The sequence below is a fragment of the Monodelphis domestica genome, chromosome 5 (assembly GCF_027887165.1).
Source record: "Monodelphis domestica isolate mMonDom1 chromosome 5, mMonDom1.pri, whole genome shotgun sequence".
Classification (NCBI taxonomy): Eukaryota; Metazoa; Chordata; class Mammalia; order Didelphimorphia; family Didelphidae; genus Monodelphis; species Monodelphis domestica.
In genome coordinates this window covers 158,516,831-159,670,263 of record NC_077231.1, presented here as the reverse complement: position 1 = coordinate 159,670,263, position 1,153,433 = coordinate 158,516,831, and the positions used below count along the sequence as shown (strand labels likewise).

Here is a 1,153,433-nt window from a genome sequence, read left to right as displayed (position 1 = left end):
TTCTTGAATTTATCTTGTCCTAAAATGACCTTTTCCTTTTTTGTTGTTATCAAAACACTGGCCCTCATCCTATACTCCATTATTATTGACAAAGGCAATGCCATCCCCATAGGGTTTGTAATCTAAGAATTATCTTCATTCCCTCATTTTCACCATCCACTCATATCCCAATCTACTGCCAAGTCCCATTAATTTTACCTTTGGAACTATTTTCCTATATATCTCCTTCTGTCCTTTGATATTGCCCCTAGTCAGGTGTGGACCCTCATTACCTTATTTCTGGACTATTGCAATAGTCTGGTTGTTGATTACTCTGTCACAAGTTTTTCCCCCTCCAGGAACTCTGCAACTCAACTTTCAAAATGATTTTCCTAAAACATAGATAAAACCATGTCACCCTCTTACTCAATAAAATTCAGTGGCTTCTTATTACTTCCAGGATCAAATATAAAATTCTATTTGACATTCCAGTTTTCTTCTATCTTACTCTCCCCAAATTCTATGTGATGCTGGCTTCCTTTGTTTTTCAGTCATGTTAGTCATGTCTGACTATTTGTGACCCCATTTGGGATTTTCTTGGCAAAGACAGTCATTTGGTTTGCCATTTCCTTCTCTGGTTCATTTTGTAAATGTGGAAAGTAAGGCAAATTGGGTTAAGTAACGTGCTTAGGAGCCCATAGCTAATAAATGAATGAGGCTAGAATTGAATCTGGTATTCCTGATTCCAGGACCAGAGCTCTATTCACTGCACCATTTAGCTTCTTCTTTGTTGTTCCACAAATACACTTTATCTCTATATTCTGGGCATATTCATGTGCTTTTTCTGATGCTGGACATATTATGGCAGCCCTAGCTCTATCTTTTGTGCTCCTTGTATTTCTTCAAGAATTAGCTAAAATCCCATTTTCTTTGAGAAGCCTTGCTTGATGCCCCCTTAATATTAATACTCTCTTTCTATTGATTATCTCCAATTTATTTTGTATATGCTTATCTGTATGTAGTTATTTTCACCTATTAGACTGTAGACTCAATGAAAACAGGCTGTCTCCTACTTTTTTTTTGTACACCCAGTTCATAGCATAGTGGCTGAAATACAGTAGGTACTTAATAAATCATTGTTGACTGACTGAAAGAAGAAAATGAAGAAAATGAAAATAAGTAGATAAAGAAAAATTAATAACTTAAATGTAATTATAAAATCAGTGAAAGAGTTCATGAATAAAAACTAGAATAAGGGATAAAAAAGAGCCCACAGGAAAAGTGATACATCAAAGAAAATTAAGCGAAATTGGTCACAGAAATAAAATATTACCTTAAAATAGAGAGGGGAGTTAAAAAACCCAACAACTTTAAAAACCTAAACTGAAATATTATTAAATACATCAATGCAAAAAATCCACTTATGTTAACTGTTATAACTTTTAATATAAATGAATAAATCCAATAAAATAAGAAGCATTGGCAGAAGGTATAATAAAACAAAATCCCACAACTTGATATAAATGAGAGACACATCTACAAAGCAAAGATGTTTATAGAATAAAACTCATAAGTAATAGCAAAATTTATTCTCCATCAAGTAAATTCAATAATCTTGAATTATAATAATTGTATTAGACAAACCAAAAATAAAAATGAACCAAATTAATATAACAAGAAAATTTTATTATACCCAAAGGCAGCAGTAGACAATGAAATAATATCAATATTAAATGAACATGCACCAAGTAGTGTAGTATTGAAATCTATAAAGGGAAAAAGAATTTAATTGAAAAAAGATATTTATAGTAACATCATAATCATTGTGAAATTTAGTGTTAACAGCTTTATAGCATCTTCTGAATGGGACTCTTAGGGAATGTACATATATCACAAAGGACCTTTATAAAGATAGATTGTGTTTTAGGGAACAGATGGTAAATAAGTGTTAAAAAGCAGAAACACAATTTAAAGACTATGATTCAACAAAAACAGTAATCAGCAGAGAGAGAAAAACCAAAAGACATAAATAAAATAGACACTTAATAATGAAATTCTAAACAGTGACTGTCAGAAAACAAACTGTAGAAATAGTAATGCTTTAGAACTAATAAGCCACAAAGTAATTTTTTAAAAAGAGCAACAAAATTTATAAATATTTAGCCAATATAAAAAATTTAAAAGACAATATCACACCTACCCTCTATGAAATAAAAATAAGTATTAGGCCCTAGTACACTTGGTATTATGTTAACAAAGCAGATTTCAAAATTCTTGGGAAATTATCTTCAAAAACATAAAATAATCAAATTAACAGAAAATTTAACAAGAATTGTGAATAATCTAGTCTTGGGGAAAAATTAAAGTACCTGTAAAGAAACTATCAAAGAAAAAAACTTCATTTAAATAAATTTACAGAATTTCATCAATCTTGAAAATTGATGCCTAAACTATACATATTATTCCTAAAAATTGAGAACTTTAGCCCTTGCTGAACTCTTATTTTAGCATGTAAATGCATTTTAATATTCATTTTCTGATATTTTTTGATCCAAGTTCTTTCTCTCCCTTCTATCTCTTCCTCTTCCCCAAGACAAGTAATATGATACAGATTGCACATGTTATCATATAGAACATATTTCCACATTTGTCATGTTGTGAAAGAAATTGCTGAGTTCTTTATATGAAAAAATATGGTCCTAATACATAATTTGAGGACAAAGAAAAGAAAAAAACTATTGACCAATATAATCTATGAATCATGATCCAAAAAAATTAATTTCCTGGGAAGGAAGGGGAAATTGAGGAAATTTACAGTTTAATAAAATTAGATCATATATCTACTTAGATTTATATCAGGGATAACAAGATGTTTGAAAATCAGGGAAACAATTAGTATAATTATCTTAATAAAAAGTGATCATTTCAATAGATATAGAAAAAAATCCTTTGAAAAAGTATCTCCTTTATACAAAAAACAAAAATGACATGAATACAAATATAGGCACAAAAAGATGTTTTGTTGTATATAATAGAAAAAATAGAAACGTTACCAATAAATATAGGTTAAACCATGGATTCCTCCATGATCTATTTTTATTTGAAATAATTCTAGGTATTATAAGAAAAAACCTTTAAAATCAGAAATATAGGCAAAAAGAACAAAAAACTCAATATTTCCTCCTAATATACTGAATTAGCAAAAAAAAAAAAGAACATCTAAAAGAATCATCAAAGACACAAATTGAAACAGTTAATGGTACCAGGAAATATGTCAATTTCAAAAGAAGCTCCATTTCTATATAGCAATAATTAATAAGCAAGCAATAATAGTAAAGGAAATACTACTTAAAATAATTACAGAATATTTTACATCAAAGAACACTATACATACATACATATATATTCTGTAATTATGATTACAAACCCAACTTAAGGAAATAAAGAACAAATGAAATAATTGGAATGACATTTTATCATGATTTATCTATACCAAAATGATAAAAATAACAATGCGACTAAACTTAATTTTAAAATTTAGTGCAGATGGCCAAAGGGATCCCTCACAAAGCTAGATAAAATAAATTTATTTTTATATAAATAAATAAATATATATATATACATATATATATATAAATTTAGAGAAACAAAAAGTCTAGAATATCAAGTAAAATAAATGGGGGAAAAGTAGCTAGCACTTCTAAATATCAAACTATATTGCAAAATAATACTTATCTAAATTTTAAAAATTAAATTAAAAATTGGAAAAGTAGATGGGTAAAAATGCCTAGAAAATAAAAAATAATTTAAAATAATTGAATTTATTAATTGATTGTTTTATAAACTCCAAAACATAAATTGTCTAGGAAAGAAGTTTCTATTAGACAAGAATTGCTGTAAAAATTAGAAAGTATATAATAGAAATTAAGTTTAGACCAACAACTTATAATATGTGTTACAATAAATTCAACATAAGCATATGCTCTGAAAATGTTAAAAGATGATTTATTTTAAATTAAAATAGTGGCAAATTTTATGTCTCTAATACTTATAGCTAAGGGGGCAAATTATTACCAATAAAAAATAGAATCAATTACAAAAGATAAGAAAGATAATTTTGGTTATATAAATGGACAACTTGAGGAAAGATGAGAAGTTTTAGAATAGCATCTCTAGAGAGTAGACTATTCAGTCAATTAGGAAGGAGTAGGATTGCACTTCTGCACAGTGAGTTTCCAGTTGATATTAGATAAAATAATTTTGTAATAGAACACATCACTGTTTCATGATGTCACCTAACTCCATTCATCAACCTGTGAAGAGGCACAAGTAAGACAGATTAAGAAAGTAATATAGTATTGGTATTAGCAAAATCATAATTAGTGATAGGAAAAAGAGGCAAGGAATTTGAGAATGAAGGATAATACAAAGCTAAGTTGGTTAAAAAAAGGTTTTAGATAGGGAAGGAAGGAGACTGTAGGCAGTGCAGACATGATGGCCACCCTTTGAAGTGACTTTGGTGGGAAGAAGGCTTTGGGATTAGTACGGTAAATTTCAGTTCATTCTCCTTTCTCTTGATTCTGCAAATTTTTATATGAATCACCAGGAAATTTGTGTTCCTTTGTGAAAGTTAAATTTACTCCACCCTGTTTAGTCTTTAGAATTCTAACAACCAGGAATGTATACACCCCTACTTAAGGACTAACTGTGAGGAGGGTGGCCTATGACCGGCATGTGCTAGCAAGTGACAACCAAACAACTAACAGACCCTCTGGGCTGTCCTAAAGTTAATCTACCATTGGTACATGTGAGATGCAGGAAGTGATGTAAAGAACTGCCTGTTTATTTCACATCACTTCCGCTCATTCTGTCTCTCCAGGACATTGGGCTCTCAAGGCAGCGTTGGGAGCTCTCTCAGCAACATAGGGAGCACTGGGCGGTGTTTTGGTTCTGTGGCATGGTTTAGGTGAGTTGTCTTCCCTCAAAGACCTTGGTGAGTGGTTAGGCTGATTCCTCCTTTCTTTGACCTCTTAAAAAGCACTATCTTCTGAAGAGGCCCCTCATCTCGGAGGAAACCTCGTGCCTGGAAGCTGAGCTAGATTTATTCTTCTGAGAAGGTCCCTTGGCCAAGGCCTCTGAACTTCCCTTGACTTAAGCTAGGACGGAGAAAATCTTATACCCCTTTCCCTCTTCTCCTTCTTAATTTCTTCCTTCTATTGTAATTAAACCACCATAAAAATCCCAAACTGATTTGAGTATTTTATTGGGATTGAATTTAAATCCTTGGCGACCACTAAAATAATATATTCAGTCAACAAGCCTAATTTTACCCTTAACACCTTTCAATGTGCCACACATTTCCAGCGAATGGAAGGTAACCACATAGCATTCCTCCCCACCTAATTTCACATCTGGGCACAGCATAGCCACTAAACAAATCATTTCCTTGGTTTTATAATTTGGTAATTGGATAAATCCAGTGGTAGGCCAAGTCAAGCAAGTAGCTAACTTGAGCCATGCTTCCTGCTACAATTAGACTTCTATAGACTCCCATCTCTTGGACTCTGGAAGTTTCTCTGACTTTTCAAAGTTCACAAAATAATTCTGTCTCTAAGGTCCCTTCACCTAGCATCAAGGAATAAAAAACCTAAAAGAGACAATAAAAGCAAAAGTACCATGTATTTGTGGCCTCCTAATGGACCATCCAGGGAAATAAAACTACCAGCATCAAGTCTGTTGCCTCTCTCTCCACCTAGAGCAGTGATGGCAAACCAGAGATTCTGTGCCACCCCCCCCCTCCCAGAGACCATGTGCCATGCCCTGCTCCCCCTCCCCCAGCCTGAGAGTGCTACATATGCCCCATCCACCATTACCAAATACAGGAGTAGGAGAATGTGCTCCCACTGGACTGCTGAGCAGAGGGAAGGGTGAAGTGAGGAACACCCTCAGTAAGTGTAGAGAGAGGGAAGGAAGTGACCTAAGCTCTGGGTTCCCCTCCAGCTATGCTGCCTGTGAGCCACCTACCTTACCTCCTGTGTGCTTCCATTGGCTGCTGGACAGAGGGGTGGGCGTGACATGTGAAAAAATATTGTCAAATGCAGTGGAGAGGGGGAGGGGAACAGCTCCCCCCAGTCCCTCTGCCTTTCTATTAATGAACCTGGGGGGGGGGGCGAGTAGGGGGAACACATGCCCACAGAGAGTGCTCTGTGTGCCATCTCTGGCACCCATATCACTGACTCACCATCACTGGTCTAAAGGCAAACATTATTTCTTTCTTGCTCACTACCAAGGAATTGAGATTGAGTTCCTCCACTGAAGTCTTTTGTATGTACATGAAGTTCAAACCTAATAGCCAATTAAAAGACTTTTGATCAGCACACAATTAACCAACAGACACAGTATATCTCCACATGCACAGAATCAAGACAAGTCTTCATTTACAGTGTCCAGATAGAGGCTTACCAAAGTGGCAAGTACAGAATGCAGGCTCAATTTAATTTAATTTAATTTAATGTAACTCCCTTCCCCAACAACTAGAAATTTTTATTGACATGGAATCTTGAGGAAAAGTGACCAGCCAACTAGAGTTTCAGTAGAAAAGGAAAGGAAAGTCAAAGATAGTCTCACATGCACTCATAGATTTGGAAAGAGGTTTCAAATGGTTTTTTGGAGTTTCTTAACCTTTTTGCACCTTGCAACTCTTTGACTTTCTGATGAAACCTATGGACCCCTACTCAGAATAATTTTTTTAAATAATTGAAGGCAATGCTAAATTTTCCTTAGAGTTTAGTGAAGATGAAGATGTAATTTTTTCCCATTAAAGTTCATGGCTCCTCTGAAATCTATCCATGGATACCTAGTCGCTCTGTTGATGCAAAGTTAAGAATGCTCTGTTCAGCTCCTTTAAACAGCAAAATGGATCAGATATGAATCTAGACATCGATTTTTTCAGTGATTCCAAGTCCTGTGTTGTAAAGGACTTGTGTACTTTGTCATGTAGTATGCTAGAATCATTGGTAATTTTTGCAAAGTCTGAGAGTTATGACTTTCTGAGCTCCCTGGATATCCTCATGTTTGGTGTTATCAGACACCATGTTTGGTGTCTCTACTGCCATTGCATTGTTGTTACAGACCCCTACTGCCCCTGGTGTTATGATAGTTTCTGCCTCAGAGCCCTTGTCCATGTCACTATTGTCAATCTTTTGTCTTTTATCACCTCCCTAGTCACTATTTCTGTTGGTTTTCCCATATTTTGTTTCTTTTTTAGCATGTACTTCTGGTATATTTCTGTCAGTATAGAAATCTGGGTAAATAGTGCCTCTAGCCTGTTTTCCGGCACTCAGGTGTTCACTGCCTTCTTGTGCATTATGATCCTGGCCCCTGATTTGAAATAATTTGCTGCCTGTCCAAAAGCAATGAGGGCTACATAAACCTGAGGGAGAGTTTGCCCAGAGAGTTGAAAATTCTAACGGTATCCTTGCCCAGTAGTTAGTTATATTAAAAATGTTTCCAATATGTCATGATAACCTCCATCAGCATTAGCCAGATTATCTGAACCATTTCTTTTCCTTTCTCTACTATTCCTGTTCTTGTTTGTTCTTGTTTCCCTTACTTAGAATCAAGATGTTTGATTCTAAGTAGTAACTGCCTCAGTGCTCTTCCTCAAGATGGCTTGTCTACTCAGGGAACACCAACTGGCAACAGATGGCAGTTGACAATGGCTTTTGTCAGACCACTGGGATGCCACTTGTAGTAGAGGGAGTTTTTTATGTGGGGAGAAAGGAGAGGGAGAGAATGGAGTTTTTCCTCCCTCAAGGCAAGAACCAAGGGAGGAGGAATTGATGTTGGTTTTGAACCAAGAGGTAGAAGGAGGGACAGTCTTTTGTTTCCCTCTTCCAATACTCTTTCACTCCCCACTATTTGGCTCCTTCTAAGTAGCAAGCTTCTTTTATCTGGGGAAAGAGATCCTCTCTCTCTCTCTCTCTCTCTCTCTCTCTCTCTCTCTCTCTCTCTCTCTCTCTCTCTCTCTCTCTCTCTCTCTCTCTCTCTCTCTCTCTCTCTCTCTCTCTCTCTCTCTCTCTCTCCTCCATCCCCTCAGTTGTAACTGCCCTTCCCTTAGTCTTGAGTCAGTGAAGTGTGTTAACAAGTTTATTCAAAACAATAGGGATGAAGGATAAGGTTGAATGGCTGGTTGATTGGGGTCAGGAGGGAAGAGGGAAAAGAGATCCTTAGCTAAACTCTTCCCCCAAAAATTAGGTAACCCAGGTTTGGGGGCCTGAGCTCCTGAGAGGTTAAGAGTATTGAACCCTGGCTTTTGACCCTGCAGAGCAGGTATCCCCAAGTTCAGGGTAAAGGGAGACTGCAATAAGTCTTCTTGTGGACTCCTTTTCTCTCCAATTCTCTGTCCAATCACTGGTTTGGGAGGATTGTGATCTGGCTTAGAGAAGGAAAGATTTCTGAGATTGGGATCCAGTCAGAGATTGACCTTCTCCCCAGGAGGTCTCAAGTCAAGAGAGAGGAGAGAGAGGAGGCCAACTGACTCATCCTGGGTTGTTCCTTTCCCAAGGTTCAAAATCTTCTCAGCCCATCCCCCTTGCTGCTGATGGAATCTTTGCAGTTCTTCCAGGCCTTTCCATTTCCAAAAGTCTCTGGATTTGTCTCTCTCACAATACCTGGTTTAAAGGAAAGTGAGGTAAGAAAACATATCCTGTACTAAAATAATACAACATAAATGTATCTGAGTTGGATGCAAATAAGACTGAAACTTCAAAGGTATAATGGGAAACAATTTTGATCTTCTCAAGTTCCTTGATAAAAGAATTTGTCTTTTATATATTTTTATCCTTTGTGCTTAGCACAGAGCCTGACTCATAGAAGACTAATTATAGGTTTTATTAATGAGGAATAAAAGAGAGTTGATTGTGAATATATATATAGGAAACTCACCAAACAACCAAGATTTTCATAAAATATGTGTGAAGACAGAAGCAGGAATAGATAAAAAAAAAAAGAAAGATAAATATTAGAATTCAGTCCAGCCCTATAAAAATAGTATCATGAATCCTAACACTCAAATTAATCTTAGCTGACAAGAAAAGGTAAGAATAGAAAAATTGGAATGTTTGTATGTGTGTATATGTGTATGAGACATATTGCATGAAAGAGAAAGTTCAAAGAAGGATAGGCTGTGTAAGATAATATAACTGACAGGATAAAGGAGAAGATAACCACTTCTGATTTTGCTTCAGTTTTCTCTGTGAAGAAAAATAAATTTCTATTGGGGGAAAAAAGCAAGCAAAAATGGTTAACAAGGATTTGATTCCCAAGATAAATAAGATTAATTCAAGTCAGCAGGTTCAGAACCTTGTCTCCTGACAAATTAGAATATGCTATTGCTGAGACCATATCAGTGATAACTAAAACATAATGAAAGATGGGAAAGATACTATAGGATTACATGAGTAATGATTCAATTTTCAAAAAATTGATGACTATGGAATATTTATACTATAGTATAATGAGTTTGACATACTCATGACAAAATTTTAGAACATATTATTGCAAAGATAGCTACTTAATATCTATAAAAGAACACAGTGATCTCCAAAACCTAATATGACTAATATGAATATGAAAAAACTATAGTCTTACACTTGAATTCTGAAACAGCTTCACAAGTACAGGAAGGAGGAGAAAGAATTACAAGACAATGTAAAAAGGATCTGTGGATTTTATTGCTATGCAAACCCATTATAAACTAGCAGTGTGATGTAGCAGTGGGGGAAACTAATGTGATATCTGATTGCATTAGGAAGGGCAAAGATGTAAGAAATAAAGAGGTGATATTCCCTTTCCCTCTCCCTTGTTCTTACCATAACACTGTTTTAATTTCTGTACTCTTCAGATGTGTTATGAATAGCATATTGACAAGTTGGAGAATATCCAGGGGAAAGGAGCCAGGAATAGTAAAGGTCCTTGTGTCCATATCATATGTGAAGTAGTTGAAAGAAGGAAGAATGCTAAGCCTGGAGAAGACTCATGTGTTAGGAACTGGTTCATTCTTTGTATTTGTATCCCCATTTCCAAACAGAGCACCTGGTACAAAGTACTCATTTTATAAATGCTTATTGATTGATTGATTGATTGACAAGTACTTGTTTTCTAATATGTTAACAGGTATCATAGGAAAAAGAAATTAGATTTCTTCTGCACCGGTGGACAAAATAAGGATGAATTGGTAAGGCCTGGGAAAAAGGGAAATTTCAACTTAGTGTTGGGCCATGAGGAGGAAGGATAACTTCCTAACAATTATCTCTATACAAAAATGAATTAGGATATGTTGGGAAGTGATGGGTCTTCCCTAATTGGAGGTTTTCTAGTAGAGGATAAATGGAATTTGTCACATACCTTACAATGGGACTTTGGTTTAGAAAATGTATTGAATTCATATCTTCTGTGTCCCCTCCTACTTCAAAAATTCTATGATTCTGAAGAATTTCTTCCAGTCATTTTCTACCTTAAACACAAGAAACAAGACATGTGGAAGCCATAGTTCTCTTCCATTATCTTCTGGTGATTCAGGAAAGTAGCAGAACTTTGACTACGCTTTAATCCATCTCCCTTCCTAGTTGACCATGAATGGTTTGCCTTGAACTTGCTTTCTTTCTTGGATATTTTTAAACCTATAGTTAATTTTTTTTTCAAGTCATTGTCCTACACTTTCTTGCCCCACATTTCTACTAGAAGTTGGGAAATCCATGTGACCTGGTAATGCAGACACTTGTAAGGGTTAAATGTAGGAGTTTGACAAAGTGAGGAGAGCGGTTTAATAAAAAACTTTGTTTAATTTAGAAAGAAGTACAAATGGAAAGATAGAAAAGAAGAAATTATTGATCTTATACTCTATAAACCTACCTAAACTAAGTAGCACTAAAAATAATTCCTAATAACTACCTAAAATTTTCTAATACTATTTCTGACTATTTTCTTGGGACAGGTTCTTCTGCCTGGCACACCAGGCCTAAAGTACTCTTCTCTTATCTGTAAAATATTCACTAACTCCCTAAAACAATAGATGGCCAACTGTCACCAACCAACAGCCAGCAGCCCATCTCCTGAGAGCCAGACCTTCTCCTCTCTAGAGTTCCTAGAAGCAAAAAGCCCTGCCCTCAGTGGCTGCCTCCTTTTATCTCTTTACTCACAAAATCCTGTTTTACCACCTTCCTACAAGAAAGCAGTTCCTACTTTCTTTCTTCAGTGTCCTTGTCTCTTTTGTAATGGGATCTTCAGCTCTGGCTCACTGCTCACTGAATGTGTCACTCCTCTCATCCATTGAAAAACCCTGCTATGTCTTCTCTTAAGCTAGACAGAGGGAGAGATTAAGAAAATCCCTTTAACATATTCCCCTGAGATCCTTTGGGAGACTAGCCTCCCAATGGATCTTTCTCACATAACTATCTTATACTTATATTCCCTAGTCAAAGTTGCCTATACTATTAGAAAAACCATGCTAACTGCTGGGTTTGTACCCCAAAGAGATAATAAGGAAAAAGACTTGTACAAGAATATTCATAGCTGCACTTTTTGTGGTGGCAAAAAATTAGAAAATGAAGGGATGCCTTTCAATTGGAGAATGTCTGAACAAATTGTGGTATATGTTGGTGATGGAATACTATTTTGCTCAAAGAAATAATAAACTGGAGGAATTCCATGGAAACTGGAATGACCTCCAGGAAGTGATGCAGAGCGAGAGGAGCAGAACCAGGAGAACATCGTACACAGAGACTGATACACTGTGGTACAATAGAAGGTAATGAACTTCTCCATTAGTGGCAATGCAGTGAGCCTGAACAACTTGGAGGGATGTATGAGAAAAAAAAAAACTATCCACATTCAGTGGAAAAACTATGGGAGTAGAAACACCAAAGGAAAACAACTGCTTGGGGATGTAGACCATAGAGGAACATCCTAATGCAAACATCAACAACATGGAAATAGGTTCTGATCAAGGATACATGTAATAACCAGTGAAATTGTGCATCAGCTATGGGAAGGGTGGGGAGAGGGGAGGGAGGGAAATAATATGATTCTTGTAACCAAGAAATAATGTTATAAATTGACTAAATAAATTAAATTAAAAAAAAGAAAACCATGCTAATATGAGAAACAGGGAGAAGTAAAGAGAGAAAGAAAGAAAGCAAAACCAATTTTGGTTTTGTGATAATTAAAATGTTTTGGGAGCAAGGGAAATATATAACAATTATGACCGCTGAAATATGTTTTTTACTGTGTCTTGGGTTTATATAAATATAAGATGGTTGCCAGGGAATATATTCCCAATTTATGAATATGCCCAAGCCAACTGGGTTTTATAGAGAAATTTAATTTATAATACACTGATTAATCAATAGAAAAAGAGAGAAAGTAAGAAAGGAATAAGAATGAATAAATCAGTCAGTTGGTTTTATCACTCACCCAAGATCTCTCTAGGTAAGGCTTCTCATGCCAACCTCAGGCTCCACCTTCAAGAGAGCCTCCTTTCAAGAAATGTTTCCAGAGCCTTCTCCTCTTGACTCCTTCTGAGTTCTCCTTCCACAGCCTCCTTCAAGACCTATCCAGGAGCTCTCCCTCCAGGACCTCTCTCCTCTCAGACTCCTTCAGAGCATCTACCCCTCCTCAGTCCTCCTTCAGAGCAACCTCCTCAGAGCAAAACCTCTTCCTCTCTCTCCTCAGACCCCGCTATCTTTAAGGAAACCATCTAAGTTCCCTCCCCTCAGTTCTCACATCTACCAATCACTGTCCATGTCTCCCCTGTGCCAATGGTGGTTCTAGTTTAACCCAGGACCACCCAGAGGTCTGTGGCTTTGCACATGTCTGTTGAAGGTTATATTCTCAAATAATTAAATCTTGATCCTTTGCTGCAGCCCTTCCTAAATCCTGTTACTCTGAGTAGGGTGGAGATTGGAAGTTCCAAGACCTGGTTCTGTCATTCCAAGTATCTCTATTATATCAATTCTAAAATCAATCATGACTCAAAGAACTTCCTGTTCTATGCTTAAGCATAGGTCAAAGCCCTTTCCATTGTTTAGCAAAAGGTTTCTGTCCTAAAGTAGTCTTAAGTAGGGAGGAGAAGGATCCTCCCATGCCAAGGGGGTTCACATTCCAATAGAGTTCTTTCTATCAGTAGGAAATTTTTTCCAAGTATGAAATTTTCCAATGGTGAAATTTCCAACATTCATAAGTTTAAGAAATTTTAAGGTTTACAGTTTTTACAACATACAAGTCTCAAATTACAAACAACTACAAATAATTACAGTTACAAATACAAAGAAAAACCATTACAAATAGCAAAATCCTGACATATTTCACAGAAATAAGGACCTGAAGATATTATTCCAAATTGAACAAATACCACATAAAAAGTGTACAATTATTATTATGTACAAAAAATATACAAGAATATTATATAGATACAATATTCTCAACACAAATTCTGTAGTACAATATAAATTATACACTTACCTATTGGATATTACTCATTCTATTTCAAAACTCAAAACTTCAAGTACAAGAAAAATCAAACATTCTATTGAAAAAATATAAGTGCAGGAGTTCAATGTCATTGAAAAATAGTGTCCAGTTGTCTCTGTAGTCTTATCCTTGATGTACAAAGTCAATCATTTCTGCTAGAAGGTACTCTTTTCACATGAGAGCAATGGATCCACAATGCCTTTTCTACAATTTTTATCACTGTTGAGGTTATTAACAATTCTTGGAATGGACCTTCCCAGGCCGGCTAAGTTGCTCCTATGTACTAGAAGTTCTTCACATATACTGTGTCTCCTGGATATAAATTATGAAGAGAAAAGTCTATAGGTCCAGCTTGCACCATGGCTCCAGATTTCTGAAGTTCTTGTTTTTTGATTTGTAGAAGTTTTACATATGAAACAATAGAAGTATCTCCTCCTAGCAATGATGTATACACAGAGTTAAATGGTTTAGCATATACTGGTAGATGACCAAACAGTAACTCAAATGGTGAGATATGTAGATCTCCCCAGGGCCTCCTTTGAAGATAGAATAGTGCTAGAGGGAGAGTTTCAGGCAATTTCAAGTGAGTCTCAGTGCATAATTTTCAGATCATGGTTTTAATTCTCTGTTCATTCTTTCAACTTTTCCTCCATCTGGAGATGGTATGGTACTCTGAGTCTTGAAATTTCTCAGACTTGTGATTGTTAAAAAAATTCCCTATTGGGGAATTCTCCATTGGAACAATTCCCTACTGGGACCATTCCGAATTTGGAAAGTGAGAACTCTACTTAGATCAGAAATGGGAAGACCTCTACTCCACCCATTCTTAAGACTGCTTTAGGGAAGAAAAACTCCTTGCAGAACAATGAAAAGTACTTAAACCCATACTTAAGCCATGCCTATTTTTAGAAAGGGGTGCTAAGTACCTATAAAGGTGAGGCAACTTGTGAACTTACAAGGAGCAAAGAGGTGAAAACTTACTCAGAGCTTTCCAGATGTGAATTACTCAGAAGTTTTAGTCTACCCAGAAAAGGTGAGAGCAAGATGTGAATTAAGAAGGTGATAACAAAATGTGAATTAACAATGGTCTGTCCTTTGAAAAACGTCTACTGTGATTGGTATATGTAAGAATTTAGGGGAGTTGACAAAGGAGAAAATGCCCTATATAAGGAGATGAGAAATCTGAGTAAAAAAACAGTCAACTGGGAAAGGCTGCCTTGAAGGGTCTCTCTCGAAACTCTCTCGGGGACATTTCAGATTGAGGATTGAGCTGGTGAAAGCAGCTGAGATGATGCTGGCCTGGTGTCACTAGAATCCTTGCTTGAACAGATCTTGTGGTGAGTGATTAAGGACTGACTGATCCTTTCTCCTAGGGGTTAGGCCTGGGTTGGCCAGGACTGGCCAGGGCCGGCCTATTCTTTTCTCATTATTTCCTTTTTCTCTCTTTCTCTCCCTTTCTTTGATTCCTCATTGTATTATTAATTAAAATCTCTATAAAACCCAGTTGACTTGGGTATATTCATAATTGGAAATATTTCCCTGGTGACCACCTTATATTTGATTTTAAAACAAAACACTGTGGTGAAAACATATTTTCTGCAGTCACAATTTACTCACCCACTCTTATATTTATCACAATTTATATCTTCCACTATTTTACTCACTACAGTTTACAACCTCAACCATTTTAACTCTTACAATTTAAGACCTCCAACCATTTTAACTACCACAGTACATGAAACTTTGGAGTAATCCCTAAAAATGAATAAATTTGTGATAAAACTAAAACAGTAAAATGAGTTCTCCTGTCTAAATCAATTCATATGAGGAGGCCAAAAGTAGGTAGGGATTCTCTTAAAAGCACTTTGGCAACAAACTCTTGCTCCAGCAGTTGGAAATGCTTCTGGCCATCTAGTTAGCTGGTTTACTATGACTAAGCAAATTTTGTAATGTTCAGCCTTTGGCATTGTAATGAAATCTATTTGCAGATTTTCAAAAAATATAGATGCCAAAAGATGTCCACCAAAAGCTTTTCCACCAAAGACATGCTGGTTATATCCTTGGCAGGTTTGGCAGGTTGCACACACTTTAGAGGCAATGTTAATTATGCCAGGGGCTGTCCATACTTTTTTCAAAGAGTCTACAATGCCTTGGGTATCAAAATGACCATATTTAGGGATAGATTGACAGATTTGATGATTAAAAACTTCTAGGTAGTAGGAGTATTCCTTCACATGCCACCCATACTCCATTAATCTGGCCAGTGGTTTCCTTTAGAGACAGGGTCAGTTCTACCTGTATGGACAGAACAATGAACAACAGACAGGTTTCATGTAGTTGGAGAGCAGAAAGAACCCACTGATGATTTTAGCACTTGCAATACTTTTGCCAGCTGATACTAAAAATCCCCTTTGAAGCCAAAACATACCAACAACGTGACATATTCCAAAGATATATCTCGAGTTGGTTTAGATTGTTGCTTTTTTGTCCCTTGTGATTACACAGGCATGTTTCAAAACTATTAGTTCTTTACCTTGAGCATTTATATTTGATGGCAGTAAAGATGACCACAGAGTGGCAAATTCTGTGACTATATCATGTAATGTATACCATCCCTCATAAAGGGAGAATCATCCATAAAAAAAAACTAGATCTGAGTTTTCCAGAGGAGTGTCCAGGAGATTATCATAAGGTTTTTCTGCCATGGACAATAATAATTTGCAACTATGCAATGGTTCTCCTGTTATTGGTAAATCTGGAAGCAAGGAGGCAGGGTTGAATGTTGTACAACATTTTAAAGTGATGTTTTCATTGCCTAATAAAGTTATTTCATATCTTGATTGTCTTTGGCCAGAGAATGCCTGTGTTCTATACCTTAGCAACAATACTTCTACTTCATGAGGACACATTATCCTTAGTGGGCATCCCAATACTAAATCCACAGATTTTGTTACTAACTGAACTGATGCAGCTATGCCTTTAAAACATGGTGTTGCTCCTAAATTTATTGGGGCTAGTTGAGCCAAATAATATGCAATTGGATGTTGAACAGATCCTAAAGCTTGTGTTAAAACACTTGAAGCTACTCCTCTCTTTTCATGTACACATAGAGTGAATAGTTTGTTGTAATCTGGAATGCCTAGAGCAAGGGCAGACGGAATAGTCTGTTTTATTTTCGTGAGCATTGCTAGATGTTTTGCCTCCAATCTAAGTGGTTTGGTGACTGTATCTTTTGTCAGACCTATAAGGAGTTTGTTGATTTCCCCATAAGGAATCCATTGCCTGAAAAATCCTGTTGTTCCTAAAATTGCTTTGAATTTTCTCCTTGTAGATGGAGTACTCAATTTTGGGATATTTTTTAACATTATTTTATTTGGTCATTTCCAAACATAATTTTTGGATATTTTTAACATGCTTAGGGGAAATGAAGTGGGCACCATCAGTTAAAATAAATCCTAAATACTCCACTTTTTGGGAGACACCACTGAACCTTTGCCTTTGAGATCTTGTGTCCTCTATTATATAATACCAATAGGAAATGTTTGCTATCTTCTTGGCATGCTGCGGCATAAGGTGAGGCCAAGAGCAAATCATCCACAAAGTATACTAAACATCTCTCCTTAAACTCGATATTTGCCAAATATTTTATCAAAATTTGGGGAAATAAAGTTGGACATTCTACATAACCATGAGGCAGATGACCCCATGCATTGAGACCCTTTCCAGGTGAATGCAAATATGTTTTGGAAATCTTCATGGATGGGTATTGAAAAAAAAAGACAGAACACAAATCTACTGTTGTGAAATATTTAGTGGTTCTAGGAATAGAGGAAATAATGTTGGATGGACTTGGAACAACAGGGTGTCTTTTGATGACATGATTATTAGCAGCTCTTAAATCTTGAATGAATCAATAAACAAGTTTTCCATTTTTGTATAATTTTGGTTTTTAATAGGGAAGATAGGTGTGTTTCATTCTGACTTACATGGGATTATTATTTTTTGTTAAATTAAAGTATTTATCACTGGGGTTTTTCCCTTGATTGCTTCTTTTGATAATGGATACTGAGGAATGGAAGGAGGTGGGCCACCTTTGGTTCTAATTTGAACTGAAATGGCTGATTTAAGTAGCCTTACATCAGAAGATGATGTAGTTCAAAGAGATTCAGGTATATCTGTTGTATTTCCAAAGTGAGAGTTTTATCCACCTCCTGACTATTTAGAAAGAGTACAGGGAACAAATTTATAGATTCAACAGGTAGTTCTATGTAATATTGTCTTATTGAGTGTATATTATTGTGGCTCTTAATTTACACAGAAGATCTCTCCCCAATAAATTCATACAGAAGTGCAAAATTTAAATTAATATCCAATAACTCCAAGTATTAAATTTTATAAAGTTTATTAATAATCACTTGAAGTAGAAAGAAATTAAACTAAAAGAAATAGAAGTTCAAACCTAATTATATAACAAAAAGTAAACCCATGTGTTTAGATTCTCCTGGCGCTAGCACCCTTTCCTAGACATGATCAGGAGAAAAGAAAGGAGGGAGGGTCCCCACAGAAACTTTATCTCCAAAATGTAAGAACTTAAAATGAGAATAAATATGGAATGCTCAGATTTAGAGTCCTGGGGAGCAGATTCTAATTATAAGATCCCCACTGTTATTCCATTGGAAAATGAGCATGTAGAAATCTCCCACATTTATATGCCGAGTTTCCCCTATGAATCAGTACACATAACCAACTTATATCTCTAAAGATCTTTAACTAGAGGTACATAAAATACTTCAGTTTCTAAGGGGAAATTATAATTTGGGCATGAGAAAGAAATAAAAGAGAAAGAAAACAAAACCAATTTTAGATGCATTGACTAAAAGCCAATCAGGGGGCAGTCCACTTTGGCAGAAGTATGTACATTCAAAACAAATGTGTTCAATCCCACCACAGTTCAATTTCAGTTCATCCCAAAGTTTATTCTGGATCTTTTGGTGCAGTGTGTGGCTTCTGCAGGCATCTCTATGACACCTTCTCCAAACAATTGTCTTTCTTGATTCAGGGTGGTTATAAGTTTCTTATCCTAAAATTAATCTCAAACAAGAAAAATTTTTATAAATTTAGAATTTTATGATAATTATACAATCCCTCCAGAGGAGGGTGTTGACAAACACATGGATCACTCCAGGAAACATGGCTGAGTTATGAGGTATATGAATCATTTGCAAAAAAGAAAATAAAAAACATCATAAACCCAAATAAAAGAGAAAAAATAACTTCTGGATGCAATATAAAATATCAAAGTCTCATGTATAAAAATTTTAAGTAAGGAAAAATAAGCCTATAACATTTCCTTTAATCTGATTAAAGTGATTTATTCTCCACAAGCCTATAGGACCAGTGCAGCAATATGCACTTACTCAATCAGCAGCCAGGACTACAAAAAATTGCCACACTATGAAAGACAGGAAAGGGACTAGATTTTTGAAGAATACAGGAAAATATCATTCCCTGGTCAGATTTTACCTTCACTTACAGTGATAGGGAAGCCAAAATGACAGCCAAACTGAGATAGTTTGTCTGAATTGGGTATGGAGAAATCCTGTGTCTGATTTTATCCAATGGCCACTTCCTCGAACCCCAAAAGAAGCCCTCTCTTTTGGCACAGATTCTCATCAATCCCACCAGGATTGGTTGGTCTTCTTGACCCTGTGCTCCTAGGCACTGTGCAGACTAACTCTGTGCTCCTTGACACTGTACAGCGGCTCTTTTGTGATCCTTCTTCTGGAATCTGACACAATCATTAATGAAAGTCTCATAATATTTAAAAATCAATGTTAGGTTTCCATAGTCTAAAGCTTTGGGGTATGAATTGAATTAGGTATAATGGACATTTTAAACTTACCCTAGTGCAAAATCAAAAAAACATAAATACTGGTAACATGTGCTTCAAGTACAAAAAATGAGAGAAGAAAAAAAATTCAAATATCCTATTGCACATAAAAGGAAAAATAATAAAATTTTTAAAAATTAAAAATTCATAATGCACATTCCATGAGACACTGTGTTAGCCAAGCAGAGACATGATACAAAAGGTTTCTCACTCAAAAATGAGATTTATTTCCTTCTTAACGTGGCCATGATCCACAGTGTGATTATACATAACTTTTTTTTTAACCAGGTAACAGCTTTATAAAAAACAGTAGTACAACAACTAATGCATAGTCCAAAAAGTATCAAAATCCCCCAAATCACAAGAGCTCATAAAATTCTCCAAAGCTTACTGATACAGCTTGTAACCATTTTAATGGAATCCATCCATTGTCATCTATGTGACAATTAACAAAGGCAAAAAGGAACAAAAGGCCTGTTAGGCAGCATGTGATGTTGATGGATCTGGTGACAAACCCAGCATCCATAAGGACCTATAGTTTTGCCATGGAAAAGGGTTTGTCCAACAATGGTATTTTCTCTAGTCCAGTCATAGGATGGTACAAATAAAGACAGTGCAACAGAATATATAGCTAATAGCCAAAACACAGTAACAGAAAGTGACATAGTATAACAGAATTTTATAGATTAGATTAATATGTGAACTTAAAAACAAAACTAAATCTTAAAACAAACAATCAGCGAATGCGATATATATGACAGGATACAGGCACTGAATTCAAGAGTCTTTTTCTCCAATTCCAATAGCTGTGTTACAGAGACTTATTCACTATTTGGAGGGGAACAAACTGAAACAATTAACATCAATAAAACAATGGAGTCTGAAAAGGCTTAAAAATTCACCTCTAGACTCTTTAAGATTCCTTCCTCTCCTGAGTATCATCATCTATCTAAATTCCTTTTGTCTCACTTCTGGGGTTTCCCCTACCTGCACTGGGTATAGTGTGGATGAACCCCATATTGAATGTGTTACAGAGACTGGGCAGGCCAAAATGGCAAAGGGAGATGGCAAGCTAACAGCAAGGACAAGGTCACCCAGCAATGGTAGGAAGAAAAGCCATCCTAAAATTTTGATAAGACTCTCCAGAAACAGGAGCTGTTTGAGATAGAAAGGAAACTGGGCAATGCTTGCAATTCTACTTCCTGTTCAGAGGTGGCATGATATGTACTGGCTAAAGTTAAGAACTTTGGAAGAGTAACCTTCCTTCCTTACCCTTGCCCCTAGGTATAAAAATGCTAGAGGCCATGTGACACCCCAGTCCCCACCCCCACATCCAGGAGCATGGAAGCCCCCCCCACCCCAGGTTAAAATCCATTTGGGAGCTTAATTGGGGTGGGAGTAAATGTGGGTAGGAAGCATGAAAGGGGCTGTTTTCCTACTTCTAGCCAACAGGAAACCAATGATGTTGAAATAAAATAATTATGGGTTTGGGGGCTGTGAGAGGCAGGGGCCTGGTACCAGACACTCAGCTGTTAGAAATATAGGGGAAATACATATTTTACCTTTCTTTGAGAGACTCAGGGAATGATCCATGAAAGGCAGCAGTGAGGAAACAGTGAAGGTGCAGGGCAGGCAGAGATGCCACTTCCCAGCTCTCATGGTGGTCAGGTCCCCACCACCAGGAAAACTCACTCTTTACTCAAAGTCTATCTGAAAATAAGATCAAGGATTTTATCTTCCATAATGGCTCACCAAAAAATGTAAGATTTAAATTAATATCCAATAATTCCAAATATTATTTTTATAAAATTTATTAGTAGTCACTTGAAGTAAAAAGAAAATAAATTAAAAGCAATAGAAGTTCAAACTGTGTAGAGAGAGTTTCATCCATTCCCCATCCTGGATTGCCAATCTGGTTCATCCCATTTTTTACATGCCTGCTCTGCATTCATGAACATAAATAAAAAGGTGTGGGTGGATCCCACATGGCACTCTACTTCCCTGAGCAGTCAGGTGAGAGGGATGGAGAATCCTGCAAGATGAGCTATACTTGGTCAGACTTAGAGTAAGAAAGAGACTTTAAATCTTTGTTTATCTACCTTTTCTATTTCAAGTGATTTTTAATAAACTTTATGGAAAATAAGAACTTGGAAATATTATTTTTAATTCAACAGAATGGCAACCACTATCAGAAAAATAATTCATAATTTTATTCTGAGAAAGTCTTTGAGTATAAAATAGGGTGACTTTTGCAAAGCCTTGCCTACTTCCTCCATCTACTTTCATGTGTTGGACACACCTTTGCCAAGATAAGCTGAGCTATCTCCATTTCTGAGCCTGAGGAGCTTGTTATGTGATTCAGTAAGAACTCTGCCCCACATGGTACCCCCACCCCCATTTTTAGCTTAGATAAGGGTGGGATGTTGAAGAAAGGAGCCCAAGCCTTGAGGTTTGCACAGATGGGCCTAGGCTTAGCCACATCAAAAATCCATGTGAATCCCAAGTGGCTCTGGAACCCAGCAAGAACTCCTCATCCTTACCAGCCCCCTGGCTCCCTATACCATCCCCAGCACCAAACCCATGGGGAAGCTGATGTGGGCTCCTAGCTACTGCTACTCAGCACTCCACAGCTCAGGAAGCAAAACCTAATAATCTAACAAAGAATAAAACCATGTGTGTGGACTCTACTGGCTGACATAAAGCCCCCTTTCCCAGCTGCCATCAGGGGGAAAAGAGAGAGGGGTAGCATCACACACAAACTTTATATCCAAAATGTAAGGACATGAGATGAGAACAAAAGTGGGATGCTGGGATTTAGAGTCCTGGGGAGCAGATTCTAATTATATAGGAGTTAGGCATTAAAAGGAACGAATGTTGCATAGATAAAGATCACACAGACACCATTCATGGTAAAAGCTTTGGGACTTTTAGAGATGCTCCTGACACTTCCACAACATTTATAGAGCCAATAGAATTACAATTAGAATCAGGTGTACTCATCAGCACAGACCTTGATGCCCCAGTATATAGAAGACAATCTTATAATATATTTCCTACTTTTAATGTCATATGTGGTTCATTGCAATTCAGGTGAGAATGGACTGGGATGACTGATATAATTATATTGGTGTCTGGAAATTCAAATGTATCAATCTTTGATTCCAGAGTCTTTTCTCCCCTCTCAGACCTTCATAAAGGTCTGTGTACACCTTTCTGAGATTCCTCTTGCTGAGGAAGATTTACATTTTGGCTATTGCATGGATGAGCCCCATTTTGGAAATATTGTAACATGTCATTTGCCTCATTTTGATTATATCGTTATCATAAATTCTATCATTGTTATTCCTGTAATTGTTTCTGTGTTGTTATTATTTCTAGAAGTTGTTCCTAAAGTTTCCATTATTTCTAAAATTATTGAATACTTGAGTCCAGTTTCTGCACATTAACATTGTGTCCCTTTTATCCTCATAAGTAAAATGTTGGGTTTTGGTTTGAAGATTCTTGCAAAGGGCCATAGCTACCCTATAATTTGTATCTCTTTTTTTCAAGTTTTCCTTTTAATACTTTTATGTTCTCTCTTAAAGCCTTCACTAAATCACTATCATCTTCATCTTTCCTTTCATGCCCATTATACACATATATAGCCTCTCTCCTTAATTCATTAAGGTCCATATTCAGACTGTAGAACAGCTGGTTTTGAAATAGTCCTTGACCACTCTGCAATATTTTTTCAATACTGCCTTCTCAATTGTCTAACATCTGGTTAAATCTACATGTATATGTATTCTTCCCTGTTCTATAATTCTATCCATGACTTGGGAAGGATTTTCAGCATTTTCTTGTCTGAGTTTGTAAAATTTTTTCCAGGTACCTTGTCTTTCAGAACACGCCCTTATGATTGAGTACTGAATCCCTAGCCTCGCCCAATCTAGCATAATCAGCTTCATTGTTAAAATACTATTTGGAGTCTTTTTGCAGCCAGTGAACTGCTCCCCTTCCCCAAGCCTCATTAGCAAGTGAGATAATCTTATCTTTCTCCATTTTTGTTAACAATTCCTCTAACAAATGTTCAAAATCAATCCAGGTTAGATCAAAATTTTGACATATACTTTCTAGCTTTTTAGTAACAGCTTTGTGGTCATCCTCAAAAGGAGTGCACCTCTTAAATCTCTCAATATCCTGAAGGGTAAGTGGTTTTTGATGTCTTATGGTTACTAACTCTTTTTTTGTTGTTTCTTTCTCTTGGGTTTCCACTTGGGCTGCCATGGAGACGGTGAAGGAAGTAGGAACAGTGAGAGAGATGGGTTGTGTAAAGTGAGAGTTAGTTTCGGTAAGTTGAGAAATAATTTGGGCCATTTGAGAGATACAATCTTCAAAGTATGCAAATCAAGTCTCAATTAAGCTATCTTTCCATTGTTTCTTCTTCTTAGAGAGAATAAGGTAAATTTGGTATATTTGAAGTAATCCTGTCAGAAAAAAAATACTTCCCAAAATGATAACAGCCTGAGAAAATCTGAAACTGAGCTGTGCCAGTTCATCAATGCTCTTAGGGAATAGGAGTTGTTTGAAATAGAATGGAATCTCCTCCTTCACTACATGTGCCATAATTTCTAGCACCATATTGAATTGCCTATAAAAATTTCCTGCACTTCTACTTTTTGCCTTTGTATTCTGGAAAAGTAGGGATAATATAGTAAAAAGTGAAGAACAGAAGATTAACAGGTCATTAAAACTCCTAGCTGCTTGCCTAGTATTGTAAGGGTTAAATGTAGGAGTTTGACAAAGTGAGGAGAGCAATTTAATAAAAAACTTTATTTTAGAAAGAAGTACAAAGGGAAAGCTAGAAAAGAGAAAAAGAGAATTATAATCCATAATCTATAAATCTACCTAAACTAAGTCTCACTAATAAATAATTCCTAATACCTACCTAAAATTTCCTAGTACTATCTCTAACTATCTTCTTTGGACAGGTTCTTCTGCCTAACACACCAGGCCTAATCTACTTTATCTGTAAAATATTCACTAACTAACTCCCTAAAACAATAGATGGCCAACTGTCACCAGTCAACAGCCAGCAGCTCATCTCCTGAGAGCCAGACCTTCTCCTCTCCAGAGTTCCTAGAGGTAAAAAGCCCTGTCCTCAGTGGCTGCTTCCTTTTATTTCCTCCCTCACCAACTCCTGTTTTATTACCTTCTTGCCAGAAAGCAGTTTCTACTTCCTCTGCTTGTCCTGGTCTCTTTGGTAACAGAATCTTCAGCTCTGGCTCACTGCTCACTGAACCTGTCAGTCCTCTCATCCACTGCTATGTCCTCTCTTAAACTAGCAGAGGGAGATATTAAGAAACTCCCTTTAACACACTGTTAGATGAAGGAAATGTTTTAATCTACTCATAATTATACACTTTAAAGTGCTTATTACAATTGTCAAGATCCCATTTTCATTATCATACATGATATAATTTTGATAAAGTAATAGATCTCTTGTTGAATTAACAGTTCAAATAATAGTGTATGTTCTTGGTAGGCCCCTTTGTACTAGATGGATAAGTTTTCTTACTGAACTAATAATAAAACATAGAACAGTCATATCATTTTCCCCATTTCAATTTCATCTATTCTTTATAATCTGACAATCAAACACTTAAAAGATCATTTGATTTTGATTTTATAATTAAACCAACTAAATAATAAGACTGCTTGGAAAAAAGAGTCAGGAAGAAAAGCAAGGTATAAATGCAATACAAATAAAAATAATAAACTCAGTAAGCAAGACTTTGTTCCAGGCATCAGTCTGCAGCTAGAGGATCTTTTTGTCTTTATATTTTCTCTTACACTGACAATCTCTAAACACATTTCTGGTTTACTGGGTACGCCTCTGCCCCCACGTTTATCTTTTCACTTATTAGGACTAGAAAGATTGGTTTGCTGAGTGGACTGAAGTATGTCAAAACCTGTTTGATCTGCACCTGTCCCTGCAGACCCTAGGTGATATAAAGAGGCTGAAAATGTTTGTGTGTACATAAGGGAAGGTGAATAAAACAAATTGAAGTTTTATTTTCTAACAATCAGTTAATCGGTATTTATTAAGTGTCTACTATGTGCCAGCCTCTATACTAGGCACTTTTGTCAGGTGTCTTAAAATGAGAGGTTTTGTGTTTTTTTAATAGCACTTTACTTTTCTAAAAAGTCATACATATATATGAGGCATTAGTTTGATTTTTTTAAGGTGCTTATAAATATGATCACCATAAAAGATTTTCAAAATTGGGTTTTTTTCCCTTCTGTCTTCTGATATTTAAGATCCTCTTACCCTTTCCTTTGTATTATAACTCTTCAGTGACACTCACTAATGATTAATGACTAACTGGCTCGTGCTGCCTTAGAACATGAAAGTCACTGAAATGCCTTCTCCCTGGGGAACAATTATTCCATGGAACAATATCCCATACCTGGTGTATTAAAGTCCCAAAGGTTGCCTGTTAAAGCTGCAGTTGTAATTTGTGAAAAAGTCCAGAATGCCCAGTTTCAAACTGCTGGGATTTTTATGCCACAGTTTCAATTTACTCGAAAGAAATTGTTCTGCTTTTGTTTGTGGGACAGCATTTCCAAGAAATGGCAACAATTACAAACGGTTCAAATACAGGCTGGACATAAGTTCCTGCTAAATCTGACTATGTCCAAATGGGAGCCATATGCTTTCCTCAAATTTTTTTCTTGAAAAAATTTTGGGTGCAATTTGGCTGATTTATGACATATGAAAAATAAATGCAGAAAGAATCATGTAAAAAAAAAACATTCAGTTGATGGCCCTATGGGGACCAGATACAATTAAGAAAAGCATGCAGTGAATTTCTTAGGTCTATAATTACAAGACAATTTGGAAACCCAAGGTATAATAAGTACTGTTAGATATAAATTGCGGGTTCCTAAAGAACTGGTTTTCTTTCCTCATATTCTGATGCCTTCCTTGACTACAATATATTTAGCACAATCTTAAAAAAATAAGAAGGAAAATGTTCAAAGAAAATAATATTAAATGGATAAGTAAATTCCTGAAAGCTCCTGGCTTTGATGTTGACTAAAGATATGTTTTCCAACTACTTTATGTAAGGTTTAACAAAGAAAAGCAATTATTAAATCAACCTATCAATCAAGTATTTATTGACAGGCCACTATGTACCCAGCAAAGTGCTAAAAAGAAGACAGAAAAGTCTAAAGCATGGTTCTTGCCACTGAGGTATTTACAAAGCATTTTTCTCCCTGTAGTGGCATAGTCTTATAGTAGTAAATATATAGGAGAAAGGATGATGGATTTTGAATCAGAAGAAGTGATCATAACTAACTTATTGAATCTGTTTGAGCCTCAGTTTCGTCATCAGAAAGTTAGCTACATGGTAGTGTATCAAATATAGGACCTGGAATCATAAAGACCCAAATTAGCTGTGTGACCTTGAGCAAATCTCTTAATTTCTACTTATCTCAGTTTCCTCAGCTGTAAAATTGGGATAATATTAGTACCTACCTCTTAGGGTTTTTGTGAAAATGAAATAGTGTTTGTGACACTCTTAGCACAATGGTTGGCACATAGAGCATACTTACCAAATTCTTATTCCCTTACTTTCATCAATAAAAGACAGTATCAGTAGTACTTACTTGCTAATATTAAACCTTTCATGTAATCCCTTTTCAAATGTTTAAAGCAATGAATATCAATTATAAGTATTAATTTAAATTATTAACTGTATAACTAATTCACATAATTGTTAATATAGTATATAAAACTAAGACAATAATTAAATTAAAATTAAGTACTAAATGTAGTTCTTAACTTCAAAGACCCTTTCAGCTATATGTAACACTTGAAGTAGATGAGATCACTTTTAATAGGTAGTTGGGATAGAAGGTTGGATCAAAGATGGCTTTATGGAGGAGCTAAGATTTGAAGGAATAAAAAGATTTGAGCAACAAAGATAAGGATGGAAAGTGTTCCAGAAATACATGGCAGCAAAGATGGAAAGTAGTTCACTTTGGTGTGAATGTAGATTGAATAAAAGCAAGAATCTTCCAAAAGAACATGCACAATTCTTTACCTTTTCAGTTTCCATCTATTTCTCAACTAATAGTTCCTGCCCCTAACAATGGCTTGAAAATGGGAGTTTCTACTCTGTTGTGCTATTTGAAAAGCAAAAGGGTAGAGATCAGAAATCCACTGGCTAGCTTAATCCTGCAGGAGTTAAGGGCTACATGTTTCTGTTTGACCTTTGAGGGAATTAGCATAAGTGTGTGGAAGTTTTAGAGAAGTAGCCTTTGGTTTCATGTGAAGAAAAACCTCCTAACAATTACAGCTACATCAAATGAGAACAGTTGTTTCCACAGGAGGTTATATGTGCAATATACAATAGAGGTTTTCAAGCAAAGACTTTATGATCAGAAAGGGATATTAGAAAAGGGTTCCTATTTAGGTACCAACTGGGCTAGGTAACATTTCTCTGATATATTTTTCCATGAAAACATGATAATAAATGGAAGTTAAGTTTATAGTCCTATTAATTTCATACTTCAGGTAGATTTGAAAGGGGATCCAATCAACATTTATAATATTATTTCTACAGTAAAATTCATTCCAAATGTCAAATAGCTATTCATTTAAATTCCTGCAGGACAACCTATTCACAGTTTGTGAATGGGCTACACATATTGTAATTTGTCCTAAAACTCAAAGTTGTTAGGCAATGCCCATCTTTACCTATAACCTACTAAGACTTGGTAAGCAAGTCAACATCCCCCTTTATATACTATTTGGGAAACAGCTAGGTCCTTATTAGTACACATAATGAATTCCATGAAGTGATTGCATTATTTGATTTGGCATTATTGAAAGTTATAATTACATGTAAAATATGATTTTGCCATGTTTTATGGTTTAAAAAAATTTGATTCAAGCCAACTGGCACTATGCAATGAAAATTCAAATAATGGGATTGCTTTCCAGGATTTATTATTCATACTTTACTTTCTCTTTTGCTTATGTTCCCAAATTAAATTTTAGTATTTCTATTGATCTTCATATGGAACACAACTTGTTCTTATATTCACCTCCATTCCCTATTCTCTTCTCCCTCCTCCCACCAAACCACATAACATTCACTTTGGAGTGCTGGGGATATTCTTCAGCTCTATTATAGCTTTTATGAGGTATGATGGCTGTATGTGTCATGAAGGCAGTGACCATGTCTTATTTAAATTGAATATTTCTAACAATGTCCAGGAGCATTCTATATATAATAGATGATTAATAAATCATTGTTATTGTTGTTGCTCTTATCTGGCAACCAGACCTGTAAATAGATTTTTGCCATGTTTTTGTATAATATCAAGATATTGTTCTTAGTTTGTTTTGTTTTGTTTCTGTTTTTTTTTTTTCCGAGAGTTTTGACCCTTTCATGGTCTTTTGGGTCATAGAATCATTGAACCAGAATTTTTAGGGAACAGGTTATAGTAATCCCTAGACCTTTATCCTGGGTTTTAATTGCCTTCTGGTTCCATGGAAGTAAGATTCTTTTCTTTTAAGTGTGAAAACAGATTTGTTGGCAATGAAGTTCACCTCTTTTCTTTTCCTGCCATACAGCCAAATGAGATTATCTACAATCTACCTCTATCAATTCACATTTTGTAACTACTGAAGATATAGTGTCTACTGAAAAGGGAGATGTCTATTCTCTTACACATTACTTATAAAAATATCCTAGGACTGATTTTGCAGGGTCCAGCTATTTAAAGTTCTAGACAAGGAGTTTATTTACTATATGTTAAGCTTTAGAGATTCAAAAGAAGATATAAAAGGTCATGCACTAAAGAAGCATATTCTATAATGGAGGAGACCCCACTTAAGTAACTAGTATGTTTAGTAACTAGATGGAAGGTAATCTGAAAGGGAAAAGTCCTAAAGGATCAATACCTATTATCTATTATAATCTATAATTACATGAACATCCTATTTTTTCAGTTCAACAGAATATATATAGATCTTGTATAGTTTATAAAAATGGGTGATGAAGTAGGCTGAGGAATTAATTTGAGGAAGTGAGGAGACTGAATAGCAGTTAGGAAGTTGGGCAATTCTTTTGATGACTAAACTTTTTCTCTCAATTGAAAACACATCTTTTTAATACCAGCATTATTCTGTCAATGCTCTGTATCTGTGACTCATGAAATAGCATCATCTATGAAAAATCAAAACTGTAGGCAACCTAAAGTACCCTGGAGAGACATATATAAGTCTGAAGGTTCTTGTTGTCGTTCAGTAGTGTCCAACTTTTCATGACCCCATTTGGGGTTTTCTTGGCAAAGACACCGAAGTGATTCACCATTTCCTTCTCCAGCTCATTTTATAGATGATGAACTGAGGCAGACAGGGTTAAATAACTTGCCCAGGATCACCTAGCTAATTAGTCTATATGGCCAAATTTGAACTCAGGTAGATAAGTGTCCCTGACTCCAAGCCTTGCACTGTAATCACTGCGCCACCCAGCTGCCTGTGAGTCTAAATAGGGTGCAACATATCACCAAGGAAGAACTGCACATAAGAAGTATAGCAGATACCATCCAAGAAGAAATGAGCAATACCCTAATCTATCCTGTCATCCAGTTTAGTTTAGTGGTTTTGAGACATAACTTGAGACTTAGTTGATTAAAGGGACTGAGAGACTATTGATGTCATTTCCTTGTTGCGTTAGTACAAAAACAGCAAGAAATTGAAGGGGCTCTCAGTTGCTTGACTGCTGAATTTTAATGGAAATTTCACCCAGTTAAATCAACTTGAGTTGTCCTCAATTGCTATCCTTGTTATATATCCTTCTTCTGTTATGGCTAAGTAATCTCCTTTTATTCACTATTGAATGATTTATGAGTATCCCATTTTGTTTCAGTATCAACCTAAACTTCCAGAGAACTGGTCTGAGTTAAACCTATTCCAAAATGGAATTATATAAAAGCAAAAAGGAGGTAGGACAGTCAAAGCTAAGAAGAATAGAAGATAACAGCTATATAGCCAATGTGTTACTTTAGTTTTTATGTAAATTAGAGAAGCAGTCCTAGAAGAAAAATTCCAATATGTTTGATAAATCCCCTGTTGCCAATTTATAGGAGTATATGGCTAGAATCCCTTTTCTAAGTTTGGGTCTAATTCTAAGGATAAAAGAGGTAAATAGGGCTTTTTTGACCAAATTCCAAAATTTTTCAGCTAATGCTTTCTAAATAAATAGTTATTTGATAAATATAATACCCTTGCTCCTAAATTCTGAAAGCAAAATCCAATACACAACTGTAGTATATTCCAGTGAGATTTACTAAAGTATATAAATATATGAGAAAGGATAAATTACCACTCTCTGGCTGTCCAATTGATAGTGCATTCTTGGAGTGGGAAAGCTGCCAATTACCCTATCTAGTTCTTTAAATGAAGGGCATACTTCTGTAGTCCAGTAAAGATTTTTTCTTTACAAAAGACTTCTCTATGATGATACAAGTATCCATGATCCTGTGATGTTCACCCAATGTCTTTAGCAACAATATAATTTAAGGCAGGAGTACTTCTACTAGTATAGCCAATAAACTCCACTTCTGACTTCAGACTTCATCAGTGAACTGTTTCCCACCTTGATACTCTTCAACTATTCTTGAAAATTTAAGCATCCTAATTGATCAGATGGAATGTGCCCCTGAGTTTGTTGCTAGTATTTTTATTTTATCTTAAATTTAAATGGCAACCAACAAAGAAACTATGCTTCTATATATAGAATGGAAAATCAAAAGAAGATTCCAAATGTAACTGTGAATCTGAATTTAATATCACTTGATTTTTACAAAAAATTTAATAAATCCCAGAAGTTACTTTGAAATTAGTTTTCTGTTCTCTTCTATGTATTTAGAAAAATTCAACAACATTTTTTTCATTCCTTAAACTTCCTATCCTTCACATGAAAAACTGAAAGAATGAAACAGGAGTAGAGGAGTAGGGGGAGAGAAATTCATCCTGTTGTCATGAATAAAAATAGCTGTCTCTTTTTTTTAACTGTGTAGTTGGAAAATCTTGAACCCAAGGACTACGTTTCCCACAATTCTTTTTCATCGCCCAGGATCCCTTTCCCTGTGTCCTCACCTTTGTGTTGTTTCATTATTGTTTGTAATTCTCTTTAGCTCCTCCCTCTCTCTTTTCTCTTCCTTATTGAGATCACATCTTGAATTAATTAGCTTTTTTTTTTACTTTAGTTTTTATTTTAATAAATCTTATAAAAATAATACATGAGTTATTGTATGTTAATTTTAATTCTCACATTACCTTGCAGACATCATCTCCTTGTTAGGAATGGTCAACATGTTTCATGCTAAGTCCTCTGGAGATATGTTTGGTCACTGCATTGACCAAAGCTCTTTAGTCTTTCAAAATTGTTTTTATTCATAATGTTTCTGTTCTTGCACAAGTTGTCCTCCTTTCTCTGCTCACTTCATTCTACATCAGTTCAATCTACCCAAGATTCTATGAAATTGCCTTTAGCAGCACAATACTATTCCATCTAATTAAAATACTACAGTTTATTCATACATTTGTTACCTGTCTCATAAGTAATCTGCCATCCTTTAAATTGAAATTCCCTTTTTTTCCTTTTCTCATCTTTATAAGCCCATTTTAATGTCTTAGTAATCTTAGTATGAAGAATTTTATTTCACTTGTGACTGTTTCTTTCCTCAGTATTAATCCTCTCTCTTAATCATCCCCATCCTCTGTCTTTTTTTTTAAGTTTGATATATTTTCCCATCAAAATACATATGTGTGTTCAATCTTCTTTTGACAATTTTACATAAAACTAAAAAGCTGCTCCGTCAACCCCCTCTATGTTTGTATGCTTTTCTTTTATTGGACCCTAATTTTGAGCAAATATCAGGTCTTATTTCTTTCTCCCTCCATTTTAAATCGATGTGTTTCTTTTCTTCTCTTCCTCCTCTTCCCCCTGTTAGCAAAGAAACAATTTACCATTAGTATCTCTATTTTTTTCTTTTTAGCACCCTCAATACATTTTCAAAGCATTAAAGGTCTGAAGGGAAACTTCATCCATCTTCTATATTCTATATAATTCTATATCATTGTATGATTCTCTCCAATCATACAAATAAAGTTACCTTTCCAGGTTTTTCTTGACTATTGTGTTTGTATTGCAGAGTTCCAGTTAGCTCTGAACTTTCATCAGAAACACCTTTATTCCTTTAAAGATCCATTTTCCCATTGAAGTTTATTTTGAGGTTTGCAGGGTATGTTATTCTTATTTGTAAACCAGTAGTTTTTTCCTTTTGAAAAATTGTATTCCAAGATCTCCTCTCTCTTAACGTAGAAACAGTCAAGTCATATTTGATCCTAAATTGTGGTTCCTTGAGTCTTGAACTCTTTCCTGAATTCTTGAAGTATTTTTATCTTTGATGTGGGATCTCTAAGTTCTGTCTGTGATTTTCTCCTCTTGACTTCCCTGGTTTTATTCATGCCCCAAATAAAATCCTACTTTTTCCACAAGAAGTATTTTCCAATACCTCTTTCTTCTAGTCCTTTCCTCCCATTATTATTTCTAATTTCTCCTGTCTATAGTTCATTTGTACATAATTCTTTACAAATTGTCTCCCTCATTAGATTGTGAGCTCCTTGAGGGAACAGATTATCTTTTGCCTTTCTATGTATTCTCAGCACTTAGTAGAGTGCTTGAAAACCAGTAGGTGCTTAATAAGTGCTTACAGACTGACTAACCATGTCAAAATATGCATTTCTCATAATGTATGTTTTATCTATCATCTCTCTGCTATTGAAATGTGTAGCATACTTTATCATTGGAATTATGCACATTGCATTGATCAGAATTCTCCAATATTTCATAGTTGTTTATTTTACAATTTTGTTATTGTTCTCCTGGCTCTGTTCATTTTATTCTGCATGAATTGATAAAAGTCCAGATTTTTCTATACCTTCCCCATGGACATTTCTTACAACATGATTGTATTAATTATGAACTTTATGTAATATGTTATGGAATATACTGGAAATTAATGTACTTTTGTTGGGGCTATGAATTGGTATGGCCATTCTGGACTTGTGACTGTTTCTTTCCTCAGTATTATGCCCCCCTCACAAAAAGGAATAAAATTGTACATATTCCTTTGACCAAGGGAAACTACTATTAATAATTATAGCTGATGATAAATAGTGAGATAGATAGGTAGATAGAGCACTTTAAAGATGCTAGTTTTTCATTTTATCCCCAGAATAACCCTGGAAGGAAGGTACTATTATTATCCCTGATTTTTTTTTTTTATAGATGAGGACACTGAAGCAGACAGAGGTTAAGTTATTGGCCTGGAGTTACATAGCTCACAAGTGTCCATTCAGAGCTGGATTTGAACGCAGGTCTTCCTGACTCCAAAGCCAATGATCTATTCATTGTGCTGTTACAAGGCCTATACACTAAAGACCTCAAAAAATGAGGTAAATGACCCATACACATACAAATATTTATAACTCCATTCATAAGGACTGAGAACTAGATAATAAGGGGATGTCAATCAATTGGGTAATGACAACAAAATCTGTTATATAAATGTAATCAATTTGTTGACAATGAGAAAATCCCTACAAAGTTTATCTTTGAACAATTCTACAAATATATAAGGAATAGATCAATTTACAGAAAGGGAAAGAAAATGAAGAATCTACATTCAGGATTAAACATTAATGCATTTCATAATCAATCAATAAGCATTTATTTATTTATTTATTTTTAACCCCTTACCTTCTGTCTTATACTCTATACTGAGTATCAGTTACAAGATGGAAGAGAGGTAAGGGTTAGGCAATTGAGGTTAAGTGACTTGCCCAGTGTCACACAGGTAGGAAGTGTCTGAGACCAAATTTGAACTCAGGTCCTCCTGTCTCCAGGCCTGGCTCTCTATCCACTGAGCCCCTTCTCTGATCAAGCATTTATTATATGGCAGTGTTGAGAATACAAGGAAAGGTAAAATCATTCCCTACCTTGAAGGAGCAAACATTATAATAGGGAAAAGAATAGGTAAACACCTAGGTACCTACAAGATGTATATATAGACTAGAGAAGGAAGTTTTAGAGGAGAAGGTGCTAACATGTAGAAGGACAAGAGTAAGCTTCTTACAAATCATAGCATTTGAGCTGAGTCTGGAAGGAGGCCAGGGAAACTAAGAGATGAGGAGGGAAAATATTCCATATTTCCACCAGTTTTGAAAAACGATCTTTTTGTAAAACAAAAGTGGATACATTCTGAGCTTAAATATATGTTGAGTCAACTGGTCTATTTTCTTTTCAATTAGGCTAATTAAACAGTGATCAATCAGATCAAAATCTTTGTCAATTTCATTTAACTAGTTGGAATCTGACTGTTATGACAGCTGAAAAATATAATTAATCACTGAATGGCCAATTTGTCAGCAGATTAATGTACTTTAAACTACATTTATTTCAAATTCTATAGGTGAACAAATGCAAATGAGCCATTGCTAGGTAACACTACTCCAAAAAATGTAACCTGTAGAATGAGTAGAGGAAAAGACAAGGGTAGTTGAGGAATTGAAATAAGCAAAGCATTCCCTTCCTTAATCCATTGTCAGGGTGTCATAATTTCTCAGCTACAAATTACTCTATAGTAAAGATTTCCTCTCATAGTCTGTCATTTATTCAAAGTCAAGAAAATATATATTGATGGTTGAGCACCCAAATGCACAGTTGAGTGATTTTATGTGTGTGACTGCTGAAAAAAAAATTATTGTTAAATTTCAACTAAGTTCATATAAATTATCTTGTGAATTAAACCATTTGAAAAATTATTAGCACATTAAGTCAATTATATAATAGTAAATGAAGTAGAATATGGTTATTAAAATAAGTATTTATAATGTGTGACATATGAACAGACAGCTTTATTCTTACCTTTCATGTTTTTTTATGTTTCCTCTTTATATTTATGAAATATATTTAGATATTTAGGTTTACAATACATATCTAAAAGGCATATTATATTGTTATTGAGTTGAGTTTTAAGGAAATATTTTAGTTATATGGAAAAGAAATGAAATTTATTTTTAGAAGAAACATCTTTTTACTTTGAAATATCTGCTGCTCATTAGTGTGTTTACTACTCCTACAACTGAAGATTATACTCTATCTAGACTTTCTTCTCATCCTGTGGTTACTCCTCCTTGTACTTCAATATGTTCTCCATAAGGAATCTACCCAGTTTTCTGGAATTTTTGTCTAGGTCTCAATATATTATTTAGTGGGTACCAGTGCAAGATGTTCCTCTATAGATGGACATCTCTCTCATTATCAATAGAAGGGCACACCTGTATTCATAGAAAGAGAGCCATAAAAGATGAACAGTTAAAAACAACTGAAAGATTCAAATAAAACTTTATTTTCCCTTATTTCTTTGACTTTTATACTGCATAGGATACATTATAAATGTTCATTTTAATCAACATATTCTACAGATTTATTTAACAAATGTAATTAAATTGATAAGATAATTTTAAGTTTATTTGAGTTTCAGTAGTAAGTGTACTACGGTAGCTTCATATAGATGTTCACACAACTAAGAAACTAACTTCTTATTCTTGCTACATGGCAGGGCAACAACTTTTTTCTAATTATATACACATTGTGGATAATGTCCATTATATTACTTCTTGCTCATGAATCATCATTGACAATGCATTGCATCTACTTACACCTACCAAACATTCTTCTAGTTTAGTTTTTCACATGTAAAGTTTTGATTCTTTTGTGATGTAATACTACTGTTTTATAAGAAATGCCAAGCAGTTTAATTTTTTTTTAAATGGAAAGACCTTCATGCAATTATGAAGAATTAAATGAGCAAAAACAAGAGAACATCATATACAGCAATAATTTTTTGAAGAGCAACTTGTGTATGCCCAGCTCCAGAAAAAGAATTGATAAATAGAAATAAGCAAGAAATAAGCAATACATATATATGTACATATATATATATACATTAATGTAACAAATAACTGAATTCCAAAATTAAAAAAAAGAAAAGACAATGTGGTGTTCCATAATTTATACACATATAGCATCCCTGGAATAATATCAGTGTTTCATTTGTGAATGCTCTTGGAATGATCTGACAATTGGCTCTCATGCCAATGTCTTCAAAGGCTTATTTTCCTTATTTTCCAATAATTTTACTGGTTTATGAAGTGCCAAGGCTCATAACAATTTTCCTGGTTCTACTGATCTCTACCTGTTTTCTAGCACTTCTCTCCCCTGGAAATGCCCCCATCTTGCCAATGTTTGTTCTGATTTGTGAAAATCTTGCCCAGTTTACCATTTTATAAATTACCACACCATTGTCAGTTTACTCCTGGCTCCATTCCTCATTCTCTGGACTTGTTCCACTTTCTTACTAACAAACATCTCATTCATCTCATTCTGTAAATGCTCCTACTTTGTGGTCTTATTTTTAAAAATCTACTCCAGATCATCATTTCATAAAGTTCCTTGAATATGTTCCCTTCACTCCAGACTCCAATCCTCACTCTCCATACTTTTCTACCACCTCTCCAGAAGGCTTGCTCCTATTAAGTTGACATTCTCCCCATTACAACTTACATCTAAATTCCCAATTCCATTTTATATGTTATCTTTCCCCATTAGATTGTAAGCTCATTGAAGGTAGAAACTTTGCTTTTTTGCTTATGTTTCTATCCTCAAAACTTAACCTAGTAGATCATTAATAAATACTTTATTAATCTTTGTCTCTATCCAACTTGATACTGTCTGGAAAATGAACTTATATTCTAGATAGATGCTAGACTTTCCTGTCTGGTTTCTGTTCCTGGCAAGGAAAATGTTTTATATCTGATGGGAAGATGGTGGATGAGGGTGTGAAGTTTTGTTGTGTTTTTTCCTTTGTCTTCCTAAAACCCCCACAAACAACTAAAAGTAATTCCATAAAATCAACACTAAAGGGGGCAAAAAGAGATAGAGTCTAGACCTAAGGGTAAATAAGATGAAAGGTTTCTGACTTCCCTAGCCTCTGTCTGCCACAGAAGGCCCTGGGTGCTCGAGAAGAACAAACATAGGGAATCCACAAAGCAGCCCCAGAGGGCAGGATTAGTCTTTCATTCATTGTTTTCTGAGTCAAGGAGCCTGAATCCTCAAGCAGACCGCACTGAGAGTAGCTGTGTCTGTTTTGGCCTTCACTCCATGACACAGGCTGACCCATAGCTGGGGACTGAAGGAATGGACACTTCAAAGTTGGCAGGTGCCAGGCCCTTAGGGCAGGAACTGAAGCCTCATTGCAATCAAAGGAGCTACTTTTAAGGCAGGAGGAACTGTGGACTGAATGCCTGCTCTGACCAGTTTTGCAGAGTAAGACTGGAGGAGTAAGAAAGGAACAGGAACCCGTGAGTATGTTTATTGAGAAACTCAAGGACCATCAGCACAGTGGGAGGAAAACTGGCTGTTTAGTGTTGCTGTGGCTGAACTGTCCATGGGCTCCAGTTAGAGCACCTAAGATCAATCATAGACTGGGATTTGAACTGAGAAGGGTAGTATATCCTACTCTGGGCTATAAAAATTGCAATAACTAAATGGGACACAGGAAAAAACAAACACACACAGAGACATATATACACAGAAAATACTGAAACTTGAGATAACATACACCAAGACAGCAAGAGCTGTGGGGCCCCAGAAAAAAGGCAACAATTAAAGTCTATTGGCCTGACTGATAAAATCTAAATAAATAAATATGAGCAATCAAAGAAGAAAGAACCCAAATATTGACTGCTATTATGGGGAAAGAGAAGACATTTGTACAATCTCAGAGTAAGGTGAAATAAAAACAACTATAAAAACAGCAAAGAAATACAAAAGGCCACAAGCTCAAAAAAGATCTTTTGACAAGCTTAAGAGACCCCCAAAATGAAATGAAAGTGGTACAGAAGATTTGGAAAAGAAATAAGAGTAATGCAAGAAAATTGAGAAATTTATGAAAGAAAAATCTCCCAAATTGAAAAAGATATCTAGGAACTTATGGAAGAAAACTATTAAGAATTAGAATAGGACAAGCAGAAGCTAATTATTTCCTAAGAACAGGAAATAATAAAGTAAAATCAAAAGCCTGAAATAATGAATGAAATAAATAAATGAATGAAATATCTTATCACAAAAACAACTGAATAAATCTAGGAGAGATAATATAAGAATAGTTGGACTCCCAGAAAGTTATGATGAAAATAAAGAGTTTAGGTACCATCTTCAAAGAAACCATCAAGGAAAATTACCAATAAATTCTAGAAATTGAAAGCAAAATAAAAATTGAAGGAATCCAACAATTATCACCTCAAGAAGACCCAAAGATGAATGGACAGGAACATCACTGCTAATTTCCATAGCCCCCAGGTTAAGGAGAAAATATTATAAGCAACAAGAAAAAAACAATTTAAATACTGTGGAACTAGAGTCAGATTAATACAAGACTTAACAGCTACATTAAAAGAACACAGGACATAGAACAGCATTTTGCAGAACAAAAGAACTGAGCTTACAAGCAAGAATAACAAATCCAGCAAAGATGAGCATAATTAATAAATAAAAAATGGATATTTAATGAGCTAAGGGAGTTTCAAGTATTCCTGGGGGGGAAAATCAACTCACCAGAAAATTTGATCTATAAGAAAGGTACTCGGATAATGAAAGAGTAATCATAAGCAATCCCAAAATTCAAATTGATTCTCCTATTGGAAAAAGTCATTTATGGCCTTTGGAAATGGCATCATTACTTGACTATTTTGAAGGGGCGGGTATGGATGGAACACTCAAGATTGAGGGAATATAATTGAATGAACCAAAATAGTAGTGAAATAGATCATAGGAGGCAGAGTGGAATAGCTATCTCATTGGAGGAAGAAAGAGTAGAGGAACTGCCACAGAGAAAGGGGATTAGGGGGTATATGGCTGGAAGTACTGGAACCCAACTCTTATCAGACCTGGGATGAGAAAAGAACATACAAATTTAGAAAGGTAACATTTTCTTGACATAGAGAGAAACACAAAGGAAAGGAGATGGGATAAGAGAGAAACTTGGATTCCCCTTGGGGAAGTGAAAGAATAAGAAAAGGATATGTGGATTAAGAGAAAGGACAAGGGGTTAAGAAAAGGGATGGAAGAGAAGGAAATCTAGAGGTGAATACATATCAAGAGATAGAGAAGTAAGTAAGGTAAGGGGGAAAGGGAATCAAGAAGGAAAAAAAAATGTTTGATACCCGAGAAAATTTCTGAACAAGTTTTTGTCTCTTCTTTGTGGTAGTTATTTTATGTTAGTTAAAATTCTGTAAGAAATTGTAATAATTTGATTGCCATAAATAAAATTATTTTATCTATTTTCAATTTTAAAGAATCAATTATTGCTTTAAAAATTGGATTAGAATAATTTTATGTACATTCTTCTCATTTTAATTTTTCTAATTTAATATCAATTTTATCCTTTGTTCTCAGGTTATGTTCTGACATATAGAAAGTTCAATCTTTGATCACTGATTCCAATGAACAACCATTTCTTGTCAGTTAAAAAAATAAAGTATAATTTCCATTTGATGTATATCATGTCCAATACTTTCTGGCTCTCTTCTTGAAGAAAATATTATTTCTTCTAATCCCTGTGCTTTATAATATTTTTATCAATGACTGGGAAGATTAGCTAACATAAGAGATGGCAGCATCAACATTCAAAATATTGTAATAGGAAGATGGTGGAGAAGGTCCACAGATCCACCTGATCTTTACCATATCACCCTCCAAACAACCATGATATAACACCTCAAAATGAGTTCTGGATTAGCATAACTCACAAAAAAATGGAGCAAATAATTTTTATCCCAAAACAACTTAGAAGGCCAGGACAAAAGATCTATGGAACAAAGGTAGAAATGGACCACAAAGCAGCATGCCAAGGCAGGTCCTATAGTGACAACAGGACTTGGTAGCATCTGAATCAATAGGAAAAGTTTCTGGAACTCTCAGCTACATACAGTAAGGGAAGTCAGACAATTGCTCAGAAGGAGATGACAGGGGTCCCTTTGCTGGCTCTCGCTGCAAGATTCTATTACATTGTACATTGTCTTGGGGAGTGGTCTCAGGGTGAGGAAGAGCACTAATAAATAAACATAAGCGCTTGTGGTCTCAGGAGAGTTGGAGACCCTGGTCACAGTTTCAAGGTGGAAAAAAGTCCTTATGGTTGCTCACAGGCCAGAACACAAAACAAGAAAATGTTAATCACATTTCCCCTTATATCATACCACCTTGGAATAACTGAAAAAATATTCCTAGAGCCAGCTCTGATAGAAGCTACACAAAGAACCTGAAGTTTAGAACAGTGCTCACTTCCATATAGGAACAGAGCCCAATTTTACAACTTTTTAAATTAAAAGAAAAGAAAGTCTGGAAAATGAGCAAATTTTAGAAACTTGATATAGAAAGTTGTTTTGATGAAAGAGAAGGCAAAAATACAATCTCAGAGGAAGACACCAAATTCAGTATTGCTACATCTAATCCTCCAAGAAAAATGTAGATTGGTTTTAAACCCAAAAAGAATTAATGGAGGAGCTCAAAAAGGATTTCTAAATCAAATAAGAGAGGTAGAAAAAATGGGAAAAAGAAATGAGAGTGATACAGGAAAATCATAAAAAGAGAGTCTACAGCTTGGTAAAGAAATCACACACACACACACACACACACACACACACACACACACACACACACACACACACACGCACGCAAACCTGAAGGAAATAATGCTTTAAAAAAATATTAGACCAAGGGCTACAAAAATCCATTAAAGAACAAAATTCATTAAAGAGTAGAATTGGGCAAATTGAAAACAATGTACAAAAAGTCACTGAAGAATAAGAACTTCTTAAAAAGCAAAATTGGTCATATGGGTAAAAGTTACAAAAATTCAATGAAGAAAAGAATTTTTAAAAAGTAGAATTTGCCAAATGGAAAAGGAGGTACTAGTGCTTATTAAAGACTATCATGTCTTAAAAATTAGAATCAGACAAATGGAAGTTAATGATTCCATGAGACATTAATAAACAATCAAAGTTAAAAGAATGAAAAAATAGAAATGTGAACTATCTCATTGGAAAAAACTGATCTGGAAATTAAATCCAGGAGAAATAATCTAAGAATTCTCAGACTACATGAAAGCCATAATCAAAAGAAGAGCTTATACATAATCTTGTAAGAAATTATTAAGAAAAATTGTCTTGATATTCTGGAAGCAGGGGTAAAAGAGAAATTGAAAGAATCCACCAACCATCTCCTGAGATTCCCAAAAACATAACTCCAAGGACTATAGTCAAATTCCAGAACTCCTGGTTCAAGGAGAAAATATTACAAACAGTCAAAAAGAAACAATTCAAATATCAGGTAGCCACAGTCAGAATAACACAAGATTTAGCAGTTTTTACACTAAAGAATCTGAATTTCAAGAGCTGGGAAGTTAGCTTCAAGAAGGAAATAGACTTCAAGAAGAGAATTGGCTTCATGAAGAGTTGGCTTCAGGAGTCATCTTCAGCTTGAATCATCTTGACCTACCTCTTGGAGGGAACTTGGTTGAGTATAAAGCTGGCTTTCCTTTCCTGACTTCCAGAAAGAGTTTAACTTTGGTTGAGAGGATTAACAAAGTGTGCCTAGCTGAGTCAAGCACCTGAGCAATATTTAGTGTGATAGGCTACACATCTTCTCTATCCCTTTTTTTTTTTGTATTTCTCTACTTTCACTCCACCTCTTTTATAAATAAAAGCTTTTAAAAGTCATTTTGACTTTGAGTGATAATATTTTAAATCAGTGACCATTACATTATTTATAATTTTTATATATTTTAGTCAAACCATAAAAATTTAACTCCTGTAATTATCAAGGTAAAGAGTGTCCAGATGAGGACAAAAAGAATGACAAATAAATACTTGAATTCATAAAGTATCAGAATTGAAAATGGCTATAGGACCTATGACTGTTCAGTCTAAAAAAGAGCAAGTCATTTGTGGGGTTTGGAATGTGATAGTCATATCCAAATATCTTATGTGGAAGAGATATTCAGATTTTACTACTTGACCCTAGAAGGCAGAACTATAAACAATAAAAGAAAGTGGCAATGAGATAAATGTAGACTTAGTGTCAGTGAAACTTCCTAACAATTCCAAAGTAGAATGAGCTACTTTAAAAGGAGTCAGTTTTCTCATATTCCAGGACAAAGAATGATTGGCAGCCTTTAGGCCTTTTAGAGTGGCTTCTTGTCCCTTCCCCTCTTCACAGGGACCAATCACAGCTTCCGAATAGTCCAGCACTGCTCCTTTCACTCTGCATCAATTCCTGGATGTCATTCCAGTTCACATGGAATTCCTCCAGTTCCTTGTTTCTTTGAGCACAATAGTATTCCATCACAAACAGATACCACAATTTGTTCAGCCATTCCCCAGTGGGAGGGCATCTCATTTTCCAATTCTTTGCCATCACAAAGAACATGGCTATGAATATTCTTGTACAAGTCTTTTCCCTAGCAGTGCTATGGCTGGATCCAAAGGGTAGGCAGTCTTTTAGCACCCTTTGGGCATAGTTCCAAATTGCCTTGCAGAATGGTTGGATCAATTCACAACTCCACCAGCAATGCATTAATGTCCCAATTTTGCCACATCACCTCCAACATTTATTACTTTCCTTTTGCTGTCATGTTAGCCAATCTGCTAGGTATGAGGTGGTACCTCAGAGTTGTTTTGATTTGCATTTCTCTGATTATAAGAGACTTAGAACACTTTTTCATGTGTTTATTGATAATTTTGATTTCTTTATTCATGTGCCTTGCCCATTTATCAATTGAGGAATGGCTTGATTTTTTGTGCAATTGATTTAGCTCTTTATAAATTTTAGTAATTAGACTTTTGTCAGAGTTTTTTGTTATGAAGGTTTTTTCTCAATTTGTTGCTTCCCTTCTAATTTAGTTGTATTGCTTTTGTCTGTACAAAATTTTTTAAATTTAATATAATCAAAATTATTTATTTTATATTTTGTAATTTTTTCTAACTCTTGCTTAGTCTTAAAATCTTTCCCAAAGATCTTACAAGTATAATATTCTATGTTCACCTTATTTACTTATAGTTATCTTCTTTATGTTCAAATCATTCACCCATCCTGAGTTTATCTTGTTGTAAGGTGTTAAATGTTGATCTAAACCGAGTCTCTCCCATACTGTTTTCCAATTTTCCCAGCAGTTTTTATCAAATAGTGCATTTTTGACCCAAAAGCTGGGATCTTTGGGTTTATCATAGACTGTCTTGCTGAGGTCACCTACCCCAAGTCTATTCCACTGATCCTCCCTTCTGTCTCTTAGTCAGTACCATATTGTTTTGATGACCACTGCTTAATGGAATAGTTTGAGGTCTGGTACTGCTAGGCCACCTTCCTTCACAATTTTTTTCAATATTTCCCTTGATATTCTTGATTTTTTGTTCTTCCAAATGAACTTCGTTATAGTTTTTTTTTTCTAATTCAGTAAAAAATGTTTCTTGGTAGTTTGATGGGTATGGCACTAAATAAGTAAATTCGTTTGGGTAGGATTGTCATTTTTATTATGTTAGTTCATCCTACCCATGAGCAATTAATGCTTTTCCAGTTATTTAGATCTAGTTTTAATTGTGTGGAGAGTGTTTTATAGTTGTGTTCATATAGTTCCTGTGTTTGTCTCAGAAGATAGATTCCTAAGTATTTTATATTGCCTAGTGATTTTAAATGGAATTTCTCTTTCTAATTCTTGCTGCTGAGATGTGTTGGAGATATATAGAAGTGCTGATGACTCATGGGGGTTTATTTTGTATCCTGCAACCTTGCTAAAGTTGTTGATTGTTTCCACTAGCTTTTTAGTTGATTCTCTAGTTAAATAGACCATCATATCATCCGCAAAGAGTGATAGCTTGGTCTCCTCATTGCCAATTTTAATACCTTCAATTTCTTTTTCTTCTCTAATTGCTACTGCTAGTGTATCTAGTATAATATTAAATAATAAAGGTGATAAAGGACATCCTTGTTTCACTCCTGATCTTATTGGGAATTCATTTAGTTTATCTCCGTTCAGCCATTTGTTCAGCAGATGATGTTTGCTGATGGTTTTAGATAAATACTGTTTATTTTTTTTAGTAAAGGCCCTTCTGTTCCTATGCTTTGTAGTTTTTTTCAATAGGAATGAGTGTTGTATTTTATCAAAGGCTTTTTCTGCATCTATTGAGATAATCATGTGATTTTTGTCAGTTTGCTTGTTAATATGGTCAATTATGTGGATGGTTTTCCTAATATTGAACCATCCTTGCATTCCTGGTATAAATCCCACCTGATCATAGTGAATGACTCTCATGATCACTTGCTGGAATCTTCTTACTAGTATTCTATTTAAAATTTTCTGCTCTGCCTTCTTAATGAAAAGGGAAACTCTAGATACTCTCACAAGGGAAAATCTATTTTGCAGAAACTGAAAAGGTCCTAAACTTAATTTTAGCTTTCTCTTCAGAATAAAAGGAAAAACTACTGATATTACCAGAGAGGATAAAAATAATCTCTTGAGGAGTCAGGCTTTCAAGAAAAAAGGTCTTTGCTGAGGAACATTTAGAATCAACACTGTAGGATTCTGAATTCACCCTTGGGCAGTCTGGACAGATCATGTGGTTATTAAGTTGAAGGTCAAGAGCAGTGCATCATGGCATTTGTTTGCTGAGGCAGCAAAATTATTTTTAAGTGTTATTTAATGGTCTTGAGTATTATGTGGAAATAAAAAGGAAAGAGAATTCCTTTTTTGATGACAAATGAAGATAAACTATCACAGAAGCACCCTAAAATAACTTACATTTTTCACACCTTAAAACTATAGCTAGATACCCAGACAACTTTTATTCCCCAGCTTATTCAGTCAACTTTTATATTGATAGACTTAGTTTTTACTTTTTATTCAACTGAGTTCACAAAATTCAGATTCATATTTAGAATTGTTAAGATAGAAGAAGTGAACTGAAAATTCTGCCCAGGAACTTACTTGACCTGGCTTTATACGGAAAAATATAAAAAACTACTATAGATTCTGAAAAAAAAAAGTATTATGAAAGGTCAGGAGAGTCAGAATTATGCTTAATTCTTAACAATCAACATGTTCTAGGATAAAGAGGCCTAGAATCCAAGAGATTTGTGCCTGGCTGAAATATGAGTTTTTGACTGCCTGTGTCCTAACCTATTGACATGAACTACAATTGTTATTCTAGTATGGGATTTGAGAGAAAGGATGTCCCCTTGTTTGTATCTATTCTTAAGCCTGAAGGGAAAAACAAAAACAAAAAGTACTTTTTAGGTCAGTAGTTTACCTTATTTTATACTGAGAGGGTGACAATGAGTCATTGGCAGGAAAAAATTAGCATATTTAGGAATCAGGCAGTTATAGAGTATTGGCAGCATATATTGTACCACTTATTTGATAAAACATAGACTGACTTGAAAATGAATGTAACATGATTTTAAAGAGACCTTAAATTTGCTCTTTAATTGACAATATAATCCATATAAAGTCTATTAATCTTTATCTTGGTGGGACTTTCCCTTCTCTTGAACTGAAAATAGCCCTACTAAAAATTAAAGACAATCAGATTTAGGAATTCTTCTATGCTTCCCCTTTGTTCCTCTTTACCATTATACAGTCTTCTGCTGGGTACTTAAAGCTCTTCACAACTTGGTGACAAACCACCTTCCCAACTTTATTATCCACTAATTCCCTTAATGTACTTTACAGTCCAGTCAAGCTGGCCTTCTTACTGCTCCTCACACATACTCACTCCCTCACTAGCTCTGCCATTTTTGCAGAGACCATCCCCCATTTTTGGGTATATTCTTTACACTACTTTACTATACCTAAAGTAGCTCATCTGCTACCTCTCACACAGTCTGACCTTTCCTCCAGCTGTTACTCTTCTCCCCACATTGACTTATACTTGGCTGTTGTGGTGATTGTTCAATTGTGTCCGACTCTTTGTGACTTCATATAGAGTTTTCTTTGAAAAGATACTGGAGTGGTTTGCCATTCCCTTCTCCAGCTCATTTTGCAGATGAGGTAACTGAGGCAAATAGTTAAGTAAATTGTCCAGGATCACAGAGTTAATAATAAGTGATTGAGGCTGGATTTGAATTTAAGTCTTCCTGAACCCAGCTCCAGTGCTCTATCCACCACACTAAACTTAGTTGCATATACTTATACTTGGACATGTTATCTCCTTTGATCAATATGAATTCCTTGAGAGCAAATAGTTTAATTATTATTTTTTTATGCTGAGTGACTGACATTGTTCTTGGCACATTATAGGTCTTAAAAGCTCACTGACTAACTGAACCCCCCCCCCCACATATACCCATCCTCCCCTTATTTCTTGATTCATTTTTTGACTCTGCCCCTCATTACAAGTTAACCAGTTCTCAACTTTGGGCTATAACTGACAAGAGATGTCATGTATACTTGACAGAATATTTTTGTCTATATCAATATATATGAAAATGGATCCCAACTCTTCCATCTCCTAAACTTTATGATGGCAGACAAGATTCATTACCTGCACTAGGGATAATAATAATGATAATAATAATACTATTTCTTGCTCTACTTAGAAGTGTTCTGTGAACAAAATGCTTTAGGAACTTGAAATTGTGCAACTAATAAGCGCTACTATTATTTATGAAAAAAAGGTAATATTTGCATTGCCTGTCTCTGTTGTATTTCTATAAAGTGCTTTGGAACATATCAGAATCAGGCAGGGGTAGAAAAGGGGCATTACGTGATAGTACATGCATAATCCAGATTGAATTGCTTGCCAGCTCTGGGAGGGGGAAGGGAAAAAGGGAGAGAAAATTTGAATCATATAACTTTGGGAAACTTACGTGGAACTTTGTTATTATATGTAATTTGTGATACATAAAAATAATAATTTTTAAAAATAAATGACAATAAATGAGGTATTCATATGATATACACAGTATAAAAGAATAAAAATGCCCTGAATCATTACTGATGAGAGAAATGCAGAACACAATTCTGAGATGTCACCTCTTACCCACCACACTGGCTAAAATAACAAAAGGGCAAAGTGACAAATATTGGAGGGGATGTGAAAAAATGGAGACACTAATATACTATTGGTGGAGCTGTGAGCTGACCCAACCTTCTTGAAGAATAATTAGGAATTATACACAGAGAGTTGGAAAACTGTATATACCTTTAGACCTAGCAATACCAGTGCTGGAGCTTTTCCCATAGGATAACAGAGGAAGAGGAAAAGAACCTATATGTTCTGAAATTTTTTATAGCAACTCCTTGTAATAGCAAAGAACTGGAAACTGAGGTTATGCTCATCAACTGGAAATGACTGAATAAATCATGGTATATGGTTGTGATGGAATACTACTGAGCCATAAGACATGATGAGCAGACCGATTTTTTTTAATGGAAAGAACTATACAAGATAATGAATAATGAAATGAGTAGAACCAGAACATCATGCACAGTTGCAGAACTAATACTAGAAGAATAAGCTAAGAATGCTACCTCCAGAAAGATAAAATATCAAAAACTTAGTTAATATGAACATGTTGGTCTCCCTGATGATATCATATGTGACACAGGGAAGGTGGGGAGGCATTAGGACACATATTGATGGGATCTGTTCAATAGATATGAAAAATAGTAAGCTAAATATACAGGAGATTTGTGATTTCATTTGAGTAATATATTTTTCTTTATATAGAGTATGTTTGTTTTGTTTGGTTTCATAAACATTTGGAATAATAATAATAAAAGAATAAAAATTTAAAAATTATTTTGAAAGAATGAATGAAAAAAAGCACTTATTATGGGCAAAAAAAAATGCCCAAAGAATATTGGGGAAAAATTCACTCTAGCCTCAAAGCAACTCCAACCATGATACTCCTAGCTTAAAAATAAATAAGTAAAACAAAAAATTCCCACATAACTTTAATGAAAACTCAATATAAATAATTCTCACACTCTATCATTGTATCACAATAGAGGAGAGGCATGGGGCATAATAGATAGAGAGCTGGTTTGAAAGCCTCACATGCCTGCATTCAAATTGTCTGCTACATATGAATTGTGTAACAGTGGCCAAATCATTTAATCTCTCAAGTCGGTCATCCTGCCAAAGTTCTAGCTTGCATATGATAAGGTGCTGACCTGCATTGGTAGAGTTTCCCAATCTGGGAATCTATTATACCAAAGAAATTACATATCTAGTCCCACTTGCTCTACTTAGAAGTGGGAAATTATATGGTGGCCAGCTCCAGCATACTCACATAACCTTAGGGTAGATGTTCCAGTCAGGTAGGTGGCATGGTAAATAGAGATTTGGGTATGGTGTCAGGAAGACTGGAATTTAAATCTAGACTAGAGGCAAATTTAAATTTAAATCTTAGCTATGTGACCCTGTGTAAGTAGCAAAACCTTGATTTGTCTCAGTTTTCTCACTTGTAAAATGTGGATAATAAGAGCAACACTCTCTCCAGGCTGGCATGAAAATCGTGTTTTAAAATTTTGTACCCTGGGGACTTCATTTCCCAGCATTCTTTGCTCTTCCCTTGTCTTGCATTTCTGTCTTGCGCCCTGGCAGGGTTTGTTTATAAATGTGCTGATACCCAGGCTGCTGAGGCTTTTGGGCTTTTGCTTCAGCTTGAGCAGGGCAGGTGTGGGTCTCTGGCTCTTTGCTCTGCTCACTTGGCTGAAGGAACTCCTTTCTCTCTCACTTTGTTTTTCTTAAATCCTATCAAAATTTAAATACTTGGAATATTCATTCATTTTTAGACTTACAGAATCAAATGAGAATATTTGTAATGTGTTTAATACTGAGTAAATGCCTCTTAGTAGTACCTGGCACATAGTAGGCTTTTAATAAATGCTTCTTTCTTCCTTTCTTTTTCAGTGTTGGTGGATTTGATCAATCTATATGGAGGATAAAATTCACTCTATTTTATGAATTACATTTCCTAACACTTGAGAATATTTTCCAGCTTCTCTAGTTAGTTTAAATTAGTCATTGGATAGTGTCTCTGTCAGTTCTCTTGGGAACATATTTCATGTTCTAATCAGACTCACCATTAACAATCTTCTCTGGTCAGAAACAGAGCTAATATAGTGTGATGAGAGAGTGGTGGTTGGTGCTCAAACACAATTCTGCAAGTCCACACATGTGGATTCTATTTTCAGTCTTTTGATTGATTGACTTTGTGACTATGAGAAAGTCATTTCATCTTGCCTTAACAGTTTGCTCATCAGCAAAATGGTGCTTGTCTCCAAAATATAATGAAAAGATTTTGAAATATTTCAGAAATGCTAAAGGCAAGTCTAGCAACAGGATTATCAGTCAACTCATATTTTAAACTCTAATGTGAAAAACAATGGCCTCTCTCCTTGACTCTTGACAGCTATGCTTTTTGAGATATACTATCCAATCTTTCATAATCTGTAGTTCTGATCTGGCAATCATATCCACATTTAATTAATTTTGTGCTACCTCCTACATAAAGCCTCTCCATCACAGGGGGAGCTATTTGGTGCTTTCTTTCCACTGAATTCCTACATAGCTTTTGTCATTTGTATCAGTCAACTAAGCATTTTATTAGAAGCAGTAGAGAGTGGTAGAAAAATCCTTGGAATAAGAGTTGGGAGACTTCTAGTGTTCTAGATGTAGCTTTATCAGTGTTAGTAGCAGCTTTGTGACCCCTGGGAAGCACTCACTTTTCTGGACACTCATTGCCTGGCATTTAAAATAAAGGGTCTAGACTAACTATATGCTCTCTGTGGTCCTTTCCAGCTCAAAAATTCTGTTTCCAGATATGGTTTCCTGTTTCCCCAAATGCATTCTAAGTTCTTCCACTTTCATTTTTCTTATCTTTTATTTCTCTTGTACAAGCCCCCCATAACAGCTAACCAGTGATAAGAACATAAGTTCCTGCTGACTTTAAATTTTTATCCAAATTTTCAATGAGTTCCTCAAAGACACTCAAGAGGTGCTTACTTACTCACTGTATTTATGATTAGTTCCCTGTGACTCGAGCATTGACACGGAGTACATTATGTGACATTTTCTCTGTTTCAGCAGACCGATTGTTCTTTTTTAAATGGTGATAATAGTAAATAACAGTGTTGATATCATGCTTTAAGATTTACTTTTAAATATGATCTCATTTTATCCTCAAGCTCGCTGTTTTCTCCATTTTTCAGATCAGAAAGTGAAGTAGTTAATTTTGCTTCCATTCACTGAGGCAAGGCAGATGAGCCAGAGCAGAAGCCAGCCTGAAACTAATATTCATTCTGGTCTAGGAAGGGGAAGATAACCAGTAGCTCTTTACTTCCCACCAAAGTTAATCAACTCAATCCAGCAAAACTTAATTTACTACCTTTTATGTGCTGAACTTTGTGCTTAAATGGTAGGGGCCTCAGTTCTCATGGAGTTTATAGTCTAATGAAGCTAGGTAGCACAGTAGCTGGAGTCAGGAGGACCTGAGTTTATACGCAGCCTCAAAACATTTACTGGCTGGGTGTCTTGGGCTAGTTATTTGACTATATAGTTTGCCTCAGTTTCCTCATCCTTAAAGTGGAAATAATAATAACACCGGCTTCCCAGGGTTGTTCTGAAGATTGAATGAGATAATAATTATAAAACACTTAACATAGCTCCTGGAAAATAGTGTGCTGTATGTTAGCTACAATCTATTATTATTATTATTATTAATGCCTCCTCCCTATCCCTGAATTGCTTTTTTCTCCATTAATAACTTTTTATACAATGCATATGAGAGTCAGTCTAGTGAGCAGAGAACAGTCCTCAAGCCAGGGACATTGGACTTGAAGTTTGCCTCTAACATATTGATTGTGCAATTTTGAGCAAGTTACTACCTTACTACTCTTGGGAACTTTCTAAGGTTATAAGACAGAAGATTTTTAATTCAGTCTTAAGCTGTAATAGCATAAATAGAGCCCTAAACCCCATGGGTTAAATAATTTAAGTAAGTAGCTTTAATAGCCTTAAATTGCACTAAGAGTTTTGGGACACAATGTGGAAGTTGCAGAGGAGATTTGAATCTATGTTAGGCAGAGGGTGTTTCTTTATCTGCAAGTTCTCTATTTCAGTGTAATCACAGTTTCAGTCCCTATTCCATACAAACACACACACACACACACATATGCATATGTGTGTATATATATACATATGTGCATGCATAAATGTTCATATTACCTACTCTTAAGAGTAGAGACTATTTCACCTTTTTCTTAGTATCCCTAGAACCTAGCAGAGTACACAGTACATAGTAAGTACTTAATGTTTGTTGACTGACTAATTGAGAATAAGGAACTCTTCCCAGGGAAAACCTAGAAAGAAATACATCAATTACCATGATTTTTATATCGCTCAGCTAGCTGTCATTCTTAATGACTCACTCTCTCACCTCCTCCTCCCCCTTATCCAATCGAAGTCCAAGTCTTGACATTTCTACCTAACATCTCTTTCTCTCTCTTTATTTTTCTTTTTTTCTCTCTCTTTTTCTTTCTTTTTCTCTCTCTTTTTCTCTTTCTCTTTTCCTTTAATATTATATTATCTCTTTCTCTCTCTTTGCCTCTCTCTCTTTCTTTGTATCTCTCCATCTATCTCTCTGATATAGAGATAGATAGATATAGATATACCTATGTATATATTACATATATATATGCCCCTTTTATCTTCTGATACTACAAGCACCTCAGTACAAGTCATCATCTCCTTGCCCAGATTATTGCAATTGCCTTAGTCTCCTTGACTCGTCTTTCTCCATTCTTGTCTATCCATTACTCAGCTGTCAAATTCACCTTCCTAAAACACATATGTGACCATTTCACTCCCATTCCTGTTTTGTACAATCCAATGACTCTATTACCTCCAGGAATAACTAGATAATTCTGTTTGACTTTTAAATGGACTGAGTGTCTGATCCTCCATTTCCCAATTCTACACATTTTTACTGGCTACTTTACGGTCCTAGAACTCAATCCCTCTTAATATCCACCTTCTGGCTTCCATGACTTCATTGGCAGCTTTGAATCTCAGTTAAATTTCCACCTTCTGCAGGAATATTTTCCTTGTTCTTGCTACTCTGAGTTTTTTTTGCCTCTCATAATCCTCTCAGTTTATCTTGTTTGCATGTTGTCTGGCTCCTTGAGAGCAAGAATGATTTTTTCTCTCTTTCTTTATATCCCCAACACTTAGCATAAAGCCTGACACATTAAAGCCATTTAATAAATGTTCAGTGAATGACTGACTAAAAGGCTATATGGTCTTAAAGATACAATATTAGGTCAGAAAGAAGTTGACAGTTACAGTACCACTGTGCTTCAGAGATTGTTACCATTAACTATCACTTAATTTGCTGCCATCAGTTATCTCATCTGTAGACTATATATGTACCTAACTCCCAGAAGCAGGAGTTGAGAAGTAATTTCATGTTAAGAGAAAGAGCATGGTGGAAATGAAAAATTGGAGGTAGGAGGATGGAAGAAATTAGCTTGAAAGAAACTTTTAGTTTAAAGATTCTTTTATTAAAGGGCATTTGGATACAGTACTATCTGTCTTGAAGAAAGAATGATTATGAGTGTTGGAAGACTAGATAAGTTATACACAGTAACAACAATAATATACAATGATCAGCTGTGAATGACAACTAATATCAACAAGGAAAAGATCCAGGACAACTCCAAGGGACTTGACAATGAAGGACATCCACTGCCATAGGAGGAATCGATGGTCTAAATACAGATTGATGCATACCATTCTTCACTTTATTTCTTCCATGAAATTTTATCTAAGCCAAGTGGTATGTCTTGTCTCACAACATGACACACATGGAAATATATATTGTATGATAATGCATGTACAACCTCTATCATATTATCTACCTTCTTGAGGAAGGGAGAGAAGTGTGAGGAAGGGAGAGAACAGTGGTTGCAAAATATCAGAGAGCAGTTATTAAAAATAGTATTGGCATGTAATATGGAAAAAAGTTAAAAATTTAAAAAAATTAAAAGAACAAACAAAAAAGGCTAAACAGGTAGCAATAAAGCCTTGTTCAAATGATATCACAAGTATTCTGAATGTGGCAAATGGGGCAGCACCAAAAATTCAGGGACCTTATGCGGGTCTAAAAATATTTAAGGTTTGGGCAATTGGGGCAGACTGTAGCATAAATAAGTTGTGCACCTAATATTTAAGTTTAAACAAAAGCAGATCCAATAATTTAACAAGGCCCCAGAAAGCACTGAATCAATGCTTCTCAACTTACTTAAGAATCTAGCAAAAGTTCTGGAATATTTTATTTTAACTCAGTGGTTCCAGCTAGGTTTCATGACACCTTCTCTCCTAGGAAGCTACATGTGGTGCTGTAGTTTCATAGGACGAATCTAACAAACTCTAGTGGTTGTTGGTTTAATTAAAAACAAAAACAAAAAACCCACAAAACTGCTGAAGAACATAATCACTGCTATTTTCTTCATTTTTGCAGGGCTAGTTTTTGCTGGTCAGGCAAAAATATAATTTTTGTTCATGTGGCACTTAATTGTGAACAGCAATGGCTAAAGGATTTTAAAGGTCAACAGGTCCAGATGTTTGGTCATTAGTCACCACCATCTAAACCACCTTCAATATAATAAATATGGATAAAATAAGGAAACACTTCAGCCGTCAGCAAGATTAGTGTTCGAGACTAATAGGACCCTGATTCTGCTTTTTAACTTTGTTAACGTTTAACCCTTCCAGGGCAGAGGATTTCACTTGAAGTAAATCTCTTCTCCCACACTGCTCTTATTTTCTGAAGTTTATATACCTTCATTAATGGCACTTCCATTCACCAAAGAAGGGCAGCCTTGCTTTTAAGTATTTTAATACTTTACATCACACTTCATATCTTTTTCCCCCCCAAACAACATCTTGGAATGTTTAAGAAGGTGGCTTTGTTGGATAGTCAAGTAATTGTCTGATAAAGTAGCCCATGTCTGTAGCTGTGAAACAATGTGCTCCAAAGAATTTATTAAGCCAATTATTAGCCTATTTTGCAGACCTCAGAATAGTAGGAAAATTATTTCAAAAATTTTCTCTATTTTTTGTTTTCTTGTTTCGTTTCTACACTGATTCAAAATGAAACAACAAATAAAGAGATAGACTTCTAAAATTTGATGTCTCTAATCTGATAGATTTCACTGGTCTGACATTCCAACCCAACTGGTGGAAGAGTGAATTATCAGAGAATTGGGTGTATTGTTTAGTTTGAAGATGCCAAATAACCAGTTTTATTCTTTTTTTACAGAATTCAACAGTCTCCATGTCATTATGTAAACCCAGTCCAAGTCTAATCTATAATATCTCTTGTTCCATATGTGCATGGGGGGAAGGAAGAAGGTAGAGAGAACATAAATCCTTGTATTTTAATTTTGAATAAGCTAAAAAATTCCTATTTTAGATTAGGTACTCTTTGTCAGTATTCAAAGGTGATGATTTCTTAGTTACTTCATTCATCCAAAGGTTAAACTTGAAAGATTTTTTAAAAAACTTTTAAATCTGTCATAAATCAACTGAAGTTAATTACCATCTCAGCCTGTCTACCTCACTATTTAGGAAGAGTTTTATATTTTGAATTTGAAAAAGACTCAATTTCCCTTAGGTATCTATATTTATTATTTATGACCCTTAGGTAGAAAAAGATGATCTCTATTCCATAGTGAAAGAATATTTTAAAGGGTAGAACTTTATAAAATGGAGGATCCCAAATTTTAGAATGGCCAATTCATTGTCTGTATTTGTTTAGGTTCCTTTGACATATCATAGTAGGAGTGAAAGCAAAGCATTAGGCTTGATGCTTGTTTTGTCATTCAGTCACATGCCGCTCTTTGTGACCCCCTTTGGACTTTTTTTGGCAAAAAAAACTAGACTAATTTGCCATTTACTTTTTCAGGTCATTTTACATATGAGGAAACTGAGGGAAACAGGGGTAAATGATTTGCTCTCGGTCACATGGCTAGTAAGTGTCCGATGCCAGATTTGAAACTCAAGAAGATGAGATTTTTGAGAGCAACTGGGTAACTCAGTGGATTGAGAGCCAGTCCTAGAGATGGGAGGTTCTGGGTTCAAATCTGGCCTCAGACACTTCCCAGCTGTGTGATCCTGATCAAGTCACTTAACCTCCATTGCCTATCCCTTACCACTCTTCTGCCTTGGAATCAATAATCAGTATTGATTCTAAGACAGAAGGTAAGGGTTTAAAAAAAAAAAAAGAAGAGGTTTGGGGGTTTTTGTTTTTGTTTTTCAGATTCCAGGCTAGCACTCTATCCACTGTGCCATCCAGCTGCTCATTATAGGAGTTGCTTATTTTCCCTGTGTTGTATGGCCACAGACTACACATCTAAGCCTGGTACAAATTTGAGCATGTGAATACATTAGCACAATTACATAACTACTATGGAGAAAAGGAAGTTAAATATAATTTAATCATTAAGGGTTTCTATGTGATGCTGAAAAGTAAGTAGAAACATTTTAATGTAAAAACAAGGGCATATTTGACATTTTCCATCTATTTTCAAAGCCTCAGCCAGGCAACTAATGAGTGCAATCATTTTTGGATGGAAGAAAAAACTTTTAAAAAAAGGTCTCTTAGATATTCACCATTAATGGTAATTTGGTTATTCCTTTGCTCTAGTGAATATTCTTGCTTTTTCTCTTTGTAACTTATAGTTTCCTGTTTTCCCAAAAGGTAGGGATCTCATTATGGGCTGTGTCTCATGGCACTATGCCTTCAGATGAAAAGCAATAAATTTCGTCAGTCATCTGGATGTTGTCTACATGATGCTAAACATCCAAATACTCACAAACATCCAGATAATTAACTACATTTTTCACTTTCAATCCAGATGTTTTAGTGTTTTAAAACAATGAGTTGTTGAACTATTAAAACTTAGAAACCATATCCTATATTTTTGTCAGAGCTATTTCCCAAATGAGATCAACAATGCCTGTATATAATATATATATGTGTGTTATATGCACAGTTCATGCAATATTTCATATTACATATACACATATACACATTTCCATTCAGATAAGGTTATCAGTGGTATTCATTTGCTGTAGTTATAAATCTAAAAACAAGCTTTCCAAAGCCGGCATCTATCCTCATTTAATCTGGGAACATTGTCACAATTTATGTAACGTGCTGCTCTAAAGGTTAACAAGAAAACATCCAATTTCTTTTTTCAAATGTCAGCCAAACACTTTATAGATTTTTCCTCCGTCCCCTTCTGTAGCCCCCTTTAGTTAAATTAGTACAGCTGTCTGAAAGATCAGATTTAAAGCCTTCAAATGTTCTCTTGGTCTTAGAACAGATGCCTCAGGAGACTTGCCAGCTGAAAGGTAAGTTGGATTAGAGTAGCCTGTTTTCCAAGTACTTTGTATAAACAGAGCTGACAGGCACAAAGCGAGGGCACAATTTGTCTATTAGAGGATCTATGGAACCTGAAGAGAGTACAAATTTTCACCCTCCAAGCATAAAATGGACTAGCCAAGAAGCAGTTCCAGACTTTGCCAATGAACAAGGCAAAAAATAAGATACTTTACAGGGTGGCAGGTTTCTAACTGCTATGATTGAAGCATACAGAATAGAGTTGAGGTGTGACGTTGAAAACAATTAATGCATCAGTCTAAGAAGGACATCAACCTGGGCCCATCTCCCTAGTGGGAATATTTAGCAAATACTAAATCTCTGCACATGAAGGGTGAGATCTGGTTTCAGCTCACCACAAAAGCATTAATATCAATGGAAGCCTCCTTCATTGGGCAGGTAGTGACTAGACATTGTGAAATCTGAGGCAAGGTAGTCTGCTTAGAGCATTTGAATTAAGAATGGGCTTATGGGGCAATGCTGCACCTGTTTATTTTTACCAAGTGAGACTTTAGGCAATTTTTTATTCCTTTCTGAGGACGACTGAATCTTTAGTGTCATTCTCACAAAGTTGGAGAGCACAGATCCAATGCATGAGGTATTACTGAACAGTTGACACAAATGCAAAGCCCATGTTGGCATTATGCCTAGATCTGCAAATGAATAAAAAAATATGAAGGGGGGGATTTTCCATTGTTCTAGTTGTGCGAATATTCTTGAAATAAAGAAAAGAAGGAAGGAAGGAAGGAAGGAAGGAAGGAAGGAAGGAAGGAAGGAAGGAAGGAAGGAAGGAAGGAAGGAAGGAAGGAAGGAAGGAAGGAAGGAAGGAAGGAAACAGGACATTTATACCAGTTCTGTATTTTTGTACTTCTTTCATTTTATATTCTCTAATATATATATTCTCTAATATAAAAAGCATTGTTTTGTGGGTCTTAATGCATCAAGAGCTGAATAATTGCTGAATTGAAACTTTGAGACCTTGATAAGGTACTACATGAATAGTATGTGTAGATTTTTATTTACTCTCATTCCTGCTGTGTATGGGTATGGGTATGGATATGTATACTTTTAAATTTTAGTTTTTCACTTGCAAATATTTGGACAATTTGGAGTCCTTTATTAATCATACTTTTATTTTTCATTTAAACTATGCCATTAGATTCAACTGTTTGTACTAATATCCCTCAAAAAAAATTATTTAATTTGTGTCAATACAACTATAATGATACTATATATCATTCAAATGAAAGGAAGTTTGGAAGCTCCTGGCCTTTATCATCAGGCTTCCCATCCTTAATTTAAGATAAGCCTAAATCAAAGAGATAACACATCTAAAGAACTAACCAAGGAAGCCCATTAAACTTATCCATTGAATTTTTCCTCCCTACTTGGTTTTCTTTCTTAAAGGAATCAATATGGCAAGACAAAATGGAAGGATATTTGGATAATATCACAAGCACTCCTCATAGTTACATTAAAAATATGGCATATATAGAGAAATTAATTTTTAAAAAATTATTGCTTTGACCTACCTCAGCTTAAATATCTGTAAATTTCAAAGAAAATTAATTCATTTCATTGTATTCCTCAAATAAGCAGAATTGTTATCGCTTTATTAGATTAAAATGCTAGATTATAAATTTTGTGATATCTATTGTAGTTCTTATTGGATTATTTCCTTTTTTAAAGGAAAAGAGATGTGAAAAGTCATCTTCATCATGCCAAATGACCCAAATTAATTAACAACTTGTCTAAGCTATAGATTTTGTCTATAAGATGCATCTGGAGAGGTAGGCTCAAACTCACTGAAATACTGAGTCCCTAAACACAGAACAATATCACCAAATGAATAGTTTTCAAGCTAATTTATCTATGAGATACATTTGTGCTTGGAATATGTTGGTAGAACACAAAAATGCTTGCCTAGGGTTCTGGGAACAAAGTATAACTTTGGACTAAGGGAAGTCAATGAAATTTGAGGATAGAATAAAATTATGCCTCTCTTCTCACTGAAAAATCCATATATGTACTTCATGAGGATACAAAAATAGCTTTATAGTTGATATTTTAGTGGTAAATGTCACTATAATGACACTTTTCTAGTGGAATCCCTATGAAACACCCCTCCTAAGGTATTCTTCCCTTGTATGTGTTTTCTTCCATTAGAAAGTAAGCTCTTTGAAAATTGGGATTGTTTTTATATTTGTATCTCAAGCTCTTAACACAATGACTGGCACATAGTGAAGGCTAAATTAATGCTTTTTCATTTATTCATCAAATGTATGTGTTATACCATGCTGATTTACTTTACAAGGCTTTGATGGGAAAATAGGGTTTGAAAAATAATAATTGAGTTCAGCAGATTAAGGATTTGAGAAATAATATTTGAGTACACATACAAAGTAAGAAAGGTAATAGTTAATTTACTATAAACTCATTATTTATTAGTATTGGTTAACTGACCACATTTTACAATTAGGGATTAAAAACAATGTTCTTTCTGAATCATTTTAGACTTTGATATTAAGATTAGTTGGCTATTGTATAAATTAACAAATTAATCAACTGACTAGCCTCAACTAGTAAAATGTAATGCTGACATCAATCATTAAGAACTAATGCTAATTCCAGGGGGCAACTGGGTATCTCAGTGGATTGAGAGTCAGGCCTAGAGACTGGAGGTCCTAGGTTCAAATCTGGTCTCAGACACTTCCCATTTATGTGACCCTGGGCAAGTCACTTAATCCCCATTGCCTAGCCCTTACCACTCTTCTGCCTTGGAACCAATACACAGTATTGATTCCAGGACAGAAGGTAAGGGTTTAAAAAAAAATTTTTTTTAAACCTAATGCTAATTCCAAATTAGTAAAGTGGCAATACTATCAATTATGTGATATCTTTTTCATAAGGAATCAAGCAGTAGTCAAGAAAGGGCAATTTACCAAGTAGCTTCCTAATGGCCTAAAAGATATTTTTTAAAAGATAACTAAAGAAAAATAACTTCTTTTGTCTGAAAAAAAAAACAGACAAGTTAAAAGTATTTGAGTAACTTTAAATAAATGAACTCTATAAATATCAACATTACATATTTATTAAATAAATTATACCATTAAAAGCATTTGGAATATGAAAAAGTATAAAATGGAAAATTGAAAAATCATGGAAATATTATTAAAGAGTTGCAATCATTTGGATTTTAAAATTTTTTTTAAATTAAAAAAATGATTGAGGAACAGCTGGGTGGCTCAGGAGATTGAAAGCCAGACCTAGAGACAGGAGGCATTAGTTTCAAATCTTCTCAGACTATGCCTAGTTGTGTGATTCAGGGCAAGTTACTTAAATCCCATTGCCTAACCTCTTCACTTTGGAACCAATATTCAGGATCAATTCTAAGATGGAAGGGAAGGCTTTAAAAAAAATTGATCAATACACAGATTTTATAAAGTAGTGATTGGCTATTATTTTTACATTCTGGGAGAAGGAAAAAAAACTAATATTTAATAGAAATTTCTAAATAAATGAAATACCTTTAACACATCCAAATTGGAAAAATAATAATTTATATCTGAGACTAGCTGGTAGTTCCATGTAGTTAAAGCAATTTATTTACCGATCTCTTTTCCACTAAAACCATGAAACTCCTTTGTTGCCATATGTAATTAGCTAAAAGAAGAAAATGCTTTAACAGATTGAAAGAAAACACAAAATTGAATCCAAAAATTATTTGCCAACTTGAACATTTCTAGTGAAGTACAGTACTCTATTCCAGTCCAATTTTGGAAGAAGATAAGAAAAAAATACTCTACTACTGTAGATTTTGTTACTAATTTTTCACTACCTTATGGCTTCCTTTAACTTTGGCTCACTTTACCAAAATAAATAAATAATTTAAGAATGAAAAGATGTATAACCCTTATTGTCTATAGAAAGGTCTATGTCCAACACACAATCTATAATGCTTTTTTCTCCCTCTTTTGTTAATTAGGCTATGCCTTTGAGTTTAAAATAAAGTCTGGGTAGTTAGAATGAATTTGGCTAGCATCCTTTGACATTTATATACATTTGAGTTCAAATAAAATTCATTTGAATGAGTATCAAACATTCATTTTTCTATAATAGTTAAGAAATCAAATGAGATAATATAAAAATCATTTTGCAAACTTTAAATACTATTTATTATTGCTAATAAAATAATTACTAGTAAAGTAATAATAAGTCTGATCAAATTATTAAAAGGTAAAGAGAAAACTAAAGCATTAGGAAAGACTCAATCAAACTTGTGGTACCCTTTACCATGTCCCCAGTACACTGTTCACAAGTCATGCCCCCTTCTCTAGTCACATTGTTGATAATTATTACTGAGCACAATTGTAGGACCAGAGGTCAGGGGCCCCCAAACTATGGCCAATGGGCCACATGCAGCCCCCTAAGGCCATGTATCTGGCCCCCACTGTACTTCCAGAGAGGTCACCTCTTTCATTGGTGGTCAGTGAAAGGAGCACTGTATGTGGTGGCACCACAAAGCATGGTGTTGCTCATGTACAGTACTAATTCCAGTGACATAATCCCTTGTGTGGCACCTTGTTCTGAGAGTAATTGAACTAGAATGAGTGCCTTGCAAAGGATTATATGGTGGTATAATGGAAGAAGTCAGCATGGTGAGCGGTGTTCTGGGGGAGGGGATCCTGCACTGTGTATACTGCATGAATTTAGGGTTAGGGTTAGGGTTAGGGTTAGGTCTTTACCTCCAACCATCTGAGTGACAGTGAACTGGGCCCCTGTATAAAAAGTTTGGGGATCCCTGCCATAGACTCTGACAGAGCTAGAAAGGGCCTTATTGATCATATATAGTCCAACCTCCTCTATCACAGATGAGACTGAAGCTCATAGAAGGAAGGTGACTTGGCAAAGATTCCTATACTGGAGTTGCTTATAAAATACTTGGGAAGACAAGAATTAAGAGCATTCCCTAATGTCTACAGAGCCAAGCAATCCTAGGAACCAGTTATCTAGTCAGGCTGAATGAAATGACCTCTAGCATCCCTTTCAAGTCTTTAAGGTTTTAAGAGTTCACGTTTCTTTCAATCAATACTACTCTTGCCTTTTCTTCATAGCCAGTTCCTATTTATTATGGAATTTCCTTCTCTTTCAGCCATGTAGTCATTAATACAGGTATTTATAGCCTTCTCATAAGTTCCTTATTGTTTCCCTTTCCAACTTTGTATGAGTTAGAATATATATTTATACTTACTATAAGTATAGAAAAAAATCACAAAGAGTTAGACATGACTGAACAACAAGTCAAGGATAAGATGAAACTTACCTTTATGTTATCTATAAAGTTCTAAATGCTTTATACAGCATTTTAATAATAATAATGTTAATGATAACATTTCAGGGATGTTGAAACTACTTAAGAGAGAAAATTGTTCCCCAGTTTTTCCTTCTTGTTCTTTTTGTCTTTAAAAAAATAAGTAAATAAACAATCTTACTTTTTGGGAATCTATGATTTTAACTAGTGTTAAATTGCCTCTGCCAATATGTCTTTCAAGTCCTCTGTTTCTTAATAAATAATATTAAATTGCCTTGATCAGGAAAGAAAGCCATTAGTATACAAACATCTGATAATGAACATATCACAGTGTGGCCACTCTGGTCCTCAGGTCACAGACATATAATTTGTTAACAAGCCTAGACATTTCTTTCTGTTGTGGTCAGCATGGTCAGGAGCAATCCAAAGGAAACCTGGAATCATCTAAGTACTTTATTGAGCCTATTTAGCTCCATTTCAGGGCTATGAGAAACAAATTTGCCCTGCAATCATAGCTTGAGTTCAACTTCCTTTCTGAATATATAAGAGGTTATTGTCACTGATCCCTATACTTATAAGGTACTTTTAAATGTGATCTCCACCTTATTGACCTATCATTTCTCTAGTTATCTCTGTAAAGTAGATGCTCTTCCTAGTTTACAGATGGGAGAACTGAAGCAAAGAATCTCAAAAGAACAAAGTAAAACAAAAATCAAAAAAGAAGAGAGTTCCCAAGAGGAAGGGATAGGCAGAAGGAATGGGTCTCAAGAAGACTGAGTTCTGAGAAAAGATCATTACATTTAGTAATGAAAAGATTATCATTAACCCTTATGAGAGTAATTTCAGTCAGTTGTTGGAATCAGAAGCCACCTTGCAGGGAATTGAAAAGTGAATGGGAGAAAAGGAAGCAGTAGCAAGAATAGAGTATTGGGCTTTGTTGTTGTTGTTTTAATAGAAGAGTTTGATGGGTGGAGGGAAGACCAGAAGAGTCTTTCTTTCCCCCACCCCTTATCCCTCCAACTTCAAGACTGCTCACAAGATTTGGATGAGTTGGGAATCAACAACTCTATTTCTTCCAATGACATGGAGACTGCCATTTTTTTTCTACCTATGCCTGGCCTATTCTTTATCCTCTCATGTACTTGAGTCCTTCCACCTCTTGGTACTTTTCCCACATCCCACAACATCTTGATCTGACTACACATTCCTTCTTTCCCATTCTCAACCTTTTTGAACCAGATCAATTCTACATTCTCTTCTAATCTTAAATCACTTCTTTCCTTCTCATATCATGAATCACACCTTACCATCTCTGAACCTTGGAGTACTCCCAACATCTGCTATTTTAATTCCTACTTTGTGCTACTGAACAGATCTGGAGGAAGTCATGAAACCATGATGACTGATTCACAATGAACTTATGTTAGCTCAACTGGGTCTTTTCTCTAGAATGGGAATCTGTCAACAACTTAATCAATTCTGTTTAGTACTCACTATATGAGTCATTCCTAGTTTTTCCTTGTCTCTTCAAGTCTCCTTACCACCTCCTTACAATCTCTTATGTGATCCTCTCAACCAAGAATTTAATTTACTTCATGAAAAAAATTAAGGACATTTTCTGGAGTCCCATGGCTTACATTGTCATCTCACATCTTCCTGATATTCCCTATTATTTTTTCCTTAATTCTCATCTTTAATGAATGATACCCCTATATGTATTATTGTCTTATTTGACTTAATCTCCTATATTCAGCAGATTCTTTTCCATCTCCCCCTGTCTACTGGCTATTTCTTTGCTGTATAAAGACACATCCATGTTTCCTTTCATCCTTAAAACAATACACCCTTGATCCTACCATCTCCCCCTCTATATGATAACATGTACTTTCCCTTTCTAAGATAAACTCTTGGAAAAAAATTTATATTTGATGGCTCTATTTTCTTTTCTCTAAATTCTTTGCCATCCACCTTCCTTGATCATAATTCAGTTGAAACTACTTTGTCCAGAGTCAACAGTGATCTTTTAATTGACAAATCTGATGACCTTTCCTTAGCTTCTTATTGATCTCTTTGGATCATTTCATATTATTCACTTTCTCCTCTAATTGCTATCTCCCCTTTGAGTTTTCCTGACCATGTTCTCTCTTGGTTCTCCTGCCTGCTTCCTTAATCTTTTCTTGCTAATTTATTCTCTGTATTTTTCCCACTAAGTATTGGTATCTCCCTAAGGTTGTAGCCTGGGTGATCCTTTCTTTTCTATCTCTAATCTCTCATTTAGAAATGTCATTAAAGCAATAGAATTTAATGATTATTTCTATGCAGATAACTCTACTATCTCTATATCCAGCCCTAGATCCTTTCCTGAGTTTTAGTCCCACATCAACTGTCTACTCCATATTTTAGTTGGATGTTCCATTGGCATTTTTCAATCAACATGTTCAAAACAATTCATTATCTTTCTTCTAATCCCCTCTTCTTGGCTTCATTTTTTAAAAATTTACTATCAAGTGCCCCACGATCCTTCTAATGACTGAAGTTCAAAATGTTATTATAATCCTCACTCTTCACATTCATTCACCCCAGATATCCAATTGACTGATAGTATTGTTTCTTTTCCCATAGTATCTGTTAGATATGTTCCCTTTTTCATCAGTTACAATCACCTAAATTTGTAATTTTCCATTGACTCCTAATTATTCTCCCTGCTTCTGTTTCTCCATATTCCAATCCATCCTCCATACTACTGTGAAGATGATTTTCTTAAAGTACGAACTTCACCATGTCAGTCCTCTCCCTCTTTTCATTATACATACACATTAAAAAACAAACAACACAACCCTCTAATGATTCCCTGTGCTCTCTAAGATAAAATATAAATGCTTTTGTTACTTGACATTACTCATAATTTTCCTTTTTTTGTCTTTAAGTCTTTATATATGATATTTCCTTCCATATATGCTAGCTGAACCATATTGTCCTACTTAACATTCTTTATCTGCAACATTGCCTCTTGTTTTTGCACTTCACTCTTAATTCCACACCTTACATACACTCTGGGATTCTCCAGCTTCTTGCCAGCAGCATTCTCACTCTGGAGCTTCATACTGTAGTCCTCTTTTCAGACTGGTGAGTTCTTAGTTCAGATCACCACTTCATGCAGTAGCCAGAACATGTATGCTAAGTATAGTCTTGGCTCCACTCTTTGGACTTCTCCATCTCCTCACTGGAATCTTTGCCCCTATCCCCTATATTCTAGCCTGTCTTTATGTGTTATCTTCTCCTTTTAGATTATAAGATCTTCAAGGACAAGGACTGAATTTTATTTTTGTATTTGTAACCTTGGCACTTAGCACAGTACACTAGCAAGTACTTAATAAATGCTCTATTGGTCTGCCTGTCTGTCATCTTATAAGTCCTGGTTCTACTCAAAATTGAAGTGTGTCCTGAGTACATTTTTTTTTCCTTAATCAGGAAAGCTAGTTAAATATTTACCAGGAAGCCACCAAGAAAAGACTTAGTTGGTGAAATAGAGATGGAAATATTAATTTGTTTGTTTTTTAAGTTAAACATATAACTAAATTAAAATTCCGTTCCTCACATTTATATTTATCTGTTAGTCCTGCTTTAAAAAAAAAGTGCTTACTAACAAGTCATAACTTAATTGTAGCCAGAATTTTTAAAAGAAAACAAGTTATTATCTTTAATGATTTTAGTGTGAGCTATTTATTTTTTCTGGAAATGATTATAATGAACAAAATAAAGACAAAATTATTAAAATTATTTTTAAATGAACGTCTGTTCTTAATTTCTTTTATAGTTGTGAAATACATGAAATGTTCTACTACTCATGTTCATTGGAATGGAGGATATTGACATTCATATGCAAAGAAATTGAACAGGCTCTAAATCTTTGTCACTCTGGGCACATCTATAGAGTACAATAGAATCAGATAAAATAAAAAAATCCACTGGACTTACTTGGCACAGCATGTTTTTACAGCTGTTCCGATACAGGGGACAAATAACAGAAATACAGGGAAAAATATTTGGCCATGGTATGATTCATTTGTATCTATACAAAGTTGACTTTATACCCCAGTCTTCATTTCACACACACACACACACACACACACACACACACACACACACTACATGTCTGTGTGACCATGTAACTCCAAAAAAAGAATTGTGTTGTATATAAAATATAAAAATGATATGTTGATATCACAAATTATGATATTAGCATCACATAATAAATTAAATATTTGTATAGGAATAGGGATCATATCTACAAATTCATGGCATAGGGAACTCCCATATGAGAAAATCCCTTCTATCAATATAGAACAACATTTTCTCTTCCTTTTATAGTTTTACAGAGTTGCCTAAAACACCTAGAGTAAATGATTTATTTTTGTTAGTTTTGTTAGTTTTATTTCATCTTTCTCCCAAATACTTAAATTAATTTCCAACATTTTCCAAAGAATACTGAGTCTCCAATTGGAGAATGGAGGCTCAGTGGAATGATGTTTTGTCATGAGAAGTTATAGGAATAGTGACCAGAGTCATAGGGCCTCTGATTGACATATTATTTGTAGTGGCCATGGCAGCATTGAATTGATCAATTAAACTTGTATTCACTGATTAGATCCCATTAAAGAAGGCAAGTTCTATGGAAGACTATACTATGAATTGTGACTCATGAGTAATTTTGAGAATGGATTCTTCTTCAGGACAAAGACTTTCTCTTTTACATATATATATTCTTAATTCAGCAAAGTGTTTGATACATAATAAACACTGAACAAATAATTCTTCATCATTCACTCATGCATAATTGGGAGGATTGGAGAAGAAAATCACATAGGTCAAAAAAGTATTATTATTTATTTGAATACCCCCCCCCTTTTCTGCTTTTCTTCTTGTGTTCTCTTAGAAATTCAATTTGGTTTTTCTCTCTTGATGAGGTTTGTTTACTTACTCTCTTTTAATGCTTTATTTTATTTGTAATTCACATAAAATAAAATTAGTTTGTTCTGAAGAACAACTTTTTTAAAAGCCATCACTTAGATTACCTCAGAAGCATCTCAATATCAGGAATTATGAATTCCTTTTCTTCAGTGCTTTCCTGGAGAAGCTGAATTATATACAAAACCAATGTTCGAAAGAGTACAAACATTATTTGTTAGATTAGACAAATCCTAAAGACTCTAATTTGGGTTGTGGAAGTTTATTTTCCTCCCACTGCAACAGACATGATAACTGAAAGGAGATATAATAAATGTTTACCCTTTAGTTTATCCTCTTTCTTTCTTCATTAACTTACTGTGGGTGTTGTTCTTTTAAGAGGCCAAAGTTCAGGTCTCTGTTTTTTAATTGCAGCTCACTTTTCTCTCCATCCAGGAGCATCAACTTTATCATTACTTGCAAGATTTATAGCTCTCCCTTCCTTCATCAGCTTGCTAATAGGCAGTTGTTGAACTCCCCTGAGTCTAGCCTAGGAAATATGAGCATGGTGTAATTGCTACAGCTGGAATCGCATTCCACTTCAGAAGCTTCTTAACGGCATTCTCAGATGTGTGAATAATCCATTAGTGACCCAAGGGGATTACTCCCTGGCACCAATTTTACCTTTATGAGGAGGCCTGGGATGATGATACTTTCTCCTTCCCCAATTCAAGGGTGAAGAGAAACAAGGGGACCTAGAGTTGGAGAATTCAAAATCAGTAAGTTCTGAATACAGTAGACGATTCTGTAAAAGAAGCATCCAAAAAGGAAAGCTAGGAAGTTTTGCCTGGGGGATATGTAAGTTTAATATTTGTAATCTCTAAATAGCTGACTTTTTTAAAAAATTCACATGCAATGAAGCTGAGTAACATGATTTGATCTTCCTGTGTCTTGTTTATATGGATGGCAATTGAGAGTAAGCAACACTGAACTTTCACTTCCTGTTCACTGTATCTGGGACAGACAACATTGTGAGGATGACTCAATTGCTCCTGCTCTTTGAGGAAAATGCTTCCTGATTTCACCCTTTCTCTGTCTCTTTTTCACTCTCTCTGTCTCTGTCTTTCTCTCTGTCTCTCTTTGTCTCTCCCATCTCTATTCTTCCTGCTTACCCTAAATGCTTTTCAGTTTTACATTTTGCAACTAATAAGAAATACTGAAACAACACTTCCCCAAAATGCCACAGAAATAAGATGATCAACTTTGAGATTTATGGGGAAATCAGAATGTGTATATGTGTATGTTTCTGTGTGTGTGTGTGCATGTGTGTGTCTATTGAAGGGAAGCCACATCTTTCATATTGTTGATAACTTTTCTAGCATAGGACCACAGTCCTTTAAAAAAAAAATAAGCTTCATAAGGTTTAGAGCTAATGGCATGCTGTAGATTATGGGGAAGAGAATTAGAACTGGATTTTTAGAATTTGAATTTGAATTCTGACATAGGAACTCAGGGGAATCACTTAACCTTATTCGTAAATAGATTTGGATCAGATGACTAATATGAGGCCTTCCTTCTCTTCCTTTATCTAGATGAAGACTTAAAAAATTTCTACTTCATTGATTTCTAGTAGTGAACTCAAATGACCAATTATTTTTTCAGTTTGGTTTAGAAACTTATCATTCAACTGAAATTATTTTTCCCAAAGTTATGAATGATATATTAATTATCAGATCTGATGGAATTATTCTAGTGCTCAACATTCTTGAGCTCCATGCAGCCTTTGACACTGATGACCACTGTCTCTTGCTTTTCACGACATTTTTCATTTTTCTCTCTTAGTTCTTTTCAGACTGGTGTGGTCATTCTGAAGTCATTTCCTTTTAAACTGGATCATCATATTTAGCACACTCTCTAACTGTGAACCTACCCCCCAACTCTATGCTATTTTTTTCTCTTTCTACATTCTCTCCTTTAGTGACTTCATTACTTCCCATGGTTTTAATTATCATTATTGCAAATCACTCCCAGGTCTATATATCTACCACCAAACACCCTATTCTTTTGGACATTTCAAACTGGATAGCTTATAGAATTCTTAAAAATGGAATATTAAAAAATGGAACTTGTGATTTCCCCCTTAACTCCAAACCCCTTCTAAATTTCTCCATTACAGTTCATAGCATTCTTATCATTATTCCAGTTATGCATACTTGTAACCTTAGTGTCATCCTCAAATTCTCATATTCCTTTACTCCACATATCTAATCAGTCACTAAGTATTGTTATTTTCATTTCCATCATCCTATCTCTTCTTTCTCTAACAAAAGAATCACCATTGTGGTTCAGGTACATGTTGCCTTTTGACTAGACTACTGAAATAACCTCCTAACAACTTTAAGACTCTTCCCAATACATTCTATGATTCATGCAGCTGCCAAGGGGACCTTCTTAGAATACAGGTCCAACCATATCACACAAATGCTCAATAAACTCCAGTGACTCCCTATTATCAATAGGAACAAAGACCGTCTTTTCCATTTGGCATTTAGGGAATTTCACAATCTGGCTGAAACCTATCATTCCAACCTATTTGCTTATTACTGCTCTTTATGAACTCTACAATCTAGTAATACTGAACTTCTGCACACACACTTTCCAGGCCTATATTAATTCCTTTTTGTTGAATTCCCCATTATCTTCTCCTCCCCTGCCACATTTGGAATACAATCTCTCCTCAAAGCCATTTATTGAAAATGACTATTTTCCTTCGATGTTTGGCTGAAATGCACTCACACAAACATACATATCAAGCCTTCCTTGGTTCTCCTACTTCTAGAGTTTTTGTCCTCCAAATCACTAAATTTAGCACATTTAAATTAGTACAGAAGGTCCTAAATCTAATTACTTTAAATGTATGTTTTATCTCTATCTTACAGTTTATGAATTCATGGTTGAGACAATATTTCAGAAACTGGAAACATTTGTGTAAAGAAGCAAGCAGAGTATATAACTTGTTAATGGATAGTCATGGGGAAAATAAGAAGGAAAAGTAATTCACCAGTCCTTGAGGAAGGTCATATTCTAGCTTTCAGGACACACAAGCAATAAGCTGGAAGTTTAGCAGCCAGAAAAAATTCTGATTTCAAAAGGTAGTTTCAGAAGGACAAACCTCATCTACCGAGTAGGAGGCACCTTCTTGAAGATCATGAGAAATGGCTGATGAGATTGACTAAATGAATTGTTGGTTTCTGAGGAGTACTACAGCAATAGACCAGTGTGAATTTCAAAACTATTCCACCCTAATCAGACCATTCTTTAGAAGATCTAATTTAGCTATTTCCTGATCAATAACAATAGAGATACTTAGAATAACAGAATCAGGTCTTGGAAACCCACATTCTCCACCATACTCAGTGTAACAAGATTAGGAAGGGCTGCATCAAACTCAAGATTTAATTATTTGAAAAAATGGCCTTCAACAGACATGTGCAAAAAAAGGAGAGACCTCTCAGTGGTCCTAAGTCAAGCTTTAGCCACCATTGGCACATGTGAGATGCAGGAAGTGAGGTAGAGAACAGCCTCAGGGTTTCTCAGGACTTCCTGTGAGGAGGGCTAGAGTTGAATTCGATCCTGGAGTTTGAGTTTGAAGGAGCCTCGTAGACAGCTTTCCTTTAGACTGGTCACGTGAGTGATAAGGACTGACCCCATTTCCCTGCCTTGGCTCTCCAAGGCCTTAACACCTGCTTTGGCTCAGCCTGAGCCAGAGTGGTTCTGAGTTAAACTCCTTTCTTTCTCTCCCTCTTTCCTTCTCTCCCTCTCTCCCTCTCCCTCTAATATTTTCTTCCTTCTGTTGTAATTAAATCACCATAAAAATTTGGCAGCTGACTTGGGTGTTTTATTATTTGGGATTTCCCTTGCCTACCATTTAAATTTAGATTTTTTCAGTTTCAACCATAATTTTCACCCTTTATACCAGCACCTACTGAATTAGCTACCAAATATTTAGCCACTGGAAGAATGTAGAGGCCTAACCCTTCTATATCCCAAGAAGAATCCTGGAGCCCAGAGTCCATTTCATTGAGTCCTTTTCAATGTGTGGGTTTCCTTTGATAACAAAAGTATGAAGGAAGTTAAGAAGAAACTTCATGTAATCTTAACTTCATCTCAAAGGGATACTCTGATAGAAGCAGGGTGTGCAATACAGGTTGGTGCAGTGTCAAGGACATGATGCTCTCCTTAGAAAATTGGTATTGGACTATGCAGAAGGCCAACCAGAAAAGGCAGAGAGATTCCATCCCTTGCCCATTTCTTGAGCAGTTGGAAAAAATCCTGCCCATTACATATGCCTGATCTGAAGGCCCTGAGGCTGAACCCAGGAATGTACAATTGTAAACCCAACCCCAACATGGACTTTACCCTGTCTGGGTACAGTGATGTCTTGGAATGAAATTTCCATTTCCCATGTGGAGAATAGACAGGTGGTCATGAACCCAGGAGCCAACATCCATGTCCAAATGTGAGAGGGACCTTTAAGGAAAAAAAATACCAAATCTCTCAAAATACACAAATACAGAAATGAAAATACTTCTTACCAACTTTGAATAGGAATTACTTGTTGGGAAGCCCTGGCTGGGTCACTAGACATGCTTTCATGTGCTCATTTTATCCCTTCCTCTTACCTGATGAATATGTCCAAATAAATCAAGGTATTCTACCAAAAAAAAATGACCAATGAAGCAAAAGCAATAACAATAGATTGGGAAAGCAAACATATACACAAGTGAAAGATAATCTCAAAGAAAAGAAGTAGAAAAGCAATAATATTAAAAGAAATTATGTTCACTATGCAAGCAAAGCCAAGTGATCTTGAAGGCAGGATTCTCAGACAGAGTCTAAATACCATGTCTCTCAGAACAAGATAACAAGAGAAAAGAAACTTGAATATCATAGTGCAAGAGATAATAGAAAAGATTGACCCATAAGTTCTGAACACTAAAAATTAAAAACCTATTTAAAGAATTCACAGATCTCCACCTCCTCCCCAAAATAGTTTCAAATTCTAAGACATTTAATGGTTAAATTTAATAATTCAATTCTAAACCAAATTCTGCATGAAATTAGGAGAAAGACTTTCAAGTACAAAAGAAATTAAAATAACATAAGACTACTCTATGCCCACCAGAAAATGTAGGAGGGAGGTAATGAGATCATATGTTATGAAAAAAATAGAGCTCATGTTGTAGCCCAGGATGATGTGCCCTGAAAATCTGGGTTTAGCCATATGTGAAAAAAGATGGACTTTCAATAATTAAGACGAATGTAAATCATTCTTAGAAAGTCAGAACCAAAGAGATTATTTGCTTCTTGAACATCCCCAAACAGAAATGGGGAAGACAATAAACACAGTAGCCAAAGATAGCAACAATAGTAACAGCAAAGACTAGTAAGAGATTTCTTTCTAAATGTACACAAAAAGGCAAGGGTGAAGACAGTGAAGAGTCAACAAATAATAATGAAGAATCAGCTTAGAGTATTCTGGACAGAACCTGGCAATGCCTTTCCTAAAGGCAAATCAATGTTGTTGGTTATTTGTGTGTATGTGCGTGTGTGTGTGTGTGTGTGTGTGTGTGTGTGTGTGTGTGTGTGTGTGTGTATTATAATAGAAGCGGGTACATGAAATGCAGCAAGGTGAACAGAAAGATAGGGGAAAATGTGTAATTTGACTAGTCAAGTCAAGGGCTAGTAATGAGAACCTAGCCATTTCAGAAAGAGAAGACTATATAGGTGTTATGTTGGTGAATTCATGGCATGCTTGCCACCATGATCTGTTCCCCTTACCTCCAATACCTGAGGACATTTTTCACATGCCATACCCCTCTGCTCATCAGCCCAATGTGACCACTTCCTCCCTCTTGTATCTGGGATAATACAGGGGGCCTCATAGGCAGCTTGACGGTGAAGTTTGGGCACACTATGTCTAAAAGTTTCACTAACACTGATATAGGGCAATAGACAAGGAGTGGGAGGGGAAAGTCTAAAAAGTGAGGGAAAAGGACTTGGTGGAAGGGGATTTCACTCATAAATGGTCTTATGATTATAAAGATTAAATTTAACTCTCCCCTGATTGTGAAAATGAAATTAACTCTCCCCTGATTGTGAAGATTAAATTAACTCCCCTGTCCATTTTTAGATTTAATCATAAAAGATGCAAATGCCCCATTCACACTTGAGTGGGGGAGGTCTGTGACCCACATGTGCAATAGTGAGTGAAGAATCAGAATCAACTGTCCCCTGGGAAGTCCTAAGCAAAGCTTTAGCTGTAATTTGTAGACATAAACATGGAGGAAGGCACAGGAAGTGACATAAAAGAAAGTGTCTTTAAAAGGGAATGAACAGCTTCCTTTGGGGAGATCTTCATCTGAGATCTTCACAGAGAACTTTTGATTTCTTCTGGACTTCTGAGTTGGAGCTTGTGAAGAATCCGCTGACTGGACCTGAGACTCTGTTCCTGTTGAGGCTGTTCTTAAATCTCTTCCTTTGGACTGACACGTGGTGCGTGGAAAAGCTGATTCCTTTCCTGGATTTTCTGAAGAGACTAGCCTCAGGAGAGACCTATCCCCTTGGGAGAGGTTGCCTGCATCCCCAGGTCCTTGGCTACAAGGGCTGAGGGTTCTCTGCTTAAGGACTAAACTCCCCTGCCTGTTTTTGAGCCAGAGTTCAGAGCAAAATACATAGTGCTTAGGCTAGATATCTTACCCTATCCTCTCTCTGATTTTCTAACTCCACTCTTTCTATATTTTGTAAATAAGCTGTAAATAAATCTCTTTGGAATTAATTAAATTCCTGGTGACCCTAATTTTAAATAATCCTGCCCAATCTTTTTATTAAAAAAAACAAACCTTTTTTTCCCCCTTACATGATGAAGATGCTCAGTAAAAGAGGATGATGAACCTTAGACTGGGTATGTTCTAGGGGATTTGGTAAATCTCTGAAGGCCACCTATCAATCATCAATCAATCAATATTTTTAAGCACTTATTATGTGCCAGACACTGTACCAAGCACTGGAGATACAAAAAGAAGCAAAAGATAGTCTTCACCCTCAAGGAACGTAAGGGGGAATAACATTCAAATAGATATGTACAAAGCAAGCCATATTTAGGATAAATAAGAGATAATTAACACAGGGAAGGCACTAGCTTTGAAGGGCTAAAAAAGACTTCTTTCAGAAGGTAAGATTTTAGTAGGGATTTAAAGGAAGCCAGTGAGGTCAGTAGTCATGTTAAAGGAAGGAGAGGGTTCCAGGCATGATAAACAACCACATAAAATTTCTGGAGAGGAGATATAAAATGTCTTTTTGGTTGAATAACCTGGAATCCATTGTCATTGGTTCAAAGAGAACATGAGAAGAGATAAAATATAAGAAGATTTGAAAGATTATGAAGAACTTTGAATGACAAACAGAGTAATTTTTATTTATTCCTGGAGGCAAAAGGAATCACTAGAGTTTATTGAGTAGGGTGTGGGGAGGTGACTTTTATCAGATCTTTATTTTAAGGCAACGCTTTAATGGATGAATAGAGAACGTATTGTAATGGGGATAAATGAGGCAGGCTGTTGTAGCAATAAAGGTATTGGATGATCAGAGTCTGCACTAGAATAATGGTAGTGTCAGAAAAGAGAAGAGGTGTTGCAAAGGTGAAATCAGCAGGCCTTTTGCAGAAACTTGGATATGGGAAGTGAGAGATAGTGAGGAATCCAGAATGATTCATAAGTTGTGAATCTACAGAATTGGGAGAATAGTGTTGCTCTCTACAGTAATAGAGAAGGTAGAAGATAATTAATGTTTTAGACATATTGAAGTTAAGACATCTACTGGACATTCAGTTAAAGATGTCTAGAAGGTAAATTCAAGACTGGAGGGCAGCAGACAATCCAGGGCAGGAAAGGTAAATCTGAGAATCATCAGCACAAAAATGCTAACTAAATTTCTGGGAATTGATGGAATCACCAGTAGTGAAATAGTATGGAGACTCCAGAATAGAACCCTGAGGTACATGTTCATTTAGCACCATGATTTGTAAGAAGATCATCAAAGACTGACAGGCCATATAGGTAGGGAGAGAACCAGGGAAGAGTGGCATCCCCAAAACTGGAGATAGGAGATTATAAAGAAGAGACTGATTAAACAATGTCAATAGTTGCAGAAAGGAAAAGGAGAATGAAGATTAAGAAAAGGCTCTTATATTTGGCAACCAACATATCATTAATTCCTTTGGAGAGAGCAGTGGAATGGTAAGATTGGAAATCAGATTATAAGGGGTTAAAAAAGAAAGTGAAAGGAAAGAAAATGGAGGCACAATCTTTTTAAGTGGTTCAGCTACAAAAAGCAGAAAAAATAAAGGATGACAGCAGGAATAGAAGGATCACATGAGAGGATTTGGAGGTATTGATAAGACATAGGAAGTAGCGAAGGAGGCATTAGTGGGAGAAATTGAAACTAGCTGAGACAATAGGGATAATGGAGCAGGTAGTCAGTTGAAAGAGACAAGATGGGATAAGATTCATTGAACAAATAAAGGGGTAAGTCTTGATAAGGAATAAGGCCAACCCATCATATAAGATAGGAGTAAAGGAAGAAATTGTAGAAGAAACCACCTGAGTATTAGAAAGAAGGGAAAGGAGGAAGTTCATTGATGAATAGTGTCAATTTTTTCTATAAAATACAAGGCAAGATTCTTTGTTGAGAGTGGTAGGAGGGAAAGTTATGGGAGGATTGAGGAGGGATAAAAAGGTTTGGAAGAATAACTGGAGACAGTGAGATGTAGGTTAATAAGGGAGCTATAGTATTATTGACTACTAGTAGGGAGGGTCCAGTTCAGGTTCTGTATCATAAATTTGTATTGGACCCTTGGTTGCATTATTTTCTCCACATTCATTCAGCACCATATGCATGAGTGCATAGGCAATGAATGGTGGGAGTAATGCAAGGCTGAAGCTGAACTGGGCTTAATCAATGATATGATCGTGGGCTATGGATTTAAGAGAAGACAGTCTAGAGTGGAATTGGTTCACTAGGGAATAAAGATAGGGAGAAGTATAAGAATGGAGGGAATATTGCAGTATAGATAGCCTAGGAGAGAAGTGAGAGGTTAAGGGAATTTATAGTGAGAATAAAGAGTAGGTTATGTAAGGAAAAGCAAAAGGGAAATGAAAAGCCAAAACAATTATGATTGGATAAGGGGATTTCATAAGTCTTGTACATGGAGCTGGAACATTTCAAATAGATTATGTTTAGATAAAGGGATTTTATAATTCCTGTCCATATAGCCAGTACATTTGTGGATGATGCCAAGATCAGGAGTATGAATATCTTTCTATGTGACAGAGATAGAGTAGAGGAGTAGTTCATGGGATGTTAGTAGACTGAGAAATTAATTGATAGATATCTTCACACACACATATATACAATCCACACTTCTAAAAGCATATATGTGCATGTATATATACACATGCTCCTAGAAAAAAAGAAAACTGTGCCCTCTACCTAACAGTCATTCAATTTCATATACAAGCCTCTCTCCTTTTCTTTTGTGTATGGGTTAGTAATTAAGTTATCCATGAAGAATAATTTTTTTAAAATGCTTGAATTGGGTATGACTTCTGCAACCAATATGGCAGAGTAAGGAATGATCTGAGGTCACCCAAACTCTCCTCCAAATAACCACAAAAGGAAAAAAAATGCTTCCAAACAAATCTTGGGGTAAAAAAAAAAATCTTAGAACAATAGAGCCAACAGAAGATAGAATAAAGTAGGACTTCAGCCAAAGAAAACTTAGAGGAGCAACAGGAAGGGCTTCTCTTGCTGGGTTAAAAAGTGAAAGCAGTGAAATCAGCAGTGTGAGAAGTAGCCTAATGCAAACACATGTTGAGGAGCTTGAGGAGTGACCTGGTGTAAGCACACTTGGGGGGAAACCTAAATGGAAAGAAAAATCCCAGCACCAGCAACACCAGGGGAAGGTGACAGTCTAAGAGGAGAAGTCAGCTAAATCCACTGCACATGGGAACTTGGCAAACCTGGGGAAAGTACTCCCTCCATGCCAGTACAGTAGAACTGAGGAGAACTCAACATAAAGGCTACATGTAAAAACATCTCCCAGAATGAGTAAAAGACAAAGAAAAAAACCTGACCTGGAAAGCTATTTCAGCAAAAGGGAAGCTTAAAATGCAAACTCAGAAGAAGAAAGCAAAGCCAAAATGAAGATAGGTGAACTTTCAAAGGCAAATGTCAAAGAATATCAGGCCCAAAATGAACTCCTAGAAGAACTCCAAAAAAAGGGTAAAAAAACAAACAAACAAACAAACAAACGAAAAACAAGAGACTTGGGAGAAAAATTAGAAAAGAAAATGATAGGAAAAAATGAACAGTTTAAGAAAGCAGATTCCTAAAAGTAGAAATTCAAAACCACAATAGAAAAATAATTTTACAAAAAAGAAATTACAAAAAGCTCAAAAAAGAAAATGGGCTTCTAAAAGTTAGCAATGAACCAATGAAAACTAATGGCTCCCTAAGGCTTCAAGAAACAATAAAACAAATTCAAAAGAATAAAACAATTGAAAAAATCTGAAATATCTCACTGGAAAAACAACTCACCAGGAAAATAGATCCAAGTGAGACAACCTAAGAATCAGTGGACTGCCTGAAAAAAAAAAAAACCTGGAAAGGCTTATATGAAGTAATGCAAAGGAAAATAAACAGGAGAACTTTGTACACAGAAACAGAAATAAAGTAAAATAATCATCTGTGAATGACAATTTTTTCTTTTCTTATTTAGAAAAATTTTCCATGGTTACATGAGTCATGATCCTTGCCCCCTTCCCTCACTTCCTCCCAGAACTGACAAGCAATTCAACTGGGTTATACGGGTATCATTGTTCAAAACCTATTTCCATGTTATTCATATTTGTAGTAGAGTAATCTTTAAACATCAAAACTCTAATCATATCCATATCAAAGTACATAATCAATCATATGGTTTTCTTCTGCTTTTCTGCTCTCACAGTTCTTTCTCTGGATATGGATAGCATTCTTTCTCATAAGTTCCTCTAGATTGTCCTGGGTCATTGCATTTCTGCTAGTAGAAAAGTTTATTACATTCTATTATATCATAATATATCTGTCTCTGTGTAAAATGTTCTCCTGGTTCTGCTCCTTTCACTCTGCATCAATTCCTGGAGGTTGTTCCAGTTCACATGGAATTCCTCTAGTTCATTATTCCTTTTAGCACAATAGTATTACATCACCATCAGATACTATAATTTGTTCAGTCATTCCCCAAACAAAAGGCATCCCCTCATTTTCCAATTTTTTGCGATTACAAAGAGCATGGATATAAATATTCGTGTACATGTCTTTTTCCTTATTATCTCTTTGGGATACAAACCCAGCAGTGGTATGGCTGGATCAAAGGGCAGACAGTCTTTTATCGCCCTTTGGGCATAGTTCCAAATTGCCCTACAGAATGGTTGGATCAATTCACAACTCCACCAGCAATGCATTAAGGTCCTGACTTTGCCAAATTCCATTGATTTCTGATGAAACCCAGGTTGCGAGACATGGACACTGTACCGGAAGCACATGAAGCAGTTGGAGCAATTCCACCAATACTCTCTCAGGTCAATCATGAGGATCCGATGGCAGGACTGAATCACCAACCAGGAAGTCCTCGACAGAGCCAACTCCACCAGCATTGAAGTAATGGTCCTCAAAACCCAGCTACGATGGTCTGGACACGTCATCCGCATGGACCCACAGCGAATACCAAGACAGGTATTCTATGGTGAACTGTCAGCTGGACTCAGGAAACAAGGCCAACCAAAGAAAAGATTCAAGGATCAGCTAAAGACAAACTTGAAGTGGGCTGGCATTACACCAAAGCAACTAGAACTTGCTGCCTCTGACAGAAGCAGCTGGCGAACCCACATTAACCATGCCGCCACCACCTTTGAAGATGAGCGACGTCGACAACTGTCATCCCATACCCCATGTACCACAACTCTGCGCCTCAGTCTTTGGACTTCAAAGCCATATGAGGGTATACCGTAGATGAAAACACACAAAGACAATTGTCATTCTCGGTCACCGAGAGACTACTACTAGATACATGTACAACTTATATCATAATAATCATCATCTGGTTATTTTGGGGAGGAGTAAAAGGATGGAGAGAACCTGGATTGAAAAATGTCAGAAAACAATTGCTGAAAATTGTATCAACATATAGTGTGGGGGGAAAAAAATCAAATCAAATCAAATGAAATACTTAAATTGCTCATCACATTTTTCATACTGTTTTAAGAAGTCATTGAAGGTTTGCTTTAGATAACAGCTACCATCAGACTTATATGATTTAGTTAGAAGGACCCTTAAAGCTCATCCAGTCCAACCTCTTCATTTCAAAGACAAGAAGATCAAGTCCCACAGATGTTTAGTGATTTAGACAAAATGGATTTTCATGACTACTCAATTAAAAATAACTGTCATGACTGCTCAAGACTCACTGATGCTAGAGAAATATTATTATATAATTCCTCTCCCTTCTTTTCTACCCAGTTTAATAGCAAAATGTAAAATTTTATTTAAAAGTATACAATTGCTCGGGGCAGCTAGATGGCTCAGAGGATTGAGAGCCAGACCTAGAAACAGGAAGTTCTGGGTTCAAATTTGACCTCAAACTCTTCTGCCTTGGAACCAACACATAGTATTGATTCTAAGACAGAAGTAAGGGTTTAAAATTTTTATATAGTAGTTATAGAAGAATTATAACAAATAAAAATTATTGTGTTTCAATATATATTTGTAGAAATTCCCTCCACAAATTCAGATTATAACCCTGCTATAATTTATTGCTCAGTCATTTCAGTCATGTTGAACTTTTCATGACTGCATTTGGGTTTTTTTGGCCATTCTCTTGAGGCAAACAAGTTTCATGATTTGCCCAGGGTCACACAATTGCCAAGTCTGAGGCCAGATTTTAACTCAGCAATTTATTTGAACTATAACTTGGTAGCTAAACCTTAAAGTATTGCCTGTGACTCAGGAAAAGATTAAGTGACTTGCCCACCATAAATAGTTTAAGTTTTTTATAAAACTGTAGAGGTAGACAAACAGAGTGTAGTTTTAGCTATCAACAGATGTGTTACAGCTGATGATTCTATCAAAAACTATTTTATGGCATTGGTTTGATGTAATTGTGTATTTTTTAAAAGACCAATAGAGTAAGGACAGTTTCACAACTTCTGTAAACTGAACAAATTAAAAAACAAAACGAAACAAAACCCAAACATGGATATTGCTGCCAAGTAAGAGATAAAGGCAGATTCATCTTCTTGCAATGAGAAAGCTCCATAGCAGCTGTTAAGAATCTAATATTTCGTATGTAACCCTATCAGTGTTTAAAAGTATTTCTTCATTGTTTCCTGTGTGTCAACTGAGGGGGAACTATACATATGTATATATTATATATTTTTACATTTCATTCAATCCTCATGTAAAGAAATAAAAGCAGAGTCCTCAGTTTTGTTTTTAAAATGTTAAAGTATTAGCAAAATGAAAATATTACTGAATCTCATTTTATACTCTATAATCAATATCCATGCAAGCTCCCTTTTTGACATATTTCCATTAGATTTGCCGGAAAATGATTGTCCTAAATTTCTTTACGTAATGTACTGTTAAGCCCTTGCTGCTGGTAAAGGAAATTGTTTGACTCCTAACAAATTTCTCTGATAAGGTGATGATATATTTCAAAGTTACCTCTTAAAGTGATTTTGTTAACAGATTTGCTTTAATTAGCTCCACTTTTATAAACTATCTAAAGGAACCTAAAGCAGTATTTTTATCCTGGGGTGGGCAGATATCTCTATGTCTTATGAGTAGTCACAGATATTAGCAATTAAACATAGATCTATTGTAGTTGTAAGAGGTAATAAATCACCATGTTTTCCTTAAACTTCCTTAGCTCCCACTAGATAGAACTTTTTTAGGAAACCTGGAGCATGCTAAGTGAATTTTAGAAGGAAAAAAAAATAAAAAAAGATCAAGTCCCAATTTATTCAAGGTTCACTTCATTTTACTTTAGCAAGACTGATTAAACTAGTGCACCATGGAAACAACGGAAATAAATTACACTAACTATTTCGGCTGGCCAAAAAAGCCCTTCTTTTAAACTACATTAGGAACTACAAACCAGTACCACTATTAGAATGCACAAATTGTTAGCCATAACCTATGAGACAAAAATAGGACAACTAATTTTTTAATAAATTATATTATGTAAAATACAATTAAAGTTAAATTTATTGATGCTCACAAATAAATTGCTTGGGCTTTTTTGGAGGCAACTTCCTCTTGAGTGATATTTACTTGCCTATATTTGTTGAAATTTTTGGAAGATGTCTCTTTAAAAGTAGTTGTCATTTTATGTTGCTTCTATATATTGTTTAGCTCAAAATTTTAATTTCTACCCATATTCTATTAAGCAAATAGAAAGCAAAAGAAATAAAATATGAATGTAGTGCTTTGGAAGGTAGGAAAGAGGTCCAGATGTGATTTCTTCAGCATACAGAACTTCTGTTGAAGAAACTCTCTATCACATAGATACATACATTTTCTGGTTTATCCCAACAAATCCTATTGGACATTTCAAACTGGATTTCCTGGGGACATCTCAAACTCAACATGACCAAGAACTGAAATAATTATAATCCTCCTCACCCCCCACCCACTCCCAAAACACTCCCCTCTTCAAAATTTTCCAGTTTCTGTGAAGCAATCCATCATCCTTCCTGTCTCTGATTCATAAGCTTAGCATTATATTCAATTCATCTCTTATGCCACATATCTGATCAGTTGTGATTAGTGATAACTTACTTCTTTCCATCATGTTGTCAAGCTTTATAATGGAAAAAAGTAGATGCATATTTTTACATGATCCCAAATTCTTTGGGTTAACTTTCTATACTATTGGTGTTTGGTTTCATTGCATTTATCATTATGTCATGAGTAGGAAAGATGCAATTGTTGTAAAAGATACTCAATCCAAACATCTGAACTCTAGCTTCTCTTTACATTTCTTCTTTACATCGATGCTTAGTTAGCTGTCCATTATAATGTTTGGATTGTGTTTTTCCATTTTGTTGATGGGTTGAGCAAACAGCATATTTCAGATTCATCAAATAATTCAATCTACTTTAGAGACATTTTACATTAACCAGAATCCAGGTCTTATTTTGCCCTGCCTCTTTTTCCTTTGATCCCTACTCTCCAGACAAATATTTCCTTTGCAGTAAAGTTCCCACTGAAGTCGAAAGGAGCTCTTCATAGCAGAGAGAGGAACAGGCACTGAGAGAAATGTACTATATGTTTCTCAACACATGCATATTTAAAAGGAAATGTAATCTGTGTGTCTCTGATCTCCTTACACTTAACCATCAAAATGTTCTCTGGGGTGAAGTCCAAGAAGTCTTTTCCCCCCTTGGGAGTAGTCATTTTTAGCATAGAATATAGCAACAGAAATATCATCTTTTTGATTTATATTTATTTTCAGCCAGTATATTTCATAGGATGGTACATTTCCTTTCCCTTAGTTGGTTGATAAACTGACTTTTTTTAAAGGAGAGGCTCAAAGAGTGACTTCTTTGTCCCGTTGTCAATTTTGCTCTTTTTATGCCTCATATGTACTGAGTTTCATTGTAGAACATGTGCATAGAGTAGAGCAGCATTGTGAGGAAAATGGTTCTGATAAGACAAATTTATTTCAAAAACATCTGTAGGACTCTTCTGTCATTACAGAAAAAGAAATGTATTTCCAAGGCTTTTTTGTGATGCTGTCTTTTTAATACATATGCCATTCTGATAGTATGGAAAACCAGAGATAAAGAGATATATGCAAATTAAAATTTAACCACCTATTTTGAAGTTGGAAAGACATGACTAATCTATCAATCAAATGTATTTGGGGGAGGAGATATGAATTTGGGATGAGCAGATAAAAAGGCAGATGGAAATGGGCAAAAGATAGGAAGAAAAATAAAGGGAGACACGTGGGAGCACAGGGTCCTGGAATAATGTTAATGCAATGCTACTGTTGTCCTGTAGATGTCACTAAACAGGAGGTTTGGATGAGTAGCACTTTTCTCTCACTCCCTGCCCTTACCCCTTTCTTGCAAAGAGGTGACCTCACCTATTTTCACTGCATTGGACTGGCTCAGGGTGTGACCTCTTGAGGTATCTCTTCCTTCTATCCCTCTCTAACCTCTAGGGATAGAGGAAGATCCCAGAGGCCCTGAGGGTCAAGCAACTATTTTGCTTGGAGATAATGAGATTAGATCCAGAGGGTTTTAGTTTCCCAGAAAGGACCAGTTCCACATGGCTTTCTTTCTTTCATTCTTTCTTTTTTCCATAAAGCTAAAAACACCTAAAGAAAAAAATACACAGATTTTTATATAAAATTCATAACATAGTCCACGCCCGCAGGCAAGCTGTTGATTTCTATACCAAGAAGGTAGTCTCTGATAGAGTTGTATTTTGTGTTCAAAGTTTAGTGTAACTATTCACGAATTGTCTCTGGCTAACACACATTTTAACACTCTGAATAACAAAACCAAATGCAGATAGTCTTCTCTTTATAAGTAAAGCCTTGTTTTTTAAATGTAAGCAATCTGGAAGCAATTTTAAAATAGCAAAGGACACCTACCAAGGCACCTTGCTACCTGTTGCCCATGGCAGTAAATCAGAAGTTAAATAGATTCACAACTTGTCCAGCCATTTCCCTGAGAAGCCATAATGTGGTCCTTCTGCTTTATTCTTTTAATAACTCAAGCTTGGAGCCAGGGAAGGGAAAAGCCTACCTTCACTGCAAGGTGACGTTAGTCTCATGGAAAGGTTTCCCCATTCAACGGGTGACTCTGTCACTCCATACCCCTCTTCCCTCGCTTTGATCGATTTGAAAATTTGGCCTTTGGGTTCCAGTTTGGTGATATCGACTTCTCTTTCCAAACTTAAGAGAAATACAACTCCCAAAGTCCAGAACAAATCATCCTTCCCCACCTGCACATAAGGCCATAGTCTAAACTTGGAAGAATTGCTATACTCACCTTTTACACAAGGGTTGAATGCCTGACTTTGTATCCTGGTTTGTTTTTTTGTTTGTTTGTTTGTTTCCTGATTTATATAAACAGTATTATAAAAGGAAATTCTTAATCCTTTCTTCTAATTAAACTGGAGGTCCTTTTACCATAGAGATGTGTGAAGATATAACAGCCCACAGTGACAGGAAGTAGAAACCAGAGAGACAGGAAGTGAGGTAAGAAGGGGATATAAAAGGCCAGCATGAGGACTGAGAAGGGCATTTTGACTTTTTAGACAGTTGGGAGGTTAGGAGTTGGTTGATGGTAGTGTGAGTTAGTGGTTGGAAAATATAGATAAGGAGATAGATGGATGGATGGATGGATGGATGGATGGATGGATGGATAAATAGAAAGAGAGAGAAAAAGAGAGAGAGATAGGTAGATAGATGGAAAGAAAGAATGATAGATAGATAGATAGATAGATAGATAGATAGATAGATAGATAGATAGATAGATAGATAGATATAGATTCTGCCTGGTGAGCTGAGCTGCTGAAGGGTGATCAGCTGGACTTTCTTCAAGGGCTGTTATAGACAAATATAGGGAGTTATAGGTAGTTATAGGGTAGCTAGTGAGGCAATCTCTATCTCTTTCCTATATTTCCCTCCTTTTACTATATTCTCATTAAAACTTAAGTTATTAAAAGCTGCTTTCTTATTCTGTCAAAACTCCTAATTTAACCCTTACAGTATCCAATAGAGAAGTGTTTGTGAACTGTGTCTTCCATGATGTCTCCATCTGAGGATAATTTTTTTAATGGATGAAGTTTTCCATAACTGTATTTTCCATGAGACTAATTGCCATTTTACAAACATTTATTAAGCATCTACTAGGATCCTGGTGCTGTGCTAGGCATCTAAGATTCTAAGAAAAAAATGAAATACTTGCCCTGAAGGAGCTTCCATACTCCTATAATAGCACTCTTGAGATGTAAGTATAACAGAGGTAGGTAACATATATAACAGTGGATAGAGTGTCAGGTAAGTAAAAAAAAACGACATCTTCCTGAGCTGACATCCAGACTCACACTTGCTAGCTATCCCTGACCAAATCACTTAACTCTGTTTGGCTCAATTTCATTATCTATAAAATGAACTGGAGGAGGAAATACCAAACTACTCCAGGATCCAGACCCCAAATGGGGCCAAAAAAAGAGTGGAACATGACAAAAACAACTGAAAGACAGCAACAAATATATTGTGATAACAGTTGAAGTAGGAAAGGACAGTTAAAACTAGAGGAATTCACGAAGTGAAAGAGACACTTGATTTTAATCCTTAAAGATGGCATTAATTCTGACAGGTCCAAGCAAGGCAGGATTCATTCTAGTTGATGGCTTTTTGAATATACAGAAACAAAATATGGAGAATATGAAGAAATTGACTATGGAGAACAAATTTTGAAGGCAAATGAAATAAAAGAAGGCTAGAAAAGTAGATAGGAACTAGATTGTTGAGTGTCTTACATGACAGTCTAAAAAAATCATATTTTATCTTGTCGACTAGGAAAAAACAGAACTATTAAATAGTCAAAATCACTGTTTAATCAAGGGAACAAGGGGTTCAATGTAATAGTAGGCCTTGACACAAAGCTGAGTGCCACACACAACTGCACAGAGTCAGAGGATTGAACTCTGGCAGCTCTGGACATTGACCCCTCGGAGGGCAAGCACACTAGATGACAACTCTGCACTAGTCCACACAACATGAGGCTCAAACCCATGACCCTGAGATCTAGAGTCTCAGGTCCTACCCACTAAGCTAGCAGAGCTGATTCTTCACACCAGACACAAAAGGGAAAGACTCAGTCCAGGGCTGGGCCACCTTGGTAAAGGACTTTAGCCTAGGGGGAGAAACTATTGGGACAAAAGAGATATTTAACATCTGATGGGATTAGCTATTCCCACTCCCAAACTACCAGGAAGCCTATTGTTAGCTTCAGACCAGTGAAATAGAACTTTCCCACAGGGAGGAACTCTCATGTGACAAGGTCAAAACCTGGGGTTTCTACCTCCAAACTAAATAAACTGGGAAATCACCAAATCCCTCCAAGCTGGAAGTCCAGGGACCTCTAGATTCCACCTTCACAATCTCAATCATATTTTAGCCTTCGTTTTCACTGAAGAGAAAAGGCTATGTCATCTGATTTTTTATTTTATTTATTTTTTAAATTTTTAAAAAATTAAAACTCTCAACCTCCATCTTATAATTAATACTGTTTAATGGTTGCAAAACAGAGTATCCTAAGGACTAAACAATTGGGGTTAAGTGACTTGCCTAGGGTTACATAGCTAGGAAGCATCTGGGGCAAGATTTGAACCCATGACCCCTTGTCTTCAGGCCTTGCACTCAATCCACTGAGCCACCTACCTGCTCTTGTGTTATATGATAGCTAGGAAGCATCTGGGGCAAGATTTGAAACCATGACCCCTTGTCTTCAGGCCTTGCACTCAATCCACTGAGCCACCTACCTGCTCTTGTGTTATATGACCTTGTGAAATGTTATTTGTTTTAAGCTGCTTTATTAGTACCTTGCAATAACTATATAATAATTTTCAAATATGAAAATTGTAATAATTGTGATTATATTCTATGATCCATTGAGTTGAAAAGGGTTTTAAGTACTGGTCTACCTTAACAAATAGTGTTACATAATCCTATCATTCAAAGTAAACCAATTCCCTGAATCCAAGTGTGTTGTCTCTATTTAATAAACATTGAAAATGTAGTTCCGGATTGCTACATTTATTGTTCATGTTCCTGTTACACTTCAGATTAAATGTTGATATACCCTTGGTAGACACAAGATGCAGTCATGGAAAAATAGCTGGCACCTATAGCAGAAGACTTGATTTCAAGTCTCATGACTGACACAAATTGCTTTTATGATCTTGTACAAGTCAATTAGTCTTTTGGTGTTCTGGGCAGCTCTCTAAGACTAAACCTTTCAGACATAGAGCCTACTTGTATAGTCAGATGAAGTTCTTTGGTGGAGTTCCCTAAATAAACCTATGAAACCTGAAGGGCAGTCCCTATCCCTATCCCCTGTGAAAGTGTGAAATTGTTAGGTCTGAAAGAGATTTGTAGGCAAGGTGATCACTGATGATCTCAGTGAGTCTGAATAATACCAGTGATATCCTTCTGCTTGATTGGTTTTTCTGTAAACCCCAAAGGAATTTCTAAATGGTTTTATATGGAGCCAGGGCACAGGGGGGAAAGGGAGGAAATCCTATCTCCTTATTTGAGGCAGATTAAATATATATATATCTCCTCTCCTTCCACTGAAGCATGTGACTATATTGCAGAAGGAGGGGTAGAAAAAAGTCCTTAAGTCTATTCAATGGCTGTTTCTATAAACTGTGCCTTGAGATGTTGGAATTGGCAAGTATTTGAATATCAATGATTCTTTAAAGATTTTTTTCCTCTTGAGTTAGGCAAGAGTTAAAAATGGTAGCAGTGGTTATTTTCTTCTCTCTTTGACAAGGGAAAGAATATCTGGCAAATTGGAGAAAATAAGACATGAGATAATTCGGTAGGCATTGAATCATTTGCTCTCAATGTTATCTGTCAACATGGAAATCTAGAGATCCCCAGTTTATTTAATTGGAGTATAGAAACCGCAGGTTTTGACCTTGTCACAGGAGAGTTTCCCCCTGAGGGAAGGTCCCTCTTCACCAGACAGTGAACTTCCTGGTAGTTTGGGTGGGAACAGCTAATCCCATCCAATATTAAACATCCCTTTTGTCCCAATGGTTTCTTCCCCCTAGGCTAAAGTCCATGACCAAGGTGACCCAGCCCTAGGCTGAGTCTTTCCCTTTTGTGTCCATTGTAGGGCCCCAGCCCCTCACTATTATTCCTGTCTGGAACTCTTCATTTTCCTTTCTTACCATTGTAAAGTCAATCAACTGTCCCTCTAATCCTAAAGCCCCCAGGTCATCTAGAGTGGTATATAGGTTCCCTAAATTCTTTTGTTCCTCAGAGTCCATCCTGAGTCGGTGGCACTCCCAGGGGCTGGTGACCAGAGCCGTCTTGACTCCGGTGCAGTCTTGGAAATCAGCTCTGTTGTCGTAGTAGCAGCGCTAACCCCTTTTCCCTTGATTAAAGAGTGATTTTGACTATTTAATAGTTCTGTGTTTTTTCTAGTTGACATATCTCAGTATTATTTTCATATACAGGTCTTATTTTCTTCTACTTATGATACAAATTATTCAAGGAATAATATAAACCTGGTGACTTTTGTCTTCATTCCTTTATTCTCTTTTTTTCTGGATTCTTTTCTCATCATTCTGTTGAATCAGCACTTTCAAGAATGATCAGTGACTCGAATTAAATGACCATTGAAAAATTCCAATGAATTTTTTGAGTTCTCATTCTTCTTGACCTTCCTCCCATATATTATATTGTTGACCATGTCCTTTTCACATTTTTTAAATTTCCAAAATACTACACTGTCTTGCTTTTCTTCCTCTTCTCTTTTCTCTCTTTCAGTACCCTTCCATTCATTACAAACTCATGACTTTCTTATTTCTAGAAATGGTATTACAATTATTCCAGTCAAACAGGCTTTTGAAATCTTGAAGTATTTTGTTTAGTATTTAAAATTCATCACAAGTATCTTAACATATTAATCTCATTCTATGTTCATACCTATAATACAAACTGGCCTCACACATGATATCTCCCATTTCTTTGCACAGGCTGTCTGGAACCTTCCATCTCCACTATTATTCTATCTTTTCTGCCCTCCATAGCTAAACTGCTCAAAAAGACTATCTAAAATAGGTATCTTCCATTTTTTTTCTCACTCTCTTACAATCCAGATTCTGACCTTACCATTCCATTAGATTTACTCTCTTCAAAGCTACTAATTATCTCTTGGTTGCCAAATCTAGTGGCCTTTTCTCAATATTCATTCTTCTTGAACTCTTAAAAAATTTTTTTTTCCAAATTCATGCTGATATAATTGTTAATACTTATTTTCTGATGTTTTGTAATCCATATACTCTTCTCTCCCATCCTTCCCCCTTCCCCAATATGGCAGGGAATATTATATTGGTTGTACATATGTTATCATACAATACATATTTCCATTTTTATCATGTTATGAAATGCATCACCTCATGTCTGGATTATTGCAATAGCCTGCTGGTGGATCTGCCTGCCTCAAGCCTTTTCCACTGCAATTCATCCTTCACCTTCACCTAAAGTAATTTTCCTAAAACACAAGTCTGATCATATCATCCCCCCCCACCCCACACCCATCTTCACAAAACTCTGGTGGCTTCCTATTGCCTCTGGGAGCAAATACTAATCCTCCACTTGACATTTAAAGTCCTAGTTCCCTCTCACCTCTCCAGACTTCTTATACCTTACTCCCCTCTATGATCCAGTAGTACTGTAGTACTGGTCTGCTAGTTGTTCCATGAGCAAGACATTCATTTCTCATTCATTTCTCAGTACTGGCCATTTTCTCTGACTGTCACCCCTGTCTGGAACTCTCCTCTCTCTGACTAACATCCTTGCTTTCCTTCAAGACCACAGTAAAATTCTACCTTCTACAGGAAGCTTTCCTCATCCCCTCCTTAATCCCATTGCCTTTCCTTGGTTAACTAACTCCTATTTATGCTTTATATATTTGCCTTGGCATATATGAGCATGTTGTCTAATCTTGCTCAGTCTTAAAGCCTTGTGAATCTTTGTGCTTTTAGGAATTGACAATACCTGGGTAAGAAGACACTTACTACATGTTTAATCCAGGACAAATTATTCTTTATTCATATTCATCTACAAATGAAAGGATTAGCCTAAGTGACTTCTAAACTCTCTTTGAGAGACCTGACAAGGAGTCAAAAGATATCTTTTATAAATACTGCCTCATATATACTGAAATCCCCAGAATAACTTAGTGGAGACAAGTGATCCAGGAAAGCTGATGTTCTTAAAGTATGTTCCTACTCTTCACATCAGGAGAGAGCCTTTGAAATATGCCTTGAACAGACATATTGCTGGAGTACAAGTTCTGGTAAATCCCACCAATTCAGAAATGCTTAAAGTACAGGCCCAGGGATTAAATGTGTGTTTGTTTTCCAAGGGCAAGCCAAGATAAATTCCAGAAGAATTAATCATTTATTTTGGCCACAATGATTCAAGACATTTCTCTAGCATTACACAGAAGGGTTGTGCTCTGTATAAGAAAAGAGAGCATCCACATTAATTAGGCCATATACCTTTTGAAGTATTGACTTTTTTTTTTAATTCCAAGGGAACTGGCAGGAAATTCTCTTTGCGCTGGGAATCTTTGATTCAGTGTCATCCTGTCCCAAAGTCAAGTATATAATCTATCCTATTCTTGACAGACAATGATTTTATAATTTTGGCGGACCTCCTTCCCTTCTACCTTCTAAAAATTCTAGTATCCACCTGGTCCTAAGAACATTCCAGATGCAATGACCTCTTGATGCTCTGTTTACCTAGATTGTATCTGCCCATCTGTTTTCCTTTTTTCCTCCTGAATTGTAATCATGTGTTTCCTCGGGCTCTTTGGGTCAACCACTATTTTTGTTTTTCATTTCCTACTGAAATAATGTGTTGTATGTACTGGGAGAAGTAAATAGAAAATGATGTAGAAATTCAGCCACTTAAAAAAAAATGCCATGTATGTCATCACAAATATCTCTCAGGCACTCACTTAGCCAGAAACAGTACAAATGTCTGTAGTAAGAAGGTATGATATATTTAAAATACTAAGGCAAACTCTTTTTAAAAAATATCAACATTCTCCCGATGCAGATATATGGATACAAGTATATAACACTTGACTCTGAAGAGTCTGAAGAATTTAAATTGTTTTTTCACCAAAAGGGCAATAGAGAGGTATGTTTTTGAGATACACAACCTATAATACATTACCAATAAGGAATTATGAGGTAAGTGGCTTAGAAGTGTATTAGAGAAAAAAAGAGCATGATCATGTGGTGAGAAGAAAAGATAACCTCATGATATCAAGAAAAAGCAAAGAGGACCCCAGCACACTGGGTGGAATCCCTTTGATAACCTTACTGAAAGACATAGTCGAGAACTTAGTAAGATGGGTAGGCATAGTTGCATTATGATTTTGAGCATTAGGGAGGCAGCTCACATTAACAGATTATTTGAGTAAAGGCAATTCTAGATCATATGGCTATAACGCTGGTAGGTAGCAAGAAAGAAAAGAAAGAGGACGAAAATACACGAATAAGCTTCAAATGAGAAAGTGGTCCACATATAGACAAGACTATGTATACTATGTCTACGTATGTATCTAGATACACACATCGATACAGATAGAAATGATGTAGTAAACAGAATACATAGACTGGAGTCAGGAAGATATGAGTTCAAATTCTGCCTCAAATACTCTGGGGCCCTGGAAAAATCATTTAGCCTCTGTTTGCCTCAGTTTCCTCATCTGTTAAATGAAGATAATAGTAGCAGCTGCTTCCCAGAATTGTTGTGAGGATCAGATAATAATTATAAAATGATTAGCACAGTGTCTGATATGTTGTAAGTGTTGTATAAATGTTAACTATATATCACATAGTCCCTTAACCTGCCTTCTGTACTACTATGAAAAATCAGGATATATCAGTAGACAAGAATGGGATATTCTTTAGAATTTTGTTTATTGGGTGGCACTTCACTCCAGCCACTCCCGGCCATCAGTTCTCCTTTTGATTGTGCATGCATTATCAGAGAAACTCTGTAAAGCCCCTACTTTCAAGAAGAAAAAAAAAATCAGGAAATAAATCATTGCTGAGTTGATTGAGGGATCTTATAAAGTTATTGTTCATGATAATAAAATAAGTCCATTTAAAGTTCTAAAAGCCCTCATCCCTTGGCCCAGCTTTGATCTTCTCTATGTTGATATTCCACAGGCAATCAATTTTTCTGTGAGCAAATGATTTATTAAACATAACAAATATGATGAAAACTGGCAAGTACTCTACTCTTGTGTAACACTAAAGCCAATTGTCTCTAATCCTATTTCTGATTATCCAATCATGTTTGGAACTTGTGGGAAACAATCTTGAATCACCTGCTCCTTAAGGTTATGAATATAAACAGTTCTGTGTGTAGGTCTCTTCTGATGTCAGGGATCCTAAGCACTAGAAAGAAAAAAGAAAGAATAGCAAAGCTGGAACAATTTCCTAGTTTTCTCATCAGCAACTCAAGTTTTCTAAAGCTGCTAGGATTCTCCAATAGCCCTAGGTCTGAAAATTGGTTCCAATTGGCAGCTCTCGTTTCCTCTTTATCCAGCTTTTTTGTTGCCTTCCAGATGAAACTGCTAAAGCTTTCCTGCCACTATGCCTAAGGTAGCTACAAAGGCTCTCTTGGGCTGTGGCTGATTATTTCCTAGGGGAACTTGTGCTTGAAGGAGGCAATCTATTTCCATTTCCACTTTCATCCATTGCCATCCTGAAGCCCTGTTCCTGTACCTTCTCTGGGAGCCAAATGCCCTGTTCCTCAATGTCTGTTGGAGCTTGGTCTACAGAAAGTGGGTCCAAAAGTGGATACTCTATGTTTTCTCTCCAGTAGTCATAGCCTACTCATTCAAAGCTCCATATATACAACAAACCAACAAAGGAAGATGCTTGGTGACAGTTCCACTGACAAAAGGAGAACATCTATATGGATCACTAATTTTGACAGAATTTGTGAAATAAGAATCAGTCATGCACAATTTTCTAATGTTGGAGTTTTAGTTACTGTACTGTACTATACTATAGTATATGTAGTACTGTATATATAGTACTGCAGAACTGTTCTAGTTACTGGTGTTACCAGTATTTTTATGTTGAATCACTACTGATGTTATCCTAAGTTATACTCTTAGAATGTAAGCCTTGGAATGTGCAAAATTTTCAAGAATGGATCTGATGACAAGTTACATGTACATTTCTTAGCACTATCATATCTGAGCTTGGATAAGTTCGTTATTGGGTGATTATTTTCTCTTTGGCACAGAAATTCAAAAAGAAATAAAACCTTATTTGTAGAATGATCATAATCTGTATAAATTAATCTATATCAATTACCCACAAAGGTTAAGTGCTTTCTCTTTTGAAGTTGTTCAGAAAAGACTACCACCTTTGGTGTGAGTTTTTGCTGAGCCCTTTTCAGACTGCTTATCCACCTCTGGCACCCAACTCTCATTTGTGACTCCAAGAAGCTCTTGGATACACAATGGCTACACCCCACTAAAATTGCCGTGGCATATGAGTTAAATGAGACTTAGGATAACTGAATCCATCTTTTAGTTAGGGAAATATCTATCTCAAGCATGTGAAGGTTTTCCCTGGAGTAAAGAATGGATGAGAACAATTTGTTTCAATGGCCATGAAAGAGGATGAAGCGGGCAACGTGGAGCACTTAAAAGTTTAATTAGAAATCAAAGAAGCAAAGATCATCCACTGCATCTTGGGCAATCAACAATGATCCTGATTTTTGTCTTGCCACTGAACTTTAATGACTATGGAAGAGAGGATGAAGCTGATGACTTTGTACAACTCTGCCTCTCTTAAATCCAATTTACACTCAAGTCAAAATATCATTTCATGTCATATCAAGATATATCAATGGTCCTCTTTGAAAATGAAGGATGAATAATACAAACTATAAAAAGTGTTTTTAGAGGTATTTAAATAATATTTCTGTCTAGGATTGAAGGTGGAATGCTGGAAGGAGCCTCTAGGTCTAGCCTAATCTCTTCTTTTTTCAAAAGTAAGGAAAAAAAAGCTCTGAAACATTATGTGTTTTATTATTAGCTTATAAAAATATACAAGGTAGTATTTTTAAATTAATAACCTGTTTCTATATAGCATATTTTAAAAACTGTTTAATATAAGTCATTTACTAATATAAAGATGATCACAAAGTTTGATGATTATGTATACCTATATTTATCTATTAACATTTCCTTTCAGAATACACTTCCCCCAATGATATGTATAATATCCTATCTTTGCCTGTCATTTCTGTACAACACTACTGCAAGTCCTATAACAAGTTTTTGTTTTGTTTTGTTTTGTTTTACAAAGGGTCTGTGCAATGCACTGTATGCAAGGAGACTTTCCTTGCTTTTCTCTTTTTGTTACACCATGATGGGGACAGTGGATCATTCAAGCTATCTACTTGTTAGATTCATAAACCAACCCATATACTTGCCCACTTGTGTTGTGGTTCTTTTCCCTTAGTTTGTACATTTCTTACTCTTTTGAGTTGATTAATGAAGTGGAGGCAAAATTAGACATAACCACCCATTCATTTCTCTTCCTTAACTTCCTCTTCAATCAAAATCTGGAAAAAAATTGCATTTGCTTTATTTCTATGAATTTCCTAAAATATATAATTAAGAACTTTTTTTTTAATTTAGAGGAAAATGTTAAAGCACATATTAACAATTTTCTTTAAGCACTTAGTAATATTATTGATATCAAAATAGTGGTGTATTCTCATGAGAACAGATATTAAGTTTTCAAATATTTCATAATTAAAACATTGTTTTTTAGCAGTGTTTCAATCTACAAATTTAAATTAGTTGTATATTAAAAGACAACTTCAAATTCAACATTCATATAAATAAGATAATAGTTAATATTGTTATATCATTGTTAAAATAACTTTTTTTTTAATAAAAACCCTTACCTTCCGTCTTAGAGTCAATACTGTGTATTGGCTCCAAGGCAGAAGAGTGGTAAGGGCTAGGCAATGGGGGTCAAGTGACTTGCCCAGGGTCACACAACTGGGAAGTGTCTGAGGCCAGATTTGAACCTAGGACCTCCCATCTCTAGGCTTAGCTCTCAATCCACTGAGATACCCAGCTGGCCCCTTAAAATAACTTTTAAAGATTTGTATTTTCAAAATATGGCACAAAATAGTGCCAACTATGAGCAACACATGATTAAAATTAGTCAACATTTTTTTGAAAGTCTTAGAGTATTGTCTGATTCTGTGGTTTCATTAGTGTAGGGAACTCCTTTAATGAGAATTTCCTCTGCTAATGCATAGTTACTACTCTTTTTGTAACTTAGTCTTGGAGTGATACCTGGGTCACTGATCCACTAAGTGACTTGCTCATTATTAATGTAAAGAAAAGACTTGGAAACAGGTCTTTCTGAGTCTAAAGCCAACTATGCATCATCTCTATTAAAGAATAGACTCAAAATTTGGTATTGTGGTTTAGCCAATTCAATTTCATTACTATTTGTGGCTACAAGAGAAGAACTGAACTGGGAAATCACAAGCAGATATCATGGAAATATTTTCCAACCAAGTTGAGTAGAACTGACTAGACCTTTTCTGTCAAGATTTTCCTTGTGTGTCTCATTTCCTCAGAACTGCAAGGAACTTATTAATTTATTTGAACAATAGTATTGATGTCAAATAATAGCAGAATTACATAATTCTTTAATAAATATTTATATAACGAATCTGCTTGGACTCAAATAAGGGATATGGAAAGGAGGCACCAACCCCCTCTTTTGCAGAAGTAGGTCTATGGTTGATGAATGTATGTTATCAGACTTTTTTTTTCGAAGTATTACTTGATTTTGATGATTTTTTTCTTATTTCTTTAAAGAAAATACATATATATTTCTTGTTACATCAGATGACTGGCCCTGTAGGGGAAAGAGATAAAGAGATCCTAGGAGAAGTCATTCTTTTAAATGTCATTTGTATTTTAACAGTATAATTTAACAGTATAATTCTTATATTTCTTATAATATATAATATTATATATAACATATAAGAAATCATAATATAATATCTTATACTTCTTAAAAAGTTAATAATAGGGACTGTGTTAGGACTTAGGAGAAACATTATCTCTTCTGCTGTCCCTCAAATTAAACAACTTTACTCATTCCCTAATGCAGTGATAACAAACCTTTTAGAGATGGAGTGCTGGACCCTCCCCCCATCCCAACTCCCAGATCGAGTGCCTTGCCCATCTCTGCCACCTCTCCCCACTACCTTTTCCCAGACAAGGGAGGGAGGAAATGTTCCCACTGGGTTGCTGGATGGAGGGGTAAATGGAGTGATGAATGTCCTCGTTTATTGTAGAGAAGGGAAGGGGAGTGGCTCAAGTGCTCTGCTCCCCTGTAGCTCTGCCGCCATCTCTACATGCCATCTTTGGTACCTGTGCCATGGGTTAACCATCTCTGCCCTTCTTCCTTGACCATATCGATATTGTTAATAATGAGAATTTATCAGCAGGCTCTATTTTCTTTGTATAAATCTATCTAATGCATAAAATCACTAAATCAGGACAGGAAAACATTCATGAATTTTCCTTCCCTTCAGTGTAATTGCTTTCTGAAGTACTCTAGTTTTAACCAGAAAAGTTTACTGTGTAGTGTATTCATTTTTACCAAAGGCATAGCAAAATGGAAGGAAGTCTAAGTTTTAAAAATAATTGTGGCAAATTTCTGGTGCTTTAACAGGTAAAAACACATATAAATTGAAAAACTAATAAAGACTTGAGTGAAAATTGGTTGACTTTAGTTGGAGGAAATTTCAAGAAATGAAATATAACAATAATGAGGATGATGAGAATAAGGAAGATGTGGATACTGTTGCACTATAATAGAGAAGGTAGAAAATATGGAACTTTTCCCATTCAATGTTGTCTTAGCCAACAAAATAGCTAAAACAAAGAAGCTGAATAACTGAGATTATTCAGTACACAGAAGAATAAGACTATATTCACACTAGGAAAACATGTGTACTTCTTAGTTGAATTTTCCTATTTAAATGAGAAGCATTAACCTATTCAATATTCAAAAAATAGTTGATAATGGACTAGAGTGATAAGGTACTGTGTTAGATACTATGGGAACTAGAAGCATATAAGAGGATCAGTATCTACCAGGATCCCCTTCTCTCCCCACAAAACAGATGAGTTTTCCCCAAAAAGGTAACAACTTGTCCCTAGGAATTGATTGGTCTTTGAGTAGAGCTAGGATCCCTCCAACTGGGTAGATATTTAAAGACTACGTAGTCTTTAGTATACTCCCATGTAGAGTCAAGTAAGAAAGGATGTGGAGGTCAAGGATGCTATCTGTAGAAATATGTGTTATTTATATCCTTATTGCATATTTTTGCTAAGCATTCCTCCTTTAGTTAACTATTCCATAACTTATAAGCCCTTCTTTTTTGTCCCAGAAGAAAATATGAATTAATAGGGTGTTACTTGTGTCAGACTACACCAAACAGCACATGAATAAGATAATGTCTCTGACAGTATTTGAATTTTCCATTTAGTAGTGGGAAAAGAGAAATATACAGATAATGAATCAATTATCCAATTAATCAGCATGCATTAAGTCACTATTATGAGCCAGGAGTTGTCTTAGGAATATTACAAAACAGAATATGAAATCATAAAGATGGCAGAATGAATAGAAACAAAGGAAGGATTTCAACTGGTCCCATTTTGTGGACTAGTAACAGTGTCCATACATGACACATCAGTTCTTTATAGATGAAGCAGATTGGCCACTTCAAAACTTACATCCAGCCTTAGGCTAAGTCCTTTGTTGACAGCTTCAAGGCTCATTTGATAGCAGTATTGAAAAATAAGAATATTAGCTGGAGGATAATACCCAGCTGTTCTCCTTCTTCATCACTAATAGAAACAAATAAGAAGAGACTCATTGCCACAGGAGAGAATTAGTGGAAAAAAAAATTTAATTAGAAGAACAAGAGATGGGGTCTTTCATTATCAAGAAAAGTTGTAGTTCTTTTCCTGAAGGCATTTAAATAATACAGACAAGTCAGCCCAAGTTACTTTAGATGCAACTGCATTAGGAAATTAGACTAACTTCCTCATAAGTTCATTGGTCCTTCCAGTTCTGGATTTCTGTGAGAGATGTCATGTTGAACAAGGGGACTTGAGAGTCTCCTGGCAAGAACTTCATGACCTACTATAGTGTGATGATAATTCTAAAACCTGCAATTAGATTAGCTTCCTACTGAAGTCAAACCACACAGTCAAATCACAAACCTTTTGTTCTGGAAAGCATGGATATTTCTACATTACATGCAAAATTCCATTCAATCATATTGATATGGCATCATTACTATATATTTTTATATATTCTTTATTATATACTTAATAACCACCACCAATAAAAACACTTAAATAAAATGTTTTAAATAAACATATTTTAAAATTATGTATAAATCTCTAACTTCACATTGTAAATTTGTTTCAAGATATGGAAATTATATTTGTGTACTGACATAAATATCCTCTGCTTTTGAGTTCCCTTTAAATTAGTTTTACTTTCATACTTTTTCTTCTTGGTTTTGTGGCTGCTTTTAAAAATATATAATTATAGAATTTATTATTTTTAATTCTCGTTTTATCTCTTCACATATTTCCTTTATTTTCTTTATATTTCTAATAATTGTCATTTTAATAACATAGCACAATCTGTTACATTCAGATATCATAATTTATTCAAGCCATTTCTCCCAGTAATTGCATTTGTGTTATTTCCAGTTATTTTGTCATTACAAAGCTTCCATAAATATCTTCATACATTCTCAACTTTATATTCTTTCAATAATGCCTATAGGGTCTAATCCTAGAAATGGGATCCCCAAGTCAATGAACATGAACAGCTTTAAAATTCTTAATGTATATTTCCATCTTGTTTTCTTAAAAAAAAATTATGACTCTAGAAATATAATATTAGGCCTAATTCTCTTATCAGCATTTAATTTGATCAACATAATCCACTTGGTTCTCAGTTAACATACATTACTAGGGCCATATTTAATATTTAGCTTGATTGGACCTTAAACAGTAGGCAAAATCAGTTTCTAGGACCATACTCTTCAAAACCAAGCTTTTCCAGTTTGGTCATAGCCAATGGAACTTTTGTTTGAATGACAAAACCCCTCAAGAATACAGGATTATCTGCATTCTATATAGTATGATGAATGTTAAAGTAAGACTTTTGCAAAATATTTATGCTCTCCAGACCATTATTGGTCTCCAAGAAACTATGTTTGGATTATGTATATGCTCAGACATAAATCTACCACTAGCTTCATACAAGTCTGTAGGGTCTCTATAGGCCCCTATCATATTTAACTTATCTAAGGTTCTAGTAATCTCTTTTCCTTCTCATTTTTTTTTTGTTATATTTATCTAGTTCTGAGAGAGGAAAATTAAAAGTCCCCTGCTATTATAATTTTGTTATCTATTTCCATCTCTCTCATTTAGTTTTTCCTTTATAAATCTAGATCCTATAACTCTTGGTGAATACAGATCCAATAGTAATAAAGCTTCCTTATCCATAATGCCCCCCAATATAATATAGTCACCTTATTCAACCCTCCCAACTGAATCCATTTTAGTCCAATTCTGCCAGAGATCATGACTACTACCCCTGCCTTCTTTGAATCAAGTGAGGTATAATATATTTTGCTCCAGCCCCTTATCTTCATTCAATGTATGTCTCTCATGTTCAGTGAGTTTCTTGTAAACAATATATTGTCAAGTCCTTTTTCTTTTTTTTTTTTATCCTTTCTGCTATCCATTTTCTTCCCATGGGTAAATTTATCCCATTTATATTCAATATCATAGTTACTAAATATACATTTCCATCTTCTTCTTCCCCATTGACTATTCCTCTCTTCCTTTCTTTTGGCTGCATTCCTCAATAGATGTACAATTCCCTTTGAATAATAGCTCTCCAATTTACAACTCTTTCCCCAAATCCTTCCTTATCTTAGCCCTTGTTCCAAAATAGCCCACCTTTCCAAAGATCTCTCTCTTAATGCTCCCTCTTGCCTTTTAATTCTTATTCTATCTACATTAAAAAAAACAAAAACCTTCTTTATTCTCCTAATCATTCCTTCCTACTTCTTGACTGACTTTGAGGCTAAAAATCCCTCCCTTATCTTAAAGAGTTCCTCCTTTATCTCCTCACCTTATCTCCCTACCTCCTGACCTGTACTCCCCTCTCCCTCCTATTTCTTTATATGAGTTCAATTCTAAAAATCTCTCCCCTTGGTGAACTGATCCAATCATCCAGGAGAGCAATTTGAAACTATGCTCAGAGGGCTGTAAAACTATGCATACCCTTTGATCTTATAAGCAGAAATGGGAGAACATTTTAGAAGGTAACAACAATATTGTGGAATGAGCAACTGGGGAAGATTTAGCTACTCTCAGCATACAATGACCTAGGACAATTCTGAAGGACTTAAGACAGGGAATGCTGTCCAATTCTAGAAAAAGATCTGTTGGAGTCAGATACAATCCAAAGTGTACTATTTTCATATTAATTTATTTATTGCTGTGGCTGGCACAAAGTGGGGGGCAGGGCAAAATTCCTGAAGAGGAACAACTTGGCATGGACAGCACATGAAATGAAACAGAGAAAGGCAGAATTGGTAGTTTGAGCAGTCTGCTGCTGACTGCCACTTCCCTGAAGTGTTTTTTAGGAAAATCAGTACACATAGATATGTGATAGATGTGACATACTACCTGTCAGTCATCCATTCCTCCCCTTCTCCATGATACTTCCTCTACTCATTCCTCCTACAAATGAGATAGACATTCTACCCTACCTCCTCCTAGTCTATTCAATGACCATTTGGGCTCATTCCATTCCATTCACCTCCACCTTGAGTCTGCCATCCATACATACCCCTTCAAAATACCCAGGGAATAATGCTATTCCCAGGAACCTCAAATGACATTTTCCCATACAAAATCAGACAATTTGACCTTTTGGGTTGCTTCTGATAAGTCTTTCATTTTGGTCTCTCACTCTACTTCATATCTTCAATTCATACCCAATTCTATTGCTCTCTTTTTTTAGGAATCTCTTATGATTCCCTAGGTAAAAGTGATTTTCCCCTTTTTGTATTTCTCATAGGACTTACCTGAATCTCTTAGCATTTTCTTAACTCTCCCATATATTACAATTATGAATTGTTCTGCCTCCCTGATTATATTTGTAATATCCTGAAAAGCAGGGAATATGCCATATTTATATCTTCTGAACTTTACTCTTAGTAAGTGCTTAATAAAAACATTTCTTGAAATAAATTTGCACAATCCTTATTGTACTTGAATTTAATGCTCTAGGTATTCATATGTGGAACAACATCTTAGCCCCATATTCTTTGCCATTAACTAGAAACTCTATCATGTATCTGGAATTCTAGCCTCTAAACTTTTTTGGTCCTTCTGCAAAGACTCTAAAATTGACTAACTCAAGGTTGTTGTCTAAAAGAATTTATTGAAAGTTAATTCCAATTCACAATTTCCCTTTCAGCTGTAATTGACCTACAGGAAACATAGCACCAGGTATTCCTTTGGGAATATATATTTCAAGAATAAGTCAACAAAGTGATTAAACCACCTAAAAATAAAAGAATTAGTTTATTTGAGAACCAGGAAATTGTAACCTAAAACCCTCCCGTGTCTTTGCTCTGATTTAATCCTAATTACATAGGTTATGTCCCTTTCAACAGCTTTGGCATTTGACAAAATGCAAGGCCACCAAGACTGACTTCCTTGAAAGATCCAAACCTAGTTATTCTACCAGTGGCTTAATAGTAGAAAGAAACCTGCTTAAAGAAAAATGGGGATTTAAGAATACTTCAAAGGACCATACTACATCAATTGATGCAGTCCAATTGTTTTTTTAATCTATTTATACATAATAAATAGAGATAGTAGGATGAAGAATTTTCTTTCAAAGTAGACTTATAATATCTCCTTGTAACTGTTATTTGCATACAGAGATAAGTGCAATAACAGTAAATTATGAAAAAATTGTTTAAAAAATGTGATCATTGGTATATCTAGTCTTCATAGGAAAAGTTCAGAGAATTAACTCACCTGGAGAAAGGGAGATTGAAGAAGGAATAGAAGACCCAAAGAATCAGATCTGAAATTGTAAGAGAATGTGATGAAAACTAACACATTTCTTCACCTTCAAATATAGAACAAATAGAGTAGGAAAACATTGGCTCTTTGAGTCAGCAGATTTGAGTTTAAATCTTGGCTCTAACAATTGTTATCTTCATTACCCTAGACAAGTTACTCAATTGCTAAGAGCCAGTTGCAGGATATCAACATTTGTACTACCTACCTGACAGCATTGGTTCAGGAAAAATTCTCTGCAAATCTGAGCTATTCCTACTATTATATTAATCACACAACAAATACCACCTTCTGTTCCCTATCAACTAAAGGAGAAAGTTGATAGGTAATTTAGTGAATTTCAAGGAGAGAGTTACATGATATTTGGCAGTTTGTAAGCTAGCCTTCCCAGTCATTCTGGATTCCAGAAATAAAATGGGCTTTCCCAACATGCTATATGTAAATTGGGTTAAATTCTGCAAGAATTATTTCATATAATAGATTACTACAGCCAAAGAACTCATCACCTACTGGCAAACCTTCTGGCAGTATAGTCATTCTTACCTAGATTTAAGGTCCTAAAAGAATGAAGTCAGTTACCAGAAGCATAATTGAAGACCTTTCAAGATAATAGAAGATTTAATATAGTTTATAATCAGTTTTTATAGCCTTGAAGACCTAAGTGTCTCCCCACCAACCCAGATTTAAAAAAATACTAAATACAGATTAGAGACTATTTTCAATGACAGAATCATAAAATAATAAATCTAGCCCTGGAAGGGGCAAATCTTACAGCTATCTAGTATTCTGCCTTTATTTTTAAGCTAAGGAAAGTGAGGATAACAGAAGTTAAATTGCTTTCCTGGGATGATATATCAAGCATATGAGGAAGGATTTGAATTCAGGTCTTCTTGATTCAATATTTCATTTTTATCATCTTTGCCAGTTAGCTAACTCATGATATACACAATTCTGCTCCAAAACACATTCAAAACAGAACTGATTATTTTTTATAATAATTGTTTGTTCCCTCTTATTACACATACAACTTAGTCAATAAACATTTATTAAGCAGCTACTCTGTGCCAGGTACCTTGCTAAATGCTAAGAATACAAAAAGAGTAACTCAAGGAGTATACAAATGAAAGGAGGAGATAAGAAGCAAACACACAAACACACACAAACATATATTTATAAATAAATAAATAAATATTTATATATAGATATACACACACACACACAACCTATATATAGGATTAAAAGGAAGTAATTAGAGAGAGGGAAGGTACTAAATTTAAGAAAAATTGAAAAAGCTTCCTATAGAAGATAGTGTTTCTGTTGTTGTACAATCATGTCTCATTCTTCATTATTGCATTTGGGATTTTCTTGGCAAAGATACTCGAATGGTTTGCTATTTCCTTCTCCTGCTTATTTTACATTTGAAGAAACTGAAGCAAATAAGGTTAAGTGTCTTGCCCAGTGTCACACAGCTAGTAATTGTCTGGAGCTAAATTTGAATTCAGGGGGATGAATCTCCCTTATTGTAGGCCTGGAACTATATCCTTTGGATCACTTAGTCACCCAAATAATATTTTAGTTGGGACTTAAAGTAAGTCAGCAAAGTGGGTAGAGATAAAGAGAGAGAAACTTGGTTGATTCTATCTTTGACACCACCATTTTTCCAGCATCCTTGGTAGAGAATTTGATCATTATTCCTAACTCTCCATTCTGCAAATTGTCAAGTCTTGTTGATTGGTCCATCATAACTTCTCTTACCTATCCCTTTCTCTTCGTTCATATGTCTACCACCTAAGTTACAGTCCTCCTGCTTGGAATACTGTAGTAGACTCTAATCTTTTGTTCTTGTCTCTAGTCTTCCCCACTTCATCTCCCAAACAGCTGTCACTTTGATATATTAAACATATCATTCCTTTGTTAAAGAAGCATCAGCATAAAGAATTCTTGTCAAGATATTTTCCAGAGCCCCAACATCAAGGGAATAATGCTACAAACATACAAAAGGAAGCAATTCAAGTAGCAAGGAACCATAAACATAATTATAAGTCAGTTTCTTCTATAAACTGTAAGAGTTCTTGGAATGCAATATCCTAAGATGCAAAAGACTGACTTACAGCAATGATAACTTATCCTGAAAAACTGGGTATAATCCTTCAGGTACAAAATGGATTTGTAATGGGTTAGAAAACTGTCAAGCATTTCTGATAAAAACAATGAAACAGAGCTGAGTTGGGACTTTGAAATTGAATATGAAAAACATAAAACTCAAGAGAAACCTAAAAATTCATTTGGGAGATTTAAAGTACATATATTATGACAGCATATTAATATTCTAAGTGCCCACATTCTAAAATTGAGAAAAGAAGCAAGAATCTCTTCTGAAATGTATGTTGTCAAAGAATTTTGAAGGGAATTTAAACAAAAAGAATAACAACCAAGAAACTCTGAGTTTATTGATATAGTTCTGAGGATTTTACATATTAAAAAGAAGAAAAAATGGGGGGAAGTAAAATGGCATAGAAAGAATGGGAGGGAATCGTGGTATGGGAAGATATACAAACAATAGGAGAGATGACAAATGATTTTCACTTTTATCAAAACTGGACAAAAGATGATTGAATATACACAGAGGTACACATATAAAAACAAGTAAACCAACCCAAAAAGAGTTTGGTGTAGAAATTCATCAAACTGAAAAAGGAATTAAGCAGGACTAGAAATGGGGTATTTTAGGGAAGAAAATGCCAAGAAGTTAATAATCAAAATCAGAACTAATGTCTTGATCCACAAACAGAGTTTAAAAGGAAAGCAAAGAACTAGAATCTTAGGGTATCCCTGTTAACTGGAAAATAGTAGAACTAACTGTAGCATGTGAAGGTAATAGAATATGTTTTACCATGAAAAATACCAAAATAAATATTTCCAGGAAATACTGGGTAGTATGAACTGCTGGAGAAAGAAGTCACCAGAAAAAATAAAATTATCTCACCAGCATAATAAAGAAAAATAACTTCAAATGAGATAAGAATTCCAATCAATCCAATGACTTGCACCATGTCTCCATAAGCCCTAAAGATGAAGCATTTCACCCATTCATTAACAGAAATGATTGATTCAAGGTGCAAGAGAGAATGAATTTTTGGATAAGGTCATTGTGTGAAGACATTTTGCATATAAATATTTATGTTTTACAAACATAAAACATTTGGTCTTAATTGTTCATGGATGGTTACAGTAATATAATGAAAATGGTAATGTACTGTGATTTTTAAATTTCCTCCATCTTGCTTGGTCTAGCACCCAAGAATGTGCACACCCACACTACATGGATGTGTTCTAGCTAATGACAAATCAAAAACATCTAACTGCCCCTTTCGGCTGTCCTAAGCCAAGCTGGAGCTACCATTGGCACACATAAGATGCAGGAAGTGAGGTAGAGACAGCCTCTGGGGTTCTCATCACTTCCTGTGGAAAGGGCTAGACCTCCAGTTCGATCCTGGAGCTCCAGCTGGGAGGAGGCCTGCAGACAGCTTTCCTTCAAATCGGTCACATGAGTGATAAGGACTGACTCCTTTCTCTGCCTTGGCTCTCCAAGGCCTTAAGCTCCCCCTTGGCTCAGCCTGAGCCAGAGTGGTTGAGTTAACCTCTTTTCTTCTCTCTCTCTTTCCTTCTCTCCCTCTCTCTCTCTCCCTCTAACAATTTCTTTCTCCTGTTATAATTAAATTACCATAAAACTCCATTCTGACTTGAGTGTTTCATTTAGGATTTTTATAAGTAAAATCCTTGGTGACCTATAATTAATATAATCAGTCTTTAACCCTAAATTTGAATCTAACAGTTCCTAAATTTATCTACTTATTCAGTGACATTCCAATTAGATTCCAAAAACAAAAACAAAAAATTATTGGATTAGAAAAAAATAGCAAAATACATTAGGAAAAGGAAAAGCTCAAGAATATCAGAGGAAATAATAAAATATGTTAAGGGAAAAAGTATAGCAATAACAAAATTAAAACTATATTACAAAGCAGTAATTATCAAAATCATCTGGTAGTGGCTAAGAAATAGAAAATTAGATAGGGGGAACATAATAAATATACAATGAAGAGTCATAAAAAATTATTGTATGTTGTGTTTGATAAAGGTAAAGATTCAAGTTTTGGGAATGATAATTCATTTTTGAGAAAACTAGAAAATAGTTAGGTTCTTTTGTAGACCAGTATCTTATGGCATTAACCAAGATAAGATCAAAATGGATTCAAGATCTATATATAAAGAGAGATATTACAAACATATTAGAACAGGGATATATTACTTATTAGATTTATGGATAGTATAATTTCTACATAAATAAAAGAAATGAAGAATTGAAAAATGAGATCATCATTTGAATTATATTGCACTGGATGGGTAATTTTGAATACATTAAATTGAAAAGTTTTTCTACATGAAATGAATGTAGCCAACATTAGAAGAAAAGCAATAAGTTGGGGAAATATTTTTATAAATGATTTCTCAGATAGAGGTCTCATATCTAAAAACATATAGAAAACATTTTCAAATATATAAGAATATGGGATCCTTGCCAATTAATAAATGTCAAAAGATACAAATAGTTTGTGGCTATATGTAACTATATAAAAATGATCTAAATCAATATTGATAGAGAAATGCACATTGAAATGATTGAGATATCATCTCACATCTATCAGATTGGCGAAAATGATAAAAAAACGAACTGACAAATGTTGGAGGGGATGTGGAAAAAAAAGAGGCACTAATACATTATTGGTGGAACTCTGAACTGATCCAGTCATTTTGGAGGGCAAACTGGAATTATTCTCAAAAAGTTATAAAATTGTGAATATTTTTTGAACTAGTAATCCTCACTGTTATATTTATTTCTTAAGTTAAAAAAAATAAAGGAAAAGAATCTAGATGTTTTAAAATATTCATAGCATATCTTTTTGTGATGACAAAAAACTGGAAACTGAAGGGATATCCACCAGTTGGGGAATCACTGAACAAATTGTGGTATATAGTTATAATAAAATGCTATTGGGAAGCAGTTGATTAGCTCAGTGGATTGAGAGCCAGGCCTAGAGACAGGAGGTCCTAGGTTCAAATCTGGCCTCAGACACTTCTCAGCTGGGTGATCCTGGGAAAGTCACTTAACCCCCGTTGCCTAGCCCTTACCACTCTTGAGGGTTTATAAAAAGAAAAAAAAAAGAATGCCATAAAAGATGACCAAAAAAATGATGACCAAAAGACATATGAAATAATACAACATGAAGTGAGCAGAACCAGGAGAACAATGTACAGAGTAACAACAGTAACATATCAACTGTGAATGGCATAACTATTATCAATAAAGCAAGGATTTAGCACAACTCCAAGGGACTCATGACATGGCCATTGAAGGAACCGAGATAATCTGAATGTAGACTGAAATATATCATTCTTCACTTTATTTCCTCCATTAATTTTTCTCTAGTGTAAGCAATGTATCTTATTTCATGACATGATAAACACACACACACACACACACATATGTATATATATATGTATATACAACCTATATCATTTTGCTCGCCTTTTTGGAGTGAGGAAGGGTGGGAGGGAGGGAAAAAATGAGACAAAGAGTTTTGTATATAGCAAATGTGAGAATTTTTTTTTCTCTTAGATAATCATAATATAATGTATTTGGTAATTATAAAAATTCATACATATTATTAAGCAACATATTATGTTATATATGTCTATAGATATACTATATATGTGTATATATATTAATTTTAAAAAAAAAGTTTTTTTTATTCTTCCTGTCTCACTTTCTTTTTCTCTCTCTAAAATGGAGGAATGATTAAGGGAGAAGGATCTGACAATACTGCAAAATATATCTACTGAAACATTTAAAAAATGTTTTTAATTTTTAATTCCCAGCACCTAACACAGTGCCCATATCATTAACTTAATGTTTGTCAAATTGACCATTCCCTAGTTATGTTGCATTAAACACCATGGAAGCAAAATGCATCAATTTTTATTTTAAAATATAGAATACCTATAAGTTATGTAGAAAATATTATTACGTATTATATCCTCAGTGTACCTATATTCTCTCTGCCTTTATTTCTTCTTTTTATGTCACCAATTGTCAAGAAAAATAATCTATTTTTAATAAAAGTCACTGAAGAGTCCTTTTTGATAGATTCTAAATAAACTCTCATCAGTGCCATAAACCAATGCATAAATGTGTGGCTTGTCTTAACAGATTAACTGAAATAGTTGGTATGTATGAACATAAATTAGAATTGAGTTTTTATTCATTATTCCCTGAAAAACAAGAGATTGGGATATTGTGTTAGAGCAGATATATAGGACAGATTGTTGCAATCTAAACCGTAGATGGTCAGCTCGCTACCAAAACATGCTAGCAAAGTTGCAAGATGAGTTACTTTTGAATACACCTTCCTTCCGTCTCCTTGGAGTTGCTCTCATATTTCTTTTCCTTCCAACAAGGCATTGTGTGGGGAAGTAGTTGACAGTCAGAGATGAGTCATAAAACCAAATTATTATCTCTTCAGTTCAGTATTTTTTCCCGTGTTCTGAGAATCACTCTTGTTCATGGCTTACACTGCATGCACATACATACAAACCCTTTAATTCAGAACAATGTGACAGCCATAGGTGCCAGGCTTATCCAATTTGCAGATGACATAAATCTGGGGGGGAGGTTAACATGTTGGATACAGTAATAATCCAGGATATTTTGACTGGCTAGAACACTGGTCTAAATCTGCTAAAACTGAACTGAATGGGGGGGAATACAAGTTCTACACTTGGGTTTGAAAAAAATTCACATTTATAAGCACAAAATGGGAGAAGTGTATCTATACAGCAGTTCAGAAAAAAAGAAACTATTTGATTGTTTTAGTGGCCTACAATAGCAATCTGAGTCTGTGGTAAAATATGGCAGCCAAAAAAAGCTAATGCAATCTTGGGCTTCATTATGAAAGGCAATGTCCAGGATCAGAGCAATGATAATCCCATTGTATTCTGTCCTGTGCAGATAACTTAAGAATGTTGTATTCATTTTAAGATATGAAAGGAATGGTGAGTGGAGCCATAGAGGAAATGAATGAAATATCTTTTCCATTAGAAATAGAACTGATGATTTGATTGTGATTCCCACATAGAAAGATGGAAGGAGAATGGGGAAGTCATGGTGTACCCATGCTGTGGTGGGGATTAAAGAAGAAAATTGGTCACTAGGACATGGTCTCTGGCAACCTAGAGATTGCAATGAGATGAGGTGGATATCAACAAGATGGGCAAATTACAAGGTGAAGCATGTTTAGTACTGACTAGACATGATGGCCCTCATTTACAAACCAGGATACCACAAGTACCAGGATGGGAATTCCAAAGATGAATGGGTTGAAGCATTAAAAAGGAATGTATCCAATGAGCCAAACTCTCTCTTCCCATGCCTCTTAGTTCCCTGTGGATCTGGATTCTTTAATTAACTCCTTTGGAGAAAGAAATAATTTTCTAGAACACAACTAAAACTAACCATGAACCATCATTCTTAGGTAGGTAAGCCCAAGATTCTCATGTAAAGAAGAGATCCCTAGGTCACTAACCCAGCCTATGCTGTCATTACTATAAGTAATCCTTACAGAGAAAAGAACTCACTCTCCTTCCTACCACCAACACCAATTACTAATTGCCATTACCACTGACATGCCAGGCAAACCATTTTATCTAAAGTAACAGCACATCATGAGGGAGAAACAGAAGGTGGCATATACCTGGCAGATCAAATCTGCTTAATGACCACTCCTCTTTGACCTTTGTGGAAGCAACCAAGGAATCTAGGACAAATGACAGCTTCCAACCTAGCCCGTGAAGTGCAGATCCATACAAGCAGCCCTTGTGAAAAAGCCAGGCATCTCAGCAGGTTTTTGAATAGCAGTGTCCCCTAGCACCAACCCTGCTTTTAGCTGTTCTCTTAGGAGCTGTCTTTATGGAGGAGCGCACCATCCCTGCCACAACTGACATCAATCACTGACCCACATGCTACTGGGTAGATAAACCTGAGAAGCCTTGAAACAGCAGCACCCCAAAAAACATCCTATTTTGACTTTGCAAAGGATACAACTCCTTTGGGCTTCAGTTTTCTTAATGATAAAATAAGAAAGATTTATTGGCAGGGTAGGTAAGACAGATTAGGTAGAACCCTGGCAACAGCAGCTCCTTCAGACCACCCTGCTTCCAATGCCTTCCCCTTGTTGATTATGCCAAGTTTATCTATCACTTGTCTGTACACAGTTGTTTACATATAGTCTCTTCCATTATATTGTAGTTCCTTGAGGATGGTCATTGACTATTTTTTGCCTTTCTTTATATTTTAATTGCTTTGCAGAGTGCTTGGCATGAGGTAGGTGTTTAATTAAAGCTTATTAGTTGCCTACCTCTCTGCTTGTCTGCTTCCCAACTGACCCCTAAAGCCATATTTCAGGGAAGTAATTTTTGTGAATATGTGACCTGCCAAGCTCTTCAGGAGTCCCCTCAGTGATCACAACTAGTTATACTTGGGAAAATAAAGTTGTAGTTCCAAAGTCCTTAGCCAAAGCCAAATGACACTGCATTATAAAATATTGTTTTATGCCTGGAAATGATATTAAAGAACATCCATTACCATCTATATAGCCCAAGGACTACAATATCTTCCATCTGATTGTAGACCAAACCTCTTCTATATGTTTTCTCTCCTTTTAGAATGTGAGTGACCAGTCTTGCTTTTCTAATTGCATCTTTGGTGCTTAGAAAATTATTTTATACAAAGTAAATAATTAGAAATTATTTTGAAGTCATTCATATCACACAATGTTATGATAAAATACTCTCACCAATATGGAAAAGGGCCAATTTTTTTTTTATCCCTCTCCCTTTAGGGAAAGAATGTAGAGAGGAAGTCTCACTCTAGCACATCTGGTTAATTTCCCATTTCTAATGTCATAGTTGTTGTTCAGTTAGTGTCTGATTCTTCATGACTCTATATGGGATTTTCCTAACAAAGGTGCTGGAGTGGTTTGCCATTTATTCTACAGCTCATTTTCAGATAATGAAACTGGAGCATGTAGGGTTAAGTGACTTGCTTAGGGCCACACAGCTAGTCTATGAGGCTAGACTTGAACTCGAGTTTTCCTTGCTCCAGGCCAGACATTATACCCACTATGCTACCTAGCTGCCCTATGTCATAATTTAAAAAGCACCAATTAGCTAATAAGCGGGAAATTTTGTAATGTTCTAAATTTTAGGGTTCTGGAGAAAGAACAAGACAGGGTTATCAGAAAGGAAAGGAAGATATTTATAGAACAGAGACAGGCTTTGACAAAAAAGATTAGTTCCAGAAGATCTTAAATTTTTCTGAATCAGTATATTGTCAGGTATGTTATATGGGACTTCCTTTTATATAGGGTTAGAATAAATTGCACTAAAGGCTTTATAACTCTCAAATTCTATGATTATGTGCCTATCCTATCACAGTACCTCAAAAAACATCATGAGGATCCAGAGAAAGAACTGTGGGAGTAGAAACAGAAGAAAAACAACTGCTTGATGGTTCAATGGGGATATGATTAGGAATGTAGACTCTTCAACAATCACCCTAGTGCAAATATTAATAATATGAAAATAAGTGTTAATCAATGACACATGTAAAACCCATTGGAATTGCTCCTTGGCTACAGGATGGGGGTGGGAAGTGGGGAGGTAAAGAACATGAATCATGTAACCATGGAGAAATATTCTAAATGAATTAATTAAATAAATACACTTTTTTAAAAGTTGTGAAGGAAAGAACACTGTATACGGATAAAGGAGATTTAAATTTAATGCTACTTCTACCATTTTTTTAAAATATGAATTTGCATAGGATCCAACTTCTTTGTTCCTCAGTTTTCATAATGCTAAAATGAGAGGGTTGTGTTGCAGGAGGGGCAGAAAAAAATAGACACACCGATGCATTATTGATAGAGATTTGAATTGTCTCAATCATTCTAGAAAGCAATGTGAAATTGTGCCAAGAATATTACTAAAATGCCCATCCTCTAAACCAGAGGTCCTCCTGTGAGGGATCTGACCCAAAGAGGCTAAAGAAAGTATAATGGATTGCATGTAGATCTGCCCAGCCTACTTGCAAATGACTAAGTACTGGCTCAGATCTTTATTAGTCTTTTGGGGATTATGAAAGAAGCCTCTGGCTACTTCTCCTGCCACAAGTGACACAATAAAGTATTGGGAGCTTTGGGAATGCTGAAAGCATCTCCTTGACCACTGAACAAGAAGAACTCATTCAGTGTTTCTTTTAAAAAGGGATCTTTAAAAACCCATCCTCAGGGATTTTTCTCTCTCTTCCAGTTCTGTTAGCTTTATTCAACTCTATAAATGAAGTGGATGACAGTAAAAGCTATTTCATTTACCCCTAGCCCTGGGAAAAATGAAAACTATACTTACCTAGAAGAGATTGAAGAAGCTCACTATTTGAACTGAATTTGGGCCCTGGGGACCCTGGCTACTTTTCTTCATTGTGTTTCCTTTTCTGAGTAGAAGGGACCCATCAGCTATCTTGAAAGACACTTCCAAGCCAGGAGACAGTCTCGTAAGTAAGAGAGACCCATAGAGGAAGATTCCCTGGCAACACCTCCAGTACCTTTGAAGACGATGATTGCTATTAGAGTATCATCCTAATTTTGGCCAGCGGGATGCAGGGCAGAGTCATGGTAAAATATAATAAATCATATTCAGCAGTTCCACAAACTATTTTGTGTTCTTAAGTTTGAGTCACAACCTAAGTCCCCAAAATATTTATAGTAATGTTCTTCATAGTAACAGAAAATTGGAAACAAAATATGTCTATTGGTTGGGAAATAGCTCAAGAAATTATGGTACATGAATGTATAAATGCTACTGCAGTGTGGGAAAAGATGGATAAGGAAGAAAACAGAGAAGTCTATTTACTTTTCTATATAGAGGAAAGCAAAGAGAAGCAAGAAAATAATATGTCTATGATTACAAGAAGGCATAGTGAGAGAATGACAAAAATGAATGCTGTGTAATTGTAATGACCAACCTTGACTTTGAAAAAAGATGAAAAAATGCATATCCTTCCCTTTCTCATAAGTATGGGGGACTATGGCTACAGAATACACACATATACACATATGTCTACATATTGTTTTCTTTTCAGTCATTTCAGTTATGTCTAATTCTTCATGACTCCATTTGTAGTTTTCTTGGTAGAGATACCAGAGTGGTTTTCCATTTCCTTCTTCAGCTCATTTTTAAAATGAGGAAACTGAGGCAAAGAGGGCTAAATGACTTGTCCAGGGTCATACAAACAGTAAGTCAGGCCAGATTTGAACTCAGAAAGATGAATCTTCCAGACTTCAGGTCGAGCACTCAACTTGTACCTCCTGGCTGCCCCAATATGTACCTATACTCCCACTTATATATATATATACATGTATTCTTTTTTATATATATATGCATATATATGTATATATATTCTCAAATATTTTCTAGATAAGCTAGCTTAACTGAACTGCTTTTCTATTTTTTTATGATTTTTTTTTACAGGGTAGGTTTTTGTGGGTAGGAGAGGAAGAAAGTATTTTAAGGAATAATAGGAAATGAAAATGATGAAAGCCAAAGTATATCAATAAGTTTTAGAAGTCAAATATAAGAGTTGTACCTCTATAGATAATATCTGTAGTGCCTTCAGGCTTTAAATTCTGTAAAATGCTCCATTCTACCCATTTTGCCTCTTTGGCCTTCAACTGTTTTACAGAGTGTATTTTGTAGAAAATACTAAAAATTCTAGCCTGTTTATGTTCATAAAAAATGTTACCTATGAACTTGCATTGCTTGTGCAATCTTCAAAAAAATTATCCTTGGGGTGGAAATTTCTCATGCTTGATCACAGCCCAAAGATAATTTGGCCTTGGAAAATGAGAAAAACATATCATTCATCTTTGACTAACTGTATGTAAAAATGAAAAAAATAAATCCACTACTTTGAAATTTTCCATGTGTCTAATCTATAATAAAGGAAGATTCTCCTGATCATGGCATGGCCACTTGAAATATGTCCGACAAACTACATTTTTAAGGAGAGTGTGGATTCCTATCCTTCCCCTCTCCCCCCCCCCCCAACCTCCCCACTGGCCAACACAAACTCCACCTCTTCTTGCTAAGCTTACACTTGCATTTTGCCAGAGGGGAAGATGACCAAGGTCACTCACTGCTCAATTTCCTGCTGAACAGAGCCCAGTAAATAACTTAATTCTGGACAGATTCTCAAAGCATTACTGATGGGACCTGAGGGTGCAAACGCACACTCCTGCAGTGCTATCTCTGCTTCTGAGATTAACCTCCAGAACACAGTGGCTGCACCCCTTATAGGGGCTTGAGAACCAGAGTTAAACACTATTCAGAGTACAGTGTGGAATCTACCCCCCCACTCCCAAACTAAAGCAAATCACAGACATTACTTAAGGGCATTAAATAAATTTTTTACAGAAGGAAGTTTATGCAAATATATCCTTTTCCTTCACCATCCATTAGAGGAGAGAATAAAAAGACACTTAAATTCTTGTCTTCTTTTTTCAGAAAAAAGAGAGAATGTTTTGGATATGAGGAGACCATGTAGCATAATAGAAACAATACTAAACTTGGAGTTCAAATATGAGCTCTGCTGCTTACTAGCTGCATGACCTTAGATGAGTCACAACCTCTCTGCCTCCATTTCCACTACTGTAAAACTAGGATAATGATACCCATAGTATTTATCTCAGAGTTGTTGTGAGACAAATAAGCTATGATATTTAAAGTGCTTTGTAAGTAAAAAATGGTAGACAAAGAGCATAAAACACTACAAGGTCACAAAGTGGAGCTCACCTGGGATGGCTCCCAGAAAAAGAGAGTTTAATTTGTTTAATACATATAATATGTATGCTGACTAATAATAAACTCACTTATTCATCTATGTGGAGGAACAAATTAAATTGTTCTAATTGTTGTTTAAGTCAAAAAAGCTTTGGGTATAATGTACTTGGACAGTTTAAAAATGGTACATAAATTATTGTATTGTTATGAAATCTATCTGTAGGTACTCAAAAAGTGTGTAAGCCAGAGGATGCCCACCAAAGGCTTTGCCACAAAACGCATGTTGGTTATATTCCTGGCAGGTAGAGCAGGCTGAACACACTTTAGAGGCTATGGTAGTTATACCAGGGGCTATCCATACTCTCTTAACAGAGTCCATGATGCCCTGGGTACCAAAGTGACCATTTTTATGAACAGATTGGCAAATTTGGTGATAGAAACTTCTAGGGAGCAGGGGTTTTCCTTTAGGTGACACCCATACTCCATTAATCTATTTTGCTTTGAATTTTTGTTTCCATTTTTCCACTTCCTTTTCATTATAGGAAAGTGATAAATTTAATTCATCAGTGGTTGTTAATGTTAAAATTAATTCAGGCCCTTCTATGGCTGCTAGCTTTGCAGCGGCATCTGCTCGGTCATTTTCCCTAGAGACAGGGTCAGTGCCACCTGTATGGGCAGAGCAATGAACTACAGCTAGGGATTCAGGCAGCTGGAGAGCAGAAAGAACTTCATTAATAATGTCTGCATTAGCAATGGGTTTTCCAGCTGAGGTTAAAAATCCTCTCTGGAGCCATAGCATCCCAACTGAGTGACAAATGCCAAAAGCATATTTAGAATCCATATAAATTGTTGCCTTTTTACCCTTGGTTATTATACAGGCATGTTTCAGAGCTAGGAGTTCTGCCCCTTGAGTGTATATGTTAGAGGGCAGTGAAGCTGACCACTCAGTGGAAAATTCTGTGACTACAGCAGCTTCACTGTATCATATGCCATCCCTCATAAAAGAAGAACCATCAGTAAATAAGACCAGATCTGAGTTGTTTAAGGAAGTGTCCAAGAGATCATCCCGAGGCTTTTCTGACATGGACACTAGTGTTTCACAACTATGTAATGATTCTCCTGAAGTGGGTAAATCTGGAAGCAAGGTGGAAGGGTTAAGGGTTGAACAGCATTTCAAGGTAATGTTTTCATTGTTTAACAAAGTTATTTCATACCTTGTAATTTGCTGATCAGAAAATGCCTGTGTTTTCTGTCTTAGCAACAATGCTTCTACCTCATGTGGGCACATAATTGTTAATGGGCATCCCAATACTAGATCAACAGTTTTTGTCACTAGTAAGGCTGTAGCAGCTACTCCTCTAAGACATGGTGGTGCTCCTGATGCTACTGGGTCCAGTTGGGCAGAATAATAAGCAATTGGGCACTTAGAAGGCCCCAAAGTCTGAGTTAAAACACCTGAAGTTACCATTCTTTGCTCATGTACATATAAAGTAAATGGCTTGTTGTAATCTGGGATGCCTAGTGCAGGGGCAGACAGGATAGCCTTTTTTAGATCTGATAGAGCTGATAGGTGTTCTGCCTCTAATTTTAGGGGTTAGGGGACTGAATCCCTTGTTAGTGCTATAAGGGGTTTAGTAATTTCCCCATAGCAAGGAATCCATTGACTACAAAACCCTGTTGCTCCTAAAAATGCTCTCAATTGTTTCTTAGAGGTAGGAGCTCTTAAATTTTGAATATTTTCAATTAGTTTGTGAGAAATAAAGTGGGCACCCATAGTCAGGATAAATCCCAAATATTCTACTTTAGGGAGGCACCACTAAACCTTACCCTTCAAGATCTTATGCTCTCTTCTGTGCAATTCCAAAAGAAAGTGTTTGCTACCTTTCTGACATGCTTCCACATCTGTTGAAGCCAAGAGTAGATCATCTATGTATTTGATTAATTTGTTGTTTTTAAATTTTATATTATCTTTATCTTGACTCAAAATGTGCGCAAATAAGCTTGGGCTATCTATGAAACCTTGTGGTAAACGACTCCAGGAGTATTTTCAGCCTTACCAGGTGAAAGCCAAGATATGCCTGGAATTCTCATGTATGGGTATGGAAAAGAAGGCTGAGCACAAGTCAACTACCGTAAAGTATGTAGCTGTGCTAGGAATAGAAGAAATAATAGTATTGCTGTTGGAAACTACGGAGTGTCTCTTTATAACGTGATTGTTCACAGCTCTCAAATCCTGTACGAATCTATAGAGGTGCTTGCCATCGCCCCCCTCCCCCCCTTTTTGTTTTTTTTAACAGGCAGGATGGGTGTGTTGTATTCAGATTTACAAGGGATTATTATTCCCTGTGCAATTAATGAGTTAATTACTGGGGTAATTCCCTCAATTGCCTCTTTTGAGAGGGGATACTGAGGAATGGAAGGAGGTGGTCTAGATTTAGTTTTTATCTTAAGTAAGCATACATCCAAAGAAGATGTGGCCCAAAGAGACTCTTCAGGTATTGCAAAGGTAGGATGATCTTTTCCCTCCTGACTCTCTGAGAAAATTACAGGGAGTAAATTTAAAGATTCCTCAGGTACTTCCAATGATAAGGAACCATTTGGAGAGCAAGTTATTGTGGCTCTAAGTTTGCATAGAAGGTCCCTCCCCAGCAAATTTAAAGGGGAGTCAGGCATCAAAAAGAAGGAGTGTTGTACCTCTAGGGGTCCTACAGACACCATTCTAGGGGAAAGTTTTTTAACCCTTTGGGGTATTCCTGACACTTCTATTACATTCTCTGAGCCAAGAGAATAACAATGTAAATCAGGTGTTCTCTTTAATACAGACCTGGAAGCTCCAGTGTCTAAAAGACAATCATAATAGGTGTAAACACACCTTTAAAGTAATATGGGGTTCATTAGTATGGGGGTAGTGCATAGGGACAACGGGTAGTAGGACATCAGTGTCCAGAAAATCAAAGGTTGTATCCTCTGATTTTCTGTGCCCCAGCCCCTCCCCCCACACACACCTTCATTGTATTTGGGAAATTCCTTGGGCACCCCCTAAAAGGCACCCCCCTGAGGGGCATTAACACCTCGAGTATTTTTTGGACCAGCACCACTTAAGTTATATTGTTGTGGAGTCATTTGGTTTGAGTTATCATTTTCCCAATATTTATTCCTATAGTTATCATTCCTAAAGTTGTGGTTTCCATTATCATTATTATAGTTATTTCTATAATTATCACTTCTTTATTTGTTATTAAACTGCAGATTCCTTCTGAGTGTCTTGAGTAAAGCTTTATACTCTCCCATTCTGTGGCCCTTCTTTTCACAGAATTGGCAGGTAACAAATTGATAATTAGATTCCTGGAGAGGGGCAATTGCCATTAGTTGATTATCATGCCCACTTTCCATTTTAGCCATCTTATCTTTTAAACATCTCAATTCTTTCTTTATTTCCTCTATGACATCATTATTTTCTTCCTCTTTTTTTGTTTCCCTTTGAAACATTTAAAGCTGTTTTCTGCAATTCTTCAAGGTCCATCTCTGGCCATCTTGGACAATGTATACTAAAATAATCCCTAACCACTTTGCAAGAGTTATTGACAAAGAGTCTTCTAACTTTTCTTATGCTATTTTCTTTAGATAGGTCAAAATCCAGGTATCTACTCCCAAACTCAATTATTCTGTCTAAGAATCTGGAGGGTGTCTTTTCTTCATTTTGCTTAATTTTTTCAAATTCTGCCCACTTATCTCTACTGTCTGCACATTCTCTCATTTCCGTTCTACAACGGTATAGTTGTAAAAGAACCTCAGAGTAGTTATAGTCCCATTCGGGAACCTGGGATGGCCAATGTGCTGCATTGCCCTCCTGAGTTTTTTTGACATGAGCAATTATTTTATTTTTCTCACCTTCAGTTAAAAAAGCCTGTAGCAAGTTTTCAATGTCTTTATAAGATGGATTATACTGAAAAAATATGTCTGTCATCTTTTTTGTTACCTGAAAGGGATCTTGTTCATATGTGGGAATATTTCATGTAAATTCATTTATTTCTCCGGGAGAAAATGGTATATTGTGCCTTAAAGTCAACACATCCCCGTTCCATTCGATTTCAGGTACTTCTCTTATAGGAAACAGACCTCTAGTTGAATTTGATACCTGTGGGTCAGTTCAAATAAGATGAGTTTCTCTAGAAGGACGAGATCTCCTTTGGGATGGAATTTGGTTTTGTATAAGAGAAGGAACATGAGAAACTGGGATTGCAGGGGAAGGGTTTTGGGGATTAAATTCAGCCAAGATTTGCTGACCACGAGAGACCCAGTCTGTTAGCTGAGCTATAGGGAAGGTGTTTCCCATCTCTATTTCAGGGAAGGAAATTTCTTCATTCAAAGGTTCAGAAACATGTCTGTTTCTGGTAGGGTAGATGTTTGCCAATTGATCCTATAAAAAACATTTTAAATAATCTAATTGGGCTTGCATTTTATCCTCAATTTTTTTTTTTATTTTAGCATCCCTAAACACAGTATTGAAGAGTACAAAAATGACATTACCTATTAATATAAAAAATTGGAGGTATGCTATATTCCTCAATGTCCCTAATTCTTCAACTGCCATATAAATATCAAAGAATGTAGTATTAATTTATATGTATATATATATATATATATTTTATAATTATTTTTCTAGTGGTCTTCACAAAATACATGGGGAGCAGGACAAAGCCAAAACTTTCTACAGGTTTTGCCCACTCCTAATCTAGGCAGTTGTTCCCTAAGGGAAAGGAAATTGAGAAATAGCTCTCCCAGTCAGGACCTTAGGGCCCTATTGCTAAGATTTGAAACAGCCGTGTTCTATCTAATTTAAGGAGAGAGGCAGAAAAGAGAAAAAAAAAATAAATCCAAATTGACTTACCTTTACAGCTGACCAAAATAAGCTATAAAAAGGGATAGTCACAGTAGAAAAAAGGTTTAGGAAAGTTAAGAAGATTGAGGGTATTTCATCACAACCGACGTGGTCAGTCAAAACTGTGAGGGTAATTTTAGCGTTGTGACTTAAAATCTAAATTTTAATGGTAGCCAGGGGAAATCCTAAATAATAAAATACCCAAGTCAGCTGGAATTTTCATGGTGATTTAATTGATATAGTGGAGAAGATTAAGAAGTAGGAAGAAGGAAAGGGTGAAGGATTTCTCCCCCCACCTAACTGGTACCAGGTGGGAAGATTAGAAGATCTAGAAAGTAAGGGTTTGGAGTGTGAAGGAGGAAGGAATCAACCTGAACTCCAAAAGGGACTCGGCTTAGATGCCTGAACCTGAATCAGATCAAGGACAAAACTCACCGCCAAAACCCAGACAAATAACTGCCACCACTACCAAGATGGAGTCCAGCCATAGTCGAGTCACCTCTCTAGGGAAAGAGGAGGAGAGGGGAAGTGATGTGCCTTATATAGATGATTTTACATCACTTTCCTGCATCTCATTTTTACCAATGATAGCTTAGCTTGACTTAGGACAGCCCAGGAGTCTGTCCGCTGTTTTCTGCATGTGTCTGTTGAAGGCCATCTCCTCAGATAATTAAATCTTTGAGTTTGGTGTAGACCTTTTTAATCTTGTCGCTCTAAGGAGAGGGAGAAATGGAGTTTCCAAGACCTGATTCTATTATTACAAGTATCTCCATTGTTACTGATCAGGAAATAGCTAAATCAGTTCTTCTAAAGTACCATCTGATTAGGGTGGAGTAGTTTTAAAATTCACAGTATTATTGTAATAACTCATGAAATCTAAGAGATGAAAAAACTGCTGCAGTTTTGTTGTTCAGTTGTTTTTCAGTCCTGTCCAACTCTTCTGACCTCATCTGGGGATTTCTTGGCAAAAATCCTGGAATGGTATACCATTCCTTTCTCTAGTTCATTTTACGGATGAGAAAACTGAAGCAAACAAGGTTAAGTGAAGGGATTCTTAGATTTTATCAACGTGGAATATTTTCCCAAGAAGGTAGAACTAGGTACAAGAATTGAAATTGTAAATGGGCAAATGTAGGCTTACTGTTGGAAAAAAAATGTTTTTCTAACAATTAGAGTAGTCCAACAGAGGAATGGTCAGTCTCATCAGGTACTGGGGAATTCTGCTTCTTTGGAGAGGCAGCTAAGTGGTATGGGGGGATAGAGCCCTGGGCTTGGAGTCAGAAAGACCTCAGGTCAGATCTAGTTATATACTAGTTATGTGATCCTAGGCAAGTCATTTACTCTCTTTTTGTCTCAGCCTATCAGCTGTAAAATGGGGCTGATCATAGCACCTACCTCCCAGGGTTGTTGTAAGGGTCAAATGAAATAATAATTGTAAAGTGTTAGTAGAAGGCTTGTCACAAAGTGGCTGCTATCTGATGTTAGCTATGATGATGATAACTTTAAGTAGAATCTGGGCTACCCTGTAAAGGACAAGTTATATTAGGGAATATCTTACAGCTTTTACTTGGATCAGGCGACTACTGAGGTGCCTTCCAAAGGTAAAAATGTGGTCATTGTGTGGGGCCATGTTATTTTGTTTAAGCAATATCTGCCCTGCCACAGTTCTCTACATTTTTTTAAATTCCTGAGAAGTCCAATTTGCCTTGCATCTAATACTGTTCTGCCAATGAGGGAGGCACCCTAACCCTGGCCTATTATGGTCATGTTTGTAATTCTCACCACAGAACCTAGTCCTCTGAATCTGAACTCTGTGCCATCAAACAACTGAGAAAACAATTCCTCAGATTTCTAGTACCACTAGACATCTATGCTCTAAAACCAAACTCCACCATCACCAGATCAAAGTGCATCTCCTTAATATGAACTTAATTTTGAAGCCTCCTCATCCCAGAACACACTGCTTGATATATGTGAGGCATGTTCTGTGGTCCATCACTAAACCATCTGAGAAACCTGGTTCATTCTTCCATCAAGGACAAGGTTTAAAAGTGCAACCCATTTAACATTACATAGCTCCTAGATTGTGAGGAGTCTGCACACTCCTTCAGCTCTCTGTGGCCTCCAAGGTCCAGATACGTGAGGGCAACTGCAGAAACCTAAGTCCCTCCTCTGCCCCTCTCCAATCTTTGTCATATTTGAAACAAGGCATAGAGGGATACAAGTCTCTCATTAGATTCAAACTCATCATAGCTTTTGTAATGGAGGAGATGAGAGGAAGGAGGGAATAGGGGTGAGAGAGAGTGAAAGGATTATTTCTCTTCTCCATTACTTATGGGGAGAGGTAAGCTAGGTTCAGTCTCCTTGGAGGGGATGTGGCTTCTGGGAGAGATTGTCTTAAGAAATGGAGGGCAGGAGACCAGAGTGGGATTGCTTCAATGAGGTGGCAAGGGGCCTGCCTCAAAGGAGCCCAGGGCTCCTGAGATCAAATCTGTCTCTGTGAGGCAAGATGATCCCTTGTAATTCTATTTCCCCAAAGGGACATTAACTGTCAGTCTTTCAGGGGTTTAGAACTAACTGCCAAGGAGAAGATGACAGTTTCCTTGGTCAGAAGGTACTGAGTCAATGATTTCAAATCCGAATCCCCTTTGTTATATTATCTAGAGACAAGTCCCAAACCCAAAGTCCTAATTTTCAAATGATCTATTGAGATCCAAGTAGGAAAGAAAATGGCAGAGGTATGAGGGAGAAAAATGGGAAGTGGGTAAAAGGAAGCTCTAAAGATTTTCCTCTCTTGCAGATTGGCCTTTCTGAGTCTGGAAGCCAAAGGCTTCTCAGCCCTGGCCTCTCCTTTTTGCCAATTGCTTTCTTTCCACTACTCTTAAACTAACTAAACCTTAAAAGTATAAGTCAAGGGACAAGTAAGGGAGAGCGAGAAAAGAACAATCCCAGGGAAAGATCTAGATGGCTTTGGTTAAAGTTCAAATCCACAATCCCTCTTGAGGATTTTGGATAGCTGTAGTTGAGAGTCTTAATGGAGATATTTCAAGGCCTCAGAAGGGAAAACAGGTCTCAAATGGATGGGCTCTTTCTCAGTTTTCAAGAGATCCACCTTTCTCCTCCACCTTCAAGGCTGCAAGAAAACAGATCCTGTCATTTGGCTCCCAGAGTTCTGATTCCTCCTCAGAACCTTCAGCTTTCTCCTTGTCCCTCCTCCACTGGTTCTTCAGCTGATCTCTCCATGAAATTGGTTTCTCTTCTAAATGGAGGATCTCTCTTCCCTTACTTTACACTTTAATATATGTTGTAGTAATTTACCTTGAGTAGTATAAGAATTAAATAAGAATTTAAATTTGGGTTTTTATGCTAATATGAAAGTTCGAAAGTAATATTGTGGTCACTGATTTAAAAATATTTCAAGCTTAAGTCAAAATGACTTTTAGCAGCTTTATTTACAAAGAGGTAGAAAGAGCCAAAGTAGAAAAATGTAGACAATACCCTCCAAATACCCTAAATTTAATCCTAATATCTCCAGTGAAACCGAAAGGGAATCTGACCAGAATCCTAAATCATAATTAGGAAGCCAATATCTGAAGAGCCATGAGACATGGAAGAATCCTCCTAGAATCTTTAGTGCACGTGAGGCTAAGACTGCCAAAAATCTCACTGGAACTTATGCTGAAGGGAGTGTCCCACTGAAGCACCAACAAGCAGAGAGGGTCTCCTCACAGAAGACCAAGGAAGGAATCACTCAACTCACCACCTCAAACCAATGCAGGATTCAGGGAAAGAGGCTCCTCCTCCAGTCCAGATCACTGATACCTAGTAAGAAAATGAATCCTTGAGCTGGCCTTTTAAAGCAGTTTTCTAGACATCACTTCCTGTCAACCCCCCCCCCCCCACACACACACACACATACTCACACACTTTATGGGAACCAATTACAATCTTTCAATTTTCCTAGCATTGCCCAAAGGGGAAGGGGGCAGTGACCTTTGGAGGTCTGAGCTTACTCTAGGAAATGACTTTTGAACTCTCTTACTTCATGTCAAGAAGAGGTACTTTAAGTTCTTGATTTGTTTAGCTAAAAATAGATAATGGGAGAGTTAATCCTATCTTCACGGTAGTATAGATTATAGTAAGCAAATCAATATACTTTTTATTTATTTCTTGTCTAGGTTTTTTTAACTAAAAACCTCTTAATTTCTGAATTATGTTAATTAAGGTTAAATGCATGATTATGAGTCTTTTTCTGTTTAGTATTTCTTTTGTGTATACTAATAAATTACCTCTTTCATCCAAAGTTTCTTTTGCATGTCTCTTTTGAGATGATTCTAGCCGAATAAGTAAAATTATTCCCATGAGTGAGAGACTTAATTATCTATTATGAGTGAGAATAAGGAGGCTTCATTAGCATCAGCCTCCCACAAGGCTGACTTTGGTTCATGACAGAATGGGCATGGTGACCCAAATCTTGTAGACCCATCTCAATGAACTAATAATTTTTCATTACTGTTACCATCTGGTAGGTGGATAATATTTAAACCTAAACATAATATAAAGCAGTTTGGCAAAACTACTTGCCAGGCATTTTATATATCACTTTAATCATTCAAATAACTCTTCCCATAAAATGGATACTGTTAGGCAGATCCTCTCCTCAATGAACTTTTCCAAGAGTATTGGAGTTTCTGAAACTGTCCTTTATTTCCTTTCATTTGTTCTAGTCTCTCTCTCTCTCTCTCTCTCTCTCTCTCTCTCTCTCTCTCTCTCTCTCTCTCTCTCATTAAGAGCAATAACAAATTCATTTTTCTTTCACTTTTAATATTAGATTAATTAGTAATTTTTAAAAATCTAGTTTTATTTATCAAATTCAATCTTTTTCTACTTTCAATTTTGTTCCTTTCTCAATTGATTGTCAGTTTTTCTATCTTAGTGTTTTGTTGGGGGTCTATGTAATTTATTCATTTTCTAGACTTTTTAATTGTATATCCAATATTTTACATTTCTTTGCTCTTTTTTTCTTAATGAAATTGTTTAGTGATGGAGGTATTCTCTTGAGTGTCTACATCACCAAAGTTTTGGCATATTTTTTCATTGTTTTCATTTTTCAATTACATTATTTATTATTTTATTATTTGTCTTTTGATCCATAAATTATTAAGGACTAATTTATTTTTTCTCTAATTTAATCTTTCATTCAAAGGATATCTATTGAAAACATTTTCATAGCATTTCAGTTGGTAAATGGTAATATTCATATTTTTACTTTTTTGCATCTACTTATAAAGTTTTTGTATCTTCTAACATGGTTAAGTTTTCTAAAGATGACATTATCATGTGAGGAACAGATAGACAATACATTAATGGAATCTTTTCCATTTCCATTCATTAATCACTAGAATTCTAAGTTTTCTTTGATCTTCCCCATCAGTTGGGGAATGGCAATACATGGTATGAATGGAAATAAATATGAATATACTATAAATCATGGGAGAATATGGGAAATACCATATAGAGAAAAATGGGAAGAATTGATACAAAATTAATTAAACAGAATCAAGAAAACAACATGAATAATAATGATAACATAGAAAAGTAACATGATAAAATAATTGAAATAGAATGCTATGAAATTATAATGACAATGTGTGGCCCACCCCAAAAAGAGATATGAAGATATCCCTCCCTCATTTTATGAAATAGAAGAATACGAGTGTGGAAAAACCCATATAATATCATACTTTTCAATTTGTTGATTAGTTTATTTTTTCCTCTTTTTTCATTCTTCCTTATAAAGAATAGTTCTAGAGGGAAAAGATTTAGAAGTACATATTAGGATATGTAGATTGTTCTGGGCCAGACTTAAGCTGGACTCAAGATTGTAGTAAAATCATCTGCTTATAGATGGTGCAAAATTTAACAAAATATAAGTTTATTTAACAAAAGCAGGGAAAGGATATTTCACAAGCCTCATCATTTGTTGTGGTGACATCCCTGATTATCATAGTGTGTCAAGCAGTTCCTGGTATATAAGGCTCAATACAATAATGATTTGTGTCTTAGTCTTCTATACCAATTAATAACTAACATAAAAATAATAGCTAACATTATTTTATCTCATGATCCCTAATAACCATAGGTAGTAGGTGCTATGGTCATCTCCATTTTTTTTCCATTTGAATAAGTTTATTTAGTCAATTTAGAACATTATTCCTTGGTTACAATAATCACATTATTTCCCTCCCTCCCCTCCACCCACTCTTCCTGAAGCCAACACAATTTCATTAGGTATTACTTGTGTCCTTGATCAGAACCTATTTCCATGTTGTTGTTTGCACTAGGATGTTCATTTAGAGTCTACATCACCAACCATATCCCTTCGACCCATGTATTCAAGCAGTTGCTTTTCTTCTGTGTTTTTACTCCCTCCATGTTTCCTCTGAATGTGGATAATGTTCTTTCTCATAGATTCCTCCAAGTCATTCAGGATCACTGCATTGCCACTAATGGAGAAGTTCATTACATTCAGTTGTACCACAGTGTATCAGTCTCTGTGTACAATGTTCTCCTGGTTCTGCTCCTCTCACTGCATCAATTCCTGGAGGTTGTTCCAGTTTCCATGGAATTCCTCCACTTTATTATTCCTTTGAGCACAATAGTAATCCATCATCAACATATACCACAATTTGTTCAGCCATTCCCCAACTGAAGGGCAGCCCCTCATTTTCCAATTTTTGGCCACCACAAAGAGCACAGCTATGAATATTCTTGTATGAGTCTTTTTTCTTATTATCTCTTTGGGGTACAAACCTAGCAGTGCTATGGCTGGATCAAAGGGCAGACAGTCTTTTATCGCCTTTTGGGCATAGTTCCAAATTGCCCTCCAGAATGGTTGAATAAATTCACAGTTCCACCAGCAATGAATTAATGTCCCCACTTTGCCACATCCCCTCCAGATTCATTACTTTCCTTTGCTGTCATGTTAGCCAATCTGCTAGGTGTGAGGTGATACCTCAGAGTTGTTTTGATTTGCATTTCTTGTCATCTCCATTTTGCAGATAATGAAACTGGGACAAGTAAAGGATAAAATGGCTTTCCCAAAATCACACAGTTTGTGTCTGAGACTGGATTTGAACTTCAGTTTTCCCAGGGCAGCTAGGTGGCAACAGATAGAATGCTGGGGTCTGAAGTCAGGAAGACTAATTTACTGGAGTTAAATAAATCTGCCCTCAGACTTTTACTAGTATGACCTTAGGCAAGTCAATTAACATTGTTTGCCTAAGTTTCCTCATCTGTCAAAAGAGCTGGGGAAGAGAATGGTAAACCATTCCAGTATCTTAGTCAAGAAAACCTCAAAAGGGATCATAAAGACTGATGCAACTGAAACAACTGAACACTTTCTGACTTCAGGCCCAGCACTTGATCAGCTGTGTTGTCTAGCCCAATTAAGTTGCAAGTATGATTTCATTGCAATTTAAGGGGAAAAAATACTCTTGTTCAGTAGATGTTTCTTCTACTCTACTCTCATTCATTTGTTTTACAACATTTTGCAGCTTAAGTGTATCCAGTTAAGCAGATTTACAAATTACTTTATCCAGTTTTAATTAAATTCAAACTCACAAAATGGACTTTTAAATATCTTTCAAAGGGATAACATTAAAAGCTAGATTTCGTGCTGTTGACTACACAGCTGAAACTAATCAGGACACTCAGCAGAACATAAAATTTCCAGGAAGTTTTTGTTTCAGTGTCCTTATCTTGCCAGCAATTATTGATATGGGGTTATTTTTGACTAGTAGTTTTTTATCGAGCATGTCTATAACTAATTTCCTATAAAGCAGTCTATACTCAGAAAGAGTCAGTTTTCTGACTCATTCCAATGTACATAGTAAAAGGTTTGTCTGTAATAAAATTCTCTAAGCCGTCCAGTTGGTTTTAGTCCATGGTGTAGTCTTATGAAATTCCCTGGAATTTGAGGATAATAATAACTCAAGCACAAGTGAACATCAGAAATATGGTAGAGCTGACACTTCCTCTACTCCTAGTTCAAATTCTTTGCCAGTCAGTTAGCCTGAATTTGTTAAGCACCTACTCTGTGCCAGACATTATGCTAAGCTTTGAAAATACAAAGAAAGGTAAAAATAATTCCTTTTCTCAAGCAGCTTACAGGCTAGAAAATGTAGTAAAAATGACAATGATCTGAACAAAAGGCCATTTAGAAAAATTCAGAAATTTAAAAAGGGATTAAGATATGTTGAAATTTTCTAGGCTCTTCATCCTAAGAATTTATTTTGCAAAGAAATACCTGCTAAAGATGTTCCGAAGCCTTCAATCTGGCAAGACACAGACAAGTTAAGATTTTGTTAATGAAAAATAGGTATGTGCATCTTTACAAATTTTCTCATACAGGATGCTCCAAAAGTCTTGGGCTAATTCTAATTGATAAATCTTTAAAGGATATGAGCAGGCAGTCCTCAGATGAAGAAATTAAAACTATCTTTAATCATATGAAAAAGTGCTCTAAATCACTATTAATGAGAGAAATGAAAATTAAAACAACTCTGAGGTACAACCTCACACCTATCATACTGGCTAATATAACAAAAAAGGAAAATGATAAATGTAGGAGGAAATATGGGAAAATTGGGTCACTAACACACTGTTGGTGGAACTGTGAATTGATCCAGCAATTCTAGAGAGCAATTTGGGACCACGCTCAAAGGGCCATAAAACTGTGCATAACCTTTGACCCAGCAATATCACTACTAGGTCTATATCCCAAAGAGATCAAAGATAGCAGAAAAGGTTCTATTTGTACCAGGGTATTTATAGCAGCTTTTTGTGGTAACAACGAATTGGCAATTATAGGGATCTCTGTCAATTGGGGAATAGTTAGAGTATGTGGTACATAATTGAAATGGAACACTGTTGTGCCATAAGTGATGACAAATAAGTTTATCACAAAAAACCTGGAAAGATTTTTGTGAAATGATGCAAAGTAAAGTGATCAGAACCAAGAGAACATTATACACAGCAACAGCAATAATGTATGATGACCAACTGTGAATGACTTAACTTTTATCAGCAATGAAAGGAACCCAGACAATTCCAAGAGACACATGAACTATTCACTAGCATGAAAGAAACTCACAGTCTGAATGCACCTTGAAGTGTATAATTTTTAACTCCTCATGAGTTTGTTTCTAATATAACTGTCTTCTCTACAATATGATGAACATGGAAATACATATTGCATGATAGCACATACATAACCTGTATAATATTACTTGCTATTTTGGGGAAAGGGGAAGGAAGGAAAGAAGGAAAGAGCATGTCAGAAATGTCAGAAAATAATTATTAAACATTGTATCTTCATCTAATCTAGAAAATATTATGAAAAAGGTTTGAGAGTGCTTTCTAGTAATAATAACCATTAAGTAATAATTGCTTAAAGCTGCCCTCAGACCTTTGAAATATTCTATTTATGTACAAAAAGATCTTTGAAATGTGTTTTCTAAATTACTTAAATTTTTTCATTCAAGCTAAACTGATTTTAGAACTGGTCTTTTGAAGTGATATATCATAAAGTATTAAAACAAACCAGAAATTATCAAAACTTGTCTGGTACTGGCTAAGAACTAAAAAAGTAGATTGGTGGGACAGAATAGACATATAGGAAACATTATAATAACCTTGTGTTTGAAAGTTCCAAGTTTTTGGAATAAGAATTTACTTATTTGGTAAAAATTGTACAAAAAACTGGAAAATAGCTTGGCATAAACTAGATACAGACCAATTTCTTATATCATTTACCCAGATATGATCAAAATGGATCCATGATGTAGGTATAAAGGGAGATATTATAAGGAAAATAGGAAATAAGGGATATATTTATCTATTGGCATTATGGACAGAAGAATTTATAGATAAAGAAGAGATAAAAGCATTATGAAATATAAAATGGATAATTTTGAATACATTAAATTTAAAAGATTTTGTGGAAATAAAACTAATAGCCAAGATTAGAAGGAAAGCTGTAAGTTGGGAAAAAAAAATTTATAGACAGTTTCTTAGATAGGTCTCATATCTAAAATATGTAGAGAACATTGTCAAATATAAAAGAATATGAGCCATTTCCCAGTTGACAAATGGTTGAAAAATATGAACAGTTTTTGGATGAAGAAATCAAAGCTATATACAACTATATGAAAAAGTCCCCCAAATTATTGTTGATTAGAGAAATGCAAATCAAAACAACTCTAAGATATTATCTCATACCTGTCAGGTTGGCTAATATGATACAAAGGAAAACTGACAAATGTTGGAGGGGATATACAAAAATAGAGGCATTAATACATTGCTGGTGAAACTGTGAAGTGATCCAACCATTTTGTAGAGCAATCTGGAATTATTCTAATAGACTTACAAAAGTGTGTATACCTTTTGAACCAGTAATATCACTGTGAGGTTTATTTCCTAAGATGATCAAGGAAAAAGGAAAAGAAACAATATTCTCTAAAATATTTACAGCACCTCTTTTTGTGGTGGAATAGCAACTGGAAACTGAAAGGATATCCATCAGTTGGGGAATGGCTGAACAAATTGTGGTTTATGATTGTAATGGAATAGTATCTTGCCATAAGAGATTACAAATAAGATGTTCACAAAAAATATTTTTCAAAGACATGTGAAGAGATACAAAGTGAAGTGATCAGAATCAAGATAACATTTCATACAGTAACAAAAATGATGTGTGATGATCAACTGTGAATGACAACTGGTATCACAAGACAAGGATTCATGACAACTTCAAGGAATTTATGACAAAAAAGATGTCCACTACCATAGCAGAGAAAGAGTCCAAATGCAACCTGAAACATACTATTCTTCACTTTATTTCCTCCATGAATTTTTCTCTAGTGTAAATAATGTCTTGCTTTATAATATGATTAATATGGAAATACATATAATATTAATAATAAGGTACATATATTACATGCCTTTTTGCAGAGGAGAAAGAGGAAAAAAGAATGAGAAATTTTTGCATAGAGCTAATGTGAGAATTTGCTTCTTTTGGATAAGCATGTTTATTATAATTTAATACATATTTATAACAAATTATGTGTATTACATTATGTCCCATATTATATTGTTATATACATATATAAGGAATAAAAATAAATAACAAAAAATATTAAAAGAAGAATTTCAAAAATAATGGAATCTAATTCCACTACTCTTATTAAAATATATTATGAATTATATCTTATTTCATTTTTACTTTATACTTTTAAACATTAATTTGCATGTTTTATTATGTATATAATCTGTTACCTTGAGTGTTTAAGGAACTTGGAGGACTCTCTTACTTAAATTTATGAAAAATGTAGATCCAAACCATATATAAATTATACTCAGAGAATATTCAGAATAAACTTTGGCTAGGGATACTAAAGAGTTAAAAAGAAAAATAAGGCTTCCTTCCCCTCAAGACCTAGAGACACTGGTTACCCTTGCTTGTTGAATGCATGAGAATTATTCTTGAAATTGAGTTTTAGAGTTGTCTAGCAATGGAGCAGAGTGTTCCCCAAAATGTCCATCATTGAAAGTGTTCAAGGAAAGTCAGGGTGACCATCTGACAAGGATGTTGTAGCTGGTAATCCTGCATCATTTAAAAGATTGAACAAGAAGTACCTATAAGATCCCTTTTAATTCTAAGATTCTGTGATTTTTGTGAAACACTCTCATTGCAAGACAAAATCCAACTAAATAAAAATCATAATTTGTATATATTGAAATCTAAGCCTAAAGCTATGTCTATTGACTGTCGGCAAATTGGATTAGATTCCCCCTCCCCCCCCCCCCCAAATGAGCTAGCTAGATTCTCTGTGGCTAATCTATATGGCTGTACCATGTGGCTGGAAACAGGAAACACCTGTCTCACTGTAAGCACACAATGAACATGATCCTTGGCAAAGCACATTTTTTTTGGTCTAGGTCCAATTCACTAGAGGTCATTTAGATCATGGATATTTCAACTTCTATTTCATGTCATCAATACTTAACAATCATAGTGTACCTTGCATGAGTTTGTCATTTTATAGTCACTGGAGGTTTAAAAATAATCATTGTTCCAAGGTCCTTGGGGAGAGAATACTTGAATATTTGGAATTCAATGGAATCTCAAAACATAAAAAAATACCTTATTTTTACATGGTTTTTATAGTCATAAGGATAATATAACTCAGGCTGAAAAATTAAGTGTGTCATTCTAGTTAATTTAAAATATATATACACATATATGTATAATAACTAGGACCTTTCAATCAGAGATTTTTGGCCACCCTTGTTGCCAAGGTTCCTAGGTAATTTTACCAGGAACCTGGTAAGGCCACCTGTGCAACGAGAAGGCTGGTTCTAAGGCCACTAGAGAATTTTTTCAGGAATTTGTGAAGGGTAGAAGAATTTAAGGAAATTCATGAGAAGGAAAAAATAACTCCATTTCCTGTTCTAAAACTTTTGCTGTGTGATAGAGGAAGAAATGTTGTGATGCTTTTTGTTGGATGGTGGCATATATTCTTGGACAAGTCGTTTGAATTCTCTGGGCTTCAGTTTTCTCATTTTCAGAATTATACCATTGGATCATTAAAGTCCACTTCAACTCAAAAATTATATGATTCTATGAAGACTTAGAACTTGAAATTTCTTTGTATCTGATTTTTTTCAAGACCTAAAAAATGTTGTTCTCTTAAATTTAATATAATAACCAAGTTTCCATTTTTAGATTATACAATTTTAGGGTTTTATAGATATTCCACGAAATCCTATTCTGATATCTCATGGAGGAAGCCTTGGATTCATGAAGGTTATGTTAGGAGGGTAGAAGCTTTGTCAGGATACCCTGGTAGTGAGTACACTAGCATTTACCCTTCAAGAACAAGATCAGATATATTGCCTATAGAAGCATAAGCCAAAAGGTAGGGACTTGGAGTTTGTGTCAAGTTTCCTAGCCACCGCCCCCAGAATGTGTAGGGATCACTCAGTATCAACTTGTTCCCCACTCCAAGGTTTGAAGGAGATAGAGAAATTGAAAGTAGAAGACAGAGCCTAGAGAAGGGGTAAATGATGGTGCCAAAAGGTAAGGAAGACCTGATTTTGGGACTGATAGAGGAGTCCCCATTTGTCTTAGTCCCTACCTGTATGATAAAGGATTGTTTTGTGTTTGCTGGGGCCCATAAAAGGGTGTTAGTTCTTCAATTCCCCTCCCCCAAAATGTTTAATTTGCTATTTTATCATAACTGTCCCTCTACATAAACTTACATGACTCATCTCAGGCAAGTGTATGTTACTGTATATAGCTTAAAATGCATGCAGAACACTATGGGGAGAAAAGTGGTGAAAGTGGAGACTCTTAAGGGCATACTTGCTGGAACCTTCTTTTCTCTAGCTCAGGTGATTTGTTAAAAAAAAAAAAAATCACCTGGAGACAACATCAAGCTAACTTTGATTTTATTTTACTTCTATTAACAATATGGTAGAGCTCATAAAAAAAAAAGAAAAGAAAAGGTAACATTCTCATAATTGGATTCAGGACCTCCTTTTCTTTCCAGAAGCCTGAATCCTTATGTATTTTTGCTTTGATATGAGTGGTGGGTGCAGTCCAAGGTTCACAGTCTGAGAGAGAAAGGGAATGGCATCGCTAAACATTTAGTAAGGAATACAAATAAAAGTGGGTGGGGGGAGGGAGACCCGGCCCTCAAGAAGCTTACATTCGAACAGGGAAAAGACGAGAAAATGAAGCTAAAACCAGGGAAGAAGGCAGCTTGATGAAGTTAGGATTGCCACCAAAGGAGAAACAAGGAGAGGGCTACTCTTTGCACTTTCTTTACTAGGAGTTTCTGGGAGAAGCCATCCAATTTGTGTCCCACCACAGGTATGCAGGGTACTGCTACTATTTAAATTGCGGGTGCAACTGACTTTCACAGGATGAACGCGTTTAGGAATCAAGATGGCGGAGTCAAGTTTGCATCCCGGAGATAAATGTATGGGACGGAGAGGAGTCGGAATGAGGTAAGAGAACGACAGTACAAAGTGCAGTCCTTGGTGGGCTCCGGTGGCCCACCATCTTTCGACCGTTTCCTTTTCTGGTTTGAAAGTTTGTCTCTACACGCACAGTCCTGCTAAAAGCATTCATTAACCCTAACAGACCTTGTGTGCGTGCTAAGTGCTGAAGACAGATATCTATTGGTTGAACTAGCATTGTCTTAAATTTACGTTTCAAAAATAACGCTGCCTCTCGGTGTATGCATTTTACTTTTGTTTGAACAAGTCTTTTTAATCAGGCGACTCTACTCTTTGCTTATTTATTAGCCCTTAGTTTGTGTCAGACATTGCAGTGAAATCGTCCTTAACACCAGACGATGAAATCCTATCAGGGAAGATCATATGCATACGCATAAGTTTATATGTGTTATATACAAAATGAATACAAAGTAGAAAGTGGAGAAAAGCTGGAGCGTGTTGGAGTTAACTGTGAAACTGTTACGGGTTGTTAACATTTTCAGGGTGAGCTGCTTACACCTGGGAAATCAGCAAAAGCTACAAATTGGGCTTGGTTTATTGTTTTGTGGATTGTCTAGATTTAAAAAGAAGATGGAGAAAATATTAATGCAGATTAAATTTAGATGTGTGTCCTGTTTTGACCCCCCTCCCATTGTTAAATATTTACCAGAGTGCCCTTGCTGGAAGCACTCTCGTAGGGGAGGGGTTGGGAATTAAGGAAACTATGTAGAAAGGGAGGTTTGGGGTGAGTTTTTGTAGGAAAGCCTTGAAGTTGTGTAAGATTGAGCTTTGCTGCGTTTTTGAGGTTCCCCTGGTAAAAGAAAAAAACGACGACAAAATCTTTTTGCCTACCTGGTTTCTCTTGCCAAAAAGATATTTGGGGCAGAAGGAATCTAAACTGATAACTTTTAGAAATCTCTTTATTCTTAATTACTAAAAGTAAATTACTGCAAGTATTGCACCATAGAATTTTTTTTTTTGTTAACAGAAATTCGTTATCATGTATACTATTTAAGTCAGGAAAAAGTGTATTTTTTTTTTTATCATGATTTTAGTTAGGGAAAAAAGTTAGAATGAGGGATCAAGTATCATCTCTGATACATACTACCTATCTGATCTTGGGCAAATCACTTAACTTATCTGTGCAATTTTTAAAGATTATAAATTGTAGATGGAATTTCCTACAATAATGAGATCACAAGTTTTGAGGGTCTGTATTCTCATGTTGATAAAGTTAAAAGCTGCCCTGCCAATTACTGCCCAGGTGAAACTAAGCAGGACAATCAGAGCAGACCATAAAAGTTCCAAGGAAAAACCTGTGTTTGCTTTTTATCTTGCTGGCAGTTAGTGATTCTTGCCATTTTAATCAGTAGTTTTCTATTGTACAGTATCTGTTCTCTTTAGGAAAGCAGATTATGCTCCTTTAGTTGAGAATCTTCTATAAGTGGAAACTTTGGAAGGGGTTTTTGTCCTCTACTCTCCAGCCTTCCAATCAGAAAGATCAAGGATATTGTTGAGGTGTGGATATCAAGGCTGATGCAATCTTCTGGAATTCAGGGTTTTCTGATAATGAAGCTCAGTGTTCACCACCAAGTCATCTTTTACTCTTCCTTTTCCATCACCCTCATAACTAGTCAGTTGCCAAGCCTACTTCCATTTTTTTTTTCACCCTGTTGCTACACTTTTGCAGCTACCAACCTAGTTTTGCCTTGTTCAGTTGTTTCAGATTATTTCTGACCTTGTTTGGGATTTTCTTGGGAAAGATACTGAAATGATTGTCATTTCCTTCTCCATCTTATTTTACAGATGAGGAAATGGAGGCAAACAGTTAAATTGCTCGATTAGCTAGTATGCTTCTTGGGCTAAATTTGACTTGGGAAGATGAGTCTTACAGACTGCAGGTGAGGCATGCTGCCCACTGTACCACCAGCTGCCCTTGGTACATGGTAGATGATTGATAAATGTTTATTGGCTGATCTAGGTTTATAAGCATAGTTATTCTTTGCTCTTCCCTTCCCCCCCCCCATTATCTAATGAATTACCAAGTCCTCTTTTTTTCCAATTCCACATCTCCTTCTTTCATCCACTTTGCTTTAACTCACATGTATGAGGCTCTAGGTACCTGTGTGTGGATGGGACTACTGTAAAGTTCTCCCATTTTGTCTCCCTTTCTCTAGTCTTTTTCATCTCTAATCTGTCTTTTCCATAACTGTCGGGTCCTTCGGAAGTCCATAAGGGGTGAGGAGAATGAGACCATGATAAGAAGGATGACACCCATCAGGAGGCTACTGAAGCTGGTAGCAATCAGAAGTGAGGTTTATTGATCACACCTAGTATTTTATAGAGAAAGTGATGTAGGCTAAGGGATTAGGTAAACTTTTTATGTGGACAATGGTTAGTTATGATTTACAGCCTTATTACAATGACTTAGTTTACCTCATTGAAACTTTTCTATAGGATGACAAATCACAAGTAAATACGTAATCATCTAACCAAGCTTCTCACAGAATTCCCTCATCAGTAATTTCTTGGAAGAACATACAGTTTTTACAAAGTACAGCAGGGAGGGATTAGAAAGGAGGGGTGTGGGGGCCTCCTGTGTTGCCTAGGCTACATGTCTAGTTGTTTCTAAATTATGGCTGTGATTTTACTGGGGTCTATTCTCACTCCAGGAGGCTATATCTGTTCCTTTTTAATATAAATTTAACAAATGAAAGCAAGGTAAATGAGTATGATTTGGATGAATTAAGTAAGGCTAGAAAGCCAAATTCCAATTCTATTTGCTTGGAAATGGAACTTTTGAAATTTCATCTTTTTTTTCTTTTTACTAGGGCTTTTTTCAGAGTGCATCTCAGGGTATGCTGTTTGTGCTCACCATAGTGATTTGTCCTAGGCAGATGAAGAAAAGTTGTTTTGCAAGTCTCAGTGGCTTCTGTTTGAGAGCTGAAAATGTTTATAGCTCTTGCCCAGGGTACCTAACCTTAAATCCGGAGGTCCAATTCTAGGGGTACTAAGATTGTCTTCCCTATAAGGCCACTTCCTCTGAGTTTTTGCATAGTCTTAGTTAGATTGTTAGGCTTGCTAAGGCTTTTCTCAAGACCCAAGGTCCTTTTGCCTTTATGACCAGCATTATCTGATTAGCTGAGAGAGCTGATATATAAAAATGATATATAATATTAAACAAATAAAAATAGCATTGGAGTTTGAAAAATTGGAAATATAAAAATGATATATGAATTAAAAATTTGGTATATTACAAATTGGAAATTCAAACAGCATTGTACTTGATTAGGATAACAAAATTATTTTAAAGGTATGTCCAGTGTATAAGAAGAAATTCACGATCTAAGGATTGTAATGTAATTATGTATGAGAACAAAGAAAAAGAAAAAAACCTGTAAAACACTGACTCAGAGAAGTACAGTGATCACTCAGACATGTACTTGCTTAAGAAACTTGTGCCAACTCAAGCTTTGTAGAGTCTATAAATAATATTGTTCAAAGAATGCAGATTTCCCTAATCCACCACAATTGGAATGCAAATTATATTAAAAGGGGGGGGGACTACAGATATTACTAGTAAATGGTTAAAAAATGTAAAATATTATAAAATATTAAAAAAATTGGTTTAAATTAAAAACTGGTTTAAAATGAAAAAGAAATATAGAGAAAAAGTTACCCAAAAATAGTTTAGAAATTTCCTAAAGTTTTCTAAATTTTCAAAAATTCCAAAATTACCATTTTACTAAATTTTAAAGTTAGAAAAATGATGATACATTCTATACAAAAATTTGGTTTTAAGTGGTTATCTTTATTTCAAAAATATTACAAAAGGCAAAAGTTAATATAATTGTGGCAACTTAAAATTAAGCTTTAATATACTAAATCTTAATCAGATAATGCCTATTGTGTTGATTGTCTGACCATACCTAAAAGGTTATTTGAGCAAACTGAAATTGAGATCAAAATGTAAAAATTAAAGCTATTAAGGGAAAAAGTTCAAATATTACTAATCTGCTACTGTGAAATGCCGTTGAAGACCAACATGCATTAAAATACAATTTGTCAATGGGTAATTATGTGTAAAAATGAAGTATGTGTGCAGTTGTGCTGTAAAGAAAATTTTTTTCACCGGAATTGGATAAGGATAGATGTGCAAATTCGATGCCTAGGCTTTTAATGGGGGCTACACACAACTGCCAAAATAAATATCCCAAGGCATGTCTGTGTCATACTTCTGATTGAAAAACTCCCAGGGTTCTTGTCTCTTCTAAATAATATATTAAAAAATGAAGACACAAAGACAATTGTCCCTTCCTTAAAAAAGCTTATGTTTTCCTGAGAGGCAATGGCAATGGCATATACCCTAAAATATAAAACAGGGTAGAGTATGACAGAAGAAAAAAAGGAGAAATCAAAGTTATCCAGATTGGAGAACCAGATCACTAATATATAAATGTGCTCAAAAAATTCTTCTCAAATTCAATTCATTTGTATCCATATCTAGTTAAGTATATTGGCCCATCTTTGACAACTTTGATACTCTATAAAACTAAACCAATTATTTCTTTGTAATTTTCCTTTCTGTTAAGGTTTTTGTGTTGCTGGACAACTCTTATCTAATCTCCTCTCCCATCAATAGATAGTAATCAGTCTTGTCTTCCTTCTCCACTTCCAAGAGGATGGATTAGGCAGGATGGGGAAGCAAATGTAATAATCCTGATCTAATGTTCTCTCTAGTTATAGCATCATCTGTCTACGAGACATCTGGCATTTAGAAAATAAATTCTCAAGGGCTCAAGGCTTTGGGTGCTCTCTCTCTTTTTTTCATCAAGGTACCCAGCAAAATAAATTTAGATGAGACAGGGGTGGACCCACCTTAAAAATTAGAAGATTTGATTTAACATTAAGTGATCAGCTTCCTCCATAAAACTTGTCCCCCTATTTCCCAGCTAGTAATTTGGTTTCTCATCTATGTTTATACCTCTCCTCCTAATATTCTAATTTTACATTTGATTATATTCAAGAGCCTTACTATATCACCAGCCCCTTGAGAGAAGAGACTGTCTTATTTCATCTTTGAATCTCCCACAGTAGTTTGTTCATAGTAGGTATTTAATAAATATCTGTTGAATGATGAGATCAGCTTCTGATCTAAGTGGCCCATTGGAATAAATCATATTTCTCCCTTTCTTAATCATATTTCCTGATTTAAGCCAATTTTCTGTTACATTGCATACATCATAACCCCTGGTAATATACATGTTAATCCCTTGAATGTGAGATAGCATTTTTTTTCTTTTTCTTTTTCTTTCCAGATTTATTTTGCTTTTGAAAAGTAAACACCTATTCCTCTTCCCCCCTCACCCCAGCCCCTCAAAATTCTTTCCCCTTAGCTTAGGTCCCAAGGCCATGCCTTGCCATTTTCCTTCTTCCCTCCCTTCCTCCCTTCCTCCCTTCCTCCCTTCCTCCCTTCCTCCCTTCCTCCCTTCCTCCCTTCCTCCCTTCCTCCCTTCCCCCCTTCCCCCACCCCCCATAGCCAGTGAGCAATTCCACTGGGTTTTACATGTGTCATTGATCAAGATCTATTTCAATATTATTGTATTTGCACAAAGGTGATTGTTTAGAGTTTACATCCCCATTCATATACCCATTGAACCTTGTGATCAAGTAGTTGTTTTTCTTCTGTGTTTCTACTCCCGCAGCTCTTTCTCTAGATGTGGACAGCATTATTTTTTATAAGTTCCTCAGAATTGTCTTGGATCATTGCATTGCTGCTGGTAGAGAAGTCCATTACATTTGATTATACCAGAGTGTATCAGTCTCTGTATTTAATATTCTTCTGGTTCTGTTCCTTTCACTCTGCGTCAATTCCTGGAGCTCATTCCAGTTCACCTGGAATTCCTCCAGTTTATTTCTTTGAGCACAATAGTATTCTATCACCAACAGATACCACAATTTGTTCAGCCATTCTGCAATTGAAGGGCATCCCTTCATTTTCCAATTTTTTGTCATCACAAGGAGAGAGGCTATAAATATTTCTGTACAAGTCTTTTTCTGTATGATGAGATAGCAATTTAATAATTTTTGAAATGCTTCTTTCCTAAAGAGCATAGTGACTTTTAGAGAAAACTAATCTAATGTATGCTTAGGTCTTGTCACAGGCTCTTGATTATGCTTCTTAGAGGGACTGAGGAGCCTCTGTGGATTGATCCTTGATGGACTATCTAAATAATCTATAGTAGTTGAAATGTTGAATGGAACATTGGTCTTAATCACAAAGGCTGTGGAACCAAACACAGAAAATGATACTTGACCATTATTTAAATCTTTGGTTTGCTACACATGGAATACTGTTTGACATAATTGCCACACCTCAGGCAAAGTTTAATGGGACTAAAGAAGGACTAAAAGGGAGGCAACCAAAATAAATGGAGGATGAGTTCTATATGCATTCAGACAAATTAGGTTTCTTGTGTTTGGAAAGTTGAACTTGATCCAAAATCATGTGTGGACAAGATAAACATAAACACAAAATATCAGACTATCAAATCTCTAAATGGTGGCAGTATGATTCTTTTTTTTTTAATTATTAATTTATATAGAATATTTTCAATGGTTAAAAGATTCTTGATTTTTCTCACCCTTCTTTCCTCCCCACTCCTGGAGCTAATAAATAGTTCCACTGGGTTATACAAGTATCATTGTTCAAAACTTATTTCCATAGTATTCTTATTTGCAATAGAGTGATTTTTTGACATCAAAAGCTCAATAATTTCCCCTTTGAACCATATGATTCATCATATGTTTTTCTTCTGCATTTCTACTCTCACAGTCCTTTATCTGGATATGGATAGAATTCTTTCTTATAAGTTCCTTGGTGATATGATATCTTTGCATTATCACTAATAGAAAAATCCATACATTTGATTGTACCATACTGTATCAGTTTCTGTGTATAATGTTCTCCTGGTTCTGCTCATTTCTCTCTGCATCGATTCCTGGAGGTCTTTCCATTTCACAAAGAAAGTCTCCAGTTTGTTATTCCTTTCATCACAATAGTATTTCTTCACCATCAGATACCACAATTTGTTCAGTCATTCCCCAATCGATGGATAACCCCCTCTCATTTTCCAATTTTTTGCTACCACAAAGAACATGTCTATAAATATTTTTGTTCAAGTATTTTTTTTCTTATTATCTCTTTGAGGTATATAAATCCAGCAGTGGTATGGATGGATCAAAGGGCAAGCATTCTTTTAAAGCACTTTGTACATAGTTCCAAATTGCTCTCCAGAATGGCTGGATCAATTCTCAAGTCCACCAGCAGTGCAATAATGTCCCAATATTGCCACAACTCCTCCAACATTTATCATTTTCCTTTGCTGCCATATTGGCCAGTGTGCTTAGATGTGAGGTGGTACCACAGAGTCATTTTTATTTAGCACTACTATTCTCGAGACTAATAAATATTTTATGATTTTTTTTAAAGGAGCAAAGTACAATAGTCAAAGTCATTGTCAGAAGAGGATATAGGATTAAAACTTAAGTTGATATATTTTAGATACATTTTTGAAGGCTAGATCAAGATTAGTCAATGAGAAGACCTAGAATTTGCTTAGGTGTCAGCCTCCCAAGTGTAGGCTGTACTAGATTAAGATGTAATTGAAAAATATTTATTAAATAAAAAATACAAAAAAGCATAGATAATGTTTATTTGTGTTTTTTTTTAAAAAGACAATATATAGCCAATATGGATTCATTTGAGTTTGACACCACTGGTTTATAATATATCCGTTAATAGGAGTATATATTTTGGGAAATCTAAGTTTGAATACTGGAGAGGTTATATTTTTCCTTTCAGATAAGGATTATTGATTATAGGTCTTCCTACTATAAGTAGGCTTGTGGCCAGTTGTTATGTTCAATCCATATTAGCTCAAAGCTATACAGTTAACTTCTACTAATGGTGTGCTATCTGGAGGAAGTAAAAACCCTGGATAGTACTTTGTTATAGTGGCTCATTTTCTTTCAGGGCATAGATTGTCTTCACCCCTTCCATGGAAATCAAATTTCTGAGTTTAGGGAACAAAGCAACAGCATCAAATTAGTTTTTCCTCCTGGTCTGCCCAATTCCTAATGTATACTGAACTCATATTAGGTCAGGATACTGAGACACTGTGCATAGTTGAATTACTGTTCCCTCCTCCTTCCCCTCTCCTTATTAATAGAAAGTTCAGATGTAAACTCATCTTACCACCTGAAGTATTAGGTTAAGTTTTCTCAGATTTTTTGAAGGGAACTTTTTTAGGGGCTGCTTTATTCCTTAGAGGAGTTCTTAACCTAAGATCTATGAAGCTGCTTTTAAAAAGTATATTTTGATAACTATTTTAATGTAATTAATCTCCTTTTAAATTTTATTTTATGCATGTAAAAACATTATTCCCAAAAGGCACCATAGGCTTTATTCATAAGTTTATCAAGGGATTCCATGACACACAAAGGATAAGAACCCCTGTCATTTAGGATCACTGAGCAACTTCATTAGGAGGAAGTCTAGAGAAGCTGTGTTCACTGGAACTTTATATACTATAGCAATGTTTATCTTAACCCAGTGGCTCTGAAGTCATTCATTTATTCAGTTAAATAAATGGGAACTCTTAAAAAAAATTGAAATGAGACAATTGATTAGAAGGTGAGAAATGACCTAGTTTAGGAAAAGAAAAGCAAATGAGGGAAGCAAGCACCATAATGTCTTGGACCTGAAGAAACATCTAAAATAGTGAGAGAAATATAGACATTGTTGGCCCTGAAAGTGAATGTAGTATGAGCTCAAGTAGGATGGGCAGTAGGCACTGGAAGCAGGAAGTAGTTAGGCACATGCTATCCATTTCTTTGTTGCCTTTTATCATTTTGCTACAAGAAAGAGGGAATATGGCTGAAATTGTTGACGTTGGTCACCCAGGCCATTCATGGCAAATTGTATGTGGAAGATTGTTGGTGTCATTTTCGCCCTCCCCATATTGATGTGAAAACTAATGGTGAAACTTGAGGGGTAAAACATGGGAGTGACATAAAAGGTGAGTTTGGATTATATTATCAGTAGCAATATTGCCATGTTAATTCATTTCTTCAGACAGCCTAGGCAATTCGGTTCTCAAGTTAAAGTAGTCACTCCCAGTCCATAACCTGGTTAGAGACCCATATTTTGTAAAGTCAGGATAGAAACCTCGACTCTTTTATTTATTAAAAAAAAAAAAGGAATCCATCCTCCTAGATAACATTTTTCTAGACAAAGACTGCTAGAAGAAGTTGGATATCATAAACTAGGTGACATTCCATTTCTTAAAACACCAGAGAAGGCAGAGCAGTCACATTTCCCTAGCTTGGTGAAACTATTGGCATCTACCCACGTGAAGCAGCCATTCATTCTTTCCTTTTTATGAAGTACTTGGGGAGGAGCTGAGACCTTTTAAGTCTTCATTAAAATATCCACCAATTAGGGCTGCCAGGGGAGGTCTCAATGCTGTACTGTCAGGGCAGTCAGAAGACACATTTCCTATATAAAAGACAGTGTTCGACCTCACTGAGTATCTTTTCCTGCAGAGCAGTACATGGTTGATCTGTCCTTTATTAATAGAGTGCATACCCATAACAATAAACGATGTTATCCTCAGAGAAATGGTCTCACTTTGTTTATTCACTAAAATCCCAGGCACTAAAAGAAAGGACATTTTAAAGATGGCTCCAGGAACTGATCCAGGACTTCTCAGACTCCTTGGAAACTTCCTGCAGGTTCCTTTTATGTAAGGGCCATTTAGCCTATAAGAGAAAGGCCAAGGCTAAGGTTAACTGTGTTTATTTTGACCTCTTTTAAGTAAAGCAATTATTTACCCAAATTCTCAGAATGTAAGTCTACCATTTGTCACCAAATGAAATATAATCTTCTATTAGGACACTGTCTCTGAGTAGTAGAATCTAGTATAATACTCATTATTGAGTCACCAGATGATTTGATATTTTGAATTCTGTGGTATTCCATATATATGCATATGCTACCATTGGGAGAACACTGATATTATCAAGATAGACTTTTGAGGCAGCAAGCAGCTTTACAAATCAGTTAAAGTAATATAATTTCACAAATGTTATACAACTATACGTGTACTTGTATACATGCATTGGCTTTCATGTGTGCAAAACTTGAAAATTCTTGACATGAAGGGCCCAAGTATACTTTGGTATAGAACTTATTATTTTGGGATTATTTTCAGTTCTCAGATGATTTAGAAATTTCATTATTTGATATATATCTAGCTAATGGGGTAGCCATTAGCTCCCTTTACAAGCATATAGATTCACAAAACTTAAAAAGCATAATTTTATTTATTTACTGGTCAAAATAACAAGGAGATTTCATATGCAGGGCCATAAAAAATTTCAGCACTCAACAGTAAGTGAACCTTTTTTATAGGCCTATAATAATTTTAGACCAATGTTTCCCAAGGTAAGTCTCCAGAAGGGTTCCTGCCATCTTCTTTTTTCACATTGATATTTTCTTCAATAACTTCTCAGAGAACCTGTGCTTTGTCACTTCTAAAGTTTACTCTTCTACTAGCATTCAGTAGATTTCATAAATCCCTGCTTCCTTTTCTTCATCGTTTATTGTTGCTGTTGCTGACTTTTGTTGTTGGTTTATTAGGTTATAGCTTTTGCAGCTCTCACTAGATGTCACTTTTTGCTTTGCCCAATCGCAGTGTCCCGTTGTGGTTCTTGTTATTCTGCTTGTCAAGATTGCACAGCCCATGTCTTGCCATTCCCTTCACTTCCCAGCAGATGGTAACCATTACTTTTCTGTTTCTTTTTATTATCCAAAGAGAGGAAAAAACGAGAGTGATTTTATTTACTTGGAATTTTAATATAGTACATGACTAGCAACATGAGGGAAAAGAGTTCTAAAGCTTAAAAAAAACATCTCTAGGTGAATGAATATGAAATCAGGGGATTGAGAGAGATGATATCATTAAAGATAAGAAAGAGAACAAGTATAGTCTTTCCTTATGTTGACATTTGTATTTTTGAAAGTATTATTTCCATATTCACATGAAAACATTTCTGTTTCACTTCACACCCAGGACATTGGTGAAGTTAATAAAATATGTCAATAATCATTGTTGGAAACAATTTCAATGCTGGTAGAACTCTAAGTTAGTCCAATTTTTCTAGAAAACAATTGGATTTACATTAAAGAAATGGCTACTCTTTGACCCAGAGAACCTGCTACTTGACAAGAGGCAAATTATATTTAAAAAATCTCCCTTGAAACAAACTTTTAATAATAATACTTATAGAAGCAAAGAACTTGTAACAAAGTAGATATCCACTAATTAGAAAATGAAAATGTAAGTTGAGCCTGAAAAATATTATTTTAGACTTAGAAATGGTAAATGAAATATAGAGACTATAGAGAACTATGGGAAGACATAAGAACTGATGCAAAGTAAAGAAAATGGAACAAACTGTATGCCAAATGACTAAAATGGCATAAGAAGAAAGGTCAACAACAAAACAAGTGAAATTGATTACTAATGATAATGACTACATTTGGTCCCACGGAAGAGATATGAGAAGGTACTTTTTCTTTCCCTTCAGTTCTTTGAAGAAGTAGTGAGTTATGGGTATAGATTTTTGCAATGTATTCTTTAGTTTTTCTGAAATTTCTCTCTCTGTCTTTCGCTCCTTACATCCATTTATTGTTACAAAAGATAGCTCTCAAGGAGGAGGAGGGGCCAGGATTAATTTGGGCTGGTCCAGTAATTGAGGCCAAGATTGGAATCTGAAATACTCATGTATGATTTAGCAGAAGTTAACTTAAAAATAGCATAGAAAGGATTTTCAGCAAGATTCAGCATTGATTGAGTTGGGCAAAGCCACATTGACTATGAATTTGCCGTGGGAATAGGTTTAGTTAACTTTTTATATGTTGGACTTTTGTATTTTGGCAACCAGGAAGCTAGTTCAATGGTTTGCACCTTAGTACCTTGGAGTAATTGAATTTTAAGTACATTGATTTTTAGGGGAAAATGGCCTAATCTGAATGGAGCAGATGTTGTTCTTTTCATATGATATATGATATATCACACAGTCATATAGAAATACTGATAAATACATTTACATTATTAAAAATGAAACCTCATCTATACATTTTACTCTTACTGACTTGTGGACATTCAAGCCCTGGTATAGATTAAACATGAAGAATGCAAGCTCATGGAACCAACTGTGTGTATTTGCTTCTTTATTTTTGAATGAATCAAAAGATTATTTTAATAATAAAATTAAGCACCATGTGCCAGTCACTGTGATAATTGTAGAGGAAAAAAACATAAAAGAAAAGACATCCCTGTGCAGGAGAATCTTGCAATTTAAAAGGGAAACAAAGTATCTTGATAAGTGGTTGTCTATGGCAGATGTGTTTGGTCCTGAATATTACAAGGATAGGGAAATGCTGGTAGAATGATTGAACTTCCAAAATTGTTTTCTGTTTTATTAATTGCTATTTTTGTCATGATTTACTTTGTATGAATATCAAAGCTATAATAAGGGAAACTCATAATTTGAAAAATGAATTTTTTATTTCTTACAACCTTGATAAAAATTTTATATTCAAAATGCATATAGAATTAACACATATTAAAAAGTTATTTTCCAAAAGATATGAACCAATAGTTTTCAAGAGAAAAATTTCAAATCTTTACCAATGTAAAAGACTTCTCTCAAGTCATCTACAACATACTTTACTTATGGCATAAGTATCTTCAGTAACCAACACTACTATTACCCTTTCAATCAGTTTACTTTTGATTGATTTAATTAAAGATATATAGATTTTATGTGACTAAGATGAGAGGTGGACATCCACTACTGTAAAAAATAAAATTTATTTGGAACAATAAAAGTTCTAGAATTTCTGAGAGAGTTGTTAATAGAAAAAAGGAGGAATAAAGAAGAACTAGTACTTCTGGATACTGAGTTATATTATAATTCAATATATTCCCAAACTACTTATTTAATATGAGGTAATCAGAAGAGTTGTTTTACTCTATTATACAGTGCACAGAGAGTGAAGAGAGGGAGAGAAGGTGAGATTTTGGCTCTGTGAAAAGGGAATCCTTTATTCCTTTTGTCTATTTTGAATTACCAATAACTTAAGTACTCCTACTTATTACCTCAATAGATTGTGAAGACAGGATTAACTTTCCTTTGTCTATTTTTGAATTGAATCAACAAAAGTGTGAACTCCCTACGTAGCACTAGGTGGAGGAGCTCTCCACCCTCACACAGCCAGGAATCTGTGAACTTTTTTGATGAGTATTCAACTCTCCAGAAGGTGAGAAGTGGTTCCTACAAACATTGCTCCCTGAGTAGGACTGGGCAATTTGGAAGCTGTGATTGGCCCTTGTGAAAAGGGGAAGGGACAAGAAGCCACTATAAAAGAACCTGAATTTTTGGGCCTAGGAAAGTTGACTGCAAGAAGGAAGACAACTCAAGGATTTGACCCCAGGAATTACCTTCAGCTTGAGTCATCATCTTGACCTGCCTCTTGGAGGGCATTTGGGTGATTGGATAGTTGGCTTTCCTTTCCTGTCTTCTGAAGAAAGTTTAATTCAGGCTGAAGGTCAACAAGTCCTGGCTGAGTAGAACACCAGAGCAATATTTAGTTAGATAGGCCAATGTCTTCTCTACCCTTTTGTATTTGCTTTCACTCTTTTTAAATAAAAGCTATTTAAGAAACTTAGACTTTGAGCAATAATACTTTGAATTGGCAACAACCATTATGATTTATAATTTTCATATATTTTAATCAAACCATTAAAATTTAATTCTTACAGCTCAAAAATAAAAGTTTTTTAATATAATAGAGGAAAATGTTTTAATTTTAATATGAAATTAGATCAATGCACCAAATTAATCAAGAATCAGAAACAATTGACCCCAATAACTCAGTATCGATAAACCAAAGAACAAAATCTATGTGTGGAAAGGACTTGCTAATTGACAAGAACAGCTGGAAGAAATGGAAAACATTTGTCAGAAATAAGTTTGTTAGCCTTTTACACCAGCACAATAAATTCCAAATTAATACTCCTTTGCCAGCCTGTTGGTTGTTTTCCTGACAAATCTACTAGGCCCTTAAAAGTATTTAAATTAAATTTGAGATTTATATTATAGAATATATATTATGTAATAATATATATTACAGAAACAATAGTGAACGTCAATTGTAAACCTTAAAATTTCACAGACTTATGAATGTTAAAAATTTTACTCCACATTGAGGAATCCTCCAATTCCCTATTTGAAATAATTTCCTACCAGATAGTGAGAACTCTACTTGAATGTGAAAACTCCTTGCTATGGGAGTATCCCTACTCCACCCCTACTTAAGACTGCTTTAGGGCAGAAAACTCCTTGCTAAACAATGAAAGTACTTGAAAACCATACTTATAAAGGAAAGGAGTTCTTTGAGCCATGCCTGTTTTTGGAATTGATACAATGGGATGCTAGGTGCCTATAAAGGTGGGGCAACTTGTAAACTACTTAGACCTAAAAGGTGAAAACGTACTCAGAGGTTTTCTCTTAATGAAATTAGTCGACACAGCAGCATTTTTTTTTCTGACTTACTAAAGAGATTAATCTACTCAGCTGTGAATTAAAAATGGGCTGTCTTTTGGAAAACATCTACAGTGATTGGTAGATGGAAGAACTTAGGGGAGATGACATAGGAGATTTTGCCCTTAAAAATAAGAGCTCAGAGAAGAGCTGGAAGTCATTCTGAAACATTCAGATTGAGGAGAGGTCATTCTGAAACATTCAGATTGAGAAAGGACTGATTCTGAAACATTCAGATGGAGGAGGGAGCTGGTGAAAGCAGCTGAGATGATGCTGGCCTGGTGTCACTAGAATCCTTGCTTAGGTAGACCTTGTGGTGAGTGTTAAAAGACTGACTGACTGATCTCTCTCTCTTAAGACTCAGGTCTAGGCCATGTTGGCTTAAGGCCCTTCATACTTATTTCCTTTTTCTCACTTTCTCTCTTTTCTTTAATTCCACATTTGTATTAATTAAAATCTCTATAAAACCCAGTTGACTTGGGTATTTGAATAATTGGGAATATTTCCCTGGCGACCACCTTATATTTGATTTAAAACCAAGACACTGTAGTGAAACATATTTTCTGTGGTCAAATTTACTCACCCTCTCTTATATCTATCACAATTTATATCTTCCACCATTTAACTCACTACAGTTTAAGTCCTCAACCATTTTAAATCTAACATAATAATGAGACAACATATCAGAACTCTTGCAATGCAGATAATAAACAAATCAATGAATTGGGTTTGAGATTAAAAACACTTGAAAAACAAGTTAAAAATTTTGAAATTAATAACAAAGTAGAATATGTGAAAATTAAATAAGAGATTGATAAAATTTAAAGCAAAATATTATTGAATTCCCAAAGACAAATCAGGAAATTAAAAAAAATACCAGAAATGGCTAATTTTATTTTTAAAAAGAGAGAAAAACCCAAATTGTATCAAAAATGAAAAGAAGCATCACTTAAAACTGTTAATGATGAAATAGAGTTATTAGAAACTATTTGCTAGGGTATACACTATCCAAAGTTTAAGTTAAGAGAAAAAAAAAGTATATAAAATACCCAGATTGACAAAAGAAGGCATTGTTTCAATAACTCAATATTCACCTTATTAGTTGAAAAATAAAAATAATCAACCATTTAAAAAAGGTAAACAAGAGAACATTGAAAACTTCAAACATATGCCTATTTTTATTACAATGCAAAACTCCTTTTAAACTCATCTATACATCCATTAAAGATTACCTCAATGACAGTATTAATAGAGAACAGCTGGGATTTCATTAGCTGTGGTCTGAAGTGAACCTTATCTTTAACATTACAAGATGTAGTTGGATACCACATCTTATTCTCTAGTTGTATTATTGAAAAAAATGTTTTTCAGTAGAATAAAATACCTCCTAGAAGATTTCTAACAAGGAGCTCCTTTCCATAGAGCTAAATCATTCAAGATAACTTGAATGAGTATAATAATAGAAATTATCTTGTTCACTGACCCTCCAATAACAAATCCCAGACAATATTTAAAACAAGGAGATGTATACTAGTTTAAGACATTTAATGGGATGAAGGAAATCCAGTGCAGACTTAAGTTGAAGACTCTTGAGGTAGTTAAATCTTTGGTATGTGAGTCTCCAAATTTCATATGATGTATTAAACTTGAATTAACAAATCGGCTGTGCAAGGACCAACCTAAGTATGGGTGAAAAGACTCACTACTAGAAGGCTAGTGATGGAATTTTTGGCTGTGATAAACCAAAAAAATCAATCTCAAATTAGGTGAGGGGAGTACCCTTATTAATTAATTAAAACATTTCTGAAATATTTAAGCTTCATATGCTTGTTAACACCACAAAGTTTTACCAAGAATTAAGATCCTTTCTCTTTGCAGTGACTTTTGACCTAAAATAATAAAGATGATGTGACTCGAGAGTTAGATATAGAGTTAGAAACATTGGATTTAGAATTAAAACATTATGGCCTAAACTAAAAGCTGGCTTTGTAATTTTGTGATTTTGTCCAAATGATTATTAAATTTAAAAAATTTTCCAGATTAAATATTGATACAACTTTTAATATTTGTTTTCTGACATTTTGCAATCCATGTTCTTTAATTTTTTTTTTAATTTTTATGAATCCCTTGGAGTTGTTCTGGATTCTAGTTTTGTTACATAATATTTAAAATTATGAGGCTGGTTGTAGCTTAATAACTTTATTAAATCAAAAGTAGTAGTAGTAAAGAGAGGAAAAGGTAGGATAGCGGTAGAAATGTAGTTAACCTTCTAATCTGCAGCTGCCATTATGCATCTCTAGCTACACTCCAGCAAGGGTCACATCTCAGGAACCAATCATAGTTTCTTAATTTGCCCAGATTGCCCAGGGAGCCAGTGCCTGTAGAATCATTGTTTCCTGTCTCATTAGTTCATTGGTTCTTTAACTTCCTTTTTCTGAGGCTCATCTATACATGGATTTACTCAGTGGTATTTGACTTCTAGTCACTGAGAATGACTTCAAAAAAAGAGCAACATTGGAGAGAGAGAAATTTACTTTTGACAATTGATATTAGTTAAGCCATTCACAGTTGACCATACTTTATTGCTGTTACCTTGTACAATGTTCTTCTGGCTCTGCTCACTTCACTTTGCATCACTTCGTATAAGTCTTTCTAGTTTTTTTTTTTTGGGGGGGGGATCATTTTGTTTGTAATTTCTTATGGCACAATAATATTTCATTATAATCAATGACCACAATTTGTTCAACAATTTACCAATTGATGGACATCCCTTCAGTTTCTAGTTCTTTCAGCCACCACAAAAAATGCTGCTAAAAATATGTTTTACAGGTTTGTGCAAGAGATTAGACTGTGAAACTCATTTCATCATCTGTGGAAAATACTTTGCAAACTATAGTGATAACATTCTTATTTAAGATATAAATAATCACAGGTACATTAAATGTTACATTTCAGAATGTATTATTTTCAGAAATGCTGCCTTAGGCCAAAGGTGTTTAAGGGTCTTACCTTAAGCTTGATGCCAATTATACTTTAAATATAGTTCTGCTTTCTGAGTGGCTTAGACTTCTTGTGCTACATTTGGATGGAATCTAAGAAACTAAGTCTTAATTTGGAACATAATTTCTGTTAAGGGTAAAAATGATTGGGGGACTAGCCTCTCCAGTTGATCACTAAACATAATCATCCTGCACCTCTACATTTTCTAACTGCAGGTGCATACAACATTTTCCCTTCTAAGAGGAAACTACAATAGTTAAGAGAGAAAAGGGGAATAGAAGACAGAGAGACAGCAAAACTAATGTTTACTGGGTGCATTGCCAAAAACCAAAAAAAAAAAACCCTTTTTGGCATAAGAGTATACATTCAAATAAATGTTCAATCAACCTTCAGTTCAATCAACCACACCCAAAGTTCATTCTGGATCTTCTTGATGGAGTGTAGATTTTCCGGCATCTTTCTGCAACCATGCATTCTCTGGATTTAGGGGTTAGCATGCTTCTTTCCTTGAAGATCTTTCTCAAACAAAATTTTAAATCTTGGATTTCTTATTAAAATACAATCACCCCCCCCCCCCATAAAAAGGGTGTTAAGAAACACCCAGTTCAGCTCAGGATGTATGGTTGATTTGAGTGATGGAGGTGTATGAGTCAATTATCAAAAGAAGAGGAAAATAACCAAACAAAAACATAAAGAAAAAAATAGAGTAAAGGTAAACTTTTGGGAGAAAGAAAAAAATTCAAAATCAGAATCAAAATACCAAAATCTATGGATATAAAATTTTGAGTAAACAAGAATAAATTCATAACAGGCCCTTGTATTAGGGTCCAATTAAATTAATTTCTATCACACAAGTCTATAGGACAGAATGCAGTAATATTTCACTTACCCATTTGCAGCCAAGATTGCAGGAAGTTGCCATAGTATAAGAAAGAAAAAAGACAAGATTTTTTTTGTGTGATAAGGAAGTGTCATTCTCTGGTCTGATTTTTTTTTTTTGTCATTCTCAGGGATAGGGGAAGCCAGGATGATAGCCAAACTTTAGTACTTGTCTGTGAGTATTTTACAAAGAATGTGGATACAAGGAAGTCCTGTGTCTTAACATATATCAAGCCTTGCCACTTTGAGTCTCACACTAGGTTCAAGTCCTTTTGTAATGGCTTAGAAATTCATCAATCCTACCTAGATTGGTTTCTTTTCTTTTTGACCTGTGCGCTCTTTTTGGCACTATTTAAGTTGAGTCTGTGTTCCTTTTTTGATCCTGTTTCCTAGAATCAGACACAAACAATCACAGTCCCATAGTATTTTATCAACAAATGGCAGGTTCCCACAGTCTAAAACTTTTTGGGTATGCATTAATATTATAGCAAGTATGTATACCTGTGTATATATATATTTTAAACATTATTGCAGAATAAAAAAGTAATATTGATTGTATGTACCTTTAAGTACAAGAAATCAGAAAAGGGAAAAAATCAAATATTTTAATCAAAATAGAAGAAAAACAAAAATAAAAATAAGGAAAAAAATTCAGGAATTCATTGTGTCCCCAAAAACAGCATCTACTTGTCAGTGGATTATTATCTCCAATGCATGTGATAGGATATAGTCAATCAGTCTCAATACTGGTGAAACATGCTTTAAATACAAAAAAAAATGAGAGAAAAAAAATCAAATACTGTATGGCGCAAGTAAAGTGCAACAAAATAGTACAGATCCATCAGTAGGGAAGAAAAACAAAAATGTTAAAAATGTGTATATTTCATAATCCCAGGAGTACTATATTCAAAAATACATTTTTTCTTTTATCTTCCTTCTTCTTTGCTACTATTTAGAGGGGAGACAAAACTGAAAAGGGTTAATATCTATAAAAACAGTAGAACCTAAGAGGTACCTCCTTCTGCCCCACATGGAGGGGCAAGCACCCTTCATATTTCTTGGCCAGGCTCCACTTAAGTTGTATTGTTGTGGAGTCATTTGGTTTGTTATCATTTTCCCAATTTCTCTTCCTATAGTTATCATTCCTAAAGTTGTGGTTTCTATTATTATTATAGTTATTTCTATAATTATTATTTCTATAGTTGTTATTAAACTGCATATTATTTCTGATTGCCTTGAATAAATTTCTACATTCTGTGTCCCTTCTTCTCACAGAATTGGCAGGTAATGGATTGATAGTTAGATTCTTGGAAAGGGGCAAGTGTCATTGGTTGAGTATCCTTTCCTTTTTCCAGTTTATTAATCTTATCTCTTAAATATTTCAATTGTTTCTCCATTTTCTCTATGAGATCATTATTCTCCCTCTCTTTTTCTTTGTTTCCCTTTGAAACATATAGAGCAGTTTTTCTTAATTCATCAAGATCCATTTCAGGCCACCTTGGGCAATGAGTTCTAAAATAATCCTTGATCACTTTGCAAGAGTTATTGACAAAGTGCCTTCTAATTTGTCTTATGCAATTTTCTTTAGAGAGGTCAAAATGTAGGTATTGACCTCCAAACTCAATTATTCGATCCATGAATCTGGAGGGTGTCTCTTCCTCATTTTGCTTAAGTTTTTCAAATTCTGTTCACTTATCCGTGTTGTAAGCACACTCTCTCTTAGCAGTTAGAATGGATTCCCTACAATGATATATTTGTAAATAATCCTCAGAGTTGTTATAATCCCATTTGGGATCCTCAGATGGCCAGTGTGCTGCATTGCACACCTGGGCTTTATTGATATAAGAAATAAAGGCTCCCGGCCAGTGAGAAGCTTTATGGTAGGAAAATAGAAACAGGATAGAAGTTTTTGAATCCCGCGAAGGGCATGAAAGAGCCGGCCTTTGAGATATGAATAATGAGTCAGTAATCAATTATTATTAATATTTGGGAGCCACAGCCATGCTCCGACCACTGGATGTTACTTTTAAGGCTATTCCCATCCAGTGATCCCAATTTAACACTGCACTGGTCAGAGGATAATACTAGCTCAGTAGAGAGAGAGATTAGAGACTGAAAGAATTAGACAATGCTAGGTATTAGCATAGGAAAAGAGAGACAGAGAGAGAGACCTGACTGAAGGGCCAGGCCTCAGGAAAGAAAAAGAGGAGAGAGAAAGGGGAGAAGTTAGTCTGTAGGGCAAACCTGTCGATGTCCTCGAAGTGGGCGGAGCTGGCTGTGTTTCTCTGTTTTATTCTCTTTGATACGCAAATGAACTCAATACATATTGATAAGTTACATGATGCCTCAATACATATAGATGAGTTACATAGTGTATTGCCATTGGATAATTGCAAATTATGACAAGGTGAAGGTGGGGTTATTATCCTCAGGTGAGTGAGACAAAGGGAAGCAAAGTTTCACACCCTAACTTCAGCCACGCTGGGAATAGAGTTCATTGCCATGCGCAGAATGGCCATGTGCTCACTCACAATCCTTGTCTCTCCACAATACCTATGGGCTGGACTGCTATAAGAAATTATTTTATTTTTCTCATATTCCATTAAGAAAGCCTGGAGCAAGTTCTCAAAGTCTTTGTAAGATGGAGTATACTGAAAAAAATGTCTGTCATCTTTTTCGTTACTATAAAGGGATCTTGTTCATATGTGGGAACATTTTGTGTGAATTCATTTATTTCTTGGGGAGTAAACAGTATATTGTGCTTTAGAGTCACCACATCCCCATTGAGGCTATTTCAGGTACTTCTCTTAGGGGAAAAAGGCCTCTAGTTGAATTTGGTACCTGTGAGTCAGTTAGACTAGAAAGAATTACTTTAGAAGTACGAGATTTCCTTGGGGCTGGAATTGGTTTTTGGGTGGGAGAAGGACTGGGAGAAACTGGGATTTCAGAAGTTGGAATTTCCGGGGAAGGGTCTTGGGAAACAAGTTCAGCCAAGATTTGCAGACTACAAGAGAAGCAATCTGGTAGCTGAGCTAGAGGACAGGTGTTTTTCATCTCCATTTCAGGAGAAGGAATTTCCTCATTTAGAGGTTCATAAGCAGGTTTGTATGGGTCAGACATGCTTTGGGTGGGGTCAGTATTTTCCATTTGACCCTGTGAGAAGTATTTATCCAATTGGTTTTGTATGTTTTTCTAATTTTAGCTTCAAGTTTTTTCAAGGTAGCATTTTTCATTACAATATTTAGGAGTACAAAAATGGAATGACTTAAGAACATAAGAAATGGGAGGTATTTTGAAATCTTTAATGTCCCTAATTGCATAAAAATTTCATAGAATGTAGTATTCATTTATATATATGTATATACACACACACACACACACACACATATATATTTGTAATTTTGGTTTTAGTCAGTAGATGTCTCTACTGGCTAGAGGTTAAAGTCAGGGAGTGGAGTGAAAACAAAAGATTTAGGTGTAGACCTTTTTAAGAGCCTTTTAATCCAGCAAACTCCTCTAGGCCAAAGAAGGACAGAAAATAAAACCTTTTGACTGAGGCTAAGGCTGAGTTTTTGTTTGATTTAGGAGGAGTCAGAAACTTCTCTCCTTCCCCTTCAGGGTAAAACCATTTCTTTCTTTGAGGAAAGCCTCTGCTTTTCCTAGCTGGACTCACCAGGTTTTTTACTTTTCACTTAATTTTAAAAAACTAGACATGTGGGGGCTGGGAAAAAAAAGGAAAAAAAAGGAAAGTAGACCTCCAGGAGTAGGACTTTCTCCATGTCTTTCTCACCTCTAGTTAAGAGTAATCTAGCCAGCTAGTATTGTCAGTGAGGGTTGACTAATTGGGTTGGTTGAGGGTTGACTAATTGGGTTGGTTGAGGGTTGACTAATTGGGTTGTTTGAGGGTTGGCTAATTGAGTTGTTTGAGGGTTGGCTAATTGGGTTGTTTGTTCCCTAAGGGAGATTCAGAAACAGCTTCCCTGACAGGGCCCTGCTGCTTAAGGTTAAAAAAAAACGGCTGTGTTCAATTCAAATTAGGGGGAAAAGAGAAAAAAAATGTTTTATACTCACCTGTATTTTGAACTGCTGAGTTAGATGCTAAAAAGACTGATTTGAGGAGGTAATACAGAGCGAAAGGAAAGAAAGGTTTCACAGAGATTTGAAGGTACTTGTCACAGCCTTCATGGATTAGCTAGACTGTTAAATGTAAAAATTAGGGTTGTTGACTGAATATATTATACAAGTGGTCACCAGGGATCAATTCAATCCCAATAAAATACTCAAGTCAGTTTGGGATTTTTATGGTGGTTTAATTGCAATCGAGGGAAGAAATTAAGAAGAAGAGAGAGGAAAGAGAATTTAAACTGCTCCAGCCCAGGCTGAGCCAGGCAGGAGTTCAGAGGCCTTGGCCAAGGGGCCTTCTCAATCTAGCTCTGCTACCAACCAGGAGGCCTCCTCTGAGATGAGGGGTCTCCTAGGAGGATAGTGCTTTAGGAGGTAAAGGAAAGGAGAAATTAGCCTAACCCACTCACCAAGCACACTAAGAATGCTGCCATGAGCTCCTCATGCTGCTGAGCCCAACATCTCCATGAGAAAGAGAGCCTGGAGAGAGGAAGGGACATGAAATATATAGACAGTTCTTCACATTTGAGTCTCACATGTACCAATGGTTGCTTAAGCTTGACTTAGCCTAGGGGGTCTGTCAGTTGTTTTGTGATTTGTCACTTGCTAGTACATGTCGGTCATAGGCCATCCTCCTCAGCACTTAATCCTTAAGTAGGGGTGTATACATTCCTGGTTGCTAGAATTTTAAGACTAAGCAAAATGGAGAAAATCTAAAATTCACATTTCAAAATAAGTATAAGAAATCACTTGTTAGTCATTTTCTTCCTGATCTTCCCCATTGACAATAGCTCCTTGCAGACTTTCCTGAGTCAGACTCTTCATTTAGTTAAATAATTAATCTAGGAAAGAATCAGAATTAATATATACAAATATATTAGTGCTTCCCTATCATTAATTTTCATTATTTTTAGTATATTGGTATATAATATAGACACATTACATGTACCATATGTACAAATTATCACATGGTATTACATGACTCATTAGGTAATGATACATATATGATCTATTTTCTGCATATGTACATATTGTGTATATTGAATTTACTGAAGATCTCAGCAGTTAAAGCCCCATATAGCCCCTGTGCTGAAGTAGCCATATGCTATCTGGGAGCGTCATGGCCCAGTGATTTTCTCTCTTGGTTCTCAACCTAGGATAAGAAATTGATTCCAATAGCATGTTTTAAGTATGTTTTTTTTCTGTTATATTAAACTTCATCTTTAGAATATTCTTTAGGATGATTAGACAATTACCATGATGTTCTCAACATATCTGAGAGATAGAACAAGTCATCTGAATTCCCATGATGACACCTAAGAGATATTACTAAATTTTTAGTATTGTTGGTACTTGGTGAAATGTATCTATAATCTTTATATAGATATCTTTCTCTCCCTTTTTCTATCTGTATACACACACATAGATACTGACATTTTTATATAATTACCCACAGAGACTTTCAGCAGCTGAGTGGCTCCATGATAGAGTACCAGCTCAGGAGTCAGGAAGAAACAATTTTCAAATCTGACCCCAGACATTTTCTAGCTGTGTGTCCATGGGCAAGTTATTTACCTTCTATTTGTCTCATTTTCCTGACCTGTAAATTAGGGATAAAAATAAAACCTATTTTCCAGGATTTTTAAATGAGAATACTTGTAAAGACCTTAGTCTAGTACCTGGTGCATAGTTTTTGATGTTCACTCATGTCTAACTCTTCATAACACAATGGACCATAGCCTTACATAAACTTTTCTTGGCAAAAATACTGGAGTGGTTTTCCACTTTCTTCCCTCATGGATTTTTTGGGCAGGCAATTAGAGTTTAAGTGACCTGTATCATAGATAGGAAATATCCAAGTCTTAGATTTGAACTCGGGGCTTTTTGACTCCAGGACCAGTATTCTATCTACTGAGCCACCTCACTGCCTGCTAGGCTTTTAGAGGTTAGTGCCTTGCCCAAGGTCACATAGCTATAAGGTATTTGAGGTTGGATTTGAAATCTGGTCTTCCTGGTTCCAGACCCAATGCATTTAACCACTGAGCCAGAGCTCCTCTTAGAACTTAGTTTAGGTGTAGAATTAGAGTTATATAAAAATTAGCTATTATTGTTGTTATCATTGTTATTATATCCTTATATAGCCACTAGAGGTTAATCTGCTCTTTTAAAGAATTGAATATGAATCAAATTTTATTCCCTGAGAGAATGGGCTTTTAACTTCCTTTATGCTATTATAATAAGCATTTGCCATCATAAAAGCTATTTTTGAAAAGATTAAGACATTAGGTGTTAGATGTGATTCCTGTAAAAGTCTCTAAAGCTTGCCACCCTTTCTTGTATTTGAAGTGTTCTATGTATTGGGAGGAGAGTAATGGATTCATTTCATATTAAATATGCTTTTCTTATATTTCTGTGTTAAGTTCAATTTTTTCCCCTAATGTTATAATGAGTTTAGGGAAATATAAGAAATAGATTTATGATTCTAAAAAAAAATCTATCCAAAATTAAAGAGATTGAAAAAATGGATGTATACTAAACATAAAAATGGTTGTCAGCATTATGGTAAAAATATGGCACTTAAGGGAATATATCTACATATCTAAAAAAATTTTTAATTATGTACAGATTAATAATGGACCTGATTTCTCTTGTAATTTGCATCATTTGGAAGGTTTGTTTGTCTTTACTACTTTCTATGTAAATTTGAGCTAATCACCATCCTTCTGTTCTCTCAGTTGGCCCTCAAGTGAATTGAACTAGATGGATTTTAAGGTCTTTATCACATCGAGGGTTTAAAATTACTTTTCCTCCAGAGATTACATTTCTTCAACATCAGTGACTTCTGCGTAGAAAATCTGTCTATTAATAATGCCTGGCAGCTCATTTGTTACTTAGGCTCTTAGACGTGGATCTCAGAGAACTCAGAGGCCATGTAGCCATCCCCATTATTTTTCTGGTTAACAAAACTGTAGGGCAATGACTTGCCCAAAGTTTGAGAGGTAGGTAATAATAAACATCAGTGGTAGGATTTGAACCCAGGTCCCCTAACTTCAGAGCCGGTGCTCCTTCCATTGTACCTTGCTATCTTCCTACTAAAAGTCTTAGAGAATTGCCTGGGGCATTTAGAGCTTCAGTGACTTACATATGATCAGAGTTAGTATTTATTAAGAGATAGGACTTGAACTCAAGTTTTTCCCTCTCCATGATTAGCTACCTATCCACTATGCCATATTGCTTCTTTATTACAATTTTTTGTAACTTAAAATTTGGCAGACAACTATTTGGACATAGACATTTAAAAAAAATGTTTAAAAGAGAGCAGCTATGCTCCTATTTGTCTTTTTCCATCTCCATGCTCTCGTTTTCTGTAAGCTCCTTTCTTGAGTGATCCATCCATGGAATGAACTTATTTCTGTTTTCAATTACCCCTTTTAGGGTGTTTTCTATCCCCACCTCTTTCCTCCAATACCTTTATCTGAATAGATTGCCTTTTCTTTATACTTCCTTCTTCCACTATCCATTCCCTTAATTGTATGCTTCTTTATACTGGCAACTGAAGATGAAATTAACAGATGGAAAAAAAAAACTAACAAAAACAAAATAAAATTCAGTCAGTACTTCAAGATGAACTCACATGTAAACTCTATATAAACAGAAGTCTTTGAGACTCTAAAACATAAAAAGAGCCTGTAATATGAATTAGATATTTTCCTATGTTTTAGTAGAAATTAATCTTTTTACTTAAAATTCATTTTTAAAATGAATATGGTCAATAAATTAACTTCATCTTGTGAGAGAGTGCTGAATAAATGGCTTCATATGATATCATATGAAAGTAAAACTGCGTGATATACTGATGCATTGTCAACTTAAACATTTCCCAAACTGTGTTGGTGGCTTGGAGCCAAATTCTGTACTTTAGGTAAACAAAAATCTTTTCCATTTGAAGGGACACTATGGATTTGGTGGTTTGTCCAGTGAAGAAAAGTTTAGTGTGTTTTCATTTCTCTAACCATCAATATGGTATAGGACAGCCAGAAAATATAAAAAGGCCTCTTTGTGGATAACAGGTTTTGCTTTGCCTTCTCTTTCAAGACAAATACAATTTATACTAGCCACAAAAAATGAAGCCCAACTTTTCAGCTAAAATTACCACCATGTCACATCAGTCATAGAAGGTCAGCCATATGGTTGAGAAGCTGGAGGGGAAAATATTGGCTAGAAATATGTTTTTGGTAAAGGGAAAAAATGAGTATTTTTATTTTCTTATTTAAAATATTGCTGTTACAAATGATATTTTCCCCAAAGTCCATGAATATCCCATACATTTAAAATAATACCAGTGAATTATGGCTCCATAAATTATTCAGCTTTTTTATGAATTGAATGGAAATAGGAGTTAAAATCCTTTTTAACAAATAGGGAACTATTAACTTTTTAGATAAAGAAAGTATATTGTTTTATATAGGCATCTTTTTATGTCTCTGATTTGTAATCAATTAAAGATTAGTTTAAAGATATTTGAAGGAAGACCTTTGCCTTCCCCCTGGTCATATTTTATACATTTACCTTAAAATTTATTCCATGGGGATATGGCTACTCCACACTCTTCTGCTTGTTATTTGCTCCCAAGAACATTAATTCCTCTACTCCTGAAGCAGGATGAGTGTTTTCTCTAAGTAACAAAATCCCTGCAGATCATAACACATTGTAAGAATACTCTTTAGAGAGTATCTCTCTTCTTCTATAGAAATAGCTGTCAGTGGAACCCCATCCTTCCACTAAAACAAGATTTCTCCCTTTCTTTTCTCCCATTTATTTTACACTGTTTGCCTCAATTTCCTGAAGACTTTCTTTTCCCCTCCAAACTGCAGGAGGTATGTTTCGTTCCTAAACTTTGATTTGAGTAGTGTACATAACATTCTCTTCTATCTTTTCCCTACCATTCCCTCTTTTATGAATGTTTCCATTCTGTAATTCAGTCTTGCAAAAACAAATAAAAAACATTGACTTACCTGATGCTGTGATTGTCCATGTTATTTCAGGTCTGTTTCTCCACCGTCACTTCTGTTTGATTTTTATTTTCATCATTGTTTCCTCATGTACATTTAGAAAGAAATTTCTTGAATTTAAAATATTTTATTTTCCCCAATTAAATATAAAAACAATCTCCATTTAAAAAAATTTTTGACTTCGAAATTGAAAAAGGCAAAGCATTTGCTAAAGGTTATAGATGTTCAATCATGCAGAATATTTCCATAACAGATATGTTGTGAAAGAAAACAAACCAAAAAAAAAACAAACAAGTAAAAAAAAAAGGAAGCTGATAGCATTTTTCATTATAGGTCCTTCAAAATTGTCTTAAGTCTTTGTATTGCTGAGAATATTTTTTTTTCAGAGTTGATCATTGTCTTCCCCTGGTTTTACGTGCATCAGGGACCAGAAGTTTATTTCTTATCAATTCTGATATTCAGAAGCTACAACCAAATTTCTTTCTGCAAGAGGATATAATCCCCTCTTGCTTACCTCTCAGAGGACAGACTTTGCGCCTCTTTGACCCATTTCCACAACACTTGTATAACTTAATAGCATTTTTGGATTGCAACAATACTGTCTTGCTCAAACTTCACTAGTGGATCAGCCCACACCTGCATTGATGAGATCAAAAGGAAAATCCTGAAGTCATTCAGCTTAGTTTCCACCTTGTCCTGATCTAAATGTTTTAGAAGCAGATTGGTCATCAGGTGTGTTAGGTCATGATGGAGAACACAGTGGCAAAAAGATCAAATCTACCAAAACCATTTTCTGTAGGAACTTATCCCATTTCATTTCATATTGCTATGGGGAGCTGAGTGTAATAGGAATTCAATTCCATGAGGCAAGTTAACTGTTATTTCCTATCTCAACTTCTTTAAAAGAAAAAAAAAGATTGTTTCCATGTGAATTGAACAGCTGATTCAACTGGCCCCATAAAATTAAGTCATATAAACTTCCTTAATTTAGGGAAATCTGCTACAGGAGGATGACTCCTTTGTACTAAACTCTCAGCACTCACTGTTCCAGTGAATCATCAGGCTCTTGTTTGATTTTTTTCTTGTAACCTCTTCAGTTCCTTGGTGGTGAAAGTCCGCTCTCATCCTGCAATCTCCATGGAAGGAATCTCATATTAAGGAGCAGTGAAAGGCTGAGCCTGAGTTTTCTTACCATAGGGTTCCTAAGTCTCTACCACAGCCTTGCTCTTTTTTCTTTCTTACAGTTCAGATCATAGTGTTATGCATCTGAATAAATATCTAAGTTGAAGGCCATACTCCCCAAAAGAGGCCAATGCCAATCAATTCCAAGCTGGTACCACTTCCATCATGGAGCACCTTTTAAGGGCTGATACCAGTTCCATTAGTTGCCTTTCTGATTTCACAGTGCTTGAAAGAAAAGAGTTATGTCTCCAGTTGCAGAATGTTGTACTAGACTCATTTAATCTTTTTTTTTTTAATCCTCACCTTCCCTCACTAAAGCAGAAGAGCAGTAATGGCTAGGCAATTGGGATTAAGTGACTTGCCCAGGGTCACACATCTAGGAAGTGTCTGAGACCAGATTTGAACTCTCCAAAACAGCTCTCTAATCACAGTGCCATCTAGCTGCTCCCCATCCCTCCCCCCAATTTACTTTCAATCTTATTCTGATTATACAATTTCTTCAGGACAATCAACAACCACTATGGAATGTTGGACCTGATACTTTACTTACTCTCCCTTATAGCTTTCTCTAGCACTCACTGACTGAATATTTTGTCAATCTACATCAATGGGGGCTTAATCTATTCCTTTGAGAGAACTTTCCATATTAGTATATGGAAATACAGAAAAATGCTTTCCACAGTGGACTATGGTTCTATTTGGGTCATCCAAATACACCATATTCTATATGTGTATCATCCTGCTCCCATTTCTACTGTGCTCCTAATTGCCAGCAATGCCAGATGTAATGAGTGAAAAGACTTGACTCAGATAGTACTGTAGATCCTGGTGTGCTGGGATGAAATCACACACAAACTCACTCACTCATTGACTCACTCTCTTCTCCTTCATATTGAAATGTCAGGTCAACAGGAGAGGGCTTTCCTGCCTCTTGGTTTTGAGACATGATTAAGTCAGATCTAATTCCACATTGGTGGCTCTTTTTATGCTCTTAGGTGCGGAGTAGAAACAGTTAAGTGTTTAAAAAATGTTTATAATTATTAGATAACTAGGAATCCAAGGCAACATAGTCTGAGGTCACAAGGAAGTTGGTCAAGAGAAAAAGAGCTTGATTTTTAACTAAGGAGAGCTTTGTTGATACCTTTCAGGGCAACACTAGACTAACCTGTGTATCTGTGGGGTGGGGGATCCCTGGTAAATAGTGGTCCTTTCACATACCATGAAAAGTGACCAATGTAAGTAATTTGTGATTTGTAATTATAAAAAAAGTAAGTGATTCAAAGAAATATATATTAGTTTATGCAAAAACAAATGAGGGAAAAGAATATTCTCAAAGTATTATGATGTAAGTGAAAACAATACTAAAAAGCAGCTGCATGTGGATTAACTACAATGATTAATTTGGTCAGTGAGAACAGATGGTCTTCCATCTTCCTGCTTCCTTCCTCTTCATAGAAGGATAGAGTAATATGGGTGTGGGATATTGCATAAACTGTTACACATTAGTGTTTAGTCAGTTTTCCATAGTTGTTTATATTTGTTGAGAGAGAGAGAGATCAGTTTGGAGAGTATATTTGGAAATTGTTGTGGGGAAAAAAAAAAAACCCAAAGAAATAACATAAAAAGACCAACTAAGTCATAAAGACATTGCTACTTTCCTGAAATTACACATTAATTAGAATTAGTGAAGTAGTGTGTCCTCCATTTCTGGAATGTGATATTTCCTCTTTTTTATCTTTCTAAAAACATTATTTTCCTTCAAGACCCTGCTTAGTTGCTGAGTCTTCCATGTGGCCATTCCTGATGCATCCAGTTGAATATATTCTCTCTTTTATTAAAATATTCTTATTATTTATTTCTCTCCCTTGCTGCCATAATTTTCTATCTTCTACAATGACTATCTGTCTAAGTGTTGTAAATGCCCCTTTCATTCTCTACAATAATGTGAACTGAATTTAGTGTGACTCTTTTTTTCTTTTCTTTTTGGTACATATTCAGCACCAAGAACAGCATCTTGTGCATAGTAGGCAATCAATAAAAGTTCTTTGTATTAAGTAAAGTCTGATGACATCTGTTTTTTTCCATTTAGACTTTACTGCCATATACCTGGAAAGTCTGTCTTATTTAGATTGTGGGCCAGTTTTTTATGTTCCAGATCCTTCTCCCTTTCATAATTGCAATTATTATGTAGCCTGTAGACACTCAATAAATATGAATTGATGATTATTTATTTTATGTGATATTTCTTCTCTTTCTGTGCATGTACTTTATTTTAGTTGTACAATGTTGAAATTATCATAATGCACATAGGAACTAACAGCTGGAGTCAATTAAAAGCAAGTCTAATAATAATACATAAACCACATGGCATGGAAGTTAGATGAGGTTTCTATTGAACATGGACATTGGTAATGTAATACATTACTAATATTTATACTCTCTATCACATTTCGTTCTTCAGGCCTTTGGATTTAGGTACTCTGGGAAAAGAACATATTTCAATGTTGAAAAATTATTGTGCTTGTATCTATTTTCCTGAAAACAAAACAAAATAAAACAATAATCTTTTTCCTTCGTTTTAGCTCCACCTCCACCCAAGATCCAAGATGAATCTTCCTCAAACAGTTAATGCTTCAAGGTCCATTGACTTCTTCAGTCTAGGTACTTCCTTTACAGATGCAGATCAAAATCCCTTGCTAGACTTTTTATGTTGCTTCAGTTGGGGAAAAAAAAAAATCTTTACCTGGTAGCTAATCTTCTGGTTATGGAGATTCTTTAAGCTAAGCTAGTTTAGTCTTCAGACATAAAATAAAACTGTACATTTTTTACACAATACTGTGTATTGGCTCCAAGGCAGAAGAGTGGTAAGGGATAGGCAATGGGGGTCAAGTGACTTGCCCAGGGTCACACAGCTGGGAAGTGTCTGAGGCCAGATTTGAACCTAGGACCTCCCATCTCTAGGCCTGACTCTCAATCCACTGAGCCACCCAGCTGCCCCCTAAAGGTCCAATTCTAATGTCCTTTCCAGCATGGCGGAACTGGTCAGACCTTTCTTCCCCATAGTTTCTGAGAAACCAAAAGCTTCTCTATGTTCTTGTTAAGCATAAGAGTCAAATGGTAATGGATGTAAGATACTTCAATGGAAGAAAATGAATTTTACTACTCAAGAATGAAGGACTTTGAAATAGTTTAAAGATATTTCATCTTTTTTTTCCTCCAAAATTGCAATTACCATATTTTTCTTTTGGTTAAACTATGTACAGTAATTAATGAGTACTTGATTTTGACAGAAAGATGTTCATCACATTTTTTGACTTTTTAAAAATAGTTTTTTAAAATTTTTATTTAATTAAGAAAAATAATCCATGGTTACATGATTCATGTTCTTTACCTCCCCTCCTCTCATCACTCTCTTGTAGCCAACATACAATTCCACTGGGTTTTATATGTGTCATTGATCAAGACCTATTTCCATATTCTTAATATTTGCACTAGGTTGATCATTTTAGAGTCTGCATCCCCAATCATATCCCCATCAATCCATGTGATCACATGGTTGTTTTTCTTCTCTGTTTCTACTCCCAAAGTTCTTTCTCTGGATGTGGATAGCATCACTTCTCATAAGTCCCTCAGAATTGTCCTATTTGCTGCTAGTGGAGACGTCTACTACATTTGATTGTGCCATAGTCTATCCTTCTATGTGTTTAATATTCTCCTGGTTCTACTCCTTTCACTCTACATCAGTTCCTGGAGGTTGTTCCAGTTCACATGGAATTCCTCCAGTTCCTTATTCCTTTTAGTATAATAGTATTCCATCACTATAAGATAGCACAATTTGTTCAGCCATTCCCCAATCAGAAGGCATCTCTTCATTTTCCAATTTTTTGCCACAACAAAGATTGTTTTTTTTTAAGTAGGAAGAAAGGCAGATCTGTATTTTAAATAGAATAACTAAATTTATCTCCAGAGATCATCTTTTGGTAAATTAACATGCAATTAGATGCTGCTTATACATTTCAAGTTTCATGATATTTTGTATTGACCACATAAAACAACTAAGTGGATTGAAATTGTATTAAGGGAGGTTTTGCACAATTGAATACAATTGAAAGGCCACAAAGAGTCATTCTGCTTGTCAAAATATTAAATTATTTGTTGAAACCACATTCAAATGACATTAAAAATTAGAAACCCCAGAAAGAGTCTTGATTTTTAGCTCTAAAAATTTAGCCTTTACTAACCCTATTGTACTGAAATCATATCAAATTAAGGACTAAATTTAATCTTCACTTCTTTCTGAGTTCAACAGACATTGTACCTAACTATTTCAGTTAACTTATAAAATGTGACCTGGCAAGAGGACAGAGATCCTAGACAAAGAGTAAGCTGAACAGGGAATTTCTTTGTGAAACAGTTTCCCCAGTCTTAGTTTAATTATATTTAAGTATAGATTACTGTGATTTTGCTCTTAGGTTCCTTTCTTTAACTCATTAAGTATTTCCCCCCCAAATAATCATAGTTTTACTAAACTGATGGCCTTCTATTATTGTAGTGAAATAGAACTCTGGACATGGAGTCAGATTTAGTTTCAAGACCTAGGACAGATATTAAGTGCATAGTGCCATAGGGCAAGTCATTTATTTTCTTTGGCTTTCAGATTTTCATTTCTAAAATGGGAACAATAATTACTTTCAACATAAAATTCATTAACTTTCCTCCAAAGCATTAAAATTTTTTTAAAAAATCTATAGTAAATTTTGGAATTTACTATAGAAATATAGCTAGTATAGGATCTTAAATGGATTATTTCTTTTAAAATGCTTTAACTTTTTTAAAGGCATGTAGAGGAGTTTATTTACAAATGACTTATTTTAAATGACCTTAATAACCTAGACAGTAGAGAAAAATACTCCACATAAAATAAAGAAATATAACACATACTGACCAGAATGCAATGCTTATTTAATACAAGCTGGTTACTGGTGTGCCTTATCTTTTTCATTTCATAGCTGAAGAAATAGGTTCCGATGGATGCAATGAATCATCTTCTTTATGATGGCATTTACATATTACATATTTACATATATTTATTCTCCTTAGCTATTGGTTTAGATCAGTGATAGCAGACTTTTTAGAGACTGAGTACCCAGACTGCAAACTGTGTGGAGATGGGGAGGGAAGCAAGCCCTGCCTTGCATCCCTCTGGCTTTCTGGTAATGAACTCTGGGGAACTCTGTGCTGGGGTGACAGTGCATGTGCCATAGAGAGGGCTCTGAGTCCCCCATATTGGCGCGCATGCTATAGATTCGCCAACATGGGCTTAGATGCTTCATTTCTTGGAATGATCTTGAAAAATCAATTTTGTGGACAATCAGTTAAGTGATAAGCATTCATTGAAATTCTACTGTATCTGGAATTTTCCCAGGTACTAGACCATATTTTTCATCCTCAATATGCTCTTGCATTTAATTGGGAGAGACAATGTGGGTATATACAAAAGATAATTGTCATTTCAATCATGTCTGATTCTTTGTGACTCTGTGTGTGTGTGTGTGTGAGAAATACTGGAGTGGTTTGCCATGTACTAGCTCATTTTACAGATGAAGAAACTAGTAAAGGGGATGAAATGAGATTGCTTGTGCAAGTAGAGTGGTTTGCTTTGGCAAAAAGGGCCATCTCTTGATGTGTGAGACAAGGAGGGATCATATGAGGGAGGAGAGAGTAGGTGAAGTTAACTGAATAATATAAGATAAGGAGTGAAGTGAAGTAGCTCTCTACTAGTGGTTTCAAATCTTTTTCCAGTTCAGTGTGGATGAATGTTTTTAGCTGAGCATTTTGGAGGAAATGAGCCAAGAGAGGTTTGAGGAGGTATGGTACGATTTGGAGAAAAATAGCTTTAGTGAGTGAATGAATTAGAGATATAAACATTTCTTGGCTCTGGTGAGGGCCAGTTGAGAATATGTCAAAGACTCAGCACAATTTTATAATTTTTGCAGCTTCATTCAGCAGCAGCACATGAGTAGGAGTGGAGGCAGCAGAGGGTGGGAGTAATCTTAGTTTGGGTTTGGAAGGCCAAAATCTTCATGAGATAAAGGGGCAAGGGACTTGAGAGAAAATGACAACAGGAGTTAAACTGACTTCCTCCAAAGGTCAAGGTGAGGAAAGGAGACGAGTATAGTCAGTTCAGAGATGATAGCTTGGCAAAAAAATTGTGGGTTGAAGGAATTGGAGGTATCATGATGAGCATGAAGAAAAAGTACAGGAGGTTGCAAGGCAGAAGAAGAGGTAGAGTGACCACAGATGATGACCAGAGAAAGGAATTTCATTCTTAGGATAAGAATCTGTAAATGATTTGTCATCTTGTTGTCAGAGAGAGTAGCCATATCAGTGTCACCAATGATCCATTAAAGAATAAAGATATGGTGCATGTAAATTTCTTTTCTTGGATAATGATATCCTTTGAAGTAATTTGTTTACACAGAGATGAAAATACATACTCTTAGCATACCTGTACCTCTTCTAGAATCTATTGACTCAAACCTTTTAATTTTTAAAATTAATTTTTTCTTATATGACTCTGTTAGACTGTTCCAGTTTTATAGGCTTACAACAATGAGGTTGGCACAATGGCTCTGTAGATCTTCAGTTTAGAAGTCAGCCTAATACCTCTTCTCTTCCACACTTTCTTTTGGAGCCTCCCAAATACTAAGCTAGCTCTGGTGACCTCATCATCTATGTGGACGTCACTGGCAAGTGTACCGCCAAAGTAAATAAACTAATCCATACATTCAAAATTTGTTCATTTGCTGTAACCAATAGATCCATGCATGGGAAGATTCTGAACATTAAATGGCAAGATAAGGTTATGGATCCTGTAGTCCTTTTTTCTAGTGGAACTGCCAAGCATCCAAACTCTATTGCAGAGAGTTCAACTCTTTTTGGTCTGGTCACATTTGCCTAAATATTATTTTAAGAGAACTCACACAAGGCAAGCACTAACCCAGACATCAGAAGAATTGATACAAGGTCTCAGGGTCTCTCTGTAGAACTTTGGTATTGATTGTGATACCTGAGAGATCCTGGCACAGGACCATCCAGCATGGCATGCATGCATTAAAGGTGGAGCTATGCTTATGAGCAAATCAGAATTTCAAAAAATTAAAAGAAATGTGAGATGCATAAATTTAGACAGCTATATCCCACATGTTCATATAGCCTATTTTTGCCTGACCTGAAGTAGAGCCTTCTGAGCTCATAGTGGTCAGATTAGTGCTACTAAATGGACCCTGATGACATGACTTCATCTTAGTCCTCTGAGTAACAAAAGACAAAGAATGAACAAGTTTGGAAAACACTGCCATTTAAAACTATTACTAGTTTTTTTAGTACTTAAGAAGATCCAACCCAGCTTCTGTAGTCTTGAATTTATCTTTACTACTGCCATTCTGTAATCACCTCTTTCTTCCTCCTTTGCCAATCCTTGTTCTTTTATTGCTCAATCAATCAACTCCTTTTATCTCCAGGGTAGATGTTCTGAAATAAGACTGCCTCTAGCCCCAAAGCACAAATTAAACAATGATCATATTTTTTCCATGCAAATTTATAACTGTCACAGGCATAGTAAAATATTGGTTCCATTCAGGTACAGAAGGATATGTTTTGTTCTTTTTTTAAATTTGTGGCTTGGAATAAGGCATTGTTTTTATGTGTAGTTTGACCTATTTAGACTTCGAGAAAGTGGGCTAATATCCTATGTACTTCACTCCCTTCTATTTTTCACGGTCTTGGTTCTCTAGTAGACATTTAAAAAAATAATAAGTTTTAAAAGAGGGTTTTACCAGAAGCCTTAGAGGGGAAGGGTGGAGCACTGTACTGAGTGAAAAGGTTTTAATCTCATCATGTCCCAGCATGGTATGACCTTACATGCTGGTTTGGTGAACAAAATACCATCTCATATGGGACAGATATTCTAACCTCTTTAGAATGGCATTTTCTAATCTGCAAAATGAGAGCTCAAACTAGCTGATCTCAAGGTTTCCTTGACATTATTATTCTTCCCCTAAGTCACAAAGATCTATATAGTAAAGTACTAATCATAGGCATTAGTGCTACTGTAGTTGCAAAACATCTTTAACTGCTAATCTTTTTCTTTTTCTTTTGTAATGGTGAGACCCACCCTAGGGCATTGGGAGGAATGTAGGAAGGAATAATTAATTGCTATTTTTAGAATACTCCAAATTTGCAGAGAGATCTTAAGAAACATCTATAAATAAATTATAAAAACATATAGATAATTAATTCAGACACAAACATCAATGAAGGGCTAACCAAAGACCAATGAAAAGAAGTTTTAGCAAGGCAGATTTCATTCCAGTATGAGGAAGGATGTCCTAAATTTAATCTCCTTCCCTCCTTCCCTCCTTCCCTCCTTCCCTCCTTCCCTCCTTCCCTCCTTCCCTCCTTCCCTCCTTCCCTCCTTCCATCCATGTATATTGGTTCCAAGGCAGAAAAGTGATAAGGGCTAAGCAATAGGGGTTAAGTGATTTGTCCAGGGTCACACAACTAGAAGTGTATGAGGTCAGGATTTGAATCCAGGATCTCCCATGTCTAGAATTGGCTCTCGATCCATGTAACTGCCCCACTAAGTTACATCCATGAATTGGAAGCACACAAGCAGAGGGTGTACAAATATCTACTAGTGGTAACTTGGCATTTGTCATTCATTCCTTCCAGAAGGCAGGTCAGGTACCAAAAAGATAGAATACCAAATGAATAAGGAATAATATAAGTTGAATTAATCCTTTCCAGACACCCAAAAAACCCTTTTTTTAATAAGGCAGTATATGCATTAATAGAGTTGTATTTACTAAATAAACAATAATACATAGACAAATTAAAAAATAGATTAAATAAAATAACTTATACTTAAATTTACTATTTATGGAATTTATGACCTGAGGAGATAGTAGGCAGGAGAAATACTATTGTCTAAGAGTTCCCTTCCTTAATAGCTGAGGGCAACTGCCCTTCTGGAGTCTTAATTTTTTCTTTTCTGCCCCTTATCATCACTGAACCCTGCTGGAGATTCACCAGATGGAAGATTCACAAGAAACCTATCCAATGATATTTGTTTTTGTCTGCATTTCAAAATTCCTCTAAAGTGGGAAATGTTCTGGCTATTTAACAAATTTACAATTCTGCTTGTGAAAATTTTTCAGGGTGATATTTTTCATTTTGCACACATTTCCTTGATTAATGAAGTGGGGACATCTTCTTTACCTTCTCCTCACCTGAAGAAATCTCTACCCCCCTCTCTGGCTTTGGAGTTCCTGCAGCTTTTCAGTGTTGAGCTCTTCTTTATGCTCCTGAACTAATGACATGTAATCCTTTGTTTTGGCTAGAGCAGAATAAACTTCCCAAGATCTGGATACCAACAAATTGTAAGAAACTTGTCAAGTGCCAAGCAAAAGTTGAATACCATAAAATTTTTTTCTCCTCAAAACATGTCAAATACCAAATTTGATGATTTCCAGAGCTATTAAGTACCAAGGTTAGATAATGTGGATAAGAGAAACTATTGAATCAGTTTCTTACAAATACTGATTTGGAAATTGTAGTATATCAGTCTAACATTTGTAAGGACCTTTCCTGTTCTAGACCATACACAAATTGCTAGGGATACAAAGACAATAGATCTTATGTAAAAACCACTTTAATATAGGGGAAAATTATAGAAAAAAAGATCATACAATGCCTCAGGACACAATTTAGGGGGACTACTATATAGACTCAGAATTATTATTTTTTAAAACCCATACCTTCTGCCTTGGAGCCAATACTATGTATTGGCTGGGAAATATCTGAGACTAGATTTGGACCCAGGACCTCCCATCTCTGGGCCTAATTCTCAATTCACTGAGCCACCCAGCTGCCCCCTCAGAATTATTTTTAATACCCAAATGAACAAGACTATACAATATGATTATTACAGAAGCACTGAATTCACCAGAAGCTTATAAACAATGAGCCTGAGTCTATCTTGTCATTTAAAGTTTAAATTATGTCAGCCACATGATTAGGAAAAACTCATTAGTTCATGTGTCACCAAAAGTTGCTATTTATAAGAAATAAGAAATCATGTAGGATCTAAGTACAAATAATTTAATGTGGGATGGTTTTGCATTTAAAGGAACTGTTTTGGTTTTGGTGAGTTGTATTAATAAACTTTCTTTGTCATGCAAATGCATGTAGATTACTCGATTCATATTCTGAACATCTACTTTTCTTTCAGCAAAATAAAGTGATGTTAGATTAAACACTGAAATGTAATCAATTAGTCATAACCATCTCTTTAAACTACATTATTTCAGAAACCTGGAAAATCTATTCTCCCATTTAGTCATCAGTAATAGTGGGAGGTGACAGAGAAGAAGAAAGCTGAATGTTTTATTTTCCACACAGATGGAAGTATTTGAGGCTATAAAAGGGAGCTAATCATAGCCAAGTCATTTTGAGGATTAAGTGAACGGGGTAACTAATATACCCCTGAGTTCTCTTGGAGACTCCCGTGGCCCACACTCTAAATATGCCTTGACTGTTCGGTTTTAATGGAAACAAATAGCTAGGGGAAAACTCATCAGAAATCTACAGGGAGTACTAAATGTGATGCAGTGTTATAGACATATAAGGGAAAGGATGGTCAGTGAGTGCCAAAACCACCCAAGGGAAGCCCATAGATCACTCACTTGACCACAAGTTATTACCTTCAATAGACTAGTATGTTAGATTCCTTTGAAACCTCTTCTTGTCACTTTCCCTTTCCCCCGCCCCAACTATTTCTGTATCCATTCTTTATAACGATGCTTCTTTTTTGTATATATAAAAAGACTGGTGTTTTTAGAAACACAAAGCAGAGAATTTGGTAGGATAGTCATTGTCAAAATCAATGAGAAATCAATTTTGAGGTAGTTATTTCTTATTACGCTTTCCTTATATAATACTTTCTACTGTCTGCCAATGACAATTCTAGTCTTATGTCAATCTAGGAATCACTATGTATTACCTACCATGTGAAATGTTGTGGATACAGAAAGAGGCACATGATATGTCTCATTTCACATAAATGTCCCTAGTGTTCTTTCTCTCTAATTCTGTGCTATATTCTTCTTTTAGTCCAGTGTTAGGGAAGTATTCCCCACCTTCCCAGCCCCAGGACATTTTTTGCATGCCCCTTTCCCTTATCCAACCTCCCAAAGTGAGATTTGTCTCTCTACTCTTTGGGGTGGGTTCACAGGCAGCTTGAAATTGCAGTCTGGGCACACAGACTTGAAAACCTTCGCCAATGCTGCCCTAGTCCTACTTATATTAGCATGATCTAGAGAGATGGAGGAATTAGAAATGAGTCATGAATTCATATTCTGCTTCTGATTTTATAATTATGTGAATCTGGGAAACTTTTTGTACCTTTCTGAGCTTTGTTGTCTATAAGATGGGAATAATAACACTTGTACTACCAACCTCAGGGGGTTATTTTGATGAAAGAACTTTGTAATCTTTGAAGTCTTTAGAATGGTGAATTTTTATAATAAATGATTTTACTTCTGACTTAGTATCCTAAATCTAGACATGGAAAGTACTTAAGAGCCCATCCAGATCAACACCCTCATTTTACAAAAGAGGAAACGAATGTCTTGAGAGGGTAAATGTCTTAAGTAGGATCATATATGCATTAGAATCAGAAGGGATGATTTGGCATCTAGATTCTCTTACTCTTGATAACAGAAGAGATATCCTTATACTTCACTAAGTTAAAATTATTTCCCCTTTTCCCTTCATTCCATTCCATTCTACTTTCTCTTGGACTTCATTGCAGTACATCTTTCATTCCTCTCAAAGCTTCCATCTGTGGCTCTCTACTGGCTCTTTCCCAGCTTTCTACCAGTAGGATAAGATCATCCTAGTCCTAAAAAATCAAAACAAAACAAAATATGTGTGCCTTTAATCCTTCTATCTTCATTTTATAGGTTTAGGAACAGTAGGATAGATCATGTAGGTGAAATAGTAAAATAGGTCATGGAATCAGCAAGGCGTCAGTGTTTTGAGATTATTCCAACATAACCAACTCATACTCATCTATAGAGTATCCATTTTCTGATCATCCTAATTTACTTCGTAATCTCTCCTCCTACCATCATGATTCTCCTCTGATCCTTTACCACTTTCTCTGCCCTCTTTGCTGTCTACTCATCTTCAAGACTTTTTAATTGGAGTTTTTCTTAAGATTCTAATTTCCGCCACCTTCTTATTTCTCTTTTTACTCTCTTCCTTGGATGTCTCTTTCATTTACTTTTCCCAGTATAAAAATCAGAATTTTTCACCTGGAATAGAATGGCTGCTTTGATCTGCTTTAACTATAACTTTTCTAATTTATCTTCTGTTATTCTCCTTTATATACTCTCTGCTCCAACCAAACTGGTATCTCTACCCTGAAAACCTCCTGTACTTGCCAAAATTCTTGACTTTGAGAATGTATGTCCTCCTCCTTCTTGGCCTGTTGAATTCTAAGGTACTGCTGAAACAAAATTTCCCTCATTCTCATTTCTTCCTATTTCAATCCCTCCCTTTTCTAATTCCCAAGACACTACAACCATTATTTTTCTTACATTTACTATTTTCCTTACAAAGATTAATTCCTATGTCTTGTTTAGGTTGAAACAACAATGCCATTTTCTCTTTTTTAAATAAAAAATCATTGATTCACTCATGGATGCGTTTTAGGAGGTTAAGTCTGTGGTGTTTCTGCTTTTAATTTTTCCTTCTTGAGTTTATCTAGGGAGAAATTAATTATTTTTCTGTTGTCATTTTTTGTTGTCATGGTGCTTGGTTGTTATATTTATTTATTTCCTGTATATCTATTGTCTAAGGTGTTTACAAAGCAAATAATTTCATCACACCTTATTTTCCTTATAGGAATATTTTTCTTATAGTTTCAAACTTTTCTTTTGAGAATCCATTTTTTTTTCATTAATGGTTAGACTTCAGTTTGCAGGTTGGTAACTTTGGGTAGAGTTCTGAGGTCTATTGCTCTTCAGAACATTTTCCATTGCTTCCTTTGGTTTCTGGTGAGTGCATAATATTCTTGTGTTATGTGAATTTTCTTTCCTTTCCTCTATATTTTAAAATCTTATGTCTGATTGCTGCAAGGGCTTTTTTTTTTTTAATTTGTCTATGGAACTGTTAACGATCATTTGGGTTTTCTTCTTTTTTCTGTTGTTGATTCTTTTGCCACTTTATGTTCTATTTGCAGAAACTGTGGATAGTTTTATTGCATTATTTCTTAAATTATAGCCTTCATGTTTTTTGATTTGTACATTTTCTCTATGAATTCTATCTTTCAGATTTTTTTTTGCTTTTATGAAAACCATATATATGCATATATATGTATGTATATATATACATAAATATTACTTGGGTTTTTTTTCTGTTCTTCCAGATTGCCTTTCACCTCTGAGTATTTTCATATCCACAAAATTGACCCCAACTGAAAGCTTGTCTCTTCAGTATAGTACCACACAGCCATATATACATGTAGCCCGTTTAGTTCCTTCTCTCCCTGAATACTTTGGCTGACCTCTGTTGTGCAACAAAGCATGTCATTTTTCTGTCTTAGTCTCAATAAGCTTTTGCTTTTTGGTTTTCAATGGCACTATATTGGAGCTGGATATATAGAATTGAGTTCTTTTGTAAGCCTTTAGATTAGCTGGTGCAGCACTGCTCTATAAAAATTTGTGACAGTTGGTGAGGAGTGGGGAGGATGGTTAAATGAGCATGTAAGAGGCCAATGACAAACCTTTTCTACTCTTAGTTTGCTGAATTTTTGCCTTATTTGGGTTCTTGATGGCCGAGATAATGGAGACAGATGAAATTTTGTCACCTTTTGTGCCCAATTCCTATTTCAGAGAATTTCAAAGATTAAAAAGATCAGAGAAAATGTCTAGTTTTCTGGCTTATTGGTCATGTAACTTCATATTCAAAAATTTATCTTTCCCTTGAAAAGTGTATGTTTTTTAAACCCATATTGCCTGTATCAGTTTTTTTCTGTATCCTTGAAAGTAGCATTATATTTTGCATGTAATAGTTTGTGAAGAAATTTATATTGTACTTCATTGAAATGAATTCCTATTGTTGGAGAGAAAAATATACACAATTATCATATTTCTCAGGGAGAAAGTTTTCTATTTTCCTTCTACATAAGAGAAAAGCAGTGCCTGATTATTGAAGCTATAAATTGATAATTTATGGAAGAGTCAAGGAAATTATACATGTTCAAAAATTGATCAGGAGAAAATTCATGAGAATAGGAATATTTGATTTGAAGTTAGTACTGAAGGATAATATATTTTTTTGCTCATCCTTATCGTTTGATCAGACATTTTCAGATTTGACTTAATTTTTTAGTTTTCCAGATTTCCATTCATTTTATATTTCTATTGAGAGGTACATGAGTATAAGATAAATAATACACTTGTACCTTTATTCTCTATGTGTAACATTTTATTGATAATAAATCATTTTTTTATAGCTTACCCACTTATTGCATGGCTATTGATATCACTAATGCCATATTTAGATGTACTCCTTATCATCATTACTACCTGAAAATGGTTGTAATTTGACCATCTTAATTTTGGTATATGTCAAATCTACATATTGAAATTTCATAATATAATATAAATATAATAAAAGAAAAAAGTGTATAACATTATACAAAGAGAATTTTGCCTTGTACTTCCTTAACAAGTTATGTAGGATTGAGTGATAATGAATATATTTTGATTTTAACTTTTACTATTCTGTTTATATTTCTTTTCTCTTCTGCCCTCAAATATTGATAAATTTATTTTTCCTTCTCCCCCTCTTTCCCATTTTTTCCTTCTTTCTCTTCTTTTCTCCTTCCCTTTCACTCTTGCTATCTTTCTTTCTTCCTCTCTCTTTCTCCTCTCTGCTAAACATTCTTCATCTTTCCTCTTAGTTTTCCCATTTTTCTTGAAATTTATTCTCCCACTACAAATCTGCTTTTCTTTTATTATTCTTTCTTCAGGTTCCTAAAAGGTTCTGATACATTCTTGAATCACAAAGTAAAGAATTACTGAAAAACATTTCCTCAAGGTTCTCTTTTAAATTTTACTTGAAACAATTCCTACATTTCTCTACATGAAACTAATTCATTTTCTGAGACTTTCATCTAGTTGTTTTGTGTGAGGCTTCCAGTTTTTTCATCTTTAAAAAAAGACTTTAAAGAGAAAGCAATTTCCATTTTGTACTAATTCATTTGCGTGTCATATTGAGTATTATATACTCAATTTTAATCATTCAGATATTCCATAGTAATTATGTTTCCTTTTTCTTTCCCATACTACTGATCTTTGGGCTCTTTTACTTATTATTTTCTATTGCAGAGGATATGGACACAAAGGCAGAAAAGCCATGGACTCTCAGGTGAAAATGACCTCAAAGTTTAGCTAGTGTAAACTATAGAATCTGCTTTACTACAAGTAATACCCAATTTGTTCTTGGTTGGTTTTTGTGCTGCATAGTTAGTGTCAAAATAACAGCACTATGTCAGGGTCAAAATACATCGTGTCCACTGTGACAGATCAGACCAATACAATGGAAGGCTCTACCACAAGTTGGGCATAGATATTCCATTTGAACATTTGAGATGAAGATGTTTCTAAGTTTGTGTATCTTTTGTTTTTTGAGCTACTGCATTTCAGCTTTCTTCCGAGTTCAGTGCCACCTTTGATGAGTGCTTATCATTCTAGAGGGTCCTGTGTCAATGTCTTCTATGTCTCACCACTGACAACAAAGTTCTTCAGAGAGACCTTGAGAGTGTCCTTCTGTTATTTCTTCTAACCTCTGTGTGCGTGCTTTCCTTGTGTGAATACTCTATAAAGTAATTCTTTAGGCAAAGGTGTGTTTGGTATTCAAATAATGTGGCCTGATCATTGGAGTTGCACTTTTTATGGCAGAGTTTGAATGCTTGGTACATCAGCTCAAAAAAGGACCTCAATATCTGATATGTTACATTGCCAGATGTCGGGGTGGGGGTCAACTCATCAAGTGCCAAGACAGCCAATCCTAATTGTGGGGAATTCTGATTATTAAGAATATTTTTCTCTGATTTACACCTAAATTTTCCTGTTAAGGTCTTTATACAATTATAGGAACTCAGAATTATAGATTCAGAAGTAGAAGAGACACGAAGATCTTCTAAGTCTAACCATCTCATTTAATTTCATCCAGTGCTTCTAGTAATGCATTTTAGTGCATAACAGAATAAGTCTATTTTTTTCTGTGACATCCCTTCAGATAAGAGATAGAATGCCAGAAAAAATAATTTAGAATTATGCAAATAAAGTTACTGAAAAGTCCTTTCTCTTTTATACAGAGATTCTACTACTAGGTATCTGAAGAAGGTCATAGATAAAAGTTTCTACTTCTACCAAAAGATATGTAGCAGCACAGTTTGGGGTTACAAAGGGCTGGAAACAGGGAGATGCCTGTCACTTGAGTGATAGCTAAGCAAATTATCAAGGTAATGGTGTACTATTCTTTTGAAAGGAATGATAAATATGAAAACTGATGTATAGGGAATACATTTTATTTTGTATCAGTTTTCACTCTTTACCCTACAAAAATATACAATGTCTACAATATTAATAAATGGAAGGAACAACTTCAAAACAATTTTGCAAAATTAAATAGATTAATTATAACTCTGAGAAAGAGACACGAGAAGACATCAACTTCCAGTGATCTGCAGTTGTGGGAGATCCACAATTGTGGGACAATGTATATTTTAAAGGATTTTTTGACTGTATTGATCAATTTTGTTGATTCCTTATTTACCTTGAAAATATTGTTCCTGGGGGGGAGGGAGAAAGAATACAGTGGAAAACTTGGGTAATGTAAAAACAAAAGGTATTAACAAAATTTATTTTAAAAATATGATTTTGAAAATGAAATAGATAACATATTTTCACATTAATTTTCTTTTGTCAATCTTTTTTCCCATCAATATTTATATTACATTTTTTGAAGCCCATGACCTTTCAGATCACCCTTCTCTGAATGTTGTTTAGCTTGTCAGATTCTTTCCTATAATGTGTGTTTTTGTTTTTTTTTTGTATAATGCAGAATTCTCCATATAATCTGACTAAAACAGAGCACTGAGTAATGCTGCCTTCCTCATTTGGGACACTATCTCTTTTGATGTGATCTAAGATTTCATTAGCATTGTCTGCTATCATTAGTATGCTATTGACTCTCATTGAGCTTGTATATTAGAAATCCCTTGATATATTTTTAGGTGACATATTATCTAGTCATATACCCCTAGACTATACTTGTGAGGGGGTTTTTGTTTTATTTTTGACCCAATTTTAAGTATAAGAAGGAAAGGTGGTAAAGAAGGAGATAGGAAAAGCAGAAGGAAAAAATCCAGAGGAAGAACATTAGCATGATGTGTGTATATACGTGTACATACTAGGAGGAGGACAAGATTCCTTCTACAAGTTGGATTTGAGCTGAATATTGAAGGAAATCAGAATAAGTTAGGGGTTAGATATGAGGAGGGACAGTATTCTCAGTATTCAGGATAGCTACTGAAAAGGTGCCACAGTGTTGCAATACTGAATGTTGTGTTTGAAGATCAGCAATAAAGGCAGTGGACCTTTAAAGTACATGGTCTTTCACATCAGTTTATTTATGGTTTTATTTTGGAGTTTTGGTTATCTATGACTTGCTTTTACAACAATGACTGATATGGAAGTGTGTTTGGCATGACAATAAAGATAAAACTTAAAAAAAAAAAGTCCATGGAAGTAAAGTATGGAAAAGATGAATGGTAGGAAGGGGCCCTTTTTTGCAGAACCTTAAAAACCAAATAGAAGTATTTTATGTTTGATCCTAGGGGTGTTTGGGAGGCACTGGAAGACCAGTTTGGTAACTGTGTAGTAGATCGATTGATGAGAGGAGATAATGCAGGGAGACCCTTGGGAAGCTGTTGCAAGAGTTGAGGTAAATGGTGATGAAGGCCTGAACTAAGATCATATCTGTGTAAGTGGAGAAAAGACTCATTATGAGATATATGGTAGAGTTGGAATTGACAAGACTCAACAACTGATTGCATGTGAACTGTATAGAAGAAGAAAGATTCGAAAATGACTCCAAGATTGAAACACAGGAGGACAGAAAGCTAATGATGTTTGCAATGATTTTGTATGGAGATGAGGGGAAGAAGAAGCTCCATATTTTTAGTGAAGAATTTGGGGAGGTTTGTTTGTCAAGAAGGAGAGAGGGCATATGAGCAAATATGTACCTCTATGAATATTTTTTTTAAAATAAAAAATTACTATGCAATTAAAAAACCCTTATCTGTTAAGTAAATAAATGCAATAGGAGTGCTAGAGAATGTTATTTGATTCTCACCTAGAGAGAATTAAATAAGCTGTAAAGGACCTGTGGAAAATGCTGCTCCTTGTTCTATCTTCAAGGATGCATAGAAGATTTCTAAAAGCCTAGACAGCTATTCTGTGTCAATAAGTAAACAAGAATTTGTTAAGCATTGACTAATTATTGATGTTTGAGTTACCAAAGCCAATTTATGCGTGACCTGCCCGCCAGTTTACTAGGCATGTGCCTCTCTGTGTTTGCCTAAGCTGAATCTTGGAGGAAAACAGGGATTGCAACTTTTCCTCAATAGAATTCTAGGAGTCTTTCCAACTTAGGACAGACACCCAGAGCTTAGCCTACACTATGTCACACTTGGGCAATTAGAGTAAAATTTCTTTACAAAAAAAGGTAGTGAGGTTAGAAAGTTGTAACCCTCAATTAGTCCAAATGGGCTGAGGTATGGGGCTTGTATTTTTTTGAACCCTTACCTTCCAAGATAGAAGTGGTATGGAGCTTGTATTGAAGAAGAATGGGTAAGAATACAGATGTAGAGACTGAAATCCCATTTAAAGGATTTTGTATTTATTTAGACTGGAGTGACTCTAAGACAGTCTTTTATCACCCTTTGGGCATAGTTCTAAATTGCCCTCCAGAATGGTTGGATTAATTCACAACTCCACCAGCAATGAATTAGTGTCCCTACTTTGCCACATCCCCTCCAGCATTCATTACTTTCCATAGCTGTTATATTAGCCAATCTGCTAGGTGTGAGGTGATACCTCAGAGTTGTTTTGATTTGCATCTCTCTGATTATAAGAGATGTAGAACACTTTTTCATGTGCTTATTAATAGTTTTGATTTCTTTGGCTGCGAACTGCCTGTTCATGTCCCTTGCCCATTTATCAATTGGAGAATGGCTTGATTTTTTGTACAATTGATTTAGCTCTTTGTAAATTTGAGTAATTAAACCTTTGTCAGAGGTTTTTATGAAGATTGTTTCCCAGTTTGTTGCTACCCTTCTGATTTTAGTTACATTTGTTTTGTTTGTACAAAACCTTTTTAATTTGATGTAGTCAAAATTATTTATTTTACATTTTGTGACTCTTTCTAAGTCTTGCTTGGTTTTAAAATCTTTCCCTTCCCAAAGGTCTAACAGGTATACTATTCTGTGTTCACCTAATTTACTTATAGTTTCCTTCTTATGTTCAAGTCATTCACCCATTCTGAATTTATCTTGGTGTAGGGTGTGAGGTATTGATCGAAACCTAATCTCTCCCATACTGTCTTCTAATTTTCCCAGCAGTTTTTATCAAATAATGGATTTTTGTCCCAAAAGCTGGGGTCTTTGGGTTTGTCATAAACTGTCTTGCTGAGATCATTTATGTCAAGTCGGAAGATATTTTCAAGTGGCATCTCTCTCTTCTCCTCTTCTTTCTTCCTTTCACAAGGTAGGAGAAAAAATGATTCATAAATTCTGAACTTGTATGACTAGGAGAAAGGAATAAAAAACTAACATAAAATCCAGTTTTAAGAAAAAGCTAGAGGAAGACTGGCATGAGAGAGCAAAATCAGCTTTAAACATCAATCTCAGGTATGAGCAAGAAGTTGAGGTGGATATTTCTAAATAGGCAGCACTGGATAATAGAGTACTGGGGCTTCAGAAAGAAGTTGAGTATAATGATTTCTGAGTCTATTTATTAGATTTAGTTGAAACTATAAGGGAGAAAATGTAGGAAGAAAAGTCCAGCCTAGAATGACAAATGTCAATATTTAATAGGATGAAGAAGAAGATAAAACAGAGAATGGAAGTGGAAGCATTTGAACAGTAGGAAGATCAGGCTCATGAGAGAAGTTTCAAAGAAAAGGCAGTCAGCATAAATTCTACAGAAAATCAGAATTTAAGGACAATTTGAAAAATGTGAGGCCATTGAATTTGGTTACTAGATGGCCACTCTTGATATTAGGGTAAATGTGCAACTGTGATGGGAAGGAGAGCCAGATTTGAAGCAATTGGCTGAGTGGGTGGTGAGGGATGTAAATGAAATACATTCCCTAGAAATTCTTTTGTGAGAGAAAGGAGATAGAATGGATACTATCTAGCTTGGGGTGGGGGAAGTAGCAAGATCAAAGGAAGAGATTTTGTTTTTAAATGGACACAACTGAAACTTGATAATGTTTACAAACAAGGGGAGGGAAGCTGTAGAGAGGAAGCAAAGGAAATGTTTAAATTGGAAGGGGTAATTGAAGAAGACCCAGTCCCCACAACCCCCAATGAGTGGAAGTGGGACCAAAACTTGACAGAAGATACTGAAAAGATTGGAAATGAACCCATTAAAGTGAGAGAAGAGTGCAAAGCCTGGAGTCTGTTTGCTAAAGACCTCTTTCACAATTTTGACCTGGGAAACAATAAAAATCTCTTGGTCAGAAATTATATGCCACAATTCTAAGTCATGTTCAACAACTACTTGAAAACTACTTGACCTACAATGAAAATAAGAATAATTATAGTTGTCATAAAGAGCATTTTAAAATTACCTCTAAGAGTGATATTTATGTTTATGTGTAGGGCACAGATGCTTTCACATGGGAATCTCCAGGAAGCAAAAGAGAAAGTTTAGTTTACCTGAAAGTGTCAAACTCAATAATATTTTAGAGGACAATGCCTGGGGCACATATGAGCTGCTATGTTGGAAATGCATTCATTCCCATTTTTATGGGATTTTTAGATGCATATTTTTAGAAAAAAGTAAAATGGAACTAGGGGAGGGGATTGTTACAGAGGAATTTTGGTCATTCATACATTTGTAATCCTGCAAAATTTAATTTAAAACTTTAACATTGTATACTATTTGTAATATTTTTTTTTACGTCCATAAAACAATGGCTTATGACTTCTGCCTTTTTTTCCATAATATAGCCCAAAATGTTAAGTAAGTTTGGAGGTATGCTATACACATATGAGCCAATTTAAGTAAAACAGATTTCCCCAATATAGGCAAATATGTATGTGTCAAATATATCTATGCACAAACATATGCATGTGTGTATATTATATACATATATATGCTTCTATGTATACACATATGCATGTGGTTGTTATCTATATGTATATATGTACTTTGATAGTGTGGAACTCTTTTTCGATGTTCCAAAAGCCTCTAGATGGGGGCTCCATCTTCTCATCAATGAAATTACGTACATAATTAATGAATTCATGATGTATGGTGGTTTCAAATGATAAATTTTATTCTGAATATACTGAGTTTTTTGCACAAGAATTAACACAACATTTTCTAGGATTATAAACTTTTTATAACAGTATTATACAAATTTTTACAAAATTTTTTTTCAGGCTTGTCAAGTTCCACAAAAGTGTCAAGAGAACACAATAAAAGGGAGAAAAGGTCTACTGCTCACCTAGAGCAACTCAGGACCTTTTTTTTTTTAATGGATGCACACTGAGCATTTCAATAAAAACATCCCCAAAAGCATGATCCAGACATTCCATAGAATACAACAGAGAGGACAACTTAGTCAGGTCACATTGTAAGTTCAGTTGGCATCTAAACAAGACAGTATATCCCTTTAGCCTCAGTGAAATTCATTTGAGATGATTATTTAAATAACAAGAAACAATGCAAATATAAGTCCTTCTTGAGAGTAGATTAGTGTTGTTGGAACTCCGGATTTGATTTTCAGACACTTTTTTGTCTTTGTTTACAGTAGTGTACACTGACTATTAACAATATTTAACATTCTAATTTTGGGGTAAAAATAAAGCTTGGCCTTTAGTTCAGCCCTGAATATATAAGATGAAGGTTGGAGCAAACTTGGGTTGCTAGTCCTTCTAGTATACTTTTTAAAAGCATCACAGACATTCTATAGTGGCCCACTATGTCAATTCTCTATAATTCTAGCAAGTTTAGCTTCTTAACTCACAGGACCAATGGGTAAGAATTTGATATTAAGACAAAAGTTAAGCTTTGGTGTAAGGGGACAAAGGTTTGAATGTTATTCATAACATACTGAAAGCATCAAACAGCAAGTAACACTTGGGTTGCAAAGGTCACTTAAAAGGGATACTGCCTATTTGAATCCAGTAAGGCCAGTTTAGAGTTAATAAAAGGAATATTATAGGAAAACTTACAAATGGCAGCAACACTGTGGTGTTTTTTTTTTATCTCCAAGTTAAGCAATAAAGCCTCAAGCATTTAGAAACATGAAAAAGATCATACTAAAATCTCATAAGTCCAGGACCTAAAAATCTCTTCAGTCAAACTTGCTAACTATGTCATGTTAAAAACCTGTTACAAATATGGACCACGATTGGTGTTTTGGCAGTAATGCTGGTTGTTCAAATAAAGAAACTAGAAAGGAGCCATTAATGTTAAATCCTATACTGATTATTTAACAGCAGTGTAAGGATCATTGTAATTTTGGTTTGTGAAGAATCTATAATGATGGTGCATGATTAAGGTGTAAATCAAATATATTCAAAGCTTTTCTTCATCTCTTGTTTTTTTTTTTTTAAATACTTTGGAAACAAATATTGATAATATACAATCTATTAAATCATCGCCAACAGTCAAAACTCACAGGGAAATATCAACTTCACACATTGTAATTTGAAGGAATGGTTTTTTTTTTCTCTTAGAAAAGTATGCTAGGAGATTAAAAACTAACAGCAGTCACAAGGACATTTTTCAGTCAGAGAAACTTTGCTTATGAAATTTATCACCATGCATGTGGTTTACAGATTATATACTTTTTTTTCCTAACAGAAATAAACTGCTCATGCACTAAAATGTATTTTTATGCCAATAGAAATGGAATAGGATACCACGTTTAATTGTAATTAGTTCAATAAGAATGAATCCCATTACTCACTGAAAATGGTATTTTAAAATGTTTTTCAAGAGTATTCTATGTTGGAAGTAATTACATAATTTAAATACTTATTATTTAAATATATCACCTAGGGGAGTCCTTGCTATATTTTTCCAACATCAAAATCACCACTGACTGGATAGAATTTAGCAAAGATTCAACATCAGTATTTATATATTTTAGCTAACTTAAAATAGTTTAAGCAGTTGGTTTAGCATTTTGAACTTTGATATTCTCCAAACAAGAAAATAAATAGGGAAACTAATTTTACCTGAGGGTTTTAGACTTGATCCTAAAGCAAATGGAAAACATTTGAAGAAAATAATTAATTCTGCCTAAAGCATAACATTCCAAATACTTCTTCTCACTTTTTTGGGATTGCCTTTCCTTGTTTTTGTTGTTGTTGATGGTGGTAGTGATTTTGTGTGTATGTGTTTAATCGGCATCATTTTCATTAAGGTAAGGAAGATAAAACTTTCATGTCACAACAAATATAAATGGGCCCACCACTATCAAATTATGAATTAGTAGCAAAAATTAATATTTGTTGTGACAACTAAAATTGGAAATTGCCCTTTTTTGAAAAAAAACAAACAAAAAAAGGGAACAGACACAATTGGAACCAAGGGTATGTAGGAGAGTGACAAACAGTAATGGACAGAACAACAACAACAACAAAACACTTTTAAAGCTATGCCATGGGGTTGGTTATGCTCTTTGATTTCTGTATGACAGTTAAACATGATGGACAACTTCAGTAAAATTTTGATATTAAAAAATTAGATTGGAATACTCTTCCAACATATACTTTATATATGTATATACATAGAGATATGTATATACATACACATGTATGTCTACACAGATATTTTGCATGGTGTTTTTCTGCTTTTGTGAACTAATGCATTTTATATGTTGTAGATTGTAGCTTTTAACAAAATTATAAATCGGCAGAATTATACATTCATCGGTTTATCTCTCAGAATACTGTTTAGTTTTGAAAACTAGAAACAAGTACACTGTTCTACCTCTATCCTATACTACAATATGCAATGTCATGATTTCCTGCACCATTCAGTTTCACCAATGAAATTGTATATAAAAATCAATCTTTAATATTCACAATCAGGTATTAATGTGCATACATATAGATTCAAGGTTTCCTGTTTGTTCAGATTACTGTAAAATCTCATTGAACTGGGTGGAAATTTGGCTCAGTTGACCTGGCCATTTTTAATGAAAACCAGCAAGAGGACTTTATTTAAACTGCAGGTGCGAACATTTAATTGAACAGAGAGGAAACCTGGTATGAATCTTCATTGAGAACATATATGTGCTCTTTAAAAATAAATGTGTCAAATCTGATTTATATACTTAAAATATCTGTACACAGGTTTTCAGGCAAAAGCACTAATCTGTATAAAATTCCATTTCTCCATATTCCTCACTGCAGTCCAATCTTTCTACATTTTCATTTCACAGTATATTCAGATATCATTATTTAACCAGATCATATAAGATTATTTAAGTGCATTAGAATTGCAAATTTCAGTTTCTCTTAACAATAATACCACTCAAATACCTTAAAAACTGACTACACTCTACAATTGAAGAAAAGAAACAAACAAAAAAATAGCAGCAGCATCATGCAAAATACCCTTGGTAGCCAAAATTCAATAATGACAAAAAAAGATTTTTCCCTTCCCATCCCACCCACCACCCCTACCATCTCTTTAGAGGACTTTGAAAGATTTGGCTAGCATTAGACAATTGTACTGTGAAAAGAGGGGACGTTAATCTGAACTGTTCTTTTAAAGGGATGATATTTATCTGGAAAATATGTAGATGATTGAAATAGCTAACCCTCAAGCACCTTTAGTTCAGTAATTTGATAGTTTTTTAAAATATTTAAACCAACAGTTTAAAACCAACCAATTCCCCCAAAACTTAGCTGATCACTCTTTTAAATATATATTTTGACAGAATAAGTCACTCTTTATAAGGCATTTTCACTCAGTGAAGTTTAGTCAAAGACTAGCCAGTAATCATATTTATTTCATTTGGCCACTTGTAATCATCTTTGATTTTGTTTTCAATACAACTTATATTTAAAGCTTTTAATAGTCAAATTTGAAAGTAACATAAATTTGATTCCTGGAAATCCTGATTAAAAAAAAGGAGCAAAAATGAGTTGATATTTAGATCAAAAGCTAGAGAAATGATTGTATTAAGAAAACCTTTTTAAGGGGGGGAGCCCTTTTGCATGAATTCATCAATGATCCAACAACAACAAAAAAGATCCGATTCCTCAGTAAAGAACATCTAGGATTCTGCTTTGACAGCATAGATGATGCAGCATTCACACAAGTTTAAGGGTCTGACACTCCAACATGCAGCCACTGTGGGTGCCTAATGAGTCTTTCACATAGAATTATATACCATGTTGTTTTGAGAACAGCTGATTTTCTGCTGTCTGAGTAATTGACCCTTTTGTAATTAAACAGGACTTTTGTTTTGGCAGGGTCTTGAGATCAGTTATGCAGATTTTGGTTTCATAAGGTCATAACTGGCAATGTCTACTGCCAGATAATAGCCAAAGCAGCGCAAACTGGATTCCTATCATAGACCACAACGATGGGTTCAGTCCAGAAACCCCACCACAATCTGAAAAATCTTCCTGTTGGGAAAACAAAAGACAAAATAATTTCCTTTAAAATATTTATCACGACAATCTAAATTATATGCTAATTATTACCCACTTCTTGAACTCACATTAAAGAATTGCTTTATATGGAATTGAAACTACTTTCCTTGAGCATTAACGTATTATGGAATTATTTTACAAAGGTATAGTGACTATCACCCTTTAACTGCCTTCATATTGTCGGTTGATGATTCTGAGAACTAAGTAAAAATGATAACTTCAGCATTGTTTGTCTTGTTGAGTGAAACATTAAAATTTTAGTGGATGATAGCTTCATTCATATTAATGAGATAAAGCATATAAATCATTATTTTCAATCTGGTAGTTCTTCATAAACATCAGCAAGCATAGGAATAGTAGTTGGAGGACAAGCAATGGTAGTAATTTCAGAATCATGAATAATACAGAAAACTTGTACACAGAAATATGAAAACAATAGTAAACAAATAACTTCAGTAATTCCCCAATACAAAATATTTGCACATGGTGTTTTCAAAGAATTATCAAATATCAAGTGTGATTTGCAAATTATTGAAAATAATAAAAGAAATGATTCATTTCAAAACTGTATACCCAATAACAGTGACCAAATATCAAGATATATCTCCCATATAGGAATGTTCCCCATGTAGGATTTTTTTTCATGAAAAATAATCATCGAATTTCATTGAAAAATAAAATATGAATGTGAAAAAAAACTTTGATTCATGAATTTTGAGATGAAAATTTCATAGTATATAAATTCCAACACTGACTACCACCAGTTGATATTTGCTTTCTGACTATCTTAAAGATTAGGAATCTCTATTCTACCACAGCCAATAGCAAATTATCCTTTAAATTTGTTGTCTTGTGTTTTATATGCCAATATCGTCAATATCTTACATTGTTCTAGATTCTTTCCATGGGTCCTTCAGGACCACACCAAAGACCCAGTATATCTGTTAAGGCAATAAATCCTTTCTAACTCTTCCTTTGAATTTTTGTTTCCATTGGACTGACTCTTTATAATAAATTTTATGGAAACTTATATTTTCCAAAACTCAACAGTTAGCTCATTGTATAATGTTAAATTTGGGAGATTGAAAATAATTTCTTAGTTTTCAGAATCTTTTATTATTGAAACCTGACAAGAATCCCGAATCTTATAGAAAATTTAAGTTGTCCACAATATGTTCCTGTCTGATAATATGTTAATGAATTATTTTTTGATATTTTAAGGTGACTACTTTTTCCAGAGGCTTTAAAATTTCTCTTTTGGTGCTTGTTTCCCCTTCCCACCACTGCCAGTTGCTTCAGATATGAGACCATTTAGAATCCCAGGTCCTAAAGGTTGTGGTTGACTAGAAGAATAATCAGAAAAATAACAAATTTTTCAATATTTTATAGACTTACAGTACTCTTACACTAGGACTGTAGGAAGTGAAAAAATTAACTCTCAGCTAGAGGTAATCCTGCTAGATTCAACTGAACGAGTTATTAGCATACAAATGTTGACTCATTTACAATACCAAGTTGTCTGGAAAGCACTTTGAAATTTATAATATAAATGTAAGCTATTATTATTCTTGCACAGATGTCCTACTCCTTAATCACCATTATCATGTTAGAGGTGACTTGGGGATGGGAGCTTTTAAATGAAGTGTTTTCAGAGATAATTTTCCCATAATTTGCTGTGATTACTCCATGATGTGACTAAGCTTAGTTAAGCTGAAAAGTCTTTGAGTATGATCTTAGTAGCAGACTGTCTTCTATAATATGAAATGGATTAGCTATGGGTGGATATAATCAACATTAGAAGTTTAGTCAATAGGGAATGAATTATGTGGTTAAGATCATGTAATTGACATGTTATCACATTTTATAAAAGAATGAAAATCTGTGTTAAAGTAAAGCCTGCATGTTAATGCATTTTGATCTTCAAGGAGGATTCTTTCTTCAAATCTTGTATCATTTTATACCATACTTTCTTCTCGTCGTATTTTGTGAATGAGTGTGGTGAGGCAATGTGATGGTGTCCTGGAAAGCAGATTAGGTTTCAAATCAGAGGACCAGGGTTCAAATGGCAGCCTTTACACTAGATGCCACTGTGACCTTGGGGTGGTCACTTTAACCTCTCTGGGTTTCAGTTTCCCTGCCTGCAAAATGGGAAGGTTGGACTCAATGAACTTTAAATTGTCTTTTAGCTCTAAATCTGTAATACTCTGAACTCCTACTGTTTTGCTTTGGGAGTCCATATTTAAGTTCAATCCCCCTTTGAGGTTCCGTGACTTATATGTTGATTCATACCAAGACATCTGTCTACTGAGTTTCCTGGTGGTATTTTCCTATGCGTCTTGCACATTACAACATGTACTCAGATTGGCAATTATTACCTGACATGTACTGTTTTAAAGGGAGGAGTGAGCAAAACATATTAAATCATAGATGTGTAGACCTGGAAGGGACTCTCAGAGGTTATAAAGTCTGTCATTCAGTATTACCCATGCAGAACACTTTATACCTTCACCAAACAGTTCTCTCTCATTTTTAAAAGGTTACCAAGGCAGGAAATACCACAACCCCTCGTGTTAACTGACTTCACTGCAATAGTTTAAATTTTAAAAAGCAAGTGCCCCCCAAACCACCTCTCTATTTATCTTGCCAATATAGTGAAAAAAACAATTTTATTAGTCCTTCCTCTCTAGGGAAACAAACAACACTTCTGGAATTTCCTCTGAACTCATCTCTGAAGATTCTACATGCCATTCTTTCTTATAAAGCACACCTCAGTACTCTTGCTTCCATGCCCTAAAGAAAATGTGTAGTTCATAGTTGTATTTATATTTTTCCAAAGGTCTATTTTATGAGCTTATATATATATATAATGTGTGTATATATATATATATATATAATACCAAGAAAAGAGAGATTTAGTTATATATATATATTTAGTTTTATAATATTTATATTATATTATTTTCATTTCATCTTAGAATCAATACTATGTATTGGTTCCAAGGCAGAAGAGCATTAAGGGTTGGCCAATAGGGGTTAAGTGACTTGCCCAGAGTCACACAGCTAGGAAGTGTTTGAGCCTAGATTTGAACCCAGGACACCCCTCTCTAGGCCTGGCTCTTAATCCACTGAGCCACTTAGCTGCCCCCTGGATCACTAACTTTTTAAGAAAACAGATTTTCCCCAAAGATTGTTAAGTGGGTTATTTTGAGATTAAATTATTTTTCTCAAACCCATTTCTTCTTCAATGTTACATCTTCTTGATATGATTTAAATAGGATTTGAAGAGTAGTAAGATGGTTGGTTAAGACAAACCTGTTCTTCAGGTTATATACTTGGGTATATATATATATATATATATATATATATATATATATATATATATATATATATCTCAGGGTATATATTTGAATTATCCCAGGCAATTTTAATTTTTTTTTTAATGTAGTACTGTGTAGGCAAGGAAAAAATGGTAACTTTTCCCAATACTCCTTTCCAATCATCTTTCCAAGAATCAGTGGAGCAAGTTCTGTATCAAACATGCTCATATTACTAAATGCATATGGTGCACTTTAGCTTCAAATGATTTGTTTTTAAAGTTACATTTTTGTTTATCTAACAGACTTGTTTATTCTATTTGAAAATATTTTGTTTTCAGAGCTAGTTTTCCCATATTAGTGTGATTATTCAGTAATGTTCCTAAACAATTGTTTCCATATCTCTAAAACTATTGTTGATAGATATTATGTAAACTACATTCACTTATTCAATCTAAATGTATGAAGGAATTTTCTATGACATTGTTGTTTTGTTCTGCTTTATTTATTTAAATTTCTTATAAGTCTTTACTTTCATCTTTTTTTCCTTTCTCATTTAGATTTTGTCCAAAGACCTTGGCATATAGCCTTCAGTGAAAGTTATAAAAAATAATGATTAGGCAAGTGCCCTGTAGTGGATTGACAGCTGTTATCATTCAGGAAAACTTGGGTTCAAATCTTACCTTAGACACATAACAGTCTGTGTGCTTTTTAGAAAGCCACATAACCTGTTTGTGCCTTGAGCCCCAAAACTATAAATTCCAGAGCTGGTGCAACTCTGTATTAATAGGGAGCATTTCCTCATTAAGAAGACATTTTACCAAAGAAATTATAAGTCTAAAAACAATGGTATGTGAATATGCGGCTCTATAGACACTCCATAGATTGATAAGAGTAGGAATGGAAGTGAGCTATCCCACACTAATCTCCTATTTGAGAGAATATTTCTGAGCCATCCATTACTGTGTTCAGCAACTTGATCAGCAAGTTTTGCCTTAGTGCCAATTCTATGCTGACTTAAATCTGTTTCATCTTTGAGAAATCTGCAACTAGCATAACTGTCTGCCAACTCTTTATAGATAGCAAACTTGCTTAAGGACCAATCAGTTGTTTCCTCTGAGCCTCTGGTCTCATCTGAAAAACAGCACAATCCTTTAAATGTATGCCTTGGACCTGCATGGTATTTTTTTTTTAATATGTAGGAATGTCATGTAAAGCAAAGCATATAATTTTGCTAATGGAAATATGTCCATCGTTTTTCACATTACACCCTTCTCTAGGGCTTAGCAGCGGGAACAGTCTCTTTTCCACATCCTGTGAACAGGTGGTTTCATAAATATGAGGACGATGGTCAATTTGAATGTCATTTTGAGTAAAAAGTGGTGATCCTCAGGAAGAGAATTTAATAATTGGGTCTCTATGACAAACAACAAAACAATCTTGTAATCTTGCATTGCAAACTTGCATTTTAAAATAAGTATTTTTTCCCCCCTGAAAATAGGTACTTCCAATCTTATGATGTTGTTTGGCTCCCAGCATCATTTTTTCTCCTTTTTCACTGTTGTTGACATCTAACTAGTAGGGCTGTTAAAAACAACACTTATGAAGAAACCTTTGTAATGACTTTGGCAAGAAGAGAATTAGCAGTAAAACTGTCAATTACACCTAGCCAGATCCCTATTAATATGGTGGAAATTAGCTTTATGAACAAGGGTAAAAAGGTTAGACTTATTGAAATGGTGATTATACACTTTCAAATCACTTTGTTTTTTTACTCATATAATCACTTGTTCCTCAGTTTTCTCATCTTTAAGGTAAGGGATTTTAATACAGCAATGACAAAATAAGACTTTGCAAAGGACTAGTTTGCATATGGTTTGTTTTAAAATATCTGTGAAATTATGTACATAATTACATCAACAAACTTATAGTTTACAAAATGTTTGGAGTTCTCAGGGGAAAATGACTCCACTTCTCTTTCATTTCATCCTGCATTAAGGAAAGAAGCGCGGACCAGTATTTGAAAACTGCACCTTTATGTCATCAATGCGAACCTTTTCTGTTTATATTTTGAATAGCCTTTTCTCTCTCACCCCACCCCTTAACCTCCATCCCACTTCTTTCTGATGAGATCACTGCTTGCATGTTAATGGTCATATCTCCATCTAGTGGTTTACCAAAATGAAATGCTAAACAAACAGTTTTCATAAGCAGCAACGGAAAAAATAGCACAAGAATGTCGTGCCAGGAACAACAACAAAAATGATAGTTGAACTTGGTCAAGGGTCATAATTTTGGACAAGTGATTTGGCAAACCAGTAAACAGTGCTGAACACCCCAGCAGACCCTTAAAACCTGTAAAATGGATAGGCCTGGTGGTAGTGTACCCTATATTTTGTAAACTAGATGCATATAAAGAAGGTTTTGGTTTTTATTCTAGGTGATATTTATGGTTGTTGGTAAAACATGAGTTGAGGTTGGGGTATCTCTACAAAAAGTTTTCATCAAGAATGCTATTGTGTTAGCAAAATTTTAAGAGTGGTTAAGTAAGATGTATACAAATAGAAAATGTGAATTTTTACTTAAATCATTATTAGCCAATTCTCTAGAATGTTGGTAAAGAACATTAATAGTGCTTTCTACGTTAAGAATAATGTAAGGATTGCACAGTTTATTCTTCAGGTGATTATCTAGTCTTCTATATAATGCCAGGTCCAGATATTAATTTCAGATGGAAAGTTCTCAGATACAAGTTTTTATGAAAAAGATCTGTAAATAAAACCATAATTATTTTCCCCTAAGGTGCATTCATGGTTGAAACCAAGTTATCTTCAAAACTGTGTTTCTTTGAATTTCGGGATATAAATTATTTGCTAAAGTCTTAAGCCAAGAACAACAACAAAAAAAAATTAGAGAAAGTAACTGACCATCCACACCACATGAAAACTTGAAGTAAAATGAAGATAGGAGTTGACATCATGGTAGAGGCACGACTCGTTGTACATATAAGTTGATCCTAATAATAACGGGCAAAGTAGCAAGTACAGGAAAAGGAAAGAAAACACAGAAAAAAAGACATACAAGATGAAATTCCATGCAACTTGCCAGCAGTTAGCAGAGTTAATGTGAGCATCCATCGAGAGCAAATTCAGTGACTATTGCAAATAAACTAAAATATTTAATTATTAAAGAAATGCACAACTAACACACTGACACATATAGCTAGTGAGCAAGAGTTGTACTTTCATACACAATCCTAAATGTAATTGTTTAGAAATATGTTTTTAGAAATCCTCTCAGTCTAAGGTTTCTTATTTTGATCATAAAATTATTGAATTTCAAAGGATTTGAATATTTCTCCAATTGGTTTTCTTAAAAGTGCTTTCTTGTGTATTTTATTTTGATGAAATTCTTAAATGTAATTTAATCTCAGACCTTATCCAGATGGAAGCAAATGCCTGCTGAACTGATGAGTGAAGACTCCTTAATGAATAGCATCCCTAAGGCAGCATTCAGCATGCTTTGGAAACAAATTTCATATAGTGAAGTGAAATATGGAGTTTGGAGGTATAACTGATGCAATGTGGCCCAATCCACTCAGAAATACCCCACTTTAAACAACAACAAACAAGAATTACAGTATCTTTAAACAGAATATTGAGGATGCACCAGATCATTTGTAGAAATTACGTGAATTAGAGACAAAGTGTTATAATTCTGTGTCTGGGACTTGAACTTTTTAAGACAGAGTTCTTTTACTGCCCACTGATATATGTTCCTATATGTGCAACCTTGGACAATTAGATTAAAGTCTCTCAGTCTCAGTTTCCTCATTTGTAAAATGTGGATATATTTAATGTCTTACAAAACTGTTGTGAGGCTCAAAAGGGAGATCAGAGTTTTAAAAATAGCTTTACAGAGGCAACGTTAAAAGACCAAAATAAAATTAAGATGGCTTGGGCTCCTAAGAAATCATATATCCTTTATTGGATATATTATTTGTGACCACAATTCACTTGATTGTTTTTTCAGTTTAGAAAATAATGTCAAATGTTCACTTTGGTAGGAAACTATCATCAAATTAGAAAAAGACAGGGAACAACAAATTTGAAAGGTAATATATATATTTTTTAAAATCTTGACTTGGTATCTGTTTTTAGGAACAAAAAACTAAATTTCTTGAAAAATATAATACAAAGATGAGAGTATCCAGTAAAAGAGATCCAGGGAGGTTTGGGTTCTGAACTTTGAATTTTTTTCTGCAAATTCAGGTTAGCAAATCTCCTCTAACTTATAATTCCAAAGATCTGCTTTGGATAAGGAGAATACATGTTTGTATACCAAGAATGTGTTAAAGACAATTTGAAGCCAGCACTTACTGATTTCAAAGGTAGCCTATATTTTTGTGAACTTATCAGCACTACGATTTAAGTTAATTTTTCTAATGCCAAAGGAGTTTTCAATTTTAGTGGCCATCTCTGATTTGCAGTTTTTGATTACCCATAAAAACAAGGATAACCATCTTTCTTTAACTTATCTGTCCTGTATTCACACAATAATAAAAAGAAATTAAAGGGTAATAGAAACATAAGTAACAATTGTTATTTAGTTTAAAATTAATAAAAAATCAATATTCCTGATAAAATTTTTGGTAAGTCTAACTTAAAAAGTTTTCTAAGAAGCATATAGAATTAAGAAAGCAGAGATAAAAAGAAAAACATTTAGAAATTTTCAGTCATCCAAAATATGATAATTTTCTGTGAGGCTTTATAATAAGCAAAAGACAAGTTTCTGCTATTCATCATTACCAAATTTGTAGGATTTGTGTATAAAAGTACAATTTTTTTATAGAAAATGCAGATAAAAGAAGCAAGTGTTAATTTTATGTTAACTATGGAACACATTGAAATGAAAAAATCAACATTCTCACCAAGTACAACATGTTTAATGAGAAAAAAATTAGGGTTAAGACATTTCATCTAAAATAAGGATTGCAATTTCTTTGAAACATCTCATTTATTCTTCTTGATATGTATTGATCATTGTCTTGGAGTATTTTAGTATTAAGCTTAAGCTTACCAATTTATTGTCATCAAAGCATACATCAGGTCCCTTTCGGTATCTGGGTTGTTTAACCATATCACAAGGATCAGGTCCATCAGCTAAGAAAATCTTGTTAAGGAAAATGAAATTATTCTTTCAAAGAAATAGAAATTTAGTCCATTAGAAACATTATAAATTAATTTTTTTTAAACCCTTACCTTCTGTCTTGGAATCAATACTGTGTATTAGCTCCAAGGCAGAAGAGTGGTAAGGGCTAGGCAATGGGGGTTAAGTGACTTGCCCAGGGTCACACAGCTGGGAGGTGTCTGAGGCTAGATTTGAACCCAGGATCTCACATCTCTAAGCCTGGCTCTCAATCCACTGAGCTACTCAGCTGCCCCCTATAAATTAATTTTTTAAGGAAAAAAGTCACCAAAGAATGTGACAGTGAGTACAGATGTTAAAGAAAAATCGGGCCCACTATCAACCATTATTAAGAGCCTAAAATTTTCAAGGCATTGTATGCTAGGTTCTGGGATTTCAAAGATCAAATAAAAAAAAACCCAAAACCTAAATAGTTCTTGCCTTCAAGTAGGTTTTATACTATTAGAGGGAACAATGTGTACTCTTATAATCCAAATTACATACAAAATATACTTAATGTATCTATCATCTATATCTCAACATGTATGTTTTTTTTTATTTTATAACTATCTTTTTTTATTGTAGACTTAGCCGGTAGCAATACTACTCCCTTACCCCATGCACACAATTGATTAGGATTTTGCTAATATTAATAAACTCTGCAAAAAGTAATCGTATGGGAAAGTATATCTTCTATAATTTCTTAGAAGAAATCCAATGAAAAACCTGTTCAGATGGCTAGACTTGTTTCAGTAATGTTCCAGACACAATTCAGACTCCTAACTTTATTCTTCCCTCTCCCAACATTGTATTAACACTAATTCTATTTGTCTTTCAACTCTGTGTCACACTCATTTCATTCTTTGTCCTCTCAATCCTGTTGCAAGACTAAATAGTTGAGCCATACTAGGCTTCATTAGAAACCATGGCTGTGATACCTGCTTTCATGTCCATGGTTTCATTCTCCCTTGATAGCCAGAAATAATAATAAAATACTCATATATTAGAAACACAGAGCATTCAGACAACTTTTCATCAGCAATCAAATACTCTCTATCAGTGACAAAACCAGTTAAATCTCATAACTAGGGAAGGATTAATTCAGTAGATAGGTTCTGAAACGAAAGTTACCTTTCCATATTTGACTTTCATCCCAGCAACCATTTTTGAAAAGAACAAAGAATGGAGGAAGCAAGGGAGTATTTTTATGGATTCACATATATTTTCCTTGTTACCTCAAATCTTAATACCTAGTGGCCATTCCTAATGATGGATCATCATAATTAAGAGAATCATAAATGGAAAACTCAAATAAAAATAGGGACAATTAATTCGTACAAAAGAATTCCTGTAGGTTACACATTGACTTCATTTTTAAATAGAAAATTATCTGTTTTATTGTATTTTTTCATGTTGTTAAATATTTCCCAATTTGATTTTAATCTGGTTTGAGCCACATGTGGCCTGAAGACTTTTATAAACCCTTATATAAAGGATGAGTCCCATCTATAACATTCTGAATATGTTGGAGATGCTTGAATATGCTCACTGTTGGGCAAACTAATTGCCTTAAGAGGTAGTAGCTCTTTGCATTTTTTGAATGGTTGCAACTTTTAAAATAACATCATTTAGAATGGTAAGGGACATTAGAAGTCACTGTTTCCAACCCTCCTTTTTTTTTTACAGATGAAGAACTAAGGCCAAGAGACTTGCTCAGCTATTAAGGACCTCAGTAGGATCTGAATCAAAGACTTCCTTTCACCTTATCTTCCCCAATAGGATTCAGAACTTGGAGAGATAATCAAAATTCCATTGTTATTTTACAGATGAGAAAAATATAATAACACCCAATCTGAAAGGAGTAACAGGGCAGTGGAATCCAGGTCCTTTTTACTGCAAATCTAATTAACTTTTAACACCAAACCTAAAACCAATAAACAACAAATAGTGCTTGCCTTCTGATAAACTGGCTGTATACAAGATAGTTTCAGTTCTTTAGCAAGTCTGCTGCTTAAGGATACAAGTCTGTTCTGCTTGGATTAGTAGCCGTGTATCACAAGGACAGGTCCCTTTGCCATCAACAATTATGAATATTAAGTTGGTGTTCATAAGCTTTTCTACATGGAATATTCTGGAAAATAAACATTAAAACATCATAGGGAAAGAGCACTATAATTTAAAGTTAAATAACATTCAAGAGTTTCCACTTGTATAACCATAAAACTTCGAGTTATAAAAATTTAATTATATAATAACCAGAACACACTCATTTTTATACTAGAAAAAAATAACATTTTTTAAATTCACTAGCATTTACATGCTGTTCTTTCAAACTGACTGATATAAAATGGAAACAAAAGGCAAACAAACACTTGAATATGACAATGACCTGGTAAGTTAGCTATAGAATATCCATACAGAAGAATCTTAATTATAATCAATTTCAAAATTTAAAAGATGTATCTTTCTGCATTTGTAAAACTTTAAACCAGATCTCATGCTATTAGTTAGCTTTAAAAAATGAATTCTTTTCTTTTTTTCCCATGACCTTCATACATAATTACCATTTTTTTACAGTGCTCACTGACCATGGACAATTTATAAATAACTAATTAACATAAAATAGTTTGCAATTAAAATTAAAATATTATAATTAACCGAGGGCTTACCTAGTACCTTATTATTTTTTAAAACCCTCAAATTTTGAAATTTCCAAATTATATCCAAAGTCTCCCAGACTTCTTTCCTATAAATTTCAAGTGACTCATCATTGGGTTTATGAAGGCAGCCTGATGCAGTGGATAGAAAAGTGGCCTCACTTGGGTTCAAATAATGCCTTGGAAACATATTGATTGTGTGACTGCACAAGTTACATAGTTTATTATTGATCTAGACATTTCTCTAGGACTTTAAGTTGCAGAGAAGTTGCCAGTAGATGAAGTTTGTTCATTTAGGGCATCCTAACATTAGTGAATCATAAGTCCTGTCCTTATCCCTTTCTTTTACAGGATCACAGATGAGCAACTATGGAGGGATCTTAGAGGTCATTCTGTCCACCCTAACACCCCTTTCCTTTACAAATAAGGACATTAAGGCTCAGATAGGTGAACCAAATGGCCTAAGGCCACAGAATTAGCCAGTTATGGAGCGCTGGGATTTAAACCCAGGCCCTTTGACTATAAATCATATGTGCTTTCCATTGTTCAATTCTGCATTTCTATAAGGGAAGTAGGAGGAGGAATGACAAAGATTATATTCAAAAAATTAAGTTTAACTCCCCATCCTTAAGATCCATATGCTTATTTTTTTCATTTTTTCAATTTCCTTCAAAATCTTAAATTTTTGATGTTTGCAAACTCTTAACAAGTTATTAATTTTTAGAGCTGGGCATCCCAAAATAAAAAGAAAATGGTTCATTAAATAATTAGAACTTAGAATCACCTTTTTTCTCCTGTATGTGTATGTGTGTGTGTGTCTGTGTGTGTGTGTAGGAAGGGGAAAGGAAAGAAAAGTCACTGTTATAAAATGATGTTTAAAGCTAAGCAGAGAATTCTTGGGTTTCTGAAATAAAGCAGAGGCTTAAGGAGCAATATGGATTGGTGGCTAGAGTGCTGAATTTAGAGTCAGAAAGACCTAAGATGAAATCCTTTCTCAGGTTCCTCATCTTTTAAATGGTAGGGGAAGACTTGTGGCCCTTGAGGTACTTTCTACCTAGAAGATTATGATCCTATGAAGTTGAATTCAACTGAACCATTGGATCACAGTTTCAGAAATGAAATAGACTTTAGAGATCATTGAGGCCAACTGTTTCATTTTCAGATGAGGAAACAGGCATAGAGATGTGATGCTATTTATCCAAGATCACTTGACTAATACATTTGTGTTTGAATCCTGGTCATTCAGGGTCCTCTTCACTATACTTCTTCTCTATGGTTGACCATGATAGAAAAATTGTCTTAGTGAAAATGTCTTCTAAAACAGCATTTATTATTACATTGTTAATTTAATAATAAAATTGTTCTCCCCATAGAGGCTTATTATATAATACTCTTTGTTCTTTCTTTCAATAGTTATGTCAGCTCAGTTCTCTCTATCTAAAAGGAAAAAGATAAACTGAAAAAGTTCATTTTCCAACTGAACTACTAGGAGTTAAATGAACTGGAAGCAGGGGTATTTATTACTTAACAAAGATTTATCAGAATGCTCTAAACATGATACCAACATCAGCTAAGCTTTCTAGATAGAGTAGGGATCTAAGATATAAGATATCACTCCTAATTACCTATATTTTCTTAAATTTAGATTATACTTGCTTCTAATAGATTTACATAAATAGCATACATTGTATATGAACATACTATGAAGAAAGTCTCCGTAACAGTATTTAATGGTATCTGGAATCTTATTATATTTACTATATCCTTTCTTTTCTTTGAAATCTTAGGATTTTATTTGTAGACGTTCATTTTTTTCTAATGTACTTTCTAGATTTTTTTTTAATATACAAATACTAAAAGGATCTGAGATTTAATCAGTCTGGGGGAATTTTTGGTGGTGGTGAGGGAATTTCTTCTACCTTGGTAGATCAAAACCCTTCTATAATTAGTTTAGAATCCAAAAAATTGCTTGGGTTGTATAATTTTCAAAGGCTTTGTCTAGAATTACATGGTTAGAAAGTGTCAGGGGATGGATTCAGTTTCAAATCTTGATTATATCTTGTGCAAATTGTACCCAAATGTCAGGGACTTAAAAAATTAGTAATTATACTTCAAACCAATAAATTGGGAACATTATTAATTTACTTATTATTTATCTGGTCAGTTCTGCCTCCCTAGGATCTCTCTCCCCCTCTTGTCCCTCTCTCCTTCCTGCTTCCTCTTTCCTTCTTCCACTTCTCTCCACTCACATTGAGACTACCTCAGTTCAAACCTTGATCACCTCTGACCTAGATTTACATTTTCTTTTTGGTCTCCCTGTATTCCTTACATCTCGTTTGCAACCTCCATTTTATAAAGAAGCAAAATGGATATTCCTGGATATTATTATCCCATTACTCCCTTGTTCAAGAAGCTAAACTGACTTCTTATTGCCTCTGGGATAAATTTAAATTTGCCCTAAAAATTTAGCCTTTAAATTACAAGTACTTCCTAATTTGTCTTTAGCTTGTCTTTCTGGGCTAATTTAATAATACTTCACTCACATACTGTACTTTTCCAAAAGCTGGCCTCTTCACTCTTCTCTGTATACAATATTTTATCCTTGGCCTCAGTTCCTGAGAACAGATTATCTTTTGGTCCTGGGTTATTTTCCCTCTTCACTCCTGCCTCTTGCAAATTCTCATTCTTTCCTAGGCTTAGCTAACCCCTTCAATAACTTCCTGGATTCTCTCAGTTGTTATAGCCCTGCTCCATCCCTATTATTTTGTATCTTTTTCATTTGCTTTTCTGGGTATCTGTTGAATCCTCCCAGAAGAATGGAAGCTTGAGCTATGCCATTTTTGTTTTTGGATCCCTAACGCCTAGCAAGAGTGAGCGTTACGTAATAGACAATAATTTCTTATTGAATTTGATTAACTTGAATGGTGAACTTATTTATATGTAGCCTTAAGAACTTTTTAAGATTATAAACAATTGAACCATATCTTTTAAGGGAATTTTTACAATGAGGAAGAGTACACATTGAGAAAACCATGGAATAGATTTTACAAAAAGCTATGCACCCAGGTGAAATGCATGTATCATCATTTTTCATAATTTAATAGGGAGATATTTGGTCAAGGAATAGGGATCTTGAGTTGTTATAGCGAGATAAAAAAAAAAATAGAGCTCATCTGGTTAGGCAAATGACCAGAAGGCCAAAATTATACATTTTGAGCAAGGTACATAATTTTCTCTCTTAATTTCTCCATATTTAATTAAATATACATTGAATTTTGTGGGCAGCTGATTGGCTCAGTGGATTGAGAGCTAGTCCTAGAGATAAGAAGTTCTAGTTTCAAATTTCCCCTCAAATACTTCCTAGCTGTGCAACACTGGACAAGTCACTTAACACCCATTGCCTACCCATTACCATTTTTCTACTTTGGAACCAATACACAATATTGATCCTAGGAAAGAAGGTAAAAGTTTTTTTTTTTTAAAGATACATTTAATTTTCTGCACTCTATGATAATTATTTATAACAACTCTGAACCAATTAAAACACTTGAATGAAACATGGGATTTAAAAAATAATCCCTTTGGGGAACTCCCCAGGGATAGAACTCTAATTCTTCCTAAGAAGGTAATCTCTCTATGATTTAATAGATGACAACTAACCCTGAGTGACTAAACTTAGTGACATAACTATTGAATATGAGAGAAGTAGACTTTTTGAACTAAGGTTTTTCTTATTCCATGATGAGCATTCTAATCAATATGTTAACCTGCCTCTGTTATTAAAAAAATAAAAGAGAAATAAATACTTGGGAACCACATTTGATAGCTAACCATGTATTTGGCTAGAGGTCCCTAATTGCTATTTTGTTTGGCACATTCCCACCTCACATCCCAATAATCTCATAAAACAATATGAAATATCAGTGCTCATTAAATAGGAAACATTATCCACCGCCTCTATGTTCTGCCTATGTGGCTAGAAAGATTACACTTTAATTTGTTTTTCTATGCTATGATTTAAGATAGATACAAATCCACAAATCTCTTAAATGAACGGATCCAGATTAAAATGTTTATTTGACATTGGTATCATATATACAGCAGGCTCTGAGAAATATTTGAAAAACTTTTTTTTTCCTTCACGTTCAGCACTACAATCTAAAGTTACTTTTAATTTCTGTTATTTCGTTGGAAATACAAATTCTGTGGGATGTTCCTTTTTTCCTTTAGATTTAGTGAGCTATGTTAAAGTAGACATTTTATAAAATGCTTGTTTCCTCCTTCCAAGGCTCAGTTCAGTTGCCATGTCCACTGTACAGCCCTCTTTAATTGCCCTTAACTTCCTCCCACTTACCCCCAGCTGAAAATGTTCTTCTAGTTCTAAGCTTCTGAGGTAACTTAGTTTGACATTTCTTCTTTGGCCTCAGTCATTCTCCACCTTTCATTATCCTATCTGTATAAATATCTTGCCTCTCATCTCTTTTGGAAGAAAGTTGACCAAAGGTAAGATCTAAATCATGTAAAATTTTGTGTATATATCCTGTGCTTGCCAAGGTGCTTTGTACATAGAAGATTATTTTAATATATCCTCTGAACTGAATTCTTTTAACTTTCTTTTTTGCAAATTCTCCAAAATAGAACTGCCTGGTTCCATTATTTTCCACAGCTCTATACAATGATCCAATGGATAGACAAGAATTTCCAGAAAATAAGTGTTACTCCAGCAGTATATAAAGAAAAAAAAATACCTGGAACAGTTTCCACAGTCCAATACTCCACTGAATGATTTACTATCATTGTCAAAGAAATACTGAGTTTGTTCAGTAATGCAGCTCTGCTTTGATAGCACAGCAGAAAAATCATCCTCCTCCACATCCACTGTGAAAAAAAAAATCATGAGAGGAAAAGTTTTGGTCAGTTGTCTGAATTCTTCATCAAATCATAGGATCTCAGAATTGGAGTGGTCCTCTGAGGCCATCCTATGAAAAACTATCAGAATGAAAATCCCCTTTATAATGACTTATATAACCTGGATTTCACTTACAAACCTCTAGTAAAAGAGAACCCACTTTTCCTTTGAAGGAACCTAGTCTATTTTTGAACAGCTTTAATTATTAGGAGTTTTTTGTCCTCATATGAGACAAAAATCTGCCCCTCGGCAACTTGTACATACCTTATTTTCCTTTGAGATCAAGAATAATAAATGTATTTCCAATTTCACATGCCAGTCTCTTAATTTCTTTAATTTAGTGGTCACATTCCTACAAGTCTTGTCTTCTCTAAGTAACATTATACCAAGTCCTTCAAAAGATCCTTCCATATTGAATAGTGTCAAACATTTCACTAGCTTCACTAACAGGATAGTTTACCATTTTCGAAATGCTATTTGTTGCTGCCATTTTCCTGTCCGACCAAGATAGAATATAGCAGGAACATATCCTTCTTAACGGAGCTAAATTTCACATTGTTGTAGTTTTTTGGCTATTGTGTATATTGTATTGTAGATTCATGTCAAACTAGCAGTCCCAAACAGCTATTTTCCACATGGACATATTAAATACATTTATAATTGGGCAATAAAAACTCATTTAAGTAGTCTACAGAACAGAGACAAGAGTAGGTAAAGGAAATTTCAATTAGGTATGGATGAGGAAAAATTCAGGATTGTGCCCACTGAAGTGCCATTTCCCCACCCTTTAAATTGATAGATCTCATGTACTTTGTAACAGAAATAATTTCTTATGATATGAGTTTTGACATACCTGCTTCAAGAAGCCGTGGAAAAGTCAAACTCAAAATCAACTGTTGTAGGATTGACCTATATCATTAAACAAAAACAAAATCTTACTGTAACTGTATCTAATTCAGATGGATCTATAATCTTATTGGCATGAACATTCACTCCAGAGAGCAATCCATTTATTCTTATCTTTCTTGTATTGGACTCTTGTTCATTCCCTTCCTCAAAATTGGCCCAAGGAATTCCACTAATAAACTAAAAGCAATCTTTGATTTCTCTTTAAGGCATAAGTCTAACAGGAAAGCCAGGATATTGTTTTTTTTTTTAATATCATATTTTTGTTTCTGATACCCACAATTCCTTGTTTACATTGTTTTCAAGTCTACACTATTCACGTCTTTCTTGCTTTTGACATACCATATTATGTTCAATGTTATATAGTGGCAATAGTCTATTAGGAAGAATATCCAAGCACTTAGCTTGCTGCCTAGAACTTAGTAGACATTTGATAAATGCTTTTTAAATTTGTATGTAGTAAATAAAGCCTTAACTATCTTAATTTAGATCTTAATTATTTCAATAAATTTTGTAATTCCATGGCAACATTCATGTCATAGAGAAGCTGTTTTATGACCATGGGTGTGATATGTACTTTTTTCCAGTTCTTAAGAGGCCAAGCAAAAAATGCCTTTTGGGAATTTTTACTGAAGAGTTATTCTCATAAAATTTTTAGAAAGTCTTTATTAACAATATAACTCTGGTTTTTGCATCTAGATCAATTAGAATATAAATTCAGTTTCACAATTCATGTCATAAAACACATGCAGTAAATGCAGCTTATTTTACTGAAATTGACATATGTGTTTTAATAGCATTCCAATTAAATAACAATTGCCTTTATGAAAAATCTCTATATCACTGTCGTTCATGATCAGATTCATGATGCAATTAGCAAAGCATTGTGGTCTATTGCAATTTTTTTTTTTGAAGATTTTAGTGGCTATGTGTAGTATCTTTGGAAGAGCATGAATGATTAAAAATGGATTTGTTTTTATTTTAAGCAAAAGCTTGAGATTATCAAAGTGCCGAACATTTCCCTAATATCAATCCTGGCTATTCATTTCCTTGTTAGGGTTTGTTTTTCATATGTAGTTATGAGCTAGTTTTAATGGGTTGTACATCCAATTTGATATACTAGCTGGACATTAGTATTCCTCATCTACTCATTTTCCACTCTGTGGATTCTTAAGCTGAATTCCTTTTAGAAGTATTAGATTCATTTAGGAGCCACTGTAATTTTCTATTTTCTGGATAAAGATAGCAGGTTACCATCGGCAAATAGGAACATTTGGCAGATCTCACCACCTACAGAAAATCTTATCTATTCTGACCCAAGTCTATAATAAAAATTCCCTAAGAGACATGCAGAAATAAGACAGTAGAGATAAAAGATATGTTGTTACAGTACTCTGAGCAATTGAGGAAAACTATTTTCAAATGGTACAAACAGAAGTTATAACCTGGAACTGTCCTTTATCACACAAAGTTTTGTGGGCATCTATGATGGGAGCTGTTCAAGTGTGGCAAGTATTGGAAGCATGAATGTACCTGCAGAAGAATACTGAGTAGAATGAACTGAGTAAATTTTAATTAGGAGGGAGGAATATGGGCATTTTGCTACAAGGGAAGTATTTTCAGAGAAGTCTAGGTTTGGGGAATGACTCGGTAACAAAGCCACAAATGATCAGAAGATCATCATAATTTCTCAATGCTCAGTATGTTAAAATAATTAAAATATATTATGTCATTATGCTCTTCTCGTTTTATTCATTAGAGTTTTCGACTAATAGAGTTTCCACTTACCATGCAGCAGCAGTGGCCCACCAGCCGATGTTCAAAATATCTGCTATAGATGGCTTTAAAAAAGAAAAGAAAAAAAAGGGACATTTGGTTAAACAAGGATCTCTCCAAGGCACTTAGCAGTGAAGATATTGCTTCCCAAAGCACCTCTAGTTGTTTTTGACTGCACATATAAATATACTTTTAAGAATTTATTAACATTTTGGTAGTTACTCACTCACCACGTATGATGAACGATTTCCTGCTCCCTGTTTTGGTGCACTACCAGGGTCACAAACAGATTGATAATCATAGGATTTGTTAAAGGCATACACAGACACATTAATGAGGTGTCTCATCAAGCTTGGATCAATCTCTCCAAAAAATCTCCCAATCTGGTACAGAAGAAGGGTGAAATTAGGTTCAAACTACTTAGCCAATTAATAACATTTGACCCACTACCACTAGATGAAATAATAATAATTTAAAAGTCAAAGGAAACTAAGAGTTTTTCTTTTTAAAGCAGTTAGTAGTTTTGACAAATTGAGATTACCTTTTACTATGAAAAGAAAGCTATTTCTTTCCCTTTTGTTGCTGGCTTCAAATTAAATGTAAATCAAAATAATAAATAGAAAATATAAACATGCTATTTGTATGCATCAATATAAACAAGATTAACTTGAATATGTAAAAATGTTCAATCTACTTTTTACTATTTTAACAATAAAATTTCTTTGCACATTTCATATTTACATATTAATGGAAATTATTGGTAATAATAGGTGAACATTTATTAGGTAAACATAATCACTGAATCATATATAGTAAAGCATTAGGTCTCCTATCAGTCCAAAAAGCTCTCTCCACTTGTACTCATAAAGCTATTATAAACCTAGTTGTCCCTGGGGTGGAAGTTTCAAATGAATAAATAGTAATTATGAGATAGATTTTGTATTTATTTCTTAATTGACCAACTTTCTAATAATTTATGATGGGAAGTTTTAACTAATAGGAATATTGTCCAATATATTTAAGTAGCATTTTAAATTTTAAGCAGTGAGCCAATATGCTTATCCATCTACATTATATTCATACCTGGTTAGTATCTTCATCATGATTTGACATTAAAAGGAATCCACCATCATCTAGAATTACACAATCCATTACCTATACAAATCCAAGCAGAAGTGAAATTTTAGAAATGCTTCAAACCTTGATAGGGTTATTTTAGTAAATAACAAAGATAATGACAACAAAAATAGGAAGAAAATCCTGAAACTATTTATTCTTTTATGTTCAACTGATTCTGAGTAATGTGCAAAAGATTGCTGTGATACACAGAGAATCCTAGTAATGCAAGGGACTTCAAGACATTGTCTAATTCATTTTCTGGCATTATGGAAAGTAAGCTTATTTGTACAAATAGATGGGAGTTTAAATGATAGTCTCAAATTTGGAAAAGATCCTTAGTTTGTACTTGAGCAGGAAATCCTTTGCAATATCTTTTTTTTTTCCCTTTTTATCCTTACCCTCTGTCTTGGAATCAATACTGTGTATTGGTTGCAAGGCAGAAGAGTGGTAAGGGCTAGGCAATGGTGGTCAAGGGTCTTGTCCAGAGTCACACAGCTAGGAAGTATCTGAGGCCAAATTTGAATCTAGGACCTCCCATCTCTAGGCTTGGCTCTTAATCCACTGAGCCACCTACCTGCCCCCAATGCAATATCTTTAATAAGTGGTAATCCAGAGATCACTTAAAGCCCACAGAGATACTATTTCTCAAGATAGCCAGTCCTGCTTTGAGATGACTTGCTTTGTTTTTCAAAATAAATAATATATATATTTTTTTGTTTGGACAAGCATTCATATACATGACAATATAAATTTAATTAAAAAAGAAAAAATGAAAAGTTAATGTAACTGAAGTTATTTGCAGATTGCTAAAACAAAAGGTGAATGTATCAACTTTAACAAGGTAGAAGCAAAATGTTTGTTTCTATGACACCTTCTGAACTTTATTTCTATGTATTTAACTTTTGTTGCTGGATTTTGTTTTCTTTATTACCATGGTCATGGATGTTGTTTCGTTCATTTTGGATATACTTTTATTTCTTGGCATCATTTAGTTCTTCCCAAATTTCCCTGAATTTTTCACATTCATAATTTCTTATGCCATAATATTCTAATATATTTATTTAGTATATTTTATTCATTTTCCAATCTTTGAGTCAATAGTTTTGTTTACATTGTTTTGATAATTCAAAGAATGCATTTTGGAGTATTTTTGTACCATGATTTGATTTTAGTTCTCTAACCTAATTAAGGTAAAATCCTGATAATTATTAAATATAAAAATTTAAAAATTTAATTAATACAAAATTAAATTCATTTCTTAATCGCTTGACATATGACTTCATATCCCATAAATTGACACATTGTTTTTCCCAAGATTGTCAGCTTCTTCTGAATTGCTAAATTCATTAGCTTTTCCTCAGTTCTCATTCTACTTAATAAAGCTGTTTTTTAGTGTTCTCCACTCCAAACTCTTGGCTTCTGAGACACCATTATCTCCTGCTTCTCCTACCTCTTGGTTCTTCTTTTCAGTCTCCTTTGCTAGATCATTATATTTTCTTTTTCCAAATCTCTTTAGACTTTGTCTGGAGTCCTGTTCTGTCTGCATTTTTTCCTTTGGTGATATCATCAGTTCCCTAGATCAAATTATCATCCTTGTTCAGGATGACTCCTTAATTTAGGTGGTGAACAGTCCAAAATTGTGAACAGTGTTCATGTATCTCACTTGCTCTTAGTTCTCCTAATCCACTGCCCTCAAAACCTACCCCTACACATTCTGCAAATGAGCAAACCTAGGTAATTTCTAGTTTTACATGGAGATCATGATCCCTGTCTAAACTATATCAGTTAACTCAATTGGAAGAACGATATATTAGATGGTGATAATCTCAACAGAAATAAATGAGTTGAAGAAGGGATACCTAGGTACAATAGGAAAGATAATGAGTTTTATTTTGCACTTATTACATATGAGGAGCCTATCCTTCCAAGTATCGATGTTAAACTGCACCTTAGGTGAGAGAGAAGGCTGAGCATTACAGTTTGGGGAGTCATTTGGCATCAGTGAACTCATGGGAATGGATGGTCTTACAAAGACAGAAGAAATGTAGAGAAAGAAAAGAGCCAGAGTCTTCAGGCACACTCATACTTTGGGGAGGTCAGGAAGGTGATGGGATAGCAAAAGGACCTAATAAAGTGCACTCAAAGAGGAAAGAAATAGAACCAGGAGGGGACTAGGAGACAAGGGAGGGAAGAGAATCCATAAAAGTGTGTACATCCAAAAAATAAGTCTTTAATATAATGACTTGCACCTATAGGTGATAAGTCTATCTTAAAGAAGGTCGATATATGGTTAGCAGGCTACATGGTTTGAAAGATGATTATTTTCAAATGTATTCTTACATCACTGTTTCTTTTGCAATCACAAACTTGACCAGCACACTGAAAAAAAAGAAATAACATCATAATCATATCACAGTGGTTTCAAAACAAAACAAAACACAAAGTCCCATTTTTCTTAATAGTATATTCCAATAAACAACCCTGTTAGATTCCAAATGAATCTGAATTTTTATGACAAAACAAAGACCATGAAAATAGAAGAGCTTATGCTACTTCTATATAATGGGTAGTAGAATGCTATATTTATATATTTTAATAATAAAATTTATAAATTTTAATAATAAAACCATTTAGATTTTTTTGAAGGTCAGCAGCATGCTTTTTATACTGTAATCCACCTGGCAGACAGGCATTGAGATTTAATAAATATTAGTAGATAAGGTCAAGGAGTCTAGAAGGGAATCTTTAACCGTTTTTTAATTTTTTTACCCTATGAATCATTTGCCCAATAAAAAATTCTAACAGGTAGAAAGAAAAAATTAGCCATTGATTTTGAACTAGTTTCCTATGTTATTTTTTGAAGGTTGATAAGCATTCCATTATAACATTAAACAAATCAGCTTCTTACCGGATCTCTTATTGAGGCCTTGGTGAAATTCTCTATCCAGGTGGGAACATCTATTTTTATTCCAACAACTGAAAAATTATAAACATATGTCAACCCATTAATTTACAGATGCAAAGTCCTTCCCTGTGTCCTAATACCCCTATTTTACCCGAATTAAGCTTCTGTTGCTTTTTCCTATCCATTCTTACTCTGAAATTATCTGACAGATGAGCAAATAAGAATTTGATTATTTTCATATATATCCTGCAATTTTCATTTTTCTTTAAATTAAAAAAAATCTAATGGGTCTTGCAGTCAGAAACCCTTGGTTTCAAATCTTCCTTTTAACTTAAGCTCAGGCTCATGTATTTCAACTGAATGGACAAATGAGCAAATAAAATTGCAAGTTGTATTAGATAAAGAATTGGTTTTAAGAGTCAAAAGTACTGGGTTTAAAGTCATTGAACTTTTCATTGCCTTATATTACTTTCTAAGGCTAAGTTTGTGGATCTTCACACAGAAGAGTTCCAGTTCTCTGTAACAATGCACTCATAGGTCCGCTCCTACATACTCCGCCCCCTCTTGATCTATAAATAGGGTTCTCACTTAAAAAAAAACAAAGTTTGAAAGAGGTTTTTGATTCAACTACTTCATTTCTCATTAGTAATAAATTCCAATTTAAATCAAGGGGAAATGCTACATATTTGTTACACATACAGTGTGGACATTCATAAACAACGAAATTTATTTATGGTCAAGACCAGTCTTGAGTAGATAACTAGATAATCACCAGACTAATATGACTTTAGGGGTCTTGTCTTTTCCACTGGCTAGTATATGGTTGAAATTCCATAACTAGGGATTAGGTGATTATCTTAAATAGAAGTAACAGAATTGTGAAAAAAAATTATTTTAGATCATTTCCTGAGAATAGGGTTTGATAGGAAGAAGAGAAGGATGAAAAAAATCACTAGGTTATTACAGTAGGTACCAGAAGTTGTTAGTGTGGATGTATCACAGGATATAGAAATAGGAAACTGAGAGAAAACAGATTTTACTTTCTAAGTTTTACCTTTGATGTTCTTTGATGACCAGGTGGCCTAAAGAGCAATGATCTCATAATATTTCCAGTTTAGGAAATTCCATTTAATATATGTGGGCTTTGTGACAACCTGCCCACTTACACTGGACAAGGAATTACAAACTATAATTTTATTTCCAACTTTATTTTAGTGACATTATGCAAAATCTAAATATATTTAATCTTACCTGCAGGTTTAAGGAGTTTTCCATCAATGTATATCTCCACAGCCTTGCTTACCATAATCCCTGATTCATAGGAACTTGATCCACTTTCTAAAAGTAAAAAACAAATTGTGATAGAGGGGAAAAAATGTTTATTAGCCTGACCAGTGTGAGACTGGTTAACATTTTAAATCTTTCAATACCATTTCCTGGATAGTGATAGATAACATTTCTCTTTCTTTAGTCTTGCCCAGAATATACATAGAGGTAACTATGCTAGAGCTTCAGTGAGTATATACTTATTTTGGTTCACCCTGACATCTGGATTATCTTGTTTAGTTACTTGCACTAATACTTAACTGTGTAAATGCTTCATCTGTCCTTTAACTCAAGTGCCACTTAACTGTGCACTACATTGAACTATTCAGAGATTATTCAGTTGGAATATTTTGTGACCCATCAGTCTACATGGTACATAGGTATGTGGAGCACAGGTAGTAGAACAAGGGCTACATCTGGACTCAAGAAAACTAGGTTTTACTCCTAGCCCTGATACTTACTACCTGTAGATACATGGCACCAGATAATCTCTAATTTTTTTTTTTTCCTGCTTCAATGACCCATGTCTCTATAACTTACTGTTAAAGTAGGGAGCAGTGAAAATATAGTTGTCATTGTCCAGACTCCGTTTATAGAAACTATCTTCATATGTTTCTGGATTTTCTTGCCAATCTTCTCCAGCCCTAAATATTAAAGAAAAAAATTCTCAATGATTTTAAGTGTTGGGGCTACTCATTGTCCCAGTCCAACTCTAACTAAGGAGTAAGCTTTGACCTGCCCCATTTCCATCCTTGGCTGGTTTATAAATCCTTAGGTAATCCAATTTTTTGAGGTTCATGCTAATGCCCAAATTAGTGGAACACCTAATTGGTTTAGCCCACTGAAGCTTTGAACTCAAAGTTATCCACTGGATTTACCCTCCTTGGCAGCAAGATTATAGGTGCAAGTTAACATGCTTAATCACTTTAATTATTTAAGATACTTTATAAAATTTTTGATCTGTTTGTACAAATGTGTGTGTGTGTGTGTGTGTGTGAGAGAGAGAGAGAGAGAGAGAGAGTATATTTCAGAAACCTCTGAGGGAGTTGATAGTGGCTAATGTCCTAATTTCCATTCAACTGTGATAAGCGATATAATGTGGACATGCAGAATCTTTATGTAAAACTAATTTCATACTGTTTCTACTCAAGAATAAATTTCACTCAGGAAACAAACATTTCTAGGGAAAGGTCTTGTCATTGTATATTCACAGAAAAAGAAGTTAATTTGTATGAAGTTTTAGGAAAGTTAAGGTAGTCCAATATTTATTGAAATATGATGAACTTCTTTATAATTTTGTTCAGACTTATCACTTTCCTTATCATTTCATTATAAAAGATAACATACTGACTTACTCTTTGGGGTATACTCTGGTAATTCCACCATCAGTCACAACAAAACGAGCTTTTACTCCCTTGCTACAACAAAAAACAGAGAGGAAAAAAGAGATTTGAGAGAAATTATATATTACCAATATTACATGGTATGTTGTGAGTATACACATGAGTAAACATGAAAGCATATCTAAAGCTTCCACAAATGTTGAATAAATTCTTATTGTTTCTTTGGGGTTTTTTTTTTGGATACAGAGCAATTCAAAAGTCAAGCGCTAAAATTTATAAGGCCTTTCTGCCAAGATTTTTACAAGTCCACATGAACCTGAAGAATGAAATTTCAAATAAAAAGAAAAAAATACTTACAGGTTTTTCTGCTTACTCCAATGATTTTGGACAAGCTCATTCGTAAAACCAGCATCCAGCAATACTCTATTGATCATATCCACATTACCTAACAAAGAATATGTAAAACTTATCTAAGATGACTTGTGCTACTTATGAAAAATCACACAGTTTCTCCTATAAAATTGAGTATGACAGATTTGTGAATTATTTTATATAGTCTTAAAAACATTGCTAGTTTAAATTTGTTTGCTTTTAATTATATGAATTATTTCATTATTGTGTATTATCTTCAAACAGGGCCATTAAAAAGTAAATAATCCTCTTGTTTATATTCTATAAACACTACTTCATCATTTGTACTTCCATAATATAAGGCAGATTAATTGAATTAATACTGCTAATTTCTAAAAAAATTATTTGACAATGATATTATAAAACAATGAAATTTAAAAAAATGCAGTGTAAACAAGTTCAGGTATAATACAACTTAAAGTAACAACTTTATTACTTTTTATAACTTGGAGAGAGGTAACAAAGAAATTTAAGAGTTAAAATATCTATAATTTATTTATTAACTTTCTAACCAGTCAAATACTGCTTTCCTTTCTTTTTTAAACCCTTACTTTCTGTCTTGAAATCAATTCTAAATATTGGTTCCAAGGTGGAAGAGGGGTAAGGGTAAGGCAATTGGGTTTAAGTAATTTGCTCAGAGTCACATAGATAAGTGTCTAAATTTGAACCTAGGACCTCCCATTTCTAGGTTGGGTTCTATCAACTGAGTCACCTAGCCACTCTCTCAAATACTTTCTTAAAAATCTTAAAAATCAATAGTTATATCAAAGACATGGACAATGGGCCAAAAAATAAGACAAATTATATTAAGAACTATTCATCATCTGATTATTTTCCCAGTAAAATTTCATATACAATTTCCCCTCTTCCCCCCCCCCCTTTTTTTGTTTCCTACTACAGAGTTAAATTTCATATAGATTAAGGATTTTTGACCTATATACTAAGGTCTAGTTTAAGTTTGGCTATTTCTATTTGTTTAAGGGAGAATATATAAAGGAAAAAAAACCCAGAAACAATACAAAGAACCAAATATCCATAATATGTCATATTGAGAAAGTAAAGGGCGGGAAATAGTTTGCTACATATTCTTTCTTATCTCTTTTATTCAGGTGTATGTAAGCCTTAAAAAAGTAGTTCTCCCTGGGTCAAATGATTGATTCTACAGAAATTTAATGCTTCTAATATGGTCAAGGGAAGAAAAGATTTAAAATTAGAATGGACTTGAGTCTAATACTCTCATATTATAGATGAGGAAATAGACTTAGAAAAATTAAGTAACTTGTCCAGGGTCACCCACCTAGTAACTGTCTGAGGCAAGATTAGGATTTAGGTTTTCCATAGCCCAGAACTAAAGAACACCTATATGAGTACAATGGTAAATGGGTAGCAAGTGCAAAGCCACTGACTAAATAATTTGATCAGTTCCTCATGTAGTAAATGGCTGAGGTATAACTAAATTCATAGGTTGAACTTTCATTTGTACTATTCCTAGACAAGGAGCTGGTATCCCTTGGAATGTTTTTTCATCATCTCCTCTTTTTTTTTTCCTCCAGTGGAGAAATAATCTCAATCGAACTACTAAAAGTCAAACTTTAAAAAATTTTTTGTTGGTTTTCATAAAGGTGTCTTAGACATAGGGTTTTTCTGCAGAGGACTAAATGTAAACTTATTAGTCAACTCTTCTGTCACTCAAGTAAGTTTTTTCACTTTAGGAAAGAATCTTTTAGGGAAATCATTAACAATTCATAATGCAAATAAAATTCACAGTAATTTAAACATTTATCTTGTGTTCTAATTATTCTACAGGCCTATGGTTTTCTATTCACTATGATACTAAATGTGACCACTGTAGTTGCTAACTCACACCCACACGCACAGAGATTGTTAGCATTATTTATTGGAATTTTTCTTGTCCAACTCATTTCACATAAATAATATCATTTTTACACTGGTTCTGGGAATTGAGGCATTCTGTAAGTCATTCATTCTAAATCATAAATATCTGATATGGCAATTATAGAGACATTTTCATAGGTCAATAAATTAACTTTAATAATAAATAAGTTGTGTGAGAATTCTACACCCACTGATAAGGTTGTTCCTGTAAAGTGATTTAATACAGCAAAATAAAATTTTACTGCAATTCTTAAAAAGAAAGTCTTACTTATCTACTTTTGGATGACTATTATATTGCCATCAGTGATCTTTTTTATAAAGTCATAGCTATACTTGGTTTGTTAATACAATAAGACGTTAAGAGAAAATAAGTATAGAAGATTTTTATCATTAAAATTACAAATAAAAATGTAATCTATTTGAAAAAATATTTCATAAAGATTAATTTTTTTTAAAACAACTATATGTTCATATTTTTATTTGTCCATATGGTTGGCTGGCCACAATTGCTTTTTAGTTTATGTTGCTAAATACCAGGAAAGCTCATTCAGGAATAGTAAATGTAATGCTGCTTAGGTAGATGGCAGCAGCTGCATCTATTGTCTTGGAGCTTCAATCCTTAACCCTTGGCCCATGGAGTTCGTTCGTTCGTTCATTCATTCTCTCTCTCTCTCTCTCTCTCTCATATATATATATATATATATATATATATATATATATATATCTGTCTGTCTCTTTCTGTCTCTCTCCCTATCTCCCTCTCTCCCTCTCGCCCACAAACATGTGCATATATGTGTATATATGTATATGTTATGTATTGAATGGAAGGAAGTCTTACCTTATTTAAGTATAGATCTGCCAAACTTAGAATAAATTGTCTGAGGTGTATGGGGAAAACACTTTTTTTACCAGGCTAATTTTTAACTATTATTTTATTAATGATCTCTGAGTCAGCTTCACCTAGGGATAGAGTGCCAGGCACAAAGTCATGAAGACTTTTTCTTGAGTTCAAATCTGGCCTCAGACACTAGCTCTGTTCCCTAGACAAGTCACTTAACCCTGTTTGCCTCATTTTCCTCATCAAAATTGAGCTGGAGAAAGAATTTGCAAACTACTCTAGTATTTTTGTCAAGAAAACTCTAAAAGGGGTCATGGAGAATAAGACACTACTGAAAACAACTCAACATTAGTAAGAGTCAACCTGATAATTCTTTCTGTCTTGATTTAATGCAGTCCTAATAAGAAATAAGATGACTTTATTTTCTCTTTACACAAAGCAGAGTTAAGCTGATGAATGTTGTAAAGAAAAATGCTTTTACCAAAGGACAAATCAAAAATATAAAATATAACCATATGAATATAGGTCCATTATATATAATTAATGCCAAATGAATGAGAGTTAGCTTTCATACAAAGAAACCATATAACCACTTTCTTTAAAGGGTTAAATTAATTGAATTATTAATTAATTGAATCAATATTTTTAATATGTTAGACATCATCTAAAATGTCATTTATAAATTATCTTTAGTAACAGAGTTTTCTTCATATAATTCATTGCCTCTACTGAAATATGCTTTAAAAATAGAGAAACAGTGAGTGTTTCTCACCTTGGTTTTGAAATCATTAAGGTCAAGGATGAACAAAATATGGATTAATTGCTATTTTTGTAAGTGCTGGCACAGAATTTATTGAGCCAGATTAACAGTGACAGACCTACCTATAAACTTGGTTCAAGATTTCTAAATACTACTGTCCTTTTCTTGAGTGGTAGTTATCTCCCATGGATGTCTTTCTGACTTTTTCAAACTTAAAACACTCTATAAATTGAATTCTTTTTGCTTTCTTGATCTTAGGACAAATGGAGAATAGCATCAATCTATGTAGATAACTTACTTTTTTGAAATAAGTTTCTAAGTAGTGTGAGATCTCAGTAATGAGAAGTGAAAGAAAAGAGAGTTCTTCACTCCTCTAAACCAAACCATGATGTCAGAATGTATCTGATGCCATAGCAATAACATAAAGCATTTTTTTCCAGAAGTGATATTATGTTGCCCACTTTTTAAAAGCTAATATTTAGGATTATACTTCTGATGTAAACAGGATGAATGTATAGTAAAATGCATGTTCCCCGAGGTCACAACATGTCTCTCTCTTGAATTTCTATGATTAACCCCCAGCACAATGCTTTGCATACAGTGGACACTTCATAAATATTTGATGATTATTTGAGTGAGGTTTATATGGAGCCAAATTACACATCACCAACAACCTGTCATCCAGTACAGTTTCAATTACCTTTTTTTTTTCCCTCTTCTATGTCAATATTTCAAGGCTTGGTGATGCTAACATTTTGGGAATGTGTTTCACCAGTGCAAGTTATAACCCATCTATCATTTAATAAATAAATTGTAGAGAATCATCAGTCTTAGAAAACTTTAATAACTTGCCCATGGTGATATAGAAAGAAAATGTTTAAGGGCAAATTTGAAATAAATTTGAGTACTTTATATGGCAAATTATGGCCTGAGGACGAAATCATGCTCATTACCTCTTTTTGTTTAGCACCTAATTTGTTTATTTCAGACTAAAAACTGTAAGTGGCTGGGGTGGGATTTGGTGTTTAGGCAATAGTTTTCCGGACCCCTGCATTACAGAATGCAGATTTTTTTTTCAGAGGAAATAATCATGGAACTATTGATCACATTTCTCAAAAACACACAAAAAAACCCTATTAATAGTCAGATGGATTAACCTAAGAGAGGAAGGACATTGAGTGACTATGAATGAAACTGCCATACTTCAAGGACCCAGGGATTCTTTCATCTCACTTGAACCTGAAATTTCCTATGTATATTGTTTTCTCCATTAGAATTTGAACTCTTCAAGAGACTGTCTTACTTTTCTATTTGTATCCCCAGGCAGGGCTTAGCATAGTACTTATATTTGCTAAGTCTCTTCTTTCCCACTGAAGCTCTTAAAAGTTTTAAAAGGAAGCCATATTGACATGTGGCTGACCCTGGTATATTTTTCTACTCCTGGACCTGTACTTAAGCCAGTTTTAAGGATATGATAAAATATTACTCAGACATTCTAGATTGGAAGAGGAGGAGGTGGGTAGAATCAGTGTTAAGAGTGTATTCTTTTTTTGGACTGAGGTTTTTTTCCTTATGGTCATTGAGAAGACATGGATGAATTGTTGTCTGCAAAGAACTGAATGCCCACAAAGATGAGATCACAGATCCATAAAATATATATTTACTGCATTTTTGACCTTTCCTTTTTAATATGCACCTCTTCAGCTCATATTGCATTTTATCTTACAGTTTATTTACAATGAGGGGTCTGCGTTAAAGAGAATTGTGGGAGATCTTAAAATATCTTCTAAGAAATAAAAATGTACATATTTCTTAGTAGTAATAAAGCTTAGCCTGTGATCCAAAGAGTTAATCCCCTCTAAAAGTGAAAGATGTATTCATTTTAAACTAAAGTCCCGATTTTTCTGAAAAAGGTTTTGAAGATAAACGATTGTCTTTCAAATACAAAATTAATGAAAAATTCTTTTAGACACATTTTCAGTTGGGGTCAATAAAGTTAAAAACAATGAAGATTATTTAGAGATACCTTTTTTGTGAGTGATTTTTCCCTTTTTCACATGTTAAATTAATGTTAGAATCTGGGGAATTCTTTTTCATTAATGGGAAGAATATTTGGATAGATTCAAAAAAAATTAGAAACTGAAAATGTAAGGCAAAACCATTTGTATCAGAGCTAAGATTAATTCAAATGATCTTGGATTTTTCAGCGATTGGAAAAATTTGAGTCAAGTTGATTTTTGATCATTTGAAAATGCCATAACTCCAAAGTTGGAAAATTATCTTTTGATAATTTCACACTAAGTTCTTATGCAATAAACAAAACTCTTCTCTTTATACAAGTCCATTAAATAAATAAATAAAAGATAAATATCAGCATTTAGTGAAATAATGAAAGAATTATTTAGCACAAGAATGTCATTATTTTGGTTATCCTTTCCCCAAAACATTTCCTGAAAAAAGGTACAGTAACTCACATGATGGATTGTTTGGTGTTTTTCGATCAATGAACTCATTGAAGTTTAAGAGAAATTCAGTGTTGTTTTCTGATGGTTTTAAATCATTACAATATGCTCTGGAAAAAAACAACACAACAATGAAAGACCATTGTGTTAGGTTTATTTATGTAGAGTTACAATTGATTCTTTCATTAAATATTCATAGAATATACCATGTGGTTAGCCCAATGCCATGTACTCTCAGGGTATAAGATACCTTTCTTGACTTTCAACATCATAGATTTGAGAAGAGATGACACTAAAACACACAGATGTTCATTCAAGCTTTTTAGACTCTGAAATGAACCTCTCATCACAATTTGTCGTCTTCTTAATATCTATTGAATGTCATGCAATCATTTCAGCTTCCTAACTTTTAAGTGCATCACCTGTGTTTTGGCTTCAACTATCCAGAGACTCTTTGATCTCATAATTCCTCAGTTCACTGACTTTACAAGCTTTCAGTTCTGCTAAACTCTATTCTAGGATTCTGCTTTCTCTGGTGTTAGTCCAAAGATGCATACACTTATTGGAGGAAATTGTGAGGGCATGCTTAGTGTTCAATGGTCAAATGGTTCAAAGGTTCAAATGGTCAAACTTGATCCCTTAATTCCCCTCCTTTATTCGTATAGCATCTTTATATATTCATCCATTTTTTCTTCAATTGTTTTTATCTTAGAAGATAGTATTTCTCCTTGCTCAGGATAATAATCAGTCTCTTATATTTTGAAAAAAACTTTTATTTTTAATCCTTCCCTTTCTAGTGGCTCAAGCCTGTTCTCTGCCAACCACAATTATGCTCAGGTAGCTTCATCTTAAAAAAAATAGAAATCTTTCATTGACCTCACCTCTTCCTTCAAATGATCATCATCTTTCCTCTTCCCTTTACTGACACACTTAATATATAATATTTTACACTTAAAGTACTACTTTTTCTCTGCATCTCCTCTTTTAGTCTGACTTCTATAACTACATATCTATAGAAACTGCTTCAAATTCCTTTATGCTTTCCTTATCCAGTGGCCCTATACCAGTCTTTCTCACTTCCCATCTTCCTTATCTTTTGGTGGTATTAGGGAAACAGCTTGACATAGTGAGAAACAGGAGAACTAACTGATTCAAACATCTGGCTGTGTAAAAAATCTTTCACTGCTTTAATTGTTCTCTCTTTTCCACTTAACATATTCTGATTTTCATAATGATATTCATGGGCATTTTTCTCCCCTAATAAATTATTAAATTTTTGAGAGTATTAACTGTCTTATTTCATCATTGTATCCAGAATGCCTAGCATTTTGGTTTACATATAGGAAGCACTATAATAAAGTTTGTTTAATTTTATTTGTTCATTGGGGAAATAAGGCTATTATTTTGCATGAATCAACTTGGAAAAATGTAAATTAGCATTGCATTTAAGTTCTAAACTGTGTGGCACCATTCATAAGTATATATGAATAATAACTAACTAGTACAAATCATTTTGTTTGCCTATCCTTCCAATATATGTAGTATCAAAATTAAAACTTAAATTTCTTTTTTTTCCAACCCTTATTTTCTACCTCAATAACCACTCTCTGAGATAGAGAGAAAAGGGCTAGGCAAACAGAATTAAGTAACTGGTCCAGGATCTAGCAGCCAAGAATTTTCTGAAGTCATATTTTAACCAGGTCCTCCCTACTCCAGGCCTGGCACCCTGTCTTCTGTGCCATTTAGCTGCCCCAGATACATTTCAAATAACCCTGATTTAGATTTGCCTATGAAAATAAAAATTTAAATACATCTGGTGTGTAGAAAGAGAAATTTGAGTAATCTGGTTTTTACTTCTTTCAGCATCTTTCATTTTTATTAGTAAGTAAATTAAGAGTAGATTAAATGGAATTTTGTTGAGTGAATTATATTTTAATAATCAGTATAAAGAGTAGATGAGCTATAATCCTCCCTTTAAGGGGGTGAAATTTTTGGTGTTTATGACTGAGTTTCATAGAAAAATGCTAGATTCTAGAAGTTCTGAATTCTGCTTCAGAAACTTCTTATCTGTAAATCCCATAATCTCTCTGAGCTTCAATATCATCTGTGAAATGGAGTTAATGATACCTTTGCCATTTTTCACAGTGATTGGCACAAAAGTGTTTTTAAAATTATAACGTGTTATACGTATTTTGTTATTTTAGAAGTAGCTGGTGTTGGAATAGGAAAGAACTATTATTGAGATTGTATTTATGAATTTATGCAGAAAAATGAGGGGGATATTTCAGGACATAATGTAACAAGTATTATCCATATGTGGAGCACCAATTTCCTAAAAGCTTTACAACTATATAAAGTGAAATTTCAGAATGTTGTAGATGATTCCGCATTCATAGGACTAGACCCCTGTGGGTCATTACCAGTTTATATTTATGTAATATTTTGTGTTTTCTAAGTCCTAAAATACGTTTTGATACTTTTAAAAAGCATTTGAAACATCATATAGTTGCCCTTATAGCATATTGTTTTATCAAGTGTTATTTTTAAAAACAAATTGAAGTATGATATATTGCAATTTACTATGCATACATTTTTCTTTTAATTTAACTAATCTATAATTATGATTGGAAAATTTACCAACCTTGGTGCTATAAATGTATATCCAGATTCTTCAAAGTGTTCAGGTTTCAGTGTTTCTGAATCTGTCGATAGGAAGTTTCAATATTAGAAAAATAATCTAAGCTCAGCTAGAGTATATATCTAGAGAATATGACCCTTTAAAATAATTACCTAGTAAATAAAGTAATTTATTGAATGATTAATCTACTCACCTTCTTATGTTGTAACTACTTTGGTCAGTTTCATAATACAGGGAGAAAGTACTTATACTTTTAATAGCAAGTAATAAAGCTTCCATATTTTAATGTACTTTTAAAACTTAAGAATTTGCTGTTAAATAAATGTCATATATCCAAGATGTCTGAGGTGAAATCAATAAAAATGCTAGATCTGTATTTCTTTTAAGAAGTTACAAAATTATATCACTACTTTAGCTCTTTTTTTAAGGCTTTCATGCATAAATTAATCTTACCAGTGATCATATAAAATACTTTATTAATGATATGAACCAGAGCAGAGAAAATTATAAAACCCCACATATTTGAAATAAATGACATTGTGAATGTAAAATAGGTCACTTGGGAAAACACAAGCATTTCCCTTCCACCCCCTTTTATTACATAGAATATCCAATGATCATGTGGGGAAATCTAACAAGTGAGGAGGACAGAGGAAAGTATCCAATAGGAATGAAGATATAAATGGAAAATCTCAACTGCACTAAACAGAAAGAAATTGAGCAACAACAAGATACTTGCCCTTCACTTTGACTTTTTTTGCTGTGAAAATCCATCAGAAAGAGAAAGCCAGGAAACAAAAAAAAGAGGGTAAAGCAAAGGGGGGTCACAAACAATATTTTATTCAATGAGCTTTCTTGAATAAAAATATTGTGCATAGATCAAAGGTTCATTTATGTACAGCTGTAGTCTGGAAAAAAGACAAACATCTTTGAAGACTGGAAAGTATGTACTGTCACTTATCACTAAAGTACCCTCTATGTACTGTGGTTATTTCAAGGGTCTGTTTTGCAGGTTATTATTAGATGCAAGTGCAACACCAAGGAACTTAGTCTATAAATAGAAGCATTTATTATTAAAATTCCTAATTACTTCTACTTTCATCAAGTTGAAAAAAAACTCATGCAAAATTACTGGTTGCTAAAAGACCATCATATCTAGTACCCATCAAGTGTCTACAGGAGATGCATTTTTTTCCAAATAAGAGTGGCGTGCACAAAGCAGAGAAAGGCAGGACAGAATGGGAAGCTGACTAGAGAAGTGGGAGAAATTGTAGCTTATTTGTTAGGAGTAATTTAGAAGTAATTTTAAAAAATGTTTTCTGAACTCACATTCTATTGAGTTAGTATTGATACTTGAGACAGGCTAAGAGGATATGATGGCCATTTTTACTTAACTGATTCTAGTTACATCCAAAACAAAAAATTTAAAACAACTATGGACAAGAATATAGCATAGGCATTAGTACTATTAATTAACACTATGTTCTAAAGGCTGCTTAACAAAACTTATCTAGTCAAATTCCTGGAAATATTCATATGAATTGTACTTTAGAAGACATGACAGCAAAGCTTATCTGCAAACCAAAGCCCATTATCATTTTAACTATTCAAGCAAAGTATAAAATTTGAAGCACAATATTACCATTGCCAAATGCAAAAACAAACCAAAAAAAGCTTTACTACATCACTATGAGTAGAGATTACATTAATATTTAGCATGTAAAACATTTAGTGCCATAAGCAGACCCTTAAAATGACAGCAACAGAGGATACAGCGAGGCAATGATTCTATAAGCACATAGCAAGGCAGGGAAGGGTGGAAAGGGTTACCAGTGAAACTGGAGTACCTGCTCATATTCTATCTATGTAGAATATTTCTTGTTCCTTGCATGTTTGGAATGGGTTAGAATCATTGCTAGAGATTTGGTAATAACACCTACTGAAATGTATAAGCTTTATGTATTCCATATGTATTCTATAAGCTAAATGTGTTCCAAAATCTGATATCAGGAGATAATGATCAGACCCTGAAGTCTCTTTCACAGTACTTACATCTGGCCTGAGTTATTGTCTCTTCTATTTTGGCTTTTATATAGTAAAAACTGTAGGTTGGTAATACCAAGGCCAAACTGCAATAGAAACAAGAGAAGCATAAACAAAAGAAAAAAAAAACAAAACAAAACCAAGAGACACAGTGGACTGAGTGGAGAATCCAAAGATCTGCAACCACTCCTTCCTTGTTGGAGTAAAGATTCAACATTCATTCAACAAGCATTTATTAAACACCTATTATGTGCCAGGCAGTGGGATAGGCACTGGAGTACAAAGACAAAAATGAACCAATTCCTGCCCTCAAGGAGCTTACATTCTATAGATATTAGGTACTTTGACAAGGAAATTGGAGATAAGAACTACTAGAGAATATTTAGCAAATATAATATTTAATTCATTTTTCTCTCTTGGCACCATATGGAATAATCTGAGGAATCAAGATCCCAGGGGGATTAAATTAAACTTTCCGTTTTTTAAAAATATATATTTTAATTTATTTTGTTTAAAATGTTAAACTTCCAAAAAAGTTGTTAGGCAAGGAGTCCAAATCCTAGTCCATTCTACACTATGTTGAGAATTTAGCTTAAAGGTGTCATGGCTATTACTATCAGAAAGATTATTCATAAGCTTTTTTCCCTACACAAAGAATAAGTAAATTGCCATTTGGCCAAAAAAGATTTTTCTATAATTTTCCCAGGTAGGGTTGTTAACAGGTTGTTTAACAAAATAAAGAGATAGCTCAAAAAATCTGACTAAAATATAAATTTGGTGATTTTAAAGAGTTACAAAGCAGTTTTAGACTCTTCCTTAGCAGTGTTTAGAAGGGTTTTTGACATGGTTTAAGATATTTGTGACTGAACAACTCATTTATTAACTTCTATGAGCATCAGATTTCTCATAAAAAGTGAGAATAATAAAAATAGTTTGTCTCATAGAGTTACTGTGATCAAAGTGCTTTGCAAAATAAAAAGCATAACATTAAATAATTATTATAGTATAGGTGGTATCTGTGGTGACATAGTCCTATACTGGATGTCCATATTGGATGATATCACCTGTTTGAACTCGTCTATACTTTGCTCTCTGTAGGAGCATGGATTATAGTTCCACTGGAAATTCAAGTCTAAGCACTATTACTGGCTAAAAAAATACTGATTGAGCACTCTTTTGAGCCAGACAATTAGTTAATAAGTATTTATTATATACCAGACATTATAAGCTTAGTTCAGATTTATAAAGACTAAGTCTATTCTTCAAAGAGGGAGACCACTTGACAATATTTTCTTTTAGATGTTACTTAATGGTACCTTGGGGTCTTTTCAAATATTAGGATGTTATATAATTTTCAAATGCACACTTATACATGCAATTCTCCTCTTACCCCCATTGGTTAGTTTTTGTTAACCACATTTACTCGAATACCCCAAACAGCTCTTCTGATATCAAAAACTACATTGTTATCTAAATTTTAATTTTCCTGAAAACATGGACAGAAACTGTATATCAGAAAAGATGTGAGTCTCTCCAAAATTCCCTGAACAATTTTAAACAGAAATAATTGATATCCCTTTCAAATATCTCTCTTCCCGTGACCTTTGCAAATGTTCTGATTTAGAATCCCTCAATTCATTGATTTTTCCCATGTGAATTAAACATCTCAAGGCTATAATTTTTATTTAAAAACATGCAACTCCATGAGACATATTAGAATGAATGTTACACTACGAATGAGGGAATCTGTGTTCTAAATTGGGCTCTGCAATAACTAACTGTAATACATGAGTAGATATTACCCTTCTTTAAGCATGTTTCAGGACCCATAAAATGAAGAGCTGAACTAAATAACTCCAAAATCTGCAGTCAGACACAAGCCTCAAAGGCCTAGTGGTGATCAGTCCCTAGTACATTATTTTTATTATTTTCACTCTAATTTGGCAAACTGTTTTTGGATGGATATTTTTATTGATTTATCAACTCATATGGTAGTAAGTTATATAGAATTTTTCTTTTTCTTTCATACAGTGCCAAATTCCAATATTGGAATAAACTCCTCACTCACATGAAACTATACATATAACTTCTTTCATAAGACCCTAAATGCTGATCAAGTAAGTCTCTCATCTCTAATTGAAACTGTGCATTATCATATTATGGCTAGTACAAACACAGAAAAGAGTTAGATTTAAAATTTAATTCTTCTTTCTTTTGGTGGTTCCTAGAATTATATATAAAACTCTGAGTTTGTCAACATAAAGATCAGAAATATTGAGGTCATTTGTATTCTAAACTCCAAATAGGAGTACTGGCAATGCAGCAAGAAATTATCATGAGTACATCCTCACTCTCATTCCTAAACTCGTCTTAATCCCTAAATGATTTCATAAACCCTCCTCAAGGAAAAAGGTCAGAGGAATAAAACATTAATGAAAATCTTTCCTCTGCTTCCTTTTTATAGGTAGCTTCCTTCTATATGTAGAAGCAGAAATTAAAATGAAAATAAGCCTTTCAATCAGTCTGGAAGTAAGATGACCCTTAATGATTCACTTGCCATTTATAAAGTACAGAGAATTACTGAATATTTGGTGATAATCTCTCACCAATTCCTCTCTTGGGAAATTAGGATAATTTGACTTGCCTATTAGCATATATTGCTTACAGAAGCTACTAATTAAAACTATAACCTTATGTTTAATAGGGCTGCTACAATGTGACTCTTGTGGATTTAGATTATATTTCATCAACTAGAGGCAATATTATGAAGGCCCATGAGAAGCACTATTAAAGTTTTAAATAGACATGCTAAGAATACATCTTTGTTGGTAGAGCTCATTTAAAAATCCCTATCCTATTTTGTTACTGGTCGAGAAAAATGCAAAATTTAGAAAAGTGCTATAGAATTTATATCTTTTCATTTTTGTTTGGAAGTAGTGTTTGGAGCAAATAAAACGACCCAAAGTCCCCATGGCCAGTGATATTGCTGTGTTATATTCATCTTAACTTTAAAGGTTTCTACTTACAATGTTAGCAATCCAGAAGCTGTTTTTAGCCTTTCACACTCTGCCTGTAATTTAGATAAGATGCCTCCAGAGGGAGCCTTTCGTATAGGCCATGTTCTTAATATTTAAATATTGTAGTCTGATTTTTTTCCACTTTCATTTTTAACTAAATCAAATAATATGAGATTTCTTCATAATAGCAATAATATTGAAACAACTGAGCATTAACAACTGCTGATCTTTATTTATGACATTTTAAAAAGATCCTCTTATTTGTCTCTTCCCCAATTATCTAGTACAGTGCATCATACTTTGTTAAGGACTCAATAAACATTTCATATTGGAAGAGAAAGGTAATATATTTTTAGGGCAAGATATCAAGAAATATAAAAAACCTAGCTATAGCTAGGTACTTCATGCCAATAAATATTATCTGTAGAATCTCATCTAGTAGAAGAGCATTTTGTTTTTTTCACTCAAATCTGCGACTTGGTTCTAACACTTCATATCATGAACATAGCTTCCATCGAAAAACCCTTGAAGGTGTTTTTTTTCTTTTAAAAAATCTCTTTTCATCTTCTATTATAGTCTTTGATAGAAGTTATTTTTAGATTTTTGTTTATAACTTGTTTTATGAAAAGTCAAATTTACATTTTTATGCTTCCTGCTTATGATACTTGATCATCCATAGAAAAGCAGTGACAAAAAACAAACAAAAAAAAAACTGTGAGCAGTTAGAATTTCGAGATCTGTTTCCCTGGTAATTAGATTCTAAGTTTCTTGAAGATAACCCCATACTATTAGCTCTCTAGAAATTACTATGTAATTAATTCCCTTAGTAACAATGGTAGATCCACTGTACTTTTCAGTTTGACAATTTGTCAGAGATTAGAAGTTACTCAAATTACAGTTTATACCTGAATTAATTTTCATTCATTCATGTGATAGATATTTATCAAGCAATTCTTACATATAGCTTATTGTCCTAACTATTGGAAACAATACAAACATTAAAAATATACATTCTCTATTCTTAGGTAATGTCATAGTAGCTCTAGATTCAGGAAGACCCTGGTTCAAATTTGACCTCAATCACTTGCTAATTGTGTGGCACTGGATAAGTCACTTAACCCTTGCTTAACTCTTTTGTTAATCTATAAAATAGGAATAATAATAATAGCACATAACTTGCAGAACTGTTATGAGAATCCAATGAAATAAAAATTGTAAAGCACTTAGCACAATGCCTGGCACATATTATTAATAATAAGTGAAGTAAGTGCTATGTGCATTCAGAGTCTGAAGGAAAATCACATCTAGTACAAGGGAAGAGAAATGAGAGTAGGCATCATGAAGAAGGTGATTCACGAACTGAACCTTGAAGGATAGATTGATTTTGTTAGGGAGGGATGAGGGAATTAAGGAAGGAAACAACATTTCCAGAATGAGGAGGTAACATGAATAAAGATGTAGAAGTAAGAAAACATGACAGGCATTTGGTGAATGTTGAGTATTCCAGTTTTATTGGAATATAGGATATCTATCTATCTATCTATCCTTTCTATTATTTCACATTATATATATTCATCCTTATTCCCATTATATATGTATGTGTATGTGTATGTATACATATATACATACTATATATATGTATGTGTACATATATGTGTATGTGGACATACATATGTACAGTGAGAAATAAGGCTGGAAAAGTAGATTTGGGCCAAAAGACTGAACACCTTGAATACTATGCTGGAACTTTCCATTTAATTCAGAAGGCATTTGGAGCCACTGAAAGTTTTTGAACATAGGAGCAATATACTTAAAGCTATGCTTGAAGAAAGTTAATCTGACAGTAATATATAAGATCATGAGATCACAGATTTAGACTTGAAATGGATGGTAAAGGGCATCTAACCTAACTAAAGTTTAACTAAATTGAGGTCTAGTGAAGTTAATAGAATCAACCAAGGTCATGAGGTAGAAAGGGCCAAATCTACAAACTGATTCCAAGTTTTGACTCCAAATCAATTGTTTCACAACAACATATTAGTGGTCAACCCTGTTTCAGAATTGTTAACATCTAATTTCTAGAAAGGGGCATGGATATTTTCTAAACCAAAACATCCATGATTTTGAGTTTCTTACAAAGCCATCTTTGGTCTATGGTGGTATGCTAGATTTTATCACTTCTTTTTTCCATTTGCCTAAAACAATGGAGTATATAAAAAGCTAGGAATTGTGATAAAGTGAAAAAATTAATAGCTGGTGACAATGTTCATATTGTAAGTGTTTGTGTGTTTGTATGTGTGTATGTGTGTGTGTGTAGGAGGTCTTATAGAGGGACACATGGGAAGGAAATGAGCAGTTATTACATGCCTACCATTTACTTTGCACTGTGCCAAGTACTTTACAAATATTATCTCTTAAGTTTCACAGCTGTGTGAGGAAGATGCTATTACCCTCATTTTATAGTTGAGCAAATTGAAAGGGAAAGATAATAATTTTATGAGCAGAGTTGTTAATAAGTTTTGTACATCAGATCTTGTTTCTGAAATAAAAAGTGGAGATTGATTCATTATATATAAAATATTCTTCTTGTATATGAATTTCCTTAAAAATATAATTTTCATACTTTTGAATTTGGTTTGAAATGGAATCTATTCCTATTTGGCTGTAGTAGAATTAGATATGTCAAAATTTATTCCATTTTCCAAGGATCCATGGGTATCACACTTTGACTGAGGAAAAAATAAATGTATTGTTACTACTATGAATAAAAGGAGGAATGTTATTGAATTTTAAAGACTTTCATAATCTGAGTCTGCTGTGACATGGTTTTAATGTTCATTTGCAATCATTATTTAGTAAATATGAGGGAAAATTTAAAAGCAGAAAATCTCATGGAGAAAACTCAGAGTTATAGCTTAATTCTCTTCATATTTATTTTTCCTAGAATACAGACTTAAAGTAATAAGAGCATATTGTTTAGACTTAAAGTAATAAGAGAATATTGTTTTATTTCTAAATTATAAAATGACCCTTTATGTGTCTATACATTGATGTGAATTTAGAAATAATAACAATACTGCTAATCTTAATAACTGATGTTTATATATAGTATGATATAGATTTATATTGGTTTGCAAAGTGCTTTAAATATGTCATCTCATTTTATCCTCACAACAACCCTATCAGATAGGTACAATTATTATCTCTGTTCTTTGGTAGAGGTATTAGAAAGTCCTACTTTCTTCATTCAATTGCTCTTGAGAAAAACAACTTTTAAAAAACTTAATATAGATAGAACAGGTATATTTGAAAAAAAGAGCTTTTTAAACCAAAAAATCTAGGATGCTTATCTCCAGTTTGAAAATTCTTCTGTATTTTAAGACATCTACTTTTATAAAACTTAAACAGTTAATTACCTGTAATCCGTGCCATTCACAGGAGTCCATGTATATGTTCTGTTTCCTTTGTCAATATAGCGCTAGAAAAAGTTTAACACAATTATTATACTAAGACCCAATACTAAGACGTATTAAGAGAAGAATTCAAATATCAACTGATATATTCTTTAGTTCTTTTTAAAGTTTTCATTTATGTGTGACTTGATTCAGTTTATACTTGTTTTTGGTCTCAAAAGAAATAATGATAAAGACTACTATTAAGTATTAATAGAGAAAATAAAACAAAATTATAAAATATACAGGATTTATGTCAACTTTTTTGTCTGAAAGTAATGGTCCTGCTTCTCTTCATAATCAAGATTTGAGGCATCTTTTTACTTAGCTTCTGATTCTTAAGAGTTTTTTAAGGGTAGACAATCACATTATCTTGTTGAAACCTTTCACCAGAAATTTCAAAATAACAAGTGTTGTAATGAGGGAAGGAAATGGCAAATTATAAGTTTGAGGGTTCACATAAAGAAGGACTTCCTGAAAGTCACATATAAAAGCAATGAAATATTGGAATTGACTGTCATGGGAGTCCTTGAAATCTTGGACAAGCTAGAATATTTTTAGGAATAGGCTATATGTTCATTTACATGGAATGATTCCTGGCGAGTGGTTATTCAATCCAAATTGATGGTGAACACATTTTTATACTGGTGGTAAAGATGATGACAGTGATGATGATGAAGCTACCCTCATAGCATAGATTTCAACACTTCAAAATGAATTTTAAAAAGGTATTTAAAGCTTTTCTATTAGTGATGGGAAACACAGTGATTAGTAACAGATACATGTAGAAAAGGTTTTTTAATCCGAGAATAAAGACTTGATTATTTCTCCATTTGGTGTCTTGATGTCATTTCCCAGTCTTTAAACAGTAAAAGCACTAGATGGTAAGGCTAAGAAATTATGAGCATTACAAAACCAATAAAATCCTTCAAGAAACACATTTTTATGTATTTAAAGCTAAAGGAGAACATCTTACAAGCCAATATTTTTTATATAATAGAGGAAATCTAAAGAGCTTAAAGACAGGCTGCAGTTTATATTGGTCCCCAAATAATGTCATATTTACATATATATACACACATACATATTTATGCATATATTATATGTATGTATATATTGGTACTTTCAACTCAGCTGTCTTTGGGAAAGTCTGATGACTTTGCACCTTAATCAGGTGCCAATAAAACAGGATGCTAGTTAAGCCCTTCATGTTATCTGCTATTTCAGTTTAGAAACCTCCAGTTTGAAAACTGCTAGACTTTGAATATATCCCAGTCTTAATGTTCTTAAGAAATGATAAACAGAAATAATGCTCCTCACTGGACCAATTTCAGTTATACCCTACTTGAAATATTACAACTGAGCTCCAGTTGTGACATATTAATAGCACTACAGGCAAAAAGGGATCGAAGGGGATACCCACAATAAAGACAAACAGTCTGCTAGATTTCCTCTGTTGACATTCAGTCGTACTACAGATAAAATGTTTAAATCCTCATGATACATATGCTCATCTCAGAATAAACATAAAAATCCATTAAGAAGCAGAGTAATAAAAATGATGTTCTGTAATCCAATATGAATTTTATTATATATTCATCAATCTTTATCCCACACATTTTTTTTTTCTCCTGCACAGCAGGTAGGTATATCTGAAATGCTTGAATCCTCACTTCTAGTCTTTTCCTCAAGGATTGTCTTAGGAAATGTCCCAAACTGACCTCAATTTAGGGAGATAGGATTAAGATACATTTGTAAAGTCAGAGTGCAGGTTAAAAATGTTTCCTTGTGCTGCTTATAATTTACTATGTGAACTCTGAGAGATGAAATGAGTTTGCAACTTTCTATTTTAAAGAGTAAAATTGTAGAGACAGATACTGAATGACTTGTTCATACCCAAGTCAGAGACAAAGTTGATATTCACCTTTGGAATCCCCTAACTGAGCCTAGAGGCCCTAGTAGCTTTTGAGGAAATACTCGAGTGCATAGTACCAAACAGAAATGATATAATGGAACTTAAAACACTGTTGCCAGTATCTTCTTGTCCTATCACCCTGAAAGATGGATATTCTGCTGCATGAAAATCTTGAATTTTTGTGGAATGTAGATTCAAACTTCAAGGCTCAAAATATTAATGACATGGAAATACTGCTGAAATCATTCTACTGTCATGACAGAAAACAAGGGAAACCGATGAAGCCAATCTTTGAAAGCAAAACAAAAGTTAAAATCAAGCACTGTGTCCAATTATAAAGTGGAATTTAAAATGGTAGATTTAAAATATACATTACCTGAAATACATTTCAAACTCTTTATTACTGATGAGGAAACTGAGACTAAAAAATACTCTGTCTTGTCCAAGGATATGCAACTAATTAGAAGAAGAATTGGAATGGAGGAACAAATCCTTTGAGATTTATTATATACGATGTAGCCTTTTCTAGGTCCTTGTCCTAGTTCTGCCCTACCTGTGGACATAACCTTAGCTATGCCCCCTAATATCTCTGTTTCATTTTCTAAAGCCACAAAATATATGCCAATTAGATAACCTATGAGATCCTCTCCAAATCTAAAAATATATTGTTCTATGAATTATTAACAGACAGAATGGGCCAGTTTCCAGGTATAATACACTTAGACAAGTTTAATGAGCATCTACAATGTGTGTTGGACTGTTTTAGATATTGCAGATGTTTTGCAACTGTAAATGGTTTACCCATCTTTTAGCAAGGTTTACAAATTCAGTTCCAGTAGAATGACTATAAACTTTCTGAAGGTTGGATCTATCTTTAAAAAAATTAATTTATATTTAATTTCTTTTACATGTCAATAAAATTTTTAATAATTGTTTTTGACATTTTGGGACCCATGTTTTCTCCATTCTTCCAACCCTTAAAGACAACAGGGCATATTATATATGTTGTACATGTATTATTATGCCATACATATTTCTGTGGTCATCATGCTGTAAAAGAAGAGGGGACCTATCTTGTGATAAATATAAGCTGAAGAAACCTAAGGCAAAGAAGGAAAAAGATAATGTTGTATACTTAATTCATAGGGTCTTTGTAAAGGAACAACCTTGCAAATCATAAATGCAAAATTAAATTAAGATTTGCAGTATTCTCTACACAGGTAGTTTATTGTTATTATTGATTAATGCCAAAAGAGCATTGGACCCAAGATAGAGTTGGGCAGGGCAGGGAAGAGCAGTACATATCAGGCCTGGCTGAGAGAGAGCAATAGTATTCCAACCATAGTCACTAATAGCCAACATTCTCATCATATGGCCTTCAGAGTCATGAATTTTTTAATGTTATTACAACTAGTGGGTATGTGGAAATATTAGAAAATTTAAACATTTATGGAATTAAAATTTTAAAATGCATGTTTATTAGCTGATTACATATTTTGGACAGCAATTCCATGTGATTTGTAAGGATATTTACTGTTAAGTAAGTCTCATTACAAAGTATATAAATCACTTAGAGACAAAACCTAAGTACACAACTGCTGTCACAAATCTTTCAGCATGGCTACTATAAAACAGATTTCTTCACAATCTTATAAATTGGACTTAAAAGTTATGCTTGGCTGAAGTTTTGAATGGACAGGGGTGCCTTTTATTACTTTGTTGATAGGATAAGAGATTGTGTAACATTTTTAATTTTGAACTTGAGAAAAGAAAATGAAAAAGAATTAAGGAATTTCTCTGTATCTTGTTAAAGAAAAGTCTAATGAATAAACAAAGAATACTCTCAGATCCAGAAAGACTACTATTGAGATGAGGAGTAATCTAATGTCTCTCAATGGTGAACCCCACTCACTAAAATGGGCTTACTTTTGTGGGGATATGTGATTTGATTCTATTAACTTAAATATGACCCCCTCCCCCTTTTAAAGGAAAAGGCTCTATTTAATTTCTAAGAGATGGATATAAATATTCTAGGAATTCAAGTATAGAAATATATTTTGTATGATAGCATATGTTTGATAGCAAATTGCTTTCAATCTCAGGAGGGGTGGCTGGATAGAATGTGGATCTCAAAAAGGTAAAAATAATTTTTAGTGTTCAATTTCTAATATCTAAGTGGGAAAAAATAAAACATTTTTCACTGCCCAAATAATTTAGGGATGAGTGAGTTGGTGCTAACTGCACTATCAAATATTGCAGCAATAAAATTCTTAAGACCTGCTATTGTGCCATGGTCCCCCCTGGCTTTTTTTGAAGCCTTATTTTCTGTCTTAGTAACAACTCTAAGACATAAAGGCAAGGGCTAAGTAAACAGGGTCAAGGAACCTTCACAGGATTACATAGTTAAGGAAGTATCTGAGACTAGATTTGAACTCTGGTTCTTCTGACCCCAGGCCTGATAGTCTGGCTATCCACAGTGCTACATAGCTGCCTCTTCCACTGGCGCATGTTAATACCCACCTTTCCTTAGGAGCTTGAACTTTTAAAATTTCCCATCATCTCAGTTGTGACCATTCCCAATACTGAGGACAATTAAATATACTTGAAAGCAATGTGGGGCATGAAACTGAATATTCCACCCTATTGAGCTATTTCAGTTAAGTTCTCTTAAAAAAGCACTTATATCCTTATAAGTAGAACATCTTCTAAGATATATTTAATAAAAATATTCTTCTATGAGGTGTGGATAAGTTAAAAAAATAAAAAAATTTCCAACAAAAATAAAAATGTTTGAGCCATAATGAATTGAATGATCTTCTTCTATAGCTTTGTTGATCAAATGCTTTTAATTTAATTTTAATTTTTTAGATATTGATATGATTTTTAATAATTGTTTTCTGACATTTTGTGACCCATGTTTTTTCCTTCCCTTCTACCTGTCCTCCATAACCAAGATAGCTGGTAATGTGGTATAGGTTATGATCAAGAAAATTTAATGACTGTCATATCTTAATTTTAAGATTTTGCTTTGTAAGCACAGCCTTAAATTACATATTGTTGCTGCTTAATGGAAAAAATAAGCTTAAAAGGTAGAAAATAATGATTCTAGTTTCCTATGATCTACCACTACTGGTCACATTATTTAGTTTCTCAAAGTTCTAGTTTCCTTATCCATAAAATGGCATTAATGATATTGGCATTACCTATATCAAATGGTAGTAAGACTCAAACAAGAAAATCAATGATTTTTTTTATAATTAGAAATCATTGAATCAAAAATCAAGGATTTAATAAGTATTTTTTAGGGAAACAGAAATATGCAATCCTGTATACACAGTTTTAAAAGAACATAAATAATTATTCATAAAAATTATAAAACAAAAAACCTTAAAAAGGCCCTTTAAAAAGCATGAACATTTCAACTGAATTTTAAAAATGTTTAAATAAGGCCCTGAAAAGTGCTTTTCAATTTAACTTATATATATCAAAAGGTAATTTTTTTGTAAAAATCTCAATTAGAATATGATAAAATATTTGCCTTATAATATATATTAGAGTATGCTTTTAGCATGCATATTTGTAGTATACAAATAGTACATAATTGTAAAATAAATATTAAAAATTAAAAATAGATACAGATCTCAAATACATAAATCATGTATGCTGTATATATATGTTAAAATCTCCACACATATAATTAATTTTCATTGCGTTTATATATTCTTCAATTTAAAAAATAGGCCTTACCTCATCTTGAGATTTAACCAGTGTTCTAAATGTTTTTTCTCCACTCTCTCCATCTATCATTTTATTTCTAATCTAAAAGAAAGTAGAACAATTCTTGTTATAATGTATATTGTCAATAATTAGTTTATTTAAATGTCATTGCAAGCCTATTAATTATATTTAGAATAAAGTATAAATAATCATACTGACCTAACACCTGCAATTATTTCTAGGAGATTGAGTTGTCATATTGCACTGACATTTTAAACTATTAAAAAAAGATCAAATATCTTTATAATAAGTATATTTGGCCATTCATTAATCTAAATGTAACTAGAAAAAGTGTGTTTGATTTTTAAATAACATAGATGGAAGAATTAAACCTGTGGTCACCCAGAAGACAATGGAAAGGAATTAGAGCTGGCATCTATATGTAGGCTACAAAATTTATTTGGTGACAGACTGAGGAAAAGTAATGCAAAAAATGACATTAAAGAGAAGTAGGACTAGGAAAAAAGATGGAACAGTCATGAAGTGAGAGCAAGAAATGACTTGGGTAGCCTGCATAATTCATGGATATCAATGTAATGTCGAGAAATCTGGAAGTACCTGTGTAATATGCTGAGTACATAGTTCTGAGAGGATTAGAATCTCATAGTTTATAAAAGTTATGACCTACATCATTGCCATGTCTGTATCAATGGAATCACACAGGTACAATGAAGCATCAAAACATGTCCAAATAAAATTGTCTGTTTAATCCAGGGGGAAAAGTTAATTTTGCTATTTTACAGATGGAACTTTCTTCAGTTTTTTAAAAAGCCTAGCAATGAAAAAAAAAACACCCTTGCATTTGTAATATTTGTTAAGTCTCTATTCACGAAACAGCAAAGAAGAAGATGCAACCTCTGTGCTCAAGGAGTTTCTAATTTAGTGACAAAGATATGATCTAAACAATTTAGGTGATAAACATGACATGTCCTCCTGGCATCAGCCTTGTGCTCTTTATGCTGATAAGGAGCAACCAGTGGTGTCAGCAACCTTGTTTGATGCAAGGTTGGAAATCTTGGCTTTCCTTGCTTAGGGAAGCTAGGTAAAGAAGATTTGAGAAACAAAAAGCATCTGATGATCACTTTTCAATACTGTATCCTGTGGCACTGTTGCCCACAGGCTGTTTCCAATAGATACAATGTGATTAGTATCATAAGAGAGGTAATACAGGAGTTCATAAAAAGTGAAACATTATCTTGAGGGAAGATAATGAAAAGGATCATAAATTCTGAGACCGAAGGAACTTTAAATGTCATCTAGCCCAGACCTTTCATTTTATAGATGGGGAAACCAAAGCAATTAATCAACTTGCCAAAAATCTCACAAGTGGTATAGTTAGATTTGAACCCAGATTCTGATGCCAAAATAGATACTAGGTAGTGTGGATAGTGTGCTGAGCCTGAAGTTAGGGAGACATCTTCCTGAGTTCAAAGCTGGCTTCAGACACATCCTAGCTGTGTGACCCCTGGGCAAGGTATTGAATTCCTGTTTGCCTCAGTTTCCTCATCTGTAAAATGACACAGAGAAGGAAATGGGAAACCATTCCAGTATATTTGTCAAGAAAACCCCAAATGGGGTCACATAGAATCAAATAAGAAAAAAAAATTTGATGTCAAAGCCCACAGTCTATTGTTATTATGTAGGTTCTTGTAAGCATAACTACTCATATACAAAAATGGGAGAAAATGAAAAATTAATGTTATTATAAAAGAATTCTTTTGTATGTATATGTATGCATAAATATAAAGTATTTTCTATTTATATCTATAAATATATGTTTCTGAGGAAGAAGAATGAGAAGGTAAAAATATATTTCTTCTGCTATGTTGAGGTGTGTTTTCCTTTTATTGGGGATTTATACCAGAGAGGGCATAGAAATTGATCACAATATCTTTTTATCGACAAAAGATCATATAACAGTTATTCTGCACAATGATTTTAGTATCCTATTTGAGGGTACCATTGTCAACTATTTATTTAACTCACCTCCACTTTGATATCATTCTCCAGTTCAGCATCCAGGAAATCCAATGTGACAGGCTCCTGAGATTTAGGATTCTACAGCAGAAAAGATAAGTACTAAGCATATATCAGTTTGTCATAATTATGTTCTGAAATAATCTGAGATGTTCTGAAATAATCTGAGAAGTAATTAAAATTGAATTTAAATGTTTAAAATGCCTGGCATAATAGATATCAAAATCTCTCTCTTTTTTATGTCATAGGATTCTGAGCTCTAAATATGGTCATTTTAAATTTATCACACTCTGAAAAGTAAACATTTTTTAGTACTTTTCTGATATTTCATTCATGATGTCCATATTCTCAGTCAATAAAACATTTAATTGATTGTCAATGATGGACAAATGGGAGAGAGATAGCTACTCAGATAAATTCACCAGAGGACATGTTAGGGCTACTCTAAGAAATTAACAACAACAACAGAATAAAAATTCAAGGGAGCTAAAGAATCCATGAAAAAATAAAGGAGAAAGGAATTCTGTTGCTTTTATGGGGAAAGGCCTTATTTCTTGAGGAAAGTACACAGAATTAAATCACTAGAATTCATTGTCATTGACAAAAAATTAAAAGAATATCTAACTGCATCTAATATTTCACTATCCAAATTCCACATATTGCCAAAAAGTCACCATAAAAAAAGAAATTCTTTCCATGCTCTTGGGGATGTTATTCTTCATGCACATCACTATTATTTGGATTTACTTTTCTATTTGTTCACCATACCCCCAATACCTTAACATTATTACCTATAACTACATTACAAACTCAAATGCTTATCAAACACGCATTCAGCAAATGTTTACTGATGGCAGGGCCAATGATGGTGGTGGTGGTGGTGATGATGATGATGATGATGATGGTGGTGGTGATGATTATGATAGATTATGATTTTTCCAGTTTAATAATTTCATTAAAGCAAGTTGTAGCATGTTTTTTATAAAATGCACATACAGATACTCATGAAAGCTGGAAAGAAGAGTCATTTAACTTTTCTTTACAGATGGGGATGCCTAATTTAAAAATGACTTTAAACTGTAGATTCTCAAAAGAAAAAAAAGTGAATGTATACTCACAGAGTGTAGTTTAAACAATGAGAATATTTTTATATGGTTATGGATTCAGTCTAATAACTTTATAGTAACATTTCACATATATATGAATATGCAGAGGCAAATAAATGCAGGATGTCTATGTATCTCTACATAGATGGAATAGAGACAGAAATAGGAAAAGAAAGAGAATTACAGAGAGAGAAGAAGAAAGACATACCAAATAACCTAGACAGAACTGTGAATAATTTATTCAATCAGAGACAGCAAATAGAAAATTATCCTTTGCTTTTTAAAGGTCGTTTTATTTATATTGCAGTTATAAAAGCTAATTCCTAGTTTATGTGTCTAAGGGATTTTTACCTAGACTAGAGACTATTAATGACTATTAAAAATGAAACAATGTATTACTGAATAATCAATTCACATTCATTGAATAATCAATGCATTCATTAAGCACCTGTTGTATTTCAGGCACTTTGTTAGGCACTGGGGATAGGAATACAGGAGAGATACAGTCTGTCCTCAAGAAGCTTAAGTCTAGTAATAATTGGTGTCCAAAAAGTGCTTTAAAGTTTTCAAAGGGTTTTTACAGGCCAATGTAAGCCTCATCTAAGTCTCACAATAACTGTATAGGGAATTTAAATACAAAAGATTTTATTTACACCTATTTCACAGATGAGAAAACAAAACTTAAAAAGATTTCTGCCACTTTCCCACTGTTGGGATGTGTAGCAATTGTTGGAGAAGTAAATTGATCAGAGAATCATAAATTTAGAGCCCAGAGGAACTTTAGAGGGTACTGAGTTCAACCTTTTCATTTTACCGAGGAAGAAAATAAGGCCAAGATAGGGGAAGTGATTTGTCCAGGGGTGCAAAGGTAGTAAAAGTAAATATCTGTGGTGTGACTAAAACCCAAGTCTTTCTGAACCCAAATCAACACTTTATCTACTATACCACATTGGCTTCTCTTTATAAAAAGAGTATTTATTTGTATTTTTGTCCTTTTATTTCAATTCAGTAAATAATCATTTAACACTTATTATATGCAAGGAGTTTTGGAATTTCACAAAACCCTTAATCTCAGGCCCAGCTAATATTTTCATACTTTTGTAAATGCAGAGTAATCTCTGTTAAATATGTTGAATTGAATTGAAGGTTATGTCTAGTGATCAAGGGAAAACCTAGTCCTGGGCAAAGAAGTTCAGAAGCTAAGGACTGGCCATCCAGAGACAGATTTCTGTGGCCATGTCAATGAAATCAATCTTGAATCATGTGAGAGCATGGTAAGCCATTTCAAGGTAGCATCCTTTCACGCTGACTTGATTTAGATTCTAGAAGGTGAATTGGAATGTAATCAAAGGGTACTTTACATATTTGTTTCTTGCTCTATTGGACAAAATATAATTTTAACTCAAGGTAATCAATTGACTTATGCCTAATAAAATTAACTGCTTTCTTGGAATGACATAAAGAAATTCAGGTCAAAGGTACAATATTTTTTCATTGATTTTCTTAAGGTACTCCAAATGGGAATGGACAACTGGGAAGACTTATTTCCCAAATATGACTAAATAAAGAATTATATAAAATTAAAATATTGGAGAGATGGAAAATTATTTCCTTACCTAGACTTACTTTAACTTACAAATATAAATTTTACCTGGCAACATTTTTTAAAAGTATTTTAGCAGCAAACATTTATGTAGGGATATATTTAATGTGGAAACATTGAAGAGTGTGTGTGTGTATCTGTTCATACTATGATATCATAAGGAAATGTTATTTGGGGCTTTATCACAACCGTAGAATGAGAAATAGCTTTTTTAGAATTTACAGACACACATTTTCCATTTTATTAACAAAACTGGTACCAATTTGAATAGATAACAAGCTACTCTGTACTTAGTAAGAGGGTTGGGCTTATTTTTTTAATAAAAAGGAAAGCCATAATTGTAGGTGGCCAGAATTTCTCAAAAAGTAGTATTATATAAGTGTTAACCACAGCCCTTTCACTCAGTTATAGGCAAAGATGTTCTTGAGTCAATTTGAACTGGTTTGTTAGAGCTGATTGTTAAATTTTCAGTGTGACTCTTAGTCTTCAAATGCTACAAATCAGGACTTTATGTATTTTATTTTGGCTGTCTACACAGAAGAAAAATGATAGAAAAATATTAATTCATATAAAAAGTCTATCATTCATATTTTTTTTAAACAGGAAAGTTATGGTTAAAATTTTTGCTTGTCTCTGAAGAGATTAAAAAGCTCTGTTGGTGAAAAACAAAAATGTGTGTGTGTGTGTTCTAAATAAACTATATACTTTTATCCTATAAACAGACTTCTGGAAAAGGAAGCATTTTTATTTATATAATAAACTCTTTAACTTTTCCAAGAGTAGTCCCAATCTAAAAAAAAATTAGAACATTAGCTAGAAATAGATTTGGTAGGGGATGTTACTTTAAGCAGATGGGTTTGTTGGTTAATCCTAAAATCACTAACAATTTTGTTTTTGTTTTTTTTTTTTGGTAGAAAAGTGAGCTATGTTAGGCAAATAATATCTGTATCTTTAGTTTGATTTGGAGTAAACAAAATTGGAGAAGCCAAGCAGACAAATTTGGCATTTAATTTTCATGTTCCTTTATAACTAATAGTATGTTGGTCTGAAAACTTGTTTCTTTAGAAGAATTAAATGGATTGCTTCTCAAAAGAAAATATTGGTAATACCAGTCATGGACATTAATAGATGAGTCAAATTGCTATCAACTTATTATATTGTCACAAGAAATAAATCATCTTCACCACACAGATACCGCCATATCAGTATACATGTTTTATAAAGTTCAGTCCCAAAATAGCCAAAATGATAAAATGTAAACAGAAATAAAATCATTTTCTTACATGCAATGGATAATGCATAGCATTACCAGACCCAAACAGCATGCATGGAGGCATTGTCATGGAAGAATTGGCATTATGATGTTCACGTCCCATTCCAACATATAAAGACAGAGAAGAAATGAAATGGTAAAAAAATGAAAAGAAAGAAAAAGCAAACCAAGGGGAGGAAAAAAACACAAAGTTTTAAATCAATGAATTACATTCATTTAAAATGGCAACCTGGCAAACCATATTTTAAGAGACCCAACAATGGAATTGTGAATAAAAAATTCCAAGGCAACAGGGTTTACTTGAACATAACAATGGTCTCACATTCACATAGGGTTTTAATTTTCACAAAATCTTTTTGAGGTAAGAGTCTAAGATTATTTCCTAATCATAGATTAGGAAACTGAGGCTGAGAAGTTAAATGCCTTGCCCAAGAGTATACAGCTACTAAATATCTGATATAGACTTGGTGCTTCCTAAGTTCACTAAATCATTCCAGCTGCTCCAGTCTCTGGGTCAGGTATCAGAAGATACTGATTCCAGCCTCTGCTCTGCCATTCAGAAGCTTTTTGTATTGTTGACCCTAAATTCTTAGATTCTTAAACTTCTCATCTTTAAAATTAAAATATTAATAGATGATTTCCTTATTTCACATGGTTATTGTGGAGAAAAAAGTTACATAGAATGGGATAGTCCTACTTATATTGAAAGTATGATTAGTAAGAATAAAAATAAGCATGACTCACACATAACTTCCCCCAACCCCCAATCACTTGAAAGATATTATTCTAAAAGGAGAAGATATTTGCTAGTTTGCCATTTTGAATTTTTGCTGAAGGAACAAAAATTCTACTTTTTTAAACATCCTCATTTCTACATGCACTTGAATTTACCAAACAAAATGGATATTTCTTAAATTCTCCATAATCACAAAAGAACATAAGCAAATATATAAATTGAAACATGCCAAAAGATTAGAATGAAATAATTTGATAAATCAAGATAGTACATAGAAAAGGGATTTAAGCTAGTTAAAAAAAACACAAAATGCAAAAATCTTATGCAATAAAATAAAAACAGCATAGAATGACAAAGATGAAAAAGGGTCTTAGAGATAACATAGGCCATCTACTTCAAGAGGCTAAATGACTTGCCCTAGTTCACATAATTAGCAGGTGGTTGAGATATCATTGGAATAAATATGTAAATTAGACTTTAGACATTTCACTGACTGTACTGTTTCTCAATGCTATTTTAGAGGTTTAGACAGATTTCAAACATATTATCATATAGGAGCATAAATTTAGATCTACTGGATGTAAAAGGTGATCTAGTTCAATTTTCTTATTTGTAGTTGGAAGACTGATGGCCAGAGAGGTTAAATAACTCTTGTAGTCTTTTATCAGTCACTTTTCGAACCCTGACTCAGTCTTGCCCTTTCCACTTGATTACTCTTCCTTATTTCATTGAAATTATGTTAAAGATGAGCCTTTGAATTTTTCAGTTGTTTCTTTTCTTCCTATACTAATCATCTTTTTAAAAAAAAACACAAAACAACTTCAAAAAAGATTCATTAGGCCAAGTACAATGCAAATGACATTCTTGTATAGATTTGTTTAAACCATTTTTTTTCCTATTTCTGAGACATTTGGAGAAATACACATACATATGAAGACATTTTAGTCTGGTAACATGTCTATTCAAATAGCATGCCAAAAGCATATAGTATTTTGGGGATATTTTAGTATATATAGTTTCCCAGTTGGTTATGGATTTTTAAAAATGTTCAGTAATTGTTTTGGACATGTTTCTCAGTTCATACAGAGGTGATAGTAATAATAATTTTCACCAACTGTATTTCTAGAAATATGAAATATAGTTATATTGAGAACAAGTATTTTGTAGAATTTGGAATATGCACATTAAACTCTGACTTCTTTTTTAAAAAAGCAATTAAACTAATATTGGAAAGTGAAACTTAATGAAACCTAATCATGTCTAATCTCTTTGAAAAATTAACCAATATAAATTTATTAACATTATTATTGCACCATCACTTTTGCTAACAGCTTTTATTAGTCTGTGCACATCCTTTGCTGTCATTAATGACAGTTTTGCTGCAATTTAATAAAGAAGGATGCACACCCCATGCTTTGGAAGCCAAATCTCAAATAAACAGCCTTCTCATAACAATACTCGGAAGCTTTTGTGAATAGAAGCTTAATCTCTGCTACAGTTTAGCACAGCTTAAAGCACTAATAACTACCTTTATTAACAGTTACCTGTACATTGGGCCTTCTTTTTCTTAAATTAACTGTTGGTATACCTACACCAATAGGCTGAAGCAACAAAAAGTAGCAATTTATGATTTTATGTTTTAGCAAATGAAGGTTTTGCATTCTCTTCATCTGACAACCTTTTGTCTTCTTTTTTCTTCTTAGAATCAATTTCTAGTATTGGTTCTAAGGCAGAAGAGTGGTAAGGGCTAGGCAGTGAGGGCTAAATGACTTGCCCAGGCCACAGCTAGGACATGTCTAAGGCCAGATTTGAACTCAGGTTTTCTGAAATCCAGGTTTGGCTGGATCCATTGAGGTGCCTAATGGAACCTTTAAGCTTTTCTTCTAATAGCATTGTCGTTGAAGCAATAAATTCTTCCTGAATGTATAGTTTGATAGCTCAGTATACTATGTAATTAGCAAGAAAAGCCCAAGCTGGACAATTGAAAGCTAAAAAGATGTTTTTAGTTAATGGGAAAAAATGTTACTAGAAAAATGCAGAATTTTAATTATTTCTAGCCAATTTATCTGATTTATTTTTTCCTTGGAATACATGCATATAGAGTTTTGTTTTTAGACCTCTTTCTAGTTCTAGTTCCCAAATTAAATATGAAATTTCTTATATAGTTTATATGACCCATGAAAATTTATATGTTAAGTTTCTAAAAATTTTCCCTCTAAAATATCATCAATGGGGAGGGTGTGGGCATTTCAATGGCTCAATCGATTGAGAGCCAGGCCTAAAAACAGGAGGTCCTGGTTTCAAAGGTGGCCTCAGATATTTGTTAGCTGTGAGACCCTGTGTAAGTCACTTAACCAACATTTTCTAGTCTTCTCTTCTGCCTTGGAAGCAATGTATACAGTATTGAAGATAAGGAAGATAAGGGTTTACAAAGTCATTGAAAATTCAAGACTGTTACATGTCCTTTCAAGCCATATAAGATTTTTATATAATAGTAATGAGTTGGTTTCTTGTATTTTCATTAAATTCCAGAATTCCTTCTGGTATAAATGCTTCTTAGACTTGATTAAATCAAGATATTATAACTAGATGGGATCTGGGGATGAATGAAATCAATGTTAATTAAAGAAACCCTTGAGCTGTGGAAGGCCTGAATGCAAAAGATACAAAGTTATACATAATGCCCTGAGACATATTCTAATGAACATTACAGTGATCTCTATTCAATGATATTTAAATACTTTTTAAATTAGTACTTGTCAATTGTACCCTCTGCAAAAGCTTCACTGTTTTTTATTAATTTTTTAATGCAGAACACATCCTTTGGGGAAGAAAACAGAAAGCAGATAGTATGAAACAACCTTTAAAGAACATTATAACTGCACTTTTTAGAAATCCTTCTTGGGGTATATTTTGCTTTACATCTATTGAGGATGAATTTCTGAGAGGATAAGATTAGTTGAGTTAGTGTGTTAGATCATCATCTATCTAGGTTTAATATTAGATTTGATTAAATTGAAATTGTCTATTTAGATATCTTACACTATACCACAGTTTAAGAAGTTTCCTGTATCAATCTGTATAGCATGCACCAACAAAATGCCAACCATAAAATCTGACCTGTTAATAATAAAAAAATCAAAAGCATACTTAATGGTTATATTAGAAACATATGTTCAGGAGAAAAAATACATTAGGAAAAATTCTATGCACCTTAGTTTTCATAGTACCTTTTAATTGAAAATTAAATATAATAACTTGAAATACTGCTTCAAAATTAGAAGAAAAATGCCCTTTTATTTTACAAGGTGATATACAAAAATACAGGCTAAATTATGAAAATTTAAATAACTGTGGTAAACAGAATATTATAGTACAATCATAATATATGCATATATATTTTCTATATTATATCTTGTATAATAGATATTTTTGTTGCAGAACCAGAGAAGTGGTGATGTTTACACTACTTCATTTTCAGAACTATTTTGAGTTTTTTAATGCCATAGGATAATAGAGCAATTCACCTAATGCATAAGCAAGGAAAAAAGGCTCTAGGTGATATCTTGATGCCCATATTTCAATGTTCATTTTATTCCATATCATATATATATATATATGTATGTATGTATATATATATATATATTGCAGAAAGGATCTACCATACCAAATATATTTTTCTATAAACTCACCTTCAAATTTTATTTGTCTTTAATCATTTCTGTTTGGAATGAGTTCTTGACAAACAAAGACTAAATGTTTATATACTGTACTACAAATTCAAATATGGAAAAATAGTTATGTATTTTTATGACAGGGACATTAAATATTAATCTTATTTTGTAGTAATTAGGTAAACAATGAGATTAAAATGGATTCTAGCTCATTTTTCCTCCTAAGTCTCCAAGAATATCATACCAATATGCTTTAAACCTTTCACTAGTTTAAGTTTCTATGCTGGGTGGGAAGCATGGATGAGATGTGATCAGCAATGTTAGAAGGGATATTCTCATTGATAAGGAATACCTTGGTAATAGAGTGAAGAAAAAAAATAATCCAGACCACAATTTAAATGCAGTATCTGAATGCACGTAAAAAAAAAAAATCCCTTACCTTACAATTAATACCACACATTAGTTCCAAGGTAAGAGAGTAGTAAGGACTAGGCAATGGGGATTAAGTGACTTGCCCAGGGTCACACAGCTAGGAAGGGTCTGAGGCCAGATTTGAACCTAGTCTCTCTTGTCTCTAGTTCTGTCTACCAATTCACTGAGTTAACCAGCTGCACCCTGAATGCATTTTTAAATGACTCCTTTAAAAATATTTATATTGTTCATGTTGCAAAATGTATTGCATATGCAAATATTATAAATTGTTAAACATAAAGCTAGTCATCTTTACAGTAGAAATAATTATAAGTTGAGTAGCAGTTTTCAAAGGGAGCATTTTGCAATAATGACATTTCAAAATTAGAATTTACTAGTTAATATACATTAATTATACTTGTGTTGTAATAGATTTTTGACAGCGGTGGTAAAGGTGGTATGTTACCACATGAGGAAACCCCCTACACCAGGGCAGTTCAGCCCCTTTGAAATTTTTAGTCTTTGAGATTTGCCTAGACTCAGAGCACTGAAAACCTAAGGGACTGTCTGTCCCAGGGTCTCATACCCAGCATGTGTCAGAAGTGAGATCTGCAGTTAGATCTTCCTGGCTTCAAAGCCAGCTCTCAATCCACTATGCCATCAATGTCTCTATTCTAATAGAAGGGAAAGTAATTCCAATACAATTTTGAAGTCTATGCTTTTGCACCACTGGATTAATTGATTGTTGACTGCCACTTTGACATTATCTTTAAAGAGTTTGAGGAGACCCACATGAATGCAAAAATTATTTCACTTCACCTGTTCCCTTGTAGTACTTCTTTTCCATGACAGGTAAGGCATGGAAAGTCATAGCCCACGGATAGTCTAGGAGCAACTCCTCAAACTGGCATCACACGGGGCCCCTCCTAAAATGCCAGTCATTATTGATCACAGATTTGTCAGCTAACATTGGAAGTGTATCCTCATTATGAGTCTGCCAGATGCTGTCTCCTAAGCAGTACTGAATAAAAAACTGTTCTTGGTGAAAACTTTTTTTTCCCAAGCAACATGTACCTCCAGTTCTTTAGGCTGATAAAAGAACATTTTCCCCCCTCCAGGCCCTTTGGTTTTTGACCTGGATGAAGGAAACAAATAGCCTGCTGCAGAGATGCCAGAGTAAATTTTGTCTCTTACAAGTGAACTGGCAATTATAAATTTAGGGTCTTGTACTATGAAGTGAAACGTAACAAAGTCTCTTAAATGGAACGTTTTGCTACAAAAGCCTCTTTTCCTTCTCTGCCTCTAAAAAGTAAAAGTCAAGTGCTCATATTTTATGATATGGTATACTCTTGTTTTTCTCATGGAAATTGCTGCAGAAGTCAGAGGGAGCATGGTACCCTGATTTTGTGGTTACAGAGGATTGAGAGCAGGAGATTGGCAGGAATTAGCATCTGTTGTGAATTCATAATTTCCTGTGAATCACATGCAATTGCATGTATTCTAATGATGCCCTAGAGAAAATGAGGCAAAATAGCTTTTTAAAAATATCTTGAGGGAAAAGTTTATTTTTTAGGAAAAAAACATAAATTGTATATCACACAGTAGTTAGATGCTACATCGTTATTCCAAACTAGTAAAATTAGGATTTAAAAAAATAATAGGTCATGAGAAGAACTCTTAAAGGATTAACATTACAGCAAAAAAGGGGGGATATTGAATTCACCAGAAAAATAAATTCTAAGCTGTTAAATGGTAAGAGAGACTAAATGTGCCAAAAATTTTATTTGGTAGAAAGATGGAAAATAAGATTTGGGCTAGAGAGACTAAGTTATAGTAAGGCGCTCTAAGTGCTCAGTCAGCTCCCTTCCAGAAAATATCTTTCTACTAGAGAGAAGTTCTTGTCCTGAGTCAAACTTCACTCATTCTTACATCTTGCCCTGATGGCTTATTAATAATTGAATTTGACATCGATCTTAAGGTTGCCTGAGAAGATAGTAACAAAAATCTATGAAAGCTTGATAGAATAGTTTTTTTGAATAATAAGGTATCTCCATTATTAATATTTATTATATTGTTACTTTTTTCTATAATGTATTATTTTCCCATAATATAGTCCAATACATTCTCTATAGTATAGTACAATAAAGAATGCAATAAGCCATGGGTAATTGAAAGAAAATCTGATTTAAAAGACAAGAAAGATGATATGTTTACCAAATTTTTGAGAGAAAATTAGAGAATTTACTTTCATATTATAAAGGATATCCCAAAAGTCTTAGTTTAGGTTTAAGCTTTAATAACCTTAAAGCCTAAATAATATAAATGTACAAAATTTTAAAATTTGTTTAAATTTATTTTTTATTTGTTTAGTTTCACAAATTTTGAATGAACAATTTTCAATTTTAAGAAAATAAGTCACCCTGTCATTGTGCATTGATTATGTAACAGCTTGAGGGTGGTAATTTCTCAGGCTGGTGGATTGGTAGAAAAGGGCTTCTTACTTGGGTACCTCAGCCTAGCTAGCTTTTTTTTTTTCTGAGAGTCATGGAAAAACAGTCACATCATTCTTTGGATGATCTTGAAGCTCAGATTATATAAGCAATCTTTTAAGTCAATGAGTAATAGCTAGTTAAAAATTTTAAGTTCAGCGAGTAATATATAGCACAAGATGGTGGTTGTGTTGAATTTTTATAAGAAACCTATTAATATTTTCTAATGGAAGTCATCTTTCAAATGTTGCTTTCAGTAAATTTGAAGCATTTGTACTTATGAAGTTATTAAAAACTAAAACACCAAACTAAGGCTTTTGGGACATCCATATTCAGTAAGATTATTTTTCCTGAGTTGTGAAATGAAGTCAACTAACATGAGTTTTTGTTTTCATTTATATTCAGGTCAAAATGATAAATTTATAGAACTTATATTAGACTTTAAATGGTTATTCTAAGACAATTATTTAATTCCTAAACAGATAAGATTTTCATACCTTTGGCTGAAGATTAGGATGGAGCAACACATAGCCATTAGGATCAATTGCAAAATAATAACCATTTGGACAGAGCTGAAAAAAGAAAATTACAGAAATGCTATATATAGTTCAAAGACAGATACTTAGAAATACAAATTATACATTTTCAAGATTACCTAGTAAGGAAATGAAAATGTTTACAATACTGTTTATTCTTGCTAGTTTCATGGGTTAGACAAAGACCATAGAGTTTTAGGACATGCAACAAAATTAAGTGTTCTTAATCTATGTCATTGACCTCTTTGATAATCTAAGGAAGCCTAAAAAATTTAAGTATATACAATAAATTCCTTAGAATTATAAAGGAAACCAATTGTATTGAAATATAGTTAACAAAATATTTTTGAGACCAAAAAATATAGTATTATTCAGTAAACTAGATTAAAAAAAATCCCTCTGTAAAAAATGCTTCTCAAATCAAAAAGCGATTTTGATTTAAGCTTGTTTTTGAATAGTTCTTTGTCCTAAGTACCTATTGTTTAGGTATCATTTCCAGGGAACTTCTTTAGAGGTGAGTCAAACTATTTAGCAAAAAAAATATATATATATATATATACATATATATATATATTTCTTTTGATTATTACTTAGTTTCTCTTTAAGTAAAAGTGCTCCTGGGAGACCCATGGGCATTATTTTCCTAATATTGATCAAATTTACTACAACCTCAATGCTATTTAAATTCCATTGCTGCTTGGTAAATGTTCTATTACTCCTCAAGTTTATATTATAAGTGATTTACATCCATCTTAAAAGATAAACTTAACATTTTAATGAGTAAACTGAGGCAAGCTGTCATAGGTTTCCTTAACTTCTCAAAACTCGCAATTTCTATTTTTCTCTTTTTTTGACATAGAAAATGAAATAGTTCCTTTTCTTTCCAAATAGCACCTGTTGCCCTTATTCTGTACTCTACCATATGCTGAAATTGGTCTCTGGAAGGTTATCAATGACCTCTTGTTTTCTAACTAAATGGGAACCAATACTGTGTATTGGTTCCAAGGCAGATGAGTGGTAAGGGCTAGACAATGGGGGTTAAGTGACTTGCCCAGGGTCACCCAGCTGGGACGTGTCTGAGGCCAGATTTGAACCTAGGACCTCCCATCTCTAGACCTGGCTCTCAATCCACTGAGCTACCCAGCTGCTCCCTAAATGGGATTTTCTCATTCCTCTTTTTCTATGGAATTTCAGGTGGCCAATATCCCAGTCCTCCTACTCGAAAATGTTTCCCCTCAGCTTCTATTTCCACTATGCTATTCTTAATTCGTCTACTTTTCTGTTCATTTCTTCTGGCTCTACTAATTCTCCTACTCCTTAAATATAAGCATCTCTTCAAATCTAGGTCCTCAGATTACTTCTGTCAGTAGTCATATTTTTCTTCCCTCTCCTCTCCTTTGTTGATCTTATCTATTCCCACAGAATCAATTGAAAACTATGCAAAAAACTCCCATAGCTTAACTTCTACTCAACCTCTTTTCCAGAGTGACAAATCTAGATCTCAAAAACCTTTAGTTGTATATAGAACCTAAGAAACCATTTAGCCCAGTATTTTTTAAGAAGTATTTAATACCCTCTATAAAATCTTTTAAAAACTGACACTCAAGAGTTGGCTTTAATCCTTTCAACTGAGAAGCAAATCTAGTACTTACAAGGTAGCTAATTATAATTTTGGGCAGTTCTAATGTTTAGGTATTCTTATCAGTTGACAAAATGAATAATCCCAATGCAAACCATTGATTATGTCATTTTCCTTCAGTAAAACCATCAGTAGCTCTAGTGTCATCCAAATTCCTCAGCCTGTCCTTTAAAATATGCTACTATCTCCAGCCTACATGATATTTATCTTCCTAAACTTTTAGCTACAATCAAACCAGACTACTTACCAAGCCTTGAATGCAACTAGTTCTTTCTTTTAGCATTTCCTACATCTTCAATATCTCCTTTTTGAAAGTTAACCCACATATCAAAGATCAACTTACATGACCAATTTGCGATCCTACAATCGAGAATTTTCTCTTTTATTTTAATACTCATAGCATTTGGTACTTTTTCACATGTACTTATATTTTGTATGAATGGCTTTTCTAAATATGCTAGGGGGGGACCTACTACAAGGGACCTTTATCTTTCTTATTCTTATAGTATCCATAGTGTTTAGTGAAGTATCTTTTACACATAACAATTGTGGATATCAATTCAAATGAGTTGAATGATTAGAGACTAGATTTGGGTGTAGACATTAATACAGGGACATAAATCTATTTTACTGAGTTGCATCATTGTAAGCTTTACCCAAAGGAGAAAATGAAACTTACTGTAAAGCGTGGTGTAAGTCTTTTGATATCCTCTAAAGATACGTCAACTCCCATCACACCAAGAATCAGCTGGTTCTATTGGAAAAAAATTCATAAAGTGAATTTATTTGCTTAATTTTTTAAAAGTATGATATATTTTCTTATACTTTGTCTCCTAAATGACCTAAACTCATTAAATTACAAATTGTATTTCTTATACAAAAAGCTGGGCATAATCTTTTAAGTAATAGCTTATCACTTTTTTAAAACTAATTCTATTTTATAGGTATGTTTTACTATCATGAAAACTTTTCTTCATAGCAGTACCTGACATCTGGAAGAACTCTGTTGTCCTCGCTACATTATAATATCTGTTTATTTCCTGACTCTGATCAGCTACCATATTCTTTCTACTATCACAGGAAAAAGTGATTTTAAACTATAACAAAAAGGATTCAGAGCAATGATTAAGATCTCCCTGACAAGATTACAAAATAATAGAATATCACAAAATAAAATTATGCAATATCTTCTCTGTAGATTTAAAAAATAGCAAGCTAGTGTTAGCAACTGGCTCTGTGACCTCATTGGTATAATGAACACCTGAGCGAGGAAACCTCCTTTCTGACAATGCAGGTCAGCACATTTTCTGAAACTTATATTTTTCTAAAGAATTAACAAGAATACCAGGGTTTAAGTGCCTAGCCCTGGGTTATAAGGCCAACATGTGTCAAAGGAAGAACTTTTATGTAGAAATCTTAGTGTTAGGTTGAAGAGATTCCTGTCCTGTCCTATTCCTAAATCCTGTCTCCTGTCCCTGCCTTTCCTCATAGAGATAAATTTAGGTGGCTCAAACTGCTTCCTGACATCCATCTACTGCCAGTAAATAGTTTTGCAACTGATAGCTATAATTACTAGAACAGCTTGGTCCGTACCATCTTTAGTTTAGTTATAACAAATAATAATAGTTTGGTTATCAATACACCAGCTATTATTCACCTATTACTAGATTCAATTTACTTATCACAATTTTTTGGCCAAGCTCTTTGAGAAGACCATGTATGGTATAGGTCTTCACTTTATTTCCTAACATTCTCTTCCTACCTCTTTCCCATCTGGATTTTTAGTCTTCACTGGACCCATTTGGACTTCGTCATTCAAATGAAAATGTTCTTTCCCTAGTTACTGGTAGAATCTTAATGGCCAAATCTAATGGCCTTTTCTCCATCTTCATTCTTCTTGACCTCTCCACAGTCTTTGACACAGTCACTCATCTTCTACTTTCTAGGATTTTGTCATACTATTCTCTCCTAATTTTCCTTCTGTGTCATCCTTCCTTAGGATCTTTGCTAGATCTTCATCAGATCACACTATTAACCAAAGGTATCCCAAAGGTCTCTCTTTTCTTCTCCTTATAATATGTTTCTTTTGGTGATCTCATAGCTTCTAAGGATTCAGTTGCTATACTATACTGATTATTCTTTTCTTATTTAGCCTTTACCTCTCAGCTGATGTTTAATCTCACATCTCCCTTATGAATATCCCTTAGATAGCTTAAACTCAATTGTCCAGAACTGAGCATGATGTCTTTCCTTCAAAATCTTCCCTTCTTCCTAACTTCCAGGCTCACACTTTAAGTGTCATCCTTGATTCCTCGCTCTTTCTTACGTGCCCACTTGTTGCCAAGAGTTGATGATTTTACCTTCATGATGTATCTCTCATCAGGCTAATTTTTTTCTACAGAAACTATCCAGAATAAGTTCTTATTACCTCATGTCTCGACTACTTTAATAGCCTTCTGGGTGGTGTCACTGCCGCAAATTTCCTCTCACTCCTGTCCATCCTCCATTTAGCAAAGTGATCTTAAAAAAAATCTGACTGTGTCACCTTCTACTCAATAAACTATAGGGGCTATCATCTCCAGGGTCAAATATGAAATCTTCTGGCATTCATTCAAAGCCCATTCCTTTTTAACAATCCCCTACATACTTTGACCTTACTGTTCCTCCTACAAGAGGCTTCATTTCCTGGACAAGCATTTTTCATTGGCTGTCCCCACACCTGGAATGTTGTCCATCTTCATCTCTGATTCCTTGCTTCCCAAGCTTCATTTAAATCCCAGCTAAATTCCACCACCTACCAGAAGGTTTTCTAGATACCTTTCACTGTTAATGCCCTCTCTCAGTTGGTTATTCTCAATTTATTATATATGTAATATATACATAAAAACATTACATATCACATTTGTAGATATAGCATTTATAAAGATCCATAGATCTATAATTCTTGTTTGGTCATAATTTGTTTATTGTCTCCCTCATTAAACTGGGAACTCTTAGAAATTAGGAACTTTTTTTTTCTTATCTATTTTTGGTATTCCCAGTACTTAGCACATAGTAGTTTCTTATTAAATGTTTATTGATTGACTGGATAAAGGCTTTGGGATACTGGTAGCTTAGGATAGAAACCTTGTCAAGCTACTGACTTGGGGAGAGGATGGAGGAAAGTTCCAGGCCTGGCTTTGATTTCTGTCACTTTTCCTTCCTATCTTTCTTGACTGGAGGAGAACCTTGTGGATTTCAGAAGATAAGATGATTTAAACATTTTTATTTGTGTCATAGTACAAATCCCTGGGGCACATAGGACGAGGTGGGTGAGAAATATAGTAATGAGTCCCATGACTACTGTATTCACAGACGAATTTCATTTATATCAAATATATATCAAAGGCAAATAATGCTTAAGTGTAATATGTCCCATTGGGATCAATGGCCCACTTACATATCCTTTATCTTACTCATCTTCATATTTTTCTCTAGTGCTTAAGAAAGTGTGCTACTCCAAGCAGGTGACTAATAAGTTAACTGAAACATGAATTCAGTATCTTAAAAAAAAATCCTCATAATCATTTTAAAAGGAATAATCACTTTCTTTCACAATTAACCTAATGGAGTTGGAACAAATTTTGTTAAGCAAAAAGCATTATTCAAAAATAAATGAATAAATAAATATTACATCAGTAGAAGCTTGACAGAGTCTAAAATTATTCTAAACATGCTACATTTTAATGCATTTAGAACATTCATGAGAGGTAAGGAACATAATAGATTTCCATAAAGTTTACCAGCTTCTCCCTAAATAGATAAAAATGAGTGGGACTGGACCTCTAATTTCAAACATCTTAGAATTCCCCAAAGAGGAAAGTCCCTCTACCAAAGTAGATCAGCACCTGCTATGTAACCAAAAGTCTCAGAGAGTGTCTTGGAAGGCACCAAGATATTAAATGGCTTGCTAGAGATTGATCACATAGCCAGTTTGTATTTTTCCAAGGCCAGATGCATAACCATAACATAAGCCTACAAAAATAATTGTCAAAAGTCTAACTCTGATAATATTTACCAATTAAACTGACTTTTAAGAATTTCAAATGATTTAAAAAAATATAATTACTTTATCTGGCATCAATCCAGGCAATTATGCATTTGCTGTTATCTCTGTTCACATTTATTTCATGAATGCTTCCTGAATTCCTTTTGTGAATTCCCATACATGATCTTCAACAAGATGAAATATTTTGTTCAGTCTTAAATTTGGCTCCTACCAGTTTTCAATTAGGTATAGCAATATAATATAGGAACTTTTAAAACAATATGCAGATTACATCTATTTCCCGTTTTACTGATGACCAACTTTTAGAGACTATTTCTGACAATATGGGTTTTTCCTTAAACAAATATCTTAACCTTAGTTAGTGTCCACACTACAGTTTATAAATTATGATTAATAATAATAATATTAATTAATTTTTAACCTTTATTTGGCCTTTATTTTCTACTTGGCCTGTTAGGTTGAAGACAGGAAGTGTTCCAGTAATGACAAGTCCCAGTTCCTTTAAAAAAAGAGAGAGAAAAAGAAGAAAAAAGATAAATTGTGGTATGCTGAGTGACTAAGGGTAGGAATCATACATTAAAGATCTACTCAAATTCAGTTCAATAAAAAATGCATTAGCCTTTGATTCTTCTGTCAGGGTACTTTATTTTTGGTTTACAAAAAGTGAAGCAGAAAGTAAAACTTCTTATCAATTTTGGAATATCTGATGCAAGCTTATATTCAGACCAAGTCCCATTGCAATTTTGACATATAGTAAAGAAATTTTAGACAGTTGTTGAAACATACAATATTAACACTAATACTATGAGAGCTTTGCAGATAGCTTTTATGAAGCCACAGAAATGATCACAGACCTATAAATGTTTCATCAACCCTGCTCACACTTTCACTGACATAGCAACAATTCATCTGATAGCAGGGGCCACCCACAATCAACAACACGACAGCTTTCATTTTTCATTTTACTAAAATCTTTACTTGTCTTCACCTAATTTCTTTTAATCCTATTCTAGTCCTTTCCATACTCTGGATTTATGACCCCATGCTAATTTAGAGGATTACAGTAAAGATTTTTTATAAGTATAAAAGAGTCATGTTTTGACCCTTCAACTTTCTCATATATTATATTTAGGACTGTCTTACCTTTCAAGAAAAAGCACTTCATAAAGACTCTCAGGAGCAAAATAGTGCATTTGATCATGAAGTAGAAAAAGGAACATAAAACAATTCACTTTTTTTCTCAGTACCAAACAGCAGTAGATTTCCAGAAATTTTAAGAAAATAATGTTGCAGAATCAGTATTTAAAATGCAATTAATCTGAGATTTAAAATTTAGAGAAATCAATTTTCTATTACATAAACATTGGTGGATTAGCCCCCTAAAAACAGATGTGCCAAAATGAACAATAATTAGCTAATGTTGCTGATCTCTTTCCCAGCTTAAATATGGCACCTTGAAATCTGAAAGTATTCTTTTAACAAATGACACTACTATAACTTATTCTGGGAATGTACCAGTATAATTTTCATCAGAAGATCTCAGGCCATTAAGTAGATTTAGAAATAGAAGAGACCTTCATTATCATCTAGTTTGAGCTTGCCTTCCTTTATAGACTGGAAACTGAGACCTTGTGGAGTTAAGGGCCTGCTGGTGGTCACACAGGTGGTAAATAGCAGTCAAGATTCAAATTTGACTACTCATGCCAAATTCAGAGATTGTGGTTGGAGACTACAACTGGTAACAAAAAATAATACATAATCTCAATGTTGCTTTGAAAAGACCACAACCAATCTGATCCCTTAGCAAACACTTTCTTTAGTTTTACTTTGGTTTACATATAGATATGTGATGACATGAAATAAGTCCAAGCTGGTGAGAATAAGAGTTGAGAAAAGAAGAGAGGTAAAGAGACATCCATATAACCTTCTAATTTCCTCTTCCTTGCCCATCCTATGCCTTTCTGTTCTCTACACATGTTGCTGTCTTTCATAAATCAAAATACCAGCTATAAAACCTTGATTGGATGCACAAATATATTTCTCTTTACAAAATGATTTAAAAAAAGGATCCCTCCTTTCCTTGGACTCTCTTGTGAATCTTAAAATTTTTCAGACTCTACCTTGGAACATTATCTTAAGGTTATTCCCCATTTAAACAATGAAGGTACTTGATCAGGAATGTATTGGGAGCTTTACATTACTCCACCCATACTTAGGCACACCTTAGGGGAAGATAAAGTTGTAAAACTCCTTACTGAACAATGAAAAGTACTTAACCCATACTTATAGTAAGGCAAAAGCCCTTAAGCTAGGTCTATTTTTTAGATTTAATACAAAAGGGTGCTAAGTACCTATGAAGGTCAAATTAATCACTAAGAGGTCAGGCAACTTGCAAGGGACAACCTTAGCAAAGAGGTGTGAAATACTCAGAAGTTTTAGTCTACCCAGAGAAGGTGATAACAAGATGTGAATTAAGAATGGTCAGTCCTTTGGAAAATGTCTCCTGTGATTGGTAGATGTGAAAATTTAGGGGAGGTGACATAAGGAGAAAATTCTCTTTAAAAGGAGGTCAAAGGCCTCTGGACTTAGTTCAGCTTAGGAAGCTGAATTGGAGGGCTCGGTGGCTGAACTTCGTTGAGCTGAGGAGCTGAACTGGAGGGTCTCTCTGAACACTGGAGTTTTGCCTGGGACAAAATCTTGTGGTGAGTGATTAAGGACTGACTAGTCTCTGTTAAAACTCAGGCCTAAGCCAATTGCCTAGGCCCTTTTCCTATTTCTTCTTACTCTGTCTCTTTCCCTTTCTTTAATTCCTTCATTCGTATTAATTAAAATCTCCATAATACCCAGCTGACTTGGTTTTTCATATTTGGGAATTTTTCCCATGGCGACCACTTATTTTTGATATTAAATCAAGAAGCTAAAATTTATCTTTACAGTTTGGGCAATTCACAGTCTTGAAACCCATATTTTCACAGTCACAGTTTATAGCAACCACTCTTCTCTGTAACACTCTTAACATGAATTATAACTTATATATAATTTTAGGATGCTTATGCAAAATAGGGTTATGTGTTTATATTGTTACAATGTTATAATTACATATATATATATATAATTTGATTTTTAGATTTTTTAATTCAAATTCTCTTATAAATTTTCACTGTAAATCTAAATGGTTTCAGCCTGCTAGTCTATTCTATGACTTGGGTATAATTAATCCTAATGCATAGATCTGATAATGTTACTCCCTTCATCCAAAAGACTCTAATGGCTCTGCATTTCATAAGTGAATAAAATCCAATTCCTTACTAAATTATATCAATAAGTTGTGATCTCACTGATGCCTATACTTTCTCTGATAACAGAGACCACAATCCATCCATACCTGCCCCTCCTATGTTAACTCATGTCTGTATTTTATATAAATGTGCTACAGGGGCACATTATCCTAAAATTCTTTCTGATCTTTCCCAATCTAGCTTTCTGACCTTATGTTCCATTTTTACCTTACTTGGGTTGGCAGGTCCAGCAGATTGAATTGCCTTTGAGTTTCCTGGAACCTTCTTTATATCTCCATCTTACCTTATTTTATTCCCTTTGCTTAGAATGTCTCTCCTCATCACCTCCTTCCAAATCATATCAATTTGTAGAAGCAAAAACCATCCAATGCACCCTTTAATGTCTGGGTTATGTGCCCCATTCTTTGTGAAACTTTTCTTGATTTCTTTCACCCTATTTCTGTACTACCTCCCCTCAAAAATGGCTGGGAATGATATCTCCCTTCTCTGAATTTCTGTAATACTTTGTTTATATATTGCTTAGCCTATTTCTCCAATTTACCCTTGTTATTATAATTATTTTTTCTAATTATTCAGCTAGCAAAATTGTATTGAACACCTTGTACACTTAAGCTAGTGAGTGCCCTTTTCCTAGTCATGGCTTGTCTCCAAACTTCTCGAGGTCAAGAACTGTCTCTTCTTCATATATGTATCCCTCATAGCAATTAGCACTTCTCTTTACAATGAACAGCCTACTGAGAAATGAAGTGCAGGAATTGGTGACATCTCTATAATTGTGCCCAGGGATTTTGTAAGACAGTTTAATAATTATTCTTCAGGGTTTGTGCTGAATAAAATAATTCAGTCACCCCAATGGACTGAAAAACATTTCAGCATTTTTTGGCTTCATTAAAAGCAACTTCCCTGCACTCTGTAGGTTGAAAGGACACTCTTGGAGACCACATGAACTTTCCTCTTACCATCACTCATGCTATCAGAACTACAACAGAAAGCCAGACATTCTGGTCAGTGAACTTTTGGCCATAGGAAATACAGCAGGCCACAATAATTGCTTTTCTCAGTCACAAAATGTCCCATGATGGTCTTACAGACGTTCAGGCTCTATGACAACAGCACAACTTTGCTTGACCATGTGAACTTGTATAAATATATGAATTTGAGACGAACATTCAGCAGTATTTTTAGCATGGATTGAGGTAAGCAAGCCTTACTTTATCTCTGTCAGAAGGGTTGACTACTGCTAATAGTGCTTATTTTTCCCCCCAACTTCCTGTATCTGTTTATTTTACAAGAACCAACTGATAAATAGCCAGAAGAGCAGAGTATCTTGCTCTTCATGTTCTGTATCATATTCAGCAAAAAAGGCCAATGAAGTGGGGGAAAGGTTATTGAATCAGCATTTTATTTCCTGGATATTTGTGCTAATTTTATTCTGGGCTCTACGCATTAGGGGAGAATTGCTAAAAAGGATGAAGTATCACAACTTTGATGCTTTGTAAAGAAAAATTAACATTTGCCCCAGGGAAATGAATATCATAGTTTAAGTAGAGCAATTTCATCATTTTTTGCAATATATTCCTCCTCATATGCTCCTTTCCAAAAGTGGATCTGGACAAATCACTTAATCTTTCAGCCTCAGTTTCCTCATATATAAAATAATGTCAATATTAGCATGTGACTCAGAGAATAGTGCTGGGGGCGTCAAATGAAATTAGATATGTAAAGTTCATTGCAAATCTTAAAGAGCAATGAACATTTTAGTTATTATCATTATTACTGTTATTTTTAATACATAAGTAATATATTGAATGGGTATAGCTAGGTGACTCAGTAGATAAAGAGCAAAACTAGGAGATGTGAGGCCAAATTTAAATCTGGTCTCTGAAACTTCCTAGCGATGTGACCCTGGGCAAGTCACTTAACCCCAATTATCTAGTCCTTAAAGCTCTTCTGCCTTTGAACCAATACTTAGTATTGATTCTATGATAGAAAGTAAGGTTTTTTAAAAAAAATTAAGTACAGTGATTGGTCATACAGCGATCAGGACTAGTTCAGGCTACTCAGTGATTGAGGCTATACATTCTAACATAATTAGATACTTACAAACCATAAAACTTTAATTAAAATGATGTGATAGGAACTGGAGCTATGATTTTACTGCTATAGTGAACTCCTTGATAAGGAAGCTCCTTCCAGTAGTGCTCAACCTATATACTTAAGAACTTGCCTCAGTTTCCTCATCTTTAAAATGAGCTGAAGAAGGAAGAGGCAAACCATTCTACTATCTTTGCCAAGAAAACCTTAAATAGGGTCATGAAGAATTAGACACGAATGATAATGAATAAAAAAGAACTCTGGAGAATTTAATGACTTGCCCACAGTCAAATAGGCAGTATGTGGATTTGAAACCAGGTCTGCATGCGTCTGAGGGGAACTCTTTCTATATGTTCCTTTTCATTTTATTTATGACAAAATTTTAAAATAGTTTGTATAACTACTAAAAAATGTGTGCTTCTCTATTTTCTACCACTGTATTTACCATGGCAGCAAAGGTGGATCAGACAAATACGTCACACTGCGTGGAGAATATAGCTAAACAGCCAGGATCCGACTTTGTACAATTCCAGATAACAAGGAGGGGAGAGTCCTGTTCAAGCCTTAGTCCTTCAGCCCAACTGAAAACTACCAAAGATGACCGTCATTTGCTATTTAAGAAAACACTTCCCAGCTTATTTAAACAGATACCATTTCTATCACACTATTTTAATATGGACTTTGGCAAGAAGGAGCTTATCAAGAAGAGTTGATCCAGATGATGAGGCCAGAAGTGGCAGACTCAGCTGAAAGAATAAAGTATGTTTGTGTCTGGAGAAAAGAATACTTAAAGAGGCTGAAAGAGATACATTGAGATATTTAGATAGTTGAAAGACTGCCATTTTGAAGAGGCAGAATGGTTCCACTTGGCCTTGGGGGAAAAAAAAAAACCCAAACCGAACCAAACCAAACCTAGGAAATTCAAAATTATTAAAGTAATAAAGAGGCCAATATTGATTCATCATGAGGAAAAATATCCTGATAATTAGATTTCTGAAAGTGAAGCATATTGCTTCTGGGGATGGTAAATTCCTTACAGTAGAACTTAGATGAAGAAAATGGTAGTAGTCAAGGATCCCAGGAGCTTGTTAGAATATACAGAATTGGACAAAATAAAGATCAGCATCATGAAATTCTAACAATTAAAAGGACTCATTCATTGCTGACCCTTGTTATTAGGATAAGATTGGCGATCATTTTGCAAATGGGACATTTCTGTGAGGCAGGAGCAATAGAGCAAGGATAAAAAGGGAGAGTAGTCTAGTGTGAGACGTGTAAGGAAAGCTAAAGAGTTACCCCTTGGTTTATATATATCAGCTCACCTGCCAAGGAAACTACAATTTGGAAAGTGAACAAAATGCCAATGACTCTTGGACAATAAAAAATAAATTATATAATCACAATATAGAATTTTACCTCGTATATAGAATTGGGCTTAAATAAATAAGAATGTTTTAAGTACTTATGTACTAAGTAATAATGAGCTCTTCACTCAGGAATTACATAGCACTTTATACCTCTCTTTTACTATTAAAAACATTTCATTATGCCCTACAGTTATTAAATATTTGTAATCATTGTATGTTGTCCATATTGTATATGTGTAATCACTGTATATTTAATTTGTTTCATTAGAAACCAAAAGTTGAGGGATTATGTCTTATTTACATACTTTGTCCATAAAGTTCAATGCTTTCCATAAATAGGGGCTTAAACATTGTTAAAATGAATATAAACATTAAAATAAGATTATTTCATTTTAACATTTGTCACTGCTGTTTCATAATGACCTACTAAATGTGAAGATAAAAATTCATAATTATCCATGTAAGATAATCATATTCTTTCCCCATATTTCTAATCAACTTAAGAACTTGTGTGTGTATATATATATATATATATATACACAGGCATACATATATATTTAAATAAAGAAAAATATAAAACTATCCAATGAGAATTAGAAATCTAGGTTGTAATAATGGGTTCTAAAAGTCAAATTTATGGGGGGATGACAAAGACAAGGGAATGCCAACAGCGTAGCAGGTAGAAATCATTAGCAAATCAGAATTATGACCACAAATCTTTGTAAAAACAAAACAAAACCTGAAAATCTTACCAGTGCATCCAAGTACACATTGGTCCACTGGACTTGTTTGGCTTTATCTCCTTCCAAAACCATTGGTCTTCCCAGGACATCCAAATATTCCTATTCAAATGATATAAGTAAATCAGTTGACATGTGATAAAAAATAATGTATTAGAATATGAAAGTAACAAGGAAAAATCCATATAAAGTCAAATTAGATTAAATTAAAGGGAAAATGAATTTTGCAACTATCACTTCATCCCTACCATGAACTATGTAAAGTGATATTTCTCTCATCCCTTGAGTCAGCTATATGTAGTTCTTTCTATTTATGCAACATTCCACCCTTTTTCTGATCCTAGAATAATTGGGATATTCTTATTAGAAATAAGAAGATAATTCTGTATTTTTCTTGTAGATTGGTGTATAAAAAGAACTACAGAAAAGTATGTTTTACAGGGTGGAGTTCTGATCTTAAAAACAAATAAATAAAACAATTCCAAGTCTGCTTTCATATCGGAGTTTGGCTGAAATTCAAAATTGCATTTAAACATATCAACAAATAAATGAATACTGAGCCAGTTTTCCACAGTAGACTCAAATGCAGCTGCTGTTTCATTTTAAAATATGTAGACTTCTTTCATTCTATAATAATGGAGACTAGGATTTTTTAAGCAAAAATAACAAGTAGTCAAATTTCTCACAAAATGATATATAATTACTGAAATTACCTCATAGTCTTTCATCTTCTTATGATGTAAGTAAATAATTGATCTAGGATTTTGCTATAGAAATGTAAAGTTTTGTTTTGTCTGCTTTTTCTTATTTCAGTTGAAGAAAAAAAAAAAACCTTTCACTTAAGCATAATCTCCCTTTAGAGATCTTCCTACTGAAAATCTCTGGGTCCCACCCTGTTGCCGAAATTCATTTTGACTGTTTCACCACAAAATTGATTTGCAATGTATTTTTAGTATATAGATGGTGAGCTAAATCTGTCCTCTCTCAGAAGTTAACATTAAACAAATTTGGAGCTGAAATGGACTTTTAAACTTCTTCTAGTCCATAGATTCCTCATCTTTTTTTATGTTAGCAATCTCTTTGGCAATTATTCCTGGAATAATGTTTTAAAGAGAAAAAAAATACAAAGGAAAAAAATAATATTGAAATATTGAAATGAAGTTATCAAGTTATATAAGGAATGAAGTTCATAGACCCTACATTAAAAATCTGTAAAACTATTCCAACCACCTGATTTTACATATAGTACAAATGAATCCCAAAATTTGATTTGATTTCAAAGAACACATCAAAACTTGACTTTTTTTCCCCTTTCTTAACTTGTTTAGGCACAGAAAAATCCACTTTGTATATTTTTTGTTATTTCTATTCTTAGTATATAGTGTGCTTTGATGAATACCACCTACTGTTGAAGCTATTTAATTACATAGTAGTAACAATAAAAGGTAGAAATTATGCAATATTTAAGGTTTACCAATACCTCTACATTTGTTATCTCGATTGAGGGTAACAACAATCCTGCAATGTGGGTAGGTGCTATTTAGAGAAGGAAATGAAGGCTATGAGATTAAATGACTAGGCCAAAGTTACGCAGTAAGTGTATAAGTTTATAAAATGGGATTTTAACTCAATTTTTCCTCATGCTAAGTTCAATATTCTATCTACTCTGCCACCCAACTTCCTCAATAAATAATAATAATAAATGATGCCTCAATAAACAAAAATATATCTAGCAGTTCATTGGGTCTTGTGGGTACTAAATTTGTGCCAAAAATGCACATGCCAGTCATATAAATATATACAAACATGCACACAAGGATAAGAATATATAAAGGTATGCATTTCTATATTACACACATACAAAATACAGATACATATAATATACCACATATGTATACATGTGTAAATGTTCTGTTTCAGGAAGGAATGAAATTATACACATGGCAAGTAGGAATGGAATAGCACATCCTAATTTGCACAAATTTTCTTAAGCCATATTTTACTGAAATTTCCACTTTACACTAGTTTCTAATATGACTTTGTAGTAGTGGTAAATTTGCATGGGATTAAATAATTTTATCTAACTTTTGTCACACCACAGATATACATAATCCTCACTCAAACCTAGTGATATACAGCTAATTCTGCTCTAATTGACTGGAACTTATGATTGTAGGAGCGTTGAAGCCTGTAGGTTTGTTGCTGGTCATATGTCAGTGACAAACTATGGGAATTTGGAACAAAGTATTGATGTAGAGGTAATCCCTTAACTTGACTCCGACCTAAGAGGTTATCTTCTTGCTCTTCCCTATCCCTTCATTTGTCTGAGATATCAAAGGATCTTGGAAATTTTTAGCTCTCTGAGTTACATAGTCTAAAATAATAGTTTAAATATTGTCTTAAAACAAAGGACTGGAAAATTTGGCTCCAAATACAGAAAGTTTGAAAAAACAGATGAAATGATTGTGGGTTTCATTCAATTATTCTTTTAGGTGGTGGGTTTCTATTCCAAAAGAGACTGAGATTTTCCATTTGGAGAGAGAAGGTCCATAGAGCTAAGGCTTGAGGAAATAACTATCTTTATGAGGAATGCTTTTTAAGTAGAAATATTCTATTTGTACTCTTCTCCCTATGCGATTTGATTAAAAGCCTTTGTGTTGAACTGATGATATCTCCTGTCTGCCTAGACAAGGGAACAGATTAACAGGGGCTTCTGAGTTAGGATTGTGAGCAAATGTGGCTCCACAGAAAACTTAAACTTGCAGGACTTTCCAAGGAGTCATACACCAGATGCTACATAACGTGCCATAAACATCTCTGAAATTCTTGGGTTAACCATAGACAACTAGTAGAACCATTATGTGAAAGTTCTGATACGTAGTTAGATAAATCCAATAACATAGTACTTGAGGTGTCCTATACTGACTTTACGGTACTTTTGAGTATGTTGTAAAGGGCAGACAATAGTATTATTATAAGGAAAAAATAAAAATTAGTGATCTCAAGAAATTCAAATGGTCTTTCTTGTTACAGAGTGAATTTTGCCTCACTGGAGGTTTTCAGAAGCAGTGAGATGATTGTCATGTGTCACGTATGTTATGGTGGGCTTCCCTCTTAGATATAGGTTTCTCAAAAGGCAACTGAGGTTTCTTCTGTCTATAACTCTATGACTGACACCAAAGCATAGCATAGCGTCTTGGAGTCAGGAAGGCTTGATTCAATTTTATCTCATAAACTTAGTACCTCCGAGAGTATGATCAAATTTTTAAGCCATTCTTTTCCTGAGTTTCCTGATGTCTAAAATGAATGAGGTGACTCAGTCACCTCTAAGTGTTTTAGGGGTTCAAAGCTATCGCTATATGACCTCAGCTCTGTTATGAGACTATGTGTAATTTGGCTTTAATGCTTCTTCTCTTATATAGATATCTACATCTATCTATCTACACCTATCTAATATATCTACACCTATACATAAATATGTATGTTTGGATAGTATATAACATACATGTGTATATTAAATCTACAACATACACACAGATGTTACATAGCTATGTTATATAGATATATGTGTTTTATAATACACATGTTATATGCATATATCATGATGTTTATAGCTACATGTATTGCATGCACATCATATAACAAATGTATATTTACTTTTGTTTATATATCATGCATGTGTTTATAATTCATGTATACATATCTTCATAGCATTCAAAGTCATCATAAAAATCTTTGCAAAGAAAAGTGGCTTAAAATTACACAGTTGAAATTTCAGCTAAATTTCACTAGATTTCTTGTCTATTGTACAAATCTATTATAAAGATAAAAATAAATTTTCATCTTGTTTAAACTGAATATATATTAAATATAAAAATGCTGAAAGAGAAAAACAATCATAAATAAAAATGTTCATGATATTTAATGCATTTTATATGATTTATTATCTTCCATCATGCTTTTTAATTTTTGTATAAAAATAAAATCTTGCTCTTCTGTAAATCAGTTTGAAATTATAATCCTACCTGAGTATTGATTCTTATTGCTCCAATGGAAGGAATTTCATAATAATAACCTGAAATGAACAAAAAATGCACTATTAACAAAAATTAAGGAAATATATTTCTTATACTTACAAGCTAATAATATCTGATTTGTTTGTAGAGAACAAAACAGAACACTAATTCTCTAATTTTTGAAAAGTAATGAATGATTAATAAAATGGAATGATAAATGCAAAAAAGACATTACATCAGACTTCAACTAGTATTTCTTTATATAATATCTTTAAAGATATAGCAAATGTATTTTAATACATGTTTAAAGCAGTAAGGGAACTAAAGTGTAATCTAGTCAATACCCTCATCGAAGGAATGAAATTAATGATTAGAATTTATTTGAAATTGACTAGTATCTAGTGTAATTATCTATTTAAAGTTCATCTTAATAGTAAATATAGCATGTTTCTGATGATCAATAAATATTAAATAAAAAAATTAAAACTAATTTATTCACATCATATTTTTGGGGAAGACGGGATCAAATACTGCTTCTGCTGCAATTTAGCTCAGCAACAGGACAATGGCCAAGTCATAATCTAATGATTTTCTTAGATTACACATTGTGATGAAAGTATCAATTTCTGTTAGTAGAAGGGGTTTCTCACTGTGGAATTTACTAGACTTTTAAACCACAGTTCTGATCCCTACTGATATTTGAACCATAGGGTAGTATTGTGTATTTACATACTTCTTTCATTAAACTTTCATTTGACTAGATAAAGCAATAATTTTCAAGGTAAATTATAGCTTTAATGGTGTTGAAGGAATATATAAAATGGCACTATCAAATTTCTATTAGCCTAAGGACTCACCAGTTTTTGACTCATTCTCCTTATACTACTGCTGGAAATTTTTTTTACCAGTTTAGGATTTTCTCTTATTTCAATTCAATTTAATTCATATTTCTTAAGAGTTCCCTCAGTGCATGGTAGTTATTATCTTAATTTGAACCAGGTCTACACCAGGAAAATGTAGTGAGAAAAATGAAAATCACACTGATATTTCAAGTAGAAGAGAAGGACCTGGGATTGAATTATCCTAATATTTACTTCAACTGCCACTGTAGACTGATCTTAGTGTTGATTTCTCAAAAGATATACTTTGAGTCTTAAGTTTAGCTCAATTACTGTTCAAGATAGACATAACTTATGGATTCTTTGTAAAATTAGTGTGTATAATACTCTGCAAGCCTTCCATTTTACTGCTATAGAAGGTAGCCTCTTATTAAATACATTATGAGGCAGGGTGGTACAATGGAAAGGACATTAGTTCAAGAGAAAAAAAGTTTTTAATCTAAAGGAATAAAGACTGAGTAGGTCTCTGCAAAGGTTTTGAGTGGGGGTGGGGAGTCACTGAATTTAGTTGGAAAAAGATCGCATTTTTAAAATTTTCACTGATAGAACTGAAATTTAGCATTTTCTTCTATTATTTAAAACATTCATGTTGGAAGAGTTCCATAGGCATGGGCAGAGCACCACAAATAGAGAATGGATTCAAATCCGTCCTATGAGGCTAAATACCTGTATAAAATTGGACAAGTCAAAATCTTTCTGTGTCTCAATTTCCTTCTCTGAAAAATAAAAATGTTGGACTAGATGTCCTCTGAGAGTCTTGTCTAGATAAACAATTCTATTAAATAGGTTTATATTATGTATAATCAAAAAATGGTTTAATTACCTTTGTTTTCACAGGCCATCCACTGTATTGGTCCTCTGTCATAATTATGTTGACCAACTGAAAATGTGAATACACGTACCTGAATGAAATGAACACAAAACACACAACTGTTAGATTATTAAGACAATTGAAAAAGAAATTTAAACATGGCAAAAAAATTGAAAGGTGAAAAGGGGAGGTGTGGAAGGCAATACTAGGAAAATCCATTTACATATTTTTCTTCTCTTGATATGAACCAATTAGATTCCAAAAACACTAAGTATGAAGTAAAAAAAAAAGTTCTTAGGCCTAAATCTCAATTTTAAAGTTGTATAAAGCTCCTGGTCTATGAAACAGGGAATTTCTACATCTCACCCAGTTTACCACCTCTTTGATAACTCTATGAAATAAGAAAATACAGTCAAAATATCATTCATTATGAATGTGTTAGTGTGACCCATCAGAATGTTAAAATGCAGTGATTTTTAAAAAATATACAAGTTTATTAGCAAATCAAATTGTAAGGCAAATAAAGAAGTCAGTTCCTCAGCAGTCTTATGGAGAATTTTACAATTAATTAGAATCTAAAAATACATGAAATATATGTAACACTTTATTTCACATATTATTAATAACAATGCTGCCAGATACTCAGTATTCCAATAAATAATCTTAAAATTATTATAATCTTATAACAACATTAAAATTAATTTATCTTTTAAGAGATTGTAAACAAACTGATTTCTAAAGTACTATATATTAATATGTACTAAAGTACTATTCTAGAAGGACCAACTTTTCAGAATACTCAAGGGACAACTTTTTTTAGAATTTAGGCAAAGAATTAAGTATATATGATGAATATTTTTGTTTCAAAATAAAATTAAGATAAAATGTTGGCATCATTTGAAGCACCTGGCCCTTATATTAAAATACAATAATGATAAATCATAATGTTAACATGCATGTGTTATATATAGATATCACATATATATAATCTGTGTTGTATATGTTGTTATATATCATACATATTAATATTGTGTCATATACCACACTCAATGTACAAATATGTAATAATGCACTTAAAATATGATACTCTATAAATATTTAAAATAGAAATTATTCACTTTAACATATACATACACATAAATACATTCAATACTAAACAAATGATTTGTGAAATTATGAAATTTCTATTGGGAAAGGAAAGGAAAAGGAAGGGAAGGGAAAAGAAGTAATTTTTGATATAATTCCAGGCTCTGTGCTTACCCTTTTACAAATATTATCTCATTTGATCCTTACTATGAAACAGTGATGAAGAATGTCACTGAATTTTAGCTAATTCAGAAAAATTAATTAGAGTACTATCTCTAAATCATTCTTCATGTTAATAGAATACATCAGTGAAAAAGACTTTCCATAACTCCTAATTCTGACTTACAACATAAAGGGTAAATGATATATTGCAAGAATTTAGTTTGAAACATATGCCAAGTATCTACTTTGATATAAGATATTTGATATTTTTTCTAGTTATAAGCATTTTCTCTTTAATCCAGGTTCCCAGGACACAAAAATCTTGAAGTTTTTACATCTGATTCTTGTTTATTTAGTGGATAGCAGTTATATAGAAGTAGGGGGTATACTTGTAGGTATTTAACAACTGACTCTCCAAAAAAAATTATGCAGACCATACTTTGAATTACAGTCAGCATTATTAACATTTTATTCATAAATTTTAAGTCTAGAAATTCAGCAATAAATCAAGCCCTGATTTGTAGTATTTTCCAATTTCCAAGGTGTGAATGCTTGTGCCAAAAATTTAATGCTTTTGGCTCCCAAGAACCAACAGAAGTGGGGTCCAGCATCCCCCTTTTTAGATGACACTACAAATCAATAAATAGTTCACTTTAGAAACTGTGGCTATGATTACTTGTGAACAGTTTCATTCAGAACCAGTGACTGAGTTCAGTGTCTTGGTTACTATTTTTCTTTCTACCCTCCTACCCCAGCCCCTCAATTTGCATGGTGATATCTCCTAAAAAAATTTTTCCCCTAGTTTTCCCTCCCCAACTCTAAAGATCTGCACTTTCACTTTGCCTCAGTCCCATCAAAGAATAATCAAAGTCGCTAACTCTCAAGTTTTCCAACTTCAAAATCCATCAGTCTGAATTCTTCTGGGTTCTGAATTCTTCTTCTTCTATCCTTCCATCTCTCACCATGCCTCATCTTAATGAAATCTATTCTCTATCATTACAGAAACCTCTAGTCCAATGGTTCTCAACCTTTCTAATGCCGTGACCCCGCAATACAGTACTTCATGTTGCAGTGACCCCAAAACAAAAAAAAATATTTTGGTGGCTACTTCAAAACTGTAATTTTGCTACAGTTATGATTCGGAATGTGAATACCTGATATGCATTATGTATTCTCATTGCTACAAATTGAGAGGTGGAGAACCGCTGATCTAGTCATTACCCTCCTGCTTATTTTGCCCAACCATCACTCCTGCTCAGTCTACTTCCCTCTCTTTCAGATTGTGGCCCTATAATTAAACTGTGAAATGTACTTTCCAATACTCTTTAAATTGCACCAAATTCTCCCCTTCTTCTAATTGTCCTATTTCTGTCAAAGGTACCCCCATCTTCTTAGTCCAGTCTTCATTCTTATTAACTGCCCATATCTAAGTACTCACCAATCCTTGCTGATTTTACTTAAATAAAATCTCGTATAATTCCTCCATTCTCTCGACTTAGACAACTAAGTTTCAGATCTTTATTACCTTTTGCCTGAACCATTTTTACAATGGTCTCCTAATGGGTCTTTAATTAGCCAGCTTCTCTCCTAGCTCATTTTCATATCCAGCTTCAACATATTTATCAAACTGATGTTCCTAAACCCAAGACCTATCATGTTAGAAGGCCTTCTTTCTGTCCTGTATATGAAATTCCATATTCCATTTCTATGCTTATATAGAGGCCATCTACGAATGCTCTCTCTCTTTAAATCTTTGTCTTACTTTAAATTTCACCTCATGTAAACTTTTAAAAACAACTTTTGCTGATTTTTGCATTTCCCCCCTTTGCATGTACTTTACCTCCCACCTTGATGTTGGTTATCTTTGGAACACATATTCCTCTCTAGGAGAATGTAAGCTGACTGGTCATGGGGACTAATGCATTCATTTTTAACTTGGTAATTCCAGTGTCCACCAGTGATTGATACTGAAGTGAATTGAATTGACTCCACTCACATCAGATAGACAAGGGAAAAAAAAATCCATCTCAGGGGTATGCTGGAGCCAGCTCAGGCTGGCTTACAAGAGCTAATTATTAACTTGTCAGTGTAAGCATTTATATATCACTAATCAGAAGACACTAGAAATTAAGTCTTGACTGTCTTGTTGATTCCTAGACTTAAGGAACCCATAGTGAAAATGTTAATAATGCAGATTAAACTGAAAAGTATGTTGTGTGTCCTTTCCCATATTCCTCCCACCTCCACCTCCAAACCAATTGTTAAACATTTACCAGAACATCCCTGCCTACTAGGATTGAATTTCCAGGTTTTCCCTGGCCAACAGTGTAAGAAGCCGCTTGGCAGGAAATATTTAAGAAGAGTTTAAATTACCAACAGGGTAATTTTGTTAATTTTTCAACCTAACAGAAAAACAATTCCTTGTGCCTTTTTTTTTGTTGTTGTTCTTTTCACTCTCACTGACTAGTGACTAGACTCTGGTTAGCAGATTCTTTCTCTCTCATCCCTGAAACAAACAGTATTGAGTTTTCCTTTCTGTCATTCAAAGATGAATCTTCTTTCTCTGGTGAGGGCATTTTTCCAAGATAGAATGACTTACATAATTTTGATTAAAGCAAAAAAGAAAATTTATTCTTAAACAATTTTGTTACCCTTAACTCAAAATTCAATTTAAATTTAATATCTTTAACAGAATTCCCATGAGTGTGAGGCCAAGAAGAAATGTCATAAGCTTTAGGAATGACTTGAGCCTCTTTCACAAGTGAAGTTTTGCTTGTATTTATTAAGAAATATATTTTTTGTTGCTCTGATTAGGTATGCTCTGTATTTTCTCTTGCTTTTAAGACACAGCTTTTATTAATATACTTCCTTCTATGGTTTTTATAGGAATCTTCTCCATATAGGTTCAAACTAAAATAAAATGGTGGTTATACATATCACTTCCAAACAACTAATTTCAGTAAAGGAAAGAGGCTCCTTATAAGAAATCTATAACTTCATTGAGTTTATAAGAAAAAAGCAGATTAGTACCAATGGAACCTCATAACTATGTTATACTTGTAAGTAGATTTATTCTCACCAAAGATAGAAAGGGAAATCAAAACATTTTTTACAACCAAAGGCTGAAAAGCAAAGACAAAGGGAAACTTTGTGAAATCATTATATCTGGGTCTAGGAAAAGCATGCATTTTCAACACTGAAGAAACTGTCTAGAGCCAATGTTTGAATGATGCTATCAGTCAAATAGTCTGCAGTCAAGGCCATTCCCTCTTCCCTGCAAAAAGTCAAAATAGCCAGATTCGTTTATATGCATATGTTTTACTTCAAATGCATTGCCTTTTTCTCATGTATTTGTTTACATGAAGCTAGCAAAGGATATTACAGATAAGACAGGGCAGGAACTTGGCTAGCTATAGAAGTGTACACCCTGTCATATTTAATTCTGGTTGTTTTAACTTTTTTTTTTCCAAATGTCCCAAAGGGAAAAGAACTTAGTCCAATGTTTTTATCTGTTGTTTTATTCACTATTTACAACGGGCCCGCTGACTTCCTATCAAAATTGATTTTGCTTGAGGAATTATAATTGCTCTATTAAATAGTGTTCTTTACCTCCTCTCCTAATTTTCACTTGTCATCATGTAGATGTTTTTCTAAACCTGTTTTTCCCCACTTAAAATATTAATTGTCTAGGCTCAAAATCAGTGAATGCCTACAAATAAATAAAACAATCTACAGATGCATTTGTTTTGAAAAAATTATAACACATTTTGCTTTATTAATAAAATGAGTGGAAGCATTATAATTGAGATCTGTACAAGGTCACTTGATTCAGACAGTGTGGGTAGAATGGAAAGAGAATTACAGGCTGGTTTCAGAGGAACTGATTTCAAATCCTATCTTTGACCCCAATACTGGTGTGGATAAGTACCATAATCTTCATGAGCTTTTTTTCTTATCTTTTAAATTGGGACCCATGACAAATGCAGATTGAAATATACCATTTCTTCACTTTATTTCCTCTATTCTTTTTTTTTTTACAACATGATGAACAGGGCAATATGTATTATATGATAATATATGCACAACCTATATCAGATTAAGTACCTTCTTGGGGAGGAGTGGGAAAAAAGAATGAGACATGGTTTTTGGACATAGATAATGTGAGGATTTCTTTCTCCTAGATAAGTGTGTTTGTTGTTGTATATTTATTATAAATCATGTGATATATATCATTGTTACATATTATACTCTGTGATATGTAAAGAATAAATGGTAACTTACAAAAAATAAATTAAAAAGATGTTTTTGCTAGATGACCTGATCGTTACTTAGCTTTGATCTGTGGTCCTAAATATGTGTGAATTGTCTGTCATTGATTTTACAACCAGAAACAACTCGAAATCACATAGTACAACATTCATAAGTATACCCCCATGGTTAGATAACGTGCCCAAATTAACTTACTGTTCATAGACACAGTATGTTTTCCTTCCCTTTCTTCCACTGCAATGATAAACTACGTATTCCTTTTCAGAAATTTAATTATTCAACAAGGGTTCTATTTAAGAGCATTTTCTGTTGATATTCAAAATGGAGACATTGCGAATACCCCATTTCTGCTGCCCCTTACCACCGCCACTCATTTAATTATTACAAACAGAGATGAACTCGTCTTTCACAAAATCTTTCAGCAGATCCCCAAAGAGGTCTAGTTAAATGCCTGCACGCTTATTTAAAAAGTTTAAAGGTACATTTGTCATGTGTTCTATGCTAGGCAGGTAGAAATTGAAGTTAATTAGTGTAAGAGAACTGGTTTCTCAGTGCATTCCCTCTGTATTCCACTGTAGATAGGAGGCTTGGTTTCAATTGTTCCATATTGTATTACTGCCACCCTGTGGAACAGTTAATGAACTATCTGGAGATTGTATTGGTCAAAACCTAATAAGGAAAGAATGCTTGGCTAGGATTTTTTTTCCTGACCTAATTTACTAGTACATCTCATTTTTTTCTTTGCCTAAAATGTTTGGGGGTGGGGAAGCATAAATGACATATCCATATCTTGTAAAAAAGAAATGATTTAGAATTTTAAATGACATGTGGATGTCAAATGCTCTCTATTTTTGATGTCTATATCTCACATCTTTATTAGTCATTTGCAGTCACTTAATACAATATTAGCAATACATGTGTGTATATACATATTAATAGTTACACATATACATAAACATATCCATATTTATAAATGCCATCAGATATATTTCTAGCTATTTAATGGATAAAACTTCCGAGTATGAAATGAAGCCTTTCAAAACTAAACCTAATGCAAATTTTAGACTACATTTACTTAAAGAGAAAAAACACTTTTTGGAAGGGAGAACCCTATACAGATGTGTGGATAAAATTTTATTAATCATAAGCTAAATATAAATAATTTCACTATATATATATATATATAACTCAAATTGAGCTTTAAATAATTACAAAAATTCAATTTTATTCAAAATCTGTGCTTTGGGTTTTCACAATTTTGATTTTACAGACCTCAGAAAATTTTTTATTAAATACTACCTGAATGGGTACTTTAATAACTTTAGGACCTTAAGTAACTTGATTGGTTGATTAAAATAACTTTGAATTAGGGCTTGTATCAGGAACTATTTTGAGGTAGATTTAAAAAAAATAAAAAAGATGGTCAGCTATGTGACTCATTGGATAGAGAGCCAGGCCTGGAGATGGAAGGTCTTGGGTTCAAATGTGATCCCCAACACTTTCTAGCTATCTAAGTCTGAGCAAGTACTTAATCCCAATTGCCTCGCCCTTACCACCCTTCTGTCTTGGAAGTGATGCTTAAAATGTAACCCTTACTAAGATGTAAGGGTTTAAAAAATAAAATTAACTACCTTCTCAAAATATTATGTCCATCCCTGCCTTTATCTTTTAGTACTTTGCTTCTTTCCTCTGATTCTTCTAGCATGAAATGCCTGCATGCAATAAAATATTTTCTCAAACCACAAGGTCAACCTGGAAAAAAACAAATTTAGGCCATAGGAGCTTCCCATTTCCCAGCAGAAACTAGTTACTGGAAATTGTCACCTCTGCAATTATCAGTTACGCAAAGGTCAAGTTTAATTTTATAATAGGCAAATCTCCAAATAGCAAATGGAAATGTGACTATAAAGTAATGAAGGCAATAAAGTTGAAATACAAATATCAGATATCAAAACATACTGGAAGACATGAAGTCAGAGATGGGTCTTTATCATTTTACTGTGCTTACTACAATTTAATCACATTGGCATTCATCCTACAACAACACTGTTTTGCATTGAATATTTTGAAAGAAACTTTTCCAGAAATTTCCACAATTTGCTAATGTACTATAATCCAGATCTGTTGAATACTTATCATTTGTTGTGTTATATGGTTCTGCATAAATAAAAGCAGACCAAGTATTTTGGGGCTTTTTCCATACATTTAAGAGATGTTCAGAGTCTGAAGACTGTAATGCATCTCACAACCTTGCAGATTTGATTCTTTTCTCCTGCTGAAGAATATAAAGAACCAGTTCCTCAGTTCCCATGAATTTAGTTACCATCTGTATGCTCATGATTCTCAAATCCATCTTTCCTATCTCAATCTCTCTGCTTATCTTTAATCTATCGTCTCTCCAACCGTTTTTCAGATTATCCGTGACTGGATATCCAGTAGACGTCTTAAACTCAGTATGTCCAACATGAGAAGCATCTTCTTTCCCCCTAAAGCCTCCCTCCCTCCTATCTTCCCTATTACTGCAGAGAGCGATCATCTTTCAAGTTCCTCAGGCTTGCAATGTTAGAGTCATCTTGGATTATTCATTATCTGTCACCCCTCCTATCCAAGCAGTTGTCAAGGTCTGTCATTTCACCTTTTACAACCAAAAGATATCGAATATGCCCCCTTCTCTCCTGACACTGCTGTCACTCTAGTGCAGGTGCTCATCACCACATGCCTTAATTATTGTAAGAGCCTGTTAACAGGTCTGCCTCTTTCAAGGCTTTCCTCTCCGTATAACCACTAAAGTGATTTTCCTAAAATCCAGTTCAGATCATGTCACTTCCCCTCCCCATCAGTAAATTCCAGGGATTTCCTTCCTATGACTTTCATGAGCAAATACAAAATGCTCTGTTTATCTTCATAACCCACCCCCCCCCACACACACACACCTTTCCAGTCTTCTTACACCACTCTTGAATCCACTGACACTAGTTTCCTAGCTGTTCCACAGATCTGAGCTCTGGGTATTTTCTTTGTCTATCTCCCATATCTGGAATATTCTCCATCCTCTACTGAATACTGAACACAATTGTTTCCTTTAAGTCCCTACTAAATTCCCACCTTCTCCAGGAAGTCTTCCTTAACCCTTCTTAATTCCAGTGCTTTCTCTCTTTTATTTCCTATTTATCCTACATATAGTTTGCTGGGTATATATTTGTTTACATGTTGCCATTAGACTGTAAGTTCCTTGAAGGCACACACTATCTTTTATTTCATTTTGTATCCCTAATACTTGTGCCAAACACATAGAAACATAGTTTAATAAATATTTATTGACACATTCTATAATACAAGTATTACTCTATATGAAGGTGGCCCTAAGGTCTAGTTCAAAGTCTAAACACTTGTCATGCTGACTCCTACTGGCACCATATTCCTACTACCCACAGCTACAGATCCAAATTATAAATAATTATTCTCTTGTGGTACTCTGACTCTCCGATGGTACTTTATTTCTTACCCACACAAGTACTATTTCATCTTAGTTCATGGTTTCCCTCTCTCATTACAGTGATACCTTCTACTGTCCACACTACTTACATATAGTCTTTCAAAAGATGATTTTTTCCCATCTAGTTAAACTTCATCATTGAGGACATATTCAAATTCACCTTTAAAAAGTCTTATATTAGCAGCTCCAGGAAGTTTTGTGCCTGTCACAGTCTTGGGGAATTCCTTTGCCCATATCTTTAAAGGCTGGTACATAAAGATTATCGAGTAAAAAAAAGAGGATTTGGCTTATTCTAAGTTAAGGGGCGATAAAATGGGGGCAATAAAAGGTTAAGGCTATTGCTAAATGACATCCAGCACCGGACCTGAAAGAATACCTCAAAGAACTGGCCTTTTAAATTTTCCATTGCTGAATTAAACATGTGTTTTAGCAAAATGTAGACAGTGTCTGAATGATGAATAAATTGGCTCCTTGATTCCTACCAGTCTAAATTCTACCGGGAAGTTTAAATTTATAAGGAATATTAACCTTAAGAAAGGGGCATGCTATTTTACTATTTTCCTTCTAAAACAAAAGGAAATTTATAGTAATGGCACATAAAACAGCACATTAAGGCGAATCAAGTGTTTGTCAAGGAAGATTGTGTCAAGTGACTTCATTTCACAGACCAGATCTTTCCCTGTGAAGATAATCTGAAAACAAATCTAGCATTAAATCACACAAATTTCTCAAATTTACCCAAATCTGTTATGGTGGGGACATAAAATACTGAGTGTCCGAAACATATTCAATGTCTTGGTATTTAATAGACCTGCTCTGAGTTCCTGATATGTTTCATCAATAGTAAAATATCTTAAGATTTCATTTTTAAAAATTTGATAAAGGAATCAATAAAATAAAAAAGAAGGAACAATTTAGAATCCAAATATGGCTCCCCAGCTATATTGTTCACTTGAGCTGCTAGCATTTCTTTAATAATCTCAGCTTTGGAGTTCAGTACCATCTGCTCACTGTGTATGGTGTTAAGAATGCTGTGAATTTCCAGCTATTTTTAAAAGCAAATTTACATATTAAGAAATTACTCTGACTACAAAAGCTTGGATTTTTCATATCAATAAGTTACTATGCTATACTTCCCCTGCATACACCATAAGAATTAAAATTCAGTTTGAGTATATTTTTGAAAAAAATTCTCTTCAGCCATTAAATATACTATGCTAGCTCTAAGTAGCATACTACTAAGCTTGCTTTAAAAAAAAATAAATGAAGAAACTATTATCCTATGATCTGGCATTTCAATTTATGGGAGAAATGATCACATCAGTCATTTAGCTTAAATTAATTATAATAAATTGCCTCCATATTTTAAGATAATAAGAAAAAATTTTCCACCCCATCACCATTTCCGACTTTGTATATTTACAAGAGTTGACAAAGAAGTGATAAGCTTTGGGCACACTGTATTTCTAAATAATATACAACGTTGATATTAAGCCTAAGTATCATCAGCTGAGAGGTGACTGTCTTGGAGAGGTCAGTAAACAATCAGCAGAGTGATTTATTTCAGATGCCCTTCTTGGGTAATTCAAAATATTTCACTGTCAGTGACACTGAGAAGATTCATTTTAAAAAGAAAGGCTCTTCTGATTGGGGTCAAGGGGAAGAGGCCATCCACAGAACTTCCCACAACATATATTTCACTTCACTCCATTTTTATGTACCAAATAATGAATAAGGTTGCTCTGCTCAGGATATGACAAATTAAAATTTCAATTAAGAATACTAATTAATTAGAAAAATAAGATGAGAAAAAGCTTGAAAAGAGATGGCATTTTAATACTTTTTCTTTGTGAGAAGCACAAAACTATTGAGGTTTTAGACATTTTGAATATATAATAAGTATCAAATAATTAAAATCACTAAGTTCCCATAGGAAAATTTAAAGTACATTTTTATATTCTCTGTATAATACAATTCATTTTACAGAATTTGTAATTAATGTCACATTTGAAATATTTATACAAGCCTCAATTTTGGTAAATTTGTTTTTCTCTCGAGTCTTAAGACACTAAAGTTTTGTGATAATTTTTTAAAAAAGTTTGTTATACTTCTCCCATGAATCTGAAGTACTTTTTAATAGTTTTTCTCATTAATCATCATAATGTGTTTGTTAAGTAGGAAAGCAATGTTTTTGAGGAAAAGTTGTATGCAGCAATACAAATAATTCCTCTGATCTAATTACCTGCGTGACTTTGAGTAAGCCAAGAAGTTTTGTTTTTCATTTTCAGTTGTGACTTACTGACGCTTTGTGGTTTTCTTGGCAAAGATACTGGAATGATTTGCCATATCTTTCTCTAGTACATTTTACAGATGAGGTAACTGAATCAAACAGTGTTAAATGACTTGTCCAAGATCACATAGCTAGTGTCTGAGGTCAGATCTGAATTCAGGAAAAGTTTGACAACATTAAATAAATTGTTTCTGTGTACCCTGTACTGTGCTACTAGTGGAGGATAAAAGGAGAGCAAAAACAGTTCTTGTCTTCAAGGAGCTCATAATCTTATGAGGATGACGACATATAAACATCTATATATATGTTTATATCATTCATATAGATGTAGTATGTATGTCTGTGTACACATATATGCCTATGTGTTTAAAATCTTCATAAAGTACAAGTCTGATTATGTAACCTCCCAACCCCATTCAATAAACTCTAGTGTCTCCCTATTACCTCCAAGTTGAAATATAAAAAGGTCCTTTAAAGTTCTTTGTAACCTAATCCATATATATATGTGCATGTGTATGTGTGTATGTACATAAAAATATATTTATATGCACATACATGTATATGTGTATATATATGTCTGTATTCCTCCAGAGGTAAGAATTTAGCTCAGCCCTGAAGGAAGACAGGAAGAGGAGATGAGTTCATGAAGAGCTTTAAAGGAAGGATTTATATTTGAACCTTGAAGTATTTGGGAAGCCATTAGAGTTCACTGAATAAGGAAAGGTAGCAGGATTACATCATCAGACTTGTGCTTATGGTGGACTGCTATGATACAAAAGAATTCTTGAAAGAAAACATGCTGTTTTCTTTTCTTTTCTTTTTTAAACCCTTACCTTCCATCTTGGAATCAATACTGTGTATTGGCTCCAAGGCAGAAGAGTGGTAACGGCTAGGCAATGGGGGTCAAGTGACTTGCCCAGGGTCACACAGCTGGGAAGTGTCTGAGGCCAGATTTGAACCTAGGACCTCCCGTCTCTAGGGCTAGCTCTCAATCCACTGAGCTAACCAGCTGTCCTCAAACATGCTGTTTTCTATGGGGGCAAAAAGAGATGGACTGGAATGTGAAGAGGTTTGAAGTGGGGAGAATAATGAAAGGTTGTGTCTATGTGAGGTGATGAGGTTTTGTACTAGGGTAGTGATGGTGAACCTTTTAGGGACCTATCCTGTGCCCTACTGCACCTCCCAGACTGCATGCCCATGCCCACCCCACTATGTCCCAGCCCCCATCCCCCTGCATTGAATGGGCTTGGAAGGGCAGGCTCCTTGCCAGCTCTAGTTTGGAGAAGCCACCACATGCAGCCATGGGGTCCCTCCCCTTTATCCAGCTGCCCTGAGGGCTGGCTGAGCAGTGGGGCTACTGCAAAGCTTTAATGGACCAGGAAGATGGAGCAAGGCTAGAGGGTAGAGACCTTCCCTTCTGCATTTGGGGCCAGCTTGTGCCCCAGGGGAAGCTGCCTCCTACAGCCCCACCTACCTATTGGGCTGGGAGGAGGGAGGGAATGCAGCTAGCCTTTGAGGGACAGGGTGACCCCCACCCCCACTGGAGGCTGACCAGGAAGGAAGGAACAAAAGTAAAGATCTGGTGTTGGGAGAGGAGCCCCTCCTCTGCCACCCCCTGCAGCCCCTAATCCTAGGCAGGATGGGAGAAAGGGAGGGGCATGGCCCAAGTGCTTTGCTCAGGGGAGGGAGTAAGTCCAGAGGGACAGGGAGGGATGGATAGGGGGAAGGGATCAAGTCTGCAGGTGATAGTCTTGGGTGCCCATGGAGAGGTCTCTGCATGCTGTCTTTGGCAATACATTCACCATCACTGTACTAGACTGGTGATAATGTCAGGGGTGAGAAGGATGATTATACAAGAGATATTAACAAGGTAGAAATGACAGGACTCGGCAGTGGATGGGAGACAGTGAGAAGTGAGGAGTTAAGGATGCCACTGGGTATATATCTAATAGCAGGTTTGCTTGACCCTTAGAATGACTATAAATAGAGATGCAATTGAAACATTTCAATCTTATTTTAAAGAGCTTAAAATACTTAATACTGTGCATACAGAAACTCAGCACTGGATGCCTTGGCTTAGCCTTTCAAAAAACAAACAATCTTAGTAGGAAAGAATTGTGATATGGTTAAATCACTTTTCCCCCCATGGCTTTGCTCTTGTCTGTTTTGGAAGATTGGCAGAGAAAACAGATGTTTGGCGGATAGTTTCCCACGAGTATTATGTTCTTCACCAACTCTTGAAAAATAATTGTTAAATTTTCCTTTACACAGTATATAAAAAAAAGCAAAAACACAGAACTGTGGCTTTCTGAAGGCTACTTTTAAAGGACATATGCTATTGCTTTCTATTTCCCATCTGGCATCCTAATTGGGAGAATTGTCAATGTTGTTTCTACATATATTTTAAAATAAAAATACTGGTAACCTTTAGAATGAATAATATCTTTCTCCTTGGAGGATAATTCCTTTTGCAATTAATTATTTCACCGTGAGAAATACTTAATAATAATGGTGGCTATTATCTGTTTTATCATTTTTCTTCCTTTTTCTATTCCATCAGTTTTATTGGTAATTCTGAAAGTTCTAAAATTTTCAAGAATTTTAGCATCTTTAGTGTTCATGTCCAGTTTTAATTAACTCTAAATCTACTTGAAAAGAGCAAACTTCTCTTTAGACAGATAAAAGTAGCGTGCCTTTATATTCTGAAGAGGCCTATGCCAAGTCAAATACTTTTTAGTTTTCCACTGATCCTGGGAATTATCTTCATCAATGTTATGTCTGGTACTAATTTTCTCCCTTCTCCCTTCACCTGTTTGGACTCGATTATACTGTTCATCTCAGTTTGGCACTGTTTGTAAGGAATTCCTGCTCATGAGTTAGCCTGTGAGAAATGGAAATGTTATAGGTAAAGATTGGGAGGCACAGATTTTCTAATTTGACACAGCTGTGTCAGTAGACTAACAGAGATGTAATTTTAAAGTGATACCGATCTACAATTAGCCAGATTAGCGTCCAAGAATAGCAGTTCTCACACACACAAAATCAAACAAACATTTTAATACTCTTATTTCTTGAACTTTTCACCCTTGTTAAAGTGTGTCATACATCTGCTGTCCTCATTTAGCCACTTATACTGATGAATCCCAGTTGCCCTACATTGGAATGCTCTGAATTATTTCTAATGTGATGTGGCTGGCAACATACCTAAAGATTCAATGTACCTAGTGATGTCAAATAGAAAGCAATGGACAGCAAAATGGATTAATAAAATAATGGCAGGATTTCAAGAATTTTACCATGATTTTGAAATCTAAAACTTTAAAAAATAAAAAAAAAATATACCTAGCTTTTAATGGGGAGCATCAATTTAAAGAGTTTATTTTCTGATGAAATCATGATGATATGCCTTTGGTATATATCTAATTATCTGTGAATTTGTCTTAAGAAACAGGTAGGTGCCTCAGTGAATAGAGAACTGGGTCTGGAAGAACTGAATTCAAATGTGGCCTCAGATACTTATAAGCTATGTGAACTTGGGCAAGTCACTTAACCTCTTTTTGCCTTAATCCACTTGAGAAATGGTAAAGCATTTCCAGTATTTTTATCAAGAAAAGTTCAAGCACAGTAAGGTCAATGGAGACACAAAGAGTAGGATACAATAACAACAAATCTGTTTTGCCACCCTCATCAGACCTTAAAGTTAATGAAGGCAGAGATCTTTTTGTCTCCTCCATGGTTTTGTTTTGCAGACCTTAAAGCAGTACATACATGGTAGCATTTGTTAATTATTATATCATCTCATAAAAGATGCTTAGTATATGTCTGAATTAAATTGAATAGAGCAAGTAAAGGAAATACATTAGATTTCTAAGAAAATGGACATGTAAGAGATGGAAATTTAGTGTTTTGGAAGTTCTAAATAAGTAAGTCAACAGGAGTAACTTTACAATTGTGTCAGAATCTTGGATAATATGAGAATTTTATGACTGAGTCTGAATCAGTTAACTTGCAAAGATACTCAAATTTTATACCATAGACTATAGAAAAAATAGTCAAATAGAAGTAGATGTTAAAAATTAAACAAATATAATCATTGTGGTGTCATTTTTATTATTCATTGTTTTAGTTTTAAAGTCAGTATTTTACTAATAATTTAAAAGAAAACCTACATTGTTTTTACGGAGGCAGAAAAAGGACTAGATGCCCCCCTTCAGCTTCATAATGCATTAATTTCTATTAAAGATTTAACATTCTTGAGATCTTAATTTCTTTTATTAAATAACTCAGAGAGCATACTAGCAATTATTTAATTTCAGGAGCTATGTGCTTTGCAAAGAGATTGACACTATTAACTTTAATAATTAGTAGGAAACTTTGATTGGGTTATTTAGAGATTTTCTTAATGGTAGAAACTTGAAAACTAATTGAAAGGACTAAGAATAAATCAAAGTAAAACAAGTTTAGCAGTTCATCACATGAAGAATACTTGAGTCAAAGTGAAATTGTGCCTGTGTTACTTTTAAGCTAAATTATTTGGGGCAAATTACTTTGTATCTCTGGGCTTGTATCCTTACTTGTGAAAAGAGGGGGAGAGAGGGATAGAGGGAGAGAGACAGAGACAGAGACAGAGACAGAGACAGAGACAGAGACAGACAGACAGACAGAGACAGAGAGAAATATGTTTGGAGAAAAAAAATTGTAAACCTTCAAGTTTCAATGGAATGTGAACTTGTACTTTCAGATTTCTTCATTTATTTATTTATCTTTTACCATTTAAACTCTACTCTCAGCATTGATCCAGTGATAGGATGAACCAATTTAAACATTTTTGAAAGTCATGTTCCTGCATTATCATTATAAGAGGAGAAAGGTTTTTTCCCATAATTCCTATTATCACACAAAAAGCATCTACAATAAATGTCATAAGAAACAAGCAGGAATTTTTTCATTTTTAATTATTATCTTAAGGATCTTTGAAGAATTATTGGCAATGAAATATATTGGTGGTGATTATTATTTTTAAAACCTTTACTTTCTGATTTAGAACTAGTACTAAGTATTGGTTCCAAGGCAGAAGAGTGGTAAGGACTAGGCAATTGGGGTTAAGTGACTTGCCCAGAGTCACACAGCTAGAAGTGTCTAAGATCAAATTTGAACTCAAGACCTTTTATTGCCACGCCCGGCTCTCTATCCACTAAGCCACCTAGTTGCCCCTTAAGTACACTGATTAATGATAGGACATGCTATAAACCAGGTAGGTTTCTATCTGAATTCTCACTGGTAAATAATATTATAAAATAATAATATTTTAAAAATTGCATTTGTGCTGTTATTTGATATAGACTTAAATATAGTGGGGTAGATATCTTCCAAAATTCCTTGTTGGTCTCAATTTAGAAAAGCTATTGCCAGAATTCACCTTTGATGATTTTGAGATTCCAAAAAACTATAAACTTGAAGGCCACATCCAGAGTTTCACAATGTGACATATTTAAACATCATTTGATCATTCTCTTTTTCCCTCTATACTGCAAGAGATGGCCCTGCACCTTGCCAAGTCTCACCACAACCTTTTATTCTCTTGATCTGATCTCCTTCGAAAGAGCTTGCTCATTTGATTGTTTCCTCTTTTGCATTTTGAATCAATCTCTTAAAACCCACAGGATCCATCTTTTTGGCCTAGAAACATGTCTAGTCTCTCCTAGCCTTTAAAACAAACAAAAAATCCTTTTACTTAACATGGTTTCCATTTTCTTGTCTCCTACACATTTTTCAATAATTTGCAATATGGCTTCTAACTTTCCAGTCAACTGAAATTGTTCTTTCCAAGATTACTGATGATGTTTTAGCTGCTCTGTACCAGTAGCCTTTTCTCCACTCACATTTCTAAATCCCTATGGATTTGGACACTATAATCCATCTACCCTTTTGCTTCTATAGCATTTTAATTCTCTCTGTCTCTCCTTTCATTTACAAAGTGTGGTCATTCCCAAGGCTCTCTTCTCTTAGTCAGTCTCCTTAGTGATCTCATTGTGTTCCTTAATTATAATCTCTGTGTAGATTACTTCCAATTTACATAGCCAGCTCTTCTCTTTCTCCCTTGAACATTCTCTTAAATAGTTAAAAACTATTAAATATTTTATCTGTGTATCCTGTAGGCATATTAAACTCAACATCTCTAAAGCAAAGATCCATCCCTCTTCCAAACAAGCCCACTGCACTTCCAATGATTCAGTCCTCCTTGTTTGTGATTTGAGTTACCCATGACTTTTCTACCTTCCTCATACCCCACGTTTAATCAGTTGAAAAGTCTGCTTGAATCTATTTTCAAAATATTGCTCATAACTTTCTTTTAAAAGAATCTCTTTATCTCTATTCACTGAAATACTATACTCATTACTTCTTGTGTCTATTGAAATAGTCCTAAATGTACCCCCAGCTTCCAATCTTTTGCCTTTCTAATCCAGCCCACCAGTGTTGCCTAACTCAGATAGAAATAAGGGTCATTAATTCATACATTAGGATTTCTGTGGACCACATATTGACTTAATTTCAAAATGTTACATTGTTATTCAGTCATTTCAGTTGTGTCTGACTCCCTGAGACTCTAGTTAGGGTTTTCATGGCAAAGATACTGTAGTGGTATCCTATTTCCTTCCCCAGCAGACTTTACAGATGAGGAAACTGAGGTAAACAGGGTTAAGTGACTTGCCCTCAGTCACACAGTTAGTATATATCTGAGGGCAGATTTGAACTCAGGTTTTCCTGACTAGTGCTCTAGTCTCCATGCCACTCGGTTACCCAAAAGATATTATTATATGGGTTTTATTATATATTCATATATTGTGTTAAATATTTTCCAATCACATTTCAGTCTGTTTCAGGCCACACTTAAAAGGGTGGTAGGACAAGTGCAGCTCTCAGGCACTGAATTTTGCACCTCTGCTCCATATAATAGACAAACGAATGCTCCCAAAACACAAATATGATCACTGTCTTACCATAGAGATAAAATCTACTCTGGTTCCCTGTTGCCTCTAGGATGAATTTTAGATTTCCTAGTCTTTTTTTTTCCAAATTATTTCTCTTGACACATTACTCTGTTCCCATCAGCCTATTATTAATTGTTCATCATTCATAACATTCCAACTCCAATCACCATATCTAGTCATACCTGGTTCCTCATGCCTGGAATGTGCTCCCTCTGCAACTCCATTTTTTTAGGATAATAGCTTTTTTAGAACCCATGGGAGGCTTCCCCTGATTCCTTCAAATATTAGGGTTCACTTCTTCCTGAAATTACTATTTTTTTACTTATATAAGTATAGGCTTTAAACTGTCAGGAGAAAAGAACTGATTTCCTCTTTTTTTTTTTTGATCCTTGGAGTCTAGCCAGTGCTATTTATTTATTTATTTAGTGAAAGTTCACTTGAACAGTAAGTACATGATGTATTCATATAGTTAAACCTACATCAATTAAGTGACAACAAAGTTTGCCTCAGTTTCCTCATCTGTAAAAGGATCTGGAGGAGACAACAGACCACTACAGTGTTTTTGCCAAGCAAATGACATCACAAGAGTTGGACACACTGAAAGTACGTACACACACACACACACACACACACACACACACACACACGTGCATGTATGTGTCTTCTTGGCTCCAGCACAAACTTTATTACATATATAAATATGTAGGTATTCATGTCTTATAAAATTATGTCTGTCTTATGTCCCTCTCATAATATGGATCACACTGACCCTCTCAGGGCTGTGTTTTCTCTATTCTATTAGGATGTCAGGTCCTTAAAGTCAAGGACAGTCTTTGCTTTTGTATTGGCATCCATAGCGCTTAGCATAGTGTCTGACACATAATGAAGGTGTGCTAAATGCCTTTTCTATTTGTCTTTCGATGAACTCCTATTTTAATGCTTCTGAAATCTTGGTATTTTCTAATTCACAAACATATCAGATTCTTGGTAGAATAAATATATTAAAATAATAAACAATAAAATAGTAAATTTTATTTTTATATATTTATAACATATATATAATAAAAAATAAACAATAAAATAGTAAATAATAAAAAATAATAAACAAAAAATAGAACAACTATAAAGTATCTACATTGAAAATAATTTTATGTTCCCATAATGGCTCAGCTTGAAAACCTTCGTCATTCTCTTTCAATCTCCATTCTTGTTTCTCTCTCCCTCTCTTCTTTTCTCCCTCTCTCTTTTCCTTTCCCTCCCTTTCTCCCTCTCCCTCCATCTCTGTCTCTGTCTCCCTCTGTCTGTCAGTCTGTCTCTATCTATTTCTCTCTGTCTCCTTGTCTCTCTGTCTGTCTCTCTTTCTTTCTCTCTTCCTCCCCATCCCCCGGAGGCACAGACTTTATTCTGACATGCTATTGAGTAGCAGTGACTGCTATCATTGGGGTAACACAATTATTAGGGGGGCCAAGGACAGTCACCGTAGGGCAGGTAGAATGGGTAGAGGGTGGGTAGTTCATGTTATGCTATAACAGCTACTTTCTTAGGAAGGCAACACTGTTGAGAGTCAAGACAAGGGTCTGGTGTTTCAGCCTACTGTGAACATTGAAGCCATCTGCTGGCATCAGGTTGTTGGTTGTCAGGTTGGTAGAGCAGAGACGATGCTCTGAGGCATCTCTTCATGTACATTACCAAGGAGTCCAGAGTCACCAACAAGTATCTTGGTGCTGAGGTCATCCGTTCCAAGGAATCTATTGTGTGAGGGTCATCTGGCATCACCCTGACTGTCGGGTCCACCCTGAGGCCCAGCATGTGACCTTCATGGGCAACATAACTAGTAGCTGGCTGGACTCCATGGGCCGTGGGCAACACCACCTGCTGGGTGCCTGCCTCCTCCTCATCCCCCTTCAATTCAGCCTCCACATAAATGCCGAATTCATGTCTCCAAAGCAAAGCATGACGTTCCTCTCTTGCTCAATAATCTGCAATGACTCTGTATTGCCTTTTTGATAAAATACGAATTAATCTGCAAAGCTTTTCAAGACATTTACATCTAGCTTCTGCCTCTATTTCTAGACTGGCTACATACTCATTTCTGCCTCTCGTGGACTCTGTACTCCAGCCTAACAGATTTACTTGCTATTTCCTACGTATGACATTATGCTGTCTAATTGTCCCGATATAAGCTTCTTGCACCCGTGCCTGGAATATTCTCTCTCCTCACCTCCACTTTCTAGGAAGTCTACCTCTCCCCAGGACTGAACTCAAGGGCTACCTCCTTTAAATTGTGAAGTCTTTGTGAACAGCAACTTATTTCACACTTGTCTATGTATCCCCGATACCTGCTGTAGTGTCTAGGACATGGACCCTTAATAATATTTGTTGATTTTTTGCTTCAAGGTCCTTACCGGATTCTGCACTTCTTAGTGGATCTCTGAAATGACACTTTATTTACACATATCTATATATCTTTATTTACTTTGTACATAGGGTGCCTTCCAAGAGTAGAAAATAAACTCAGGGCAGGCGCTGCCTCATTTTGTAGCCCAAGCTCCTCACATGTTTTGACATTATATAAAGGCTTTTTGAATTAGATTTTTTTTTTTAAAGCAACAGAAAACTCCCATCAATTTGATGACATCATTGAATTTCATCAGTGGAAGGAGACTTAGAGGTCATGTGATCTAATCTCTTTTCACAGATGAAAATATTGAGGTGAGAAAGGCTCAGTTACTTGTCTAAGGTCATACAGTGAACAAATGGCAGAGCAGGAACTTCTGACAACCAGTCCAAAGTCATTCAACATTTATTAAGTACATGAAGCCTGCGTTGTGCTTGAGGCATGTGATAGAGCCAGTCCCTGGGGACACAGAGATGACGAATGGCATTGTCCTTGCTTAATCAAGATGAGAAGGGTATGGCAGGGGGACCTCCATAAGGACAATAAAAGGCAAAGGCAATAGAAGCGTTCAGACAAAATGCGAAAGGAAGGGAAAAAAGGGGGAGGCTCTGGAAGGTCTCAAGAAGAAGGACCATGGGGAGATGGGTGGCATTGCAGAGGCGTTACAGGCAGGACTCTGGCTGTGTGAGTGTAGCAGCTTGGTCCTGTTCTAACATATAGGGACAGAAGGCAGAGACAGAAAGGGAATAGCTACTCATCCATCTGCCCTGGCTGCAGTGTAGAGTGTATGAAGGGCAGCAAGTTGAAACAAGGTTCAAAGTGAAAGGATCCTTGATGACTTGCTGCCGATCCTTTCACATCCCTGTAATGAGAACACACCCTACACGTTCTGTTCTCTAATTGCCATTTGTGCAAAAACTGTGCTCCTCTTCAGACAATGAAGACATGCTTCAAAGGGCAAAACCCAGACCTGATAGATGTAGTTGTAGCATTCATTGCAGCTTTTAAAAGGAAAGTACTTGAACTTGAACAAGATTTAATGCAATATTAAATTAGTTTGGTTGAAGGGGGTCAAAATACAAAAGGCAGGTTTATTTAGCATTTTCCCCCTAAAAATCTCTATGACCAGGGATTTACCACACACTTATTATAGGATAATAATTTGTGTTTACAATGATGATTCTAAGCCACTCGCTTCTCAACTACTAAAGGGAGATTAAATTACATTTTATATACCTTTAACGTTAACTGAATTTTACTGTATTTGAACTCATTGAATAGCATAATGAATGCATGATTGGCCTCATTGCCTTGCTCAACTTCTCAGAAGAGTTGATTAGAAGGATCACTCCGTGCTCGGATCATGACAGATAATAGATGATTTAATGATAATTATAACTGAGCTGATGCATCTATATCTAGGTATTTATTAGGTATATCTCTACTGAGCACATTGAACACTATTGTTTGATTCTGGTATCCTTTTTAGAGAGAAACATCCTTTTTCATTTGGCTGCCTCATAAAAGTGCCACTTCGTACTTTTTAATAAGAAGTGGAGATCGTAGAGGGCAAATGTTTGCAATTGGGATTCATTTGTTTTGAGTGTTGCTTTACTACAGATGGGATACATATGTTGGTAGATGTTAGAAGGGATCGGAAAGTTTTACAAATCCACCCCATGTATTAGAATGGCTACCAGTGTGGACAATACAGCATACCATCAATCACGCTAGCAACTGATTTTCAAACACTTCAACTTTCACACTGTTTCAATATTGTTGCTGACCTCTTTGCTTTAAAGTGGGTGAAGAGTTGGATTTGGAATCTGAATTTAAAGGGAAATTGGTTACAATTGCAGATAGCTTCACACTGATCGTGTACAGTTTAAATCCTAAAAATGAGTGTAGGGTAAAAGAGGCTATATAATTTAGTATGACTTTTTAAAAAATTCTTTTTGATATGAAATATGCAATAATTTCCCTTTTAATGACAGTTTGTTTCTAATTCCTTTTCATTCTCTTAAATGATTCCTGTCTGTAAGTTACTCCATCTCCATGTCCATGTGACTGTTTCTGTGTCTCCCCATTTTTCTGTATCTGTCTCTGATCATTCATTTTTTGTTTTGTATTGTTTATGAAACCTATAGAGATATGAATAAGGTCTCCACTTCTGCACCTTACACTCTCAGTAATATAAAAATCGGAACCTATGTTTCAACCTATATTATCAAATTTTTGTTACCTAGAAAATGTCAGGAGAAAAGAAGGAACTTTCCAGTATCTTGTAGGAGGTTTCTGAGAAGGCAGAATAGGAACTGAATGAGATGAAATGGCAAAGAACAACTGATAGTGCTTTTTCTTTTGACATTTTCCACATATACTATTATATATAATACACATATGTTAGTGTGCATGCATATATTTATATCACATATATGTTCTATGTGTACACAAGTAAAATATGTGCTTATCATACCTATCTTATTTAACTAGATTTATTTACATGTTATCTCTCTGTAGATAAACTGTAAGCTTTCTTGGAATCAGTCACTTTTGTCTCTGTATCCTCAGTACAGAGTGAGATCTTAATAAATGCTTGTTGATCATTTGATAGGGGTGGATTGAAAATTATATGGTTGAAGGGGAAAATCTACATACAGGGTATCCCAGACCCACTCAAAAATTGAGGAAACAATGCTGAACTCCACTAGACCATGCCATCTCATCTATCTCAAATATCAATTATTTTTAATTCTAGAAATGACTTCATCCTCCTAGTCTTGGTGACCAATATTTTTCCAACCACTTCTTTACTCCCATTCCCAACCAAAAAGAATTAGAAGATTTTTTTTAACATGGCAACACTGTACTTACTTTTTTGTCTTTATTGTATTTGGCGAAAATCTCTTGTGCTCTCTCTTCACCTCCATCCGTAAACAACATGATGATCTTATTACAGTTGGCTCTAGAAACATTGTACTGTAAAATAGATGTATAATGAATTATTCACAATTATGTTTAGGAGACAAAAGAGCACATAAAAAGTAGCAACCAGGAAAATAATTTCTATCAAGATCCATTAACTCACATTTCATATATTTATTCCTCCATCCAGGTTTTTAACATCTTCTCCAAGTACAGAAAAGTAAGACAACACATGAACTTAATCTAAAAGATCTTGGAATAATTTTATCTCCAAGCCCTGAAGAGTAAAAAAGTACTCCTACAATTATGCAAAAGACTTTTATGGAAAGAAATTAAAAATTTTTTTATTTGTGAAAATACTGAGTATCAAAGAGCTAGCAAATTAATCAACTCTTTTTAAAAATCTAAATATTGTAGTTTATAAACATATGCTCTTATGATTATGATTTATTTTAATCCTTATGTAAAACTTAGAAGTTTAGGCATGTTGGGAATTTCCTTTAATTCCCAATTATCAGAGGAGAAATAAGCCTTACTTTTTGCTGTGGAAAGAAAATCATGTGGAACTGTAACTGAACAAAAACTCTTTTCATTCATTAAGTGATATCATTTTATTCTAGAATTTTGCAGGAATCAATTTTAAGATAGTATTACAAAATTGAAACTATTGGTATGAGTGAGTTTTAATTAAAAAAAAGTGTTTGTCTTTTCTAAAGATTTGCCACTTTTAAAAGATGGGTCAAATTTTGTGAATAATCAGTTTGGAAGTAAAAGGAAAGACTCTATGATCTAAATATTCCTGTCATAGGTTTACTGATACTGATACCTTGAATTCCACCATTTACATCCTTTGTTTAAAACTTTGTTATCTGTTAAATTGTTAAAATCTAGCATTAATATCACATGTACATAATCAAGTCCTTTCTTGAGAATAGATATTGACTGGAAAGAGGAAAGGCATGACAGTATTGGGATTTAGTGTAGGTGAGGAGCAAACACTAAAGAATATTTCTATCTATACTATCTGGGATTAACATTGTTCCTAATTTTTTAAACACTAAATTCTCCACTATATCAGAGAATATTATAGTAAAATTTTCAGTCACAACCAGAAGCATGTAAAATATGCAGGGACAGCTTATAGAGGACTAATGGGAGAGAAACAAATTATTATTTTAATAAAACTAAAATAAATAGATAAATGAAAGTGAAGCTAATAAGTTAGAACATTACATCTCTGAAGTAGTACTATTTCAGGGAGTACTACTTGTAGAATTAATTCAGGCTGGTATCTAAGGTGGTGCCATGGGGATCAGTGATAAGTCTAATTCTATGTAACACCTTCATCAGTGATGTGGAAGAGTGAATGCACTGTGCTAGAATGAAATTCCCGAACTGCAAGGAATTAAAATATGGTTCAGCTCCAGCGAACATTATAGAAATTCTATTTTACAATGTGAAGTGGTAGGAGCATTTGAGAGAACATCATAATGATATTTAACTTGAAAAAGGTAAACCATGATGACGGAATGAAGTTGGAAAAAAAAAAAAACCAAAACAAAGATATTCCATACAAAAGAGAAGAATGGAAAGCAGAAATTCTGGGAGAGACTTTGGGAATAACTGAGCACATATTAGAAAAGCACTTGCAAATGTTGTGTGTTGGCACAAAAGGCCAATATGATTTGGATCCTGTGAGCAAAGGCAGCAGGTAATGAATCTGGGACTTAATATTTGCTCTCTAGTGAGATTGCTTCTGAAATACTACATTTGGTTTCAGGCACCTCATTACCAGACTATTATAAGCAAAACTAGAGGGAATGCAGAAAGGCAAACCAAAATAATTAAAAGGCTATGACCCAGAAAACTTGATTACTATTTCAGGGCCAAAACCCCCACAAAACATCCAAATTATAGTAGTGTTCTCTTCCACTCCTGAAAGTAAAATGTTTCTATATCTGTTGAGAGTTAAAATAAGTAACATGACATTTCTTTTATTTTTTAAATACTAAAATGAGTTTAATATTTAAAATCCAAAATTCCTATACTGTGTCTATGTTTTTACCTTAAATATTTTTAGAAAATAATGTACGGCTAAAATAAAATGAAAGATGATTGGCAAAATCCCCCACACCCAATAGATTAAAAAAACTCCATCAATATAATTTATAACTCTTTGCTATTTTAATAACAATTGAATTCTCTAATTTGAACCAGTACCATGTTTGTAATTTTTCTTTTGGGAGGAGATAGGAGAAAGTGAAGGAAGGGATAATGCCATTATTACCAATACTCATTAGCAATACCCTGATGCTAATGCATTACATAGAAAAAAAGAAACCCTAAACTATTATTTTGCTTCTATTTTTTCCAACAAAGAGATTGATATTTTAATTTTTAATGACAGAATGAATTAGACATCTAACAGGAAAGTGAATTAAAAAAAATAGGGGAAGACATGATAAAAAAGCATCCAGTGATCCTCATTAAGTTAAAAACATGTGGTTCAGAAGGGACTATATATAAAAACAAATGGCCCCAGAGGGAAAAATTAGAAATGAGCAGAAATTGTGGAAAGCAGATTGTGGTTAAGTATGAAGGGGAAAAACTCTCTCTAAATAGAAGTATCAAAAATTAAGAGTTGGCTAAGTAGGTAGACTCTGCTCTTATAGTATACTCTCTATTTAAGTAGAGGGTAGATGGGCATTTATTAGTAATTAATACAAGTGATTCCTCTATGTAGAGGTTAGATTAGTGGACCTCTAAGATCTCTTCCACTTGAGAGATTCTGTGATGCCAATAATGTAGCAATGTATATTGCTTGTGTATATCTTTTTTTTTTTTTAAAAACCCTTAACCTCTGTCTTCTTAGAATCAAACCTGTGTATTGGTTCTAAGGCAGAAGACTGGTAAGGGCTAGGCAATGGGGGTTAAGTGACTTGCCCAGGGTCACACAGTGAGGAAGTGTCTAAGGCCAGGTTTGAAACTAGAACTTCTCATCTCTAGGTCTGGCTCTCAATCCACTGAGCCACCAAGCTGCCCCCTCATATCTATCTATCTATATATATATATATATACACATATATCTTTAATAATTAAAGGTAATTTTTGTTCCTTCAAGGCAAAATTATAGCTCTTTGTATGTTGAACACTCATATAACTTCTCTTCTTTTATAATACTAATGGCATCATGTTTAAGAGTGTAAGTATAGACTGAAAAAACCCCTGAATACCCTGGCAACCAAAACAAGATGTTTATAGCTAAATTGATTCTCCAGGAACTGATGATTGAAAATAAATGTCACTAGAAATGTATTAGGTAAAATGATGAGAGGTTTTCAAAAGATTCAAGTAAATCAAATCAATAAACATTTATTGAGTAACTGTCGTATATGTTTTAAAGAATTTGATGAGAGGAATTAAAGAAATAAACCAAAAAAAAAAACCCATCTACATTGCCTTCCTGAATTTGCTTATCTATATCTAATTTATTAATAGGATCACAGCTTTAGACCTATTAAGGAATATAAGGAACTGAGTTTAAACCCCTTACTTTCCTTAAGGCCTTTAAGATGTTAAGTAATTTGCTTGGGGTTACACAATAATATAGTGGCTGAAGCCAGAATTTGAACCCTGGTCTTTTGGACTCTACTCTCAGCACTCTAATTGCTAACCAGATAGTACTCAATATATACTAATTTGATATTTTTAAATGAAACTAATCCAATTGTCTCAGACATGGGAACAAACGAAATTAGGGAAAATTTCTAAAAAAGAAGGCAAAACATGTTTCCTAGTTTAAAATTACCAAGCTTTCGAAGCACAGCAAAAAGAAAAGGGAGATGGTGGGTTTTCTACCAATGACCGCTAAAGAGATGTTGGGTTGTACTCCAATATCATGCTGAAAATCTGAACATTGACCTGTTTCTATGGTTCACAAATCATCTGGGAAACAATATGGATACTTACATTTAGCAACTGCTCAAAAGCAAAACTAAAGCCTTTTTTATAATCTGTGATGCCTTTAGCAGTGATGTTGTTCACAGCATCTTTCAGCACTTTCTTGTTTCTTACATTAGCTTGGACAAGATGTTGAAAGCAGCTCACATCCTGGGCATTACTGTTAAACTGAAAAATAAAATAATATATATGTATGTATATGAAAAATAAAAGTACACATTACTTTCCATTTTTCCTTTTTCTATTTCCAAGCACATGGTCTTGGGATGATTATCTTATCTTTTAAAAGGAAATCTAAGTACATTATCAAATTACAAATAGATAGGTCAGGTTAAAGAATGGTTTTGAACAATGTCTTTCCCTAAGCTATGTGAACTTGTTCATGTAACTTCACCTCAGTTGTCTCATCTGTAAAATGAGGATGCTGGACCAATACCTTTATAGAAGTTCTTATTCAACTTGCCATTGTATAAAGTACATGAATTTTTGAAAGGTTAGACAAAAAGAAGTCATAACCAACACGTACAAATATGTAGAATAATACAGAAAGATCAATATTTCTTTGTCTAATTAGGTGAGCCTTGTTAGGAGAATTTGGTTCTGAAAAACAGGGTGGAGATTTGATAGACCTAAAGATGGATGGTTCCAACATCTGGTGCCAGTTTGGGCATTATCTTTAACTTTAGAACAATCAAATGACAGAACATCTGACCCAGCTGGATTTATAAATGTAAGATCACAGAGACTGTCAGTGGTTGGCAAACATTGATATTTAGATGATACACAAATGCTTATGGATTAGGAAAAATCAGGTGAAAAGATGCTTTGGATTGACATAAAATGCAAGCATCTGTGACAATAGCCTGTAACTTAAAGAGAAATGGAATAGAGGGCAGCCAGGTGGTTCAGTGGATTAAGAGCCAGCCCTAAGGACTGGAGGTCCTGGGTTCTAATTTGGCTTTGGAAACTTCTTAGCTGTGGGATCCAAAGCACGTCACTTAACACTCTATTGCCTAGCTCTTACCCCTCTTCTGCCTGGGAACTAGTACACAATATTGATCCCAAGACAAAATGTAAGGGTTTTAATAAAAAAGAAGAAAATGCAATAAAGTCACCACTGATAAAAGGCTCCAAAAGTGTGCATTGTAAAGGCTCTGGTGAATTGGAGAAGTTTATCCAACTTCCTAAACCAAATACAAACAGTGTAAACATACTTGACAACATGTGGGAAACTCTGGCTTCCGGACTGATAAGTAAAGCAATCCATTTGCCCTGGGTTGCTTGTTAGGAAAAGAGGCAACTGACTTGCTAGAATTCACATGTCATTTGTGTCCTGGAATTGTGTGTGCACAGAGGACATAGATTTCTGCTTGAATAATTCTGAAGAAAATCATGTTGCCATGAGGAGGGGCCCCAGTGACCTGTACTACATATCTATACAGGGGAACAACATGATTCATGGAAATATAGGAATATAAGACTTATAAGATAGGAGATTCTTTTACATATATATATATAATTTAATTAACAACATAGAAAGTGGGGTCCTTGAATGCTAATTTACATTTATAGTATCATTTTAAAAGAGAATATATTCCTTTAACATGGAAGTAGAAGAATTTTATAAATTTATTTTAGTTATTTTACAAGTTAAGAAACGAAGATGTTAAGTGACTTCCCCTACTTGGCAAAGATATTTAGGCAAAATGAAGCCTGTGGGGTCTTTGATTTCTAATCTTCAAACATAGAAATATACCATATATTTAAAAAAAATTGCTTTTGATTATCCCTCTAGCATACTATATTTTCATTTCACACATTCTTTACACAGCATCTCAACCTATTTGTATTCTTTTGTATTCTCTTGAAATAGCCTAACTTTTTATTGTCAGTTAAATCATAGAACCATAAAGTTTGGGTATGGAAAAGACTTTATCAAACATAGTAATTAGGTTGCAAAATGGGTAAAGCACTGAAAAATCAGAAAGATCAGGGTTCAAATTTGATCTCAGATACTAGCTCTGTGACCTTAGTCAAGGCACTTAATTTTTTGATTGCCTTAGTTTCCATGGTTGTCAAATGGGGATAATAATAGCACTTAAGAGTCAGGACTGTGTGGATAAAATGAGATAATATGTAGAGTCAGTAGCACATACTGGGCACTATACAAATGATAACAATGATGAGGAAAAGGGGGAAGAAGAGGATATTTACATCATTTTGGGACCAGAAAAGGAAACTGAGGTGTAGAGAAGGGAACATGACATTTTAGAGAAAATCGAAATCCATGAAAAATTATTTAAAAGAGAAGAAACAAAATGTCAAAAACCACCTGAGTAAAAGTATAATCTATGGTAAACACTGCATATGCAGGATAGCTTATAGAATTATACTCACAGAATCTTATTACTTTTTGATATTCAAATGCATTTGAAAGAAGATAAATAGATCCTCTAAGAGAATTTAATCAAGTAAATAGTTTTTTCTCCATTGGAGACATTTTAAAAATCTATTTTGACTGTAATAGGATAGTTCCAGAGTTATTTATGCAATAAACGAACATATGAATACATTCATTTGCTTTTTGTCTTTTTTACTTACATTAATGTGTTATAAAAATGGGCAATATAAAATGTCAATGACATAAAGCAATGCATTCAATCCCTTGTTCCTTATTCCTAAGAGTGCTATCCTCCTAAAATGATTTTATTAAATATGTAATTTATTATAAATTTAGCATCAAACAATAATAAAATTGATTAAAGTTATGTTTGCAACAAATACAATTTTTTAAAGACTTTAACACAAAGTTAATTCTAGCAATTACTATGCTCCTGTTTTCTTCATTCATCACTTTATTTGAACATATATTTATTCTCTCTCTCCCCCATTTCCTTCCTCTATCTCTTATATATATATATATATATATATATATATATATAGAGAGAGAGAGAGAGAGAGAGAGAGAGATAGATAGCCACTAGGTATACTAATTTAGTTCTGCTTTTGTCATTTCCTGTTTTTAACATATTTTTACTTTTCTTTATGCCTTGCAATTTTATTAAAGATTATATAATATTCCAATATGTTGATACATGTTGTTTTCCTATTAAAATGTTTTCCTTAACTTCTTTTACACAGATCAGCCATTCTAAAATTATTTGATGCTATTTGCCCAAGTCTTAAAAACCTAAAGTCTCAAACCTAAGAGGACCTAAAACAAAATATTACCCTCCTTGCACCAAAGTGAGGCTTGCATTTATAGTTGGTATGGAAATAGAAACCAAAAAGGAGACACTAGCAAGGAATAGCTGTAAAACCTGAAAATTGAGTATATTCATTCCCAGATTGCCTCTGGTTTTCATAATAGGAAGATCAAAACAGATTTAAAAACTGAGTAGTAGAAATACATGGATGTTATTGCAGCAAAGGTTTATATCATTTGTGTTTAAATTTGGCTTTCATAAACTATAAATCAAGTTTATCCTCAATGATTCTCTATTTCTGTTTAGAATTATCTAAGCCAAACTTTGCTTTTATAAATATAGTAGTGAAAGTATAAGTATATATAGAGAATTTGTTTGTATTTATAATGACATTTAAATAAAGTAATGATTTAATCTGATTTAAGTTTCTGAATTAATAAAAATCTTTTAAATATATTCACCCCAGGTTAAAATCTCATTTGATGTTCTAGGATTTTTCAATTTCATCAAGCTCCTCATCAGAGTGGGATTTTTAAAACAAAAATAAAAAAAAACCCGAGGTTACATTAGCAATAATAAAGCATTATTATCTAATATTATATAAATATAGGATATAGGTATTGGAACTATGGTTTCACTGATACAGGGAACTTCTAAAGGATGAAACTCCTTCAATGCATACAATCCAGAACTTTCTCTAGTTGTCCAGGGTCTTGAAATGTTAAGTGATACGCCTGGAGTCATGCCAATAGGGTATCTTAGAGGATGGATGAGGAATCATGTCCTTCTGGCCACAAGGCTAGCTTTCTCCACTCTATCCTATTTCCCTGGGCAAGGAATGAAGATACACTTGAAAAAGCATTTATTTTATATAATATGATAATCAAAGACCTACCTATGATTATGTGTGTACGCATAAAACTTCCCTGTCTCTCACACTAATGCTAATAGACCAGGTGTCTGTTTTCCAACACATCTGAGGGCACACTTCCTGGTCCCTTGACTGATTTGGGAGAAGTGTAGTTATAGCACTGCATATAATATAAATATCTTACAACTTTTTCACTCCTTAACTAAAAAATATTTTGCAACAAATCTTGTTTGTATTTTTCAGTTGTGTCTGACTCATCATGACACCATTTGGGGTTTTCTGGGCAAAAATACTGGAGTGGTTGGCCATTTCCTTCTCCAGCTTATTTTACAGATGAGGAAACTGAAGCAAACATGGTCAAGTGACTTGCCCAGGGTCATACTGGCTAGTATGTATCTGAGGCCACTCCCAGGGCTGGCACCCTGTTTTATGCAACCAATAGGTTCCAAGACTCTGAAAATTGAGTTGAAAATTGAACATAATAGTGAACACCATTATTTAATGAGTATTTCTTATCTGAACATACTGAAACACTTTACAACTTTTCTTAGGTTTATATGAACTACCAGCATCCCTATTCTTGTGCTTTGAAGCCATTCTTAATGTTTAAAGAGCATTAATAAAACCAAGGGAAGCCCTGCTCTGCTATGGACATTATTTTTCACAAGCAAGAGCTCCAAACAAAAACTAATGAGGAAGGTGATGTTTGGTGTAATCCAGCATAGAGTCAAGGGACACTTCTCAGAGAGAGAATGTGTGTGGCTGGGTGAACTGCTGTGAGACTATGCGACTACAAGTTCTTTGAGGGCAAGGGCAATTGTTGTTTTATTTATTTATTTTAACTTTCTTTGAACTCCTTGTGTATAGTAGAGTGCCTGGCACAGAGCCAGCACTTATGAAAAAATGCTTGATAATCTGTTGATTTGACATGCACAGATATGTAAACACATATACATACATCCATATATTCACAGTATTCAAATGAACTTAAATTTAGTCCAATAGAAGTCAAGTCAGATGAACATGGAAGTACCTTCTTTCTTTGAATAACTGAGTTTAAAGTTTGACCATTAATTCTATATGCAATTTCCAACGCTAATGCCAAATAAATTTAATTATATGTATCGCTTATACTGTAGATCATAGGAATAAAAACAATAAGTTGTTATTCTATCTGGGAAAGGGAACAAGAGGAGTTCCCTTGCAATGGGTCTTGAAGTCACTATTAAGGAGATTGATACCATAGTTAATTACTCTGCATCAGGGGTTCATAACTTAGCTTTTGTGAATTTTTGAGAAATATTTTAAAATGAATTCCAATATAATTTGCTTCCTATGTAATCCTGTTCTTATGTTATTAAATTTAAAACATAATTTTTGGAAAGGTCTGTGATTTCACCAAATTTTAAAATAGATCAATGCCACAAAAACGTTGTTTTATTTCAATTAACTATTATTTATTAACTAAAAAAGAAAAATAAATATAGCTCAAGTGTTCTTTGTAATCACTAGAATGCTTATATTCTTAATATGTCCTAAATAACTTTGTGATCTTATTTCCCCCTTACAATATAAATTACATATATTTAATTTAGATGATTTATGGTCATTTAGATAGGTTCTTATTTTTTGATGTGAAAAAGTGTTTCAGAGCTAAATTTAACTGCTTGGAAGGTACTTGATTAGGTATTTCTTCTCTGGATCCATGAGTACATTGTACCGAAAGAGAACTGATATATGAGACTGAAAAAAATGAGATTTTTATCTACTGTGGCAAAATATCAAAGAACTCATATCAATTCCAGAAATATATCACACACACTCATTTATATCCATGATACAGTCAAAAATGTAAGGAAACTCAAGCATAGAATGTTTTGACCACAAGATGGCAATGCAGGAAAGAACAAAAATTCCTAGGTCTGTGAATACTGTGTTCTAAGGTTGGTGTATATAATTTTCCAACATTCCCACCCTTTTCCAATGAAAATGTCAAGCAATGTAAATTTTTATGAATGTCACACATTTTTTCATTAAACTCAGATTACCTTTTTTTGTATGCCTCACTTTTTGTCTTACTTAAATTCAAAATAACATAGACCACTTCTGCTATAAACTACAGGAGATTAAGAAGAGATATTTACATTGTTTTAGGTAATATATGTATATTATAAAACACCTACTCCCATACTGACCATGTTTACAGTAAGAAAATTACACAGATTACTCTTTGAAAATATTAACGTGATGCTCTTTTGAAGTTTAGTTTAGACTATATTTTTGGTCACTGTAAGAAGTTTCAAAATACAGAAACTTGCTCCAATAATTCAGTTGAGCTATTCTAAGATCATTTTTTTGAAATATATTTGGGAATACTAAACTGAGGTCTTCCTGACTCTTTGTTTCATAAGTAAAAGCACATGATTTTTTTCTTATAATTTGTAGCTTGGAAGTACCTGAATGTATAATTCAGACTTAAAGTATAAATACTATTGAAATTGATTTCATCTATTAAATATTTCAGGCAGAAAGTATTAACAAGACAAAACATTACATAAAAATGTGGATTAAAATTCAGCTAGTACAATGCAAACCATATCTGTATAAAACTGTTCAACTGACTAAGATTTATTGCTCTTATTTTAATCTCAAACTTATAAGTACTCAAAGAACTAGTTCTGCCTATTTGATAATAAATTAGATTTCTTGTGGTACTATGATCATTTAGAGTTTAAAGTCCCATTGCTAATAAATAAGGAATTAAGAAAAGATGTAAAATAATAAGTGAAACAAACTAATAAATCTGGATCACATAACTTTGAGAAGGGCTAATATTCAATGATAGTAAATATCTCCATATTTTTTTTTTATATAAACCCTTATCTTCCATCTTGGAGTCAATACTATGTATTGGCTCCAAGGCAGAAGAGTGGTAAGGGCTAGGCAATGGGGGTCAAGTGACTTGCCCAGGGTCACACAGCTGGCAAGTATCTGAGGTCAGATTTGAACCTAGGATCTCCCGTCTCTAGGCCTGACTCTCAATCCACTGTGCTACCCAGCTGACCCCTCCATATTTTAATAGATAGAACATTGAACTTGAAAAGGAAAAAATAACACATTACAACCAAAGTTCTGCCAATCAATACATTTATGAGCTTGGGTAAATAACTTCTATGGGCTTCAGTTTCTTCATCTGTAAAGTCAGTAGAATCAACTAGATAATCTCTGATATCCATTCGATCTGCTCTATAATTTTATAACCTGTCATCAGAGATATAGAAAATAGATATAAATACTTCAGCAAGACAGATAGACACACACAAACACTGTAAGCCTATGACATGACCCTTATTTTCAAGGATTTAAAAATACTATATTCATTAGGAAAAAAAAGTTTCATGTGAGGATGTAGGAGGACCAAACTTGTTGACAGGAAGTCTCAGGGAAAGTTTCATGAAAGAGTCAATGTTTGAAGACTGAAGGATGAAGAGGATTTCATACCAGATGCTTTAGAATTTTGCTACTAAGTGACAGACAAGCACACAAAAAAACCTACGAAAAAGATGGAAATTTATGTTATTTATGGATAGGAGATGACTTTTTAAAATTAAATAGAAGGTATTAATAAGGATCAAATAGAAGTGTTCACACTAAAATAAAAAAATAATTACAACAAAATATAGTTAAAAGGATGATAAGTAATAATTTATGATGAATACAATGGATTAAAATTTAATATCATATCTGCAAGCAAGTACTAAAAATGTAAAAAAGGTAACTCCCAGGCCATAAAAGATAAGTGACCAAAGGAAGGACACATCCCTCAAAAAGAGAAAATACTAATTACTTTAAGTTATACTTATCTACACTAATAGTCAAAGACATTCACACCAATCAAATTGGCAAAAATAATTAAAGAAGATGAGATTCAATACTGACCAGCTTAAACTCAACTGTATTCAATAACTGTATTATTTGCCAGCCACTGTGCTAGGAACTAAGGGATATGAAGACAAAAATGAAGTATTTTACCTCAAGAGTTTTGTTTCTTTTGGCAATAAAGCACAGACTTGGATTATATGCACATATACATATACATACATACACATATAGGTATATATATGTGCATATATATGTATATTACATATAGAAAGCAATGTTTGTGGGGTAAGAAGAACACTAACCACCAAGAAAATTGGGAAAAGGTTTCATGTAGCATGAGACATTAACCAAGCCTTGAGTGTAATTAGTGATGAAAAGAGGGAAAAGAGAAGAGGAAAGCATTCCAGGTAGAGGGGCAGCCTGGGTGAAGATGCAGAGGTGGACCATGAAAGTTATATTAGACACCAGCAAGTAGGCCATTTACAAGGTACATAAAATTTGTAAGGGGAGATAATATGAATATAGCTGGAAGGAGAGTTTTTTAGCCAGTATTTATGGAAGTTTTGAAATCCAAATAAAGGAATTTCCACTTTATCCTTCATTGGCATTGGATAGCCAGTCACTAAAGCTTGTAGTGGAGATTAATGCAGTTAGGGGTATGCTTCAATTATACTTCTTTTGGAAGATGAATGGGGCCAAATCTCTGTGGAGACAATTGGGAAGCTATTTTAATAGTCTAAGGGAGAGGTGTTAAGAGTCTGAACAAGTGCAGTTGGATCAGGGATGGAGTAAGAAGGGAAATATTACAGGGGTGAAATCAATAAAACTTGAAAGTTGATGCCAGGTTTATACCCTAAAAAAGATCATAAGGAAAAAAAAGACTTATAGTATTCATAGCTGCACTCTTTGTGGTGGCAAAAAATTGGAAAATGAGGGGATGCCCTTCAATTGGGGAATGGCTGAACAAATTGTCATATCTGTTGGTGATGGAATACTATTGTGCTAAAAGGAATAATGAAGTGGAGGAATTCCATGGAAGGACCTCCAGGAATTGATGCAGAGTGAGAGGGGCAGAACCAGGAGAACCTTTTACACAGAGACTGATACACTGTGGTACAATCGAATGTAATGGACTCCTCCATTAGCAGCAATGCAACAATCAAGGACAATTCTGGAGAATTTATGAGAAAGAATACTATCCACATTCAGAGGAAGAACTGTGAGAGTAGAAACACAGAATAAAAACAACTGTATGATTACATGGTTCAATAGGGATATGATTGGGGATGTAGACTCTTAACGATTACCCTAACACAAATATTAATAACATGGAAATAGGTCTTGATCAATGACACATGTAAAACCCAGTGGAATTGCTCTTTGGCTACAAGACGGTGGGGGGAGGGGAGAGAAAAAACATGAATCTTGTAACCATGGAAAAATATTCTAAATTAATGAATAAAATTAAAAATTTTGAGGAAAAAAATACTTGGTAGTTGAATGCATATGGGTGGTAAACAAGAATGAAGGGTCAAGGATAATTCCTTTATGAAATTGAATGATTGGAATAATGGTGGTACCATGAACAGAAATAGAAAAGTTAGGAGGAGGATTGGGGAAAAGATAATATAATCAATTTTGGGCATGTTAAATGACATATCTATGGAAAAATCATATAGCTATGTCCTATGTAGAGATAAAGGATTGATACTTAAGAGAATGTTACGGGCTAGATATGTGAGACTGGAGGCATCTGCACTGAGCTGATAGGTGAATGTATAAGAGTTACTGAGATTATCAAGAAAGTATAAAGAGGGAAATAGAGAAATCTCAGTAGAGAGCCTTGGGGCTGACTCATGAATAAGTAGCAAGAATGAATGATCTTACAAAGTATGTTGAGTAGATTTATTCAGACAGACAGAAAGTCATGATGGAATATCATTTTTAATATGCCATTTTATGCAACAAAGGCATAATAAACTAATTAGGTACTTAAACACAAATAAAGGATGAGGAGAGATTTAATAGATAAAGAGTAAGAAAGTTTCTAGAGAAGTGTGTGAACAAAGCCACTGAGATGGGAAATCAAAGAACATATCAACTGGACTGAAGCATTCTGCACCAATATTTTTCAGCAGAGTAGCAGCATGATGAGAACAGTGTTTAAGAAAAGTAATTCTAGCAGAGCCACAAAGAAAATATGGATTGTAGGGGGAAAAAATGGAGGCAGGAAAGACCTGTTATGAGGCTAATGAAGTAGTCTTGGAGGGCTTTAGTAATAAAAGCCTAGACTATGTGGTCTTAGGGAAGAGCAGAAGGGCTAGATGAGGAGCTAGAAGGCTAACTGATATGATTAATGAAGGCAAGTTAAAGTAAAACATAACCCCCCCCCCAAGATTTCAGAAGTGATGGATAGGGGGGAAATGGATGAATAAATTTAAGAATAGTGTGTTCAAGGGAAAAAGCTCAGTTTGAGTCTCAGTTTAAGAGATCTGAGGCTGTGGTACAAAATTCAAGTAGAAATACCCCAAAACCCAAATACCCCAAAGTAGGTTAGTCAGAAGCACCAAAAAGACTTCAAAGTTGGGAAGACATTTAGGAGACATTTAAATAAAGGTGTGGATTGAAATCATAAAGTAAATGAGATTGTCAAAGGAACAAGTAAAGTTTCAAAGTCAGACCAATAGTAAAATGAGAAGAAGAGATGGACATACATTTTTTCTAATTATAATTTTGCGTTGTTCCATCTTTCCCTTTGCCATATCACCTCTAAACTTGTTTTTGTTGTTGTTGTTGTTTTCATTTTTTGTCCTCACCATGACTTTCACTATTCATTTCTTTCTCTGGCCATCAATTTTTACTGACTACATTCTCTTCCCTTCCTTTTCCTTATCCCAACTTCTTGGTCCATTAGTTCAGCACTATACTATCCTTCACACTCAAATCCCATGACCCTTTTTCTTATCACAGATGATATGTTACAAAACTCAACCTTGGATTCCTCCTATCATCTGCCTTCTGCATTCCCTTTTATATGTTGCTGAACAGAACTGGAGGAAAATAAGAAATCTATGTTGATTGAGTCCAATAAAATACTTGTTCCCTCATCTCAATTTTTATCGTTAGCCTAATCTGTACATTTAACATAGTGCTTGGCACATAGTAGGCAGTTAATAATTGTTCATTGCTTGCTTGACTGAGTGAATAATTTTGTCCTGAGTGAGGTAATCATTTTTCAGCTCCCTAATTGTCCTACAATGGCTTTCTCAAACCTTGTTAGCCTTCTTTAATCTTCCCATAGCAACTTCCTTCCCAAACCTGATGTGTGGCTACAGAAAAATGGAAAGGGGCAGTAGAAAGTGAGAGGTTCAAGACACCTGCAAGAAGGAATGACTAGTGGAACACAGTCCAGGAGGCAATTGTATTAAGGCTATGGGGAGACTGATCAAATCTAACATGTAGCAGTGATATAATTTCTTTAATGAACAGAGAGGAAGTAAACTTTGTTGGGAAGGTTTATGGAATGGAGAAGGAAAATCAAGGTATCCTTTAGAGGATTTTAAAGTCCTCAGCACAAAACCAAAGATATTTATGATATAATTTTCAGAAAAAGAATGGTGAATATGGGAAATGAAATATAATTTATTAAATGAAATTAGCATTTAATTTGATAATATTTAATAGTCATCTCAAAATGTGATTTGGAATTTTGGACCAAGTCTTAAAATAGTAATGATGGACTTTTGACCAGATGGAGTAGATCTAATAAAGGCCAATAAAAACTTATTTGCTTAGAGAGATGTGCAAATCTGATGAGGAGGGTTTAAAATGGAAATGGAGGGAGACAGAGAAAATTACCTATATACATATATATATATATATATCCACTAAGCGTTATATGACAAAGATGGTGCATATGACATAGGAAGAAGGCTATCAGGTGATAGATAGGCAGAGAGACAGACAGACAAATAGAAAGATAGAAATATGTGTGAGTATATACAAACATATATATACATACACACATATATGTGAAAAACTCTTTAAAAGGTATAGTAATAAAATTTTTGGCCTTAGGCATCTACATGTCAATGTGTAGAGTACTGATGAGATATAAAGTCAATTTAAGATCATAATGCCAAAAAGTAAATTTTATTTCATATATATCACTGAAATTTTGTCAGATAAGTGATCGGAAACCCCAACATTATGAATTATTTCCTTATTCTCATAATCTACCATAAATATGTTAGAGATTTCCAGAATTTTCTATATGCCTAACTCCTAAGAACTGTGAATGTATCTTCAGTGTACCATGTACTTAAAGTAAAAATATTTACCATGCTTCTTAATAGCTTCTTATTATATCTTCCTGGTTAAATATTTGGAAAATCTTTGTTACTTTCTAACCATTTCTTCCCATTTCTTTACTCTAGCAGAGTCTATTTAATTTAATTTTATCATAGCTTATTTCTTATTATCTCTTTTCTTTTAAAATGAATAGAGTAAATTTTAACTCCACACAGGGTCAATATTTAAGATGAAGGTGAAGATATCTCTGGGTAACTTCAATTATTACCCTTCTCTTTCTTTCAAAGTTCCAAGAGGCACAGTGGATAAAGCACTAGGCCTAGATTCAGGAGGATTTAGGTTCAAATCTAACCTCAGACACTTCCTAGCTTTGTGACCCTCACCAAGTTACTTAAGTGCCCAGAATGATGAAGTAGTGAAAACAACTGAATTGGAATAGATGATTCTCTGAAAATTATATTTTCTGCTTTCAAATAGAAAGTCTCTGGATTGAAAGGTTGGGCTTAGTAAAATAGAAAACATCTATGGATAATATGAGCTATATAATTGCTACTTTTTGATGTTTATTTTAGATTTAAACTAACAAAATGTTTTTTACAGCGCAACATAATTCATTTAAAGATAGATGGATACTTCGTTAGTCAACAAAATTATGTTTTTCATGCTGAATTATTTGGAAATAGGAGATCCTCGACCCTTTTTTAGTTTAAATATAAAATAATCATTAAAAAGTAGCAATGATATGGGCTACAAAGGGTTTGAAACAAAGATATTTCTTTTTTTTTCTTATCCTGGTTATCTGTGGGAGTATCAAAGGAAAGATTCAGAGCTAGAGGATGAGGCTCTCTTTCTTTAGGAATGCATATGGCCCTGACACATTTTATCATTTACCTTGCCTAATTTATTCCACTATTTTGTACTATGGTCAATTGGGCTTTGGCTTACTAGTTTTTGGAGAAATCTGCATTTTAAAATTTTTTTCAAGGTATAATTAAGAAGGAAGCATCTCAGACTTGTTAATACAGTAGCTGTTGTTTAGTGACATGGCATCTAGGGAAATACTTAGGGATACCACTATAAAGGTAGTTTCATTCTAATATATCTACAATATTTTCTAAGACATTATGGATATGACATTTTTCATCTGCCACTATTTCTGGGTAAACTTCAGGAATTGTATATTGCCGTGACATCCAAATTCCATAGCAGAGAATTGCTCCTCAACTACCTAGAGAGGCAATGATATTTCCCATTTATTCGCTAAGTAAGAAATTCAGGATTTTATTGGTTTTGTTCAGATATTGTATAAAATGAGAATGAATGACTAAAAAGCCCGCCAGGTGCTGACCTTTAACATAGTGGTTTTAACAAGTTAGTATTTGCCTTTCATCTTCCACAGATTTGCAATATAGCTCTCCTAACCCCCCAGCCTACCCACAATCATAAACAAATTACACTCCCTGTGTCAACATTTGAAGCCTAGTCTGTAAATCAGAGCATGCTGGGATTGAATTGCTGCCCCTATCATCTACCATTTACTGCTATCAAAGCATATAACCGGATTAGTAGAAAAACAGCTATATTACTCTTACATTTAAGCTTTCTTGAACAGCAGGCTCTCTTTCTGCAACAAAGCACAGCCCTGGAGACATCAGAAAAGCATATCCAGAAGGGGAATGATAGAGCAGTAACCCAGACAGCACTTACCAGGTTTACATAGAGCATAGCAATCATTCTCCTTAGAATATGTAAGAAATTGAAAAATACAAAACCAGAAGGAAGAAACCAATTGACTTTTCTGCCTGTGCCTCATAAGGATCTCTGGGTGAGCTTTTATATGACTGATTAAATTGGACTGTCACTTCTCAGGGATGATTGACAGGAGTATAAATCCCTACATCTCAGGTGTGAGTATAAAGAGCCATACATGAGGGCTTTGTGGGACAGCTTGCTCGAAGAACTAAGCTGTAGAAAAACCCTCAGGTTAATTCAACACCTCATTACTAGGCACTGCAACAGCAAGAAAAACTTTAAGCCATATTGCTGGTTTCCTGGCACAGTCAAATTCTGAGGGGAATGGCTAAAATTATAGTTTACAACCTTGAGTTTTAAATCTCCAATTTTATAAAATCCTATTCTAGCAGAGACTACTATGATCATGGAACAATAGAAATTAGAACACAAAAATGTAAAAGCTTCTAGAATTCTTTGCTGGGGACACACTTTACCTTTCATTTAGAAGGATTTGAAATGTTTCTTCAATGCCCATAAAAGCTTTAGCCTACTGTCCTTCCCATCTAAAGCTAAGAATGTTATTTCAGGAAGCCCAAGGATTTATGTTCAAAATTCATATACGTAGCCAATGACAAACATTCTAAAAAAGAATCGTTGTTGTTTGTTTCTTTACAGATATTAATCCGCATGACTTCCAAAGCAGTGATATGTGGTACTGAGACAAAGAAAATGTCAGTAGAAAAGAGATGGCTGCCAGATAGGTTGCCTTGATGTTGGTTAAACTCTCAGTCAATGCAGTGGTGGTTATTTTAGTGCTACAGTGAGCTCCATGTTGAACATGAATAACAAAAAGAATGACATTTTATCTTATTTCAGTGTCAGGATAGTAACAATGACTGAATCTTGATTACTGACTTCAAATCACAGAATCTCAGAGTTGCCAGGGATAGCAGAGATCATCTAGTTTAACTCAAACTTGAACAAAAATAATCCCTTCTACAATATTCCTGGTGGTATCCTCGCAGCCAGCTACTGTGAGAATATGCATCAGAGAGCAAGATTGATAAAGGGTGAAAAGTTCACACAAATAGGACTTTTAAAATATGTTTATTCCTAATAATACTTATATGACTACCAATAATACAACACTGTATTTACAGTTTAATGTAATCTTCCTCAATCTCATTTTTTTCATATAAAAGAAGAAACAAAATTATAAATGCTTTAATTATGTCAAAGCAAGAAGAATCTCTTCAAAGGAAATAACTTCAATGAAGTACAATGATCAGCTGGAAATAACCTCTACTATCTGCAATGCAAGGATCCAGGACAACTCTAAGGAACTCATGGAAAAAGGCTCTCCATTATGGATGAAGGAACTGAGTGTCAATGCAGACTGAAACATAGGATTCTTCTTTATTTCCCTGATGAATTTTGTTCTAGTGCAAGTTATATGTGTCTTCTTTTGCAACATGATGAATATGGAACTATGTATTGTATAATAACACACATGTACAACCTATATCATGTTACATGTTGCCTTGGGGAAGGGGAGGCGTGGGGCAGAGAAAGAACATGGATCACAAAATATCTGAAATGTCTGATTATTGAAAATTGCATTGACATGTAACTGAAAATAAAAACCTTATTAAAAAAAGAATATCTTCAAAAGAATTTCAGTGATCCTAGGGAAACCTTCCTATAAGGAAACTTCATAAATAATGAATGAAAGAATGTATCATTTTAATTTTAAAAAGCTAGCTGAATTATCCAAATTAGATGAATTCCCACTTCTGCTTCCAAGTAACAAATTAAAGGCTCATTTTCAGCTAATAGACACAGTCAAACTAAACCACATAGCTAAGGAAAGCCCAAGTTTTAAGGCTTTGAAAACTGTCAGAGAACAATGAAGTTGAATACATTTTGCCAATGAACAATTACTTTCATTTGATTCAAGAAAACTTTAGGGAATGTCAAAAAGTTGTTACTGATTTATATTTTCAGTAAAACTGTTTCTCCTTAAAACTATGTTTTGGAGAAAAACAACAAAATTTACAGTATTATCAATCCCTTTTTTTTCTCTCTAAAGTTGCTTGAGTTACCCTGGGGGAAATGTGGAACAAGAATGAATAACTAAGCTATTGTGTGGGAATGTCCATTAGTCTCTCAAAACCTCTAATTCCTCATCTGTCAAATGTGAAAAATAAAGATCATAAAGAAGACCTGAGACCTTGTCTACTCCCCTCATTTGAAAGATGATGAAAGGGAGATAGAAGTAACTTTCCCAAGGTCACAGAGATAGTGAGTAATAGAGAATATTAACACCCTGGAGCAGGAAGGTGGAGAAAGTATCAAGCCTAGCGTCAGGAAGACATATGCATCTTCCTGAGTTCAAATCTGCGCTCAGACACTTACTAGCTGTGAGACCCATGGCAAGTACCTTACCATTGTTTGCCTGTGTTACCTCATCTCTAAAATAAGCTTGAGAAGGAAATGGCAAAACATCCTGTCTCTTTGACAAGAAAATTCAAATAGGGTCACAAAAAGTCAGGCACAATTGAAGAAAAAACAAATTACTGAACAAATTCAGACCTTACTCATATGATTCAAAATCCAATATATTATTTCCCCCCACTTAATGACACTGCCCCCTCTCTTTTTACTGTATGGAATTTGTCATTTTTGCCTTTGCATATCTAGTAACTAGTTGGACCTGGCACTTAGTAGGTGTTGCTAACTTATCGATGGGTTGATTGATGTAGATTGAGTTTTCCAATAGTTTTCCATAGACTGTCAAGTCTGGCAGGTCCTATTTACAATAGAGAAGTTTTCAAATATAAATCTGATCATCTGTCATGCAAGGACTTTTTTAGCCAGAAATGTTCATCATTAAAATGGTGCAGGGTAGTTAGTTTTTTATCCTACACACCTATAGAAGTTCCTCAAAGAACTTTTCAAGGGGTTGGTCAGTCCTTAAGAACTGATAAATTAACAATGCCCGACCACCTCCATTGTACTAAAGATCACAGATTCAGAACTGGAAGATACATTAGAAGTCACCTAGCACAACTTCTTCATTGAGAAATTGACTTGCTGGGGTTATACATAAGGTTAGTCTGACTTCAAAGTCAGTACCCTTTTTTACCTTCTAGTCTGGTTTTGTGAAAAAAGATACATTTCAATCCTTAAACAGGCATCTAGATAGCTAGAGGAAAGGATAGAGCACCAGAACTGGAGTTAGGAAGACCAGAATTCAAATCTCAGACATTCCTAATTGTGTTTCCCTGGATAAGTCACTTGACCTCTTTTGCCTCAGTTTATCATCTGTAAAATGAGTGAGAATGAAATTCTAAACCATTCTTTTGCCTCAGTTTTTCATCTATAAAATGAGTAGGAGAAATAAATTAAAAGCCATTCCAGTATCTTTGCTAAGAAAATTCTACCTGGGGTCGTGAATAGTTAAAAATAGTTAAAAATAACTGAAATAAGTGAACAAACTTTAAAGCAGGAATTCTCAATGTGTGTGTTTGTGCTTGTGTTTGTGATGGATTCCTCTGTCAGTATTGAAGTCTAAGGAATTCAGAATATTTTAAAAGTATAAAAAATAACATTACAAGACAAACAAATCACATTTAAATAGTTCTTAAGACATTTCCTAGCTGTGAGACCTTGAGCAAGTTCCCTAGCCCCAAATGCCTAGCCCTTACCACTCTTTTGCTTGGAATCCATACTTAGCATCAATTCTAAGAAGGAAGGTGAGGGCTAAAATAAATGATAAATGAATATAATTTTAATAATGATGATTACAAAAACAATAATGATAACATTATAAGACTCCAGGTTAAGAACCCATACCTTACTGTGGTATAAATGTGAAATGTTATTTGTACTGACAGTAAAATGATAATAATAATAATAAATAAACATTAATATTATTTAAAATATATTTTGGATAATTTTATTTAGATCTTTCTATAGTCTAAACGAAGCATGATTTTGGAAATTAAAATGATCTCTGTTAATATCATAGCCTAGTTTCTTACTTGATACAACATCTAGTGACATAGGACATGGTTCATTTTCTTTATAGGTTGTCCCAAACCTCTGCAGTTTTTTAGCTATTTAAGCTTTTAAGTTTAAAACTGTGGTAAGACTTTTGAGACAACTTGTATAGAAAATGAACCATCTGTTATGCCAGTAGTTATTGCATAAAGTGAGAAACTAGGCTATGATATTAATGCAGATAATTTTAATTTCCATATTTAGTTTTTTATTTATTCTATTATTAAATGTATTAAATTTTTATTAAATATTTAGTTTTTATAGCTTAAAACTAAACGGTGACTTTTAGAACATCATGAATAGGCCATATCAGAGATATCTAATAATCTAACTCAGTAATGACAGTCTTTTCCAGTATGTTGTCATCTAAACAGAAATATTTCTTCTGGTTCACAGAACTCAGGCACAGTGCTAGTGGTCTGCAACATTCATTAGGGTAGCTAAAACTAAATCATACTGTTATTATTGTAAAATATTTAATAAAATAAAACTTGGAAAATGTTAGTATGTGATTTTCTAATCAATATATGGCCTTCAGTGATGCTGCTGCATAGATTAGAGGTCCTTGTTTCTATTTGAGTTTGTTACCACCCTCTAGTTAACAGCAATTTCAAAATCGAATTTCACACAAAATTCATGAGGTTGAAATGTGCATGTTCTAGATTTGAATTCCAGCACCCAAATTTCTAAAGAATGTGGTAGTATGAGCAAGTTACCTAGCTTCTATGAGCTTTAGTTTTGTCCTCTGAAGAGAATGATTATCTACTTAGCTCATAAGGTTTTTCTGAATGAAGCACTTTGTAAACATTAACATGACACAGCAACGTGTTTGTATACTATTAATTATTAGTATAGTATACTATATAGTATAATAGTATAAAATACTATGAAACTTAAATAATATATTTTCTAACAAGAAGAGTTAAAAAACAAAGCATTGAGTTTTCGCCCCATTTTGACCATGTTTTTTTTCAATATAAGATTAATTTAAGCTTTATTACACTAAAATAAAAACTTTGCTATATCAAAATGTATTTTATATGATCTTTTGATGTTACTAGAATAGTCTAGAGAACATCAGCATATGAGCAAAAATATTTAACAGTTTTTCATAGTATCCCCTCCATTCCCTCCCTATATTTTTGTTGTTGTCTGTACTTCATATAAAAGTTACATCATCAATAAACATTCTCCTTCAATAGAAATCAATAAAATACAAACGTTGTCAGGCATTTCCCTCTATGTATTCTTTTTATTGTGCCCCTCTTGTCAAGGAGCAAGAGCTTATCACAGAACCTAGATATCAATGAGACCCGAGAATTTATGGAGTTTTAACAACTCCTTCCATGTGGATGCCAAAACTGAGAGAAGAATTTAAATTGGATTTTGGAAAATTCAGCATATTGGAATGTGAATTATCCCATGTTAATGAACTAAATTGTGCATTTTAAGTGCCAGTCTTCATGGAAATGAATAACATGCAAAATGAACATGAAAATGGCCAAGAAACTACAGGGTGATCTCTCTTACTCGAGGTACTTTAAAGGTAGGTGGAATATTAAGAGTAGTACTTGGGGATAAGAAGAAGATTACTCTTGTACTTTGAGCTAAGATTAAAGCTGGTTTTGATTATCTTGACATTTATGCTATTTGTTCTGAGCACTCACTATTTCTACTAAAAGCTTAAGCTTTATCTATCTAAAAAATATAAGCTATAAAACCCCACAGAAATCTGTTCAGGATACATGATGTGACAGAATAGGACGTTTACAATGGGAGAGATCTCTGGCAAGGGGTCAAAAAGATTTTGGCTGTCTCTGAGATAAAACACTATTAAAAACATTTTGAGTCAGCAATTGTCATAAATAAAATAAGTAGAAACCTTTTTTTGTTTGATTGTTTTTTAAATGAAGAAAAATGTAATCTGTTGATACTCACTGAAGCTACATTCACAAAATCATCATCTGAAAGGGTTTCCAACATTTCTGAGACAGAAGTGCGAATCAGCCTGAGAGTTAATCCACTGACACTTCCACTCCTAAACAAAAAATCATGAATGTTATTAAAAACTGATATTAAAGCAAATCTATATCAAGTATTATAATTAAGTCAGGACATTTTTGATATACTTATAATTCTTCAACATTTCTTAAAAGTGAGCCATTGTAGATGAATATTTATTAGAAAGAAAAGTAGTAACACATTTTACTCACCTTTTACCTTCTATATAAAAGAAATTAGATGTTTAAATTTCCAAATGCTATTTCTCGAGGTATACATCAAATAGGGACTCAGGACTTTGGTATGAAATATACATATTTTTTTAATGCATTATAGATTATGTATATAAATATTGCTATTAATTGAATCAACTTCTTTGAGAAAGTATATTTACCTTAATTCTGTTTCTTAAAAGTATTTTTGACAAATGTGAATGAATAACAGCTGTTAGTTACTGTAATATTTTAACTGTCTTTTTTCTACTCCAAGTGCCATTTAGCTTACATTACCATTTTAAGCTACCACTCAGAATGTATAGCATAAGAACCTCTGAATAAAACATGAGTACAATATATAATGTAATTTACTCCCTAATATATCACACAACAGCCTCTTTTCTGACTTGATCCTCCCTTTCTCATGATTTACATGATATTTTGTTTTACTCATTAACTTCCTACCTTTTTGAATATTTCAATCTCTGTTTCCTTCACTGGTTCTTTTATCCTGTCTTTTCCCATGTCCAACCACTGCTTACTCAAATGCAATTCTTCCTGAAAGATAATGCTCTGATGTCCTTTCTTCTTTCTCCACACTGACCAATAACCTTAGCCTTAGTAGGTGGTTCCCATACTACATAGTAGGAGTACCCACATTACTATTATGTTTCATGTGTTATCTTTCTTTAGAAAATTGAATTTGTTATCTCCAGCCCTATGATTGATTTTGCAAAATATAATACAAATGTATTTCTAAAACCATTCTCTCCAGAGAAAATATATGCATCAGCATTTATGGTCTACTTTCAAAGAGGACCCAGTGTTGTTTAGAGATCTGAAGTAGGATACTGACGAAATAGAAACAATTGAGCCAAAACAACATTTCATTTCATTTTCACCTTGAAGCCTTGAGAATTGATATTCTAGCCATATTTTCTTTATTCATTACTCTCCTTTATTTTTCTAAGCCTGGCTTATAAGCTTTTAGAAAAATAAATTGAGCTAGTTTGCTTCAGGGCAAAACTCAAGTTGGGCAGAATTACAAATGTTTACAAAACCAGGTATGTGCCATTTGCTTTTATTTATATCATCAAATGTCTCTTCTAATGAGGCAAAATAATCTAGAAATCAGGATTATTTTTTTTCTACTTGGGAAAATTAATTTGAGGGCTTTCGAGCTCATTTTCCTGATCCCATACTGTTCTTATGATAAAGCAAGTCTCTATTGTAGGACAGATGTTTTTATGAAAATCGACTCTTCAACCTTTATATGATAATGAAAAAGAAAACAGAGCCTCAATAGAAACTGCAGCTGCTTTAATTTCCCCCAAAGAGAAGGCCATGTATAAAAATCCTGTAGCTTCTGAATCTTATTTCATTGTTTCGTTTATGAAATTCTCACTATTTCACATTTGTCAATTTTTGCAATAAAATCTACCCAAATGGACTAATGCTAGGTTTTTATTAATCTTTGGTTTCTCTTAGATGTAGTTTTAGCAATATGGCTCTGTGTATATCTGTTCTAAAACACATTTCCCCCGTTTTCAGAAATAAGTACCTACATAATGGAGTTACTCAAGATATAGAATGAAAATTGAAAATGCAATTGTAGCTTGTAGAAAATTCAACCCTGTACTCTACACCATAATCTTTGGTTCAAAAGCAAATTCCTTCAACCTTTGTATAGTATTTTTTTTTTGCATTGCGTATCTCTTTACTATCTAACCTCAAAAATCACTCTAAGTACTGGATCTTTTTCAGTCTACTGTTTCTCAATTTTCTGGTACAATAGGAGCAGGGACTTCATTCCAAAAAATACATATGAAAATAAGATACTCACACATCAACTAGAATAAGCATGTCTTTGGGAGATGCAGCTCCTTGGATATACCTACAAAGGATATTTTTATTTATTAATTTATTTTTAAAACCTTTACCCTAAATCTTCCAATTGATACTATATATCATTTTCAGGACAGAAGGGCAATACGTGTTAGGCAGTTGGTTTTAAGTGACTTAAGTAGGGTCACACAGCTATGAAATGTCAAAGGATATTTTTTAAAAATGAAATAGGGAAAAAAGTTGCATTGAGTACTGACTTATACTATAAAGTATAGTCATCTTTTGCCATTTCAGCTTTGTACACTCAAGTTATATGATTTAATTCAGTGTAATGCAATTCAATTCATTAAAAAAATGATTACATGCTTTTTATGTTCAAGGCACTACTTTAATTTGTAGAGATTCGAAAGCCAAAACAACAACAACAACAAAAAACACAAAGACTTTTCCAAGGAGATTGAATACTATGTGGAGAGGGAAAAATACAAAATTAAATAAATAGTACCAAGGAAGTAGTATCAAGTAAATTTAAAATCTCTTTAAACCTTAAAATGACATTTTCACATTAATATACCATATTTCATACATATTGTGGCCTTGCCTAGTTCTTCATAAGAGAAGAGGATTTGAGAAACTGAAAAGTGTTACAGTGGCATTTATGCTACCCTTCCTTCAGTTAAACAACCAACCATTTAATTTGTTTTTTTTTCTTGATATTATTTTTTTTATCTGTATGAATCATGAGAGGAAGTATATAAGATTCAACCCTCCAAATCCTGTTAATAAAAATAGAATGAAATTCCATTATATTTTAATAATATCTGAAGATATTTTAAAGATTACAGAAATATAAGAATATCTTAAAGGATTGGATCTTATAAGTTCAGAAAATATATGCCAATAATTGTTATTACATGTAATTGGGAAAATAAAATATTTAAAGAAATACAAGAAAAAAGAAAAGAAGGCTTTGAAGGACCAATTTACATCAATTAATTCAGTACATTAGTGAATACTAGCAACAGGAGGATAATATTTTACATTTCCAAGTAAAATCATAATATCTGCTTGTAATTATTTGCATTTAATCTGTTTTTTTCCAAAGGCAGGAAAATTAGAGTTAATTATCTCAATGTTAGGGATAAAATACTTCATCAATTGACACAATTGACATACTTGGTCCTTCCAGGGTTGCTTTTATTAAGTAGTTATCATGTGCCAATGAATTGAATTGAATCAAACAAACAAGGGATGACTTTGAGGTTAATAGAGACCAGATTCGATTCAGGGCTAGAGATGACCTGTCTTTCCCTATCTCAAGCCATTTCCTCCCCCAAGACTACTATAAATAAACTGGTGGAAGATCTCCATGGAGATTCCAATGACCTAAAAAGCTTTAATAGTATCATATAATATAATCAACTAAATTAGTTCATTTGGTGATATTAAGTGAAAAGGATTAATAATCCTAGTTCTCTTAATTAGTTTTACCCCAGCATTCTTTAGTGAACATAATTTATCATATTTTTAACAGAACTTATGTTAGAAAGGCACTCAAATGATTTACTGAATATTCATACTACTTGTCAAAATAATAGGAAAAGGGATTAGACCTGCCTCTATGATTTCACTAGTATAGGGAACTTCCTGGTGAGGAAACTCAATCTATGACTGCAGCTTAGTACTTTCTCTGTAAATTACATTCTTGGATACATGCCTAAAAGTGTTGGGAACATAAGTAATTTACCCAAGGTCACAGAGCCAATATGTGCCAGAGACAAGACTTGAACTCTTGTCTTCCTGATATTAAAGCCAGTTTTTTATCTGCTATGCCATGCCTCTATCAAAATAATAACAACATGACTTTATGTGGCACTTAAAGATTTCAAAAATTTTGTATAAATTGTAAATCTTTGGGACAGTATATGTTTTATTGTCATTGCTCAGTCTTCCCTGACTGTTCCTGATTCCATTTTTTTTAATTTTGGAAAAAAATAGTGGAGTGGTTTGCCATTTCCTTTTGTAGCTCATTTTACAGATGAGAAAACTGAGACAAACAAGGTTAAGTGATTTGCCAACACACAAAGCTTTAAGTGTCTGAGGCTAGATTTAAACTCAGGAAGATCAGTGTTCCTGACATCAGGCCCAGTGCTTTATCCATTGTGCTTCCTAATTCCCCCATAAGTATTATTATCTCATTTTATATATAAGGACCATTGGCTCTGAGAGGTAGAGGTAGAATAGGTCATATTATTGATGAATATCTGAGCTGGAAATTGAATTAAGTCATCTTGATTCCATGTCTAGTACTCTTTCCATTATTTCTTATTGCCTATTTTGGTAGAAGCAAAATAAAACCCATTTTTTTAAACTAAGTGGATAATTTTTTTTTTTGCCTGTTATCATACCATGGTCTTCTCCGTACATCATAGAGATCAATCTTGTTTGGCGTTCGAGTTTTATCAACCCATGGAGAAGCTAAAAAAGAAAAAAAGGTATTATTAAACCAACATCACACACACACACACACACACACACACACACACACACACACACACACACATATATATACACACACCAGAGGAAAAATACAATGCTGACAGAGTTCAAAAATAGACTGAGAAACACAAGTCCATATATCTGTAGCAGAGTTCATAAAGAAAATAACTTCTATACTTTCAAGGAAAACCACAAAGCTGTGCCAAAAGAAATCAATGAGAACAAATTCTTTTTTTTTCTCACATGAAACAGAAATAAACATTTAGACTTGGTTCTTTTTCTTGGTTCTTCTTAAAGCCTGATTTCCCAGATGCCTAAGAAGTTTGCCATTTTTTGTGTTCAAACACAGCCAACAGAAATTAAAGCAAACTATATTTCATACTACTAGTAGTTATATTTTTTATCTTGATTAGATTCATTAATTCAGAACCATTTTATATTTCATTTTTAATGAGCCACATTTTAGACCAATATATCATCATATTAGAACATACTTGGATCCAGAAAATAAGAATGCCATTTAGAAATAAAACTATTATTTAAAGAAAGTATAGCTTGTCAGTGTTAATGACTTAAAAATATTCAATGAAAATGAATAGCGAGATATAATGAGTTCTAGAATATATGCATGACTAGCCCTGTACGATATGTGACTTAGTAAAATGAATAACAAATAATTTACAAACTGGTATACCTGAAAATTGTCCCTATTGGGAATTCTTTTTCTATTAGTACCCCATAAAAGACATACTGCAGGATAATAGCAGATATCTTTTCAAGCATGCACAAGCCTCTAAAATGCCATGGCCTAGGCACTGTTCCATAGTAAATCTTCTTAGTTGTTATTTTAATTTTCTTCATAAAGAATATCAGAAACTGAAGTACTGTAGCTCAAATGTGTTTGTTTCAAAGTCATGAGAGAAAATAATAAATTATTATAAAACTGGTGACACATCATTTCCATTTTCTGTGTTTTTGTTTTTCTAGTATATATTGAACTTTGAATGCTCTTGGGAGGGCATAAGTTTTGTTTCACAACAGATTTTTTGTAAACTTCCTCTTTTCAAGTTTTTAAATTAAGTTATGATAACACAATATTCATAATCTTCCATGACTATCCTTATGAAAATATTTTAATTGATGTTGTTATGAGTGAATATATTTCTTTGGTTGATAAAATCAAGTGTTTTCTAAGTTAAGGTAGTTTCTTTGATGTTATAGACTTCTGGATATGGCAGCTATTTTATATCAGTTAACCTTTTATGCACTTGTTTATAATCAGCATCAATAGTTTTATGTTTTTAAATTTCTCATTAAAATAATTTACATGACTAGATATTGTTAGAAGCTGTTGCCACTGTATGTAATGCCATCACACATATCAATTTATAAATTTAATTTTGATACATATTTATTGGTGGTATGAATTAATACAGACAACAGATTCTTATATGACTGCTAATGCTATATATTTATGAATTTTGTAACATCATTATTTCTGAGAAATTACAGTTTTGTGTGACCCAAAACCAATGGATAGACACATGGTGGACAGGCTGCAACATAATTTCAGTGATGATCTATTCACTAGATGTGAGGCAAGACATATCATCAAAGACATGTATGATTAGAAAATATCAGAAATAAAGAAGAATTATCCCTAGATGAAATTGGAATGGATGGACATTTCAACTGCCATACTGATGCAGACGAGATAGAAAATGACCAAAAAGAAGACCTTGATTGTACTGGAATCCTCAAGGGAAACATTATAAAAGGACATGACCATAGGACAGCTAGGTGGCTCAGTGGATAGAGCCAAGCCTGGAGTCAAACGGAACTGTGGAACTGTGTTCAAATTTGACTGAGACACTTCCTAGCTGTGTGATCTTGGTCTGATCACTTAACCTAAATTGCCTACTCTTTACCACTATTCTGCCTTGGAACTGATACTCAATATTGACTCTAAGTCAGAAGGTAAGGGAGGAGGGAAGAAGGAAGCAAAGGAGGGAGGGGGAAATAAGGGGACAGAGGGGGGGGAAAGAGGGAGAGAGAGAGAGAGAGAGAGAGAGATAGGGAGAGAGAGAGAGAGAGAGAGGGAAAGAGAGAGAGAGGGAAAGAGAGAGAGAGAGAGAGAGAGAGAGAGAGAGAGAGAGAGAGAGAGAGAGAGAGAGAGAGAGAGGGGGGGGGGGAGGGAGAGAGAGAGAAAGAGAGAGAGAGAGAGGGAGAGAGAGAGAGAGAGAGAGAGAGAGAGAGAGAGAGAGAGAGAGAGAGAGAGAGAGAGAGAGAGAGAGAGAGAGAGAGAGAGAGAGAGAGAGAGAGAGAGAGAGAACATGACCAAGAGAAGACCAAAGAAGAAGGGGATATACATGGATTATGATCTACATCACTGGAAGTCTCACAAGACCAATAAAGTATTAAAGTATTAAAGAAATGAATCTTTTTAAGGACGGAGAAGGAAACAAGACCAGTATTCATAGAAATTATATTGAGCAGAGGATTTCTTTTCTTTTTTCTCAATTAGTTAAAATAATGACAGAGGACTTTGTCTTGAGTTTGGATTTAATTAGATGATTAAGATAAACTAATACTCCAAATGCCATTTAGGATACTTAAAATTTCAGACCTTAAAAAATTAGTCACTGCCTTTTCCAACATCTTTGAAATGCATTAATATATAAATAACTAGGTAGTGGAAGAATATCCTTATTTTAAATTATCAACCTCAGAACTATAAAACAACTGTGGATTTAGCAAAATTTATGTTTTTGATTACTATTTACTGTTAAAATTAACAAAATTGATTGGGTGACTTGTCTTACTTTACTCTTTCTCATGAAGTATTAAAATTGAATAACCTTAATCTAAAATTAAATTATAGTAAACAATAGGTCTATTAAGATTATGTAGTCCAAGGTCATCATGTTCTTACTGGCCAAGGACAAGGCTATATTCCTGAGGGAAAGTTGGTTTGCAGCTTTGATAAATGGTTCGATGAAAGAAGAGTTTAAAAATAATGGTCAAAATGAGATTTCTAGATTGTCATTGGTTTCATTCATCCTAGCTGTTTCTGTTGAGATTCTTAATCGATAGTCAATTAGAGTTTCAATTTTGAGTTTCTATGCTAAATAAAATCTATTGTTTTTCATTAATACTTGAAAATATTTTGGAGGTTACAATTTTTGTAGGGCTAAGGCTATAATATTTTATATAGCAGAAGACTTTAAAAATCCACGTAAAGAATTAATGACAGGTTTCACAAAAAAAGATTAATAAGTAATCTTTTGGCCACTATTTGGAAATATCAAATAAGTTCTCCAGTCATTACTTTTTAAAATCACTGTTCCATAATATTTCCTTTACAGGTTTTAAGTGGTCTTTGTTTATATCAAAGTGAAAATATAATTAAATTACTCATTTACTTATGAAAATCCACTGAGGGAGGGAAGTTGCTATTACATAAGTGCTGGAGTCAGAACAGATGATAATGTTTTCCTACTATTCCAGGCTCCAGTCACTCATTCTGTTGCCCCTGTAATCAGTTTGGTAGTGATTCAAAATAAAAGCCATCAATCAAAACATGCAATCAGTTATGCTTTTATTTCTATGAAAGAAACAAAACAAAAAACTAATGTGCATGCTAATTTTAGAGACTCAAATCATTTGTCAAAATGAGTTTGGGGTGACCGGAGTTCCAGGAGTTATAGCAATAAGAATAAGATTCATCCAGCCATAGGACATCATATTTTTGATTGTCATCATTGACCTGCTTATAATAATTACTTTGGTTTTTCCATTTTGTCATAAAAAGACTCTAGTTAGTTTGGTCACAGATAAATATACCAAGGTAGCATTCTCTTTTATGTAGTGTCTACAAATGAGCAACAGCAGAAATCTTATCCTGAGCACTTCCACTGTTTGGTTGGGCTTCTAAATATTTGCATAATGAATCTACTTTGCTTTTCAAATAAAAAGAGGAGCTAAACTATAAGGTATAGAAATATGAGGACTAACAATTTAAAGATTTTGGGAGTTTCTCCCTAGTTAACATGGTCTAACAGTAAAAAAAGTAGATATCATAGTTGTTTGATGTTTGGGAATTATAAAGAGAATAGGGATTCATTGATGGTGTTTTCTTTTTGTGGGGAACCCCTCTTCCTATATGAAAGCTAAATGCATTCCTAATTAACAAGATCAAATACTTCATAATTCGATTTTCCTAAATGTTCAAATTTTTGCTATGAAAACAAATATCAATGAAAATACAGATACTCTTCTCTTGTCCCTTTTCTAGTTCACATTATATGCATTTGTATGGTTCCAGTCATCATTTTGACAGACTATCATCTACTGAAAAATTCAAAAGTGGTGGGAAAGGGGACAAACATTTTAGTTGATATCTCTGATTACATCAGACCAATGATACGTTACATGTAAGAATGTTCCATTTCTCAAAAGTTAATCATTTTAAGCACATTTTCTTAATGATTTGGATAACTAGATGTATGTTTCTAAATCATTAAGGCCAAATTTGTTAGAAAATAAAATATAAAATGTGATCTAAACCACTGCCAATATTATCTTTTTAAATATCATGGCTGAAAATGGTCATCATAGCCATTTTGTGTTCTAAATTTATGAAAAAAAATTGTGAGCATATTTTGTTTGACAGCAGTAACTTTCTAACATATAGACATAATCCCTGACTCCCAGTGCAGTCTCCTTAAACACCTAAGAAAAATCAGCTAACAGAATAATTACTATTTACAGTATAAGATCCATTTTTGTCCCCTTTCAGTTTTCTTGTTTTTATTACTAAATTCATTTTGCATGTTATTCTCTGGGCTATTTTTTTCTTTATTATAGGTAATTCAATGAAGTTGCCTAATTTCTCTAAAATCTTCATAATCACTCTTATTGCACAATAACATTCTATTCCATTCATCTACTACAATTTGTTTGAGCAAGATGATGGTGAAACCAGCTTTCCCAGCAATTCTTTTCAAATAAAGGGTACTTTTACCAGCAATTCATATTCTTCATTTTATTAAACACTAGACTATGGTATACAATATGGATCCAGGTCTTGATGTTCTATTTTCCCCCTATAATGGATTTCTTTAGCATACTGTCATTTCAGCTTTATAATATAGGTTATGTCTTTCTGATTCATTCCTCGCCAACAGTCCACATTATTTTAAAAGTTCAGTGTAACTATTTTCAACACAATCCATACCCCTTCTGTAGGGCCTTTAATTTCTATCTAGGGACCATAACAAATATCTGTGGAGCTAAGTGTGAACTTGTTTTAAAACTAGAAATAAAAAAAATCCCAAGTATGATATTTTTGGTGGTGGCAACAATGATATAATGAAAAAATTAAATAAATCATAGTTCAAGGGTTTTTCTGTACATATTTTGCTAACCAATATTTATTAAATCAAATAATGTCTGGATTGATGTCTTTTGGACAGAAGTAATCTGTGAGTCACTTTAGAGGGGATAGATGAAATTCACTATACAAGCCTCCTTCTTGGCTATCATTGAATATGATTCTCATCCTATTTTGTCTTTAACTCCATATTCTAATTCCTTATAGACAAATAATCTGAAGAGCACACACACACATGTACTTCATAATTACCAATTATATGTTGCATCATTTATAAAGCAGACTCAACTGCAAAATGATTTGTTTTTAATTCAGCAGATGGTACTTAATCCACATAAAACATTTTCTTTGATATGAGTTACTGTCTGTCAGCAGGAGGGGCAGACAAAATAGACAAGTAGACTGGTTAAGTGGAATATTATAGAACTGAAAGGCAGAAATTTAAGAATATGTAATTATTTAGATGACTAATTTTTAATAGTGTTCTCAGGAGAAATCAGAAACAGATAATGTGGAGACTGATTTTTTGATATGGAGGTATTGCACAATATGTTTAAGGATAGCCATGTGCTATGATATGAATATAATATTATCAGAAATTAAGAAATCTTTTTTGATAATGGTGATGATACATTTCTAGAGACATCTGCAACTTTAAGAATATTTAAATATGGGAAATATCTTTTTCTTTTTCAAACCCTTGCTTTCCATCTTGGAATTCATACTATGTATTGGTTCCAAGGCAGAAGAGTGGTAAGGGCTAGGAAATGGGGGTCAAGTGACTTGCCCAGGGTCACACAGCTGGGAAGTGTCTGAGGCCAGATTTGAACCTAGGACCTCCTGTCTCTTGGCCTGGCTCTCAATCCACTGAGCTACCCAGCTGCCCCTGGAAATATATTAAGAAAAACTAAATTTTAATATCTAGAAAGGTACTGGACTAACAATTGCATTTTGTACAGGAAGTATTCTAAACTTCTACCAGTACAGGTCATATTATAATTTATAGCCTTAAGGAAATACCCAGAGCATTAAGGTGTTAAATGATTTGTTCAGTATTAAATAGCCAGTGTGCTTTAGAGGAAGAACTTGAACCAAACCAACCAGGTTGGCTAGCCAGTCTCACTCTGAAATCTGCTCTGTATCCATTATATCTTATTGCTTCTCATTGGACTTATCTTATTTGCTTGAATTTATGTGATGTATGATCCTTATTAATTGTATTATATGGCCTTAAAATACTGAATAACAAAGGAATACATTTAAAAAAGAGTACCAAACTTCGCATACATGATATAAAATGAAAAAGAAAAGAATGAAAGAAAAGAAAAAAGAAAGATAAAGAAAGGAAAACCAAAGTCAGATGTTAAAAAAAGATATCTTTGTGATTATCTTAATTCATTATTCATAGAATATGGGAAATGGCATGCTTCCATTTTCAAACTAAGACCTATTTAGGAGTAGCTAGATGACACAGTGTATAAGGTGCCAGACCTGGAGTCTCAGGTGGACTTGGATTCAAATTTGGTCTTCCTAGTTGTATGGTCCTGGGCAAGTCCCTTATTCCAGTTTATCTAGCCTTTACCCTTCTTCTTAGAGTTATTAGGAAAGAACATAAGGTTTTCTTTTGAAGGGTCTTATTTAGGGTTATGTCTTCTAAGCAACAAGAGTATTTATTTATTAGCAAAGGCATGCCCATGCCCCACAATGCAGCAATCACTATATGCAGGAAGAATGCTGTTATTAAGAAACTTGTCAGAACAGCAAAATGACTCACTAAATTCTCTAAGATTACGAAAGCCTAGTACTATACTGTTTTACTTATTATTTGGGCATGATCCTGAAGTTATACTAGATATGCAAATTATAACAGCCTGGGATGGTGTTCTAACAAAAAAATCCAGAGCATCCCTCTTTATAACACTTCAGAGCTTCTAAAAGTTTGTATAATTACTGCATTCCATATGCTTATGGTGTAGAGATACAATGGAGAAAGAATGAGCAATGAAGATCTGTTGTGGCTTATTCATCAGAAAACTTCCAAAGAAGAAAACTCAGGTCCTCAATTTAAATGGTCTCAATTTGGTTATCAGTGCACTCTCACCATTGTGTCAAACAAGAAGAAAGCTATGAAATTCATGACTACCTGTTCACATCTGCTTCCTATCCTGACCTCCCTGTTTCTTTCCATACCAATTTCTCTCCCTCGTGTGTAAACATCTTCACCTTGATTTCTCCCTTTTCCATATCTCACTCCTGACACCTTCCCACATAGTAAATACTTATAAATGTTTAACTGAACTGAACTTTCCAATTGCCTCATGTCAGTTATTGTTTCTTATAAATACAGTTCTGGCATTCATCTCCTTCTACTTCCCAGCATCCCTTCTTCAGGGCAGGTCTTTATGGTCAATCATGTTAAGTGACTCATAGCTTGGTCCATCCAGTACTAAGGATAGGAGGTAGGATGGCAGTATATAGAGTGTATGGAAGCAACGGAGCTGAAAATGGACCCATGAAAGCAGGTTTATAAACCACCTTGTTTTGGGAGGAGCCACAGTATTTGAGGATGTCCAAATGTGCCAGTATTCCCAGGATAATGTTTCCTGTGGTTCCATGGAGGTGTTTTGTTTTTTTGTTGTTGTTGGGGGCACTTGCCTAAATTGTTTACCCACAAAATATGTCTAGATCTGTGCTCCACACAACAAATGAAACAGAAATGTTGCCACAGGTTTGCTGTATCAGGGACTGAGGAAATGTGTGGCTAAGGGATTCAGCAAAGGGAATCTGTAATGTCTAGGATGCCAAAGTATATGCATACTTGGCTGTCTGTTGCTTTTCAATATACCTCTAGCCTTCATTTCTACACACTTGTCACATCTCTTTCCTTCAAGCGTTCCATATCCAGTCAAACTGGATTACTTCTTTTTCCCCAAACTTGGCATCACATAAACAAGACCTCTGAATCTGCTCAGGCTATGGCTCCTTCCTAATGAGCACTCTCTCCCCATTCCCACTTTTTAGAATCCTTAATTTCCTTTTGTAAGGTGACCCAGATGCCACTTTCTTTGGGAAGCCTTTTCCAATCTCCCTAGTTGTCTGTGCTGTCTTCCTTAATTTACCTTATATTTACTTAGGTGTCTATAACCTATATATCTTAAATGATTTTGTAGAATCCTTAAGGACAGGCACAGCTTTTTATTATTTTCTCTGTATCTCCTGACACCTTCCCACATAGTAAAAACTTATAAATGTTTAACTGAACTGAACTTTCAAATGGCAGATAGAGGCTCTAGGTACCGAAAGATCATTGAAATTAAATCTTATCTGAAATCCTTCTTCACTTAATCAGAATTCATCCCCCACAAAACTGAAAGTCCAATATGCCTTTCATTCCAAAATTTAAAAAAATCTTCTTCTAGAGTTCCCTATTGTCTTACAAGACAAAGTCTAGATTCTACATTCTGGCATTCAAGGAACTTTCATTGGCCTGTTCCAATTTTCTATGTTTATACAAAACTATTCATATGAAGTCCTATGTTCCACTCAGGCTAATCTAGTCTAGTCTTCTGAATATTCATTATCCATTTATTACCTTTATTAAAGTATAGCCTATTCATTTATGATATTTATCAAGGTATATCTTATCTCCTATCCTATAATGCTTTGATACACTCCATTCCATCTTTTCCACCTATACAAATTCTACCCATCACTTTTTTTCAGAGCTGAAATGGGTTTATACATTCTAACTAGTTGGCTTTATAAAATTACCTACATCATTTAATTAAAGGTATGATCATATTTATGTAACTAAAACTATGGATTTGTCACATTAATATTAAATGGATTGCTATATAATTGATTCCTTTTCATGGTAAGACAGCAGCAAAAGCAGTAAGTCCTATTGCTACTGATTTTTTTCAGAAGTAAATATGGTTCATGCTTTTGATTCACACAGGGGAAATAATCTGAACCAGCTTCTTAAGCTTCTGTGAAAATATTTTCAGGCTGACTCATAGTTTTGTAGGCCAATCCTTGTTAGAACTTAATGAGAAATCTGACTCTTGTATTATAGGATTTGTGATTTCCTAAGTGTGGATATTCTCTCCACTGAAGCAATTATGACAGTGGAAATTTTATGACTTGGAAGTCAATTTTAAAGGGATTGCTTTATAAGTAGTTTCCTTTGGCCAGAAAATGATGGGTATCTTTTATTAGGTGACTACTTTGGTCAAACTAATTCTAACTAAATAAATGGCAAAGTTTAGACAGAAGAAGTTGACTTGTTCATTTAAAAGAAAATGTGTTGAGTGCTTAGTATGTATGGGGCATTGTGTAAGGTGCTATATGTTAGAATACAAAGAACATTCACAGTTGGCATGCTATTCTTTGGCCAATATAGGATGTAAGGCATGAAAATACTTCTAATGCAAGGAAGCATGTGAAAGTGCAAAGAAAAAAAAAAGGTCTGAAACAAGTGCTATGGGAATTCAAAAGAATGAAAGATATAATGGCATTCAGCTTAGATCAGTAGGGTAATGAGAAAGAGGTCTAAAGGGGGCATGCAATGGATTAGAACTATAAAATACCTTGACAGAGATAAGTGGGCTCAGTCCTAACACAGAGTGTGACATTTCTAGAATATGACAATTATTCCTTTTTCCTGTTAAGAGACTCCAGAAAATGATGTGAGATTCTGTATCCCAGAGAAAATGCCTTGGTTTCCCTGTCTTTTTTGTTTCACGTTGGCCATCCATAAGAAGGATTTAGAATGTTTTCCAGATGTATGCTTTTTCTTATTTAGAATGTATATTCAAATTCTTATGTACAATGTATATTAAAATTCTTTAAATCCTATTCTGGGAAAATGTCAGTATTTTGAATAGGGAAATTTTTATTGGGTTATTTGATTTTGAGCTGACATTTTAAATATCATTATTAAAGATTATAGCTTAGTTTTAATATCTATCTTCACTTAATGTACATTAGTGTGATTCAATCGTTTCATATTTTTTCAGGTTTCCTTTTACCTGAACCAAAAATGACCTAAACGGGACTATCAAATTGTTCACTGAAATTTGTTTGTTTCATTTCATTGATCAGTGGAAAAAGAAATCCTACTTTTGGGGGAATGTATTTGTAAACATAAGAATCTCATGAACTGTTATAGAGCATTATAAAATCACTGGACAAGAAATCAGAGAACCTGGGTTTTAGATGGGGCATGGTCAATTGGCAAGTTGTTTCCCCTCCCCCCTTTAGGTGCTTTCCAATCAAATGTAAATGATTGTCCTTTCACTTCCTGCCTCACGATGAGTTTTATAAAGCATGTTAGTAAGTGCCTGCCATAAGCAAGGCTCTCCCCTACATATTAGGGAAACAAGAATATAAATATGAAGGAATATTTAAAGTCCCTAAAATCTGCTTGTATCAGATGAAGCAATTAATTTGAAATGCATGAAATGCTATAAAATATAGTCAAATAAAATTGTTTCAAATTATTTTTAAGTCTTCAAAGACAATCAAATTTATGTATAAGATGCCTATATATCTGAATAGTAAAATAACATATGGAACATTTTCTTCTTTATATAAAATACCAGAATTAATATTTCACCATTAAATAGCATTTTGAGGATCATTTTCTCCCCTTGAAATAATTTTATCAGTACCAGGAGAATGTTAATTAATTGAAGACAGGGTATACTTCATATTTGTATTTGTGTTCCCAATGCCAAACAGAATCCTTTTTATATAAATAGTAAATATTCTTGGTATCTGTGTCATTGATTGAGACAAGATTATCATCTCATTTTTTCATTTGAGAAAAGAGTTTAGAGACATTACATGACTTGTTCAGTCAAACAAGAAAGTTTCAGAGTGGGAACTCAAATCTGGGTGTTCTGAGGTTCTGTCTGGACATTCTCTTGCCTTTTCACTAGAAGTGTGAAATGCAGGAGTCTGATAGGGTCAGCAATACTCCTAAAGGCCACCCAATGAAGCTGAAATGCAATTGGGAAGTATTTTTTAAAAGCAATGAAAATACAGTAGAACATAGATCATGCTAACGTGTCATTTTATGTGAGTATCTGGCTTTTAGGAATCGTCATGTATGAGATTATTCAGTTGTTTTCAGCTATGCCTGCCTCTTCATGATCGCTTTTTGGGGATTTTCATTGCTAGAATACTGGTTTGCCATTTTCTTCTCCAGTTTACTTTACATACAAGAAAACTGAAGCAAACAGAGTTCACCTGACAGGGTCACCCAGCTAGTGTTGGAGGCTGTATTTGGATCCATATCTTCCTGACTCCAAACCTGGCACTCTATTTACTGTGCCACCTAACTGACTGCTAGCTGTATGGGTTAGTCCTCCCCACTCTTAGGGTTTTTTATTTTTTTATTTTTGTATTTGACAAAATAATTCATGAATCAGTGTCCATTTTTATGATGCAGCTACACTGGTGTTATTGTAGGTCCTATTTCCACTCAGAGTTACTGAGATAGGAGGAAAGATTATAACTTTGGAGCTGGAAGGAATTGTAGTGTCTCTCTAGTCTAATTGCCTCATTTTACAGTGAGGAAATAAATAACTTGCCTAAACACACACAGACATCTCTGGACTCCAACTACCTCAACAGCAACTACATTATTTTGCTTCTCTGTGATGATAGTTCATGAAATCTCCATTTGTTTTGTAATTTAGGTTGGATTCCTTAGCTAGCTCTGTGATTAGCCTGGGACCTTTTTGAAGTAGAACTTTAAATGTCATTTTTCTGGAAGGTCCAATAGGCATGGAATATTCTAAGTAACTGGTCTGTAATTTACTCATAAAAGCAAACTGCTAAACGGAGTCATTGGTATGTTTATTTTTTTAATCAAGTTGTTTGGTCATGTCTGACTTATTGTGACCCCATGGACCCTATATAGCTCTTTATGGAGTTTTCTTAACAAGGCTATACTGGAGTGGTTTACCATTGCCCAACAAAAGGATCAACTGGAGAAGGAAATCAGAGGTTAAGTGACTTTCTTGGGGTCACACATCTAGGAAATGTCTGAATCCAGATTTCAACTCAGATCTTCTTGCCTCCAGCCCCAGCATCTTGTCCATTGAGCCACCTTGCTTCCTTATCCCCTCTATTTTAGATATGCTATTTTCTTTTGGTGTTCTCTGACCTCTGCTTCCAATAGCTTAATTTTTTGTTCTTCTGTCCTCACAATTCAAGCAATTCTTCCATTCTAGCTGCTGCATTTGGTTTTAAACTGTACATTAAAAAAGAATTCACTAAGTGAAATCCTATTTAGGTATTGATTCATAACATCATACTTCCCTCAAAGTTGTCTGCTTTTAATATAGACCCAAACACTCAAAGCCTTTCAAGCCTGAAAAGGAAGCATCTTTGAAAGTAAAACATCAGGGAACACGTTAGGCTTGAGTAGTAGTTCTGGACAGTCCTGTTAGCTCTCCTTGAATTAAAGGGCACCTGCTGTCTCTTCCTGAGTTCAGCCCTGGGGCCCCAAGCAGACCAGACCTTGCAGGATTTCTATACAGTTTCAGTCAGCAGGAGAAGCATGTTCTTTTAGCAATGTGACCACTGGATGGAGTTCACCTAAATGGGGAGAGCTGGATAAGAGGCAGAAATCTCCCTCACTCAATATGTAAGAATGACTCAAAAATAGGTAGTTGAGAGCTGATGGGGCCCCCTCATTCCTGGCTGCTGGAAGCAATGAAGATCCTTGGCAGTCTGTCAGCCTTTACCCGAATGTTCCTTAAAACTATGAAAAAAGATAGATCATAGCCACAGTCCTGGATTCAAGTCACATAACTAATTTTGTTCTTTTATGGACTTAACTCCATAGTCTAATTACAAATTCTAAGATGTGGGCAATCTTTAAAAATTTCCTTTTCTGATTTTTTTTAAAGGGCACTCTGAGATTTCATCAATGTGGGGAACATCCAGTGGGGACACTCCATCCAGTAATATATATCAGTCACTGTTCCCCAATTTGGGAAACTGAAAGGTTAATGACTTGTCCAGTGTCACACAGTCAATTCTGTGTCAGAGGCAGCATTTATTCCAGGCCTCCCTGCTCCCAAAGCCTAATCCCTATTCCATATGACATACTATTTCTACTGCAAGTCTGCTGACCAAATTCTGTTCTCTGCTCCATTTTCCTGCTTTTCCAAAAACAGACACTTGGCCCCTTTGTGTTGCCAGATGGTTAGCTCCTGAGTGGTTTGGACCTTTGGCCTGGCCACCCTGACTCTAAAGCTCATTCCGGCTCTCTAGTTTGGCCCAATGCCTGAAATGCTGATTTTTCACAGTCTGGGCTCCTAGAGGCTCTTATCTTTATAAACTGTCCCTATCTATATAATTTCTGAGCCATTGACCCCTGCCCTATCTCTGCCACCCAAAATAGATGATGCCACTCTAAAACTATTCAGCCTAAAAAGATCTCACAGAATGGTCCATAGAAATATTTCTTTGTTAATTTCTAATGAGAGAAATAGAGGAGTAAGACAATGCTAATTCAGAGACATTAAAGCTGTAAATTAAAACTATGTGTGGAAAGTATCATCACTTAAGAGAACTAACTTACCTGGATAATATCTGGCGAGGCCTGTGGCACTGCCAAACACCTGCCACAGCAATGTAGGGTCTTCGTCTCGATTTTTTTTGAAAACTTCATCTAAGGCACTTGTCCAGTTGAGTTCATTCAAAACAATTGTTGCTGTAAAAGAGCCAAAGGGTAGGGGGAATCCATTGAATTAAGGGTTTCTCTTATTAAATTACTGAACAATTTTACTTTTTCTCTTAGTGTTTTACTTTTAAAATTCCTTCCAACTATTGTATGTCTTTATACAAAGTGAAAAATCCAGTCAGTAGTCCAGCTGTTTCTTGATATTAGATATAGGCTGTGACTGGGTTTACATACAAGTGAATCAGATTTTGTTGACCATTGGGTCTGGTAAGAATAAGATATTCTACAGGGGTAGGAATACATCACTGTAAATCTGTTACCACTACTGGAAATATGATTCAAAGCAGAAACTCAGTTAGACATGGACCTGCGTCTTCTTCAGATATATAGAGCCTATCACTTATCCTGTTTCTTTCCTGACCACCTTATCCTTAAATCACCCTTCCATTTCAAAACTGGCTATCAATAGAAAGAAGGAAAAAATGCTTTGGAGAAAAAAGCATACAGTGTACTTTCTAAAGCATTTGCCATCTGTAGATGTAGGCTTAGAAACCGAGTTAAAAATTTCCTTTAAATTGGCCAACTTTTCACTAAGAGAAATCACAATGAACACCACAGATGTGCTATCTCTCTTTTTTAATTTATTGCACATGTCACAGTTAATAAAATCCAATGACTAATGTTCATGAACTGTCAGGATATTATCAGATTAGGCATCTCTGCAGTAGAGAAATTATGAAAATGACTGGATGGTCACACCAATCTAAGGATAAAGAAAGACTTGATTCTGGGTAGCAATAAACTTGCTAGTGTTGTTACCGAGAGTAAATGGGGTTAACGTTAAAAACTGTACAGGTGTGTGTTTTTATTTTTGGTGGTGGTAAAGAGTTCCTTTAAGAAAGGTGATAACTGCAATCATTTCAATGCTACTGAAAAAAGGAAACCATTGAACTAAATACATGAGAATTGTAAAACAGGGTTGGGACCAGCATTCGAAAGCAGGACTCATTATTACAGACTAACAAGATTTTCATCTTTATGGATGTGATTGCTTGCAAAGAGATCAGTTGTGTGCATGTTAATATTCATGAGTTGGGTCACTTCCATAGTGCTCTGGAGATAGTAGAAAATTCATATTCTTAAGCATGATCCGATGAACACTAAGTGACCAGTAATATGGAAATTCATATTCACGGCGATGACCTGAATGAATACTCGTTATTTGTGGGTCTTTAAATTAATATGCACCATAGCATCCAGAAAGGGGGCAACAGAGCTTTTCTTAAAACATTTATGAATGTTACAGTACTATTCAACTGAACAAACAATGGAGTTTATTTATGATATAGATAAACTTCATTATCCCCCAATCTGTCCTGAATATCTGCTTAATTTCCCCAAGTCTCCCAATTCTCACTAGGCAGCAGCTGGCATTCAATTAATTCTGAACATGGTAAGGTTTTATTTGTTAGCTGGGCTGCTACTGTTCTTCTTTGTCTTTTTTCTTTCTTAGTAGCATAACAGCTACTTTTTTTAATGGTTAAGTAGACTATGAGCTTAGCTCTTTGTATCAAAAATAGAACTGCATGGAAAATATAGAATGAAAAAGAATTTAAATTCTGAAATATGCTTACAGCACTAATTTGTTTCCAAAATTCATTTCTGTTTTGTAATAACTCATTTGTAAATAAATCTTGATAACAGTATTTGTAAAATGCTTTCCTTAATGTTAATTTCTTCTTATCATGTTGAACCATGCAAATAAACTTGATTTCCTCATTGAATTTCTTTCTTTCCACCTTATATGCAATACATAATGAGATACGCTACTGCTGGATTTATCTCATTATATGTATGAATATAATAATAGCTCACATTTTTTACACTTAAATGTAAGTTTTACAGTTTTCAAAGTGCTTTCCTCAAAACAACTTTGTGATATATAAGCAGTCCCAGTGTTGGCCCAATTTTAGAGTAACTGAGAAAAAGAATCTGGGAAAGTTTGACTCATTTTTGCTCACGCATGAAACCATCAATGATAAAGCTAGAAAGAACTCAAACTCAGGTATTCTAACTCCTACTAGAATGCAATTTTTTCATTTTTAGATGTATTACTTATACTTTTTATAGTGATATAATTTCTCAATATTTCTAAACTCTAATAAAACCTTCTCCATTAGCAAAAAAATAATTAAATTAAACAAAAAGCTAATACTTTCCATTACACCTTAGTGTCTCTCAGAATCTGAGATAAATAATTTTGTACTTTTCATAGACACTGCAAAGTAAGACACAATTCCTTTCTTTTTAAATTTGAGAGTTATAAATCTTTTTCCCTTTTAACGACTATCTTTTTTTAAATAGCCAGTTAAGTAGCTCAGTGGATAGAGTGCTAATTAGATTTAAAGTCAGGAAGGCCAGAGTTCAAATCCAACCTCAAACTTAATACCTAGTCCAGTGAGGCTAGTTAAGTCATTCATCCTTTATTGTTTCCATTATAAAATAGTGATAATAATAGTAGTTATCTCTCAGATTTATTGTGAGGATCAAATGGGAATATTGTGAAGCAATTAAAAAAATGCCAAATGCTACATATGCAAATGCTACCTTTTATTTATTGCTATTATTCCACTTAGAATAATATAATTGCATTTGTATTTTAGTAAATCAAAGGGTACAAAAATACATCTTAAGACATGTTAGAGTGTTATTCAATTTTTATTTTAATGTTGTTACTCCCTAAGTGTTACATAATAGTCATTTAAACTAATTTTATAGAAGTGTATATACACCAAATATAAAAAATAATATTAGATAGATGGCAACACTATTACTTAATGTGAATGATGCTACATACACATAGTACATAATTTATGTACAGTCAATTCTATTATATAATTACATTGTAAGGAAACAGCCATGGTAAAAGTAAGCATGGTAATTTCTATAAAAATATTATAACTACTTTTCCTCAAGCTTAAATATTCTAAACATTAATGCATATTGAAGTTATTACAGAATAATTCAGATTCATTTAAATTACCCAAATAAAAAATTCAGATGCCTTCTCTGATTAAAATATGTTTTAATTTGTTTTAAACTCTTCAAGACGTTCTTGGGTGGGGCAGCAAAATATATGAGCAAAGAATGGCAAATATTATTTGCAAAAAAAGTCAGGATTGTATAGTGGATAAGAATGTTAGTTTTGGAGTTGGCAAGACCTATGTTCAAATCTTATGTTTGAAAGATTCTAGCTGTTTAACCCAGGCAAAGCAGATCTCTCAGTGCCTCAGATAACCACTCAGGACTTATCTATTAAGCTATAGCTTATTGCATCTATTAACTTAGTTAGTAGAGTAAGTTTCTATGACTAATGATTTCCTATGCTGACTAAATCACAGATCCAGCATTTGACTCATATGTAAATGATAGAGGATACTTTTGTTTTAATTCTTTAAAACACTTATCTTCTGCCTTAGAGTCATTTCTAAAATAGAAAAGTAGAAAGAGCTAGGGTATCAGGGTGAAGTGACTTGCTCGGGGTCACACAGCTAGGGAGTATCTGAGGTCAAATTTGAACCCAGGTCCTTCCAACTCCAGATCTGATCTACTGAGCTACCTAGCTGCCAGCAAATAATAAACTATTATGCATAACAAAGAACTTCTCATCTGAAGAAATGGTTCTGCACTCACAGAGTTTCCTATACTAGTGAAATCCTGTCAGCATCCCATTGAGATAGATAGAGAAGTAGATAGCTAAATGGATACATAGTTAATAGAGAAATAGAGATACATATTTCCCATACTCATTCGAGGGTCTTTATTATCTGCTCCTGTCTGTGAGTAGGTGTGAGTCAGTGAGCTTCCACAGATAAGTCAGTCTAAAGACAAAGAGGTTAGATAGTATCTAGCTAACTCTGGACAAATCAATTAATTTCTCCTAAAGGTACTCAAAGCTAAGTGTGATTCCTATACCTTAGAGACAAGTTGATGATCTGTGTCAGTTGGAAGGGTTTACTAGATAGGGAGGATTTGCCAGAGTGTCTCCTGAAATCTCTCTCTCTGTCTCTCTCTCACCCCCTTCCCACTTTGCTCCGAGCACCTTTACTGGTACTGGATCTAAGATTTCTCTTGAAGCATGTTACAGTTCCTTTTTTTGCAGTAGAGCTTTGTGGTGGACAAAATGCCACATAACAGATTTTACTTTAATATTCTAAGTTTCCTTGAGGGAAAATGCGATAAAAGCTTCTATAAGCATCATTCTCTTAGTTTCTGTATAGAGTATGTTTTTGTCACTTTTGATCATTTAAAAATTAATTGAATCTTTGCCAGTGCAATGATTAAAAGTATACAATTTTTACTTAGCTCATCTCAGCAGTACAAAGATCCAGGACAATTCTGAGGGACTTAGGACAAAGAATGCTATCCACCCCCTGAGAAAAACTTGTTGGATTTGGAATGCAGATGAAAACATGGGATTTTTCACTTGTTTATTTGGGTGTTTGTCGTGGGGTTTTGGTTTTATATGATTATTCTATTACAAAAATAAAAATGTGGAAATATGTTTTGTATGATAATACATGTATAACCAAGATCAAATTGCTTGCCAGCTCTTGGAGGGGGAGTGAGGAGGAGTAGGAGATAATTTGGAATATATAACTTCAGAAAACTGATGTGGAAATTTGTTATTACATGTAATTAGTAAAAATAAAATATCTTTATACTAGAAAACTAATATTGTTCTTTGTTGAAAAACAACTTAAAAATCATGGCAAAGGACTTGTATGTAGGTATCCATTTTCTCTTCTAATAACATGGCATGTGACAAAGGATGCACTATTTGTCCTGTGTGCTGGTTTTATTTTTTTGTGAGGGTTTGTTTATTTATAGAATTTAGAAATCATCAAGTACAATAAGCTGAATTAATTACATATGTTTTTAAGTAACAGAAGAAATGCTGGTACATCAATAGAATCTCTCATGCTCTTGAAATCACAACTCCAGAGCACACCTCTCCCTCCTCTAAAAAATGTATATACCGAAGGGATAAAACATGCAGAGGGACAAAAGGGAGAGAAGGTAAGAGGGAGAACAGCCTCGTATTTAGGAAGAGGGCCTGCCTTTAACACATACTGGAACCCTAGTAAGGTTGTGAACTACAAAGGTCCTCAGAGCTAGGGAGCCCCAGAGCCAATGTGCCTGCATTCCGGTCTCATTCAGCAAAGCATAATTATTAATTGTTCATTTTCTTCTTGGTCTGAAGAATTCAGGGAACAAGAATTGTATAACTTTATTAGAATTTTTACCTAGTAGTTCTGTCTTTTACACAACAACTAGATCTCAGCTTTTGCTTAAACAGAAAAATGACCTTTCAGTTATTTTTATAAATGTCTCTTTTTCTCTTTAGATAGAATTATAAAATAATCGATCTTGAAGAAATCTAGAGCAGAGAGTCTAACATCTTTATTTTCCAACTTATATCTTTCCAAATATCAAGGGAAACTCAGAGTGGTTATGTAATTTGCCCAAGGTTACACAGCCAATAAGTCAAACTCCCTCGAAAGTAGGGCTCAGGTTCAGATCTTCTGAATTCATGGGTTGTCATCTAGATAAGATGATTTAATTTTTAAAAAAATGGTGTAATTGCACATAGGTAACATATTTTGGCATATTATTAGATTAACAAAGTCATCATTGAATTGAAAATAATTTTTATTTTAGGTCTTCAGATCTCCCTTCTATACCATGAGTCTTCAAGTCCTCCACAGCTTGAGTGCAAATTTTTGAGGACAGGGTCTGTATTGTTTTTAATCATTAAATCCCTGGAGCCAAGCAGTATCTTACAAATAGGCTTCTCACCATGTGATTTCACTACTTATTTATGGAGCTCCTGATGGAGATATTCCTTCACCAATGATGAACAGTAATGGCAAATTGTTTAGTTTGCAATTATCCAAGTAAGTTCCATTAAAGCCTTTTTGTCTATCTACATCAACTTTATATTTTGTACTATTTGCAATTGTATCTTGTATGTGAACTGAAATTAATGTATTTCACTCTCCTTAACTCATCTAACTAAAATTTGGGGAAAAGCAATTCCAGAAATACTTATTAAAGTGTCTGGCGTATCTAAAGTGTTCTGGGAGCTGTTGAGAATATATGACAAGGCATCATCTCTTACCTTACAATGTTTACAAATAAATAGGATTAGCTAGATACAGAGATACTGATATGATAATGAGCTGTCATATTTTAGGATAGTTAAAACTAAATATGAGCCTATCCTCCTCTGCCATAAAACTTCTGAGAAGAGTACATAAAATTTAAATCCAATTTCACTAATAACTCTTAGATAGTTTATATTGGAGAAAAGGGAGAAGAGGTTATGCCTCATAGTAATGGAAAGACTACTGATGAAAAAATGAATTTCAGGATTTAGAAGTATGGCCAGAATTAGCAGACAGCATTTTATATGGTGTTTTAAAGTTTACAAAATATATTTTTAGACCCTTACCATCTGTCTTAGAATTAATGCTAAGTCTCAGTTTCAAGGCAGAAGTTGTAAGAGCTAGACAATTGGGTTAAGTGACTTGGCCAGGGTCACACAACTAGGAAGTATTGGAGACCATATTTGAACACAGGACCTCCCCTCTCTAGGCCAGGCTCTATATCCACAGAATCACCTAGCCATCCCACAAAACATTTTAAAGTGTTATACAACTTTATCCTCACAACACTGGGAGATAAGTGCTATTTTAACCTTTATTTTACAAATGAGGCCACTGAGATAAACAGAGGTTAAGAGGTTTTGCCTTGGGTCACACAACTAGAAAGTGGCTGGTGCAAGATTTAAACTCAGGTCTTCCTGAGTGCAGGTCCAAAGTTCTCTGCACCATGGAACAACAACATATATATAAAAATATATGTATATATATATTTTGCTTTTAAACATTATTTTACTTGGTCATTTTCAAATATTATTCATTGGAAACAAAGATCATTTTCTTTTCCTCCCCCCCCCCCCCCCCCACGCACCACCTTTTCCCTAGCTGATGTGTGATTCCACTGGGTATCACATGTGTTCTTGGTCAGAACCCATTTCCATGTTGTTGGTATTTGCATTAGGGTCCTCATTTAGATTTTCTCCTCAATCATATCCCCTCAACCCCTGTAGTTGCCTTTCCTCGGTGTTTTCACTCCCATAGTTTTTCCTCTGCTTGTGGATAGTATTTTTTCTCCTAGATCGCTGCAGATTGTTCAGAGACATTGCACTGACACTAATGGAGGAGTCCATTACATTCGGTTGTACCACAGTGTATCAGTCTCTGTGTACAATGTTCTCCTGGTTCTACTCCTCTCACTCTGCATTAATTCCTGGAGGTTGTTTCAGTCCCCATGGAATTCCTCCACTTTATTATTCCTTTGAGCACAATAGTATTCCATCACCAACATAGACCACAATTTGTTCAGCCATTCCCCAATTGAAGGGCATCCCCTCGTTTTCCAATTTTTTGCCACCACAAAGAGCGCAGCTATGAATATTCTTGTACAAGTCTTTTTCCTTATTATCTCTTTGAGGAATAAAACCAACAGTGTTATGGCTGGATCAAAGGGCAGACAGTCAACAACAACAACAACTATAAAGTAGGAAGAATACTGGTCTGGAGTATTATGATGAAGATCATCACATCAAACCTCTGATATTTTCTGTCTGTATGACCCTGAGCAGATCCTTTAATCTCCTGGAGTCTCTGGTTTCTCATCAGTAAAATGAGGAGGTCTGAGGTTCCTTCTAGCTCTCAATGAATTACTGTAGAGTTCTAAGTCTTCAAATCCAACACTTATTTTCAGATGAAGAAATCCAGAGTTTAATTGATTTGTCTAACAGCACAAATGTGGGTTCAGGGAAGAGCTGGGATCTGAACAAAGGTATTCTTACCCCAGATTGTATTCTTTCTATTACATCATTGAATGTGCCTAAAACTAAAGGTTATGACTTCCTTGATTTGGGTAACCCAATGACTCCTACATACATACACACAAACATGGACCTCATGGACCACCACTACCACATCATGCTGCATTCTGGGCATTTTCCCCCGTACATGAGAATATGTAGGAGGGTGTTTGATGAGCTAACACTGTGAAAGAATGAATACTTGCTGCTCTTTAGTGAATTGCTGTCATTACAGCCAGATACATGAGTACAACTTCATGAGAGAAGTGGGATGATGTCGATGAGAAATTCTTTTGCCTTGGGGGACAAAAGAGCTATGGTTGCCAATCTGGTGCTTGGCCATTTTGTCAGCAAGTATTTGTGAGTGCTTGATACCTAGAATTCTCTTGTTTCTGGGCAGGAAAACAGAATTAAATAAAGAAATATCATGCTTGGTCCTTATAGGAAGGAGACATGATGGCTATCATTTTACACACACACACACACACAAACACACCCATCTTTCAGTTTCTTCAATACTACATTTTTATTGTCAATTAGTTTACTCCTTTCAATATCCTGGAATCTTTCAATAGCTTGAAAAAATATGTGTGTGTATATAAGTTTATATATTCAAAGAATATTGCTTATTAAAATGGATTATATGAAGATATCATTAATGACTAGATTTCAAAGTCTGTTGCATGTGCTTATTACTCATTCTATAACCTTCACCTGTGTAAATGCAAATTGTTTTATAAATATTTGGTTCAGTGAAAAGGGTTTCTGGATTTGGAGTCACAGTATCTTTGTTCAAAAACTGACTATGCCATTTATTGCCTGTATAACCCTGGGCAAGTTGCTTAACAGTAGACCTTACATTTACCATCCCTGAAAGAAAAAGATTTGACTAAATGGCTAAATCTATGATCCAGAGCAGAGGTTCTTAGCTTTTTTGTGTGTCACAGACCCCTTTGGCATTCTGATGAAGCTTCTGGTTCCCTTCACAAAATATTGTTTTTAAATGAATTAAAATAAATGAAGTAAAACCAATTATAATGAAATGTAATTATCAAATAAAAAAATAGAATCTATCCATGGACTCCTTGGAAGTTTGTGGACTCTAGATGAAGAGCCTCTGATTTATTTCAAGGAATTTCTGCTCCAAGATTTTTTTTCCCTTGATAGAGTATAACTGAAAATAAGTAATACCTAAATGCTATTTCTAAGCAACATTCTATCAAGGTTCAATTTTAAGGGAAATATAAATTTCTTTTTTTTTTAAACCCTTACCTTCTGTCTTTGAGTCAATACTGTGTATTGGCTCCAAGGCAGAAGAGTGGTAAGGGCTAGGCAATGGGGGTTAAGTGACTTGCCCAGGGTCACATAGCTGGGAAGTGTCTGAGTCCAGATTTGAACCCAGGACCTACCATTTCTAGGCCTGACTCTCAATCCACTTTGCTACCCAGCTGCCCCCGGGAAATATAAATTTCATGAGGGCAGTCTATTTCTTTGTATCTCTCGTGCTCACATAATAAGTTGAAAGCAGTAGGTACTTAATGAATATTTATTGTATTAAATTGATGACCAATTAAAATGATTTGCTCAATAATCCTTTAAAAATTTCCACATTGGAATTTTGTAGATATGGTTTTTTGTTTGACCAGTTGAGATTATAACATCTCTGGCCAGATAGATTTTTTTGAGAGATGCTTTGGACTGAAAACTCTGTCTCTTTGTGGTTAATCCGAGGAGGAGGATTTTCAGATGTATCTAGGCTGGTTCTTGAACAGTAGATAGAAAGCAGAGTCAACAGCCAGACCAAAGAAATAGTGTAGTCCAAGAGACAACATCTCTTCATTGAACATACTTTAGAAAGTATGGGCAAAAGACGTGTCTCTTAACCCAACCAGTCACCTTAACTGTTATTTGGTATGCAGATATATACTATTAACTCCCAGTCACTGGGGCAACAGTTTGATGCTTTGGTTTAGCCTTTCACAGAACCATAGCCTCAAAAGGGACCTTACATGCCACTCAGCCCTTCATTTTACATAGCAGGAAAGTTAAGGCTCAGCTACAGGTTAAGCCACTTTCCCATCTTCAGACAACTAAAGTTGTGTCTGCTGCACACCTTGGACTTGGGTCTTTGGGATTCAAAGCTCAGCACTCTGCACCATGATGTTCCTTTGCCTACTGCGATCACACCTTTCACTGAGTCCTCCAGGCTTTCCTTTACCAGTTCCTCTATTTGCGCCACGCCTTTCACTGAGGAGGGCAGCAGCCTGAGACTGGCCATCTAGGAATGACCATGTAATTTTCCTGTTAGACAAAACTTGGGTCTAACCCAGGATCTTCATCCATATCAGGTTCTTAAAAACGTACAAGTGCCCACCGTAGCGACTTTCAACAGTTAACTTTACAGGGGCATTTTTATGAGCTTTTAAAGACATAAATAATAACTCTTCCTTCTTGAAAAAGCAGATTTTGCTCAAATGAATCTTTTATGAATTGTCAAGGCCAAGCCTACTCCAGGCATTGAAAGCTGGAATAGCATACCTTGACTTTTAGGCCTCCATTCTGAATAACATAAGAGGATTTTGACTGATAATTGAGTCCAAACATGGTATACACAGCACTATTATGCTTACTCTCAGTTTTCAAAAACTGGCCTTGGGCTTTGGAGAGCCTCTCTTTTACAGGCTTCTTCCATTATTCAATGCAGCTTGTCACAGGAACAAAGGAAAACCTAAATTCATCATCACACAAAAGAAGTCTCTTTCTTGCTTGCTAATTCCACTGAAACACACATTTTATTTCTCTCTCTCTTGTTTATGACATGAAGTAGAGAAACCTTGACAAGCTCTGAATTCAATTTTTTCTCTACAAGTTTAATCAATAAAACACTGCACTATTGCTCCCTTTTAAATAGAGCTGGCATATACTTTTGATGATTTATTCAGGATATAGGGCCCACATTCGCTGAAGGCAATGTATAACTTTATTTGAAAAGCCTTAAAGCTATTTATAATCTCTGAACAAATGTCAGCAATGGTTCCCTAATGAAGTAGGTATGTTCTCACCAGAGGGTGGACTAGTTAATTTATAACATAAAGGGGACTTTGTGGAGGTTTTAGGACTCTTTTGGCTAACAGCATTTTTTTTGTGTGAAGTTAGTTCATTGTTTTAAAGAAATTATTAGTGTAAATTATTGTCAGATCTGAAAATCTACTTTTAAACAAGAAGGAGAATAATCTAATTTATGAGATGTGTGTTTTACTACTTCAGTAGCATAAGATCTTTTTATTCTAATGTAATCTGAATTTTAAATTAATGTTTATGTTTACAAATCTAAGAAGAAAGATAAATTATTTTTGTATATGGTTCTGATAAATTAATTAAAAAGAACAATTACTTTCAGTTCTACAGTGATTATAAGTAATTATATACTAATTGATCTTCTTTCCAAATGCATTAATCACTATGGTAACATTTCAATGAATTATTTAAATAAGACAATTTTCACATATTTTTCTATGAAAGAAGCAAAGACAAAGTTATTCCAATTGATCATAAACAATGTTTTCTAAACACTGTTAATATTATTACCATCCCTGTTTCATTCAATATTTTTGTTCTCTTTGGATCAGAGGTTGAGAATCATATCAGTCCCTGTAGTGGAAGCAGCATCCTTTTTTTTTTTTTAGGGGTGGAAAGTTGTAAAGGAAAAGTGAAGAAATAAAAAGAAAGTGTTACAGATCTTGTAAATGAAATTTTAAAAAATCTATCCTGATTAGTTAAGATATGAAAGAGCACAATTCACTTGAAATTGCAGTAAAACAATGTTTCTCCCTTTGGATTACAGATTTAGAGCAAGGAGAACATTTCTTAAAAAGCATTTAATTTATTGTGGTTTGAACCATACAATTTAATTTATGTTGTCTGGTTTTTCAAATTGCTAATTTTTAAAAAAACTGAATTTTGTAAAGATAGATGATAATCCCTCTTAATTCCTTCAATGTCAGAAAGATAGCTGATAAAACCAATTTTGTGCCTCTTCCTTAGGGTTTTTCCCCCCATAAACCACCAAAGATGATCTTTCCTGTCTTTATTGTGGTACTTTGTGGTGGAAAATAAACGTTCATGGAAATGTTTCTAAATGCAGAAAAAATGAGATTCCAGAGTAAAGGAGATCATGGGGACAAAATACATCTTTATTCCAGGATCATTAGCATAGCCTTCTACTTTTCTTTTCTTCTTAGCAATGAAAACCTAAACTTTTATGAAATGTGGAGCTAGTGAGATAAACTTAATTTCTAAATTTTCCTCTTGTATGTTGAAATTTATTCATCTATCAAGCTTTTAAAAACTTTTCAGTTCAACTTTGCTTCCTAATTGCTGTGGTTTAAGTTATAGTTTTATTACATTATAAAGCCTAATAGAAAAAAAGAAACACCAAGGAACAGTTTTGTTGAATGTAAAGCACTGGTGCCATTAATTGTCCATATACAGAAGGCTTTTCACCCTTGTGCACATACTGTATGCTGGTTGTAACTCAAATCAGCTTTACCCTTTTGTATGAAGATTATTTCACTAACTGCTACAGTCAATAAGATCAAATCTTTGTATGAGAGAGAACAACTGAAATTTTATTTTTCTACTGACATTTCTAATGCTGGTGTCAAAGTTTACCAATAAAAATTAATTACATTAAAAAAAGCATTTAATTTAACCTTCTCATTTTATTCATGTCAAATTTGAGGTTCTTAAAGATGAAATGACTTGTGCAAGGTGATAAAGGTTCTTTGAAAGAGATACTAGATTCAGTCCCAGGTTTTCTTATTCTAAATCTAGTTTCTTTTTTTCTCTACTAGCTAAACTCTGGAAGAAACTGTAATAACTTTTCTTTATCACTGATTTCTCTTGATCAAAAGAAGGCCATTGATGGTGAGTTGTTTATGCTACTTTTTAGGCTTTTTTGTTTTATTGGAACAAAACTTAAAACATGATCATAGCAGATGTTGATAATAGTTATACTAAATAATTTTAGTTTTATTTTACATTTGGTGAAATATAATTGTATTTCATTTTCTCTGGAGAGTAGAGTATCCAAAGTTTTACTATATAGAGGGCAGAAATTGAACTCCTAGCTCATTCTACTTTGTTGTACCAGGTACCACCTGGTGTCTTCATCCCCCTGACACCAACCCCACTTTCTAGTCTCTTTTTGTATGTTATCTTCCTCAATAAGCTTGCATTCTTATTAAGGATAGAGACTGTCTTACTTTTACTTATTTAAATTTCCAGTGTTTTGCACAATGCCTGGCACCTAGTAGACATTTTATAAAATTTATTGAATTGAATAAAAGCAATAATATATAAATAGCCAATCAAATATTAACATATGAGGCATTTAAATTCATTCTTTTCATTATCAAACATTTTCTAATGTTAAAAATGAAATGGTCTTAGTATAATAATTCAAGAAGTAAAGAAATACTTATAAAGGAAATGATGGAGGCTCAATTTTAAATTTTGTTTTTAAAACACTATTTCCAAATGCAGAAATTTCAAATTGCTTTATTTATAATTCACAGAATATAAAATTTCTAGGGCTTAATAATGAGTAAGAGAGTTTTTTACAAGACAGTTTATTATTTTTCACTCTTTGAAATAAAGATAATTTTCATGTTATGGTGAAAGAAATGACAATTAAAACAGATAAATTTAACACATAAACTAAGTAGGACTTGACTTATTTTATCAGTACCACTAATCCCTTGAAAGAAAAATTTTAATAAAAAAAGAAAACCCACTGATCCAATTAAGAGTTCAGACAATAAGAATCCACTTTAAGAACTGAAGAGAGTTCATAAATATTAAAATGAACAGACTCTTTTCAGTGGATTTGACTAATGGAATCCAATCTAATCTCAATGTAAATGAAAGATTAATAAGATATAGGGGGATAGACAGGCCAGATCTAATCTATTTAATCGCATCACAGGCAATAGAAATCCAACTCATACTGTGGATGGGGAGAACAGAATGCACCAGAGTACATGAGAAAACTAATGATGAGATAAGCCTTATTCCTACAGTTAATTTAGTATAAATATTAAAAGCCTCTTGTCCTTGTCTATTCCCTAACACCTGTAAAACTGAGTTTTCTGGCCCTATTTTCTATTCCTTTAACTTCCTATGGAGTTACCACCTGGATAAAGCCTGTAACAGCTATTCCCTTAATATCTGCTGGCCATGGTTCAGGTAAAGAGTGTTCACATAAAGGATAAACCCAAAGAAAACCATTTTGTGATGTAATAGGAGAAATCTCCTTTAAGAGGAAAAAGTGGATACAACATCATAGTTTGTATTTCTTAATCGAAGGATTTAGAGGTGTCGATAGGAGGCTATTAGAAGTTTGGGAGATTTTGATAATAAGCTAGAAAATTCATATATAAAATAGAAGATGATAACAGCAACTAGCCATTAATCATTCATGTACTTTTACTTTGAGTATGTCTAAAATTTGTAATCTTCCTTTTGACTTTGGAATCATCTTGAACAGTATGCTTAGGACCCCATGGTTCCATGAAAATAACAGATCAGTGAATTAACCATTTATCTAAGAGAGTTCTAGCACTTTTTCATTCCTGACTTATTGATTTAATATCAGACAAATAACAACCACCTCAAGTATCTTATAATATAAGGATTATAATTTCTTTATGAGTTAGTGAGGTCCTAGAGTGGATACTGTGTCATGCTTGGAATCAGGAAAACTCATAATTTTGAGTCCAAATATGGCCTCAGACATTTATTAGCCATGTGACCCTGGGCAAGTTACTTAATATTGTTTACCTCAGTTTCCTCATCTGCAAAAGTATATGAAGAAGGAAATGACCAATCATTCCAGAATCTCTGCTAAGAAAAACCTGATAGGTCCATAAAAAATGAATAAAATTGAAAAATGACTGAAAAATATCTTTTTAATATTTTTAGTAATCCTAGCATAGCATATGTTACAATATATCATCATATATAATATAATAAGAAAACTCATTATAACTTCCTTAATTACATTAAAGGATTATTACTCAGATAAAATAGATAATGTGAAAATAGTTTTTAAATATCATCAAAGAAATTTGAGACATTTTATTTTTAGTCTCTTTGCACATAGGGCATAATGTTCCCTCACATTTGAGATTATAAATGATTGTCAAGAGATTTAGAAATTGAAAAGTCTAGAAATGACTAAAATACTTCATATAATAAATAATTGACCTTTTCTTGAATGGAATGCATCTCTTAGGTGTACAAGATTTGCAAAACACCACTTACTTCCCAGCTAATACCAGTTTCTTTGCTAAACATATCTATATATTACTAATTCTTAAATGTAACCTTTAAATTTGACTATGCCATATGATTTACAAATATAGCCACTAACTTTATTCTACTAACCTATCATCAAAAAATACAACTTCCTATATTTTACAAAGCACTTTTGCAGAACAGAAAAAGAACTTTAGTCCATGCCTGCATTACAGGGCAGGGGAAAAAAAATTCTTCCTTAAGGAAAAAGGGAGCCAGCATTTATTGAGTGCCTACTCTGTGCCAGGCACTGCATTAAATGCTTGACAAATATTACTTCATTTGAGCCTCCCAATAGCGATGTGAGATGTATATCATTAAGGGAAGTGATAAACTACTAAAAAGTTGAGCAAATGCTAAAATTGGGAATGATGAATTCAAATATGTTTCATTCCAAACAGTAGCTCATTAAAAATTTTCAGTGGAACAAAAGGAGAAACAATTTAGAACACAAACATCAAAAGATCCTCAGTATAATTATGTGTACCATAATCAAGTTCTATTAGCAATCACTTTCTTTATATATAACTTTGCACTGGGAAAACAGGAATGTCAACAGTAACTTCTATCTTGTTAACTGTGAGCAGAGGCAATGACCTTTTTTCTCCAGTTTCCTAGAGAAGCCATCTACTCCAAACAATCTGGTCCATTCAATGGTCCCCCAAATGTGCCTTGTGCTTGTCTTCCTCCACATTTCTGGCCATCAGATTCCTCTGACCTAGAATATTCTTTTTATCAATACTCAAATCCTCCTACCTACCTTTCAAGCACTTCATGTAGATCCACTTCATTTATAATGTCTGTGATAATTAACTTTGATAGATGAGTTTATCTTCCCTGACAAGCTATTCATTCATTTAACAAGCATTTATTACATAATGTGTATTGTTAAATGAATAAATTTCTAGTAAACTGAATGTCCATTTATACCTTATGTGCCATGGTACAGTGTGCTATACTGTGGTATGGTCAGATAAGGTAGGATTTAATATGGTACTCTTATCCTACATTTGGTCTTCTTTGGTAGTTAGACTAATTTGTACCCACTGGACCAAGAAAAGCCATGGAGAAAACATATGGACCATTTTTGTGGAAATAGTCTAGCTGGAATAGAGAATATCAAAAGATATCTAAAACTGATCATAGCTCCTCTCCTATGAATGCTTTGAACTGATCCTTAACCAAAGAAAAAAGCAAATGGAAGATAGATGTTATCTAATGAATATTTGTTCTCATTGTCGATATAGAGGGAAGCAATGTACTTAGTGAATCGAATGCTAGTCTTGAAGACATAAGGGCCTTATCTGGAATCCTCACATAAATGTTTATTACTTGTATGACTCATCCACTACCACCCTCATCAAGTTACTTAACCACTCTCACACTCAGTTTCCTCATCTGCAAAATGGGGATTATATAAACATTTATTATGGGGATAATAATAACATTAACTACATAAAAACTTAACAAATTAGATGTTCATTTCAAGTCCCAGCCCTTTAAAGGGACTTTGTGAGGAGCAAATGAGATAATATATGTAAAGCTATTAGCAAACTTTAAAGCACTATTTAAATATTAATTAATAGCAGTAATAATAGTTCAACTGTGTTTATTTAATTCAATTAAAATTTCCTTGACAACAGAAATGATGCTGGACATTACTATATCCCACAGGATATAGCACTCTGATTTGTATAAGTAGGATAGTTATACATACTTACATACACACACACACACACACACACACACTCTCTTCACACAAATGCACATGCTTGGGTGTGCACACAGTAGATAGCTAATCATAATCCTTTGTCACTCATTTCCATTAAAGACTCAGATAATTGAAAGAAATTTTGAGAGTACAGCTTTTAGAAATCTGCAATCAGTTTGAAATTAAAGTAAAATTTACTTCACGAATCTTTAATACACACATACCTTTCCTTGAAATCTTGGGGGAGAAGACCAACTGAGAGAAAGAGAACTAATCAGGTGTGAGAAATCTATATTTGCCTTAGTTTTGAGAATGCATTAATGCATACTGAGAATGGAAGCCACATATACATCAGCCTTGGTGAATTAATAATAAAGGATCAAAACACACAAAACCAGCTAATCAGGTTCAATTGAAGGAGGGGGATAACAAGGCTCCTGGGGACTTGAATGATCCTGTCAATGAACTATTTACACTGACTCGTACCTAAGGCTGTGCATCAACTAGTTTTTAAATAGAGAATTGTCTGGTGATTTTAAGAAGCACTGATCAGATGTCTTCAAGCATCATGCATATTAATCTGTTTAAATCAAGAACAGTTACCACTTATCATCATCACCTTAGAATCTTTGGAAGGAAGAGAAAGATATAAATTTTCTAACAAAAAGAGTAGACCCTAAGGGAAAAAAAATGTTTTAAGCTAATGACATTTGTCTCATTATTCAAAGTTGGATTGCTTAGACCATTTTCTAAACATATTTCTGGAAAGATCTGTCTTATTATAACATTGAACATAAGGATCTCCCCTCTCAATCTCTGAAGTAGATATAAGTGGCTATTTTAATTAAGTTTTTTAGAGCATTAATATTAATTTAATAAAGGTATTTTCAAAATGAATGTGATTCTTAAGCTCTAAGCGAAGCTAATTTGCAGATGAATGCTCTCTATCTGTGTATTTCTACTCATAGAGGATAATATATTTTCGAGAAATAAGGGATCTTAAATTTGTGTCTTCAAAGCCCAACTCTCTCATTTAACAACTGAGAAAAACAAGGATCAGAAAAGTGAAGATATTTGTTCATGGTCATTCAGCTAATTAAGGTCTGAGGTAAGACTGAAATCCAAGGGGTTCTTTCTGTCAAGGCTTAATATTCCGAAATAACTTAAAAACAGTAAATTTACAAATGTCAAAACTCCTCTTTAATTCTCTCAAAAATTAGTTCCCATAAGACCTTCAAACAAGCATTATTATTTTCAAATGTCCTTCTTCCTTCATAGAATGTATCGAGAGAGAGAGAGAGAGAGAGAGAGAGAGAGAGAGAGAGAGAGAGAGAGAGAGAGAGAGAGAGAGAGATTTCATCTCAACATAATCACTGTCCTTTGCATTTTGTTTCATGGTTTTTTGTTTTTAAAAATGTTATTCTGAGAAGGGGTTTGAAGGCTTCCTTCCGTAGACTGCCTAAAGGGTACATCACACACACACACACACACACACACACACACACACACACACACATACAGATCAAGAAGCCCAGGTTTTATAGCCTAGTTCCTTCCAGTGAAAAAAAATTTTAATTATGCAACTCAATTAGGAGGGGAGAAATAAGCAAGCATCTAATCTGTACACACATATATTTACACATATATAAATTTATTCTCAATTATACATTAGCATATCTAAGGTAAAACCACTGACACCTAGAGAAATGGAACACTATTAAATTCAGGCAATACAAATTTGGACATTGACAAATTGAAGAATGTTTAGAAAATTGGGGAATTCCCCCCAAATCAAGAGAGATACAATTCTTAGTAAATACCTCAACACAGTTTTGTTCTCTCACATCTTACTATTCCTATATTTCTTCTATATGTGTCTTCTGCCAACTCATGAATTTCAAACAGTTAGCTACACTGAAATAGGAACATATGGGAGGCCCTTTAAATAAAAAAAACATACAAAATGACAACCATAACAAGGAAAACAAAACAAAATCGAGGAATTTTGAGACACGAAAGTTGTAATTGAATAGCCATAAGGATCAATGTTTTATTTCTAACTTTTTATCTTTCAGAAAGATATATCATACTTATAAAGCTATTGAAATCAGCACTTATATATTATCCTTTAATGAATTTGCCTTTTACCTTTATTAAGATAATTAGTGGTTGAAATCATATATCCATACAAGAAAGAAAAAATTACTTATCTATACATTATAATCCCTATGCCTAGTACCTACTCTATCTGTGAATTAGGTAATAGCCTCACCTCCATTTCCCTAAAGAAAAATTTTAAAAATTCACTTAAAAGCTCCTATAAAAAAATTGGACTCTATAATTATGAGGTTTCACACAAGTCACAATATCTATTATATGAAAGTCAGTAATTTTTAAAATATCCATTACTTTAGCTCCCTTTTCAAGTTTACCTGCATTATTTGAGGTTCTGAAATGATTGCAAACTTGCACTAAAATCTCAGAACATCGTACATGTCATGAATCATGTCATCTTCATCAAGAAAAATTGGTTTAATTACTTAGGAGACATCTCATACTTTTCCTTTAAAAATAATATTACCTCTTAATCATATTCAATTTAAAAACATCATATTCAAATATCAAGACTTTATTAGTTTTTCAAACTATATATGTTGTAATTGTATATTTGTCATGTATCTTTGGATTTGATTATCTATTTCACAAAAAAAATTTTTTTTCTTTTGATATAGGAAACCAACCTTCCTTCAAAATGATTTTTACTCTCCTTACAAAAGTATATTTGCTTGCATATTAATCTCATTTGACTTTCTTAAAGTACACACTGTATTAGACATACAGTATCAATTTTTTGTTCTTCCATTGCACTTGCATTTTTTCAAGTAAAGTCCTATTCTAATTCTGTTCAATCTCTTATTATTGATTGAGTTGAAGTATCAATCTTTCCCTTCAATAAGCTTTCCATCATAGCTCATTTTGGTTTTTCTATTGTGAAGTTCCATAAGAATTTCATGGTTACATTTGCTAGTCTAAAATTGGTAATGTTTCAAGTATTTTGCAGAGGTCAAAGTCTATGTTGCTTTCTTTATGTTTCTTATAGTTCTGTTACTTTAATATTAGGACATACAATAGTTATTCTCTTTTGCTTGATTAGTACTACAAATTACATCTTTACAAGCATCTTTGAACTACCTTAATGCAGAGCAGAACAGTTTAAAAATGTGCCCCAAGGAAAGTATATCTATTCCTATTATATGTATGATTGCACTTATTAAAAGCATTTTTTCAATATCATATTACTGTTATACCTTCAATAATTTGCTACCAGAAGCTTACAGAGGTTTACTTACTGGAGAAGCCATACAAGTTGTTTTTCTTTCTTTTTTTTAAAATAACTTACCAAAATTTTATCCAAAATAATATTTATCATTCTGTAATTACACCAAATTATTGCTTTTGTTTAATATGCCCAGGTCATTTTCTTGTGAATGTAGTTGTCCTCTTACACAATTTGGAGGCAATTCCCATCACATAGAATGAATCTCTGTCAAATTCATCAATTCTTGGGAAAACTCATATTATTCTGAATCCAAAGTTCACAAATCTAATCTGATGGATGAAAATGTGAGATATTACTATTGCTTAGTAAATATTTCATGCATATATTTAATTTTTATGGAGTTTAAAAAGGTTTTCACTAAAAGTAAGCTTCTCTGAGATTCACAGATATTTTACCTGAGGTGACTCTTTGAACTATGGTACCACTCTTTGGACCATTGTGACTTCAAAAATAGTACTGCTCCCAAAAGCATGGAAATTTTGCACATTCAAACAAATGTTTACAAAGAGTTATTGCTACATAGCTAATGTACTTTTGATTTCGAGCATATTTTTTTCCCTAGTATTTGAAGTCTGATAGATTGTTAGGCTGTCTTCCACAATAGGGCCAAATGCATATGTAAAGTTAATTCCATAATTAAAGTATATTAAGCATTTATTTCAAAGTTACAAAATCCTAGAGAACTCAAACTACATTATAAATGTCATTTTATTACAAAGGTAAAAATTAATATCTAAAAAAATAAACATGGAAAAGATAAGATGAAAGCAAAACTAAATAAGGTCAGTTTCATTTGAAAATATAAAAATGCTTTCTTCTTCACCCTTGATCACAAGTTCAATAACATACCTGAAAAATTTAAAACAGCTATACTTTGAATCTTTTATGTAATGTACTAGATGTCAAGTGAAATAAAGAATTGAAACAATAATCTTTTCGATGAACCCCGACAAAGTCCCTTTTAAATAAATTATTTGAATATTTTAAGCAAGCATGTCTTGTTTTTGTTTTGTCTTAGCTTGTGTTTCCTGAATAAATAATTTCTCTGCCCAGAAAAATATGTTAAAACCATATAGGTTTGAAGTTGTTTGAATAATGTGAACTTAAAAGCAACTAAAAGGGTGGCTTAGGAGACTTAGTAGATAAAAATCCAGGTTTAGAGGCAATAGACCTTGAGTTTAGACTTCAGATAGGTCCTAGCTGTGTGACCCAAGGCAAATCACTTAACCCCAATTGCCTAGTATCAATTCTACATGGATTCTAAGACAAGGTAAGGCTTTGGGAGGTGGGGTGGGAAAGCATTTAAAATGGTAATACAATGGTAATATATTGGTAATAAAATGGTAATACAAAAAATGGGTAATACAAAAAAAACCTCTTCCAACTAGATTCTCAGAGCCTCTGTCAGGCAAAAATCTATAAAATATACTCAAAATCAAATGGAGCTATTGGATAGATAAGGGATCCAATTATTCAGTAAAATGAGACCTAACAATTAATTCCTTTTTATACTTTACTTAAAGTGTAGGTTTTAGGAACTAGAAATTATTTATTCATCCCCTATGCAATGAAAGTGGATAAAATGAATATATATTACTTTGAGGAACTTCTAATCAGTTTCATAAAAAATATGAATTTATAAAGGTCTCCAAACTATACAAGATACTTTGGGAGGAAAAGAAGTCTGAAGACCCCTAACTTCTCAATACAATATGTAAATTCAACAAAGTAAATTGTGGAATTATTCTTATTTTTATTTTTGGCTCAGTTACCTACATATTTTAGAAATGAGACTTAAAAGACAATATTCTAAAGCCTTTCTTAAACGTGATAAACGTATCCCTGAACCAATATCAATCTTCACTTCCATGAAATAGAAAATCAATGAGTCACACTGATATAGACTCAATTACAGCATGCTATAAGTGGGAACAGTGTGTTTAACAGTTACTACATCTTATAAAACAAGATATAAATAAGAATTATAAGAACATCAGAATTAGTATCAACATGATTTAGAATAAAATTAGCATGTGATGACATGCTTGATGACTCAATCTTAATTTAATTTGGTTTCACCCACTTCTGAAATTTTTAATCTATTCACTTTAATCCAACAAATATTTATTGGTAATAAAGTATTACACTAGTCTCCAAGGAAGATCTCAAGGCATGATTTTGTAGAACTTACAGTCATGTGAAAATATAACACATGCACTGATAGGTATAAAAATTACAAAATAAGTTTTTTAATTTTTAATTTTGTAAATTTAATATATTTTCCATGGTTACATGATTTATGATTTTTTCCACCCTGCTTCCCTATCTCCTCCCAGAGCTAACAAGCAATTCTACTGGGTTTATACATGTATCATTGTTCAAAACCTATTTCCAAGATATTCATATTTGCACTAGAGTGATGCTTAAACATCAAAACCCTAATCATATCACCAGCGAACTAAGTGACTGATCATATGTTTTTTTTCTATGTTTCTGCTCCCACAGTTCTTTCTCTGGATGTACATAGAATTCTTTCTCATAAGTTCCTCTGTATTGTCCTGGGTCATTGCATTGCAGCTAGTAGAGAAGTCCATTACATTCAATTGTACCACAGTGTATCAGTCTCTGTGTACAATGTCCTCCTGGTTCTGCTCCTTTCACTCTGCATCAATTCCTGGAAGTTGTTCCAGTTCACATGGAATTCCTCCACTTTATTATTCCTTTGAGCACAATAGTATTCCATCACCAACATATACCACAATATGTTCAGCCATTCCCTGATTGGAGGGCATCCCCTCATTTTCCTTTTTTTTTTTGCCACCACAAAGAGCGTAGCTATGAATATTCTTGTACAAGTCTTTTTCCTTATTATCTCTTTGGGGTACAAACCCAGCAGTGGTATGGCTGCATCAAAGGTCAAGTATTCTTTTAAAGCACTTTGCACATAATTCCATATTGCCCTCCAGTTAAGTTTATCATTTAAAGAAAAAGTCCTGCACTAAGTAGGATGGAAAAAAAAAAGGTGTGTACATTTGTGTATACCTTTAATAGATGAGTCCAGAACATCTTTAAAGGTAAAGAGGACATAGTCTGTGAAATAGAACCAAAAAGTGCTAGAAATCAATCAAACTCTATATAGTTAAATCCAATGACTTCATAAATTCTTCCCTCATTCTCTTTAATCTCCCTGAACTATTTAACAATATATACTAAGGAACGAAGTGAATAGCTTTAGCGTATTTCTAGCTCAATAACTGTCACAGCACTACTTTGCAAGGTTGTTGTGAGGTTCAATTAAATAATATTTGTAGAGTGCTTAGCTCAGTGATTGGCAGAGTATGCACTATATAAATACTTCCCCCTGCCTTTCTTTAAATCTTACTTTCCTTATCTGCAAAATGGGATAATAATAATAATAATAATACTTATCTAAATGAGTTTTTGTGAGGATCAAATGAAATCATATATACTATATGAATCTTTACAAATCTTTACACATCTTTATAAATCTTCCTCTTTTTTTTAGTTGCTAGCTAAGAGTATGATGGTGCACATTAATTCAGTGGGTTAGGAAACCCTGCAAGGAACTGCCCAGGGATTTTGGTTAATGGCAAAAGGTAGGGTCCAGGAAGTGTTAGTAAGGGTTTTCAAGTTTGAGTGGCCAAACTGCAACTTCTCCATGGCTGTGAACCCCCCCACATTACCCCAGAGAGCAGAGGGAGGAAATAGTCACTTTGGGAGACTGGACAGAGTGGTGGGGCATACAAAAATATGTCGTGAGGCTCTGGGAAGAGGGGGGAATGAAACAGATATGGGTCTCAGCTCAGTATTGTAGCCAATATTTCACCAATGCTGGTCTAGGGATTTGTGAATTTGCCTAATTATTGGAGATCTTATAGGGCATAGACACTTGATTCTGAATATTCTGACTGTAGAAAAAATAACTTATGGAATTCATAAATGATGTATTTTGGTATGTGTCTATATTTATGAAATCTGGATGTATAACTTTGTTAAAAAGGTATTCTCCCTTTAAGTTTATCTTCATATTTCACTAGCATGCTGACATTTTTAAAGAGGTCAGAATTGTCAGTTCAGATATACATTTTAACCTCTTTTTTCTTGGACAGTATTTCTCCTCTTCTGCAGTCATATTCTTTGTCCCTGAATTATATACTACATTGATCTTAAGGCAATCAGGTTTTTTTTAACCCTTACCCTCTGTCTTGGAACCAATTGGTTCCAAGGCAGAAGAGTGGTAAGGACTAGGCAATGGGGGTTAAGTGACTTGCCCAGGGTCACACAGCTGGGACGTGTCTGAGGCCAAATTTGAACCCGGGACCTCCCATCTCTAGACCTGGCTCTCAATCCACTGAGATACCCAGCTGCCCCAAGGCAATCAGTTTTAAAATTCTCTTTAATTATCAATGGGCAGAAAGAAGAGAGAACACTATAAAAGTCAGTGCATATGTGAACTCATAGGCATGGAAATGATATGCACTGGTTAGTGATGCCTCTGCTGTGTGATGAAGCATTTCCAAAATGGGTGATTTTAGCATAAATGTTTGCAGACATTGAAGAAAATAAAAAAGAGACAGAGTAGGGAACAACAAAAAGATTTCTCAGGCCATCATATGATTTTCACCAGATCTTAAATGATTGTATTTAATTTTAGAAATATCGCAAATTATAATAAAAATGATATAAAACAAATTATGAACCAAATTGACTTGAACAAATATAATTTCATTCTTCATATCTTGAGTTTCAATACATCCTCTAAGTGCTTGAGATATAAAAAATGGCAAAGGTAATCCTTGACTTCAGAGAACTCACAGTCCAATTCTACATCTTTTACCAATGTTCCACCCTCAATGTTCTATTCCCTTTCCCAAACAAATACTTATTCAGTGAGTGAAGGGGATTATCTTTTTATATCACTTTGTGACTAGGACATTTTTGTACTTTTGCAGCATCATTTTAGACATTTTTGTGCCTTTTATTTCCATTTCTATTTTTGTAGTTATTGTATATATTATTTTCTTGAATTTGCCTATTTTACTTTGCATCATTTCAAGCAAGTGTTCTCCATGCTTCTCTATATTCATTATATTTGTCATTTATTATAGCACAGTAAGATTCTATTGCATTTGAATACCCTAAATTGATTAGTCTCTCCCCAATTAATTGGCATCTATTTTGTTTCTATTATATCTATTTGTTAAAATAATTATGCAGATTTTGTGTGACCATTTTTTTTAATAAGCAAAAATCTCATGTCGGTCTTCTTACTTCAACACATTTCCACTTCCAATTCGTATTTGACACCATTCCATCCTAACAAATTTATCTTCTTTTTTTTTTTGTACATCTGGTTTTGTTATTATATGCTTCCAAAAAGTTCAGTGAACTCCTTTTTTTGCCTTCTAAGTAAAATTCTAATTTTTCATTCTAATATTCGAGTTCTTATTGTACATGGACATCATCTTGTATTCATTCCTATTCTCTTCTGCATAATTCATGTTCTAGTTTAACTATTTTGTCCTTATGATTATATACACTTCATATTCCCTCCTTTATGCCTTTGATCAAATTGTTGTTTAAAGAGCTCTATCCTCAACCTTCTCTATTTTACTTTTTCTCCACATATTAAGGCCCAATTAATCCTTTAAATATATTCAAAGTCACCCCAAAATCAGATATAATTTTCTTATTCTGTCCACCATAAGGTAACAAATGACATCTTGGTGCTTTGCCAGGTATTTTTACCTTTCTTAAGGAGTTATTAAGATTATGTAGAGTTTGAATATCTTTTTTACATCTGTGTCATATATCATTAACTAGCTTTAAGCTCTCTGTGGTCAGGTAACATACCTTATTCCAATTTTGAATTTTCCCTAGTGTGCAGCACAGTGCTCTGTAGACAGTAGGTATTTAATAAATGTGGTTTAAATTGAATTACAAGGTCAATCAATAACTACACTATTTATATATAACTAATGGAATCAGGACTGGACCTATGGTTTTGATAGTTCTGATAACTCCCAAGCAACTCCTTTCAAATATACAGGTCTGCATCTAATTATTTTAGAGATTTGTTTAGAGTATAGGCGGGTTAAGTAATTTTGCTCAGGTTCACACAATGATCATGTGTAAGAGGTAGGATTTAAACTGTGGTCATTTTTGATCTGATTATCAGAGGTCACCCTATCTCTTGTAATAATATCTGACATTTATAGAGTACCTCAAAATTTAGTAAGCACTTTACATAAGTTATCTCATTTGATCTTGGGTATCTGTGATGTAAGTGTAATAATACTGTTTATGCCATCATAAAGATGAGGAAATTGATACCTAAAGACATTAAATGACTTGTCCTAGGTTGCACAGCAAATGTTAGGGGTAGGATTTGAACCCACATTTTTTAAACTCTTACCTTCTTCTTTAGAAACAATAACATGTATTGATTCCAAGGCAGAAAAGTGGTAAGGGTTAGGAAATGGGGGTTAAATAACTTGTCCAGGGTCACACAGCTAGGAAGTGGCTGAGGCCAGATTTGAACCTAGGACCTCCCATCTTTAGGCGTGGATCTCAATCCATTAAGCTACCTAGCTGCACCCAGAGAACCCATATTTCTATTGTGTGACCCTAGAAGGCTATTTAAAAGGCAGCATGGATAAAGATCTAGACATGAAGCTGGGAACACATAGGTTCAAGTCATACTTCTAACATATGTTGACTGACACCAAACAAGTGCTCCCAGTTTTCCTGTCAACTGTCTGACTAAATTTCAGAGAAAAGGTACCAGTCTGCATTTTTATCAGGAATTTTCCTATCTGAGAGTTTCTTAAATCAATGATATCACAGGATTAGAATCTGTCCCTCTTTCCAGTGGCTACAAGTTCAACACTCAATCACTAGCTAGTATTGCCTTTCTGATTTTACAGTAGTAAAATAATTACTTTATTCATTCATTGACTCATTGATTTATTTATTCATCTATTTGTTTGTTTATTGTCTTAAGCTGTCAAAAAGATTGCCTCAGTAAATTTGGCATCTTGTCACATGCAACCCTTATTTGCTCTTTTTAAGATGATTATTGAGTACATGCTATTTCAATTGTCAATTACTAAGTATAATAATTCTGGGAGGGAAAAGTTTTACATAAAGTGCTATCTGTAACAGATGATGGGTTTAATGTGATGAATTATTAATTTTGAAATCAATATTATTTCAGTTTGTTAGACGAATTTTAATTCAAAATTCTATTTTTTAAGAAAATTTCATGTCTAGAGATGAACAAAGCCAATGTTAATAAATGCCATCTTTTCAAGTAAATCTAACATCCATCCATGTAACAGAAGGAATTGTTGATTGCTTCCCACTGTAACTTATCGTATTTTGACAAGTTTGACTAGGGAGAATGGCTGTATAATAGAAATCTTTAAGATTTAGATGACAGCAAAAAATTTGTTACTTGGTGTTAGAGATAGTGCTGATTTCAGAAAAGTACTTTTTACTAACAAAATTGAATCATGTAAAATTAGAAAATCATTTCCTGAGATGCTAAAGAATGTTGCCTAGTTAAAAAAAATAGAATATGAGAACTCTGGTTCAAATCTGGGTTCTGTCGCTTATTATCAGATTGACCTTAGACAAATTATTTACATTCTGTTTGGCTGAGTTTCCTCTCTTTTGTTGTGGTCAACTATTCTTTATCCTATAATTATTTTGGCTTGTTGACCCACTTACTATTTCTCAAGGACATTAACTCTCTTCTGCCTACACTTACCTCCCTACATTTCTAATGTTATCTTTCTGTGACCACCGAATCACTCCACTCCCATTTCTACCAAAATCTCAGGCCAGAGTAACTCTGCTGCTGATTTTCTCTACTCTCCTTTCTGGACTGTTAAATATTGTTACAGGAAAAAAATCACAGTTAAGTCTACTGAAATTCATTCAATTCAACCTCAGCTGGAGACTCACTGCTATTTGGGAGTGGATTTACTCATTTCCTATTAAATCTTTATCACACTCCTTATTTTAGTCATTCAGAACTATTCATTATTCTCAACTCTCAAACTCCACCCCTGCCAAACTTACTTTTAGCAAATAATCTAGCTTTGTTTTATGATACAGACCATCTTAAGTAAACTTGAAAAAACCTCTTTTCTAACACATCTGAAAAAAATCTTGGATCTCTTTGTTCTCTCCTATATTAGAACATAACTTTCCAAAATTTCCTTTCCCTTTTCCAAAGAAAATATATCTAGTGCTCCATCCTCTCATTTAAATTGCTCACTTCTTTAATTATCAATTGCTACCTCTCAATTGCCCTCTTCCATTATACCTATAAATACCAATCTTATTCTGTAATCTTCTCTTTATCATATTTCCTTCCCAACATAACGTTATCTCTTTTCTTACTGTTTTCAAAAATTTCCAGCAAGCAATCTATACTCATTATCATCTCTCCCTCTCCCATGTCCCCTCCCTTTCCCGCCCTCCCCCTCTCTCGTGGTCCTCAAGCATTTCCAAACTAGTTTCCATATCTATACTCTCTACTGATGGATACCAACAATGAGTTTCTAAATGTTAAATTCAAATAGCTTTTAATTAGCCATCCTTTCTCTTTGACTACTCCTTCTCTATTACCTCACTGGCTCCTTTTGTTCCTTCCAACTCCTTTCTAAATATATCCTTTTCCCAAGGTTCTTCCCTTAGGTCTCTGCTCTTCCTTCTCAATCCTCCTTCCCTTTGCAATGTCATCCATGCTTATGACTACAATTTTCAATTCTATACTGGCAACTACCCTCTCTCCTGACATTCAGGCTGACATTTCCCACTACCTGCTGCATATTATCATATACTAACACTTTTAAGGGAAAAAAATCCCATTTCTTCTTGTAACTACCTTATATCTTTAAGGATATCATCATTCTATCAGTCATCTAGACAAAGAACTTGGGAATCTTCTTGCATTCCATTTTACCCCTCCCTGTTCATTGATAAATTGTAGTTTTTACTCAAAATCTCTTACATTCATTCTCTTCTTCTCATTCCCATTTCTACTACTCTAGGTCAGGACCTTTTTTTTTTAAATTTTACCTAGGATATAACAATAGTAACTTCCTCTGTCTCTTCTCATCCAATATCCACCCCCACCCCCACATCACCACTACCCGGTGCCAATATCTTTATCTATTACTACCAGATTAATCTTCCTAATACACAACTCTGATCATGTCACTCTTTGTTCTCCAAAAGTTCAAAGCAGTCCCCTACTGGCTATTGAATAAAGCAAGAATACCAAGACTAAAATAACTTTACCGTAACCTACATTTCATTACTTTTATCTAACTAATTTCCTATATGAATCTACATCACAGGTATTCTGTAGAAATACCTTTTACTTTCCTACCTCATCACTTTCGTTCATAGTATGTTGATGTATGGATTATACTTTCTCCATCTCTGTCTAAGAATATATACTTTCCTCCAAGGCTCAGTTCAAGGGAGAAATTTGATATTCCTTGGCCCAGAGTCAGGAACAATATCTTCCTTCTCTGAAATAAGCTACTGGAATTTTGTATTCTTATTTCATTCACTTACCAAATTCTGCTCTCTATTCCAAATATGAAAATTTTCTTAAATACCTATCATTACTGCATAAATGGGGAGGGAGAGTATTAACTCTATTTCATCATGAGCTATTATTCTATTTAAGTTGGAGTTAAGCAATATTCAGAAAAAATACCATTTCATCAATCTATCAAATTTATAAAGGGATTTTGTTCACCTTTCTTGCATTAAATATTATTTTGGTGTAGGGACAATAATTCTGAGTCAAAGAGTTGTACAAAGAGTACAACTTGAGTAGTTTTGGAAAAACAATATAACCTTCAAGGTATAGTTCAAGTTCTAACTTCTATTGAGAGATACTTCATGATCCTCACTCGCCACTATCAATACTATTGCTTTTGAATTTACTTTGTATTCTGTGGCACAATCGAATGTAACAGACTTCTCTACTAGCAGCAGTGCAATGATGCAGGACAATTCTGAGGGACTTATGAGAAAGAATGCTACCCACATTGTTATGTCCATATTGTTATAGAGAGAAAGAACTGTGGGAGTAGAAACACAGAAGAAAAACAACTACTTGATCACATGGGCCGATGGGGATATGATTGGGGATGTAGACTCTAAAAGATAACCCCAGTGAAAATATCAATACTATGGAAATGGTTCTTGATCAATGATACATGTAAAACCTAGTGGAATTGGGTGTGGACTATGGGAGGGGGTGGAAGGAGAGGAGGGAAAAAAACATGAATCACAGAATCATGGAAAAAATTTAATTAATCTATTAAATAAAACAAATACAAATGAAATTACTTTGTATTTACTTGCTTAATGATATAGAAGCTGCTATTACTTCTATGAGTAAGATTAATTTTCCTCTTCCTCCTCCAACTTTGATTCCTCTTAATACTATCAGCAAATATTTATTTAAAGTTTTAAAGTATATTGGATCCTTCCGTAGAATGTGCACTGCTTGAAGGCAGAAGTTTTTTTGGGGGGGGGATACCCCAGAACCTAGAAAACTATTTGTATATTATATGTGCTTAATCAATGCTTTTTGAATCTAATTGAATTCCTTAAAGGTACAAGAAACAAGATGTTTCTATATGATTGTGGTACTCCATTGGTACTAATTTATATTTTACTATATATGAATATACTTCATATTTTAATATGTGTCTAGGTATTTTGTATATCTCTGGGTATAGTCAGCTCAGTAAATACCATTTAAAAGTTCTTTAATGAGATACTTTATTTATTTTGGAGACCATGTCTCACTATCTCAGCCTGGCAGGAAGGGCCATGATCACTGATGGTCTGATGGCAGATACTTTTAAAAATGTAAGCTCTAACCTGCTCCATTTTTCTAACCTGGCCAATTTGTTCTCCTTAGGCAGCCTAGTGGCCCTTTGCTCTTGAGGGCTCACTATATTGCTGCCTAATTTAGCTTCAGTCCTATTGCATCTCATAACATCCAGGTTCAAGGGATCCAACTAGCCTTTTCCAAAGTCCAAAGGCACATCCAATAATAAAAGACTCTGGTTAAAGAGCAAGTAGGTGACTCAATGGATAGAATGCTAGGCCTGGAGTCTGGGGAACCTGGATTAAAGTCTGGCCTCAGACATTTCTTAGCTATGGAACCTTAGGCAAGTCACTTAACTCCTATTGTCTAGCCCTTACCACTATTCTGATACTTGAAGAAATTCCAAGACAGAAGGGAAGGTTAAAAAAAAAAAGACTGGAGCTACATGGAAAAGTCAACATGCATATAGTAAATTCTCTTCTTCAGTATATTGAAAGACTGAAATCCTATTAAATAAAGTGCTCTCTATAGGTTATTAATCATATAATTATCTTTTTAAAAGAAAAAGTCAGTACGTACTTAGTTTCAAACCTCTGTTTGTTAGACACTGTGTTAAGTGCTATAGATAGAAAAAGAAAGACAAAAGTCAGTCTCTTTTATCAATGCATTAAATGTTCTAAAGGGGAATATAATATGCAAACAACTTTGTACAAGCATGACATGTAAATAACAAGTTGGAGATAAATTATTAGAGAAGACAATAGTCTAAAGAAGGTCTGGTTATGGTTACTTATGGAAGGAGGAATTGACAATCACATCTCTGAGATGATATAGAGGTAATATATGGATAGAAGGGCATGGATAGATCAAAATCCATTTTAATTCATCATATATAAGTAATAATTTTGTATGAACAAAATTGTAGAAATCATAAAAAAAGGAGTTTAGCACCTAAATAATCATCCAAAATATCTCTATATTGAAAGTATCTTTACTTGTCAGTTTATATTATTTCTATTGCCATGATTCCTTTATTAAACTAGCCCCTTATAATGCATGTAATTATAAAGAAATTTTGACTTTCTTTGCTTTGACGGTAGCATAAATCAGTTCCAAATTGATTATTTATTATATAGTGTTGCTAAAATTTTTAGTTGGTACATGACATCTGCAGAATTCCTTTTACACTCTTATTAGAAACATTTGCTTCAAGTGCATTATAAGAATAGGGTCTAGGTTAATACATACTTTATTTTTAAGCACATAAAACTGAACTTCAAAATCAAATATTTGAATTCTTGTAAAATTGATAGCTATAGCCTTTACTATCAGAAGACAGAGTGCATACTAATAAGATTTTGGGGTTGAAAAACCATCAAAAATATGATATATTCAAATGCTTAGGTTCATAAGCATATTCACTGGCATTTGAAAGCAGATTGAACAATTAGCTTCTGAGTTAAATAACTTATAATAAAAATTTGAATCAGATATTTTAGTATGTCATATCTTTGAAAAATCATAAAATTTACTTTAGAATGAAACTTGTATATGTGTGTATATTAAAATATATAATGTCCTAAAAGTATTTTATCTTTTAAAGCTAAAACCAGCTTACAACTTGTTTGACATCCTATATATATGTACACAAGAACACATTTAAACTATTGATCTTCTTCCTAAATATTATGGTTGGAAAAAATTCTCATATTTATTATTTATGAGGATTCAAATATATAAGAGCATGTGTTAGTGTACATATTCCTAAATTATTTATATCTAAATGTCCCATATGTTTTTAAACTCTGGAAATGCAGTATATGAAGCTTTTGACTTCTTATTTAATCAGGTATTCATAAAGAACAGTTATTGGAAATGTTGATATTATCAATATTGCCATCCCAGAGGAATCCTTGATGCAATCCACTATTTTTACTTTCTTCTTTTGAATGGCATAATTATAATCTTATTTTCCCCAAGTTTCAGGAATTTTCTTTTGAAATCTCAAAATTGTCAGCATTCTCTGCACTTAATTTTTCATGATCCCTAGAATATTCCCTTTAGAAGTAACAAGGCATAAGAGAAAAATCATTGAATACAGAATTTCACTGAGAGTCAATCTCCTTATCCATGAAATGAATATAATAGAACCTTTTTTTTTTACCTTACTGGGTTTTTTGAGGATTAGATGAGATTTGTGAAACACTACATAAATAACATCATCTCTTTTGGCTCATTTTTTTCAAGAACGTTTAGATAGAAATTCCCACTTTTTGATCAAGCGAATAAATTAATTGCTCTTTGAAAGTAAATAGAAGTATTGGGATATAAGCTTTCCTTTAGTAGGACAACTGAAAATATCTTTGAGACAACTACAACAGTGTTCAGGACAACAGGTATGACAGGTATGACATAGAGCTCTTTTTGTTTCCATATGGCTCTGATCTCTTCTGTTAAATATTTTGTAAGCTCTTCATTCCATGCAGCTAGAAGTTTTTGAGTAATTGATGTGGCTAGATCTATTAAAACATTTTCTATTTTTATAGGAAAATGTTATGTCCAGGTAGTGTTGGAAACCAACTTTGTCCATGATAATGCTTTCATCCTGATGGTTTATCTGATGAAATCTCAGGAATGTTCTGACGTATGAATTTATAGTGAAGATATTTGGCATTGTTAGTGTGTAAAATAAAAGGACCTTCTGATGAATAGACGTAGGCATCATGTTATATTAGTTAGCAAGCCTTTGGAATATAAATATATTATTCATATTATTATATCTTATGATGATGATAATGATGGTATTATTCTTCTCACCTTTTTGGATGGGATTTAGATGGAGAAGGTCCTGGAATGAGTCATTCTTCTGCTACTGTTCTCAAAACTTTATGTACTACTAAAAAAAGTGGACTGAATAATTCATTTTTTGTAGTTGACTCAAGATTTAAGGTCATTATCTATAATCCTGATGAAAGTAGTCTGAATATTAGCAATCAAGAGACTAGAAATGAAGTGTACCACATTCTGTTTACATATTTATTTGAGTTTCTTTTATTAGTTCTATATATTTTAAAAGCTTTTTTTTTGTTTCCCATACTTTGGAGATTATGAATATTTTTCTGTTGAAATGCTGTTTTTATAGTCTTATGGATCAATACTATGGCAGGGAAATATGGTCAGTAGCACACTCAGTGACAATGGACTGATTATAGCACAATTTATTGGTTGAATTCTCCAGGATACATTAGGCTTTTTGTGTTTGTTTTTAAAGTGCAGATATATATCTTTTTTCAATCAATGGAAGATAGTAAGCTACTAATGTGGAATTCTAGCCATCAGGGATGTCATACTAGGGATCTCTAGATTCCACATTTACAGACTGCTATGATATATTGTATAGATTCTCCTTGGTTTCTTGTAAAATCCACTTTGATCACTTAGTCTGTGTTCCTTAAGAATAACTTCTGTCACTTTTGGCATGAATGACCGAGTCCTGAATTTGCATTATCTCTCCATTTCCATGAATGAAACATTTGACTCAGCTATTTCTGCAATACTTGTTTGTTGACATGTCTTTGGAAGAGTTCATGCAGCAGAAGGGTACAGTGATTACATTATTGGAGTTAACCTATTTTACAAAGTCCATCCAACACTATTCTATTTCTGGTTATATTTGACAGATACAATGGCATGTACTTTTTATCAACCTTTAATACTTTTCAGGGTTTGGTCTAAAAGTATTTCCTTAGGTTTCTGACATTTTATTATGCGCCCCCAAAATGTTTATCAGTTCTTTTTCTCCTTACTCATATAGAAGTGTTACTATTGCTATAGCTGAGCATGATTGTAAGGAGATGAGCTTTGCATTTGTTTAATATTTTATTGTTTCTTTAAGGATAATTTCCAACTCCTTTATGATCCATGCTCTTTTTTATTTTATTTTTTTCCAGATTTCATGTTGGTACCATTTTCAATAATCATTTTCTGACATTTCTTGATCCATGTTCTCTCCTTTGTAATCTTCCATTTCCCCCCAGATAGAAAGCAAGGTGATATAGATTGCACATGTTATTAAATATGTATTTCCATGTTCATCATATTGTGAAAGGAGACATATTGCCTATATTATATAAAAGTTCTAGGTGGAAATAAAGTTCTTCAAACTGCAAACCCAGACAGTTGCTTCTGTAGCAGAAGATAGCCTTTTTTTTTTTTAGTTCCTTGGAGTTGTTTTGAACCTGTATCCTATGCACAGTTTATATATACCTTTGATCCAGCAAAGTATTTTTAGGTATGTATCCCAAAGAGATTTTAAAAAGGGGAAATGACCCTTTTGTAGAAAAATATTTATAGCTGATATTTTTGTAATTGCAAAGAATTGGAAACTAAGGGGGTGGCCATGAATTGGAAAAAGTCTTGATAAGCTATGGTATATGATTGTAATGGAATATTACTATACTCTAAGACATGACACAATAAAGATTTAAGAAAAACCTGGAAATATCTACATGAACTGATACAAAGTGAAATGAGCAGAACCAGAAAAAAATATTATACACAGTAAAAACAATATGATATGGTGAACATTTGTCAATGATTCAGGTATTTGTAGCAATACAGTGATCCATAATGAAAAGTGCCATTAATCACCCAGAGAAAGAACTGATAGTCTAAATGCAGATTGAGACATACTATATTTCACTCCTTTTCTTCACTTTTATTTTATTTGTTCAAGTCCCCTTTCATAAAATTGCTAATATGGAAAGATACTTTATACTACTGCACATTTATGCTATATAATAGATTATCTATAATTTATAATCTATGTCAGATAGCTTGCCATCTCAGGGCCTCTGAGATGAGTTGAAAATTTGACTCAACCTTTTAAGAAATGAAGGATAAACTTTTTTTGATGTAATTGAGGAAAAACAATATATTATTTTTTTTTAATTTATGCAATTTGATGGCCCTTTGTACATGGTCCCAGATTATTTTCTAGAATGCTTGGATCAGTTACAGCTCCACCAACAGTGCATTATTGTCTCCATTTTTTACACATCTCCTGCAATGTTTATTGTTTCACCATTTTGTCATATTAACTGACCTGATAGGTGAAAGAAGGAACCTCAGAGTTGTTTTAATTTACATTTCCCTAATAGTGATTTGGGTCATTTTCCATCTGGCTAAAGATAACCTTAATTTCTTCATCTGAGAATTACCTGTTCATATTTCATATACTTTGACCATTTGTCAACTTTGGAATGCTTTAATATCTTATAAATTTGACTGATTTCTCTATATATTTGAGACTCTAGATACAAAACTTTTCCCAGGCTATTTTTTCCCCTCTTAATGTTGGCTGCATTTGTTTTACTTGTGTAAAGCCATTTAAATTTAATGTAGTCAAAGTTACCTATTTTGCATCTCATAATATTCTCTTTGTCTTGTTTGGACATAAATTCTTTCCTTATCCGTAGACCTGCCAGGTAAATTCTTCCATGCTCTTTTAATTTGTTTATTATAGTTTCAGTTTTTATTTCTAAATTATATATACATTTTGATTTTACCTTGGTATATATATATGGCATGAGCTTTTCATCTCTACCTATTTTCTGTCATATTCCAACTCAGCCTTCCCAATAGTTTTTGTTAAAGAGTCAGTTCTTCTTCCAAAAACTTGGATTATTGGGTATGTCACACGTTGGGTTAAAATGATTATTTACTACTATGTATTGAGTGCCTAATCTATTCCACTGAACACAGAGTCATAAGTGGGTCCATAGCAGTGGCATCACTTTTATTACATGCAACCCCACCTATGGGTTTGGATGGCTAGCAATTATACTTCATTAAAAAGTTAGGACTATTTCCCAGTCACCAGATTCTTTACTTGTTTTCTATAAAGAAAAAAAATAGTTAAAAACAAATCAATGAATAGTACGTATAATAATGTTAATAACTGAATGGAAGCATAATGCTTAGTAGTTTCTTAAGATATATGTGTGTGTGTGTGTGTGTGTGTGTGTGTGTGTGATTCTTGTCTTGTTATGGCCTCTAAAACAAACATTTGCCCATATTACAGAACAATCCCTACTGAAGCCAGAACTAAATAGCAGTGCCTCATTTGGATTGATAGATGTGCCTTAATCAGTTGTTTTCAAACCACAATTCATCTTCCATTTCTACAGCGATTCTATCAATATTTATTGATCTTTTTAGTCACTCTGTGGAAGTGCAAAGTTATATATCTGATTTAAAATGAAAGCTTCTAATGAAGAGATATTCCTTTCTTCAATTCATTCTATTAACAAAGTAGGGAAATTGTAATATATCCTTTTAGGTACAGTCAACAAACTGCAAAACAGGAAACAATGAAGTTGGTTACAACATGAGGATATCGTACAGTTTCTTAAGATGTCTACATTTTTTTTTGCACTTAAATGGCCATCGTGAGTATTATAAAGTATATAATCTTAAACCCACATATTGTCAGAAAATATCAGGTTTGTTTTTTTAAAAATACTGTTTGCAGTTAAGCTTCCCATTGCTTTCTCTATAAGACAACAATGGAGCAGACACATTTTTCTTGAAGGCTAACCCAACAATTTTGTATTGTATTATCTTTTTACATATATCTTGGTGATAAAACTTGTGCTGCAATCTATAGAAATTAGATAGCTACTAGAAAAAAAGGCTATTTCTCCCTCTACAGTATATATAGGAAAACACTGACTTTTGGAATGGAGAATAAGTATGTTGCTTGGATCATTTCCATGTGAATTTTCTTAGAAAGATTCTGAGAATCACTTGGCACAATAAAGTAGTGGATACTGAGAGCCTTTCTCAAAATGAATTGCCAAGCATTCAAACTCTACTGCAAAGAGTTCAACTCTGATGAATTGGCTAAGTTGTTCAAATGCCAAATTCACATTTCCCTAAAAGACTATGTTAAGGAAAACTCACACAAGACAAGTGCTCACACAGAGGTCAGAAGAAGAGATATAAGGACATTCCCTGGTGTGTCTGTCTGTCTGTCTGTCTCTCTCTGAAGAACTCTCATATCAATTGTGAAACATGAGAGATTCTGGCACAGGACTGTCCAGCATGGTGTGCCTGCATCAAAGAAGGTGCTGTGTTCTATGAGGAAAGCCAAATTGCAGTAGCTCAAAAGCAAGACGGGATCTGGAAATTTAGCAACATCTATGACATTCATCCCAAGTGCTGACTTGGGTCATTTGTGCCCCATGTAGAGCTTTCTAAGCTTTCCAAGCATTCCAGGACCAGCTGGACTCATCTGATCAGTCCCAACTGGACATACTACATATGTTGGCCCTGACATAGTGATGTCATTTTGGTTTTCTTCAAGGATAAATGATAACAACTAACCAACCAAGCTATGCCACACTAATTCATTATGATGCATTATTATTGGAGGAATGATAATAATGATATTACATAATACAGTGGAAAGTGACCAAGAACTTGAGTTGAGGGACTGCTAGTGCCAGACATAGAATAAACATTTAATAAATATTTATTGCCTATGTGACAGCAATGGTCACACATGAGTGTGAAACTACTTGTATTAAGCTGATTCTGAAGTCTGACCTTGACCAAATGGAAATACATTTATTGTTTTTTCTATCTTTAGTTGGTTTCCTGTCAAATGATTATAGAATTTAATTGCATACAAACATGTTTAATTTCTTTATTGTTATGTTTTAAATAAACAGATTTCACTGTAAGAAAATACAGAAAAGTTGTAGCCTTAAAACTTTATATTTTTAATATCTGTCAAATATGTAGGAAATGACTTTAGAGTTCACCTAATACAATATATTTTTGTTGTAATAAGTAAAACATATCAAGGATTATTCATGCTCACAATGCAATGGGATGAGTTTAACCAAAATGCAAAAGGAAACTGTAACTTAACATAAAAAATTATGCCAAAAAGAACAGACAAATGATTGCCAAAAAACCCCAACAAAACAAAACTCACAACTCTACAATTAATCCTCAGATAATAAGCAAAGACTTTTACAAGTACCTGGCAGGGAGCAGGATTGTTATTGATTCTTTCATAGTAAAATGTAGGATTCTTGAAATTGTACAAACAAGAAGACTAGTAAAATTACAGCAAACTGCTGCTTTGAACTGAAAATAGTTATGGGGCTTGTTGGATATAGAGCTAGGCCTGAAGATGAAAGTCCTGATTCAAATCTGGCCTCAACTGTGTGACTCTGGGCAAGTCACTTAACTCTAATTGCACAAAAATAACACATATTTTTATATATGTATGCATCCTGATACTTAGTATACATTCTAAGATAGAAAATAAGGTTTTAAAAAGATAAAAATACTTATCATAAGTAAGACCATAGAAAATCTTAGAGATACAGTAGTTGGAATAAAGGCAGTTCTTATGTCTGAAACTTATTCCCAGTCCCCAGCCCCTCACCCCAAGATGATGTCAAAACTATTGTAAGAAATGAAAGTAAACCTGTAAGATGTATTTTCATCAAATAACATAATATCCATAAAAGTATTTTGAGGACTTTTTTCAGTAGGTTTGGATACCTTTTACTCAACCAGGGAATGTCATATTAATAGACTGAAAAGTAGAGTTTTCTCAACATTACAGAAATCCCCAAATGGAAATCGATTATTACAACATTGCCTCTTGCTACGGCGCACACCATGGAAGGTTACAAAATTTGTGCAAGAGATAACTAGATAATAAATAGATAAATATTGCTGAGAACTTAAGTGATTTAAATGCCAATGAAAAGTTTTTGGGGTATAATTAAATTTAGTCTTGGAAAAATGGACTATTAATCAAGTGTATGGCTTAAGTCTAATGTAATAAAATATACATTGCATAATGAAAAATTTAATTATTAAAATCATCTAAACCCAATATCAATTTATATGAAATAGAAAAGAAAAACATATTATGCTGTACTATTATCTACAAGATGAAAAAATGTGTATGGTTTATTGTATGTCAATACATTCATTTATTTTATTTTATCCCAGTTAATGGCAATACCTCTCTACACATACTGGTATAATTCCAGATTCAAAAGCCCTCCAACAGAGATGTGCATATTAGATATTATTGTATCTTAAGGGAGGGATAGAATAAGCTCTTCAGGACTTGCAAATGTAATTGTAATTCTAAAGAGAGTTAACTGTCATGGTGAGAGAGATTTTGTGAGGCACAGAGGGAAAAAAGGACTAAGTGTATTTCTTTTCTGAGAGCCTGAGTTAATTCTGAAGAAAAAAAAGTCTAAGCAATATTTTGAGTAAACTCCATTCAATTCTGATTTTGTAAAGAGAAAGAGTATCATATGAAAAGAACCCCTGGGTGACATGAATTACCATACTAAAATAACTGTTTTTCAAAAGTTGAAGAGAAGGTAGTGAAAGCACCATATATCTTTCTTTTGCTTTTGAAGAGTGCAGAGGTGAACCTAGCTCTGAATCTTACTTATCATCCCTATATAGCAGGCATTTTATTTATTTTTTTACAATTACTTGCTCCTACAATAAATTATAGAAATAGTAACATTGTTATGGTTTAAGCCTGTGGGACTAGGAGTTTTGAGCATGTGCAAGAGAGAAAAGGCAGTGATTATTAATAGCAAATGTTTTCTCTGTTTTATTTATAACTAGGAAGGGGGCTCAGAGCTAATTGATTAATAAAAGGTAGCATGTAATAATTTACAACAATAATAATAATTTATAAGAAAATATTAGAACATTGCCCTTGATTACCTTAGAATTTGGTATAAGAATAAAGAAATGAGTAAGGAGCCAATAAAAAAGGGAGATGGCATCTTATGAGTGTTAGGTAATGCAGAGAATAGCCATCCACTGTCCTGCTAAGCTTACAGATGGATCACCCACCCCAAATCCCATTTCATAAACATAAAAAATACATGCAAAATAATCCAAGATTTTTTGGGGTGGGGAGGAGAGTAGTGGCCGCTAAAAGCATTATATTGGTAATTGTGCTTTTGCTGCATATTGAAGAAGCATAGAGATAAACCAATGAAGAGATAATTATTAGGAGAGATGATGAGAACATAATCTAGTGATTCGGTATGTGTGAACAGAAAGGGATAGTTTGAATGGGAAGTAAGATTGATTTCTTTGGGCACTATTATTTCAGTATCTCTCCTCATATTTCCCAAAATAATGACGAGCTAAATTTATTAACAAAATAAGTAAGGAAAACAGAGTTAGAAAGAATTTACCTAAAATATAGTGCTATAAGAAACAACAAAAGATTGTTTCAGAGACCTTGGAGGACTTATATGAGCTCATAGAGAATGAATAAAAAAATAACTACGAGCAAACTTCTACAGTAAAATTAATGTAAAAATGAACAAAAAATGAGCTCACAAACAGTGGGTATTCCACAATGTTCTGTCCCAGACTATCTCCTCTTCTTTATTTTTATTTTTGATCTCATAAACTTCCATAGATTCAATTTTATTCTCTTATGTTGATTCTCAAAATAGTTTCATTTTGATTGTGGAAACAAACTCATATATTTTACAGTTTACAGAAAATTTTGTAAACCCAGTAGACCTTGGCTTTCCATTAACAAAGAAAAAATATCATAAAATTCACAGTTAGAAGGGAACAGCTTCATCATCATACTCCCTTTTATACAAATGAGAAGAGACATGGAGAAGTTTGACTAAAATCATACAGCTAGTAATGCATATGTAACAGAACAGGAAATGGCAAACTACTCCAGAATCCTTTCCAAGAAAACCTCATGGACAATACTGGAGTGAGATGGTCCACAGAAGCAGGGAGTGTCAAACATGACTGAACAAAGGTATTTAATTATATAATCATTCTACTTAATTAGTATTAACATATTATAGTCAATTATGAATGTGCATTTTCCCCTACAATGAACAGTAAAATTCTTATACAGAAGGATTATGTTAATTTTTGTTGTTGATGCTCTCTATATACTCTTCTACTCTGTTGTCTTACTAACCCACATCATAGATTTAGAGCTGGAAGAAACATCCTAGGTCAACTCATTCAACTCTCTCATTTTACAGATAAGGAAACTGAAACCCAGAAAGCTTAAGCTAATTGTCTAAATCACACACATACTGAGTGTCAATGTTAAAATTTGAACTCAGGCTCTCTGACTTCATAGCCAGAATGCTATAAATTTTTATGATAAAGTTGTCTCATTTTGCTTGTCTTCTAATGTCTTTCTATGCCCTGCACTTCAACTTCATTTTCTAGACTTTATAATTTTGAATATTCTAATTGTTATAATAAAATTCTATCCAAGTTGATTTTTTATCCCAAGGCAAAAACCATAAGTTCAAACTTAAGTTAAAATAAATAAAAAGATAACAACAATAAAGATTATGACATAGTACATAGCTAGAAAAATTACAATTTTTCACTTTTTTATTACTGAATATTCTACAAATCAGATTATGTAAGTCTAATTTGCCAAATCCAGTACCATTCTACAAACATTCATTGAACTGGGTCTCAAGTATTAGGGACACAAATATCAAACGTGATATAGCCTCTGCAGTAAAATAGCTTTCTATTGCAATTCTTTACAGTGTAGTTTATTATGTCCAAAGAACTCATGACAAAAAGGCTATTCACCCCTATAATGACCAGTCTGAATGCAGATTAAAGCATGACATTCTTCACTTTATTTCCTCCATGAATTTTTTTCTAATGTAAGGGATGTCATTTCTTTCACATGACAAACATGGAAATATGTATTTAGTGTATATAACAGCACATGTACAACCTCTATCATTACATGACCTCATGGGGAGTGGGGAATAGGAGAGGGAAGGACATGGATTGCAAGTTGTCAGAAAATAATTCTTGAAAATTATATCAATAGTCAAAGGGTATGAACAAGCAATTTTTAAATAAAAGCTATCAATAATCGAATTAAAAATGCTCTAAATAACTTCCAACTATAGAAATGCAAATTAAAACAACACTGAGGTACCACCTCGCATCTATCAGACTGGCCAATATGACAGTAAAGGAAAGCAATAACTAATGGAGAAGATGTCGCAAAATTGCAACACTAATGCATTGTGAGATGATCTAGCCATTTGGAGGGCAATTTGGAACTATGCCCAAAGGGCCATAAACTTGTGCATATCCTTTCATTCTATACTACTACTACTGAGTCTGTTTCACAAAGAGATCATAAAAAAGAGAAAGAACCTCTTTGTACAAAATTATTTATATTAACTTTTTTTGTGATAACAAAGAATTGGGAATTGGGGGAATGTCCATCAATCAGAGAATGGTTGAACAAATTGTGCTATATGTTGCTAATGAAATATTATTGTGCAATAAGTAATAAGTAGGATGATTTCAGAAAAAGTTGGACAAATCTTCATGGGATTGATGTAGAGTGAAATAAAGAGGACCTGGAGAAAACTGCACAGAACACTGCACATAATAACAGCAATACTGTGTGATAATCAACTGAAAGACATGGCTACTCTCAACAATGTAATGATCTGGGACAATACTGAAGGACTTCTGATGAGGACTGCTATTCACCTCCAGAGAAAAACTATTGGAGTAGATGCAGATAAAAGCAAATTAGTTTTCCCAGTCTATTTATGGTATTATTTTGGAGCTTTTTGTTTTTTATGAGTGTTTCCTTACAACAATGATCAAAATAAAAATGTATTTTTCATGACAATACGTGTATGACTCAGATCAAACTGTTTACCATCCCTGAGTAGGGAGAGGGAAGTGAGGAGGAAAGATGTTGTGAATCTTATAATTTTGGAAAAGATGTTGAAAATTACTATTTGTAATTAGAAAAACAAAAATATCTCCAAATAGAAAAGTAGAAAAATTTAATAACATATAATCTGGAACAAATAAAAATAAAATAAATTGTCAAAAAAGCAAAAGAAAGTGAATGGCAAAAGAAAAAGAATATATAATGCAATTCAGTTATAATCATTAAACTCGTGCTATGTGCAAGGAAGTCACTGTGTCACGATCAAGGAAGGATAGAAAACCATGTATTTCAGTAAATATAGTATAAGAGGTTCCTTCCAATATCTACAGTGTGACACTATATCCAAATGCATTTTTTGCCCTGATACAAATAAACTCATTGCTCAATTGGATTTCTTGATTCTATATACCATATGTGGCATGGTGATCCTTCTGGGACATTCTGCCATTACTCTGAAATAACCTGCTATAAATTATCCAATATGTTCAGATTTTTTCACATAAATCTGAGAAAATTCAGTATGGTTCAGTTTTGTATAAAATGACATTTGAGATAAAATGTGTTAGTTTCTGAACACCAACAATTTTTTTCCCCCGAGGGGTGAAAAAATCTAGCATGTTTTTACTTTCTGATATTGAAGAATAGAACATTGTTCTCAGAATTTTATACAGGTCGTTCCAATCATCTCAGTTCAGTTTTAATCTTTGAATGGTTTAAAATTGTACTAAGACTTATTAGGATATCCTGTATTTCAGCACTTTTTACTTAGTAACTGACAAAAGTTAAAGTTGAGAAAAATCATACTTGCGGAAGCATGGAAGGGCTAAAGTCCCTACAAATCCTAGTCATACTTCATTACAACCTGATGTTTGTTCTATTCCATTACAAGGTATTCAGAATATATATATATATATATATATATATATATATATATATTTGAATATTTACATATTTATATATATATATTTTTCATTCTTTAAAACCCTTCATAAATAGCCCACTTCTGTCTTTTCAGTCTTCTTATACCTTATTCCCCACCATGTACTCTTATTTACTATAGCATTTGGCTCTGTGCTTTTCCTCAAACTGTACACTATCTCCATTTCTTCTGACTTTTCCTTATGTCTAGGAATGCTTTCTCCATTCATTGGCTTCCCTAACTTCCTTCAAGTACAAACTAAAATGTCATCTTCTATAGAAAGATTCCAAGTTCTCTCATTAATTCTAATGCCATTTATCTTCTAATTATTTCTTCTTTTTTTCATGTACAGAGCTTGTTCGTACATATTTGTTTGCTTGTTGTCTCCCCATTATATTGTGAGTTTATTGAGGACAAGAACTATCATTTGCCCCTTTTTGTATCTCCAGAGTTTAGCATGGTGACAGGCTTGCAGTAGCTAATTAATGCCTAACTAATCAAATCTTGGAGTGTTAATATTTACTCAGAGTATTAATAGTGCACAGATAGATCTATGATTCAGGACATTAAAAAATCAGGTAAAATCACACTTAATACTTAGATATCCCATATATATGAGATTTGCCTAAATATAAAATAACTGCCAATGAAGTTTTTTCTGATCTCACTAGCATAAAGTAATCTCTTGCTCCTCAAGTTTTCCTGGAGTGATTTATCTGGAAACCTTGTTACCCAGAACATTTTTGACATTGTACTACACCTATCTGTATACTTCAAAATACCCAAGTGCATTGTAAAGTATTTAATGACAAGAAATAAGTTCTTTTTTATTGTAAGCACACAGTCAGGATAAAAGCTTACTAACTGTTCCTTGAATAATAGGTATGGGGTTTGACCATATGCTTTCATTAGTTTAAGGAACTCCTTAATGAGGAAACTCCTGCTGCCAATGTAACTGAGCTTTTTCTTTTCTTCTACCTTTGTCTTAGGATTGCTAAAGCATTAAGAGATTCAGTGACTTACCTAATATTGTTGAAAAATGTTTTTCATTAATCTAGTTTAAAAGTAGATGATTTTCATTTGTACTTTAGCACTATGAATACTAAAAATAGTCATACTATGCATATGTATATATAACAAATTTACTCTATTACTATCAAAATTTAGTATTTTATATTATAAATAATATAAAATATTTATACATGTTATATAAATATTTTATGTATAAATATTTATACATATTATATAAATATTTATATAACTATAAATAATGAATACAAACACTCAGTATATTATAATATAGCATATTATTATATTATATATCAAAATTATTATATTATTCATGACAATAAAATGACTTCAACAATCTCATAAGGCATGCCACATAGAAAGCATTTAATAAAATGCTGAATTGAACTGCATTGAATGGAAAAATAAAGCTTTTTGAGTGCTAGGATTATATTATATATCCATTTTTATAACCCTACCACCCAGCAAAGCACTTTGGACACAAGAGATAATTAATAAACATCTAGAATACATGATAAAGGAACAATGGTTCATAAGAAAAGATTGCAATTTAAAAAAATGCAAATATACCCCCAAAACATTCACTCACATAAACATACATAGATGAAATCCAGTGCAATCTGAGGCAACATTAAGAAATATATATTTTACAGTAAAAGAAATAATAATTCCAATATCCTCTGCCCTTCTCAAGTCTCATCTGAAATACCACCTGTAGTTGGGAGCATCAAATTTTAGGAAGACTTAAGTTAGGTAGATCATCCATGCAGTTAAATGTTAAAAATAAACAACTTGTTCTTTTCTTAAGAGCCAGTGATTTATTCTACCTTTTTAAGTAGGAGCTAATAATTATAATGGTCTTTAAATGATCCTATATGCTTCTCTCTCTCTACAAATTGGCTATTTCTATTCCAGCATAGGTATGTTCATATCTCTTTATTAAAGGAAGAAAATTAGAGATTCTGAAAGGCCTGCCAGTAAAAGATTATCTCACCTGTCTTGTATTTATAGTCACAAAATCATAGAATTTTAGAGCTGTAGGGACTTTAGAGGTTACCTTTAAGCAATTCCACTATTTAAATGTGAGTAACTTTTATCTCCAGCAAAACCTCTCTTCAGGAAGATACAATTAAGACTCAAGTGCATCAATGCCTTAGTAAGGATAAGTTTATGGCATTAGTTCCCTACTAGCAAGCAGGACAGTGAAGGAACGAATGTTCCATAATACTATTTGCTCATTCTAGGGAAGGTCTAGAATTAGGAGGCCTAAATTGTGTCTTGGGTATCTAGGGAAGAGTAATAGGTGAATGGATACTAAAGAGAATGGCATACATCATAATTCTTGCCAGAACCAGACCTATAAACATGTATGGAAGAAAGAGGGATAAAAATAAAACCCAAGTTTGCTGGGATAAAAAAAAAAAAAAACCCAACAACAATTGTACTGATTCAACCTATAATTCAATATACCAGTTTTTTCCCAAAAAAAATTGATATTAATCACTATTTCCTACAAGTGAATTTCTTTCTGTTTGATTGAAACAGTTAACACATGTATTCTCTGAGCTAGGAAGATTGTTGGTTCTAGGTACACAGACCAAATAAAGTTAATTCGGTGACACATCTTTCACTAACAACATCCCCCTCTTCCAATCATTATCAGTCATGTTCTATCACTTTATGGTTCCATCATTGTTGTAGTGTCATCAATGCTGATTTAAAAAAAATCATCAAAACAATTAGCTGGTTCTAGTATAATTACATGGCTTTTTGTAATAAAAATCCTCCTTGAAGTAAAGGTAGTGTATGTTAGGGAAATCAATTTGGTGATTCAGAGTTGCAACCAATGTGGAAGTCAGCAGGGCATTAGAAACTAGTGCCAACGGTGGAGGCGGTAGGTGCATCTTACACATGGTATCAGCACTCTACTTCCTCAACTCCTCAAGATGATCATGGTAGAATTTCTCCCTTTCCAGACCACTTTCCAGGTCCTGTTGCCATAATGCCCTTCTCTTAGATCTTCACTGCTCCTGATAATATCTCATTTATATGACACTTTTGCCCAGGTGAAAAAAAGTCTTGTTATACTTGTATACAAATTAGAAGACTTTCTTGTTCTCTGCCTCACATCAAAACTAAATCAGCTAAGTCTCCCACAATGAAAAGATCATAGAGCTACTCAATGGTCTAAATCTAGACCTTAGATCTCTTAAACTCTCTTCAATTTCATCATTGCTAAAATGAAGTTTGCAGAATCTGAAGATCAGAAACTAAGTACCCTTCCATCCATACATTTATAATATTCCATAAAATTAACAAAAATTGGATTTTTGAAAAAGAATGTATAAACATTTTTATATAAAAATACTTTATATGTTGTAGTACTTTATACTTGGCAATAGGCTTGCTTGATACTTGCAAAATGCCTTTATATCTGTTATATAAATTTGAAAAAGGAATAAAAGGAAACTGAATATCACATACATTGAAAAACATCAACATTCACTCAGTATACTTGAAAATATAATGAAATTTCAGACCAAGAGTTGGAAGGGATCTCAAATTATTATGTTTTTGCCTAATGAGGGCATTATGAGGAAGGCACTTCATAAACCTTAAAGATCTATGTAAAACGATGTCACTGTTAAAAGATATTTTCAGAAACTGATTTCAAAAGCTGTACTTTTCCTGTGTAAAATGGATAAGGATTATGGTTATAATCATTATATCTTATCACCATAAAAAGTCTTTCTTTAAGCTTGACCTCAAACTTTTTCTCTCTTCAATTTGTGCTGCAGCCTTTGTGCATTGGAAGAATACATGAAAAGTTGAAATTTTAAAACTGCTTCCCAAATTCTTATTTCAACCTTATTTGATAAAAAAGATTTTAATAAATCATAAAACCCATAACTAATGTCTTGGATGTATATCTGAATTAATGAATGATTTGAGTAAAGCCATGGTGTTTTTAATCAAAGTAAAGTCTCTGATAATGACCCGAAATCCAAATTCAAGTCCTCAAAGACAAAGTAAGCTCAGTTGGAATTATTGGACTGAGCTTTGTTGATAGGCCTTTTATTTTTTTTTGCAAACTAATTAATCCTTCTAATTCCTATAATATTCATATTTAATTTTAGTTTCTTCAGAGATATGTGATCAGGATTGGCACTAATTATATGAAAGTAAAACCTTCATGAGAGAGAAAAGCAGGTTTAAAGAAAACGGTCTTTTCAAAACAGATCTGCAAAATGAAGAGATTACAAAAATGAAAATTTAAATAAGAAGTGATAATGAACTACACTTAAAGGTTTATAAAGCACTTTATATATAGAAGACATCTCCTGGACCCACCCCTCTCCCACAACACTGTGGGGTATAATATTCCCATTTATAGCTTAGCACACAGGGACTCAAAGGAATGAAATAAATTGTTTAAGATTACACAGATATGAATGGGTAAAGATAAGGCTTTGTCCAGTACTCATCTCATTATGCTGACCTTATTCTTTTGCATCAAGTATATACATTCTCATAGCAGACAAACCATATAAATTAATACATCTGCCCATAATCAGGTATATAACACTTTGTAGGGTTTTATTTTGTGGCTGCCATTGTTTGGTCATTTTCAGTTGTGTTCAACTCTCTTTATGTCTCCATTTGGAGTTTTCTTGGCAAAGATATTAAAGTGATTTGCCATTTCCTTTTCCTACTCATTTTGCAGATGAGGAAACTGAGGCAAAAAGGGCTAGGTGACTTGTTCAGGACCAAACAGCTGGTAAATGTCTGAGGCCAGATTTGAACTCGGGAAGAGGAGTCTTCCTGACTTCTGCACTCTATCCACTGCACCACATAGCTGCCCTATCTTTATAAAGAATTGTTAAAGCCAGTTGAAGAAAGAAAAAAAAAATCTAGACCAGGTTTCTACATAGATATAATTTCAAAGTATTGGTAGAGCACAGGAAGTGAGATTAAGAGCTACCTTTGTTTTATGTCTTGGTGATCAGAAATAAATTATATTATAAACAGGAATTTCTTCTAATATTTTGGTAGTGGCACTACTGCTTTGAAGCAGCTGATGTTCCAGAAATAAGAGATACTCATCAATATCAACATCAAGAAATCTATGGAATTTCTATCAACTATGTGAAAATTTCACCAAAATATAGCATTTTAAACTACATACTAAATATGAAGGAATTATTTAATGATAATCATTTGAATTAAAACTAAAATTCATGCAGAAAGTTGACTTTCCAAAGAATAAAGACCTTGAGAGTCAGTTTGCATACAGCGTGGATGACATATTTAATTTGAAGTCCAAATACCTGGGGGATACTTTGTCTCAAACACTTTTTTAACTCTTACCCTGTGTAAGTCAAGTTGGTTTTCTTTGTCTCCATTTCCTCATCTATAAAATAAAAGAGCTGGACTTGATGGTTTCCAAAGTGCCTTTCAGGTCTAAACTATGATGTCATAAACTACAACCATACTGAAATATGTAGCTTGCTAGAGGAGACAAGTAATTTGAGCATGGTAAGAAATCCAATCTAAATAGAAGCAAAAGTAGAAATAAGATAGGAGATACTTTTGGAGATTTTTTTAAAAAATGTGTGCAATATGAAAGAAAGGAATTTAATTTTTCCTTTAAAACTGTTCTACAGAGATCAACAGAGAAAAAGCAATCATCTACGAATTCAATTATAAACATTAAAATTTATTAAATGCTTACTCTGCATGAGACATTGTTCTAGGTACTAATGAATATGTATAAGATACTTATAAATAACAATAAAAGTATAAAAGGTAATAGGGGAAGAGTGTCAAGTAAGTAGTAAAGGAAATAAATTTTAGATTCATTTAGAACAGGATGGAGGTCATCACAAACAGAATATTTGAAAAAGGCAAGCTTGATTTCAAAGGAATGGTTCAGTTCTTAGACACATAAAACATTGGAGTATAAAGAAAAATGGGCTAAAATCATAAAACTGCAGCATAAACTGTGTGACCCTGGGTAAGTCACTTAATCTCTATAATCTTCAATTTTCTTGACAATAATGTTGGAGATAATAACATTATACCAGTTCATATTTAAAGATTATTGTTAATATAAAATGGAGAAATTCATTTGAAAGAACTCAGTAACCTGAAAGTGCTACATAAAAAGAAGGTATTAATGGGATTTAGATAAATAGAGTAAATCAGGCAGATATCTCAGTTTGAACAACAGAATGGCTTGTTGATAGGAATCTACGGAATTAATGTATATAAGTGCCATGTGAGATATTACTAAAGATAGATAGACCTATGTACTGGGACCTGATCATTGAGATTACTATATCACAGGAAAAATAATTTTGTTTTTATCAGTAGATAAAACACAAAGTCTAACAAAATACCTGGCACATAGTAGGTATTTCATAAATGTTGATTGACTAACTCATCCAATTGATGAAATTTCTGAGGTGGGGGTTGTATGTAAAATGTTTTTAAGAAGCAATGTTTTAAGAAGATTCATCCTAGAAGGATGTCCAGGATGCAACATTATAAGAAGGGATTCCAATCATTCTGATCATATGCTTATCACATCAATAAAATATCTTTGGTCATACATTACAATATATGAATCAACCAAAAAGCTTTTATTAGATACTTACTATGTTCCAGGCACTATATAATATCTGTGTGAATTTATATAGATAATCACACACAGACATATATATGTGTCTGTCAGTGTAAAATATACTAATATAAGACACATTATTAAATTTACACAAAATGGAAATTACAAAGATGAAAACATGTATTAATGATACATTAAATTTTTGATCATTAAATTATTTTTGTATTAGAAATAATTTTAGTGAGATCAATGTGATTATTTCATTATTTTTTAAAATATCCTGAAGGATAAGGTATATTTATAAGTAGCATAATTATTTTTAGTATTTATTATTTAACATGATTGTCATTGAGTAGGTAAATTTCAAAACTGAAAAAGTATTTCCTTACACACACATACACACATGCGCATGTGTACACACCCGCAAACAGGTAGGTAAGGCACTTGCTTATTATCTATTGCTTCCCTAGAGTACAAAGCCAACTAAGAAGAACCCAGCAGCGTCTCCAGGTTATTTGTCAGGCAAGATGCATCATGCTGGAAGTGTAGGAAATTTTCTCAAAGATGACTACAGATGGCTAGGATATAATTATAACCACTTAGAAAAGTCAGCCATTCTGTCACCCCTCTTTGGTGTATAAAGGACAAGTTGGAAATGGGCAATATTCTAGGCTTGTGCTTCAGGAGTAGGGAGGGGAAGGCAAATGTGGAGTGGAAACTGTATGGCAATAAGGTTGAAGGTGGGAGGGAGTAGGTATTTGTGTCATGACTAGAAACTTGTCTGTCATAATTGGGAGAGATGGGATCTTTCTTTTTACTGGTTAGTCCCACAATCCATACATGGCTCATAGGTTGCTTCCCCAGGGCATGCACATATTTTTAAGACCATTGGTCTAGAGGGAGGGAGATATAAAGCAATGTGATTAAAGTGATGACACTCTGGACTAGGGTACAAATACTAGAAGTGGAAAAGCAGGGCACAGATTAAAAATAAAAAAGACAAAGCCTCTACTATCACTGGACATGAGGGAAAGGAGGGACAATTCAGGCATAATGCAATGTGTGAGCCTCAAATAAATGTGAAACTCAAAGTAGAAATAACATTTTACATTACCGTATTTTCAAATGAGAGCTGTTCAAGGCTCAGGGATTTCAAATCTTATTAGTGAAAGTAACTGAAAAGGCAACGTAGAAGATAGTAACAAAAGATTTAAGAGCTATAGTGAATGAAAAAGCATTGTGTTTCTAAACATTGGATAAGTTCTTTGTAAGTATTCTCTTTATTCATTTACTTATTCAGCCATACTAAATTGGAGTTGCTAGATTTTCAAGGACATGGTTTATAGCATTTTAAAGATGATAAATGGGAGCCACATTTTCCCCAAATAATTTTTTTCTAAGAAAATGAAAAAATAATTATCATGAGATTTCCCATTTTTTTCCTGAATGCATACTGAATATATCTGTGTGCATGAATATGCATGCATATATATGTAAATATATATATGAATTGACAATACAATTAATTGGGAAAAATTCATTGGGAAAAATGTCTAGGAGATATGTTGATATCCTCTAACTCTGCAGTCATTCAATAAAAAAAAAACAAATAAATCAACTACTTATCTTTCTTTGTTTGAAATGATAAATTCTTCAAAAAATTACTTGATTTTATCCAGGAAATTACAATCATAAAAGTAGACTATAGTATTGGTAAAAGATGAGCACATCAGGGACATGGCAAAATGCTAGACAGAAAGTAGAATTCTGCAGATCCGATCAAAACTCCTGGGATTTGGATGATGAGAATGAGAGATATAGATAGTGAAAATGGTTCCCATTTTTTCTGGGGAAAGGCATTAAGTTGAGAAACTCTGTCTTTCTTTTTCCAGGAAAAGCAAAAATAGTGGCTCAGTTTAATGGTACTCTGTGGACTAAAGGTTTGTTTGATAGATGTTCCAGCAGGTGTCTTCACTAACTTATTCTGAAGTAACTTATTCTGAAGTAACTAAGGAAGTATAGCCATTTTCTTCCTCTGTGTTTGTTGCCTCCATGCTCTTCAAATCCATGAGGAGGGAATGAAGCTGAAATTGATAGATAGGCATTTTGTACATGATTTCACTTAGTGCTATTTTTAATTCCTGATTTAAAAATAAAACTATTACCTTTTATAATTTATTTGTTTCCTGTTTGTTATTAATTATATATGGAGATGCTGACATGGAGGAGGTGGTGACTGGCTGGTTTTTGGCATAGAAAGTGGAACAAAGGGTTCTGATCTCTGCATCTAAAATGGCTAGAATTTCCCCCACTAGTGTGCATGCTCTGACTTTTATGATGAGAAGCTTTCCTGAAGCAGAATCACAATTGGATATTGGGTTTCTACTCTACAGCTTTGACTCAAAACCGCAAGATTGGTAGCCAGAGTAGAAAGATGAAAAGGATTCAAGAGACATACAAACAGAGAGATAAGGAGGGAGGGAGAGAGGGAGAAAGGGAAAGGGAGGAGGGAGGAGAGAGTGAGGGAAGGAAGGAGGGAGGGAGAGAGGGACAGAGAGGGAGAGGGAGAGGGAGAGGGAAAGAGAAAGGGAGAGGGAGAGGGAGAGGGAGAGGGAGAGGGAGAGAATGATTATGGCCTAGAAGTTCACAGAAGTGTGGGGAGAAAAGAAGAGCAAGAAGACTATTCCATTCATTTTGCCTGTAAACCTCCAAACTTTGCCAGATAGTGACACCTGCTGGTTATACAGGTGTCAAAAGTAAATCTACATGGAGCTAACATTAAGTAGAAAAGAAAATCACTATTAATGCTAGCTTCCATTTCATCTAGATAGTAGATAGTCTTTCATATGACACTAAGAAGACATCAGAGTTTATCATATGGGGTTTCAGGTCTATTGCATTTATGTCATTAGGAGCCTTTCAACAGTTATTAAGAAAAGTGCTATATTGTTTCTTCATTTAAAAAGCATACTTCATATTTCTAAATACTGATATCTATATAAAATGAACAGGAATAAGGAGAATTCTGAAAATTCATTATATCTCTCTCTCTCTCTCTCTCTCTCTCTCTCTCTCTCTCTTTCTCCCTCTCTTTCTCTTTCAGGATAAATGTGAATGAGGATTTTATGCTTGTCTTAAAGTGCCAAACTCTTGTTATAGTAGGCGATAAGTGTCACAGTGGCTGGAGTGTCAGGCCTGGGGTCATGAGGACTCATATTTCTAAATGCAGATCTGGCCTTGGACACTTGTTAGCTGTCAGACTCTGGAGAAGTCACTTACCCCTGTTTGTTTCAGATCTTTATCCTTAAAAGAAGCTGGAAAAGGAAATGGCAAACCACTCTAGTATCTTTGTCAAGAAAACCGTAAATGGAGTCATGCAGTCAGACACTAGTCAACTGACTCAAAAGAACTTTTGTTAAAAGATCTTTGATGCCATATCTCTATTCCTCACCCAAAGTCAATCCCTATTTAACTCTCATTTTTTTCTATAAATTATTCTGTCAGTTTCCTTTGAAGATTGTTCAAATTTGAGATTTCATTATCTTCTTTCCTTCAACCTTTGAATGGTCTGTCACTTGGTATATGAATCATGTTGAATTACTCAAGTACATTTTTGATTTCCAACAGTCAAATCATAAACAACTAAATTTTAACATCTTTCAAGCCTTCTCTTCGAGTTCCTTCTGAATTGAATCTTTTTCTATTGACATGCCTATTTTAACCAATATACATGTATAATTATATGAATTTTTCAATCTGCATTCCCTAGTTCAGTGTTCTGTCCCTAGTTATTAACAAGACAATTAAAAAAGCAGTCCAGATTTATAGAGTATTTCCATGACCACAAAATATCACAACTCCATTCTGTTAAGAGAGTTTTTATTAATTTCTCCTTTTTATATTTAAGAGGAAAAGGAATAATAATATTTTTCAGTAAGAGACCCCCTTGATCTGCAGTTTGGCAGTTAGAGAACATCTGCTGTGCCATTTGGCAGCTGGTGACAGTTGGAAGGGTGTGGCTGAGTGTGTTTTATAAGTTGCAGACCCTTGGAAAGGGCTTTTGTCTCTGGGTCTCCTGGGGAGAGGAGGTGCTGCTAGCAATCTCTCTGGTTGGAGACAGAGAACTGAATCAAAGTTTTAATAGTCTTACTAATCATTGATAACTTGGGTAGATAAGGTAGATAGATAGTGGTTATATTGTCATAGAGAGATAGCAGTGAGAGTAGGCGAGGGCATCAGCCTAGCAGAAGATATTGCCTTCTGAGGCAGATAGATGTAGGGTTTTTCTAGAAAAATTTAGTTAGGATTGGGATCTTGAGTATAGTTATAATATATTATAAGATTACTTTCAGTTTCCTCTTTCCAAGTTCCTATCCATATTTACTAATAATAAACTAAGTATTTTATATTTAATAAACTGCACACTGGCTTTTGATCAAACTCTTGCCCTCCCAAATTTAACCCTTCACAATTCTTTGTTAAGGTTGATTAAAAATTAAATATATGCTTTAAAATTATTTTTCTTGAAAAATATTCATGTTGGCCAACTTATTAAATAAACTTATTGAGTCTTCCTTGCAAAACAGTACTGGAAGAAATAATTGGGAAGATGGAAAATGAATTAACAAATTAACACTTTGTAGTTTGACATTCTTCCATGCAGAATATGATGTATAATATTGCTTAAAATTTAGACTATATGACAGGGTTAGGATCTATGATTTCCTTGGTTAAGGGAACTCCCTTTTTACTAATGTAGGTGAGCAACTTCTCTGAATCACAATCTTAGAAATCTGCCAAGGAGAGTTGGAGAGGTCTCTAAACCTAGGAAATGATCATAGCAATGATCTTATGTTTTTCCATGTGATCTTGATAGGATACTACTATGCCAAAGGAAATTATGAACAGGTAACTTTTTAAAAGAACATGGAAAAACCTACATGGAATTATGAATAGTGAAACAAACAGAACATTATACAATGCAACAGAAATATTGTTTAAGAATGACTTGTAAATATCCACCTCTTAAGAACCAATAAATAGAAATAATGAAAAGTTATATATATATATATATATATATATATATATTTGTAAAATGATGCCTTCTCTAATGTGAGGAATAGAGTTATCTGAGTATGCTAATATAGAAAATACACAAATAAATAAATTCAAATTAAAAATAAAAAGAAATTTGCCTTGGCCACTATGAAACAAGTGACTTGCCCTGTCAAAGAGCCAATGCTATTTAAAAGAGGGAACTGATCTGAGGTTATCATTGTTTGTGGATCAACCTTTCCTCTATTACAAAGACACTCTGTGACATTGTCTTTACTATACTACCTTGTATATATACAGATATTATTCTATTGGAACGTCAAATGATACTATTATGGGGCATAGTGGTTAGAGCCTTGGGATTGGAATAAGGAAGACCTGAGTGAAAAACTGCCTCAAACATATCTGGACAAATCAATTAAATATTTGTTTCACTCTTCTTATTTGTAAAATGGGGAAAATAATAGCATCTTCCTAAACGTGTTGTGGAAAAGATCAAATGAAATGGCACACCTAAAAACACTTTGTCAGCCTTAGAAGTTCTACGTAAATGCTAGCTAGAGCTATTATTATGTAATACAATACCATAGTTTAGTGCATATGATTTTTTTAAAATCCCTTACCTACTTAGAAATTATGTAACTAAGTATTTATTCTAAGGCAGAAGAGAGGTAAAGACGAGAGCAATTGGGATTAAGTGCTTTGCCCATGGCCACACAGCTTGGAAATGCCTAAAGTCAGATTTGAGCCCAGGTCCTCTTGCCTCCAGGCCTGGTCTTCTACCCACTGTGTGTTATCTAGCTGTTCCTGTGCATATGTTTATTTGTTTTTTAACTTGCTAACAGAGATGATATATTGAAAATCAAGTGAGTCATTCACTTTTCAGGTATCATCATGTCCTTCAAGAAGAGAGATATTCTTAATCAAAAATATTATCTCATTCTTTAAATCATCTAATTTTTGTCCAGACCTCATATCAAAATTAGGTGTAGGTCTCATACTTACAATTGTATTAAAATCCCTCTAAGAAGAGAGATTGGGACACTTTCTATCCCCATTTCTGAGCACAGAGCTTTGCTTTTGGTAGGATCTTAAGAAATGTTGATTTAATTGAACTAAACAGAATCATTATCTTTTCATTAAGTATTTGTCTACATGGAACAATAAATGAGATGAAATTTTTGTCCTTGAGAAACTTAAAAATACTATCACGGGGTAAGTGTATAGAATGGTAGAATAAAAACTGTGCATATTAAGTAAGGGAAAATACAAGACAGAATCTAAAACTTACTATCTTATAGAATTACCTAGTCACACTGTCATCAGTTGTTTTTTTTAAACAACAGAATCTTATTCTCTGGAAGAAAGAGTAATAGTACTAGGACAAAGGGTAAAATGTTTAAGTATCATATTCCTTGAAGCTTAATCATTAGAAATAGTCACCTCATATTTATGACTTCATTATTTTTTCGCACTTTTTAGTCACCTAAAATAAAGATCAGTCTACATTCAACAGGGAGGATAATTAGTGTACATTTAGTTTGAGATGCATAAGAATATTGAAAAAAATAAGACTACTATTGAAGGCCCGTCCATATACTTATTATCTCTAATCATCAGCCTGCCATCTAATGTTACCACTATAGTGATATAATTTACAGGGAGAAAAGCTTTCATAAGAAGGCAAAGCAAATTTATATCCCTTTTTAACTGGAAAAAAACCCCTCTAATAGACATTGATAGCTATTAGCAGATCATATAAACTTGGCTTTTAATTAAGGGAATATGGCTAAATCCATCATGTACTGACATAAATGAATGAATGTCCACAATACCTGTTCCATCAAAAATTATTGTGAATGTGTATATATACATATACACATACACATATATGTAAACCTAAATATGTCAGTGTTCTAAATAGTTGGCTTTGTATAAAATCTAAAAATCACTGACCTATTTGTTTAAGAATGGAAAAAAATCAATTAGTATCTTATATTCCTGTGATTTTTGTTTGCTTAGATAGGTACAAGAGTGTGTTTAACCAATACAAAAAAGTGGTAGACAGATATTTGCCTTTTAACTTGCGACATGTTTATTGTTACATGGTATCTGATTTTGTTTATTAAAAAATCAAATGGATTACTTAGTGATAAACAAATGTTACAAAACAAAAACTCTAAAAATCAGAACAATTTATTATATACATATAAAAATATATTTATATAGAGAAGATTATATAGAGATCATAAACATAAGGAAGTTGAAAGAAGAGATACCAAGCATAACTTTGCATTTCAAATCAATTTGAAACAATGAAAATTAAATTTCTGAATGAGATCTTTTGGTATGGCATGTCGAAATAGCAAAAAAAATGTAGACAATAATTACAAATGAAACAAAATATTATAGTATCAAGATATTTTTCAGTGACTTTCAAACTATAGGATCTATCTAAATTTTAAGGGAGTAAAAGCATCTCACTTCTAAGACCTTATTTTCACTTGGGATCTGAATTTATTCCAAGAGACAATTTGAAATTTATATTTGTTCCTATATAATTAATTTTTTCCAGATTAGATGCTGATGTAATTTTCAATATTTGTTTTCTGTCATTTTGCAATTCATGTTCTCTCTTTACCATCCACCTTTCCCCCTCTCATCAAGAAGGCAGGCAACATGATAAAGTTTGTACATATATTATCATATAATAATTATATCCATGTTTCTAATGTGAAAAAAGATACATATTGCTTTCACTAGAGAAAAAATTATGGAAGAAATAAAGTGAAGAATGGTATATTTTAATCTATCAATCTTGTCTGTCTTCTGTGGTGGCAGATGTTTTTTGTCATGAATCTATTGGAGTTGACCTGAGTTCTTGCCTTGCTCATAATAATAAATTCATTAATAGTTGATCATCATAAATTATTGTTGTTCCTATTTAAATTGTTTCAGTTGCAGAAGCATTACAAAATTTGGAAAGCACTTTATTTTCTTCAATATGACAAATCACTTGGGCATGCTGATTTTTAATATGATTTATCTGCCAGTTTAGTAAGTGTGGAAGTTTTCTAGTTAATTCATACAGCATTTCTAGTCCTGGAGGATTGAACATTTCCCCCTTTATTAAGATTATTCATTTAGTAAGCAGGTAACATTATGAGAAAATTGACAGTTAGGAAGATTAAGTGACACACTCATATGATAAGGAAGCACTGAATCTGGGACTTGAACCAATTGTTCTGATTCTAAACTACTTCTCGAACAACATTTAAATTAATTTTAATATACCCCCAAAGCATAAATCAGGTCCTTCAAGCCTTTCTTTAAAAAGATACAAGTCAGGTTAAGTCAGCTTTATAGACAAAGGATTTTTAAAAGACATAGTAGAGAAGAGAACAGTTAAGTATTCCATATATATATTGTAATTCTCTTGGTGAACAAACTCCAACTCTATTAACATTGATGCAATGGAAATGGTGCTGGGCACCCTCTTTGTTTCTTACTATAAAATGAAAATAATGATATCTATAATATTTACCTCACAATAGAGCTTTTGAATTTCAAATGAGACAATTTACATGTAGTGTCCTCCCATATGTGTCTAATTACATTATTTTCCTGTGAAGGTTAAAAATGTCCTTGACCAGCCATATGAAGAGTTGATTACTAGTAATTTAATTGCATATGGAATTTCCAAGTAAAATTCACATCTTTAACAAGTCTCTGAAAAATAGTGTTTTTTTTAAATCAACTTTTACCATACCATGAAATTCCCCAGAATGAAACTAAATGGAAGCTCTTCATAAAGCTTGGATTTACCATGTAGGAGCTGAAGATCCTTCATCACAAACAATCTTAGATTTATTATACAGTTTATGCTCAGAAGCAGTGAAATGGTGTTGGCATATCAGCATCTGCTGCTGCCAAAAAGGGACCAAAAGGCTAACATGACCTTTCATCAAATGAGCCATAGCCAGGTCCAAATCACCAACAAAAATGATCCAGGAATCATTTCAGAACCCTTCAGATATTCTAATTACAGCTATCCAAAGGTCACAAGGCAGGGGATTTCAGTCTTATTCAAGAAATCAGCTGTAATTTAACATCTTTGAATTTAATCTCCATTCCAATTTAAAAGTGAAAAAGCTAATTGTAGCCATCAAGACTTGGTCTTTTCTACCTTTTATACACAGGAAAAGTCTAACATTCTGCTCTTAAAGGGAAGCAATAGAATGTCATTTTTGAAATTTAGTTTTTCTATTTATGAAGAATGATACATTTATCTTGTTTGACATATATCTGAATGTAAAGGTAAAGACCATTTCCTCCATGTTGAATTTTCTGCAATGCCAGGAATAAATTATTATTATTTTTTCTTCTTCTCTAGTGTTCTACAGTCTTTAATCACAACCTTCTATATGTTATTGTCAAATGTACTTTGGGTAACGGTTTCTGCTAAGGAAATTTTAGCATGGAATATGTATTTAGGCAGAGGAAGTGATTTCATCATTCATTTCCATGTTAATATTCCCCCCAGTGATGCAAAGACACATCTTATTCGTAGGGAAATTTCTTAGAGATTTGTGGAGAGTTCTTTGGGAATGAAATCAAGAGAACAAATACCTGCCCATTATCACACCTTTAGAATGGACCAGAGTTAGGATTCAAACCTCAAGCTCCCCTATTTTGAGGCCAGCTCCCATCTATTATGCTATATTGCTTATTAGGGTATTACTGTGTCATATTAGTAATTAGTCATTTTTCATAGAAACTTATATTTTTACCTTTATGATCACAGATATTTGTTGGTGTCCTATTCTCTGGCATTGAGTAAAATCAGTTCATTTATTCATATTTAAAGCCTGACACTTCACACAATTATTCATTTTATTTTTCTATTCTAAATAAAAAATATGCCCAATCAGATGCTATTGAAAATATGGAATGAAAACATTGAGCAACATGAATTATTCTGATTTTGAAAGGTCATTTCATAATTCTTACATTATTTTTGTGTCTGGACCTGCAATTCCATCCATTTAAGGAACTTGTAGTGAGAAAGCTCTCTCTACCAATGCAGAACTGTTTTGCAATTTACAGTCTTTTATTTTTTAATCCTTACCTCCCATCTTAGAATCAATAATGTGTATTGGTTCTATGGCACTATAGTGGTAAGGGCTAGGCAATGGGGTCAAATGACTTGCCTAGGGTCATACAGCTAGGAAGTGTCTGAGGTCAAATTTGAACCCAGGACCTCCAGTCTCTGAGCTTTTCAATCCACTGAGACCTGCCCCCTGCAATTTACAGTCTTAAGAGAGTAGCCAGGGACACTAAGAGTGCCAGTGACTTACTCACTTAGCTCACTTAGCCTGTACTGATCAGAAGCAGGACTTGAACTCAGGCCCATTTGACTTCAAAGTCAGTTTTCTCTCAACTTTGCCTCTTTTGTTGTACATTGTTGTTAAGCCATTTTCAATCATGTATGACTCTTTGTGATCCCATTTTAGGTTTTTTTGGAAAGGCAACTAGGATGGTATGTCTTCTCCAGTCTTGCATGTTACCAGACCAAAAAAAAAAAAGATTATATACTAAGATCATGAAACATCAACAAAAGATTCAAAGGAAGACCTCCTTTCCCTCCAGTATGGAGAACAGTTCCTCAGTGGATGATTTACAGAAAACCATGATGAAGAATCACAGAGGATGTATGGATTTGGATGGAGGACCTTTAAAGTACTCAAATGATTATTTTATTAGTGGTCTTTTATTCACTTCAAGATTCTTCTAGCAAATGTTACTTAAGGATAAGACTGAGCTATGATTTTTTCCTCAGTATTTCTATTCCTTGATTTTGTTTTTTTATACTTTGAAACTGTTGACAACCCACTTCTTTCAGGACCCTGTAAAACCTACTAGTCTAACTTGGTTCTCTTGTACTTTCCTTTCTGACCTCATGACCAGGTTCATCCTCTTCTCATCACTTAATTAAGGGCATCACCATTCTACAGATGAGAAAACTTAGTATTAAAAGTGAGATCTAAAACAATTTCTTTCAGTGTCCCAAGTTTAGGATTTTATCCACTACCCAGTGATTATAATTTTAACTGGTTTTTTAACCCCATATTTGCCACTAACTAGTATTTTGATCTCAGATAAATAGCTTCAGTTCCACGGTCCTTGCCTTTCTTTTCTATAAAATGAAGTTGGGTGAGGGGGATGTTGGAGATGGGGGTGGGTGGGTTTGAACTAGACAATCTCTAAAGTCTTTTATAGCTCATTTCTAGGTCTATCTTCTCTGTTTCCACTGAAACAACACTATCTTGTTATACTTTGCATAACTTTTGAATGACTAAATTAATATTGTTGAATCCTGTTAATGGATAAATAATATGCAATGAAAGCCCGAGTTTTCATCTTAAGAGAAAAAACTAACTCCTGATTTTATAGTGATAATTTTTGGTGGTAATTTTAAAAGATTTTAAAAAAGTAAGTAAATCTATAAAGATTCTAGAGCTATCATGAAAGTTCACAAAATGACTTGTTTCTGTAAACTCTCATTCAGTTAAAAAAAAAAGGAATTTTTTCTCCAATTTAAAAATAAATTTAAATCCCTAATAAAATTCTACATGATCTTTGTATGTCTTAGAGGAATAGGGACTGGATCTATTATTATTATTATTTTTTTTGTCATAGGAAAGTCCCAGGTGAGGACTTATACCAATATAGGTCAAGAGTATTCTCTGCAACTTCTGTCTAATTTTAAAGAATAACATAGATCATTGAGAAGTCAAGTGATGGGAAGTCAGATAGTATAAAAACACATTTTAATAACCAAAATTCCCCCCCCCCAAAGAACTTACAGGCACATTTTAGTCCACAAATGAAAACTGTATCTTTCCTAAATTTTAAATAAAATTAAATCTCTAAATCAATTCTGCATATCTTAGAGGGATAAAAACTAGACTTATTATTTTTCTGGTACAAGAAACTTATAACAGTACCTTCTTTATAACTTTGTTTTAAGATTGTGGCCTAGAGCAGAATTGTCCAACACAAAAGTCTTGTAGGCATATAAAGTGTACTAGAACCAGATTAAAATATAATTGGGAAATCTTTAACAAAATAAAGTACAACAAAATATCAAAAATATTACATTTTAAAATTAGGTCAGTAAGTGTTGGCAGAGATCTTTATGTGTAGATTAGTGGTGTTCTTTCTTATTTGAGTTTGATACCAGTGGTCTAAAGAACTATTAAGTTTAATTGATTTACCTAGTTTCACAAAGCCATGAAATTTCAATAATATGACTCTAAACTAGGAGCAGCTAGGTAGTACAATGGAAGGACTATAGCAATGGAGTCAGGAACACTCATTTACTGAGTTCACATCTGGCCTCAGACACTTGCTAGTTCTGGGTCCCTGGAAAATTTACTTAGTACTGCTTGTCTCAATTTCCTCACTATGAAATGAGTAGGGGAAGGAAATAGCAAACCATTCTAGTATCTTTAGCAAGAAAACCACAAATAAAGTAATGAGGAGTCAGACACAACTAAAACGAATGAATAACAACTTGAAACCAGATTTTCCTAGTTTTGAATCCATTCTAATCACTTGATTATATTCCTTTTTTCTAGAACGTCTAAAAGAACTGAGCCATAATTCAGAGGATATGTTTCAAATAATTTATTTGCATTTAGGCTGAAAGAGAATAATTATCCATCTTTTTATTTTATTATTTTGTGACAGTGATTGACATTCTGATCTTATAAAAAGGATCAATTTATTATAATTCTAAGTAGAATTTGCAGCTCATATCTTGAATCTTGAATGTATTATCTTTGAAAATATGGTCACATGAATACATTATAATTTTTTCCCAAATTTTAATTCCAGAAACAAAGATATTTAAATGTAACTAATTAAAAAATAACAATGCTGGGTTCTTTAAGGGTTTAGGAGAAAATATGTCATATATGGATATATGTAGATTAATTCCTGGCTTTCGAGAAAAGTAAATTATATGAAGTAGAAAGTATACCTGCTGATAGGTCCCATAAGGATCAATCCTTGAATTTTATGGATGCCACTTGGGAAATTATACTTAATTGGGTATGAGGTAGGCATCATTCCCATGAAAAAAGAGGTTGGCAACCTTTCAATCAGTGTTTTTCATAGCAAATTTGGTAGAAAAAACAATTTTTTTTGCAATGGTATGGTTATTATTACATAACTATCTATGACATGTTACTTTCATTAAAATGATAATAAAATGAATATTTCAGTATTTCAAAGGTCTGTGATTTTATCAATGTGTTCTTTCTTTTTTATTGATATAGATTATAACCCTGCTATAATTTAGAAGGCAGACCCTTGGAATTAATATTCCCTTGAATTCAGCCCAATATTGAGTCTCTCTTACTTTAGGTAGGTAAATTTTCTGAAGACAGATATATTAGGTTATAATCAAGGCTTGCTAACAAGGCAGAAATTATCAGACCTTGCACTTAGCTATCAAATTACTGAAGATCATTGATTGGATTTAATGCATTGCTCAGGCATGGTAGGTAGGGTATGAAGAGAATTGATGAAATCCTATAAATTAAATTAAGCAAATTGCTCATGACTTTTTTTTAGTGCACAAACTTGCATAAATCTTGAGATCCCAAGATAGCCTTATCACATGAATGTAAGTCAATAAATTAAGTTTAATTATGTTAAAGAATTATAAGGTTCTAAGTGCAATAGGTTTATATCCATTTGAAGAATGGGTCAATGCCTTACACTACTTTCAATGCAGAGTTTTATTTTAAAAAGTCTACACCATCCAAAAATAGATCATATATTTTTAAAGTCCAAAATATTATGAGCAAATGATTTGCCATTGTATTTCTCATTGAAATGTATAATAAAGAAAATTTTGCACATTTACATTCACATAAATCTATTTCTGGCACACAGAATAACAGAATTATATAGCCAGAGTTTAATCTGAATGTGTTGTCTCTCAAAAGACTTCTTCCTTTCCTAAAAATATATCAACCTGGAAATTATGCCGCATTTTTGTGATTATACATGAGTGCTATGTATAGGATTAAAAACCATTTTATATGATTTATTCCTTGAGTTAGAAATGTTTAAACTGAATCCATTAACTGAAAATAACTTTTATTTAATAGTTTTTATTTTTCCTATCATGAGGATAACCTTAGAATTTTTAACTTTCAGAATGAAGGCAATTAAGAGGAAGAAAAATTTCTCATTGAAAAAGGAATTTTGTGTGGAATTTAGAAATGTCACTTAAAACAAAACCAATTTTAAAAATTCAAAACAATATCTTATCAATGCTGATTTATCCCTTCAGCTGTTTTTATTTCATGGTAATTTTGTCAGGGGAAGTTGGATTTAATTTTCTCATCAATTATAACCAGAAAATTTATAATATAAAAGTAAATATTTTTCCCAGAACTTACATGTTATCCATTTAAAACTACCTGAGCTAAAAGTTTATTTTTATGTAAAAACACAATTGCAAAAATTATGACAATGAAATATACAATAATACTCATTTTCACAAATTAAAATAAAATAAAAATAAATATTTATAAGCTCAGGAAATACAAAATATTTGTGTTTATATTGTTATTCTATATATGAAGATATATTTACCATTTGAATTAAGTATTTATATAATAATATGTGTATATATATTATGTATTATAATAAATGCTAATAAAATCATTAAATGATAATAAATTTAAAAATAAATGAATTAAATAAAATAACATTTAAAAGTCAAATGCTATTTTCTATTAAACACATTCATATAACAAACATCCATATAGGAGGATAATGAATAGAAATGTATTTTTCTCCTCAATAGAGTTGCTTCTCTTCTATCCTACAATTATTAATCATGACCAAATGAGGTCAATTTGTAGTGCAGGTTCAATCTCAAGAAAGACATCTCCTGCTAATCATATTACTAATTTTCTCTTTTCCATCTAAAGATAAGCAATAGTAATTACTTTGTCCAGTCAAGTCCCTGTTAGTTTAATGTTTACTTTAAATACAGGGGTTTTAAGGAAATAATTTTTTTAACCTTTGTAAAATATTTTACATTTTATTCTAAAGCCTTACCTGTTCTGCTTCACCTTTCTTCTCTCCCAAACTTTATCAAATCCATTAAAAAAAAGTTACATCTCCAATTCAGTTGCTCAAAACTAACATTTCAAGCTCAAAGTAGCATTTTAAAAAATTACATGAATTCATACAATCAGATTAATGCAAAGGGAAATAAAGGTCAACCCTGCTAAGAACTAGAATCATGATTAGCATGCTAATAATACTTCCTAATAATATTTACTTTCATTTTCTTCCATGCAACAGAAGATACTTCAGAGTGAATGAAGGGAGGAAAGAAAACATTCCCTGTCAATCAAACAGCAGAAACCTCAAATAGCACACCTGGGTTTGCATCCTATTTCTGGTTCCTTACAAGCTGGGGGAACCCAATCAAATTATATAACTTGGAGTTTCAATTTCTTCATCTGTATAATGGACAGACTGAACTAAATTTATCGGTCTTCATTTTTCTTTGTCATCTATCTCTTTGGCAATTTGGTGAAACCTGTAGACTCTTTTCAGTATACATTTTGAAAATGTATAAATTTCTGAATGAAATAAAGTTATCAAAATGTTAAAAAGAAACTTCAAGAGTAATAGATTAAAAATCCTTGAAAGACAACCTTGGAGGTACCATCTGTTTCTACACTTATGGTAGGATGATCAATGATTCAATGTTCCTAAGCCTATTTTGATGCACACAGATCAATATATATTGCAGTTGTGAAAGTTAATAACTTGTAACAGTATTAAGTTGCAAAACAAAGTTTTCAATGGCTCATGATCATTTCTTCCTCTTCATCTCAAGGCTGCAGTATAATAGTCATTTTAGTTTTGGCTTAACATATTCTTCTTGAGACTTCTAAAATTATCCAAAGACAACACAACAGTTTGGGCCTACCATTAAGTTTAATATGAATATTTTAGCCTGGTATAAAAATCTCTATTGTTTGTAAACTTCAAGAGTGTTTTTGTTTGTTTAAAACGAATTCTACTTCATATCACAAAAGCACTAACAATCAACATGGTACTGTTAATTTGAGTTATTTTACTGTGATATAAATTTATGTGTTTTTAATTGAAGAAAATCACTTAGTATATCTAATGACTTGCAGAAATAATATTCAAAGTATATTCATTTAGGGGATGAAAATAAATATTGCCTTAAATGTAGATCAATTCTTCCTTTGGGCTTAAAAATGGAAGTTTATATGAATCTTTGATGAAACTTCTTAAAACGTGATTTCCTTCCATCATTATAATTTGAATTTCAACTCCTCTGTTTAAAGTTAATTAATATATTTGGTCCTTAAATTAATCAATAATTTGATCAATAAAAAAGAATCCACATTGCACCTGAAGGAAAGATAGATAGGCAAGGACGTAGCTAAAGGTGAATTAAATTCATTCAAGTTTTTATAAACATTATTAAAAAACAACTATTTATAAGTAACTACCCTTTGATACCACACAGTTTTTGTCTTACAGAGTTTATAATATAAAAGGTAGATAAAACACAAGCTTGAATAACCACAAAAAGTTCAATTTTAATTCAACAGAATAATTTAACAAGTGGCACATGATATTCAGAGGCATTATTGGAAGATACCTTTCTTAGTTCTAATTTAGCCTCAAGACTATTACTAGGTGGGTAGCTGAGCAAATCTTTGAACCTCCATTTTCCTATGTTTTCTCACTTGTAAAATGGTGATAATATTAGCACCTAATAAAAACACAGGACCCGAGAGTGGTAGAGAAAATGAGAAAGTATTTCTAAAACTTTTCACAAACCTTAAAGTGCTATATAAATGCAAGGTATTAGTTACATCTGGAGGCAACCTTGTGGCACAGGGGATGCAGTGCTAGGCCAGGAGTCAGAAGACCAGAGTTCAAATTCATTTCTGTTACTGTGGGGAAGCCACTAAATCCTATTTGCCTCAGTTTCTTTATCTATAAAACAAGCTGGTGAAAGTAATGATAAAGTACTCCTGTATCTTTGCCAAAAAGAAAAAAAAATTGTCTCACCATGTCAAATTTGACTGAAATCATTATTTAGAGTCATTAGTTATTTATATTAGAGAAAAGGAGGAAGTAATTCATTTTATTTTTTTCTAGTTTCCTGCTATATTTTACCTTTATTTTTGATAGTCAATGCATTTTCAATGATATAAATAAATAAATGAGCATTCTAATTATTTTTACAGTAATAAGCAACCTAGAATATGTACTTGAAAATATATTTAAAAAAAAAGATACTATGGAAGCATTTTTATTACAGTAGTAAAGATTTGTTGTTTTCACAATATTTTCAGTTACCAAAATGTGGTATATTGAAAATACTATTAGACATATTTAAAATTTTAATTCAAAACCTGTAATGATTTTTTTCTAGCACTAGGACTGATATTTTCTCAGGAGTAAGTGAATGCGGTGGGAAATACATTTATTTTAACTTTTTAGCACAATGCTTGGCAGAGAACTTGCACTTAAAACTGCTTTAACTATCCCTATTCCGTATTTTCTGTCTATGAATTCATTAAAAGAAAGATGGTCAAGTAAGTATTTTTTAAATGAGCCAATACATCAAATAATAACAATGAATAACATTGATTCTAAAGCACCAAATCAAATATATGATACAATTAAAAAAAGAAAAAAAAAACTCCACAGACATTAAAGAAAACAAACAAGGGAGAAATAAAGTAATTTTAGATGGTATTTTAAAACAAATGAGATAATAGACAGCCAATTTTTAATGCTCTTTGAAAGTCATTTCATGAGGAAAACTCTTTGATTGTAAGGTAAAAAAAGTCACAATTTAAGTAATTCACCTCACTAAAATCAAAAGTGACAGACAACCTCAATAGAATGATGACTTTTTTATGCCCAACATATCTTTCAAATAAGTTTTTATGCAGATAATTAGGGATTTTCAGCCTTCAAATTTCATTCCTCTAGTAGCACATTCCTTTAGCTCCATGGCTAATTAACATTTAAAAGAATAAGATTATTCACTGTAAAGGAGAGATGTCTCTATGAATATCAAATTATTTTTCTCCTTCTCAAATGCATACAGTAATAGGAATAGAAAATCATTACTGAAAACTATGAGAAGAATGAATATTTCAGTGGAGATACGTGAGCATAGTGCCTAGTAAATAGTTAGTGGCTAATAAATGTTTTTTGATTGAGTGATTGATGAGCAAACAAAGAATGAATAACATTAGATTTCTAACTACTAACTAACTACTTCTAACTAAACATTCATTTAGTGTTCTGAAGGGGTTTTCTAAAATTGACTCTGAAAATGTATTCCTGACAACATGTTTATGGGATGTGATAAAGACTGATTCTTTTTTATATACCTATGTATAACTCTTAATGGTATATGATGCATGAAAATTTTATCAATAATTCATGAACTAGCTAATTAAAGCATATGAAGGAAATTGTCATCTAAGTGCTGAATGTTTTTTTTCTAGATTTGTCAATAAAATGCTTTAAAAATCTGAGTAACAAATTTACTTATTTTTAATTAAAAGTTAAATTAATATAAAAGTATAATTTTATTTAACTAATTTTAAAATGTGCATTCAAGGATTATCTTATCTAAGTGTTTAACTTGACCCCATTGCAACCAAAAAAATGTATTTTTTTTAACCCTTACCTTCCGTCTTGTCTTAGAATCAATACACAGTACTATTGTACTGTGTACTATTGAATCAATACTGTGTATTGATTCTAAGACAGAAGAGTGGTAAGGGCTAGGCAATGGGGGGTCAAATGACTTGCCCAGGGTCACATGGCTAGAAAGTATCTGAGGCCAGATTTGAACCCAGGACCCCCCCCATCTCTAGGCTTGGCTCTCAATCCACTGAACCACCCAGCTGCCCCTCCAAAAACATATTTCTCAAAACTTTAAAATTCTACTTGAAGATGAGATTTACAATTAAGCAATGGCTTGAATTTTCTTTTGTATCACATAAGCAGATAATGGCTAAATGATATATAAAGACCACAAAAACCCTAAGTTTAAATGCTTGGAAATTGTAAATAATCGCATTAGGAAACTTATAACATATTTCTTCATTGTATTTTGGTTTTAAACTTTAAATAATATTTCACTAAAATTTTACAAACTAAAATATATTCAATTGACTTTCTTTTGTATCAAATGAGATTAATTTTATTAATAATTATATTATATCAATAATGTTATTGATTTCTTAAATTTGTTTAGATTTATTTGTAATAGTAATTTTCCAAAATATCATTATAACATTTATACTGTTGAACACAGGCTTTGAGATCTCATACTTTTTCTGGACCCTGATTTCAAAATCAATTGTAAATTTTAAAAAGTTGAAAGCAAACTACATTATTCTTTAAAATTACTGTATTCAAAAGTAAAAATTTAATACCTAATCTCACATGAAGTTTGCCTTTTCTTCAAGTACTTTATTCCTCTATCAATACTTAAGTAGAAATGTTGGATTTCAGAAATAGCAGAGGAACTATATGAGCACTAATTTAAATATATTTGCCAATGAAATTCTCAGAAATTCACAATCCAGTAACTTAAAAACATAAGTATTTTCAATTCAATATAATATTCAAATACTTTAAATATGGTTATTCCTGAAAACAATAGTATTTCAAATCAAAGAATCTGTTTTTTTAATACTCTTAAAAACATGAGATTTCCTATAGTAGTCTTACTACTGAACTGTAGTTGCTCTTAAAACTAAAGGAGTTAGCTGTTTTCTTCACTTTAATCCTTCAATTAAAGTGCACTTTCACATTTATTAAAGTCAGAATCCCTGAATAATCCTTTAAACCAGAATTGTTCTCAATGCTATGCCTGAAGAATACTAATAGCTATGAAATTTGACTGATTCTATTGACATTTCTGATTTCAATCCTGTGTCATTTGCAGATGCAGCACCTAACATTGGATATGAATTTTCAAGGAGTATAGGTCAGACAAGGTCTTCTCCTTGCTGATGAGATTTCAAGAGAATAGGAAGAATTCCAAATTAAGATAAATGAGATGAAAGAGAGTGTCCAAAGCATTACCTTCCTCCCCATCCCATTCTCCCACAATTATTCAGATTTTTCAAATGGGGTGTCATGTCTCCTTTAGGACATCATGAAATTTACTCTATTCTTATTGAGTTTCAATGCACATTTTTATTCTATAAAACAATTTAACACTGCACTTCATTGAATCACAATGACCCTCTTCAAATTTGAAGGATTATTTTTCCTTTACTGACTTCATTGGAAGTAAAATAAACTTTAATAAATGATAAGTGGTATGGGTTGTACTAATTTTGTAGAGCAAGGTTTTTGTTGAGCAGATTATCTTTTTATAGAATTTCAAGGATCTTAAATTTTCATTTCTAGATTAGGAGGAAATCAGCGACTACTTCACAATATTTTTGTTAGACTGAAAATGGTATATTTATTATTATATTCTTCTGGCTCAAGATCTGGACATCATCAGAGCAATGTATTTCCCCCTATAAATGAACTACTAATCAAGACCTCCAGAAGGACCTTCAAAAAAGGACACAGGGATATAAGGGATGTTAATTAGGTACTAACCTATCATGTGAAAAACAAAACACTTTTCCTTCATTCATGCAATGTGACTGTGACCAGCTAAGCCACTGCCCATAACTTGTCTCGCCTATGCTCTCCATTTCTCCTAGTGTCCTGACCACCACAAGTCCTTTATAAATATTTGTTGAATTAAAATGATGATACTAAAAAACTTCCAAAAGAAAATGCTTAAAATTACCTAGTGGAAAGCTATTCACCAGCGAGAGAAACAGAGTAATTTTTTGCGGGGGGGTATTGGAAAGGATTACTTTTCCTCTTGGGAGAGAATTAGAACATATTTTATTGAAGAGAAATAATGTTCTAATTCTACACAAAGTAAATGTTGGCAAGCAAAAAACAAACAGTGGGTTGTGAGCCTGGTGAGATAAGTTCAGGTTCTCACTAAGGAAACTACATAATTTGAAAATTAATCAGTTTGAACTCAAAACAAGAGCATTTTCTGTAAACAGGACATCCTTGGTTTCCTAGTTGTTTCTGAAGCCTGTCCTTGCTATATTCCACCTGGGGTTTATCAGTGTCAACATCAAATAAAGGCCTCATTTCTCACCAGTCATTTAGGACTCAGGATGTCTCTACCAAACTCCTGAGATGAGAACTTTCATCTCCATGTCCCTTTCAGCTTCTTTCTGTACTTTGTCATGCCCCATTATAACGTAGACTCTTTCATAACAGGGACTATCTTTTGTTTTGTATTTGCATTTCCAGAATTTAGCACAAAGCCTGGAATAAAGAAAATGCTTAATAAATGTTTGGTGACTATCTTCCTATTTCCCCTTGTATCTCAATGCCCACTAGGAGGTCCTGAGTACTATTCTTCCCTGCAGGACTCTGTTGTAACTCTCGAGTCTGAAGGCAGTACAGAAGATGGTCCTGGCAGACCATCTTGTCATCAGAAAATGCAACTGCTTAAAACACTGTCAAATGAAAAAATTGTTCAAGTATTCAAGGGACAACTTCAAGTGGAGGTTCCAATTGGGCAAAAGAAGTTAGTGTCTTGATCTAGAATAGACTCTGGATTACTTAAAAAAATATTTCCTTTGATCCTTTGCAATGATGATTCCTATGCCCAGAATTATCTCCCTCCTCTACTTAATCTTTTGGAACCATTGATTTCCTTCAAAACTCATACAAAGCACCACTTTCTCTATGTCTAAGTGCTCCTTACAAGTGCCTTTCCTCCAAAAATTACCCTTTTTTTTTGAGCAAGAGAGGAATGTATATATTTTGCATACACATATCTCTGTATTTTTTGTCTCTTCCATTTAAATCTAAGTTCCGTGAGAGAAGGGACTATTTCTCTTATATATGCTATTTTAGCAATTAATCACAGTGTCTAGAACAGACATAATGTCTACATTGTGTCAATAGACACAATCAATCCTTGATTCATTGACTGATATTTCAGCATTAGATTAGGTTCAATAGATAATGCTGGGGCAAATATGATTCAGTTTTTTTATAAATAAAATGAAGTCTTTGGACATTATAGTCCCTAAAGGCTAACTGAGGTTTTGTTTTTATTTTCTATATTATGAGATTTTCACAGACTCTCTTTCTCTCTCTAATTGATGAGTTAATAATGCTGTCTCATAGGACCATAGATCCAGTGCCAGAGAGGATGTCTAAGAAAATCTCAGATAATCCTAAAAACAGAAATAAAGTTCCAAACTGTTTCCTAGCCCAAATACACACATGCAGAATATCAGTATGATAATACAATGTATTTACCATGATGCCCTTTTACCTACCCATCTGTTATATGATAGGTGTAGATAAATAGATGCAGAATTACTGAATCTGAGAGCTAGGAAAGCACTCAGAGGTCATTTAGTATAAAATATATATCTGAGCAAGAATCTCTTCTAGACATGCCTGATAATTGGTCAACTAGAAAAAAGTTGCGATCTCTCAAGGAAACCCACTACAGTTTGGAATAGACCTAATTATTCAAATGCTATTCCTGAAAACAGTCCTCAACAATCCTTCTACCTACTGCTTTTAGTGCTTCTATCTGATTAAAAAATACCATGACATCTTCTACATGGCAGTCCTTTAAATATTTGAAGACATAAACCGTATTTTCCCCAAGTTTTCTCTTTTTATTATTATACTTCATATCTGTAGGTAATTCTGGTATGGCACAAACTTAAGCTTTTTAAGCATCTCGATCATACTCCAGAAGGTTTGGATTAACAATGACTTTTCTAAAATATGGCAACCCAAACTAAATACAGTATTCCAAATATGGTCCAAACAGTAGCCCTTCATGTCCTTATTACTTGACACAATGGCTCTCTTAAAAGACTTATAATTACATGGTTTAAAAATTATAAATGTATTAGGTGAACATGAATAGCATACCTGTGAGATATATGGATAAGAAAAAAAATTTAAGACTAAATAAGAGATGAACATTACAAGAAATAAAATGAATAATTTTGATGAAATAAAATTCCAAAGTTCTTGTAAAAACAAAACCAATGTAACCAAATTAAAAGAGAAGCAACAAATAAGGGAAAAAAATTATAAAAAAATCTCTGACAAAGGTCTAATTTCTCACATTTCTTAAGATTTAAGTCATATTTATAAGAAATCAAACCATTCCCCAATTGATGAGTGGTCATGTTATATGAATAGGCAGTTTTTAGATGCAAAAATAAAAAAGTATCAATAATAACATGAAAAAAGTGTTCTAAATCCCTCCTTAGAAGAGAAATGCAAATCAAAACAACTTTAAGGTACCACTTTACACCTAGCAGATTGGCCAAAGTAACAGTAAAGGCAAACCATAAATGTTGCTGGGGATGTGGCAAAATTGAAACTCTAATGCATTGTTGGTGGAATTGTGAATTGATCCAAACATTCTGGAAGGCAATTTGGAATTATTCCCAAAGGACTTTAAAACAATGCATGCCTTTTGATCCAGCAATGCCACTATTGGGTTTGTACCCAAAAGAGATAATAAAGAAAAACATTTGTACAAAATATTCATAAGCCCATGCTCTTTATGGTGGCAAAAATTGGAAAATGTAGGAGTGTCCTTTGATTAGAGAATGACTGAACAAAATGTGGAATATGATGGTAATGGAATACTATTATGCTATAAGGAATGATGATCTGCTTATTTTCTATATGAACTGGAAAGACCTCCATGACCTGATGTGGAGAGAAATGAGCAGAACTAGGAAAACATTGTACACAGAAAATGAAACATGGGGTGACTCTGCTACTATTAACAATGCAATGAAACAGGATAATTCCAAGGAATTTGAGACAGAATGCTAACCTCATCGAGAGAAAGAACTGTCAGAGAAGAAATGCAGAAGAAAACCATATGGTTTATCATGTATTCATATGGATATAAGATGAGGGATTTTGGTTTTTAAAAGATTACTATATTAGAAAAAGGAATAATATGGAAATAGGTATTGAGTGATAGAACATATAACCCAATGGGGCTATTTATTAGCTCTAGGAGTAGGGAGGGAAAAGGGGAGGGAAAGAACATGAATCATGTAACCCTGGAAAAATACTTTAAAATAAATACATTTTAAAAATGAATAAATGTTATACTAAAACTCATGCAAATCATTTTGGCACAAATTAAGTGCTTAATAATATTTTATCAGTTTATTGCTCTATTGGATAAGTAATAGCTTAATACAAATAGAGTCATACATAGTTTCTAAGTAGTAACTTATTTCTTATTTCTGTGCAGAAACAAACAAAATCAAAATGAAACAAAAACCTGTCAGAGTAGTCAAATAGTCTTTAGAGATTAATCTTCAAATGAGCAATGAGAACTCAGTTTTCCATGGCAAAAGAAGGAATATATAAGTATTTTTAGGTTCAACTTTCAAAGGGGGCTTCCAAGATACTCTTGCAAAAGTTTGACCATTTCTTATTGTAATGTTTCTCAGGATGACATTTGAGGCAGCTAACAGCCCTGACTCTCCAAGCTAAAAAGTGAGTCTTACATTCTAAGCAACAGGCAATATCTCCAGAAAGATTATCAAGGAAGATTCAAAGAGGCATATTGTAAGGGCACTTCTTTAATAAAATAAAGTGAGTCACTTTCCTCTCTTTACTGCTAAACTACTGAAACAAAAGGAAAAGGATTCAAAGCTTTATTCACTGTTCATTCCAATGGAGGAAGTTTAGAATGATATTGAAGGAAATCTCAGAAAAAAATGAAATGACTCCAGAATAAGAAAAACAGCTAAATAATGATGAATCTGCACATGCTACCGCAATGGGTTCACCTTGTTTGACAGGAAGACAAAAATCATTTTAAATTAAATAAGAAAGTAGCCCAACAAATACATAAATGGGAAAATAAAGTGATAACAAAGGCCCCATCTCCTACCTAATGTCTTACCTTCTGAGTTGTATGTCTGAGTTAATGCTAGTTTCCTTTTAATTATGAATTTAAGTCATTGGGACCACATGATGTAAAGATTATAGCCCAGAAAAATAGTCACAGTCCACGACTTTTATCTCATGTAATGTCAGAGAACTCAATTTATATGCCACCAAAATATGGAATATACAATGGACATGAAATAATAATTAACCAATATATATTTTTATCACTCTACTTACAGCCCTCGTATATGTCAGTGGGAATGTGGACTGCAGCATGCTGGTAGGATGTTTGTCGTCGAAATACAGCATCTTCAACAAAAACAGGTTTGATCCTTTGGCTGTTTGGCTCACTCTCATTTTTATCCAACTTTATGAAGAGAAGCAGGCAAAGAAAAATATTACAACACATCCTGTTAAAATCTATTCACACTATTTTCAAATGCCATCAGTACATTTTAATGTTCTATAAAAATATTAAATGAAAAGGATTCAGGAGCAACACTGACTATGCATATTTTCTCTCTAGTAGAACATTAGGAGTAAGACTATCTCAAGTTTATATTCTTATTGTATCACACAAATATGCATTATATCCCCTCCCAAATGAATATGTAAATCAATTATTTCTCACATACAACATAATGAGTGTACGTATATATACATAGTGTATTTCTATGTGATATACACACATAAACACACATATATACATGGTGTCACAAAAAGTATCACACTAAACTTTAAAATTATACAAGTTTTTGTGAATAAGACTTTTGAGATATCTGTACCTGGAGAATACATGACTATACATTTTTAATAAAAGAAAAAATATTCAGAAAACATAGAAATTATCAAATTGGGAAAAGTATAATCATATGAGATTTCCATACATACAGAAGTAAATTGCAATTTCATGTTCATTTGGTTTTTATTTATCTACCATTAAGTTCAATTTTGCATTCTAAAAAGACTGTATCCAAGAAGTTTAGATACTCTGAATAAGAAATCCCTTGTTAATTGTGAATACAATTAAAGTCTAACCTCAATCAATTTGTTTCCTAAGGCAAAAGCCAAAATATGATCAATAATGGCACAAGAGACTGAGACTGATGATTAATTTTCCATCTTCTCAAACTTCCTTTTGATTATTCAATTATCTATTACCTACTCCTGACAGCAAACTTATCTTACTCATTTTTTCAAAATCTAGCTCTAGACCAATTTCTCTTGCCCAATGTAGATATTATCTTTCATTTCTTATTTCAAATATTATCATAAGACATTAACTGTAGATTTTATTACATTAATAAAAAATCTAACTGATATGTAGATACATAGGAGCCTTGGGGTATCATTGGTCTTAAGGGAACAGAGATGAGAGAAATAGAGGCAGTGACAAGCAAAGACAAAGAGTGGAAAGATAGAAGTAACATATTTAAAGTTAAGCATAATTCTTTGATTTCAGATGTCAGTAAATTAAGTATTAATTTGATTTAGATTCTCATGTTACAGAACAGAGAAATTGGGTGTGCTTTTGAAATCCATACACTATAATTTACTACCATTGATAGTAACAGAAGAATGGGGGATCAAATGAATAAATATGGTCAGTTCTCTTCATACACTATAGCCTTAGTAATCAATGGAATGAAGTGTGTTAAAAATAATGAAAAGTACAAATTTTTCCAATATTTTATACAAATGTAGATTTAAGTACATAGAACAATTTGAATTTAATGAAAATCATAGTAGATGATCTATTTAATGAATAGGTATCTTATAAACAGACCACTCTAAACTTTGATGGGAATTTTATTATTTATGTGCTTCATGGATATATGCCTATGTCTTTTTATGTTTTGGAAAGAACTTTAGGTTTTCTGAGGCTTTGCTTTTAAAATCCAATTTCTGGAAGGGTTTTACTTAACTGGAAATGATTTAAATATTTCTTGGAGGTAGAGTTTATTTATTTGTCATTTGAAGACTAACCTTACTAAATTGACAGGGATTCATTATTAGAAGGATGGCAATCAGATAATAGTTTTAAATTATTTTAATGTTTGCCACACCAACTCACGAAGATTATCTACAGAGTCACGAGGAGTTGCTGCCTTTCTCAAAGCATGTATGTTACTATTTAGCCTGGAATATCAAGCCATAGAAGAGCACAACAGCATCATTCAGCATTTCAAAGGGCTGCCAAATGATGAATTATTTAGGCCATACTAGTAAAAAAAGACCATTTACTAAATGAGAAAGATTTTGAACCTCAGTGGAAAAGGACTATGCACTCTGATAAAATAATGAGTCTTTAAGGTATTAATAGAAGTAACATTCACCTCCTAAAAATCTATCTTCATTATTTGATTCTTTCTAGAACCAGGGAGTACAGTAAGAATGGAAGAGTGCTGTATTTGAAATACCAAACAACAAAAATCACATAAATTCAAAGTTAGAAGAGACCTTGTTCAATCCTGTCTGAATCTCTATGAACCCATTTTTGGTTTTCTTGGCAAAGATAATGGGGTGATTTGCCATTTTCTTTCCCATCTCATTTTAGAGATAAAAAAATGGAGGCTAAGAAGATTAACTGACTTGCTCAGGCTCACACAGCTTGTAAGTTCCTGAGGCCAAATTTGAACTCAGGTAGAATAGCCAATGTGCCACCTAGCTAGCTGCCTGCAGAGGAAACTTAGAGACCATATAATCTAATGATTATTGACTACTTGTTGCCCACTGCCTCACAAGGAAATCTCTTCCACAAGAAATGTCTGAATGTTATTTTTTCTGTCCTACTTCCCTTTCCTCCCAGTCTTATTCTTCTAGATTCACCCTTTAATGAAAATTCTTTGGCTTATCCATTTCCTTTTTTAAAAAAGTAATACTCAGATTTGTTCTAAATATGAGAAAATAGCATGAATTTAATCCTGGCTACTCTACTGGTCTTAAATCTTAACAGCTTTGTTGACAGTTATGCCATACAACTGAATCACAGATCTTGCTGTCTCCTAAAACTCTCTTTTTTTTTTCAAATAAACTATCTAGTCATCTTGCTACCATGTTGTACTCAGGATGTTGAATGTTTGAACCAAAGTTAAAACAAAACAAAACAATCTTTTCATTCATTCCTATTAAAATATTTTATTACAATATTAAATTATTTGACTCCAAGTTCTAGGCTGTGAACAACTAATTGAATGCTGATTCAGATATCGTGCCAGCTATTTTTTTGTAGCTTTATGTCACCTAAAGATATAATAAACATACCATGTATGACTTTGTCAGAGTTACTAATAAAAATGTTGGCCATTTTGTGGTCAAAGAGACTCCCTTGGACATTCCAGTTGAACCATCCATTCCATTGGCCACCAAACAATAAATGATTACTCTTTGGATAGTGCTATTTCACACGTTCTGAATTAACCCAATTTTCTTAATCATTAACCCATATAAATTCATCTTAGCTAAAAGAATAATGTGACAAACTTTGTCAAATATTAGCTTTTAATTTAGGTAACCTGTATTCCTAGTGTTCCCCTCTCTCGCTAGCCTAGGGTCACCTTCTGATACAATCTATTCTTCAAACCATTTTGACATCTCGATGTTACTATTTCCTCATAAAGTGTACGAAGTATTCCTTCAAAATACATTTGGCTTTACCATGAATTAAAGTGAAATTCAGCAGCTCATCTACAGTTTACAGGCTGCTCTTGTTCTCCTCACTTGAAAATAACAAAACTTTTTCCTTTGTGTCCATTGTAAAGTATGTAAAAATCCATACATGCATATATTACACATTATAACATAAATATCACCTCTCAGTTTTCCTTAAGTTTGCAAAATAAACTTTGGAGGTTTTTGTTGTTGTTCAGTTTCTTAATCATGCCCAATTCTTTGTGGTCCAAAGGACTATAGCCGTACACAGAGTTTTCTTAGCAAGGATTCTGGAGTGGTTTGCTGTTTCCTTCTCTCCTGTTTCCAGTGGATGCTTTGTTCAGGCAGTCAGAGGTTAAGTGACTTGTCCAGGGTCACACAGCCAGGAAGTGTCCGAGGCCAGATCCCCTTGCTGGAGTTGACTCTCAATCCATTGAAACATTAGGTGTCCCCTACAACCTCTTCTTTCAGCCTATTCCATATTTATATGAATGTCATCTATACGTAGCCCTCTACATACATGTATATTTGTGTATGTGAGTTTGCATCTACATAACTATGTATATTTACATATTATATACATACTATATCTGTGTGTTTGTATCTATGCATATGTTTGCATCATAACAAGTAGATACAAAGTTCAAATTCTATTTTTATTCACTAATGCATTCCAGCTTTCATGGGCTCTACTTTTAAATCTTGTGACAGTAACTATAAAAGGAAGTTATTAGGTAAATATCTTTTATTATCATTTTGGGCTCTTTAAAATCACTAGATATTCATTACAATGATTTATGCTGCTTTGTATTCAATGCAGTTTCCTTATTATTACAAAACAACAAAGAGATTCCTACAGATAAACACAAATAGAAAATTAATGTAATAATTTAAGAGTTTATGTTTCTTGTCTTCCTAGGAGTGTGAAACAATATGCTTATATCCAGCTGTTGAGTAAACTGCCAGATATTAAAATAATAAAATGTTTTGTTTATATGGGCATGCCTTTATAAAAGTTTCACTTTTGTTATTTTTATGCAGGAAAAAGCAGCAATGTTGACTGCCAAATGTAGTAAAACCACGTGAATGCAGAAGCAAACCCTAGGTCCAGATGGCATTATATATTGGTAAAAACCTCAGGAAGGTAACAGCCCCTCCCGAATGGCCCAATATATTCTATTTCATCTAGTAGTATGAGTTCCAATGGGCTCAGTGGAAACTGAGCGCTGATGAGGAAGGTTCTTTAAAGTTCTTTCTTCTCTAAAAAGGTATTCTTCTCCTCTTCCTCCTGTTATTGCTTTTGAACTAGAACGATTTGGTCTGCCCACAATTTCAACTTTCTGACTACTACAAGCATCTGAAGCTAAGTGGCTAGATTCATTTTGAATAGAACAAAATATCATAGTTGTTTTTTTCTTAATAAGATTTAGGTAACAAATAAGAAAACCATTAGTAGTCTCAAGGGTATGTAGTTAATTAATAATGATTAAATATTTATATAAATTATGTCTCTGCTTCTTGTCAAACACTCAGCCACCCCAATATTATTTACATTTGTTGTAGAATATTAAATAAAGGAGTCATTTTTACTTTTCAGTAAAGATTGGCTGATAAGCTGGAAAAATCATCAGGGTAATTATCTTCTATTTTTCCCTCCCAATTTAAGAAATGAATCTTGGAATCAACTATTAGATAAGATTTCCCCTATCCACTTAATATGTTCTGATGCTATAACAAGGAATGAATTAGTTATAATATTGAGACTGGACCCATGACTGCACTTATACAGTAACTTCTGGATGAGGAAACTCCCTTTGTCAATGGAAATTGCTCCTTCTCTAACAACTTACAATTTTAGGGAGTTGACATGAGCACGTAGAAAGCTAGGTGGTGCAGTGGAGAAAGCTCCAGTCCTGGAATAAAGAAGACCTGAGTTTGAAACTGACCTCAGACACAAACTACACACGTGATCAATGGGAAAGTCACTTAACCCTATTTGCCTTAGTTTCCTCATTCCTAAAATGAGTTGGGAAAAGGAAATAGCCTAACCACTCCACTCTTTCTTTGCCAAAAAATCCTCAAAAGGACTCAAAGAGAATTAACAATATCTTGAGTCCTCTGATGTTAAGCAACTTGCCAAGCCATTGTTTCTTAAGGAAGATTTAAACATTATTTATTCTCTATTTACTCTGCCACACTATCTCAAAATTAGGAGGGGGGGTGGGAGATAATGCAAAGTCAATGTTTTAACACTTCCAGAGCCCTCCCAAGATTAAGTTGTCTGGATATCTCCTATGACCATTGCATTCAACTTTGTATTGCACTTATGACTAGAATAGATAATATATTAACATATGTGTGTGCTAACATATGTCCAAATGAATACCCACATTTTGATTAATTACCCTCTATTATATAGAAGTTCCCTGAAGAAACAATTTTTCACTATCCTATCATGAATATTTGGCAATGTGCTTAAAAATGTTAATTGAATTAAATACAAATATTTCCTAATGAATTATTTTGAAAAAAAAAACACTAAAAGATCTTCAAACTAAAGTGAATGACTAGATTTAATCTATGTACCTCATTTGACAGATTGAGTGAAAGGGTTTGCCAGTCATGCATCATTTTATAGGTGAGAAAAATTGATCAATTATTTCTTTTTTTTTCAATCTGAACATTATTTTATTTGTTCATTTTCAAACATTATTCCTTGGAAACAAAGATCATTTTCTTTTCTTCCCCCCCTCCCACTACCCCTCCCATAGCCAACATGCGATTCCACTGGGTATCACATCTGTCCTTGATTTGAACCCATTTCCATGTTGTTGGTATTTGTATTAGGGTGTTCATTTAGAGTCTCTCCTCAATCATGTCCCCTCAACCCCTGTAGTCAAACAGTTGCTTTTCTTCGCTGTTTTTACTCCCACAATTTGTCTTTTGCTTGTGGATAGTGTTTTTTCTCCTAGATCCCTGCAGAATGTTCAGGGACACTGCATTGACACTAATGGAGAAGTCCATTACGTTCGATTCCACAGTGTATCAGTCTCTGTGTATAATGTTCTCCTGGTTCTGCTCCTTTCACTCTGCATCACTTCCTGGAGGTCATTCCAGTCTCCATGGAATTCCTCCACTTTATTATTCCTTTTAGCACAATAGTATTCCATCACCAACAGATACCACAGTGTGTTCAGCCATTCCCCAAATGAAGGGCATCCCCTCATTTTCCAATTTTTGGCCACCACAAAGAGCGCAACTATGAATATTTTTGTACATGTCTTTTTCCTTATTATCTCTTTGGGGTACAAACCCAGCAGTGCTATGGCTGGATCAAAGGGCAGACAGTCTTTTATCGCCCTTTGGGCATAGTTCTAAATTGCCCTCCAGAATGGTTGGATCAATTCACAACTCCACCAGCAATGAATTAATGTCCCTACTTTTCCACATCCCCAACAGCATTCATTACTTTCTTTTGCTGTCATGTTAGCCAATCTGTTAGGTGTGAGGTGGTACCTCAGAGTTGATCAATTAATTTCTTAATGGTCCTATTGCATCAATATAAACATCATCCAAACTTTTATTACCTCATTACCACTAGTTATCACAAAATACCATTTGACAGAGTTTAGCTTCCATATTTATATGCCTTAAAAATGGAAAAATGAAAAAAATCATTATGATAACATACTTTGAGTAAGAAATCTTCAAATGAAAAAAATTGTTCTTTTCTTTTTTAAGTTAACCAGTTAAAAACTCTCAGTGGAGGAAAGGTAGAAGGGGAGAGAAGGGGTACAGATAATATAGCAAAAAAAATAATTGAACTTCTCATTTTTGTTTTGTGTATGAATGTGACTGACCTTTGCAAATAACTTCAACTAATAGGATCTTTTTGTTTTAAAATAACAATAAAAACTAATTACAAAACACCTTCTGTGTAGATTTTTTGGAGGGGTTGCTGTTACCCAGCAAATAGTGAAACAAGTAGGCTGTTACAAGAAATGTAAATTTGTGTAATGCTTTTATTAAGCAATATGTTGATGATCACTATTATCCATCATACTCAATCATATGACTTGCATTGTAATCAATAACAAAACAAGTGATATCCTATCATGAGATTCTCTTTTATTGACACTAAAACTCATAATTTAAAAAATTCCAAGTAAACATTATTTTTCTTCTCTTCATGTTAAAGAGATAATTGCAATATAGTCCTTTGGAGAGATTTAGGAAGTTCTATTAATTCTTTAAGGCATTTCTCATAATGGTCCATTAATATATATTTGTAAAATTTTTCTCTAGTTTTGTAATCTGTTCCTTCTGCCTTCCCTTCTTTCTTTCTTTTTCCCTTCCCCTTTTCTTTTTACTTTCTCTTCCTTTTTTTTTCATGAGGGGAACAGCTCTTTACTTTACTTGGACTAATGAGGGATTTCATGTAATTATTGGATAACAGTTTCAGTATATGCGTTCTAATGTCCTTTTTAATTCCAAGAGAGGCTGGCATTCAACTTCCACACCAGATAACAGAAGATTCTGTGATTTATAATTATACAGGAATCAAAAGCATCTTCAACAGAATTAAGAACTAGATAGTAACTGTCACAAGAGAATTGATGTGAGGCACCAATTCCCAGCAGCAATTACAATAGGTAAGAGAATAGTTTTATAGTAATTCATGTGGAATCAAAAACAAGAGCCTCTCCAAATCTAACCACATTTCCAGCAAATGTTCCAGGAGAACCACAAGTGGATATAACATGCCCTTGAAATCTGCATCACAAACAAGTAAATAAGTACATGAGGAAATCTGAGAGGACATACGTATAGTTTCTGAAATTGTAGCTTTGCAAAAAAAAAAAGCAGCTAAATAACTTCATAAGTATCATGGCTAGAGAAAGCAAAATCTGAGAAGAGATGCTGGAGAGTAATAATTAGTAAATTTTAAAAATCTTAACTCAAAAATGTGAATATTCTGTTTCTGGTAAATTATAAGTTTAGATTAGCATCTTTCAGTGAAAAAGAAAATTTGTTGAAATTTATTCTAAGTATTCAACTCTATTCTTTCTTTATTCTACCCTTTTATAAAGGAGATGGTCTACTTTCTCACCATGACCAACACTTATAACTATCCTGGATTCCATTTTCTCCTTTCTCTGTAGATTGATTCCATAATTCCCACACCCAACCCTAATACTCATGCTGTTGGCAGAGTGGATTTAGTTCTGTGCCTGGATTTAAAAAGATATGAGTTCAAATTTGGCCTCAGACATTATTAGCTGTGGAACCCTTGGCCAGTTACTTAAATTCTTTCAGCCTCAATTTCTGCAACTAGAAAAAGGGGATAATAATAGAACCTACTACCCTGCATTGTTATGAGAATTAAATAAGATAATATTTGTTAAAAGCTGGGTAGCTCAGTGGATTGAGAGCCAGACCTAGAGACAGGAGGTCCTGGGTCCAGATCTGACCTCAAACACTTCCCTAGCTGTGTGACCTGGGCAAGTCACTTAAATCCCATTGCCTAGCCCTTACCGCTCTTCTGCCTTAGAACCAATAGACAGTATTGATTCCAAGACTGAAGGTAAGGGTTTAAAAAAGAAGAATTTAGTACAGACCCTGGAATGTTGTAGGCTATAAGAGCTTATTTTCTTTCTCTTCCTCTCCCATTCTTTGATAGGTCTCCCCCTAACTCTAAGCAAAACATCTCCCTGCTTCCTATAAATATGTCTAGATCTCCCTAACAACTCTCCATTCAATACAATTATAGCCCAAAGCTATCATTAAACATTTTTTCTTTTTTTTTCACAGCCAAACTTCTGGGGGAAAAAATCTTTCTACCTTCATTGCCTTTCCTTTCTTTCCTCTCACTTAATTGTCAACCACTGTTGTTCAGTCAGTCTGACTTAATTTGCAGTTTTCTCAGTAAAATATTAGAGTGATTTGCCATTATCCTTCTTCAGCTCAGGTTACAGTTAGGAACCTGAGGTAAATAGTGCTAAATGACATGCCCAGGGTCACACAAATACTAAGCATCTAGGGCTGGATTTGGACTCTTTCTGATGGCAAGATTGGCACTCCTGTGTGCCATTTGGTGCCCTATCTGCTGCTCAATCTGCTATGCCAATTATCTACTACATTTGACATTGTTAGCCACCCTTTCCTTTTGGTTAATCGGTCACCTCTATGTTTTTGTGACTCTATTCTTCTATTACACTAGTCTTCAATTTTTTTCCTTGCTCATCATCTATATCAGGCTTTCTAACTAGACACTGTTCTCAACTCTTTTATCTCTCTCTATGCTCATATTGGGTAAACTCTTTAGCATTAAAGAGTTTAACCATTTCAGTGCAAATGGTTTTTAGAATTCATCTATCCAGACTACTGTATCTCTTGCTTCAGTCCCTTATCACCATCAGTGGAACATTTCTTACCAGGTGCTCTCTAAGCATCTCAAACATTTCCAAAGTAGAACCCATTATCTTTTTCCTCAAACTCACTGCTCTTATGAACTTACTTATTTTTGTTAAGGTCACTAATATCCTTTTAGTTCCTAAGTTTCTTTAAAGTCACACTGAATTTATTCCTCTACATAAAAATAATTTTTCAGGATTCATCATCTCCTCCACATCTTTGGCATCCATTCTATTATCTTCACTCCCATATGCATCCTCTTCATTCAAGCCCTCTTCACCATTCACCCAGAGTCTACTAATTTGCATGTCTGTGTTTGTAGTCTCTGCTTTCCAACATATATTCCACTCAGTTGCCATAGTGATGATTTTCCTAAAATATAATCTGGCCTTGTTAATCTTTGGTTATTAAAGAGCAGTGATTCCTGGTTACCTCTAGGATTAAATATGTATTCTCTTAGTATTTGTATGTCTTTATACAATACTCTTGAATTTATACATGTAGGGAAATTAGAGGCCATCAAATTCAATCCACTTTTATGTATAAGAATACTGAGGCATGTGAGAGATTAAAAGATTTCCTGAGATCACACAGCTAGTTAGTATCTGAAGCAAGATTTAAACCCAGTTCCTCCCGATTCCACATCTCATTCTCTATCATTGTGCTATGCTATGTTACATAATGGCGGCAGCTACATGGCTCAGCAGATACAGTACCAGGTCTGAAATGAGGAAGACTCAACTTCCTGAGATAAAAACTGCCTTCAGATACTTACTACCTATGTGACCTTGGGTAAGTCACTTAATCATCTCTGCCTCAATTTTCTCATCTACAAAGTAAGCTGGAATAGAATATTTAAATAAAATCATTCTAGTCTCCTAGCCAAGAAAACCCCAAATAGGGTCACAAAATTTGGACATGACTAAAACAACTGAACAACAACAATTCTGTATATGCATAGGGATGTACCTAAGCCTTCCCCAATTGAATTTAAACTGCTGGAAGGGAAAGATTGTCCCTTGACTTGGCATGCCAGAACTTAGGGTCTTGGAACTCTGACAGCACAGTAGGGGCATGAATAAATGTCAAGCTATTCATCTTCATTGGAGGTCTTCAAATAAAGGATGCATGATGACTTTTTAATATAATGGGGATTGTTGGTCTTATTCAATCTAGACATGATTGTTTCTGAGATTCCTGATAGCTATGAGATTCTTTGATTTCCCTCAGCCCAAAATGATTTTTTTCTGCTCTCAGGTCTCACATCTCTGTATTTTTAATGCTTTATCACATTCCCTTCATAATTATTTGTTTTTATATTTTTCTGCTTCTTTTGATTATAACTCCTTGAAGGCAGAGATTATGTTTGATTTATCTTATTTTTTCCTGTAGCTCCTACTGATGTTGTCACCATAAAATTTTATACTTTAATAGAACTGAAAGATATATTTTAACTGAACTGGGAAATAACCTAAAACATGTATGACCCTCACAATATTGGTAAAAAGTTTAAAGAAGGAAATTGTATCCATTTAAATTTTGAAACTTAGGATACCGGGTACAAATTTCATGCATTATTTTTTCATCAATTATTTTCTTCTTGGTTTTGTCGTGTTTCTTATTTCTCGAAGTGGATATTTTAAACTATCTCCAGTGGAAGACTTTAATTACTCAAAGGTGCTAATTATTTTTACCTTTGCAGCTTTCCTATAGAGGAGGTTTTCTTCTTAAGGATTTTAAAATCAACACCAGTGACTGAATTTTTTCCCTCCCAGATAACAGGCAGCTAGCCTGGAGTGTAATTCAGAGTGAAATATTGAAAGGCAGCATGGGGCAGTGAGCACAGCGACAGATTTGAAATCATAAAACCTGTGTTTAGATCCATGGTCAGCTATTTCCCAATTATGGGATGCTAGGCAAATCATCTGAGATCTCTGGGCTTCAATTTCCTCATCTACAAAAATAAAATGGTTGGAGTTTGAGCTGAAGAGTGACTTCGGTGGAACTGTTTATAAGGAAGTTACAATTCCCAATATGTTCTCCAGTATCTCCCTCTTCACTAGTTGAAATCCCTAATTCCTTTAACAAGGACCAAAGTATTCCATTTCATAATTAGATAGAGGACTATGAAAATGTAAATATTATATCCACAAGGCAAGTAACTAATAAATCAAATGACAAAAATTGAAATTGCTAAACCAATCTCACTTCTACCTACCCCTTCCCACTCTTTGAAGTGGTAAACATTTTCCTCTACTAATATAGGAACGTAATACAATACTACACACATCAAAACTCTGTTCTATTGCAAAATATACTTACTAGCAGATGCAGTAAAAATTACCAATTTACAAGCATTACATTCTCTATTCATATATTCATTTTATTGAAATTATGCAGAAAAGTTGGGTATTGCACAATACTACCACACACAGCTGTTTTCCCTGTCCTGCTAATTCTGGTTTTAATTGATGTACATCAACTGTAGTACATATGGTTAAAATTCTAGATGAAAAATAGAACATTTCAAATAAATTGAATTTTAAGTCTCAGGGGTATGGAATGACTAAACAAGAGATTTTCTCCCAAATAGTCCTGCCATCTGGTGGACATATAACAAAGCTGATAGTTCATTATCCGAACCAATAATACCAGAAACAAGAAAAGTTGCGTAAAAAAATGAAATTATTTAGTAGAGCAAATTCATTATGCAACAATTATGAATTACATTTATAAATTTAAAGTTTATAAAGCATTTTGTATATACTATCTAATTAGAAACTCAGAATAATCCAGTGAGATAGGTAATACACACAGGATTACCCTAATCTGGCAGATGAAGAAAAAAAGACTCAGAAGGTTAGATGTTTTTTGTCTAAGGCCATATGGTTTGATATTGTCAGAAACAAGATTTGAAGCCCAATCTACCTGCCTCAGTTCCAGTTTTTATCTACCACACCATTATTCCTCCAAAAAGAAACAAAAATTGAGTCCTTTGTATAGGACTAATTTTTTAATGGGATATGAGATCAAAGAAGCCCATTTTGCCAAAACCCATTAATACTGTTTAAAGTCACAGAGAGATTATGAAATTAGAACTGAAGAAAAGATTATGCCCACTTTGGAGGAAAGAAATTTTAACTAGAATAAGAGGAACTACTTGATTAAATATACTCTACATAAAATTTCATATTTTAAAATGAAATATATTTTCTCTCCCACCCATCTTCAATCATACAAAATGTTACATATGATTTCAGGTGGTGTTGCTGTATTTTAAATTTTATTTAACTCTTAATATGTTATAAGAAGATGCTAAAAGAAGTGAGAGCAATCTTGCATATGTTTTAAATGTAAAAACAAAATATAAACCTTTAAAATGTTCATATTGTGTGACTAAATTATAATATAAACAATTCAAAGACTAAGTTAAATACTATCATAATTTATTATCTGGGTGATTAAAATGAAGAACATAGGGAAGTCTAAGTATGAAGTGAAAGCAAACTAGATGGGTGACCCAATTACAAGCCACATTGAACTAGCTCTTCCCTACCACAGCATAACTTTTTTTTAATATACATTACTTAGATACAAAAGAAGAATACTTAGGAGACACACAACTGAATAATTTTTCATGCAATTGAGCTAGCAGAAATCAAAGGTGAAAGTACTTAAAGTATACAGAGAAATAATTTTAAACAAATTGTTCCTTGAGTATTACTAGCCACATGGTTATTTGATTAGTGTTTATATGTGTGTATATATATGTAAATAAATATGTACATATATGTGTATAGATATAAAAATCTCCTGGGCAATTTCATGAGCCTAAATATTATCACCAAATATTTAGGATGTATTCTTTTTTTTATAAAGAAGCTTGTGTAATTAAATTGTAATATACAATTTATTTAAATGTAAAATTTAATTAGATATCTTTAAGTTAGATATGTACTCTTTTTTGCATGATCTAGATTTAATTAAATGTACTAATTAGCTATTACAATGTATAATTTAATGTTATAGTGAAAAATGAAGCAACTATCAATGATATTCCCTTTGTAATTATATTCAACTGAGTCAATTTCATGAAATGAATAAAGTTTTAAATGTACCTTTCTCTATTGCACTTAAAACTTTTTGAAATGATTCCCATTGTGCTTATAACCCATTCTTTTCCTTACAAGAAATATATTATAATATGGATCACTACAACTGAAAATACAAAACACATTGAAGTCATTAGAGAATCAATTGACTGATGAAGGAACTTTAAATTCAAATTTTTTGGCTTGTGGGAGATTTTAAAACATCAAATAAATCTACATATGGTGTTAATATTTCCTAATTCACTTGCTACTTATGTTACTTTTGTTTACCAAAATAACTTCCTTCTGCTCCTTCTGCAAATTAAAGTAATGTCCCATAACACAAAAGTAAATTTTCTTCTTTAGCCATATTGGGTCTGAATAGAATCCAAATTTATCTTATGTCACCAGATCTTGTGTACAAGAAGATGGAGAATAAAAACAGTGTTTTGCAGTTTATTTCAGATTTTTAAAGATTGTTTATGAATGGATGCAGTAAATTAAAAATATAAGTATGAATTCAACCTCTTAAACCACATTCACTATTAATGATTCATTTGCCTGGTTTCTCTTGTCTGTAATTTTTACCACATTTGGAGGACTAATGGGTAGAGATTAATAAAAGGAGGCAAATCATTCTGTTTTTGGAGAACCAGAAATCAATGCTATGAGATGAGCCTAGATAATGTAAGAAGTTTTGCAAAGGATACAGATACTGAAAATGAGGGTGTTCTGATTTCTAGAATCCCAAATTAATCATCAAACAATTGATCTTACCAAGTGATTTTATCTCTTTGGGCCTTAGTTATTTTACCTGTAGTATGAAGTACTTGATAAATGAAACTCATAAAGAACTCTTCCAGCTAAAAAATTCAGAGCATCCATCTATGATCTAGAGCTGGGTCTTAGAGATGAGCTAATCTAAGTTTTTCATCTGAAGAAAGGCTCAGAAGGGCTAAGTGATTTGCATATGTTTATGATTAGTTTTCCCTAAAAGATGCCAAACTGTCCCTGAGAACTGATTGGCTCTTGTCTCTATTAAAGAAGTCTCCTGGTTATGTAAAGGACTAAAAGTTCCGCCCAAAGGAAGTGGGGGGCCTCTTCATCTTAGTATATGTCTGAAGATCACCTGAGTTACCACACTCTGATGTGACTAGATTTGCTTCCATATCAAGACTAGGGCTGTGGCCCACTTGTAGAGAAATTGATTTTCACTTTATCCTTCTTATGTATCGTCTCTGTGGGATGGCAAAGTTAAGTCTCCTTTAAAAAAACTGTTCATGGATTTCTGAGTGCTTCATTTTGTCTCTGTAACTAATAAGGCATTCATATTAGGGCTGCCTAACATATAGACTGCATCTTATAGAGCAAGGATTCAATCTTAAGGCTTCTGGGCCCCTATACAATATTTATTTTTTCTCAGTATAGTGTGGAAATTCTATAAGAGTTTTAAGATTTTATAATTTTTTAAGTAGCAGCTATATATGAAGATTAAAATGATTAGAATAATTTTGTTTAGAGAAAGACAATAACCATTGATGGAAAGAATATGGAAATAGAAGGCAAGAGACATAGGTTTTAGCTCCTGTTCTCCCACTGGTTGGCTGTATCATCTTGAAGTAAATAAACTTTTTTGAATCTCCATTTTCTCAGATTTAAAATTAAGGCACCAAGATCAATGTTAATATTATAAGGGTCCTTATTTCCTATTCAGAATAATGAAGAATTATCAAATACTTTTCTTCAAAAACAATCTATTAAGGATTTAGTATAGGTGACATTATTCCTTTTTTCTTTGCAAGTGAGGAAATATGTTAAGAAATATTAGATGATTTGACCATGGTCCCATAGCTAAATAATCATTAAAGAAAAACGCAAACCCAGGTCTTCTTACTCTGTCTGTAAATCTTTTTGCATTAAATTATCCTAATTCTAAAGATCCATTTTTCTTCAAAATTTTAAACACACACATACACACATCAGCCAAAGGGCTTTATTAAACATTTACTATCTGCCAAATATTATGTTAGATATTAGGAATACAAAAAAAAGGACAAAAAGGAGTTGATGCCTTGAAGGAGCTCATGTTCTAATAGGGGAAACAAAAAATATACAACTAAGCACACACTTTGTGTGTGTGTGCATCTGGATGGATACATAGATGGGTATATGGATGTATGTATATGTAGAGAGAGGGGGTACACAGAGAGACAGAGACAGAGAGAGAGAGAAAGAAAAAGCTCGAGAAAGACAGTGTGTAGTCAGAAGGTAATCTGAAAGAAGGGACACACAGTTTCTTTCCTTGCTATTATAAGTCAGAGCCTTGACCAAAAAATGTGAATGACAAGGAAGGTAGGTTTTCATTTAAGATAAGGACACATTTCCTAACAATTGGAGTTGCCTACAAATCAGAGTAAAACATGGTGGATTTGGAGGTGGGGCTAAAGTACATCTGCTTTTCTACATAGGATATTCCAAATAACTTATTGAGGATGCAATGAAGGAGAACCCTTCTCAGGTATGGTCCAGAAGAGGTCATGCTGAAGTCTCTTCTAGCTGTGAGATTCTGTATTTCTAGGATTTATCTGGATCATTTAAAAATTATACCAGAGAATCTTTGTTTGGCCATAGCCAAGGGTCTCCAGCAACCGTCACACCTTTTTCTTGTAGCTTGATTTGGTACAGTTCACCGCTGCAATGTGTAAGCCTGAAAGTGCTATATAAATGGAAGCCTTTATTATTCTTATAACTGTAGCTAATGACTTATTGGGCAAGAAATATTTCATATCAATTCCCCTAAAGCAGTCTAATATTACATTCAGTTGTAGGTAGATAGATGAAGGAAAGCTAAAAGGGAAAAATGCTTGGCCTCAATGATTATTTACCATTGTAACAAATTGTGGAATAGCTTTCTTTTTTATCTTTAATAACAGAATAATTACTTGTCAGGATGAAATGAGATGGTAAAAATTCATAATTGCCCAGAGGTAATCTCACAGATTTATCTTGCAAATAAATCCTATCCAAGCTACACTACAATTTTATCAGTTTATTAACATTTTTTTAAGTATAAGAATGAAGCCAACACTATACTAAAATTTAGGTACAATAAACATTAGCTTCCTAGTCCAACATAATAAGTAATCCAACTTGTTAAAGCAAGAACTAATTCTAAAAGGTAAAATTTACCAATTTCAGATTTTCAAATAATATTCTTCAGTATAAGATAAAAATACCAACATTTAATGTTTGGGCATAAGATTTTAGTCCCAGGTGAAAATCGATCCTAATATGTTATGCTACAATTTAAATTTTCCAAATAATAAAAGTCCCCAGGTGAATCACAGAATCTCAGAGCCAGAGGGAAGTCAGCATGACCTCATCTGGCCCATGCTTGAGAAGGGTTCTCCTTACAGCATCTTTAGTAATCTATTTGGACGCTTCTAATGACAGAACCAGTTGTACTTTACCCCTGCCCCCTCCCAATCCATCATGCTTTACTCTTAGCCTGCTGATTTCAGTGCAACACAGTGCACACAATAAGAAATGGCCCCCAAACTGCACTGTTCCATCAGCCATGACTGGTGGCCAATATTAAATCACTGGAGGAAAGTCTCTCCTCTGCTAAATCGCTAGCACCAATTAGAAATGTAGCTATAGATAGAAAGAGCTCTGGTTGACTGTGCCCAATTAAGGCCTAATGAATAGAAGGCAAAGGGTGCTGGAGATGCTTTCCTTTAAGGTTAAGCTGGAAGTTAAATAATGAGGCCAGAATAAATGTAAAGAGAATAAAGGCTGAGAAATTTGACTTAATTAGCTTAAAGCTATTTTTCCCATTTCCCTCTGAAATGATGACTCCTAGAGATGGAATTTAAGAGAAGATGAAAAGGAAACAGTATCTGGTTGATATTCCTCACAGTATACAATAAAGAATGCAGTATTGATACTGCCATTTGTGCTGCAGTTAATGTTCTGACAGGTTAAAGCTTAGACCAGTCAGAGCTAATTTGCCATAGTAAAATGAATGATGCTGGTGGATAATCGGCTTTTCAAGAGAATTTTAAAAACACAAGTACAGCTGTGGATTTTCCCCATTCAATATGAAATTTAAAAAATTAACCAGTTAATGCTACCCATTTTCTGCCAAAATTGCATGCTTTACATTGTTAATTTGTTTTTCCATCATGTTAAAAGTAAAATATACATTTAAAAAAATAACTTGAAAAATTCATTGAGATCATTCCTGAGAGAAAATTCCAGGAAGAGCTACTAGAGTGAAAGATTAGAATGAATGTATATGCATTTTAAGCTTCTGTATCTCCTGCTGCTACTAATTATGATATATGAAAGTCTGCTGAATGTGTGTACTCTGGGATAAATAGGCCTCAGGGAAACAAGGGGAGGAGAAACAGAAAAACATAAAAGAAGTATTGGACCATAATGGGATAAGACAAAGGAAATAACAAAAACTTTCACAAATGTAAAATTGTAAGCAAATTAGAATGAGCCATCTTGGAGAAGGGACAGAGTTGATGAGAGAAGGGCCACTGTGACTAGGCAAAGCATCGAAATGAAAATTCCACAAAGGAGGACGTTGATTAGCACAACATATTGTTTATAAAGATAATTCAGAATGTCAGAATAGGCAGACTTCCAAATGAAAACAAATGCATTGATTCTGGTACACCAAGGAAATAGCATCCATTGAGATAATGAGGAGGATAGGGAGAAAGTTCACTGAAGGAAGACTAAGGAATCAGACAAGCTCCTAGTGAGATCATTGATTTTCAGTTTGAAGTGTTAGCCATTATAGGTGAAGAACAAGAGATTGGGAGGAGGTGAAATGGCATTAAGTAATTTAGATTTAGAAGCAGCTCAAGGGGTTGGTGGGATGTAAAAGAAAGACAAATCATCTTAGATAAACAAGGGAAAGAAAGTGGAAACTATAAGAATATTCTGGAGGATAATGGGGATGCTAGGAAAATGTTTCCCTATGCTCCCCTCAATTCAAGAGAAAAAAGGAAAAATAGTTGCAGCACATGAAAAAAACTATTATAAAAATGCTAGTATACACAGAAGATATTCTGTAGGATTCATTGCTTTCCTGCCTGCTTCTAAGAATTGCTTTGTATCACTGTATGTGCATATAAAGCATTCCTATCCATATATACATAAAAGTATTACATATATTTTATAGGAAATAAGTCCATACATATTCCCTATAATATATTAAATCCTTTCTGAAACATGAGCAGAAAAGTAGTAACATCTAGAGAGAAGAGGGGAGAGATGGGGCTCAGAATAGATTTGTTTTGTGATATGACACCCTTTGAAAGAAGGTAAGGATTCCCAGAGAAAGACTAGACGAATGTGTGTTCCAGGCTTGAGGGTCAATATGTGCAGAGACATACTGACAAGATTTTGTTTGTGAGGAAGAGCAAGCAGGTAAGGGCAGCTAGATCATTGATTGTATGGCAGAGATGAACATGAAATAAACATGAAAAGGAAGGCTGAAGCCAGAATGCAAAGAGCTTTAAAAGCTACACAATACCAATATTTCCATTTGATGTGAGACAAGAGAGAAACACTGGGGCTCCCAGATTCGAGTTTTAAGATCACTCTGGGGCACTGTATGGAGAGGCAGCTGGGTAGCACAGTAGATAGAGCCCTGGGCCCAGGGTCAGAAAGAGATCTTCCTGAGTTCAAATGTAACCTCAAACAATTACGAGCTCTGTGACCCTGGGGAAATCTCTTAACTGTTTGTCTGGGGCTGGGATGGAGGAGTTCTGCCTGGAATGACTTATAGGAACTAATACAAAGTGAAGTGAGCAGAATCAGGAGGACATTGTACACAGTAACAGTGAAAATGGACAATGATAAATGGTAACTGACAACTATTACGAGCAGTGCAAGGATCCAGGACAACTCCAAGGGACAAAAAAAGCTATCCACTGCTGTAGAGGAAACTGATTGAACCTAGATGCAGATTGAAGCATGCCATTCATCACTTTATTTGTTCCATGAATTTTTCTCCAGCATAAGTGATATGTCTTCTTTTATGTAAAAAATAAAATTAATATACAATAATTTCAATATTTCATAAGATATATTAATAATCACTAGAAATAAAGGAATAAAAAGGTAACAAAATAAAACCACATGCCCATGACTAATCTACCTGTTAAAACAGCCCTACCCAACATAGTTGTGACCCAGGAAGCAAAGAGTGAGACCAGGAACCTCACCCAATTTATTCCCTGGCTACATCAGCATGTAATGACAGGAAGTTAGTGGGTTCCTGGGAAATGTAGTTCAAAGGCACAAGATTTCCAATTACACATCTACAATATGATGAACATGGGAATATGCATTGTATGATAATACATGTGCAACCTAGGTAATTTTACCTGCCTAATTGGGGTGGGGGGGTGTGGGGTGGAAAAGAGAGAGAGAACATCCAATCAACATGTCAGACAACAATTATTAAAAAATTATATACATATGTAATCTGGAAAAATATTTTAAAATATATATTAGAAAAAGGAAACAAGGAATACAGGGAAACCTATTGTTATTGTAATAAAAATAATGAGGAAAAACTGGTATAAGCAAAAATTTCCCCCTATTTACTGCCTTCCTTCTAATCATGGCTTCGTTAGTTTTACTTGTACAAGTCCTTTTTATTAAATATATTCAAAATTATGTACTTTATATCTTACAATGCTTTCTATCTCTTGTTTATTCATAAATTCTTATGCTATCCATAAATCTGATAGGAACATGTTCTCTGTTCTTCTGGTTCTGTGCTTATGGTATTTCCCTTTATGCCTAGGTCATGTATCCATTTTGATCTTATCTTGGTAAGTTATTTAAGACATTGGTCTAGATTGAGTTTCTCCTGTATAGTATCTTATATCTGAAATACATAGAGAACACTCTCAAATTTAAGAGAAAATGATCCATTCTCCAAATGATAAATGATTAAAATATATTAATGGAGAGATTTCAGATGAAGAAATCAAAGCTATGTAGAACTATGAATAAATGATTGAAATAACTATTGATTAGAGAAATGCAAGTCAAAAACAACTCTGAGATATCATCTCATATCTCTTAAGTTGGCAAACCTGGTAAAAGGACAAAATAAAAAAAATGTTGGAAGGGATATGGGAAAATGGGTATGCTAACACTGTTGGGACTGTGAATGGATCCAACTATTTTGGAGAACAATCTGTAATTAAGCCCAAAGAGCTATAAAACTATGTATATTTTTTGGCTCAGCAATACCACTATTAACATTTATTTCCTAACATGATCAGATAAAAAGAGAAATAACATATATGTTCTAAAATAGCAAAGAACTGGAATTTGAAATCATGCTCATCAATTGTGGAATGGCTAAACAAGTTGTGGCTTATGATTTTGATGGAATTCAACTGTGCTGTAAGAAATTATAAGGAGTTTAATTAAAAAACCATGGAAAGATTTAAATAAAATTATGAAGAATGAAATGTGCATAAGCAGGAAAACATTATATGCAGTAATAGAAATATTGTTTTAAGAATATCCTGCATATGTCTCTCTCTAGAAGAACTGATAAATAGAAATAACTAAGGTATAGTTTGCATATACATCTTCCCCCCCCCCCAATAATGGCTTCTTTAGTGTCATAAGAAGGCAGAAATTACCTGAGTATTTTAAAGTAATAAATAAATATATTTTTAAAAAGAAAAGGAACTATAAAGAATATAATTTTTGTTTTTTAAACATACTTCCTAATTTTCCTTAATCTATTGAAGGCATTATCATTCTGGTAGTCATCTAAACTATCAAACAAAAATTATCATGGGCTTTTTCACTCCCATATTCAATTAGTTGCCAAATACCATATTTCTCTCTCTATATCTCCTTCCACTAATCTCTACTCTTACATTCTCCAGGATCACCTACTTCTTTTTTAAATTATTATATTAACACCCTACTGGGTCTAACCTCTTCAAGTCTCTTCTTTAATATATCATCTGCACAGATGTCAGTAAGGTATGGAAAGCAGAATTCTGATTGTCATGATGTTCCACTGGCTCTGGAATTGAATACAAATTTCTTTATTTGGCATTTATAGCACCTCACCTTCTACTAGCCTACCTTTCTCAATTTATATCTTAGTTTCCTGCATAGACACTATGGTCCATCCAAATCATTGTTGCTTCTTCTTCACAACATTTCTTTTCTTATCTTGATCTCTCTGTCATTGGAAAAGCTGCTTGTCCCCCATGCCTAGAATGCACAACTTCTTAATCTTTGCCTCTTAGAATTCTAAGTTCCCAACACTCCTTATCTAAGATTTGCTGATGCCCCTAATGTAAATGAGTTCCTTTCTTCACAGAATGAATTTGCTATTTCTTTTCATTCATTTACTGTTCATTTATAGGTCTTGCCTCAATGGAATGTAAACTTTTTAAGAATGACTGTTTTTTTGTTTCTATCCCCAATATAAAGTACATTGCTGACTCACAGGAGTTTAAAAAATGTTTATTGATTTGTAACTGTGCAACTATCTATAGAAAGTTGCTTCTTCTCTATGAGCCTCAGTTTCCTTATATGTAAAATAAGTATAATAATCCTTGAGAAATATTTCAACACACTTTACCTTTTAATTTCATAAAAGAATAACTCAATTTGGGGCAGCTAGGTGGCTTAGTGGATCGAGAGTCAGGCCCAGAGATGTGAGATCCTGGGTTCCAATCTGGTCTCAGACCCTTCCTCACTGTGTGACCCTGGGCAAGTCACTTAATCCCCATTGCCTAGCCCTTACCACTCTTCTGTCTTGGAACCAATACACAGTATTGATTCCAAGACCAAAGGTAAGGGTTTTATTTAAAAAAAAAAAGAATAACTCAGTTTAAGGAAAAAGAAAGTTAAAACAATTGTCTTGGTTAATTGCCTTGTGTGTTCAGTTTGACAAATTGAATCACTTGTATAGATAGATACAGTGAATTCATCACTAAAATAATTGTTCCTTGGTCCCAAAAGAGTTGAGAAAATGTGAATCCTTCCTTTCTGCAGATGTCAAATACTAAGGTTGTAAACGTTAAATGTACTCTCAGAGATGACCACTATGCTGTTTGGTTTTCCCATGATTCTTTTGTTCTTTTCTTTTTCATTTATTCATTAATCTAATCTCATCTAATCATCTTTTGATAAGTTTTTGTGAGAAGACAGATATCCCTGTGTAGGAATGGGGAAGACTATATTTGGAATTGAAGATGATACAGAAGGAAATCAACAAATTAAAGAATAGCTACTTGTAATCAGCATTTTCCCCTCATTCTTTAGAATTAGACTAAAAGCTCAAGGCAAGGTGAGTCTTTTATTTTTTATTTTTCCCCCATTACCTAGGGTCTTGTTGCTTCATTCTTAGAAAATCAGAATATTTATAGCACCCTTAGAAAATTTAATATATAACTATGGAAAATATACTGTATGAAAAAATCAACTGAGAAAATAAAAATAAACAGATTTGTGTACATGTGGGAGACTAGGAATTGAACGCTTAAAAATCTCTACTATGTAATTTGGGGTGATCATTATATTTCCCTTGTAAAAAATTAAAAAATAAATCAACAGGGGGCAGCTGGGTAGCTCAGTGGATTGAGAGCCAGGCCTAGAGATGGGAGGTCCTAGTTTCACATTTGTCCTCAGACACTTCCCAGCTGTGTGACCCTGGGCAAGTCACTTAATTCCCATTGCCTAACCCTTACCACTTTTCTGCCTTGGAGCCCATAAGCAGTATTGACTCCAAGAGGGAAGGTAAGGGTTTTTAAAAAAATCAACACAGATACATCTCCCTCTATTCTTTCTCTCTCTCTCTCTCTCTCTCTCTCTCTCTCTCTCTCTCTCTATACAGCTATAGACAATGCACAGAGAAAAATGCCAGGAATAGTAATTTAAATGTGGACTCTTCCTTTCACCAATGTGATAAAGAATATATATGTTTATATATATGCACATATATAAATTATAATATGCTATAATCAAGTAAAGCTATATCTAACAGATAAAACAGATTTCTCTAAAAATATCACAAATTGCTCAGAATACATTTTATATGACATTTGGGGTTATCAGGTTTTTTTATTTTATACTGACAGGAGCCTATTAAGGAAAAATATGGAGTAAAATAAATATTCAAGGGAATCCCAAAGATTAGTTCAGTGTATCATAAAGAGCAAACACTAACACAATCAATAAAATCAAATGCTCCAAATAAATCAAATGAGCTCAAAGACTATGGGAGTTCTAGAGTCAACAGATTTCATTTAGACTTTAGTCAGAGACATATATCTTAGAATTAGCTCAATAAGGGCCCATAATGATCCTTTTGCTTTTTCCTTATTTCAGGGTTTCTTCTTCCTTTTGGAAGAACAAGATCATTCTGGAGGAATCCGTGTTTGCTAATCTCTTGGGAGTTTCACAAACTCCTTGAAAAGATTCATCAGAACAATTAAATGGGATACATAATTGTAACTTTGATTTACATTTCATGGAAAAGAGAAATATATGTTCCCTATTGTATCATTTGTTTTATATATGACTGCATATATAAGTAAAATGCTTCTCAATATTGTTATTTCATCATGCTTTTATTTTTCTAAATTTTTTATCAGGATTCTCCTGTGTCATTATAAAATTTATGTGTTATAACAAATATTTCATAAATAAAAAGGAATGTTATTAGAACACCAAAAGGAAATATGACAAAGAATTGCTTCATAATGAAATACAGTAATACACTTTCATACATATTAGATATATTTATACCTCTGGCAGACTTAAGTAAGTACTAAAGAAAACCTAAAACTTACTGGTGTCAATTCAGAAATCATAAATAGAAATATGTTCCCTGATTCTAAAATATAGCCTATTATTGTATAGGAATGAAAACTTATTTATTTTGGTTTATTGTCATAATTGAAGAGAACCTCTGATTGGGAAAGAGTAACTAATTTATTTTTCCTCAAATGTATTAATAATAGCCAAGCTGTTAGATATACACTGACCTGAACTCAGATTATTGACTGAACTAATTATAAATGAGTAGTTCTGCTTTCATTCCATCTGTTGCTTCTTGCACCAGAAAGAGCTCTTCTACAACTTATAGTGGTCTTTTTCAATACTGTCCTGAGAGTTGATAATTGGTCATTAGATGTATGAGGTGATGACTAATGGAATGTGACTAGTATTTGGTGTTACTAGCGGTGACAGCCACTGTTACCAGCTGCCATCCCTTCTCTTACTAACGCTCTACCCCATAAATAAAAGGAAATAGGATTTAATATTATATTTGAAAATAATTTATAGATATTCCTAGCCCTTATGTTTACCAACAAATTACATTTATCTGCTGATTAAAAAAACAAATCATTTATTAACTAAAACTGGACCATTGTCTTGCTTTCAAATAAAAGCACCATTTGGAAATCAACATAAATATACATATATATCTAGATATTTATTTATGAATGCCTCAATTATATCAATAAACACTTAAAACATATACTATTCAAAATGTAATTGATATGTCAAATCAATGAGTTTTAGAGACAAAAATGATTTGGGAAATGAAAGAGAATAAGAAATAAAAAATATCTCAAGTGGTGATGACCAACAAATCTTTTAATTGCTATAATACTTTCCATAAAGTTGGGTCCCTGTAACTATAATTTTCTTATTATGACCATAAAGATATGGTTTTATATCTTAAAATTTTATATTTACAAGTAATAGTCTCCCTGACTCTGAAAATATAAATGAATTAGTTTTAAAATAAATATATATATTTGCATATACACATTTGCATTGAATTATTGTTGTAGAATTTCCAAGGAATTCTAGGTAGAATCTCACCCATGAAATGGTTCATTGACTGGAGATCAATAACTTCAGATACTGGCTGAAAATTATATAATAATTTCTCCCATCAAGGCTTTCAATACATTGTGTATCATGATAAGAAATTGAGTGGAATATTTTTGGGATTTTGCAGAAACTGCAAACATGTGAAGGCCAATAGACAAAACAGGAAAAGTTTAGAAACTCAGAAATGTATAAAATATATGGATAGCATTATATTTTATCCTTTAATTCCACAAATATACACAATTTTTAAAAGTTAAACCAAGTAATAGGATAAAGTTTGTGAAAAGAATATGAAAGCCAGGAAATGACACACAAATGCTAGAAATGTAGAAATACCTTAACATTGACTTATATATAGACTATTACTAAATAATTAACCCAAGTTTTACAATAAGGTACTGGAAACACTCCAATAAAGAAAAAAAATTCAGACCTTCTCTGATGTGAAAAAAGGACCAAAAAATTTTATGGTTTTTTTTTTCCTACAGATTTTTCAGATTGAAGGGAGCTCCATGGCCATTAGTCATTATGATCTGAAAAGGATATCTGTAGGATATTTATTTAAGCCTTTCTAGAGGTGTCCACTTCCTGAAAAATGACTCCTGGAAAAAAAAAAGGATTAGTCTTGCTTTAAGTAGAACATGTATCTAGGTCTTCATATCCCTGAGAAAGGATAGACAGCTAATAAACAGAAATCTATAGGAATTTAAGTCTAATAGGTGGCATTTTTCAAAATAGAAGGAGAAATATATGAATGGGAAGCCAAATAGGGAGAAACGTAGGTTAGGGACAGCATTTTCCATGTGTTCACAGGAATTCTTTTAAGATGGTTAAAGGAAGGGAAAAAGAGGTGATTATAGAGCTATTTTTGCAGTTGCTATATGGGCCTATTGAGTCAACTGATTTGATTTCCTTGTGATCTAAGACAGGAAGAAGTACTGTAATTATTATAGAATGTTTTATAATTGTGACAGGTATTATCCAAAGAAATCAAGTTAGTTTTACAACAGTGATTTGAGGTCATTTGTTATATAGGATCCTTGTAAAGTTTTTCTCCTTCATTAAATTAATAATAAAGATCTACATTTCCTTCTTATAATCTTTGAGTATGGAAAGTTTATTTCATCTCTCCTAAATAATTTGGGTTAGCATCTCACCTGTGAAGTCCCCAGGGTGGTACAAGTTAAGGGAAAACCTCAAGCCTTTGAGAATAACTTAATATCAGATAATTGTCATATGTTTATTATCCAGTATTTTTTATTTCACTTCTAAAACCAGTCAACAAGATCCCTCTCTTTCTAGTTGTCTTTGGCTAATAAGAAGTTCATAAACAGAGTGGCCATATGAACCCAGTAAATCTCCTGGAATCATATATCCCTCTATTTTTTTACTTTTAAGTCAATCTGGAGTAAAAGAGGGCCATATAACATTTATATTCTTTTTGTATTCTATTAACTAATATGCTTAATGATCCCATAACATAGATTACAAGAAATTATAGCAAATCATATTTTGTCTATTAAATGTTAAGTTTTAATACACAGCTGCTGGGTGAGTGGCTGATTAATTGACCAACCAATCTTAAGCATGGAATTCCTCCCAAAAGGAGGGAACTTCTTAAATATCCCTAAAATATGTGACTTGTTTTTCTATACAGAAAGGCAAAGCTCTGAAGCTATCTTTAGAATTGTAATTCCTCTACAATCTGGGGAGTTGGCACACCAAAGTATCCTAACTTTTATTTCCAGCTGGCTGTAGAAAATATCCTTTATTAAATATCTGTTGGATATGTAAATTTTCTTTTTCTTCTACTTAGTACAAAGAATTGGGTTTTCTACATAATCACTCATTTGTAAAGGAATTTGCCATCAAATGAAGAAAATAAAATGTATAGGGAATATAGGAAGTAAGGAATTCTCATTCATAAAGTGAGGGGCCCTAATTTGGCAATCATAGATTACTAATAAGTCAATGATAGAAGAACATCTCTGTGGAAGATCACAGATTCAGTTTTAAAAGTATTAATCTTGATGTACCATTGGGCTACCCAGATGGAGCAATATACTATAAGAAACTGGAACCATGTGCTCATACATATTGGCAGATTCAATAATTACTCATATGTAGTCTCCTTCCAAACCCAGAAGATCTAAATTTAGGAGTAGGAAACATAAGGGTGGTTGTTGTATCCACTAACTCTATCAGTATACTTTTTGGGAATGAATTTGAGAGAAGTCCACAAATTAAAATCTTTGGACTTGCATATATTAAGAGGTCTGGAAAAGGAAAAGTAATGATCAAAGGAGGCAGAGAAACAACATATTCCTTTTAAGAACATATTCTTGGTAAGGACACATTTTTTTTTACAGCTAGGGCTAAAAATGAATTCTTAATGAAATAGTGAATAGAAGCAATTACAAAAGTCAAAAGAGGCAATTGTGGTTACAGGAAATGAAAAAGCTTTTGCACAAACAAAATCAATGCATCTAGGCTAAAAAGGAAGTGGTCAACAGGGGAAACATCTTTATACCAAATACTTCTAATAAACATTTATGATTCAAGATATATTTAAAAACTGATAGAAATACATAAGATAAAAAGCATACCTGAATAGATAATTAATCAAAGGAAATTAACAGTTCTCAACTGTGAATAAAAAATCCAATGAAAGCAAGTTTTAGATCATTAATTATAAGAAAAATGAAATCAAAATAATCCAAAGATTTCATTTCACCTCCAAAGAAATAGAAGAGTTGAAAAAGGATAAGAATAGTCAGTGTTATAAGAGTTGTAAAAAAATAAATATGATAAGGTGTGATTGGTGGAGCTATTAATTTGCATAATTATTGAAAGTAATTTGGGATTATTCAAATAAAGGAGTTCAAATGTATATTCTCTTAGGCCCAAAGATTCAACTGCTGTGTATATCTCTCCAAAGGGGTTACTGACAAAAGGAAAGGCTCCATATAAACAAACAAAAAAAATTATACCAGCCTTTTTTGTGGTATGAAATACCTAGAAATAAGAACTTGCTTGTCATTGGAAAATAACAAAAAAAAGTGTGATATCCTCATTATTCTAATGATAGAATCAGTTTCTTTCTCTTTTTCTTTACTCACAAATGATCACTTTCCTCTGCTATTCTAATTGAAGGGCAGAGCCATGAGTTCAAAAATTTCCATTAAAGAAGGGTTCCAAGACAGTGATGTCCTCATTTCCCATCCAGCTACTCCACTTTGAACTTCATTATGTCTCACAATGGATATCTTCTCCTACCTTCTGCTCCTCACCCATTCCACTTTTCAGCTTACTTTTGTGTATTATATTTCTCTATCAGGTTATAAATACTTGGCAGGAAATTATATATATATATATATATATATATATATATATATATATATATATGAAGAGAGAGAGAGTAAAGCACCAGGGATATAAATTATATATAATATAGTTATATAATTATAAGATATATGTATATATGCATGTGTGCATGTGTATGTATTGCCAGTACTTAGCATGGTGCCTGGCACATAGTAGGTCCTTAATAAATATTTATTTACTGATTGAATAATGGCATATGCCTGAGCTAGACAATATGATGAAAATAATGATTATGGAAAGAGAAACAAAGAATTACAGTAAACAGAAAGAAAAAAATGATATACACAATGGCTATATCAATATAAATGGAAAGACCAGCCACAAATTAATTAAAATGAATATTGTAAAATTATAAATATTTTGCCTCCTTTTCAAATATTACAGAAGGAAACATGACAGCCTTTTTTTGGCCAATATGGTTACACAGTGTAGAACATTTTTTATTTTAAAAATCTTTTTTTTTTGTGAGGGACAACTAGTGGCAGAGGAAAGAAATAGTTATGGAAGAAAAATTTGAGTAATATAAAAATAAATTATACTTATTTTAATTTTTACTTATATAAATTTTAATTACATATTTTTAAAAGGAGTCAATGAGATGTAATGAAACACTGCTGTCCAAATATTTTATCTCATTTACCCCATAAACAAAATTTTTGAGCATGTAACCCAATACATTTATGTTAATTTCATAAAAGGGATATGAACTACTAGATTAATGATTATGTTCACCATAAAACTTATATAGAGTGGAAAATTAAAATAATAAGATAAAAATGAAATAGTTTGTAACTAATTTGTTATTTATTAAAGGTATAAATTTTGTCATGGATATATTATCTATAATGACATTTTAGTGCGGCCAAAATGATTAAATACTCTTAATTATCATTTTTTAATACTTTCTAACATAGTACTTAAACAATCTTCTAAATACACTTTATTTTATTATTTGGTTTTAATGGTCATCATGGTTGAAACAGATACCATATAATCATGCACAGATAATAGTGGAAGAATTGTATTTATTTTCAGAAGGACAGAATCATAATGTTAATTTTTCAACTAAATCCACTTATTTTACTATGGCTTTTGTTGAAATTTTACTTGTGCCTCTTTTCTGATGCCAACCACTTATTCTTACAAACTAATGGAAAAGCTTTAAACTTATTTGCATTTCTAAAATATGTACCCAATTTACTGAAAATCATTTGGAAAGTTTTTTAAAAGGTTAGAAAATTATATTTCCAATTATATTTGTACATAAACTACATATACATGAAGATTTTTAAAAGTAATACACATTTTACTAATCTATATAGAAAATAATAAGTATTTAGAAAAAAAGGTGGTCATATGTCAAATTATTCAGAAACCCTAAAAAGTCTGGATATTTTTAAAAGGCCAAAAGACTTGGCAATTAAAATGACATCAGTAGAAGTGAGTGATGGAAAGAGAATAGTGAGAACCTGGACAATGGAAGGATAGTGGTGACCTCACCATGGAACATGAAAGTTAAGAAGGATAAGTTGGGGGTGGGGTGAAGATAAGCTTCTTTAGGGTATAAGTTGCATATTGCAATTCACCCATTTCTGTGTAGCAATGGAGCTTGATACCTTAGAATATATTGGCCCTTGATACCTTAGAATATATTGGCCACCTTTAACAAGGGGAACTTGCTGCCCTGACAAGTACTGGAATATGTTGAGTGAGTATTTCCCAAGTTTCTGTCTATTCTAAAGGTTGATGACCAGCACAGAAGAAGAGAGATTGGGTATTTGCATAGCCATTTGAGGGAGTGTACCATCCTAGTTCTATCTTCCCAGCAAACTATATCATCTTTGAGCCTAGATCTCTGAGAACTTAAGTGACTTTACCAAGGAACAGAGTATGCATCAGAGTAGGGACTTCACCCCAACCAAGTGTTCCTAGCTCCCAGGTCAGCTTTTTATCCCCTATGCTACAACGTTCTATAATTAGTCGCACTATTTATATGTCACTTTTAGGACTTATTTGACAATTCTTCCTTCAATAAGTGGCATCCAAATTTTCAACATTAACAGAATGATGTGAGTTAGTGCTGCCATTCCTAAGAGATGGAAATCCAAATAGATAGGTAGGTCCTGATTTTCAATAATTTTAAATTTATAATAATGTAAAATATAGTCATTGGTTCTAACCAAATGGAAAATTGTTGTGAAAATTCTAATAGCAGAATCCTTCAGAGGATATGTTCTTCACATTAATCAAAACCTAGATATGTAGAACATAGTGAAAGAACACATTATGTATAAAATATCTAGTTTAAAACCTAAAAAGCATTTTAGATAGACTACTAATATACATAAAGTGATACATTGAACACTACTTTAAAAGCAATACCTGCAAACCATGCATCAGTAAACATCTGATGTCATTCAATAAAGTTTGATAACTAAGTACTTGTGCTTGTAAATGTAAGATCAATAACAATTAATGAGCCAGAACCTTTGTTGAGGGAAGGCATGTAAAACATTCAATGGCAATTTATTGAATACTTTCCTAGGAAGAAATAAATAATTTTAGATAATTAAGTAGCAACTGTAAATCTGAAAGAAATGCTTGACAAAAACATTTTAAAATGGGTTACTTTCATTGGGATAGGCTTTTAATTGACATTCAGCATCTGACTCCTTTTTAACATAAAACTGACTGTTCTATTGCTGAAAACACAACTATTTAAATCAAAATATATTTATTATGCTTTAGCAGACCATTGACTTCATCTATACAGCAAATCTCATTGTTTAAGGTACCTATATTAGATGTAAATATGAATAAAGTATCTTTCTTTCTAAAATTTGCTTTATTTCTATTTAGGTATTTGACCATTATTTTTTAGTTCCACACTGATGAATTTACTTTTGTAGTAAAATCATGTTAGATTTCACACAGTTTTTATGATACCCTTTAGAACTGTAAGGTCATGGTTGGCTTTTTAGTTAGAGCTAATTGAGAGAGGAATGGGATAGAGGGAGAAAGAGAGAGAGGGAGAGAGAGAGACTTTTTTCCCCATAGCTATACTACATATACTCGAACTCCTCTTATTCTCTCACAGTTTAAGATCATTAGTCGTAAGCTCAAAGTCATTTATTGATTTGCCTAAAAACACATAGATACATAATAGCACATTTAAGGTAAAATTTCAAGTTTCTGGACTTTCTGAATCATATATAGATTTCCTAGTTATTGTTCAATTATTTCTGAGATATTTCCATTTTTCTATGATTTACCCCTCAAAGCACCCCCTTTTCTAAAGTAATTTTTAACTCAAAAGTTTTATAAAAGCAAATGTTTTAATCAAGTACTTTGTTTAGCCAAATCCTATTTCAGTGCATCCCAATGGTGTGGAAGAGAGAAAATAACCTTCCAAAGCTACCTAATTAAAAAAAAAAAACTATGGGGAATTTGGGCATGGGAGAATCTGACTCAAAGTATCTGATTTTCAAAATACTAAGACTAATTTATACAACAGATATGTAGTTTATTTCTCTAATAAAACCCATATTCCAATAAAAAGCTTTCCCCCTAAACTATACTTTAAGGTGGAAAATAAATAGTAACTTGAATATCAATATTAATATATTCATTTCACTCCTATATTCCAATTTACTTTGTCTTTCTGTCATTGTCATCCATTTTTTTATCTGTAAACCTACCTATTATTGATCAACTAGCTATTCTATCTAGCACTTGAACTTTCTTTTTGAATATTTCAAAAAATAGGTGTTAGTGTTGACCATTCCTTCTGCTTTGGTTTTTCATTATACTCTGTTTTCTTGGTTTTCCTTCTACTCATCTGTCTTTTTTTTTTCAGTTTCCTTTGCTAGAAAATCATCTACATCCTATTCCCTGTTCATGAGTAAATCCAAGATGCCCTCTTTTTCCTTTCGCTTAGTGATATCATCACTTCCCATGATGAAAGTATCTTATCTATTCCAAAGACTCTCAGATCTACATATACATTTCCCATCACTTTACTGAGCTCCAGGCAGCTGCTGCTGAAATGGATGAAATATTAAATTTAAATCCTGCCTCAGAACATTCTAGCTGTGTGAGCCTGGTTAAGTCACATGACCTTTGTTTCAGTTTTCTCAACTGTTACATGGAACTAATAGCAGTACCTATCCTGGAAAATTATTATGAGTAAGAAAAGAGATAATAATAATGCAAAGTGCTTACCATAATACCTGAATATAGGGAATCTTTATAAATGCTTATTCCCTTCCTTTCCCATACTATTTTCCTTTCGTCTCCAGTTCAATATCATCATTACCTTTCCCTAGGTTTATGATGGATAGTTCAATCATGACATTTTCTAAAAAAAAACCTAATCATCTCCTCTAAGAAATCCACTCATTTCCCTAATTCTCAGGTGGCATCAACTAATTATTTTACCTTCCTCTCACTCCTTCCATGTCAAACCTGTTTTTCAAATCTTATGGACTTTGTTTTTATATCTCTTGATTCTGTCTCCTCTCTTTTACATAGTAACTAGCCTTGTGCTGGCCTCTATTGAACTGAAACACTTAGACACATTGCACTTAGACAATTGAGAGAAATCAAGAACTTCCTAATTCTTAAGTAATTTCTCCTTTCTCCAATTCATCTTGTACTTTGCTGCCTAAGTAGCATTCCCAAAATTCATGCTACTCTCCTAATTGAAAAGCTTCAATGATTTCCTACTGACATTGGGATAAAACAAACTACTCTCTATTCAATTTGAAACCCATCACATTCTGGCTGCAACCTAAACTTCCAAAGTAATTTTAAAACCTACTTTCAGGACAAAGTAACCTAATTACTCATACTCAAGAAAGACGTTGTTTTCTTTGTTGTTGTTTAATCATTCTATCATATCTGATTCTTTATGATTCCATGGAACATAGCTATAGATGGAATTTTCTTGGCAAGGATACTGGAGTATCCAGAAATGGTTTGCCATTTTCTTCTCCAGTGGATCCTTTTCTCAGGCAATCATAGATTAAGTGATTTGCCCAAGGTCAAATAGCTGAGAAGTATCTGAGGTCAAATTTGAAGTCAAGTCTTACTGACTACAGCGCTATTACTCTTTCCACTGCTAGCTGACTCCTGGGCATACAGAAGTAGTTTGCCAAGATTATACAGCTAGCTAATGTATGAGGATGGATTTGAACTCAAATCTTCCTGACTCCAGGGTCAGTACTCTCAATAACTGAGCCATTGCTGCCTCTCTCTATTTCCTACCATGATGCAATTACAGAGATGATTTAATATACTGAGAATACTGCTACTTGGAATCTGCAGATTCCTTCATAGTGCTGGCCAGGTGCCATTTCCTAAATAAGTTCCTTCTTCATTTGTTACTGGTTTCTCCCCATTGTCTAGTAAAGTTCAAGTGTTTTGAGGGCAGGATCATTTTTTTTTGTATTCCCAAGACTTAATGTAGTGCCAGAACATATTAGACACTCAACAAATTCCTGTTAAATTGAATTGAACTGAGTGCAAAGACCATCAAGAGTTTATCATCAATCAGCATTAGAAACTCTCATACTGAAGAATTCAATAGCAAATTTCACTAATAACTAGTGTGTATACATGTTTTAAAAGGCATGGATTTGCCAGTATGATTGAACTTAATTAAAAAAAAACCCTAACCCTATATGAAGAAATCAGAAAAATATAGATGTGGGCAATCTGGTAATTTTTTACATATTGATTTTTTACTTTCTAATTTAATATATAAAAACAAATAAGTGAATTTTTTCTCTGAATAATATATATGTCTCTTTTAATTAGTTTACAAAAAAAACAAATTGCAGTATCAATGTGATCAGTATGTGATATTTGATTGTAGTATTTAAAAATAGGTTATTTGTGCAAACATCTTACATATTTTCAGTATCTCTAGAATAGTGGAAAAATTAAAACTTTAAGAAAAATAGACAGTTGAGATTTTTCAAAAATTAGAAAATTTCTCCCCATCCTCTAAAGAAATATTCTTGAATGATCTGAATGAAGAATATCTTAGGGAGACTACTAGTAATAATATAGTTTTAAAATTATAGCATAATTTCGATGATCTAACAACACTTACAGGAAGTAAAGTCACAGTAAACTTTTTTTAGGTTGACTGTCCAGACCTATGATACAGTTCACAAAGTAATTTCTAACATGAAAATTAAATTCTAATTATTCTTGGTAAATCACTTCTCAATGTTAATATGCAAATTGTCTTAAAATTATACCACACAAAAAGTACATTTTTCCAAAGTTACAAAGATTTCCAAAGTTACACATGTGCCCCACATTGTTACACTGGCCAAAGGGACCAGTATATGGTCAGTATCATTTCATAATTTATATTCTTTTTGATAGCTCAAATAAGCATAATATATGATTACTACCAATGATATAATAGAAACAATCATAATAATAACACAACTTCTTCAGACTGAATCCATGTTAATACACTTATTTTTAATTACCCTGTAAGTCTATCATTCAAAAAGATATGGATGATTGTCAAAGTCTAAAATATTTGTTCAAGATGTAGAACAAAAATATTCCTCTTCACCTAGGTGTTATTGTATTTTAATTTCTTACAGTCCTTTCAAATGATAACTATGTGAATCTCCATGGACTAAAAAGGAGCATACAAAAAATCACATACATTTCAAAAGTAAATATGCCCCTCTGAGTGCATATTCTATTTTCAGTCACTGCATAGCAATTATATACAAACTGTTTTTTTTTATATTATACATGTTAATTACCCATTTCACACACTTCAGTCTATTGTCAGAAAAAAATAAGCAGCAAGTCTAAAACAAAGCAAATTCAATCTTTCATTTCTTTCTTTTTTTTGGGGGGGTGTCTGAAAGAATTAAAATCCCTTAATATATTAGAATGGGATTTGCTACACTGAAAACTATCCAATGAGGATTGACTTAAAAATTAGCATTTTCAAAATACTTTTGATGAGTGCAAGAAAATCTTCTCAACATGTTTCATCAAAAAACAAGTACACAAATACAGAGACACATATTAACAGCCACTCTTTGTGTGATTTTTGCCACACATGAGCAGGAATGACAGGCCAGAATAGCCATGAATACAAAAGCATGAAATTTTTTCAAGACTAAGATTTTGAAAAGCTATCAAGAGAACTGAAGTAAAAATTCTTTTCTCCCAGAAGCTATTGAAGGATAATCCTAAGGCTGTTTCTATGAAGAGCAGTCAAATTGGATCATGGCAAAGATTACTCATTAATTTCATCCATGCTCACAATCAATACCAATTAGAGCAAGGAAATTGATCATGTGGCATCCCACATTGATGGTTAATACAGCTAAAATGGTGATGCAGCAGTATATTTATTTTTATCAAGTACCACTTAGCTCTTATACCAGACTCTTGTCTATCACTGCCATCATATTTCTTCTAAATCAGGTGCAAATTAAATTCCTGTATTGATCTTAATGCTCTATTCACTATATCAACAGTTTGGGAATTTGTTTCAGCCCACAGCAATATTTTTTTTTTTGCTTGGACAAGTGCTTGTCAATGTGTGCTTAATATGGAATGTAAAACCATCAGTTTGTTTGGTCTTTACTTATCAGATCCCTGCAGATAATTTTTCATTCATGACAAATAAAATCTTAGCATTGAGAGGAATTTTAAAGTATACATGGTCTAATCTTCCATAAATGGATAATTTTATTTTTAATCATCCCTGCTATTAACTCCTAACTGGCATGACTTTCCTATTAATTTGTTGGAAAAGAATCTCATAATAAGGTGTTTTCAAAGTAGAGTTCTAGGACCATGGGGATCCCAGGGACTATTTAATTCGGGCTTCAGGAGCAAAACTATTTTCATAATACTACTAAAATATTATTTGCTTGTTAAATATGATTACATTTTCCAACTATATGCTAAATTTTCTCCATATATTTTATTTTTTTAATCACAATAGGTTAAATGCAGAACCACATATAAGAATCCAGATGTTTTCTATTAAGCCAGACATTAAAGAGACTACAAATATATGTAAAGTAATGCCACTTCTATTTCAATTTTTAGTTACTTAAAATATTACTTATATTAACATTTATTGAAGTATTATTTATTTTTAGTTATTTAGTCAATATATATTGAAATTTATTAGTTGCAATCTTTTTTTTTACAGTAAATAAAATAGATAGCAGTTACAAAATAAAAGCTCTTTAAGGTCATTAATGATTTTGAACTTTGTAAAAAGGCTCAAAGACCAAAGTGTTTAAAAATTGCTTGCATGAAGCATCTGAAGAGAATGATATAGATTGAGCTAGTTTGTGACAATTTTGTACTTAAGCACTTAGCTGGAGAAGTACTTAATCCATTTCCTTCAAATCTTTCCTAAACAGAAGAATTTTAATGAGCCTTGCATTTAATTTTTTCCCTAATATTGTTCTCCCTTACCTTTCATTCATTCAATATGTACCTTACTTGTGCCTGTTTTTATAAGTTCCTTAAAGACAGGTACTATTTGTGTCTTTTTACTTCAAGAGCTTAAACAGTGTCTTGTACACAGTAATATTAAATATCTCTGTTTTAGTTTTTTAATTCAGTATGACTTCATCTCTGATGTTGTATGGCAAATCAGGAATCTTTTGTACGACAGAAGTTTGAACATATTTTCTATAGGTAGATGGATTTAATACTGACATTTAATGCTACAAAATATATATACTATATGGATATCACTGAGTCATGAGTCATAGTCATGACTGCTCATCAGAGAGGACAATTATGTACAAGTTACATAAACACTGAAATTATATCCTTGTTGTTTTTTCTGCACTTGTACTATCTTACAGTTCCTGATATAATGAAACTCAACTCCTAGATGTAATTAGCTATCACTGCTCCCAACTCATCCAATATCAATAAATCCAAGAAAAATAATTATATTTTATTTGCAAATTGATACAAATTTCATCTTAATTAGATAATACTTACCTCATCAAAATCATCTTTCGCATTGTAGTAGACAACTTCATTACTCTAAAAAGAAAGAACATTTAGTTTTAATAAAGAAGTAAAATAATCAAATCATTTGCTTAATATTACATGTTCTAGCTCCATTTTTATAATCTATTCTGTCATTTTCCCCAACAATAATCTGTAGAGATCCATATAAATCTAGCCCATTGTTTTCTAAAGTCATTTGTTGCTACAAGAGTTTTAATGAGTGTCGAAGAAAACCTGAGTGGGGAAATGAAATAATAGGATGATGGTTTCATTTTGGCAGTTATGTAAAGGACAAAAATGAAGCAGGGGGCGGCTTGAGGTAGGTAGACCACTTAGGAAGTTATGAGGGGATTTCATTAGATTTAGAGACAGAACAGAAAATATGTGGTAACTTAAAATGAGAGATGAATAAGAATAAGAATGTGAGTATGATACCAAGGATGTGAATCTGGATGAAGAGGATTGTGTTGCCTTCAAGACTGAGATCAGCTTCTCTAAATCCTTGCCATTTACTGTTATTAGAACACTTTTCCTCATGAGTTCAGGATGTAGTTTTTATACACTGTACCATTTCTCATTTACATTCTCACAGGTTTTAATAATCATGACACTTCTATATGTTCCTCAACCTTCTTAACTTCTATAAACTCTAGGTCTCCAGTCCCTTACTTTTGGAAACTACTGTCATGGCCACATTTTAAATATTTTCAGCATGATCATTCTGTGATATTAATCATTTCCTTCTAATTTCCTTCAAAAACCCCCTTTCTCTTTAGTATATCCTTCTACACAGATTCATTTCCTTCTTCCTGTTGACAAATTCAAGCCTACTGATTTTAAAAACAAAAAATCCACAAAACATATCCAACTCCAATTGACCCATATATCCCCTCTTAAGTTAACGATTCTTTCTTTTCAATTACACTGCTAAACTTTTCCTTGAAAGCAGGTCTCATATTTATTTCTTTCATATTCATTCCACTCCCTTACTTCTCATTGCACTAAAATAATTCTTCTTCCACCACTATACTCAAACTACTCCCTTGAAAGTGAGGTATTCACTAAGGTCTATATCAAGTGGTTTTTTCCCACTTCATACTCCTTGATTTTTTTTTTCAAAAGTGATACTTTTCACCACCACATCTTTCTCCACAGGATGATATGCTTGCTTTTATTTTCCTTATCCACTACTTCCTTTCCCAATTATTGCTGGAACCACAAATTCAAAATTTTGAATGATTTTTCTTGCCTTCTGAGTTGACTGACAATGGATTTTACCCCACTGTTTTTTTCAACATTTTAGACTTCTTTAGAAAATAAAAATAATTAATAAGTGGTTATTTCTTCAGTATTTGCTAAAAAGCCCCAAAATAGATTCTATAATAAAGATTTCCAGGCACTTCATTTAAAGTTATTAAAACATCAAGATATCATGATAAAAACAAATAGCTCAGAGGCATAATCTGTAAAAGAAGATAACTGGCAAAAATTTGAAGTTTTGATTTATATTAACAAATTATATACATCAAATTTAATCTGTTTCACACACACACACTGCTTGAAAACACATACATCTTTTCATTTTTGTAAGAATTAGGGATGGATGCATGAGGAATTGAAGGAGGCATAAATATTCTAGTTCACAATACTTTCCAATTAGAATGAGTTTTATGTCAAAGAAGAAATGTGACATCAGTGCTTATTGCATATGCAAAAAATATAGAAAGAGAATACATTTTTCCTACCTGAGATCAAATCTAATTGTTAGCTCATTGATCTCTCTATATTACATTGATTTGTTCTTGGGAGATAGTTTTTAATTTAAAACATATGTCACAGATGAGAGAATGACATTTTGTTTCATTTTACTTTTAAACTAACTTTTTTTAAAAAAAGAAAAGGTAAAAAGTGGAAAAAAGATTTAAATCACTTTCAAGATATTTAACATTATCTTCATTCTTGAGGTTCCTGAAGCTTATATGTGAATATGTCCAATATCGCTGTACAAAATTAGAGTGATTTTTATCTTCATAAATCTCAAAATTAAAAAAAGCCAGCATATTAAAATGAACCAACAAATAAAATAAATTATTTGGCTTATTCTATACATGGCTACATTATTGTGGAATGAAGTCCATTTTGGGTTATTAAAGGATATTTCAATACAGCGAAAGCGATGGTAAATTCTAATAACCTAGAAAGCTTGTAAGGACAAAATGATATATTGTATGAACTGAGGACCAGTTTGCTAAGCATGGATAAAGATATCACAGATAAAGGTAGCACATGTTTCTTGGCAATGGCAGCTTTTAAAGGGTTGCAATCCATTGATAGGGGTGTCTAAACTCATAAAATAATGAGTTCTTATATTTAAAATCCCAACATCAGTGATATTGTAGTCATTGGAGAGGACATGTCAAAATGTGTCAAGTAAAAAAAAAAGGTTTATCAGTTTTATTCTAGTCAGTGGATCAATAAGCTGGAAAAAAGACATGCTACATCATTCACTTAATGCACTGCCATTCCTAACATAGTCCCTTGCCCAGAAGTAGACATTCAATAAATATTTGTTGAACTTGATTTGAATGGAAACCTCAGTCTTTAAGCTGTTCATGAATTGAAAATAAAAATGGAAGTAAACCAACAATTTTCTCAAATGAGGTTCCCCAGGAGCTACTTGCATCTGTAATTTGTAGAATCCAGTATGTCTCTAATAAATTATTAATTCCCAAAGTATTCTCCAATACCCTTAATAAATCAAAGGAAATATTTTAGATTCATTAATTTATGCATATATTACATATGTAGAAAGATATAATTATTATGTATAACAAATATAATTTATATTATACTTTAGTACATACATAACATTATATTTACTATTATATATTATACAACATTTATCCCTCTCTATATATACATGTATGTATAAATATGTTCATATATATGTATTTATATTTATAAAAAAATTTTAGATAATGTATGGTCTGTAATTCAACAAAATATAGTAATATATACAAAGTAGAAAATAAATATTTTCAAGTCATTTGATGTTGGAAAATGACCAAAGACTTCTTCCTCAAAGTCCAATATTTTTAGACATAATTTCTTTTTGTAAATCCTTCCTTAATACACTGTCAAAATTAAGTAATCTTCTACTTCAAAAGAAAATAAATGTGATAGTATTTAAGTTGCTTGAAATGGTGAAAAGTTTCTTTATCCACTTATTTAAATATGTATATTTAGGCAACACTAAATATTATTTAAGTCAAGGAGATGTTACTGCTTTTTCTTTGTATTCTCAGTATTTAGTACAATTATTGTTTTATGGGTAAGAGCTTAATTATTATTTGTTCATGGATACTTTCTAATTAAGAAACAAAACCTTATCAGCTCTCTTAGAAATTATACTAAATATGACTTGCAAATCAAAAAAGTGGTAAGGTTTGGGGAATTGTGGTTAATTGACTTTCCCAGGGCCCTACAGCTTGGAAGTATCTGAAACCAGATTTTAACCCAACACATCCATGTCAAGGCCTGCTACTGGGCCACCTAGCTGCCCTGATACTTTCTTCTCTTAGTACATTTAAACATACATAGCTCAGTGGAAAATACAAATATAATAGATTTTCTTCCTTCAATTGAGGATCAATGAGTGGAAACTGAAGACTCAGTGGACAGATCAGTTTGTGTTTGTTAGTTCTGGACGTCTTTACACAAAGATTTTGAGGCCAAGAAGATGGCAGAGGGAATTTCTATTCATGAGCCAGTTGAACCAGATAGGATTTGATTTTCCTTCCAATTCTATAGTTCTGGGAAATTTAAATTCTTTCTTTGGTCATATAGGGAACCCAAAGGGAAGGGGCACTTCTTTGAGGGGGGGAATTCCCTTTGATTTTTTCCTCTAATATTTATCTTTATGAACAAGAAAGTGAAAAAGAAGGTTTCCATGACAACAGTTCAGATTTCCTAAAAGGTAGGTAACATGTATCCTAAAATAAGGTAGTCAAACCCATCTATTATCTGACTTCTTGCCTCTCTGGTATTCTATCTCTTTTACTGTAGGGATATAACTGTGTCTAGATATATACATTCATAGACAGAGACACATAGCATTCATATTCCTACATCTGGTCTTCTACTGGGAAAAGGAGAAATACTAATCCTTCTGACATGCCATTACCTGGGAAAGCTCCTTTATAACCAATTGCAATACTACTGGTCCACATGTCTCTATGAACTTAAGAAGTTATAGTCTTCAAAAGGAGGCAGTGACTCTGTATTCACTGCAAAAAAATTTTTTTTCTGTTCTATTTGGATTGATTTTCTTATTCTTTTCATGTATTATAAATCTCCAGTCTCTGTGAGAAAGGAATCAGTTACTCCAGTAACTTCTATAAGTGAACTTTGAACCTATGGCATGTAGACAAACTTATAAGGATTAAAAGGGGTGGGGATTGTCTTCTTATGTTGTTATATTATGGCTTTGTTACTCCATTCCCCTTCTGGTAAACTGGGTAGATACAAATCATAAAGCAATATCAACTTTTAATGATATATTTCACTATCCTTGATACGGGAAAAATAGCTTTCAATGTATTAAGGTCCAAGGAAGTCTGCAAAAGCCACTAATGCGATTCATAGATCAGTAAAGCCTTCAGAGAGCAATTTTTCATAATTTAACCATCACCATCTGACAAGAATAAATTGTTTTATTTCTGATTCTCAACCAAGTAGTTTAGTTATTTATTAACTCTTTGACACAAATTTATCCAAACATTCTAAGCTAATATAATATTGTAGCTTGCTCAGAGTTGAAAATATTTCCTGGCAAGTCAGAAGACAAATTATTTTGCCTCAATGTCTATTGGGAGACAAGAATTAAGTCTAGGGAAAATATGACTATACATCATAAAAACCACATATTGTGAGTGATAGTGCTTTGTACTCACTTTGCTATAGAACCTCTGTGCTATGATGGATAATTTATATGGAAAATTTGTAACATATGCACAAGGTACCACCTGGTTGTGGGGCTTGGCCAGAGACAATGCTATAGCACTAGAACAATGAATGAGCATTTCACAGCCAGCAACTTAAATATATTACAAATATGAAATGCAAAGCGAGATTAACTTCAGCTCCAATTTAGTAATTCTACAGTTTTTGGCTATGCACAGAGATCCTTAGTTTGCCAATTTTTTGGTGAATGGATTGTCTGCTAAAGTCACACTGTTTGATCTTCATCTTATTGTCAGTTTTATTTTTCCACTGCTTTACCCATGAAACAAATCCCATGAGCATTGAGAGCAATATTCATTACAAAATGAGTTATTTTAATATGTCCTACCTGCCAAGATTCAAGCTGTTTAACCCAAATCATTCATACACCATAATTTCTGATTAACATATCGAGGCAGAGATCTGGGCAGTCATACAGATGTTCAAGTACTAAATGAAAACACTACATAAGTAAAGAGATGCCACTATCCCATAGTTTTCCCCATCCCTCAAAGAAAAATTAAGAGAAGAAAGTAGTATAAGTTATATATTTAGAAAGCAAATTTCAGAAAAAGCACAAAGAAGCATAGCTATTGTCATTCATGTAATAATAATTGTATGAAAAAAGTAAAATCATAAAGAAGTAACACTGGGAAATTATCAAACACTATCATGGCAGAAAAAATTGAGAGACCTATTGAAAATCAGTATAAAGACATTAGGTTATATCAATATCTAGACAATATATATAGAAAACTTGAATTTCATATTGTCCAATACAAAGCCATATGGAAAGGAATCTAGACAACAAAAACATATAAGAAATTCTAAACTCCCTTAATTAGCCACTAAAAAGAAGCAAAAATGTTAAGATGATGTTAGGGATCAAAACAGTACAAAGAATAACATTTTTAAAGTTCAAGACCAATTAAGATCTTTGCTATAGGACACTAAGAAACAGAGAAATCCAAGTCTAAAAAGAATTCCCCAAAGTAAAAAAATGTAGAAATGTTCTAATCATCATTAAGTCTCAATATATCAAAAAATAAAGAAAATATGAATTGGATAAGATGACATGAAGGAAAGTAACAAACTTTAGCTTCTTTGCAATACTGGAAAGGGATAGGGCCAGATAAGATCCATGATTTTTGACACAAATGCTTCAGAATGGTACACAATAAACTCCCAAATTCTTTACCAGCTTTCTCTAAGATCTAAGTCAGATTGCAACTTTCTTAATAGTAGCTATTATGTGTATATTAGAAAAATAAAATCAAAAGGATCATATACAAATATGAGGTATTTACATGTTTATATATGATATACCTTTAAAGCAAGGTTATGTATGATATGCATGATATAATGAATTCATATTTTATATGCTTTTAAATATCTACAAACAATTAATTGGTGAACAACGGGCTTCCTCTAAATGTCCAGTGGTGATGGTGGTTATAAAGAGCAACTTTTAAAAATTTAGTAATTGAACAAAGTGCCTGAAATATTTTTCACATTTCTATTCCCTTTTATTAATATTACAACATCTTTAAATCAGTTCTCCTCTCACATTTTTTTCATATTTTGAAAGTATAAAAATATAGCAAAAAACATTCTAGAGCATTTTATTGAAAAGGATAAGGTCCCAGGATGGAATCAGAATGACAACATCCACAAGAATTCAGCCCACAATGTGTCAAGAAATAAGAATCAAAGAAATGGCTAAATCATGTGAAATTATTTGTGGAAAAAGAACTTTCTGAGGGCACTTTAGGAATACATTATTACTTTAAAAAATTATAGAATCATTATCCCTAAAGAGTCCAAACTTTGTAATCAATGTGTATTAGGCAAGGGAATGGTAGAATTTGTACAGTATTCCCATTAATCTATAAGATTTAGCACCTTCCAAAACATACCAAGATATGACTTTGCAATCAAAATTATATATAACCCTATTATCTTTCATGACAAATCCCATGAATATACCTTGGATTTTAAAATGTCTTTGATATATGGGAAGAGAACACATGATCAAATAAAACACAAAGATCACAGATGATAAAATCTTTAATTTTGATTATATAAAATTCTAAAAAAGTTTTGTGAACAAAAATAATGTAGCTAAATTTGGAAGGAAAACAGGTAACAGGGAAAATTTTTCATTATATTCATCTAATAATGATCCTATTCAAAATATAAATATTTGTGTATACACACATTCACATACATATATAATATATTATTAAAAATATTAAATAGTCTAAAGATATGAACAGGTATTTTTCAAAGGGAGAAATTTTAGCTCTAAATCACTAATTAAAGAAATGTAAATTAAAGCAATTTTGTTGGCTTCACCTCATAGCTATCAGACTAGCAAATCTGACCCCCAAAATGGTAATTATTGAAGGAGTAATAGGAAAATAAATAGTTTAATAAATTATTGGTAAAACTATGGATTTGTACAACCATTAGGGAAAATAATTTTTAATTATGTCCCCCAAATCTGCAAACCTATGTTTGTATGCTTTTTCTTCTAGGAATATATAATATAGATTTATACTTCAGAAATCAAAGAGGAACAGAACCCACATGTATAAAAATATTAATAGTAATTCCTTTTAGTGGTGGCAAGTAATTAGAAATAAGTGGGTACCAATTAATTGGACAATGTCTGAAAAATGTGATAAAGGGATGTAATGGAATATTAAATTTCCATTAAAAATGAGGAAAGAGATGGTTTCAGAAAAACTTGGAGAAGAGTGATATGAACCAAGGTAGAGTAAAATGAACAAAAGGAAGATTTATTTTATAAAAAAAGTGACAATATCCTAAAGACAAAACTTTAAAAGTCTTGAGAATTTTGATCAACACAAAGACATTGTTTTTTCAAAGACTAGATGGATATTTCTCAATTACATTAAAAAAATAACCCTTTCCTTTTGTCTTAGAATTGAAATTGAGTATCAGTTCTAAGGCAGAAAAGCAGTAAAGCTTAGATGTAGTGAATTAAATGACTCCAGAGTCATATAGTTAGGAAGTGTCTGAGGACAAATTTGAACCCAGAATTTCCCATCTCTAAGCCTGTCTCTTTATAAACTGAATCATTTAATTGCCCCTCCCAATTACATTTTAAACTGATCCTGCAGAGCAGACTTTTAGGTATTATGGGGATTTACATGGCTTTGACATTTCTGATTTAGGCCATCATTGACTTTCCTGCCTCCCAATCTTGCTATTTTCCTTGCTTCTTCAAATTCTCTTATCCAACATATCAATTCAGTTGCCAGAATTGCCAAGAGAAATTATTTTTAATAGCATTTCTCTAATAACTTGCTGTAAGCTAAAAGTTAAATAAGATTGCTGAACCAGTTTGTCATATTCATAGCAATAGTACACAAGATAATAGTCTTTATTATTTTTAAACAATTATATGGAGTACTTTTCTAATAGCTTCTAAAATTATTCAAATTTCAGGAAATTATTAGACAGTAACTACTGAAAGAAATGAATAACAAATTATCAGTGTGTAAAAATATCTGAAGAAAGTATTTTGAACTCTTCTATACTGGATATAATATGGTACATTTTAATGAGGTTTTATAAAAATAACAATAATAAACATGCAAAGTAAATGAAACAGACAATACATTAAAAATTCAAACAATTGTATAGAAAAATATATTATTAATATCATTTCCATTTGCATTTGTCAATAGGTAAAACAAATAGAAGCAAACAAAAAACTAAAATAATATTTTTGTAGCAAAGAAATAAATATTTTAAAAGAAAGTGGGAAAGCAGTTAATGTTATATTAAAAATTAAATAACAAGCATAAAAAAGAATGAATACTTAGATGGAATTTGTTTAGCTCATCAATTTCAAAGGATTATTATTTTCTAATAATCCATGAGAGGTAACATTGATTTACTTCTTTTTTAATGGAAAATGTTAGAAACTCTTTTAGGACTCTTGATGATACATTTAAACATAATTTTAAAATTTTAAGACAGAAAGAAAAGTCAGAGAATATGTCAAAATAAATGTGTTATTTTCTACAGAAACTAAATCTACCAGGAAATATTGTTAAGAATTAAACCTCTATAATGGGGAAGAATATATTTTAATCAGTGATTCCACTGAATCTCTGAATATCTGATCTAACATATTAAAATTTAATCCAACAGTTTGCAGTCTCTCCACCAACTAAGACATCTTAGATTTTCTTTGACTTATGATTAAAAGTTAGTATGCTTTAATCATAACAAGAACTGATAGAGTTATGGAGGATTCTTGATTTGCCTGCAGGCAATACTTATATTGCCTTTCTAAGTCCATTATTTTATATTCTAGACAAATGTTTTATTAAACATAAGGAAGATTTAGTTCCAAGGCAGAAAACTGATAAGGACTAGGGCAATGGGTATTAAGGGATTTAACCAGGACAAATATCTAGGAAATATCAAAAGGCACATTTGAACCCAGGACTTACCAACTCTAAGCTTAGCTCTCAATCCACTGAGCTAACTTGCTGTTCCCTCAAGGCAGATTTTTATATTAAAAAGTATAAAATAATCTGATCAAATAATGGATTCACAAATAAAACTAAAAGGAATATTATATATCATTATATACTCTTGGAGTTAAAAAAACATTCAGAAATATCTATAGAACAGGCATTCTTTTTTAATGTAGATAAAAGCATTATATAGGAAAAAAACCTTGGTAAAAGTTAAATAACAAAAAAACATTTTGCAAAGGAAAGACTACTACACAAATCTAAAGTATGACTGATGATCCAAAATGATCACTATTAATTTTAAATGTGGCCTAGTGGAACACTTATTTTTGATGCTAAACAAATTATTTAATATCTGTTTCTCAAGTTCCTTATCCCTAAAATCATTGAGTTGGCCTAAGTGTTTAAGTATGCCCCCCCCCCAACTCCAGAGTATAACTATTCTATTGGCCCTAATGGGTTTTAGTCATTTTCAGATTGTCTAGTTGAATTTTTCATTCAACTAAAGATAGTATAAGATGATCTGTAATTCTTTCCAAATCTATTAGTCTTTGAGCTCATGATGCCTTTGTACATTATTCATGAAAATACAAGAAGATCCAGTGATAGCAATATTTCAATTCTCAAAAGTAGAAGTACTATATTTTAAAAAATACACAGCCATCTGCTATGTTAGTATGTAGGTTGGTAACTCAAAATTGATGAACGAAGGTTCTTTGATGTTTAGGAGAATAAATCTACAGATATGTTCAATTTATTAAAAAAATAAAATTGTTGTTGTAGATAATCACATTTTTGATAGTATCAGTCTCAAAAAAATTGTATTGATTCTTACAAACTAGCTAGACTTTTCAAAAACCTCTTATTGACTCAAACATTTCCCTGGTAAACTATTCCTATCATTCATTTTCAAAGGAATGCCTTATTAATTTAAAAAATTGATCTTTTTGATAGAGAATTATTTTTGATTTACTGTTGCTTTTTCAGTGAAAATAATTACCTAATTACTACAAATAATACATGTAACCATGTAAAAGAAAAGAATTTATGCCTCTTTAAATATTTAAACAGTATCTTTTTACATGTAAACAATACATTTATAAATTTCACTAGAAACAAAACTTATTAATAGATGTTTTATCACATTTCAAATTTCTTGTAACCATTCGCTAAAGTCAATGGTGTTGGAAAATATGTTGCCAATCTAATTCTATAATTAAAAGTAAACGATATATTTTAAAATTTAGGATAGTTAAGATTCTCAAACCTTTGAGCTGCACATGCCACTAAATAACTGTTACAGAATATATATGCTTTAGTTGAATCTTTTGGGCCTCATAGTAGTCCCAGTTGGGCTACTACATAACCAGTTGGGCTGGTTATCTGTCCCAAATGGACATATACCAGGCAATATGGAAAACAGTGCTCTATGGGGAGAGAAAAGGGAATCCCTATAGTTTTTCAGCAGAGAAAATAGAGTTCTAGCTAATTTAAACATTTTAGACAGATATCTAACAATCTTCAAGATATAGTGATTATTTGTTGATTCATTCCATCAGAATTATACCTCCAACTAAAGAATAAAGATGAATATGATATTGGCCACAAAAATGAAAAAGAGGAGAAAAGTGGGACATATCTCATTCTGATAAGTAAGATTTTTAATAATCTTAAAATGATATCTTCCTGAGTTCAAATCTGTCTTTAGTCACCTTCTAGCTGTGTGAACCCAGTTAAGTTGTTTAATCTTTTTGCTTCAGTTTGCTCATGTATAAAATGAGCTGGAAAAGGACTAGCAAACTACATCAGCATCTCTGTCAGGAAAAAATTAAATGGGGTGAGGAAGAGTCAATGACTAAAAAACTGATCAACAACAATGACTGAACAATAACTGAACTGAAATGACTGAACAAAAAATATGAAGATGGATGGATTTATATTTATATAGATTTATTTGATACACCCAAACAATCCTATGATTCAGGTGATATTATTTTCATTTTAAAGATAAGGAAATTGAGGCTGTCAAAGTTTAAATGACAAAGTTATATAGCAAATGTGTGATTTTAACTCAGGCCTTCCTGTTTCCATGTTCAGTGTCTAACTAGCTGAATGCTAGGTGGCCCTTGTAACTAGATATACAGAAGATGGAAGAAAAGGCAGATATTGGGTGAAGCAGAACCCATAAATTAGTGTTTTGGTAATGCATGCCTCTTAGAGTGTGGTTAAATACTAACTGACTATCAGTAAAGTGCTTGAAGGTGTAGAAAAAAGGAATGAACTGAGAAGGGCTGAAGGGAAAAGAAAGCTTTTAAAGTCTTATCTTGGGCTTTTACTCCTGGGTAGGGCTCTCCTCAGGTTTCTTGTTCCTTTAATCCTGATGAGTGGATTTGGCAAGACCAGTCTCTGGAGGAAGAACTATCAGCTACTGTCAGACTAGGGGAGTAAGACTTGGGATGGGAGACAAAATTATCCAAAAAACATTTTCTGCTTTTAAATGTATTTGCTCTAGTGTTCATTTTTATTTTTGTTAATAGCTGGAAGATAACAGAGATAACTAGGACAGCTAGCTGATGCAGTTGGGGATAGAGAGCACAGGCTTAGAATCAGGAATACTCATCTTCCTGAATTCAAAGAGACTTACTATGTGACTGCAGGCAAGTCATTTCACTGCCTCAGTTTCTTCATCTGTGAAATAAATTGGAGAAGGGAATTGCAAATCACTCCAATAGCTCTGCCAGGAAAACCCAAAATAGGGCCAAAATGTGTCAGACAAAATGGAAAATACTGAATAAAAACAGTGATGACTATAACAAGGCTCTCCTCTTACAGATGAGGAAACTAAGTTCCATAAAAGTTCTTTCACCTTTATTGAGTTTGAATAAAGGGCAACTAGGGAGTATCATCATTACATAAAGTTATCAGGAGATTTCTTAATGATTAATGAGAATACATGGAATGATGTCATTTAATGGAAGACGGATTGTGTCACTTCAGTAGAAAGTGGAAATATTATTGAGATACTAGACTGATTATAGATTATTCCTCTTAAAAAGGTGATTCAAAATGTGTTGCTCTACAAAGCAATGCTATAAAAACTTCATCTTTTGATTTCAGTCACTTTCTTAACACATAAGTTGTTCCGGATGAGAAACTTTATTTTGAAAAAAAAAGTGATTTCAATGGTGAGATGAATGAAGAAAATGCATTAGCACCTAATTAACCTTTATTGTCACCACTTTCTATCTGCCAAATTAAAGCACATTTTGCATTTACTCAAATACACAGTTGATTGTCTCCGCTTTCATGTATTTCTACACTGAAGCAAAGACCAGGAAAATTGTTAGAAAAGCATTAGGAATAAGTAATTTTAAAACACATTTCATGGCAGCAGCATATGGATTTTCCAAGATTTCCAAAATAGAACTAAATTCCAAATTCCAAGTGTTCAGAGTGGGAAATCAGCTAATTAAATGAAAAATTACTACTATAATGATAAATAATTTTTTGCTTTCATAATGTGTAAAAATAAATCTAAACGTCAAATTGGATTGATTTACCTATTTTGATTTTCTGGAGAGACATTGAAAAAAATAAGCTAAAAATGGATAAATGAAGGGATGGATTCAAATAAATGGAGAAGCCACTGGAATGTAAAGCTAGGGATTAAAAAAATAAAATGTTATGTTATTTACCAGGCTTAATTATATAATTATCAATTGGTGATTCAATTAACAAATCATTTATAAATAATTTTAACAATTGAAACTGCAGGGTAATTTTTTTTTACCAACCCAGAGTCAGCCAGTGGTATAGGAATTTGTACTGTAGGAATACTACTATAGGAATTTGAAAGAATGAGTTCAAATTTCATCTGATACTTAGTAGTTGCAGGACCCTGAGCAAGTCAATGCTTTTTTCCCTTCCATTTTCTCAACTCTAAAATGAGTTTAATAATCACACCTAACTCACAAGATGTTCTGAGGAATCGACAATATTTGGTAAAATAAAAAGTTGTTAGCACAGTGCCAGGCAAAAATAGGTAATATATAAATGGTTATTTCTTTCCCATTTCCTTTATTTATTGATGTAGACTTATAGTTTTGATATTAAATCACCCGAACAAAAGGAAGCCAAGGTTATGAAATATATGAGACCTTGATATAGTATTATTTTGCAAAAGGGCACAAGAACAACAATAATAAATTGGGGGGGGTAAAATAATCACTTTATTTCCTTCCCTCTAACCCACCCTCTCTTCCCACAGCCGATGTGCAATTTCATTTGGTTTTGCTTGTGTCCTTGATCAGAACCTATTTCCATGTTGTTGTTTGCACTAGGATGTTCATTTAGGGTCTACATCTCCAACCACATCCCTTCGACCCATATATTCAAGCAGTTGTTTTTCTTCAATGTTTTTACTTTCACAGTGTTTCCTCTGAATGTGGATAGTGGTTTTTCTCGTAAATTCCTCCAGGTTGTTCGGGATCACTGCATTGCCACTAATGGAGAAGTCCATTACATTTGATTGAACCACAGTGTATCAGTCTCTGTGTACAATGTTCTCCTGGTTCTGCTCCTCTCACTCCGCATTTATTCCTGGAGGTTGTTCCAGTCCCCATGGAATTCCTCCACTTTATTATTCCTTTGAATACAATAGTATTCATTTACCAACATATACCACAATTTGTTCAGCCATTCCCCAATTGATGGGCATCCCCTCATTTTCCAATTTTTTGCCACCACAAAGAGAGCAGCTATGAATATTTTTTGTACATGTCTTTTTCCTTATTATCTCTTTGGGGTACAAAACCAGCAGTGCTATGGTTGGGTCAAAAGGCAGACAGTCTTTTATTGCCCTTTGGGCATAGTTCCAAATTGCCCAACAGAATTTTTGGATCAATTCACAACTCCACCAGCAATGAATTAATGTCCCAACTTTGCCACATCCCCTCCAGCATTCATTACTTTTCTTTGCTGTTATGTTAGCCAATCTGCTAGGTGTGAAGTGATACCACAGAGTTGTTTTGATTTTCATTTTTCTGATAAGAGATTTAGAACACTTTTTCATGTGCTTTCTTTAATGATTTACCTGGATATCTTTGATCTTTTGTTCTTCCAAATGAACTTTATTATGTTTTTTTTTTTCTAATTCAGTAAAAATGGTTTTTTGGTAATTCAATGGGTAAGGCACTAAATAAGTAAATTAGTTTGGGCAGGATTGTCATTTTTATTATGTTAACTCATCCTGCCCATGAGCAGTCGATGTTTTTCCAATTGTTTAGATCGCCTTTTTATGTGTGGAGAGTGTTTTGTAGTTGTGTTCATATAGTTCCTGTTTTTGTCTTGGTAGATAGATTCCTAAGTATTTTATATTGTCTAGGGTGATTTTAAATGGAATTTCTCTATCTAACTCTTGCTGTTGAAATGGGTTGGAGATATATAGACATGCTGATGACTTATGTGGGTTTATTTTGTATCCTGCAACTTTGCTAAAGTTGTTGATTATTTCAACTAGCTTTTTCGTTGATTCTCTAGGATTCTTTAAGTAGACCATCATACCATCCACAAAGAGTGATCTTGATCTCCTCATTGCCCATTTTAATACCTTCAATTTCTTTTTCTTCTCTAATTGCTACTGCTAGTGTTTCTAGTACAGTGTTAAATAATAGAGGTGATAATGGGCATCCTTGTTTCATCCCTGATCTTATTGGGAAGGCCTCTAGCTTATCCCCATTGCAGATGATGTTTGCTGATGGACTTAGATATATATTGTTTATTATTTTTAGGAAAGGCCATTCTATTTCTATACTTTCTAGTATTTCTAATAGGAATAGGTGTTTTATTTTATCAAAGGCTTTTTCTGCATCTATTGAGATAATCATGTGATTTTTGTCGGTTTGCTTGTTAATATATTCAATTAAGTGGATTGTTTTCCTAATATTGAACCATCCTTGCATTCCTGGTATGAATCCTACCTAGTCATAGTGAATAACCCTTGTGATGACTTGCTGGAATCTTTTTGCTAGTATCCTATTTAAGATTTTTGCATCTATATTCATTAGGGAGATTGGTCTATAGTTTTCTTTCTCTGTTTTTGACTTGCCTGGTTTTGGGATCAGTACCATATTTGTGTCATAAAATGAATTTGATAGAACTCCTTCTTTGCTTATTCTGCAAATAGTTTTTATAATATTGGGATTAGTTGTTCTTTGAATGTTTGATAGAATTCATTTGTGAATCCATCTGGACCTGGGGATTTTTTCTTAGGGAGTTCTTTGATGACTTCTTCAATTTATTTTTCTGATGTGGGGTTTATTAGTTAATCTATTTCTTCCTCTGTTAGTCTAGGCAATTTATGTTTTTGTAAGTATTCATCCATATTACCTAGATTGCCATATTTGTTGCCATATAATTGGGCATAATAGTTTTTAATGATTGCCTTAATTTCCTCTTCATTAGAGGTGAGGACTCCCTTTTCATCTTGGATACTGTCAATTTGGTTTTATTCTTTCCTTTTTTTTTATTAGACTGACTACTACTTTGTCTATTTTATTTGTTTTTTCAAAGTACCAGGTTCTAGTTTTATTTATTAAATCAATAGTTCTTTGACTTTCAGTTTTATTAATTTCTCCTTTGATTTTTAGGATCTCTAATTTAGTCTTCATCTGTGGATTTTTAATTTGTTTACTTTCTAGTTTTTTAATTTGCATGCCCAATTCATTGACCTCTGCCCTCCCTATTTGTTAATATATGAACCCAAGGATATAAATTTCCCCCTTAGTACTGCTTTGGCTGCATCCCATAGACTTTGAAAGGATGTCTCATCATTGTCATTTTCTTCAATGAAATTATTAATTGTTTCTATGATTTGTTCTTTGACTAACCGGTTTTGGAGAATCATATTGTTTAATTTCCTAATAATTTTTGATTTGCTTCTCCATGTACTGTTACTAATTATTATTTTCATTACATTGTGATCTGAGAAGGTTACTTTTGTTATTTCTGATCTTTTGCACTTGTTTTAACGTTTTTATGCCCTAATACATGGTTAATGTACCATGTGCTATTCCTATTTTTCTCCACATATCTACTAACTCTAATTTTTCTAAGATTTCATTCACTTCTATCACCTCTTTCTTATTTATTTTTTGGTTTGATTTATCTAGTTCGAATAGAGGAAGGTTCAGGTCTCCCACTTGTATAGTTTCTCTATCTATTTCATCCTTGAGCTCCACTAGTTTCTCCTTTAGAAATTTGGATGCTATGCCACTTGGTGCATAAATGTTGAGTACGGATATTTCCTCATTGTCTATACTGCCTTTTGTCAGGATGTAATTACCTTCCCTATCTCTTTTAATTAGGTCTATTTTTACTTTGGTTTTGTCAGATATCATGATTGCAACTTCTGCCTTCTTTTTATCAGTTGATGCCCAATAGATTTGGCTCCACTCTCTTACTTTTACCCTATGTGTATCTACCTTCTTCATGTGTGTTTCTTGTAGACAGCATATGGTAGGGTTTGGGATTCTAATCCATTCTGCTATTCCCTTGTGTTTTATGGGTGAGTTCATTCTATCACATTCAGAGTTATGATTACCAGCTGTGTATTTCCCAGCATTTTGATTTCTGCTCCTGTTCCTGCCTTTTCTTCTTTCACTATTTCCTTCTACAACAATGTTTGTTTTTAATCAGTCCCCCTAGTTACCACCCTTATTTTACTTCCCTTTCTACCCCCTCCCTTTTTATCCCCCCCCCTTATTTTCACTGCAGTCTTTCTAAAACTACCCCCTGCCCTCTCCCTCCCTTTTACTGCTTCCCTCCCCACCAGTCCAATTGTTACCCTTCTACTCACCTATAGGGCGCAAATCTATTCGCTGCCCTAGTGGATTGGATTGTTCTTCCCTCTTTGGGTCAATTTCAATGCATGTAAGAGTTGAGTATTTCCTATTTACAACCTCTTTATCCTTCCAGTGTATTGATGTTCTTCTCCCTCCTGCCATGAACTTCTTTTTTTTTTTTAATTTTAAGCATTATATTATTTGGTCATTTCCAAACATTATTCACTGGAGACAAAGATCATTTTCTTTTCCTCCCCGCCGCCCCTCCCACCATGTTTCCCTCTCCCATAGCCAAAGCACGATTCCACTGGTTATCACATGTGTTCTTGACTCTAACCCATTTCCTGTTGTTGGTATTTGCATTAGAGTGTTCATTTAGAGTCTCTCCTCAGTCATATCCCCTCCAACCCTGTAGTCAAGAAGTTGCTTTTCATTGGTGTTTTTACTCCCACAGTTTATCCTCTGCTTATGGATAGTATTTTTTTGATGCCTGCAGATTGTTCAGGGACATTGCATTGCTACTAATGGAAAAGTCCATCACCTTCGATTGTACCACAATGTATCAGTCTCTGTGTACAATGTTTTCCTGGTTCTGCTCCTTTCGCTCTGCATCACTTCCTGGAGGTTGTTCCAGTCTCCATGGAATTCCTCTACTTTATTATTCCTTTTAGCACAATAGTATTCCATCACCAACATATACCACAATTTGTTCAGCCATTCCCCAATTGATGGGCATCCCCTCATTTTCCAATTTTTGGCCACCACAAAGAGTGCAGCTATGAATATTCTTGTACAAGTCTTTTTCCTTATTATCTCTTTGGGGTACAAACCCAGCAGTGCTATAGCTGGATCAAAGGGCAGACAGTCTTTTATCACCCTTTGGGCATAGTTCCAAATTGCCCTCCAGAATGGCTGGATCAATTCACAACTCCACCAGCAATGAATTAATGTCCCGACTTTGTCACATCCCCTCCAGCATTCATTATTTCCATAGCTGTCATGTTAGCCAATCTGCTAGGTGTGAGGTGATACCTCAGAGTTGTTTTAATTTGCATCTCTCTGATTATAAGAGATGCAGAGCACTTTTTCATGTGCTTATTAATAGTTTCGATTTCTTTGGCTGCGAACTGCCTGTTCATGTCCCTTGCCCATTTATCAATTGGAGAATGGCTTGATTTTTTGTACAATTGATTTAGTTCTTTGTAAACTCAAGTAATTAAACCTTTGTCAGAGGTTTTTATGAAGATTGTTTCCCAATTTGTTGCTACTCTTCTAATTTTGGTTACATTGGTTTTGTTTGTACAAAAACTTTTAAATTTGATGTATTCTAGATTATTTATTTTGCATTTTGTAAATCTTTCTAAGTCTTGCTTGGTTTTGAAGTCTTTCCCTTCCCAAAGGTCTGACATGTATGCTATTCTGTGTTCGCCTAATTTTCTTATAGTTTACTTCTTTATGTTCAAGTCATTCACCCATTTTGAATTTATCTTGGTGTAGGGTGTGAGGTGTTGATCTACACCTAATCTTTCCCAGACTATCCTCCAATTTTCCCAGCAGTTTTTATGAAATAGTGGATTTTTGTCCCAAAAGCTAGGATCTTTGGTTTTGTCATATACTGTTTTGCTGAGGTCAATTGCCCCCCGTCTATTCCATTGATCCTCCTTTCTGTCTCTTAGCCAGTACCAGATTGTTTTGGTGACCGCTGCTTTGTAATATAGTTTGAGATCTGGGACTGCAAGGCCCCCTTCCTTTGTATTTTTTTCCCATTATTTCCCTGGATATCCTTGATCTTTTGTTCTTCCAAATGAACTTTGTTATGGGTTTCTCTAATTCAGTAAAAAGGTTTCTTGGTAATTCAATGGGTATGGCACTAGATAGATAGGTAAGTTTGGGTAGGATGGTCATTTTTATTATGTTAACTCATCCAGCCCATGAGCAGTCGATGTTTTTCCAATTGTTTAGATCGCCTTTTAATGTGTGGAGAGTGTCTTGTAGTTGTGTTCATATAGTTCCTGCATTTGTCTCAGCAGATATATTCCCAAGTATTTTATATTGTCTAGGGTGATTTTAAATGGTATTTCTCTTTCTAATTCTTGTTGCTGAACTGGGTTGGAGATATATAGAAATGCTGATGACTTATGTCGGTTTATTTTGTATCCTGCAACTTTGCTAAAGTTGTTGATTATTTTGATTAGCTTTTTGGTTGAATCTCTAGGATTCTTTAAGTAGACCATCATGTCATCTGTAAAGAGCGATAATTTGGTCTCCTCCTTGCCTATTTTAATGCCTTCAATTTCTTTTTCTTCTCTAATTGCTACAGCTAGTGTTTCTAGTACAATGTCTAATGGTAGAGGTGATAATGGGCATCCTTGTTTCACTCCTAATCTTAATGGGAATGGATTTAGTTTATCCCCATTGCAGATGATATTAGCTGATGGTTTTAGATATATACTGTTTATTATTTTTAGGAACGGCCCTTCTATTCCTATGCTTTCTAGTGATTTTAGTAGGAATGGGTGTTGTATTTTATCAAAGGTTTTTTCTGCATCTATTGAGATAATCATGTGGTTCTTGCTGGTTTGCTTGTTGATGTGGTCAATTATGTGGATCGTTTTCCTAATATTGAACCAGCCCTGCATCCCTGGTATAAATCCTACTTGATCATGGTGGATGACCCTTCTGATCACTTGCTGGAGTCTTTTTGCTAGTATCCTATTTAAGATTTTTGCATCTATATTCATTAGGGAGATTGGTCTATAATTTTCTTTCTCTGTTTTTGGCCTGCCTGGCTTTGGAATTAGTACCATGTTTGTGTCATAAAAGGAGTTTGGTAGAACTCCCTCTTTGCTTATCATGTCAAATAGTTTGTATAGTATTGGGGTTAGCTGTTCTTTGAATGTTTGGTAGAATTTACTGGTCAATCCATCAGGCCCTGGGGATTTTTTCTTAGGAAGTTCTTTGATGGCCTGGTGGATTTCTTTTTCTGATATGGGATTATTCTATTTCTTCTTCTTTTAGTCTAGGCAATTTATATTTTTGTAAATATTCATCCAGATCACATAGGTTGGTATATTTATTGCCATATAGTTGGGCAAAGTAGTTTTTAATTAGATTGACCAGTACTTTGTCTATTTTGTCTGTTTTTTTCAAAGTACCAGCTTCTATTCTTGTTTATTAGCTCAATAGTTCTGTCACTCTTGATTTTATTAATTTATCCCTTAATTTTTAGGATCTCTAGTTTGGTTTCCTTCTGGGGTTTTTTTAATTTGTTTGTTCTCAAGTTTTTTGATTTGCATTTCCAATTCCTTGATCTCTGTCCTCCCTAATTTGTTAATATATGCACTCAGGGATATGAATTTTCCTCTAAGTACTGCCTTGGCTGCATTCCATAAGATTTGAAAGGATGTCTCACCATTGTCATTTTCCTCAATGAAATTATTGTTTCTATGATTTCTTTTCTAACTGATTCTGGAGTATCATATTATTTAATTTCCAATTAATTTTTGATTTTGCTCTCCATGTACCCTTACCAATCAATATTTTTATTGCCTTGTGATCTGAAAAGGCTGCATTTATTATTTCTGCTTTTCTGCATTTGAGTGCCATGTTTCTGTAACATAGTGTATGATCTATTTTTGTGAATGTGCCATGTAGTGCTGAGAAGGTGTATTCCTTTTTGTCCCTATTTATTTTTCTCCATATGTCTATTAACTCTAATTTTTCTAAGATTTCATTCACCTCTTTTACCTCTTTCTTCTTTATTTTTTGTTTTGATTTATCTAAATTTGATAGTGTTTGGTTCAAGTCTCCCACTAATATGGTTTTACTGTCTATTTCCTCCTTCCATTCTCCTAGTTTCTCTATTAAAAATTTGGATGCTATTCCGTTTGGTGCATACATGTTAATTAGTGATATTTCCTCATTGTCTATACTCCCTTTTAACAGAATATATTTACCTTCCCTATCCCTTTTGATCAGGTCTACTTTTGCTTTGGCTTTATCAGATATCATGATTGCAACTCCTGCCTTCTTTTTATCAGTTGAGGCCCAAAAGGTCTTATTTCAACCTTTAATTCTAACCTTGTGAGTGTCAACCTGCCTCATATGTGTTTCTTGAAGACAACAAATGGTAGGGTTTTGGGTTCTAATCCAATCTGCTATTTGTCTACATTTTATGGGTGAGTTCATCCCATTCATGTTCAAAGTTATGATTGTCATTTGTGGATTCGCTGGCATTTTGATATCTTCCCCTAGTTCTGACCTTTCTTCTTTAGCTATCTCCTTTTGAACCAGTGATTTACTTTAAGTCAGTCCCCCTAGTCACCTCCCTTGAGATGCTTCCCTTTCTAGCCCCTCCCTTTTTGTGTTCCCTTCCCCTCCCCCCTCTCCTTCCCTCCCTCTTTATACTCCCTTCCCCCACCTTAATTTTCCTTTCTTTCTTGCCCTGTTGGATAAGATAGAATTCAGGATACCACTGGATCTAGATGTTCTTCCCTCTCAGATTTGATTTCACTGAGAGTAAGTTTTATGTAATTCCACTTCACACTCTCTTCCTCTCCTTCTCATATGAAAGTTCTTCCCCTCCCCTTCCCATGTGTATCTTTATATGGGAAAGATTATTCTATTAAGTACCCCCCTATTTCTTGAAGTAAATCTTAGTGTTATCAATGGTTCCCCCCCTCCCTTTTCCTTTCTTTGCTCCCACTTTCCCCAAATCTTCTTAATGCCCCAATCTTTCCCTATGCATGTTTCTTCTAACTACTCTTATGATGCATACAATTTTTGAGAGTTACACAAAACATTTTTCCCACATATTAATATATATAATTTGATGTAAATGTAGTCCTTATAGAAGAAAGTTTGACTTAAAGAAAAAGATAAGATTTATCTCCTTTTCCCTTTCTTTCATATTTACCTTTTCATGTTTCTCTTGCTTTCTGTGCTTGGATATCAAATTTTCCACTAAGTTCTGGTCTTTTCTTAGTAAATGCTTGGAAATCTTCTATTTTGTCAAATTCCCGTACTTTCCCCTGGAAGTATATAGTCAGTTTTGCTGGGTAGTTGATTCTTGGTTGTAGACCTAGTTCTCTTGCTTTCTGGAATATCATATTCCATGCCTTTTGGTCCTTCAGTGTAGATACAGCTAGATCCTGCATTATCCTCACTGTGGGTCAATGGTATCTGAATGACTTCTTCTTGGCAGCTTTTAATATTTTTTATCTGGTCTGATAGTTCTTGAATTTGCCTATAACATTCCTGGGTGTTGTCAGTTGGGGATTAAGTACAGGAGGTGATCTGTGGATTCTTTCAATCTCCACTTTCCCCTCTTGTTCTAAAATATCAGGGCAGTTTTCTTGGATAATTTTCTGTAGTATTATGTCCAGGATTTTTCTTTTGTCATGATCTTCTGGTAGACCAATGATTCTTAAATTGTCTCTCCTCAAAATATTTTCTAAATCCTCTGTTTTGTGAATGAAGTGCTTCATATTTTCCTCAATTTTTTCATTCTTTTGGTTTTATTTTATAGTGTCCTGCTGCCTTGTGAGGTCACTTAATTCTAGTTGTTGTATTCTGGGTCTTAAATACTGGATTTCATCCCTGCCTTTTTGGTCATCCTTCTCCTTCCTGTCTGATTTTCTTTGGAGGTCATATTTTATCTTCTTTGCCTCATCTTTCATCTCCTTTGCCTCATTTTCAAGCTGGTTGATTTTGGCTTTCAAGACACTATTTTCTGTTTCCAGATGACTTATCTTAGTTTTAATATTTGTTCTACAATTGTCTTCAGCCTCTCTTAATTGTGTTTTGAATTGCATTTTGAGTTCTTCCAAAGCCTGTATCCAAATCACTGTGATTTCTGATTTATCATTTGATGATCCTTCCTCCTTTGTTCCATTTGTTCTTTGTTTGCTGCCTATATAGAAGCTGTTAATTGTAATTTCTTTTTTCGTTTTCTGCTGTTTGTTCATATTTACCCCTTCTTTACTACCTGTATTTGTCTGTGCTCTTGTTCCTCTTATATTTTTGGTTTTGGGGTTTTCTGTCAGTCTCCCCTCTTGGAGCTTTGACAGGAAATCTCTCTGTGCAGTCTGTGGGGGATGGGTGTTGGAGTTTGAGCTTCCCTTTCCTTTGGAGGCTTTTGATTGGATTAAAGTCCAGCAGTCTGTGGGGAAGGGGTGTTGGAGCTTGGGTTTCCCAGACCTCTGAAGACTTTTGATGGGATTAAGTTCAGCTGGTTTGGGCTGGATGTGCTCTGAGGCCAAAACCTCCTGGAAGGCTGGAGCAGTATCTATGGTCTCCGCCGCTATGAAGAGGATGCCCGCTCTGCACTCCCTCTCAAGCTCCTTCCCCACTACCTGTGTTTGAAGCTCTGAGCCTGGCACAGCCCTTCCCGCAATGTACACCCTCCAGACAAGTGCCTTTTCCTTCACAGAGGTTCCCACTGCCACTGGAGTCTTAGCACTCTAGGTGGTGGTGGGAGGGGTCCTGAGACCTTCCTTCTGACTTTCCCTTAAACCCAAATGTTCTTGAATTCAGGCTTTTGGGGGGAGCATACCTTTTGAATTGAGTCTAGCAGGATGGTTCCTTGGCTCTGTCTTGTTGTAAGGTTTGATTTTCAGTCCCCTAGGTGCATTTAGTTTGTAATTGGTAAGGAAGGGTATTCAGAGGTCTGAACTTTTGCTGCTTCTACACCATCATTTTGACTCTGCCCCCAACAATAATTTTAAAAAATATATTCTTTATCTTATAGTAAGAGAATGTCCAAATGTACTGCCTTAAATGTATAATATATGAAGGTAAATATTTTATTCGTGACTAAGCATATGGGAAAAGTTGGGTACAAATATCTGAAAAGAATCTTCTCCCTGGTTGTTTTGTGTTCCACATGGATTTCCTTTTGAAATATAATAATGCCTTATTTAACAGGAAGTTGACTGTGATGCCCTAGCAGTCACATTGTGTTGAAGGGTATGAGGTTACTTTTTTTGTCTGTCTATGACTTCATCTCTTTGTTTATTCAAATACACTAGTAACTGTTTTGCATTTTGTAGAATTAAAGACTTGCCAATTTTCCCAATTGACAAATGGTCAAAGGATATGAATTGGCAAATCTTCAATGAAAATGTTAAATGAAAAAATAAAACTATCTTTAGATATATAAACTAGTTCCAAATCATAATTGAATAGAAAACGTGTAAATTAAAATTACTCTTGGATACATCAGACTGGCTGAAACAACAAAAAGGGAAAATGATAAATGCTGAAGGGGATGTGGAAAAACCAGAACACTAATGCAATGCTGGTAGAACTGCAAACTGATATAATCTTTCTGGAGAGAAATTTGGAATTATTCTCAAGGTCATCAAACTGTTCATACCCTTTTGTCCAGTGATAGCACTACTACTTTCTTTTTGTGGTGTCAAAGATCTGAAAACCAAAAGGTTGTCCATCAGTTGGGGGAATAATTGAAAAAGTGTGGTCTATGCTTGTAGTGGAATACTATTGTGCCAAAAGAAATGACAAGATGATCACCAAAAAAAAAAAAACCCTAAGAAGCCTTATATGAATTAATGCAAAGCGAGGTGAGCAAAAACCTGGAGAATATTTTATACAGGAACAACACTGTAGTATGATAATCAATTGTGAATGATTTAACTATTAGCAATGAGGCAAGGATCCAGAACAACTCCAAGAGATTCATAGACATAAAAGGATATCCACTGTTATAGAATGAACAGATGAAGTCTAAATGCAAATTGAAACACACCATTATGCTTTACTTTTTCCTTCATGAATTTTTGTCTAGTTTAAGCAATATGTGCCTTTCAGAATTTGATGAACTAGGAAATAGCATTATATAATTCTATAAGTATAACCTATATCATATTAGCTGCCTTCTTGGGGAGGTAGGAATGAATGGCAGGAGAGAGAATATGGGTTGCAAAATAAAATAAAATGAATATTAAGAAATTGACTGACATGACATCTGGAAAAATAAAATTTATAAAATACAAAAAGGTAAGGCAAAACAAAATACTTGTCAGAGCACTGAAAGTTGAAATGACTTGCTAAATTTTCCAGAGACACTATATATTAGAGGCATGATTTAAAAATAATTGTACCTAACTCTATGGTAGCCTTGCCAACCCTTATGCAAGTATCATGACTTAATTTAATATAGTATCACATTATTAAACTGACATATGATTATGTTAGTAATTTGATGTCCAGTCGCTTCAGTTGTATCTAACTCTTTGTGACTTCATTTGGGGTTTTCTTGGCAGAAATACTGGAATACGGTGACATTTCTTTCTCTAGCTCATTTTACAAATGAAGAAACCCCTGCAAAAAAGATTAAGTGACTTGCCCAGGATCACATAGTTAATAAGAAACTGAGGCCAGTTTTGAATTTAGGGAAATGAATCTTCCTAACTTGTGGTTTGGCATTCTATTCACTGAGTCACTGAGATGCCCTGTATTATTTTTAATAATTAATGTTCTTATCACTATCTGACTTTTTATTTTGACCTAAATTTTTAATTAAATGGACATAACTGTATACACATTAGAAGAGAAAATGAGGACTATCAAGTCAAGTCAACAAACATTAAGCTAGCACTTATTATATGCCAAGTACAGAGATAAACTTTGGAGATATAAAGAATGGCAAAAAATACAGCCTTGGCTCTGGAGGAGCTCATAGTCTAAGGGAGGAGACAGCATGCAAATAGTTATGCTTTAACAAGTTACGTACAGGAAATATTGAAGGTGATCTCCCTCTTCTCAGAGGAAGGCACAGGGGAATTGGAAGAGGTTTCTTGCAGATAATGAAATGTGAGTTGAGACTCAAAAGAAGCCAAGAAGTAAAGGTGAGGAGGCAGAGTATTCAATGTATGGGGGGGGGGGGACAACCAGTAAAAATTCATAAAGTCTGAAGAAAGAGTTATGTGTTCAAGGAAGAACATGGAGGATCATAGACAACATAATATAGGAGCAATGAATATGATGACTGGAAAGGTGAAATTGGCCAGAATTAAGATTTTAAAAAAGAGAAACTCAAGTGTATAATTCAATTTTTTAGGTAATGGGGAACCACTAGAATTTATTGAGTAGGAGTGTAAAATGGTCAGACTTGTATTTTAGGAAAACTGGTTTGGTAGGTTTCTTGAAGATAATGTTCTTATTTTTTGGATAAAAGTCTTTAATTTTTTTTCTCAATCAAAAGCCAAAAGTTTCTGGACCTCCCTGCTCCACGATCCCCACATCTGAGACATGTAGCTTGTCTTCCTAGGAGGCAGAACTTGCTTAGAAGGAGGTTGAAGCCATCACCTAGTGAGTCTATCCTCTCCAGCATCCCAGGGCTGCTCTGACTGCTAAAAGCCTTCATATGGAGTATGGTTTTCAATGGAAATCAAGATGAATGCAGTTTGCAATTTCCCAATTCTCTTGAGTCTGTATTCTCAAGGCAAACAGAACAAGTATAATAATTTTGCCATTTGGCAGCTGTCTAAATACTTGGACCCATGTCATGAAATCATAGTGAGGATTTATTAATATACTCTAGTAAAGAGAAGAATTTTCCCAAGCATTAAGGGTGTTAGATAAAAGTACATCTAAATATTTTGTCATCTAAAAATAATCTAATCTATATCTGATGTCTTTTGGGCCCAAATACTTACAGGTAGGCTAAGGGTTCTCAGTAAGTCATAATCCAAATATTTATATTCCCACAGGGAATTCTAGTGGGGGTAGAATAAACAGTAGCTATTACTATTAAGAGAGACCAGCAAGATGAACATAATGATGGTGGTAGGCATGTTTCTAAAACATTGTTTAGATTAATATAGTTCTCATGAAAATCAAATGAGTAACACATTGGAGACTACTTTGACTTTCTTCCATAAAAGTGTAGATAGCCACTCAAAAAATCAAACATGTTCATAAGAGATAGCTATAAATTTCCATCTATGATATAATCTGATTTAATCACTATATAAAAGAAACAAAAATATGCCATTTTACATGAATCAAATAAGCTGATTCTGACATATGAGTAGGTATTTGTTTTTAATTGTTTCCCAATAGCAGTTATGGATTTGTCCACAACTCTCAATCTACAAACTGCTTATCCATTTCTTATACTGATAAAGCCTGTTACCACATACTTAGGAGAGAATTGTATAGAATTAGAAATTCAGTCTGTTGCCAGGGAGGAGAGAAAAGTTAAATGAACTATAACAGGGTTAAATCAATGACCTTAGCCTCATTAGAATCTTTTTCTTTCTAATCAATTGTAGAAAAGGCTACAGATCTTCCTACAAACTAGATTTATACTTGCATTTCTAATCACCTACTCTCTTCTTTGATCTCTTCTAAGGGTGTTATCAGCTTTAATTAGATAATGGCTGCCTAGGAATAAGGAAAAAAGTCACAGCACATTTCTAAATGATGAAAAATAAGTAGTTGAGTGGAAAATGAAAGTACAGAATGCTATAATGTATTTCAATACTAGTTTAGACCAAACTCAATATAAAATACTGAATTTAGCTATGTGATATGAGTCATAGCAATGATAAGATACTTTAATATGTAAACGTAATTTGAGATCTTATCAATATTGGTACTATCTCTGGTGGTAGATCCATGTCCTCTCATCCCAACAAGTTTTCACATTTGTCTTTCCATTTACTCTTCATGGAAGAGATTTTTGAACATATTGTAGACCTTCCTCGGAGATTTTTTCCAAATCACTAGAGTTGGTGAGTTACCAAAGCATTCTGTTAGGATAGAGAGAGCCTAATTCTACACAAAATACCTCCAGAAAAGTTCTCAAAATGTACCAGGAGGAAGAAAATAAAGAAAAGCAAAGAGAAATAGCCTAGTATCTATCTCTAGTCCACAATTCTACAAAAGACTTCAAGGCTAGAGTTCTACAGAGTAGGGAAAATTATGTATAAGCAGTACTTACAGATCATTTCTAGGAGGCATTTCTAGAAGTGCTTTGGGTCTTGATTAAATCAGTACTATGCAAACAGGAAGACCTCAACATGCATAGGAAACCCTCTTTTAAATTAGACTCTGTCCTATTTTCCTCTTTAATAGTGATAAATACTCACAATGACTGTATTTCACCCCCTTTGTTTTGTGTGCATGTGTGTGTATATATGATATCTAATATTTATTTGTAGGAATTTGTTTATCATTGTTATTTCTATTGTCATATCTTTCAAAGAGTTCTTGAATGATCTTGAAATATGGATGGGAGTTACCTACTCCTTATTTTTCATCCTTCATTTTGAAGAGGAGCAATGACATAACTTGGTGATGTCATGACGTGTACATAAATTAGATTTAAGGGAGCCAGAGTTACACAAAGACAACAGTCTCACTCTCTTTTTGGAAAACTTTGGAAAATCATCCCAGTCCAATGGCAAGACAAAAGTAAAGAGGAATGGCCATGACCAAGGATGTGTGGATGACCATGGTGTCTATGATATATGGCTAAGTTCTAACAACTTTACAGCACCAGCATTAGTTGCCTTCATGGTCATGGAATAAATTGTTCTGATTCACCCATTCCACTGGGAGAAGTTTTCACATGGCTGGGGTAGACATGTAGATATCTCCCAAACTCACTGATGGGGTTGAGACCTACTGAAACTCTTCTTCATGTGATGAACTCTATCTTCTGGAAATGGTATAGCAGATATAGCCCAAGGCAATTAAGTTTTCCTATAAGCGCTGGATTTATTGTTGCAGATCATTTACACATTTAGCTACAGTTCTCCTTATCAAACTTTTACTAGAACAAGGCTATGTGTCACTTGGTAGCTTTCATAAACTGAACTGGTCCAGGTGCTGAATCTATTTCCCTTTCAATAGTCTCACTTCCCACTCATGTAAAAAAAGACACATAAATATCTCATCCTGTTAACATTTGTTGGGCATCAGAATTAACCTAAGCATGAAATACCAGCAGTGGTAATTACAGTCATGATAATTACTATTCTATACTATAATTCTAAAGAAGCAGAATGATGTAGGAGAAAAAAACAGAATCTTAAGGTAGAAAGCCTCCTTTTGAATCCCCATTCTGCTCCATGTGACCTTGGGCAACTTCCATTTAACTTGCTAAGAGTGGTGTGGTGATGGGATATTCAGTTTTCTGATCTGTAAAATGAGGGCACTGATTTGATGACTTTCAATGGATTTAGAAGCTTTAAGTCTATTATTCTAATTTCATATGCATTTAGTAATTTGGGGTAGAGAAGACCCACACTTGGTGGTAAATATTTTTAAAATATTTTATACTTATTCTAGTTTAGGGATAATTGTTTTCCCTCAGAATAAAGAAATGCATTTGAAGACACCCACCATACCTTGTTTTTATCCTACTTTTATCAGTACAGATAACTAAATTCATAAACCATGTTTCTTCTGACACATATAAAAATCAGAATTAGGCAGTGTACTTGAACACACAGTATTCTGTCTTAAAACTTTTGATATTTGCATTTAAAAGACTATATCCTCCATGGAATGTGATTGGTTTGAAATGTTCCCCAGCAACTAAAGCAGTGTTCCATTCTTCTCATAGTAGTTGCTTAATAAATATAAGCAAACAAATATACTTACTTTATATAAGTTGGTATCTTTGGGATTCTGGTTTTAATATATAAAAGTTGAAGTTCTGGTTCTAAATATTTTACCATCTGTTTATAAAGAAAGGAAAGTACACTGGGGAAAAGACACAGGCAAAGCAATATGTACAGGAATGTCATCAGTATAAATAGAAGTGTAGTGGGAAAAGAGATGATTCCATCATTTTGTTTAGTGAAAATCACTTGGACTTTTATTTCTAACAAGACTTTTTATCTTTAATAATGTATCAGGGTGAACTAGGTAGCACAGAGTTCCAGGCCTGGAGTCAGAGGACCTGGATTTAAATATGGCCACAAACATTTCTTAGCTGTGTGACCTGGGGCAAGTCACTTAACTCCAGTTGCCTGGGACTTGCTGTTCTTCTAAATATCAATTATAAGGCAGAAGATTGGGGTTATTGAAAAGTATAATAATTATCAGATGGTATTTGCCATCAATAAGGATTATATTATAAAATTGGTATTACATATCAATAAGGTATTATAGTGGATAGAATACTGGGCCTGGAGTCAAGAAGATTCTTCTAAGTTCAAATCTAGTCTCAGGCACTAACTAGCTATGTGACTCTGGGCAAATCACTTAGCCCTGGTTGCCTCAGATTCCTTATCTGGAAAATGAACTGAAGGAGGAAATGGAAAACCACTTCAGTATCTTTGCCAAGAAAACCCCAAAGGTGGCAGAGTTAAATATGACTGAAATGGCTGAACAACAAAATACATCAAGTACTTAACACTGTACTGAATTCTGAGAATTCAAGAAAAGGGAAGAAATAGTCTCTGTTCTCAAGAAGCTCACAATTAAGAACTCATGAAAAAAAAAAACTATGACAGCTTAGTAGAGAATGGACTAGAGTGGGAAGGATTGAAGTCAAGAAAACCAATTAGAAGTCTACTGCAAGTGTTGGAATGAGTGGATGGACCAGGATAGTGACAGTATCAGTGGAGAGAATTGGGAACATAAGGGAAATGATGTGAAGTGAGAAGTGATGGGTGTTGGCAACACAACAGTTATGGAGAAAGAGTGAGGAGGAGAGGATGATGCTGAGGCATTGACCTTGGATGACTATAAGGTCCTTAGTGCTCTCTACAATAAGAAGGAAGTTTCGAAGAAAGGAGGATTTAAGTTGAAAAATATGAGTTTGAATTTGTACATGATAAATTTAAAATGTCTAATGGATATCCCATTTAAAATGTCTAAAATATGGTTGAGGATTAAACCTAATTTTTCTTTATCTGTTAAATGAAATATTAATAGTACCTACCTCATATGATTGGTGTAGGGATCTAATTGCATAATATATATAAAGTGCTCTGGAAACTATAAAGCGCTACATGAATACTTGCTATTATTATGACTCCTGCTTATTATTTTCCTGTTCTTTCTCTTTCAAAAAGAAAGCATAGAAAATCTGCTCTGCTAATTTTCTAATATTTACATAACTAAATATCCTACCTACTTTGAGGTTATGTGGTCCTCATAAATTAAAGTATACTGGTAGTTTAAAATTTTTCCCCAATTAATTATTTGCTTGTACCTACTGAAAAACTTTAAAACTTCATTAAAAACCCATCCTCTTGTCAATCTATTATACTGTTTTAAGATGTTCACAATTTAATTGAGGAGATAACATGAAAATAACTCTATAAACAGAAACACACAAGACAAATTGAAAATGAACTCAGATGGAAGGCAAAAGCATTAAGGCAGAATGGAAAAAGGCTTTTTGAGGGTGAAATTTTAGCTGTAACTTGCTCAAAGATTTATAAACCAGGAGAATGAAATGAGATGGGAGAATACTCCAGACAAGGGGAATAATAATAATAATAATAATAATAATAATAATAATAATAAATCCCACATATTCAAGAGTGTCTTTTGCAAGAAAAAAAACAAGGAGTCCTATATTATTAGCCTTTAGACTATAAGGAGGCAAGATATAATATGGTATAATTGATATTCTTAATTTGGATTTTTCCAAGTTTTCCAATCTGATGAATCAATCAGGATGTGTAAATGTGATTCTCTTTTCTCCCTCTTGCATACAATCATCATGTCCTTTAATATTTCATGTCATTCAGGTAATAACACAAATACTTGAAGTAACTCAGAGAAAGGGAAGTAAAACAACTTTTAAGATAGTTCCTTACAGATGGAGGCTTCAAAAATTCTTGTTGACTGAATGAGATAGGATAGACTGATGGCTCAACTGTGCACATGCATATTCTTACATGAATGCCAGTTAGCCTCTAGTGTTCATTGTGAATAATCTCTTCAAGAAATAATAGGAGGCATTCATTATACTATCATCCTAAAACATTAGTATCAGATCATTAACAAGCTTTGTGAATCTGGAAGTAATACAGAACTGGACACATCTTAATGGCTAACTATCTGGTAGATAATCTAATGCAGATTCTCACCAAGTATAATCCTTTTGTCCCTGAGGTGATTATCAAATTATATTATTAGAGATATCCAGCTGCTGCAGCTCTTAAGGGGAATGCAATACTTTGACTTCTTTACTATTTGATATTTTAAAGAAATTGTATTTATAATATATTGAAACTTACTTTTTCCTTTTTGTTCCAAGTTCTATAACTCCATAGTACAGTATTGGGGTAAAGATAGAGGTAGGTATGGAGGCTTTCCAGACATTTAGTAAAAATCTGCCTTTATATTAAGGAATAAAAGTTCTGATCACAATGAAGACTTTTCTGCTATTCCAGGCTGTGAGAAGCAGAAGATTTGGACCTGCAAACCAACACTCTCAACACAATCCTGAACCACACTCAGGAGTCATGTACACGATAGGACACAATGTCAGTATATTTGTAGGAACTTTTCATCTTTCCCACTCCCTAAATGTAAAATCAAGGTTTTCTTAATACAGTTATCTTGTCCCTTCATACACACAGTATTAAGCATTGCTTTTATAAGCTATTTAAAGGAAACTCTGAAATTTAACTAGTGCCTTTTACTATATGTTGAAAGGAATCTTTATTCAGGTAAAGATGAGATTAAGTTATCTCATTTAGATCTGGTTGACTAGATGAGAATTCTTTTTGATTGACTAGACCTGTCAAAAACTGAGAGTGAAAAAGGATCTCACCACTCAATTAGGAAGAAGTGTCACCATTTTCTAATTATATGATTTTGGTACCCGTTTCAGTGTCATGTTGTTAAATAGCAATCTTTGTTCTTTCATCAATAGATTAATTCTGATATAGCATACATAGGGACAAAAATAGATGTTAGAGTGTATTTTTGACATGAGTGTGAGGAACAAGGCTATTTAAAGGTTAGTAAAAAGTACAGCACCTGCATTGCCGTAGTTTATTAAAGTTATCAAATTCTGCTTACACTGGCCCTATTAAAAATGATGAGAACTGTAGTTAAAATTGTGAGTGACTTATAACACTTTATATCCAAAGCAAATTAAGAAAGCAAATTGCCTAAGGCTATCTCTGTAATTTTCATCTGCCATAGAGTTTTAGGGCAGCTAGTGGGATTGATGGATAGAATCCTGGGCTTATAGTCAAGAAGTCAGCTTCCTGAGTTCAAATCTGACCTCAGCTACTTATTGATGTTATCCTGGGTAATTCACGTAACCCTCCTTGCCTCAGTTTCCTCATTTGTTAAATGATCTGGAGGAGGAAATGGCAAACTACACTAGTATCTTTGCAAAGAACAACTCCAAAAAGGGATCATGTAGAGCCAGACATGACTGAAATGGCGAAACAACAATATCTATAGAGTTTTAGTGAGAAGTTACTGTCTGGTAAAGATTCTCTATTGTCTGAAAAGGTAATATGGTGAAATGACAATAAATGGGAAATAAAGCCAAAATCAACCATAAAAAGAACTATTAAAGATATTCTTCACCTTTTTTTTAACCATCACTAGATCGAATATCACAAACAAAAAGAAAATTTTTTCTGAGCATTAGGAGAACTAAATTCTATAACTTTGGGTAAATCCCTTAATCTTTCTGGGTTTCAGTTTCCAGAGCTATAAAAATGGGGAACTCAGCTATCTCTAGAGTCTACCCAAGCTCTAAAATCCATTATTTATGATAGAAAATAATAACTTTAGCTTGGTAGTGATACAAACAAAATGTGATTACTTGCCTTTCCCTAGGATAGTTTATTTTTAATGGTAACATAAAATAATGCCATCAGAGAAAAAGTCCTGGCACATTCCACAAGGCTATCAAAGCTTCTAGTTTGGGCTTGGTGACCGACAGATTGTGCTGTTTGTTGTTCAAGGACCAGACAGCTTGGAAAGGCTGCTTGCCAGGGCTGGCCACCAGGAAATAAATATTTTTATCCAAAGTAACTACCAAGGTACAGAGGGCATACAACCCCTACTGGTGGAGGTAGCAAATACCCCAGCAGGTGAAACCACTTTTTCTGAAAATAAAGAAGTAGTTATAAATACAAGAGCTAATAATATAGGGTAGTAGAGAGAGGAACATTTTTTGAAAAGGCATTACACTTTTTAAGTAGCCTTATAATGTATAATTAATACATGTATAATTATAACACATTATATAATGTAATATAATTAAATTGCATGTATAATGTATAATTAATACAAATAATAAATGTATAATTTGTTGAATTATAATGACTAGAGAAGAGAATGGCTTATATAACATATGAACTGTTAATAAACTTTGTGTCAATATAATTTTAAATGATTTTGATATATTTTTTAAAGAAAACTTCTCTAAGCACAAATCCTTATTGGAAATTTAAAAAAGATCTTTAATTTTTAATGTTTCTTTCTTCAAATGGTATAAATAGAAAAATGACAAGACATTAGGAAAGAACACATTGAACTAGCTTGAAAGTCAGAGTACCCATGTGACCTTGGACTAGTCACAGCCCTAAGTTTCAATTTTCTCATGTGTAAAATTGGAGGTTGATTCATTGACCTCTAAAGGTCCTTCCAGCTCTAGATCTATGATTCTCGAGGTAAATAGCTGTTTTATTTTTGACTCTGTGTTCCCTTCCTTTCCCCAGAGAAGGCCCTTAATAAATACTGAACCGAATTTAATTGCTCTCTGAGTTTCATTTTCCTAAGCTTCAAAATGGGGCTAGAACAATTGTGAGGAAAACATTTCAAAAGCATTAATGCTCTCCAAAATGTTAAGCATTATATTACTTTAATCATTATTTATTTAATCCATCTTAAATGTAAAAAGTCTAGATGGTTATAGATTCCCTTTCCACAAGTTTTTAGCATATATCTATATATCTCTATATATACACATGTATATATATATATATATATATATATATATATATTTAAATTTGGGGATAAACTTAATTAACATATGTTGTCCATTATTTGCATTCACTTGAAATTATACATTTTAAACTCTTAAAATATCATTATAAAAATATTAGAATTTTTTTAACCATTACCTCCCATCTTGGAGTCAAAACTCTGTATTGGTAAGAGCTAGGCAATGGGTGTCAAGTGACTTGTCCAGGGTCACACAGCTGGACAGTGTCTGAGGCCAGATTTGAACCTAGGACCTCCCATCTGTAGGCCTGACTCTCAATCCACTGAGCTACCCAGCTGCCCAAAAAATATTAGAATTTTAAAAAACTGAATAAAGCTAAGTTCTAGAGTTGGTACAACTATTCAAATAATCATAGAAAACCAATAACTTGGTATATCATACTCTTCTTTAATTTTAATTTAAAACTACGAACCATGCTATTCATCATTGTTTGTTTTCCATATGCAGAAAATGTTATCATTATATATATATATATATACATGTATATATATATATATATATATATATATATTGAATGAATGGCTTTACCACTTGACAAATAATTCCTTGTTGAAAGATAAAAAAATACAACTCATTTGTTTCCTAGCTTCAAAACAAATTACTGGAGGGACAGTCTTACAAATGACAAAGTTTTTAATTGAATTTAAGACAGGGTTAGGTATACATATATATATATGCTATAATGTACTATAATTATATCTGAAATAGTAATACATACTTATGCTTTTAAGTCAATGATTGCAGATTCCTCTTTTGATCATCTTTCTTTATTATACTATTTTGCATTTACATCTTTGGACTCATCATTATGAGGGACCATTTTGTTAAGTCTCAGTTCTTCTGAAACCTCATGTTTTTATGACATTAATTTTGTCTTTAGTTAGCAGGTTTTCTTTCACCATGGCCGACTTCCAATTTGAAACATTTTGCTCATTTAATCTAGTTGGTAGCTTGGAATGTTGGATGAAACTATGCTGGTACATAATTTGTCTATATACTGTTATTTTTTTCAAGCAGCTTCAAAACAGGAGCCTATTATGTCTTTGCATATGTATGTTTCCACTTATGTATACATTCCTAGATAATTCTTTTTTTGGTGATTGGCTTAGTTCTCCTAGAACAGTTGGAACTTTTGCATTTTGTTCATGTGGGTTCATGCAGATGGGTCCTTAATTTCTGCTATTTTCCTTTTCCTTTTTTGCCATTATTTTTCCATTGCATGAATACCATTCATTCAGCACATGATATTTCCTCGAAACAATTAAGGATTATTTGATGATGAGCTCTAAAAATGTTCCCTTGGTCACACATATAGAAGGGTAGCACACATAATGGATGATAGCTTCTATAAGTTTCCTTTATTATAGTGAGCCTTTTCAGTAATCTAAAAGAGAGAGCTGTGATGAAAGCTAGAATATGACAACCTCCAAACAGATGGGTACACACATATTTTGCTATTGCATGACAGGATGAATAATTTTATGCTGTCGCTCCACAAGGAAATTACCTCTAATTATTATGTAGAAGGGTGGTGTTAGTTATCATCTAGTCCAACTCTCTTAATTCATAAAATAAATGTAAAGAGGATTAACTTCCTTGTCCAGCATGATACAGTACTTAATAGTGAAGACAGAATTAAAACCCAGCTTTCCTAACACTTATCCTGAGGTTCTTTGTACTTAACCACATTATAGACAGGCCACAAAAGGACTCTGAATTTGAAGACAAAAGATACTTTCTGGGAACCTTTGTATATTCTGGACTTAATTCTGTCTTTAAAGAATATATCACAACCTCTATATTTCAGCTTTCATATCTGCTAGTGGAAGTAACATTTTTAACCCAATAAAGGAACAGAATTACTGAATATTTCAATGCTGTTCTTTTGTTGGATACCACAATGTTTTACCACATGTTAGTTGAAAATATGGAACTAGGGATTAAGAAGAGAGTCATAATTATCACTTTTTATTTTTATGTTCTGCTATTTCAACATTTGCTTTAAATATTTCGATTGCATTTTTGGTACTTATATGACAGACAAATTGTATGTCCAAATTTTACTTCATTATCAGCAGTTATTAAATTATTATCATCCTGATAATCATAGGTAAAAGGTGTTAAATGAAAATAACTGAGTAAAATTACAGTAATAAAATTTCATATAATAATCAGAAAAGTTCATTAAATGTGTATAATTTTTGCAAATTTTTTTTACAAATTTTGCAAAACCAGATGTACATAAAACAACTATAATACTTTATGTATGGATAAAAAGCCATAAAGAAAAGAATTATTATTTTATGCTTGTAAATTTAAACTCAGTATAACTGCTCTTGTCTTTTACATTTCATAGAATTCCAGTGGAAAGAAGAAATCTCCTTTTCTTAATTGTGTTCTAGAAAGTCTTTTTTTAAATAGCCTTCCAATTATATTAGGTTTTCATTTTTTTATTAATTTTTAAAATGGGCAAAAAGAAAATTTCATATATATACGGATTAATATTTTGAAACCCAATACTACTTCAATGAATTAGTTTTCTAGATAAAGATATATGAAGAGATAGACATATTTTTTAAAAAATCAAAATAACACCCATGTAATCTATGGATACTATCATTTTAAGTAGCCTTTTGGGTGGAAATTCTCCTTTTCATTTAAATAATTATTTTACCCAAAATATTATCATGCTTGATCCCAGGTCTCCTTTGGAACTGAGTCTGTCTCTATCTTCTGCAACCAAAATATGTTTAATGTTCCATATTTGGACATTCACAATTGTTGGTCTCACAATCAATGTGACAGATTAGTAAAATTCAATTTAGTTAATAAAGTTGAAATAACTCAATAGATTATGCAATGGTTTGGGTCCCACAAACTGAGCCATGGATGAATTTCACAGCATCCTAAAAACTTGACAACAATCTTTTATGAGGAGAATATATAGGGATTTCAAGAAAGAAAATAGATTCTTTAGGGGCAATGATGCTTTGGAGACCCAGGTGATAAACATGAGTATAAGTAGAGACCTAACTTTTCCTAATTAGTCATCTGTAGTTTTCAACTTACTGGATAATTGCTCATGTTTTAATTCATTTTGCCTGTAAAGATAAAGTTGACTTTAAAATGTTTTATTTACAGACCAATTTCTTGAAGTCTGTGCTTTAGTTTTCATAGTAACAAGCAGATACTAATAACCCATGCATTAAGATCCTACTTATTGAAATACAAATTAGGCATCCCTTATGTTTATACATGTGTAAGTACAATTAATATTATAGCTTAGTTAGAAACAAAATTACTTTAGTTAACCAACCATTGCAATGCAATCAAATGAGATTTCAAATGCAATTGTAAAAGATCTGTTTGGGGAAATCACAGCAATTATTTCATGCAGAGCAATTATGCTTCCACTCATTTTTTCCCTGCCACCTGCCCCCCAATAAAATAATTTGTACATGATAAGTGACATGAAATGTCACCTTTAACATTTCCCAGTTACATGGAGACCTAAAAGGCAGCTGGCAGACTCGATCTATTTACAAATATTGGTTTGAACTTTTAATGCATGACTGCATAAATCTCCCGTCTATTTAAAAGCATGCCCTTTGTTCCCTCAATCATATATTCATTTGGGAACTGAGTTGGAGCTATGGGAGAATGTGAAGTCACATGGTCGCTTTCTTGAGGCTTAGGGCTTTGCCTTTTATTCCTGATGATTATGATGTTTCTTATGAAACACAAGAGGGAATAATAATAAATAGTTTACTTGAATCATGTTAATGAAATCTTTCATACTTTGCCAAAAACTTAGAACATTTTATCATTCTTTAAAATTTTAATGCAATTCTTACATAATTATTTCAGTTATGGTAGTTTTTCAGTTTTAAAATTCTAGTATTACAGAATATATCACATTATATTAAAGAGTTAAACACATTAAAATCTTTTTTAAAATAATGGAGGAACCATTAAAAATTGTGATAGTATTAGAAAATGCCATAAATTCTAAAAGTCCTTTATAATATTAACACATTTACAACTATTTCTGTGGATAGAGTTAGGATTAAAATTCTCAACACAGCCCTGAATATGAAATTTTTGGTCTTCTGAGTTTTTAAATCTCTAGATTTATTTATAAGCATACATTTGAATCAAAATGGCCAAAAGCTATAAATGTTCAAATTCTGACTTTCTATAAGAGCAGAAAAAAAAGTTAAGAAAATGGCTTTTAAGATGCTTCAAACTTTGGAGTCTTTACTGCCAAGGCAAACCAGGATGATAAATATAGTAAATATTTATATTATGATCCCACCCATAATATTCTCTCTGGATATTTCACAGGAAAACCTTTTAGAATGAACTTATCCATACTGATAAAGTAGAAAATAGAAAACATTTTCCCTATCTAAATAGTTCATTTAGAAGGGAACATGTCATTGTTGAAGGAGCAATCGACTTTGAATCAAAAGAGGCATAAGATCAAATGTCATATCTAATGTTTAACTATATGCATGGGAATAGGGAAGTCATTTAAGCCTACTTGAGTTTTCATCTGAAAATAAAAGCAGCTAATCATTTGACTAGTTCTAATCTCAAAGGATTGTTGGGGGTTTTATTGAGGGAACAAATGTATAGAATTCTTCAAAATTTAAAGAACTATAGCAATGACAATTATTGTTGTTGTTACTCAACAAATAAATTAGAAGGAACTATTTTAACCTCAATTGTTCTTCTTTAGTAGCATTATATATAAATGGTAACACAATGGCTAAACCATGTCTACTTTGGATCTCTTGCAGCTGCTTGAAGACAACCAGTAAATGGACTTTGGAAGTAAAGGCAAAGAGTCACAAATTATAGGAGATCTGGTTGGTGGCTGGTTAAGGCAGTTCAGGTGCCATCCAAAGTCCATTCTCCATTGCTCTGATGCCACTTTCTTTTACTTGGCCACCATACTTCTTGCTTTTCTCTCAGCCCCTCCTATGTGTTAGGAAAAATAATCAGTGTGGGAGGAAGGAGGGGTTTTGGTTATCTTAAAGGTTCACTTTCAAGACTGTTATTTAACATCAGCTTCTTTTGACTACTGGAGTACATGGAATTTGAACTCTAAAGAAAAATGAGATTGACTTTAAGGAAATAAGTGGCAACTTTCCTAGTGAAAGGCTAAGCATTGGGAGTGTATGAGGAAAGCACACAGAGAAGTTGGTATTAATTGCTTTGTTTTATTTTTCTCTTTTTTAATATTACAGAATACATATCAGTAGAGAAGTCTCCAACTACCTCTGGCAATATCTAACCAAAGATAGTTTTTAGTTGCTTGAGAGAACTTGATATCTCCTTTCTCAGGACTGCTGGACTGAAAACTTGTGGAATAGGATCTATATTCTGTCTTAGACAAGCTCAAGGACACTTTACTTGGCAAGATGCCATTGCTTGGGGTTAGAATACTCATTGGATACTCATGACCGTCTCTGGTGTTGGTTACATGTATATTGCTTCAGTGAAACACCCTGAGGATGAGAATGGAGGTACCCTGTGATCAACTGTGTGTATTTATGGGTGATATTTGATTTTTTATTAATTCTTGTGAGGACTGATGAATGTCAAATCAGGTTTTGTAGTATGTATTGGATTACTTCTTTTTAAGATACTTTGCAAATACAAAATAAACCATAGAAACTCTAAGGTTTAATGAGATCACTAGTCACTGCTGGTAGGGATGGACCTGGGCAAGGGTGAATTGAGCCCTTGGGAGATGCTGTCAGGGTCGCTAGAAGACCCATTCTGGGTCAGACTACTAATCTCACCCTGTTTATAATTGCTGAGATGACCCTGGCCATACTGCTGATCAGTAACTATCTGTACCCCTTAAACAATCCAATTGTTGATATTCTTTTGAAAAATAACTTCATTAAATTTCACATGTTTTTATTTTACAAAAAATATACTTAATAACTCTGCACTCCAACTGTCCAATTCATTTCTCTTATGATACCAAATAAGAAGAAACTGACTGGGATCTGAATTCTTTTCCTCTAAAATTCTTCTGTAATTGAAATTGAGATTTTTGCTGAAGAAAAAATTAAATGTTTTCTAAATCATTCATTGAAAATTTTCATTGCTTTTGCTAAGGGAAAATATAGACACTGTGTCTATTAATGTAAGATGAACGTAATCACTTCCTGGCATGTATCAAGAATGCACTTGTGCTTCTTTGCTAATCAGTCATGACTAGAAGGACTCTTATCCTGGAAAACATGTTTATCAAAGATACATGCAAGAGCTAATGAGAACAGACATCCCCCCAAAAAAAGACTAGCAAAAGGATTACTTATGACTCAAGTGGGACAAATTAAATTATAAGAAGCTTAATACATTTATTCTAAATATAATTATATTTCCTCAATGTCAAGGTTATTATAATCTGCATGGTATTCTCTCAATTCAAAATAGTGAAACATCAGTTTATTTTTCAACATCAACTCTCCAAATCAATCCACAGAGTGCTCCAAATCTTATGCCTTATGTTATATACAGCCTTAATTCAATAAGCACCTTGTTCTTTGGATAGTGGAACTTCATTTCAAATAATTCATATATTTTCCTTGTAACAAAGATTATACATAAGACCTCTATTGAGAAAATCACATGATTTCTGTTGTTTTTTGTTTTGAAATGATCAGGTATGCTTGTAGATTTCCTAATATTGAATAAGCTATATGTGTTTAGAATGAATCCCACCTGATTATAGGATATAATCTTTATGATATATTGCTGTAATCTCCACTTTAGTATCTTCTTTACAATTCTTGCAATGATATTAATTAGGGAAATTGATTAAACAGTTTCTTTTTTTCTCTTCCTAGTTTAGATTTCAAAGCCATATTTGTATCAAAGAAGGAATATGGTAGACCTCCTTTAGCCATTTTTCCCAAATAGTTTACATTGTAAATTGTTCTTTAAATGTTAGAAATCACTTCTAATGCCATCTGGTTCTGGAGACTTTTTCTTATAGAGTACATTTATGGCTAGTCCTATTTCTTTTTCTAAGGTAGTTATTTAAGTATTTTTTTTTTTTTGCAATTGAGACATTTAAAAATTCTCTATTTGCTTTTTCTTTTCCACCTTTATTGAATGAGGTCATCCTCCCCCTCAAAAAAACAAAACAAAAGAAACTTTCACTTTTATAAAATGTAAGATGAAGTCATTAAATGGAGGCTACAATAGAATTATCCAAAAGAAAATGGTGAAACCACTAATAATGAGGGGAAAATGATTCTTACCCCAAAATCATCCCGCCACTGATGGGCTGCTTGAAACTGCTCTGCTTTGGTAGCCAGACGCTGGGAAAATAAAAGAAAAAAAAGGATAAAGTTCAAATGCACTCAAGAAAATGGTTGTCTTAGATATACTACTTTTGATTTTCTGAGTAACCATCAGATTACAGAGAATCCAAATGATTCCTGACATCTAGTTAATGGATGCTTAGGCTTAAAGTATTTTGAACTGCTTCAAGCTATCCTATCTAAAAGTATCATTATTCCTGTAACTAAGCATTCTGAAAGCAGTTTAGTTTATAACCTTTGTGATCATCATCAACAGTGTTCCCAACGATTTATGTTTATCATTTGGCTAAGCTTCTTTTCGTAAAAGAATCTTTCAAATCTCTTAGAAAGGTAGTATTCCTTCTCATTTGTTGACACAATTTACTTCTGCACAAAATAAAAAAAAAAATATCAGTACTTCAGTACAGATAAATTCTGTTGAGCAAAACAGTTATTTATTTGACAATCACATTATTTAACTGTTCTGGCGGGCAGCAAGAAGCCTTTTGTTATAGTACAGGGGAGGGAGTAATAGAAATGGAGCTAGGAAATCTAAGAAGAAATCCCCTCTGATTTTTCCTAGCTGTATGACCATTGATGAGCCCCGCTTCTTTCTCTGAGCTTCAGAGTTTTCTCTTCTGGCCTCAGAAATGTACTAGCTATGTAATTCTGGGAAAGTCACAGTTACCTATTTGCCTCCGTTTCATCATCTTTAAAATGAGCTTGAGAAGGAAATGGCAAGCCATTCTAGTATCTTTGCCAAAAATTCCCTAAATAGGGTCCTGAAGAATAATATGTGGCTTAAAGAACTAACAAAGTGCCATAGAGAAAATCACTAAGAAGTCTTAATACAATTGGTGTGATTTAAAAAAAATGTGTTATGCTTATACTGCTTTTACTTATTCTGTTTCTTTGTAAAGTATCACTAGGTGTTGATACTGTGTTCAAAAGGACTGGGAAGATCTTGATACTAGGTTTGAAGGGACTTTAAAGATCTCTAAGGTATCTTCCAGATCTGATAATTTTCAAATCTCTCATCATAAGGTACTTCATTGCTGCTTTTTGGAGATATTAGATCATGTGGTCTATAAACACTCCTGAAATTCTTGTATATCCTAATAATTACACTCTACAATGAGAAAGAAGGAATTTAACTCATTGTAACTTTAATATCTTTTTGTGAAGCAAGCCATAGTGCTTAAAGGTCTATCTAAACATTAAGCTTTCTAGTACTTTGTACAGTCTCTATCTCTTAAAGCACTAACCAATTCCCTCTTATTTCTCTATGATTTACTTTTTACCCCAATGATAATATTTTTAAAACCACAAAGCAAACATGAAGTATGTTTTGGTTGCCTTAGATGATGACAGTGTCCTTTCAGAAATAAAAGTTATCATTTTTTCTCAAACCTTTACTTTTTTTTAATGCATTGTCATCATCTACCCCTGACTCCCCATACAATGGATTAGATGATCACTGAAGTCCCTTACAGGACCAAAGTTCTTTGATTCTTTCTCCTATAATTCAATTGAAGCATTCAATAAACATTTATTAGATGTTCATGATATTCAATGTTCTGTGTTAGGCATGTGACGATACCATTACAAAATGAAACTGATTTTAAAGAGATTTCCCTCCTCTTGATCTTACATTCTGCCATCTTCTAAAACACATTAAAATATTTATTATAAGTTTTGTTTTTATAATTTCAGACTGCACCAACTTTCCCCTTCCCCACCGCACACTTTCCAAAATAGTGTAAGAGGGGTGTGTCACTTCTAACGACCCACCCCAATTTTCAGGTGAAACTTTTTAATTGAATTACTGGAACTAATCAGTGAACTAAATCAATGATATATGAATGACTCCAAAGCACCTCTATGTAATCAATCAAAAAAGGCATAAACTAGGTGGAAATAACTTAAATTGAGAAGAAATGAAGTGCTTCAAAGAAATGTAATGCGATTGATTGGGAGAACTAAATATACCCTTTGTATATTAGAGAAGGAGTTCTAGGAGCATTCCGGTCAGTGCTTAAAATTTGGAGAACATTTGAAGAGCCAGAAACTGAGGCTGGAGAAATGTGGAAACAGTGGGTGTGTCTAAAAAGAGAGTCCTGTCTCCCCTCCACCCCTTACTTTTTCAGACAAGTAACATGCAATGCATCAAGCTACAGCAAAATTAGACATGTTAGAGAGAGGCAGTATTGGGAAGCATGACCTATTTAGGATGGAGAAAAAAAATCTAAGGGCCAGAAAAGAACTATATACACCTTAGGGAAACTTCATGAGAAATTCAAGAATGGAAAAAATAAATTTCTACTAAATGTATTTATCCTTTGTCATTTATGTTCTCTAAGCTTGAGTCCACTTTCCACTAATGTTCTTGTTGGAGACTGTATCCCAACTTTTTGGGAAAGGGGTGGTGATTGTAGCAGAATCAATTTATTTTACTATATCATCTCAGTAAATGTCCCTGTTTAAAAAGGCCAACTATTCTGACCAACCTTTGCTCCAGAGTAGAGATATAAAAGTGCCCCATCTTGAAATAGAAAGTTGGGGAACTGTATTTATGGAATGCTACAATACATATCAGACATGTCAAGGTGTCATTTAGGGTTTTTTTTTTAATTTAAATCCTTTAGGATCAGTGGAACAGACTGGGGGCAGGTGACCTCAGCAAGACAGTATACTATAAACCCAAAGATCCCAGCTTTTGGGACAAAAATCCACTATTCGAAAAAACTGCTGGGAAAATTGGAAGACAGTGTGGGAGAGACTAGGAATAGATCAACACCTCACACCCTACACCACAATAAATTCAAAATGGGTGAATGACTTAAACATAAAGAAGAAAACCATAAGTAAATTGGGTAAACACAGAATAGTATACATGTCAGACCTTTGGGAGGGGAAAGACTTTAAAACCAAGCAAGACATAGAAAGAATCACAAAATGTAAACTAAATCATTTCAACTACATCAAATTAAAAAGCTTTTGTACAAACAAAACCAATGTAACTAAAATCAGAAGGAAAACAACAAATTGGGAAAAATCTTCATAGAAACCTCTGACAAAGGTTTAATTACTCAAATTTATAAAGAGCTAATTGTACAAAAAATCAAGCCATTCTCCAATTGATAAATGGGCAAGGGACATGGATAGGCAGTTTTCAGATAAAGAAATCAAAACTATTAATAAGCACATGAAGAAGTGTTCTAAATCTCTTATAATCAGAGAGATGCAAATCAAAACAACTCTGAGGTATCACCTCACACCTAGCAGATTGGCTAACATGACAGCTATGGAAAGTAATGAATGCTGGAGGGGATGTGGCAAAGTAGGGACATTAATTCATTGCTGGTGGAGTTGTGAACTGATCCAACCATTCTGGAGGGCAATTTGGAACTATGCCCAAAGGGCGATAAAAGAATGTCTACCCTTTGATCCAGCCATAGCACTGCTGGGTCTGTACCCCAAAGAGATAATGGACAAAAAGACTTGTACAAAAATATTCATAGCTGCGCTCTTTGTGGTGGCCAAAAATTGGAAAACGAGGGGATGCCCATTAATTGGGGAATGGCTGAACAAATTGTGGTATATGTTGGTGATGGAATATTATTGTGCAAAAAGGAATAATAAAGTGGAGGAATTACATGGAGACTGGAACGACCTCCAGGAAGTGATGCAGAGCGAGAGGAGCAGAACCAGGAGAACATTGTACACAGAGACTAATACACTGTGGTATAATTGAACGTAATGGACTTCTCCATTAGTGGCGGTGTAATGTCCCTGAACAATCTGCAGGGATCTAGGAGAAAAAACACTATCCATAAGCAGAGGACAAACTGAGGGAGTAGAAACACCGAGGAAAAGCAACTGCCTGACTACAGCGGTTGAGGGGACATGGCAGAGGAGAGACTCTAAATGAACACTCTAATCAAATATTAACAACGTGGCAATGGGTTCGAATCAAGAACACATGTGATACCCAGTGGAATCACGCGTAGGCTACGGGGGGGTGGGGGGAAGGAAAGGAAAATGATCTTTGTCTTTAATGAATAATGCATGGAAATGATCAAATAAAATACTATAAAATTAAAAAAAAAAGACTAAGCTCAGAAAAAAAAAAATTTAAATCCTTTGCCTTCTATTTTAGAATTGATATTTAAGTATTGGTTCCAAGGCAGAAGAGTAGTAAGGACTAGGCAATTCAGGTTAAGGGACTTGCCCAGAGAAATATAGCTAGGAAGCATCTGAGCTAGGTTTGAACCTAGAGCCTAAGCCACCTTGCTCCCCCTACCATAGAGTTTTGATTACTGGTCTGTGTTACAAGTATAGACTCACTTTCCCTCTCCCTAGTCTTCCCATGGTCCAGATCTCAATTTGAAACTGACTCCTCTTATTTGTCTCACCATGCCGGGGGGGTAACCTTCAGGTACAAAAGCTAACTTTTAGTATTGTTACTCATGTGCCCCATTCAATGAGCTCCCAATTAAAAACCCAGCCAGAGTTAAACCATTTAGTGTCATTTTTAATGGAATAATAATATTCCTTTATATTCATATGAAACTTTAATCCATCTCCCTAATCCCAGCACCAATTTTTCTCACTCTGCTCCCCTTCCCAACACTCTTGGTTTCAGTACATGTATCCTCTTTGATCATTCAAGAACAGGATACTCCATCTCCAAGCTCAGGGACTGACTTTCTCCAAACCTGGAATTCTCCTTTTCCTCATTTTGGCTACATGGTTTTCCTGGCTTCTTTGAAATTCCAGCTAAAATACCACTCTTTACAGGAGTTCTTTCTTAATGACCTTTAATTCTAGTGACTTCCCTCTGTTATTTTCTAATTGGTCTTGGACAGAGCTTGATTTTACATGATTGTTTGCATGTTGTCTTCTTTACTAGATTGTGAACTCTTTGAAAAGAGGGTTTATGCTTTTCTTATATGTCCAGAGTTTACTATATGGCTTATATATAACCTAATAGTTGCTTGATAATTATTTATTGATTTATTAGATGGGAATTAGGAATTTAGTGAATCAATAAAAGGGATTTCTGATCTCATTGGGAATTTGTTTAATGATTCTCAAGAACAAAGGTGATATGACCTGAAATGTAGTCAGTGCAGAGGGTGAAATTTTACCACTTATCCCCCAGGTCAGAGAGACAATTAGATATATTAAAAAGAATGTGGCTTATATGTGTTCCTGTGAATATACTTCAAAAACACCGTGACCTTTTGACTCATGTAGAAATAGAGGTAGTTGGAAAGAGGTACATGAACTATTCCCTCTTCTTTGAAGTAGCAAATCAGAATGTGGGGTGATATGTTTGAGAGTTGGGTGCCTACAATCATAATATTTTGGCTTGGAGGCAAAAAGACCTAGTGAATGGTCATGAGGATTTTGTTGAGGTATTTAAATCAGTACTTTGAATAATAGTTTGTATTATTAGTTTTAGAGTTTAAATCCTATTAAATTTCATTTTGATTTAAAAGTTATTTGGGGAAATGGCCATATTTGTCTTAAGCTAAAATTTCCTTAAAGTATTATTTGTATTTTAGTACAATGGATGTTCTTTAATTATATACCTTACTTTTCAAAAAGAGATTTACTGTGGGAATTGGGGTGGGGTGGGGAAGAAGTGTCAGTTCCTGAACTGCTTTATGTCTACTGGCTGTACACCAAAGAATTTGGTAAACCAGCTCCCACTTTTGGGGGGGAGGGAGATGTGGATTCCCTCATCATTTTACCCACTTCAAAAAGTCTTGCTCTTATGCCTCCTTCTAACAAGCCATAATATTGCCATGAAGTCCATTGTGGTTATTTTGAGAGACTGGATAACTACACAAAAGACTAAAATTGTCCAGCAATGCTGAAAACATTTAGCAATACAAAGTCTGATATAATTTAACCTATATGAAGAGATGCTCAAATTTTATGGGGATCTATAGCGTTGGAAGGAGAAGATGGTATTATATTGAATGCTAGATTTTGAGTTAGGGAGACTATGTTACATCTTCTAAAGCTCCATGACGCTGGGCAAATCACTCAAACACTCTCAGCCTTAGTTTATTAATATGTAAAAAGAGCAAAATAAAGTTCCATGAACAATAACAAGCTTTAACATTAATACAGAATGAGAACTGCCCTTCCCCCGCCCCCAACCAAAAAAACAACCTCAATAATTTCATTTTCAAGAACACACTATCTAGCACCCAATTATTTTTAGAATCTGCCTTTTCCATCCAATCATTTGACCAAAAGCTTCTAGAAGCAGAAATTAACATTAAACTTTATAGAATGGGGCATAGGAACCTACTATTCAACTTATATAGTTTACCTTTTACCTATGATAATTGAAATGGATGGGAAGAACAATAAGAACCATATTTTTCAAATGGAATATTTAGAGATGATACATAATTTGTTTATTTCTAAAAATAGACTATATATTCACTTGAATAAAATTCTTTGGTGAAAATGGAGATATATTTTTTATTATAAGAGTTTAAATGAATCTCTTCTCAAAGGTAATTTGCTATGATTTCTACTTTTAAGGTTCAATGTCTAGAACTGAATAATCATGAGAGATTATGCTGCGGATGCCATCTTTGTATTTCAAAAACTTTAGTGAAAAGATTAAGATCAGTGAAATTTCTGCATGAAAATACTATAATGCATAATTGTGCTTCAGATATCAATGTCTTCTTCTAGGTACTTTTGCCAACTCGACATGGTGAGTGCTGTTTTGTGTTAGCAAATGCCAACTGCTCCTGGCTAATAGAAAATTACTATGTCTTGTGGACATTTCAAGTCCCTAATTAACTTCTGAATTGGCCGAGTGCCATCTTATTTTTAAGGCCAAACAACCTGCAATTAAATCTTGCAGGCAATTTGTGTAAGGACAGATCAAGCCTAGACCTAATAAAATTTGATCATTGAAGCATCCATGCTTCAATATTTTCCTGTACAAGAAGACCCTGCTCTGGTATATTATACTGCATTTAAAGGTAGTCATAAAATTTTATTTTTCTCATTTGATGATTTATTATGACATATTAAAGCAGTAGACAACAAAATGAGATTAAACATAAGGAGAATATGCTTTCATTCAACTCAGCACAAAGACTAGAGGATCTACTGCTTAATTGTGCAAACTCAAGAGGAAAGCTTAGGGGAAATGCCATGAGATAGATAAAAGATCAATATATTAGTATGCAAAAATAGTGTATATGCAAATATGCATAATTTGCATATACCATATATATACCAAATACATAAGCATATGTATCTGCATATTTGGAAGTAGCTCTGGCATCAGGAAGATCTGACTCTGATAGTAGATAAGAGGCCAGATATATTCTAAAGAATAACTGCTCATCTGTATTTGGAGAGAGGGTTTACTCCCTGGAGAGTTCTTTATCAATTTATTTATACACATATATAAAACATGCATATTTACACACACACATACCTATAATGTAGTGTTTGACAGGGCAATGTGTGTATATCTTTATCTGTTCTTCCAGGATCAAATACAAAACCTTATGTTTGAAATGCAAAGCCTTCCACAATGTGCCCTCTTCTTACTTTTCTTGTCTTGTTATGTCTTCCTTTCGCAAACTATAATCCAAGGACATCCGTTTTCTTGCTGTTCTTTGGACAAGTTACTCTACCTCCAACTTCTGTGCATTTTCACTGGCTGTCCTCCAGACCTGGGATGCCTTTCCTCTCCTATGCCCCTCCTTGGCTTCCTTCAAGACTCAGACTGAGATTACCATCAGTTTATTCTCCTTTGTTTAGAGATGTTTGAATATTTCTCTCTCATTAGATTATTAAATCTTTGAGAGCCAGTAACTATTTCTCTTTATATCCAGTTCTCAGAACAGCAGCTAGTTCATAGTAGGCACTTAATAGATGCTTATTGACTCTTATATGCATTCATATATATATATATATATATATAATGACTCTGATAATGTAGTATTAATGTGTATACATATATACATAATGAGCTTTATCTAGAGACATATTATGCATGAATGACCCTTACAAAATAATAATACTTGGAAAAAAGCATACATCTATTTACATAGGAATTTATAAGATTAGTCTTTAAAACACCATTTATAAAGAAAAATTGAAAATGCCTAATGGAACAAAGTATATTAATATCCAACTCTAGTGTCTTATTTCTTAGAGGAAATTGACTTTGATAGGGACAGGGACTAGATCATTGTTTTAAGCAATGAAATACCCTGAATTATATAATCTCAGTTACCCAGAACAGTGAGAATATAGATGTATTTTCGAGGATCTCACAATCCAAGTCAGCATTAGAGGAAGAACTTGACACATCTTAAAGGACTTCAAGACCATATCCCAATCTGCTTTGTCCCACTGTTCCCATAAAATCTTAAAATTTAGAGCCAAGAGATCATTGAACTTCAAATAATTCAATAGGGGTTTATTAAGTTTTTTTTTATACATAAAACACTATACAAGGTACTGGGAAAGATACAAAAATAAGATAAGGTACATGCACTCCTATAGCTATTTCTTACACTATATTTTAAAAAGGGTCTACATCACCAGTACTCTGGGACTCTATGTGATTTATACTCTCTGCTTACAATTGTGTTCATTAGAAATCATTAATGAATTTGGGGAGAAAATGCCATTCTTTCAGATTTTCAATCCATGCTGTTCCATACAGAGTTCCATTTTTTAAAATAATGATACTTAAAATCTACCTTTAGGAGGAATATGACTATTAGTGGTATATTCTGAGTTACAAGAACAGAATCCTTGTCCTCATTAGTTAATATTTAGAACACAAGACACTACCAAAAAGAAGGGGTCTATATGAGACATTTCCTCAGATCTCCCACAAAGCCCATCAGGAATAGGACAATTGTAAATTTTTGGAAAAGCTGTTAGAAATTTATTTCAGAACATTTCTAAACTCCTTAATGACTTTTTAGGGCACAGGAAGAGGTTACCAAAATAAAAGAGTCCTACTATCTGTCAGTCTTGGAACTGTCTTTTCAAAGGTCTTGTCTCCAAATTCTAAGTGCATATTGCTAATCGGTGAAAAAAGCTTTTAATCTACAGCAGTCTGCAGGAAAAAGGCCTAGTCAGGCATTATCAGATCAATGAAAGATCAGCTCCCAGGAAGGTCCATTCATTTCCAACCTTCACTTTTTTGTCATATCTTTATCTCTCCCCCCAGCATTGAATTCTGTCAGAAGATATGACAGCCTCATAAAAGAAGCAAGGCTCTCTGCAGTGAAAGGAAAGCATTCTATTATCACTTCCCTTGCGATCCCTAAATATATTTCATACTGAAAAATAGAATGAGACTGATTCTTAATATTGAAAATGTCTTATGTATTAAACTATCAGTTAATCTAAGCTGAAAGACAGCATTGGTTGTCAAAACCATTTAGTTCTGAGTAATTTTCTTTGTGTATATTTGAAAGGAAATCTATAACACATATATAACAATTTAGCTTGGTTTCAACAATGCAGATATTCAAGCTGAATTTTTGAGAGTTGGCTTGGAGAAAAAACAGAAGAAAATGTTCTTACATTTAGTAACATGCAATATAATTTTGTTTTGAAATATGCTAATATTAAAAATATATGCTAAATTTTTATATGCAGTGACATATGACACAATTTTGTTTTGATACTAAAATCATTATATATGTATATTAAATTAACAATTGGAACTAGCTATTCATGTCATCATCTAATTTGGGGCAAATTATGTGTGGTTAATATGTATATGTGTGTATATATACAGATACATACATATATACAAATACACACATATCTATAGACAGACACAGATAGCTAGCTAGCTAGTTAGATATTTACATATATACAAAGAGAATGATGGTATTTTACATTAATGAACTGACACCAATCAAGGAAATGATCATTTTCTCTGATGATGCTTTTGTTCTCAAGTTAGTGGGCTAAAATTTAATTAATTATATTAATTTTTTTAATATATCAAAAAATTTACTGGTTTTGTGAGATTTACTAAACACCTCTGATTTCCTGTTAGGTTTTAATGAAGCAAAATGAACAGAAAATCCCCTTTGGAACAGAAGAGTGAACACAGGAAATAGGTAATAATATGCTAACCCTCACTGAACTCTAGCTAGTTGAAAGTATCAGGGAATTCTCTTGAATGATAAGGAGACCTCTTGGGAGAGATGTGTCCATCAGCAAAAGTCTGATGACTCTGGATCAAATTTTTTGAGGTCAAACTAAAAGCAAAGAAATAGATTAGCATGCTAAAGAAGACTGCTAATAACAGTTTCAACTTCCTAGAGGACAGATTTAGTTCTTAAAACTTTAAGGGCCATTTAGCATCCACAGCCAATCAAAAGCATCCTGCAGCAACTCAGTATACATAAATAAAAGTCCAAATGAAATAATTTCTCCACAGGAGAAGAGAAGGTAGACAAAGAGGGAATCATTGAAGGAAACAAAAGTAGGACTTTTAGGTTAATGTTTGCTTTTTGGCTGGCAGGGTTTGTTAATGGAATAATAATTATTATTATGCTGTTATTTTAACAGCAACTACTATATAGCACTTATTAAGTGTCAGTTACTATGCTAAACACTATAATTAACATCTCAGTTGATCTTCACAACAATACTTGCTATTATTAACCTCCTTTTACAGATTAGGAAACTGAGGCAAGCAGAAACTTGTCTGTGGATATATTCAATAGTAAATGTCTGAGTTTAAATTTGACCTTAGTTTTTCCTGATTCTAGGCCCTATTCACTGTGTCATCTAGTTAACCTGAGAAGACGATAAGACATCATGTCAAGGAGAAGATGTTTCTTGTTCAAGGATAGGAGATAAAAAGAAGTGAACAAATGCTTTGATGATAGTGAAAGAAATCCTTTTAGATAAAAATTCAAGATTGAGGCAACATTTTAGACAAAATTGTAGGTGTCTTAACTAAGCATAGAAAATTGTTGTTATAAAAGTAAATAAAACTATTTTATGTAGTTTTTGTATAAAATAATTTTTCTTTCCATTATTATTCTACCCTATGGTTGGAGGTTTCCTACATTATTAATACCCCAAGATGTCATGAAATAATTGTGCCTATTTTTCCCTGCCATAGCCAAAACATTGTTAAATTATATACCTATATTTTACATTCAAAGAGGACTATTAATAAGACTATTATGTAGGTGTGGGTGAAGATATCAGAGACCCTCAGACTTTTATATGCTAAAACTATTCAGAATATTTTATGCACACTTTTTCTACTTTTTCTTTCCTATGTTAGGACATAGTTATCTTCACAGACATACTTAACATGTTAGATTATGCCTGGAACTATTTAAAAATAATTTTATCGGGCTAATTACTTGAAATAGTTTATACTTTGTAACATTTCTTTTTTCCTCTTATCCTCAAATTATTGTAATCTTTAAGTTGATTATGCTTTCATGATCCTTTTTGGGGCAACTTTTCCCAATAATGATCAAAGGAGGGTATGTAGAAATGGAGATTTGAACCCCAGACTTCAATCCCCAGAAGTCCTTGGCACTTCCCAGAATTCCCTATAATCTCACCTGAGTCCTCACCTGAGTGCGAGATCACCATTTGTATTTAAACTGTAGGCATTACAGTCTCTCTGCTTCCGCTTCTAAACACATGCGTCTCTCAAGATGTAGAGTAAGTGAAATTGAATGGGCTTATCAGCCCTAGAAACGTGGCTTATTGATTTGTATTGTTGAATTCTAATAATCTTTAATAAACCTCTAAAAATACAACACTTTTAGTAGAGAAACTAATTTAAATGTTACAACTTTAATCCTGAAGCACTTTAAAACATTTGCTTTTTCACCAAAATGGATATCCTACAGGATGAGTAAAGAATGGACTGGACTTTGCTTACTCTGGAGGAAGTATCCAAATCTTTGAGATCAAAAGTCCCATTTGTGGGGAGGAAGCAGCTGGGTGGCTCATTGATTGAGAGCCAGGTCTAGAGATGGAGGTTCTGGGTTTAAATCTGGTCTTAAACACTTCCTGGCTGAATGAGTCTCTTAACCCCTGTTGTCTAGAGCTCTTAATACTCTTCTACATTAGAATCAATTCTAATTTTGATTCTATGGTATTATATTGATTTTATTATGTATAATTGTATAGTATTGATTCTAAGATGGAAGCTAAGGGTTTAAATATTATTTATATTAAAATATATATGTATGTATGTATATAGGCATATACAAATGTGTGTTTTTCAATCTTGCAGGATCAGAGATTTAGGAAGGAGAGAAAACTTAGAGATCCAGCCTAACCTTCACATTTTAGATTAGAAGATTCATATGGGAAGGTTTTCAGAAAAATGAAGAGACCGAGAGTCATAGAGATGACTTTTGTACATTACATGTAAAACAATCTTGTAATGATTGAGGTGAATGGTTAAAAATGAGGGATACCAAATGCAAAGCTTATGGGTTCCTGTGGCCCACCACACTCTGATTGTGGCTATCACATAGTCTAAAACAGTCCCCCCCTTTTGTGGTCAGTGTCAGATTAAAATGTAATTGAGATATACTTAGAAAAATAAACAAAAATACCATAACATATAGATAATATTAATTTGAGGTTTTTTTATGTTAAAATGCAGCCAATAAAGATTATTTGGTATAGTTTAGTGGGCTCCTTTGTATTTGAATCTACTTAGAAAAATAAACAAAAATACCATAACATATAGATAATATTAATTTGAGGTTTTTTTATGTTAAAATGCAGCCAATAAAGATTATTTGGTATAGTTTAGTGGGCTCCTTTGTATTTGAATCTAATACCACTGGTTAAGATGAAAGAATAGAACAGTCTGTCATGGTTTCCTTTTGAAATTCTGTGAAAAAGACATTGCTGTTTGGAAAGCTGATACCATACTTCTAACTGAAGTATGAAGTATACAGGACTAGATAAAGAATCCAGAAGTTTTTGAAAATAACAAATTGGTGACCTTAGTAGTATATGAGAAAGATACTAAAAGTTTTTGAGAATGTTCCTTTGAAAATTAATCTGATTAAGTTTCACATCATATTCTGAAGATCTTTGATGGAGATGTTGCTGAAGAACATGGATTAAAATTAAATTGTATGAAAGTCTAAAGGAAGTATGCAAAGAGATGGAATCATGAACCATCAAGATTATTTTTAGAAACACATTCTAGAAGGCAGAGATGGGATTGTATTTTAGACTAAATTTTAATACAGCATTTTTTGTGGAGCAGAAGCATATTTAACAATGGTCTCCATACTTTCAACATCATATATTTACTATATGTAGTCTATATTTACAATTTATAAGTGATCCAGTTCAATAGTGATAGAACTGAAGAATAAATCCTATTCCTAAAACCAGATTACATTTCTTTTTCTTTATTTTTTAGGATTTTTTCAATTTTTCCCAATTGTGTATAAATTGAATTTTTTAATAATCATTGACTGACATTCTGTAATACATGTTCTCTCCCTTCTTCCCTTCCTACCCTCTCCCCTTTCCAAGATGGCAGGCAATATGATATAGGTTGTACACGTGCTAAAATGTAACACATATTCCAATATTCATCATGTGAAAAACAATTGCTTAAACAAAAAATACTCATGAAGGAAATGAAGTAAAAAATGATATCTTTCAATCTGTATTCAAACTCTTTTATTTGCTTATATGGTGGTGGATAGTCAAAATAGATGAGCTTTCAATCATTTCCTTCTGTAGTGGATGGGATGGTAAAATCTCTATCACTTTTTCTTACCTAGATTGATAACTAACAATCTCCTAAGAGCACGCTGAGTTTCCCACCTTACTCTTTTCTAATGCTTCCTCTACATTGCTATCCAAATAATCTTCCCAAAGCAAAGCTATGATCACATCAAAACTTTATTTGAATTGAAAGGAATAATAAAACATCCCTTTGTTTCCTAATCTATAGTCCAACTTTAACAATTGCTGAATTTAATTAAGAATAATAAAGTCTCATTTAATTGTAGCAGATGATGCAGATAAATGCATTTTTCAGCAACATACCAGCATATGAAGGACTAACTACACAAAAGAATTAAGTGGAATACACCCTATGATTTCTAATTCATTTAATAGGGGCTAATTACACCTTTATCAAACTGAATTGAATTCAAATAATAGTTCTCCTAGTTAACAAAATCATTCTCACCAAAATGCCTCAAGTTAAGACTCACACACTTTTGAGGAAGTCACTTAATTGATTACCTTTGTTTCCTCATCTGTAAAATGAGTTGGAAAAGAGAATGGCAAATGACTCCACTCTATCATTACCCAGAAAACCCCAAGAGGTCACAGAGTCAGACATGACTAAAAAAAACTAAACAATTTGTCTCAGAAAATAAATTTTGTTGGTTATTCTTCATATAATCTCAAGGAAAATCATTGAATAAAATTATAGTTCTAATCTGGTATTGACCTCCTAGCTTGAATTTTTGCTTCTACAACTGCGCCCTATTTCTAAGTCAATACTTTGGACTTTGGAACTCCATATAAACTGTACTACTGACCCAGTTTTGATTTTGGACTTAATCTTTTATTGCCCCTATGCATTCAATAATTAAGAGCCTTCTGAGTACCAGGCATTGTGTTAAAGGTTGGGAATAGAACAAAAGGTAAAAGACAGTTCCTGCTCTCAAGATGCTCCCAGACCAATGAGGGAGACAAGAAGTAAACTAGGTACCAACAAACTACAGGTTAGCTACAGGATAAAGTGGAGCTACTTAACAGCAGGAAGGCACTAGAATGAAGGGGGTTTATGAAAGGTTTCCCATAGAAAGGGAGATTCTGGATGGGTCTTGTAGGAAGCAAATTAAGGCAGGAGGCAGAGATGAGGAGGGGTGAACATGTCAGGCATGGGAAACAGTCAGTGAAAATGCTTTTATCCTGGAGTATCTTGTGGTAGCAAGGAGACCAGTGTCAGTGATGTACAGCAGAGAGTCTAAGTGTTCCAGAAGACTGTAAGGGGATTGAGAATAAATCATGTCTCTAATTTCATCCCATATCTATATTTAAAAGACATATATACCACCAGAATTTTTGTTTATATTTCTAAATAATAATAGTTGTAAAATGAGTGAGCAGAAAAGCATTTGTAAAACCAAAGTGAATGTAACATTGCAGTGGTTAAAGGACAAATTTTCACATCTCTAAAATATTCTTAAAGAACTGAAATATATAACCACTTCAAGAAAAAAAGCTTTGAAAGGTTGTTTTCTCAATAGTCTCAAGTAGTTCATAGGCTATCCTGCATGCAGTTAGAGCTCGATGACCTCTCAAAGTTTATTTATGCTCTGAAAATTGCCCGAGCTACCAACTTTGATGCTAACAAAATAGTTATAACTTAAAAGATGAATGTAATATGATATAACAGGAAAGTAGTGCTGTCACTTTTGGTACTCTTTATACACCCAATCCATAAACATGCTATCACTTAAACCCTTGTTTCTTTGCTACTTTGGTGATCTTTTCTTATTTTAAAAAAAATCATGTAGGAAGGAAGACAGTGCAGATGAAATACCCTTAAAACTCCAGAAAAAGTCTTTACTGACAAGAAGATAAAAATCGAGGTTGAAAGAGTGAGACAGGAGATAAAATATAAAAAGGAAACGGAGCAGAAAGAGAGAATGAGAAGTAGTCTACTAAACCTATCTTGATGTACTATAGGAAAAGCTAATTTAAGAAGTTTACTCAATCAGTAATATGCCATGCCTTGTGATGTAATTAATCATTCTAATTTTCATCATTCTCTACCACCTTGGGATTTTATTATATTTCCATCCTTATATTTTAAAGAAACTAGCTTTTATGCCTTTTCTAAAACATCTACACAATGAGGGATAGACAACCTTAGCTCAATTTGTTGCTAGTAAATTGATTTATAGCAAGCACTGTGCCGTTACTAGGAGGTAAAACAACTCGGTCTGTGTAATTTCAGTAAATTTAGAAATTATTCAGGTAGGCCAGCAAACGTAGTAACTAAGAGTCTTTAAGAAAGATGTCCATAATAGCATGCTTAAGAATATAGTGTAACTTTTCATTTTTACTTATTAATAGGCAAAAAATAACATCATTGTGAAACATAGAAAATAATATTTATTTATCATATAATCTTTAATCATTAAATATGATAAGAGAAGAAAAAAAGAAAGGAAAAGTATAGGTTAGAACTCAAAGGATAGACTTAATGCCCAAATGTTACTCTGGATGGCTGGATCTGATGCATGGAAGTACTAAATTAGACCCTAGAGCTAAGATCTAAAAGCCCTTATATATTCCTACCCTGGTAGAAATTTTCATAACTACAGATGGGGGAGAATAGGAAAGTTTTGGAGGATGCTTGTCTGCTTGGAGAGTTATGAATTATATCCTTGGGGGGAAAGAGGTGTTATAAAACAAGGTCAAAATTACTAGATATCTTCCTGTATCACTCTCACTTAAATACACTTACTTTTTCAATGAAAATAATTCAAAATAAAGCAAGCAAAACTGAGACAAAAAGTGAATTTGGTACTTTTGAGAGTAAATATAGCTCAACAATTATTTAATTATACACACACACATATATAAAATCTAAGCTAAATAATCTTTGTTTGGAACTTTAAAAAATGAAATACCTGTTATATTTCTAATTCATTTTCCTAAATACAATATATTAAACAGGTATACCAAAATATAAATCTTTAAAAACTTGAAATAACTCAAGATATTTTAAATTTTCATCAATTAAATACAGATTTACCTTAAAAATTTCATTGTCTCTAATAATTTTAAAGTGAAACAGTATCCTCTATGATTGATAAATGCTTAACTCATTTTAAAAAAATGAGTAGCTAAAATTAACATAATTTAAAACAGAAGTTAAAAAAGTAGAAATGCAGATTAACACCTCAACTCCAGAAAATACTATTCACTATTTCATTACTGAGATTGACAAGTACTACCAATGGTGGAGAGGATGAGATAAAATAGGTACAGTAATTCATGCCTAGTAAGGTCAAGGTTTCTTCATTATAAGACCTTAAAGCTATGGTCAGTTATTCATTGATTATATTGCTATGAGATACTGACATCCTCTCCCTCATTCATGGAATGAGCAAACCAAAATCTGGCTAGCCATTTTGGTAATGTTTCTGTACATTAGTTTTTAAAACAAAAATGGTAGTAATGTAGACTTGGGACACTGAATTTTAGAAGCCACTGAAAGCTTGGTGTGCTATGGACAAAGAAAAGGTTCCTTATGGAAACTGAGATTGTTGTAAATGACTACAAATGATGAACTTGAAACACACATAGTGGGTGTGCTTGTGGTAATATTCCATTGACTAAGGCTAATCCTATTGCAGATTATCATCATGAAAAGTACCTTGAGGAGCAGGAAATGTCTTCTCTTTTATAGTCACCAAAGTGTGATTGAAAACTTGTAGGGTATATTGGATATTCTTGTTCATATTTGGTTTGGCCTAAATGGTTGCTAAATTCTCTTCTGCTTCTGATATTCTACAAAACAAAGTCATTATTCAATTTTCCCTAGACCCATTTATTTCCATTCTAAGTTCCTGCATCTTTTAGTTCATGAAATAGAGTTTAGAAAAATGTCTTTCTAAAATTGTTTGCATATGTTAACTATTCCCCACTTGTTATATTCCATTAAGGGACATCGAGGAGTGTATTATTTTAGTGGCATCTTAGCATAGGCACCAAAATTGGAAAAAAATAATAAGACTAAGAGGAGTTAGGTTTTTCTTTTCTTTTGTGGCAAATGAAGGAAAGAAGACTTAAATGACTTAAAAGACTGCATTTTTTTCAAATATAGACTCATACTTTTCACAACACTAATTTACTACTTTATTCAGCCCTTTTACCACTCAACACCTGGTTGGTCTCCCTCTCTCTCTCTCTCTCTAATCAAAAATGACAGGTCCTGGCTTTCCCTGACTCCTTTCTCAAAGATGGATAGCTATTTATTATTCAAATCATGTTATCTTAATTTCTTCTTATCTTTAAGTTATCTGTTGGGTTTAATTAATGTACACAGTCTTGCCAACTTGGTGAGTGGGCTGCGCAAAGGAAAAAAAAAAAGGTGTGATTTTAGGCACTAGGCAAGTTCTATGTGTTGTTGTTGTTGCTATAGAAACTCCTCCCCTCTTTGTACATAAATGTATTATATTGCAAGGTAGGTAAATGTTCATAGGCTTCCCCTTTTTTTTAAGTTTTCTCCTTAATAATTTAAAATCACTGTGATATGTAAATTGACCCATCAAATAAGAATGTAAAATGAATGGTTGGCAAATTTTCAGAATATCTACTTTGTCACTTAGGACTGAAATAAAATATAATATTTCTCTGTCTCTACTACTTGAAGATGGTTTGCATAAACTGTAAAAGCCATTGACTAGCCCTTTAGTCTTTATCTAATTAGTTCATTAACCTTATTCCAATTCAGCCTGACTATTTGACTTTACCTGTGTGGAAGGAGTACCTATAAGAGGAAAATAATAGAGCTTTTGAAATTATTATGCTTTTTAAAATTAAGAATATTTTCCCATGGTTACAGGATTCATGTCCCACCCTCCCCCCCCCCTCGCTCCCCTGAGAGGATGAGCAATTCTACTGAGTTAAATAAGTATTATTGTTCAAAACCTATGAAATTTGTATTCTTATTGCTATTCTCCATCACCCAAATGTTTTAAAATGTTTTGCTGGTTAACCCGCACCCCACATGAGAGTGTTACTAATCTTGATAGTATGGCTCTTTCATTAAAGCACCATAATCTTTGGTCCCCGTTTTAAAGAATCACAGAGCTAGATGTAGTCACTTATGTTAAAATTGAAACTGCCAAGACAAAATTTCATAAAATGGCCTCTGTCCTTTAATAATTACAAACTAAGAGTTTTCCCGTAGGGATGTTGCTACATTTTAGGAGTCCTTATGATGCTTTGCTCAAAGAATTACTCTTTAAAAAAAAATAAATCCAGGGATTACAGCCTTAAGCAATAAAATAGATGTCTCACAGAATAATCTTTAAAAAACTTTTTTTAACTCCTCCTTTCTGATTTAGTAGTAACTAAGGCAGAAGAGCAAGGGCTAGGCAAATGTGGGTAAGTGACTTGCCCAAGGACACACACCAAGGAAATGAATGGGGCCCACATTTGAACCCCAGCTCTGATGCTTATCTACTATGCTATCTAGCTACCCCAACACAAGCTTTTGAAAGATGTCAACATCTAAGTACAATCTGTAACTTTGTTTTAGTGTACAATTTTTATTTAATCAGAACAGGAAACTCCTGATGAAACTTCCTTTACCAATGCCAATCAGCACCTTCTCTGTAATTTATAGTCTTAGAGAGTTCCCTGAACATTGAGACGCCAAGTGACTTCCCTAGGCTCTCACTCCCAGTATGTGTCAGAGGCAGTTCTTGAATCAAAGTTTTCCTGACACTGCTGCCAGCTTTTTATCCATCAAAGTACACTGTGTTTCTCACTTCTATTACTTTTTACTAATCCTTAATTATAATCCACTTATTCCATAGTGCCAGATTTGGAGTCAGGAAGACTCTTCTTCCTGAGTTCAAGACCAATGTCAGAAACTTACTAGTTGTGTGACCCTGGAGAAGTCACTTCACCCTCTTTGCCTCAGTTTCCTCATCTGTAAAATGAGCTGGAGAAGAAAATGGCAAACCACTCCAGTACCTTTGCTAAGAATACCCCAAATGGGGTCATGAAGAGTAGGACACATGTGAATCAAATGAACAATATTACATTTGCATTTGTGTCCAGACTATTTCTGATTCTGTTTGCTTGAAGAAAGTTTTTCACAGTGTATGTTCATGATTCTAATGTTTCTAGTCAGATTGATATACAACCTCCTTCTGTAGAGTTTTCCTCTTCTACCTTTGCTTTTTCTGGTAAAAATGGACTCTTTCTAATGATAGCTTCCTGCTAGTAAAGGAAAGTTTAGCCTGTAGGTCCATAGTCAATAAGTATCAGAGATGTAAAAAAGACTCTCAATCTCCCTGACCGCAAGGGTGGCGCTTTGTCAGTGTCACATGATAGATTGCTTGTTTCTTAATTAGTTGAAAAATGCAAATCATCTAATTGGAACTGAGGACCTCAAGGGGGAAATCTCACAATTTCACAAAAAATGTTAGGTGAAAACTTGATGATTCCTTCAGTTTAGGAATCTTCTTATAGGGGAATTCACACCATCAGTTCAGATCAGAAACTCTCTGATATAGAATATATATATATATATATATATATATATATATATATATATATATATATATATATATATATATATATATATATATATATATATATATATATAGTCCTAGTGGACTGCCTACAACACAAAGTCATTAGATACTTTCCTATGGTTACACAATGTACAAAAGTATTTCCACTACACACTCCCTAATTTAAAGCCTTGTGTGACTTCCATAATATAGATCATTATTAAATATCTGGCTGCTAAAAAAGGCTTTAATTTTGAATAAATCACAGCTTCATTCTAACAAAGAAGATAAAGATAATACAAAAAATGTATATAGCATACCTTTTAGTTTTGTCTTAATTTTAAATCCTGACATGAAATCATCCCCAAAACACAAATAAAGTTAAAATTAAATAATTAATGTAATAAAGTTTTAATAAAAAAGTACATACACACATATCATGTTTCTAGTCTTAATGAATCCCTAAGGCCATAGGAAAGTATCTTAATAATAGATGAATATGGTCTTCAAAGACATTGAAAGTAGTTAAATGGGAAATAAAATTAAGAATTAATTCTTTCCAAGTATCATCAGATCACTGACAAGAAGTTTCCTCCCAGTGTCCTACAACTCACAAATTCAGAGGGTTTCAGTTTTAAGAGATTTCTGAAGCCTTAGAGTCTAACCTATATATGAAAGACCAACCATTTGTGTGAGTTAATCAAAAGCTGACTTTACACTTATTTTTACTAAGTTTAATTTGTCACACTGATATTGTAAAAATTAAATTATATCTCTAATAATAAAATATTATATTTTATCAGGTTTATTAAGGATTATTAGAAATCAAGGAATAAAGAAGATACAAAATAAAAACAGCATGTCCATGGCTGATTAGCCCATTTAAAATCCCCACATTTAGCTTACCATTATATTTGCTACATCATTGCAAAGGAAGAGAGAGTGGGAGGTGTTACTAACAGTTAAATACCCATTGTGATCTCGCCAACATGGAGACTCAGGAGAAATTATAGGGAATTCTGGGAAATACCAAGGACTTCTGGGGAATGAAGTATAGGGTTCAAAATCTCCATTTATACAATATTCATATTTTCACTCATCAAAATCCTTTTTAAATATCCTGATTTTCATATAGCACTGTAGTATTCCTCCCAATTTTAAAATTCTTTACAAATTTGATGAACCTTGATCCAAGTCATAGTTAAAAATATGAAAAGAGAAGTGTTAAGGGCTTTGCAAAACTCAAAACACCTTATAAATAAATTATTTTCACCATTACTACTACTTCTACTACTTCTAATAGAACTGCTATTACTTCTAGCATTGCTACTAGTACTACGACTAGCACTGCCACTGCTACTACTGCTATTACTAGTTTTCTATAACTATTCATATTCCTGTTTTTACTAATACTATTACCACTACTATTACTGCTGCTACTACGAGAAGTACTACTGGAGCTCCTAGTACTGTATAATGTAGAACCAAAAACAAACTTCAGATCTTCCAAGTTGACAAAAGTAACCGGCAAGAGCAGGTAAAGCTTTATTGATTTGCAAGAGCATTGACAACATAAGGGAGAAAAATATATTTATGTTACATGTGCATCAGAAATGCATTTAGTAGCATTTTCAGTCATAAATTCATCAAAGGCCTAATTAGGAAAAATTTTCAAATAGCAAAAAAGGAAGTGAAAAAAGACATTGAAATTGAAGGGTGCTATCAAGAGGGAATGACTTGAAAACTTGCCATGTAATCAAAACCATTAGCCAATAAACATTTGTTGAGCTTCCCTCATTCAGAAATTAATAGTAGGCACCATATCTGAAAGAAGATACCCAAAATCTAAAATATGCTTCCTGCCTTCAAGGATCTTGACATTTTGTGAAATAGGACATTTGCTATAGTTAACAGTAGAAGAGAGTCAGTGTTAAATCCATACTATAAGGGCCTTTAAAGTTTAAAGCGAAAACAGATCATTACTGTCCCTTGTCATTTTGTGATAATAGTGTAACTTGAGCTCAGAGAGTCAAGAATATAGCGCATAGAAGGCAGATATGTTGGTAATTGTAATGATAAAGAAACAGAGTTTAGAATTCAGATTTATTTTGAAGAAATAAATCTGTTGATCTAACTGAAATAAGAGATTCTGGTATGGGAGTACTGGGAAATAAAGACCAGATGCCAACTCTCAGACTTCTAGAACCAGGGACTCAAAATGGAACAACATGCCTGTCTCAAGTGAAAACTCTAGGTAAAATATGTCTAAAAAGCATCAATTAATTTTATTATATTTCTATTTTCTTTGCTGCAAAAAAGAAAATTTGTTAGTACATTTAAGACAAAATGGCCTTATAACTTGTTCCATCTAGAAAAGAAACATCTAAAGGACACTTTGGACTGTGCATCCTACAATACATAGAAAGAGCGACTTATTTGCAAGTACAAAGGTTTGCTTAAATTTGCAGTAAAAATAATAGCATTTATACAGTGTTTTAATGTTTGCCAAATGCTTTATAAATAGCACTATTTTATACTACTAGGTCTATATCCCAAAGATATTAAAGATAGGGGGCAAAGGAACTATCTTTACAAAAATATTTATTGCAGATTTTTGTGTGTCAAAGAAGTGGAAACTGAAGGGATGTCCATCAAATGGGGAATGGAGAAACAAGTTGTGGTATCTAATTGTAACACATTACTACTGTGCCCCAAACAAGATATTACAAAAATATCCAGAAAGACTGATATGAAATGAATGAGCAGAATCAGGAGAATTTGGTGCACAGCAATAATAGTGTATGATGAGCAACTGTGAATGACTTAACTGTCATCAGCAAGACAAGGTTCCAGGATCATTCAAAGGGCCTTGTGAAAAAGGATATCCACTTCCATTGAAGGAAAGACAAAGTCTGAATGAAGAGTGAAGCATATCATTCTTCACTTTATTTCCTCCATGAATTTTTCTCTAATATCTTACATGTACCTTATTTTACAAGACAATCATATGATAAGATGCATAAAACTTTTATCATATTACTTGCTTTCTTAAGGAAGGGGGAAGGTTTGGAAGGTAGGAGAGAACATGAATGTCAAAATGTCAGAAAACATTAAGTTTATATTGATGTGCAATCTGAAAAAATGAATTAAAACAAACAAAACCCCAAATATTATTATTTTAACATCACAAGTACTTTGAAAGGTAATTGCAATCATTATGTTCATTTTATAATCGAAGAACCTGAGATATGAAGTAATTTAAGATCACAAAGCCAGTAAATGTTTGATTCAGGATTTGAATTTATGTTTTCATAACTCAAAGTCCCCTGTTCTCTCAAACAAGTCACATAGAAGTAAGTTTTTTTTATCACTAAAATGATTTCAATTTCTGTGCCATAATGAGGTGAGTACTTCTTCGGAATGTTTTATTATAAAACTAGGCAGGAAAAGTGGTCCCCTCTCAGTGTCACAAATGAAGGAGTTCTTAGAATTTAGTCTCTAAAATTTATATAGTAGAGTGGCTATGGGGCTGAGGTGCTATAATCATGGTTTGGTTCTTTTAAGTTAATACATTGTTTTTTCCAAGGATTTGTTTAAAATATGAATACTGACACCTGTACAATAAAACATTATAATGACATTTTATCAATATTTTCATTTGAGAAATTAATAGATTTTTCATTGATTTGCCTAGGATTAGTTGTGGTTAAAAGAATGATTTAACTGTAGAATAAATTCAATTTAACTTGACAAATATTAAATGCCTACCAAAAATAAAGTTTCTAAGGAGTCAAAGATGAAAAACAGTATAGACCCTGCCTACAAGAAGCTTATAATCTAACCAAGGAGGGGGAAATGAGATGTGTCACATGAGGCAAAACGTGATAAAGACCAAAAAAGAGAGAGAGAAAGTTTGTCCAACATGAATGTTATAAGAAATTTGAGTAAAAATGATCTACTTTAAGTTTGTTTTTGGAGTTGGAGGTCACGATATAGCAGCTGAGTTAGGCATGGAAATACAGAGGATTCTAACAGCTGGAGATGAGTAAGGAAGTACTAAGCAGTCATGAAATATCAATAACCCACTGTGAATGCAGAAGACTTTGGAAAGGACAGAAAGGAAGTCTAAAGATGTTGACAGTAAATGTGAGGCTAGAAATTGGTGTTGGGGCCATATAGTAAAAAAGCCTTAAATTGCCAGGACCCAAGAGGGTCACATGACTAAAATGGTGCATTGGGTCACCCTTTGAGAGACATACTGAAATTTAGAGAGATTCAAAGTAAAAAAAAAAAAAGCAATCAGGAGATTACTGCAATTGTCCAGTCATGGGATAATCAATCCACATAGAGAGTGTGTGTTGTGGCAGTGATGATAACTCAGATTTAGGCATAGTGAGCCTGGAGCGTTAGTAGAGCATCCTTCTGGATATAGATAGCAGTAGTTGAAAACACAGAACTAGAGCCTTCCTGAGAGATTTGGGAGTCCTTTGCAGATAGGGGCTAAGAGGAAGCACTGAAGTGGAGGGAGATCAGTTAGGAAGGAAAGCATAGGGAGGGGAGAGAAGAGAAGAGGACAGAGCCTGGGAGGAGTTCAGAGTTAATCAATGAGTTGGTATTTCCTCTTTGTCCTTAGAGTATGAAAAGAAAGATTAGCCAAGCAAACAAAAACCTGGCTGGGAAAAAAGAGGAAAAAGAAGAAAAATTGGAAGTTCCATAAAGAAGGCACAGCTCAATGCCATCATAGTTTCATGAAAAAGGCACTGTTCTAATCAACTGTCAATCAACAAGCATTTATTAAATAAATACGTATTAGGAATAAGCAGAAGGTGCAATGAGTAAAGTGCCAGGCATAGAGGCAGGAAGAGATCTTCCTGAGTTCAAATCTATCCTCAGATACATACTAGATGTATAACTGGGCAAGATACTTAACCCAATTAACCTCGATTTCCTCATCTGTCAAGTAAGAGTAAGAGGAGGAAATGACAAACCACTCCAGTATCTCTACCAAGTAAACCCCAAATGATATCACAAAAAGTTAGACAAGAAAAAATTACAGAACAAGGAATAAGCACTTGTGGTGAAAGATAAAAAAAAAAAAGTCTGTTTCCTGAGTTTTCTACTACATAAAAGAGAAAATGTACTCTATGGATGGTTTAGAAAAACATCAGTGTATGGTAATTAATGGTTAAAAGGGTTTTACTTACATTATCTGATCTGACCTTACCAAGAATCCTGGGACAAAGAAAACTCAATTATATCAAATTTTCCAGTAGGGAAACTGAGGGATACAGTAGTTATATGATTTGTCCAAGGTCACAAACTAGTAAGAGTTGTAACAGGGATTCAAACCCAGGATTTTTTTTCTTCACATCCAGGGTTCTTTCCAACAAAATATCCTGCCTCTTAGCCTTGAGAATTTTCCTGCTTCACGTTTTAGTTTAGGCATTTAGTATCTAATTAGGAGAAATTGCAATACCTAGACTCTTATGTGAAGACTGCTGAGGAATTTAAAGCAGGGATACATAGCGACTCATTTTACATAATTTCAATGCTCTTGCTCTAGGCATGAAGAGATCAGTTTATCAATTAGGTGAGGTAGGTTTTTTTCATTGAATGTACGTGTGTAATTGCTTCATATCCATAATTGTGTTAACAATGAATAAACTGCTTTACTTAAAAAAAATCTACTCTGTGGCACAAAGGAGATTAATCACCGAAAGACAATAGTAATTTTTGGCTATCAATCATACAGGCATAAAACTGTAGCAATCTAATGAGGATTAAACTTCATTAACTTTGCCCAAATCTCATTTGTAATATCAAACACCACCATATATTCAATTCTGAAGAAGAATTTAATCATCCCAATTGTTTGTAGACTTGTTTATGGTACTCTTATTCCTTAGCCAGGTAAAATCTGTGGATTTTTTCAAGCTTTAGTTCTTTCTCACTAATTAAAAGGGCATTGAAGTGACTCAGAGGACAGAGGGCCAGGCCTGATGGCAGGGAAACATGAGTTGAAATCAGACACTATCCAAGTGACCCTGGGCAAGTACCTTTGCCTCATTTGTCTCAGTTTCCTCATCTGTGAAATGAACTGGTAAACCACTCCAGTATCTTAAGAAAACCCCAAGTAGGGTCAACAAGAATTGGACACGAAAGAAATGACTAACCAATTTACTTATAATACTTTTGCCTTCAATGAGCCACAGAAAGGTTTAAGCCCTCCTTCCTTGCCTCCCACCCAACCCCCAAGACAAATACCATATTAAGAAAGGAGACACAAATTACAGAACTTTAGAGCTATAAGATCCTTAGAGATCATTTTGTCTAACACTTTCTAACCCAAACCCCCTTTTAATTTGAATCATCTTACATAAAAGATATATTTATTTATGGGGACAAGCATCTTTAAGGGCATCCTCAAATCTTGGGAGAAAAATGCACGGTAAGTAAATATGACATTAGTAATAGCAGTGACATGCAAATTCAAAGAACAAGCCAAATTTTTATTTCTAATTCGAATAGATCAGTAACTCAAAGGAAGAGTCAATAGCTGTACTCAATCACACTCCACATCCCTAGGACACACAGATGCTTACTCTAGACTAATAAAAAGAAAGCCTAGATGGAGTCACCAAGGGGACTCAGAGGATTGAAAGCCAGACCTAGAAATGGGAGGTTCTTGATTCAAATCTAATCTCAGACATTTCATAGCTGTGTGACCTTGGGCAAGTCACTTAACCCCCATTTCCTAGCCCTTATCACTCATGTGCCCTGGAACCAATATACACAGTATTGATTCTAGATCAGAAGGCAAGGGTTTAAAAAAAATAGAAATGCTATAAAGAATAAACATGAAAGAAAATAGGACATAATTCCTGTAATAATTTCCCTCTGCTATTTTTAGGAAATGAATAGTTGCCCAAATTAAATGAATACATATTTTCTATGCCTTAAAATACCATGAATGTCACTCTTTAGGGTAAAGAGCTTAACATATAAGTCTGTTTAAATATTACATTGTATTTTACTTTCAGTATGAAAAATAATTTTGCCAAAGCCATTATTTTTAAGAACCTTTTATAATATTAGCCTTCGGATAAAGTGTCTGAGAGCCACCAAAGCAATTTGGCTTTACTGGAACTGCTTTTTAGCAAAGAGGTGTTTAATTAGGATGTCTCACACTTCTCTAAATCTGAAAATCTAATCACCACCTTCTAACTAAAAGAAGTCACTCAAGTAGCACTATATTATCTCTTAAAACCTTTGGTTTTACCCTCTTCTCTTTACCTTGAAGCTGGAAATACTTTTCCTTGAACAGTGATTTTTTTCTGTATAAAAGAAAAACTAAAATAAATACATAAGATGAATAACCTCAATGACCATTTATTTTCTCACTTTTGAAAAAAAATTCTACAAATAAAACTGTAAAAAAGAAAAAGAAAAACTATTTAAAATATTAGGAAGAGTGGGAAAGGGAGAAAAGGGAAAATAATAATGCTCTATGAATATTTTCATAGAAAAATCATAGAGAGCAGTAAGGTAACTCAGTACATTGAGAGGCTGGATGCAAATGAGAGATGAGAGATCTTGGGTTCAAATTTGTCCTGGTAATTTCCAGCTTGCCACCACAGGCAAGTCATTTAACCCCCATTGCTTAATTCTTACTGCTCTTCTGTCTTGGAACCAATGCACATCATTAATTTTAAGATGGAAGTTGAGTTTAAAAAAATAAAAATCATTTTTATGAGAAATAGATGAATATACATGTACATGAATCTATATTCCAAAAGTCAGTATGATTTCAAGCTTCAAGTAACTTTAGCTTTTTCACTGATAATAAAAGGGATAATAAATAGAATAAATACTGGTTTGGACAAATGCTACAGGAGCTAGTATACAGGATGAAACTAAGCCCTGGAGATTCAGGAGTGCCTTTGATTCAGTCAACTAAGGGAAAAATTACCTATGTACTTTTATCAGTTAGATAACAGATCTAATTAATTGAAGCGCCCAGACTTGACAAATGCTAAGTAAATGTTGTGATTCTAATCAAACATTCCTTATAGGCTTCTGAGATACTTAAAGACCAACAATATAGTTTTCTGTTTCTCAGTAAGAAGAAAGAAGTCAGCTAGGTAAAAGTGATATCTGCTTAAGGATGGTAGATTTAACTCATTCCATCAATATTTATTGAGAATCTATAAATCAGGTGGGTACATATGACAGAAAAAACAGAATATAATCCTAAAATTGCTTCACATGATTTCCATGCACTCTAAAGTATTTCTGAAACAACAGAACTGATTACTATGTGGGGGAAATTCATTGGTCAGTTGAGATGGAGTTTTAGGAGTATGTACTATATAGAGCACTTTAAGACAGACAGAGCCTAAGAAAGGTACATGATTGAAAATCATATAAATTATTGCACTTTAGAGTCACTGAGGCCTTAGAGAAAATGCAATCAAATTCAGGGGTTTTTTTAAACAAATGAGGAAATTTAACCCCAAAGAAGTTAAGGGATTTGCCTAAGGTTATATATGGCTACTGAAAGCCATAGCTGTAATTAGAACCCCAGTCTCCAGATTTCTACTAGTTTTCATTCATTTGTACACTATTTATAAGAGAAACTCATGGCTATATTTTCCAGAAAATGATTCAGATGATTCTTAGGCTACTGCTAAAAAGACATCCAAGACTGAATTTATCCTCTCAATTATAATGAAATTGAAAGAGTACTGGATTTATTGACTTTTTTCCCAACTCTGAACCAGAGATTAATCAATCTAACATCAACATAATAAAAATGAAAAATTTTGAGGACTTTTATTAAGTGATAAGAAACAAATTGTCAGAACCAGAACAATTTATACCCTCTGACAACAACTATAAAAATAAACAACTTTTGAAAGTTTTAAGAGCTATGGTCACTAGAACGGCAATTTGTGATTCACAAATATGCATATATTATATAATGGTCATTAATAATATGTGTATGTCCAAATCTTCATCATATATACATACTTATAAACATATACATGTATACATACGACTTGGGTATCAGAATTTGGTCTCTTCCCACCATATGTTATTCAAAATAATTGAGCAAATTTGACAAATGGGAGTATTTCAGCAGACTTTGGAATGAACAATAACTTCATTGTTGTAGTTGTTAAATCTTGAAATGTAGTGGGAATAGCATTTTATTAAATGCCCAGAACAAATAAAATGGAGATATGCACTTAGAACATGGAATAAATCTGCTACTATAAGGCAGGTGCACCTAGTGCATGTGTAGATATTCTGTGTCAACCATCTATGTGGACAAGACCACCCTCATTCCATTGACACCATGGTCTGAACTGTCTGTCTACATTTATCTAACTAGAAGCAGAGTAATTTTATATTTCCTGCATTATTTGGGGGGAAAGGACTCCACTCCCAGAAAGGAGATAATACAGTGAAGTGGGGCAAAGAAGGCTCAAAGCAGCAGCTTTCCTTCCTCTTATGTCCTGTGACTGGGAAATCTGCTTGTTGCACTGGTCTTGTTTTGTTTATTCTTTCCAGTTCTAGATGTGGGATATAAAATGCCTGGAGGTGGGAGCTGAGTTATGGGAACTTTTGAGCCCAATATCCAGGTCAGATGTTATTACAAGCCTACTAGAGAAGTCATGAGAAGTAAAATTCCCAAGATGCAAACCTAGGGAGTGCTTTGAAATTTTTATGGGACTAATGCTTTGTAGAAATTGAGTTAAGCTTTGAAACTCATCCTTCTCTTCTCATTAGAGACTGAGGTGATGGGAGTCCAAGAGGGAGATATGCCCCTGAGCAGTTGGGGAAAATGTTTATTAATTTGTTCTTGTTATACTTCTCACATAAATATTCTTTTTAATGTATCCTTTATAATTTTAGCTGTTTTATCAAGTTGAAAATTCATTCACATTAGTCACTTCAGAGTAGAGCATTTGATTTGAGTTGATTTTATAATTTAATTAAAAAACCAAAAAATAAATTTTATTATGAATCACAGAATTATGACATTTTTAGATTTGGAATAAAACATCACTGGAGCTAAACAAAGAAATTTTAATCTTCTCCTATGTGGCAGGCTTTCAAATAAATACTTGAAAACAATTATAATATTCTCCAAATTCTTCTCTTCTTCAGTTTAAGCACCATAGTGCCTTTGACCAATCCTCATGCACCAAAAAGACAAGTATCTTCAGTATCTTGGTTAGACTCTTATCTATTATCTAGGCTTTTTCAGATACAGTTCTAACAAAACATAACTCATCTTTCCTGTACCTAAATTCATTTATTTTTACCCTAAATTTGAGACTTTACATTCAGCCCTGCAGGATTTTATCTTCTTTGATGTATCTCAATTCTCCTTCTCAAGATATATTTAAATCTCAATTGTCCATTATTCTGGTTTCCCTTCTAGCCTTCTCTCATGTGGAAATTCGATGTGTAGAGCATATTAAGCCAACTTTAAATCACTTTTAATGATCCCAAAGAAAAGAAAGACAGCAAAGCAAAATATAGAGATGACCTAAGAGTTTGGAAAACTTGAGTTCAAGTGTTGCCCTTTAGAGATACAGGTTGTGTGATCTTGAGTAAGTTACTTAGTCTCTTAATGTCCCTCATGACCATTCTTTTATTCTTAATAGTCCTTATATTCTGGTAGAGAGAATAAGAAATTAAGTCATTATTTCTTAATTTGATGATTATGAAGAATGAATTTAGCCCCTGTAAAAATCTGGAAAATGAAGACAATCTAATAGGAAATTCTCCTGGAAAAATAATATTAGGTATAATTTTGGTCAGATTCATTAATAGCTGGAAGCAAAATTTGGGGGGATTAAAATGGTCTATGGTACCATCTGTTGATGTTACCAAGAGGGAAGAGAGACATCTGTTCTTCTGTCAAGCTAGGCACAATTTTTCAGGCAATGTTATTAATCAGGCACCATCCAATAATTAGGACCATTATGTAAACAAAATTCTAATGTTAATATGATTGGATTATTTTAATCTTGAAAAACAAGGCCACCCAATGAAGTATATTTGTTACAGGAATTCTAATTAAACATTTAACTATAAGGAAAAAAAACATTGCTGGGTAAAACAAAATATATGGGGCATATTCCTTAATTGATTGCTAGCCAGATAGGTGAAGGGATGTCTCTCTTCTAAACCACAGTCCCAGTGGAACACATTAGCTTTATTATTCAGCATGTGGATTAGCCACAAGCATAATCCTTTCACAAAGAAAGTCATAAGGTCTTCTAACATAGGCCTGAATTTCAAAAAGGAACTATGTAGAGAAACTGAGAGGCATCATTGCTATTTTACCTTTAACCTTCTTTCTTCATAGAACTACACTGAACCACTGCTTAAAATTCTGTTTCATTTCAAGCTTATGATATGTGAATCTTTTACATAGCACAGTTTTGAATAATGGCTGTCAATATTCTTTTCTCATTTGCAAGTGAGTTATTAATCAAATCTACTAGACTTGAGTATGTGTTCTTTTAAGGTGTTACTTTCATTTATTTCTCCCACAGAATTTAGTCTGTTTGTAAGATATGTTTACCTGTTGATATAAATGATTTTGGTGAGAAATGATGACAACAAATACAATTCTATCAGTGCAGAATTGGTTAGATATCTGGATTCAAAGAGTAGTTTAATTGTTCAGTCTCATAATGGCAGAAGGTCTCCAGGGATCTTTGCTCAGCCCTGTGCAATGTAAAATTTTTGTTGATAACTTGAATGAATGCATTAGTATTCTTGTTCAGTTGAGCATTCATGTCCAATTCCTTGTTACCATGTAGAACACAGCCCACCAGTACTGTACATCAGGTTTTCTTAGCAAAGATATTGGAATGGTTTGCTATTTCTTTTTTTTTTTTTAGTGGATGAAGGCAAACAGATGTTAAATGGCATGCCCAGGGTCACAAGATGTCTAAAGCGGAATCTGAATTCAGGTCTTCCTGACTATGAGCCCAGCCCTCTATCCAATGAACCACTCATCTGTCTCCAAGGCAAACAAATTTCAACTCCAGGCCTAGAGTTATATCAACTGAGAGATATTAGCTGCATCAATAGTAGGTTTATTTAATTTGCAGATGACAAGAAATAGATAACACACACTAGGGTAGAGTCAAGATTCAAAAGGATCTTATAGAGGATTAGGTTGAATCTAAAAAAAATGTAATATAGATAAATGCTAAATATTTGTATTTGGGTACAAAAACCAACTTTATAAATACAATATGGGTGAAGAATGGATAGAAAGCATGTGTTCTAAGAAGGAACTGGGGGATTTAGTAAACTATCAGCTAAATACAAGTCTGCATTATGATGTGGAGGCCAACCAAGCTAATGCAATCTTAGCTTCCAGGGCAGTCAGGTGGGGCAGGTAGATAGAGTTTTAGGCATGGAGCCAGAAAGACTCATCTACTTAAGTTCCTCAAACACTTAGGGTGAACCTAGGAAAGTCACAACTCTGTTTACCTTAGTTTTCTTATCTATTAAATGAGCTGTAGAGGGAAATGGGAAACCACTTTAGTGTGCTTGCTAAGAAAAGACTTAATAGGATCACAAAGAGTTGGACTTGACTGAAACAAGAGAACAACAGAGCTTTCATGTTTCATTTTAAAAGGGCATTGATAAACCATAGAATATCTAGTGGAAGGAAACCAATATGAAGAGCTGCACATTCATGACATGAAAATGGATTAAAGAAAATGAAACTAGGTCCTAGGGGAAAGGCAATTGGGGGGAGGGGCAGGTGAAGGAGGTGGATGGGGATATGTTTTTAAGCTTTTTAAAGTGTATCATTCAAAGGAGAAAAAAGGTTTGTTCTCTTTTGCACCATGAGGTAGAACTAGTAGGAATGATTGAAAGTTGCAAAAAAGTAAATGTATGCTTATGTCAGGCAAAACTTGGTAAAAATCAGTGGTGGCATCTAAAAGTGGAATGCCTTCTTCTAAAAGTAGTAGGTCCTCCCACTCGCCTCCCTCCTGAAAATCTTTATGCACAGACTGGATGAATAGATTATGTTGGGGATTCTTTTGTGGTTAGGTAGTACCAACCCTATGAGTTAGAATATTATTGATTAAATAGCATGCCATCATTGACAAGACTATTTGTATAGAATTTTCATTCTCAAATATGTTCTTGCATTCCTCCTAACAACAAATATTTTAAAATCTCTCACTAATGTCAAAAGAACCTAAAAACCAAAATACAATGAAGTAGATATTTTTTTTTCTATTTAGGATACAATACAAATTAAACATCCTACATTTCCTGAGATTGTATCATATTTGGTTATTTTCTTTTAATTTACATATTGTAGTATAATTAATAGAATCTCATTCTCAAAGACAGGAAAATTTGACTCCAGGTTCTGTCTTAGTACATACTGTTTGTGTCACTGTAAGCACCTTTTCAGTCCCCTGAAAATTCTCTAAAACTTATTTTTGAGTTCCTTATAAACATGAAATGCCATATTAAGTCCTTATTTTAATTTCTTCCTAGTCATGAGGAATAAGCTCTTCTGGTTCTTCACTCAATCAACCAGTATATATTATTGGAGATTTTTTTTATAGAGCTGAACACAATTCTGGACTGAAAACAATTGCCCAAATTTACAATAGTTAATGTTTGCCAAATGCTCTTCTCATAAATTTTTATCAGAACCCTAATGGGAGCCAGATTCTTTTAGTCCAAATACAGGGTCTTTTCCATTATACTACAGTTCCCCAACCTCAGAGAACTTGTAATATAATTAGGAAGTCCAATTAGGAATAAGGAAGAACTAAATGTTTATAGAAAAATATATGAGTCATAAAATAATGCAGGTTGATGTCAAACATCATGATGGTAAGTAGAGAAGACAAAACAGTCAGGTTTTGAGCCTTAACTATTAAAAAAAAAGTAAAGTGTTGTGATATGGTAGAAAGGAAAGGGAAAGACACTAAGCCTAACTGAGGCAAGAGGATCAATGAGCAGTTTCAAAAAAGAAAAAAATGCTGTTTTAAGAACTGGAAAGGAGTTTAATTGGGAAGTAACCTTCAATCAACCATCATGGAAAAAGATAATCCTTACAATTTAGAGAATAGGTCATTAAAAGTCATTTTAAACATAGTTCTATGTTTAGAACTATGGTTCTAAAGGTGGGAGAAACATTGGTAATAGATGAGAGAAATTTCTCTCAGACAAGAAAACTTTTATACATGACTTATTTTCTAGGAATTTTTAGAATATTTATAAAGCATATAATGATATTGAGTTTACAAATGATCTGTCACCAGCACTGGAAGCACACTTCCATGAATAGTGGTCTATCATTGGTGTCCCAGAGTGAAAGAGGAAGGGCCCTGTATTTTCTCTGGCTTTACACAAGAATTGTAGTACAGCAAAACAAAATCGTAGAGGATAGATATGACCATCTCTTTATAATGAAATTGAAGCTTATTCTAAAATGGAGTTACTCATGTGTTGAGAATGAAAATATAGGGTCTCTCATCCATCAAAAATCTATGACAAAAAGAATTTTGTTTTACTTCAAAAGAATTAGGTAGTGACACCCAAAATTCAACGTTTCTTTTTACATATTTAAAATATATTATTATTCTTCCATTAAATAATTCCCAAGAATATTTACAAAAACTCAAGATTCATTTTCAAAATTTTGACTTCAAAATTCTCTCCCTCCTTTTAGCCTCTCCATCACCCATTGAGAAGTAAAGCAATTTGTAAAGCAAATATTCATTATTCATGTGAGGCTATACAAAACCTTTTTCATATTAGCTATGTTGTAAATGAAAACACACATACACAAATACAAGAAATATAAAGAAAGTTTTTTAAAAGTGCACTTCAAAGTTCATTCTGAGTCCATTAATTCTCCCTCTGGAGGTGGATAGCATTTTTCATCATAAGTCTAATTGTACAAAGCCATCAGCCTCACTCATGGATGAGCCACACTCTCTGTTGCAGATTTATGGAAGTCCAGTGGCAAGATAAAAAGTCAGGCAACTGGTGATAGCCCAGGATTTGGTAGATGGCCCTGGCATCTTTGATGTCTGACCAAGTTCTAAGGCTTCCACAACACCCACTTTAGCCACCTTCACAGTCATTGGAACAAATTGTTCCTATTTGCCCATTGGCCAGGGAAGTCTTCCATGCCTGGGATAGAGATCCCCCAACTTATTGATCAAAGGCTGTAAACCTCAAATTGGATTAGCCCATCTGACTACAGTGTTTTATTGGGATGTTTCTGCTTTGAAGAGGAAAGCTTCTTGGAGCCAAAGTGAGGTAGATGGGTTATTCAGGGAAGACTAGCAACTCAGGTGGGAAGGTTTGCTGGGCACTTTAAAGGGCTGCTAATCCATTTTTGTTGTGCATCTCTCACCCAACCTATGGCTCCCCAAAACAGTGGAGCTACAAAGACAAAAAGAAGAGGTTTTTGCCTTTAAGGAAGCTTAATGGGAGAGTGGGGCAACAAGTCCACAGATAGATAAAAACAAGTATTTGTTAAAGGAAGACAGCATTAAATACCAACAACATGGAAATGGGTTCAAAGCAAGGACACATGTGATACCCAGTGGAATCACGCGTTGGCTATGGGAGGGGTGGCAGGAGGGGGGGAGGAAAAGAAAATGATCTTTGTTTCCAATGAATAATGTTTGAAAATGACCAAATAAAATAATGAAAAAAACAACAACAACATCCCATGACCTCTGGGAAAAAAAAAGAATATGGGGAGGGGAACCCCTGAAACTCCAATCAATCAAGTCATTTAATCCTGTTTGCCTGTTTTCTCATCTGTAAAATGATTTAGAGAGGGGATATAGTTTACCCCACCCCTCCAAGTATCTTTTCCAAGAAAACCTCTGAGGCCACAAGAATTAGGAAGGACTGAAACATCTAAATAACAACAACCTGTGTCAGTCAACCCAGAAATACAGAAAAGACAAAAGGCAGACCCTATCCCCTAGGAGACCATAATTAAATGAAGACAAGATTCTATCTTATCACTTCTTGGAAAAGAGAGAGGAATTTTGAAGGGTTTGGAATCAAGAAAATGTTTATTCCAGACTCAGGGGAAGGCTGTGGTCAATGTGAAGAGAAAGATGAGGAAAGAATGCCAGAGTTTGGGAACAACTAATACTCTAATGTGGTGCAAACAATAAGATTAAATGAGTTATATGAATTAAGACTGGAAAAGTATGTTAGAATAGGATTATGGTGGGCCATAAATGATAAATTGATAATAGTATATTAAACATTTTCAGTTATTAAAATGAATAGAACATATAGTTAATTGCTGCACTCTTGTTACTATCTTAATATCTTTATATTATGGGAGAATATGGAGTAAAATATGTCATATATATGCATATCTATCTATCTATGTAGGGGGGGATGTTGGAGTATGTGATGGTCCTATCCCAATCTCCACATTATTAAAACCCTTGACTCCAGCACTTAGCATATGTCCACAACTGAATCTTATATAAAAAAAAAAATGAAGTTAAGTTGATTTTCTTCACTTATTTCAACCTTAGTATATATGTCCTACTTCATACTGCATTTTGATAGAAGTGAAACATTAAAAAATCTAGTGAAAAGAAATACAGCTAATTAAAAGTTTAAAGGGATAAAAAAATTTCAAACACACAAACTGGGATTCTATTTGGTAAGGTTTCTATTAAAAGCTGAAGGATCAATTTGTTTCTCAGGGACATGGGCCTATCTGTTAATTATAATTTTAAAACATAATCTTAATGAAGTAATTTTTTTCATCTAAGAAACTAGGCTCTGATCACTTTATTTCTGGAGGAATTTACAAGGTAGAAATGCAGTAAATTAACAATGCTCAGGATATACAGGTTAGCATTAAATAATTTTTATCCAGACAGCATTCTCAGTACCAGGCAATGAAATGTTATCCATTTTGAATCCCTTTTTTCAAGAATGAGAAACAGAAGATTGAATAGTTATGAAATTTAATACCAGTTTTACCATTAATTTTCAAGTTTTCTCAAATTACAGCTATAATTTGACTTTTATTCCAACCTGTAAAATGGTAACAGTAGCATAATTATGAACATGTATGCAGTACACTGTATTGGATACAGAGACAATAAGATAATTAGAACCTTTTAGAAAATCACATGAGAAAAATGTGTTCAATCAAAAGAAACACATTTGATTGTGTCCAAAGTTTTGAAAGAACTAGACCTTTTCCTGTTATGTTTCCTCAGGCAAGACATTAATATACATGCTTCAGGCTTGTTATCTCTTCCCTTATGTCTCAGAATAATAAATTGTGACAAATGAGTTTGGTGAGTTAGCAAGAGAACAAGATATTGAATTTAACTAATATAAAATGAAATCTGTTCCAAGTTTATGAGTTTATGATGAGTCAGGAAAATGGCAATTTAATTGGGTATAAGAAAACTAGCTTTCTTATATATGTATTACAGCAAAAGAACAAAAGTTTAATGTCCCAAACCCAGAAATTATAATTTCTATATTTATTAGATTCATTTATAATTCTACATGCAGGATCATTATTGTTACTGTTGAGGATGTTTTTGCTTGATTCAAGTGTTAATATGAGAAAATCATGACCAAGTCAGAGGTGTGAAATTTATAATTAAATTCAAACACACCTTTTACTGATCAGCACTTTATAAGTGAATGAAAACTGTAAGTCTTGAGTCTTACTGCGCTCAAATAAAGCAAGAGATGATTGATACAAATATCTGGAAAGAGACAGGAGACTAGCTCAGCAAGAACTAAATGCTATGACTGAAGCTAATCAAAATTGGAAGACCAGAGAGAGAGAGTGATGTTCACAGGGAATCTTCATCCCAGAAGTAACTCATTCTAACCTGGGAATAAAGTATTATTCAGTATTTGTATATAAAAATTTTGTAAATTTAAAAAGTAATACCCAATTGGTAGATATAAGACCTATAATGCAAGGTATCTAGACTTTTTGTTCTATTTGGTATTTTCATGAATTATAAGGCAGAAATCTCATTAACTTTTCTGTTATTGACTAAATAGGCTATTTGTAAAAAAGTATATGAACATAAGTTAGGGTGAATATTATTGATATTTTGAACATCGGCTCTGGTACTTTGTGTTCCTAGGGAAAGCATTTAAGTTCCATGAGGCACTATGAACATCTATAAAATGGGGCATAATAATACTTGAAAAAAGTGAGTGTCCCTCAACTGTAGAATAGCAGAGTATATCATATACCAAATAGAATGGAATATTACTGTGCTTTAAGAGACAGAAATGGTTTATTACCTTCAGGAACTTCCCTCTAGTGTAAGCAATGTGTTTTCCTTCACAAGATGAACATGGAAACCTATATTATATAATAATATATGTACAACCTATATCACATCACGTGCCTTTTTTGAAAGGGAGGGGAGGTAAGGGAAAGAGAATATGATTTGCAAAATATCAGAAAATGAACATTAAAATTATATTTATATACAATCTGGAAAAATTATTCTAAAAATACAAGCTTGACATAATAGCATACATCAGTCTTGTAATGGTGGCAACAAAGAGAAAGAAACAGGAAATGAGAATTCAGAGGTCCATGCTAAGATCTACATGAAGTAATGTCATTCATCCTTTGTTTTTCAAAGAGAACCAATGACATCACAGGAAGATGTCTTGACTTATAGGTACATTGGATTTAAGTGAGGTAGAGTTGCAGAAAGATATCAGCCTCAGCCTTCTAGTCCAGTGGCAAGACAAAAGTCAGGATGATGGCAATGGCCCTAGAATGCAGGAGACGGCCTTGACATCCAGATGTCTGTCCATGCTCTAAGTGCCCTACAGAACCTGCTTTCGTTGCTTTCATTGCCTTTGGAACAAATTGTTCTCGGCCACCCCTTCCACCAGGGAAAGTCCTCACATGCTTGAGGTAGACATTCCTCTAACTCATTGACAGGTTGGTTACCATCAACCCAGTTTGTACTATATACTGAGGCAGTTTACTAGAGTATATCCACTATGCACACTATAGCTTTTAGGGGACACCAATTAGAGTTGGGTGGATGCTGGATGCTAAGGGTGGAAGAATAGCCCTAAAATGTGCTGTGGAAGTCCTCACATCACAGGTGTTGGTGCTTCCTCAACAACCCATAACCTGAGTAAGAACTGATACAGAGCAAAGAAATGAGAACTGGGAAAGGTATACCTTATGACTGTAGTAACAACCAAAACCAAAACCAAAAGGCAGTTGAACCCAGGTCAAATGCAATGACCAACCTTGACCCTTGAGAAAAAAATGATAAGACATTCCTCTACTTTCAGTAGAGAGGAGGGGCTTTAAAGAGTTAGAATTTTGTATATTTGGCAGATATCAATTTACAAGATTTTAGAAGGAAGGGTTCTATAGATAAGGACATATAAAGAAATAATTGTAATATAAATATTTAAGGTAGCAATACAATTTGAGCAAGAATACTTGGACCAGAATCCCCCTATCTCTCAGACATGGAAGGACTAGGTAATATATGTATTATATGATAATATATGTATAACCTGTATCATGTTACCTGCCTTCTTGGGAGGAAGGGAGGAAAAGAGAGAGAATGACCTTCTTTACTTCAGGTCCTTTATGTTTTTTCTATATTACCCAGAATAAAAATTCTATTTGAACTTTTCATTACATGGTTATAGTTGTGTATGTGTTTGTGTGTACATATATGTGCATATGGTCATATATACTGTATATGTATTCATATGTACACTTGTTTACACATATAAAATAATAATTCTATTTTCTCAATTCATAAAAATCTGTCCACTTTTCTCTAAAGTCCCCTTATTTGTTATTTTTGACTGAACAATCATGTTGCATTGCATTCTATGTTTGGAGAAAAATTGGCAGCCATCCCAAATCCAGACCACAAAATTGTTTATATAACTTTTCTGATACAACAAAAAAGGACTAAATAAGGGCTGTTGTAGTTGCTCTTCAGTCACATCTGACTCTTCATGACCCCATGGATGATACTTGAGGTTTTCTTGGCAAAAATACTGGAGTGATTTCCATTTCCTTCTTCAGTGGATAAAGGCAAGTAGGGGTTCAGTGACTTCCCAAGGGTCAGATACCTAGTAATTGTCTGGGGCCAAATTTGAACTGAGGTCTTCCTGACTCCAGATCCAGTGCTCTATCCACTAAGCCACTTTGTTGCCTACATAAGAAGGATTGTTTAACTTCAAAGGAGATAGTAGTCAATTATTTGACAAAGAGATATTTTTATAAGATTTCTTATGGTTCTTTTCTGTTGGATTATGCAACATAGATACCTGTGATGTCTGAGAAAGCCAAGAGCTTCTGATTACTTTTATTCCCTACTTCTGTATTCTGAATCAGCTGGGATTGCTGGGATAATTGTTCTAAAAGGACCTACATGATTTGCAGATTCATGTCTCTAAAGTCTCCCTTTTCTCCTATTTTACATTCTTTCTTTTCTAAACATATTCCTTCTACTTCTCACCCCATATCCATTCCCATCAGAGTGCAGTTTTCCTAGAACTACTTGGGTAAATTCTTTCTATGGTCCAAATCCTTGTGTTAATTCTTCATGCTAGATCTGCATAAAATAATTAGGATTTGGTGGCTCTTGCCATAGGGTCTGATCAAAGCCCACTACATATTCATACAACAAAATTTTCATTTATTAATAATTTATATTAAAACACATGCATTTCTATTAAGTTAATTAACTTTTATTTTCATGCCAGAAAATCAACATTCTGTGTCTATGACAAATGATAAATAAAGCAAATGGGGGAATTCCAGTAATGTCTCTAAGACAAGTATTCTTAATTGGAGTCCTTGAATTTTTTACAATATTTTTATAATTTCATTTAAATATAAATCTTTTCTTTATAATCCAATTAGACCTAATATATTAAAGAACATTCTTTCCAAAAAGGTTCAAGATACAAAAAGTCTTAAAAACTCCTGCTCTACAGGGCAATTTCAGAAAAAAAAACTTGAAAGATTTACATGAAATGATTCAAAATGAAGTGAGCAAAATCAGGAGAACATTGTGCACAGTAGCAAAAATATTGTTTGACAGAATAATAATGAATGATATAGTGATTCAAGATAATTGTCCAGAGAAAGAATTTGATTCTGAATGATGACTAAAATATATCATATTATAATTTTTCTTCATTTGTTTAGTTTTATTTCTAACTTACTTTCCACAAAAAGACTAATATGGAAAAAATGTTTTATATGATTGCACATGTAAAATCTATATCAGATTGCTTACCATTTCAGGGATGAGAGAAGATTTGAAGAAAGGAAGAGAATTTACAATTCAAAAGTAAAAAAAAATGTTAAAATGCTTGATTCTTACATGTTTTTACATGTAATTGGGAAAATTAAAATAATTCTTTCTCTGTGATATCTTCTAAAACTTTGACCTTATTCATGTCATATAAATGTCATAGTAAAGGTGAAGAAATGATTGGGGAAAACCTACTATTTGATTTGACCTTCCTTTGGATATCAAATACTGCCACACATAATATAATTTAAAATACCCAAAACAAACGACCTAGAAGTTTACCAATGTAGAACACTTGGCAGATATTAAGTAAAAGATCAGAACTATGGCAACAACATTCATTTCCCCCCTATCTATCCCCACCCGCTACTGGAAATAAAAGATATTTTGTTGTCTTTCTAAGAAGCTCATGAAATTGGTCTGCCTTTTAGTGGTAGATTATGCTATGTGACATTCTGACTTGAAATTTTCAATGTGTTTCATATATCTAAGGAGCAAGGAAAGATAACAAATTACTTGTTATTTGGAAAAGACCTATTTTATAGGTTAATTAAGATGGTGCCTGAGAGTTCATTGGAAGAACTTGATTTCTACAAAGGAATTTAAAGCCGAAAGGTGATAATAGACCTTATTCAAAATGCCTTGAAATATGACTATATTTTAGTTTTACACAATTCAACTCTAAGCTATCTAAACATATTTTTAAATGTTAAATTTATTCATAAAGAAATATATGCAGTAGAGCATTTGGTCTCTGCTAATTGATGATACACATTCCAGATTCAAAGGCAGCTTGATTTCAAATTCCATATACTTTACCCCAAACTAAATGGATCCATTTAAAGCTGAAGATTGATCTTATAACCAATCATATTATGAAGTGAATCCTTCAATGGTGATTTCATGATGTATATGTTATTATTAGTGAAAGGCTCAGCCACAGTAATGCTTTTTTTTTTCTTGGATAGTCTCCATTTATTTCTCCTTAATGAATAATGTTTTACTGTTTTACTAGTTTTAGAATTCTAGTTAAAATTCCAATAAATTTGATGACCCATATCATTTTTCTACCATACCATTTTTTAAACATTAAAAATCTAAGATATTTACTTCTTGAAACAATTTTCAAAGCAATGTCGCCTATTTTCGTGTTTTTATTTTTTTTTAATTCTACCTTTATGCAAGACAGAAATCAGATTAGAAAGCATGCTCCTAACAACTGGTTTTAAAAAGTCATTTGCAATATTATTCACTAAGAAGGAACTATGTATAAACAAAAGAAGCCTTGAAAAAATATCCCACAGAGCATCTTTCAAACAAATATATTCAGTGAAAATTAAACTGGGAACTAGAAGCTGTTCAAGGATACTTAGAACCACACTGGACCCCCTTGCTGCCACTTCCCTTTCAGTGAAAGCTGTCATAAATCTACATCCCCTGAACCACTTGCATTTGGCATAGGGTCTTGTAGATTATTTATTGAAAAGATTTCTGTCAGGCTGGGATTAAGATGTCTTCAAATTCCCAAATGGGCAATTCATCATAACACAATTGAAAGAGTGAAAAGCAACCCACAATAGATGTCACTGCCACAGCAGAACTGAATGATAGGTGAACTAAAATCTCAAGCTTGATCTAAAGACAAGGGACAATGGATACCAAGAATGTCAATCAAACTACTACAAGTAGAAATTTCATGAATATGAAACAGGGAACAAATTGGTTTTTGTTTCCTTGTTCCCAAAAGCTATAAGGAAAAAGCTTCCCAATCTAATGAATATGCTTCTATGTTATTGGTTAGGGAACTTCCTTTAAAAAATATAGGAGAAAAATTAGTCTTTTTTGAAATAACAAAGACCATGAAAATTCTTTTGTATTGGCAAGCTGATAAATATGTCAAATTTTCCATTATTTCTGCTTAGCAAAATATACAGAGCACATCCTTTTGTTTCTATAAATTAAGAGGATAATGAATAGTTATGGTTCTGACTTTTACACAAATAAAGCCAAAAAAATCCTATACCTGTGAATTTTAATTCCTTTTGTCAAACTGGAATTCCAAATAAAAGTTTACTGTACCCAGCAATAATCCTTAAATATATATCAGATATTTTTATAAATTACTTATTCTTAAATTATAAAAAATTATTTCACAGACTAGAAGCTCCAAAATAGGGATATAGATAGACTATATTTCCCAAGTGAAAAAAAATACAGGACTTTCTTAAAGGAAATTATATAAAAAAGCATCAACTTTTCCTTTTTTAATAGTATAATTATCCTGCCCACTAACAGAACCTATGAAGAGAGGCTATGAGAGGGCTTAGGAAAAAGGAGAAAGCAAAAAAGTTATGGAAGTGACTGATAGAACTCCTGCTCCAGTTTTCTGCACAAGCAATAGTGGCATAGGAAACCAAAAGATCACAGCTTATCAAGTCAACTCTCTGGGGCCTGTTAATTGTGGATAGTTCTGTCCCTCCTCACACGCACACACACAAAATTGCCAATGGGCAATGGGAGGATAAGTGTGAGGAGAGGTGAGAGAGGCTAAAATAACTCATTTACACCCTGGGCATAGGTATAGAGGAATGTATAGAGGAATGTAACCTAATGGTTTTGCCATTCATCTTCCATTAATTAGTATTCTTGTCTATAAAGAAGGAAAAGTATTTGAATTTTGAATAGCTATGTGTAAAAGGTGAAAAAGTTTTCTTAGACTCTTCAGTTGGAAGGTGTCTCTTTGGCAGGGAGGGAGGGAGGGAGAGAAGGAAGGAAGGAAGGAAGGAAGGAAGGAAGGAAGGAAGGAAGGAAGGAAGGAAGGAAGGAAGGAAGGAAGGAAGGAAGGAAGGAAGGAAGGAAGGAAGGAAGGAAGGAAGGAAGGAAGGAAGGAAGGAAGGAAGGAAGGAAGGAAGGAAGGAAGGAAGGAAGGAAGGAAGGAAGGAAGGAAGGAAGGAAGGAAGGAAGGAAGGAAGGAAGGAAGGAAGGAAGGGAGGAAGGGAGGGAGGGAGGGAGGGAGGGAGGAAGGAGGGAAGGAAGGAAGGAAGGAGGGAAGGAAGGAAGGAGGGGAGGGAAAGAGGGAGAGAAGAAAGGAAGGAGGGAAGAAAGGAAGAAAGAGCGAGCCATATTTGCCCCATATGGAAAGCCTGCCCAAAAGTTGGCTATAACAAGCAAATCCACATTCTCCAACCCTAAACATCTCATAAGTAATTAGTCAGCTTTTTTGTCATTACATTTACATGAAGATAGCACATTTTATGTGTTGACTACAGCTTAACTTTGAAGAACCATGCCAAAGTTCTTCCAAATGCCTTTAAAGGCTTATAAAAGTGATTTCAAGCTCCATTGATTGCTCCCTTTTTTGATCACCTTTTGCATCTATTGACCAAGGTATTCATTCAGGCACTAGATCATATATTAGTTTGTAATTTTATTCAGCAGTTTTATGGCTACAGGCTTTCTCTTCCTTCACAAGGAGATCCTTACTAGGATATCCTTAAGGGGGAGGGCAGCATTTTTAAACTTCTCCAAAATCCACCACCATCTGCACTATAGGTTTGCACAGCAAATGTGTAGGTGAACAATAATTAAATAAACACAAACACAGATGTTTTCCCGATTTCAGTGAGCTGCATCTGGCCATGAAAGGATTACATTAATTCAAATCAGTACATTTTTTAATTAAGTCCCTTCTTTGAACAAGGCCTCTATAACTCTTTCATTAGTGTGAGAATCCCTTCCATTGCTATAGAGCACAATTGCAAGATTGCATGCTAATGAAATTATAGATATTTATGACAGAATATATAAAGCACCATGCAAGAAATTAAGCATAATAGGAATGGAAACTATGTAATCTTAATTTTTAAGCGTTTTACAATCTAACAGGGAAGATAAGGAAAATGCATGAAAAAATGGTGCAACCTATGTGGTAAGTTCAAAAGATAGGTTATATAGGTATCAAACAATCAATAAAAGTTTATTAATGGCAGCTGTGTGACAAAGTGGATGGAGTGCTGGGTCTGAATTCAAGAAATCTCAAGTTCAGATCCTTCCTTAGATACTAGCTGTGTAACCCTGGGGAAGTCTTTTAATAGGGAAGGAGGGAAGGAGGGAATGAAGGAGGGAAGAAAGGAAGGAAGGAAGGAAGGAAGGAAGGAAGGAAGGAAGGAAGGAAGGAAGGAAGGAAGGAAGGAAGGAAGGAAGGAAGGAAGGAAGGAAGGAAGGAAGGAAGGAAGGAAGGAAGGAAGGGAGGGAGGGAGGGAGGGAGGGAGGAAGGGAGGGAAGGAGGGATGCCAGTCGGAGGGAGGGAGGGAGGGAGGGAGGGAGGAAGGAAGGAAGGAAGGAAGGAAGGAAGGAAGGAAGGAAGGAAGGAAGGAAGGAAGGAAGGGAGGGAGGGAGGGAGGGAAGGAGGAAGGGAGGAAGGGAGGAAGGAAGGACTTTAAGGCAAACCAGATGGCACAGTTGATAGAATGGCAGGCCTGGAGTCTAGAGGGATCTGGCTTCAAATCTAGGCTCAGATACTTCCTAGCTGTGTGACTCAAGGAAAATCGTTCAAGGCTGTTTGCTTAGTTCTTGCCCTTCTGACTTTGTAGCAGTTACTAAGATAGGAAGTAAGAGGTTGTTTTTTGTTTGTTTGTTTGTTTATGTTATATTGGGGGGGAGACAAATAGGAACTGAGAAGCAAAAGAAACTTAGAAGTCATCTAGTCCAATTCATAGAAGAGTAAATACCCTCATCTACAACACTTGAATACTCATTTGCTTGCAGAATTTTTAAGTGATTTTTACTTTTTTACTATCAGTAGAAAGGTGAGACTATGCAAACAGGGTGAATCATACATTTTAGATAGATTTTAGATTTAGGCTAATGGGTGTGTTTTTTTTATCTATGTCTTATTATTGGCAAGTATTATTTAAGTGGGATTCAAGTTATTAGAAATCAAAATGATGTAAATATTAAAAAGTGCATTAAATGAAGATTAAGGGGAAAATACTTCATTATTAACATTTTAATGTCTTTTTATGTGGCTAGAAATTGTCCAAACCAGTGCTTAAATTAGAGCTCATGCCAACCTCATAGATACTCCAGGGAAGATGGAGTCTGTAGAGAGGAATGCTTGTTTCCAACCAAAATATTTACATTTGGGTTCAGTTCATCCAGGTCTTTTTTTGGAGTTCACCCAAAACTTGTAATTCCAGTTCCTCATTAGCTTTTATTTTGGCTTCAAGAAAATTATATTGAATATTTATTCTTACCTGCTGATAAACATCTCAAGCAACCTTACCTTAGAACTGTCCTTTTGTGGAATGTCTACATTACATATATGTGAACTTTGTGGAATGTCTACAGTAAATATGTCTGAATGTAAGGCATAAACTTCACAGAGACTTGAAAGGGAACCACAACTTTTTCTGGCGCTCTCTCTGCTGAATGGCCTGAAAATTCATTGTAGAACTTTTTTAGGTTTTTAGGTTTGTTCTCAACTCCCTTAGGCAGATCATTCAACTTTTGGTTAACTATAATTATTAGGAAATTTTTCTTCATATAAAACCTAAATTTGTCTCTTTTCAACTATCACCTGTTATTACTACTCTTGTCCCCTTGGTTAGTAAAGAAATGTATAAAAAATTTAAAGCACATAAAAAAGGAAAAAAATCACAACTGTTCACTTTATCAAAATACAGCATACTTTTCTTTTCTTTACGAATTCTTGGAATTCTTCTATTTTGTTGAATGACCATACTTTTCCCTGTAAGAATATAGTCAGTTTTGCTGGGCAGTTGATTCTTGGTTGTAGACCTAGTTCCCTTGCTTTCCGGAATATCATATTCCATGCCTTTCTTTTTTTCAGTGTGGATGCAGCCAGATCCTGAGTTATCCTCACTGTGGTTCCTTGATATCTGAATGACTTCTTCTTGGCAGCTTGTAATATCTTTTCTTTGGTCTGATAGTCCTTGAATTTGGCTATAACATTCCTGGGTGTTGGGGATTAAGTACAGGAGGTGATCTGTGGATTCTATCAGTCTCCACTTTTCCCTCTTGTTCAAGGATTTCGGGGCAGTTTTCTTTAATAATTTCCTGTAATATAATGTCCAGGCTTTTTCTTTTGTCATGGTCTTCTGGTAGGCCAATCATTCTTAAATTGTCTCTCCTTGAACGATTTTCTAAATCCTCTGTTTTGTGAATGAGATGCTTCATATTTTCCTCAATTTTTTTCATTCTTTTGGTTTTGTTTTATAGAGTCCTGTTGCCTTGTGAAGTCGCTCGATTCTAATTGTTGTATTCTGGTTCTTAAAGACTGGATTTCATCCTTAGTTTTTTGGTCGTCCTTTTCCTTTTGGTTGGATTTTCTTTGGAGGTCATCTTTCATCTCCTTTGCCTCATTTTCCAGCTGGTTGATTTTGGCTTTCAAGACACTATTTTCTGTTTCTAGATGACTTATCTTAGTTTTTAAGTTCTTTTCCCAATTGTCTTCAGCCTCTCTTAATTGTGTTTTGAATTGTATTTTGAGTTCTTCCAAAGCCTGTATCCAATTCGCTAGGATTTCTGATTTTTCCTTTGCTGATCCCTCCCCCTCGGTTTCATTCACTCTTTGCTCATGACCTGTGCAGAAGCTGTCTATTGTAATTTCCTTCTTCTTTTTCTGTTGTTTGCTCGAGTTTACCCCTTCTTTGCTCCCTGTATTTGGCTCTGCTCTTGCTCCTCTCATTTTGTTTTGGTTTTGGGGCTGTCAGTCTCCCCTCTTGGAGCTTTGTCAGATCTCTTGGTACAGTCTCTAGGGGAATGTTAGCTTCCCTGTCCTCTGGAGGCTTTTGCTTGGATTGAATTCAAGTGGGTTGGGCTGTATGCGGTATGAAGCTGAGGCTCTGAAAACACCTGGAAGGCTGGGCCGCCTAGGCTCTCTCCAGTTCTCTCTAGCTGTTTCTCCACTGTCCACAAGTGCCTTTGCCCTCCTCCCTAAACTCTGAGGAGTTCTGATTGAATTGGCTGGATTGATCTGGTTATGCCCCGAGACAAAAGTGAGGCTGGAGCCCAATGGAGGGACCCAGCTGCAGCCCCCTCTCTCCCTGGCTTCCTCCCTGCTGTCCAAGCTGGATTCTCCGAGCCTGGTGCCCCGCTGCTCACAAGGTAGACCCTCCAAGCCAGCACCTTTGGCCATTCAAAGGTTCCCGCTGCTGTTGCTGTGGGTTCAGCGCTCTGGGTTGTGGGGGAGGGGTCCTGGGATCTACCCTCTGCCTTCCCCTTAGACCTAAGTATTCTCGGATTCTGGCTTTTGGGGGGCATACCTTTTGATTTGAGTCCAGAAGGAGGGTTCCCCGCTTCTGTCCTGTTGTTCAGGTTGGGTTTCGGCGCCCTAGGAGCATTCAGTCTGTATCGGTAAGGAAGGGTCTTCCACGAGGTCTGAACTTTTGCTGCTTGCTAAGCCTCCATCTTGACTCCCCAGCATACTTTTCTTAATAAATTATTGTTCTCTGAATTTTTATATTCACAAAAAAAGTATTATAAAAAGTGGAAGATTTGAGTAAAGGAGTTCATGAGTAGGTTGCTTGACATGAACAAATAAAGAAGAGTAAGTACCAGGTTTAGCTATTTTTTCCATTTTGCACAATAATAATTTTTTTACTGATCTAATGTCTAGCCCCAGCCTAGTATAGAGCCAGGCCTTTAGAAAATGTGATCTTAGATTGGATAATTGATCCATATATTATTTTCATAGTTGCTGACTTGCTCCTATTGCAACTTCTAAGTAATAATCTTCAACAATCACATAATTAACATAAATATGAATACAGTCTATGACATGCCAGATTTCCATTGAATTCTTCCTATTTCACATATCGGCAGATGTCCTTTCCTTCATGATTATTTAGTGATTGATATTTATAGGCATCCCAAACCAATAGCTTTTTGCCAAAATAAGCACTACTAATTGGGCTATTAGAAAAGAAACTATATAAAATCATACTGAAATTGTCCCCATTGTTTCTTTAAAGCTTTCAGGGAATATGCAACATGGAGGAAAATGATTTTTTTTTTACTAGGTTTTATGAAGCCTTACTGCAAAATACTTAAAGACAATAAAATTTTCATTTCTTCTGTGTCTGGAATTTTACAAATGATGACTTGAGTTAGAGAACTTTTGGGGAAAAAATTCTGTTGTGTAATAAGAAAAAAAAATCCTCATTGTACCAGAATTCCTTTTACATGTTAAAAAAGTATGCTCATGTGATAAAAGGAGATAAGAGAAGCCAAATTAAAAAAACAAACAATGAATGTTAGAAGCTTTTTAAAGGCAGGGGCATATATCATTGGACAAAGTTTATTCCATACACATGGTAGATACTTAATAAATACTTGTTGCTGACTTGGCCTTTAAAATTATGTAGTTCCAGGCTGGAGTTAAAATTAAAATTAAATAAAAATAATTACCATTACCACTCTTTGTCTTAGAACCAATACTTAGGTATTGGTAGGATACTTCGGTATAGGTATGAGGTAAAGGTTTAAAAAACAAACTGTGGAATATGAAGCCCAATGCCATAAAATGACCTGTCCATGGTTACACAGGTAATAAATAACAAAGCCAGAATTTGAAGGAAGATTGCTGTTTCCATTGCCTCATATAATCTGGGTGACAGTATAGGCAATGATCAATAACTATTGTCCCCCTCCTCTGCAAAGAAGTAAAGGGTAGAGAGTTCTGGACTTTACTTCATTTAAATTACTTAGTAAAATTTCAAACATGATATAAAAATGTAATATTAGGTGTTCTATGAAAAGAAATGTTCATTTTATAAGGAACTTGAAAAATGAAATTAGCAACAAATGACTGATGATTCATTATACAAATAATTAAGTTTTAGAAGAATTCATGCATAATCTTATTTCCACAAATGTAATTATTTCTTCTGTATTTTGTCATATTTTCCCTTAGGTTATGATTTTTGAGTTCCTGTTGATTTTTTTGTTTAGTATGTGCTAAATTAATAAGCACTATAAGAGTAATAAGGTAGATTGTGAAAATATATTCCGATTAATAGGGAATATGGAAAAGTTAGCTAATTATATCTCCTCAACTCATAATTTTCCTCCTTGCTGCCAAAATAGCTTTGATAATATGACTATTTTTTCATATTAGCTGTATAGATCCAACTTTTCTTCTATACAGGTTTAAACAAGTTGGGCATTTAATTTTTTTGGACATTTTATCTAAATACAATCCCCACAGAAATTATTATGACTTTATTTTAAACATGATCAATCACTGATACATTAATGCAAAGTCCTTACAAAATGGAATATTTCTTCTACTCCATCTTAACATCACCAATAAAAATCAAATCACTGTAATTCATACGACTTAATCTTATTCTATAATATACAATGCATTGTATTAAGCGAGGAGTCTTTTAAGAAAGATTAAAACTTCATTCTTTTATCCTGGCCTCCAAATTGAGTCTCTCATCCCCACTTTCACTTATTGCTTCCTATATACTCTGATAAATTTGTTACTTAATTATCCTTTCATTTTCCAATCACAATCTTCAGTTTTTCACTGTATTTTGGTTTCTTCTCTTTTGTCTACAATTATAGATAACTAGGTGGTGAAGTGAATGGAATGCAGGACTTGGAGTCATCAAGGCACACTTAATAATTATATGACCTTAGGCAAGGCACTTAAACTCTATGCTTCAGTTTCCTGATCTGTACTATGGATAAAATATTATCACCTCTTGTGAACCTGTTGTTAGGTTCAAATGAATGTTAGCCCTTTGCAAACCTTATAGCATGATATGAATGTTAGCTGCTATTGTTTGAAATACACAAGGCCTTTCCCACGAGAAAGAGCTAAAAACAAAAAACAAAACTCAAAATTAAAGAAAATATTTTTTATTCTCACTCATTGCCACTATTTCCTCTCTTTTTATTTTTGTTGAAGTCTTGAAATTTGGTTCCTGAGCTTATTTCTTTCATAATAGTTCTTTTTCTCTTACCAGCAGTGTCAGTTGAAAAATTCACTGACCTTTCCTCAGTCCTCATAGATCCCGACTTCTCTGCTTTTAACACTGTGGACCATCTTGTCTATCTGTATTAATGTTCATTTTTGACATTTTGTAATACTTTGTTACCTTGGGTTTCCCTTCTACCAAATGAGCTGTTGTTTCTCAGACTCTTTTGCTTGATCCTCATTTGGGTCCTGCTCCCCTAACTGTAAGTCCAGGCCCTTTTCTCTTCTGTCTCTATTCTTTTCCCCACTTAGTGATCATACTAGTTTATAGGAGCTTGATGAGGAGCTCTATGGAGATTATTCTAAGATCTATAGATGTTCTCGTTTCTCTTATCTGATCCAGTGCAACTTCACCAGTTGACTGTTGGATATTTCTCTAATTTGATGCTCTGTGTGTAGGTACCTCAAACTTAAAATCTCCAAAACAAGAACTATTATATTTCCCAGCAAAACTCACCTTTCCCCCAAACTCCCTATTTCTCTCAGACCATCATCCTTCTAGTAATTCATATTAGCGATCTCAAAAGTCTTTACTTTCCTTCACCACCCATTTATCTAATTACTCCTCAATTCTTATTGTGTTTCTACAGTATCTGAACCATCTGTCTGCTCCTCTCACATGACCTCCACCTTTATTTGGGCCCTCATCACAGTTCACTTGTACTAATGAAAGTGCCCTGGGGTTAGGGTCCCTTCAGTACACCTCCCTCTTCTTTCCATCATCCACAAAGCTGCCAAAGTGATATTCCTAAATCAGATCTGACCGTGTCACTTTCCTGTTCAAAAAAATCTCCTTTGGCTCCCTATTACTTTCAGGATAAAAGAAAAATTCCTTTAATTTAAAGCTTTTCATAATCTTTTTATTTCATTACCTAACTTTCAATGAGTCCCCATCATTTGTACAGCATTCCTACTGAAATGTCCTATTTGCTGTTCTACAAATATAACATTCCGTTTCTCATGTGTCCCTTTATACTGGCTAACTGGTCCCCAATTCTTCAATCTCTTCTCTCATGTCTACTTCTTCAAATTCTATCTTTCATTCAAAGTTCAGCTTATCGAGCAGCTCTAACATGAGACAATTTCTGATTCCCCAATTAGCAATGCCCTTCAAATAACTTTGGGTATACTTTGATAATATTTTGTAACTACTGATCTATGTATTATTACTTCCCTCAAAAAGATTTATTTATGTATTCCTTTCCAAGGCAGAAGTTGAGATTTCTTCTACTATTGCATGCTCTTACAGAAAGTCTTTCCCAGAGGCATGCTGTCTAAAAGCATGGCTCTTGATAAGCAAGGGCAAGGAGAAACATTTCAATCCATAACTCTCCTCTGGAAAGGTCAAAAAGAGATTAGACATAGCACTAGTGTGACCCTTTTGCATTATCCTGCTTTAAGATTTAGGTGACAGGAAGTGAGATTCAGGGAGATAAATTTAGGAATACGACTATACACACCATTTTGAATGAATCCCCTGGCAAGAATCAGTAGGAACCAATCCTTTCCTGGTTTCCATTGTTTCTTTTTTGGCTATTGCTTTCCTTACATCAATTTTCTAAAATTCTCATTGCACAAAGTGTATTTTTTCTGAGAAGAATAATCACAGTAGAATATGAAACAGTTTATCAAAATCAATTTGCTTTGCTACATATTCATGGGATATTTTATTGGAAAGATTCTGAATTCTTTTTCTCCAAAAATTACAAATGCTGATTTATTCTGCCTTCCATGCAGGGTTCTGGTACATAAAAATTTGCATGAACTTGGCTGCTTGAACCACAAAAAAGCTGCATTTTTGCCAAACCATTTTGGTATCATTTTAAGATAGAAGAAACCTCAGTTTTCTGGAGATTAGCTTTCTAGCAGCCTTAAATATCAGAAACGGAGCCAAAATGAAAAGTTAATCATTTTTAAGTGATGCCCTTGTCAATTAAAAACTGAGCAGCAAACTCAATACCAAATCAACAGTGACACATAGCAGCCAAAAATACTTCTGCCATCTTCTTATAAAGTGTCCAGAATGAGGAAGTCATAGTCCTAGCACAGACCACATGTGAACTAAAATATTGCATTCTAATTTGGGAAGGGCTTTAACAAATGCTTTCTAATAGTATGCATAAAATATCATACTATATACATTCAAAATAGCAGGTGGATAAGTATGGAGAGAGAGTGGAGAAATCATTCACTTAGCATTCATTGGAAAAGAATTTTTTTTATCCAGTACCTTCCTTCTTAGAATCAATACTGTTATTGGTTTTAAGGCAGAAGAGTGGTAAGGGCTAAGCAATGGGGATCAAGTGACTTGTCCAGTCTCACCCAGACAAGAAGTGTCTGAAGATGAATTTGAACCCAGTACATCTCATCTCTAGGTTTGGCTTTGATTTCCCAAATTCATGTGATCAGTCTCATCAAGGAGCATGGGCTATAGGCATTCATCACCTTATCAGGCTATCATTTCTTGAAATATCAAGAAATATTTCTTTCCTTTTTTCCGATTCAACAACAAACCTCTTGATAGATAAAAGAGGACTTTGAAAGAATTAATGCCTTAGATCCACTGTATTACTCATATAGAAAGAAAAACATTTTGAAGGCTGATGACAAGTCACAAGGATATAGAATTATGAATCAAGATCAAACAAATCACTTGGGAATAGACTGTCTTATCTCTTTGTTTCAAGTAATAATTTTTTTTCAGAAAATCATCCATATTATGCTGTCCTACAGGCTGCCAAAACTATTTTGGCCTTCTTCTCCTTTATTTAAGTCAGTTGGGTTCCTCTGTGTCAACCCAAGGATACAATTTCAGCTATGTTCTGGACCCAAGTTCTGAGGATAGTTCTACAAAGGCCACTTAAAGAAGCTCCTATTTGTTGCTGTAATAATGCTCTTTTGTTAAAATTTTTGTTATTCAATAATTTATTGGATAAATTAAACTTTTAAGTTTAAATGCAAATAGTATCTCACTGTATAAGTTATAAATTCAATGTTGAGGGGGAAATATTGGGAAGAAGATTTTAGGAGGGATGAGGTCTATTTCTAAACTAAATCTATATTGTCCAAGAATGCACATGGTCTAACACATTACCAGTGACAGTTAAGAACAAAACCAGAGAAAGAAGTTCAGCTGGGCTAAAGAAGAGAGGATAAGGAAGATTAAAACACAATTTATTATATGATTTTATATAATACTAGCATATTATTATTCTACCACTGCTACTATTACTAATACTATCATAACCAATATTACTACTACTTAGGGAAGTTAGATGGCAACATGGATTGAGTTCTAGGCTTAGAGTCAGGAAGAGTCATTTTCCTCAATTTAAATTTGGCCTTAGAAACTAGTTGTAAGGCCCTGGGCAAGTCAATAATCCTATTTGCCTCAGTTTCTTCATTTGTAAAATGAGGGAGAGAAGACAATGACAAACCACTCTAGTATCATTACAAAAAAACCCAAGTGGGATCATAAACAGTCAGACATCCTCCATGAAGGACCAATGTGGACAAGAATGAAAGATAAGAAAAGGAGACTGCAATGTGAGCTGTTATGATGGAAGCAATGTCCATATCAACAAAATTCAAGAACCCTAGAAATGTTTAAAAAATTAAAGACTTGAAGATTAACAAGGCTGTACCAATTCTTCCCAGATGAAATTTTGTATAACTAGTTTGGGTTATTGCTTCACTATCATGACAGTTGTAATGAATATATACAAAATGCACCCCAAGTCCTCCACTATTTAATGTGGGTCTCTTTCAATGTAAAATGCCTACTGTGAATCAGCATTTTCACACATGACTTGCAATCACAGATGACAGATGCTCACTTGCAATAACAATTTAAGCTAAAGACACATTGATGTAAGCAGACATCAAGTTCTTAGTTCACAATACGCAGATTATTTGTTTAAAGTCAAATAATGGTGTTTACTTCTTCCTAAATGAAAAAAAAATTGTTAGTAAATATGAAGGATTTCAAGTACTTTCCCCCCTAGTATCATGGAGAAATTTTAATGACTGTTTTAGATGTGGCATATTACTCTCTAATGTTATAGATAGTTGGGCTATAATGGAAAAGGGATTTCTGTAAGTGGCCTTAGGTCTAATGAAAAATAAAGGAGTTTATTTTTGTATCATTGTAATTTCTAGTGGTATTTTATTAAAATTTTAGCATCTGTTTTGGACATGGTCACCTGGTAGTTATTTATTAAAAAAATTCTCACCAGTAACTATAAAAAAACAACATGTGTTTTGTTATTTATGCAAAATTAATTCCAAATTTCTCTACTTTGAAATAGACTGAGTCCACAAAAGAAAAAAAATGTCACAAATAGATGATTTTTAAAAATAAATTTAACTACCAGTGCTTCTTTAAAGTTACCTTAGGAAGGCAGCTGGGTGACTCAGTGGATTGAGAGCCAGGCCTAGGCTCAAATCTGGCCTCAGACAATTCCTAGCTGTGTGACCTTGGGCCAGTCCCCTAACTTCTATTGCCTAGCCTTTACCACTCTTCTGCCTTGGAACTGATACTAGAACTTACTGGTTCTAAGACAGAAGGTAAGGGTTTAAAAAAATAAAATAACCTAAGACTCCAAAATTCTTCAAGCTTATAGATTATGAATATAACCCAAGTGTCTCAGAGACATGCAGACATGATGGGCAATAAAGTTGCAAGGGTTATAATGGAGATTTGTTTAAGGAGAAAGAGGAAAAGGTTTGAAAAGGAGTAAGGGCAAGAATGGGGTGTGAGGTGTAGAATTGAGAAATCAGGCAATGCTTTTAGAGAGGAATAGTATGGTAGTGGTATTCTATTATTTCACTGTGCTCTGATCTTTAGTGCATAGAGATGCTCCATTCGCATTTTAAATTGGTATTCAAAATCAGGTAGGGATAATGAGATGGTTAGTGTTCTCTGTCTCTCTGTCTTTGTCTCTCTCATCTACTTCCTTTCCTCTCATTCTCACCCTCCTATTCTCTATCTCCCTCTATTCCTCCCTCTCCTATTCTCCTTCCCTTCCCTACATCTCTCTTCCTCCCTTTTCTCTGTTCTCACCTCTTCTTTCTTCTTCTTGTCTCTTCATCTTCCAAAAGGAGGGGTAGAGATGGACTGGGTTAAAATTGGAATCAGTGAAAGGATAGTAAAGATTTAGTCTCACACGCAAGCCCTGTTTGCAGCCAACATGCTTTCACTATTGAATTAAATTGTCATTAATCCCTAGTTTTTATATGACCACATAACTTTATATGATTATATGCAGTCAAAAACTATGTAGTCTATGTTTATTTTTTAATGGTGAACAGGGGAAGGCAACAGAGATAAATACCATATGACTGTGGTTTGCTGAAGAAAGAAGATAGAAGGGCGACCCCTTTGCATAAAATAGGTAGCTTTATTTTTTCATCTTGGTCAGTAGGCTCTAAGCTAAAACATAGCATTTATGAATAACTTTGAAAAAAACCTCTCAAAAGCGAATTAGATTTTTTTTAATATTCCTTCTGCCTTAGAGGCTAAAATCCAAAATCAAGTAGTCTGGGGATGTTTTTAGGGTTAAAGATAAGTGACTCAGGTTGTCTTTCCCCATTGCTTTCTCCTCAAGAGGGGATGGGAGAAGGAAAGACAGAGATAGCCTGAAGATTATTTCTGGTCAGTGAGAAAAAAAGGAGTTGTTTGGGCAGACTAGCAATGCTCACCAAATTACAAAGGTAGTAGGGAAAGAGAGGAGATAAAAGACTGTATACCTGATTTTGGTTTGTTTTTAATGAACTTCTAAACCTTACTAGATAGCAACAAATTCTGGTTACATAAAAATCATTAAATGAATTCAACTTGATTTCTTTATCACCTTCTAGATCAAATTATTGAAACCATTGCCCTTAAATTGCTTATCAAATGCTGCTATTCTAAATCTTCCAGAAGTATTATATGTAATTCCACTGTACCTTATAAAAAGTTTACAATAGTACTCACATCTTTCTATGCTCATTGTTAAACTGGCATTAGTGAACAGCTGGCAGTTGAAGATATTTTGCTCTCTAGTCTCTCATTACATATGCAAACATCACTTTGTAGCATTGGTGTACTTGTTTGCATCACTTTGTAACATTGGTATACTATATAAAAGGACAAAGCATTGGTATACTCATTTCCTTTTGAAAACCTTTTGGCTTCCTTAAAAGTTAGAATTGCAGGGCAGCTGGGTGGATCAGTGGATTGAGAGCCAGGCCTAGAGATAGGAGGTCCTGGGTTCAAATATGACCTCAGACACTTTCTAGTTGTGTGACCCTGGGCAAGTCACTTGACCCCCATTGCCTAGCCCTTACCACTCTTCTGCCTTGGAACTGATACACAGTATTGATTTTAAAATGGAAGGTAAGGGTTTAAAATTAAAAAGTTAGAATCACCACTTCCTATTCTGTCAACCAATGTAGTATAGCTATGCCAAAATCTGATTCTGAATGTGTGATGAATATATTCCCAAATGACTATTAAAAATACTAAACCATTCTCTCAATTCCAAAGTGGGAGTTTTGCAAATGTAGAAGTGCCATGTAATCTAGCTGCTAATTCAAAAAATCTTGAATAGAATAGAGCCATACTGTTTCTAAGCAAATAATTCATGAAATATGAAAATCAGAAGGAACCATAATGGCCATCTAGCATTGGAAAGGGCACAAAGCTAAAGAATCTGATTTTTAATCTTATCTCTAATTCTTGTGGGAGTTAGTAAATCAATTCACTTCTCAGCTGTAAAATGAGGGTTGGACTTAGTTATCTAAAAAGCTCTTTTCAGCTCTAAAATGATACCCTAAGAAGCACCTATAACTAAACAAGAATCCTTTCTATGGAACCCCACTTGAACATTAGCCCAGTGCTGAACTAAAGTTACAGATCAATATTTCATTATCTACTCTCAATTTAATTTTCAAAGTGTAGGTACTGTTGGGCCCAATTCTCATACCAATGTCCTAGTATTTTGGAAATGTAGAGTTTACAGTGGAGTAGATATTAGTAGATTAAAGTCTGGTTCAAGTTCTGACACTGAGAAAGATATGGTGTTGGGAAATTTATTAAAGAATGATGAAACTCAGTCACTTAATCTGTCTAATGAACAATTTAGACTCAACCTTTAAAAAATCTTTTGGCACATGACATTCTATGCCTATAGTATTGCCAAGGAAGTATAGACAATAAATTTTATACATTGTTTCTCCTTTACTAATAAGATTTAACATAGTTTCTTATTTAAAAAATAAGTATTCCTTTAATCTTTACATAAATTGACATGGCTTTCTTTTAGATAACCATATATGGGGCAAGATTTTCTACTTTCATAAAATATTAGCACAGGAAACCTTTTTTTTGCCATTTTTTTCCTTAAGGGGAAAAAAAACCTTATGGTATCATTTCCTTACTTTACTCAAAATATTTATATACCAAGAGAATCAAATGATCCATCAGCAAACATTCATTAAGCATTTACAGTGTTATAAAACAGGGATATACAATGGCAATAGTGTATAATAGTGGACTATGGTAATTTCAGAATAGTCATCCAAGAAAAATATAAAGCCTTATATATTCCATCTCCATTTAATTCATATAAATATCTAGATATAATTTTTACATTTTATTAAGAAAGGAAAAGGGAAGAAAGGCATGATGTTAAACTGAAAATATAAATTTTCTCCACTGACAGGACAGATTCATGGAAGTCCACTCCTGTAAATAAGCTACATATTGAATAAGTACTTAAGCATAATAAGAGTAGACATACATGAGATCATAAAGTCATCATCTATTCATGACCTTTCATCTTATAGATGAAAAAGCTGTGGTCCAGAAATGTTAAATTATTTTGCTGGCTTCACAGATAGTGAGTTACAAAGTTGGAATTTGATACTAGATCCTTTATCCTCAAAGCCTTGTTTGCCTGTCTTGTGTTGCCTCTCAAACATTGTGAAAACCTCATGAAACCATTGTATACTTTTAAGCTTTTCTAGGTATCCTGATTACTGATGCTTTTCTCAAGTGAAAGACAAAGAAAGCCCTTTGGGGATGGCTAGACTCAGACATTAATAAGAAACCTGTATGACATTATAGGTAATAATACTTGGTTCCCACTTTACAACAGGGGACAGCCAGTATGCCTAAATCTTGTCAATACCTCTTAGCACCTAGGAAAAATTCCAGGGATTTGCTGTCAGATCAATACACAGGAGAGGCTGAAAGTAAATACTTGAGAGAACTTCATTATTCTCCTCTGATTTAAATCAATGGAATGAGGGTGATTATAAAAAAAGAGAAATCACCAGCCTGCAGCTTTTATATTCAAATTCCAATTAGGAAAGCCTTGGTCTCCAAAAAACAGCTGTCTACATTCAGCAGTATCTTCCTGGTGTTTTGTTTAAAGTCAATGAACATCTCCAAGTAAAGGGCAATGATTTTTTGAGAAAGCTCTAGTAACAGGTTTGAAAAGACTGTTTCCAAAACACTGATGCCCTTACACAAGTAATATATAAATACTATTCTTTGGAATGAATACTAACTTGAATATTTTATTCTCTTTATAGTTGTCCCTCTGAATTTATCAGAGCTACAAATTATATCATGATACTACAAGCATTTTGAATCAAGATATGGAGCAGCCAATGCTAGCAATTACTACCAAAATATTTGATTAATGCCATTACTTATAACTCATTTACATGTCATCAATCTAGGGGAAAATGGATTTTTCCAAGACCCTATTACTAATGAAAATTAAAAAAGCAATGTCTACAGCAGTTGGAGTACTAAGATTTAAATTTCACTTCTGATGTTTATTATTTGTGTGACTCTAGATAGGTCACTTAAGCTCCCTATCCCAAAATTTCCTCAACTATAAAATGACAGTATTAGACAAGATGGCCTCTTAGGTCTAAACCTTGATCTTAAACCTTTGAATTAGTCAATAAAAAATCTGTTTTACATATGCCCTTCAGAATTGTCTCTGTGGTATGATTAGGATCCTGCCTTTCAAAGTAGTATGTTGAGTCAGAAACATGGTCATTTCATTTTCCCTAGTAAATATGCTTTTCTCCACCTAAGCCAACATTAAATGAAAATCTAATGGCATAATTCTTGGAGGAAAGTATTATGGTCTGATTAACAGAATTCTAGAACCAAGGATAAGAAGGCCTGTATTCAGATCTCAACTCAGCTAAGTATATGAGTGTGGTTAGTTACTTCTTCAGTTGGAAAGTCATTTTGGCATGGAAATTGCACCTCCCAAACTATAGAATTGTTTCAGGCAAACTAGAAGCAGGGAAATTCCTTTGTTCCCTTCTATCCTTGTGACTCCTAATCCAAACATCTGATAACTCCTATAATACCCTAAGAGAATTATCCTCCTTGGATCATCCTTTAGATTTGATATAGATAGATACACCTCCTGCATATCATCAAGTTGTATCTCAGATATCCATCTGTCCTCTAAATTATGAGGGTCACCCCCTATGTCTTCAGCAAAACTCCCCCCTCTCCATGCCTCAATGCACAGAGGTCATCTGGGAACAGCTTTCCATCTATGCTGTTCTGCCTAGGAGGTAGTCTTCTACCTATGCTGTCTCCCTGGCCTGATTCAACATTAGTTTCTAAATTAATAAATTTCTCTTTTTATTTTTAAGCTAAGTACTGGAGTCTTGCAACCTTGCAAAAGGTACCCTTCCTAAACCCTGGGAGTTTACTTCAAACCCCCTACAACATTTTATTTTCTATTACAGAAATAGCTTCATATATACTACTGGCTAATTCTAGTTGTTAATAATGAAAAAAAAAGGCTAGGAACTGGAAATTATCTTATCAGTCACCAGATTCTGTCCCTATTTCCATTTTACCCAGTGGAAAATTGAGGCACAGAAATTAAGTGATTTGCCCAAGTTCACACAGGTAATACTAAATTGCACATGTAGTATACATAGCTTTTGCTCCTCAGGAACTTAAAACTGTTATGGTTATATTTCATCTAGTTTGGGTTTTATATTGATAGCTGATTGATCCTTATCAAGATAGGTTTGAGCTGTTAGGGTAAATTAGTTGTAGATGGTTGATGAATTTGCTGGACACAGCTTAATCCAACACTTATTTATTATTAACTATGAGTATAGACAGGGACAGGATAAAGGAGGTAGAAATCAAGTAGGAAAACTGTTATCCTAATTGTAAGATTTCTAAATATAACCCCCAATCTAAATCCTTGTGGGTTTGCTTCTTGTTCACCAAGGGTGAACCTCCTTAAAACTATTCTCAACTATCTAAGACCCAATTCTATCTCTCTAAACTCATTTCAGTGAGAGCAAACAGAGCTCTCAGCTGGGAGTTTCTCTTTCTCTCTGGGAGAAAGCTCTCAATCCCAAACAAATATACACAGAAGTTCTTACAACTTTTCAAAGTTAACTTTCACTGAAATAACTAACAGATAGTCTTAGAGAAAAGTCTCCAATCACCTACTCCAGACAATGAGTCCAAGAGAGTGGCCCAGAGCTCTCCAACTCCCTTCCCACAATGCAAACCTATTTTGAGTGTGTGTGTGTGTGTGTGTGTGTGTGTGTGTGTGTGTCTGTGTCTGTGTCTGTGTCTGTGTCTATGTGTATAAACATATATAGACAGAAATAGAAATTGTTTGCCATGATCAATTTCATATTCCTAAACCTGGTATCTAAAATTATTTTTAAAAATTTTAAACTCTTACCTTCTTCTCTCTTAGAATTCGTACTATATATTGGTTCCAAGGTGGAAGAGTGGTAAGGGCTAGGCAATGGGGGTTAAGTAACTTGCCCAGGGTCACACAGCTGGGAAGTGTCTGAGGCCAGATTTGAACCTAGGACCCTCCCATCTCTAAGCCTGACTCTCAATCCACTTAGCCACCCAGCTGCCCCCAGGTCTCTAAAATTAAATTCAATTTCCTCCTTCCTTTGGGGCACTTCATCTTTTTCTCATTCTAGCAATTAAATTATTCATTCTATACTGCTTATTTGCAATAATTTCTTCTTTACTAGACAATAAAGTCCTTAAGCCTAAGAATTCCCTGATATTCATTTTCCGCCAACAAAATGAACTGAAAGGACAGCAAACTTGTAATAATGTATATCAGATGATATTGTTCTATTCACATCAGTGTGCAAAAATGAAACTAGGAATGTGCTCTACTCTACAGGACATGTTGAAATCAGAATAGAAGATGCATTAGACCAAAATTATCTAAAAAAAGACTGCACCAGAAATGAAAAAAATTTCTAAGGTAGTTGGGAACCAATTATCAATATAACTCAAAAAATTAAGATTCTGAAAGTAAAAGAAATCATGAACTTACTCTAATACAAAAAAAAAGTGAAATGAAAGGGAACAACAGTAACTATCAACCCATATGATTTCTTATCTCTCTAAAATGGTTATATTGCTGGCCTCTGTAGGCCTCAAGGGGATCTTTGCTGAAAACAGGCTTTCACAGATAATTTTCTATAACAGACCATATCTTTATGGTCAAACACTTGTCTAAGAGAAGTGTAGAAAATGTATTTTTCAAAAAAGCTTTCAACTTGGTATAACAACATGCAGTTTTGCAGGCTCTCCTTACATAACGTGTCTCTAAGCACATATTAAACTCATAAAACAATCTGTGAGGGAATGCCTATGGAGATAACTTTATTCAGTGATCTTTTAAGGATGGAAATTACCTCCTATAAAAGAGAGAGATGTATTTGTCTAAAAATTGGTGTGGTATAACAGAGTACTGGGCTTTGGTAAAGCAGAGGCTTTGTTTCAAATCCTGCTTCTGAAATTTACCTGCAGAGTGACAATGGACAAATCACACTCTGAGACTCAGTTTCCTCATTTGTAAAATTGTAACAATATTTACAATACATACTCCAATAGAATTATCAGGATCAGGATCAGAATCATCAGGACTAAATGAAAATAAATTCAAAGTGCTTTGCAAATTTAAAAATACTATTTAAATGATGGCTAATATTCTGGGAAGATATTTATGGAAAAAATGTGGATATAATCTCAAATCTCAACATATCTATGCTATTAATGGCAAAGTCCTACAATGCTCTTAATCACAAGTAGCAATGAAGCAACTGTATTGAGACACCAAATATTACAAAACTATCTCTGTGAAATTCATAGCAATGCGAATGAGATTGGTCTAAACAAATATACATGAAAAACAAGACATCAAACATACACAATCCCCAGATTATGCTGTACAAGCAACATAGGCAGCATATAGCAATATGACTACCTTAGTTGAATGGAATGATTAAAGGAACAAAGGCAACTGGATAATTTTTGAGAAAATGCTTTCAGTCTTTGCAAAAAAATTGTTAAAATTTCTTTTAACATGCTTAATCTCCTAGTAATCATATGGTTGTAAATGAAGGCAAATTCAAGATATTGCAGAAGAATTTAAATTAAAAATTACTTAAGGGGCAACAGAAAGGTAAATGGTGGATGTAGGTGGAAAAAAACCCCACATAATTTGAGCCCAAGAAATAGCATAATGTCATTGCCAATTCATCAGACTACCTCCAAAAGAATATGGGCAATAAAGTCAGAGGACTTGAATTCAAAAGCTACCGCCCAGGCTTACTAAAGTCTGTGACATTGGGTTTCACTTAAGACCCCTTCACCAAATGAGGGAGTAGGAGTAAAGGACCTTTAAATACCTTCCCAATTCTAAATCTGTGATCCTCTCAGCTCTGAGGTCTTGACCAGTTCTATGATCAGGAGCCTATGAAAAGGAAATGCAGTAGTCATGGAAGAATGGAACCTCTCAATGGAAGTCCAAGGAACCTAACATAGTAAAAGAACAACAACAAAGTCATCCCTCTAATGATGCAACCAAGGAAAAACTTGGACAAGAATCTAATGAGAACAGGTATAGAGAAGCAGTAATCTATACCATTCATTCAATAAATTTATGTGCCAGGCAGTATGCTAAGTGATGGATCAGTGGAAGTAATAGACACCTTGATGACATCATTGATCATTCCAAGAAACAAAGTTCATTCAGGAATAGAATATGTTCCTGAAGAAACAATTAAACTGATATAGGTAACAGCAGAATAGTAATGGCAACAAAATTAATTATAAATATATTCTGTTGTGCTAATGGCAATCAACAGAGCATTCAAAATTCATATGCTATTATTCTGACAAACTCAATAGCTGTAGGAATGTTCAAAAGTGGCACATTTTTTTTCCTTAAAGAAAAGGTGATTTTAAAATGTAGCTACTTAAACATATTTCACAGTTGTTATTATTGAGGATATAGCTAAAATAATAATAAAATCATAGACTTAAGAGCAAAACTCTGGACATTTGATGAGTCCTCCTGCTAAGGAAAAAAAAAAAACACTTCATCCTCAGGACTGGCACTATATCTTCTCTCCTCTATAAAAAGCCTACCCTCTGGCTGCTTTATGGTTTTAAAAGTATATTTTTCAAAAGCAATTAAAATCTTCATTTCTCTCGCAAATGAATTCTAATGGCCCACCTGAATTAATAACAATACAATCTATGAAAATAAAAGGCTTGTTTTTAAATTTTTGAATATTAATTTAAAGCAATTAATTGATCTTGAAAGGCTAGCAACATTTTTTCTTTAGTATCAGTAGGATGAATAAATTATAACCTCTTCTTGAGACACTACTGAGTCACTCATTATAATGCATCTATATAGTAACAAAAGCAAATATCAAAGGTGCCAACAGACCCTTTATGCCAGATATGGTTATGATTATTTATTCTTCTTAGGCTTTATTGTGATTTCATTAATATAGGTAATTACCATTGAGGGAACTCTCTACTAACAGAGACTGGCACTTGTTCTACTTGGGTCACTGAGAAGATAAGTAGCTTGTCTAGAATAACACAGCCAATATGTACAGATACAGGACTTTACCAGATTCCCCTATCCTTGAATCTAGCTCTCCCTCTACTTTACCAGATATATATTTCAGATGATTTATTAGGGAAACAACAACAAAAATAATTTCAAGTGTTCTTCCTTATACCTCTCCTCTCTCTCCCTCTCAAATAAAAAAAAATAAGCTAAAATATCAAATAACTTGCTCACTTTTTAAAATTCACCAAGTAAAAAAAGTTTCCCTAAAAATCAAATATGATTTAAAGAGAGATGAAAGACTTCAGAATAATTTTAAATCTTCAGATGTCAAAATGCTGGGTTAAAGGGATATTTAGTACAATAAAATTAGTATTAAATGACTGTTTGCTAATTTGTATATATTTTCTCTTTTCTTCTGCAATAAAATTGTAATCCAATGCTACAGTAAAGTGACCCGAGGTCAATGATAGAGAACCTATGGCACAGGTGCCAAAGATGGCACAAAGACCTCTCTCTCTGGGCACTGAAATAGAATAAGTAAACTGAGGGGAACTATTACTTTTGTTATAATGACTGCTGTTCTCTGGCTGGCTGAGACTAGAGAGGGCTGCCTAAAGGAACCTGAGGCTGCTTATTTATAATGGAGGTAGAACAGAGAAATGCCAAGGGATACTGATATATAGGGATACTGGTACACAGAAGATTGCTCTGGGGTTTTGCTTATTGATCCCTACTGATGGCTGATGGATCAATCTATTTCCTAACCTCCTTCCTCCCTCACTTCCTCCCTTAACCAACCCTCTCCTCCCAGTTCTTCTTGAAGCCTTTGGCTCCTTCCCTCCCCACTTGAGTAAACTATAAAGATTCTCTTTTCTTTTCCTTTTTTCAAGTCAAGGGGTTTATTGGGATAACAGGATGGGAAACTGAGGTAAGAGGGATGAGGATTTCCCTAATCTAAATGAGGTAAAATTGAGGGTTTGGGGAGTCACAAGTGTGACTCTTAGACAATTAGTGAGATGGAGGACAACAGCAGTTCAAAATCTTCTTTATTCTTCTTCACAAAATCAGCTTGGCTTGTCTCCTTTCTCAGCTTCAACCCCAGAGAAAAAACAAAGTTAAAAGTCTCTAAATTTCTCCTGGCCAACTCAACTCTCAAATAGACCACCAACTCAAAAGCCAAATTTCTTTTTCTTGTCAACTTCAACTGCTCAGAGCCAGAGACAAAGTCCAAAAGCCAAATCAGCCCCACCAGGGTCTTTCAGCCAGGTTCAAACCTCCAATGACTTCCAGTCAGAGACCAAGTCCAAAAGCCAAGTTTCTTTTTCTTATCAGCTTCAACTACCCAGTGTCAGAGAGACAGAGACCAAGACCAAAAACCCAAGTTTCTCCTCTCAGTGTCAACTTCAACTACTCAGAGCCAGAGAAATCCTAAAAGCCAAGTCAGCATCACAAAGGTCTTTCAGCCAGGTTCAAACCTCCAGGGAGAGAGAGTGACTTCCAGTCAGAGACAAAGTCCCCTCCCCTGTCAGCTCAAACTGCCCCCAACTGGGAATATTCCGTTGTTACCCTGGTTTTTGCATCTTGATCCACAAGTCCTACAAAACTTCTCTCTCTTCATGTCTCTAAAACAGCACTCAATCACCCTCCCTTTCCCCTACCCTCCAACCCCCAGAGCTCATCACTAGAAAGGCAGTGGGACTCTAGAGGAGCTGCTCCCTTCCCCTTCTTCACCACACCTGATGACATTTTTTCATATCCCCCTGCCCCTCTGCCCAATAGCTCATTGAGAGTGCACAGCAAGTAGGGGACATCTTACAGAGCTGGAGGGTTAGGGTGCCCATAGCTGATTAGCCATTTCAAAATCCCCCACCTTACCACCATCACCTCTGATGCTACATCATGCCAAAAGAGAGCAAGAGTCTCAATGTCCAATCCCTTTATCCTCAGTCTACAGGAAGTATGTAATGAAAGGAAATCAGTGGGCTCTTGGGATACGTAGTTCTTTTTTAGTGTAACAGATTTTCACTTATACAACACTGGGCTGCTAGGCAGAGGGGTGGGTAAAGTGAGGAATGTCCTCAGGGAGTATAGAGAGGGGGAGGGGAGTAGCTCAAGCACTCTGCTCCCTTCCAGCTCTGCTGCCTGTGAGCTGTCCCTTACCTGCTGAAGAGAAAGTAGTTCAGCCAATCCCTTGAGAGAAATAACTTGAGGAGAAGTCTCTGTTCCCACTCCCCATTTTCAACATTGACTAGTGGAAAATATTACGAATTTGAATTTTGGGACATCAGAGGGACATATATATATATATATATATATATATATATATATATATATATATATATATATGAGCATCTGAGCAATTCCTGGTCTAGTTGTTCAAGAATACTCAGGTCTGATATACTTCCATCCATTTGCTGGAAGTAGTTCTGGTATCAAGTGCTCAGGAAAAACTAGAGACTGAAGAGTCAGCTTTACAACTTTACAAGGAACCTAGCAGAAAACTACAATGTGACCAAGGAGAACATGAGAATTCCCCAAAAGACACACAACTAATTTTTTTAAAAGATATCCAGCAATCAGGAGCTATGAGTTATCCATTGCTACATATGCTCTCAAAGCTTAAGCTCAATTTCTCTTGGTCTCAAAATACACTGGTGAAAGAACATATCAGACTATTGGAGTTTGGGTTATACCAGTTTTTTCTATACTATCTCAGTATATATCGCTTATTAAAAGCTAATCAAGTCTAGTTGACTAGTTGACATCAACTAATATTTGATGTGATGAGAACAAAAGAACAAGTGAAAGGAATTGAGGTAGATCATTAAAAAGACGCCCTCCTAAATATCCCTTTGACTTTCAGAGGAGTAGTAGCAGTTGCTATTGGGGGCTGAGCTTGCCACTGTGAACAATAGTCAGGGTGAACAACACCTCCAGAGTATAAGCTATAGATGAATGTTTTCTTGTCCTTTTTATTAAAATATTTATTGGATATCTAATAGAACATGTTTTATTTTCTAATAATACAAAGAGAGTCCTAACATCTGAAGATTTCAACCATCCAACGATTTCTCAGTCATATGACACTATTTTATTAAAAGGTTTAAAGAGTAAATTTTTAAAAATAATCAAGCTTTCATCTTTATTGTTTGATTTTTGTGTGTCTATGTGCATGAGAGGCAATTCTTTCTAAAATAATACTTTAATGAAAAAATATAAGTTACTTCATAAGTCTCTTGGAACCTTGAGGAATTTGGATGAAAATATTTGGGATTTTCTTGTTTCTGGAAGGAGTGTAAACAATAAAACAAAGGAAACAAAATCCTCAAATAAATAATATCCACAGTTTTTACTGACTTCATTTTTGAGGTTTCTAAGATTTTGTATATAAAATGATCAAAATTCAAGAGACAGTCCAAAGTAGTAACTTAAAACTTGACCCAGAAATGATAATAGGCAGGGTCTAGAAAAACCACTATTCCTTCTCTCTAAGAACAGAACCAATTACATTAGCATTGACCTTAAGATCCAAGACTAGATTATCTATCTATGAAGTGATTAAACATATGGTATTCCCACAATTAACTCCAGTTCCTAAACAACTTAATGAATATAATTATTATCAAACAATTTAAGTGGGGAGGCATCTAGGTGGCTCAGAGGATTGAAATGCAGACTGAGAGAAGAGAAGTTGTGGATTCAAATATGACCTTTGATGCTTGCTAGTTGTGTGACTGGGAAAATCATTTAACCCCTCATTGCCTAGCCCTAACTGCTTTTCTGCCTTGGAACAAATTCACAGAATTGATTCTAAGATTGAAGGTAAGGGTAGATTTTTTTAAAATTAATTGAAGAAAAAAGTACAGGAGCAATTTTTTGATAACCTGATGTTGAGGTCTAAAGGATAATAAGTTACAATAAAAGATTATTAATACTAATGAATGTCTATTTAGTACTAAAGATAGAAATCATGTTGACTTTCTTCAAAGGATTGTCTTGATTTTATAAAATTTTGCAGACTTTCAAGCTCTCTGGAAATGTGGCCTAACAGACTTATTATTGCATAAAGAGAATGAACACACATAAATCTTTCTAAATGAAATGAGTCAAAGGTAGGTGTAACAGGTTTTACTCATGAAAAATAACATGCCTCAGTCCTCAATTTATCCCTTTATTCTATTTACTATGAAAAATAGTGTGAGAATTTCTAGTTTTTAATTCTTCTGAAAATGTCTTTTCCCCCAATCTAAATGTGCTGAAACAAGATCATTTGGCTTTGTTTTTCTTTCTTCAGTACCAAAATACATTTGCCTAAATCCCTTAATGCTTTTAAAATTAAGTGACATCCATCATTTTAATTAATGTAACTTTTCTTGGTTTCCACTAAACATTTTGTGAAACTATTAAAGGATGAATTAAAACTCCAAAAAGAAGAAGGGGGAAAAGTAAAGAAAATAGCAACCAAGTGGAAAATATGAAAGAAAAAGTTGGGGCTTCAGTATTTTGAATGTCTGTAATTTCATGTTTTGATACTCCTTCCACAGAGGCAGATCTCTGGCTTTTTCACAAATAGTTGATACAAAAAAAAGTCATCATTTGGCATTGATAACTTTTGACAGCTAAGTAGTACAATGGATAGCACTTGCTAGATAGAGTAAGACCTGAATTCAAACTCAGCCTCAGATATCTACTACCTCTGTGTCTCTGGACCAGTGATTTATCCTGTTTGCCTCAGTTTCATCATCTCTAAACATTTTTTTAAAGAGGAAATAATTATAGTACCTACCTCCCAAAGTACTCTTGAGGCTCAATGATATATTTAATTGAAAAGTACCAGCAGAATGCCTGACACAGTAAGCGATATAGAAGTGTTAGCTAACATAGCTGTTAGGAACCTGCTTCTTGACTCTTCAACAACATCCGACATATCATTGAGTCCATGCTTAAAGCCATTGAAGGGATATTTACTAAGACTTGCCAGAGATATGCTCCATGGGGGAGTATACCTTGTAAGAATTACGGTTCTCTTCCTTTCAAGTATCAATTCAAAGGTATATTGACCAGGTCAAATAGAAGGTTTAGTGCCATTAGACAGTTTATACCACTTTTTCAACACCTGCATTTTATAGGAACTTCCTGGCTTTTTTCAAGAGCTGGGACAAATTCATCCTTCTTCCAAAGCCCTTTTCTGTTCCTTCCAGCTAATGTAGCCCCTTTTTCAATTACCTACATATGTTCTGTCTACATGTTGCATATATCAAGTCATTTTCATGTTGTCCCATTGCCTTTAGGATATATACTTCTTGAGGGCAAGAACTTTTTTTCCCACCTTACTTTTGTAATCTCTAGCCCTAAGCACCGCATCTAGCTCATAGTAAGCATTTAAGAAATGCTTTTTGAATGAAAAGTGCTTAACTAAGCAATCCAAAATAGATTTGCTGGTCTTGTATTATCATACAATTACACAAATATATGTATGTACATATTCACATATATAAAAATAGACATATATTGGAAAATACAAGAAATCTGTAGCAATAGCACTATTGTATGCAAACAGGATACAAAGAATGACTAATCATGCTGTATCAGGCACTTATTCCTAGAAAATTTAAACTGTTAGGTAAATGAGTACATGTAACAGATTTATAGTTTTGTTAACCTGAAATTAAATTCCTTCAGGAAATGTTCCACAAATTATCTAGAAAACAATTTTACTCGATATTAAACTTGGAAATCTCCTTTTAAACAATATTTACATGAGTGTATATCTAGATAAATTCAAATGAAACAATGAATACCAGACAACACAGATCGATGATATTCTGGTTCTATGAGATTAACAGGAAAACACAATTGTAGGCTCTTGAATTAATTGCATCCTTTGCAAAACAGGAGTGTACTTGTTCCTAACCAACCAGTGTCAGGTAATACTATACTAGTTTATTGACCTATTTCTAAAATTATTAGGTAGCCCCAGGCTTCAGTAAATATTAATAAAATTCGATTTTTTAAAAATATTAGGATGGGAAATTTGGGTTCAAATTTCCACTAAAGCTCATCTTTCTTTTAGCCCTTTACTGTGAGGACGAGAGGAATTTAGGTTAATATTACAGAATGGGGAGAAAGTGAACTAAATGATAGCACCAACAAAGCTGAATGCCTGCTAACTAGTCCTGACAAGAAACCATGAAGGGTCTCAGAAACAGGTGCCTGAGTAGCTAGAGAGCTAGGCCAAGAGATGTGGGGTTCAACTCTAGCCTTAAAATTTCCTGGCTCTGTGACCCTGGAAAAGCCACTTAACCCCAAATACCTAGCCCTTGTCTCTTTTCTGCCTTGGAACTCCTGCTTAGTTGTAAGACAGAAAATAAGGGTTTAAAAACAAAACAGAATGAAAAAAAAAGGCTCAGTCTCATACTTAAATTAGTCTAAAAAGTAGTATTCTATATATTTAATGCAAGAATACTACATATAAAGTAGCCCCAACCAAGAACATTTTCCAATAGCAATAAACCTCTGAGTATATAGAACTTGACATTTCCTATTTGTTTTCTAAATATTATAAAAATTTAGAACCATCTTATTTTTTCTTCATCTTCTCAGTTGTTCATATGTTAATGGCTATAGGTTTTATTTTTTTAAGAGAGACATTTTTATTAGGAGGTAGAATATTTTTTGCCTAGGGAGAAGGGACTTTAGCCTCTGATTTCAGGGTAGGAAATCTTAGTAAATAATCCCCCTCTACCAATGCCCATTACAAATATCCTGCAGTTTATATTCTTGGAGAATTTCTTGGGGTATGAGGAAATGAAGTGAAGACAGACTAATATGTACCAGGCAGAAATAAAATGTTTTCCTTTTTCCAGGACTGATTCTATGCCATGTTCCTTCTTATTATTATTCTTATCTTGTATTATTCTTAATTGCAAAAGGACTTTAGCTCACTCAGAAATGAAACATCTTCCAAATTTTCTCTTAGCCAACACATGAAATATAATTAATGTGTATATATAAATCTGTTGTATCAGTAAAAGAGGCTATGTGGTGGGGGTGGAGCATGGAGCGTGGGCAGGGGAGAGTGCTTGGTGGGAAAGGAAATTAAATTGTATAGCATTGGCTCTCCTATTTGGATTATGATTTTGCCAAAAATCACTCACTGTACTATTGACCGCCGACACATTTTTGGGTGCTGCCAGGAAAGGGCTTTACAAACCTCAAAGTGCTATTAAATGTGTTATTATTATATACAATATAATTGGGGGTGAGGGAGTTTGCCTAGGTGGCTCAGTAGATTGAGAGCCAAGCCTAGAGATGGAAAGTCCTGGGTTCAAATATGACCTCTGACACTTCCTTCCTGGTGGCCCTTGGGCAAGTCATTTTACCCCCAATGCCTAGCCATTACTGCTCTTCTGCCTTGGAACCAATATACAGATTTGATTCCAAGTCAGAAGGTAAGAGTTAAAAAATATTTATGTAATTGCTTTTAGTATCATCAGCATCATATGGACCTTGTGAAAAATTAACAAATGTATAGATCAAAAGCATAACAAAATATTTGAACAAAATTTAAAATCTAATCCAATGTAGTTATTAAGATAGTCAACTCCCTTTACCATTTGTGTGAATCAATGGATATTTTATTTCATATTGGCATGCATATGTGTATGCCTGTGTCAACATACACATTCACATAAACACAGATTAAGGTTTAAGGAAAAGAGGTAAAGAAAAGCAATACTGATGAGAATCTTAAGTAGGGAAAAATGATCACTTTATTATCAGACCATGGTAATTCTGGGTATAATGAACAATGAAATCATAAACCTGTATATTTACAGTGCATGTATTTTTAACTATTAGCATAATTACAACCAATTCTACCATTCAATAGATTCAAATAAACATTTTAAAATTAAAATAAAAGCTCAATGGTTATTGGAACTGGGTGTAAATATTAATGAGGAACTGATGTTGCCTAGTCTGTTATCTAATTATTTTGTATATTTACTAAAAAATCATTTAGACTATCCTTAAGGGTAAATAAAAATTTGTTTTGGATAATCTTGTTACTTGATTTTCTACTATATTAACATAAAAGTTTTCTTCCTATCAAAAGTCAACTGTAGTGAAATCTATGGATTATATCTTTAAAGTAGAGGGTCTAATCTTGACCCATGATCTTTTAAAAATATTTTGATAACTATATTTCACTAAAATTGGTTTCCCTTTTAATCCTACATATTTTCTTTCATGAGTTTTTAAAGCATCATTCTGAAAAGGAGTCATCATATCTCCATCAGATTATCAAAGGTCAATGACAAAAAAAAGTTTAAGAATTCTAAAAGAACATCAAAAGATATCAGTTCAATATCATTATTTTTTTCAGATAATGAAAGTGAAGCACAGTGAAGGTGAGACTTGTCCCAGGAGACTGAGTTAGTTTGCTTTAGAGGTGGAATTTCCACTCAGGTCTTTTAACTCCAAAATCTGAATTCTTTCCACTTTACTACTCTGTATTGGGCACAGATAAAATACAATGATATGACCAAATCTGGACTAAATTTGCCACTGCATTACAAGTGAATATTTTGCTCAAAAATGCATAATATAAATATGATTTGGGAGAATGTCTAATGATTTTAGAAACATTTAATTTTGCAGCTAGCAGTCTGTGTCTGATTGCTTTGAGTTTTGGTCCTTGGAGGTCCTTTATCAATCTTTGTCACTGGAAAATAATGAGTCCTTAACTCCTGGACCTCTGGGAATGTCATCTATCTCAGCTATTAGCTATTCCTCCTTCTGAAGGTATGTAAGGGATTAAAAACAGAAAATCCAAGGCTTCCCCATTTCCATTGATTCTGGGTTGGCCAAACATCACTGATTCAGACAGCTTAGAAATCAATGAATCAACAAGCCTTTGTTAAGTGCCAATTATATGCTGGGATATAAGTTTTTTAAAAAAGTAACTCTTCCTATTTATAATGTATACTAGATAGGAAATAGAATTCAAAGTCAGGAAGATGTGAGCTAAAAATTCCACCTCGAGCATGTACAGGTGTGACTCTGGCTAAGTCACATAAATTCTCTATGCCTTAGGTTCCTTATCTGCAAAATGAAGAGGTTGAACTCAATGCCCTCTACAATCCCCTTCCAATTAGAAATCTATGATCCTATGAAATACTCACATTTGCCATCAGACCAATAACAATTTCTGAATGGTTGTTCCTTTTGCCTTGGCTTCATGTTTCCCAGAGCAAGGTTTTGAATTTTTAAATGGTAAAGTAATTGGCAAGGGTATTCTGAATCTGGAGCTGAAAAGATCAAACAATCACATCTAACTTCAAAAGCTACTGCTGCTACCTTACGACTACCTCATCTCAATTTTGCCTTGAGGTGGGTCAGCGTTTATTTTAACCATAATGTTTCATTAGTCAGAATATAGCAATAAAAAACGAAATACTCTCCTTTCCTCCTACAGCAAACAACAGTATTTTTGGCATTGTATAGATAATTACAAAATTTAAAAAATCTATCATCTCTAATTTGGTGCGGTCAGGTATATAGATTCGATTTTTATAGCAGAGGGCTCCCCTGTCTAAGAGATCTTTAGGAAAAAAAAATCAGCTGGCTATCTTTTCTGCTTTGAAAGTCAACTTTCACAAAGATTAATTGGAGGATCAGATACTTCCTCAAAGTTCTTTTTAGCTCCATAATTCAACAAACCCCAAACAAATAAGCCACAAAACTCATCATAAGCAAGTCTTAACTAATGCTGGTGAGGTACTTGATAAAAATGTTATAATAACTATCCTAATTGGGCAGTTCAATGAATAGTATTACTATGAGGTTTTGCCACGATAAAGTAAAACTTATCATTCACTAATGATATCGGGGATTTTTAAGTTATTATTTTTGAGTCAAAGTGATTTTCTTCACCTGTAAAATGAAGGTGTTGATGGTTAATATGGAAATATTTATGCATGGCCTCACATGTATAATGGGCATCATATTACTTGCCTTCATAGTGGGTAGAGGACAGGCCTGAAGGAGGGAGGGAGGGAACTTGGAGCTCAAAATTTTTAGAAAAGCATGCTGAAGACAAAGAAACATGTACACACAATTAAACCTGGAAAAAATGAATTATTTCTCCTCTGGTCTTGTATGCATGGGAGATAATGAGTTGAAATAAAGCTTTGATTATTGATTATAAAAATAATAATTCAGCAAACAGTATGCACAGGTGCATCTTTTAATCTTCATAAATTTACAGTTTTATATATATATATATATATACATATATGATATACTAGAAAGAGCAGTTCATGAATGACTGCCTAATCTTTTTGGATATTTTTTAGCAAAGAAACTCCTGATCTCGTTAGTAGACTAGTCTCATAAGATCAGAGATCAAGTTGGAAAACTGATGCATACATATTATTTTCCTATTTTATGCTTTCTTATAATTCAGTGTTATTTAGTTTTTTTACCCAGCCAATTGATTATCTGATCTGAATATCTATAATATATAAGAAGTTGGATTAGAAATCCAACTTCTTATAATTCTAACTTCATGATTTTTTTCATTTTTATATCTTAACCATATCTTAAATCATTTCCCAACACTCAAAAAAAGAAATGAAAGGGTAGGACTAAATGCCTTCTGAAGGTCTTTCTGACCACAAGACTATGATCCAAGAAACTATCACTTGGAAGCATAAATGTATTCTCAAAACCAGAATTAACCTGTGAAATACAATTCTTAAAGACATAGGTCAATAAGACAGGTTTGATTATTCACTGTCTTCATTTACAGTATAAGTTAATAAGACATTAGGTCCATGGTGGTGAACCTCAGGTACCCATGCCAAAGGGGCACACATACTGTCACTCCAGCACAGAGTTTACCAGAGTTTGTTATTAGAAAGCTGGAAGAATGTGGGGCCAGGTTGCTCCCCTCCCCTTTCCACAAGTGCTCAAGGACATTTTTCATATAACCCATTCCTCTAAAAGGTTCACTATCACTGTACTAGGTCATTTTTTTTTTGTTAATGCACTTGTATCTCACACTGAATCTTCACATAGGGCTTTAGGAAGATTCTAGTTCCTTACATTTTATTATTGCTACTTAGAATGTAACATTTTCTTTGCATATCTATTTTCCTCTGAATGACTGAAAACCTCCTTGAAGAGCTAGAAGAAATGGAGGTGATCTTGCTAAGCCCTTAACTTTATAGAAGAGGAAACTTGGGCTTAGAGAGATAACATCAAGTATTCAAGTTCACACTTTTAATTAAAAGCAGTAGAACCAGAAATTGAACCCTGGTCCTCTGATTTAGAATTCACCATACCTTCCACTATACCACATGGCCTTATTAGCTCATTTAAAATCAACATACATTTTGACCCACAAGCAATAAAAAGAGAAATGATGGTGAATACTTTTTCTTCACTGATTCATTCATCCATTCAATAATGCTGAACATCTATACTACATCAGAGCTGGTGAGAAGATGCACCATGGACAGAACTCTATCCAGAAGAGGTAAAGGGACTGAGTCAGTGGCAACCCAGGGTACAGAAACAAAGAATGAAACCATGCAGGAGTTCTTCTCTAAAAGAGTAAGTTACAATAGGAACCAAGCCTCCAGCTTGAAATATTATTGGCTCAGTTTGAATGCTTTGAGAAGGAGCCATTTTATTAAAAAAACATAAAAGGCATTTCTGCTAGTCATTGTATTTGAAAGGATTACCCACTCTAATCTATGGCTAGCCTTGCAACTTTACAAATAAGGAAAAAGACCATGTGAATAATTATGAGTTTAAGGACTTGCTGTCAAAAAGGTGGTAGGCAGTCTGCAATGGAGAGGCAGCAAGGTGGCGCACTGGATAGAGCACTGGGCATGGAATCAGGAAGACTCATCTTCCTGAGTTTGAATCTAACTTTGGACACTTACAAGCTATGTAACCATGGGCAAATCACTTAAACTGCTTGCCTCAGTTTCCTCATCTGTCAAATGAGCTAGAGAAGGATATGGCTAGTATCTTTGCCCAGAAAACCCCAAAATGGAATCACAGAAAGTCAGGCACGGCTGAAACAACACAACAACAATTCTATGACAGAAATTGAACACAAACTCAAATTTTCTGGCTCTAGGTCCATCACTGTTTTAACGCCACCACACTAGCTTTAAGCTTCTGTGCCAGAAGCCATCTCTGAACCCATATTGGTTAGAATTCTCCATTATGTTATAGAAACTGAAGAGTAAAAGGCACTAACAAATTGCAAAGTAAGTGATTATAATTGCCATTATCGTAAAACAAGTATGTTTCAGGAGGTAGGATAGAAAATTTTTATATTGTAATTTAGAAATCCTATTTCACATCTCTAGAACCTAATATACTCAGGAGACTTTAAATCAAATTTCTAGTAATTAATGTTTTTATAATTTTATTTTCTTTATCAGCCATAAAATTTCATCAGTGTAGCAAGCTCCCAGTAAGAAGTTTTACCAGCAAAGATCATCACCTTCTGTGACACTTATAGTGCTATTGAGTTTCCTAGAGGAGGGGACATTAGTTAGGGGACTTGGTCAAGGTCACACAAACAGCCTCCAGAGCAAAGAAATGAACACAAGTCCTCCATCTATCATAATGCCTTGTTTCTAATAATTTCCACCTAAGAGGCCAAAATAAATTTAGAAATTTTAGACATTTCTTAAATGAAGTTTTTACAGTTTTTATTTGAGAAGTAGAATTTATTTTATATAAAAGTAAATGAATCATTTTGAGGCACTTTTCAATATAGGAATATTCACCTATTCTTCCAAGATGTTTTACTATTCATTCAACTTGTATTATGCTTCCTTTCCTTCCTCTAAGATGGAGGCAGTAGGATCCTATACATGAGACCAAATACTCTAGTTTCAATAGAAATATTATCTTTAGATTGATATTGGCTGTGCTTAGCTTTGAATAGCTGCCCCTGGCTATATCATCAAGATTCTTTTCACATTCAGCTCCCAGCATCATATCTAGTCCCTCCCAAAATGATCCTGGCATAAAACAACTACAGAAAAGAACATTCATCCTTTCTCAAAAGGACTTATTTCTTTTCATATATTAAGTGGAAAGGATCACCAACATGAGTCAACATATGCAAAGCACTATAAACTACCTATTAGTACTATTTGGGTAGCTATGGGGCAGAATAGATTGAGTGCAGAGCCTGGAGTCAGGAAGACCTGAGTTCAAATTTGACCTCAGATACTTATTTAGCTGTATGACCCTGGGCTAGTCACTTACTCCCATTTGCTTCAGTCTATAAAATCTTCTTCATCTATAAAATGAAGAAGAAGGAAAAGGCAAACCACTCCACTAAATAGGATCACAAAGAGTCAGACATGATTGAAAAATAACAGAACTATAGCAACCAAAAATACTATCATAAACTTTTCATATGTTATCTTAAAGAACAGAAATTAATTAAAATACCACCATTTTCTTCAAATATAAAAAAATATTCCTAACCATAAATCAAAGATTTTTATTCCACTGTGAGGTATATAAATTACAGATGCTGTTAAATTGCTTGTGGTAATATGACTATGTTGCCAGGGCAATTAATTACAACACATCTTGCAATCAAGATGAAACAAATATATACTAACAAAACTTTAAAACCAAATAGGGAAGAACTGGTATTTTAGGGCATTAAGAAAATATGTTAAATTGTTATTATATATGATATACATGTTAATATATTATTTTAATGAAAATTCCTCCCTCATAATTCAGAAATAATTTATTTCACCAAGAAAAAATATCTAAGTGTAGAAAAGAGTTCTATGCAAAAATATATTTCCAATAATGTTTATTTTGTCTTCAATGAGCCAAGATGCTTTCCTTTGGGGAATGCTTTGGTAAACTTTATAAGGCATTTATTACATTCCTCTATTCCAATGGAAATTCTAAGACCATAATAATTGAAAAAATATATATAAAATATCCATGAAAAAATATACATACACATACAAACATTTGAGTGTCTATCTCCTTGGAAAGGCAACAATAGATTCTATTGCATTTATTCCAGTTTTAATAAATTCTTAAGTAATGTGTTAATTTTATATTCATTTCATTGAAATTCAATATGCAAGTAACACTTAGGACCTGTAAATACAATATCAGTGTTTCAGGCTGAAATGTGAAACGTATATGTAATATATGCTTTGTTTACATCAAGTAAAATATCTGGATATCTTCGAATTTTGAGACTGTTAAGCCCATTTAAAATAAAGGACATTTCATTTAAAAATTAATGAATTGTTGTGAAGATATACGTTTAGGACTTCGTCACCGTCTCAGATGTTGAATTAGAAAGTAGTCATTAAAGTCACTTAACCAATTTATAATGTTACATCACTTGACCACAAGAGGGCCATAAACGTCTTTGAGTACTAAGGTCGGTGCACCAGCTAAACCTGTTAAGAATACAGACTTTTGAAAAGAATCAATTAATCAATTTACTGAAATTAAACAGATGGCATGCAGCAATTGTTTATTACTAGTTAAGGTGTGAAAAACTACATGCATAATAAAAGAGTCTAAATATAGAACCTATAAGAGCCCTGATTCTTTCGGTCTCTAAAATGTATGCCCACATCGAGCAATCACAGAGGGGGAAATGCCCTTTTTAACAAACTTGGCATCTTTTAATAAATCAATTGAATAGCACGCCTTTGGAGTTTGTCATGATATTCCTGAGTGATTGATCAGGTATTAATGTTTAACATCTTAATAACCTAATTGAAGCATCGATCCCTCCAACTGTACCAAGTCAAGGAAGTCTCCATGTGTGGACACATGGCTATCTTCCGTTTGTCTCAACCGCAATACGCCAGCAGAGTATTTCTGTCTAGTTCAAACTCACTTTCCAGTCTAGACTAAAGTCTTACAATTTTTGAGAGGGGAAGAGGAAAGCTGGATCTGTGATTTCACTGACATAGGGAAATCCCAGCATGAAAATTCCTTTAACCAGTGCTGAGAAGCTGCTCATTCAAATCACAAGCTTAACTGCCTCCCCACAAGTCACACAGGTATTATCTGGCATAGACAGGACTGGACTCATGTCTCCACGATGGTCAAGGTCTGCTACAATTAATCTCCTATTATATGTCTTACTATTGGAGTTCAAAAGATAAGCATGAACTCTAATAGAATAGCACCAGAAATCTGATAACAAAGTCATTAAAATGTATTTATTAAACTATGCCCAAAGGGCATTTGATCCAACTATAGCATTGCTGGGTTTGTACTCCAAAGAGATAATAAGGAAAAAGACTTGTACAAGAATATTCATAGTTGCGCTCTTTGTGGTGGCCAAAACTTGGAAAATGAGGGGATGCCCTTCAATTGGGGAATGGCTGAACAAATGTGGTATATGTTGGTGATGGAATACTATTGTGCTAAAAGGAATAATAAAGTGGAGGAATTCCATGGAGACTGGAACGACCTCCAGGAAGTGATGCAGAGCGAAAGGAGCAGAACCAGGAGAACATTGTACACAGAGACTGATACACTGTGGGACAATCATATGTAATCGACTTTGTTGTTGATAACAATGCCATGACCCAGAACAATTCCGAGGGACTTATGAGAAAGATCATTATCCACATCCAGAGGAAGAACTGTGGGAGTAAAAACACGGAAGAAAAACAACTGCTTGATCACATGATTCGATGGGGATATGACTGGGGATGTAGGCTATAAAAGATCACTCTACTGCAAATATTAATAACATGGAAATAGGTTTTGAACAATGATACATGTATAACCCAGTGGAACTGCTTGTCAGCTTTTGGAAGGCAAAGGGAAAGAACATGAATCATGTAACCATGGAAAAATATTCTAAATAACTAAGTAAATTAAAAAAATAAAATTTAAAATGTGTTTATTAATACACGTATTAAAATAAAGAGAAAAAAGTTCTATACACTCACATACATATTCAGACTAGATCTGTGATTCATTAATGCCCAGGGAAGAAACACCTATTCCTGGAGATGGGTAGATTGGGAGAGGAGGCAGCATGGCTTGTTCAGTCTCGTAGCTGGTATGTGACAGGTGGTTGTCCTTCATATTCAAGGAGGAGCAACATGATGTCCCTGGTGATGTCCTGTGACTCACACATACATTGGATTGAAGTGGGGCAGAGTGGCACAGAGTTCTTAGGCTCATTTTCTCTTCCAGAGCCATCAAAGTCCAGAGGCAAGACCAAAGTGAGTAGTGATGGCTCTGGGTGCTCTAATGACCCTGGCTTCTTCCTGTCTGAGCATGCTCTAAGGACTCCCCAGCACCTACCTCTGCTGCCTGCAAGGCCACTCAAACAAACCCTTCTTGTCTCCTGTTCTTCCAAGAGAAGCCTTCGGGTGAGGGGAGTAAACTCCTGCTAACTCCCTGATGGGTCTGTCCTCCTGCTGAGATGATTTCCCAAAGGGTGGCCACAGGATCTGCTCAGGCTTCTTAGAGCCCCAGGTGAGAGCATATTGGCAAGAGAAAAGCAGTCCTGAAGAGGGCTTGACCAACCGTTACACCACAGGTGCTGGTCTTCCCTGAGCACCCTGCGAGTCTCAGTATGTTTATTTAGCATGCTACACAGGTGGGACTTGAACCCAAGCCTTTGTCACTCCTATGCCAGTTCACTATCAACTCTGCCACATTGCCCTTAGGTATTATAAAAATTAAATTGGTTTCTAGTAATAATAGTATTATATTTTATGAGGTTTATTAAAGATTATTAGAAATCAAGGATACAAAATAATAAACCACGTGGCTAGGGCTGATTAGCCCATTCACAGCCTACTTACTATATGTTGCAATGTCCGAGTAAAGGAAGAGGCTCTTGGGAGGCAAAGAGCCCGTTAAATACTAAATTGTGATCTCGCCCAGGTGGAGACTCAGGTGAGATTATAGGGAATTCTGGGAAATACCAAGGACTTCTGGGGATTGAAATCTAGGGTTCAAATCTCCATTTTTACAGTATGCCATATAAGGGACCTACATTTTTTGCTAAAATATTCTCTATTATATTTTTGGATCATTTAACTTCTCCTTTCTAGCACTGATATTACATTTATCTCTTGTAGAAATGTATATCTAAGCTACAATTCAGACAGACTAGAAGTGAGTCAGTTATATCCTTCATGGCCTTGCTCTAATGCATGTATTTAATAGGATTTAGATCGCAGAATTCAACATGTGAGTCAAAAGCAAATTAGTCTCAGCAGGCATCACTCACCTCTAAAGCAGGGTCAGCAGTATCAATGCATCAGGATCCTGCGATGCTTTCAACTGCCAAACATGCCTCCCCCCTTCCCCATATGTTAACTTTACAGGTTGCTGCATGGAGAAAATGCATTAGCTCTCTGGTTAAAGAAAGAGAATAGGCCTGGAAATGAATGAGGCTGATGTGACGGAGGGTATGGGAAGCTTAGAAAAGATCATTATTTTTCTTCTTAAGAGTTACAAAAAGTAGGATGGCATATAGGGATAAAGGGGATTTCACATTACATTTAAAAAGTATTATTTCCACAACGTAGGACTCCCTGTAACTATATAAGTATATAAATGTATGTAAATAGGTAACTAATTTTTAGGTCTGCTTGAGTGCAAAAATAAAAATCAGTTAACTGGTGGCTGAAATTATTGACCTTAATCCTAAATAATTAACCCACTAAAAATGTTGGAAAAAAAAAGTTTTAGGATTACAGTTTATTTAAACCTTAAAAAAAAAATCAGTTACAGGATTTCAATGACTACTGAGGCTCACTGTCCAAAGTCAAACTAGATAAAATGTAAAATAGGCCAACCCCTGGGATTAATCAACAGGTACAGCATGAATACAGATTTTAAACAACATAAAAAGGACCTTTGATTTCCTCAGCATAGGAAGCCCCTAGCAAAAATCCCTTCTATCACTGTGGTGAGACGCATTCTCTGCAAGCTGTACTATCAGGCTGCTTGGGGCGCTTAGAGGACAAATGGCTGCCAAGCCTACACAGCTGGTAAGTGGCAAGATGGGACATGAAGTCAGACCTTTCAGACTCTTCGGCCAACTCATTCTCCACCGCGTGACACTTACGATGGATGAAATAAATCATTAGTTGTAGTATAATAAAATAATTATTATCATTTTAAAACAATGATGCCACCGGTTTGCATGTATTTAAAGCAATATTGTTAAAAGAACTTTAGATCATTTTATTTGATTCTTACAATGAGCTCGTAATATAGATCTTGTAAATATCATTGCCCTCCTATGACACCCATGTAAACTGAGAAACCACATTCTTTTTAATTGGTCCAAGTTAGCAGCCCTATAAGAGCATTTTTATTGTTCTTGTTAATTGTTTTTAGGGGTTTTAGGTCTGATTCTTCATGACATCATTTGGGGTTTTCTTGGCAAGGGTACTTCTGCAACTCATTTTACAAATAAGGAAACTGAGGCCAACAACAAACAGGAGCTATTAACTGTCTGAGACTGGATTTGAACTCAGGAAAACAAATTTTCTGGATTTCCAGACTCAGCACTCTATCCACTGCACCACCTACCACCCCTTTCTAAATGTGTAGTAGAGACTTAACTCAGGTACTAATACCATTTATGTCTCAATGTTTTTGTGAGGATCCAATCAGATATTACCCAGGTTTAATGTAAAGCATTTTGCGAAACTTAAAGTGATATATAAATACTAGCAGTTATTATTGTAGCTATTATTGGGATGCAGAAACCGTTATTTCCCCACACTTACTACTTGCTCCCATCTCCTTATTTCCCTACATAGCATTCCATCTACTGCCTCTTTGCCTTTGTTCAGGCTGTCCTCACTAGTTTTAAGAACATGGAAAAAAAGCAAATTTGCTTTCAAGGTTAATGAAAACCAATTTCAAACATGGTTTCTTTTTTTTGTTTGTTTTTGCAGTTTTCATTTTAAATTGAGAAATGCTGTTTTTATAAATGAGGTTTATACCGTTTTAACTGGTCTTGCTTAATTTGATGTTTGCACATTGTCACTTTTGTACATTTTAAACAAATAAACTCAATTAAAAAAAACCCTAAACTTTATCAATTCAAATCAATACAAATTCAAAAATTCAAAAATAAAATTCCTAGATGCTTTCAAGGTCTACATAGTTAAAGTGCCCCCTCCTTCAAGAAGCCATGCATGATTTTTTTCAATTATTAGTCCCCAGCCCTAAATAATTGAACATTTTTATGTATTTACTTCTCTGTGAACTCTCAGCCTCCATCATTCTGTGTTGATATGTTTTGTTCTTTAACTTTAAATCAAATGTGACATGTAAGATTACCAATAGCATATCAGCAAAAAATAATTAGATGCCTATAGAGAGGGAGACGTTTTTTTCTTTGCTGATTTAAGTTAAAGGAAAGATTTAATTCAAAGTTCAGCATCAGGAGACGTGCCATTCTTCATTTAAATAGCTTTATTCTTGTCTCATGATTACATATAGGAGCATGTGTAGTTTCATATAAAAGTTCTGGCTCAAGAGTCAAAGATTTTGTCATTCAGTCCCTTTTAAGTCATGTGAAACTTTTCTTGGCAAAAATACTAGAGAGATTTGCCATTTCCTTCTCCAGTTCATTTAACAGATGAGGAAGCTAAAGCAAATAGGGTTAAGTGAGTTGCCCAGGGGAGTAACTAAAGCAGGATTTGAACTCAGGCTTCAACCACTGTGCCAGCTAGCTGCCCCAAGAGTCAGAGAGCCTAAGTACAAATCCTTCCTCTAATGTTTATTATGGGTATGACTGTGGGCAGGTAACCCCCAGGCTTGACCTCTCCAGGCTTCAGTTTCCTATAAAATAAGGCATTTGATTTAGATGTCCTCTGTGCTCCCTTCCAGATCTCAAAATATGATCCTTTGTTCCTAAGCATTATATGGCATTACTTTCCTTTCACAAAATATGTTTTTTATCTAGTAATAAGGATTCCATTGCCTAAAGCCCTAAGAAGAAAATTTCCAAGAATTAAGATCAACTCTTACAACTTTGCCATAGTATGCCTCAATTTACTTATCTGTAAAGTGAGAGATAACAAGAACATCTATCTCTCAGTGTGTAGCAAACATAAAATGAGATAAAATTTGTTAGACATTTTGCAAAATTTAAAGAATGCTGTAAATATTATTATTAGTATTATTTTATGGCATATAATGAAAAATAATGAATAAAAGAGAAGCAATGTGACATAAAGGATATAGAGATGGCCCTCACTTAGACTAATTGCTCTTCCTCTGCAACTTACCAAGAGCTTGTCATTTGACTTAAGCAGCTTTCTAAGATAGGACAATTTAGAGAAGGTGTAGACTTGGCCTGGTAAAAGGAGTTTCCTTATCCAATATTGTACAATATCCAATATTGCTCATATTAAAGAAATCACAGGTTTCATTCTATAATCCTCCAGTAAAAACATACAGTCACCTCTACAAACAAATAAATGGAGAAAATCATACCTAATTCAATGGCATCCATCTCTTCAGCTGATTTGAACTCCTATCTTGAGAAGAAATGGATTACAATGGTAAGGTTTTATCATTAACATTGAGGAAAGGTGTTATCTACACAAATAATCCTCTTCCCTCAAACAAAATCTATTAAATGGAACAAATGATTATTAAGAGATCATTTAAGTCACGGCTGAATTTATTAAAATGTTTTTCATTTTAATGGCTCAGCTTAAGTCACACAGCAATGGAAAGTTTAATCACAGATAGAAATACTTAATGTAATGTCTTTGCTGGGGCAGGTAGGTGGCAGTGGATAGAGTACTAGACCTGGAATCAGAAAGTCACCTCTTCCAGAATTCAAATCTCACCTCAGATACTAACTGTGTGCCTAGGCAAGTCCCAACTCTGTTTGCCTCAGTTGTTCATCTGTAAATGAGATGAGAGGAGGACACGGGAAACCATTCTAGTATCTTGGCCAAGAAAACCCTGAATGGGGTCATGAAGAGTCAGGCATAATTGAAAAGATTTAACAACAAAATATCTTGGCTATCAAAGTTCTCATAAATAATCGAAATGAAAAAGTAATCTTTTATCCTGTACCCACTAGAATATTTTTGATGATTATCCAAGGGTCAGACATAACATCTATCTACATGCTAAGAACCTTACAAATTAAGCTCTATGGTTCCCAAGTCTAACTGGTTGAATATTCTTTCTACTCTAGATGATACAAATACAGAAAACTGAAAGAACAGACTTTCCCACAGGATTTTTTTCCACTTCTGGGTCAGGTCAGGATTTAGTAGAGAAAGTAAACAGAAAAGAAAACAAAATTTATTTCTAATATTGTTCTCAGGCTAACTCAAGTTTTTATGACTATGGAAAAAAATTATAAAAGTCCCCTCAGTGTCCTTGTCATAAAAGAAAAGTCTATATGAGAAATATTTTTATTTCTCTGGGGACACAAATGAAGCTATTTTACTTTATATATCTGGATATATATATATATATATATGCATATATATATATATATATATAGTTCCTATGAACATTACTTTCTTTAAACCACTGATGTCAACTAATTAGAGACAAAATAATGAGCAATTTACAGTCTCACACTAATATTTTGATCTTTAAATCTGCATATTTCTGTAGTTATGTTGACACTATGGAGAAAACCTAGGAATGGAAAAAAGAAGATGAAAAAGAAAAGGATTTAAGAAATGTATGGGCTTTCATTGCTCTATGAAATGGCAATCCTCCTTATAGTGACTCTTTTTTTTTCACTTCCCTTATCAACTGACTTAAAATGGATACTAAATATTGATTCTAAGGCAGAAGAGTGATAAGGGCTAGGCAATTGAGGTTTAGTGACTTGCCCAAGGTCATACAACTAGGAAATGTTTGAGACCAGATGAAAGTGTTTTGACTTTTGATCTTGTTCTGAATCCTGAGAGTTTTCCCAGATTTCTCTTCTCTAAGCTCTGATATCTCCTTCCAGTTCTTTTCTCCTAGTAGATCACCTCAACTACTTTAGTGAAAAAATTAAGACCATGAACTCTCTTAATGCACAAAACATCAAAATGTTTTTTATATCTTCACTCAACCTCAGCCTCTCCTACTTTGGTTTCCTCTAGTGTCTGAGGGAGAGGAGACCCTTATTATCATCACTATTAACTACTTTACCTCCATCCATAATCCTATCCCATCATATGTTCTCTGGAAAAACATGCCTGCCATAAATCTTTGCATTTTGCCATCTGTTTATCAGTCACTTTTTCAGTTGTGTCTGACTCATCATTACCTCATTTAGGATTTTTCTTGTAAAAGATATTGGAGTGATTGGTCATTTCCTTCTTGATATCATTTTACAGATGAGAAAGTGAGGCAAGAAGGGTTAAGTGACTTGCTCAGGATCCACAGCTAGTAAGCCTTTGAAACCATATTAGAATTTGGGTTTTCCTGGCCCCAGCCTTGGTGCTCTATTCACTGTACCATGCTGCTTCTCTAATCAGTAAGAGCTTTAATTGTCCTCAGAATTCTCTCTTAAATTGCCCACAACTTGTTTTTTCTTATAAACTATCTATTTCTGATGGGGAAAGGGCAGCAGTATATAATTGAAAATCTGTTACTCTAAAAAAAAGAACTATATTTCCCAGGAGCCCATTGACTTCCTGTCATTATGTACTTCCTGTAGGCAGGGGATATTAGGCAGGGACACGGAGGGTACTGCTTCTTTACTTCTTGTCCTGACCTTGGTGGTGGTAAGGTGGGCATTTAGACTGGCTGATCATCCATGGGCATGTAATCTTTAATTTGTATCCTCTTTATTCCTTGATTTCTAATGATCATTAATAAATCTCCTAAAATTTAATATTTTATTATTTGAGATTTAATTTTAAATTTTAAGGAGGGGAGGTGTATACTATCACACTGCTAGAAACCTTGGCTTGTAACTTCAAAATCAGACTCACTTCTTCCCTATCTCTCAGGGTTTATAGATTATCTTCCTTTTTTAGGTCCATTGACATAATACTTGATCTCTGCTTATGTAATCCACTCCTTAATAGCAGAAGCATTCCATTAGTACTTTGTAACTTCAAAAGTGATTTATGGACACCACTTAACTCTTGAGTTACAATTTTTCTTTTTTAACATGGGAAAAATATACTTTTGCTAGGCATATCCTAATGCTTTTGTGAGAATGAGTCACTCTATGTAAGTGGTTTATAAAGTTTATAATGCCACACAAATGTAAGCTATTATTACTCTCATTATTGGATAAGAATTCATGTCCTCTGGCCATAGATTCAGGACTTTTTTTGCTGTATCTCACCACCATTCAAATTTGTTATACATGTGCAAAATCTTAGCCAATCTGGTGATGGATCCAATCAAAACTAAAAGCCAATGAGGCTTAAAATTGTACCACCAAATGAGCATTTATAGACATAAAAGCAAATCACTTTATCAATGTGTAAACCAGTAGAATTAAACATGATGTGTACTAGCTCTGAAACAAGAATGCCTTTCCTCAATATAACAATGGAATTGTAAAACTTTCAATAAAGAGATTTAGATGAAAAAAAATAGCTTCTCACCATTTGAACTTAAAAGAATTATTTTTTACAAATTCAGGAAGATTGGAATTGTTTTTTTCATATTCATATTAGTTAATCTATTATTCTGGTAATATATATATATATATATATATATATTGTATTCAACAAAAAGTTAACATTTCCAAATATTGTTATCTGTGAAATACATGGAGACACACACGCATTTCTTTATATTAAAAAACCTGAAATACCACAGCACAAATACCACAATGCACTATGACAGTTTCCTTTTACTATAGTAAAAACTTAAAGTCATTAAGTACAGACAATGAATAGCCAATGTGACTGTCACTTACTTGGCCAAGATTTGACATGCTAAAAATAGTGTACATACCTATGCCAATACTTCACTTGAATATTTATGAAGATTTTTGAAGATTCTTAAGATTAAAAAGATGGTTTTTAATCCTATATCCTTCAATGCTAAGATGAAAAAGTCATCAAAAGATTCTTTTAATATATATTGCTCTTTAGCACAAAATAATTCAAAGAGATTCTGTAATGTTACATTACACAAGTTTAGATGTGGAGAGTTCTCTTGCCCAAAGAGTTACCCATAAAAGCATGTCTTCTTTCTTCTCCTTACCACTATAACATGATATTTTTTGGAAACATGTCTCAACAATAACCATCAGGATGCAATAGAGACTTCTCTATTAGGGGAAAAGCCATCTCAGTATTACAGCTAATTCACATTATTGTTAATCATTTATATGCCAGTCTTAACTCTTAATTTAAACTATATTTAACAGTTAATTCAACTATAGGGCACAGGTCCTGCATTGGTAAATTAACATAGTCTATAATTTAATAGTTTATCACCTTGGTTTCATAGAGATATTCCATATATTTCAAATTTGGGGCTATATCAAGACCAATTGTCTATTAAAATAGTTATTCCTCATTATAAGGCTTATGAGACAAGAGGGAAGCCACCATAAATTCTAGAATTATTTGGGGAAAATATTAATGATTTTATCTAAAAGACAAATTAATGGTGACAGGACTATCCAATATAATTCTCTCATTTCATAGATGAACAAGTGCATGTGAATAGTAGACTATGAGTATAGTCTGTAATGGCTTTATGGATCTCATGTGGCTCTAGTAATTAAGATTTTATTTCTAATATACTGAATTATTTCTATTTCTGAGTTTTGAATTGAAGATCAGATTTGTTCCTCTAACCCCATGGTGGTGAACCTATGGCATACATGCCAGAGGAGGCACTCAGAGTCTTCTCTGTGGGCACAGTGCACCACTGCTCCAGCACAGAGTTTGCAAGAGTTTGTTACTAGAAAACCAGGGAGACATGGGACCAAGTTATTCCCTTCCCCTTTTCCACTTGCAACTGAGGACATTTCTTATATCACCTACCCCTCTAAAAGTTTCATCATCACTGATCTGGAAAATTCAAGGAATGTTCTTATACTACAGGATCTCTCATAGTAGGTTTGTAGAAAAGTAATATTTTTGAGTTCTATTTTGCCTAGCTTAAATCAAGTCTATCTGTGTAGGGGCGAGTCCTTTAATCTCACATTAAAAAGTATTGAACAAAATCATTCCTCATCAGATAAAACTTGATTTTTCCTTCTAGATATTGGGATTATAGGACCAGACACATGATTTTCCACCAAAATTCAACAAATCAGGGAGGGACTGACAGAATGATAGTCCACCTTCTAAATGACTATTCATCAGAAGTAGTTTGAGATGTCTAGTGGAAAGATGAATAATGAAATTCCAAAATTGTATTTAAGGTTCCACAGAGATTTTCTTTTCACATCTTTGACTATGAAGAGAGAGAAAAAAATAATTTGTTGGTTATTGCTAGCCTGATCAATGAATTGATTTTCTTATCTGCAACCCAAAGACTCTTAGAATTTTTAATTATCACATAATCTAGGCCAGAGAAGAAGAACGAACTCAATCAGGATCACCATCTCCCTGAGATTAAATTACCCCTAACTTTGAAAATGAGAAAGCAGGATAAGAGAATTATCTCACAGAGGGGTACCCAGGACAAGCTTGTTCTATTTTTTAGTGGTCAGCAAAGCAAAGGTCCTACTTTAAACTTGTCAGTTAGCAAATGCCCCAGACTATGAGTGAACACATCAACCACATCTTTAGTTCAAATTCCTTTTTGAGCTAGACTGAGAAATGGGGTGTGACAAAACAGGAAATAAAATGGATCAGAAATTAATACTGAGTAATAAATGATACAACTAATATTACTTTTCCTGACACATATTGTTCTTAATGTTTGAATTAAATTTGTTTAATAGAAATCAATTGTAATATTTTGCTCATTTGGAATCACAGAATCATGGTGTATATTGGAAGGACCTCAGAAGTCTTCTACTTCAATGTTTCTCTAAAACCTCAACTATTACGACATTAACAACATTTAACTTATACTAGAAGACATCCAATGAGAGGCTCTTCCCCTACATAGCATATTACATTTTTGTGTCATTTTAGTCAGTACAAATTTGTTGCCCCAACTATATCTCTAAATTGTGGTTACTTTTGGCATGGGCATTGTACCCCCAGAAACTCAGGCAAACTGTTATCAGGGAAATTTCTCTGCTCCCTTAGTCCCCCCTGACTCCCAACCCAAAACAGCTGACTTGGAGAATACCCTCCTTTAATTACCCCATTGAATTGAGATGGACAAAGAGGCACACCCCAATCATTCATCCACCAAATCATGAGAACCACCATTTCCCCTGGCTAACCTCCCCCACCAACCCCTTGCTCCAGAGTCATGTCCTCACTGCTGTAGAAGAATATAAAAATCCCAGAATGGAGGTATTTAGGGAGCAACTCCCAGGTAGTTCCATTTCTGCTGTCTTGCTGGCCAAAAATTCAACATTAGTAATAAATCTCTCTCTTTATTTTTAAGCTAAGTTTTAGAGTCTTGTACTCCTGGAAAGGTATCCTTCCCAAACCCCAGGGGTACACATCTACACCCCCAATGCTTTGTCCCAATTTGCCTTCACACCATCTAAGAGTAGGTGTGTCTCTATATTTTATTTCAGAACTCAATTTCTTCAGAGGTAGATTTTAACCAATTTCGCATATATATATATATATATATATATATAAGTTGTTTGTATTTCTCTTTTAATAATTCAGTTATTGTCACATGGAAAGGATAGTGTCTTACATTTTTATTAACAGAATTTTCTGTTGTGGAAACTACAAATTAAATCCATTTATCCCACTCTGCCCTCTCAGAACATGAAGAACAAATTTAATCTATTTTACTTAAAATAGTTCTTCATGAGAGTTAACTGATATCCCCTTAATCTTTCTTTCTTAAAGCTAAACTTAGAAAATTGTTTTAACCAATTCTCAAAGCATATCCCTTCCCCACTTTGGGTTAAACCTTCCTCTTAAGAGGCAGCTAGGTGGCACAATGGATTCACTGCTGAACCTAAGGTCAGGAAGACTTGAGTTCAAATACAGCTTCAAAGCTTCTTAACTTTGATTTTTGGCAAGTCAGAAATGAAACTCCTGCCTGTGATATGTTTCCATATCTGAAAAATGGAGATGATAATAATAATAATAATAATACATCTGTACCAGCATTTTTGGGAGGCTTAACTGAAATATGGATAAAGTGCTTAGCAAACTTTAAATACCTTATAAATGATAGTTATTATTGTTAATTAAAGGCTCACTGGGTGGGAGCTATATTAAATAGATGCTGAATAATTGTGATTTAAAAAACAAAAGGCATCAAATTCTGGATGCAAAAATTACCATAAAATTTCAAACACAGAACTTATGGGTATAATAGTTGAATCCACAAGTCCTTAAGCTTTTTCTTAAGGACTTGTGGAGGCCAGAAAAGGAGTTGGCTATTTCAGATTTATGTCAGCAAATTTGTTGTGGATTCCTACAGAAACTTCTACTAAAATAATGAATTAATTAGCACTTAAAAAGTGAAGATATAAAAGTCTACCATGATATTGATAACTCCAAATCTTTTTTTTTTTTACATTTGGAAGACACGGAGGTAGTCAAATGCTGTATATGTGAGTTTCATCACAGCATTGGCAAAATCTCTGATGAAACTCTTATGGACCAAGCAAAGAAATGTCATCCATATAATAGTAAATTGAGGTGTTAATGAACCAGACTCCAAAAGTATTGATTGATTTTAAAGGGAATGATTATTTCTGGGAGGTTACAAGAGGCCACTTTCCTGTGGCGAGTTCTGTTCAAAATTTTAATCAATTAATTGGACAGAGACTTTAAATTGCATGTTTATCAAATATTCAATACATATGAAATAACACGATGAGACTATGAATCAGTTAATGTAAAAGAGACCTGGAGGTTTTAATGTATTATAAAATCAATAAATGTCAGTAGCTTGTTATGGAAACCTAAAAAGCTAATGCCATCTTGGGCTGCATAACAGAACCTTTGTGTTCAGAAATGATAATCTCACTCTAGTCCATTTGAAAACTATATCTAGAGTATTCTATAAAGTCTTAGGTACCTTCCATATATCACAAGGGACACTGATATCATGGTGTTTGCCAAAAAGGAGGACACCCCAAATTATAATTTTATAAGTATTCACTAATGTTTTTATGTGCAAATACTGCATTGAAATTGATATAAAGATAAAAATAAAGACGACTCTCAGGGTACTTATATTTTACCAAAATGAAACAATAAGCATACAAACATGTAAATTTCTCAATAGAATGTCTAAACGAATAGTGTTGTCCTCCGCTGAAATAGAAAAGTTAAAGGATCACTGGTGACCTTGGAGAGAATGTTTCAATAGAATAGAAGCTTTGGAGACCACAATGCAGCTATTGAAAATTGACTCAAGTATATATTAAACATCAAAGAGGGAATTTGAACCCACATTCTCTGACTTTCAAGAGCTATAAAACCCTTTAATAGTAGCCTTCACAAAAAGAGTATTTGTGCATTATCACTCCTTTATCTGATATATTCTTAAATATAAACCAATTACTATGGAAGATAAATTATACGCATGAAGAAAGAAACCCCAACCCCTTAGCACTGCATCTGTTTCATATAAACAAATACACTTAACAAATTATTATGAAGTTTTGTTACCAGTGGTTATATTATCAAGTATTTGTTTTAATTTAACTAGATATAGTCATATGTGGACCAAATCTATTTCAAGGAGAATATTTGATCAAAACAAAAAAATCTATTATACACCCAGATTTTTACTGAGTTCAAAAATGTCTTGAAACTCTAGGAATTTATTTTTAAAAGAAATAAAGGTCAAAACCTGCAATATTTATTATAGTTATTAAGGATGGAAGGAGCTTGTTAATGAGGAATATTTCTGCCACTTTGTAGTATGATTAAAAAAATCATTAAAGAAATGTTAAAAATCTTAAAACAAAAAGCAAACATTTACCTATAACTCATTGAGCTATGGCACCAAGAGCTTTTGAGATATTTCTTTTCTAAGATAAGTTGCAATTTGGTTTTATTTTCAACTCTGAAGACCCTTTCCTGCTATAATTTCCTTTTTCTTTCAGAGGAACATAAAAGACTTACAAGGATAGCCCAAATCTGCATTGTTCTTTCATTCTTCACTGCTGTTGGGTTTTAAGCCCTTTTTTCCCCTTTCAAGGACCTAAACTGGCACAGGCCTTCAACTAACAATAGGCTACATAAAGAAGAAAAAGACCCCTTTGGCTTGTGTTAGTCTGATATCATTTCTACCTATTTTTAAATACAGTTTGAGTCCTATTAATTTGTTCTTCAAAGACAAAAAAATCCTGATATTTCACATCTGATAAGAAATTTAAAGACAGTATTTGCAGGAAAATCAAATGTATCTTCAAGAAAGGAATAGGGAATACATAGTTTTTTAAAATTATTTTTATTCTCATCTTTTTTTCATTGGTCGCATTTTAAAATTGTTTTCATTTTTTCAGATTTCATGTTGGGACAATATTTAATAATTTTCTGAAATGTGATCCGTGATCTCTTCCTCCCCTCTCTCAAATATAAGTACATGTGATATAGATTTTATATATATATATATATAATATAACTAAATATTACCTATTTTCATGTTTGTCATGTTGTGAAAGAAGACATTTTTTGTTTACACTAGAAAACAGTTCATGGAAGAAATAAAGTAAAGAATAGTATGCTTCAGCCTGCATTCAGATTCTGCCAGTTCTTTTAATGGCAGTGGAAAGTCTTTTTGTGGGATTATCCTGGATCCTTGCATTGCTGATAATAGTTGTCATTCACAGTTGATCATTGGCTGGCTGGCTTGCCAAAAACTGTAATATTTTATTGGCAAAGGAAATGGGATTGGAAAAATGGGGATTTAGGGAGGTTTGTATGGGGTATGGAGGAGTTAAGGGGAGAGAGGGTATATTGCTTGATGAAGCTAAGGAAGGGAGATGCCCCCTGTTGAGAGGAAGCAGCAGGGGTCCAATAAGGCCTCTTTGTCCTGGACTGACTGAACTGAAGTTCAGCACCCTCTATGACCAGTAAAGATAGTCCATGTATCTGACTGCGAATTCAAATAATATAAAATTTAATAACCCGTTGGGATTGGGGTTTTTTCTCAGCTTCAAACCTGAGGCCAGGCCCAGAGGCTGGCGGAGGGTTCTCCCACTCCCGTCTACTCTATATCAGTCCAGTTTTGTCTTTTTTAGAATCTTAGCAGTAGACAGAAAGCAAACAAGAATAGATCTAACCTTCAGAAGCGACTAGGCTTGAATCTTCAGGCTGAACCAAGAAAGAGCATGCCACTCCAGACTGGGCTGAACAAGCTCCTCTCTCCTCCAACACCAGGAAACAAGTCCCACATGGCAGGAAGGAAGTGTTAGTCACAAGACCCCACTGCCACTCCCAGTTGGCCCCTTCCCCCACAAACTGTCAGTCTAATTTCCTTTCCACATCATTGAACATTACTGATGTTACTGTGTACAAAGTTCTCCTGGTTCTGTCCACTGCATTACTGTTTTTATCATTGCCTAAATTTCTCCTTCTCTCTCTCCTTTCATCCTCTCAAAGAGCAATCTAAAAAAAGAAATTTTAACATATGGAGGACAACAAAAATGACAAAATAGATCAAAATATTGAAAAAAATCTGAAAAATATTTACAGGGAACTGAACTAAGTGTATAAGAATAAGAACCATTGCCCAGATGATAAATAGACAGGGATATGATTAGGCAATTTTCACAAGAAGAAATCAAAACTATCAATAATCACATGAAAAAAGTTCTAAATCATTAATAATAGAGTAATTACAAATTAATACAAGTCTGAGGCAACATTTTGTACCTTTCATATAACTATTTACTGTATGTACTCTGAGAAATTGTGCCACTAAGTCGATATCCTGAATAGATCAAAGAAAAAAACAAAGAAGAACTGATTTACTGTAATAAATGAAGGAGATATTTTCAGAAAAATCTGTGAACATTTATATATGATATGAAGTAGGGGAATTGAACAGAACAAAGAAAAAAATTTACACGACAACACTAATAGTATAAAGATAATCAACTTTGAAAAACAGTAATTATGATCAACTGGTGTAGGTAGATGGCACAATGGATAGAATGCCAAGGTCTCGAGTCAGGAAGACTCATCACCCTGAGTTCAAATATGACCTCCCACCCTATGTGACATAATTATTGAAAGAACTTGGAACCTTAGCACCCTATTGGTAAGAAACTATTAGTCACCAAGCACCGTGGCCTGTTGGAAAGAAGGTCAGACTGCTCTGGGTTCCCCATGAGAGTAGGTTCCCCCAACAGTGGAACATGACCATGAAGATGGAGCCCATAGGGTTTTGAAGCTGAATGGGTCTCTCATTTTTCATTTTGGTCTTGAGGGATATTCTCTCTCTCTCTCTCTCTCTCTCTCTCTCTCTCTCTCTCTCCCCCCATCTTCTAACATGGAGCCTTTGTAGGTAATTCTTGAGTCAAGTGGTATTTCCATTACTATTATTTACTTCTTATCATATGATTGGTACTTAGCTATGTGACCCTGGGCAAGTCACAACTCCTATAACCTAACTTTTACCATTCTTCTGCCTTGGAACCAATACACAATATTGATTCTAAGACCTAAGATAAGGTTATTTTTGTTTTAAACCAAAAGCAACAGCAATGATCAATGAAATGACCCTCTAGAATTCCAAAGGACTCATACTGAAAAAAATGTTATTTATTTCTCTTTCTAGGGAACTGAAAGACTCAGAGTGTAGATTGAAACATATCTTTTGTCCTTCTATTTTTAAGTGTAAGGTTGTGGAACTTTGTTTGGCGTGACTTCATAAATGTAATGAGTTTTATGTCTCTTTTTCAATGGGAAGGAGATCATAGGGGAGGAAGGAAAAACTCTGGAACTGAAAAATAAAGTAAAAATCAAAATAGAATATTGACTTTTCAAGTATCCATGGATAACATCCATCTGTTTACAAGTGTATACGAAGCTGCTATAATAAAGAGAACATCAATGTTCATATCTCCTTTTGAATTAAAAGGAACATAAACCTACAGAAGAAAATTAAAGATCCAAGAGGCCATTACAGAATGGAGGCATGAAAAGACACTCAGAAGGGATTACTTAGTACTGAAAAAATGGAATAGCAGAAAAGACAAAAAGCTCATCATTGATCTTTATTCTCAACAGAATATAAAGGGCATTGTCTTTGGTTTTGCTTTTTTTGTCATGTACTACTGAAAAATAGCCATTAAGCAAAGTTTTGAAGACAGTAAACAAGAAAAAAATTATGGATGACTATTCAAATTAAAAGGCTTTATAACATAGCATTTCCTAGAGTTCATTTAAGCATTTAAAAAATCAGATGATTAACTATTTGACAGGAAATCTGTGAAGGGTGAGGGGTGGGGGAAAAATAACTTTAAAAAAATCATAGAACCAACCAAAGGTTATATAGAAGATGAATAAATTTTGAAGATGTCAGGTAAATTAATGGAGGAAATATTAATTTACAAAAAACCCTATAATTTTTTCTGTTTCCAGAAATCTATGTATGGTATAAAGCAAGGGATACTACATTAAAATAATTTGTGTGTATAAGCATATATGAAGGGGGGGTGTCAGTTAAATTAAGGGGTGGAGATAACATTTTAGTCAAATCCTCAAACTTAATTCCCAATATTACTGTAAAATATGATTTGTTGGACCACTAATATCAAATAGTCACAGGGACATTATCAGTGATAAGGTTCATAGGTTACATACTAATGGATTGATAAAGTGTGCCCTAGAGACATTTAAGAGTGCATAAAGTTTCTTGAATCTATGTTATGAGACTTAGTAAATTCTCAAGGAATTCTGGCTTTTTGAAAATGATGTTTTCAAAATCATACTATGTTATTTTGGATTTGTCCACTTTTCCACATCTCAATGAATAATATATGGGATTATTTTAAAAAGCATAATTTTATACAAATAGTAGTTTCTCTTTTAAAGCCCATTGAAATTTTTTCTTTTTTTCCCGAATGCTCAAATGAAATATTAATGGTGGGGGTGGAGAGAGAGAATCTGATGATTACTCTCACTCTTGGAAAAGATGTAATAAAATACAAAATGTAGTAAAAGCTCTGAAATAATTTTCAACTGGTGCATAGAAGCCCCTCTATTATATATATATATATATATATATTTAATATGTAGGATAGCCCTAATTACCAAATGGCATAGGAGATATTACTAATCACCTACATTAAACTTTTGGGTCAAGGTTGTATTAGACACAGAGAACTAGTAAATTGGAAATTAACAATGATGCTTATTACTGTTAAGCAGGAATCATTAGCACCACAGGTAAGGCAAAATTTGCTTTATCACCCTTGGGCTTAAAGCTTGTTCAGTCCTGCACAAAAGAATAATTTGTTTTTGTCTTCAATAAAACCCCTGGTAATTCTCCAGCATTGTAGAAGTCCCTACCATACAATTGAAAATCTCCTTTAATGGCTTCCAAAGGGATTAGAACTCTGCATTCTGGCATTCAAAGGGCACAAGAGAACTCTAATAACTAGGTAATAAAAAATTTTTTAAACATTTAAAAAAATTATGTATCCATATGCATGCAAGTATGTATGTAAACATATATTTGATAAAAATCTTAATTATAAAACTAGTTAATTTTTTTAAATTTGCTAAAAGAATACATAGTTCCTACAGGAAAAGCTAACATCCTTAAATATCCTAAAAGTTCATTAGTAAAGTAAAATTGTAACTTATTTTGCAAATTTGACATATTAATATAAAAGAGTTCTTTTTAAAAATTCTTTTTATTTTTTTGTATTTGATTTATTATTGTTATTTTAGTAACAAATTTCTGCATAACTTTTCCACAGTTATATAATCCAAATTGTCTCCCTCTTATCTTTCCTTCCCCCCTCCCAGAGATGGCAAGCAATTCAATCTAGATTATACGTGTCTTATCACACAAAATATATTTCCATATTATTCATTTGTGTAAGTGAATAATCTTATAAAACCAAAAACCAAAACATACTCTCAAACAAACAAGTGATAAATCGTATGTTTTCATCTGCATTCCTACTCCAACAGTTCTTTCTCTAGAGATGGATAGCATTCTTTGTCATAAGTCCCTCAGAATTGTTCCGGATCATTATATTGCTGTTAGTAGCAAAGGTTGTCACATTTAATCATTCCACAATTTTGCTATTACTGTGTACAATGTCCTCTTGGTTCTGGGTTTTCCAGCTCTTCCTGAAATCATCCTGTTCATCCTTCCTTATTCCATCACCATCATATCCCACAATTTGTTCAGCCATTTCCCCATTGAGTGCTATCCCTTAAGTCTCTAATTTTTGCCACCACAAAATGAGCAGCTACAAATATATTTGCACATGCAGGTCATTCCCAGTAAGAAAATAAATATTTCTTAAGTACTTAATACACTGCTTGGCATATAGCAGGTTCTAAATGAATGTTTATTAACCAAGTTCCTATGTATACTTTACATTTTTTCTATATAAAAAAACTCTTGCTGTTATCTCTTTGGGAAAAAACAATGTATTTCTGATCTCGGGAAACCTGTCAATGAAAAAGTATTTTCATCAAAGCATATGAACAACATGCTGAGAAAATTAACTTTATAGTTGTTTTTGTTATTGAGAGGTTTTGATGACTTGTTTAGGATCAAAAAGCCAGTGGGTCTTAGAGGAAGGACTTGAACTCAAGTCTTGCTGATTCTGAGATCTATATTTTCTCTGACATCCTGCTTTTTGTTAATAGTCCACAGGTCTTGATTGGATGGCCTTCAGGGTATTTTAAAAGATCCATCTTCTGCAAATTTGCTCTTCCTAATAATATGTACAGTAGTGACTATGTGTTCTCCAAGGTCTTTCCTTGCTATAAATCCTACCATCTAATGATGTGTAACATGATTATATTCTGCAGTTCCAGAAAGACAAGTTCAAATTTGGTCTCTCACACACTTATTAGCTATGTGTCCCTGTTCGCCTCAATAGCTACTCCTATTATAACCATTTTAACCATTTTACAGCTGAGGATATCTCCAAGGGTTATTGCAACAGTCAAATGGAATAATATTTGTAAAGCTCTTAGCACAATGCTTCACATATAGTGCTAGATAAATGGTAATATTATTATGAATTATTATTTCTTCTCAATTTTTTCAGTTTTAATACCATCTATGATTTTCTCTGACACATGGTATCCTGTCCTTTATCATAAGAATCAGTTCCTTAACCCCCCACAAATTCCTTTGCTTCCTGTACCAGTTCTGGCAAAGTCGGCTTGGTCTGGCCTACCTGTTTTTAGTCCTGTTTTCATTTGTGCATTTCACTTTATTTCTTTTTGTTTTTGTTTTTTTTTAGTGTAACTTTCACATCCTCATATATTGGTGCCTAATGTTAGTTTTCTTATAAGTATTTCTATTTTAATTGATCAAGAAAATACTTGCTTTTCCTGCCACTTTTTACAGAGGTGACAGATTTAAAGATAAATAGTCATATGGAGGTACCCATGGACTCTTAGTGACTAAGAGAGTAGGTTGCAAGGTTGCACTGTTGCACTGTGTTGGAAAGTTTTTAAATATTGTTCTGATGACAGATGGTGTCCCCTCATAGATGCCAAGATCAGAATACTTATAGAAAAATAGCTATGAAATAATGAATTATTGAGTACAGAAATATCTATGAATAAGTTAATAGACACTAAGGGGGCAGCTGAGAGAGACAGAGAGACAAAGAGGCAGAGAGAGAGACAGAGAGACAGAGAGACAGACAGACAGACAGACAGACAGAGACAGAGACAGAGAGAGAGACAGAGAGAGAGACAGAGAGAGACAGAGAGACAGAGACAGAGAGAGAGAGACAGAGAGAGAGATAGAGAGAGAGATAGAGAGAGACAGAGAGACAGAGAGAGACAGAGAGAGACAGGGAGACACAGAGAGAGAGATAAAGAATAGATAAAAATAGTAATAAATAAGGTCACGGATAAGAGGAAAGGAGATGTGATCAAGGACACAAGTGATGAAGTTAATTTTGGCAAGAAGAGAGTTTATTTTATCCTGAAACAAATGAGGGGGGAAAAAGGGTAAACCTATCAACTTTTGATATATGAAGGTTACATGATGAGAGAATTTATGATAAACTAATAATGGGAGGAAGTAAACAAGCATTTATCAAACTCTTATTATGTGCCATCCACAGTGAATTCAATATTTCCTTCTATCAGTTATTTTTCCTTTCAAAAATGATATTGATGTATTTTTACATTAATGATATTTTCAGATATCTCACAGGCACACACTCAAGAGAACTGTTACACATAAAGAAAAATCAGACAAAATTATTTGACGTAATGACCTCATGGGAAAGTATAAGCAAAATTTGTCACCCATGGTACTCAGTTCCCATATGGTTAGGAAAATGTATGTTTTCTTCATTGTCTTCAGGAACCAATATTGGGATTTTTTTACAACATAAAATGACTTTGAATTTATTAAGGATCCTATATGCACAGAAATGTGTTAAATTCAAGGGAAATAGAAAACATAGAAAAAACCTGCCCAATTAGTAGCCTAATGAGAAGATAGTTTTAGCTTTAATATTAATTCAGTCTTTAGTTTGCTTTTAATATGTATTTGTAATCAGTTTGTGAATTTATCTTGTATCAGTTTTGTTTTCCTATTATTCTCTGACTTTTTCTTAGTTCTAATATTCTATAGCACAGTAATTTTCCATTATATTCATATATAACCATTCTTTATATTTATATTTTTCCATGCACAGTATCCCTTTATCCCAAAACATTTTTCCAACTTCAGCAGTAAATATGTTTATCAAAATATGTTTGACACTGTAGGATGTATACTATTTTTAAATTCATTTATAATTAAATAATTGAATTTCTATTTTATCTTGTTAAAAAAGTAACAATTTTCAAACAGCTCATCATTAGGTAAGTAAAACATTGATGAGTTTAAAAAAAATAAAACACTAATCAGAAAATTCCAGATAAAGTGGGATCACATATTCTTTCTAAAATAAAGTCTTTTCTATGCTTACAATCCCAGCCTATTAGTATAGAAATGGACTTTGGAAGTTGTTTTGAGGGTAGGAAGGTTTTCTTGTTTGTTTGTTTGGTTGGTTTTTAAGTTTAGCTTCATGTATAAGGTATGCATGCATATTTTCTATATCATCTTCCCCAAATGGTTATGGACCTTCTCATTAAATATTGAATACTGTGTATTATAGTGGAAATAATAGTTATTGAATTAGAGGGCCTCAATTTAATCTCATTTTCACTACTGAATGCCTCTGTGACCTTAGAAGAAATCATAAAACTTGCATGGCTTTATTTTCCTCAATTTGTAAAATTAGAGAGTTGGATTAGATAGCCTTTGAGGTCCCTTCTAGGTCTACATCGGTAATCCTGTGAGCTCCACTGTAAATCAAATTTTCATTGTAGTAATTGAACTCATTCTTTTTAAAATCTTGTGGTATAAAATTTTATCAAGCCAAAAATCTTTTGCAATATGAAATCAGTTATCTTTTTTATATCTTTTAAATTTAGACTTGGGTTTCTCTAAAAATAAAATACTTGACATTTGACATTTGAGAAACTGTCACAGACTGGGAACTACATAGCAAAAACAGAAAGGAATGCAATAACTAACATGCATTTTAAGGTTTGCAAATACTTTACAAATATCTCATTTAATCCTCACAACAATCCTGGGAGGTAGACACTATTGTCATCCCCATTTTTACAGTCAAGGAAACTAAGGCCGTCAGAACAATTTGCCTGAATCAGGGTACAAAATCAGATTAGATTTGGGACTTCCTGACTCCAGGACCAGTGCTCTGAAATATTAAGAAAGTGACCACAGTCCACTGTCGGCAACTTGCCTTTGTTACTGTCAGTGAAATTATCGGTCTACTTTTACCTTTTGCTTCATTAGGAGTGTTAGAAGCTACAAATTCAATTATGAATTTTTATAAAGTATTAGATTATTAATTTTCCATGAATAATTCTTATACAGATTTTCTATCTTTCAAAATATCATACTTCTTGTATAAAAGTACTACAGTTCTAACACCTTACCACTAGCCAAGTTGATTTATTTGAAGAAAATACATGAAAGAGAAACTAACAATATGTTCTCAGAGTTTGTTTCCTAAGATTTCATGACTATTTCTGACTTTAGATTGAGTCACTATATATGAGAAAATAAAATGTTTGATACAAATTCACCTAGTCACAACTTACTGAAATCTTTGATCTTGGAGAATATTTGCTTTAAAAAAATGTCATTTTCCTGCCACAATCAGTCAATTCAATCATTATTCTGGGATGTAACATGTGTTTTAAAAATTTTGGAGAAGAAAATCTGACCAGAAATCCAAAATAATTTGAAATGGCAGCTCTTAACATTGAGTTACAAATATATTGGGATATTACAATATTATTATTTTTAAAGCTATCTATAAAAGTTAAATAACAAAAACTTGAAAAGAAGAATCATCAGAAAAGTTAAGCTCTTCCCTTGCATTTCCTTCCAGTAAATGACATGTAAGGTCTCTCGTTTCATCATCAACATTTAGTAAAGAAAAATTATTTAAGAATGAATTGGGAAAAAATAATTAATTGGTTGTAATTAAAGCATATTCTCTTTCTACTGCAATCTTATAGTAAAGATTCTTAAGCTGGAACCAAAAGTCAATTCTAGCTGTGTGACCCCACATGATTCACATGATCCTATTTGCCTCAGTTTCCTCTCTTGTCAAATGAGCTGGAAATGGCAAACCACTCTTGTGTCTCTGTCAAGAAAACTATAAATGGGGTCATAAAGAGTTGGATGTGACTGAAAAATTACTGAATGACAGCAACACAAAGTTTCCTTCAATTATACATCTAAGTAACAAAAATTATTCAGAGAAGGATTCCATAGTCTTTGCCAGACTGCTGAAGGGATCTATTACATAAAAGAAAAGAATCCCTGTAGCAGAGATTAAAAATAAACTCTTTTTATGGGCACTTACAGTTTAATAGGTGGAATGAAGAACATGCACAGATATGATATATATGTTATAATGAGGAAAGTATGTAGAAAGAGTTGAACAGAGAAACATGAAAATGGAGTGGAATTGATCTTTTATAGAGAAAAAGGAAGACAAAGAAAGAACTTGATACTTAGAAGGAAAATTATTTATAAAATTCTTTATTCAAGTAATTTTTAACAGTCTACTAATTGTCGACCAGTTGTATCAGTTGTACAACAGATATTTTCAGCCATCAGTGAGAGAAAAAAAAACATAGAAGCTCAAGGAATTCATAATATTCTTTGGAATATGCTACAAATATGAACACTGCAGAGGCAGATTTCAGCTTGATAATAAGAGATAATTTACTAAGAATTAAAACTGTCAAAAAGTACAATGCATTGTTCTGGTAATGAATGAGTTCTCTCTCCATTGATTAAAATCTTCAAGGGAGGGATCTATGACCACTCGTTAGGTGGAAATTCTTGTTCTGATATTTATTGGACATTTAAGACCCTTTATGTGTAAAATACCATGATTCTTTATATAAAACTGCTAATATGTTCCCATTGTAAAAGGAATTAATGAAGTATTCATTAATATACAAATATAAAAGGTAGTCCCACTCTCAAATAGTTCATATTCTAATGTAGGGTTCAACAAATACTGAAGATTTTAGCCACAAGACAAATGGAAATATATGCAGGAATAATATTAATGATAATACTTCTTCTTTATTGTAATTTCCATGATAAAATTATATCTATTTATGATGTTGATGCATACATACATATGTGGATATATACAAATCTAATATAAATATATATATATATATATATAAAGCATAGCATTAATACTATCATTAGTGTCCTAATTGTGATGACTTGTATTTATTTGATGGATTTTTATTATGATACTCTTCCACATAGATTATTCCATTTGTTCCTCAGAATAACCCTAAGATGGACTCAGTACATTAATTGTGATGAGTAAACTGAGGCTCAGTTACTTGTTTGAAATTACAAGGTTAGCAATTGTCATATTAAGAACATGTTTGTTTTTAACCTAAATCCAAAGTTTTTTTTTTCCTCATTCATAATTATTTGTGTGGGGACTGGAAAGGAAGATAGTTTCAGTAACAATGGGAAGTTTTTATTGAATGAAATGAAACCGATATTTCCAAAGAGTAATTCTCTTTCCCCTATGCATATGCATAATTCCCTTTTGAGGATAAACTATCAAAATCAGATATATAGGTAAGAAATGAAGATGGGAAACTGCTTAGGTTCTCCTTGCCATGCTTATGAACCTTGATAATGATTGGGTTGGATTAGATGGCACTGAGATCCCTTCTGAATATAAATATATGACCCCTATCAGTTCATTTAATAAAAATCAAATTAATCCAATCAACAAACATTTATTAAGTAGCAATACACTGGACTTTTTTCAGGCATAGAGTTTAAGAACTTGGACTAAAAGGCATTTGTTGAATAAACAAAAGTATTAATGAATCATTTATCTTAAAGTCTTCTTATAAAACTATTCTTCTTCATCCTAATGCCATTTTTATCACTATAGTAAAAATAAAGTTTTCTACTTTGCAAATATTCTAAAGTTATGACACAAGATATTTAAAAGTTTGTTCTTTAATCATTAATCAATTTATCTTAATAACAAAGAGGATTTCTGCATTTGGCTAAGCCAATATTGATTGGTAATACATAGTAAACTGAATAAAAAATTCAATACAGATGATGAAATAAGATTAAAATGTTATAGACTGACATGATAAAGGAGAAAAATAAAAATTACTTATATTTTAAATTTCTACAAATGGATACATACTTCAGAGATTTATTACATTATGCACTTATTATTTGAATTTTTACACACAAAATAATTCAACTTTAGCTAAGATAGATAACTTACTATATATGGTACACAGAAGATTTTTTTAAAAATCAACTTTATTTTATGCTTTTGGACTTTCTACATAGTACTCAACAAAGAAATCTTTATTTCTTCATGGAAGATTTCCTCAAATTTTGTCCAAATATTTCTAATGACTAAGAGTTTATATTATCAATATTTATAGAGTTTGAAATGTAAAGAGGAAGTCCAAAGAATTGTTTCAAAACAGACATTTCTATCTGAATTTTAAAATGTTCATTAAGTAAAAGAGAATAATGAAATCTGTGTATTTTCTACCTAGCAACGCATGAGGAATGTCTAAGACATATTCATTAATGTCAGAATTATTTCTTCCTCTTTCTACCTACAAACTTTTGCTCTCATTTTTCAGTAGCCTTATATAATTGCCTACTCTAAAATAAATTGCTATGGATATATCAGGAGATAATGAGATTTCAAATCCTGAATTTAAAAAATAGATATACTAATTCAATAAAATAATTCATTCTTATATATGGGTTAATATTGAATCATTACTTAGCAAAACAAAATACAGTTGCCTCAGACCTTCATGAAAAGGATTAGGGAAGAAAATAGAATTCCAGTCCATATTGCCATTTTTATTTAAATGGATTAAAGTGACTAAATTCCTAAATCCTAACCTACATATATCTGGGAAAAGATTCTCTGCATATATGGACATCAAATGATAGATTATTAAACTTTAAGCTTATGGTAAAATTCTGCATTGAGGCAGTATGTGACAAAGGAATTTATAAAATCTGTGTAAATTATACTTTTATTATTGCTAATGATTTAACTTCCAATTTAAATCCAAGAAATTGCACTATTACATTCTTTCACTGACAGAATACCAAAGTTCCTTGTGTTCTTATAAGATATATGATACTTAAAAGATATAATAATACTCAAACTAAACATATTATATAATTCTCTACCAAGTCCCAAGTAACTCCTATTTTTTTTAAAACCCTTACCTTCCATCTTGGAGTCAATACTGTGTATTGGCTCCAAGGCAGAAGAGTGGTAAGGGCTAGGCAATGGGGGTCAAGTGACTTGCCCAGGGTCACACAGCTGGGAAGTATCTGAGGCCAGATTTAAACCCAGGACCTCCCATCTCTAGGCCTGACTCTCAATCCACTGAGCCACCCAGCTTCCCCCAGTAACTCCTAAATTTTAAGAGGGTAGGCTGTGTAAAGACAAACTGGATCCAGGATTACCTATCACTATTGTAAACCTTCCTAAATCATCAAAATACTCATTTCAATTTGGTAAAGAAAGAGGGTCTTTGGAAAAGACAATGTAAAAGTTGATTGAAACCTAAACTTTTCCCCATTGAGTACCACTTAGAAGGAAAGAATACACATTGTAGGTGCATACAAGTATTTCTGAGTGGTAAGTAGGTAAATGGCATTGTTTTGTAAGTTACTGAAAGGTGAGGTATAACTTTAGGATTTTAATTCTATTCCATGTGCTTTAGAATTTCTGATGGTAACATGAAATCAGGCAGTTAGCTGGTCCATTTCAATACTGGTTTCTGAGAGAGGGAAGGAAGATATATCATTAGATACAAGGGACTGATATTATTCACCTGATGGTCTCCTTTCCCCTCAAATCTAGTCAGTGGCAGAGATGGCTACTCCATCACTCTGAGTATTAAAGTCTAAGAAACCTCTAAAGGTATCATTTGCTTTTGTAATATACACAATAAAAGGTCTGGTACTTAGAGAAAACAGGTTTGTATGAAAGGATGCAAAGTAAAGTGAGTAGAACAATTTATACCGTAACACTGCAAAAATGAACAACTTTGAAAGATGTAAGAACTCTAATTAATATAATTATTCCAGAGGACCAATGTTGAAGGACACTACCCATCATACCTTACAGAGATATGATGGATGCAAGGTACAGAATGAAATGAGAACTTGTTTTTCTTGGCTTTGCATATTTGTTAGACTTTTCAGGGAGAGAAAAACTAATTCTTAAATAAAATTTGAAGGATAACTGCAAAAGAACAGAAAGTATTGGGAGAAATGTATTTGAGAGAGGGAGGGGGAAAGAGACAAAAAGAGAGTGGGGGGATAATTGGATGTAATAATATGGAAAATGAAAAAAATTTCCTTCTCAAATATACAAAGGCAAGGACAATTAGGACAAGAAAGTAACTGTTTCTCATTTTTTTAAATATGTGACAGTATTTGAGAATTTCTTTAATTTGCATTTGTTTTCACAATGGAAACTGATAAAGTATTTTAAAAAATTCTAAAATATGCTGACGGATAACACATATGTATAAATAGAGACATATGCAGGACAAAATTAAGAGTGCTAATGGACTCTGGTACTGGTATACTTTGCTTTTTGATTCACTAATATTAGCTTATATTATCAATGCATGTTTGCTACATTATATATTTGACAAATTTTATGGATCTGAGAAATAAATTTTTATTGCATGATTTTTATAACCTAAAGTAGGTATGCATTCTGTTTTCTCTCTATAACATTGTAAGGTTTTACTGCTACTTCCCTGAAGCTATTTAACCTTGAAGTTATTATGTGTAGGTAAGGCCAAGAAATCTCCAGTTAACTATAAAGTTAAATGTTCCAAACTGGAAAATTGGGTGGACAGGACATCTGTCTTTCCTTGTAAGTGAAGTTTTATGCTTAATTTTAATTCTCTCCTTGATATTGACAGGGTTTCATGAGTGTCTTAGACAAAAATTTTGGTAACCAAATCTTTAAAACCATATGTGTGTATGTGTGTGTGTGTGTGTGCGCGTATGTCTGTGTGTGTGTGCGTGTGTAAAGCTATCATATTTTGTTTTTGTAATTCATTTATTGGCAAATCTTATTATCTGATTTCCTACATACTATATTAGAATATATAGGACCATGAATGATGGGGCTTAGAGGCACTTGGGAAGCTCAAATCTCTATGTAATCTCTCCTATTTCCTGGAAAGCATTTCTTAAGCTTGTGAGAAAGGCAGCTTAGTATTTATTAGAATCATAGAATTTAAATACTGAAAGATACCTTAAAAATTATAGTTCAAATTTTTCACATTGTCATTAAGAAATTAAGGCTGAGGGAGCTTAAGTGACTTTTGAAGGAAGAAGAGGGGACAAATCTATATAATCTTTAAACCTAGGTTATATTTTCCAGGGGTCTCCCAGGCAGACAATATAACCAGCCTAGTTTGGTAAGCTCCTCATTTACTTCATTCCTCCCTCCCCCCAGTCTTCAAAAATTCCAAGTAGTGTATTGAATTCTAAGCTTTCATTTGATAAAATTGATCATAACTTCTTCCTGGATACTTTCTCCTTCTTCATTTTCTGTGACTCCTTTTTTCTCATAGTTTTACACTTATAAGGATAATCATAACTCAGAAACACTGGTGGATAATTATTCATCTGCTTCCATCTAAACTGAGAGGATCCCTCAAGACTACTCTGTGTTGTCTTCTCTTCCTTACAATTACTATATTTATTCAAATTCCTCCTGCACACCACATGTGAGTACTTAAGTCCTACACTTTTCTACATGCCTGTCTCTCTGGATTTCTTATCAGTATCTCAAAATCAGTATTCCTAAACAGAACTTATTGTCTTTTCCTCCCTCACCTTTATTTAGTTTTTGCTCAAGTATTCTATTCCCTTGTCCCCAAACTACTTTTTACAATATTTCAGTAGAAAGTAAGCTCCCTGAGGGCAAGAGTTGTTTATTTTTCTGCATTTCAAAACCTAATGCATGCACTATACTATGAAAAAAGTGGCCCTAATATTTCTTTGCATATGGGAATTAGATTTACATTGAGATGGTCTTTGGTTTTGAGTAATGTACAACAGCAGAAACAAATATTATTTTATAGTCATTATAAAGGCTATTCTCAAAATATTTACCCCTCTCCCCTGTCTCCACACTCAGCCACTTGTTTACACAATTTTAAGACTTATTTTATTGACATTTAATTTTCAATACCAGTTAAAATATTTGGTTTGAAATATATTTAATAGGGGGTAGCCAGGTTGCTCAATAGATCAAAAGTCAGGACTAAATAAAAAAGGCAGGACTAGATAGAGGAATTCAGATTTAGCCTCAGACACTAGACAAATCACTTGAGTTTCAGTGACTAACCCTTCCCATTCTTCTGCCTTGGAACCAAAATACAGTATTGATTCTAAGACAGAAGGTTAAGGGTTGAAAAAAGAAATATATTTAATAGAATGTATAACACAAAACAATAACAGTGATACAAAGGATTCTTTTAATTATATTCCCCCAGTGGATAGAATGCTGGATCTGGAGTAAGGAATAGCTGTGTTCAAATTCAGCCTCAGATATTTACTAGCTAGGTGACTCTGAGCAAGCCACAATTTCTGTCTGCCTCATTTTTCTCCAACTATAAAATAATTTTCCAAGATTTCATTTGTATCTCTTACCTCTTTCTTATTTATTTTTTGGTTTGATTTATCTAGATTTGATAGAGGAAGTTCAGGTCTCCCATTAGTATAATTTTACTATGCGTTTCCTCCTTCAACTCCACTAATTTCTCCTTTAGAAATTTGGATGCTATACCATTTGGTGCATACATGTTCAGTACTGATATTTCCTCATTGTTTTTCCTGCCTTTTATCAGGATGTAATTATCTTCCCTATCTCTTTTAATCAGTCTATTTTTACTTTGGCTTTGTCAGATATCATGATTGCAAATCCTTCTTTTTCTCAGTTGAGGCTGAATAGATTTTGCTCCAACCATGAATTCTAACCCTGTGAGTGTCTATTTATTTTTATGTTTGGATATCAAACTTTACACTTAGTTCTGGTCATTTCTTTACAAATACTTTTTCATTTCTTTACAAATACTTGGAAATTTTCTATTTTGTTGAATGCGCATACTTTCCCCTGGAGGTATATAGTCAGTTTTGATAGGTAGGTGATCCTTGGTTGAAGACCCTATTCTCTTGCCTTTCTGAATATTATATTCTAGCCTTAAGGTCTTTAGTGTGGAAGCTGCCAGATCTTGTATAATCCTGATTGGTGCCCCTTGATAACTGAATTGTCTCTTTCTGGATTCTTGTAAATTTTTCTCCTTAGTTTGGAAGCTCTTGAATTTGGCAATTACATTCCCAGGGGTTTTCTTTTGAGGATTTAATGTAGAGGGTGTTCTATGAACTCTTTCAATGTCTATTTTGCCCCTTTGTTCAAGAACATCAGGGCAGTTTTCTTGGATAATTTCTTGTAGTATGATGTCAAGATTTCTTTTTTATTTCTGGGTTTTCAAGTGATTCTCAATGTCTCTTTAAGACTGGTTTTCCTGATCTATCATCTTATCAGTGATATATTTTATGTTTTCTTATATTTTTTCAGTCTTTTTACTTTGTTTTATTAATTATTGCTGTTATGCTAGATCATTCACTTATAATTGCCTAATTCTGGTGTTTAAGGACTGGTTTTCCACTATAATCTTTTGATTTTCCTTTTGGGTTTTGCCTATCCTTCTTTTAGTGGCTTCCAGCTGTTTCTCCAATTGGGAGTTCCTGTTCTTTAAACTATTATTTTCTTTTTGAACTATTTCCCACTTTTATTACCAAAATCCTTCCACCTTTTTGATAAGCTCCAATTTAAATTCTTCAAGAGCTTGTGGCCAATTTCCATTTTTTGGGGAAGGTATGAGTGCCTTTATTTGTATGTCCTCTTCTGCTATTTCCTATGTAGACTGAATTTTTTTCTCCATAAAATTTATCCAGGGTCAATGCTTTCTTCTTGTTTTTCTTAGTGTTGGGAATTTGTTTGCCATCACTATGGTGGTTTTTACTTCCCTTTCCAGTCAGAAGTCTGGGTGAGGAGGGCAGGATCTCTGTGTATGGAGCTAAGGAGCTTGGTTTTTGATGAAGCCAATTCTCAAGTCTCTGCAGCTTATACTGTTTACTGCCCTTCTTTGCACTAACTCCATGTGGGTGCCCAAGGTCTGTGCTCTTCAGTCTGCTGAGGTCTCAGGTATAGCAGCTCTCAAAAGTAGGTCTTTGGTGGTCTTAGTCAGCTGTCAAGGACCTAAAGGTACCTCTCACTCTCTCTAGTGGTGCCCCTTTCTCTCTCTGACTCTGGCTCCTTAGGTGGATTGGGGGAGGGTTGATCAACTGGTATTTTTCTGGAAGCTATTTCACCCCCTTATAGTGTGAAAATGCCCAAATCCCACATACCTTCAATGCTTCACCCTACTATAGAATCCTTTTGTTCATATGAATTTGGTCTTTGTGGCCTTTTGAGGTAGTCTATATTGGTAGGTGGTGAGGAGAGGAAGAATTCTGGGACTACACTGCTGCCATGTTTACCCAGAAGTCACTCTCAACTATAAAATAGAGTTATTAACATACCCTACCTCTTAGGCATGTTATGGGAATTCAGTGAAATAATATTTTTAATGCTTTGCAAATTTTTAAGCATTTTATAAATTCTAGATATTATTTTTAACATTTCTTAAATTTTCCCTTTATATTTTTTTAGATACCTTATTCTTTCCAGTATTTTCTATCCGCCATTTCCCCCTTAACCTTATTGTATGTCTATTGTGAAAAGTTGTTATATGATTGTTTTGAATTTCAAATGGTTGTTTCAATTTCTCATTTTATTGGAGAGAATGTTCTTCTTTTCCTCAGTTAGTAAAGGCTTTCTGCAGTACCTATTCCATATTTTGAAACAAATTCATCAGGAGATTGAAAAAAAATATATGGCCCTCCAGTTGTATAAACCAAGCTGACTTTTCACAAAATACACTGATATATAAAAACCTCATTAGCTAGGGGAATTTATAACCATTAATGGTCTCTTTGTTAGTTATAAAATAGCCTATGCCAAAATGTTCTTTCTCCATACATAACTCTGCTTTTTTTCTGTTGCTTAACTTTCTGTGATAATTTTGCAAGTCATGAGTAAATATCAAAATGTAAATGAAATATAAACAATTTACCAGAGAGAAAAATTATATAGACAAATGTAGGAACTGAAAAAAAATGGATTTGAGTTGGGTAGAGGGAGGAAAAGTAGAGCAATTGAATGTTATGGGAATGGTTTTATAACATTTTGTGAATATTTTGAAGTGTATTCTGATTTCCTCATTTTAAAAACATATAATGCATACTAACCTGATAGTAAAGAAATGTTAGTACTTTTTGATGCTTAATACATTTCTTCATTTCTCCAGAAGCCCTTAAATTTGAAGATAACATGAAATTGTTTAAATGTCAATACACATCTAAAGATCCCTAGTATATGTCACAGGAACCTGCACAGAATAAGTACTAAGCGATTATTTGTTGGATTGTTGTTTTTTGTTTTTTTAGCTAAGAATACATTCACTATCTCTGATTTAGATTTACTTTGTAGGAAAATTCCTTAACAGGAGTAAATTAAATTCAAACTTATTTTACTTTGGCTATTTATTTAAAAAAAAAAAACATTTAAACACAACAAAGAAACAGAAATACTTAAATGTCCAAGTCATTTGTTGTGTCAAATAAGTGAACATCATTTTTTTAAAGAAAAGTGAGTCCTGTGCTTAACACATAGTAATAACTCAATTATTTCTTAAAAAATTTTTTTAATTAAATTTTTAGAATATTTTTCCATGGTTACATGATTCATGTTTTCTCCCTCCCTCTTCCTGGAGCTGACAAGCAATTCCACAGGTTTATACATATCTTTATTATGCAAAACCCATTTCCATATCATTCATATTTGTGATAGTGATCTTTTAAAACCAAAACCCCCAATCATATAACTCAATTATTTCTACTGAACATGAAAGGGCTATGTATATGTGAAAACTCAATATTTGGTACAAATATAAATGGGCCAGTAAATACCTCAAATTCAAGCTGTTTCATTAATTTTCAATTGATTGGTTTTCAATCTACAAGCATTAGTAATTGCCTACTATGTCCCAGGCATTGTACTAGATCCTGAGCATACAATGAATAAAAGAAAACTTTAACTTCCTTCAAGAAACTTATTGTCTACTGAAGAGAGACAACATATACATATACAAGTATAATAAAAATACTTGACAGAAAGTCAGTAGCAGCTGGGTGATCAGGAAAGTTTTATGCAGAAGATGGTACTTGAACTGAGTTTCAAAGAAGTTGGGGATTCTGTGAGGTTGAGGGGAGAAAGGAGTGCATGCTTGGGGCACTGCCTGCCCAAAAATGTCAAATCTTATGTGTGATAAAATAGCAAAAAGGCCATTGGGCTGGACTATGTGTGAAGAGCAGCAGCATATAATAAGACCCCAAAGGCAGGATGGAAAAGTTTACAAATGCTAAACGGAGGAGTCTTTATATTGATCCCAGAGATGAAAGTGAGCCACTGGATTTACTGAATAGAGACTATCAGTTTTGCCTTTTAGGAAAATCACAGGCAGCTCTATAGAAGATGAGGTGATAGAGGGAAAGACTTGAAAGCAAGGGGACCAATTGGGAGGTAGTGACAGTAGTCATGGTTAGAGGCTGTGAGAGCCTGAACCAGAAAGATGAAAGTGTAAATGGTGAAAAAGTTGAAAGGTGTGAAAAATTCTATAGAAACAGGAATGACAAGAGTTGGCAATTGCTTGGCTATGCATAATGAGTGACATTGAGGAGTGGAGGATAATATCAACATGGTGAACTTGTGTGGCAGGAAGGACTATCTTACTCTTGACAAAATTAGGGATATTTCAGAAGAGAGGGAACATCTGAAGGAAGGATAATGAATTTGATTTGGGACAAGTTGAGTGTGAAATTTCCTTAGGAGATATAGTTTAAAATGTCCAATTTTTCATTGAAGAACTTAAGAGAGAGATAAGAGCTGGCTAGATAGGGAGATAGGTAGATGAGAGAGATAGAGCATAAATATGCATAATCAAACCCATATGAGCTGAAGAAATCCCCCCCAAAAAGAGAAGAAGGCCCAGAAGGGAGCCTTGGAATGCACATATAGTCAAGGGGCAGAATAAGGATGATGAACATCAAAGGAGACAGCAGGAGCAGCCAGAAATGGTACTTATATTAAGCCATTACTAACTTTGAAGAATGTCCATGTTTCTCTTGAACATAAAGTGGTTCCATAACTATATTGAAACTCCTGCCAAGGCAAAATTTTTAGAATTTAGATTAATTTCAAGTTTCTTAGTGCTCTGTCATACAGAAAAATAACAGAATACAGAATATATAGAAAAGTACAGAAAAGTGGAATTTTTTTTAATAACTCAAAATCTCTTCTACCCCTCCTCCACCTATTTCATTCTGCATGGTAGCTTGCAAAAGCTATTTTTGCTGAGCAAACCAGCTGTGGCCCTTACTGTTCTCCCAGAAGGGATTGCCAACCAAATATGAGACAGGACTCTGGCACATATCCCAACCCAGACTATGTTTTACAACTAATGATATACATTACAATAGCCTTGCCACTGAAAACACACATCCATTGCCAATTATCTTGTTTCGGCCAAATGCATATACATCTCAGGAGAATTTCCATCTACAGCTGGCATCCTCAAATATAGCAAATGATGTCACTCTGACTATCTAACTTCAAAGCCAATCTAAGCCATGTCTAAAATGTTAATAGGCCCTGAAATGCAATCATGGACCAAAGAGTAGAGCAATAATGACAATAAAATAAGAGAATTATTGATAAGAATTTGCCCAATTCACTTTTAGGAAAAATAGTATATGAAAAGGAAAAGTATGATAATAATCACTATATATCAATAGAAGATTGTCTTATACTTTTAAATAAAACCCAAAATGTAGGTAACAAACTTGGGCTAAGTGCTGAGGGCACAAAAACACACAAAAATGCATAGATGCTAATAGAGAGAAACAACATCTACAATGGAGCTGAGAAAATGAAGAGGGTAGAGAAAGAAGGGAAGAAGCATTTATTAACTACCTATGTGGCAGATTTTTGGGTAAGCATTTTGTAAATGTTATCTTATGTGATCCCCACAATAATCATTTGGGGAAATTAATATTGAATTGAGATACATTTTATGAAATAATTTCTCCTTTAGCCCCCAAGAACAGTTTTATTTTTAAACTCAGTTTCTTCCTCAGGTTGTAAAATTAGTTTAAGTGCTCCCTTTTGTTGAGAACTTTGTTGAGGCTAACAGGATTTGGGGCAGGGCCAGGCAGTCACTTGACCCAAAGGAAAGATTAAATTAAGTCAGCAAGCTATTAATGCCAAACCCTAGGCAGCTATTTTGTCCCAGCCATGTGGTGTGGTAGAAAAGGGATTACTAACATTCTTAAAACCTGCCTCTCATGGTGCTGAGGTAATGAGAAAGGGGTTGAAATCTCTGAGACTATCTTCTCAGTGGCTATTTACCAATCTAAAATGTTTTGGGATGTCCAAGGGAATTATTGAGTGATGTCCTGTTGTTCTCATTTGATCCATGTCACTTTTGTTCTCCTCAAACTCTTTGTTATCCATTCAGATTATGGGCTAATTTAGATTTTCTTGAGTGGACCATTAATAAACTAACTTAAATTTAATATATCCTGCCTCTTGAAATTTCAGTCATTATATCCTTGAGGTAAATGCTATTATTATCTTCATTTTAGAGTTGAAGAAATTGAAGCAGGTAGAGTTAAATGGCTTGCTCAGGGGCAGACAGTTAATGATATCTGTGACAAAATTTGAACTCAGTCTTCTTGACTCCAGGTCTAGTAATCTATTGATCATACCACAGACCTTCCCCAAGGTAAACTTTGAATAGTTACAATTTAGGGAAAGATAGGTGGTTCAGTGAATAGAGTAGCAGACCTGGAGTTAGGAGGATCTGCATTCAAATCTGGTCTCAGATATTTCCTAGCTCTGTGGCCCTTGTTAATTCACTTAACCCCAATTTCTAGACCTTACCACTCTTATTCTTTGGAACAAATACCTGTATGGATTCTAAGACAAAAAAAGGTGGGGTTTAAAAAAGAAAAAGTAAGATTTATTGATTAAAATAGTGATAACATTTTAAAAATAACTCTTATCTACTTTAGATTTTTGTCAGCAAAACATCCTGACATGACCTATTTCCTTCCCCCCACTTCCATCTTTTATTTTTTAATTTTTAGCAGTCGTTTAAAAAAATTAGTTCCAAATTATTTCCCTCCTTTCCATCCCTTCCCCAACAATTTAAAAGACAAGAAATGTGCTGTCAATTATTCATGTGAAATCATACAAAGATTATTTTCATATTAGCCCAGTGGCAAAAAAAATAAGCAATAAATACAAAGAAAGTAAAAAAAAATGCTTCAGTCTGCATTCAGACTCCATCAGTTCTTTCTTTGAAGGAGGAAAGCATTTTTGACCATTAGTTCTTCAAAACTGTCTTGGATAAATGTAATGATCAGAATACTAAAGTCATTCACAATTGATTGATCATGATACTATATTGTTGCTGTTATGTACAATGTTCTCCTGGTTCCAATTGCTTTATTTTACCTCATTTCATATAAGTTTTCTCAAGTTTTTCTGAAACAATATTGGTAGTAATTTTGTAAGGTACAATCATATTCTATCATGATCACATACCACAACTTATTCAGATATTCCCCAATTGGTTCTTTGTGGTGGCAAAAAATTAGACAATGAGGAGATGCCCTTCAATTGGGGAATGACTGAATAAATTGTGTTATCTGTTGGTTGATGGAATACTATTGTGCTAATGGAATAAAGAACTGGAGGAATTCCATGTGAACTGGAGAGACCTGCTGGAATTGATGAAGAGTGAAAGGAGCAAAAAAAGGAGAGCCTTATACATAGAGAAGGATACACTGTGGCACAATCAGACATAATAGACTTCTCTACTAGCAGCAATGCAATGATCCAGGACAATTCAGAGGGACTTATGAGAAACACAGTTATCCACATTAAGAGAAAGAATTGTGGGAACAGAAAAACAGAAGAAAAACAATGACTTGATTACATATTTTAATGGGGATATGATTGGGAATATAGACTGTAAATTATCACCCTGGTCCAATTATCAATTATATGGAAATAGATCTTGATCTATACATGTAAAATCCAGTGGAACTGCTTCCTGGCTATGGGAGGGGGAGGGCAGGGAAAGAACATGAATCATGTAACCATGGAAAATATTCTAAACTAATTAATAAATAAATTTTTAAAAGAGGATATTCCCCAATTGATGGGCATTTCCTTAATTTTCAATTCTTTGCCATCACGAAAAGATCTGCTAAAATATTTTTGTACCATAGGTCTTTTTCTTTTTTCTATGATCTTTTTGGGATAAAGACCTGATAGTGGTATAGCTGGGAGAAAGGGTAAGCACAGTTTTAGAGTCCTTTGTGTGAATTTTAGATTTACTCCACCCTGCTTAGTCTTTAAAATTTTAGCAACCAGGGATGTATACACCCCCCCCCCCACTTAAGGATTAAGTGTTAGGGAAGAAGGTCTATGACCCATGTGTGCTACCAAGTGACAAATCAGAACAACTGACTTACCCTCTGGGCAGTAAAAAGCCAAGTTTAAGCCACCATTGGTACATGTGAGACACAGGAAGTGATGTAAATAAATGCCTTTATATTTCATATCACCTCCTGTGAGAGACCTTTGTGAACTTTGGCAGTGGAACTTGACTTGGTGGTACATGGGACCTCAGACTGCTTCCCTGAAGGGACCACATGGTGAATGATAAGACTGACTCCCTTTTCCCTTGACCTTTCTGAAGGCACCAGCCTCTGAGGAGGCCCTTCATCTTGGAGGAGGCCTTGTGGCTGGAAGCCAAGCTAGAGTTAATCTTCTGGGAAGGCCCCTTGGCTGAGGTCTCTGAACTCCCCCTGGCTCAGGTCAAGCTGGAGCAGCTTTCCCCTTTCTCTCTCTCTCCCTCATTCTTAATTTCTTCCTTCTATTATAAATAAACCACCATAAAATTCCATTACGACTTGAGTATTTCATTGAGATTTAGAATTTAAATCTCTGGCGACCACTAAAATTTTATTTAGTCTCAATCCTAAAAATTAACCCATAACAGTTGGGTAGAGAATTTAACATATTTCCTTAAATTAATTTAGCCATTTTTTTAGGCTAAATAGACCACTCAGATCTATAAGGCAAAATTCTTCCCTGTCAAGTTTATTTTCTAAGAGCAATACTTCAAGGATTTTTATCATTAGTTAAAACATAGGCCTGGGAATGTAATAAGATGACTTTAGATAGGTAGTCTAAGAATTATACTGGTAATTTCCAAGGTAGTGAAAGAATCAGAAAACCTCCGGAACTTTAAATGTTACATTTTTAGAAAATTGCAAGAAAGGCATGAAATACATGGACAAGAACAAAGAATGATTTAAAAGCATAAATAGTTTGCAATTAGTTCCTAGGAAGCAGAACCCTCAACAATGGCATTGCATATGTCAATGTTATGTTTGACAAATCTAACCCTAGCCTAATGCTACTGGTAAAGTAATTCAATATGGATTTTAACTGTACAGTGGAATTATAAAAATAACGTCTTGGAAAGAAAGGGAAAACAGTCAAATGGGAAAATGCAATGTTATATTGTTTTTAAAATAATATTGCATTATAACAGGAATTTTTACTGTCCTTAAGGGGAAAAAACATTCTCTTTCATATAAATAAATATTTGTTACAGCCCTAAAGCTTCATAGGTACTTTTCATATAATAAAGCACTAACACAGCAGGTTTTACTTTAAATGTTCAAGGTGATAAACAGATTCTGCAGAGTGTTTGAGCAACAACTGTTGTTCAAACTGCTCATCCTTCTGTTTATTATATGCCAGCACAATTGGATCATAGATCAGGAGGTAGGAGGTGCCTTAGAAGTCACCTTATTCAAAACTTTTATTTTCGTAGATGAAGAAACTAAGGCCCACTGAGATTAAATACTTTGCCCAAATTACAGTCCATAATTAAGGCATTGCTAATTTCTACAACACAAGATGATTTTTCATTTCTTTGAAATCCTATTTGTAGTCCCTGATAATACATAGTCTTCAATAATGGATTCCAAGATCATTTGAATTATATTAATTTCATAAATGGATTAAGGAAGGGTTTATATAGTGTGATTTGGGGGTTAACTGTGTGCTGAAGATTTAGCATCATTTATTACCATATACAGAAATAGCTTGTAGTCTATGATCAGCATCTCATATAGAGAATTTTAAAAATGCAAAATAAAACAAAACCCAAAGGTCTGATATTGAGGATGTTAATTTTGTTTTATTTTTTTTTAATTAAAAATATTTATTTTATTTCCCTCCCATATCCACCCTCTTCCTGCAGTGTGGGGAATGGAGTTGGGGGAGAAATAGAAAGAAATCCTCAAAACAAAATATGCATCGAAAAGCAAAATTCATTCTCATCATCTCCATTTCCCCAAGTACATGTCTTATTATTATTTTATGAGGAGGTTTCTTCAACTTTATTAGATCTTTGGAATTATGGCTGATCATTATAACAATAAAAATTTCTTAAGTCAAAACAGATTATTCCAGGGAACCCTAGGAAGATTTGTATAAACTGATGCAAAGTGAGCCGAGGCAGGAAATCTATTTTGGACGAATTCAACAACTATATCTGATTGATATCTTAATAAAATTGAATCTATATCTTGAAGTCTGACACTAAAACTGATAAAAGATCCAAGTAAAACAATTCAGTGTCTTTGTACATATCAAATGAAATAAAATAAAATATGCAAAGCTCTTTGCATGCTATTTAATAAAATCTTAAATAAAATATTTAAATATGAATTACTTGTGTCTGGATATTAAGAAATTAGATACATATGAATGAATATACATTTTCATATATGTGTGTGTTCATATATGTGTATGTATGTACATATGAATGAATGACAGGTTATACACATACACTGTTAAAGAACAAAGAAAATAAAGTTATAGACAGTCACAGCAAGAGAAAGCAAAGGCTTTTATTTAAATGAGACAGTATTTTTCCTTTAATGGATACATGCAAATGTGTGTGTGTGTGTGTGTGTGTGTGTGTGTGTGTGATATTACAAAGAGAAAAATGGGTAGGGACTTTATGGGACATAAAATGTTTCAAACATCCCTCTTTCTACATAAGACCAGGACAAGGATATAAATAAACCCATCTCCTATGTATTTTAAACATATTTCCTTCTGATTTTGAAAACTATTCTCTCTCAATGTCATTATATCAATTCCCACTGTTTTCAAAAATTACATTAAGCACACAGACTCACTCTAATTGGCAGATTAAAAAATGATGTTGATGTTTACAGATAGTAAAGCAGAGCTTATCCAAAGGACAGGAAGGGAGGAGGGATAAGCATTTAGGTCTCTTCTGCTTATCTGCCTCATCATGACAGTGACATGTTTCTGAACTGCTGCCATATCAAACATGAAATATTTAGTCATTTGCACATGTTTATGTAAAACTGTAGCCATAGACAGAACTACGTATTCATGTGTATCTGCACATAAGATCCCCATGGTAATTATCTCTCTCTTCAATATTACTTAATCATTGGTAGAGTGAAGTATGCCTTTACATATCTGTTCACACCTAAAATATTCACCTTTTGGTTCATGTCTGCACTGGTCACACATACATTTACATCTGATGGGGTGTTTCCCCCCCTTAAGTTTAAAGACCTGAATTTTGCAGCTACATTGTGTTTTCAGTGCTTTGACTTTTTTTTTCTTTTTTTGGTTTCAAGGCAGTGGAGACATCATTTACAGTGAGAAAGAAAGGAAAATGCAGCTTAGTGTCAGCTCTGCTGTCTTTGACTAATCTGCAAGCCACCCACTTTAATGCCTCTTCATAAATAATTCAAATTTTAATTATGCTACCAGCCTCTGACCTGAAGAGAAATGGAGAAAGGAAAGGGGGAGGAACAGAATGGGGGGAAAGCATATCAGTTCAATCAAATTTTGCCTCCAATAAATGAACTGTTCTCTCAAAGCTCCACTTCCCTCCTCTAGGTGCACCTGCTTCCTCGTCCACGATTTTATTTTTAAAATAAAATTGATAGACTCACCAATACTATAGAAATGGTGGAACAAATCTAAAGTGATTTTTTTCTTCCACATATTCTAAAGTCTCTCAACAGAATGCCTTATACATATACATATATATATATAGACATATATATATATATATATATATATACATGAATGTCTACATTATAGCAAATTCTCCTAAAAAGATTTTAATTCTATGTTTAAAGATACGATTTCTCTACTTTCCAAGCCCTATTGCCAACATCACTTAACTTAAAAAAGGTAAAGAGGAAGATAGTTGTGCCTTCAAACCTTGTCATTTTTGTGCATGTCCAAACATTAGTACATTCAGGAAGGACTACCTAAGGCCTTCCTTCTCCAGTGCTCAGACCTCATACATGGTGATTGAAACATTGCTGCCAATTTCACCACTGAGTAGACTTCACAAAATACAACTGCATCTGTTGTACAGAAAGCAGGCCAAGGTAGATCTGTCAGCATATACATGGCTGAATGATCTCCTACCACCTACATCCATCTCTTAATTGCACTAGGTCTCTCAATTCACAGTTGAACATCTGCTCATTAGCACTAAGGCACCATTTCTCAAATCGAAATGCTAAATTGTCACTCATATATATATATATATATGTATATATATATATATATACACACATACACAAACATACAGATATTTCCTCTCAACTATTGCCTTACAGTTATCTCTTAAAGCAAAACAAAATTACGTACCTTTTTAATTAAAATTTGGAGTTCTGGAGTCAATTGGAATCCATGTATTTTAGTTTTTTAGTTTTTTTTTTAGGCTATGCTTTCTGAGTATTGTTTCACCATGTTAATGAAAATAATTTTGTATTTTATTCTAGAAAACTGAAAATTTAAATCATATTCTTATTGCTTTATTTTAAAGCCTTCTAAGAAATCACATTTTCAGGGCTTCTTTTACCTGCTTTTTAATACCTTTACCTAAAAACATGACTTTCTAGTGCAAGACTCTCAGTGAAAAAATTTCCAAGTCTATATGAAAGATTAATACTTAGGAGGTCTTCTCGTGTGTACACTTAAAAAAGAAAATCTTTCCCTTCTATGATAAGCAAGATTAAAAAAACATACAAACAAACATTGCTTTATTTAAATTATGCTTTGAAATTGAATCATTTTCTCAGTTTTCTTTTTCACCTCCTATTAATAGAGAAATATGAGTCAGAGATTGGGAGGAAAAAGGGTCACCCAAATCCTTTGCCTCATCATAGTTTGAATAATACAGCTCTAATGACTTCAGAGATATCTGTCCAATGCCAAAATAGCCAGGAGGAAGGTGAGAACAATTTGTCAACCAATCAGTTATTTTTTAAGAAATGAATTTATTTTGTTAAGGAACTGACTGGCTATTTTGGCAGTAATAGAAAGTCTTAAGGTATAAGTGGAAATAATAGTTTTCATAGAAAATGGTTTTATAACAACATACAAAAAAAAAGCAATAAGTTCAGCCTTATCCATTCACTGCACTAAGAAAACAAAGTAGGTGCTCATTAATCCTAAGAAGTATGTCTAGTTAGGTTCTTTCTATTAAAGATAAAGTATCAGATTCATGAATAACAAGGGACCCTGTGCTCTCAGTAATAAAGAGCAATGTCTTCAAAATCACAGGAGAGGTCTTGAATTTCTTAAGAAAAACAATAGTCTTGCAAAGATTATTTAGATAATTTAGAACTCAATTAAATAAACAATGATGTTGACAAATTTATATAATGCAAAAACATAATTTACCATAAGGTCAAATAAAGAAGCATTTTACAAAGCCTAAAATCACTCTATGGAACATTTTTTTAAAAGTTCACTTTCTAGAGAAATAAAGGTCAGTATACTCAACTAGAAGGTACCTATCATTCTCCTCTGCCCAGAAATATTGTGAATATAGACCAAAAAATCAATTTTTAGAGTCCATTTTAATAAAGCTGTGAATGATGGACATAGTCAATTTATCCACGGTTTACTCTTTTCAAATGACTTGGGAAATTATAATATCTTAAAATTAAAGAAATATAACTTGGAACTCTGATTTTATGCACAAATTTATCAAAACAACTTTTATTAAGGTAAAGTTCAGTAATAATATAGCAGTACATTGTGTGAAATCAGTTACATTGTTGGTAGAATTGTTTATCTTTGCAATTTTATTAGAAATCAATATGGCAATTGCTATTGGGATTTAGAAAACTGGCCACATCATTTTTCTCTTATCCCAATAATAAGATTATATTCTAGGGATTCCTTTTTGGAAAGAGTGCTTGGGGGGAGGGAATGGATCTAGGATATATTTTCATAGGAAATTATCTGCACAGTGTGATTGATAGCTCTAATAATGTAGATCTACAACTATTCTGTAAATTACAAGTGTAGAGAGTTGTATGGTAGCACTGAGAAATTAAGGGACTTGTCTAGGGTCACAAAGTCAGTAGAAAGCAGAAGTAGAATTTGAACCCTGGTCTTTCTGACTTAGAGGTCCACTCAGGATGGATGATTACACATTTCTCTCCTATTCTTATGCAAAAGGAAATGCTTATATGTATAAAAATTATCTTGTATTACTCACATCAAGAGGAACAAATTCCAATGATTCTATAAACTCAACAATTGACAAACAATTGAAGAAATGTCAGCATACCAGTGTAATGGGATACATGACATAATAATAAAAAAGAGACACTGTAAGACATTCAAAGTGATGAAAAAGATAACAGAATTATAGAAACATGTGTGACTGATTTAAATTGTCTATAATATTATAAGTAAAAAATAGAGATCTGAAAGGGACAGAGGATAAATATAATTTTAAGATGACTCTCCCTATAGGGTTAAAAATTTACAGTTAGAATAAGGGAACTTTTTGGCCATCTAGTTGAACTCCTTGTTACAGATGAGAAAATAAAGCTGACACATTAAGTAATGCCCAAGACTACAGGTATAATAAATAGCAGAACCAATATTTGAACATTGATACTCTCATTCCAAATTATGCAATATTTTAGTATTGTATTATGTTGTTTCCATCAGTTTTATCTTTTGAAATATAAATCATTATACAATGATTATATCTGAAGCATTATAACAGACCATGTTTGCTTTTATATGTTGAGGTTACTTAAAATCACTCATTTTAAACACTTAATTTAAGCATTATTTTAAATGGACATTTGTAATTGATTTTACCAGGAAATTATCACTTGTTAAAAAATGGGATGTGCTCTTTCAAATTCTTCAGATGAAATCTCTAAGCCAATTTAGCTAAATCCAACCAAGCCTTTACACTTCATCTACTTTACTCAAAGCAAATGCAGAGTAGGATTAAACATCATTCTCAATAGCATTTTTGGATACAAATTTCTAAATGTTTTAGTCATGTAGTTTTTCACTACCAATCTTGTTAAAATCCTACTCATAGAATTGTTTGCAAATAGTAGTCAATGTGCTTATAATTCATTTTCAGAATTCCCCTGCAATATTTCAATGTATAAAATTATGCATAAGCAGAAAAGACTCTAAATTATTAGAGCTGTATCATCTCTGTTGCTCTATAACTCAAAAAAACCCATGTCAGTTGCCATATCTGAAGAGAAATGCTGAAAATACTTGTTATAATTCCAGATTTGGGTAAGAAACTAATTTGGTTAATGCTATGTTTTGTATACATGTGAAAAATTATTTTGTAATTTTTGTGTTTTTTATTTCTACAATTTTAATTATCTTAGAGGAAAAATAATTGTTTTGCAAGCTTTACATTGATCAAAAGGAAGACATCATTGAAATTTAAATAAGAATAATATGAAATTTGTTTGGGTTTTTGTCTTTTTTGATCCTTTTAAAAATTTAATAATAATAATAATAATGACTGTACTTTTGCATAATTCTTTAAGGTTTGCAAAATAGATGCAGTCTCACTATTATGCTATTATGCTCATTTTATACTTGACGAAACTAGGTTTTAGAAAGGTGAAGTAACTTGATTAGGGTCAAAAAATTAATACATATTTGAAGCTAGATTTGAACCCTGGTCAGCCTGACTCCAAGTCTAATATTCAATCCACTGTGCCACCAATTTTCCAGAGGCTAAGTGCTGGGGAGAGAAAATGAGGCAGTCAACAAATTAGAGGTTTCAGCTGTAAGTCTAATAAAAAAGTACTTGAGTTCTGTAGGTTACCAAAGCAAAGCAGAAGTTAATATTTCTTTTCTCTCTTTTCTATTAATAAGATGATATCAGTTTTTGATGTTGAACTATTTGATAGTGCCAAGGATCTGCCAGAATTTCTTTTATTGTTTTCACTATCTGGTTCCTGGGAGGTAGGATTTATAGTATCCAAAGAGAGACATTTATTAGATCTTAATCTCTATATTTGCATAAGTACTTTTACTTTTCATGGTCATTTTCTATATTGACCATCTAGCTTTTACAACTCTAGAACAAAGACAGTCATTATGGAGAGTTGTAGTGAAATATTAAAATTCTTATACAAACATAAAATATTTATTTGCAACCATAAAGATATATATAATATATATGTGTGTATTATATAAACATATATACTTGTGAATTATATATAATAATAATATACACATGTATTATATATATATCTTTATGGTTGTAAATAAATCATTATATATATTATAACAGAATACACACATATATATTATATATATTTATACACATACATACATATATACATATATGTTGTGTGTATACACACATGTGGCAGGTAGGTGGCACAATGGATAGAGTACCAGACCTGATTCAGGTCTCATCTTCATGAGTTTAAATTTGGCCTCAGGTATTTACTTATCTGTATGACTGAGGGCAAGCCACCTTGTCCTGTTTGCACTTGTTTCCTCATTAGTAAAATGTAAAATGAATTAGAAAAAAAATGGCAAACCATGTCAGTATCTTTGCCAAGAAAACTCCAAATGGAGTCACAAAAAGTCAAATATGACTGAAAATACTCAAAAATATATTCATCCAAAAGGAGGCATTTATTAATGACTACCAAAAAAGAATACATGACATGTTTGCAATAAAACAGATTTCCTTTTCATTGCTATTTTCCTGATAGTAAAGCAAGTTATAAATAAACTTTCCTAATCATTTTAATTTGAAAAGTATTCATTCAGTGATAGAGGGAGCACATATGATTTTAGGCTCTTAACTAATTTATTCAATGCAAGTGAAAAATCCACCCGAAAAATATACCAATTTCCCTTATTTTCTGTAATATTTTATTAAATCTGAGAACTCTTATCTTACCTCCTTCCTAATCCCTTTATTAGTACCATAGTTTCCTCTCTGGAAATGGAACTACTCTGGAATTGCATTGTCCCAATGCTTTGGATTCAGTAATGAATGTAATCAAGTAATTTTGAGCAGCAGTATCTAGGTTTATTTTTTTTTTAAGTAAAAAGGTCAGGAAACCCAGCAGTTTCAAAATCTGGGGAAAATGCTTCCCTTGACTTCATTTGGCATTGGTAAAGTTCCTTGGTTCTACATTTCAAGTGCATAATGCCAACTGGAAATACTCTCACTTGGCACTATTGCAGGAAAATTTCAGTATAATCAATTTTTGTTTTGGCATTGGCAAGAAAATCTCAATATAATCTTTAAATCTCTCTTTCAAAATGTCTTCACCAATAATCAAAATCACACAATTTTGAATTTAGTTGGAAAGGATCTCAACAATCATTTAATTCAAGTCATATGTAAAAAGAACAACCACTGTAACTTACTGGATAAATGGACATCCAATTTCTGCTTGAAGACCTGCAATTATGGGGAAAACCACCACTTCTCAGCCAATTGAGCTGTAACTGTGAAGGAGATTTTCCTGCTACCAAGTCTAAATTTGCTTCTACAAATTCCCCTCATTCCTCCTTTTTCACCCCAATGGTGCCAAAAGGATCAACATTAATTCTTCTTCCATGTGAAATCTCTTCATATATTTGAAGACCCTCATCTCTCTCTCTCTCTCTCTCTCTCTCTCTCTCTCTCTCTCTCTCTCTCTCTCTCTCCCTTTCCCCCAGTCTTATTTTCTTTTTCAATTCATCTTTATACAGCATGGAATCAAAACCTTCCTCCATCCTTGTTTTTCTCTTCTGGATTATCTCAGAGTTTATTAATACTGTTCTCAAAAAGTGGTACCTAGAACTGAATACAAATGGCTAGATGTAGCTTAAACACAGAGTGATAATCCCCACAGTGGGATCCACCCCAAAACAGTGAGAGTGTCAGATTGGGCCAAAATGGTGGTGAAGCTCATCAGCCATCCTCCAAATGACCACAGAAGAACAAGAATACCTCAAAATAAATACTTTCAGAAGATCGAAGAGAAGAAGTGGTGAAGCAATGTTCTTGCCTAGAACAATGTCATGGAGAGACAAGAAGAAGACACTGGGATAAGAGAAGGGAGCCCAGAATAAGGCTCAGCAGAACTTTGACTTCAGAAGCAACATAGGATCAGCAGTAGGAGAAAGAAAACAGATGGCTAGGTCTAGCCTCAACAGGGGAAGAATGGAAACCAATGAAATACAGAACAAATAACAGTGAAAGGAAAGTGGCCCTGTATAAACCAGCCTTTATAGAGGCCTACCATGACCCAGGGCAGGCAGTAATGGGAGGAATTCAACCCAACAAGATCCAGTCTAGCCTGGATTAGGCAAAATCTAACTGACCAGTTGAACTGAATAGCTACAAACATTCACACAACAGGGCACCTGTGTAGAGTGCTCAGAGACTGAAACAGCTGAGCCCACCCTAGGCACAGTAAAAGCTCTGGACAGTAATCTTCCACCCCAGGAACAGAAGTAAGCTTCAGCATATAGACAAACTCAAGGGAAAAAATAACGCCCAAATGAACAAAAGTCAGATAAAACCCTGACACTAGCAAATTATCTTAATAAGAGAAAAATAAAGAAGATCACACATTTATTCCTAGAAGCTAGGCTTCTCAATTCAATCCAGTATTGTCTTGATTTTCACAGCTGCCACACCACACCACTGATTCAATTTCAGAACTAGCATTTCTAGATAGAATTACAAGGGAAGAAAAAGTCATAAATACCCCTGCAAGTTCTTTCATTCTCTGAGATAACAACCCAAGGTCATTCATTCTCCTAGCATCTGTAAAGGACTTTCCCTGTGCATATCAATTGGCTAGTGTACTGATAACTGTTTCTTGTTTTCTTATTCTTTATACCCAAATATCAGCCAAGAAGGCCCTAATTTATTCTCCCTCCCATTTAGAACTTCATCTGTGTGTCCATGTGGGCCCAAAGAGTCCATAGAACATGGCAGAAGAGTTAAGACCAAATGCTTGTACTTTGTTAATTAAACTTGAACAGATTAGTAAATACTGTAATGTGATTTGCTCATTGCCACAAATGATATATTACACTAAGAGATCCCCAAAACATAGATTTGAAGGCAAAATTTATACATAACACATGTTTTTCACCAATCAGCATCTTTAACTACTGAAGAAGAAGGGGCATCTCACACAGCTGTCAGAGTTGGGAATTTCCTTAAAAGGGGGTGGGGGCTGGGAAACCATATTTCACGTTGCCATACCAAGTGGGAAATGTCATCACCCCAATCTGGACCCAAAGGTGTAAGTCCATGGCTGCTACCTCCAACATGAAGAAAAGAATATTGTTGAGTTCAGCATCCAGCATGCAGAAAAGAGTATTTTAAAGCTCTTCTAATCATAGGAGTTTTCTGTATATTATTTATATTATCATATAATTATTCATTGGGAAAACCATAAGCCACCAAATTGTGAGTCTGATCAAGTCTTGTTCTGTTTTTCCATCATCTAGAGAGCATTTATTGCAATTGCTTCAGTGAGTGGCTATCATTGATTTCCTCAATGGAGTTCTTCCTTCCTTTGGCTTCTATAACTAGATTCCATTTCATTTTTCTTTCTATCTCAAGAGTTTCTCATGTCTATATTTAATTTCTGTCATCCTTTAGTTGTAAGTTAAGGCTCAGTCTTCAGTTCTTTGATCTTCTTACTCCATTTTTTATTGATCTTATTCATATGAAACAAAGAAGAGTTGATGAGTGGAGAAATTAAGTGGTTATGAGTTGTGGAAAAGTGAATTTTAGAGAAGTCAAGTATAAAGCTCTTAAACTTGTCAGAAAAGTAGGAAGAGAGTTATGATGCTAAGCGTCTTTTCTGTCACCACACAAATGACTTTCAGAATGGAATGATTTGTCATTTTATTTCTAAGTTCCTTTACAATAATTAAAATACAAATATAGACCTTGAGAATACAAGAAAAAAATGGTAATATCACCTTACATTTTTTTCCTAACATTTTCTTCACAGCCCAAATCCAAGTCAGTTTAGCTTTATGCCACTATTAATAATAGCTATTAATCTTATTGTTCTTTTTGGTTTGATAAGAACTTTACATATATAAAGAGAACAAAATCCTACAGATTATAGAGTTCGAGGTTTGGAGTAAAGAAGATTTACCTTCCAGAGTTCAAATATGGTCTCAGACACTTATTAGCTGTGTGACCCTGGACAAATCACTTAACCACTTTTGCCTCAAGTTTTATTTAGAAAGATGTTTCTTTTGAAATCCAGTAACAATTAATTATGCAAAATAAGGAGCAGCACAGCAATGGAGGAAAGAAGATTTCTTAAGGATATCAGAACACTAATTCGATTGACCTTTCTGGTCATTCAACAAATGGAAAGAAAATGCCTAACATTTTGGATGAACTCCTTGTGCCAAATCTGTTGGTAATACATAGACAAGAGCTGCACAGAGTGGGTTAAGATCTTTATCATGGGTGGCAATATATATTATAATAACATATTATATAATATATATGATAATATATGATAATATATATGTCATCAGACATATAATATCTGATGACAGATCCCATGAAATGGTGTGGGGCCAAAATCATTTATCAAGTAAAACTGATTTTTAGGAATTAGGATAGAATGGACATTAGAATCATACAAATTCAGTCCTCACATTTTTTTATATCAGAGTGCCTTTCTGCAATGTTAAGCAATTTATATAGACATTAAGGCTAGAAGTAGCAGAAGTTGGATTTAGATACAGTACTAGCTTTCAAGAGTGCCAGTATTTTAGGTTAAATAAGTAGAAAGTATATTCTATATAGAATCACATAGTGGAAAAGGTTCTAGGCTGGGAGTTAATTGGTTGAGTGATAAAACAGATGGTTGGAATTGTAGCTGATCCTATCCAAAATACATTGATTAATAAGTCAAGACCAACTTTAAGAAAAGTATCTAAGGGTATGCTGCAAGCCAAGGTGAGCTGGATCTCCAGTTAGAACTGGTTAACTAGAGTCAACTGGTAAATTTTCATGTGAGCATTCACACTCCAAATCAGAGTTTGATTTATTATTTTGGTGATTGTATAGATATAAGAACGGGGTGGAGAAAACATAAATTGAACTTAAAAGTGTGCCCTGCAAATATTTTGTGTCTTCAGAGGACCTAATAAATATTTCTAGCATATTCTGGATGTCAGGATTCTCACCTCAGTCTTATCCTGTTCAAACAACCTACCACATAATATTGTTGTAACAGTCCTTTGAAAACCTTGCATTTCTTTATCAAAATGACTTATTGCTACCCCCTTTCCTTCCTACCTACCCAAATTCTACTGTCTTCAAGTTCCTTACCCTCTTCCATTATTACTTCCCTGAATACAAACTATTATTATTTCTTCCTTTCCAAACTTGTATTTATTTGTCCATAGAATAGAATTAGAACTTTATTATTCATTGGGCTTAGTCATAGGATTATGAAGTATAATAAAATAAAAACTCTAACTAGATTGTAAGATTTTTGTGTATTTTTGTATCCTGTAGTAGCTGACAAATGGCTCGGTCTATTCTTTGTCATGGTGGTGGTTGTTCAGTTGTTGCAGTCACATCCAACTCTTTGTTATCACCCTCAGAATTTTCTTGGTAAAGATAGGACAGTGGTTTTGTGATATGCTTTTCCAGCTTATTTTAGAGATGAGGAACTGAGGAAGAGAGAGTGAAGTGATTTGTACTCGGTAGCATAGCTACTATGTGTCTGAGGCCAGATTTGAAGATGTCTTCCTGACTGCAGACCTGGCATATACTCTGTACCACCTGGGCACATTCTAGGTGGACAGCAAAATTGATGGCTTTTTTTCCTGCATTATGTGTATGGCCAAAGGAATTTTGAAATAGCCTCTGGAGAACAAAATAAATGTATTGGATCTAATGTTGAGCAAGGAAATTAATTTGACTCTGGCCAAAATAATAATGTATACCATGAGTGCAAGAATAGGAATAGAGTCAATGAGGAAAGGCAATAACACTCTTGTCAAATACAATAGCCAATATCTACTTTAGTATTTATCCTCTACAAGCCTATATGAAGAACCAACTTGAGGATTCCATCTCATGTATACACTAAGAGGTGAGAGGAGAGCGAAAGCAACTGCAGTACACTCAGTGAGAAACTGGACATCAGTCTTGAGAGAGATGAAAGGTAGGAGAATTTAAGCTTGAGCCAAAAAATCCTGAGCACATGCCAGGAATAAAAATTGAGGAACGAGAGGAAAATGGTGTCTGTGCTTTGAGCTTCAGCATCCCTTATCATCCTTCATGATAATGGTGACAAATAGCATTCTGAAGACCTGTCTAGGAATTCAGTAATCTCCAATTGCTGCTGCTCCAAGAAGACACTGCTTTTCTAGTCTGTTTCTGGGCAGAGAAAGCCAACTCTCAATATTATTGCTATTCTGAGAAATCTCTGGTCCCAAGACTTTTGCTACTGAGATAAGGTAGAAAGGAAGGTAACTAGACAGACTTTTCCCAGCATTTCTTTAACACCTGGTTGCATATGATTTGTCATATGCACTTCCTTCCACACAGTAAAAATGGTAGTTTGGAGAAGAGGGTGCCAAATAGTGATTGATTATTTATTTCTTTTTGATTTATCTTGCTTTCTATTTTAAGTAAAAGTCCTTTTGCTTTATTATTTCACATGATTAAATTCTAACTAGTAATGGTTAATAAGCAGATTGTCCTCCAGAATAGATGGAACAGTTCACAATTCCACCAATGATGTATTACTGACCCAAATTTGCCACAACCCCTCCAGAATTTATTACATTTTACTTTCATATTGCCTAGCCTCAAAGATTTGAGGAAGAAACTTAAAGGTGTTTTAATTTTTATGTCCCTAATCAAGAATGACCTATATTTTTTCATATGATTATTGATAGCTTTGATTTCTTCATCTGAAAACATCATATCCTCTCACCATTTTTCAGTGGGAAAACTACTTGATTTCTTATAAATTTGACTTAGGTCTCTATAAATATGAGAAATTAGAACCATATCAGAGGGATTTTCTATAAAATTTTCTGCCACTATGTTATTTCCCTTCTAATCTTAGTTACATTGGTTTTGTTTGTACAAAACCCTCTAATATTTAATATAATCCAAATTACTCATTTTATATATATCCTATTTTTTATCTCTTGATTGATCATCCTTTCTTTCTCCATAGATCTGACAGATAAACTATTTTCTGCTTCCCTAATCTGTTTATACTATGACCCTTTATATCTAAATTATTCATCCATTTTGGCCTTATTTTGGTATAGGGTATGAGATATTGTTTTATACCTAATTTTTGCTATACTATTTTCCAGTTTTCCCAGCAATTTTTTTTTGTCAAATAGTGAGTTCTTATCCCAAAAGCTCAGTTGATATAAATTTTGTGCATAAAATAATTCCAAATTCTTTCATGAAAAAATATACGTTTCTAAGTCAATTCATGTTCATTTGAGTCTAGCTTCTGAGGCTGATTTTATACTTCTCCCCTTCACGTGTTGGCCTATTTGATAATTATATCTCCTTCTTCCATCCCTTTGAATAGGCCATTCTCCAAGCCTGGCATACAATCTCACTTCATTGCTATTTCACAGAATCCTTAGGAAACCCAAGGTCCTACTTTATGGAAAGTCTTTACTGATCCCTACTAGCTCTCTTCTCTCAATTTTTTTTTGAAACCCTTTCTGTTCTTCTTAGAAACAATACTTGGTATTGGTTCCAATAGTAAGGGCCAAGCAATGGCAGTTAAATGACTTACATAGGGTCATACAGCTTGGGAGTGTGAGACAAGATTCAAACCTAGGACTTCAAAATGTCTTAAATTGATTTACCTATGCACATTTTGTCTTCTCTCTTGGAATAATACTCTCCGCACCCCTCCAAAGTAGAATGAAAGATCCTTAGGGTCAGGGGCTATTTTGTTTTGTCTTTAAATTCCTAGACTTGAGCCTGGCACAGAATAAGCTTTTAATAAAGACTTGTTTACTAGTTGGTTCTTAATAGTATTCATACAACTAAACTTTATTAAAAGTAAATCAAAGCCCACTACTGAAATCAGGGAATATACATAATCTTTCTGTAAAATTGGATTTAGAGAAATCATTTACTGAAATCATCCAAGGAGACTTCCAGTTATACAATCTCTGCTTCTAAGATGTTTCAAAGTATTGAAAAGAAGAAAATGAACATTGACTAAACTAGTAATATCTTAGTTAATGTCATGCATTTATTAATAGAAATCTTATACTTCCTCAGTCAATTACATTTTGTTTCAGATTTTATTCTGCCTGATACTTGGGCTAAGTGATGGCAACACAAATTCAAGGAGAAAAAAGACAGTCCCTGCCCTCAGAGGGCTTACCTTTTAATAGGGAAGACATTCAAATGGCTAAAGTGATCACCTTTTTTATTCAATCTCTCTGCCAATAAGTGGAGGCAAAATATAATTCCTTCAAGCAGTATTCATTATAAATAGTTATAAATAATTTAATAGTATATAAATAGTAACTTCCTATAAATAGGAATTTACTCATTATTTTAGAAGACATATGGCCTAGATTCTGTTTATAGAACCACAATGATCCACTAAGGCACTGCTCAACCACTAATTTCATTTTTTTTCTTAATTGATATTAATTTCTATGTCCAAATCAATGCATCAACCTGTAATAAGTATCCACCTAGGTCAAAGAAGAGATTGGGTCAATTGCCTACAATGCAGAATAGTAATTTTCATTTGCAGCTCCCAAATTTACATTCCTTAAGAAAGGGTGGGATGCGAACATTATTCACAGAACACACACTGTGTCCTTCACAGTACAGTCATAAAAGTTTATTAAATGAAAATCACTTGCCAATAAACTGAGCTCAGAAGCAAGTATTAAAGCAAATTTGATATAAAGGCCTCTCACAGCTATAAACTCACAGCTTCTGCCATTACATAGACAGATCATTGGTGCTGCCAATTAAATTGCAGTGTAAACCTTATTACTTTAATTAAACATGAGAATTTACTTAAAACATTCAGAAAGAAACTTGACTTTGTAGAGGAACTCCTTGAAAACTACCAGAATAAGAACTGTGCATAATTGTTCTCCCAAATAACTAAGAAGTCAATAAACTCCATTTTTTCCCTCTTTGCCATTATTTTAAATTTAAAGCTCTGCTCTAGATGGGGACTCAGCAATGTTTATACATTGTTTAATACTTTTTCTTTACTCTCTCTGTTTTTTCATGAATAGCTCTCACAGCTGTTAACCCAAGGTGAAAGCAGGACCCCCTATCAGGTTGCTATCTGATTTTATCAGTGTCTGAAAGCTAGTCTATCATTATCTCTGGAAGGGGTCTTTCTGTAGAGAAGCCAGGGCCTTCTGTATGTTTTTTGTATTGTTGTTAGTATGACAAGTACTTCTAGCGGGCTTTATACTGTCATTTCCATTAAGAACCTGTAATTACTTTCCACAAGCGATATTTTATACTGTTTAACAGATTACAGCCCACATAAGCTAGATGTTAAAGCACAATGATTTGTAGAAATCAGAGTTAATATCTCATCGGAAATAACCTAGTCATGGCTACATAGTAGGCCCTCATTAAATTTGATTTCATAACTAATTAATATAATTTATTTAATAATAAAATTTAATTGATTTTTTCCATTGCTTGGTTCATTGATTGGTTGTTGTCCTTTGTATTTGAAGAGGACCAAAATGAGATGACTGACCACAGATAAGAGCTAGATGGCATGTGGACATTAAAGGGAGGAAACATCCCCGGAAAGAGCTTGACAAGCCCTGACACCAGAAGTGCTATTCTTCTCTGAATAGTAATTAAATTACCTTAAATGATAAAATTTAATTGATTTTTTTACCAGAGTAAATTTGAAAGGACAAACAAGATATTTACAATTAAATCTTTGTCTTTTTTATCTTATTATTATCTTATATCATCATACTTTCTATCCTTCTCTATTCCCATCCCAAAGTTGTATTACATGAGGATTTTGTTTTAAGTGTCTAGACAGACTTAATATGCTCAGTCACTCAGATAAGTTTGCCATGTTCTTTTACTGAATAGAGTGTTATTTTTGATTTGTTTGGTTTTTGCTGGCTTGATTAAATTCACCTAACAAGTGGGTAACTTCTACACTGTAAGATTTCAAAAGGAAATGCATTCAAAGTTCTTTGGAGGTTACTACAAGTTGGGCAACAGATGGAAAGAATTTTTCATGTAAATGAGAGGATGTCTGAGAAACCGAGTTTACTAGTATCACTGAACAAAAATCACACTTCTTTCTGACATAAATACAATTCCTCATCTATCTGGTACTCAAAAGAAACAAAGAATGTTTATTTTTAATAAATTTCCATGTTCCTGGGCCGATGGGGATATGATTGGGGATATATGACTCTAAACAATCACCCTGGTGAAAATATCAATAATATGGAAATAGATCTTGATCAATGACACATGTAAACCCAATAGAATTGTGCATTAGCTACGGGAGGGGGATAGGCAGAGGGTAGGGAAAGAACATGAGTCTTGTAACCTTGGAAAAATATTCTAATAAATACAATTTTCTCAAATTAAAATAAATAAAACATAATAAATTTCCATGTTCCCACATGTTCATTTGGAATTGAACTTGTCATTACCAATACTTTGCATTCTTTATTTGCTTCTAAGGATACAAATTATCAAGATTTGAATATAAATTTTAAAAAATGAAATACAATTGAAATTTATTATTTGTGATATGATCTACTCCCACAATTAGCTTCTTTTTGGTGTTTGTTCACTTGATTTTGACTTTTTCTTGGAAACTCTGATATACAATTAGAAATGGAGCCTATCTTTTTAAAGCATATAATAATAGTTGACTTGTACACAGTGGTATGTTTTACAAAAAGCTCTCCTCACTAAAACTTGTGAGGTAGGCAGAATACTTATTATATTTCCCATCTTACAAGTGACAAAACAAGAGTCAGAAAAGCTGAACAACTTGCCAAATGTCACATACTAAGTGCCAAATTATTACTCATTTATATGTTATGCTGCCTACAGCCCAATTATAACTACCTGGCACTTTATGCCAGGACACTGAAAGTTAGAAGGCAATGACAGCATTTGCACTCCTTGCATCTCGAAACAACAGTGCTTAGCACCTAGTCAAGAAGAATAACATGTTAAAAATTATGAGCTCTCTATATCAATAACCAATAAGGAGTCTTAACAAAGAACAGAAATAAAATAGGGGAAATGTATGATAGGAAGAAAAAATGAGATTGTTAACTGTGAAGGTGAGGGATAACAGAACAAAATGAGATGCTTGTAGATCATTCAACTGTCAACAGGAGTTTTTCTTAGACTAAAGTAAAGAAAAGATATTTAACAAAGATATTAAAGCATTTAGCTTGGGGTGCCTGCCCCCCCCACCTCACTCACATATGACATTTTAACATGTAAGGCAAGATGTGGTGAGTTTGTATTCATCCAGTCTAAATGCCCTCTAACTCCACATGAGTAGAATCTCTTATGGCCTCAGATGACCAAGAAGTCACATCACTATAGGCAGATAGAAGTATGACTTGAGCTTTAGGTACCCTAGGCTAATCAAGACTAGTTTAACCCACCAGGTTGAGGGTGAAGGAAAGGTTCTTGGAAGATAGTGATCCTGCCACAATGAGCAAGATAGTCAGGGCTATTGGTGTATCCCCTGTGAACTGATAGGAGGAAAGGACAACAGTCATTCAGAACAGACTTTCATGAATTGGCACCCCCTTGCATGATTAAAGAAATATTTGTTCCATGAGATCTTATATTCTTTAGTGTATATGAGTATGCTAATAGACGACTCACTTCCTCTCTTACAGTAGCCCTACCCCGGGTGAACTCTTTTCCCCACATTTCATATCTACTAATAATAGTCAATAAGCATTTTTAAACCCTTAACTTTTGTTTTAGAAATGATTCCACATATTGCTTCCAAGATAGAAGAATAGTTAGGGCTAGGCAATTGAAGATAAGTGAATTGCCAAGGTTAACACAATAGGAACTATCTGAGACGATATTTAAACCTAGAATCCTTCCTCTATAGTCCTGCGTCTGTATCCACTGAGTCACCTAGCTGCCTCATCAATAAACATTTAATTAATTTCCTAATATGCCCTAGGAATGCTTTTCTAAGTTCTAGCAATACAAATAAGAAAAAAAAGATAGTATATGCTCTCAAAAGGCTTACAATCTCATAAAGCAGTAATGGTGAACATTTTAAAGATGGAGTGTCAGGCCCCCCCCCCCCCCAGCCTGAGTGTCCACCCCAGAGACTGTGTCCCATGGGGCTGCTGGGCAGAGGGATGGGTAAAGTGAGGAATGTCCTCAGTGAGTGAGAGTGGGGCAGGGGATCGTCTGAGAGCTCTTCTCCCTTCCAGCTCTGCTGCCTGTGAGCCACCCACCTTCCCCCCTGTGTGCTTCTATTGGCTGCTGGGCTTGGGATGTTAAAAATATCATCTGGCACAGTGGAGAGGGGAAGGGGAGCAGCTCTAGCCAAGTCCCTCTGCCTTTCTAGAAACAAACTCTAGGAGTAGGGGTGGGGAGGGTGGCCACAGGTCCACGGAGAGCTAGCTGTATGCCATTTTTGGCACCTGTGCTTAGGTTTGCCATCACAGTCATAGGGGAAGATGAAACAGAAAGGCAGGAAATAGAGAAATGATAATGATAGGGAAATAAAGGTATCCAACAGCAGGAACATGATGGAGAAATCAGAGAATTCCCAAGGTTATGCAGCCAGGTGAGAAATGAGACATGAGAGCTAAGTCTTTCCTTTTGATGGAGTTATAGATTTCACAACCCCACGCTCCAATCAGAGAGGCAGAAGTTTGGGATGTGGTGGAGTACCAAGACTGATGAGATCTTAAGGTATGATTAAGTGATCCTATCCCTGTCCATCCACAAAATCATCCAGGAAATAAAATTGTTATCTATCTGGCCTCTCCTTTGGATTTGTTGAAATCTTCTAGGGTGAGCATTAAAGTTCTGTGAAATATGTAGCAAAGGAATTCACATGAGATGATTTCAATGATAACAAAGGAGGCCAGCACCACCAAAATCCTAGATTTTGTTCATGGTCCTCTCCTGTCTCCCATTCTTCAATTCTTGCATACCTTCTGGTATCCCTTCTCCAGACCCCAATCTCATCCTCTTTCAGATCCTTCACTTCAGCAGATCTCACAGAATTTTACTCCTAAATGTCCAACACTCAAAAGGTATCCTTCCTACTTATTTTTCCCAGGTCTCTAAATATCAAAGCTCTCAATCTGTTCAGTATGATTCATCTCCATTTTTCCCCAACACAGAGCAATCTGATTATCTGATTAAAGTAATTCACACAGAAGTTCCACAAATGACTGATAGGCTTAACTCCCAGGAAGGATTTTCAGTCAAAAGAGAAGCTTGTTAATCCAAATTAATATCTGGGCCAGGTTTTTTACTTTTGGCCTTTAGTCTAGAGCTTTGACTTTTGATTCTATGGGCTGACAGGGCCTGGACCTCTCTAATCAAGAACATCCCAATTCTGAAAGCTTAACAATTATGGCTCTAGGATAAGGACTCCTGTGTGTTAAAGAACTGCACAAAACCTAGTTTCTCCTCACATTGAGCCCAAATCGTGGACCAAGTCTCTTCACACCATTGTGCCTCTGTTAAGCTACATAATATAAAAACTCCTCTGATCATGGCTTCTAGTTGTCCATGTAAAGTTAAATGTAAATAAATCCTTCTCAATTGCTACTAGATGAAAGACCTTCAAAGTGAGTTCCAAAAACCCTTTTCCTTATTCTCAAAATGGTTAAGTCTCAGGGATCCTTCATGCTTTTGCTGAAGGACTAAGTCTATTTTAATGTCAACATGTCAAACCATTTTCCTTAGGCATTTAAATTTTAAGCCTTTTATAGCTAACTCAAACATTAAAGATTTTATTATTCCCCACTAAAGGAATTTCAGGAATTAGGCAAGCTGTTTGCCCACTCTGCAATGTTTTCTGTGATTAAGTAGCACAAATAATAATTTGTAGGCTCAGGCACTGAGGCTCTCTTTGATTTGAACTTTCTTCACTAAGGGTCTTTCATCATCCTTAGATATATTATTTACATTCTAGCCATGCAATCCTCTTAAAAGCAAACACAAGACTCAGAATTGGATCGGCTTGCCTCACTAAAGGTAAGCTCCTTTCTTTGAGAGAGGATCTTTTTAAATTGTTTTTTTGTCAGTTCAACCAATTATCAGCACTTGGCATCAACTTCACACTCTTTGTCTCTTCTCAGATCTCCAATAGGTGTTAATATTTTATATTCAATATATTTAGCACTTCTTCCTTTCCTATTCTTCTCCTTCTATGTTATATTGCCCTTGAATAGCTGTTTTTAAAAGGACTTGCCTAATTTGATATCAAAGGGAGAATCTTATATTTTATATTTCATGCTGAGAAGTGAATCTTTCTGCTTACTATGAAGAATCTGCACTTCCAAAGCCAAAAAGTTTAGAGAATTTTCTGGAATACTCCTTTCCCAGCACTTTTTTGGCCTCCAATCCCAAATGTATTTACCTTTGTTCTCCATATCATATATTTATGGAGCTATACAGAGAATGGTGGAGGATCCAAGCTGGAATTCAGGTCAGACATGTCTTACATATTATATGCCTAAGGGAAGTCACTTAAGCACTCTGTGATTTAGTTATCTTCTCTGCAAAAAAATACGGGGATTTGACTAGATGACCTCTGAGGTGCCTTCCAACTCTAAATATATGATCCTATCTTTTTTTCCCCTTAATGTTGTAAACCCTTAGAGAGCTGAGGACCCTAGGTCTGGGTTATTATACATTATTTAAGATGAGCATAAAAATTTATCCCATTTCTTACTGATATTATCTGGTTGCAATGATGCCACAATTTAATGGGGATATTAGTCATTCATTAAAAAAAATGTCGAGTTAAATTGGCATGTTTTCCAGGGATAAACCTGCTGTGTCAATGATATATTTGAAAATAAAATCAATTCTGAAGTGGGCAATGATATATTCTATTTTTATTATCTTTTTTTTAAACCTTTATTTCAAAGATGCCATGTTTTTTGTTTTGTTTTTTTAAAGTAGGTCCTAAAAACTCCCTGAAGGAAATTCAGGAATTAAATGTCAGATCTCAACAGACATAAACTTCGACTTCAATCAGTTTGGGGTTTTCCTGTAAATACTGTTTATTTTCTGGCCATGTCCTAAAAAGGTCTTAAGATTTCATAACCAAAAGGCACATGATGTGTGTGTGTATACATATACACAAGCACATTACATATAGTTATTAGTTTTATATAAAACATTATATAATGCATGTATATGTGTAAATCATATATATATGTATTTATATATAGAGTTACATATGCATTATATATTACATATATGCATATATGTATCACCATGTAAATTTAAAAAATATTTGCATAGTTGCATGTGTTGTAATAATGAAGGGATTGAAGAGGATTGAAGAGGTACAGGGGATAAGGAAGGGTTTATAACAGGGAATGGAGGAGTTGAAGGGACAGAAGGAATATGGAGGCTGGTGAGGCAAAGGGAGAGAGGTACCCCTCTGCTGAGAAACTGTCTTTGTAATTTCCTCCCTTTGTTAAATTTATGGTTGGACTGAATATATTTAATGGGTTTCCGGGGATTTAATTACTAAATGCCAAAAATTAATTACTTAAGTCAGAATAGAATTTATGGTAGTTTATTTTACAATAGAGGGAAGATATTAAGGAAGAGAGAATGAAAAGAAAAGGAGAAAGAGCCAGAGAGCGAGAGCAAACGCACTGGCTTCCTCTGAGCCAGGTAGGAATTCAAGGACCCCCAGCCAGGGGAAAGGAATCTCAAGAGGATGGGCCTTTCCAGAGGCTGATGCCTCCAGAAAGGCCAAGGAAAGGAAATCAGCCTTTACACTCAACACATGTCAGTTCAATCAGCAGATTCTTTATCAGCTTCAACTTCAGTAGAACTGCTTCTTACAGAAGGTTCCACTCCAAGTGTCTCTCTCCACTCCAAGTGTGTTCTTCACTCCAAGTGGCTCTCTTTACTCCAAGTGTCTATCTTCACCCCAAATGTGTCTGTGGGTGTCTCTGTTTCCACTTTTAAAGACCTTTTTCTCTTGTCACTTCCCCTAAATTTTTATGTCTACCAATCACAGACAACGTTCCACTCCAGGACTGTCCACTCTTTCACATGTAGGTCACAGACCTCCCACTCAGTGTAAGAAATGGGTGTTCATACCTTTTGTGATTAAAATCCAAAATGTGTAGATCTCCATACTCAATTTTAAGTACTGTGCTTACATTTTGGGGGATTAAAATCTAAAAATAGACAGGGGATTACAATTTAATCCTCATAATCCAGGAAGAGCCAAGTACTTTTATTGTTACAATCAGGGAAGAGCCAAATCCAAACTTCACACCACTCAATCCACAAGAAAGGTAGCCCTGTGTAAGGTTAGGTTAAGGATGACAGGACCAGTGTTTTGAGTGTCTTCTGGGAAATAGTGGAGTTTACTCTTCAAAGTTTGACTGGTAGTTGAACCCCAGAAGTCCCCTTTGTCTGGCAGGCAGACTGTCACTGTTGACTTCTGTTTTTCAGTCTAGACTAATGGCTAGCTTAGCCACCAGTTTCTCTTTCTTTGTTCTTCCTTCACTCTGAATCTGACTGTGATCTATTTTTCAAGTAGTGTAATAATTAGAGTAGATCAAGAAAGGGAATAGGTAAGTGGGAAGAGGAGACCCTTGCTGATTCTTCAGCTGAGCCAAGATGGCTCAGTTTCAGCTTATCTATCTTCTACCTAGCTAGTCACTATCTTACTAAACAAAAGGCAAGTGTCCTCCGTGGGAAGGTCAAGGGATGGAAAAAATCTTCAGGGTGACCCTCAGCGGCTTACTTTTCTCTTGTTCTTCCTCTAATGGATGCTCTCACACATATGAGAAACTTCTTCTTTTCCAGTGTAAGGGAATGGGGGCAAGGTTTTCCATAGGTTGAGATACAGAGCTCCTGGTCTTTGCTCCACACTCAGCTGAGTTCAGAGGGCAAAAGCCATTTCAGTTAGCAGTTTCCCCCACAATCCTCTTCCCTCACACCTCAACTGTCACTCCCCCTCCAATCATATTCCACCCAATGTCTTCTCCATCTCAGGGGGGCAGAAATGCAAAAGCTTGATTCAGTTTTCCTTTCCACAGTGTATATAAACCATATATAGTTATTAGTTTTCTATCTAGTTATATAATATACCTGCATTTATATAAAATATTATACATAGTTAATAATAATATATAAAGTTTTCTATATAACATATGCATGATATATAATATTATGCACAACATTGTCTCTGGATATGTTTAGTGTATGGGACACACACACCAGATAGGTTTACAAAATATTTTACATAAAATTGTATTATACACATATAAACACACACACACACACACACACACACACACACACATATATATATTCAGTTGTTTGTAAAGTGTATTTATATGCAGTTGTGTTCTATCTATCTGGCTCTATAGCTTTCTATAGACATTGGGTGATATGACACTCAGGAGAAAATTTAGGACTTGATGAACAGATATGAGACATCATCTACATAGAGATGATAATTTAATCAATGGGAATTGATGAGATAATATGGAGGGACAAGAGGGGACAGTCAAAGATTGACCATTGAAAGAAACACACTTAGTGGCCATGTCCTTCAAAGCTGATTTTGAAGGGACAATCAAATAGGTAACTTAATTAGAAGAGAGCAGTACCATGCAAATATGAAGAGAAGACTGAATTTAAGAGCTGAAAGTACACGGCAGCCAAGTTTCAGAGAGCTCAAGATGCAGGTTATCATTAGGTTTATTGATTCAGAGATCCTTGGTAACTTTGGAGAGAGCACCTTCAGGTTTGACTTCTCCAACTTCAGAAAGGTTTTTAATCAGAACTAATTCTGATTGAACAAACACTGAATAAGTATTTACTATGGTACTAGGAACTATGCCAATTAAATATTAAATATCTAGAGAATAAAATATACTAGGTGCCTAAGATGATTACATTTTACTTGGCCAAGAATAATAAGTTTTTTTATTTGTTTGTTTTAAAAAACTAATTTGTTTTTTTATTTTCTTTGTTTATTCACATTTGGTTTCACATTTATATGTATTAGCATGGCTAAGTTTTTGTCCACAGTACTTAATAAATCCTCATTACTTTAGCATGATACTTTCTGTGGCATTTAGGATTGAAAGCTATTCATCTAGTACATATGAATGTTGTATATTACTCCATTTTCACTAAAACGTGATCAAAAAATGAACATCTATAATGAGCACAAATATCCAGAGATTCATATCTCTCACTGTGCCTTGAATATAAATTATACTTGATGAATGTTTGTGGAATCTAATTTGGGTCCTAGGCATTCCATGGAGCTCTTAGTCCTCTGATATTTGGAAGGGGTGGGGAGAAGTTTTAAAGTCAAATGAGTTGCTCATAATAATGTAAACTTTACCCTCTTCTCGCAGACAGGAAGAGGAGCATCTGGGCAGCAAAGGCTTGAATGACTGGATAAGTTCATTAAGTACAGCCTCTACCAAAGAAATGATACACTAGGTACTGGGTTTTGTGCTTACCTGATCTATTCATGATTCACCTATTCAAAGAAGGCTGAGATACTTACTCTATACTGGCACATCTGGAAAAGATTTCAAGTTTCTTTGAAGACCTCAGTATGAAACTCCATAGATCCTTTTGAGGACTATCTAGAATCATCTTTATTATAGCTTGTGATAGAATGGTTGCATGAAATTATATATGCCCATTTCTTGGCTCCAAAATAGAACCTATATCAAAGCTAGTATATCATTGACATGGTTGGAAATAAAGATCATCAATTACTTCTGTTCCCTAAATTCATTTTTTAATTATATCAGTAAACACAATTATTATGTTAAGAGTGAGAGATTCTTTCTTTGCACCTTGAAATATGAATGTCTCTTAGATGAAGTCATATAATAGATAAATATCCAATGTAAGAAAAGGCAGTATGATTACCAGGTTCTTCCTTAATTTAAATAGTTTTCCAGATCTAATGTATATTATTTATTGTTATTAAATTGTAGGATATTATTCTACTATTTAATTTTTAATAACATTTTGAAATGCTTAAAATATGTAATGGTGAAGGTTATACAACTACTTGGAAGAACAGAAAGTTTAGCACTTACACTGAAGTTATATAATAACTTCATTATGTAATATATATAATATAAAATATATAATATAATAACATGTTATATAATAACTTCAAAATAATAAACTCTAATCTCTGTCTTTCTTGTTAGTCTCTCCCAAAACTATTCAGGTGTGGAGAAGATGCATGTAAATACATGCATTCATTCCACTACTTGTTTAAAAAAATGACATTACAGTATCTTTGAGGAATGTTTAAAGTTAATTATAAATAATCTAATAAATTTGAACTGTAAAGTGCATTGGAAGAAAAAATTTGAAATTAAAGAAAATGTTGGAGCCAATGAAAGAAAAGGAATAGAGAATTATTTTTCCATGACACTACACCATTTTAAAATAAAATTATTCTTCTTGGAATATATATTACTTTGTAGCCATTTTTGTTAACATTGGTCCTACCAATACCTTTTCCTATGAAAGAAAAATTGCATTTATAGACCTACCACAGCAAGTTTATGACAGTTTGCTTTTTTCCTTATCTCAAATATGTTAATTTTATACTATGAAATTTTATATATTATTGTTTCATAGTTCTTGCTTTACTACTACTGATATTATCCTCTCTGCTCTATTAAAATTGAGCCTATTCACTAATTTTGCAAAAATATAGTAATGCTTTTAAAAGCTCTGGAGAAAAAAAAATTGGTATTTGCAGCAAACCCCTTCAATGGTTGCTTTTTGCTTTCTCAACATAGATGTTTTCCTCCTCTTTGAAGCTTCCCCCCCCCCTTTTTTTTTACATTATTTTATATCTAGTCTCCCTCATTTTCCCCACCCCCCGGAAATTCTGTGCTTATTTTGTCATAATGAATAATAAATCATCTTCCAGAATTCTAACTTGGAACAGTTTTAGTCATAGAAAATTTAATAGTCATGTGCATTAGGTGCATATCACAGTCAGCTGACTAAAATATTTTTGATTGATTGCTTAGTTTAATTGGTTAAAGAACCAAAAATGAGCCCAGGATTACAAATTCCATTCTTAGTTTCATTTCCCTATATAATAATAAACTATAGAGACTGTACCTTTAGAAAGGCATAGTGAGCATATGAACCATTCAGCACAAATCACAAGACATAGATTCATAAGTTTAGAGCTCAGAAAACATTTAGTCTAACTTTTTTCATTTGATAGAGGAGAAAACTGCATCCAGGAAGGTTGACTTGTCCATATATACGCTGATAGCAACCACAAGGTCAAGGTATGTAACTAGGAAAAAATCAACTCTTTCTCAATATAAAAAGATGGTATATAATGATGTAATTCATAATTATTTATTACTGACAATTATGAAGTGACTTTTGGATTTTTACTCTGACGCCTATACCATTTACTAGGGTTCCTTCTCTCATTGGTGAGTTCCTTCTGGGGCCTCTCTTCAGGTGACCACTGTTATAGAAAAGCAGCTAGGTAGCTTAGCAGATAAACCATTAGGTTTAGAGTCAAGAAGACCTAGCTTTGTAACTTTGAGTCAGTTGCTTAATCCCCATTGACCATTCTATCCCCAATTGTAAAATGTGGATAAAAATCGTACCTCATCCCAGGGTTGTTAAGAGGTTCAAATGAGATATTTTTAAAGTGCTTAGCATAGTACTTGGCACATAGTTGGTGATTAACAAATGTTTCCCTCCTTCATTTTCTTAAAATGAAGAAAAAAGAAAAGAGTCCTGTTCAGAGAACCTGCTCTTATCATGTTATTCTGTTAGCAGGTGATTCTTTGAGATTCATTAGGCATCTAATGAAGGCAGTCAGAAATCCAACTTTGAAGTCATGAAAAAAAAGCACGTAAATTTTCAGGGAGTCAACATATTCCCTATAAATCTTCCTTCTTGAAATGTTTAACCCCCATTTTTCAGTTCTCCTTCAATTTGGTATAATTCTACCTCCCTAATGATTTATGCCTACTGTTAATATAGTATAGTCTGGTAGGGGAAGAGCTATATTAGATCTACTCTTACAAATAATTTGCCTATTTTGGTAACAAAGGAGAAAGGTTAGAAAAACGAAAAAAAAAACTGGTATATAAAACAGAACATCTTTCCAGTTGCTTTTTCTTTACCCCACAAGCAGAGTCCTTTGAACCTTTTGCCTATTTCAGCTTAGGTTTTTTTCCAAGGAAGAAGATAAAATATGCTCTGTGGGTTACTTGAAACACATTTGACATATCTATAGGCTACAAAAGCACTGCAGGCTCAGGTCATGGAAAAGACAGACAGGTGTCACATGCACCCTAGATCATTTAACAAACACGCATAGTCAAAAAATGTAATTTCTCCTTTTCATCATCTTCAGATCTAATTTATGGCTCATTTATTATTGATTGGGTCTGTCCTTTGAACACTCTTTTTAAAAAATTAACATATTGCCTTCAACTGAGGGCATTGACAATTAGCATAGAAAATTTTTGGTTTCCAGAACAAGGCCTCACAAGCAATTCCTCAACCTAGACACACAAATCAATTAGTGTGTAGTGGTTGGCCTACTCCCCACTTCCTTCTTTCTCTGCTGTACCAGATAGCCTTTGGCAAATTTCCAAAGACTAGTCTTTCATATCCACATTCCTCTTAAGCAGATAGCTTTAGCAATCAAACCTCTACTCAAGGATTACTATTTAAAACAAACAAAAAAAAATTAACCATCTTATATCTTTTTAGAATTCTTGCCCCCAACTTAGAGATGTGTGAGGTTGTTTTTTTTTTTCCTTTTCCCATCCACATCTGTCCTATATGCTTCATTGCACTGTCTTTTCAGTGAAGAAAATGCCGATCAGAGAGGAAATGAAAATCAAATCCAGAGTTCCCAGGAGAGCTGACCCAAATTCTCAAATGACAGAATAAAAAGGCTATATCTTGTGTCAGTGATTGGGGATATCATAATATGATTCAGTAATGAATCAAATGTCACACTTCTTGGCAGGCAATCTTTGAAACCCTTTTTAGAAGGGATGTGGACAATTAATATAATAGAAGAACAAAACCAACCATCTCCCAGAGAGTAAAAGAAACCAGGAGAAAAAATAAGGATAAGGACTGGGCTTTGTTTATAGTTTTGCCTACAGTGGATTTTCTGGTTTATCCCATCACTGAGTTTTTCTTATAAGCACATATGCAGAACAGCACCAGGATTTCATAAATGTTATTTGGCTGCTCTAGGAAGTCATACTGCTGGTAAGTGGAACACTTGTATGTAGCTTGAACAGTAAGCTATCAAAGGCCACAAAATGCCACACATTTCTTAAGACTCCTACAATTTAGAACTTGATTTTCATGCCAATAGGTTTATATATGGATATTCTCTTAAATTTATTTTCCTCCTCCCTGTCACATTCCCTGGAGACAAACCACTAAAAAATTCTTCATTAAGTCATGGAGATGGAAATGTTTATTGGGGTTAAAAGGTGGGTGCAGGACTCATTTCATCTTAGAAAATTAACTTCCCCAATGAATTTTCAAACCAAGTTCTTAAACTCTCCAATTACTTTGTCCTTCAATTAAGGGGGGAAAAAAGTTTTCTTTGGAATAAATCCTTCCTATCTATCTGCTAAGGAGAAATGGAATTAATATATTTTGGCATTTAATAGTTGCAGATTAAAAATATTTCTTATTTAAGTGTATGTATTTGTGCAATGGGACACTGCCTCTTTCATAGCCCATAATTGCATAATCAGCCATGAGGTAACTGCTGCTAATTGAGCAGGTTTCTTTTGGTATTAACTATAATTTTACAAAGCAGCGTGAAGCACTTCATAATTTCCCACCTGACAACTGGGAACCCAGAGAACAGCTGCCTATGGCTTTATGCTCCTATGAACAAATTGGGTATCAGAGAGGAAATAAACCTGGCAACAAATTCTCTGTGCTTAGTGCGGAAGTGATGAAAATGGGCCCTTTCAGAGGAGTTTAGGAGCAACCAACAACCTGGAATGATGTCCAAGCCACTGTGCAATAGTATTATGACATCCATAGATCTCAAAGGAACTGCAGGAAGAAAGGGCCCCCTGCTGCAATGAACAGAGCACAGAGTTAAATAATAAATCACAGCCATGCAGCCGACCAGCCTGCAAAAACCAGCCACATATTGGGGAGCCACCCTGCCCACACAGAGAAAATATCTAATTCCACAACAGTTGCATTTCCTAATGTCAGCCAGCTGAGAAGGCTAGCTGTTTCTCCTTATTAAACTGTAGAAGGTGAATGTTATTTATTAATGACAAGTCCAAGACTGAGGTATTGTGATTTGAATCCAGGCAACAAAGTATAGAGAAACATAGTTCTTTTGCTCCTACACCAAAATACATTCCTAAATGTGCCACTGAATCAAGACTCATAAAAACACCTCTTTGACCCTTGTAATACTTGAATTTGGCCAAAGAATCCATACAAAAATTTACTATATTTGTGCCTTTAACAAAAGCAATTTAGCAGAAAGAAACTGAAATCTAAAGAGAGGATTCTAGATTCAGAAGAGATTTCAGATTGTCTAATTTGAACCCTTCCTTAACAAGAATCTCCTATATAATAGCAGATGAGTAGTAATCCTGCCTTTTTCTGAAATACTTGAAGTGGATGAGGTATTTGGGAGGACCAGCATGTCTGGTGTTAGGATTTGCCCATCCCTTGTCAGGGCTGCTTGTTCACCTTTGGTGTTCGCTGGTCCCCCAACTCTCACCCGTGGCTCCAAGAAGCAATAGCATTCACAGTGGTCACCCTCCAGTAAAACAATCTTAGGAGACAGGCTAAACCAGGTAAGAAGGTAACCGAATGGCCTCAAAAGCCCGTCAGTGACTTAGGAGAACCCAAGCAAGTGGAGACTTCCCTGGTGAGATGAGCAGATGGACGTCATTGGATCCAATGGTTATGAAAGGCAGCTGAAGCAGGTTCTGTAGATCCTCTAGAACTTGGTCAGCCAATGAAAACACTAAGATCATCCACTGCATCTTGGGTCATCACCAGTTATCCTGATTTTGATGACTGAAAGAGTTAGCCTGAAGACGTTGTGCAACTCTGCCTCACTTAAATCAATTCATGAGCAAATTAAGATCACACTGTGATGTCCTCTTTGAAGAAGAAGAAAGAACAACAATGAAACCTTCCAGAAAAAGGAAGTAGCCCATCTCTATGTGGAAATTATTAATCATTAAAAAATTTGTTTATTTGTTTTTTTTCCTTTATGTCAAGTCTAAATTTCCCTCTTTGCAACTTCCACCCATTGTTTCAAATTCTAACCTCTGGGTCCCAGGAGAAGAAAAAAAAAGTCTAATTCCTCCTCCATATGACAATCTTTCAAATACTTGAAGATAATTGTCCTCTCTCACATCATTGAATCTAATATCCCTACTTCCTTCTAATGATCTTTATATAATACGGACAGGAAATCCTTCATCATCCTTGTTGTTGTTCTTTGGGAACTCCACAATTGATCTACCTTCTTCTAAATTGCAATACTAAGAACTAAGCACAATACTCTAAAAGTAGCCTGACTGTGACACAAAAAATATTGGCTGTCATTACTGCTAGAGATAGAAAAAAAATTAGTTTATGGGCACTTTTTAACCTGTCCTATCACATTACACCCCACAAAATCCTCTGATCCTTTTCAAATAAATTGTTTTTTAGCCACTCATTACCTACCTCATACTTGGTAAACATTGTTTACATTTAATTCTATTTTTTTCCTTCTTTTTTTTGTTTCAACCCATGGTCTTGGAATGCCAAGAAACTTTGGTGGTAGGATAGGGTCTAACTTTGTCTTCCAGAAAATGTTAGATATTCCTAGCCTTGAGTCATCTGAAAATATAACATATATATGTGTATGTATACACATATATATGAAGGCTTTAAGAAATTTACTGATAAACTTCTTATATAGTACAGACTGGCTATGTCTGAATAGCCTAATGTGAAGTAATACTGAAATTACTCAAGGCAATGAGAACAAGTAATATATAAGTAGCAAAGTAGCTAGACCATAGGATCTGGGATAAGAAAGATCTGAATCAGAATCTTGCTTCAGACACTTACTACTTGTGATTCTAGGCAAGTCACTTAATCTTTCTTAGCCTAGGTTCCCTCATCTGTAAAAAGAAGATAATGAGAGAATCTATAGTACAGCTTATTGTTAGGATGAAATGAGATAATCCATATGTAAAATGCTTTGCAAGTTTTAAAGCACTATATAAATTTTATTTATGTATTATTTTATTCATTTAATAATTATATGTAGCATTATAAAGATAAATATAATATGATAATTACAAATAATACATTTTAATTATTATTATATAAATTTATCTTTTAATTATCTATTTTATCTGCATTGGCTCAGACATCGCAGGATTGGAAAGCTTACATATAAAGGCAATTTCACCTGGTTATGACTTTATACTTTGCAGCTATAACAGACAAAACCTCCTATTATCTGCATATAGTAAAGCTGAAAGGCAAAGAAAAAAATTGCATCTATTCCAAATGTATCATGCTTAGGATGATGGTTTGCAAAAATATACATCAGATGGACAGTAGGACCCAGCCTCTGAATTCATGGCTCAAGTATCCAGATTTCCCATAATAGAAAGAAACATATGCCTGCAATCCACAAACACATGCATGCAGAAACACATACACATGTGTGCATATTTATAAGTACATGCATGTGACATGGATGAAGACACTTAATTTTCTATGAAACTTTTTAAAGTTACTAAGTCTACGGACTAGATCTGTTACTGTATTGGTATACAGAACTTCCAGATTAGCAAACTCTATCAACAGGTACCTTCTCTGCAATGTATCTTCTTTGAGAGTTGACTGGAACACTAAGATCTTAAGTTATTTGTCCAAGGATACTCTGTTAGTATGAATCTGCGATATATTTGAATTTAGGTCTTTCAGGGCTATCTCTTTATGCACTAAATCATATTTCTTAAAATAACAAATCATAAATATCTATTATTAATATACTATATTTAAAGAAATGAGTCTTTGACTTTGACATTGAGTAAAAATCCATGAAATACAGAACCTAGGCATAGCAAGGTGCCTTATATCTTAAGGTTAATAATAGCTTTTTTGGTATGTCTTAAAAGTTCTGAATTTTTTGTTCTCATGTCTTGGTATCAAGATCTAACTTGTCCAATGCTTTTCTTGAGTTTTCTTAAGCATATTTGTGGTTCTAAAACACTTGTCCATATTTGGCAGGTATATAAAACTCCTGTAGCCTTTCCTCCCCATTGATTGTTTTAGGGAACTGAATATATTTTGAATTATAGCTTTCATCTATGGCTCCCAGAAATGTAAACATTACTAGAGGCCTTTCCCATTTCTGTTCTCTTCAAAGATTCTTTTCTCCAATTCCAACAAGACAGAGTTTATATCCAATTCTATTTTACATCAAATGGTCACCTAGAAACCATTAGGAAGCCAAAATTAGATACAAAATCTGCTTTATTAAAGATCTTGGTGTTACATAAGTAACTTTTAAAAATGCAGTTAAAAAGAATTTAACAAGGCTATTAAATAAAGATATAAAGTAATTTCTCCACAGGTGCCAATTACTATATTTGCACTTCTAACCTTCAGTTAAGAGAAGGCAATACATTAAACAGAGTAACTTTAATCTAGCCCAGACCAAAAAAGAATGATATAAAATAAAAGAGTTCATTTGTTGGAATACTAAAATTTTGAAAACTATTAAGCAAACAAAACACAGGAATATAGTTTTAGAACTAAAAATTACTTAATAATATTCATCTAATCATAAACCTCCATTTTATACCTGAAAACAATGAGAAGTGATATACCAAAATCATAGTGGTAGCAAGTGGAAGACAGAATTGAACTATATTTTCTGATTACGTCGCCTTAAAAATTAAAGTTAGCTTAATAGCATTCAATGAAATTTTGAGATACTTCGTGTCTTAGGAATGGAGGACAGAGAGGAAGTTAATGAAGAAGATATTTATGCTAAACAATTCCAGATCAAAAATGTTTCTCTTGCTTTGCTTGTGGATGTTGCCTTCCAGCTTTCTTGGCCCAAACTCATTCTCTTATATTTCTATGACAACTTCAAATGGATAAACTTCCAACCCAAGGTTACTTACAAAGAGATAGATTACTGGCAGTTCCATGTATTCTGGATTTAATATGGCTAATATTCAGTGAGGGAAAATTAGTATTATAGAGTACTAAGAATTTATAGGGGTAAGAAATTAACAGAATAGATTTAGAAGAGGGCTCAGAAAGGAAGAGACAAGGTTGAGGAGGAAGAGAGATATTTTCATTTGCTGTTACATAAGAAATATGGTAATAAACAGAAGAATAATTTTCAACTAAAATACATGCATGTTAAGAGGAGATGGGTTTTAAAATGTCTCATCCATGAATTAAATGTTTAAAAATATCCAACTCTGTGTGTATGTGTGTGTGTATACATATCTTATTCATATATGTATATGAATAAGGTAAGTTTTAACTGCTAGTTTTTGGAAAGATTTGAAAATTGATAATTTAGTTTGCCAAGCTGAATATAAATGAAAACATGTCTCTTAAAAACAAACAAAAAAAGACATCCTTTTTGGCGTAATGACTGCTGGATGCAAAATTTTAAGCGTGACACCAGTTTTAATGCAATGCCAAATTGGTTTATCATAGTCCTATTTCTCTTGTTCACTATTCCAGGAATTTAAAAAAATGTTGTTAGCACTTAGATTTCTCCATATGTCTTTATGACTCATCAATGACTTTTAATGTAACTAACAAGAATGCAGTTGTAAGGGAAATTTAGATTTATTGGTTGTCTAGTTTTTCAACACTCAAAGGAATTTTCTATCTCAAGGCATGTGAAAAAGGACAATGGAAAGGAGAAGGTTATGCGCAAGTAGAAAATTAATACAAACGCTACAATTATATATATATGCGTTGTAACATGCATATTTAATATTGACCTGTTTTCAGATGTTTATGAATGTCATAAGCTTAGAAGAAGCATCAAACATGCTTCTAATAGATTACATTGATTTTAAAATAATTTCTTTCCTTGTAATGGGGAAAATCACTTATAAAAAGAGTAAAGCATCAAAAAGAATTATTCACATTTAGGAGATTATTAGCTCTGTCTAATCATAAAATCTTTCATTTTTCTATAGAAAAGTCTTCTTCTACTACTTCACTATTTATGGAGTTGGTCCTTGACTCTGGCACTAATCTAAACTCTGGCAAGTCCTACAGTACTAGAAAAGGTTCAGGGAAGCACCTAATGAAAAGATTATATATTTGTTGTTAGAAGAACAACATAGCTCAAGGGGAAGAGTCTCATTCCCAGGATGGTCAAATCACGATGGATTTTTCAACCATGGAAACTAGAAAGTTGCAGAGGGGTTGGGATGTGTATCAGTGAAGTGAGGGTCCAACCTTAAATATGAGGGCTGATTTATAACATCTAATGCAACTTTGAGTTGAAATGCTAAAGCATGCCCCTTTTTCTAGTTCTTTAACCCTCCCTGATACATCCTCTAGAGAGCTGCCAAAATTATATTCCCAAAAGAAAGGCCCAACCATGTCACTCCCTGCTTCAGAAAATTTCAAGGGCTATTTGACATACCTGGAGTATTCTCCTTCTTCATGTGCACTTTCCCAGTAGTCCTCTTCTTTAAAACTTAGTACAAGGGTTACTTGTTCATAAAATCTGATCTCTCAGTTATTAAACTTTTTCCTTTCTCTCAAATTAACTATAATTAATTATTTGTGAGTGTGATATCCCAAAAGAAAATTTAAGTACCAAGAAGGCAAGAGCTTTCTCATTTTTAGCTCTATGTGCTTATGAAAATTCACATATTGCATTTTTCCTAGTATATAGTAGATACTTAAAAGGAGTACATTGCACTGAATTCTATCATGTTGGCTTTCATATCATCACTTTATTTTATTTTCTGCAAGCTCTTTCTAATTCCCTTCAATTTAATTAAATTCAAACATTAATAAAACACTCCTTATATTGTTGGTGTTGTTTGTCCTTGTTTTGGAAGAGAAGCAGTGACTTCGCAGGGTGATGTATGGATTGTGACTTATGTGTGAATTCAATTTACATGAAACACCCAAAGTTCTCAGACTCATTCTATTCTCTCTTCTAGAGTCATCCAAATTAAGTGTCAAGGCAAAAGTCAAGACAACTGTCAATGATTTGGGATACAGTAGATGACCTTGTTGTTTATGATATCAGAGCCTGCTCTAAGTGCTCTGTAGTGCCTGCTTCAGTTGCCTTCATGGCTGTTCAAACAAAGTGTTTTCATCTATCCCTTCCATTGTGTTGTCTTTGCAAGCTTATAGTAGATATCCTCTCTACTCACTGACAGGTCTAAGGCCTCTTAGTTACTCTTAAACTTATTTAGCTCATCTGAAGAGATGGTTTACTGGATTTGGAGACTATGCACACTACAATTTCTTGGAGCTCCAGGTGGGGGCTGGGTGCAAGGTGGGTACCAAAATGAGAAAGGCAGCCCTTAAAAGGGTTCAGTAAGCCATTTAACATATAAAACATCTCATGAAATCACAAGAAATTATGAAATGGAAACAGCATTTCTATGTCACTCTTGGCAATATCTCTCTGAAGACTCAGTAGCCTGAAAAGACATACATATATACGTACACATACACACACACACATTTTTTTTTCCATAAAGTTTTTGTGATTTTAGCTGGTTAGTTGTAGGAAGGAAGGTAAACAGGTTATTCTGACTTTTTGGATTTTTTCTTGTTTATACACAATTTCTTTTCTTTAGATAGATCTTGTCCACTTTAAAGTCCATTTCAATTCTTGCCTTTCTCAGCAATGAATAAATATACGGGAAGAAAGGGGGCATTCATTTGAATACTTGGTAGGGAGAGCTCTAGGACCATCCACTCTTGTAACATCATCACAGGCATGTCCAGCAAAACCAAATTATCTTTCAACAGTGTTCTGAGTCAAACATAGTTCTGGGGAAATAGTTATGGAATTTAACAGCAGAGACTGTTTAGAGCTCTATACTTTGTGAACATTAATGAGTCACCACTGCTTATAATGCAGATGGGGGGGGGGCAGTTGCCTCCTATGTTAATAAGGAGAATTTAAGCATGAGGTGTTACATGAGGACTTTTCCTATTATGTCAGCTGAAGTATGCCAAAGACTTTCTGAGCAGTCTCTCATTAACTAGATTATTTAATACCAACAGAAATTAGAAACTTACAAATACTATTTTAAAAGGTAAACTTTTCAATAAGTATCAGGATAGAAGTACCAGAAATAATACCAAATTCCATTGAGAATAATTATTTTGGGGGGGCAGCTAGGTGACTCAGTGGACTGAAAGCCAGGCTTAGAGACAGGAGGTCCTGGGATCAAATCTGATCCCAGATACTTCCTTGCTGTATGACCCTGGACAAGTCACTTGACCCCCATTGCCTAGCCCTTACCACTCTTCTGCTTTAGAACCAATACACAGTATTGATTCCAAGATGGAAGATAAGAGTTTAAAAAATAGTTATTGGCCATGATTGAAGGTGAGGAGAGAGAATTCTTTTTTTTTTTTCAGTCCTAACCCATGCTTTAGAACACTGAATTTGAAGTCAAGAAGATGTGGATCAAGATCCTTCCTCTGTAATGTTTAGTAGTGTGACCTATGTAGGTCACTTAATCTCTCTTCGTCTTAATTTCCTCATCTGTAAAATGACATGGTTATACTGGATAACATCCAAGATTCTTTCTGGTTCTGAATCTATGATCCTATAATTTTATCATTGTAGGGAACTCTTAACTATCAATTATTCAGGTGATACATTTATTCTGCCTACTATGTGCCAAAATCTTGTTAATTTCAGGAGATAAAATGAAAGGCAAAACCCTACTTTTAAAGAGCTCACAGGCTGATACAGGATATAAGATTCAAATAACTCCATACAAACAAGGCATGTAGGAAAAATTGCAGATAATAAACAAAGTGAATTGTCATAGAACTAAAGGGCTAAAGAAAGTATTCTGAAGAAAGTTGCTTTGGGGTTGCTTGGGAGAGGAAGGAAGCCAGGAATTCATTTGTATTTAGAGTCTTTAAGGAGTTGTCTATGGAACATAGAGGTTAGCTTTATGAATTGAAACAGACACAGTATGTACTAGAAACAGTACTTGAACCCAGGTCTGTTGTCTCCAAAGCTGAACCATTGTTCACTCTGCTGCTCAAATTTGTCTGTGAAGCATAAGATTTATTAATATTAGAATAGTTAGGTGGCACAGAGAATAGAGTTCCAGGCCTGTAGTTAGGAAGACTATATTTCTGAGTTCAAATATGGTCTCAGGTATATATTAGCAATGTGACTCAGGGCAAGTCACTTATCCCTGTTTGCCTCAGTTTCCTCATCTCTAAAATGAACTGGAGAAGGAAATGGCAAACCACTCTACTCTGTTTGTCAAGAAAACCCTATATGGAGTCAAAAAGAGTTGGATTCAACTGAAAATGATTGGACAGTAATAATTAATTTTACTAATACTGCCCTGTCTAACACTAAAAATATTTTGTCATTTATCCCATAGTTGTTTAAAGAGAATGTAGATGCTACCTATGTTTTTAAAATGTTAGAAATTTTCAGCTTAAAAATCCTTAATGATCCAAGAAAATTCTAAGGGACTTAGGATGAGAAATACTATTCACCTCCAGAGAAAGAAGTTATAGAGTCATTCTGAATGCAGATTAAAGTATATATATATATTTTTTTTTCATTTTTAATTTCTTCATGTTTCTTGTTTTGGTTTGTGTCTTTTTCACAACATGACAAATTTGGTTTGCATGGATGCATACATATAACCTACATCAAAACTGCTTGCCATTTCAAGGAGGGGATGTTGGAAAGAAGAGAAAGAAGGAAAACTCAAATTTTTATCATTTTTTCATTGTCATGCAAAACACACTTTGATATTGGTCATTGTTGTAATAGCAAACTCAAAAATAATCAAAATCTAAAAATAGAACCAAAGATACACTGATGTGAAAGATGGTTCCAACAATTTTATCTCTGGGGGTGGATGGTATTCCCTGGCATAAGTCCTTCAGGATCATCCCAGATTATTGCATTGCTGAGAACAGCCAAGTTTTCAGATAATCATCAGCCAATATTGCGGTTACTGTGTACAATGTTTTCCCAGTTCTGTTTATTTCACTCTACATCAGGTCCTGCAGATCTTTCCAGCTTTTTCTGAAATCATCTTGCTTATCATTTCTTATAGCACAATAGTAATCCATTACCAACATGCACCATAATTTGGAACTCAAAAATTGTTTAAATGTTAAAAAGCACTTTTCCACATAATTAGGCAAAATAAAATGTTCTTAAAAGCCTATATTAATTAAATATCTTTTTGGATTGTGATCCATATATATATATACACATATATTATATTGTTTTATGTTATGTTATATTTTTACCTTCTTAGTAACAATTCTAACACAGAAGAGCATCAAAAGCCTGGTAATCAGGATTAAGTGAATTGTTCAGTCATATAGCTAGAAAGTGTCTGGGGCCAGATATGAACCCAGGTCCTCCTAACTCCAGGATTTCCCCTCTATTCACATTTCTACCTTTCTGCCCCCAAACCAGATGATTTAAATCATATAGAAATAAAAGTACTGATACAAATAATGATGGTTACAATTGGAGCCTACTCTTTGTTTGTTTTTAAGACATTTCTTTTCATTTGCTTTGTTTTTTCTAGATCACTTTTACCTAGTTGAAGCTATGTTTTTCTAGTTTCTTTTTAGAAGATGGAGAATAAAAGAACATACATTTTACAAGCTAACAAACCTCAAAGATGGATCAATTTTTAAACATCCTGTTTTGTTTTTATTAATATTCAAAGAGAATCATGAGCCTGAAGTTCTCAGGCTCTTTTTGATCATTGAGATAGAAGCATTCTTTAAAAAGGGGTATGGAGGAGCAGGAGGAGGAGGAGATTTCCAAGGCGGAGTAGATACATTTCTTGCTGGGATTACATTTTCATATATCCAATTCAGCTTTTTAATCTAGCTATGGCTGTCACCAATATTTCTGTGCCTCTTGGCATTGTAGGGTTCATTTTCCACCACATTCTTATGAGTATATTATATTTTAAGAGCTGGAGGATAGAATATAGAATTTTCATATGAAGAAGGGAGAATAATCAATCTTAAAGATAATTATTAATTTACTCACCTTCATAACACCCTTATTGCATAATAAGAACCAATAATACATGAACACTCAGATTTACCCTAATTATTCATGTTATATGTACAGAGAATAAAATGTCTTGCCTTGGGGTGGCTTTAATTACAACTGAGAAGTGTGCGATTGAAGTTTTTAATAAGAAACCTTTCACTTAAAATACATTTAAAACGAAATCATTATGAACATGCAGTCCTGATGAGAGAAATCCACTGAGGATATTAGGAAAAACCAATCTAATACAAAGAAATGTTTGTAGGTATTACAAACCTTTAAATCGACCCACTGCATGATCATTGACTACCCATCCTATGAAAAAAGGATTATTTTAAATGTTTCAAGTAATAAAGAGCTATAAATACCCAAACAGCATTGATGCCTTTTTTAGTTTGGGAAAACATACAATAATATACATTATATATATATATATATCAGAAGATTCTTGAACTCTTCTTTGAATTCTCATGATATTAACCAACCCTTTGGTCTGAGTTTGCTTATATATGAAGTATAAGAGGATAAAATATTTCCAGCTTTGTAATGTTGAGTCTATTCAATTACTGATATTCAGTACATTAAATATTGTGATGTCTTTTCCTCTTGTTCTTCTCTAGGCCTTTATGCTGTGACTTACTAACTATAATGTAAGATTATCTCCCTATATCCTTTCACAGAATTTGTTTGAATGATGGTCTTCTCCAGTTTCCATGCTATCTTTTCTATGTAATCTCATTAAATTCTCACTTTCCTTTGTTCATTGAATTAACATATTCATATAACATTCACTTAATCTGTGACTATATGAAATGTATTTTAAGTGGCAAATCTTTAGCTGACATGAGATAAAGTATGAGACTGAAAAAGAAAAAATCAATTCTGTCTTTTTCTGAATGAGTTTATTTAGAGAATTGAAGAATTAGTACATATATGCACATATGTGTCTACATACACATTTGCTTTTGTCAAGGGAATTTCTAGACTGAGAACTCACCAATGTAGATCAGAAGATGTCTAGACAGCTGCCAGAGGCACAGAGAAAGTTAATTCTCAGTGGTCACACAGCTAGTAAATGCCAGAGGCCTAGAGCTTTCCTTCTAAGGAGGAAAATAATGCAAACAACTATGTACATACCAGATACAAGGGAGGAAAATAATTTTCTTATTCTTTCTCAAATAGAGTATGAGGTGTTTTGTGCAAATAGATGATCTCCTGTCTCTATGCCCTGGTTTAGGCTTTCCCCCATAGCTAGAGTGAGTGTTCCCCTTCTTGGCTATCTCCTGGAATCTCATTTTCAGTAAGATTCAGATCAAATACTATTGTTATATTTATTGCCCCACAAACTGTCAGTCTTATTTCCTTTCTACACTATATCCAGCATGAAGCTTTTTCTAGTTTCTCTGGCAGTTAGTACCTTAAAATTTCTCCTCCATCTCAAGGTAAGCTTATATCTATTTTTTTAATTGACTATCTATTTACCTATTTGTGGTTACATTGTTTTCCCTTTTAGAATCTATTTCCTTGAAGACAGAATTGTTCTACTTTTCTCTTGTATCTCTATTGCTAAGCAGAGTGCTTGCCATGTAGTAGGTGCTTAATAAATGCCTGTTGATTGACTGATATACAAACAAACCTGATCCTTACCTTTTAAATCCTAGTCTCTCACCCAGTCTGCAGAGTAAAGAATGAGTGCTCATCAGGATATATGGGTCTGTTTCTGGGCTCCTACAATTTACTAGCTATGACTCTGGGCAACTAATTTAATCTCTTTTAAAACCTTCATTTCTTCATCTGTAAAATAATACTTATATTGCCTATCCCTGGACTGTCATGAGAAAACTACGTTGTAAACCTTAAAGTGATATATAGACATTTTAGGTCAGAAATCTCCTTTTCTTCCTTTGATTTCCCACTTCTGAGGATCTGATCACATTCAAACCTTCTTGGAAATGTTCTCTACTTTTACTTCTGGCTGCTGGGTATTACTAGGGGTCAGTTACAGAATCCTACTCATTTAACCCACTATGCTCCAGTCTATGAATTCAGTAAGGACATCATTGTTGCTCTACAAAGAAGCCAAGTATACACTGCATCCAAACCATATCAATCAACTTGATGTTTGTTTTGCCACTGGACTTGGATTACTGGAAGAGAGATGAGGCTGATGACTGCAATTCTACCTCACTTCAATCCAGTTCACCCACAAGTCAAAAGATAACACTTAGAGCCATTTTTTTTACCTTCAAATACGAAGGACAACCAACACATTGTCTATATGGCTCTTACCCATGTAATATTCCAGAGACTCTATTTTATTTTTTAAACTTTACTTTCTGTCTTTATAACAACATTAGGACAGATTGCAAGGGTGAGGCAAACAGGGTTAAGTGAATTGCCCAGGATCAAGCAGTTAGAAAGTGTTTCATAACAGATTTGAATACAAGCCCTGGAGCTCTATCCACTGTGCCTCAGGCTAAAGCCCAGGATATATTTTTGGGGACATACACACACACACACACACCAGCAAATGTTATTTCTTTTCAATTCTTTACCCTCTTTGGGTATCTGAGACTTTCATTTACAAAGAAAAGCTCTACAAGGTCAGCTTTGGGATACTTTCCATTTCTAAATCTATTACTACAGAAAACCAACATTCAATTCCAAGAGCTTTGAACAAATAAAAATATAAACCAAGCATGGTTCCTTTATTTTATATTCCTAAAAACAATTGTGTTTCTTTAACTGCTCTATTCCAAAGAATGAAAGACTTCCTACATCTAAGAGAAAGTTAGAGTAGACTACAGAATACTTTCATTTGATTTAATGTCATTTGTTTCTTTGTTATTTTATAGCTCAGTAAAACTTTCATTTTAAAAAAAGCAGCAAAAGTTGCATTTGTCTCCATTAAAATTTTATCATTATCTAGAGACCTGAATTTTTGCTCAAATACCAAAAGCATGTTTAATCTTGAACCAACTATACACGATGGTCATTAAAGACTCTAAGAATACAAAAATCTCTGTTTGCATCACACTCTTTCAAATAGGAGAATAATGAGGGTTTCTATAAAAAAACCATATTCTTTGTTGTTCTATAGTCAGCACAAAGGTCTACATAAAGTATCTCATAGACTAATGGTGTGCAAGGAACAATTGGGAGAAAATAGTTGGGAAACTGTAGAATTATTAAGTAATGCTAAGGACTAGAAAACTTCCAGAGAGTGACCTAATTTTGTAAACAGATCTGTTATTTTTCTGCTTCAAAAGGGTACACCATCATTTGGAAATTTGGTATATTATTTTGTGAATACTTCAGCAAAAGAATATGCTAAAATTTGCAATGTGGTTTGCTACTTTCCAAAGTGCTGGCCTTTCCCTCTGGTCCAGTCTCTAGGTCTAACTAGCAGCAGAGATCATACTTAGACGAGTCACTCAGAGACAGCGAAATATGCCATCACGTTCTCAGAACTAATGTGAGGATTTTCATATTCATTCTCTCATCTCTATTTCCCAGGATACCATACTCTTACTGATATGCATCAATGAGCTGGCCATTAAAAGAGGGCTAAGGATTCTAAGATGGAGAGATAAGGAGGGAGAGCATTTCAAAGACTCTGTACAAAATCCTGAGGCAGAGGACATAAAGTTATGCTTAGGGAATACGACTAGACCAATTTAGAACAAAGTGCATGGCAGGGTTCACTTTATTGGGGAGAAGGAGTAGAATGTGAAATAAGTTTGGAAAGGTAGGTTAGAATAAGGGATTTAAATGCCAAAATGAGTTGCACAATGCGCATTTGAAGAGTCACCCAAAATGATAGAATTTAACAAAATGATCTCATTATAGTAGAATTTATAATTGTATAAATGTGTATTATATGATTTATACAAACATGTCTATATATGTTTATATAGAGAAAAAAAGCTTCTCTCCCATTAGCCATTAATGTTCAATGAGCACAATTGTCAAACATGTGCTGTCATACACATGCATATGCAAATATATAAACAAATTTATAACCACATACATATATTCATACCCCCTGGATCCAATAATAATACCACTGGACTTAAATACCAAAGAGATAAAAAGAAAAATGGAAAATACCTATATGCTCAAAAATACTTAAAGAAATTATTTTTATAGTGGCAAAGAAGAGAAAGTAAGGAATATTCTAATAATTTGTGTAGTGACTAAAGAAATTTTGGTTTATGAAGGAAATTGAATTCTATTTGAAATGATGAAAGAGAAGGTTTCAGAGAAACCTGTGAAATTTTCTAAGAATCAGTGCAGAGTTAAACAAGAACCAGGAGAAAAACAAAAATAAAATTCTAAAGTCATAAGACTTCAATCAATACAATGAGCAATTATGATTTCAAAGGACTAATGAATCAGACTCCCTACCTCCTAATAAAGAGGTGGTAGACTTAGCGTACCAAATAAATCATAATTTTTTTGGATACAATGTAGTTGTTTTGTTTTGTTTCACTATGCTTGTTTGTTACAAGGTTTTTTCTTCCAAACCTTAGTGTGGGGAAGCTGAAAGGGAGAGAAAATTGATTTTTTATTTTGAAAATAAAAGTTAATTATAATAATAATTTAAACATATAAACACACCTACATATACCTATATATGCATATATATGTACATACATACATATATATATGCATATATATATATATATATATATATATATATATATATATATATATATATATATATATAAACTTAGGCAAATAGAAAAAAAGTACTGTAGTCCATAACATTTAGGATATTTTTTTCTTTCAATGGTGGCACTAAATGGAGAAGTAGGGAATTACGACTGTCATCTAAACAGAAGGGAAAAGGTCCACTGCCAGTATCCTCTATAATGGACGCCTACTCATATGACAATAAAATGCTAGGAGACCACAGGGATAGTTCCCCAGTGTGCATGCTGTTGAAAGGAAAAGTATGGCCTGCCTTGATGGTAGCTGCTTTTAAGTCTTTAAAACTGTCCTCCTTCTAGTATTTATTCCATGTGTTCATTCTGTGCAGCTGGGAAATGTTTCTCATCAGTGAACATGTCTAAAATACTTAGGGGAGAGCAGCTGAAAGTCTTTGAGGTAACTAAAAACACAGTCACTTCTCTCTGAGCAGGCGTCAGGTGCCACTTGCTGATTCTTAATATGCTGATTTAGCTCCCCACCGTGATCTGAGCAAGTACTGAGAAATGTCAGATGAGGACAAGATACTGATATTTAGCAAAGAGAAATCTGATAATGCAATCCCAGCAACACTGAGCAGCCCAGATTTTTTTTTTTTTGGCTTGGTCTTTGGTATGGCTTCTATGAATACTAACCACTTATGCCCTGTACCTAGAATCAATTTAAATATCCCCTCACATGGGTAAAATCTCCCAAGATTGACTGACTTCACTTTCCATAATTAATAACATCTGATAAATAATTCTTCTTGAAATGGCAGAATTGAAGATGCATTTAGGTACCATAGATTTTAGGAAGAGACAAAATGTTAAGATTTGCTGCCAACTTCTTTATACACTCCCATTAAATATAAATTTAGTTGCCCTCCATGCTTCACCTTCTTTCATCCTATAATGAATTACTGGTGTGTCTGTAGTAGTAACTATAATTAGGTATTTCTTCTTCTCCTTGATTTATTTCAAGGTCTGGTTATTCTTATTATATTCTATCTACCGAATTTCTCACTATTTTAATTGTTTGGCTTTAGTTAAGCTTTCCTTATGTTTCTGAACAGAACAACTGTGACTGAACCAATTAATTCCAGACCTCTACCTGTAAATAAAGCATAAGAGAAAGTTAAAATTCAGGTTTCATACAGATCAACTGTGTGAAACCTCTACTGAGGATCTTTTAAAAATTTTTAAATTTGGCCCCATTCACCATCAAAAAAGATGGAAACAGAATATATTCCGCTTCTAAGTCTAAGATAAGGACCAGTGAAGTCTATCTAAATTAATTTTGATGTTTTTGTATTATAGTGTGACTCAATACTATGTAGGCTCTGGGTTTTCTACATTTAAACTAAAAATAACAATAGTCCCTTAATATTAACCTCAACTATCAACATGATTAAAATCCAAATCTAAATCATTACATCGATATAATTAATGAACCCTTTGAACTTCATGTGCATAGTAACTAATGAGGAGATTTGATTTTTTTCTTAGTGTAAACAAAGGGTACCAATTCTATTTGCAAGGCATTAAGTGCAAGGGTAGTTACATAATACGAAGTTTAAAATAAAATGGTCACACACTGTGATCTTTTATGAGTTGGTAATCCATTTGTGTCAAAAAGGAAATGGGTGATCTAATAATCAAAGAAGCTAACCAAAGCCCTTGATAGGAACAACCATTACACATAAAATCATATAATTACATTAAATAGAGTGGAGGGGAATGAGATGGAATGACTCTTACAATGGAATCATAAAATTTTAGAATCATAGTAATGGAAGGGATCACAGTAGCCACCTAGTCTAGTGAATACGAATAAAACCATCAAATGGTCATCCTACTTGTGCTTGAATATCTCAAATGAAGGAGAATTTAACCACTTTATCTCAAAGCAATCCATTCAGTATTTGGACAACTCTAATTGTTAAGAACTTTTTTTCTGACATAAAATCTAGATTTGTTTCTTTGTCACTTTTATTCATAGTTCCTAATTGTGTCTTCTGGGGCCTAAGAAGTCTAATCTCTCCTTCATAAGACAACTCTTTAAAATAGCAGCATCTGAGTTACAGCATAGTAACATCTCTGATTAAAATTATAAGAAAGAACATAATAGTGAAAAGTTTACATTATAAAGTATTTTTAAAGAAATTGTTTTAATTATTACCGAATATAATCTTCAAGAAAATTTTGTTTCATGTTTGTGATAAGACAAAGCTTCCAGTTATGACTCTTTCCTATCCCTTCTGCCAACATGGAGTAGACCCAAGACAAAGTGTTCCGGGGGTCTAATTGACTAAAATTTCTACATCATCTAGAGCCATAAAAAGTCCAAGTATACAAGCCAGGTACAATCTGTGTCTTGCAGACTTGGGGGATATCATCTAATAAATGTCACCAAAGGCTAAAGAACATAATGGTCAGAAGTGTTTTCAGGTAGAGACAACACAGGTCATGTCCAAAGAAGCTAAGTGTTAGTGTGTGTCCTTGCACATTTTTGCTGCTTAGGGCAGAGAAAACCTCTGCCTTTTTCAGAACTTCAATAACTTGTGAATGCCTCATTTCATTCCAACACCAAGTCTGAACTAAGAAGGTGCTGACCTTTAGAGTGCTATTCAAAGCTACCTACAACTGTCCCCCATATATCTGGAACATTAAATAGGCAACATCTTTCTTCCATCTGTGATGCACCAAGTCAAGAGAGTCAATTTTGATGATATCTCAAAGGTCTGTAGGTCTACCACCTAAAAGGCACAAAATCTTCAGGTAAAAGGAAGCAGCTTTTTCATTTATTTTCAAATTACATGAAATAATAATCTACATTACATGAAATTACACCATTGACTAATTGCACATTATCACTGAAGTCACAATTTTAACTTGAACAGTCCATTCGGAAAAAAAAAATTAAAATGACTCCCAAGTACACATATCATCTTTTACCCTTACACCTTACTACACTATTAGCTTAGAAAAAATATAAAAATAAACTTTAAAAAATATGATATTGAACTCAATGTTAGCTAGCTGACAATTTTAGAAGAAATGGTTCTTTTGCTGAGAGTTACTAACCTTATTCTTTACAAAAGTCTATGTGAGGCAGAAGTTGAATTTCTTTATTAAATCTATTTTTTTTTGTTGGGAAACACAGAATGGATTTTTAAAATAGTAAATTTTGCCAAAATGTGGTATACGATGTAATAAAATCCTCCTTTCTAAGGTCAAAAGCACAGACATTCACAAAATCTATTATTTTTTATTCCAGCAGAGGCCAATATATGCTTTTTGCTCTTAAAAGTAAAGTGTAGTGGTTGTGGGTTTTGATCTTGAAAAAAGTAATCACTATATTGTTAGGGAGAGAGATCCTATATTTTTCAGTTTTAGCACACTTATTAAAGGTGTTTTGAAACAATAGATTTCTGTTAAATATCAGATTGGAAGTTTCTCTTTCAGTAAATTAAAAAATAAACTCATTAGATTATCTTAGTTCATTGAAAATTCTGGTTAACAGAGGATTTTAGTAATAAAATATAGTAAATCAATAGACAAGGCATGTATTAAACATTTACGTTGTGGCATGCATTAAATATTTATGAGTATAAATATTTAAAAATTTGTAGGGCCAAGAAAGAGAAAGCACATTAATAACATATAATTTTTAAAAACTTGATTTGAAGAAATTATTCATTTTAGATTGTTCTGCTTATGAATAAGGCCCAAAATTTTGTGGAGGAAGAACTTACTAGGAATATTTTAACCAACAAGAGGCACAGTAATAAATTACAATTATAGCTGAGTGATTGGAGTGTCCTTTTTGGGTCTATCACACATTACAAGGTATTACTGTCTGAAATATCTGAAAAAAAAGTCCTTACTGACAAAAATGTTGGAGAGGAAGGTTTTCTTACAAATTTGGATCAAAAGATATTGTTTAAGTGGTTATTGGATCATACTTCATGCAAACTCCTTTGCATTAAGACAATTCTTTCTATAATACTGGGATTCAGACATGGAGCTTATATGTGAACATATTATCAGAGAACATTAAGAACTCTACAAGGTAGAGTAGTCTGATGTAAGTCCATTCAATTTTTGTAAATTCAATTCAACAAATACTTATTAAGTCCTTACTGTGTGCAAAGTAACAGTTCTAGGCAGGTGGGATTCAAAGATAAAAACAACACAATCTATACCATACTGCTCAATGAGCTAAAAATTAAGTGGAGGTATGACATGTACATATTTTATGATCTAGAATATGATAATGCCCAATGTTAGAATAACATAGAATCAGATGAGGGAGCAGATAGAGTAGTTAACAGGCCACTTTAGTTAAACAAAAACTTTTCCTCCTCCCTCTCTCCTCCCCTATTCAATCTTCCACATAAATTTTAGTCTTATTAATTCTATCTTCACAGTAAATTCTTTATCCATCCACCCTAAATTAATGTTGTTGCTTCCATCATAGTTCAAATCCCCATTACCTTCCACATGGATACTATTAATTTCTCTGTAATTCAGCTTTCTTCCTCCAGTTTTTCCCCTCTGCAGCCTATCCTAATCAAAAACATCCAGATCTGATTTTTCTACTTCACTATTCAATACTCTATTCACATTGCCTCTCAACCCACAAAAGAAATAGAAACATTCCTATCAGACATTTAAAATCCTTCATCTATTTATTCCACTTTATTTTAGATTACACTCTTGCATTTACTTAAACTCTATAGAGATCTCTTCCCCAATTTTATATCAAGAATTGCTTAAGATTAATGACTTTTCCACAAATTAGTACTTCAGATATTTGAAAATAACCATCTGATTCCCACTGAGTCTTCTTCCAGGTTAATCTTTCCATCCAGTTTCTCTTATTTTTTAAAACACTGTTTTTTTTTCACATTCTTACTGTATGTAAATTAGTTTGCTTCTATTCCTTCTAAAATGAGAGCAGAGGGCACAACAACTCGTATTTGTCCTGGTTAGCAAAGTTCGTATTTTAATTAGCACCTTCTTGAAATGGACTCTATCATTTCGGGTTTTAAAAAAATTAATCTGTTCCATGTTACACATCAATAAAATTGTAAATATTTTTTTCTGATATACCACAACTTGTTCAGGTATTCTTCAGTTAATGGATATCCCTTCAGTTTCCATTTCTTTGCCACCATACATATACACACACATAAAAAAAAAACCCTGCTATAAATATTTTGATACAAATAAGTCCTTTCCATGTAAATTTGATTTCTTTTGGATATAGACATAATAGTGTAATTTCTGGGGCAAAGTATATACAGAGTTTGCTGAACCTTTGGGTGTGGTTCCAAATTGCTCTCTTCAATGGTTATATCAGTTCACAGTTCCACCACCAACATGTGTGTTCTACTTTCTCCACATTCTCTCCAACACTCATCATTTTCCTTTTTTCTCATATTAGCCAGTTTGCTAGGTATGATTAGGTGCCTCAGAATTGTAATTTGCATTTATCTACTTAACATTGATTTGGAGCATTTTTTCATATGAAAAAGATTTCTTCTTTCAAGAATTGCATTCTTTGAACATTCCTCAATTGGGGAATGCTTTGTATTTAATAAATTTGGCATTTTCAATGATATTTGCTATAAAATTTCCCCATAGTTTGTTGCTTCCCTTCTAATCTTGGTTGCATGAGTTTTGTTTGATTCTTTTGTCTATAAATGGAACCTACATTTGCACACCTTCCATAGAATTTTTGATATTGTTGGCTTATGTTGAAATAGAAATCATCTAAAACCTCAGAGCTTTTCTATATATTAAATGAGATCTCTGAAATTTTATACTTCCATAAATATGGAATTTTAGCCAAAATCTAAGCCATGGTATTTATTATTATTAATTTCATTAGCTTGCTTCAAGATTGTCACTCCAAACAAGATTTTTTAACCTAATTTCTGTCATCTAATATATGGTAGGCTTGAAACTTGAATCATCACACTATGTGACTATTTAAGCTATCTGTCTTGGCTTTCTGTGATCTGACAATTCAAAATAATCATTTCTATGTTATGATAAAAATTATTGATAAATTGTTGAACACATGGTCAGTGACAGAGATTATTTTGTCACAACCTTTCTGTTGCTAAACTGATGACTTTGGACAAGATAACTATCTCATTCTGTGAAAGTCTATCTCATAAGGAAAGTACTTAAATTGTATAGAAATGAAGCCTCATAGGGAAATGGCATAATGTGCTTAACCACTTTTCAAATATTGTAGTATCATTGCCCTCACAAGTAATATTAAAATCAGTGTGTTTAGTGTAAGGCATAATAACCCTATTTCTAATCTTTAGAAAGCCAAAGGCATTTGAGAACTGTGATATAATTTACCAAATTTTTGGTCTCAGAAAGAGTAAAAGATTCCTCCCAAAAGAGAATTTCTGAGGATAAAAATGTTTTTTTAAAACTCTAAAGAGTACTTAACTACTTAGGTTCTTCATAGAATTACTATTGAATTTAATTAGGAAAAATAAGACCAAGTTCACTACTCAAGCCCCCAGGAATTACGTACTGTATTAGAGATCATTTAGCCCTTAGAAAAGAATGTTCCCATTGATGGAATAACAGCATTATGAAATGCAGATCTGCATTGAAGTAAAATGTGTGCAAGTGAATTTTTCTGCAAAATGATCACAACTTTTTAAGAAATACTAGGAAAATATCCAAAGCATAGACATCTTGAAGGAAACCACTCTGGACACGTTTACATCATACTGGACAGCTGAATGATGATAATGTGTTATTTATTGTCCTTTTTCAATTCAAGCAGACACTTATTATGTTGTTGTGCCACTAAAAAATGACATAAGCAGTGATATAGATGGCAGTGAATCCTCTCTTACATATACCCTCTTATTGGATATGAAGTATCATTACTTACTATTTGACATCTGAGCCTAGGTTTCCTGAGAAAAGACAGCATAAACAATCAGAGGCTTTAAAATCTGTTGCTTAAACATTCCCACATGGCACATTAAATTAAAAAAAAAACAGTTAATTTTTTAAAGATGAGAACTTAGAACTAAAAGTAGATAAACTCATGGAAGGCTTTGTCATTCTAAATTCAGTTAGAACAATGATAAAGTTACAAAATATTGCTATTAATGCTGCACTATCAACCATGATTTGGTAAAACTAACATCATCTTAAATCCCACTTAACCAATTACATAAGGGCAAGAGACAATAGAGACATTCAGCAACTGTGCAGAGTTTTGGCATTTTGCTAGTACCTATGAGCATCACAGAAAGATGTGATTTGTGATTTGCATCTGTAAACTGTAACTGCATCTCTAGCAACTTTTTTATATATTAAAGAAAGCAACAATCAATCTATTGCCTTTACAACACAAACTTGAACTTATTATATTGATAGAAATTACTGCAAAATTCTAGACAGAATATTCTATGATACTAAGTTTTGTTTGTTTGGGGACAAGTCAGGGGAATTAGGATTTTGTAACATAACATTTTAATATACAGCTATTATTTTTGAAAGAAATTGTCACATGTAAAAACATTTAGTATTCTTTAGTTGTTAAACAAGTAGTTAATTCTCATGTATGACTCTCAGAAATATAATTACTTAAAACAAAAGAGAGAAGTAATAACTATATCAAAAATACTTCTTAAAAAGTAGTGTACTTTGGTAAATAATATATTTTCTGAGACAGCCCCAAAAAAGGATTCAGCTGGTTCAACTAAATATAAAATGTAAAGATATAAGCTTGTTGCTATACCATTGATGTCAATTATTCATCAAAGTACCTTATCTACTTTTTGGTTATCATACTTTACAGGGATTTGGGGAAAAAATTAAGAAAGCTAAGAATATGAGAGATAGACAATAGGTTCATGATGAAAGGTTTTATTTGTTTTTGTTTTTCAATCTAAACCTGTGATTCTACATGCATTGTAAATTCCCTTTATGAAAATGCCGACTACTGATTCATACTGATAACATATTTAGCCTTATAAAGTTACCATAGAAATTGAGAGGTTAAGTGATTTGCCATGGTTACATGGCCTATAATTACAATGTGTAGACATGAACACAGAACTTCCTGCCTCCAAGACACACAACGCCTCTCAATAGAAGACCATATGTTATTGATTCTACAGAAGGATTTAAGGTGTGATTTTGTTGCTGTCTTCAGTAACAAAGTCTTTTTTTTAATTATGTGAACAAAAGACAAACCATAACAAATGATGGGCTTAAATTATACTAGTGTAAGTCAGGTAAAACAGAATTACTTGACTATAAGTATAAAAACAAGAATGAACTGCTATGATTGTGGAGTCTCTCCATTCCTAAAGAAGAGAACATATTACTGGCTTTCCTAGAAATGCATCTCCCACTTCTGGGCTAAGATGGCTACAATGTACAAGGAACTTCATGACTCTTCCTACTACTGATCACAACAAAGGTTCTCAAAAGTACAAAAATCAAAATCAGATGAGGAAGTGGGCTCTACTGTAGGGCACAGCCTTGAAGGTAGGCAGGGTTTAGGCATTTCCAAACTATAAGGGGGTAAAATTACACCTACTAACGTGCGAGCTGATCAACGCCCCCCCCCCCACCTACAGTGCCAGAGTCAGAGCAAAGGCTGGGGCAATCTCTAAATTCATGGGAGATGGCTGAGGGCACCATAGTCTTCCCCTGAGGACAGTACAAAGCCTTGGCAGTGATACTTGGGACCCATAGAGCACAGAAACAGATAGCACAGAGACAGGCTGCCCACAGCAGGGGCTGTGGAGACTGGAAAAATATACTCAGTGCAAAAACAGCTCTATGAGTGCTGCATGCCCTCCTCACTCATACTTCTGACTGAGAAGGGAAGCTAAAACTAAAACAGCAATGCCCACCAACATTCAAGAACTACAACCCCCCCCCCAAAAAAAAAGTAAAATACAACAGAGAAAGCCTCTGACATGGGATAACTTCTATGGAAAAAAGAAGCAGAGTAAAGAGGCAACATCAAAGAGTGATAAATAAGCAAACTCATCCAAAATTTCCAAAATGAAAATGGAAACTGGTCACAAGCACTCAAGGAACTCAAATTGGAGTTAAAGAACCAAGTATAAAAGATGGAGGTATGATGGGAAGAAAAGTGGGAGAAAGAAATTCAAGTAATCCAAAGGCAATCTCCCACTTAGAAAAAGAGGCACAGAAATCACATGAAATAAGCAAATTGGAGACCAGAATTGACCTCCTAGAAGCCATGAAAAGCAGGTTAGACCAAACCAAAAAGGAAAATCAAAAGATCATAACTGAAAACAAATTTGTAAAGACTACATTTGGGCAAGTACAAGCTAACAATCTCACAAGACAGCAAGAATAAAGCAAAGTCAAAAAATGACAAAATAGAAGGAAACAGGAAATAGCTCAATGGAAAGATGATGAACCTGGAAAACAGGTCCAGGAGAGACAATTTGAGAATCATAGGTCTACCTAAAAACCTAGGGGAAAAAAACAAAGAGAAGCCTGGACCTCATCTTACAAGAAATTATCCTAGAAAAATGTTCTGATATTCTTGAACAAAAGGGCAAAATAGACATTGAAAGGAGTCCATAGATCACCCTCTACATTAAATCCTCAAAAGACAACACCCAGAAATGTAACTGCCAAATTCAAGAGATACAAATCAAAACAACTCTGAGTTATCACCTCACACCTAACAGATTGGCTAACATGACAGCAATGGAAAGTAATGAATGCTGGAGGGAATGTGGCAAAATCGTGACATTAATGCACTGCTGGTGGAGTTGTGAATTGATCCAACCATTCTGGAGGGCAATTTGGAACTATGCCCAAAGGGCACTAAAAGACTGCCTGCCCTTTGATCCAGCCATAGCACTGTTGGGTTTGTACCCAAAAGAGATAAGGAAAAAGATTTGAACAATAATATTCAAAGCCACACTGTTTGTGGTGGTAAAAAATTGGAAAATGAGGGGATGCCCTCCAATTGGGGAATGACAGAACAAATTGTGGTATCTGTTGGTGATGGAATTCTATTGTGCTAAAAGGAATAATGAACTGGAGGAATTCCAAGTAAACTGGAAGGCCCTCCAAGAATTGATGCAGAGTGAAAGGAGCAGAACCAGGAGAACATTATATATAGAAATGGATTCACTGTGGCACAGTCAAATGTAATGGACTCCTCTACAGCATCAATGCAATGATCCAGGACAATTCTGAAGGACTTATAAGAAAGAATGCTATCCACATTCAAAGAAAGAATTGTGAGAGTAGGAACACAGAAGAAAACAAATGCTTGATCACATGGTTTGATGGAGATGTGATTGTGGACATAGACTCTAAAGGATAGCTAGTTAAGTATTTTAATCATATTCACTTTCAATTTTATTTGTAAACTAAGGATAATAATATAGCATCAACCTTACAGATTTGATATAAGGATATATTTGTCAATATGATTGTTATAATACCATATACTCCTCTAATTAAAACCTTGGAATTGAATACATCTGGTGCTTTGACATAGGATATTCTTTTCTTATTGAGTAGTGAAATACTTAGGTGAAGTCAACTTGATCATAGGGAAAAGGGCAGTAGCAGCACAGGTAAGCCAAAAATAATAATTCAGTTGAATGATATACCTTCTATCTGTACCCCTATAGAACTCTACCCCCTGTTTTAAAAGAAATTTACTTATTTGATGATTTCTGTAATCTCTTGCTGATAACATATTGGATTTCTTGTCCCATCCAGCTAAAAACTAGGATTACCAAGAGTTTATCCATTTTTTGTATCGAACCATTTCCCTTGCTTCTAGTTCTGTATACAAGGTTCCTATCCATATATTTCTACCTCTTGTTATTTCAAAGAAAGGATGTAACTGTCTATTGACTGATGGCTCCATTCTTAATCTCCTCAATCCTTGATATCAAAATTCTATTCTTTATTATTTCCCTATATGCATTGAGTCTTTTTTTTTAGAATATAAATCCTTGAGTGGAAGGGCCATCTTACTTTTGGATTTATATCCCTCCTTGTGCTAAGTACAGTATCAGTCACAATATAGTTCCTTAAATACATATTGCTCGATTGATATATAAATATGCACATTTAAAAGAGATCTAGGTATCATTGTATAAATATAATTGTATATAAATGAAGTAAAATATGTATATGCATATACCTATATATACATATTTCATATAAATATGCAAAGAAGGTCCAAATTCACACAGGATATAACAAAAATTATAAATTTTTTTTCAAAAATAATGTACATGTAAATAATGTGAAACTCATTTTTACCCCCAATGGGAAAACTTGATTTCTAAGTAAAATTTGTCCTGTAAGAAACGTTTCTGAATTTTGAAATTATGTTAAAATATAAAGTGACAATTTTCTGAGTCTTTAGGAGAAAAGATTATTATTTATTTATTAATTTAGAATTTTTTTTCCATAGTTACATGATTCTTGATTTTTCCCACCCCTCTTCCTTCCCTGCCTCCCAGAGCTAACAAACAATTAACTGGATTATACATGTATCATTGTTAAAAATCTATTTCCATACCATTCATATTTGCAGTAGAGTGATCTTTTTAAAGCCAACACCCCAAACATATCCTCATTAAACCATATGATTGATCATGTTTTTCTACTCCATTTCTATTCTCACCTCACAGTTCGTTCTCTGAATGTGCATAGTGTTTTTTTATCATAAGTTCCTTGGTATTGTAAGAGGAAGGATTTTTAACCTGCAGTCTGTAATTTTTTTGTTTTATTTTTGTCAAAGTACAAAATTTGTAATATGTTTCTTTGGTAATTTTATGTATTTTACTGTCTGCTTTTAAAATTATGACTCTGAAAAAGGTCCATGGACTTCACCAGACTACCAAATGGATCCAAGAAACAAGGAAACAAAATTGGAAAAAAAAGTCTTAGAGAAATGTTAGAAGTGTGCGGGGAAAATTCAGATTTTCACCAAATATTAATAATCTAGATAGCCAATAGAAACAATAATTTTAAGTTTTAAAAGCCCTCAGTTATTCTTACCTAGATATCTTGCAAATAGCTGAACATTGATGTTGAAGTAAAAGCAAGGGTGTATGAAATTTTTCTAAGCTTCATAATGGATGCATTAATTTTTAATTAAAGTTACCCTTGCAACCTAGAGGAAACAAGTAAAGCTATAATGGGAAAAATCACCACCAGTATTTGTTCATGATAACCTTCCCCCAACTTTATTTCAGCAAAGAGCCTAGAGACCTTCATTTACTCAGTGGAGTCCCTTTGCTAGGCTGATATGTGAACAATGAGGCACCTGATGTCATTCACTGTTGTCCCACAGGAGCTATTGCTAGAGGACGGGTTGTTTTATTGCATCAGTTTCCCCTCTGGAATTGTTCATTAACACTTGAAGACATTTCAGCCTAGCATAGTAGTGTCTGGCAATACTTGTGAAGAAGTAATTTTTTTTTTCTCTTGCCAAAGAGACTGTAAAGGTCAGCTGTCATTTCTAAAGGAGGACTGTGTATGGGTGATATGGTATTTAAATAGAAAAGACTTTTTCGAAATGAGTGTGGCAAGTTAAGAAATGTGTCAGATTCAATAAATCAATCAATAAATATTTATTAAGTGCCTATGATGTGCCGGGCACTATTTTAATCTTCAAATCCATAAGAGAGGCTGCTTAGTTTGGAGACTAAAAAGCAAGCCTTGGCATAATGAAGACATGGGTTTAAGTCCTAATAAATAGCATCTCAATGACTCCTGACAATTCTCCAAGCCTTTAAATTTCAATATTGTAGAAAAAACTTCCTCACGGATAGTGCCCTGCAAGAGTGAAAGTTCCCACTTGCTGGGTGCCCCAATTGTCTTAGTGAAGCTTAAAACTATAATAATTTTATTATTGATAATAATTATAACAACATTTAGAATGCCTACTAAATGTCGGATGTCACTCAGTACTCTACAGTTATCTTATTTGGTCCTCACAACAACCCTGGGTTGTTGCATTATCATTCCCATTTTAAAGATGATGAAACAAGAAAAGAGAGTTAAGTGATTTGCCTAGGATCATACTGATAAGTTTTGATGGCTGAATAATCCAGGTCTTTCTGTCTACAGGCCACCTATCTTTCTAAACAAAGATTTTTGGAACATCCTATATATCGGAACTACACACACACAGACACATATATACATGCAATAACATATGTATGTACATATATGAAAGAGAACAATAGTAACATGAGGCAAAGAAAAAGAGCAACCTGGCACAAAGTAGTGGCATCACACTCAAATAGAAATGTTTCTTCTAAGTTATGAATGGTCTGCAATCTAAATTGAGAGAAAGATTTCCATGTTCTGAAGAAATCATAGAGCCACCTGTTCACAAAAGAGATCCTTAAAGAAGTTAGCTTTCCAAAATGTTTTTATGTATGCATTCATATTGGCTTAACTATTTCCAAGTTAAAAGCATGTTTATTTGAAAAAAAATATTTTAAAGTAAAGAAATACGTGGCAGAGTTTTAAGCATATTTCTATTGAATTTCCTTCTGAAGATAATTGACAAAGCAGATAGCTATAACAGTACACAAAAGTGCCCAATAAAATAGCAAGACAGATGCTGAAACAGCGATACAAAATGCTTTTAGTAAAGGGTAATAGGCTAAGTCCAAGCAGATAAGTAGGCAGAATTATAGATATGGGCAAACTTAACATAAACATTTTTTTTTGCATAGAAGTTAAAAATGTTGCAAAAGGAAAAATTTATAATATATGTTTGTAAAGCTATATATCTATACAAATATATGTGCATATATATCCAAATATCCACATGTACATTGAGACTCATGAATATCGCTATTATTTATCTCAATACCTCAATCTGTTTATGTATCTATCTTTCTATCTGTCCATCTGTCTGTCTATCTATCTATATCTATTGGGAGAGCATGAACCAATCAAGATTTAGGGCTGTGATTTAAGTCATAGAAAATACGAGAAATGATGATAGTGACCAAAATAAAAGAAAAAGAAAAGTGAGCTTAGAATTGAGATTTCCACCTCATCTTAGTAGCATATCTCAGTTCAATTCCTCAATAAATATCTCTCAGTAACATTTAGTCCAGTTTCCTATACCTGCTATACTTGTAGCACTGCATGAGGCAAGGGCAATCAGAGGGTCATAGCACTGAACTTGATGCCAGGAGATGTGGGCTCAGTTCCCAGTTTTATTACCTACTAACTGTATGCCCATCAGTAAATAACAAAACCTCTCCTGAGTTCTTTAAAAATGAGATAATAATACTTATATTATTTAGCTCAGGACCATTGTGAAGAAAGCTTTTGTAAGCTTTAAAACACTATATAAATGTAAGCTATTACTAAAACCTGGAGGCACTGCAAAAGCTTTAATTGCCTCCTGAATCAAAGGAAGATTAAACTGTTTTCTGCATTGCTTTAGTGATGAGTTCATTTTGTTCTTATTCTTTGAAAACGAATCATCCTAGTATGGAATATTTAGACTACAAGGGTTCTTAACCAAAAATCCTCAAGAAATGTCAAAAGATTCCTGGGGGGTGTGGATAGGTGGTCCTATGAATTCTGGTGTGAAAAATGGCATCTTTATTTTAATTAACTGTTGACTAAAATTTAGCAATTCCTTCCATTATAAAATTAAATAAAATATAGTTCCTTTGAGTCTGTAGTGTTCACTAATGTATTACAGGGGTTTAGGTGAAAGTAAAAAAAAAAAGATTAAGAACCCCCATGTAAGAGGAATTCACAACTAACCAAAATTTAATAGCCCCAATGCCCAACTATTCTCTATAAGCAGAATTAAAAGCAAACCACTCATTTTTCATGCTTTGTTACGCTAAAAACCCACAGAAGGAAATATAGAAATAGACTTTACACCCTTTTAATGATCAATAACATTTCCTGCCTCCTTAAGTTATGTTTAGAGGAATTACATGTCTTTAAAGTGACCAGTCTCTTCTATTTCTTTGTGTATGATTAATATTGTCATCTTGCAATTATTTGAAATAGAATACAGCACCAGTGTTTCATTTATTAAATGTATCCTTCTTCTTTGTGATTATCTATTTTTTTCTATTTCCTTTATTCAAACAGGTTTAAAATCCAACATTTCTATATCTCTTTCACATACGCGTATCTATATCTATATACAATCTGGCAAATATTACATTTAAGTAAAAAAACTATACTTTCCATATTCTCAATCCTCACTTATTATTTTGATATATGCCTGCATACATATAAATATACATATACATACATATATAGATATTTTGTATTAATCATGCTTTCTGGAGTTTAGTCTACAGAGGAAAGAATGGAACAATACCTCCCCACAGTGAGATTACAATCTAATTCAAACATACAAAGATATGCTTTATTCTTTCTCATTGCACTGTTTAGCTTGATTGTTAACTACTACAGCCCAAAAATGGTAGTGGTGGGGAATGCTACACAATGTGCCAACTTACACTGTCATTAGAACTTACATAGCCAAAAATATTAAAAGAACTAATAAATTTTAGAAAAAAATATGGTTAATTCATGTACTAAACATGTACAAACCTTTAAAAGTGAGGTAAACTCAACAAACTCTCAAGTTTTATTAATTTGCATTCCTAAATCATGAACAATCATTAGCCTTTTTCAGTTGACTGCTCGTATTTTTTAATTTCTCACCCAATCTTTTTTAAAATCATTTTATTAAAGACCACATAATATAGTGCATGAGTTATAAAATCATCTTGAGTTCATGTCCATTGTACATTCAAGGTGAGAAAACGTTAATATGTCATATCCTAAATGCCTCAGACAAACATTCACAAAGTTTAAAATGTCCCCTAAATCTTGTGATTCAATACAAAGGATTAAAATCATATTAAGAAACAGAAGAAAATAAGTCAATCGAATATAAACTCACCTCCAAGGCTTTGGATCTGTTGCTGAGTAGTTTTTCAATATCCCTGGCTGCAAATTCTACCAGCTGACGTGCATTGTTGGGTTCCACAGTATACAAGTCCTTGTATTTAACATAAATCTAAGAGAAAGAAAAATAACAAGGATTGAGAAAAATAACAGTTACCATAGATATGCTTATTTATTTAATAGGCTAATTATTTTGGTAAAGGAAGGAAATCTTTATTTTAACCTTCATTTTCTTCTGTCACCTACATTTTGTGTAACATAATGACTGTTCTGTTATAAAGTCAAACAATGAGAAATTAAATCACTAAACCCTAGGTCAAAATGCATGGTTGTTTTATTTTTGCTGTTCTCTTTTCCTTTAGCTAAGTGTATTCAAGGTTTTGGAATGGAAAGACACTAGATTCTCAGCCTGTTAGATGAAGGAAATCCCTCATGCCTCCAACAGATGGCTTGCACATGCATGGCTAGGTTTCCTTTCTGAGCCAATGCCTGGTGGTACTTTTACCGTCTTGTAGAAAATGAATCTAGGCACACATTCAGGAACAGGTCCAACACTGTTTTCTGGCAGAATTCCATTTTTCTGCTACCCATCCTTCCACTCTGATCTTGACTAGAATTTTAGATTACAAGTAGATGTTTATATAAAAGGACTAGTGATATTAATGTGAATTATATGACACCATCAGTTTGATTTGTGTTTATATTTTTATTTCCTCCAATAGTTGCCATTAATTGTTCATTTGTTACTATTAAAATTATTCAACTCATTCATATTATGGGGTTGATGACATACTAATTTTAAATTTCAATCTAAATCTTGTAAATGTAGGCTAGCTAATTTTAGATTCATCAAATCTGTCACACTCAGATTCAATAGATTCAATAGATTTTAATTTTTATCCACACCTATTTACATGTTATTGAATTGTATCACAGATCCTCTGAAGGTTAAAAAAATGAGAACCATTTAAATACCTTAATCTCAGTCTTCCCCAAAAGTTTTTCATTCATTTTAGTCTGACTAGATAAATCAGATGCTAACTGTTCTCTAATATCTCTATTACAAAAAGAATGAGATGGTCATTTAGATCAGTGGTGCCAAATGCAAATTGAAGGGGGCAGCTAAGTGGCTCAGTGGATTGAGAGTCAGGCCTAGAGATAGAAGTCCTGGGTCCAAATCTGCTTCAGATACTTCCTAGCCATGTGACCCTGGTCAAGTCACTTAACCTCTATTGTGTATCCCTTACTGGTCTTCTCTCTTGGAACCAAATCACAGTATTGATTCTAAGATGGAAGGTAATGGTTTAAAAAAATTCAAATTGAAAAGGATCACTGCAGGCCACATATTGACTTAGAAAACTACAAGTTCGTATTCTCTATGTTGCATTGTGTTTTCCATTATTTTTATGAACAATTATCTCACAGGGGAGTTTTGCAGCTTCAGGGCAGACTAGATAATCCAAGTAAGCTATTCTGCCATCTATAAGATGACAAGAAACACAATTGTCACCTTAAAAGAATACTGCCAAGAAGGCTCTACCCAAGTAATTTCTTGTTACATGTCTGATAATTCTCAGGCTCCCTTCATCCTTTCCCATTACTATTCAGGAAATATGGCCAACATGTGCCTCTAATGTTTATTTAATGAGAATGATTTCAAGATTGAGGACTTGACGGTACAGAATGAAATATGAAATGCCAACTACTTTCATTTACTGTGAAATAGACAGAAGGAACCATTGTGGAAAGCTGTGTGCACGCATATATACTGTTTAAATGCACTAGATGAAAGATGGCCCTACCCTCTGATAGCATCTGAGGACAATGGCAGATACACTTACTCCCGACTACCACTGCAAAGTATCACAGCTAATGTTGAGGGAAAGATTTATGGTTACCTCAGCTGCTTTAGATACCCAAAAATCAATCTCACTTGAATTTTATTCAACTTTTGCAACATGAGATAGTTGGCCAGTGGGTTTTCTCTCCTCTCCTTCTTTGACTGTAACTCTTACTTGGGTTGTGAGAGGACAGTGATCCTTGGCAACAATGTTTTTTTTCTTAAAAATGAATATTAATATAAAATAATACCATGAAAATACTATAGTTCGTTGGGTATTTTCTGGATAGTAAACCTTCTCAACTCTTTGTGTAATGTCACTCTTGTCTGTTATAGAAAGTAGATAAACTCTCAATACCTTTGGGGGATGTGTAGATGAGACTGCAGATGTATCCATGTATTAATTCCACTATGAAGCACTAGAATCAAATATTTTCCCCTCAGTTATGTTTGATGGCAAAATACTTTTATATTGACCTTCGCCCAAATTGCAACTGCTGCTTTCTTATTCTCCAAACTTAAAAGCATCTCCTCATTCCCTTCTACCTGTCTCAGCAGCCAAACAGATATTACTTAGGTTTTGATACAATAAAGACATTTCACACATACATGCATATAAATGTGCAGAAACACATAATAAACTTCAGTGGCTGCCTGTTTCTTATTGGATGAAAATAAAATTCCTGTATTGTACTTTTAAATCCCACATATCCTTTCCTGGTCCTGACCTATCCTTATAGCCTTAATTTATATTCCTTCCCCTCCCACTCTCTGCACTCCAGGAAAAATGGCCTCTCTCTATTTTATAACTTTCCATTTCTCTATTTCTAGGTCTGTAATGCGCTCCCTCTTCACCTCGGCCTCACAGAAGTTCTATCTTCCTTTAAGTAAAAGAGGGCTTCTGTGAAGCACCACCTTTTCTAAGAAGTCTCTCCCAGGTGTCCCAATTCCTAGGACCCTTTCTCCAAAACTACCTTGCATTTAACTATTTGAGTTTTTTAATTTCTTTCTATTTATTCTGTATATATTTATGTAGGTACTAGGCTCTCCCAGTGGAATATAAGCTCCTTGAACTTAGGCAATATTTTATTCCTTGTAGTTGAGTAAATGAATCAATGATGCACTTATCAAATGCTTCATATAGGCAAAGCCCATGGATAAAAATATGAAAGACAGTCTCTGCTCTCAACAACAAATATGGAAAGTATCAACTACAAATAATATGGAAAAATCTAATGGTTTTCAGGTCCTCGGATTGAATGAGGTATCATTTATAAAATCACTGACCACATGCTGTTCCTGACATATTCTAGGCACTAAATACAAGTTTATTCTTTTTCCCTCCATCCCCTTCCTTCCTTGGGGTACAGTAACAAAATGATGCTTAATGCCCCTTTTCTAATGTCATTTTCACTGAAGAATTATAATAGTTTCTGATGTGAAATTATGTAACAAGCCTTTGAAGGCAAGGATTTTGTTTCCCAGGTCTTCAGTTGTTATGGCTGTAGCATTGGCAAAAATAATTTATCATGATGCACCTCTTTATAGAGGTTTCTTCTCTCAATGATGTTTGTATTCCTAGAAACTAGCATGGTGTCAGGCACATATTAAGAGCTTAATAAATGCTTGCTAACAGACCAATTCATAATTTCTTTACTTCTAAATACCATGAAGAATGACATATATAGAGTCTTATTTGTAATGTTTTAAAGGGCATTTTATAATAGTATGACTATTTCTTTTTTTTTTACATCGACACAGTTTTTAATAATCATTTTCTGACATTTTGCTACCATATTCTATCTTTCCTTCCCATTCTTGTCTCCTAACCAAAATGGCAGGTAAAATGATCTAGGTTGTTCCTATGTTACCATACAATTCTTATTTCCCTTTTCATTGTTTCTTGAAAGAAGAAAGACCTTTCCATTCCTTGACAACCATCTTACTAGCTGAGTAACTTAAGGCAAGTCATTTTAATCTCTCTAGGCTTCAATTTCCTCATTTGCAAAATCAAGTCAGACTAGATAGCTTCTGAGGTTGCTTGAAACTTTAAATCTGTTTTCCTCTGAACTAAGTCCCAAATTGAAACAACCATTTTTTTTCAATATCTAAAGAACTCATGATTTCATCAGTGTGACCACTTTTTCCAGTAATACATATTGAAAATGCAATAGAGCTGAATGTGGAGTCACAGGTTCTATGTCTGAATCCTGGCTTTGCTATTTATATCTGTCTTACCTTGGATAGACAGATCACTAAACCTTTGTTTCTAGGCTTCAGTTTCTCACCTATAAATTGGACTTGCTGGTCCTTTCTAGGTCTAAAACTGCAATATAATAAAATACCTTCTTACATTAAAAAACGCCATGCAAAATTATTTATGACTTTTTTTTCTTTTTTAACCAATACTCTTTCCTAAATAAACCTATGATTTCCCTCCCTCTAATCAAAATGAAAAAAAAATGCAATTTTCTGAATAAGGTTAATCTTTTGAAGTGCTTTATAAGGATTTAGTAGCTTTAAAATGTTTTCATAAGTGAATCATCCAAGAACAGTATGCAACCTTTAGCAATCTCCCACTGTGCAGTGCCTGTGGACACCATCCAACTTATAGTATCAGACCTTCAGACAATAGTTTCCCCCTGTTCAAAGAACTTTGAGGGTCTATACCCCTGAAAATATGGCCCACAGTCCTTTGCCAATGTTTTCCTTTAAGCCAGAGGACATAAATGATTCAAAGCAATAACATGTAACAAACCATTGTAGTAAGGACAATACAAACAAAACATCTTCCCAATAACCTGGGCACATTCTTTCACAAATGCAATCAGCATTAGTGGAGATAGAGGGCACATATATAGTGGACAGAGTTAGAGAACTAAGCATATAGGAAAATGTATAGAGGTGACCAAGGTACCCATGAGTGGAACTATTTCTAGTTCTGATGCTACAGAGCTGAAGGGTTGCTGAATGATTTCAGGCTTACCTTGTCATTATCATTTTATTTTGGCTAAAAGAATCAGGAGCTTTTAACATTGGGGAAAAAAAAGTTTGACAAAACTTGGAAATGACACCATGGGAGCCAGAAAGGTCAGAGGTTTCCCAGAAGAACTTTCCAGTTTCCAAATGGGATATGAATTTCTATTCCTGAATATGCATATTATGTATACTCAGGAGGATGAAGAGATTCACTTTGCCAAATTCATAGAATTTCATTAAAGCCACAGAAATTGTATTGTACATCTGCATTTTTATTTTATATAAGCTCTATTCTTTCTTTTCTTCAATATTATGACTTTTAAAGAAGTAAGGAAATAGTATCTTAGATATTTCTGTAATTTTAGAGCTAACATTTACCCTGCTTTATATATCACCACACAAAAAGTATCACTTAATTTGCTTCTTGAAATGATTTGATTGACAAATGTTCGGGGTGGAATTGATTACTATATTAATATGTAAACTTTTAGCATATACTTTAAAGCCATGGAATAGTTTAAGTATTCATAATAATTCTTAAATAAGTACAAAATGTAAGGGTCTACATGAAAAATTAGTTAGAAGATCAAAAAAAGAAGGGAATTAAGTTGAGTTGAGCAATAAACATGGTGGTTCAGTGTAGTGTGAGATCTAGAGTTAAGACCTGAGTTCAAATGTGGCCTCACGTACTAACATGTGATCCTGCCTGTCCTTTGATATCTCTCTATGTCTATGTCTCTATAACATAATAATTTATTATTCTCTTCCAGATTATATATATATATATATTATCGTATAACACATATTTACAAATTCATCATGTTGAAAAAGACATATTGTTTACACTAAAAAAAATTCAAGGAGAAAATAAAAGAATGGTATATGTTTCAATTTGCATTCAAACTCCATCTATTCCTTCTGTGATGGTGGATATGCTTTTTTATTGTCATGAGTGTCTTGGAGTTGTCCTGGATCTTTGCCTTGTTGATAATAGTTAAGTCATTCACATGCTTCTATTTCTTTAATTGTAAAGGTGGGATAATAATAGCACTTATCTCAAAGTTGATGTGAAGATCATATGAGATAATGTCTAAAGCTCTTAATATAATGTCTGGCATATACTTATCTCCATCCCTCCATACCTCTCCTTTCTTTCCTCTCATTCTTTGGTCATACATTTAGAGTTGGAGGAATTTCATATCACATTTTCTTTTTTTTTTTTTGAGGATGATAAAAATAGAGCCTCAGAGAAAGTAAGTGAGTTGCTTTCATGGATATAGACACATAGAGGAATATATTAAAAAGCTTTAGCTAAAAGAGATAACTGATACCTTAACCTCTCTTGTTCCCCTTACATTACATATAGCTAATTAACAGGATAGTAGAGTAATACCTAATTTCATACCCCAGTAGAAAATAAAAATTGCAATCTTCCTATAAAAAGTTACTGAAAAGGTAGATTATATAGATCACAATGAAATATTTTCATCCTTTTGTGTTAAGCCAAAAAGCTGTAGAAATTTAATTTGGTGACCCAAGGTATTAATTATTCCCAGCAAATTATCATCCCTTAAAATGTAAGGAAGTATATGTCCATTGATGATTGTGACATCACACACCTTCTTTTCAGTATAAAAAATTGACACTTTTTCATTTAATAAGTATTGTTTCTTTTCTGGTAAAGTTTTTGACATTCTAGTAAAGTCAATACTTTCATGATAGTCATCCTCATCACTTGGGAGTGACAGTTTAATTTCCAATTCACCAGTTAATTTAACCCAAGGATACTGATGTCCTCAATACATAATTTCAGACTTGTCGTTATTACAGAAAGTGTGAACTCAGGGCTTTTTCTCATCATCTGACCCCATTAATTTTTGATATAATATCATTTTGGCTGTTTGATTATGCTGAAAAGAGAGTAGTCTGATGAAAACAGGGGGAAAAGAAGCAATAGAAACATAAGCTCAAATAATGGACATTGTTATATTAACATTTGAGGAATGAATCACTAAAACATTGCTTGGTGCAATAAATTCTGATGTATCATATGTCATGACATGAAGCCCCAGCAAAAATTTCCCTGGAGTGCTCCACTCCCTTCTGATATACAAATTATCTCATCAACACAAACTAATAACCTGAATACAAGAGTCCTAATAATGATTTTCTGCACGTCTTGCATTGATGCATCTTCATCTAGTTCTTCTGTCATGTAATAGATAGCAAACTCAGAAATATTCTTTATTTCACTGACATGCATAATAGTTAAGACCACGGTTATTTTTATAAAAGTCTAGAATAAAGAAATGCACCATCTCTGCCTTAAACCCGTGTGCCAAAGATGGAAACAGCATATTCTGTGCCTACAGGATGAGTTTTCTAACTCTACTGCCCAGGTGCTGGGGCCCCTCCAGCCATGCCCACTGGAGCTAATCTGTGTAATCCCTGCAAGATGGGAGTCTGGGGACTCCCCAGAGAGTGCAGTAGCAGCAGAAGCCAAAGCCATGGAGGCAGGGGCAGCTCCTCAGAGCATCTTAACTCGGTCTACTCTGGTCATTTGAAATTGGGTCAAAGGAAGGACCACAGTGACTCAGAGAATTAACCTACATTCTAAAAGTGCAATGATGCAGACCTGGGCTTGCAAGCACCTGAGATGAGGCATCTGCTGAAAAGGTTTGGCGAGAGGCCAGTTGTCTCCTTCAAACAACAGATTTAGGAAGAATCCCATCTACACAATGCTCCAATAGTGACTTCCAAAGGCCCCTGAGCCATCTGAGAGGCATGATGGTGAATAGACTAAACGGGGATATTGGCCCAATGCCAGGTCAAGAAACAGGACTAGTCATAGTTAATGGTTGAGGAAAATGTATATCTACATGCATAAAATTTATAATTTTCTCATTTTAATTTTTTATGTTTTTGTTACATTAAAAATTGTAAAAAATCTCTTCACATTTAGAAGGCATCATTTGATGAAAATATATATGTATATATAAAACTATATTTTGTTTCTTTCTATTTATCAGTTCTTTCTCTGAGGCAGACATATGCAAATAATTTTTCAAAAAGTATTTCTAGTGCCAATAATATATTATAGAATGACATTCATAATTATGTAATATGATAATTGTCTCTAGGTTTTTCTCATATAAGGAGGCAGCTAGGTGAATCAGTGGACAGAGTGTAGGACCTAGAGTCAGGAAGGCCTAACCTCAAATCTGGCCTCAGACACTTAATAACTGTGTGACCCTGAGCAAGTTGGTTAATCTCAGTTTGCCTTAATCCACTGGAGAAAGAATTAACAAACTATCATAGTATCTTTACCAAGAAAAGCCTGTAGAGTTGGAAATTCTTGAACCCCTAAAAATGGCATTACCCCAAATTCTTTTCTATATTACCCAGAATCCTTTTCCCTTTTCCTGTGTCTTTGCATTTGTGTGATTGGTTATAAATTGGCTGTAACTCCTCCCTCGCTCTCTTTTTCTTGAGACTGGGCTGGGTTCAGGTAGTTCTTTTACTTTAATTATTAATAAAACTTTTAAAATATAATGATTAGTTATTAAACATTAATTTTAAGCCCCACAAGCCCATGAATAGCAATGGTATGTTATAGCTCTGGGGTCATAAAGAATTAGAGGTGACTGAATGACTAAACAACAATTTAATATGATTTCTTAGCATTCATTTTGAGCACTGGAAACAATTACAAAAATCCTTCCAGTATATTTCCTTTCAACTATTTCTGAGGGAGGAAAATAAGTAAAATAGTCATTCTTGAATACCTGCCCAGAATGAATTACCTAATCAGGTACCATGATCCTACTTTTATTAATCAAAGTAATTATCATTTACTCTTTGCCATCTCTCTATCTCTCTAATATATATGCATGCATCTATGTAGCTATAGTTGTTCAGTTGTTTCAGTCATGTCTGACTTTTCGTGACCCCAAGTGGCTTGCTATTTCCGTCTCCAGCTCATTTTACTGTAGAGGAAACTGAGGCAAACAAGATTAAGCGACTCACCCAGGATTACCCAGCTATTAAGTATCTGAGCACAGATCTGAACTCATCTCCTGTGACAAATAGATACAAAGATTGATTGATAGATAGGCAGAGACAGAGATCCCAGAGCAGATTTTCCCAAGATTAGGACATGAGTCATGACTCCAACTTGAAAACTGAAAGCTAAGTGGAACAAGCAGCTGAGACATATAAATGTGTGGATTGGATGCTGGCCCCAGGCTTTGTCTGTTCTCTCAGATCTTCTGGGAGTTGGGGGAATCCTGGGAACAGGAATTTGGTGCGAAATTCTGGGGCTACTTTTTAAACCAAAAACAAGGGGGGGGGTGAGATTCATGCTAGGAATAGCATGGGAATAGCTGGTACAGGAATGAATTGGGGAGGCTGAGATTAATGTTCCTGGGTCTCATCCCTTCCAGAACAGAGGAAGCCTGGTTCCTATTCTTAAATTCAAAAGGAACCTGTAGTGACAGATTTCAGAGCTTTTGTTAACTCAGAAAGGAAAAAAAAAGAAATCCATCTTCATTTTCTTTAGTTTTGTTTTTTCTTTGCAATCCTCTACATTTTTATGCATTTAAAAAGACTTGTGCAAATCAACCACAAGAAAAAAAAAAAGATTGGTCAAAGCTAAGGAAAAAAAAATCATCCATTTCCATAGCCCTAAAAGAAAAAAAAAAGGAACTACCAATGAATTCTAGGAGGGAATCCTGAGGTCACAAAGAGGAATTACTAAGTGGCCATGCCTTGTATACACACATTCAGTTCTGGATCAGTACCCAGTCCAAAGTTTTTTTTCTTTATTATTCATTAAGCAGAGTGGGCCAACCACAGACCAAATATTTGGGCATATTCTGAAAGGAAGACCTGGATTCTTCCATTTTTCACCTTCCTGTATTGCCAGAAGGAGACTCACAAAGCCTGAGGTGATCTGCCAGAAGGCAGTGTCTGTTATGCATACTCCTGGAATAGAGCCTTCTTTGGCCAATTCCACTGTCCTTAAATATGACAGATTATCAGATTATGTGATTGTGTGTTTGTGTGTGTGTATAGAACTCAAAAGGCTTAAGGAACAGTGCATTATTGACAATAGGTCTAAAGTCAAGAAGCACCAGAGTGACAAGAGCAGCTTTAAGCTTTCCAAAGGTGGGGAGCCAATGGGAAGATTTATTGGGTGCTGCAGAGAAGAAGGTGCCTGCCACCTTTCAACAACATTCACTCGCAGATAGGGGTTGAGGAAGGTTAGTCTGAAAGGGATAAAATATCTTGTTAAGGTGAATCTCCATATGTTATTGACATAACCTAAATTCAGACATGAGTAAAGTGAAGAAATATCTAGCTGAAAATGAAAAAAAAAATCTAGAAGGCACAGTTCTATAAGTCATCATATGGGACTAAGAAAAAATTAAAGTTATTTTTTATTTCTACTTGCATACAGGATCAGGATTTACCAAGTCTTTGTAAAATTATAATTTAAGTACCCCTAATTTTTTTAATGTTCTGAGATTTCCTAATATACCTCATAATGAAATGCTTTTAAAAAAATCCTAAGCAGATGATGTTTTCAAAAATAGCATGCAGGAAAGTAGAGTGACTTGTCATCTCTTCCATAAGCAAAGTTCCACAGATCTGACCAAGCTACCTCCTTATCCACCGAACTCCAGTTGTTCACTATACCTCTCTAAAAACTAATATAACATCTTCTGGCTTTTGAAATTTTTCAAAACGGAGTCATATTCCCAGACTTCTTATGCATTATTCTCTTCTATCATACTCTGTGATTCTGTGAAACGGGTCTTCTAACTACTCCTTACAAAAAACACTGCAATTCCCAAACCTGAATTTTCAAGGTCCTCATGCCCAAAGGGTTCTGCTTCCTGATTTCTACCTCCTTGATTCCCTGAAATTTCTGAAATCTCAGTTAACATTCTACTTTCTGTAAAAAGCCTTTCCCAGACTTCTTTAATACTCACATCTTCTCTCCATGATGAGCTCCAATTTATCCTATTTATCTCATGTAAATAGATGGTTTTTCCATGTATTTGGAAACTCTTTTCTCCACTAGATTTAGAGCTTTTTGCAGGAAGAACTGTTTTTTTTTCCTTTCTTTGAATCTTCAAGTGTGAGATCCACTGAGGAGAGCAGCAGTACCTTTGTGTGAGAGACTGGGGCCTTGCCAGAAATCTCAGGCAAACATGGCTGCTTTCCTCAGTAGGCCTCCCACTCAGTGCTTAACAGTATTTCAGGAAAATGTTAAATTACTTAATAAATGTTTAACTCAATAAGTGTTTACTGGGAAGAACCTAGGTCCAAAGGAAAAAAAAATATTAGCAGTCAGAAGCCAACTGAGGAAGCCAGAAAAGGTAAGGGTGCTAGTTTGGCAATCTAGTTCATTTCATTAAACATTTCTGATAATGTTACCATGTTAGTACTAGTTAGTATTACTATTACCATGTTACCTATTTACTTTCAAGGCATTAGGCCCTGACCTAAGAAATACAAGGATCAAAACTGTGACTAGGAATTCTTATAAAGGAGGGCAAATTCAGTTGAGTGGTAATGGTCAATTTACCATTGGATTTACCAAATACCAAGGGAATTTACAAACCAAAACCCCAGCTGTCCAGCAGAATGTGCCACAATAGAAATCCAAACTGTATATGATTTCATCCTCCAATTAAACACTAGAAACAAATGTTAATAGTCTTACAGATAGCATCTCCAGCTCATGGGAAGCCTATGTGCCAATATCTTAAATATACACACAGACATACAGTCACACAGATATATACTTATATCACAGGATATATTGTATTCTGCCTTTCCCTGCCTGTTTTAAATAGTCCACTGAATTTATTCTATGTGCAAAAACCTGGGAAATGTGGCAGGGAAAGCCATGATTGATGAGACCCTTAAGGAATGAAGGGAGCAAGGGAGCAGTTTCACCAGAGGTGGTAGTCTGTCAAAGGACTATAAGTCATGGAGATGGACTATCACATCAAAGAAAACTGAATATCAGCAATCTGTGGTCAAAGCTCTAGTGGCCACACCCTGTTATATAATTTTGAGAAAGATGGATATGACACAGAATCTCTATGGCAATGAATATCCAGTAGGGGAGAGGGGAAAGAAATAAATACAAAAACAGATATGTTCAAGGTAAAGTGACATAAGGTCAAGGGAGAGGTCCAGGCAAAGGCCTGTAAGAGCATCAGGAGGGAGAGGTAATTTTTACCTGGAGAAGAATAAGGAACAGTTTCATGATAGTGATGGTAATTGATCTGAATATCCTCAGATCTTCCATGGTTCTCTATTCCCAACCTCTAGGCTAAGAACTCTGCCTCATATTTTACAGGAAAAAAAATTAAGCCATTAACCACAATCTCTCACTTTTCTGCTCTTCCTCATCTCATATCATTTATATGACTTCTGCCACATCACAGTCTCACTGTGGCCTTAGAGATTTTATTCTATCCCATCTTCTCCAACATAAAGGCTCCTGTCATCCCACTTTATCAATTATTTTCAATCTCTTCCTGTCTACATCTCCCTCTCTACTATCTATAAATATGCCATTTCTCCCTCATCCTCAAACACATCCCCACTAGTTCCTTCTTCACCTTCAAAAATTGCCTCATTTGTTCTCTTTACCCACTTTTATTCTGTATTCCCTCTGCCCTTTGTGGCTAAATTCCTTTAAAAGGTCATCTACACCACATCTCTTGTATTGTTGTTTTCTCCTTTCATTCTCTTATTAACCTCTTATTACCTCATCCTTCCACAAAACTGCTCTCTTTTAAGTCATCAATGATCAAATTGCAAAACCCATTGGTCTTTTCTCAATCCCCCTTGCAGCTCTTGAGGTTGTTGGTCACCCTCTTCTCTTTGATATTATTTTCTCTCAAGTTTTTGGGACATCACAGTCACCATCTCTTCCATATCATATTGCTCCTTCTCATACTCTTTTCCTGGGTCTTTCTTCAAATCATGCCTTCTAACCTTTCTCTCATCTGATACTGCTAGCACTCTGGTACAGTTCCTCTTCACCTTTTGCCTGGACTCTATCAACACCCTTCTATTTGGTCTGCTGGCCTCAAATCTCACTCCACTACAATGCATCTTCCATTCAGGTAACAAAGTGAATTTCTTAAAGTGCAATTCTGACCATATCATTACCCTACTCAAGAAAATCCAGAGGCAAATTATTGCCTCCTGAGTCATCTATACAATCTTTTATTTGTAATTCAAAACCTTTAATAATCTTTGACACCTCCCCTTCTCCCCCACACACATACCTTTCCATCTTTTTTATACATTATAGACTCTCCAGGATATAGATTCTTCAATAGACATTGTCATTGTTGCTGTTCCACAAACAGGATACTCCATCTATCTGCTCTGGGCATTTTCTCTGACTGTTTCTCAAGACTAGAATGCTCTCTTTCATCCTTTCTGTCTAATGACTTCCCTGCTTTTTTGTTTTTGTTTTTATTTTTTTAATTCCAAAAAAATACCTTCTTCCATAGCAAAGCATTCTTAATCCTTAATTCTAGTGTTTTCCCTTTTAAAATTACTCATTATTTTTCTGGTTTGAAATTTGCATACATTCATTTGCTAATTGCCCCTTTCATTAAATCATTATCCCTTGAGGGCAAGAATTTTCTTTTGCCTTTTTTTGTATTTCCAGCAATTAGCATAGTGCCTGGAACAGAGTAGATGCTTAATAAATATTTATTGCTTGACTAGTGTGAAAAGCTGAATGAAACTTAAGTGGGACTGAGGAAAGTGAAATCAATGGATTGTAATTGGACTTAGGAACCCCACTTGCCATAATCAAAGGCCTACTATAATTGAATTATGTCTCTTAAAAATCACTACCAATGATTAGGGCAATATATAAGTAAAATACTGTTTTTAAAAATGCATCTTCCAAAACCGGATATAATTCTTTTCTTTTTTTGTCATTCCATCCCAATCATGAATATAGCCTCTAGAATACTACCATAACTCTTTCTAAGCAAAGTCTAGAGAGAAAACAAAAGAAAGACTTTCAACTTTCCTTAAACCACTAGAAGCCTTATTAGCCTAATTACAATATAGCTCTTGCCCAGCACTATATCACCTACTGTGGTCCTTTGGATTATGTTTTATTGTTCAGTCATTTCAGTTTTCAATCTCTTCTTAACTCCATTTGGGGTTTTCTTGGCAAAGATATTGAAGTGATTTATCATTTCCTTCTCCTGCTCATTTTACAGGGGAAAAACTGAGGCATACAGGTGGAAGTGACTTGCCCAGAGGCACAAGTGGCTAAGGCTGGATTTTAACTCAGAAAGATGAAGCACTAGATGGGCACACATGATTGGGAGTATTAAAAACTATTTAGACAAGCCCTAAAGGTTGGGACCCTAAGAGAAGAGTCAGATACCTTCTGGGCACTCAACCCACCAAAGTGACTGTGAGTTGAGAAGTCCTGAAAGGAAGAGATTCTATACATACACATACATAGATAGAATGATAGATTGGTTGATAGATAGATAGATAGATAGATAGATAGATAGATAGATAGATAGATAGATAGATGATAGATAGATAGTTGGTTCATTTCTTTTCCCCATTCTAAATTATTTCCTGAAGGGGGGGAAAAACCACTAACTTTCTTTTTTATCACCTTTTCCCCTTTGAGACATTATGGCATAGTAGAGAGAGAACCTTGAATTCAAGAAGATATGATACATTTTGACACACACTACCTGTATAACCACTGGCAATTCACTCAACCTCTTAATGCCACAGGCTAGTCTCCAAGACCAAACATTACAGATCTGTATCCCTTTACTAGTAGTCTACACTGATAAAATCACAGATAAATCTCTCTCTCTCTCTCTCTCTCTCTCTCTCTCTCTCTCTCTCTCTCTCACACACACACACACACACACACACACACACACACACACATACCCTCTTTTGAAGATAGACCAGCATAAGGAGATAAGCAGTTCTTATACTGATGGAAAGGAATCAAAATGATTGTTGGAGTAGGAGCCCGTGGGAATTATCTATGGTTCCCCATACCTTCTGAGTACTAGATTTCCTGACAGAAAACTTTCCTGGGCTAATCTGTTGCAGAAGTACATGGCAGAAATAGACATGTGAAGTTTGAAAGTTTAAGAATCAGACCTTTCATAGACAGGAGAGGATTTCCCATTGCAATGTGCTCCTTGAGTAACGGGATCATTCATATAGATCTTGAGCAGCACCTACTTGCATAGCAAAGCCAATGATTTAGATAGTACAGGTATCATGGGAAAGACATTGCAGGTTTAGAAGCCCTTGAGGTATCTTTCCTTCTGGGGGTAAATGTAAACCACAAGTTAGTACCATAAATCATGAGACACTGTATAGCATTTTGTGGGAAAGAAGGAATAACTGAAATGTCAAAGAATTATCCTAATAGTAACCTCAAGTTCAGTTGCCTTCTGGGTGTGTTAATGAATCATTTGAGTGCTTTATGTGTTTATGGGCTCCTATGAATTCTTGGAATTTTCAATGGCTTTGGGGTGGGTCAGAGTGGGAAGGTAGCCAGTAAAATGAAGTCTGTCTCATACCTAAAACCCACATTTTTACCTGGAATGCTTATAGAACTGAAGACTGTTATCTATATTTTTTGAGAACTAGATTAGGAGCCTAGATTAGGAGCTAGATGTTGAAAGCTAGATTCATCTGGAGTAACTGTAAGGGGGGGAGGAATTAAAGAGAAAACTTCTCTTTTCTGTTGTCACTTCTCAGGATCAGAAACGGTTCCTCTGAGACTAGAACCTTTCAGTTCATTTCCCACAATGCTCAAAGCAAGGCTCTAAGTCTAGAAGTTAGAGATTTTATCTACCAGAAATACCCTATGAAGAACAGGGAAGGGGGAGAGGGAGGTGTCAGATATAGATTATGACTCATTGAAACATAGCTGCCCCCTGCTTTTCCCTATCCTATTTTTCCATTGACCTTAGAATTTTCTCTCATTTTAATTCTGAGTTCATAGTGAAAATAAGCATTAAATCAATGTATTTTTAATTGAATCATGCAAAGAATGATTGTTTTTGTTGATTAGTTGTGTCCAACTTTTGTGACCCTGTTGACCATACTATACATGGAGTTTTCTTTGGAAAGATACTGCAGTGATCGGCCTTTTCATTCTTCAAAGGACTAAGGCAAAAAGAGGTTAAGTGACTTGCTCAGTGTCACTTAGGTAGTAATTATTTGAGGTCACATTTGAACTCAGATCTTCCTGATTCTAGTTCAAATGCTCTGACCACTGAGTCACCTAGCTGCTTCCTGCAAAGGTTTTTTCTCCTGATCTTTCCCTCATGTCACCATGAGTTTCCTTTACAGCTAAACTCTATTGCCATTTTCTTGAAGAGTCTTTCTGCTGGTTTGTTCTCCCCACAATAACTGGGTATTTATTTTAGATCTATATGATATTTGCTTATCTGTTAATAAATTAAATCTGCTCTCACTACAATATGAATATCTTCAGAGCAAGAATTGTCTCACTTTTATCCTTGCATCCAAAAGTATATTGGTAAGTGTTTAACAACAAGTTCTCAAAAAAAAAGTGGTGTATATAACACACTTTTAAGTTTAATTTGCATTATTTACATTTCCTCCATCATCTTCTTAAGCCTAGAGAAGTGTTATGGAACTCAAATAAAAATGGAATTCACTAATATGTATATAAGGCATCTAGGTGGCACAGTGGATAGACAGGCTTGGAATCAGTCATCTTGAGTTCAAATCTAGCCCAAGACATTTATTACCTCTGTGACCTTAGGCAAGGCACTTGATCCTGTTTGTCTCAGGTTCTTCATTTGCAAAATGAACTGGAGAAGGAAATGACAAAAAGTTCTAGTATCTTTGCCAAGAAAAACCCCAAATGGGATGAGGAAAAGTTATATACAACTGAAAACAACTGAACAACAACAATCTTTATATAAGGATCTCTGTGAATTCTACAGTGAGTTGGTTTTAAAACATATTATTTATGCTTCATAGTATAATTCTCGGGGATATGTTTGAGAGTGTTTTGGACACCAATTTCCAATTCATCAATGTTCACACTGAAAATTTTAATGATCAGCTCAGAGTCAGATTCTAATAGAATTCAATACCCCTACTGCTTTACTTTCAGTTTCTCTGGTACAGATGAGTTAATTTTTTTTGTTTGTTTGTTAGAATAAAACTTCCTATAAAAAGGATTACTTCATTCTATATGTTTGAATCCACAGTCTCTATCATACAGGAGACAGAAAATAAAAATCTCTTGTCTGAATGATTGAAAATGACAGAAATACAAATAATTTTCAGGTACAATTTTTTCTGTCTCAGGCACAAACTCTTTCCATTTATGTGCTTAATAGGGTCAACATACTCTATGAGTGTTTTTTTGTTTGTTTGTTTGTTTGTTTATTGTCTTTTAGTAAAGGGTTAGTATTAGCAAAGTATTTTATTTATACTATCTTGATATTATTATTAATCTCAAAGTAATTTCCTTATTTGGCCTGCTGTTGCTCTTTTCATTTTTGATGATATTTAAAAGATTGAGATTTAAGTATATATTTTGACCAGAAAATGTCATTTCAATTAAAATAGCAAAATATCATTAGAGTTCCTATTAAAAACAAATGAAAAGTTATCTAACCATATAATATCCCTAACTCCCAAATAACTTGAAGTTCTTTTCTTTTAGTTGCCCACATGATTTTTAAAAGCACTTTTATTCTATGTGACCTTTATTTTTGTGCTCTATTAACAGAGTATTGTTTTTTCTAAATATAAAAATGCTACTTAGAAATTCTGATATTCAATTTTACTTAATTTGTTAGAAAAAACTTTATTTATTATCATTAGAAAAAGTATTATAAAATGTCACTCTCCTAGTGGACTTCAGCCCTTTGGATAAATAGATACCAAAGAAAGGGGAATGAGGTAAAGGAAGTCTATCTGTTTTATTTAGACTGCATTATAGCAAATAATATCTTGGATTTTTTATGACATTCATCTTCATTCTAGGGAAGAAGCAGCTTACCAATGACTACAACATTTATGAGCTATCAGGTCCCTTAACACTTGTGAAAATAATAGGCAGAACAGCTCCTGACAGCTATCTGTCACTCTATCTGTCAGCAGGGTCTGCCAAACTATTCTAGTGATATATGGAGAAACAATAAATCATCTTTTATCCTTCCTCTAATTCTACCATAGTCTAAACAATTTTGAATACAAAAGGGTCATGCAGAGAGAAAGCTGATACAAAGCAGGAGCAGGTAATAGATTATCCCTCTTTGCTAACTTCTATTCTGTGGCGGTAATATTTCCGTTTGTTTGTTCTGTCCTGAGATTTTGATCCAGTGCTATGTAAGAAACCTGTTGTCATATATACTTCTAGAGGTGTCTTCCTGAGTCTATCCACTTGCTTTTGGGCCAGTCTATATCAGACCCCTTCAGAAACATGCTGGACTTGAGAGTCACCAGGGAAAACAATTCTAAGACTTCAAATGAAAATGCCATCTACTTCCTATCTGGACTCTTTCCTTCAAAATATGAAGAATCAACTCAAGGTTCTTGCAAATTCTATTCATTCAGTTGATCAATTGATAACTATTTATTAAGTACCTACTCTGTGTTCGAAAGTCCTATTTCTATTTTTATATCTCAATACCTAGAAAGAAATAGTGATCAGAAAACATGAGGTTGCCTTTGTAATCAGCATGAGTGGGGTTCAAATCTTTTCTCTGACAAATTTGGCTGCAGGGCTGGGTTCAAAGTATTTAACTACTTGATGCTCCTGTAACTATAAGTTCTATTTGTGAAGCTACATTGGTAGAGGGAGTTTCTTCACTGAGAGATCCTCAAGCTGATGAATCTGTACAGGTTTCCCCACACCCCACAAAGAAAGGTATTTTGGTAAAATTTTTAGTTGTAACATTCTGTTGCTAAATTTAATTATGCTTAAATAAAATTGAAAAATGTGAAATAGTCACTTATAGTTGTATCATAATCGTAGTTTTAAAAAGAATGTTTTTCTTATTTTATTCTCATTTTCTCCTTAAAAGACCCCCAACTACACAGATGTCCAGCTTTTATTATTCCAACTTACCAAATGAAGAAACTAAAACAGAGAAATAAGCTTTAAATACCCAACATCAATATAGGTATTACTAAGATTACAAGTCATGTATACTAACCAAGATGAAATAACCAAAATTTTACGCAGGGAACCAAATTTAGAGAACATGAACAACAAACATGGGTAATTCTCCTTACAGAGTTTACCTCTTAGCTCCCAAAATAATTAATTAAATTAGAAGCTACAATCTGTTAGGTTAAAATGAGTGCATCTCTAGCCCAATATTTATTCCTCAATTTAAGTAGATTCCTCAGCAGAGGCTTTATAACTGTGTACTTCTTGCTTCTACTATTTCTATGGGTAACAAGTACATTATATTTTTCCACTATGAAACTGAATGGAACATTGTATTTATGTAAAACTGCATACATCATGTCCATGCAAAATTGGTATACTCCAATCTGCTAATCTTTTGAGTCACTAGTGGAAGATTATTCTTTATCCAAAACAACATTGGATCACATTTCATATCTTTCTTAATTCCTTCTAAAATATAGTGATATTCAACTTAATGCCACAGAAAAAGGAAAACATTGTGTTGAATGAGATTTGTTTCCAAGAAGATTGTATTATCTTCTTTTAAAAAAAATTCCAGACAAAATACCTTCCTATTTCAGTGAATTTTCATAATCTTTTTTTACATTTGTTATGATGATTTCCACTTTTCTCATGATGTGGAATTTTCATAATCTTAAAGAAAAATTAATTTCATTTTGTTCCTAGTCTAAACATTTGAAAATGAAAACTGAAATGCAAATAAAAAGCTGAGCAATCACAGGGTAATACATATCATTTTAAATTAAAAATCAACTTCAGAGGGACAGGATAATATCTTTAGTGATATTAAACAAAAATAATGTTTCCAACACAACATTTCTTTGTCAGAGTCATCATTATTAGAGGTAGAAATGACATAATAGGCACTTGAGTGCATTTCAGCATATGACAAGGAAGCTGGGTTAGAAATTAAAGCAGAAAAATGTCATTAAATTATATCTAAAACAACAAAAAAATTGCACCTAACCTCTAAGGGGCCAGGGAGTTGATCAATGCAATACGTTTGTAGGGTAATAAAGCACTTAGACTTTTCATTGCATTTACCTCTAAAAACATCAATTTGACAGTCCCTCATAGAAAACTGATTTTATTTATTTAAGTGAACCAATTGTCAGGCTTATAAAAGGTAAACAACAGGGATACTTGTTTTTATCCCCCTCTTTCTGCTTTTCTTCCAAATATCCTTAGCATGTTATAAGTTTGGGTATAGAAAAGGTTCCATACTACCACTCTACCTAGATCCTGGCCAGAAGATAATAATGGAATATAGAAGCTTTGTGTCCAAATGGCACATGAAGACAATTTTTTAAATCATAAGTACTTCCCCACATTTTGTCTTTCTTTTTTCTCCTCTTTATTCTTGGATGGGAGATCTAAGAATGAACTTTTCTAGCCTAACGTATGGCAGTAAGTGAGAATAAATGTAAAAATCAAGAGTTCCTAGAGAGGTAATGACATGCCCTCAACCAAATAACAACCAGAGACAGATCAGGATACTGTCATGCAGAATCTTTCAAGACAAACAGAATTTTCTGGTTAGTAGGCTTATTAGAAAGTAAATTCCATGGAGACTGGAACCACCTCCAGGAAGTGATGTAGAGCGAAAGGAGCAGAACCAGGAAATCATTATACACAGAGACTGATACACTGTGGTACAATTGAGGTTATGGACTTCTCCATTAGTGGCAATGCAATGTCTCTGAACAATCTGCAGGGATCTATAAAAACACTATCCACAAGCAGAGGATAAACTGTGGGAGTAAAAACACCAATGAAAAGCAACTGCTTGACTATAGGGGTGGAGGGGACATGTCTGAGAAGAGACTCTAAGTGAACACTCTGGTGCAAATACCAACAACATGGAAATGGGTTTGAATCAAGAACACATGTGATACCCAGTGGAATCGTGCATCGGCTATGGGAGAGGTGGTGGAGGAAAAGAACATGATCTTTGTGTCCAATGAATAATGTTTGGAAATGACCAAATAAAATGTTAAAAAAAAGAAAGTAAAAAACACCCTGTACATAACTCCCGGTGCAGGAAAAATAACAACAGGCAACTGAATATATAACATGTGAAAAAAATTGAACTTTGATCCCTATTATCATTATGAGTTATTCAAATGGTAGGAAGGGATACTGCTTGTCTAATAAATCTCTTAGTATGTTTACTACTACAGTGGGGGTGGGGGGAACAGAATCATATATATTCCTGTAGAAAGTAAGATTTAACACAGGATAATGGGGCTTTCCTACTTTCCATACCAACTGTGTTTGCTTTCTGAGGGCAGTTCAAACTATAGGAGAACAGAGTCTGGAGAACTTGAGGATGCTTGTATATGTTTAAGGTTTGTGAATATTTAGAGTTTTCCACATTGTTTAGGCACTCCTACAATTCTGACAACAATTATCAGTGGACTGAAATAAAGGCTATCCTGTATTGAATAAAAGCATTGTTATCTTTAATGCTTGTATGGGACATGGAGTGCCTGTTTACATCTTTATCTATGGAGACTAAACAATACAGTTATTCCTAGTCTTTTCTATAGTAAACTTGGGATCAAGACAGCAAGATCCAAAGAATTCTATTTTGGGCTCTCCTGCAGATCATACTCAGTCCCAAACAAGATCAGAGGTTGAAAATCTGAGTTATAGGTTGCATGTAAAACACCAAACAAATATTTGAATATTAATATGTAGAGTAAAGAGATTGAGGCAGAAAGAAGCCTGAGTTATATGCAGGCAGGAAAAGAGTAGGGGGTGCTGGAAGAGAATCTCTAAACAGAAGACTTATCTGTTTATCAATTTTCAGATATTGAAGGTGTTGTTAATATCAAAAACACAAGTCCCTTGGTACCTAGAAGCTATAAGGTATAGGGCTTCCTCTAGTAGACACAAATCCTTAGAGACCAATGAAAAAGACTACCAATTGTTCAAAAATTAATTTTCACAAGCCTGCTGATCACCTGATATGTCGTTAATATTAGATACATGATTAAAATAAAGTTTGTATATATACCAAATATATAACAACATAAAAAGTATATTAAATATCCCCTTTTGTGGTAGTAAAGAAGTATAAATAAGGTAGATGTCCACTGATTGTGGAATGGCTAAACAAATTGGGATAGATGAACATAATAGAATAGTACTGTTTTAAGAATTAATTAATATGAATACAGATCAACATGAGTAGACTTACAAGAAATGATGCAAAGTGAAATAAGCAAAGTAAATAATATTTTAAGATTAACTACAACAATAAAAATACAAATACAAAACAAATTAAAAATAAATATTGTAAAAATATAAAGAATACTCTTGTCCCCAGAGATCTCTCATACTAAAGTTTATGTGTGAGGAGGAGAAGGGCATCCGTGGGTTTGTAACATTGTATATTACATTAGATTGACAAATGGAGGAAAGGAGAGAGAAAAGGACAGTGGGAAGCAGGGGAGGGGAGAAGGTGAAAAGTTGGGAAGTGAACAGGTCTTCCTGAACCTAAGTGCAATCCTCAATATCGACTACTCTAATGGGCTTCACATGAATACATTTCTGTACACACAAAGACCTAGAGGCAGACAGATCCTCAAAGATCATCTGTGAAAAAGAGAAGTTCTTATTTCTTGTTTTACATATGAGGAAACTGAGACTAAAGAAGGTTAAATGACTTGACCATGTTCATATAGATAGTATTCATTAGGATTTTTAACCTACATCCAGCTTTCTTTCTACTGCACCATGTCTTTTGCTTTTAAACTTCTTGGTATTCCTGTATTGTCTCACCCACTTCTAGTGTTCCATCTACCACTATGACGTTATTTGGAATGAGTACAAAATTGAAAAAAGGTGAAGGGAGTGAGTAGAAGTGATATAGAGAACCCAATGAAAAGTAGCTTGCTTTAGTGAGTAAACTAAGAATACTCCGAAGATCTGAAAATAGGGCTAATTATGTTAGTGAATTATTAATATGAAATTTATAAAGAAACCCTCAAAAGAGCAATAATATTGTGGGAGATTCTATATCATTCTTTTTAAAGTAAAGTCCCTCAATTACTTAGATTCAGTTTTCTGAATTGCTTTCATTTAAAAAAAATAAGATTGTTTTTCAGCCTTATGGACTGCATTGCTTAATTAGAGAGGAAAAGGAGACAGATTTGTTCCTAATGTCCTAAATATATTGATTTCATTGTTCACAGGGTGCTATTTTGGTCACAGCATTATTAGTACCTCTCATTCATTCTGCCAAATCTTCAAAAATGAAATTCTGGGTTTTCAATAACAGATTTTATCCATATTATTCCCCATAGATATAAAACTTTTATCATATTACTCTTTGTGGCCTGTCTCTGCTTAGCACTTTGAGAGCTTCTCTTTCTCTTAGAGTGACTTTTGGAGAAATAGTTGTAACATTTAAGATATGAAAACTTTCTGGAGTGATTTTTAAATTCTGTATATTGCTTAATTTTCCCTTTATGTTTTATATGTCTGTATCAAGTTTCTTTTATAAAGTAGATGTTTGTGTTATTTTTTCTTGATAATGAGCATTCATTTTATAATTTCAAGATTAGAGTTTTAAAAATTAAATTGTATATATATTTTGTATTTATATTACCTACATATCCAAATGTATACCCACTCCTACTTCAACAGAGAAATTCTTTATAATAAAAAAGAAAAAGAAAAAATGATTCATCAAAATAACCAACATATCAGAAAAGTCTAATGAAATGCTCAATGTTCCCCATCCAGTCTTTGTCACATGCCTGGATGGCTTTTCACTTCTATTCTCTGAGATCAAGCTTATTTATCAACAACTGTGTAGGAAAACACAATTTAGGGCAATCTGGAAAAATGGAAAAAAGTGCTCAAATAGGGAAAAAGCAGTCCCTTGACTTAACTATTTCATCATAAACAAACTACCTTCCCTTTTAGAGTCTCAGTTTGCTGATCTGTAAAATGAGGTTAGTGTGAGTTTCTTTTTAGCACAAAGGACAATGTGATTCTAGGCTATCAATCAATCTCTTAAGTTGAAAAGATTAAAATGAACTCAAGGTGCAGAAATATTGAGCAGATAGTACTACTAAAAATGGAGACCGGGAGAGGTGCCACAGGGCTGTTGACTAACAATTTCTTTTTAAAAGGAAGAGAATCAAGACTGCACAATATAAGCACCAAAGCCTGACATTATTATCTGACAAAATTCTAGTATGTAGTATGCAAGAGATGTTTATTGAATGTTTAGAAAAGGAAAAAGGGTTCAAAAAGAATCAGCTTAACTTCAAGAAGAGGTCCTTAAATGATAAGTAGTCAAAGAACATAGACAAAAAGCTTCACATTTTAACAAAACTAATTTCAAGTTCTTAACAACCAAATGAAAGAATGTTTTTTTTCCAATAATAGAAGTTCAAATCCAAATGCCTTTGAGTTCTCCAGTACTTAGCACAATGCTTATAAATATTAGGTACTTAATAAAGAAGTATTCATTTATTGACGTAAAATATAGTACATAATCTAACAAAAGAGGAATGTAATCAATGTTCGAGGGGCTTCTGGAGGCTAGGTATACCAACAAACTGCTGTTGGAGCTATGCACTATTGGAATCATCCTGGAAAGCAATTTGGAATTATGCATTCTAAAAGTTTCAAAATTTTCCAAACCCACTGACAAAGAAATTCCAATGTTGGCCATTTATATTGATGTTGAAGAGGAAACAATATATATAGAGTGAAAGAGAACAAGAAAAATAATATGCCTAATGACTAAAACAATGTACATAGAAACTGAAAACTTTTTAATTACAATTACCAAACTTCCCCCTAGAGAAGACTTAAGAACATTCACCTCTCTCTTCCCATGTCAAAGGTTAAAATGAATGGGTAATGAAAATTTCATATATTCTTAGATATGATTATTGTGTAGTTTTCTGTTTTTTTTGGTTTAAATTACTTTTACCCCCTTTAAAATGCTTTTTAATGTAGAATGATTCTCTGAATATAGATATATACATGCACATAATACTGAATATATGATATATTTAATATATAACATCTAAAATTTAGTAAGAAAATATTATAGATTATAAATACAAAATATATATTAAGTATATTATATAAATTATATTTAAGCTATGAGTATATAAATTGCAATGAAATTTTTCTGTTCCTTATATCATAACATTATCTCATAACCCCCTTCCCCTGCTCCTTCCAGAAAGTCATCTCATAAGATAAATATTATTTTCTTGAGAGGAAAAAAGTCAACAAAACTTACTGATACATTGGAAATGTCTTAAAAAAAACACATATGTAATGTATTAACATCTGTGGACCTCCCAATTCCATAAAGAGATAGGAAGGAAGAGTCTTTTTATATATCTTCATTTAAGTACCACTTCAATTTTATATTTTTTACTTTTGATTTTTTAGTATGTTCTTTTCTTTTCTTTTTTGTTTTTAATTTCTGTGTATGTCTTTCCTACAAGAATAGCAAAAGACACTGTAGCAATGTAAATGCATTCCTTTATGATTTTATATATTTTATCCATTTTAAAAATATTTTGAGAAATGGGTTCTGGGGTTTCACCAGAATGCCAAAGGATTTCAGGAATTAAGAAAGGAATAATAGCCATTCCACTATATAATTCCTGTGGTCTCCTAGTTTAGTAGTTGTCTCAAAAGGGTTGATAAGTCAAATAATTACTCCAACTCTTCTTTATTTTTTGTGAAAGTAAAGAACTGGAAACAAAGATGGTGCCCATTAGTTGGAGCATGGCTTAAACTATGTTTTGTGAATGGGATGAAAAGTTATTGTCTATAAGAAATGATGAGTGTGAAAAACATAGAGAAATATAAAATAAATATATGTATATGAACTGATGCAAAATGATAAAAGCAGAATGCATTTACATTGCTACAGTGTCTTTTGCTATTCTTGTAGGAAAGACATAGACTAGTTAACTGTACAATCAAATAGAACTTGTTTTGTGGAGAAAAGAATAATTGTCAATGGTTTGATGCTATTTTTGATAAATTTGACAGTACATTTCTCTAGGGGAATGATTCAAAGTTCTATTCTTGGCTTGTGCTTCTTAACACTTTCATCAATTAATTGGACAAAGATATAGATAAAATGTTGATTGTATTTGCACATAAAACAAAGCTGAGAAGAACTTCTAAAATGTTGGATGACACAGTAAGGATAAAAAGATCTTGCCAGACTAATATACTGGACTCCATCTAGTAAGGTCAAGAAAAAGGAATATTAAGAGTTATACTTAGTTTCTAAATCTCAAAGTCAAACTACTACAGGAAAGACTTATGGTTATATAGTCTATTTTTTTGGTAGGAACTACAAGCTCAATATGAAAAAACAGTGTTATATGACAGCAAAAAAATAAACAATCCTTCTTGAGCTGCTTTGAGAAATGTAGCTTCTAAAAATAAGGGTGTGATAGTCTCTGGTAGACTGTTCTGGTCAGATTACAATTGAAGAAATTGGATTCAAATTACATCTCTTCTCATTGACTCTGACTTTGGGCAAGCCAGTTAGCTTGCCTCACCTCTAGTTTCTTCATCTGTAAAAAGATGGAGTTAGATCAGGTGATTTCTGAGTTTCCTTCAAGTTTTAAAACTACTGTTCAGTTCTAGGCAGTGAGGTTAAGGAAGGTATTGATAAACCTTTCTGAAAGTGATCAGAGGAGAGTAACTGGCATATTTAAAGGTTTTGAGTCTACATCATATGAGGATCAATGGAGGGAACTGAAGTTGTTTAGCCTGAAAAACAGAAGGTTCAAGAGAAGTAGGATAGTTGTCATCATGGATTAGACAAAAAAGACAGAAGATCTTTTGTTTGGTCTAAGTGGGGTAGGAGGGAAACAAGGAACATGGGCTGAAGATTAAAAAAGACAAGTCACAATAATGTTCTTCTATATTGTTTTGATAAATGTAGTGGGTCCCAGGTAGTGAGTTCCTTTTTTGGAGGTTTTCATGTAGAAACTGTTGGAGGAGTTGTTATAAGAATTGGAAGTTCTGAGTTAGACTTAATGGCCAGTAAATTCCTTTCTGACTAAAATTCTACAATTATTTGACTTCAATGTTTTTGTTGCTGTTATTACATGCTCTTTAAGAGTAAGTGATTTTTCCAAATAATTAATAGCTAAGAAGTTTTACTAATTAACATGGATCTTTATTTCCAATGAAATGACTGGTTGTTTATATTTCTAGATTCTTCCTTTGACTGCTACCCATTTTTAAATACATTAGTTAATTTCCTGTATCATATCTGTTTATATTTCTCAAGAATAAGAATAGTCACGGGGGCAGCTAGGTAGCTCAGTGGATTGAGAGCCAGGCCTAGAGATGGGAGGTCCTAGGTTCAAATCTGGCCTCAGACACTTCCCAGCTGTGTGACCCTGGGCAAGTCACTTGACCCCCATTGACTACCCTTACCACTCTTCTGCCTTGGAGCCAATACACAGTATTGACTCCAAGACGGAAGGTAAGGGTTTAAAAAAAAAAGAATAAGAATAGTCAGTTAGGTGACACATCGGACAGATTGTTGGGCTGAGTTCAAATTTAACCTCAGATCCTTACTAGTTGTGTGACCCTTGGAAAGTCACAACCCTTTTTGCCTTAGTTCCTCATCTGTAATATGAGCTGGAGAAGGAAATGGCTAACTACTCCAGAATCTTTCCCAAGAAAACTCCAAATGGACACATGAAGAGTTAAAATTACTGAAATGATTCAATAACAAGGAATAGACAAGTAGAATTTGTAACTATATGATGAAATCATGTGTATTTGTACATTAGATTATCTGTGCATATATCTAGATTAAAAACTACCTGTAGGCAGAATTAAGTTATCAGAACTTTAATCATCCCCAGAGCTAGTATAGTACTCTTGACATATTAGGTTATGATTATTATAATTATTATTAGCAAGTAAATCTATATTTATGTATAGATGTGACATCTCATTTGCTCCTTATAAAAACACAGATTATAACTGTAAAACTATTAGTGTCCTCATTTTATATATGAAGAAACAGGCTGATAAAGTTAAAGTTATTATCTTGCATTACACTGTTAGTATCAGGGAGAGGATTACAATTCAGTACTTTCTAATATCAAATCTAGCATTCCATAGCTATGACACGTTTTAAAGCTGAATCAAATAGCATAATACATGTATTATTATTATTTTTGTTTTCTTGTTTCAGGATTGGAGTTCAATTTCACTGATTTATTCCGCAAGCAATTAAGTATCTACTGAGTACATATTTTGGATACAAAGTAAAAAAATGAAACAGTCCTTTCCTTTAAGATTTTACAGTCAATTAAGTTCTATATGTGCATCAAAATATTTATGCCATAAAAATATAAGCTGTAAAATTTTTTGTTTGAAACCTTAATTTCTTCTTGAAAACATTCTTAAACATTCACTTTGTTTCTTGTCATTTGAGAAATCTCCAGAAAAATTACATGAAATTTGTAGCTAAAGTTTTCTAATACATGTCTAACAATTTATTAAATAAAACATACAGAAATATTTCTCTGAACAGAAGCAAAAGTGCATGACTTTAACTTGTACTATCTAAGTGACTCATCTGGGACTTTTCCCCTGTGGTTCTCTTTAGAAAACAATATGAATCAAACAATGAAATTTTCATGAACTGAATCTGCATAATTGGTGACAAGGTTTTAACTTATTTATAGCTTTCACTGAAATGGCAATAGTGTCCCAAAAGATAGTGACCTTGTATTTACTTTCAGCTTTCCAAAATGGAGGTAAGAAAATTATCTGGAAAATTTGAATAAAATGAAAAATGTATTACAGAGAACTAAAAAAGTATTAATAAGTAAAATTATATATTTGTGTTTTCAGTGTTTTAAAGTTCTTTTGTTCAAATGATAATGCAATATTTCTATATTACATTAACGTAATTTCCATTAATTAAGTTATCTACTTAGAATTTATTATTTGATAGATATATAGTTGAGATATCGATGATGAAATGGGTTGTAGAACCAAATAATCACAAAATCTTTGTACGTTCACTCCCAGCTCAGAAGTATTTAGAGGTCCTCAAGGAGAAGTGGTGGTGGGCTTCCCAAACCTGAACATGAATGGATTGTAATTAAGGTGTGTTTGAGCTGAGTCAAGGGTAAAAGGGACCAGAAATGGGGTGTTCGAGAGGCTGGGAGTCAAATGCAAATTTCTTTACATTTGAAAAAAAAAGGGGTCATGAAGAAAAGCTGGGATGAAAGGATGAGTGCATTAGTTTAGTTAGTCCCACACATTCAAGCTGTGTCATTGATAACAACAACACACCAGTTCCTCGCTGGATATAGGCAAAACATTTGTATTACTTTAAATATCATTCGCAGAATGTGATAAAAGTATAACAGTATTTCAGCTAACCTCCCCCAATGAAGTTTTTTTCATACTGATAGGTAAGTGGCATGGAAGATAAAATGTTAAGCCTGGAGTCAAGAAAACATGAGAACAAACCCAGCTTCAAACACAGACTAGCTGTTTATCTAGAGTTAGCCACTTAACCTCAGTTTCCTCATTTGTAAAATCAGGATAATAATAGCATTTATTTCCTAGGGTTACTGTGAGGATAAAATTACATAATCTATTTAAAGCAGTTTGTAAACCTTAGCATACTAGATTTATGTTAGCTTTTATGACTTAAAAAGGACATAAATCACTACATAAAAAGATATGGCTATAGTCTGTATATCTCAGGAAATCACAACCCTTATTTGAATTCCCACTGTCCAGGTCCAACATGATACAGATTTAGTTCAATGACACAGGAGTATATTCTGTTTCTATCCCTATAAGAGAATGCCTCAGGCAAAAATTATTCATGAGACAAATTGTCATAAGGCTGACTCTTTAGGTTCCTCCCTGCATGGTGTTTTTCTGGCTATTCTCCTAGTTTAGACAATGTTTCACAAATCTCTGCCTAACCCTGTAGGCTAATCAGATTTCTGAAGTCTTTTGGCTGAGACTACTGTTATTTCTCTCAGTTCCTGCCTTTCTTCCTTCCAGGCATGATTCCTCTTTCTAGGCCAAATTCTCGTTAAGAAGTGGCATAGCTCCCATTCTCTTATTCCTATAAGGAAGAATTACACCCAACAATAATTGAGACACCAGAGACTTCCTTACATTAATTGGGACTAAATTCCTACAATTATTACAGAAGAAACCTAGAGCAAATGAAATAGCCCACCAAGAACAAATATCTTTACAAAACTAAAGCTTATGACAGAATCAAAGAATCATAAAAACTAAGAGTTAAGAGAGACCTCAGAGGCCAAAGTTTGCCCCCAATATTCCCTTCTTCTGACATCACTGAAGCTAGGGAAGGGAGAACTAATACCTTGAATGGCAGCTGCTCTCTGAAACTCCACTTGATAATCAGCATTTAAGGTGAAGATACCACATCATGAGGTGGACTATTTCATTTGTGGGGAGCTCTAGTTGGTCCCTCATCCCCTTGGTAATAAATAAATGTCCTTATTTCTTGCAATAAAATCTTCTTGGGAGAGATTATCTTGTCTAATTATTATCTCATGCATTTTTCTTTAACTGCTTGAATTTGTCAATGTCTTTCCTAAATATGGCACCTAGAAACAAAAACAATGCTCCAGGTATGAACTGACTTAGATTTGTTGTTATTCAGTTTTTTTCAGTCATTTGTGTCTCTTCATAACTCCATTTGGGGTTTTCTTGAGAAAGATTCTGGAGTGGTTTTCCTTTTCCTTCTCAAGATCATTTTACAGAGGAGGAAAGTGAGGCAAACAGGGCTAAGTGATTTGCTCACACATAGCTAGTAAGTCTCTGGGGCTGGACTTGAACATGGGTCCTTTTGTTTTGAGGTCTGGTACTCCACTGCACCACCTAGCCCAGTAGAACTCTTTGATTTTGAATTTTGAATGATAACTTTCCTCATTGTCTAGCAAAATACAATTTGTTTTGGACTGCTACATCACAATGTACAAACATTGATTTTGCAGTAGATGAACAACCAAATTGTTTCACAAGCATTGTTATCTATATGTATCTTGATCAAATACTAAAGGTGGATTTTTAAAACTCAAAGCATAGACCTATTTAATTGTCAAAATAGATTATGTACCATTGAGACCTTTCTAATTGACATATCTAACATGATATACTTCTCAATTTTGTCTCATCCATATATTTGACAAACATACTTTATATGGCTTTATCCAAGCCATTGTTGAAGTTACAGAATATATAAGTATAAGTCCAAAGGTAGATCCCACTGATACTTAAAATCTCCTTTGTGGGCTATTAACACATTTCAGTTCTGGACACTCAACCAGTTCCAAGTTGACTAAACCATAATGTCATCTGGCCTTGACCCCCAAAATAGCATGAGTAAATCTTTTGATACCCAAGTATGAGCCATCCACAATATTGCTCTGATCGACTAATCTAATGACACTATGAAACAAGAACAATTTCTGTGAAAAATAATATCTTCAGAGAAAATACATTTAAATGGATATAAGTATATAAGACCAAGGCCCATTTCCCTAATATATTACTAGCAAATGATATGAACAGCTTTCAAAAGAATTATAAAAAAACAACTATATGAAAGATGACTCCAAATCACTAATAACAAAAAAGTGGTTTAAAACAATTGTGAAGGAAATTGGAAGATGACTAAAGAATTAGCTAATTCTAGAGCCATTAGGATGGTTAACTAATATGCTCTTGGTGAAGGTATACATAAATCCAGTAATTGTGGAAAACTTTTAAAATAATGAAATAAAATAAAACAATAATTTTAGGAAAAAGTATGTGATATCACTAAATTCTCCATACCTTTTTTGTCCTATAATCCTACTTCGAGTCACATACCCCAAAATAGTCAAAAGCAGAAATAAAGTTTTCATATATACAACAATTATTCAAAACAAAACTTGTGCTTACAGAATTTAGAAACATATTTAATATCTATCAACTAAGCAAACTGGGAATTCAAAGAAATAGATGAAATAAGGAAATTTGCTTCCTTCCTGTTCTTAAACTCTAATATACAGAAAATCTCACAAACACTTGGCTGCTTGGTGACATATGAATTTTGTTTGTTTCAAGGGGATGTTCATGGGGAAGGGGGAAGGTTGATTATTGTCCTTCACACTCAGATTACTGATAATGACTTTTAATTTGAGTATAATTGGATTTAAGTAAGGCAGAATTCCACAAAGCCCAGAGTCTTCCTGTCTCTACTAGAGCCATCACAATCCAGTGGCAATACAAAAGTTAAGATTATTGTTGCTATCTCAGACTCAAGCTAATGACCTTGACTTCTTTGGTGTGTAAGTTCTCCACAGAACCTCTTAGCCTGCCCTCATGGCCCCTGTAACAAATCATTCTCATTCACTCCTGCCAAGAAATGTTTTTACATGCCTGAGGTAGACACTCCCCCAGTCACCAATGGGTTTGATCTTCAACCTGGATCAGCCTGCCTTCCAAGATGGTTTACCAGGGTGAAGTCAAGTTGAATTTTAATCTAGGTAGAGCCACATTTGAGAATTTTGCAGACTGTTTGATGTCTCTGTTCTAGAGGAAGCTTGTCCCAACCATTCTTAATTTTAGTTCCTTTATTCTCTTCATTAGTTTTATTTATCACTGATATAGTTTGATGGTACATATTTGGTTGCTTACTGTCTCCTAATTAGATTGTGAGTTCCTTGAGTTTAAGGAATGTCTTTTGCATACTTTTTTTTGTCTTAGTACAGAACCTGGCACAAAGTAGGCACTTAATGAATATTTATTGATTGATCAGGAAAAAAAGGAAAAACAATCTATATGTTCTAAAACATTTACAGCAATTCTTTTTGTGGTAGCAATGACCTGAAAACTGAAGGGATGCCCATCAATTGGGGAATAGCTAGACAAGTTTTGAAATAGGATTGTGATGGAATGTTACTATCCCATAAGAAATTATAAGCAGGAATTTAAAAAAATCAGAAAACATACCTGAAATTATGAAGAGTGAAAAGAGCAGAACCAAGAGAACATTATACACAGTAACAGAAATAGTATTTAAATAATGATTCTTTATGTGCATATCTAGAGAAAGAATTTATAAAATAAACTAGACATACTTTTATATATCCATGTATCTTTTTTTTTTCCTTGGTCAAATAATGCCTTCTCTAGAGCAAGGAGTAGAAGTAGAAGAAGGGAGAGAAATACCTGGGAATTTTAATGTAACAAAGAACCTAAACAAACAAACCAAAAAACTCAGTTGCTGGCCACTCCTGAAAAACTCAATATATTCAGAATGAAATTTGTCTTTTATCTCAGAATGGTGATTCAATCTGCTCAGTCACCTGTATATGACAGTTAAAAATTTCTGCCATGCCCTAACACAGACAGAAACAAATAGAAACTGATCAGAATAATAATTCTAAATATTTAACTAGATATATGCTAGGATCTTCTTGCCACTGATCTCTAGATTTCTTTTTGCATTTCCCCATCCACTTGGCACTGCATTTGGTCTATAACATGAAAACAAAAATCTCAGCTTTGTTTACTTTTAAGGTAATTTGTAGGGAATCTCTATCTCTATTCAGATTTCATTTTAAATTACATCTCTGTGTTTCTTCTGAAAACATTCACTCATTCAACTGGCATTTCAGCTTTTTGAATTTTATCTTTAGGTACAAGACTGACCTGTCCATTTAAGATATATCAGTTTGTTGATCCAATGACAATTTTAAATTCTCCTATTTATTGAGCACTTATGATATTTTTTCAAATTCTTGAATATATATTTAATATATTCATATATATTTAACTCAGTCAAGGATCATTAAATATATAATTCATCATGTTTATCACTGACATTTCTCTGTTTTTGGTATTCAATCTTCATGATAGTTTGAGTTGGCCACCTTGAAGGTGACCAATAAAATTCCTTGAATGTTACAATTCATACTTCCATATTTTATAAAAACTCTTCTTTCTTTTTCTAATTGTTTTTGATTCCTAGCTAGTTGACATTTGTTTGCCATGTATTTATAGATTTTTTGGGGGGTGGTAAATGTTCATTCCTTTTCAATGTCTCATCCACTGCTTGTTGTATTTCAATATGTCCACTAAATAGAATTTTGTCAGGATTTCTAAGGTAGACTTAAGACAATATGATTTGTTTTATCTGATATTTGCTGAACAATTTGATGGTGTGAATGTGTTAGCACACATGCAAGTGAGCATACTTTGTTTTTTCATACATTTATTCTTTTGTATATCACATCACATTTTTATTTGGTCATGTTCTCAGAAAATGAAGATCTCATGAAACACAGGAATATGTTTTTATTAATGTAGACATATTACTGAAAAATCTATTTGAAAAGTGTATTGTGAAATACTAAAACAAGACAGACAATATCACTGTAATATGTTTATCATCACTCAAGGTATTCACTTTGGAGGCATTTCTAATAGTTTGGATGTATGCATTAACTTCTAATAGATTTTTTTGAAAAATTATCTGTTTTCATAATTTCTCATGTTGAGGAGCTCTATTACTGTGAAGTTATAATAAGGAGACATATAACCCTAAGTCAAATTCATTTTCCTTAAGTTCACAACAAACCATATCACCCTCCCTCCACATTTGGTAAGTTCCAATGACTCTCTCTTATCTCCAGTATCAAATATAAAAGCTTCTGTTTGACTTTTAAGTTCTTTATAATGTGAGTCCTTCCCATTTTCCAATATTCCTACACCTTCCATCTAAAAGATGGAAAAAAGTACTATAACCGAAAATAAAGTTTCTTTTATATAGATACTAAAGCAAATTAATATTATAGGCTTTAGCTACTATAGAATTCATCTATCTATCAGGACAACTAAATTATTTATTTTGATGGAATGTATTGTGAATTTTGACAGCTTCAGTCCTCCCAATAAGTCTTTTGATTGTTACTTACATCTCTGAGTTGTGTCACTCCACTTGCTGTCCTTGCCAGTGTGACAAGTTCATCTTGCATCTTATCCACCCATGACTTGATACTATAGAAATGAGAAAATAAAAAGAATGTCCCTTCAGATCAATGGCAATTGGCTCTGATGATCACAAACACACATAGAAACTGACAGTTTATACTGATGTACAAGATTGATCCTGAAATCCCCTTGATACTTATAAGAGTCCATTTTCAATAGACTCTTCTCTCTCTGTGCTTCCTTTACCCTCTCTTTCAATTACTTAAGTATTTGTTTATTTGTTGTTGTTTTTGCAGTTATCCTGTGAAGATTCTGAAATAGCTCAAAATCAATGACTTCTGTGGATAGCCTAGGATTTTGGAGGTAGAAAGGGATCTTATAGATCATTTGATCCAACCCAAATACCTGTGAGGCACATTGAATAGAGAAGCCTGAGCCTGGAGTCAGGAAAACCTAAATTCAAATCTGACCCCAGAAACTTAGTAGTTGTGTGTCCTTGGGCAAGTCACTTAACCATATTTTGCAGGAAGAAGTTAGCTGGCTCAGTAGTTAAAGATACAGAGCTTGGTCTGGAGGCAAGAAGACCCAAGTTCAAATCTAACCTCAGGCACTAACTAGCTGTGCTACCCTGGAAAAGTCCCTTAATATCCATCTGCCTCATCTTCTCAGCTGTCAAATAGGGATAACAAATGCCCTCACTTCACAGGGTTATTATGAGAATCAAATGAGGCAACCTATGTAACATGTTTAGTATAGTGCCTGGCATATAATAAGCATTTAATAAATACTTCTTTATTTCTTTAACTTTCCACATCAGAAACTAAGGATATTTTAAGTGATTTGATCAAGGATATACAGCAAGTGTGAACAGTAATAGGAGGTTTATAGCTTTATAGCTACCAATAAAAACATTGTTTTAGGTGTTGCACAGAATTATCAAATGGCCATTCATTCTCTTTCAGCTTAAATTTAAAAGCAATTGATATAGGCATTTTAAGCTGTGCTTAGGGAATTCTTATATAGAACCCTTAATAAAAGAATGCCAGAAGTCCAAAGATCTAAGTGACAGTCATGGCTGTTCTACTTAGGAACAGTATGGCTTTGAATAAGTCTCATCATGTTTTGAACCTCATTGAACTTCAAGCTCATTCATCTATGTCATGGGAATAATAATGTCTACCTCATAGGACCAATACAAGGAGCAAATGATAGAATATGTACGTGAAACTTCTTTGAGAAATGAACAAATGTTGTCCAAATATAAAGCATATTTATAATATATAGGATACATTACATGTTATACATCTATACATACACAAATATTTTCTATGTAAATATATACATAAATTATACTTTATATGTTTATACATATATTATACATATATTATAAATATAATCTTACTTAAATATATTTATATATATTTTATATTATACATATATATTAAATATATTTATATAAATCACATTATTACATAACTATATTAATTGCATATGAGCTATTTTGATGTTGGGTGTATAATACAACAACACATAAAAAATTCAATGATTGACAGAAATTAATTTCCCAAAAGCACAGACATTTTTCTCTTTAAACTTTTACGTATTTGAGAAGACTAACAACAAATAATAGAGATATTGCTTGATACTGTGAATGGTTCTAGGAGTATTTTCTTATTCAAATATATATATATATATGTATACATATAATGTTAGATTTCCCTGTCCATTTTTCTCTCAAAATGCAATATTATTTTCTGAATTTGAAATGAATTGTATCTTTCTATATCAATAGCAGATTGGCATTCCTTTCTTTTTGTTTCATGTTATTAAGGCAAAAAAAAAATGCTTCCACTTCCAAGGGCATAGCACCCAGTATGTGGTAAGATAACAAAATGCAAGAGAATGATTCTGCAAATCTATTGTGGATAACTCAGATATGGATAAACAAGTGTAGATTATAGAAGAAAATGTTACTAAGGCTCTCTTTAAATAGCTATGTTTCAAGCAGAAAAAGAAATCAAGAAAAATGTTCCTGATAACTTAAGAAATTAGAAGGAAAAAAATAAAAATAAGGAAAAGACATAAAAGAATTCTTAAACAATATACCAAAGTTGTGAATGAAATTAGTAAATAAAATGTTGGAAAATAAGCACAAATATTTTAATTAGAGTTTGAGATGAATATATAAAATTAAGAAAAGGAGTATGAATAATTTAAGTCAATAATACTTAAATGTATTTGCAGAAAATCAGGTGAAAATTAAAGAAATACAAGTTAAAAACATGGCAGGATTCAAATGGAAAACTTGAAAGGTTATGGAAAGAGGAAAGTAGAGTGAACATTTTAGGAGAATTAAACTGAAAGATGCTCATAATTTTTTATACAAGTACAATGGTATTCTGGGGTATTCATGATGATTTATATATTTAATCTTAACTATATTATAAGCATTAGCTTGCATGCCTGCCATTCCTTTATTTTTAGTAAATGTAATTTTGTTAATTTTTCACAAAAATTAATAAAACTCATAAATTTGTAAACTATAAAAGCTAATAGCAGAGTTGGAGGTATTTCAAGTTAGAATGATAAAGTCCAGTGACAATCAATTACATAGCATGTTTGAGAGATATAGACATGAGAGCTGGCCTCCTCAGAGTCAAACTTTTTAGTTAAGGCTTAATCTTATGTTCATTAGATTACTATGAAATTCCCAGGACCAAAAAGTAAGAGAGATTTTTAAAATAATTTTAGTTGTATTGGTTTGTAGGGGAATGAATTTGATTCACATCTAAATTTAAATTAAATTAAATTTAAATTAAAACTAATCAACATGACATAATCAAAACATTATATCTGAACCTAAGTAAGCATACCATCTCTACCAATATACACTTATGTGTCCTTATTATATATATTATATAGCCCTTTCTGGCCCCCTTTTTACCAAAAACCTTCTCTTGAAAAAAAGATATAGAATTACAGAATAAAGTTAGCAAACACATTTGTAATGTAAGGTGATGGGAACTATATGATTTCAAAGATCCAATCTAAGTTTAGCATTCATTCAGAGATACAGAATAATCACAGAAGAAAAAGAATTGGACTTGGAATCATAAAGTAAATTCAAGAGTACTCTGCCACAAATTACATGTATGTGTGATGTTGTTGTTATTGATCTTGCTGTTATTGGTATTGTTCAGTCCTGACCAACACTTCGTGATCACATCTGGGGTATTTTGGGGAAAGATACTGGAGTGATTTGCCATTTACTTCTCCAGCTCATCTGACAGATAAAGAAACTGAGGAAAAGAAGGCTAAATGATTTGCCCAAGGTCACATAAATAATAAATGTTTGAGTTCAGATTTAAAATCAGGATGATGAGTCTTCCCAACTCCAGGCTACTCTATTCATTTAACTACCCAGCTGCCAGGTGTAACCCTAGTAAAAGGCATTTCACCCCTTTGGGTCTCAATTTCTCCATTTTGTAAAATAAGAGCCTTAGATATCATTAGAGCTAACATTCCATAATTTCATTTTATTTTTGTTATATTCATTTCATTATGCATATAGGCACTATGAACAAGAGAGTTCTCAAGTGATCTCTTAAGATATTGGTGAGAGATGAGTCATTTTAAATAATATGAGTTTTAGGGGCACTGTGGGTGATATTTTAGGATCTACTAATTCTAAGTATTAAAACTTGCTTAAAACAATTTTTAAATCCTTACTTTTTGCCTTAGAATTAATAATGTGTATTGACTGTAAGGCAGAAGAGGGATAAGGGCTAGGCAAAAGGGGTAAACTGACGTGGCATGCCTAGGGTCACACAGCTAGGACTTCTGAGGCCATATTTGAACCTATGCCTTCCCTTCTCTAGATCTGACTTTCAATACACTGAGCCAGCTAGCTGTCCTCCAAACTAGTATAATTTTTTTAAAAAATCTCATAGTTTTAAATTATATGTAATGATTTTACTCTATATAGTTTTCATATAAAATTATAATCTTTCATATAAAATTACTAGGGAAATAATAAACATGTTAATATTTTATTTATATTTTTTAAAATTTACATGGATTCCAAAATTGATTATCCTTCAAAAACTAAAAAATGCTTGAGAATGATATTGATTTCACAACTATTCCCAAAATATTTCATCCAATTCCATATAAAGAGGCAACAATATAAAGAGGTCTTATTGATGAAAGTAGAGCTGTCATTCCATTTTTTGTGGATGCATTGGAATATATGTCAAAAATAGATTGAGGGCTGAATCTAGATTCAAGAAGACCTGAGTTCAAAACCAGCATCAGATACCTAGTCTCTGTGTGACTGAGAAAGTTACTTACTATTCACTTGTCTTATTTTTTATTATTATTTTTTGGTTTCTCAAAAGGTACCAGCCTTTATATTTTTGAAAAATAATAACGATTATGAATTCTTGCTTACAATGAGACAAAATTTGCCTTTTGAAATCATCTATTTCATTTTAAAAAAATATATGTGTATAATTTTATTTTCTCCAATTACATATAAAATTTGTTTCCTTAGCTGTAAAACGAGGATAAAAAATCACCTAACTTTGAGTTGCTGTGAGGATTCAACATTTGTAAAGTGTCTTATATAGTACATAATACACAGTAAGTGCTTCATAAGGCATTGTCCTCCTCCTTCCCACATCTTTTTCAATTGAGGAAATTGAGGACACCACTAAGCAAATACATTTACTGGGTGAGGAAAGTATGTTGGAGCAGAGATCTGTAAACACATGCTACCTTAATGACTCTTGGACTTTCTTGAGAGGTTTCAAAAATTTTTTTCTAATCATATAAAATACCTGAGAAAACATCTGAATGAACTCAGCCTATACCTAATCACAGGTTCTTGTAGTCTATATGCCTGACCCATAGTGATTATATATGTAGATTCAAAGAAATACAGATTATGTGTATTGACCTTCCAACAAAAAAAAAAATGGTATCAGGGAAGAATAAAAGAGATAGATAGAAAAATAGGTGTCTTTATTCATGATCTGAAAGAGAGGGCAAGTTTCTCCATTCCAAATGCCCAGAATCAGCTCTACCAAGACAACAGCTTCAGATTACAAATGTATTCTATAACTGCATACTATCATAAGATGGTGTAGTGATGAAAAGTCTTTCAATTAGGAGTGGGGTGGAGACTATGAGGGAGAAAGAACTGGGAATGAGGAAGAACAAGGGGATTACATATTAGAGAGAGAAGACCAAAGGGGGAGTAAGTAAAAGGAGTGAAAGTGAGGAAGAATGAACAAATGAATTAATGAGTTAATATCCACATTAGATTAAGAGAAATTGATTTTTTTTATCCTCCTTGAGGGTTAGATGATCCTTCCAAGGCTATTTTGACCTGAAGGAGAACACTGGTGTGAATCAAGTAGGGAAAAAACTGAATCTGCAGGTTCCATATTTCCTGAATAATACAATAATGTAGAATATTATATTCCAATGGAAGATTACACCAGGGGAAGAAGACCAGCTACATATAGCCTCAACCACTATATGCTAGAAACAGTAATAATTTGTCTTTTATATCCATGAATTCAAGATTAGAATTGGAGCCTGTTGGGTATGAGACCATAGTAGATAGAAACCAACAACAGGACTATATTACCACTGACCAGACTCACAAAATATTACAGAAGTAGTGGTAAAGGAATATATGTGAGTTTTTTCATAGCCAAACAATGTCTAATGATTAGATAATAATTGTATACGTTTTACATCATCTCAATATGTGCTGTTATTTATTGTTCTATGTATAGTGTAAGGATAAGGGCTAAGGGATAGAGAAAAATTCGAATTTAGATACAAGTCCAAGGGAGAAAGATTCTGGAAGGAAAGGAGGATCTGAGGAGTTGACTGTTTTTAACTGTAACTGTTGATTCTGGCATTCCACTGAGCTGGAAGGAGGATCTTTGCTCTGGCATCCCCTGGGAACAACTAATCTTGTGGAAAGGTTAGGGATTCCTGGGTTGGAAAATTTGCCTTGGAGTAAACTGCCTTTTCCTGGAGTACAGAAATTCACCTGTCTGAGAGCTACTGGTCAGAGAGATGCACTTGACTAAGGTAATCCCAAGGGTTTGTCACCTGAGACTCTGGGTTACCTAGGAAGCCAACCCCAGGCTTGAGAGGGGATTCAGGTTACTAGTGAGTCATGTCTCCTTAGCCTTCTTAAATACAATCTGGGTAGTTATATTAGCAGATAGTCAGATAGCATTTGGTTTTTGCAGAGAGTGGATAGGCAGAGCCTACAGAAGCGACAAAGAGTATCTCTCGCAAGGTATGTGGAAGGGGGCTCCAGTCTAGATCTGTACTTTTAGGACCCTTTCCCTTTACTCTAATTAGCAAAATAAACTTGATTTCAAAAGCCCAAGGGTTTTGTGCTTTGCTGGCGCTTGGGATGTCCCTGGATAGTGAAATAACTATACTGAAATTATCTATCTATATCTATATATGTGTGTATATATATATATATATATATATAAACTAAAATAATAGTTTATTTTAAGATATGGGAAGGAAGGGAAAGGAATTAGGATGATCTATCTAAACCCAAAATAAAATGGTTAACCTACAGTATTCAATACTTCACTATTTACAATTCTACTTCCTACAACTAGTTAAATTAAACCCCCTTAGTTAAAATATAATAGTGAGAAGGAATTGAAGGTAGTGGGAACAGGATTAAAAAAAAAAAAGGTCTCACTGATAGTTGTCCTCTGGAGTCTTGAGCAGATCTGTTGGAAATCACTCTCAGCATCAACAGGATTAACAGGGATAGGTTGGATCACAAGGAAATCCACAGGATAGAGAATATCTAGCTAGCTCTCTAGGTCCACCCCAGAAGAACTAGACTGAAACACAACTCCTAGCTGCTTAACTGTCTCATTCAGAAGCAAACTGCCTGTCACTTCTCCAGAGTTCTGGAAGCTTGCTCTTCTGCCTTGTAGGATCCTGCTTTCCTTATGACAATAGGTGTTTCTCATCTCCCATCCATGTAGGTATTTCCCAAACAATCTACCTCCCTTTGGAGGAAGGATTTTACTTCACTAGTAATATACTTTGCGTAACCTATATATGTTGCCTGAATCTTATCACTGTTTTATTTTCCACTTTATGTTTTTGCATGTGTCTAGTATGCTTCATGCAACTATAAAGTAGATATTATGTACTTTGTGCATCAATATATACTGTGATTTTGGTTTATTACCTGTAACAATGCTATATGGAAATTAATGATGTTTATATGGTATGCTTACAGAAAATCTGGAAAGATCTAAATGGATTGCATTTCTTGGAGGTGATATAAAGAGATAATGTAGAGGCCAACTCTGCTGTGAACATTTTAGTAAATATGAGAATTTCTTTCTAACTTTTATTTCTTTAGTTCCAGATACAGAAAGGGACAATATAATTAAAATCCTAATAGAGAAAGATCATTTCCTATACTGCCTTGGACATGGAAAAAGCTTTACACATTGAGAGAAATTCTCTGGATTACATAATTTATTCTATAATATTGTACACAAGTCCAGAGAATAATAATATTGCTCTGAAATTTCATGTCCCATAATTCCTAGGAGTTAAGAAAGTCTCATGCAAGAAAAGAAATTCTTGAGACTATTCACCACACAAGATCATCTGTTAGCCAAAACATAGTGACATCACTCTATGAGTCCTCTGATTTGTGGAGGAAGCTTTGTGGTATGTTTAAAATGCACCATGAGAGTTTCACAGGAAAAGACATGAGTTAAAAGAAAGAAATCCAGGCAATGGAAAGGAGGATAACATAAGAAACTTCAGCCAGTTTTTGAGAGGAAAAACTATTATTGACTATAAAATGGTATTCTCAAATCTCTATACTACTGCGATGATAAAAATGGTAACATGTTTTCTTTTATCAAGAGCCTTCAATATTCATTAACCCTACCAACTCCTATAATGAAACCGTAGAGAAGTTGATGGAAAGAATAACTTTAGAACATTAAGTTTCAACGTAGATATCTTAAGTGAGTGCTCTTCCATGTATGTTAGAGACATGTAGGGGTTAAATAAAAAAGCAATTCCCAGCTCCTTAGAGTCAAGTGAAATGCACTGTTATTAATTCAAATTCTTGTTATTTTCCGTTATTCTATTTTAATTAAATTCCTTTTGGTTTTGGATTCTAATGTCATTCAATATGGTCTGGTATAGAGATATACATATTAGGGTTTCTTCAGGCATGATTTTGAATAGTTGATGACCCAAACAATATATTTTGGTTAATCCTATCCTTTGTTAATCACCATCTGACTCTAACAATTCCTCAGTTTTGTATTCATTGAAGTTTGTTATTCTTCCTTTTGATAAAATCTTGAGGCAGATTCAGAATAGAAAGAAAATAGTTAAAAGGTCTAGTAGTCATAGATATAAAGGAAAAAAATAGATATATTGCTATTAAACTTTAAACAAAAGTTATAAAAGCATTAAGCATTTGTTTTTGAAGCCCAACCTTTTGACAACACAATTTTGAAGATGTATTAGTGCAGAAATTCTACTCCACCAATGAACCTCATAAGGTTTTTCTCTGACCACTGATCTTAGAAAATTGCTTGTGGGGACCAAGAAGTTAGAAGCCTTGCCAAAAGCAATATAGTTGATAAATGTTAGAAGCAGGACTTGAACCCAAGTCTTTCTGACTTCAAACAAGACCTTCTTTGTACAATTCAACTAAAACAAATTCAATTTTTAATTAACTTATATGCTATTAATAAATAATATTTATAGAAACAGCTTCAAAGACTATAACATTTGCTATATACCTATTTTGCACTGTTGATGATATCCACTGCAAAGGGTAGTCTAACTTCTGGGTTTAATTATCCACAAAATAGCATCATTAGTACCCTGATGCCAATTACCCTAAGTGCTGATATGCCTAAGTATACCTAAGAAAAATTAGTCCAGTTCTTGAAATCTCAAATTTTATAAGTTGATGCTTATTTTCTCTATCATACACTGTTTAGGAATTGATGTACAATTAGCCTTCAATAAATCACAGAATCATAAAAATTTTAAAGTTGGAAGAAACTTCAGGGGGCATCTTCTCTAATGATTGTAAAAAAAATAAGACTCTTCTACAACATTCTTAACAAATGGTCATCTATCCTCTGAAGACAACCAATGAAGGAGAACCTGCTTACTCCTAAGTCAATCTATTCCAATGCTCTTTTTTTTTGCATTACTTTCATTACTATGTAGATAGAATTTTGTACCCCTTGACTACATTTCCCAGCATTCATCTTTCATCCCCTCTTTATGTCCTTATGCTGTATCAATAAAGTTGTATGTAACTCTGCCCCTCTCTCTTCTTCGTTCCAAGCTCTCCAGCTTTCTCCCTCTCCCATGTTCCTGAGCTGGGATCCTCCTTTTTACTCAAGCTATTCTTTTCCTCTCCTTCAAGTTATCATTATTAAATCTTATAAAACACAATATTTGGAATATTTGGTTAATAGTTTTTAAGTTTACATTTCTGGCAACCATGAAGAGATCTGAATTTTCAAAAATTTTACTCAGATGGCCTCTTAAGTAAAGGGTAAGGAGATTTCCCAGTGTTGGGGACCCATCCACCAGAGAGAGGAGAGCCTGGAATCTTCTGCTGCCATCACTGCTGCTGCCTCCAGGTTTGACCAGACACTGCCTGGGTAGTCCCTGCCCAGCCTGCAGCCTCTGACAGCTCACAAACAGACTAGCCTTCTTTCTATTCTTCCCATGCTCTCCTCTCTTTTTCTCTCTCTCTTTCCACTTTTCACAGTCTGGGCAGCTCCTCTTTTTCTCGGGCTATCACTTCCTTTACTTCAAGATATTATAAATATATTCTTATAAAAATATAATACTTGAAGTACTTGATATTAATTTTTAATCTTACATTACAATGGATCTGAGAACTTGCACATTGAAAGACCTAAAGGCTTGGGATATGATATTCCAAAGGCAAGGGAACAGAGTTTACGAGCAAGGATCACTTATCCATCAAAACTTACTATATTTTTTTAGGGGAAAATAAGGTCATTTAATAAAATAGAAGATCTCCAAGCATTTCTGAAGAAAAGACCAGACTTAAACAGAAAATTTGATGTCAAAATACAAAATTCAAGACAAGCATAAAAAGATAAATAAGATAAATAATTTTTTATATTTCTATATGGAAAGATATTTGTAACTCTTAAAAACTGCCATAATTATTATAATAGTTAGAAGTATATATTTACAGAGGGTATGATAGTAAGCTGCTTAGGATTATACTAAAAAAATCTAGGGGTGAAACAGGTTTGCATTAAGAGAAATGGGAAGACAGAAGTAAAATAGAGTAAATTATATCAGTTAAAGAGGTGAAGGGGAAATAACTATTACAGTAGAAGGGAGGATGAGGGTGATGATGGGTAATACTTAAACCTTAGTGTAAATGGAATCAGCTCAGAGAGGGAAGAACAGCTAGATTCATTGGGATATAGATATAGATACAACCCTAACCCTAACCTTAATTCTAACCATATCGTACCCTATAGAGAATTACAAGGGGAACAATCAAGGGGGTGGTGGGGAAGGGAGTAATATAAAGGAGGGAGAAGTTGGGGGTGATTAAAAGACCCTATTTGAAGAGTAGGAGGGGAATAAGAAGGGTGGTAGGAATGGGAATAGTGATTAAAAGCAAAACACTGTTGTGGAAGGAAAGAGTAAAAAGAGAAAGGGCAGGATTAAAAGAAGAAAACTAGATGGAGGGGAATACATAGTTGGTAATCATAACTGAGAATGTAAATGGGATGAGCTCACCCATAAAACAGAAACAATTAGCAGAGATAAAAAACCAGAAACCTACCATAAATTGTTTATTAGAAACACATTTGAGGTAGGTAACCACACACAAAGTAAAAGTAAGGGGCTGGAGCAGAAACTATTCAGCTTCAATTGATTATACCATGAAAGAGAAGAAAGTTCTTCTCCAAATTTGTAAGTAAAAATGATGAGTATAAGCTTTTGCTTCAATGAGATGGAATATGCCTCAGATAGGTCATAAGCAAACTATGAATTCATGTATGAATATCATATTCTGAAATGTAAAGGAAGAATATTTTCAAAAGGCAAATGTTCACTAAAGACATCAACTATTTATTGTATAACATAGCAAATAATGACTTCATGTGTAATGGATACCATATAATTTACATTCTTAGTAGGTGGGAGAAGAAGTGAGGGAGATAATCTGGAAGTGAAAAAAATTTAAATGCTAAAAATAAATATGTCATTAGAATATCTCTGACTTACAATTAAGAAGATGAAAAACATCTGCGGTCTGAGGATCCAGTCTACCAGTGAGTGAAAATCAAAGAGTAGCTCCAGAATATGTCCTATACATAGGTGGAATACTTCTAAAAATTGCAAATCACACCAATTACTGCTTGGTAAAACATTAGATGAAAGAATCTAGGTTTAAAACAATATCTCACTGAGTTAGAAAGCTATGGAAAATTGAGTACAATGAAATATAAAAAGAAAAAAAAACTATAGTTCTCTACTTATGTTCTGAAAAAAACTTTAAAAAGCAAATTACACTGGGCTTAGGAAAAAAATAAGAAACACTTCCTATTTAAATGCTACAGGGACTTTTGTAGACTACTAGATCAATATGTATAAACAATGACAATGGCAGCTAAAAAATAAATGCTGGTATAGAATGATAGAGAGACAACGTGCTGAGAAAGATAGAGGTAATAGTTCCTCTCAACTATATTTTGGTTATCCACACTGAGAATATTGTGATCTGTTTGGGACATCATCTTTTACAAAATGCAGACAAGTCAAAGCATGTCTAAAATAAAACAACCAGGCAAGTAAAGGCTTAAAGAATATGCCATATAATCACTAGAAGGAGAAAATGGGAATGTTTCAAACAGAAAAGAGACTTAAAGGGGACAGGCTAGCAATTTTTATACATTTGAAGGCCAGATTCATTTAGAATTGAAATGAAGTGTATTCACCTTGCCATTGTAGGGAGAACTAGGTTAATGGATGGAAATTTTAAAAAAAAAAGCAGATTAAGGCTTGAAGTAAATAAAATTTTCCTAATGTTTAGACTGGCAAACATGAAATAAGGTATCAAGAAGAATGAAGAATTCACCTTCCTTAGAGATAAAAATTAAATTATGACTTTTGGGGGATTGTTTCTTTTCTAGGTACAATTTTGAATAGATTATCTCTCTCAGTTCTTAAGTTATGGAAGAATAGTGTCAGGCAATCAATTAAGAAACTAAAAATAGTTAGGTGAGGAGTGATAAATAAAAGTTGTGGTAGTGTCATGGAACAGTATTGGCAAACATATTGTTGATATATAATTAATAAGACTTAACACATCTTTTAGAGGAAAGGGGAGTAACTCCAAAGTCCTGAGTCGAAGTCACTGAAAAAAAGAGTGAGACCATTAACTGAACAGACTAGAAAATGATGGGTCAAACCAAAGAAGATGAAATGTTAAGTAAGATGAAAAAGGGATGTTGAGAGGAGTGATTAAGGAGGGAATAAATGTCTTAAGTTTTTTCTGACATATTGATTTTCTAGTGGAAAATTCATGTGAAGATGCTCAGCATACACTTAGAAATTTGGTAGTTAGGATAATAGTAAGTTATAATATAAAATTTTAACAGCTTCAACTGTAACTTTTTTATTTTTCTTTAACATTGATAATTCATGAAATAGAATCTTGCAATATAAATTTAGTATGCAGTGTCTAGAGATAAGTAAAGACCATGTAATAATGGTATTATATGTAGAATGATGCATAACTCTTAAAGGTATTCCAATTTAAACTATTCTCTGTAATGGCAATAGCCAAGATTAAAAACAACAACAACAACAAAGCTTTCTTGATGTGAAATGTTTTAAATATAATTTTAGTTTGGGAATATCACATAGACATATAAAAATATAATATACCCATGTTATTAAAGTGGCAAGTGGTTTCTCCTTGAGAGCAGGGGACAAAGTTTGCTACTAACATTTGAATAATAACTAAATAATATTCATATTTAATTGCTTGGATAAAAGTAAATATTGTTTTAATTTCTTTTTGCCCTTCCATTTCTGTTGCTTTTGTTTATTTGAAGTTCTCAAGAAAATTATCGTTTTATACTTTATCCAAATCCAATGTTCCCTTTTCCAGTCTTGATTCTATACTCACATTCATCTTTACTCTAACTAGCCATCCTTTTATTTATGTTTATTTAGCTAAATTTCTGTACCTCAGCTACAGAAATTTGCTTTCAATCTTTTTAGATAACAAGTGAGCAACTCCCCTTAGAACTGATTTAATGTAGTTTCATGAATTATCTTGGTGAGAGTAGGGGAGAGACAACAGTGATTGCCCAAGAGGCCAAAATGCTCTGCTTTTCTCCTCCAAATTCACAACTAGTAAAAACCACTAGATTAATTTCTATATCCATTGCTAACCTTCATCTCCTACTAGGCAGATCAATATGATAGCAAGTCTCTGGAAGTTAGGCAATTTGAATCTATTACTTATAATAATTAGAAAATATTGCATTGCCTTTTTCTTTTACTTTCTATTTTACTTATTTCTAAGCCAGATCAGAATATCATAGGTTACCCAAATTAAATACAAGTTTAGAATGAAGAGGGAGATGGAATCAAGATGGTGGCTCAGATGCAGCAAAAGCCCAGACCTCTAAAACCCTTCCACAACAATCAAAAACAATGTGGTTTAAGGGGACAGAAAACCAAATCTAACAATAGGACAGAGCTGGGGGACACTCTTGCTGGATTCAGCTTAAAAGGTATGCCAAAAAAATGCCTGAATTCTTGAACTCTTAGAAGAAGGAAGGTTCCACGACCCCTCCCCCACTGTAGACCCAGTGCTGAGTCTACAACTGTGGTTAGAATCTCTGAGTCCGCAAAGGCGCTAGTCCAGAGACAGTGCCTTGCTGGCACAGCTGTGCCAGGCTCAGGGTGTTGAACACAGGTGACAGGGAGGCAGCTGGAGAAAAAGTACAGAGAGGGCAGCCTACACTCAGTCAAAACAGTCCTTCTTATCCCCCCCTCCCACCTCCCCACCCCCATTTTGGCTCAGGGCACATCCAGGGCTGCAGATCAACTCCACCTAGGCTTAATCTTATTAATCTTATCTGGTAGATAAGAAGCCTTCAGAGGGCAGAGAAGCTCCAACTCCAACACCTCTCCCTCATAGACCCTGTTGAGAGCAGCTGTAAGAAGTCAGCTGACTCCCATCCCAGGGCAAGGGCTGTAGAATACCTTTCTAACAGGGCTGGAAGCACAGCTCCCTCCCTTCACCTACACCTTCAGCTTCTGCTGCCAGCTGGGGAAGATCTAACCTCAGGGCTCATCAATACCATCAGCCTAACCTAGTCAATCAGCAGCAGTGAAGAAGGCCCTTTAGGACAGAATAGCCTAAACCCACAGATCCAGCAAATAATCAGAGGAGCAAGATTACAGCAAATTACAGGGGGGTGAGGGGGAGAAGGCAAAAAAAATATGAGTAAACAACAGAAAAAGAAAAAAAGGAATTACAATCGACAGCTTCTATCCTGGTAATGAACAAAGAACAAATGAAACAGAGGAGGACCAAATAACACCAAACATAGAAACTCCAGCAAATTGGACACAGGCTTTGGAAGAACTCAAAACACAATTCAAAAAACAATTAAGAGAGGCTGAAGACAATTGGGAAAATAACTTAAAAAGCAAAATAAGTCATTGAAATTAAATACAAGTTTAATTCAACTTGTTTTTAATGCTGTAATAATAATTTTTCCTTTGTCACTTTATCCTATAAGACCATTTAAAGGATTAATTTCATAATACACATAGGAAAAATCAAATGGATGAAAAATATCTTTTGTCTAAACAATAATATACCATTTGATTATCACATAATTCAAAGTCAACATAAACTGGGGCCAGAATTGAATTGGAGGAAGGGTATAGGCTATATTACATTTGGGAAATAGTATAATACATTCCAAAACTTATCCTTTATATATAGTAGAATATTTCTTTTTTTGTCTTATATCTCCTGGACATAGCATAATTCTATGTAAATAGTAGATGATTATTTACTGCATTTTCATTCATCCATTAAAAAACATTTACTCAACTAAACATTATTTTGATATTGTATGGCTGCTACTCAAGGAATGCTACAATCTTAAAGTAAATAATATCTTTCATGAGTGAAAAAATAATGGAGAAACCCATCAGTAGCATAGAGATATAGCATACTGAAAAGGTTAATGTGTACATGATCCAAGAACATATTACTGAATCCATTGACTGACTAGTTAATGAAAAAAAAAGAAAGAAAATGGGTAATAAAAAAAGAGAATCTAAGGGCTGCAAAGTGTTTAAATGACTTTCTAAATATTGTATAGATCCTTTATGGAAGAATGTTAGACATGAACTTTGAAGAAAAATCTTGCTTGATGTTACTGAGTTATTCATAACTTTGATTCAGTTAAGAGGCTGAAGAGTGAAGAGAACTAGATCTGGACCTGAAGTCAGAAAGATCTACATTTAAATGTGATCTCAGATACTTAAAAGCTGTTTGACCTTGGACAATTCACTAGACTTCTCTCTTTCTTGTTTTTCTCATCTATAAAATGGGGATAATGAGAGCACCTATCTCAAGGCATGTAGTGAAGATGAAATGAAACATCATTAAAGACATTGGCAAAATTTTTAAGTGCCATGTAAAAACTTGCTATTATATCAGAATATAACAGTAAGCACTGAAGCAATCATAACTAAAATAAATTCATTGAAATAAAATGAACTTTATTTTCAGGGTAATTAGCTGAAAATATTTAAGTCTACTGAATGGCTAGACAATAATCTTTTGCTAGAACCCTTTAAGCAGAGCTTGAGCCAATTCAGATTGGTTCTTTAGAGCTAATTGATAAATTTTCCATATTTACATTAAGGAAAGATGGAAATTCTGCAAAATGTGCTGGCTGCCTAAACTTAAGGTAATGGAGAAAATTTTAATGAGGCAAATTAAAGTGAAAAGTGTGTTGTACATATGTGTACATATATCTATATCTATATGTGTGTGTATATATTTATATATATAATATAAATATCAAAGAGCCAGTTGATGAATATTTACTAACTTTGTTTATTATTGCTTCTCCAAAACACCCTTTAACCCTCACTAATAAGTCTAGCCTTTCTACTTTCCCCATACTCCTCTGTTGTTTGGAATAAACAACCCTCTGCTTTTTGTGTATTCAAAATCAATTAATCCTTTTCTTTGCCTAGCTCTAAATTCCAGATCCTCACTGTGCCTTCTCTAATTCCCAACAAAACTCACTTATCTCCCTGTCCTCTGAACTACAGCAGCATTTTTAAAAGTTGGCATCAGATGTTTTATTTAGTACTTTCATTCTTTCACATTTATTAGTTTTTGTTTCTTCAATTAGATTAAACTCCTAGAGGGCAGAGTCCAGTGCTTGTACTTCTGTATCCCACAGGCAAGCTGGTATTTATTGAACAACTACAAAGTAATTTCTGTGCTAGACCTTAAGGGCACAGGAAAATTCAAGGACACAAACTGTATTCACAATCAGTGTTTCCTAACTGCTAATGATCAAACTTTTAGCCATTTGGCAAATGAGAGTGTTAGCCCTCCTATATGTGGGTTTAAATCCTTGCTCTAACACAAAACTAGCTTTAAGAGAGAAAGAAATGACAACCTCTTTGAACTTATTTTCCTCTTCTATTAACAACTAGGATAATACAACTAGGATAATACTAGGATAATACTAAGTATATAGGACTGTTATGAGTAACATTTCTGAAATTTGTGTGAAGGAAGGATTCATGATTTCTGCCATCCTTTGTGGCAGCACAGTGTGGGGACTCTGCCTTCTAACTCATAGCACAACCTTTGGATTTGCCCAGGGTCACACTGCTAGCTAGCAAAGATCAGTGTTGAATCTGAAGCAGGTATTCCATGACTGTATTATTGTACCACTTTATAACATTTTATAGCCTTAAGAGAGGTACCTATACCTCAAAGAGATAATAAGGAAAAAGACTTGTACAAGAATATTCATAGCTGCGCTCTTTGTGGTGGCCAAAAATTAGAAAATGAGGGGATGCCCTTCATTTGGGGAATGGCTAAATAAATTGTGGTATATGTTGGTGATGGAATACTATTGTGCTAAAAGGAATGATAAAATGGAGGAATTCCATGGAGAATGGAACAACCTCCAGGAAGTGATGCAGAGCGAGAGGAGCAGAACCAGGAGAACATTGTACACAGAGACTGATACATTGTGGTACAATCGGACGTAAGGGACTTCTCCATTAGTGGCAATGCAACGTCCCTGAACAATCTGCAGGGATCTAGGAGAAAAACACTATCCACAAGCAGAGGATAAACTGTGGGAGTAGAAACACCGAGGAAAAGCAACTGCTTGACTACAGGGGTTGAGGGGACATGTCTGAGGAGAGACTCTAAATGAACACTCTAATGCAAATACCAACAACATGGAAATGGGTTTGAATCAAGAACACATGTGATACCCAATGGATTCGCGCATCGGCTATGGGTGGGGGGGGGAGAAAAAGAAAATGATCTTTGTCTCTAATGAATGATGCTTGGAAATGAACAAATAAAATATTGTTTAAAAAAAAGAGGTACCTAGGTGGAAAAGTGTATAGAACGCCAGTCCTGGAGTTAGAAAGACTAATATTCTTGCTCTCAAACCTGACCTTTAACATATACTAGATGTGTGATCCTGAGCAAGTCACTTAACTCTGTTTGCCTTATTTTCTTTATCTGTGAAATGAGCTGGAGAAGGAATGGCAACCACTCCAATATCTTTGCCAAGAAAATCCCAAATTGAGCCATGAAGGGCAGACACGACTGAAATAATTGAACAATAGCCTTAAAAAGCTAAATGAATATGTTGTTCCTTACTCCCTAGCACAATGCTTGACAGTATAAATCCTTTTTTATTAACCTCAGAGTTATGATTTTCTAAAAACTAAAAAGAAAAACAAAAATCTTTAAAATATAGAAGAAAATTTCACTCTAAGTCAATGTAGCTAATGTGAATGGGATCTGTCTCTTGATCAGTTTCTAGGATAGAAGGAAATCCTAGTCATGCTTATGGGCAAAAGGGACATGTATGATGCCTGTGCATAAACCATAGACACAGGAATAGCCTGTGTATTACAATTACTCCCCAACTAGAAGATAGATACAGATATTCTGCAGAGTTTTCAGAGTATTTAATGATCATAACCTTTTGTTTATTCAGTGTTTTCCTTTGATCAATTCAAATATTAATAAAACATATGGATGATCCTGAAAATGGTAGGAAAATAAAATGGATATTGCTTAGTTTATTTATAAGACTAAAAGTCACTAATACAACTCCTTCTGAATTGCCTGTTTCTAGCAATAAGAATGATATGGATTTTATTTGCTTGAAGAGATTTTCTTTTACAGATGCATAATACCAATTATTGAAAAAGTGGACTTACTTATTGGCCTGGAGGAAATGAAAATTTATCAAGACTACAATGTATCTTTGGTGAAGAAACTTTACTAAACAGAAACATGAAGCATTGAAACTGTCTTGATTCCATCAAAAATCATAGATTCTGTGACTGCCTTTTGATCTAGCCATATCACAACTGGGTATGTAACACAAAGAGATAATAAGTAAAAAATATTTTTACAAAAATATTTAGAGCTGTACTCTTTGTGGTGGCAAAAAAGTAAAAAATAGAGGGTATTAATTGCTTGTAAAGTAACTAAACTGTCGTCCATGATGGTGAAGGAATATTATTGTGCTGAAAGGAATGATGAGCTTAAGGATTTCTATGTGAACTGGAAAGAACTCCAGGAATTTATGCAGAGTGAAAGAAACATAACCAGGATAATATTATACACAAAAAAATGAAACATTGTGGTATAATCAAATGGAATAGACTTTTCTACTAGCAGCAATGCAATGATCCAGGACAATCCAGTGGAATTTATGAGAAATAACACTATCTACATCCAGAGAAAGAACTGTGGGAGTAGAAACACAGAAGAAAAACATATGATTGATCACGTGGTTCGATGGGAATATGATTGGGGTTTAGATATTAAAAGATCACTCTATTGCAAATATGAGTAATATGGAAATAGGTTTTGAATAATGATACATGTATAACTCAGTGGAATTGCTTGTCAGCTTAGGGAGTAGGGAGGGAAGAGGGGTGAGAAAAATCATGAGTCATGTAACCATGGAAAATATTCTAAACAAATAAATGTTAAAAAAGAAAAGAAAACTACATATTCTGAATTCCAAAATTAAATGAATCATTTCTTTTAAAAAGAAAATCATTGGAAGGAAATATCATACTCCTTTTATAAAGTGTTCATTAGTTTAAAAGTTCCTTGCGAAGGCACCTTATTTCATTTCTATTTGAATAGCTAACAAAAAGAAAAATTTCTGACAATAATAAAACCAAACTTATAGATTTGACTCATCACACCCAGCTCTATAATTTCCAAGATTCTCAGTAACACTAAATACAGAAAAAATAAAGGGAATATGAAGAATAACAATCACATTAATCATTTTTAATATGCACAATTCACATGCAATAGTATAGCTATCATCTTCAAATTAATTCAGGTGACTGAAATTATAATTAAATATAGATGTTTATTCTATTGAAGAATGCTATATGTACATATGTACTGCATGTATATATGTACATATAGGTATGTATATAACAATATGGTGGTACAAGTTTAAATAATCAGCTCCCCCTAAATTATACTCATAGCATACTTTTTTTGGATTTTTCAAAATTTAATTACATTTCTGTGTGTCATTTTCTGACGTTTTGTGATCCATGTTCTCTTCCTACCTCCCAACCTTCCTCTACCACCAAAAAGGCAGAAAACATGATATAGGTTGTATGTGTGTTATCATATTATGTGTATATATACATATATATATCCATGTTTCTCATGTCATGAAATACACATATTGATTATACTAGAGAAAAATTCATGGAGGAAATAATGTGAAGAATGATATTCTTATTTGCTGATTTTCAAGTTGAAAATGTTCCTAGTGAAAATTTAACAATCAGTTTTTGTGAGACCTAGTATGTATATAGTATAGATATGAATGTGTGGGGTTTGTGTCAGTAGATATAGGCATATACATGCAGAAACATATATTTGTATTTATATTTACCTTTATGTGTACACATGTGCATCTATGTATATTTATTCATGTTCCTTTGTAACCAGGTGTAGTGAATACACCCTTGGTTTGAGAAAAAGAAAAGCCTGATCTAAGTTCCTCTCTTACATAGTGACTCGGTGACTGAAAAAGTCATTTAATCACATTGTTCTAGGTTACTCTATAACCATGTAAGTTGCAGAATAGATGCTTATCTTTTGTTGTTAGGGAGACATTTGTCACTGGACATTTACTATACCAATGAAATCACAAATCAAGAATAAAAAAATCTCTCTCTTTCTACACACACAGACACACACACACACAATTTAATTGAAGTCCATATATTCTCAATTCAGCTTTGAATCACAACTAATTCTGATTATTAAACATCAAAATATAATACAGACACTGTAGAATATCTTGTTTCCTACTGATTCATGGGATGGGGAGCTTTTTATGGAATTATTTGGGAAAATCTTTTCCTTCTCAATTACAAGCATATTACCTTCATGTAATATAAGAAAATGGATTCATACTTGGAAAATGATAAATAAAACTAGCTGAGTAAAGTACCTAAGGTGCTGTCTTCCATGAAATATCTCTTTCAAATTGTGAAGATATTCTTTAAGAACAACAACAAAAAAACCTTTCGTATCCTCAAAGTGTTCAAATTGCAACTTTTTTTTTCTTGAGATGCTTGAAATAAAATGTAAAACACAACAACCCTCAATGTTAATATAAATTTCACATTATTGCTGGGGTGACACACAAATACATTTAATTGGTTCTGAATCCTCATTTTTATATGGCACTTTTTTTTTTACCAAGAATAAATAGTTATGTTAAACTTAAAATAGGTTAAATATAATTGCATGGAATTACTAATACCTATTCTTATAAGAACCTAATACACACAGACATAGGGCTGTCTGCCAATGTATAACTGTGTATGCATATACATATATTTCTTCTCCTTAAGGACCCCTAGAGTCAGTCTATTAGTAGAATGCTTCTTTTAACTATAGCTCACAGTGTAATATCTGTCTGACAGCTGCTCTCAGTCAGGGTTTATTTAACAATCAGGAAGCTGTCACAGCAAACATATTTGTTTAAAACTTAAAGATACAGTAACTCTATTTGAAGGCAATCAGTATCCTTCGATAGAACAAAGTCATCTTTACCTCCTCTTGTTTTTAAAACCTGACTTAATTATAAAAATACCTTAGCTATAAAAATAGAAAGAAAATAGAAATTTTAAGGGAAGTGAGATGGAAAATGTATTTCCAGCACGGGAAACATTAGCAATTTAATTTTTCTAAGTTTTTTGTATATGTGTGTGTATACACAAAATTATATATATGTATATATATATAATTTTAATATTTCAAGCTTAGGAAATATACAACAGTTATAATTGTTCTCAACTTTAATGGATATATTTTTTAAAAACTATTTGAGCAGTTTGGTTTTTTTTTTTTTTTTTGCAATTTACTGACAGAGTCCATTGTCACACTTTAATAAAGTATGCTGTTTTACAATGAAGGACAAGAAATTAAAATGACAAAATTATTCAGGGGCAAAGAAAAAAAGGCACAATAATGAATATTTGTTGGAGCTGTCAAATTCATTCTTTCCAGTTCAGTTTACTCTGGGCATTACATGTAAATTTTAATATAAACAATTTTTCATCAAATGGTATGAACAAATGTTTGTAAGAGAAAAATACTTTAAAAATTTTGTTTTGAAATCATTTCAGTCATGTCCCACCGTGACTCCATTGAGGGTTTTCTTGGCAAGGATACTGGAGTAGCTTGCAATTTCCTTCTCAATTTATAGATGAGGAACAAAACATGGTTAAATAATTTGCCCAGGGTCACACATCTAGTAAGTGTCTGAAACTGAACTTGAACTGAGGTCTTCCTGACTCCAGGCCCATTGCTTTGTCTTCTTATATGCTACCTAGTTACATACTTTTAAAATTTAAAAGAAAAACTTTAGGCAAGTTAATATTAATTAAAAATTTAATTCATAAACATCATCAATAAAATTATTCTGAAATTATTAATACAAAAATATTTCATATGTAAAAAAGAAGATACATGAATTTTTATCATTATACCTTACTTTTTCTTTAAAGGATAGGAAATATTGAACATGTCATCTTTAAGTTATTTTGTTTGTCTAAGTTTCTTTTTTGAACTTGCCTCTTTTTTTTCCCTGTCTCTTTTTTAAGTTCTTTAATGACTCATCTTTATTGTCTTTATTATCTTTCCTTCTTTCTGTTTCTTTCTTTCTGAAACTATATTAGCTTTTCTCTTTCCACCAAAGGAAAAATAATAAAGGAAAATTATAATTCTTACAACAAAAAATCTAAGACAAAAGAATAATTAAAATGAAATATAACTGATTATTTTTTTATCTAGTCCTGGCTTTTTTCCCCCCTTGAAGGAGGAACTCTCATTGTGTAGCCTCCCTCTATCAGTTTAGGACTTCCAACTCTTCTATAACTTAATTTCAAAGAATTGCCTTGGACTTATGCTCATAGATATGACCTGCCCATCAGATTTCTCCTCAGATTTATCCTATGTGCTACTTTGTAAAATGTTATTAAAAAAAAAAAAAACAAACTTCTCCCTAAAAGTAGAATCTATCATGATTGCATATATTAAGTGTGTTAGAATAGTACTATAAGAATGGGATGACTCAGACATAATGAAATTGCTAACCTTATACATTTTTTTCTAATTTCATACTTTTTCCTACTTAGAAGAGGCATTGAATTAGTATTAGATGATTCATTAAAACTAGAAAGAAAACTAAATGAAGAGATGATTATACCAACCTCTCAAGTATACTTTTCCTTTCTCTACTTAAGTCTTGAATGAATGACAAGAACAAATAATTTTTGTTTTTAAGAAATATAAAAAATAATTATCAAGAAATAACATTAAAATCCAGTGACTAACTAACTTCCTTATAGAAACTACTGAGTTTACTAGGTTTTGACAGGGAATTCCTAGTAAATGTTTAACAATCAGCCCCGACTCCGTGCACACACCAAGTGTGCACATGACACATTTTAAATTTAACATGCATTAATAACATTTCCTCTATCACTTTCTTAACTCTATACAATTAACAAAACAATAAAAAACAAATTGATCCTGGATTTATAGCATATGTCAATTTAACAGGAGGATCATACCATCTATCTCTGCACCTGTTATACTATCTTCTCTAGTCCTAATTCAATTTTTATCATTCTGGAGAGGAAAGATAGGTAGCCAGGACACAGAAATCAAATTTCATGAATATAGGAGGACAGATGGAAACCATGATAAGATCTAGTTAAGGGAGAAAGAAGCTAGCTTTGGTTTGAGGTCTTTAGGAATACACAACATGGTAACATCTTTAAGCAATATGAAAGAATCCTGAAGGAGTGGGTAAAACATGAATTAATCATCACTCTTCTGAATGAATTAAAACAGACTTTTATATCCCCTCCCCCATTATTAGTCATTCTTTCACTGTTCTTGGTGACCCAATTAGAAGATATTCCAATATGAATTTAAATGAAATTGTTTTTAACAGAGCCACTCATTGTGACTTGAAAGCTTCAAGATGATCAAGCGAAATCTCTTCTTACTCAGAGATGACTCAGCAGCCAGCCTCCCACAGCTCTGGCAGACTCTTTATTCTTTCTCACATCTTTCTGACTTTGCAAAACAAGTAAAGATTGATTTCCTGGGTGAGGAAACAGGAGAACTTGAGAAACTTAAGCCAAAAGAATCCATGCTACTTTTTTCAGATAGTACATAATAATTATTATGAATCTTAAATGAAACTGTCCATACTCCAGGAACTCAAGTTCTGCCTGGTGCATTTTCTTGCATATCTGACTCTTTGTGACCCCTTTTGGATTTTCTTAACAAAGATACTACACTGTTTCAGTCTCCAGATCATTCAACAGATGAGGAAACGGAGGCAAAAGGTTAGGTGATCTCCCCAACATCACACAGCTAGTATCTGAGGCTCCATTTGAACTCATCTGACTGCAGGTCCAGTGCTCTGTCTATTGCAGCACCTAGATGTCCTCCTTTAACTCAGTGTGTTTTTTGGGGTCCTCTTTCAGTTGTAATTACAGTAGAAAAGCATGATAAACTTAGAATAGTTCAATGGGTAACAGTTTCATTGCATACTATCTGGAACCTTAAATAATTTCTGATTCATAGATCTCAGTTTCCTCATTTTTAAAATGAGGGGCTTTGATATGATTAAGGATTCTTAAATTTTGTTTGTGTGTGTCATGGGCCCCTCTGTCAGTCTGGTAAAACCTATGAATCCCTTAATTTAATACATTTTAATGCATAAAACACATGGGATTACAAAATTTTATTGAATGAAATATGGTTGATCAAATATTTCAAAAACAAGTTCATAGCCCCTAGATTAAGAATCTCTGGACTAGATGATATTCTAAAGTAAGTTTCAGTTCTACTCTTTGATTCTGATTCATCTAGGAGACATCCCCCTCTCCTTTTAAGTTGTTTTGGCTTATTTACCCAAGATATTTCCTGTTGACAAGGGAGGGACAGGGATTTTTCATTCCTTAATTTTAATTTAATTATATCTTTAAAATTCATCTCTTTCACAGTGTCTAGAAAATGTAGTCTGAATATTATTTCTGCTCTGAGCCTTTACATGCTAAATTTTTTTAAATTTAATTTTATTGATTAAGAAACTTTTTTCATAGTTACATGATTCATGTTCTTTCACTCCTCCCAAAAGCCAATGCACAATTCCACTGGGTTTTACATGTGTCATTGATCAAAACCTATTTCCATATTATTATTTGCACTCGGGTGATCATTTAGAGTCTCCATTCCCAGTCATATCCCCATTGACCCATGTGATCAAGCAGTTGTTTTTCTTCTGTATTTCTACTGCCACAGTTCTTTCTCTGGATGTGAATAGTGTTCTTTCTCATAAGTCCCTCAGAATTGTCATTGCAATGCTCCTAGTAGAAAAGTCCATTGCATTCGATTGTGCCACAGTGTATCCATCTCTGTGTATAAGGCTCTCCTGGTCCTGCTCCTTTCATTTTGCATCAATTCCTGGCAATCATACTAAAAATTTTAATGCATAGAAGCCCACTTTAATACTAGAATCAGAGGAACAAACTTCAAATTCTCCTTGGAAATGATCTTAAATGTCCTGTTTAACCTGCTTAAACATGAGCAGAGACAGGGAGTTTGCTACTTAATTGGTAATGACACTTGTAGCTGTTGTAGTTATTTAGTTGTTTCAGTTTGTTAGCCTTTGGGGGGATTTCTTGAAACAGATGGTACAGTTGTTTGCCATATTCTCTTCCTGATCATTAAATGGGTGAGGAAACTTAAGCAAAAAGGATTAAGTGACTTGCCCAGGGTCACACAGTTGTAAATCTCTGACATAAAATTTGAACTCACATAGATGAGAATTCTGCCTTCAGGCCCAACCCTCTATGCACAATGCCACATAGCTGCCCCTGATGATATCGCTAGTAAAAAAAAAATGCTAAATTTATTATTGCATGTTAATATTATGGCTTCAATTAAAAAATATTTTGTTTCTCCTCATTTGTTCCATCAATCCTATAACATACGTACAAATGACATTTTGTAACAAAAAGCATCCCTACAATTGACAGTAGACACCAAACCTCATAGTCTTTAACTGGTCAAAGGACAACCTCAGAGAAAACAATCACCAAGATGACCAGAGATCCTCCCCTTCCCCATTAGGTCGTCCCTCTAATGGGAGAAACAAAAATGGACCAACTCCACCCGCTAATACTGAGGGGAGCCAAGGCGCTTTTGATTCTACAATTCAATCCTCATCGACTCACTGGTCAAGTCCCCCCCAAAGGCAGGATGTCCACTATCCACTAGTTGCCTGTTCCACATCCCTGCCTACACTGGATGCCTCCCCAAATCTTGGCTCTATCCCTGGCACTCCCATTCTCTTTGGGGAGCACCATCTGCCTTACCCCCATTCTCCAAGGTCACCAAGGTCCTGATGCTTTGCCTAGGAGTGCCAATTCACCTTATCATTTTCTATCACCAGAATGAAAATATGAATCCTGTTTTATGTGTTATTTCCTCCAATTACATCGTGATCTCCTTGAGAGTAGGAGTTGCTTTGACTTTCTTTTTATAGCCCTGGGACTTAGCATAGTGTTTGACACACAGTAAGTACTTAGTAAAATGCCTTTCCCTTCAATTCTATTATTATGTCTAATTCTTAGGTGAGAATAATGAATTTCAGAAGAGTCATGTGCGTTGTCCAAACTCATACACAGTTTGTGCATGATAAGGTTGGAATTTTGTCACTCTTATCCCACGTGTGAGGAAAAAGAGGTCCAGGACTATCAGTAACTCCAAGTATAGAGGAAGAAAAAGGAATATAAAGAACAATTTAATCATTCTTATTATAAGCAGTTCACAGTCATTCATATGTCAATCATATTCAAATATTAGCATACATTTGATGATTAATTCATGTTGTAACATGGCGTCAGTGTGCCATGCTGCTGCAGAGGAGCAGTGAGGGGGATTTAAAAGGATGAGCCAGGAAGCAGGGCTCCCCACCTCTGTCCTAAGAACTGACAAGGGGTCCACCCTGCTGCCAGATAAATGAAGAGACTATAACTAGGGTAAACCTTCTTTAAGTGCCACCTACCTCCATCTTCTCACTCTCTCTCATCTTTCACCTTTTCCCTTCTGTGAATAAACCATTACAACCTCTGGCCAGATTCCCCATTAGTACCATAACACCCAGGGCTCTTTCACTCATGTTACACCAGGACAGTTAGGTGGCAATGGATGCAGTGTCAGGCCTAGAGTCATGAAGACTCATCTTTCTGAATTCAATTCCAGTCTCAAGACATTTACTAACTGCAACCCTGGGCAAGTAACTTAATTTAATCAGACTAAAAAATGATTCCACAACAACAATTTCATAATATTTTCATTGATATAACTCTACTCATTAGAAAGTCCTTTACACAAAGTCGAGTTCTATCAACCTACCCTTTCCACTCACTGGTTTTAACTCCTCTGGAACAACAAAAATGAAAAGAACTCCTTCTACTGACAATACTTTAAATTTCTGAAGACAATTATTATATCACCTCTCTTGGTGCAGACTGCTCTTTTCTTCTCCAGGGTCAATATTTCCAAAACTTTAATTCACTTTCCTTATGACACACTAAACACATTGACCTTCCTGTTGTTCCCCTAGGATTGCAGAATCAGAGATTCTGACCTGGAAGGGAGAGTAGCAATCATATCAATAGCTCTATATTAGGTGATTGGTTGTAGAATTCAGTAGAATTTCTAGAGATTCATAAAATTATTTATTCTCCAGACTTTCCATAAATGCTAATTGCAGCTCCTCATAGAGAAACACCACAGTTTCCCCTCAAGGTCCAAGAGTGGTCATGGTTACAAATGATCACTGTTGCCTGCAAAAAGTAAAACTGATGTTACATAAATTAGCCCTAGGAATTTTCCAGTGCTGATAATTCCAGTCAACTTTTTTTTCCATCCTTGCTCATGCTTCAGTAAAAACTGGGAATAATATCTCCCTCTAATTTCGCATCTTATACAATAATCTAATGAAGAATGTTTTCTGTCTTCCTAGAAGATCATACACACATTGGTGTAGTAGCACTCTGGAGCTAACTAAAAAATAATTTCCATGGATGTTGAGGAAAAAAAACAAAACAAAACAAAATAGAGAAAGAGTAGCACTAGGTTTGTGTGTAAGGAACTAAGTTCTAAAACTATCTTGAATTTTCTCAAAATAAATTTCTTCAAATAAAAAAGGCCAATATTAATATCATAAAGTTCAATTTTCTTATCAATTAAATGAAGATAATAGTTTCCTTTATGACCTAATTTACCTATTGTGTAAAGAGCTTAAAATCTATGTATTCTTTATACATGACAGAATATGATTAGACTGTACCAGATACTAGTTTGCATATGATAGATATTAGGAGAGAGGGAGCATATGACCATAATGGGAGCAGAAAGAGCTATAGGGAACTGGATGTAGACTAGTTTGGGTAGACCCACAAAAGTTAATCAGAAATCTTCTAATTTAATCTCATCATATTACTGATGCTGAAACTTAAGCTCCAAGATGGTTGGTACCTTTTTCCAAATTAAAAAATATTTAATATATTAGTGATAATATATTCATATACTCATAGATACTAATTTAGAATCTATATTTAGAATCAAAAGGAGATATTAAAGTCCATCCAATCCATAGAGAAATTGAAGCACAGGAAAGTTAGGTAATTTGCCTAAGATTATCTTTATGGTGTCAGAAGGAGGACAAATACCCAGGTTCTCTGACTCCAATTCATCATTCTTTCTAATATACCATCACTCTTTAAACTTAACATCTATTATAGGAAATCAAAGACAGCAATACCATCACATGTCGACTCTAGGCATCTTCTGCCATGTGTATATGACAGCTTGGTTCTAAAGTCTTTATAGAATAAGCAAATGAAGCAATAAAGCAGATAGTATATTATCTCCATTTAAATGATAAGTCTGAGCTTTAGAATATTAATAATATTCTTTTGAATTGATGGAGAAATTAAAAAAAATAAAATTCAAGACAGGATCTAGAAGTTAATTCCTTACATGTAAATCCGGTGCTCTTTTCTGTTTCTCCTGGCTGTCCACAGAAATCACTTTTTAGTTAGTTCAAGAGTGCTATATGCCTTCATAAATATTCCTCTTAAAATAAAGAGCAATAGCAATTATAAGGGTTATGCCACTTGGATTCATCTTATAACTTATTCTATTCTTTATATTAGTCCACTATCATCAACCTAGGAAAGTAGATAGATGAGCAAATGGAAGAGAGATTATTGTAAAGCATCACACGCTATCTTCCTCTGTACTAGAGACAGCATGCTAATATCCAAAACAGAGAAGCCCCAGGGAAATTATCACTCACTGATTAACCAATTCACCTTTTTACTGCTTTCTCTTTATTCTCATACAAGCACTATAGAATAATGAAAGGGAAAGAAATATAAAAATTGGTAAGGAAAAGAAGAAAAAAGGATTCAGCAGAACCCAGGGGAGAGAGATACTTGGATTGGCAGAAGTTAAGGAAGATAAACCCATATGAACTAGAAGTCTACTCAAAGTAATGTTACTTAGTCAAAAAATAATTTAACGGATGTTTCATTTTGAAAAAAAAAACAACAACCCTGCAAATTCAATGTTCTCTTCCTAGAAAATTTTACGTGTCATCTATGAAACAAAAAGCAGAGTCAACTATAATATTCATCATTTTAAAATAGAAAATTATGAATGTTTTTGTTCAAAGCAACTGCATCCTCTATATTTCTAAATAGCAAAGCACATAAGCTTGTAACTGTCTTTATCATATAGTCAGTTAACTCTCATAAAACTCTATCCCATCTTTGGCTTATATTCAATTTAAGAATAAGATATTACTGATCAACTTTAATTTTTACAAACACAATTCCTTTCAGTTTAAATGTAAGAATTTGGTCATTTAAATATTGGCTGGCTTTATGTTAATGGCAAGTAGATAAAGAATATAGACTGTTTTCAGCAGAGCCAAGACACTAATTAAATTCCCACAGAAATTTAAGGTTTTGGTCTACTTTATGCTTCAATTCTATAAACTAAAATTTCATAGAATTTAGTACTTGTAAATCCATACTTCCACAAATTTTAGCTCTAATAATAGACTCTTATGTGCCTGTTAGCACAGCTTCAAAGGGCTTAAGATAGTATTTCTGATTTCTACCAGATTTGAATCTTCAATTTTTTTCCCCATTTGTAGTGAGGGGAAGGAATAGCAAGTTAGAAAAGGGAACAAACTTGCCAAAATGTGGAAAGTTCCATGCCATTTGTACTCAGGACTAGAACATAATTTTATTCTAACCTTATAGTTAAAAGCAGAAAACGGATCAAAGTTTAGAGATAACAATAGAATCCTCCTAAAGGACATATCCCTTCAGGACCTTGAATTTTCATAGAACCATTGGAACATAGATCTAGAGCTGAAAAGAATCTTAATATTTATCTAGTCATAAATGTAAGCTCATCAGAGGATGCTAAATGTGTAGTTGAACTTTATATAGCATAATCAAATAGGTTTATTGATAACAACAATAATAATGACAATATATTAATTACTTGAAATAAATGGATGAATGAGACTGAAAAAAACAGTGAACAGTTCTTTCATTTTTACCCCCAAAGGTTTCAAAATATTATTTGCACTTGACTATGTTAAAATATATAAATACTTTAATCTTCTTCAGGCAAGAGCCATCAAGCAAAAATCTATCTAGGAGGAAGCTGTGGTTGAATATCTTAAGGGTCTTACTGGCATCCTGAAATCACAGTTTAATGGGAAGAGCATTAGTCCGAATCTCTACTTTCAGAACTTTAAATTGCATCCTAGCAGACTTGAAAATACCCTTAAAAAGTCAGACAATATTTACAAAACAGCCTCCATCACCCTAGATGATGATGAACATTATTTCCTTATCAAAAAGAGGAAGATGATTGAAAGTCTCAGAGCATAAGATCAGTGATTCAAAAACCCACAGAAACAGTTTCAGAATAAATGTTACCTTAATACACAATAGTAAAGGCTGACAGCATGCAAAAGCCATTGAATTTACAAAATAATATATTTTGCATGAGCAAAAAAATCATTTGGATTGTTTGTGGAATTTGAGGAGTATAGAAATGTAGCAGGTAGTATGTGATAACAATTCTGGACCAAGTTGTAATGACTGGAAATTAAAGGAGGGCCATTGTTAACTGAATAAACTTAGGGAGTAATGAATGTTTTTTAAGGGATCATAGAAATTATACAACAAATAAATTCAGGGTGCAAAAATTAAGCTATCTGCTGAATATATAACAAGACAAGTAAGACCTACTGGAAATAATTATACATCAGAAGCCCATGGTTTTTCACAGATAAATAGAAAACAAATTCCCATAAGATAAATTAAAATCTCAAAATATCCTGGAAAGTATGACCAATAAACAGAATTGAAAGTAGCACATTATTATAAGTCCAACTCCTCAAAATTGACTCATGAAAATATAAAGACAATTATTTTAACAGGAATTAGTGTACCAAAATGGTCAAAATCTCCAAGACTTACCGAAAGCTAGAAAGTCTTTCAAAATACGGCAACCTAGTAGTTAAATGTATATATATATAATATTATCCTCATCATCCAGTATTCTACTAGAATTGTGCTGAATATGCTTTCATTAAACCCATAGAAACTGATATTACATACTAGCAGATTTAACTTTAAAAAATTATTTTATATGTCTGTATTATAATCTGCAGAGTATTAAATGTAAAGGAATAGTTGCAGGATAAAAATGTGTCTCTGGACAATTTTTTTGCAATTCCATTGAACAAAATGGATTGCTTTTCCCCCCTATGATAATAAATGCAAGAGCTCAGATTTATATAATTCTTTATGCTTTATGAAACACTTTACATCCATTGTCTCATTTCATCTTCACAACAAAACTATGAAGTAAAACTTTTTTATCCAGTTTTTCAAATGAATAGGGACTCAGAAAAGTTAAGTGACTTGCCTAAGGCCATACCACCAGCTAGTGCTTCAGGTGAGACTCTTAGCCACCTGTTTCTGAACTCAATTTCTGTCATCTGTGTGTTATATGCCTTTCAACAGCAGTTAAATGGCCATAAAGTAATGACGTGAATGGAAGAGATGGGAGACAGTAAATAAGTCTTTAATTAGAAAAAGACCTCTGGTAATCTTTTGATAATCTTTCTATTATGGACACAGAGAATAGATAGGAAGCACATGGTTATTCCAGAGTCATCTGGTATATATATATATATATATATATATATATATATATATATATATATATATATGTATTTATACATATATATATACACACATATACACACAAATATATATATTTTTTCCCAAAATATCTGCATTATTTTTTCAGTGAGTGTTCTGAAAATGCTACATCAAGTCTTACCACTGTAGAGATATAAACTCTCTGCAGATCCCTTTTTAAAAATAAAGGGAAAAGCTATTCTTCCTTTGTCTTAAAAAAATATCATTATTGCCTATGATGAAAGGAGAGGAGAGAAAATCCAGAAAGCATGGTCCTGCTGCATAAGCAATTGAAATGTAATGAGAGAACAATGATTTCTGGCCACTGCCTGCCTATATAGCATTTGATCCAGTGACCTACTTATATGAGATTCTGCTCTAATGCCAATTCTCTAAGACAGAGGTATCAAACATGTGGCCTCTGGGTCACTACAGCACTCTCAAGTGCAGCCCAAACCAAATTAAAGTATAATTGGAAAATATTTAACAAAATAAATTCTAAACATCAATAAAACTTAATATCACTTTAAAAACTAAGTCTATATACTGCCAGCAGGAATGCTGATGTACAGATTAGTAATTCTCTCTATTTCAGTTTGACATTAGTCCTCTATGCTGTTATGGGTTTGATTGCCAAGTTTTGGTAGTTTTTTTCCAGCCTTGATTATGACAATATTTCTCATTACTTATAGCTCTTCTGACACAAGGGGAGGATTTGATATTTTCTATTCAAAGAATCCAGGGGTAAATGTTTAGTTTCCTCAGAGAAAAGCAGCTCCACAAATCCTCTACAAATATAATGATGATACTACTTACTTAGTATTATGTGATTCTTCCAATCCCTATTTTTTTAAAAGCTCATTAATTCCTGCAAGACAGGAAATTAAAGTTACTATTGCTGATCTCTAATCTAAAAGCACGAGCAGAGCCTGTGATTAAAGTGGAATTAGAATTCCTCCATTCCTAACATCTCTCTTAGACTTAAAAAAAATCAATGTGTGAATACTAAGTTATATTGAATTTTCAGAATATTCCAAGGAACATAGGCATTATATGCATCCATTTAGCCTCACAACTTCACAAAGTAGGTAAGGGATAGGTATTATTGCCATTCAATAAATGAGGAAACCAATGCCCTGAGAACCTGTTATTCGCCTAGGTAATATAATTTTAATCAGAGGTGTTTCTCAGTATAATATACAATTTCTATCTCCCAGGTATCTTATTAGAAATGGAAGTCTGTTTCATGTAAAGGCATGCCAAAGAATAACTTGTAAACCTGACCCTAAAAACCATTGCCATTTACTTGATTCCCTTTTGAGGAAATAATACTTTTTGTTTTTAAAAAATGGGTAAAAATATAAGAAACAACACTCCCAGAACACACTTGGTCATTAGCAATAATGGAAATTGTTTGTCCAGTTCTCTGATGATACCAACAAACATGTAACCAGTAGAAATAGCTTTAAAAGAAATAGGTCATGATAGAAATGAACAGTTTGTTTTGGTCCATAAGGTTTTCATTTCATATTGGAGTGAATGACAACTTTTCAAAGAGCAAAAGTGATTTCTTCACAATCACACAGTGAAAAATTGTATTTCTTATTATTACTTATTCAACTTTCAATTGAAAATGTGCGATGGAATATCAGGTGAATAAACAGAGTCAATCAGAAGATAGAGCTTACTGATCAAATCCAATTGTCAGAATTTCTGAAACTTGTTACATTAGTTTTCTTTTTATATATCTATAGCCTGTTTTAAGACTTGTAAAAGCCGTCATTGAGAAGATGCTTATTGGAACATATAGTTATCGTATTTGCCACACTAAATAAATACTAAAGGTCTGCATTGAAAAAGAAATAATTCTTATCTTTCCAGAGAAGGCTTATTTTTATAGGTTGAACATACTATGGCAGTCCTTGAGGAGAAAATAAACTAAAAATTTGCTTTTTCAACATGTGACAAAAAATGTGCACTACAAAGTAATTCTATCATTGACTATATATCTGATGAGGCTGAATAACTAGATAGGAATCATTTTATCAGTTCACAATTTCAAAAATAGTTCATCTCAGTGATATATGTATTTTTATAACTAATATTTTATTATATATCATTACATAATATATTTATAACTAAAAAATCCATCCTTAGGGAAAAAAGATACTTATATCAATGGAATGGATTGCACATTTTCACAATATTTATGTGCATGTTAATGACTAATACATAGTTTATATGTGATCACAACTGGAATGAATTAATGTATAACTAATTATTCCATTTTCTCTTTCAGAAAAGCACCTCTTATTAAAAAAATGCTATTTTAGTATTTTACTACATTGTATGTGCAGCTTGAATTTCAGGATTACCTTTACAAAACCTTTCAGGGGAAAATTTCATACATCCCTTTAAACATTTGACTGAACAAACAATGAGGGAGAAAAGTTATTTCTATGCCAAATTTTATTCCTAGAAAAAATACATACATATTTCTGCTTTTCCGCAACTAACAAAATAGACATAAGCTATAGCTTTTACACTGACATTTTCAAGTTGTAGTCATTTGTAGAATATATTAAATTGCTGAATGTTTTGTTATTGCATATATAGTATATATAGAGACACATTGTACTTAAGCATCTTAATGTTGCACTGTGTGTGTGTGTGTGTGTGTGTGTGTGTGTGTGTGTGTGTGTGTGTATTTTGGAATAGCATGCTTTAGAATTCACTCTGCTTGCATGTGTAACTGATTAATCTGGCCAGCTCAACATTGCTTTGAAAACAAAAACAAATTAGAATTTACACTGGCATAGCACTTTAGGTTTTATAAAACACTTTATTTAAAATAACCATATACAGTCAATTTTAGAAGTACTATCATCAAGTGAAGTTCAAAAAAGTTAAATTGCTTGCCAATTGTCACATAGCTAATCACAAATTCAAAACTAGGTCTCCTAAGACACAGAGCAAATAGGAGAAAATTCCTATTGCATTTAGTACTTTGCTTTAAAGACTTTTGATTTTAACAGAATCCACCAGACTGCTTACTTGGAATCTAATTAAAAACAAAAAGTTAAATTATCTTTATTTGATGAATCAAGTCAAAATATCTTCAAAGTGCTAAAGCTATTTTTCATTATTTCCTCACCCTACCATTTTCTTTTTTTTAAATACTGCCAAGTGTGATTTTATCTAAATGTGATTTGATGTACATTGTGTTCTGGATAACATTAGCTAAAAAAATAATTTGGACTAAAGTCAAACACATAATTGCTTTATAAAAGGAGTTGAGAACCATCTTTCACAAAAGGGCTCAGAAAGAGATCTATTAGTTTGGATAAATAACAAGAGAAGAATTGCCTGCATGGAGCTATAGATCTTCTATTCTGATGTCTTCAAACATAATGATCAGGAAGAGAGGTGATGAATGAGAGGAAAAAATAATGTCTACTTTTAGGCTAGTAAGTTGTGAGCTTTTATATTTTCTGCACTTCTCACCTCTACTCCAGGCAAGCTTTTGACTAAGAGTTTTGTTTATGTTTGAGAAATAACCACTATAAGCAAGGCCCATTGATTCATTTTACATGCCTCATTATGAGGTCTTTCCAGATTTAAAAGAATCATCTAGCCTAAAGGGTTTAGCCTGCTTAGAGCCTAAGTGGTTAAACATCATAGTTATGGAAACAATAACTCATGCCTATTCTGGTACATTAAGACCTGTTATCAAGACTTAATTTTCTGAGCTGTCAATTCTCCCTTTTTAATTGTCACAATATCTCATAAATAAAACATATTTTATTGGAATACAGAGTACCTCCACACAACATAATTATGTGTTGTCACATACAATATAACCATCTTTGACCTCAACTCACCTAATGCCATTCATGAAAAATTGCTACTAATAATCTGAGTTGATTTCTGGCATATATTTCATCTACAATATCCTTTGTTTCCATTTGAAAACTAAAGAATGCTAAATGCAAGTATATTAATCACTTCTTTTTGAAAACATTTCTCAGTGGGTTCTTCTGTTTCCAAAGTTTATTGTTATATAAGAAAATTTCTACTTTATTCAAAAAGCTGCCTTTCCCTACATATAATTCAGCACTACACCCTACATCTTTTCTTTTCTTTTTTTTTCCAACCCTTACCTTCTATCTTAGAATGAATACTGAGCATTGGTTTCAAGGGGGAAGAGAAGTAATGGCTAGGCATTTGGGGTCAAGTGACTTGCCCAGATTCACAGCTAGAAAGTTTCTGGGGCTAAATTTGAACCCAGGACCTCTAATCTAACAGGCCTTTTACTCTATCCACCATGCCACTTAACTGCTTTAACCTCCAACTTTTCAATAGAATCCTTCTGTAATATGCTTCAGGTTGAATTGTCATCTTTTTTCTCACTTGTTATTGCTGGTTTTGTAATAACTAGGTCTCAGAAAAATCATTCTTTGTATATATATTTTCTGAAAGCTGGTGGGTCTATAATTAGGAATGTTATCCTGGGAGAGAGTGGCTATACTGTGATCTCCTTTTACTCAAATATATGATCTAGTAAGCAGATGTCTCAGAAAAGATTCCACTAGACTGACCTTTAATCAAAATTCTAGTGTGAGTTCAAGGGTGCTCAAATAGAACTCAATCATTTAGAAGTATGTCCTTGGTATGGTGTTTTCAACAGTCTCTAAATGTTGCCACCTGGGGCAAGACACAGCTGGCTTACCCTAGTTAAAACATTGCAAATTAGACAAGATGAATGGAATATACTTGAGTATAAATAAAAGAGAAAATTCTTCAGAAAAAACAAACAAATGTTGTTACCTTTAAGAGAACTGAACCAAATATTAGTTAGTTATCTGGAGATTACATGTGATCATTATACCACCATTTTTAAAAATTAAAGATGGACCAGGATCTTGTTGTATGAGTGTCCACTTTATTTGGATCTATCCATAAGACAAAAATGTCAAATTACAACTGAGCATAAACCACAGTAGTAATTTTAAAGGAAATCCTTCATAAAAAAGAAGGGTATTTAACATAAAATGTATCACATATAGGTTGAGAAGCCCTACTTCTAAAGGTTGACAAGGGTCACTTCATGATGAAATTGGACATGAGTGACATTAAAGGTAAACCAACTTCAAAACAGCTCATTTCCAGAGAGCCTTCACTGTCTTTCTTTAAGCCCATGTAAATGTTTTAAGGTCAGGGGCTCACAATGTCTGTCAAATGCCTGTTCAATGTATGTTGGAAAGACAAATAATTTAGGAATAGGCTCTGACATTTAAAGGCAAATCATCCTTTTCCTTCCTCCCCCTCCTCTATCTTGACACCCAATTAAGCATCAATACAACAGAATATAATTGAACAGATGTAGTAGTCATTAACAGGAATTACCCATTCTCCTATCAACTCTAAGCATACAGAGAGGGTTCTATTTGTAATAGGTGAACTTAATTGCCTGAGAGTCCCCCAGAGAGTCATACAAATGGATTAAGACATCAGACATGCACAAGTTATCTCAGCTTTGACCCATGCTTTTTTGTCACTCTTGTATTCATCTTTGCAAACATGGTTATTGGTGGCTGGAGTCTGTATCAGAAGATTAAATGAATGAATGGCAATAAATGAGTAAATAAATTATAGAGGGTATGGCTCAAATGAACAAGATGAGAAATTTAGGAGAGAGACATATTTTGATTAAAGGTCAGCATAACAGAATTGTTTTTGTTTTTTTTTTTTCTGAGACAGCTGGTTACTACATCATATATTCGAGTAAAAGGAGATCACAGTGCAGCTACTATTCTCTCAGAAACTTTGTTTTGAAACATTTATTTGCATCACAAGGATGATTCACAATTATAGCAGCTGCATAGTTTGCTGATTAAATCAGCCTATAGACATCATTAAAGTGAATGGAGGAACCCTGGAAATTGCCTACCAATTTTTCTCTTACTGTTAGACAAAACAGAAATTATAAGAAAAACGGGCTGTACTACTTTCCTTCTCTCTTTTTTCCCTACCAGTGCTTTTGCATATATGCAGTATGTGATGGCTGATGCATACTACTTTCATTATGTTCTTAAATCCTTCTCTCAGCAGTTTTAAAAGCAGAAATGAAGATACTTTGATATTTAGTCCATTTGGTCCAAGTCATTCATAAGGACTTCATACATTTTCCACTGCCATTTTTTATTCAACATATTGAAACCCCTGTGAGATATGACAAATGTTTAAATTGTACACAATGCCACAGATATACATTTTATTTAGGTTACATGGACTCCAAATGTAGATGTACATGAATGGTATAAAGTGATAACTGATAAAAATTAAATCTGAATGAATTCCCATTCATCACTTGCTGAGATTGTTCCTTAGCCCATTATACTATGCTGATTTCCAACCTTTGGTTCTTCGCACAAGTGGTACCCTATGCCCAGAAGGCACTTCCTCCTCACCACTTCCTTAGAAAATCTCTGTAGCATTCTTAAAAGCTCAGTTCTGGTATTACCTCCTTTATGAGGCCTTTTTTTTATTTTACCAGGTTTTGGCACTCCCTTCCTTTAGAAATATTCTGTATATGCTTTGTATTTAGTTATTTGTGTTGACATGGCATCTCACCAGTAAAATGTAAACTCTGTGTACAAGATCCATTTTAGCTTTGGATCTCAAGTTTTTAGTACATTCCCTGCACACAGTGAGAGTTTAATAATAAATGCCTGACACAGGACTGAAACTTAAGATTCTTCAAAGGACTACACTATTTCAATTGACAATGTATTTTTTTTTAATCCAGAAGGCAAAGAAATAGGATAATTTTTTTAAATTTCAAAGTTTGTTCGTTGCAGGAAAAGCAACAAGGTGGCTCAATGAATTGAAAATCAGGCCTAGAGAGGGGGTCCTGGGTTCAAATTTGGCTTCAGATACTTCTAAGGCTAAGCTATATGGTCCTGAGCAAGTCACTTAACCCTCATTACCTAGCCTGTACAACTCTTCTGCCTTAGAATCAATAATTCTAAGATGATGAAAGGTAATAGCTTTTTTTTAATTGATTGGTTGTTTACCTTCCTACTGGAAGAGGTTCAAAATGGTGTCATCATGTTGAGCTCTACAGTATACTAGACTGTGACTAATAAGAGCAATATGAATTTGGAAGGCTCTACCACAAGTCAGGCACAAGTTGCTTGTACAAGCGTTTGGCTTGGAGCTGTCTCTAAATTTGAGGTTCTCACATTTGTTTTGGGCTACTACAATTCTATTTGGCTCATAGAATGTCGCATTTCTTTGATGCAGGCATACCCTACTGGATGGTCCTGTGTCAATGTCTCCCACATCTCAGAAGCAATAGCAAAATTCTTCAGTGATACCTTGTGAGAATGTTTTTGTGTTGCTTTTTTTCTGATTTCCATGTGTACGCTTGCAAGAGTGTCATAAAATCGTCTTTTAGGCAAATGTGTTTAGCATTTGAACAACATGGTCACCCAATGAGAATTAAAATTTTGTAGTTAGTTGGTATAACTATACTAATATGAAACAACAAATTTTATTTATAAATAATTTCCTATTAAGAGAATGTTCTTATGGACACTTCCTTTTTTCAATCATTCTCCTTCCCTTTCAAGTATACATAGGAGTAAACTGGAGCCCACTACACCCAGGTGCTGGAGTACATAATGAAATTACCTACAAGGAACTCCCATGATGCTAAAGGGATTTGTGGGATCCTATGAAACAAAGATGTGGTGTCAAAAGTATTTTGAGAACAAGAAGCCTTTCTCCAAATTACTGAACAAGAAGAGACCCTATGTTTGCTTTCTGCTGTCTGGACATTATATTTTCAGGAACCACTCTGTGTGTCTGCAGAGTCAATTGTTTAGTGCTTCAGATTAAAGTCAAGAATTTCCTCTCTATAGGAGCCCAAACTAACTCTTCTTCATCTCTGACTAGTTCCAAGTTACAGTCTATGGTCTTGTTAAATCCCTTTACCAGTAGGAAGCCTCCCTAGATATCTACCTTTCTCATCTGAGTACTCAAAGTTTATAAACATATTTGTTAATTTAATCATGTACTGATCGATTAGCTCTATACAGGAAGGTGATGTTTCTTATACTTCTGTGGATCTATCATAGTGCATAAAATAGTGGCTTCCATAGAATATACATTCAAAACAATTGATTACATAGGAAACTCCCTAATTGCTTGAAAGGTCATGCAGGACTGTATTGGTGAATCAGTGGCACAAATGCCTGAGGGAGCTGCTGCTCCTTTCCCTCTCTCCATGAGTGCCTGATAACATTTCTCACTTCATTTGCCCTTCTGCCCAATAGCCCAATGGGAGTGCTTCCTCCCTCCCCTGTCTGGGGTAAGGTGGGGGGAATGGAGTCATATGCAGTGTGAGGGTCCCACTTTGAGCACTTGGTCTCCAAAAAGCTTACCATCATTGATCTAGGCTGTGTATAGAAGTAGTGAGATGAGTAGCAGTTTTTGATTCACTGATCTAAGTCAGACTATCTCAGTTCCAAATGGGGTAGCAAATGGCTGCTAATACATCAGAACACAATGCTAGGTTAACACGACTACAATGCATCAATCATTTTCAGTCTAGAGACCAAGAGAATTATATCAAAGGTAAAAGGTGAGAAAATGGATAAAACATTTAGTGAGGGAAGGGATTTATTTCATATCTCAGATACCTCAACCCCTCTTTTTGATTTATGAAGAAACTGAGGCACACCCAGGTAAGTGACTCACAAGAGGGCAAAATTGGGATTTGAACTCAGATCTTCTGATGATAAATGCAGTGCTTTTCTCCCCACTGAGACAATGTTTCTGTCTTCCAGAAACCATTACCATGAAAGGATATTGACAGTCATTTTACTAAGAAAGAAGAGCAGGGATCGATTGATAAATCAATAGGCATTTTTTTCTTGTTTATTTTAATAGATTGTATTTTTTTCAATTGGCTAGCTCCCCCCAGATCAATTCCCCTCAGCCCCCCCCACCCCGATCAATTCCCCTTACACTCTCTTAAAGTCATCCTTCATTAAAAACTACTTTACAAGAAAGAGAGGAATAAAGAGGAAAAAAATAACCAAAACTTTTCAATATATTTTTAAAAATCTAACATTATATGCAATATTTCAACATTGTCATATCTCTTCTTGGAGCCACATTTTCAACAAACATTTACTAAATGGGGGTAGCTAGGTAGTACATTAGAGTATCTAGCCTAGAGTCAGGATGATGGAATTCTTTTTGACCCCAGGCAAATAATTTAATCTCTGCCCCATCTGGAAATTAGAGATAATAATATCATCTACCTGCCAGGGTTGTTGCTAGGATCAAATAAGGTAATATCTATTAAGAGCTTAATGTAGTACTTGACACACAGTAGGTACTATGCAAATTTCATTAATAATAATGATACCTTTATTACAACTATATGGCTACTATTCTCCAGACTTTGTGGTATGTCCTGGAGACACCCTGAAAAAATAACGTCCTTGACTTGAAGTCTCTCATGCCTATCAGTGGGGACAACATATACATATATAAGTACCTATCCTGCCTCACAAACACCATATTCTAAATAAGCTAGAAAGATAAGGAAGGGACTCATGTTGAAAGTGATGCTTGAGATAAGCTTTAGGAAAGCATATAGATTCCACAAACTATCAAATATTTGGGAAAAAATGCATCCCCACATTACAAAAAAGTCAATTTTTATCTATTTCATTTTTTCAGCTGTATTGAAATGGATGGCCCTCAAACAGCTTGATAAATACATGTCATTCACATTCTAGACATTTAAAAAAGTTTGTAGTTCCCTTTCTTGGATTTCATTTCATTGTTATCACAATAATAAAACAGTTGAAAACCTGGAGTTGACAGTAGAGTGTTGACGAGATATGTCCATGGCCTCAACACCTAGAGCAGGAGTCTAATATTCTCTTCAAAGAGGAACAGCCAGGAGATAAGGAATAACCTTTGCCCACCAACAAAGTAATCTCTTTCACTGTGAATCAACACTAGGCATGCTGAAACAGCAGGTGTCTTATTAATTCACTGAGGTCAGTAAGTTAAACTCTAGTCCTTTGGAAAGAACAGTACAGTATTATCCTTCTTTTTTGGGTAAACATTTTTGCATCTAACTTGTTATGAGGGTTCAACATAGTATTAAACTCTTGCATCTTTATATATATGATCTTTCCAAACAATATCTAAGCCCCGTTAAAAATCATGCCTTGATACTAGCCTCCTTGCATAATGACAAGCAAAATATCTTTTTGACTTTCAGCAGCATTTTGCCTTACTGTAAACATAAAAATAAACATGTTAAGCTCCATCAGGTATTTATATTTCTAAGGAAATCGCTCAGACAATGGAGGAAAATAGCCCTAGAAACCAACAGTAGTCTAAAACAAAGTGCTGAACTATGAAGAAGATTATTCATTCTCTGCCACTTGCAGATTTTTTTTACTACCCTCAGGCATGCTGAGATAATTATATACACATGACACCATAGAATATAAGCTGTTTGCCTACTTCAAAAATGTTCCCTAATACGGAGGTGTTTGTAAGTTCTATTGATTGAAGCTTCTTATGCCAAGTCTTCCAGTCACACAAAATTGCTGAATTTCCTCTAGAGTTAATCCGTTATCCAAATTTTGTCAGTGATATTAAAGATGGATAGTAAAGTGCACATGCCAGATCCGACTCCCAATAAAAATTGATTCTCTTTATTGGGTCATATCGTCAACTTTAAAAACCCACACCTATGCTCTTGCCAAGTTTTTACATTCTGGTTATTGATTAAAGTTGCTTTAAAAAGTATTAGATATTCTTTTCTCTTTAGATTAGGCATGCTATATTAGATCAATATGACCATGGCAATTCTTTTGAGTTCAGCCCAATGGGAACGCAGGTGCTGTTTGTCATTGTCCTGGTCTCCATTTTCCCCAGGCAAAATGAATGGCTTACAGCAATTTGGGGGAGATTTTCAGAGAAGCAGGCAGAGAAATCCTCTAAGGATTTACTTCAGAAATCCTTTAGCTGCAAGATTGAAGCAGGCTTCCAATCCTAATAGCATCAGGCAATATACCCTTGCCCTCAGGATGACTGGAACTCCAGCTCCATACACAGCTGCTTATTTGATGGAATCATAAAATCTCAGAGTTGGAATTTGTCTTAGAAGGCATTAAGTCCAGTATCTCCCCCAGCAGCAGAATCTCTGCTATAATATCCCTGATAGATAATCATCCAGACTACTTGAAAATCTTACCTGAAACAACCATTCCTCACAAGGTGGTTCATTATACTTTGGGACTCCTCTTACTGATATACAAGTCTTTCTTTTTTGGAGCCCAAATTTTTGATTCTCTCTATCGCTTCTGCCCATTGGTTCTTTTGTTGTTCAATTGTTTCTGACTCTCTGTGACCCAATTTGAGATTTTCTTGGCAAATTTACTGGAGTAGTTTGCTATTACTTTCTCCAGCTATAAGGCTAATCTCTATTTTATATGACAAGCTTTTATAAACTTTAAAATCAAATTTCATTCTTTCAAACATTCCTCATATTACATGATTTCTGTACCCTCCCACAGTCCTAGGCAAATAAGAGCTGTCAAACTTCTCAGAAACAGATTAGAATATAAATGTGAAGTGTTTAAGACAATAAATAAAACTATAATACCACATATATCAGGTTAATGGCTGGTTCTCTAAATCAATTTGAGGGTCACAGGAATTCATTTCTATTTGATTTTGATACCCTATTTTGTCAATATCCTTTTGAAAGCTTTGGTCCAGAGTGAATACGTGTCCTATGTGATATGATGAGTAGGATTCCAGTAAGGCTTACTTCCTTTCCTTATATCACCTAACTTTTCCAAACTTACAGTATTCTCTGACACAGAGTTTATTCCAGACACTATGTTCACTTTCCTTCATACATCCTGTGTTTCCCACTTCCTTTTTTCTGTTAATCTTCTCTCTAATTAGAATGCCCTTTTTTTCACTCAACTCTCTGTTGAATGTCTACCCACCTTTTAAGGTTCAACACAAAAGATTCCTCCTTCAAGAAGTCTGACTCACAATAGTGAAGAAAACTTTTGTCACTGAGCTGTTATACACACATGCATTTATCTGCATGGTGCCTGGTACAAACTAGGGGCTTAATGAATACTTGTGGTCTGATTGGTATTATTTTATCACATCCTATCACTACAAGGATGGACAAAATATATGTATCTCCTCCAATATCTAGTACATTTATCTTGGGAGGTATTTAACAAATCCTAACTACATTTATCTAAGAGGAATATTGTACTTTTAATGTTGTCTAAGACTGCATTAGCTTTGAATTATATCCATATCATCTCTGTGGTCTCTCATTTTATTATAATAAATTGAGATCACCTCGTTTTTTTAAATGAAATATGTGCATGACATATTTTAAACCTAAATGAAAGATATTATATTTTCCCCTGCTAAATTGTATCTTCTTCTGTGTTTTGATAGTCTGTTTCATATCCTCCTCTTTACTTTGCTTCCTTCTTTTTCCCTGTACAGCTTCACACAGAGGTATTTAATTCATTTTTAATTATTTTTTCAAGATAACATATTGACAGAATTTACAGTAAATTTTTCTGCCATTTTGTCATCCACAGTCTCTTCTTCCCTCCTATCAGGTAATAAAATATAAATTGTACACATGTTATTAAAATGCATACTTCCATGATCTTTATGTTGTGAAAGAAGATACCTATCACTTACACTAAAGAAAAATTCATGGAAGAAATAAAGAATGGCATCCTTCATTCTGCAGGTACAACTCACCTTTGAAATGAGAGACTGATCTTATAGCCCACAAAGAGTCAGAACTATTCTACCTCTCTCTGAAAGCAATGAAATATCAAGAACAACAATATAAAAACTGCAATTTAAACTTTTCCACCTAACAATCACATTACATTGAAGGTCCCAAAATTTTTTGAATGAAAGCCACATTTTTAGAAAGAACATGGGTCATGTAATCAGAAGTTCAGAGTTCAAATTCTGAACACCCTCAACCACATTTATGACACTTGACAATGCAATTAATCTCTCTGAGCTTCACTTAATTTATTTTAAAAATACCTAAAAAAACAGATATTCACAAAGGTCCTGTATAATTCTAAATTAGTTTTCCTACCAGACTCTGCTAATCTAAATTTTCTTATATCCAGAAACAGACTAATCATGATAGAGATGACCCCTTGTGTTCTCTAAGTTATTCAAGTAGACCACAAACTAGGGCAGGTTTATGCAAACTAGAAAGGCTGCTAGTATGGTGTCTATAATTTAAGAGCCAGTCTAGTTAAGCTTGGTCAACAGAAAATTGGTTCTGGTGTAATAATAAATAGGGAAATATTCATGAAAACAGATAGAAGTGCAAAATGATACTTAGCATCTGCATCCACTTTAAGATTCCATTGTAGTTCTGGCTGAATTTAAAAAAAAGCATGTTTGTGGGCATGTGTGTGTGTTTGTGAGAGAGAGAGAGAGAGAGAGAGAGAGAGAGAGAGAGAGAGAGAGAGAGAGAGAGAGAGAGAGAGAGAGAGAGAGAGAGAGAGAGAGAGAGAGAGAGAGAGAGAGAGAGAGAGAGAGAGAGAGAGAGAGAGAGAGAGAGAGAAGAGAGAAGAGAGAGAGAGAGAGAGAGAGAGAGAGAGAGAGAGAGAGAGAGAGAGAGAGAGAGAGAGAGAGAGAGAGAGAAATAGGATGCTATGGATCAAGGATAGGAAATACACTACCCAGTTATATTTACAGTTTCTTCATTTAAAAATTCCATTTGTGTCAACTGCTTGGAACAGAATTCAAGCTTATACATTCTTGTCTAAAAAAGGTCTTTCTTATGGGTATGAGATCATAGAAATTATATTAGAGATTCAAATTCAGATAACATTAAAAAAATATCCTCTCATTACTGTCAAGCAAAATATGACACATTCATATGTACTTTTAGGAAAAGTATTTGCGAGAAGGAATTATCTATCATATCCTTTTGTAGAAAGGGTTCCCTAAAAATAAGGAGACTCCAAATGTTCCTTTATAAGTATTACTAAATACTTTTTGGTTTGAGACTAGAACAATGCTCATCCTGTTTAAAAAGTTCTATGTGTACTCAAATGAGAATATCCTCCCAAAATACAGAAAAAAAACAATAGATGAAAAATGCATATAGGTTTATGGGCAATAAATCATATAATCAGTTTAAGCAGTCCATGTGCAATAGAGAAGATAAATATATGGGGTATCTTTGTGCTGTGTGTGTATATGTACACACTGGCAAAAGAAGAAACAAATCAGCCTAATTAGAAACATTTCAAAATAGGGAGAATTTCAAGGAGGACCAAATCGGGACACAGAATAATCTACATTTCATAGTCATATATATTTGAGTATTAGCAGAAAAGTGTTTTAAAAGTGCTAGATTGCAATTTAACTAAACAAATTTCAAAAAGGATCTTCATTCTATCTCCCACTTTACCCTTATCCTACCTACAAATCTCACTGTAAATTGATGATGATTAAAACCCTTCTGTTCACATTCCGGTTCATCCTCCATCCCTCCACTGTTAAGTGGGTGATTTTGCACCTAAAGTGTTCTTTTCTTCCCATTATCTGGAATCCCTCCCAGATTAGCTTGTAACTTAAATTCAAAAGTCTCTCAGCAGTGATCCCTAGTGAGCCCATTCACTTCTGACCTGCACCTGCTCTTTTCAAGTGCTTCACCAAAAGTAACTTGAGGCCCTCCACGAAAAGCCTGCTGGTCCATTCACAGACACTATTCAGATCACTATTGGGGAGGGGCAATGGGCGGATGGTAGTTCTCCAAGCAAGAAAGGGAGGTGACCTCTTGAATCAGAAAGTGACCTTTCATTTGTCATCAGTTGTCTAAGTAAGTGTAAGGGGACCGCCTCCCTCATAATACCCTTTGTGATCCCATGAATGTGACATGGCTCAAAGTGTTCTTTCTGAAAAGTTTAGATGAATTACTGCTATTTAAAACTAATTAGGATGCATATTACAAGGTTTGCAAAAGGTAGAACACCTTCCTACTGCTGGTGACTATGCTTACTGACTATTCTCCTAACAACGAAGATAACAGATGTAAGCATTGAAGATTTAATAAGAAAACTTGTTACACCAGCAAAGGTTCAACAATACGATTTAATTGGACTTTAATTATGTAAAGTCTTGAGATGCAACAGAATTACTTTGGGTCCTTATCTACATGGGGGATTGGGGGATGCCCTCTTTCAAGTTAGCAGAGGCACAGCCTTAAAGAGAAGGGAGTCATGAAAAATTCTAGCACAAAATAAAAATGTCACTGCAGGCCTGCAAATAAACACTCAAAGGATCCCCATTTTGGCCATTTTGAACACAGTGCCTGGAGAAGATAGATCAGAATCCATGGCCTATCTTACTTTTCCTGAATAATTTGGAATAAGCAATGAGTTTGAATATATGAATTTAACATATTTGTTACTCTACTTAATTCTGTCAGGGCTTAGAGTTAACATAAACCATCAACCTGACTGGTTAGGTGTCCCCAGAGGTAGAAACTATTAAGATTTTTTAAAATGCTGTTTGAGATTATATATATAAAACAAACCAGAGTACTTTGCATTAATGATGCTGAATCACAAATTCCATATGGCTGCCATGCCAGTTAAGTTGGAAAGTAATAAAGTTGATAACAATATTAGCATGGATCATAAAATTGGAACTGAAGGGGACATTACAAAATTCAGATTTTTTAAAAATAAAAACCCTTACCTTCCATCTTGAAATCAATACTGTGTATTGGTTCCAAGGCAGAAAAGTGGCAAGGGTTAGGCAGTGGGGATTAAGTGATTTTCCCAGAGTCACAGAGGTAGAAAGGATCTGAGGCTAAATTTGAACCAGGACCTTCCATCTCTCGGCCTGGCTCTCAAGTGACTGAGCTACCCAGCTGTCCTAGAAAGAGCATTTTTAACAGTCATAGATAGCACTTATATAACACTTCCAGGTTTGCAAAGCAATGTATTCTTTTTTATCCCCATGAGTACTACTACACAGGAATATAAGTCTACATTCTAAAGTATAGATAGTTTCTGACATAGAGATTCTCTGTGTGTATAAATGGTCCTCAAAGAATGTCTATAAGCCACAAGAATTCTCTTAACTTCTTTGTTGAAGGGGGGACAGACAGAGGGAGGGAGAGTATTTAGACTTGAAAATGTAGGAGAAGAGAGAAGAATCATGCATACAACCTCCAAAATCCTGCCTTTGAAGTCTTTTCTTAGTTACTAATCTCCTTTGTTCTTCAATTCAAATTTCTTTTATTAAAGTGTAGAGACATAATTAAGGATGACCTTGATTTAGCATTATCTATCTGACTTCTCTTGGGCTCCCAAAGCCACCAGTTGAAGAAACTCTGGATGCAGGGACCTTTTACATCCCACTCCAATAATATCTGAGGAAATCTCAAATCTTGTTACCAAAGAACAGGGTACCTTACATTCAGATCTGTGGATCATAAATGTTTTTTTGCTATAGAAATTGTGCTATAAATGGTGGCTAGGTATAAGTGAAAGTGTAAAACGTTTACTAAGCCTTAGATATATTAGAGATTAGTTTTGTGGGCTGGACTATGGGCAATTCAAAACATTGGGGGTTTTGGAGTACATTTATTTGGAATACTCAATCTACTTGAAAACTCTTGGCTTTTGGAAAACTACTCTTGCTGGCTGAAGAGCATCTTTACTTTAACAGTCTGTAACAGCTATATCATTTGGGATAAAATGGCATCCATTTGTGTGTTCAAGGTTCCTAAATACATTTTGAAAAACATTATTAGAATCTATTTGGATGGCCTCAGCAATAATTCTCATGCTCAACATCAGTATTCCTGCAGAGTGCTGTACAATTTTATGAATTTCCCTTAGCCCTCCAGCTACGATGATTTGATCTGCAGGTTCTGTTTACTCAGACTGATAATAACAACTTCATGAAGTCCTGGAGAACAACATATTCACCATGGGATGGGATTCCCCTTCTCAAGCAGCTATGGATTCTTGGCTCTTATTATGCACAGATTCTCCTGTGGAAACTTTTATTCCATCAGAGGGAGTTCCACACTATAAAGAAGTGCAGAATGTGCATTATATTAGAAAGAAGATCTCTGGATGTGATTAGAGTGAGGAAATTAGCTCTTGTTCGAAATTACTTTTTAGTAAACAGTCAGAACTACCTGAAGCCTGAGGAGTGCCAATTTGAAACCAGAGCTCAGCTATAAGCAGTGTAATACTCAGCATGGATATAAGCACTGAAATAAAATCAAATCTCATGGACATTTAATATCCATATATGCTAAGGTGTCAAAATCACAGTAAATTGCTTTAGCTATAAAATGTACAAAGATAATTTAGGACTTAATCTAGAGAAAAAATTATCTACCTAAGGAAATTAAGATGGTGCCATCAAAATGAATATCTAGGTAATTTATAGACTACAATGCCTTGTCAAATTGCAAAAAAGCATGTATGATGTGCTGAAGAGGCAGAGAAAGATTATTAATATCACACTTTAATATCTATTTCCTCAAACAAAACAGAATCCCAGGAGCCATAACTGATCCTAAATTATTAGCATGCAAGTGCATATTTAAGGAAGGTAGTGGTATAGAGTATAGATAACTAGACTTGGAGTCAGAAATATGGTGGCTCAATTCTTTTCGCTGCCAAATACAAGGTGGGTATTTTCAGCAAGTTTCTTGATATCTGTGTCTCATGAAACTCTCCAATTCCATGAAAAGCAGAGTAGGCACTCTTGTTAATTGGTAACTCAAGTTTCCTAATAAAATCACAGGGCATATAAAAAAGCATGCCTAGGCCGTAATATCCAGAGAACTACTCTGTTTATATCTTTCAAATTACAATTTAAATAACATGTTTGTGAAATACTAATAAAACATTATAATGATAAAATGCTTTTTTAACCTTCCAAAGCCTGGACTTTCCCACTTGAATCCTTTATGGTTATATTTCATGAAAATTTAAAATTTTAAAGTCTAGAATTCAGTAATAGTGCAGATTATTTCCAAAAAATATGAATCACCTCATCTTCAAACATGAAACCTCCTTAATCACTAACTTAAATTGAGTCTTGTTGATTTAAGCAAACAAATAAATAATGTAGTAGAAAGTGCTGGATCTGAAATTAAGGAAGACTTGGGATAGAATCTTGCCTCAGTTATTGACTGTGTGACCATGGTTTTCTCAGCTTCAATTCCTTCAGTTGCAAAACCAAGACAATAGTGGTACCTTCTGCCAGAGACTTGAGGATAAAATAAGACAAAAGTTTGTAAAATATTTTATAAATGTTCCAGAGCTATACAAACCATGCATTTTGCTTGTTAATTTTAGAAACATACGTGCAATGAGAACTTGATTAATATCTGTAAAAATTGGCAAATTGTCTATCATCCTGAAAGGTCCCCTAATTGCACCGAGTGATTAGCAAGCATATGATTTTGATGGTATATGGTATTCCTTCAATCAGCTTTGATTCAAACTTTAAATTATTGAGCTGATAAATACTACAGAGATCTGTGAAGAACACCAATTAAGTAGGTGACAACAATTGAACTCAAATTTTCCTGATTCCAATTCCTACTAAGTCATACGTGCTTTAGTAATACTTTTAAGAGAGTAATAAGGACAAGGGATAAGGATTAGGAATTTTCCCAAGATTTCATTGGGAGAGGAAAATTGTACTACAGATCCTAGCCTTCAAGCTATGTGGAGAAGTAAGAGGCCAAGTGAATTTCCCAGAGAGTCAGAGCCAGTATCTGTCAGGGTGGAACTTAATACATCTAGGTAGAATCTGTATATAGTGTGCCAAGCTTTATATACTGTGTGTTAAAATATTAATTCTCCATTGAAGTAATTTGATTAATTAATGAGAGAAGATAAATCTTTTACTTAATTTTGGGATTTTTCCCCAGAGGAATACATTTTAAGGAAGTCCTTAAAAACACAGTGAACCTCCTCATACATTTCAGAAATCACACACACACACACTGCAAGAATACAAACTAATTCCTCTCCTGTTCTTTTCTTACTGTTACTAAGCCAGTTAACTGGATAAGCAATAAATCATCTTGGATCAAAGTTAAAATATGTTGTAGTCTTATGAAGGGTTCAAGTTTACTTTGACATTTTCCTGGGTCTCATTTTAACCTGAGTTGATTCTCTCATCTCTAATCAGGAATTCCTAATGCCAAGGTCATTTTGCTCATAAGCTTATACAGGGAAGCAACTTGACTTTGTACTGTAAATTACCTTTCATCTAAGAAGTAGAAATTGTTTTAAAAGCATTCATTTCACTTCACAATTGCCATAGCAAGTAAGCAAGTACTATTTTGCCTTTTTAATTGAGGACTAGATTAAGTTATGAAGCAGGACCCAAAAGGATAGATGAATCATGCCAATCAGCACAGGGCATAAAATCTCAGAATGTTGACTACTGTCAAAAAGGGCAGCCATCCTCAATGTAAGCCAAGCTGGAGTATTTGTATGACATACCTTACAGAACTGACAGAGTCATGACAAGGTGAGAGGCAGAAGGCACCAAAATAAGTACACTTTCTGCCACTCATACAAAGGCCAAACTCCTCCCTTTTTGCTTTTCCTCTGTTACAATGATGTTCTGAGAAATGAATAGCCTGAAACTATGTGTTCTTGTACAGTACTTGCCTTTCAAAGATGATGATCATGCATACAGTCATTCCCAAAGGCGTTATATTAAAGAAAGACCCTCAAGTTTTGTTTCTCCAATGGAGTTATATTTTTAGTTATGCTAGGACTACAGGGCAATAGCATATAGTCTAAAAATAATGGTGCTTTGAAGAGTTTCAGAAAGATATCATATATATATATATATATACATATATATATATATATTTAATTTTTTTTGGCTTAGTTTCGGTTTGTCAATTAACTATTTCCACTTCCTTAGAAATGTAGTGTAATATGGATATTTAACCCAATTTAAATTATTAACTTTAACAAGGGGTTGGGATTCTTCTGGTCAAGATGGCAGCTTAGAGAAAGCTAAAGTTCAGATCTCAGGAAAACCCTTCCCGACCGATCTCAAACTATAAGCTCCTAAGCCGAAATTCAAAACATTCAACAGCATAGACCCTGGGAATCCTCCTCCTGGACCTGGACCTGGATCAAAAGGTACGGCCCCCCTCAAAAGCCAGAACCCGAGATCACTCGGACCTAAGGGGTAGGAACACAGAGTCCAAGGCTCCGGGAAGCCGCAGCCCTGCCCCGCTCAGAGAGCAGGGTCATCTGAAACAACAGCCACCCTCAGGGCGGGCAAGACAGCCTCACCAGCTGGATCCAAGTCTCAGTAAAAGTCACTGCCCTCGGAGCTCCGGGAAGCCGCGGCCCCTTCCCCCGCAGAGACCAGGGTCCTCTGAAACAACAGCAACCCACAGGGCCGACAAAACAGCCTCATGGCCAGGTATTCTGAAGGCAACTTCCGGAAAGCAACCCAACCCAGTCCAGTTGAGGGGGCACCTTAGCAGCAGGGAAACAGAGAGAGCCGGGGGAGAGTGTGGCCCCCTGGTCCAACTCCTCCATTCCAGTTCCAGTGAAAGTCATTGCCTTAAGGCCTACTCAGTTTAACCCAGGGAAAGCTCATAGAATCAACAATCTGCCCAGGACTAAAGCCTCTGAACACCAGACAGAGATAAGAAAAGCTAATCCTCCCCATTCAGAGATGGCAAACTCCACAGAAGCACAGAAGCCCCCAAATCCCAAGAAAAATAAGAAGAAAGGGGTGACTTTGGACACATTCTATGGAGCCAAAATACAAAATAGAGAGGAGATAGAATACGATACACAAGAAAAAGCTCCAAAACCTTCCAAAGGAAATGGAAACTCTCCACAAACCCATGAAGAATTTGAATCAGAAATGACCAAAAAGATGGAAGCCTTCTGGGAGGAAAAGTGGGAAATAATGCAAAATAAATTCACATATCTACAAAACAGGTGTGACCAAACTGAAAAGGAAAACCAGGCTTTAAAGGCCAGAATCAGGCAACTGGAAGACAACGATTGTGTAAAAGAGCAAGAATTAATAAAGCAAAGCCAAAATACCAAGAAATTAGAAGAGAACATAAAATATCTCACTGACAAGGTGACAGATCTGGAAAATAGAGGGAGAAGAGATAATTTAAGAATAATTGGACTTCCAGAAAAGCCAGAAATAAACACCAAACTCGACATTGTGATACAAGATATAATCAAAGAAAATTGCCCAGAGATTCTAGAACAAGGAGGTAATACTGCCACTGACAGAGCTCACAGAACACCTTCTACACTAAACCCCCAAAAGACAACTCCCAGGAATGTAATTGCCAAATTCCAAAGCTCTCAAACAAAAGAAAAAATCCTACAAGAAGACAGAAAAAGACAATTTAGATATAAAGGAATGCCAATCAGGGTCACACAAGACCTTGCAAGTTCCACTCTGAATGATCGTAAGGCATGGAACATGATCTTCAGAAAGGCAAGAGAGCTGGGTCTTCAACCAAGAATCAACTACCCAGCAAAACTGACTATATACTTCCAAGGGAAAGTATGGGCATTCAACAAAATAGAAGACTTCCAACTTTTTGCAAAGAAAAGACCAGAGCTCTGTGGAAAGTTTGATACCGAAAAACAAAGAGTGAGGAATACCTGAAAAGGTAAATATTAAGGAAAGGGGGAAAATGTTATCTTCTTCTTTTCCTAAACTCTCTTCTATAAGGACAACATTTCTATCAATCTATGTATACTAACATGTGGGGAAAATGTAATGTATAAATAGGGGGTAAAGAAAGACCAAATAGAATAATCTTTCTCACACAAAGATTCACATGGGAAGGGGAGGGGAAGAAAATTCCTATAAGAAGGAGAGGAAGAGAGGGTTTTTTACTTAAACCTTAATTTCAGGGAAATCAACTCTGAGAGGCAAAAACATCCAGATCCATTGGGATCTTGAATTCTATCTTACCCAACAAGGGTAGGGAGAAGGGAAAACCAATGGGGGGGGGAGGGAAAACAAAAAGGGAGGGAAAGAGAGGGGGCAGGTGGAGGGAACAAAAAGGGAGGGACTAAAAAGGGAAACATCAAGGGAGGGGACAATGGGGACTAAATCAAAGTAAATCAGTGGACTAAAAGGTAGAGCCGAAAAAGAAAAGGTTAGAATTAGGGAAGGATATCAAAAATAACTTTGAAGGTGAATGGGATGAACTCACCCATAAAATGTAGACAAATAGCAGAATGGATTAGAATCCAAAACCCTTCCATATGTTGTCTTCAAGAAACACACATGAGGTGGGTTGACACCCACAAGGTCAGAATTAAAGGATGGAGTAAGACCTTCTGGGCCTCAACTGACAGAAAGAAGGCAGGAGTGGTAATCATGATATCTGATAAAGCCAAAGCAAAAATAGACCTGATCAAAAGGGATAGGGAAGGTAATTATTTTTGTTAAAAGGGACTTTAGACAATGAGGAAATATCATTAATCAACATATATGCACCAAATAATATAGCACCCAAATTTCTAATGGATAAACTAGGAGAATTGAAGGAAGAAATAGACAGTAAAACCATATTAGTGGGAGACTTAAACCAACCATTATCAAATTTAGATAAATCAAATCAAAAAATAAATAAGAAAGAGGTAAAAGAAGTAAATGAAATCTTAGAAAAATTAGAATTAATAGACATATGGAGAAAAATAGATGGGGATAAAAAGGAATACACCTTCTTCTCAGCACCACATGGCACATTCACAAAAATTGACCATACATTAGGTCACAGAAACATAGCACACAAATGCAGAAAAGCAGAAATAATGAATGCAGCCTTCTCAGATCGCAAGGCAATAAAAATAATGATTAGTAATGGTACATGGAAAACCAAATCTAAAATCAATTGGAAATTAAACAATATGATACTCCAAAATCATTTAAAGAAGAAATCATAGAAACAATTAATAATTTCATCGAGGAAAATGACAATGGCGAGACATCCTTTCAAAACTTTTGGGATGCAGCCAAAGTGGTAATCAGAGGTAAATTCATATCCCTGAATGCTTATATTAACAAACTAGGGAGAGCAGAGATCAATCAATTGGAAATGCAAATGAAAAAAACGCGAAAGCTATCAAATTAAACCCCCCCAGCAGAAAACCAAACTAGAAATCCTAAAAATTAAGGGAGAAATTAATAAAATCAAAAGTGATAGAACTATTGATTTAATAAATAAGACAAGAAGCTGGTACTTTGAAAAAACAAACAAAATAGACAAAGTACTGGTCAATCTATTTAAAAAAAGGAAGGAAGAAAAGCAAATTAACAGCATTAAAGATGAAAAGGGGGACAGCACTGCCGATGAAGAGGAAATTAAGGAAATCATTAGAAATTACTTTGCCCAATTATATGGCAATAAGTACACCAATTTAGGGGATATGGATGAATATATACAAAAATACAAACTGCCTAGACTAACAGAAGAGGAAATAGAATTCTTAAATAATCCCATATCAGAAAATGAAATCCACCAAGCCATCAAATAACTTCATAAGAAAAAAATCCCCAGGGCCTGATTGATTCACCAGTGAATTCTATCAAACATTCAGAGAACAGTTAATCCCAATACTATACAAACTATTTGACATAATAAGCAAAGAGGGAGTTCTACCAAACTCCTTTTACGACACAAACATGGTACTGATTCCAAAACCAGGCAGGTCAAAAACAGAGAAAGAAAACTATAGACCAATCTCCCTAATGAATATAGATGCAAAAATCTTAAATATGATACTAGCAAAAAGACTCCAGCAAGTGATCAGAAGGATCATTCACCATGATCAAGTAGGATTTATCCCAGGGATGCAGGGCTGGTTCAATATTAGGAAAACCATCCACATAATTGACCACATCAACAAGCAAACCAGCAAGAACCACATGATTATCTCAATAGACGCAGAAAAAGCATTTGATAAAATACAACACCCATTCCTATTAAAAACACTAGAAAGCATAGGAATAGAAGGGTCATTCCTAAAAATAATAAACAGTATATATCTAAAACCATCAGCTAATATCATCTGCAATGGGGATAAACTAGATGCATTCCCAATAAGATCAGGAGTGAAACAAGGATGCCCATTGTCACCTCTACTATTTGACATTGTGCTAGAAACACTAGCAGTAGCAATTAGAAAAGAAAAAGAAATTGAAGGCATCAAAATAGGCAAGGAGGAGACCAAGTTATCACTCTTTGCAGATGACATGATGGTCTACTTAAAGAATCCGAGAGATTCAACCAAAAAGCTAATTGAAATAATCAACAACTTTAGCAAAGTTGAAGGATACAAAATAAACCCACATAAATCATCAGCTTTTCTATATATCTCCAACACAGCTCAGCAGCAAAAACTAGAAAGAGAAATCCCATTCAAAATCACCTTAGACAAAATAAAATACCTAGGAATCTACCTCCCGAGACAAAGACAGGAACTATATGAACACAACTACAAAACACTTGCCACACAACTAAAACTAGTCTTGAGCAATTGGAAAAACATTAACTGCTCATGGATAGGAAGAGCCAATATAATAAAAATGACCATCCTACCCAAACTCATTTATCTATTTAGTGCCATACCCATTGAACTACCAAAATACTTCTTCACTGATTTAGAAAAAACCATAACAAAGTTCATTTGGAAGAACAAAAGATCAGGGATATCCAGGGAAATAATGAAAAAAACCACATATGATGGGAGCCTTGCAGTCCCTGACCTTAAACTATATTACAAAGCAGCAGTCATCAAAACAATTTGGTACTGGCTAAGAAACAGAAAGGAAGATCAGTGCAATAGACTGGGGGAAAGCGACCTCAGCAAGATAGTATACGATAAACCCAAAGATCCCAGCTTTTGGGACAAAAATCCACGATTCGATAAAAACTGTTGGGAAAATTGGAAGACAGTCTGGGAGAGACTAGGAATAGATCAACACCTCACACCCTACACCAAGATAATTTCAAAATGGGTGAGTGACTTAAATATAAAGAAGGAAACCATAAGTAAATTGGGTAAACACAGAATAGTATACATGTCAGACCTTTGGGAGGGGAAAGACTTTAAAACCAAGAAAGACATAGAAAGAATCACAAAATGTAAAATAAATAATTTTGCCTACATCAAATTAAAAAGCTTTTGCACAAACAAAAGCAATGTAACTAAAATCAGAAGGGAAACAACAAATTGGGAAAAAATCTTCATAGAAACCTCTGACAAAGGTTTAATTACTCAAATTTATAAAGAGCTAAATCAACTGTACAAAAAATCAAGCCATTCTCCAATTGATAAATGGGCAAGGGACACAGATAGGCAGTTCTCAGATAAAGAAATTAAAACTATTAATAAGCACATGAAGAAGTGTTCTAAATCTCTTATAATCAGAGAGATGCAAATCAAAACAACTCTGAGGTATCACCTCACACCTAGCAGATTGGCTAACATAACAGCAAAGGAAAGTAATGAATGCTGGAGGGGATGTGGCAAAGTAGGGACATTAATTCATTGCTGGTGGAGTTGTGAACTGATCCAACCATTCTGGAGGGCAATTTGGAACTATGCCCAAAGGGCGACAAAAGAATATCTACCCTTTGACCCAGCCATAGCACTGCTGGGTCTGTACCCCAAAGAGATAATGGACAAAAAGACTTGTACAAAAATATTCATAGCTGCGCTCTTTGTGGTGGCCAAAAACTAGAAAACGGGGGGATGCCCATCAATTGGGGAATGGCTGAGCAAATTGTGGTATATGTTGGTGATGGAATACTATTGTGCTAAAAGGAATAATAAAGTGGAGGAGTTCCATGGAGACTAGAACAACCTCCAGGAGGTGATGCAGAGCGAGAGGAGCAGAACCAGGAGAATATTGTACACAGAGACTAATACACTGTGGTATAATCGAACGTAATGGACTTCTCCATTAGTGGAGGTGTAATGTCCCTGAACAATTTGCAGGGATCTAGGAGAAAAAAAAAAACACTATTCATAAGCAAAGGATAAACTATGGGAGTAGAAACACCGAGGAAAAGCAACTGCCTGAATACAGCGGTTGAGGGGACATGACAGAGGAGAGACTCTAAATGAACACTCTCATGCAAATATTATCAACATAGCAATGGGTTCAAATCAAGAAAACATGTAATGCCCAGTGGTTTTGCGCATTGGCTATGGGGGGGGGGTGTGGGGGGGAGGAAAAGAAAATGATCTGTGTCTTTAATGAATAATGCTTGGAAATGATCAAATAAAATATAAACAAACAAACAAACAAACAAAAAAACAAGGGGTTGGGCTTGGCACAGGGGATCCAGAGACAAAGAAGATAAGTTCCTTGCCTATAAGAAGCTTATGAATGTGAATATTCCTTGAAAGGGTACTGACAAGGTTGGAGGCAGAAAACATACAAAATAAATACATTCCCTGTATGGTGTGTTTGTTTGGTTACATTTGGAATAAAAAGAATTAAAAATGAAAGAAAAGATTTGAGTCCTTTGCACAAGTCTTCCAGATGATGGATTAGTCTCCACATAGATAACACAGAACTTGCAGTAACACAAATATTCTGTTACTTTATCGAATGTCTTTGGTTACTCAGTTTTCTGGCTTTTTAAACCACATTAAATTGTCCATTATAGATATTTTGGTAAAACATTTTGTAGCATGGACATAGGAAGTCTCTCTGATGAGCAAATATTGAATGAGACTCAATGATGTGGAAAGTATAATAGCCATAGACCCTAGTGAGATGAAATGCTTGACTTCCTACTCCTGGATATCTCTAAACAAGATGAATGGGGCAACTTCACTACCATCTCTAGGTTCAGGTAAACACTGGAATCAATTCTTCCCTTTTGCAGAAGCTGAACTCACCAGTTAGAATCATATTCCTACCTATCATCTACTTTACATTTCATTCAAAAAGACTTACATTTTTTTAACCTGACAATAAATCTCCCACTTCCATGCCTCTGGACAAACTGTTCTAGAATCCATTTTCTCTCCACCTCTCAACATCCTTTTGTTCCTCAAAATATAGCCTAGGTGCTGTCTCTGATATGAAACTCTCATCATTCTAGATGTTAGTATTCTTCCCCCCCCTCAAATGATCATGTATATAATTCAAATGGACAATGTGGGGAACATGAGTGAAGAGGTGGATATTAGAATCTATGTAGCATGTCTTGGGCACAATAAGAAGAGTATATTGATTGAAGGGGAAGATTCAGAGCAATGAATACCAGTAAATAAATAAGAATACAGATAAAGAGTAGAATGTTTTAAATCTTGGACTAAAATCTTGATATTTATTCCCTATTTAATGGGAAGTCATTGGAGATTTTGAAGCAGATCATAATATTATTTAGCTTCACATTGATTCTAATCAGGAACTACCTAACCAAGTCTTAGATGTCAAGCAGCATTTATTAAGTGACTACTATATGCCAGGCACTGTGCTAAGGACTGAGGACACAAAGAGAGAAAAACAATCCTTTCTCTTATGAATCTCATGTTCAAATTGAGACAATAGGTAAGAAAATATGTACAAACAAGACACACACATATATAATTGAAAATTTGAGAGTAATCATAGAAAGAAGATACAACTTAAAGAGGTCCGGGAAAGGCTTGTAGCAGAAGATGGGATTTGGGCTAAGATTTGAGGGAAGTCAGGGAAGGTAGGTGGAGAGATGAGGAAGGAGCATTTTCCAGGTACTACCATAGGAGCTACCCAGAGAAAATGCTGAACTGGAGAGATAGAATATTTCACACTGAAGAGCAGGAAGATATATATATATATATATATATATATATATATATATATATATATATATATATATATATATATGACCCTTCTGTAACTTCTGAAGAAAAGGAAACAAAAATCTCATGAAAAAAGATTGAGCACTCTATCCGCAAGTGATTAAGAATAGTAGGAGTTAAGGTAGACTTGTGAGCCATTGAGGGATATGTCTTCTGGGAATTCTGGAAGCAGTTTCTAAGTTCATTAGCAAAACAAAATGGCCAATTAGTCACAAAAGTGAACATAAACAAATACATAAATACAACTGTTTGGTTCCTCAATTAGAACACAGGCAATAAGCGGTTCAAAACCCTCCTGCAACTTGTATTTGGTTATAGTACCCCAGGAAAATCATTTAACCTCTACTTGCTTCAAGAAATGTATTAAGACCTATATGCTGATTCATAGATAATGGTCTGTATTGCTGGAGGCATCCATACAAACAATTACTAACACTGCTGAAATTCTAGATACTTCATAATTATACACATATCATATAGCTAAATATAGCTACTGATATAGATATAGATCTAAATATAAATATCTATATGGATCTATATATTTATATAAGATCTATATCTATATATCTGTATATTGTCTATATCTATAAAGGTCTATTGTATATATTTATATGAAAATGACTATAAATATATATCTATGTTTATAAAATATACATATTAGTTTACTTCACATCTAAAATTTCATTGGTATGGGTACATCTCCAAGGAGTACAAACCCATCATTATTTCACACTCTTCATGAGTTGAAAAAGTTGGGAAAAAGTCATCCATTGTTAGCCAACATTTTGGTTCTAAACGTCTCTTAACTGGGCCAGTCCTCAGATTAGAGAGTCCATTGTTTAACTCCTTAGAACTTTTCCAGACTAATAGGAAATGTTATTCCAGTACTTAAGTCTTACTGGTATAGTCTACAGGTAACCAGACATGTCTAGGAGAGAAGCATTTATGTGATGAATGCCATGGGGGGCGGGGAGTCAACCTTTTTTTTATGCTAGGGAAACTTTTCACAGGCTGGTGAAATTTATAGCTTGCTTTTCAATGATTTTCAGATGTATACAACATGCATTATTACAAAGGAATAATGGAATGTATCAAATCTGTCAAATACATATTTTTAATTTCATGGGTTTCTATGCACAAATAATATATTAGACTAACAAAAGAGAAGATATGTTTTTTAACCCTAACTTTCTGCCTTAGAATCATTACCATGTGCTGGTTCTAAGGCAAAAGAGTGGTATGGGCTAGGCAATGGGGTTAAGTTACTCGCCCAGGATCACACAACTAGGAAGGGTCTGGGGCAGATTTGAACCCAGGACCTCCTGTCTCTAGGTCTGGCTCTTAATCCATTGAGCTACCCAGCTTCCCCAAAAAGATATTTGGAGAACAATGAGTAGGTTCTTAGATTGGACCTCTGAGATTTCTTTCACTTCTGAGAATCATTGATTCCATGATTCATGATGGCTTGAGAGGAAGGAGAAGACCAGAGCAGTTGAGTGTTCTCTCCCCTCTATGTGACACTAATAATTACATACATTTTGTAGAAATTACTTGTTCTATAAAACTAGGTGCTTCTTAAGCAATAATACATGAATAAGAAGAGAAAGCAAAAAGATAACAGTCATTTTATGGGTATTGTTCCATTATGCCTTAACCTGAAAATAAGAGACAAGCATGCTTTTCGTCCATCCCAAATGATGCTCCTGGGATGACATCAATTTTAGTTGATTATGACTAATTTCTCAATCTACTATAAATAAAAGGCCAGATGCATCTTCCAGTTCAGTCTAATAAGATTTGACCACATTAAAAAACCTGACCATGAGGAAAAAGTAGTTGAATTATCTTGAAGCTGAAACTGCACCTGAAATTTTCACCATTTGAAGAAATATATTAACTTAAATGAAGTGATGAAATAGAAGTATTGCCTTTTGGTAGTAGAATTGGGGAGTTGGGGAAAAAACAAACAGATATGCATTTGAATTTCAAGACAGCTCTGTGTTCATAACTGTATGGCAAGGTACAAGGTCCAACATGAGCTTTTCTGAAGCTATTAAGATATGGTCAAATGAACACCAAAATTGATAGGAAATAAATAAAAATTTACTTTTCTGACTCCAGGCCCAGTACTCAATCCAATGAACCACCCAACTGACTTATATTCATTAACATTTGATAATTTTTATTAGTTTTATATATACATATATATTTATGTATTAATATTATTATAAAGCCCTTCATTTATTCTGCATGTCTATTATTTCTTCCTGTAAATTCCACTACACATTATAACCTTTAATGAGATATTCCAAAACACTTGATTTTGTTAAATCAAAACTTGTCTTTTTGTGTCACAGAATAGTAGAGGAAAAAGAAGCCTACACATTATGGAGACTTAGGAAATTAAAATTTCCTTCTAAATTATTGTTTTGATCATTTCCCTCAAACTCTCGAGTTTTGAATAATTTCTATTTCTTCAATTAATTTATGTTTTTATTAAATGACTATGTATTTGATCCTGGGGCTACAAAGACAAATGGAATATCCTCTGCCGTCTAGGAACTTATATTCACTTGTAAGAGGAAGCATGTTCATATAATTATACATAAAAGAATACACAAAATAAATACAATGTTTTTGAGGGTAAGTGAGATACTAGGAGCCAAGATGAGGTTATCAAGAAAATCAGGAAAGGTTTTGCATCTAGCACTTAAGTAGAGCTTTGAAGGAAACTAAGAAGCATAATATAATTTATTCTTCACATTGTATATAATACATATTTTCCTACTGTTTCTATCCTCTCTCTGAAGTAGGTCATTCCAGAGTTCTAGACACAGTCACACCAGCTCTGAAGAAGAATACTTATATAACCACAGGTAGCTAACCCTATGTCAGCTATTTCCTAAACCTACTGGTGTTTTCCTTATTCGTCTCAGAACAGTCATAGTATTTCTCAAAGCTACACTTTTACCAAGTTAACTGAGAATCTGCCCTATATATTGTTACCCTGAGGAGTCCTTTTACTTTCCTTCTGCTTAGAAATGGCTGTTCCCCCAATTTTATTATTGCAAATCCATTTTAATTCAGTGAATAATGCTTAGTTATCTGTGGCTATTTAATTTTATGTAATTGTATGAATTCTACTGTCTTAATATCTCCAGGGTATTTGATCTTTAACCAGCATGTATATAGAGTTTAATATTTTTTAAATGTTACATTTATTGTCACTTTGATCCTCAAAATAATTGTGAAGGTATTATTTTCCCATTTTGCAGAGGAAGAAACTGAGGCTCAGGGAATTTACACATTCTTGGAGCTAGTAAATTTTCCTGTCTAAAAGAATAGGACTGCATCGGCAATATTTCTTTCTCTATAATTTCTTTCTCCAAACAAAAGAAAACAAATAACCCAAACAAACAACAAAATGTAAATTCATTCCATCTTCTTTGCTGTCACTTTGTTTGTGATCTAAATACCAAGAAAACATGAACATGGTTCAATTTAACCTAACATTTTTTGAGTACCTCCCAGGTAGCAGGACCTGTGTATTAGGGATATCAAAATAAAATCAAACAATCCCCAAATTCAAGGAGCTTACATGGTATTGGGAGAAAATAAAATATTTATAGAAGTAAATATGAAACATATGTATTTATGTATATTTTAAATTATTTAGGGAGTTGGGAGTACTAACATATTGGTGAATTAAGAAAGCCTTTTGTAGTATAATGGCAAGTCAACCAAGCCTTGAAAATAACTATATTATTAAAATATACTGCTTACTATATGCCAGGCAATATAACAACATAATTGTTATCACATTTGATCCTCACAACAACCCAAGGGGGTAGCTATCATTATTATCTCCATTTTACAAATGAGGAAGCTGAGGCAAAAAGAGGATAAATAACTTGCTCAGGATCACAAAGCTTTTGAGTATATGAGATCAAATTTGAATTCAGGTCTTTCTAACTACAGATGCTCTATCCATTGCTCTACCTAACTCTAAGAGATAGACAAGAGGGAAAACATTCCAGTTTTGAGGGCCGAGAGTCACAGCCTATACAAAAGTAGGTAAGCAGGAGAAATAAGGTCCTATAAGATGGTCAAGCATGCTATCTTGAATATTACATAGAGTATGTGAGGGGAAGTTAGAGGAAACCAGTGTGAAAAGATCATATGAAACCAGACGTTGGAGCAATTTAGATGTCAAACATTGTATAATACTGTAAAGGTTTAGGGTGCACTAAAACTCCTTGGGCAAAGAAATGATGTGGTCAAGACCTGAAGTTGGGTATTAGATGAATTAGAGAGTAAAGAGACCGAAGGCAGGAAAACTAATTAGAAGGCCATCAGAAGAGTCCAATCAAGTGATAAAAAGAATATGATGATTCAAACCAGTATTTGAAATACTAAAATATGCAGTTGAATATATTTTCACAACTAATATGTTAATAATCTTGAAGTACATTAAAGATTTTGGTAAGAAAAATATGATACTCATCCTATTGTTACAGAGCTAACCCATAAGACTAGAAAGATAAATATATCCTTTTTAGTTTCTATTTTTTAACTAGAGAAACAAGAAAAATAATTTCTTGCTTGTATTTCAAACGCGTAGCTGGAATTCTTTGTAAATCTTTTCAATTTATATAACTTGAACATTGGAATACAATCTTTCAGATACTGATGAGAGGCTCCTATTAACTCTTACCTGCCAATTTTCCATGTCTATAAATTTCATGATCTCATAAATATTGCCCCCTTCCCTCACCAACTTGGAAGCAACAGAGGTGGTTTGGCTAAAGAACTAGAGCTCAGATGGGAAAGGTTATTGCTTCACTTAATCACTTTCCCCAAGAAGTTCTTTTGAAATCCTTTGTTTACCACTGGCACTGGGCCTCTCCAACTATAGCCTCTAACAATTTCCCAATTTCTACACAGGCTCCTCATTGTTAATCTTTTTTATTAAAATACTAAAAAGAGCTATTAAAATCCTTCTAATTTAGAATCCTCATCAACCCCCTTTTTTTGCTTTCATTGCCATTCTCTTTGTTTTGAATTTCTAGTCAACAGTTCTGTTATACTTTGTATAAACACATCTACATTTCTAGAAATATTGTAGGATTTCAACATTATTTTATTTGTGTTTCCCAGGTTTATTGTTTCATTTTTACTCCATTAAGTCCTCTTATTGAACATGTTTTCCAAAAAGGTTAAAATAACTGACAAGATGTTACTCCCAAAAATCCTTGTCAGGTGAGATATGTTTCATTTGAATAAATCAATAGAGTGGATTAGATTTCAACTAGGTGCGAATGAGGTCAGACTTTTCAGTCCATTGGAGACATATGCAACAGAAATTTTATTCAGATTGCTTAAAACACTTGCCCTTGCCCTTTGAGGATTCTTTTTTAAATAAGGGAGATACCTTGAAATAGATTTTCAAGTCTCCAAGATCTTGAGAAGGAATTATTTTGGGATGAAGGATAAAGAAAGCACTTGGGTCTTAGTTTCTTCTTTCTTTTAAATTTTTCTTCCACCCTTGCTGGAGAAGGATCTCACAAACTTTAAAGGTCCAAAGGATTTTCCCATCAGCATTCTAGAAGCAGAACAGTTAACAGCACTGTTTTTATCAGAATATAAGGAGAGACTGGATGAGGATAGGAAAAGGAAATTCAAGGTTCTAAAATGGTCAAAGACAAAATGATGACAACAAAATATACCATAAGTGTAGGGGATCCCTGCAAAAAGATTTCATGTGAATTATGAGATATCTGCTTTTACGACAAGTGGTTTAAGGTTAGATCTCCTTTCTCTGAATCCATAGATATTGGTGGACAAGTATGTTACAAATTTTTGAAGGGATGTTTTATACCAACTACAGCACTTTTACATAAGAAATTATTTCCGAAAGCTAATTAAGCCTGGTTGACTAATTTATAAAAAAAAAAAAAAAACAACTGATCATTAACATTTGTGTGTGTGTGTGTGTGTGTGTGTGTGTGTGTGTGTGTGTGTGTGTTTGGGAGAAAAGAGACCTATTACTTCTCATGAGATATAACATTAAAAAGATATCTCCTAAACACTTAAAACTTCCCATAGACTAGAGAGGTGATGTTGTAGCCTCTCTCTGGAGACTCATCCTACCAAGTCATTTGGGTATTAGAAGAGCAAGTCCAGAGAATGTGTTACATATCTATCTTCCAATCCATACTGATTACTTACATTTGGCCATATTATTATAATTGGCATTATTAGCATTTGTTGGATAATCCATCCTCAGATACTACCAACTGTGTGATACTTAGTAAGTTACTCAAACTCTATCTGCCTTAACCTATTAAAGAAGGATATAGCAAACCACTCCAGTATCCTTGCTTTAAATAAATGAATTAATAAACTAATTCATAGACAGTATGGTCTACTGAGTTATGAAGAAAAGGACATAATTGAACAAAAAGGGTTTTTTCTATAAATCTATCATTCTGAAATATTCTAAAATAATCAAAGTAGCTGAATTATGAATCTTCTTATATGTAAATGATTTTCAAATCAATTATCCTTTGAACAAACTTTTTAGCATTTAAGACTTTCCTTGAGATAAATTTTGTCCATAGAATCTGTGGGTTAAAATGTGCTAAGTTGAGTTAGCATTTCAAAATATTGTTACCAATTAACATCTTGGTTGATCAGGTTAAGTAATTAGAGACAAGGTAATAAAAATAAATGACATGTGTGTGTGTGGGGGGGAGGGAAGGGCACTTGAGATAGACATATTTTAATGTCATAGGAAAGTCTGAAATAGAGCCTCAATAGAGAGAAAGCAGTTATCAAAGGAGGACAACAAAGGAGAATTCCACAGAATAAAGAGCTGTGAACTAGTCACAAAAAGAGAATAGTATGAGGGACAGGATCAAAGGTGTGAAATATATCCAGCAGTCACCTAGTCAAATGGAATGACTAAGCCTCAGGAAATGTAGAAGTGCCATACTAGCTCAGTGGTACTTTCTTTCCCAAAACACAATTATCTATCCTTATTTTTTTCAAGGCCTGCTTTCTCCTTTTCTTTCCTATGTAGGTTTTTCCTTCCAACCAATTTTTCAGTATATAAAAAGGAGAAAACAGCATCTCCTATCCTGGTAGAAAAAAATACAGACTAATAAGATTGACTATATAACACACACACATACACACACAATTGCATACATCTATACACACACATATACAATTTTTGTTGATATACACATGAACATTTTGTACATATAGTTATATATGCACACACATATATGTATATACATATATATACAATTTTTAAGTTTTAAAGCAGTTTACATATAGATTATCTCATGTGACCTTCACAAGAATACTTTGAGGTAGGTGATTATAAAAAACAATAAATGGACTAATAAAGTGGTAAATGAAGGAGATAAAAATAGAAAAACTAAAAAAGAGTAAAGAGACAGAAGGAACTTGATCATTTAAGAGTTTCCAATGCAATTAAATTTTAAATCTAGTATCTAATCCTAAAATATAACAAATAGGTAAATATTAATTCTAGTGCCTCTTCCATTTCCTTTCTCTTTTCTCTCAATCCCCCTACCTTCTTAATTACTTTCATCCCCATCATGCTTTTATTATGGCATTGTTAATATAAGTAGTTAATGGAGAGGAATGTTAGAGGCTCAACAAGGAGGTCAGTACTAAAGATAAATATTTTCTTCTCCATCATTTTGTCTAACACATTCTCTTATTTACTCTGCTTAAATTTCTGGTATATGAACAATATTTCAACCAATCCCCCCCTTTTCCCTGGCTTTTATTTCTTCTAAATATGGTATGGAATGAGAAGTGGACATTATTCAACCATCTGGATTCTGGCCCACAACTATCCAATGTTATATAGTAATAAGTGAGAAAGATAATTAGAGCTTACATCTACCAACATTCCTTCTTAAATTCAGCAATTCTCTACTACTTAGAGTGAAAGACTGATTTAAGCTTGTTTGTGAACAAGCTGGAGAATGGAGATCAATCAATTAATTTATCAACAAATATTTATTGAGTGTCTATTGAGGTATGTGCTAGCTAGGCACTAGCAATACCAAAATGGGTAATGAAACAGTCCCTGAAATGATTTCAAAAGCAGTTGAATGTTGATGTAACACATTTCGGGTTTCATTTGGTTTCCAATTTTAGATCATGGATCTCTGAGGGGTCAAACTATTACAGGTATTACCTCCAATGGTTGAATATTATTTCTCAAAACAAAGTCAGAGTGAATGTGACCAGAACCCATTCATGTAGTTTTCCATTGTTCCTTTGAGGTTATTTGTATCATGGTAAAGAGCCATGGATTCTTGTTTATGTCACAGGAGCACAAGCTCTCACAAATACGAGCAACTGGGACAATTTATAGAGGTTAAGGCTTGCAAAGAATTGGGCCTCTCTTGCCCTGGAATAACAGCTAAATTTGGAAATATTTATCACCAGACTGGCTTCAGGGTAATGAAATTTTTGGTCCACTGTAACTCTTGAAGAGCAAATGAGATAACATATATAAAACACTTTACTGTAAAGTTTAAAGGACTATATAAATTCTCTCATTATTACGATTACCAAACTACATTGGTGAAAAATGGCTATATGGATGAAAACAATTGATGAAAAACATAAGGAGAAAGTGTGTGCTTGCTTAATAGAGCAAGGACAAGATTAAAGGTCAATAAGGAAGCTGACAGCTCTGACTGTTGACTGACCCAAGGGAGTTGGGAGAAGGTCAGATTTAAAGTGAGAGCAAATTGAGATTCAGTTTAACAAGGGTAAAAGAGTGAGAACTGACTGTCTCTTCTCCTTTCACTCCTACCAAAGCAGCTTCAAGCAGCACCTTTGGATTAACCATGTCTGCCCTAGCAAGTATAAAGCTGATTCCACTTAGAAAAGATCCTACTAGCAATATATTTTGTGTTTTTTTTTTCCTCCAGAGTGGGAAGAAATAGTTTGGGGAAGGCATTATGTAGGAAATTCTTTTTTAAGATTCTCTTTCTGCATATATACATGTGTAATAAAGAAAATAAATGGAAACTCCTTGAGAGCAAGAGTCCCCTACTTATACTGCCCTTAGCACATAGCCTGGTACAAAGAAGGGTTTCATTAATGTATGAGACAAATGAATAAGAAGAATTTTAAACCAATTTACCAAAGGCAGCCAGAATAAGGAAATAAAGAAACTAGGTCAAATTCTACTTGCAGACAGAAATGTGTGTGTGTGTGTGTGTGTGTGTGTGTGTGTGTTGTGGATGAACTTTATGATACTCATTGTGGGGTGAGTGATTGTTTTCCAATAATAACTTTTACAATTGATCTATATAGTTCTCATTTTTAGAACTATGGGCTTTGAAATTCTTTGTCCTGAGGAAATGATAAAGAAAATGGAAGATTTTTTTAATCTAGAATCACTGGTTAAAATGTGGCCCAAAGATGCAATGATTAAAAGTTGTTACCAATTGACAGTTGATTAGTGGATCATATGAAATAAAGTCAGGGGGCCAGTGTCATTCCACAGCAGAGTAGCAATCAGTAGCAACTAGAATCCTTGTTAGAGATCACAACAAAGAAGTGAAAAATCAAGAAAACCACCGGCCTTATAAATGGAAGAAAACCATATTTGCCCTAACTACTCTCCCATTATAACAAAAGAAATCAGTGAAATATTTTGAAGCCAGTTTTTGGAAAATTGTGGAATCATTAATTTGTAGCCAGAAAAGACACTATAGAGAACCTAAGCCAAAACCTCTTCATTTTATAGATGATGGACTTAAGGACCTGAAGGGGAAATGACTTGCCCATGGATAGGAAGTAGCAGAATAGATATTTGAATAGCTCTCCTTTGAAATAAAATTTAGTATTCTTTTTACTGTGACTTACTATTTATATATTGCTAAGATTTATCTTTTTTATATTTACTAGATAGACATACACAAGGTAGATAAAGAGATACGAGACAGAAATAGAGACAAGATAGCATTTTCTCTCTATAAGGACTTGTGGTCATTCTACTCTCTAAAATTAGCCCCATTCTTCTGGAACATGTAGGATACTAAAAGGATCTGCAAGACCACACAGCAATGGGCCATGGGACCTCTAATGTGGGAGATAAACCTTAATCCTCCTGGCATTGGAAATATGCCACATATTTTAACCAGGACACAAATCAGCTCAAGGACATGATTCAGAGAAACAAGCATGAGAAATAAATATTTATAGAATTCCATGTGAGAGTTTATATAGGCCACACCAAGATGACACCTTCAAATAGCCTGGGCTACAGGGAATGTGATCATTCAGTGCATGACACATACATTCATCTGTACTTTAAAACTGAGTTTTTCGTGAATATTTACTGAATGTTTAGTAGAATATAAGCTCCTTGAGGTCTAAGATGACACTTATTTTTTGTCTTTTAAATTCTTGAAATATATAAGGCATTTTTAAAATGACCTAAACAATTAGAATATTGGATAGTTACAAAAGAAATTTAAAATAATGTCTCTGCCTTCAGATCCTTGCAGCCCAAAGTGATTCATAGACTTAATTCTAATCTTTATATCTAAGGAAATGCTATCTACAGATCTTATCCTATACTGTTCATTCATTAACTATAATTCTTCCTTTAGAAGATTTTCTTTAAAAGTCAATACATGAGGAATTAGCATCTGAAGGTCTCAGTGCCTTCATCTTCCTCTTTTCTATTTTTTTTCACGTCTCCATTCCTTTCCCTGTCTTCTGTTGCTTTGGACTCTAGAAAGAGAAAAAGGGAACTTCAAACCTTCATCCTTGGAGGCAAAGGATAAGTCTTACTCCTACTCTCTATTTGAACTTTTATATTCATCAATTCAAGTATAAATTAAAATATCCCATTCATAAAATATCCCATCCCATCCCATCCCAGCATATCTACTCTCCATTAGTATACTGAGAAAAATCATATATGTAAACAAGACAAATTAGCAATTACATCCTTGGCAGATGAAATTTTGGTAGACTGAGAATTTTAAAACCAATTAATGCCTTCTTTCATAGTAATACTTGCCATTGGCAATTGGTGACAATATAGGTATCAAAGATACTGCAGTGACTACCTAAAATCATTGTATCTTAAAGAGTTGCTATTTAATGATGATTAGATAAAATATATCACAGATATTGCTTGAACATGAAACACTACAAAAATAACTTTATCCTGATGAGAACCACCTTTCTATCTCTAACCCAGTATTTGATAATCAAATCAATATTTCCATTCAGTCTGACAATCTACTGCCCTAAAAACTCCATTTATAATCCCCATTACTCTGAATAATAAACTGTTAGCCAGAAGTCACCTTTCCTGGCCACCATGCACCATCAATACTCTCCTCAAAACTAATGGGATTGATGAATTCAAAATGGGTGAATGGCTTAAATATAAAGAAGGAAACTAAGTAAATTAAGTGAACATATAATAGCATACCTGTCAGATTTTGGGGAAAGGAAAGATTTTAAGACCAGCAAGAGATAGAGAATATTACAAAATATACAATGAATAATTTTGATTACATTAAATTAAAAAATGTTTTGGGCTTTTTTGCAAATAAAAGCAACGCAACCAAAATTAGAACGAAAGCAACAAATTGGGGGGAAAACTTCAAAACAAAAACCTCTGACAAAGTTCTAATTCCTCAAATTTATTAGGAGCTAAATCAATTGTACTTTAAAAAAGCAAGCCATTCCCCAATTGATAAATAAGCAAGGGACATGAATAGGCAATTTTCAGATAAAAGAAATTAAAACTATCAAACACGTGAAAAAGTGTTCTAAATCTTTTATAATCAGAGAAATGCACATCAAAACAACTCTGAGATACCACCTCATACTTAGTAAAGGGAAGTAATAAATGTAGGAGGGGAATGTGGCAAAATTGGGATATTAATCCATTGCTGGTGGAGTTGTGAATTGATCCAACCATTCTGGAGGGCAATATGGAACTATGCCAAAAGGGCACTAAAAGCCATACCACTGCTGAGTTTATATGCTAAAGAGATACTACGGAAAAAGACTTGTACCAAAATATTTATAGCTGTGCTTTTTGTGATGGCAAAAAGGTGGAAAATTAGGGGATGCCCTTTGATTGGAGAATCGCTGAAAAAATTGTGGTATCTGTTGGTAATGGAATACTATTGTGCTCAAAGGAAAAAATGAACTGAAGGAATTACCTGTGAACTAGAACGACCTCCAGGAATTGATGCAGAGTGAAAGGAACAGAACCAAGAAAACATTATATACAGAGACTGTGGCACTATGGCACAATCAAATGTAATGGACTTCTCTACTATCAGTAATGCAATGATCCAGTACAATTCTGAGGGACTTAGGAGAAAGAATACTATCCACATCCAGAGAAAGAACTGTGGGAGCAGAAATGCATTAGAAAAAAACAACTGCTTGATCACATGGTTCAATGGGGCTATGATCAGGGATGTAGACTCTAAAAAATCACTCTTGCAAATATTAATAATATGGAATTAGGTCTTGATCAATAACACATGTGAAACCCAGTGGAATAGATAGTTGACTATGGGAGGTGGTTGAGGAAGGAAGGGAAAGAACGTTAATCATGTAACCATAGAAAAATAGTCTAGATTGGTTAATTAAAGAAATAAACTTAAAAAAACTAAAGGGATGTATGGGTATCCTGTGACCAATGATGTGAAAGACATTATAATCTTCTGAATGACTATATAATACCTCTTAATGATGAAATTATGTATGGAATTCTTGCTTAACCAATGTTAGTTACATGGTGCCCAAATTGGCCAATAGCCTGAATAACATTTTGTAAATTTTTTTCAAAATTCCCAGTAATCTGAGTAATTATTCAATCATCAATAAACTCATAAAATCAATTTATGACCTTTATAGAATGCTTAGAAGTGAAAAAAATAAGAATTTAGGAAAATAAAATAACAACGTTTATAAAGAAGGCTTGTTAATTCTTGAAAATTTTTTAAAGATTCTTTAATAAATCCATCGACACCTTCAAGGAATTTGAAGAAACATCTGAACATAGCAACTTTGTCCTGCCTTCAACCATAGGATCTGAGAAAGAGTAGGCATCAGGATCCATTAAAGACCCAAATGTTCATTGAATAGCCATTGTGTTGCCATCACTATTTTTTCTTGTACTTGACTTTGTTCTTGGAGCCTTATACCAGAAGAAAATAAAAACAAGTTTTAAAAAGGAATTTGAGAACATAAACCAGTGAAGAGGATACTGGGATAAGTATGTTGCAAGAAAATGATAGAGAATTTCAAGAAGTGTAACTGTTACTTGTATCAATACTGTTACTTTTACACAAATTGCACAAAGAAGGATGGATTTGGTGGAAAAGGGAAACTGGTGATAATGTTACATAAATAAAAAGAAGAATCAAAGGAAGTTCAATAGGAAACATAAACAGGCAGGACAGTTTTGAAAGTATCACTTTGAATTTATTGTATATTTTTAAAGCTAGCTGCATGGACTAGAGATTTTTGTTTTCACATATAAAAATAACTTTTCTCTATTCTTTTGTATATGGAAATGCTCTTTAAATTAAGAATTAAAAAATAAATTTGATAAAATCCTACCAATCCTATCAATTCATGCCAGGCCCATCCTTCACATTTCCTACTTTATGTGTTCCTTCATGTATCTCATACTAACATTTCTTTCCATGTCTCTGATGGAATCCCCAGTCCATTGTAAACAAACTCTCTCTCATATCATATTTAATATTTACTATTTTTATATTTAATTATATATATATATATATACATATATATATGTGTGTGTGTGTGTGTGCGTGCGTGTGTGTGTGTTCAGTACCTTATAAGCTCCCTGGTGCAAGGTTGTCTTTTTTTCTTTTTTTTTCTTGGTTGTCTTTATATAATTGGTACCTGGGATATATCAGACCAGTGGTTCTCAACCTCTCTAATGCTGTGACCCGGCAATACAGTTCCTCATGTTGCAGTGACCCCAAACCAAAAAATTATTTTGGTGGCTACTTCAAAACTGTAGTTTTGCTACAGTTATGATTCAGAATGTAAATACCTGATATGCATTCTGTATTCTCATTGCTACAAATTGAGAGGTTGAGAACTGCTGTACTATGCTTAATTATATTTGTTATATTGAATTAAAATGGACTATATTATTAGTCAAGAAAGATAATTAAGGGTATCTATATAAGTTATATGAAAATATATGATATATAAATATAAATTCATAAGTACCAAACTATTATTTCCTTATGTCTAAAAAAACTGTATATGTAAATGGACATTCTTGTTTTAAAAATGAGAAGGAAACATGCATGCTATATTAATAGAGAAACCACCCCTTTACTATTACACAGTTGGCAGAAAGTTTCAGAGAAAACAAATAGAACAATATTTTTGCTGACTCCAAAAAAGTATTTGATTTGGTAAAGTAGTCTAAATCCTTAAAAACCCTCCTCCAACAAGGTGCCTCCCATGTATATGTAAAAGTCATACAGAAAACCATGATTGATTCATCAACAGAGATAACTTGGCCTAAAAACTTCTGATTTTCAGTATCAAGCGAGATATGAAGGGCATATGTTTGCCAACGAATGTTTCCCATTTGCATGGTAAATCTGACAGAGACAAAGGGGATGTCCTACAAAGAGTGCAAACACAAGGATTACCACTGTAAATTAATGTGGTCATCCAGATGCTTTTTTATGAATGACAATTTAGTGACTGAATTAAGCTTTAGAATATTCTACAATCTTTTAAATGAGATTAATAATCATTTCAATTAGTTCAGACTACCAACTCACCAAGGAAAAAATGAATCAAAATTCCTTATTTAGATAATGATACGCAGTTGAATGAAGAGTTGGTCAACCAGTAGTTATTTTGATAGATAGATCTATAGATAGAGTGACCCATATATGTATTTCTATTCCCTCATATCTATATATGAATATAAGTATATCTTAAATAGACACTATAAAAGGGCAATGAACTAAACCTAGAATTAATTAGGGAGAAGATAAATCTAGATTGCATGATTTTTTCAATGGTTCCAAGGTTTTCCTTTAAAACCTTGCTTCTTTATAACACCAAAAAATTTTAAGTAATAATATATGACTAAGGGCCAGCTAGGTGGCTCCATGAATTAAGAGCCAGATCTAGAAGTTCTAGAATTCAAATCTGCCCTCAGATACTTCCTGTGTGACACTAGATGCCTCAGTACTAATTTGTAAGATGGAAGGTAGGGTTAAAAAATTTTATATGGCTACATATTATGTAATAAAACTACCTCCAAGATAATAAAAATTGTTGATCCCCTCAAAGGAAAACAGTGATATAGAGGCTTTAATAGGCTGTGTAGCACACCAATAATGAATCCAATGTAAGAAGTGTTGATAAGCTAGGGTGCCCAACTCAATTAGAAAAGGGGGTCAGTAAACTACATATAAGGATCCCTTCTAGGCATCATGTTGACTTAGTTTTAAAATATATCAATATTTTATTATATTTTTATTTAATTTGTTACATGTTTCCAATATGTTTTAATCTGGTTTGGGGCTATAATAGAGAATGTTGAGCACCACATACCAGGTTGAATATTTTACATGTCTGATGTAAAGGATATCATCAGGAAAAAGAAATGCAGAACAGAGAATGTGCTAGTCACATGGCAAGTGTGAGAGAGAAAAAAGTAACACAGAACATGTATGTAGCACTGGCATCTAGAAAATGGTTTCAATCAATAAAAAAATCAAAAGCTTTCCAGATACTGTGCTAGGTTCTGGTTCTGTTCTCAAAGATCGTGTATTCTAGTGGATAGAATTTAATATTAGAAGAACTGAAAGGCGGCTTCCAGAATGTTAAATGGACACTATCTTAAAAATTGATTGAATGACAGGAACACGAAGGACATAAAATAAGAAGGTCTGGTCTATTGCAGTCAGCTTGTTGGAGAGTATACCAGTACTAAAGAGAACACAAAGCCAGTATTTAAACATACCTCAAGTTCTTTGAGTCTCTAGATCTATATTCCTTGGGTAATTTTTTAGGTCAATCTATTATTCAATCTTCATAGTTTATTTATGAGAAAGATTAATATAATTAAATTTACCTTACAGAGATGATAATTGGGATAAGTGTGTCTAAGTTTTTATATATTTTTGCTCTCAACATGAAAGATATTTCTGAGAGAAATGAAGGCCAGAGATCAGTGATTTGCCCAAGATGAGACAGCACATTACTTAGAAGCTAGGATTTGATTTCACCATTTGCTGATGTCTATCAAATACTCAGACTAAACCAAGGAACACCAAATCAGGGAATTAAATGTGAGGATCCTAAATTTCCAGTTCACTTTCCCTGACATATGATATTGAAAAAAAAATTGATTCTCAAAGCATTCAAGGCTGTATATTGTGAGTGACATAATGAAAGATCTTTTAGATCTTTTTGCACTACAACTATTTTGTAATAATGGTTTTAAAACAATTAGCATATTATTTACCATGGGTATATATGCTCTAACTTTCCAGTTAGGAAAAAAAGCTCATCAACTCTGCATTTCTGCAAATATTTCTATACAGATAGATCTTGGTACATTTATCTGAAAAATGAAACTGTACTGCCTCTATTTGTGTATATATATATATATATATATATATATATATAATTATTGCATGACTGTTTCATCTCACTTGATACAAGGGACCTTTGATATAATTGCTTTGAGAAATCTCAATGTACATATATCCTGCTGACTCAATACATGTTCCACATCCCAGCCAATCAGCCATCCTCAAGACACCATGGCCTCTCTGGCATAGGAAACTTGCCATCTGCCCTGTTCCTGTTGCCAGAATTATATCTGACCACCATGGGAGGTTGGGTTAGTTAACTTAGTTTTGAGTCTCTGCCCCAGCAATGAGCTATTCTAATTGGGGAATAAATGAAAACTCAGCACAGTAAGCAATATATATCCAGCTGCAGACTTCATATTCTCCAATCCAGAAATCTCCCAGGTCATCAGAGACTACCACGTGGAGGCATCTTACTGCCTGACTCTCCACCACTTTGCTTTAGAAATATCAAATGCATATTCCTATGGTGCTAGAAAAGCTAAATGAACTTTGGCTATCACTCTACTACTTATCTTACATTCTCCTGTTGGAATGCAAATTCCTTGAGGATAGGGGACATCTTAATTTTCTATTTGCATTCAAAACAACACTGTGCCTGGTACAAAAGCATACTGTGAATAAAGGCTTATTGATTGATTCAGTTATTTCATTATCTATGCATAACAACAAATAACTTCTCAGGAACTTGGACTTCTAGTTCAAGAACACTGCAAGTGGTTTATCCATCATATAGCTTGCAGATAACAAAGGTGAGATTTTACCCCAAATCTTTCCCACTCCAAGCATAGTCATCTAGCATGCCATGCAGCATCTAAATACATATCTAATATCTAAATACATGTAAGTGTACATATACACATATAATTTGCAAGCTTACAGAATCATAGATGTAGATCTAGAAACTGATTGATAAAACTGAGGTTCAAAAATAGTGAAGTGACTTACTCAAAGTCATGCAGGTTGAACCTCAACACAAGAATACCTGAATTCTAATTTGGCTTCAGACGTTTAGTAAATTTGTGACTCAAGGCAGTTCACAAAAAGTTGGTCAGGCTTCATTCTTCCTACAGTTGTTTTAAAGATAATACCTGTAAAGCACTTTGCAAACTTTAAAGGACTATGTAAATAATTTTATTATTATCATTGGTATTGGGAGTTATATTATTATTATATGACAATTGGAATTTACATCAGGTTCTGTGACTAAAGTTTCAAGGCTTTTCTCATTTTACCATGCCCTCTCCTATATAATATGTCTCTTATTCTGAAATTCTTAATTATCAGTATGCCAGTTATGAGAAAGTATTATACATTTAATAAGATTTCATTTTCAAATAAGGATATGATAGGGAATCAATTAATATATTAATAATTTATGAAATAATAGTAGCATTATATTTTCAAATTAAGAAATACTTTCAATAGGTTAAGAATCCCTGATTTCAACACCCTGGTTACTCCTACTAATTGGTATATATACATCAACTCCTATTCAGTTTGGTAGATGTTCTTTAAGATTGATGTGGTTAAAAAAACTCATTATGCCATAGCAGCCCAGTAATAAACTTCTCTAAACTTAGGGAGGCCAGTATGTGGAAAACAGATTCACAGTCCATCATCAGATTTGGTGAGATATGTCTAAGCGGACAATATACTTATAGAGCCTTTGAGAGTATAGGATCATCAAAGAAAAAAAGAAGAAAAAAGGAGAACATTGAAGAGTTAACTATCCCAATACATCTACAAAATTCTTATCTATGTGATGTATGTGTATGTATATATATATATATATATATGGCTTTAAATGTCTATATCTAGATAGCTATACATGTAAATTTATATATCTAGATGTCTCTCAACATATATATCAGTACAATCTATTTCCATGCTTGTGTATAAATTTAATACTATATTTAAAAATACTTAGATATTTTTAAAGTATGGTGGTCATACCTCCTATTCTGGTCAAAATTTTTGCACTTGGCATAAGGAATCCAAGAAGGCCATAACACAACATAAGCAAACAGTTGTTCGTCAGTTATATCCAAGTAATGTTCATGTGATCCCTGAGGTATCACTTTACCACCATAATCCTTAATGCCACATGTGCTAGGGGTGTGAATTCTATTTGATGCAGCTAAGGATGTTTGAAAATTTGTCATACAATGAATAAACGAGGCAAAATTATATCTATTCATTAAATAATGATAGCAAAACGATTTGCCTGAGCTGGTGTTTACATAACAAGTTCACCATGCTAGCCAGCAACTTTAGGAATGTTACCATATTTGTTTCAATTTCTATATATGAAATGAGAAATCAGCATACAAGGGACATTGAAAGATTGGAGCAGTACAGAAGCATCATAGAATGCCAAGGATTTCTAGAGACTTCAATGATCTCTTCTAGCTCACACCTGAACAAGAATTGCCTTCTACAACATTTTGAATCAGCAATCATCTTGTTTTTCCTTTGACTATATCCTTGGGAACATGCCTGGAGTTATCCCATGACAACTAATTCCATTTTTGAATCACGGTAATTGTGTGATTTTTCCTTTTATCTAGTTTAAGTCCTACCATTGTCCGTCGTTCTGCTTTCTGAAGAGAAAAAGAACATTTTTCCCCTCTTCCACACAGCATTCCCTCATATACTGAAACATATTATCTTGCTCCTCTCCTAAATATTTTTTGTCCAGGGAAGAGCATTCCTAGCTTCTTCAACTAAACCTTATAGGGCATGACCTTGTGGTCCTTTCATCATCCTAACTGCCCTAATTGGATTGTCAAGTTCCTTCCTAAAATTCTATACCCAGAATGAATACAAAGACTACAAAGGTTGCTTGACAAGACAATGAAAAGAAGATACACCACCTGACTATGTTTGGAATCAATTCCTCTTTTGAATTCATCATAAAACTTTTAGCTTTCTGATAACATTGTTAACATATACTGAGCTTACTAATTTTCTATTCTTCTTGAGCATATTTCCTATATGCAATCTGAGTCAATGGGCTCCTATTTTTCTTCTCTCTCTCCCCTTATAAAACTACTCTCCTAAAATCTAGGCATGTTTTTCTCTGCTTCTCTATCATGAATTCTAAGAGAGAATGATGACTTCTTCCTAAAATTCTCATTTTCACCTAGTATCAAGCCCATGCTGTCTCTTGCCTTGATTATTCCAATTACCTTCTAATTAGAGGTCTTTCTGCTCTTCAACTTATTCTTCACATAGCTGACAAAAGTGATTTTCATAAAGCATAGCTATGTTGGCAACACCAACTAACTCCAAAGATTACCTTTAACCTCTAAGAGAAGTTAGTCAGTAAACATGGAGCTAAGTCCAGGAAATATAAAGAAATCCAGTATAAACTCCCATTTGGCATTTGTAGGTCTTTACAACCTGGGATCTTCACTTCTCTGCACTCTCTCAATGGTGCAGCCATTTGGGGTGATTTCCTATTCCTCACACATGATGCTCCATTTTTTATCTCCTTGCCTCTAAGTCTCTGCACCCAATGTCTGGAATATTCTTTTTCCTAATAGCTTCCCCCACCCCTCAAGAATATGAAATTACCTTTAAGAAACAGCTTATGAACCAGCTCCTGGACAAGGGTTTTCTTGTTCTCCCTAGCTACTTAGTGACTTCCTTCTAAAGATATCTTCCATCTAATCAGTTATTCTTATTTATGTACTGATTATATGTTGTCTTTCCCAGTAGATTGCCCCTTTCATTACTATGTCATTTCTCTATTTCCTGAACATTTCATCTATTTCCTCTTTCTGTGCAAGTGAAAGGCAGTATATCATTTCTGTTTCAATGTCTGTTGTTTTTCTTTCAACTATTTCCCACAAGGTTTTGCTTTTAGGTTACTGGATAGTCTACATAAGTATATCTACTTCATATATAATACTGCTTCTTCTACCATCATTTTATCTAGCCTATTTATTCTGAAAAAAAAGACAAACTCTTATAAAGGTTTTATCCAAGTTATGGTCTAATGATCAAGTTTTCATTTATACCTATCAAAACTAAATTTGCTTTACTGAATGAAACTTCACTAGATTTCTAGTCCACCTTCTTTGTTAGCCCAACTTTTAAAATTTTATTTCTGGACACATAAGTTTTATATTCTTAACTATTTTCTCAAATTTTGTCTTCTGGGCATTTCTACCACTCATATTATTACTATATTTTAATTCTTTCCACAGAGATCAATTTTATTGAGTTTTGGAGTCAGGTTTCTTCTTTTTCTTTCCTTTTCTATATAAAAATGTTCAGAAAATGAAGATTTTTAAGAATTGTGTTTATAATGTAGCATATGTAACTACTTTTATTTTAATTAAGCATATCATAGAATTCAGGTTGATAAAACCTTGTGCAAACTATTTGGTTAATTCTAAAATGGATTAATAATTTTTGTTCTGCTCCATGGCTAATCCAACTTAAGCTATTTTCTTAGTTAATGCTAGCTGTCATTAAAAAAAAAAAGCATGGAGAAACTATCAACAAAAATTTACCATCAAGAAAGAATATTGAATAAAAAAATAAAAGCCTTCTTAGTAACATTATCTAAGCCTATGAGACAACACATTCACAAATCATTGGCCAGCATAGCCTTGCATTCTTTAATTTCAAGAAAAAATATTAATTCCTATTATACTCAAGATTATCACTCCTTTTGTATGTACATTAAAAACAAAAAAGAACAGGAAAAGATTAATAGTTGTAATACCATACAGCATAAAATAAATTGAAAAGGATTTATTCTGCATTAGCAATGGAAAAAATCTTTTATTTTTTCCTCCAAAAGTTAAAAATCATATTGATCATTAAGTGCTTACACTATTTTAGCTACTATGAAGAACATATGTAGATAGTTATGCTTATTAGATTAGACCTCCTTGAAGCTCAAGACTAATCTATAAATAAAAGGACAACTCATTAATGTCAGCCCTTCAAGAAGTAGTAACAGCTCAAGCTCAAGAATTTGATTTAAAGATGGATCTATCACTTGTATGTTTAAGGAGAGGGAATAGGATTGTCATAGAAAAGATATCCTTTTTTAAATTTTATTTTTCTTTCTGTTTTTGTGTCCCCAGAACTTAGCACTGTACCTGTCATATAGCAGATGCTTAATATGTTCTCTGGCTGTTGACTAATGGGGAAGGAAGAAAGTGTAGTTAAGGAAAGGTTCCCTGAAGAATCCTGAGCTGAGTGAAAGATGAAATTATGGAAGGTCTTGAATACCTGGTTAAGAAATGTATATTACCATACCATGATGAGACAGTAAACTTTTTAAATTAAAAAAGTAGTAAAAAAAAAGTATGGTAAGAGCTATTTACTTTTAAACAATGATATCTGTGTAAAGATATATTTGAGAGGGGGACTGTATTTATTTTTCCCTAAAATTTTATAAAGATCAGAAAGTGGAATAAAGATCAAGAATTAACAATATATTATTTGTCATTCATATGTACTTTAAAATATCTCTAGTTTTATCTTTTTGATTTTTGGAATCTTAATTTCACTAAAATATAAAATCAATGGCTTTGAGTGTCCTCATCTGTTTTTTCTTCCTTCTTCGTGATAATTAGTACTATTTCCTTGCATAATTTACTGTATATTATGGGATAGAGAAAATATTTGAAAGTTTCATTATTTTCTCTAAAGACAAAAATTATTGAGAAATTCTTCATTTCTGTCCAGTTAATATCATTTTGTTTTATTCATTCCAATTTTATCTACAAATGCTCTTGGTGTGATCTAGTTTAACTGGGTCTCAAGTCATGTACTTTGCTGATTAATTGTTCCCTCAATAGCTTTTCAGAATTTTGATGGAACATACTGTTCAAAATATTGCATTATGCTCCTTTATTGTGTCTCAATAATGAGTGTGGAAAATCGTGTCCTTTGCTATAATTTCTCTCTCCTTGGGAAGGAGATGAAATATTTTCTATCCAGTATGGTTTGAGGAACTTTTGGTGTTTTTGTTGGGATAACTGTTATGTATGGAACTTCTTTTAAAAACAGTTACAGAATCAAGGATTTGGCTTCAACTCATTTTCCATTAAAAAAAAATCATATTTCCACATGTCAGGATAGAACCACTATAATCTGACTATGTATTCATTTTAATCTTTTCTTTTAATCAGGTATTGATTATGACCTTTTATTCTTACCATTCAATGATTTAACTGCACAGATAAGTAATTCTGAAATGATTATATTTTAACAGGAAGGAAACAATTGGTCATGAATGCAGAAATATGTTTGGTTTTTTTTTTATGTAATGTTGTCTGACACTCATATGATTCCCTTTTTAAGAGAATATCAAGCTTGGGGATATTTTGCAACCTTGACCACATTTCATATTTTTGTGTCAAAACTTTACGTGCCCTCTTTCCATGTCTATGTTAACACTGACGTCACAAAATGTCCAGGACTATGTTGTCATAATTTGTAAAAGCAGAGAATATAAAAATTCATTAAATTTCTCTACTTTCTCTTCTGCTGGAGAAGTTGGAACATAAAGTAGAATTATTTTCATAGAACTTCATCTGTAAACATTGTAAGGTGGGCAAATGTCCCATGAAATTATGTTATTTGTTGCCATGAATGTAAGGTCCCCAAATCCTTCATTTATCTCTTTCAGAATATGTTAAAACTACTGTGTATAATAAATTGATTCGGCTTTACCTTCTTGGTGTTTCTGGTTTTATTTATTGAAGAGATATCCACATGGAGGCTGTGCCACTGTTAAGCACTGCCTGAGAGAAGATTGTAGCTAGTGGCAAGTGTATGGAAGTGTGAATAGAAAAATGAATTAGTGCTGAGTTTGAGTGAGGGTGGTCTCTGATGCAGATCCTTAGTGGGGTCACTTTTGATAGTTTAGGACCTCCTTCCAAGTGCCAATATATCTGAGTAGCCTTGGCATTTTCCAGGGCTTTGATGATGACAACTCTACTGAAGTAAAGGTGAACAGCCCCAGCCAGATCTGGTATCTGAGAGGGCAAATTCTAAATCCCAGAAGGTTTTAGAGAAAAACAGATACAGTTTATGGATAACAATAGACAAGCTTGAGCTAAAGGAGTGGTGTGTGTATTGTTGTACAGGATTTATTGTGCAGAAAGAAATTGATAAGAATTCGTTTTAATGAACTAATGAACTAAAAACTATCTTAATATAATTTTAGTTATCATCAATATCCAATATATCCAGGTCAAATTATTATTATTTTAGGAACCTTACCAACTTTTATTTGAGTAGATTTCTCTCCCCTACTCCAGCTTATTACCACATAATATAAGAAGGTGCTTTTTCTTAAAAGAAGGCAATTGAGGTAAAAAAAAAAGAAGCTGAGAGAGCCAACCAAGTTCAAGAACAAAGGATCCTAATTATATCCTGACTTCCATTTTACTTTGTTTTTGTTGTTCAATCATTTCCAACTCTCTGTGATCCCATTTGGGATTTCCTTGGCAGAGATACTGGAGTATTTGCCATTTCCTTCTCCAGCTTATTTTATAGAAGATTAAACTAAAAGTAAAAGGGTTAAGTGACTTGTTTACAGTCACACAACTACTAAGTGTCTGAGATAGGATTGAACTGATGAAAAGGAGTCTTCCTGACTTCAAGTCAGGGACTTTCATCTATTTTATTACTTAGGAATGTTAATCTCTGCTCCAGAGAAAATGACTGTTCCATAGTCTTTTCACTTCCTGTTTTTCAATTTTTTTTCATTAAAAACAAAAATTTTGAAATAAGTATAGTTAACAAGTATTCCCTATTCCTTATATTTTTCATACGAGGAAACTGCATGCAAGCCAAATATCAAAATGTTGAATACTTTCTTCCACAAGCTTCCAAGGACATTATCAATATTTAAATATCCCATTTAGCCACCACCAGGAAACAAAACCACCAGGGACAACTTTCGGTCTATCCTAGTCCAGAAGAATATTTTTTAATGTTCCCTCCATTTCCTTTCTACCTGCCTCCTACAATCCCTCCTATCCACTTTTACCTCTGACTTTTATTCATGCAAGAATAATATGTCACATCAATGATTCCCTAAATCCTGGGGGAAAAAAAGGATAATAGACTTTCCTCTGACTCCACTCAATATCCCAAGTTACTCTGTGCACAAATATTTCATTCCCTGCCTCCCATTCTCCTCTATATCTTTTTTGCATCTATTAGAACATGAAGTCCCTGAGGGAAGAGAATATCTGTCTAAATTTTGTATGTTTATGCCTAGCAACAAGCATGGCATCTGACACATAGCCAGTGCTTATTAAATTCTTTTTTTTTTACCCATTTCTTCATTCATTCAACTCAAAAAGCTTTTACTATGTGCTGTTTTAAATGCTGGGAAGACAAAGAAATATCTCAAAAAGTTGATACTCTAAAGAAGAGATAATATAAATAATTATGCAGAAACTACATATATGTGCATGCATTTGGGTAAGTAGAAAGTCAATAAACATAACTTTTATTCATAATTACTTTCTTTGGTGGGGTAATATATTTTGTTCTCATTACCCCCATTATTGGGGTGGTGAGGCATCTGATTATTTTTAAATGACCTTCACTCATTTTAATTTAATTTAATTTACTTTAAAATGCTTAAAATGCTTCCTTTTCACCTTTTTTTTAATGCTGTTTACCCACTTTCATCTTGCATCTAATTCATCAGTTATGTTGTGTCTTTACTACTTATTCCAACTCCTTGCCTACAAATTTAATTTTGTTTGGCTTGGCATTCAAAAAGAATTGAGTTATTGCTAGTAGGCATGAGAAAAATCATGGCTCTTTTGAACCCCATGGACTATGGAGAGTGCTCAATCAGGGTCTACTGGAGCCAACTGACTGGAGCTTGCTATATTTAGGAGCTGCGTTACACCTGTCAAGTGAGACAGAGAACAGCAGCAAAGGAGGTACTTGTCACCAAGCAAGCACACACTAGCAAACAATGCTTGCAACTGCTGTTGTCAGAGTTCTAAAAATAAAACTATAGGAGTTAGAAGGAAAGCAGGATGGATTCTTGCCATTTGTGTCCTTCTTAGTATCATCTCATATGGAACAGATCCTAATTTAGATCCCTTCTCTTCCACTTTCAATAACCCTAAAAATGCCATCAATAATCTATAATCTGTTCCCTCAAAATCAGAGCTCTTTGGCAACTGGTTTTTAATCATATAAAGTTGTTGTGACTAAAATCTGGATTTTATGTTTAGTTTATAATGAAGATATTTTCTGCTACAAAAGTTATTCTGAAAAATGAGACTTTTTCAGGAGCATTTCATGAAACTCCTTGCATTTCTCTTGTCAAAATTCCCTTTGGATTTCTGATTCAGGTCTAAAATCGAGAGTTCATGGATCATTTTTTAGACTCCATACCAGAAAAGATGACCTAAGGTGGAAAAATACAGTCATCAGCCAGGGATATGAGAGATTATCCATTAATTTATCCAATAAGAGAGGTCTAACTGTCTAGCCATTTCTTTAAAACCTACTGAGAAAAAATACCCTACAATTTCTCTGAGGAGATGTGCCAATGTCTTCCTAAATGATTACTAGATTTATAACTAGGAATTTCAGCATTTAGGGCAAGTACCACAAATTATGCCTAGGGCAAGAATCATAAAGCTGCATACTCAATTGAAAGATCAGTCAATCAAAAATTGTTTTTATTAAGTGCTGATTATGGGCTAGACACTGGGTAAAGGAGCAGGGAGAAGTACAATAAAATCAAAAGAGAAAAAAAAGTATAGTCCCAGATCCCAAAAGAGTATATATTCCAATGGAGGAGGCCACAAGCAAATAATTAAGTACATGAAGAGGTGGGGAGGGTTGATAATCATTCCACCTCTACAGATCTGGAAGCTTCCTATTTTAATTATGTATTTTTGCTTAAAGACCTCAAATTGACCCTAGTTAGCCCTCCTGTGACATGAAAATTCTTCCTAAATTCACCTAAGCTTCCTCTACTGTCTACAAAATAAAAGCAACCAACTATTTTTAGTCATATTTTTATAAGTGAATGCTGTAAATAATTTCCTGTATCTACATTGTAAACAAAGTATTGAGTCTGGAGTCAGGAAGAATTATCACTTATAAGTCACTTAACCTTGTTTGCCTCAGTTTCCTCATCTATAATCTATAAATGAGCTGGAAAAGAAAATGGAAAACCATTCTAAATATCTTTGCCAGGAAAACTCCAAGTGGAGTCGTTAGAATCAGACATGACCTAGCATAACTGAAGTTGAATTGTTATAAAATAATATGTCTTACAATACACACACTGAGAGGCCAGGTAAAGAACTGATCATTCACAGAGCAAAGATTAAAAAGCAAGATTTAAAAACTTTTAATGAATGTATACCTAAAATAAAAGTTAGGTCTAAGACTCAAGAACCTCAAAATTATTTTCAGATTTCCTTATGAAAACCAAAGATTTCAGATTTCTTGCCTCATTCTAATTTTTCCCCTCGGGCAAGAGCTGAAGACAGGTAAATGCAGAGACCCTAATGGAATTTTTAAAATGCTCATAATAAAACTTTTTTTATATAATAACATTTCATTTACTAAGTTTTTGTCGACTCTTCAGTCATTCATACTAAAGATATGTTTAATTGACATGAACAGTTTTCATAATAATCACAAAATTGGGAAGGATTTCAAGAAGTCAAGTCACCTTGTTCCAATCTTCCTCCTACAACCTGCAATTGCATTAGTCATACCTATTTTATGTCAAACCCATATTGCTCGCCCTGCAACTTAGAATAACCAACCATTTGGAATTCACTAATTATGGTTGGAGAAATGAAAAGGGTCACTTTAGAACTCAGAATAATCCTCGATCAATAAAATCTGCTTTTACTAGTTTTCATTACAAATATCCAAAGCTTCATTTTCATGATCCTTATTGATGCTGAGATCATATTAGTAAACACTAGGAATCTTACTTGAAATATTTCTTCCAGTTTGATGATAATTCTATCTATTGCCCCATGACACTTAAAATACTTAAGATCATTTTTTAGTCCTTTGTCTAGGCAAAGTCTCTTTCCATGTAAGTTAAATAACCCGTCTGAATCTCAAAGCACATAAATACATAATTATTAACAAAAACAGACATGACAACCCAAATTGTTTCAAAAAAAGAAAATTATTAGCTCTGAACTTTGTTAGGCCCCTCCAGAACACTAGCCATTTGCTGAGATTAAAGTATTAAGACTGCTAAATTCATAAATCTATTTGTAATCAATCTTTTCTTTCTCCTTACAGAATTAAAGACCAGCTGTAAACTTTTGATATTTAAATTAATGCTCTTCATACATATTAACCATTTTTATAATGAAAAAGGAACTAAGTGCACAAAAGTGGAAACCATTATGATTATCAAGTTTTGTCAACAACTTTATCTTGTGGTTCCTAATAAAAAATTTCTTAGTCACCTCCTTCCTTATTTGCATATTATTAAAGATTCATTTCAGCACTAACCTTAAATGTTTTTCTTTTCAGTTTCTTAAGTTTTTCCATTCTATTACCTACCACTTATCCAAAGGAAAATGTGTCATCAGCAAGTATATTTCTACTCATGTCCTAATTTCTGGAAAGAAAAAAAAAAAAACCCTACTGTTTCTCTGCATTTTCTAGCCAAGCTTAGCCCTCTTAAGAGATGTTCCCATTTCAGCATGGCTGCACGTGCATTGTCTTTATTAAGAACAATTCCCTAAGGAGCTCTGTGACAATGGTTCACATTTGTGTCTGGTCTCAGGTCACATTCTTTTGTAATGAAATAAAATGTAGTGTGTCCTATTTATTCATGTTTTAAAGAAAAATAGTGTTGAACATGTTATGTCACCATTCTGTCTCAAATGCCTATTGGAAAATCATCCACTGCAGAACAATTCCCTAAAATGGATTCAGAAAAAAAGTTGACACTACTCAATAGCCCACTCCTATGAGTCCATTTACATTGTCATTAGATATATTCAGGTGTGTTGTACTACTGCCTCAGACGAGTTCTCATGAAGCATAACAGATTAACAATGGAACCATCCATGATTCTTCTATTTATACAAGTCCAAGGGGTTATACATGTTGTACCTTTATGTGGTATACATGACTCAAGTAATTAGTATCCCCCATTCATATTGTTTTTGATTGCTTGGAAGTATATGAGGCCAGATTTGAATTGCTTGCCATGACAATTGTATTGACCATATGTTAGTCATCTGTGCTAAATACACACACAAACACACACATACATTTGGCAAAAAGATTCATTGAATGGTTTCCACAGGGGTCTTAACGAACTCATATATTCTCTTTTGAATGGTGAAATTGAACCCCATGTGAACTCCAAGAGTGATTTCAAATGACCACAATTCCGACTCTGTTTATTAATTGGTTCTCCAAGTAGGAGACTATATTTCTTTAGACTATATTTCCATAGAATCAGAGTAATGGAAGAAATAGAACTCAGAACTCCTTAAATTATTTAGGTGATCTGGAATATGAGGTCAAAAGGGAAAATGTCTCGTCCAAATATACAAAGATAATAAAGGGCATAGTGAGTATTTGAATCCATATTATTTAATTTTGAATTAATATCTCTTTCCAATGTACAATGTGGATTCTCATGTAGAGAGTTCCTCAATACGTAAAAATCTCACTCAGTAATATACTTTCTATTCTGACAATTATCAATCAAATATTTCATTGAAATACAAGAAGAGCACCATGTAAGAGGATTCCCCCATGCATATTTTCTTTCATACATATTATATAGTCTTGACTTCTCTGCTTATTATTTGAAGCTCCATGAAAGCAAGGAGTATACTTCTTAAGAAGTATTACTCATCTAGTACCTAATCTTATATGTTATATAATAACGAGGATAATGATTTTCTTAGCTTAGAAACTACTTTAAGTGTCAGGGTTATCTCAGTCTTAGAATACACTTTAGTTCTAAGGAACCATTCCAAAATGTTTAAGAAATGTCCACTTCAGTATTCTTAGTAATCCACAATCCAGCTATGAAACTGAACATTAGACATAAAAATGGGAAAGACACTTTGATTCTAATGATACAAGGAGTCCCAGATTAAGAAATTTATTCTACTAAAGTAGACTGGCATCTTCTCTGCAACTTATAGTCTTAGGAAGCTGCCTAGAATATGAGTATCAAATATGTAACCAAAAACTTAAACCAGATTAAGATATAACTGGCAAATATTAAAAAAATATTATTTAAAACACAGATAAAATATATATATAAAAAACTAAATCCATACACTCCTCATAGGGACTTTTATGTATAATTTGGTGACTCCTATTTCAATTAGAATTTGAAATCACTGGTATAGAGCTCTAAGAAGTTGTCATTTTCCCAGAGTCGCATAGCTAGTATATGCTAGGGAAATGACTTGACCTTTCTATTCTTTTTTTTTTTTTAACCCATACCTTCCATCATAGAATTGCTACTGTGTATTGGTTCTAAGGCAGAAAAGTGGTAAGGACTAGGAAATGGAGATTAAGTGACTTGCCCAGGGTCATACAGTCAGCAAGCATACGAGGCCAAATTTGAACCCAGGACCTCCCATTGCTACTGAGCCACATAGCTACCCCCTGCCCATTGTATTCTAAGACCAACTTTCTATCCATTATACCATGCTGCCTAGGTATAACATTATAATTGTTTATCTTTTTCTCACATTCCAAATAATAAGGGAACCAGAAGTACTTAGCCTGACATTAGAATCATTCAACTACAGAAAATCATTACTATGATCCATAATGCCTTCATGTTAATGTTTAGGTAATCTTCATAGATTTTCTGGACTATACTTTGAACACAGGTATCATCTGTAGGTAACTTAAACTTAATATACATAATATAATATATGATATAATATATATTATATACATAATATAATAAACTAAATATACAGAAAACTTAATATACTACAATGTTCCTTATTTTAATAATCAATCCAGTTGTATTTTAGTTTGGGAAAAATATGTCTTACATAAAGATTCCCTACCTTTTATGTAGTCACTATTATACAGTAAACAAAATAAATCAAATTAAGAGACATAATTCTCTTTAGGAGAATTGTAAAGAAAGTCCAGAATCCATCTCCCAGACTAAACTAAGGATATATTGAGTAGCGATATTGAACCAAGACACTTGACATTTCAAATGCAATGATGGGATCAGAAATGGCAAGGTCTAGGACAAGAACTTTTCTAGCCCTACTAAAGTAGAGCTCAAAGCTGCACAATTCCAGGACACTAGATGTGTGAGAAAGATGAATGACAGCAGGATTCTTAAACAGTGATTTCATGGTGAGATGAGATGGGAAACTTCAAATAAGCTACATATATTTAAAAAAAAAAGATTATGAGAATACACTGAGGCACAGCTGAAACCAAGGCATTATGAACAGCTGACCACTGAGAAGCAAGAGCAAAAGTTCAGGTTACATGTGGGGGTCATGGATCAAATCATCAAATGCATGATAGCAAAAGACAAGAGTGAAAACAATGACAAATCCAGAAATAGGAGTTAAAGATTGGAATATTTAGTATTTACTCAATATATAAAGAAACCAAAACTAGTTTGTTAGCAGAGATGCTAATAATGGATGCAAAACATTTTGGGACATTCTAAAGTGGCATGTGTTTGTAGGAGGTTATCTGAAAAAAAAGTTATCTGTCCAATGAACTCAGTCTAAACATCTCTCTTCAAAATCTAAATTATTATGAGTCACCTTTAAATCACTCGCTAAATACACTACCCAATTAAGTCTAATCACCAGCATACAGTGTAAAAGAGACCTTGTGCTGGTTCCTGCATTAAGGTTATTTATGACCACATATAAAAATTCCTCAACCACACCTTTTAAGAACTCCATTATTAGAGAATTGACTATAATAGAAAGTGCGATCATCACAGCTCTCTATTTTAGAAGAAACACTTCTAAATTAGTCTTTATTATTTGCTAAAACAAGCTCTAAAATTCCAAGGATTTCCTGTTTCCTGGTAAATCAGTCTGGCAAGTGCTATCTGTTATTCATCCATCACACTTTCCCCAAATATGACTCAGATTTGTTGTCAAAGTTCCAGGGAGGGAAACACAGGAAGACTGGATGACTATGGTTTATAATTCCCATTGACACTATATCATGGCAGTGGATGAAGGGGGGACTATGTACATGGGAAATACCAACCTCTACCCAGGCCATATTATTTCTATCACAAGGTAAAGGTGAGTTCTATGGCCAAGACGACAATTGGGAGTTTAGTTCATAAGCATTAGAACTCCACGGTCATACGATCAGTATTTCTATGCTCGTCTTACCATGGAATGACTGTGGTGGTGCCCATAGTACATTGTAAGCCCACTCCCTTCCTGAGTGTACTGCATTGTGAGAATAGGAAACACTAAAGAATAGGCCTTTTAAAGAAGAAAATACCAAAATGACTTAAGTATGGCCATAGCAATGTATATCTGTCTTTTTTTCTATATGCTCTATTATACCCAATATATATATTGGGAGAGTGTGGCATCGATGTTACCCTCCACAGCTCATTTTTGCTAAAAGAACAGTTACTTTTGAGAAATTTCATAATAGATTAGAATATACCACATGTCTAGTTCTCCACAAATTGTAAGCAAAAGGGCTTCCAGGTCTTAACCACTCAAGGTAACTCCCTATTTTGGGCACAGAACAGCTTTTGTCAGACTAAATTGAAAACATATAAAGTTGTAAAGAACTTAGCAGTAGTGTATAAGCAATTAAATATTCATTTCTCTCTAGTGAGTTCTATCCTGCTCTAGGACCCCATAGTCTTCTGTTGTCAGGGTAGTACACAGTAGATTCACCTTAGAATATAAATTAAGTATGCTAGAGGGGTAACTGTACCCCCCCCCACATCCCATTGAGACATTCTTTCATTCAGAAACTCATAATGATATTCCCACCTCATGTTACTATCTTGAAGGGCTAGGATACCCAAGAACAGTTTGGGTTTCTAGAGAAGTGACCTCATTTCCCATCATACCTCTACTGTCTAAATAGTTTAGGATAATAGAAAAGAACAAAATGCAGGTGTTTTTCTCCTCCATGTCATGGCTTTAGGGTTTTACTACTATTCCCTTTCAGGGAGGGACCTTTTGTGTGATGCTCTTTTCCCTGAAAGGCTGGTGCTGTCAAGGACCTCAATCACTCCATTAGAAATCTGGATTTCATAACAGGCTAGAGTCATTTCCTCTCCCTCCAGAAACCTGGCTCTCTGGACTTAATCAGAAAGCTCTTCCTCTCGGACCACATGAGAGCGAGCATTAAGTAATTCCTATGTTCCTGTGCCCCTTTGGACTCCATAACAATTAGTGTGTGGGAGGAACTTTCCCCAAACTCCTTCTCATTAACTCTAAGGTTTTACTTAATACTATGTTTTTTCCTTCAAGAAAATAAAAAAAAAAAGATTTAAATGGCTTAAAGTTCAAGAGCTCCAAGTCTTTAATTAAGACTCCTTTAAAGGCCAGAGCTAAAGAGTGGTTCTTTTTAATCAAGTCAAGCCTCAAGCATTCCATACTGTGTTGAATGGGTCAAATGAGAATGTTGACATTGAATAGAGAAATGGAATCAAAACCAGAAAAAGTTCACCTTTTTGGTAGCCTCATCAAAATAATCAGAGATTTGGGCCTTTGTTTCCACATTTAGAGAAAGAAGGTGTCTGGACCAGATGACGTCTAAATTTTTTCCAGTTTTTTAATACTTTTACCTTCTAAACTAGATACAAAACTAATTATTGATTCCAAGCAGAAGAGTGGTAAGGGATAGATAATTGGGATTAAGTGACTTGCTTAGGGTTTCACCGCTAAGAAGTGTCTAACATGAGATTTGAACCCAAGACATTCCATCTCTAGGCCTGTATCTTTATCCAGCTAGCTGTCCCCAAATTTTTTTAAGTATATGATTTATTAAATTATAGCCAGGTTGTTATCTATAATGGTGGGGGGAATTTCCCTTCCAGAGAAATCACACAAAACTGAGATAATCTCATTCTCCTAAACATGATTTCATAATTAAATCAAAGTTAAAAATGTAAATCCTATAGTATGTAGGATTAAATTTTATTGATGTTGTCAAGGGAAAAGGTTTAGTTTAATAAGTATATGAACCTGGCTGAAATCAAGTCTAGTTTCTGGCATCTGAGATATTGGCAAAATATGATACCTAGTACAGTGCCTTCAATACACTGAGCACTTAATATATGTTACCTAAATGACAAAATGATTCGTTTAAAGGAGTATCATAGAGTGTTCTAAAAAAAGGAAGTTGCTTAAAAAAATAAAGCTAGCTATTTATCCATACATCCACCAACATGCATTTATTAAATCCTTAATAAGTGCTAGGTACATTTTGCCCAGTCTTCTTAGACAAAAATGAAGATAATTCTAACCTCAGAATGCAAACACATATTCTAATGATGGAGACTAGTTTTTATTTTTTCTTTGTATCCCCAGAACTTGGAGCAGAATTTCTGGCACATAGTAAGCACTTAATAAATGTTTGTTGACTGAGATAACATATACATAAATATCTAGAAAAAGAAAAAGTATAGAAAAAATATATATAAATTTGGAGGAGGAAGCCATTAGGCACTTTTGATGAGAGGAGTAGGATATGTAGAAAGTGGCAGAGGAGCTAAGGTTTCAAGGAAGCTAAGGATTCTTAGTCATCACTAAAGAGATTCCAAGCGTGACCACAGCCAGTGCAAGGGACAGACATGGGAGATAGATTTTTCCAAAAATCATTTTATCCTCTGAATTCACTGAGTAATGGCATTGTCAGGCCAATGTTTTTGGAAAATCACACTGGCAACTATAGGAGGTTGGATTAAGGGAAAGGGTAGAAACATGAGGCTGGGAATCCAGTTCAGAAACATTTCCCAACCTCTCCTATTCCCTATATTCACCACAATAGGCTGGCATTCTGCAAGATGGCCACTTTCATATAAACCATAACTGCTTTAGAGAGAGAAAGAGACAAGGTCTGACTGTTTTTTGTTGTTGTTTTTTCCTAGAAAGAGAAATAGAATCAGAGTAACCAACATGGTTTTTTGGACTACAGTTGAAAGTTAAAAGCCAGTCCTGCAACATGATTGTAGGTTTTCATTTCTCAGGCAACTTCTGATTTTTATGTAATATAATTCCCATTGAGGCCAAAGCATATTAAATTACTCTATCTGCATTTTAATCACCCCTCACTTTGTTCTATCCTTCCTGTAAATAAATAGTTTTTAGCTTCTCTGAAAAAGAACAAAGCAGCACGAGTGTTGTTCATTCATGAGAGAGTTAGATGGTCCAAGGTATTTGGTTCATACTTTCAGTGTTCATCACTTGGTGGTCAAGTCAAATCAAGAGTCTCTACTGAGATCCTACTAAGCAAAAAGCATTGTGCTAAGCACAGGGGATACAAGGAAACATATATAAATGGTGTTGGCTTGTGTTTCTGTTTGAGCCAGCCCCATAAAATGTCAAAACCACATACATAGTGCAGAACAATATGCTTCCACAAATGAGGGCTTCTAGCCTGGTGATTTTGTCCCAATAGGGCTGTGATTACTTTGTAGTCTCCATTAATTGTTCCTCTTTGAAAATATATAGCCCTTTCAGCCAAGAAAATCTTCATTAGTTTATTATGCAGCTTTCCCAGGTGAAACAAATGTCACTAGCAGGAGTGTGTGTCCATGTTAATTACAGATTGCCCACAGGCCAAACTGGCAGCTGGCCAAAGTTTCTGGTAGGCTAAAAGACTCTTATATGAGTAGGCACAAAGAGGGGGGGCAGTGCCCCATTTCTGACTCTAGGCCCAGACATGAAGGTCTATAACCAGCACTTTCCTGTGAAAGGTATGTTTCAACACTATTTCTCTTCAGCCAATTCAGAGATCTCCAAGAATGCATTTTCCCCCAAGTGTACATAGCAATAAATCATATTAAAGTTTCTGCTCCACAAAACTTCATCTCATTGCTTATTTGAGGGGGGAAATGGTCAATCAATGAATCTAATTCCTACAGATTCCTGAAGTCATTTATGTGACAAAATAGCATAGACATCCTGATATCTTTTTAGCATTTGTGGGAATGAGTCAGAAACAGGCCAGTTCCTTGCAACCAGCACAGTTTTTTCATGAGTAAATTAATTATCCAGGCTCTGCTGGAAAACTTGCTTTCAAAGAATGCCTTAGATTTTGTAGGAATTTTAGTGAGTTATTTTTTATAAGTCAAATGTAGTAATTTCATGCCCCATAGACACAGAATAATAATAGTTTCTTACATCTAGATTTGTTGGTTAGGTGAGTTCTAATATTCCACAGTTGTTGAAAATATAATTATAAAGGTTTATCAATCACCAGAAAAGGCAAATGAAAATATCACAATATTTGTCATGCTGAGATGAGAATTGGTATAAATTAGAAATGATTGAAAATAAATAGAATGAAAATATCTAAATTTTTCCTAGTCTTTTGCCAAAAACAAATCCTAAATTCTACACTTCCAGTTGTGCTCTCATCATCTGATAATGCATATATTGATTATCTGCATATACGTTAGACCTGTTGTATCAGGGAACTACCATCAAGGAAGGCCTGTCCTCCAAAACAGATTACTATACCTTGTAGCCTTAGTTTCCTGGAGCACTGAGTAGTTAAATGACTTGACTAGGGTCACAGAGCTAGCATATGATAAGCAGGAAAAGAAACAAATCTTCCTAAATATATAACACCCTTATAATAGGAAAAGCATGTATTTATACAGAAATTTAAAGTTAGCAAAATCATCTAGATAAATAGATTCCAACAACCCTAAATCATACCCATTTTTGGTTGAAATTGAGGGAAAGATTTTCCTAAAAGTATCAGAGGCAGTGTCAGAAATTGAGTTATTCTGACTCCAGGTCCAGGTTCATCACTCTATCTAGTGTATCATGAAGCCTCACATGCTGCTTTTCTATAGCTATACATCTGGGTACATGATGGGTAGCCATCGGGTCATTGTCAACCCCTGGTGAACTAGGGCTTTGCTCACCCAGCATGTGAAGACTGCTTTGGCGGAACAGGCGGAAGAAACCAATAAGAAGGTTCAATGGCTGAGATGGCGATGCAGCAAAGCACTGTGGAGTGCTTAGGGCATGTTGGAGCACAAAGGACAACACAGCCATCCGATGCAGCTGAGGAAGTCTCCAGGTGTAACGACTTTTTGTGCCACTGGACCCAGGCTTCCGACGCTGAGAGAGTGGGACTGTCTCTGTGCATCGACTTTTCCACTTAAATCTTCATGCACAAGTGTCTTTGTGCACAAAAACGCACAAAGACAATCGTCATCCTCGGTTACTGAGAGACTACTACCACATCTGGGAGTCAATGACTTCTTTATGTCCACATATTGAATCAGCAGCTGAATTGGGAGTAGAAGCTTCATCTTCTGAATTTCACTGCATCTAAAGTTCTTTGCAATAAACCCCACTGCTGCCTTGGATACTTTTGAAAAGTGATGGAGCCAATAATTTATTCACCATTAGTGTAGCAGAAAAGAACTGCAGAACAATCAAAGATGACTGCAAGATTTTCAGGTTGTGGTTTCTTGCTAGCCTTGATTCTACCATTTAACTTGTCAGATAAATAAGATCCAACTTCCCTCCACATTGCTAGTTGGATAGCATCTCTTTCTGATAAATTTGTTGCTATTCTCTCAACATTCTGTCTCTCTTGGTAGAATACGTAAATACTTTTACTTTCTGGTAATTTTTGAAAAAGAAAAAAAAAACTTTTTCTACAACATCATGGAGATGGTTCTTTCCTGCCCATGTTATGCTTATATTTAACCATTTTATCATAGACTACCAACAAGTTCCTGGTGCCCAAGGTTCTTTATAACAATATCTCATTAAGAGCTGGCCCATACCAAAGAGCAATGCACTTATTACTATTACCTCTCATGGTGTTAAGAAATATCCTTCTGAAACCACAAAGTGCAATGTTAATGTGAGATATTATTGTTACTAATATCTGCAACAAATGCCATCTATTGTTTTTAGGAATAAATACAGCAGAAACAATCTATTTCAAAAACTACTCCAGGGGAGGCAAATTCACCAATTCATTGCCAAAATGGTTTTTCTATTATTTTTGCATGGCTTAACAGCTGGAGTGAAGGGGCAATTTAGAGACCAAGAGCAGATACTTCCCTATAACTATAAATCCATTTGAGTTATCCAACTTCTCTTTCAACCACCTGAGACTTAATTCCATAAGTTCATAACAGGGAAGGAAAGATGAGGACCCTTTAAAACACAGAATTGTCCTAGGTGAGTCAATAGCTGGATGACTAAAGCTACCCTGATCCCTCCCCAAGGCATTATGAGCACATGAAGTATTTATGAAGAATCAGGAAATTGGATTAACAATGTAGGAAGTAACACAAGTGACTATGCAAGTCATATTTCATATGAGATTGCCACCTTATGCCCTTGCCAATGGGTACCATGTGACCATCGGGTAAGAAGCAACAAAGTCTACAAGTGACATACAATAAAGAAACACAACCCTAATATTCTAATGGATATATGGAAGAGGTACTCCCTTAATGTTGCAGATTGTAACTTCATTCATCCAAGACACATTGGAAAAGTGCTAAGTAAATATCAAGAATTGAGGAAACCTGGACAAAAAATAAAGCCTATTTTTGAGGACTTAATATTCTACCAAGGGGAAAAAAAGAAGTAATATTTCATGATTTGCAACCATTTAACAGTAAGGAAAGATTATTGGTATTATAAAGTAATCCTTTCTTTCAGAGAACACTTTAGGGACATTAAACAGAACTTCTCCATTTCCCAAAAAGAAGCTGGCTTGCTCTATTTTTCCTATTCAATTCCTGGTCTGCTTCATGGTCTATTTGAAGATTTGACCAAGATATATTTATTAATGGATGAAGTCTATAGGTTGCCATCCTAGTATTTTATATCATAGATGTTTAACTAGATTTGATTTTCAGAAACATGTATCAAGTACTTAGTGTCTCCCTGGGAAATGCAATATATAGATGATAGATCATTTCTAAATGTTTTGGGGAAACGAAAAATAATATTTGAAGTACAAAAAAAAGGACACAAAAGGTAGGGAGTATCATGAGATTTAAAGTAGAGACAGAATTTCAAGAGGCAAATAGAGAAGCCATCCCAGGAAAAGACAACAATGTTAGCAAAAATACCGAGTCAAAGAATCAAAGGCTATATTCAGGATACAGGAAAAATCAAATCTGGCTGGTGCAATGTATGAAATGGCATAGTATAAAATAGAGCATGAAAACATAGGATAGGCCCAAATTATGAAGGACTTTAACTGGAAAGGAGTTTAAACGTTAGCTGGTAGGCAATGGGGAGCCAGAGAAGATTCTGGAGCAATGGAGCAATTTAACTTTAAGGAAATGCATTACACAAAAAAGGACAGGCTATCAACTATAGGAAGGATGAGTTGAGGCAGGGGAAGAGTATAATTAGGATAACTTTCTGTAAGGTTATTACAATATTATAGGTATTGGTAAATTAAGGTCTCTGCTATAATATTAATAACAGGAAAATGTAGATACAACTAGTCATTTTTTTTCTAAATTTAAAGATAAAGAAAGGCAAAAGTGAAAACAAACCTCTAATTGCAGTTTCTCCTAATCTCAGCATACCATTTAACAATGGAGCCTAAATTACTGGCTTTTTATGGTTTGAATTCAGTTTCTAAAAAATTGAAGAATCTTGGAATCAGATGGGGCTTAGGAGATCTAAGCCAAAGATTCTTTCTTTTAAACCCTTACCTTCCATCTTGGAATCAATACTATATATTGCTCTAAGACAGAAGAGTGGTAAGGGCTAGACAATGGGGGTCAAGTGACTTGCCCAGAGTCACACAGCTAGGAAATGTCTGAGGCCAGATTTGAACCTAGGACCTCCCATCTCTATGCCTGGTTCTCAATTCACTGAGCCACCCAGCTGCCTCCTAGACCAAAGACTCTTAATCAAGACACTATGAACTTGGTTTATTTGTATTTTTTAGCATTCTGATAATTGTATTTCAATATGTTGATTTCCTTTATGATTTCACATATTTTATTTTAAGTATTTTAAAACATTATTCTGAGGAGTACAGAGACTTACCTAGACTGTCAAATGGATCTATTACACAAAAAATTTAAGGACCTCTGGTTCTAGAACAACCTTTTAGCCTTAATGACTACCCGTTTCTACAACACATTTACCATGACGTCTTTTTTATTACTGTTTGAATACTTTAATTAATAAGCTAATGTTTCTTCCCATCCAGCCCCATGGACAATGTTGCCTAACCAGCATGAGCATCAAGCCATCTGCCATTCTACCATGTATATACAACCATTGTTCTTCACCCACTTCCAATGTTAGCTTCAAATTCAGGAATATAATCAAATCAATATCACTAATACTATAGGAAAGAGTATGACAATATCACTATGACTCCACTCAAAATCCCTTTGACCTTGTAAATCAACACTACTTTTTCTGGCCACTGACTTGCAATATATTTTGTATTTTACTAGTCAAATGCACTTCTTGAGAACATGGAGAGTACTACAGTCTTATTTGCATCTTCAATGCTTGGCACAGAGTAGGTGCTCAATATTTGTTCATTCATTGGATATTTTTCATATGCCTCATCAATGTTAATTTTTTTCAACCATCTTACTTTTTTCAAAATCCATTACTATATAGAGGACTAACAAGACAGAACACAGAAATAGCATTAATAATCCATACTCAAAACTCTATTTACAAAATACACACAAATGATTTCCAGGTAAGCCAAATGGTGGGACAATAATATCAATGCAGGTGCTATATCACATGGTAAATGTATTCTAAGATTCATGCATAGAGGTGACATTTCATAGTTCTGCCATCTTCACACCAATCCTTACACATATCTAAAATCTTGTTGATATGGATATTTCTAGCACTATTACAGATTCAACTAAGCCCTTTTAATCCTGTACAATTATTGTTCATAATCTTCCATAAATTTGAAATAGAGGATCTTCCCAATAGACCTCATGTTTCAATATTTTGTAGTTGCCGATCTAAAACTTTGACAACCAACACTCCTTCTTGTATTTATATACTTTATTATCATAAATGTCCTTTGTGATAACTATCTTTGATATCTTTGGGCAATGTTGGTTCATGTATATCCACTATATATCTTTCTATGTATTTTTAGACAACTTTGATTTTGATTCTTTTGAAATTTTAGTATTCCACAATTTATAATCACATTAAACTGGAAATTAAAGATGTGTTTTGATTATGGTAAGGAAGCAGCTAGGGTCCATAAAAGTATACTATAATTCTTCCATTAGTTTTTCTCTGGTGTAATATGTGTCTTCTTTCACAACAATGATGGACATGGAAACATATTATATAATACATGTACAATCTATATCATATTAACTGCTGTCTTGGGGAGAGAGGAGAGGTGGAAAGAACATGAATTGCAAAGTGTAAGTAAATGATTACCAAAAATCATACAATCTAGAAAAAATAATTTTTAAAAGAATACTCCACAATTTGCCAAACACAATTCAATCAATATTTTAAAAATTATTTCTGGGCCCAGATCTTTGTCTCTCTTCAATGACTATCTATGATATGTGTACTAACAGCCTAATTCAATGGTTGTCTATCAATCTTTATGTCATACTTGAGCAACATATATTCTTTATTAGCATAGTTTTTCCTCTGTTGATTGAAGAGAACATCATTGTTGAATAACCATGGATCTAAATGAAAAAACCCTCTGGTATTCTAGGGCTCACTTTAGACAAACAGAAGACTATCATTTCCAAAGAGAAGCATCTAATGAATCATCATCTTTAAACAATCCCTTTGACATTTGTAAAGAATTCTCTGCAATTTTGGAGAACATAGATCTCTCTGCTTTATTCCTGCAGAGGTTTTGTTCCGAGTCCCAGCTAAGCTACATCTTACAAAGATGATCTCTAGTGGAAATTTGAAAGAAAGAAAATAGATTCAAAAACAGATTTACTAATATTTCCAACATCTAAAAAAATGCCTGGCACATAGTAGGTGTTTCATAAGGGCTAATTCCTTCTATATTCTTATAACTGATTACAGTAGAATGATGACCTTTGACTATTAAGTCCAGTTCCTCTTGCTTTATGAGAAATAGAAGTTGACAATGACACTTGAGACAATGACATCAGGAAGAATGGACACAGAAAATCCTCGCTTATAGGGCCAGAAATGTGAAGGCATTTGAATACTGATTTTTTTTTTTATAACAATCTTACCTTTTGTCTTAGACTTGATAGTACTGGGCTCAACATGAGGAGAGGTAAGGGCTAGGCAGCTGGGGTTAAGTGACTTGTTCAGGGTCACATAAGTAGGAAGTGTTGGAGACTAGATTTTAACCCAGAATTTTAACTCTCTCCAAGTCTGGCTCTCTATCCACTGATAACCGTAGCTGCCTCTGAACACTGATTTTTAAGACATCTTAAAATGAGAACAGTTCTTAAAAGAATGGAAAAGATCATGGTTGACCTTACTTCCAATGTTAGCTAAAAGTGAATAGGTAAAATATTTGATTATAGCAATTAGCAAGATATTTTATGTCCCATTTCTCAATTGCACCTAGTTATGTTGTCACAACACATTTTAAATGGGGCATTCCTCTTATCACAGAGGACATTCAGTTCACAACATAGGTATAACTGCCATTATTTTTATGTCAGGCAATATTCATGAAAAGAAGAAAGAAATATGTTAACAAGAGTTCATTAGAGAAGGTTCTGAACATCACATAGCAAACATATATGCCCTGAGCAGTTGAAGGACAGTATGGCCAGTCATATTGATTGTCATGTGTGTCTGATTTGCATTTTGTCCATTACCAAAGGGAAGGAGAGTCTATAGAAAAGGTTCAATTAAATTCAATTAGCTGTCATAAGCCCTGCTGATAGATGAAACACGCATCTTAGAAGATTGTGTTAAGGTTCATATATCTGATTAGTTTACATCGACTGTCTAAAAGTCATTGTAAAAATCCTTGAAATTACTGTTGGCCATGAATACATACAAGACAAAGAGGCACAGATTATATTATATATCAGCATATAATATCACCTTGTATCAGGTAAATCCATTCCTTATCTTTGAGATACAGAGATAAAGGTTGCCCCTAAAATCAGCTGTCAAACCAAGAAAAAATAAACTAGAATAAGATTTTTAGTAATCCAGTGAGTCAATGTGAAATCGTTCTTCAAGTTAAGCTGAAGTCTAGAGGATGAAAATACTCTCCTGTTTTTATACAGGTATACACCTTGAACCTTAGGTAAAGGATACACTCAATGCCTTGACCTCTTTTATTGATAACAGGTATATATTCCCTACCTTAAATTTAAGTGACGGGGATGTTGAATTTTCAATATTTTTTAGCATTTCACACTTTATTTTTTTAAACCCTTACCTTCTAGCTTAGAATTGATACCGAGTATTAGTTCTGAGGAAGAAGAACATTAAGGGCTAGGCAATAGAGGTAAAGTGTCTTTCCTAGGGTCACACAGTTAGAAAGTATCTGAGTCCAGATTTGAATGCAGGACCTCCTGCTTCCAGGTCTGACTCTCTGTCCCCTAAGCCACCTAGCCGCCTCCACAATAAGTAAAATTAAAAATAAAAGCAATAGTCTATTGCAGTGGTTAGACAGCTAGACATGGAGCATAGGTATACGTGATAGTAGTTGTATGAGAAAGAGCAAATATTTTAGCCCCTGAAAACCTTAGATTATTTTCTAAAACTTCCAGGTGGTAGGCAATGGTCACCATCTTTGTTGTTAGACAGAGCTTCCACACCAACAAAGTCATAGTTTATATGTAAATATGTTAGCCATGCTTGGTATAGCCACTCAAGAGTGGTATTCCTTGCCCTGTCATAATCCAAGCTTTCCAAGATCAAGGGTCAGACATAACAAAGTATGAGCACTTTGTTATCAGCATGGCACCTACTCTAGTGACAGCCAGGCATATGAAACAAATGTGAATTAAAAATGGAAAATTGTGGGTTTGAAAATCCATTCATGACAATTCAACCCATAAAGCACATTCACGGGGATCTAAAAGACAAAAATAATGGTAGGTTTCATCTCAAATCTTTAAAACAGAAGTTATGGCAGTTCAACAACTCTAACAACTTCATGTATGCCTGGTGGCATATAATTTCAAGCATTCTATATGTGCATCAAAAAGGAAGAGCTGCAATTACTTTGGCTTTGCTCTGCTCAACTAGGCTACATGTGAAAACAGAAATCCCAAATAATTTCTATGCAAAGAACAAGTATCTGAAAGAATAGTGGACAGGGCAAACTATTCGCAAAAACATACTAATGCCTGATTATAATAGGTAATTGTCTTATATTGTATCTTTGCACACAAAATTCACTATATCAATCCTTAGCTATTCTGTAAATCAATAAGAAAAAAAAAACATAGCTCCTCCAGTTTTGATATTAGTAATCACTCTGCCAATTGCTCTCTGGGAGATAGTATAAAGAAGCAGAAACAATACTGGGCCTGGATTGAGAATACTTGGGTTCAAATCCTGCCTCAAACTAGGGCTCAATTTTTTTGTCTGTAAAATAAGGAAGTCAGACTGTTTATAAGTTGGGTTTTTTTTCTGTGTTCCCACATCATTTTTACAACTATTAAATCTAATTTATCTAATTTATTTTAGCCCACAGGACTTGAAACTGGAGACTTTCCCCCTATTCTCTCTCTCTCTCTCTCTCTCTCTCTCTCTCTCTCTCTCTTTCTCCATATATATATATATATATATATATATATATATATATATATATATATATATATATCTTAACTACACAAAGACTTTTGGAAAGCTTAGTTTTCCAAAATGCTTTTCTAATGAACATTTATAAATCCTGCCTTTTACACTACCTGGTGAGGCTCCCAAATCAAATCTGGATAAGGAGGGATAATACATGAGTCTAATTCTCTTCTATACTTGAAATGCACTGTAAGCTTTAGAATTAAGAAATTCTTGTAAATTAATGTAATCATGTGTTTAAAAGTCAAGTATGTGTTTTTAAAAATCACTTTCCCATAGTACTTAACCATAAGAGAAAAAACATATTGCTCAAGGAGAGGATGGGGGGGACAGATATTTTGATGCCCCTCTAAAAGAAAGCATACTTCTAGAATATACATGGGACTGTGGTTAGTAATTACATGATGTTAAATTTTTCCCTCATGAAATTTTAATAAAAATACTAAATATTTCTCAACAACTTTATAAGGAAAGATTTTATTTCTCTTTATGTTCCAGTCTACTTTTAATCAAGGACATCTGAAACTTCTGTCAGATGGCCAAATTCATTCAATGACATTGGATCATTAAAAATAATTCTACTACACTGAGAAAAACAATTCAGTGGCTCCTCTAGAAATATGTCACTGTGTCAAATAGCAGGAAGTAGCTAAGTGATCAGACCATACTGCAATGCAAAAGAACTACAATACTTTGCTTCCGCTCTGCTTGTAGGACAGATGGTTTTTGGAATTCAGAATTTACACTTTTTAGCTCTTAACCCCAGGGACATTAAATGAAAATACTGAACTTGAAAAAATTAAAAATAATAAACTTCACTTTCCATATGTACATTCAAATCAGCAAGACCAGAATTGTCATAGGCCTAGGAAAAAAAGGAACTGATTTTTCTGACTATAAAGTTGTTGCTATTTGTCCTTCATTTTCAAAGAAGACCAATGACATTACAAGTTGATATGAACTGAAGTGAGGAAGATTTGAATCATTATCAGCCTCACTCTATTCCAAAATTAACCTAGTTCAGTGAGAAGACAAAAGTCTGGATGATTGGTGATGGCCTGGAATGCAGTGGATGCCTTGGGCATCTTCAATGTCTGACCAAGCTCTAAGTACTCAATAGCACCTGATTCCAACAATCTTCATAGCCATTGGAACAAATTGTTTTCCTCTGCCTATTCTACCAGAGGAAGATTTCATATACTTGTGGTAGACATCATCCTAAGTTACTAATGTGTTTGAGAGTTGTTGGTTACCCTCAACTTGCCTTAGCCCATTCATCCAGACAGTTTTCTTGGGGTTTAGCCACTGTCCATGCTATAGCTTCTTGAGGGCTAAGGGTAAGAGTTGGGTGAAAAGTGTACCCAAAAGATGGATAAGAAGTCCTTTAAAAAGACTTGGCAAGTCTTGATACCTGAGTGCTAGTCCTCTTTGGGGTACTCAGGAGAGAGCTATAAATTTAGTGGATTGATGAATGAAAGTATCAAAAGTAACATAAAAGGAAGAGAACAACATTTACAAGAGAATATAAAACTGAGCAAAAAATAAAGGAGTGGGGAAGAAAGTGAATATTCTGAAGGTTAGTTGTCCTGCCTATTGGATACCACTAAGATTTTATATATATATATATATATATATATATATATATATATATATATATATGAGTAGCATCTTTATTAATCCTGACTTGCCACTAAAATTCAGTTACTCATCCATGGAAGGCACTGAATTGAATAATGTTATTATTGTCATTCTTCTTGACTCTGTCAACCATATTGTCCATATAATTAATTGGAAAATATAAGGGAATGTTTTGCTATTTCTCCATTGGATTAAGGCAAAACGATTAGTGACTTGCCCAGGATCATACCTGTTTCGGACCAGATTTTATTTACTCAGATTTCCATAAATTCAGGTCCTGATCTCAACTGGAGTGAACTAGCTACTTACGAATAATACTGGGAAAGGACCAAAATCAGAGGTGGCGAGGTATGAAAATAGAAAATAAAAGAAAATAGTTTAATCACATCCAATATTCCACAAAATCCACAAAACCTTTTGTTTCATATTTGAATTTCTGTTAAACCATCCTCCAAACTCCAAGCAACTTATCAGAAACCTGGAAAGGTATACACATGTTCTTTTTCTTCTATTTTTGTACACTCAGTCTAGACTTCTTGCTAAAGAAGGGAATGGAGTGCATGGAATATAATTAATTACCATTTCTCACCACTGTCACCACTCAGGTTTTCGTGTATTCTGAGCAAGTTAGAGATCAACAAGTTATGGGTAAACTCCATTCCTTCCCTATGGTTGAAAGAAATCCTATCAGTTCAATTACTTCAACAAACATTTATGAAGCCCTTATTCATTATCTGTGAGGCATTATACAACATGAAATATAACATCCATCTAATACTGACTCATTTAAAGTAAATATCTAAATCAAGATTCCAAGTCTTATGTGACCTCTTGAAATACTTTTCAATGTCCTGTGGTCACTGAAGTATGCCAACAGATACCACCAGACTAGAGGACATTTCTTATGGCCCATATTATCAAAATCCATAAGGCCATCCTGAGGAGAGAGATTCAAACTATGCTGGCTTTGGCTCTGATATATTACCCTGAACTAGTAGCTTTCGGAAAGCATCAACTATGATTTGAGATGTTTCCATTTGCCACATGAAGTATAAGAATCATTGTAAATGTCTCCCAAGGAATATGCCCTTCTTAAAAAGAAATGTATAAGATATTTTATTTGGGGAGAATAAAAAATTTATCTTCCACAGACTCCTTGTTCCCATACACACTAGCATGTCTTTGTAGGACCCTAGTATATATGAATTCTTTTTTGATTCTCTTAGACTAGAAGTGTCAGACTCAAAGTTGGGAACTTGCAAATGGAGACTGAAGCAGATGAATATGTAACTGGCAAATGTTTAGCAAATAACTAAAAAATACAGAATTTTGTTATCTTTCTTGGACACTCCTGACTCTTCTTGACTCCATTTGGTGTTTTCTAGGCAAAAATAGTAGAGTGATTTGTAATTTCATTCTTTAGCTCATTTTACAGAGGAGGACCTAAGGCAAATGGTGACTTACTCACAGCCACACAGCTTGTGTCTGAAACTAGATTTGAACTTGGGAAGATGTCTTCTTGACTCCAAACCAGGACTCTATCTACTGTGTCACCTAGCTGCCCAAATCATAGCATAGATAATGTTAGTGTATGGTATTCTAAGTGAAAATGAAACTTCAGGAATTTGTTTCTATTATACTTCCAAACAATAACTTTGTTTGGTTCTGACCTAACCTCAGTCTGGGACAAACTACTTTTTCTCAGGGATCAGGAGGAGAGCAGTATATAAAGTCATCTGAAGTTCTACCTCAGGTTCAGAATACATGGAACAGAAAGATCTCCTTCATACAGTACAGTGAATAATTTTAATATTATGGTTATTAACTTAGTTCAGTTGATCATTTATTCAATATCTACTACTTGCTAGGCAGTGATGCCTAGCACATCAAATGATATGAACACAAAAAACAAACATTTCTTGTTTTCAGAAAGTTTTCCTTCCAGCACACCTGCATGTGGGCACCTTTTATTCCCCATTCAGACCCTTTTTGCCTCCCTTTTATGTGTTGTCTTCCTCCATGAAAATGGAAGCTCTATGAGGGCATGAATCATCATTCTTCTTGGTCTCTTTTTATATCCCTGGTTCTTAATTATGTGTCTGATTCATAATAAGTGCTAATAAATGTCATTCAGTCATTTTCACAGTCATGTTCAACTCTTTCTGACCCCATTTATGGTTTTATTGCCAAAGATACTGGAGTGGTTTGACATTTCCTTCTCCAGTTCATTTTACAGATGAAACTAAGGGAAAAGTAAAGTGACTTGTCCAGGCTCACATTGCTAGTGTTATAAGGAAGAAGCTGAATTTGAACTCAGAAAGATGAGTATTCTTGATTCCAGGCCAATGTGCTTATCCACTGTGTCACCTGGTTTCCCCTAATAAGTGCATGTTACCTATTCCTAAAAGAGAAATATAACATGAAAACAAGTAGACAAATTTTGAAAAATAAACTGAAGGAAGAGAGAGCTAATAATTGGTGGTGACTGGATTTGAAATCAATTGTCTAGAGGAGAGATTATGAGGACTTGCTAGGGTAGAGGCTGTATGAGTGGAAAGAGGGGCATTCAGTTGACATCCTTTGGATGAACTATATGGTTTGGCAGCATACAAGCTTGAAAAGAGAATCCTGTCTTCAATTATTTAAAGTGCTTTCTGAGAAAGGGACATTAGATTTGAGCCAGGAGAGCTAAAGTAGTAGAAACAGTTAGAAACTGCAGCAAGACAGATTTAAGTTTTATGTAAACAAACAAGTATTTAGTAAGCATTTACTAGTGCAAGGCAATGTGCTAAGCACTATAGGTGTGTGTGTGTATACAAATACATATATATATGCACATACCTATATATATATATATACATATATATACACCCAAAGGTATATGTTTGTGTGTATATATATATATATATACACACACACATGTGCATATATATGTATGTGTATATATATATATATATATGCATGAGCAAAAAGAAAAGCAATTCCTAGCCTCAAGGAGGAGCAGCTAGGAAGCATAGTAGATAGAAAACCAGGCCTAGAGTAAGGAAAACCTAAGCTCAAATTTGGTCTCAGACATATAGGTGTGTGACTCTTGGGCAAGTCAGTAATCTTCTATTTGCCTCAGTTCCTTATCTGTACAATGGAGAAGGAAATGGCAAACCACTCCAGTATCTTTGCAAGGAAAACCTGGATCATGTAAAGTCAGACACAAGTGAACAACAACCACCAAACCTCAAGGAATTTTAAAGCTAATGAGGGAAGACAACAGATAAAAAGAAACTTTAGAATAGAAAGATAAAAAACTGTTAGGAACTGTTAGTGCTATCCAAAGTAGAACAGACTTCTTTGAGACCGAGCAGATTCCCTCTCAGTAAACCTCTTTAAGCAATGGCTAGGTAAGTTGTAGAAGAATTTCTTGTATAAATCAGATTGGCCTAAATGGCCCTAAAGTTGGCTTTTTCCCCAATTCTGTGAAACATGGGGACACAGAATGATGGGATTTAAAGCTGAAAGGGGCCTTTAAGATCATGTGCCTTCCAGTAATCCCTGAAAAAAAGATGCAACATCCCTTCCACTATATTTTATGGAGCATGTGTTCTTTTATTACTTGTTCTAAGTAATTAGATCTTTAAGCAAGTAGAAGGAATAGAGACTTGTTGACCCTAGAATACCAAATACTGCTTAATGTCTCATGTATTTCACAAGAACAGAATCAGAGAAGACAACTCTCTTGCCAAGGGCTGCAGAAAGTACAGGGTCTATCACAAGAGCCCAAATCAGGGCTTGCTAAACTCCAATGACACCTTTGTCATGGTCATTTACCCTCACAGACCCAGCTGGCTCTTAGACACCAGCCAGAGAAGTTGTGTCAAACCTAATAACTCAAGGAGATGAATGACCTTGTCTAATTATCATGCATGGTTTGCTCTGTGATATGTGACCATTCCCCTATGTATACTCTTACTACCAGGCATTAATATAAATTTTATTTTATACAATTATCCAGGCAGGCAAGGACTTGACACTAATGTTTCACTCCCCAGGGACTTATGCTGTGAGTACACACACACACACACACACACCAATAAAGAATCGCTCCATGTGAATTAATTCTGATCTCTACATTCATATCGACAGGAAAATCAGGTGTTTCCAGTGACAACCATGCATCCAGTATGTTTAATTTAAAGCAATCTCTGCACGCTCCATTGTGCACATGCTCCTGAGGCTTCATACAGCTCACTCCTTTGAATATCCTCACACTTCTGCAGAAGCAAATTAAAACCAACTCTAATATAATGCCTTGGCCAGGAAGAGTAGCTTTTTAAAGTGACAGCGTCATAAAGATTTTACACATTTCTTTCTGTGGAGAATGTCAAAATGATTGCCATGGAGAAGCTTATTTCTGGCGCCTGAAAACTAGCTCTTTCACTTCTTATCATCAAGAAATACTTATTAGTCATGGTATTAATTTATAGTCTGAAACATCCTCCCCCAACCCCACAAGCTAAGTACTTAAGACATAATTTTATTAAACTTTGGCATGCCCACCCTGAGAGAACAGCATTTATCAAAGGTTTGTTTCCTTGATTTTGTAGATCAAAGAGAATGAAGCAAATGAATGTGACTAATATTCCATAAACAATTGAAATCCTGGTTTTTTTCTAGATACTCTTGGCAGGTTTTTTTACTAACTTGTTTTGTTTTAAAAAATCATACTGGTTTTATTATTAATCACACTGGTTATTCTGACAATCACCCTTTTGGATCATGTAGTCAACAGGAAGCTTTGTTAATTTTTAAAGATGTTTCAAAGTGAGGAAAAATTCTCATTTAGGGAATAAAGATTGTTAGCATTTGGGTTATAACTTCTTAAAAACAGTGTTAGTCACTTTGCTGTATGCTAACATCTGGGTACTCTTGGGAGGGACATAAAATGACATACTAAAGAATTTTTTTCCTTTGTAGTCTCCTTTCCAAGCTACAGCTTTTGCCTTGGAGCTGGAGATCAAGGCTTATTCCAGAATGTTAGATTATCTTTCCTCCTCCCCCATTGTTATCTCAGCAGAATGGTTAACCATACTCTAAGATACTCTTTCAGAAATGCTTGGCCTTCTCCTCTTTCCAGTTGCCAAATTAGTCCTGTGATGGTTAATACTGTAACTTACAGAGCTAAAGGCTTCAGTTTGATCTTCTAATGTGCAGAAATATCTTCTCTGGTGCAATATTCTCATTTTGCTCTCTTCTAAATTATAACACCGACACCAGCCATCTTGAATGTATGTATGTTGTTTTTTCATAAGGTAAAAGGGATGGCACGGTATAGGCTCAACAATAAATGGGAAACATTTACTATTGCTGTATATTTATGGACACTGGGAGCAATAAAGATACTGAAACCCATCCCTGCTTTCAGGAAGCTGATATTCTACTAGAGATTTGGGCTGGAAGGATATGGAATACACATAGGTAAAAACACTAGCTCATCTTCATTACTAGAACAAGTCAAAGTAAATGTGCTGTTGGAGGATCAGTGATATTTACATATTTGAGAAAGATTATGAATGTAGTTGCTGCTAATAACATTAATTACAATTCAGAGTGACTGTGATTGTGGAAAGTATTGGGTTTATTGTGAGAACTGGATTTCATCCATGGCTTCCTTCGATTTTTTGATGGGAAGGCAAGGTATTAAGTAATGTCTCAGAACTTCATTCATCTGCAGAATGGGGTAATGATGTCTGTACTAAGTACATTATCATTTATTGTGTACTATATAAACAGATAAGAGTTATAAAGGTAGTAATGGTGGCGACACACATTTTGACAGTTTGTAGAGTTTATATTCACCATTCACAAAGACCGGCTTAGAATACTTAATGCAGTATAGTACAAGAAGTGAGCAGATGAATAGAAAAATTATGTCCACAAAGGGAAATGAAAGGCTTCACCCTCTCTCTCATCTTCTATTTCAAGTCACAAACCTCATTTTAATAGACTGATCTGAAACAATTGCTGAAGGTACCAAAAAAGATTAAGGTTATTTTTTTAGATCTATAGTTTGGTGGTTGTGATTGTAGCTATTCATACAAAGAACCCTGAAGTGCTGGGAATGCTGAGATTGCAGCAGTTAAAATAGTCATTGATACCAAAGTCTTGGACTTTCAAGAGATTCAGAGACCTTCATTTCAGAATTAACCAGAAGATTCTATAGGTTAACTTCCAACTTAAAAGTGTTTCATTATTTCACCAAACAATCTTTCATTCAAAAATGAGTTTTGGTATTTGTATGTTATTTTGATCTCGATTTATATTTATTTCAGGCATATAGTTATCTCTTTACTAAAGGAAGATTGCATTAATACAGTATCAAATCAAACAACTGTTAGAGTTGTTTATTTTATTGTATCTTTCTAATAATTATACACTGTTTTTACTTTTACTGTAACAGCTTTCTAGAAAACATACTCACCACTCCTCAACAACATCCCTGTAGTAGTTAATATCCATTACAAAAATAGAAAGCAATAAAAGGCACATGAAATGGGTTGTACCAGACCAAGCCAAGTCAATAGTAAATTCTCATCTCATTATTACTTGTCATATATCCTCAGTCATGTGAATTCTTGATTCTCAAATGATTGGGATCCATAAAGAATCCTTTTTTCCAACACCCAGAAGCAGAAAATCTTTGTTCATTTGAGAAAGAGATAGAGACAGACAGGGAAAGACAACAGAGTCAGAGAGATAAAAATTCAGAGGGAGGGAGGGAGAAGAATGAGCAACTATCCTGGAATTTCTCTTTCATGTTCAACTCTAGGAATTTGTAATCCAAAGAACTAAAGCCTTGGGAACTGAATATTACCGTCTTTGGATATTTCTTTTTCATGGGCAAATCTTATTCCTATCATAGGCTAAGCAATAAAACATAGTGCTTTTAGACTTTTAAAGTACTGTATATACATTTGTTATTTCATTCTCATATCAATCCTTGAGGTAGGTAGTACAGGCAACATTCTGACTTTACTTCTAAGCCTAAGATAGAGGTAAGATTTGCCCATGAAATAAGAAATGTATAGAAAATGTTTTAAAATCTAAATGAACTACATAAATATCAAGTACTATTATCCCCTTTAATCTTAGTGTTAGTGTCGCTGGTACTCTCTCAAACCAACATTTTCCTCATAATTGACAAAAATTTTAATTTTTTTTTCAAATCAAGCAATTTTCCCAGGATTCATGTGCAGCTTTATTTTTTTCCATTTCTCTATAACCCCGCAAAAACAATTCTCTCAATTAATCATCAGTTTATGAGCTTTTAATATAGTGAGAACAAATTTCATAGGCCTTTGTAACCTTTTCTATTTCTCTTCCCAAATCCAAATATTATATGTGAGGTTATTCAGAGAGACAAACCTTTAATTAATGGTCTTATTGGCTTGAAATTTTTTTCCCTTATGGAGCACTGACTTATTTATTGATGAAAAATAACCAAAAAATTTCTATATATGTAAAAATCTAAAGTGTAACTGGAATAGTCATTGAAAAGAGAAATAGGTAGAATTGCAATAAATATTAAAGATTAAGATTCCTGGACATTCTATTCCAGAAGAAAAGGATTCTTCCTCCAGCCTTCAGTAGTTATACCTTGCATCAATAAATAACATTTCAAAAGAGTGAGAGAGAGGACAAGTGCATGCTGAAGCATCATTTTTAGCTGTGACTGGAAGGCCAATGTGCTATTTCTGTGAAGATATTTAAAGAGAATACCTCAAAGTGGTTCATGGATGACCACATTTTTAAAAAATGATACAAATTCAAACACAAGTGAGGCTCTGGAATAGTAAATACCCATCAATTTACTGTCGTCTTACTTTAATGCTTAATTGTTTCTGTATTTTAGAGATCAACAATTAAAAATGCAAACTGATGATAAAATTCAGTAGAAGCATATGGTAGGAGAAAAATCCAGCAGAAGCAAGTGTTAAAATAACATTTAACCAGAAATATTCCATATCCATATTCAAAGAGTATTTCAAGCACTGCTTCATATAGCACAGCCCGATTTTGAATTACTGTAATTAAGTGTAAAAGTGTGCTGATTTGTTGGTCCCACAATGTCAATCTTTTCCATAAACTTGTTAATCTCTACATAAATAAATAGGAAAAAATAAAAACAGCAGTAGCAAGATCCCTTTATCCTCTCATAACTGGTGACGATATTTATAATATGCATACACACATATAATAAACTAAATTATATAAATATATTAGAAGGATATTGGAAAAGAAATATACAAAGGTACACATTTTTCTTGTGGGAAAGCTAGTCCTTTGTTGCTTGAAATACTTCACAGTCAAATTTACTTATCTTCTGGAAGTAAAACTTAATGCTTAAATAGATCACATATTTGCCATTTTAAAATCTCTTAAAATAGCATTAGCATTTCAAATTTAAAAAAAAGAAATTTTTTCTTTTTTTTTCCTAAAAGGATGGCACAATCATATTCTAAATTACACTTTCCCCTATAGCAATAAGGGTATTTTAATATTTTGGTCTAATAAGTATTACATTAGGGAAACTAATAACTATTAGATTCCCTTTCATAAAACCAGAATGTTCTGGCCTATATAAGTAGGTAGCTATTATAAATCCAAACTTAAGTACAGAACTATTTTAGGAACAAAAAGCCCCTTCCTATCAAAGGTAATTGCATTACAGGAATAATACTTACAAATGAGTAATAAACAATAATGTATATATTGCAGAATTATTTATATTTACTAATTAGATTTGTCTCAATAGGGTCATGCTATTAATATTTAAAATCTCTGGAAGAAATATGGTAAAAAGCCAAATTGAAAATAACTGCACATATCAATTCCTACTAAAACCCGCTGCCTTTTTGCTTCATTCCAGGGAACATCTATACTATACACTGTGGCACAACAGCAATACATGTTTGTGGTTCATTATGACACTTCATGTTATGATATATATATATATATATTTATATATATACACATTTAGACATTTGCCAATACTAAAGAGCATAAAAATTATATATATATGTTAATAAATATTGTTTCCTATTAATTAAATTTCCATAGTAATTTATCAAGGAGGAGATCCAATTAAAATGGAACACTCCTAAATTAAAGACTTGGGAATAGTTTTGACTTTGTGCATAGAATGGTCCTAGAAAGTTTTATCAAATTAGAATTAGTTCTCTGTGATCAAGCGTATAAAAGCTGAGTTTTGATGTTTTTTATTTGCTTTTAAGAGACAATAATAAATTCTTATTACAAATAAAAGGCCATCATTACCAAAAGTCATAATCTATTTACTAAGATATGAAACATAAATTCTTGCTTTAAAAATGCCACCTTGGTGGTAGAATTTAAATATTTAACATATATTTGTAGGCTTACACATATAACATATGACACATGACATACAACATGTATGTAATATGGATGAACATATTTTTATGTTTGGTATATAACAATATGGTTGTGTTCCTATAAATCTATAATAGATGAGAAAATAAGTATATTTTAAGCCATTAAAATCAAAGTCTGACTATGCTGTTTTAATCTGTCAAGGTATTTTTAAACTTTGGACATGTTCAAGTAATACATTCAAAAGAAAAATATAGAAATGACAAATGTATTTATGTATATTAAAAAAGATATACTTAATTTGTTACTTAGTTTGTAAATTTTGAGCAATGATATTTAGGTTATGGTGAAAATAGAGAAAATTTTTTAAAATTTTCCCAATTGAATACTACTTAAAATTATGCACAGGTTAGGCAAATGTCATACTTTGAGTACAATACATAACTTGCCCATTTTACACTTTGGCAGTATCTCAGAAGGAGGGTATTTTTATTATTTCACCTTTATCTTTGTTTGAAGATTTATCATCAATAAAAGATGGTGAGGAACAGCTACATTTCATTTGAAGAGAAAAAGAGTTAATTGTCATTCCTGATTATACTACAGAATATTTGTTCTTACATCAAGTTTTACATTAAATGATTCACAAAGAGGAAACTTTAATTTAAAAATACATATCTTGGTCTTTTTCACCTAGATACTGCCACTCTGGGGGGAAATCTATCTACAGAAATCAAAGAAGGAAAGAGAGATCAAAGTATATAAATTCACTTGTGCTTAACTTTTCATTCCTAACTTGTCTCCTTTCCTGCACTTTTCCCCAAATTATTTATGTATTTGTCTGGCTAGAATGTCTTGTGTTCCTCACATATTCTAATGCAAAGGTTCTTCCATAGTTAAACAGGTACATGACTGCATTCCAATTTACATTGCCATTTTTAAAGAAATCGATAATGTTGCAAATTTTAATCACCTGTAGCTTTAGACGTTTTGGCGAACAGCTGATGGGAAAGACAAGTAGCAGGAGAAATTTAGGAATACAGGATACCTTCAGCTTTCATCTTATCTTTTGAACCATGGGAAGCACATGTATGTGAATACATGTGTATGAGAATATGAGAATGTATGAGAATAATCATTGCTAAACATCTATGAGATTTGAGTATCTATATCTGAGATAACATGGAAATGATATCTTTCCATGTTCCAGGTTCTCCCGAAAACAACAACAAAAAATGTTCTATTATTTTCAGATATATGCCACTGGATAATTAGGGAAGAAAATGAGTTACACTTTCGTAAAATTCCACTTAGAGGAATTTTCAATTTTCTCCATATAGACTCAGGCAAATTAGGCAATCCTCAAATAACAATAGCTATGTTATGAATGATCCTTGGCTTTCTGGCATTTTTGAAGCACTGAATAAGAAATAAGACATGATGTAGCGGGAAAGGCTTCACATGATATTGAGCTATAAATATAAATTGAAAGCTTTTGAGAAACATATATAGTGTGGTACATTACACTAAGAAATAAGTCAAAGAGAGAGGCCTTCTTAAGTGCATTAGGATAATGGGGTATGTTGATATTTAGCATTTTAAATCTGGCACATTGGAGAAGATGCTCTAAGAAACTGTTTTTAAAACTAAGAGATGGCTACCTACTTTGAAAGCTACTTTAAAAAAAGGTAGGATTCCATAAAGGCCAAGTATGCAATCACTGCATTTCACATTTCACTCTAAGACAATTCCTATTAGATCATTGATAGGATATTGGGATTTGTTTTAGCCAAAATAATAAGAAAGTTATTAAATACTAAATGAAAACATCCAAATTCCTTTTTTTTTGTCTGCAACAGAGCACAAATTTTAATGTTAATTCCTAGTAACAGGACATAGTAGATGTTTAATAAGGTTTATTACATTGAAAATGCTATATTTTAATGTTGGTTAAGCCAGAAGCAAAGGCTTTAAAGATTTAGAGGACTTTCTTTTTTTCTGTATCAGTATATTATAATTGTAAACACTACTAAGATTTCACACACTATAAAATAATGGCATCTTATTTTAATTTTGAATGACTATTTCCAACACATTACAATCAAATCAATGTATTATAATGTTTCTAAATTTTCTGATGGTAGGAGTATGTAGTTCCTTTTTATGACTATGTATTAAAGGTTCCTTTTAAATCTCAGGTGCTATAATTTCTGAAATAATAAAATGGCCAGGGGGAATATTTTAGAAAATAGCTGTTTCTTGAATAATTTTAAAATATAAAAAGCATTTTACTTGCATTCAGTAAAGATTACATTTAAATAATTTAAAAATATTATAACATATTCATTCTATATGTGAAGCTTATACAAGTAACTCTTCTAATTAGTTTCTTATATAAAGAAAGGATGCAAGAAAAAAAAGCAAGTGGATAAGAATATATATTCAAGAAATCACCATTGCCTTATTCTCTGATTCATGAAGTTTGATCATATATTGAGCCTACAAATGAGGGTGGAGGGAAAAGATCCAATACTGCAGCTTATGATCAATCATGGATAATACAATTTTTCAAATAAACATCTGAGTGTAAAACCTGTCAAAAACAGTGTAAATTTTACCTGCTGAGAACTGTTCCCCCTCTTCCCTTAGTATAAGCTCTTGTCTATAATTTTATTTCTGAAGTAATTTATTCCAAAATCTCATCTTTGGATAACTGTAAATTGTATCCCTCCTTTCCCCTAGTCTTTGAGATGATTGCTTATTCTCTTACTTTTGACATAATTCATTTTGAGATCCCATAGTTAGATGAATAAAAATTGTATCATTTTTATGTTTTCTCCATTGATGAGGAGGGGAAAAGAAAACCATTGAACTTCATTTAAAATAAATGAACAGTAATACCTCCTTTTAAATCTATGTATGCCTATTTCTTATAAGAACACCCCCAAATCTTCTTGACGAACAGGTAGTTTTCTGTGCTTCAGTTTTGGCCAAATGAAAATCAATTAAGCTGTTTCAGTTGAAGAAAAACATTTATTGCAAATCACTACAATGCAAGAAGAACTTGTAATTTAATATTTATCTATGGGTGCATTTTCAAGAAATTGATACTGCAATTTTTTCAGGGGTGCATTTTTCCAATTCAATTTTTTAAAAATCCTAATACTTAAATGAATGATATAGTAATGATGTATTTCTATAAAAAAGACTTATAAATGAATAGTTTAAATTTAAAAACCAGGAGCACAAAATGCTGCTTAATTCACGGAAATGTGAAATCAAACTATTTTGAAGATAACTAAACTTGGAAGAATCATAACTTTATATGGGGCAAGAGCTTAGAATTTGTAAACTGTAAGCAATTCATTTAAGTACTCACTTTATAGGTTACCCTCCTGACAGCAATAGAAATGAGAATCTGAATCTCATGTAAATAGTTTGGCATGATTATGTGGCTAACTCTGCCTTTCCTTAACATGAAGTGTAACCACCTGAATATTTTGCCAATTATCACACTATTTATTCATTTCTTCTGCATTAAGTGTGTGGAAGCAATTCTTATTACAAAAGATGCTCTAGGAAGAGGCATCTTTTTTATATTCTTTGCTAAAAGAAAAACAGAACGATATTGATGTTAACATTTTTGCACTTTAGAATGCGAATTCTCTGTATTTCTTCCTGATATTTAATTCAACAAAGACTGGGAACTGAACCTATTGATAAATCCTCCGAAGAGTCCTAATTGGTCAAAATACAGGGCTTCTAGTCACGAAAAAACTCCAAGTCTTCAGCACTAAGCCAGCAAAGGACAGCAAATACCAGGAAAGAAGCTACCTTTGGCTTTGTTTTTGTTATGTAAAATGCATTAAAGTGAGTCATCCACTTAAAATTACCTACTGGTGGTAGCTGTAACCCAGTTTCAGGAACTAAAATAAATGCTTCCCAAAATGCCTGTTAGGTTATTCGGTGCACTCAAACATAAGTGTGAATGATGACCTGTAGGTACACATATATGTATAGCTATTTGTTTATAAGTACTGGAAATTATCTCCCTAAGATGTTATAATCTTCTGAAAGTAGAGGAAATTATTCATCATTCCCACACCTTCCATGGGAACTTACCTACCTCTAAAAGTCATCACCAGAGTAAATAGTAGGATTCACGGGCTGTATTAGTTGTTTGATGCTGTTTTGTTTTGTTTTGTTTTTACAGTAAGAAAAAAATTCAATGGGCCCTGTAAATAACTCTTTAGACTTTCCTTCAAAAAACAGATTTGATGATAAGATAGCCCCCTACTCTCTATTGTTCATTTTAACTACAGAAACTAGATGATTCAGTTTTGCTTGTGTGTTTCAAGCAAAAAGGAAAAGAAGGAAAGGATAACAGGTTTCTAGGACCCCAGCAAGCCCACTAGAAGTGACAAAACAATCGGGAGTCCTGTAGGGAGGTGCACTTCACATAAGAATAGCTGTCAAGTGCAACCAGTCAATTGTCAACTAAACAAGTTTTGTTAACATGGCAATTACAATCGAATGCGAGGCCAAGAACAGGAGGTGTTAGCCCTCTGCTGACTCAGGACTGGGGGGGGGGGGGGGTGGAATAGACATAGCTAAATAAAACTCTTATGTCTGTGTCTATTAAATCTTAACAAAATCAAAGCTTTGCAGTGGGCCTGGTTATATGTGAACATGTGTCCGGCTGGAAACTTTTCTCTCAACACAGCTAAACACTAAAGAGGGCAATTGAGAAATGGGGTAAAGTAGTGGAAAACCTCTGGATTTTTAAAAGTCGTTCATTTTCTATGTGGATGTTTTCTTGCCTGAGACCGTCTAGCCCTGAACCCGATACCCGATGCGGGAGATTTCGGATTTCTTGTTTATTTTTCTAAGCGCAAACCCTGTAAATACCTCCTCCTTTATCATTTTCATCTCAGATTCTGGTATTTCTTCCTCCTCCTCCTTCCCCCACCCCCCTCACATGCAAGAGAGCCAGAAACTCTTGGTAATTTACAGTCCCCCGCCCCCAACTCTCTAGCTCGCTCTTTCTCCCTCTGCCTTCCTTGCTCTCTCCCTCTGGCTCTTACACGCACGCATACACACACATATACACAAATTCAGACACATACATACACACAGGCACACACATGCAGACGTTGTCCACATCCCTCGCCAGCCCCAACTCCTCAGATGGACTTACGTGACTGCCGAAGGAAAAGGTTCTTCCGAAGAAGGGTTGATCAGCAAAGATTGGAAAAGTGTCAGACTAAAGACTAGCAGCCAGCCAGCAGCCATCTTCGGGATAGAAGATCGATTCTCTCTCTTCCCCCCGGCTTCTCACTCCCTCCCCAACTCAGGGAAAAAATGATAATGGAACAAACCGGGAGGGAGAGGGGGGAGAAAAGGCAAAACACCAATGCACACACTGCAAAGAAAGACGACTGGAGATAACGCAAGCAAGGTGCCAGGGATGGGGAGGGGCTCGGTGGGGGAGATAGGGAGAGCAAAATCGAGCTCTAGAACGAGGGACGGTAGAGAGAGAAAAACACTAGAAGCTCGCTGTTACTCCCCACAGCAGCTTCATATGATCAGCCGCCATCAGGGTTACTTTTGTAACAGATCTCGGCAACCACTCTCTTTCCTGTCTTCTCTCCCTCTCTCTCGGTTTCCTTCCCTGATTTATTCCCCTGATTGCAGAGTGGAAGGAGGAGGCGGAGGCGGGGGCGGAGGAGGGGTGACGGTAATGGGGAGGGGGAAATTAGGAGGGGGAGTGAAGAGGCAGAGACTTGTGGAAAAGCGAGATTTCTTCTTGCTTCTTCTCTGCAATGAGCAGACGGGCTCTGGGAAAGTCACAGGGTGGTGGTTGGGGGTGGGAGGTAGGAGGGGAGGGTGTCAGATGTGCTTAGAGGAGCCCGACCATGAGCAGCTCTCCTTAGAAGGAAAGCATAAAAGGAACTCCCAAAGTCAGCATCTGAGCTCTCTCCCGAGTCCCAGGGGTGGAGGAATGGTACCTAACCCGTAGGCAGTCAGGGGAAATGCAACCACCATATCCCAGAAGGCATCCGAAGACAGTATTATACTCCAACAAAAGTGCTTGGCACGCTCTGAGATTCAGATCTTTGTGAGTTATTTTTGAACATGCTTGCAACGTTCTCCCACCCCTACTCGGAGGCACCAGAATAAACTGCCTGCCTAGGAAACGTGGAGAAGCGATTTGACAACAGAAGTAGGAGGGCATTAAAAAAATGTTTTTTTAGAACCACTAATGATTTTCTACCAGGTGGCACTATTTGCCTATGCGTGTCTGGGTCCTCTCCCTGGTGCCAGCTCTGATGTAGTCATATATCTGCTGTCTCTGCTATTACTAGTTACTGGGTTTGCTGCTTTGCAACAAGTCTAGTTGAAGAGCAGGGCAGAAGGGGTTAGGTGATGGAGTGAGTATAGGACTAGTACTACTGTAATATCCTTTCCTATACACTTAACTTGTTTAAGTAGGGGGTCGGAGGAAGAAAATTCTTCACCAACCTAGACATTTCAGGAAAAAGGTTCATTACAGATTTTTTCTCTGATATCTTCAAGGGGAAAAACAAAACAAAACAAAACAAAAAAACAAACAAAACCATGGGCACCCTTGATTTGCCAGAACTTCAACCAGGAGTCTACTTTGTACAATGTTTATGTTTATGAAAGAAGAGACAGGTGCAACAGGCACCCCTATGCAAGTGATTAAACCTGAAACAGGTGGGATGGATGGAGCATAAAGGAAAAAAAAAAGAGGCAATCCTAATCAGCTGTTACCTATATCTTCCTAATATGTCATTTACATTTTGGAATCACTGGTATAGGTGAGAGGTAATAAATGAAAATAATTTACAGGAGCTCAGTCCATAGCCCAGGGGTGCAGTGGGATGTCAAATGATATTACCTGTAAAATGCTTTGCAAACCTTAGAGTTCTTTATAAATGTTATTGTCATTATTTTTATTGGGGTACCTCTGTGTATTCCCATACCGGGACAACTGAGCCCTGAAAGGTTTGGAGCAGGTTGTTGGGCTAAAAAGCTCTTGGAGTAATCAGGCTTTGGATTGTAGAGCTGCTAACACTGAACAAGGGATATAGTTTTAATATGGTAACATTGAATTACCTCCCCTAGTAATATCACCACTTACTTAGATGAGTGGGAGTCAGAAGAAGGTTGGCAGTATTTTGGAAAATGCTCTCTGTATTTATATACCATATCATTAAATAAACTGTATAAGAATTGTGCTGTTCGAGGTTTAACACCCAATACAGCTTTATAATTATTTGGCTTAAGATGTACTCAATAGACCAAGTCCCAGCTGTGCCTCTGCCTCTTCCTCCCCCCCCCCACCTTTCTCCATAAAGCGTACACAATTCTTTATGGACTCTATATTAAGGTAGTCCCTCTATAATGAATTGGTGCCTGGGGTAATGGAAAGAGTTTTGGCTTGGAGTCTGAGAACTGGGTTCTAATTCCAATTCATTCTTACAGTTATAGTAATAAGAGAAAGTCAATTAAATTTTGTTATCTTCCTAACATGTTTCCTTATCTCCAAATGAGTCGTTTTGACTGGCTGTTTTAGAAGATCCTTCCCTACCTGTCCTCAAGCTATGATCCTATAAATCTGGGCAAATAGGGAAAAAATAACATACTAGAAAAGAATAATCAATCATGATCTCAAGATCATTATTTAACTTTATTCATGAACCCCCCCCTCCAATCCTTCTTTTACCTTTCTCTTATTTGTTTTTCAAATGTCTTCTCTTTGTTTATCTTATACTTAGTTTCCTCTGGCAAAGCTTCCTTCCAACCCCACCAGCAGTGATTTAACTTCGGTTTTCTTTTATTCAAGGCATAAGGTGGTGAGGCAGTAGGAGCTCTATAAATGAAGAATGGAGTGGGATGTGATGGAATTGAACACTAGAGCACTGAAAAGATATTTTATACAATTGAAGATGACATTTATTTTCTTTTTTTTTAAGAACTGGATTACCAAATAGGACAGTAATTTTTTTGAACTGTTAATGATTCAAGAATAAGGATTTTTGTCTTTTTTTTTAATGATAAGATTATACCTGTATTGTAATAGCCATAATTTAGGTTCATGTTATTGCCAGAGTGATATGTTGGTATTATAACAGCCTGACTACAAAAAGAATTATGGTAATATATATTCTGTCAATTATTTCATTAGTGAATATAAACTTCCTACTGTGATCTGCCCTGTTCCAGTCTTCTATCTTTCCAAATGGTGGATCAAAAATGAAGGTGATAATAAACTTTCAGGGAATCTCGATCTTATTTCATTATTAATTTAGTTGGCCTTCAGTCAAATCTCAGTATCATTGTATTCTTCTGATGACACACTATATATTCTATAATATCCAATTCTGTGAAATGAAATCTTGCCTTACAATTCTTACTGAAGTATTTGGTTCACAATTATGAGTTTAAATCATACCTGAGATTCCTTTATGAAATTCATTATTAATTACATTTTAAAAATAACATGTTTTAATCAGGTATGGACTAAAGGCAGATTTTATATTTTTACAAAGGGCAAATGAAACAAGGTCACTTTAAACATAATATTGTCATTCTATTTGATATTCCATAACATTCTACATTGCCCAAGTTCAATTCCCTTATTTGAAAATTCCATACGCATGAGACATGTAACTGATTTCAATAAATTTTTGCTTAATAAAGATACAGTGCCTAGCTCACATACATTTTAATCACCAAAGACAACCAACCTAGTTACCACTTTAGACTGAACTTTCATTGTTCCTTTCATCATGATTAACATGTATTATGTTAATATACTGAAGGAAAAGGACATCAGAGATGAAATGGTTTTAGAATTTTCAGCTAATATTTAAGAGAGACAAAATAAAATAAATATCAGAATGTTACAATTTGGTAGAGATTTCTCATTTAAATTGGATTCCGAGGAAGTAAATTTCAAGAAAATTTAGTATAGAAATGATTTTTTTAAAAACTTAAGTTTAGAGTCAGTAACATTTTAAGGAACTCTGCTGAGGCAGTGAATCATGTTGGTTGGAATGAAGAAAGCTTGAATTTGTTTCTTGTTGCAGATCCTGGACTAGTGACTTAACTTCTCTAAACCTCAATTTCCTATAAAATAAGTATAATAATAGTACCTACCACACAGAGCTGATAGACAGATCAAATAAGATAATATACTCATTCAGTATTTCATAAACCTTAAAGTGCCATATAAATGCTTGCTACTAGTAATTCACATTATCATATATATATATATACATATATATATATATACACACACAATAGGTGAACTAGTCACATAATAACTAGTTCTTTTTCTTTTAAAGCATATCAATAATCTAAAATTCTAATAATGTTAACAATTCTGTGATTGGTATTGATTTGGAGAATTTTTGTGATGTTTAATTTAGTTGAGAACTTGTTCTATTTGTCCATGATAAGCAGCCTAAGTAATATGCATATGTATAATACTTCTCATGTTTCCTGGAGTAATTAATTGCTTAACTTCTCTCAGCTGTCCAGGTCTAGATAAAGCTAAAGAGTCCAGATTAAGGATTCCATTGATAATTCTGGAGTGTGTTGTAATGGAAAGAATAGTGGATTTGGACTCAGTCTGGATTTGAACACATAATCTGATATTAGCTGTGTGGCCTTGAGTAAATCAGAATATATAGAATATAGAATCATAGGATCATCAGTTTAAAGCTTGAAAATATCTTAAAAACATCAAGTCAAATCTCATTTTAAGACTAAGTGCCAGGAAGATTTATACTCTTGCCAGAATCATACAGCTAGTACATTTCTGAGGTGGAATTTGATCCCAGGTTTTCCTTACCATCAGACAAGTACCCATTCTCCTATACCATTTTTTCTCTTGGCCTCATTTTCCTTAGTGGTAAAATGAAAGGGCTTTTTTAGATCCATTCTAAGGTATAACATTCTTATAAATCTAATATTCTGATATTGGAAGGTTTTGGGGGGAAGAAGATATTATTGGTCAACATTCACGGAAGGAATGATATTCAATGCTTTGGAAACGCCTTGGAACCCAATACAACCAAACTTGATAAACATATATTAAATATATATGAATATTTCTGGACATATAGTAGAAAGAATTGTTGCTTGACACATAAAATACCATCTCCTGAACTATAACTATCATTGACATTTATTAAACAGATATTAATACTATTATCCCCCAACTACATTAAAGGAAATTTCCATCGTAGCTGAAAGAAATATATATATATATATATATGTGTGTGTGTGTGTGTGTGTGTGTGTGTGTGTGTGTGTATAAACACACAGAGATGTATTATATATATATATAATCCATATATATGGATATATATCCATATACAAGTATATATATGTCATATATATCATATTAAAATATATTAGATGCAGAAGAGTCTTTAGAGGTCTCTTTTATTTTGAAGATGGAGAAATTGAAGTTTAGAAATATCATGTGACTTCTTGCAAGATCATAGAGCTAGTAAATGGCTGAGTTCCAAACCTCCTGCCTCTCATGCCAATTAAGTTTCTATTACATCAAAATCGCTTCTCTCTTACATTAGTATACAAGTGTATGTGTGGTCTGGGGAAGGGATAATATATATTGTATATAAACAAATCAGTAGTAGTCTAGTGTAATCATTTCATTGTTATTGAGGACTCTTTCCAAGGACAACTTGCTCTACTAACATAGATGAGCAAAACAATAACTAGAGCTGACTATGGTAGAATGGTGGTTATGGTACTGAGAGCATAAATGTTTTTCTCAGTGTTGCACAGCCAGCATGTATAAGAAGCAGGAATTGAGCTATCTTCTTGACTCCAAGGTCAGCTCTCTAAGATACTACTCTGTGTCATATACATATACACATATCCATATACTCAGGTATGTATTAATACATATTTATATAATAGACATGCATACTTTTATTAAATTAATCTAATTTCATTAGTCCAGGGATCTCCAAATATTGAACCCTCCAAATGGAGATCTGTAAATGCTTTGCAAGGTACCATCTGTTTGGTACCCAGGTCATTTGCCCAGGATTACAAAGAAAGTATGTTTCATAGGCAGAATAACAAACACACACACATCGAACTGAATACTGGTTCTGCCACTTTCATTCTCTATGAATTACTATCTCCATGCCTCAGATTCTACATCTGAAAAATGAGAGAGCTGTACTTTCTGAAGGTTTCTTCCATTTGTAATTTCTATGGTCCCTATGGAAATGAAATAAGTTTTGTTTAGAAAAGTCTTTCATGATACTATTATGCTGAACATTCTTATAATGTCTTAGGAACCAGAGTTTTCTTAGAGTCCTTAGCTTCCTTTAAGGATCAAATAAGATGCTACCTAGACAAGAAGCCCTTTTCAATTGATTTCCCACTCTCTGCCCCACTTTGAGTCTTCTAATCCTCCTCAAATTGTGTATCTGTTTATAGCCCTATTCCAGTCCTATTAGAATTAAAGTCCCTTGTGTACAGCCAATGGCATATCTTTGTCTTTGTATCCTGAAAAATAAAATCCAGGACCTAAAACAAAATAAGTGCTTAAAAAATGCTTGTTGAATTAAATTGAGCTGAAAAAGATTTCTGATCAGACCAGTAGATTGGAAGTAAATAAGTAAAATAAATAGCCATATTTATTTAATGAACATAAGAGACTTAGAAGCCCATATTTTATGATTATGATACATTTAAAAATTAATATGGTAAAGAATTCCAAAAGCTTATATATACTACCCATAATTATACCAGGAGAAGGTATACTTGAGACATTTGTTTTTCTTGAGCTTTGGTGCATCTTGACTTATTCCAGATATACACTCTGCCCCAATCCCTTTGGACAGAATGATGATATACCAGGTCATTTCTGTTATACTGTATATATATATATATATATATATATATATATATATGTATATACATATATATATATATACATATAACTATATTGACTCTATAACAAATATCAGCTATTTGGATGTAGTTTTGTTAATACTTGCCTAGTAAAGTTTGTTGTTTTATCTCAGAAGTAAGCCTTTAAAATATACATATATATATATATATATATATATATATATAGAGAGAGAGAGAGAGAGAGAGAGAGAGAGAGACATATGAAATTACATGAGCTTATGTGAAGTTGTCATGTAATATTCCATATTATATATTGATTTTGTTGATCATTTTTCAAGTTTTCAAGTAAATTTTTACCTATCATTAAGAAATTATGTTATCTCATTAGAAACACTGTGAGTAGGGTAATTGAGTTAATAAATTTGCCTGCATTTGTGAAGGAGAACTTTAGTAAAGCATTATACCTGATGTTTTAGTCTTAAGCTGTCTGTTTATCCTTTTTATATTGTCACAGATTTTAAAAAAATATATCACTTACTGGATGATTTGTTGTTCTGACCTGTCACTTAAGAATCAAATGAATAATTTTACTGTGGTAACATTTTTTAATGAATTTAGTTCTCTGAGTCTTTAAATCAAGTTCAAAATGATTGGTGTAAATTTACACCATCATTTCTTGATATAATACTTCCTACTGGAGACGATGATTCTTTTATGTTTCTTACAGGGCCTGCAAATTTGATTCTATTATATTCCTTACACTGCCACTTATTAACAAAGGCAATATTGATCGTACTATACTATATGTTTCATTTTCTTTCTGGATAAATCTCTGTCTTTCTATTTGTCTATCTTCCTTTGAATCTATCTATTTGTCTGTCTCTGTTGTCTATCATCTACTTTTATATCTATCTAAACTAGCTCTATAATCTATTTCAAATGATCAAAATATTATCTAGAAAAAACAGATGAGTATAATGACATTGCCCTTATATATCCATCATAAAAATCATTTTCACCCTCCCAAGTGACTCACAATGCTCCAAGAAAGTTGATGAGACACAATAAACTTGACTAGACTTTAATTTATGCCACAGCAAATACACATGGCTCATCAGTGTTCAGGAACAGATACCAAGTTTAGCTTGTTCCCCTTTTCTTCCTCTCTTTGTGAGGCCTGCCCAACTCCGCCCTCTCTCCACCCCTTCTTTTGATCTTGGTGCCTTACTAGACAATTGCAAAGAATCTTTAACAGATTTCTAAGAGAAAGGGAAAGTTTGAAAAGTAGTGAGACTGGAGGAAAAACAGATCACTAAAAATTAAAGAGGTCAAAGAGATTATGGGAGGTTGAAGAAAATTAGGATAAGGAGGATTAACATATGAAGAAAATAAGAGTTTGGGAAAGAAATAGAAGATGTCAATAGAGAACAAGAGAGAAAAGAAAAGGGCAAAAGAAAGAAAAAAAATAATTGAAATTATTGAAAAGTTTCAGAGGAATGCTAAGGCCAATTACTTTATGAAAAATAGACAATTATACTCTTATTCCTTAAAGTAAGTTATAATAGACATAATTTTTATTAGGTCATTCAAATTCTTAGCCTTGATTTTTAAAAAATAACATTGAATTATATAATATTATTAATATAATATTATATTAATTATGATATAATTAATATAATATTATAATATTATATTAATTATGATATAATTAATATAATATTATATTGATATTAATATAATATTATTAAATGAATTTTATTTTATTATAAGGATAATATTGCCTCTTTTTCCTTCTAATAGGGTCAGGTCATGTAATTAACTATCAATACATATTATTTACTTTATGGACAATAGTTAAAAACAGAATAGTCAATTAAGTATATAGTGTTGATTTTTATTGTGTCTGTAAATATTGGTAAGCTTTGTCTTTGAAAATGACATCGTTTTCATGGAAAACAACAAAAGAAATTCAGTCATCTCTTCATGCACCATTCAAAGTCTGCTAACTTCTTGTGAATATCTTTCTGCCATTTCCCTCAAAGAATAACTACTAGGTAGAGGAAGCATGTTGGCTGCAGTAGAGAGGTACGAAGCTGGAAAAGAAGGTCAATAATGTTTGTTCTTTTTCTGCTATGTACTTATGTCAACTCATTTGGCCACCATATCTTTGATATAACCTCTTTAAAATTATATAGATATCATGGGTTTTTTTTTTCCTTTTTTGGATTATCAAGCCTCCCTTGACTAATTGATTTTACATAGCCCTAGATAGTTGCACTATCTTCCAAAACTGGAAGTCTTGCTTCTTAAATCCAACAATATAGAAGTTGAGGTCAATTTCAACTTAATCACAAGATCATCCATTTTGAACTGGAAGTAGATTTAGTGACCCAATCCAATCTCTTTCTTTTATAAACTAGGAAACCATGACCCATATATGTTCAGTGATTTGCTCAAGGCCACATAAGTCATCAATGGCAGAGCCACTCTTCTATTCAGAATCTCTCAATCTAAATCCACTTCATTTCCCAATAGATCACATTACCTCTACTAAATGTTTTATATTGGAAAGGAAGAAACTGAGGAATAAAAGTCAGGTGACAAGTTAAAGTCTCTTACTACACTGTAGTACTCCCTATTATGTCATGATATTCTGCAGAGAGGAAAATATGCAGATTGTGCATTTCCTATAATTTTGAGATTTTTAATTTTTCATCACAAAAGTTCTTATAATTACTTTCTTCTACAAATTAGCATTCAAGACCAATTAATATATGAAAAAGATCAAGCACATGAAAAGAAAAAGCAGAAACTATAAGACCTCTGAAAAACCAGAATAGCTAGAATGTAGACAGAAAATCTGAGAGAAGGTTCAAATTTAATCCGATGTTTTAAAGAGTTTTTCTAGGCTTATTGTAGACACTAAGCCAAAGAAATAACATCAAAACGTTTCTTGGTTCAGTCATAATTTGTTATATTTTGTAAGTCTTGTTTAAGAGACACAAGTTGCCAGAAGTAACAAAATATATTTAGGGTGATTCCTTTCTGCTATGATCATAGCAATCATCTAGGAAACTTTCTAGAAAAAATATGCTTGAACTACTATTCTCTGCCCTCACACATTTGTCTAGTATATATAAATTAATGTTTTTACCTATAAGCATATATTTCACAATATTAAAGAAGGAATGTTTCAAAAATATTTTCCCAATTTCTGCCAAGGTCTGGCCTAAAAAAAAATTTTGTTTGGGAAGAAAATCCCCATCATTCTCCAACTTCAGAAAGGTACCTTATATCTAGCATAAAAGTACAATTTGTAACTTCTATTCACTTGCCCTGGTCCTCCTTTATGGGACCAAACACCCCAAGTCTAAATCTCTCCTCCACATGATAATCCTTAAAGTACTAATTACCTCAGCACAGTTATCAAGTCCATTTTTGGAATTCTCTAGAAAAAGACAGGCAGTTAGGTGGTGAGGTGGATAGTGTCAAGCCTGAAGTCAAGAAGATTCAACCCTTGTCAGTTTAAATCTGGCCTCAGACACTTACTAGCTATGTCACCCTGGCCAAGTCACTTAACCCTAATCTCATCAGTTTCCTCAACTGTAAAATGAACTGGAGAAGGAAATGGCAAACCACTCCAGGTCTGTGTGATGTAACTACTTCAGAGAGTCAACAAATAAGTAAATGATAAATAGATTGATATGTGATGATGGGCTCCCTAGCTAGCCAGCTATTAGCTAGATAATATGTAAGCATCTGACAATAATTTGATTGGGGTAGTGCCCCAGGAGTAATGACAAAACTTTGTCTTAGGACTTAGAAAAATAAACTAATAATGACTAGTATTTACATATGATTTGAAGGCTTACAAAGGTAGCTAGGGGGCACATTTTTAGAGAGTTGGGCTTGCAATCAGGAATGCCAGCTTCAGACACTGATGAGCAGTGTAACTATAGGCAAGTCACTTTGCTGCTTTAATCCACTGAAGAAGGAAATGACAACCCACTCTAATATCCTTGCCAAAGGAACCCCATGGACAGTCATAGAGTCAGTCATGATGAAACAACTGAGAAACAACAACAAGGTTTTCAAAGTATATCGTAATCATCTTGTTTTATCTTCATAGAACCCTAAAAGGTGCTATTAATATTATTACTTTGTTGATGAGGAAACTAACATAGGCAGAGGTTAAGTGACTTGTCTAGGGTCACATATATTATAATTATCTGGAACAAGTTTGGAATGTATGTTTTCCTGACTCTAGGTCTAATATTTTATCCATCTTAACACCTAGCTTCCTCTGGGCCAGTACTGGCAAAACTTGTAGCAATCACATGCCCATACTGCACCAGGGATGTGAAAATTGTCCTCAGAGGTGGTGAGAGGGGGAACAGAGTAACTCCCTCCAGCAGGCTGGGGCATATGTGCCACGCCTCTGCCAACACAGCATCTAGGCAATAGATAGGGTGTCATAGAGTTGCAGAGAGGCACTACTCAGAACTATTATGAAGCCATAACTTTACCACTAAGGGCTACAGGACAAAAGGTGTGTTCTAGTACCATAAGAAGGCAAGATAAAGGCACAAGAACAAATACTGATACCTTCAACTTCTGGAAAATGCTTTAATGAAAATGGCACTGACTACTAAAGCAGAAAATACATAAATATACATCAAATGGACCACAGATGCAAAAACTTTCATTATAGCATCCTGTCATAACAAAACTGCAAGTATCTTACTAGTTATTGCAGGGGCTTAATGCTATTTTTTAAAAATTATATTCTCAGGCCCAGTATACATAATAATCTATTATAAGTTGACACTGAGTAATCATAAAAACTTTGTTATTCCTAACTCCAGCTTAGATGAAATTAGAGCATAAATTGAGTAGTTACTTAAATGTGAAGAAAAGGTATAAAACAAAAAGACATCCAAAATTTACATTTATCACTAGCTTTAGAAATGCTAATAAATAATAAAATGCATAGCAAAAATCCACTCTACAGCTTTACCTACCTAGGAACATATCACTCTCATCTGAAAAAAAATTCTTTTTCAGCTCATGTAACTGCCTTTTAATTGTGTGTGTGTTTGTGTGTGTGTGTGTGTGTGTGTGTGTGTGTGTGTGTGTGTGTTGTAACAAGGGAATCACTTTAAAAGACTGATATATATTAATTTAAGGTCGCCAAGGAATCAGCCATGTAATTCCTAAATGAAAAACTCAAGTCAGCCGTCAGCCTTTTTTGGAGTTTAATTACAATAGGAGTAAGAAAGGAATTAGAGATAGAGAGAGAGAGAGAAAGGGGAGAGAAGGGAATATGGCTTAAATACCCCTTCTGTTTAGGCTGGGCCAAAAGGCCCAAGCCCTTAGATAGCTGAGGCAAAGAAAAGAGATCAGTCCCTATTACTCACGTGTCCAAAATGGAGAAACAGTCTCAGGGGCCTCCACCTCCAGCTTCCTTCAGAGCCGACTCTCAAAGCACCACCTCTCCAAAACCAACCACCCCCAGTCCTCAGACCCCTCTCTCTTTAAGGAAACCATCCAAGTTCCCTCCCCTCAGTTCTCACATCTACCAATCACTGTCCATGTCTTCCCTGTGCCAATGGTGGCTCTAGCTTAACCCAGGACCGCCCAGAGGTTTCTGGCTTTTGCACATGTCTGTTGAAGGTCATATTTTTCAAATGATTAAATCTTTACTCCTTTGCTACAGCCCTTTCTAAATCCTGTTAACTTGAGTATGGTAGAGATTGGAATAATTAAATTTTGATCTAGGCTGCAGCCCTTACTCAATCCTATTAGGACTGAATAGTTAGTGGAGTATCTCCATTGTATCAATTCTAAAATCAATCAAGACTCAAAGAAATTCCTGTTCTATGCTTAAGCATAGGTCAAAGTCCTTTCCATTGTTCAGCAAAGGGTTTCTGTCCTAAAGTAATCTTAAGAAGGGAAGAGAAGGAACCTCCCATGCCAATGGGATTCCCATTCCAATAGACTATCAGTAAGAAATTTTCCAAGTATGAAATATCCCAATGGTGAAATTTCCAACATTTATAAGTCTAAGGAATTTTGAGGTTTACAGTGTATGTGTGAGTGCATCACAGAGGCTTCTAATCCTAGCCATGTTTCATATTCTATTCTGGCTTTTTCTCCCTTTCTAAATCAGTTCAAAGATTCAGATAATTTTGAAAAAAGAGACATGAAATTGGAGTTTACATAGTTTTTAAATTTGACAACATGGACCTAACTGATAGACTAACTAATCTGAAACACAGTAAGTTAAAAAACCTGATATTAAAAAAAAATCATGATGTTTGGTATGTGCCATTGTACTTTTCAAATGCAACTAAAAGTGATTTATCTTTGAGTTGAGAGGCTATTAAATTGCTATGATTCAAGAGCAAAATCAAAAGACACTCCATCTGTGACATCTACATTAACATGTCAATAAAGCAGCATTGAATATGCCAAGAAAATAGTATATTAAATGGTAAGGAATTAAAAAAAAAGATGTGTCAAGAAGTCCCTGGGGGTGTATGGAGAGTGACTCATCATTGATATAAAGATCATTGAACCAGTCATGAAAGTCCTATAACATTTACATTGTCTTAATTGATTATCACAAAACCTTTGACTCAATTATGCACTCATGTCATGAATATAGAAAGAGATCCAGAGATCTAAGCATTAGAAGTCATGCATATTTGTACATAGGACAAGAAGAATTTATAATAGTTATATAGCATCAGGTAACTACCATTACAAAGCACCCACATACAAACATTTTCTTCAGGAAGCTCAGATTTATCAATAAATATAGACTACATAGTGAAATGGTAAACACTGCAAGATATCATAGCAGGCTCTAAAAATTTATCAACCACTGATATATAGAAAAGCATGATCATATAGCTAAAGCTTCAAAACAAAAATTGATTATACTTTCTATATATACTTCCTACTTATACTAGAAAACCAAAAATATCACCAGAAGGATTCTGGGGATGAATTCATCCCCATAATCTGACAGCCAGATAGAAGGAACTTTCATGTCAAAATGGCAATGGATGGGTTCAGTATGGAAAAGCTTTTCCCAACAGAATTGGAAAATGAAGAGAAGTTCTGAGGAGCAGAGTTGGAGCAGAAATTCTGGTTTCCTTATCACAGGGATAAGGAAATAAGAGAAATAATTGTCTAGATAGATGTTGGAAAAAGGAAAGGGAAAGAAAGTATTAATAAACTTAGGGAGAAGAAATTCCTATATTGCTTATTCTTTCTGGTAGAAATCAGATTATGAAAAGGTTCAAAATTTAGGTATCATGCTCATATTCTTAGAATAACCTTTGTAGGGGAGGGGCTTCAACTGCATAAGGAACCAGCCTGGTGATGCTATATTCAGGTTGCTCCAGAATCCTACCATTTAACTCATATTTCACAGAAAAGAATAGGACCATTTGAGCATCATCTCTTCTGTCATCCTACTCTCAATCTTTGATCTCTTCTCTATTGGCTACTTCTATATTGCTTAAAATATGTTTATGTTTCTGATACTTTAAAAAAAAAACACACCTACTGATTCATCTTCTATCCTTGACAGTAATTATCCTACCTGTCCTTACTTTCATGGTTAAACTTCTTGAGAAAGATGATTACAATCTATTCTTCTAACTTACTTCCTTATTAGCTGTAGAGAAGGGTTTCAGACATCATCAATTGAAATGGCTCTCCAGAATGACTAATGATGGGCTTTTTTTTAAACCTTTATTTTTTGGCTTAAACTCAATACTGAATGTTATTTCCAAGGTACAACATCAGTAAGCAATTGGCAATTGGGGTTAAATGACTTGTCCAGGGTTACACAGATAGAAGTGTCTGAGGTAATCATTTGCACCCAGGACCTCCCATCTCCAACTAATGATTTCTTTAATGTCAAATCTAATGGTCTTTTCTCAATTCTCATATTTCTTGATATTTCTTAAGCTTTTAACACTGTAGATCACATTCTTTTTTCCTTCCTTATTTTTGTGTCCTGGCATCCCTGGCTTTCTTTAGGCCTCAGTCAAAATTTTATCTTCAATAAGAAGCCTTTCCTAATCCTCTTCAGCACTAGGACTTTGCATCTATGAATAACCCTTCATTTATCCTGTCTATGTCTTCTTTGTACATAGCTGTTTTCATGTTGTCTTCCCTAATGAATTCTGAGTTCCTTGAAATTAGGAATTGTCTTTTGTATTTCTTTATACTTTCAATCCTTAATAAAATGCCTGGAACATGGCAAGTACCTAATAAATACTTGTTATTATGACTCCACCAAACATGGTAAGCATGACGGGGTGGTTATACCTGAAGGGGGAGTGGCAGGGAAAGTTATCTGGAAATTGACTATTTCCTCATGGCAACCAGAACCTAACATAATGATGTGTCCCAAGAGACTTAGAGCCTGCTTTAGACCTCTGGCAAGCACAAGCAGGCCAAGTGGGGTTGAGGAGAGAGGTCTCAATGCCTGGGCTCATCAAGGAGTTAGTGCAAGTAGACTTGGTTGTATTGGAGACAAGTCCTAAATAATGATCTATTCTCTGCAGAGTTCAATACCACCCATCTTCCGGTGCTTAGATTGGTCCCCTCTAAGGATCATGTCATGGCCCTCAGTAGGTACAGATTCTCTACCTTGGTGACCACTACCCTACATCTGTACTTGGGATAACAAAGGGTTAAATGTTTTAATTGTTAATATTTTTCTGTTTTTCCTTCTGTATACTTTAGCCTTTGTCACTGAATGTTAAAGAATATATTGATTTAATTTGAAGAATTATATAGAGTTTGCCAGAGAATTTTTCTAAGTCTTCACCTTCTGCTATAGATTGCATAGATTGAAATTATATTCAGGGCATTCTTTTATATGCATATATTCTTTTATATGCATAAAACTAGTACTGCTGTATTGATAAGAATTTTTCTTCTGTGGGCAAATAAATAAAAGAAAACTTTGATGAGGGAACTGGGAGTGATGTTGAATGCATCAGCATGGATGGAAGGGCACAGAAGGAGCAATGATGGCACATATAATATTGCCCAACTATAAGTTCAGTTGCTCCAAAGATGAATAGTTTTTTCCCCATGAAATTCATGCTCAGAGGTACCACAGTAATGAAAGCTTGGGGTGGTGGCCTTGGACAAAAGAGTAGGGATGGACCATGTCTCATAGACAAATAGACTTAAAGCTACAGAGATGATGGTCTAAACCAGTGTTGGCAAATATTTTCGAGTTTGTGTGCCCAAAATGCAACCTTCATCTGCCTCTGAGCACTTCTGCCAATCCCCCCCCCAAGTATTACCCCAGAGAATGGAGGAAGTGCTCCCTTTGGGTGGCTAGACAGAGTGGTGGGGCATGGAAAAATGTCCTCAGGCCTAGAAAGAGGGAGAAGGGAACAATTCTTCCCCTCTTCTTCCCCCCCTACCCCCTATTGGCCTGGCAGGCAGGACAATACTTTGCCAATGCTAGTCTAGACTATTATGAAGATAAAGTGTGTCTCCTGGTCTCCAGTAGTTGTCACCCTGGGGCAAACTTGGTAATTTGAAGTAAAAAAAATAGTAAAATAACTTGAAAATAAATTTATTTTTTATTCACTTTACTTATTCAGAAGATGCATGTAGGTTTTCTTTATAATATTGGATAGATTAGCATTCATTAAGAACCTAATATATGTTAGGTGCTGAGAATACAAATACAATAAAAGTAAGAATATGCATTTGAAGTCAGGAAGACTCAAGTTTAGGTTCTGCCTTGATACTAACTAGCTCTATGACCCTGGGCAATTTACTTTACCACTCTAAGTCTTAGTTTCTTTATCTGTAAAATGGGGATAATATATACCTACCTAAGGTATAGTTGTGATCAAATAAAAAAAAACATTTACATAAAACACTTTGCAAAGCTTAAAGTGCCATAAAATGCCAGTTTTTATTATTTTTATTAATATGTAGATTTCCTCTTAAAATATCACCACATTGCTTAGCAACACTACAGTTATTAAATATTGTCCTTTGCCCACACAGAATAATTTCCAAACTAGTATTCTTTCATTTCACAATCTAATTCACAAAACTGCATAGGTAAAAATAGATTACCTTTAAGCCTCTGTAAAAAGGTAAAAAAAAAAAGTTAAATTTTAAAGAAATTTAGCATTTGAGTATGATATGACAATTACAGAGTTTAATGGAAAAAAATCTATATTCAGTTTGGCACTGACCCCTTTATCATTACTTACTTCATTAAGAAATGAACAAGCAAGTTGATTTTATGTTGTCATCTTTTGTCTTATATTGAAATAGTTATGGTACTGAAGCCTGTGAGGTTGTAAATGGCATTTTCAGTTATCACATCATCTTTGCTTGGGTATTTAAACACCAGTAAACACCATTTATTGCTGTGCCTACTCATCTTTAATGGCTATTAATACTTAAACATAGCACCCTCAAGTTCTTTGATGTCCCCCCTTATAATCTAATCATGAGTAAAATTGTGTTTTCATTTAATGGAATTTTTCATATTAAAAAATAAAATTTCACCTTGATCAGGTAAGCATGGAGCATTAGAAACAGACAGATCTACTGTATATAGGTTATCATGTGATGCCACTAGATGGTGTGCCCAAGCTCTGAAGGACTATGATAGCTGTTCTAAGAAATGGATGAGTCAGTCAATGTCTTGTGACTTCTGACTAGGGGCTTCTCAGTCTTTGATATTTTGATATCTGAAGGAATTTTTGCTCTTTTCTCTTCCACTTTCTAGAAATAAGTCATTTCATGCTTTAGAATTCTGGTGCTAAATAAAAGCAATTTTCTATCACCCTCCCCTTTAAAGTTTTTTTTTGTTTAAATTAATAAATATGGATATATTGATAAGTAGTTTAATATAAAATAGTGTAGGAGGGAGGACTTTAAGAGTTGTGGTGATCAGAAAAGACTGCATACCGAAGATGGTGATGAAGCTGTGTCTATGAGGCAGAAGTGAGGAGTATATTCATTCCAAGGATATGGGATGGCCACTGAAAAGACAAAGAGACTGGGGATACAATGTCATATAAGAGGAAAAGAAGTTTGATTGGATCAAAGGAAGAGTGGCTTTGGGAGCTTTCCCTCTCTGACACCTTCAGCTTCTCAGATAACAAGTAATTTGAAGTACAAATTAGTAAAAACTGCTTGGATTGAAAGCCATTTTTTCATTCTTTTCAGTTCATCAAATAACACATGCAAGTTTTATTTGTAAAATTGAATGAAATAAAGTGATTCTCAGCCTTTTCAAGGATAATGACCTTTTCTGTTCTATTTTATTTTGGACTAGACCTATGATTTCTCTGAGGGAAAAGTGCCTTTAGCAATGCAGATCAATTGCTATTCTGCAATTTAAAGTTTTATTTTCATGTTTATCTTTTTCACTAGAATATAAGCTCCTAGGGAACAGGGATTGTTTTGGTCCCATTTGGCTTTTTTTTTTTTAATCCCCAGTGCTTAGCACAAGGTCTGGCATGGAGTTTGAAATTTATAAGTTCTTGTTCACTAATTAAATCTTGTTGAACTTCTAAGCCTTGAGTCTCTCAGAGTTCTGATAGAAAACAATGTAAGGTGGAGTAGGCAGGGAGGCGTGGGGGGAGAATGATGATGCCAATGTCTGGAAGATGGCAGAATTTAGGTGACAGGGAGGTAGGAAGCCAGAAAAGGCTCTATGAACACATATAAGTCACATTTAAAGAGAGAAGAGAGCATGCTGCAAAACACCCTAAGAAATTGACTGCTAATAGAGAGCACTCCTTTAATCAGAAAAAAAGAAAAGCTTTTTCTGTTTAACAATTGTGTCTACAGCTGGTCCTAATGCTTCCTGCCCATTTGCCTACATTCTGCCTGGCTATGCATTAGAAAATGTCAAGACATTCTCTCAAGAGGGAGATGACTTGTGCTGGAAAAAAGAAAAATGTCTGCATGGGAGGGAGAGGAGATCAGAAGATGCACAGTGCCCTAATATGAAAGGACACCTTTGTTTGGAAACATAACGTATAGTTCTACTCTTCAATTAATAATTACATTTTATCTATCAATCTTGCTGTCAAGGTTCCCCTCAGAGTGATTAAAAATGGGGAAAGTATTTCTCTAATCTAAATGATTAGTTTCTTGGGGTGAGCATGAAATTAGAAAGCATAGTAATCTGCAAGAAAAGTTTATTAAACAAAAAATGCTTTGAAAATAGCAGATTGCTGTTTCTCAAATCTAATTGAATTACAGTGCTTAGTGTGACCATGGAAGGTAATTTGATCCATTTTTTCATCAGTTAGACCTAGATCATTATGTTTCATGGTCTCTTTAAAGAAAAAAAAAACACATTCCTGTTTTAGTCATAAAATTGGGATCTGGCTCTAGAGTTTGAGTGGCCAAAAGGAATCTGAAAAGCGTTAAAGAAAAGCAGACAATGAACATGTAGAAAATCAAACAGTAGACTTACAAAAATATAATTCATTCTGTTCCTTCTCATTTGATTTTTTGAGACCCCAAAGAAATCTAGTTTTGATTCAGACAAATATTTGTGTTATATTATTCTTTTGGTATGAGGATTTTCAAAGAGAGGTAAGTATAGCTAGGAGGAGGAAGTGAGGTCATTCATAAACTGTCTCATCAGTATTCATTTAGCATGCTAGTTCTGGAGGTAGAAGATGAGGGTTCAAATCTCAGCTCTGCTACTTACTATAAGTATGTCCTTGACCTACTTGACATTCAGTTTACTCATCTGTAAATTGAGGAGCACAGATGGAGATGCCTTTGAACATTAAATTTAATGGATGAGAAAGCATTTATAAGTGATAATGAAGTCTAGTCTTCTGATTGTAGTTAATCTAACCATTAACTTTTATTGTATTTTCTCACAAAGAGTAATGCAAACATTTTTGAAGCTACCATCTATTAGTTGCATTATTTAAAATTAAAGTGCAGTTATCCCTTCTACATCTTGACTTTTCCCATCAAGGTTTCGATATATCATGAATCAGCATAAGAAATTAAACCAGAATTTTGAGGGCGTTTGGCGGGAACACAGATGACATGAAGACCAGCAGATGACACAGAAAAAGATTAGAAACTCAAAAATACATTAAATATATATGTAGTAATATATAATATCAACACATTTTATCTTTAATACCACAAAATGGATAGTTTCTTTTTAGGTTCAAATAAGTAACAAGTTCAACTTTTCAAAAATAGTGCAAAACCCAAAAAATTTTCAATGGATTTTCCATGTTGCAAGATGCCATGTACCTAGACCCAATGCATGAAAATATAGGAAAGTAATACAAATCAATTCACTGGTGATTTCTGATAACTCATACCTCATTTTCCACCAATAGCTCACAACTTCCCTGCTAAGAGCAGAAGAATCATGCTTCACTATGTTTTCAGAAGTCATGATTGATCTGTACTGAATATCCTTTAGCTCACTCTCTCAGAGGCAAGCCTATTATCTTTCAGCTTTTGGTGGTATCCTGAGGGATATGTGGGTTTCTTTCTTTTACTGACATGGATCTAGGTCCCAATTAATTAGTTCCCCTCATTTCTTAGGTGCCAGTGATTAGAACCCCACATTTATTTTAACCACTTAAAACCAATTGGGTTTTACAAATGAACGTTTACTTTTAAGGTATAAGAAGAACAATTATGTCAAGCATTTCTCCCTCTCATTAGCAAAGGAATTAGTGAGATGCTCCAAGAGCTCAATAGAATTTAGCCTTCTTACTGCTGTTTTGAGACAGACTTCTTATCTCACCTTTGCTGGAAGTAAATCAGACCCTCACAGGCTCTAACCCATTGTCTTCGGGGAAATTTTGACCTAATGTTTCCTACCTGGGATGGTTCCTGTCTCCCTGCATATTGGTAGCAGACAGCACAGATTCTGAAATATTGGCCAAGCCCACTATAGTTCAGAACTCCTAAATTCAAGCAATCCATCAACCCCAGTCTCCAGAATAAGCAGAGATTAAAAGCAAGAGTCACATCATGACAATCTTTTTAAAGATGTTTCATTCTCCCCTCTAATGAAACTGGACAATCCAAAAAAGCTTCTCCAGTCCACATGAATAGGATAGAACTAGTTACAGAATGTCTACAGATTTTTCACATTCTTCCCAAAGAATTTCTATTATATTTCATCAGAATCCTCTCAGAAGTGGGCTCTTCAGTCTTCAAACATGGAGAACATCCATCATTGAAACAAGTCAACTATCTGTTATAAGTCATTGCATGATCAGATTTCTAATGTTCCCCAACATTGTTTTCCTTAAAGTGTTTAGTGTAAAATGTTCTCCTAATTCTGTTTCTCTTTGTATATCTATTATATATATATATATATATATATATATATATATATATATATATATATATATATATTTAAGATTGCTGTTGTTCAGTTGTTTTTCAGTTGCTTCCAACTCTTTGTAACTCCGTTAGGGGTTTCCTGGCAAAGATACTACAACCATTTCCTTTTCCAGATCATTTTACATATGAGGAAACTTAGGCAAACGAGGTTAAGTGACTTACCCAAGGACATACAGTTAGTGTCTGAAGCCAGATTTGAACTCAGAAAGATGAATCTACCTCACTTCAGACCCAGAACTCTATCCATTGTGCTTCTTAGCTGGTCTGTACAGTCAAACTTATGTTTTTTGTCAGTAGCAATATATGTCTGTAAGAGATGGGTTATAAGGAAAGCTAAGCACTTCAGAATCAGCATTTTTAGAGTATAATGCGGGAGAAGACTTATGAATGTCTTAGACATCAGGGAGATCAAATCAATCAGTACTTAAATTAATTCAAGCTATTCATTGAAAGGTGAAATACTGAAGCTGAAGCTTAAATGCTTTGGTCACAATGAGAAGATAGTACTCATTGGAAAAGATCCTAATGGAGGGAAAGATTGAAGGCAAAGGGAGAAGGGGATGGCAGAGAATGAGGTTGAAAGAGAGTATCATGGAAAGACCAAAAATGAACTTGGACAGCCTTGGACAGATAGTGGAAGAAAGAAGGATCTGGCATTATATGGCCTGTTGTCAATCATAGCTGAATAACAACAAAATTCTTCAAGAAAATAGTGACCAACTAGGTAATACTGCTAGAAGTTTTCTTACAAGTGTTACACATGGCTGCTTAAGAAATTTCTCTTTTCTTTTACTAGGTTTCTCAAAACTCTTGGTATAGAACTGATTGTTGTAGAATCCAGTTGTATGTTGTGTACAATGGGAAGTACCCCTTTAAGAATCAGAGGAAACAGGATCTTCATATTCTATGAGGACCATGGGAAGCCATCAACAATATGTCATTTGAAAAAATCTAGTCAGCTCTATTTCCCACTAAAACTACAACCTAAATTTTAGGTAGAATCCTACCTCTTCTATATTAGAACCTCACTTGAATCTAGAATTTCTTTGGCGCTGCCCCTTGGTTTTCATAGCAGAGAACCCTCTTTCTCTCAGTGTCTTCTGAATTCTCAGAACTGCCAATATGCCTATTTCCACATTATTATAGACTTATTTCAGTGATTACTTTTACCAAAACAGGAAATATATTTTGAAATGGCCTGGAAATCCTATAGATTCTCCCCCCAGGTAGTTTTGTGTTGTTCTCTTTTAATTCAATTGTTGGACAGTTCCTCAGTCTGAGTTCCCTGAGAGGACAGAGAGTTTTATACACCAGCAGGCCCATAAGACTGGTGTCTAAATAAAGTAAGTAGTCAAACTGAAGGCAAAATGAATTTTTAGCACTTTCAAGAATATTCTGGTAGTGGCTTCAGCTACTTTAGAATTTTACTTAGATTTTCACAATTTTTCAGACCTGTTTTGAGTCAATTAGTAGCATTTTGAAGAAATTTTGAATAAATACGTTTTTTGTAGGTGATGGGGGGTAGAGGAAGGTTCAATCAATGAAGGGGAAAAGGAGAGAATAATCAGAATGTAACTGGCAGGATTTATGATTGGAATAAGAAATTATTCCATTTTTAAGGACATGAATAAAAAGAGATGATATTTTTACAACTGTTAGAGAAGTCTGTTGGTTTAAGAAAACAGAAAGAAAAGTTATAGGAGTCTCTTATTTAAGAACCACAACTAGTTTCACAACAGGGGTGGGGATAATCTGTTTTATTCTTTCTTCATATAAATATATGTATATATTCATATAAGTATATATCTCTTCATATCTATATATAAATATAAATATATAAAAGTCCATTTTATTTTTCCTTCATAATCAATGAATCACTCAGCATTTATTAAGCACTTACTATGTGCCAATCACTAGGGTAACCAAGACAAAGGTTCTGAATCTAGACTTCAGAAGATTTTACATGTAAAGTTAAGGAGATTTTAATTAATTTTACAGGTAGTTGTTATTCTTCAAGAACTTATATGAGGAAAAAATTTATGAATACATATAAGTAAATACAAAATAAGTATTTGGTGATTGGGGGAGAAGAAGGTGATATAATCTGAGTGGATAAGTAAAACTGAGTCAGTCTCTGCGAATGCCTCAAGGAGAGAGAGAGAAAGAAAGGATAGTAGATTGGATTCCACGGGGGGCGTGATGGAGCCAGGTAGGAGATGGCAGAAATGAGTCAGAAACCAGGCCGTATTGATTACAATGGAGCCACAGCAGAACTCTGATCTCTGGACCACACAAAGGCATGAACCATCCAGTGATCCAAAATTAATACCACACTGGTCATGAGAAATGATATAGCTAGCTGAGAGAATTAGCCTAGGTTCTTTAAGCCAGTTGCCAAACACGAACCTTAAGGCTAAGAGAATAGAGAGGGAGGTGACTGCTGTGGCTGCTTTTAATGTCTTTGACATGCAAATGTACCCAATACATATTGATGAATTACATAGTGTATTGCCATTGGGTAATTGTAAATTAAGACAAGGTATAGGTGTGGTTTATTTTAGCCAGGTGAACACAAAGAAACCTGATTTCATGCCTAACCTGGGAGAAGCTGGGATCAAGGGTCAGAGGCTTTACTAGCCAAGACTGAGCATGCTCTCTTCTAAGCCACTCTGTACATTCTAACTGTTTCCCTTGTCCATAGCTAGGTGTGGACTGCTACAAAAACATTAATGTAGAAGAGAATATTTTAGTTGAGGTTGAGTTTCTATACATTGAAAGTCAAGAGGGAGCACATTCTTGGCATAGGTGACAGTTTGTGCCATTGTGATGAGAAATTCAATGTTATTTCTATGGGGTAAAAAGAGGATAGTTTGACTGTCCTGTAGAGTGTGTGAATGGGAATAATGTAGTAAATCTAGAAAGATGCATTTAAAATAGATAATTCTGAAGGTGGGGGTAGAGTTTCCCTTGGCTTATATCAGGAGAGGAGAACATACACATGGCCCTGGGGTCAGAAAGGTGTCAAATTATTTGACTTTGATGGGCAACAGGCTAGGATGTGGGGTCCCAGTGAATGGTTTTTGGGTTGGTTGGACCAGGTACTTCCTAAGAGAGCTGAAGGCAGGGGCAGCCTTCTGTGCCTATTTTCCTGGCCAGGGGTATATGGTATTTTTACCTTGCTGGTCACTAGGGAGGCTTATAACAGGCTTCCAGAGCATAGCAGGTAGCACTATTGCTCTATTGGTTGTAGCAATAGAGAGGTCATGGACTTCACAAAGGAGAAGTACATACATTTTTGACAGTACACATGATTCTTAACATACTAGTGTCAAAATATTACATAATTATTGCACATATTACAAAATTCTACCTCTGCATCTTTCTCTATGTGTGATTTTAGGCAAGCCAGATTACCTTTCTAGGCATCAGCTTCCATTTCTTTAAAATTTGGGAGTTGGACTAGATGACTTAGAGTATTCATTTCATCTCTAAATATTGATAATCCAAACACACACACACACACACACACACACACACACACACACACACACCCCACACAAGAAGGGGGGGGATTTCCAATTATCAATTCTCTTCATTACAAGGATATATTTTCTCTCAATAGAGCTACCTGAGTATAGCAGAGTGATAGATGGATGATCCTTTTGCCTACCTGTGGAAATAACAGTGTGTGAATAGGTACTATTTCAAGTATCTAAAGAATCTATCTTTATAGACAGCGATCCATTAGATATTTGTAGAGTCAAGATAACCTAACTTTTCCTTAGAGCCCCCTGGGAAAACTAATTGGCAAATAATCCAGACTGTTTCTCTGTTCTATGATCTATATGCAGGGGCATATGCAATTACAGAATGATTTATGGATCCTGGAAAGTTTTCAAGGCTATTGGTCAATTTGGCATTGTTGTCTCTTTGTGCTGTTAGAAGATACTCAGTTTTCTTGGTCCAATCTTGAGGAAGATCTTTGCCCAGAACAAGCTGAGTTGGCTGATGGCCAGTGGCAGGGATCCTTGGGGAATCCCTGCCAAGGTAGAGCCTGTGGAGCTGTTCAGCAGATGCATAGATTGAATTATGAAGGGTATCTCAAGAAAGAGGAATTGGAGTGTGAAAGTACAAATAGCCCCTGATGCATTGGGGAGGGCAAAGCTAGGAGGGAACAGGATCAATATTTAAAGCACACACACACATACACACAATGCACACACACACACACAAATACATAAAGACATACACTTATGCAATGCCCATTCTAAGACAAGACAAGTTGCAAAACAATTCCCCATTAGAATAGGTGAATAGTCAATTTATGGGTAGATTGTAGTCAAGTACCTTTCATTTCTGAAATTCTCCTAAAAGAGATAAACAGCAATACCTTATTTAGAGGTCTGCGGGATAGTAGTTAGAAACTCTGAGAAGAGGTGAGTTGTGTTGTGAAGCGCTTAGGGAAAAGTAGCTATTAAATTAGCTATCAAATGCCATCAGAGTGGGTACGGTGCTCTTCCCTTAAAGGGACAATACCTCTTGGCAGCCTGGGAGTTCTCTATTATAACCCAAGCATGTATATGAATGTCCAGTTGGTCTAGCAGGGACTTTGTACCATGGCCAGATTATCTATCATGGAGGCCTGTTTCCCCTCACCCTCATAGGTGGAGTGGGTTAGCCTCCTTTGATTGGCTGCTTCCATCTTGAAAACTTCTGAGACTGAGTTGAACGCACTGCTTTTTTTCTGTTTTTTTTTTTTTTCACTTCTGCTGATTTCTTATTAACTGCACCCAGAGGATGCCTCTGTTCACCCACAACAAAAATGCCATCTATGAACTAAACTGGTCAGAGGGAAAGGACTCCTTTCCCTTACTCTTTCTTTTCACCCTGGCTCTAAAATGAGGCTTTATGCTGTTTGTTTCTTTTTCTGTGTTTTTTGCTCTCCTCAGTTTCAGATTCTGGAAGTGGTTTGGGAATTTGAAATATAGTAACCTTTGAGCTAGTACTGCAGGTGGGATGGTACAGCTAGAAAGCCAAGCAGAGAAACTCTAAGAAGCCAGGATCCCTGTGACTGTAGCCTGAGGTGGGTCTTGGATTTGGAACTGGGCCTATAGAATAAACAAGCTATGGTTCATTTAATTCTGTTGAAGCTGAGTTATGAACCAAATCCCTTTCTCCTCCCCAGAGTCCTCTATGGTATAAGAAGGAAAAGGGATTATGCTTTTCATTTGTTGGAGCCATAAATTTATATATTCGTGGTCTACCTTTTGAAATAAATATCTTTGTGTAAAAGCTAATGTTAGTAGAAAATGAACCTGGGGTACAGGGACCACTGCTTCTTATAGCTAAGAACATCCCCAATGGAGGCTGAAGCTATTCACTGAAAATCTAAACGCCTCCTGCCCCAATCACCTTATAGGCATAAAAGAACCCACAGAAAGAATGAAAGATAACATAACTGATGCTCAGGAGGTGGGAGGAAAGTTAATGTTTATAATAATACTAGGATGAAGTATACTGTTTTCTTACCACAAAAAGTGTCTGAGTTTAGATAAAAAGGATGAGAAAACTCCCTGATTGTCAGGAGAAGCTTCTTAATATGCTGGATGAGGGAAAGAGTTATAAATAAATAGGGGTTTGTTTCGATAGTGGAATTATAGTCCTTATTATGGTATCTGACTCTACTGAGGATTAGATCACTTCAGGATGGAGATAGCTTAATGCTTCATTTTCAGGTTTGAGACTTGGTGAACCTTATATGGCCATAGAAATACATTATTTTTCTTCAAAACATTGGTAACTGGAGTGAACAGAATGAAATAAAAAACAACAACAACAACAACAGGCCATGCTGCTGGGTAAACTGGAAAACAGTATGGCAGAAACTAGGGACAGACTAACACCTCAAGTCATATAACAAGGCAAAATTGAATTAGATACATGATTTAGAAATAAAGGGTGATAACATAAACATACTGAGGGAGCACAGAATAATTTAACTGTCAAACCTGTGGATAAGGGAAAATTTTATGTCCAAATGAGACATAGAGAACATTACAATATTTAAAATTGATCAACTATATTAAATTAAATTTTTCCACAAAATCATGGAACCAAGAAAAACTGGGTAAAATCTTTATATTAAGTACCTCTGACAAAGATTATTTTTCAAATATACAGAGAAATGAGTCATATTTATAAGAATACAAAGCATTCCCCAAATGACAAATAATCAAAGAAAATGAATAGATGATTTTCAGATGAAGAAACTAAAACTATCTTAGGCCATATGAAAAATGCTCCAAATCTAATATTAATTAGAAAAATGCAAATTAAACAAATTATGAGGTACTACCTTACACCTATCAGACTAACTAATATGGCAAAAAAGTAAAATGATAAATGTTTGAGGGGATGTGGATAAATGGACATTTATTAGTGTCTACTGTTAGTGGAACTGTGAACTGATACGATCATTTGGGAGAGCAATTTGGAACCATGCCCAAAGGACCATAAAGCTATGCATGTCTTTTGATCCACTAATACCACTAGTAGGTCTATATCGCAAAGAGAACAAAGATAGTGGAAAATGACCTACTTATAGAAATGTATTTATAGTAGCTCTTTTTTTTTTTTGTGGTGAAAAAGACCTGGAAACTGAAGGGATGTCCATCAGTTGGCAAATGACTGAACAACTTGTGATATGTAATGAACAAGATGATCACACACATACACAACACACACATACTCACACACATACATTTCAACAACCTAGAAAGGCTTCTGTGAAGTAATGTAAGGTTGTGAGCAGAACTAGGAGAATGTTATACATAGTAACAAGAATAATGTATGATAATCAACTGTGAATGACAACTATTATCAATAATGCAAGGATCCAGGACAACTCAAGGTGACTCATGATGAAAGAGGATTTCCACTGTAACAAAAGAAATGGTGGAATCTTAATGCATATTGGAGCATGCCATTCTTTACTTTATTTCCTCCATGAATTTTTACCTAGTATAGGCAATGTGTAATTTCTTTTGCCTCATGATGAACTGAGAAATATGTACTGTATGATAACCCATGTGAAACCTGTATCATAATACTTACAGTCCTGGGGAGAGAGAACTAGAGGGAGGGAGAGAAATACAAAATGACAGAAAATGAGTATTAAAAATGGTATCAAGATGTAATCTTGAAAAACATTAGAAATTAAAAAAGAAAAGAAAAGAAAATGGGATAAGAGCCATTGATTTGGGCTGGCAAGCTAGACTTGCTCAGGAAGCAAGGCAACCTAAGGGAGAGGGAAGAGGCAGCAGGGGCCAAATAAGTCAAATCATAACTATCACCTTGGTCTCTTCCTCCCCTCAGACCTCAATGGAGACAATCTAAAATCCTGAACCCTTATAGACTTGAGAATGACAATGGTTATAGACAAAAGTAATCATAAAGTATTATAGCCATATCTATTAGAAACCTGGAAAAGAAATTTCTTTCTATCAAGGTCCTTTTTCACTGTCAAATGACTCAACACTACAAAATATGACTTTATCAATGGAAATGACACAAAAGAGATATTATCTCTTGCTTGGTTGCTGCACACGACCATGGGGATCATTCTTTCTTACTTGCAACTAAAATTTTATATTTGTGCTTTTTTCATTAAAATGTAAGCTCTTTAGGTACCATCAGACTGCAGGGACTATCAGACATTTCTATTCGTTTTCTCAAGGCTTAGAATATAATGAGAGCTTAATGGATGCTTTATTCATTTATTTGAGGATTGCTAGAACTTGATAATGCAAATGAACTACATCTTGAAGGAAAACAGGGAATCTGAAAAAGATAGAAGGTGTAAATGAATGAGAGACTATCTGAATGAGTAAACACAGGTGGGAGAAAAGATAGTTATATAATCTGTCTGAAGTTTGTGAAAGGGGTAACATAAAATAAGGTTGGAAAGGTAAGTTGAATCTATACCTCAGAAGCCCTTAAATGTCAAACTAAGAAGTTTTAGATAGCATTAGAGGCAATGAAAAATACTGAAAGCTTATGAACAATGGTCAGTGATAAGATGGGAATCTTAGGAAGATTATTTTGACAGCTGTTGGCAAAATGAATTGGAGAAAGGGAATAATAAAGAGAGAAAGAACAATTAGGCCAGGGGGAAAATGATAAGGCTTTGAAATAGAGTGGTAGATGTGTTTGCTAGAGAAGACTGAAAAATGATCACAGTTGGGAATGTAGTACATTCAGAAGAAACTGGAAGTTTGGAAGATGGGCAAGTGGGTTGAAGAGATCAAGACTTCAGTATTGGCTACATTGTTTTTAAAGCACTTGTTGAAAATGTAGGTAATCCATGCTATATATAATAGCAATCAGCTGGACATATAAAATTAGAGTTCAGGAGAGAGGTAAATATTCAATATCTAACTTTGGAAATATAGAAATAATAGAAAAATAGAAATATAGAAAAAATAGAAAAATAGAAAAAATAGAAATAATAGAAATATAGAAAAAATAGAGATGATCAATGAATACATAGAAGAAGATGAGATCACCTAGGGTGAAAATGTAGAAAGAAAACAGAAAGTCCAGGAAGGAACTCTGGATGCCCAGAGCCTAGGGAAAAGAGATGCATAATGCTCCATCAAAAAGAAAGTGAGAAGCCAGAAAAGTAGGAATAGAAACATCAGACAACAGTGTTATTGAAGTTAATAGAAAAAAGAATCCCCATCAAGAGTGGATAGTTAACAATGAAAGAAGCTAAAGAATGATCTTATAGAATGAGAATGAAGAAGAAAAAGGATTTAGCAGTTATGGTGGTCATTGAAGCTTTTTTGAGAGAAGTCAAAGTATTGTGGGTGGTTCAGAAGCCAGATTGCAACAGGTTGAGGAGTGGGAGATAAGGAAACATTGGCATTCAGCAAATAACAATTTCCCCAATGGATTTGATAGTGAAGAAGACAAGAAATATTATTTAATAACTTGTGGGGCATGGCCACATTAAGTGATATTTTTTTAAGATTGTGAGAGACTCAATTATGTTTATGATCATAGAGGAAACAGATTCTACATAACAAAATAAAGATGAATCAGAGAGGACATAAATGAAATGGCAGCTTCCCAGAAGACATCAGAGATGGGGCAGATCCAAGGGTACAAATAGAAGGGAGGGGAAATGTTCACATTCACCTCAGAGACCTGAGAAAAGGAGATAATCATGGTGATGAAAAAGTGTTTTGAAATATGGAGCAAGGAGAGAGGAATACCCTCTATTTTCTCATCAAAGTAGGTGAGGTTCCAGAGATGGAGGAGAAGAGCTGGCCTAGGAAGCATATGGCTTGTAAAAGGGACAAAATTTTGGGTGATTGCTTGGTAGCTTTAGAATGGGAGCTTAGTAAGATTGGGTGAAATGGGAAGAAAATAATTTCCCCAAAAGTGGGATTTGAAAAATGGCTTTCCAAATCACTGGAACAGGACAAGAAAGGATGAATATATTTTCATCTTTGAGGAATGAGTAAAGGTAGGCTATCAATTGGTCTACTAGCAAAGGTAGCTGGAAAGGAGCAGAATGAGGCATTTATTCTGGTTGTTGGTGACCTTAATGAATGTCTGGTATACAAAGTAATGGTTGCTTAAGGAGGCCAGGAATCAGGAGGTAACTGTTGTGTTTATTGGCAAGAGAATTGAAGGCTTTGAGTGCAGATGTTGGGATTAGTGAAAGGCTGGAAGTTAGGTAAGATATGACTGCAAAAGGACAACAAAGAAAAGGATTCAAGTGTAAAAAATGTCATGTAATTGAATTGGTTCATTTTGTTACTAGAGCAAGGATTATGACCAGGGAAAGAGAGTTAAAGGCATTATTAGAGGTTAAACTAATGATGAAGATCAGTTTCAGGAGGATAAATGGATAGACAAAGCATTTATTAAGTGTTTCCTATGTGTCAGCCACTGTGTTAAGAATTATATATAAATGCAAGCAAGCAATGATGGGCTATCAAAGTGGTGACATTTTAATGCAGAAGACAAAACATAAGGGAAACTGGAATTGAATAGGGATACAGGAAGTGATATGGAAGGCTCATTTGAGGTGAGACAAAGTGAAAGCTCACCTAGCAGAACTGAGAGACCCAGGTTCAGATCCCCAGTAGGTGGTTGAGATAGCAGGATGGGGATGGTGTTTGGAATGTAGACAGTATGATGCAATGAATAAATAAATTTAAAAAAAATCAACTTTGAACTGGTTAATGAAAATGTTTTCAGAAATCAGGTCTTCCCTACACTAGCCCCGGGACTTTATCCATTGTACCACCTACCTGCAAATTAGTGAGTCAACATAGTCTTTCTGAAGGGAGAGGCTGGGAGATAGGGATGGGTGGAAGGAAGATGGAAGGTGATACTGATAACTGAGCTTGAGCTCATTCCTTTATATTTCTCATTCTAGTATCTTTCTCCCAGAATCTTCACAAAACAGTCCCTCAATTGCCCCCAGTTCCACACGAACACTTGTAGATTCTGGGGAAATACTCCTCATCTCCAAGACAATTTGATACAGGATTGTATACTGAGGATATATCAGTGTATTAGCAGTTGAAGAAACAAATAGTAAAAAAAATAGACACTGTTCTCAAGAAATTCATAATTTAACACAAGCAGAGGAGTTAAGCTTTAACTTAATATTTGCTGTTGTTTAATAAGTTCAATCATGTCTGAATCTTCATGAACTCACTTAAGCTTTTCATGACAGATAGTGAAATAGTTTGCCACTTGTTTCTTGAGTTGATTTTATAGATGGAAGACCTGAGGCAAATGAGGTTGTGACTTGCCCAGAGACACATAGCTAGTAAGTGTCTGAGGCCAAATTTAAGGTGAGAAGATGAGTCTTCTTTACTCCATGCCTGGCATTCTATGCATCACTTCCTAGCTACCTTAGCTTAGATATAAATTAGAAATACCAATCGTAGCAACTGTGAAAGGGAATTCTTTATTCTCTTTGTCTGTTTTGAGTTAACACTAATGTCGTCACCAGACATTAAGTAAGAGTCTTGACAAGTCATTTGCTAAAATGGGTAACAACTCAATTAGTCAGGAAATTGTGAATTTTTTGATAAGTTTACACCTTCAGAGGATGAGGAGTGGATCCTACAAAATACTGACCCCCTGGAGAGTGCTAGACAATTTGAAAGCTGTGTTTGGCTCCTGTGAAGAGGTGAAGGGACAAGAAGTCACTATGAAAGCCCTGAATTTCTGGGGCTAGAAGTCGGCTTGTCTTCAGGAGTCATCCTAGACAAATTGTCATCTTCAGTGTGAACTTCCTCTTATAGGGAACTTGGGCGAGTGAATAGCTGGCTTTCCCTTTCTGACTTCTGAGGAGAGATTAATTCTGGTGGAGGGTTAAAAGGCTGTGCCAGGCTGAGTCAAGCATTTGATCAATATTTAGTGTGATAGGCTAAATATTTTCTCTATCCTCTTTATGTATTTTTCAACTTTCACTCTCTCCACCTATTTTGTAAATAAAAACTATTGAAAGTCATTTTGACTTGAACTATAATATCTTAAATTGGTGACCACTGTTTTATTTATAATTTTAATATATTTTAGTTAAACCCTTAATTTTAACTCCTTACAAAACTATAGAATAGAAGGCAAAACTTGAGAGTGTTCAGTATGAGGTCCCACTGTATAACATTAATAGTATGTTGCCCTGGGACCTACAAAGTAGAGTACAAATAATCCCACTACAAAGCACTTGATGAATCATACTTCCAACCCAAGAGTATAGTTTCTCTCATTTTTTTTTTCATTCACATAACATATCTCTTGCAGATAAATAGATCACAGGAAAATATTCAGAGTCTTTCAGAATCCTAGAGGTAATGTTGTAGAAGGGAAATTCACTTTCCCTACTCATCACTCTAGCTCTTCATTTCCCACCCAACATATTCATAATCTTCACATCCAGCCATTTACAAAGTAATTCATCCATATATTACATAACATTTATGTAGAAATCCAGAATTATAATATTTTAGATCCTAACCATTTATTTAATAAGGTAAAATACCATATTATAATAGAAACTAACATGTTAAAGCAAACATATTAATAATAATTTTAATAATCAATGTACTTGTACAAACTCAGATAATATTCTTCTAATTAATGTACTTGTTAACTATGTTGCAACTATATGTATCTGTTATGAAAACATAAGAATGAGAAAAACTTATATGCTGAAGGTAACTCCAAATTCTAGATTGTAAGCTTGGATATTATTGGACCATTCAGGTATATCTCTATCATAGAGAACTGATTTTCATCCGTACTTAAACTTAACTTTTAAAAATGCTAAGTTAACCATTACCTATAAAAGAGTATTTAGTAATATTGGTTCTAATGGAGAAGGCAGTTATCTTTAAGGAAGACAAATGCCAGCCTCATCAAAATGGCTATCTCTGAGCTGCACAAACCATTCTGGCCAATTATTCACTCACCTAGTTCCTATACTTTTACTATATGACAGATCTCGAGGATACCATTATGATGAAGCGACCCCCTGCTGTTCCGTTCCAAGCCAAAGGCAGGAGCATAGAGTAATAAACACTTCAAATTATCATTTTTCCAGAAATCTAGTTGAATTTAAAGGGAAACAGATATCCCTTGAGCTTTTGGCCAGTGATCAATCAAGAATCATTTGTCTGATGCTTTCTTTCAATTTCCTCTTTCCAGTTGCCACAATTTCAAGTGAAGAGATTTTTATCCTCTTACAATGTCTTCAACTTTTCTACTTAGTTTTCTGTTACCTTTCTGATACTATTCCTATTGACCATGTATCCAGCTATTTGAATCAGTCTAATTCTGGCATAGTTTACTTGAAACTTTCCTTTTTTTTTCCTATTATTGAAATTTCCCAATTTCCCTTAGCATATCAAGAATTCTACACATATTCACATGAATTCACATGATCTTATTTTTATCATCTTTAGCCATAAAACATATATATTTATGTTTATTGGAGGAGGTACCAATTATATTTCTTGAAAAATATACTTTATTTTGTTAAATATTTCCTTCTTTGAGAAACAAATAATTTGATATTGATTATACTTGTGAAGTCATTCATGTAAAACATTTCCATATTAGCCATGTTACTAAATAAAACACAAAAATAGAGGTAAAAATATACAGAAAGTTTTTTTTAAGTATTCTTCAATCTATATTCAGAGTTTTTCCTTTATGGAGATGGATAAGATTTTTCACCAAGAGTCCTTTGGAATTGCCTAAAATCATTGTCTTGATCTGAGTGAGTTTTTTCAGTTGATAGTTGCTTCAATATTGATTTTATTGTGTACACTGTTCTCTTGGTTCTGCTCACTTCACTTTGTGTTAGTTCAAGTAATTTTTTCCAAGTTTTCCTTAAATTCTTGTGCTCCTTATTTCTTATAGCACAATAATATTTCATTACAATCATATACATACCATAGCTAATTCGGTCATTTCACAATTGATGGGTTTCCACTTTATTTCCATTTCTTTGCCATGACACCAAGAGTTGCTATAAATATTTTTGTACATATAGGTCCTTTTTTCTTTTCTTTAATATCTTTGGGAAACAGACCAAGTAGTGATGTTGCTGGCTTAAAGGGTATTCCCACTTTTATAGTCTTTGAAGTTTTGTTCTCCAGAATGTTTGGACTAGTTCACCACTCTACCAATAGTAAATTGGTGATCTAATCTTTCCATATCTCATACTGCGCTTGTCAGATTGGCCAATATGATAGGTATGAAGTGATATCTCAAATTTTTTAAATTTGCATTTCTCTCATAGTAGTGATGTAGAGCATTTTTATATGGCTATTGAGATTTTTATTTCTTTTTTCTGAAAACTGCCTAATCATGTCCTTTGGTTATTTATCCACTGGAGCCTGGCTCTTTTTTTAAAAGAAATTTATTTTGGTTTCCTATATATATGAGAAATAAGGCACTTATCACAGAAACTTGCCTTGAGTTTTCTCCAGTTCCCTGTTTTCCTTCTAATTTTGTGTGTATTTGTTTTGTTTATGCAAAAGCCTTTAATTACATGTAATTAAAACTATTTTACTTTCTGTAGTCCTCTCTATCTCTTGTTTTATCATAAATTCTTCCTTTATACAAAGATTTGATGGGTAGATTTTTCCATGCTCCTCTGATTTATTTAGATGTTATATTTTATATCTAAATTATGTATCCATTTTGACATTATTTTGATATATTTTGTGGGATATTGGTTTGTGCCTGGTTCTTCTTTAATGCTTTGCAAATTTTTCACCAATTTATGTCATATATCCTTACCCCTAAGTTTAGATTTTGGAGTTTATCAAACACTAGATTAACATGGTAATTTACTACAGTGTATTATATACCTTACCTAATTCAGTGATCAACCAATCTATTTCTTAACCAGTGTTAGTTTCTTTTGAATATTAATACTTTATATTATAATTAGAAATATGGAACTCCCAGACCACATTCCTTAATATTAATAAATGAAATATCAATGGTTACATTAATAGATCTAGAAAAGGGCTTTAACCAAATATAATCATTCCTATTAACAGTAGGAAGAATAGGAGTAAATGTAGCCTTTCTCAAAATAATAAGTGTGATATATATCTAAAACAAAGAGCAAGCATTATCTGTAAAAGGAATAAACTTGAAGTCTCCCCAGTAAGATCAGTGTGAAACAAAAATGTCAATTACCACCATTATCATTCAATGTTGCATTAGCTAAAACAAGACAGGAAAAAGAAATGGAAGGAATAAAAACAGGCAATGAGGAAACAAAATTATCACTCTTTGTAGATGATATGCTAATGATTTTTGTGGCATTATTTTATAACCTGCAACTCTGTAGAAGTTGTTAATTGTTTCAATTAGTTTTTTAGTTGATTCTCTAGTGATCTCTACATATACCATTATAGCAGCTTACACTAGAGATCTACCCTATCTAACTTTTCTAAAATTCTATTAATCTCTTTGACTTCTTTCATATATATTTTATGATTATATTTACCTAGCTCTAAGAAGGGAAAGTTTAACTATCATCCACTATTTTAGTTTTACTATATATATTTGTGCACATATGTTTAGTATTGATATTACTTCATTTTCCTATGGTTCCTTTAAGCAAAATGTAGTTTCTATGAATATCCCTTTTAATTAGACCTGTTTTTCCTTTTCCTTTGTATAAAGTCATGATTGTTATCCTTGTTTTTTTTTACTTCAGCTGAAGCAAACTAAATTCTGCTTCAGCCCTTTATTTTAAATCTGTATGTATCATTCTGTTTCAGTGTGTTTCTTGTCAATAATATATGGTTGGATTCTGGTTTCTAAAGCAATCTTCTATCAGATTTTGTTTTATGAGTGAATTTATCCCATTCACATTCATAGTATGATTACCAACTCAGTTTCCTGCCATCCTATTATCTTCTGCTTATCCTTCTCTCTTTTTTTAATCCTGTCCCTCCTCAAGACTATTTTGTATTTGATCACTGCCTTCTTTTATCTGTCTTCTGCCCCTTTCACTTTTTCTTGTTCCCTTCCCTTCCTACCTCCCTGTTGTATAATTTGATTTCTAGGATTATTTGAGTATATGCAATACTCACTAAATTTGAGTATATAAATATACTTAATATGCAATAAATATATATTTTATATGTATACATACCACATATACCAATGCTTATACACAATTATGTGTGTATATATTCTTTCTTTGTACCATTTTAGGTGTGAGTTTCAATCACTGTCCACTTTCCTACCATTTTCTACCTCTACTATAAAAGCTCTTGTGTACTTGTTTTGTATGAGATAATTTCCCCTTCTTTTCCTTTCTCTTCCTCCTTCTCTCAGGGCATCCCTCTTTCTCACCTACTTTTGAAATACCACTCCAACATAACTGACTCATTTCCATGGCTTCTTTCTATGTAGAATTCTTCTACTCTCCTTAATAATGATAACATTTTTTAAGAGTTACAAACATCTTCTTCATGGAAAAGTAAAAAAAAATAGTAAATATTTTAACCTTATTAAGTCTCATATAATTTCTCTTTGAAGTTTATGTTTTTCTCCTTTTCTTGAGTCTTGTATTTTGAGTGAGATTGACATCAAAATACAGCCACTTACTTGTACATGTGCATGAGGATAGAATTCATTGCTGGGTGGCAATCTAATATCTGACCAGTGGAAATTATGTTGGGTGATGTGCCTGGAGGTCAGGAATTGTGACCTAGATTGTCCAGCCAGAGAGCCCCAGTAGAAACATATCATTGGTCGTATAAGAGACAGGGCTCAGCAAAAGCTCAAACTTTTTCTCCTTGCAGATTCAGAGCTCTCCTCTCTCTCTCTGATTTTATCTGGCAGGCTAGCCCATTGTTGGCTGGCTGGCTGTGCTGGCCCTTGCCACTGCTTGAACTGGGAACTGAAAAATGGAGAAATGCAATGAACTTTAAGGACTTTTTGTAGTAATACTGACAAGGTGATATTTCTTTCTTTCTTTCAGGCTCTGTCTACCTTTGCTTCCAGGACCAGAGATTTTTTCCTGGGCAGGCATTTATCTGACCTACCTGTCTTTTCTAGTTTGGTGTACTCACCTTGGGATTTGGCTCAGACATAAGCACTCCTTGGAAACTTTTTATTATACTACCCTTACTTTCTCTCATTTTTACAAATAAACAATTATAATTAAAACAGTCTCCAAGATAAATTTGAATCATTACATTTTGAGAGATTTTCTAGTCATAACTAGTCTTGTCATTAGGAATGTTTGAGAGTACTCCATTTTATTGGACATCCATTTTTCCCCCTTGAAGTATTATACTCAGTTTTGTTGGGTATGTTACTCTTGGTTGGAATCCCAGCTCTTTTGACTTCTGTAATATTGTATTCTAATCCCTCTATTTCTTTTATGCATTAGCTATTTAATCTTGTATGATCCTGATCATGACTCTATGATATCTGAAATGTTTCTTTCTGGGTCCTTGAAGTATTTTCTTTTTCATCTGGGAGCTCTCATATTTATTGTTTTATTCTTGGGAATTTCGTTTTGGGATCGCTTTCAGGTCTACTTTATTTTCTAGTTCTTGGATGTTGGGTCAGTTTTCCTTGATAATTAGTTCCTTTAGAGATAATGTCTAGGATCTTTCTTTCATAATGGCTTTCAGATAGCCCAATAATTAGTTTTTCCCATTTCTTTTATTTTCCAATTATTTTCCCCAGATTACATATTGATAAAATTTTCAGTATTTGTTTTCCATCTCCATTATCAGGCCAGAGTACTTCTTTCAGTCAGTAAGAGTCATCAGAGTTTATATTTCTAGAAAGCTATGAAAGCTCAAGGGATGACATTGGCTTCTTTAATGTCTTTCCAAGCTCTAAGTACTCTAGGTCCTGCTTTTACCACCTTCATGGCCATTGGAACAAATCAGAAGGTACAAAGTATTTATGGAAAACTGGTATTTCTGATGTGAGGGCTGGCAAATTTATTCAACTCTGCCCCACTTAAATCCAATTCAGACATGAGACATCATCTCATGTTGTCATTAGTCTTCCAGAAAGGAAGGACAGAAAATAAGAAACTAAATAGTTGCAAAGGGGAAAACAAACAATCATTTTAACAGAATCTTGTTAAAAAAGATGAAGGGGGAAGAACAAAGAAAGGAAAGGACACCATGAAGCCTTTTTCAGTAAGGAACTTGTTTGCCAATTTATTCCTCAGTTGAAGCCCCCCCAGAGCCTCATTGACTCTCTAAAGAAAACTTGCTAGTCCCATTCCAACTAGTTTCTGAAGAATGACCAAGAACCCATGTCCAAGAAACTCTTTAGAAGCCTTCTGTCTCCTTTTAGAAAGTACTCACTCCGTGATGAAATACTATTTGGTATATTTGACAGAAACTCTGCAAAACTCTTGGTGGGCCAAAAACCGTTTGCTGAAGTTTCTGTGGTCATGATAGCTAGACCAAGGGTGTGTTGGTAAATGTTTAACCACAAACTCTCAGGAATCTGAGTTGGCTCCAGCATATCTCTATCTGGGACCCAGAAAATTTGATACTTTAGAAGTTTCAGGCATAGGGATAGCTTTAAACTTTATAATCTCCTTCATTCTAGGATACCAGAAGGTATGAGCAGGTAGCTTGTTGAAAAACAGGACAGCAGAATTTGGAAACCTGTGGATCAGCTACCTTAACAGAGCTTCCTATAAATCCTCCATCTTTTTCTATGCATCTCTTCTGTTGAGGCAGGGAAGGGAGAAGGGTTCTTCTACCAAAAGAGTATATTTAGCATGTCCAATCAAGTTTGAGTTCCTGGAATTGTAAATTCTTCCCATGCAATTGAAGTGAAGTCTTCAGGGGAAGCTATATGATCATTGCCTCAGAACCACAAACTTAATCTTTTTAAAATATTTTTTGGAACTTAAACATCCCAAAAAGAACATTTCCATATACACAGTGGAACATAAAAGAGAATTCTCTATGAAACAATAAATCTCCATTCATGCCACTTGCTTTTAAAAAAAAGGTATATAATATATTGCACATATTACTTTCAAAATCATCCTGTTTATGCTGCTTTCTGAATTTCCTTCTGTTCTTTTCTGTGAATGTCTTAAACTCTATAATTTTGAAAATGCTCTTGTTTTTCTTTGACATCACTATTGCTACCCTCTCCTCATATCCCTCATTAAAAATTAAGTAAAAAAGGTCTTTATAACAAACAAACATAGTCAAGCAAAAGAAATAAAAATAGTGGCTATCCCCCAACATGACTTTCTGTACCTTGTCACCTTCAGATCCCTGTCAGGAGGTGAGCTTAAAACAATATCATAGGACTTCTAAAGATATTGTATGTCATTGAATTAATCATACTCCTCATATTTTTCAGAAGTAAATATAAAAAAATTGCCTCATATGAATTATTCTCTTGGCTCTGATCTCTTTAGTAGTTTCTGAAATGATTATTTCTTATAAAACAATGTTTCATTAGGTTAATATCCACAATTTGTTCAGAAATTGCCCAGCTTATAAGAGGCAATCTTAGATACTAGATTAAGACCTATATTAAACTCTTCAGATGGTAGTTGTTTTATCATTTCTTCACTCCCCAAACCCTTTTCAATTGTCCCCTTCAAAATCAGAAAGTTTTATTTGCTATAGGTCTTTACCTGTATCTAATCCCCCTATGGCTGCCAATGTTTCCTATTGAGTATGATTTATTTTTACAACAATTTATTTTTTACAACAAACCTCTGAGCCAGATTGAATTATTATTCCCAATTTACTGTTAAAGAAACTGAGGCTGAGAGAGGTTAAGTGATTTGCCAAGGTTACATGCTATCTAAGGCAGGATTTAACTTTTCTTTATTCCAAATGTAGTACTGTATCCATTGTGCAACATGGTTGCTTCATTTTTGCTACCTACACCTTTAATCTTTCTTCTCTTCTCTCTGTCAGAACCTTCAAAATGGAGTAAATCCACTCTATTTTTCTTATTTTACTCCTTCAATACTCTGTAAAGATATTAAAATTCTAAAAAAATACTTGTTTCTTCTCTTCCTATTATGTTAGCACTAGATCATCATGCTTCTCTTTTTAATTGTTCATACAAATTTACACTCCTCATTTCTCTGGGTTTGGGATTTGTATTTCAAAATTTATACTCAGATCCCTTATTTTTTAAGAGAAATGTCTAAAAGCATTCTTCTATATTAAATGTCTTTTCTACTTTCCCCTGTAGCAGTGATGGAGAACCTTTTAGAGACATCCCTCTGATTGAGGGCCTTGCCTACTCCCAGCAGAGACTGAGCATCATGCCTTCCACTCTACCTTCCCCCACAACCCCAGCCCCACCCTTAACCCATATGGGGGAGGAAGGAAGTACTCCCAATGGACTGATAGGCAGAGGGGCAAGTGATGAGAGACTCATGTGGAGAAGGGTAGGAGAGTGACCTGAGTGCTCAGCTCCCATTCAGCTATGTGCCACACTATGAGCTATGTTCCTTTCAAACCTCAATCCTCTCCAACTCCACCATAGGAATCACCCTTAACATAGACTCAACAGGTTTTCATCTGAGCTGTACTTTTGTACAGCATGTGAGCCACTCCACCCCAAACCCTGGCACCTTACCTTAGACAAGGGAGAGTGTAAGCTCTCCCATTGGACTGCTGGACAGAGAAGTAGGTGAAGTGAAGAATGACCTTAGGTAAATGGAGAGGGGGAGGGGAACAGCTAGAGTCCCTCTAGCTTTCTAGTAACAAACTCTGGAGGATGACTGCAGGCATGCCCACAGAGAGGGCTCTGTGTACCCTTTTTGGCATCTGTGCCATAAGTTTGCCATCACTGCCCTATAGAATTATACTCAGATTTGTAGAGGAAATTATTCATGATTTTTTCTTTCTTCTTTCCTTCTTCTTTCTCTAATATGTATATGTAAATATACACATACATAGATAGACTCTTACAAATATATGTGTATATCTGTATATGTGTTTTACTTTTAAAATATCATATTCTAAGAATTCTTCTCATTTATATCATTCCTTTGGATCTGACCAATATGAACAAAAGTTCTCTGGGGAGAGGGTGGTTCTCAATAATTTTTAAGAGTAAGAATCTGAGAACAAAATTTTGAAAATTGTCAAATTAGATTTTAGAGGTGTTACCACTTGCTTTGAAGGAAGAAGTTTTCATCCCCAGAAATTACAGAACTTTGAAGTATTGAAATTGATAAGTTGTTAAAAGAAATAAAAGAAAATGCTAATTCTAAAATTCTCTTTTGAATCCCAAGGCAAGCCTCTGGGTTTATGTAGAGAATTCTTTTACTTCGTATATATATATATATATATATATATATATATATATATGAGATATTTATTTTTTAGGGCTGTGCCTTTGGCACTGTTGGACCATAAAAAGAAAAAAAATAGCCTTTATCTCTAGAATTATAGATTATAAATCAGAAGAGTTCATAAAATATAAAGAATTCTATAATTCTATCCTTCATCTCCAACTGTTTTTTCTGATTTCTCTCAAGACCTAGCTTACTAGAAAAAAATAAAAAGACATAACTAAGAGATCACTTTCTACAAGGAAGCTTTCCTGACTCCCCCTTAATGTTAGTGCCTCTCTTCTGTGATTTTTTTTTATTATTTCCAGTTTTTTTTCCTATATCCTGTTTATACATAGCTTTTTGAATGCCTTCTCTCCCATTAGACTATTCTTCTGGAAAGAAAGGACTGTTTCTTTTTGCCTTTCTTTGTGCCAGTAATTGACACATAGTAGGTATTTAGAAATTAGCTGTTGGTGTGACTTGGAAAAAAAGAAGACTTTGAATAGACAGCATCTAAATGTTCAATATAATGATTTCCATGGGATCTAGAATGGTTTCCAACATCTGCCTGCTTTATCTCAATATTTCATGCATCTATCCATGTGGATGTCACTCTCAATAGTATGTAATTTGCCAGAAGATTTTCATAAGCTAGTGTCCAATTTTTTTTTTCATTAGCTGACTATTCAGTGATGAACCTCTCTACATACTCCATGGAAAGTCTTCAAATTGGGCCCAGCAACTGATTGTTGTCTGGGGACCTACTTTATACTCATGAACATTCATGGACCCATAGAACTTAGTTTTGTCAGAATTTGGAGAAGTTGGGGCTCTTTGGGAATTGTCATAATCTCTAAAACTCAACAGGATTTTTAGAGAAATGATTATCCCATCAGCTAAGTTGGACTGACTGATAGTCAGACAGAAACAGATAGTACTGAAATAAAAAAACTTTTTTTTCCAAGGCTTGTCAAAGAAGTTATACCAAGGAGGGACTTAGAGAATTAAACTCAACCCTTTTATGGAAGTAGTGGGATTAGGTTAGTAATAATAATAACTAGCATTTATGTAGCTCTTTAAGGATTGTGAAACACTTGCAAATATCTCATTTGAGTGTCACAACTCTAGCAAGCAGGTTATACTATCTCCATTCTACATAAGAAGAAACAGGCAGGGAGAGGCTAAGTAACTTTCCAAGGATCATACAGCTAGTAAGTGTCTGAGGTCAAATTTAAATTCTGATCTTCTTGACTTCGTGCTCAGACCTGTATCACAGCCTCCTAGTTGCCTTTTTTTTCCTTTTAAGTTAAATAGCCAATATATACCCCAGTGAAGCAATTTAGACCCAGAGAAGATTAAGATGGCAAGAGGAGGTGGAGGAATTCAGACTCTGCATCTGTGGGATATGGGTTTGACTTGGAACTTGAAGTTCCTATAATTGTGGCATTTCTCATTAAGATATCTGTGTCACCTCTTCCTTCTCCTCTGTAGACTAACAAAACTCATTTTAAAGATGAATAATCTGCAGCAGATTTAGGAGATGTCTGAAAGGAACAATTTGGGAGACTTCCTATTATGAACTGTACATGGTGCACTGGGCCTTCCTGCTCATTCATAGATACAGTATAGCATAATGCCTCTAACCCTTCAGATGGAGTCAGGAAGATCTGGTCCCTAATCCTACTGAGATACTTGTTAATGGTGAATCTCAGAAACACCCATAACCTTTATCAGCCTCAGTTTCTTCATATGTAAAATGGGGTTAAAATAGCACCTAGCACACAGGGCATTGGTGAAGAGTAAATGAGAAAATATGTAAAGCAATCTGAAAATCTTAAAGTGTTTCTAAATGTATTATTCTTCTCCAAGAAAAGCCAGAAACAATAAACAGCATTAGCATTAACATGATTTGCTCATTCTTATTTCAAACAAAATGAGTTTATATGGATAGAAACCAGAAATAAGATATTGCAAGTTGAATCTTTGAATATGACATGCTGACTTGTCAGTTCATATGATAATTTTTTCTGCCTTTCATACTTTGGGCTTTCCATCCTTGCCAAACTCTACTTTTTGCCTTCCCTTTGAGAGGATGTTATGTTCATTTATTTGATTGTATATATCCCATCACCCCTGACATCCTTTTATTTTCAGTCAACTTCAGAGAAAAATAAAATAGAAGATTACTTGGCACACAGGGCATGACAATGGGATACCTTTCCATGAGGAAACAAAAGTTATACCTTAGCACTTTGCTTCAGTACTACAGGCTGCAACTTGTTGCTGTTTATCATAACCTACCAACCTATTTACAATTAAACCTTTTTATTCTCTTTTTGGTTACTTATTAAAAGAGAAATTTATGAACAATTTTTTGAAAACAAGACATATTTTCTAAGTGGAACCTCATTGGCTTTCACTGTCAGAAAGACATCAAGAAAGTAAGGAAGCAGGGGAAATGCATTAGTGTTGTCTTACAATGTGGAAGGATGTAGTATCTTCCCTTATCAACTTATTTGCTAAAGAATTTGACAAGTAAGAGGTGAAAGATCAAGTGAAGCCTGACACCAAATACCTTCACTCTTACACTGAATGTTTCCTCTTGGCAATAGGTCTGAGTCATGCTGGCAGAGCAGTGTGGAAAAGTTAAGAATTCCCAAATTTGCATTTTGTGGACATATGCTTCCAAACCCAAGTAAATATAAAAATTCATTAAAATATAAAAACTTTTCCCATGAAATATTTTCCTCATTTTCCAGTTTTTCCCTTAATATTCAGATGAATAATAAAAAATGAACCTTTTACATAATTAAGTTCCTTTGGGAGTGTCAGTGCAAGGATATGCAATAGCATATCCTTGAATTCTTGGGCCCTGACAAAAAAAAATTGCATTACCAATCACAGTGCCTGGAATGTAGGAATGTAGGAATGACTGACAAATGCTCATTGATTGATTACTGTTTGTTCATTGCAATATAAACAAATGTCCTATTTGGGGAAGTCCTCTTCCTTTTGGGGGTCACTTTCAATAAAGTGCTAAGTAAGACAGAATTCAGACCCATGGAGACTTGTAAATGGTTTGCAGCAATCATCAGGCCCACAGAAATTCCATTTAGGCTGCCAACTTTGCATTGGTCCCACCCACATTTTAAAATATCACTCCCCCTCTTTCTTTGCCATCTGCATATCCTCCTACTACTTCCTGTGTCTCTAGGCTTAGAGAACAGAAGCATCTGCCTATAGCAGGCAGACTCAGAATTGTCCCACAAACTTAGATTCCCAGGAAAAGCTGAAGAAAAGGTAAGACCAAGAAAAGTCAGAATTTTACTTCCAATTAGAATATACTAGTTGATTTTCCCCTAAAAGTTGCCTGATTCTCATTTCTTTCTTTTTCAATCCCTTGTCATATGAGCCAATGATTATTTTCATAGATTTAAAGTTCCTAAATATGCCACAGTATAATTGTGTTTTTTCTTAATATTAACTTATTAATTCAATTATTTTATACTGCGCTATTCCTGGAAACCATGTAATTACTTAGTTGGATATTTTATTTGACTTTCATCTTGCCATTTTGTCCCTAGATAATAATCTAGAAACAAGTGGTATAAATAGTCATTCTGATGTTAATATGCTGAATTTTCATGCATGTATATCAATGCTGTGAGTTGAAGAAAATGAAAGATTTTTTAAAAATTTTAACTCCAAAAGTTTTATTCCTTTGAAAATACTTTTTTCTAAAGATTTTCTTTTGAAAATTTCCTATCTACAATGAACTTTCAAATCCTATTTTAAATATTATGTTCATTTCTGCTGATAGATTACAATTCTTAAAAATTTCATTGTAACAATAATTCTTTATGTCTCCTATGTTTCACACTTATAGAATTGGAAGGGACCAGACAGATCAATTAGTTTAAGTCCTTCACTTACAAACAAAGAATCAGAGACTTCAAGAGGTTAACAGAGCTTGTCTTACTACAAGAGGCAGAATGGTGAGGCTGGCTTGATCAGAAAACTTGAATTGGTAACCCATTTTTAGAAAACTCATGTCTGTGATTGCTTTGTGCCTTAGTTTCCTTGTTTGTAAAGCAAGGATCATATTTTTGCCACCTAATGGAATTATGGTGAAGAAAGAATGCATTGTTATTATGGCTATATGTATGATATTTCTGTATGTGACCTATCACTCTAGTAGACAAAAAATACTATGAAGATATCTAGTACTTTTGCTATCTACTTCACAGGCATACTTATGAAGATAATACAATTTTTCCATTGTTCTTAGCACCTAGAAAACATTAGAATACATTGTTCTGATGATAGCAAGCATCATAGTAGGCAATTGTCTTCATTCTTAAAAAAAAACAAAATTTTTTTTTGTTCTTCCTTTAAATGTCTTTCTTCTTGAAAACACAACCATATTTCCAGTCACTCAAATTTGTAGCTTCAGGGTTCCATTGCCCCTTTTTTATCCCTAACTCATAAAATCCAATCAGTTACCAAGTCATATTGATCCTATCTATTTAGCATCTTTCTTATCTTTTTGGTCATATTATACTCACAACAAACCCCAAGCCTTTACTACATTTCACCTGGATTTTTGTATTATGGTATTAATTGTTCACTCTTTTTCCATGTCTCTTCCCTTTCTTATCAATCCTTTAAACAACTTACTAAAAAATTTTCCTAAAGCTATCCCAGCCTAACTGTGTCATTTTCTGCTCCTCTGGTTAAAAAACCTTAAGTAGCTTCCCATTGTCTATAACAGTAATGGTGAACCTTTTAGAGAATAAAAATTGCAACCCTCATACTGCATGTAAAACACCTCGATGCCCCCACCTTAGCCCAGACAGGGCAGGGAGGAAGCATTTCCTTTGGGCTGTCAGGAAGAGGGGTGGGTCATATGAGAAATGTCCTCAGCTTTGCATGGAGAGTAGGGAACAGAGCATCCCCCTTCAGCACATATGCCATAGGTTCACCTACATGGGCGTATTGGATAAAGTACAAAGTTTATGGTCTGTCATTTAAGAACTTTCATATACTGACTCTTATATGACTGCCTAATCTTATTTCTTATTATTGTGAGAACTCTGCATTTTAAACTTCCATTCACATTATATTTCACTCTCTACTCATGTCCCTTTCTCTAATTGTTGCCTTCTTTTGATACTCATCTGAGGTGACAATTATTTGGGATACTTTCATTGACCTTATCATTGTTGGTTCTTTCCCTCTATATATTTGTGTATATGTCATATTTCTATTTTAAATGTAAGCTCCTTGATTATATGGACTGTTGCATTTTTGTTTTAGTATTCTCATACCTAAACATTAAAAAAAAAGGTGAAGGTGAGGACAGATGTTAGGAGGAAATGAAAGTACATGTTTTTTAATTGAACAAAAGGATTTTATTAGGAAATGAGAAATCAAATTTGACAGTTTGAGTAAAGAAATGTTAAACTGAGTTTTAGAAGATAAATAGCCATATGAATATGTACATATATGCATATATATGCTATATATAGAAACATATGTATGTGTGTACATATATATGTATATATATTTATATATATAGTATGTGTTTGTGTTAGTTGAATGAAACTGAATTCCTAAATAGCCAGTTAGTGATAGAGTTAAGGCAAGGACCTTTCTTGGCTTTGTGGCTGCCATATAGCTGGGCAGATAGAGCACTAGGATTTTAATAAGGAAGTCCTAAGTTTAAATCTAGGCCAGTTACTTCATTGTTCTGTGACTGAACAAGTCATTTAACCTCTGTTAAGTGTTAACTTCTGTTAACTGTCTCAGTTTTCTCATCTATAAAATGGAGATAATAGTAGTACCCCTCAAAAGGTTGTTGTGAGGATTAAATTAGTTTAAATTCTTTATGGGCTAAGTATAGTGCTTGATATAACTGAGCCACTTTAAAATACTTAATCTCCCTGGACCCTTAATATCTTTCTCCAGTTTCTCATTGCTTCTCCCTTCACCATGCTCCTTACTCTTTAGGGTCATTCATTCTGAACGAGTACTTCACACATCAGAATAGAATATCATAGGATCTGATAGCTGCAAGGGGCTTTAAAATTCTCTAACTTTAACTGGGGATGCAAAGAAAAACAAACGTCTCTTCTCTCAAGAACTCACTGTCTAATGCTCCAAGTTACAGTGGTGAAACTTTAACTGAAGCCTGGTTCTCTTGATTCCCATTCTATGACTTTTATCATTATATACAAGAGAAAAAAAAAAGAATACAAAATGGAAGGTAAGGAGAGGCAAATTAAATGGACAGTGTAGTACCCACACACAGTTTCTCATCTTTTGCAACTAGATGCAGTCAAGGTGCATAATCTCTTAAAATTTTTGATCATGTTTTATCATATATTTGTAGCTCTTTTCCCAGTGTGATTATTAAAAACAAAACAAATAAATGTTGGACTTGAATCCATAGAAACAGAGCTCACAAGTCAGCCAGAGAAGAGTCCTGGAAGTGCAAGGATATTGGAAAAGTCTGGAAAATGGTAAATAAAACACAGATGTCAGTTATGGTCCTTATTAGACAAGAGCTCCTGACCCCAAGATGCTGATTTTAAGTTTCTACGGATACAACAAAGGACCCATTTAATTCAGTGAATTCAATTCAAGAACTAGGTAAACAGATGCTATGGGGTCATATAGATTGAAATTAATAAAAAGAATAGTTGTTTCACAAAGTTTTTTGTTTTCTTATTTTTTTATTGGTTTTGTTGTCAGGGAAGCTCTCAGTGACTATATATTGGGAAGAGATGTATATAAAAGAAAGCTTCCCAATGAATTATAATATAACTCTTTAGTGTGTATATAAATGATGACTATTTTAAAATAATAAACAAAATATAATAAAGTACATAATATACTCTAGTATATTCAAAAATAAGAGAAGCATAATAAAATATTTGTATATGTATAATACATATATCAACATATATTTATATATTATATCTATATATATTTAGATATACAATAAAAATAAATGATAAAATATTTATATACATATATGCTTATATATCTTGTATAAATATTTATTATACATTTATACATAAATGTTTTATTGATTTTTTATTTTATATCAGAGTAATTTCTTGAAAAAAACTATTCTCCCTTCCTAATTGTCTACTATCTTTATAACAAAGAAAGATAATTAAATTAAAATATATAACAATTTATCCAAAACTCTTCCCTAGGAATTTATATGTATGTACACATAAATACACTTTATCATTATATAATAATATTCTTTTTTATTCATGGTATATGTATTTTCTAGCATTTTATCCAATCACTGGTCATCCACTTTGTTTCTAGTTCTTTGTTACCATAAGGTGCTACCTTCCTATTTTTTTTTATACTGGGCCTGTGTTTATGTCTTCATCTTCCTTGAAGAATATATTCAATTGGGGGATAACTTCATCAATGGGTATGAAGTTTATTCACTTTTCTTGCTTAATTGGAAATCCAGAATTATTCAACCATTTCACTGCACTACTACCAAAAAATCTAATGTTGATCCTTTCACAGTCTCTCCAATATTGACCAGTCCCATTTTTGGCATATTTGCCTATTTGCAACAGGAGAGATAAAATTTCAATTTCAATGTGTATCTCCTTTTCAATTAGTGATACATAGCATGTTTTTCTATAGGCCATTTCTAATTTGCAATTCTATGCAAAACAGCATATATTTTTTGATAATGCATGTATTGGAGAATGTCCCTTGATGTATTATTTTTTAAATTTTCTATTTTAATAGATATTAGGCTTTTTATTAGCAATATATAAAATCAAAATCATAGTATAGTAACATTTCTTTATTGTACCTTCACTGATATTATCCATAATTTTATAATATTATATAAACGAAATTGCCCACCTTGGTCTTCATGACTTTGGTTCAAATCTTGATTTCAATGCTTACTACCTGTTTGATCTTGGACAGGTCTTTCTTAATCTCTTTGGGCTAGAGTTTCTTAGCATGTAAACTGAGGAGATTGAGCTAGATAGTGCTTGAGTTTCCTTCCAGGTCTAAATTTGTCATCTACTGAAATCTTCTTTATCTTCTGTTTGGCTTAGAATTCTTTACCTTATCCATCTCCTCTACCACAATTAAGATTTAGGAAAGTTACCCTCTCACATTCCCTTCTAATTAAAAAAAATGCCATGGTCTTTTAAACATTTAAATTATATCCATTTTGAGCTCATAGTGGTAGATAGTGTAAGATATTTATTTAAACATAATTTTGGTCAAATAACTTTCTGTTTTTCTCAGAATTTCTTATTTTAAAAAAGAGTCCCTCCCCCCCATAATATGTTACACAGTCTATCAAACACTGTTTTCCTGTATCTGATTACTCATTTTTGTGCCTACATAGCCTGTTTCATTGATTGGTTTTTATCAAATATTTTTGATGACTACTGCTTTGCTTTATAACATATGGCCTGAGATCTGATAGTTCCCTTTCTGTCAGACTTATTTCATGATTTCCCTTGAGATTGGGGATCACATGTTTCTAAAAATAAATCATATTATTGTTTTGTCAAGTTTATCAAGAATGTCCTTGGGAATTTGATTTGTATCACGTTAACTACGTAAATTAATTTACTTAGCATCATAATTTTATATGCCAAGGCCAAACATGAGTACTATCTTTAATTATTTGTTTTCTTCCTGAAAAGATCATTTTGCATTTATACAAATATTACAACTATCTAAAAAAATTAATGCACACATTTCATTCATTTTATTTTTAATTTTAAAAAGAATTGCTATACTCATTTCTTCCTAGATTATATTAGAAACATATAGAAGTATTTATTAGTTTTACATATTTATTTTGTACCTAGCTCTTATGCTAAAACTACTAATAATCTAAGTTTCCTTGCTAATTCTCTCTAGTTGTCTAAGGACACCATAACATTATTCAAAAATGGATTTTTTTCCTGATAAGCTCAATTTGGTTATCATAAAATTATGAATAGTAGCATCTGATAATTATCTTTATTTCTGTTCTGCTTATTGTATATTTATCTGCAATTAAAAAATAATTTTGTTTTATAAAATACATTGCTTTGATATAGTGATTTTTTGTTATAAATGTTTCTATTTCATCTGTCATTTATTATTCATATTTTAATTACTTATTTTCTATTTAGGTTTATATCTTTGTTCATGTTTATTATTTTATTTTTATTCTGTTTTGGGCTATCAAGGATCATTGGATCTTTTAATTTTGTTGTTATTCCTTTATTCTTTAGCACACAATCATTTTTATCAAAGTATTAAAAGATTTTAAAAGCATATTCTTTATTATTCTTCCTTATAAGTGATCCTTGGTCAATAAATTAAAAAAAATATGTTCAACTCTAAATTTATCTGATTTTCCCCTTTCTGTAGGATTTATACAAAAGAGGAATATTAAAATATCTTATTATTTTTATTATGTTCTTTTACAGTTGATTATAGAACCCTTGTGAATTGTTGAATATAGTTAATTTTATTGCTTTTAAATTGTATGAGACCTTTTTGAAAAATGTAGTTGTTCATTTGTTATTCTATATTTAGTTTTTATTGTTGCCTTAACTAGAAATTTGATTGCCATTTGTACTTTTTTATGTGTATCTAGAAGCACTATAGATCGTATACCATCCCTTTGTTTCTACTCCATATCTGTCAGATGTGTTATTTTTATACTTGTTTATTTTATGCATTCTTCTATTATCTTTCTTTGGAGCATGGTTTTATACATTCATATATTATTTACCTTTAGGATTATATTTGCTAAGTTTGTGTTTTCTTCCATTAAATACTCTTATGTAGACAGATATATCTTATATAGTTTTATCTATGTAGATATGGAAAGTGATTTTCCTTAAGTGCAGATCCACACATGCCTTTCACTTACTCAGTAAATTCCAGGGACTCCTCATTATCTCTAGGATCAAATAGAAACTTCTCTGTTTTGCTTTTTAAAAGCTAAAAGAAAGCTTTTAAAAAGCTTTTTAAAAGCCTTTCAAAAGCTAGCTCAAACTTATCTTTGCAGCCTCATTGTATATCACTTCCCCCTCTGACAGTACTCTGTGATCCATCTGGATTAACCTCTCTCTTCCTCACATATGACATTCTATCTACCTAAGACTTTGCAATGAGTGGCTCTTGTGCCTGGTATGTATGTGCTCACTACTTACCCTTGCCTCATAGACTGTCTCTTTTTCTTCCAAGCCACAGCTCAATCCTGCCCTTTGAAATGAAGCCTTTCAGTTCTTTACTCCCACATGACCTTATACTTAACTACTTTTTATTCAGTCAATATGCAAATATTATATATACATGTCGATAGAACTTATTCACCTATCTATGTAAACACATGCATATATATATATACATATATATATATATATATATATACACACAGACACACACACTTCTTTTCTTTCCCATCAGAATGTAAGCTCTTTTAGAGTAGAAAATATTTAATTCTTTGCATTTGTAGCCCTAGTAACTAGCATGCCATTGTTGGCAAATATGAAGTACTTAATAAATGCTTATTGACTAATTGATCAAGTTAACTTATATATGATGATAATTTATTCTGGTTTTCCATCAATTTTTCTTCTATTTGTAATATTCAATATCATGAACCCGTTAGGTATTCCCTACCTTCTGGATAAACTCATACTGTGAAATGGGTGACTGAAATTTCTTCCCTGTCTCCATTCCCCACCCTATTCACTTTCTCTGCTTCTTTTTAAATAACACATTTAGACTTACAGCATAATTTCTCTTTTTAACTTTTCAAAATGCATTTCCAGTTTATATATAAATACAATTGTTTAATAATTATTTTCTGATCCCTGTTCTTTCCCATCACTCCACCCTACCTGAGACAACAGGTAATCTGGGATAGGTTATACATGTGCTATCATAAAATATATATTTCCATGTTTGCCATGTTGTGAAACAAGATACATTTTGCTTATATTAGAAAAAACATGAGGGAAATGATGATTTTATACTACTCATTTCATTAATTTTTTATAATTTAAGAAAAAAACTTTAATGTGGAATATTTCATCATGGAGTAAAGTCTGGGAGCATCACAAAGTAACATAATTCAGACTCAGGAAACTTACTACCTAACTCAAACTCTACTTACTGCATACTGCTTGGAGACCAGATTGGACTAGAAATCAGTAGAAGAAAGAACAGTAAGGAAGAAGTAGATCAAGAAAAGGAAGGAATGAGTCATTAGGCAGAGAATGTAGGGAAATATTGAGTATGGCCTCAGAGTAAAGTATGGGACTCCATTGCAGCCAAAAAAAATCATGAGGGAAATGAAATGAAAAATAGTATTCAATATGCTATTTGGTATTCAAGAGTACTTCCATATGCATTCAGACTCTATCAGTTACTTCTATTTTGTCTTGGATCCTTGCATTGCTGATAATACTTGAGTCATTCACAGTTAATCATCATACATTATTGTTGTTACTGTATACAAGGTTCTCCTGGTTTTAATCACTTCATTTTTTTTTTTTGCAGCTGATAATAATTTTTTAAAAAATTCTTCAAGGTTTCTTTAGGGAAAATCTGCATTGTTATTATTCTGTTCCTACATGTGATTGTTCCCTTTCATCAGGATTAGGTCTTTCCAGATTTTTTAATGATTGGTCTGTTCATACAAAGCACTCTTTTCATATCAACCATGTAAGTTATTTGGTGGAAGCATTATTATCTTGATTTATATAAACAAGGATAATGAGGTCCAAAGTAATTAAATGACTTGCCCATGGTCACACAAGTGGTAAATGACAGTCAGGATTTATTCTGACTCTTTTGGATTTCAAGCCCTATGCTCTCTTCATCACATGCTGCTGCTTCTCAAAAGAGTTGCATCTGGTTTTTCATATTTGACTACCTGTTGGGAATTTTTCCCACTAATATCTAAGATTTGAAAAACTATTTTTACAGATACTGATCATATTCTATGAATAAATGAGAATCAGTAGTGTTGAGAGTCTGAGCCCAGCGGTTAGCAGTTGGTTTGAGAGTTTTCCTTTAAATTAGCGAGAGCACTCCATTCTACAAGTGAGAAAAAATAATTTCTGGTGTGTTCTGAAAGATCAACTAACATTCACAAAATACAGTTATGAAAAGCAGTGATATAGAGCTTTAATCAGGTTATGCCTGAGATTCTTAGAATTTTGGGAAAAATGAAGTTAGGAGAGTTAAAATATAGTCTTAATTCTCTGATGTATAATATTGTAAGACCTTAAGAAAGTAATTTCCACTCTGAAGGTTGATTTCTCTAATTAAAATTTGAAAGGGTTTGACCTGAATTATTTATCTTTAACCATCTTTTCCACTCGAAAATCTGTCTCCATTAAGTGATTGGTTAATGAGAGAGAATCTTCAAGCGTATATGGAAACATAACATCTGTCTTTCCAGATGTACGATTAACAGGCTAGATAGAGCTTTGGGTATATAGATTTTTGTGGTTGTTTTTGCTTTGCCTCTATTTTCTTATTCGATAATAGGATATTTGATGTCATGGTCAAGTTAAAATTAGATATAGTTTCACAGTACACAAAGGCACAAACCAAACAATGAATTTCTGATTTAGGGTTAGCCAGTTGCCCTCTGTAAGGACATTACCATTTTCTTAGAATCTGGGACACATAGTACACAGTGTTTTGTCTGAAGTAGGTTTTGATACTAATTCAAAGGCTTGCTCACTCTGTCTTGTTGCTCTTGTAATATGTTTCCTGCTCTCTTGGTTGGTATCTCCATGCTTTGCTTTGAGATATTCTTTCTTAGTTAAAAAAAAAAAGGATAGGGTTTCTCCAGGCAAATCTGCCTTGTTATTATTCACTTCCTTCCTACAAGTAGTAATAGTTCACTTTCATCAGTATTAGCCCTCTTCCAGTATCAATCAAGCAATTGTCAGTGGCATTTTAAATCATGCAACACCCTTCCCTCTTGAAATGCAGATACACAGCACAGGCCTCATTCCATAATGAATGTTTGCAAGAGCTAATCTGCAGAATCAGAGATAATCAAATGCTTAAATTGTTACCGATTATAGGGTATGATGCTTAGCTAATATAGCATCACTTTAAAATTAATAGAAGAGGTCCTCCACTTTTATACTGAGCAATCTGCTAAACAAGGCTGTTAAGATACTTTCCTGAATAAGTCAGTAATGGGAGGTTTTACTTGCTTTAAAAAAATCATAAGCATATATAAAAATATCTATAAGTGATGAAACAAAATAAAACATTATTTTCAATAAAATCTCAATGTCCAATTTTTGTGTGATTAGAAATATATATTTATGAAAATAATTGTTTTGTATTTTCATCTTTTGCATTGATCTACATATTTATAAAATAGTGTCCATTAAAAAAATAATTTTGTAGTTAAAGAGTGTCTTGGTAAATAAATGGATAGAGTGCTGGGCCTGGAATTAAGAAATCATGAATTTAAATTCAGTCTCTTTTTTTTTTCTTTTGAAACATTTTATCTAATTAACTAATTTAGAATATTTTCTGTGGTTACAAGATTTATGTTCTTTCTATCCCCTCCCACCAATCCCCTCCTGCAGCTGACACACAATTCCACTGGGTTTTACATGTGTCACTGAATAAGACCCATTTCCATATTATTAATATTTGCAATAGTGATTGTTTAGAGTCTACATCCCTAATCATATCCCCATCAAACCTTGTGATCAAGCAGTTGTTTTTCTTCTGGGAAGATCTCCCACAGATCTTCCTCTGAATGTAGTGTTCTTTCTCATAAGTCCCTCAGAATTGTCCTACATCATTGCATTGCTGCTAGTAGAAAAGTCCATTACTAAATACAATCTCTTTAAAAAAAATTCTACTTACATGACAATACAAATTTTAATAATGGTTTTTGATACTTTCTGAGACATTTTCTCTCCTGTCCCTCCTTCCCTCTTTAACACAGTAGGCAATATCCTATGGGTTCTACATGTGTTATTGTAAATATCTATATCTATATATTTTGATGTTTGTCAAATTCATTTTCTAATAGCTTTAGTTGTGTTACCCTGGGCAAGGTACTTGACTTCAGTTTGCCTCAGTTTCCTGAAGTGTAAAATGAAAGCACCCACTTTTCAGGGTATACTTATCACAAAAATTGGCACATAGTAGGCACTACATAAATGTCTCTTTCCATTTCTTTCCTTTTTCTGCCTTGGAGGTAGGAAGAGAGTGCAATATATGAATAAAAGAGATTCCCTAATTATAACTTTCATGCCTTCATGTTATATTTATAATCTGTTACCAACTTCCTCATCCTTTTCCCCTTACTGTTAACCTAGTATATGGTATACACTAGTGGCATCATAATTATGGTTTTTATTTCACAGGGTTATTGTGAAGAAAGTACTTTTTAAGTCATATGAGATATAAGTTTATTTAGAAGCATTCCTACTTGTTTTATTGTATTAAACATTTATGAATGGATACATGGTGGATAATGCATCAGGTACAATGCTAAGTGCAAAAACAAATGGGAGAAATGATTTATCCTCAAGGAGCTTATATTCTAATAAAAAAACATTTATGGGAGTTGTGACCAGAAGAGAGAGTACATTCAAGGAGTTACAGAAATGGTAAGTGGAGCCATAGAGCAATGATTTGCCATAGTATTTTTTAAAGGAGTATTGGTATTTCTTTAATTATCATTCTTGTATCAAGGTCAGAGATCAGGTGATTGGGGAAGATGATGGGAAGCAAAGTCTGGGGTGAGTCATATAAGGTAAATCAATTGAGTTTGTACTCATTCACTCATTAGTCATGGTGGATCAGAGATGGTTTCCATAGATGAATGGATTAATTCATTTAGGGAAGAAGGGATGGCTCTGGAGGTATGGTTCAAAGGATGCTGTTTTAGGCTTGGAAAGGGAGTGAGATGAGAAGACATCCTTGCAAGGAGGAAATAGAGATCATGTGTAGCTATATACATACATATATACATATATATATATATATACTGCATACTTTCTTGATTCTTTTAGATTATAATCTTCATGAGAGAAAGGACTATATGTTAATTATATCTATCAATTCATTAATACATAGCATATTGCTTTGCTTCAAGCAAACATTTTCTAAAGAATTGCTGAATGTGTTAACACACACACACATATATACATACATATATATGTGCTATGCTCCAGATTATCTATAAAGATAATAACTTTTTTTGGCAAAAGAGAATCTGCATTGCTATATTCAACTGTATTTTTATTGTTTTTTTTAAAACCCTTACCTTCCATTTGGAGTCAATACTGTGTACTGTGTATTGACTCCAAGGTAGAAGAGTGATAAGGACTAGGCAATGGGGGTCAAGTGACTTGCCCAGGGTCACACACCTGGGAAGTGTCTGAGGCCAGATTGGAACCTAGGACCTCCTTTCTCTAGGCCTGGCTCTCAATCCACTGAGCTACCCAGATACCCCCTTCAACTGTATTTTTAGAAGATCAATTCAGGAACAGCAACCAAGAATGGACTTTTAGAAACCAAAGAGATATGTGTTTGTGTGTGTGTGTGTGTGTGTGTGTGTATACAATATATATATATATATATATGTATATAGTATTTATTTAGTGTCTATTATGTTCCAGGAACTGTGCTGAGTGCTGGCGAATCAAAAAGAAGCAAATATTAGTATCTGCCTTCTAGGAACTCATGTTCTAATGAATATCTGTCCACAGGTGAATATATGCAAATATGAGCATAATCAGTTAAGCCAAGCAGATGTAGATAAATTTATGTCAATATTAAGTGGTAATATTTTAATTAATTAATTAATTAAGTAGTAATAATGTAGTGAAACCTGAATTTGTTGTATTATAGCTAAAATATTTCTATTAATATTTTTAAAATTAGTACTGAGTTGTATAATTTTTATGTTGACCAAAATATAATAGAATTTTGTGTTATTAAATGATCACAACTATTGAGAATTTTTCACAAGTCATTGAGACTAATCATTTCTGTTAGCATGTTCTGTTCTGTTGGCATGATATTTCTATCATAAAATTTGGTATTATAATGAACTTTGCTGATAACCAGAATCTACTCTTATTCAGTTTTGAGTAGATTAATTTGGTTCATTAAAATAATTAATCAATGCCATGGAAATATATCTCTAAAACATTTTCATGTATAAGTTTATATCAATGAGTTCTTGAAAATGAAGAATTGTTATATCAATTAAAATATATGGAACAATATATTATTTTTGACCTGTTAGCCTATAATTAGGTGAGCTCACAAAATGCTCAAAAATGTTATTTCTATTAACATTTTTTTGAAATTAGTAATAAGAGTTTTATAATTACTGTGTTGATGCTAGCAAAAAAATGATATTTCATAGGAGAATTTTAATATAGAGTTGGTCCTGTGTTTTCTTCCTTATTCTCTAGTCATTGTAGTGCATGATTTGATTAGACATATGCCAATAGTCAATAAACATTATCAAATGCTTCCTTTGTGACCTGCATTGTGATGAACTCTGAAAGAAAAAAAGAAAGTAAGAAAGAAAGAAAGTCAATCCCTGACCCCAAGGGCATGTTATCTAGTTGGGAAAGACAACACTGAAAAGGAAGGCATTCCCCCATAGTGGCATGGTAGAGATTTCAGAGAAATCCAGAAGTGGTTTAGCAAGTCAAGAAATGAGACATCTAAGCTGAACTCTCCCCTTAAATAGACATTTGCAGTCCAGGGTTCCATATTACAAATAAAACTCATGAAATCTTACATAATATATCCATCTCTACTTTTATTTTTTTAACAATTTAAACTAGTAAAATAGAGTAGTAAGAATTTATTGCTTATCATCACAATGCCTAAAGTCTAACGTTTAAAAGTAAATTTTAAATTCCTTATTTTTTACCTATTCTTAGCAGTTGGATCTTTTCTCTATAAACTGTCTCAAAATATTATTTTGCTATTAACATTAGTACTAATTTACTATTAAATAGCTTTGTTTTATAAGGGTAGTAACATTGGAATGATCTTTAACACTTCTTGAGTGGAATTGAAAAATTATTACTCTATGAAAAATAATGTAAATAATAATAAACTATAAAGTAGCAAATCAAAGTAATTTATAGAAACTAGAACATTACAATGTAGTAAAACTTAACATTTTACCTCACGTGGATACACATCATTTTGTCAGCTTAGTTGAATAATTAATTTTCCAAATACATACGCAATTGAACTTTTAATCTTATAAATTTTTGGTGGTTTTATCAACTATAATTATAACAGTAATGGCTATTTTTGTTGTCATTCTTTTTTTTTTTGCAATTTTATATACAATGATATTTAGCTACAAAATGGTCTGGGACCAGTTGATTTATTATTATTCTTTTATGTTAAAATTTCAGCAGCTCATTACACAGGTAGATACAATAATTTCTTTTTACAAATAAAGGGAAATAAAAAGATTTAAATTCATCTTATCTAGACTCTCTGAACGGATCTAGACAAATACAGTAGCAAACAGAATGGAAGGAATGATTTGTACTACATCTTATTCCCTTATGGTTTTATTTTATTCCTCTGGATTACTATTTCTTTTTCATTAAAAAGTAGTTTGATAGTTATGAGTATTTGGTATCATGACATCTATTAAAACATTTTTTTTAAATTTTTTTAAGTCTTTCACTAGATTAGAATGTAAGGACATTCTTATTGGGAGTATGCTTATAAACTAAAAAATGCACTAAAGGGCAAATTTTGAAGTCTAATCTGCCTTATTGATATTTTCTCCATCACTTCCTTTACTCTATACAACTGATAAAACAATAACTCAACCTCTGATTTGTAGCATTTGAAAATTTCCAATGTGCAAATGGTCATACTGAAATTTTAAATAATCAGTTCTCTGAACTCTATCATTCAGCTCTAGCACAACCCTGATTATGAATAAAGATTTTTTAATTCTTTTTATTTGTATGATCAGAACCTGGCACAAATAGGCATTTAATAAGTATTTGTCAATTGATTCAATCTCCTTACTTTATTTTTATTTCTCAAGGATATTTGAGTTGCAAAGACTTGTTATATAGTAGTTTATGAAAAATTGTGAGCTTATGTCATGTAATTATGTTCAATTGGAGTCTTTCTAGGTATTCCATAGTATCAAATCCTGGCCAAATGAATTCACATGACACAGCTATTTGTTTAATAATTTTTTGTTTGAATTTTTGGTTGAACTTGATGAATTACTTATATTGGATCTTTTGTTTCCTCTCTTAGCTGTTAGTGCTTTTATTAGCTTTCTAAATGGAAGTAAACCATTACCAATAACATTTAATATAGTTAGTTTCTGCATCTTTTGAGATAATCATGTGATTTTTGTTGGTTTGCTTGTTAATATAGTCAATTATGTGAATGGTTTGCCTGATATTGAACCATCCTTGCATTCCTGGTATGAATCCTACCTGTTCATAGTGAATAACCCTTGGGATGACTTGCTAGTGTCTTTTTGCTAGTATCCTATTTAAGATTTTTGCATCAAAGTCTATAGTTTTCTTTCTCTGTTTTTGATCTGCCTGGCTTTGGAATTTGGGTCATAAAAGGAATTTGGTAGAACTCCCTCTTTGCTTATTATGTCAAATAGTTTGCATAGTATTGGGATTAGCTGTTCTTTGAATGTTTGATAGAATTCACTGGTGAATCCGTCAGGCCCTGGGGATTTTTTCTTAGGGACTTCTTTGATGGTTTGTTCAATTTCTTTTTCTGATATGGGATTATTTAAGAATTCTATTTCTTCTTCTGTTAATCTAGGGAATTTATATTTTTTAAATATTCATCCATATCACCTAGATTGGCACATTTATTGCCATCTAATTGGGCAAAATAGTTTTTAATGATTACCTTAATTTCTTCTTCACTGGAGCTGAGGGCTCCTTTTTCATCTATGCAAACAGGTCTCTCCTGGACCTGTTTTCTAAAGCTTCTGTTTTGTGAATGAGGTTTTTCATATTTTCCTCAATTTCTTTATTCTTTTGATTTTGTTTTATAGTTTCCTGCTGTCCTGTGAAGTCATTTGCTTCTAGTTGTTGGATTCTAGTTTTTAAAGACTGAATTTCATCCCTAGCTTTTTAGTCATCCTTCTCCTTCTGATCTTTCATCTCCTTTTCTTCATTTTCAAGCTGATTAATTTTGGCTTTCAAGACACTATTTTCTGTTTCCAGATGATTTATTTTGCTTTTTAAGTTCTTTTCCCAGTTGTCTTCAGCCCATCTTAATTGTTTTTTCAATTGTATTCTGAGTACTTCCAAAGTCTGTGTGTAATTCACTGAAATTTCTGTGTTTTTGCTTGGTGTTTATTTACCCTCTTCTGTTTCATTTGCTCTTTGGTCATTGCCTTGATAGAAGCTATCAATTATAATTTCTTTTTTCTTCTTCTGTTGTTTACTCATATTTCCTCATTCTCCCTCCTAACCCTTTATTTGCCTGTAGTCTTGCATCTCTCATTATGTGCTGGATCTGTGAGTTTAGGCTATTCTGTCCTGAAGGGGCTTCTTCTCTGTTCTGCTGTTTGATCAGGTTGTTAAGATCTTCCCTGGCTGAGAGCATAAGCTGAAAAAGAGCTGGGCTTCCCACTCTGTTGTCAAGGTTGTTGCCTGTAGTTTGTTGCTGCCTTTGCCCCTTGGAGTTTAGTCAGCAAGGCTCTCAGATCAGCCTCTGGGGGAGGAGTATTAGAGCTTGAGCTTCCCTGCCCTCTGAAGGTTTCTTATCTGCCCTATTGATGAGATTGAGCCAGGGCAGATGAGTTGATCTACAAAGCTGGATGTGCCCTGAGACTAAACCTCCAGAAGGTAGGGTGGGCAAGGCAGAGTTTCTTGACTGTGACTGCCTACTCTGCATTTCTCCTCCAGCTGCCTCTACAGCTTCTGTGTTTCTATGCCCTGAGCCTTGCACAGTTTTGCCGGCAAAGTACTCCCTCCGGACTAGCTCCCTTGCTTGCCTAGAGATTCCAGCCACCACTGGAGCCTCAGTGCTATAGATAGGTAGGATTCATACCTTCCTTCTTCCTTCCCCTTAAATCCATGTGTTCCAGAGTTCAGGCTTTATTGGGGTTGTACCTTTTAAGTAAGGTCCAGGATGAGGGTTCCCTAGTTCTGTCTTGTTTTTAGATTTGGTTTTCAGTCTCCTCGAAGTGTTGTGTTTTTGATCAGTAAGGAAGGGTTTATGGAGCTCTGAGCTATTTCTGTCTCTGAGCTGCTATCTTGACTCAGTTTCCATTTTTCTACTTTGGGAAATGAGATTCAGTTCACTGTATGGTGAGCAGTCCAACTGGTTTGTGAGGTTTTATAGCCTCTCTTGAGCCCACAGGAATTTTCAAGGGGCAACTGGGGATCCCATTACCTACAGCTGTCTGTCCTCAAGTGATTATTGCTCCCCATCTGTTTGACTATGATACTTCTTTGATCATCCTGCAGATCCTGCCATCAGCGACTATTGCACTAATGAACTCCTCAGCTATTACTCAGCTATAGTCACAATAGGTATCGCTAATAAAATGTCTTTATCTTCCCAAATTATTAGGTTCCTTGGATACTCAATTCTCTAACTCCTAGTTAGCATAATATCAGAAAAGAACTATCACAAAAGAGAAATGGGCCTACTCCATACACAGGATTGCCTATGTTGTTTATTACCCTGAGACTACCACTCAGAGGTTAGAAGCTTGGGTACCTGCCCTTACTTCCATTCAATTTTTGGGAAGTAATTCAATACAACCATCTAGGTTGGAGGGGAGGGAGAGAGAGGAGGTAGAGAGATAATTTCTATTTTCACTTTGTACACTAAATTTTAGTTCAGCAGACCCTGAGTCATTAGTTCTTCAGGTTTCACAGTCAATTAGAGAATGATTGATCAAGACACAGTATAAATCCCTGAGTCATCATGACTTGAATTACGTTCACACTAGGACTAGGTAAGGAATATCTGTACATGCTACAAAAACTATCTCCTGTGGCCTACTCTCCATTGTACAATTCACCCCCATTACATTCTGATGCATGCTTATACTGGGAAGATTTTTATCAAGAAATATGAGTTGTTTCTTCATCAGAATGACTGAAAAGTCATGAAAGCTATCATCTGTAATTTTAACAGTTCTTTTACAGAAGATTTTTTACTCAGGTACATAAACACTCAACTTATTGTTATAATGGGTAAAATTTGTGTGCCTATGAACAGAAGCTGAGATTTCATATTGTTTTTCATCCTCACTCTTAGATTCTTAGCCCGTGATGTTCAGAAAAAGAATTTTGCACATTATTTGTTCTGTACCTTTAGATTCTCAGCTTCAATTTCCTTGATAGTCTTCCAATTCAAGTTTTTAGAAAATTACAAAGATTAGAAAGTCATTGTTTTGGAATCTTTTGTCTTTAAGGCATTAGCTGAAAGTCAAAGAAATCTTCTTAGCAAAGTAATACCAAAAAATTCATGTGCTGTGAGGGATTTTTTTCTATGAGGGAATGGAATAACTATGGGTCAGCACTGATTCTATGGTTTGCTTCAGAACCTTCAGCTGATAAAAGTCCGGAACCCAAGTGATTTAGAAGACAGTTGTCTTTTCACTCCCAGTGTGTGTGTGTGTGTGTGTGTGTGTGTGTGTGTGTGTGTGTGTGTGTATGTTTCCACTTGACTTCATGTACACTTCCCAATGATAGACATGCAGATGCACACAAACACATACTCATAAGATAAACCACATATTAGAGAAACTATTTTTGAATGCCAAATATTGAAAACAAATTCTTAATGAAAACAAGTTTGAGTGTAATAGAATGTATATAACATCTGGAGAAAGACAGAAAGATAGACTATTCAAGGAGCAGAAGGGAAATAGAGTGATAGAATATTGATCATTAGTTCTGTTTACAGTACATATTGGGTATAGCTCCCTTTATATATACAGCTCAGTCTGGTGTCCTTTAGCCCTAGTCAACAGTTCCTTATTATTTCATTAGCTCAGCATCCATTGGTTGTCTCATCCATGAAGTGACATTCTTAGTCATACTTCAGCATATAGACTGTGACTGAAAGTAATCTGCAGACACTTTGCCTCCCTACACCATTGAGGCCATAATTTCTTTTTGTCATACTAGTCACACTCACTTTTATCACTTCTCACAATATTCTTCATCTTTCAAACCTCTATCAGTTCTCTTCCACTTTCTCTGACATCATCACTTAAAGAGAAATGTCTACTGTTCTACAGTTCTCCCTTATGAAGAAAAGGAGCTGAGTATTTGGCCACAGGTTCCCCAAGTCTTAAATATATTAGCATTAGTCACCTCTTCAGATATGAATCAATTGTGCCTCTGAATCCAAAAAAATAAAGAGTACACAAGAGCACATGACTAGCAGCATCAAGTGCTATGGGAAGATGAGGACTAAACTAGTTCTGTTTTTGGTAATTAGGTGATTGTTGGTGACCTTTAAAAAGTTATTTTAATAAGATCAATAGAATAGATGCTAAAGTTCAAGAGATCAAGGTCAAAGTAAGTAGTACCAAGTGAAAATATGTGGTATCTTGATTTTGCCAATGTTTAGCAATGAAATGGAAGAATGAAGAGTTAGTACCTGAATGGGGAAAAAAAGAGCAAGGGAAGACTTTAAAAACAACATTTGGACGATTGAGTATAATTATATGTGGAAGAAGTCAATGGGAATGGAGATGTCAAAACCAGAAATCTGTTTTGTTTTTCACCTTTTTTTGACAGAGAATACATTTTAAAATTGGTATTGATTTCACTTTCATTTCTGAATACTCCTCTCTTCTCCAACCCACATAGCATTCTTTATAATTAATAATTAAAAAAAAACAAGAAAAATCCAGTTGCTCAAAACTATTCAACACATGAACCAAATCTGACACTATACACATATAGTGTATCCCTCACTTTTGCAAAGAAGGGAGGAATCTTTTCTTTTCATCTCTACAACCAAGATTATTCATTATATTAATGGAGTAATCAAGTATTATTTTGGAGGGGTTTGTTTCTTCACTTTATATTGTTTTGGCATTATGCCTGTAGCTTTCTGATTTTGCTGATATACTCTGTGAAATATAAAATGTCTTCAAAGTTTCCTACCATAACTATTCCCCTAAACAAACTCATATATTTAAGTGATGCCCATAGACTAAGAGAAGAAATTTATTCATATAAGATTTTAACTATCAATTCCATCCACAAGGTGTTACAAGTGTAGTAAAAATACAATCCTAATAAACACTCCAGCCCAAAGTTAAGCAATTTTTTCCTTTAAGATATTGAACCTGTCTTCAATATATAATTGCCTTAAAGGATTAAGGCTCAAGATATTGACATAGATTAATGAAATCCTGAGAACTAAAGGGCCAGAACAAAAGGGCCTGAAGATTCTCCCTTAGTCCTCAGACCACAAAGCACAAGCAACACTAAGAAGTGACACTCACTTGATTTAATGCTTTCTGTGAACAAATATCCCATTCCTTGCTCTCAAAGACCTTTCTCCACTAAGTTGTAAGAAAAAGCCTCTTTCTTTGCTGCTACATGGATTTCTTATGTCTCATTTGCTTCTGAATATAATCTTATAGGAGACTACCCTGCCACATACATTGGTACTTATCTCCAACAATATGTATACATAGGGTGAAGGTCTTGTTTTCCTGGATAAACTAGCATACCTGTTATTCTTAAGATTGATTAGAGATTTTTTTAAACCTTTTCTTGAATTACTAAAAAAAATGGGAAGATACAGTCCATTCCTCCCCTCCAAAAGTGTCTTTATTTGTCTCTTTCCTCGTTCTCCAGAGTCAGGGATATTGGGCCTAAATGCCTAATAGCATTGTATGTTATTCTATTTGATTGTCTTTGACTGGGAGATTTAATATTTACCATTAATAAATATTTAGGTAGTCCTTTTAGATGAAGCCTAACATAATTAAATAGGTATAAAACATTTACTTTTCATGATTTTAGTGAAACCTGTTGACATGTGACAATTTATTTTCAGTTGAATGAATGAAAAACTTTTTAAGCCCCATCTTTATTTCTCTCTTTATTAAACCTTATGTTCTTGTAGAACAGTGAGGAGAGGAAAATAGTAAGAAAATTTTCTTACTGCAAAATTTGGAGCATCAGGCTCAGTGAAATTTTCCATAAAGTTATAAAATTCCCAGTTACTAGATGCTCTTCATCCTAACTGATGAAGGTCTTCATGTCTTGATTTTTGACATGTATCTTAAAATTTCATTTCATGTCATTTTTGCATATTTTATCCTTAGGTAAAAGAAAAGAGACTTGGCAAAAATTTGATAAATGGCATTTCTAGGTAAACAGGCTCATTATTATTCAGTTGATCTTGATTCTAAGAGACTGCTTTGATTCATGAATAGAAAAACCCAATACATAAATTAGTGTTTAAAATAAGCATGTTAGATCAGTAAATAATTCCTTAACAAATATTCAGGCAGCTTCCTAGTATCAAGGGAGAAAGTCTGAAGCCTTTAACCTAGGAAAGTTCTCTACAATCTGGCCCCAATCTACCATTCCAGACTATTTTCCCACTAGAGAAACTTTCTTCATTAGTCAAACTGACTTACTGAATTCTAATGTGCTCTACATTTATATGCTTCATTTCAATTGGATTTCTTGATAGGAGCTCCAACTAGACATAATTGTATCTGAGGCAAATTGATTTAGGGGTTATGGAAAGTGGTTCATGAGATAATGCTACCACAAATGAAAAAGAGAGAGCAGCCAACTCATGCCACACCATCTCAGACCTCACTTGCACAATCTTGGGGAGAAATTCAGGCCTTGGCATGAGCCCTGCATGGCAGAAGATAGGGAAACTGTGCCTTCTTCCTCCAGAGGCTCTTGAAGTGGAGCATAGGACAGTGGTCTCATACAGTGGATGTATGAGTAAATTTGGTACTCTCAGGAAAAGTTAGTTCTGTTACAGCTTTGTTAATTATATTTCTGCTTTTGCTCTTTTCTTACTTTCTCATTTTCTGCCCCTTAGCATGCTTTCTCTAGCTTGGCTCATTTATACAAATCCTATCTAGTCTTTTAAGTATCAGCTCAAAACTATCTTATCTATAAAGCTTCCTTGATTACTCAAGATAATTGCAGGAACAAATTCATATTGAACACTCATTTACCCTCTTTTTTGGATATGTATTTTATTTTCCCAAATTGTCCTTAAGTCCCTTAAGTGTAGGCTATTTGAACAAAGGAACCATCTTACTTTGATCTTTTAATCTGTGGTACTTCATATGTGTTAAATAAATTGAAATCAGGGATATAATACATGCCTATAAAATAACAAGATTTAGAGGTAATATTGTCAAATTTTTCTCATTTTATAAACATTTTATATCCCTGATACTGCTTTGCACACAGTACACACTTAACTGAGATTTGATGATTAAATACTACCTAGTATTTCATACTGCAAATAACAATGTTCAATTTTTTCCTTATAACAATAACCAGTATCTTGTAATATGATATAAAGACTCTTTGCTGTCTTTCTTTAATATTCTTAAGTTAATCTTAACCTTTTTGGTCTTCTAGTGGTATTTTACAACTTCTATTATGTCTTTTTCTTATGGAAATCATAATGATGGTTATTGAAAATTGAACTTGTCCTAAAAATAACTGAGAGATATTCTATTTTTATTCTTAAACTTATTCATTAGGCACAATAAAAACACATCTCTTTAGTGGCTTAAATTAGATATATACTATACCATCATTCATTTGCAGATGATATATAGTTGCTTAGAAGTAATCAAACTTTTAGCTGATTTTATATAAGTCTTTGAAAGGTCTTGGAAGAAATCCAACCAAAGCAAGAAATCTTCCTTTATTAAAAATCTCTTGCTGCTTAAAAATTGTTTTGGTACCTATTGCCATGGTATCCTCATGTTCTAGAAAAAAGAAAATGTGCTAAAGAAAGACATTACCTGAACTCTTGTCATTATTCCTTATTCATCTTTATATAACTGGTGATTGATTATGACCTTAAACTAGCTGAAATTCCTGTCCTATTTTATATGTACAAACTATTTATTTTTTGCTGGGGAAATGTGGATCCAGTTATTTAAGATATTATTTAAAAATGATCCACAATATTTGCTGCCTTAAAGGACTTTGACTACTTAGTCTGAGCTTTTGGTTTTGCTCTCAGCTTTATAACAATGCTATGAAATATTCTTGTTGAATTCTAGTATGTTTCAATACTTTGATGGATCTGTGACTTTAGTGATATACATATTTTTTTCAACCATCTAGATTGCATATAAGTTTTGCTTGTTGATTACCCATCTTACGGAGCTCTTGTATATGTTGTTGTTAATTGTTTTACAAACATGTTTTACAATCATTACTATTTCCTTCCCTAGTTCATTTTTATAAATTAGTAAAATGAGGCAAGCATACTTACAAGAAACAAGGAAAGCACCGTACCTGGGGTGACACAGCTATTAAGTATCTGCGGTTAGATATGAACTGAGTGTAAAAATTTAAATTATATTTCAAATAATGAAATATTATATTTTAGGATATTTGTTAAATGATCATTAGAAATCAAGGAATAAGGAGGGTACAAAATAAAATAAAAACCACATGTCCATTAAAATCAATGTGCAATAATAAAAATAATATATTTTAAGGGATTTATTAAATTTCATTAGACATCAAGGAATGATGAGGATATAAAATAATAACCATGTGCCCATGACTGGTTAGCCATTTTCAAAATTCCCCCTTTATCACCATCACCGCTGATGCATCTTGCCCAAAAGAGGAGAAGCAGGACTGCTCCCTAGATATTTATTCCCTGTCTACAGGAAGTACATAATGACAGAAAGTCAGTGGGCTGTCAGGAAATGTAGTTCCCCTTTAGGGTAACAGATTTTCAATTATGCATTAGGAAGATATGTCTTCCTGACTCCAGGCCTGGCACTCATTCCAATATACCACCTAGCTTCCCTGCTTCTGTCTACAGCCTCATATAGATCTACTTCTGAGAATAAGCATCATAGACAGACAGATAACCTTTATATAGCATCTACTATATGCCTGGTACTGTGCTAAAAGTTTGAAAGATATCATGTCATTTGATACAACAAAAAACATGGGAAATAAATACTATTATTAGGTCTACTGTATAGTTAAGAAAACTAAGGCAAATATCAGTTCTGTGACTTGACCATGGTTACAGAGTGAAGTGTCTGAAGCTGGATTAGAACTTGGGTCTTCCTGACTCCAGGCCCAGTGCTCTCTCTCCTGTGCTATATAGTTACGTAAAAGCAGTGAGCTTTTATGATTATTTTTTCTCATTTTTTTAATTGTAATAGAGTACATAGAAAGTCTATCATTTACTCTTTGGTATGGTTATATGATAAGGCCATGTTGTTTTCTGATCATATTTTTCTTTGAAAACAATTCTTATACCACATTAGAAGGGAAAGACTCAGAAGTTCTTAAACAGCTGCAGCTGGATGGATGACAAGGTTCAGTGACATCAGTAATTCATATGATCATAATGAGGTTGGAATAGTGCAGATTCTGGAAAAAGGCAAGGAATGTAAAAATTTAGGAAGAACTTTCAGGTCAGATGATAATATTTCATGACCTTCCATCTCACTGGAAGGAATAGAGTTGGTGACTTGTATGACATTGAAAATCTCACCAAAGTCTATTATATTTCATTTTCTTTCTTCATTATTTTTTGCTTGAGTTTTCTTTCATGAAATAGATAATATGGAAAATGTTTTACATGAAAGCACATACAAAATCTTTATCATATTGTCTTACTTTGGACCTTATCTCTTTGCTTCTCTTGATATTGCACTAGACCAGAGTTGGTGAATGTTTTTGATTTTGCATGCCCAAACTACAACTTTAAGCTGCTTGAGAACCTCTTACATTATCCCATAGAGTGGAGGAAGTGCTTGCTCTGGGTGGCTAGACAGAGGAGTGGGGCATGCAAAAAATATCCTTGGGTGCTCAGAAGAGAAATTGATCAGTTCCCCCTGTGCTGGCTGGGCCCACATGTAAATAGTTCTCCAATACTTCACTAAATTATATGACCTGGAAAATTCATTGTGTCCTATATACTCAGTTCCATTTGAGACTGACAGGGGAACAGTTAATTAGCACACTTGGATTCTGGGTGGCTTGGACAAAGGAAAAGGGGAAGGCATGCTGGGAATGCTGCCCACAAGAAAAGCTTAGGGACACTAAAATTGCTGTGTAGTTTCACAAAGGCTATACAATGGAAGCTAAAGAGGAACTTTTTTGCTTGCTATAAAGGAGATTTAACCTAATGATATTGTATAACATTGACCTGCAAAAGAGGGAAAAGGTCTTAGATTTGTGATTTAAACTCACTCTCTCTCTCTCTCTCTCTCCCTTGCCAAAACATTAAATAGATTGTTATGGGTAATACTAGTGCTGTCATGATATGCATTTTTTCATATTTCTCATTCTGTGAAAGAAGAAACATATCATACATACAATAACAAAAACTCCATAAAGGAAATAAAGTGAAAAATGGCATGCTTTTACCTGCAATTTGACTCCAAAAGTTCTTTCTTTGGTTGTGGATGGCATTGTTTTTTTTTTTGTCACGAATCCCTTGGAGTTACCTTGGAACCTAAGAATTTCTTTAATTGTTTTTTCCTCTAATTAATAGGGATTTGTAGCATTTTATATGACTAAAGATAGTTTTAATTAATTCAACTGAATATTGTCTCTTCATATCCTTTTACCATTTGTCAGTTGTAGAATATTTTGTATTCTTATAAATGTGTCTCTTCTCTATATATTTGAGAATTGATTTGAGAATTTGGTCAAAAATATTTACTATAAAATATTTCCCCAGTTTTTTGTTTCCCTTCTAATCTTCGTTTCACTGGTTTGATTTGTGCGGTTAAAAAAATCATATAAAGTTATCTATTTTACCTATTGTAAATTTATATATTTTATGATCATAAGTTCCTTTTCCTATTTATAAGACTGATAGGAATACTATTTGTATTCCTTCAATTTGTTTATGGTATCTCCCTTTGTTTTAAAATCATATATTCATTTAGACTTTACAGGGGTATATGACATGAAGTGTTCATCTTGCCTGGTTTCTGCCATTCTGTTTTCCAGTTTTCCCAGGATTTTTTTGTTAAATAGTGATTTCTTCTTCCAAAAGATTAGGTTTTTGTTTTGCCAAATAGTAACCAGGCTAATGCAATCATTTACTACTATGTTGAGTACCTAATGTTTTCCATTCATCCACCACTATTTATTAGTCAGTAACAGATTGTTTTGATTGCTTCCACTTCATAATACAGTTTGAGGTCTAGGACAGATAACCTTCCTTCTTATATGTATGTATATATATATGTATATATATGTACATATGTATATTTCATGACTTCCCTTGGTATTCTAGATTAAATACATAATCTTTTCTAGCTCAAAGAAATAATTTTCAATAGTTGTATTGGTATGGCACTGAATTGGTAAATTAATTTAGATAGAATCATAATTTTTATTATGCTGGCATGTCCTACCCATGAGTAATTGGTGTTTTTTTAATTGTTTAAAGCTGACTTTATTTGTGTGAAGAGTTCTGTTGTTATGAACATATAGTTCCTGGTTTTAACTTGGCAGGTTATTTTATAATGTCTATAGTTATTTAAATTTTTTTAGATTACATATTGAAATAATTTTCAATAATCTTTGTTATGACATTTTGTGATCAATATATTTGATAGGAAGAGAAGTCCTCTTTAAATTAACTGTATACAATATAAAATATTCTTCTTTTTACAACCCTCTCCCCTTGCCAAGATGGTAGGTAATATGATATGGGTAGCATATAAATAATAATACAACACATATTTCCATGTCCATCATTTGAAAGAAGACACATTGTTATACTAAAATTAAAAAAAATATTCCTTCTGCTTTTGAAAAAATATTTAAAAAATGTTCTCCACCTAATTCAGCATTTCCTGCTCTCCCCAAAGTAGTGTTTTGTTGTTTTGAAACAGCATCTCTCCTATAAAGAGAAACATCTCCAAGAAGAAAGTTCTTTGTCCTTGTCTGTACAGTTGGTTAAATTAAAAGAGCCAAAGAAGTCTCATCTCTTGATTTTCCTGGAAGCAAGAGCAGCATGGAAACCAGGAAATGAAACTCCTCCTGTTCAGATTATTCTGGGAGCAATGGTACAGTGACCATAGAAAATTTGCTTAGCTAAATGCTCTCTCCATGGAGCTCCCTGTAAAGGTCCATGCTTATCTGATTTACAAGGAGGCTGTCTGGGCTATCAGATGCTTTTGTTGACACCACATTAACTAACAAGTTTTCCCTGGAGAATCTATTCACTTCAAAGAGCTAGAGTGATCAGATTTAAAGGGAAAGGATTAGTGATAATAGCAAAAGTGTCCTACTGGCATCACTAATGAATACAGCTTTTCCATGTAAATTCATTGGGGGCAATTGTTAATTTCACAAACATCTTTTTCTAATTCATTGCTTTCTTTTTTCACCTTTTGATTCTCATGGATATCATTTATTTCTAAATATTCACCCCTCCTCCTAAGTTATTCTAATAGTCAAAGGGTGAGAGATACAGGGACAGAGAAAGGATCTACAACAAAGACCAACATCTCAACTGTGTCTGAAAGTAAATGAAATATCCCATACTCATAGTCTCCCTAACTTTTCAATTATGAAATTGAGGTGTCTTCTATGAAGACAATTTTGGTCATATATTTACAAAGTATTTACCTTCATTTTGGTGTTGTTCTTTTCTATTCATGTGATAGCAGTAATTATATATAGTGTGTTCCTAGTTCTGCTTACTTCATTTAGGATTAATTTATAGAATTCTTCCAATCTCCTGATGTTTTTAAATGCTCATGATTTTTTATGGGGAAGAAATATTCCACTATGTTCACTTAATCTATGACCTTCCAAGGATATATCCTCTATAAAAGTGAAACTCAGTTCTTTGAATATGCATAGCCATCCCAGTAACCTGGTGGCTATAAATTAAACTTAGCAATGTATTTTTAAACAAGGAAAAGTTATTACAAAATATATCAATTAGGGTTATGATTATAGTCTTGCTCAGCTTAGGAATTTAAAATTTTAGTCTATGGCCTCCTTAGTCTATTTTATGCTTCTCTGAATCCTTCATGTTCCTCATTTCTTAAAGTATATTTGTTTAGCTATTTTCATTTTCCAGTATGTTGCTATGGGTACTATGAATATATGGAGTCTATCTCTTTCTGTCTTTCCTATCCATGACTTATATGTCAAACAATGTGATTGCTAGGCTAAAGAGTATGAATATACAAATACAGAATTCTTTACTAAAAGTAGTTTGTGAATAGAAAGAAAAATGGTCATTTTACTGGAAGCCTTCCTCAAAACATCTAATTTCTAGAGCCTACCCTCTGTTAATCATATACTACTTGTCCTGTGTATAGCCTTCTTTGAATATATTTGTTGGCAGGTTGTTTCCCCCATTAGATTGGAATGTCCATGAGGGCAGGGATTGTCTTTTGCCTCTTTTTGCACCCTCTGTGTTTAGTATAATCTCTGGCACATAGAAGCTAAACAAATGTTGATTGATTGATTGATCACTAAGATCAAATATGACCTCATCAAAAAGAGGTAGGACTAAATATTGGAATACATGGAATATTCATTAAAATGATAAATAGTATCTATCTAATGTTAATAAGCATTATCTATAATGGAGAGAAGCTAGAAGTCTTAAATAAAATAAAGCAGTGACTAAATAAAATCAGGAGCAAAGCAAAGATGCCCACTGATACTCAATATTGTAATAGAAGTATTAGCTATAGAAATGAGAATAGAAGAAAATAGAATAGACAAATGAGGAAATAAAGCCACCAATTTTTGTAGATGCTATGATGGTATACATAGAGAATAAACCAAACAACTTAACAAAACAGCTAAAAAATTTGCCCAAACAGCAGGATATAAAATAAACTCACATAAATCTCTAGCATTTCTCCATACTACCTATAAAACCCAAACAGCAAGAGATAGAAGGAGAAATTCCATTTAAAATAATTATAGATAATAGAACAGTCCTTGGAGTCTACTTGCCAAGACAAAACCGGAACTCTAGGATCACAACTACAAAACATCTCCATGTCACACAAATAAAGTCAGATCTAAGCAATTGGAAAATTGTTCATTGCTAATGGGTAGGCCAAGCTAGTATAATAACAAGAAAATTCAGCCTAAATGAATTATCTATTCAATGTCATGCCAATCAAACTTCCTAAATTTATTTCATAGAGCTAGAAAAAATATAATAAAAAACATTTTGTAGAACAAAAATGTCAATGGAGTTAATGAAAAATAATTCAGAAGATTCACCTACCTGTACTGAATGTAAAACTATTACAAACTGGTAACCATCAAAACAATCTATTATTGGCTAAGAAGTGGATCACCAGAATAGGACAGGCACTAAACACACAGTAGTAAATGGCCATAGCAACTTGCTGTTTGAGAAACACAAAGATCAAAGTTTTTGAAAGAAAAAACTCAGTATTCAAAAGAAATGCTTGGAAAACTGGAAAACAGTATGACAAAGTATGCACTGACTAACACTTTATGCCACATACAATAAACATATTAGGGGTATACAAAATAATCTATCTGTCAGATCTATGGATAAGAGAAGAATTTATGACTAAATGGAACAGAGAATATATAAGATATAAAATAGATAATGCTGACCATAATAAATTAAAAAGTTTTTGCAGAAACAAAACTAATGGAGAGCAACCAGCAAAACCAACATATCAGGAGGGAAACAATAACCTGGGAGGGGAGGAATTATAGCAAGTGTCCCTGACAAAGGCCTCATTTCTCAAATATACAGAAAACTGAGTCAAATGTATAAGAATACAAAGAGTTCCCCAATTGACAAATGGTCACAGGATATGAAGAGACAAATTTCAGATGAATGAATTAAAACACTTTAGTCATATGAAAAAAAATGCTACAGATGATGATGATCTTCTAATATTAAGCCTTCATATGCATTGAGCTGACCCTAGTTAATAGTGGGAATTCAAAATACTTTCCAATTAGACATTACCATCAATTTATAAAATTGTTCTTTGTTTATTAAATGAAGGTTTTATACTTTCCGAACTGTTTTAAACATTAATTAGCAAATATTTCTAATGTATGAATCTCAGAATGAATATATAACTTAACAATGATGACATATTATGTGATTAATATTAATCATAATCATTCAGGACAAAAGAAATATAGTTCTGGTACTGTCTACCACCTTGCAAATTATTTCTAATAAAGAGAACATGATGCTATTCTATTCTGGGAAAATTTTATTGTACTCCTACTTATTCCTCTACTAGTCCAAAAAGCCATCCTGCTTTAATGTATATAACGTTTGATTCTCTGTGTATGTGTGTTTGCATGTAGATATGTACTTTGGAAATGATTATTTGCTAAGTCCTTTTGAGATAGCATTTTATATGGGACACACCCTCCTATACAGTAGAAATATTGTCATAGTTACCTGGAAAGAAGCAAAAAGCATTTGAGTGAAAGCAAAAGTTCAAATAATATTTGAATGGAATCTTCAATCAAATTTAAAGATTATAGACAAAAGGAAGAAAGAGAGTTGGATTGGGTAGAGGGTGGAGAGGAGAAGAGTTAGTAGAAAACTAATAATTGGGCCTGCTTTAAAATAAAACATTTGCCAAAGGATTCTTTTCTTTCTTGGACAGTTCGATAACTATTAGCCTCAAGTTGCTGATTTTAGAGAACTGCTTTATTTAAGTAGCTCCTCATAGCTCAAAAAAATCTTTTCAGAATAAATCTAGAGGGAATGAGATTACCCTAACTTATTTAGTTCCTTCTCAGTAGGAGATAGAATAAGAACATGATTCTACAACAGAGATAGTATCATTACATTTATTTATTCATTTTCCCTAAATATTTGACTATTATTCCATAGAAAAATTCTGACTTCATTTAGATTGTTAACTATTGTACTCATTAAACTGAGTTTATTCTACCTTCATTGATCCTTGCTAAATTTATTTTCTTCTCAATTTAGTATGAAGACTAATGGGGTTGATCAAATCCCATTATTCCTACTTTCAACAAACATTTACATGTATTTTCTAAGCTTTCATTTTTAAGTGATTCAGGTAACAGCTGTGAAGTCCCCAAATAAGACATTAATAATCCTCAACTTAAATAAACCATCTATAATACTCATGTTGTAATAAATAAATTCATCTGAAAAGTAAAAGATATGGAAAGAGGATGAAAAAAGTTTAGTTAACATGGTGAAAATTATATTCTATTATAACAATGACAGAGATTAGATATAAATGGCATGCTTTTTAACCCATATTTCTAATCACCATGGAGACTGTCTATGACTTATTTCTAGATAGTAGCCCTCACAGTTTTTTATATATAGATCTACAGTTGTTTGATCAGAGCCCAAATTAAATTGAAATGTAATTGGGAAATATTTTCTAGAATGAGTAGAAAATAAAACATAGATAATGTGAATATGTAGTTTTCTAAGTCAATATATGGTTAGGATGGAACTTTATGTATAGTTTAGTAACCCTATTTCTATTTGAGTTTGATACCCCTGTACTAGATAAGAATCAGAAATAATCCTCAATAACCCTATGTTGGAAAAATCTAAGAATGTAAGCCACTTGGTAGAGGAAGTCATTATTTGATATGAAATACCAGGAAAATTTAGAAGTAGTTTAGAGGAAATTAGATTTAGATCAATGCCAATTATTATTTTTTTTTTAAGTTAGAAAAGACTTCAGTGGTTTTATCAGCCAAAGCTATGACCATTTTTTTTTTAAATGAGAAGAAAAAAAAAGGAAGAAGGTATAGGGACAAAAGGAGACACTCTCCTCTTCCCTTCATGTGTTGCCTCAGTTTACTCTTTTCTTCTGTTTGGAAAACTTGTAAGATAGAACAAAAGTTCCTCTCAAACCTTCACTTTATAGAAGACTCAAAATTCTCAGCCACCTCTCCTTTTCTCAGTAGCTGCACAATTTTGTCCCAGTTGCACCATTTTCTTTCTCCACTTCTGGAAACTCTTGGAAAACATGCCTCCCCGCATATTTTATCTTCTTATTGCGTATTATATAGATTGCAAATTCCTTTAGGGCAGAATGTTTATCTTTTTCTTATTTGTATGTCCAACACAGCACAGGGCCTGGCACAGAGTATGTATTTAATAAATATTTACTGTGTTGTATTGCATAGAGACAGAGAGCTATCAGGCAAGTTAAAATAAATTATTAAATGAAAAGCTTTTACATGGAGAAAATATGTATATATGTGAGAGAGGAATACATTGAAAACAATAATAAAGCTTACAGCAAATAAATGACTGAAATTAAATATATATGTTTTTATAAATATATAAATATATATATATGTATATATATATATATACACACACACACACAACATACATACATACATAATGAAACCTTGATTGGTACTCGTCATTAATTCATTCCAGAAGGCAAGTTGAGTACCAAAAAGTTGAGTCAACAAATGAATTTTTTCCATGAAGAATAATGCAAATTGAATTAAACTGTTCTAGGCACCCAGAAAATTCATTTTCTATATAAAACATTATATGCATTAATAGAGTTGTATTTTAATAAATAATTATCAAAATAATATATAGACCTAAATAAAAAGTAATAATTAGATTAAATTAAATAATTATAGCTTAACTTTACCTGTATTAAGAGGGATTCATGGTCTAATGTGATGGTGGGGAAGAGAAGTATTGTTGTCTAGTAGAGGAGTCCCCTTCTATAATATCTGAGGGCAACTCCCCTTCTGGAGTTCTTTCTATTTTTCTTTTCTGACCCTTATCACCACTGAACCCAGCTTGATATTCACCGGGTAGAAGCTGCACAAGAAACCTTTCCAATGATATTTGTTTTTGTCTGCATTTCAAAATTCCTCTAAAGTGGAAAAATGGTCTGGTCATTAAACAAATTTACAATTCTGCTTGTTAAAGCTTAATTAGGGTGATATTTTCCAACAAAGTTTTGTATTGCCATCTGTTTCCCACACATGTCTTTAATTAATGAAATGGGTACATTCTCCTTTGCCTCCTCCTCACCTGAAGAAAATTCCCCTGATACTAGTGTTGCTGCTCCTCTTGAAGTTCCTGCAGATCCTCAGTTCTTTATACTCCTGAACTAACAAGTGATCCTTTCTTTCAGCTGGAGCAGCATATGCTCTTAGAGATCAAGATGCCAATAATTTCTCATAAGAGCTTTGAGTGCCAAGCAAACCTTGAATATGATGACTTTTTTTAATCATCAGATTATATTGAATATTAATCCAACTAGTTCCAAAACCATCAAATAGCAAGGTTTTGACTGTAAATATTCATGTATTATTAATACAACTATGTAAAATCAAGTGAGATTCATCAATAGATAAATCTTCAAAGGATGGAAATAAACAATTCTTAAAAGAAGAATTTCAAACTAATAGCCATGGTAAAAAGTTTCTAGAATCCATGATAATGGTATAAATACAAATTAAAACAAGTGTTATTTTATCTTACAACCAGCAAATGGCAAAATGAAGAAATTAGAAATAGTTGATGTTGGAGGAGTTACTTAAAGACAAACTAGAAAAAAATTAATCAAGATAGTGCAACCACCTTCAAAAGTCTAGGACTATTGCATTCCCTTTTATTCTACACAGACAGATTAACATAGTCGAGAGACTACTGGAATCAGTCTTAATAAGACCTCAGTTCCAGTCTCACTTCAGTCAGCTACTAGTTACAGAACACTGTGTAACTTAAAAATAACTTGCATTTATGTAGCACTTTACATGTTAGCTCACTTAATTTGATCTCAATCAAGTTCAGTTTTCTTCCCTGTAATTTAGGGAAAGTAATTGCATTTACCTTACAGAGTTGTTAGCATTAAATGAAGTAAAAGATTTAAAATTCTTGAATTGCTATATAAATGCTTTTATTATGACTTATTTCAAATTCAGTACGAATTGATGGAGTCTTTTTCTTTCAGCCCAGATAAGTCACTTTAACTTTTTTCCCCCTCAGCAGTAATTGGACTAGAGGATTCCAGTGTCCCTTTTACTGTGTCCTTCCACTATCTGAAAAATAAAAAACAAACTTACTTTATGTCTTAGTATTAATTCTAGGACAGGAGAGGTCCAAGGGCTAGGCAATTGGGATTAAGTGACTTGCCCAAGGTCACACAGCTAGAATGTATCTGAAACCTGAATTGAACCCAGGTCCTCCATACCCTGATAAATTAAGATTCTTATTTTTAAGGGAGAGTGTGAAGAAAGGAAATTTGACCTCAGGACATCCTGGCTTCAAATCAAAGGGCTCAGAAACTTCCTAGCTGTGACCCTGGGCAAATCATTTAACCCCAATTGCCTAGCCCTTATCATTCAATTGCCTTGAAATCCACACTTAGTATCAATTCTGAGACAAAGGTTTGGATTTTTAAAAAATCAACTATTTTAAATATAGGGATTAAAACTATAACCCACTTGCCAAAGAATTGATTTCAGATCTATTGTTTTTTTTATGTCCTTATATAACATTTATTATGTAGCCCTATCATGCCCCACAGTCTCCTCTCCAAAGAATAGTATCTTTCCTAACTACACATTCTGTAAAAGTTAATGTTGTGTGTTCAGATCATGATTTGTAGTGCTTGTCTGAAGTGTATCTTACTTTTTAAAATCTTAAAATTTAAATGGAAGAATTTCCATTACATTTTTGAGCAATGGGGAGCCAGGAGAGCTTATTGAAGAGAGGAGTGACATGCATAGATGAGGATCAAAACTAAGGTGATGGCTTCTCTTCATACATTCTGTGTCTCATCTGAACTAGGCTCCTACACCATTTTCCATTCTCACTCCTTTGAAACATCTGACTTTCATGCTTGGAATTATCTATCCTCAAATATCTTGACATCTGAAATCTTTCTAGTCATGTTACTTATCTCATGTTAGACTAAAGACTCCTTGAAATTTTCGAAAGGGCTGTCTAACTTCATCTTTATATCTCCAATACATAGTGTTCTCTTAAAAATGTGTAATAGGCATAACATAAGCAAGCCTGTAATTAAAAATAATTTGGCTTTATCAACTATTAGATCTCAAATGATATAAAACACTGCAGCATATTGTAGTAGTAAATTGCTTGTCCCCACTGCATCAAGGCCAGGTGGGTTATATTTCACCCATGACTTAGGCTTCTCCCGTAACCTTAAGGGTTTTTCAGACTCTTTTGCCATTGGCTCTAGCCCACCCTACTGCCTCCATAGTGTTCACTCAATTTCAGGGGGTCTCCATCATGGAAGTTCTATTTGCTAATTAATAATTTGATTCATTTTGACAAGGATACATTTACTTCAAAGGAAAAGAAATAATAAACATACAAAAAGTCCACCTCCAAAATCTCCTGGGGATGGGGTAAGGATCAAAAGCCCTCCTGACCTGCACCATCATAGCCTGTAGAAAGAAAATGGATTAGGGTCACAATTTAGCTCAATTCTTATGTATCATTGCCCTATCAAGCTCCACTTAAAAATCCACCTTGGTCTTGATCCCCATGCACCATTTGTTCTCAGAGCTGGCTACATATCTGGCCTGGAATCCTGGTTCCAAGTCTGCAATGGTACCATTCTGGGTTCAGTGATCCCACCACCTGTACTCAGAACTGAAAAGTTCTGAAGAATTAATAAGGAAATAAACCAGACCAAAACCCAAACTCATTTCTTGGGGCAATGGGGCCTAAAATGGGGTGGAGAAGGAAGCCTTTCCCTTACCAGTTCTGTTAATGGAGCTTCTACTGGTGGTGAACTTCATCATTCATCTTCTTAGGAAAAGGGTAAAAGGAAAAGAGGGAAGGAGGAGGGAGGAAGACATAGGGGGGGAGAGAGAGAGAGAGAGAGAGAGAGAGAGAGAGAGAGAGAGAGAGAGAGAGAGAGAGAGAGAGAGAGAGAGAGAGAGAGAGAGAAAGAGAAAGAGACATAGAGAGAGAGAGAGAGGGAGGGAGAGAGAGAAGAAGAAACAGTGACTTAGAAGAGGGAGAAGGGAAGAATAAATATGGCTATAAAGAGGAGTAAGTTTTCTCCCTAGTACTATACATGTAAGTACAGTTTTAACGGTCTTTTTAATGACATTTTGCAGCCCATGTTTTCTCCTTCCTTCCCTCCCCTCCTCACATAATGTGATACAGGTTGTTCATGTGCTATCATGTAATACATATTTCCACCATGTTCATCAGGTAAAATAAGAAGCATGATTTTTACTAGAGAAAAATTTATGAAGGAAACAAAGTAGAATATGGTATTCTGCAATCTGCGTTGCCGTTCCTACTATGGCAGTGGATAGTCTTTTTCAGCATGAGTCCCCTGGAAGTGTCTTGAAGGCTTGCATTGTTGATAATAAACTCATTCAGAGTTGATTATTATTACTTTGTACAAAAGTCTTCTGGTTCTGCTTACTTCACATCACTATATGTATTTTTTTTGTCTTTATTGTCCTGTTCATCATTTCTTATGGCACAATAGTATGCCATTACAATTATATGCCACAACTTGTTCCGCCATTCTCCAATTGATGGTCATCTATTCAGTTTCTAATTCCTTTGCCACCACAAAAAAAAAAAAGAGTCTATAAATATTTTTATTCATGTAGAGACTTTTCTATTTTTTTTTTAATTTAAAGCATTTTACCTTCTGTTTTGGAGTCACTACTGTGTATTGGCTCCAAGGCAGAAGAGTGATAAGGGCTAGGCAATGGGGGTCAAGTGACTTGCCCAGGGTCACACAGCTGTGAAGTGGACGAGGCCAGATTTGAACCCAGGACTTCCCATCTCTGGGCCTGGCTCTCAATCCACTGAGCCACCCAGCTGCCACCCAGCTGCCACCCGCTTTTCTCTAATTTTTGGTCTCTTTGGGATACAGACCTAGCAGCAGCAGCATTACTAAGTAGAAGGGCATGCACAGTTTGATAGCCCTTTAGGCATGGTTCCAAATTGCTCTCCACAATGATTATACTACTTTTCATTTCCAACAATAGTGTATTACTGGAGAATTTTCCAACATCCCTTCCAATCTTTATCATTTTCCCTTTTTTGTCATATTAATGCATCTTATATGGATGAGATCATACCCCAGATGTATCTGAATTTGCATTTCACCAATTAATAGTGATTTCAAACATTTTTGATATGATGAAATATAGTTTTAATTGAGGAATAATTTCTACCTATACACATTTTTGAAACTACTCTAGACCTATTATTTAATACCAAATAAAACAAAGGAATTATTTTCCACTTTCAGCATTTGATTCTTGATTAAGCATGGAGATCAAGAGGCCATCTCTATTGAATGCCCACTACCTAACAAAAGAATTGAAATGATTTGAAGAAAACAAACATATCCATGAACAAGCAAATAGATATTTAGGAAAATGATGAGTATGTTTATAAGAAAGTAAAGCTATTCACTTTACCCCAGGCATTTTGGAATTATTGAAACATTAAATAATCCAGCTTGTAATCATTAATAAATTTGCCCAGAATTCTTAGGCAGTTTAGTGTTAGAAGTAATATACTATGAAAAGTTGTTCTGTATTAAAGCTTCTCATGAGAAAGTACAATTTCATTTTTAGTTATTAAAAATCTCTGAGTTATTGCTAAGGTTTACTTGCTAAAGCTTTTTTATTTGTTATTCATAACAATTTATTATATTTATATTTATTACTTTTTGTCAACTGGGTTATAGTGTAGTGCTTTCTTACTCTTTATAATATTGCATATATATATTAGAAGAAATAGTAAATTGACTGTAAAATGAATTACATTTTTTAAACTCGGAAAGAAAACTTTTTTATTAAATATAAACATCTAGGACACTAATTTCATTTTATTGTTGACATGAGTTGGTATTAAATTTTGTTGTTTAATAACATTAGTACTTTGACTCTCCTATTTTAGTAGCAAAAAAAAAAAAACAAACCCCAAAACTGATATTTGTGGCATCTAGGCTGGAATTAACATTGCCAATTTTCATGTTTAAAAATCTCAACAACGTTGTTGTCATAAGATATAAATTCTTCATAATAGAACAAAGTTCCATTAATTAATTTAATGTAATTAATCAGCCAAGTTGTCTAATATATATAAATTAAGTTTTATACACACAAAAACTAGTCCTTAACCTTGTGTTTAGATTTGAAACCATTGAAAACAATGTGCATAGGACATCGAAATCTATAACTTCAGTGACATGAACAAGCATTTGTGATTTTACTAGTTACAGGTCACAAATACAAAGCAGGAAGGGACCTAAAAGATTATTTAGCCCAGCTGTCTCAATAATAATAATAATAGCTGGCATTTATATAATGCCTTAATGTTTGAAAAGTCATTTAAAAATAATACCTCATTTATGTTCACATTGGCTCTGAGAAACCATGCTATTATCATACTCCTTTTCCAGATGAGAAAAATGAGGCAGAGGTTATATGATTTGTCCATGGTCACACTGCTATTAGGGCAACTAGGTGGCAGAGTGAAATAGGAAGACCCTTTTTACTGAGTTCAACTCTAGCTTCAGACATTTTATAACTATGTGCCTCTGAATAAAAAACGTAATTCTGTTTGACTTAATTTCCTCATCTGTAAAATGAACTCAAGAAAGAAATGGCAAACTACTCAAGTATCTTTGCCAAGAAAACTCAAAACAAAGTCACAATGAATTTGAAAAAACTGAACACCAACAACTAGAACACTGCTTTTAAGTGTCTAAGGATGAATTTGAATTCAGGTCTTTCAAAATCTAGACTCAGCACTTTCTCCACTGTGCTATAATAGTTACCAAAATTTTACAGATGAGGAATTGAAGCCCAGGCAGGTAAAGATGTTCATATATATATATATATAATAGATAACTTAAGATATTTATATCTTAAGTCATTTTTAACTCTCATCTTTGAAAGTTACTTGAACCCAAGTCTTCTTGATTCTGTGAGAGCACCTTGCTCTCTAGTACTAGTGGTAGTCTCTCGGTGACCGAGAATGACTATTGTCTTTGTGCAGTTTCATCTACGGTGTACCCTCATGTGGCTTTGGAGTCCAAAGGCTGAGGCGCACAGTTTGTGGCACATGGGGCCTGGGACGCCAGTTGTTACAGGAGGTGCAGTTGTGGCCTGGTGTCGGCGTTCATGCGCAGCGGCAAGACATTGACATCGTGCATCTTCAAAGGTGGTGGCGGCATGGTTAATGTGGGTTCGCCAGCTGCTTCTGACAGAGGCAGCGAGTTCTCGTTGCTTTGGTGTGATGCCAGCCCACTTCAAGTTTGACTTTAGCTGATCCTTGAATCTTTTCTTTGGTCGGCCTTGTTTCCTGAGTCCAGCTGACAGTTCACCATAGAATACCTGTCTTGGTATTCGCTGTGGGTCCATGCGGATGACGTGTCCAGACCATCGTAGCTGGGTTTTGAGGACCAGGACTTCGATGCTGGTGGAGTTGGCTCTGTCGAGGACTTCCTGATTGGTGATTCGGTCCTGCCATCGGATCCTCATGATTGACCGGAGGGAGCGTTGGTGGAATTGCTCCAGCTGTTTCACGTGCTTCCGGTACAGTGTCCATGTCTCACAACCATACAGGAGCGAGCTGAGGACCACTGCGTTGTACACTTTGAGCTTCGTCGCAGTGCTTACACCTCTGTGTTGGAGGACTTTGGAGTGCAGCCGCCCGAGTGCCTGGCTGGCCTTTTGGATCCTGGCATTGATCTCGTGGTCTAGGGACCCGTTGGCGATGGTGCTGCCCAGGTACTTGAAAGTGTTGACTTTGTGCAATCAATTGTAATGCATGGCTGGTTAGTTGGCCTCCCTGGTGCAGGTTGGAACAGCACCTCTGTTTTGCTGAGGCTGATAGTCAGGCCAAACAGTTTTGTTGAGGTGGAGAACCTGTCCACAATGGTTTGAAGATGATTTTCTTGGTGAGCCATGAGAGCACAGTCATCTGTGAAGAGAGCTTCCAGGATGAGTCTCTCTGTTGTTTTTGTTTTTGCAGTCAGGCGGCGAAGGTCGAATAGTGAGCCATCCAGTCGGTATTTGATCTATATCCAGGTCTAGATCCATCACAGCATGTCGTAATACTTGGGTGAAAAATAGGTTGAATAGTACTGGAGCGAGGACACAGCCTTGTTTCATGCCTTTGGAGATGTTGAAGCGATCAGAAGTCTCTCCACCAGATAGGATTTCCCCTGTCATTTCGACATGAAAGAGCCGGATCAGTTTGATGAATTTTGCTGGGCAACCGAGCTTGCTAAGGATCACCCACAATGCGTCCCTGTTCAGTGTGTCGAACGCCTTTGTCAGGTCTATGAAGACAATGTAGAGACTCAGGTTCTGCTCAAGGCATTTTTCCTGCATTTGCCTCACTGTGAAGACCATGTCAATGGTGCTGCGATCTGGTTGGAAGCCACATTGTGATTCAGGCAGGTTCTGCTCTGAAACAGATGACAGGAGTCTGTTGAGTATAACACGGGCGAGGATCTTTCCAGCAGTGGAGAGTAGTGAGCTGCCTCTGGAGTTGTCACAGGCTGCTCATGAGCCTTTGTTCTTATATAGGGCTACGATGGAGGCATCTCTGAGTTCTGGGGGCATGTCTTCCTCTTCCCATATGCTGGTCAGCACTATGTGGAATGCCTGGAGAGCCTTTCCATTTAAGGCCTTGTACACCTCGGTTGGTATCCCGTCTTTACCGGGTGCCTTGGCTGCACTCATTTGTCTTATGGCTTTTTGGACTTCCTCTATTGAAGGAGGGACGTCAAGTTGTTCAATGTAGCGGTTTTGGGGATCTGGTCAAGGGCGCTTTGGTCGACTGAAGAGCGTCGGTTGAGAAGCTGACTGAAGTCTTCTTTCCACCTGTTGCTGATTCCTTTTTTATCTTTTATGAGAGTGTCACCATCAGAGGATAGCAAAGGAGTGGTGGTGGGTTTTAATGGCCCATAGACAGTCTTGAGGGCACTGAAAAATTATTTGTAGTTTTTCATATCAGCAAACTGCTGGATTTCTTCTGTCTTTTTTTCCCACCATCGGTCTTGCATCTTCCTGATCTCACGCTGCGCCATGGCTTGGAGAGACTTGAATCTGTCCTTTTTAGGAGCAGAGTTTGGGTTATTTTTCCACTCCCTAAAGGCTTTGTTCTTCTTGCTCAATAGGTCTTCAATAGCAGTGTTGTTCTTGTCGAACCAGTACTGGTGGTTGTGTTGTTTTGGGCCAAGGACTGACTTTGATGTTTCCTTCACTGCGTCTCTGAACTGGTTCCATTTCTCGGTTGAGCTTCCAGTGAGTAGTCCCTTGGCAGACAGCTTATTGTCCAGGCAGGACTGGAATGTTTGCAAATAAGATGGATCTCTAAGACATCTTAAGTTGTAAAATGTGCAAACAGTCTGGGCACTTTTTGGATGGCGAGGCACAATGCGCATTTGTAGAGTCACTCTAACCAATTGGTGGTCTGTCCAGCATTCAGCTCCTCTCATGGCTCTGGTGATCTTTACATCCTGGATGTCTCGCCAGTGTACAATGATGTAGTCAATGAGATGCCACTGTTTTGATCGCGGGTGCATCCACGTTGTTTTATATTTGTTCGCCATTCTGAACACAGTGTTTGTGATGGTGAGTTCAAACTCTGAGCATTTGCTGAGTAGCAGTAGGCAGTTGTTGTTCATTTTGCCCACGCTGTGTTTGCCAAGCACTCCTTTCCATCTTTTATGGTCCTGGCCAATGCGAGCATTGAAGTCTCCCAGTAGTATCAGCTTGTCATTTGTGGGCACTGAGTGCATGACAGCACTCAGGTCAGAGTAGAACTGCTTGATGGTCTCCTCTGTGCTGGTCAGTGTTGGGGCATATGCGCTGATGATTGTGGCATACCGGTCTTTGCTGAGAGGCAAACGGATCTTCATGAGCCTCTCGCTGATGCCCACAGGCAAGTCTGGCAGCTGTTTGAGCAAACTGGTCTTGATGGCCAGGCCAACACCGTGGATTCTGTCTTCATTTGAGGCTCTACCTTTCCAGAAGAAGGTGTATCCAGTGTTGGGTTCGTTGAGTGATCCCTCTTCTGGTAAGCGTGTTTCGCTTAAGGCTGCGATGTTGATGTTATATCGCGCCAGTTCTTTACCGATTAGAGCTGTTCTTCTCTCAGGTCTTGGGGTAGTCTCTCTACCAAGTAATGTCCTGATGTTCCATGCTCCTAGTTAATTTATTTAAAAATATATATTCACTACAATCTGAATCAAAATACATAAGTGATGAATTATGACTAGACCCATCAAGAAACAATTTCCTGAAAGTTTAATTAAATATATTTCCAAAGATTTATTTTCAGTTTCAATATTTTACATGCTGGTTGAAACTGTTGCTAAAGATAAGTAGAAACATATTTTAGAAGGTGTCATGGTTTTCCTATTCTCACAAGAAGAGCCGCAAGCTATAACGTGCAGCTTTTCTCCCTGGTCCAATTATAACAGGGCACCTATGTTGTGGTGATGTATTTATGCATCCTTAAAATGATCCTCATAGCCACAGAACAAGAGTCTGCACATATATGGATTTGCACTGACTAATGAGTATTTCAAGCATTATAGCAATCTGCCTGACAACTTTCTCTCCAGAGACCAATTATCTGAGGGGAAAGGGCAACAACAACGAGTTTTGGTGGTCATGCTAATAACTTCAAGTTTACCATTATGTCAAAGAGTAGGTTATTGAATGGGTACTGGGCAACCATCCTCAATGGATCCCACTGTGTAAATAGTTAGCCTTTTCTAGTAATGGAAATTGTGTCCTATCCAGAATGTTACCAAGCCTTTCTCTCTTCCAGAAGTACTAAAGATCTATGGCAGGAATGGAAAGTTAGGACTTCCTCAGCAGTGAATTGATTCTACATTCATGAAGTAGCTCGCAGGACCCTTTCAAGAACTATGAACCCCATTATATATGAATATATTTTCTGATCCTCACATATGGTAGAAAGTTTCAGAGATCAGCATGAAAATTTGCAAGAGAGGAGAGAGAGAGACTATTGCATTCTGAATTTTATGTGCTATTCCTAGTGAATGGAACTGTCATTCATTGTCCTATAAATAAAGTTGTCCTGTTTTAATGCCAGTTGGAATTTTCCCCAAGTATATTATATATAGCTGAAAGGGGATTTTCTTTTTGAAGAAATGATGTATTTTATGTTATATTGGAGCAAAAATATTCTGATTTGTGATTTATCTTTCCAGAAGGCTTACTGAAGCAATCACTGTGATAACTAATTAAGTTAATTAAAGAAATGTTTTAATAAAATTCATTTGGCTAATTGGGAATTAAAGCTTTATAGAATATTATACCTTAGAAATCTTATAGAAAGGTGGCATAGCCTACTGGAAAACTTATTGCACTTTTAGTCAGAAGACCTGGATTCAAAAATAGATTTTGTTAGCCACTGGCTATGAAAGCTAGTATGCTCAGAAAGACACAAAACCTCTCTGAGTCTCCTCATCAATAAAATGAGATTAATGATAAATGATCTACTTTAGAAGACATGTGTAAAGATGACCAAAAATCAATCAATCAATATTTATTAAGTGTTTACTTTGTGCCAGGGAATACAAAGCCAAAAACAAATGAAACCACTTTTATCATCAGAAAATTTACATTCTAAGAACAATATATTAAAAAATGTCTTGTGGCTCTAGTGTATCAAATGAACATGAGCTATATTTAATATTGCTAATGATGGATGCCAACTTTGTGATCTTGAGCAAATCACTTGAAATTTTCCTGATCCATAAGACTGTCTAAAGCTATGATGTAAGAACAAGTTTCTGATTTGCATCAGAAAAGGGAGTTTTCACAAATGTAATTTTATAGACCAATGGAATAATACATCCAAAGCATTGCTCTCCCAAAGAGATTATCCAGTGGAGCTCCATTATTTTCTATTTGAACAAACCAGTACATATAGGGGTTAGGACACTTGCCCAATGGCAGTCAAGTTATTGATTAGGTAGGATTAGAACTCCAATCCTCTACTCTCAATTCAATATTTAAAATATATAATTTTAAGAATAGGATAGATTTAAAGAAATACATTTCTAAGGGGGAAGCTGAGTGGCCCAGTGGATTGAGAGCCAGGCCTAAAAATGGGAGGTCCTAGGTTCAAATCCAGCCTCAAATACTTCCTAGCTGTGTGACCCTGGGCAAGTCACTTAACTCCCATTGCCTAGTCCTGATCACTCTTCTACCTTGGAACCAATATACAGTATTGGTTCTAAGGCAGAAAATAAGGATTTAAGGGAACAAAAAAGAAATACTGTTCTACTTTGCCTAGATAATTTGATGTCTGAATGTTTTTTTTCCTTTTACTTTTGTTTCCAAAATAGTTGAATTTGACTTTAGAACCAGAAAGGGTTTAGAGATAATGTATTCATACTCCATATATTGTAAATGAAAAGATTACCCCCCCCTTAGTAAAAAGATTTATACAAGGTCATATAGCTAATTAGTGGCAGAACATTGAATAGAATTGATATCTCCTTCAAAATGTTTTTTTAAAGCCAGTTATAACTGAAAAATAGGCCAAGCCAAGTGCCATTAAAGTCATCATTTCTTCTATAATCACCTAGAAAACTAGCTTGATGAAATAATTTTATTGATGATATACTTAGTGCATTTCAAAGTATTTCCTTCCACAAATATGTCATCTATATGGTATTAGGTATTGATGAAAATGATCAAGAAAAAAAGGCTACTTACCTTAAGATTTTGACAGCATGCCTAAGCCTAATACACTACTATCATCATCACCATATTAATAAGGAAATGAGAAACCCAATTGTGAAAAATATCAAGGGATTTTATTAATCCCCATATCACTGGAGATCTTCTATCAGATACTGGATTACCATTTGTCTTGGCTACTGAAAAAGAAATCTGTACCTAGGCCAGATGATTAGACTAAATGACCTTTAAAGGCCCTTCCAACTCTCTAGCTCTATTCACTCATTCATTAGGGATTCATTCATCAAATATTTATTAAGTATCTAATATGTTCCAAGTTTGAGGGAAAATAACAAAAGTCAATAGAAAGAATTCTGAACTTGGTATCATAGGTAATGAGTTTTAATCCCTGGATCTTCTATATGTTACCTGTGTGACTTTGGGTCAATTAATCAACCTCTCTGGGTTTCTTTACCTGTAAAATAAGTGGATTAGACCTGATGACCTACAATGTTTCTTCTAGCTCTAGATCTTAGATCTTATGTAACATCACTCACTTGAGAGTTTCATAATATGAGATAGAAAACAAATTACAAATAGAAGCAAGACGAGTACATAAAAGATACATACAGTCTTATGCTATCTGATAATTCTAGATTTCCTCACTGGCAAACTTTTGATCTTTATACATTGTGAACTACTGCATTTCTATGCCAAGAGTGTGCTCACAGAATTACTCCAAGCTTTTAATTCAGTCTTAGTGTGGGAGTTACAATCTTCATAGCAGGGTAATGAATATCAGTCACATTTTTTTTTGCAATTTTTTTTACTAAAAGCAAACTCTAGTTTCTAGTTAGCCCTTATTACCATGTTTATTGCATTTGTCTTATATGTTATTTATGTATTTTGTTTCCCCCATGAAAACATAAGTGCATGAGGAAAATAACTTTTTTTTTCTTTTTTTGTTGTATTCCTAAAGTTTGTATAGTACCAGGCTCATAGAAAGAACTTAAAAATGATGGATTGACATTTGTGGATAATTGTTTGAATCAAAATTACTTACCTGAGTTGTAAACTCAGATTAGGTCTTTAAAAAGATAGTTGTTAAAGAAAAATGTGGAGAATAGGGAAAAGTAATCAAAGACTAGCAAAATAACTTTTAGACCATTTAGAATTTGATTAAAAAACAAAGTGTTCTTTGGACCCCACTAAGTTATTATATTAAAAAGGAACCAGAGCTAATAGCAAGACAAAGGCAGGTAACCATAGAAGGTTATCAAAACCATGAATCTGCTAAGGATTATATGGCTACAATGCTGGACTATGAGTAGCTACTGCCTGATAAACCTAAAGATCCCAACATTTGGGATAAGAATTCACTCTGATGAAAACTTCTGGGAAAATTGGAAAACATTATGGGAAAAATTAGGTCTAGATCAACATCTCACTCCCTATACCAAGATAAATTCAAAATAGGCAAATGACTTAAATATAAAGAGGGAAATTATAAATAAGTTCGGTGAACATAGAATAGTATACCTATCAGATGTATGGGTAAGAAAAAAAAAATAAGACCAAGAAAGAGGTAGAGAAATTACAAATGTGAAATGAATAACTTTGATTACATTAAATTAAAAAGAGTTTGTACAAACAAAACCAATGCAACCCAAAATTAGTAGAGAAACAAACTCAGGGAAATTTTTATAACAAAAATCTCTGACAAAGGTCTAATTTTTCAAATTTATAAGGAACTAAGTGATATTTATAAGAAGAATCAAGCCACTCCCTAATTAATAAGTGATCAAGAGATATGAATAGGCAGTATTCTTATGCAGAAATCAAAATATCAATAATCATATGAAAAAATGTTCTAAATCACTCCTGATTGGAGAAATGCAGATCAAAGCAACTCCAAGGCACCATCTCATATCTACAGATTGGTCAATATGACAATAAAGGAAAACAATAAATGTTGGAGGGAATGAGGCAAAATTGGGAAGCTAATGTATTGTAGGTGGAGTTGTAAATTGATCCAACCATTCTGGAAGGTAATTTGACATTATGCCCAAAGAGCTTTAAAAGAATGCATGCCCTTTGTTCCAGCTATGCTACTTCTGTGTTTGTACCCCAAAGAGATACTAAAGAAAAATGTTTATACAAAAATATTTGTAACTGTTCTCTTTGTGGTAGCAAAAAAAAAATTGGAAAATGAGGGTATATCCCTTGACTGAGGAATGGCTGAACAAATTGTGGTATATGATGGTTATGAGATATTATTGTACTTTAAGGAATGATGAACTGGAGGATTTCTATATGAACTGGAAAGACTTCCACCAATGGATGTGGAACAAAATGAGCAGAACCAAGAAAACATTGTTCACAGAAAGTGAAACATTATGGAATGATCAAAAGTAATCGACTTTGCAACTAATAGCAATGCAATGATCCATGAGAGTCCTGAGGGTCTTATGAGACAGAATGCTATCCACATCAAGAACTATGGTAATGGAAACACAGAAGAAAAATGTATGATTTATTTCTTGTTGATATGAATATAGGATGTGGGATTTGTGTTTTTAAAAGATTACTCAATTACTAAAATGAATAATATGGAAATAGATTGAGCAGAATTGCTGGTTGCCTCTAGGAGAGGATAAGGAAAAGTGGAAGGGAAAAAATCAATCATGTAACCATGTAAAAATACTTTAAAATAAAATTTTAAAAAAGTAGAATACACAAAATTTGTTTTAATTCCTTAGTTCAAACCATTCCTCCCTAAAGGCTTCCTCTGGTTCCTCTTTAGGGCATAGAAAAGACCCTGAATTCATGAAATCTGTGCTAACAGAAGATAAGCTCTAGTAGCAGATAGAGCCAAATTATTTAGGGTTTGAAGATGGACTGAGTTTCTGTCACCAGATAACTAAAATAATGGAATGTGGTGAGGCTCACCACCAGAAAGCTAACCACTAGGTAATTTTTTCATTCTTTTTTTTCCCTTTCTGGAGAAACTTATGGCAATTATCTGTGAAGGCATGTAAGAATTGTAAATTGTCTTGGTGGAAGGTATACCCACCAACAAAATCCCAGGTCTTTTGACATAACTGAAGAATGTAAATGTATTGATATTTTAGGACAAGCATAACTACCAAAGTGGGCTATGAGAAAAGATGGAAATTTCTTCTCTAAGGGAATGATTTTAGGACATTTGATTTGAAGATCTGGGAAAAGATTTAAAGTTTACATTCAACATCTCCTTCTTAAGCCACACTAAAACTCAAAAACATTTATATGAAGATATGTATCTAGATAAATTCTCCTAAATTGTAATGGCAGAAGAGTGATTTTGGACTGTGGAGATACACTTGTATATGCTTGCCAAATTGTTGGGTTTAGGTGGCATGGAGTCCCCTTGATCTGGAAAATTTGAATGAAATTTTGGTGCTCTCTTCATATTAGAGAAGTTTGAATTTTTTATTTTTCTTTTTGGGGATGATTATAGTATCTTATTGTAAAATTTTGGTTAAGTATTTGCTCGTAGGCTATATAGTTACTAAACGTTTTCTGTGTTGTCTGCTAGCCTTCATGTGTTATCCATTGGTTCCTCAAATCTCCCTCAAAATACTCATTCATGCTGACCCACGATATATCAAAACAGTAATGGGGAAAATCACAATATGGCAGGGATATTAGAGGAGGATGATGATGATGATTATTATTATGATGATGATGATGATGCATATATTGTTAACCTAAAAACATGTTAGTTTAATATAAAGTAAGAAAGATTAGATTAGATACATCTCAAAATATTTATTCTTTTTATCTTGCCTTTAATACTTATTTGGCATATAAAAACTTCATAAAACAACTTGAAAGATATTCTTAATCAACATAATGTTATACCATAAAACTTCTTACCTAAACTATGGTATCTTAATCTAGGGTCCTGGATCTTCAAAAACTCTATCTATAGATTTCAGGCAGCCTGTGAACTTGGTTGGAGGAAAATATTACAGTTTTATTTTCATTACTATTTATTTCCCTTGTGATCCTTTGTATTTTATTTTAGGTATAGGAAAATAATCTAAAAACAGTTACATGCAGTTGACCAGACAGTCAAAAAGAAATATGATACCTAAAAGGCAAAGAACCCTAATTTTAAGTACAGATTATAAAGGTAATGTCAAGTGAAATAAATGAGGGTTTTTATTTTATTTTTGTTTACTATGATTCTGTCAGTGGAAGATGGAAAAGCACTAGATTATATATGATGTATATAAGACATGCATATATAGTGTACTGGTGCTTTTGACAAGAAGGAAGTCATAACATCACATGATATTTTATTTAAAAAATTAACTCCAAATTTGAATTATGTCATATGGAAAGAAAATATGCTGATGGATTGCAAACACAGGCTAATAAAATGAAATGTGTCCAGAGAATGAAGGTGATGGTTAGCGTGCCTTAGGGATTACTGCTCATCCTACTTTTACTTGACATCTTCATTGAAATCTCTAAGAGAATAATGAACATGCTAATGAAATTCATAGCTGATACTAAAGCAGATAAAATATAGGCGGAAAGGGGGAATAGACAGAAAAGAGAAGAAAATGAGAGACTTTACTTTAGCTTGACAGGTGGATCTAATGATAAACACTTATTATCATTGTTCATGTTTTACTGATGCTTTTTGCTTTTACAATGCTGTTGCTTTCCCAGAGAATCCTTTCTTGAAAGTAATTTAAAAAGCAAAACAAACCATTGCAGCAACTGCCTATGACTGTAATCTAAAATGTGCATTATTAATGATAGGATCAAAATTTGGGGTTTGGAAGGTATCTTAGATGTTAAACTCTTCCTTCAGCTAGTAAATGGATGGGATTAATTCATGGTCAGGTCTTCCTGTCTTCAAGTGCAGTAGTCTATCCTGTTCCATGACCAAACTGCCAATGTTCTGTGGTCAAAATAAGTGTTATTTTCAATCATATTACTATGGCCATTTTACATATTGTTTTCTTGTTTATAATTTCTTCTGTAGGGGTTCATTCAAGTCTTCCCATGTTTATGTGAATTTCCATATTCATTTCTTATGGAGTGATAATATTTCAATTACATGATATTCATTTTTTTGTTTATCCTTTGTTTGCCAAGAGAACTAATGACACAATGATTTCTTGATTTGTGATTTAGTTGAATTCAAATTAGGCAGAGTTGCCCAACTTAAGGTTAAAGTTATTGATCTTACTTTCTCTTCCAGAGTTATTGAAGTTGAGTAGCAGGACAAGGGTAAAGATGATTGGCAATGGCTAGGGATGCAGTGGATAACCTTGGTGTCTTTGATGTTTCTCCAAGCTCTAAGTGCTTCACAATCCCTACTTCAACCACCTTCATAGCCACTGGAACAAATTCTTCTCATCTGCTCATTCCACAGGGGAAATATTCCATTATTACTATTTGTTTAAACATTCCCCAATCCATGGGCAACAACTGATTTCTTTTTTCTCTTATTTTGTTGATGGGAGAAGTGCTGCTATGAATACTTTGATATATAATTGGGATCATCCTTTATGCCACTGACCTTTAGGTATATTCTTAGCAGTGTAATTATTGGAATGAAAGCATAAATGGTGTAATGATTTTTTTTCACACAATTCCAAATTATCGTCCAGAATTGTTAGCATAATTCACAATTGTAGTAGCAACATATTAGAGGGCATGTCTTCCAAAAGCCATTCCAACATTGACTTTTTCTGCCTTTTGGCTGCTTGCCGTTTTCTGTGATGTGAAAGCTCAGAGTTGTTTTAATTTGCATTTCACTTGTTGACTTGGAACAGTTATTTCTATACTTTTTGGTTTATGCTTCTTCCTTTTAAGACTATTTTGAATGACTTTTAGCAAAGCTTCATATAACAATGAAAATTACTCTTTTTTGCATTTTAGGTATCATGTCCCACAATAGTTTTCAAGGACATTTTCATAAAACTTTCAATTATGCTACTGATGTTGGCAAACATTTCTGTTTAGGCAACCAGTAATCTCAGTGTTAGAAGTTGTATTTTTAACTTGAAAAAAATCTTTTTGACTTCTGATTCTTTCTAGCCTAATTTCTTTTAGGTATTAGTTCTAAAAAATGATATAATGTTAAATTGCATGAATGAGAAAGAGAGCAAACTGAAAAAAATGATGATAACTTGGAAGCAGGAAATTATAATGGAACCTCTAACATAAGACTTGCAATATATTACATCTTAATATCTAGTCATTAGAGTACTGTGCCTCAAACAAGTGAGTAATAATACTTGAAGGTTATTCATCACTCAATTTTCACAGCGGTGTATCAGCAGGAATTTATTTAGCACAGCCACTTGCATTATTTTGACACATTCAGAAAATTCGTTCCATTTAATTGGCCTTCAAACTCCCACTTCCACCAGTATGGTGTATTCATTTATTATTAGCTCACAAGATAAGGAGTGTGTAGCACATAGCAATTACAGAACAACTCTAGCTCTGAAAAAAAAAAAAAGCTTCCAGCTTGCCTACTTTATACCACCTGTATTTCTTTATCTTTTGAGGTGATAAGGAAAAGTTAACAGTCTCCTCAGAAAGCAGAAATCTCTTTGTGGTGCAAATTTAGTCTAGACAACTTCACTGTCCCTGAAAAATAAATGGAAAATACCTGGATGTGTCCTAAATGATGAGAAGGACTAGAATAAACATTTATTTAGGACCTATTCTGTTCCAGGCACTATGTTAACTGTTTTACAGATATTATCTAATTTGATCTTCACAACAACTCGGAGAAGTAGGTGTTATTATTATAAATATTTTACAGTTGACCAAACTGAGCAGAAATTAAGAGACTTTCAGGGTCACATAGCTAGTAAGTATCTGAGCCTGTATTTGAACTCAGGTTTTCTTGTTTCCATGTTCAATGTTTTATCCATGAACCAATAAGCTGTCTATTATCTCTCTCTCTCTCTCTCTCTCTCTCTCTCTATATATATATATATATATATATATATATATATATATATATATATATATATATATATACATATATATATATGAAGGCTACAGTGATGGTTATGTGTCTAAGATATAAAGATAATAAAATATATTTGAAAGAACATTGGACCTGGAATTGAGAAATATCTCTATATTGGATAAAATTCTCCCTCTGATTCTTGCTAGGTCTGTCAGCAAGGGTACTTTGGATAATATTTCTGAGTCTCAGGTTCTTCATCTATCTATAAGAGGGGGTTAATAATGAATACATAGTACCAATTACTCAGAATGATGGTGAAAATCACATGAACCTACATATATATTTAAGGTTCTGCAAACTACAGAGTATACTGTAAAAAGAATACACATAGGCAGAGTTGGGTACAGAAATACATTTCACTCAATAAGGAAATAGGAGAGAAAAGAAAAAGGATGAAGGGAAAATTGCAGGGAGGGTAGTTTAAGGGAGGGATTAATTCTAAGCAAAGCAAACTCTAAAACCAAACAAACCCAAAACATCATATTTGTGCACAAAAATGTAATTTTCCTCTCTGGCTTTGAAATTTATGTTGGTAGCTATAAAAAAATGTGCCATCAGATACTCAGGAAATTAAATATCCCTTTGCAATCTGCTACAAATCTATGTTATTTAATTTCTTCTGTGTCCCTTTTACAACACCCCTCAATGCTTCTATATAATCCTTATGAGTATCTAGGTGGCAAAGTGGATGAAATGCCACCCCTGAAATCAAGAAGACCTCAGTTCAAATTCAGCCACAGAAACTGACTAGCTCTGTGATCCTGGGCAAGTCACTTAACCCTGATTCTCTGCTTCTTCATCTGTAAAATCACCTGGAGAAGGAAATGACCACACCTTTAGTATCTTTGCCAAGAAGATCCAAAATGGGGTCACAAAAAGTCTGAAAAATGGCTAAATAACAATAATGGATAATTTTTGTTTTCCCTGGTTGATTCCCTATCCTTTTTCTCAGAAAAGATTTCCCAAACCAACTCTTCTATCCTTAAGCCCCTCAAATAGCCTACCCCTATTCTCTGAGCTAAGAACATCACTAATATATTACTGAGAAAATAAAGATAATTAACCTTGTGTTTCTTGTCACTTTTTTCTATGTCTCAAATCTTCTTTTAATTATCTCCCACTTTCAATCCCTTTACTCCTGTAACACTGCCATTTTAATGAAGTACAAAGGCCTCACTGCTCTTAAGAGTCTGGGAACTTATTTATACAGCAAAATAACAGTTTAGTCTTATAGTCTAATGGAGCAGAAAGACACAGATATGCATTAATTCTGACCTTGGGAGTATAGTTATGAAACAAAAAAAATGAACCATGTAATGCCTTCAGTAAGAGAGAAGTACTCTAGAAAGAAAAAAAGTCTTTTCCAGAGATGATTCCTAGCTTATACCAGGAGCATTCCTCTGCTATGCTAAGCTATTTTTATCATAGTGAACCTAGTTTTGGTCCTATTAACAGATTATTGATTCTCTTTTGGAATGGAGAGAGGAACAGTGATATATGGGGAAGGATAAAAGGAAAATTAGTGAAACTATTTCACATAATCTGGGTGAATAAGTAGACATCTATACAAATAAGGAAGTGGTGGGGGTGGACCTGCTGAAACTTAAACCTCACTCTCATCTGAACTCATCAAAAGAAGGAAGAATGTGAATACACAGAATTGCAGACAGAAGTATATTTCACCCCACAGGGAAACAAGAGGGAAAGGAGAGAGGATATAGAGAAAATTAAAGGGAAGGTACTTTAAGGGAGGAATTAAATAAGCATAACAAACTCTAGGTTTATACAAAATACTGAGAGCTCTTTTGGAAGTGACAAAGAATGGACATATATTAGGGGAAATTTATGAGCATATCATGATATACAAATGTGATGGAATACTATAGTACTGAACTCTAAACATTATGATGACTAGTCAAGATTCTAGAGGACTAATGAGGTTACAAGCTATCTACATTCTAATGGAGAAAGATGAAGGATTTAGAGTGTAGAATAAGTTGGGGGGGGTGGTTTTCTTTTTTTTTTCCTTTTCTTTTTCTTCTGTTTGCAATGGTTGGCTGAGGGAATTGGAGAGGGAGGATGAAAAAATGGATCCTTGTCTATTATAATAAAAGCTTTTGTTTTTATTCTTAAAGGAAATTTAAATTAGAAATGCAACAGACATCATAATTAGAGAAAATATTCAAGGAAGTCTAAAAATTGAATTATAAAACAAGGATGAAACCAATATTAGAAAGAGTATTTTTAAAAATAAAATTGTCTTGTAATATAATTTTCAGAAAAACATAAACAGAATTGTACTTTATTTTAAAATATTATGTAATCAAATCATAAAATTCAACATACTGTAATACTTCTCAAAATAGCAATAAAAGTCAAATTGTATTTAATTTCAAACTTAGAAACATGAAAAATTAAATATGAAATAATAAATTATTAAATATTTTAAATTATGAGAATATATTAAAATACTATAGGAACAATGCTAAAAATAATGCTTTAAAAGAAATGGGAAGGAAGAAATAAAACAATGTTCAAACTCCTAAAATAAAGAAAATAATGAACACATTTTTAAAAATATATATCCCTAGATGAATCTCCAACTAGTAAGAATTTGGCTGTGGTGCTGTGGAACTCTGCTAGGTTGATAAGTAGAAGTTGTCAATCAGTCTTGTTGAATTCTTTCCTGTTCTTATGTGGAAGATTAGATCTATACCTTCACTGACACTTTTTTCTCTTCTTCCTTCTAAAATTTGAGTAAGAAATTTAGATTCATCAAATTACTCAAGTTGGAGTGCATTTAAAATTTCAGAAATCCTCATGGACTAAAAAATCCAATCAGAACCAACTTTACTTATTAGCCATTAAGAGGATATATTTCAAAGTTTATAAAAGATATATAAAAAAACTACCTTGTGATTCCACAAATACCAGGACAGAAAATCTAAGGAGAACAAAGTCAGTGCAAGGAGAAGATTTTCAGCTGTGGCCCAAGAATCCAGTTATCATTACACTCCTCAGTCATATTCTCAGATAATATTTGCCACTCAGTCTTAAAGTTTTTTTTAATATTTTAATTTAATATTTTTATTTTATTTTCACCCTGTATGAGTGAAGCAACGTAAAAAGGTGAAGGCAAATGAAAAAAAACAATAGCTGTGGCAATACCAGTGATGAGAGCATGAGCACATTCCCAAACTCAATGGAAAAGCAAGGTGGAATTCCTCTTCTCAGTAATGGAAGCTCCCATCAAAATGTGGCTGGTCCTCCAGCCTCACAGCAGTGGTTTTCCTTTTATATCACCTGTTACAAAAGCACCGGAAAGGAAAATGCTTGAGTTCCCACCACTCATATTGTTTCATACTAGTCCCAGTTAGTCCTAGTCTTTCCCAAACTCCACACAAAACTTGCTTAATCATTTTGCCCAGAATTTGGGTTCACATTTATCTCTTTGCTCTGAGAAAATATAAAGATCAATCAACAGTTCTCTTTCTTGTAGTTTTTGTAGTTCTTATTTCCCTGTGATCTATATCTATATCTATATCTATATCTATCTCTCTATCTCTCTATCTCTATCTCTATCTCTATCTCTATCTCTATCTCTATCTCTATCTCTATATCTCACCATTGTGAAATCTATTTTATTTGACTTCCAGGAGTCTACTTCTCCTCCCCAACAGTCTTTTTGAGCCAAAGCTACATTTGAATAATTAAATACATTGATCTGTAAGGTAGTCATTAATTATTTTAGCTTAGTAAAAACAAATTAAAAATTAAGTTGACAGGAAGCTAATATGAACTTTAATAAAAAAAAGAGAAAAGTTTTTGAAATAACACTCATGATAGGGTAAGGTTAGGGAAGGAGAATATGAGTGGAGAGAAAGAGATGCCCCTTCTAAATGGTTTAAAAAATGATAAGATCTTCCTAGATATTTCTTGATGCTCTGCAATTCTGTTTTAGCAATGTTATCACTGCAACAGATCTCCTGACTCCATGTTTCTTCCTGTCCATAGCTTCTGTTCACCGAGATTCTGACTTTCTGGTTGGTCATTTTTAGATGTATCACCATCCTGTGGGTCTCCTCATTCTTATCTGCTTCATCCTATTCCATGACTTTTTTGAGAGTGCTATAGGTATCTAGCAATGGGGGAGTTACAAGCAAAAGGGATAAAGTTGCACCAGCTTTAGTTTTCCAGGCAAAAGAGAATTCCATAACAATGAGGATATTTGGCATTATGAAGTCATGGTTCTCCCACCAGCAACCTGGGAATTTCTTGTCCAATTTAAATTCATTGAATTAAAAAAAATTTCTGGTAGAACCATAAGGGAGTTTTAAAAATTAATTACATATATATATATATATAACTGTTAGAGAATGCACAAAAGAAATCTTTATTTTCTCTCAAATTCCTAAATCAACAGAGCACACACAAAAATCATTAATTTCATTAAAGAATTCAGAAATCAATGCTGTCAATTTAGCAATTTAGCAGTGTCCCTCATTTATTTCCTTTATACTTTGGGAAATCAAATACAATACTTTTCATGAAGTAAATAATGAATATTTATTGTTAGGAAGATAGAAAATGAGGGGAAATCCACAACTTTAAAACTATTTGCCTTTCTTCATACTTTTAATATAAGTATATATTTAAGAAGTTTTTACTCTCTCTTCCTTCCATATATTTGATAATTGAATGAGGAAACAAAATACTCCAAATACATTAGACCCTGGGTAATAGAAACCTGGAATCTAGTTCTAGTTCTAACTTTTCTTAAGATAAACAGGTGAGTTGTTGACATTTGAATGTTCTTTTCATAATTTCTCTTTTTTCTTTATAGATAAAAATGGGCTACATAACATAGTCCATAGCATGGTAGACATGAAATAAGATTTGGACAGGATCATTTCTATCTGAGCTCCTTTGAAAAAGATGAGAAGTCAAACCCAAAATGAACCACTGAAAGAGCTCCAAAAGAAAAGAAGAAAAGAAAAAGAAGAAACTTAGAAGAAAAATTAGAAAAAAATAATATTAAAAAAATAATGAAAAGTTATTTAAAAAACAGTTTCCTAAAAAAAGAAAATACAATACCTCAAAAAGGAAAATAACTCTCTAAGAAAGGAATTACAAAACTTCAAAAAATAAGATGACTCCCTAAAAATCAAAATTAGCAAAACAGAAGTTAAAAACTTCATGAGACAAAAGGAAAGAATAAAACAAATTAAAAAGAATGAAAAAAATAGAGGAAAAAAGAACTGTCCTGGAATCTAGGTTCAGGTGAGATAATCTAAGAATCATTGTATTGTTTTAAATCTATAATAAAAAAATAAACCTGGACACCATATTGAAATAAGTCATTAGGGGAAACTGTTCTCATGTTCTTGAACAAGAGGAGAAAACAGAAATTGAAAGAATTCCCTGATCCCCTCCTGAAAGAAATTCCAAATACAAAAATTCCAGTCCTATTAGAGCCAAATTCTAAAAATCCTGTCAAGGAAAAAATAATATAAGCAGTCAGAAAAATTCAAATATTGTGTAATAACAAATAAGTTTCCAAAGGACCTAGCAGCTTCCACATGAAGGCATAGGGATATGATATCCTGCAAGGCAAAGGATTTATTCCTACAAACAAAAATCACCTATCCAGAAAAACTGAGCATACTACTCTAGGGCAAGAAATGGACATTTAATGAAATAGAGGGATTTCAGGAATTCCTGATGAAATAACCAGAACTCAAAAGAAAATTAAAAGATCAAAGTCAGCACTCAAAAGAAGCATAAGAAGGAAATAGAAAACAAAACAACAACAACAAAAATACAAGGGAATCAGAGTTGTAAAACTAATGACATCTTTGCATGAGGAAATGGTAAATAAGACACTTAAGATTTTTCTAGTTTAAGAGACAGCAAAAGTACCTAATATACTAAAAGCAATCAAGGGAAACATAGGATTATATTGTTTATAATCATTGAATGGTAAAGTAAAAGGTGGGATAGTTTATACACTTATGGTACAAAAGGTGTTTAAGATACTTGAAGGTAATAAGGGAAACAAAGGGGTTAAACGATTACATTACTGAGATGATAAGTAAGATATTAGATATTTGAATTAACTAAGATACTTAAAATACTGATGATGTTTAAGGTACTGAAGAGACTTGGGAACTTTATCCATTTTAGCGCTAAGAATAGGAGCATATATAGACAAAGTTCAAATAGTAACTTGAATATAATGAGATTTTGTTTGTTTAAAATCAAGGGTTAAGAAAGAATAATACAATAGAAAAAATAGAAAAGATGTAGTCGAGGGGTTAAGTATTGAGAAAAGAGAGAGGAGAAAAGTGGAGACCTCCCTTCTCAAATCGGGGTTCAGGGGAGACAGCAGATGTAAAGAATTGGCTAAGAGAGAGGAGAGCTAGTTTTAAGTCTTTTCCCCTTCTGCCTTTCCCTCCTTAGCTATGGCTGCTCTCCCAGATTTGCTCTTGTCCCTCTTGTCCCTTCCCCACTACTCTACACCAAAGGGTCTCCCCTTGATCTGTTCACTCATACTTGATTCAAAAACTTGGGGAAAATATAACTATTTTAATGTCAACCCAATCAGGATTATACAAAGGTATAACTGTCAGGGAAAGAATGGGAGAGGAAAGTGGGGAAAAAGGTGTCCCTGTCTCTATCTAAACCCTTTCCCCTCCTTCCTTGAGTTTGGGGGGAACTCAGACCTTGGCAGCCTGAGTCCCCTGAGAGAAAGTCTGGTTGACTCAACCTGGGTTTGGCCCCTTGGCCACAGTTCAGACTTAGGGCATTAGGAGCTGAAGTAAAGTCAGACAGAGATTTAAAATGTGTTTCTCAGGTTTCCTCTTCAATAGTCTTTTCAATTGGTAAATATTGGGGGAAAAGATTTCCAGTCACAGACAGGAAAAAGTCTTTTTCAACCTTCTCTCTTTGTCTTCTCCCGACTGAGAGAGACCAACTCCTCTCCTAGACAGAATCTTCTACTCTCCTCAAGACTCCAATCACCTGGGGTCCCTTCACCATCAAGGTGATCAGTTCCACACACTCTTCAGCCTGGCACTTTTCTTTAGTGCTAGCCTCTGTCACAAAGGAGAGAAAGCTGGAGGTAAATTATCTTATATGAACAGGCATGAAAGAATCAATATAGAAGGGAAAATGAGCAAGTAGTGAGCAATATTTAAACCTTTCTCTGATTGGAATTGACCCAAAGTGAGAGTAGCATTCACACTCAGTTGGATATAGAAATTTGTCTTTCCCAATAATGAAGCAAAAATGGTATGGAATGCAATAAAGGAGGGCCAGACAAAAAGGAAGGAGAGCTCCAGGAGGTGGATAAACAAGCAAAAATCTTTATGACCAAGGAAAAGCTGAAAGGACAGAAAGAGATGAATAAACGGGGGTGAAAAAAACAGAGATTGAGGAAAGTGACCTACTTTTTCAAAAATATCTTAGCAGCTCTTTTTTTATAGTAGCAAAGAATTGGAAACTGAGAGGGTGTCCATCAGTTGGGGGATAGTAGAATAATCTGTAGTATATGGTTGTAGTGGAAAACTATTGCTTCACAAGAAATGATGAACTGGATAAGTTCAGAAAAACCTGGAAATTCTTATATGAATTGCTGCAAAGTAAAGTCAGAAAAACCAGGGGAAAAGTGTATACAATAACAGAAATATTGTAGGATGAACAACTATGAAAACCTAAACTATTAGCAAAACAAAGTTTCAAGATAACCCTACTCATGATAATACAAAACAAAACAAAAAGAAACAAACAAAAACCTTATGCACAGTCAAAGAAGGAACTGTTGGAATCTTATTGCAGATCAAAGTACGATATCTTTCACTTTATTCTCTGTTAGTTTTTTATTGTATATGTAATATGTGTCTTCAGTCACAACATTGGGAATGTGAAAATACATATTGAATAAAAACACTGATTGTACCTTAATCTTACTTAATCTTACTATCTGGGGTTTTGGAGAAGGAAGGGAGAAAATCTGAAACTCAAAATATCAGAAAACAATTGCCAAAACTTTCTATATGAAAATAAAAAATAGAATTCTATTTTTTAAAAAGATAAATAATATCTTCCATTTTAAGGAAGAGGGAATGGAATCTCAAAGATGTTGAATTACTTGCTTATAATCTTCGCACTAAACTATGCATCCTGTGATTAAAAAGATAAACAGTTCTCATAAAAAAACCCAGTACAAAATATTCATGGTTCATTAGTTAATTCAGACAATTTGACACCTGCATTCTTTTTGATGATCTGCTATTCTGTGTAGTGTTTTTAAGTTATGGAAGTTAATAAATGTAGATAGTGTCTGGAATTATGAAGGATATAATACATTTCTTCTATACTGTTGCATGCTGAAAGAACTTACAAGTCATTATTATTTTATGTTGTTTTTCTATCACCTATATTTCCTGATCTCTTTCTGTTTCTCTCTCCCTTCCCCCATCCCAAAATATCTTACAGTGATGAGTTAAAAGTGATAGAGAATTCCAATGAATAATGTATGAAAATGACCAAATAAAATAATGTTTAAAAAAAAAGTGATAGAGAAAACTGTTCAGCGAAACAGATATCAAACAAGTCCATCCTTATAAGCTGTACTTAACCATAGTCTCAATCTCCCAAAATAAGGTAGAAAGGTCCATGTTGTTATTTTTACCTGGAGAAAAACTTGGTCTTTATTATTTGACAACTTTTTTTTCAATTTTTTTTTTATCAATTGCTATTCTTTCCCACTTATGTTGTTGCCATCAAGTATATTCTTTTCCTAGTTCTGCTTACTTCATATAGCATTAGTTTACATGTCTTCTGATGCCTCTTGGTGTTTATTATATTGTTTATCATGGTACAATAAGGTATACATTTGTTATGTACCTTGATTTTTTGAGGAATTCGAGTCAATGGGCATGTAGTTTATTTCCAGTTCTGTGCTACAAAATTTGCTGATATAAATATTTTGATCACTATGGGACCTCTCTATCATTGCTCTTCTTAGTATATATCTCTGCCTAAGGAATTTGTAGAACCAAGGGAATAGCAAGTCTGTTTTTAACATTTTTTTTACTTTAGTTTCAAGAGAGCTAATAAATAAAACTGCATTTTAGGTAAGGTGTTAGTGTTGTATGTATTACATTCTGTAACTTCTAGAACCTGACATTGTGAATTTGGCTTTGCTCTCCTCACTGTAGTTCTTTTCATAATGTGGATGCTTTCCCTGCTTTCCCTGATGCTGAGCACTACACTACACAACCTATCATGTAAACTCTCTTTTAAAATGGTGGCTGTTCTTGGCCAGTTCAAGAATTAGATTCTTATTTTGATTTGCTTCCCATCTAATTTCAAACTACATCTGAATAAACTGAAAGGCAAAGGGTATTTTAGTGGAGCCCCTCAAATTTCAGAAGTGAGTTTTATCTAATCAAGAAGAACTTGATATGCGACAGAAGCATGGTCCACTATCTCTTTATTGACACATCCCTCCCACTTTTCCCATCATGACCACACCCTTGGAGATGATATAAAAATGGGAATATCTGACTTTCTTGGTTTTCTCTGATATGACAATTTAGTAGAAAACATTGATACATTCTTATTTCTTTGAGAAAATCTTAACTATCAAAAAAGGTAATTTATAATGTGAACCTTTGATTAAAAGTAAGGTATTTTCCAAGGGAATTTGGAATTTTTGGCCACAGCTTAAAATGTAAGAATGAGCAGTTACTGGTCAGGGAAAGAGTACACTTAATAATTGTGTCTTTGCCTGGGATTATGAGTTATATTAAAGGAGTTATAGTAAAAGGGAAAAGGGAGGAACCAAAGAGAGTTCTGACATTTTATGAAGAAGAATAGCATTTGAAATACACCAAAATCAAGAGCAAGATTGAAAACCCATGGCTTCAGAAAATCTGTATACAAATGTACAAAGTATACCTTGTAAACCAGATGAACTTCGACAACCTCACACAAGGATGCAAATCTGACCTCTTTGGCATCATTGAGGATTTATAAGATAAAGCTCATATCTGGAATATATCTTTAGAACGATATACCATATTCAAAAGAAAAAAATGAGTAAAAAGGGAGGGGAAAGAGAAAGTGTAGTTTCATAAGCATTAGGAAGCTATACTCATTTGCAGAACTGTGGGAAACAGTAGGAAACCAAAGGAAAGAACATTTGAATGAAGATTAATAGAGGTAGAAAGAGATATGATATTGTCATCATAGTACTTTACATACCATCTTGAAAGAAAGGAGAAATAGATGAGTTTGGGAAACAGATCAGAACCCTCACAGAAAGGTGCAATCTAATAGTGATTAGAAGCTTTCCAAAAAGAAAGAAAGTATCTCTTAACTATCAATAGTCCTTGAATCCAACAACTATTCATTAATTACTTATTGTGTGCAAGACACTGACCTTAATTATATTTAATTGGAACAAAGTCTTTTAGTTTCAAAAAAGTATCATACCCCCAAAGTTTGGGAAATGTAATTTTCATCATTGCCAATTAATGGAAAGAATCATTCCTTCAAAACAAGAAATACCATGGCATTTGTAGAATGTAAAATCCTCAACAATAGATAGTTTCTTTCTTTTTGTTTTAAATTTGAGTCCTCAGTTCTTAGCACAGTGTGTGGCATGAGTAGATTTTTAACAAATTATTGATTGAATTTCTTTTTAAATATTTACATATAATAATAGGTAGTTATATTACTACATATAATTTCTTAGATTAAATAGTTGGTGATAGAGCCCCTCAAATTTCAGAATTGCACATGACAGAAATAGAATTTCAAACTCCTTTAATTGGTGCCATCCCAAAAGCTCTATGACCACTTAACTTCCCAACTCTAAGTATTCTTATTATTTAGTGCTGTCCAACTCTTTATGACCTGGATTTAGGGTGTTCTTGACAAGTATACTGGAGTGGTTCACATTTCCTCCTTCTCTAGATCATTTTACAGATTAGGAACTAATGCATTTGGATTTAAGTGATTTTTCCAAGGGTTATACAAATAGTGATTTGACCTCAAGATGAGATATCTTCCTGACATCAGACCTGGCACTCTATTTACTTTGCTACCTACCTGCCCTTAGCTGTATCTGGCTTCTGTGGTTACCATAAATTGTACTATAAACTACAAATTTGCAACTTCAAATATGTAGCTACTACACACTTCACCTACATGTTCATTTTCTCTCTCCTGCCATCTCTTGAAATTGGTCTTTCTCCTCTTTCAGACATATGAGGGAAAGCCTTAATCTGGGAATTGATAGGATTAAAGAACTGTAGAGGGAGAACTAAGTTACTCAGTGGATTGAGAGTCAGGCCTAGAGACAGGAGGTCTTGGATTCAAATTTGGTCTCAAAAACATCCTAGTTGTCTAATCCTGGGCAAGTCACTTAAACCCACTACCTAGCCCTTACCACTTTTCTGCTTTGGAACTAAAGCACAGTATTGATTCTAAGATGAAAGGAGTTATAGAATTATTTTTTAAAAATATATTTCTATAATTATCTATAGGGAAAAAATTTTAGAAGGGGCAATATAATGAGTGTGATGACTAGGGAAATAAATTAGAATTCTTGTCTGTTACAATTTAGAAAAGTATTAGCATTTTATAAGTTTTTAAAAATGTATCTTTATACTTATTCCTGAAGGAATTCATTAAATTGGATTTAGACAAGTGATCACCAATGTCAGGCAAGTGATCTAGAATAAACCATTTTAATTTTATAACAATTGGTGGCCCGATTTATAATTCTCTGATTTAGAACATTTTGAATCTCACTGCATTTAATTTATGCATAACTTATAAAAGGAAAAAAAGAAAAATACTTGGATGGGTTATTATTCTGATTGTTAAAATATTGAGTGAAAATCATCAGTAAAACTGAAAAAGTTATTTTTTTTACTTTTTTTTGGTATTCTATTACATGAAGGAAGTTACAACTGAATTTCTTTTTTAGTATATAGCTAGTAAATAAAGTTCTAGAAATTTAACGGTTCTTATGGGCTTTGTTCTTTTGGTTCATTATTTGGGCAAACATTATAGATTCAGTGTCTTAGTTAATTAAAAAAGAAAGAATTGGTATATTCTATTTGACAAATTTATAATAAGTAAAAAGTAAAGTTCCTTTTCATATAATTATAAGTTCATATATCATGTAGGAAAATCTAAAAGCTGGAAACTTCTAGTTGTTTCTGAGCAAATTAAAATTCTCCACTAAAGAGCATTCTGGGCACATGTACATTCTTTGAGCAGATCCAAGTCTGAAAAACAAAGAGTATGAAACTATTATAGTCAAATGCTAATCAGTAGGAAAATCTGTTGAAAATTAAAAAATGGATTTTTCTCCAAGAGTTATACATTTATTTGTGGAACATTTGACATGCTGATTCAGTTGCTGAAGGTTCAGATAATTACTAAAAGTTACTTTTATCAATGAAATTAGTCAACAATTTTATAAATATTTGAGTTTACCTAAAACTGTATCTCTGGTGACATAAAGCCAATTGACTTAAGTGGTATTTCTGAGTTGATTATTATACTAAAATAATGATAAGTAGAAAAGCAACATAATGCTAAGATGTGTGGAAAATCCAAATAACTTTGAGACAGTTAAAGTAATATTTTCTCTCATTTATAAATAGTGTTAGATTCTTTAGGGTTTTCCAAGGGTTACACAAATAGCGATTTGACCTCAAGATGAGGTACTTTCCTGACATCAAACCTGGCTCTCTATTTACTTTTCTACCTACATGCCCTTAGCTGTCCCTGACTCATCTAGGGTTAATTAGATCAGCCATTTCTATAGATTTCATTTGAATATATTGCCTTGTTCTAGAAAAAAAAACGACTAAAGTCCACCAAAATAGTTATAACAAATTATCATGAAAATAATATAATTTAGAATTGGAAGGAGACAAATAGAAAGTGAAATTTCTATAGTTTTAAGGTTTTTATCCTTCCCCTTGTTATGAGACAGATATTGTAAGTATCAATATCTTGCAGATTATACAATTCAAACAAGCAATCACAATTATCAAACACCTATTTTGTGCTAGGTATTGTACTAAGTAGGGAGCCTCTGTGCTAGGTGTAGATGATGAAACTGACTGACAGAGGGGAAAAATGATTTCTTTTGTTTGTATATATAGATGGTGTTTATCACACTATAGTGCTACATGTAAACATATATAAACACACCACAGATACACAATTATCACCAAGTTTCCGAAGGGTCCTCTCAGGTCATCTGGCATACTGTTCCATCCAAGCCCCCAACCCCTCTCCACCCTGATACACTCTTGCACAAAGCGTCCCAACAACATTCCTGCCACTGGTCATCCAGCTTCTATGGGAATACCTCTCTGATGATGGAATTCACTACTTTACAAGGCAGCCCAGCAATATTTGGGCAATGTGAATTGTTAGGAACTTCCCTTTTCTCTAAAAATTTGGCATTTTTCCCCTTGAAACTGGATGGATATTGATAACCATGATCATTTCAAAATACCAAGAAGAACAAGAAAAAAGATTATGTATGAAATGGAATTTCTATTATGTAAAACTTTTCTTCTGGGTATTATAGAAAATATTTTATGGATGCCAGGCTTTCTTTTCTGCTCTTTGCATTGCTATCTTCCAGAAAGGTGTCTTCTGATTTCCATGTGATAGGTTATTATTGGCATTAAGCACAATTCCCTTTAGATGTCTGAACAAAAGAAAGGCCTGATGATAGAAATCCTTGGCTTAAACTACAAGATTTGTTTTACTCTAAATGCACAGAACCGTTCGGGTGTTATAAATGCTCAGTAGCCCAGTAGTGCCTTCATGTTTTTCCTTGAACTTTTTGAAGTGGTTTTAAATTAATCACTTCAGGTTGATATTCAGCCTCCCTAGACTAAGTTATTAGCAGTGCTATGAGTGCCAAGCAATAAAATTTAGCAATGTGCTCCTTAATTCCTTTCACCTCCCAGGCATGTGAGAACAGTAATTTATTTTTTAAATAAAAGGAAATGCCTAAAACAACTTCTAGAGAAAGCAGAGGAAATATGAAGGGCATTATAAGGTGTTAGAAAAAACACTGAATTTCTCTCTGGAGAAACTGGCTTTGAAGTAAATTACTGAGTGACCTTAAAGAAGGTTTGGGTGTTCCTGAGACTCATTTTCCTCATCTGTAAAAAGAAAGAGTTGGATTAGGATCTTGAAAGTTGCAAAGGGCTTTAAAACCAATGGTTGAAAAGAGGATGTTGGTATAAACAAAATTCATCCACTTTAATAACATTCATTTTGTTCTTGAGCTCCAGGGTGGACATATCATTAAGTGATTACAGGGGCACTTTGGGAAGCAATATCGTTATCAATAAGACAGGGATCCAATAACGTCTTGTACTATGCTCAGAATGTCTCTGCCTTCACAGGTCACAGCTAAACTCTCATAGTCAGCAGAATAGGATCCTGAATTTGCCTCTGGTAGGAAACAAACATTTTATATGTATGCCATATGCTAGGCACATTGTTAAGTGTTTTACAAATATTTCATTTTCTCCTTACATTTGATGTTAGTTGCTATTATTATCCCTATTTTACATTTGAGGAATCTGAGGCAGACAAGTTAAATGACTTGTCTAGGGTCATATGGCTAGTATCTGAGGTCAAATTTGAACTTACATGACTCCTGGACCTGTACCCTATTCACTTAAAAATCCAGCTCTTCACTTAACAATTCACACAATCTCATCTAGTCACTTTTCTCCCTCTAGGTCTTGGCTCATTTATGAAGTGAGGATATTAAAAATTTTGTTCATGATATATTAACCCCAGTTGAATTTATTTTTGGCAATGGGTGGGGAGGGAGGAGGAGAGGAAAATAATACAATTCATATAACCATGGGAAATATTCTAAATAAACTAATTAAATAAAAATATTAAAATGCATTTTGATCACTAAGCTCTCATAGCTTTTTGAACCACAATTTGTTCAGCCATTCCCCAATTGATGGGCATCCCCTCATTTTCCAATTTTTGGCCACCACAAAGAGCGAAGCTATGAATATTCTTGTACAAGTCTTTTTCCTTATTATCTCTTTGGGGTACAAACCCAGCAGTGCTGTAGCTGGATCAAAGGGCAGACAGTCTTTTATCACCCTTTGGGCATAGTTCCAAATTGCCCTCCAGAATGGCTGGATCAATTCACAACTCCACCAGCAATGAATTAGTGTCCCTACTTTGCCACATCCCCTCCAGCATTCATTACTTTCCATAGCTGTCATGTTAGCCAATCTGCTAGGTGTGAGGTGATACCTCAGAGTTGTTTTTATTTGCATCTCTCTGTTTATAAGGGATATAGAGCACTTTTTCATGTGCTTATTAATAGTTTTTATTTCTTTGGCTGAGAACTGCCTGTTCATGTCCCTTGCTCATTTATCAATTGGAGAATGGCTTGATTTTTTGTACAATTGATTTAGTTCTTTGTAAATTTGAGTAATTAAACCTTTGTCAGAGGTTTTTATGAAGATTGTTTCCCAATTTGTTGCTACCCTTCTGATTTGATTGGTTTTATTTGTACAAAAACTTTTTCATTTGATGTATTCCAGATTATTTATTTTGCATTTTGTAACTCTTTCTAATTCTTGCTTGGTTTTGAAGTCTTTCCCTTCCCAAAGGTCTGACATGTATGCTATTCTGTGTTCGCCTAATTTTCTTATAGTTTCCTTCTTTATGTTCAAGTCATTCACCCATTTTGAATTTATCTTGGTGTAGGGTGTGAGGTGTTGATCTAAACCTAATCTTTCCCACACTGTCCTCCAATTTTCCCAGCAGTTTTTATGAAATAGTGATTTTTGTCCCAAAAGCTGGGATCTTTGGGTTTGTCATATATTGTCTTGCTGAGGTCGCTTTCCCCCTGTCTATTCCACTGATACTCCTTTCTGTCTCTTAACCAGTAGCAAATTGTTTTGATGACCACTGCTTTATAATATATATATGCTTTATAATATATATATATATATAATAACAATAATATATATGCTTTATAATATAGTCAGATCTGGGACTGCAAGGCCCCCTTCCTTTGTATTTTTTTTCATTATTTCCCTAGATATCCTTGATCTTTTGTTCTTCCAAATGAACTTAGTTATGTTTTTTTCTAAATAAGTAAAAAAATCAGTAAAAAAAAAATTGGAAGTTCCATGGGTATGGCACTAAATAGATAGATGAGTTTGGGTAGGATGGTCATTTTTATTATATTGGCTCTTCCTAACCATGAGCAGTTAATGTTCTTCCAATTGTTCAAGTCTAGTTTTAGTTGTGTGGAAAGTGTTTTGTAGTTGTGTTCACATAGTTCCTGTGTTTGTCTCGGCAGATAGATTCCTAAGTATTTTATTTTGTCTAAGGTAATTTGAATGGGATTTCTCTTTCTCGTTCTTGCTGCTGAGCTGTATTGGAATTATATAGAAATGCTGAAGACTTATGTAGGTTTATTTTGAATCCTGCAACTTTGCTAAAGTTGTTGATTATTTTGATTAGCTTTTTGGTTGAATCTCTAGGATTCTTTAAGTAGACCATCATGTCATCTGCAAAGAGTGATAATTTGATCTCCTCCTTACCTATTTTAATGCCTTCAATTTCTTTTTCTTCTCTAATTGGTACTGCTAGTGTTTCTAATACAATGTCAAATAATAGAGGTGATAATGGGCATCCTTGTTTCACTCCTGATCTTAATGGGAATGGATTTAGTTTATCCTCATTGCAGATGATATTAATTTATGGTTTTAGATATATACTGTTTATTATTTTTAGGAATGACCCTTCTATTCCTATGCTTTCTAGTGTTTTTAGTAGGAATGGGTGTTGTATCTTATCAAAGGCTTTTTCTGCATCTATTGAGATAATCATGTGGTTCTTGTTGGTTTGCTTGTTGATGTGGTCAATTATGTGGATAGTTTTCCTAATATTGAACCAGCCCTGCATCCCTGGGATAAATCCTACCTGATCATGTTGGATGACCCTTCTGATCACTTGCTGGAGTCTTTTTGCTAGTATCCTATTTAAGATTTTTGCATCTATATTCATTAGGGAGATTGGTCTATAATTTTCTTTCTCTGTTTTTGGCCTGCCTGGCTTTGGAATTACTACCATGTTTGTGTCATAAAAGGAGTTTGGTAGAACTCCCTCTTTGCTTATTATGTCAATTAGGTTGTGTAGTATTGGAGTTAGCTGTTCTTTGAATGTTTGATAGAATTAACTGGTGAATCCCTCATGCCCTGGGGATTTTTTCTTAGGAAGTTCTTTGATGGCCTGTTGGATTTCTTTTTCTGATATGGGATTATTTAAGAAACCTATTTCTTCTTCTGTTAGTCTAGGCAATTTATATTTTTGTAAATATTCATCCATATCACGTAGGTTGGTGTATTTATTGCCATATAGTTGGGCAAAGTAGTTTTTAATGATTGCCTTAATTTCCTCTTCATTGGAGGTGAGGTCCCCCTTTTTATCCTTGATGATGCTAATTTGCCTTTTTTCTTTCCTTTTTTTAATTAGTTTGACCAGTACTTTGTCTATTTTGTCTGTTTTTTTAAACTACCAGGTTCTAGTCCTGTTTATTAGCTCAATAGTTCTGTCACTTTTGATTTTATTAATTTCTCCCTTAATTTTTAGGATTTCTAGTTTGATTTTCTTCTGGGGGGGTTTAATTTGTTTGTTCTCAAGTTTTTTGATCTGCATTTCCAATTCCTTGATCTCTGCCCTCCCTAATTTGTTAATATATGCACTCAGGGATATGAATTTTCATCTAAGTACTGCCTTGGCTGCATCCCATAAGGTATGAAAGGATATCTCGCCATTGTCATTTTCTTCAATGAAATTATTAATTGTTTCTATGATTTCTTCTCTAACTATCCAATTTTGGAGTATCATATTATTTAATTTCCAATTAGATCTGAAAAGGCCACATTTATTATTTCTGCTTTTCTGTTTTGAGTGCCATGTTTCTATGACCTAATATATGATCTATTTTTGTGAATGTGCCATGTGATGCTGAAAAGAAGTTGTATTCCTTTTTGTCCCTATTTGTTTTTCTCCATATGTCTATTAACTCTAATTTTTCTAAGATTTCATTCACCTCTTTTACCTCTTTCTTGTTTATTTTTTGGTTTGATTTATCTAAATTTGATAGTGGTTGGTTCAAGTCTCCCACTAATATGGCTTTACTGTCTATTTCCTCCTTCAATTCTCCTAGTTTCTCTATTAAAAATTTGGATGCTATACCATTTGGTGCATACATGTTGATTAGTGATATTTCCTCATTGTCTATACTCCCTTTTAGCAGAATATATTTACCTTCCCTATCCCTTTTGATCAGGTCTATTTTTGCTTTGGCTTTGTCAGATATCATGATTGCAACTCCTGCCTTCTTTCTATCAGTTGAGGCCCAAAAGTTCTTACTCCAACCTTTAATTCTAGCCTTGTGAGTGTCAACCCGCCTCATATGTGTTTATTGAAGACAAGAAATGGTAGGGTTTGGGGTGCTAATCCAATCTGGTATTTGTCTACATTTTATGGGTGAGTTTATCCCATTCATGTTCAAAGTTATGATTGTCATTTGTAGATTCGCTGGCATTTTGAAATCTTCCCCTTGTTCTGACCTTTCTTCTTTAGCTATCTCCTTTTGAACCAGTGATTTACTTTAGGTCAGTTCCCCTAGTCCCCTCCCTTGAGATGCTTCCCTTTCTAGCCCCTCCCTTTTTATGCTTCCTTCCCCTCCCCCCTCTCCTTCCTGTCCTTTTTATACTCCCTTCCCTCATCCCCCTCCTTAATTTTCCTTTCTTTCTTACCCTAATGGATAAGATAGAATTCAGGATCCCACTGGAACTAGATGTTCTTCCCTCTCATATTTGATTTCACTGAGAGTAAGGTTTAAGTAATTCCACTTCACGCTCTCTTCCTCTCCTTCTCATATGAGAGTTCTTCCCTTCCCCTTCCCATGTGTATCTTTATATGGGAAAGATTATTCTATTAAGTCCCCCCCCAATTTCTTGAAGTAAATCTTAGTGTTATCGATGGTTCCCCCCTCCCTTTTCCTTTCTTTGCCCCCACTTTCCCCAAATCTTCTTAATGCCCCAATCTTTCCCTATGCATGTTTCTTCTAACTACTCTTATGATGCATACAATTTTTGAGGGTTACACAAAACATTTTCCCCACATATTAATATATATATATATATATATATAATTTGATGTAAATGTAGTCCTTATAGAAGAGAGTTTGACTGAAAGAAAAAGATAAGATTTATCTCCTTTTCCCTTTCTTTCATATTTACCTTTTCATGTTTCTCTTGCTTTCTGTGCTTGGATATCGAACTTTCCACAGAGCTCTGGTCTTTTCTTAGCAAATGCTTGGAAATCTTCTATTTTGTTGAATGCCCATACTTTCCCCTGGAAGTATATAGTCAGTTTTGCTGGGTAGTTGATTCTTGGTTGGAGACCCAGCTCTCTTGCCTTTCTAAATATCGTGTTCCATGCTTTGCGGTCTCTTAGTGTGTTAGCCTCTAAGTCATGTGTGATCCTTATGGGAGCCCCCTTATATCTGAAGCTCTTCTTCTTGGCTTCTTGTAGTATTTTCTCCTTTTCTTGGAAGCTCTTGAATTTAGCAATTACATTCCTAGGGGTTGTCTTTTAGGGATTTAGTATAGAGGGTGTTCTATGAACCCTTTCTATTTCTATTTTGCCCCCTTGCTCCAGAACGTGTGGGCAATTTTCTTTTATAATCTCCTGTAGAATAATATCGAGTTTATTGTTTATCTCTGGTTTTTCTGGGAGACCGATAATTCAGAGGTTGTCTCTTCTCCCTCTGTTTTCCAAGTCTGTGACCTTCTCAGTGAGATATTTTATGTTTTCTTCTAATTCATTAATTTTTTGCCTTTGTTTTATTGATTCTTGCTGTTTTATGATCTCACTTTCTTCAAGTTGCTTAATTCTGGTCGTTAGGGACTGGTTTTGCTTTTCAGCTTTGTCTGCCCTTCTATTGGATGCTTCGAGCTTTTTCCAATTGAGCAGTCTTATCTGTCAGACTGCTGATCTCTTTCTCCCATTTTTCTTTCTAGGTTTCTATCTTTTGGATAAGTTCCAGTTTGAGATCTTTCAGAGCTTGTTGATAGTTTCCATTTTGGGAGGCATGTTCTGATTTTTTTTTTATTTCCTCCTCATTCTCTTCTTTTCCTTGGGTACTTTCACCATAAAAGTTTTCAATAGTCACCTTTTTCCCTTTCTTCCTGGAGGCTTGATTTTGGGCCATGTGAGCCATCCCTTTGGTGGTTTTATTCCCCTTTCCTTTTTGGTCTGGGGTCTGGGTGATATGGGCGGGTTTTCTGTGAATTTAGGTTGCCTCAGACTGGTTCTTCCCAGCCTTGGAGGTTTCTTAGAGTTCTGGGTCCCTGATCACAGCCAAACTGCCCAGGTGTTCAGCTCAGCCCAGATAATCAGTGCGTGGTCCACCCCTGGTGTTTAGCTCCGCCCAGATGCTCAGCGCAACTGCCCCGAGTACAGCTCCGTGGATCCCCTGTGGCTCTGTGCCGGGTTCTCCCGTGAAACCGCTCTGAGACATTTTTTTCCTGGCAGTCCCCAGATCTCAAGCACCCTGGAGTGCCCCCCCCCAGACAGAGACGTTCCCCACTCACTCGCTGTCCCAGTGAGCGCTCCCGTAGCTCACTCTGGTTTGGTGGGGGAGTTTGGGAGGGGGAAGGGCCTCTCAGTTCACATTTCTGTGTTTCTTATTATAGTGTGCAAATGTTCAAACCCCACGTACCTTCGCCTCTGTGGGGTACTGGGAAGTACTGAGGAGTCCTGTTCCTCCAAAGGTGATTTTTATGTTCCTTTGATGTAGTCTATTTCGTTCGGTGCCAGGGAGAGGAAGTGTGTGGTGTCTAGATTGCAGCCATGATTACCCAGAAATAGAAATCTTAAGAGGGAAGGTTGAGTTTTTGAGAAACAAAAATAATCAAGAAATATCAAAACTCTCATTCATTTGTCCTATGATTTAGTGCAAAACATACCTAAACAAGAATAAGAGATCATGGGTTCAAATCCTTGCTTTGTGGCTTATTTTCACTGTGTTCTTTGCTAAGTAACAATCTCTGGACCTTAGTTAATTATGTATAGAAAGAAAAGGTCTGGAAAAGACAATCTAAATTCTCACCCAATTTTAGATGATTCTGTGATCTCAGAGTTCCCTTACAACACAAAACCCAAGGTGAGTCTGAGTTTGTATTATATATTTCTGAATTATTTTCATGTAATGGATTATAAAGTTGATTTGAAGTGTGAGGGTTAAATTAGATGTTTGACAAAATAAGAGAGCAGATTTTAACAATTTTAGTTTCAATGTGAATATAGTAAAAGGCAGGAAACATAGAAAAGAGATAAAGAGTTAAATTGCCTAACTAACCTATAACTCCTTATAACTCCCTATATCTCCCAATAACTGCTTATAAGTACTTTTAGAGAAAGTTCAGTTGATCACCCTTTAGCTCAGCTCACCAGGCAGACTATATATATATATATATATATATATAGTCTGCCTGGTGAGCTGAGCTAAATATATATATATATATATATATATATATATATATATATATATATATATATATGTATTCTGCATTGTGGTGTCCTTGTCAGAAATAGAAATCTTGAGAGGGAAGGTTGAGTTTATATATGAGCTGAGCTAAAGAATACATACATACATATATCTATATCTATATCTATATCTATATCTATATTTATATATATATATATATATATATATATATATATATATATATATATATATATATATATATCCCAACCACTATTCACCAACCCACACCATTAGCAATCAACCCCCAACAATCAACTACCAATGACCAACCACCTCCCAACCCAAAAAATTTCCAAAAGCCTCTCTCAATCACCACACTGGTCTTTTATATCCCCTTCTTACCTCACTTCCTGTCTCTCTTGTTTCTATTTCTTTTGACTGTGGACTGGTATAGCTTTACACATCTCTATGGTAAAAGGGCCTACAAAGCAACAGGCAAGGTTCAGCATCACTTGTGACACCAGAGGTTCCTGATAGGTAGCAAATGATCTGTCAAGAAAATAACAAATGGAAGACAGTTGTATATTTTACAGCCATGGGTATGCTTTGCACCTGATAGCTGCTCCACCATTCCCAGGTCTGATGTTTATTTTTATACCCATTTTTAGGCACATATACACATTATGTATCTATCTATCTATCTAATGTCTAAATAGAGATAATTGGAAAAGTGATACATTAACTTTTAACAAATCACTCGATTAACATTCTATATTCTTGTATTGTGATTATAGATTCTTGGCAGAATAAAGGTTTCATACAAGATAAATGCTTTCATCACAGATGGCTTAATTTTCACATTATCCTGTGAGTAGTTTTGAACTTACAAAAAACCAGGAAATTTACTTATTACTTTTAATAAAAAGAAATAATCAATCAGAAGTTCTTAAGGACAATTCAACAATCATATCATTGAGGTTGAGAGGTACTGAGAACATAATTCAGATTTAATATTAGACTGATCATTTTTCAGAATTTACTAGGGAGTTTCTCAAGGGGAAGAATCAAATCACTGAGGCATGATGAATCTTGGTGTACCTGTATGTTTTGTATGGGTCTTCATGATTGATTTGTATGCTGGCTTCATGAGAATAAGTTTCTGTGAGTGGAAAATTCTGGGCTTGGCTTGTATCTATGTTTTTCCTGGAAATTATGTACCTAAGTCAAGGTTAACCCATGGTAGTCCTTTGGGATTGGATTTGAGGGTCTGATCTTTTGGTGATGTTTTGGGGAAAGAGAGTACAGGTATTTTGCTCTTGCATTATTCCTACTGATGTTAGGGGGAATGGTAGTCCTGTCAATTCCATAGGTAAGGGATGTTAATGAGAGAGGTTATACAAAAGAGATTGATTGGGCAGTCAGATCTTGCCTGGGGCCACTCTGTGGCTACTCTGTGTTCCTTAGCTACAATGAGTGACTTTGTCAAGACATTGTGGCCTGATGGTTCCCAGCACTCCAGATCCCCAGTTAAATTAGATAAAGGGATTAAGAATTCCCTTTTACAGTCTCCCCCTGTGATTCTTTGGGAGATTAGTCTCCCCAATGAATCATTTAAATGTAATTATCTTATACCTCTAAAAATCTTCTAGTTAGAGGTGTCTACAATATTACACTTTCTAAAAGAAAATTATAATAATATGAGGAAAAGATAGAAATAAAAAAGAAAGACAGAAAAACCAATGATAGGTTCACTGACAAAAAACCAATTAGGGGACAATTCCCTTTGGCACAGAAGTTTACATTCATTAAATTAAATTAAATTAAATTAAAACTCACCCTTTAGTAACCCCCTTTAGTTCAATCAATACTTCCCAGAGTTCATTCTAGACCTTCTGATGCAGTGTGGCTTTCTTTATGGCATCTTTTTAGAAGACTTTATTTTCCTTTATTTGAGAAGTCAGTGAACTTCTTTTCCTGTAATTCCTCAAAAAAATTTAAATCTTGGATTTTACAAAATACAATCCTCAAATTATGTAATATAATCTCCAAATTGTAAAAAAATCATAATTACAATAACAAATAATACAATCCGAAACCATAAGGTTTTATGAAAGTTATACTCTATGGAAAATAAGAACCTGAAGATATAAATTTGAATCTAACAAATATATAATAATTATACAATTAAAATCCCCAAAATCATAAGAGCACATTTAATGACAATAGCAAACAAACCCACTATCATTAGGATTAACCTGAGTCTCTATAACCATTTGCTTTGTGACATTTTTAAACCTTAAAAGCTCATGGATACTTGTCACAAGTTCTCCAGATATAGCCAGTCTTTCAACCTTGGATGAGATATTTCTAACAAAGTGTATTCATGCCATCATTCCAAAATTTGGCAGGAGAAACTGGAAAAACAAAACAAACAATAATGACAACAACAACCAAAAAATTAAAAAAAACTCTCTGTTCTTCTGATGAAAACATTTTGGGTCTAAAATGTCACCAAGAATCTAGATCATTCTGGTGAAAGGGTAGAATAAGCTGAAGAGTTACACATATAAAAACCATACAGGAGTCACTAGGCTCCATGGGAAATGCTCCTTCTGGTAGACATTCAGGGGTTACTAAGCCCTCCAGGGAAATCTTCCCACCTCCTGGATGATATTATAACCCATCACAGGGTAACCCAGCCCCTTGGGAAACCTCTCTCCTCTGATATGAGCCTATAACAGCTGTAAAAGGCATGTATTTATATGTCCCATCCATTGCAATGTGGAGCCAAGGAATACAATAGTGAAAATCACTTCTGATGTTTCATCCATTACATTTTTATAAATGTGGTGTTGGGGAATACATAGTCCTATTGTATTTCACTTCAATTGCTAAATGGACCCTTATCTCTTTTTACAAACAACTCAACTGTAGGCAGATGATCAGTAAGAGGGAGTGATGCTACTAGATGTCTAAAAATCATTTCTGAAGACCCTTTAAAATTAATTGAGATTTTTAGCTCATTAAATTCTGCAAAGGTTGTATACAGGTTGTAACCAGTTTGATGGAGTCCATCCATCATTATCTAAGTGACAAATATAAAAAGGAACAAAAGGCTGTTAAGGCAACAAATGATCCTAGTAGATCTGGTGACAAACCCATCATCAATAAGGACTTATGGTTTTCCCATGGAAAAAGGGTTTGTCCAAGTTGTTTATGGATTTTTATAATGGTATTTTCTCCAGTCCACTCATAGGGGGAGGGTACAAATAAAGACAATGTAACAGAATATATTCTTGGACAAACCCTTTTTTTTGGCACCGTGAGCTGTGTGAGCTCAGTAAGGCTCTCTGGAAATGTTTGAGATAGGTAGGAAACAGGACCACGCTTGCAATTTCTACTTCTTCTCAGTAGATGGCACTGTTTTAATGGTTTTCTAACTTCTAATCTAGCTTGGCCTAGGGATAGTTTCAATAAAAAAATAAGGAAAATAATCAGAAGATTAAAAGAATTAGTCAAACTCCTAGCTGGCTTACCAATTAAATGTAAGGGTTAAATTAGGAGTTTGACAAAATAAGAGAAGCTTTTAACAATTTTAGTTTTAATGATAATATAGTAAAAGGAGGGAAATGTAGGAAAGAGATATAGAGAGAAATTGCCTAATTAACTAAGCTATGACTCCCTATAACTCCCTATATCTGCCTATAACTGTCTATAACTACTGTTAGAGAAAGTTCAGCTGATCATCCAGCTCAGCTCACACAAGCAAAAAAAAATTATATATATATATATATATATATATATATATATAATATATATATATATATACATATATATATATATATATATATATATATATATATATATATATATATATCCCAACCACCAACTAATCACCAACCTACACCACCAGCAACCAAGCCCCAGGAACCAACCACTTCCCAACCCAAAAAAGGTCCAAATGCCTCTCTCAGTCCTCACACTGGTCTTTTATATCCCCTTCTTGACTCACTTCCTATCTCTCTTATTTCTACTTCCTTTCACTGTGGGATGGTATATCTTTATGCATCTATGTGGTAAAAGGACCTTTAGGTCCCCAGTTAAATTAGAGAAAGAGATTAAGAATTCCCTTTTACAGAGGCCTAGCTTTGTTTTACATATCCTAGTCATCAAAATGGATAATTATAACTGTGATACTTCTCAAGGCTTATCTATTGTAGAGAAAAAAATGAGTAATTTTCTAAAAAGGTCCAAGTCAGACAAAAAAATAAAAAGAAGGTGGTAATATAAATTTAGTCTTCCATAATTATGTTTAAGTATATTTGATCAAGAAAAAGTATAGATCCTATCCTCATAGAGGTTATGATTTAAGAGTAAATATAGTGTATCTAAAAAATTTTAAAGACAAATATATTAATAATCTAGTGATTTTTCTCTCTTGATAAACAAGGCAAAGTATCAATATATCAACTACAAAAATGTTTATTTTTCAAAAAATTTTTGTCTTTAAAACATTTTTTACTTAAACAGGACCTAAAATATATTCATCTAGCCTTTAAAATATTTAGAGTTTATGTTTTCATTTTACAAGTATTTATTTTCTCTCCCCCAAAATTAATAGATAAAAAAATAAAACTCTTGCAACAAATATGTATAACCCAACAAAACTAATTGCTACACAAATGAGATGGAGAACATTATAAGAATGATAAGAAGTTGAAAGGAAAAGAAGGTAAAGGAGAAGTATGATGCTTGCAAAAGTTTTTATATATACTACTTTATTTAATCCTTAGAACAACCTTGTGAGGTAGAATATATTATTTTAATTTTGTAGATTTCATCACTGAGACTAATGGAGTTTAAATGATTTCCTCAGGGTCACTAGTTAGATATCTGAAGCAGGATTAGAAATTAGGTCATCTTGATTTCCTACTTAGTACTCTATCTACTACATAAATTTGCCTATCATTTAGAAATAGAAGAGAAAAGGGTTAAAGACAGAAAGTTGAAAATTGTCCACATACAGAGGGTGAGAGGAAATTGTACCAGCTAGAAAGATTGAAAGGAATCATCTGAGAGGAAAAACTTGATAAAGCAATGTCACAGAAGGCAAGGGAGAAGAAGGTGGTCAATAGTCTCAAATGCTGCAGAGCATCCTGGTAAAATGAGGACCTAAAAGTGGCCATTGAAATTGGCATTTGAGGAGTAATTGGTAAGCTTCCATAGACATTTCAGTAGTTTGGGGGATAGAAGCTATCTCCAAGGTATAAAGAATTTATGAGTAAGTGGGTAGTGAGATAGTAGAGGCAGCAAATGTAGCCTAATCTTTCTCAATAATGATAGAGTCAGATTAGACCCCCAGGTCTTCTAATACCCTGTTCATTACTCTATCCATAATACCATAGATGCCTAGACCATTGTTTAAAATTGTTGAAAATAGTTAATACCATTCTTTAAATTTGATATTCTTTTTTTGTTGTTGTTGTTTGTTTAGTGCATTTTCAGTGGATGGGATACCTTTGCTCATGCAATTTATACATCACTCTAAGAAAGGTATCCGAAGCTTTTTAATCATTTTAGTTGCTATTGGTGACACCATGCATTAAATTGTTTGTAAAAGCCCCATTCTTGGCTATAATAGCTGCTCAACCAATTAGTAAAATCCTCAGGTTTTGAAATCCCTCTTTCAAAAGTCCATGCCTTACAGATATTAAAAATAAATCTGTCAAGCAACCACAGCTGAGACCTTCCTTTCCCAATACTCCTCCCTCTTTGCAAAGCATTTATTGGATATAGTTGTTCCCAAGAGGAAAAAGGGAGTCTGAAGTGATTTCTGAATGACAGGGCACTGTTGACACATATTTAACCAACAGCAAGATTTCCCTTATTTTGAAAGTTAGTTCCAATGGCAGATTTTCATTTTTTGACAATCCTTGTAGTTAAGCCAAAGAAGGCTGTGCTAATTTAAAAACAAGAAGGGAAAAATCTATATATTTTAGTTAAAAATATAATGTAAAGGAAATGGTAATAAAATATTTTATACCATTTTAAAGAGAGATATGATGTTTATCCTAAACAAAAACTGACCTTTTCTTTTAAGATTACTTATCAAAAGTAAATCTTTGATTAAAATCCTTCTTCTGTGTTGCAGATGACAATATATAATCACCAGAATAATCATCTGTCAAGTTATGGAAGGACTGTGTACCTTGGCATATTTATAAAATGAGAAAACACACCTGACAGATTGTGTTCCATTTTTTTTTTTGCACATGCAAGTAGACTACATTTTTATTTTGCTCCAACATGCTGTTTGCAAAGTCAGGAAAACTAAGTGTAGCAGTTCAAGACGCCTTTGGCTTGCAATAAATAGTAAATGAAACAATATGGGTAAGTCATTTAATACAGTTGTAATCGATTGTCGCTGTTGCCTTTCCGGTCAGGTTGTTTTGCAGGAGCAGATTTTTAATTAAATAAATAGCTGGGTCTGCAGGCAGGTGTGCTCTGGCAAGCAACCTGCCCGGGGATTTGGTTTTCAGCAGTTGCTTGGCAACACAACACAGACAGGCTCCACACAACAGCTGGACCCTCTGTTTGCAGCCAGCAGATGCTCATACCTCAGAGAATGGCATCAGCAATAATGGTCTGAGAATAATGACTTGGGAAGCTCCTTAATAAACCCAAACCAAGTCTGCAGGATAAGGATCAAAGGTATTACAGACATATATGTTGAAAGGGAATTGGGATAGAATCAAGGAAAGAAAGATACCACCTATACTGCCTCATCACCTTGTCTTGGAAATTAATAATAATAATGAGGGAGCATTTATATAGTGCTATATATGCACAAATATTCATGTGTGAGAATATAAATGTGCATAGAGATATATGCATGTAAATATAAATCCATTCACATATGCACACAAAATTATTCATGAGCATGCATATATGAACACATATGTACACAACTCTTGTGCATATGTGTTTGCACATGTATGTATATATGTATAGCATGCCTACTTATCAGGGTATGTTTGTTATATGCATATGTAGCATAATTCTATTACACATATATACAAATCTACCAACATACTTATATGTGTATATACCCATATATTTACATGAAGTGACATACACACATATGCATATGAGTATGTATACACACGTTCACACACATATGAATTTTATCTTTACAACAACCATGGGAGATAGGCATTATTGTTATCTCTATTTTATAGATGTGGAAAAGACAGGCCTACAGAAGTCTAATGGCTTGCCTGGTATCGCACAGCTAGTTAAGTATCTGAGGCTGGATTGGGACTTAGAAGCTCAGGTTTTCCTAATTCTCTATTCAGTCCTCTGTCTACTCTAGCACTTGGCTCTCTATTACAATTTCATTTTGGTTCAAGGAAGTTATTTACCAAGTATTTTGGAGCAATAGAGTTTCTGTCTGCTGCTATTGTTGTCCCTATCTATTTGGGACTATATTTCTTGAGCTAAGCTCAAGTGAATAGGATGGGAAAGGATCTGGCGCAAAGGGGTAGCTACAGTTGGCCTGATTTGCTTCAGGCGGCAAAGATGGTTCAGAGTGTAGCAGGATTAATAGTTGCATTTCCTTCCTTCCAATATGAAGGAAATAGACAAAAACTTTTCAAATCATGAGATGTTAGAAGTGTTCACGTAAAGTCCAAAGTAAGTCCAGCAGAGAAGGGATGGTTCTTCTTTGGTCTTCAGTCTAGCTGCCAGCACTTAATAAAAGCAGTTTTTCTACTGTCAAGCTGGTATCTCACAAAGGGCCAGAAATCTTGTAGAAAGATAGATCACAGCTAAGTCCCCAAAGCTTCTCCCAGAAGTCTGGTCTTTTCAGTTGGGACCTTAGAATCTTGACCCAGGCTCTCATGTGATTCTCTGCCACATGGCCCTGTCAATCCAATGCATTTCATTTTGCATAATCACTTTGCAACAAGAAGTTTTTGCTTACTAGAATTCTCAGAGATTATCTTGTCCAACCTCTTCACTTTGTAGATAAAGAAACTGAGGCACAGGGCAGTTAATTGACTTGCTTGAGATTATATGAGTAGCAAATGATAGAGACAGATTCAAATGAAGAATGATACATGGCATCAGTGATAATTCTAAAAACAGATATTAATTTATATATTTCTTTTTAAAATGATTCTATCAATTCTTTAGTTTAGGGTGCAGTACTTCATGAATGGTGTCTTTGTTGTATCTTATACTATTAGATGCTTGACTGGGACACTGAGAGGTTATATAAATTGCTCAGGGTTGCACAGCTAATATCAGTCAATGGTAGCACTTGGAATCAGGTCTTATTGACCTTGAAGCCAACTCAATCTCTACTATTCTATATGGTCTCTCTAATTTTAAAAATAACCAATATTTAGAGAGTTTTAAGATTTCAAATTGCTGGGGGCAGTTGGGTAGCTCAGTGGATTGAGAACCAGGCCTAGAGATGGGAGGTCCTAGGTTCAAATCTGACCTCAGACACTTCCCAGCAGTGTGATCCTGGGTAAGTCACTTAACCCCCATTGCCTAGCCCTTACCACTCTTCTGCCTTGGAGCCAATACACAGTATTGATTCTAAGATGGAAGGTAATGGTTTAAAAAAAAAGATTCCAAATTGCTTTACATGAACTATTTTATTTATTCTTCACAACAACCTTATTAGATATGTGCTATCATCTTCACTTTATAGGTGACAAAATTGACTAAAATAGGTGAAGTTACATACCCAGGGTCATACATCTAGAAATCATCTGGTGCTAGATTCAAACTCAGATCTTTCTGACTCCAAGGAATTAGGTTCAAAAACAAGTTCTGACACTTGCTATTTGCTTGACCTTTTCTAAGTCCCTTGACATCTCTATGTCTCAATTTCTTCATTTTAAAATGAATCAGTTGAAACTAGTGACTTCTAAAAAGCTTTCAGTTCTAAATATATGACCCTATAGCTAGAACCCAGTCCTTTTATCTCCAGAATAAATACCATATATTCCATATAATATCAAATTGGAATCATCTCTCATTTCCATTTGACTAAATCATTCTCACCAAAGGACCAGTTTAGCCTACCCTCAGCATAATATCGGAGATCAAATAGCAATAAGATATAAAATATATCATCATGGATATGTAGAGCTTGAAAAAGGCAGTCTCATGCTCATGTAGCAATAAAGAGAGATGACAGTTGGGTATTCAGAATGACACACTGCTTTCCATGAAATATTAAAGGAAACAGAAAGTCCCTCCCAACATGTTGGATTGATTTATGAAACAGGGACAAGATCTGCAGAGAAGGAGATAGCAAGGGAAATTGGAATCTCTACTATTGTACCCACCCTGATGAGATTAAAGACACCTCAATGTATAAAGTTACTTCATTCTTAACAAATTTGAAAGAGAACCCAAAGCCATTTAGTACACACACACACTTAAAAATCAGTGAGTAAACCAAAGTTGAGGAAAGTTTAGTGACTTGCCTAGTGCCATATGGTTTTTAAATATCAGAGTCAAGATCTGGACTCAGGCCTTTCTACCATATCAAGGTGTCTTCTTATTGTCTATTATTGATATAAAAATAGAATGATATTCTATTTCAAATATTAATTTTGACCAGAATGAGGTTTTAAAACCTCCTTCATTGTAGTACTGCCTTCTTCCACTCTGTAATTCAGTATATAAGAGGTATGACTGAAAAAGGTAATGAATTCAAAAGTTGCCTATAAAATGAGTCTCCTTATTTTATAGTTATTGTTTATTTTTATATCAATATTGTCTATTAAGCCCAACGCAAAAGATCAATAAGGGCTAAGCAATGGAGGTTAAGTGATTTGCTTAGAGTCATATAGCCAGAAAGTATCTGAGGTCAGATTTCAACCCAGGACCTCCAATCTCTAGGCCTGACACTAAATCCACTGAGATACCTAGCTTTCCCATTAACTATACTTTGAAAAACAATATTCATTTTATCTTTCTATAACCATGTTGGCGAAGACATGACATATGTAGCCTAGTTTGCTGGAGGTGGCTGTTTCTTTCCCCCTCTCCATTATACCAAGAGATGATGTTCACATGTCCAGCCCCTCTGTGCAGCAGCTAAGTGTGAGCATTTTCTTCCTCTGCTGTCTGGGGTAATACAGGGAGCTCACAGATAGCTTGAAGATGCAGTTTGGGCTTGCAGTCTCTAAAAGGTTTACCAATGCTGATCTATAGGATCCAGAAAGTTGAATTGTGATCAAGGAAGCTTGAGTGATGAAGCAATGATTTATAGCATATATTACATACCTTACCAAAAAAGTTTTAGAAAAAAAGACATACCTAATTTTGGTACATTATTTTTTAAAAAAGGCCTATAAATATTGAAATGTTTTTAAGTGACTTGCCAAGGATCACAGTATACTAGTATATACTTGAAGTCAGATTTGAACTCAGAAAGATGAATCTTTCTGACTAAAGACCTGGCACTCTATCCAATGTGCCATGTAGCTGTATTATAAGAGGTGTGAAGATTAAATTTAACTCTCCCCTGATTGTGAAAATGAAAATAATTTAACTCTCCCCTAATTGTGAAGATAAAATTGTAACCCCTGCCTATTTTTAGAATTTAATCACCAAAAGTGTAAACATCACACTTAATCATTAAGTGGGAGGTCTGTGAATTATGTGTACAATAGTGGGTGATGAATCAGAATCGACTGACTGCTTCCTGGGCAGTCTAAAAACAGGACTTCAACTGTGATTGGTAGATATAGAACTAAGGGAAGTCACAGGAAGTGATACAAGAGAAAGTGTCTTTAAAAGGGAGTTACAACTTCTTGAATGGAACTGGCAGTACTTGATTCTTTGAAGTGAAGCCTAGTGAAGAATGTACTGACTGGACATGAGACCCTGTTTCTTGGTGAGGCTGTTCTAAAATATCTTCCTTTGAACTGACATGTGTTGAGTGAAAAGCTAACTCTTAACTGATGGATTTTCTGAAGAAAAAAAATAACCTCAGGAGAGACTTGCCTTATCCTCTTTCTGATTTTTCTTAGTTAACTCTTTCTACATTTTGTAAATACTTTGTAAATACATTTCTTTGGAATAAATTAAATTCCTGGCAACAACACTCTTAAATAATCCAGTCCAAACCTTTTAAAATTAACCCCTTTTCTACCTTACAGAGGGAATGTCAAAAGTGATGAGATTAATAGCTCCATTTGTATATTTTATAGGGCCCTTTAGTCAAGTATTCACAACACCTAACCAGGCATTTATATTTTTAATGTTCTTCAAAAGCTTTCTACCTATAACTAGTTTGTTTATTGAATGAACAACTAATGATATTAGAAAAAGAAAAATTCCAAACAAGTTAAGATCTATATTATAATGTAAGGTAGGTAAAATATGAACACTTGTGATACCCAGTGGAATTGTGTGTGGGCTATGGGATAAATGGGGGGGGTGGGAGGGAGAAAATGATCTTTGTCTCCAATGAATAATGCTCGGAAATGACCAAATAAAATAATGTTATAAAAATATATATATATATATATATATATATATATCTTGGTATAGAGTGTAAGATGTTGATCTAAAGCTAACATTTCCCATATTGTTTTCCAATTTTCCCAGCAATTTTTGTCAAATAGTGAGTTCTTGTCCCAAAAGCTGGGGTCTTTGGGTTTATTGAACATTAGCTTACTGAGGTAATTTATCCAAAGTCTATTCCATTGATCCACTCTTCTATCTTTAACTAGTATCATATTATTTTGATGCCCACTGCTTTATAGCACAGTTTAAGATCTAGGCCCAGTCCTTCACATTTTTTCATTATTCCCCTTGATATTTTTTATCTCTTGTTCTTCAGATGAACTTTGTTATATATTTTTTCTAATTCTATACTAAAATTTTTGGTAGTTTGATAATTGATTAATTTGGGTAGGATTGTCATTTTTTTTTATTATTTTAGCTCATCCTACCCAGGAGCAATTAATGTTTTTCCAATTATTTAGATCCAGTTTTAATGGTGTGAAAAGTATTTTGTAGTTGAGTTCATAAAATTCCTGTTTTTCTCTTTTCAGATAGAGTCCTAAGTATTTTATATTGTCTAGAGTGATTTTAAATGGAGTTTCTCTTTCTAATTCCTATTGCTGAGTTTTTTTAGAAATATATAGAAATGTTTATGATTTATGTGGGTTTATCTTATACCCTGATTTGGGGGTAAAAATTTAGGGTTGAGACTGAATATATTATATTAGTGGTCGCCAGGGATTTAAATTCAATTCCATTGAAATACTGAAGACAATATGGGATTTTATGGTGGTTTATTTACAATAGAAGGAAGAAATTAAGAAGGAGAAGAGGAAAAGCGTAGAAGATCTACTCTGGCCTGGTCTAAGCCAAGGGGATTTCAGAAGCCTCAGCCAATGGGCTTTCTCAGAAGATTAAATCTAGTTCAGCTTCCAGCTGTGAGACCTTCTCCAAGATGAGGGTCCTCCTCAGAGGATAGTGCCTTCATATGGTCAAGGAAAAGGGGAGTTAGCTTTATCACTCACAAGTCCAATTCAGGGAAATTGCCTCACCTAGAAAACACTACAGAGCTCTTCCCAGTAAACACCACCACCAAAGTCCCCCAAAGCCTCAAGCACACCAAATGCCCCCCAAAGCTCCAAATGCCTAAAGAAAGAGATTCACAAGAAGTGACGTGAAATATATACGCAGTTATTTACATCACTTTCTGTGTCTCACGTGTACCAATGATGGCTTAAACTTGGCTTAGGACAGCCCAGGAGGTCAGTCAGTTGTTTCTGATTTGTCACTTGCCAGCACTTGACAGTCATAGGCCATCCTCCCCTACAGTTAATCCTTAAGTGGGGGTATAAACATTCCTGGTTGCTAGAATTATAAAGACTAAGCAGGGTGGAGTAAAACTAAAATTCACATCTGCAACTTTGCTCAAGTTGTTAATTATTTCCACTAGTCTTTTAGTTGATTTTATGGGATTCTTTAAGTATACCATCATATCATCTTCAAAGAATGATAGTTTAGTTTTCTTATTGCCTACTTTAATTCCAATTTCTTTTTCTTCTTTAATTGCTATCTCTAACATTTCTAGAACAATATTAAAATAATAAGGTGATAATGGGCATCCTTGCTTCATTCCTGATCTTATTGGAAAGACTTATAACTTGCCTTCATTTCAGATGATACTTGCTAATGGTTTTAAATATATATATATATATGTACATATATATATATATATATATATATATAGTTAATTATTTTGAGAAATAGCCATTCTATTCCTATACTTTCTAGCATTTTCAATGGGAATTGGTGTTATATTTTATCAAAGGTTTTTTTTAATCTATTGAAATAATCATGATTTCTATTGATTTGATTATTGATATGATCAATTATGTGGATGGTTTTAAAAATATTAAACCATCCTTGCATTCCTGGTATAAATCACATCAAGTAATAGTGTATAATGATTGTGATAATTTGCCATAGTCTTTTTGCTAGTATTTTATTTAAGATTTTTGTGTCTATGTTCATTAAGGAGATTGGTCTGTAGTTTTTTTTCTCTGGTTTTGGTCTTCCTATATTAGGAATCAATATCATATTTTTGTCATAAAAGAAATTTGTTAAGACTCCTTTGATTATTTTGTATAGTAATAAATTAATATTTTTATAATATTGGGATTAGTTGTTCATTAAATGTTTGATAAAATGCACTTGTGAATGCACCTGGCCCTGGGGTTTTTTTCTTGGGAATTTCTTTGATGACTTGTTCAATTTCTTTTTCTGAGATGGGATTACTTAAGTATTCTATTTCTTTTTTTGTTAATCTAGGCAATTTATATTTTTGTAAATATTTACCCATTTCACCTAGATTGTCACATTTATTGCCACATAATTGGCTAAAATTTCATCTTTAAAATTGCTTTTATTTCTTCTTCAGTAGAGATGAGAGCATTCTTTTCATCTTTGATACTGTTAATTTGATTCTCTAGTTTTTTTTAATTATATTAACCAGACTTCCGGTCAAGATGGCGGTGTAGAAGCAGCGAAAGTTCAGACCTCCGAAACCCTTCCCTACCGATCGCAAACAAAGTGCTCCTAGGCCACCGAAATTCAAGCTGAACAACAGGATAGACCTGGGGAAATCTCCTCCTGGACCTGGATCAAAAGGTACCACACCCCAAAAGCCAGAACCCTAGATCACTCAGATCTAAGGGGTAGACAGAAAAAAGGTCCCAGGACCCATCCCCCCCAACCCAGAGTGCTGAGCCCAAGGCAGCAGCGGGAACCTCAGGGCTCTGAGGACTCACCTTGAAAGCAACCCGAGCCAGTCTCCGGAGCGCCCAACACAGACGGCAGGGAAGCATAGAGAGAAGGGGGAAGCCTGTGGCCCCCTGGCTGGGTTCTTCCCTCTGGGTCTCGGGGGAGGTCCCAGCTTTGGGGCACCAGCTGAGCCCAATCCCTTCGGGAGCCCTCAGAGCTACTGAAAGGACAGAGGGCTCAGGGCTGGCATAGGGGTGGCTCGGAAGAGCCTACCTTGAAAGTAACCCGGGCCAGTCTCTGGGCACTCAACACAGACTGAGGAAGAGGAGGTTGCTGCTTTTCTCTTTCTTCTTTTTTTTGGCTCCGGGATCATTTGGCCCACACCACCTGAACCTAATCCCATCAGGAGCCATTAGAGTCCAGGCAAGCCACGACCCCTCCCCCCTTAGAGAGCAGGGTCTTCTGAAAGAACCAGCTGAACCTAATCCCATCAGGAACCCTCAGAGCTACTGAAAGGACAGAAAACTCAGGGCTGGCAAAGGGGTTGCTCCAAAGAGCTTTCCTTGAAAGTAACTCGGCCAGTTTCTGGGCACTCAACACAGACTGTGGAAGAGGAGGTGGCTGCTTTTTTTTCCTTTTCTTTTTTTTCTTTCCTTCCCTTTTTTGGCTCTGGGAACTTTCAGCCCACACCACCTGAACCTAATCTCATCAGGAGCCCTCAGAGTCCAGGCAAGCCACAACCCCTCCCCCCTTAGAGAGCTGGGTCTTCTGAAAAAACAGAAACCTAGAGGCGAAGTCAAGATGGCAGCCTAGAAGGAGCATAGACCTGGCAGCCTGGCCAGAGCTTTAGAGATCCTCCATATCTGCTCCAGCCGTCCAGGAAGTTTAAAACTCAGAATAAACCCATCCCAAATAAGCTGAACTCAATCCCATCAAAAGTCTCCAGAACACAGGGAAGCCCAGGCTCCCCATCCATCCTCACTGACTGCTGAACTTTAAGCCAATCAAAAGCCTCCAGAGGACAGGAAAGCTCAAACCCCCAACAACCCTCCCTCAGAGATTACACCAAGTGATCCTCTGTTAAAGCTCCAAGAGGGGAGACTGATAGAAGTCCCTAAAAAACAAAAAAATGAGAGGAACAAGAGCACAGACAAATACAGGGAGGAAAGAAGGGGTGAATTTGAACAAACAACAGAAACAGAAGAAAGAAACTACAATAGACAGCTACTACTCACCAAATGGAACAGAGGGAGAGAGATCAGCAAACGATAAACCAGAAATCCCAGCGAATTGGATACAGGCTGTGGAAGAACTCAAAACACAACTAAGAGAGGCTGAAGACAATTGGGAAAAGAACTTAAAAATTAAGATAAGTAATCTGGAAACAGAGGCACTTGAACTAAAACTAGAAAATAGTGTCCTGAAAGCCAAAATCATCCAGCTGGAAAATGAGGCAAAGGAGATGAAAGATGAGGCAAAGGAGATGAAAGACGAGATAAAGAGGATGAAAGACAATCTTCAAAGAAACTCAGACCAGAAGGAAAAAGACGACCAAAAAGCCAAAGATGAAATCCAATCTTTAAGAACCCGAGTAAAACAACTAGAATCAAGTGACCTCCCAAGGCAGCATGACACTATAAAACAAAACAAAAAGAATGAAAAAATTGAGGAAAATGTGAAGTATCTCATTCACAAAACAGACGATTTAGAAAATCGTTCAAGAAGAGACAATTTAAGAATAATTGGACTACCAGAAGACCACGACAAAAGAAAAAGCCTGGACATAATACTAGAGGAAATTATCCAGGAATACTGTCCCGAAATCCTAGAACAAGAGGGGAAAGTGGAGATTGAAAGAATCCACAGATCACCCCCTGTTTTTAATCCCCAACTGACAACACCAAGAAATGTTATAGCCAAATTCAAAAACAATCAGATAAAAGAACAGGTATTACAAGCTGCCAAAAAGAAACCATTCAGATACCATGGAAACATGGTGAGGATAACACAGGATCTGTCTGCATCCACACTGAAGGACCGAAAGGCATGGAATATGATATTCCGGAAAGCAAGGGAACTAGGCCTACAGCCAAGAATAAAATACCCATCAAAACTGACTATATTCTTACAGGGGAAAGTATGGTCATTTAACACAACAGAGGAATTCCAAGCATTCATAAATAAAAGACCAGACCTGAACAGAAAATTCGAAGTCCAACCACAGAATTCAAGAGAATCATCAAAAGGTAATTAAAAAAGAGGGGAAAAACAACAACAACAAAGGTTTTTTTTAAGAGACTCAATAAGTTAAAATGATATGTATCCCTATAAGAAAAGAGGTCATTGGCAACTCTTAAAAACTGTTGCTATCACCTAAGCAGCTAGAAGAACTACACTCAGAGGGAACAGTGACAAACTGTATAGGATGAAAGGACAAGACATAAATAGGTATATAGAGATATGCATGCATAAATACATATACATGTGTATGTATATATACATATATATACATGACTAAAGCTAAAAAAGAAAAGAGGTTATGACTAAAAGAAATGGGAAAAGAAACAAATGGGGGTAAATTTATATGTCACAAAGAAGCTCATGGCAGGAGGGGGGAGAACATCGATACACTGGAAGGGTAAAGAGGTTAGAGACAGGAAATATTCAACTCTTACGTACTTTGAAACTGACCCAAAGAGGGAAGAACAATCCAATCCATTGGGGAAGAGAATAGATTTGCGCCCTATAGGGGAGTAGAAGGATAAAAAACAGACTGGTGGGGAGGGAAGCAATACAAGGGAGGGAGAGGGTGGGGGGGGTTAAAAAGACTACAGGGGAAAATAAGGGAGGGAATAAGAAGGGAGGGGGGTAGAAAGGGAAATACAAGGGGGACTGATTTAAAGTAAATCACTGGACTAAAAGGTAGAGCTGAAGAAGAAAGGTCAGAATTAGGGAAGGATATCAAAATGCCAGGGAGTCCACAAGTGACTGTCATAACATTGAACGTGAATGGGATGAACTCACCCATAAAACGTAAACAAATAGAAGAATGGATTAGAATCCAAAACCCTACCATATGTTGTCTCCAAGAAACACACATTAGGTGGGTAGACACCCACAAGGTCAGAATTAAAGGATGGAGTAAGACCTTCTGGGCCTCAAGTGACAGAAAGAAGGCAGGAGTGGCAATCATGATATCTGATAAAGCCAAAGCAAAAATAGACCTGATCAAAAGGGATAGGGAAGGTTATTATATTTTGTTAAAAGGGACTTTAGATAATGAGGAAATATCACTAATCAACATATATGCACCAAATAATATAGCACCCAAATTTCTAATGGAGAAACTAGGAGAATTGAAGGAAGAAATAGACAGTAAAACCATATTAGTGGGAGACTTGAACCAACCATTATCAAATTTAGATAAATCAAATCAAAAAATAAATAAGAAAGAGGTAAAAGAAGTGAACGAAACCTTAGAAAAATTAGAATTAATAGACATATGGAGAAAAATAAATAGGGATAAAAAGGAATACACCTTCTTCTCAGCACCACATGGCACATTCACAAAGATTGACCATACATTAGGTCACAGAAACACGGCACACAAATGCAGAAAAGCAGAAATAATAAATACAGCCTTTTCAGACCACAAGGCAATAAAAATAATGATCAGTAATGGTACATGGAAAACCAAATCAAAAACTAATTGGAAATTAATTATATTAACCAGGATTTTATCTCTTTTATTTGTTTTTTCAAAGTACCAGCTTCTAGTCTTATTTATAAGTTCAATAGTTCTTTTACTTTCAATTTTATTAATTTCTCCTTTAATTTTTAGGATTTACAATTTAGTTTGTATGTGGGGATTTTTAATTTGTTCTCTTTCTAATTTTTTAAGTCATAAGCCCAATTCACTGATCTCTTCCCTCTCTACTTTGTTGCTATGGGCACTCAGGGATATAAATTTTCCCCTTCATACTGCTCTGGCTATATCCATAGGTTTTGATGTGATGTCTCCTAATTGTCATTCTCTTTAATGAAGTCCATAATTATTTCTCATTCCTTTTTTGATCAATCAGTTTTGAAAAATTATTTAGTTTCCAATTAATTTTAAATTTGCCTTTCCATGGACCCTTGTTAAGTATAATTTTATCACATTTTGATTTGAGAAAGTTGTATTTATTATTTCTGCTTTTCTGCATTTCTCTGCAATATTTCTATGCTCTGCTACATGATCTATCTTTGTATGTGTACTAATATGTTCTTTATTATTCCTATTTATTTTTCTCCAGATGCCTATTAACTCTAATTGTTCAAGCATTTAATTTAATTCTATCCTTTCTCATTTATTTTTTGGTTCTATTTATCTAGTTCTATCAGGGAAGGTGAGATCCCTTATTAGTATTGTTTTGCTATCTATTTTTTCCTTGAGCTCCTTTGATTTTTTCTTTAGAAATCTAGACACTATGCAATTTGGTGCATAAATGTTTAGTAATGACATTTTACTTCTTTGTTCATAGTACCTTTTAGCAAAATTTAATTTCCTTCCTCATCTCTTTTAATCAGATCAGTTTTTACTTTAGCTTTGTCTGATATCATGATTGCTATTCTTGCTTTTTTTTTACTTTATATGATATATAATAAATTCTGCTCCAACCTTTTACCTTGAATCTGTGTGTGTGTCACCTTACCTCAAATGTGTTTCTTGAAAACAACATATAAGAGTATTCTTGTTTTTAATCCACTCTGCTATCTGCTTTTCTTTAGTGGGTTAGTTCAGACCATTCACATTCAGTGTTAGGATTACTAACTGTGTATTGCCCACCATTGTATTATCCCCTTTAAATTTAGCTCTATTCCATTTCTCTCTGTTCTTTTCCACCAGTGTTTTGCTTTTTGTCACATCCTTACTTCCCCCTCCCTCCAATTACCTCACACTTCCCTCGTCTTATTCCCCTTCTACTTCTCTGTGGGGTAAGATAGAATTCTATATCCCTCTGAATATACTTGTTTTACCCTCTCTTATTACTTTACAATGAGAGTAAAGTTTAAGCATTGCCCATTGTGACACTAATCCTCGTTATAAAATTTACCCCATTCTATCTTTCCCTTCTTTTTCTCTCAGTGCAACCCTCTCTTTCAATCTTTGATTAAATTTTTTGCATGTCATTCATATGCATACATATCATATCATACATACATATTGTTCCATATCATCACATTTACATATGTTCCATATCACCAGGCTAAGTTTATTTCTTCACCCTCTTTCTGAGTAAATTCCTTCTATCTTCTCTACTATTAAGCATAATTTTTGAGAATTACAGAAATATTCTTTATATATATATATATAAACATTTTGACCTTAATGAGTCCCTTAAATTTTCTCTTTCTTATTTTCCATTTTGGGTTTCTCTTGTGTCTTCTAGTTGGACTTCAAGTTTTTTGTTTGGGTCTGACTTATTCCTCAGGAATACTTACAAATCTTCTATCTTATTGAATGTCCATTTTACCCCTGAAAGTATATACCATGTTTTGCTGGATAGGTGACTCTGGGTTGTAAACACAAATATTTTGCCTTCCTGAATATCATGTTCCATGCCTTTTGATCCTTTAATATAGAAGCCACTAGGTCCAGTGTGATCCTGATTGTAGCTCCATGACATTTTAATGTTTTCTTTCTGTCTACTTGAAGTATTTTTTCCTTGGTTTTGTGGCTCTTGAATTTAGCTGTTATATTCCTGGAAGTTGTCAGTTGAGGATTTCTTTCTGGAGGTGATATCTGAATTCTTTCAATTTCAATTTTATTTTCTTTTTCAAGGATCTCTGGGCAGTTATCTTTGATAATTTCTTATAATATATTCATGGTTTTTTCCTTGATTGTGGCTTTTAGATAGTCCAATAATTCTTAAATTGTCTCTCCTACATCTATTTTCAAGGTCAGTTATTTTTGTAATAAAATATTTCATGTTTTGCTACATTTTTTCATTCCTTTGATTTTTTTATTGTTCTTGATTTTTTCTTGAAATCATTGCTTTCTAGATGGTCAATTCTGGTTGTTAAAACCTGGTTTTCCTCTGTCAGTTTTTCATTCTCCTTTTTCAGTTGGTCCATTTCTTCTTGCATCACTTTTCTTTCTCCTTGTATCACTTTCATTTCTTCTTGCATCACTTTCATTTTTCTTTCCCACTTTTTCCTTTGCCTCTCTTAATTGGTTTTTGAAGTCCATTTTGAGTTCTTCCTGAATCTGTGTCCAATCCTATTTTTCTTTTGGACTTTGGGTGTGTTTCCTTTGCTTTTACTGTCCCCTTCTGTTTCTATACCTTGATCTTTGTCTCCATACAAATTCTTTAGAGTTAGGTGGTTTTTTTGTTGTTTGCCCATTTTTCATATCTAATTATAGGTAGGCTTGGGGGTGATGTGATGGTCTGAGGGCTGAGAGCTGTGAGACCTCCCTCCCCCTTCTAATTCAATTGACCCTTGTGATGATGATAGCTTAAAAACTTGCCTCAGGCTTAGGTATGATTTTTATCTCACTCTGATCTTGATCAGGTTAGGTACTGATTGAGTACTAGCTTCAGGCTTAATTTCAAATTTTTGGCCTTGCTGTGTACTTGATTCAATCATTCTTACCCTTGATTTTCCTGTTGTGGAGATCCCTCTGAGCTTTAGGTAAAAAGATCAATAATTAGTTCTTAGTACTATCATCTACCCCAAAGTGCAAATTGTCCCAGACTAGAATTCCCTGGGCTGGGGCTCTGGACTTCACAGGTTTGAAATTTCAAGGGGTATAGGTTGACTTTTACCTCTATTTGCTCATCAGTCTAGATGTTGGCTCAAACATAGGTTCCTGAACCTTGGGCTTCAGATGCGGGGTGTGTGTCAGGCTGTGGTTTGCTCTTAGCTTGCTCTTCCCTCCTTGCTATAGCTTCTTGCTTGGTCTGCTCTTCTCTCACCCGAGTGCCCCAGATGTTCATTGCCTACCTTTTGGGTTTTCCTTTTCTTCAAAGTTGGTTCACTCTGTGTCCTTGTTGGTTCTTTTGTTCCTGTATTCATTTTGTAGTGATATTTCAATCATTGGTTGGAGAGGATTCTCATGGTGGCACAGAGCTGCTGAGGATTACTCCACCATTTTGGTTCCATCCCTGGAAATCTAGTTCTTTTAATTTCTAAAAGAATTATGGTACTCTCCTAAAATAATATAAAATAGAATAAAAAATATAAGATTCAATTTAAGATAAATGCTTTTTGGAAATAAAAGTTTGTTGGTTCTAACTGTATTTTGCTGGAGGAGGGGAGGGAGCAAATGTGCCTTTAAGAGAATGAATAGAATTTAACATGTATTTCTTTTTAAACCCTTATTAGTATTTTAATGTGAACTTGTGGTTTCAATCAGTTTACTTCATCACAGCTAAATGGAATTTATATAGGGGAGATAGAATATCACATTTAAAGTGTAAACATCATTCAGGGACTAGATTACCATGGACTGGCCATTTTAGTGGGGTGCTCTGAGAAATCAAGAAACCAGCATTAAAACTTTGGGGAACTGGGTCCAATGTTGCTAAAAAAGATGATAGATTGGAGAAGAGGGAGAAATTGAGTTCTGCTGAAGACTACTGTCATATATTATAGGTTTGTTCTTAGCAAAACATTTATTTATGAATCAAGGGAAGGCAAAGGTATAAAAATCTGTGCACTTTTTTCACTCTTACACTTCTTTATTTTTTTTATCCAATCTTAGAAACTTTGACCTCTTTACCATTAAAATCGCACTTGGAATGATAGTTCTCTAAGAATGAAGGAGAGTGCACACTTAGGAGATATGAAACTCAGAGTAAAATGTACAGATATTATGGAATAATTGGTGGGTAATTAGATAGTGCAGTTGATACATTACTGGCCCTTATTAGTGGTGTGACCCACGGTAAGTCACTTAATCCTATTTGCCTTAATTCCCTTACCTATTAAAGAGCTGGAGAAGGAAATGACAAACCATTACAGGATATTTGCCAAGAAAACTCCAAATGTAGTCATTAACAGTCAGATATGTCTGAAAATGACTGAACAACACGAATGGATTGAGGGAAACCCAGGCATGTCTATTATGTAAAGCTGAATCTCAGTATCCTTACCATGGAAGTATAACCAGAGATTATTGAATGGTAAAACTATTTTACAGCAACCAATCTAATTGTTGGATGTGCCACCTGGTGGTACAAATCAAAAAATCATTATATCTCACACTGGTTTTCAAATTCTCTCATCACATACTGATACCAGAGGTCTTAACAATCAATGAAATTTTACATTCAAAATTCAGTGAATATTGGCACAATAAATAGCCTCAATTTAGAAAAAATATTCAACTTTCTCTAAATAACAGGAAAATATATACATCTAGCTTTTCTAAGAGCAAAAAACTAATAAATCATAATTTGTTTTCCCAAGTTAATGAGTACTACCAGGTATGCAAAGGCAGGTTCCTCTGTACTTTGTTTGTCAATTGTTGTTCTTAATATTTGAAAAGGACCAAAATGACATCACCTATAATGTTTTTTGATTTGTTCATAAATTGGATTTAAGGGAAACATAATAGCAAAAATTTTTGGCCTCATTCTTATTCCAGATTCATTGACATCTATTATCAAGATAAATGTCAAAATAAATGGTTATGACTTGGGATGCAATGGATTACCTTAGTTTCTTTTATGTCTAACCAAACTCTGCTTCAGTCATCTTCATTGTCATTGGGACAAATTATTATCCTCTGCCTTTTCCACTAGGGGAAGTCTTCATATTCCTGGGGTTAGCCCTCCTCTAACTCATTCATGGGTTTGAGGTCTGTGGCTTACCTTCAACTGGTTTAACCTGCCTGCTAAAACAATTTAGTGGAATGTGTCCTCTACTCATGCTATATAACTTCTTGGAGCCATAGGTGAGAGCTGGATGTCAGATAGATACCAAACTAGGAAAACAGCTCTGGAAAGATCTCAGCAAACCCTCATACCAAAGGTACTCACTTCCCTGAAATCTCCATATACATCAGACCTATTAAGTTCTGCAGTTTCCAATATTATTACTTATTTGCTCCAGACGTGTGATTTCATTGATGCAAGTTTCTTCCAAAAAGAAACTTCCTTCTACTAATGTAAATTAGAATTTTCTATGCTACTTTTTACCTTAGAGAGTTATCTGAGACACTAAGAAGTTCAGCGATTTACCCACAGTTGAATGGTGTTTGTTAAAAGCAAGATTTTTGCTCAGGTATTCCTGATTCTCACCCAGTCTCTGTATCCCCAATAACACACTTTCTCTCTTACATACAAAATTATACCTTGTAGAAGATGCCTAGAAGAGAATAAATCCTTAAAAAATAGTGACAGCCCTGCCATAAGCACGCTTTTAGTTCAAAGTTGATATTTAGGAAGAATGAGTCCTCATAGTTCAATAAACTACTGACAAAAAGGAGGATTACTTTTCCCAAACATACCAAAGATATGTTACACATATATTATGAAACTTCTCTTCTCCTCATCTGAAAATGAAAATCCATCTGGTCATCAGGGAAGGATATGGTGAAGAATATATGACTCTACTCGTCCTCAATAATTTATCAAGTTTTTGCTTCCTTAGATTATCTGGAGACTGTCAGGGAAATCAGGATAATCAGGTCCTAGGTCAGGTTTCCTGTCTTTCCATATTGGGTGTGAGGAAAAACAGAAACACTGTTCTATTATGGAAGATCAATATTTTTTTAAATCCCACCTGGGTATTTTTACAGACTTGCACAGTGCCCTGAATGAAGTGAATGTTAAATGTTTATTGAATTGGTTTGGATTAACAAAAATGTAATTCTTGCTACTCTTGCTGCTCTCCAAACTACTTCAAGAAAGTATGAGACACATTCTTGGTAACTTACTTAAGAACAGTGTAGGAAAACAGGAGATTTGATGGTACTCTGGTGCCTAAGGAAAGACTTCTTTTCCTAATCATTGTCTTTGATTATCTATCTCTTTTTTATCCAAGGACAGTGGAATGTATAAAAAGTAAAACAAACATAATTTGGGAAGAATTAAAGATGAAAATCTCATGCCTACAATAAATATTTTAGAAAATAAAAACTTGTATCACAACCCTAAACTCTGAATATGATGTAGATCAGACCTTTTTCATATTCTAAAATGAAGTTTGTCAATGTAAAAGGACTAAGAGACTCGTCTACAATGACTTATTAAATATGTGGCAATGACATTGCTTCAAACAAAGCATCCCTATTTCTAAAGCAAATCATTTACACAGAATATCAAATAATGGGAGGTGAAGTCAAGATGGCGGCATAGAGGCAGCAAAATTTCAGACCTCTGAAAATCCTTTCTTACCAATTATAAACTGAACACTTCTAGGGAACTGAAAATCAAATCTAACAACAAGACAGAACAAACTACCCTGCCCTGCTGGACTCAGTTCAAAAGGTAAGCCCCCCCACACACACAAAGCCAGAATTCAAGAACACTCAGGTTTAAGGGAAAGGAAGAAGGAAGGTCCCAGAAACCCCCCTCCCCTAGAGCAATAAACCTCCAGCAGCAGCAGGAACCTCTGGGTAGGCAAAGGAGCTGGTCTTGAGGGAATACCTTGTGGGCAGGGCTGTGCCAGGCTAAGACCTTCAAACACAGTTGGTGGGGAAGGAGCTGTCGAGGAAGTGCAGAGTGGTAGCCTGATCATATCAGTGGAGATCCTCCATATTGTTCCCACCTTCCAGGAGGTTTTGGCCTCAGGGCACATCCAGCCCAACCCAGCTGAACTTATTCCCATCAAAAGCCTCTAGATGACAGGGAAGCTCAAGCTCTAACACCCCTCCCCCAGAGACTGCATTGAGAGATATCCTGACTAAGATCCAAGAGGGGAGCCTGACAGAAGACTAAAAAACCAAAAAACGAGAGGAGCAAGAGCACAGACAACTATGGGGAGTAAAGAAGGGGTAAATATGAGCAAACAACAGAAAAAGAAAAAAGAAATTATAGTTGACAGCTTCTATACAGGCAATGAACAAAGAGCAAATGGAACAGAGGAGGATGAAGGAACATCAAGCAAAAACATAGAAATTCCAGCAAATTGGAAACAGGCTTTGGAAGAACTCAAAATACAATTCAAAACACAATTAAAAGCAGCTGAAGACAACTGGGAAAAGAACTTAAAAACTAAGATAAGTCATCTGGAAACAGAAAATAGTGTCTTGAAAGTCAAAATCAACCAGCTTGAAAATGAGGCAAAGGAGATTAAAGATGAGGCAAAGAAGTTGAAACAATGAGGCAAAGGAGATGAGAGATGAGGCAAAGGAGATGAGAGGTGAGATGAAGAGAATGAAAGATGACCTTCAAAGAAAACCATTCCAGAAGTAGAAGGATAACCAAAAAGTCAGGGATGAAATCCAGTCTTTAAGAACCAGAATACAACAAGTAGAATTAAGTGACCTCACAAAGCAGCAAGACACTATAAAATAAAATCAAAAGAATGAAAAAAATTGAGGAAAATATGAAGTATTTCATTCACAAAACAGAAGATTTAATAAATCACTCTAGGAGAGACAACTTAAGAATCACTGGTCTACTAGAGGACCATGACAAAAGAAAAATCCTGGACATAATACTACAGGAAATTATCTAAGAAAATTGCCCCAGTGTTCTAGAACAAGAGGGAAAAGTAGAGATGAAAGAATCCACAGATCACCTCCTGTACTTAATTCCCAACTGACAACACGCAGAAATGTTATAGCCAAATTCAAGAACTATAAGACCAAGGACAAACTATTACAAGGTGCCAAGAAGAAGTCATTCAGATACCATGGAGCCACAATGAGTATAACACAGGATTTGGCTGCATCGACCCTTAAGGACCGAAAGGCATGGAATATGATATTCCAGAAAGTAAGGGAACTAGGTCTATAACCAAGAATCAACTACCCAGCAAAACTGACTATATTCTTACAGGGGAAAATATGATCATTCAAGAAAATAGAAGAATTCCAAGAATTTTTAAAGAAAAGACCAGAACTGAAAAGAAAATTTGATGCCCAAACATATAACTCAAGAGAATCATCAAAAGGTAATTAAAAAAGAGGGGAAAAGAAAACCAAACCAAAAGAAACAAACAAAAAAATTTTTTTCAGAGACCCCATAAGTTAAAATGATAAGTATCCCTATAAGAAAAGAGGTCACTGGTAACTCTTACAAATTGTTATTATCATCTGGGCAGATAGAATAATTATACTTAGAGGAAACAATGACAAACTATAGGATGAAAAGACAAGATATAGATATGTATATAGATATATGTATGCACAAATACATATACATGTGTGTATATATATATATATATATATATATATATATATATATACAACTAGAGCTAAAATAAGAGGTCAATACTAAAAGAAATGGGAAAAGAAACAAAAGGGGGTAAATTTATATGTCACAAAGAAGCTCATGGCAGGAAGGGGGAGAACATCAATACACTGGAAGGAAAAAGAGGTTGGAGATAGGAAATACTCAACTCTTACGTACATTGAAATTGATCCAAAGAGGGAAGGACAATCCAATCCATTGGGTCAGAGAATAGATTTGCGCCTCATAGGGAAGTAGAAGGGTAACAAATGGAGGTGGGGAGGGAACCAGTACAAGGGAGGGAGAGGTTGAGGGTAGTTTTAAAAAGACTGCAAAGAAAATAAGGGAGAGAATAAGAAGGGAGGGGGTAGAAAGGGAAGTAAAATAAGGCTGGGAAGTAAGGGGAGTGATTAAAAACAAACATTAGTGCAAAAGGAAATAGTGAAAGAAGAAAAAGCAGGTCTAGGGGTAGAAATCAAAATGCTGGGAAATACACATATCATAAGTCTGAATGTGAATGGAATGAACTCACCCATAAAATGCAAGCAAATAGCATGGATGGAACTAAATCTATTGGGCATCAACTGATTAAAAGAAGGCAGGAGTCACAATCATGATATCTGACAAAGCCAAAGTAAAAATAAATCTGGTTAAAAGAGATAGGGAAGGTAATTACATCCTGATAAAAGGCTGTATAGACAATGAGGAAATATCAGTACTCAACATGTATGCACCAAATGGCATAACATCCAAATTTCTAAAAGAGAAACTAGTGGAGCTCAGGGATGAAATAGATAGAAAAACTATGCTGATGGGAGACCTGAAACTTCCTCTATCCAAACTAGGCAAATAAAATGAATGAAATAAAAAAAAATGAAAAAATAGAGAAATGAATGAAATCTTAGAAAAATTAGAGTTAGTTGAAATGTAGAGAAAAATAAATAGGGAGAAAGGGGAGCACATGGTACATTCACAAAAATTGACCATATATTAGGGCATAAAAACATTGCAAACAAGTGCAAAAGAGAAGAAATAATAAATGTAACCTTCTCAGATCACAATGCAATGAAAATAATAATTAGTAAGGGTACATGGAGAGGTAAATAAAAAATTAATTGGACATTAAACAATACAATTCTCCAAAACCAGTTAGCTAAAGAACAAATTGTAGAAACAATTAATAACTTCATTGAAGAAAATGACAATGATGAGACATCCTTTCGAAACCTATGGGATGCAGCCAAAGCAGTACTCAGGGGGAAATTTATATCCTCGAGTTCATATATTAATAAATTAAAAAGGGCAGAGGTCAATGAATTGGGCATGCAAATTAAAAAACTAGAAAGAGAACAAATTAAAAATGCTCAGATGAAGACTAAAGGAGAAATTAATAAAATTGAAAGTCAAAGAACTATTGTTTTAATAAATAAGACTAGAAGCTGGTACTTTGAAAAAAGAAATAAAATAGACAAAATACTGGTCAAGACACATATTCCTTACACTGAGAAAAATTCATGGAGGCTTTAATGAAGAATGGTATGCTTCAATCTGCAGTCAGGCTCCATCAGTTCCTTCTAATGCAGGGGTTACTCTTTTTCTTTTTAAGTTTCTTGGAGTTGTCCTGGATCATTGTCTTGTTGACAATACTTAAATTATTTACAGTTTATCATTATGCATTATTGTTTTTACTGTGTGCAGTATTCTCCTGATTCTGTTCACTTTACTTGGCATCACTTCATATGTCTTTCCAGTTTTGTGTGTGTGTGTGTGTGTGTGTGTGTGTGTGTGTGTGTGATCATCCTGTTCCTCATTTGTTATGGCTGTTACAAGGGAATCACTTTAAAAGACTGATATATATTAATTTAAGGTCGCCCAGGAATCAGCTATGTAATTCCTAAATGAAAAACTCAAGTCAGCCGTCAGCCTTTTTTGGAGTTTAATTACAATAGGAGCAAGAAAGGAATTAGAGATATATATAGAGAGAGAAAGGGGAGAGAAGGGAATAGGGCTTAAATACCCCCTCTGTTTAGGCTGGGCCAAAAGGCCCAAGCCCTTAGATAGCTGGGGCAAAGAAAAGAGATCAGTCCCTATTACTCACGTGTCCAAAATGGAGAAACAGTCTCAGAGGCCCCCACCTTCAGCTTCCTTCAGAGCAAGCTTCCTCAGAGCCCAGGAACCACACCGACCAAAAACTCCAATCCTCTCTCTCGAGTCTCCAGACCCTCCTATCTTTCAGGACACCATCCAAGTTGCCTGCCCTCAGTCCTCACATCTACCAATCACTCTTCATCAATTTCCCTGTCAATGGAGGCTCTCGCTTAACCCCGGACCGCCCAGAGGTTTCTGGCTTTTGCACATGTCTTTTGAAGGTCATATTTTTCAAATGATTAAATCTATACTCCTTTGCTACAGCCCTTTCTAAATCCTGTTAACTTGAGTATGGTAGAGATTGGAATAATTAAATTTTGATCTAGGCTGCAGCCCTTACTCAATCCTATTAGGACTGAATAGGGTGGAGATTTATTCCAAGTATCTCCATTGTATCAATTCTAAATCAATCAAGACTCAAAGAAATTCCTGTTCTATGCTTAAGCATAGGTCAAAGTTCTTTCCATTGTTCAGCAAAGGGTTTCTGTCCTAAAGTAATCTTAAGAAGGGAAGAGAAGGAACCTCCCATGCCAATGGAGTTCCCATTCCAATAGACTATCAGTAAGAAATTTTCCAAGTATGAAATATCCCAATGGTGAAATTTTCAACAATTATAAGTCTAAGGAAATTTGAGGTTTACAATCCCCCCTGATGATCATTGGGAGACTAGTCTCCCCATTGATCATTTAATATAATCATTTTGTAGTTCTAAATTCACTTCTAACTAAAGAAATATTCAATTTTCTAGGAGAAATTAGAATAGTGAGAGAGGAAATAGAAAAGAAAAGAAAGCAAAACCAATGTTTGCTAGGCGCATTGACAGAAAGCCAAATTAGGGGCAGTCCCTTTTGGCATAAATGTTACAATAAATGTTCAATCAAAAGTTCAGTCCAATCAATCACATTGAAAGTTCATTCTTAATCTTCTTGATGAAGTGTAGGTTTTTGGCATCTTTCTGCAACAGTTCATTCTCTGGATATAAAAGTTTCAAGCTTCTTTCTTGAAGATCTTTTCTTGAACAAAATCAAAATCTTTGAATTTTTTATAAAAGTAAAATCTTAAACAAAAGTCTTGGATTTTTATAAAAATAAAATCTCAAACAAAAAAAATTCAAAAATTCTTAGATTTTAAATTAAAATACAATCCCCCCTGAAGTAAGTATTTAAAAAAAATATCAAGTTTAGCTCAGAATGCAATGTTCAGTTATGGGGGTGTATGTGTCAATTATCAAAAGAATAGAAAAATAATCAAAAACATAAGAAAAATTCAAAATAGGCCTTGTATAGGTCCAGTTTAAAGTAATTTCTATCCCACAAGTATGTAGGACAGAATGCAGTAATATTTCACTTAGCCATTTGTAGCCAAGACTACAGGAAGTTGCCATAATATAAGAATGAAAGAATTAGAATTCTATTTTGATGGGGAAATGTCATTCCCTTGTCTGATTTTTTTTCCTTCAGAGATATAGGGAGCCAGCATGATAGTCAAGCTTTGTACTTGTTTGAGTACTTCGAAAGGAGTGTAGATACAAGGAAGTCCTACGACTTAAACATAAGTTAAGCGTCGCAACCTTGAGTCTCACTTTAATATTTCATGTGTGCTCTATTGGCACTATTCAGGTTTAGTCTGTGCTCCTTGTTTTTATCCCTTTTCCTGGAATCAGACACAAACATTAATCACAGTCCTATAATATTTTATCAATAAATGGCAGGTTCCCATAGTTTAAAGCTTTTAGGCATATATTGATATTATAGCAAGAGTATATATATTAACTTGTATTACTGCAGGGAAAAAAATAATATTAATATTAATTATGTGTACCTTCAGTGCAAAAAAATGAGAAAAAAATCAAATATTCTGATCAAAAAATAAAAAGAAATAAGAAAAAATAAGGAAAAAAAATCAGTAATTCAATATATTCTTGAAAAAAAACATCCATTTGTCTATGGATTATTATCTCCAATTCATATGATAAGATAGAGTCACAATTCATATGATAGGATAGAGTCAATCAGTCTCAGCAGAAGATGCTTTCTTCACATGTGAGCAGTGAATCCAAGAGTCTCTTTCTCCAATCTTTATAGATGTTGGAGTAGTTAATAATATTTGGAATGGTCCTTCCCATGAAGGTTGAGTTGCTCCAGTTCGCTTGAAATTCTTGATATAAACTTTATCTCCTGGGTTCAGGTCATGCAGAGAAAAGTCTAATGGTCCAGCTTGTACTGCAGCTCCGGATTCATGAAGTTCACGTAGTTTGTGCTGTAACTCCTGTATATAGGAAGCAATAGTAATATCTCCCCCTAATAGCGATGTATAAGCCGGGGAGAAAGGCTTAGCCTGTATAGGCGGATGTCCAAAAAGCATCTCAAATGGTGAAATATGTAAGTCTCCTCTAGGCCTGCTTCTAAGATAAAATAGGGCCAGAGGGAGAATTTCAGGCCATTTTAAATGGGTCTCAGTGCATAATTTGCCAATCATAGTCTTAAGTTCTTTATTCATCTTTCCTACTATTTGGAGAGGAGAAAAAAAACTGAAAAAGGTTAATTAATATCAACAAAATCAATACAATCTAAGAAGAATCATCTTTATTATACTGGGAAGTTCCCTGGGCACCCTCCTGAAGGGCACCTCTCTGAGGGTCATTAGTACCTCGAGTAATTTTTGGACGAGCGCCATTTCTCATATATTGTTGAGTATTATCATTAAAATTTTCTTCAATTTGAGCATTGTCATTAAATTCCCAATTCCTATTTCTATAATTCTGGTTTCTAAAGCTCTTATTTCTATATTCATTATAGTTATTTCCATAGTCATTATTATAATTTCTAGAATTTTGGTTTCTATAACCATTATCATAATTTCTATAGTTATTATTTCTAAAACTATTATTAAACTGTGTATTCCTTCCAAACATCTTAAGAAAGGTTCTACATTCCATCATTTTGTGGCCCTTCTTCTCACAGAAGTGGCAAGTAATGGATTGATAATTGGATTTCTGGAGAGGGGCAATTGTCGTTGGTTCATTATCATGCCCACTTTCTAATTTAGTTATCCTATCTATTACACATCTCATTTTTTTCTTCATTTCCTCCATGTCATCATTATTTTCTTTCTCCTTTTCTTCGTTTCCCTTAAAAACATATATAGCTGTTTTTCGCAATTCTTCAAGGTCCATATCTGACCATCTTGGGCATTGTGTTTTAAAATAATTTTTAATTACTTTGCAAGAATTGTTTACAAAGATTCTTCTAACTTGTCTTAAACTATTCTCTTTATTTAAGTCCCAATCTAAGTATCTGTCCCCAAACTCGATAATTCTGTCCATAAATCTGGAGGGTGTTTCGTTTTCCTTTTGCTTAATTTTTTCCAGTTCCATCCACTTATCTGTACTGTCCGCACATTCCTTCATGGCCGTGAGGATGGCCTCTCTACAACGGTATAGTTGTAGATAGTCCTCAGGATTATTATAGTCCCATTCGGGATCCTGAGATGGCCAATGTGTTGCATTACGCCCCCGGGTTTTGTTGACATGAGCAATTATTTTATTTTTTTCACGTTCACTTAAAAAAGCCTGTAGTAAGCTCTCAACGTCCTTGTAAGACGGATTATACTGAAAAAAATATGTCTCCCATCTTTTTTGTTACTAGAAAAGGATCTTGTTCATATGTGGGGATATTTCGTGTAAATTCATTTATTTCTTGGGGAGTAAACGGTATCCTATGTCTTAAAGTCACCACATCCCCATTTCGTCCTATTTCAGGTACTTCTCTTAGAGGAAACAGGCCTCTAGTTGAATTTTGCACCTGTGGGTCAGTTTGACAAGGACAGGTTTCTCTAGGAGGACAAGATCTCCCTTGCATTGGAATTTGGTTTTCTGTAGGAGAAGGAACATGAGAAGCTGGGATTGCAGGGGAAGGGTTTTGGGGATTAAATTCAGACAAGATTTGCACTACACGAGAGAAGCAGTCTGTTAACTGGGCTATAGGGAAGGTGTTTTCCATCTCTATTTCAGGGAAGGAAATTTCCTCATTCAAAGGTTCAGAAACAGGTCTGTTTCTGGTAGAGTGGGTGTTTGCCCATTGATCCTGTAAGAAACATTTTAGATCTTCTAATTGGGCTTGCATTTTATCCTCAATTTTTCCTATTTTATCTTCCATATCTCCCATTTTATCCTCAATATTTCCTATTTTATTCTCAATATTTCCTATTTTATCCTCAAGTTTTTCTATTTTATTCTCAATATTTCCTATTTTATCCTCAATTTTTTCTATTGTATCCTCATTTTTTTCTATTTTATCCTCAATTTTTTCTATTTTATCCTCAATAATTTCTATTTTATCCTCAATATTTTCTATTTTATCCTCATTTTTTTCTATTTTATCCTCAACATTTTCTATTTTATCCTCAATATTTTCTATTTTATCCTCATTTTGTTTTATTTTATCCTCATTTTGTTTTATTTTATCCTCATTTTGTTTTATTTTATCCTCATTTTGTTTTATCCTCATTTTGTTTTATTTTATCCTCAATATTTTTTTATTTTTTCATCTCTAAATATAGTATTGAGGAGTACAAAAATGACAGTACCTATTAATATAAAAATTTGGAGGTATCCTTCATTCCTCAATGCCCCTACTTCTTCAGCTGCCATATAATTGTCAAAGAATGTAGTACTCATTTTTATATGTATATTTTGTAATTTCACAAAACACGTGGGGAGCAGGGCAAAGCAACAAACTTTCCACAGGGTTTTTTTTTTTTTAATCCAGGAAGTTGTTCCTTAAGGGAAAGGATATTTAGAAACAGTTCTTCCAGCCAGGACTTTAGAGTCCTGTTGCTGAGATTTAAAACTGCTGTTTTCTGTCTATCAGAGTCACACAGCTGGGAAGTATCTGAGGTCCGATTTGAACCCAGGACCTTCTGTCTCTAGGCCTGGCTCTCAATCCGCTGAGCTACCCAGCTGTCCCTTAAGATTAAAGGGAAGAAAAAGAAAAAACTGCTGATTCCAATTTAACTTAAGGAGAAAAGAGAAAAAGTTTTTTATACTCACGTGTTCTAGCAGCTGTGTCTTTAAGCCGAGTTTTTTTGTTAAAAAAAAAAGACTAAGTGGTGAAACAGTATAGTAAAAAGGCAAGGAATTTCAAAAGTTTTATTGAGAGGATTCTTTAGACTCCCGTGTGGTCAGCCACAATGTTACAAGGGAATCACTTTAAAAGACTGATATATATTAATTTAAGGTCGCCCAGGAATCAGCTATGTAATTCCTAAATGAAAAACTCAAGTCAGCCGTCAGCCTTTTTTGGAGTTTAATTACAATAGGAGCAAGAAAGGAATTAGAGATATATATAGAGAGAGAAAGGGGAGAGAAGGGAATAGGGCTTAAATACCCCCTCTGTTTAGGCTGGGCCAAAAGGCCCAAGCCCTTAGATAGCTGGGGCAAAGAAAAGAGATCAGTCCCTATTACTCACGTGTCCAAAATGGAGAAACAGTCTCAGAGGCCCCCACCTTCAGCTTCCTTCAGAGCAAGCTTCCTCAGAGCCCAGGAACCACACCGACCAAAAACTCCATCCTCTCCCCTGAGTCTCCAGACCCTCCTATCTTTCAGGACACCATCCAAGTTGCCTCCCCTCAGTCCTCACATCTACCAATCACTCTTCATCAATTTCCCTGTCAATGGAGGCTCTCGCTTAACCCCGGACCGCCCAGAGGTTTCTGGCTTTTGCACATGTCTTTTGAAGGTCATATTTTTCAAATGATTAAATCTATACTCCTTTGTTACAGCCCTTTCTAAATCCTGTTAACTTGAGTATGGTAGAGATTGGAATAATTAAATTTTGATCTAGGCTGCAGCCCTTACTCAATCCTATTAGGACTGAATAGGGTGGAGATTTATTCCAAGTATCTCCATTGTATCAATTCTAAAATCAATCAAGTCTCAAAGAAATTCCTGTTCTATGCTTAAGCATAGGTCAAAGTCCTTTCCATTGTTCAGCAAAGGGTTTCTGTCCTAAAGTAATCTTAAGAAGGGAAGAGAAGGAACCTCCCATGCCAATGGAGTTCCCATTCCAATAGACTATCAGTAAGAAATTTTCCAAGTATGAAATATCCCAATGGTGAAATTTTCAACAATTATAAGTCTAAGGAAATTTGAGGTTTACATGGCACAATTGTATTTTACTATAATGACATGCCACAACTTTGCCAGTTCCCAATAAACAGAAAATTCCAGCCTGTTTTTAACACTTTGGAACCATAAAAATAGCTGCTATAAATATTTTTCTACAGGTAAGCCCTTTCCTGAAATCTTTAATCTCTTTGGGACATAGACTAATAGTCCTTTGTTTTTGATGAGGTCCGTTCATATAACAGGCTGAGGACTTATGCTTCAATTGAATTTAAATGACAGAGTTTCACAAAGCCTCCCATTTATATCTTATTTATAACCAAACAGAATATATACATTATGCAAAATGGGATATATAAATCAGGTTTTAAAATAAATAAAGAACTGGTATGGTAAAGTTACAAGTACTGTTCAGATGTTATTACATTCTCCCTTTTTCCCCACAGAGAGAGAAGGTAATAATCAATTACTTAATCCACAAGTATATTCTGTTGATATTCACTGGGTAAAACACTCAATACCCCAGTCCAGGGTAATGGCAACTTTTAGGACATTTTGGAAGTGAATTTAGAGGAAAAAGCATAATATATTAATTATTCCATAAAGAGAATGGACATCTAGACATTTTGAGCATTCCTTATCAGAAGGGTATCAAGTGAAGTCTCTTGAATAATAATGAACTGATATTTACATAATGCTTTAAAGTTTACATAGTCCTTTGCATGTATTGAAGCCTCATATAAACCATGTGAGGTAATTTCTATAGATATTTTATTCCCATTTTCAGAGGAAAGTAGTTTAGAATGGTTAATTGACAGAAGTATAGCAAATAATAAATGTTGATTTCAGAATATGTAATTTTTATTTTTAGTCATCTAACATCTAAAATTTATGTTGCCTTTAAAATAGTACTGAATATTTTTCAGTCACTTTTGCACCACATATAGAATTTAGAGCTAAAAGGAACCACAGAGATCATGAAGTTCAAATCCATTTTAAGATGAAGAAAATGAGTCTTAGAAAATCCAAATGATGATTTCAAGTTCACAAAGATAAATAGCAAATCCAATATTTGAACCTCTAACTACTGACCTTCTTGGCTTCCTTTAATTCCCAACTAAATCCTACTTCTATAATAAATGTTTATCAACCCCTCTTAATTTCAATACCTCCCTCCTGATAATTCCTTCCTATTTATGTAATGCATAGCTTGCTTTGCATATATTTGTCTCCCAAAACAGATTATAAACTTCTTGAGGAAAGAGACTCTTGTGGCTCTTTTTGAATACTCAAGGTTTAATATGGTAACTGGCACATAGTTGTCATTTAATAAATATTGATTGATTGATAACATTTCTAATTCATTATTTTTTCCTCCACGGTTGCCAGAAATCATGCTAAATGTAAGCCCTGATTAAAAAATAAAGGAAAAAGATTTAGAGCTAGAAATGCATTTAGATCTTGCCTGCTTTTACCCTCCCAGTTGGATGAAGAACTTCAATGACTTTTCAAGAGTCATATAAGAGATAAGTCACATCCTGAGATACCAATCCAGGTCTTCCGGCTCCAAATATAGTGTTCTTTTGACTTTGCCAGGATAGAGGAACATAGACTTTTCATTCTTCTACTTGGACCCAAACACAAAAGAGCAAGTCAATAAGGAAAAGTTATTGTTCTTTGGGGGAAAAAAGCAACATAGAAATGTACTATATTATAGTGTCATTATAACCTATCTGGACTAGGTACAATCAGTGGAAAGCAAAATTCCCATAGCTTTAAATCTTAATGAAACAAACAAAAAGTATAATTACATATATATGTATATAGATAGATAGATAGATAGATAGATAGATAGATAGATAGATACATATGTGTGTGTGTGTGTGTGTGTTATTTTTGGCATTGAGTTTACAATTCAAGAGATTTGAACTTGGACCCATGAGGATTTGGTTAAAATTCTGCCTCTGACACATACTGAATATATTAATTTGGGCAATTCCCTAACTTCTAAGTATCTCTGTAGACTCAAGACCATAATTTGAAATTCAAAAATTCAAAGAAATGTATTTTCCTCACAGGGATATGGAATGTTCACATATCAATGCTTCTGAGAATTACTTTTTAAGTGATGGCTATTTTTATATAATACATACTTATATGAAAATTATCTCTGTGATTATATAGAAATTTTACAAATACATCTTTAGTATAAAAATTAAAATAAATTTGAATAAAAGTGGAAGTCATTTTTATAGTTGTTTATGCATTTGTATTTTTGACATTTCTCTTTGTTTTATTTTTTTAAAGCCCTTACCTTCCATCTTTGAATTAATACTGTGTACTGGTTCTAAGGTAGAAGCATGGTAAGGGCTAGGCAATGGGAGTTAAGTAACTTTGCCCAGGGTCATACAGCTAGGAAGTGTCTGAGAGTGGATTTAAACCTAAGACCTCCCATCTCTAGACCTGGCTCTCAATCCACTGAGCCACCCAGCTGCCCCCATTTTTCTTTGTTATTAACAAAATCCTGTATTATTTTAAAATATAAAACCTTCTCAAATGCAACTCTATTTGATAGGAGTACAATAGCCATTGGGGTCTTAAACAGGCCCTTAAAACTTCTGAGTATTTAGATGAGAAGACACCACTATTCCGATTTAGATCTTAATACTTTGACTTATCACAGGAAATGTTAAATTCACATGTAAAGGAAATAAGGTGCTGGTCCCCCACACTTTAGAAGCAATGACACATGAATCCTCTGGGCCTTCCATACACGTATGCTATAATAAAAATGTCGGTTCAGCCTCAATATTGTGGATCACTGTAGTAGACAGCCATTTATATGATGACAACCATCAATTAATGAGAGTCATCAGCTGACTCAGGCATTTTGCTTAAGATGATTGAGCAGGGAATATTCACCTAAGTTCTGGCCATGAGTAACTTCTAGCACTGTTACTTCTGTACAATTATTACTGGAAACCATAGACCTATTAAGTCATCAATTAATGGGAGCCATCTGCTGGCTCAGGAATTCTGCCTAAGATGAGTGATCAGGGAATATTCACTTAAACTCTGTTGAAAAGTAACATTTAAGGACTATTGCTTATGCATAATGCATAATATGCTTATGCATACCAGATTACTGGTAGCCATAGAAATGGTGTCTCTTTTAGTGGAGGTGAAATGATTACTTTAGATATGAGTAACCCTGATAAATTTTGTACTTATCCAGTGATACTGGAATCACCTGATGATGCCAGAAATTACTCTAATGACAAAGATTCAATTTTATTATATCCTCCAATGAAAAAGTAATGTATAGATTTAAAATCATACTATGTGTATGAATTACTGAATTTGAGGTATTCTTTCAAAAGTACATTTTGGGGCCAGTATCAAAAGTAAATTATAGGAAGACTGAGATGGTCAAAAACAAAGGAACCAAAAAAATACTTTATAATGTTGGCTTGGCTTAGCTCTGTCCATCTTAAGAGGCAAATTTTAAATAATATCATTGAATTCTGGCATCCCATTTCATGACATAGAATTGCCAGTTCCATAATCAAACTGAAGTGCCTTTATATCAGTATAAATTCATGATAGAGCCAAAAATCATGTTAGTATTGCTACAGAAAGGCTGCTTGGTCCTAATGCCAAAATACTTCAGCAATGTTGTGCATGCCTTGGATATCTGACATTGTGTGGATGAAACACCATGTTGATTGAATTTTTTTATATTACTATTAGTTGGTGTTAGCATCAAATAGAGCCAGAGCATTTGTTAATTTACTATTCTTGGATAACATAGTATTGCCATTCTAAATATTTTTATCTTATACTGTAGTATACTATGAAGGATTGGATATTGGTAGATCTACTTCTAGTCCTATTTATGTATGTAAATAGAAGAATATTCTGAAAACCATGGCAAGTGAGTCAATGTTCCTGAACCTCTATCTAAAGACTAATTGCTATTCAAACGTTAATTCTACTTCAGAATAGCTATAACTGCTAGAAATGGTTTAATCATTAAATCTAAAAATTTCCTTCCATGACATCCACTCATTACTCCTAGTCTTGCTTTCAAGGTCAAACACAACAAATCTCATCCCTCTCCTAGGTGACAGCTCTTCAAATACTTGAGGACTTCTATCATGTCCCTACATAGACTTATTAATTCAGTGAAAGATCCCATTACCCTTTGGGGCGGCCATGTCACACTATCTCAACTGATATTGATCTAGCAGTTCACCAAAACCCCCAGATATCTTTTACATATACTATTGTCAAGCCTAATATCACCCATATACATTGTGTATTTGTGATTTTAAAAAATTTTAAATCTGTGGGGCTTTTCATTTATTTTATTACATTATAGTACTAATTAAAGTTTCCTAAATTATTTTAAAAATACCATTTTACTGTTAAAAGCAATAAGTATTAGGAATTAAAAGGAACAAAGACATAAATTAATGCAGAGCAAAATAAGCAGAGCCAAGACAACAATGTACACCATTGTTTTAAAAAAATGAAAATAATAATAAAAGGCAGCGAGGTTCAGATTAATTATAATGATTATTATTATCCTCAGAAAATAGATGATAAAAAAACTTTTCTCCTATTAGAGGGCATGTGTTTCAGGTACATATGGTTGCATACATTTTACTGATCATGTCTACATAACTTTGTTGCTCAGGTTTAGAAAGGTGACATCGGATAGGAAATGGTTATGGTACAAAAGCAAAATGCATGAAAACTTGAAAATAGTAATTTAAAATCCAAGTTAGAAATTAATTGGAAATAACATTTATATCATATTTAATTTTAAAATTGTAGACTTAAATTATATTCACCATAGAGAAGTCATTGCTCCACAAATACTGTGACTAGTATTGTAAACTTTTTTTTTCTTCAGAAGGAAAAAAAAAGGAATACATTAAAAAGGGCATAGCATTTGGAATTAGAGGACCCAACTTTGTTACTGATCACCTGTGTGATTTTACCACTCCGGGCTTTGTACATTTTGAATGTGTGTGTGTGTGTGTGTGTGTGTGTGTGTGTGTGTATGTATGTGTGTGTGTGTGTGTATACTTGTACATAGTTGAAGGACTGGACTTGATGATGTCAGTGTATGATATTTTATTCTTTAAAGCCTATAACCTTATAAAGATGCCTTTCAGAACTGAGGAGTAGACAATGAGGTAGAATTAATGCTGCTCATTTTAGGAGTAGATGGTTTAGAAGTAGTAGTCACTTTGATGTAACCAAAATGCATGAAATTTGTAATTTCACATTCACTCAGTGGATGGTTATTGGATATATACAACATGTAAGACTATGGACTTGTAGTGGAGAAAAACCTTGTAATCTGTATATTCTTGGAGTTAACTAGAGCTAGATTCAGTTGTAAAATAATTTCCACATACAAAGGAAATAGAAATGCCTATCTATGATGCAGGCTGTTGAATGTAGATGATATTCCCACATGTAAAAGAAATTTAAAGTGGGTCTCACTTGCAATATTATCCTAAACAAAATGGAATAGAACAGTCTTTATTAAAGTGCTTATTAAATTTATTTATTAATATATTGAATTTATTAAAGACTGTTAAACATTCATTAAAATGTATGTTACTATATGAACCGGGAAAATAAATTAAAACATGCCCAAAACAGGATTATAAGTGTTCTCAAGGTGGTCACATTATTACTGAGTGAAATAATCCATTGAAGGAAGGTTCAATCTCATGGCATATGAAAAGGTCAGGTAGAACTTAAGATATTGGAAATACAAATCAGAAGTGTACAAGATTAGTACTTATAAAGTAATATCAAGACAGATTGTCCACAAACAAAAACTATTGGGAAGAAGTAGTAGGTATGAGAATCAAAGGGTTGTGTTTGCCTTGGGTTACCTTCATCAGAAGTGGGCTTAGAGAATGGGGAATCAGTATCCAGGCAAGAGTGGACACCCAATCTTGGTTCACAATTTCACAATGGGGATGTAGCACTTGTCTGAATTTAGGTTGTCTACTCATGAGCTGTAATACAGAAGGGAAGGTTCTGTTGAAATATGGGAAAAGGGGCGCTTCTGTCTATTAATAATGATTTTGAATATAATGTTTATTGCCTAATTAATTTCGATTACTAGGTTTAAGGGGCACTGATGATTTTTTATTTGCTTTCTTTCTCCTATGGACTCCAGGTCTCCTCCCTTTCCCAGCTCAGGCTTTGCTGAAGGGTAAAAATGTTTTCTGCTGCTTCAAGGAAAACCTTTTTCTCTTCTCTCAATATTTTCCCAAGCAGAGTAATAAACAGATTACTAGAGGTCAGTGGATTTTGTTTGCTATTGTTTTTTTATATCTGATAAGAAATTATATAAGAATTCAAAGAGGTAACAGAATAAAAGTGCACTCAGGTCAGAAGAAAATTTTTCTCTTTCTCCATCTTTCTGCTCCTCCTCTCACTGGAAAGGAAAAAGAAAAGAATTGTCCCGAGTTGGCTAGGGATGGCAGCTTTATACTAAATACCCTTAAGAGAAAAGAGGAGGAAGAAAGATTAATGGCTGCCTGGACAGTTCAGTTTCTTTGAAGATGCCCATTAGTTTTAAGAAGTGTCTAGCTTGTCCCTTTATATTCAGTCCCTTACCCTTAGTTTAACAAGCCTTAGTATCCTAGGGAATAAGAGGAGGAGAATGGCAGGGGGTGGGATGGCAGGTCCATGATTGACTCCAGTCCCTCACTCCCTCTGTTAATCCATTTAGTTCAGTCAAGATAGATTCTCCATGACTTCCTTTTTGCAATTTCCTCTTCCAATGCCAAGTTCAAATGTCACCAGTCCTATGTACTCTGGGTAAAAGTTAGCTTGGTTGCTATGGTTACTTCCAGGATCTCATGCTCCCTTGGCAATGCTCACTAAACTGACAATCCAGGAAATGTTACACATGTTAATACAGGGTCCTTTGCCCCTTTCCTTTATCATCTTCCAGAAAACTACTTCAGCTTTAAGGGACTATATTAATTAATTTCAACTCAGAGCAATATATTTTATTATGTTTTCTTCCAATAGACCAAGTACAATATATCTTTAAAGCAAAAAACATTTACTAAAGCAGTATATCAATATGAGAGAAAATAAAGATACCCCTAACATATAATAGTGAGATTTTGCCTAGAGAACCACATTATTAATGGGATGAAGAGAATACACACACCAAATAAAATATGTGTAGGGGCACACCTGAAAAGAAAAAGTGGGAAGATTAATTCACACCACTGATGTTGCAGAATGGCTGAAGTCCTCAGATGATATTACTGGGCAAGTTGCTGTTTCCTTTTATCTGAAAGGCTTTGCTGCTCTGGTCTCTCTTACACAATTGATGAGCAGTTAGTCAATTGATATTTATTAAACACGTGTTGGTTCAGTAATTTTTAGGAATTAATTTTAAATAGATATATTTTGTTGTAGACATATCTGTCATATATTCGTTTTTGGTAATCATTAATTTTTTTTCTTGATGAATATATATTTTTGGTCATTTCTGTCATCTTCAAATCTCTGTGACCCCATTTCATGTTTTATTGGCAAAGATGCTGAAGTAGTTTATCATTCCCTTCTCCAGCTTATTTATAGTTAAGAAAACTAGGGCAAACAGGGTTAAATGACTTGCATAGGGTCACATAGCTAGTAAGTATCTGAGGTCAGATTTGAACTCAGGATGATGAGTCTTCCTGAATCTCAGCCTGGTATCCTATCCATTGTGTCTCCTAGCTTTCCCAACAAATATTTACTATTTACAAAACTGTGTACTAAGAACTGGTATAAAATTAAGGTGAAAAAAATCTGCATTCAAAGTGCTAATACCTTAATGGGAAAAAAGAAACATATAAATAACTAGACACAAAAGACACATACAAGGTAGATGGATGTGGTCTAAAAGAGGAAAAGAAGCTGGACATGATGAGTTATGTCAGGGGACTGGGAAAGTCCTAATGCAGAAGGCGAAACCTTTATTTTATTTTTAATTTAATTGTTTTCCAGATTATAGGGCTGATACAATTTTCAAAACAAAGAGTTTTTCTGACATTTTTGATTGATATTCTCTTCTTCCCTTCCAGCTTTCCCACCTCCCCAAAATGGCAGGTATTATCATATAGGTTTTACATGATGCTTGTCATGTTAAAGAAAACATATTGCTTAAACTAGAGAAAAATCCATAGAGGAATTGAAGAATGATCTGCTTCAATCTGCATTCAGACTCCATCAGTTCCTTCTATGGCAGCAGATAGTCTTCTTCATCCTGGATTCTTACATTGTTGATGAATTAAGTCAATACCAATTAAGCACTTGTTGTTACTGTGTACAATGTTCTGGTTTTGCTCACTTCATTTTGCATCATATGAGTTTTTCCAGGTGTGTGTGTGTGTGTGTGTGTGTGTGTATGACCATCTTGTATATCATTCCTTAAGGCATAATAGTATTTCACTACAATCCTATTCCATACCTTGATCTGTCAATCAACATTTGATGAATATTCCTTAGAAGGTAGCACCTTAGCTGAGTCAGGAATGAAGTTAGGGAAACTAAGAGAGGGAAGTGAAAGGGCATAGCATTCTATGGTTGGGGGAGAGCCAATGGAAATGCATGGAATTGGGAGATGGTGTGACCAGCTTGAAGAAATGAAAGAAGGTCAAGGTAGCTGAATTATAGTTTGTAGAAAGGAGTAAATGGAAGAATACTGGGAGGTAAAAAAATAGTTAGATTATGAAGAACTTTAAATGTCGGATGAACATTTCTATTTGAGACAGTAGGAAATGAAAAGAGAAAAGGGTCTGGGATAGGGTCTTGAAGAATGCCCAGTATTGGGTGCACAGTACAGATAAAGTAGCAATAAAGGAGACTGATTAAAGAGCCATACTAGACAGGAACGAGAAATGGCATTGTATAATGTCAGGAAAACCTGGGGGGGGGGGGCGGAGAAAATGAAAAATAGTGTTAAATGTTTAAGAGAGGTCTGGAAGAATGAGAATTAAGAAAAGGTCACCATATTTGACAATTAAAACCACTGATAACTTTTGGAAAAGGAAACAATCCTTGAAAGGAGACAATCCAAAAACAATGTATAGAAGGGAGAGTAGTGAAAGGCAGTGAAGACACCTAGTATAAATGATTTTCTCAAAGAATTTAGCAGGGAAGGGTAAGGGAAGCTAGCAGAGAGAGTAGGTTCAACCTTAAGGATGGGAGAAACTTGAACATATTTGTAGGTGGCTGGACATTTTTGTTGAGGGTCTTTGGCATTATCTATTAATATTCATCTACAGTATTACTTCTCTGCAGCAGGAAAATTTTGTTAGCTATTTCCCTTATGTTTTTGGCCTTATTCTTAGTTCTTTTGTGATAGAAGCACAACCAAATAGTTAGTGAAGATTTTCATCATTTTTATCTTTTCAGCCCTTGTCTTCTTAGCTCTTATCAGAGTTATAATTTGTTTTTCTTTTTTTTTAATTTCTATCATTCAACAGATATAAGCACAATATTCCAAAGGTGCTCCCCTTAGCAAGAATTCTAACAGCTAGATAAAACTGTTGTAAGGAAATTAATCTTAAATTCCAATATCCATCCTTAATGTTCCTTTCAAATCCCAGTAGTTGAACTGAGTGAAGACCTGAAGGTTTCATGACTTTTTACACTGTTTCTCCCTCTGCAATAACCACTGTCTTTCTACAAACACAAGTTATAAATATACAAGAGAAGTTTAAAGTGCTGTGAGATTTCAGAAAATGGAAAGGTCAAGTTCAGCTAAGGAAGATCAGGGAATTCCCTATAGAGTATGTGACTTTTTGTGTACAGATTTTGAAGGTTGGGTATGACTTCAGAAGATGGAAATTGGGATGGGATATTACTGGTTTAGAGTGATGCGAACACAAAAGCATAAAAGAAAAAAAAAGTGCAGGATGTATGTGGGTGAGAATAATTCTGGTTTTACAGAAGAGTATGTTATATAAAATTGAAGAGACCTATCTAAGCACGTAACTTGGAGGTGGATTGTAGGACTCTCAAATATCAGGCTAAGAACATTAGCCATTATTAATTTGACCCTAAGAAGTCTGTTCATTGGGAAGATTACTTTGACAGAGGTGTGAAGAAAAGATTCGAGAGGGGAGACACTGGAGACTAGTTAAGAGCTTATTACAATAGTACAGCTAAGAGACAAATGTGAGGTTTAAAGGAGGCATTTATAATGGAAAAGGAACATAGTGACCAGATATGAATGATATTTGATACAAGATCTAATTCTTGTATCTGGAGAACTTACTTATATATAATTTATTGTTGATAAATTAAATAATATCTATGAACACAATATACATAATAACTACAACTATTCAAATGGAAAGAACAATGAAGATTGTACAATAACAATGAAAGATCTTGGTTCTGCAGGAGAGATGAGAAAATGCATCTCTCTTTTCTTTGAGGAGTTGGGGGAGTATTTGTAAGAAAATGCTGCATATACCCTCTGACCTGTTGATTAGTTCATTGGTTTGGGTGAACTTTTCGAAAAATCATTCCCCTTGACATTCTCCTTGCTTGTTTGTTCACAGGACACTTGAATCTCCCATGTTCATCACTACCTTTGAATGGATTGGACCTCATGCCAGGAATATGCTTCTTTCTCATCTATGTTTCTACTACTCACTAGTTTTCTGAAAAGCTGAAGTCAAATGCCATCTCTGCCATGACCATTTTTCTGTTATCCTCACCCCTGCCAACTCTAAGTTCTTAAGGCTTTCCCCTGTCCTTCAAATTACATTTTTTTTAAATTTTGGATAAATTAATAATTAAAAAATCATTTCATAAAATACTTTTATTGCTTGGTCATTTTAGTATTATCTGACATTATGATCTCCTTTGTTTTTTGTTTTTTTTTTTTGGCAAATATAGTACAATGGTTAGCCAGTTCCTTTTCCAGTTCATTTCATAAATGGTGACTAGCAAGTGGATGTTAAATATTTTGTTTCATCAACTTTTGAGGATCTAGAATAGAACTATAAGATATAAAATTAATATGTCCTTTCAGGAATTGTGGTCCATAGGCAAAAAAAAAGAAAAAAAAGAAAAAAGAAAAAGGCTGAGAAAATGAGCAAAGAATAAAGAAACATCTAACCATAGAAAATTTCTATAGAGACACAGAGCAAGGCACAGAGTCAATAGGGGACAGTGAGATATAAGCAACCACATGCAAAACTTCAAAGAAAAATGGAAATTGGGCTTAGGTACTGGATGTGCTAAATTTTTTTTTAAAAATCAAAGAAGACAGGTTGAAGAAAAATGGGGAAAAGAAATGAAAATAATACAAAAAGAAAACAACAGTTTAAAAAACAAAATTGGTCCACTGGTGAAAAAAAGGCACCAAAAAATAAAGAAAAGAGTTTCTTTAAAAAATTGACCTACTGTTGCAACAAATGGCATAGCATCCATATCTTAAAAGGAGAAATTAAAAGACCTTAACAAGGAAATAGATAGTAAAAGTATACTAGTTGGGAACTTCAAACTTCCCCTATCAGACCTAGATAAATCTAACTAAACAATGGATTAGAAAGATGTAAAGAAAGTGAATGAAATTTCAGAAAAGCTAGATTTAACATATATCTGGAGAAAACTAATGGAAAATAATATGGAGGATGGTGGTGGCCTAATGGTAACAGATGAAACTGCTTTATAAAGCAGAAATCATGAAAACCATTTATTAGAGACTAAGAAATAGAAGGATGGATGCATGGAATAGATAAAGAGTAAAAGATAAGGAATAATCTAATGTTTGATAAACCCCCAAATCCTAGAATTTGGGCTAAGAACTCATTCCTTGACAAAAACTGCTGGGAAAATTGCCAAATGGTATGGCAAAAATTAGGTTTAGATCAATATCTCATACTCTATAGTAAGATAAGGACAAAATGGGCAAGTGATTTAAACATAAAGAGTGATGTTATAAATAAATTGGGGGAACATAGACTAGTTTAAATGTCAGATCTAAGGAGAAGGAAAGAATTTATGACCAAACAAAGTGAAATCAATAATTCTGATGATATTAAATTAAAAAGGTTGTTACAAACAAGATTAGAAGGGAAGCAACAAATTGGGGAAATTGTTTATAACAAATGTCTCTGATAGATGTCACATTTCTCAAATATTAATAAAGGACTAATCTCTGGGTCTGTTAGATAAAGATCTGAGAGCCCTCATCAGAAGTCAAACTCATTGTCTGAGAATGTGTCTCAGTGCCCTTGCCTCTGCCTTCTTTTATAGTTTCTCATAACAAGATTGCTGACTGTTTTCATAAACCCAGCATGATTTCTGGAACCATTATCTTTCCACAACCATTATCCTACTAGGTGCACTATCTACATTCTTATTACACTTTCCCATTGAACTTTCTCAAGGGCAATTGTTTGTAATTCCTGTGGTTTTTACCTTTAAAAGATCTACTGCAATAAACTTGAACCCATTGTCATCAGCATTGGGTCCCTTCTGACCCCACTCTGTGACTGTGATTGCAACTCTTTTCTTTTCCCTTGCCCTTATCTTCAGGTGAGGTCCTCTTACTTTTACCTTTGCTTTTCCTCCTACTATTTTCCCCATTCCTTACCTGTGGAACTCTGGTCACAGTCCTGTGCCCCCTCTGGGGTTATTATATTCTGGCACCCAAAGACAGGGATCTGGGTAATGGGCAATTCACAGGGGAACACGTGCATCACAAAGACATCACAGGTAAGGAATTCCCCATCATCAGGGGTGAAACCATCGGAAGTAAAACATGGGGCAATCTGTATGTCATGCCCTTTGCCAAGGTCCTCACTAATATGTTAAATGCTCGAAGAGCTAAGGTTTCTCAGTCTCTCACACAGAGATTTTTAGAACATATATCCTCTGTGTGCCCCTGGTTTCCCCTTGAAGGTTCTTTTGATATTAAGAATTGAGAGAGAGTAGTTAGTTTGCTACAAAGACATTATACTTTGGAAAGACCTTCCTCAGTCCCTGTGAACACCTTTACCCTCTGGGGGTTAATTCATGAATCACTTGACCTGGCGCCTTGTTGCGCCAATTGGAAGCTAAATTCAGAATCTCATAAACCCAAGGAGGAAAGTGAGATAAAACCCAATTTAATAGTTACTCCCCCAGACAGGTATTCTTCAAATCCCACACCTCAATTATATCCTGCCTTTGCTCTGCATCAGGTTAAGATTCCCCTCTCTAGTACCTGACCAAAATGCCAGGGAATCCCCTCCCTCACAGCCTGAACTTATTCCATCTAATTCTCAAGCTCAGTCAGAAGTGAAAGCAGCTGGCCCTATCAGCAAGCCTTGAGACAAATGCTTTACTTTTTCAAGAGACAGAACTTTGGAAAAAGCAAGATGGAATTTTTCAGTGAAGTTTTCAGACTGAGATGACACAAGAAGAATTATATATATATATATATATATATATATATATATATATATATATATATATATATATATATATATATATATATATATATACATACACACATATGTGTGTGTGTATGTGTGTGTTTTTAACACAATATTAGATTAGTTATCAGAATCCTGAATTTATGTTTAATGTTTGTTTTATGTGTCTTATGTGTGTCCACATTACAGGTCCTGTCTTTGTGTTTTTCTAATTGGGTGTTCAAAAAATATGCTTCAGATTCTCATAGGGAGGCAATTCTGGCCTCTAAACTTGTTAAAGTGTTCCATAAATCTTCTTTTTTCTCATTTTAGACAGTCCATATTAGAGAAAAAAAAAGATTAATTTGAAACACACAAAATTTGACTATTTACTGAAATTTTATACTTAAGATTGATATGTGTAACTTTGGAAAATTACTTATGAGTCTGATAATGTACTATAATTCAGTGTAATTTTATGGTGTTTATTGTGTATCAGCTAAATTTAAATGTCACCTAAATTTAATTCTGTACAATTCCTAGTTAGAGAATTCTTTATTATCATTAGCATTGATATAGGTATAATGATTTCAGTAAATTTGAGAACTATTCAAATGTAATTTATAGCCAGCTCAACACTAGACAGAATTTTTATTTTACAAAGGCACAAAACCATATTAAACATATTTATTATGTTTATTATTAAACATAACATATTTTAATGCTAAATTCAATTAGACAAAAGTTATAGTGTATTGTGGAGAACTGTCTCTAAGATTTAACTTTTGCATTTTAAAATTAGATGTTCCTTAATTTCAAGTACTGTTATAAATATCTATAAGTGATTACATGTTAGCATTGGAAGTTTTGTAGTTTAAATGTGATAATTTGTTTATTTGAGGTTACAAAGGTATTTAGAATTTGAATGTATCCAAATATAATTTCTTATTATGTCATAATTGAAATATGAATTTGTACTGTGTAGAAAATCAATTTTTTAAACATTGTGTATAATTAATTGACTATGGAAATCTGACCAGTTCATAATTTAAATAGGACTTGGAATTAGGTTATTAATTTTAGGTAATTAAAAGTAGTTACCTCTCCTCTATTTATAGTAAATAAGAGAAGCCAGACAATGTGAGACAAATAGTAAGTGAAAAATAGTTATGAATGTTTGTTCAGAATTTGAGAGAAAAATTCTTAGTTATGAAGAATTATTTGGGTTATAGTGTCAAATCTAGAGAATTTTATTCTAGAGTATTTATTCTGCCCTTAGCAGAGGTTTGAAAGGAAAATTGAAATATAGGAAACATTGTTATGGGAATTTAATCAGTCAATTTGGAATTTGTTAAGCTTTTAATTAATATCCATTGGGATTGATTTATTATTTAGGTTTTAAAACATACAGATTTTATATATATTGTACTTAAAGTGTTAAAAAAGTATTGGAAAGAAAGGGATTTTTTTTCTTTCTTCTTTTCAGCGATATAGTTTTTCTAGGATAAAAGCCAAGCTTTGAGATAAGAACTACTAAGGCCTTGGATAGATTTGTAAAAATAATTTAACCTCTCCCTCACATACAGGTTAGAGTTAGTTAAACTAAATTAGTAATGCAATGATTAACTTTTTTGGATGCTAATGTGAATATATCAGATATGAAAGATTTATAGTTCAGATGATTAGAATAATTTTTTGGGGGGGAAAATATCTACATTGCTTTTTTTATATGCTAACAGGTCAGTCTTTCCTGTAAATGTTTCTGTGTCAACCATAATACATTCTTGATATAAATTTTGGATTACATTTTGAAAAATTAATTATATTAATCCCTCCTAGGAAATTATTTGTTAAGCAAGAATTGACAGAATGCAAACTTCATGACTCACTCACACTCCCTGTTCCCCGTCCCTTCTTTCTTCTCACAGCAGGAGTTAAGTAATCAAAATCTAGCTGACTAGCAGAAGCACATATTTGCATTAAAAATAATTTCATTGGTTATTGAAAAAGGATTCCATTATCCACTTTTATGTATGGGAATCGACATTTTTTAGAAACAAAATCTCTATGATTTTAAAATACTACAATTGAAGATTTTATTTTTTTAAGCAAACCTGTCTCCTCAAACCCCTCCCTTCTCCTACTGCAGCTAGGATTCTTAGAGAGAACTAATAAATATTATATCATGAGTAGGATCATCTAACTTTAAATAGACTTTTAGATAGGATAAGATAGAAGCTTACATTTATATAGGTAGGTTTTTTTAGCAATTACTAGGTTATGTGAATATGCAAGCAACTTCTTTTCAAATTATAATGATTGGAATTGGAGTATTATTGATTATAGGTAGAATATTTTGTCCTTTAGGAAGAAAGTAACCACATCTATTATACTCTGATTTTATTGATATTTGCTGCTCACTCTCTGCATCTCTATTTTTAAACAAGATCTTTTCCCCTGTATTTCTGAGATTCTGCTTGACCTACAATTAAATGTCACAAGTATAATCTAGTTATTTACTTTGGAATTAGAATCTAAAATTTTAAGTTATAGGTTGGACCTCAAGAATTTTTATATCTCCTGAAGTAGTAGAATTTATTTTTCAATACGTTAACTTAATAAAAAAAATTTTACATCACTCATTATCCTTCATTTGGAGGTTTCTCCATTATTCACATATCTGTGGATACTTTTTCTAATCTAGTTCTTTCTTCTATCCATACTAGTGAAGCAGCTAAACTTATAATTTCTAATTTACTCTGTGCTTTTCAGTTTTGGGGTATTCCTCAAACCCTTAAAACAGCCAATGGCCCTGCATACATATCCAAAACTCTTGATAACTTCACATCATAATTCAAAATAATTTTAAAGACAGGAATCCCATATAATTCCCAGACAAAAGGTCATTTGGAAAGATATCTTCAATAATCCTTGGTAACCTCCCTCCCCAATCCTCTTTTAGGGAAGAGGATCTCTGTATTTTTCCTATAGCCACTGTCTCTCCCATCTGGGTTCTGGAGCAGCTTGTCTGACTTCACCATGACTCCAACACCTAACTGCTGCAATCACCTGTGTAAGGAACTAACAGAGCCAACCTACCAACATGGGGACAGATCAAATGCATTGTTGCCACGACAGGTGCTACTTTACCACCAATGTCCCTGCTGAGAAACCAGCCCCTTATTTGTGGTTATCATCGCCCTTCTTACTGTAATATCTGTAAAAGGAGAGACTTACTGGCCTTATATGCATCTGGGCAGATTTGGCTCCTCCATCAAGAGTTCTGTTGGGTGAAAGCATTGTTACCCCCTGCTCTCTCCATAACCCATTTTATCAATGTGTCTTAATCCCCCTCTTTGGCTACCCATTGTTAATTCTACCCAGTAAATTGATTGATCCCTTCCTGGAAATTTTTTCACAACCTGTAAATTTCTCTACCCTCAGATGTTTCTAGCCCCCCTTATTCAACATTTTGCCTATCGTAGTGCATAATATAGATAATAGCTTTCTTTTAATTGCTTTGCATTTCAAATTGTATTATCTGACAATACTAATTTTGATTTTATGTACTCATGTTTATTATCAGTCATTTGTTAAACTGTATACTCTTTATCAATTATTTCTGAAAATTCTTAATCTTGATCATATCTTCTGATATTGTTATATTCTCCATTGTCCACTGGCTTCATTCTACCTCATGCAGTCTAAAATTTTTATTTTAAAGAAAGAAAGAAAGAGGAGATGTTAGAGGTTGATATAGTTTGGTTTATGTTAGATAAAGATCTGAGAGCCCTCCTCAGAGGCTGGATTCTCATGGTCTGTCTGAGAATGTGTCTGAGTGCCCTTGTCTCCTCCTTCTTTTAGTTTCTCATAATAAGATTTCTGACTGTGTCCATGAACCCCAGGTGATTCCTGGAACCATTATCTTGCCCCAACCATTAACCTATTATCCATACTATCTACATTCTTGTTACACTATCCCATGGACCTTTCTTACAGGAGATTGTTTGTAATTCCTGTGGTTTTTATCTTTAAAAGATCTACCAGTTGCAATAAACTCACACCCATTGTCATCAGCATTGAATCCCTTCTGACCCCACACTGTGATTGTGACTGTGATTCTTATCTTTTCCCTTGCCCTTATCTTCAGGTGAGGTTCTTCTTACTTTTGCCTGTGCATTTCCTCTTACTATTTTACCCATGGAACTCTGGTCCCAGTCCTGACTCTCCTTTGGGGATTTAACACTAATTTCAAATTTATAAGAATGCAAGTTATTCCTCTCTTTATAAATGGTCAAAGGACATGAGCAGGCAGTTTTCAAATGAAGAAATCAAAGCTACCAATAATCATATGAAAAACAGTTCCAAATCATTCTTGATTAGAGAAATGAAAATCAAAACATCTCTGATGTACCACCTCATACCTATTAGATTGGCTACTGTGATAAGTCAAGAAAACAATAAATGTTGGATGGGATTTGGCAAAATTGGAACACTATTTCATTGCTGGTAGAGTTGTGAACTGATCCAACCATTCTGGAGGGCAATTTGGAATTATGCCATAAGAGTTATTAAAGAATGTATATTTTTGATCCAGAAATACCACTTCTAGTTCTGTATCCCAAAGAGATAAAAATGGAAAATTATATTTTTTATACAAAAATATTTATAACTGTTCTTTTTTGTGGTGGCAAAGAATTGGAAATTAAAATAATGTCCCTCATTTTGGGAATGGCTGAAGAAATTGTGGTACATGATGGTGATGAAATTCTATTGTATTGTTAAGAATGATGAAAATGTGTTTAGAAAGCAGTGGAAAGACCTACATCCAATGATATAGAGTGAAATAAACAGAACCAGGAAAATATCATACATGGTAACTGCAATATTGTGGAACAATTAAATGTGATAGACTTTGCTACTAACAGTAATACAATGATACAGGACAATATTAAGGAACTTATGCAAAAGAAAGCTATCCACCTTCAGAGAAAAAAACTCTTGGAGTAAGAATGTAGTTGGAACTATATGATTTATCACTTGTTTATTTTGGTATATGTTTTAGGGCTTTGGTTTCATAAGATTAATCACTTACAAAAATGAATAATATGGAAACACATTTTTGTGTGATAATACATGTATAACCCAGATTGAATTGCTTGCCAGCTCTGGGAGGTGGGAGGGAAGAAGAGAGGGAGAAAATTTGGACTATAAAACTTTTGAAAACTCATGCAGATATGTATTATTGAAATTTAAAAATTACAAAAGAATAAATTATATACCCTGAAAGAATTCATACTGGAGTATATAAAGAATACTTTGCTTTGCCCATATATTCTACAGGTGATTTGAATAATCTAATTGCCTAAAATTCTACAATATCTAAGAAATATTTAGCTAGAAATTGCGGTGCTCCCTCAGGAGAGATACTCTCTATGTTATCTGAGGGAGAAAGAACTTTAGGATGTCTAGTCATCATAATTGAATCTAGAGTTGGTGACAGTTACTCTTTTTTTATTTGATACCTATTTTATTATTTTTCTTTTATTTCTTTCTTTTTTCCTTTTTTCATATTATTTTATTTAGAATATTTTTCTACAGTTATATGATTTATCTTCTCTCCCTCTCCTCCTTCCCCCCTTCCTGGAGCTGATAAGCAATTCCATTGGTTTATAGATGTCATATTACTCAAAACCTATTTCCATATTATTCATGTTTGTAATAGAGTAATCTTTTTAAATACCACAACCCCTATCAAATACCCATATAACCAAGTGATGAAGCACATGTTTTTCTTCTGCATTTCTACTCCCTTGGTTCTTTCTCTAGATGTAGATAGCATTCTTTTTCATAAATTCCATGGGAATAAGTCTTGATCATTTTTTTGCTGTTAGTAGCAGAGTCTATTATAATTAATTGTTCCACAATGTTTTAATTTTTGTGTACAATGTTCTCCTGGTTCTGCTAATTTCAATGTGGAAGAGTTCCTGTAGGCCTTTTCATTCATCTCTTTGGGGTACAAATCCAAAAGTGGTATACCTGGATCAAAGGGCATGCAATCTTTTAAAGCTGTTTGGAAATAATGACAGTGACTCTTTTGAAATTGGAGACCAACAAAGTCATGCATCTTGCATCAGTTTTTGTGAGTTCTGAGGTTGATATAATTGCTTCATTAAAAGCTCTGTCCAACTCTGCTAATTAGGAATCACAGAGAAAGCCAGAAGAAATTAACTTCAAGAGAAACTACCTGGAGAGCAATGCCTGAAGGAACTTGTGAATAGCCACAAAAATGGGAGGATACTGAGCAATCATTCCTTATTTTGCCTCCTGTGAGCCCTGAAAAAATATATAAAGATGTAATGAGAAATTTCAAAGGAAACCATGCTATGAAAAATAGGGAGAAGAATCTGACAATTCAAGATAGCAAATGGCTGAGAAGTTATACATCATTGGGGAAATGTTGCTAATTAGACAGACTTTATGTTCATTTCTTGAACATTCTGAATTATTTGTACTTTTCCATTCCTCAATGAAACATCTTTTTTAAAATGTAAATTACACAGTTGCAAGAATCAATGGTAAGTAACAGACTGAGGAAGATATGATTTTCTCATACCTTTTTAGTGAGGATCATTCACATTTTAAGACTTAATTGTCTAATGAAAACCAATTCAATATTCCTAGACTATACTATACCATGTGACTTAACTTTACTTTCCTCCAGATCCCAATTCTTGTGAGGGTTGGGGTGGGTCTATTTATCATTCTTCATTCTGCTTCATTGAGTTTTAATTGGTCAGTTATCTCTTCCATTTTTATTGGTCACAAATGTGTACAGGCTCTATGCCAAAGTGATGGTAGAGGACAGAGCATTGTTCAGTCTGGATTCTTTGCTCCACTTAATCATCCTTGGACTGTAAAAAGGAAATATTTTCAGTTGAAGAAGGGAAGAACCCAGAATAAATGTTTTACTTCCCAAAACCTTTGGGCCCCGTGTGAGGTCTCTTAGGTATGAATTTAAGGTTCTTTTTGAAGAATTTGATACCAAACATCTTTAAGTCTTTTATTGTGATTTTTTAAAATTAATTAATTTAAAATATTTTTCCTCGGTTACCTGTTTCATATACGTTCCTTCCCCTTTTTCCTTCCCAATCCTGGAGCTGACAAACAATTTCACTGGGTTATATATGTATCATTATTTTGAATGTGATTTTTATTTCATACACATACTGTTAGGGTACCAAGACCTGAAATTGGGATTTTGTAATTGGAAAGTTTTACATATATCAATTTATTTTGTGTAATTTGAATAAGTAATATACAAATGAATTTATCCTAATAATCATGTTAAAATAGGACTATGTATTTAATGTGAGTATAGAACTTACAAACACAAATACTAAAGTTAAAGTAGAATGATGGTTTCAGATACACAAATTCTCCTTGTAAAAAAATATCCAACCATGCCAAAAGGGACATAAAACTATGCATATCCTTTGACCCAGCAGCACCAATACTGTGTCTACCAGAAAGAGATCAGATATAAGGGGAAAGGACCTTCTTGTACAAAACAATTTTAGAAGAGCTTTTAGTAGTGGCAAAGAATTAGAAACTGAAGGAATCTACATCAATTGGGTAATACCTAAACTAGCTGTGTTACATAGTTGTAATGGAAAACTATTGAGCCATAATAAATAATGAACAGAATAAGTTCAGAAAAACCTGGAAAAACTTACATGAACTTATATAAGCAAAGTGGGCAGAACCAAGAGAACAATTTACACAGTAAGAAAAATATTGTATGATGATCAACTATCAAAGACTAAATTATTATATGCAAAACAAGGTTACAAGATAACTCCAAGGGACTTAAGATAAAAGAAAATGCCATCCACAGTCAAAGAAGGACCTCTTGCAATCTGATTTCAGATTTCATTCTTTCACTTTTTTATTTCCTAATGTTTTTAATTGTATATTTGATATGTGTCTTTAGTCATAACTGTAAAAAATAGACTCGAATACAGGACTACAATCCCCATGAGCCTTTGCTCCACTTCCCCAGAATGCCTTGTAATCTCACCTGGGCCGAGATCGAGAAGATATTTAAGCAAAGGTTTTGAAGTCTTGGGGCTTTTTGGACTTCCGTTTTTGGAGCAGAGGCGTCTCTTCCATGATGTGAGGTTATTTTGTCTAGGCCTCTGGCCTATGCACATGTTTCTTACTTGTATATTCTTAATCTTTGACCTTTAATAAACCTCTAAAAAATATATATTCCTTGCAGAGAGAAACTAATTTCTACCTGCCTCAGATGCCTCAGTCTCCCCATCTCCCCTAAATTTTAACTGTTACAGTTTTTGGCAACCACTAGATTGGATGAGAACTTCTCAAAAAATTTTTAGCCTAGAGAATTTTTTTTTAAAGCCAAGGTTCTCCGAGATGCTCTTTAGAAAACCATCTTGATCAGCTCCTGCCTGCGGCCCTCTCCAGCTCCTGCTTCTGCTCCTGGCCTCTCACCTGGTGCCTGAGCTGTGCTCCAGCTCCCAGCCCGACCCACCCCGGCAGTCTGTCTCTCACCCATCTGGCTTCCGACCCAGCCGGCTCATCACCCAGATCCTTGGAGCAGATCGCTGAGGACTCATTGCGACCAGCTGGTAACAGTATTGGCCACTTGGGCGGAGGGGAGAGACCAGAGGGAAAGGAGACCCAGTAATTTTCCCTTAGGCTAAGCCTCCACGTGGCTGGGGGTATTGGCCACAGGGGGATCAGAGAGGGGAAAGACAGAAAAGACTAGAGAGAAGAAACAGTACTTTTCAAACAGAAACCTAAAAACAATGGGCTGTTTAAAAGGATTTTTGACTCTTCTGGCAGTTTCATTGATTTTACCTGCCTGTCTGGGAGCAGACTCAGCCCAAAGATTCAACTTTAACTTTGGGGAGGAAAATGGGTGGCCCAGCAAACTGGAAGCCAGGCCCAGAGACGGGAGGTCTCTAGCTAAAATCTGGCCTCCAATGCTTCCCAGCTATGGGGCCCTGGACGGATTCCTTGAACCCCATAGCCTAGCCTTTACTACTCTACCTTCGGACAATAGACATTTAAATGGATAATTAAAAACAAACAAACAAACAAAAAAAACACCCAAGGAACTTTGAAGAGACTAAAGGCTCTAAGGCATTTCAGACTCCAATGGTTTATTAAAAAATCTCTGTATTCTATTGCATTTTTTGTTTAAGGTTTAACTTTGTGATTTTAAGTTCATATATTACTGGATTGAATATTATTCTGTGAACTGAAGGTTGATTGAATTTATTTTGAATGTACTGAGTTTTGAAATTCTGTTGTTTTCCCCCTATAACTGTGTTGAAAAAATATTATTGTGAATAAGCCCATATATGAAAAAACAGCTTTTTTCTATTTTGCTGAGGATAGATGGACTTCAGAACTGGTTATAATTGTATTAACAACCTTTGAAAATTTAATGTGCTAAATACCTCAAATGATTTGATTTTAAGGGTTTTTTAAATATGATTTTTGGAATTTTTTTTAACATTCTGGTTATTTTTGCCTGCCCCTACCATGAGGTAAGGCCCATTCTAGTAGCTGAAGTGAAATGTATTTTATAACCCCCAACCTTCCCACATGTGAATGGAAGTTGGGCAGTTAATTTCAGGGCATTTGTACCCTTGGGAAAAGCCTCCAAAAGGAGCACCCTTTATTTATACTCTTCAGCTCACTACTTTACTTGCACCAGAATGATATATAGATTTCTTGATTATGTTCTTAACCCAAGATGAGTTTTACTTTGTTTAAAAAAAAAAAAAAATATATATATATATATATATATATATATGTTTATTACCGAGGTTTAAAGATTGCTATGTTTGTAAAAATTGTGACAAATGTCCATCAATTCATAGGTTTAAAAATGTCATACAGCAACTTATGTGAAATATGAAAGTGTGTTTGTTTGCTATTGTAATTAATTGGGCTATTGAGAATTTTGGGGATTTTGATAACTATATATTTGTACTACTGTATTTTTAAAGATGAAAAAATTGTTAACCTTGTTCAATTCATTTGCCTTCTACTCACAGTGATCATGGCCAGATACAAAGAGGAAATGGATCTCATTTTTTGGTGAGAAAGCCTTGTATTTTATATTTTCTTAACTGACACAGAGTGTCAATGGTTATAAGCTATATTTTTGAATTTTTTAAAGCTCTTTTATTATTATATTTTTCTTGCATGTGCAATATACTTTTTCAGTTTTTTAATTATTTTTTCTTTCCTTTTTATATTTGAAGCACATGTCACCAGTATTAAGATTTTCTTTAACCTTTTGATTTTCAGTGCTACAAGTTTAAGATACATTTTCTAATGCATGCCCTAAAAAGCTTGTGACTATGAGACTGATGCCACTAATTATTTAAATAAATTATGGGACTTTGCTTGATGATTCTGTCTGATTCCAGGACAAGAGATACACACAAGAGCCATTTCATAGGGCCAAAGAAAGGCCAATCTAGGATGGATTGATGCACTTCTAGGCCAATACAAAGGTCTTGAACCTAGTGTGAAGACTCGAGGTTACTATGTTTAACATGTGTTAAGACATAGGATTTCCTTGTATCCACACTCACCCTGAAGATACTCACAGACGAGTATCCCTGAAACCTTGGCTCCTATAATCTGGTCCCTTTCTTTTCTGCCTCTCATAGTGTGGTACCTTTCTGTAGTCCTGGCACTGACTGGGTAAATGCATCATTACTTAGATCATTTTGATTGGGCCCTGATTGAAGGACCTGTTATAGATTTATTTTTCTTCTACTTGGAATTTTTACACATGAGACTTTGATAGTCTATATTTTCATCCAGAAATTTTTCTTTTCTTTTGGATTTTCTGGTGTCTTTTTAATATCTCTTGCCAATTGATTCATATACCTCATACCTCAGCCATGCATCCCTAACTGATTCTGAATCTTTCAATCACCCACAACACGGGGGAATGTAAAAAATATCATTATTTAAATTGCAAAGTTTAAATTCCTTTTGAGAAGAATTTTAGGTGAAGAAGATGCTACCTCTCTGAATCCAGAACTGAACTGTTGGAGAAGCCACCATGAAGAAGCCTCCAGACCACAAGTTGCATAAAATTGAACTTTGGGTGTGGTTGATTGAACATTTATTTGTATGTATACTTTTATGCCAAAGGGGACTGCCCCCTAACGGCTTTTTGTCAATGTGTTCAGAAATTATTGGTTTTATTCTTTTTTCTCTTATCCTCACACTATTGTAATCTTTTAAGTTTATTATGTTTTTATGATCCTTTTGGGGAAAAATTAATTTTTCCACAAATGATCACACGGGGGGATGTAAAAAATAGACTCGAATACAGGACTACAATCCCCATGAGCCTTTGCTCCACTTCCCCAGAATGCCTTGTAATCTCACCTGGGCCGAGATCGAGAAGATATTTAAGCAAAGGTTTTGAAGTCTTGGGGCTTTTTGGACTTCCGTTTTTGGAGCAGAGGCGTCTCTTCCATGATGTGAGGTTATTTTGTCTAGGCCTCTGGCCTAGGCACATGTTTCTTACTTGTATATTCTTAATCTTTGACCTTTAATAAACCTCTAAAAAATATATATTCCTTGCAGAGAGAAACTAATTTCTACCTGCCTCAGATGCCTCAGTCTCCCCATCTCCCCTAAATTTTAACTGTTACATAACATGGGGAAAAGGGAAATAAGTACTTCATGAAAGCACTGATAAAAGCTGTATCAGACAATTTACTGTTGTTGAGAAGTAGACAGGAGGAAGAAGAGAGGGAGAGAATGTGAAATGCAAAATGTCAGAAAACAATTTTCAAAAATTGTTTCTATGTGTAATTGGGGGAAAAAGGAACATTTATATCCCATAAAAGCAGTGTAGAATTATAGAAAGAATATTTGGTAGGGGGAGTATCTCCCCGAGTTTTCTACTACATGGACTAAGTCATTTCTTTTTTTAATAAAAGTATTGGAATGATCCTTGAGAACTGGCATAAGTGGATAAAGGCTGGGGCTATTTACATCTTTTCCTAGATTCTGGAATGATTCTTCCTGGCTACCTTGCTCCTTACACTGTTTTATTCAGTTCTTGTTTTAATTCTTGCCAAAGTCCAAGAATAAAAAGCCATAAGAAACTTCAAGTTCTCTTTGATCCTTGATCAGTGAACCATTTGAGCAACTTGGAAACAAGGTTGCTGCACTCCACATAATCAACAATCAAATATATTTATCGACTATCCTTCCTGCGCTATTGCTAAGTGAATCACCTTTTGTTAACTGTCACATTAACTATGTATAAGTTTCCCTTGATCCTAAATTATAAAGGCAGCAGCCTGAATCAGGTCTTTCATACACAGATTACGTTGCTGAGCAGGTGTTGATCTATATCTGTAGGGTAGAAGGAAACTTCTGCCAGTGACTTCTCTATTTCATTGCAACCTCATCTTTTACCTACTTTCAAAAAATCTGCAACACAAATAATATTTTTTGGGAAAAGATAAAGAGATTTCTACAAAATATTGGCTTAGATGTTGTCTATGGCCAATGAAGACTTATCATCAGCCATGAAAAATAATTGAAGCAATTTATGTAACCAGCTCATCTCTTCACCTTGATACTTCTCTTTGAAAAGTAGCTGTATGGTCTTTTTTTGGGGAAAAAGTTGTCTGTTGGTGTAATGTTATATCTAATAATGAATATGCTTTCCTAGTATTATTAAGCAATCAATAATTTTTAAAAATGTAAAAAACAGAAAGAAGATTATTTAATTCTCTATTGCTGGACAAGTATCTGCCTCTATGAATCTCAAATCTGATTTGATAAAGATAAGACCTTAGAAATATGCATATCAATTGATAATTAGACCCTAATAATGTGTTCTCTACATGGTAATAATTGAAGGCAAAGTATAGTAACCAAGACTGCACTTAGGCATTATTATGCTGATATTATTTATTTCACATCTCAGTTCTGTTTTCACATAGTGGTGGATATGCAGCAGAGCTACTATTTTTGCTTACATCCTGAGTTAGGTACCATCATATAAATGTACTGCCATACCAGCAAGGGAAGAGCTAATTAATGCACATAACCTATGTTCCATTGAATCCTTTGGCAATAAGAGTAGAATACTTAGATCTTTAATTTACTTTCTTTTTTATTGTTGCATAAGCACTAACAACAGAAGAGGTAAATATTTTGGATGAATTAATATACTGCAATGTTTTTGAGCATGCTTGTCTCACATATCTAAACTCTAGGAAAAGATTTTCAAAGCTATAAAGGGAGGATAGAACACTCAAAGGTCTTTAGAAGATTGATCAATTACGCTAAAACTACTGTTGTTCTGGGTAAAAGTAGCATCATTTGGAAGACCTTGAGCATAATGGACACTGGGATGCATGGAGCCTATTTGATAAAATGAGGTCCCCAACTGTGTGAAACTCAAGTCATAAAAAATCAGGTATTTGGGAGGAAGATGAGAGCTGTGCCAATACATACTTGTTGTAAGATCCATAGCATAAATGAATCAAACTCCTATTTGTTCATTCCTTATAATTCTATGGTTTCAAAACTAAGCAGTCTGGAAAATATGTGCATTCCTGTCTTTCAGATGGAGGAATTGACTTTGAGAGAGGTTGTTTCTTACACAGATATCTAAATTATGTTGGGAAAAAAAGAATTTTGTATTTTGAAATCTCATGGAGAAATCATGAAACTTAACTAGACTCTTATATTTAAATATGATCATGAGAAAGTATTACTGTGATTTTGGGGAATTTATGACAGATTTGGAATCAAAGACCAGTATTCCAGATCCATCTGGAGTCTTTACAGATTTTGTGATTCTGGGTAAACATTTTATTACTCTGGGACTCATTTTCCTCAACTATAAAATGTAGTTATCATAGGACCTAAATTTATAGTTGGAAGGAGTTGTAGAAGTTACCCATTAGAACCCTCTCATTTTACTGTTAAGGAAACTGACATTCAGTGAGGTTATGATTTGCCTAAGGAGACAGTTCATAAGTGATGAACAAGAATAGAATAAATGCACTCCAAGGTCCCATCTATCTCTAAATATATGTTCCAGTGAACTAAGAGAGCAAAGAGTAACTGGCTAAGGGCAATGAGAGAGAGGAAATTCACTATCACAATGTAGATTTGTCAGATGTCATGTTGATTGCAAAAGTCTTGGAAGAGTCATGATAGTTTTCTTCACTGTTAGCAATATGAAAATTCTAGTGAGAACTAATTGGAAAAAACCACAGGTAGTATGTAGACAAGAATTATGGATGCAGACTAGACATATTCCAATGATAGAAGGAAGCCCTAAATAAGGAAATTTGCAATCTCTCAATGTTCTAGGCAATTCTCTAACTCTATAAATTGCAGATAAGGTAAAGTGGCATGCCCAAAGTTAAACAGTCAGTATTTGTTAAAGGTAGGATTGGATCCTAGGTCATCTAGACTCTGAGGCTAGTTTTCTATACATTAGGGCAGCATGGATAAATGCTTTTGAGGTCAGGTGCCCAAAGTGCAACTTAAAGCTGCCTGTGAGTCCTCTGCAATACCATATACAGTGAAGGGAAGAAGTGCTCACATTGGTTGGATGGTCAGAGAGGTGGGTCATGCAAAAAATGTCCTTGGGCACTGTGGAGAGGGGGAATACAGCAGCCATTTCCAAAGGGCTCTGACACATGTGTCAAGGCTTTGCCAACCCAACACTAGGCTATGTAGCTACCTCTTTAGAAGAAATAGTAATGATAATAATAGAAGAATAAAGATACATTTATTTTTTACAGAAATAAAACAAGGGTGATATTGGAGGTGGTGGTGAGTGACAACTGGAAATATGAATGTGTATAAAATTTAAGCATTTACATATGGGTTAAAGTAATGATGAGTATTCTATCCCTTAAATACAAAAGATAATAACATACCTATATTCATATGTTGTAAAAAGATATCCATGTAATGGACTAAATAGCTTGTAGGGGACCAATGCATTAATTTATGGGGAAAATGTCTTTATAGGGTATTTACTATTGACTTCATAGATAGTTTATTATGCTTGAGAATATTCATGGGAAAGAAAGATAATTGACATCTCTTCAATTGCAAATTTCAAACAACAAGCTTATTTATTTTATTTCTTTGAAGGATAAAAGATGTATATACACTTCATGAATTATCTCTCATTCTTCTTTTAGGAACCATGTATTCTTAAACTGATACTTTATCATGCCACTTGTATGATATGTGGAAATTTGTAACATAGTAATTTCTCTTATGCACAGAGGAATGTCAGAGATAAAATCATACAGATTTTTTTTACTAAGACATTTGTGTGTGAATCTTCATCCTTCATCCTTCATGTGTGCATGTAAGTATGTGTGTGTGGTCAGTCAAGCATGTCTTAAGTACCTTGTATGTGCTAGGCACTATGCTAAACATTGATTTGTGTGTGTAGATTCATCCATAAATCTCAAAGTAGTGGCCAATGATACCAATAGCTCACATTTATATTCTGCTTCAAGTTTGATAAATACTTTCTCCAGAAGTGAAAATAATATCTCCATTTTTCAGATGAGAAAAATGAAGCTTAACAGGTTCATATGTCATCATATGACTTTAAAGTTAAAGGTCATCATATGATTTTAAGTGGTAAAGCTGTAATCTTTCCATTACATCATAGTTTCTCTATAAAACTATATTTACAGCTAGGTGTTTATTTTAAAATAAATTAACAAAAAATTTTTTTCTTAACTTTCCACCTCCTTCCTATTAAAAAAAGGAAATAAAGAAAACCTGTGGAACAAATATACATAATCATACAAAATAAACTGCCACACTTGTTATACTCTGACATATATGTCTCACTCTGTACCTTAAGTCTATAATTTTCTTTTAAGAAATGGGTAGCATGCTACTTTTAGATCTAATATTAATTATTATATTCATCTGTTATCAAGTCCTCTATTCATTTTTATATATACTTTCTTATAGAAGTAAAAATTGTTTTTCCCCTAGAGTTGGAAAATGCTTCAAATGTGACAACATAGTTTATCACCTTAGCTATTCCCATTGGCATGCATAGAGTGTTGGCTGGTGTCCTTGGAGGCACACAGGGAAAGGGCCAAAGGTAACATTTGCCCTAGATAAGGTTTGTGGATGTTTCTAGTCTAGTCATTGTGCATAATTATGGGCATTCCTTAGAGGCAATCTTCAAAAATGGGGCTTTTAAATAGTCAAGGGCTCCATATTAATCCATTATTTGGCTACATCTCTTTTGAAAAATTAGCTTTGTAATAAATGATTAAACTGAAATTGGAATCTCTAGGAATTTGGGAATATGGTAAGGATGGTAGGGAAGAGGGTTTAGATAAAAGCAAAGCAGTATTGGCCCAATGGTATATTTCCTAATGAAACTCCCTATATTAAAAAAAAGATAGAAACTTCTCAGGGAGGAGTCAAGATGGAGGAGTAACTAGGGGATAGCTCTGTTTCACCATGAAAGTCCTCTCCAGCCAAGAATAAAATATCACCATGAAATAAATACAGGAGATGAAGAACAAACAAAGAGACAGAGTGAAACAACTGTCAAGAAAAGAAAAACCCAAAAGGTAGACAGAGACCATGTGGGCAACTGAGATGAGAGGGAAGCAGAGCTATCAGGAGGCTATAACAGGGAGTGAAGATCAAGCCAAGAGCAAACCACAAGCCTCTTCCTCCACACAACATCTTCTGTACCAGATTCCTATCTCCTGCCTAGGCATATAGTGACCCAAGACAATGCACATGACTTGACATATCAAACTTAGGGAGAAGTCTGACGTCCCAGGCCAAGAAAATTTGGGCTGAAGGGGTGGCATAGGATGAGGACATAATCCATGGTTTGGGGTGAGGACATGGTTCTCAGGGGGACCCCAACCCCTCCACCAGCTGGATCTTTTTGCTCCAAACTAAGGGTAGAGCTCCAAGGCAGGGCAATCAAGGGTGTGCCTGATTGAATAAAGAACACCTTGAGACCAAAAATCATGAGCCTAAGCCTAAGACTAGAATTTAATCAGCCCCTGACCTGATAAAGTTGAGTGAGATTTAAAGCTTACACCCTGAGGAAAGTTATCAGCATCTCAAGAGTCAATCAAATGAGCAAGGAGATGGGCTTCTCAGAGGTCTCATCCCTCAGACTATCAGGTAAACTAGTCACAACCAGAAAACAAGCTGAAAATAATATCAATGAAGGACTGAAGTTTAAGAGGTTACCTCAACTTCCCAGAAAACAAAGCCTACCTATAATTAGACAGGAAAAATGAACAAACAACAAAAAAGCACCTAATTATAAAGAATTTGAATGGAGACAAAGAGCAAGGTAAAAGGAAACACAAGCAAGGTCCGAAAGAAAAAAAATGGATTGAATAGAGATTCTGGAAGAACTCAAAAAGGACTTCAAAAACCAATTAATAGAGGCAGAAGAAAAAGTGGGAAAGAAAAATGAAAGTGATGCAAGAAGAAATGAAAGTGATACAAGGAGAAAAACAAGTAATGCAAGAAGAAATGGACCAATTGAAAAAAGAAGAATGAAAAACTGACAGTGGAAAACCATGCCTTAAAAATCAAAATTGAACATCTAGAAACCAATGATTTCATGAGAAATCATGAAACAATAAAGCATAATCAAAGGAATGGAAAAAAAACAGAAGAAAACATGAAATAACTTATTGAAAAAAAGGTAAATCAGAAAGAGAAAATTCAAGAGACTCATAAAGGTCAAAGTGTTTATATGTCTCCATGGAAAGAAAATTTCTATAACTTTTAATAATCACTCTTAGTAGTAGAGAAGATAGAAGGAATTTACTCATAAAGAAGGTGGAGAATTAAGCTATCTATGATGATATGATATATTTGATGATATGATATATATGTAAATGTGATGATATGGAATGATATGCATGTATGATATGATATGTATATTTATTTTTATTTAAAATAAATCATGGGCTGAAAGAGAGGGTTGTACTGAGAGAAAAGAGAAATAAGAGATAAAATGGGATAAATTTTATAACATTAAGAGATGTGAAAAAATCAATATAGAGGGGGGAGAATGAGGGTGATGACAGGCCATGCTTAAATTTTACTCTCATTGTAACTGGTTCATGGAGGGAAAAATGAGTATACTCAGTGGGGTATAGAATTCTATCACACTAGATATGTAGGAGAACAAGACAAGGAAAGGGAGTATTTATTGAAGGAAGAAGTAAGTGGGGGGTAGAGCAAAAAACTGGTGAGGAGGAACACAGAGAAAGGAAATAGAATAGGATTTAAGGAGATAATACAATGTATTACAATGTGTAATACACAGTTAGTGATAAACACTGAATGTGAATGTGATGAACTCACCCATTAAACAGAAGCAGAGAACATTAAACCAGATTAAAGCCAGCAACCTACAATATGTTGTTTCCAAGAAACAGATTTGAAGCAGAGTGACACACAGATTCATGATAAAAGGTTGGAGCAGAATTTATTATGCATCATCTAAAGAAAAAAAATAGGAGTAGCAATCATGACATCAGACAAAGTACAAATTGATCGGATTTTTAAAAGATGAGGAAGGAAATTGCATTTTGCTAAAAGGTACCATAAACAATGAAGTAATATCATTAGTAAACATTTACACACCAAATGATATAGCATCCAGATTTCTTTTTTTTAATAATATTTTATTTGATCATTTCCAAGCATTATTCATTAAAGACAAAGATCATTTTCTTTTCCTCCCCCCAAACCCCCACAGCTGATGCGTGATTCCACTGGGTGTCCCATGTGTTCTTGATTTGAACCCATTTCCATGTTGTTAATATTTGCATTAGAGTTTCGTTTAGAGTCTCTCCTCTGTCATGTCCCCTCAACCGCTGTAGTCAGGCAGTTGCTTTTCCTCGGTGTTTCTATTCCCATAGTTTATCCTTTGCTTATGAATAGTGTTTTTTCTCCTAGATCCCTGCAGATTGTTCAGGGACATTACACCACTACTAATGGAGAAGTCCATTACGTTCGATTATACCACAGTGTATTAGTCTCTGTGTACAATGTTCTCCTGGTTCTGCTCCTCTCGCTCTGCATCACTTCCTGGAGGTCATTCCAGTCTTCATGGAATTCCTCCACTTTATTATTCCTTTTAGCAAAATAGTATTCCATCACCAACATATACCACAATTTGCTCAGCCATTTCCCAATTGATGGGCATCCCCTCATTTTCCAGTTTTTGGCCACCACAAAGAGCACAGCTGTGAAAATTTTTGTACAAGTCTTTTTGTCCATTATTTCTTCGGGGTATAGACCCAGCAGTGCTATGGCTGGATCAAAGTGTAGACATTCTTTTGTCGACCTTTGGGCATAGTTCCAAATTGTCCTCCAGAATGGTTGGATCAGTTCACAACTCCACCAGCAATGAATTAATGTCCCTACTTTGCCACATCCCCTCCAGCATTCATTATTTTCCATAGCTGTCATGTTAGCCAGTCTTCTTGGTGTGAGGTGATACCTCAGAGTTGTTTTGATTTGCATCTCTCTGATTATAAGAGATTTAGAACACTTCTTCATGTGCTTATTAATAGTTTTGATTTCTTTATCTGAAAACTGCCTATCCATGTCCCTTGCCCATTTATCAATTGGAGAATGGCTTGATTTTTTGTACAATTGATTTAGCTCTTTATAAATTTGAGTAATTAAATCTTTGTCAGAGGTTTCTATGAAGATTTTCCCCCAATTTATTGTTTCCCTTCTGATTTTAGTTACATTGGTTTTGTTTGTACAAAAGTTTTTTAGTTTGATGTAGTCAAAATTATTTATTTTACATTTTGTGATTCTATGTCTTGCTTGGTTTTAAAGTCTTTCCCCTCCCAAAGGTCTGACATGTATACTATTCTGTGTTTACCCAATTTACTTATGGTTTCCTTCTTTATGTTTAAGTCATTCACCCATTTTGAATTTATCTTGGTGTAGGGTGTGAGGTGTTGATCTATTCCTAGTCTCTCCCACACTGTCTTCCAATTTTCCCAGCAGTTTTTATCAAATAGTGGATTTTTGTCCCAAAAGCTGGGATCTTTGGGTTTATCATATACTGTCTTGCTGAGGTCCCTTTCCCCCAGTCTATTCCACTGATCTTCCTTTCTGTTTCTTAGCCAGTACCAAATTGTTTTGATGACTGCTGCTTTGTAATATAGTTTAAGGTCTGGGACTCCAAGGCCCCCATCATATGTGTTTTTTTTTCATTATTTCCCTGGATATCCTTGATCTTTTGTTATTCCAAATGAATTTTGTTATGGTTTTTTTTCTAAATCAGTAAAGAAATATTTTGAGAGTTCAATGGGTATGGCACTAAATAGATAAATAAGTTTGGGTAGGATGGTCATTTTTATTATATTGGCTCATCCTATCCATGAGCAGTTAATGTTTTTCCAATTAGCATCCAGATTTCTAAAGAAAAAATTAAAGGAGCTCAAGGAAGAAATAAATAGCAAGACAATTCTAGTGGGGGATCTCAACCTTTTCCTTTCAGAACTACATAAATTGAACAAAAAAATTAAAAAAAGAAGAAATAAAAATAAATGAAATGCTAGAAAAATTAGGTAATAGGTACTGTAGAAAACTGAACAGGGATAAAAGGGAATATACTGTGAATTTTAGATTTACTCCATCCTGCTTAGTCTTTAGAATTCTAGCAACCAGATATGTATATAACCCCACTTAAGGGTTAAGTGTGGGGGAGGAAGGTCTATGACCTGAGTGTGCTAGCAATTGACAAATCAGAACACAACTGACTGACCCTCTGGTCTGTCCAAAGCCAAATTTAAGCCATCATTGGTACATGTGAGACACAGGAAGTGATGTAAAGAACTGCCTTTATATTTCACTTCACTTCTTGTGAGAGGGACTTTTGAGGTCCTTGGCAGTAGTACTTGAATTGGTGAAACTCTGGTGTGTGGGACCTCAGACTGCTTTCCTGACACAACCACATAGTGAGTGTTAAGGGTGACTCCCCATTTCCTTTTCCCTTTCTGAAGGCACTAGCCTCCAAGAAGGAATATCATCTTGAAGGAGGATTTGTGGCTGGAAGCCAAGCTAGATCTAATCTTCTGGGAAGGTCTCTTGACTGAGGCCTCTGAACTCCCCCTGGCTCAGACCAAGTCAGAGCAGATCTTCCCCTTTCTCTCTCTCCCTCATTCTTAATATTTTCCTTCTATTATAAACAAACCATCATAAAATCCCATTCTGACTTGAGTATTTCATTGGGATTTAGAATTTTAAACCCTGGTGATATAATAAATATTATATTTAATATATATTAATATATAATAATATAATAAAATTATATTCAGTCTCAACCCTAAAATTTACTCTTAACAATACCTTCTTCTAAGCAGTGCATGGTACATATGCAAAGATAGACTATTAAATAGGGCATAAAAATATTCCACACAAATGCAGGAAAGCAAAAATAATGAATGCACATTTTTCAGATCATAATGCAATAAAATTATATTTAGCAAGGGTCCATGGAAAGGCAAATTTAAAATTAATTGGAAACTAAACAATCTAATTCTTCAAACCTGGTGGTTCAAAGAAGAAATCATAGAAGCCATTATGAACTTCATTAAAGAGAATGACAATGATGAGACATCATATCAAAACCTATGGGACACAGCCAAAGCAGTACTCAGGGGAAAATTTATATCTCTAAGGACCTATACTAACAAAATATATAGGGCAGAGATCAATGAATTGGGCTTACAACTCAAAAAATTAGAAGAACAAATGAAAAATTCCCAGATAAAATTAAATAAGAAATCCTAAAAAGTTAAGGAGAAATTAACTAATTTGAAAGTAAAAGAAATATTGAACTAATGAATAAGTCTAGTAGCTGGTATTAAAAAATAAAATAGATAAAGTAATTTCTAATCTAATAATAAAATAAAGAATCAAATTAAGAGTATCAAAGATTAAAAGGGCAGCCTTACCTCTAATGAAGATGAAATTAAGGTAATTATTAAGTACTATTCTCCTCAATTATATGGTAATAAATATGACATTTTAGTTAAAATGGGTGAATATTTGCAAAAATATAAATGTTCTAGATTAACAAAAGAACAAATAGAATACTTAAATAATCCGATCTCAGGAAAAAGAATTTGAACAAGCCATCAAGGAACTCCCTAAGAAATAATCCCCAGGGCCAAATGGATTCACAACTGAATTCGATCAAACATTTAAAGAACAATTAATCCCAACATTATTCAACTTATTTGACAAAATAAGCAAAGAAAGAGTTTTATCTAATTCCTTTATGACACAAATATGGTACAGATTCCTAAGCCAAGCTGACCAAAACCAGAGAAAGAAAACTACAGCTCAATCTCCTTAATGAATATAGATGCAAAAATCTTAAATAGAATACTAGCAAAAAGATTCCAGCAAGTGATCACAAGCATTATTCACTATGATCAAATGGGATTTATACCAACAATTCAAGGAGGTTTAATTTTAGGAAAAACATCCACATAAATTAGCATGTTAATAAATGAACCAAAAGAAATCACATGATTATCTCAGTAGATGCAAAAAAATCCTTTGACAAAATACAAAACTCATTCCTATTGAAAACACTAGAAAGTATAGGAATAGAATGGCCATTCCTCAAAAGAATAAACAATATATATTTAAAGCCATCGGTAAGTATCATCTGCAAGGGTGACAAGTTAGAAGCCTTTCCAATAAGATCAGGAGTGAAGCAAGGATGCCCTTTATCACCTTACTATTTAATATTGTTCTAAAAATGCTGGCAATAGCAATTTAGAGAAGAAAAAGAAATTGAAGGGATTAAAGTAGGCAATGAGGAAACTAAACTAGCTCACTTTACAGATGTTATGATGGTATACTTAAAGAACCCAAGAAAATCAGCTAAAAGGCTAGTAGAAATAATTAATAATTTTAGAAAAGTTGCAGGGTAAAAGATAAACTCACAGAAATTATCAGCATTACTATATATTTCTAACAAAATTCAGCAGCAGGAGTTAGAAAGAGAAACTTCATTTAAAATCTCTCTAGACAATATAAAATAGTTAGGAATCTATCTGCCAAAACACATGGGAATTATATGAACTCAACTAAAAAACTCTCCTCACATAATTAAAACTAAATCTAAACAATTAGAAAAACATTAATTGCTCCTGAGTAGGATGAGCTAATATAATAAAAATGACAATCATATCCAAATTGATCTGCTCATTCAATGCCATACCTATCAAACTACCAAAAAATTTTGTATGGAATTAGAAAAAAAATATAACAAAGTTCATCTGGAAGAATAAATGATAAAGGACATCAAAGGAAAAAATGAAAAAATATGACATAGCAATATCAAATTTTAAACTGTATTATAAAGCATTGATCATCAAAACAATATGGTACTGACTAAATGTCAGAAGGTTGGGTCAATGAAATAGACTAGTGGTAAATGACCTCAGTAAGCTAGTGTTCGATATACCCAAAGACCCCAGCTTTTGTTACAAGAACTCACTATTTGACAAAACCTGGAATAATTGAAAACCAGTATGGGAAAATGAAGGTGTATACACCCTATACCAAGATAAATTCAAAATGGGTAAATGATTTAAATGTAAAGAGTGAAATCATAAATAAATCGGGTGAACATAGAATAGTATACCTGTAATATCTATGGGAAAAGAAGGAATATAAGACCAAGTAAGAGATAGAGAACTTTGCAAATGTGAAATGAATGACTTTTATTATATTAAATTAAAAATATTTTGTACAAACAGAACCAATTCAACAAAAATTAGAAGGAAAGCAACAAACTGGGAGAACATTTAAAAACAAAACTCTCTGACAATTATTTAACATTATACTAGAAACACTAGCAGTAGCAATTAGAGAAGAAAAAGATATTGAAGTTATCAAAATAGGCAATGAGGAGACCAAGCTATAACTCTTTACAGATGATATGATGGTCTACTTAAATAATCCTAGAGAATCAACTAAAAAGCTAGTCTAAATAATCAACAACTTCAGCAAAGTTGCAGGATACAAAATAAACTCACACAAGTCATCAGCATTTTTATATATCTCCAACACATCTCAGCAGCAAGAATTAGAAAGAGAAATTACATTTAAAATCACCCTAAACAATATAAAATGCATAGGAATCTATCTGCCGAGACAAACACAGGAACTATATGAACACAGCTACAAAACACTTTCCACACAATTAAAACTAGATCTAACCAATTGTATTGCTCATGATGAGCTAACGTAATAAAAATGACAGTCTTATCCAAAATAATTTACTTATTTAGTGCCATACCCATTGAACTACCAATTTTTTTTTACTGAATTAGAAAAAACCATAACAAACTTCCTTTGGAAGAACAAAAGATGAGGATATCCAGGGAAATCATTAAAATAAATGTGAAGGAAGGTGGCCTTGCAGTCTCAGATCTCAAATTATACTATAAAGCAGCAGTCATCAAAACAATATGGTACTGGCTAAGAGACAGAAAGGAGGATCAGTGGCATAGACTTGGGGTAAGTGACCTCAGCAAGACAGTCTATGATAAGCACAAAGATCCCAGCTTTGGGGACCAAAATTCACCATTTGATAAAAACTGCTGGGAAAATTGGAAAACAATATGAGAGAGATTAGGTTTGGATCAACATTTCACACTCAGAATGGGTGAATGACTTGAATATAAAGAAGGGAACTATAAACAAATTAGGTGAACACAGAATAGTATACCTGTCAGATCTTTGGGAAAGGAAAGACTTTAAGACCAAGCAAGAGTTTAGTACCATAAAATTTAGTAGCATAAAAATTCCAATGACACAATTGAGAGTAATGGACTTCTCCATTAATGGCAATGCAGTGATCTTGAACAACCCAGGGGGATCTACAAAAAAGAACACTATCCACATTCAAAGGAAAAACTGTGGGAGTAGAAACACCAAAGAAAAATAACTGCTTGATTACATGGATCAAGGGGGATATGATTGGGGATATAGACTCTGAGTGAACATCCTAGCGCAAACACCAAAAATATGGAAATAGGTTCTGATCAAGGACACATGTAATACCCAGTGGAATTGTGTGTCAGGTACAGGAACGGTGGGGGAGGGGAGGGAGGGAAAGAATATGATTCTTATAACCAAGGAATAATGTTCTAAATTGCCAAAAAAAAAAATCTCTGACAAAGGTTTAATTTCCTAAATATAGAAGGAACTTAGTGAAATTTACCAAAAAACAAATAAATAAATAACAAGCCATTCTCCAATTAACAAATGGTCAAGAGACATGAATAAGCAATTTTCTCATGAATAAATCAAAACTATCAATAAGCACATGAAAAAGTGTTCTAAATATCTCCTGATTAGAGAAATGCAAATTAAAGCAAGTATGAGTTACCACCTTACGCGTATCAGACTGGCCAATATGGCAGCAAAGGAAAGTGATAAAGGTTGGAGGGGATATGGCAAAATTGGGACACTAATACCCTGCTGGTGGAGTTGTGAATTGGTCCAACTATTCTGGAGGGCAATTTGGAAGTATGTGTAAAGGGTTTTAAAAGAATCCTTACCCTTTGACCCAACCACACCACTCTTTTAGTTTGTACTCCCAAAGAGATAGTAAGGAAAAAGACTTGTACAAAATATTCATAGCCTCACTCTTTGTGGTAACAAAAAATGGAAAATGAGGGGGTGACCATCAATTGGGGAATGGCTGAACAAATTGTGGTATCTGTTGGTGATGTAATACTATTGTACTGATAGAAATGATGAACTGGAGAAATTCTATGTGAACTAGAAAGACCTCCAGGAATTGATTCAGAGCAAAAGGAGCAGAATCAGGAGAATGCTGTACACAGAGACTGATACATTGTGGCACAATCTAATGTGATAGACTCTTCTATTAGCAGCAATGCAATGACCTAGAAAAATTCAGAGGAACTTATAAGAAAGAACACTATCCATATCCTGAGAAAGAACTGTGGGAACAGAAATGCAGGAGAAAAACATATTATTGATTATGTAGTTCAATATGGATATGATTAGGGACTTATATTAAAAGACCACTCTACTACAAATATGAATAACATGGAAATAGATTTTGAATAATGAATCACATATAACTCAGTGGAACTTCTTGTCAGTTGCACGATGGGGGAGGGTAGAGTGGGGAGAATGATGAATCATGTAATTATGGAAAGATATTCTAAATTGGAAAGAAAAGAAAAGAAAAGAAGAGAAAAGAGAAAAGAGAAAAGAGGAAAGAGGAAAGAGGAAAGAGGAAAGAGGAAAGAAAGAGGAAAGAGGAAAGAGGAAAGAGGAAAGAGGAAAGAGGAAAGAGGAAAGAGGAAAGAGGAAAGAGGAAAGAGGAAAGAGGAAAGAGGAAAGAGGAAAGAGAAAAGAGAAAAGAGAAAAGAGAAAAGAGAAAAGAGAAAAGAGAGGAAAGAGGAAAGAGGAAAGAGGAAAGAGGAAAGAGGAAAGAGGAAAGAGGAAAGAGGAAAGAGGAAAGAGAAAAGAGAAAAAAGAGAAAAGAGAAAAGAGAAAAGAGAAAAGAGAAAAGAGAAAAGAGAAAAGAGAAAAGAGAAAAGAGAAAAGAGAAAAGAGAAAAAAGAGGAAAGAGGAAAGAGGAAAGAGGAAAGAGGAAAGAGGAAAGAGGAAAGAGGAAAGAGGAAAGAGGAAGGGAAAGGAAAGAAAAGAAAAGGAAAGAAAAAGAAAGGAAAGAAAGAAAGAAAGAAAGAAAGAAAGAAAGAAAGAAAGAAAGAAGGCAATAAGCAAAGGAGGAAGGAATGAAGGATGGAAGAAAGGAAGAAGGAAATCTAGAGAGGGAGGAAGGAAGGAAGAGAGTAAGAGAGAGAGAGGAAAAAAAAAGAATGTGTTGTTTTTATTTGTGTTTCGTGGACCACTATTTACCTTGCAGTTCACCAAAATTGGATACCATGAATGCATAGGATTTACTTTCTACTAGGCTCCAAAGATTGGTTGAAATTTATTTCTTGCCCTCAAGAACTGTAGAATCTTATAGAAAATAGAATTAAGATGTACTTTTCAGAATGTCATTTCACTGGTAAATCAGAATTTACTTTTTCATAAATTTCCCCTGACAACACTAACTCCCACAAGCATAACAAGGCAGTGAATATGTTTGGCATAGTGGCTATTTATGTCCTGTCCTCTTTGTTGCCAGGGTAATGGCAGAAGAATTGACTCTACTGGAGGTGTTATGATTGGTGAGGATACTGACTTTATCTTCCAAATGGGGGAAAAAACTGTAAAAAGCAAAATGTAGGCTGGGATGTGGGCAGCCACACAGTGAAAGGGACAAGAGATATGCATAAATTAGATGAATGGATTTTTCCTTGTTAGCCAAACATGATAAGAATTTTGGAAATATATCTTGTATAGGCTATCCTTCCAGTAATGTCATAAATTTTTTATCAACATCAGCCACATAAAGTTTTTAATGGAGAATAAGGTATGATAACTTCTAATGTGATTCAGGATCTGATCTGATTGACAAACTTCAGGCCAATCATCTCACACTATACAATATGAAGGATTTCTTTTATATCTTCCCTCTTCCTTTGCTCTTCTGCTATAAAGAGAAATATTGAAAATAGCCATTTTATTCAGAGGTGATGAAACAAAATTAAATTTCTCTAGAGAGAAAAATGGAATACCATTTCTCTTTTCCCTCCTGAGCATACATCATTGAGTCCAAAGGCAAAGAAAACAAAACAAAACAACCACACAATCACATTTTCAATGTGTTTGTTCTATGACAAAATTTAGATATTCTGTGACATTACTTTAGAAGAAGTAATTTGGAATAGTGGAAAGATAACTTTTTAGTATTCAGAAATTGGAATGCTATTCATTGATTACTTTCTAGCTAGATTAGTAACTTGTATCTCACTTGTGTAGTAGGAAAAAAAAAACAGTGCGCTTAGAAACAGAAAAAAACTTAGGAACAAGTTCCCTTTGTAACATGGACAACTCCTCAAATTACCCTAGCTTCAGTTTTCTTACCTAAAAATAGATATTTATTTAGCACATCACAAATATTATCTTATTTGAACCTCAGAACGTTTCTGGAGGTAGGTGCTGTTATCCCCATTTTACACATGATAAAACTGGGATGAATAGAGATCAAATATTTTCTCCAGGGTTCCACAGTGTGGGAGGCTAGATTTGAATTCAAGTCTTCATAATTTCAAATCCAGTGCTCTAACTATTGCATTGCCTATCACTCAAGATTAGTGTTAGGATCAAAAATAAATTAATAAAAATGCTTATAAAAACATTTGCAAATTTTAAAGAATTATATGTCAGCTATTATCATCTTCATCCATAAAATGAGAACTAGATGATCTCTAATATCCTTGTCAGATCTAAAATTTTATGCACCTTATAAATCAAAATATGGAGTCATTGATGCCCAAATGATGTCCTTTAATTATATAGTTGCTAGGAGAAAAAAACTAAAACTAAAACTAAAGACACAAAAGAAATAGATCTTTGCTCTACCTCATAGGCTAAGTTCCATTTAGCTTTTCAGAAGAGGATGACAAGTTCTTATCCTTCAGAGATTTAAATGTTCCTGACCTTAGGTTTCTCATCTGTAAAATGAAGAATTGATTGATATCTTAAATATCCTTAAAATTCTCTGATGATGTGATCAAAAGATTTTGCAGCCAGCATCCCCTCAAAAGTGATGGAGCCTGGGGGCAGCTGGGTGGCTCAGTGGATTGAGAGACAGACAGAGATGGGAGGTCCTAGGTTCAAATCTGGCCTCAGACACTTCCCAGCTGTGTGACCCTGGGCTAGTCATTTAATCCCCATTGCCTAGCCCTTACCATTTTTCTGCCATGGAGCCAATATACAGTATTGACTCCAAGATGGAAGGTAAGTTTGTTTGTTTTTCTTTTTAAGTGATGGAGCCCAAAGGAACTTTGGAGTTATCTTTAACCTTTTCTCCCTCTGCTTCCAAATGTGATTAATTAATCACCTTGTCCTATTGATTCTTCCTTGCCAGTATTTGTAGAGGTCCAGTGTATGTGCATTTGTGTGTGTGTGTGTGTATGTGAGAGAGAGAGAGAGAGAGAGAGAGAGAGAGAGAGAGAGAGAGAGAGAGAGAGAGAGAGAGAGAGAGAGAGAGAGAGAGAGAGAGAGAGAGATCATTGAGGGTAATCAATGTGATGGATTGAATTCTGGTAATGTTGAAGTTACTTAGTACTCATGCATTTTCTTGATTTTTCCATTGCAGAAGAAATGGCAAAAGTTAGTTTCATATTATGAAGTATTATCAGTTGAAAACCACATCTCTTGCAAAAAGAGGAAACATTAGAAATGCAATCATCTTCCTCTACTTGGAAGTAATAGAATGAAATTGAATTCTCCTAAAGTATATAGGGGGTAGGCTTGATATACCCCATTCTATTTATATCATCTAACCATCAAAAATCTTAAGTATAGTGGAAGATGAGTCTGGAATTGGAAGCACAGACTAATAAACTCTAGCCAAAAAGCCCCAGCAATGAGTGAATTTTAAATTTGGCTTAAATATGTTCTAAAGATGAAACACCACTCTCATCATTGCCAAAGAGGGGAGCAGGACAGCATGCCTAGTGATTCCTAGATTTCATAGGATCATGGAGCACTTCACGTATAGGGAAATTGGGGACCATGAAGTCAGGAATTAGGTAGATTTGTTTGAGGCAGATTTCTAGTTATCATACTCTTGTGAACAATTTAGATTTTTAAAATTTTTTCAGGTCTTTTCTGAATAAACCCTAAAAATATATTTGTGATTCTGAGCAGGCAAAGAAGGTAAAAAGGAAGATGAGGAGCAAATACTAGAAATTATACTCTAATGTAGAGACAGGTTACTAGGAACTGGGTGTGATAGATAATTCAGATCTCTGGCCTCAAATCAGTAAATCAAGTCAGCTCTATTTAATTCAACTCAACTCAAGAAAAAAAAAATTATTATTGTGAGCCTTTACTTTTTCCCTTTCCCTAGAATGGGAAAGACTAATCTTCTCAACACAATCTTGATCTATTTAGTCCCTAGATCAAGGCACTTTGGAGATTTTGGGTCTATTCCCTTAGCATCAATCTCCAGCATTAATGCCAATTTATTGACAATTTTAAGGGGACACTTAAAGGGGAACTTTATCCAAAGTAAATATATACATAGTAATTTAGAGGAAGCACTAAAAAATGAACTTAGAGGCACTAAGTTTAAATTGTGAGTCTGCCACTTAAATCCAAATTTCATATTCTTCAATTTGCCACTGCCTATCTTCTTCTATCCCCCTGTCATCTTTCTTCTGCTGTCTTTCCCCATTAGATTGCAAACTCTTTGAGAGCATAAAATGCCTTTGCCTTTATTTATATTCCCAGCACTTATGTGTTAGCACTTCTACCTGCCCAAGAAAAGGTGCTTAATAAATGTTTATTGACTTCTTATTAACTGAATGAATGACTAAAATAAAAAAAAAATATCTTTTCAACATGAGTCCTAGGTGTTGTCCTGGATTTCTGCATTGCTGATAATATTTAACTCATTCACAGATGATCATCATACTTTATTGTTACTTTGCACAATGTTCTCCTGGCTCTTCACTTCACTTTGCATCACTTCATATAAGCCTCTCCAGGTTATTTTGTGAGTATCCTGTTTGATATTTCTTATGGCACATGTTTGAAAGAAAAAAAACAAAACTGGGCTCAGATCTGAGCAAAACTGGCTTTATTGTAAGCAGGTTACAAAAGCCAGGTTCTACAGATACACCCAGTTTGGCCTGAGACATTGAACTCTTAGATTCTCCAGATTTTATGAACAAGGCCAAGTGTTCTGAAGAATTGCAACCATCCTGAATAGGATTTATGAAAGAGATTTTAGAAATAGATTTCAGTACTAGGGGTTATGACCAAAGTGTCGCCCCTTTTCTCTGTCCCTTTCTTGAATGACTTGATCATGAAATGAGAGGGTTAGGAGCCCAGTTTCTCCATGTCATAACTCTCAGAGTACATGGCAAGGTAAGGGAAGTGTACAGGCACTTTTATCAATTCAGACTTTTGACTATATATTATTTAAATAATCCAATTACAGCTTATCAAAATATTATAGAGGGATCCTTACAAGTAAGTAAAAGCTACTTAATTCAATTTTTAATTACACAATAGTATTCCATTACAATTATATACTAAAACTTATTCAGCCATTCCTTAATTGATGGACGTCACTTCAATGTTCAGTTTTTTGCAACCACAAAAAGAGCTGCTATAAGAATCTTTGTACAAGTAGATGCTTTTCTCCTGTCTTTGATCTCTTTGGGATATAGACCTAATAGTGGTATTGCTGGGACAAAGGGCATGCACAATTTTATGACTCTTTAGGCAGGGTTAAGCAGTGACATTTGAGGTAAGCCTTGAAAAGTCTGAGAAAAAAGGAGGTAGAGTACTTGTGGCATCAGAGACAGCATGTGCACAGAAGCAGATATGAAATTGTATTTTGGGAACAGAAAGTAAAGAAGTTTGACTAAAATGCAGAATGTGTAGAGGTTTAGTTCAAATTGTGTCTCTTGGGGGCAGCTGGGTGGCTCAGTGGATTGAGAGCCAGGCCTAGAGACTGGAGGTCCTGGGTTCAATTCTGACCTCAGACACTTCCCAGCTGTGTGACCCCGGGCAAGTCACTTAACCCCTTTTGCCTAGCCCTTAGCACTCTTCTGCCTTGGAACCAATTCACAGTGTTGATTCCAAGACGGAAGGAAAGGGTTTAAAAAAATTGTGCTTCTTCCAAGAAACTTTCTCCTACCTTAAATTTCTTCTAACTAGCACTTTTCTGTAAAATATATAGGAAATGCCCATGGAAAAATTATCGACACAGCATCTCAGAGTAAGAAGGAACTTTAGTGAACAGCTAATCAAATGCTTATCAAGAATGCTCTCTAAAACATACCCAGCAAGTTATCATTTCTCTTTTGCTTAAGGACCTCTTTGAGGGAAAACTATCACTTCTGGAAGAAGCCCTCCAATTCCACTGATGGATAGCTGAAATTATTATGTTTTCCCTTACATCAAGTCTACATTTATTTACTTCCTTGAAAACTACATCCATTGTGCTGTTATATTTTGGTTTTCATTGGTTTCAGTTATATCAATCTGTAGTTTTCTTTGTAAAAATACTGGAATGTTTTGGCATTCCCTTCTCTTGCTCATTTTATAGATGAAGAAACTGAGGCAAATAGGGTACAATGATTTGCCCAGGATCACACAGCTTTGAGGTATCCTCAGCCACATTTGAACTCAGGAACATGACTCCAAGCCCAGCATTCTTTACCACTCTGCCATCTAACTGCCAGTGATGTCATATAGGTGGCCCTCTATCAAAGATACTTCATACAGGTCATTTCAACAGATAAGGATATATGCACGTTACTCAGTGCCTTGCAAGAAACTGTGCACGTGTTACAAAGATACACTGTTTTGGGTTGCTCCGCTCTTTGGCTAAAGCCCCTTGTCATGCCTCATGTTTTTACCAGAATATTACAAAATGGACACTCAGAGAGAAGTGTGATAATAAGAAAACAGCACTTGATTTAAAAGCCATAGGACTTGGTGATTTCATCCAGTATCCCTGGTACCTTGACTGAATTATAGTCTGTCTGGCCCTCAGTTCTCATCTATCAAATGAGGGAGTTGAAATAGAGGACCTTCCTTCAGGTTTTAAAATCTATAATGCACTATCACAAATGGATGTGTAAGACACATTTAAGTTTAATTACAACTCTATTGACTATCTGACTGACTTTGGAAATTTTACATAAGCTTCCTAGACCACAATTTCTTCAGACGTAAAAGCAAGATGGTATGCTCCCCATTTACCACAACATTCTTTTTTTTATACTGCCCCATCATGCTTTCACATGGCGTATCTGTTCCCTCCTCTATTCTTCTCCCCACCTTTTGCAACTTCCTTCCACATGTTGTCTCTCTTTCTTAGATTGTAAGCTTTTATAATAACTGAATGCCACACTCCATGTACACGGGAATAGAAACAATGTATATATGTATATTCAATATACACCCTTGCATATTATATCGACATGTACATATGCACATGTTTATATGTGTATATATAATGTTTATGTGCACATATGTATATATCACAGTAATTAATGAACACTAAACTGATCTTTCACTTCCTGAACTAGGACACATTTATATTTGCTTGCTTTCACTTGTGTATGTACCAAAGCTGGGCTCAATGAATCATAGGGTTGGCAAGGATCTTGACAAGTCATCTTGTCCATCCTCTTTTCTCCAATTAATCAAGTGCCACCAATTAGTCAAATGTCAGTGACATTTATCAAGAGCCAGCAGGATACAAGGCACCAGAGACATGAACCAAAAATTGTCTTCCTTTGAAAGGTTTTAAAATTCAACAAATTCAGCAAATGTTGCTAAATGAAAGATTAGTTAAATCCCTGAGAGACAGAGAGAGAGACACACACACACAGAGGGAGAGACAGACAAACAGAAATAGACAGACTCTGGCATAGTCATTCTTTCATTCTTAAGGCTTTGGAAAGTTAATTTTAAAATTTTTACTTTTAAACTTTGTTAATTCTTTGTGAAGCTTCCTTTATGCCTCATTTGTGTTATATAATCAGGTATTAAAAAGCATCTTTTAAAAAAATGAAGTTTACATTGGAATTAAAAGCTATTAAAATATAATCTTTTCAGATCTGCATGTTATGCAAATTATTGTGATAATATTGTAAGATGGGATAAAAGGGTGAAATCTCTAGCATCAGAGACAATGAAAATTATTGCCATTATTATTTCTCTTAAGTAAAACCTAATAACAATAATCTACTGGAATATTCTAAAAGTTAAATTCAAATATTTTCATAATAAAAATGAAGAACATCAATTCTTCTAAACTATCAATTTGTGAATCATAATTTTAGATGTTGCCCTAAGTATTTCATTTGGTGAGTGCCTCTGATTTATATCTTAGGATCCAGATTTAGAGCTGACAGGGATAACAGAGACATTCATTCATCCTTCTTATTTTATGGGTGAGAAAAATGAGGTCCAGGGAGATAATGTGACTGGCTCACAGTCACACAGAGAGAAAGTGCCAGAGGTGGCATTTGTGCCAAGCATCTTCTTGCTGACCAATCACTATTTCTCCATTACAATTTATCCAAAAGAGAAGAGCAGGGATCAGCAATTTGTACATGTTTGTCTATGGTATTGGCTAACAGATACATAAATATTTGCTGATTATTGCTTCTTTACGGACGGCAGACAGTAAGCTATGACCAGTATCATAAAGAAGGCTTAAAAGGATTTTATGCTGAGGCATAGCCAGCTCTAAAGTACAGCCTAGGTGGATATGCTCTCTGTTGAAGGTGCAGTTCTAATCCCAGGATTCTCCAAGCTCATGTTTGAATTTTGGGTGAGCTCTGTTGTTTTTCTTCTTTTTGCTTCCTCATTTAAAGCAACAAAAAAGTTAGCTAAGTTCTTTATCTGACAAGATTTCTTTCCCTAAGAGAAGAGTTCCTGCACATGTGCCATTCTTCTGAGAAGAATATAATTTTAAAAATACTCAAGCTCCTCCCTCTGGTTCTTAGCGTTTCTGTCACTCAGTTCCACTTTAGTCCATTGGGTTAGACATTCAAGAAGGTTGTGAGTTGACAATTTGTAATCAGAAAGATCTGAGTTCAAATCTCTTCTTAGATACATACTAGCTGTGCTACCTTGTGAGAGACATTTCAGTGAATCAGTTTCCTAGTAGCAAAAAGGGAAATAAATACCTCACAGTTCTGTGGATCAGCTTTATAAACCATGATGTGCTACATAAATGAGATCTATTACTCAGATTATGAAATAAAACATAATTACAAATAGAAACCTCTTGAGGAAACAAAGAAATAGAAGACAGAGCAGACCAAAAATAAATAATTTTTGGATTGTCTGATATTTGGCTGTTCTATCTCATTGTTCACTACTATTAGTTTGTATAATTGAGGATTCATTAAACAGAAACAACACTAAATAGAAATAGTTAATATTATAATATAATAGTTAAATAATAAATAGTTAATCTTCCTCTGAGTACAAAAACCCCCAAACCATTGATTGTCCTTTGATTGCTATAGTTGTCTATGCTTGGAGGGGTGGGGGCTCCTCCCTCTGAGATCAATGTTATAAATGGCAATAGGGATATCTTCAGCTGCACAGGAAGTTGGAAGATGAAATTGGGTTCTCTTAGACAGGCAGAGATATTTACATGCACCTCAAAGGTTCAAAATGTTGTAAGTTCTACTGTCATTTATTTCTGAATTTAGGCCCTACTATTAATCTCGTTTTTGGTTAACCCAGAAACAACATATTTTTAAAAAAATTATCTTCATTCTATTTATTCTAGTGCTTACTCCTAATCTACCCCATACATCCTTAAAATTTTTTTTTGTTTTTTGTTTTTTTGTCTTTCGACCTTTTGCTCAACCTCCAAGGCTTAGACCTCCAAGCTTCTGATAACTTATACCAGCCTCTGAACTACCAATCCAAGATTTTTGGTGCTTTCCTGTGGCTGAATTTTCTGAATATAATTTAGGTGGAAACTTCAGCCAAATAATGGAAGAGCCTTCAGCCCTATCCCATAGCAGCTTCCAGGCTTAGAGTTCTACAGGGTCATTAGGAAAAATATGCCCTAGCAGCATCCTGGGGAAAATTTCATCTGTCTACTACTGGAGAGGTAACCTATAACAATCCCCTGCCTGAGAAGAATAGAAGGCACAATGTACAAAATTAGAAGTGTTCTAAACTTTAAAAGGAAAGTGTTCTGTGAGTGTGAAGGCCAACATGGGCATCTCACAAATGCTTAATTCAACCCACAAGACAAAGATTTCAAACACAGACTAGATAACCTATGAAAATAGGCACCAATTTGCACACCCATGGCTTAAATTAAATTGAGATTGCACAAAAATGTCTGAAATAAATTTACAGGGACATGTAGACAGGAAGAGGTCTAGTTTTACATAGAAGAGAGTATATATGAAAGCTAAAAATCATGCCTGGAAAAACATCTCCAGTAGTCTTATCGTGATGATGACAAAGTAAGTCTAGACTAAAACAATGAAATTAAAATAATATTTTAATGTGCACAGATCATTGGAAATATATTATATTCCAACTGATCACCATACTGAGACTGGATTGGAAAGATTAAATCAGATAGGAAAGTCATAAATCCAGGCAAAATGGGCGAATCATAAAATCATAATGAGTTTATATTTGGAAGGAAATTCCAAGATCATTTAGTTTAGAGGTCAGCAAATTATAGCATGTCTGTGTCACTTTTGTACAAATAATTTCTCTCTATATATGTATATTTATGTAAATATCATTGTATTTTAAAATGTAGAATATCCTTGGCTTACTTGCATTAAAAAACAGTCAGCAGCCAGATTTGGCCCTCAGGCAATTTGATCTAGACCAGGGGAGACGTGAGTTATCAATCTAAAAACTGGTCCTCCATAACTTTGTTACAAACATAAATTTGGGGAAGAGATTCAACATTACTTTTCTATTTTCAATGAAGGCAATATCTCTCTCAGTCATCCAGTCTCAAAACTTCACTGATATTTGAGTTTTCCTTCTAGCTTTATTCCTTACCTCATTAAATAGACCAATGTTGTCTTTTCTACCTCCCCAGTACTTACCACTTCCATCTCCAAATCATCATTCACACCAATTCTTATCTGTACAAAGTCCTGAAGATCTTGAGCTGTTATTAACAACCATCCTTTATCTCCAAAAGGTATGTTTGGATTTTGTGATGAAAACTGATTTCCTTTTATTTAAATTTTTAAAAAAGATTCTAGCTCTTCCTGTTGTTTCTTGTCTTGGAAGAAAGTATATGCTAACTTGTCTTAGATATGTGATATTGTTTTCTATTTGTAATAATTTACTTTGGGTTAAAAAAATCAACTTCACAGGTACAAGAAAGAGGAGGTATTTCTGATTAGAGAGGCAATCTGAAAAAAAGTCAGTGGTTTTATTGAACTGAAAAATCAATATGAGTCAGCTGTGAGAACTAACAGAAAGTAGGGGATTAATGCAATATTAGATTTCAGTAAGAGGAGAATAGGACCTAGAACTGGGTATTTGGGTGGTAATCCTGCTGTTCCTTTGTTTTGCTCAGATGACATCACATCAGGAGAACTAGTTTCAGTTCTGCATACCATATTTTTTCCAATTTAATTTTATTTTCATCAGCAAATTTCCCCCTTCTATTTTTCCCTTTCCTTCCACCTTTCCCCTCAAATGAGAAAAGATGAAAAACAAAATACCACTTACTAATAGTCATAGTCAAGCAAAACAAATCCCTACATTGATCATATCCAAAGAGGAATAGATACATAAACATATGTGTATAGCCACACATATATACATATAGTCTGTCAATCTCTCTCACCTTTATATTTGGGGATATATTTCATCTTGAGTCCCTTGAAAATATGGTGAGTCATTGTGTTGATTAGAATTCCTAATTTTTTCAGAATTATTGGTCTTTACAATATTATTATTGTATAAAGTTTTTTCCCGGTTTTGCAAACATCATTCTTCTTGAGTTCATAAAAGTCTCCTCATGTTTCTGTGGAACTCTTTCCTTCCTCATTTCTTACAGCACAATGACATTCCATCACATTGATATACCACAGTTTGTTCAATCATTTCCTAATTTATAATTAACCCCTGCTTATTAATGGATGATTTCCAATTCTTTGCTACCCAAAATTTGCTGGTATATGAATAGTTTTGTATATATGCATCCCTTTCCCTCTTTCTCTGATATCTTTCAAACAATACTCTGGAAGCAGTATTGCTGGATCAAAGAGTATAAATATCTTAATAGCTTTTTAGGATATCATTCTAAATTGCATTTCAGTAAATCTGGAACAGTTATAGCTGTCAAATTTTAAAGAGGTAGCATGGTCATAGAGGGGAAAAAAGACAAAACATTGGTTAGACTTAGAAGAAACATAGTCTCAAATCTTAGTTCCCAGACATACTAGCTATATTACCCAGAGCATTTCACCTTTCTGGGTCTCAATTTTTTATCTGTGGAGAAAATAATATTCACCAAAATAAGGTTGTTTCAAAAATCAAATGATATATTTTAAATCACTATGTAAACATATAAACCAGATACTTGGGGAGGATACCCAAAATTGTGAAGGACCTCAAGAGAAATGTGATAGCAATTTTCAGGTCCTTGAAAGATTGTCCAGGGTAGAGAAATTAGACATGTTTTGGTTGGTCCTAAAGGACAGATTGGAGGACAATGGGTGGGGATTGCCAAGAGGCTGGTTATATTCACCCAAAGCAGAATAATTTCCCTTGATAAGTAATTGGTCCCCCCTCATTGGAAGTGTTCAAGCAAAGACAAGATGACAATTTTCAGCTCCATTTTAGAGGGGATTATTTTTGAGATATGGGTTGAACTGCAGGTTCTCTGAGGTCCCTTCATACTTATGTGATTGAGTAACACTATATACTGTATCTGGTTCTTTTTCACTTGATTTTCATAGGAAACTGTCACTTGTGGTAGAATACTGCATTTGTAGGCTCTTAGCCTAAAGAGGGGTTAAGAAGAAAGGAAATAGCTATGAGGGGAAGAGATTAAAAATTAATTCATGAGCTGTGGCCATTGTAAGCCAATTCGAAGTTTTGCAAGTCTAATGATTTTGGGAAACTATTTCAAGGATGAGACATCTATAATCAAAAAGAAGTTTGATCTTTTTTTCAAAAGATTGACTTTCAAAAGACTCCCATTAGTTGGGTCTCCCAGTAGCAGGATGATTATTATGGAATACCCTGATTAATGACAGCACACTGCACACAGGGTTATTATTCATTCTGAGTGGCTACTAGGTGAAAAGGCCAACTGATAATCATGCTGGTTGGATTTAGAGATTTATCTATTGTCTCTTAATTGATCTAGGTAATAATAACACAAATAATGAAACTGAATGTGAAATGGAAACAATACTATTTGATATAAGAAGTAAGTTTAACATAGTTTTATAATATTTTCCCCCAACTGAAGCAAATTACAGCCTTTTTTTAAAGCAGCATTTCATAGAATGATCTTTTTGGACAACAGCTGAAATTCATTGTTATGTCTAACCTAATTACATCATGAAGAAAATGCTCCCCTCTATACTAAATGAGTCTAATTCAATTCAATTCAACAAATGAATATTTCATAAATCCTTACTGTGCACTGACCTATTATTAAGTGCTGGCCATACAGAAGGGAAAAAAAGAAACTCAGTCCCTAATTCAAGGAAATTACATCCTTCTTGGGGGTGTAGCACATTATAAACAGATTAGTAAATAAAATACAATTTGAAGAGGAAAAGAACACAGAAAAGTAGCTTTGGAGGCAACAAAGACTGATGTGAGGTTAGAGTACATTTCAGCAATGGGGGAAAGAGTCTGGGAAAAGACAGGGGAGTAGGAAATAGAATCCTAAAATGTTGAGAACAGCAAGTGGGACCCATTTGTCTATAATACAGAATGTGTAAAGGAAAATGACATGAAATAAGTTGGGAAAGGTAGGCTGGAGCAAGATTGTGATAGGTTAAAAGACCAAACTGAGGAATTTGTATTTTATCCTATATGCAAAGGGAAGTACTTCAAGTGGGAGTGGAGAAAGGAATGGCTAAACTGTTTTGGTTTGGTTTTGGCAAATGCTTAGAGGGTGGATAGAAAAAGGGAAAACAATGAATTTGCCATCATGATATTTTAAGAAGTGATCATGATCTCACCTAGGAGTCCTAGATTGAGAATATAGAGAAAGGGACAGATGTGAAGGATAAGATGCATTTACCCAATAGTTGATGACCTTTGTACTTTAGTTGATAGGGATCTGTGGGGGAGAGGAGAGAGAAGAAGAGAAGGTAATAATTTCCTATTAGCATCAGCTGTGTCAGTCACTGTGCTAAGTGCTTTATAAATGTTATCTTATTTGATTCTCATATCAGTTCTCTGAGGTAGGTGTTATTCACATTTTAAAGTTGAAGATACTGAGATAGGGGTTAAATGGCTAATCCAAAGTCACACACCTTTTAAGTACTTGACATTACATTTGCATTCAGGACTTCTTGACTCCAGCTCAGCACTGTGCTACCTAACTAGTGTGCTAAGGATTACTAGTTGAAAGAACTATTATTGACACATTTTTTGAGGGAAGAACAAAGAATATGGTGAATTCATGATTTCATTGGTTTAGGGCTCTGTTGGTTAACCTATGGCAAGTTTGATGGAGGGGGTTGTTCCCCTCCCCTCATTACAGGTCCCTGAAGACATTTCTCTCAGCACCCACCCATCTGCCCAGCAACCTAATGGGAGCTCTTCCTCCCCATCCCCAATCTGAGGTAAGGATGGGGTGGTCACATGAACTGTGAAGGTTGCAGTTTGGGCACTCAATTTCTAAAAAGTTCACCATCATTGTTTTAGGGAGTTCTTATGTGAAAGCTCCATTCATTGATACAAAACAGGAAGGCACCAGGATTTTATAATCTTGGTGAATTGCCTCCTTAAAATACCTTTTAGCAGTTGGACATAAGGAAAAGTGATGACTTAAGACTTCACTTTAATGCTCAAATATTTTAATAAGTAGATAGTAAACTAAAATTTCTACAGATATAAAGCAAACTATTTTATTAATTCTGAAATCTGAGTTTTAAGATACATCACTTCATTATATGGATATATTAAAAAGTATGAAATGATAAATGTCATTGAAGGTATTTATTTTTGAAATTATAATCTAGATGTTCAATAAATACAAGTAAGAATTTAAATATTTTATCAATTAATAATATTTATTGAAAAATTTCCATTAAATAAGAATAAATTCTGGAAACACATTCCATCATGAGAATGGAAAGCAAAAGTAAGAACAAATAATCATACTATATGGACTCTCAAAATTAACCCCCTAAAAAAGAGTGAAATGAAAAAGATGTGACTATTGTTTCAAATGAAAGACAGACTAAATTTATTCTATGTAACTTGTGAGGGCAGACCTGGAATCAATGGATAAAAAATTACTAAGGTACAAATGACAATTCAACCTAAGGAAGAACTTTCTAGGAATTATAATCTGCTCAAATTGAACAAGCAGCCTAATAAGGTAGGGAATGTCCCATCACAAGAAGTATTCACAAAGAGGGTAGATGGTCACTTGTTAGAGACCTTTGGCTAGTTGTTTGGACTAAATGACCTTTAATATTAAGCTTGATGCTACATGCTCAGGCAGTCATTAAAAATAAAATGTTTACCCTACAACAGAGTGAGGAAGTCCTAGGATAGTTAACTGGTCAATGTTTAGCAACTGCCTCTGACAGATAGGAATTGGGAGAAAATGCATACAGTATACACTGTAAAGTTTAAACTCCATTATTAATATTTTCTCTGTCACTTTCTTAGGTCTAGACAATCAAAACAAAATGATAAATCAAGCTCCAAGTTGTAACCTCAATTTCCAATGTGTACTCAAACTCTAATAACAATTTGCTCCATATAAGTTGGCTCCTTGGTATACAAACTGTAATTAAATACAGACCTTAGCCATTGACTAATATTTTAATTGATTTAGTGTATTACTTCAATAATTGATCATTTCAGTCTTTTTCTTTTAATTTCTTTTAATCTTGGTCTCAAGAATACTTAGTTCTTTATTGCAAAACACTAAGTCCTCTCATTGTCTAGGTAAAAACTTACTTCTCTGAAGCCATTTCTAAGTGAGAAGTTTGCCTCCTCTCCTGAATTACTTCTCAGGAGCTCCAGATTAACTGTCTTTTCACTTAGTCCTCCTCTTCCCAACCTGTCCCTCAGAGGCTTATTCTTCTTCTCTACACTCTCAGTTTTCAATTTCTTCTTTCCACCACTTCCCACCATCCCATTTTTAAATAATCCTCTCATTTGCTGTTCCTCTGATATTTCAAATTTTGGTTATTTAGGTGCCTAGTTTAGTTCAAGTTATTGTTCTTATTAATTTCTACCTTTGACAATATTTTTGCCTCAAGTATAGCCTTGAACAAATCTTATCCTATAAGCATTATAATAAAAATTGACATATATAACTCTATTGATTGTGATATCTATTGTAGACTTCTGTGTGTGTGTGTGTGTGTGTGTGTGTGTGCATGGGTTTATGGGGCAACTAGTTAGTAAAGTGGGTAAAAAGCTAGGCTTTGAGTCAGTAAAACCTGAGTTAAATTTGACCTCATTAGCTGTATGATCCTAGACAAGTCATTTCACCCTGTTTGTCTGTTTCCTTATCTATAAAATGGGCTGGAGAAGGAAATGGCAAACCATGCAAGTGTTTTGTCAAGAAAAACCCTACAAAGAGTCACACATTAATGAAATTACTGAAAACATGTATATATAAGTATATGTATATATATATATATACATATACAAATATACATATATAATATGATCCTTCAAACAAACCTGAAGTAGGAACTACTGGTAAAATTATTCCTATTTTACCAATGAAGAAATTGGGCTCTGAGACAGTCAGTGACTTGTCCATGGCTCCTAAATGCTTGAGGCAAAATTTGAATGTATATCTTCCTGACCAGATATCTAGTAGTATAGTGATTAGACTGCTGCCTGTTTTACTTTATGTTGATTACTTCCATCCATTTGTGAAGTAAATGTTCTCATACTCATATTTCCAGCAACATACATAAGAATCCTTTTTATTGACATATATAAAGGGGGTTGGGGAAGAGTTATAAGTGTGTAAAGGTGATTGAGGATTTACCCAAAGATGTTATAATTTAAAAGGTAATAAGTGAACTTTCATTTCTTCTATATCATGGAAATAAAAGAATTTATCTATTGTTGAGCAGAGCTATTTTATTTAAATTAGGGAAAGCGATAGTTAAAATAGGAAGCTATCTGGTGTTAAATGGGTGATCCCTGCAATCAATTCCATGAAGAGTATCCTCGTATCCAAAGGGTCATCTTCCCCTTTTTCTTTTTATCTTCTTGTCCCTCACTCCTCCCATCCCCATAATTAAATTTGTATTAAAACCTTGATTTGAAAGTTCTCTTCATGCTTTTGCACCTTGTGGTATTTTGTATAAAGCTAGGTCTACAAAATGAAAGATCTAGTTCTGGAGGTCACATTTATAATACATATGTGATTTGGAAAATGCAGGAGTTCTGTATACTAAGTTAATTCAAAAGATAAGAGTTATAATAGTTTTTTGTGAATTCTTGAATTTCTCCTGGGTGCATTAAGGCTCACTCTTATGAAAACTTACAAGTTATTTTTAATTTAAAAGTAGATAAGACATTCTTAATGTCCTATCAACACAATAAATCAAATAAGATTTATATTTGATTTGATAAAATTGATTTATATACCTCACTAAAGTAAAAAGATGAGTTCACCCTACTGCTTAAATTGGATATGTTCTCAAAGAACAATATCTAGTACTCTTATTTTTTTTATGAGAGTAAAGCAGAAAAGAGGAAATTTCAGTTTCCACCTATCATGGGGAAAAGGTGACTTCCAGTGATTATTTTTTAAACTATTAAAAATTCAAGTTCATTTTAGAGACATATAGAATTGTGATATCACAAAATGGCTATCCACCCCAAAAGAGACAATTTGTTGAAGAAAGGACAATCAATTTAATAGAAGCACAATTGAAATTAACTGCCTACCAATCCCAGTCCTATATATATATATATATATATATATATATATATATATATCTGTGATCATAATATTTTTTAATTCAGCACAATCAAAATGTTATTTTTATTAAAAAGTCTATGCCTACCATGAGAATGTTGAGATAGATACATCCAATCATTATGCTGATTGAATAAAAAGTCTTTTCACTTTTAAATGCTGATGATAGTAAAGCCATGCATGGTAATTGACAATTTTTCCTTCCATATTTTCAATGTATTTCTGTGTTCTGATACTTTAAAATATTTCCTTAATCATTAGTAACTTTTATTTCCTCCCTATTAAGAAGATATATTTACTTTTGAATATGTATTGTAGTGATTTCAAGTAAAATAATCACAAAAGAGGATATTAGTGAATGAAGGGGTTCATTCTTTTGTGAGAAAGATTCAATATCTTAAGTGGATTCCCTTTCTCTGTCAGTCAAAGGTTGTTGTTCCCCACCCATGATGGTACCACAACACAGACCATCTGTTTCTTACTGATCTGAGCAGCTGGAAATGACACACTCCTCAGAGTAATACTCCCAGCATTCCAAATCAAAATTCTCAGGTATAGAGGTATCCCTAAAAGACTGTAAGGTGCCCCATATACCATTAAAGTCTTTGGGAATAGCTTATGATGTGAAATACTGACAAAGGGAAATAAATGAAGACAAACATTTTAGCATCTAGAATTTATTGCATTCCAGCCTCAATTCACATGTACTATTGAGGAGATAAATTATTTTATTAAATGAGTTTATTTTCCTCATCCTCAGCAGAAACCATTGCTGTCCAATTGCCACCAAACAGGCAGATAGAAGTATGAGTCCTGGGAGAGGCAGACCACCGAGACCACCATTCTGTGTCCAGCATAGTCCTCATAATTAAAATAGAGAAGGGGCCAAACCTCCCTACCACTGCCCACCAAATGCTTCACATAAGGCAGGCAAGCCAGTCTAGCTGAAGCAGCAAGTCACCTTGAGGGAAAACATGTACCAGGCAAGAAAAACCATCACCATCTCTTTGACCTTCATCTTCCCCTGGATCCTGATGTAGATAGCCCAGTACCTTGAAAACAAGAACCTTGGAAATAGACATGCTTTCAGCCCAGTGTTCTCAGAAATCATTCTGGGAAAGTAACCATTGGGGAGATGCAGCCTGATACTGCCATTGTAGCTACTGAAGAAAAGAAAGTTTTTGCTCCCAGAGTTATTGGTTGAATGGTTTACATCAGATTTTGATATTATTCCTTGAGTTCAGAGAACGTTTTACTTTTCTATTTGTATCCTGAGCACTAGTATAGTACTTTATACATAATTAACGAATACTTTATTAATCCCTTAAATGAATATGATGCTCCAGATTTATCCTTTAATTTATTCATTTATTTACATATTTTAATCCCTTGCTTTCTATCTTTGCATCAATTCTAAGACTGAAGACTGGCAAGGGCTAAGAGACTGGAATTAAGTGACTTGCCCAGGGATCACTATACTACCTACCTGCCCTTGCTACTGCTGTTGATAATTTTGTTACCACCTGTATAAGCCAGATGGGTGTAAGAATATATATTGATTTTGTAATTTCTTTGATATAGGGAACTTTCAGGTGTGGGAATTTTTCTATGATGGCAAATTGCCTGTGTCTCTTTACATTGTATTCAGAGATTTGCCTAGAGTAATGAGAAATTCCATGAATGGCTCAGGGACTTGAAATCAGGGCCTTCTGACCCCAATTCTAAAAAAAATTTATCCTCATTCTACTTTTCCTATTTCAACTTGGAACTAAGTCCCTGAGTCACAAAACTATGCACATGCTTTTGATCCAGAGACATCACTACTAGCCCTATGGCACAAAGAGATAAAAGGGAAAAAATGGCATATATTGAAAAAATATATATATTCATATAAATATATATAAGTATATATATATATATAGAGAGAGAGAGAGAGAGAGAGAGAGAGAACTTGTGTGTCTTTTTGTTAATAGTAAATAACTAGAAATGAATGAGGTGAACAACAATGGGAGAATGATTGAAAATGAAAATAGGATAGCAAATTGTCATACCATGAAACAATTACAAAAAGAGAATTTCAGAAACACTTATTTAATAACTATGAGCTGATGTACAATGAAGAGATTATAAAACAATTTATACAATAATGACATTTCAAAGAAGAACAACTTTGAAAAACTTGAGCACTTGGATTAAAGCAATGACCAAATATTAATTCAGGATGAAAGCTATCCATTACTGAGGTGATGAATTTAAGGTTCATGATAAGATATACATTTTCAGACATGGCCATTGTAGGAATTTGTTTTGCTTGATTATTCTTATTTATGACAAAATTTTGCTTATTTTTCCAGTATTGGTGGGTGGTAGTGATGGTGTGGAGAGTTGGGAGTGATACAGAACTAGCCAAAAGGTTGTCACAAACACAAACAAAAGAAAGAAAAAAAGGGATCATTAAAACATTAAATACAACCATGCCCAGAAAAGAACTGAAGGTAAGCCAGAAGACAAACAAAGACAAGCAAGCAGGGCAGCTTTGAAAATTATGTGTTGAATTAATCATATATTTAAAAGGAAAAGTCAACTCAACATAGTAGAAAGTTGTAGTTTCATGCTGTAAAAATGGACTTGAATCCAGGAATTCAATCCCCATAAATCCTTGGTCCACTTTCCCAGAATGCTTTGTAATCTCACTGAATTCTCACCTGGGCCAAGAGCAAAATCATTATTTAAAGAGTCTCCACCCACAGCAGGGCCTATTCTCTTCCTGGCTCTGCTGGGGCTTCCCTGTTTCCACTTGCAAGCATACATGGCTCTTTCATAATGTAGGTGAGGTTGTCTAGGCCCAGGGCCTAGACACGTGCTTTCTTACCCTGTATTTTCCTTAATCCTTAATCTTCAATAAACCTCTAAAAATATAATACTCCTTGTAGAGAGAAACTAATTTCTACCTGCCTCAGCTTCCCCAAAATTTTAATCTTTACAGTTGGCGACCACGAAGGCACTTAGAAATATGTTTATATACCAAGATTGAAAGATTTGCTATGATTGTAAAAACTTGTGACAAATATCCATCAATTCATAGGTTTTAAAAAATTCCATACAGTAACTTATGTGAAATATGATAGTGTTTTTTTGCTATTGTAACTAATTGGGCTATTGAGAATTTGGGGCATATCAATACCACATATTTGTACTACTATTCTTTAAAAATGAAAAATATTACCTTGCTCAATTCATTTGCCTTATACTCACAGTGGAGTATGGCCCAACATGAAGAGTAAATGGATCTCATTTTTGGTGAGAAAACCTTCCATTCTATATTTTCTTAGCTGACACAGTGTGTCAATGATTATAAGTTATATTTTTGAATTTTTAAAACTCTTTTATTATATTTTTCTTGCATGTACAATATACTTTTTCAGTTTTTTATTTTTTTCTCTCCTTTTTTATATTTGAAGCACATGTCACCAGCATTAAGATTTTCTTTAACTTTTTGACTTTTCAGTAATATAAGTTTAAAATAACATTTGCTAATGCATGCCCAAAAAGCTAGAGACTATAAAAATGATGCCACTAATTGTTTAAGATAAGTTATGGCACTTTGCTTAATGATTCTGTCTGATTCCAGGACAAGATATACACAAAAGAGCCATTGCACAGTGCCAAAGAAGCACAAAGCTAAACTGCATAATGCCAATCGAGCACAAGGTCAAAGAGACCAACAAATCCTGGTGCGATTGAAGTAATTTTGAGCCTAGACAAAGAGGACTTGAATGTGTTTGGGGTTTGAGGTTGCAGCTGCTTAACATGTGTTAAAGGCAGGTCTTCCTTGTTCCACATTCTACCAAGTATGTCAAACTTGTCTCCTACTTGGCTCCTATAATCTGGTCCCTTTTCTGCCTTTCATAGTGTGGTACCATTCTGTATTCCTGGCTTTTGATTGGGTAAATGCATCATTGCTTCATTCATTTTAATTGGGCCCTGATTCAAGGACCTGTTATAGATTTATTTTTCTTTTTACTTGAATTTTTTACACATAAGACTTTGATAGTCTATATTTTCATCCAGAGGTTTTTCTTTTTTTCTTTGGATTTTTTCTGATATCTTTTTAATTTCTCTTGCCAATTGATTCATATACCTCATACCTCAGCCATGCATCCCTAAGTGATCCTGTATTTTTCAATCACCCTCTTAATGGAGGAATGTAAAAAATATCATTATTTAAATTGCAAAATATAAATTCATTATTAGAATAATTTTACATAAAAAAGATGCTACCTCTCTGAATCCAGAAACTGAACTGTTGGAGAAGACACCATGAAGAAGCCTCCAGACAATAAGCTGCACAAGAATGAACTTTGGGTGTAGTTGATTGAACATTTATTTGTATGTATACTTTCATGCCAAAGGGGACTGCCCCCTAACTGGCTTTTTGTCAATGCGTCAAGCAATTATTGGTTTTGTTTTTTTTTTCCCTCTTATCCTCAAATTATTGTAATCTTTAAATTGATTATGTTTTTATGATCCTTTGTGGGAAGTCCTTCTTCCCAGAGGATCCAAAGGTGGAATGTAAAAATGGACTTGAATCCAGGACTTCAATCCCCAGAAGTCCTTGGTCTACTTCCCCAGAATGCTTTGTAATCTCACTGAATTCTCACCTGAACCAAGAGCAAAATCATTATTCAAAGGGTCTCCACCCACAGCGGGGCCTGTTCTCTTCCTGGCTTCGCTGGGACTTCCCTGTTTCCACTTTCAAGCAGTCATGGCTCTTTTCATAATGTAGGTGAGGTTGTCTAGACCCCTGGGCCGAGACACATGCTTTCTTATCCTGTATTTTCTTTAATCCTTAATCTTCAATAAACCTCTAAAAATATAATACTCCTTGCAGAGAGAAACTAATTTCTACCTGCCTTAGCTTCCCCAAAATTTTAATCTTTACAATGCTCTATCCTCGTTTTCTATTATATATTATATATGGAAATGCCCATTTTAATGAGTATTTGTTAATTTAGAATTGAAATAAAAACAAGACTAGAGGTAAATTTATGAAGGAGAAAATTTCATCTTTGCAGTCTTCCCACCTCAGTATTTTTCTGAATCTTTTTCAACACATTCAGCAACACTATATTCTATCCCTAAAATATCTCTTTGCCCTCAAGTACTCAATATTCTCCTCTATTCTCTCCTGAAAACTATTTGATTACTAAAACCCCATTGGGTATTTTGTTTAATGCTTTTTCTTTCATAAGGACATGTGGTGGTATTTTAGATGGGAAGATTTCTTTTATTTTTCCCAGGCATCTGAAATCCCAGTGTCATTTATTGCCTAAGCATCATAATGTGATGCAGTGTACAGGATATGGAATCAGAAACTTGAGTTTGAATCCTAGTTCTATTTCATAAGGCTTTTAACCTTTCTGTGCCTCAGTTTCCTTATTTATCAAATAAGGGATTGGATTAGATGACATCTAAGTTCCTTCAATCTGATGAAATTGAATGCATAGCCTTCAATTTTATCTAAGTTCAGCCTTCTTATATCAATTAAGATATATCACTTTTATAGCTTTCCAGCCCATGTGGCATGCTATTCCCCAGCTTCCTAGAGGGTTCTAGAAAGCAGATGAGGCTATATCATGGGTTGTAGCTTCAGATGCCCTACAGGATTTTTACTTAACCCAGTAAGTCTTCTTTTATTCCCAGAGAGCTTCCTAAGGTGACACTCCTAAGAATTAAATTATTTTACAATATAGAAGGAAGGATAGAATATTTTTATGATATAGAAGGAAGGAAACAAGTATTTATTAATCATTATGCACCAGTTTCTGTGTTAAGTGCTTTATGAAATTATCCCATAATATTATTATCCCTGATTTACAGTTCAAAAAACTGAGACAGATGGATGTTAAGTGACTCACACAAGGTCATACAACTAGTTAAGTAGCTGAGGCTTTTTTAAAAATTAATTTCTCCCTTACTCCATGTTAAGGCTCTATCCACTCTACCACTTAGTCCAACCTCCTTATTTTTTTCATTAGAGGAAATTGAACTGAGATGATTGCTAAATGATGTGTCTAGGATCACAAAGGAAAGAAACGATAAAATCCAGATTTGAACTCAAGTTCAATCATCTCAAATTACTCAGCCCAGATTGAGCATTCATTTCAATGACATTCACTACATTACCTCCCTTGATGCTCTTGAAGTGATTCTAATAGACTTGAGATTGTCAGATTTAGTAAAAAAGCACTTGATGTAAGGGAACTCAACTAGAAGCTCCAGGCATATTATAGACATAGTTCATTTTATGAGATTTGCTTATAATATAATCTACTCCTCATAATTAATATTCTAATTAGTTTTAAATCATTGGTTAATGAATACATCTTGCTGCCTATTTTATTAAGTCAAATTAATTAGAATGTTCTAAAAATCAGATAGAGACACCAATGAAATATGAAAATGATAGTGCTTCAATGCAAGGGCAAATGTCAATTTTCACATTATATATTGTTACAATTCATCAGCACAACCATAAATCCCAAATAACAGGGGAAATATATCTTGGGAAATTGTCAGGACCATATGGAACCTTCAGGAGTTTTCGTGACGGATGGGCATTTAGAGGCCAAAGTGAAATTTCAGCTTAACTCCAATCAGCATATGTTCACAGTATATAAACTGCTGCCTCTATTTGGGTAATTTTTCATGGACTTGTTGGGAGTCCCAGAAGAGATTAGGATTGAGCAGGTCACAGATATTAAGTGACCTTGCATCTTAAAGATGTGGGCCTTTTAGAACTCAGAAACAGTGTTTAGTCTGTCTAGATTACAGAATTGGTCCTTTCTTTCCATATGGACTGAACTTTGGGTCAAATCAAAGATCTTGTAACCAACTTTTGTGTGTATTTCAAATCTAGGCATTATTTGAGAAAGCCATGCATTTTTAAAGGAGGTGGGAGTATCATAGATGCAAGAGCTTAATGATCCATGGTGGTGGGAATTGATATTATAATGGTAATACTTTATTGATTATGTACTAGAATTCTTTACAGTTTAAAAATATTATGTAACAGCTTTATTGCTCTAAGGAATATTAAGAGTCATATCCACCCTCTCATTTTACAGATGAGTAAACTGAGGAACAGAAAAGCTAATAGGCTCACCCAAGTGCACAAAGCTATTAAGTATTTGAGGTGGAATTTAAGCCTATGTTGAGTACTCTATTCTCTATGTCATGTCATGGAACTTGAACAACAAACTCGGGAAGCAGCTAGCATAGGCATTTACTATGTTTTACAGGACAACAATGTGAGTTTCAGAGCAATTAAATGATTTGTCTGAAAGCAGTTCCATGGCTAGTAGAGTGACATGATAGAGCTGGAGGTAGAATTTAGGGTTTCCCCTTCCTCTGCTCTTTTTAGTGTATGAATAATAATAATGATGATGATAGTAGATGCAAAGCACTTTAAAGTTTGCAGACATTACCTCATTTTAGCCTCACAGCACTGTGACCTACACGTGTTATTACTCTCATTTCAGAGATGAAGAAAGTGAATCTTGGAGGGTTTAACTGCTTGCCCAAGGTCACATACTGCCCATGGGATAACAAACAGTAAGAACTTGGAATAGCCTCAAGTTTTCTGAGTACTAGTCTAGCACTCTATCCAGTAGACCAAGCTATCTCTAAAAATAATATTTATATGGCAGGTAGGTTGTGGGGTAGATGGTGTTCTGGGCCTGAACTTGGGAAGACTCATGTTCATAAATTCAAAATAGCCTCAGCCACTTACTAGCCATGTGACCCTGGATAAGTCATTTTACCATTTGTCTCAATTTCCTCATCTATAAAGTGTCCTTATAGAAGGAAATGGTGAATCATTATAGGATCTTTGCCAAGAAAACCATGAATGGGCACACAAAGACTCATGTTTTGACTCAGCAACAACAACAAAGTCACTTTTGTAAATGTTAAACTGTCTAGATGTATTCCAAGATTAAAAAAAATAATGGAATCTAAAATAGGTGACTACTATTCAGGAATTGTGAGGGAAAAGAACTAAATTAAGCCCTCTAGTTCTTCTAAATCGGGCTGGAATAGATATCCCCAATTTCAAAAGCAGATACAGTGATTTCTTCCCCCCCCACACACACACCTTGGGCTTAACCTAAAGGATATATATTGACTTCCTAAAACAACTGTGGTCAGCCCAAAATGAAGTGAAAAATCCCTGCTTAGAAGCAAGAGAGGGAAAACAGACAATTTGCTGTGGCCACTGCTGTGGTGTTCTATTCCCTGTAATACTGAGTTCAGAGAAAGCTGACCAGCTTTCGATTCATCAACTCCACTGGATCCCACTTGCACAAAGCTTTCAATATCTGGCTAGCCTTGGGGATTCCACTTCTAACATTTCCTTCAGGCTTACTCTTCAAAACTGAGCCAGCCAGTTTATATTTAGGTTGGAACAGCAAGGGTACCAGGTGAATAGCAGGGGGAAAAGGGAAAGGGAATGGACGGCTAGATTGCTTGAATCTTCTGGAAAATAGAACAGTTCTCCCTTGCATTGCCTTCTGTCAATGATACTGATAACAGGCAGGCAATTGTGTGACATTCCCTACCCACAAAGAATACATTTTAAAGTATAATTGCTATTGTTTACTTCAGACAGAAGTTCTACAACTAAATCAAAGGCTATAGGCTCTGAAAATACCTAAGGCTTTCCAAATCATCTCTAAGATGGAAAAAAAGAACTTTAAAAACCTGGAAAATGATGCTGAATAAGGTCAGGTGGATAGGGAGGCTGTTTATCAAATTAGCACTTTCCCCCTCATCTATCAGGTTTGATCTTCTCTCGAAGCAACAAATTAGATCAGTCTGACAGGGAAGTTTAGAAAATCGATTTGGCTGATTACGTAATAGCCTCTATTCCTCTATGTGGTGGTGATTGGATTTCTACTTGGCTTCTTCCTTTTACTTTTCAAGTCCAGAATTAATTGTAATTTATATCCGTAATCAGTATAATCCAGAGTCAGCAGTGACCATAGAAGCTCTTTGGTCATTTTCCTGGAACTATTTTTCGACTTGAACAAAACAGGATTTTGTTTCTGTGTGCTCATCCGTCTGCAATTTTAGAGTTCTCTACATTCCAAAGTGACTGTCATTATGTACTCACTTGAATATCAAAGCAGTTTTGCTATTTCATAGCTGACAAAAACAGTTAAGGGGGCTTGGATGACAGTTTGATATTTGGTTCTATTATTAATTTTTACTACCATTCAACAGTTGCTAAGTACCTATAATACCACAGGTTATAAAAAGGGTTATGGAGGCTGTAGTCTCTTTGGAGAGCTTCTATTCCAAACTCTCCTTAAAGATTCTAAGTGGTAGCACTTTTAGCATTGTAATGACTCAGAAACAAATAGGTTTAGGGTTGAGAGAGACCTTGGAGGCAATTTAGTTCAGTTCTCTAATTTTCCAAATTAGGAAACTGAGGCCCAGAGAGGTATGGGTGGGTAGTGAGATCTTGTGACTCCAAATCTAACACTGTGAAAATCTGAATCCAGTGTAACCAATAGGAGTAGATATGGCTGGAAACTTTGAGTTGTACTGTGTTCCATCCCTTTACCTTTATTCAGGAATATCCTTTTACCATGTCAGAAAGATATAAACATAACTTCCTCATTGTTTGTTTGTTTTTTAAGATCCCAGGAAGAAATCTCAAAATGTCCTTTGCCTAATTAGATATATGATATATTGCATTCCTACTTATGCTGAAATTTGGTAATATCCTGTCATAAGTCCATTATAAGAGGTTTGCTCAATGTATTTAGACCTTCCTAGCTTTCCCCCACTCCCTGACATTATGGGATACCAGTGAGCACTAATACGTTATTCATTGATTCATCTTTTATTCTCATCATGTGAGCAGGTAGCTCCTTTTTATAATTATACATTTTAATGACACCCATTACTTGAATTCTTCTTTATACTTCCATCTTTTTTTTTGCTCATAAATACTATATACCTCTACAATGACTCTGTAGAGTGAGGCTTAGTTTTCATGTTTTGGAGATTTCAGTGTTCCCTGATTTTACAATGTATATCACTAGTCCCCTTGGCTCCTGTCAAAATTCTTAGTCTTCTCTTTCTCCAGAGATTTAATCAGTTGTTTTCACCCTTTTTCATAAATATTTCTATCTGTGGTTGACACTTCTATATCTTTGAATTCTCCTGAAGTATGAAACCCTACAATGGAATCCAGTAATGTCCAATTCAAATGAATAATTTGTATTCACGTAACTCTTGAAGGTAGATCATATTTTGTACAAAATCCCACAAATGTGACTGTCAATTTAATGGTTAATAATAATAATACCCTGCATTAATAGAGTACTTCAAGATTTGCACATCATTTTACAAAAATCTCATGTTATCCTCTTGACAAGCCTAGGCGGTTGCCCCACTGTTTGTGACCAATAAACCAAGCTCATGCTACTATCATTCATGACACTATTAATATATTTGCAAGTTCTGCTTTTCCTTTCTACTCTTACCTTCAATCTTTCCAAACATGAGAGTGTTTTTCAAATAATCCTGTTCTGTTGTTATGTGGCCAAAGTACTAAAGCTTCATCTTTTGTATTTGCCTTTCCAGCTCTCACACCCATATATTGCTATTGAAAAAAAATAATAACTTTTCCTATGCAGACTTCTGTCATCAAGGTGATATCTCTGCTTTTTGATATCCTGTCTGGATTTGCAATAGCTTTCTCTCCATGTAGCAAATGTTATTTTTTAAAATTGCATAGTTTTAGTCACTGTTTGCAGTGATTTTTGAGCTCAAAAATGTGAAATCTGACCCTGATCCCATTTATTCTCCCTCTATTTGCCAGGAAATTGTGTGACCCAATGCTATGCATTTAGTTATTATTTTTCATGTTAAGCTTTAATCCACCTTTTATACTCTCCATATTCTGCCTTATCAAGAGGTTTCTTAATTCTTTTTTACTTTCTCCCACTAAAATGATATCATCTGTATATCTGAGATGTTGATGTTTTCCCTGGCTACCTTAATTCTAGCTGTTGATCTGCCCAGCCTGGCATTTTTCATAATGTACACTACATATAAATTAAATAAATGAGTTGATAATGTATAGCCTTATTATACTGTTTCTGATCTTAAACCAATGAGTTGTTCCTTGCTCATTTCTAACTGTTATCTCTTTGCCTACCTACACATTCTTCAGGAGACAGATAATATGATTTGATATTCCCTTCTCTTTGAGAACTTCTCATGTTTTGCTGTGATCAGTCAAAGGCTTTAGTGTAGTCAATGAAGCAAAAGTAGATTTTTTTTTTCTGGAGCTCCCTTTCATACCCAATTAATCCAGTCAATCTTGGCATTTTGGTCTTTACTTCATCTCCCTCTTCAAAAAACAATCTATTTTCTTGGTAATTCTCATTTCACATTGTAACAGTTAAATTAGTCTCTAGTAATAAAAGTATTATATTTTTAGAGGTTTATTATTAAAGATTATTAGAAATCAAGGATACAAAATAATAAGCCAAGTGCCCAGGACTGTTCAGCCCATTCACAGCCTACTTACAACATTTGCAATCGCTCAGTAAAGGAAGAGAGAGCACTAAGTAGGCGGAGAGCCCTTAAAATAATAATTTGTGATCTCTCACTCAGGGGAGGACTCAGGTGAGATTATATGGAATTCTGGGAAGTACCAAGGACTTCTGGGGATTGAAGTCTTTGGTTCAAATCTCCATTTTTACAATCCCTCATTTGATTGTTATTGGGAACCCAGTTTCCCCAAAAGGATCATGAAAACATAATCAACTTAAAGATTACAATAATTTGAGGATAAGATAAAAAAACAATAATTGCTAGATGCATTGACAAAAAAACAGTTAGGGGGCAGTTCCCTTTGGCATGAAAGTATACATACAAATAAATGTTCAATCACCCACACCCAAAGTTCATTCTCGATCTTCTCATCCAGCTTGTGGTCTGGAGGCATCTTCATGGTGTCTTCTCCAAATAGTTCAGTTTCTGGATTCGGAGAGGTAGCATGCTTCTCAACCTAAAATTCTTCTCAAAAGGAATTTAAACTTTGCAATTAAAAATAATAATATTTTTATATCCCCCCCCTTGAAGAGGGTGATTGAAAAAGACAGGGATCATTTAGGGATGCATGGCTGAGTTATGAGGTATATGAATCAATTGGCAAGAGAAATTAAAAATACATCAGAAAAATCCAAAGAAAAAAATAATTTCTGGGTGTAAATATAGACTATCAAAGTCTACACATAAGTAAAAATTCTAAGTAAAAGAAAAATAAATCTATAACAGGTCCTTGAATCAGGGCCTAATTAAAATGATATAAGCAAATAAGCATTTACCCAGTCAGTAGCTAGGACTACAGAAATTTTGCCTCACTATGACAGACAGAAAAGAAACTAGATTATAGGAGCTAGGTAGGGGCCATGTTAGGGATACTCATCTGTAAGTATTTGTAGAGGGTGGATACAAGGAAGGTCTACGTCTTAATGTATGTCAGTCATCGCAACCTTGAGTCTTCACACTAGGTTCAAGTCTTTTGTATTGGCTTAGAAGTACATCAGACCTTCCTGGATTGGTTTCTTTGTTGACCTGTGTGCTCTTTTGGCACAATTCAGATTTTCCTTTCTGCTTCTTTTGCCCTGTGAAATGGCTCTTACGTATATCTTGTCCTGCAATCAGACAGAATCATTAAGCAAAGTTCCAATTTTTTAAACAATTAGTGGCATCATTTTTATAGGCTCAAACTTTTAGAATATGCATCGACATTATAGCAATGTATTTTAAACTTATATTGCTGCAAAATCAAAAAAGTTAAAGAAAATCTTAATACTGGAAAACTTAATACTGGTGACATGCTTCAAATATTAAAAAAGAAGAGAAAAAATAAAAAAAAACTGAAATGGTATATTGCACATGCAAGAAAAATATAATAGTAAAAGAGTTTTAAAATTCAAAAATATAACTTATAATCATTGACACACTGTATCAGCTAAGAAAATATAGAATACAAGGCTTTCTCACCAAAAATGAGATCCATTTCCTCTTCCTATCTGGCAATGATCCACTGTGAGTACAAGGAAATGAATTTTACAAGGTAACAGTTTTTTTTTTTAATAAAGAACAGTAGTACAAATATGTAGGTATTAATATCCCCAAAATTCTCAATAGTCCAGTTAATTACAATAACAAACAAACCCACTATCATATTTTATATGAGTTGCTGTATGGCATTTTAAAAGCCTATGAAATGATGGATATTTGTCACAATTTTTACAAACATAGTAAATCTTTCAACCTTGGTAAATGTATTTTTTAAACAAAGTAAAACTTATTTGGATTTAGAACATCATCAAGAATCTAGATATCATAAAAATGTGGCAGAGGAGTCTAGGAAGAATAAAACAAAACTCTGTATTGTTGATATTGGGTAAAGTGAACTGAAGAGTTATAAATGAGAGATGCTCCTCTTTTGGGAGTCTTCTAGGGGTACAATGCCCTGGCATTATCTTCCTAGCTCCATTGGTATGAGACTGTTGTCCCATCCATTCACATTTTTATAAATGTGGGAAGTGGGGATTATAATTGTATTTCACTTCAGCTACTAAATTAGACCTTACCTCCTGTTAGGGGCAGGCAAAATGACCAGAGTTGTTGGAAAAAATATATAAAAATCTTGTCTAAAAGACCCCTTAAAATCAATTCGAGATATTTAGCTCATTAAATTTTCCAAAGGTTGTTATACAATTGTAGCAATGTTCTGATGGAGTTCATCTATCCTCTATGTGACAATTTACAAAGTCAAAACAGAAAAGCTGTTTTTATATGGGCTTACTCAATAATATTTGATAAGTATAGTTATAGCGGAAAAACAACAGAACATAACAGTAGTTAAAACCCAGTACATTAAAATGATTTAGTGTAACAGAATGGTATTGAATACATTAATATATGAACTTAAAACCAACAAAATTAAATCTTAAACAAAACAATCATTAAAATGCAATAAAATACAGAGATTTTTATAAAACATTAGAGTCTGAAATACCTTACAATATATAACCTCCAGTCTCTTTATAGTTCCTTGGGTTTTTTAAATTAATTATCCATTTAGATGCCTATTGTCAGAAGGCAGAAGATTGGTAAGGGGTAGGCAATGGGGGTTAAGTGACTTGCCCAGGGTCACACAGCCAGGAAGAGTCTGAGGCCAGATTTCAACCCAGGACCACCCATCTCTAGGCCTGGCTCTCAATCCACTGAGCCCCTGAGCTGCCTTCCCATAGTGAGTGTTGTTTTTTGGAATCTCAAATTGTGCCAAAGAGTTGGAGGGAGCTGAATTTCCCCCCCTGAATCCCAGGTGAGCTAAGTAAAAGAATCAATGCAGTCAAAAGATATCCTTTTAAAGCAGCCATGCTTGTAAGTTCCTGTTTGGAAAAGTCTCTACCTTCTCTTCATTCTCCCCACCTGTGATCCCCTCCCCGCAGTCCATGTGGAGGTTAATTGTAGCCTAAAGAAAAATCACCCCCATTTTTACCAGCTGGTGGAAGTGAATCCTGGGTCTGGAGCAATGAGAAATCTGCTTGGAGGCCAGAGTTGCTGGGCCCGGGCATGTTGGGACCAGGAAAGTGATATTGAATCAAGAAAGTCTGAAGTGGATGGGCAAGAAGGCTTGAGCTGATTCAAGAGACTTTGCTAAAAAGCCTTGGAGAAACATGGCTTAGAAATCATTATCTAAGCTATCTTTTAAAAAAAAATTGAGAAGTTCTCACCATTAACTGTAACAGTTAAATTTGTCTCTAATAATAAGAGTATTGTATTTTTAGAGGTTTATTAAAGATTATTAGAAATCAAGGATACAAAATAATAAGTCACATGCCCAGGATTGATCAGCCCATTCACAGCCTATTTACAACATTTTGCAATCTCTAGGTAGAGAAAGAGAGAGCATGAAGTAGGTGGAGAGCCCTTTAAATAATAATTTGTGATCTTGTACTCAGGTGAGGACTCAGGTGAGATTATATGGAACTCTGGGAAGTACCAAGGACTTCTGGGGATTGAATTCTGGGCTTCAAATCTCCATTTTTACAACACACTGATGAAGTCTAAATTGCAGAATTTTAAGCATAATCTTGGTATATAAAATGAAAACAATTATTTGGTAGTTTGAAAATTCTTTGGCATTTCCATTCTTTAGGATCAGAATATAAACTGATCTTTTCCAGTCCATTAATCACTGTTGAGTTTTTTAAATTTGCTAGTATACTGACTGAAGAACAGCATAATTAAAAAAAGTGTTTAGAATATTTTTAATTAATTAATTAATTTAGAATGTTTTTCCATGTTTATATGATTCAGGATTTTCCCCACCCCTCTTCTTTCCCCTCTCCCAGACCTGAGAAGCAATTCCACTGGATTATACCTGTATCATTGTTCAAAAACTATTTACATATTATTTGTATTTGCAATAGAGTGTTCTTTTAATACCAAAACCCCAATCATACTCCTGCCCTTCATCCTATTATCCCCTTTAAATTCTGCTCTATTCCCTTTCTCTGTTTCTCCTCACCACTATTTTGATTTTTGTCACCCCCTGCCACTTCTCCCTCCCTCTAATTACTTCCCTTTTCCATTATCTTATTCTCATTCAACTTCTCTGTGCAATGAGATGAAATTTTATATCCCATTGAATTTACTTCTTTTTTCCTCTCTGAGCTAGTTAAGATGAGAGTAAATTTGAAGCAATGCCTGTCACTACCCTTATCCTCCCCTCTCCATAATGATTTTTCACACCTCTTTATGTTATATAATTTATCCCATTCTATCATTTCCTTCCCTTTTCTCTCAGTACAACCTTTTCTTTCAGCCCTTGATCAATTTTTTATATATCATAATTATGCATACATATCATATCATATATACATATTGGTCCATATCATCACATTTACATATATATCATATAATCATAATAAACTTATTTCTCCACCCTCTTTCTGAGTAAATTCCTTCCATATTCTCTACTAAGAGTAATTTTTGAGAATTATAGAAATCTTCTTTCCATGTAGATATATAAACATTTTGACCTTAATGAGTCCCTTAAATTTTCTCTTTCTTATTTACTTTTTTTGGGCTTCTCTTGTGCTTTGTGTTTGGACTTCAACATTTATGTTTAGGTATGGCTTATTTCACAGGAATGCTTAGAACTCTTCTATCTTATTGCATACCCATTTCCCCCTCCCCCAAAAGAATATATTCAGTTTTGCTGGATAAGTGACTCTGGGTTGTAAACCCAAATCTTTTGCATTCCTGGATATCATATTCCATGCCATTCAATCCTTTAATGTAGAAGCCATTAGGTCCTGTGTGATCCTGACTGTAGCAACATTGAATTTTAATAGTTTCTTTCTGGATGCTTGAAGGATTTTCTCCTTGACCTGGTGGCTCTCAAGTTTAGTTATTATATTCCTGGAAGTTATCATTTTGAGGTTTTTTTTCTGGAGGTGATCTGTGAATTCATTCAATTTCAATTTTATTTTCTTGTTCAAGGATCTCTGAGCAGTTATCTTTGATGATTTCTTGTAATATGATGTCCAAGATGTTTTCTTGACTGTGGCTTTCAAATAGTCCAATAATTCTCAGATTATCTCTCCTTGATCTATTTTATATGTCAGGTTTTTTTCTAATAAGATATTTTATGTTTTCCTCTTTTTTTCATTCCTTTTATTCTGCTTTAATATTTCTTTATTTCTCATAAAATCATTAGTTTCCAGATGGTCAATTCTGATTTTTAAGACCTGATTTTCCTCTTTCTATTTTTGGTTCTCCTTTTTCAATTAGCCTATTTCTTCTTGTATCACTTTCATCTTCCTTGCATCACTTTCCTTTCTTCTTGCATTACTTTCATTTCTTCTCTCCACTTTTCCTTTGCCTTTCTTAATTGTTTTTTGAAGTCTTTTTGAGCCCTTTGAGAACTAGTGTCAAATCCATATTTTACTTTTGGATATTGCATGTGTTTCCTTTGCTTTCACTGTATCCTCTGTGTCTGTACCTTGTTCTGTGTCTCCATAAAATTTTTTTAGAGTTAGGTGATTTTTTGTTTGCTCATTTTCCCTATATAATTATAGATAGGCTCTGTTTTTTGGTAAGTTGGGGTACTCTCATAAACTTCAGTCCTTGCTTGATATTATCCTCAGTTTATTTTCTGGATCTGAGAGCTCTGGAAGCCCCCTATCCCTGCTGATTCAATTGATTCTTGAGCTGCTAATGACTTAAGGACATTCCTGAGGCTTGGCCATTAGTTTTTTTATCTCACTCTGACCTTGATCAGGTCAGGTCCTGATCAGATTTTAGCCCCAGACTTAGGCTCAAGTTTTTGGTCTTGCTGGGTACTTGATCCAATAAGACACCCCCTTGATTGCCCTATCTTAGAGGCCACCCCAAAATGTAGTCTGTGTCCTTTTCTCCAGCCCAAACTGGAAATCCTGGCCTCCCTCTGGGCCCATGCAGATCAACTTACTTCAGCCCAGACTGCTGTGGGCTGAGACTGGAGTTCTCCATGGTTTTGAAATTTCAAGGGATATGGGTTGACTTGTACCACTATTTGCCCAAGCAAAATCTCATGATCTGAATGTTGGCTTGGGGTTACATCCCCAACCTGGGACAGTTGATATAGGTTGGTGTTTGGGGGGGGTGGCTTGCTCTTCTCTCCTCCCTTCAATCTTTTGCTGGTTCTGCTTCCCTATCACCCCAGATCACCAGATAATCTCTGCCTACCTTTGGGGATTTTATTTTCTTAAAATTTGCTCCACTCTGTCTCCTCATTTGTTCTTTCACTCCTGTATTTGTTTTGAGGTGATATTTTAACATTTGGGAGAGAGGATTCTCATGGTGACATGGAGGTGCTATATTTAATCCTCCATTTTGGTTCCCTAGAATATTTTTCAATGGTTCCATGATTCATGATTTTCCCTACCTCTCTTCCTTCCCCACTCCTGAAGCTGAAAAGTAATTCTACTTGGTTATACATATGTCACTGTTCAAAACCTATTTCTATATTATTCATATTTGTAATAGAATGATCTTTTAATGCCAAAACCACAATCATATCCCCATTGAACCATGTTATTGATCATATGTTTTTCTTTTGTGTTTCTACCCCAACAGTTCTTTCTCTGGATGTGGATAACATTCTTTTTCATAAATTCCTCTGGATTATCCTGGATCATTGCATTACTGCTAATAAAAGTCTATTACATTTGATTGTGCCACAATATATCAGTCTCTGTGTAAAATCTTCCTTTCCTTCTGCTCATTTCAATCTGCTTCAATTCCTGGAGGTCTTTCCAGTTCACAAAAAAATCCTCCAATTTCATCATTCCTTTCAGCACAATAGTATTCCATCACCACCAGACACCACAATTTGTTCAGCCATTCCACATTTGATGGATACCCCATTATTTTCCAATTTTTATCACCACAAAGATTGTGGCTATAAATATTTTGTACAAGTCTTTTTCCTTATTATCTCTTTGGGCTATAAACCCAGCAGTGCTATGGCTGGATCAAAGGGCAAGCATTCTTTTAAAAGCCCTTTGCTCGTGGTTCCAAATTGCCCTGCAGAATGGTTAGACCAATTTACAACTCTACCAGCAGTGTTTTATTGTCCCAAATTTGCCATATCCCCTCCAACATTTATCACTTTCCTGTGCTGCCTCATTAGTCAATCTTCTAGGTGCAAAGTGGTAACTGTAATTCTGTCACCTCCACTAGCTTGATATTAACAGTGCTTGCTGAGGCCCATCTGACTTCATTCTCCAGTATTACTGGTTCTAGATCAGTAACTACACAATGATGGCTATCTGCTTATCAGTAATGTTGAAATTTTCCTTACATAGTTCTTCTGTGTGCCACTTCTTAATCTTTTCTAGTTCTAAGTCCCTATCATATTTTAAACTCTTATCATGCTCATTTCTGCATGAAGCATTTCTTTTATACTTCTAATTTTTTGAATATTTCTCTAGCCTTTACCATTCTATTGTTTTTTTCTATATCTTTGCATTGATCATTTAATAAAATTGTCATCTCTCATTGCTATTCTGGAATTCTGCATTCAGTTAGGTATGTTTCCATTTCTCCTATTGATTACCTTTGAGATCTTTCCTCAGCTATTTATAAAGCCTTATCACAAATTCATTTTGTTTTCTTGCATGTCTTTTTCTTTGGAATTATTTTGTTTTGCCTCCTGTACAATATTGTGAACCTCTGTCCATGGTTTTTCAGCCACTTTAACCACTATATCTAATACTTTAAGTCTATTATTCATTCCTATTTCATAGCCCGAAGGGTTCTTATTTAGGGCATGGCTTGATAGTTTCCCCTACTTTCTTTAAATTAATTAAATTTTGCAATAAGAAGCTCATGATACAAGCCACAGTTAGTTTCGGGTCTTGTTTTAAATAATAGTATAGAGCTTTTCCAACTTTAGCTGGGAAGTATGTAATCAATCTAATTTGATATTGACAATCCAGTGGTGTCCACATGTAGAGTTGTCTTTTAGATTATTGAAAAAGAATATTTGTTATGACCAGTGAGTTATGTTGACAGACTTCTATCAGTCTTTGATGCATTTCACTTTGTACTCCAAAGCCAAACTTGTCTGTTATTCGAATAACCTATAAATTTCTACATTAGCATTCTAATTCCATGTGACAATCATGATGTCTTTTTTGGGTGTTATTTCCAGAAGATGTAGTTTTTGACACAACTGATCAGCTTTAGCTACATTAGCATCAATGGTTAGAACATATACTTGTCTTATTGTGATGTTGAATAACAGATTCAGATAGAATTAAAATAATTAATTTAATTAAAGCATATTATTGAGATTATAGTCTGGTATTATTTTTCTCACCTTTTTGCTGACTATGAGTGTTATTATATTTCTTATAATGGATTCTTACCCACCATGGTATATGTAATGATTGCCTGAATTAAATTCACCCATTCCAGCCTATTTAAGTTTACTGACACTTAAGATACCTATGTTCATTTCCTTTCAGTCTCCTATTTGACCATGTCCAGTTTACCTTGGTTCACAGATATTACATTCCAGGTTCCTATATAACAGTGATGATGAACCTATGGTGTGGGTACTAAAGATGGCATGCAGAGTACTCTGTATTGGCTCATGGCCACCTACCTCTATTCCTAGAGTTCTTCACTAGAAAGACAGAGGTACTTTGGAGGAGCTGCTGCTTCCCTCCTCCTTTCCACTGTGCTTGATGACATTTCCTCATATCCCCTATTTCTCTACCCATCAACCCAATGGGAGCTCACAGGAGTAATATGGACAGTTCACAGATGGCAGAGATGGAGGGGATTAGAACATTTTGGCCATGCAACTCCCCCTCTACACTCTACTCTCTACACTGACTGAGAATATTCTTCACTTAAGCTGCCACTCCACCCAGCAGTCCAATGAGAACTCTTTCTCCCTCCCCAGTGTGAGGTAACATGGGGTATGGGGGCACCTAACACTCAATGGGGAGGCAGGACTGGACTCTTTCCCCTTTAAAAGGTTTGCCATCATTGCTATAAAATATTGATCTTCATAGCATAAGACTTTCCTTTCATCACTAGACACAGCCATAGCTATACTCCTTTCAACTTTGATTCAATCAATTAGTACTGGAATTACTTGTAGTTTTCTTATATTTTTCCCAGTAGCATGTTGGACAGATTCTGATTTGAGGGGCCTATCTTCTGGTATCGTCCTTTTTATTATTTTAATCCTGTCTTTGGGGGTTTCTTGGCAGAGGTACTAGAGTGGATTGCCTTTCGCTTCTTTAGGAGATAATTTTTTGTCAGACTCTCCACTATGAGAGTAATGGGTAACTGTACAGCACACACAGACCTAGTTTCATAGAACCACACAAACTCATCTTCCACAACAAGGAAGGGGTTATGATTGTGTTATTATCTCCATTTTACAGATAAGGAAACTGAGGAAAATTGAGGAAAGTCACTTACCCTGGATTACATAAATATAGATCCAGAAAAGTATCCATTGTACCATTTAACTGCATAAGGAAACCAAGGTTAATTGATTTGCCTGAATCACACAATTAATGAACATTGGAACTTGGAATGAAGCCTAGGGCTTCTAATTCTACGACTATTAATGCTTGCTCATGCATTTCACTCATTCACACAAATATACATACACAATATATTATTTTAGCTTTTTAATATCAACTTAACCAAATTTGAACTGAACTAACATTTATGAAACAAATGCTACATGCAGATCTTTTCTTATGCTGTTTTTAGATAGGGGAAATTTAAAGTTTACTAAAATCATGTCCTTATAGAATTCGTAATCTTGTTGGGGCATGGAATATGACAAAATCTTCAACTGTAAGACAGGTACATGGAAATTACTGCATAAGCTCTGACAAGGACAATATCTTGAATTATAGAGAAGATGATTTCCTGCAGGAGGCAGCATTTTTTTTGGCTTTGCTTTAGATGAACAGAAATGTATTAGGAATAAGTCAGAGAGTATTCTAAGTCTGAGAAATAGTGTCGACAAAAGTGTAGAGATAGAAAAACATTGGATTTGTATATGGGATGTTATAGAGTCCAATATTACAGGAAAGTAATTTTAAGTGAGTGATATGAGATTGATCTAGAAAGGTAACATGACAACAGATTCTGTATGCATTTCAATACCAGGCTAAGGAATTTTCACTTTTATTTTTTTTAGGCATTAGCAACCCACTATAGGTTTTAGGATAGAAGAGTGAAATCAGAACTCGGCATAAAAGAGACAACATGGCATCAAGGTAACAGAGGTACCCTTAAAGCAAGGAAGTTAAATTGAGTTAAATTGATATCTCTGCTAAACATACTAACTCTATGATTCTAGACAAATGTCTTAATTTCTAGAATTTTTTTGGAAAATAGGCATTTTGGTTTGGAAAAGAAACATTAACTAAGCTAAAGGAAGGAATGCAAGTAGGTCCTTCTGATTTCCCTTTATCCTTTCTGTCCATGCTCCAAAAGGCCATGATGTGTTTTCATGGGTACTAGGGTACTCTGTCTAGATGGCCTGAAGGCACAGTGAGACATAAACCCATGAAAGCCTCCTTTCTGCTCAGTTTTAGACTCCATCCCATTCCTCAGTCTTTCAAGGAAAATGCAAATAAAAGGTCACAGGATAGAAGGGTAACCTCTAGTTCTCAGCCACAGGCCCAATACAGTGGCAAACAATATTGTAGTCCTACCAACAAACAGTGCTCTCCACTTCCTCCTGAAGTGGCTATGGTCAGACCTGGCTCTTCTCTTTGTATTAGCCAAGAAGCTGGTCTACCTGCTCCCTCTGGGACCCCAGTACCACCATAACAGCTGCTTCATCCTCCTTGGACTTCTAAATATTTTAGGAAACTCCCTTAAGACTGTAAGTTGCAAAGAAGGTACCAATTTGCATGGCAAGAAAGGCTTTCCTCGCCCCGGTGTTTTCTATCTCAATGAAGTCATATGTCTAATACTTACCCATATCCTTGGCACTAAGGAAACTAAATCTGAAAGCAGTTTGTAGCATATCTGAGTAGAAGGAAAGAATGAAGAAAGTGCCACTTGTTAGGAGGCTATTAGAATAACTCCAATATTGATACAGAGTGATGTTAGAAGAAGCAAGAAAACATTGTACACAATAAGAGCAATATCATAAGGATGATCAACTGTGAAAAACTTAGCTACTCTGAGGTAGGCAATAATCCAAGACAATTCTAAAGGACTTCCAAAGAAAAAATAGTTTCCACTTCTAGAAAGAGAACATAAAAAGTCCATATGGTGTCCCTGACAAAGCTAGTAGGGTCAGAGAGACCCTAAGTCCTTATATAGAAGGAAAAAAAAAACTATACTGGGGATTTCATCAAAACGATGAACCAAAGAATGAGAGTGCTAATGAACAAAGGATAATCTTACCAAATTACAAAATTGATGAAATCAGTGATTTGTAAGCACACTCTTGGGAATAAAATGGGTATATTGGGGAGTATATAAAATGAAACTACTAGCAATTTTAATATTGGATTGAATTAGAGTGTGTGTCTAACATGTAGTCATTTTGTATTGAATGTGAGTTTTTTTCAGTTTCCCCAAAAAGAGGTCTTTGTGTCTTGGTGGCACAAGATTTTCCATTTTCTTGGTTGAGAACAGTGGCTTGTGATTTTGGTGGTGTTAGAGGGTGAAAGGCATCTTCCAAATATCAAAGGGTCAGTAGAGTATTTTTTTTATTTAATGACTTCTCACTTTTTCTAATTCTCACTATTTCTAATATTCTTCATATTACTTATATCTAAGTGAATAATTTCTTATAGATTCTAATCACACTTTATCTATCTTCTTAAAACTACACGAATACCCAAGCATTAGGTTTTTATGTTGACTTAACTCAGCTATTAGGTTTTCTAGCAGCTGGGACTAATTCATACTAAAATAAATCAGCAAAGTAATTGTTATTTATGCTAACACAGTAGCCTATCAATTTTAATTTCATCAGTACTAGTAATAGGAAAAAATAAACGGAGGACTAATGATTTTATGGAAGTAGAATCAACAGGACCGTGTAAGGTAAGGAAGAAGAAATGCCAAATATAACAACAAGGTTTCAGACATAGGAGACAGAGTGAATGGTGATGTCATTGACATAAATAGTGAAGGGTAAGGGAGTAACAGATTGAAGGACAGAGATAATGAGTTCATTTTGGGCCATGTTGACTGTGAGATGTTGGTTTGATGTTCAGAGTCTTGGAGGAGGAGGTTATTTTTTATGCAAAATTGCACTGCTGTCAACTTCTGTGAATCTTTTAAAAATTGTTTGTACATAGTAATTTACTATCTTGACTGAACATTTTGATTTTCTTTCCTGAGAATTTTTCCCCCTTACTGTCTTCTATTTTCCAATGTCACTTGAGCAATGATCTTATCCTCCAAGGAGTTGGCAACTTAGTTCAGAGATGTTCAATGACTCCACAAAATCAGTGACAGTTTCTTAAAATTTTCCTGGCAGGTTTATATTGCTTACATCACCAATATATTTCCTTCATTACCCTGAGATCTTTGTGGCTTTTCATAATGGTTTGCTCATCTGATTATAAACAAGAATTTTATTGAATAAAATGTCTGCTGAGGTTGCTTTTGGGTTGGGGAAGTGAGAAGTTTCTAAATACTCCAAAAAAAAGTACAACAATATTAATATCCATGATTTTTGTGATGACAAAAAGTTGGAAAATGAGGGGGTATCCCTTAATTGGGGAATGGCTGAACAAATTGTGGTATCTGATGGTGAAGGAATACTATCGTCCTGTAAAGAGTGATGAATTGGAGGGTTTCTATATGAACAGATGCAGAATGAAATGAGCAGAACCAGGAAAAAAATTGTACACAGAAATGGAAACATTGTGGCATGATTAAATGTAATAGACTTTGCTACTAATAGCAACACAATGGTCCAGGGAAAGTCTGAAGGACTTTAGAGAAAGAATGCTATCCATGTGGAGAGAAAGAACTGTGGGAGCAGAAATGCAGAAAGAAAGCACATGATTAATCACTTGTTTGTATGGGTTTAGGATTTGGGGGTTTGGTTTTTAAAAGATTATATTATTATAAAAATGAATAATATGTGAATAGGTAACAAGTGATAACACTTATATAATCCAGTGGAATTTTTTGTTAGCTCTGGGAGTGAGAGAACATTAATCATTTAACCATGGAAAATATTTTAAAATAAATAAGATTTAAGAAATAAAATTTTAAAAATAGTCCAAAAACATCCAAAGGCTTCCAAGATTTGTCATATCTAAGGTGTTGGACAGATTCCAAATTTAGCATAGCATCTAAACTTCATAAGTATCTTTGCAAACCCACTTTCTTTTATACTTTGCTCTGTACACAAACCCCTTTATTCATACATAACTACTTTAGAAATTGACTAAGTCTTATGAAATCTATGATAAGTAGGCTGGAAGTACTGGAATTTAAAAAAAATGGCTCCTCAACTTTTCTGATCTACCCAAAGGTGATAATAACTTTCAAGTCCAATTCCAGTTCTCCAAAATCATAATGATCTTTCAAGACTGTTAAGTTATTATTATCTCTTAATGGGATATTACCATTTCTCTTCCAGAAAAAGACCCTAATTGTCCATCCAATAAACTTTAATAGTGATTTTGTTATAACCTAGTTACAAGTAAAAACCATATGAATTCATGGTTTCCATTGAGAGTACCACCATGCATCCAATAATTCAGTTTCAAAACTTTATCAAGCCTTTCCTCTTGACTCTCTCATATCCATATATCTGATAAGTTGCCAAATCTTGCCCATTCTACATTTACCATATCCTTTTATCTACCCTGTTCTCAATATTCACCCTGGCTTAGCTCTTCATTACCTTTCCCCTAAAACATTGCAATAGCTTCCTAATAAGTCTCCCTGTTTTCTAGTTCATCTTCCATACAGCTTCCAAAGGGATAGTAAATTACAAATCTTATTTCTCTGCTCAGAAAAAAAAATACCAGGGGCTGCCCGTTGACTTCTATTTGAACCTATAATTTGTAGATACTTGGAAGGGGTGGGGGGCTGCACCTTTTTTTTCTTTCTTCTCTGTTGGATGAAAATAAACTTTTAAAATTATTTCAGTTATGGATTATGTTCTCAGATAATAAGTTGAATTCTATATGTGTCTCTTTGCAACTTCTATCTTCTGCCACTGGACTAGTAGAACTTAACTTTTGTATACTCAGAAGAAGAAATCTAATTCTTCCTATTTTTGATAGCCCTTAAAACACTTAAATAATGGTCAATGTACGTCCAACCATTCATGAGATTTCACATCCCTCCAGGATAAACATCTCTTTTTCCTTTAAAATATCCTAATATGTTCATGTCCAAAGACTTTAAGTATCTCCACTTCTATGGATTCCACACAGGTTATCACTCAAATGTGACACTAAGGAATGAACACTATTCTCTAAGCAGTCATACCAGGTTAGCATACATACAATAGGATTATTTTCCCTCTAGTCCTGATCACCCCACCACTATTATTACAAGCTAAGATTACATCAACTTTCAATTTTTTTAGCCCTATTAAAACCCTATTTTTAGCCGTATTAAACTTTCAGTGCCTTTAAAGCAATAAACTCAAATACTACTAATTTGTTTTAAAGTTAGTTTTTTTAAACTAAATGTAAATCTTCACCCTTATTCCTATTCACTATCATTTTATATTTAAATTAGTATTTCATCCTGTCAAGATCCCTGGGATTTTGAACCTGTCCTTCAACACTTTAGCTATATCTACCAACTTTGGGTCATCTATATTTGATAAGCATTCTATCCAAATTATTGGTAGTCTTTATCCAAGTCAATGATAAAAAATGTGTATATATATTTTTAAAACCCTTATCTTCCATTTTAGAATCAATACTGTATATTGGTTCCAAAGCAGAAGAGTAGTAAGGACTAGGCAATGGGAGTTAAGTGACTTGTCCTGGGTAGCATAATTAGTGAGTGTCTGAGGCCAGATTTGAACTAAGACCTTCTGTCTCTGGACCTGGTTTTAATCTACTAAGCCATCTAGCTGTCCTCATTGATAAAAGACAGAAAAAAATACAGACTCAAAGAAAGATCCTAGCACCATACTGAACAAGAGATGATTTTATAAATTAACATCAAACTATTAGTGACAAACCTTTTGCATTAAATCAAACAGTTCTTAATTCAACCATTATCATTGTGCCAACCATTGTTCCTATTTTCTACAAAAATAGCATGAGAAACTTTTCAAAAGTGTTAGAAAAGAATTGAGTTAAACAAAATCTATAGAATTCTTTTATTCTGTCCTTGGGAATGAGGAATTCTGGCATAATCTGCTCTCATTGAAAGTCTGTATTGACTCGTTAGGATCACCACTTCTTTTTTTAAAAGATCTATAAAAACCACTCCTTTAATAGATGACATGTAATGGGGAACTTGGAACTGACAAATGAGTAATCAGTTCGGGGAGCAGGACCTTCCATTCCACATGCCAGCATCTGCTCCCTGGACCAAGCCCTCAAATGCTAATCTTCCATTACAAATATGTTCAGAATTTTTGTTAGGAATCCATATAAATTCATTGACCCTTATTTTCTAAGATCACTTTCTTTGATAGTAGCCTTTCTTCATTCCCTTAATATCTCTGATAATCTTCCTGGTTTTCCATGGTTCAGAAATGACATACTGTTTCTCTCAGCCTCCAAGGATATAGCTAATCTGAGTCTGGTGACAAACTCTGCAAGGACCCTATCTTATTATCTCCTTAATTAGGTCAGTTATTCCTTAATCCCTCACTCCCTTTCCAGTCCCCAAAGAATTCTCCTCTAAACTGTTTTAGGAAATATTCAACTCTAGACTTACATAAACCTCATCTGGCTTATGCTTCATTGATTGATAGATAGATATACCTAGATTTCTTTCTCTTTTCCTACTTGCCTTACATTTTCTTTCCCATGAACTTCTCTTTCTCCAGGCTATCTTCTCTACATTTTCTTTTTTGAGATCTCTCTTTCTGTTCATATTATTCCTCTCCTTTCATTCAAGCTTTTCACTTTCTTCTGTCCTTCCTTATGAAGTTCTTCAACTGAAGAATTTTGCTCTTTCAAATATTTCTGCAGGTTTTCCATATTTACTGTTTTCATATTTAATTTTTGGCCTTCACAATTCCAAGCATTTCAAATCGCTTTCACAATTTTTCCTCTGTCTCCTTTTTCTTAAACTTTTCAAATTTTTCTTGAGCATGAGGACTCATTCTAGAAATGAAGACTTGTACGTGTATGTGTGTGTTATTTTGCAGGTGTTAGTGGATGTCAAAGGCAAAAGAGATGACCTTTTTCCATTGCAAGCTCTATTCTATCATTTATATATATATATATATATATATATATATATATATATATATATATATATATATATATATATATATAAACTTACTTAGACTTCCGGTCAAGATGACGGCTTAGAGAAAGCTAAAGTTCAGATCTCCGGAAAACCCTTCCCGACTGATCTCAAACTATAAGCTCCTAAGGCGCCGAAATTCAAAATGATCAACAGCATAGACCTTGGGAACCCTCTTCCTGGACCTGGACCTGGATGAAAATGTATGGCCCCCCTCAAAAGCCAGAGCCTGAGATCACTCGGACCTAAGGGGTAGGAACGCAGAGTCTAAGGCTCCTGGAAGCCGCAGCCCCGCCCCGCTCAGAGAGCAGGGTCGTCTGAAACAACAGCAACCTTCAGGGCGGGCAAGACAGCCTCATGGGCTGGATCCTGCTATCCAAGTCTCAGTGAAAGTCACTGCCCTCGGAGCTCCAGGAAGCCGCAGGTCCTTCCTCTGCAGAGAGCAGGGTCCTCCTAAACAACATCAACCCTCAGGGCCGACAAAACAGCCTCAAGGCCAGCTATTCTGAAGGCAACTTCCGGAAAGCAACCCAACCCAGTCCAGTCAAGCGGGCACCTTAGCAGCAGGGAAGCAGAGAGAACCGGGGGAGAGTGTGGCCCCCTGGTCTGACCCTTCCATTCCAGTTCCAGTGAAAGTCATTGCCTTAAGGCATACTCAATTTAACCCAGGGAAAGCTCATAGAACCGACAATATGCCCAGGACTAAAGCCTCTGAACACCAGACAGAGATAATAAAAGCTAATCCTCCCTATTCAGAGATGGCAAACTCCACAGAAGCACAGAAGACCCAAAATCCCAAGAAAAATAAGAAGAAAGGGGTGACTTTGGACACATTCTATGGAAACAAAATACAAAATATAGAGAAGATAGAAGACGATGCACAAGAAAATGCTCCGAAACATTCCAAAGGAAATGGAAACTCTCCACAAACACATGAAGAATTTGAATCAGAAATGACCAAAAAGATGGAAGCCTTCTGGGAGGAAAAGTGGGAAATAATGCAAAAGAAATTCACGCATCTACAAAACAGGTGTGATGAAACTGAAAAGGAAAACCAGGCTTTAAAGGCCAGAATCAGGCACCTGGAAGACAACGATCGTGTAAAAGAGCAAGAATTAATAAAGCAAAGCCAAAATACCAAGAAATTAGAAGAGAACATAAAATATCTCACTGACAAGGTGACAGATCTGGAAAATAGAGGGAGAAGAGATAATTTAAGATTATTGGACTTCCAGAAAAGACAGAAATAAACAACAAACTCGACATGGTGATACAAGATATAATCAAAGAAAATTGCCCAGAGATTCTAGAACAAGGGGGGCAATACAGACACTGACAGAGCTCACAGAACACCTTCTACACTAAACCCCCAAAAGACAACTCCCAGGAATGTAATTGCTAAATTCCAAAGCTATCAAACAAAAGAAAAAATCCTACAGGAAGCCAGAAAAACACAATTTAGATATAAAGGAATGCCAATCAGGGTCACACACACCTTGCAAGTTCTACTCTGAATGATCATAAGGCATGGAACATGATCTTCAGAAAGGCAAGAGGGCTGGGTCTTCAACCAAGAATCAGCTACCCAGCAAAACTGACTATATACTTCCAAGGGAAAGTATGGGCATTCAACAAAATAGAAGACTTCCAACTTTTTGCAAAGTAAAGACCAGAGCTCTGTGGAAAGTTTGATACCGAAAATCAAAGAGCAAGGAATACCTGAAAAGGTAAATATTAAGGAAAGGGGGAAAATGTTATCTTCTTCTTTTACTCAAACTCTCTTCTATAAGGACTACATCTATATCAATCTATGTATACTAATATGTGGGGAAAATTTAATGGATAAATTGGGGGTAAAGAAAGACCAAATAGAAAAATCTTTCTCACACAAAGATTCACATGGGAAGGGGAGGGGAAGAAAACTCCTATAAGAAGGAGAGGAAGAGAGGGTTTTTTTTACTTAAACCTTAATCTCAGGGAAATCAACTCTGAGAGGGAAAAACATCCAGATCCATTGGGATCTTGAATTCTATCTTACCCAACAAGGGTAGGGAGAAGGGAAAACCAAGGGGTGGGAGAGGGAAAACAAAAAGGGTGGGAAAGAGAGGGGGGAGTTGGAGGGAACAAAAAGGGAGGGACTAAAAAGGGAAACATCAAGGGAGGGGACAAGGGGGACTGATTCAAAGTAAATCACTGGACTAAAAGGTAGAGCCGAAGAAGAAAAGCTTAGAAATAGGGAAGGCTATCAAAATGCCAGGGAGTCCACAAATGACAATCATAACTTTGAACGTGAATGGGATGAACTCACCCATAAAACGTAGATGAATAGCAGAATGGATTAGAATCCAAAACCTTACCATATGTTGTCTTCATGAAACACACATGAGGTGGGTTGACACCCACAAGGTCAGAATTAAAGGATGGAGTAAGACCTTCTGGGCCTCAACTGATAGAAAGAAGGCAGGAGTGGTAATCATGATATCTGATAAAGCCAAAGCAAAAATAGACCTGATCAAAAGGGATAGGGAAGGTATTTATATTTTGTTAAAAGGGACTTTAGACAATGAGGAAATATCATTAATCAACATGTATGCACCAAATAATATAGCACCCAAATTTCTAATGGAGAAACTAGGAGAATTGAAGGAAGAAATAGACAGTAAAACCATATTAGTGGGAGATTTAAACCAACCATTATCAAATTTAGATGAATCAAATCAAAAAATAAATAAGAAAGAGGTAAAAAAAGTGAATGAAATCTTAGAAAAATTAGAATTAATAGACATATGGAGAAAAAGAAATAGAGATAAAAAGGAATACACCTTCTTCTCAGCACCACATGGCACATTCACAAAAATTGACCATACAGTAGGTCACAGAAACATAGCACACAAATGCAGAAAAGCAGAAATAATGAATGCAGTCGTCTCAGATCACAAGGCAATAAAAATAATGATTAGTAATGGTACATGGAAAACCAAATCTAAAACCAATTGGAAATTAAACAATATGATACTCCAAAACCGTTTAGTTAAAGAAGAAATCATAGAAACAATTAATAATTTCATCGAGGAAAATGACAATGGCGAGACATCCTTTCAAACCTTTTGGGATGCAGCCAAAGCGGTAATCAGAGGTAAATTCATATCCCTGAGTGCATATACTGACAAACTAGGGAGAGCAGAGATCAATCAATTGGAAATGCAAATAGAAAAACTCGAAAGCGATCAAATTAAAACCCCCAGCAGAAAACCAAACTAGAAATCCTAAAAATTAAGGGAGAAATTAATAAAATCAAAAGTGATAGAACTATTGATTTAATAAATAAAACAAGAAGCTGGTACTTTGAAAAAACAAACAAAATGGACAAAGTACTGGTCAATCTAATTAAAAAAGGGAAGGACAGAAAGCAAATTAACAGCATCAAAGATGAAAAGGGGGACATCACTGCCGATGAAGAGGAAATTAAGGCAATCATTAGAAATTACTTTGCCCAATTATATGGCAATAAATACACCAATTTAGGAGAAATGGATAAATATATACAAAAATACAAACTGCCTAGACTAACAGAAGAGGAAATAGAATTCTTAAATAATCCCATATCAGAAAATGAAATCCAACAAGCCATCAAAGAACTTCCTAAGAAAAAATCCCCAGGGCCTGATGGATTCACCAGTGAATTCTATCAAACATTCAGAGAACAGTTAATCCCAATACTATACAAACTATTTGACATAATAAGCAAAGAGGGAGTTCTACCAAACTCCTTTTATGACACAAACATGGTACTGATTCCAAAACCGGGCAGGTCAAAAACAGAGAAAGAAAACTATAGACCAATCTCCCTAATGAATATAGATGCAAAAATCTTAAATAGGATACTAGCAAAAAGACTCCAGCAAATTATCAGAAGGATCATTCACCATGATCAAGGAGGATTTATACCAGGGATGCAGGGCTGGTTCAACATTAGGAAAACCATCCACATAATTGACCACATCAACAAGCAAACCAAGAAGAACCACATGATTATCTCAATAGACGCAGAAAAAGCATTTGATAAAATACAACACCCATTCCTATTAAAAACACTAGAAAGCATAGGAATAGAAGGGTCATTCCTAAAAATAATAAACAGTATATATCTAAAACCATCAGCTAATATCATCTGCAATGGGGATAAACTAGATGCATTCCCAATAAGATCAGGAGTGAAACAAGGATGCCCATTATCACCTCTACTATTTGACATTGTACTAGAAACACTAGCAGTAGCAATTAGAGAAGGAAAAGAAATTGAAGGCATCAAAATAGGCACAGAGGAGACCAAGTTATCACTCTTTGCAGATGACATGATGGTCTACTTAACGAATCCTAGAGATTCAACCAAAAAGCTAATTGAAATAATCAACAACTTTAGCAAAGTTGCAGGATACAAAATGAACCCACATAAATCATCAGCTTTTCTATATATCTCCAACACAGCTCAGCAGCAAAGACTAGAAAGAGAAATCCCATTCAAAATCACCTTAGACAAAATAAAATACCTAGGAATCTACCTCCCGAGACAAACACAGGAACTATATGAACACAACTACAAAACACTCTCCACACAACTAAAACTAGACTTGAGCAATTGGAAAAACATTAACTGCTCATGGATAGGACGAGCCAATATAATAAAAATGACCATCCTACCCAAACTTATTTATCTATTTAGTGCCATACACATTGAACTACCAAAATACTTCTTCACTGATTTAGAAAAAACCATAACAAAGTTCATTTGGAAGAACAAAAGATCAAGGATATCCAGGGAAATAATGAAAAAAAAACACATATGATGGGGGCCTTGCAGTCCCTGACCTTAAACTATATTACAAAGCAGCAGTCATCAAAACAATTTGGTACTGGCTAAGAAACAGAAAGGAAGATCAGTGGAATAGACTGGGGGAAAGCGACCTCAGCAAGACAGTATACGATAAACCCAAAGATCCCAGCTTTTGGGACAAAAATCCACTATTCGATAAAAACTGTTGGGAAAATTGGAAGACAGTGTGGGAGAGACTAGGAATAGATCAACACCTCACACCCTACACCAAGATAAATTCAAAATGGGTGAGTGACTTAAACATAAAGAATGAAACCATAAGTAATTAGGGTAAACACAGAATAGTATACATATCAGACCTTTGGGAGGGGAAAGGCTTTAAAACCAAGCAAGACATAGAATCACAAAATGTAAAATAAATAATTTTGACTACATCAAAATAAAAAGCTGTTGTACAAACAAAACCAATGTAACTAAAATCAGAAGGGAAACAACAAACTGGGGAAAAATCTTCATAGAAACCTCTGACAAAGGTTTAATTACTCATATTTATAAAGAGCTAAATCAATTGTACAAAAAATCAAGCCATTCTCCAATTGATAAATGGGCAAGGGACATGGAGAGGCAGTTCTCAGATAAAGAAATCAAAACTATTAACAAGCACATGAAGAAGTGTTCTAAATCTCTTATAATCAGAGAGATGCAAATCAAAACAACTCTGAGGTATCACCTCACACCTAGCAGAATGGCTAACATAACAGCAAAGGAAAGTAATGAATGCTGGAGGGGTAATGGCAAAGTAGGGACATTAATTCATTGCTGGTGGAGTTGTGAACTGATCCAACCATTCTGGAGGGCAATTTGGAACTATGCCCAAAGGGCGACAAAAGAATATCTACCCTTTGATCCAGCCATAGCACTGCTGGGACTGTACCCCAAAGAGATAATGGACAAAAAGACTTGTACAAAAATATTCATAGCCATGCTCTTTGTGGTGGCCCAAAACTGGAAAACGAGGGGATGCCCATCAATTGGGGAATGGCTGAGCAAATTGTGGTATATGTTGGTGATGGAATACTATTGTGCTAAAAGGAATAATAAAGTGGAGGAGTTCCATGGAGACTGGAACAACCTCCAGGAAGTGATGCAGAGCGAGAGGAGCAGAACCAGGAGAACATTGTACACAGAGACAAATACACTGTGGTATAATCGAACGTAATGGACTTCTCCATTAGTGGCGGTGTAATGTCCCTGAACAATTTGCAGGGATCTAGGAGAAAAAAACACTATTCATAAGCAAAGGATAAACTATGGGAGTGGAAACACCGAGGAAAAGCAACTGCCTGACTACAGAGGTTGAGGGGACATGACAGAGGAGAGACTCTAAATGAACACTCTAATGCAAATATTATCAACAAAGCAATGGGTTCAAATCAAGAAAACATGTAAGGCCCAGTGGATTTACGCGTCGGTTATGGGGGTGGAGGGGAGGAAAAGAAAATGATCTGTGTCTTTAATGAATAATGCTTGGAAATGATCAAAGAAAATATATTTTAAAAAAAGAAAAATACTGAGTCATTCAACATTGGAAAACACATACATGTTTTCAAATGTTATATTATTCAGTGAGTTTTTATCCGTCTCCCCTACCCAACCCTCCTTCTATGCCTTAGTTGACAGGTCTTCAAGGATTTCTGTGGCTGAAAGATAATTTGTTACATGCTTATCCATATACTCTCAAGCTTTGCTAGACTGGCCTTCGGATAACTGATACACAAGCCATTGCCATTCTAGTTTGATAGGCCCTGCAGGAATCTCCACAGTTCATGCCCTATTCCCTTCACCAATTTTTTGACACCAGACTTGGTATCATTATTGTAAAGAACTTATAGGAATGAAAGTCCCTTGGCCATTGCAGGTTAGCACCTCCTGAAACTTATATTTTTAAAGGTGTCGGGGTGGGTGGGGGGAACTGAGAAGTAAAAAAAAAACCAAACTCATGTAGAGTCACATACCCAGTGTGCCCACCACATACACATACTTTAGTGGAGAATTTCATGAAAAAGATGATGTTGAATATATATATGTATATATATATACATACATATATTTAATTTAAGACATCTACAAATATGCTCATATGCATATACATATATAAAGAGAAAGAACTATATTTTTGAATATTAAATTTTTAAAAAGAGGACATCTTTGGAAATTACTTTTTGTTAAAATGAACCATCTCAAGCTTTGCAATATTAAATTATTGACATTAAAAAAGACATAGAGCAATAATAATAAAGCTAAGTAGCTATTTACTATTTTTAATTAATTCTATTAAATAATATCTTATTAACTCATTCCTCAGAATCTAAGACTGAAAGAACTAGTTCTGGAGGAGAAAGTCAAATGTGATTGAAATCCATTTATAATTTTCATAGTAAAAATGCTGCAATTATTAAGACTGATAGAACCAAACAAGCAAATGAGATTTTCAGAATTTGGAATGAACTATAGTTTGGTGATGACAAATATAGTTAAGATCTCTGAATCAGCACTTCTAATATCTAGTATATACACCTTCAAAACTGAGATAGTTGCAGCCCTCACTTCATTTTATTTTTTAACTCTTTCTTTTGTCTTGGAATTAATACTAAATATTGGTTCCAAGGCAAAAGAGTGGTAAGGGATAAACAATGGAAGTTAAGTGGCTTGACCATGATTATGCAGCTAGGAAGTGTCTGAGGACAAATTATAATTCAGTGTCTCTCATCTCTAGGCCTGACTGTATTGAAAGAGAAAACTATCTCCTCTCCAAAAGGAGATAGTTTAATGGAAAGGACCTAGATGGACTGGAAAAAACAAACAAACAAACAACTAGGAACCTTCCAGGGCCAGTGAAGCACAACCCTTGCAATTAATAAAAGAAAAAAAGTTTATTGAGGGTAGGGAAATGATAAATAAGGTCCTAAATCTATACAACTCTAGCTCCTCCCACCAATCTATACTCCCCCTCATGGTGTTTGCTCTTCTGGTCTTCTCAAGTCTTTGCTATTCACTCCTTGATCTTAACAAGACCCCAATAAGCTATCTGACTACCTATATACTACAGATTATCTTTAAAAGGCTGAGGATTCAGGACTCACAGAAGTACTGACTCCTTACCCAAAGCCTGAGGTTGACTTCCTAGGTAAACTCAAAGCCCCAGGTGACAAAACCCTTGGGTTTACCTTAATCAAATTGTTTCTGACAGGTTGATCTCTGTATTTCAGGGAAAGGAAGGTAGCTCTCCAACCCAGGAATTTTCTAATCTTTCCACAAGATTAGGAGATGCCAGAGCAAAGATCCTCCTTACCAGCTCAGAAGAAAGCCTGATCAGGATGGACCATTAAACCCAACAAACTCCCAAGGTCCTTCTCTCCTTCCAGAATCTTCTTCTAGGGTTTGTGTCTAAATTCTCCTCCTTTCCTCTTAAAGACAATTCATGCATTTTCTCTATCCCTTATTATTTGTCCTTACAGTATATTCCCTTAGGCCTCACTTTAAAAGAATGAAATGTGTTGATTGTAAATTGGCTGTCTCCTTTGGAGATGTGGATACTGATGATGGATTAAAGACTACATGATTTGGATGAGCCACATTGAAATTGACTTCTGTTCTGTGAAATGAAGTAGATTTCTTAAGTTTATTAATATTGAAAGTAAAGAATTCTGCACAGTGCCTGGCACAGAGTAGTCACTTAATAAATGTTTGCTGATTGCTTGTTGAATGAAAGTAGTCATGGTGCTGTGTTAAGAAGAGTGGGTTTCATAGAAAAGTTTCAGAATGCCACCTCTGATATTTCACACTTCTGTGACCTTCAGTAAATCACTTATATTCTAGGCATCAGTATCTTCATCTCTTCTTCTGAGGCTGCTATACATATCCTCTAAAGATCTGTCAGAACTAAATCTATGACTATCTGAATTTTTTAAAAATACTACTTTAGCACAGTTTTCATTTTCAAATGAAAAAAGATAATATTCATTAGTGATTCTTATCTATTTGTGAAGTACTTGTGAAATAGGGAATTTCTTCATCAACCATTTCTTTATCCTATGTTACTATATACAGGTCTGTCCTCTAAGGTATAATGAATTGGGATCAGGTCACTTTGACACCTGGTGCTAAAAAAAGACCTGAGGGGCTCACGTGTATATATATATATATATATATATATATATATATATATATATATATTTATATGCACACCAATGTGCAATCCTCTAAAATGAAAAGATCTCTTTCAGACATATTTAACCAGATATCCATACCATCTTATACTTGAAATATCTGAGAATAATCATCATAAAGATAATAATGAAACCCATGATAAATGATGAAGTACCTGAGGGAAGTAATAAAGAATAAAAGAGGAACCATATGGAAATATATTTATTAAATGTAATAATATGTATATAATATATCATTACTGTGTTTATATATTATAAATTTTATAATATAAATAATATATTAAATAAATAAAATTAATGCTTGTATTATATATGATCTTATCTCTATATAACCTTGTAAGATGTATTTATATTTATATAAAATTGTCTATATACATATTCAAACACACATACATATATAATCATATCCCTCTCTGTACACAAATATGCATATTTCAACATTTCTTGCTATTCTTCACACTTGAAATTCTATCCCATTACTTTCTCATGGGATTTTTTATCTCCTATGTTTATCTCCTATACCCAGAATGCATTTCCTCTTCATGCTAATCTCTTAAAATCTTTAGGATTTTTTCCAAGTTCATCTAAAGCATTTCCTCTTGCATGAGGCTTTTCCTGATCCATTCACATGCTAATGTATTTTCCCTACTCCCCTCTTTTTTTTAAACCCTTACTTTCCCTCTTGAAATCAATATTGGGTATTGGTTTTAAGGCAGAAGAGTGGTAAGGGCTAGGCAATGGGGGTAAAGTGACTTGCCCAGGCCATGCAGCTGGGAAGTGTCTATTTTGAGCCTAGGACCTTCCATTTTTGGGCCTGTCTCTCAATGCACTGAGCCACCCAGCTGCCCCTACTCCCCTCTTCTTAAGCATTGACTTTTATCATTGTGTGTGTGTGTGTGTGTGTGTATGTCTATAGAATATATTTGTAGGCAACAGATCCAGAATATATGTGTATGTATATACATATATATGAACATATAGACAACATACACAAATACATGTAAATATGCACATAGGTATACATGTGTGTATTGTGTGTTTTGGATAGGTTCTTTCATCACTATGGACAATTGTTTATGGGGAACTTCCTTCTATTAATGCAGATCATCTATTTGCTTTTTTACTTTTACTCTGAAATTTGTCTAGAGTACAAAAACATCAAGTGACTTGTCCTTCACATTAAAGATCACATGAAACACTTGAATCTGGGGTTTTTTAATATGCTTACTAAAAGTTTGTCAATTGTTTGTGTTTTTTTTTAAGTTTCTTTAAGACTGACCTTTTCCCAGTTACATATCATGAGTAAAGTTTAACTGTGACAGAGCTGTTCTTTTGGAATGAGGTGAGTGGCACCTCTAATATTTTATTAATGCCACACAACATATACAAACAGGATGATTTCTTCTATTTGTTTTGTCTGGATTAGTAGAATTGATTTAAAACCTGCTTTGGGGACAGAGAATCATTAAACTGTAATAATCCTGTTTAAATATTAGAGTGAAGGAAAAACTTTACAGGTAAACTACTTAGGATGCAATCTATACCATATGACCTGCCATCTTGGGGAGGTGACAAGAATGAAAGAAAGGGAATGAACATAGATCACAAAATATCAGCTAAGGATTATTTAAAATTGTATTAACATGTAAAATAATCAGGTCACTACTCAGGCACTCAAGTTTTCTAAGGAAGATTTAGAAAAAAATAATGCAAAATATAGGAGGCTGATGCCCCTTTGTGGTCACTTGGATTGTTGCAGCCATAATGAAATTCATAGTTTCTAATACTCCCTGAAATAGAAGATATGGCAGAGGTCGTTGGATCATCCATAAAAGAATCACATTTGCAAAATTAAACAGACACAATTTTTATTATTTTTTTCAAAACTTAATAATAGGGTAGTATTTATATAAAGAATTATATGCTACACACACATTCCTTTGACCAAACATTCTGGAGCATCTTTAACATCATTTGCTGGTGGTGGTTGAGTAGGGTAGAGGTGTGATAGAGAAGGAGACAGCTATGTGGTATCCTGAGGATACTGTAGTAGTGGCAAAATCAATGGATTCAGGGACAGAGAAGCTGTGTTTAAATCTCAACTCTTCCACTTACTACCTTTATGATGTCAAACAAATCAGTTGATCTCTTCGCAACTCCATTTTCTCATCTATAAAATGGAGAGATTAGGCTAGATGATATCTAATATCTCTTTCAATGGTAAATCCTTTGATCTTAGATGAGGTAGTATGAAGGAGTCTGACTTCAATATTCAGACTTCTGGTCTAGCTTATCCATTGAATATAGGACAATGAATATTGAGACAATGAAAACTAATCAGAACCTATAATATAAAGAACATTATCTAGGGACTGAATATGCAGTCTTGGAAAGCAATACATATTTTGGCCGCAAGGAGCTCATAATATAATGGAGGGATATAATCACACTGATAAGACCAATAGAAAATTCTAAAGAAAAAGAATGGATACAGATTCTCAATGTCCTACGATTGGAAAATTTGAGGGGGGAGATATCACTTTCATTTGGAGAGATAATAGAAGAACTCCATGAAATTAATAATAACCAAGCTGGACTTTGAAGAAGAAACATAATCTCAACAGCTAGTAGAGGAGGCAGTACATAACATGCAAACTCTTTAATTCCCTAACAATCGTGGCCATGTTGCCATTGTGAATGTATGCTTTATTAATGTATTTCCTAAAATCAGGCACCTAGAACTTAAAACACTATTCTATATGTGGTTTGACCAGTGACTCTTGTCATCTTAAAGCGACCTAAAATGGACAGGTTTTTTTATTTGTCTGTTTCTAGATCACATTGTTGACTCATATTGGTCTTACAAGTCCATGAAAGCGGTCAAATCTCTTAAACACAATTATTTTTCTTACCATATCATACTTTTACCTTGAGGCTGATTATGAAAATTCAACTCTAGGATGTTGCATTTATTATTAAATTTCTTCTTTCTCATTTGTCTCATTTAAAGATACCTTTGATTGGAGTAACTCTGTCCATCTAAGCTTTGTGTTCATACAGTCATTGTCAATGCCATTTTACTATCATTCAAGACATTGAATAAAATATTGAACAGCATAAGACCAAGGGGAACACCAATATAGATATAACTAAATTTGATATTGACATATTAATTCCTTGGATTTGGTCACATAATTGTTATTAAACCATGAAACTGTGCTATCATTAGGTCCATATTTTCCACCTTGTCCATAAGGCTAGCATGAAGGTCTTAGTTAAAAGTTGGACTATTGAATACATTGAGGAAAGGATAGAAGCCTGGATATTATTAGATCACAGCAATAAGAAACTGGGTCCAATGATGAATTTGGATGGAGTAAAATTCAGAAGAACAGAGATCTGTAGTAAGCAGTATACTGAATTTTCCTCCTTGCTATGGAAGTGACAAAGAAATGAATCTCACAAAAAGGAATAATCAGCATTGGAAATTTAGGCAAGAAAAAAGGTATATTTGGAAGAAAATCAGATACCAGTAAGTGCCAGAATGGGTCAAGATCCAGTATAAGACATGCTTTTTTGGACATAGCCAGCATGGAAATTAATTTTATTTGGCCATACATGTTTGATACAATGATTTTGTTTTCATATTTTTCTTTAAAATTGGGACTTATTATAAAAATCATAGGAGAAGATGGCAGAAAATGCAATGAAATGAAAGAACACAAGAACATAGGAACTGAGTATAGTAGGATTTTGTAGGACAGGCATAAAAGTTCACAGAGAAGTAGCCACAAAAAGGAATTTTCACCTAGAAAATGACCATTCTGAGTCTCACATATTTCAACAGCAAAATGTTTTGCCCTGAAATAGAGGGAATACCAAGTAGGAAGAAAATTGGAGATTATATTGAGCTCAAATACTAATTAGAATGTTATTTTCAAGACAACCCTGATCCCCTAAGCACAATATCTCTAAAAAAGTCAGGAAATTAATTGATTGCAAACAGAGAGGGAGTTGGCTGTGGTATATGGTGGCCCAGTGGATGTTGAAAAGATGAGAAGACAGAATAAATTCTTAGGGACATTAAACCACTGACTTGGTACATTTGTTCATATTCCAAAGCATTGCTTCTGACATAATTTAAGGACATTTCCTTTTGTCCTTTTCTTAATATAGTTATCTGATATATAATGAGTCATAATGAGTAAACTTGAGTCTGGGAGAACATTAGGACAAAGGCTTCTCTTTACTCCATGTTCAGGAAACCAATGTTCCCTGACATTAATGGAACAATAGAACAAAACTGTGGCAAATTATTTATTCAGTATTTATAAAATCACATTGAATTTAAGTTCCAAGTGTTTATTACATGTCATGTTACCCATTTTCCGTGTATATAGTTCATACTCATTTAAACATATTCCCACATTATTAAAATGGATCTGAACTAGTTAATAATTAAGTAATTTAGTAGTCTAATGAATATCTGTGGCTTTTTTTTAATTCTGAACTTTAAAAAAAATTTTTTTTATATTTTATTTGATCATTTCCAAGCATTATTCATTAAAGACATAGATCATTTTCTTTTCCTCACCCCCATCCCCCATAGCCGACGCGTAAATTCACTGGGCATTACATATTTTCTTGATTTGAACCCATTGCTATGTTGATAATATTTGCATTAGAGTGTTCATTTAGAGTCTCTCCTCTGCATGTCCCCTCAACCTCTGTAGTCAGGCAGTTGCTTTTCCTCGGTGTTTCCACTCCCATAGTTTATCCTTTGCTTATGAATAGTGTTTTTTTCTCCTAGATCCCTGCAAATTGTTCAGGGACATTACACCGCCACTAATGGAGAAGTCCATTACGTTCGATTATACCACAGTGTATTTGTCTCTGTGTACAATGTTCTCCTGGTTCTGCTCCTCTCGCTCTGCATCACTTCCTGGAGGTTGTTCCAGTCTCCATGGAACTCCTCCACTTTATTATTCCTTTTAGCACAATAGTATTCCATCACCAACATATACCACAATTTGCTCAGCCATTCCCCAATTGATGGGCATCCCCTTGTTTTCCAGTTTTTGGCCACCACAAAGAGCGCAGCTATGAATATTTTTGTACAAGTCTTTTTGTCCATTATCTCTTTGGGGTACAGTCCCAGCAGTGCTATGGCTGGATCAAAGGGTAGATATTCTTTTGTCGCCCTTTGAGCATAGTTCCAAATTGCCCTCCAGAATGGTTGGATCAGTTCACAACTCCACCAGCAATGAATTAATGTCCCTACTTTGCCATTACCCCTCCAGCATTCATTACTTTCCTTTGCTGTTATGTTAGCCAATCTGCTAGGTGTTGGGTGATACCTCAGAGTTGTTTTGATTTGCATCTCTCTGATTATAAGAGATTTAGAACACTTCTTCATGTGCTTGTTAATAGTTTTGATTTCTTTATCTGAGAACTGCCTCTCCATGTCCCCTGCCCATTTATCGATTGGAGAATGGCTTGATTTTTTGTACAGTTGATTTAGCTCTTTATAAATTTGAGTAATTAAACCTTTGTCAGAGGTTTCTATAAAGATTTTTTCCCCAGTTTGTTGTTTCCCTTCTGATTTTAGTTACATTGGTTTTGTTTGTACAACAGCTTTTTAGTTTGATGTAGTCAAAATTATTTATTTTACATTTTGTGATTCTTTCTGTGTCTTGCTTGGTTTTAAAGTCTTTCCCCTCCCAAAGGTCTGACATGTATACTATTCTGTGTTTACCCAATTTACTTATGGTTTCATTCTTTATGTTTAAGTCACTCACCCATTTTGAATTTATCTTGGTGTAGGGTGTGAGGTGTTGATCTATTCCTAGTCTCTCCCACACTGTCTTCCAATTTTCCCAACAGTTTTTATCGAATAGTGGATTTTTGTCCCAAAAGCTGGGATCTTTGGGTTTATCGTATACTGTCTTGCTGAGGTCGCTTTCCCCCAGTCTATTCCACTGACCTTCCTTTCTGTTTCTTAGCCAGTACCAAATTGTTTTGTCGACTGCTGCTTTGTAATATAGTTTAAGGTCAGGGACTGCAAGGCCCCCATCATATGTGTTTTTTTTTCATTATTTCCCTGGATATCCTTGATCTTTTGTTCTTCCAAATGAACTTTGTTATGGTTTTTATCTAAATCAGTGAAGAAGTATTTTGGTAGTTCAATGTGTATGACACTAAATAGATAAATAATTTTGGGTAGGATGGTCATTTTTATTATATTGGCTCGTCCTATCCATGAGCAGTTAATGTTTTTCCAATTGCTCAAGTCTAGTTTTAGTTGTGTGGAGAGTATTTTGTAGTTGTGTTCATATAGTTGCTGTGTTTGTCTCGGGAGGTAGATTCCTAGGTATTTTATTTTGTCTAAGGTGATTTTGAATGGCATTTCTCTTTCTAGTTTTTTTTTTCCTAGGAAGTCGGCTTTTTTCTTTTTCTTTTTTTTTTAAACCTTTACCTTCCTTCTTGGAGTCAATACTGTGTATTGGCTCCAAGGCAGAAGAGTGGTAAGGGCTAGGCAATGGGGGTCAAGTGACTTGCCCAGGGTCACACAGCTGGGAAGTGTCTGAGGCCAGATTTGAACTTTTTTCTTTTGATAAACCATGAAATACAAAACCTTGCTATTATAATACTATTCACCCATTATCAGTAAGTCATAAGGACTGAAAGTTTTTTTACTTGTAGAGATGATGAGTTTTCACTCATTCTTGGAGAATGATGTTCTGAAGGACATAAAATAAACCCCCACAAACAATTGAATACATTATTAAAAAATTAGTAGAAGACAAAAAAAATTCCATTCAATATAACAATAGCCAGTATTAACACAGAAGGTAACTATTTGAACATAAATACAAAACAATCTTTACACAAATAAATGTTAACTAAGTAAATGGAGAAATATTCATTATTCGTGGGTAGATCAAGACAATATCATAAAAATGACAATACTACCAAATTAATTTGATTATATTTTTACACAGTGTTCTTTCAATCAAACCATCAAAAAGGATTGATTACTTTATAGAATTAGAAAAAAAATAAATTCCTCTAGAAGAGCAAAAGGTAAAAAAAAATATATTAAGGGAATCCATGGGAAAATAGGAAAGGAGCTTAGTGGTACCTAAATTCAAACCATGCTACACAACAATAATAACCAAAATAATTTGTTATTAGGTAAGAACTAGAGAGGCTAACCAAAAAAGATTAGGTATATAACATAGAGAATTAAAAGAGTATAATAATCTAATTCTCCTAAAACCAAAGATCTCAGCTACCAGAAGAAGAATATTCAAGAAACTGTTGAGAAAACTGGTAAATAGTCTGGCAGAAACTAAATATATATTAACATCTCACATCATATGCCTAGATAAGCTCAAAATGGGCACATCTTTTATATATAAAGGATGGCATGAGGAAATCAAAGAAGTATGAAATAAATTATAGAACTACAGATAAAGGAAGAGTTCATTATCAAATATACATGATTTTGATTGCACAAAATTTAAAAGTCTTTGCACAAATAAAAGTAAAATAGCTAAAATTAGAAAATAACCAGAAAATTGGTAAAGGAATTCTCCAAAAAAAATTTTAAGTAGAGAACCATATCACAATTTATTCAAAAATGAGTCATTTGCCAGTTAATTATCAAAGGATATGAATATTTGGTTTTAGAGAAAGAACTCCAAGTCATCCATAGTCATATTTTTTTTTAAATGCTCTAAATCACTAATGGTTAGAGAACTGCAAATGAAACACCCTTGAGGTATCACCTCACACCCATTAGATTGTCCAAGTTGATAAAAAAGGAAAAGAACAAATAGTAGAGGGGTGCTGTAGGACAACAGATACTCTGATGCACTTTTGGTGGAGCTGTGCACTTGTCCAGATATTCAGTAAAGCAATAAATTATGACCCCCAAACTATTAAACTGGTCATATTTTAGCCACTAATGCCATTACTAAATCTATAACCAAAAGATATCCAAGAAAGAAGAAAATATTCCATATAAAAATTTTACAACAGTGAGTGTGTGTGTGTGTGAGGGGGGGAGGGAGAGGATGGATGTTTGGAGGGGGAAGGGAAATGGAAATGGAAAATGAGGAAATGATTATCAGAGAAGAGTGGCTGAACAAGTGAAAGTATACAAAGGTGACAATACTTGTATACTAAAAGATATGATTAAGGGGATGATTTCAGAAAACTCTGGAGAAACATATGCAGTGATGCTGAGTGACTAGAACCCATAAAACAATATATTCAGTAAATTGATATTGTAAAGATAATTGACTTTAAAAGACTTAGTAAGTCTGATCAATGACCAAATACAATTCTGACAAATTCATGATGAAACATGTTATCTACGTTCAAATAGAGAATTGATGTAAGCACTGTGCAAAAGATTGAAGCATATTTTCTTTCCTTTATTTTTTTTTTATTTAACTGATGTTGGGAATTTGTTTTGTATAACCTTTCATACTCATAATGGCTTTTGCTTTTTTTCTTATCTTCTCAATGAGTAACAGAAAACAATAGGAAAGAAGAGGTTCAGAACTGAAAATAGAATTGAATAAAAATGTTATTTTCCAATATTAAGGAAATCATTGAATGAGAAAAAACCCATTTAGTCTTTTCACTACAAACATCATAATAGTAGAAAGATATATATATTTAATTTTTTCAGTTACATATAGAAAATATTTTGCCAACTTTTTCCTGATATTTTAGGATTCATATTTTCTCCGTCCCTCCTTTCCCCATCTCCCACAGATGTTAAATAGACTGATACATGTTATGCCAGTGTTATCATGAAAATGCATATTTTCATATTGGTGTAATTATAGAAGACAAATATCGTGCAAAAATTAAAAAAAAAACCTCATGAAGGAAATAAAGTGGAAGAGAGAGTGTTTTGATCTGCACTCAGACTCCAACAGTTCCTTTTTGGGCTGTGGATAGCAAGTTCATCATCATGACTCTTTGTGACAATCTTAGAAAAATGCTTTGCTGATAATGGCTTAGTTTTTAAAAGTTGTTCATTGTATAATATTTGTTACTCTATATATTGATTTCATGGTTCTGCTCACTTAATTTTTCATTAGTTCATACAAGTCTTTCCAGGTTTTTCTGAACTTATTCTGTTCATCATTTCTTATGCTGAAAAAATATTTCATTACAACTATATTAAACAATTTATTCATTGATTCCCCAGGTGATAAACAAACCTTTTTCCATTATTTTTGCCCCCACATGAAAGCTGCTAGAAATATTTTGGTACAAGTATAACCATTTTCCTTATTTATGATCTCTTTGTGATACAGACTTAGTATTGGCATTGATTAGTAAAAGAATATGCACAGTTTTATGTCACTTTGGGCCTGGTTCCATATAACTCTTCAGTATGGTTATACCAGTTAACAGTTCCAACAACAGTGTGTTAGTGTCCCAGTTTTTTCACATTTCTTCCAACATTTATAATTTTCATTTTGGTCATGTTAGCCAATCTAGTAGATGTGAGTTGATATATGAGAGTTGTTTTAATTTGCATTTCTTTAATCAATGTTGATTTGAAATTTTTTTCTTTATATCACTATCAATAGTTTTAATTTTTCCTCTGAGAACTGTCTGTTCATATCCCTTGACCATTTTTCAATTGGTAAATTGAGTTATGTTAGCTAAATGTCTGAGTTTTCACAACTCTTTGAATTGTCAATTTCTTAAGAAGAAAATATAGAAAAATGTTGAGTAATTGAAATTGGATATACAAGATAAGGATAAAAAACACTGCTTAGGGCAAAAGTCTCATAAAATAGCACTACTTAACTGAAAAAAAAATATTCTCACCCACACTCCCACTCTTACCCAGTCTACTCTACCCAGAGGTTTACATTTCAGCATATGACTAACAAGACATCACCTTTTCTCCTCATGGCAGTGACTCACTCGGAACTCCATCTCCCCCAAAAGAAGCAGAAAAAGGCTGATTTTGGCCAGAATTTTAAGGAAAGGGAGGCCTACTATGTATAAGGGATGAGAGTATGTAGAAACACTACTGAAGCATTTAGGAGACCAGCTGGTCCCCCTGAACCATCTGCAAATGCCTACCCCTCACACAGGAATTACAGGGTGATTGCTTGTTGGAGAGGCTCAACCTCAAATAGAAATAATAACTGAAACTTCTTTGCCAATCTGATCTGGGGCCTTCTTGATACTCTGATTCCCTGGTCAACATGAAACAAAATACAACAAAGCCTTCTTGCAAAAAAGGACAAAAGAATTCACAAGACACTGAGGCATACTGTACCTATGACCCTTTTAGTGAATTGATAAACTTTTTGGGAGGGGGGTTTGCATATCATCTTATAGTATAAGATAAGTCCTTACACTGTGCTCAATGATATAGTTTTATATACTTGAAGGATACTCTCAGGTAGCCCAGATATTTCATTTCATTAAGATTGATACCTAATGCCTTCTCTCCTAGATTTTATTCTAAAACCATTTAATAGTTACAGAATTGTAACCTTGGATACAACACAATTTTTAGAATCATAGATCCTTCTGATATGGAAGACAATTTAAAGATCCATAGATCCCTCACTATTATATTTGAAAATGATCTAGAGGTCAGGTTTATCTAATCATCTTTTCCAGAAGTAACTGAAACCCAAGAATTTGCCCCCCCAACCCCCCCCCAAATCACAGCACAAGCTAAAGATAGAGTCTTCATTACAGCTTCTGGTTCATGATCTCTTAGCTGGTCACAGCCAACCTATATATCAACAGAAATCTCTTCTAATACTTAAGCAATAAGTAGCAATATCCCTCTACTTGGAGAATATTATTGATGTAGAAATCATTCCCTACTGAAGTAGTCTATTTCCTTTTGGGAGAGCACTATTGGAGAATTTTTCATTATATTGAATATAATTTTTTCTGCCATTTCTACTCCCCTAATCTTATTTATCTCTTCTTGATTTCCAGCATATGAGGGGAATATTCTAAACCATTTTTCATTGAATAATCCTATAAATACTGGATTTTACATTATATACTCTGACATTTGTCTTAATTTCTTTTTAATACACCAACTCTCTTCTAGAGATATTTAGTCAGGTTCTAGTCTCAGTCACTATCTTTGACTATAGCAATATACACTTAGCAATATAAGGAATAACTATACTTTGTATGGTGATTTTTGAATATTTTGAAAGTCCTTTCCTCTCAGCCTTATGGAGGAGATAGTGTTAAGCATTTTAGCTACATTTTAGAGAATTGGAAAATGGAGCTCACTGAAGCTGAATAGTTTTCTCAAGATAATTCAGAGAGTAAAGGTTGAAAATTCAATTTAAAACCAGTGAAATCATAGAAAACATGTCTTCTAAAATCTTTTATCATATTGTCTAATTAAATAACAGCAATACGAGGAGAAAAAATTTAAATCTCAATAGATTTTAGCTAGTGTGCTACTTTCTATTAACTATAAAGTATTGTGCATAAATATCTCTTGAGAGTTTGATCTTTGTGAAAATACTTGAAAACTAAAAAAGACAGAATTATTTTATCCTGTGAATTCATAAACTGCCTTTTTAGATCCCAGGCTAAAGTTCTTTATAAAAATCTTATTGAAATTAGGATAGAGGGAAAAAAAGGATTTCTTTAGCTTGGGTAGTTCAAAGAAAATAACTTATTGCTCCCTAGATGTTGTCAATTTATGGAAAGTTGGGGTGAGAATTGGGGTTTAGGATTTGGCATTTGCTTTCTGAAAAACCTTGACCTTGATTTCTGAAGTGTTTCTAGATATAACTTTGATTTACTTCAGTAGCTTATTAATAAAGCAAGACCATCTAGCTATCCAATTCCTGACTGAAGTTGAAAAGTTAATATACTTAGAAGTCATAATGGGGTTCTGCTTATAATAATTGAGTTGAACCTTCTTGGGTGATGGAGAAAATTATGTATCCCTAACAAATGAACTTTCCTCAAATTTTAATGAATTAAAATAACATAAATTTCAGCTATACAAAACAGGATCTGAAATGTTCACAAACATAGCAGAAAATAAGGTAGAAACATTAAACTCATCTCTGTTTTATATTTATTAGTCCTTAATCAACTTGTTTCTATATTTGACTTTGATTAGCATGCATTACAGATAAAAACAGCTGTCCTTCCTTGTATGCTAGGAGAGAGTAATGTCAGAGAGATATATCACAGAAAATAGACATTTTCATCAAGATCTCTAAGGGAAGTTTGATGTGCTTTTTTGTACTCAATTAAAAGTCAGTTTTAGGCAATTTCCAGAAGATGTACTCTGTATTTCCTCTTAATTTTCTGTATGCTCTTCAGAAATTTCTGACATTTCTATTAAGGATTATGTATAGCTTATTAATAATTTTCATACATAATTGCTTCTGGTAACACTTGTGTCCTTCCTATTGTGGCCAGTGTTTGTTTCCAACATTAAGATAATAGTTTTGAAGGAAAGAACATTTCTTCATTAGAAGAGTGCTCTTAGAAGTCCTTTAATTATTGTGAAGACTGGAATCTCTTGGGAAGAACCGTATCTATTTAAAAGACATCAGCTAGAAATGGAACAACTCCTTTTCCTTTCTCTCCTCCCTGCCCTCTGAAAGCCCAGCTAAGTAACTGAATTGACAGCCAGACAGAAAATACCTCAACCCTTGCTCTGCTAGGATGTCAGGGAGATACATCAGAAATTCATCTGAGACTTCTTTGGTACAGGGTGAACTTGGGTGGCTGCATTTCCTTGCATTTATTTTTAGTCAAATTAATTTTGAGAGGAAAAGTTTTCTCTCCTTAGAATAGAATATTGCCTTGACAGCTCAGGGGGTAAACAGTGCACAGTAGGTTGCTGCCTGGAAAAACTCATTTTTAGTAAAATTCAAATAAAAAGTCAAATGAATCCATGATTGCACAACCACCCTAATTATCATTATCATTTTTCCCCACTTTCCACTACTGGAACATTCCCATAACCAGACATGGATTTGCTTATATTATTCTTTAAAGGAATAAATAGCAGATGTTAATGAAAGAAGTGGTGTTTTCTGATTGAGCACTAAGCTACACTTTTTTTTATTTTCTAGTGACCTATAGTCTTCATTATCTTTCTTACTACACACATTTGCATTTTATACCCTTTTTGGGTGGTTATCTTTTATGTTATATATGCATAATATATCTCCATCTAGTTGCTAAAATTCTTGAGAGGAGCTATATAAGAGAGGCATTGTATATTCAGAACTAGAAGCAATGGGAAAGATCTTTTAAGCAAGAAGTTCTCAAACTGTTTGGTCTCGAGGATATCTTTAGACTCTTATAAATTGAGAATCTTATAAATTGAGAAAAACTCAATAGGAAATTTGGCTTTCAAATGCAAGACCCTAGTAGAATTTAATGGTAAACAGGAAAGAGAAATAATAAGGGATTCAGTAAGATCAAACTGTTAACATTACTACATGTGAAGATAATACTTGTTTGTAACTGCTAAGAACTTTATCATTATTATGGCAATTAGAAGGAGTAAACATAGATGGAGGGCATGTATGTGAATTTATTACGATAGAATGATATACCAAAAATTATAAAGGATAAAGAAAAAGGGATGTACTAGAAAGTTAATGGTAGAATGTGATAAATTATCTTACATAAGAGATACATTAAATAGTTTTTTATAATGAAAGGGAACATGGGGTGGTGGTAGTGGTCAACATTTAGACTTGCTTTCATTGGAATTACCTCAAAGAAAGGTAGGGGGAGAGGGAGATAACTTGACATTTTCAATATTGGATAGAAAATGTTTTTCCATGAAATTAGAAAAAAATAAAATATAGATTGAAAATATCAGTCACCTAAAAATCTGTTTTTATTACAAAATGTCTCAGTCTGGAGTTTTTTAGAGCATCTCAGAAAATATCCAATTGTCACAAAAATGCAAACTATTAGTCAAACTATCACTGTTTTCATTTGAAAATGGTCTTGAATGCACTATCTTTAAAATAACTAAGTGTTGAGACAGAGCCTAAACAAAATGTTGTATATTCTAAAATGATTTCCAGCCTGATCAACAGGCTTCTGTTGCTCAGGATTTAATATGCTCATCATATACACTAAGCAGAAATGAAAGCCTGTTGTTAATTAGGTGAAAATGATAAGCAAAAAAAGCAAAGATAAAAGAAATAACTTCAAATGTCTGACAAGAACAATCAATGAGGACAATAGAAAATATTGCTTTCTCTGTAGTTCAATCACACTTCATTAAGAATTATTGCAGTTTAAAAAAAATAGAAACTATACTTCCCCCTCCAATTCAGGCTCCTCTTATGAATAAATTCTCTAAGTAATCTAGAAATATTTATAATAGAAAAATAGGGTCTTATAGCTCTCCCAATCTCCATTTTCCTCAACTTTTTGGGTATGCCTAGGAATATCAATAAGTGAAATGTTTTCTAGATATCTATAATAATAATCATAATAACAGCAGCAGGATTTATGTATTGATTTCTGATTTACAAAATTATTTACAAACATTATTTCATTTTACTCTCACAATAATCATGGGATGTAGATATTATTATCCCTATTTTATAGATAGAGAAATTGAGGCAGACAGAGATTCTTCCTTGACCATAATTTCACAGCTAGTGAGTATCTGAGAACAGACCTGATGACTTCCTGACTCCAGAAGCAGTACTCCATTCTTCCATTGAAATCACTATGTTATAATCTAGCATAGTGTCCTTGTGGGTCTTTCAGAGGAAGAACCTGAGGAACAAAAAGCTAGGTCTCAAATAGTGTAAATAATGAATCTGATGGAATTTATAACATTACTTGAAGTTATATTTACATCCAACTGAAAATTTATTTCATATGACAATAACTTTGAATAGTGAAAGTTCAAATACATGCAACTACTTCATAAGATTATTTTTCCCCATTATCAAGATGTAGCTATAGAATCAATCTGTATTATTGGGGAGGGGGGTTGAGTTTCCCTGCAGAATTACTTGGGAAGATCCTTCTTTCTTATTTGGCAATTTCAAAAATGGCAAGAGTTGCCATATGGAGTGCTATATGTAGTCTCTGTTCTAGAGGAACCCTTTTGTTTAGAATTTGTGTAGGTTATATTCCATGAAGCTAACAAACACTTAAATAAATATAAATTTCTCTGTTTATTGTTTTACTTGATGTTAACACTCAGCAAAAATATCACACAATAATTTCCATAATACTTTCTATCATACCATTAATTGTATATTTCATATCTACATTGATGGCAACTTATCTGAGGAGAATATTCTAGGCTGAATTTTATTCTACCAAGTCACACTCTCACTCAAAATTGATAAGCACAGTAGGATCACTGATCATCACAATCCAAAGTTCTTTGATCCACTACAGATAATTGTCTGAAAAGTCTGCTTGCTCATTAACTGTCTATCTATCTATCTATCTATCTATCTATCTATCTATCTATCTATCTATCTATCTATAATTATATATATATATATGTGTATATATATATATATAGAGAGAGAGAGAGAGAGAGAGAATAGAGAAAGCAAGTGTCCTTTATTAAAAGTCTTTGGATGAATCATCAATTTATGTAGGATAATTCCCATTGTTCCAATAAAACAAATGTTCTGTAAGGTCTGACCAGCCTGGAAAGAATTTGGGTGTGTGTGTATACATACATACACATATATACACACACAAACACACATCCAAGAAATAACATTATATAATAATAATAAACATGAACATAATGATGATGATGATGATAGAGAATTCAAGGAAATCCTTTGTACAACTTTGTGAAGGGGAAGAATTATTTTCTAACACCCTCTTCAAGACAGAGAAATGATGAACTCAGAACACATGTTGAGATGTATATTTTTTCAGAACATGACCAATGAGAAATTTATATTGCTTAACTGTAACAGGGATTTCATGTTTCATTTATCAGAAGGAAGCATTTTCATTGATTAAAAAACACCTTTAACTAACTAAAAAATAGAAATGAAAAGGGGCAGCTGGGTAGCTCAGTGGGTTGAGAGCCAAACCAAGAGATAGGAGATCCTTGGTTCATATCTGGCCTCAGACACTTCTCAGCTGTGTGACCCTGGCCAAGTCACTTAACTCCCATCGCCTAGCCTTGACCACTCTTCTGCCTTGGGATCTAATACACAGTATTAGATTCTAAGACAGAAGGTAAGGGTTTTTAAAAAAAGAGAGAAATGATAAAATAGATCATTTTGATCATATCAAATTGTATAACTTTTACATGAATCAAATGAATTCAGCACAATAGAAGAAATTAAAGAAAATAACTTTGATACAATATTAAATAATATCAAAGATAGTTTACAAATTGATATTATCATTTAAAGCATGAACCATTCCTCAATAAGCAATGTATAAAGACTTGAACAGATAATTTAAATATATGCATATGTACAACCATATAATAAATTGATCCATTCACTATTAGGAGGAAAAATACAAATTAAAATAATTCTGATACCCCAATTGATAAATGATTAAAGGATTTAAACAGGTAATTATTAGATGAACAAATTAAAACTATCTTTAGCCATATGCAAAAATGCTCCTACTTGCTTCCAATTAGAGAAAACAAATTAAAGCAACTCAGAGGTATCACCATTTATGAGTCATGCTAATATGACAAAACCAGAAAATTATAAATGTTTGAGAAGATATGGGGAAATTGATTTGTTGATGGAGCTAAGAACTGACAAACATTCTGGAGAGCATTTTGGAACCATGACCATAAAACTGTACATACCCTTTGACCCAGCAATATTACTACTAGGTCTATATTCCAAAGAGATCGTAGATGGGAGAAAAGCACCTACTTGTACAAAAAGTATTTATAGCAGCTCTTTTTGTGGTAGCAAAAATTTGAAAACTGAAGGAATATCCATGAAGTGTGGAATGAACAAATTCAGGCATATGATGGTAATGAGATTCTATTGTACCATAAGAAATGACAGACAAGACAATCATAAAACAACTTGGGAAGACTTATATGAAGTGATGCAAAGTGAAGTAAACAGAACCAGGAGAATGTTGTACATAGTAACAATAATGTATTATCATACTATTATTATTATTACTATTATACATATTATCAACTATGAATGGCTTAATTATTAATAGCCATTCAAGGACCTAAGACAACTCCAAGGGGATGCATGATGAAAAAAGTCTATCTACCATCACAGAAAGAACTAAATAGACTCTGAATTCAGGTTGAAGCAAAACATTTTTCACTTTATATCCTTTGTGAGTTTTCTTTTAATATAGGCAATATGTTCCTTCTTTTACAACATGATAAAATGGGAATATGGTAGCATATATATAACCCATATTACATTATCTGCCATTTTATGGAGGGATGAAGAGTGGAGAGGAGAAAACATGGATCATAAAATGTCAGAAAATTATTATTTAAAGTTATATCAATATGTAATTGGGAATATCTATACCCATATATTTCAGGGTTCAACAGTTTGCCAAAGGTGATAAAAGAAATTGATAAAATTGAAGGTGTTGTGAGAATATAGGTACATTGATATATTGTTGGTAGAGCTGTAATTTGTTTCATCTAGTATGGGGAAACAATTTGGAATTATATTTACAAAAGTAATTAAAATGTATATGTTTATTTCAAATATATGTCTAGTTGTAGGCATTTACTTGAACTAATTCATAGACAGTGGAAAATCCCTGATATACACATAAAGAAAAATTATTGTAGCAGTTTTTGGAATAACAAAAATTGGAATTGCCTATGAATTGGCAAATGACTTACCATACTACATTAATGTATTGATAAATTAATGTAATGAAATATCAACATGAGAAAGAATTACAAAAAATTGGGGAAGATTTTGAGAACTGATGTAGAGATAATCAGAATCAGGACTGTAGTTTACATGATAACCCTATTTATGTAAAGGAAAACTACAATGAAAGACCTCAGAACTCTTATCAAATGCAGTGATCAATCATGATTTCAGAGGACTGACAATGAAGCATGCCTCCTTTCTTTTGGCCAATTGCTGGGAGACCACTCAGAGGAAATGCTGCATCTATTGTCAGACAAGGTCATGGTATGAATCATGAATTCCTTACTTTTTTTTTTTTGTTACAAGAAAGGGCTTAATTTGACCTGAATGAAGGGAGTGAGGTGCAGGGTGGGTACTTTCTGAAATGTCAGATGTAGAAACAAAAGGCATCAATAAAACATTGTTTTCAAAAATTAAAAAGGGGAGTGAATCTTCCATCTAATGTCCTCAGAATGAGTTTCTTTTCCCTCACAAGTTGTGGGTTTTGTTTGTTCGCTTTATGGTTTCAAGAGCTTTTTATGCTGTATATTATGTTTTATCTTCCCTCAATCTCTAGATTCATTGATGTGCTGCATTTGATCTTCCTGTTTTCTTTCTAGCCCTTTAATTATGTATTACTTTTCCTGTTGTTGCCATTTAAATAGTCTATTTTACTTCATTTGAAAAGCCTGGAAATATGTTTGGTTCACATTTATTTCCCTGATAACATTTCTTTTTAATTGCAGTTCCTGCAGCCAAATTTACTCTAATATTAATTTCTTTTGATTTTAAGTTGTGTCCAGGTTTAAATGCATTTTCCTTTAATCATTGTGATCTACTTTTAACTTTTTAGTTGGTTGGACAAAAATCAACCTAATCCAAATATTCTCTGTAAACCCTCTATTATACAGCGTAGTTAATTAGACTTTCTGGTTAAAAAAGAATTGTAATAATCACAATTGCCAAACATGAATCATCTGTTTTCAATGATAAAAAATACAGTTGTAGGAGAGCCGGCTAGTCTTTAGGTTATTGTGCCATGTTCTTTTACTATGTCTTATTTCTAAAGCAGATCAGTCAGGGCTGTGCAATTAGGGTTAAATGACTTGCTCAAGGTCATATAACTAGGAAATGTCTGATGCTGGGATATGTTCTCAAAGACCTCTAGCTTCTTCCTGAACCAAAAACCTTGTATTTTCAATATGGCTATGAGTTATAGAATATCATAGGTTATGAAGAATTGAAGTTGCAGTTTATCCAAAGGGCAATGGAGAGATACATGGCAAGAATGGGCTGTGGGGTTAGTGATTGTACCATAATAACAACAAAGAATTCTTCAGGACAAATGTTGAAAAGGATATCAACAGACAAGAATGACTGATAATAAGTTAGTCCAGTATAGTAGAGAAATGACTGATTAACAAATAGTTCAGCTACTCAATTGTTATCAAAACATGTCAAGAAATCTAAAGGATCATTCTTAATTTTGAATGCATCCATTATGGAAGCTTTATTTGTGTTTGAATCCCAAGCACTTAGCATAGTTCCTTGTATATTGGAAGTGTTTAATAAATGCTTGCTGATTGATTGATTGATATGGACAAGAGGTCTTGTGCACTGCTCCACTGGAAGGAGTACCTACATCAATGAAATCACTCCTCCATCAACGTTTGAGGCCTATTTTCAAAATATATTTTAATGCAATGTAAGCAGATGTCATAAGTGTTTTCATTCAAACTGGCAATATTTTGATATTATCTTCATTGCACATTTTCCCTTCTTATGTAAATGAATTATATAAACAGAATCATTTTATATGTATATTATGTAATCAGGTCACTTCTTAGGCAAATATTGCAAATACTACAGAGAGAAATATAACTTTGAGACTTGGGAAGAAAAAGACCTGAATGTGTCAACACTTGCAAGTCCCCAAATGCTTTAAGCTCAATCATGTTCCTCTGTGTGAAGGGAATTTAGATGACAATAGCAGGGCAGTTGTTTATCTACTTGGATAGGATTCCTTTCCTTGGGCACTGTTTGATGCAAAAAAACAGATGTACCTCTGTCATTTCTTTGACCCCTCCAGAAAGAACATCAAGCCTGATGCATTTATTGATCAGAACAAGAATCAGTTCATGAGAAAATAAACAGTTGCTGCTTCACTGTTCAAATGAGGATTTCACATCTGCCCCCATGCAGATTGGTTATAAATCTGAGGTCTTGACACCATAGTTGTTTTGTTCCATACATTTAGTATGGAAACCCAGAAAAGAGAATTTACTAGATTGCTCCATAGGTAATATTTTCTGAGATTTGGTACATGGAACATGTACCAAACATGATTTTGGTTTTTGGAACATGATTATGTATTTCCTAAATCAGATATGCTGTATTCAGCTCACATATTTAATTCTGTTGATTATTGAATATGTTCATCATTTTGTAATTAACTCTCTTGTCTCTCCTCTCCCAATGTGATATGGAATGAAAGAATGATAGTAGATGATTGTTATACAGTTTCCTCCTTTGGGAAAGCTTTTCAAAAACTGTTTTAAAAATGCAAGCAGACTTTTATGGAACTTTTTGCACAAAATTAATAAAATGACTGTCATTCAGTAAAAAATATAGGCAGAATGACATATCTTTATGTAATCCTAGAATCAGTGCTAGAAAGGACTCAAAAATGCAACTGGTCCAACCCCTACAGTACTATTAAGTCTCAAAGGAATCTGTGAGATAAAATGGACATCTTTGTATTAATTTTTTAAATTTCTTGTCCCTGTTACTTTTCCTTTGAAATTTTAAATTAGACATGTGAGACTATAATAATTGTGTGTTTGTGTGTATATTTAATCCTCTCTAGAAGTTTGTCTCCTGTGAATTTTTATCTTGTATGCTGACATTTTTTCACTATGTTATAGTCACTCTCAATGGTATGGCATTTGATACATACATAAGATAGTCAAGAGAGAGCTATAAGAAACCTCAGAGGCCATTTAGTAATCCTACCTTATTTTAAAATGTGGAAACTGAGAACTAGGGAGATTAAGTAACTTGTACAGTGGACATTGGGGCAAAACTGGAATTCCAACCTCTTCATTCAAAACCAATGTAAAGTGCTGAAATCTCTACCCCTCCCCATTTTATTTTTTATTTTAAGCTCTTTAGATTAGATTTTGCAAGTTTCTAGGCAAGTACATTGCTCTCCCACTGGTCAGGAATTTATAATATGCATATATTAAGTCATGCTTGAGAAACCTCAAATCCCATTTACAGATGCCATATTCTTAAGCAACTGTTCACTTCCTAAATCTGCCTTGCTTTTCTGGAACTCTCGCCTTTGATAATGAGCAGTGATGAAAACACCACATGTACTGTTAAGGTCTTCAGTTGCATACTCAAGATTTTAGCAATGCTTTCTAGATTCCTTTTTGCAATATCATTATTGCCAACAAAAATCACAAGGAGTCAGCAGTCATTATTCAATTTGATAAATTTTGAAAGCTTCTCTCACATACGGAACATGTATCTTAGGGATATATCAGGATCTCTGTTGCAATTCATTTAACAAATGGATGCCTTGTTTTCACTCAGTCATTTTATTTGTGTCCCACTTTTCATAAATCCAACTGTAGTTTTTTTTTTTTTGGACAAAGATATTGAAGAAGTTTGCCGTTTCTTTTTCAAGCTCATTTTACAGTTAAGGAAACCAAGACAAACAAGGTTAAGTGACCTGACCAGGTTCAAAAACCTAGGAAGTTTCTGTGCCCAGATTTGAATTTAGGAAGATAAGTCTTCCTAATTCTGGTCCTGGCACTCTGTATCCACTCTGCCACTGATTTGCCCATCTACTTTAGTAAGCCTCAACCATGTTACTTTCCAATCAACACCATTTGTATCTTCTTGCTGAATGTTCTCTTACCTGAAAATTTCTATAATTACACATTATTATTTTTGGAGAACATGTAAATTACTTCTTATACAAATTATCTCTCCTACTTTTCCACTTCAATCTCCTTCTCTTTTTACCCCTATTCTTTTTCCCCCTTCTCTTCATGAAGAGTTTCATATTTCTTAGTTCTGAATGTTTATGGTCCTCTTTTTTCTCTGTGTGATATTTTTTCAATCATCTCATTCCCTGCTACCTATTGGTAAAGATTTGGATTCTCTTCTGCCTCTTCACATTTATTGTCTTCATTTTACAATGAAATCTTCTTTCTTTTCTTTTTAATAAGGTACATTGTTTTCTAATTGTCTAATCATTGTCAGTGATAAGGATCAGGTATTAATAATTCTATACTTTTACCATATATGATGTGTACTCTTCAATACCAGAAATGATTCTAAGATTGAGAGCTCTTCATGTCTCTCAGAAAGTTGTGTCTTGCTTTTCCCAAGCCCTTTGTTTCTTAAAATTCCCTAACAAGGAAAAAGCAGAATATTACTAGATTAAATTAGAATTGAGATCAACAAAAGAACCGAAATATTTTCTCACTTAAACCCTTCACACCCCACAAACAGCAGATATTTTCATGTGGTTTTTCTATTTCATTAGCCCATTCTCAATTCCTGATTTTAGATATATAACTATGACTGTTTATATCTTCTCTAAGAGTTATCATATTTTTATGAGTACAAAGGAAAATCAGTAGAGAAAGCCATTGAATGGATTATATTTGGTACAGAAAGAAGACAGAAGACACAGATCTGATTTTATCTCTAAAATAGCTAATACTTCTTTTTAAAATGTCTGTGATATTTTCCAAGTAATAGAAAAATCTTATGTACATTATTTTTATTTTCATTTATTTATCTAATTAATTTAGAATATTTCCCATAGTGACATATACATATTCTTTCCCTCTCCTCCTCTCAACCCCTCCTGTAGTCAAGGAGGAATTCCACTGGGTTTTACATGTCATTGATCAAGATCTATTTTCATATAGATCATTTAAAGTCTATATCCCTAATTATATCCCCACTGAACCATGTGATCAAGGAATTGTTTTTTTTTTGTATTTCTACACCCACAGTTATTTCTCTGGATGTAGATAGCATTCTTTCTCATAAGTCCCTCAGAATTATCCTGGATCATTGCATTGCTGCTAGTAGAGAAGTCTATTATATTTCATTGTGCCACAGTGTATACAGTGTGTACACAGTCTTGGTGTATCAATTCCTGGAGGTTGTTCCATTTCACATGGAATTCATACAGTTCATTATTCCTGTTAGCACAATACCATTCCATCATCAACAGATACTACAATTTGTTCAGCTATTCCACAATTGAAGGGCATCCCCTCATTTTCCAATTTTTTTGCCACCACAAAAGCATGACTATAAATACTTTTGTACAAGTCTTTTTTCCTTATTATCTCTTTGGGGGTATAAACCTAACAGTGGTATGGCTGGATTAAATGACAGGCAATGTTTTAACACCCATTGGGTATATATTAAAATTGCCTTCCAGAATGGTTGGATCAATTCACAACTCTACCAGGAGTGCATTAATGTACCAATTTTACCACATCCCCTCCAATATGTACTACTTATCTTTGCTATCATATTAGCTAATCTCCTAGATGTGAAGTGATATCTCAGAGTTGTTTTGATTTTCATTTCTCTAATTATAAGACATTTAGAATAAATTTTCATATGCTTATGGATAGTTTTGATTTCTTTATCTGAAATTTACATATTCATGTTCCTTGCACAGACTATCAATTGGGGAATGGCTTACTTTTTTGTACAATTGATTTAGCTCCTTATAAATTTAAGTAATTAGACCTTTGTGAGAGGATTTGTTATGAAGATTTTTTCCCCAATTTGTTCCTTTCCTTCTAATTTTGATTCCATTGCTTTTGTTTGTACAAAAACTTTTTAATTTAATGTAATCAAAATTATATATTTTACATTTTATTATATTCTCTGTCTCTTGCTTGGTCTTAAAATCTTTACTTTCCCATAGATCTGGCAGGTAAACTATACCTATACTTTCCTCCTTTTGTATTTAAGTCATTCACCCATAATGAGTTTTTCTTGGTGTAGGGTGTGAGATGTTGATCTAAATCTAATCTCTCCCATACTTGTTTTCCAATTTCCCCAGTAGTTTTTGTCAAATAGTGAGTTCTTGTACCAAAAGCTGGGATATTTGGGTTTATCAAACACTAGCTGGCTGAGGTTATTTACCCCAAGTATCTTCCACTGATTCTCCCTTCTTTCTCTTATACAGTATCATTATATTGTTTAGGGAGATTTTAAATGGAATTTCTCTTTCTAACTCTTGCTGCTGAAATGTGTTGGAAATATATAGAAATGCTGATGATGTAGGTGGGTTTATTTTGCATCGTACAACTTTGCTAAAATTGTTAATTATTTCCACTACCTTTTTAGTTGATTCTCTGGGATTCTTTAAGTAGATCATTATATCATCTGCATACAATGATAGTTTAGTCTCCTCATTGCCTATTTTAAGATACTCAATTTCTTTTTCTTCCCTGATTGCTACTGCTAGTATTTCTAGTACCATATTAAATAATAGAGGTCATAAAGGGCATCCTTTTTTCACCTCTGATCTTATTGGGAAGGCTTCTGATTTATCCCTATTGTAGATGATGTGTGCTGATCATTTTAAATATATAATGTTTTTTAATTTTAGGAGAGATCTTTCTATTTCTATACTTTCTTGTGTTTTCAATAGGAATGAGTGCTGTATTTTGTCAAAGACTTTTTCTGAGTCTCTTGAGATAATCATGTGATTTCTGTTGGATTGCTTGTTGATATGGTCAATTATGTGGATGGTTTTCTAATATTAAACCATCCTTGCATTCCTGTCACAAATCCCACATAATCATAGAGAATAATTCTTATGATCACTTGCTGGAATCATTTTTCTAGTATTCTAATTGAGATTTTTGCATCTATGTTCATTAAGGAGATTGGTCTATAGTTTCCTTTCTCTGTTTTTGACATGCCTGGCTTTGTAATCAGTACCATATTTGTTTTATAAAAGGAATTTGGTAGAACTTCTTCTTTGCATATTTTGTCAAAGAGTTTGTATAATATTGACATTATTTGTTCTTTAAAGGTTTGATAGAATTCACTGTGAATCCATCTAGCCCTGGGGCCTTTTTCTTAGAGAGTTCTTTAATGGATTTTTCAATTTCTTTTTTGGATATGGGATTATTTAAGTATTCTATTTCTTCTTCTGTTCACCTAGACAATCTATTTTTTGGTAAATCAACATCCATATCACCTAGATTGTCATATTTATTGCCATATAATTGGGCAAAGTAGTTCTTAATAATTACCTTAATTTCCTCTTCATTAGAGATTAGATCACCCTTTTCATCTTTGATATGGTTAATTTGGTTTTCTTCTTTCCTTTTTTATTTGATTAACCAGTACTTTATCTATTTTATTTGTTTTTCCAAGGAACCAGCTTCTAGTCTTATTTATTAATTCAATATTTATTTCACTTTCTGTTTTATAAATTTCTCCTTTAATTTTTAGGATTTTTAATTTAGTTTTTATGTGGGGATTTTTAATTTGTTCTCTTTATAGTTTTATTTTTAATTTTCATGCCCAATTCATTGAAATCTTCCCTCCCTGATTTAGTATATGCACTCAGGGATATAAATTTTCCCCTGACTACTGCTTGGGCTGCATCCCATAGATTTTGATATGATGTCTCTTCATTGTCATTCTTTTCAACACAATTATTAGTTATTTCTATGATTTGTTCTTTAACCAATTGATTTTGGAGTATCATATTATATAATTTCTAATTAATTTTTGATTTGCCTCTCCATGTACCCTTACTAATTATTAATTTTATTGTATTATGATCTGAAAAGGTTGCATTCATTATTTCTGCTCTTTTGCATTTGTTTGCCATGTTTTTATGCCCTAGTACATGGTCAATATTTTTGAATGTTCCATGTTCTGCTGAAAAGAAGGTGTATTCATTTTATTTTTCTCCACATATCTATTAACTCTAATTTTTCCAAGATTCCATTCAAATCTCTCACATCCTTATTTAATTTTTTTTTTGTTTGATTTATCTAAATCTGATAGAGGAGGGTTCAGGTGTCCAACTCAAATAGCTTTACTATATATTTCCTCCTTAAGCTCCAGTAGTTTTGGATGCTATACTATTTAGTGCATATATATTGATTATTTATATTTCCTCATTGTCTATACTGCTTTTTATCAGGATGTAATTACCTTCCCTATCTCTTTTAATCAGATCTATTTTTACTTTGGCTTTATCAGATATGATTGTGACTCCTGCCTTTTTTCTCAGTTGATGCCCAATAGATTTTGCTCTAGCCTCTTACCTTCACCATCTGTGTGTCTACCTGCCTCAGGTGTGTTTCTTATAGACAATATATGGTAGGGTTTTGGTTTCTGATCCACTCTGTTATATGCTTTTGCTTTATGAGTGAGTCCATCCCATTCACATTCAGAGGTATGATTACCACCTGTGTAGTCTCCATCATTTTGAATTCTTCTCCTAGTCCTGTTCTTCCTTCTTTCACTATTTCTGTCTACCCCAGTATTTTGATTTTAACAAGTCCCCCTAATTCCCACCATTATTTTATTTCCCTTCCCACCCACTCCCTTCTTATTCCCCTCTCATTTTTCTGTAGGGTCTATTGAATTCCTGCCCTTTTTTCTTTCCCTCAACTTTTGGTATTCTCTGCTCCTATCCCACACTATGTTTTCCCCTCTCAACTTCCCTATATGGTAAGAAAGAATCAATAACCTAATGGATCTAAATATTCTTCCCCCTCAGAGTTGATTACAATGAAAGTAAGGTTTAAGAATTATCTATTAGCACTCTCTTGCTCTCATTCTTATAATAGTAATCTTCCCCTCCCTCTCCCATGTACCTCTTTTTGTATTAATTATCCAATTTTTTTTTTTATTACTTCAAGTTTTTCTTGGTGCTATCTTATATTCCCCCACTCATACTTTCTTTTTTTACATATCAGCTAACAGTAATTAGTACTCTAACAACTACCTATAAATAATTCTTCTAATTACTATGATAGTTAATACAGTTTTTGAGAGTTACAGATATAATTTTTACATATAAAAGAATAAACAATATGACCTTACTGAAGTCCTTAATTTTTTTTTCTTTTCTTCTTGTTCTTGTTTTTCCTTTTCTTGTTTCTCTTGAGTTTTTTATTTGGACATCAAATTCTCTGTTTACTTCTGGTCTTTTCTTTACAAATACTTGGAAATCATCTATTTTGTTAAATGCCCATACTTTTCTTCCCTGGAAGTATATAGTCAGTAGTTATAGGTAGGTGATTCTTGGTTGTAGGCCCAATTCTCTTGCCTTTCTGAATATCATATTCCAAATCAAATTGAGGTCCTTTAGTGTGGAGACTTCCATATCCTGTGCAATCATCATTGGTGCTCCTTGATATCTGAATTGTTTATTTCTGGCTTCTTGCAATATTTTTTTCATAGCTTGGAAGCTCTTGAATTTGGCAATTACAGTCCTGGGAGTTGTCTTTTGTGGATTTAATGTAGAGAGTCATGTACAGATTCTTTTAATACCTATTTTGTCCTCTAGTTCAAGAATATCAGGGCAGAGAGTGGAAGTAAGGCAACAAAAGAAGCATTGGGAGGGAAGTGAGGAGGGCACTAACACAGAAACACCAACAATTCCTGGCTTCCCCAGGAAGACAGAACAACAACTGCATAGAACAGACAATCTGCCTAGGGCTAAAACCTCTAAACACCAGACAGAGATAAGAAAAGCTAGTCCTCCCCACTCAGATAGAGATGGCAAACAACACAGAAGCACAAAAGCCCCAAAATTCCAAGAAAAACAAGAAGAAGGAGGCAACTTTGGACACATTTTAAGGAGCAAAAATACAAAATACAGAGGAGATAGAAGAGGAAACACAAGCAAATGCTCTGAAACCTTCCAAAGGAAATGGAAACTCTCCACAAACCCATGAAGAATTTGAATCGGAAAGGATCAAAAAGATGGAAGCCCTCTGGGAGGAAAAGTGGGAAATAATGCAAAAGAAATTCATGCATCTACAAAACCAGTTTGACCAAAGTGAAAAGGAAAACCAGGCTTTAAAAGTCAGAATCAGGCAACTCAAAGACAATGAGCAAGAATTAATAAAGCAAAGCCAAAAGACCAAGAAATTAGAAGAGAACATAAAATATCTCACTGACAAGGTGACAGACTTGGACAATAGAGGAAGAAGAGATAATTTAAGAATAATTGGACTTCCAGAAAAGACAGAAATAAACAGCAAACTCGACATTGTAATACAAGATATAATCAAAGAAATTTGCCCAGATATTCTAGAACAAGGGGGCAATACAGCCACTGACAGAGCTCACAGAACACCCTCTACACTAAATCCCCAAAAGACAACTCCCAGGAATATAATTGCCAAATTCCAAAGCTTTCAAACAAAAGAAAAAATCCTACAAGAAGCCAGAAAAAGACAATTTAGATATAAAGGAATGCTAATCAGGGTCACACAAGACCTTGCAAGTTCTACTCTGAATGATCATAAGGCATGGAACATGATTTTCAGAAAGGCAAGAGAGCTGGGTCTTCAACCAAGAATCAGCTATCCAGCAAAACTGACTATATACTTCCAAGGGTAAGTATGGCCATTCAACAAAATAGAAGATTTCCAAGTTTTTGCAAAGAAAAGACCAGAGCTCTGTGGAAAGTTTGATATCGAAAAACAAAGAGCATGGAATACCTGAAAAGGTAAATATGAAGGAAAGGGAAGGAGAAAAATGTTATCTCTTTCTTTTACCCAAACTCTCTTCTATAAGGACTACATTTATATCAATCTATGTATACTAACATGTGGGGAAAATGTAATGTGTAAATAGAGTGAAAAGAAAGACCAAATAGAATAATCTTTCTCACACAAAGATTCACATGGGAAGGGAAGGGGAAGAAAACTCCTATAAGAAGGAGAGGAAGAGAGTTTTTACTTAAACCTTACTCTCAGGGAAATCAACTCTGAGAGGGAAGAACATCCCGATCCATTGGGATCATGAATTCTATCTTACACAATAAAGGAAGTTAGAAGGGAAAGCCAAATGAGGGATTAAGAGGGGAGAGGGGGAGAACAAGAAGGGAGGGACTAGAAAGGGAAACATATTAAGGGAGGGGACAAGGGGGACTGATTTAAAGTAAAGCATTGGAATAAAAGGTAGAGCTGAAGAAGAAAGTTTAGAATTAGGGAAGGATATCAAAATGCCATGGGGTCCACCAGTGACAGTCATAACTTTGAACGTGAATGGGATGAACTCACCCATAAAATGTAGATGAATAGCAAAATGGATTAGAATCCAAAACCCTACCATATGTTGTCTTCAAGAAACACACATGAGATGGGTAGACACCCACAAGGTCAGAATTAAAGGATGGAGTAAGACCTTCTGGGCCTCAACTGACAGAAAGAGGGCAAGAGTGCAATCATGATATCTGATAAAGCCAAAGCAAAAATAGACCTGATCAAGGGGGATAGGGAAGGTAATAATATTTTGTTAAAAGGGACGTTAGATAATGAGGAAATATCACTAATCAACATTCATGTACCAAATAATATAGCACCCAAATTTCTAATGGAGAAACTAGGAGAATTGAAGGAAGAAATAGACAGTAAAACCATATCAATGGGAGACTTAAACCAACCATTATCAAATTTAGATGAATCAAATCAAAAAATAAATAGGAAGGAGATGGGAGAAGTGAATGAAATCTTAGAAAAATTAGAATTAATAGACATATGGAGAGAGATAAAAGGGGATAGAGAGGAATGCACCTACTTCTCAGTACCACATGGCACATTCACAAAGATTGACCATACATTAGGTCACAGAAACATAGCACACAAATGCAGAAAAGCAGAAATAATGAATGCAGCCTTTTCAGATCACAAGGCAATAAAAATAATGATCAGTAATGGTACATGGAAAACCAAATCAAAAATTAATTGGAAATTTAACAATATGATATTCCAAAATCGTTTAGTTAGAGAAGAAATCATAGAAACAATTAATAATTTCACTGAGGAAAATGACAATGGCGAGACATCCTTTCAAACCTTTTGGGATGCAGCCAAAGCGGTAATCAGAGGTAAATTCATATCCCTGAGTGCATATACTGACAAACTAGGGAGAGCAGAGATCAATCAATTGGAAATGCAAATAAAAAAACTTGAAAGCGATCAAATTAAAAACCCCCAGCAGAAAACCAAACTAGAAATCCTAAAAATTAAGAGAGAAATTAATAAAATTGAAAGTGACAAAATTATTGATTTAATAAATACTACAAGAAGCTGGTACTTTGAAAAAACAAACAAAATAGACAAAGTACTGGTCAATCTAATTAAAAAAAGGAAAGAAGAAAAGCAAATTAACAGCATCAAAGACAAAAAGGGGGACATCACCTCCAATGATGAGGAAATTAAGGCAATCTTTAAAAATTACTTTGCCCAATTATATGCAACAAATACACCAATTTAGGTGATATGGATGAATATATACAAAAATACAAACTGCCTAGACTAACAGAAGAGGAAATAGAATTCTTAAATAATCCCATATCAGAAAATTAAATCCAACAGGACATCAAAAAGCTTCCTAAAAAAAAATCCCCAGGGCCCAATGGATTCACCAGTGAATTCCATCAAACATTCAGAGAACAGTTAATCCCAATACTATACAAACTTTTTGACATAATAAGCAAAGAGGGAGTTCTACCAAATTCCTTTTATGACACAAACATGGTACTGATTCCAAAACCAGGCAGGTCAAAAATAGAGAAAGAAAACTATAGACCAATCTCCCTAATGAATATAGATGCAAAAATCTTAAATAGGATACTAGCAAAAGGACTCCAGCAAGTGATCAGAAGGGTCATCCAACATGATCAAGTAGGATTTATACCAGGGATTCAGGGCTGGTTCAATATTAGGAAAACCATCCACATAATTGACCACATCAACAAGCAAACCAACAAGAACTACATGATTATCTCAATAGACGCAGAAAAAGCCTTTTATAGAATACAACACCCATTCCTATTAAAAACATAGCATAGGAATAGAAGGGTCGTTCCTGAAAATAATAAACAGTATATATCTAAAACCATCAACTAATATCATCTGCAATGGGGATAAACTAAATGCATTCCCAATGGGATTGGGGGTGAAGCAGGAATGCCCATTGTCACCTCTACTATTTGGCATTGTGCTGGAAACACTAGCGGTGGTGATTGGAGAGGAGGGAGAAATTGAGGGCTTCGGAGTGGGCAGGGAGGAGACCAGGTTGTCACTCTTTGCAGATGACGTGATGGTCTACTTGGGGAATCCTGGAGATTCAACCAAAAAGCTAGTTGAAGTGACTAACAGCTTTGGAGGGGTTGCAGGATACAGAATGGACCCACGTGGGTCATCAGCATTTCTGTGTATCTCCAACACAGCTCAGCAGCAAAAACTATAAGGAGAGATCCTATTCAAAATCACCTTAGATAAAATAGAATTCCTGGGAATCTGTCTCCCGGCACAAATATGGGAACTGTATGAACGCGACTGCAGAACACTCTCCACACAACTGGAACTGGATTTGAGCAATTGGAAAAACATTAACTGCTCATGGATAGGACGAGCCAATATAGTGGAAATGGCCATCCTACCCAAACTTATTTATCTATTTGGTGCTATACCCATGGAACTCCCAAAATATTTCTTTAGTGAATTGGAATAAACCATAGCAAAGTTCATTTGGAATAACAGGGGATCGGGGATGTCCAGGGAAATAATGAAAAAAAAAAACCCACAAATGATGGGGACCTTGCAGTCCCAGACCTTAAACTATATTACAAAGCAGCAGTCATTGAAACGTTTTGGTGCTGAATAAGAGACAGAAAGGAGGATCAGTGGAATGGACTGGGGGCAAGAGACTCAGCAAGACAGTATACGATAAACCCAAAGATCCCAGCTTTTGGGATGGTAGTCCACTGTTTTATAAGAACTATTGGGAAAATTGGAGGACATTGTAGGAGAGATTAGGAATTGATCAACACCTCACACCCTGCATCAGGATGGATTCAGAATGGGTGAATGACTTGCACATAGAGAAGGAAACCATAAGTAAATTGGGTAAACACAGAATAGTGTACATGTCAGCCTTTGGGAGGGGAAAGACTTTAAAACCAAGCAAGACATAGAAAGAGTCACAAAATGTAAAATAAATAATTTCGACTACATCAAATTAAAAAGCTTTTGTACAAACAAAACCAATGTAACTAAACTCAGAAGGGAAACAACAAATTGGGAAAAAATCTTCATAGAAACCTCTGACAAAGGATTAATTACTCAAATTTATAAGGAGCTAAATCTATTGTACAAAAATCCAAGCCATTCTCCAATTGATAAATGGGCAAGGAACATGGATAGGCAGTTTTCAGATAAAGAAATCAAAACTATTAAGTGTTCTAAATCTCTTATAATCAGAGAAGTGCAAATCAAAACAACTCTGAGGTATCACCTCACACCTAGCAGATTGGCTAACATGATAGCAAAGGTAGGAGATGAATGCTGGAGGGGATGTGGCAAACTAAGGACATTAATTCATTGCTGGTGGAGTTGTGAACTGATCCAACCATTCTGGAGGGCAATTTGGAACTATGCCCAAAGGACGATAAAAGAATGTCTGCCCTTTGATCCAGCCATGGCACTGCTGGGACTGTACCCCAAAGAGATAATGGACAAAAAGACTTGTACAAAAATATTCATAGCTGCGCTCTTTGTAGTGGCCAAAAACTGGAAAACGAGGGGATGCCCTTCAGTTGGGGAATGGCTGAACGGATTGTGGTATATGTTGGTGATGGAATACTATTGTGCAAAAAGGAATAATAAAGTGGAGGAATTCCATGGAGACTGGAACGACCTCCAGGAAGTGATGCAGAGAGAGAGGAGCAGAACCAGGAGAACATTGTACACAGAGACTAATGCACTGTGGTATAATCGAACGTAATGGACTTCTCCATTAGTAGCAGTGTAATGTCCCTGAACAATCTGCAGGGATCTAGGAGAAAAAACACTATTCATAAGCAGAGGACAAACTGTGGGAGTGGAAACACCGAGGAAAGGCAACTGCCTAACTACAGCGGTTGAGGGGACATGACAGAGGAGAGACTCTAAATGAACACTCTAATTCAAATACTAACAACATGACAATGGGTTTGAATCAAGAACACATGTGATACCCAGTGGAATCACGTGTCAGCTATGGGGGTTGGGGGGAGGAAAACAAAATGATCTTTGTCTTTAATGAATAATGCTTGGAAATGATCAAATAAAATATGATTAAAAAAAGAATATCAGGGCAGTTTTCTTGGTTGATTTCTTGTATTATGATGTCAAGTTTTCTGTTTATTTCCAGGTTTTCAGGTAGATCTCTGATTCTCACATTGTCTCTCCTGGACCTGTTTTCCAAGTCATTTAGAAATTATCACTAGAAATTATTGAGGGTCAAGATTCTTTTCTTGTTTTGTTTTGTTTTGTTTTTTGGGTAGTTGCAGATTTTACTTCATGGGTGTTGGTGGCCATTTCTGTGCTAGTTCTTTCTTCCCTCCCAGTCAGAAGTCTGAGTGAGGAGGGTAAGCTCTCTGTGTATTGAGCTACAGAGCAGTTTTTGCCTGAGGCTATCTTTCAGACTCTGCAATGTCTGCTGTGTACAGCCTCTCTCTGTCCTATCTCTGTGGCCAATCTTCATGTTCCTCAGCCTCCTGGGGTCCAAAGTCTTACTCCTCTCTGGGGTAAGTCTGTAGTATCCTCAGCCAGCCCCCAGCCCCCACCACCACTACTGATGATTGCCCCATATTTGCTCTGACTCAGCTCTGCTGCTGCAGGTATATTGGGGGAGGAGTGAAAAGCTCATACTTTGGTAGGAGTAATTTTACCTCCTTATAACATGGAAATGCCCAAACCTTGCCTATCTTCAAGGCTGTTCCCTATGGCTGAGTTCCTTCATTCATTTGATTTTGGTTTTTGTCCTTTTGAGATGCTTTATATTGCTAAGTGGTAAGAAGAGGAAATACCTTGCATCTACTCTGTGGCCGTTTTATCCCAGATGTCCATCTTCTTTATATTATTAATAATTTTGGATGAACTCACAATATGATATCAAATTTTTGTTGTTCTGTTGTATCAATCATGTCTGACTTTTTATGACCTCATTTGGAGTTTTTGTGGCAAAGACACTAGAATACTTTGCTATTTCCCCATCCATTTCATTTTACAGATGAAGAAACTGAGCCAAAGAGAGTCAAGTGACTTGGCATGAGTCACACAGTTTATAAGTATCTGATTCTGGATTTCAGCTCAAGAATGAGTCTTTCTGATTGAAGGCCTGGCACCATGGATAAAAATTGCTTCTTAAGTTTTCCTACTACTCCTCACACTAAAAATCATGAAATATTAGCAATAGTGGTTTGGTGAGTGGTGCAGATATGGATGCACCTCTTTACCTCTTAGTCATTATTTTATTTTTTTAGTGTGCTTAGTAGACAGAGGCAATACCTGAAGAGTAGCTCTCCATGAGATGAGGAAAGGAGTGTGCTTTAAGCAGAAGAAATACACCCAAATCCCAAAGAAAGGTGTAGAAAGGAATGATTAATTATTGATTTCAAATTAGTCAAACGCAGGTAAAAATATCATAACATTGATTCAAACTTGGGTCTCATAATTCCAAGTGCAGTGGTACTTCAACAACAGAAAACTGACCCCAAATCTTTTTATCTATTTCTTTTTTTTCTTAATGTTTCTCATTCCATGTGATGCAAGAATATTACAATGATATACAATAATTTCATTAGGCTTTTGGTGAACATATTTATGTTATAAATAAAGTTATAATTTTTAGAGCAAAAAAGTCTATCTCTTTCTAGTAATGTCCTTAGGTTTTAGTCACTTGCATGTACTTGAAAGCACAAAAATATAGTAGAAGCAGTACTTCTTGGAGATATTTAAGAAGAAAGATAACAATTGGGACCCTCCTCCACTCAGTCAATATATTGTTCTAAAAGAAAACTGGTGTTTTGTGCCAAGAACATATGTGATATAAGAATCAATCAATATATAACTAAACTTAAAATGATAGAGAAACTGAGCCATTTGGATAATTTGAGTGTGATAAATGCTATATCTTCAGTGCTGCTTTGGCTTCTTTCTCTCAGTGCCATATTTGACAGACACAAATATATCCATGTTCCAAATTTAAACTCATTAGCTCTGTGAAATCATAAAGTATCAGGGCTTGAAGGAACTATTAACACAGTGGTAAATACCATTAGCCATTCCTTTTCAGCTTAGTCAATTTATTTGTCACTGAATCTACACTGTTGCAATAAACTTCAAAAGCTCAATTCAATCATCATACTGTATATATTGGACGGCATGTTTTTCTTTCATAGCAACACTATTGAAAGTAGCTGTATTTCAGAGTTGGCTTTATAGAAATGATCAGTGATATTCTTTGAAATGGAAATCATTCAGAGAGAAGGAAAAAAAAAGTTTTGAGCATGAAAGTTGATAACTCACACTGAAACCTTCTGGGGGGAGTGTGAATGATTCAAAACACCCACTTTATAAGCAATTTCTCTCTCAATGTTCTCAAACATTCAGTTAGTTTCAAACTCTCTAAATAGATACTTATTTGAGATCACATACTAATTTAAAACCACAACATTTATTCATTGAAAGAAGCCACATTTATTAAAAAAATATTTTGAGTCTGTTGGTTTTAATGAGAGATGCAAGTTATACAAAATCAGTGGGTGTACAGACACACAGCTTTATATGAGACATAAGTACAATCACCTACAAAAGGATTTTATTATAGGAAAAGACTAACAAAATAGAGGATTTCACTAAGGAAAATTTTACAAAGAAAGAGTAAAAGAAATTGAGTGTGTGTTTGGGGTGGGAAGAATTCCAATACAAATGATTTGCAGTATTTCACTACTCCTAGAACTAACCTAGAAGGATCCAGGGTATATCTGAGGTGAGATTTCTAACAGTTCTAACATTGGATTGGATTAGAGTATATATATATATATATATATATATATATATATATATATATATATATATATAATTTGACTATTCTATTTGGATTTTGACAGCTTCTTGAAGAGGATCTAATCTTGGTGGGGCAAGAAATCTATCATCCTATTGTTTAACAAGCAAATTTCAAAAGGGAAGAGAAAGGGAATTTTGACAAATTGCTCTCTCGCTCTCTCTCAAAAAAAAAATATATATATATATAATCATTTAGACATAAGTTGTCTATGTCTAAAAGATTCACCTACCTAATCATTAATACTAAAATTTAAAGTTGATTTGACTCAGCTATTAAACCTATTAAAGCTGGAACTACATCTTACTACTAAATCAGAGCAATCACTAGCAGGTAATCCTAAATTTGTATGTAGTAATTGTGTTAGTTCATACCAGCTGTTCTTACAACTTAGTGAATGATCCATAAAAAACTAATACTCTGATTACCTTCCTTTCATTTTCTGTTTGCATTATTTTAAAAGAAATTTAAAGTGGTATGAAGGAATACTGAGAAAGTATATGAAGAACATATGGAATAGCTCCAAGACAAGAAGCAAAAATGGTAAAGGGAAAGTGATTTGGAGATTATATTGTGAGACTTAAATTCAACATCTGCAAGTATTCAGTCTTATCATTTCTTTCTAGCTGCTTCTCTGGATGATCTTTGAACTTCAGCATTGTCTTCAAATTTTGAACCAGCAGAAACATACTTCTACTCAACATACATGCCCCAAGTCATGTTAGCCAGATTAGCAAATTGTTGTTTTTGGACAACATCCTTATTTTTACTTGTTTTCCAGAAGTTTTCTTTTCAGTTGTTCAACCATTCATTGATAGCTTTGTTGAGAAATTGATTATCTGTATACACAGTGACTTTCTTAAAGTTTTGGGACTTAATTTGCTCAATCCCTTTGTAGCTCCTTCTAATGTTGCTCTTTGGCTTGTCTGTCATACAGAATATGTACTACCTGTGTTTAGATCATGGGCTTCTGGAGAGCAGACACAAATATTTCCTTGGGCCCATTGATATACATAGTGTTAAGGTCTGATCCCTAGTGCTGTTGCACATACCAACCTCCAGAGCCTCTACTCTGCCAGCCATAATTAGAGCTCCACAAATCCTACTGAATGCATTTTTCAACTCATCTCCATTTTGTAAGGAGGAGATAGTGACTTTGACCTTCAGAAAATGTGAACTCCAGAAGCCATATTTATATGTAAAGTGAATACAACAACAGCAAATCTCTCAGACCTTTTTATGTCCTGTTATTGTATAATCTGGATTATAGCCTGGCCTGCTTTTTCCATTCTCAGTTTTTAATTCTTAATATAACTTGCTAATATAAATTATATATATATATAATATATATATATATGTATATATATACCTTAATGGAGTTGTATTTCATCAGTGAGGGTACTCAACTTTAGTGACCCATCCACTCATTTCCATGTTTTTTCCATTAATCTTCCATTAAGGGCCTACACAGGCAGGCAGGCAACTTTTATTAATAGTTTTTATTAAATGCTTATTATGTTCCAGAAATTGTGCTTAAAAATAAAAATATGAATAAAGAAATAAAAGAATAAAAGAGAGTAGATGCTAGACTCAATAAAATTACATTGCAGTGGGGAGATACCATAGATAAAAGGGGACTGAAGTGGGGCAGGAAAGAGAAGAGTGAAGGTTGAGAGGTCTTGAGAGTTAGAAGCATTGCCTACAAGAAAATGAAGCATGTTTGACTTCAGCCTATCCCCCAAAATGGAGACAATCAGAAGGCACGTGGGGAAATGTGGGCCAGCATTTCCCCACATACATGTGGGGGAAAAGGGACAGCATGGAAAATTGATGTCCTGGGCTGAGTCTGACTTGATAGTGAAATCAGAGAGATTTGGGTAGGTCATCTGCTAGATAGTTTGACATTGTTTAGTAGTAGAGGTAATTGGGAGTTCACTGTTGATCATCCTTTCATCTGAAAGCTTTACTGACCAACTTACTTTTTTGGTCATACATTTATTTTATATCATTCACATTGCTTCTCTTGTATAATTCTTCATTAGTGATATGATAAATGGTATTCAGCCCATAACATGCCTCTCTCCATTGTAAAATGAGTGATCAATAACTTTAATTATTCAGAATACTAGAGGCTTGAGTTGTAAATCCATCTTATAAATTTCTATAGCAATGTGTCTCTGGGTGAATTGCTTAACATCTTTCACGTTGATTTCTAATTTGTGAAATGGAGATATTAATACCTTCTACCTTGAAGGGTTGTTGTATCAAGTGAGACAACATATGTAGCATACTGTTCAAACCGTGAAGTACAATATTGTAAACCTTAAAATTTCTTAGACTTATAAACGTTGGAAATTTCACCATTGGGAAATTTCATACTTGAAAAATTTCCTATTGAGAGTGGGAACTCTATTGGAATATGAACCCCATTGGCATGGGAGGTTCCTCCTCCTCCCTTCTTTTTTTTTTTTTTAAATATATTTTATTTGGTCATTTCCAAGCATTATTCGTTAAAGACATAGATCATTTTCTTTTCCTCCCCCCCCCAACCCCCTATAGCCGACGCGTAAGTCCACTGGGCATTAGATGTTTTCTTGATTTGAACCCATTGCTTTGTTGATAGTATTTGCATTAGAGTGTTCATTTAAAGTCTATCCTCTGTCATGTCCCCTCAACCTCTGTATTCAGGCAGTTGCTTTTTCTCGGTGTTTCCACTCCTATAGTTTATCCTTTGCTTATGAATGGTGTTTTTTTCTCCTGGGTCCCTGCAAGTTGTTCAGGGACATTACACCGCCCCTAATGGAGAAGTCCATTACGTTCGATGATACCACAGTGTGTTTGTCTCTGTGTACAATGTTCTCCTGGTTCTGCTCCTCTCGCTCTGCATCACTTCCTGGAGGTTGTTCCAGTCTCCATGGAACTTCTCCACTTTATTATTCCTTTTAGCACAATAGTACTCCATCACCAACATATACCACAGTTTGTTCAGCCATTCCCCAATTGATGGGCATCCCCTCATTTTCCAGTTTTGGGCCACCACAAAGAGCGCAGCTATGAATATTTTTGTACAAGTCTTTGTGTCCATTATCTCTTTGGGGTACAGACCCAGCAGTGCTATGGCTGGGTCAAAGGGTAGATATTCTTTTGTCGCCCTTTGGGCATAGTTCCAAATTGCCCTCCAGAATGGTTGGATCAGTTCACAGCTCCACCAGCAATGAATTAATGTCCCTACTTTGCCACATCCCCTCCAGCATTCATTACTTTCCTTTGCTGTTATGTTAGCCAATCTGCTAGGTGTGAGGTGATACCTCAGAGTTGTTTTGATTTGCATCTCTCTGATTATAAGAGATGTAGAACACTTCTTCATGTGCTTGTTAATAGTTTTGATTTCTTTATCTGAGAACTGCCTATCCATTTCCCTTGCCCATTTATCAATTGGAGAATGGCTTGATTTTGTGTACAATTGATTTAGCTCTTTATAAATATGAGTAATTAAACCTTTGTCAGAGGTTTCTATGAAGATTTTTTCCCAATTTGTTGTTTCCCTTCTGATTTTAGTTATATTGGTTTTGTTTGTACAAAAGCTTTTTAGTTTGATGTAGTCAAAATTATTTATTTTACATTTTGTGATTCTTTCTATATCTTGCTTGGTTTTAAAGCCTTTCCCCTCCCAAAGGTCTGACATGTATACTATTCTGTGTTTACCCAATTTACTTATGGTTTCCTTCTTTATGTTTAAGTCACTCACCCATTTTGAATTTATCTTGGTGTAGGGTGTGAGGTGTTGATCTATTCCTAGTCTCTCCCACACTGTCTTCCAATTTTCCCAGCAGTTTTTATGAAATAGTGGATTTTTGTCCCAAAAGCTGGGATCTTTGGGTTTATCGTATACTGTCTTGCTGAGGTCGCTTTCCCCCAGTCTATTCCACTGATCTTCCTTTCTATTTCTTAGCCAGTACCAAATTGTTTTGATGACTGCTGCTTTGTAATATAGTTTTAGGTCAGGGACTGCAAGGCCCCCATCATATGTGTTTTTTTTCATTATTTCCCTGGATATCCTTGATCTTTTGTTCTTCCAAATGAACTTTGTTATGGTTTTTTCTAAATCAGTGAAGAAGTATTTTGGTAGTTCAATGGGTATGGCACTAAATAGATAAATAAGTTTGGGTAGGATGGTCATTTTTATTATATTGGCTCGTCCTATCCATGAGCAGTTAATGTTTTTCCATTTGTTCAAGTCTAGTTTTAGTTGTGTGGCGAGTGTTTTGTAGTTGTGTTCATATAGTTCCTGTGTTTGTCTTGGGAGGTAGATTCCTAGGTATTTTATTTTGTCTAAGGTGATTTTGAATGGGATTTCTCTTTCTAGTTCTTGCTGCTGAGCTGTGTTGGAGATATATAGAAAAGCTGATGATTTATGTGGGTTTATTTTGTATCCTGCAACTTTGCTAAAGTTGTTGATTATTTCAATTAGCTTTTTGGTTGAATCTCTAGGATTCTTTAAGTAGACCATCATGTCATCCGCAAAGAGTGATAACTTGGTCTCCTCCTTGCCTATTTTGATGCCTTCAATTCCTTTATCTTCTCTAATTGCTACTGCTAGTGTTTCTAGTACAATGTCAAATAGTAGAGGTGATAATGGGCATCCTTGTTTCACTCCTGATCTTATTGGGAATGCATCTAGTTTATCCCCATTGCAGATGATATTAGCTGTTGGTTTTAGATATATACTGTTTATTATTTTTAGGAATGACCCTTCTATTCCTATGCTTTCTAGTGTTTTTAGTAGGAATGGGTGTTGTATTTTATCAAAGGCTTTTTCTGCATCTATTGAAATAATCATGTGATTCTTGCTAGTTTGCTTGTTGATGTGGTCAATTATGTGGATGGTTTTCCTAATGTTGAACCAGCCCTGCATCCCTGGTATGAATCCTACTTGATCATGGTGAATGATCCTTCTGATCACTTGCTGGAGTCTTTTTGCTAGTATCCTATTTAAGATTTTTGCATCTATATTCATTAGGGAGATTGGCCTATAGTTTTCTTTCTCTGTTTTTGACCTGCCTGGTTTTGGAATCAGTACCATGTTTGTGTCGTAAAAGGAGTTTGGTAGAACTCCCTCTTTGCTTATTATGTCAAATAGTTTGTATAGTATTGGGATTAACTGTTCTCTGAATGTTTGATAGAATTCACAGGTGAATCCATCAGGCCCTGGGGACTTTTTCTTAGGAAGTTCTTTGATGGCTTGTTGGATTTCAATTTCTGATATGGGATTATTTAGGAATTCTATTTCCTCTTCTGTTAGTCTAGGCAGTTTGTATTTTTGTATATATTCATCCATTTCTCCTAAATTGGTGTATTTATTGCCATATAATTGGGCAAAGTAATTTCTAATGATTGCCTTAATTTCCTCCTCATTGGAGGTGCTGTCCCCCTTTTCATCTTTAATGCTGTGAATTTGCTTTTCTTCCTTCCTTTTTTTAACTAGATTGACCAGTACCTTGTCTATTTTGTTTGTTTTTTCAAAGTACCAGCTTCTTGTCTCATTTATTAAATCAATAGTTCTATCACTTTCGATTTTATTAATTTCTCCCTTAATTTTTAGGATTTCTAATTTGGTTTTCTGCTGGGGGTTTTTAATTTGATCGCTTTCCAGTTTTTTCATTTGCATTTCCAATTGATTAATCTCTGCTCTCCCTTGTTTGTTAATATAAGCATTCAGGGATATGAATTTACCTCTGATTACCGCTTTGGCTGCATCCCAAAAGGTTTGGAAGGATGTTTCGCCATTGTCATTTTCCTCGATGAAATTATTAATTGTTTCTATGATTTCTTCTTTAACTAAACGGTTTTGGAGTATCATATTGTTTAATTTCCAATTGGTTTTAGATTTGGTTTTCCATGTACCATTACTAATCATTATTTTTATTGCCTTGTGATCTGAGAAGGCTGCATTCATTATTTCTGCTTTTCTGCATTTGTGTGCTATGTTTCTGTGACCTAATGTATGGTCAATTTTTGTGAATGTGCCATGTGGTGCTGAGAAGAAGGTGTATTCCTTTTTATCCCTATTTATTTTTCTCCATATGTCTATTAATTCTAATTTTTCTAAGATTTCATTCACTTCTTTTACCTCTTTCTTATTTATTTTTTGATTTGATTTATCTAAATTTGATAATGGTTGGTTTAAGTCTCCCACTAGTATGGTTTTATTGTCTATTTCTTCCTTCAATTCTCCTAGTTTCTCCATTAGAAATTTGGGTGCTATATTATTTGGTGCATACATATTGATTAATGATATTTCCTCATTGTCTATAGTCCCTTTTAACAAAATATAATTACCTTCCCTATCCCTTTTGATCAGGTCTATTTTTGCATTGGCTTTATCAGATATCATGATTACCACTCCTGCCTTCTTTCTATCAGTTGAAGCCCAGAAGGTCTTACTCCATCCTTTAATTCTGACCTTGTGGGTGTCAACCCGCCTCATGTGTGTTTCTTGAAGACAACATATGGTAGGGTTTTGGATTCTAATCCATTCTGCTATTCGTCTACGTTTTATGGGTGAGTTCATCCCATTCACGTTCAAAGTTATGATTGTCATTTGTGGACTCCCTGGCATTTTGATTGCCTTCCCTAATTCTAACCTTTTCTTCTTCGGCTCTACCTTTTAGTCCAGTGATTTACTTTGAAACAGTCCCCCTTGTCCCCTCCCTTGATGTTTCCCTTTTTAGTCCCTCCCTTTTTGTTCCCTCCCCCTCCCCCCTCTCTTACCCTCCCTTTTTGTTCTCCCTCTCCCCCTCCCCCCCTTGGTTTTCCCTTCTCCTTACCCTTGTTGGGTAAGATAGAATTCAAGATCCCAATGGATCTGGAGGTTTTTCCCTCTCAGAGCTGATTTCCCTGAGATTGAGGTTTAAGTAACCCCCCCCCTCTCTTCCTCTCCTTCTTATAGGAGTTTTCTTCCCCTCCCCTTCCCATGTGAATCTTTGTGTGAGAATGATTATTCTATTTGGTCTTTCTTTACCCCCTATTTATACATTACATTTTCCCCACATGTTAGTATACATAGGTTGATACAAATGTAGTCCTTATAGAAGAGAGTTTGAGTAAAAGAAGAAGATAACATTTTCCCCTTTCCTTAATATTTACCTTTTCAGGTATTCCTTGCTCTTTGATTTTCGGTATCAAACTTTCCACAGAGCTCTGGTCTTTTCTTTGCAAAAAGTTGGAAGTCTTCTATTTTGTTGAATGCCCATACTTTCCCTTGGAAGTATATAGTCAGTTTTGCTGGGTAGCTGATTCTTGGTTGGAGACCCAGCTCTCTTGCCTTTCTGAAGATCATGTTCCATGCCTTACGATCATTCAGAGTAGAACTTGCAAGGTCTTGGGTGACCCTGATTGGCATTCCATTATATCTAAATTGTCTTTTTCTGGCTTCCTGTAGGATTTTTTCTTTTGTTTGATAGCTTTGTAATTTGGCAATTACATTCCTGGGAGTTGTCTTTTGGGGGTTTAGTGTAGAAGGTGTTCTGTGAGCTCTGTCAGTGGCTGTATTGCCCCCTTGTTCTAGAATCTCTGGGCAATTTTCTTTGATTATATCTTGTATCACCATGTCCAGTTTGGTGTTTATTTCTGGCTTATCTGGGAGTCCAATTATTCTTAAATTATCCCTTCTCCCCCTATTTTCCAGATCTATCACCTTGTCGGTGAGATATTTTATGTTCTCTTCTAATTTCTTGGTATTTTGGCTTTGCTTTATTGATTCTTGCTCTTTTACACGATCGTTGTCTTCCAGCTGCCTGATTCTGGCCTTTAAAGCCTGGTTTTCTTTTACAGTTTGGTCAAACTGGTTTTGTAGATGCGTGAATTTCTTTTGCATTATTTCCAACTTTTCCTCCCAGAAGGCTTCCATCTTTTTGGTCATTTCTGATTCAAATTCTTCATAGGTTTGTGGAGAGTTTCCATTTCCTTTGGAAGGTTTTGGAGCATTTTCTTTTATATTATCTTCTGTCTGCTCTGTATTTTGTATTTTGGCTCCATAGAATGTGTCCAAAGTCGCCCCTTTCTTCTTATTTTTCTTGGTATTTTGGGGCTTCTGTGGTTCTGTGGAGTTTGTCATCTCTGAATGTGGAGGATTAGTTTTTCTTGTCTCTTTCTGGTGTTCAGAGGCAGTCCTGGGCAGATAGTTCTATGGGCTTTCCCTGGGTTAAACTGAATATGCCTCACTGGAACTGGAATGGAAGGGTCGGACCACGAGGCCACACTCTCCCCCCGGCTCGCTTTCCGGAAGTTGCCTTCAGAATCGCTGGCCGTGAGGCTGTTTCGCAGGCCTGCGGGGGGGATGGGCTGCCGCTTCCCCAAGCTCCGAGAGCACAGACTTTCACTGAGACTTGGATAGCAGGATCCAGCCCGTGAGGCTGTCTTGCCCGCCCTGAGGGTTGCTGTTGTTTTGACCAGCTCTCTGCAGCGGAAGCCCCAGGCAGTAACTTTCACCAGGACTGTAGAAGGCCCTGAGGGTTGTTGTTTCCGAGGACCCTGCTCTCTGAGCTGGCCGGGCTGCGGCTTCCGGGAGCCTTGGACTCTGCGCTCCTACCCCTGAGGTCCGAGTGATCTCGGGTTCTGGCTTTTATGGGGAGCCGTACCTTTTGAACCGGGTCCAGGTCCGGGAGGAGGGTTCCCAGGGTCTGTGCTGTTGATCGTTTTGAATTTCGGCGCCTTAGGAGCTTATCGTTTGAGATTGGTCGGGAAGGGTTTTCCGGAGATCTGAGCTTTAGCTTTCTCTAAGCCGCCATCTTAACCGGAAGTCCCTCCTCCTCCCTTCTTAAGATTACTTTAGGACAGAAACCTTTTGCTGAACAATGGAAAGGGCTTTGACCTATGCTTAAGCACAGAACAGGAATTTCTTTGAGTCATGATTGATTTTAGAATTGATACAATAGAGATACTTGGAATGACAGAACCAGGTCTTGGAAAATACAATTTCTACCCCACTCAGTCCTAACAGGATTTAGTAAGGGCTGCAGCATAGATCAAAATTTAATTATTCCAATCTCTACCCTACTCAGGGTAACAGGATTTAGGAAGGGCTGTAGCAAAGGATCAAATATTTAATTATTTGAGAACATGACCTTCAACAGACATGTGCAAAGCCACAGACCTCTGGGTGGTCCTGGGTTAAGCTAGAGCCACCATTGGCACAGGAAAAACATGGACCATGATTGGTAGATGTGAGAACTGAGGGGAGGGAACTTGGATGGTTTCCTTAAAGATAGAGGGGTCTGAGGACTGAGTGGGGGGTTGGTTGGAGAGTTTTGGCTCTGAGTGGTTGGAGAGGTGCTCGGAGAAGCTTGCTCTGAAGGAAGCTGAAAGTGGGTGCCCCTGAGACTGTTTCTCCATTTTGGTCACGAGAGTAATAGGGACTGATCTCCTTTTCTTTGCCCCAGCTATCTAAGGGCTTGGGCCTTTTGGCCCAGCCTAAACAGAAGGGGTATTTAAGCCCTATTCCCTTCTCTCCCCTTTCTCTCTCCCTCTCTCTCTCTATCTCCAATTCCTTTCTTCCTCCTGTTTGTAATTAAACTCTATAAAAGGTTGACAGCTGACTTGAGTTTTCATTTAAGAATTACATAGCTGAATTCCTTGGCGACATTAAATTAATATATATCAGTCTTTTAAAGTGATTTCCTTGTCACATTGTGGCTGACCACACAGGAGTCTAAAGAATTCTCTCAATAAACTTCTGAAATTCCTTTCCTTTTTTCTATACCATCTCACCACTTAGTCCCTTTTAACAAAAAACTTGGCTTAAAGACACAGCTGCTAGAACACATGAGTATAAAAAACTTTTTCTCTCTTCTCTTTTCTCCTTAAGTTAAATTGGAATCAGCAATTTTTCTTTTTCTTCCCTTTAATCTTAAGGGACAGCTGGGTAGCTCAGCGGATTGAGAGCCAGGCCTAGAGACAGAAGGTCCTGGGTTCAAATTGGACCTCGGATACTTCCCAGCTGTGTGACTCTGATAGGCAGAAAACAGCTGTTTTAAATATCAGCAACAGGACCCTAAAGTCCTGGCTAGAAGAGCTGTTTCTAAATATCCTTTCCCTTAAGGAACAACTTCCTGAATTAGAAAAAAAAACCCTGTGGAAAGTTTGTTTCTTTGCCCTGATTCCCACGTGTTTTGTGAAATTACAAAATATATATATATAAGAATGAATACTACATTCTTTGACAATTATATGGCAGCTGAAAAATTAGGGGCATTGAGGAATGAAAGATACCTCCAAATTTTTTTATTAATATGTACTGTCATTTTTGTACTCCTCAATACTATATTTAGAGATGATAAAATAAAAATTATTGAGGATAAAATATAAAAAAATTGAGGATAAAATGCAAGCCCAATTAGAAGATCTAAAATGTTTCTTACAGGATCAATGGGCAAACACCCACTCTACCAGAAACAGACCTGTTTCTGAACCTTTGAATGAGGGAATTTCCTTCCCTGAAATAGAGACGGAAAACACCTTCCCTATTGCCCAGTTAACAAACTGCTTCTCTCGTGTAGTACAAATCTTGTCTGAATTTAATCCCCAAAACCCTTCCCCTGCAATCCCAGTTTCTCATGTTCCCTCTCCTACAGAAAACCAAATTCCAATGCAAAGGAGATCTTGTCCTCCTAGAGAAACCTGTCCTTGTCAAACTGACCCACAGGTACAAAATTCAACTAGAGGCCTGTTTCCTCTAAGAGAAGTACCTGAAATAGGATGGAATGGGGATGTGGTGACTTTAAGACATAGGATACCATTTACTCCCCAAGAAATAAATGAATTTACATGAAATATCCCCACATATGAACAAGATCCTTTTCTAATAACAAAAAAGATGGGAGACATATTTTTTTCAGTATAATCCATCTTACAAGGATGTTGAGAACTACAGGCTTTTTTAAGTGAACGTGAAAAAAATAAAATAATTGCTCATGTCAACAAAACCTGGGGGCGTAATGCAGCATATTGGCCATCTCAGGATCCTGAATGGGACTATAACAATCCTGAGGATTATCTACAACTATACCGTTGTAGAGAGGCCATCCTCACAGCAATGAAGGAATGTGCAGACAGTACAGATAAGTGGATGGAACTGGAAAAAATTAAGGAAAAGGAAAAAGAAACACCCTCCAGATTTATGGATAGAATTATCGAGTTTGGGGACAGATACTTAGATTGGGACTTAACTAAAGAGAGTAGTTTAAGACAAGTTAGAAGAATCTTTGTAAATAACTCTTGCAAAGCAATTAAGAATTATTTTAGAACACAATGCCCAAGATGGTCAGATATGGACCTTGAAGAATTGCGAAAAACAGCTATATATGTTTTAAAGGGAAACAAGGAAAAGGAGGAAGAAAATAATGATGACATAGAGGAAATGAAGAAAAAAATGAGATATTTAATAGATAGGATGACTAAATTAGAAAGTGGGCATGATAATGAACCAACGACAATTGCCCCTCTCCAGAAATCCAATTATCAATCCATTACTTGCCACTTCTGTAAGAAGAAGGGCCACAAAATGATGGAATGTAGAACCTTTCTTAAGATGTTTGGAAGGAATACACAGTTTAATAATAGTTTTAGAAATAATAACTATAGAAATGATGATAATGGTTATAGAAACCAGAATTCTAGAAATGATAATAATGACTATGGAAATAACAATAATGAATATAGAAATAAGAACTTTAGAAACCAGAATTATAGAAATAGGAATTGGGAAAATAATGACAATGCTCCAATTGAAGAAAATTATAATGATAATGAACAACAACAATATATGAGAAATAGCGCTCGTCCAAAAATACTCGAGGTACTAATAACCCTCAGAGAGGTGCCCTTCAGGGGGGTGACCAAGGAATATCCCAAACACAATGATGGTGTCTGGGGGGGCTGGGGCACAGGAATCAGAGGATACAATCTTTGATTTCCCAGACCCTGATGTCCTACTACCCATTGTCCCTATCCACTGCCCTCCCCATAGTAATGAACCCCATGTTACTTTAAAGGTGGGTAACACATATTATGATTGTCTATTAGAAACCGGAGCTTCCTGGTCTGTATTAAAGAGAACACCTGATTTACAATGTTATTCTGTTGGCTCAGATAATGTAATGGGAGTATCAGGAATAACCCAAAGAGTTAAAAGACTTCCTCCTAGAATGGTGTCTGTAGGACCCCTAGAGGTACAACACACCTTCCTTTTGATGCCTGACTCCCCTTTAAATTTGCCGGGGAGGGACCTTCTATGCAAACTCAGAGCCACAATAACCTGCTCCCCAGATGGCTCATTATCATTAGAAGTACCAGAGGAATCTTTAAATTTACTCCCTGTACTTCTCTCGGAAAACCAGGAGGCAAAAGAGCCTTCCATTTTTGAAATACCTAAAGATATACTGGAGTCTCTTTGGCCCACATCTTCTTCTGATGTAGGCTTACTTAAATCTGTGCAGATAAAAACTAAATCTAGCCCAACTCCTTCTATCCCTCAGTATCCCCTCTCAAAGGAGGCAATTAAGGGTATTACACCAGTTATTAACTCATTAATAGAACAGGGAATAATAATCCCCTGCAAATCTGAATACAACACTCCCATCCTGCCAATTAAAAAACCAAAAAAAGGGCCCAATGGCAAGCACATCTATAGATTCGTACAGGATCTAAGGGCAGCGAATAATCACGTTATAAAGAGACATTCCATAGTTTCTAACATACATACTATTATTTCATCTATTCCTAGCACAGCTACATACTTTACAGTAGTAGACTTGTGTTCAGCTTTCTTTTCCATACCAATACCTGAGAACTCCAGGCATATTTTTGCTTTCACCTGGAAGGGCTCACAATATACCTGGTGTCGGCTGCCACAGGGTTATGTCGAAAGTCCGAGCTTATTTGAGCAAATTTTGAGCCAAGACACAGACAATATAACATTTAAAAATAGCAAATTAATCAAATATGTAGATGATCTACTCTTGGCTTCAACAGATGCAAAAAACATGTCAAGAAGATAGCAAACGCCTTCTTTTGGAATTGCACAAAAGAGGACAAAAAATCTCTAAGGATAAAGTTCAATGGTGTCTCCAAAAAGTAGAATATTTGGGATTCATTTTGACTGCGGGTGCTCGTTATATTTCTCCAAAACGAATTGAGAACATTCAAAAATTGAGTGCTCCTACCACTAAGAAACAGCTGAGAGCAATTTTAGGAGCAACAGGGTTTTGTAGACAATGGATTCCTTGCTATGGGGAAATCACTAAACCCCTTATAGCATTAACAAAGGATTAGGTTCCTGAACCCCTCAAATTAGAGCCTGAACACTTGTCAGCTCTATCAGATCTAAAAAAGGCTATCATGTCTGCCCCTGCTCTAGGCATCCCAGATTACAACAAGCCATTTACTTTATATGTGCATGAGCGAAGAGGAGTAGCCTCTGGTGTGTTAACTCAGAATTTGGGACCTTCTCAGCGCCCAATTGCTTATTATTCTGCCCAACTAGACCCAGTAGCAGCAGGAGCACCACCATGCCTTAGAGGAGTAGCTGCTACAGCCTCACTAGTAACAAAAACCGTTGATTTAGTATTGGGATGTCCATTAACAATAATGTGCCCACATGAGATTGAAGCATTATTGGTAAAACATAGAACACAGGCATTCTCGGATCAGAGGTATGAAATAACCTTATTAAATAGTGAAAATATTACCTTGAAATGCTGTTCAACTCTTAACCCTGCCACCTTGCTTCCAGATTTACCTACGTCAGGAGAACCATTACATAACTGTGAAACATTAGTGTCCATGGCAGAAAAGCCTCTAGATAATCTCTTGGACACTCCCTTAGACAATGCAGATCTGATTTTATTTACCGACAGTTCCTCTTTTATGAGGGATGGCATATGTTACACTGGAGCTGCCGTAGTCTCAGAATTTGCCACTGAATGGTCAGCTTCACTACCTTCTAACATTAGCGCTCAAGGAGCAGAACTCATAGCTCTAAAACAAGCTTGTATAATTGCCAAGGATAAAAAGGCAACAATTTATACAGATTCTAGATATGCTTTTGGCATTTGTCACTCAGTCGGGGTGCTATGGCTCCAGAGAGGATTTTTAACCTCAGCTGGAAAATCCATAGCTAATGCAGAAATTATTAATGAAGTTCTTTCTGCTCTCAAACTGCCTAAAGCCCTAGCTGTAGTTCATTGCTCTGCCCATACAGGTGGCTCTGACCCTGTCTCTAGAGGAAATGACCGAGCAGATGCCGCTGCAAAACAAGCAGCCCTAGAAGGACCTGGATTAATTTTAACATTAACAACCACTGATAATTTAAATTTATCACTTTCCTATAATGAAAAGGAAGTGGAAAAATGGAAACAAAAATTTAAAGCAAAACAAATTAATGGAGTATGGGTGTCATCTGAAGAAAAACCCCTGCTCCCTAGAAGTTTCTATAACCAAATTTGCCAATCTATTCATAAAAATGGTCATTTTTGGCACCCAGGGCATCGTGGACTCTGTCAAGAGAGTATGGATAGCCCCTGGTATAAATACTATAGCCTCTAAAGTATGTTCAGCCTGCCCTATCTGCCAATTATATAACCAATATGCATATCGTGGAAAAGCCTTTGGGGGACGTCCTCTGGCTTACACAACTTTTGAACATCTACAGATAGATTTCATAATGATGCCAAAGGCTGGACGTTATAAATTTTGTCTAGTAATTGTAGATCAACTAACCAGATGGCCGGAAGCATTTCCTACGACCCGAGCCACAGCAGATTTTGTTGCAAAGATACTTTTAAAAGAAATTATTCCTCGTTTTGGCCTACCAGCACATATTGACTCCGATAGAGGGCGTCATTTTACAGATTCTGTCCTAAATCAAATATATTCTTGCTTGGGGATAACTCCAAAATTCCATGTTCCATATCACCCCCAGATCTCAGGCCAAGTGGAGAGGATGAATAAAGAATTTAAGACTATGATTGGCAAATTATGCACTGAGAACCATTTAAAATGGCCTGACATTCTCCCTCTGGCCCTATTTTATCTTAGAAGCAGGCCTAGAGGAGACTTACATATTTCACCATTTGAGATGCTTTTTGGACATCCGCCTATACAGGCTAAGCCTTTCTCCCCGGCTTATACATCGCTATTAGGGGAAGATATTACTATTGCTTCCTATATACAGGAGTTACAGCACAAACTACGTGAACTTCATGAATCCGGAGCTGCAGTACCAGCCGGACCATTAGACTTTTCTCTGCATGACCTGAACCCAGGAGATAAAGTTTATATCAAGAATTTCAAGCGAACTGGAGCAACTCAACCTTCATGGGAAGGACCATTCCAAATATTATTAACTACTCCAACATCTATAAAATTGGAGAAAGAGACTTTTGGATTCACTGCTCACATGTGAAGAAAGCATCTTCTGCTGAGACTGATTGACTCTATCCTATCATATGAATTGTGACTCTATCTTATCATATGAATTGGAGATAATAATCCATAGACAAATGGATGCTGTTTTTTCAAGAATATATTGGATTACTGATTTTTTTCTTATTTTTCTTATTTCTTTTCTTTTCTTTTTGATATTTGATTTTTTTTCTCATTTTTTTTGTACTGAAGGTACACATAATTAATATTAATATTATTTTTCCCTGCAGTAATACAAGTTAATATATATACTCTTGCTATAATATCAATATATGCCTAAAAGCTTTAAACTGTGGGAACCTGCCATTTATTGATAAAATATTATAGGACTGTGATTAATGTTTGTGTCTGATTCCAGTAAAAGGGATAAAAACAAGGAGCACAGACTAAACCTGGATAGTGCCAATAGAGCACACAAGAAATATTAAAGTGAGACTCGAGGTTGCGACGCTTAACTTATGTTTAAGTCGTAGGACTTCCTTGTATCTACACTCTTTGTGAAGTACTCAAACAAGTACAAAGCTTGACTATCATGCTGGCTCCCTATATCCCTGAAGGAAAAAAAAATCAGACAAGGGAATGACATTTCCCCATTAAAATAGAATTCTAATTCTTTTCTTCTTATATTATGGCAACTTCCTGTAGTCTTGGCTACAAATGGCTAAGTGAAATATTACTGCATTCTGTCCTACATACCTGTGGGATAGAAATTACTTTAAAATGGACCTATACTAGGCCTATTTTGAATTTTTCTTATGTTTTTTATTATTTTTCTATTCTTTTGATAATTGACATATACACCCCCATAACTGCACATTACATTCTGAGCTAAACTTGATATATATATATATATATATATATATATATATATATATATATATATATATATATTAATACTTACTTCAGGGGGGACTGTATTTTAATTTAAAATCTAAGATTTTTTTTATTTTTGAATTTTTTTGTTTGAGATTGTATTTTTATAAAAATCCAAGAATTTTATTTAAGATTTTACTGTTAAAAAAAATTCAAAGATTTTGATTCTGTTTGAGAAAAGATCTTCAAGAAAGAAGCTTGAAACTTTTATATCCAGAGAATGAACTGTTGCAGAAAGATGCCAAAAACCTACACTTCATCAAGAAGATCAAGAATGAATTTTGGATGTGATTGATTGGACTGAACTTTTGATTGAACATTTATTGTAACTGTACACATTTATGCTAAAAGGGACTGCCCCTAATTTGGCTTTCTGTCAACGTGCCTAGCAAACATTGGGTTTGCTTTCTTTTCTTTTCTATTTCCTCTCTCAGTATTCTAATTTCTCTTAGAAAATTGAATATTGTGTATATCTTTAGTTAGAAGTGAATTTAGAACTACAAAATGATTATGTTAAATGATCAATGGGGAGACTAGTCTCCCAATGATCATCAGGGGGGATTGTAAACCTTAAAATTTCTTAGACTTATAAACGTTGGAAATTTCACCATTGGGAAATTTCATACTTGAAAAATTTCCTATTGAGAGTGGGAACTCTATTGGAATGTGAACCCCATTGGCATAGGAGGTTCCTCCTCCTCCCTTCTTAAGATTACTTTAGGACAGAAACCTTTTGCTGAACAATGGAAAGGGCTTTGACCTATGCTTAAGCACAGAACAGGAATTTCTTTGAGTCATGATTGATTTTAGATTTGATACAATAGAGATACTTGGAATGACAGAACCAGGTCTTGGAAAATACAATTTCTACCCCACTCAGTCCTAACAGGATTTAGTAAGGGCTGCAGCATAGATCAAAATTTAATTATTCCAATCTCTACCCTACTCAGGGTAACAGGATTTAGGAAGGGCTGTAGCAAAGGATCAAATATTTAATTATTTGAGAATATGACCTTCAACAGACATGTGCAAAGCCACAGACCTCTGGGTGGTCCTGGGTTAAGCTAGAGCCACCATTGGCACAGGAAAAACATGGACCATGATTGGTAGATGTGAGAACTGAGGGGAGGGAACTTGGATGGTTTCCTTAAAGATAGAGGGGTCTGAGGACTGAGTGGAGGGTTGGTTGGAGAGTTTTGGCTCTGAGTGGTTGGAGAGGTGCTCAGAGAAGCCTGCTCTGAAGGAAGCTGAAGATGGGGGTCCCTGAGACTGTTTCTCCATTTTGGTCACGTGAGTAATAGGAACTGATCTCCTTTTCTTTGCCCCAGCTATCTAAGGGCTTGGGCCTTTTGGCCCAGCCTAAACAGAAGGTGGTATTTAAGCCCTATTCTCTTCTCTCCCCTTTCTCTCTCCCTCTCTCTCTCTATCTCTAATTCCTTTCTTCCTCCTGTTTGTAATTAAACTCTATAAAAGGTTGACGGCTGACTTGAGTTTTCATTTAAGAATTACATAGCTGAATTCCTTGGCGACATTAAATTAATATATATCAGTCTTTTAAAGTGATTTCCTTGTCACAATATAAATGTTGGCTCCTATTTGGGGATTCAGTTCAACGAGTAGAGGTTATCCTTTAATAGGTTCAGAGTCAGAAAATTTGAGTTAGTTTTATTATTTTCTAGTTGCTTGACATTGGGAAAGATTAATCCATATGAATCTCAATCACTGTATCAACACTGTTTTAAGTATTAAGTGAAATAATGTATATAAACATTTTATATGTTAAAGTGATGTATCAATTTATATGATTAATTATGAATTTTTTGAGTTCATGGATTGCCCTAACCACCTTTATAGCTTGGTGAATATTCTTTTTCTATTTTACCAGTAAGAATGATAGGGAGGAAAGTCTTTTTTCAAGGTAAATCATTTTTATTAGAAAATAGGACTTAATAGTATTATTTTAAATATAGACATATATACAAGAGAAAACCAAGGCAGATAGGAGAAATCACCTTCTGACTTATAGAATACTAAAAATATGAAAACAAAAACGAATGGAATATTCCATAAGTTGTCGTGTTTGGTGGTTTTCTGAAGGAGAATGAGGAATAACAGTTACACTGAAAGACTTTGCAGCACAATCAAACTTAATATGGAAGTTTTTTTAAGACGTTGATCTATATGCCACAAGAACATGTGAACTATTGTTAGTGGGCCAGTTCTTTCGTCTAGGTGCCTTACACCTTCTGATTTTATTTTTAATAAAAGTTTTGAAAAAATGTTCATTATTTATAACCCCACATTTAAATAATAATTGCACAAGATTCTCTTTATTGGTGGAAAGGATCATTATTGGATATCCAATGCCTATAGTGCATGAGTGGTGGAGTTTAGCTTCTAGAAGTGATATAGGATAAATATAGTTCCAGGCTCTTACAAATAGAAATCCTTATCTCCCTCCCCACTTCTACATCTTCTATTCCCCTACTCAATATGCAAAGATTAAAAAATAATCTCTTATTAAAGTCATTCCTTCTCAACAGGGGCAGGTATACTTCCCAGTGTCTTAGCCAAAATATCTTTTCACAAGAAGAGTTCCAATGATTTTGCTTAGCCAAGAGACTTATTCATCATGTATTTTATTTGAGAGGGGAAGATTCAGATCTATGATTTAATTGGTAAAATGATAACCTGTTGACAAAACACTCTCTACCAGAGCACATATGTAGCTATTCTGCCACATAATGTCATATCAATACCTATAACTATTAAGAATTTAAATGACTTCCCCAGGGTTTAACAATTGTGGCTTAGATGAATCTTGAACTAGGTTTTCCTGTTTTCAAAGTTCAGTCTCTGTCCACTATGCCATGTAGCCTCTCATTCCCATTTTATAGATTTATAAACTGAGGTTATCTCTAAGAATGACTTGGACTTTTTCTTTTTAACCATAAGACCACCTTTCTTTGTATCAGCTACCATATGATGCTTTTCCATTTTGATTATCCATACCAATATTTTCTGCTTTGATAGAGCATACTATTGACAGTTATCTATGTTTCTGTTGCTACTATTGCTATTGTTGCTATTGCTAATGTTTTAGAAAGACAGAGTCCTACATTTTGGTTATCCTTAAGAAAATTACTACTTAAAGTATACCAAATTAAGAATGAATTTGTAATACCATTTTTCTTATGTCAACTAATGATCAACATTAGACAAATTTTGAATCTTCATTCTATTTCTAAGCCTTTCCATTTTAACTATATTGATGCACAAGGAATATCTCTCATAGAATTAAACCTATCATATTAGGGCTTAAGTCACAACAGGAGAGTCCATATGTTACTTATGATCAAATAGTCAGGAGGGCAAATATGAAAGGAGTTGATATGCCTTGAAAAGCATAGAAGTGATTCTGGGTTAGACATATAAAACAGCAGGTAGCAAAAACTATGAAATAGATTCTGATTTTAGTCACCTGGTTCCCTGTTTTTTTTTTTTGTTTGCTTGTTTGTTTTTGTTTTTGTTTTTGTTTTTGTTTTTGCTGCCTCCTGAATATGGACTGCTCTGGGCCTGTAGGTATTGCTTATCAACTGGGAAGGAGTTAAAGAACTCTAAGCATACCTTATCTTCAATTGTAAATTAGTCAACAAGTTTTTGTTAAATGCCTACTATGTGCCAGACTTCCTAGGCCCTCCTTCAGCACATAAAATCATACAGATATATTATGCAAGGAGACAAAACACATAGACAGAAGAACAATGCTTGCTGGAATTTTTGACTATGCAGGAACACACACATCTATATACTTTTAATCAATCAGCCAAGTAAATACTCAAGTGTCTATCTAAGATAGTCCTTGTGTTAGGAAATGGAGATAGAAAAAGTAAGCAGGAAACAATCTCAACTTCAAAGTTTTCATTCTAATATTCTAAGTATTTTCCATATTGTAATGAAAGAAACAAACATAAGACTACATTTTTGCGTGAGTAGAGTAGCCTTCTTTGAAATTGCTGGGATTTGAGAACACTAAAAGGAGGTAACTGTATGATATGGTGGTTAGAGTACTGGGCCTGTAGTCAGAAAGACTTCAAATTCAAATCTGACCTCAGATACTGAAGATATGCGTTACCGTAGTCAAGTCATAAAAAATCTACCTGTATGAAGCTGGAGAAGGAAATGGCAAATCACTACAATATATTTGCCAAAAAATAACCCCATAAATACTTGGTCCACAGAGTCAAGAAGAATCAGACATGATTGAATGATTGAACAAGAAAAGATTCACTTAATCATAGGAGAATTATAGAATTAGACCACAAGGAGGAAGAATGACACAGTGTAATAATAGAATGAAGAATGTTAAGCCTAGATAGACACTAATTGATACTCTAACCAATCTACTCTGCTTTAATTTACAGATCAGAAAATTGAGATCTAGAGGTGAAATTACTGTGAAGATTGAATTTAGCTATCTCCTGATTGTAACAATGAAGGTACTTAGCTCTTCCTTTATTGGAAAGCTTTAATTGTAATCCATAATCTATTTTTAGATTTAATCTATAAAAAGATTGTAACTCAGTATTTTAAGTAGATCTATCCATTTTAACTACAAAAAGGTGTTAAGTAACTACAAAAGGTGAACTAACCAAAAAAGGTGTTAAGTAACCCAAAGGTTATAATCTAACCAAAGAAAGTGTGAACTAAAGAGTGGGCAGTCCTGGAGAAAAGCTTCTGCTGTGATTGGTAGATGTGAAATTTAGGGGAAGTGACACAAGAGAAAAAGGTCTTTGAAATGAGGATCAGAGGCCAGAAGGATATTTTCGATTCGACATTTGAGTGGATGGAAGAACTCTGACTTGGAGTGAAGACTGAAGGACAGATACTTGAGGAAAGATTGGAAGAGGAACCCTGGAGGAACTCGTGCAGGAGACCTCAGACTATTTTCATTTTAGATGGTCTCTGTTGGTGAGTAAAAGGCTGACTTAATGACCCTGCCTTTCTGGAGGTGTGAAGCCTCCAGGAAAGGCCCATCATCTTGAGACTTGTTTCCCCTGGCTGGGGTTTAGAATTTCCAACTTGTATCAGTGGAAGCCAGAGCTTGCTTGCTTGCGCTCTCTCTCTCTCTCTCTCTCTCTCTCTCTCTCTCTCTCTCTCTCTCTCTCTCTCTCTCTCTCTCTCTCTCTCTCTCTCTCTCTCTCTCTCCTCTCTCTCTCTCTCTCTTCCTTAATATCTTCCCTCTATTATAAATAAACTACCATAAATTCCATTTGCTTTAGTAATTCTTTTTGGGATTTAGAAATTAAATCCTTGATGACCACCTAATTAACATATTTCAGTCTCAACCAAAATTAAATTTAACATTACCAAAGTTCATACAAGTCATCAATATCAAAATAAGGGGCTTATGTAATGAGGGAGATTATCCAAGAATATTTGGACTCTACTACAAGGGAAATTCTGAATCTAAATAATAAAGTTTACAAATGTATTATAATTCTTCATGCAACATATTGTTCACATATTATCTTAGGTACATTGTAAAGAGATTGATTGTTATAGAATTTTAGAGTTGGAGAAAGTATCAGGGGTCATTGAAACTAGTGTGTTTTTAACATGCTTTCCTCTTATAGCATAACCTTATATTGGAGTTTTACATGAGAACATTGCATAAAGAATAGAAGTTTTGCTTGTATTCTATCCTTTGGAAGTAGGATACTTGGAAATCAAAGAAACCCCCTTTCCCTATATAAAGTATACAGTAAGTTGTGCACTACCTCCTCTCAAATCTGCTGGGATATCCAAAACATCATGCTTGAGACCTACTGGCAAAGAAATGGAAAAAGTTATCAAGCATGCATTTTGATATGGGTTGATCAGTTACTTGGTAAGGAACAAAAGAAATGAGGTCATGCAACCTCTTGTCTCTATGGTGAATCCTACATCAGACCACAAAAGCATCAGTTTGTTGCTGAGAGAGGAAGTTGAGGAAAAGTTTAAAAGAGAAACATTTTTGATAAAATTATGCATATCCTTTGACCCAACAATACAACTAACTGAAAAAAATGGGGGGGGGACAGACTTACTCATATAAAAATATTGATAGCAGCTCTTTCTGTGGTAATAAAAAATAAGAAACTAAAGTTCATCAATTGGGGAATTGTTGAACAAGTTATCCTATATGATTGTCATGGAACACAAATTTGCCATAAAAAATGATGACCAAGACAATGTAGGAATTAAATTTTAATGGTATGACTAAAATATATGAGGATTATAAACAATAATGGCAGTTTCTAATTCAAAGTATTATTGCTCAAAATCTAAATGATTTTAATAGCATTTATTCACAATAGAGGTGGAAAGAGGGAAAGCAGAGAAGTACAAAAGGGTAGAGAATACATTAGTCTATCTTAACATTGCTCAGCTGCTCAACTCAGCCAGGACTTGTTTAGCTTTGGATGAAATTAAACTCTCTTCAGAATATAGGAAGGGAAAGCCCGCTATCCACTCAACCAAGTTCCCTCCAAGAGTCAGGTCAAGACAATGACTCAAGCTGAAGGTGACTCCTGAGGCCAACTTTCTTCCTTGAACCAACCTTCTTCCTTAAGCTGACTTCCTTCTTGAAGTCCAACTCCTTCAAGCTGACTTCCTGCTTGGAGTCAACTTCCCTAACCCCAGAAATTCAGGGTCTTTTATAGTGACTTCTAACCCCTTTCCCTATTCATAAGGGCCAATCACAGCTTCCAAAGTTCCCAGCACTTCCCAGAGGGCAGTGATTGTAGGAACCACTTCTCACCTTCTGGAGAGGTGAATATTCATTGCAAGAGATCACAGATTCCTGGCTGACTGAGGTGAGAATTCTCATTTCCTGACTGATTGAATTGAAAGGGTGGAGAGATCCTCCAATTAGTGCTAAGTATGGTTTCAAGTTGTTGATTGATATTCTTCTTTTTCTGTCTCAGGAAACATAACTATGTAAGTCCAACAATAGATTAATTTGGTGTTAATTAGATGCCTTTGTCCCACTAAGTAATACTTTTCTTGTATAGGTGGTCACGTTAAAAAAAAGAAATGATTTATCACTGTCAATATTAGTTTTTCCTCTACTCACATTCTAAAGACCAGGATTGACAGAATTTCAAATGTTCACCTTCATTGCTATCTGATCTTTGACATGGGCACTGTACGCCCAGAAAATCACAAGTAATTCTGGAATTTCTCTGAAAATTCCTTAGAGAGATTCCTGATTGGTCTTATCTTAGTTCCTTCAGATGGCCTAAGGCCAGGATATGACCTAGTCTTGATTTGTATTTACTATAGAGATAATGAATTCAACATTCCTGTTCAGGTTTTATGACTAAATTGTGATAAATTAATTATTGCCAAAATATGTAAGAATAATTGCTATAATGTAAACTCATAGGCTTTAAGGAATCCTTAGAGAGGGCAAATGGTCAGAAAAGCTTGTTTGAGGATATGGAATTTTGTTTCTGGTCTGCTGATAAGCAGAATTTCTCTGAGCTGTAATGGGTGAGACTTGTCCTTTAAGGAAAAAAGAAGGCTTCTGGGATCCAGTGGCAAGTGCTCAAAGGAGAGAAAGTCCTAGGATGGTTATAGAGAAGGCAGCCCAAGGCTCACTTTGGACTGAATTTTCCTGACCATCTAGGCTGCTAATCCTTGAGTGAAACAATAATGGCAGTGACAGCTTTGTTTGGTACATGAAGCCACTCACTGTGTCCTTTGTGACATGAGGAGATATTTTCCCTTTCTGGGCCTTCTTCCTTCATGAAAATTCCCATAATTATCACATAATACAAATTGGAAAATCAAAGTTTCCATTTCCCCCAAACAACCTATTAGGTTAATAATTGAACATTCTCAAACTGTTAGGGAAAGTTTACTAATTGATGGCATGTATTTGCAGCCTTAATTGAAGTTTGGATCTTGAGCTTGGAATACTTCAAAGCTCTCCTGAATTTTCCCCAGAATCTGGAGTAAAGAAATTCCGCTGCAAAATATTTTTACTTAAGTTTTTATAGATGTTATAGTTAATGTGTACTTTGCAAAAGGATATTCCTTAACAGAAACATCACATACCAACTCTGCAAACAATTCAGGAATCTGATTTACTGAAGGGATCTATTCCTGTCAGAAGATGATTTCTGAAGAAGTCTGTTGGCTAAGATATCCAAATGCAAATGTGTAATACCAATTGCTATTGTACTGTACTGTATTATTCTCTGTTTCTCTCTGATGTTCTAGTTTTTGCCCCAGTACTGGGTTCCATACTTCTATCTTAGGGGCTGAATCTCCTCTTGTAACCTGTTTGCCCATCAGGGGAAGCAGTCACTGGACATCCTTCACATCTCCAAGCAGATTTCCAGCTACCTAGGACCCAGGCATTCACTGAGGACATGTCCCCAAGACCCTGTGCCCACAGCCTTTCCTTCCCTGTTATCTTCAACCCTTTTTACTTTAGCTCTTAACTACCTGACCATAACTATTTCTTTCCTTAAATTTTGGGTCTTCTTCTATGTTTTAAATCATGCATACCCAGCCAGCTGGACATATAATTCTCTGATTCATCTCTGTAGTTGCTTCTAGGGTAAAAGCACTCATGGGAGTCACCCAGATGCCAGATGCCACCATAACCCCGACAACCAACCCAGCCTAATGCTCTGGACACAACCTACAGTCAATACCTCTCTCTCCTAACGTTAGGCAGGGACAACTCTATGCCCATTCTCAGCTGTGAAGAAGTTACAGAAGACTTGAGATCATCTTCCCTTTTCCCTTACATATTAGGAGAGGGGGGATATGGCATGAGCACTGTACCCCCAGAAACCAAGGGAAACTATTATCAGGGAAACTCCCTTGCCTTTGCATCCTTGTGATTCTTAACCTAGAAATACCTAATGGCCCCACCTAGGGTCCTGAGATGTTTACCCTCTTTTGTCCTCTAGATTTAAGATGGACAAAGAAATGACTCTTTATGCCTCCAGGCAGATGACCCCCTCACCCCACCAAATGCCTGAGGGACTAACACTCTAGGTCACGTCCACACCAGGAGATAGCATCTAAGGAGTAAATAATCCCCAGAACTGATATCATCTGGGGGACAGCCTTTCCATCCATGCTGACCCCATGGAGGAACAGCCTTTCTTTTCATGCTGTCCTCCCAGGAACTGCTCTCCATCTTGCTGTCCCACCTTGCTATCCTCCTGGCCATTCTCAACATTACTTTCTAAATTAATAAGTTTCTCTTTTTGTTTTTAAGCTAAGTTTTGGAGTCTTGCATTCTTGCAAAAGGTATCCTTCCTGAAATCAAAAAGTATCCTTTCCCACCCATAACAATCTTTTCTTCATGTTTTGTGTCTTTTAATTTCATTCATTCATTTATAAAACCTTTATTAAATATTTATTCTAGTTACATCACTCTTCCAGGAAAGGTTTATGGAAAGATATAAACACAGATCCTGAGACACTCCACTTTTACACATGAAACCCTGAGAAAAAACTATTCCAGGTTCAAGACATTGCAGTAGTCTCTATCAATTCAGAGGTGATGAAAGCACAACTATGGTTTTATATTATTTACTCATCAATCAGAGGACTTTGCTTACAGCAAAGGTACATAATTAAAAAATATTATCATGCAAAACATACTTCTACATTGGTCATTATTGTAAGGGCACACTCACACAAAACCAAAACCCCCAAATAACACTCTAAATATATTGATGTGAAAGAGAGTGTGCTTTGATCCTCATCCATCTGACATAAATAGTTATTTTCCTAGTGATGGATAACATTTCCCATCATGTCTTTCAAGATTGTTTCAAATCATTGCATATCTGAGAGTATCCCGATTATCATAGTTGATCATTATACAATAACAATTACTTAGATTTTTAAATAGCATAGTAATAAAGAAATGAATTGAAAAAAGCATAGTAATAAAAGTTGCAACAGAGTATTTCCCTTCTAAACACATAGCAACTTGTTTTTTTCTTTTCTTTTTCTTCATTTCTTTTTGTTTGTTTGTTTGTTTGTTTGTTTGTTTGTTTGTTTGTTTGTTTGTTTGTTTGTTTGTTTCTTTCTTTCTTTCTTTCTTTCTTTCTTTCTTTCTTTCTTTCTTTCTTTCTTTCTTTCTTTCTTTCTTTCTTTCTTTCTTTCTTTCTTTCTTTCTTTCTTTCCTTTTTGCAAATACTTACATCCATCAGAGGGATGATTAAATGCACATGGAAGGACCTGCACAAGGGAAAATTGATGCTAGGACACATGAATCTGGAGTCACTCAGGCATGGGTTGTCCACTTGCACAGAACAAGAACATGTGTCTGATGCTACAGGGAAAAGGTGCCTTCTGGAGATGTGATTGTGCTAATCTTGCTTTGCCTGCTACCCCTGTGTTATCATGTTCAGTCTTAGTTGGGCATATGTATCTATGTCAGATATATAGTTTCTTTCTTGAATTGTTCCCAGCTAATCTCTCCACTGATTTCTGACTGCTTCCAGACTGTCAGATTAATATATGTAAATATATAATTTATGAAAATATACATGTGTAGGCATATATGCATGCAAATATATGTACCCACACATAAAGAAGAAAAACAGGAAAGAATGACTATTTATTTTGGAGTCAAAAGCTTAAATTCAAGTAACTGGGTGACCCTGGGCCAGTCAATTCATTTCTCTAAGCCTCTGTTCTATTATTTCCTTTTCTTCCATCTCCTCCACCTCTCTTTTTCCTTTCCATTATTCTATATTGTCTCCCTGAGGAACAAAGTATAGGAGATTGTTCACTTTAAAATAATGAATGAGACTTCATTTGTCATATGGAAATTAGAACTTCAGGAATGTGTGCTAAGGAAATCATTATTGTAAATAATATTTATTAAATAATTATCAGAAATGGAGCAAAATGTCACCAATGTTACCTTTGGTTCTAAAACTGGACCAAAAATAAAACTTAAAGTTGTCTGTGGTCCATATTGGTGTATGGGAAACAGGAAGAAGGGGAGAGGAAGAATGACAAGTTTCATTTGACAAAAAAGCATCAGTACTATTTGGTGAATAAAAACTTTATGGGCAGAGACTCCATGATATGACACTTGGCCTGGTTTTTTGTTTAACTTTTGAAAGAGAGTAAAATATAGTGAGAGTGAGATATACATATATATTTAATGAAGCCTTATTGTATAGCATTAATTAGAAATTCTTTCATGTGCTGGGATTATGGAAAAGTCACTGTTGAAATGTCCACCTTGCTCTGCATTTAAAGTAGGAATACTGAACCTGGAGTCTGTGGGCTTAATGAGGAGATTTCCAGAGATATATAAACTTGGACGGAAGGAAAACTAAGGGCTCCATTTTTGCTAAATTCCAACTGAAATCTTGCTTTCTTTTTATCATCTAAAAATATCATTCTGAGAAGGGATCCGTGACACACATGAAAAACGGTTAAGAGGCCCAAAACCTGCTTAAAAGGTTCTTACAGTCTCCTCACCCCCTTGTCCCCGAAAAAAAGAAAAAAAACCACTATAATTATCAAAAGTGAAAAATTCTTTCCTAAAGGGAAAGAGAGAAGGCAGCTTAAAATTATTTAATCTACATTTTATTAAAGTAATTTAGTGCACATGGGAGTTGCTGTTCAGTTGTCTGCCCTAGGAATGAAATCCTCTCATTTATCTACCAAGGTTGAACAGCTGGGGGACTGGCTGGCTACGGGGCTTTATAATGGGAAATAGATGTTCCTTCTGTTATATTGCCAGCTTAAATCTGACCAAGGATTTGTAATACACTACAGGTGCAATTTTCCTCAAACCCAATGCTATAAAAGAAATTCTTGATTTACACCAGAGATAAATTAGGAAATAGCTTTTTACTTTACAGAATGATTAGTTACAAAAAGGATCATAGATTTAGAAGTCATGTTCCTGGTTCTCTAATTGAATCTCCTCACTTAATAGATGAGTGAACTAGGACTCAGAGAAGGCAGATGACTTGTCAAAGGTCACACACCAATGTTTGATCATAGCTGAAACTCTTTCCTTTGAAAATCTGTTCTAAAACTACATTTGACAAAAGGTGTGACTGAAGAACTGCATATAGAGAAAATATAATCTAATGAGAAAGTCCATGATCCAGAATGGATGTTGGAAGAAGGTGAGGAACATTTGAAAAAGGATCAGTGGAGAAGAATATGATGCTGAGTGCAGGAAACTGAACCAGGAGAAGAATGACCACAACAATGCAAACAAACAGAAAGGGTCAAAGCAAACTAAATGCCATCTTAATTATAAAGACCAAATTGGCCCTGAAGCAAAGATAAGGGAATCCATCTCCTTTCTTTTGTTTCATTTGTATTGCTAGCTTTTATATCAAATAATTCATAAGTATTTCTTAAGTGTCTCTTCTATCCCAGGTGCTGTGTTAAGAGATGGGGAGCAAAGAGAGGTAAAAAGACAAGTCCTGTCCTCTAGAACTTATAATTTAATAGGGGAAACAATATGTAAATAAATATGAACAAATAAAGTATATAAAGGAAATAATTAAAAGAAGGTATGCACAAGAATTAAGAGGGATTAGAGATGGTTTCCAGCAAAAAAAAAAGAGAGAGATTTTCCAGTAAAAGACAGGATTTTATGTGAATTGTTTTGTCAATACAGTCATTCCCCTCCCAAAGAGACTTCCTTTACACACCCAAAAAAGATAGAACTAGACCTATGATTTCACTCAGTCAATAAACATAGAAGCTTAACAGCTTCTAGAATGTATCTGCACTCCCCATGCTGTGTCGGGGCTAAAAAGAATAGTCAAAGACAGCCTGTTCCTCAGGAGACACCAAGAAAACAAATAAAACGAAACAAGCTTCATTCAGCTTAAATTGGAGATTATCCAGTGAGGGAAGGCACTGTAACTAATGAAGATGGGGAACTTCTATTATTGAAATTAGGATTTTATCTGGGACTTGAGGTACTCAACAAGACTTGATCAAGGAACAGTAATATTGGATCACATATTCACTAAGTACCTGAAGTAGGTTTTGAACCCAGGTCTGCCTGTTTCTGAGGTCAGCTCTCTAAACACTATATCATGTGGATGATTAAAACAAGAAAAAGAAAATAAAATAGCACAATTTAACAACACTGACCAATACATCATCCAGGACAGCCTGGGATAAATACTAGCAATGACTGTGGGACTTTGAGCAATTCGCTAAATCTTTCTGATTTTCAGTTTCCTTACTTCTAATATGAGAGGATTAGACTGGATAAGCTCTGAAGCTCCAAACAGCTCTGACTTTATGGTTCTGTGATATATCTGACATTTCACACTGTGTTCCACTCTGTTTATAAGGAAGGGAAAACCTCTCCTTTTATTACAGTAGTGGGAAACTACAGGCAGAAAATGTTTCACATATTTTCCAACATGGTCCATATTTCATTTGCTTTGTTTATCTACTATATTTCTTCTTTATTGCAAGAAAATGTCCACTAAGAGAAGAGGAGAGGGATATATTTGGGTATTACAGCGATGTAGAAACAAAAGATAAATTATTGTTTTTTTTGAAGTTAGGCTCCCATGACCTAAATGCCACAGAGAAAATCAACCCAAGAGAACTGGAAATTCTCTTAGAAATTCTGATAACACAGATACAAATGATAATGACATGGAAGAAAATCAGGCTTTGTTTCTTTTCTAAAGAGAAGGATAAAGTGGTAGAGGAGATTTTTCTAGCCAATTCAGGGTTTTGGAAGCACCAAATTTGAAATCAAGGGCAAAAAACTTAAAGTAAATAAAGAAAATAAGAGCCTGAACTTGTAAGAAAAGTTTTGGGAAGACTAAAACTGAAGACAAATTGAAGCTTTTGATTCAATACTACATAAAATAAGATTAAAAAAAAAAAGTACTGGACCGCCACTTCAGTCAATGAAAACTGGAAAAATGTCGCAAGACTGAATACTGACAAATTTGGTCATTTTCAAGATTGAAAAACTTGACTTTGATTCTTGGAGGTTGTAGGTTCCTTCTGTGAGCATTTAATAAAGAAAATATTAATTTATCGAAAACAAATGAAATGAACTTCCCTTTTTAGGACAAGTTTGTGAGATTAGTACAGCAGAGTACGACTAGTTGTTTCAGTCCTGTCTGACTCTTGATGACACAATTTGGGATTTACTTAGCAAAGATACTAGAGGGGTTTGCCATTTCCATCTCCACCGCATTTTACAGATGAAGAGTGACTTGCCCAGGGTCTTTTAGCTAGTATCTGAGATCTGATGTGAATTCATGGAGATGAGTTTTCCTGATTCCAAGCCCAGTGCTCTATCCACTCCATTACCAAGATGCCCATTATGACTCTCTACCTATATCTACTTATGTATGATATAAATTACAGATATAATTACTTTCCATTTCAGCAATTTTCATAACAAGAGAGAAGAGGACCCCAATTTACTGTGTCCTCCTCAGACCATTCTGCAGTAATATATTCAGTAATAATATAAAATAACATGTTTTAGGAAGGGTGTGGCTACTACAGGCAGGTCTAAAGGAGAGTAACCAAAAAGGCCAAGTATCATGAAATTATGCTGCTAGTGTGCTTTGGTCCAAATTACTCCATATTTATTTTTATAATATTGTGTATATGTATATGTGTACATGTCTTCTCCTTATAGTGTGTGTGTGTGTCTGTGTATGTGCTCCATGAGGTGAGTGATTTGTATTTTTGCCTTTGTAGTTCTACTTCTGTTAAAATGTCTTGCAAGGGGGCAGCTGGGTGACTCAGTGGATAAAAAACCAGGCCTAGAGATGAGATGTCCTAGGTTTAAAGGCCTCAGAAACTTCCTAGCTGTGTGACCCTGAGCAAGTCACTTAGCCCCCATTGCCTTACCCTTACCATTCTTCTGCCTGTATTGGTTCTAAGGCAGAAGGTAAGAGTTAAAAAAAATCTAGCTTGTAGTTGGTGTTTAATAAATGCTTTTTAATTGATTCATAAATGTTTGCTAACTAATGAATAAGATAAAATAAACAATAATAAAATAAAATAAATAATAATAAAATGATAAAATTAAATATTATACAATATAATTGTTATATTTTATATAAAGCATATTTAATATAAAATGAATATGTAAAATATTAAAATTAATGCATTACATTGTTTTGTATACTTTACATTAAATATAATATATACTACATATTATTAACATATTAATAACAATAATTTTATTACTATATTATAAAATATATACTGCATTAATATATTTAAATAAATAAAATAAAAATTAAATAGAATAGAGATTGACTCTAAAATTTCTTTAACAATATTTCATGAATTATTTGTTTAGATTTTACTTATATTCAACTTTTAACCATCACAGGTGTTCCTTAAATTCATATGCACCTGTATCAATTGCTGGCTTGAACGTGGAACATTTTGAAGGATTTCTTGAACTAGAGTTAATTTTTAGATCTTAGCCACAACTTATAACTTCATGTGGCCTTCCTCGTGTCTTTCTTCTCTTACCAGTTAATTCCTCCTGCTGATAGAAAGTATCAATATTGAGGCTAGCTATGGATAAACCTAATAAGGTCACATGTTTCCTGAAGTTAAAAAGACCCTCTGATGGACAAAGATCAATGCAGGCAGGTATTAAATATAGGAAAATCTAATTGAATGTAATAGTCACTCACCACAGGAGCTGTGGTTTAGGGGTTAAATTTCAGCATCTGAGAAGATTGAGGGGAATTAGACAGAATTCTAGCTTTGGTGGCAGGGACTTGAACATGATGCAGATTGTGTTATTAGGACTATAGGACAGGATGGGCTCTTTTGGATGTTATAATGGTTGATACATTGCACTAGTAGAAACATTGAAAAGATAGAATTTTCCTATTAAACAGCTTCATTTTTTTAATCTCCTGAGTAGTTTCATCATGATTTTGGATAATGCTTCCATTATTATCAGTCCCACTGGATTTACATTCTTTTGGAATCTTGCCATCCATAACTTGACTCAGTTCAATCTCTTGGATTTAGCTTTATATTTGCCCTAAAATATGATACTTAGATTTCCCCTGGATTACCATGGTAAATTACCTAATTTCTCTGTGCCTCAGTTTCCTCATCTGTAAAATGAGGTAGTTGGACTCAATGACCTCCAAAATTCCTCCTACTCCTAGATTTGTCATTGCAGGATTAGGTGTGAAATAAAAGCTGCTGTGGCCAGGGTTCAGCTCCACTTATGACTCCAGGGTTCCCAACAGGTGGTGAACGATCAGTCAAAATAAATAAAATAAAATAAATAACAAATGAAAGACAGCTTAACCATTATGGCCATGGGACCGCTTTGCACCTTCATAGCTGCTCCACCATTCCAAGGCCTGGGATTTATTTTATACCCATTTTCTTGGCATGCAGACACATTACCTAACACACATTTTCAAAGAGAGATAATTGGAAAAGTGATACACTAACTTTTAATAAATCACTTGATTAACATTCTAAATTTTTGTATTGTGATTAAAGACAGAATACAAGATAAATTATTTCATCATAGGTGGCTTACTAGGAAGTTTGAGTTACTGATTTGTGTAATTGAGTCACTGAAGCATATTGAAGCTTGATGTACAAGTACTAGTACTTATTGTATGAGCCTCTATGATTGATTTGTGTGCTGACTTCATGAGAATAGGCTTCTGTGAGTGGGTAAGTTCTGCGCTTGGCCTGTAGCTGTGGTTTTGCTGGGAATTATGTACCTAAGTAAAAGTTAACCCATGATAAGTCTTTTGGGATTGGGTTTGAGGGTCTGATGTTTTGGTGATGTTTTGGAGGATTAAGGTACAGTTGTTTTGCTCTTGCATTATTTCTTTTGAGATTAGGGGGAATAATAATCATGTCAATTCATAGGTAAGGGGCATTAATGAAAGTCGTGTAAAGGGGGATGGGTGGACAATCACATCTCTCCAAGGACCACTCTGTGGTCTCCCAGGTACCACGCGTGACTCTGTCAAGGTGCATTGGTCTGATGGCTCCCAGCAAAAAGAAACTGCAACAGTTGTGTTTTCTCAATTATAGTATAACTTCCCAGAGGACAGTACTGCTTATGAAGCTGACCTACATTAGCAACATGGCTTGAAGTATGATTTGTTCACTCTAGAATCTGTACTTACTACTAGTTGCTTAATTCTGGGCAAACCAACCAGTTCTCTCTTGATGTCTTTTGACTCAACTCCTTTAAGAAGGGATGAGTCTGTAGTAGAAAATCATAAACACAGAAATAACCACCACCACAAGAACAACAATAATAAAGGGAAGGTATTAAATTAAAATTATTAAAAACTCAATTATGATTTATGGCTCCTCTGCCCAGGGATTAGAACATGACCAAGGAAGACCTGAAGTTTTGAGGTGGGCTGAAAGGTAAAGTCTAGAGTGGTCTTATGAATTAATTATTTGCACAGAATTACACAGTAAGTGAAACAGTGGAGGAAGCCAGATTGGACTTCCCAGAAAATTGCTGTTTTTTAGCCCCTTAACTTATGAGTTAACTTCTGAGCCTCTTTAATAACTTAGGAGAACATAAAAAATTTTCTTTCTAAGCCTTATTCATACAGTGAGAAAACAAATTTAATTTAATTTAATCTCTATTCATGCCCAAGTCTATATTGTCCATACAATGAGCACATACAATCTCTAAATTTTTCATTGTCTTATATTTTGTATGTAATCCCTTAAGTGTATACATTATCCATATAGGTCATATACGCCTTTGTTGTTTTGTCTAAATGCAGCCCATAAGGTGATGCAATTAGGTATTTCTTGATTCCCCTCAGGCCTTTTTTTTAAATTTTATAGTATTTTATTTGATCATTTCCAAGCATTATTCATTAAAGACAAAGATCATTTTCTTTTCATCCCCCTCACCCCAATAGCCAATGCGTGATTCCACTGGGTATCATATGTATTCTTGCTTCGAACCCATTGCCATGTTGTTAATATTTGCATTGGAGTGTTCATTTAGAGTCTCTCCTCTGTCATGTCCCCACAACCGCTGTAGTCAGGCAGTTGCTTTTCCTTAGTGTTTCTACTCCCACAGTTTGTCCATTCCTTATGGATAGTGTTTTTTCTCCTAGATCCCTGCATATTGTTCAGGGACATTTCACCGCCACTAATGGAGAAGTCCATTACATTCGATTATACCACAGTGTGTTTGTCTCTGTGTACAATGTTCTCCTGGATCTGCTCCTCTCGCTCTGCATCACTTCCTGGAGGTCGTTCCAGTCTCCATGGAATTCCTCCACTTTATTATTCCTTTTTGCACAATAGTATTCCATCACCAACATATACCACAATTTGTTCAGCCATTCTCCAATTGATGGGCATCCCCTCATTTTCCAATTTTTGGCCACCACAAAGAGCGCAGCTATGAATATTTTTGTACGAGTCTTTTTGTCCATTATCTCTTTATGGTACAGACCCAACAGTGCTATGGCTGGATCAAAGGGTAGACATTCTTTTATTGCCCTTTGTTCATAGTTCCAAATTGCCCTCCAGAATGGTTGGATCAGTTCACAACTCCACCAGCAATGAATTAATGTCCCTACTTTGCCACATCCCCTCCAGCATTCATTACTTTCCATAGCTGTCATGTTAGCCAATCTGCTAGGTGTGAGGTGATACCTCAGAGTTGTTTTGATTTGCACTTCTCTGATTATAAGAGATTTAGAACACTTCTTCATGTGCTTATTAATACTTTTGATTTCTTTATCTGAAAACTGCCTATCCATGTTCCTTCCCATTTATCAATTGGGGAATGGCTTGGTTTTTTGTACAATTGATTTAGCTCTTTATAAATTTGAGTAATTAAACCTTTGTCAGAGGTTTATATGAAGATTTTTTCCCCCAATTTGTTGTTTTCCTTCTGATTTGTTACATTGGTTTTGTTTGTACAAAAGCTTTTTAATTTGATGTAGTCAAAATTATTTATTTTACATTTTGTGATTCTTTCTATGTCTTGCTTGGTTTTAAAGTCTTTCCCCTCCCAAAGGTCTGACATGTATACTATTCTGTGTTTACCCAATTTACTTATTATTTCCTTCTTTATGTTTAAGTCATTCACCCATTTTGAATTTATCTTGGTGTAGGGTGTGAGGTGTTGATTAATTCCTAATCTCTCCCACACTGTCTTCCAATTTTCCTAGCAATTTTTATCGAATAGTGGATTTTTGTCTCAGAACCTGGAATCTTTGGGTTTATTGTATACTGTCTTGCTGAGGTCACTTGCACCCAGTCTACTCCACTGATCCTCCTTTCTGTATCTTAGCCAGAACCAAATTGTTTTGATGACTGCTGCTTTGTAATATAGTTTGAGGTCTGGGACTGCAAGGCCCCCCTCATTTGTGTTTTTTTTTCATTATTTCCCTGGATATCCTTGATCTTTTCTTATTCCAAATTAACTTTGTTATGTTTTTTTCTAAATCAGTAAAGAAATTGTTTGGGAGTTCAATGGGTATGACACTAAATAGATAAATAAGTTTGGGTGGGATGGTCATTTTTATTATATTGGCTCGTCCTATCCATGAGCAGTTAATGTTTTTCCAATTGCTCAAGTCTAGTTTTAGTTGTGTGGAGAGTGTTTTGTAGTTGTGTTCATATAGTTCCTGTGTTTGTCTTGGGATATAGATTCCTAGGTATTTTATTTTGTCTAAGGTGATTTTGAATGGGATTTCACTTTCTAGTTTTTGCTGCTGAGCTGTGTTGGAGATATTTAGAAATGCTGATGACTTATGCGGGTTTATTTTGTATCCTGCAACTTTGCTAAAGTTGTTGATTATTTCAATTAGCTTTTTGGTTGAATCTCTAGGATTCTTTAAGTAGACCATCATGTCATCTGCAAAGATTGATAACTTGGTCTCCTCCTTGCCTATTTTGATGCCTTCAATTTCTTTTTCTTCTCTAATTGCTACTGCTAGTGTTTCTAGTACAATGTCAAATAGTAGAGGTGATAATGGGGATCCTTGTTTCACTCCTGATCTTATTGGGAATGCATCTAGTTTGTCCCCATTGCAGATGATATTAGCTGATGGTTTTAGATATATACTGTTTATTATTTTTAGGAACAACCCTTCTATTCCTATGCTTTCTAGTGTTTTTAATAGGAATGGGTGTTGTATTTTATCAAAGGCTTTTTCTGCATCTATTGAGATAATCATGTGGTTCTTCTTGGTTTGCTTGTTGATGTGGTCAATTATGTGGATGGTTTTCCTAATGTTGAACCAGCCCTGCATCCCTGGTATGAATCCTACTTGATCATGGTGAATGATCCTTCTGATCACTTGCTGGAGTCTTTTT

At 34.2% G+C, this 1,153,433-nt stretch overlaps 1 protein-coding gene and 1 long non-coding RNA gene across 13 annotated transcripts; both read right to left on the bottom strand.

Annotated features, from left to right (window-relative positions):
* Window positions 1-32,292: 32,292 nt before the first annotated feature.
* On the bottom strand, window positions 32,293-46,517 carry LOC103099558 (uncharacterized). The gene is made up of 2 exons (XR_472858.2): window positions 46,432-46,517; window positions 32,293-32,409 (listed from the first exon to the last, which is right to left on the bottom strand). It is a non-coding gene; the product is annotated as an uncharacterized LOC103099558 (long non-coding RNA).
* Window positions 46,518-184,876: 138,359 nt separating this feature from the next.
* On the bottom strand, window positions 184,877-833,431 carry CACNA2D1 (calcium voltage-gated channel auxiliary subunit alpha2delta 1). 12 transcript variants are annotated; one of them, XM_056799476.1, is made up of 41 exons: window positions 832,545-833,431; window positions 711,337-711,418; window positions 676,258-676,374; window positions 494,808-494,867; window positions 452,180-452,224; window positions 413,937-414,066; window positions 336,812-336,943; window positions 322,730-322,799; window positions 320,320-320,370; window positions 318,199-318,298; window positions 298,204-298,362; window positions 294,184-294,288; window positions 270,629-270,707; window positions 268,916-268,965; window positions 264,903-264,992; window positions 257,812-257,889; window positions 254,022-254,096; window positions 251,665-251,739; window positions 246,138-246,194; window positions 239,885-239,956; window positions 237,869-237,940; window positions 232,171-232,232; window positions 225,747-225,823; window positions 224,434-224,454; window positions 223,698-223,758; window positions 221,069-221,166; window positions 215,047-215,134; window positions 214,702-214,764; window positions 213,887-213,990; window positions 213,272-213,358; window positions 212,024-212,091; window positions 211,456-211,494; window positions 209,080-209,151; window positions 208,227-208,379; window positions 208,009-208,061; window positions 206,168-206,223; window positions 205,154-205,283; window positions 199,770-199,879; window positions 197,641-197,723; window positions 195,489-195,577; window positions 184,877-189,220 (listed from the first exon to the last, which is right to left on the bottom strand). In XM_056799476.1, the coding sequence occupies exons 1-41, from the start codon at window positions 832,637-832,639 to the stop codon at window positions 189,184-189,186; spliced, it is 3,345 nt and encodes a 1,114-aa protein (XP_056655454.1). In that variant the 5' UTR covers window positions 832,640-833,431; the 3' UTR covers window positions 184,877-189,183. The 12 variants fall into 12 exon arrangements, 11 of the variants coding, with proteins under 11 accessions (XP_056655454.1, XP_056655455.1, XP_056655456.1 ...); XM_056799477.1 differs by lacking the exon at window positions 195,489-195,577; XM_056799478.1 differs by lacking the exon at window positions 224,434-224,454.
* Window positions 833,432-1,153,433: the final 320,002 nt, after the last annotated feature.

Excerpts from the sequence above, each read along its gene's own strand:
- CACNA2D1 (XM_056799476.1), bottom strand. The coding sequence starts at position 832,639 with ATGGCTGCTGGCTGGCTGCTAGTCTTTAGTCTGACACTTTTCCAATCT. Across the intron at positions 223,759-224,433 it reads AAAAAAAGTCAAAGTGAAGG|ATTCAGAAACACTGAAACCT; the intron begins GCAAGTATCTTG and ends TCCTATCGACAG. Across the intron at positions 209,152-211,455 it reads ATTGCAAAAGAAACAGTGAT|GTAATGGATTGTGTAATTCT; the intron begins GTAAGAATACAT and ends GGATTTGTATAG.